We start from the raw sequence: 1153433 nt of genomic DNA on the forward strand, positions 1-1153433 counted from the left end.
TGGCATGGGAGACAAGCTTTTATGGAATCTATGTAAGCACTTTTACTCAGAGTGTTTTTTACTCCCATCTTTAGTGAATCTTACATGTTTTATGATTCTGGTGACATTCAGTGTTTTTTTAAGTCCCCCTTTTTACTCTATTGACATGGAACTTTTGTTCTATGGCAGCATTGGGGGAAGATGACAGATGATTAAGTAATTTTATTTGTATGTAACATCCTGTCTCCATTTTATTTTAGAAATTCTAACTGTATAGCTGCTTATCTGACACTTAAAAAAAACTTGTGGGTTCCCTCCGATTGTTCTGTAACACAATATTTCCATTACTACAGTTTATGCCAGATGATGGAACGTAGTGTTCTGAAACTGGGCATGTATACAATATGATTTGTTCAGCAACTGTGGTGCCATTTCTTCATTTTACCAAATTGGCTTACTCATTTGCGACTGATTACAAGAGCAACTCTAGAACATGTAAGTTCAGATCTCACTTTATTACCATAAAATGCTAAGGAAATATGTGTGTGACAGTCTACAGATTTTTCCTTTCATCATTCTTACACTAGGGTCCCAAGACTAGTAGAGTATAATAGCCTTGAATTACCATGTTAGACTTACCTTTTATGCTTGCATTTTTCACGCATATTATTTTGCATTTAGAGAATGTATAACAACTTAGATACTATTGAGTGCTTTGGATAATGAATAAACCAACTCCATTGGTATCCACTATATACTTGTGATATATAATCCAATCAGAATTTGGTTGCACAGCTCTCCACATCAGGTTTCGGCAAGCTTTGTGCTCTACATACTATGGTGGCATCGTAGAGGTACGCCGATTTTAGGACCTTGGATGAATCTTTGTGCAGTCAACTGCTACCACAATATTTTCCTTTTCTGATATGTAAAGACAAATGTTCATATCTCTAATTAATGGGGCTGATTAGTAATTTTTGGTTATAGCACACTAACCTAAAAATGTAAATACACAGGCCATAATTACTCAGCTACCTAAGTAGCTACTTCCTGTATGTAGTACAAGCTTGACCTATTAATGGGGTCCTACAATAATACGCCTGATTGTAGAGGTTAACAAATTCACAGCCGAAATCATTACAAAATAACATAAACTTCTATTGAAGCCCTCCACTCAGCTCTAAACAAGAGAATCATGATCATTTTTTGGTATAATGCTGCAAATTTTTAATTGTACCTGCCCTGTGTTTGACGCTACCTGTTTCCAACGATTCAGCTGGCCATCAGAAGGAACTAGGATGGCCTCTGAACATAATTGGCGAGTATAATTCATGCATGATATACAATTTTCAATTGGTTTGACTCGGTGCATTAAATAGCCAACTCCACATCTTGTAGAAGACTCTGCAGTAGATGCACTTGCTATTTTTGTGAGGAGTTCATTACTTGACACAACACTCGGGCTCCCAATGTTTGACATATCCATTTTGTGGACTTTTTATGTTCGTGAAAATTGACTAAATGCCCAGTGAACAATGCATCCTGTATTGTCCTTTCAACAATGGGCAGTACATTGCGTCTGTTGCTAAGAAGGAAGGAGACAATCTTGTATTCAGTGCTCAGTTTTGCCTTACACCCAGAGATTTGCAAATCCACTCTTACTTGCATTGACCTACTGGAGAGGGTGAATTGACCTGGCTATCCACATCAGAAAGTGCAGGTACCTCATGGTTGTTAGTCAGTAACAAAGATGCCAGAGCCTTTGCCACAGGTTCACCAATATCCCTGGAATTGGAGGTGGCACACTGAAGCCACAGCACAGTAGCCAGTCTGTTGGGGTGGGGCTGTCATGTACTGCTTTGGTGGTAGCCCCCTGGCAACACAGGGATCACACTGCTGACGGCTGAGCTGTTAACTCCCCACATAAGCCAAGGAGTAGACGTCTGTCTTCTTGGGGCATCAGGACTCCCAGCAATGGCCATCATGCCACGTAGCCTTCGCTGTGGCTGGGTGGCATCCGTGGGGAGATCCCCTGATCGTAGTGGGTGGCATTCAGGGCGGATGACGCGCCATGAAGCGGACTATGTCATTTCTTGCTGGTGACCTTATGGCACCAGCAGTCTCTAAGATGGGTAAGATCGAGTACAATGCTGACACATATGACTGTAAATTGTTTCCTCCCTCGCTACACCATGGGAGGAATGTAGGGCTACAGAAAGATGATGTACCTACAAAGCCTAAATTTTTTTTGAACATCTTGAGGATAAGTTTGGGGAAGTGACAGTGCTGTCAGAGATAAGAAGCGGTGCAATCTTGATTCAAACAGCATCCCCAGCCCAACCTCGGGCATTTCTCGTTTGTGCCCGGATGTTCCTGTTTCCGTCACTCCCCATAAAAGCCTCAACATGGTCCAGGGGTTTATTTTTCATTGCGACCTCTTGCAGCCTGATTATGAGCTCCATGCCAATCTAGAACGAATGGGTGCTCATTTACCCAGTGTGTTTAAAGGGGACCCAAAGACAACAGGGTTGCTACCGGTGCCCTCATCTTGGCCTTTGAGGATGATTCATTGCCTGAAAAGGTCAAGGTGATAGTTTACTGCTGTGACGTTAAACTATACGTCCCTCCCCTTCTGCGGTGCTTTAAGTGCTGGAAATTAGGGAGCATGTCTTCCTGCTGCACTTCCACTGACACATTTCGAGATTGTGAACATCCACTGCATCCATATACTCCTGTGCCCTTCCTCCCACTTGTATCAGCTACAGAGAGCAGCACTCCCCCTGCTCGCCAGACTGCACGGTATTCCTGCAGCCCAGGAATTCTCCCATCTGTCCACTGGAGAGCCTATGATGACTTCTGTGGTGGTGACCACTTTCGCATGTTCCTGTCACTCCCTCAACACCATATCTGGACATCTACGAAGATGGCCTTTAAACAAGGTAGACTGGGAAGCTTTTACCTCTGCCGTAAGCGTTGAATCTCCCCCACCAGGTACCAACAATGTGGTAGTTGAGCAGGTTGCTAGAACAATTGTTTCTGCGACAGAAAACACGATCCCTTGTTCTTCAGGGTGCCCCCTCATGAAAGTCAGTACCTTGGTGGTCGCCAGAAATCGTTGAGGCCATTAAAGAGAGTTGGCGAGCTTTACAGCGACATAAGCGGCATCCTTCCATAGAACACCTAATATCTTTTAAACAGCTCCGTCCCCACGTTCGCCAGCTTACAAAACAACAGAAATAAGTGTGTTGGTCGAAGTACATCTTGACCATCGGATGCCATATGTCACCTTTCCCAGACTGGATGGAGATCAGCCGTGTTTGTAGGTATCAGACCCCGACAGGTGTTACTGGCATTAACATCAATGGCGTGTTATCTACCGACGCAAGTGTACTAACAAACAATCAGGAATTGAAAATATTTTCAATGATCATTTTTTAAATGTTGTGGCGAAAATAGGATCTAGATCTTCACTAGAAGAGGCAAGGCTTCTAATAGAAGAGGCCATACCTGTGCAGTTTGAAACAACTGTATTCCCACCAACCTCTTCCTCTGAAATCAGTAAAATAATAAACTCACTGAAAAGTAAAAGCTCTTACGGAATTGATGGCATTTCCAGCAAGATACTTAAAGCTTGTTCCCCACAGATAAGTAGGATTCTCAGTCCCATATGTAATAGCTCTTTGGAGCAGGGTGTTTTCCCCGATAGACTGAAATATGCCATTGTAAAAGCACTGCATAAAAAGGGAGATACGTCGGATGTCGACAACTATCGCCCAATCTCTCTTCTGACAGCTCTATCAAAATTTTTTGAGAAACTAAATATATTCAAGAGTAGCCTCCCATATTTGTAAAAATAAAGCACTAACAAAATGTCGGTTTGGTTTTCGGAAAGGCATTTTCAACAGAAAATGCTATATATGCTTTCACTAATCAAATATTAAATGCTCTGAATAACCGGACATCACCCATTGGTATTTTTTGTGAACTCTCAAAGGCCTTTGATTGTGTAAATCATGGAATTCTTTTAGATAAGCTAAATCATTATGGTTTGGGGGGGGGGGGGGGCAGTGCACAAATGGTTTAATTCATATTTAACTGGAAGAATGCAGAAAGTTGATATAAGTGATTCATGTAATGTTAAAACAACAGCTGATTCCTCAAATTGGGGGGCTATCAAGTACGGGGTCCCCACAGGGTTCGGTCTTAGGTCCTTTACTGTTCTTGATATACATTAATGACTTACCATTCCACATTGATGAAGATGCAAAGTTAGTTCTTTTTGCTGATGATACAAGTATAGTAATAACATCCAAAAACCAAGAACTAAGCGATGTAATTGTAAATTATGTTTTTCACAAAATTATTAAGTGGTTCTCAGCAAACGAACTCTCTTTAAATTTTGATAAAACACAGTATATACATTTCCGTACAGTAAATGGCACAACTCCAGTAATAAATATAGACTTTGAACAGAAGTCTGTAGCTAAGGTAGAATTTTCAAAATTTTTAGGTGTGGCCACTGATGAGAGGTTAAACTGGAAGCAACACATTGATGGTCTGCTGAAACGTCCGAGTTCAGCTACGTATGCTATTAGGGTTATTGCAAATTTTGGTGACAAGAATCTCAGTAAATTAGCTTATTATGCCTACTTTCATTCACTGCTTTTGTATGCCATCATATTCTGGGGTAATTCATCGTTGAGTAGAAAAGTATTCATTGCTCAAAAACATGTAATCAGAATAATTGCTGGAGCCCACCCACAGTCATCGTGCAGACATCTATTTAAGGATCTAGGGATCCTCACAGTATATATATTCACTTATGAAATTTGTTGTTAATAATCCAACCCAGTTCAAAAGTAAGAGCAGTGTGCATAGCTATAACACCAGGAGAAAGGATGATCTTCACTATGCAGTTTTAAGTCTTACTTTGGCACAGAAAGGGGTAAATTATGCTCCCACAAAAGTCTTTGGTCACCTACCAAACAGCATCAAAAGCCTGACAGATAGTCAACCAACATTTAAAAATGAATTAAAAGAATTTCTAGATGACAACTCCTTCTACTCATTGGCTGAATTTTTAGATATAAATTAAGGGAGGGGAAAAAAAACCAACTTAAACATTAGTGTCATGCAATATTTTGTGTAATGTAATATCTTGTACAGACATCTTTCATTAACCTGACACGTTCCACATCATTACGAAGTGTCGTATTCATGATCTATGGAACAAGTACTAATCTAATCTGCCTTTCTACCTGTCCCTGTGTGCTCTGAACGTGTTTACACATGCCACCAGTCCTTCTACCTGCTACTCTGAACATGTCTACACATAGACACTTTCAAAGTACCAGGTGGAAGGACTGGTGGCGCTTGTAAACACATGACAGCACACAGGACAGGTACAAAGGTGTGTGCATTAACACGTCCAGAGCAGTTAAAGAGTTAAAAAGATGCCTACAAGATGTGCAACTATGAAACCCATACATTATTCTAACCACTTTGTTCTGAGCAGTGAATTCTTTTTGTCTAAGTGTTGAGTTACCCCAAAATATTATTCCACATGACATAAGAGAGTGAACCTATGTTAGCTTAATAATTTCTATATCCTCAAAATTGGCAATTATTATGATTGCAAATGTTGCTGAACCTAGTCGCTTTAGAAGATCCAAAATATGAATTTTCCAATTAAGATTCTCATCTATCTGTACACTCAAAAACTTAGTATGTTGTACCCTGTCTACTGACTTCGGTTGATGTGTTACGTTTATTGAGGGAACTGGGTACCCGTGATTGTAACCTGTGGAACACCTAATGTAATTACACCCAATTAGATGAAGTGGCAAACTTATTTAAATCACTTGACCCATATAAAGAAACTTTTTCTTTCCTTTTCTGTAGGTATGACTTAAACCACTCATATACTATTCCATTTATACCATAGAATTGTAATTTCTGAAAGTTAAATTCATGGTTCAAACAAATGCTTTGGACAAGTCACAGAAAATTCCTATTGGTGACATATTACCATTTACACTCTATTATGTGGACAGTTAAGTTGTGTATTGCTGTCTCAGTGGAACAGCATTTTTTAAATCAGAACTCTGATTTACTAAGTATCCCATTACTGTTGAGATGGATAATTGCTCTTAAGTTCGTTACTTTCTTGAAGGTTTTTGTAAATACTGTAAGCAAGGATACTGACCAATAATAATTGACATCTGTGGTATCCCCCTTTTTGCAGAGAGGCCTGACAATGGCATATTTTAACCTGTCTGGGAAAATTACTTGAGTTAGTGATGCATTACATGTGTGTCTCAGATCATCAGCCGTAATTGCTCCACATTGTTTTAATATCTTATTGGAGATTTCATCTACTCCAAGAGAACATTTATTTTCAAAAGATCTAGTAATTTTACTTGTTTCACAAGAGGTTGTTGGGTGAAACTTAATCTGACTAAAATTTTTCAAAACTGACTCTTGCATTCACTGCCTGGATTTCTTCTTTTGAATTATTCTCACCAATATTTTCTCCTACACTTAAGAAATCGTTGTTAAATACATTAGCTACATGAGTACTTTGGTTAGAATGGTCTCATTCAATATGTCCTCCGTGGCTGCTGTGTATTCACTGCAGAGCTGGCAGCCATATCTCATGCTCTTGAGCACATTCGTTTATGCCCTGGGGAGTTGTTTCTTCTGTGTACTGATTCCTTGAGCAGCCTACAAGCTATTGACCAGTGCTACCCTTGTCATCCTTTGGTAGTGACCATCCAGGAGTCCATCTATGCCCTGGAATGGTCCAGTCACTAAGTGCTGTTTGTTTGGGCCCTGGGTCATGTCGGAATCCCAGGCAACGAACTTGCTGACAGGCTGGTCAAACAGGCTACATGGGAACTCCTTATGGAGATCGGCATTACAATAACTGACCTGCATTCATTTTTATGCCGCCAGGTTTTTCGACAATGGGAGACGGAATGGCATAGTCTCAGTACACACAACAAACTATGTGCCATTAAGGAGACTACGAATGTGTGGCAATCCTTAATGCAGGCCTCTCGCAGGGACTCTGTGGTTCTCTGCCAGGTCTGCATTGGCCACACTTGAGCGATCTATGGCTACCTCCTGCACCCACCGTGAAGACCCGTCTCAGTGTCGATGCGGTGCTCGGTAGACAGTGGCTTATATTCTGGTCCACTGTCCCTGTTTGATAGCCCTGCTACAAAATCTTCGGTTACCGGACTCGTTGCTGATAATTTTATCTGACAATGCCTCATCGGCTGATACAGTTTTAAGTTTTATTCATGAGGGTGGGTTTTATCATTTGATCAAAGTTTAAGTGCATGTCCTTTGTCCCTCTGTGTCCTCCACCCTAGTGCTTTTAGGGTGGAGGTTTTAATATGTTGCAGAGTGGCTGGCTTCTCCTTTTTATTCTTATGGTCAGCCAGCCATGGTAATCTGTTTTGTTGTTTTTAATCTCTTCTACCTGTTGCTGCGGTTTTCTTCTCCTCTTTTGTCTATTTAAGTGTTTGTTGCCCTTCCATTGTTCTTGTGATTTTTCCTTTCCCTCTGTTTTGTGTTGCCAGTTTTGCTTGTTTTATTCTCACCCTAGTGGCATTGTTTTATTTGGAACAAGGAACCGATAACACAGCAGTTTCGTCCCCCCCCCCCCCCCCCCCCTTTTAAACCAACCAACCAACCAACAGGGTGCTAATTTAAACCACGGCCTTTTCTTTTGTCATAGTGAGCCTCCAGAAAGCAACACATCATAAGTGTACCATATTTTAATCGAGTGGTGTTTGTATACTGATAAGATGGCATGAAATGGTTGGAACAAGTATGCTCTCTATTTTAAGTGGCTGTCGGATGGTTTTGGCACAGGTTTTAAAATATTTTGAGAAATCAGCACTAAGAGTCATGCTGCCTCTATGTTGTTGTTGTGGTCTTCTGTCCAGAGACTGGTTTGATGCAGCTCTCCATGCTACTCTATCCTGTGCAAGCTTCTTCATCTACCAGTACCTGCTGCAACCTACATTCTTCTGAATCTGTTCAGTGTATTCATCTCTTGGTCTCCCTCTGCGATTCTTACCCCCCACGTTGCCCTCCAGTACTAAATTGGTGATCCCTTGATGCCTCAGAATATGCCCTACCAACCAATCCTTCTTCTAGTCAAGTTGTGCCTCAAATTTCTCTTCTATGCAATTCTATTCAATACCTCCTCATTAGTTATGTTGATCTACCCATCTAATCTTCAGCATTCTTCTGTAGCACCACACTTCGAAAGCTTCTATTCTCTCCTTGCCTAAACTATTTATTGTCCATGTTTCACTTCCATACATGGCTACACTCCATACCAATACTTTCAGAAATGACTTCCTGACACTTAAATCAATACTCGATGTTAACAAATTTCTCTTCTTCAGAAAGGCTTTCCTTTCCTTTGCCAGTCTACATTTTGCCTCTATAACCAACCATAATTGTGAAAGTTTTGCCAGTGTACGAGTTTGTGCACAAACTGATCTCTAGATTATGGCCCATAGATTTTTGACGGTATTCAGTTCAGGCAGTGTGGGTGGCAAAATCATTCCCTTGAACTGTCCAGAATGTTCTCCAAACCAATTGTGAATAATTGTGGCCCCATGACATGCTGTATTTTCATGGGAACATGAAGTCCATGAATAGCTGCAAATGGTCTCAAAGTAAAATCCTGCAGGCGGTGTTGTGCTGTTAAAAGTGGCACTTTGGTAGGTCGTCTGCTAGCATAGCTGCACTGTCCTAATGGATATATTCATCATACACCCCACATGTATTTCATGCAGTGTTGCCTGTCTGTCAGCATTGACAGCTCTATGCAAACGCCGTTGCTCTATCATTAGGTAAAGGCCATCAGCCATAGCGTTCTCTGTGGTGAGAGGTAACGGATGAAATTTAGTATTCTTGGCACACTGTTGACTCTATGGCTCTTGGAATCCTGCATTCCCTAATGATTTCTGAAATCGAATGTCCCATGTGTCTAGCTCCAACTGCCATTCGCATTCAAAGTTTAAGTGCCATCATGCAGGCACATGAATCACCTGAGTACAAGTGACAGCTCCGCCAATACACAGCCCTTTTATACCTTGTGTACATGATACTACTGCCTTCTGTATATGTGGATATTGCTATCCCATGGCTTGTCATTTCGGTATATAAACTGGGAAACTATCCATGTCTTTTGTGCTGTAATCTACATTCCACAAGCAGTATTTTATGGTAAGACCAACATAATTTTATTTAACTGTGAGGACCTGTGCCCTTGCAGACCTCGACATTGTGATGTATTACCAAAAAAAGTGATAATACATTTCTGTGGTACACAGTCTCAATTTTTTTATTAAGAAAGCCGGCATCTGCTGGTGGGTGAATGTGGGGCAGTGGTTCAGGATCAATCATTGACTAAGTATCCCTCTCAATGCCTCATTGCAGGGCATCAGGGCTAGTTGACAAATTATGTCTTTAGGGGACCATGGGTGTCTGTGGGCAATTTCTTATGCCAACCATGCTGAATCCTCTGGCCAACAGAAGAATGTGGGATCTACTCATGTTGTAGGCACAACTGCTGAAACATCAAGGGAGTTCTTGTGAAGGGCCAACAGTGAGACAGTGTAGTTGAAAAATGGCGACCTTCTGAGTGTCAAACTCGAGATCCACACCAGACGCCAAGTGACAAAGAATTTTTTTTTTTTTTTTTTTCATCTGAAAGATTAGTAGAGAATGTCATACATATATGTGGGCATAAACAATGCCAGTATGTCAGGGAGTCCTGACAGTGAATCAAACAATGCGTGTAACAGCTTGTGGTCCATGATCAACTGCAACTTCATGTCATACAGGTAGGTATAGAACTTCTTCACTGCATAGACAATAGCTAATACCTCTTTCTGTATCTTTGCGTAGTTGTGTTGTGCCTGGGTGAGAGTTTTGGAAATGAAAGCAACTGAAAGCTATTGGGGATCTGGTGGGAGAGCACAGCCCAGAGTATGGGATAAGACATGGCAAAATCTGCTTCAGCACAAGAAACACCACCTCACACACAGGTGATCACACGAAGTGAGCCCCCCTTCTTAGACAGGACATTGAGTGGGGCAGTGAGCTAGGCAGCCTGGAGGACAAAATGACTAATAGTTAATCTTCTCCAAAAAGGACTGTAGTTCTTCCAGAGTTTGGTGGGAATCACATTGTTGATAGCCCATATGTGATCTCTGGTTAGACAAGTGCCTTGTTTACAGAGAAGGAAACAAAGGGACTCCCTGAGGGCTGTAAAAACTTACACTTACTGAGGTTACATTTCAGGCGCTCTGCTGATTTCTGAGAAAAGGAGTGCAGTTTCTGAAGGAGCTTAGCCATAGATGTCCCTGTTATGATGTTATCTAAATAATTGCTGCATGAGGGAATGCCCTTAATCAGTTCTTCCACAAAGTGCTGAAAAACAGCTGGGCCACTCAGTTACACTAGTACGGGGCAAAGGGTGTGTTGAGCACCAGCAGGTCTCGGAAATCTGGATGTAATGGCAGCTGTAAATGTGTGTCCAACAGGTCAATCTTCATGTAATACTCTGTCTTCTGTGACTTGGAGGACAGGACATCGTTGTGGACTTGGAAGAGAATCGAAGATCAACTAGTCATTCACAGCCTTGAAACCACCACACAGCCTAAGAGAACCACCCAGTTTTTTGATGAAAATGAGGACAGAAGCCCACTGATCAGAAGAAACTGGGGTGAGCATTTCAATGGTTTGAATGGAATCAACAGGAAAACATGATGCAGTGTGCATGACCACAATGTCACTAAGCAACTGTGGGGGCACGGCGTGGCACACTGAACCAATGTAGCCATGAGTACAATAGGCAAAACAAATAGCCAACAGGTGCCGACAGTACAAGTGCAAGTGTTAATAGAAACACAGAGGGCACAAGGAAAGGTGATGATGCCTCATGTGCTTGTCAGACAAGAAAGAAGGTGCAACCTCCAAAAAGGAACTATGACAGGGACCTCTCAATGTGTCGCTGTCCAACTCCGAATGACTAAGGGGAACAAGATGATTACTCAGAATGCCATAGCATACCCCAGTTTTCCTGGTGTCCACTCGTGCTATTTGTACTGCCATCATGGCCGACATGGCAAAACAAGACTTCCCTCTACAATTAGAGTCCCACGTGAGTCAAAGGCCATAGAAATTTTGATAATTTAATCCAAGGACAGATCTCCATGGCATATAGATTGTGTGTGAATTTTCCTATCTGGTGCAAATTAAAGAAGAGAATCCCTAATCAATGGCATACGATCTTACACAAACATCTGCGGAGCAGGTGGAAAGCACGAAGACGAGCAAGGTCGCAAAGCTCAGTGGCCCAATCCTTACAAGATTTTGATGGCAACTTCCACTGCTGATAAAATTTCAACCTAGCATATGCCACCCAAGACTGTCTTCCACAGTGGTCTCACAACAAAGTGGAAATTTTTGGAAATGACAAAGTATTAGGATTCCCTGTAGAAGACAATTTCTGAAGGAAAGCAACAAATCTTGATAAGGCCTTGACAAAAAAAAGTATTGATTCTGATCAGTGTTAGTTACCTGGTACACCACAAAATGGTGGTTGAGGTGGTGTAAATACATCTCACACTGGCCAACGCCATCCAGAAAGGAAGGAAACGAAAAAAGAGCTGGGGACAAGACAATGCCGACAACTGTTGTAGTAAAACCAAGTGCTGATGTTGTTGCTCCACTAACTGCTTATTCAACTAACGCTGTTCCTGTTAGTGTGGCAGCCACTGCTGAAGCGATTCTGGGTCAATGACAACAGAGTTATCGAAGCATGGCGGGTCCAAAAATACTAGTTGCCAATGTTGAAGTTTACACTTACTGAAACTCTTTATTCCATGTTTACTTGGGTGGACACATCTGCTCAAAGCATTTCAAAATGCTGTAGTAGTACATGTTACCTATGTGAAAAAATAGGTAAATAATATGAGTACTTAATTCATCAACCCCACATACATCTACATCCATTATTTTAACTATATTCTTGTATTAAAATTACACACACATTATATATATATGAGAGAATGAATAGACCTAAGCAATTTACGAATTATTTTGAAATGTAGTTAATGATTTACTATTTAATCATGCCAATCACAGTGAAGAATTGTGCCTCTGCTGCAAAGGTACCAAACTTTAGCATACAGCTTCAAAATCCAAAGAAAATATTGCATAACAGTGATGCTAACCATCAAATAGTGCATACTACTTCTTTAATGACACTCATTTGTTTACACTACATTTGTGAATCACATCATCAAATGTTCAAAGGAGAGAGATCTTTGGCAGCAGTTACAAAGCATGTTACAAATGTCAAAGTATTTCACAAACCTTTCACTCACTCTACCATACAGTACTTCCCACTGAGGCACTAAGTGGTTGCAGGGGGCAGCACAAGTGAAACACAATAGGTATGCATGCATTAAAAGCTGTACACTCAAACCACACCTGCTTACTATCAGAAGTATGGCTCAAATTTTCACTCATGATTGATTGCAGGGGCTTATACCTTGCAAGTACGCTTTATATTCTCCATAAGATATGAGGTCAAGTTGCCGATGTTTCCTTGTAAAAATTGGCAACTAGAACAAACAACAATTGCTCTTCTGGAGAAAAGAGGGATGGTTGGTGTATTTGAGGAAAGACACAACAAAGCAATGGTTATTAATGTTAGTCAGTGAAACACATTCCTTGCCAGTGTGTTGAACCATTCCACTAAAGGCAGTTGCTGTAATAATATATTTCCACAGAAAGTGACAGTCACATGAGTAATCAATTCCCTCAGCAATTATTTTCTGTTGAGAGTTTACGGTGCTCACAGTCTGTTATAGGGCTGTATTACGTCCACCCTGTGCCAAGTAATAATCTAATTCAGGAGAAATACATTTTCTTTGTACAGGACATAAACAGTATCCGACAAACTTCATAGAGGAATAAATTTACTGGGAGTTGATAGCAAGTATCCCCAGTTGCTTGAAAAAGGTGTCTGTAGGACCTCTTTGAATTGACATACCAAATAATTTATATTACACAGTTTTGAACTCAGAAAACTTTAGCTTGGGCTGATGAGACACCCCCAAAAATGTGTGACATTCAGTGAAAGTATGTGAAGTGTGATAGCCTTTTTATTTTTGTATTATCTGTGTCTGACAACAGTCACATTTCAAATAAAAATTTGTTTAAGCTCTTCAGCAGTTCTGTCATGTACTCCTCAGAACTGAATTTGTTAGCACATTGTAATCCCAAGCTTTTAACACTGGCAACTTCTCCTACCTGTTTATTCAAATATTATAGACACATAGTGGGAGTGAACCTTGTACATACTCTGAACTGTATATAGCGTGTCTTTTCAAAGTTTAATGACAAAGTATTGGATAGGAACCATTCTGCATGTCTGTGAAAATTTCATGAACTGCTTTTTCTAGCACTGTTATTGCAGTGCTTGAATAATCTGCAGACAAAATAAACTTGGCATCTGCTAATGTTATTGATGGACTCTCTCTCTCTCTCTCTCTCTCTCTCTCTCTCTCTCTCTCTCTCTCTCTCTCTCTCTCTCTCTCTCCCTCCCTCCCTCCCCCCCCCCCCCCCCCCTGTCCTGAAAGGAAAGTTTAAAGAATGTTAAGAGATATGACAGAAACAATCCTTCAAAGCAAAATGTTCTAGTAAATTTGGGCTCTAAAATGCATACATTAAGAACTATGAGCACTTCTTCACTAAAAGAGATGTTTCACACTATTGAAGATAAACAAGTTCTTATAGCTTTTAAGGTATGCATTTTACAACCCATATTTACTGACTCTCATTGCTTTGAATGATTGTTTCTGTCATATCCTTGAATACTGACCATTCCTCCTGGGACACTTACCTTAAGAATGAACCTAGCCTTCTCAGGATGAGAACGGTGACTTTGACAATACATTACTTGTAGTCAGATGGCTAAGAAGCCACATATATTTTACCTTTCCCAAAATCTTCGAGAATGCTAAAGTGAAATTGGAAGCAGGTTTGATGGTATTTTTTCTTCTTTCTTTATCTTCTTTCATATACAGAGGCTAAACTTCAGCATATTTCAGTGAAGCAGGAAATGTTCCACTGTTAAATGACTGATTATCCAAATAACTTGATATGTTGCTAAACTCACATGAACACTGTAATTAACTATGTTGATATTTTATTGACTTTTTTTTCTTTTAAAGATTTTATGGTTGGCATTATGACCACCTCTACCTTTACTGGTGTAGTGAAGGCTGTATTCATGTTACTGAACATGGTCTGAGCTATACTATAGGATGATTTACTAAACCCCACAACCATGTCTTCTTAGTAACAGTAATGGAATGAAATGAAATTCAGTTCAGTGCATGTTAAAAAATTTTGCAACACTGCATGCGGGTTACCACTGTACCATTTACTCTAAATGCTGTCTTGTTCTATCAGTCCACTCATTCATTATATCTGGCAATGTTTATATTTTGGCACCGGATGTGACTATCTTTTCCTCATTATGTGTTTTCTTTTATGTCTGTGCCACCACCACCACCACCACCACCACCACCACCACCACCTCTTTCAGTACTTTTCAGTATGTCTTGAAATGAGCTATAGCTGCCTCAGAGATGTTTCTGACTGACAGACATTTCCCTTTTTGCCTTAAGAGACAGGACTTCCTTTGTAGACTTTCATCTAATTTGAATTACCTTTGGGGGAAAGCAGCTTTCAAATAAGGTAAAGACTTTATTAATAAGCAGTTGCATTTTCATTCAGGTCTTGAGCAATGTATACATCATTCTATTTAATGTTTTTAAGGAGTTATGTAAAATAATCAATTTTTGTTTTACTGACTAGCCTTCTTGAACTCAGTACCTTTTGCATCCTGTTCAAGTATTAACGTCAAACATAAGGAACAGCATGCCATGGTATGAGAGTCCATGGAATATTGGTTTTGCAGTCTAATTTTATTCGTTAAGCCTTTCTACAAAGATATGTGTAAAACACTCACCTGAAGGTGGATGAATATATGTCAGCCAAAATATTATGATAAGATGTTTACATTGTCTGGTTGCAGTCCCAAAACCTTATGAAATAGATATCAGTGGAGGTTTTCAAGCAGTTACGTACCATGGTTGAGACATTTACAGCAGGAATTAAATTGAATCATAATTTTACTGTCTGTCGTAAATTATTACCGGAAAAGTTTATATATATATATATATATATATATATATATATATATATATATATATATATATATATATAACAAAAAAATCTCAAAAAATGCTTGACTGATTTACTTCAAATTTTTACATGATACTCTAAGAAACATTTGGACAGATATATAGGAAATGTTGCCAAAAAATCACTATATATATATATATATATATATATATATATATATATATATATATATAATGTAAATAAAATAGAAAGAAACTTCCACATGGGAAAAATATATTAAAAACAAAGATTCCAAGACTTACCAAGCGGGAAAGCGCCGGCAGACAGGCACATGAACAAAACACACAAACACACACACAGAATTGCTAGCTTTTGCAACCGATGGTTGCTTCTTCAGGAAGGAGAGGGAAAGACGAAAGGATGTGGGTTTTAAGGGAGAGGGTAAGGAGTCATTCCAATCCCGGGAGCGGAAAGACTTCCCTTAGGGGAAAAAAAGGACACACACACACACACACACACACACACACACACACACACACACACACACACACACACACCCGCACATACACAGACACAAGCAGACATATTTAAAGGCAAAGAGTAAGGGCCCTTACTCTTTGCCTTTAAATATGTCTGCTTGTGTGTGTGTGTGTGTGTGTGTGTGTGTGTGTGTGTGTGTGTGTGTGTGTGTGTACATCTGTCCTTTTTTTCCCCTAAGGGAAGTCTTTCCGCTCCCGGGATTGGAATGACTCCTTACCTTCTCCCTTAAAACCCACATCCTTTCGTCTTTCCCTCTCCTTCCTGAAGAAGCAACCATCGGCTGTGAAAGCTAGCAATTCTGTGTGTGTGTTTGTGTGTTTTGTTCATGTGCCTGTCTGCCGGCGCTTTCCCGCTTGGTAAGTCTTGGAATCTTTGTTTTTAATATGATATTCTCATAAACTGTCAGACAAGCTTAGGTTATATTTTTTTAAAATGTTAATGTACTGATTTTCTATTAAAATCAAATGGGAGAAAGAAAATGATACACTGTGCTGTGAAAATGGGTGGTTTAGATTTCTTTCTCTGTCAGTTGTTTCAAGTATGCTAAGAAAGCATGTAGGTGATAGGAGGACAAACTGTTCCTCCTTTTTTAATTTTTTACCTTATGTAATTATTCAAAGAAAAATTGTATACAAATAATATGCTGTTTCATTTCCTTCCTCGCTATCAGTTTTACAGAAAACAGGGAAATTGATTTTATGGTTTATCAGCTTATAATTACTACAGAATCTGAATCATCTGAAACATTTAATACTACCCATGCACAGATTAAAACCATGAGAAATACTGTCATTGAAGCTACTGTCATCCAGATCGAAGAGCTGGAGAGTTGTCTTTCATACCACATATGCCTTTGATCCCAACCGATTTATTTATTGATTTTAAGGGACTTCTCTTCTGAATCAAGGTTTCATTTGCAGTGACAATAAACAAGGCTCAAGGTCTGAGAGAAGAGTAAGAGGATTGTAGAAAGGGGGGGGGGGGGGGGGCAGCAGGAGGGAGTGTGGGCGAGGAGGAAGGAAGGAGAGAGACAGAGGGTGGAGATGTGCAAAATGGGTTAATGGTGTCACACTGGTACCAAATTTCACTACCATTTTGCCCAAAGTCACTGTGGATGTGTCATAAGATGGGAATGTCATCACATTCCCTCTTACCCAGATTTTACCCCTTTGTTTGATGCTTCTGTAATGGAGATCGGATCTGCGATTCCCAGCATGTCAATCACGTGGTTTCTTCATGGGTTTCCGAGGAAAACATTTCACAGTTGAATTTTTGTAATTTTTTGTATTTATGTGACGTCCAGAACTCAAATCTACATCTCCCAAAGCAATTCAATGAAACTCTCAAAAAATTCTCAAGAAAATCAACTTTGAAGTTTTCCAACCATGTTTGATATGCTAAAATAAAGTACACATTTTTTCAACAAGCCATTTGTCTCTGTAGAATAGTGCCTGCTCAGTGTGTGGGGGCCTGGATTCAATACCAGGTGGAAACACATTTTTAAACAAAGGAAATGTTCCATGAGTATTTCTGTGAAGCACAGAATACAAAGAAATACACGAGAGTGGTAATTACTAGATCGATTAGCCTTTGAGTCTTTATTTTTATTCTTTTTTTCATTCTGTTTGAATACCTACATCACTTAAATATAAAATTTATCAGATATACACTAGTTAACACATCTATTTGTTATTTTTATGAAAAGTGCATGTCGTCTTATTTCTAATTATACATTAATCACAAAAAATTCCAAACAAAAATTCTTAATTGCCAACCTTTTGTTAATCACTTCTGTATAATTTTAAAAAATTACAAATTAAATTTTTTTCTGTATTTTTGTATTTTACGCTTCAGCTAAATGCTCACAGAACTTGCACCTTTGTTTAAAAATTTGATTCCGCCATGATTTGAATACATGTCCCCCCCACGTGTCAGGTGAGCACTGTACCACATAGCCACACTGCTTCTTGAAAGGACACTGCCAAAGTTCAGGTACAAAAATTAGTCAGAAAACTTCAAAGTTAATTTTCTCAAATATTTTTTAGATTTGCTATGAACTGATTTGGGAGAGGTGTATTTGCAGACCCACTGCAACTCAGAATCAACACAAAACCCCTTGAGAGATGGCATAAAGGGCATCAATGAAACCACCTCTCCTCTTGGGACACTGACACCTGAACGTTTCATGGCCTAAAAATGACACTTCACAGTGTGATGAGAAAAAGGTGACAACTCTTGGCGCTGCTGATAACCGCCTCCCCCAGACGATTTAGACCTTCTCTAAGGAATTGTAGGACTCCAACCCCATTTAACATGACTTGACCCCTTTAGAGTTAGCACAATCACAATTTTTATTCTGGTATATGGGGTGGAACCACTAGGGACCATTCAAAACAATTCGGTGAAATTTAAAAGCGATCCGATGCATCAAAGGATGTTTATGCTTTTTTAACCCTCCTGTTTTGCACACCCCTGTGGTGTGTATATGGGGATGTGCAACATTGACACATGCATGAACAAATAGCAATGGAACCCTCCAAGTCCCCACAGTTTACCATTGCCCTCAGTCCCACCCATGCAACTTTGTTGAGCACTTCAAAAATGTACCTGTACGGAGCCTTAACACCCACTCACATGAGTTGCACACCACTGCTGCTGTAGTGCCTGAGGGCAGGCAACTCTTTTAACACCACTTAGATACTGTGTGCTTACAAGCAAGGCTCTAGAGTAGCAGTGGAGAGCTACTCGGTTTAATGGATGCTGAAGTCTCTGTTCATGTACATTTTTATGTAGTCAACAAAGGGGCATTGGGTGCAATGTGGGTGTTGCCACATTGTGGCATCTTAGAGAGACCTTTCACCATTTTATTCATGCATTTGCCAGTGTCACACCTCTACCACCTCCTCTCCCCTGTGATCACATCACAGAAAGGTACGAAACCGCAAAAAATCATAAACATATTTTGCTTCTGTGGATTATGTTAGAATTTTGGTGAAGGGTTTTAAATGGTCCTTAGTGGTTCCACTCTGTATACCAGACCAAAAATGGAAAAACTGCAATCATGCTACACTCCACAGAGGGCAGGTCATGTTTGTTAGGACTGCAGCCCCAAGATATCTTTAGAAAAGCATTAAATCATTCGTGTAGGTGGGGGGTGGTCAGGTCATGGAAGGTCAGGTCATCAGTGTTGAATGTTGTCAAAAACGTTGTTTTGTTGGTCAGCACTTTGCAAATTGTTGCTTTCAACCACAAAATGTGTGGGAATAAACAGCCCAATGGAAGGGATAGTTCAATTTTTGCCATTTTAGCCTCGTCCTGAAGGCCATTCGTGCTGATTGTGTTTGAAAAGTTTTTCTTGGTGACCCATAAGAAAATTAGACAATTTCAATTATGTGAATCACAGTTCTGACCTCCATTGCAGAAGCATCAGAAGAAGGTGTGAAATGCGGATAAGAAGGTGTGTGATGACCTTCCCAGTGTGTGACATGCCAATGGTAGTGTTGGATAGAATTGCAGTGAGATATGGTGTCAATGTGACATCATGAACTTCTGAGCTCTGGCATTGTGTGTCAACTCCTTGCTGTTTGATATCACAGGGTGCTGTGCTTTCACGCAGTTACAGAGGAAGGTTGTAGGCACCTTTGAGCCACATTTCCAACTCATGCATTCCACTGGGAGACAGTTAAGGGGTTCAGAAAAAGTGATCCTTTACTTGCATTGCACAGTGTAATTAAGTAGTATAGGAGACCACTCACCGAATAGCAGAAGTGTTCAGTCGTCGACAGATATACACAAAACAGAAAGAAAACTCATTAGATTTTGGAGAGAGAGGGTGGATATATATAAACAAAGTGCTTATTCTGGAAGCTAGCAAGTTATCTTTCTGTTTTGGGTGCGCTTCTCCTATCAGTGAGTGGTCGGCTGTACCCCTAAATTATTTACATTCTACCAGAACATTCCTACATATTTGTCACTCATAAATACATGTACTTTTTAAAGGGGTCATCACACATGAAATGGTCAGAAGTTTAACTACTCTGAAGTGAAGAAATTGCAGAAGTGGTAAATTAAAATCCCAGAACACCATCCACAGTCTCAAATATGAGTGTCTTCTTAAAGGAAACTGACTCTAATGTCCAAGACTTCACCTGACAATCTAAATCATCATCATTAGGTTCACAGACAGATACCTGTGGGATTCTTACATGCCGTGTCACTAGATAATATAAATCTATGAAATGCATGGATCTTAAATGGAAAAATGCGCATGTAATGACAAATATAGGTTTGGATTAGTTAATAGATGTTAAGTGGCGTGTCCCCCCCCCCCCCCCCCCAAAAAAAAACAACAACACTGGTTCCAACACTGTTGTGGAATGTATAGATAATCTGTCAATGTATTTACTTAGATAAAAGAGGCATATTATTTCATTTTTTGGTGACATTTGATTTCATTTACACAGGGAGACAAAACAGTCATCGTAATAAGAGTTAATTGTGATGCAAGAAAATGAAGAGGATAGCATTGTGCACCAGGAGTTTTATATTGAAACTATTTGATTTATCATATCCTTTTTTATGTGCAGTTGTTCTGCGAAGTTCCCATGACCAGTTATGACCTACCGCAAGTTACTCTGTCTTCTGTGGAAGCCCAGGGTGGCAGAACTTCTCTCAAAATATGGCTTCAGCATCATTAGCTTGCGTGTTTTAGTTTCTGGATTTAGTTCAATATTCTGTGTGCTGCTTCCTAAACCAGTGGCAAGTTTCTGGTCCAACAGTGGAGCTGTTGCTATTTTCAAGGTCAGCCAATTATCTTGCTCACTGAAACTAATTCCTGAATCACCAGTGACCCACAGTAGATTTACCCTGTTGCTTTGCTCCTAGCCAGACAAGGGGTTTATGGCATTCTGCAATGATCTTTGTCCTCGTGGCTGGCAATGATAGAGATTTCAGAGCTGCTTAGCTGAATGAATGAACAAATGAATCTAGATCCCATGACCCTTGTAGCACACACATAGATTCTCCTCTGCACTCACTTTGATATCAAATATTTCTGCCTAGAATTCCATGGCCAGCTTTCCTAAAGGGACTGCCCTGTCTAGTATAGGCTATACCTTTATACCATGTTCCAGTACCTTTGTCTGTTTTCATTCTGTCAGTAAACCAGACTGTCTCTCCTGAACAGTAATGTGGTTCATTCTTCCACTGCTCCCTCCTTCCAACTGACACACTGAAAGGTTTATTGAAGCAGCTGGAAGTTACTGTATAGTCACCTGACATTTCCCTGACCATTCCTGTATGTACCATGTTTATTATACTGATGTGGTATTCTGGATATCCTAAATGTTTCCACTTTTTAATTTATATGCCCCTGTTGCTACTTCTATTGTAACCTAAAGGTGTAGTGGTGGCATGTCCAGAATGGTCTCCATCCCAGTAGTGGGTGTGCTGCTAATTCTGCATGCTGTGGCTAATAAGGCTTTGCCAAGCCCCTTAAAAGCGAGCTTCTGTTCTACCTTATTCCACTTTACTGTAACCCCATAATTTATCATACGTCTTATTACAGAGGTGTAGTGGCTCCTGGGGCTTAAGTCGCAGTTTTTACCACAGGCTCTTTTAGTGGACATAAGAGCATCCTATGCCTTGGAACATATATTCTTTAGGTGAGGCGTCCGTGATAGTTTCACATCCTCAGTTACTCCTAGATACTTCAATACCCCCTCCACTGGTAGAATTACAGGCTGTGTCTTGGATATTGGGACTGACCCTTAGATCCTGTTTCCTGCATCAGTTCTGCACAGTTTTAAGAGCACATTATGCCATTGTTCCAATGGTATCCTCATTCAGGAGGATGATGGTTCAAACCCGTGTCCAGCCATCCTGATTTAGGTTTTCTGTGATTTCCCTAAATTGCTTCAGGCAACGCCGGGATGGTTCCTGATGTGCAGGTAAAGCCCTCACAATTTTAATAACAGTAGGGTATTTCTTTTCTTCAGAGGTATATCTTTTCTCAAAAAACTGATTCAAGTCCACTGGGTGCTTGACACTATTTGAGTCACCTTCTTCTAATGTCAATAGTTCCCATTCATCAAGTAGTGAATTTTCACTGTACTCAGCTGGAAGTACTGCAGCTAATGTCACTATCTTTGTGTACGATACTTCTGCAGGACCCAAAAGTCAGATACCACAACACAGGTTTATCGAAGCAAACACATTGTGCTTTCTAGCTCGCATGGAAATTTAGCATCTTTCTTGTGCATTAAGCTTCTTGAGATGCTCATTTTCTCTAGTGGCAAGTAAGAAATATCACAAAATGCTTCCAGATTCAGTGGAGCAGCACTAACATAAAATCTATTCATGAGTGTCCTGATGGTGTAGTTGAGCTCATTATAGATTACATGCAGTAATGGATCTGTCTTCTGAAGGAAACCAATGAATCTTGAACATTTTTGAGCACCTGTACAGGCAAACAGAACATCTACTTTGCCTTTAAATAGTTTTTGTATTTCAAAGAACCCAAGTACTTGCCTTTGTGCTGGGATATGTATTGAAGAAAGTATATTTCAACAGCTGTCCATTGTTCTAAAAAGTCTCCCCCAGCTGATTCTAATTTCAGTCATGTAGGGGAAACATGTCTCACACACACACCACCACCACCACCACCACCACCACCACATCTTTCCAACAAGATGTTTGATGGGGGAAAAAGACAGAAAGAAAGGAATCAATGAATGAGAAGCAAGATCAAATCCAAAGCATTTTTCCTCAATGTTAGCCAGCAGTCATCATCAGACTGTTGACAGAGAAAAAGATGATATGAAGTGAGACTGAAACAATTCTGGGTGTGTGGACACAGCCGGGATCACATTAATAATCTTTCAATAATTAGTACATTCCTCACTTAGTTGTATCTGTAACTATAATACATTTGATCATACTCAGACAATTTTATAATGAGGTACTTGTGGCAAATTATGTTATATTGTCATCCAAATTAGATTATTTTACAATTTTGATCTCTCTGTTTCAAACATATGATATTTTTCATATCACTTATGTATCATATATATTTTGTGAAATTTATGACTTATCTTGAGATTTGCCAAATGTATTCTTGTTGTCAGTATCAATCTTTCAACTTTCGCTTTCTATGGTGATATGTGGACACTCAACACATTTCCTAATTGTGGTTCCATTATCCTTCAGCCACTTTCCACAGATGGTCACAACAGCAGCAGACTAGCAGCTGACCAGCTTTGTCAGTTTTGAAATTCTCATTCCCAGTCATCCGGCAATAATGATGTACCTTTTGTAAAAGTTATTTATGGGAAATAATTTACCCATTTGTGGACCATATAATCACTTCTGTAATGTAGAGTGACCATTTAATCTTACAGTTCAATTTAGTTCTTCATTCTGAGCCAATTCACACAGTTTCAACAGGCTATTTTGACTTGGTGTACACTGTATATAGTTTCAACTTGTATTACTGTTTTTGGGGATTCATAATACTCTTTCTTAGAACAGCCCATTGTTTTTTTTTTTTTTTGTGTCCAAGCTAATACATTGTCACAAATCTTTTATGTCACAATCCAGAAATTACCTTAATGTGTAAGATGTCTTACTTTTCATCTACTGTGAAAACAAATTTGGAGTTTATTTCAAAGTGTGATATAATTTGTTTAAGGGAGTTTATTGAAATATTGGCAACAGGAGTATCTGAAGTCATGAACATTTTGTTCCCTATAATTTTTTCAACCCATTTATATTTTTCACACATGTGATCCTAATTTCATATTTATTGCATTTTCTGTCTCATATAACTGTAGCTGTAAGGTCAGTAGTTAAAACAAATAATTTATATGCCATTAAGTAGTTCAAGTTCTGCGCAATTCTTGTTGACAGTTTGTTAATGTGTCTTATGGACTAATTTGTAGTTTTAATGCATTTTGAGAATTAATGAAATTGAGAAAAGGAAGAATTATATAGGTTGGACAACAATTGACACACATAAAGTTTGCATATTGGCTTGCTAAGTGGTTTAATGACACTGTTTCATAATAGATACCTTTTACAACCTCTTGCAAGGATTTGATGTCTAGTCTGTGTTGTGTGTCCAGTGTTACTTTTTTTAGTTGTGTGTAACATAAATAAGTTATGTGTCAGCAGTTAGTTACTTTGATTTTCATCACACAAGAGTGCAATTCAAAATTTTTCAATGTTGTTGTTATCAGTTGCTATATATTCATTAAATCATGTAGAATCACATGAAATCCTTACTCTATATTCAAGATTCAGACATCAATGCCTCATACTGTGTGAAACTATTCTCCTTCTCCTTCTCCTTCTCCTTCTTCTTCTTCTTCTTCTTCTTCTTCTTCTTCTTCTTCTTCTTCCCCACATCTTCAGCATTATAAGGCATCAGCTTATTCACAACACAATCATATTTATTTGTTATAGGATGATAATGGATGTGTGAGTCCAAATTGGAAGAGGGAACTGGGATGTGGCATGGGTATATTTGGTTAAGAATGAAAACAATTTGAACCAAATAACCAATGATGATGATTCAAATTTGTCAATTGTATCATTTATTTCATAAACAAGTCAAGCACCAAGTTTGTCCATTTTGGGAAAACACAAAACACTGTCTAGATCATACTACATGTTTCGATAGTGACTTTGGCATGTTTTCTGAAAGTAGTATATATTGCTGATCATTGAGCAAAGAAAAAAAAAATATTTTGGGTTATTTAACATTGCTGTCAACGGAATGAAAAGAAAAAAAAATTACTTAACTGGTGTCTGCAGTAAACGAGTAGAGCAAACATAGTTTTACAGTATAATTCTTCTTATTTTTAAGATTTACAAATAAAACTCCTATATTTGAAAATGGACAGAATTTTTAATGATATTGCGACTACATTACTAATACACAGGTGAAATAATCAACTACTTCAATCATCACCGTAGGAGCTGCTCAGTCCTCATAAGCAAATTTCACAGCACATTCTTCCTCTGTTGTAGGCCATAGTGAAATGCTGTCATAAAATGTTTCATAACCCACCAGGTAAGCTCTTAGGACATTCAGATATCACAGCTTCTGAATATTGATAGGAACCGAAAGCAATAACGAAGGAATTAAGGCTCAGACCTAAACACGCATGAAGAATGGACAAAAAATATATTATTTCAGACTGCACTACAAAATTTTAAGTAAACGTTCGAATGAAAGAAAATAGTTACACCTAACAGTATTTTGTATGTGGAAGTTGCCTAATATATTATATTATTTATAAATTTACTTTTCCTGAAGGATAGGCCAAATTGGTGGGTAAGGCAGGAGCAGGCTCTGTTTTCAGCAATGTAAAAGTTGACTGACTGATTCAATATGTGGCTTTACTGCCACTTTTACAGGTGTATTACTGTTGTAACAAAATTGTTTGTATGTGAATATCTTGAAATTCTCCTTTGGTCTTTAGAAACGCCTCTACCAGAAGTTTCGTCTGAGTTTGTAAGCTTTTTGTATGTGTGACGCCACCATGTTTTGAAACTTCTGACAACTTGGAAGGGAACTTTGTATACACTAAAACGACTTGTTTTACTGGCTTTCAGTATAAGCTCCGTATATTGCTCTAGTGTATAAATTGATCTACTTTTTTCACGATAAGCTTTACAGCCCCAAAGTCTATGTCAGATGGTGAATACGAGTGACCACGAACAGGAAAGTTGTGGGCGATACTGTCAAATTGCCCTTTGTCACATAGGTTCATCAAAAACATAACAACCGTGGGGTTCTTGTTCCGTCTTGATCGACCATCACTAAAAAGAGTCAATCTCTTTACTCTACTGGATATTTCAGTCCCTATGTAATTCAATAACAACCTGCACACCTCATCTGGAGACTTGGTACCTCCACTCTCATGATAAAGGTAGATTTTGAACTTGTTGCTTTTCACATCATGGATGCTAAAAACGTTAACCCACAGCTGCTGCATGTAAAAAATTTCCTGAACAGGAATATTCGGGAGCGGCAACGTTACATATAAACAAAACACAAAGTGGCTGTTTATTCGTCATAATTTTGCGACGCTTCTTTCGAGCTAATATAAAACTTCTGGTCCACCTCTTGTGTACAATCAACTCTGCACTTGCCATACGTTTAGCATTATCATTCAAGGATTTGTCCTTCAATTTTGCGTTTAGACTTTCACATTGACTGCATACCTACGTCAGCCTGTGATTCGCTGGACGAGTACCCAAAGTTTTCATGAAAATAAGAATAGTAAAAACGATACTTGACAGTATCTTTTAAGTCAGGGTTGTCATTAATGAACGTCTTGTGGAATATTGTGACATTTAAACGAGCATCCAAATACTTGGGTGTGTTGCTCACCGTAATGGGTCCCCCTAACTTCAAATTTTCAATATGATCGTGGATACGTACACAAATGTTGCTAGGAAGAGTATTGCCACACCTGCTTTGGCCCATCATATCTTTAGTTGTAGTATTTTTAAGTAATAATTGGCAAATTCTCCACAACCTGTTATGTGCTATACCGTAGATTTCCGTAAACACGTTGTTGCAACCATGTTTCAGTACACCTCCAATCCTTACATTATATCTGTAAGAGTGATTTCTTTTAAAACTGTCCTCAGCAAGCATACCACTTTCTTTGTCTGACCTTTTGTCTGGACCTTGTTTTCCCCATCTACACTTAACTTCATTAACCTCAATCAAAGTCTAAATATGGATATATTGACAGTTTTTATTTTCAATAAAATGTAAATTTCTCGACGTTTCATTAATGATGTCCTGGTCAGTGTTTAAATAATAATTTCCATTTGCACTTGCAAATGATACTGCTGGGCTTCTTTTCCTTAGGAACCGTAATTCCTTGCCAGAGTAAGAAACATAACCTTCTCCTTTCACCCTTGCATTCCAAATACAATTACGTTTGTAGGTCATCGTTTACTACTCCTCATTTCCTCTTGTGCTGGGGTTCGTCCTCTAAACTTGCAGTCATCTCACTTTGATATAGGCTTACTGTTATCACAAACCTACTAACACTGGAAAACAGAACAGACTTACTCGAAAAGCTCAAGCTAACTGATTAGTGACAACAATGAATACATTTGGTCATCTGACTATTGTTGATTCAGAATGTGAGTACCAACTGACAACAAAGAAATATAAAGTGTCCCCACAGTTTACTGCAGAAACCAGAAAAACGGAGACCTTTGACTGGTTTCTGATATAAGCGCAAATTAAACGTCATGCCAGACGACAGCAGTTGGAGATATTTGACTGCTTTCTGCACTGAAATGTGCAGTTACCCTCATAGACAAATGTGGTGCTATCAACTCGTTTTTTTTCTAGTTTTGGCGCTTGCCTGGTTTTTGAAATAAACCATTGAATTTGCAAATAGTACATTTTTTTCATCACTGCTTATTATTTAGATGTCTGGAGGGCAAGTACGATGCAATTTTTGTTGCTGAAGCTTAAATTGGTTCCACGTTAGTAACTGAGAACACGAACAGGCGGGATTTGCACATAACCAAATGAAAACCACAGTGTCTCGTATTTTTACATTAACCTTTGAGTCTTCCCATTTTTGTATTCATTTTAATCTCCAGTCCCTTTCATAGATGAGCCCTCTTCTAACTGGATGGATAAGACGAGATCTGTAAAAAGTACAGTGTTGTAAGCCATAAATTTGGACTAATTACTGTGTAAACGTTATTATTTTAAATTTGTATTCATTATTAAGTAATTACAGAATATTGTTTCATATTACTTCTTTGCCGTCAGTACGTCGCACATGCTCAGTTTTACAACCAGGCGTTCATTTAGCCTTCACTTCGAGAAGTGAAGGTACGTTGCCCTTAATCGATTTGTTTCGCCTTCAGCTTATGCTTTGTAATTTCCCTGGCATTTCGGTTTTTGGACTAAACACTACACAACAAGCCGAAAGCGGAATGCATTTATATATCGTCGAGTGTATATCTTTGGGTGCTGGTCACAGATAATGCATATTGAGCGTTTCTCTGTTTGTGTCTTTTAACTTGTGATCTTTGCCTTAGAGATGTCGCTATGCTTAGTGTGGGAGACGGTTTGACAGGTGAAACGTTAGCAGCGGCAACTTGGTTTGGTTATCAAGGCAACTTAACGTGGAGAAGCTGCGGAGGAGCGTTTGATGTGTCAAAAATTTCATTTACAATGTTTAATTAGCAAAATTACTTGATGAGAATGTGAACTGTGAGTGAGATGTGCTAGAATGAAAGCTGCCACTCGTTTTTATATTTTGAGAAACCGATTCTCTTGATAGTATAGTTCTAACTTCGGATTTTCGGTATGTATTACTTTAAGACGGGCTTTGTGAACTGTAACAGGACAGTAAGGAAGATCAGAAGACACTCTGAACAGTAGTATTGCTCTGTATTTCTACAGAGGAAACCCAGCAAGTTTGAAATAACTGCTGCAGTTAGTGCCTCTGCAGGTTTATTGACAAATTTATGTGCAGTTTTTTAAGCTACGAATCTTTCGTACCTGTAGCACATTATCGGGAATTAGGGCTTGTAACCTGCTTGTTTTATATTTTTTATATTCGTGTCGGGTGAAAAAGAATGCGTTGCTTTTAATGAGAGATTGTGCCTGTTAGTACAAAATGTGTTATTTGTTTTGAAAATTAGTGCAGCTTGTGTAGAGACGATGGCATTTATGATGAAGAAAAAGAAATACTACAAGTTTCAAGTAGAAATTTGCCTCGAAGAACTGACAGCGGTACCCTTCGTCAGTGCTGTTTTGTTTGCTAAAGTGCGGCTCCTGGATGGTGGCAGCTTTACGGAAACCTCCAGCCGGTAAGATCATTGTTATACCATTTATAGTGGTTTGCTTGTGTTGTACTATGTTCATCCTTGATGTCCGAATTATTTCCTGCGTGTACGATTCACGCCGTCAACTAATGGACAGTTGACGTAAATCTCATTACGTGCTGGTATTGAGGTAATTAATTGAAATTAACTTTAAAATAGGCAGTAAAAGTTTGGTTTCATCCCACTGAAAAGATGCATTGTTTTGGACTTCTGAAGCAATAACACCCCCAATAAACATTTGTTTGGTATACCCATATTCTGTGTTGTAGCTGGCATAGCAACTGTAACACTCAAGTACCAACATAATTTGTTTTAATTTCGCACTATCGGCTGCCTAGAAATACGAGACAGCAATAGTGAAAAACATCATGCCTTATTTTTCACTGAGAGTTGCATGGGATCTACCTTTGTAGCAACTGTAACACTCAAGTACCAACATAATTTGTTTTAATTTCGCACGATCGGCTGCCTAGAAATACGAGACAGCAATAGTGAAAAACATCATGCCTTACTCTCCACTGAGAGTTGCATGGGATCTACCTCTGTAGTACAAAATTACTGTATGCAGTTTTCTAATGTGTTTGCTCAGATGTTTCTTGATAAGTTTTTGAGCACTGTTAGACTAGAATGTGGCACTTCCAACACCCCTTACTTTGTGTCAACCATTTTTCAGTAAGGCATCATAGCTGTCACTATGTTCTTGCTACTTTACTTGTCTTCTGTGCGATGATTGTAAGCCTCATTCTGTGTTCCTCAAACAGGCGAATACTGCCGGCCGCTGTGGTCGAGCGGTTCTAGGCGCTTCAGTCCGGAACCACGCGGCTGCTATGGTCGCAGGTTCGAATCCTGCCTCCTGCATGGGTGTGTGTGATGTTCTTAGGTTAGTTAGGATTAAGTGGTTCTAAGTCTAGGGGACTGATGACCTCAGATGTTAAGTACCCTAGTGCTTAGAGCCATTTGAACGAGGCGAATACCTGTGTGTGTGTGTGTGTGTGTGTGTGTGTGTGTGTGTGTGTGTGTGCGCGCGCGCTTTTGCATGGCTATCCTGTACTTACTGTAAGCTCCATCATAGGATAAATTATGGTCAGAGCCATAAACTGAATCACTTGTAGACAACTTACAAAAATATGAAATTGGAAACGCATTACTCGATTTTTTTTTTTTTTTTTGTGTAGGTTCCGATAACGGAAAAACTGAGTACGGTGGTAACATTCGTCGCAGTCGCGATTCACTTATAGCTAGGCGATAAGTTACAAATTGATTTCATGTCTCAGACATGCGTTCACTTTCGTATCAGTAGCTCGCAGACAATATCTATAACTTCTTTTTTCTCCTTTAGAGTATTGTCACAAATAGGTTATTAGAGAAAGGACCTGTTTATTTCAATAGTTATTGACTACTCGTATTATTAGTGTAACTTGCCGGGTGTGACTAGAAAAATAGTATGTTTTGAAGACTTCTACCTTTTTAGGGGATGCATGTTCTAGAACTCATCTCATATGAACATGAAGAATTAAGGCACTGGGTTCGATGTCAAGTGCCTACCCTGGCTTCCCCAGTCCTATGGCTTTGGGCTAGAAGCTTCAACAGAGCTACGTGATCGCGCGTGCGATTGGTGTTTAAAATTGATCGGATAGAACAGCTTACTCGTTCTGCAGGTTAAATCTCGAACAACACAAAATGTGTCGCATCTCTGTGACTACACTGTATTAACGAAGTATGGCTGCGTTATTGGTTTGTTCGACCAGAATGTTCGTCGAGTTGCCGTAAACTGGACGTCTTTTAGTATCCACAGTAATTTCTAGCTTTACTGCTTCGTTCTGACTTTTCAAATGTCCTTTTGTACTTGATAAGATGGAGTATTCTGAAGTAGTAGCGAAGCTCAGATTAAACCATGTTAGACGATTGACAAATAGTTCCTTAAACTGGTCACGAGCAGTTCATTTTCCCAGTCTTTCTGCTAGGTATGATAGCGAACGCCAGGACCCAGGACTACCTTCCCCAATCAGAACTTGTAATTAATTCTCTAATAACTTGGTCTTCGTATCTTTCCTACTAGGTTTGAGCAGCAAATGGCTTTGCTAGGCATGATCCTATTGGAAGCCATATTCGTATGCCTGCCTTGCGAACTTTCGATCGGCTTCTCCAGCCAGTTATGAGCTTGATGTCGATTCCGAATCGTGGTTCAAGCTGGCGGTAATCACATTCGCGAAACGTCCCGCATAGATGTCATTGTAAGCACCAGATTTAAAAAAAAGTGTAAACCAGGGAGTAGTCAGTCTTAGAACCTTAGTTTCTTTAACACCCATCGCCAAACCACACTCTACTAACTCCGGCTGATTCTTCTGTTCTATCTTTAAGATATGTGCCTTACGATTTTATGTATTTTCGTTGACCTGAGGTAATTCCTTCCCCTAGTTGTCATGTCAGATTTTCTCAACATTACCGACGTAATGCAAAGGCAGTCAGGATGTCAGGAAAGCGATTACAATATTAACTACTCCGGTAACTTGTATTTCAAAACTGCAATTTGTTGACGACTTTGGTGCGCTCAAAGTAGAAGTCACCGCCACCATAAGTCATTATCCCACCAAACAGCAGCAGAGAGTAACAATGTAGGGTCATCGACATGCTTCAGTTCACAAAATCGTGTTTGGGATAACAGTCGCGAAAATTAATATCTTTAATGTAAGATTTTAGGAAGTTTTTTGCTTTAAGTACCAGCATATACATAGAGATGGCAAAAATCATGGGATACCTCATCTTGTCGGACCCCCTTTTGCCCACTTTAGTGCAGCAGCTCTATGTGGCATGGATTCAAGTCGTTGGAAGCCGCTGCAGAAATATTGAACCATGCTGCCTCTTATGGCGTCCATAATTGCGAAAGTGTTGCCGGTGCAGTATTTTGTACACAAACTGACCTCTAGATTATGTCCCATACATGTTCGATTGGGTTCATGTCGGGCCATGGTGGTGGTCAAGTCATTCGTTCGAACTGTGCAGAATGTTCTTCAAACCAGTGACTGACAATTGTGGCCCAGTGACATGGCACATTCCCATACATACAAATTCAATCATTGATCGGGAACATGAAATTCGTTAATGGCTGCAAATGGTCTCCAAGTATCCGAACATAACCGAGGACTAAGTCCATTTCATACAAACACACTCCAAACAATTATGGAACGATCACCAGCTTCCATAGTGCGGTGTGCACCGCACTCTGACCCTACCATCAGCTCTTACAAACTGAAATCTGCACTCATCTGACCAGGCCACGGTTTTCCCGTCGTGTAGGCTCGAAACGATATGGTCATGAGCCCAGGAGAGGCGCTGCAGTCGATGTCATGCTGTTTGCAAAGACAAGTCGTTCGTCTGCTGCCATAGCTCCTTAACGCCAAAAATTACAGCACTGTCCTAACGGATGAATTCGTCGGACGTTCCACATAGATTTCTGTAGTTGTTTCACGCAATATTGCTTGTCTGTCAGCACTGACAACTCTAAGCAAACGTCGCTGCTCTGTCGTTAAGTGGAGGCCGTCGGCCGCTGCGTTCTCCGTGGTAAGAGGGAATGCCTGAAACTCGGTATCCTCGGCACACTCTTGGCACAGTGAATCTCTAAATATTGAATTTAACTATTTCCGAAATGCAATGTCCCATGTGTCTAGCTCCAACTACCATTCCACGTTCTAAGTCTGTTAATTCCCGTCGTGCGGTCATAATCACGTCGGAAACCTTTTCACATGATGCACCTCAGTGCAAATGACAGCTCCGCCAATGCAATGTCCTTTTATACCTTCTGTAAGCGATACTACCACCATCTGTATATGTGTAGATCGCTACCCCACGACTTTAACACCTCAGTGTAACGCAATATTGAGCACCATTCAGTTTCTAAATACAGCGTGTAGTAAAAACGAATACGAATGGATTGAATGAGGTGGCACGTGGCGACTACAAAGTTTTAAAGATTTAGTTAAAAGCGTTCCGTTCAGCGGAATTTGACTTGTTCGTACGGACTGAAATAATAAAACGGTAGTTCGGTTTCGAGCCGGCCGCGGTGGTCTCGCTGTTCTAGGCGCGCAGTCCGGAACCGTGCGACTGCTACGGTCGCAGGTTCGAATCCTGCCTCGGGCATGGATGTGTGCGATGTCCTTAGGTTAGTTAGGTTTAAGTAGTTCTAAGTTCTAGGGGATAAATGACCACAGCAGTTGAGTCCCATAGTGCTCAGAGCCATTTGAACCAAGCTCGGTTTCGATGATGGACGACCACAAGAGAATAGGCCATAGCACTGTGAGGCCGTTGGGCCTGTGCTTGGTGTATAGTAAAGGAATGGAATACTCTTCTAACCCTATTCGTAGGGAGCTGGCTGCTTCAGTGGAATCTGGAGTACGGAGTTTTTACTCATTTCAGAATTCTCATACACTTCAAGAAGTTACTGTCCCGTGATTCTGCTAAGCCTGTGTTTCATCTAGTTATAGCATTACGTGGCTGATCTTGGTGAAACTATGATTTTAGAAATTACTGTAGAAAATGTCGCTTAGTCTCCCCCTCCGGACACATTTCTGAAGATACCCATGGTTATGACGGCCTGTTACCTACATAAGAAACAAAAGAAAGGTTCGAATTCGAATCCCCTGATATAAGTGCAATTGACCGAACCATAGCTCTTTGAACGGGAGTGTTGAAAGAAATCTGCTGTGGAGTATTCACAGAAACTACTCCCAAATTCGCCAGAATGTGTAAGGGAAACTAGCCCAAAGATTCGACGGAAAAGGATTTGATCCGCCGGTCGTCCTTTATGCGTGTGTAGTGTATTTATAACTGCACCATCACGATCCGTTATCGATAGAAGAGCAATCATCGTAGTTTGACCGTCTTCCCCTTTAGAACATCGTATTTGCTAGACATTGCTTGGTTTTGAAAAATATTCTTAGCGCTAGTGTTCAGATTGATTCGTGCTGATACCGTGTCAGATGAGATGAGATGCTATGTTTCCTAGCATGGACAGTCGACATATTGGAATCATAATTATTATAGTCTGAAGTTATAGTTAACCATTTAACCAAATATTTAGTGAACAGTGCTTAATCCCTAGATATTTCGAAGTCAGCAATGTTGCTAACTGTTCGTCCACATAGTGAGACGTAGTGCCTCTATGATCAAAGAAAGCGTTAAGTTGATTGTTACAGTTGTGCTTAATGCCCCGTCTGGTCATTAACGTGAAGTCTTAGCGCAGTATAACGAAGATTTATGTATATGGTGTTCAAGGAAGTGTCCCGCATTCGTAGGCGGTGATCTGGGATTGCTAATTTGGGATTTGGACTAAACATAAATGCAAACTAAATATTACAACCTGCAGTGCTGTTTTCGTTGCCATGAAAGGGATTTGTAAGGATTGTTTTGATTTGGGAATTCGGGAAAGTGAGCGCCATGCACAGTGACTGGCCTATTCTTAAACACTGAGGTCAAGGTATTCCGTTGGAATTCGCATGTAGCGCCCATACAAGTGTTTGATATCATCTTTATCGAGTCATTTTTTGTTCTTTAATTTATACGCTACTGGATTATTGGTGCTCTTTATGCACCTTTTCTGTAGTAGTCATACAGTAATGTATTCATTGTATCAGAAGCAAACATACTACACGTGGTTGTATAACCACAAACAAAAATAAACATTACAATTATGAAACAGTTACAGACCAAGATTTGATGAAGTGAGCTAATCATTTATGCTGCTAGAGACTGAGTGACGGCGACACTGCAAGAAATGAACTGAGATCGGCCTAGCCCCATAGTCACAGAACTCACTATGCCTTGAAACCCGTATCTGGTGATTAGTTTTGCTCCTTGTGAACTAGAACATCGTAGATTGAGCGACTTCCAGGTTGTTCATTCTTCTCTGTTGCGCAAAGAGTAGGAATATCTGTGGAGTGAATCTAGCTTACTCCGCACGTCGCTTCTCAAACATCGTGTCATTTACTCGTAATGCTGGTTTTACACTAAGACCGAAACTGTAATACCACACTCATTTGTGTTTTTTCTACACATTTATTTATTACTAGCAGCACTTGTGAATAATTGTTGCTCCAAATCGAAGCACGTGAAAGTAGAAATAATTACTTTTCATAGGTAAGCACCTGTCACGTGAGCTGGAAGACAAAAAATCCTGTTCTTTGCATCTGAATGCACACTTTATTAGACATTCGTACAATATGGTGTAACCATAAGGGAGTTCTTCAGTTAACATTCCTCTTTCCAGATGCCAGATCCTAGCACGACTCATTTGCAGTCTCTTTTTTGCTGTGGCGGCGCTTTGAGTTCCTCAGTTGTGTTAAGGAAACACTCTCGACTTTAGTCGTGAACGTGGTTGCTGGTGACTGAACAGGGGATGAACTGGTGCTGTCGCTTTGGTCTTCTGTTTTCTGTCTACTACTTCCCGTCGAACGTCAGGAGGAGCGATTCCAGCGAAACACTGTTTCTACAGAGTAGGGGACCGTAGACAGCTTTTGATGGTGCAACATGTCTAGTTGATAGCCATACCCGTTGTTTTGATACGATCAGGTCTGTACCGTACAGGGCATTTACATTTAGTTGTAGAGTTAAACAGAGTTAGTGCTGAAGTCCTAACAATGTCCGTTCGTCTTCCCCTGGTTGTTCCTTTAAATATGCGCGCATTATTTCTGGCAGCCATTTGCAACTCAGTTTTTAGCCAATGATAGATAAGAGGCAAGATGTGGTCCCGAATGACATCTGGGTGTTTCGGAATTGCACAATATTCTGGTGTTCTATCTTCTTTTTTCTCCTTTTTGTCTCACTGTTCCTTGGACGAACAACATGATTCTCTGTTGGTCCATCATGGACATGGGACATCGGCTGGTTAAGTAACTGTCAGTACCAGTGAAATTTACCAGCAGCCGTGTATCTTAAGACGTTATTTTATTGTATTTTGAAGGCTACCAGCCTTATATGCATCTCTCCAAATATGCTCTCTCCAAGTCATGCTTCATTCGAAGATTTGACAGCAACCATTGCTATCAAGTCTTCGAATGAAGCACTAGTGTAACGACTGAATTCACGACGTCCAGAGATTTATGGTCCTATATGACATTTTCGTGTATTTGGAGATATTCATATGGGGCCTGGAGATGACATACTGAAATGTGAAACTGATAACCTTCAAAATAAAATATCTTAAGGTACACGGCTGTTGGTGAATTTCATTGACTTTGACATTGACAGTTACACATAATTGTGTTTTAAGTGGGTTCGGTGTGGGTGGTTCTTTCCACAGTATGTACAGATGGAGTCCAGGGTTATCAACAGTTTGTCTGCTGCCTCAAATTTCTTGCCTCGTGCAGTCATAACATGATAATCAGCACAGATGAAGCGTTGAGTCGCGTCACGTCATGGAGAGGTCGACATTTTGTGTTGTGCTGAACAATGCTGGCGCTAATACACTCTCTTCAAGCAAGCCACTTTTCTTTTTCCTCCATTTGCTTCTCTGGCCTCTGAATTCCGTCGCGATGATTCGGTCCTGAAGGAGATTTGATAGTGTAGATTAAGAAATGGAAATATGTATCACGCCGTAGGATCTACACGGTTCTTATATTATCTTTGCCACATTTCGTTTTAAAATTACAGTAAATTAATAATCTAAGAAAGAACTTCAGCATGCTACTTCCAGCGGGTTAGTGGTGAAAGGCATGGGGGCTACTCCAGAGAAAATCAGGCAGTAAATGTGAAGACGTTTTATTCAGAACGGACTCAAAAAAGCACATTTAAAGGTAATGTAAATACTCTGTGAGAACGTAAAATGAAACCTCACTTCTAGGAATATAAAAAAAGAGCGTAAGACATTTGAAGAGCGTCATAAGTACGTGGACATTTAGAATGAAGTCAAAATGAAGAAGGAAAGAGAAAAACTGCTTACTACAGCAGACGATATGTTTATAGTTACCTTCAATACAAACTCTAAAGCCATCACAAATCTTAGTTTTGTCTGAGCTCTGTTTCACATTTTCTCTCAAATTCTCACATATTCCACTGGTATTGCGTGTGCCGTCAGTAAATACAATGTTTCTGATGGAACAGGCCGCAGTATTACAGTGGGCCGTAAGGCTTTCACATCCATAACTATGGTGTCCAAATCATAGTAAACTCAACAGCGTTTGACCTGGGCACTCTTTCTGCGGACGGGTCATTTTCATGTGTATAACATTACTGAAGAACAGCTCTCGCAGTTCGATACGACAGCAAATTCGAGTCTTTTGGAAAAATTTCATGGTGCACCTTCTTTAACAGTTCCAGTTAACAGCATCTGTCAGTGGGTCATTTAGCTTAAAATTCTTTCTCACCAGCCTCACAAGCTAGTTCTAAATACATGAGATAATCTGCAGTGAGATAATTCTACAGGTCATAAATCTTTAGGAATCGTTTCATAATACCTAGATTTTCTAGGCTGTTCCAGGAGACCTGCTCTGATGGCCTAAATGGTCAAGGTGACTACTAACGAGTTCCAGGAGATTCGGTTTCAGTTCCTGCTCTAGGAAAGATTTTATATTGTCGCATGTTCATGATTTCTCGTATTTTTTTCGGATGATAAACAATGATTACCCAACAAATGGACATATCAGAAAGTATTATTGTGTTTACAGCGCCATCTGAGTTACCCACGCAATTCATTCATCTTCAATATTACTGTCTGGTAGTTACGTTGAAGCGTCTGCATTAACTCTGAGGCGTCATATACCTGGATGTCATGTTTTATAGAGACCGCGGATTTTTCACTGTTGCATCGTCGAACCATTTACCGGATGCACTAACACCATTAGATATTCGTTGATGTACACAACTCGTCGCAATAGACGTAGCTGGGTTTCTGAGTAACTTTATACCAAACAAATACACTGCCCAGTGACAGTGTGACTACCTGTCTGTCAGAAGTCTGTATAACCAACTTCTGCAGAGCTGACCCATACGAGACGTGCAGGAAGTGTCAGCGAGGTTCTGGAGGGTACTGTCAGGGATGTGGAGCCATGCCGACTCCAGTGCCGTGCCTATCTGCATTAGGTTTTTCGGCGTGAACAGCCCGATGGATGTGGTCCCACAGATTCTGGGGCGTCTCGTGGTCGGGGGAGTACGGTAAACTCATCCTGATGCTCTTCGAACCACGCACGTACACTGCGAGCCGTGTGACACGTTGCACGTGCGGTTCTGGGCGCTACAGCCTGGAACCGAGCGACCGCTACGGTCGCAGGTTCGAATCCTGCCTCGGGCATGGACGTGTGTGATGTCCTTAGGTTAGCTAGGTTTAATTAGTTCTAAGTTCTAGGGGACTGATGATCTCAGAAGTTAAGTCGCATAGTGCTCAGAGCCATTTGAACCATTTTTGACACGTTGCATTGTAGTGCTGGTAGATGCCATCGTGCCGAGGAAAAACAAGCAGCATATGACGGTGGGCATGGTCCCCAAGGGTAGATGTATACTTATGTTGATCCATTGTGCCTTCCAGAGTGATGAGATCGGCCAGGGAATGCCCCGCGGCCTGCACCCTTCCGACGATGGTTGCAGGATGTTTGCTTTCAGACCTTCCACGCCATACACGCCAACGGCCCTCTGTCCGAAAAGTGTTCATTTGACAGGTCGCTTGTTGTTACTCAGTTGACGCCCAGTTGCTGTAGTGACGTGCAAACTCCAGACATTATCGCCGATGAAGAGCAGTCAGCTTTGGTGCATGAACTTGAACCAGGTGCCTGCTGCCGAGGGCCTTCGCTGAAATGTCTTTGAGGAGTCACTGTTGGTAGTACCTTGGTTCATTTGGGCACTAAGTTGCTCAACAGTTGCACGTATGTTCGTCCGTACACATCTCCGCAGCCGTCGTTCACCCCTGTCGCCTATGGTCCGTAGTGCACCACGGTTGCAGAGGCGCCTGTTTCAGATAGCGTCATTTTGGCATGCACGGTGTGCTTTAACCACAGCGGCACACAAACAGTTTAGAAACTTAGCTGTATCGCTAATGCTTCCACCCGTGGCCCGAAAACCAATGGTCATGCCAGAGAAATCGCTCCGTTTCCGCATCACGATAACGACTGTACTGTTTTCCCTACCCCGCCGACACGCTTTATATATATACTCCTTTGCTAGTACTGTCACTTGCCATAAGTGAATGGTTATTGCACGCTGACGTAGGTCATTGGCGGTGGTCACATTAATGTGACTGGATACTAGACTCATGATCATAAATTAAGGATAATGCTGATACAATGCTCTGGTGGACGGTTTGCGGGTTTAAATCACCTCGGGGTACGACCATGGCCGGCCGAAGTGCCGTGCGGTTCTAGGCTCTGTAGTCTGGAACCGCGAGACCACTAGGGTCGCAGGTTCGAATCCTACCTCGGGCATGGATGTGTGTGAAGTCCTTAGGTTAGTTAGGTTTAACTAGTTCTAAGTTATAGGGGACTAATGACCTCAGAAGTTGAGTCCCATAGTGATCAGAGCCATTTGAACCATTTTTGGTAGGACCGTGGGGTGCATTTGACCTGCGGTCGTTGCACGGTGGCGCTGGGAGCAGTCAACATACGCAGGGGTGTATTGGTGCATGTCAGTGTACGGCGCAGCGAGTAAGTGTGCAGACGTTTTCAGACTGTATGTTGAAAATGGCTCAAAGAACACACAATGATGACATTGAGGGCTAGAATACTAGGGCGACTGGAGGCTAGTCAAACACAGCAGGTCGTAGCAAGGGTCCTACGTGTGCCACAAAGTGTGATCTCAAGATTATGACAACGATTCCAGCAGACAGGAAACGTGTCCAGGCGCTACAGTACGGGACGTCCACAGTGTAGAACACCACAAGAAGACCGATATCTCACCATCAGTGCCCGCAAAAGGCCACGGAGTACTGCAGGTAGCCTTGCTCACGACCTTACCTCTCCCGACACACAGTCTACAGACTACTGAACAGACATGGTTTATTCGCCCGGAGACCTGCAAGGTGCATTCTACTGAGCCCTGGTCGCGGGAGAGTCCGTAAAGCCTGGTATCAAGAACACAGTACATGGTCATTGGAACAGTGTCCCAGGTTATGTTCAAGGACGAATCCTGGTATAGTCTGAACAGTGGTTCTCGCCGGGTTTTCATCTGGCGTGAACCAGGAACCAGACACTAACTCCTTAATGTCCTTGAAAGGGACCTGTATGGAGGTTGTGGTTTGATGGTGTGGGGTGGGATTGATTGGTGCAAATATACCCCTGCATGTCTTTGACAGAGGAACTGTAACAGGTCAGGTGTATCGGGACGTTATTTTGCACCAGTATGTCCGCCTTTTCAGGGGTGCAGTGGGTCCCACCTTCCTCCTGATGGATAATACATCACGGATCCACCGAGCTGCCATTGTGGAGGAATAGCTTGAAACAGAACATATCAGGCGAATGGAGAGACTTGCCTGCTCTCCAGACCTAAACCCCATCGAGCACGTCTGGGATGCTCTCGGTCGACGTATCGCTACACGTCTTCAAACCTCTGGGACACCTTACAAGCTCCGACAGGCACAGGCGCAAGAACGGGAGGATATACCCCAGCAGCTGCTCGACCACATGATCCAGAGTATGCCAATCCGTTATGCGGCCTGTGTACGTGTGCATTTTGATCGTATGCCATATTGATGTCGCGGTACATGCGCAGGAAACAGTGGCCTTTTGTAGTACATGTGATTCGGGACGGTTTTCTCAACTTATCACCAATACTGTGGACTTAGAGATCTGTGTCGTGTGTGTTCCCTATGTGCCTATTGTATTATCGCCAGTTCTGTGTAGAGCCACGTTGTGTGGCACCACATTCTACAATTATCCTTAATTTATGAGCATGAGTGTAGTATGGGATTTAAGACACAATTTTTCTGTTTGATATTGAATGAGCCAACTTAAATTTGATTTAAATTATTGGGAAACCTTTAACAGTGAACGCGTGTTTGACTGCCGCTTTTAGTGAAGCTTGGGGCGTTGATGTTGAACTCCATCATCTGCATAACTATATTTAAGCTGATTTACAGTGATGAGAGTAAGTCATTAGCGGTGAAGTTAGCGAAGAATATCATTTACTTATTTTTCGAATGCAGTCGGATTCGAACAAAAATGTCCCTGCTATAACACAGCACCTTTCCTTTGATGTTATCGTATTTACTGTGACAGAGTATGAGCCTTGTTAGTGAGTTACTGCGACTTAGTCAGTAGTGCCAAGTGAGCATCTTATACATTAATCACTTTTAGTTGCAACAATTGTAAAATTGTTTGACGACCGCAGTGGCTTTCAACCCCCTACCCTCCCCCCACTTCCCTAAAGAGAAAGGAAAGAAATGCGTAATTTCCTGTGCTTCTCTTTACTAGAGAGCACCTTTCTGGATGTAGCTGACAAAATAGTTTCTTCTAGTTCTTTCTATTGTAGGTGCTACGTCAGAGATTACCATAAATACGTCTGGCTAGTGACTGTATTTAAGTTACACGACAGCACCCATCTCATTTGGGCTGAGCGGCGATTTGCATATGGTTTTTACAACAGTTATTAGTGAATAAGAATGCGGTATTAATCGTTTGTTGCCGGATTCGCCTCAGATGATGTGAAAAAAGCAGGTAACGGTTGGGAGAGGAGGAATTGTCAGACTAGCTTGTCCAGAACTCGTAACGCACCCGCGACTTCATCGCCACGGTGAGCGTCGTTTGCTTTGCCGTTATTCTGTGGCGTTACGCCGCGTTGGCATGACTTTTGCTGAATGGGCGCGTGTCCAGTTGCTTTGGCAGCTGACATAGGTGACGGCGGTGAGACCACTCTCCAGTTTCCACACCGCTGGTATGTGCTAGGTGCACAAGGGAAAGCTATCCAATATTTTCACTTCCTGGACAGTGATGAACAGAACGCTGCCCTAAATGTTATCTTTATACGGCTCCCCGGAGGGAAGATTTTTAATTTTTTTAAAGTCAGTGCGTCAATAATGTATTCTCTTTACATTGCGTCGGTAACGTATTCTCTTTACATGAACATAATGACATTGCAGTGCGTTCAGCTCTGTTTCGTGATAGTATTGTGATTTGTTACTTGGATAGGCGACAGCCCCTGAAATTTCTTTTTAAGTACCAAAACCAGTAGAAGTTACATAAAGGTATCATTTTTAATCAAAGCATTAACTGACGAACACTGAACTAATGATGGGAATTCAGGTGTCTCGTCACAAAAATGACACGAGGGCCTGATCAAATGGTTCAAATGGCTCTGAGCACTATGGGACTTAACTTCTGAGGTCATCAGTCCCCTAGAACTTAGAACTACTTAAACATAACTAACCTAAGGACATCACGCACATCCATGCCCGAGGCAGGATTCGAACCTGCGACCGTATCGGTCGCTTGGTTTCGGACTGAAGCGCCTAGAACCGCTCGGCCACAGCGGCCGGCGGGGCCTGATCGTTGAGTTATTTGGCATCGACAAAGCGTATACAGGGTGTTTCAAAAATGACCGGTATATTTGAAACGGCAATACCAACTAAACGAGCAGCAATAGAAATACACCGTTTGTTGCAATATGTTTGGGACAACAGTACATTTTCAGGCAGACAAACTTTCGAAATTACAGTAGTTACAATTGTCAAAAACACATGGCGCTGCGGTCTGGGAAACTCTATAGTACGATATTTTCCACATATCCACCATGCGTAGCAATAATATGGCGTAGTCTCTGAATGAAATTACCCGAAACCTCTGACAACGTGTCTGGCGGAATGGCTTCACATACAGATGAGATGTACTGCTTCAGCTGTTCAATTGTTTCTGGATTCTGGCGGTACACCTGGTCTTTCAAGTGTCCCCACAGAAAGAAGTCTCAGGGGTTCATGTCTGGCGAGTAGGGAGGCCAATCCACGCCGCCTCCTGTATGTTTCGGATAGCCCAAAGCAATCACACGATCATCGACATATTCATTCAGGAAATTAAAGACGTCGGCCGTGCGATGTGGCCGGGCACCATCGTGCATAAACCACGAGGTGTTCGCAGTGTCGTCTAAGGCAGTTTGTACCGCCACAAATTCACGAAGAATGTCCAGATTGCGTGATGCAGTGATCGTTTCGGATCTGAAAAATGGGCCAATGATTCCTTTGGAAGAAATGGCGGCCCAGACCAGTACTTTTTGAGGATGCAGGGACGATGGGACTGCAGCATGGGGCTTTTCGGTTCCCCATATGCGCCAGTTCTGTTTATTGACAATGCCGTCCAGGTAAAAATAAGCTTCGTCAGTAAACCAAATGCTGCCCACATGCATATCGCAGTCATAAATCCTGTGCACTATATCGTTAGCGTATGTCTCTCGTGCAGCAATGGTAGCGGCGCTGAGGGGTTGCCGCATTTGAATTTTGTATGGATAGAGGTGTAAACTCTGGCGTCTGAGACGATACGTGGACGTCGGCGTCATTTGGACCGCAGTTGCAACACGGCGAACGGAAACCCGAGGCCGCTGTTGGATCACCTGCTGCACTAGCTGCGCGATGCCCTCTGTGGTTGCCGTACGCGGTCGCCCTACCTTTCCAGCACGTTCATCCGTCACGTTCCCAGTCCGTTGAAATTTTTCAAACAGATCCTTTATTGTATCGCTTTTCGGTCCTTTGGTTACATTAAACCTCGGTTGAAAACTTCGTCTTGTTGCAACAACACGTGTGTTCTAGGGCGGTGGAATTCCAACACCAGAAAAATCCTCTGTTCTAAGGAATAAACCATGTTGTCCACAGCACACTTGCACGTTGTGAACAGCACACGCTTACAGCAGAAAGACGACGCACAGAATGGCGCACCCACAGACTGCGTTGTCTTCTATATCTTTCACATCACTTGCAGTGCCATCTGTTGTTGAAAATTGTAACTACTGTAATTTCGAAAGTTTGTCCGCCTGAAAATGTACTGTTGTGCCAAGCATATTGCAACAAACTGTGTATTTCTATCGCTGCTCGTTTAGTTTTTATTGCCGTTTCAAATATACCGGTCATTTTTGAAACAACCTGTACATTTCAACATGATCACCGCCTGCAGATACGCTGTTGTTCCGCTCAAATCCACTTCATATGAGCGGAAAAAAAGACTGCGGAGGTCAACGTTGAAAGCGGCTGACGTGTTTAGAAACAGGTGTACTCACTTTCGGTATTTCACCTACAGGACCTTTGTTACCGAAGCGAAAGTAAAATAGTGTTTAAAAAGGCATTGGGCAGTTTCCGAACTTTCGTAGTTAATTTCTGTATGTTTCCTAAAGCTTTCCCGACGATCTCCTCCTTATCCTCATCCTCCTCCTTCTACTCCTAAGTTTTATTCGTTTTTAGCGCGGAATGTTTCTTTCGCGCTGCTGTTTTAATTGGATGTTTAATCCAAGATATTGTAAAACAAAATTGCCATTCGCTCAGACATTAGTCTTTTGCGAATTCAAAAGAAGAAGAATCGAAATAAGAAAGCTGAAAAATTCAGTTTCCTGTTTTTTTCGTACGTTAGACAGATAAAATGTGTATTTATGTAGTCACCATCAATGGAACAAAACATGTTGTGTGGCTGTTGGCACATAGTAGAGGAATATAGGGGAGCAAATGCGTTTAAAAATCGCCTGAATGTGTTAGCGCGATTGTTAAGACAGTGAACTTTTACCTGGAAAAAGAGTGTTGGGCGGCAGAAATACCCATCCAGCCATTCTAGTAACTTTTCCGCGGTTTCTATAAAACGCCTAACGTCAAATGCCGCTTTGGTTCCTACTGTAACACTTTGACCGATCCCTTCTCTTGTACTTGTGCTACTGAGGGCTCAGTTTGTAATGATGTGGACGAGGCGTTGAACTACAAATGATTCCTTGCGTGGTTAAACTAAAACAGTAATTTTGGTAGAAGAAAATGGCGGCTGTCTGAATTTTTTGTGGAAACTTATACAATTTTACGCGCGGCACGCTTATGTGCTTGCTGCTACGCTTGTTAAAGTTACTGACCTCGAAGTTTATTCATAATTTGACTAGAGATTTGGAACCCTGACGGGAACAGGGGAAGGGACGACGTGGGTTTTCGATCAGTGACCATACTAACAGGCCAGTTCAGTGTCTCGTCAACAGAATTTTAATTGGAACTGGAACTTCATGAATTTTAAACTAAATTAATCTGCGACCAAGACTTGCCACAATTTATTAAGTGCCAGAATGTAAGTTTAACTGCTGGACAATGTAGTGCAAAATAGCCTCACAGCCCAAATACAGGATGCGAATGACGTCGGTTCATCTGCAGAAGCATTGACCTTCCATCAGTCATAGAGAGCTTTCCAAGGAAAAAAGTCAAGCTATTTTAGTTATTAAGAGATTTTATTGTGTTCCTAAGTTTTATCAAAGTTCTCTACATGGGCGCCCCTACAATAAATTGTCGGAGGGCGGTATAGACCCGGGGTATGGAGTACTTTTAATCTTTTGGAAGACGAATGTAAACTTGTAAGTAGCCATAAAAAAAATTCCAGTTCCGACCCTGCTAAAAACCCGCATAATACCGGCTTTCAAATCAATTTCTTGAAAGGAAAACACCTGGCTGCACTGTTTTTTTCCCCTTTCCTTGAGGTTTTTTAGGGTTGGGGGGGGGGAGGGGAGGGAATCGCCCTCCCCTTGCCGCTGGGTATGGGCGTCCTTAGCTCTGTAGACAGGACCCAATAAAATCTGTACAAATGTATACAAGAAAGCGACTTGATGAAATTTTGCTCGGGAAGAAAACTACTAGCTACAAAACATTCCCTCCTTTTAGTTACCGCCTTTCTCTCTTCCACTGTATTTCATGTTCGCTAATAGTGTTCCACTTCATCCTGTGTTTCCTGCAGAAGTTATGTAGCGTCATCGTATTTCATGAAAAAAGACGGGAACCTCGTGTATATTCAGTTTGTCCCGACTCGGCAATGAAATGGTAAGATTTGAGTGGTGCAGTTCGTTCCCAGTTCTGGCGGCTTTCACACATAACTTGCGTAACTGGAGCACGCGGAACTTTCACAGTAATTTACCGCGTCGTAGAGACTTCATCCGGGGCACGTGTTAATGTCCACGCACGGCTAGGTGCGTAAGTTTGACTGGCCGAATACAGGTGCATGCGAGCGCGGCGTTATCAGAATTCCTGTTAGGAAGCGTGGTTGCCGTGTGTGTGTGTTTCTTTTTTAGTGTTCGAAAGTTCAGATGTATGAAATCAGAATCTGTTGTTGGGTAACAACCAGTACCGTGTTACTCCACATTGTGCCTTGTAATATGCTTATCCAAGCACATTACATGTCATTCTTCTACTAGACGGTCGAAATATTGCTGTCCAAAGCTATCCCACTTTTCAACGCGCGACCCTCTTAGTCCTCCAGTGTATGAAGTTTCTGGCGACGACGTACTGCGAGTTTCAACTGGTTCCAAGCGTGTGTTATCGGGTTCATGTCAGTAGATACTGCAGGCTTTTCGATTTGCTTGATCCTGGCTCCTGTATGAATATGTTAAAATGTGAGCGCGGGCCTACTCGTGCATCATAGCCTTGGAAGATGAGTGTTAAATGTAGGACTGGGCAATATTTTGGAGGATCTGTCACGATACTGCACAGGACTCAAATTACACTCGATAGCGATGAGAGGCATCCGACATCCGTATGATAGCAGCCCAAACATGACTTACCGACATCCCCTCTGAACCTGTGGGAATATATGGGCGTAAGATTGGCTTAGATACGTGGGCGCTTGCAGATGAGGGGAGGGGGGGGGGGGGTGGTAGTACTAGTGCTCCTAATGGACGCAAAGTGGTCAAATTGGTCATACTGAAACTGTTTCGTACTGTCTGTGTCGATACAAACCTCCCAATCACGTAAAAAAAGCAACGGGTAATTTTATTGCATTTGAGGGTTGCCGTAGTCAGCTGGTGTTGACCGCAAGCTAATACTACAAGGAGGATATTCAGTGTTTAGTTTCTCACGATAGCCGGTAAGTGTTTGAGTTAGATTGCTGTTGTGTACGCCATTTCGGCAGACTACATCCCATGCCGACAACCCTTTTTACACTAAAGTGACAATACACCCAGGGTCTAAACATGAAATGCCTCTTCGAGGTATGTTGACAGTCTGAACAGTACCCACAGGGTTCATTGTCTCGTTCAGGATTTGAGACATAGCCCACGCTACTGTGCTGCCCCGAGAATGTCGGTTTATTTTTACCTTCATAACAGGTGGCTGTATGTAACGATTTCTTGCGGTCGGAAGACTGTTTAGATTATCGTTCCCGATCAAAAGAAATAAGAACCTTTAAATAAACTGCTCAAAAAATTATTTCAGTTTTGTAGAGTATAGCGGTAACGAGACTCATACAACTGGGGCTACAGCTTTACGATATTGGTAACGTATCCTCAACGCCGAAAACACCCGGACATTTTAAGACAGTAGTTCTAGTCGCTAGTGCAAGTCGTGGCTTTACGTTGGTGCTAAAGACATTGTTTCCTACAGCGACAGGAAGGGGACCGGTTTCCCGGACAATATTTCATCTCACATTTTTTCTACGCTCTTCTAGGAACTACAGAGGCCGTAACTAGAACTGCCTTATCAGATATGTTCCAAAATATTCCCAGCGGGTATTTAGGTCACGGAGACTTAAGTTTATTAATAAATTTTTCTCAGTCTGCAAAGCGTTCAGTATTTATTCTATCCGTTGAAAACTCGTTGTGGGAAGATCTTTGAAACTCAATGACAAAGTGTAGCCTGCACAACTTGTTCTGACAAATAATCACACCTGTCTGTGAACCTCTCATGTGAAGTAAAACATAGTAACGGAAAAAAAGATCTGAATCGGAACAAAAAACATTCTAATGTGTTAGTTTACCGTATTATTTCGTCGCAGTGAGTATGAAATTTGTGTACGGTAGATGAAGGAAGGAAGGAAGGAAGGAAAGAAAGATTAAAGTTCAACGTCCATTCAACGACGTGGCCACTGTAGACTGCGTACAAGCTCGGTTAGGGGAGGATGGGGACTAAATCGGTGATGCCCTTTGAAATAACCATGCCAGCATCCGCCAAAAAATGTTTGGGAAACTCACGAAAAATTTAAGTCTGAATGGCCCGGCAGCTATTTGAACCGCCGTCCTCCCACACGAGTCCAGTGCTGTACCACTGGGCCACCTCGCTCGCCGCCTACTGTAGATGAAATTAACGCAGTTAGAAAGCTTGTAACTCCTTCGTTATTGAGCCTGATAACTATAGTTTACGGAGATCGTTTTTTGGATGTTTGATGGTTGTTGTTGTTGTTGTTGTTGTTGTTGTTGTTGTTGTCTTCAGTCCTGAGACTGGTTTGATGCAGCTCTCCATGCTACTCTATCCTGTGCAAGCTTCTTCATCTCCCAGTACCTACTGCAACCTACATCCTTCTGAATCTGCTTAGTGTATTCATCTCTTGGTCTCCCTCTACGATTTTTACCCTTCACGCTGCCCTCCAATGCTAAATTTGTGATCGCTTGATGCCTCAAAACATGTCCTACCAACCGATCCCTTCTTCTAGTCAAGTTGTGCCACAAACTTCTCTTCTCCCCAATCCTATTCAATACCTCCTCATTAGTTACGTGATCTACCCATCTAATCTTCAGCATTCTTCTGTAGCACCACATTTCGAAAGCTTCTATTCTCTTCTTGTCCAAACTAGTTATCGTCCATGTTTCACTTCCATACATGGCTACACTCCAAACAAATACTTTCAGAAACGACTTCCTGATACATAAATCTATATTCGATGTTAACAAATTTCTCTTCTTCAGAAACGCTTTCCTTGCCATTGCCAGTCTACATTTTATATCCTCTCTACTTCGACCATCATCAGTTATTTTTCTTCCTAAATAGCAAAACTCCTTTACTACTTTAAGTGTCTCATTTCCTAATCTAATTCCCTCAGCATCACCCGATTTAATTTGACTACATTCCATTATCCTCGTTTTGCTTTTGTTGATGTTCATCTTATATCCTTTTTTCAAGACACTGTCCATTCCGTTCAACTGCTCTTCCAAGTCCTTTGCCGTCTCTGACAGAATTACAATGTCATCGGCGAAACTCAAAGTTTTTACTTCTTCTCCATGAATTTTAATACCTACTCCAAATTTTTCTTTTGTTTCCTTTACTGCTTGCTCAATATACAGATTGAATAACATCGGGGAGAGGCTACAACCATGTCTCACTCCTTTCCCAACCACTGCTTCCCTTTCATGTCCCTCGAACCTTATAACTGCCATCTGGTTTCTGTACAAATTGTAAATAGCCTTTCGCTCCCTGTATTTTACCCCTGCCAACTTTAGAATTGGAAAGAGAGTATTCCAGTCAACATTGTCAAAAGCTTTCTCTAAGTCTACAAATGCTAGAAACGTAGGTTTGCCTTTTCTTAATCTTTCTTCTAAGATAAGTCGTAAGGTCAGTATTGCCTCACGTGTTCCAACATTTCTACGGAATCCAAACTGATCCTCCCCGAGGTCCGCATCTACCAGTTTTTCCATTCGTCTGTAAAGAATTCGCGTTAGTATTTTGCAGCTGTGACTTATTAAACTGATAGTTCGGTAATTTTCACATCTGTCAGCACCTGCTTTCTTTGGGATTGGAATTATTGTATTCTTCTTGAAGTCTGAGGGTGTTTCACCAGTCTCATACATCTTGCTCACCAGCTGGTAGAGTTTTGTCATGACTGGCTCTCCCAAGGCCGTCAGTAGTTCTAATGGAATGTTGTCTACTCCGGGCGCCTTGTTTCGACTCAGGTCTTTCAGTGCTCTGTCAAACTCTTCACGCAGTATCTTAACTCCCATTTCGTCTTAATCTACATCCTCTTCCATTTCCATAATATTGTCCTCAAGTTCATCGCCCTTGTATAAACCTTCTATAAACTCCTTCCACCTTTCTGCCTTCCCTTCTTTGCTTAGAACTGGGTTGCCATCTGAGCTCTTTATATTCATACACGTGGTTCTCTTCTCTCCAAAGGTCTCTTTAATTTTCCTGTAGGCAGTATCTATCTTACCCCTAGTGACATAAGCCTCTACATCCTTACATATGTCCTCTAGCCATCCCTGCTTAGCCATTTTGCACTTCCTGTCGATCTCATTTTTGAGACGTTTGTATTCCTTTTTGCCTGGTTCATTTACTGCATTTTTATATTTTCTCCTTTCATCAATTAAATTCAATATTTCTTCTGTTACCCAAGGATTTCTAGCAGCCCTCGTCTTTTTACCTACTTTATCATCTGCTGCCTTCACTACTTCATCCCTCAGAGCTACCCATTCTTCTTCTACTGTGTTTCTTTCCCACATTGCTGTCAATTGTTCCCTTATGCTCTCCTTGAAACTCTGTACAACCTCTGGTTCTTTCATCTTAGCCAGATCCCATGTCCTTAAATTGCCACCTTTTTGCAGTTTCTTCTGTTTTAACCTACAGGTCATAACCAATAGATTGTGGTCAGAGTCCACACCTGCCCCTGGAAATGTCCTACAATTTAAAACCTGATTCCTAAATCTCTGTCTTACCATTATATAATCTATCTGATACCTTTTAGTATCTCCAGGATTCTTCCATGTATACAACCTTCTTTTATGATTCTTGAACCAAGTGTTAGCTATGATTAAGTTATGCTCTGTGCAAAATTCTGCCAGACGGCTTCCTCTTTCATTTCTTAGCCCCAATCCATAATCACGTACTATGTTTCCTTCTCTCCCTTTTCCTACTGATGAGTTCCAGTCACCCATGACTATTAAATTTTCGTCTCCCTTCACTACCTGAATAATTTCTTTTATCTCATCATACATTTCATCAATTTTCTCATCATCTGCAGAGCTAGTTGGCATATAAACCTGTATTACTGTAGTAGGCATTGGCTTTGTGTCTATCTTGGCCACAATAATGCGTTCACTATGCTGTTTGTAGTAACTACTGTCTTAATCCACAAATAAATGCTAATATTTATGTCTATACTGAGCAATCCACCTTAGTACGTCCCGTTGAGCGTACGTGTAGTACCACTGTCATTCCCCCTTCATGGTTCCAGTCGCGAACGGTGAGCGGAGAGCACGGAAGACTGTCCATAAGCCTCCGTATGAGCTCAAATTTATCAGATTTTCGCGAAACCTATATGCAAGCACGTAATATGTTGCCCGATTCTTCTTAGAACGTATGATTTCGCGATATTAATAACAAACCTCTCCATGTTGCGTAACCCCACTCTTATAGCGACTGCCACTGGAGTCTGATAAACATCTTCGTGACGCTGTCGTGCTTGCTAAACGAACCTATGACGAATCTTACTAATTTTGTTCTCAGTTATAAATTATGCTTTGTAAGGGTTTCAGACTGATGAGGAATACTCAAAAATCGCTGTAATGAATGTTTAGTAAGCTAACTCTCTCGAGGGGGAACTGCATTCCCTTACAACCCCTCTTAGACGATCAGATTTTCAGACTTAACGTGTTTGTAAAATTATTTACCAGTCTGCTCCTTTGTGTGACGTGTTTTAAGGAAATTGTGGTAAACGGCCGATATATAAACTGAAGGGTTATGCATACTGTTTTTGAAACAGTAACTAACGGCTTGCCGGACAACTTTGTGAGATATCTGGCAGCTAAAGGAGATTTCGAAGATTTAAAGTATGTATCCTGCATTACACCTCGTACATTGCCCTTCAGTGTGAAAATATTTCGCAACACGTTACGCACACCGTGACAGGTGCTTAAAGAGTGAGGTTAAATTTGAGGAACTTGGTTGGTACGTTTGCGTGCTTGTTTGACAGACCAGTGGAGAGCAAACAGCGAGTGTGACAAACAAGTTTGATCGTTTACAGGGGTCTCAAGATCCTTCCAGTGAATCTGTCTGTAGTAGAGTCGGCAAAGAACCCTGAAGTTGCGGCTCTGAAGCAGTTACTTCACGCGTCTACCTCAGTCAGTCACGCAACGCTATTTTGTAAAAGTTCTGTGGCAACGACACAGTGTTGTTGGGAACTATAGACTACAGTTGTTTTCGCCTGCACTCGTTTGCGCTTCTTCACAGTTAAAAGCTAGCAACACCGCTGCCAACTGTCAGGGGTCTTGTTTCGCCGACTCAACTATGTTAGCTGCCCTTCCTAGAACTAGATTTATGTGGCTGTTCCTAATCAGATAGCTCCGGATGAATACTCCAGTGTGTTATGTGGTTATTGTTTCTAGTGAATGATCGCCAATTACATTATCGAACAACAGTGGGCATTCCCGCGAGTTTATGTTGAATATGGTAAACTTTCAGTGTCGAAGACCAACTGCCAATCCCTGCACCATCTGCAGGCCACCCTACATTTTACAACAAACCTCCCAAAACTTTAGATGTTATCCAACAGGTCATCCACATACACCGTGGGAAATTCCTTGGAGTACGCCCTATTCAGTTCGGTATGCAAGATACACGACACAGCTGAATACCTGCAGACTTAGAGAATAATATAATAATTCCATATCCAAAGAAGGCAGCTTCTGACTAGTGTGAATTCTACCGAATTATCAGATAAATAAGCCACGCTTGCAAATATTAACCCAAAGTATTTTCAAAAGAACGGAAAACCTCGTAGAAGCCGACCTAGGGGATGATCAGTTTGGACACTGGAGAAATGTAGGAACACGCGAGGCAACGCTGACTCCACGACTTACCTTAGAAGAAAGGTTTATAAAACGCAAACCCAAGGTTGTAGCATTTGTAGACTTAGTGGAATCCAATCCTTGAAATTCTGATGAGCGAAAGGTTACCTAAAACGTCTACAGAAACAAGATTGCAGTTGTAAGAGTCGAAGGACACTGCAGGGAAACAATAATTGAGAGGGAAGTGAGGGAAGTTTGTAGTCTTTCTAATGTTATTCAATGTGTACATTGAACAAGCAGTAAAGAAAACAAAGAAGATAGTGGGAAAGGGAACTAAAATTCAAGAAGAAACAAAAACTTTGAGGTTTGCCAATAACATTTTAATTCTGTCAGAAATAGCAAACGATTTCGAAGAACAGTTGGTATGGGTTCGATAGTGTCTTGAAAATATACTGGTGTGCAAAACTTAAAGGATGAAAGTAACTCTCGCGCAATGTTACTGCCAAGTAACATATCTCAGTGAAACTTGGACCCTATATAGAGAGATGTGCTACTAAGGTAGTGGAAAGAAGTAGGCAATGAGGCGAACGGAAATAACACTTTTATTGAAAGATAATCATTACACTGAAGTCACTGCTTTTTATGATGGTCCCCTGGACATTACAAAAGGCTGCACATTTTTTTTAATAGGGCGTGTGACCACCACCGACGGCTGTGCAACGTGCTCCGACGCTGACCATAAGTCTGGTAAGGAGTTCTTCTGCCAGTAGCGCCGTTCACTATTTTTACAATAGTGGAAGTGCTACAATACGTCCCACAGTGCTCGATGGGATTTAAAGTCGGGGAAACAGGCAGGCTAGTGCATTCGCTAAATTACAGTCTCGTCCCAAGTGGTACTCTACCTGCTCTATTAGATGCGGTCGCGCACTGTCACCTACAAAAATGAATTCTGGGTGGGCTCCTCCCCCCTCCTCCTCCTCCCACCCTCCTCCTCCCACCCTGAAAAGACGTATATGGAGGAGGAGTACAGTGTCATAACGTTGATCGGTGAGTGTACCCCTTCCAAGTATTTTGAGGTTAATATGACCATACAACATTATGCTTCCCCACCATAACACTTGGACAACCAAAACGATCATGTCCAACAATGTTCCTGTGTGCAATACGTGTTCCCATCTCTCTGCTTATGAGGTTACGTCCAGAATCACTACTCAGATTAAGTTTGCTCTCATCCGAGAAGAGCACGTGACCCCCTCCCCGTTGGTATAGTCCATGCGCTCTTGGCATCATCGCAGACGGCACTACCGATGTGTGGGTGTTAACAGAACCAACTTACTGGTCGTCGCGCAGAGACCAGCAACACGCAGTCACCACGCCATTGTGAAGCATGAGATTGCGTGCCGGGAATTTAAACACTAATTTCCTCCTCTTAATGCTTTCGTCGAAGCTCAACCACGGAAGTTAGAAAAGGAGCAGCCAAGAGGATTTGAGGCGTTACTTGTAGGCTAATTGAAATTTCTGCCTTGTATGTCGCTTCGTTGCAGATGTGACGTTGATCCCGCATACACTCCTGGAAATTGAAATAAGAACACCGTGAATTCATTGTCCCAGGAAGGGGGAACTTTGACACATTCCTGGGGTCAGATACATCACATGATCACACTGACAGAACCACAGGCACATACACAGGCAACAGAGCATGCACAATGTCGGCATTAGCACAGTGTATAGCCACCTTTCGCAGCAATGCAGGTTGCTATTTTCCCATGGAGACAATCGTAGAGATGCTGGATGTAGTCCTGTGGAACGGCTTGCCATGCCATTTCCACCTGGCGCCTCAGTTGGACCAGCGTTCGTGCTGGACGTGCAGACCGCGTGAGACGACGCTTCATCCAGTCCCAAACATGCTCAATGGGGGACAGATCCGGAGATCTTGCTGGCCAGGGTAGTTGACTTACACCTTCTAGAGCACGTTGGGTGGCACGGGATACATGCGGACGTGCATTTTCCTGTTGGAACAGCAAGTTCCCTTGCCGGTCTAGGAATGGTAGAACGATGGGTTCGATGACGGTTTGCATGTACCGTGCACTATTCAGTGTCCCCTCGACGATCACCAGAGGTGTACGGCCAGTGTAGGAGATCGCTCCCCACACCATGATGCCGGGTGTTGGCCCTGTGTGCCTCGGTCGTATGCAGTCCTGATTGTGGCGCTCACCTGCACGACGCCAAACACGCATACGACCATCATTGGCACCAAGGCAGAAGCGACTCTCATCGCTGAAGACGACACGTCTCCATTCGTCCCTCCATTCACGCTTGTCGCGACACCACTGGAGGCGGGCTGCACGATGTTGGGGCGTGAGCGGAAGACGGCCTAACGGTGTGCGGGACCGTAGCCCAGCTTCATGGAGACGGTTGCGAATGGTCCTCGCCGATACCCCAGGAGCAACAGTGTCCCTAATTTGCTGGGAAGTGGCGGTGCGGTCCCCTACGGCACTGCGTAGGATCCTACGGTCTTGGCGTGCATCCGTGCGTCGCTGCGGTCCGGTCCCAGGTCGACGGGCACGTGCACCTTCCGCCGACCACTGGCGACAACATCGATGTACTGTGGAGACCTCACGCCCCACGTGTTGAGCAATTCGGCGGTACGTCCACCCGGCCTCCCGCATGCCCACTATACGCCCTCGCTCAAAGTCCGTCAACTGCACATACGGTTCACGTCCACGCTGTCGCGGCATGCTACCAGTGTTAAAGACTGCGATGGAGCTCCGTATGCCACGGCAAACTGGCTGACACTGACGGCGGCGGTGCACAAATGCTGCGCAGCTAGCGCCATTCGACGGCCAACAAGGCGGTTCCTGGTGTGTCCGCTGTGCCGTGCGTGTGATCATTGCTTGTACAGCCCTCTCGCAGTGTCCGGAGCAAGTATGGTGGGTCTGACACACTGGTGTCAATGTGTTCTTTTTTCCATTTCCAGGAGTGTATTTACTTGACCGCTGCTGTGGTCGATCCAGTGTCTTTCAACGCCGGCGCATTCTCTTCTCTTATTATGTTCTGAACGTGGAGCCTCTTTTTTTTCTGTTGCACTCGTTTGCCTATATCGAACCGTGAAAATCTGGCGTTTTTCGAAATCATTTGATTTTTTACACATCTCAGTGCGTCGAGAGCGTGTGTGTCAGTTGGAGCCAGTGGTCGTCAAACTGCGACCCGGGGGCTGCATGCTGTTTGAACATGTGCGGGCCGCAATTCTCACCTGTATTTTATACTAATACGCTCTAGCAACCAACACCCTAAGTTAGTGACGTCAACCAACCTTAAGAGCTTCGTTATAGTACAGTTTTCCTGCTAACAAGGGAACCTCCCCATCGCACCCCCCTCAGATTTAGTTATAAGTTGGCACAATGGATAGGTCTTGAAAAACTGAACACAGATCAATCGAGGAAAACAGGAAGAAGTTCTGTGGAACTATGAAAAAATAAGCAAAATATACAAACTGTGTAGTCTATGGGCAACATAGGCCGCATCAGGGACGATGTGAGTACATGAGCGCCGCGGTCCCATGGTTCGCGTGAGCAGCTGCGGAACGAGAGGTTCTTGATTAAAGTCTTCCCTCGAGTGAAAAGTTGAATTTTTATTTTCAGACAATTATCAGAGTTCAGGCACACACACATAATCAAATTCGCTCTCCAAAATTCCAGGACATGTTCAGATTTGCTTGGACATAAGCAGGATTTGGCGGTCTACACACGGAAAAATTTGAAAACGTTAAAAACAAATGTTTTGACAGAGCACAGAGAAAACTGTGCGACTGTGAAACTTTTGCATTAATTTGTTGCAGTTTGTGACACACTCTTATGTTTTCATCACTTTTTTTGGAAGTGATTATCACATCCACAAGTAAGCCTAAATCGGGCAAGGTAGAAGAATATTTTTACCCATTCGCCAAGTGTGTAAGTTAGGTGGGTCGACAACATATTCCTGTCATGTGACGCACATGCGGTCACCAGTGTCCTATAGAATATATCAGACTTGTTTTCCTGTGGAGGAATCGGTTGACCTAAGATCTTGCGATCAAATGTTTTCGGTTCCCATTGGAGAGGCACGTACTTTCGTCTACTAATCGCACGGTTTTGCGGTTCGGTCGCAACACACAGACAGTAAACTTATTACACTGAACACAGACGTCAATGAACGAACGGACAGATCATAACTTTGCAGAAATAAACTTTTCTCTCGAGGGAAGACTTGAACCAAGGACCTCTCGTTCCGCAGCTGCTCACGCTAACCACGGGACAACGGCGCGCCTGTGCTGACATCATCCTTGATGTTGCCTATGTTGCCTATGTTTGCTTATTTTTTCGTAGTTCCACACAACTAGTTCCTGTTTTCTCCATTTATCTGTGTTCAGTTTTCCAAGGCCTATCCACTGTGCCAAATTATAACTAAATCTGAGGGGGGTGCGATGGGGAGGTTCCCTTGTAAGTAAGAAACAAAAATCCTTAGATACAGTAATGGTTTAACATGTGCTTAATTTTATTTGATGTTTGTGGATTCGGCCGTGAGCTAAGAAAGTTGGCCGCTTAACTCAGGGTCAAATGGGTAACTACCACGGCCCATGCTGGGTTAGAGGCTGTGAAAAGATAAATGTTTTCTTGTTATTCTTCCAGTATTGACAACTCACGGGCGTGCGTGATTCGTACCGATCAGTTGCTGTGGTATAAATTGTGCTCCAGAAGTGGACTTGTAAGTACACATTACAGAGAGGGTCATCTTCAATCGGTACAAATGGTCCAAATGTCTCTGAGCACTTTAGGACTTAACATCTGAAGTCATCAGACGCCTAGAACTTAGAACTACTTAAACCTATCTCACCTGAGGACATCGCACATATCCATGCCCGAGGCAGGGTTCGAACCTGCGACCGTAGCGGTCGCGCGGTTCCAGACTGTAGCGCCTAGAACCGCTCGGCCACTCCGGCCGGCTATTAAGTACAAAATAATAACAATAATTATATAGATTCTTTTATGTTTGCGTATGTAAACTGTACTTACACCAAAATTTGTTGCTTTGGTTACATAAAAGCGCAGAAGTTACGCGAGCAGCTGATTTTTATTACTTATAAAATGCAGTTTATATTTTGCAAGGATATAAAATAGACAATGGACTAACACTGGACGATGTGCGGGTGTAATTATTTGCAAAAAAAAAAACAAAAACACAAATACGAAACAAGTCGTCGGCTCCCAGTCTGTCACACACATTTATGTCTCTCTTTCTACCAGTACTGCCGCACGGGATTAGTCGAGCGGTCTCGGGCGCTGCAGTCATGGACTGTGCGGCTGGTCCCGGCGGAGGTTCGAGTCCTACCTCGGGCATGGGCATGGGCATGGGCGTGTGTGTGTGTGTGTATGTGTATGTGTGTGTGTGTGTGTGTGTGTGTGTGTGTGTGTGTGTGTGTGTTCGTCCTTAAGATAATTTTGGTTAAGTAGTGTGTAAGCTTAGGGACTGATGACCTTAGCAGTTACGTCCCATAAGGTTTCACACACATTTGAACATTTTCTACAAGTACTACCGGTAATCCTACCATTTACTACATCAATATGTACTGTATCAAAACTACCGAGAGTTTTGGTAATGCGCAACTCTAATAGCTAGTCTGTCTAATATTTATGTAGGTTACCGATTAATAGTAATGTCGGAACTACTGAGCAAAGAAGTTTGTCTGCTGAGTTGGAGGGTCCCAGTTGGGATGTATTGGGGGGCCATAAATTGCCTAAACCAACAGAAGCCTTCCGGAGCAAATACAGGAATGTACCTGTCGGCGAAGTTAGACGGCAGGAATTCCTGTTTTTTTGTTGCCTCTTTCATTTGAATACGGTTTCATTTCGTTGTTTCGGTTCAAAAATTTAAGTCAGGAACAAAGTATTCTTGGCTCTTTTCTTGCCTGCCTTTCTTTAAACGATATAAAAATTCCATGTTTGAAGACCTCAGGTAGAACGTAACTAACATCGAGACGAAAATCGTTACGAAAGATGAGGCGCACATTTATCGCAACCGTGTCCATTTGTCTTCCGTTTTGGGGCGGACAGTAGCTCCACTCAATAAATAATGTATGTCTTCATCACAGAGTTCGGGCGCTGATCTGTACCGCTGAGGCCTGCGCTCGATCGTGGCCAGGCCAGTCCTAGTTTAGACTGTCAATAGTTGTACATTATGAACGAACAATCTCGGTATCCTCTTGCGCTCTGTCCTCTTGATTGGCAGTTCGGGTAGCCACATAGATTCCTATTCCTGTGTAACTCTCGACGTATTATACAGCGTGCACAGAATAAGACTGACCGGGAATAGAATTCAGGCGGTTTGAAATAGTCAACCCAATTTACATCATATGCTTCTGGGGAAAGATCCGTAAGTGGTGTTACAATCCTTAACTGAGCAAAGGTGCATGATTCTATTTTTATTAGAATTAAGCTTTCGTTTTTGTTCGTAAGTTACCCTTTGATACAATCCACCATTTAGCTACACTTGCATATCAATCAGGACTATTTTTTCTTTATACTGAAGCAGATCTTTTTTTAAGGCACCTCCAAGTAACTGTATCTCTAGCTTGCAGGAGACTGAAACATACGATATGAAAAAATAACTGTCTTCGCAATGGCGATAATGATAACCATATGTTCATAGCGCGTAGTAAAGTTTCCACGAACGTAAACCGGTTTAATATAGGTTTAATATTAGATTATCACCTTTCAAAGAACATGCACTCTCACTATGTGGACTTCGTTTACTGAGGGCAGCGATTAATAGACGGCGCGATATGAAACCACAGATGACGGTATGTTCGCTACACGAGTGCAGCACATTGACGAAAGGGACTAATTTTGAGCATGTTACTGAAATCTGTCCAAATAAATGGACTCCTTGGTTCCATTCCCCGTGGATGCCCCTTCAGAAAGTGTCTAGCAGCGTTCTAGTAGATCAATAAGAATTTCAAGTAGTAACTCGCAATTTTAATTATGAATCTTTACAGTTGTTCAAAGTGTTCGCACTGACTCTATGGGCACGACTTAAAAGGTTGGAATAAACTTCTGATTTGCTGAGTGAAGATTTAAATCTCATTGTATCGCCTAGTCCTGAGGAGAAGGCGAAAGTTAGTTTATCGGCACCTTTTTTTGTGTAAACACAGTTTCTGTACACCGGAAACAGGCACAGAAGAAACTAAATAAAAGCAAGCACTGTTTGTTTATCGTTTGGCTGGGTGAAAGCTTCGGGTCAAACGAAATGTAGGGACCGTGATCGTAGAGCGCTGTTCCCTCATACCGGTCTTGGATGCAGCAAGAGCTTTTTAGTCTCCAGATGGCTTATTGTTATTCACTGAATATTTGTACAGACTGTTTCAGTGTTACCATAATTAGAGATTATCGAGCATTGCGTCAGATTCCGCACTACCTGAAAAAAACTTACGGGACTGTGTTTTTAATTTTTTATTAGTTTGCGAGCGGTATAGACTTGCGCCACAGCCACCGCCGCCACCACCACATTTCCATTATATACTTACATGAAGTTTTTAACGCTCATGCAGCGCTCTCGGATCTCTCCAGAAAATGTTTTCTTTCCTTTGAGGGATTATGCGGGCTTGGATATACCTATATCTAGATTACAGATGATTTTATTCAATCGTGTAGCTCATGGCCTTGTGGGAACTTTATAAACCTGATGGTTTAATGACACTTAAGTAGCTTGTAGGCCAAGTGACTCACCTTTGTCTTGTATAGTCGTGTGTGTGTGTGTGTGTGTGTGTGTGTGTGTGTGTGTGTGTGTGTGTGTGTGTGTGTGTGTGTGTGTGTGTGTGTTGTTTTATGATAATGAACTAGCTCATTGCCAATTCTTGTAGAATAGCACCAGGGGGGCTGCCTAGCTTATCTTCTATATTGGTAAATAGCTACCCAGGGGCACGATTCCATGTACATGTTGCCTATCTAACAGCTGCACCTAGAGGCATATAATTCGTTCTTCAGTGAGTGGGAATTCCTTTGTCCTGACACTGCTCCCGGACCAGACCACATCCGTAGTCAGATACTCATCCATTTATTGATGGATTACCAATGTCATGTCCTCGCCTTTTTCAGCCTTATCAATTGGCATCACAAGCGTGATCGTCCCAATACTGAAACTGGGTAAATATCCCATATTATGACAGTGGTCGCCCTGTTAGTCTCACAAATGTACTCGGCAAATTACTCAAATGTATGGTGAACTAGCAGCTGTGTTGGTACCTTGAGTCTCGGGGTGTAGTGTTGTCACTTTCTGGGACTGTTTTTTTTATGCTCAGTTAACATGGCTTCCCTATCTTCCCCACATTAAGCAAACTTGCTTGTCACAGCTTAATACCCTTCACCGTCTGAGTAACACCACCTGGGATGCAGACCACTCCACAGTTTTGCAGGTTGGTAAGTCTCTGATGCTGTACCATCTTAATTGTGGGAATTTGTTGTATGGTTGGCATTGCCCATAGCACTGTGGATGCTGGACCTGATATATCAGTGTGGGGGTCAACTTGCGAAAGGTTTATTTCTGACCAGTGCTGTGAAAAGCGTGCCTGTGGAGGCTGGGGTCCCTCCATTAAAGATCAGCCTCCAACAACTGCTGCTCTATTACACTATACACATTTGCTGCTCCCCTGGGCATCCAAACTAGCATGTCCTTGTCTAGCAGGGAGATCCACTCCAACTATAGCAGTCCAGGACTAGTAAAGATTGGGAGTTCACATACACTCTCTCTGCTCTTAACTCCCTCTTCCTCTTTCGTCACATCTTGTCAGGGAACCCCCACGATGTATACCCCCACTGAGGTCTGTCCTGGCCTATCCCTTGGACAAAAAGACTCTGTTGATCCATGATTTATCTAAGCCTGTTCATGGCCGTCCTTGGTGCGTTTCCGAGTTCGGAAGTGGCGTATGCTGACAGTTCTGTGTGTGACAGACGAATCAGTTTTGCCTACACACATACATGTTGCAGTGAACTGTGCTCCCTGCCATATAGATGCAGTGTATTCGCTGCAGAATTGGTGGCCATCGCTCGAGTACTCAGTGACGTTTGTTCTTGCACTAGCGAGACAGTTTTAGTCAGCATGAGTTATCTTCAGGCCATGAACCAATGCTGTCCTTGACACCCATTCATTGTAAATATCCAGGATGTCCTTTCTGAGCTCCATCACGCTGGATGGTCGGTCAACTTTGTCTGTAGCCCAGTTCTTGGGATCCCAAGGAAGGAACATGCTGATCCGTTGGTAAAGTTGGCTAGTAGTATGCTGACTTTGGTGAAGAGGGTACCGGAACCAGACCTTGGGTTGACTCTACACCATCAGTTGTTGGAGGCTTGGAACACTGATTGGTGTGCTCTGGTTTCTCAAAAAAAAAAAAAAAAAAAATTAATTTAGGGAACCACAACCATGTGGCAGACTGTTCTTTGTGCTTCTTGCAGGGAATCTGCCATTCTGTTGACCTTGCATTGGCCACACTTGGCTGACCTCTGGCCACATCCGAGAACATGAGGATCCACCCTGCTGTTGGTGTGGTGCCTGTCTGATGGTGGCCTACATCAAAGTAGACTACCCCAGTTTGACCACCTTACTGTGAGACCTTAAACTTGCGTGTTGGCTGCCTCTGGTACATGCAGACAATGCTGAAGCAGCTGATCTGGTTTTACGTTTTACCCGTGAATGTGGTTTCTACTTTGCTCACTGAGGTAGGTCCTAGTTGGCAGCTTAAGGGATCCGTGAGGTGTTCCGTTGCCTGATTTTACCTTGGCAGGGTGGGTGGGGTGGGGGAGGGGATGGGGATGGGGATGGGGGCGTGCTTACCCTTGCCCAGAGATCAAGCCTGGCTACTGCCCTTCTCATCTTCATAATTCCTCGTATTCTTTTACATTGTCGTTGGTTTACTGGCTCGTCGTCATTGTTCTCTTACCTGAGATTTATCAACTTGGCTGTGTTGCTAGTTTCCGTGGCTAATGGAAGGTGTGGAAGTACTGGTCAGATGTGTGCTCTGTGTCCTTCCTCTCAGAGGAGTCTTCGCAGGATCACGCATATAGGACAGAGGGATCGATGACGTCGCAGTTTGGTCCCTTTAACCCCATGATTCAAACGGGAAATTTGACGTTTTACACGTTTGAGTTCGATTTTTTAAAGGATAGGAAGTGGGGGTTTGCTGGAAATCTCTAACCGACGAATTTCACACAATTAAGAGGAAAAGGTTCACTTCACTAGAACGGCTGAAAGGTTTGCAGTTCAACTTAGCTCACTGCCACTGATACTGGTGATCAGTAGTTTTACCTCACATTGTCGCCTCCTCTTGTCGGTCAAATAGCGACTCTTTTATTTTCCCTTACGGTGATAGTTCGGCGCGGCAACCTCAGAACTGATCGAGACAGCACAAGAGTGCGCTAGCAGCCTTTGATGCAGAGGCGGGTAAAGGGTTACAGATCCCTGAGCCTCTCGAAATTATAATTTTTAATCGTAATTACAAAACGTAGACAGGATAATTTCGGTTTATTTCTTTTATTGATAATATTATGTTTTATTTAGGAAACTTGGAAAGATCCAAATAAAGAGAAGCTTGTCAGATATTCTGTTCGCTATGGATAAGTTTACTGTGAACTGGTAAAATTTTGTGACAGCTTTTAATGTGATCTGTGGAAAACAATCTTTAAGGGCGCAGCTGTTACCCCCGTCTCTTTTGTGCCAGTCACTGATAAAACAAACTAGCATCCCTCTAGCGAGACCCACCTATATTTTCGTAGTCGTTTTGTTTACTGAAGCATCAGTACTGTCTCCCACCATCATAAGAATGTAAAACTTCATTTCGTTTGCACTACCACCGATAGCATCTCAATCTGTAATGAACCAGTGCCTATTTTCCTTATGCGATTGTTTAAGTGTCTGATGATACAATTTCCTAATATCTCAGTACTTTTCTTCATTTTCTTTTCAGAAGTGTAACTGGTAAGTGTTAATATATACGTAGTGACTTCAAAAAGTAAGTTACACATTTCCTCCCACAGTGGTGCATTATCAGAAGAGCACATGCTCTGGGTTTCCTGCAGAAACAGTATTTTGCGGTACGGATAACAGGTTCATCACAGTGTGCGTCTGAAATGGCACGGGTACTGTGAATGTACTTCATAGTTAAAGTACTCGGGGCTATATGACTCTTGGGGTTAGACTGTCTAAATTTCACGCAAATTCAAAGTGAAATTCTGGCGGTTTATGGACCAAATGCAATGTCGCGTCCGGCCGTAGTGGAAATTGTGGTACTGATCGGGAAGCACAGATCTTCCACTGTGCGATTTCCATCTATTCTGCAAACTAAAAGAACGTCTGCGGGGAAAGAGATTTTCCAACGGCGAGGACGTTCAAATAGCGGTTCTCGAATGGCTCCGTGACCCGGGAGTGGATTTCTGTCGTCGAGGAATCCGATTGTTGTTTATTGAGACTTGATAGCAGTGCTGAAACGTGGTGCCACAGACTTTAGTCACTTTGGGGTGCAGCATTTAATAAAATTTACTTTGCCTGCCACAATAATATGTAAGACCCCTAGTAGCAGCGGTCTTTAGTATCGGCATATCATGAAATTTTTAGTTTGTACATGGGTTAGAGTCCTGTCAAGGGCATATGAGTTGCAAATTGGACCTGCTTAACTTGAGGGATCCATTGAAATTGGATGTAGAAGGTACGCAGCGATAGTCAGCTTTCGTGAGTGGTCAGTTTTATAGCACAATCCGATCATCTTGACTTACCATTAATTTTCTGTTGTTTATTAGCAAAACATCCGAATTACGGGATATTTCATTCAGCAAGAAAACAGCTAGTTCATTTTCGTATTCAGGATGTACTTGAAGTCGTAATCGCAAAACAAGTACGCTTTGACCCTTTACTAGCTAAAGTGTTTTGTAGTAAGTAAAAATATCTACTTCATTCTGGGTAAAAGCCTTGTTTTCAAGTTTCTTTTCAAAACCAACCGCAACGCTAAATAGGAGTATTGCTGTTCATTTTAAATATTATTCCTGTAGCGTCCCGAAGCACTGATCCGGAAAATGTCGAAAACATTCATTAGTTACTTATTTGCTAATAATGTCGTGTTTCTCATACGTTGCTTATTTAGCATAGGCACGATTTAGATAGTGTTCATTTTCGTACTTTTACATTCACGGTTGCTGAATGTTAACTGCAGGTTTGTGGTCGGAACAGCATTTCAGGCTGTATAGAAATTCAGGCACCTCTAATTACATGCGACGCTCCTATATAACACATTAAATACCGGACACCGTGCCTGAACTATGAACTCTGCAAAACCTAGGCGGTTGTCTGTGAAAGCGATCTGTGGAATCTTATTACCTATGAGGACAGTCACAACAATGAAAAAAAAAAGTTGAACGTAACTGAATATGTGTAGGCACGTACCTTGGTTTTGGCCGATGGTAGGCCATAAAAATAATCCCGTTTCTAGAGTTTTAACAATATGGAGAGTGGCAGGTCATCAAATGTCACCAGAGAGTGAAGCATGCAGTAAGAAAATAGAAGTGTGTACTAATTCACCGACTTCATAAAAAAGGGACAAATCAGATACAAGCAATGACACAGGAATTTGAGTGCTTAAAGTCGGCTATAAAATCCTTTCTAAAGCTCCATTTAACTGAAGAATATGAGACAGGATTTCGAAGCTCATCTACAGAACAAATTCTAAATGTTAAAATCGTTCTCCAAATTAGCAGAACGAAACAAATAGCAACAATATTTTTATTTAAAAAATGCATGTTATTCTGTAGGTATGATACTGTTTAACGAACTAGATGAATTGAAAGTTGACGAAAAAGGAAATGTTCAAACAAACAACGTAACATCGGAAGTTAAATTTCTGGGAGAACTTTCTCAGCCGTTAAAATCAAAAGTGCTGTCACAGACAATCAGTTCTGTTCTGGCAAAAGAAGCGGCAAAATGAATTAGCAGAAGTCTCCAAACTGAAATTAGGTGTCTAGCATTTATTGATGACAATGCGGTCCTCTCCAGTAACTATCCAGAAGCAATCCAGTCTGTGGAGAAACCCCATGAAATAGCAGGAACTAGGCTCAAAAATTCGCATGAGAAGATGCGTATTATGGAAGAGACCAGATACAGATTTAATACGTAACCTCTAATCACCAAATTCCGCAACATCTCTCAAGTAGACGAATTCCGGCGTCTTGTAGGAACTGTTAAACCGGAGAGTCTAAATCGGAAAACTAACAAAGAAAGAATTACGAAACTACAAAAAGCATACAACCTCACCTGGAACGGGTACAACAAAAATCTGTATCATAAAAGGGAGAATTAAGACCTTGTAACAGTCGTTAAAACAGCTCTTCAGGTATCTGAAAATAAGATGAATTTGATGGCAAATTTAAAATAATTACAAAATAAGAATGGAAAATTTCTCGGAAAAATACAGAAATAATATTTAGGTGAAAAGGAAATCACAGTCTATCTTTAAAGATACAGAAAAAAAGATACTATCAGGAAATTACAATTTCGTCACCTATATAGAATGGGGAAACAGCTCAAAAAAATTATAAACGTAACGTTGGGAATGGAAAACCAACAGCTGGCTCACAGTGCTGCATTAAGACGTAAAGGAAATAGGTATGAAGAAGCATTCAAGAGAGAACAAAATTTGGAACTCTGACTGATAAACACAAATTTGCTGAGACGACTACAGGACAAAATTTAGGATGGACAGAATAACGTAATAGAATCACAGTGACCGAATGAAGAAATAATGGGAGGGAAAGAAAGAAAATGGTGCTAGATAAGTGCAGACGCGATCCTTGTTTAGGCGCAAAGAATAAAAAATTAACTGTTTAAGCAGATTTGATTGTCATTTTACATTTCGGTTGCAGTGAAACATGTCTTAATAATGAACATACATCTGTGATCCTAAAAGCTGACTCGTGTCCGAGAGTAAGCTCAAATGCCGTAGTGTTTCAGCATTCTGTCACATTTTCGTAGTTACCTTGTAGACGACTGAGTTAATATCTCTCTCTCTCTCTCTCTCTCTCTCTCTCTCTCTCTCTCTCTCTCTGTGTGTGTGTGTGTGTGTGTGTGTGTGTGTGTGTGTGTGTGTGTGTGTATGAACAATAGCTGTCGTACAAGTAACTCTTCAGCCGTTGCCAGGGAGCAACACAAATACAGAGGTGAAAGGGTCTGTTGTGTGCTCTGCCTTGCTGCTGCAGAAAAACAAACATATTGTACATTGTGCTTCCTGCGTTGTGTGGACAAGACTGCTGTTTCCTCTCTCCCGCAGAATTACGTATCACACAGCACTGTGTCCAACTCCAGATTGTCATTTCGAGCTGAAGAGCAGGTCGGGCGTTAATTTAATGATGAAATACAGAGCTGTGTAGATGGAGCACTATTCAGATTGCATATCTATACAGGGAGAAGCAGGTATACTTATTATTCAAGAAGTCGTCCCAGAATTTGCCTCAAGTGATTAATAATATCTTACATTAAGAAGTTTGAGCTGGATTTCTGGTGAAACGGCACTACTCTAGCAGAGATAGTAAATTCATAGTTACATGAATGTAAGAGGAAATTTTATATTAAACAGCGAAATTAGTGTCTGTGTTCAATCTGTTACAATAAAAAGTAATCAAAATATAGCTTTACTATAACAAGTCAGTAATCAAATATTACTCGTTTTGGAGAGCCTAAACTACCACAATGTCTGCTATTGTCAGTTAAATTAAGACATTACTGTGAATGTAAAACAGTTTGAGTTTCGTCTTTGATCGGATCTTAATTCAGGAAACAGTACATACCATGTATGGGTTCACAACTTACGCTGTTTTAAAAGTGTCTGGGATTTACAAGAGTTTACGCATTATCCATGATCATTTACCATAACTATATATCGAATATTGTGTGACCACCATATCCCATAATTTCCTCTTTTTTATCCTTGACAATATTCGGATACTAATTCCAGTTACGTTTTACTTCACTAAATAGGAAATACAGCCAGTTTTCATAGTTCTTTATAAAGTCATTTTTGGTGTTACTCTACACGCAGTACAAAAAAGAAGAAAAAGAAATATACCACCTAGGAAGGTGACGCAGTGATTAGCACACTGGACTCGCATTCGGGAGGACGACGGTTCAAACCCGCGTCCGGCCATCCTGATTTAGGTTTTCCGTGATTTCCCTAAATCGCTTCAGGCAAATGCCGGGATGGTTCCGTTGAAAGGGCACGGCCGATTTCCTTCCCCATCCTCGCCTAATGCGATGACCTGGCTGTTTGGTCCCCTCTTCTACCCCCTCCCCCCCCCAAAAAAATCAACCATTAAAAAATACCAGAAAAGTTGCACCTTTTGGAACAATATTCGGACTGCGGAACCAGAAACTTGGGCTTTGCTGGTTGATAGTTATTCTACGTGGACATGCTGTCGAACGGACGAGGTGCTCTGTCGTTACGACATGGATTTGATTTGTGGAGGACTGGGGTTAAAATCTCACTTCGACAATCCAGTTTTACGATTTCTGTGATTCCTTTAAGTAGTTAACGCATATATCGGGATGTTTCCTTTGAACAAGATGTGGTCGATTTATTTCATTGTCTTTCCCTAATGATACTTTGCGTCAAATCTTTAATGAACTCATCATCGACGAGACGGAAAATCCTAACTTGCCTTCCTTTGTGAGACACTTGTTAAACAAAGCGGCAATTTGGCTTTGCGACAACGGTCTTTATTTTTCATCTAGATTGCCTGACTGAAGCACCCACAAGGGGAGGTGGAAATTAAATGAAACTTCGTGGGTTTAGAGGACATGTGATGTTATATCGGGTCAAATTTAGAAATTACTTGCCACTATGAGCCCACTTACCATTATGACATGTCACCCTCCTTGGCCTGGATGCATGTACTGGTTCGGTTGGGGAGTCGTAAAACCATTATATCCTCTACTGAGGCAAACTGGCCCTTAGCTGTTGTTACTGGCTCTTGATATCCTCGATATTGGCACTGAGACAGAGTTTACTTCAGAGATAGTCCCACACATGTCCTATCGTGGACATGTCTTTAGATCTTGCTGACTACAGAAGTACCTCAACACCACGCGACAGTTCATAGAAACTCGTGCCATGTGTGGACGAGCATTCTCCTATTGAAAAATGGATAATGTCGCATGAAAGATTATAGACGAGGGCGCAGGATGCCCGTGACGTACCGTTGTCGTCGTAGTTCCCTCAGACACCACCAGCCGTAACTTGAAGCCATACTTGGCAGCTCCCCACACCATGCTGCCAGGGACAACACAACTGTGCCTCTCCAAAACATTGGAAGAACGGGACCTCTCTGCAGGTTGCCTCCCATACCCGCCGAAGTCGGTCATCCGGGGTAGCGCAGAACTGCAATTCGTAGATGAACAAAATGCGACGCCATTTATCAGCAGACCGTGCTTTCCAGTCACGGCGTCATCACAAACGCAGCCGGATCCGTAATTCCCTAGTCCGGCCGCTGCTAGACTCTGGTCACTGGTCCGCAGTTCGTGGTCTAGGGGATACCGTTCCTGCCTCTGGATCACAAGGTCCCGGGTTCGATGCCGGGTTGGTGATTTTTTCTGCCCGGCAACTGGGTGTGTGTCCTCATTATTTCATCATCCTCATTCGTGTCCGTGGCTAAATTAGATTCATCATCATTATCATTCGATCACTGGTGCGGGATGACACACAATGTTGCAGGGAGTCCATTACTTGTTCTCGAATGCCAAGCACAGATGTGAACGGGTTGCGGTGCGTTTGGTGGGTTGTACGATGATAAATCCCTTGTGATGGTCAGTTGTGGTGGACCGGAACATTGCCGTTGAGTATGCGTGCCCTCTCGCACTCAAGCTCCCATGCAGTCCAGCATCAGGCCACTGACATTCGAATGGCGCACAAATCTGAATATTACACCATTCAACCATCTGGTCAAATGGAGACACACAATGAGGCTCCTTTCAAAATCTGACAGACGCTGATAATGCTGTCTAGCGATTACTCGGCGTCTGCGCCGTTATGACTCATCCGACGCTGTTCACGTCCCTTATATACCCTACCAGGCCTGGCAACAACACTAAACGCAAACGACGCTTAAATCAGTCTGGTAGCCACTCTGTTACAGGGAGTTTTAACTCTTAATCATTTACATATCCGCAAGTGGTGTGTACGTGTACGAAGCCACATTAATCACTTTTTTGTCAGGCGGTGTAATTGGCTACACATTGACGTAGGGGTGTGAAACATATGAAATATGCTGGAGTTGCCAAGTATAATCCCTAACGTGGTTTTTCCATGTCGCGCGGTATAACTGAACACATCAAAACAAACGGATACAAATCTTAAACAGGCCATTAACCTGTCAGGCATCTCTTTCCGGACAGGAGAAATATGGATATTTGATTTCATTGCATTTCACACATGTCACTTTTTGCTTAAACAAAAGATTTTTGAATCGGTATTTTACTTGATAACCTCCTTTTCATGTCAGTTCCGTCATAACCACGTTATTCGAACGCGTGTGGAACAATTCATTCCAGTCATAAAAATAAAAGTGAAAAGTGCAGACATTGTGTTCAATATGTTTAAAAGCATAGCAGTTGTCTAGGATGTAGGTATGACTGGAAAGCAGTTGTCACAACCAACAGCAACGAAAACAGTTAGTGTAATGAAAATCATAAATGGTTGCGTTATTATTGACGTTATGATGATAAACAGGTTTACACAACATTCTTCCACTTAGTTTTGCATGGAAATTGTACACGTAAACGCCAAGATCTAGAGCCTACTGAACATATGTGATACGCAACGAAAACCCTATTTTCTGTTATATAGTTAGAAATTGCGATCGAATCACCACCGCCCTCGAATTTATTCATAAATTCTGCGCAGCTGTAAACTTTACTCCAGCCAAAACCCAAGCATCCTCTATAGAAGGCGATATACGAGGGTGAACCACAACTCCACCTTCTGAGTATTTCGGTGTAAAGAACCCACGGCCACCAGCAGCTCGTTACAGAGTTCTTACATTTCGTTTGGTTTCTTGCATTAATTATCTTTGTAACTGTATTGCTCTGAAAATATAGCACGAGTTCAACTATCGACGGTATACGCAGTATGTCTTGTTACCATTCGCTCACGGCACCTGCCTTTGACGGTATAATGACCTTTTTAATTCGTTGCCCTCAAGTTTGCATTCAGTACTACACGGTTCAGTCTAAGATTTTGTTTTCTGCAGGGTTAGTTGTGCGTTAAGTGATAATCGGCAATATTACCCGACCATGATATTATTACACTTAGTCTCCCGTGATCGTTATCGGAAACACGAGATGAAGTTAACAGTAAACAAGTACAGCAGTGATTAAGGAAAACGCATCGCATTGTGAATAATTTTAAGGTTGTTGTGCAAATACCATCAACTGTTTCAGCATATCGTTGTGAAGTATCACGATATGAACTCCCGGTAAGCCGACCGAAGGGTCCTTACTCCAAGTCGCAATAATATTATGGTCGACTGATACTGTGGATATGTTTGCTGCGGAAGAGTTGGTCGATATGCACCTTGTGTGTGGGTCCACTTAATGCAATGGAAGAGTTGCGCAATGACGCTACACTGAGCTGTTCCGGCACCGACGGCTATCACCATACTTTCGCAGTTGGGACTTGCGTGTCGTGTTTTCTACATTTTTGTTATTGCGTATTACAGGCTGCTTCACTTTTGTGAAGGTATTCACACACAACAAGAGAGACTGAGATAGCAAACTGAAGAAATTATAATTATAGTATTACTCGTTAACGAGTCGCCAGAAATTGTAGGTCCCTTACACCAAAAAAACTCATACGTTATCCGTGAACTACCTCTGAAAGTCTGTCGGAGTTCTGGTTCACCCGGTATAATGTTTCGGCTAGGCTCGCCAGAGGGACTGTGTAAGATTAAACAGAACGACGTGTCTCTACACGAAATACGTGGATTAGTATTTACGGCGGTCCTATTCAATGCTCGAACCTTCCCACAGACATACGGCGGTGTCCGTAAATCATCCGTGGTGAATGTGTTTTTTTCATTCATTGCCGCAGCTTCAAATCTTTGGACTCTTTTTGCTCAGTCGCTCAGACTTCAACCCTACGTGAAATACGTAACACAGCCTCTGATGACGCAAGTAAGTTTAGTCAACACGCGCAAGACTTCGGAGCATCATCATCATTGTCATTATAATTATTATTTTACTGTTGCTGCATGTGTAGTAGTGTTTCTCATCTTGGGTCGAGCCCTGAGCTGTATTCATTGTAGTCAAAATTTGTGCGCTAGAGTTTCTAACATGCTTTGGCAGACAGTCCTTGAGATTATAGGCAGTCCTATATTTTAAAGCAGCATGCACTCAAAGTATCGAGGAAGATACGCCTTTTTCGTAAACTCTTGAAGAAAAGTTCTGCGTTATTTACACACCTACGAACGTGTGTGGATTTACAAGAACACACCATAGATCTCACTTTGACACAGTCGAAACCTCACAGGTTGAAAGAACAGTGAAAATACACATGTATTAAGTGTCGACACTCAATAGTTTCTTTGCAAATGACAAAATTTTTGACACGACTGCAGCATTGCGACCATGTGACGTTAAACTAAGTGAGCTTGGTAGCTTTATGGCTGAGAACATAGTTTAAAGTATTTGTGTCACGGCCGGCCGGAGTGACCGAGCGGTTCTAGGAGCTACAGTCTGGAACCGCGCGACCGCTACGGTCCCAGGTTCGGATCCTGCCTCGGTCATGGATGTGTGTGACGTCCTTAGGTTAGTTAGGTTCAAGTAGTTCTAAGTTCTGGGGGACTGATGATGTCAGAAGTTAAGTCCCATAGTGCTCAGAGCCATTTGGTCACTTGTTCGAATTCAGTTTCACTTCTTAATTTCAAACTCATGTCTTTTTGTCGTGAAAATACGAAAAAGTATTACTGATAAAAGAAATAAGCATTGCATATCGTATGAAAAATTGATATTATCGTTGTAGATCTTATATAATTAATAGTAACCGAAAGTGAGAAACAAATTCTGGTATTACAGTTTTTGCTTCGATTTTTATTTTCCCAAAGTGATGTCAACCATAAAAACATTCTAAGCATCAAAATTCGGTGCACCACGAACAGCGTGCGAAGGCACACGTCCCATAGTTACATTTTTTGTTAGAGTATCGTTAGAAAAAGCAACTACGTTAACTTTACTAAATATCTTGCGATCTGACAAAATGTCACGGCAAACCAAGCGTATCGAAGCAGTTTTCTCAAAAGCTGCTACTTGCAGTTGATGATGGCTCAAGGCATATATTTTATTGCTTCGCTTCTTCTTGTGATTTTCCTTTGTTGTGCAGTGAGAAGACGGCGCTCCTGTAATTGGTGAATGTAATTTGTCATCTGTCAGTGAAAGTATACGTCGTAATCACTTTGAATGAAAACGTCGTCATTCAGATTTCATCGATAAACAGCCCATCGTACAGGGCGGGCAAATAAAAGTGGCCCGGAGAACAGAGTTCCAGGATACAAAGAAACAAAACAGAGGAAAGGAAATAGAGTACTAATCTGACTATAGCAGTGACCACCATTCATCTGGTTGCGCTTTTGGGTCCTGGTCAGCAATTTGCTGAAGGCGGATCGAAGATGGACATCTGGAAATGCTGCAGTCTCGTCCGAAATTATCTACTGTAGTTCTTGAACACTATGAAGGTGGTTGTGATACACCTTAGACTTGAGAGCTCCCCCATACAAAGTAATCACGTACTGATAGATCCGGTGGCAAGGGTGGCCAGCTATGGCCGCAACTAGACTGACCTCTGCTAACACTCTTGTCAGCGTTATGATTGTGTAAATGTGCTCCAAGGTTCGACTGGCTGTATGAGCAGTCGGTCCATCCTGTTGGAAGTAACTGTAGGTCTTTGCCTGCCCATGCTGCCACAAATTTTTTTCAGAATATTGGCAATGTAACGCGCTGAAGTCAGCGTCTGATGAAAGAAGGGACCAATAATGCGGCGTGCAGACACTGCACACCAAACTCTAAACTTCTGATCATGCAGTGATGTTTCGTGGAAGTTACGTGGATTATTCTCCGCTGCCCTGAACCTTAGTGTCTGGGAGTTGACATAACTGCTAAGGTGAAACCAGGCTTCATCAGACATGAAGAAGAGATCCATGTTCAAGCCTTTCATTGTTATCTCAGTGAACAGTCCTTCAAAAAAACTGGAGGCGCTGCATCTGCTAGTTTTAATGCATGAGCAACACACACTCGGTAGGGATGTATGTGCAGGTCCTGGTGGAGCATTAGTCTGCATGATCGACATGATATGCCGGTCTCTTGCGACAGGCGTCGGGTTGATTTAATAGGATTTTCTATAATGCGGGCATGTTTCGGAATGTTTGACTTGTTCAAAACAGAGCCTGTCTGATGCCATTTTCGAATTAAGTCCTGCATGGCGCTTTTTGCTGACAGTTTGACACCAGTAACCTTCTCAGCAAACAACTGACCACACCGTTTCCATGACATTATCACGTAACTTTCCACAACGAACATCCGCTGCTCCACTGTGGGTACCATCGTCCCCTTTGCACTTCCACCCACGCTGACACAGCCTGCTGCACTACGGCCGCGCGCGATTAGCCGAGCGGTCTCAGGCGCTGCAGTCGTGAACTGTGCCGCTGGTCCCAGCGGAGGTTCGAGTCCTCCCTCAGGCGCGCTTGTTTGTTTGTTCTTAAGATAATTTAGGTTAAGTAGTGTGTAAGCTTAGGGACTGATGACCTTAGCAGTTAAGTCCCATAAGATTTCACACACATTTTAACATTTTTTTGCTGCACTACGCTCTGAACCGGTATGGATCATGTGGTGTGTGCGTCTAGGCGTGATTATATGCATACATTCACGTCCAGTCGTATCAAGGATGGCTTTCATCAGGGCAGCTCTCAGTTTGGTTGTAGATCTGCCCACCATCCTCGCTGACACTCGTTTTCTTTTTTTTTGAGGAAGAAGTAATGAGTTAATAAGCTGTTGATATCGTTTTTTCGAACAATATTACATTAGTTTTGTTCGCCAATGTACATCGTAAATCCTGTTAAAACTTTATTCGGTTCCCTTCTTATGTTTTCATTGCTGCCATCGTCGTAAATCTAATACCAGCCGTTGTGACGAGTGCAATAAATGTTCTTAAATCGTATTCGATAATAATGGACATTCGCCACCAACCTTTGGCCAAAATTTTGTAAGTCTTATGTTATTGAAATTTATTTTCAGTATGTTTTCTTCGTGGAGTCCAAGGATCAGTGCTTTGGTTAGAGTTCCACTACCGGAAAATATAATTTTTTCATTGAAAATGGTGTGAGAGCCCGGTAATTTGTTCGGCGGTTTTCATAAACAGGAATCGAGTTGATATTAAAATGTATCATCCGGAACTTATGCTGTCTGTCCCTATTGGGTGGGAAGCAAAAATAATAAACAAAATAGTAAAAATGTACTGCAGAGATTTTCTTAAATGAAATAGCGTTTTCTAAAGGAAGTTTCTAGTGTGTCTGAACTGGAAGTTTGGACATTAAATGCAGAAACTATTGAGAGACTGAAGATTACTCTGCGAGCAATGGAAAGAGAGAGAGACAAGAAACCAAACAAGTGGATCAGAGGGCTGACTGGAATGTAAAATTTAATTATGGCCGTAATGGCATTTAAATGGCTTTGTTTGGGACTCACAACCAGATGACTAGATGATAAATAGACCAAGAAAGTCTTTCTTGATTTCAATGAAGTAAGAAAAAGGGCGGAGAGACGCCCTAACAGAACACGTGCAGGAAACCGGAAGTGTGCGTATTGCTGAAGCATAGAATTTGGTGAGCATGGCTGGGCAAACGAGACGTTAAGGGCACAAGCACCCACGGAGACAAACCCGTCCCCAGTCAGGCAGCCAGCAGTTCCCTCACCACCTCCATAACCCATTTAGCACCGCTCCTTTCAAACTGATAAGCGCTCGGCAGTTATTGTTTCGTTTGAATTGTCTGTTTAAGATCTCCCTTCTGGGACTAAGTAGTAGTGAGAAGACGATGGCTGAGGAGGGATTAAGATCGTTGAAACGAAAATCTAATGAAGCCTTCCACTTCAGGCTTCATTCCGTAGTGGGAAGAAGACTACTTTTTTATTGAAACACAAAGCGACCGTAAGTTCTTTGTAATATAAAAACGTTTTGGTTTGTATAAAATTGGAAAATCTTGTATCAGAATATTTCTCACGATCACTTGCTGCAGCAGTTTAAAATGTGTTAAAAACAGGCATTACAAAAGTAGAGCGATACAAAAGTTTTCTAGAATGAAATTTTCACTCTGTAGAGGAGTGTGTGCTGATTCGAAACTTCATGGCAGATACAAATGTGTGCCAAACCCAGACTCTAACTCTTGACCTCTTTTGCTAGTAGTATGTATCTTGCGAACTTGATACTTCTACGTAATGAAATATGAGATTTTCACTGTGTAGCTTAGTGTGCGCTGATATGAAACTTCCTGGCAGATTAAAACTGTGTGCCGGACCGAGACTCGAACTCGCGACCTTTGCCTTTCGCGGGCAAGTGCTCTACCAACTGAGCTACCCATGCACGACTCACGCACCGTCCTCAGCTTTACTTCTGCCAGTATCTCGTCTCCTACCTTCCAAACTTTACAGAAGCTCTCCTGCGAACCCTACAGAACTAGCACTTCTGAAAGAAAGGATATTGCGGAGACATGGCTTAGCCACAGCCTGGGGGATGTTTCCAGAAACTTTCTTTCAGGAGTGCTAGTTCTGCAGGGTTCGCAGGAGAGCTTCTGCAAAGTTTGGAAGGTAGGAGACGAGATACTGGCAGAAGTAAAGCTGTGAGGACGGGACGTGAGTCGTGCTTGGCTAGCTCAGTTGGTAGAGCACTTGCTCGCGAAAGGCAAAGGTCCCGAGTTCGAGTCTCGGTCCAGCACACAGTTTTAATCTGCCAGGAAGTTTCAATGAAATACGTTAGTAGATATTAAATATATAGCATGTGTTGCTTCCTTATTACTTCGTGTGGATTCTGTTTGTGCTCCTGAAATTAAAGTACTACAGAGTTTCGAAACTGAATGGACTAAAAGTATAAACCGAAATAGGTAGGCGTTTTCCACGCGCGGCGAGCATGACAGCCGCAGTATCTTTCCTCGTAGACAAGACAAGCTGCGCGCGGGTTGTACTTTGCCGTGTCCGCGAACCGCCAGGTGGGCACTTCTCGTTTAGAGTCTAGGCCCAGATGATGTCCGGACATTAATCGACTGATGATTGTGCTCGAATAAATATTGGAAATAATGTTAGTAGGTTGTGTATGTAAAAAATAAATTAACCTTGAGCGAATCCCTTTTTGTTTTTACACAATAGAAAATTTCATTTTAACCTTGAGTGGGTAAGTACTCTAAAATTGAGAGCACTGTGCTGAAGGGTAATTGGGTAATTATCACAATTGCAAGTGGGAATGAAAAGTAAAAAGTATGATCTCACACCTAAAGAACACGCACGCACGCCTACAGAATTTTTGCATGACTACTCCAGTTTTGGGCGCTGCTTAGTCGTTTGTAGAGTGCATTTCTGTGACCTCTTTCTGGCGCCGTTTCAATGTCCAGCGGACGTAGTCTTGGAGACCAATGGCAGTTGGCCAGTCTCCTGTTCTTAGATTAATCCTGTTTCAATGTATGATCTATCGTAGATATTACCTTGTGTGGAGGACGAGTCAAAAGATTTTGCCGAGAACTCGAGAAAATTATGGTGCTACGAGTAAAATCACTAAGTGGGTCTAAGGGTTCTATCTTTTCGTTCTTTGGCCAGTCTGGTGTGTCAATAGAAGACAGCAAAAGAAAAGACGAAGTTTTGAATTTCGCGTTCAAAAAACTGTCGTTTTACCATGGTACAGATTTTCGTAACGAGGACATAGTAATAGGCATCGCTGGCGTCGAGAAGCAACTGAGAGTTGAATAAAATAAGTCACCAGGTCCGGATGGAATCCAATTTCTGTTGTAGAGATAGTGTTCTAGGGTACTGGCCCCTCACTTAGCTTGCATATAACGCGAATGTCTCGCCCGGCGCCAGGTCACAAACGACTGGAAAAACGTGCAGGTGACTCCTGTATGTAAGAAGGCTAAAAGAATGGACCGAAAAACTACAGACCAATACCCTTAACATCTCTTTGCTGCAGAATACTTGCACATATTCGCAGTTCGAATATAATAAATTTTCTTGAGACGAAAAAGCATCCGTCCGCAAATTAGCACAAATTTAGAAAGCATCACTCGTGCAAAACTCAGCTTTCCCTTTTCTCACGTGATACACTGCGAACCATGGATGAAGGACAACAGGCAGATTCCATATACATTACTGGCCATTAAAATTGCTACACCAAGAAGAAATGCAGATGATAAACGGGTATTCATTGGACAAATATATTATACTAGAACTGACATGTGGTTACATTTTCACGCAATTTGGGTGCATAGATCCAGGGAAATCAGTACCCAGAACCACCACCTCTGGCCGTAATAACGGCCTTGATACGCCTGGGCATTGAGTCAAACAGAGCTTGGATGGCGTGTACAGGTACAGCTGCCCATGCAGCTTCTACACGATACCACAGTTCATCAAGAGTAGTGACTGGTGTATTGTGACGAGCCAGTTGCTCGGCCACCATTGACGTTTTCAGTTGGTGAGAGATCTGGAGAATGTGCTGGCCAGGGCAACAGTCGAACATTTTCTGTATCCAGAAAGGCCCGTACAGGACCTGCAACATGCGGTCGTGCATTATTCTGCTGAAATGTAGGGTTTCGCAGGGATCGAATGAAGGGTAGAGCCACGGGTCGTAACACATCTGAGCTGTAACGTCCACTGTTCAAAGTGCCGTCAATGCGAACAAGAGGTGACCGAGATGTGTAACCAGTGGCACACCATGCCATCACGCCTGTTGATACGCCAGTATGGCGATGACGAATAAACACTTCCAATGTGCGTTCACCGCGATGTCGCCAAACACGGATGCAACCATCGTGATGCTGTAAACAGAACCTGGATTCATCCGACAAAATGACGTTTTGCCATTCGTGCACCCAGGTTCGTCGTTGAGTACACCATCGCAGGCGCTCCTGTCTGTGATGCAGCGTCAAAGATAACCGCAGCCATGGTCTCCTAGCTAATAGTCCATGCTTCTGCAAAGGTCGTCGAACTGTTCGTGTAGATGGCTGTTGTTTTGCAAACGTCAGCATCTCTTGACTCAGGGATCGAGATGCGGCTGCACGATCCGTTACAGCCATGCGAATAAGATGCCTGTCATGTCGACTGCTAGTGATACGAGGCCGTTGGGATCCAACACGGCGTTCCGCATTACCCTCCCGAACCCACTGATTCCATATTCTGCTATCATTCATTGGATCTCGACCAACGCGAGCAGCAATGTCGCGATACGATAAACCGCAATCGCGATAGGCTACAATCCTACCTTTATCAAAGTCGGAAACGTGATTGTACGCATTTCTCCTCCTTATAAGAGGCATAACAACAACGTTTCACCGGGCGACGCCGGTCAACTGCTGTTTGTGTATGAGAAATCGGTTGGAGACTTGCCTCATGTCAGCAGGTTGTAGGTACCGCCACCGGTGCCAACCTTGTGTGAATGCTCTGAAAAGCTAATCATTTGCATATCACAGCATCTTCTTCCTGTCTGGTAAATTTCGCGTCGTTAGCACGTCATCTTCGTGGTGTAGCAGTTTTAGTGGCCAGTAGTGTACTTGGATTTCCGGAAAGCGTTTGACTTAGTGCCCAACTGCAGACTGTTAAGATACGAGCATGTGGAATAGGTTCCCAGAAAGACATCTGAAGTAATAGAACCAAGTATGCTGTCCTCGACGGCGAGTGTTCATCAGAGACAAGGGTATCGTGACGCATTTATTCTCTCTACTAGTATATAAATAACCAGAGGGACAGAGTGAGCAGCAATCTCCGGCTGTTTGCTGATGATTGCAGCTTTCTCTAAATGCAGAAAAATGTAAGTTAATGCAGTTGAGTAGGGAAACAAATCCCGTAATGACCGAATACAGCGTTAGTAGTGTGCTCCTCGACAGTCGCATCGGTTAAATATCTGTGCGTAACGCAGCAAAGCGATGTGAAATGGTACGAGCACATAACGACTGTAGTAGGGAAGGCGAATGCTCGACTTAGGGTTATTGGGAGAATTTTAGCAAAGTATGCTTCACCTGTTAAGGAGACCGTGTATAGAACATTAATGCAGCCCATTTTTGAGTACTGCTAGTGTGTTTGGGATCCGCAACAGGTCGGTTTAAAGGAAGATATCGAAGCACCTGAGAGGCTGAAACTTTCTGGCAGATTAAAACTGTGTGCCGGACCGACACTCGAACTCGGGACCTTTGCCTTTCTCGGGCAAGTGCCCGAGCACGACTCACGTCCATTCCTCACAGCTTTACTTCTGCCAGTACAGTAGAGCACTTTCCCGCGAAAGGCAAAGGTCCTGAGTTCGAGTCTCGGTCCGCCACACAGTTTTAATCTGTCAGGAAATTTCATATCAGCGCACACTCCGCTTCAGAGTGGAAATCTCAAACTGAGAGGCTGCTACCATATTTCTTATCAGTAGGTGCGATGAGCACGCGAGTATTATGGAAATGTTTGCAGAACTCAAATCGAAATCTTTCATGGAGGGAAGACGAGGTTCTTTCCGCGGATCACTACTGAGAAAGTTTAGAGGACCAGCTTTTGAAGCTGACTACAGAACGGTTCTACTGCCGCCAACGAATATTTCGCGCAAGGACCACGAAAGTAATAGAAATTACGTATCGTGCGTGGACATATAGACTGTCTTTTTCCCTCGCTCTGTTAGCGAGTGGAATAAAAAGGAAATGACTAGTACTGTAGTGTTTTTTACCCTCTGCCACGCATCATACGGTAGCTTACGGAATGTGCGCGCATAGTGCTACTATCTTCCTTAAGCATCACATTCCTGAAGCTTCTCCATAATGTATTTTGTTTGTTTGCTGCATAGTGAAATTCTGGCCTGCAGAATTCTCTCATAATTGAGTGTCGCAAAAAGTCATACGATTTCACAAGATTGTTTTTATATAAACATTGGTATAAACTAGGGGTATATTTTAATTTACCCGTCGAAACTAAAAGGTTACCGTCGCGCTTCATGTAAGTTGATGGTTCATGTGGATGCTGAGAGTCCTGGAGCAGCTTACTCGCTCATTACCCAGTGTACTTAATTGAGAGGACTGTAGCACAGCAACATAAGGCTTTCTACCTTCTCCGTTTAAATACCTGTAATTCAGTTACAACTGTGCAGTAAAGAGTGCGGCGTGATTTTCGTCGAGACCATGGCAGTGTAACTCCGACAACTAGCTTTGCTCGTTCAAGACGTAGAGCGCACAAAGTTTAGCACGTGGTCCACAGAAGCTGCTTGACGATCAGTCGAGAGTTAGCAACTCATGTTTGTGTTGCGAGTTTTGCCGCGAAGTTCGTGTTTCATATGATACATGATTCAGTTGTTAGAAAACCCAATCACAGTGATTAGAAACAACGCGTAGAGTTTTGTCCATTCATTCGAGGCGTGGAAACGGAAGATGATAATGTCCTTTGTCGTTTAGTGTTTAGTGTTCAGTGATGAGGCTACGTTCCTTTTAAGTAGAAAACTGAACCACTACTGTTACATACCGTAGTCGAGTATGAGATTCTCCAAAGCCATGTATCACATCGATCGCTTTTCTGCGGAAAAGGTGGCTACAGGAAACACGTACGTGTATATGCTGGAGATTTGTTTTTCCACGCAGGCCGCTGTGGCCGAGCGGTTCTACGCGCTTCAATCTGGAACCGCGCGACCATTACGGTCGCAGGTTCGAATCCTGCCTCGGGTATGGATGTGTGTGGTGTCCTTAGGTTAGTTAGGTTTAAGTATTTGTAAGTTCTATGGGCCTGATGACCTCAGATGTTAAGTTCTATAGTGCTCAGAGCCATTTGAACCATTTTGTTTTTGTTTTTCCACAATTGCGAGGAAAATCCGAAAATGTCATTTTGCAACAAGACGGAGCGCTACCGCACTGGCACCTGCATGTAATAACATTTGTTAACGAGCTGAGCTGCCTCGACGGTGGATCGGTCGTAAGAGGGCGTGCGGATCTCGCTGGCGCTTAAGACAGCCTGATCTCACGGCATGGTATTCTCTTTTTGTGGTGGTTTGTGAAAGACTCAGTCTGTGTGCCTCCCCTTCCAAGTGCTTGCGGTGAACTGTGACACCTCAAACGCACAGCGGTGAATGCGATAATTCCAGACATCCTTAAAAAAAAGTATGGGACGAATACGACTATATTTCGGATGCTTGTCATTATTTGGTAGAGGTTCCAGTAAACTTTCCTGAAAGATAAAGTAAGTTTGATCCTAAATGTAATTGTAAAAAGTACCCGAATGTTGTGCATGCATGCATTCATGCATGTATGTAAACTACATATCCTCCTAGAATCTAGTGGTGCGTTTGGAAATAAAAACTTCGTAGTCCTAAGCGCAAGTTAAAATTTGCTTACGGTTCTTTCGCCATCCTTGTAGAAGATACAGTGCTGTGAAATCCGATGAATCTTTCTTTAAGCACCATGTGTATGACTTGACTTCGTTCATCATAACTATATCTTAGGAAAGCCTGCAATTGTCGTTCATAATTAAAATGATGAAAAATTTAAACATTTTCAGACTTGTGATATACAGAATCACATGTAAAACATACTTAAGCTACTACGTATGACAAAATGGCAGAAATTTTCAGATTACACTGAACGCAGCTGTACACAAATAACCAATTTACAAAATCAGCGATAGCAACGTGCATAAAAAACACTGGACACCCATTCGAAAACTTAGTAGATCTTAAGGTACTCTATCAAATTTAAGAACCACATAATTATAATAGATTTAATGGAGGAGCCTATAATTTTTGTACAGAAATAGCAAGGAGAAAAAATTCTCAATGACTAAGTAGATAGTTAATCAGTTAACTTTTCAAATGTTTCTCCTGCATATGATAACTGTTGTAATTTTCATAAATTTGTATGTTTCGTCATGTATAAAAAATGTAATCGATAATCAGTAGTCAATAGTGGTCTGTAATTGACAATGTAATCTTAAAACAATGTGACACTTCTAACTGTGTACGAGCTCTTCGTGAGTCCAGTGTTGTAATATCTTTGTGGCATTTCTGATAAAGGAAACAAACAGTGCAAGTAATGATTTACCTTTGTGTCATATTCTATGACTGAAGGCGGCACAATATCAGGAAGCAGACACACAAATATACCATTTCTAACACTGGCATATAAAAAACCCCAAGATTAATTTTTTTCTGATTGCAGTGTAATCTCAGAGAGACATATAAAATGCAAGAGACGCAGAACATCACATGTACAAACATTGCCAAAAATATTAATGTAGACAAATGCACTAGAAAGTGAAATAAATTCTCGAAACTCCAAGTGCTAACTGTGAAAAAATTAACTGGTGCAGCTATTTTTTATTTAAAGCACCATGTAGATGACTGTTTCTGTTCCTTAACTATCTTAAAGCAGTAAAAATCGTACTGGATGTAACTGAGCGCTGCTACGAAACTACCGTTTCTAATGGTCTCGCTTCATTCCTTAGGGATAACATTTGGCCGAAATTCCATTCGCGCTTCTGTTATTCTTGCTTACATGTTAGCGTCAAGCATGCAGTTCGATACGTGATTACTGGACATGTTACCACGATAATCATATTGACTTTTATTGGGCACTAAATTTCTTGTAAGCTAGGAAGGTTTATTCATCTCTAAAATGGACTCGTTATTAGTCCCCATTGGCACATTAGTGCAGAAGTGGCTCTGAGCACTATGGGACTTAACATCCGTGGTCATCAGTCCCCTAGAACTTAGAACTACTTAAACCTAACTAACCTAAGGACATCACACACATCTATGCCCGAGGCAGGATTCGAACCTGCGACCGTAGCAGTCGCACGGTTCCGGACTGAGCGCCTAGAACCTTTAGATCACCGCGGCCGGCATTCGTGCAGAATTCAGTGGGCTTACAGAAGGTACCCCACAGCGGCATGTGAATTTAGGGAGCTCCGTAACTGAAGTCGACCAAATTACTCACAGCAAATAATGTTCTGAACTGTCGTTTCTTCTCCTGTGCAAATGCGTAAAACATTAAACGAGTTGCAACACGTATACTATTTTTCTCCACCAGCGGGTTTGATGTTTCAGGCTTTCCTTACTGCGTTCGTCCTGTTAACAGGAGATGCCACTAGCTGAGCTTCAGATAACGCCCCGCGCACTGCTTCCAGTTAGCTCCGCTGTCTTGACCTGGAAGGGCTTCCAGCGGAACAACTGGCCCACAACGAACAGTCAGCGACACGACAGCTAGTACAATAAACTACCCTGCGTTTAGACAGTTAAAGCGTATGCATTATTCTTCCGGCTTAATCTCTTATCTTAGAAAGATCCTGACAGTTAGAAAACTTAAATACCATTGTTTTCAACAGTAGCATATAGCAACATTGATGTCGACGAGATCTTACTTACCAGGCACAGTAATGTTTTTGTCGCTGCCGTTTATAGCCAATTGTACGATTAAACATTTTGAAGTCATGACACCGACAAATTTCGTGCCACTTACTGAGAATTAGTTTCGAAGAATGTTTAACTTACTGTCGCCGGAAGATATTCTTTTACAACATAACCGGTAGTGGCGTAATAAATGTACCTGAAATAAAACTGTGGTAGTTTTTACATTATTCAGCTGTGGAGGGGGAAGATATGGAGAAAGCGAAGAACTGCTGGTGGCAAAGCAATACCGCTGAATTAAACAAGAGAACTGAAATTATTCAGACTGATGCTGTTTAATAAATGTACTCATATTGCACGACGATGTTACGGTAACGTATACTACTTTGTCATCGGACTACCAAGTTAGTAGTGCCTCTCCCACATGCATTAACAGCAGTGAAACGTGATTTTACATGCTTTTGCGTAGATGTTTATTAGCCTGTTAAAGAATGGTGTATTACCTAGACTGCAGGTGATAATGTTATTTAATGCTGTATTTATCGCTGTACGTTGCCTTTAAGTTCATGTGACAGCGTTTTCTACGACAACAGCTTATCTTTGTTTGCCTGCGAGAAGACCCTGAACCTTACTTCTGATATTAGGTATGCATGAGGTTCTTTTGTGATTTTGCCTCGGGGAGCTGTATCGGACGAGTTGCCAATGGCCAGGAATATTGCGTTCCCCTCAAAGCTGAAATCAATAAGCTACTTACGAGTGGTAGGGAAGAGGTAGCCAAGCTGGTCTGAATCCAGGGTTTTGAAAGTTCCTGCTGGCCGGATAAGACGAAATTAGTTTGCTATAGTTGAAAATTGTTTTCCTATAAATACTTAATAATACTTTACTTCAAATATTTGTTTTTTTTTCTCCTCTTCTGCGGTTGTCTTCCTATCAGCATAATTACTTCAAACAAAATACTTTTTGAGTCACATATCCAGTGTTTGTCTCGGTTGCTGTTTTTTGTCACCGATTCATTCTTTTTCTGCTTGCAGACTGTTTTCAGTTGTTCTATTCGTTTATATAAATATTGGGATCAATTCATTACGTGTTTTATCAACTCACTTAATGATATTATTAATCACTTCCACTACTTGTTCTACTACTACTTAGTTGGAACAAATTAAAATGATTAACAAGTGTGTATTATCAGCTGTCATTCTTTCACTTCTGCCAGTCTTATAAAGCAGTAAGATCTCTCTACTAAAATGCTTGTGTTGAATGTTTTCTTTTTCACAAGTTGTGACCACCCGTATTTCGGACGGAATAACTAGGTAATATACTGGATCGTGTTTAGGACGGTCGTTCAAATTTCCGTCGGCCATTCAAACTTAGGTGTCTAGTGATTTTCTTTCGTTGCCTACATTAAATTCCGGGATGGTTCCTTCGAAGGGGAGCGGCCAGTTTCCTTGTCCATCCTTTCACAACCCCAGCTTGTGTTCCGTCTCTAGTGACCTCGTTGTCGACAAGACGTTGGTCACTAATGTTCCTTTCGTCTTCTTATTACCTGTTTACGTCTGACAGTATCGTCACAACAACCATGTTAAAATCACACCTTTACATCGCATCTCTAGTGTCTGTTTTCATTTATCGGCTTCGTTTTACTTGTTTGTCAAATCTAGGAAATATTGAGTTTGTGCGCGCAATACAGCTTCAGGTAATCTCATTTTCCTGCATTTATTTAGCAGTATACCCATACATGTGTTTGTCTAGCTTTGCGGTAGCAATTGATTACAAATTATGGAGTAACGTTGTTTTGGTCAGCGTCTGTATTTGTCGTCGCCTGTTACGATCTGGCGGCGGCTATGCGTGGGGCATGTTAGATGCCCTCTCCTGCCTCCCCCCCCCCCTCCCCCACTTCCTATCGTGGATAATAATGTTGGACGGTTTACTGAATTTTCGAAGAATGGATGATTTTAGGTTTTCGACCAAAGGTGTGTATTCCTGCATTAGCACAATGTGATTTGTGCTATTATCTTGGAGGAAAAGACACAGGGGTAGGTAACAAACGTTGAAATTGAGTAAAATTATTTACGATTGATAAACGGGAAGCGACCAACACGCTTTTCAGCTCAGTGGGTCTGAATTATGGAGGGAAATACCAGACGAATCAGTAGAAGGGTGATCCCGAGAATTCTGCTCCGAATAGACCTCAGAAGCTTACAAAGGTGCACTGGCAGAAAATGCTTGTGCGGTAGTATCAATATCCGTTGATGACGCACATTACCTTCCCCGTATGATAATCCTTTATTGCTAATTCAAGGCGATGGAATTAGGATGTTAAGCGAGAAACAATGGTGGACGAACACATTACAAACAGTACTGATGATACACAAGCTGTTTACGGCATGATTACAAACTCTAGTATTCCCAGGTACAATTAATTCATGCGAATATACTCGTGTCTAAGTAGGTTACGAATGCATCATCATAGATAATTGCAAGCTTACATACGCAATAACGATTCTTCTGAGGATTCGCGACTGAATTGGCCTCAGAACGACGCCGAGCGGTCTTTCTGCAGCCTCTATTAGGATTTTTAAAATCTTTTAATTCAGATGACCAGTTTGGAGATATGAAACCTCCATCACAAATGTTTCGTAGACATGGAGGAAATAAAAAGTTATACAACACAGCATCAGTATAAGGCTGAACGTGCCTTTTAACGTATGTCAGGACCTATAATACAATTCAGTGTACTGAACAAAACTGCAGCTCTCTCCCCTTCCATGAAGTGTGGGAGTGAAACACTCGACCTGTTGTTGTTTACTTCTGTCTTCTTTCCCCTTTCATATCGTACTTATCTATAACACGGGAACATATGTAAATTGTCCAAGCAATTATCAGTCATCAACAGGACAGTATATGCAATTGATGTATTTCAAAATAGCTCAGAGGATGACAACGGCAAACAACATCCACTAGAATGTAGCATACGAGGGGATTGTAGCACTGTTCCGAATGTTGACACGACTGAGTTTGAGACAGAACAAAGTAGTGAATACCTATAAAATTCTGGAAATTTATATTTGTCTGAAACTTAATACAGTGAGTCCGCTAAGTCATGCTGCTGTGATGACTGCTTGTTGTGGCTAACAGAAACGAAACGAAAGGATGAAACTTGCGCTACATTGGACAGAATTGCAAAGATTGTAGTACGTTCATTGGTGTGCCCTTGCGGGTGCTGAGACAACACAACGAAGCAGCGGATCAAGTCACGTCACTCTGAATCCTTATCCATTTCGTTGTTCCATACATAGTTCTCACCGTGGCTTCTTGGTCGAGGTATAAACTCCGTATCAGATGAATGAGGTGATCTGGTACACCCATGTTTTTCAGTACGTTCCATAATTTGTTGTGATCGACGCAGTCAAAGACTTTGGCGTAGTCAATAAAGCAGAGGTACACATCTCTCTGGAATTCTCTTGCTTTTTTCGTAATCCACCGAATGCTAGCAATTTGATCTCTAGTTCCTCTTTCCTAAATCCAGCTTGTTCTTCTGATAGCTCTCGATTTAGATATTGGCGAAGTCTATTTTGTAAGATTTTCAACATAACTTTGCTAGCATGTGAAATAAGTGCGATTGTTCAGTAATCTGAGCATTCTTTAGAACTTCTCTTCTTTGGAATGGGGATGAATACTAATCTTTTCCAGTCTTCTGGCCATTGCTGCGTGATCGATATTTTTTTGACATATTGAGTGCAGCACTTTCACTGCATCGTTTCCAGTGACTTTAAACAATTCTGCTGGTATTTCATCATGTCCACTTCGTAACTATAGACGATATTTAAGAAGTATTTAGCGAAGAATTAAATGATCTGATAAATAATAAGACTACTTCTTTGGGGGACAACTGATTGGTTGCGCACGATTTGTTAATAGATTCACTCTACTGCATTGTGATGTATTATCGCTAGTTGTGGCTGAAGGGAACGAAGAGAAATACTTGTAGCATTACTATAAGTTTACTTGAGGAAACTGATATCAATATCCTTTATAGCCAACAACTTGAGAGGTATTCCAATAGAGTACTCGTTATTTTCACATTTTTGGGCAAATACCTATACGAACATAGTGCCTTCATTCATATTCAGAGAAAATTTGATGTGTTGATTCATTTTGATGTTAGCGCGTAGAACTACTGATACTGTTAATTCTGTTTATGCGTTCTGAACTACAGACTGAACACACGTTCCTATCTGAAACCTGGAGGCTACAAGAAAGGTTAATATTCGACGTTATAGATGTCAGGATACACACGTTGCTTGACCCGTAATACTGCGATGCTATGTACTGCGTTGAAGATACGGGTAGTGCCTGCAGTCCTAGAAAGAACAAGCCATTTATGGAACTCGCGAACATTTGACATCAATTGAGTGGGTACCATCAGCATAAAAAGTAGATGCCGCAGTTACAGCCCAGTAACAGTCAACGATCTCAGATTTAACAGTGCAGTAGAAAAGTGTTCACACATTCATACCATGAAGTGACCCAGATACAGCCCCACATGTTAAAAGAATATTGAATAATTAGCGATATTCTTTCGCCATCCTCGCGCAGAGAACCAGATCGTATAAAAAAACTATTTGGTTACGTTGCTAAAGAGCAGTCCATAACGCACCGATTATACACTTGAGTGCAGTTCTTCAGGAAGAAAGTAACTTCCACATTATGCGTCACTGCTAAGTAACGTAGCTCGATGAAACTTCAGCAGTACATAGAAAGAACTGCTACGGTATAGGACAGAAGATAACCGAAAGAAGTGCGCAGTGAGACGAACAGAAACGAGACTTTGTATAAAAGTCAATAATTATACTTAAGTCACCGCTTTTTATGATGAAATGATAATTAAATCAAGACCCAAAGCTGTCGACAGGCATTGATATACATCAACGGGGACAGTTGAAAATGTGTGCCCCGACCGGGACTCGAACTCTGGATCTCCTGCTTACATGTCAGACGCTCTATTCATCTGAGCCACTTAGGGCACATAGGATAGTGTGACTGCAGGGATTTATCCGTTGCACGCTCTCCGTGAGACCCACATTCCCAACTTAATGTCCACATACATTCGTAATGCCCCTGCCCATTACACTCATTACTCGCGGCAGACAATCTTACCAAGTCCTGTAAGAGTTCGGGCAATGCATGTGCATCCAGCACAGGAGGAGGAGGAGGAGGAGGAGGAGGAGGAGGAGGTCAATGGCCGGTTAGCCTTAACTATATGAAAATGGTATCTGTTTTTTCGGACATGTCCGAAAGAATAGATACCGTCTTCATATACGCTGTTTATGATGGTCCCCTGGACTTTACTAAAGGTGGTGTATGGTTCTTAGTAGTGTGTATGATCATCGTGGGTGGCAAAGCATGCTCTGTAACATGCTCCCGTGGTGGCCACAAGGTTGGCAGTGTGTTCTTGTGGTAGGGCGTTCCATTCCTCCAACAGCTGTATGGTTGTTGTTACATGGGCGTGCTGCAGTACCTCAACGCATTCCACACGTGCTCGATTGGATTTAAGTCGACGGAATGACTAGACCAATCCATTCGCCGTATGTAATCAGCATGGGTTTCGAAAAAGACGATCGTGTGAAACCCAGCTCGCGCTATTCGTCCACGAGACTCAGAGGGCCATAGACACGGGTTCCCAGGTAGATGCCGTGTTTCTTGACTTCCGCAAGGCGTTCAATACAGTTCTCCAGTCGTTTAATGAACACAGTAAGAGCATATGGACTATCAGACCAATTGTGTGATTGGATTGAAGAGTTCCTAGATAACACAACGCAGCATGTCATTCTCAATGGAGAGAAGTCTTCCGAAGTAAGAGTGATTTCAGGTGTGCCGCAGGGGAGTGTCGTAGGACCGTTGCTATTCACAATATACACAAAAGACCTTGTGGATGACATCGGAAGTTCACTGAGGCTTTTTGCGGATTATGCTGTGGTATATCGAGAGGTTGTAACAATGGAAAATTGTACTGAAATGCAGGAGGATCTGCAGCGAATTGACGCATGGTGCAGGGAATGGCAATTGAATCTCAATGTAGACAAGTGTAATGTGCTGCGAATACATAGAAAGAAAGATCCCTTATCATTTAACTACAATATAGGTCAGCAACTGGAAGCAGTTAATTCCATAAATTATCTGGGAGTAGTTATTAGGAGTGATTTAAAATGGAATGATCATATAAAGTTGATCGTCGGCAAAGCAGATGTGAAACAGATTCATTGGAAGAATTCTAAGCAAATGCAGTCCTAAAACAAAGGAAGTAGGTTACAGTACAGTTGTTAGCCCACTGCTTGAATACTGTTCAGCAGTGTGGGATCCGTACGAGATAGGGTTGATAGAAGAGATAGAGAAGATCCAACGGAGAGCAGCGCGCTTCGTTACAGTATCATGTAGTAATCGCAAGAAGCGTTTACGGAGATGATAGATAAACTCCAGTGGAAGACTCTGCAGGAGAGACGCTCAGTATCCCGGTACGGGCTTTTGTTGAAGTTTCGAGAACATTCCTTCACCGAGGAGTAGAAGGTAGAACCGATAGAGGTACTCAAGGTACCCTCCGCCACACACCGTCAGGTGGCTTGCGGAGTATGCATGTAAATATTCTCTAGTCAAAGGACTACTGCACCTTCGCTGTTCAATGCCGTCGCACATTGTCATCCATAAAAATGAATTTAAGACCGAAAGCACCCTTGAAAAAAAGCACATGGGAAAATAGTACATCAATAACATTGACAGGCGAGCGTACCGTGTACGAAGACTTGGTCAGTACGCCCATGCAACGTTATGCCTTCCCATACCATTACATTCGGACCACAAAAACGATCATGTTAAGTCTTGGTGCATTACGTGTTCCCACCTCTCACCAAATGAGGGTACACCCAGAATTCTCGAAAATGGTCATTTTATTGATACAAATCTTTGAACACAATACACCTATCAACGTTATTGTGACACTATTCCTTCCCCATGTGCGTCTTTTCAGGGATGTATTCAGCTCTGACTTCACGTTTGTGAATGACAATGCGCGACCACATATAACAGCACATGTGGGGTAGCTCTTGGAACGAGATGATAGTTGGCGAATGGAGTAGCCTTTGCGTTCCCCAGACTTGACATCCTATCGAGCACGTGTGAGATGCGTTGTGGAGACGGGTTGCACCCCTTTCTCGTGGGCCAACGACCGTGCACCAGTTTTCAACCTTGCTAGTGGAGGAATAGAACGCCCTACGACATCTTACCAACCTTGGGGGCCAGCATAGGAGACGGTGTACTGTCTCCACTGTCGTCCGTGATGATTACACACCCTGTAAAGAACCACGTCCCACCCTTCGTAATAACCAGGGGATTATCATAAACCGCGGTGAATTCAGTCTAATTGTTGTCTTTGGAGTAAAGTGTCATGTCTGTTCGTCTCCAGGTATATTTCTTTACCTCTGTTCTATACTGTAGTAATTCTTTCGATGTATGGTCAAAGTTTCATCGAGCTATGTTACTTGGCAGCGACTCATCGTGCTAAATAGTTCAAATGGCTCTAAGCAATATGGGACTTAACATCTGATGTCGTCAGTCCCCTAGAACTTACAACTACTTAAACCTAACTAACCTAAGGACATCACACACATCCATTCCCGAGGCAGGATTCGAACCTTTGATTGTAGCAGCAGCACGGTTCCAGACTGAAGCGCCTAGAACCGCTCGGCCACAGCGGCCGGCTTCATCAAGCTAAAGTTACTTTCGTCCTTAAGTTTTACACCACCAGTGTATGAATAAGTTTTAAGCCCGTGGAAAAGTACAGACTCGAAAATGAATGTGTGGATGCAGCCATAAACATTATCCATGTATTCTGAATTAAGGCTCACGCCGGCATTGCATAAGTTGATGGACCTTCTGGAGAAGCGTACAGAGGCTAGAAATCCATTGTCAACTTCAGTTTCCAGCAAGATTGTCATTCGTAGTTTCACAAACCTTTCACTATCCTGGTACTGGAACAAACCACGTTATGCGGTGCTGTAGGAACATATACCTTTAGTGGAAAATAGGATATCAGCCATTCTTTGCAACTGCAATAAACTGTCAATTACACGAAGCTGATGGCGCATTATGGAAACAGACGTTCCAGTAATAGATAGATCTTTTACAGGCGTGTCTGCTGTCAATAGGACAGAGCAACAAACCTAAAAAAAAAAAGTTTGACCCGATGAAAGTGGCTAGACCAACACACACAAAGTTGTGCGATGGTTGTCATTTTGGGCATTTTCGTAGGATGAAACTTCTGGCATTCTCATAATGTGATGAACACCAAGAAGAGATCTTGGACCTCTGCCATGAGATACTGTTGTTCTCACAATATTTTGAGATTGGTGCGGATTGTACGAAGCCTTAATGGAATAGAACTCCCTCAACCTACATTTTCCGATACTGTTGTGCCAGATGGGCATAGGAAACTACGTATCGCTTGTTTTTGTTTTTTTTGTTTTCTTGTTTAGAAACTCTACATCTACATACAAACTCTGTAAACCACTATGAAGTACATGACGGGGGGGAATTGCTATTGTATTAGTTACTAGGGCTTCTGCCCGTTCCATTCACGTATTGAATTCAGGAAGAATTACTGAACGTCTCTGTGCGCGTTGTAATTAATATTGACGAACGCCGTGAAAGTGACTGACTCACACTCACCCCACTTGCTACTCTGCAGCAATTTCGATTAGCCATGTACCTTAGATGGCTTGTTCACAGCAAATAACAAGACTGCTATTTTCTGGACTCATTTTGGAATTGGAATATCTGGAAGACTAGGTGGCCATCATTCTCATTACAACGTGACATATTATAGTATTTTTTAAGACTGTGATGTGCGGCCTCAGTTATGTTAACTGAGTTGGTTTCGGTATTGCAAATTATAATACTAGTAAATAAAACTTCTTCCAGTCAAAACGGGGTTGGTACAGCAACCAGTATGTATGATACGGCGAAACAAGCTGTGTTGGTTGCGGTGTTTAATTTTTTAAAATTATTTCCCAATGACGCGTTTCATCTTTATTTGGGCATCTTCGGATTGGCTGATATTTGGTAGCGATGGGTACGTAGGATACAGCTCATAAAATGTCCCAGCAGGTAAAGGCCGCCTGTCAAAGCTTTAAAAACACTGCGCGGTGTATTACGTCTGCGCCAAACGCCGTTCTGTATGTAACAGGGTTTTAATTTTTTGTGTTGTTTCTGTGGATATGGGAAACCAGCACGGGATTTTCAGAGTTGAGTGTGAAAAAGCGCCTACAAACCACAAATGGGCTGGACAATGTGATGTTAACTGTAGTTAACTCTGTGTTCGGATTCGATCTGTCTCACAAGCTTGCGTGCCCTCTTTAATAAACACGACTTTGAAATATACAGAGTGATCAGATGCAGTCTGAAAAGTTTGCAAGGGTGTTGGAGAACAGGTCGTTTTGAGAAGTAACTGTTAAGAAAAAAAATTGAATGTAGCTGATCAGACCGTTGCATGCACAAATTCAAGCGGCCCTCTGAAGACAGTATCGTCAAACTTGTTCTTCCTTTGATTTCCTAAAAGCGAACAAGAGGGCAGTAGAAAATTACACATGGGGTGGTAGTAAGGATCGAACCTGAGACAAAGGGTGAGCAGTCTCGTGCGTTATCATCTACGGTATGAGAGCAGTTGACACTAATTGTATCTGGCGGGCCGCTTGAATTTGCGCGCGAAACAGCTTGATTGGTTAACTTCAAAGCTAATTAACTCGGAAACGGCGCAACATATCGAATTTTTTTCTTAACAGCTACTTCTCAGCACAACCTAAACCGCAATGCCCTTACAAGCTTACCAGACTGTTTCTGACCATCCTGTATTTCTTGCAGTGTAACATATAGTATGTGGAAATGTGAATTTGGTATCTTTCATTCATAAATTTAAATGAGGTTTCAGCTCGTAAGTTGTCATCTACTGCTTAGCAAAGTTACGGGCTGATCCTGTAAAATACTACTGTGTTCTAAGTTATTTGTTCATTATTGTTGGAGATGTGCATCAACAGAGGTACTACCCATTGATCTAGTATTATAAATTTAAATATCCGTACTTCTATCCTGATTCAGGTGGTCCGTGGTTCACCAGACCACTTAAATAGAAGCTTGGGAAGGTTTCTTTAGAAAGATCATTATTTCCACTCCACCCTCGTGTCCAACGTAGCTCAGAATTTTTTACACTTGTGTTTCGAGGAACTAACGCGATAACAGTCATAAATATTACAGTGAGCCGAAATGTGTTCGTCAGTGATGTATATTGACTTTGCTTCACTCGGACGACAACATATCGTACAAAATGAGAGACGATACTCCTCGTGGGAAGCAGCAGACAGTTATTTCCAATACAACGAAAAGATCGCGTAATTATTTAACACCTATAATATGAACTAATAAACCAAGTAAACAAAAATTAGTGGAGGAAGTGTTTGGTGTTTGTAACTGTATGAGCTTGGAAATAGAACCTCACTCGCAAAGAATATTCACCGCAATTCTGCTTTCTGAGTGACCTCCTACATAATACAGGTTTGGTCATTGCTTCTTACTGTTCAGATTTCGTTGTTGCAAATTGGAAAAAGTCAGTTTTCCCCTGGGTGTGGTATTGTATGCTCATGTTTCGCAACAGTGGAAGTGTATGCTTTCTCCTCTGTCCAGCGAACGGAACAACATACGTTAAACTCCAACGAGAGGACTTTGCAAAATAGATTGCTGCTGACCGTGGGCCTTAATTGCTACGATGTGAGTCATTCCAGAGCAACCTGCTCTCCAGCCATGACCAGCTGTTTAAGGAAAGTCGATTATGTGGGCTGTGAATGTAGTGGGAAGTGGGTGCATTTCCCAATGCTGCCGAATGCCACTCAGTGATACGGAAGGCTGAACATTGCGTGCACTCTTAGCGAACCTACCCTGAACTTCACAATATTCTTAGAGTTTGCGACTTCTTTGCTGTTTACCTATAGCTCTTAAATACCAATTGGGGTACCCACTCTACAAGAAGTGAACCAAAGCCTACCTGTACTGGGAAAATTCCGTACTCTTATTGTCAAGATTTTGGAAGAAGAGCAAATTCCAAAAGAATGGAAATATATTTTAATTCACCCAATATGTTTTTTTAAAAAAAGACATCCATTAATGTGCAACAAGTGTAGGGGAATATCGTTACTCAACTCTGCAAACAAAATACTTATCAACACAATGTAATCAAGACAACAACCATATCTGGGAGAAATTAATTGTGCACTAGCTGGTTTTAGAAGAAACTGATCAACAGTGGACAATATTTTCATTTTGTGAATCCTACTTGAAAAGTAATTTGAGTATGCGCGTGATACGCACATACTTATATGAACATTAAGAAAACATTTGATAATATTAACAGAAACTATCTGTGGATGACTATGAAAAAAATTGGAATACCAGACATTAATACAACTGACGAAACGTGTATTCAAATTTTAAGGTGCAAAACTTAAAATGTTCCCTGTTACTTCCAGGGTCAACCAAGATGTTTTGCCACCATCACTCTCCAACCTCCTTATGGAGCAGATATCAAGGAAAACGAAATCATCAGAACTTGTTCCAAAGCTAGAGCACAGATTTAACATAGTGGCATGTGCTAGGAGAAAACGAACAGGAAATCTACTCACTCTCGACGGTATTTTAAAATTTACTTGAAGCGGGAGCAGAAATTAATACCATTAAAACCAAGTACTTCATTGTCTCACGGCGATCTAAAGCAGATAATACCATTAAAATTGGTGCAGAGAAAACTGTGGCACTTTGCAAACTACAGTCAACAATGTCAAAGAAGAAATAAATAGTAGTTTGAAAACAAATAGCTATTAGCCATTTCGCATTACTGGACGTACTGAAAATCAAACATTTTCAAGAAATTCAATGATTCGTATGTATAAAACTTACCCTTCCTGTAATGATATAGCATTGAGACTTGGACATTAACTAATTAGAAGGAGCAGAATTAAGAATCCTTAAAAAGAAACTTTTGAGGAAGGCACTTGGCCGAATTCACGAAAACAGCTGAATGGGGAACATTCACAAGTATATGATGTATATAGAGAACGAGACATTCTATTCATAATTAACGCTAGGAGACCTCTTTCGATTGGTCGCGCAGTTGGTGTTCCGGAAAAGGAAAATCTATCAAGTCTGTACAGAAAATATTCAAGGAGAAGACCTCTTGGATTGGAAGACAAAGACGACGCTACCTTGACAACATCAGAAAATGTGTGAAAATCTTACATGCTATGAATTAGAAAATTAAATGTAAAGATAGGACTACCTGGCAAAACATTGTACGTAAGCGGCGAATAAATTTCATAGCTTGATAAAAATAATAGTACTCGTTGTTTAACATTAAGGAAAAGCGTAGTCCTTCAAAACGATTTTCTAAAGCCGATGTGAAAACAAATGGTAATAAGTGGTGAAATAGAAGCTACCGAATTCGTACGCTTTTTGCGAAAATAAACCTTTATGTACTACAGAGTTTAGTGAGAAAATTAAAAAAAGTGAGAAAACGTAGTTGTCGAGTTGTAGCAGGGAACGTGGAGAACTGAGTCATACAGCGCTCCTCCCACGCGTCATCGGGGAGAGAAACAGAAAGCTGCGCAAATGAAACTAGTGCTCTACAGCCTACGCGTCCACTTTCTTACGAAACGGACGACTTGCATACATTTACTCCATTGGTCTGACATGTATGTACCAGTGTAAATTTGCGTAGATTGCAACATTCCTTAGACGAGAGAGAGAGAGAGAGAGAGAGAGAGAGAGAGAGAGAGAGAGAGAGAGAGAGAGAGAGAGAGAGACGTTCTCTTAAATCTGGTCTTGTGCAAGTTCTACAAAACCAACTCCAAAAAGCCAGGATTTCCAGCCTGGCGGTCCTCACTAGCTGCAAGAAACGACCCAGTTCAAATTGATACCTCCTATATTTATTTGACGTTGGGTGCCAGTATTTTCTGCAAATATTACCACTTGAACTCGCTTGAGAGTTTTGTAAATGCTTGAATTAATATTTTTTTCTTTTTTTTTTTTCTTCAATACGTGCACCGAATCCATTGTCGATGTTACCTTCTTCTATCGTTATAGGTATCACTCGCATATAATCTTTTTCTTTTTAAGTTTCTTGTTTGTGACGGAAATAACCAATAAGCTCGTCGTCGTATGAAGCCCACAAGAGATTAGACCAAGATGTTTACTTCCACAAAAGTGAATTACTTCATTTCTGCCCAACTGACTTTTAATACTAATTCGATTTATTACTGTTAAATCTGCGTCGACAATAAATCCATGCTAAAAATAGTAAAATGTTTTACATAATGAAAAATTCACCACTGTTTATCTAAGTAGACATTACATTTTAGCTCACTGTTGTACTAAATCATTGGGTGAAGACTTACGTGAGCACTGAACTCAGTTCTTACTGTATACACTGCAGTACTGCCGCAATAGTTGGAAAACTGATGTGTGAGTACATTCAGTGTTGCTTACTTCTGTTCGTGATATAAGATACACACCTGGAAATTGAAATAAGAACACCGTGAATTCATTGTCCCAGGAAGGGGAAACTTTATTGAAACATTCCTGGGGTCAGATACATCACATGATCACACTGACAGAACCACAGGCACATAGACACAGGCAACAGAGCATGCACAATGTCGGCACTAGTACAGTGTATATCCACCTTTCGCAGCAATGCAGGTTGCTATTTTCCCATGGAGACGATCGTAGAGATGCTGGATGTAGTCCTGTGGAACGGCTTGCCATGCCATTTCCACCTGGCGCCTCAGTTGGACCAGCGTTCGTGCTGGACGTGCAGACCGCGTGAGACGACGCTTCATCCAGTCCCAAACATGCTCAATGGGGGACGGATCCGGAGATCTTGCTGGCCAGGGTAGTTGACTTACACCTTCTAGAGCACGTTGGGTGGCACGGGATACATGCGGACGTGCATTGTCCTGTTGGAACAGCAAGTTCCCTTGCCGGTCTAGGAATGGTAGAACGATGGGTTCGATGACGGTTTGGATGTACCGTGCACTATTCAGTGTCCCCTCGACGATCACCAGAGGTGTACGGCCAGTGTAGGAGATCGCTCCCCACACCATGATGCCCAGTGTTGGCCCTGTGTGCCTCGGTCGTATGCAGGCCTGATTGTGGCGCTCACCTGCACGGCGCCAAACACGCATACGACCATCATTGACACCAAGGCAGAAGCGACTCTCATAGCTGAAGACAACACGTCTCCATTCGTGCCTCCATTCACGCCTGTCGCGACACCACTGGAGGCGGGCTGCACGATGTTGGGGCGTGAGCGGAAGAAGGCCTAACGGTGTGCGGGACCGTAGCCCAGCTTCATGGAGACGGTTGCGAATGGTCCTCGCCGATACCCCAGGAGCAACAGTGTCCCTAATTTGCTGGGAAGTGGCGGTGCGGTCCCCTACAGCACTGCGTAGGATCCTACGGTCTTGGCGTGCATCCGCGCGTCGCTGCGGTCCGGTCCCAGGTTGACGGGCACGTGCACCTTCCGCCGACCACTGGCGACAACATCGATGTACTGTGGCCCCACGTGTTGAGCAATTCGGCGGTACGTCCACCCGGCCTCCCGCATGCCCACTATACGCCCTTGCTCAAAGTCCGTCAACTGCACATACGGTTCACGTCCACGCTGTCGCTGCATGCTACCAGTGTTAAAGACTGCGATGGAGCTCCGTATGCCACGGCAAACTGGCTGACACTGACGGCGGCGGTGCACAAATGCTGCGCAGCTAGCGCCATTCGACGGCCAACACCGCGGTTCCTGGTGTGTCCGCTGTGCCGTGCGTGTGATCATTGCTTGTACAGCCCTCTCGCAGTGTCCAGAGCAAGGATGGTGGGTCTGACACACCGGTGTCAATATGTTCTTCTTCCCATTTCCAGGAGTGTATTTAGTTAACTGTCTTTGTCTCTCTACCGTAAATTAGTGAACCGATATTTGGCCTCATTTCCCCACTTCCGGCGGCTTCTAGAAAATCTTAAACAACACTTCAAAGTTCGGTGTGGCAAACTGACTGATGAGTGAAATTAGTATTGGCAAACATGCTGCCCGTAGCCGTAGTGCGCCCTTCGAATCTTATCAGACTGGCCATTAACGCAACCGACCGCAGAGCCCTTGCTTAACGTAGCGTAGTCGAGCCGTATTTGTAAGCTAACACAGCATTAGTCACCAGAGCCTGTGGCTCGGTAGAGAATTCTCTCTGAACTGATAGTGTGGTGTGGCCGGCGCAATGAAGATAACAGTGGAACTTGAGGCAACCCTTGCCTGAGGAGCACAGAAGGGGAACGTTTCTCGGTACTGCACAGCTGCGTGCAACGGTTTCTAAATAACTGGATATTATCACCTGTCACAGCAAAATGCTTCTCAGGCCACTCGCAAGGACCTACTGCCTTTCCAGGTGGATGTATACAGTATGGCCACATAGATTTCCAACACGAATCGATGTGTAGTTACGCAGACTAGTCGCTCCAGAACACAATTAACAAAATAATTTTCGTGGAAGCAGTCTCTTAAGATTTGGAGGCAGCAATTTCATAGGGATTCTGGAATCAAATCATAAAGTAATTGAAGAGAGACTAATGCGGAATAACAAGGATGAAAAACTTAACGTGCAGATACAGGTACAGACAAGGGATCACAAACAATACTACTGTTAAGGTTCATAGTTGTTCTCTCTACGCTGAGCGTCAGACAGTATTCACATCAGTAATATTCAACACGGCCAACACCAGCCCAACTGTGGGAAAGGAAAGCAAAAAACCCACATGTAAGATTAGATTATTAGACAAATGTGGCAAGGTTTATCAAATACAAACTAGAAAATTTAATTGTGGAGTGAATGTACTGGAACGTATTGTAATATTTAGGACAAATCTGATTGCAAATTCACAGTTTCATCAAATACGTAATGCGCAGCACAGTGTTAGTGTGTAGAGAATGCAGGATTTATCATCATCTGATAGAAACATTGATTATTACTGTATCTACCTAGAACCTTAAGTCTGTATTTACGCCTTTGATCAGTACTGAGACTTTGAAGTCTCACTTAAAAGTGTCTTGAAAGTTTTCTTTACACCCTGTTGAGCTTTGCCACTGATCTTCGTTACCAGGAAATGAGATTTTCGTCATTAATTCGTCTCGGGTAAACGATTGTTTCCTTGGGTTACACATCACGTTAATCCGTTTTGTAGTACAATTCATCAGAGAGAATAAGCGAAGGTTCGTTGTTTGTGTATCACAATATGTAAGGTGAACTCTTTTTAGAGAATTTGGGTGTATTGTAGTTGGTACTTGCAGCTAATTTAGTTGAGCGCGAGATTCGTCAGGTATTTTATTCTATTGAGGACAAGTTTGTAGAGAACGCTGTGGGGCCTTCATATGTTGTCACTTTCAAAATAGCTCAAATAGCTCAAATGGCTCTGAGCAGTATGGGACTTAAAATCTGATGCCATCAGTCCCCCTATAACTTAGAACTACTTAAACCTAACTAACCTAAGGACCTCACACACGTCCATGCCCGAGGCAGCATTCGAACCTGCGACTGTAGCGGTCGCGCGGTTCCAGACTGAAGCGCGTAGAACCTCTCGGCCACAAAGGCCGGCTTGTCACTTTCGATGCTTGTCACTGTATCCACTATTATTTATGCCTATTATTGTTACGAATCGTCTGCTGTTTCTTATTGTGATTTCTCTTTTATGGTCCGCAGCTCGTGGTCTAGTGATGCCGGCACTGTAGCTCAGCGTGTTCGGTCAGAGGGTTTAGCTACCCTCTGTCATAAAAAATTAAAAAAAAAAACTGAGTAAACGGATCAACGAACAACCTGAACGAGTGTTATCGGACGTCCGCCTAGAACAAATTCAACGAACGATATAGAACAAAATCAGATTAAAAAAAAAATTAGCGTTGTTGCCTCTGGATCATGGGGTTCCGGGTTCCATTCCCGGCCGGGTAGGGGATTTTCTCTTCTCGGGGACTGGATGTTTCTGTTGTCCTTATAATTTCATCATCATCTTCATCATTTATGGCAGCGTCTAGATTGGTTTGTGAAAAAAAATGGACTGTGTAAGAATTGGGACTTTGTGCGGGGGCTGATGACCGCGCGGATGAGCGCCCCACAAACCAAACCAAACATCTCTTTTATATGTGTGGTCACCCTGTGTTACCCGAAGAAGTATTGAAACTTACTATTGAGATAGGCAGTTATCAGGCGAAAAAAGGTTTTATGAAACTATGTGTCAGGTGTCACTAGCCATTAAAACAGTTCCACTGCAGAACAGATACACGATGAAGGCTGGTGAAGAAAAAGTGAAGAAATAGGAAGTCTGTTTTCGGTGCTATTTCAAAAATAATCGTACTGACGAATTTTCTGGCAGCTATTTTTCCTGATCCAGAACATCTGTAATCGTTGTAATAATATGCTCATCTACCGACATATTGAACTTCTAAAGATTACAAAAGGGTCTAAATTGTCGATGTCCAATCATTCGTTGCCTCTATAATCGTAAGACTACTTAGACATCCAACATTACTGTATCTAGTTTCTTGAAAGAACAGCTCATCAGGAAACTTACGTCTACCAAAATCAGTAGCGGCAGGAAAACTCTGCTGTCTGTTATTTACGGTAGGAGAGTAAGTTCAGTTTTTTCTGTTGTTGTGCTTGGATGACGACAATTTCTCATGAAATAGACTCCAATTAAAGTAACTTTGTGATTGACGTTTCAGCGAATCGAGTAGTTGGGGTCAGTCGCCAGCCAATCTTAATTCCTCCTCTTCTCGTCCCCGCCCCCTTGCACCCAAGTGCAATCTGGGAATCACAAAATTATTTCATTAAAGCTCTATGTATATTGTTATGGCACTATAAGAATCATCACTAGTGATCCTTAGTATTTTTATTAGAACCTGTGTCGGTGAATAAGTGTCAGACTACAAATCGACAGTTGCGGAGCTCAATCCTTAGTTATTCTGGGATTTCTTCTCTTGTTTCTTTCGCCTCTTGCAGTGATTTGTTAATGTGAAAATTAAAAAACGTTAAGTTATCAGTCTCACATTAACTGATAGGTTAAAAGAATATTTCTAGTTAAGCACTGCTATGCTGAGTGAAATCTTCGGGCCGATGAGAGCTTTACCTTAAAGGGGGTATTAAACGTGACCGTTACCTCTATTGAAAACCAGTGGCGCGCAAGTGACTTCTGACGTTAATATTCATGCAGATTTCAGAGTGCCAATTAAATCAGTGTGGCGGAAACTGCATAACTCATTGAGGCGTTATTGCCAAAAGTCTTGTAGACCAGGTCTCCCGTCTGATGTGAACACATGATGAGATCTGATATTATCTACTTCGACAACGGTTAGGACAACCTCGTCAAGGAACACTGCTGGAACCCAGACTTGAAAGAGAGAAAAAAAAAAAACAACTTTCACACGCTCCTAGCGCTGGAAGTGTTCACACACCGAGAATATCAAGAAAAGCGTATAAACTGGATAGTCTTTTTCATTCTGTAAAGCATGTTGGAAGTTCTGCAGCGGCAGAAAGAAAGAAAAAAAATTAACTTCGTATCGCCGCGAGAATGTTAGACACATGGTAAGCGTTCGGACTGGAGCCTTATGCGACTTTCGGGCGACATTGTAAACGTAATTATGTATGGCTGCACACTGATCACTAGATAAGTGCCTTATGACTTCACCAACGCGCTTCGATTCGGAAATGATCTGTAACTGGGTCCGGTCATACTGAAATTAAGATAATATTTAAAGTTTATGAAACCATTTAAGTGACCATGTCGGAGGCACTGATTCCAAGATAATGATGTCGCCTGTCACAGTGCGGAACATGTGCATGATTGGCGTGATTTCTATGCTAAGCAATCACACGTCTTTCGTTTGAGCCACAATGATGATATAATAGAGATAACGCATCGGAAAACCAGCTAGGAAATGATTAATCTTACATTTTCTCAAGAAGTTGAAACCATTTCTTTGCAAAAAATTGTAGAAAATTCCCATGTCTCTCAACCAGCTGCAGGAATGTAAAGAGGCATCGTCGTCATTAGTAAGATAACGGATTGCTACGTGTCCGGACTTTATTTCTTAATTAACTGAATCTTCGAATAGACTTGTCCATGCGCAACGATCTTCAACTCTTTTTATTATAATGTGAAGAGGTAGGCTGCTAATGTTCTTCGCTTGATCCTTCTATCTCTTTCTGCTCTTCCTTGTTATCATCTGCCTTCGATTTTGCCTTGCAAGGTACTTTTTTTCTAAATTATCCTCTTCTCAAACTTCTCAACATGTCCCCAAGGAATTGGAAGTATCCTTGACTGACATAGAAAGATAAACTTTCTTGTGATGCAAAGTTCCTCTACAATAAAATCATTAGTTCTTCTTTCGGTCTGTGGTACACGTAACAGCATCTGCTAACATCACGTCTCGAAGGCATTAATTCGGCTCTTTTCAGTAGCTTTCACGGTCCAGTTCTCGCAGCCATACGAGAAGATAAAACACGCCAAAGATTCCACCAGGCGGATTATAGTTATTTTGTATATTTCCCTGCTCCGCCAGATCTTAATGAGTATAATCCACTGATCGTCAAACTGCGGTTCTCAGCCGTATTTTACAATGATATGCATCTAGCAACTAACAGCCGAATCCAGAAAGTAAAGTAACGTGAAGAGCTTCTTGAAAGCTCTAGGGCACCTTTCCAAGGTTAGCGCGGCTACCCCCGTCGTAGGTTCGTGTGTGTGTGTGTGTGTGTGTGTGTGTGTGTGTGTGTGTGTGTGTGTGTGTATTGTCCTTAGCGCAAGTTAGTTAAAAAAACCTTAAGTGTAGTTTTCCTGCTCAGTAACAAACAAAAATACTCAGTAATTAATAGCAGTAAATATTATAAAAGTGTATAGTGAGCGTGTCGCTAAAACTCAGAAACGACTCCGGGTACGGTAAAGGCAGTTATATGGTTTGGTAGCCCTCTATCCTCATCCATGAAGAAATTTACCTGAATGGTGTGCTTTTGAAGATATAAGGGCAGGGGAGTTTGGTCTTCTACAAATTTCTAGAGCATTCCAGAACACTCGAGTTTTCGAGAGCATTCCACAACGTTCCAGAATGTTCCACAATGATCCGGAATGTTCGGGTATAGTCTGGAACATCCGGAAAGATTCTAGAATGTTTGCGAAAATCCCGGTACTTCGCAGATCATTGTGGAATATTCAAGAAAACTCTCGAATGTTGTGGAATGTTTTGGACCATTGTGGACCATTCGAAGATTTTTTGGTATGTTCTGGAATTTGCCACTAGTGGGGCTACCTATTGGTAAAGACCTGTAGTGGGTTCGAACGTCAGTTTCTTATCAGTGGCGAAGGGGGAATCGAAACATTAGTACAGTGAGTGAATAAAAAACAGTGAAGTGTGAGTAGTCAAAGTGATACAGCTACTGAATATAACTCTGAAATAAAGTGCGAAAAATGTGTAAAGTGTACTTAGTGTATTTGTTAATAAAAAGTTGATTTATATTTTATACAATGCCGAAACGTAAAAGAGGAGGAGATCCTGCCATTTCTGAAGCAAAACGGCGAAAACAAAAAGAACAGCGAAGAAATGAAAAAGACGAAGATCGCGAAGCACGTTTAAGTTCCTAACGAATGATAATGAACACCATGAGAAGCAGAGAAACCGAAGAAAGAGTTGAACGGATTGAAGAACCAAGAATTGCTACACAATTCGCAGTAGATTTTCGACAAATATTTCCAGTTGCCCCCAAGTCAACACCAGTAGACGAGATCAATTCGTGCTTTAAAAAATCACATCTTTGGCCCCACACACACATTCTGCAACAAATATGAAGTGTGAGAGTTAAACTATCGAAAGACGAAACAACAGCACATTTTGCTCAACAGCTTGTACAAATACGCGAAGGCATATAACCCACTGCCCAGATGAACGGCCTCATTAAATTGAACAGTGATATCTGCAACATAGTCACTGCTGAAAACGAACTCATCGACCAAATTCATCCAAACATTGTTCACAACTATACCAATCCGGACTAGCCATTCGAAAAGGCGATTTTGGAAACTAAAAATAATAATGTCTACGATATCGACTTTAACATTCAAAAGAAAATTCTCGGTGAAGAGAGAATATAATAATATATCGAGAAGATGGTAAAAGTTGAATAAAGTGTGAACTTCCCTACAGAATTTCTTAACTTTTTGCAAGTACCAGGAATGGCATACAGTGCCGCCGACTTAAAATTGGATCTTCCATCATACTACTCAGAAATATCAACCCACCAAATCTATATAATGGAACTAGAATTACTGTCAAACAGCTATCGAATAACATAATCGAAGCCGATCTCATGGCTGGAAAGTACAAAAGACACACGCTATTATCCTCAGATTACCACTGATCTCTAATGAACTGCCATTCCAGTTTAAAAGACTGCAATTTCCAATTAAATTAGTCTACAGATTTATTACAATTAACGAAGCGAAAGGAAAACTTTAAAATATTGCTGAATCAACCTAAAAAACCCCTGATTCTCTCACAGTCGACTATGCGTGACTTGCTCTCGAGTAGGAAATTCGAAAATTTTTTACATGTATACCCCGGATAACGAAATGAACATGTTGTTTAGAAACAAGCACTCTAAATAGTTAGAACTTGTTTTAAATATTTTTTTTACGTCTTATACTTTAAAGTTTATCCTTTTAATCCAACCTCGACAGATTTCGTGTCAACTCTCTGAGCAAAGCCAGTTACCCCAGACAGTATTTTAATATTTTAAGATACGTTAAATTTAAGTGACGTTGGCGAATCCGACCGTGAGCTGTGTAAAGTAGGCCACTTTCCTCTGGGGCAGAGGGGTAAATAGCGCGGCTACTGGGAAGTTAAGGGATGTGAGAGGGTGAATGTTTTATTGCTTGTCTCCCAGTACTGACAACTCACGGGCGTGAGCGATTGGTATCGATCACCTGCTATGATATAAATTTCAGACAGAAGTAACATGGATTCATGAATCTGCACTATAGAGAGTGCCATCATCGAATACAGTACGTATGTGTTGCAAAGTATATGAAATGAAATTAAAGCTCGTAATATAATATAATGCAACGAACGGAAGAGAAAGGACATTCTAAACATTTAGTCAACATTTGTGATCGTGTATTATATTGCATAATGCATTTAAATATAAGTGCAATTACTGTTCGTAGCCAGTTTAACCATTTGGTCACACAGACAACAAAATATTTCCTCAGGCAGGTACAGTATCACTGAGGGTGGCAGCAATCTGAAACAGAACAGTCGATACGAAATGTTCATAGTGGTGCTGAATTTTATCGAGCAGTATTTGGAAGTCGGCGGCCAATGTATCGCAACCTTGCTGTTGCTCGTTTATAGGATCCCCGTAACGAACTGATTTATCTAGGTTATCAGTTAATAATAAGATTGAGATGCCGCCCCAAAATGTCAGTATTGGTTCTTGAACAAAAAAACTTTTACTGCTCTAACCCCAGAGTGGTCGCACTACTTACCCCCTGCACCTGAGGTAAGCGACCAACTTTACCTAGCTCACGACCGAACTCATGAACGTCAATTAAAATTAAGCACCTTTTAAAATATTACTGTCTTTGTGTTTTTTGTGTTAGTAAGCAGGAAAGCTAAACTCGTACCGAAAGTTAGTTTTTGGATTCGACTGTCTGTTGCTAGATGCATATTGATATACAATAGGGCAGAGAACCGCGGACCGCACGAATACTGGATTCTGGCCTCATCATTGTAGCTCGGCCAAGGACGATTCTTCGTTTCATTTCTGTAACACTTTCCTGTGTCATTGATCAGAGATCCTAGATGAACAGTCATTCACTACCTCCAAATCGTTTAAACATCCTGTAAGTTGAATTTGACCTAAATCTTGGCCAATAATAATCCGGAACTTAAACTAATAGTTTTCACTCTGCAGACCAGATCCCTAAGTTCCTCCTCACTTCCTATAATAAGGGTAAATGTAGATCGTCGTTGATTTCCTTGCCGTCAGTCGAAATACCATCATTAGTCATCCATTGCTCCCCTGACGACATAATTAATCTGCATAGATGTTACAGAGCTGTGGTGAAAGTGTACAACCTTGTATGTTTCAGTTTGTCACATGGAAAACTCAGAGTATTCACCATCCACCTTCATGGTTGCAATATGACTGTTTGACATTTCAATAATGATAATAGGTGTTCAGGAACCACACTATCATTCAGCACATGCCACAAAGTTGTTCCACATGGTACAATCAAAGGCCTTTTTGTAATCTAGGAAATGACGGCTGGGAGACAGAACTCGTGTCATTTTTCAGTTATCTACCTCAGATTCAAGACTGCCTTTACGTGCCACAAAACCTTGCTCTGCAGATATCCGAGGTTGCAGGGATTTCTTTAGGCGTTGATTCATCATGTACAGAACTACTTTACTATTATGTAATATTAATGTTATAGTTCTATAATTGGAACAATCACTACCTGATCCTTTTTTCTGAAGAGGAATTAAGATGTAGTCCAGTCTTTTGGGCATTCACCAGTTTTCCACACGGTATTGGATAGGAATCACTACAGCGACGCCATTTCTCCTCATACCCAGAAGAATACACTGCATTCTGTGCTTTGAGAAGTGGCCATATCCTTTCCAGTGTGTCTCGCTATGTCCAAGTACATCTATCATGAAGATCCATTTCTCTCTCCACAATAGCAAGCATTTCTGTCTGCAAGAGACCTCGCGTATTCCAGGTTGGTATCCTTTTAACGATTCGCAAAGGTAATTCAGATTGATTCGTGCGTTTCGAGGCTCCTCTAAACCCTATACCCCTCCCCCACCCCACCCTTCTCGCACGCCCCGCCGGAGATCAGACTGGGGGACTAACTCCGGAATCTAATTGTGAGATTGAGTAAAGCCGTAGGCCATCTTGGGAAGATGGCAGTGGTGGTTTCCCGTTGCCTTACACTGTTTAAATTAGGCCGCCTCTAACAAGGAGTCAGGTGCCTTTTGTAGCCACTCCTGTGGAGTAGAGACGCTACAGGTTTGACTCTTCTGCCGCCGACACCCTACCGAAGTCTACTGTCTGCGCCGCAGGAGCCATTGAGATCTTCACCATAACACTGGCAGTGGGCCCTATGGCAGGTTGCTACCATCCGGAACCGGATGAACCCTGGTTTTTTAACAAGATGAAACTTCTCTCCCTCCTTCTTCCTCATCACATGCAAGATGAGGGTCCAGGCTTGCAACCGGTGATCGTGGAGTTAGGTGAAGGGTGTATAACTGTTATAATTGTTGTTAATTTATATTTTGCAAATGAAACAAATTATAGTGTATATAATTGTTTTATTTGCATAAAATATCCTGATTTGATCATGGTTTGCTCTTTACAAAACACGATTACGAAATATCTTTCCATCATTACGCTTATAGTAAAAAGACAACAATGTATCGATTAAATGAATGCAGCGGTGTACCGTAGGTCTCTAGAAGAGCGTTGTTGTTGTTGTTGTTGTTGTTGTTGTTGTTGTTGTCTTCAGTCCTGAGACTGGTTTGTTGCAGCTCTCCATGCTACTCTATCCTGTGCAAGCTTCTTCATCTCCCAGTACTTACTGCAACCTACATCCTTCTGAATCTGCTTAGTGTATTCATATGATTGGAAAAGGACACAGATCATCCCCGTTCTCAAGAAAAGACGTCGAATAGACATGCAGAACTATAGACCTATATCTCTAACGTCGATCAGTTGTAGAATTTTGGAACACGTATTATGTTTGAGTATAATGACTTTCCTGGAGACTAGAAGTCTACTCTGTAGGAATCGGCATGGGTTTTGAAAAAGATGATGGTGTGAAACCCATCTCGTGCTATTCGTCCACGACACTCAAAGGGCCATAGACACGGGTTCCCAAGTAGGTGCCCTGTCTCTTGACTTCCGCAAGGCGTTCGATACGGTTCCCTATAGTCGTTTAATGAACGAAGTAAGAGCATATGGGCTATCAGACCAATTGTGTGACTGAATTGAAGAGTTCCTAGATAACAGAACGGAGCATGTCATTCTCAATGGAGAGAAGTCTTCCGAAGTAAGAGTGATTTCAGGTGTGCCGTAGGGGAGTGTCGTAGGACTGTTGCTATTCACAATATACACAAAAGACCTTGTGGATGACATCGGAAGTTCACTGAGAAAAATCCCTTATCATTTAGCTACAAAATAGCAGGTTAGCAACTGGAAGCAGTTAATGCCATAAATTATCTGGGAGTAGGCATTAGGAGTGATTTAAAATGGATTGATCATATAAAGTTGATCGTCGGTAAAGCAGATGCCAGACTGAGATTCGTTGGAAGAATCCTAAGGAAATGCAATTCGAAAACAAAGGAAGTAGGTTACAGTACGCTTGTTCGCCGACTGCTTGAATACTGCTCAGCAGTGTGGTATCCGTACCAGATAGGGTTGATAGGGGAGAGAGAGAGAGAGAGAGAGAGAGAGAGAGAGAGAGAGAGAGAGAGAAGATCCAACGGAGAGTAGCGCGCTTCGTTACAGGATCATTTAGTAATCGCGAGAGCGTTATGGAGATGATAGATAAACTCCAGTGGAAGACTCTGCAGAAGAGACGCTCAGTAGCTCGGTACGGGCTTCCGTTGAAGTTTCGAGAACATACCTTCACCGAGGAGTCAAGCAGTATATTGCTCCCTCCTACGTATATCTCGCGAAGAGACCATGCGATTAGAGCCCACCCAGATGCATACCGACAATCTTTCTTTCCACGAACAATACGAGACTGGAATAGAAGGGAGAACCGTTAGAGGTACTCAAGGTACCCTTCGCCACACACCGTTAGGTGGCTTTCGGAGTATGGATGTAGATGTAGAAAATCTTGAGGGCTGTTTTTCGTAGGTTTTAGTTATGTTCAATATGAGACAAACGGAACATTGACAGGCGGATTTTGACCGGGGAGTTTAAAGTTTAAGTGCATTTCGTTTACGAGGCTATGATACGTCTGTCAGCAACATCGGGGCGTTCTGTGCTGCGAGTGGGGGTCGGCAACGAGTGCGTCTGGGCGACGTGAATGCTGTGGCTGCATGTTTGACCTAGACGTCTGGCGTCAGCAACTACGATCCCCACTGACGTTCGTTGCGCTCAGAATCGCAGCCTTGAGCGACCTTTGAGTAGTAGTTAAAATATCTTTCATCGGGCCTAATCGCAAAGTGTCACAGGCATCAATTATGCATTAATAGGAGAGGCTCTGTGGCTCTATGTTGTGATTCTGGTAGGGCATATTCGTGATTAAATTTTCTGTATAGGAAATGCCAAAATCTGACGGATCTGTTACGTACACTAAATGAGATTTGCGATGTGTTCATTGGTAAAAAACGCGGCTGTTATCGTCGCCGAAAAGTCGTAAGTTCTTAACTGTACAGAATGAGAGCTGCTGGAACTATTGATAGGTGGACTGCTGCTCCTTTGTAAGTGCTGGGTATTTATTACCGTACTGTTTTCTACTGAGAATGAATGCAACCCTGTTCTTGCGTACTTTCGTGTGGTTTGGTTGCGGGAATCTCTGCTCTGTTACACCAGTAGTCACCTTTATTCTTGAATTTTTTCAGTAGCTTCGCGGTAAACGTGTCGCCTCTTACACTTGTTGGCTTCAGTTATTCGTATTTCGTACAAGTGGGTTCATTATCTGGAGTTTTGTAGACTGACACCTATAATTTTCATGTTACACAAAATTTATCATAATTTCTGAGTCATATTTTCACGGAAGCGTTGCCATCCTCTATAAGTTTTTTCTGTACCACTGCGTGCTCCATTAGGTTAAGATTCAAAGAACGTTCGTCCAGTTTCCTTTAGTTGCAGCTCTTGTACATCACGTGATTATTCTGTATGCTGTCCTTAGGTTAGTTAGGTTTAAGTAATTCAAGTAGTTCTAAGTTCTAGGGGACTGATGACCATAGATGTTAAGTCCCATAGTGCTCAGAGCCATTTGAACCATTTTGATTATTCTGTATTTGTTGCTTCCAGTTCCTGTCATCTAAGTATTGGTCCATCCCTTTCATTAACGTCTACTGCAAGCTTTTGGTGACGTTTACTCTGCGGCGTACACGAAATACATCACAAATGTTTGTTATATGAGCCTTGATGCTGTTGACAACGTGTTGTATCAGCGGATTCTTTTATCAGACACCACTGAATCTGAATTTGCAGTACCTTATGACTTACTAGTAACTCTTGTACTCTTTAAAATAACAACAAAGAATTACAAGCGTAAGGGCTTGTAATTTTCACAGCAGTATGCCGCACTCACTGGCAGCGCTGTAAGGCACATGAGATCGCAGTTTGCTTCTCCAAATGCCACCCGGATGTGTTTGTATCGTGAAACCTCGTTTTATCATCGAAGACATCATCGTTCTTACTGTAATGCTGTTGGTTGTAGCGTCGAAATTAACTATTCATGAATACATCCATGATAACTCGTACACTCATAAAAATTTCTTTTCAGTAAATGTACACATGATACATTGTTTATCCCACAAAGCTATGTTCCTGAGGCTTCCACATATCATACAATTAATCATTTGTAAACGAACAAATAACACTTCGATATTCATCACCTTATATTTGATCTCTCCCGAGCCTCTTTCATTATAATTAACACAGTTTCGAACTCCCTTAGCCTTAGATTACATAACACGTCGTAACGTAAAATTATAATTACATTGCTTTCATTAGATCCCACTCAGACACGTTTTTCGTGTGTCCTTAATTTCACGTAACCAGTAAGCTGTTCACACTTCTCAGAATTTCTAGCTTTCTCTTGGTGCTTAAAATTGTTCTACTAGATACCGCAGTATAGTATTTTATTTTAGTTCTTTGGGTATCCTTGCATGCCAAAATACATAAGCTACAACCTCTCCTAAAAATTCTGCATTCAATGATACGCCGGATGTAGACGGGTTGTGTTGTGTAAACGCCGCAGCAGAGTACTGGACTGCCAGAGACCACTCATGGAGATTGCGTCATGCTGGCCGTTGTAGCGTCATTCCGCTCCCCACACATTCAAAAGTGTCTGTTCGCACTGTTTCTTTCTGTAGGGATTTATTATTACGAGTGCACCTCAAAACATTAGTTCCACATTATTGTGGGAGCCCAAGTAACTTCTCCTGAATGTTGCACCACACGACAAAGTGACTCAGATCAACAACGCTGCGACATAATCACCAAGTTAGTTATCTGTAAATAACTGCCGTAACGCTGTATCAGTCGTTCTATTCCTCGTCAAGAGCAATGCACTCCTTTGCCATGGGTCATTAGAGAACCGCTGCGTTAACGTTTTCATCTTCAAATAAAAAAAAAAAAGATTCAGATGGCTCTAAGCACTATGGGACTTAACATCTTAGGTTATCAGTCCCCTACATGTACATCTAAATGGATACTCTGCAAATCACATTTAAGTGCCTGGCAGAGGGTTCATCGAACCACCTTCACAATTATCTATTATTCCAATCTCGTATAGCGCGCGGAAAGAATGAACACCTATATCTTTCCGTACGAGCTCTGATTTCCATTATTTTATTTTGGCGATCGTTCCTGTCTATGTAGGTCGGTGCCAACAAAATATTTTCGCATTCGGAGGAGGAAGTTGGTGATTGGAATTTCGTGAGAAGATTCCGTCGCAACGAAAAACGCCTTTCTTTTAATGATGTCCATCCGAAATCCTGTATCATTTCTGACACCCTCTCCCATATTTCGCGATAATACTAAACGTGCTGCATTTCTTTGAACTTCTTCGATGTACTCCGTCAGTCCTATCTGGTAAGGATCCCACACCGCGCAGCAGTATTCTAAAACAAGACGGACAAGCGTACTGTAGGCAGGTCTGTTAGATTTTCTAAGTGTCGTGCCAATAAAACGCAGTCTTTGGTTAGCCTTCAACACATTTTCTGTGTGTTCCTTCCAATTTAAGTTGTTCTTAATTGTAATAGTATTTAGTTTAATTTACGGCTTTTAGATTAGACGGATTCATCGTGTAACCGAAGTTTGAGTTCCTTTTAGCACTCATGTAGATGACATTACACTTTTCGTTATTTAGGGTTAACTTCCACTTTTCGCATCATTCAGATATCTTTTCTAAATCGTTTTGCATTTTGTTTTGATCTTCTGTTGACTTTATTAGTCGATAAACGACAGCGTCATCTGCAAACAACCGAAGACGGCTGCTCACATTGTCTCCCAAATCGTTTAAATAGATAAGGAACAGCGGAGGGCCTATAACACTACCTCGGCGAACGCCAGAAATTACTTCCGTTTAACTCGATGACTTTCCGTCAATTACTACGCACTGTGACCTCTCAGACAGGAAATCACAAATCCAGTCACATAACTGAGGCGATGTTCCATAAGCACGCAATTTCACTACGAGCCGCGTGTGTGGTACGGTGTCAAAAGCCTTCCGGAAATCCAGAAATACGGAATCGATGTGAAATCCCTTGTCAATAGCACTCAGCACTTCATGTGAATAAAGAGCTAGTTGTGTTTCACAGGAACAATGTTTTCTAAACCCATGTTGACTGTGTGTCAATACAGTTTTCTTCGAGGTATATCATAATGTTCGAACACGATGTATGTTCCAAAATCCTGCTGCATATCGACGTCAACGATATGGGCCTGTAATTTAGTGAATTACTCCTACTACCTGTCTTTAATATTGGTGTAACCTATGCAACTTTCCAGTCTTCGGGTACGGATATTTCGTCGAGCGAACGGTTGTACATGATTGTTAAGTATGGAGCTAATGAATCAACATACTCCGAAAGGAAGATAATTGGTATACAGTCTGGAGCAGAAGACTTACTTTTATTAAGTGATTTAAGTGGCTTCTACGTTACTCATGTTGACAGCTGTTCTCGATTCGAATGCTGGAATATGTACTTCGTTTTCTTTTGTGAAGGAATTTCGGAAGGCTGACTTAGAACCTGCGACCGCAGCAGCAGCGCGGTTCCGGACTGAAACGCATAGAACTGCTCTGTCACAGCGGCCGGCTCGTCTTCATCATCGGAAAATCTTTTCCCCCGCGATCTTCTGCCATCTTCCTGCCCGATCAGCATCAGCCACATCTGTGCGGCTTCGGTCAAATCGTTGGCACCATTTCAGTACGGCTGATCACGACACTGCAAACCGACAATATCTGTCTGCAGTTTACAAGTTTTGCCCTCAAGGATCGTACTCTCTCTAGTACTTCATCTTTAGAGTAGGTTTCCAGTTACCCAGCCATTTCAGTCGCGTACGGTGATGCACTTGTTTTCCGTAGCACAACAGAACTGTATAGACAGGAAACGTGGTCCATGTGCGCTCTTCTGACAATGCACCACCCTTGTTACGCAATGGTCTAGTAAGGGACGACATGTGTAACTTCCTTTCTGGAGAGTCCCTACCTACTGTACAACCATCACCGGCATGCTTGCTTTCACAATCTATACCAGTGGTTCCCAGCCTGGGGATAATTAAACCCTGAGGAATAAAATGAAATTCTATGATCAGCAAAAACAAAATGATTCTGTTTCAGTCACGAAACTAAGATATTTTCAAAAGATCATTACCATTATCAAAATTTTGTAAGACTCTAATATTGTTTATATCAGCTATCAATAATAACTTTTTCTCAAATAGTAACATTAATCCAATGTGGGTAGCAGGTTCTCCACATAGTCACCCACGACACACACATGTTGTGCTTTGTCCCGTATATCACTGATGATAAACGTGAGACATAGGCTTAACAAATGCTAAATGTGTCTTCTCTAAATTGTATATAGTACCTGCAGTAATCCAGAAATTACTTCATTACTCATTTCGAAACAGATAAACGAATTGACAGCTCGACACAGCAGTAACTACATAAGGCTGTGCACAATAATACACTCCTGGAAATTGAAATAAGAACACCGTGAATTCATTGTCTCAGGAAGGGGAAACTTTATTGACACATTCCTGGGGTCAGATACATGACATGATCACACTGACAGAACCACAGGCACATAGACACAGGCAACAGAGCATGCACAATGTCGGCACTAGTACAGTGTATATCCACCTTACGCAGCAATGCAGGCTGCTATTCTCCCATGGAGACGATCGTAGAGATGCTGGATGTAGTCCTGTGGAACGGCTTGCCATGCCATTTCCACCTGGCGCCTCGGTTGGACCAGCGTTCGTGCTGGACGTGCAGACCGCGTGAGACGACGCTTCATCCAGTCCCAAACATGCTCAAAGGGGGACAGATCCGGAGATCTTGCTGGCCAGGGTAGTTGACTTACACCTTCTAGAGCACGTTGGGTGGCACGGGATACATGCGGACGTGCAATGTCCTGTTGGAACAGCAAGTTCCCTTGCCGGTCTAGGAATGGTAGAACGATGGGTTCGATGACGGTTTGCATGTACCGTGCACTATTCAGTGTCCCCTCGACGATCACCAGAGGTGTACGGCCAGTGTAGGAGATCGCTCCCCACACCATGATGCCGGGTGTTGGCCCTGTGTGCCTCGGTCGTATGCAGGCCTGATTGTGGCGCTCACCTGCACGGCGCCAAACACGCATACGACCATCATTGGCACCAAGGCAGAAGCGACTCTCATCGCTGAAGACGACACGTCTCCATTCGTCCCTCCATTCACGCCTGTCGCGACACCACTGGAGGCGGGCTGCACGATGTTGGGGCGTGAGCGGAAGACGGCCTAACGGTGTGCGGTACCGTGGCCCAGCTTCATGGAGACGGTTGCGAATGGTCCTCGCCGATACCCCAGGAGCAACAGTGTCCCTAATTTGCTGGGAAGTGGCGGTGCGGTCCCCTACGGCACTGCGTAGGATCCTACGGTCTTGGCGTGCATCCGTGCGTCGCTGCGGTCCGGTCCCAGGTCGACGGGCACGTGCACCTTCCGCCGACCACTGGCGACAACATCGATGTACCGTGGAGACCTCACGCCCCACGTGTTGAGCAATTCGGCGGTACGTTCACCCGGCCTCCCGCATGCCCACTATACGCCCTCGCTCAAAGTCCGTCAACTGCACATACGGTTCACGTCCACGCTGTCGCGGCATGCTACCAGTGTTAAAGACTGCGATCGAGCTCCGTATGCCACGGCAAACTGGCTGACACTGACGGCGGCGGTGCACAAATGCTGCGCAGCTAGCGCCATTCGACGGCCAACACCGCGGTTCCTGGTGTGTCCGCTGTGCCGTGCGTGTGATCATTGCTCGTACAGCCCTCTCGCAGTGTCCGGAGCAAGTATGGTGGGTCTGACACACCGGTGTCAATGTGTTCTTTTTTCCATTTCCAGGAGTGGAATAATAATAGACTGGTTAGACACGATGCATTAACAGCCGGAAGTCGTCCAATTTGTTCCATTTCATCAACTGATTTACAGTCAGTGTAGTGCACGCATCTGAACTAGGTTAATTGTAAATGGGTTTGCAGTGTTTCTAAAGTTATTGTGTGTGTGTGTGTGTGTGTGTGTGTGTGTGTGTGTGTGTGTGTGTAGGGCGGGACTAGCTAATGTCTGATTGCACTCAGGGGTAATAATGGTTTAAGGAAGATTGGAAACCACTTGTCCAAACTACTTAAACGGTAAACTTCCCCCGTTTCTTAAATGCCGTATGTCACAGAAAAAGGTGGAACCATTAATACTGGATAAAAATTATTGAACTATATGAAAAAAAAAATCGCCAAAGTTTCTGATCGTTTTGTGTTAGGACTTTCAAACTGCACGGTTGACCGCGGGGCATGATGGCAATTAGTTTGCGCATGCATGTGACGAAGCCCACTTTCATTTGGATGGGTTCGTCAGTAATAAAGACTCGAGCATTTGGGGGGACTCGGAATACGCATCTCGCTATCGAGAAGTATCTTCATCCTCAACGAGTGATTGTGCGGTGTGCATTGTCCCGTCACGGAATAATCAGTTAGATATTCCTTGATGGCACTCTCACTACCGAACGGTACGTGAAGGTTTTGGAACTCCACTATCAAAAGAGACCCTGATTTCGACAAGATGTGATTCATGCAGGACGGAGTTCGACCCCATCGAAGCAGGAGAGTATTAGATGTCGTGGAGGAGCACTTTGGGGACCGCATTCTGGCAGTTGGTTACCAAGAGGCCACTGGCATGGGCCTCGGTTGGTCACCATATTTTCCGGATCTGAACACATGCGACTCCTTTTTGTGAGGCAACAAACAAACGCGCGCGCGCACCCGGCCGTACACTCTCTCTCTCTCTCTCTCTCTCTCTCTCTCTCTCTCTCTCTCTCTCTCTCTCTCTCTCCCTCTCTTTCCTCCTTTCCAAAATTGAGTATTCCTTAATACTTTAGAACGTGTCGTGTCAACCGATCGCTTCTCTTAGTCAAGTTTTGCCAAAAATGTATTTTCTTATTTGTTACGCGATCTCCTTATCTAATCTGTAGCATCACATTTCTAAAGCTCCTAGTCCCATCTTGTCTAAACTGCGTATCGTCCCCGTTGCACTTCCGCACAAGGCTACACTCCAGACAGATATTTTCAGAAATAGTTTTTTTTACACTTAACTTTATATTGGATGTTAACAAATTCGTGCCTCGGCCATCATGAGTTATTACAGCAAAATTAACTCTACTATTTTTATTGTCTCCTTTCCTAATGTAGTTCCCGCAGAATCGTCTGATTTAATTCTGCTACATTCCATTACCCTTGTTGTTCTTTTGTTGACGTTCATGTCACAGCTTCTTTTCAAGACACTTTCCATTCCGTTCAGCCGTTGTTTAAAGTCCATTGCTATCTGTGGTAGAATTACTTTGTCATTGGCAAACATTCTTTTCCTGGGTTTCCTTTACTGCTTGCTCAGTGTATCGATTGGATAACTTCGGGGATAGACTACAACCCTGTCTCATCCCCTTCTCATGCTTAATTTTCATGCCTTCCTACTCCTAAAACTGCAGTCCGGTTTCTGCCCTAGTTGTATACAACATTTCGCTTTCTGTATTTTACCTCCGATAAAACTCTAAACTACACCAAACTCTGTCCGAACGGGTCTCGGAAGACCCAAAGGTACTGACCGACCGCCGTGTCATCCTCAGCCTATAGGCGTCACTGGATTCGGATATGGAGGGGCGTGTGCTCACACCACCGCTCTCCCGGCAATCGTCAGTTTTCGTGACCGGAGCCACTACTTCTCATAAAGTAGTTTCTCAGTTTGCTTCACAAGGACGGAGCGCACCCCGCTTACAAAGTGCGCTCGGCAGACCGGACACCCAACCAGGAGCTAGCCAGGTCCGACATTGCTTAACATCGGTGATCTGACTGAACCGGTGTTACCATTGCCGCAAGGCCGTTCGCTATTTTACATTTGATACCTTTAGAATTTCAAAGAGCAGAATTTCTAGTCAACATTGTCAAAAGCTTACTATAAAGTCTGTAAATGCTTTAAAAGTGGACTTCACTTTCTTTAAATTACCTTCTAAGATAAGTCTTTGTGTCAGTATTGCCCTTGTGTTCCTGTGTTTCTCCGGGACCCGAACTGATGTTCCCCGATATCGGCTTCTACAAGTTTTGCATTTTTCTGTAAATTTTCGTGTTATTATTTTGCAACCATGACTTATCAAACTGATAGTTCTGTAACATTGGTACATGTCAACACTCACTTTCTTTGTAGTTGGAATATTACATTTTTTTCCAAGAAGTCCAGGGTATTTCGCCTATCGTATATCTTGCACGTCATGTGGCTGCCTCGCCCATGGATCTAACTAATTCTAAGGGATGTCGCCAGTTCCAGAGGCCTTGTTTCATTGTAGGTCTTTCAGTCCTCTGTCAGATTCTTCTCATAGTATCATATCTTCCATATCATCTTCGTCTAGTCTCTCTTCCCATTTGATAAGTGCCTTAAAGTTATTTTCCCTCGTATGGCCCCTCTATACATATTCCTTCCAGTTTTCAACTTTATCTTCTTTGCTTCGTACTGGTTTTCTAATGAGCTGATTTATGTACAGCTGCTTATCTTTGCTCCAAAAGTATCTTTAATTTTTATATACGTGGTATGTATCTTTGCCCTCGTTATACATGCTTCTGTAGCCATACATTTGTTCTCTAGCCATTCTGCTTAGGCATTTTGAACTTTCTGTCAATCGATTTTTGGATATCTGTATTCCCTTTTGGCCTGTTTCACTTGCTGCTTATTTCTACTTTCACCTATTAACTTAAACATTTTCTTTGATAACAAAGGACTTCTTCTAGGTCTTGTCTTTTTACCCATTTTATGGCGTGCTGCCTCTTTCACCTCCGGAAGCTACCCATTCGTCTTCTCCTATATATCTTTCCCCTGTCGCAGTCAAACATTACGGAGCGTTTCGTTTGGAACCCTCAGCAACTTTTTTTCCTTCAATTAATTCACGTCCAGTCTCTCATTTTCTACCTTTTTGAAATTTCTTCAGTTTTAATCTACAATTCATAACCAATAAACGATGGTCAGGTTCTAAATCTGCCACTGGAAAAGTCTTACAGTTTAAAACGCGGTTTCGGAATCCTCCTTATCATTATGTAATCAATCTGAAAACTTATCTTTTCCCCAGGTGTCTTCTACGTTTACAAACTTCTCTCATGATTCTTAATTCGGTTGGGTGGTTAGTTTCATGTTCCATGAATCATAATGATATGGATGGAATCACATATTTATATTTAAATATGGCTACACATTGGCCATCACTTTAAAAAAATATATTGTGGGTTACTAATTTCTAGCTATTGCCTTCTACAAATTACAAAAATAGAAATTCTTATACGGAATAGGAGAGGTTGCCATTGAGAGAGTTTTTCAGTTAGTTTTAAAATTTGACTTTCGTATCAGACATTTGTACCATGGGGTAAGGGATCAAAAATTTTGGTCGCAGCATTATTCACTCGTTACTTTTCTAAAGACAACCATAATGTGGAGCAATGACTGTCAGTTTTTCTTCTGGTATTGTGGTTATGTACATCACTGTTACTTCTGTACTGAAGTCGATTGCTTAGAACAAACTTCATATGGGAGTAAGTATACTGTGAGGCATTAGTCAAAATGCTGAACTCCTTAAAGAGATGTACACAAGATTATTGTGAGTGAGCTTCCTAAATTATTGTTATTGCAAGTTTTTGAGCGATAAACACTTTCTCAAAGATGATTTATTCCAAACATTATTGCACATGACACTGTTAAATAAAAAATACGCGAAAGATGTCAATTCACTGATTTGTCCCTTCCCGAGAATCACAATGATTCTAAGTGCAAATGTGGTTGAACTAAGTTGTTTTAAGAGTCTCAGATGAGTTTTTTCCAGTTTAAATTCTTATCAATATGGACACCTGAAGCTGTTGAAGTTTCCACCCTAGTTTTTATCTCCCCCCCCCCCCCCCCCCCTCCATGTGTTACATTCAACATTGACTGACTACATCTAGACGTGCAGAACTGAACGTATCTTGTCTTTTTGAAATTTGGAGTGAGATGATTGGCAGAAAAACACTCAATAATACGCTTAGGAACGTTATCTACCGTTTCTTCTGTGTCTATATGCACGTTTGGATTGACGACAGTACTTGTCACAAGCAAAAAGAACCAAATTTGCTTGTCGTATATTGTATTTACTTGACCTAAGATTGAGCCTTGTAGAACACCATAAGTGATTTCTCCCCAATCAGGAGTATCCTCCGTGCTTACATTGGTTGAATTATTAAGTGTAACTTCCTACATTCGTTTGGTTGTGTATGACATCCATTGATTGGCTGTACCATCAATTCCATGAAACATCAGTGTATATAGTAGAATGTTGTGATTCACCCAGTCCATCGCTTTAGACAGTTCACAGAAAATACCAATGGATGCTGTTTTGTTATTAAGTGCCTGTAAAATTTTGGGTGAGAATGTGTTCAGCAACTCTTCTGAAATGCAAACTGTGATTTACTGAAGATCTCATTGTTGTTCAGTACGGTTACCAATCTAGAATAAATCACCTTCCCAAAAAGTGTGAAATATGTCAGTAGTGAAACAGGTCTGTAGTTACTGACATATCTCATATCACCTTTCTTAGAGTTCGTTAACAGTGGCATATTTCACTCTCTCTGCAAAAAAGTTAGTGATGGATTACATTTGTATGACATGTGGGAACAAGTCTTTAATGCTCTCTCGGAGATACAATGAAATCCACATGAGCTATTTTTGAGAGCACACGTAATTTACTTAAGTAGAAGTGGGTATGAGACACGCGCGAGTCAAATTTATGCGAGTTGCTTTTAAACATACCGCATTCATATTTTTTCTCAAACTGTTGATCCGTATATGTTCTACAACATTTAAGAAATTATAATTATACATAACTGCTACCTGTGACTGATCACCTATAGCCCTTCTCTTTAAATTAGTAGTGATATTATCCTGTTACGTGGCTTGTTGTCTTGTCTCATTTTACTGCATGCCATGTAGCCTTAAGCCTGCTGTCGGACTTACTGTTTGCTGGGATAATATGCATGTTCTTTCATTTTTAATAACTTTTAGTAATTTTGAGTAGTTTCAGTAGTGCTTAACAACTGCAGGATCTCTACTTGCTCTTGGTAACTGATCAGTTTCCTTTTTCCTTTCACTGTATATAATCGCTCTAGTGATATGTGGGTTTTTACATGGCTCTTTGATGTCCTTGCTGAGTAGCTTATACGGAAAGCTATTTTCAAATAAAGATTCGAATTTTTCATAGAAAAGATTAAATTAAAAACTAAACTGAAGCTCTGCTTAAAGTTCTACCAGGTGGCTCCCTCTTCCATTCCTTTCCCCCAGACCCTATTCTCTCAATATTTTCTTTCCCCTCCTCTTTCTACTATCGAATTCTAAGCCCCCATCAGAAATATATTTTTATATTCATCAATTATTTCAATAGTTTTCTTCGTCTCGTCATACATTCTTTCAATCTCATCATCATTTGCGGAGCTAGCTGGCGTATAGACTGTGGCGGGTGTAGACTTTCTGTTTGTATTGGCTACGATAGTAATTTTACTACACTGCTCATATCAGATTACCCGCATTCCAATTTTCTTAATATTAGGCCTGCCTCTGCACTGTCCATGTTTGATTTTGTGTTGATAACCCTGTACTGACCGGAAGTCATATTCTTCCTGCCACCGCAATTCACTAATTCCCACTACAGCTTCAACCTCAATTCCCTTGCTTAAATTCACTAACCTACCTACTTGATTAAGGGCTCTAGCATTGTATGTTCCTACTCGTAGAATGCAAGTTTTGTTTTCTCTTGTGACTATATCCTCCTCGGCAGTCCCCTCTGAGAGATCCGAATGGGGGACTATTTTACATGTTTTACCTATTTTATCCAAAAGCATGCCCTCAAGCCACATAGGCGAGTTGCATGTCCTAGCCAAATATAAAGGCTGTAGTTTCCCCTTGCTTACAGCCGTTCGCAGTGCCAAAATAGCAAGGCCATATTCGCTAATGTTACGAGGCCATCCGGACTGTTGCCCATGCAACTACTGAAAAGGCTGATGCCCCTTTTCAGGAACTACTTATTTTTCTGGGCTCACCACAGATACCCCTCCGCTATAGTTGCACCTACGGAACGCTGTGTGTGTCGTTGAGGTATGCAAGCCACCCCGCCTCGTCAAGGTCCTTGGTTCATGTGGCGACCCAGTAACCGTAACCTTCGCGTACCGGCTAAGCGTCCAGATACATTTTACGATCCACTTCACAGTTTGTTCTTCCAGTAACAATATCCTACTTCAAAATCTCCACAGAAACATTGTGGTCGTCTTTGGTGGAGCATTTCTCGCGAGAGCTAATGTTCCTGCTGCGGGTCATGGCCCTTTCGATGACTACGAAAAGGAAACCGCTAAATTTCGGTTACAGAATAAAATACGCAAATCTAAAGGCAGTAAATTGAACCAAATACTTGAGAATTACGTTACAAACAACTTAAACTGGAACGATCACATAGATAATGTAACGGGGAAAACAAACCAAAGAGTGCGAGTATTCGGCAGAACACTTTTAGAGAATGTGAGACACTGCTTATACTAAGCCTTTCCGCTCTCTTCTAGAGTACTACTGTGCTGGGTGGGACCCGCATCAGATAGGATTGACGGAGGACATGGAAAAAGTTCAAAGAACTGTAGCTCGTTTTTGTATAATCGCGAAATAGGGGAGTGTGTGCCACGGATATTACACACGCATTGGATTGGAAGTGATTAAAACAAAGGCGTTTTTCGCTGCGGCAGGACCTTCTCATGGAATTTGTCAACAGTGTTTCTTCAGTGTGTGAATATATTGTGTTGGTACCCACTTTAATAGGGAGAAATGATCATCATAATTAAATGAGAGAAATTAAAACTCGCACAGAAAGATTTAAGTGTTCGTTTTTCCTGCGCGCCGTTAGAGAGTGGAACGGTAGAGAAGTAGGTTGAAGGTGGTTCGGTGAACCCTCTTCCAGTCACTTAATTCTGATTTGCAGAGTAATCATGTAGCTGTAGATGTAATTGCAATAAGATACCTTAACGTCAAGCTAATTTTTTTTTTTTACCCGTTTCAGACCGTACATTTTAGGGTTTTCACTGGTATTGATCCTGAGCACTTGGTCGAAGGAAACACTGGGCTGTAGGCGCGGAGAGAGATTACATCCTGCATAATGATAATTGCAACCTATCACGCGAAACGTTGAGGCTGACAGACACGCCTTACTGCTCGGTGTATCTAAATGGATGACATCTCGGTGGTACTTACGTGATAATTACTCAGGAAGTGAAGTGTGGCCTGCTTTCATATCATATGCTCAACCTTTCTGTTTCATAAAGCGTAGGTCGGGTGTTGGCTTTCCGCCTTGTAGATACGTGCGGGTTGGCTGCCAAGGGGTGTATGTTCAAAACTCAAATTTCTCAGGGGAGCAAATTTGAAGTTCGTAGCTCATAATTACATATTTCGAGAGTAGATTAGGGCACGGCAATAACTAGTAAACGTAAGTTTTCTGCCACAATGTACAAATCTATCGTTGAAAGGTTTTAACTATCTCAATCAGTCTCTTAAAAAAAGTTATTGGGGAAGGGGAATGAGCTTAAATAAGTCATAACTACTCAAAAAACGTAACTTCTGCTCATTACCAAGATATTCTAAGAAAAGTGACATTTAAAAGCACAAAATGAAAACTTAGTGTCATTATTTACCTTCTTTCACGGTTTCATCGAATTGTTAGTGACTGCAACGTTGCCTCGGCAACATCGCAAAGCTGGAAAGAAATGAAGGAGCTATAAAGTTCAGTACGTCCGGCATATTTTTTCTTTGTTTCTGTGAGGTTTTCCAAGAGGAGAAGTTGTTTGAAATTGACGCGGACCAAAACTCATTGACTGACGCCCAGTCTTTATCGAGAAGCACGCTCTTTTCTCAAATGAATCTTCTGTAATTCAACCTTGACATTCACGGTTTATTTATAAAAGCAGATATTCCATATGCTTTATCGTACTTGACACGAAACATTTCCAGACAGTTGCTTTCATTTTCAGCAACATTTTTTTTCCCTCTTCGTGACGTAATCTCGAAGGTCTGTGTCAGAAAGTCTGAACGTTGCATTTTATAAACTACAAACTCACTCATCACTCTGTGGTAGCAGATCTGACAGCCATGAGCATTTGGACGTGTACCACTCGATTGCCAGCCAAGGAGAACAACAGTTCCGTTCAGTGTAAGCGAACTATTGAACTAGGACCCACGCGACTTCTCAGATACAAAGATCTGCCTGATAAGTGGTGTTAGCCCATTTTTCAATTTTTGTGACTTGGGTCACTTGGAAGCCAACCCGGTCCATATAGTGGTGTGTGTTTTGTGTGTATCTTTACTGTTTCTCTACAGAAATCAGAATGTGATTCTCAGACGCTAAATTGTAATATAATGTGACGTATATCGTCTAAAAACCTCGAGTACTTACAAAGGCTGGCTGAAACTTCCAAAAAGTACTTACCAGCTTGTTGTTTCGCTATGTTAATGTATTAAATAAAAAAGAACTGGAATGTAGAACCTGCTGTATGTTATCAGGAAGTTGATAAAGACACTTTAGGATATCGTAAAGTAAAGGAGCAACCACCACTGCACACATTCGTAGAATGTAGGCACATACCTCAACTCGTGGTGACAAGCACAATTTGCGAAACGTCTCATGCAAGAGATTCAGTAGTAATAAAATAATATTTCACGGACACAGACGGCGCCAGCAGAAAATTTACGTGTCTCAAAGCAGTAAACTTCGTATGTGGGTGGTGAAATGTTCCGAGGAAACGCCTTTAAGAATACTTCCATACTGTAACGAGTACATTAAAGCATTTCTAGTAAACAGTCTGTAAAAAAAACCTAGAGGGATATACACAGGTAAGTAGTAAGACTTTTCTGTGGAGTAAAGGCGGTAGTTTGTTTACTGCGCACTCTACCACTGAAATCATAGACCATTCTGGGTTCATCTGTGTACTTCCTTGAATGTGTAATAGAACAAAAGGCAGAAATTAGTATTGCAGGTCCTTCGAATACGAATTTCTGCAGTTGCGCACATACATCCAGCAACATAAAGATTTGTTCCTTATTTAAAATTACGCTGGTTTGGAGCGTTCTTAATCTGTTCGCAGTAGTTGATGGCTTTCATAGCGCGAGATGGGGTAGGAATAAACTTCTTTTTCAGTCTGTGTTAACATACTAATAGTATTTGTTGTCCCCCCCCCCCCCCCCCCCCCACCCAAACAAAATCATCACAGAGAGGAGCATGGTTGTTTCTACAAACACACTGTTTCCTAGCCTATTGTTGCCAAAATTATAAACTGCTGCTTCGTTTCCAAAATTTTGTAACTGTACCATAGGAATTTTAGGTGCTGTTTGATTTATGCTTTATCAGATAGAGAAGAAAATGTCCGTCTTTTGCAACTGAATGTTTCATTTGTGTCCAATATGTTTAGTCTATTCAAGCTATTTATCATCAGTGGTCCGTAACATGAAGAAAATGATTCAATTATAAATATTTTGAAAGGCCTGTAGGGAAACTTGGCAGCTCATTCAGATTACTGTACTATTTACTGATCGTGTTTTTCAGTTTTACGTACATTTTATGCACTTTTCGTGCATCCATACGTTGTCGTGTATGATCTGGATTACATTGTACGAGTTTTCACATGATAGATCACATTTAAAGATAAGTTATGAACTGATGAGAATATTGTCCTCTTGCTATTGCTTTTTTGTTATTTAGCATATTTCCATTTTTGTTCACGGCCTCCTGTATGAAATATCCTTCCTGTACAGTGAGAATTCCCTCCTTTTGCTATTATGGCACAAGAATGCCACTTATGGTTTTATCCCAGTGTGGTGGTGATTTATCATTATTATATATTCTGCATATATGGAGTGGATACAGCATCCTACAATATAGGTTATGAGCAGAGGAACGTTTGAGTGTGACCTGCCGTGTAGAATCCACCATTATTTGCATCTAGCACGTACAGAAAACCGCTTGAATACACGAGAAAGGCATAAAAATCAATGTTCAGTACATATGTATATACTAGGTTGGTGCGTAGGTTCGTAGTGTTTCCCACAAGTTTGGTAACAGAGACTTCTGTCACCAATAGTTTATTCTCTTTCACTATTTGCAACAGTCTGCCGACGACGTTGGGGTAACTTTCCGATTCCGCGACTGCAGAAATCATAGTTTTGAGGCGAAGACTCGTCGAGCCGTGTTCGGAGCGCATTTTCATTCGGAAAGGAAGTTCCTTGAAGGTTGTTCGATATAGAGCGGAAAAGGTGAAAATCTGAGGGCGCAAGGTCAGGTGAAGAAGGTGGGCGCGGAAAGACTTCAAAACACAACTGCTGGATAGTGTTTCCGGTCTAACAGAAGGCGGGCAGGCGTTGTCGTGGATTAGCATCATTTCACGGAGTCTCCCTTATCGTTGGCCGCGCGGAGTCGCCATGTCACGGATTGCGCGGCCTCTCCCGCCGGAAGTTAAGTCCTCCCTCGGGCATGGGTGTGCGTGTGTTGCTCTTACCGTAACTTAGTTTAAGTAGTTCGTAAGTCTAGGGACAGATGACCTCAGCAGTTTGGTCCCTTACGAACATACATTTGAAAATTCCTTATCGTTGTTCTTGCACTGTCTATGCAAGAAGTTTCAGTTGTTGATAATAAATGTCCGCAGCCATGGTTAAATCTCGGGTAAGCAGTTCGTAGTACACCACACAGTCTTTGTGGACGCGCGCAGGTCTTTCTAAAGGGAGCTGCTGCTTTGTTTCGACTCAACCATTCCTTTCTTTTCCTTTGGTTAGCATAAAGACGTCATTTCTCACCACCAGTAACGATAGAGGATAGGAATGGTTGTTGTTGTTGTTCACGAGTCAGTTCATGACGAGCGAGCAGAGGGGTCTCCGCTTATTTGTATGATTTTGGCTTAGAGCATGCGGTACCCATACACTCGATTTTTGAACCTTCCCCATTTCATGCAAACGTCACACTACGGTGGAATGATCACATTTCTTCACATTTGCCAGTTTTCGAGTGCACTGACGTGGATTATTGTGGATTAATGTGTTTAAACGATCATCAAACCTCGAAGATCTTCCTGAATGTGAAGTGCCACTAACTTCAACACTATCCTCCTTAAAACGAGAAAACTCTTTTTTTCGCTTGCTCTGTCCGATGGCATTACCTCGATACACGGCGAAAATGTCTTGGGCAACCGCCGCTTGCGTCACCCCTCTATTGAACTCAAATAGAAGAATATGTCGAAAATGATTAGATTTCGCAACTTAGCATTCAATTTTCTAGCTCCCACAGCTTCACTCACGAACTCCAAATGATAATACGTAAACTCAAATGGCAACAGTGAACTACAAATACAGGCAGTCCATAAATAAACCCAGAACAACCGGAATACCAACATGTAAAACAAAAATGTTACGAACTGATGCAACAACCTGACAGATAATTTAAGTGAGCTGCCACGAATCGCTACAGATTCCTATCAAAATATGTGTAATTAAATAATTTTCTTTATATTGCAGACTATTGATGACGCCTGATGTAAGGGGAACATGTTTGGACACAAATAAAACTTGTTACATAAGAAGGAATTTTTTCTTATGTAGATGATAAAGCATAATAGAAGTGGCAACTGAGGAAAATGGAAGCCAATATTAACGATGTTTTGATTGGTAGTAAATGACTTACCTTGCAATGCAAACATGAAGTAGACACTTGTAGCCGATGTTTTGTCACGTTTCGTTGTATTTTTTCTTCCATACCTTTAACTTCTTCATGGCCGATTTCGTGTGTTCGATGTTTGATACACACTTCTGAAGGTTTGGTTTTGGCATTGAAAGTCTCTAATGAAAAACATGTATTCAAGAGACATTCCAGCATTTCAGTTTTTGAAAAATAGAGTTAGACAGGTTTGCCGTGCAGGATCTCAAGTAAATTGTTACCCACAACAGCTACTCTGAAATTTTGCGTTATCTGATCGAAAATATTGTAAGCACCAGTTATGAGCTGCAGATGTCAGCGATATTTCTGACAGGCTTTCATGCTTCGTTTACACTTTTCTAGTAGAGTATTACAAAAAAACCTTAGTAACTTTAATATTAACTATCTTTTTTCTTGTTTTATTACTGTATCGTCAAAGTAAGTTACACCATTCATCCAGGCACACTGAGTCACTTTTCATGCAGTTGAGTAAGGTTAGGCCTCCGTTTTAGCTTCTTTGAGCATCTAAAGAAGGGAAAGTTATTCGGGAATAGTCTTACATTAAGAAAATTTGAGAACAAATTTGTCAGAACATGAAAGTAAACACAATATTAAAAGACTCGCTTTACCACTTTCCCTTCATCGTCACTAGAAAGAGTACTTCATTGAAAGCGGAAATGTTTATTTGTAGTAATTTTCATTTAGAATTTTTAGATGCTTTTCCAGACGCACCTTAAATTGCAAGAAAGGCTAAATAACTACCAGGTAAACAAGACTTCGAAGATAAGTTTTATGTCCTACACGGAAACGTCTTCCTGACAACATCCAGGAGAAAATTGAGGAGTGGTGTTTTTAGAAAGAAGCAAAGGATGTGGCCGTAGGTATTGGAAAACAGAAGCTCGTGCAAATTTTTGTCAAAATATGGAGGACGTGGCAAGGAACAAAACTGATTACCATTTAAAAAAGCGATACGCACATAGTGGATCTGTCATTGCAGAAAGTTTATTTTTTATTTGTAAATATTTGCTGAGTAATCGCAGATACAGTCTCATTTAATAAAACTTAGCAGTATTCAATGTTAATTGTTCAAACCGTTTTCTGAATGACTGAAATAAGTGTTTTTTCACTAGATCATTTATCACTTAAGAGAATGTTAGATGGGCAAACAGCACAACTAATGAGGAAGTCTTGAATGAAATTGGGGAGGAAAGACAGTCATTACAGAGCTTAACTAAAATGATCTGTTGACGGGGGATACACCTGAGGTGAAGGAACGGGGGAAAGTGTGAAGACAGGTTTGTTATTTAATGGCTTACGTTCATTCCTTAATTAACTGTTGCGGGTGCAGGATTTTGGCACGAGCTGACCTTTCGGTTATGTCTCATAAAAATTCGATGGGATTCGTGTGGGGCACTCCAATTGTCCAGGCTGCTCTTCAAAACAATCGCGAACAATTGTGGCCTGGTGTCTTAGTGCATTGTCATCCACAAAAATTCCATCGTTGTTTCGGAACATGAAGTCTACGAATGGGAGCAAATATTTTCGAAGTCCATGGCTTCGTGCGGTCTGCACCACACTAGACCTCTGCCATCAGCTCTTTCCACTGACATTGTGAATTCCCTAACGATTTCCGAAATGGAATATCCCATGCGTCCAGCTCCAACTGCCATGCCGTGTTCAAAGTCTGTTAATTCCCGTCGTGGAGCCGTAGTCACGTCGGAAATCTTTTCACGTGAATCACCGGAGAACAAATGACAGCTCCGCCAATGCAATGTCCTTCTATACCATGTGTACGCGAAACTACCGCCATCCTTGTATGTGCAAATCACTAGCCCATGATTTTTGTCACCTCAGTGTAAATTAATAGAAATACTGTGTTCCATTGGCAAGTCAATTATGTTTGCTGTCGTCGTCGTCGTCGTCGTCGTCGTCGTCGTCCATCATCATCATCCATCATCCATCATCATCAGTTTAAAAGAAGTAACATTCGACGCTAGAATGTCATGTACAAATCTCTTCGTCTCTACATAACTACTGCAGCCTTGACGAATTTGAATCTGCTTACTATGTTCAAGCCTTGGTCTTCCTCTACAATTTTTACCTTCCACACTTTCCTTTGTTACCATATTTCGATTCCTTGATGCCTCAGGATATGTCTTTTCAGCTGATCTATCCTTCAGCCAAGTTGCGCCATAAATTTTTGTCCTCCCTAATTTTATTCAGTACCTCTTCATTAATTGTCCTATCTGTCCATCTAATATTCAGCGTTATTCTGAAGCTCCACATTAAAAAGCTTCTGTTCTCTTACTGTCCGAACTGTTTATCGTCCACGTTTCACTTACATACACTGCTGCACTCCAGTAAATACCTTAGAAAAGATTTCCTTACATTTTTATTCCACTTTAACAAATTTCTCATTTTTCAGAAATGCGTTTATTTACTGTGCTAGTATGAATTTTATATCTTCTCTCTGTCTCTCTGTCATGAGTTACACTCCTGGAAATTGAAATAAGAACACCGTGAATTCATTGTCCCAGGAAAGGGGACCTTTATTGACACATTCCTGGGATCAGATAAATCACATGATCACACTGACAGAACCACAGGCACATAGACACAGGCAACAGAGCATGCACAATGTCGGCACTAGTACAGTGTATATCCACCTTTCGCAGCAATGCAGGCTGCTATTCTCCCATGGAGACGATCGTAGAGATGCTGGATGTAGTCCTGTGGAACGGCTTGCCATGCCATTTCCACCTGGCGCCTCAGTTGGACCAGCGTTCGTGCTGGACGTGCAGACCGCGTGAGACGACGCTTTATCCAGTCCCAAACATGCTCAATGGGGGACAGATCCGGAGATCTTGCTGGCCAGGGTAGTTGACTTACACCTTCTAGAGCACGTTGGGTGGCACGGGATACATGCGGACGTGCATTGTCCTGTTGGAACAGCAAGTTCCCTTGCCGGTCTAGGAATGGTAGAACGATGGGTTCGATGACGGTTCGGATGTACCGTGCACTATTCAGTGTCCTCTCGACGATCACCAGAGGTGTACGGCCAGTGTAGGAGATCGCTCCCCACACCATGATGCCGGGTGTTGGCCCTGTGTGCCTCGGTCGTATGCAGGCCTGATTGTGGCGCTCACCTGCACGGCGCCAAACACGCATACGACTATCATTGGCACCAAGGCAGAAGCGACTCTCATCGCTGAAGACGACACGTCTCCATTCGTTCCTCCATTCACGCCTGTCGCGACACCACTGGAGGCGGGCTGCACGATGTTGGGGCGTGAGCGGAAGACGGCCTAACGGTGTGCGGGACCGTAGCCCAGCTTCATGGAGACGGTTGCGAATGGTCCTCGCCGATACCCCAGGAGCAACAGTGTCCCTAATTTTCTGGGAATTGGCGGTGCGGTCCCCTACGGCACTGCGTAGGATCCTACGGTCTTGGCGTGCATCCGTGCGTCGCTGCGGTCCGGTCCCAGGTCGACGGGCACGTGCACCTCCCGCCGACCACTGGCGACAACATCGATGTACCGTGGAGACCTCACGCCCCACGTGTTGAGCAATTCGGCGATACGTCCACCCGGCCTCCCGCATGCCCACTCACTATACGCCTTCGCTCAAAGTCCGTCAACTGCACATACGGTTCACGTCCACGCTGTCGCGGCATGCTACCAGTGTTAAAGACTGCGATCGAGCTCCGTATGCCACGGCAAACTGGCTGACACTGACGGCGGCGGTGCACAAATGCTGCGCAGCTAGCGCCATTCGACGGCCAACACCGCGGTTCCTGGTGTGTCCGCTGTGCCGTGCGTGTGATCATTACTTGTACAGTCCTCTCGCAGTGTCCGGAGCAAGTATGGTGGGTCTGACACACCGGTGTCAATGTGTTCTTTTTTCCATTTCCAGGAGTGTATTTTGCTGCCCAGCCAGCAAAACTCATCTTCTACTAGGAGTCTCATTTCGTAACTGAAATCCTTCAGCGTCGCCTAATTTGATTATATACCATTCCATTACCCTCGTTTTACTTCTGTTGATTTTATTCTTATAACGTCTTTTCAAGACTTCAATTTCACTTCGCTGATATTCCATGCACTTTGCTGTACCTAACAACATTACTGTGTCATTAGCAAACCTATTTTTAAAAAATTACTTCTACTTGAACTTGAATTCCCTTCCCAAATTTCTCTTAAGTTTCTTTAGGGCTTGCCCAATTTACGGCGTGAATGAATATCATTGGTGTTAGGCTAATACCTTGTCTCACTCCCTTCTCAACCATTTCATCCCATTCATGTCTTTAGATTATTGTAAGTGCAGTGTGATTTCTATACAATTTGTAAATAACCTCCTGCTCCCTGCATTTTATCCATGCTGCCTTCCGAATTTTAAAGATCGCATTCTAGTCAACATTGTCCCTCGATTTCTTTAAATCTACGCACGCTATAAATAAACGTTTGCTTTCCTTCAGTCTGTTTTCTAAGAGAAATCGTATTGTTGGTATTTCCTTGTTTTCCTACGTTTCTCCGGAACCGAAACTGATTTACCCAGAGGAACGCCTTCTACTAATTTTTCCAGTCTTGTGTAAATAATTTGTGTCAGTAATTTACAACCGTAACTAATTTAAATTGATAGTTCCGTAATATTGACACCTGTCAGCACCTAACTACTTTGGAACTGGAATTATTACCTTCTTCTTGAAGTCTCAGGGTATTTCACCTGTCTCATACATCTTGCTCACCAGGTGGAATAGTTTTGTTATGTCTAGCTCTCCCAAGGATTTCAGTAATTCTGAGGGAATGTCGTTGACTCCAGAGGCCCGGTTTCGACTTCGGTCTTTCAGTACTGTCAGATCTTTCTGTCTGTACGACATCTAACATATGACCTCCTTCCATTTCCTCATCCCTTGCCATGCCATTGTACTATATAAATCACCGTTCAGCCATCTCTTCTCTGTTTATTTCTGCCTTATCATCTGAGCTTTTACTTTTTGTGCTGGTGCTTCTCCTTCCTCAAAATATTTCTATAATTTTCCTATAGGCAGCATCCGTCTTAGCAGACCATGCAAGCTTCTATAACTTTGGGCATGTCTAACCATTACTGTTTAGACGTTTTGCACTTTACGTCAGTCTGATGTTTTAAGACATCAGTATTCCGTTTCGCCTGCCTCATTTGTTGTGTTTTTGCAGTTTCTTAATTCATTAGTCAAATTCAATATCTTCTCTGTTATGCAAGGATTTCTCCTGAATTTTGTCTCTTTGCCCATGTGATCCTCTGCTAATTTCACTATTTATCTCTAAAAATTACCGATTGGTCTTGTGTATTATTCATTTCCGTTGTTCAATTGATCGTCACCTATATTTCCCTTTGAAACTCTCATCAACTTTGTTTTTTTTTTTTTTTTCTCAGTTTATACTAGCCTATCATCTTAATTTCCTACCTCTCTGTAATTTCTGTCTGCAATTCGGAACCAATAAATTATGACCGGGGCCCACATCTGCACCTTGGAAATGTTTGCAGTTTAAAGCCTGGTTTTAAAAACCTCTGTCCTATTACGAAATAATGCATTTGAAACCTTTCGGCGTCCCCAGGCCTCTTCCACCTTCTTTCGTAATTCTTCAGCCAAGGTATGATTAAATTGTACTGAGTTTAAAGTTATATTAGGCATCTTCTGTTGAGTCCTTTCCGCCACTCGATGTGCCGCGTGGGTTAGCCGTGTGATCTGGGCGCCTTGCCAAGGGTCGCGCGGCTCCCTCCCACCCCCGCACCCCGTCAGAGGTTCGAGTACTCCCTCGGTGTGTGTGTGTGTGTGTGTGTGTGTGTGTGTGTGTTTTTGTCGTTAGCGTAAGTTAGATTAAGTAGTGTGTAAGCCTAGGGACCGATGACCTCTGCAGTTTTGTCCCATAGAACTTTCACCACCACCACCACCACCACTATCACTACTCGAGGTTTTCCCACCATTTCCTTTCACTACGTTTTCCTACTATCGGATTCCAGTCCCCCCCCCCCCCCCCCCCCCCCCTCACCTGTAGATGCTTGTATCACTCAACGATCTGCGTAATTTCATTTATTTCATCATACACAGTCTGGTAAAAAGTATCTCGACTTCCCAATTTAATGTGGAACTGACCAGTAGACGTCTGTAGGTGGACTCGCCAGTAAAAAGGAGACGGGGAGTTTCGTGTTGTAATAATAATATCAGAATGGGTCGCTCAGGAGAGCTCAGTGACTTGGAGAGTGGACTAGTCATTGGATGCCATTTGATTAACAAACCCATCAGGAACATTCCAACCTTTCTAAAGCTGTCCAACTCACCTATTGGCGACGTGATTGCGAAGTGGAAAAGTAAAGGAACAACCACAGCTAATCAAAGACCAAGCTGACCTCGCGTGCTGTCTGACAGGGACCGCCGAGTATTACGAAGGGGGATTTTTTTCAGTCCATTTATTGTGATAGTGGCGTATGAACCTGTACTACTATAGTGGGTGTTGGCTTCGTGTGTCTTGACTACTATAATGCGTTCACTATGCTGTTCATAGTATTATCCGCATACTTATTTTATTTATTATTAGGACTACTCCTGCATTATCCCTATTTAATTTTGTGTTCATTACCCTGAATTGACTTGACCATAAATCTTATTCTTCCTGCCATTGAACTTAATGCCCACTGTATCGTATTTCAACATCTCTATTCGTCTTTTTAAATGTTCTAAACTATCTAGACGACTAAGGGATCAAACATTCCACGATCCGACCCATAGAATGTAATTTTTTCTGATAATATCCGTTATAGTAGCCCAACGCGGAGATCCGAATGTGTGGCTCTTTTTCCTTCGCAACATTTCACTCAAGTGGATTCGGTCATAAGTAAGCCTTACAGTAGACCTGCATGTTCTCGGGAAAAATAACGGCTGTAGGTTCCAATTGATTTTAGCCGTTCGCAGTAAAAACATAGCAAGGCCATGTTGGTTAATGTCACACATCCAGATCAGTGAGTCATCCAGACTGTTGCCACTGGTACTACTGAACTGGCTGCTACTCCACTTCAGGAGCCACAGGTTGGTGTGGTAGCTTCACAGATACCACTTCTTTGTTGTTATACCTACTGTGCAGCTATCTGTATAGCCGAGGCACGGAAGCCACGCAACCTCAGAGAGGTCTGTTGTTCATGGGGATGTCTATGGCTCTCAAAAGAAAGCGTGCTGACGTTGTAAAATATTTTTGTACTTTTCGGGATAACCTGTTTCCGCTTCATATTGTTGAATGATAAACAACCAAAAGTCATGGAAATCATTCGCTGTGTTGACCTGTCTTACTACGAGACATTCAACAGATTTTCGGTGCATGAAGAAATGTAGCTTGTCATATGCTAAAGAACCGATGCAATCATTTCAGCCATTTTTTATACACGGGTGAAGAAATTTTACAAATAAAGGGAAAAGCAGAAGATCTGCGCTGATTAGTATATTTTCGGTTCTAGAGTATTTTTTTACATGGATTTCGCGAAACAGTAATTGTGTAGATAAAGTATCATTTGTTTATTGAATGTAATGAAAAACAACAATTTTAAGTCATTTGACTGTGATCGAGGAGCTCGAACTGATCCTGTGTGGAAGAAGTTATAGCGTAAGGGGTGGTACTCGTATTCTACTTGGCAGTCTGTCGGTCCTTGAGAGTGTATACGCGAAGCAGAGCCTCTGGCGAGAGTACACAAAAACCAGTAAACATCCTGTTCCGTAAGAAGAGCGCCTGTGTCAGCTTTCTATTGAAACCGGAATTCAAAAGAGTATGTTGCTCGTAGATCTTTGCATATTACGGAGGTGGTGTTCGTCACATCTACATTTACGTGATCACTCTGCTATTCATAATAAAGTGCCTGGCAGAAGGTTCAATGAACCACCTTCATGCTGTCTCTTTGCCGTTACACACTCGAACGGCACGCGGGAAAAACGAGCACTTAAATTTTTCTGTGCGAGCCCTTATTTCTCTTATTTTAGCGTTATGATCATTATTTCTCCCTATGTAGGTGGGTGCCAACAGAATGTTTTCGCAGTCGGAGGAGAAAACTGGTGATTGAAATTTCATGAGAAGATCCGGTCGCAACGAAAAACGCCTTTGTTTTAATGATTGCCACTCCAATTGACGTATCATGTCTGTGACACTATCTTCCCTATTACGCGATAATACAAAACGAGCTCCACTTGATGCGGATCCGACACCGCACAGCAGTACTCCAGAATAGGGCGGACAAGCGTAGTGTAAGCAATCTCTTTGGTAGACCTGTTGAACCTTCTAAGTGTTCTGCCATTGAATCGCAGTCTTTGGTTTGCTCTACCCACAATGTGATCGTTCCAATTTAGGTTATTTGTAATTGTAATCCTTAAGTATTTAGCTGAATTTACAGCCTTCAGATTTGTGTGATTTATCACGTAATCGAAATTTAGCTGATTTCTTTTAGTACTCATGTGAATAACTTCGCACTTTTCTTTATTCAGGGTCAATTGCCATTTTTCGCACCATACAGATATCTTACCTAAATCATTTTGCAATTAGTTTTGATCATCTGATGACTTTACAAGACGCAAATGACAGCAGCATCTGCAAACAATCTAAGACGTCTACTCAGATTGTCTCCTATGTCGTTAATATAGATCGGGAACAATAGAGGGCCTATAACACTTCCTTGGGGAACGCCGGATATTACTTCTGTTTAACTCGACGACTTTCCGTCTGTTACTACGAACTGTGACCTTTCTGACGAAATGACGAATCCAGTCGCACAACTGAGGCGATACTCCGTAGGCACGCAGTTTGATTAGAAGTCGCTTATGAAGAATGGTGTCGAAAGCCTTCTGGAAATCTAAAAATATGGAATCAATTTGACATCCCCTGTCGATAGCACTTATTACTTAATAAGTATAAAGAGCTAGTTGTGTTCCACAATAACGATATTTTCTGAATCCGTGCTGACTATATGTCAATAAATCGTTTTCTTCGGGATACTTCATAATGTTCGAATACAGTATATGTTCTAAAACCGTACAACAAATCGACGTTAGTGAAATAGGCCTGTATTTCAGCGGATTACTCCTACTCTCCTTTTTGAGTATTGGTGAGACTTGAGCAATTTTCTAGTCTTTTTAGTCTTTTTAGTCTTTCTTTCTGTGAGCGTGTGGTTGTATACAGTTGCTAAATATGGAGCTATTTTATCAGCATACTCTGAGAGGAACCTGGTTGCGATCCTTTGCGTTTGCAAATAAAGTTATGTTCCGGATCGCGAAAGTCGTAACTTGGAGGGCAAATACCGCATCTGGTCTGTCGAAAAGAATCTACAAACCTTTAAGAAAAAAAAAATTGACGTGTAGTCAGTATCTTTAATGGTCACTGGAAAACACTAGCACGCACGCACAGCATTATGCGGCTGCTACCACCACCATAGTCGCCTTTAACTGCATTCCGTAGGAACTAGAACGTCGCTTTAATCGTCACATATCTGATTATGAAATGTCAATGTTTCTCTGCACGTACTAATTCTTATTTGGAAGATGGATTTAGACGGCAAATGATCTGCATTTGCATCTACAATCAGTAGGCAGGTCGAAATTTTCTCTACAGTTGCAAAGTGATCATATGACACCCAAAGAAGATTATTGAGAGAATGCCGAAATAATGAATTCGCACCTTCGTAATTGTTACGCCACGGAAGATCGTAGTACGGTTCCTCCTCTGTGTCATGCCTGGTATTGAGATACGAGAGAAATGGAAAAATCAATTAAAGTCGCCCACAAGTGGAAGGTAAACTTTCAGTTGCTTGTAATTTTCTTATCCTGTAGCAGTTTGTAAAAAGTTTTTAGTGTGCATTATTTTTCTAAAAGTAGTATTTTATGGTAATATATGTTTCGACACAACTCTAACTCAGCTCAAATAAAAACAAACCCCTTGCATGCTAACGTAAGTAGAGTGCCTTCTCTGATTTCGCTTACACCGTTTGCGTATACGTAGAACACGGTTTGTCACAGCCTTCTTCGGTGCACTTAATTTCTCCATTTAACATCAAGCAAAATGCGCAAGTAGCAAAATCATGTTGTCATACGCGTAGAATAGTCAAGGTTGACAGCCATAAGCGGAAGGGCCTTTTAACAATCCATGTAGTCTTTGGGTCCATTTTACAAGAAGTTAATTGTAAGTAAACGCAATTGGTCTGTAATGACATTGAAACATGATTTTTCTGATTCCTTGTACAAATGCTGTAAAGTGTCATTTCACTAAGCCCCATTGGGCTTACGTGATACTGGATGTAACTGACGCTGTCTTTGTCCTGCTAACGCTTGCCTGTGTGCAAATGAATGTATGTCATCCACCAGCTCAGAACTGAGAAATTCAAATTAATTTTGGAAAGCAATCAAGATGAAACGCAAAATATTTTCTCCATACAGCCTATCCGGGAAGCGGCCATAGCCTTCATATTTAACTATTTTGGATGCTTCACTATTGTTGTTTGAGCTCCAGTTACAGCACTTACTTCTAGGATTCGCGTTAGTTTCATGAATAATTGTTGGAAAGTGTTGGGGTTGTTTGTCTCAAGGCATGCGTTACATGATTACCTTCACGTACTTTCGTCAGATGACGACGACTGGCTGTTTCATTAGGTGCCAGTCGGCAACTGAGCGTAAAAGTCCGTGTATCGCAATCGAAAGCTGAGTTTCTATCAACAAATGTCTGTGATCTGAAAGTAAGCGATGTTTTGGCGTAAGGTTGTTCTCAGCTAAAGGGACAATTGCTCATTGCGTGAAGCTGGCAGAGAGAGTAGTAAACCACTCAAACTTCGAGACATCGACAGTTTGTAGTTTCACTCTCAGAGCTCCACCAGTAGTAGTTTTTAACACGCGAATGATACCGTTGAGTGCGACTGCCATCTAATATAGGTACCGCGGAGCGATTTTAACGTTTCACCAATGAACAAAACAATTTTTTTCCTCCTTTAATTGTGAGGCTGAAATGACGATGGTGATGATGACATTACATTCTCTTTATTATGTATTATGGCGTTCTTCTTGCGTTCAGCACGTTCTGAAGTAATTGTGACTCGTTGAACTGCTATTCGGAAAGTATTAGTTCTAATGACGCAGCCCATCTTCTCGTTGTCAATGAACTGTTTTAATCTGTTCTGGCTCCACTAGTGGCGTGCAGGGATTCAGTGTATTGTAGGACTGGAGACATGTATCTACAAATAAATAAAAATGTAATTACGTAACTTTATTTTTTTTCCGAGGTGATAATTTAAACTTTGACTGCACTCATTTGCAGTGGTGAGTTTGCAATAACTTTCATTCATAAACCTTGATTTCACGCGGAAGGTAGTAATTTCTTAAGCTGGCTGACTGTATAGAGTTACATTTTCCTCAAAAACATGGAACTACATCGTGTCTTAGGTGGAATAATTTTAAAGTTAATTCGAGCTCTGAAAAAGGTAAATTGCATTAAAGTGACAACTTGGATGCAGTTGCTTCAGTGCTTCCTGTGCTTCATTATTGATCATACGAAGTTAGCTTCACTGAGTAGTTAGCAGGGAACGATCGGTCTAGAACATTTGTGTGGTATTTTTTCTTCGACAAGTGTCACCAAGTAACATCAGCGTTTTTAAAAATTGCGATTGAGCTGTGGTCGTTATTGTATCTTACTTTTCTTTTTAGGAGCGGCGCTAGTGCTGCAAGATTCGAATGTACAGCTCATAAGTAATAACTCCCAACTGAATAATAAATTTCGATATTTCAAATCCGTAATCCTAGCATAGATCCCAGATCTAAATTTTCACAAGACAAGTTTTTTAAGCTCCCTTTGAGCATTAATTTATATAATGCGGCAAGTCGAAAATTTGTGCCTGACCGGTATTCGAACCCAGGTCTCCTGCCTAATAGGCAGATGCGCTGACCACTACCCCATCTGGACACAGTGATTACAACAACCACAAGGACGTGTCCAAAAGAACGGACACCACATATACAATTCAGGCGATGACTGCCAATGATCACTCCAGTGCAGATGCACACCAAACCGGCCGCAGTGGCCGAGCGGGTCTAGGCGCTTCAGTCTGTTACCGCGCTGCTGCTACGGTCGCAGGTTCGAATCCTGCCTCGGGCGTGAATGTGTGTGATGTCCTTAGGTTAGTTAGGTTTAAGTAACTGTAAGTCTAAGGGACTGATGATCTCAGATGTGCTTAGAGCCATTTGAACCATGCACACCAAGCTCTAACTCTTACGGGAATCGGCAACATGCCGCGAGTAATGAGGCCAATGAGAAGAGGCACTTAGTATGTGGTGTCTGGTATGAGTTGAGAATTTTGGTCTGAGCTACAGTAGTCCGTACAGTTGTGATGATCACTGTGTCCGGACGGCGTAGTAATCAGTGCATCTGTGTTGTAAGCAGGATACCTGGGTTTGAATCCCAGTCCGGCGCAAATTTTCAACTTGCCCCATTTATATAAATCAATGCCGACTGACAGCTAATGTCTTAAATTCCTTTGTGTACTGTTTAATTAACTCCTCAACATCCTCCAATGTCTTCTCGAGAGATCTAAATGCGCTACAACCGCCAGGTATACGCATCCGTGTTACTCCTGCATGTTCTGTAATTTAATTTTACCATCATCTAATTGGGTATCGTTTCGGTCTTTTCTTATCTCTTGAAATCCAGCAAAGAAAGTCTGTCATCCATATGCCTAGCTACATGTCCCGTTCACCTCAGTTTTATTTTTGATGTTAGTCATAATTATGTCCACCACTCGAATATGTTCCCTGACGTAATTTTCGGTGGCCGCGCGGGATTAGCCGAGCGGTCTAAGGCGCTGCAGTCATGGACTGTACGCCTGGTCCCGGCGGTGGTTAGTTCTCCCTCGGGCATGGGTGTGTGTGTGTGTTTGTACTTAAGATAATTTAGGTTAAGTATTGTGTAAGCTTAGGGACTAATGACCTTAGCAGTTAAGTCCCATAAGATTTAACACTTTTTTTCTGCATTGTCGGTGTTTACGTGTTTCATTAATTATGACAAACACAGGCAATCCTCCTCGGCTTCGCACGAATAGTACTAAGTATTTACGGCCAGACGCCTTGTCTGTCATAATGTTAATAAATTACATACGCAAACCTTCCTCGTGAATCAGTCTGTCCATTAGTGAAAATCGTATCAGAATCCCTTCAGTAGTTCCTGAGATTAGCAGCGTCCATATAGTGACAGAGATTTGGGTGGGGGGGGGGGGTTAATTTTAATTTGTAATTTGTAGAGATGATTGTCTCCATGCCGCACTATGAATTCGTCAATTTCCGGAAGTTCACTAGATGGATGCGCTAAATACTACGCCAGCGTGGCACAGTGTCTTTGCACAACTGCACGGACGACCCCTAGCATGCCTCCCTCCCGCCCTCAGTCAAAATTCACATGCCCACCTCAGCGCACTTGATGTCTCGAACAACATTGCAGAGGCTCTCTTACTATAGGAATAGCACCTCAGCATCGAACGAAACGGCGGGTCCTGCCTGAAACCCTGGCATATGCAGAACCCCCTCTTCGTTAGATGCTGAGATGCTATTCCAGTACAGTTGAAGAGCTTCTGCAATGCTTCTAGAGTTTAGTGGAAATACCAAGTGCGCTGAGATATACATAGGAATTTGGATTGGGGAAGGAAGTGTGCTAGGGTAATCCGTGCTGTTGTACAAAGCCACTGTCAGGGTGGCGTAGTGATTAGCGCATCTGCCTAGTGAGTAGCAGACCCGGGTTTGAATCCCAGCCTTGGTACAAATTTTCATTCGTCTCTTCAGTCTGCATATATACGTCATAGATGTTTCAGACTTAAAAAGTTCTCCGGAACCGTATAGTTTCATTTGAATTTCCGAATGGTTTTGACTCCCATACGTTAAAACTGGTAAGACATGCTGTTCGTAATCATTCGTTATCGGACACATTGGAGACTTGGTTTTGAATACTCGATTTAATTTACCGTATCCACCCGAGGACAATTTTAAGTTTCTTTTCACATCTTTTGTTGTCCAGTCAGTTGTTGACTTAAACTGTCCAAAGTACAATAACTCATCAAACTGTTCTGTGGCTTGTACTAAAATGGCAATTACCTCAGCTCAGACAGCTAAAACGGATTGAAATGGCTTTAAAATACGGAGATGTATGTCTGTTCTACCACCAGTCAAGGTCGTGTATTTGTGTACAGCCTATGAAGGTCAGCACACTAGCAGCACAAATCGCTGAAGAAGCAGACATATACGACCAGCAGATTATCTAGTCATCAATAAAGTTTTATTTGGCATCAAGTTGAACATTTGCTTGAAAAAGTATTTGCTAATACATGCAGTACTTAGCCACATTTATTATTACAAAATCTGATGTGTCGTACGCTCTTCACCGAAAATCCATATTTGCACTTCCGATGCAAAAGTGAAGTGGATGGAACAGTGGACTGGAAAAATTCGTGGCTTTGATATGGGCAATGTGATCGCTGTCGCTTATAATATTGGACTCAGCTGCGCGCATACACCGAAAACTATGTAACATTTCCTCAGGTTTTATGTGAGTTTGCATTCTGTTTGGTCGTCGAATAGCCACAGAAATATCTCCGCATGTTAAAAATCACTTTCATTCCATTTTAGTCGTTCAGGCTGGAGTACTTCCATGTAAGTTATTCCATTCGTTGTTAAAGTTTGTCTACACTAAAAGAAAACTGTACTGTGTCTTCATCAGAGCGTATCCCTTCTTCATTTTCCAGTTTAACGCTTTCTGTACCTTTGGGACATGTGTGTTCCGCTATATGCTATCAGCAACATCACAACAGCATAATCCCACTACTTCTCTATGTGCCAGTCTCAGACTGGTAAAGGCGAGCCTGCCAATTGTTTGCAGAATTATTGTAATTAGCGACTGCACTTTTAGATTTGCGTCTTCGGGTTTCTTGTTAATCCCTTGCTTCGTACTGTCGCGTAAAATCAGTTCGTGCCTGCAGATAGGCAACGCAGTGAACAGATGTGTAAAGCGTACTGCTGTCGCGCATTCCCGGACAATTCGTGTCAGTGGATTCCACGCATTTATCTGCGTTTGCCACGTCACAAACAGGGCCCGTACCGAGCACCTGTAATGTGAGTTACAAATGTGGAGAGATGTTCTATCCATTGGTGTGTTCGTTTTATCTGTCTTTCATTTTTTGGACTGTCGTCTTGTGATACCTCATAGGCAACTATGCGTAACCCTAGTTGGAAATGGAAACAGCAGGAAATCTGTGCTACTTCTGACGAAGTTAAAATATACATTCTTTCACTCAGCAAAAAAGAAAAAAGAAAACGAACCAAAGTGTTAAACGTTCAAAAACTCAACCTAGCACTATTGAGAATAGTTTCGTTATTCTAGAACTTCATACCCTTCACTACTCCCAATTTTGAATTTGGAATAGTGACAATGATGTCCAATGCAAACTATAGCACTAACGAATTCAGTGGTAGTTGAGGTAATGCCTTCTTGCTCAAGGCCTAGTAAGAAAGATTTAGTTGAAAATGAGTAAACAGCTTTTACAGATATTCAACAGTGGTAATTCATACTAATTGCTCCATTTTGTAATTTCGTTGACTTGAAAATGGTCCATTGTGCTGTATCCACTTCTCAAGCCAACCCGTTTCTTCGATTGATTGAAATCGATTTTTTTTCAGGCTAGTGCCAAATTTTGTGAATGTGTTGCGTGTTATAGAAGGGGCAGGTGTTAGGGCCTATTTCCGTCTCCTTTCTTGTGAAGTAGAATAATTACGCATTGTTCAAATTCTGAAGAATTTCCTTCCCCCGCAGGCATTCTGTGGACGATATCGACTGTTCCTTTGTAATCAGCGTTAATCTTTTCTATTGAAACACCGCCACCTCCAGGTGCCTTGCTTTCCTCAAGCCTCGAATAGCTTTATACGCCGCAGCATTACTTGCGAAATGTTATTTTCATTGTTAACTGAGTGTATTTGTGATTTGCCTCGTGACCTGTACAAAACAAGTTTATTTTGATTTTTTAATATTCTTGTTTCCATTCTTTTCGCTTATCACAATTTGTTAGTTTGATTGCTGGTCGAAGACTTCCTGAATAGTTCTGTTTAATTCAGCATATGCTATAATTCTCCTATTGTTGTTTGATTGAAACTCGCCCCATTCTCTTCAACTGATGCCTTGTTCAATTTGATTTTTTTTTCTTGCTCTCTTCGTACCCGTGTTAGTGTAATTGCTTTAGTTACACAATTGGCCGTTAGTCTGTTTAACCTCCATTTCTTACAGTGCTGAACTGGTTGCCTAATTTACCTGGTAATCTCTTGTGTGTGAAAAAAAAAACAAGTAAATATATATTTAGCTGACTCTTCATTTATTTTTTGAACCATTTTTTGCTTCTGTTTTATTCTGATTACTCTCGTGTAATGTTTTGATGGGGTACTAGTAAACGTTCAGTTCATCTCTCTACGCGCAAATCACAGTAATTTTGTAGTGTGTTTTGCTGAACTGTTCAAAAATGCAATAGTTAGCTTGTGAACTAATCACATGTTCATGGTGTACAGGCAGCTTACAGAGCATTCTCTGGCACTCGAAATGTAACTTCTGTTTCTTTCCTCTGTATGGTATTAGAATACAGTTTTTGCGTTCTTAAGCTTGCATTAATATGAGAAAATCCGTTTGTCTCGAAGAAACAATGCGCGATTCGCTAAGTCGTTCTCACGACCATCGATCGTTATTTAATGAGCAGCGGAGGCGAGATTGTTACGGCTAACAGACTTTGCTATAATGTGCGTCTGGGTGTTGCGTGAAACGATGCGTTGTCTGCGCGTGTGTGACATAACAGCTGTAAGAGCTTTAGAGGTCTTGTGGAAGCCGTATGCGTTAAAAAAGTGAGTTTTGGAGTCCTCTCGTTTTACGGCGCGTGAGCGGGTTCAAACTATTCTATTCGTCGATGTTGTATAACTGTGCATTACAGTGTTACGGAGGGAGGGGGGATAATATGTATGTAAGGCACTAAAAAGGAGGAAAAATTTGCCGCATAGAAAATGTTCATGACCGCCGGCGGCCTTGTAACATTCGGAGGCCATCTGGCTGCTACGAAGTGGGACAAGGTACTTTGGCTGGTTGGCCTCAGGCAAACTAACACATTCGATTCCACATGACCACTGTTGCGGAATCATTATACCAAAAGGATACATTAATAAGCGAGATAGTTTGTATTCATTAAAATTTTTCATTTTCTAACGTATGCTAAATACATAATTAGTATCCTACTTAGCCATACGTAATTACGAAAATCGTCTCAGTTTTTTTGCGCGGGTGAGTAACTATTAGTTTTCATCGTTTCCGCTTAGCCGTTGGTATATGATGCGGGTTGCTTAAATAGCGTTCTTAAAAAGTGATAGGCAAAGGCACTTGAATATGATACTGCTCTATGCAGAATAGCCGTTGTGTATAGCGCACATTTTTAGGGATGGGAATAAGTCTCGCCTGAGAGACACAAAAAAACGGCCAAATTTTCAGTCTCGTGAAGCATCTGGAAAAGTGTTAAACTGTGCGGCTTTCTCTTGGCAGGGTATGCAAATCAACATACCGTTAGCATATTAACTACCCACTAGGAGTGAGGCTATCAAGTTATGCTGCGTATCGACTAGCTCCGGTTGTAATTGTCTCAAATACGGTTGTTGGAGGAGCAAAACGAATTTGTTGCGAGCGAAAGTTGCGGGTATCATTACACGGCGTCCATTGAATTACATTTCTTCCTCTAAACTTCGTATTCGAAATGGTAAATGCTTATACAAGCAAGAAGATAAATAGGACAGTTTTTGCAGTATGTCAGAAAACAAGAACATATAATTGAGCTCGTAACGGAAACATTTTTTTAATATCAAAGATTTTACTTAGTTCTGTTTTCCTTTATATTTCATTTTGCACATAACACGTATAACGCTGTAACCCAGACGTGTACAGTAACTCCAGAGATCAAATACTGAGGTGAATCTGCTTGTTTGAAGGTACATAGTAAGATGAGCTAGAACCGGAAACGTGACTTCCATTGAAGAAACAACGGGAAACGTGATATATTCAAGGCAAACAGACCCTCCTTCACCCATCCTATAGTTGCTGTCGGAATACCGATGTAAATGGAAACAGTTTCATTTTCCACCACGGCGGCAGTACTAAGTATACTGCCACAAATACTATGTGGTCCCTGTACAACACTTAAAGATAGCTGAAGACACTCCAGTCTCCTCATTTATATACGTTCACAATGTACGTAAAATCGAAGATTTCTACACTAAGAGCAATCTTGTTCCTGCTGAAAGCGATTCAACAAAGCCACTTTCAGAAATGGGGGGGGGGGGGGAATGTCGGCACTGGAAATATCGATACTGATTCAATAACTAACGTTTCTGAAGTATGCTGAAACAGAAATAACAAGAAGTCTATTTACGATGGTGCGTGGTATGACAGAATACACGCTATTTTCTGTGCTTATTTCCAGCTTTCTTTTTATATTGATATTGTCGTAATACTTTATCCCCACACTCTCTTCAATGTCAAATTTCCTTCGCGCCAGAGCACTGTTTTTTTTTTTTTTTGTTTCATTTTTCAGGTACATTCCATGGATGTTAACACGACTATTTGATCACTGAAGCTGTTAACAGAAAACTGTCAGTGTCAGAGCGCGTGTTGCACTTCGAAAATGGACATACTTTGTGTGTAAAATACTAAATCTACAATCTGCTGCACAAAGTCTTCCAAACACAGTGATTTGTCTCCTAAACTCAAAACTGAAATATCTTCCATTTTACAATTTGTGTTGAAGACAGAGCAGAAATAGGTAACTAAGGAAGTAATTACATAAAGTTACTACAATGAAAACGATCTAATGAATAACATACTGTATTTGACATTCCTGCACTAGTAACCTTCTTAGTCAGTTACTATCTGATGCCTGACTGCCTCAAAATATATTGTGGTTCTTAAAATGACGAACCATGCTCATTTATTGCAGGTTTAGAAACTAATAGGCCTATACCGAGTATATACTCAGTATGCACAATCCACAAAAATAAACAAGTAACGCGTCCAACACAGGAAACCAAATACCATGTGAAATTTTAAAACTTAAACTAATACTGTTTTCAGCACAAACTTGTGTATATTATTTCGTATGCAATCAATAGCATGAAAAATCACAAAAATAGTGGCGTTCGTTGCATCGCAATACGTCAATTACATCCTGAGAAATTCCGAACCGAAGTTGACACTTGAAATAAATGAAGCGCACGTCCTGAGACTCGAGCGTGCACCTCACGCTGCCTGTGTCAGGGGCTCACACAATGGGAAGGTATGCACAATCCACAAAAATAAACAAGTAACGCATCCAACACAATTAAGTTTTTCAAATTGTAAATGTGTGTTTATTCTAACGAAATGAATACTAGAGCTACAATGAGAACACACTTGAATTCAGTTTACTAAACACATTTACTAGTGCCCTTTCGCCCACAGAAACTGTATTGTTGTGCATTACATCCAGCATAGAAAATACACGCACATCTTGGCTAATGAAACTTTGTCACGTCAACATACTTTTGAAGTGCCCTCCGTTTGCATCAATACACGTTTGCCGACGGGTAACGAGAGAGTGTTGCACAGACTGTAGAGTTTCTACAGATATTGCCGCACACGCTGCATTAGTATGATGTTGCAAATAGTCTACTGTCGTTGAGGATTCTTGATACACTCTCTCACTCACTGAGCCCCAGAGAAATAAGTCAAATGACTCTCAAGTCGGGGGACCGTGCTGGCCATCGCACAGTACCTCCCAGCCCCATCCACCTATTTGGAAATGTCGCATCTAGAATGCCTCTGGCAACTTTTGCGTTGTGTGCGGCTAGTCCATGTTGGAACCACATCGATAGGAGAGTTTCCAATCCTAGATTCTCCTTGAGGAGTGGTAGTCTATGTTGAAGAAATGATGCATATCGCTGTCCATATAATGTTCCACGGTAAAAATACGGACCAGCAATACAGTTAGCAATGATACCGCATCAAACATTGACACACCACTGTCGTTGATAAGCAACTTAGCGAATCCAGTGGGGATTTGGCACGGACCAGTAGTGCATGTTCCGCAGATTCATATTACCGTGATTTGTAAATGAAGCCTCGTCAGTAAACAACGTATTGCTTAGGAATACTGCATTACCTTGCAGCTGCTGAAGTGCAAAACGACTTTGAATCCCGCATTGCATTCTGTCATTTCCTTACAGTTCTTGGTGCAGTGAGATATGAAACCGATGCCGATGCAAGATTCTGCACATACTACCGTGACTTATTCCTATACCTCGTGCAGTTTCTCGTACACCCACCTGAGGATTGTGCGCTACAGCAGCCAGAACAGCAATTTCGTTTCCATTGCCAGTCGCTGGCGTTGTACGTCGACGTTTTGTGGGAGCCCAGCTTCCTGTTTCCGTGAGTGTCTTGCAGATGTTGCCAGTGGTTCGACGTGTCGCCATAAATTAAAATAATATCTAGCTTTTCTTCATTGCTGAAGGCCAGCATTTCGACTAGATGACGGCAAATGAACAAGCCACAGGAAAACAGGTTTTAATGTAGCAACTTACGTGAATTACGTTAAAGTATGCGAGCAGTCCAGCAGACCAGATTAGGAGACACTTGTACACTGAAGGTAGAGCGTGCCGTGGTGATGTTGGTATGTTTACAGCAGGATACAGGCACCAGCGCAGGCAACCCCTTCTCTGAGCACAGTACTACTTGCGATGCATTACGTCAGAAACTGTGACGCCGTTGCTATCCATTACAAGCCACATACTGCAGAACTTCCGAGGTTTATAAACGTGAAATAAAGTGTGTTACCACTAATTGTACCTCTAGTTGTCATTTCGCAACAATAAACATTATGCGCGGGGAGGACATTCATCATTCTGATAACGCGTTATTTGCCACATAAGAGGTGGTCCGTTTCATGTAAGTTACCGCTCAAGAAGGGGCTAAACTAACCCCCTTTAGGAGTGCCATCAATGGAATATGGGCCAGTGTCGTGTTGTCATACAATACCACACTATACATTAACACTCCACTGACGTAGTACGTCAATCACAACACGATTACTGGCAGCGTGAGGTGCACGCTTTGAGTCTCAGGACGTGCGCTAGCTGTGCGCTTCATTTATTTCAAAGCGTCAACTTCGCTTCGCAATTTCTCGGGATGTAATTGACGTATTGCGATGCAACTGACGCCATTATTTTTGTGAATTTTCATACTATTGATTGCATATAAAATAATGAGTGTCCATTTAAAACCACACAAGTTTGTGCTGAAAACAGTATTTGTTTACATTTTAAAAAATTCGCTTAGCATTTGGTTTCCTAGGCCCCTGCCGTACGTTCATGCTGGTGAAAACCGTTTCTGAATGTCTATTGTTGTAGGTGAATATGGAATGGGGATAAGGAATGAAAGAGGAAGCCGCCTGGTAGAATCTTGCACAGAGCATAATTTAATCATAGCTAACACTTAGTTCAAGAATCTTAAAAGAACGTTGTATACATGGAAAAGGCCTGGAGATACTGGAAGGTTTCAGATATATTATATAATGGTAAGACAGAGATTCAGCAACCAGGTTTTCAATTGTAATACATTTCCAGGGACAGATGTGGACTCTCACCGCAATCTATTGGTTATGACCTGTAGATTAAAACTAAAGAAACTGCAAAAAGGTGGGAATTTAAGGAGATGGGACCTGGATAAACTAAAAGAACCGGAGGTTGTACACAGCTTCAGGGAGAGCATAAGGGAGCAGTTGACAGCAATGGGGGAAAGAAACACAGTAGAAGAAGAATGGGTAGCTCTGAGGGATGTAGTAGTGAAGGCAGCAGAGGATAAAGTAGGTACAAAGACGAGGGCTGCTAGAAATCCTTGGGTAACAGAAGAAATATTGAGTTTAATTGATAAAAGGAGGAAATATAAAAATGCAGTAAATGAAGCAGGCAAAAAGGAATACAAACGTCTCAAAAATGAGATCGACAGGAAGTGCAAAATGGCTAAACAGGGATGGCTAGAGGACAAATGTAAGGATGTAGAAGCTTATCTCACTAGGGGTAAGATAGATACTGCCTACAGGAAAATTAAAGAGACCTTTGGAGAGAAGAGAACCAAGTGTATGAATATAAAGAGCTCAGATGGCAGCCCAGTTCTAAGCAAAGAAGGGAAGGCAGAAAGGTGGAAGGAGTATATAGAAGGTTTATACAAGGGCGATGTACTTGAGGACAATATTATGGAAATGGAAGAGGATGTAGATGAAGACGAAATGGGAGATACGATACTGCGTGAAGAATTTGACAGAGCACTGAAAGGCTTAAGTCGAAACAAGGCCGCGAGAGCAGACAATATTCCATTAGAACTACTGATAGCCTTGGGAGAGCCAGTTCTGACAAAACTCTACCATCCGGTGAGCAAGATCTATGAGACAAGCCAAATACCTCAGACGTCAAGAAGAGTATATTAATTCCAATCCCAAAGAAAGCAGGCGTTGACAGATGTGAAAATTACCGACTATCAGTTCAATAAGTCACAGCTGCAAAATACTAACACGAATTCTTTACTGACGAATGGAAAACTGGTAGTAGCCGACCTCGGGGAAAATCAGTTTGGATTCCGTAGAAATGTTAGAACACGTGCGGCAGTACTGACCCTACGACTTACCTTAGAAGATAGATTAAGGAAAGGTAAACCTAAGTTTCTAGCATTTGTGGACTTGGAGAAAGCTTTCGACTATGTTTAAATGGAATAATCTCTTTCAAATTCTGAAGGTGGCAGGGGTAAAATACAGGGAGCGAAAGGCTATTTACAATTTGTACAGAAACCAGATGGCGGTTATAAAGAGGTCGAGGGGCATGAAAGGGAAGCAGTGGTTGGGAAGTGAGACAGGGTTGTAGCCTCTCCCCGATGCAAGCAATAAAGGAAACAAAAGAAAAGTTGGGAGTAGGAATTAAAAAGCCATGGAGAAGAAATAAAAACTTTGAGGTTTGCCGATGACACTGTAATTCTGTCCGAGACAGCAAAGGACTTGGAAGAGCAGTTGAATGGAATGGATAGTGTCTTGAAAGAAGGATATAAGATGAACATCAACAAAAGCAAAACGAGAATAATGGAATGTAGTCAAATTAAATCGGGTGATGCTGAGGGAATTAGATTAGGAAATGAGACACTTAAAGTAGTAAAGGAGTTTTGCTATTTAGGAAGTAAAATAACTGATGATGGTCGAAGTAGAGAGGATATTAAATGCAGACTGGCAATGGCAAGGAAAGCGTTTCTGAAGAAGAAAAATTTGTTAACATCGAGTATAGATTTAAGTGTCAGGAAGTCGTTTCTGAAAGTATTTGTATAGAGTGTAACCATCTATGGAAGTAAAACGTGGACGATAACTAGTTTAGACAAGAAGAGAATAGAACTTTCGAAAGGTGGTGCTACAGAAGAATGCTGAAGATTAGATGGGTAGATCACATAACTGATGAGGGGGTATTGAATAGAATTGGGAGAAGAGGAGCTTGTGACAAAACTTGACTAAAAGAAGGGATCGTTTGGTAGGACATGTTCTGAGGCAACAAGGGATCACCAATTTAGTATTGAAGGGCAGCGTGGAGGGTAAAAATCGAAGTGGCAGACCAAGAGATGAATACACTAAACAGATTGAGAAGGCTATAGGTTGCAGTAGGTACTTGGAGATGAAGAATCTTGCACAGGATAGAATAACATGAGACCTGCAGCAAACCAGTCTCAGGACTGAAGACCACAACACAACGTATTTCTCAAAAATTTGCAGATTTAATCTACTGTTGTACGGCATTTTCGATTGGTTCCTTTTATATGTCGAAACTATTCAATAAAATATAGCTGTAGTGTGTGTTAGTCTCATACTCTAAGAATTGCTCTTTTGTCTGTGGTGATCGACGAAAATTGTAAAAGTGGAATAGTAGTAGGTACTTGTGCACCCTGCAGTTGAATTGTTGTTACGTTACTTCGTTCCACGTCGTGAGAATACTGAGATCTGTTTGTGACACATGACACGACATATCCATGCGGGATAGACGTGCCTTATGCGAGGATAACCCATTGTATCACGTTTGTGTCCGTTTGATTTAGTTTTGAACCGAAATTATAGCTTATAAAAGTCCTTTTTTTAGATTTACCTTCTTATTTAGAAGATATTGCCTTTCGTTTATTGCTTCACAGTCGGGTCAGTATTGTCAGTTTGCTTCGCATTTCTTTTTTGACATTTTCTTTTTTCCTCCTCCAATCGTAGCTGCGTCGGCTTGAGGAAGATAGTATTGGTCTTATTTCTAGATTTCTGCCTAGTTCTATGGCAATGAGGGTAATTTTTTGTATTTTAAGACAGATTATTTGTGTCTATGCACAAATGTATTTTGTTTCAGAGCATTGAACCTTATAGTCATCTCTATATGGCACTTTCCCAGTGCCATACGTAGTTACCTGCAGCCATTCAGCGAGTTGTTTTCTAGTCTTAGAAGACGGTTGGTTCACATCTCTTTGCACAGTGTCTTTCCACAAATTAAAAGTAACCTTTGAAACAATTCAGGGTATCTTTGTGTGAAACATTGTTTGGACTGCGGGCAGAGCTCTGTATGTTTTTCGGAGTCCTGAGTCATTGTTACCAAGCTGGAGAACATAGCGTTCGTGTTCGCGAGTCTGTGCGTGTAGTGCTCTGACGTCAGATCCCATTCGCGGCAAGCTGCGAGTCCTCGTGTGATGTACGCTTCCTGTCCGCACGTTGTCACGCAGGTTGGGAAGAACATCACGAAAACACAGACGAGGAGCATTGACTGCAGGCGATACTAAATTATTCGCTTGTGCAATTTACTCAGTTCTCTGGTTTAGAGGCACCTATGCAAATAACAGTTTGATCCTGAACAAAACACGGGCACAAAAGTGTCATTCTCACTCTATCCTTCCTAAGTGCAAGTGAATACTCCAACTGTTCGCACTGATTTACGGAGCTGGGCGCAGGTGTTCTGCCCTCATTAGATCTTGCGATTATGGGTATTAGAACAAACTGGCCATTAAAATTGCTGCACCACGAAGATGACGTGCTACAAACGCGAAATTTAACCGACGGGAAGAAGATGCTGTGATATGCAAATGATTAGCTTTTCAGAGCATTCACACAAGGTTGGCGTTGGTGGCGACATCTAGAACGTGCTGACGTAAAGCAAGTCTCCAACCGATTTCTCATACACAAACAGCAGTAGACCGGTGTTTCCTGGTGACACGTTGTTGTGGTGCCTCGTGTACGGGGGAGAAATGCGTACCATCACGTTTCCGACTTTGATAAAGCTCTGATTGTAGCCTATCGCGATTGCGGTTTATCGTATCGCGACATTCCAGCTCGCGTTGGTCGAGATCTAATGACTGTTAGCAGAATATGGAATCGGTGGGTTCAGGAGCATAATACGGAACGCCGTGTTCGATCCCAACGGCCTCGTATCATTAGCAGTCGAGATGACAGGCATCTTATCCGCATGGCTGTAACGCATCGTGCAGTCACGTCTCGATCCCCGAGTCAACAGATGGGAACGTTTGCAAGACGACAACAATTTGCACGAACAGTTCGACGACCTTTGCAGAAGTATGGGCTATCAGCTCTGAGACCATGCCTGCGGTTACCCTTGACGCTGCATCACAGACAGGAGCGCCTGCGATGGTGTACTCAACGACGAACCTGGGTGCACGAAAGGCCAAACGTAATTTTTTTCGGATGAATCCAGGTTCTGTTTACAGCATCATGATAGTAGCATCCGTGTTTGGCGACATCGCGGTGAACGCAGATTGGAAGCGCGTATTCGTCATCGCCATACTTTCGAATCATCCGGCGTGATGGTATGGGGTGCCATTGGGTACACGTCTGTCACCTTTTGTTCGCATTGACGGCACTTTTAACAGTGGACGTTACATTTCAGATGTGTTACGACCCGTGGCTCTACCCTTCATTCGATCCCTGCGAAACCCTACATTTCAGGTGGATAATGCACAACCGCATGTTGCAGGGCCTGTATGGGCCGCCCTGGATACATTAAATGTTCGACTGCTGCCCTGGCGAGCACATTCTCCAGATCTCTCACCAACTGAAAACGTCTTGTCAATGGTGGCCGAGCACTGGCTCGTCACAATACGCCAGTCACTACTTTTGATGAACTGTGGTATCGTGTTGAAGCTGCATGGGCAGCTGTACCTGTACACGCCATCCAAGCTCTGTTTGACTCAATGCCCAGGCGTATTAAGGCCGTTATTACGGCCAGAGGTGGTTGTTCTGGGTACTGATTTCTGGGGATCAATGCACCCAAATTGCGTGAAAATATAATCACATGTCAGTTCTAGTATAATATATTTATCCAATGAATACCCTTTTATCATCCGCATTTCTTCTTGTTGTCGCAATTTTAATGGCCAATGGTATATACACGCACTCCCGCCATCCGAGCACGAATCACGACTAGACACAAATTTCCATATGTCGTCGCCAATTGTCACATCCTGGACTCGTGAGTGACAGCACCGGAGGCATCCAGACACATTTGCGCCCTATATGGGGATAACGCCATTGGACTGAGCTCGGGAAGAAAATTGTTTTCTCGTTTTATGGAGGATCTTTCTCACATAAGTGACACTATACGTTTAGGGTTTGATGAAGATCATTTAAACATATTAATCCACGTCAGTGTACTCGAGAACTGGAAAATGCTATGAACTGTAATCAACCTACCAAAATGCGACATTTGTATGTAATGGTAAAGTTCGAAAAATGGGGTATGTGGCTGTCGAATGCTCTGAGGCAAAACCACAACAATTAGCAGGTGGCAATCTCTGCTTGCTCTGCATCAGTTGGGTCTTGAACAATACCGAATATCACTATCTTGTGTCGTTACAGGCGACGAGAATTTCTCTCTTTATGCTAACGTAAGGAAAGGAATGGTTGAGCGCAAACAAAGCACCAACTCTCCGTACACAGACCTGCGTGTATCCACAAAAGAGAATATTAGGCATCTAGTGGAACAGTGACGGTGTGGTATACTACCAATTGCTTCTCCGACGTGTAACCATCACCGCTGACATTTATTGTCAACAAGTGAGACGTCTTGCAGACGCAGTCGAAGATCGGCGATCAGGAAGACTGCGTGAAGTGATGCTACTCCGCGAAAACGCCTGCCTGTATTCTGCTAGATTGAAGAAAAATGCTATGCAGGACCTGGGTTGTGCAGTCATTCCTCTCCTATCTTATTCACCTGATCTTACGCCCTCAGATTTTCACCTTTTCCGCTCTCTATTGAACAGCCTTCAAGGAACTTCCTTTCCGTATGAAATGCGGTCCGAACGTGGCTTGACGAGTGTTCTACTCAAAACCACGTGGTTTCTAGTCGCGGAATCGAAAAGTTACCCCATCGTTGGCAAACTGTTGTAAATAGTGAAGGAGAACATTTTATTGATGACTAAAGTCTTTGTTACGTGTATCTGTTGGGTTTATTAAACTTATGGAAAAACGCTACAAGCTTATGCACCAACTCAATACTTACCTCGGTGCACCCCCAAGAGTTTTCTCTCCTGAAAACTGAGCATATTACAAATCAGCACTATTTGGTAGCAGTTGTCTGCTTATAAGGCGGTGCAGTTATGGACTGTGCGGCTGGTCCAGGCGGAGGTTCGAGTCGTCCCTCGGGCATGGGTGTGTGTGTTTGTCTTTAGGATAATTTAGGTTCAGTTGTGTGTAAGCTTAGGGACTGATGACCTTAGCAGTTCAACATTGAGTTGTCCGCTATTCACGTTTCGTTAAGTTCTCTTTGTCGAGAAGACGGTGCCAGGTGAAGCGTTGCCACTTTCTCGCTTGGATTCAATCATGAATATTAGGTACCAGCTGCAGAAATTATTAATGTCAAAAGGATACTCTGTTACACCTCACTGTTGAAACAGTCATCCCAGAATCGATGGAAGAACAAACGGACGTTAGTGAGATGCATTAATCTGAAACGGAAGAAATTCGTTGCCATGGGACGATAAACTTTGTTCTGGCCTATCAGAAGATTTGAATGACACATAGCCAAATGGCAAAATATCACCTAATAAGAATTCGTCGGTTAACGCTTGGATACCTGTAGTAGCAAGTCCAGGAATGGATGTGTACTGCTTTGTTACACATCACTTCCTTTCGTCGATACGGTCTCGTGAGTGTTAACTCCCGATTTTCCGTTAAACCTGTGTGTTCTATAACTTTTTTTATTGTAATTCAGCCAGTAGCAAAGTAACAATTTTGAAGTATTGTTAGCTGCAAGTCTGACTGATATCGTCATAAGTGAAGATGGTTCCATCAGTAAACAGTATTAATTTTCAATTTTAATTTTCAATTTTCAACGGCAGAATTCCAGTTTTGTAGCCTCATCTCCTTCTCGAAGGTGTAGAATCTGCTATAAACAAGGACAGAGCAGTAGGAAACTAGTCTATTTTGTGGAAATTTATAACTGGAAATAAGACTGAAATAGATGTAATTTTTTACAGACTTTCTACTGCGGAGTGCGTGTTTCGATGAAAATAATACAGACGTTCAAAGGAATTTTCGTTTTTTCGTACGTCGCTTGATGTGTACTTTTCGTCCATACTTTCCGTAGTAAGGAGTTTCGACTTCAAGCTTTGGCTTAAAAATAATTAAAATGATTCACTCAATTACTACCACTACCACCACCACTACCACTACCACCACCACCACCACCACCACCACCACCTACGATAATAATTGTTTGTCTTTTGAATGAACTGCTCTGGCCGCTTGAATGGCACCAGAAAGTGGTTGGCGTTGAGTTACCGTCGTCCATACAGTCGCATGCTGTATTTCTCTAGGAAGAGAACTTATGTGAATAAAATGGAAAATTAGGTAATCTTCATCATTTTAATAACTTCTTCCGTTACTGCTTCGCAGAAACAGTTCATACATGTGAAGAAACTCGAACTATCATCTGTATTATTTGTCATCTTAATCAGTTTTTAGCTTACAGTGTCATCGTTAGACAACGGACTTATTATCGAAGATTACAGGATGCCAGTGAACAATTTTGTAAAAGACATAAGTATTCGTGGGGCGGCACTATACGACTTTAGGAACTTTAACATGCAAGTATTATGCCGATAATTAAATACATGTAAACTACTGTCTACTGTTGCTTGGTACGTATCTCGTTACTTTGTGATGTTTTCATGTATCAAATGTAAAGTGTGAGAGATATCGTCGAAACGATTAGGCCATTGCCGATGTGATTCCGAAAATGTCAAATCGTGGACATGGACGTTAATGCACACCTAGAACGCGGTGTAGATTTATACATTCTTCCTTGCGGTCCAAAGAAGAGAGGGACTGAAGAGCTGCTAGATTAGCTGCGCAGGATTCATTTGTTGAGAAACAAGTAAGACTGTCGAAAGTGTGCACAATGCTGTAATTACTGGTACCAGTCATCTACGATAAAGAACTGAGTTGTCACAGATAATTACAGTAGATTACTCACAGCAACTTCATTTCAGTAGTCTAGTGCTTTAGGACCGATACGCATGCATTTTTTGAAGCTCTAGGATAATTTTCTAAGTTCCGGGTAGCCAACCAGCGCGACCACACATCCTGCGTTCACGTGTTCCCAAGGCAAAGCCACTCTTTGTTCAGGACGTAAGGTACGCTGCTGATACGGTCTGCGGCAACAGATACCACAGCGAAACTTCCTATGCAGAACAAAAGGCACCCTGTTTATCGCAGTCTGTGGCGATATCGGAGTCCACTTCTGCGTCTCTTTACTCCCGCGAATGAGGGGGAATAAGTGGATAATTTCTGCGAAAAGCAGTGCTGAGCAGTTCAGCACAGCTTCAGTTTAGCACATTAAGATCAAAATTCGAATGCATTTAGCATTACGCTCATTTCCTAAAGGAAAGAATGATTATTTTGCGTGGTACTTCCTGCACTATTTTTTTCTCCCAGGCTGGAATTCAAATATAATTAGCTACCTTTAACAAAATAGCCTTGTTAGTAATAGCTAATACGGTTTCTCTGGATACTGATCATGCGAAATACAATTCGCACTGTTGACACGCTATTTCCTTAAAAACCATGAATGGATATAACCTGGTGGATTCGACTTTCGAAATTATTTTGATTCACTCTCGTGTAAAAAAGAAAATTATTCATACGGGGTATTAACCTGGATTTGCGACTACATTGGCGATTTATTCACAGGAAAATTCAAAACTTTTACCGGACAAATAGAAATTTCGCTTGTAGCTCTGGGAACCTTGTTCTACTACCAGGTGTTGCCATTATGACCCTAGAAAACTGCAAGAATGAGCGGAACGCACGAAAGTGCTAGAATAAAATAAGGATCGTTGACCCGGAAGACTGGTAGAGTTACAAGCAACCAATGGAAACAGCGCTAATCTGTAGAAGCGCAAGATGAATAGTAGAGTCGGGTCCGAGCTGCTGGAGACCGCAGACATGCATGCGTGATGTTCACTTGCTTGTGTGAATGAATGTGTGTGTGTGTGTGTGTGTGTGTGTGTGTGTGTGTGTGTGTGTGTGTTTTCTGAAGAAGGCTTTGGCCGAAAGCTAAATGTCTGTCTTTTCGGTGTGCTTGTCTGCAAATCTACGTGTCACCTATACGGGGAGCAGCAGTCCACACTGATAGCCAGAACATATTGGCCACGTACCTAACATCCGGTATCTCCGCCTTTAGTACGGATAACAGCGGCGACGCTCGTCGTGGCATGGAAGCAGTGAGTTCTTGGTAGGTCGCTGTAGGGAATTGTACGGAGACACACACACACACACACACACACACACACACACACACACCACCTAATTCCCGAAGATTCCGGTGAGGGGGTGATGAGCTCTGACGTCACGTTCAATCACATCCCAGATGTGTTCAATCGGGTTCATATCTGGCGAGTTGAGGGGCCAGCATATCAGTTCTTAGAACCACTGCGTCACATTACTGGCCTTCTGACATGGCGCATTATGTTGCTGAAAAGTGCCACTGTCGACGGGAAACATGACCGTCATGAAGGGCGTACGTGGTCTACAACCAGTGTACGATACTCCTTAGCCGTCAAGGTGCATTGTAGGGTAGTTGTTAAAATGTCGATCTGTCGATATTCTTTCAGAAGGTATCTATATATTTCTGTTACCGATATATCGATATAGAAATGGCAATTTCGAGTGCCGAAGATTTATTTTACATTATATTTTTTCGCAATTTTCAATAAATATTTGAAGTTGTTCTTTTGAAATTGCAGTAGAATAACATTTTACTTTCACTGTGTGAAGAAGTCTTACTACTATTTGAGCTTTCGTCACGTCCAGTCTTTCTGGTTGACTGTGTGAAGCAAGTATATATGGAAGACAGTAGTAGTACGACTGAAATGGGGGTGGGGTGTGTGAATGGAATAACAAGATTTGCGCTGTGAAGGAGTAGCACACCAGTCGGGTTAAAATTTTTTTTAAGCATCACGTCTCCACAAAGGGTCAAAAATATACTAGAATTGTTACTTCATTGTGTAAAAATCCTCCCTCATTTCTGTGTATTTCCGTCTTCCAAAATTTCAGCTGTATCACCATCTGTTGTGCAATACAGATTCAACGAGTAAGAAGTAATACAGACAAGAATATTAAAAACTCACCATCTAAAAGTTAGAACTTGTAAAAACAAAGTACATTGACAGCGAAATAAAATCTAGCCCTAAGCAAGACACCAGCTTTTAAGTCTGCACAAGGGTTTATACAAATAAAAGTGGTGGTGCTATGGGAAGTAACTTGCCGTAGTTCTACAGGTGATACATTGATAAAATGAGTCTATAAAATCACAAATGTAAGGGAGCAATCAAAAAGTTCACGTTTGAGCGCGTTCCTGCAGCGTGTATGCAACGTAGCGTGACTCCGATGCGCTTATATAAGCACCGATTTGTAGGCAAGGGATTAGAGAGGTAATCATCTTTCCGACGTGCGTACGGTAAATGTGGAAATGTGGACTACGGCGATGTTTTACCAAATGGGTCCAAACTAGACTAACATGCTGTTGTTATTTTCTTGGATGCCGAAGGACAAACAACGGTAGATATCCATCGGAGAATGCATGGGGCAGTATGTCTGTAGAAAACCACCGTTGTGGAGTGGTGTGCTGAGTTCCTTGCTGGTCGCGGTTCAACAGAAGACGCCAGTCGGTCTGGGAGACCAGACAGAAGTTACGGCATTAAGTGGGAGTCACTCGAGCACCTGCCTATAGTTCTGATCCCTCCCCATGCGATTAACACGTCTTTGATTTCTTAAAAGATGTTCCTGTCGGACTAGGATGTGCAGCACGAAGTTACGCACTTCTTCACGCAGCAGGACGTGTGTTTAATCAAACATGTATATCCAACCAGGTGCGTCGTTATAATGATTGCCCCGTGCTCACGGCGATTTTGCCTGATTGGCGTACCCGATCTGGACTGTACGTCCTTCGAGCGGAAACTCTTTGATCGCCCCCATACACTGTTATTTGCAGTTTTAAACACTGTGATTTTTGTATACCACTTCTGCGTCATACACATAGCCTAACACATTGATAGTCTTAACATATGACCATAATTTGTGGGGTTTTGGTGCATGTCACGTGACATGCTGCGATAGTTACAGAAAGCTTCGCTTACACTGAGGTGACAAAAGTCATGGGATACCCCGTAATACCACAACGGACCTACTTCTGCCCGACGTAGTGCAGCAACTCAGCGTGTCATGGACTGAACAAGTCGTTGGAATTCCACTGCAGAAATATTCAGCCGTGCTTCCCCTATAGCCGTCCATAATAGAGGAAGTGTTACCGATGCAAGATACTGTGCACGAACTGACCTCTCGATTATATCCCGTAAATGTTCGATGGGATTCATGTCGAGCTAAATGACTGGGCAAATCATTCTGTCGAACTGCCCAGAATGTTCTTTAAACCAGTCACAGAACAATTGTGGCCCGGGGACGTGGCGCATTGTCACCCATAAAAATTAAATTGTAGTTTGGGAACTTGAAGTCCATAAATGGCTGCAAATCGTAGACGAACGTAACAATTACCAGTCAGTGATCGGTTCAGTTGGACCAAAACACCCATCCATCCCATGTAAACACAGCCTACACCTTTATGTAGCCACCACCAGCTTGCACGGTGCCTCGTTGACAACTTGTGTCCATGGCTTCGTGGGTTCTGCGCCACATTCGAACCCTACCATCAGCTCTTAGCAACTGAAATCGGACTTATTTGACCACGCAACGGTTGCCAGTCGTCTAGGATCCAATCGATATGGTCACCAGCCCAGGACAGGCGCTGCAGGCGATGTCGTGCTGTTAGCAAAGGCACTCGCGTCGGTCGTTTGCTGCCATAGCCCTTCAACGTCAAATTCCGGCGCAGTGTCCTAACGGATACGTTCGTCTTACGTCCCACATTGATTTCTGCGTTTATTTGACGCAGTGTTGCTTGTCTGTTAGCATTGACAACTCTAAGCAACCGCCGCTGCACTCGGTCGTTAAGTGATAGCCGTAGGTCGCTGTGTCGTCCGTGATGAGAGATAATGACTGAAATTTGGTATTCTCGGAACACTCTTGATACTGTAGATCTCGGAATAGTGGATTCCCTAACGATGTCAGAAATGCAATGTCCGATGCGTCTGGCTCCAACTACCATTCCGCGTTCAAAATCTCTTAATTCATGTCCTGCGGCCGTAATACACTCCTCTAAATTGAAATAAGAACACCGTGAATTCATTGTCCCAGGAAGGGGAAACTTTATTGACACATTCCTGGGGTCAGATACATCACATGATCACACTGACAGAACCACAGGCACATAGACACAGGCAACAGAGCATGCACAATGTCGGCACTAGTACAGTGTATATCCACCTTTCGCAGCAATGCAGGCTGCTATTCTCCCATGGAGACGATCGTAGAGATGCTGGATGTAGTCTTGTGGAACGGCTTGCCATGCCATTTCCACCTGGCGCCTCTGTTGGACCAGCGTTCGTGCTGGACGTGCAGACCGCGTGAGACGACGCTTAATCCAATCCCAAACATGCTAAATGTGGGACAGATCCGGAGATCTTGCTGGCCAGAGTTGTTGACTTACACCTTCTAGAGCACGTTGGGTGGCACGGGATACATGCGGACGTGCATTGTCCTGTTGGAACAGCAAGTTCCCTTGCCGGTCTAGGAATGGTAGAACGATGGGTTCGATGACGGTTTGGATGTACCGTGCACTATTCAGTGTCCCCTCGACGATCACCAGAGGTGTACGGCCAGTGTAGGAGATCGCTCCCCACACCATGATGCCGGGTGTTGGCCCTGTGTGCCTCGGTCGTATGCAGTCCTGATTGTGGCGCTCACCTGCACGGCGCCAAACACGCATACGACCATCATTGGCACCAAGGCAGAAGCGACTCTCATCGCTGAAGACGACACGTCTCCATTCGTCCCTCCATTCACGCTTGTCGCGACACCACTGGAGGCGGGCTGCACGATGTTGGGGCGTGAGCGGAAGACGGCCTAACGGTGTGCGGGACCGTAGCCCAGCTTCATGGAGACGGTTGCGAATGGTCCTCGCCGATACCCCAGGAGCAACAGTGTCCCTAATTTGCTGGGAAGTGGCGGTGCGGTCCCCTACGGCACTGCGTAGGATCCTACGGTCTTGGCGTGCATCCGTGCGTCGCTGCGGTCCGGTCCCAGGTCGACGGGCACGTGCACCTTCCGCCGACCACTGGCGACAACATCGATGTACTGTGGAGACCTCACGCCCCACGTGTTAAGCAATTCGGCGGTACGTCCACCCGGCCTCCCGCATGCCCACTATACGCCCTCGCTCAAAGTCCGTCAACTGCACATACGGTTCACGTCCTCGCTGTCGCGGCATGCTACCAGTGTTAAAGACTGCGATGGAGCTCCGTATGCCACGGCAAACTGGCTGACACTGACGGCGGCGGTGCACAAATGCTGCGCAGCTAGCGCCATTCGACGGCCAACACCGCGGTTCCTGGAGTGTCCGCTGTGCCGTGCGTGTGATCATTGCTCGTACAGCCCTCTCGCAGTGTCCGGAGCAAGTATGGTGGGTCTGACACACCGGTGTCAATGTGTTCTTTTTTCCATTTCCAGGAGTGTAAGTTCGGAAAACTTTTTCCATTACTCACCTTAGTACAAATGACAGTTCCGCGGATGCACTGTCCTTTTATAGCATGTGTACGCGATACTTCTGCCATATGTATATGTGCATTTCGATATAGGCCGGTCGGAGTGGCGGAGCGGTTGTAGGAGCTACAGTCTAGAACCACGCGACCGCTACGGTCGCAGGTTAGAATCCTGCCTCGGTCATGGATGTGTGTGATGTTCTTACGTTAGTTAGGTTTAAGTAGTTCTAAGTTCTAGGGGACTGATGACCTCAGAAGTTAAGTCCCATAGTGCTCAGAGCCATTTGAACCATTTCGCTATACCATGACTTCCGTCACTTCAGTGTATTGATCCTTTGGTAGCCTAACGCGTTTCATTAACATACAGCTGTCTTTGGATTAATGCTTTCTTTCATACTGCCGTGTAGCAGGAGCTGTTTCTTAAGAGCCGTGCAGATAGTGTCTATATAGCAAGGGGATCACTGTCATTTTTTATTATAGTGCAAGGTAGGTATTTCTATAGAGAGTCGTCACATACTGTTTCAATGGTAAGCCACAGGTCTTCTCTTTTTCATTGCTTGAATGAAATTATTGTAAGTAGTGTCCGAGTAATGAGTCTCCTGCGTTAGATGTGTTAAATTAGTTCTTTTTGCGCATCGTCGTCGGTGTTGGGTGATTCTCACAACGAAGTATTGGTTTTATTTACTATTACTTTTCGCTGACTATGTTTTGGCTCGAATCGTATAAATGAGCAGTGTGGGAACTGGCGCCGTAGGTATACTTCAGACACGGATTCGCCAGTTCATTTGCTCCAACAAATTACTCGGAATCTACCCTCGATGGAAGTCCAAGGAATAAGCCATTTTGCCTTGGACACCCCTCTATAATGACACAGGCTTGTATGCAATAAAGCGCCCAGCTGCAGAGTAACTTCTGCTTGTCCACGGTTTTTTTATAATTTTGTGTCACATTTTAAGTGTGTGACAAAAATTTGCCAGTCGCAGCATTAAGACACATGTACTGGTTATTTTTAATGAAATATACAGTGACAAAGCTAAGGAACAATGAGTATGTTTAATATGAATCAAGGCTCATGTTGTGACTCGTCAAAACAGAACAGTCGGTTCTTTAGCGTAGAGTCTTAGCAAACGTCGTGGACGTATTTCTTTCTCTGGTGTTGACTTCATTTTCTTAATTAAGACCCGCGTCCAAGAGGAATCATTTTATGTGGAAGTTACGTCATCTCTCAAGAACCGTTATTTAATGAATAGACTGTAAGCGGGAACCTTACTGCAACGATCGTTCCGATTGTATAGGGCACAAATTTAACCTTAGCTTTCGCCACAGATTAATTTGACTATTCGTATTGCATAGAAGATGCATATCCAACACCCGACCCCACCTAAGCATTCTGGAATGGAAAATAAATATGCTCAGGAGGAATAGTACACGAATCTCAAACTAGGAGCTACAATCTGCACTGAAATGATAAAACAATTGATACAGTTTTAGCTTCATTCTTATCCTGCGCAAACTATATTTTTATAAATGATATGCTGTAATGTTCCGCTGAATTCGGTTATATCAAATTGTATAAGAGAACCACAAAGGAATGTAATTTTAACAATGTTACGTGTTACCTTGTTTTGATAGGTCTGTGTAACCTTACGCTTTAATACTTAATTTTTTTAACAAATCTGTGTAATTTATTTGACTACAGCCATTAAAAGATAAGAGACTTCTGCACTTCAATAACGTCATTTGTTCCATATAAACGTTTTTCCATAATAGCAAAGATGCTGCGTTCCAGCACGTGTGTACCATTGTAGGTTTTAGTCTGATTTAGTAGTCAGCCAGGATTTCATTACAGGTTGTCTGTAGATAACAAAGATTGTCAAGGATTCTCTACTTAGCATAGCAATACTAATTTTATATTTGAATGCTCAATTTTCGTCTGGTGATACGACCCAATAATGTGTTTACTAACTGGTTTTGTAGAGAGAAGTCAAGCTTTAGTCTATAATGTTAAAATGCGGACTGCATAGACAGAATTAGGGCCTAAGTGGTGTCTGGCGCAAATGCCACAAAGTGAGTAGTTCGTATACTTTGTGATGCAGGATAAAATTATTACTTTTTGGATTCTGTACATAAATTTAAGAATCAGTTGGTTCGTAAATTTCTGTTTAGCATTTACATATGGATTGAACACGTGACTCGAGTGAGAGAATGGAAGGTCGTAGTGATGTTTGGAAATAAGCAATGTAAGGCAGAAGGCAGTTGTTACTTATCCTCGATTAGAGGGCTACCATAAATTTCATGCATTAAATTTGAATTTCGAAAATATGGCCAACTTTTGATGATTTTTGTGTTACCGAACTCAGTAAGATAACTCACTTATTCAGTAAGCATATTGTGGAGAAACATAGTTCTTTGTTTTTGTTTATGTTCTTGCACATTCTAGAGGTTGTTTAGTGATGTTCCGATCCCATTCTGATAAACCGTATTTTCAACAAGTAGACAACGGCAGGTGACATGAAACTACTTACATCTACGAGGACAGAATACATGAAAAGCGCATATGTAAGTACAGTAGCATGCAGACTGTGATGGAAATTTTTGTGATTTCTCCTTTGATCACATTTCAATTGATCGTAACATGATAAAAAATCTATTATATTTCATGGTAATGCATCCAAGTGATATGAATGACAAATACAGATGTTAATGTACGAGACGTAATGTTACAGGCGATTTGCATATTACACGCCGTACTTGAAATCCGTGAATAATTCTAGTCACCTGGCTCAAAAGATAATGCCCGAAAATAGATTCTATAAAAATTTATATTTCCTGCCAAGCATTTTATTTTTAAGATGCTTGTTTCATATGCAATGAGGAGTGTTGCAACGCTATTCTTCGTTGAAATAACAAAAGTACAGTAACTGCACACATAGCGAAAGCTCAAACTGCGCAGCAGGAACTGTAAAAGTTGCGCAAGTAAAGGGACAGAAGTGATAGTAGTGGTCGGTAGATTATCTCTCGTCAGAATCACATTTATACTATCTCCGACACGAAATCTTGTAACTAAGAGTTATCGCATAAAAAAGATCACATCTCGCAAACCTATAGAGGGCGAATTGGGGGCTTGATTTCGTTGGACTCATTTTGTAAAGCAGAGCAAACGGCCTTCGGCAAGTCGCCGAAATATTGTCTCTTGCTTGTAACTACCACCGTTTTACGTAACAGGTAGTTTTGTACAATGTCAAATGTGCAATTAAAAAAGTTACCTTTAGAGGTACCTAAATCTTCAACGGAACGCGGATTAAACAGCAGTTTTGACAATCTACTGCTGTTCGCCTGAAAGAAGAGAAGGAGCATTTAAACGTGGCCCTGTTTTCTTTGCTCATTAGCGTTCATACCAAGCACCGGAGCATGTAGAATATCTTGAAATCTGTTCCACAACACACAAACTCCTCTCAATCAATCAATCTGTTCAACAACAGGTTTGAAGCATTTATTGGAAATACAACACAACACTTTTTAGTATTTATCTATTATTTTTATTCTGTTTATCGTTGGTGAAAGCCCGCGGTCGTAAAAACAATGTTATTTATTGTCATAAAATAACATTTGTCGTTGCTGCTGCTACTCCCGAATGGTGACTGCCACCAGCAAATGTTATTATGGAACAAATAAAATCATTCATCGATTGATACAGTTCACGAGAGGCAACAGTGAATTGACAGCAGACATGCAAGGTAGCAAGCATTCAAGGAATACAGTGGCTACATCGAGCAGTGGGAATCATTTGGAAGTAAAATAGAGTATCAAATGACTGGAAGAAAGGGATTATAATGCCACTGTTAAAGAAAGAAAGTAGAAGAAAGTGTTCTAATTATAGAAGTCACTCTGTTGTCACGCAGTCTTATAGTTTTGGAAAAGATTTTTGAGAGAAAAATAAAACCGCTGCTAGAAAACCAGTCTGAAGAGAAACATGGATTCATAAGCAGCAGAGAACAATAGTCTTCATTTTTTAAGTCAGATAATAGAAAAGTACTGGGAAAAGGGTAAAGATGAAGTTATGGTATCCCTGGATTTGGAAACAGCATGAGACAGTGTGCCAAAGTGTTTACAAAAACTAATCGTTCCAAACTCCCTACTAAAAAAACGCGCACCTGCTATATGAAGGCTGCGAAAGTTGGGCAGAAGCGCGCCGTTCGATAGTGGAACCGTAGAGAGACAGCTTGAAGGTGGTTCATTGAACCCTCTGTCAGGCACTTTATTGTGAATCGCAAAATAATCACGTAGATGTAGATGTGAGACCCCGTGTTAGACAAAGGAGTTCCTTTGAAAGCCAAACAGACCACGTTTAAAATCAGTGGCATATTGCTTACTGATAAACAAATAGATTAGACAAATACATGTTGTGTAGCGCTTCACCCGAGAGAACTAGAAACCAGTGTAGAGTCCTGAAATGATAGCCAACTCCGCTACGATCAACTCTGAGAAGGGACACAGCTGTCGATTTTCGACTGCGCATGCTCTGATGTCACATCATCCCATCGAGCATCGTGCTACATTGCTCACAGCACCAATTCAACATTTTTCTTTGAAAGTGTATGTGAAGTATTGTGCTAGCAACATGGCTAATTCTGTAGATGATCTGCTAAACAGGTCCGTTTTGAGTAGATCTTTGGAGTAAAAAGTGAAAAATTAGAGTGTTAGGTAGACCTACGCCAAATTTAAATGTAACAAAGGAAGAGTGTGGGACTGGAATCGCTCATCTCGCTCAAACTACATGAGTAAAAGCAGACAGATGGCCCTTTAAAGGTCCTAGAATATTCCTCCTGAGTGGACCATTGGAAGGATAAAACACACTCTAAATATTTGTGAGTGAAGTATAAACCCAAGCCGACAAATTGCCGAATCCCAATGCTACCAATTTTTAAACTTTATTTTATTTCTCTCACTGTCAAAATATTAATTGTAAAGTCTGAATACATTTAAATAGTTCAATTTATGTATCTGAAGTGGATATATTCAATTTAAGATTATTACCCTTGTAAGTAAAAACGAGCATATGGGGAAACTTAATATGAAAGTGTACGAAAGGAATTGGATCTGCGGATGTGATGTTCGCAATGCATTTTTTGATTTCAATGTTCGTTATTCGGGGACAGTGATGGGTGAGATACTGGGGGAGCGAGAGATCTACGATATATTAATGCAGCAATAAAAAATATATATCTGAAATCATAAACATGTAAAGAATATACCTGATCTTAGTACATTAGGTAAAACTTAAATCGAAATAAGTCGCGCCTATCAACATGACGCAGTGGAAACACAATCTCTCTATTTTTGTAATATTGTAGCACGTTGGCAAAATTATACATGAGCCATCACTGTTCAAAACTCCCTCCTATTTTTGTTATGGAATACAGCTTGGAGTGCTGTGTAATTAAGGGGGTAGATTTTAGCAAGTCACAAACATGCGAGATGAAGTTTCCGCTATCAGAGTTCCAGAAAATTGAAAGGGATAAAATTAGGAATGAAGACATCAGAGGTGAGATGCAAGTGGACCTGTCAATGACTGAAAGATAGAGTGCTGCATGGCTCACGTGGATTGGACATATGAAGAGGATGAAGGATAGATAGAAACGTGCAGGAAAAAAGATCACTAGGACGACCCAGAAAAATATGGCTGGACCACATTAAGGAAGATCTGAAGACTACAGGAGAAAACTGAGAAATAATATCAAGGCGAGAAGTATTTCAAGAGAGAAAAATGGAGGCAAATGTTTCATAAACACCCTACCTGGCTCGCTGGAAGGATACGAAAACGATGAACAGTATACATGGTTAGTCACACTGTGTTTCGTGACTGATAGTCACCCATCCGAAGAGGAATGCTGCAGGAGGATTTATCTATATTCCTTTCACGATCATTCCGTGTATACATGATACTGTAAGTATCCGATGGCACACAGTAATTCCTAGTATTATGTTGTGCACTGCGTGCATCTTTAAACTCATTGAAGCGTCAGAGCCACCGTCAAATGCGTACGCTATAGATACACGACCATGAAAACACAGCTGTTTTGGCGAAACAAAATTAGAGTGCAGTGAAACGCGGAAACGTGGTTCGAGAAATATGTTCATTCAGTGGCAGCATTGTTTTCGGAGAAAGCGAGAAAAACGGCACAAACGAGATTGGAATAGAAGGGAGAAGCGGTAGAGGTTCCCTCCGCCACACACCGTCAGGTGGCTTTCGGAGTATAGATATAGAAGGGTATTTCACTGTGTAGATTATTTTCAGCAGACGGTCTACAGGCCACATTATAAAATGTTACCCCAAAGGAAAATTTGCAGTGGATTATCTTCCATTTGGACGACCTCGTGGATACTGGTTACTAGGTGCACTTGATGAATTTCCAGGTAAATATCCCGTTTGTGCAAATAGTTTCATTCTGGAAATAATCGCAAGGTGCTTTGAAGTGCGAAAGTCCCTCGACGGCATGGCTAATCAAAAGGACAGGCTCAGGTTTTCAAATGAAGGCACCTGGAAATATACATGTTGGTCAGAAACATTCTGAAAAGCTTGTAAAGGTGTTGTGGGGTAGTTTGTGCTGGGCGTAATAGTTGAGGAAAAAAATGTAGTAATTCGCGCTATTCTAGAGTTAATTAGCATTGAAGTTAGCCAGTCAGGCTGCGTACGAGACTGCTCAGCTTTTGGTTCGGGTCCGATCCTCACTACCGCCCGGTGTCCAATATTTGAATCCCTCTCGTGTTTGGTTTTAGAAAAACAAGCGAAGAACCTGTTTGGCGACACAGTGTCTTGCGGACCGCACGCAACGGCCTCATTGGCTAACTTCACTGACAATTGACTCTGAAACAACACAAACGTGTCCAGTTTTTTTTCTTAACAATTGTCAGCACAACCCACTCTGCAACACCATTAAGAACTTTTCAGAATGATTCTGAGCATCGTGTATAGTTTAGATTGTTAGTCAAGTGCTATTTTCTGACGAGAACAATTACTGTATGTCAGACTCCGGCAGGCGATCGCACATATTCATCTAGGGACCAGTAGTAGTCCAACAGTATACTACCAGATGCAGATATCAGATAAGCATAGTGCTGCGGGTCATGGTGTGTGACTGTATGTCAACCAGTGGCGTTCGTCGAATCCCTGAGGAGTAAAAGGACACTCCGAAGAACAGTTTTAAAAAACTGCTTAATAACGGGCGACGGGAGACAGCTTAAGGTTTCATCAAGAAAATGGCCCTGAACATACAGACCACATTGTAAAACTGTCACTGCTTCTTTACAATAGTTCTAAGGACATGTCTCCTACTTTTAAGTCTCTAGACTGTCCGGTAGAACATGTGTGGGAGCGAGATATTGCTAATACACACATTCATTAAAAACATTATTTAAGCAACAAATTGCTGGAATATATAGCAAAGGTGGAACTGATACAGCGTATGATATGCAAAACCAGAAGAGCATAATGAGATTTTCACTATGCATTGGAGTGTTCGCTTATACGAAGCTTCCTGGCAGATTAAAACTGTGTGCCGGACCGAGACTCCAACTCTGGACCTTTGCCTTCCGCGGGCAAGTCATCTGCCAACTGAGCTACCCAAGAACGACTTAGTACTCGTCCTCACAGCTTTACTTCCGCTATTACCTGAGTCATTCTTGGGTAACTCAGTCGGTAGAGAACTTGCCTGCGAAAGGCAAAGGTCTCGCGTTTGAGTCTCGCTCCGACACACGGTTTTAATCTGGCAGAAAGTTTCAGAAAAGCATGCTTATCATGTCTGTTTTGGTTTCTGCAAGACATGTTTGTTATCGTTTATGTTAGTATATTTTGACACTAGAGTCTTCAATATTGTGAACTGTGTCAACAAGTGTTTTCCTTTACTGTACTGGATAACACAAGTTATCTTTATTTTACTTACTCTTTCAGCTGTTTTCTCCATCTCATTCTTCAATAGTTTCTGAACTCTTTTTTCCTGATTCCCCTGTCCGAACAACTTACCGTGTCTGTTTGACATTCACTAAATGTACTTTTTTGTTATTTTAATTAAGTAAACGGTGGATCTGCTTCAACATTACTAGCAAATGACATGAGGGGACGATAATAAGTAGCGGACCATTCGTCGCTTGTTGCTGAGTAGGTCAACGGCTTTCCTCTTCCACTCGGTCCGTTGCATTATTCCTTCTTTTACTAAGATTATCGCAATAAATCTGTTGCAGCAGACAAAAGTATAATGTCAAATACTTGACCTATACGCGTCCAGTGCAGATTCAGTTTGCAGCTGGTGGTGTCCGCGCATGCTGCGTAAGAGATAAAATGTATCGCGGCGTGGAGCTGACCTGGTTCCGGCCACTGTACGAAGCAGTCGTGCTGATTATTAATGTGAAGGGCCATCTACATGCACCATACATTACTGATTACATGTGTTGCTCCAGTTACTGTAGTTTCATCTTAGAATATGAATCAAATCCACTGGTTGAAGATATAGTGCCTGAAAAAGAGTAAAGCATCCCGAACACATTGTCGGAGGTCAGTGTAACTTCGTACACGTACGCACCTTCGGAGTGTTTATAAATGAGTAGAGCTGCAATTACCTGTGACAGGTAGAACGGCCACCGGACTGCATTAGTTTTGCTCGTGTTTAGTGTTGCTACCGGGCCCGGTACGGTATGTTAGGGGGCGTGCAGAGCGTCAGATGTTGAGCGATCGCTGAGAGGGACACGGAGATGACATGTGCTAGTGGGAGACAGTTATCAGCATCAGAAAGTTTGAAATTGGCGTCATTGTGGGTCTCCATTTGGGCGACTGATCGAAAAGCGTAATATCCAGGTTTTTAGTGCATTCAGATGTGACTGTGGCCCGATGATGTTGGACTACTTGGGAACGTGAGGGCAAGCATACTCGTCGTCAAGGTTCCGGTCGACCACATCTGACCACATCTGACTACATCAAGGGAGGATCGCTGCATTGTGCATCAGGCACATCGTAACGTCTTCACATCTTCTTCTGCCATTCGAGAACAACCAATGGATTCCCTGCAACATTGTATCGTGCCACACCATTGATTAGACTCTAGCAGCAACTGCAGCAGGTAATAACCGTTCCATGCGTAGGTTGCCTGTAACACAACACTAATGGCTGCGTTTGGAGTGGCGCCGAGACCGGGAAGCATGGGCTGTTGATGAATGGTGCTGTCGTGTTCAGCGATGATTTGCGCTTCAACACTACCCCAGACGTATGGCGGCGACCTGAAGAGAGGTCCTGTTGTCCCAGTGTGGCACAACGGTGTTACTCCTGGCGTCATAGTGTAGGAAGGACTGTCAGCGCGGAGCGGAGATACTGAATGTGGCCAGCATAATCCCCAGATCTGTCCCCGCGAGAACATGTGTGGGACCAGCTCGGATACCAACTTAGTTTCTTAGCCAGTAGCAAAATATTGAGGACCACTTAAAACAGTAGTGGCCCAGCTCGCCTCAGGAAAGGATAGAACGGCTCTGGACACCCTTCACAACCGAATCAGTACTTACATCCTGGTCAGAGGTGGTGCATCGTCATACTGATAAATTGTCTCATACTGCGAAGTTCTTTGTCAATTTGGCGTTATTATGTAGTTACGGGAATAGTGCCACATAACCCTTGAACGCGTGAAGTTTCATTTCGTTTCCTCCTGCCCTTCTCAATGTTCGACATTTTTACCAGCCAGTGTATGTGCCATACTGTAACTATTTTACGTTCGAGCACGTTTCTTCGCAGAAAATGTTCATTAATTTGCCAGTGTTCACGAGGGAGTACCAAGCGAGGGGCAGGAAACGGCAGTCACGATTCCCTCCACTACACAGAAAAAAATCTTCGGAAACTAAATTCGCATATTGCCTTGCCATACAGACAAACATCACTTTGTAATGAATAATGAATAATGAATATTGACTAGTGGCAAGTTTGCCCAGAGCTATTCGTCGTGAAACTTCAAAACTGCATTTGCTCCTTGCAACTGAAAATGCCAGATGCTTCTAGATTTTAAAATCTTCTAGTAGCGTAACTTCAGTTCGTGATGTTCTTCGTAGTGTTACCAACCAGTGTGAAAAACCTGGAAAGGTCTGAACATATAATGTATTCGAATGCAACTGAATGTTATCATGGACTGTGCGGCTGGTCCCGGCGGAGGTTAGAGTCCACCCTCGGGAATGGATGCGTGTGTTTGTCCTTAGGATAATTTAGGTTAAGTAGTGTGTAAGCTTGGGGACTGATGACCTTAGTAAAGTCCCATAAGGTTTCACACACATTTGAACATTTTTTGAACTGAATGTTACTTGCCCGAGACCAAAATACAGTACGTACATCTACCATACAAACTATACTCAGTTAAGCATACAGTACCGGGTGGTTATAATGGAAGTGCAGCTACTCACGGAGACCCAGTGTGAGCTGTAATTTGCGTATGACAGCGAAATTTGGTAGATATGCTATTGAATTAATGGTGAATCGATTTACGCTGGTAAAAATTAGTTCCAGTTTCGGCCACCAGGTGTAAATCTGGTGCTGTACTCTCTATTTTCTGTAACTGACCATGCAGCACGTGTCCCCGGTAGTGCTAGTTTGCTCTTGCCGTGTTACGAGAATTGTCCATCCCATGGTAACAGTACTGAATGTTTTACGGTCTGTTTTACAGTGGTACCCGTACAAAATCCACACGGTGCAGGAACCGAAAGTTCATGACCCACAGCAACGTTCTCAATTTGTTCTTCGGTTGCTGGCACGGATCAGAGTTGACGGAAATGTAGCCGGGCAATATTCTACGGAGTGAATATGCAGCACTGCCGGTTTTGGGGTAGTGTTAATCGCTTTTTGTGCGCGAGGAGCCATTGCACTCATCGTATGTGACTCTGTGGCATGGATTCACAAAAACCTTTACTCTTGTTATTCCTTGAAGGGAATACGCCCAGACGGCCTGTCAGGTGTACTGTGACGTCTGCATGTTACGGAGACCTCCTTGTACAGCATGTGACACCTGCTTTGGAAGAGCGCATCTGTGAGGAAACCACTGTATTCATTCAAGATGTAGCAACACCTCATGTCGTTCATCCAGTGAAATATTAATTTGGTGTAACCTCCGACGACGCGTTATCGACAGAGGTTTTCCAGATGCAAGGCCTGCAAGATCACCTGATCTGAGTCGATGAGAATTTTGGCTCTGGAGGTGTCTAAAAAAACGCATTTACCAGGGAATCTTTCGGTCTTTGCCTAATCTGAAGGCCAGTATCAGGAACACGTTGCTCAGAGTACACCGGAACTGCTGTGAGCAACTGCTGATCACGTCGTTTTGTGGATGCAGCAGCTCGTAGATTCCGATACTCACTTTGAACAAATTGTTTAAGCGGCGTTTAATAATAAAATAGACATTATGCCTTTGTCACTTCATTTACATTTAATGCCCGCGTACCGTTCCTAATCCATTATGAACGGAAACATTTCTATGTCTTTCTCGCACTCACAGCGCCAAATTTACCAAGGTGCCGAAAATTGTAACTACTTTTTTTCAGCATTCGCGTATCTCCTAAGTTTCGCTGTCATACGAAAAATACAGCCCGCACTGGGCCTCTGTGAGCAGCTGCAATTTATTTATAACCACCCGGTATACTGAACACAGTAGCTACCTATTGTAAAGTGATGGTTTTAAGTTTGTTTTGTTATTAATAAATACAGTTATACATGAGTTTTAAGTTTTGCGGAATTGTGCTTAGTTTCCTCCAACCCTCTCGCCTCCACACAATTAGTGTTTTTTCAATACGACTTTCAGACCAAGAAGCAAATTCTGCTTTTACCTTCGATTCTTATGATGGTATGGTCAACATGGACTGGGTTCAATTTCAAAGGTTACCGAAAACATTAGTAATACCGCTGTCATTCCAAACAGTTTCGATACTGGATCAACAAAAAATAGTGAAAAATTAAGATAGTGATTTTAATGCTTCAGGTGTTCTGCCTGGTCTTCCTTCACTTGAGTACAACGCATAGTACGTTCATACAGCCATGTGAAACTGTCGGGAAAGTCGTCCTCTGCGACGTTGTTCAGTTTGTCCGTCACATTGGCTTGAATTTTGTTTACGATTTCAAAGCATTGACCCGTTATGTGAATTCCTGCAGCCTGGTAGGTCAATATTGAGAACACCACGTCTCGTCACCCGCAGTGATATTTGTCCAGAACAGAATTATCCGCGTTTCAAATTTCAGATCATGTGGTGGCGGGCGTCCATCCGTCGTTTTTTTTTTTTTTTTTATTCGGGAGTCAGTGTGTCAGGGCAAACTTTGCAAACACTTTTCTCCTCTTTAGAGCAGCCCGGAGAATGTCTTCAACATCTGATTTAGAGATGGTCAATGCTCTGCTGCGATTTTTGACACAGCTACAGTCACACTTCTGCTTCCAGCTGATATGGTCGAATGGACATCTGTAACTGACATAAAATGTATTCGCAGTTCCGTATATGGGCAACCATCAAATGTTTAATGGAATGACGAGAATGAAAATTTGTGTCGAACCGGGACCCGAAACCAGATTTCCCGCTTATCACGAGCGGTTGCCTTACCGTTAGGTTATCCGAGCACAACTCACGGTCGGACCCAAATTTCCACATGACGTCAACCATGTGTCTACAGCCTGCACTTGTACACTACATTCATTATGTATATCCCCGTATAGGGAAGACATTTTAATCGAAAGTAGCTTACCCAGTGGCGGCGGATAAATAGGGCATTGCTGTGCATATGTTGTTCAGAAGTAAGATACATTATATGAATATGGAACTTTCGGTCTGCCGGTGAGTTGTGCGCTTATGGCCTAAGGGTAAGACGACCGCACGCGATAAGTGGGAAATCCGGGTTTGGGTCCCGGTCCGGCACAAATTTTCATTGTTGTCATTCCATTGTACGTTTCATGCATTTCATAACGACACACTCTCTCTCTCTCTCTCTCTCTCTCTCTCTCTCTCTCTCTCTCTCTCTCACACACACACACACACACACACACACACACACACAATTCATTTTCTGCTCAAGCTTCTATGCATCACAAAAGGGGAATCATTCCAGCATTTTTCGTGAGCGCTTTAGGAAAGCATTGGAAAACTAAAATAAAGACGGCCAGGCAAGGTGTGAACCTCCGTTCTCCGGAGTGAGAGTGTCTTATCCCAGTGCGCCGCCCAGCTCAGAACGTTGGGAGTAAAATTATTGAAGATCAGTCTTGATCGCAGCCGACGTTAAATTCTGACCGGTTACGGCCTTTTGATTACGGAACATCATCAGAGTTTGCACCATCTGTATGACGGCGATGGTGCCATCGACTGCGATAAATATTGCTTTTAAATAATTTTATCACAGTGAGATCGCTGTTCTCCGAAAATGTTATATCAAATTATGAACCTGCGAAGTATTTTATATGGAAAACTGTATGCGATGAACAGCCTCAGGATTCACCCTTCAAAGCTATTTGCATCATCTCTGCTTTTTATTCTTGGCACTCCGATTCCTTTCTTAGGGTGGGTAAGTGCGAGGAGTGTGCATTCGGACAGCTTTTCCTTACTGGCTAAAAATCACCTCACTGTCGGGGCCGTGTAAGCTGGTGCACTGCATTGATGAGAAAAGTTCGGACCGTTTTCGTCTAACTTTACCAGGCCGCCATTTCAACACTTCCGATTGGTAAAGTTGGGTGACTGACCAGTCGATACGAATTTAGACAAGGAATCGTGACGTCGTTGGACTGTTGATCTGCACTGCGGTAACTTCTGTAGTGGTGCAGTATTATCTGTCTTGACGCATTTCACAGATCGGGGAAAGAACAACAGCGCTTCAGTACCAGTAATAACTCAAATATAAAACTATATTGCCACTCCAAACGATTCTGCAAAACGTTTATGATGAGCCCACTTGTCTCACGTAAAAATTTACAAAATGACATTTCTTTAATTTTCTGTCGTCCTCACGATCTGCTGGCGAATTTTATGGATAAGAAAACATTTATTCCGTTTGCCCAATTGTGTCCTTCACAGAATTACGTTCATAACTCTCGAATGACTTTACCTAATTTTATTTTTATTCCTGTCATGCGTGACAAATTTGTTTCTAATCTTCTATATTTTTCTGGTTCTTGTTGTTAAATGTTATTTTACCGGCGTTTCGTTGTTGTGTCGGCAGGTGCTTAAAATGTTCGTTTCATATGTAAGATGTAAAGCATTTTACTTGAAGTTAATGTAAAAAAAATGGCATTTGTCCGAGCATGTAGCCAGTCCACTAGTTATGTGGAAACTTCGACCATCTCTTATAAGCATTAATTTCGATTACAATACTCTCAGAGACGTACTGTAGACTGCGCTCGCACGCGCACACACTAACGACATATTCAAAGCTTGTGTCATAAGTCGTTAAACTTCTCACGATGCAGCGACGGAATCTCGATGACATGGAGACAGACTGCATGAAGGTTTTGTAGTCTAAAGCTTGTAGCAATGGCCCATGAACATCTGGCAGTGCCATTCATACTGATAAATGTGTACTCTAAGCAGTAAGAATCCGTTGGAAAAAGACAATTACATATGGTTAATCAAACAGGAAAATCACGGTCATACGAAATGTAACGCGCACCGCTCACTCTGGTTTGCAATTGACGACATTAAACTGTGTATGTAGCATAAAAGGAATGGCATTGAGGCTATTAAGAGACCACACGTGATTTCGAACGCAGAGCAATTTCTGAACTGGTCCTCTGCTTAATAAGTATGCATATGTTCGCGAATACATTTTGCATATTCCTGTGAAATGTCATACTGCGACCTCGTTTAAGATATGTTACGGATGTCATTTTCGACCACCTAGCGAAGTCGCACAGTGCGTAGCACATTAGACTCGCACTCAGGACGACGGCAGTTCAAATCCACGTTCGGCCATCTTGATTTAGGTTTTCTGTGATTTCCCTAAGTCGCTCCAGGCAAATGCCGTGATGGTTCCTTTGAAAGGGCACAACCAATTTCCTTCCCACCTTTGAAACATTCCGAGCTTGTTCTGCGTCTCTAATGAACTCGATGTCTGCGGGACGTTAAACCTTCCTTCCGACTTCGACTCAACATTGTCGTATCGCTGTTTTTTTTGTTTTCTTGCAGAAATTACGTGTAAACTTTCTCAGTGTTACTTACTCAGTCACGGTCGTTAGTGTAATGATTTCGGTGCAGAAATCATGCAAGAGAAACGAAGCATCTATCGGAGACAAGTGCTACGGTAACAAAAGATTGTACACATGGAGGACAGAGACAGAAACACTGAACTTGAAGATATAGTATTCTGATTTTACCGTAAGTATACAAAGACCTTACAAACAGTAGATGCAGATGGACAGATAGTCTGTGGTGTCTGTATTCCTTGATTTTCGAAAGGCGCTCGATACTGTAGCACTTAGTAGCTAAACAAGTGAGGATAATATGGAGTTTCGTCACAGATACGTAATTGGCTGTGTTAAAATTTACCTGAGGGTACCCAACCGTTATGATGGACGGCTAATAATCAATAGAAACGAAAGTAACAGCCGTTGTGCGCCTCGAGAAAGCGTAATAGAACCCGTAATGTTTCCAGTCTACGTGAAAGATTTCTTAGGTAGGTTCAGCAGCACTATTATATTTTTCTTCGACGTAACTGTCTTGTTCTGAAAAGCATTGTTGCTAGGTGATTTTTAAAGGAATACATGAGACTTACCGACTATTTGTTTGATGTAAGGAATGGCGGTCGTCTCTAAATGTGGATAATTGAGAGATAATGCCAGTGAGAGAGAGAGAGAGAGAGAGAGAGAGAGAGAGAGAGAGAGAGAACAAGAAGAAGATGGTATCAGATTACAAGATTAGTAGTAAACATCTACAGTATGTCACATCGTGTATATGTGTAGCGGTAGTACTAACAAGATATATTAAATGGAAAGAACACCTGTAATCAGTATTAGGAAAGGTGAATGGAGGGTATACGTCTTGGAAGGGTTCTGGGTAAAGTAGAATGCTGCTGTAAAAGAACGGGCATACAAGGCGCTAGTGCGACCAGTTCTGAATCGTTGTGCAGTTGTAGAGTCCTTACCAAGCAGGTCTGACATGGACAGACAGATACTGCTAGGATCGTAACAGGACAGTATAGTAAATCTACATGTACATACACATTACACAAGCCACCGTATGGTGTGTGACGGAGAGTACGTTGAACCACTACTAGTCGAGTCGCTTCCTCTCCTGTTCCAGTCGCAAATAGATCGAGGAAAAAACGACTGTCTATATGCCTCTGTACGATCCCCAGTTTCTGTTATTAAAGGTTCGTAGTTTCTAACCGAAATGTAAATTGATAGAAGTAGAATCGTTCTGCAGTCAACTTCAGATGCCTTTTCCCAAAATTTTCTCAATAGCGTTCCTCGCAAAAAAACATCTTCCTTCCTCTAGGGATTCCGATTTGAGTTCGCGAAGCATTTCTGTACATGCGGGTTGATCGAACCTTTGGGTACCAAATGTAGCAGGCCCCTTCTGAAGTGTTTGAAAGTCGTCTTGTAATTCGACCTCGCATGGGTCCCAAACCCTCTAGCGTTACTCATAAATGGGTCACAGTGCTGTTCTATGTGATTTATTATTTACAGGTGACCCTAAAACACTCCTAGTCAACCATTCGCCTTCCCCATTGCAATCGTTACATGCTCGTTCCATTTTATATCTCTTTGCAACGTTATGTCTAGGTACACTATGTGATCAAAAGTATCCGTACCTATGGCTGAAAATGACTTAAAAGTTCGTGGCGCCCTCCATCGGTAATGCTGGATTTGAATATGGTGTTTACCCACCCTTAGCCTTGATGACAGCTTCCACGCTCGCAGGCATACGTTCAATAAGGTGCTGAAAGGTTCCTTGGGGAATGGCAGCACATTATTCACGGAGTGCTGCACTGAGGAGAGGTGAAGCCTGTCACGAAGTCGGCGTTCCAAAACATCCCAGAGGTGTTCTGTAGGATTCAGGTCAGGACTATGTGCAGGTCAGCCCATTACAGGGATGTTATTGTCGTGTAACCACTCCGCCACAGGCCGTGCATTATGAACAGGTACTCGATCGTGTTGAAACATGCAATCGCCATCCCCGAATTGACCTATCAACAGCGGGAAGCAAGAATGTGCTAAAAACATCAATGTAGATCTGTGCTCTGTTAGTGCCAGGCAAAACAACAAGGGGTGAAAGCCCCCTCCGCGAAAAACACGACCACACCATAAAACCACCACCTCTGTATTTTACTGTTGGCATTACACACGGTGGCAGATGACGTTCACCGGGCATTAGCCATACCCACACCCCACTGTCGGATCGCCACATTGTATACCGTGAGTCTTCATTGCACACAACGTTTTTCCACTGTTCAATCGTCCAATGTTTACGCTCCTTACACCAAGCGAGGCGTCGTTTGGCATTTACAGCGTGATTTGTAACATATTAGCAGCCGCTCGACCATGAAATCCAAGTTTCTCACGTCCCGCCTAACTGACAGTACTTGCAGTGGAACCTGATGCAATTTGGAATTCCTGTGCGGTGGTCTGCATAGATGTGAGCCTATTACACTTTACCATCCTCTTTAACTTTCGGCGATATCTTTGTCAGCAGGCGAGGTCGGCCTGTACGCTTTCGTGCTGTACGTGTCCCTTCACGTTTCCACTTCACTATCACGTTGGAAACAGTGGACCTAAAGATGTTTAGGAGTGTGGAAATCTCGCGTACACACGCACGACACAAGTGACACCCAATCGTGTGACCACGTACGAAGACTGTGAGTTCCGCGGAGTGCCCCATTCTGCTTTCGCACGATGTCTAATGAGTACTGAGGTCGCTGATATGGAGAAGATTGCAGCACAATGCACCTAACATGAAAAACGTATGTTTTTGGGTGTGTCCGGATACTTTTGATCTCATAGTATTTAATCGGCCTGATTACGTCAAGTAGCACACTATTAAGCTGGAATGAGATTTTCACTCTGCAGCGGAGTGTGCGCTGATATGAAACTTCCTGGCAGATTAAAACTGTGTGCCCGGCCTTTCGCGGGCAAGTGCTCTACCATCTGAGCTACCGAAGCACGACTCACGCTCGGTCCTCACAGCTGTACTTCTGCCAGTATCTCGTCTCCTACCTTCCAAACTTTACAGAAGTTCTTCTGCGAACCAGGCATACAGTCATTCATTCTTCCCTTTGCTCAATACGCCAATAGAATCTTGCAGGATATCGCTAATATTAGTAAGATGTATCCACTGCCATGCACTGTACAGTGGCTTGCGAAGTTTAGATGTAGCAGCAGCTCAGACTATGACGGAAACCAGTTGTGCGACAGATGTTTTACTATTAGTATTGCAATGTGTGGCTGACACCGAAAGCGTAATGTTCTTATCGCATCCGCCTTGACTTCAAAACGAGCTATTTTTCAACGTCACGAGTATTAAATTCGCGGTTTCGTGACTGCGGTAACAAATACTACCAATTTTGCAAAATCAGGTAAAAGTTATATGGAGGTCATTGGAAAATGATTTTAACTACGTCACGATTGCCGCGTATTGCTCACATTAAACGCCGCGCTGAAGCCATGCAGTGCGTGGAACATTACACTTGCAGTAAGCGTTTGTGAAGGCGTAGGCGATTTGTTACGGTTTATACCAGGCAGTTACGAAGGCTTGCTCTCCTTCTCCCGATCTGCAGCATGACCTCGGGCAGGGCCTTGGTTGCTTTCTCTAGAACGGGCCACACAGGTATTCCAATCCCGGGAATCGCTTTGCTTATTTGGCCTTCACTTCCTTGGCCGTATAACTTTATCACTTACTGGCCCCATTGTTTTTATCCCGTCTTCGTCGCTACTACCATAACAACCACATTTACCACTGCTACTACCACCAATACGGAGACGACGACTGCGAAGTTAGTGGCGGTCTAAATGTAATTGCCTATGGAGCCTGAATCATTACAACATTACTTCATTGCAAAGATAAATTATGTGCATCGAAGAACGCTACCATCGACTTTCCGAAGCTTTAGTTGTTTTCTAAAAGCTTTCTACACAGGCTTCTGCTCACGCCATTGCGGATAACTCCATAGTTCACACTATCTCATGAAGCTAATGCGTCGATTGAACTTTCTCTCTCCTTCGTTGTTAATTATGAGGCGTGCACAATGAATCACATTTCGAGTTTAACTGAATTGTCTCGGCATTCTGCACTCGGCAGTGAAGCGTGTAAAAACATGCATATATATTTGGTACTTGCCTCGTCGTAACTTTTTGTGCAAATCTCAACAAGATGTAGTGGTTAAAAATGAGAACCCTCAGAAAAATAGGGAATTCAAGTTGGCAAGACATTAGAGACTGGCGTATATTACCGGATCAGCATATTAGAATGGAATCCATGTGAAATAAAGATGATTTTCAAAGACCGAAACATGTACTAGAATTGAATCCTAAGGACTATCCAGTTATTTACTTACTGATGTGTTTTTAATCAACCAAAATAACTTGCGCATAGTGATACTATAGTGATACTATAGTGATACTATAGTGATACTATAGTGATACTATAGTGATACTATAGTGATATTTAAATTTATTTTTTTATAACAAAAATGAAAACAAACGTAATTGGAAGTAACTGGTTTAAGGTGTCAACATCGGATAGTAAAACTGTAAAACGAAAGCGGCCAATAACTTTATTAAACAAATGGACAAGTTCTTCCTATATCACCAATAAAAGAAACACAAAAGTGAAAATCTCTTCCTTGTAAGGAAGATTCCTCACCAGATGGAAAGACAATTTCCCTTCTTTAAGGAACAGGCCCATATGACCAATTCTTGTAGTAGTAGTAGTAGTAGTAGTAGTAGTAGTAGTAGTAGTAGAAGAAGAAGAAGAAGAAGAAGAAGAAGATGAACAAGGGGAAACGTGAATTAAACTTTAGCATAGGAACAACTGACGTGAATCTGATCGTTTGAACGAGACAGGACCGCGGAAGAAGTAATGATTGTTTTCTGGCGCTTCCACGTAAACTTCTTTATTCTGCCTTGGGGGCCGACGGAGGACATTAGAAATTCTCTAGAATTTAGCTGTAATGAACTGAAACAAAGTATAAAAAAATTCTCAAATGTGATTAAAAGTTGGAAGGTAGCATTTATATATTTCTGCAGCGGTCATATAATAATTTCTTAAAGTTATACTGAGCATCTCGGCAACAGTCCATAAAAGAAATTCAAAAAATTTCACGAATTAATTACTCTAATGCTGTGATTTTTCCACAACGTCGGTGGCAACAGTGGTTAAGTGCCAGAGTACAAATGAAGCGCTGAGAACCACAGGAGCCTGAAGCACACTCATCGATTTTGAGATGTTGGCCTATATGGATGCTCCTGACATGTGTTGTTCTTGTGGTGAACCAACTTTGTCAGTAGCCCCGCACTGTAGATATGAACATTCAAGAAAAACTGTCTCAGCTTTTTCTCGGGCATTAATTTCCGTATGAGCCCTTGGCATAATTTGGTTGCTCTGCACTGCCCAGTTGCTATCCAGGTTACATAACATAATTTAGTCGACATCATGTTCCAGTACGTAGGAGTAGTAACACTTCATAATTGGAGGCGTTTCGGAAGTTTTATCTCGACGGCTAGCCACAGAAAGTGCTTAATGAAAATGATGATAGCTAGGGCCATGAATAAGTCATAATTTTGCGTGAGTGAGTGGGTGGGTTAGAGAGAGAGAGAGAGGAGAGAGAGAGAGAGAGAGAGAGAGAGAGAGAGAGAGACTGGTAGTTCCTCTATAAATCTTATTTTCGAAACACCTAGTTTTCTCAAAACTTTCTTTCTTTGCTTTGGGACCTTAGGTTTCTGAGTGCCTCAAATGTAATAGTACGGTGTTCGAGTATCTGACGTTCCTGGGATGTTTTTCTGGCAGTTATCGCTTCTTTCACTTCTGGCAATGCCAAGCTGCAACGTGGACCGGAATCCACGGTAAACTGTATGTCCCCCTACAATAGGTAGGCAAGTCAATTCTGATATTTGAGGAGGGAAGGGCATACCAATTTTAATAGAACCTTATCTAATAAAGCACGGTGATGGTCAAACCAACTTGGGGTTAATGATAGCTTTAACTACGATAATCATGCGTGCATATAAAAGGAGCTTCTGCAGTCTTCTGGTGAACGTATAATATGCTACATTGTGGGAAATCTCCCTCTATTTTTGCCGACATAATGTCTGATGACAATCAGCCGTTGATAGACGAGCATTTTAAATCTAAAAACCGACAAAGCAAATTTAGATTTCGTCCGAAGCTAGGAATTTTTATTTTCGTGTAGCTGCAGGAGATACCATGAACAGTAGTCTTTATGGTCACGTTACACTTACAATGAAATGCAACTTTTTTATTGTATTTAAGATGGCAATAACGTGTCTGTATGTATTTCTTAATTTGATGTTCGTTCATTAGACAAACATGAGGAAAAGAAGAAATTACGTACTTCCTTCCGCTGTTACGGAGGTGCATATCTGGTTAACAAAAGGACACCATACATGATTGGTTGTTTGCAGTATAGTGCCGTTTTTGGTGGAAGGGGTAAGGGTATAAGGTCGCCCGACGCCAAAACGTGAAAATAGAAAACGTGGACGAGTTGACATTTCTTCCGTGAGGACACACTACTTGCCGCATTACTCTTATCATAAAGGGAAATGCTGTAGTTCTTCAGCCCTACAAGACTGCGTTCCCAGGTGCCGCTGTTGGCATCGCCAGAGCCCGCCAAAGGCGCTGGCGAGCCATTTGTAGTCACAGTTGTTTACCCCAGCAAACATCTGGCCAGAGAGTAGGCCGAAGCGAGAGTGAAACTCGAGGAGCAGTGGCATGCTGTGGCGCAGACGCAACATATGATATCGAACATTCTCCAGTAAAAAAAAGGGGAGAGGGAGAGAGAGAGAGAGAGAGAGAGAGAGAGAGAGAGAGAGAGAGAGAGAGAGAGAGATACTGACTCTGGATAACTCGCACTGGGGTTAGAATATCGAGAGGGGAAATTCTTTCGACAAACTATTATTCAGATTATATTCGGTGGATGGCAGCTTCAGAATTACGCAACACCTTGCTAGCGAGCAAAGCGGACGATAGGTAAAAGTGTGAAACGGTCCATTCGGGAAAACGGTACGTGCAGTCACATGGTGTGGTTCATTAATGGAAGCCACTCTCAATTACCAGGTGGTTATAATTAAAGAGCAACTGCTCACGGAGGTGCAGTGTGGGCTGTAATTGTCGTATGGGAGCAAAATTTGGTAGAGATGCTTACGTGTTAATGCAGAGCCGATTAACGCTGGAAAACATTAGTTCCAGTTTTGGCCACCTGGTACAAATCTGGCGGCTGTACAGCATCTCGTCGATGTCTCTGGTGCTTATATTGGACAAATAAGTGTTAGAGGCGGTTAATAATAAAATCAGTATTATGCTATTCGCACTTGTTCTACCTTTTGTGCCCACGTCGCACTCTTAATCCACTACGCATGCAAAAATTTCTATACGTCTTTCTTGCATTCACAGCGACAGATTTGCACCTCGTGAACAAAATTGGGATTATTTGCATCCAGCGTAAATCAGTTTCGCATTAACACATTATAATGTGTACAACTTTTGCTGCCAGTCGATACTGGACCTCTGTGAGTAGCTGCACTTTTATCAAAACCATCTGGTAGTTCAGAGGATCTTGTCTCTAGTAAGGTTTAATTCTCAGCAAGGTAACTCAAAAAATATTTTGTTGTAAAATTTTCTAGACATCAGTCGAACGTCAGCAGGATCGGACCAGGTCTTCACTAATAAGTGGAAGAAAGCACAGTGATCAGTTATGTCGCCACTGTTGTTTAAAAGAGATGAGTCCTTTTCAGTCTCGTGATCATTTATGTTGTTTTCGTGATTTTGTCTTGTTAAGTCAACACTGAAATGATAACGCTTCGTTAATAAGAAAGAGGCAGTTTGAAGTTTCAAGGTGAACGCATCGCCGTAAAATTTCACCTAGTCGCTGGCTCAATTGTACTGACCAGGAGAACCTGCCATTTTCTACTCTCAAAAGTACCAATAAAATTTTTTGACTGCATTGTGCATTGCACTTCAGCATAATTACGGCTGTCATGTCTTTCATCAATGGAGTTTAAGCGATTTACATATTTCCTCAGACTTAGCTGAATTTTTATTACTATTATTATTACATACGCTTTAAAATTTGATCCTTTGCTCAAGATGTTAGTTTCAAGGCGTCTTTAAATTGGTGTGCCAGGAAAGACATGCTTTAGATAGAACTGTTATCCGGCTTGTCGAGGCCGCCTGAGGTATCAGTAGAGAATCTGTGTCTGCAAGAATAGCAGGGAGCGCAGCCAAAGTCGTGTCCTTCACGCGTGCTCCATGTGACGGTTATGAATTCCATTAGGCCAATTGCCGGGTGACCCCAGTTGTGCCGTCATGGGACCCCGCAGAATTCTCCAGATTTCCGAGAATCAAGTTGCTGACGTTATCCTGTTAGAATTCGAGTGAGGCGTAAGCATTCGGAGTGGCTAGACTAAAGCGCTCCAGTCTCTTTTTATGTTTCTCTGTTTCATGTGCCTTTGATGAACAATCTTCGGACAGACTTCATCCACCATTTCAGAACACCACACGAAAAACAGATGATTGGCCATAATTCAAGGTAAAGGTAAATCTGTCCTCAATTCGAAGGACTGTTTGAACAACACAGTGGTTTTTCAAGGTGTCGCCCTGTTGGAGGTGGTATGCCCTTATTTCATTCCGACATTCGAATTGAGCTACCCACCCAGTTATAGGAGGACCCACAATGTAATGAGGACGCCAAACCACGAATCTCATTTTTTGCTCTGCAGCGGAGTGTTCGCTAATATGAAACTTCTTCCAGTATCGCTAATCCTAAAAGTTTCGCAGGAGAAATTCTGTGAATTTTTGGAAGTTAGGAGACCAGGTACTCGCGGAAGTAAAGCTAAAGCTTTGAGGAGGGGTTGTGAGTCCTGGTAGGGTAGCTCAGTTGGTAGAGCACTTGCCAGCGAAAGACAGAGGTCTCGAGTTCGAGTATCAGTCTGGCAGAAAGTTATAATATGCTAGGAAGTTTCAGATCGGCACACATTCCGCTGCAGTGTGAAAAACTGATTCTAATAACTATAACCTTTTTATGAATGTACGGCTATTGATAGATTGAGCTTGATACTGTTCTTGGTCCGCATGAAGGTTTATCCTTCTATTTTCTAGTACAGGCAGACACACATTTATTATAAATATGAGTGATTTCGGTAATGTGTCGCTAGGTGTGGTATAACAACGATGGTTTCTTAAGCGATACTAACTTGGCTGTATGTATCAAGTTAATATACACTGATGAACCAAAACATTATGACGACCTGGTTAGCAACACGATTGCCCACCTTTGGAACGCAATACTGCAGCAGTTCTACATAGTTCTACATAGTTCTACATAGTTCTACATAGTTCTACATAGTTCTACATAGTTCTACATAGTTCTACATAGTTCTACATAGTTCTACATAGTTCTACATAGTTCTACATAGTTCTACATAGTTCTACATAGTTCTACATAGTTCTACATAGTTCTACATAGTTCTACATAGTTCTACATAGTTCTACATAGTTCTACATAGTTCTACATAGTTCTACATAGTTTTACATAGTTTTACATATTCTACATAGTTTTACATAGTTTTACATATTCTACATAGTTTTACATAGTTCAAATGACTCGGAGCACTATGGGACTGAACATCTATGGTCATCAGTCCTCTAGAACTTAGAACTATTTAACCTAACTAACCTAAGGACATCACACAACACCCAGTCATCACGAGGCAGAGAAAATCCCTGACCCCGCCGGGAAGCGAAGCCGAGAACCCGGGCGCGGGAAGGGAATTCTACATGGCATGAATTCGACAAGGCCGGCCGCGGTGGTCTCGCGGTTCTAGGCGCGCAGTCCGGAACCGTGCGACAGCTACGGTCGCAGGTTCGAATCCTGCCTCGGGCATGGATGTGTGTGATGTCCTTAGGTTAGTTAGGTTTAGGTAGTTCTAAGTTCTAGGGGACTGTTGACCACAGCAGTTGAGTCCCATAGTGCTCAGAGCCATTTTTTTTTGAATTCGACAAGTGCTTGGTAGGTTTTCTGATGTACGTGGCAACAGATGTCTACGCACAGGTCACACAACAGCGTAAATTACGGTCTGGTGGTCTGTGGCGATGACTGGCGTCTGGTAGCGTCAGAGATTTGTTCCATCCGGATCTGATCAGGCGCATTTGGTGGCCCTGATACCAACGTGAGTGAGTTATCATTCTACTCAAATCACTGTGGGACGATTCTGCTTTTGAGAAGTGGACATTTATGCTGCTGGAAGATGCGATCGCCGTCGAGGAAGCTATCAGATACGAAGAGACGCAAATGGTCCGCAATAACGTTCACGTAGTCCACAGCTTTCATGGTGCATTTGAATCCTACCACAAGTTCCGTAGAAATCGGGGTGAATGTAGTCTATAGCGAAAACTGCCTCCATCGGCGTTATTGCTGCCCATTTGCATCTCTTCATATCTGATATCAATGGCGCGATGCTTGTTTCGAACAGCCTTCTACCTGGATTACGGCGTTTCCGGACACAATCATCGACCTAGTGTAACAAGAAACCTGATTCGTCTGACTAGGCGACACGTTTTCACTGATCAACGGTCCAGTCTCGATTATGCCGTTTCCACTCCAGTCGTATTTGACGATGCCATTAACTCAACATGGAAGCACGTCTTACGCGGAGCCCCATGTCCAGTGTGCACTGAACCGGGTGCTCCGAAATACTTACGCCTGCACCAGCATTGTCCTCTGTCTTCATATCTGCTACAGATCGTCGCCTATCGTGCTTTACACAGCTGTCAAGCCTCCGACCTCTATGTTCTGTGATGAGGCGTAGGCGTCAATCACCTTGTCGCCTACACTGGGTTTAACAGTGCTTAAGCCACTTTTCACAAATGCTCACGATATCCGACCAACTTCGCCGTTACCGAGATGCTCGTTCACAGATGCAAGACCATAATAACCTGCCCTTTCTCAGAGTCGCTTATATCAGTGGGGTTTCCCGATTTGCAGCCCTTATCGTCGCATGTGTACTTTCCTCACCGAGTCACGTGCCCACAACGTCACGGGGTGACAGTCAATCGCTTGGTGGGCAGTGGTCAGAATGTTCGGTATCATTCTCTCTCTCTCTCTCTCTCTCTCTCTCTCTCTCTCTCTCTCTCTGTGTGTGTGTGTGTGTGTGTGTGTGTGTGTGTGTGTGTGTGTGTGTGTGTGTGTGTGTTTCCACCCATAGAGCGTGTAGCACATTTAGCGGTCGTTTTCCCGTGGGTGGCAAATATGAGTCATTTTGTAATGTACGTATTATTTTGTCCGATCTGGATGCTGTGTTTCTGCCCACAAGAAGGCCCGTTCAAGTGCTATCATCTTAGAAAGGTGTAATATTGCTTCTGTCTTTTTTTCCCAGTGGGTACATGAATTTCAGGGTTGTCAGACAGTGGTGTGATACTCGTGATAAGTCTCCAATACCCAATTTGTAAAATTTTACCTTTGTTGGTTATGTGTACACTTGGTTCTAGAAAGTTTAATCTTCCTCCATGATCCTATACTTGGGACATCATTCCTTACTGCAGCGCAGATGTCGTACCCACTTCTCTTATTCGTCTTCTTCTTGTTTTTCTCTGACCATTGTACGCTTTAGGTCAAGGTAACCGATGAAGTGGCTCTGCCTTTTTGTAGACTGAAAGCCTCATTACTGCTAGTTACAGCTTTCTCACTTAATGCATCCCTCTGTGAACTGGGGTTCTTCTCTTGACGCAGACCTTCCATTTTCCCAATATGGGCTTCTGTACTCCGCTTATAACAACATTCCTATGATTTTCACTATCATGTTCAGTCACTCCAAATTTATTACGTAGCTTTAGGCTGTCTTCAGTGCATTTAGAATGAACATTTCTGAGCCATATTTAGAGCTTGAAGAAAGACTCCGTGTCAGTGAACACAATTGGTAACGGTAATGTGACTGGTTGATGGTTAGGCCACATAGTCTTGTTGTGCCAGTGATTTCGCAACGGCAATCAAACTTGCTTGGTGGCGGGTACGATCGCGTGTAGGAAATGGTTTCTAGATGTATTGGGTTCTGTTCCTAAACCAAGTCTACATAGTGAACCCGTACATCAAGGACAAAGTTTCGGCGGTTCTTCCGGGATATTTTATGGATGTTTGGTGTAAAGAAGCCTTGCTGTCCGGTGGTTCGTTACAGAGTGATTTAATTTAGTTCGATTTCTTTCCTCCATTTATCACTGTACATGTATTGCACTGAAAACATTTGGACAACAGTGCAATTGTCGACGAAAGGCGCTTTGTGTCTTCTTCGGATAGGAACGTGGTCCATTCAGTTACGGCACTTTGTCAACGACAGTAATGCCCACTTTACTCTTCACCTTCAAGCTTGCATTTAGTACTGCTCGGTTCTGTTTTTCCGAAAGTGTTTGTTTGTTTTAAGTTAACAATGATACACAACGGTATGATTAGGTCTAGTGATGAAGTGTTTCCCGAAACGCACCTCTCGTATGGTGTCACTGGATACACTGAAAGAGCAACACGACAACGCTAGCTGAGCTGCTCCGCAGTACTTTTTCATCTGTATTTTGTTTTGTATGCTTGAATGTTTATTACTGTCATTTTCACTGTTACGGAGGTATTTTCACAAAAAGCTGATGTAAATGATGTAGCTAAGGGAATAAATCATAATTACATTATTAATGTAGAACGAGCCATCGCGAACCACTGGCCTGTTACACCATAATAATAAGGAAATATCTTTGAAGAGCCTTTGAAATGTTGTCGATGGATTTCGGATTTACCCTGCATAATTTGTACGGAGCCGTGCCCTTCCTGGATCCCTCTCCGACTATCCTGTGTAACCTGGTTCGTTGTTCCATCGCTCCCGCTTCCGCCTACAGCTTGTTTACCCATACATTTATTCATCTGGTTTCGTTCTGTTCACATTAACGTCACCATTGACGATTGAAAGGTCATGTGCCCCAACTACCAGCTTTTGATTCGTTGTTAAATATACTCTGACCTTTTGTGACGGCTCCTCCGACTGTTGACTATGTAGACGCTGCTTGTGAATAGTCAATGCGTTAGTGAACCACCGTCCACCTACATTCCCTCTCCCGTCTCCTCCACCCCCACTTCATACTGGGTTTGGAACATCGTCGGTGGCCATTTGCCCTGACTATTTGTTGTCCCAGTTGCCGAAATAAATTAGTCGCTATTCAATCACAAGTTTCCTGTTAACACTTAAACGTTAATTCGTTATTTGAAAAGATAAACACAAACCAGTGGCCCATGGTCGCGCGCAGTGTGTTCACGCTTCCGCTTCCGGAACACCAAGTCATATTTAGTTACCGATAATTACTGCAAACAGAGATATCGTATAACCAAGGACTTTATCCTGAATACCATTTCCCTCACTTACAAACTTGCGGGCGCGCGCGCGCGCGCGCTCACACACACACACACACACACACACACACACACACACACACACACACATACTTAACTATGTTCCTCGTTTATTGACAACGGAGAAAAACCTTCCGTTCGGGTGTTCAAGATACGAAAGCAACGAATAACTGTTGTAATATTAACGAAGAGCCTATCGGTTTACTTAATTTTTGGTTTGTAAAATGAAGCTTAACGCTTGGCTGTATTTTCTCGACCCAGACAAAAAAAAGGCATTGTTTTCTACCTCTTTGTTTCATTGCCACACCTCATTTCTCTCAATGCGCGCTTTCTTCTATTCTCCATTGATATTTATCCGTCAAGCAGCTTCATTACGCTTTGTTTGACTTTTGTATTATGCGGCTTAAAAAGTTATTCCTCAGGTGCTTACTTTCTTCGAAAGTGGTCTCTCATCAGTTTCACCTTTACCTAGTTCACATATTATTCTACAGAGATTAGTTTCTTGTTTTGTTTGTGACGTATAACTCTCTCTACAGGCCAGATATTACAAATAACGTAAGGTGCGTCACGTATGATACTTGTAATGACTCTCCTAGAGAGGTTTTGTTATCTTGTTGTTGCTGAAGGATTGCAAGATTTAATGATTACTTCGATGCATCTGTGCCAACGATAATAAATTCAGTCTTAAATTTGCATTGGGAGCAGCGTATGGTAGGCTTTATAGTTTTCGTGTACCCCTCACTGAAAACTCCTTATTAAAAGCCGTCCGGGGTGGCCGAGCGGTTCTAGGCGCTACAGTCTGGACCCACGCGACCGCTACAGTCGCAGGTTCGAATCCTGCCTCGGGCATGGATGTGTGTGATGTCCTAAGGTTAGTTCGGTTTAAGTAGTTGTAAGTTCTAGGGGTCTGGTGACCTCAGAAGTTAAGTCCCATAGTGCTCAGAGCCATTTGAACATTAATAAAATTTTAATTGTATTATGTGGCGAGATTTTGCCGTCATTGTTAAAAGGTTTATCAATTCAGATTCATCATTACTTTACAAAACTAAAAATTAGGACAATATATCCTGTTTGCCAGGTGTCACACATTGCTCATACTTTCCAGCGAATTTTCAACATCAGTCGGACAAGAGTATTAGATACAATCTCTCTTCTCCCAGTATTTTATCAAAGCGCTGCGGCCTACAACTTGTTGTACCCCTGACCGTCAGCACAGGTTACAACTCTTGGCAAACAGGAAAGGAGAAATTACCTACAGAATTTCCTTTCTATAACACTGATAGTCAACAACTGCAAAATTATAGGACATTTTGTTTGAAATTCAGCGTCAATGTAGTAAACACAGATTTTGTTCTCGCGTATAAAGCTGCAAATAATCCTATACGATGATTCATATCTTTTGCCTGCCTATTATATGAGGACGTACTGAAAACTAATGCCTTCGAATTTTTCATTTGAAAACTGTTAAAGCTTTCTTAAATAAAACAAACATCACTAACGTTCTGCATCTTTATTCTTCATGTCTATATGTTAGCAGTTCTTGACACTAAATGCCTCCGAATTGTAACGTGTAATGTGGTGGGTAACTATGTCGGTGCGTGAGAAACAGCGTGCTGTAATAGTATTTCGAATTCGACGAGTTAACCCTCTCCTTCAGCACTATAATGCCAGACCACACACGAGCGCTGCGATATTTGTAACAATCCGACGCTTGGGTTCACTGTTGTCGATCATCCCCCATACGGTCCCGACTTGACCCAACCCGATTTTCATCTGTTTCCAGAACTGAGAGAGCACATTAGAGATCTTCACTTCGATAGTGATGAAGCGATACAAGCAGATGTGTGGTTGTAGCTCCGTCAACAAAGTCTGTCAAACGGTGACGGTATGAACAAACTGATCTCTCGTTGGGAGCAATGTGTTCGTAGCCAGGGTGTATATGTTGAGAAGAAATTCAGACATGAAAAATAAAGTTGTAGAATGTTAATAACGTTTGTTTTATTTAAAAAAAAAAGCATTAAGAGTTTTCACACAAAAAATTAGGGGGGCATTAATTTTCATTTCTCGTACTAATTATTCCCTTACGCCAAATAAGTATTGACATAAAATTGTTTTTTAGTGTTGACTGTGGATTGAACACCGAATCTGTTAATTTAGCCACTGCGTCACACGATTCTGTTACAGCAGTTTGTTGAATTATGGTTAGAAGCGTTCCACCCTGCATCATGGTGAAACTGATCCCATCAACCCACGGGACGCAAGTTTAAACTCCATTTGTCTTTTATAAAGCGATGTGGAATGTACCTACAACAATCTCATTTATAGGGACTGTATAAATACACGAATTCGATTCAGTTTAAAGTTCCTGGGCGTTCCTTAACTTTTTTCTGTGTGTTGTAATTTCCAATGTGTCAAGCCTTACAGAGGCGTTGTTGGCTGCACACACATGTAGATTCGTTCGTCGTCAAATCATTCTTCTATGGATGGCTGTTACTAGAGAAACTAGAACATGCAAACACCATTCAGTTGAATGCAGAATCGTCAAAAGCACTTACATTAATGCAGTTTGGTCTGTGTCATTATAGTGAGACTATCCGTTGTCGTTTTCGCAGGACGGAACTGACCGTAAGCAAAATTTTGAGGACCATTAGCTGGTAAGTTAACGTTCATTTACCGAACCAAACCCCTTTAGTTGCAGGTATGATAATTGTTTTTGAGAACTTGAGTTCCAAAATGTTACTTTTGTGATTAGCTGGGTGTCAAACTATAGACTTAAAGCTCCGGATTCGATTTCCAGTCAGTCTTCGAATTTTTCTATTATTTCCCACTTCTTTCATCTCAAGCAGTTATACTTTAATTTTAGAAATTCCAATTGACAGTGTGGGGCGGAATCAACATTAAACTGCAGACCCCCATATAATAGGCAAGGTGAAAAAGTTCAGTCGTCAAGAGGCAGCAAGGGCTTAACATCTCCATTGGGTCTATTCTTTAGTAAAGCATTGTAGTCTCAAATCTACCGTCGGGTTTTACTACACGCAGCTGGTATTCTATTAACCCCTTTGTGTTTACGCAGAGTTCTTTGAGAGACTGACTTTGTTTTTGGTACGTAACTACATTGGTTTGTGCTGTTGACATCAGCATCCAGCCATGGCCCACTTGGGACATGTCCATTGGTCTGGAGGGGGCAGTGTTGCGTCGCGCTGTCGGGTGAATGAGGTGCGTACAGAGAGAGTTTGACGTGAAAGGTCCTCTTGCTGAATGAGCGACGTGTCTAGGATAGCGAATAAGCAATTCACTCGGGGAAGGGAAGCACCAGCAGATGGTATTGTCTCTCTGCCCATCCAGGGCGAGCTTAGAGAAGTAATTATACAGACTATCTTGTCTAATGATAGGTAATGTGCCTGGAGAACAGAACATGTGTAACAATTAGGAGCAACAGCGCAGTTGACGGCAGTAACTTCGTAAAAATGAATGTCATGATGTCTGATTAATTGCTGATGTTTACGAAACATAATTGTGTATGGTAAATAATGTATGATAGTTGTAAATACAAATTACTATAACCAAAATGAGGTGTTTTCTTCTGCGGACGTATACCAATGGCAAACATAGACCCAATGTTGAGGAATACGATTTAGTTCTGCGCTTGAAGCGTGGAAGAAAATGAACATTAAACTATCAAGAGAAATCAGATGGCCGGCCGGAGTGGCCGAGAGGTTGTAGGCGCTACAGTCCGGAACCGCGCCACCGCAACGGTCGCAGGTTCGAATCCTGCCTCGGGCATGGTTGTGTGTGATGTCCTTAGGTTAGTTAGGTTTAAGTGGTTCTAAGTTCTAGGGGACTGATGACCTTAGAAGTTAAGTCCCATAGTGCTCAGAGCCATTTGAACGATTTTGAAAGCAGATGAGAAAAGTTTTTTGGACAACGTGGTTGTGGAGAGAAGCAGCAATTAGTATGATTAATCAATAATTCAAAAACAGTCTTAATCGCATTTATTATTATACCGCCAACCGGTTTCAACCCGACGTAGGGGGTCATCTCAGGGGCGTTTACACCATTGGTCGACTGCTGGTGGTGTCACTCCTGTCTACATAACGGCTGGAAACTCACTTGTAGACAGGAGTGACACCACCAGCAGTCGACCAATGGTGTAAATGCCCAGAAGATGACCCCTACGTCGGGTTGAAACCGGTTGGCGGTATAATAATAAATGCGGTTAAGACTGTTTTTTAATTATAGATGAGAAAAGCATTAGTGGCATTGAAATGTGGAAGATAAGAGGAACTGCGTTCTTCGATAAAACAGAAATAGTAACAGAAATAATGGGCTTTGAGGGCTAAGGTAGGAAGGAGGGGACAGGGGAACTGAGATATCTACATCCACTTAGTCCAATGCCAGGAGCAGTTGTAAGTTAAAACTGCAGCCTTTTAGAGAGAGGTATAATTCTTAACCACTTGTGATACGTACGAAGAAAAACTGATATTTGAGAACTGATGTTAGAGTTCTCTCATGGCTGCTGTGGTTGAGGAGGAAGATAAAAGACTGCGTGTAGACTGGCCTTGTTTCTGGTTCAGCATACCGTGTGAAACAGGACTGTCACGAAACTGTGTTAGCTTGGTTCATTATTCTGTCTGGATGTTCCTTCGTTGTTGATTCAAAGGAGGAAGATGGGAAGCTATGCGTGGGTTGGGATAGTATTTTGTTATAGTGTACTATGTGAAACAAGATTGCAGGAAAACGGTTTTCTCGTGTAATTGTTATTGCAGCAGAATGTAATTACGATACTATCCGTTATTGCTATCTTAAGAGGGATGCAATATGAACTTTACAGAAACGCTACTCATCCTCTCTCTTCCTGCCGCTCATACATTGCACTGCGTCACTTTTATAGCCAAACAAATACTACTATAATATTGTTAGAACGACGTACAGAGCATACACCATTGCCACTCAGATTTATCGCCGAGCTGACAGCCAAGAGGTCATTATACACAGTCAACTTACACTTTAAAGTTGTTGCTACGCCACAGCTGTTTGGAAAAAATTGGTGTCATGCTTGTAATGGTTAAGTCCAGAAATGTGGTAAAATACTTTATTATATGATGTCTCCTACTACATGACCACCATTCTTAATTCTGCTAAACTTGGGCTTAACTTTGGTACCTACAAGACCAAACCACCTATTGTTTTACGCTTGTATGAACTGAGGAACATTTGCACTGTAATCCACGTATGTGCACTTCATGGACTGTACGATGTAAGTTCTGTTTCTGATCTTTCGCCTAAACAGCTGATGGTTGTTTCATGTTTTGTATTTTAACTTTGTTACATTTAGTGTGTATTTCAGACAACCACTTAGTAGTAACTACACAATCGAAACTGACAAATAGCGGTGAACGCAAAATAAAAGAATACATTAATCCAACCGATGACAGCCAGTGCGACATATTATCGAGAGAATATGGGTGGAGCCATATAAAACACACCATAAACTGATACATAAACGAATGAAACATTGTTCAGTCACTGCCAGTACTCACCACGGAAATCCTTAATCTGTGGTGTGTTATATCAGCGTTCCATCGTATTTTAGGTTTGCAGTATGTCGTTGTCAGAAAACCGCAAAGCCAATAAGCAAAACATGAGGCGCACATGACGTCACTGAGTGAATTTGTTTGGCTTCATTGAGCCGTTCCGATTATCCTGTTTCGGCTTTCTTAGGACACGAGTTCCAAGCGAATTGTGTTTTCGGTAAATGTCGATTGATGACTTGTCGCAGTTAACGAACTGTTGTATTTATGAGCCTGTTTTGTAGCGCAGTAACAGTTGTTACAATGAGGCATGTACTTCAATTATGAATTAAACAGTTTCCGGGATAAACGTTTGTTAGTTAAATGCTCCACAAGTGTACATTGCACTTCCTTCATGGCAGTACATCAAGAACTTGGCTTGAAGCTAATAATTGATGTATTAATTTCTTCACTTTATAGTCGTCAAAATTGTCTAACTTGATCAGAACGGTCGCGTACAGATTTTTGTTGGTTTAATGTATACAGGTGGCGCGGTTGTAATTAAAAAGGTAATTTTTATCTTTTTTAATTAGTTGAGTAAAATCGTCATGACTAGTAAATATATGAAGAACAGCAATTCAAATATTGTTTCCCCTAATTCATGTTATAAAACAGAACGATGAAAAATTGATTTTTGCGGCAGAGTACGTTATACAATATTATCACGGTCATGTGTATAAAGCGATGCTGTTCCAATGCCTTTCTAGTTAAATAAGGATACTTTGAAGTATTTCTTACCCATATTTTGTAAGTCATTGCACAAAATCACTTAACACATGCCCTTTGATTACGTGCTTACTTTTGCCGTTTCATTGCCACGTTCAAAATTAACGTGTATCTTATTTTTATTACCCAGCTGTGTGTTGAATTCAAAGTGCCATCCACTTCAATTACTCCTGTAGACTCTGGCATAGGTTCATTAAAATTCGAAGAGACTTTCGTACATCGTTAACGTTGATTACTTCGACGTATTTGTGTGTGTGTGTGTGTGTGTGTGTGTGTGTGTGTGTGTGTGTGTGTGTGTGTATTGCGGGGGCGGGGGTGAAGGATTGAAGGAAGAGGTGGTGGCAGCAGAATACGAAAGACTGGGTACAATTGTGACAGCTTTGTTTTGCATGTCCAAAGTACACACAAAGGTAATACACATCTTTCTTCCACTCAACGGACATACAGGTTCAAAAATGGTTCAAATGGCTCTGAGCACTATGGGACTTAACATCTGAGGTCATCAGTCCCCTAGAACTTACAGCTGCTTAAACCCAACTAACCTAGGGACATCACACACATCCATGCCCGAGGCAGGATTCGAACCTACGACCGTAGCAGTCGCGCAATTCCGGACTGAAGCGCCTAGAACCACTCGGCCACCGCGGCCGGCGGACATGCAGGTGAAATATCTGTCAAACATACTTAAAGTATACACAAAATGTTATTTGAGTTTAGTTATGTTTCTTTTTATTGCTGACGCAATTTGGCGACATATTTTAAATTATGAGAAAGTCTTCAGCATTATAATGAGTCAAACATACTTCTTTAAGACTTAACATTACAAAATATCTATAATCAATAACAATACAGTATCAGAAACAAAAAATACCTCCATATCAAAAGCATCCTTCTCATAGGTGTGAACCATAATAGAAGAAAATGTCTTCGTTGAAAATAAGAATTTATTATAACAGAAAATCAAAAGGAATTCTTTATTCTACTTAACAAACTCAAAATAAACAATATAGTGTGATGAAATCTCTAATCAGACTCAGCACAGTTATGGCAGATATAATAGCCACCACCTTCTCTGCACACTAAGACGAGTGTCCCACATTTTGCTTGGCATTGGATCCGTGTTTCTCCAGGCATGCTTTCAGTGTATTACATGTCGCCTGATGGAGCTCCTTTTCTTTTCTTTTTTTCTTTGCCTTTTTGTTTAGTCAAATCTTTAATGGTTTTCCTTTTCTCATCTGCTTGGTATTCTGTCGTCTTTATTCTCTTACATTTCTTGCCTCATAGCAGTAGGTACTGGGAGATGAAGAAGCTTGCACAGGATAGATTAGCATGGAGAGCTGCATCAAACCAGTCTCAGGACTGAAAACAACAACAACAACAGCAACAACAACAGCTTCTCTTCCAGACGTGGTTGTGTAATTAGTGGATTTTTTTCTAATTTTGTGACCTCGATTTCCCATTTTTCAGCGAGGAACTTTTGGACAAGACCGTATTACTTCTAGCGAATGAGAAATCGATGGCACTGGCTGAATACCCACATTATTACACTTAGAAGTAGTAAAGGATCATTGAGTAAAAAAGGAGAGTGAGTTGGTGTTTCATCGCCAGGGTAAGGACTGTCAGCTACGGATGAGGGCATGAAGTCAATTTCTCGGAGTAGTTTGCGATTAAACTGATAAATTCCCTCTTCAGAGAAACCAGCTTGAATGTTTTCTTGTCATAGCTAGCGGCACAGCAATTTTTACGACCCGTGGAATATCATACGGTCCATCACAGACACTATTTATAGTGTTTCTCTCTCTCTCTCTCTCTCTCTCTCTCTATCTCAAAGGTCCAAATACAAAATGATCTGACGGCTGCAACATTTGCGAACAGTAAGGAGGAAACGTTAGCAAAGTTAACGAGTTTTCTTTACAATAATTCAGTGTATTACTATGGACATGTGAGGAGCGGTTATCGAGCACAAATTAAGGCTATGATTTGAAGAAGCATTGGCATACTTACTGAAATGTTTGAGAAATACAATAAATGTTGCATCTTGCATCCAGTCTGATGGGTTCGCTGTTTTATACTGGGTCGTTCCTATGGGATAGTCACCTCATAACGAAAGGAGAGCTCTTTAAATATTCACGTTACTTAACGAACGCGGGATGCAAGAGGACACCGTTCTTACGAGGAATGGAATCTTTAGTTTCTCGGACAAAACGTTGAGACTTGGTACTGTAAACTAGAGGGAATTAGATATTTCTTACCCACCGATGTTGCATAGTAGTTAGGACAGTATATTCTTTTTCTGGAGGATTGACGGATTAAATTCCACTTAAGACATACTGATTTCTGTTACTAAATATTTCCTACTGCTCATTTTCAAACTCCTGGCGGTATGGGGTGGGGTGGGGAGGGGAGGGACGGCGGAAGGTGTTATGGACCCCCGACCAATACTGAGAAGCTCGAGTGGACAGTCGGTATAAGGAACGAAATTCAACGAATTCTGATAAAGGGAGTATCAGAGGACAGGTTACCAAAATTCGTTTGTGATAGCTACGGGAGAATAGGAACCTTTACAAATAGCCTGTCTTCCTATATTCACAAAGATTTAGAAGTAATTTCTGGGTATTTGAATGGCGTCTAACGGCTTATCAGCGGCATTTTACTGGTCAAGACAGGTCACATGGTTCAGGCTCTGAGCACTATGAGACGCAACATCTGAGGTCATCAGTCCCCTAGAACTTAGAACTACTTACACCTAACCAAGCTAAGGACATCACACACGTCCATCCCTGAGGCAGTATTCGAACCTGCGATCGTAGCAGTCGCGCGAATCCGGACTTAAGCGCCTAGAACCGCCAACAGTTGCAAAATACAGATTTATTCAGCCTTTACCATGGTTGTATTTTGCAACTGGTTAGCTGTTATTTCCAGTCAATTGAAGCTCTTACATGCACAGCTGATGAAGCGCAGCCATGTTCAAAACCTTAAATTACAATTAGCGTTACCCACCGGGTCGAATTCGGCCGCGAGCACCGCAGTATTTAACGTAGCAGTTTGCCCTGAAATTACTGTTAGATATCTGTGTTGTGAATATTCCGATAGCGCTCAGTCGTTGTTGGTGTCAGACAATAAGGAACTAAACTACGACCAAAATCCGTTAACTGCAAAGAAATTCCACCCCAACACTCACCTAGGTGAACTCCTTCCTACTTTCTGTCTTGTGGGTTCTGAAAAGTGAATGTAATACATCGCTTTGACCGATATATCACCGTCAGTCGTATTTTAGTCATTACGAGTTCTTGATACTTCGTCATTCTGTCTGTAAAGACCAAAGGAATGCAGTTTTGTGTGCCGCGAGGTTAAGGTACCTTGCCACTGTTCGCGACGCCCCCCCCCCCCCCAATCCCCGCCGTCGGAGGTTCGAGTCCTCCCTCGGGCATGGGTGTGTGGGTTGTCCTTAGCGTAAGTTAAATTAAGTAGTGTTAAGCCTAGGGACCGACGACCTCAGCAGTTTCTTTCCATTGAACTTACTATCACCACAGTTTTCTCTAAGCGTGACATATTAGAAACGTTTCTGGCAGCATCTGTGCTCCTTGCACCAAGCCCTGCTCACTACGGCATGTTAGCAGAAGCTGGAATCGAACTTGCACTGTACTTGTTGTCTTGAGTCACCTTCGTCACGGCTCTTTTTATCATTGCGGTCATTTCTAGTTTGGTTTCTAGATTTGAAACTGCTATTCGCGGCTTACGAAATTTCTTTGTGGGTGTTCGTATTTTGTAATCAAGGCTGTTTTTTGTGTTCGTCTGTATTAGAGCTAGTGCCATTGAAATCATTCTTAAGGAAATCTCTTGATTTTAGTCTTTAATGTTCGTAAGAATAAAATTTATAGTTCCCCCTGCTCTCTATATACGATTAGGTCGCGATATTTGCTTCTGCATGTTATTCGTAGCCGGCCGAGGTGGCGCTACAGGCTGGGACCGCTACGGTCGCAGGTTCGAATCCTGCCTCGGGCATGGGTGTGTTTGATGTCCTTAGGTTAGTTAGGTTTAAGTAGTTCTAAGTTCTAGGGGACTGATGACCTCAGAAGTTAAGTCCCATAGTGCTCCGAGCTATTTGTTATTCGTAACTACGCTTTAGACCCAAATCTTCGGTACAGCAACTGGAATGATCTCTTTGGTCAACACAGCGGCAGCAGGCACTGCCGCATCTTTGAAACGCGAACTTTCCATGTGTTAGCCAGCTCAAGATACGCAAGAGTGAAGGCAAAAGTGAATTGAAGACATTTGCCGCTAATGGGCATTGACTTATACCAATGTAGCAAGTTGAAAATTTGTGCCAGACCAGGATTCGAACCTGGGTCTCCTGCTTACAAAGCAGTTGGGCTGACCACAACGCCACAGCCGAGCGGACTAACTAAGCACGCCTCCCTTCAGTTCCTTCTCTAAATCCGCGCACAAATGAAAAAATAGTTGACATCGAAATACGTGTCCAAGGAATAGAAAAGCAACTGGAATCACTCAACAGAGGAAAGTCCACCGGACCTGACGGGATACCAATTCGATTCTACACAGAGTACGCGAAAGAACTTGCCCCCCCCCCCCCCTTCTAACAGCCGTGTACCGCAAGTCTCTATAGGAACGGAAGGTTCCAAATGATTGGAAAAGAGCACAGGTAGTCCCAGTCTTCAAGAAGGGTCGTCGAGCAGATGCGCAAAACTATAGACCTATACCTCTGACGTCGATCTGTTGTAGAATTTTAGAACATGTTTTTTGCTCGAGTATCATGTCGTTTTTGGAAACGCAGAATCTACTCTGTAGGAATCAACATGGATTCCGGAAACAGCGATCGTGTGAGACCCAGCTCGCTTTATTTGTTCATGAGACCCAGAAATTATTAGATACAGGCTCCCAGGTAGATGCTATTTTCCTAGACTTCCCGAAGCCGTTCGATACAGTTCCGCACTGTCGCCTGATAAACAAAGTAAGAGCCTACGGAGTATCAGACTAGCTGTGTGGCTGGATTGAAGAGTTTTTAGCAAACAGAACACAGCATGTTGTTATCAATGGAGAGACGTCTACAGACGAAGTAACCTCTGGCGTGCCACAGGGGAGTTTTATGGGACCATTGCTTTTCACAATATATATAAATGACCTAGTAGATAGTGTCAGAAGTTTCATGCGGCTTTTCGCGGATGATGCTGTAGTATACAGAGAAGTTGCAGCATTAGAAAATTGTAGCGAAATGCAGGAAGATCTGCAGCGGATAGGCACTTGGTGTAGGGAGTGGCAACTGACCCTTAACATAGACAAATGTATTGCGAATACATAGGAAGGAGGATTCTTTATTGTATGATTATATGATAGCGGAACGAACACTGGTAGCAGTTACTTCTGTTAAATATGTGGGAGTATGCGTGCGGAACGATTTGAAATGGAATGGTTATATAAAATTAATTGTTGGTAAGGCGGGTACCAGGTTGAGATACATTGGGAGAGTCCTTAGAAAATGTAGTCCATCAACAAAGGAGGTGGCTTACAAAACACTCGTTCGACCTATATTTGAGTATTGCTCATCAGTGTGGGATCCGTACCAGATCGGGTTGACGGAGGAAATAGAGAAGATCCAAAGAAGAGCGGCGCGTTTCGTCACAGGGTTATTTGGTAACTGTGATAGCGTTACGGAGATGTTTAACAAACTCCAGTGGCACTCTCTGCAAGACAGGCGCTCTGCATCGCGGTGTAGGTTGCTCGCCATGTTTCGAGAGGGTGCGTTTTTGGATGAGGTATCGATTATATTGCTTCCCCCTACTTATATCTCCCGAGGAGATCACGAATGTAAAATTAGAGAGATTCGAGCGCGCACGGAGGCTTTCAGACAGTCGTTCTTCCGGCGAACCATACGAGACTGGAACAGGAAAGAGAGGTAATGACAGTGGCACGTAAAGTGCCCTCCGCCACACACTGTTGGGTGGCTTGCGGAGTATATATGTAGATGTAGACCCACATTCTCGATTTACACCGCACGCTTCTGATGTAGTGATTCTGCTCATTAGTCTCATTACTCGCACCATCTCCCCTATTCCCGTAAGAGTTCGAGCTTTGTTTGCATCCTTTCGGACACGTCCGAAACAACAGACACGTGTATAAACGTGCGGGTATCAGCTGTGGAAACGAATTTACCATATTGTAGAATACGTTTGGCAATTATGTGATGGCACAGCATTATTCTGGTAAATGCATGGTGTTTTTTTCGTCCGCAGCTCGTGGTCTTGCGGTAGCGTTCTCGCTTCCCGCGCCCGGGTTCCCGGGTTCGATTCCCGGCGGGGTCAGCGATTTTCTCTGCCTCGTGATGACTGGGTGTAGTGTGATATCCTTAGGTTAGTTAGGTTTCAGTAGTTCTAAGTTCTAGGGGGCTGATGACCATAGATGTTAAGTCCCATAGTGCTCAGAGCCATTTGGATTATTTTTTTTGTTGTCATTTCTATCAGATAATCTGAATATCACTTAAGGTGTGACACTGGGTTGTCAAACTTACGACCTTGATACCGGAAAGGTCGTCCACAAACAATCTACAAGTAGTATAATCTTTTACGTTGCGAATTGTATGTAATACCAATCGGTACGGCAATATGAGTGGAGCGCAGACAGCACCTGACTCGTTACCGAAGTGCTAACGAGCTCGGTTTTGTGAAGCGGAACTGACTTTTCTCTCAGTTCCAATCTGTCCGGGCAACTGGTTAGTGAACTTTTTACCTCGTCTCTTACTGAGCTACAAGCTACCAGATCGAAAACAGGAGGAAACCTTAACTTCTCCATCTTAAGTCTTCTCACAACCTCGAAATTTAAAGCTGCAATAATTAAGAAACTACGACATAGACCCGTGTTAAAGATGCGCTTTCCTGCTTATACAGACGTAACTTTTAGTTTTTTGTTAATACAGAATTGACTTACGTCTGTGTGGTATTCAATAATTAAAATAGATTTCTTTGTGTGTCCAGTCCCACTGCCACATTTCCATAATTATGCGGTAGTCCTGTCGTGCTACTTCATTAAAACAAGAAATGCACAGTCCGTTTCGAGGTCAAAAGTGCGTAATATCTTACTACTTCGTGACGATTTGGACACACTCGTATGAAGAATAGTTTGTTTAATTAGGATAGTCTTCTGTCAAGAGGTTACCATACGTTGTAATTCACCTTTATCAGCATAGTGAATAAATTATAGTGTTTTCCGTCACTTTATTGGACAAAGCAGATAAAATGAGAGAGAAATTAACATTACACAAACGGTTCTTTGTATGAGATTTTTCATTACTGCTCATAAGTGATTTTCTTTTTATGAAGTTAACATACAGTGGTTCAAATCCCGTCTGTCTAGCCTCATTTATGTTTTCCATGCTTCCCTTAAACAGTTCAACTAGAATATTGTGAGCTTTCTTTCGAGCCGGCCGGAGTGGCCGTGCAGTTGTAGGCGCTACTGTCTGGAGCCGAGCGACCGCTGCGGGCATGGGTGTGTGTGATACCCTTAGGTTAGTTAGGTTTAATTAGTTCTAAGTTCTAGGCGACTGATGACCACAGAAGTTCAGTCGCATAGTGCTCAGAGCCGTTTGAACCGTTTTTTGTTTCTTTCGAAGGGCACAGCTGTTTTCCTTAGTTATCTTTCCCAATTAGACATCGTCGGCGATGGGACAGTTAACTCTAATTATCCTTCCTTACTTTTCTCCCCAAATGTCCCACTGAATGGAAGTGTCACACAAAGTTTGAATGGTAGCAGTTAATCACATTCGCCAATTATCGGGTACACTTTTATGGAGCATAGCGGTAAACCGTAAACACGTCACGATAGCCCGCTGGTGTTCTTGACTTTGGCGGATAATTTACGTCAAAACTACACTAACTAAAACAAGAAAACTGTTTCCTGACGTGATTTTTCGATGGTACTCATCGCCAAACGTGGCTCAATGTTTCGAGCTCTCTCCGCTGCCTTAAACCCTCCATTAAGTCCAAAGAGAACAATATGTCGCAAATATTAGGACTTGTCCCTTTTTACGTTACATCTTATAACACTTAACGGACGCTCCCCATGACCTTCAAATATAAAACATTCAATAAGTTACAGCAAGAACAGTACTAGACCTTCGAATAAAAATGACAACTGGTAAATATACTTACAACTACTTGCGTGGAAACCCGCCAAACAGAATATCACCAACTTTACACCAACCTATATTTTTCATGTAACTATAGCCCACAATAGTAGATAACTTCAATATTTCTCACGTTAGCGCTGCATTAGCAATGATCACGACATTGTTGTCTGCGCTAATACACTATGTGATCAAAAGCATCCGGATACCCCCCAAAACGTAAGTTTTTCATATTAGGTACGTGCATTGTGCTGCCAGGTAATCCATATCAGCGACCTCAGTAGACATTTGACATCGTGAGAGAACAGAATGGGGCGCTCCACGGAACCCACGGACTTTGAACGTCGTCAGGTAATTGGGTGTCACTTGTGTCATAAATCTGTACGCGAGATTCCCACACTCCTAAACACCCCCTAGGTCCACCGTTCCCGATGTTATAGTGAAGTGGAAACGTGAAGGTACACTACAGCACAAGGGCGTATAGGCCGACCTTGTCTGTTGACTGACAGAGACCGCCGACAGTTGAAGAGGGTCGTAATGTGTAAAAGGCAGACATCTATCCAGACCATCACACAGGAATTGCAAATTGCATCAGGATTCACTGTAAGTACTATGGCCGGCCGCTGTGGTCGAGCGGTTCTTGGCGCTTCAGTCCGGAACAGCGGGTGCTGCTACGGTTGCAGGTTCGGATCCTGCCTCGGGCATGGAGATGTGTGATGTCCTTAGGTTAGTTACGTTTAAGTAGTTCTAAGTCTAGGGTACTGATGACCTCAGATGTTACATCCCATAGTGCTTAGAGCCATTGGAACCATTTGAGTGACGTATCACGGTACACAATGTGGCGGTCCGATGGCAGGGTGTGGGTATGGCGAATGCCCGGTGAACGTAATCTGCCAGCGTGTGTAGTGCCAACAGCAAAATTCGGAGGCGGTTGTGTTATGGTATGGTCGTGTTTTTCATGGAGGGGCTTGTACCACTTATTTTGCCTGGCACTATCACAGCACAGGCCTAATTTGATGTTTTAACCACCTTCTTGCTTCCCACTGTTGAAGAGCAATTCGATGGCGATTGCATCCTTCAACACGATCGAGCACCTGTTCATAATGCACGGCCTGTGGCGGAGTGGTTACACGACTATAACATCCCTGTAATGCACTGGCCGAAGCTGTCATCAAGGCTAAGGTTGGGCAACACCATATTGAATTCCAGCATCACCGATGGAGGGCGCCACGAATTTATAAGTCATTTTCAGCCAGGTTTCTGGATACTTCTGATCACATAGTGTATATCAGGCGAAAAGAGGTTTAAAAAGACGAAGGAAGGAGTGCGCATGATGTCATGGTTATGAATTTACGCTGTGCGGCATTTACCACTTGACGACGAAGGTACACAGTGTGCTCCAGGAGGAATGATAAATATTAAGGTATACGACATCAACGGTCATTCCAAGAATAACAGTCTAGTAAACACAGGCTGTAAAATGCATACTGTCAGAGCTATGTACAGTTAATCAGTAGAAGAGATGTTTTTCACAGTGTCAAAGATAAAAAAGTGCTCATAGCTCCTCCGGTATGAATCTTAGAGCCCATGTTTACTAGACAGTTTTGTTTGGAATGATCGTTCCTGTTACACCATTGGGTATTGATCATGCCTTCTGGGAAACCGTGTGCATCACCAGGGTTGCTCAAGTGGAAGGTAACACCTTCCGTAGAAACTTACGCACCCTCTAATGTTGCCGGTTCGTGTAGTTGGGTGTGAGGTAACTTTATTTCATTTTTTACAAACTCAAATCGAAAGTAAGGGTTGGATAGCTGAGGCCTATACTGAATTGTGATGCAGTCAAACAAAGAAATGAGAATGTTGAACATGCTGTAATTCATCTCCGTGGAGTCAGAATTCTCACCCAGTTTGGAGCATCCTCCATTATAGCAAAAACGTGATAAGTTAAGTGGAGCTCGGTGGTCTTGTTGGATTGGTCTCCGTGGGATCGCTTCTCACTTCAGGCGACCATTTTTAACAGGTACGAGTAGATCTTCACCCCTGGTAACGCCAAATGAAGAATGTAGGGTTGCGCTGTTGTTCAACATCCACATTAAACATGATATCCCTTCACTGTTGCCGGCTGAAGTGGCCGAGCGGTTCTAGGCGCTCCAGTCTGGAACCGCGAGACCGCTACGGTCGCAGGTTCGAATCCTGCCTCGGGCATGGATGTGTGTGATGTCCTTAGGTTAGTTAGGTTCAAGTAGTTCTACGTTCTAGGGGACTAATGACCTCATAAATTGAGTCCCATAATGCTCAGAGCCATTTTTGAGCCTTCACGGTTACTCGAGTGGTCGGTCTTTGTTGGGCCAAGACAAGAGATGAAAGTAGTGCCAAATAGGAAGTCTGTTACTAGTAGACTTTCTTAGTTTAGAAATATTATTTTATTTTCGTCATGCATTTCACAGACCAATTACTTGTTTTATTTGAACTTACGATGTTGAAAATATTAGTGCAGGACTGAGATTCGAACTCGGATCTCTCCTTTCGCGGATTTTGACCCCTTGGGAACGATAGATATACGTGATTTCATTGTTTCGCTAAATATCCAAACTCATCGACCTCTACACAAAAGGGTTCTAATCTTGGTCCGACAAAAGAAAGTCATTGTATGAAATATGTCGCAACATCCCAGAAAAAATTATTCATATTAAAATGTAGGCAAGCAACTAGTGTTACATTGGACAAATAATTTAAGCTGTTTCTACCTCCATTTAGGTGTTGTTCTTTTTAAAGTGGCAGTCACATGATGGTATACATTCATAATTAATGAAACGAGTTCGTTATATGTCTGCATTATTTTTCACATTAAGTATTAATTTTTTTGTGACTACAGAATGGAAAACAGTTCGCCTAAAGTTAGTTTTTTCTCCATAGATGACAGCAAATCTTCTTGGATTCACTATTTATACCCCACATGAAAACATTCAAACAAGTTCACACTATGTACTATGCTTGCTTTTGAATTTGAAAATGCACTAATTTTATAGTGTCTTAATGGTGGTGTTCTAAGAATGAATTTTGTCTGAGAGGCAGTTGCACAGAGTGACTTCAAATTTATTATATCAAGGAGATACTGAATGAAAGATACCAAAGTTGGAAAGTAGTCCGATGTTCTTGAGAACACACCTACAAAAATAGGGCACGAGAACAGAGATTGCTCCTGAAGGTTAGAGCGCTCTTGACACCCTTTGCTAACCTGGTAAAATAAATACGCTTCATTTAAAAAGTGATGGAGAAATGCTAGGAAAAAGATAGCAATAAGAACCGACCATCAGTCATCTGAAGGCGAGTGGTACGGACGAGGTCGACAGATATTAATGATAGATCACGTTGCGGAGAGACTGTGGATATCTATTTCTTTCGCACAGAGTAGACATGTTTTCTCTACCTGATTTTATATTTGACGGACTCTTCTACCTCGGCCTTCCAAAGTTATTGATGAAGGCCCTTCTTATTGCGATCAGAGTAAAGGTGCCTGGAAGCACTGCAGAACAGAACAACCGTGTCGATGACGCTCAGCCCCTGACAAGTGCGTAACGGTTGCTACGCAGCGAAACGCGGAGGTGGAGCTGCATGTACGTATTGCGCGAAGGTCGGTCTGTGGGAGATGACGCACGGCCAATAGCAAATAAGCCCAGAATGTCCCCCTGGTGGCGATCTGCAGCAGGAAGGGCGCGTTGCGGAAACATATGTAAAATTGGCATACCGTTCGTAGAAATACAATAGGCTGACGACGAAACATAGATTTATTAATTGGAAAATTTTAGCTGAATACCTCCTGGGGATGAGAAGTGAAAGGCACGAAGCCTTCAGTATGTTACTGTATTTACATTGACAGAAAGACGTAAGTAAGTGATGTAATATTAAGAGTGAAAGTAGCTGACCACGTGCATACTGGCTCCACGAAAACGAAACGAAGCGAAGCGAAACGAAATCTGTAAAGTATAACGAAAACTGAAATTCTCAACTGTCTCTACATATTCATTTAGATGTAAAATCCACGGAATGTGATCTCTAAATGTAGTTGCATTGTCGAAAATCGATAGCAGTGTAGCCGGTGAAGAGCAGCAGAAATCTTAGAAAAAGGCAAAGCAGCAAGAGGTCAGTGGAATCACTTTAAGTATTACATTGTTCCGTATGTAACTGAACTAGAAGAGCTGCTCATGGACTGTGCGGCTGGTCGCGGCGGAGTTAGTCCTCCCTCGTGTGTGTGTGTGTGTGTGTGTGTGTGTGTGTGTGTGTGTGTGTGTGTGTGTGTGTGTGTGTATGTCCTTACGATAATTTAGGTTAAATAGTGTGTAAGCCTGGGGACTGATAACCTTAGCAGTTAAGTCCCATAAGATTTCACACACATTTGAACATTTTTTAGAATAGCTGCGTATTGTAACCGACGAAAATAGGCTGTAGAAATAAGGGGCAATTACATTTCCCTCTATATTAAGGAGAATCGAATTTAGAAACATGTGTGTAGTTTCATTCTGGGCAGAAACTGATGTCATGAAACGAACTTAAGTTTCTCCAAGTTAACACCGGATTCTTTGAAGAATAGAACTCCTATGTATAAAACAAATTCAAAGTTAGATTACATCAAAAATAAATTAGAAGTGTTAAATATTTGACGTTAAGTATGCAAGCGAGAAAAAGTTTAGAAAAGGTTGGAAACTATGCTTACAGGTTTCTGTAAGTCGCCAAGTGCTCTTACTCTCAAATACTGGATGAACGAAGTCCGGGTATTTGCACTCCATCAGTTGCGCTACCTCAAGACAAACACTTTGTTTCTAACTGCAATACTTGTCCTATTTTGTTAAACTTTTAAAGTAATAATATACCCCTTAGTACATTACGACAGCATTTAAATTTTTTAAATTCTGTACATAATTACGCGAAGTATTGACAGTCAGATTTTGTTGCCCCTGCAAGCCGTTATATAGGCAACCTGCAACTGATATTGGATTATGGCTCCGGGATACTCGCTTACAAGGAAACCTCCCCACCGCAACCGCCTCAGATTAGCGATCAGATGACCCAGTGGATAGCCTGTCACAAACCGAGACAGATCAAGTACGAAAATAGTAAAGTAGTGTAGAGAACTGTGAAAAAAGCAGCAAAATAGAAACAGCGAACGGTCCACGCTTAAGATAAGGAAAGCTAAACAAGATCGAGCAAACATAAGTTGTCACCGCGTCGTGGTTATGTGGTCAAGGTGTTGGGCTGCGAAGTGGGAGACCGTGTTCAAAACTCCGTCGTGACCGTTTTTCTCCTCACGAAATTACGAACTGGCAGTTTGTTCGCCGTATTCAAATTTGTCTGTGTCGTGGTGAAACGTCCGTTTGCAACAGTATCGTGTAAGGAAGGGAGCTCCAGACGTACCGCACCTCCTATTTGCTCCATACAAGTACCACTTGTTCTGACTAGTGCCTTCCGTTTTGGATGTTTTGACTCATGAGTTCCTTTGTTCTAACATATACTCAAGCTCCAAAGAAACTGGTATAGGCTTTCATATTCAAATACAGAGATATGTAAACAGGCAGAATATGGCGCTGCGGTCGGCAACGCCTATATAAGTCAACAAGTGTCTGTCGCGGTTGCGGTTACTGCTACAATGGCAGGTTATCAAGATATAAGTGAGTTTGAACGTGGTGTTACAGTCGGCGCACGAGCGATGGGGCACACTATCTCCGAGGTAGCAAAGAAATGGGATTTTCCCGTGCGACCATTTTACGAATGTACCGTGAATATCAGGAATCGTGTGAAACATCAAATCTCCGACATCGCTGCTGCTGGAAAAAGATCCTGCAAGAACGGGACCAACGACGACTGAAGAGAATCGTTGAATGTGATGGAAGTGCCACCCATCAGCAAACTGCTGCAGATTTCAATGCTGGGCCATCAGGATGTGTCGGCGTATGAACCATTCAATGAAACATTATCGATATGGGATTTCGGAGCCGAAGGCCCACTCGAGCACCCTTGATGACTGGACGACACAAAGCTTTACGCCTCGCCTGGGCCCCGTCGACACCGACATTGGTCTGTTGATGACTGGAAACATTTTACCTGGTCGGACGAGTCTCGTTTCATATTGTATTGAGCGGATGGACGTATATGGGCATGGAGACAAGTTCGTGAATCCATGGACCCTGCATGTCAGCAGGGGCCTATTCAAGCTGGTGGAGTCTGTAATGGTGTGGGGCGTGTGCAGTTGGTGTGATACAGGACCTCTGATACCTGTAGACACGACTCTGAAATGTGACACATACTTAAGCATCCAGTCTGTTCATCTGCGTCCATTCCATTCCATTGTGCATTCCAACGAACTTGGGCAATTCCAGCAGGACACTGCCATACCCCACACGCCCAGAACTACTACAGAGTGGCTCCAGGAACACTCTTCTGAGTTCAAACACTTCTGCTGGCCACTAAACTCTCCAGACATCAACATTATTAACCTATGTGGGATGCCTTGCAACGTGCTGTTCAGATGAGATCTCCACGCACTCGTACTCATACGGATTTATGGTCAGCCTTGCAGGGTGTCAATTCCATCCAGCACTACTTGAGACATTAGTCGAGTTCATGCCACGTCGTGTTGCGGCACTTCTGCGTGTTCGTGGGGGCCGTACACGATATTAGGCAGGTGTACCAGTTTCTTTGGCTCCTCAGTGTAGTTTACACCTATTTCTTTGTCGTTTTCATTGTGCGGGGCGGGGCGGGGGCGAGCGGTTCTAGCACTAAAGTCTGGAACCGCGTGACCGCTACGGTCACAGGTTCGAATTCTGCCTCGGGCATGGATGTGTGTGATGTCCTTACGTTAGTTAGGTTTAAGTAGTTCTAAGTTCTAGGGGACTGATGACCTAAGAAGTTAAGTCCCATAGTGCTCAGAGTCATTTGATTTTGTACAACGCAATGCGTGCACTTTTACATGCTTGCATTTAAGTCAGGCAGATACATCGGTTAATAATGTACCAGCATTTCATATTTGCAATGGCTTATTGCGCGCTTACTTTAACCTTTGATTTTGAAATGTTAATCACTTAAATATGTTAGCTAGACAAATGTATCGAAATTTCATTACTCAACAGGAATTATTTTTTTGTGTGTTTTGATTTTTTTTTTCCGTCAGTGTAGATACGAATGAAGGATTGATTTCAGGAGAATTAGCTTTTAGGAGCTTGGGAATAGGGAAGATGAGCTTAGATAAGTTCGTAACAATACGGGAATTTTCTTGATATCGAGTCGTTCAAAGTTCTCAAATATCCTCTTCTGCGTCGATGACCGTATAAAAAAGATCTTGGAAGAACGGCATACTTATTTAGTAAATATTCCAGGAGCAAGATGTAGGAATGTTAAAGGTCGGAGAGGAATGTTCACCAAGCGCTAGAAAAAAGCAGTGTGTACTGTGTAGTTCTGGGAAGGTGCATCTCGTTATTACTAAGGTATTTGTGTAAAACTGAATAGAAGAGCATAAAGGCAACTGTCGAAGAGGAGAAAAAGATCAGCTGTAGCAGAACACACTACGAACTCGGGAAACCACAAGATAATCTGTTCAAGGTCCAGGAAGCCACGAGCGGTTAATATGATAGGCTATGCAGAGTGAACATAGAAATTACCAAATACGACAATTTCAGGGACGTTATACTCAATAGTATGTGGCGTGCGTTATCTGAAGTTATAATGCACCGTTGCCTTGCCGCGGGAAGGTAACGGTAGAACACTACTATGGCAATGGCGAACTACACTGCTTGACAATTGCTGACGAACAGACATATTTTTGAACGGGAATAATCACAGATAATTACGGACGACATGAAACACAGCAGAAACGAAATATATGGACGACATGAAACACAGTGCATACGCAATAGAGATGGAGTGGTATATTTATAGCGCAAAATGGTACAGATTTCACCACATAGGAAAGCAGAGTAACAGATATAATAACGTTCATGTTTGATACTAGGCAGACTCCCAACTTTAAGGTCGATATCGTACTTTCAATAAGGAATATGCCCTCCTCGGGCACAAATACACATTTTGAACATGTTACTGATGATGGCTACCAACTCGTTAAGGAGTCCGTGGGGGGATATTGTCCCACTACTCTTGCGAGTTGGTTTTCAGTTCTTGCACGGTTCGCGGAGGCGGTGATCGTTGAGATATTCGTCTGCCAAGAGCACCCCCAGACATGCACTATTGGATTTAGGTCCAGGATTGCACAGGCTATTCCATACATTCAGCATCACTTTCCTGCGTGTCTGGCATCTCGGTGGTCCTTTGTGGGCGGGCACTTTCGTCCATCAGCATAAAGTTCGGATCTATTGTACCCCGAACTGGATGGACATGACCCAGAATAATGTCTCTGCAATACTGCTGTTCTGTAACGGTACCCCGCGCAAAAATATGCAGCGGTTTTCGGCCGCTGTTCATAATGGTTGACCACACCACAACCCGTCGGCGATAACGGCGAGGCCGATGAACATTCTGTGATGTGTAACGTGTTCCCCTCTCACTCCGCACTAACTGGTGGCTGGAATCACTTGTCACAGTGAAGCGAGATTCACCAGAGAACATCACTTTGGACCAGTGTCGCTACCCCAACCAGCATGCTCCCTACACCAACGCACTCTTTCTCGACGAAGGCTTGGTTGAAGTGGGATGCATGCAACAAGCTTCAAAGCATACAAATCAGCCTCATATAATCACCGCAAAATTTTCCTTTCAACGACATCTGTACCGGTATTGGTTGCAAAGTGTGCAGCGATCTGCCTAGGAGTTACATGTCTGTTCCTTTTCGGCACTTGCGCTACGTATCGATCCTCTTGCGGTGTGGTGGTTCGCCTACAACAACCGGCGTGCTTTCTCATAGCATTTCCACCTTCAGCGGCCATTTCTAATCGCGTGATGACACTTCGACCGGCTTCGAGCCGTTCAGCTGCTCGTTCACGATCGTAAGCTCTCAAATGTTGCATAGATCGGTTCCACAACCACCTTCGTTAAACACTGTACTGCATGAACTGTCTAATACATTGTGCTCGTGCACAGACTTCGCTTTAGTTAACACGTCCCGCTCTGTACAGTTCCTTTTACTTTAATCGGTCGTACGGGGTCCCGGGTTCTATTCCCGTCGGGGTCAGGGATTTTCACCTGCCTTGAGATGACTGGGTGTTTGTGTTGTCCTCATCATTTCATCATCACTCATGCGAGTGGCGAAATTTGCCTGAGTAAAAGTTGGGAATTTGTGCGGGCGCTGATAACCGCGCAGTTGAGCGCCCCATAATCCAATAATCATCATCATCATTAATTGGTCGTGTGTTATGTAGCAATTGTGGTTTTTCTGTATCAGTTGGCGATAAGGGTTAGTTGCTCCTTAGCAACTGTTACGCAGTTTACTTTCGAATTGCAATAATATGACGTTACGTCTGGTGCAGATGTACCAAAGAATGAAATTCCACTTTAGTGAACAACGAGCCATTGTGTTCAGTGAACCGAAGCCACTGCACCGTTGAAGATATCTTCCGCACCCAGGGGCGAAACGATGGGTTCATCAAGAAAAAACAATTCCAACGCTGGCTTAATTGCCAAAGAAAACAAAATAAATTTCGCCACCGTATCTGAGATTGTCACCGCTTATTCCTAACGTCTCCACTATCAGAGATAAGATACCTGTTACCGAGCGAGGTGGCGCAGTGGTTAGCACACTGGACTCGCATTTGGGAGGACGACGGTTGAAATCAGTCTGGCCATCCTGATTCAGGTTTTCCGTGATTTCCCTACATCGCTTCAAGCAAATGCCGGGATGTGGTTCCTTTGAAAGGGCACGGCCGACTTCCCTCTCCATCCTTCCCTAATCAGATGGAACTGATGACCTCACTGTTTGTTCCCTCCCCCAAATCACCCAGCCAAGACGCCTGTCACAAAGATTAAGATAAGAGAAAGTTCCCTTACGCACTTGTGCCACGAAAATTGACTAATATGCAGAATCAACATGGTTGGAAACTTTCGGTGTTTACATTAACATTTGTGGTAGATATTAATATTTTCTGCATGTCGTCATAATCACAGCAGAGGATACATAACACTACCATTTCGAGCCGGCGTTCAAGCGATAATCACTAAATTCCGTTCGCCGTCAATGATAATGAAGAAAAGCAACGGCACGATCCAACTAAACTTTGTTCCGTAAACTGAATAAGCTGAATTCCACGAACCAATTTCTGTTACCCACAGATCTCTATCCGAGTTGTGCTGGGGTTGGCTAGTGGTCTGCTACGCAACGCAAGCCCTCATTTTGTTATTAATCCACGCAACTTCTTGCGCATAACCGTTCTCGAGCGTCTCCCGTACTCACTAAATTCGCTATTGTCCTGGTTTTAGAAAGATCCTTTATGAAGCTTCGTTGTCACCTCAAAAGGCATAATCATCGCTTTTTTCTTTTTTTTTGCTGTGCATGGTGTAACACTTTTTTTTCCGGACGGCGCCTTTGTTGGAAATATGACGCAGTGGCTGACTGTGATGAGGCATAATTATCGCAATACAAGGGCAGTCAGGTGTCTGAAAAAATAAAATAAAATTACATCCTCCTAACCATCGACGGCTTGAAATACATGAGGCATAATTATCGCAATACAAGAGCAGTGCGGTTTTGCAAACGTCGTCCTAATCATTGACGGTTTGAAATACAAGTACCGATTTCTCATACCGACGAAGAGACCGCGTAATTTCTTCCACAGAACGTTTTTGCTCGTGCTGCGTAAAACTAAGTGGTTATGCCAAATCTTAACTTTTATCACGTCCTACTTTGTTCGATTCTGTGATTTTCTGTATTGTAATATTATGACGATAGATTAACTTACAACACGTGTGAGCACAGTCCCCAATATTTATTATTTACGCTGCAGATAACCATGGAACTCCAGGTATTTCGCATGGACTGAGCGTAGAGGAGCATATTTGTGTTAGAGAGCTCTACACTTAATAGTGATCACCTCATGTATTTTGAGATCTGTAAGAAGCATAGTGCTCACTGATACCAGATGAACGCATAACCTCTGTTGTTATAAGCAAATGATAGCCTTGTTGTATTCTTAGCGTATTCGGAAACTGCAGCTTCTTTGCAAAAAAATTAACTAACCAAGGATGTAATGTATCTACGAATATTGCTCTAGCACATTACATCATTACAAGAATGGATACAAAGCGTCAGAGCAATCACATTTGTACTCCCATGTTCAACTCACGAATGTTCTGTAAACAGATCGTAAATACAATGAGCCCATGCTGATGGCAGATTAATTTGTAAAAAGCTTTGGTATTTCGGAAACAGAGCTTCTGGTGTTTTGTTATTAATGTAAGGGAAATTCTGAGTGTGTGTGTTTGGCTTGTTGCTGGGCCTTGCCTTTTGGTATGGTAGAGACTGGGAAAGAAAGCCGTCAATCCTCGTTGTTGTGGCATGTCAGCGCACTTTACAGAAACCTTTCTAGTGGAAGCCTTACATGGTGGTGTAACAGCGCCAGCTCATTGTCTCATCAGCGACAATGTGTAATCAGCATCGTATTGAGAAATACTGGAGACAGTAGAACCTGCCTTCTTTTGCCATTATATTCCAATTACAATTACAGAATAATGTTAAACGCAAGAATACAATTCTGCAAATGCACAACAGCTTCATTTTGCATATTGTACTGTGCTAGAGAAACAATCTGCTAATTAGCGACAGGTATGGGAACAATAAATGCAAATCTACATTGTTCTAACCTTCTCCAATGAAAATACGATTTTATGCTCCTGTTTTTAATGTTTCTAACGTTTTAAAACTATTTCATTACTACGATTTCCTAATAACTATTATATTCCTGTAGAACCTCTTTCTCAGTAGTATGCCTTGATAAGAATGTCGTCTTTCCTCCAGGCATTCCCGTTTGAGTTCGCGAAGCATCTCCGTAATACTTGACAAATGTAGCGGCCTACCTCTGCAATGCTTGGGTGACTTCTATAATCCAACCTAATGCGGATCCCAAGCAGTAGCAGTTCTCAAGAACAGGCTTTACTAGCGTCCTATATACAGTCTCTCTTACAGATGAACCACACTTTCCCAAAATTCTTCCAATAAACCGAAGTCGACCCTTCACATTTCTTCGTGAGTGATGAATTTGGCCACATGATTCGCTCATGCGTGATTTACACAGAAAATTAGTTTAGTTTTCGTTGTTTAGAGTTACCCGTGCAGATTTTCTTATTGTTTAAAAACAGTTTTTAATCATTATGAAGATAATGCGCTCCATGCTCCTATTTAGTACTTCACTAGAAAGAAAGTAAATTGGCTAAAGATCACCTTTGTAGAAAAATTATTTCTGATTTTCTGTTCCAAGTCCCAAGTACATTTAAACCAATCTTCATCAATAGCAGCCTTTCATTTCATGATCACCAATTTTGTGGATAAACGTGTGTAACACGAATGTAGTTTTTTTCTTAACACTAAAATACTCAAAAATATTCCATTGGTAGTTATGAAGACCGCCACTAAACAGGGTCATATAATCATTATATCTTTTGCGGTTATAGCATCCAATCTACAGCTACAATGATTTTAATCAATTTGGTCATCGTAGTGAATACTTTGAAATGCGAGAAAGACAAATTGTGGAATATTATTGCCTGATTTTTATTTTCACTAGAGTTCAGAGACTCCATGAACATATACTGTGTAAAGATAAATCAACCAAGATTAAAGTTCTGTTATACGTCAAAAAAGGATTTGTCTCTCAATAGCTGTGAATAATGCCTTCTGCAAAATGTTAAAGAATTTATCCTCGGATGAAGTAAAGAGTCAAACAGAGGGGGAAGCACGAATGAAGTTGGTAGTCAGGTAACCTAGGCAAAATTTGCTTTCCATAAAAGTAGAAAATATTGCATTTATGAACATTAGAACAAACATAAGAATGAATCTAGTCAGCATTTGGTTGGTTGGTTAGTTGTTTATACCTCTGTAAATAATTATTACAATTATGGGACCTGTCAGCTTAATACAAAAAGAAAACCAAAGGAAACTAATTCAGACTGGTAAATATTGATGCCGGCCGGAGTGACCGTGTGGTTCTAGTCGCTACAGTCTGGAACCGAACGACCGCTAAGGTCGCAGGTTCGAATCCTGCCTCGGGCGTGGATGTGTGTGTTGTCCTTAGGTTAGTTAGTTTTAAGTAGTTCTAAGTTCTAGGCGACTGATGACCTCAGAAGTTAAGTCGCATAGTGCTCAGAGCCATTTGAACCATTTTTGAAATATTGACGAATGGACTGTAAACAAACTGTTATGCTCCACTAACACATACTGCGAACCTGTTTTCAGCATATTAGTATGTTTGTTTGCTTTTCGTCCTTAAATATCATACTGTTTTGCCAAAAAATGGCGGAAAAGTGCATTGATATGACGAATATTTGCATGAAGATCTAGTTATAAAATGACATATACGCTGTGTACTTCTTTATTTTTTTGCGTGTGTCCAGGGTGAACCCGAACTTCACCATTGAATTTCATAGGTTGTTCAAGGATGTTTCCTGAGTATTTTAGTGGTGTGCAATGGCTCGTTGTGTAGTTATAACGTAATTATGACTTTTTCGGTTTGTGTACACAAATACTGTGAAAAAAAGCTTCACAACATAGAAAATTCCCGTAATATACGATCTCTAAAACGTAAAACACAAAGCACAGAGTAATGGAACAACCCCTAGAGGCAGTAATATAGATAAGGTTGTCATGGCAATAGGAACAACGTAACAACTTCGCTTAGTGTTTTTGTACCGCTCTTCCATTGCAGACAGTGAACCCTTACACGAGGTACATACTGACCAACTCTTCATGAGTAAAGCTAAACGTATTACTGTGTATCACTGTTACCGTACAACAAACACTGCACGAAAAGCGAACCCGAAAGGCAACCGAGCAGAACTGGATGCAAGCTTGAGGAGGAAGAGTTAAGTCTACATTACTGTTGTCAGCAGCAAGGAGCATGACTGAGTGAATGGTGCAAGTTCGTTTTCAAACAACAGACATAAGCATGCCATCGATATTTGCTCCGTTGGGAAGATATTTTCAGGGGAAAAGAAGTACAAAGGTAAATTGGTGTAAGACATCAAACGAAAAGCAATACTCTGAAATGAGGCACCGAAGATCACAGGTCCGTTATTTTAGAATACTCAGAAAGATATCCCTCAACAATCTCCGAAATTTTGTCAGAGAGAAATATGTATTAGTTACCTGTCGTACCTCTTGACCTTAAATTCTTCCAGTGATACCTATTATGTCTGTCATTGAATGTAATGAAGTTACTATAGTTGCTACCCAATACTCTGAATGTCAGTGAAGAGAATTTCAAGCAGCCACGGAGGAAACAGCAGCTGCTCTGCTCCGCATCGACAAGTATTGATGATGTGCTGTGTGGAAGGGGCTATCCTCGTAGAGAACAGCCGGTGGCCCCTGGACATTGTCCCAGAGCAATCAGCACCCAGCCGTGGCCTCAGAAGCGGGTCATCTTATGCCGAGCCCCGGAGGAGTCTGGATACGTCATCTGCCTGTTCCCATCCTAGCTGTGGTTCTGGTTATTCCCTGGTCACTGCATTCTCACAACCGAATGATAGGCCAGCTCACTGTGCGAGGTGTTTCTAAAATACACACAAATGTTGAATGTAAGACCGATAAAAATTTGCTGTGGTTCTGTGAAATCTTACATATTATCCACTTACTAATGTAAAAACATTGCCAGATAGGTACGTTTTAGTACAGCAGTCACTTTCCATAGAGCTGTACACAGAAATTCAAATTCTGTGAACTTGGTTTTAAGCGTGCACGCTTATTACTTAAAGATCAGGAATTACAGGTATTGACACGTAAGTGTTATTGGAGCGATTTAACACTAAAATTTTAATCCGATATCGATCTGACGGCAAATGGCAACTATTTAACTTCACAGAGAGCATTCTTCAGTATTCTCCAATATAATGTACACTATCCGATCTACATCTACACTCTACAAATCACATTTAAGTGCCTGACAGAGCGTTCATCGAACCATCTTAACAATTCCCTATTATTCCAATGTATAGCGCGTGGAAAAAAGACTAACACCTATACCTTTCCGTGTGGGCTCTTGATTTCTCCTATTTTGTTATGGTGATCGTTTCTCCCTGTGTAGGTCGGCAACAAAATATTTTCGCATTCGGAGGAGGAAGTTGGTGATAGAAATTTTGTGAGAAGATTCCGCCGCAGCGAAAAACGACTTTGCTTTAATGATGTCCACCCCAAATCCTGTATCATTTCAGTGACACTCTGTCCCCTATTTCGCGATAATACAAAACGTGCTGCCCTTCTTTGAACTGTTTCGATATACTCCGTCAATGCTATCTGGTAAGGATCCCACACCGCACAACAGTATACTAAGAGGAAGGACACACACACACACACACACACACACACACACACACACACACACACACACACACACACACACACACGAGGGAGGAGTCGAACATCTGACGGGGGAATCCGCCCGAACCGTGGTTAGGCGCCCAAGACCACGCGGCTCTGCCCCGCTCGCCTTTAGATTTGACATTATTTATCATGTAATCGAAGTTTTAACGGATTACTTTTAGCACTCATGTGGATGACCACACACTTCTCATTATTTAATATCAGTTAACAATTTTCGCACCATGCTGATATCTGTTCTACATCGTTTTGCAGTTTGTTTTGATCTTCTGATGACTTTTACTAGTCGATAAACGACAGCGTCATCTGCAAACAACCTAAGACAGCTTCTCAGATTTTCTCTCAGATCGTGTATGTAGATAAGGAACAGCAAAGGACCTATAGAACTACTTTAGGGACCGCCAGAAATCACTTCTGTTTTACTCTATGACTTTCCGTCAGTTAGTACGAACTGTGACCCCTCTGAAAGGAAATCACGAATCCAGTCACATAACTGAGACGGTTTTTCATAAGCACGTAATTTCACTACAAACCGCTTGTGTGGTACAGTGTCAAAAGCCTTCCTGAAATCAAGAATATGGAATCAATTTGAAATACCTTGTCAGTGAGAAGTATCCGGACACCTATTAGTGGATGTTAAAATGGAATGTGCCCATCTTTCGCTTTTATAACTGCTTGACATCTGATTGGGACACATTCAGTGACGTATCTGAATGTTTGTGGAGGAATAGAAGCCCTTTCTTCCTCGAGAGCCGTAACCAGGTAGGTAGTATATGAAGGTGGTATCTGTGCTTTCGGACATGTCCGAAAGAAGAGATACCATATTCAAATAGGTTAGGCTGACCGGCCATTGACCTCCTCCTTCTGTTCTGTATGCACAGGCATTGCCCGAACTGTTACGGGACTCGCTAAGATTGTCTGTCGCGAGTAATGAGTATAATGGGCAGGGGCACTACGAATGCAGTGTGTGGGCATTAAGTTGGGAATGTGGGTCTCACGGGGAGGGTGCAGGAGATAAATCCGTGCAGTCGCACTATCCTCTCTGCCCTCGGTGGCTCAGATGGATGGAGCGTCTGCCATGTAAGCAGGGGATCCCTGGTTCGAGTCACGGTCGGGGCACACATTTTTAACTGTCCCCGTTGATGTGTATCAACGCCTGTCGGCAGCGTAGAGTCTTGTTCCGTTGGGTTCATGTCGGTTCTCCAGGCAGAACAGCCAGTTTCTAGACTAGTATTGCCCACAAACAACTGTCTTGCAAATGCTACTTTGGCAAGGTGCATTATCAACTGCTACAATCAATAATCATCTCTGAAGTGTTCCTCTAACGTACGCAGTGAGCATCGCTGTCAGATGTGTTCATAACCTTCCGCAGTTGGCGTTATCTTAAGCACAATAAGGGGAGTACATCCTAACTAAGAAAACCACCCACATTCCGTAACACTACCTCCTCCTTACGTCGCTGATGGCACTACACATCATGGCAGGTAAAGTTCTCTAGGCATTTGCCAAATCCAGGTCATTCCATTGGAATGCCGCAAGGTATAGCGTGTTTCATCTCCCCAAATCACTCGGTGTCCAGTTCTACATCTACTTCCATACTCCGCAAGCCACCTGACGGTGTGTGGCGGAGAGTTCCCTGAGTACCTTTATCGGTTCTCCCTACTATTCTAGTCTCGTATTGTTCGTGGAAAGAATTGTCGGTATGCTTCTGTGTGGGCTCTAATCTCTCTGATTTTATCCTCATGGTCTCTTCGCGAGATATACGTAGGAGGGAGCAATATACTGCTTGACTCTTAGGTGAAGGTATGTTCTCGAAACTTCAGCAAAAGCCCGTACCGAGCTACTGAGTGTCTCTCCTGCACAGTCTTACACTGGAGTTTATCATCTCCGTAAACGCTTTCGTGATTACTAAATGATCCTGTAACGAAGCGCGCTGCTCTCCGTTGGATCTTCTATACCTTCTATCAACCCTATCTGGTACGGATCCCACACTGCTGAGCAGTGTTCAAGCAGTGGGCGAACAAGCGTACTGTAACCTACTTCCTTTGTTTTCGGATTGCATTTCCTTAGGTTTCTTCCAATGAATCTGTCTGGTATCTGCTTTACCGACGATCAACTTTATATGATCATTCCATTTTAAATCACTCCTAATGCGTACTCGCAGATAATTTATGGAATTAACTGCTTCCAGTTGCTGACCTGCTATTTTGTAGCTAAATGACAAGGGATCTATTTTTCTATGTATTCGCAGCACATTACATTTGTCTACATTGAGATTCAATTGCCATTCCCTGCACCATGCGTCAATGCGCTGCAGATCCTCCTGCATTTCAGTACAATTTTCCATTGTTACAACCTCTCGATACACCACAGCATCATCTGCAAAAAGCCTCAGTGAACTTCCGATGTCATCCACAAGGTCATTTATGTATATTGTAATAGCAACGGTCCTATGACACTCCCCTGCGGCACACCTGAAATCACTCTTACTTCGGAAGACTTCTCTCCATTGAGAATAACATGGTGCGTTCTGTTATCTAGGAACTTTTCAATCCAATCACACAATTGGCCTGATAGTCCATATGCTCTTACTTTGTTCATTAAACGATTGTGGGGCACTCTATCGAACGCCTTGTGGAAGTCAAGAAACACGGCATCTACCTGTAAACCCGTGTCTATGTCCCTCTGAGTCTTGTGGACGAATAGCGCGAGCTGGGTTTCACACGACCGTCTTTTTCGAAACCCATGCTGATTTCTACAGAATAGATTTCTAGTCTCCAGAAAAGTCATGATGGTCGGACATAATACGTGTTCCAAAATTCTACAAGTGATCGAGGTTATAGATATAGGTCTATAGTTCTGCACATCTGTTCGACGTCACTTCTTGAAAATGGTGATGACCTGTGCCCTTTTCCAATCCTTTGGAACGCTTCGCTCTTCTAGAGACCCGCTGCAAGAAGGGGGGTAAGTTCCTTCGCGTACTCTGTGTAAAATCGAACTGGTATCTCATCAGGTCCAGCGGTCTTTCCTCTTTTGAGCGATTTTAATTGTTACTCTATCCCTCTGTCGTCTATTTAGATATCTACCATTTTGTCATCTGTGCGACAATCTAGAGAAGGAACTACACTGCAGTCTTCCTCTGTGAAACAACTTTGGAAAAAGACATTTAATATTTCGGCCTTTAGTCTGTCATCCTCTGTTTCAGTACCATTTTGGTCACAGAGTGTCTGGACATTTTGTTTTGATCCACCTACCGCTTTGACGTAAGACCAAAATTTCTTATGATTTTCTGCCTAGTCAGTTCATAGAACTTTACTTTCGAATTCATTGAACGCCTCTCGCATAGCCCTCCTCACACTACATTTCGCTTCGCGTAATTTTTGTTTGTCTGCAAGGCTTTGGCTATGTTTATGTTTGCTGTGAAGTTCCCTTTGCTTCCGCAGCAGTTTTCTAACTCGGTTGTTGTACGACGGTGGCTCTTTTCCATCTCTTACGATCTTGCTTGGCACATACTCATCTAACGCATATTGTACGATGGTTTTGAACTTTGTCCACTGATCCTCAACACTATCTATACTTGAGACAAAGCTTTTGTGTTGTTGAGCCGTTAGGTACTCTGTAATCTGCTTTTTGTCACTTTTGCTAAACAGAAAAATCTTCCTACCTTTTTTAGTATTTCTATTTAAGTCTGAAGTCATCGATGCAGTAACCGCTTTATGATCGCTGATTCCCTGTTCTGCATTAACTGTTTCAAATAGTTCGGGTCTGTTTGTCACCAGAAGGTCTAATATGTTATCGCCACGAGTCGGTTCTCTGTTTAACTGCTCAAGGTAGTTTTCAGATAAAGCACTTAAAAAAATTTCACTGGATTCTTTGTCCCTGCCACCTGTTATGAACGTTTGAGTCTCCCAGTCTACATCCGGCAAATTAAAATCTCCACCCAGAACTATAACATGGTGGGGAAATCTACTCGAAATATTTTCCAAATTATCCTTCAGGTGCTCAGCCACAACAGCTGCTGAGCCTGGGGGCCTATAGACACATCCAATTACCATGTCTGAGCCTGCTTTAACCGTGACCTTCACCCAAATCATTTCACATTTCGGATCTCCGTCAATTTCCTTCGATACTCTTGCACTTCTTATCGCTATAAACACGCCTCCCCCTTCACTGTCCAGCCTCTCTCTGCGCTATACATTCCAATCTGAGTTTAGGACTTCATTACTGTTTACGTCTGGTTTCAGCCAACTTTCTGTCCTTAGTACTATGTGGGCGTTGTGACCGTTTATTGAGAGCAGTTCTGGGACCTTTCTATAGACGCTCCTGCAGTTTACTATTAGCACATTAATACTGTTATTCCCTGTTGCATTTTGCCTACTCCTACCTTGCCGCGTCTCGGGAGGCGTCTTGTCGGGCCTAGGGAGGGAATTCTCTAACCTCAAAAACCCCCATGTGCACTCCACACGTACTCCGCTACCCTTGTAGCCGCTTCCGGCGTGTAGTGCACGCCTGACCTATTCAGGGGAACCCTACATTTCTCCACCCGATAGCGGAGGTCGAGAAGTTTGCACCTCAGATCTCTGCAGAATCGTCTGAGCTTCTGGTTTAAGCCTTCCACTCAGCTTCAAACCAGAGGACCGCGATCGGTTCTTGGAACGATACTACAAATAGTTAGGTCTGATTCCACCCCGCGATTAACCAATAGTGGCGTCGCTCTTCGTATCACCACCTGTTTCGCTCAGTATTGACTACAGAAATGGGTGGCTTACTAGTAGTCGCTCGACCACTGTGCCCCAGTCTTTGTAACTCCATACGCACCACAATCATTGTGCTACCCCGACTGTGAGTAAGACTTCGGTACTCACGAGTGATCCCTTCTCTGCAAACAAAAACAAAAAAAGTCTCCCTCCGCAATACTGAGCGGTCACTGTCTGTTAGTACCATGAAGTCTGCCTGGTGTTGGGTTAGCTGTGGTTGTTTCTTTGCCTTTCTACTTTGTAGTTTGATCACCAGTAGGAGACTGGGGCAGCTTTAGAAGGGTTGCCATGTCCCTGATGGATGTGTTACCCAGGTGACGTCTAATAACTAGCCCACGTTCGAAGTCACTGAACTCTCGTGACTGCTGTTACTTCCTTTTACACTGGCGGGTCCGCCTCTCGTGACATATAGTGGTCAGTTCCGCATTAGACCGCGCTGTCCGGATACGCTTGATCAGATAGTGCACACGCCATGGCGTTCCTAGTAGCCTTCCTGTCTGCATTTCATCAGCTAACTTTACCGAGACAGCAAGGCATGCACACCGGTCGCCTCGTGGTGCGGGTTTAGAAAGCACCAGGACCGTACTAGACTCTGCATTGGCAGAAAAGATGACGTGCACCATAATACGTCCCGCAATTTCGGCTATTATCGACAGAGCCGGTTCTAGAACATTATCCACACAAGCAGCATACGAGTTTAGACTACCCCTCCCTTGCGCCTCCCGCAGGCATTGGTTACCTTCATTGAGCTCTTGGCAACACCTATAAAAATAAATTTAAATCTGGCGATCGTGGTTATGGATTATTTTTGCTTTTAAAATGGGTACTACACAGAAATTCCTGTGTAACGGAAATAAAGTTCAGAATCTTACTCCAGTGCTAAATATTAAAACAAGAAACAACTCATTCACACTTACTGCAATTACTGAGATCATTGGGAGATTTTAGTGAAAGCAGAAAGGAAGTATAGCTGCTGTATCGTTCTATTTTTCAATAACATTTTAATGTCTATTCAACTAAGTGCAAAGAATGAAAATATAAATTTTCTGTTGTTTGTCATTATAATAATGGAATTTTAAATTTGTGATTTACAAATTGCCAACGGCGTTGCCACAGTGGATAGCACTTAGGGCACAGTCTGGGTCTTCAGAGTGCTGTTGACAAGTGGGGTGCACTCAGCCCTGTGAGGCCAATTGAGAAGCTGCATAATTTAGAAGTAGCGGCTCCAGTCACAAAAACTGACAACGGCCAGGAAAACGGTGTGCTGACCACATGCCCCTCGGGTGTCACGTAAGGGTTGAGGATGACACGGCGGACGGTCGGTGCCGTTGGGACTGTAAGGCCTATTCGGACGGTGTTTATTTTTGTTTTATAATTTACAAATTATTTCACTTTCAACCTGAAAATATGGGACACAAATTGGAAAAATATATATAATTTTAACAAATTTGTTCGTGTGGCCATGCTCTACAGCAAGCACAGAAATATTTGTTTCGTAAATAAAACCACCGCCTTTTCTTGCTGCAAGGTGATTTATTTTTCCCAGACGCGTTTCGCCTTTTTCTTATTCTACGGCATCTTATGTGGGATCTAGACCGATATGGTTTTGTTGTTTTTGGATTATCAAACAGTTCACGTCGCTATTTTTTCTTTATGTAAATAAGTAATTACCTTCAGTTTGTTGACACCTACGTTTCCTCCCATCTGACCCGGAGGTCGCGCTTTTAATGCACAGTTTTCGAACAAATAGCTGTAATTAGTGGCAAAAGAATAATAGCACCACAAAGGAGGAGGAGAAACATGGTGAACAGCGTGAAAGAAAAAGTTTGAAATATAAAATTGTGCTTATGTTTCGGAAATGAAGTGGTAGTGTGACCTCCAGGCCAGATGAGAGGAAACGCAGATGCTAACAAGCTGCAAGTAATTACTTATTTAAATAAAAAAAAACGCGACGCGAACTGTTTGATAATATAAAAATAACAAAACTGTATCGTTCTAGATCCCACTGAGAAGTCGTGGTATAAGAGAAAGGCGAAACGCGTCTGGGGAAAAAGAATTACAGTTGCAGCAAGAAAAGGCAGTTTTATTTACAAAAGAAATATATATTTTATTTTGACATGTCCATCGTTGACCATACTGGCGCGTTAGATGTCGTCTTATATTAGCTCCGTCAAGCATGTGCCACATTTAGTGTGGTGCAAGGTAAGATAGGGCTTTCGTGCAATTTGAGTCCGATTAGATGGTGGCTTCATCGAAAAGCTTACGTATCAAATTTATGCTAACTAGGACGATATTTGATTCTGAAGTCAGTGGCGGCTCATAACACACTCGCAATCATCTCGCGATCGACTCTTTTGCGGACCCGTGGAATGTTTTTTGTTTCTTTTACTACATACTTTCATCCATGTCAGTTTTTTGCTAGTAATTATGATGCATCCTCAACACACATTTAGAACGGGTGTTAAACGCGCCCTGACTTTCGATGCGCTGCAAAATAGTCTGTAGTGCTATCTCCGCTTTCTACTACGGAGACAAGGAAGTGAGGAACTCTTATACATTTCGTTCTCCCTAACTAAGAAAACTAGCAGAACGGGTGAAAACCTGTCGGACCAGTAAAGGACGGTTACATGCTGACAGGATTGCCTGAGCTTTCGCCATCATCCTGTTGCCTGGAGCACTGTGCCTTCAATATGTGTCTCCCCCCCCCCCCCCTCCCCCTTCCACGTTTTCTTTCTTGCCCACCGCTGACCTAGAGAAGAGTGATAGACGGAGGCAAAATAATACGGGTATTTTTCAAGTGTTGGGTTTTTTGATTCTTATGATCGCGCTCAGATATTGAAATAGCTTATGGTAATAGTGGTTTTACGTCCTTCAGTCTTCGTTAAAATGTTTTGATTGCATTTTCTATCCTCTCATTACTGTCTAAAAGAATACAAATTAAGGAACGTTAAGATCCAGTGTTCGCTAAAAACTTTTGAATGATCTTGGCCTTCAGGAGAACATTGTTCCCTTTTATGCAGTCGAAGGTCTTCTCACACCTACAGCTTAATTTGTACGTTCCGCGTGTTGTTATAAGTGAGATGATAGTGTGGTTCAAATGGCTCTGAGCACTATGGGACTTAACACCAGTGGTCATCAGTCCCATAGAACTTAGAACTACTTAAACCTAACTAACCTAAGGACATCACACACATCCATGCCCGAGGCAGGATTCGAACCTGCGACCGCAGCGGTCACGCGGTTCCGGACTGAGCGCCTAGAACCGCGAGACCACCGCGGCCGGCAATAGTGTGGTGTTTGTTAAGCCGCGTTTGAAATTTGAATGACCCATCCGGCTTGAAGTTCTTTGATATTGGAACCTGTGTAAGCGATAAGCAGAGATACATCGAGGGGCCGCGTGCGGTTTCGTCTGGTAACTAATCAGGTTGTCATATAGCCATGAGTGCCCCTACAGCCCAGGTTTGTTGCGGCATCTATCCCTCATATTAACCTAGTCGAAATCTGCGAATCGGGCCAGTAGTCACACTCAGTGGACAAAAGTATTGGCTGTTGCCTTATGTAAAAAACCAGGTTGACATTTTTTTCTTGATGAAATAATTTACCAACAGCCGTATGATATGTAGAAGCTGATTTTATTTTATGAACTTCTGTGTGCTGCTGTCAGATTCGGCATTACATTGATGCCATCTTCAGGCCCCACTAGTCATAATCGTAAAATCGCTATACACGGAAGGAGCCATATAACTGGATCCCTGAATCAATCGTCCTGCAACAGCTCTTGGTGGCCAGGCGACACAGACTTTTGAACACGTTTCTGAAAATTGTCTTGAGCAGGTTGCTCGGCAGCCCACACACAGTGGAAATATCTTAGACCTTATCGACAATGTCAGGAATAGGGATTAGCCACCATGATGTCATTATAGCAACTATGATTACGAAAGTTAATAAATCAGTCAAGAAAGCTAGGAGTGTGTGTTTGCTTGACAGAGCAGATACGCAGCTTTTAACCTCTCACTTAAACTTTGGCCATAATTCTTCTACATCCATCTTACTGGAACTACGTCTAAGCAGACTGTAAATCGTGATCTGGAGAGTTATGTGCCTAGTAAGTGGTTAAAGGATGGAAAAGACCCACCATGGTTTAATAACGAAATTCGGCGGATGATGAGAAAGCAGGGGTTGTTGCACTCTCGGTTCAAAAGGGAACGCATAAATGACAAGCGAAGGTTAGTATAGGTTCGTGCGTCTGTGAAAAGACCTATGCGCGAAGCGTATAACTACCACCACAACGTAGAAATAGGAGGGTTGCCCAGAAAGTAATGCATCGCACATCACTATTCTTTCCTTCAACAAGTCTTTAATGAACATAGTGAGAATTACACGAAAGAATGGTGTTTTATCTACAAACCCTATTTTTCTACGTAATCTCCATCCCGTTCTATGGCCTTCCTCCAGCGCGAAACAAGGGCGTGTGTGCCCTGTCTGTATGAATCCTTGTCCTGGTGGCTGAGTCAGTACTTCACTGACCAAGCCGGATTAAAGGAAGACATCGAAACAATTCAGAGGCGGACTGCTAGATTTGTTACCAGTAGGTTCGAACAACCCAAGTGTTATGGAGATGCTTCGGGAACTCAAATAGGAATCCCTGGAGGGAAGGTGACGTTCTTTTCGAGAAACACTATTAAGAAAATTTAGAGAATTGGGATTTGAAGCTGACTGCCAAGTGATTCTACCGCCACCAGCATAAATTGGATCACGAAGATAATACACGAGAAATTACGGCTCATATGGAGACATACAGGCAGTCGTTTTTCCCTCGCTCTACTTGCGATTGTAACAGAAAAGGAAATGACAAGTAGTGGTACAGGGTACCCTCCGCCACGCACCTTGCGGTGGCATGCTGAGTATCGACGTAGATCTAATGTGGGAGTGGGGGTGTGTATGAAGGTCACTTTCGTACGTTTTTCTTGAATAACTCGAAAACTACAGCCTTTAGCGGAAACATATCACAGTACAAAATTTAACTACATTAAATTTCCTACAAAAATATCCTGTTCTTTTTCTCTGTAGGACTAACAGTTCGCGCGTAGCCAGCTAGAGAATAACATTCTCTCTCGTGTGGTGTATGAATGCCAGCTATAACATCGTGGGTTGCATAAAACGACGGCGGTAGGGGCAGCGAAATCACCCTGTACATTATATGTACCAATGGGAGACTGAGTGGCTGGAGTTTAATGGTAATAAGCTGCGGACTGTCAAAGAAATTTGTCTCGGAATTAACAACAGATCCATCTCTTGTAATATTACTCTCTGGTAATGGTCTCAGATTGGCGTGCAATAATCAAGAATCGATGTGTGTGGGTTTTTGTATGTGGCCCATTTCGTGGATGATTAAAATGCCTGAGGATTCTTCCAGTGAATCCGACTGGCACTTGCCTTTCTGGGAACTAATTCCACTTCATATCTCTTGACCCATAGCGCCAAGTATTCCACTGTTGTTACTGTTAGCATTGTAATCAAACGATAAAAGAACTTTCTGCCTGTTTATACACAGAGCATTAGGTTTACTGACGTTTGTCAGCTATTCCTTTTCATGTAAAAAAATTAGTCATGTGCCCTGTCTCTAATGACGTCGTCGACGGGACATGTAATTTTAATTTTTTGTACAATGCTTCATGATCAAAGCAAGCTCTTCAACACTTATCTCTTTCTCAGCTGGTTTTACCGTACTGAATCTGTTTCCAGGAAGCAGGCGTTCAAAAGGACAGATGAAAAATAACTGATTTGTCATCTACAAAAAATTAAATGATCCTACGGCATTACTGGCCAGGAGACCACATCAAGGGTGATGCGTTCCCCGTGTCAGCGCGGAAACAACGAGGAACAACTGACACAGTGAATTGTACTCTTCTTTTTAGATGTAATTTGAATGCCTGTTTTGATAAATATTTATATTGAACCTAACTGTTCGTGCTATAAGACTGCAAATGTAACGTGTTTAAATTACTGAAGCTAATTCGATAGTGCGCGTAACAGCAGAAGTCGTACTCTAGAGGCAGTGTGGTAATGAGATAATCTGTTCTTATGGCTTATTGTGCCGTTACGGCGTATCATTTAACTGCAGCTCGTAAGCGACAGCGGGTGTGAATGCCCGAGCGAATTTGGAGATAACTGCGCAATGGAACAGCAGTTTCCATTTCATCAACAGCGCATTCCTATTATTCCAGTGCCGTGATGGACTGTAGAAGGAATGAAGATTCTAAATTGCGTCACCGTCGTTCCCCTGACTGCACGATTTGTGGAATAGTACATTTCGCTACTCGTCTCCATTCATTTGTAAATTTTTGCAAGTGTTCAAAAGGAGGTATGAAGGAATGACTTTGAACGATGCCAGGATGTCTGACGATAGCTTGGAAATGTGATTTATAAACAAGATGTGTAGTTCAACAGACGAGCAAAAGATAATGAAGCTGCGAGAATACCAATGGTGTTGCTAAATAAGTCGCCCCCATGGCATGTTTATGTACTCATACCTAACTGCAGAAATTGAGCTACTACAAAAATGTGAATCACCGTGAAGGGACTAATTACAGTCGGAACTTGATCTCATACTTCCTGTATTAGGCTGACCAAAAGTCTACGAAGAACTATATCTGTATCCTGTGACAAACTTCTACTGACACTTAGTACTTACTGAAGTTGGTGCCCCCACAGCTTGCTTGTTTGCAAAAATCAGTTTGTACCAGCGTCAGCTGCTATGGAAATATTGTTGCTAAAAGTTTCTGTTCCTACTAATCAACATAATTGCCTCCTCTTCCTCCTCATCCTCTTCCTCCTCCTCGCTCCTGTTAACTTGCTTGTAGGTAATTAATAATACAACATGAAGATTTTCATATCTGCGGTTTTAAATTCAAATATACCCGGATCGTTAATTAGTTGCGATTTATTTTATCCTTTTTTTTGCAGAGCTTTTTGAATTAGATAGTTGGAATGTTGCTTAAATTGCAACCCATACGAGAGCTGCTGTCGGTTATTCAGTTAGCACAGGCTTTGTACTTCGGCTGGCTTGCGGCCTTGACCTTGCATCGTCAGATTTCCATCTCTGTGCGGCAACGAAGGTCTGTCTCACGGTGATTCCAATCGTACGTTCGTTTACACTATTATCTATAGCAGTTGCATTGCGCAATGATCTACCACGTACGTCCGGTTCATAGTAAGATTTGCCAGTTAGATATTGCGAAACTTCCATGTAGCTACTGCCAAAGTCATTGAAGTACCTAGTCATTAATTATCCGATCAACCCATCATATTTTCAGCGTTTGATTTTGACACGACATTTCAAGAGCTTATATTCTATTGTGTGCATTGTTTATTGTCCACGTTTCTTTTCCATATAAAGCTACAAGCCAGGAAATGTCTTGAGACAAGACTTCTAGTCGATGTTTAACATAATTCTCTTTTTCCAAAATATTGTGCAATGATAAGTCTGTGCTTTATATAGTCATTACCCATGCCGTCGTCAGTTATTTTCCTGCCCAAGTAGCAAAACTCTCTTACATTTACATGAAATACAATCGCAGTTCCGGATATGGAAAACCATTACCTGCGTAATGGAATGACGACAATGCAAATTTGTGGCGAACCGGGACTCGAACCCGGATTTCCCGCTTACCGTGAGCGGTCGCCTTACCATTAAGCTATCCGAGAATGACTCGTGGCCAGACCAAAATTATCCTATGTATGCACTGCATCGTACTTCTGAACAACACAGGCATTACAATGTCGTATTTATCCGCCGGCACCGGGCAACCGACTTTCAATTAAAATACCTCCCCTGTACGGCAATATACATAATGAATGTAGTCTTGCCAGGATGGCTTTCTTGTAAGACGACCGCTTGTGATAAGCGGCACAAATTATCACTATCGTCGCTCCATTTCACAGCTGATGGTTGTCCATATTCGCAACTGCGAATACATTTCTGTATTTCATAACTGCTGTAGTCGCCACACGTTTGCCTGTCCGAAGGAACATTGCTTCTACTTCTGAAGAACGCAGGCACTGAAATATTGTATCGTTTGCATTTGGCGTCTCATTTCCTAGTGCAGTTCCTCCAGCGTCGCCTGACTTCATTTGATGTTCGTCGTACAACTTCTTCTCAAGACACTTGCCTCTTTCCGTTCAACTGGCTTTCCAAGTCATTTGCCATCTATGTCAGAATTGCAATGTCACGACCAAACCTTAGTGTTTTTATTGCTCCTCCCTGAACTTCAATTTCTCAGTAGTTTCCTTCACAGCACGCCCTACGAGCAAGTTGGATAGCATGAGGGAGGATAAACTATAACTCTTCTCATTCCTCTCTCAACTACTGCTTCCATTTTCATGCCCTTTGACTCGTGTTAACTGTAGTCTGGTTTCTGTACAATTTATAGATAACCTTTCAGTGCACGTATTTTATCTGTGATAACTGCAAAGTTTAAAGGAGTGTATACAATCAACAATGTCACAAGTCTTCAATAGATCTACAAACGCCACAAATGTGTGTCTTTCTTCAACCTATCTTCTAAGGTATGTCATCATCATATTGCACGTTATTGATAACTGTGTTTAAAACTCTGCTGATGTTTCATTTTGTTACCAGCCTCATGATGTTATAAGATGGAAACTTTTTGTCTTTTCCTTTCACACGTTTCTCAGTCTTGACTTATATAGAGCACCGCAAACAAGACAAAACTTGGGTTTCCGCTACCAATCAGATGCAGTGACGGGTAGAGCAATGACTTTGTCAACAAATACGTACAGTGAGACCAAAAAGAGACAAAATTCGATTCGAAGGTAAACCCGATAAATTAGATCGTTTTGTTGTACATTTTTCAGAGAATCGAGTTCCTTTTTTGATTTTCCTGTACTACTTGGGTTACTTTGACAAGATGACAATGAGAAAGAGGGTTGTACGTTAACAATCCTTTAACTTCTGAATTTAGCAATTCTCAAATAATATAACTTTCTGGCAAATTAAGTGTGTGTAACCAGGAATCGGGACCAGAGCCTAATGATTCTGCCAACTACACGCTAAATACTAATATGCCCTCTTTCTCTGAGTTCGCATTGTGATCAGACTGAAAGCTTCAGAGTGCCAGTACATTGCTCCAACGCCTCAGTTGCTTTCCTGCCTATCTTGATGGACTAATACCGTAAGTAGAAAAGATACATCCGTGAATGATTTAGTCAGAGCCCATGAATTCTCTCTAGAATGAATCTTTCGTTACAGTATACACATCACTGTGAAAATGAAACTGACAGGTTATAAATGTGTATCGAACAGGGTTTGTTCGCGAGGAGACTCGCTCGCCGCATCTGTAGATGTGTAGCACTCTTTCGTTACACTAGATTACTTAACCATTACCCCATGTGGTCTACACAGAAGGATCTCTGGGGTGTGGAAAGAAGTCATGGATGTATATTTTATTTAAGTGTAATAAAATGAAGTGATTTGAATTTAGAAAAGCTTACAGTATTATATTGCCAATATTAATTATTTTATGACGTAATCAACTCTCCAGCGTTCAGGATGCAAAATAATGATCACTCATCTGTCTTAGCTATTACCGTTCGAGGACAGATTCGACGAACCAAATACCCCGAACCCATACTAGCGAATGTAGTCCCTTCTTGTTTGGCCGGGTACGTACTTCCATGTGCAAACTGTTGCGCATAACGTAAGTTACTGTAACACCTCGTTACTCTAAACGTCGCCTCCTTAACCTTTAACTAACATACTAGCAAACATGAGACACTAACACCGCGGTGCGGTCAATCTGACCTCTTAATTATAGGTGGGTGTAATGTTAACAATTTGAATCCCTCTGAAATTCTGTTTTGCGTGTGGTACAGCCTTTAGTAAAATATAAATAAACATGAAAATACAAAACATTCACATTAAATAATTATTGATAAACTGGTATTCAGATATGTTTACTGCACATCTCGCAAACTAATACATTTATACGTTTCTCATAAGCTAAAAACGAAATTAATGCTTCGATAGATTTTGTATTTCTTCATGAAGAACTAATGGGTCAAAAAATGCAATGTTTTCAACGTGAAAAACTACCTCATGAAAAATCAGAGCCCTCCAAATCACAATTTTTCACAACAGTGCTTGCAGACCTGGGAACAGCACTGCTTGCGCATAGGTCTCTTGCGGATGTAGCCAACATGCGAAGTCTTCCTTTTCTTGCTGGCTGGGCAGATTCTGCACGTTTTTCTATTCCTAGGACCTAATTCTGCTTCCACTGCTTCTTCTGTTGGAACATGGGGCCTAAAATCCGGCGGGTCATTAGTCGTGACTCCTGCGAAAGTCGTAGGTTGTGAGCTGGCTTTTGCATATGTTTCAGCGCAAGACTACGGACCATCTCTTTCAGGAAGATACCTCTGTTGACAGGAGCTTCATCCGATCCACTCTTCCGAAGAACATACGCATTTACTGTGCTGATCTCCAATACACACATCGTCCAACGTAGAGTTCTTCGACTGCATGAGTATACGGAGCACTTTTTGTCCAGTTCATCGACACCTCTTTTAGTGGCGTTGTAGTATGATATTATTTCTGGTTTCTCAGAAGTGAAATCATCATCGGGGCTATGATGCATGGAAGACACGAGAAGAACCGCTTTGTTTGTGTTTGGCACCTGCGACAACAGAGTGGTGCCTTGTGTAAAACCGTACAAAGACGAACGAACTGGTGTATGCTTATTTGGTTGGAAGGCTTGCGGAACCTATCTCTTAACCGTTTTTAGAGTTCCAACAAAAATCAGTACTCTTTTTCCTTAACCCTTCTACAGCCTATATTGAGCTGAACCAGTTGGCAGCAGTAATATTGCGATTACTGCCATAGATTGGTTTACGCAATCGCAACAGGGATTGCGGTGGCATCATCAGTTTATCATTGTCCGGCAAAGTATCGCCATCAGAGCCTTTTCCAGTGTACATATACCCATTATAAAAGTAACTGGTCCTTGCATCACACAAGGACATTATTTTTAAACCGTATTTACCAGGCTTCTTTGGCATGTAGACCACAAATGAACATTAACACGGAAGGAAACTAGTTGCTCATCTACCGTAGCACATGTGCCTAAATTGAAATATTTTTGATAATTTTCCGCAATTTTTCTAAAGAGAAAAGAGGCTGCTGCCATTTTATCAACTTCGAGACACTATTTTCTTGTTTGAAAGTCATCAAACCGTAAGCAGTACAACAACATTAGGAAACGGTTCCTAGACGTGATACATTTTAAAATTTCCCGACCTGAACCATCAGTTGCAAATATATAATTTACATTTTCGTGGTTGGATTTAAAGACAGAAAAATATATCAGAAGTCCTAAATAAAGCCAAAAGTTCATCTAAATCCAGGTTTTAAAGTTCAGCTTTGCTTTTGTCAGAGTACTCCTGCCTCGCGCAATCTATTTTAACATTGTCCATAGTAGGATGTGATCGAGAACTTTGTCATCAAAATAGAGATGCCATAATGAAACTGGATCTTTTGGATCGCCTGTAGTCAATTTCATGATGATGATGTGGCGAGGAGTTCTAACAGTTCGGATCGGAGGTGCTTTGGCCCATTTATACTGATTCTTTCCATAGAAGTAATTGCTTCTCCGTTGCTCATCACATGGATCACTACTTTCATCAAAGAAATTTTCTGTTGCACTTTGTTCTGACAGTGTCACGTTCGCTCACAATAGGTTCAGTTTCTTCAGGATTATCGTCACAGTCACTATCGTCTGATTCCTCCAACCATCTGCTCACAGTTTCCTCAAAGTTTCGGTCCGAAGTGTTCACACGTTGCCTGCTACTTGCGTCAGATCCGTTACCTGTAGAATTACTAGGTTCCGCCATATTTCAAAAGCTGTGAAAAGCTGTGCAGAAAAAATTGCACAAACACGTAGTGCGGTCAAAATGATTGCGAGCTATTTTCAATAGGACATCACTCATATTATAGAAGCTCTGGAATAACACCACATGCGTTGCCGGTCCACTCACAACTAACTCGAAGCTCACGAGCCGACGGCTGCAGTAATGGATAGGGAACTGGCTAAATCGCAATTGTTGACGAAAGCGCGGTCAAATAGACCGAACCACGTTAGTTCAAGGTTAAGCAACACTTAATTACTCGTAGCTGCGAGAGATAGTATTAACGCTGTTCGTCGTGAACTCGTTGCTAAGACAAGTCTTTACTTGCTGAGTTGAGAGTTGGTGCAGGAAATCTTTTAAGGAACGAGTTAACTGAAATTTTCAGACGTACACGCTTTCCTGGAACGACGCATTGAGCGAAGAAACAAATGGTATACTTTTTTATGAGATGTCTTGATATTCAGTGGCAACAACAAATATTTCCCTCGTAAGAAGGCAACGGTAATGTATTACCCGTTTAAGGTGTCGGACTAAGGTTTAAATATACCACTAACTAAAGAGAAGCAATTATGGAGCAAACTAAGAAACCACGTGTGCAATAAGTGACAGAAAAAATACCACGATCTACTGTGGGATTGGACTCCGAACTTTAAGGTTTGTAATCTGACTCCCATTAAGACACCGAATCAGATTTTGAGTCACACTAACAAGAGGAAAGAGTAAAATGCGGGTATTGAGAGGAAATGTTACGGCGCCTGTTTACTTTGTGGCTTATACACTATCTTAGCAAAATTATCTGAACACCCCTATGCATTTCAGAATTGATCACTAGACGTAAAGAGAGACGAACCCTCCAGTATAAAAGAAGGCGGAAGGAGTGTGATGTCAGTAGAGAAATAGTAACAGTCGAATGGGTTGGTCAGTAGAGCTCAGGGACTTTGAACGTGCACTAGTCATTTGATGTCAAACTGAGTAACAAATACATCACCGACATTCGAACCCTCCTAAAGATGCAAAAGTGGACTGTTGGTGATGTGATTCTAAAGTGGAAATGCGAAAGAGCAGCCGTAGCTAAATCAAGATCAAGCAGACTTAATGTGCCGACGTACAGGAACCGTCGAACATTCCGGAGAGTGGTTCTAAAAAAAAATTGCATGAAATCAGCGGAAGGAATAAGTAGATAGTTCCAAAGTGCTACCAGCAGCCCAGGTAAAACATCGAGTATGCATAGGGGGTTGAAAACAATGGGGTATAACGGTCGAGCCTCTCCTCATACACCACACGTTTCTCTAATCAGTGCTAAGTGACGTCGAAATGGTGCAATGAGCGAAGCCACTGGACAGTCGATGACTAGAAACGAGTCATTTGGGGCGATGAACCACACTATATGCTGTGGCAATCCGATGGAAGCGTGTAGGTTTGACAAGCGCCTTTTACACCTTACCTGCAATCATTGGTAGTGCCAACAGTGAAATGCGGATGAGGTAGTACTACAGTATGGGGGGTGTTCATCGTGATTATGGCGTCATTCCCTTATCGTGTATAAGAGAAGGCTAAATGAGGAAGGATATGAACACATTTTACAACTTTGTGTACAGTAGAGGAACATTTTGGACACGATGATTGTATCAGCATGACGATGTACCCTGTCATAAAGCAGCACGTCTGAGGCAATGGTATGTGGCTATAACATTTCTGAAATGGACTGGCCAGCCCAGAGTCTGGACCTGAGTCCAATGCAATCTCTCTTTGACGTAAATTAGGTCTCCAACCTTTGGTTTTCGTGAGAAGATTCCGACGCAATGAACAGCGGTTTTGTTTTAATGATGTCCAGCCCAAATCCTGTATCATTTCTGTGACACTCTCTCCCATATTTCGCGATAATACAAAACGTACTGCCTTTCTTTGAACTTTTTTCGATGTACTCCTCAGTCCTATCTGGTAAGGATACCACACCGCGCAGCACTATTCTAAAAGAGGACGGACAAACGTAGTGGAGGCAGTCTCCTTAGTAAGTCTGTTGCATTTTCTAGTGTCCTACCAATAAAACACACTCTTTGGTTAGACCGGCCGTTGTGGCCGAGCTATTCTAGGCGCTTCAGGCTGGAACCGCGCGACCGCTACGGTCGTAGGTTCGAATCCTCTCTCGGACATGGATGTGTGTCCTGTCCTTAGGTTAGTTAGGTTTAAGTAGTTCTAAGTTCTAGGGGACTGATGACCTCAGATGTTAAGTAGAGCCTTTTCTAGGTGTTTAGCTGAATTTACGGCTTTTAGATTAGACTGATTTATCGTGTAACGGAAGTTTGAGTTCCTTTTAGCACTCATGTGAATGACCCCTAACTTTTTGTTATTGAGGGTTAACTGCCACTTTTCGCACTATTCAGATATCTTTTCTAAATAGTTTTGAAATTTGTTTTGCTCTTCTGAAGACTTTATTGATCGATGAACGACAGAGTCATCTGCAAACAACCGAAGACGGCTGCTCACATTGTCTCCCAAATCGTTTATGTAGATAAGGAACAGCAAAGAGCCTGTAACACTACCTTGGGGAACACCAGAAATCGCTTCTGTTTTACTCGATGACTTTCCGTCAGTTACTACGAACTGTGACCTCTCTGACAGGAAATCACACATCCAGTCACTACAAGCTGCTTGTGCGGTAGTGTCAAAAGCCTTCCGGAAATCTAAAAATACGGAATTGATCGGATATCTCTTGTCAGTAGCACTCAACACTTCTTGTGAATGAAGAGCTAGTTGTGTTTCACAGGAACAATGTTTTCTAAACCCATGTTCTAAAATCCTGCTCCATATCGACGTTAACGATATGGGCCTGTAATTTAGTGGATTACTCGTACTACCTTTCTTTAATATTGGTGTAACCTATGCAACTTTCCAGTCTTCGTGTACGGATCTTTCGTCGAGGGAACGGTTGTATATGATTGTTAAGTATGGAACTAATGCATCAGCACACTCCGAAAGTAACCTAATTGTTATAAAGTCTGGACCAGAAGACTTGATTTTATTAAGTGATTTAAGTTGCTTAACTACTCAGAGGGCCGGCCGGAGTGGCCGTGCGGTTCTAGGCGATGCACTCTGGAGCCGAGCGACCGCTACGGTCCCAGGTTCGAATCCTGCGCCGGGCATCGATGTGTGTGATGTCCTTAGGTTAGTTAGGTTTAATTAGTTCTAAGTTCTAGGCGACTGATGATCTCAGATGTTAAGTCGCTTAGTGCTCAGAGCCACTTGAACCATTTGAACTACTCCGTGGATATTTACTTCTACGTTACTCATGTTGGCAGCTGTTCTCGATACGAATTCTGGAAAATTTACTTCGTCTTCTTTTGTGAAGGCATTTCGGAAGGCTGTGTTTAGTAACTCCGCTTTGGCAGTACTGTCTTCGATAGTATCTCCATTGTTAGCGCGCAGAAATGGCATTGATGGTTTCTTGCCGCTAACATACTTCACATACGACCTTTGGATTTTCTGCCAGGTTTCGAGACAAAGTTTCGTTGTGGAAACTGTTATAAGCATCTCACATTGAAGTCCGCTCTAAATTTCGAGCTTCTGTAAAAGATCGCCAATCTTGGGGATTTTACGTCTGTTTAAATTTGGCAAGTTTGTTTCGTTTTTTCTGCAATAGTGTCCTAACCAGTTTGGGTACCAAGGAGGATAAGCTCCGTCGTTTGTTAATTTATTTGGTATAAATCTCTCAATTGCTGCCGATACTATTTCTTTGAATTTAAGCCACGTCTGGTCTACACTTATATTATGAATTTGGAATGAGTGGAAATTGTCTCTCAGGAAGGCGTCAAGTTAATTTTTATCTGCTTTTTTGAATGTGACAAACAGTAAGCGTTTGCCACGATAAGGCCTGTCCCAGACATGACAGTGTATTGTGTTTGTTTATTGCAGGGAAGAAGTGCACGAGCACACGGTGCGATGGGGCGCGAGCTTCGAGTTCGTGTGCAAGATGAGCGCCAATGCGTCCACCGGCGTGCTCGACCCCTGCATACTGAGGGTCTCCGTAAGAAAGGTACGTAAAACAGGCTTATTGCTTACCAGCAGTTTCTACTGTGAGTCATAGACTGCTAATTGAGCACACGGCCAGAAATTGTCTCACGCCGTTAAGGTCGTCCGTAACGTGCAGTGTTTTTGTTAGTGTCGGCAGGTGTCTTACCGCGTGGAGTCCCTTGAGTAGCTGCTTGAATAAAGAAGCGGCTGGATCCTAAGGTAGATCTTTGCTGTGACTACCGAAAGAGAAAATGATGATACGACATACTTACGCCCTGATGTAACAGCCAACCACGCCAAAGTGGTCCATGCTAACAAGGGGAGGCCGCGACGTTCAGATCACGGATTTACTCTAAACGTTGTACACTTTTGCGTAGTCCAGTAGGACAACACAGCATACACGTAGTATGGCGTACTACTTAGGCAATTTCGAGGAAAACGCAAGAGACGATTTCCGCGTGAAATATGTACTGGTGCGTTGAGACTTACGCAGAAACGGCGGTAGTTGCGTGGTTAGCGTTCAAGCTCCTTAATCGGTGGATTGCTGGATAGAGTACCGCTCATTATTATGTTTTTTAAATGAATATTTTTTCAACACTGGTCATTAATTTGTGTATATGACATTTGAAATGTAATATAAAAATACGTTTATTTGCATGAACTTTTATTGTATCTCAGATTGTATGTGGCTGTTTATTAATTTTAATTATTACATCAAATATTATAACTATCAACGAGTAAACGACCAAACTCTTTGTTTTCTTGAAAATGTATACATGCCGTGATTTACGAAATCGCTTATATCTGCAATCGGGCAAGGTGCCCAGATCCGTTTTGTACTTAAACTTCCCAGCTTGTCCCTTGTCCTTCACACTTGTGTCTGCAGGTCGAAGCGTCCAAGTCAAAAATCGTGAAGTACAGGTGTAAATATCTTTATTCAGTAATACAGTGAGTAAGAACATGCCAGAATATAACTGTAATGCAGTATTAATCGTTGGATGAGCTTTCGACATCACAAGTTGCAGAATTATCTCTTTCATACAGATACGGGAAATATAAATTAAAACGGCATCTACTACATCGAATAAATACAGTTGTTCCGCATGCACAGGGAATCTGTAGAGTGCAGCCGGCAATTGTGACGTCATCAATTTTTATATTGGTTTTAATGTCTCCCATATTTTTCCACACCACCATTACTTTTATTTTCCGTTTGTTCACTTCTAATTTCCATAGTTTAAGAGAGTCTGATAGGACTTGTATTCTATTCATTTCTTTTTCGGAGTCTGCAGCTATCACGATGTCATCAGCAAATATTATACATTGTATCCTTCCACCTTTCTCTTTTATTCCCTTTACCTTCTCCTTCATAATCTCAATGATCACATTAAGCAAATCTGGAGATAGGGTACATTTTTGTCCAACTGTTTTTCTAATGCTGGTTTCTTTCTTTATCTTATTGAAGTTAATTTTTGTGCTTTGGTTCTGTTACAGTTAATTAATCGTTCTTCTATTCTGCCAGACAACTCCTGTGTTCTTCATAGTTCTAAAGAGTAGCTAAATTGAAACGGATCTTCTCCAAGATATGTCTACTTTCCCTTTTATCCTGTTTTAATAATATCAAAAATATATTGGAGGTATGTGGTAACAGTGATACTGTTCTATTATCGGTGCAGTCAGCTGCCTACCCTGTCTTAGGTGTGGCAATGGTTCTCCAAGTGAGTCTTCTGGCATGATCTTAATTATGACGAATGACTGACACTGAGTGGGTTTTAGACTATCACGCCTTTACTCTCATGGTGCAAAATGCTTCTCGTGAACCTAGTCGCCTGCACATTAATTTGCACATACAGAGATTTAATCTTGTCGTGGTCAATCTGATGCAATGTTACATGGTTCGATTTCACCCACGTTACTTTCTAAATTAATATGTAACTGTTGACAAGACTCTGATCATCGGGCCCGCGTCTCGTGGTCGTGCGGTAGCGTTCTCACCGCCCGGGTTCCCGGGTTCGATTCCCGGCGGGGTCAGGGATTTTCTCTGCCTTGTGATGGCTGGTTGTTGTGTGATGTCCTTAGGTTAGTTAGGTTTAAGTAGTTCTAGGGGACTGATGACCAGAGATGTTAAGTCCCATAGTGCTCAGAGCCATTTGAACCATCTGATCATCGGTTTAGTGATATCGTATCTTTTCTAACTGAGTCTCACTATAAAATCTGCCAATTTATGAGTGGTAAATTATTAGGGGCAGATTACGGGATCCGTTTCCAAATTACGTTCTGCTTCAACGTTACGAACTTCATTAAGGTTTAATCATATTTCGAGTCACTAGTTCCCGTTTCTAAGGAAGCAGAAGTTTTTTTTCGTATGCAGATGGTTTATAAAATAAAATTTCGATGCCAATGCTTTAGCTTCTTTTTACTTGTGTAAAAAAAGCACATAAACGATTGTTTGGACCGGTGATCAAATCCTTATCCGATCATCTGGGATTAGGTTTTTCTGTATTTTTCTTAAATCACTTAAAACAAATGCTGATAGGGGGGCCCTTGAGAAAGGAAACAGTCCACTGTCTTCACCATCATTCTCCAAACCGAGCTTGTGCTTTCTGAAATGACCTCTTCCTCATTAGGTCGTTAAACCGTAATCTGCCTTCCTGTATGCGTTAATCAACTCTTGCATACTTCCCGCAACAGAAGTAATTTTCTACAGGTTGTCCTGTACTGTGAGGTATACATTATCATTTTAATCTCCTCTTACACACTTTTAGTTAAGTTTATTCGATCTGCAATCTATTTACAGAAATTTATTAAGAATTACGAATAAATTTTGTAAAACTGTAATGTGCACTGTTGCTCATAAATTAATTTTACGTATAGTGTTAACGGTAACGAAAAAGCTGATAAAAAATTTGCCAGAACGCTCCTGTTTTGTTTGTTAAGGGGCTCAGTGAGCTTCTACTTTCAGTCACACTCCTGAGCTTGCGACATAGACGAAATCGGCGATGCTCTCTTAGTCAGATTTGCCGTCTCTGTTACTTATGTCCAAGGAAACGTCAGCATGAAAGGAGAGGATATGCTAGACGAGGAGGGTTCTCATTAAAATTCAGTGTGCGTCGCCAGTTTTCCGTGCGACGTATCTGCTTGCATTGGCATGCAGCTTGAGTGTAATGTTTATTCATCGCTATTTAATGCCAGAGGAAGTGTATAATGTTGAACTGCATGAAGTACACAATCGAGTAGCCTGAAGCATCAGGCAATGATCAACACATCAGAAGTTCTCTTGTTCTGTCGCCCTTAAAGCTGAGTGGTGTCTTGTAAAAAAAATCACAAGGGAAAAATCAATGGCATTTGAAAAGTAAATAAAGTTTTTTTTATAAACATGCTAAGTTAATCAGTAGAAATTTTTGACTTAAGTGTTGGGGTATTTTCACAGTAAAAGAATCTACTTCAAAAGTCGTGATGTCATACGAATGGCTGTAATAATTGGGAATAGAAATTGCTGCGTTTAACAATGCCCAGGAATGTTTTTCATTAAGGGTACAGCTGAAGTTAGTTACTTAAAACTTTGTCTACTACCGTCATTTAACAGGGTGATACAGCTGTCCCTAACTATGGGTTTTATCCAACCCACAATACCTTCAAAAAACCGAATGCGAGATTTTCATATTCCCTCGCTCGCTATGAGCAAACTATAAGTCCTATAGAAAAAATGAACTGGACTTTTTGTAGAAAGTTTAATGCAGATAAATTTTGTGATGGGATGCGTTTTTGCTGGAGGCCACAGTTTTTGAGTTATTCAAGAAACACGCGTGTCACCTAGAGGCGTTCCTTTTCATCTCTTCCAAGCACTATAAGATTTTGTATCCACAGCTTTTTTTACGCCCTGTTTGCTATACTTTCTAACCGCTGTCATAATTTCCAGGAAGCAGTGTTTCACTCTCAGCTCTCGATGAAGATTGTGCTGTAGATTTACTCGCCTCTCTCCTTTCTTTCACTACATCTCCTGGTGTTAAATTAAAGCGACGACTCTCAAGCTGGTAAAAGTTAGCACTAAGGGGTACAGCGCATAAATCGACAAATCATGCTTGTAAAGATATGACTTCCCACATGGAGCATCACGTTCCCCAGTACTCCTTACACCCTTGAGTGTTAACAACTTTCTTTCACGTCAGTTATTCTATCGCACCATCACTTCGTCTGCACAGAAAATCCCAGATCCATACCTTGATTAGATTCTGTGTGGGATCATCAAAATCTAGACCATTTCCACTGAAAGTGGTGGGCTGTAGTATTGCCACTACGAACGAAAGTAAATGAAATTTATTAGACGCCCTAGCAACATTTAAATTCGCTGAGTGGTTTTATTTTCCTTGTAGCTCCTTCGCAGGCACTACTCTCAGCCTCAGTATACTACACTTACGCACAAGGGTTCCATCAAATTCTCGCTAATGAGTTAAAGTACTTCCGCTAATGGATTACACCGCTTCGTCTAGATCCTATAGTCCATTCAGGCCAGTGCACTCAGCTAACCACTCGTGAGCCAGCATTTTTTACAAGTCTTGATCTACATAATGCTCTGCAAGCCACCATATGGTGCACGGTGGAGGTTACATTGTACCACTGCTAGTCAATTCCTGTTCCACTGGCAAATGGAGCGAGGAAAAACTGCTCTCTCTGTGCTCCCGTAGATGCCCAGTTTCTTTCATCATCGCGTCCTAACGTGAGATGTACATTGATGACGTGATCTCTTGTATAGATGAGCTACATTTTACTAGTATTCTCCCAATAAACCAAAGAAGACCATTCGCCTTCCCTAAACTCGATATGTCGTGCTTGTTCCATTTCATGTCACTTTGCAGAGTTATGCTTTCATATTTAATCGACGCAATTGTGCCAAGCAGCGCACCACTAATACTGTATTCGGCTATTACATGACTTTTTTTCCATTTTCGTCCGTATTAACTTACTTTCTTCCACAATTAGAGTATTCATCACATCAAATAGAAATTCTGTCAGTCGCCTTAAACTCTGTCACCCAGCGGCGACACTCTCTCGTAGTCTGAAGCTCCGTCAGCAAACTGTCTGACAGTTGCTTACGCTGACAACTCAGGGGAGTGTTTGCCTCGTACCGATCAGCTGCTGCGGATTCGTGAATTCATATTATACAGACGGTCATCTTCAATGTGGTACATGTTCGCACCAAAGAATATGAAATTAAATTAAAGCTGTTGTTATACGACGTAATGAGTAGATGAAAAACGAAAACATTCAGTTAAGGTTTGTGGTCGTGTGTTATATTCCGTAACCAATTTAAATATAATTATTGTTATTAATCAATTAATCATCCGCTCACACACACAGCACAACACTACTTCGTCGGCCAATTAAGATATCTCAACTTTGAGGTCATTGAGGGTGTCAGCAGTCTGAAACATCAGTTGATTCAAATTTTTTCAGATGGTGCTGGCTTGACGGGCAATGCTTGGGAGCTGTCCGCTAATTTATCGCGTCCTTATTATAAGCAGTCTATTGCGGTATTCGTAACATACAAATGTATGGAGTTTACCAATGCACGGTATATATGTTGCCCGACGTGCCGCCACACAATGTCAATCTTGAGCAAAAACGTTTGACGATTACTGCCTCAGATCGAGTATTTGTATCGAGAACAAGAGCTGTCATCTCATACTCCTCTAGGGCACTACTGACTGTATCCTTGTGTCTGACGAACGCTCGCCGTCCAAGGCAACCCACTGGTTCTATTACTTGAGATGACTTCGATCTACTCACATATTTGGGAAACTTTCTTCAACAATCTGCTTTATGACACTGTGTCAAACACTTCCCTGAAATCTAGGAATATGGAATCTGCCGGTTATCCTTTATCCATGTTTCCCTTGATACCACGAGAGAAAAGGGCAAGCTAAGCCTCACACGAGCGATGCTTTCTAAATCCGTGCTGATTTGTGGGCAGAAGGAAATTCATTGTACTCGAACTTGACGTACAAATTTTCGGCAGGAAATCGACGTTTGGATAGTGGTCTGAAATTTTGTAGGTCAGTTTTTTTTTACCCATCTTGTATACAAGTCACCTGCCCTTTTTTTCCAGTCGCTTTGGACTTTTGCTCTGGGCGAAAGATCGGCAATAAATGTGAGCTAAGTGGCCAATGCAGACGAGTATTCACCACATCACTCTTCATAGCACACAACCTCCGGCACGCCTACAACAAAGCTCTCATTCAAGAGCTTATCAGAGCATGTCCTGAAGATTGCTTCCTTTGCCAAAATTCACCTCGAGTCCGAACTTAGTGTGCGAGTGAACAGTGGGACCAGGGTCAACTGCGATATTGATTTTAAAAAATGGTCAAATGTGTGTGAAATCTTAAGGGACTTACCAGCTAAGGTTATCAGTCCCTAAGCTTACACACTACTTAACCTAAATTACCCTAAGGACAAACACACCCATGCCCTAGGGAGGACTCGAACCTCCGCCGGGACCAGCCGCACAGGCCATGACTGCAGCGCCTCATGCCGCTCGGCTAATCCCGCGCGGCTGTTGATTTTAGCTTCTGGAATTTGTTCCTGCGGCCTTAAAGTTCCATGCACACGCTTTACAACTAAGCCAATTTGCGAATACACCTTCCATTGTACTTTCTAAATATACTTAACCGTCAGCGCATCTAAAATAAACCTCAGGGAAATGTTCCGTCAGCAAGTTCAGGTTTCGAGCAACAAAAGACGAGTGACATGTACGAGAAATAAGAAATCTTTAACACTGGCAGACCATAGACATCTGGCTGCCCTACCGCAGAATACAGGATTTTCGTTGCTAACAAATGTAAATGTCGTGTGACTAGGGCCTACCGTTGATGGGGATGAAATAATGATGATGATTACGACAACACAACACCCAGTCCCTGCCCGGAGAAAATCTCCGACCCAGTGGGAATCGAACCCAGGGCCTTCGGATTGACATTCTGTCACCCTGACCACTCCGCTACTGAGGGCGGATGCTAACAAATAAAACCCTGTATATCGAAAGTCCATTTAAAAAATGTTTACTCTATGGTATGCCCCGGAGACTCGTAAAGTTGTGAAACACACAGTTTTCTTTAGTTATTGTTAGAGATCTGCTCACTGCTGTTGATTTCCTCGTACGAGTGACTTTTAAGTCATTTCAGCCTGACACAGAATAATGCCTGTAACTGTGACATTCAGTGATAAATCTCAGTCTTGCAGAGCAGGGGAAAATATCGGATACAAAGAAAGGCACAGAAGGAACTAGACGGGTGCTGCAAATTTGTGCACGGGTGTTAGACCTCAAGAGAACGACCCATTATGTCCACACACGTCTGCATTTGTTCTTTGGATTGTTCAAAAAATTTGTGTGCATCGTGTTCCATGAGGCTACGTATGAGGTTAGCAGATTGGATATTTCCGCGGATCGCAAGAACACTCTTAGTGACAGAGAAGGGATAGATGTTGATGAAACGTAACCCAGCGTAAGGATAAATTAAAGTCTGAAAAATAGTAAAGCTCTAATATGATAAAACACTTAGTTTCTATGTAATACAAGCAGAATCGATTATTTAATGTGTGTAAATCACCATTAGTTTTCCAATAACTTCATTAAACAGTAAAGTTGAGAACTACAAACTGTGCAAGCAAACCTTGCATTGAAGTTCTTTTATCCCATACTGCTGTTGAGAGTTCTCCATGTGCCACTGTTACGTTCGAAACTTCACTGTTTTCTTTGAGAAATGCTATTAGTAACGTTGTTTGGCTTGGGATCAGGGCAGATCAATCGGGAAATACTATTAGTAATGTTGTTTTTTCTTTTGGTGAGGAGCCGATGAATCGAATAAGTCCCGCCTTGTAGAAGCCCGAGTCTCGCAGTGGGTTTTCTAGCATGGGGAGCTTTTAGTGATCTTGTCTGCCGCTCTTTATTAACTTAGATTTATTGCGAGAGCACCCTAGTTACATCTCACTCCTCAGACAGCTTTCTGGCAGTACGAAGCACCAAGTCTGTCTACAGAGCGAGCTGCTACCAACGGAACAGTGCACACTATTCGTTGATTCAACAATTCTCTTAACAGTTATAAAATAAATATTGCCCTCGTTGCTTTGCCATAATAACGAAAAGGTTAGTATTGTGATGTCTGCCGATAGGAGCAACAGTGCGTCTTTGTGACAAATAACATGTCTATATCGCGAAACTCTTGGTAAATAAAGATTCAGCTGGTATTTTAAGTTGATCGTATTGAACTGAATGCATTTTGATGTGACGGCCTATAGAAGTGAACTTCTGAATTCGATTATACACTGTCAAAATCGGGGACCGCTGCGGGAAGTGCAGGAAGTGTGTCAGTGCGGTTCTGAAAGATACCGACAGGGATGTAGAGCCACGCCGACTCCAGTGCCGTGGCCTTCGCAGCTAGATTTTTACCTGCCTCGAGATGACTAGGTGTTTGTGTTGTCCTCATCATTTCATCATCATTCATGAAGGTGGCGAGATTGGACTGTGCAAAGGTTGGGATTTGGTACGGGCGCTGATAAACGCGCAGTAGAGCGCCCGAAAAAACTCATCATCATCATCATCCTCCGCTAGGATTCCCGCTTGACGATCCGTGGTACGTACAGCCCGATCGCGGTAGGCCCACAGATTCTTGGTTTTAAATCCAGGGAGTTTGACGGTCAGGGGAGTACAGTAAACTTATTCCGGTGCTCTTCGAACCACACACGAACACTGCGAGCTTTGTGACACGTTGCATTGTCCTGCTGGTAGGTGCCATCATACCGAGGAGAAACAATCTGCATACAGGGGTGGACATTGTCCCTGAGGATATATTCATACATGTGTTGATCCACTGCGCCTTCCAGAATGACGAGATCACCCAGGCAATGCCACGAAAACGTTCCCCAGGTCATAACGATCCCTCCTCCTGCCGAGACCCTTCTGATAATGGAACGGCCATCTGTCCGATGGAGCATAAATCATGATTCAACCGGAAAAGCCACCTGTCGCCACGCAGTGGATGTCAATTTGCGAAACTGATGTACAAATTCTGGCTTACGTCGCCGGTGAACAACAGCAAGCATTGGTGCATGAATAATGGGCCTACTGCGGAGACCCATACGCAGCATCTTTCGCCGAACGGTTATTGAGGAGGCACTTTAGGTGGTTCATTTGTGCGTTCAGTTGGTCAGCAGCTGCATGTCTATTCGCCCGTACATATCTTCGCAATCGTCGTTCAACCCTGTCAGCTATGATCCATGGTGCAGCACATTTGCATCGGCACCGGTTTTGGATAGCTGCATTTTGCTATGCACGGAAAACAACCACCATAGTGGCACACTAACAGTTTTAAAATTGAACAGTTTCTGCAATGTTTCCACCCTTGACCTGAAAGCCAATGATCACGCTCTTTTGGACGTCAGATAAATCGCTCCATTTTCGCGGTATTACAAAGACTGCACTGCTTTCCGCGTCCCGGCGATACGCTTCATATCCCCTCCACTGCTAGTGCTGGCACCTGCCGTCTGTGAGAGTGGTAATTGAACCTTGACATCGAACACAGGCGGTGATGTTAATGTGACTGGAATGTGTAGTATTCAAAGTTACGTAATTGGTATTGTGATTGAGTAATCCCAGTGAATATAACAGTCGTTCCTAGTGGAGATAGGACGGTACTGATTGACCTAATTGGCCTTCAAGCTTTGAGAGTATCCAAACAGCAGCCCAGAGCTGCCGGAAGTTACACATATAATGTAAAAGGTCACGAGCGGTTGATGTGGAGTCGAAGTTGGGTGGGCGGATATTAGAATCATTTTCTGTCTGCTTCGTATTTTTCGTATTCCTCCTCATCCTTCAAATCCTCTTTCACGATCTTCTTTGCCCTCCTGCTTACCTCGCTGTCTTCCTCCACATTCTGTTACTGAAAAGATGACAGTGATGGACTCACGAACATACAGTTATGGTGAAAGAATTGTAGTTTCGCATCGCCAGTCTGAAACATGACTCGCGAATGACAGTATTTTTCTGTGAAATTAGATTACCGCCAATTTTGTCTGATAGTTTTCCATGAACCATTTGCTATGACAGAACGACCCATTGATCAACTAATTGAGGCGTTTATTTAAAAATGAGTGTTATTTTAGACATTGCAGCATTAATTAACTGAAGGATGATATGAAAACTGCCCATTTTGTTTGATTTCTTAGCTTTTCCTGATGTGATTAATAAAAGTTTTGTTGGTGGTAGCAGACACACAATTCCACTTCAATGCACTGTCCTGACACAGAACACAGACAAAAAGATTAAGTCAGTTGTAGAGCCCTTTCATATATAGTTTGTGTGTGTGTGTGTGTGTGTGTGTGTGTGTGTGTGTGTGTGTGTGTGTGTGTGTGTGTGTTCACATCTCTTTGTAAACCAATAGATCGATTTCAATCAAATTTCGTACATATACTACTTACTAGCTAAGAAGTACTGTGGGAGCAAGAACCGCCTAGTACCCATAGGCGTTGGAGTGAAATGCATTATTAACTCTTGACATCTCGGCTGCTCTGCACGACGTGAGAGTTCTGTGGGTAGTATCTGAATGCATTCCAGGGGGGTATAAGTGCGGTGGGCACAGCTGAGCTGAGAGGGGAAGGGGAAAGAATGGTGAGAGGGGGGGGGGAATAGGGTGAGATTGTCAGAGAGGGGACGGAGGAGCGGAGGAGCCGTACACAGCTTTGGGGAAGGAGGTGGACAGAGAGACGTCTAGAGGAGGAGATGGGCAGAGGGAGAAATGGGGAGGTGAAACCATCTGTGAAAGTCTAGTATCGTGCATAAAAATGAAATTCCCAAACTGGCTGGTAACGCTGAAACAGCCCTGCTCGGTTGTTTACTTCAGTGTAGTATGTTACGATGTGTATTCATCTGAATGAAAACGGTATAGTTGCATAAGTCGCAAGTGTCGTATTCTGACGTTCAGATTGGTGACCCATTCTAGGCAGGACGGTGTGGCATTAAAGACGTCGACCGTGCTACGTAAACATAGAAATAGTGCTAGTCATGTGAAGCGAATTGCTTAGAATATGACTGTTAAGCAGCAGTAACTTCAGTGTGGCTAAGAGAAGAGAGTTGAGTTCATTCATGACTCACGAAATGGCCCTGATTGATACTACAGTAATTGCAACATATTCTTCAGAAATTTCAGCTGCTTTATTTCGCTATTTTTTTCTGTAGCTTTCAAGGTGTACAAGGACTGTAATCTGAGTTTAGCCATGTTGCTGCTGAAGTGTTCGTAGGAACATCTCCACTGGTCGCCCACCTGCTACGAGATACATGTGCATGCTGGTGGAAGGACAGGACTTCTACCAATCCCTCGGAGGCAACGGATAGTATTGATATCACTTGAAATTCGTAGCAATCTATGTGTCTGAGTGTAATCCTAGGTGTAAATTGAAGTTGTGTATCCGTGCATCCCCTGCAGCATGATACGAGATAGTTCAGCACTATGCTCGTGCACGTACATTTATGGACGACTCACTTTGCAGGGTTGTTATTCAGACACCCGTAACTGCTATAAGTTGTTGTTACTCTAAGAAACAATCACCGTACTTAGAACATCCATATTAGTTTGCGTCAATATCCATAAATGTTGTACGCATGGGCGCGAAATATTTACCCGACGTCGTAGATGGATTTCACATGCTTTCTCAACCACGTTTTAATCCATACTTTTTGAAGCAGATAGCGAAAGTCTTCACATCTTGTTATTCATCCAATTTTGGAAACCAGTGAGTCAGGTGTTCGGAAGAGGGCACTGTACGATGGCTATGTCAAACCTTATCCTCTGAACTGAACAAGGTTCTGTCAGGAACGTGCAACGCGCGATACCGTATATCAACAATGTTCTGAGTGTCATTCCCTGGCGTTTTTCAAGATGCTCATTTTTTAACATATGTTGGTAGGGATATTCCCTTAAATTTTTCTGTTCGATGTCACCACTTGATCATGGGTGCCGTCTTACACCTTATTTCTCCCTTAACATCACGTTCTCCGTCTCGATATTCACTGCACTATTGTGACACGTTTTACCCAGTTATAACATTTTTAACTTAATATGGACAGAAATGGGTTACGTTAACTTAGCAGCAGTTGCTTTTATTGAGAACAGAAAAGAAATGATACGAATTTCGCATTTGGTGAAATTTGAACTCGACGAATCCGTTACAGTAGCACTTTTCGAACGTAACGCTATCGCTTCCAGCTTTATTACATATGTACGTTCACTCGATATTCCTTCGGTGCACTTCAGGCGCTATAGATCGGTAAGATGATGGGTGACAAAATGTTTCCGACAATATACTTGCCCTCTTCGCACCATATGTTTACTAGTTGGTAGTACCAGCGAACTGTGATATTTGCATGCTGGCGAACGATATCCTTGCAACACATCCAACGTTCCATCCCCTTGTTCTTTTTGTAGATCGTGGTCGACCACAAAACACTGATTTTGTGCCAGTAAATAGGTTGAATCTGCTCGAAAGTGTCGTTGATTTATTGTAACTCTAAGTCGTATGTGGAAAATTTGTTTTTAACAGTCTGTTATTGTTCCTACAGCAGGCTGAAACAGTGGAGGACTCAGTTGCTCTTTTGTATAATTTATCGTTTCTCCCTTAAACTAGAATGTGTGTAATTTTTTTTAGCAAAAATATATACTGTTAGCAATGAATTTCGCTACGTTTTTAATTCTTTCCTCTTTTTTATATTTGCTTTTTATTTTATGTCCTCGACATTCTGAGACAGAAGTCAAGCCATAGTTTCGACAAACAGAATCGAGGATGACTGGTTTAGGAAAACAGAAGACCGGCGGTCTGTATTTAGTGTCACAAGCTCCGCTTTTCTCTTGCATTGAAGAGCTGGATATAAGAGACTGTTTCATTTCAGGGAAACTTCCTTGCAAATAATGTTAGTATATGCTACATAGTCATTTTATAGCTCCTTCAGTAGGTAGTTGAAACTGTGTGGTGGCGGTTAAAGTCCACTGACTCTGATTTGTTCCGTCAGTTATCGCACCGCGCAGACAACGCCAGCAGAGCTAACGACCAGCTATTGAACGACCGGCAACGAGTTCAACCCACCGTTTCCGAGCCGAGGTGCCCCAGGCGCCGAGTGTCAATAACCGAGCGTGCTCATTGTCTTCAGAAGACGTGCGACTGTGCGCCAAGTCAGCACCTAAGCAGCTATGCGGCTAAACAAAGTATGCAGACAACGACATCTGCAGGTGGCAAATACGTCGTGGAACATATACGTGTGCGTTTTTGCGCTTAAGAAATGCTGCTCTATTAGGGAGACTTCCAACTAAAACACGTGGGAATAACTTTACACAGAATACAGTTCCTCGTTCACGCGCAAGTTTGCCGACTCGGACGATTCCTATTACTATGCATTTTGTGGTTTTCGACGTTGTGCGTTCCATAGCAAACAGTAAAGGAAACAAAAGAAAAAGTCGGAGTTGGAATTAAAATCCATGGAGAAGAAATAAAAACCTTGAGGTTCGCCGCTAACATGGTAATTCTGTCAGAGAAAGCAAAAGACCTGGAAGAGCAGCTGAACGGAACTGACCGTGTCTTGCAAGGAGGATATAAGATGAACATCAACAAAAGCAAAACGAGAATATTGGAATGTAGTCAATTTAAATCGGGTGATACTGCGGTAATTAGGTTGCGAAATAAGATGCTTAAAGTAGTAAATGAGTTTTGCTATTTGTGGAGCAAAATAACTGATGATGGTCGAAGTAGAGGGGATATAAAATGTAGACTGGCAATGGCAAGGAAAGCGTTTGTGAAGAAGAGAAATTTGTTAGCATCTAGTATAGATTAAAGTGTCAGGAATTCGTTTCTGAAAGTATTTGTATCGAGTGTAGCCATGTATGGAAGTGAAACATGGACGATAAACAGTTTAGACCAGAAGAGAATAGAAGCTTTTGAAATGTGGTGCTACAGAAGAATGCGGAAGATTAGATGGGTAGATCGCATAACTAATGAAGAGGTATTGAACAGAATTGGGGAGAAGAGGAGTTTGTGGCACAACTTCACTAGGAGATGGTATCGGTTGATATACCATATTCTGAGGCATCAAGGGATCACCAATTTAGTATTGGAGGGCACCGTGGAGGGTAAAAATCGTAGAGGGAGACCAAGAGAGGAATACACTAAACAGATTTAGAAGGATGTAGGTTACAGTAGGTACTGGGAGATGAAGAACCTTGCACAGGATAGAGTAGCATGGAGAACTGCAACAAACCAGTCTCAGGACTGAAGACCACAACACACAACGTTCCATAGACTGTAAATGAAGAACTGAGTTTATCGGGAATAGTTATCCCAGTAATGAAGTTGTGCGTTGTACAGTCTTGTTCCCGACGGATAAGAAAACAAATGAACGGCAATTTCGTATGACATTTTGCGAAGGGGTTGGGGGAGAAAGGCAGTAACTACAGTTTCGCTGTATTTTTCACACCCACTGACAGGACGTCCCACCCATAAGAACTCAGTGGCCACCAAATGTTAATGAAAGTTGCCATACTTAGATTTACACAATAAAGTGAGTGGGTGCACGTTGGTATACTGGTTAAATCCCATACCAGGTGATGGATCATAGAAGTGTCTTTAAAGTGGTAACATATTAGCAAATGGTAATAAATTGTGTAACTGAACGAGACGGCGCAGTTTTTATAACTGTGGGCGGAACAGGCTTTAACTCACCATGTGGTCAACTTAAATTGGCATTTAAAGGGTTTATATAAATGACCAGAAATGAATAACGGGATATTTCCTCCAAAATGGCAGCAGACGATTTCTTGCTCCATTGTTAAACTACAGAAGCTTTGCTCCGCCCCTAACAATCGATCGGCAGGGACGAACCTTACGTTAGCCATTCCTTTACGAAAGTGCAACATGAGTATCTCAAAAGTAACCTGAGCGAGGCGGCAAATTGGATTAGAGTCCGGTATGTGGGGGAGGGGTGGGATGCAAATCCCTGTCCAGCTACCTGAAGTTAGGTTTTCTGTAGTTTCCGTGAATCGAGTAAGGCACAGGTTGGAATCCTTGCTTTAAATGGGACGTACCCGATTTCCTTCGTCTTTTTTAGTCCGAGCGTTTGCTCCGTCTTTAATGACCTTGTCGTCGACGGCGCATTAAACTCTTACCTTCCTGTTTCCTTTAAACGGCGAACCTCGTGTGTGAAATAAATGAGTCTTAGCTTCCAAAACTGGTTAAAACAGTAAAAAAAAATGTCGTATTAAAAAAATTACCTTCTCTTTTTGGTGTTCATTTAGATATCATAAACATTACCCTTAATTACAACTGTAGCCGCCTGTGGTGAATAAACAAAGTTCCAGGTGGCGACAATGCGCTTGTTTTTTATCCTAAATATGAAAAAAGTTACGTCGTATGAAACTACAAAACCGCGTTGGGATATATACGCACTGGAGAAAAAGAGGAAAAAGAAACTAATCAGTCCCAGGAGACAGAACGCTGATACCGTGTAACATCGCCTCGAGCTTTAATAATGGCCTCATTTCGGCGAGGAAGAGAACCCACAAGTCAATTCACTTATGCAGGTGAAGCATTCATCGTTGAATGAATCCCGCAGAGTTACCATATTGCGGGTATGTTGAGTGGTACGTTCACACACTTTTCAGAATAGTCACTGACATTTTGTATTTGATTAAGATCGGATGATTTAGCGGGCCAGTGGAGGTGCTATAGGCTGCTTGGTTTAACGAGGAACGTAACGGTGCTGCCCGGTGAACCTGGATGTCGTCACCTCGGATGATGGAAGCGTCAACAGAACACTCACTCACTCATGCATGCATGCACACTGTGGCAAGAGAAGTCTGTTTAGATGCGAACATCAGAAGCTGTTTACTAAACACCAATCCTGAGATCTTCAAAGTACTGATGGGGATTTTCTGATACATAATAGTGCACGTCTGTTATAGGCTGAACCAGGCCTCATTTGAAGAAATAAGAAACTGAAGAAGCTTGCCTTTTGTTCACTAAACCACTGTGAGGAATTTTGTCGAATGGCTTCCTGAAATCGAGGAACACTGCATCAGCCTGGGCGGAGCTGTCTAAGGCGGTCTGGATCTAATGGACGAACAGAGCGAACTGTGTTTCAGAAGATCTCTGTTTATGAAATCCGGTTTGTTTTCTTCTAGAGGAGATTTTCGTTTCCTAACAAAGTCATAATACGTGTGCGTAAAGCACGTTTCAAGATTCTGCAACAAATTGACGTCAGTGGTATAGGTCTAAAAGTATAAAAGTACGTACAAGGGTACGACGACCCTTCATGAAAACGGCCGTGACATGGGCTTTTTTCCGGGTAGCATTTTTTCGACCTACGACAAACTGCCGCTGGACGGGGAACAAATTCTTTCGCATAATCTCTGTCGAGCTTCAAAGGTATCTCGTCCGGTCCAGTTGCTTTATCACTATTGAGCAGTTTTAGTTGATTTTCTATTCCGCAATCTATTATCTCAGTATCTGGCATTTCAGCATGATTGGAAGAAGGAGACGAATTACTATCTTCCACGGTGAAACAATTTCGGAACACCGAATATAATATTTTGTCCTTCTCTATCACCAACTGCTTCCGTGTCAGTGTGGTCACTGAGCGAATGAATAGACTGCTTCGATACGCTTACTGACTTTAGGTAAGACCAAAACTTCTTAGGATTTTTATTCAGATCGTTTGACAGAATTTTACTTTCAGATTCAACGGGTGCTGCTCATATCTCTCTCATTTTGGCAGTATTCAGATTTTGGTTGTCTACTAGGCTTTGACTTCTTAAATCGAAGATGAAACTCAGTTTGCTTTCGCAGCAACTTTCCTAACACGGCTGTTGAACAACGGTGGGTTTTTCCATACCTCACAACTTTACTCGGCACATACTTGTCTAAGGCATACTGCACAATGCTTTTGAGTTTTATCCATTTGTTTTTCACACTTCGCCCGCAGAGTTGAATATTTGATAGTGACTACTTAGATTCTCGGAAAATTTTATACTGTGACTCTTACTAACCAGAAATATTTTCCTACCTTTTTTAATATTCCTTGTGATGCCTCTAGCCATTCATGCTGTCACAGCCTTATGATCACGTATGTTCTTCTCAGCGTTAACTTGTTGGAAAAGTTTGGGTTTGTTATTTACTAGGTGGTCTAAGGCACTGCGACACGCGTCGGTTCTCTATCTGCTCCAAGTAATTTTCGGACGAAACATTCAGAACAAACTTAAACAAATCTCGTTCTTTAATAATAGTTTGAATTCAATGAGTGTCTCCTTCTATAGCTTTCACGTTGAAGTCTCTCCTTATTAGCTGTTCCCGAAGCGCCCTGCCACTACAGCACCTGACCCATATGTTCTATGAAAGTATCCGATTACCGTGTTTGACCCACTTTTGCTGCTTAACTTCGCTCATTTTATTTCAGATTCGGAATCTGTAGTAACAGAACTAGACACTACAGAATTCTTTGCTGCAATAAATACGTCACCATCACAGGCGCCTAGCCAATCTCATGTTGTCCTGTGTCTGCCATCTACCTTACAGGAAATTTTAGCTGATGACGCTCGAGCAGCTGCTCGTGTTCTTCGTTTTATTACTTTGACGGACTTGTCCAAATACATCTAACTCTTTTAATTATTTTATCTGCGTCTTTGTCATAACTTTCTGGTGTCTCCCCCCCTTGAGTTTTACCAGATTATATGGGCACTTCCATTTGTGACTGGGCGCTAATGACCTTAGCAGTTGAGCGCCCTAAAACGCCACAAACACATCTAAACGGTATGTACAAACTGAGCTGTGAACGCTAAGCTCCCTATTACGAGTGGTGCTCTACTGCGTGTTGGATTCAACAGGGCTTGCAACCTCTTACTGTGCAGCCAATGGGGAATCTGTTGCGGCTCTGTTATGGTAGGCTTACAAGCGAATGCGGAACAGGATGGCAATGGATGACGTGTGAAACAAGTGTACAGCAAATAATCGATCGAACACTTTGGGCGCGTTATCCTGCTTTCTCAGAAAATGTTTATCTCGACAGAAACAACTACTAAACAAAATTAATTCACCAACAGCTTTGTCCATTACAAAATATCATTGAGATTACAATCATGCGTCTAGATTTGAATCGGACAATTGTATTAGAATCAGATTCAATAAACAAAACCCTTGAATACAAAAAGCAGAATTCAGAATTGATAATGGTGGTAGAGTAGACATGACTACTGAAGTTCCTTCTTCATAAAAAATCCAAATGGCAAAAAGAAATGTTGGACATAACGAAGAAATAGCTGCTATAATTGTGGACACGACATGTCCGTGAACTGAATGGTTCTCAAAAGTAAAGGATAAATACTGTCACGAAAATTAGAAATAATACTAAGATAATAGAACTAGGTGGAAGAATACTCTCCAGAGATGATGCAAAAAAAGACCACAGATAGAATTGGGCGATTTCATTAGCAGTGCGACCTAATTTGTACTGAGAATTAACAATGAAATTTACATAAAACTTATTTGTTGTTGTTGTTGCTGCTGCTGTTTTCATCTTCAATTTACGCAACAGATATTGCATTGTAGGGCATGTTCTTATCTAGATAAATTATTCCGGCGTCCTGAGGAGTACCGGTGGTGACATAAGCGATTTTTACAATACTTCATGTAAGATGTGTGTGATTCACAACAGTTCTGTATCTTTGTTTCACTGTCTGTACAAAATCTTGTGTTATTTCTTTTGAAATAACGGTAAGTTTCCCTCTCTTAGGATTTGGATGGTTATCAAGAGCTAAAGCATTGTTGACATATAAATCGTAATTTTTTGGGCTTGGAGTGGAACACGTGAGCAAAAAGTCCAGTGTCCGCCAAGGCGATTTTTGGAAGCCTCCCTAACTTTACAATTTGGATGGTGATTGCAACCATGTATGACACGAAATAAGTCTTAGATAGTTATTCATCATAAGAGATCCGAACACTACAAGCGTGACTAGTTGCGAAAGTGGTTTGCATAAATGTTTGGTAATGCGGAGGTTGTTGCCCTCACCACTAGAGCCAAAACTCGTGCGAAAACGTAGTAACGGTTCGTATTGACGAAAGCCGATGAAGAAACAGACTGGTGCCGTTTACTCAGAGCAGATTTTGTGGGCCTTCGATTGAGAACGGCTGCTGGTCTCTGCGTCACACAGCTGATGATTTGTGAGCAATGCAGCCATTAGCGTTATCTGCAATCGCCTGGGCCGCGCTTTTTGCTGCAGGCCATTCGTATGCTTGCCTGGCGGCGGCTTACTGTAAAACTGATACATAGCGGACTGCTGGTCATAATTTGCGCCAGTCCGCGCCTGACACATGAGCGTTGCGGCCATTACTGTTATCTCTAACGACAGCGCGCCGGTCCCGGAGTGACGTGCTTTTTCTCATGCAGCCGTGTAAAAGTGCTTATCTGTTCTCGCTTGCCGTTCTCTCTGCAGTGTCCGCCATAAAGTAACAACTTTGTTTCGTGCTTAAATAGAATGTCAGAACGCATTATTCATAAACCGCTCTGAGAGAGTAACAGGACGCGATCGTGGTCTGTCTTGACAGTCGAGTTAGGTATTGGAATCCCGATCATATTGGAATGTAATTCTAGTAGAAATGGTTTCTTATGTGGTTAATGTTTTGTTAAATTTCTACGTTCCTTGACTGGAACCACGATCCGCTCAGTAATTGGCCAAAAGCTTTTTAATATTGCTTCCAAGCAATTTAGGAAGAATACAACCTACAGACACCATGTGGCCAAAAGTTGACACACACACACACACCGTTGAAAGCCCAAGCGCAGACACAATGGGCCAGCGTCATAGACGTGAGGTGCGAACAGATGTGATTGTAGATGCCCTAGTTCAGGCATATATAAATATGAAAAAGGTCCCCTGATATGTTTTTGTGATCTTTATGTTATGACAGATTTCAGGCGCTAGTATGGGGTTTTGATACTGTTTTCAGTAATAGACTCATTCACGAGGAAGATTTATGTATAAAATGGCTCAAATGGCTCTGAGCACTATGGGACTTAACATCTGAGGCCATCAGTCTCCTAGAACTTAGAACTACTTACAAGGGGAGGCCACGACGTTTGGAACGCGGATTTACTTCAAACTTCGTACACTCGTAGTACTCCATTAGCACAACAAAACGTGTAAGCAGTAGCGCGTACTTCTAAAGCGTTATTGAGAAAATTGGAAGATAACTTCGGTCGTCAAATATATGTACCTGTGCGTGGCCATTGTTACTATGAAGCGCCGGCAGCCGAGTGGTTAACGTTAAAGCCCCGTAATCGCTGGGTCGTTGGATCGAGTCCGGGTCGTCAGTTTTTTTTATTTCTAACACAGTCATTTATGTTACAGTTGATGTAATGGGAAAAATACATGTAATCGGATGAACTTTTATTAAATTTACAATGTTATTTGTCAGTCTACAAGGCTGCTGCAATACACACCAATGAGAAACAAGATTACACGCACATTGTACATGCGTACTCATCACATGTACAGTAGGCGTCTTCTGAAAGATATATCAATTTGGCAAATGAACTATTGTCGTAAATATTCTATTTTAGAAATAATTTTACGTAAGGAATGTAGTGTCCCCTCATACTGCTGGCAGTTAAAAGTAAATATTTCTTATCGTACTTCGTGCTACAGCTTTTTGTATCCCTTTTCAGAGTTTAGATATTGGATCCTCAGACAGCTGTTTTGCACACAATAATTTTAATTGATCAAGTTTGTAACCTTAATTATACTTTTTAATAAATTTTCAAAGACCTTTAATCCCTACGGTCAACATTGTTAAAGAAGACAATTAACGTTTCACACGTTTTTCTTTTTTGATGAAATGATTTTGTCTAGGTTTGGCGCAATATTCAGGGAGACTGCTAACCTCAAAGAATTAGTCAAATTTTTAACGCTAAGTTCTTAGTTTAAGCAAGCTTTAAAAGGGAGAAAAAGCGCTCAGAAATATACATGGAACCAGACACTGAGAGAACTTCGGCCGCGTGCTGTGCAAAAGAGAATACTTCTCTCGTGGAAAACAGCTGTAAAAGTCACCTAAGTTTTACACATAAGAAAGCAGTCCTTCAGGCGGATATCGCACTGCAGGTCAATCAGCTCTAGTTAAAACACAATTTTGAGAGGTCCTCTGCCCGAAGGGAAAACGGGCAAACAAATATATCTAAGACCGATTGAAGCTCACTTATCTCAAAAAATCTGTTTTTAAACTCTTCTTGTAATTCGCAAATAATTTGAACATAATCTGAAAAATCAAAATCTTCTTTAACGCATTCTAATGCAGGGAAGTGTCCACAACTCTCCTCCCGCAACTGTTTTTCCCACAAAATAAGTCTCTTTTTGAAAACCTTGAATCGTCTGCACTAAATGAACAACAGTGATTTTCACCTTGGATTGAAATGTTCAAAGTATTTAAATGATTAGTTAGGTCACTCAAAAAAGCCAAATTCGCCACCCACGTAGGCTCACGAAGTAATTTTCCGGACGTCCTGTAATTTCCGAAAATATATTGATTTCGTCCCTCAAGGAGAAAAACCGATGGAGCACATTCCCTCTGCTCAGTCATCTTACTTCAGCGTGGTAGGGGATGTCCGGGTATTCCGCTTCGATATGAGCCAGAAATTCTTTAAATTGGCGATCTGTGAGTCCATGCGAGCGAAGGTAATTAGCCTTTCAAACAGCCGTGTCCATAACATTTTTTGTGTTGACAATCTTCGCACAAAGTGCTCCTGGTGTATCAGACAATGGACTGCCGCGAATAAGGAACATCCGGCTTAAGCCATTTTACACCTGATGTAACCCAGGAATCCAGTGCGTATCCGTTGTTACACTGGTCACGCGTTCCCATTTTAAACCCGTTGACTCGAACACGTTTTCCACGGCTGGAAAAATATCCAAACCCCTGGTTGTCTTTTAATAGTATAAGGTCGAGAAATTCTTCAGTGACACACCCCGAATAAATATGACGAGCTGAGATATGTCCGCAACGTCGGTGCCCTCGTCAAGAGCGATAGAAAATGAAAAGAAGTTTACCGCTCTTTCCCTTAATTGCTGTCCCATATCTGAGGCCATATCTTCGACTCGGCGAGTAACAGTTTGAGGTGAACGAGCTATTTTTTCATATTTTTCCGTGAGGTCTGCTGGACAAATAAAAGCCGCAGAGTCGACCATGCAGTCCCTGATAAGGTTCCTAGCCACAAAGGATTTCCCTGCTTTCGCAGTTCTCAGCAAGCATTTGTAACTTAAGCGCAACGTTGCCCACCTGTTTCCTGCTCCTACCACAGCAAAAAAATCTTACAATTAATTTTTTACAATCCTGTTTTTAGAACACTTTTATCATTTTAAGAATTAATTGGTTCATTCATTGAAACTCAAATAAAAAAAGTAACAAAAAAGATTGGTTTCAAATGCGTTTTCCCCCAGTTTCTCTGAAAAGCGGTCATAGACGCTAGCAAAGCCAGCGAAATGTGGCCGCAAAATAAAATTTCTATGCATTGAAACAGTTGCATTTTAATTGATTGAAAAAATAGATCAAACTACAACGTATGTTTTCTCGTCCACCAAAATACACATACACAAAAATGAAGAATGACTGTTAATGACACTTCGCTGTCTGAGAGAGCGTTTGTGACGACTTTGCAGAAAGTGGCAAAAAAATAACGCACCTGAAACTTTTTCTTATTCTGTGCGACCCGATTTAATGCAAACCAAGTATAAAAATTAACCAAAAATAAGTGTTCCTTTTTGCTGACAATCTGATATTCGGTAAGTGGCACTTTGCTAAGTGACATATCAGATTATAAAATAAAGCTTTATTTATCATCTTTATAAATAATAGTCATACGATAGGAAACACTTACTTCACTGTAGTGATAGATGACAGAGGGATAGAAAAACAGTTAGAGTCGCTCAAAAGAGGAAAGGCTGCTGGATCTGATGGGATACCATTTCGATTTTACACAGAGTACGCGAAGGAAATTGCCCCCCTTCTTGCAGCGGTGTACAGCAGGTCTCTAGAAAAGCGTAGAGTTCCAAAAAATTGGAAAAGGGCACAGGTCATCCCAGTTTTCAAGAAGGGACATCAAACAGATGTGCAGAACTATAGACCTATATCTCTAACGTCGATCAGTTGTAGAATTTTGGAACATGTATTATGTTCGAGTATAATGACTTTTCTGGAGACTAGAAATCTACTCTGTAGGAATCAGCATGGGTTTTGAAAAAGATGATCTTGTGAAACCCGTCTTGTGCTATTCGTCCACGAGACTCACAGGGCCATAGACACGGGTTCCCAGGTAGGTGCCGTGCTTCTTGACTTCCGCAAAGCGTTCGATACGGTTTCCTACAGTAGTTTAATGAACGAAGTAAGAGCATATGGACTATCAGACCAATTGTGACACTGCCCGCATCTCGTGGTCGTGCGGTAGCGTTCTCGCTTCCCACGCCCGGGTTCCCAGGTTCGATTCCCGGCGGGGTCAGGGATTTTCTCTGCCTCGTGATGGCTGGGTTTTCTGTGATGTCCTTAGGTTAGTTAGGTTTAAGTAGTTCTAAGTTCTAGGGGACTGATGACCACAGATGTTAAGTCCCACATAGCGCTCAGAGCCATTTGAACCAATTGTGAGACTGGATTGAAGACTTCCTAGACAACAGAACGCAGCATGTCATTCACAATGGAGAGAAGCCTTCCGAAGTAAGAGTGATTTCAGGTGTGCCGCAGGGGAGTGTCGTAGGACCGTTGCTATTCACTATATATATATATATATATATGAACTTGTGGATAACAATGAAAGTTCACTGAGGTGGTAACAACGGAAAATTGTACTGAAATGCAGGAGGATCTGCAACGAATTGACGCATGGTGCAGGGAATACCAATTGTATCTCAATGTAGAAAGCGTAATGTGCTGCAAATACATAGCAGGAAAGATCCTTTATCATTTAGCTACAACATAGCAGGTCAGCATCTGGAAGCAGTTAATTCCATAAATTATCTGGGAGTAATCATTAGGAGTGACTTAAAATGGAATGATCATATAAAATTAATCGTCGGTAAAGAAGATGCCAGACTGAGATTCATTGGAACAATCCTAAGGAAATGCAGTCCGAAAACAAAGGAAGTAGGTTACAGTACACGTGTTCGCCCACTGCTTGAATACTGCTCACCAGTGTGGGATCCGTACCAGATACGGTTGATAGAAGAGAGAGAGAAGATCGAACGGAGGGCAGATCTTCGTTACAGGATCATTTAGTAATCGCGAAAGCGTTACGGAGATGGTAGATAAACTCCAGTGGAAGACTGCAAGAGAGACGCTCAGTAGCTTGGTACGGGCTTTTGTTGAAGTTTCGACAACATACCTTCACCGAGTAGTCAACAGTATATTGTTGCCTCCTACGTACATCTCGCGAAGAGACCATGAGGATAAAATCAGAGAAATTACAGCCCACACAGAGGAATACCGACAATCTTTCTTTCCACTAACAATACGAGAGTGGAATAGAAGAGAGAACCGATAGAGGTACTCAAGGTACCTTCCGCCACACATCGTCAGGTGGCTTGCTGAATATGGATGTAGATGGTGTTTGTAATATTCTTCAGTTCCTCAAGCTTTGACTCGAGTTCCTCTTGAGACAAATTTTGGAACGGATCTTCGTGACAGGTATTAAAGTGCCATTTAATCGCGTACTTATTTAAATACTCGAGGCACCGATGACATACTAAACATTTGGTATGGTTGTCGACTGCGGTACAATAGAAATTAATTTCACACTCATGTTTAAATAGTGCGGACGCGCCCTCCTCCTTTTCTTTTGTCTGCTGCTGTTGACCATCCATCCTGATACACTGTAGTGTTACGTCTGTTGATGACGGCTTTGTGTCGTATCAATGCTTTTGACCGTTGCTGGCGCGGTGGTCTGTTTCTCGTACGAAGCGCGCGTACAGTGGCATGGCGAGGCGCGGAGGGCGGACCACACGGTCAGCTAAGCGTCGCGGCTCTGCCACTGCAACAACACGCGAATTCGCCAGGGGCGCTAGCCTCGGGCGAGCGCAGGCCCTAGCGCCCCAGGGGCACATTTCAGATGAGCCTGGTGCAACCCATACTGCATGCCTTTTTGAGTGGAAACTTGAAGTTCTGAAAACCCTTCTCATTGGATCTATTTATATCAGATTTTAAAGTGCATAGCCAATAAACTATGGGCCTTGCCGAGGTGGGATGGTTTGTGTACCTCAACAAAACAAATAGCTGTAAATAGATGCAACAACAATAGAAGAGTAGCTGTTTAGAGACCAGGTTATCTCATGGTTCCTCAAGAGGGACGGCAGCCTTTCAGTACATGAAAGTGTAACAGTCTGGATGATGAGCCAACATGGCCTTGGTACGTTTTTGCTTTTTGTTCGTTATTGATCGTTGTGTTTGGTCGTTGCGGACGTTGCAAGACATCCTGTTCAAGTTCGGTGGTTGATCCTTCCACTCAGTTTTTTATTACAGAGGCCAACCGGCTCTCTGACCGAACACGCCGAGCTACCGTGCCGGCTAAAAGTTAGTTTGAGCCAGAGTCGAACCGTCACCTCATACACGTTAAGTTCATGAAGCTCGAATGCAGACTACCTTTTTCTTTATTGTTCCCATTTTGTTCGTTGCATTTGTTCGGTGCGGATGAGGCAAAACCATAGCCATTACATTTGCAGAGGACCTGCAGCTCTAGTATGTAGCTTAAGGCGGGCGGCGAGAGGAGGAAAGGGTGAACGGTCCAAGCTGTCGATGGGCAACATCGAGGGTATTTACAGAGCCACAGTGTCGTGGTTATGTGGTCACGGTGTTGGACTACGAAGTGGGACACCCTTGTTCAAATCTCGCTTGTGACCCATTTTTTCGCAAAATTATGAACTGTCCGTTCAGTCATTGATGTGTCGTTTCCTTTGTGTACCGTTGACAAGTGTCATACTACACATTGTTTGCAGAATAAGAATCATGTGGTAAGTGTGTATTACCGTCGCAAGTAAAAGTATATTACCGCCGCAAGTAAAAGTGATGAATGGTGAGAGAACAAGAGATGCCGCATAGACCTTACACAAAAAGAAAACAACACACAAACGGATGTGAACTATGTTACAACAAAGAAATTCAAGAATCAAAATTACCAAAAAGGGAACGCATGAGTCGTAGCATGTCGTACTTGTGTAGAACAAATACGTGCGTACGTCTGAAGTTCGGTTCCTTCCACCTCCCTGTTGCAAACGGACGTTACACCACAACAGACACAAATCTGAATACTGCGAACAGTCACGTCAATTACGGGACGGACGGTTCATAATTTTGTGGAAAAAAAAGTGGCGTCACGGAGGTTTGAGCACGGTTCTCCCACTTAGCAGTCCATCACCGTAAATACTTAACCACGACCTCTTGGCACTTCCAGCTCGTTTGATATTGCACATGTAGAGCTTGGACGGTTCACTGTTCCTATTTTGTTTCTTTTTTCACAGTTCAGTACACCGTCTTCCTGTTTTAATGCTTAATTAGTGTTCAGTTGTTGGCGACCAATCCACTGGGCCATCTTAACACTACATCTGAGCGGTGTGCGATGGGTAGTTTCCCTTCTGAGTCCCACTTTATCACCAGAGCCTCTTTTACTTTTTGTGTCCGCCCCCGATAGCTGAGTGGTCAGCGTGAAGGATTGTCGTCCTACGAGCCCGGGTTCGATTCCCGACTTGGTCGGGGATTTTCTCCGCTCGGGGATTGGGTGTTGTGTTGTCTTCATCATTTCATCCCTATCCGGCGCGCAGGTCGCCCAATGTGGCGTCGAATGTAACAAGACCTGCACCAAGGCGGCCGGACCTGCCCCGTAAGGGGCCTTCCGGCCAATGACGCCAAACACTTATTTCCATTTCCATACCTTGTTTGTGGGACAAAGTAACAACGGAGAATATGAGTTGACCACAACCTTCAAGTTCAAAAGACAGGTGACGCATACATTTAGCAGGTCAACTGTTCTGCTCATTTTTAGCGCGGTTGTGGTACATACGTGGTATGACCAATGCTGATTTGGTATGATGAGCTTCAGAAGCATTTTCGAGAAACCGGGTATCAAATTTCGTTCTTTCGAATAACTCACGAGAGCGGCATGCAGTTTAGAAGTCAGCCTGTACTGTCATGAAATCAAGCTAATTTTAAATATGGTTAACCTACATTTTAACAATGAGTATAACAACCACTCACACGCATCATGGATAAAATGAAATGGCTTTTTTTCCTAATGCTCCACTTAATACTTCTGTCGTTATAAAGAATCATGTTTCTTTAGAAATGAACAGTAATAGTAATTTCCAACGAGAGACCGATTTCAATCACAATCGGGCATCGCCTTAACCGCCTCGGACATCCGCACACGCTCCCATCCTACCCAGTTTCTCAACTTGTTGCACGCTCGTGGCGTCCACTATCCATTTACCTACTTGGTCGCAGCCTGTCCTGTATTCCCGCAAGAGGCACGGATCCTGATGTGCATCCGTTCTCGTGTTACCAAGGTTGTGTATTTATTGTATCTGTAAAGTTTGTCCTGTCAGACAGGTCACACACACACCACACACACACACACACACACACACACACACACACACACACACACACACACACACACTAATGATAATCATAATGGTACCTTTCGTGGTGAGGTATAACGAAGATATAAAAAGAAATCGTGATGAAATGACAATTTTGCGACAGATTCATGTACATCTTGTAGTGAAATTGTATGGACATATACTTGCTTTGAGCAGTGTATATTGTATTTGCAGTACGCGCATGAAAGTATCAACAAATGAACCTTCATTTCATCACGATTCCTTTAGAGGTTTCATGACTCTAAAGCCGTACTCAAACTGGACGAATTAGCTAACGTTGACGTGGAGCTTCACGCATTTTGTGACGTAGCTCCCTGTTATATTACGTCGAAGAGCCATTGCCTTGCTTGAAAAACTAAATATTTTCTGCGATAATTCGGCAACGTCCTAAGGAAGTTTGAACCAATAAGGGGCAAGGGCTCTCTTCGAGCCACAAGAAGAATTTGGAAGACGCCACATTGTATTTTTATCTTTCAGCTGAACCCCACATTTGGTGGGTTTTATATTACAACGTACATCCTACGAATATGTGCCGTTTCTAGGCTGTATCACACGCAGGATATCTCGCAAAGACCTCATTATTGCTACTATTTGTTGTTATAAAATGTGGGGAAGCGTCAAATAGATGGCTAATGTGATTCATATTTAGTCGTTTTCGTGTTACAACGCGCCGTCTGAACATTGAATATTAATCAAAAATGCGTCTTTCCTGATAAAACTTTTTATAATTAAATGTTATTAACTAACATATCAACAGTTTGAGGCTTCAGAAGGCGGTAACATAAAATACAAGGTCCTTTGTTGTAGCAGTGCAGCGTAGTGTAGTTTGTAGAAGCGCAGAGTTACGAAACGAAGTATAGCGCGTTCTCGTTTTCTAACAGGTGAGTGAGTTAGTCCGATTTTGTGAAGCTTTATAAGCTGATGTCCTTAATGACTGGACATGGAACTTCCTTTTTATATTGTAACATGGTCACGGACATTGAAGTTTTCATTTATGGGCAATACAGTCAGAACAACTAGCAAATGAACAAGGGAGAAAATGTGCGGTTTAACAGAGCTAACGTAGCAATATTACGCTTCCATGCTTTGCGAGCCAAATACAGACAACATTTACCGCTGGAGAGCGCTACAGTAGCAAATCGCGTTAACTAGCATGTCTCATGTCACGTGGACGCTTTATCTCGAGAGGTTGAATTTCACCTCCACAGCAACGTCAGCCGTCTCGTCCTGTGTGAGGTCGGCACAACGCAGCACGGGCGGACTTCTGGTCTGCCGCCTTAGCCAGGTGCGCCTAACTCTACTTCTCACGGATCGCATTCTCGTATTGGTACCTCATTAAAAAAAGTTGGTCAAATTTAGATTCTCGATCCCTCGAAAACGCTTGTCAAACGCATCACAATTGTTGATATGAATATGTACTACAGCCGTGGAAAAGTGAGCGAAACTAGATTGCCTGCTGTGTCTGTACTTCCTTCCGAGAAGAAACTAGTACACTGAAGCGCGAAAGAAGCTGGTGTGGGCATACAGAGACATTAAAAAAGGCAGAATGCGGCGCTATGGTCGGCAACAACTATAACCGACAAGTGTCTGGCGCAGTTGTTAGAACGGTTGCTGCTGCATGTTATCAAGACTTAAGTGAGATGGAACGTGACGTTATAGTCTGCGCACGAATGACGGGACACACCATCTCAGAGGTAGCGATGAAGTGGGGATTTTCCCGTGCGACCATTTCACGAGTGTACCGTGAATATCTGGAATCAGGTAAAACATCAAATCTTCGACATCGTTGCGGCTGGAAAACCGTAGCGGTCTCCCGTTTCCAGACTGTAGCGCCTAGAACCGCTCGGCCACCTCGGCCGGATAGTCTCGTTTCAAATTGTATCGAGCGGATATATATGTGTGTGTGCGCTAAACTGGTGAAGCCTTGATGCCTTAGGATGAATATATGGATCCTCCATGTCAGTAAGGTGCTGTTTAAGCTGCTGGAGGCTCTGTAATGGTTGGCCGTGTGTAGTTGGAGTGATATGGGTCCCCTGATATGTCTAGATATGACTCTGACAGGTGAGATGCACGTAAGCATTCTGTCCGATCACTTGCATCCATTGTGCGTTCCGAAGGACTTGGGCAATTCCAGTAGGACAATGCGACCCCCATACGTCCAGAATTGCTACAGAGTGGCTCCAGGACCACACTTCTGAGTTTAAACACTTTCGCTGGCCACCAAATTCCCCAGACATGAACATTATTGAGCATATCTGCGATGCGTTGCAACGTGTTGTTCAGAAGAGATCACTCTCTTGTGTCCTACACTATATCGGGCCGGCGTACCAGTTTCTTTGGCTCTTCGGTGTATTACTCAGATATACACTGCCAAATTACTTTAATGTGACCCCTGCCAAAAGCCTGAATAACAACCTTTTGCAGCGCGGACCGCTGCGAGACGTGCAAGAAGACTGTCAGTGAGGTTCTGGAAGGTCCGAACAGGAATGCGGAACCATGCTAACTCCAGTGCCGTGGCCAGCTGCGCTAGGTTTCTCGGTTGAGGATCCATGACACGAAGTGCCGGTTTTGGATAGCGCCATTTTGCCGTGCGCGGTATACTTTACCCACGGCAGCAAGCAAAGAGATCACGGACTTAGCCGTTTCGGAAATGCTTCCACCATTGGCCCGAAAGCCAATGATCATGCCCTTTTGGCCGCGCGGGGTAGCCGTTCGGTCTAGGGGACCTTACCACGATTTGCGCGGTTATCCCCATCGGAGGTTCGAGTCCTTCCTTGTGTGTGTGTGTGTGTGTGTGTGTGTGTGTGTGTGTGTGTGTGTGTGTGTGTGTGTGTGTGTGTGTGTGTGTGTGTGTTTTTCTTAGCGTAACTTAGTTGAAGTTAGTTTAAGTAGTGTGTAAGCCTAGGGACCGATGTCCTCAGCAGTTTGGTCCCGTAGAACTTACCGCAAATTTCCAATTTCATGCGCTTTTGGACCTCACATGAATTTCTCCTTTTCCACATTGCGAGAACGACTGCACGGTTTTCCGCATCCCCCTGACATGCTTTATATAACCTCCACTGCTAATACTGGCACCTACCGTCTGTGGGTGGTTATTGTACGTTGACGTCGGCCGTAGGTGGTTGTCACATTAATGTGACTGAACCGTGTATGCTGTTGTTGTTGTTGTGGTTTTCAGTCTAAAGACTGGGTTTCATGCAGCTCTTCATGCTACTTTACCCCGTGCAAGCCTCTTCATCTCTAAGTAACTGCTGCAACCTACATCCTTCTGAATCTGCTTACTGTATTCATCTCTTGGTCTCTCTCTTCGAGTCCCCCCCCCCCCCTCACGCTTCTCTGCAATACTAAATTGGTGATGTCTCAGAATGTATCCAACCAACCGATCCCTTCTAGTCAGGTTGTACCACAAATTTCTCTTCTCCCCAATTCTATTCAGTACCTCCTCATTAGTTATGTGATCTACCCATCTAATCTTCAGCATTATTCTGTAACAATGCATTTCAAAGGTTTCTACTCTCTTGTTACGTAAACTGTTTATCGTCCATGTTTCACTTGCGTACGTGGCTTCATTCCGTATAAATACTTTCAGAAACGACTTCTTCACTCTGAAATCAATACTCGATGTTTACAAATTTCTCTTCTTCATAAAGGCTTTTCTTGCCATTGCCAGTCTGCATCCTCCTTACTTCGATCTTTGTCAGTTATTTTGCTTCCCAAATAGCAAAACTTATCTACTACTTTAAGTGTGTCATTTTGTAGTGTAATTCCCTCAGCACTACCTGTTTTAAGTAGACTACGCTCCATTATCATCGTTTTGCTTTTGTTGATGTTCATCTTATATCCTCCTTTCAAGACACTGTCCATTCCGTTCAAATGCTCTTCCAAGTCCTTTGCCGTCTCTGGCAGAATTATGTCATCGGCAAACTTCACTCCAAATTTTTGTTTTGTTTCCTTTACTGCTTGCTCAATATACAGATTGATTAATGTTACTGCTATAAATATATTTGTAAAACCAAAGCCTTATGGACAAAAATTTTCACAGATATTTAGTGCTACGAATATCCACTCGCTCGAAGAGTAAGATGTTTCGTCTCGAAATTTCGTTAACATTCGCCACTGATCATTACCACTGTATCGCTCGTATAGCATAAGACATAATGTATTCGTCGGATTCACGACCCTCTGACCGGTATACTGAAAGGCCCGGATGTGGCTTTTACGCGGTGGGCAGATTTCAGATATCCCTCATAGAAACACAAACAACGAATAGGAAAACATTAAGAATTGAGTTCTGTACGATTCACGGGTAGGAAACTTACATAAAACTACCGTCTTCGATTAGGATGAGAGTATGGAATCGCAAAATACATCCGTTCACAGAAACCTGTGCCGGATCCACGACGAGTAAAGAGTAATCGGGTATAAGCGTAAGCAGGGAAACCAGCGGTTGATAACATCATTTGCAGAAAAAAATGTATATATGCTTTTGTGCGCAAACGTAGTGCTTAGTGAAATTCAACAGTTAAACTATACTGGAAGTTCGCCTCGCCAGCCCAACTGCCACGGCTGCCGCAGAGAACAAGGGTTGGCGACACGTCTATTGCAGACGGCGCGGGCAGCGTGGATTCCAGCGCTTCGGTCCCCCACCCTTCTCCTCCTCCCGTATTGTACGGCGGGGTTGATTTGTTTTGCGAAAACCTTGGTCAGCAAAGCGGCCGGCGTATGTGGACGGCAGTAAGCGTGCGTGTTGCGTGCGCAGGGGAGGCGGGTAGGTGTGGCAGCGCGCGCGCTCGTATCGAGCGATTGCGCTGCACGCCGCTCGTTCCAGCTCAGCTGAATCGTTTCCTCTGGACACCCTCACTTCCTCCTAGTTACCCACAAACACGCCGGCCTAGCGGAATGGCGCACACCTAATGACTTCCTCCCAAACCAGACTGGACACCATTTTGTGCATCTCTCTAGATTTATTCGTGAGTTTCGTGAAACATAATTTCTTCTCGTGTCTTCAGTGTGTAATAACGGCTACGTTGACAAAAAAAATGCACTTACATCGCTGGATCAGACAATTTAGTCGCTATTAGCCCTCAACACACCAAGCAGTGTGTTCCAGGCACCTCTTATACGGCTGATTTTTTGGAGATACTGTTGCAACTATAACAACCAATTTATTCCTTTTACTTGTGTCTCGCATCCGTTTAAGGTATATGTTACATAATTAGATCTGTGATGTGATGTTGGGTTTGTTGTTTTTCTGGGGAAAGAGACCAGTCAGCGAGGTCATCGGTCTCATCGGATTACGGAAGGACGGGGAAGGAGCCGGCCTGGGTGGCCGTGAGGTTCTAGGCGCTACAGTCTGGAACCGCGTGACCGCTACGGTCGCAGGTTCGAATCCTGCCTCGGGCATGTATGTGTGTGATGTCCTTAGGTTAGTTAGGATTAAGTACTAATTTCTAGGGGACTGATGACCTTAGAAGTTAAGTCCCATAGTGCTTAGAGCCATTTGAACCATTTTGAACGCGGAGGGAAGTCGGCTGTGCCCTTTCGAAGGAACCATCCCGGCATTTGCCTGGAGCGATTTAGCGAAATCACGGAAAACCTAAATCAGGATGGCGGGACGCGGGATTGAACCATCGTCCTCCCGAATGAGTGTCCAGTGTGTTAGCCACTGCGCCACCTCGCTCGGTCTGTGATGTGTCTGTTATATATGGTGAGTCAGGAGGAAAGGTACGTGCTTTGATGGGTGATAGGATTCGTGATTCTGAACGAAAAACTTGATGTCGCATACGCCCTATTCCGAATGCTTTCAGAGACAGAACACTTTTAATGTGCCTTTCTATTTTTTTCTGTGTTATTCATTGTCATTGTTTACAGCGCACCACAGTAGTATAGAGGAAGTTGAGACGAACATTTTGATACAGGACGCTTGTGCTCTATGAAGTCGGAAAACTACCTCAGACTGACCTACAATAAGTACCTAAGCTACTGCGCACACGCATCGTGCGAGATTTTCAGTATTCTCGCGATCTATTCGAGCAAACTGTTAGTCCTAGACAAAAAATAAGACTCTTTTGCAGCAGTTTTAATTTGGCTTAATTGTGTACTGAGACTCGTTTTCGTTGGAGTGTGCGGTTTTAGAGTTATTCAACAACAACAACATACAAAAGTGATATTAAATGTTTTCTGTTTCGGGAACCATTCGCAATAGTGCATATGTCAGTATGTGTTTTGTTCAGAATCACTACTACTATCATGCCTCAAAGCATGTACCTTTCGTCCTGACCCACCCTAATCTATGACGTTCTTCGGATGCTGAATAAATGTGATCTCAGTTACTCGGAAGTTGTCTTTAGCGAAGCTAAAGAGGACTTCATTCCAGAACGAGATGCGTCACAGTCGGTAGACAACCTTTGAATTCCGATGAAGGAGATGAGTTCATTGCAAAGTCGGGACAAAAATGGAGAAGTTGAGCGCTCCCGGTGGCTCGCCGTCCTCAATCGGTTCAAATGGCTCTGAGCACTATGAGACTTAACATCTGTGGTCATCAGTCCCCTAGAACTTAGAACTACTTAAACCTAACTAACCTAAGGACATCACACACACCCATGCCCGAGGCAGGATTCGAACCTGCGACCGTAGCGGTCAGCCGGCCGCGGTGGTCTAGCGGTTCAGGCGCTCAGTCCGGAACCGCGCGACTGCTACGGTCGCAGGTTCGAATCCTGCCTCGGACATGGATGTGTGTGATGTCCTTAGGTTAGTTAGGTTTAAGTAGTTGTAGGGGACTAATAACCACAGATGTTAAGTCCCATAGTGCTCAGTGCCGTAGCGGTCACGCGGTTCCAGACTGAAGCACCTTTAATCGGCCGGCTCCTCAATTGGAGGCCTATAACATTGTTAAAGTATCTGCCGGACCAACGCACGCAAGTGATCTTGCAACCGCAATGCTGGTTCCTGTGGAATGAGAAATTGGACAGATGTTGATTCCTCTGGACTGAGAGTTTTTTGGTGTGCTGCCGAAAGTATTAAATTTATGAAATGCGGGCGGCAACTGATGTCCAGTTTTTACTACTGTCATGGCACGGAATTGATTTGCGCATAGTTAATCGGCTTTGATAAAACAACGCGTGCTCACCGAAAAGAAAAGTATAAACTTGAAGCCATAGATGATGTATGGAAATGGTTTGTAGGAAATTGTAAGAAGTTTTTCGAACCGTTTGAAGTGGATGAGCAACTAGTCGCATTTCGGGACAGGTGCCCAGTGATACAATATATGAAACCCAAATCAGCAAGATACGGGCTGAAGGTCTGAGCAGCTGCAGATGTGAAGACGTCACATTTGTTCAACACGCAAGTGTACACCAGGAAGCTTAGAGGGAATGGGCAAGAGAAAAAATTTGGGACAGCCTGTAGTGTGTGACTTGATGGAATCACTGCTTGGATGTGGAAGAGGTGTGACTAGAGACATAGTCATGTCAAATTCAGTATTTTTGATGAAGAACATCATCAGTAAGACAGGAAATTTGAGTGGAAAAAAGCGTGACATTTCTAGAATGACGAAAACTGCAAAAGATAATGAATTTTTTTCATCGAAATTCATATTCTCAGACGGGGTGACAGTGGTCAGCTAAGTGCCAAGTATAAAATTGTATCAGACACTGAATTTTTTAATATTTTTTTTTAGGGGTTGGGTGTTAGTCTACGATAGGCTCCAACCCACCACCACCACCAAGTACTGCATGAAATATTATATAGCAGTTTTGTATAGGGAAGATAAGGGGAATTAATTTTTTTCCCGTTTCGGATTATTTTCCCCGAAGCCAGCCGCAACAGCCCACCGAAATGGCAATGTTTCATAAGTCCACTTTTCCTGTTCTAAAACTACTATACAGTATAAGTGTTTAAAGAATCTCACTGCCATTTATAAAACAGCTGCAAACGTCTGATACCTTTAAAATGGGTTAATGTGTTAAATATTTTAGGTTAAGTATGTAAACCAGAAAAAATTTAAAGTCATGCTTAAGGTTTGTTGGAAGCCTTTAAGTTATTTCATTATGAAATACTGAATGAATGTAGTTTGGGTAATTTGCGCTCCATTTTAAGCGGAAGCTAGATGTGTGAAAAACTAAGTGTGTGTGACGTCACCTCTTTTTGAACTGTGTGTCGTACAATGATATAATTTTGCAGGTACATTCAGTGATATAGAAGTACTGTATGCAAAGTATGTTACGAACGGACTTAGTAGTAAAGAAGTAATAACTTGAAACTGCATGCTTGATGCTGGCATTTTACTGTATGAACAGCGAAAATATAGTAAGCGATAAACTTTTCTCTCTCCATCATTTTGTGGGGAGTATCACAGCGAAAAAGTATCGAAAAGGACGGAAATTAGGTGTAAAGTTTCTTGGAGTCGCTAAGTGCTGTCATTCTCAAATACTGAGTGAATAAAGTCCGATTACCTGCGCGCCGCCAATTACGCTGCATCAAGACAAACACACAGATTCTAACTGTAATACTTGTCTTATTGTGTTAAACTTTTGTCGTAAAAATATACCTCGTAATAAGAAAATAACGACAGCATTTAAAATTTTTAAATTCGGTCAATAATAAAAATAAATAAATGTTGAAAATAGAACTTCTCTGGCTCCTCCTCTGCAACTGGTACGTGGACAGCATTTTAGTTATATAGATCCTCCTTTTTCAAACTGAATGTCATAAGTGTCTCTTTTGCTGCGAATAATTATATTGTTTTAATAGTATTGTGAAATTTTTATTTAGTATCATACGATGAAGCATAAAGCTACTACAAGTAGTAGTTAGTAGTAGTAGGCGGTTTTTTTTGTACTATACTAGTTTTCTTCTTTTTATTTACGAAGCACTATCAGTGGCCTATAATACATATTCGTTGAATGCGTGTATTAAATATGTATTACATGTTCACTATACATTACAATATTAGAGTTTTTCGCTATTCTCTTATTAACTAAGAAAAGACTTTTCAGAGCGCAAGTTTCGTAAGGTTAAATTACAATTTGTTTCTACTTTAATTTTTATTGGGGGTCTTGTTATCACATATTTATCGGCCTGTAATTTTAACGACCAACTGTATCTACCATCTGCAGCTATTGAAATCCTGAGCCCAGTGCCAATGAACCCAGTGCCAACAACGACAAACACGAAATATTGTCAGCAGGCAAGGATTAATTTTTGCGCTGGGTACAGTTTAACCAGCACGTTGCTACATGACACTATACATGACGATACGTTACGTAACAGGAGAAAAAAATGAACGGAGCGTTATCATATTTGACAGAAATTGCAATGGAAATAAGTGTTATATTAAGTGGAAGATACTGAAAATTTCTGCAAAATTTAGTCTCCTTTCATGAGATGTCTATGTTGGGTCATATCATCATTCACTTTTATTTTGCTGTTGGGCTTTCTCTCTAGAAAACAAAATCTTAACGATGCAACTGTGTTTCTTACTGTGAATCCCTGAAAATAAATATTTTGCACACAGTTGGCTAAATTAGTTGTTTAAAGTAAGCGTTTTGTCACTGTTTTAAATTTCAGCTTAATATTACTTCATGGAAGAGAGGATCGAAGAATGTACACGAGATTATGTGATTCTGTACTGAATTGCACCGAACCATTCAGAGATTTCTGCCACAAAAAAATCTTAGTGAAATACTGAGTGAAAAAAATGTGGTAGATAAGACACAGGTTTTGTTTTTGGACCCCAAGATGCCATTCTGGCTTTCTGACTTAGGCCTTGTGCGGGTCCCGTAAGTCATTTTAGGCGTATTTCCGAATGATTCGTGGAAGAAAACCATAGCCGTTATCCGTCCCTAATGACCTCACGATCGATGGGATGCCCTTCCTTCCTTCCAAGTGAATTAATGGTGGAATAACATACCAGACTCGTGGATCCAAGAAAGAAAAAGTATCCCTGTGTTGTCCTCAAAGCAAACGATGATTGTTTACTGTAGTGTATTCATCTATTTTGATACTCCCCTGACCAATGATCAGGGTAGTGATTATTATATTCAAATGTTTTATGTTATACTTTATGACATGTTGCACACTTACGAGAATCACCTCATTTTTGGGTCTATGGAACAAAAACTGTCCGCAGCTCGTGGTCGTGCGGAAGCTTTCTCGCTTCCCGCGCCCGGGTTCCCGGGTTCGATTCCCGGCGTGGTCAGGGATTTTCTCTGCCTCGTGATGACCGGGTGTTGTGTGATGTCCTTAGGTTAGTTAGGTTTAAGTAGTTCTAGGTTCTAGGGAACTGATGAACATAGATGTTAAGTCCAATAGTGTTCAGAGCCATTTGAACCATTTTTGAACAAAAACTGAAGCTAATCTAATCTAATGCCAGTGACTTCGTAACACTAGATCTTGATAATTTTTCTGCGCTCCCTTATGAAATTTGCAGGATGAGCCCTACTGATAACGAGTATTTCTTGCTGAAGATTCAAAACCTGTGGGAAGACTTGTGTTTTACGTACTTTGTATGAAGTTATCAGACGTAACTGGTAGGGTATTTTGCTCAGCATTGGTTGCCACGGAGTGAAGTGGCGTAAGGGTAAAGCCACTGAATGTGTATTCGTAAAAACCCAATTTAGATCTTTTGTAGCATCACTGAACCTCTCAAGGTTGATGCTGAGATGTTTGCTTTGATAAAGGCATGTCCTGTGGTATCCCTGTCATCTTCCATCTGAACTAATATTCCATTTACCATGACGTCACAAAGATGCAACCGTCTTTTATCATTCTCTGCCCTCCGCCAAGACAGTAATTCGACGCCTGCTGAGTTTCTAAATACATGCCACATTGCCAAGACTAGCCGAGGCGAGATACGTGAGGAGCCTCGTGTTTGCAGCATACGTTGGTTGAATCGTGGTCTGACTGACTGTGGACAGGCGTCCCTAAAACAAAACTCATTTTGATTGGAGTAATTCTTTTAAATAAAAGCAATTCACCCTTTTTACGATTTTAATGACATATGTATCAGGATGATTCTTACCGTTTAAACACGCTCAAAGTGACGTAGATGACGCTGAGACACGTAATTTAATCTAAGACACATGGGGCCGCAAATGCCGCGAAATACCCGAAAAGTGGATGACAATGCAGCGGTTGGGCTTCTCAGTCTCACCCTGCCCGTTAGGGGACAGTGCTGCACATCGCTCCGCTAGGCTACTCTTTTTTCGAACACCTTTTTTTAAAATTTTATCTATTGCAAGCGTAGAAGACTTTGTTTTTTCCTTTTGTCCCTTCGATTTTTGTTTACGGACTTCATTTAGTAAAGAAAACGTAGGTCATTGTCTGGCAGCGACGCAAGTCCTACAGTTATACTCATTCACTTGCTGCGCAATAAGCTAGGTATCTGTGGTATTGTACTTTGCAATAAACCAGTGGAGACCACGAAACCGGTAAATAAAATAGTAAATCGTACCTGAATGTAAACACACATTTGTCTAGCACAGTGCAAAAAAAATATTGCCTGGCCCAAACAAGACGCAAACTCTGACCTCCACCTGCTGAAGTTGCGCATGTAGATTCAGAGCCACACCGACGGGAATGCTAGACTTGGGTTGGGATGAAGAAGTGCGATAGACCGATAGGCTCAACAGCATCTCGTGCGGCGAGGTACGTTATCTAGTGACGTAACATGTTCAGCATTTGACGTCCACTTTTGACTTATTTCCTGACATTTGCGGCCTACATGTGTCTCACATTAAATTGCTTGTCTCAGCGTCATCTACGTAGCTTCAGGTGTTTTAAACATTAACAAGAATCACTCCGTATATATATATATATATGTATATATAGGAGTCACAATTCGTGTATGGAGCGCTGGTTGTGAAACGAAAAAAGTGTAGAAACTTGAAGATTTTTAGGAGCTGTAGTGATGGAAGGGAAAAATTAAAACACCAGAGAAATGATGCTGTATTAAATATTCAAAACCAATATTTCGCGACGCCCCTACACGTTGCGATAAAAGCATATACGCGTTGCTTCATCAAATAAAACAGGCTTAACCTAGGCCGCTGAGGATAACTGTTATCAGAGTTTAAAATTCAGTTGAGTTACGTACTGCACTATTACCACGTGTTAGTTGCTGAGCGACGAAATCGTAGCTATATTAAGTAGGCGACTTTTTAGTTTGATAGTTATACCAGGTAAGGAGAAGTGCCTGCCTTTTGGAGATGTCTTGTTCGTTCGTTATCCCGAAACGGGAAAAAAATTAATTCCCCTTATCTTCCCTATACAAAACTGCTATATAATATTTCATGCAGTACTTGTTTTAGCTTTCTACGATGGTTATATTTTAAGTTTGAAACAACCAATATATCTAAAGTTTTCCCAGGCCATTATGACAGCCATTCGAAAGATACTACGCTAGATAATTCAGTCTCAAAGATGGAATATTTCTCTGTTGCGTCTGATCCATAATCTGCTGTTAGTCTATTTAGATCTGAATCGAGGCGATTTTTTTCCCCATCAGCATGCAGGCGTACAGCCGAATTCTTTGGAAGGTGTCTCATTGGTTAGCTCATTGGTTAGCTCATTGGACGACGGTAAAAACCCGCGTCCGGGCACTCAGATTTAGGTTTTCCGTGATTTCTGTAAATAGCTCCATTCAAATTCCGGGATGGTTCTTTCGAAAGGGCACAGTCTATTTCCTTACCCTTCCTGGACACAGAGCTTGTGCTCCGTCTCGACTGACCTCGATGGCGACGGGACGTTAAACCCATTCTTCCGTCCTTCCGAGTGTATTGTACACGAGGCGTCCGTGGTATGAGGTCAACGGAATGCTGAGCAAGGGAATATCTGGAATATTTATAAGCAGTGTGCAGCGCAGCAGACATCGGTGTCCGGCGAAGCAGACATTAGCACAATATTAGCAATTCTAAAACTTCCCGCGAATATTCAGATGGTCAACAATTTGTCACTGCAATGCGGATGAAATGACTGCCGTTCCATAACATACTTCGTGTACTACTGCCATTTTAGCAATTCGTCCTGTTTCCATCAACTAGTGTGATCAGTATAGCTGTCATTGTAATACTATTCTTTCTGTGGGGTTTTTAACTTTACCATACGATAAAATTCGCATTCACAATTCTTTCCAATATCGTAGCTTTATCATATAGCGATCTTGGTGTCCACGAGAGACAATGATATTTCACGCAATATTTTATTGTGTTTAGAATATTCAACACTCTATTAAAATTATAGCTACCTAAAATGATACTTCAGAGACCAATACAAAATCTGCACATGTGCTCTAGTTGATTTGAATGTCATTCGTGGCGTTGTGGTTTCGTAAATCACTCTCGTGACCTTGCTGCACCTTCAGAAAATTGGAGCCGTTTTACACATTAATTTTCGATTATGTATTTGGCAGTCAGTCATTAGCTGAAGACGCCGCAGTCCATACCTAACCGATACAGCCTCTTCATGTATGCAAAAGGTGGAAGTTAAAGGTTTAGTGTGTTTGTTAGTGAAATCCAGTTGTATAGTAGACGGTAGCTTAGACTAACCATGGAATCGGGAGGGACGCTTGTGCCCGTTTCGTATTTGCAGTTTTTGTATGTGACCCACATGCAATTAGACTTCGAATGTAATGAGTATATAAGAAAAAACTCCACCCTGGACAGGCCATGACGGCCCAAGGGTACTGAGTGGCCGCCGTGTCATCCTCAGCTCATAGGCATCATCACTGGGTGCGGATATGGAGGGGCATGCGCTCAGCACACTGCACTCCCGGCCGTATGTCAGTTTCCGAGACCGGAGCCGCTCCTCAATAAGCCCTACAAGGGCTGAGTGCACTCCGCCTGCCAACAGCTCTCGGCAGACCCAATAGTCACCCATCCAAGTGCTAGCCCATTCCGACAGTGCTTAACTTCGGCGATCTGATGGGATCAGGCTTTACCACTGCGGCAAGGCCGTTGTTTAATGAGTATATATGCGGATAAATTCGTCTCGTCGGGTGTTTATGTAAATGTTCTGTCTGGATTTGAGAATGACTAGTTCGTGTAAGTGTGTGTTTTTTCCCTTGAAAAATACTGTCCCTCCATTAAATCATCATTCGAACACTGCAGTGACGGATATCGCGATGACAGATGCCAGAATAAAAAATAAGATCGCTCAGCAATGGAAAGAAATAAGGTACGGATGAGTTACCTTTACTATTCTACACAGATTGTGCGAAAGTACTTGATCGTATTCTAGCAGCAGTTCATCGTAGGGCGTTGGGGCAACGGAGGGAATCTACAGAGTGGAAAAATCGCAGGTATTCCCGTTTTCAATTGGCACCGTGGGGCAGATGCGTTGAATTCAAGCATTTTACTGACGTCAGTTTGTAGTAGCATTGTGGGGCACGTTTTACGCTTACTCAGCATCATCTTATTAGATATCGAAAAGAACTTCTATAAAAATACGAAGGCTCACTGAAAAGTAACGCCTAAGAATTCTTCACGTGGAAACTATTTAAACTTATTAAGCAAAACAAACGGTAACAACATTCTACATCTTTATTCTTCTTGTGTAAATAATTATTTCTCAATAGTCACCCTAGCGACGAACACATTTCTCCCAGCAAGGAACCAGTTCGTCGATACAGTCACTATAGAATGACTGACTCCGTTGACGGAGCCACAATCTCATTTCTCTTGCACCGATTCATCACTATCAAAGTGAAGTCCTGCGTGGTCTGGCATTGTCATGCTTAAGGAGAGGATGCGTCATGTGTGGACGAACTCTTGAACTTCGGAACTCGGTTACAGCACGCTGTTCCTTACGCTCCGACATAGTGACACGGGGGAGTGCAAATATGTAGACGTGAAGCATAAGCGTGTAGAAAGTTAATAACTTTTCTTTTTATAAAATATGGCTTTAAGAACTTCACATAAAAATTCAGATGCACTACTTTATAGAAAACCCTCGTAAATATGGAATCTTCAAACAGAGATCAAATGAAACTCAGCTCGTTCTGTTCGTCTATAAGAGCCAAAGCGCAATAGACAGTAACGCCCGGATCGATACCGTGTTGCTTCACTTCCGTAAGGCATTCGGTACAGTTCTGCTGCACTGTCGCTTGCTGAACGAAATACGAGCTTAGGGAGTATCGGAACGTATTTGTGACAAGTTTCAGGACTTCCTGGCAGATAGAACTCAGCAAGTCGTTCTTAACCAGACGAAATCAACAGATGTAAAGGTAATTTCTGGAGTACATCAAGAGTATCATATGGCTGAGACTGTTTAGAATGCACACAAATGATTTAGTCGATAACGTCGGAAGTTTCTTTGAGGCTGTTCAAAGCCATCGCTGCTCTGCTGCTCACACACGAAAAAGTGACTTACAAAGCACTTGTCCGATAAATTATTGAGTACTACCCATTAGCCTGGGACTCGTACAACATTCTATTACTGGAAGAAATTGATAAGATCCGTAGAAGAGCGGCAACGAAGATTGTGGCGTGAATCTCTGGACGTTCTTCCACCTTCTTTGACGAGGCCATCGGTAGATTGAAGGTGATTACTTCGCCTGCTAGCGCTGATGATTTTTATTCAGTACCTAAATAGTGGCTGGAATCGATCCCAGGGACCAAGGTCCATTTGGTTAGTAGTCAATGTCACTACCCCTAGGAGAGGTTAATTTCGACCCTCAAATATCCCTAAAGCACACTCTGGCTCTATTGGATTCAGCTCAGGAGACATAGCTCACCAGTCTCCGCGATGATTATCTTCACCTGCAAGAAATCTATCAAGCAGTGCAGCTAGATAAGGATTGGCATTATCGTCCATGACTGGGGAAGTTATCACCTCTGAACAGTGTTACACATTGCTACAGCACCTCATCACTGCACCTGTGGACTGAATACTCCAGTGACCGAAAAAGATATGAAGCTTGTACACTCCCGGATCTCATCATCTCCATCTTAATTTTTTTCACACGATATACCCATAAAAAAGTGTAGACGTTTCGATGTGTTGACAGTTTGTAGTATCATTTTTGCTACACAAACGATTGTCATATTGTAACGTATGCCACATTGCGTTAGTAGCATCTGCGCGGAGGATGGTGAACTGTCTCTTCATATCAGGCGCCACTCCCATAATCTGTGTGATACTCGAGTCCCCAACATGGCTTTCTGGTACTCCATCCTTAATGGAATGATGGTTTACCAGTCATTCGCGAGCTATGAGGATCTTTGAATTGCCATTTCTAAAAGGCAACTTCATGTAAGAAATCCAGTTTCTGTAAAATAACTTCGTATTAATCGTTCATCTTAGTTCTTTTAGATCCAACCTATTTTGAAACGGAAACCACTCGTAGTGTAGTTTTTAAGTAGTAATTTTAGAATATTTTACGTAAGTATTGCAATTCGTGTAAAATATATGGGTCCAACTAGGAAGGCACCCTGGTTGCTTGACTTGCGGTATCAGTACCAGCCTTACATAACCACTCGCAGTTTACATTGAAATGCTGAACGCAAGGCAATGAATACATGCGACCTTGTGAGGAATGACAGAGGAAGGAAGGAATTTCGTCTGCTCAGATATTTTAACATCGTCCAAGTGATTGGGCAGATATACGTAGGAGCAAAAATGATCTACAAATGATCTAGAAGAAAAACAACTCCTTCTCTTGCTACACACGCGCGCGCGCGCTAGTTATTTATTAGCATTGTGCTGGGTATCGGGGCGTGTTGGGATCCAGGAAAACGCTCAACACGACAAAGCAGTCAAGAAAAGTTAGCAAGGACCTACTGTAATTCAGTGTGTGTTTTCCCTGCGAGATTTTGCGTCATTGTTGATATAAAACGTAATGCGCCGGTGGGAAGAAGGATGCCTGACTGTGACAGATAATAAGCTATGTTTGGTGAAACAAACTGTCTAGAAGCGATGTTTCTATCTCCGGTTACAGATGATGTATCTAAGTGGCACTGATCACTCTGCATATTGAAGGTTGTTCTCTAAAATGTGGATTTATCCTCTGCTGATAGGATACATCCGTATACGGAGCGTATGACACTTGCACTTACGTACACAACAGCTTAAGGCTCTGTGCACTATAGGACTTAACATCTATGGTCATCAGTCCCCTAGAACTTAGAACTACTTAAACCTAACTAACCTAAGGACATCACACAACACCCAGCCATCACGAGGCAGAGAAAATCCCTGACCCCGCCGGGAATCGAACCCGGGAACAGCTTATGAAATGGCATTTTATATTCCGATAAGAGGGCAGCTGTTGTGGTACGTGGCTTTGAAATTTTGTGAATTGTTTGTGGTCTACCTTAAACTCTTCGGGTGGAAGTTCGATTGTTGCATAGAGGTTGGCCTACCTGTTTTTGCCTTTAGTGACTTCCTAGCCACGTGTGTTTGCTGCGGTATTGTAGTCTCTCCTGTCTAGACATCTGCCTTCATACATTGACTGAAGTGGAAAACGTGGTACACCACGAACGCGTTGGCCGAACGCAACCACATCGACATTGCAGTATTTTCATGCATGTAGGAGACGTTGATTAAACTTTCATCTTTATGTCAGCATATTTTCAGTACAGAAAACAGCAGCTGGTACACGTGAAGAATTTACACTATGGTTACTGGGTGTGTAACGTTACTGGAACTTCTCAGAGGGAGATCGCAACTCAGCGTGCCCGGAGGACGTGCACTTGGAGCCTTATCGCCGTCTTTCGGAATCTGAGAAAGGTCTCACCCTACCGAGAGGTGACACAGACAGTTGACTGTAGAGAAAGGACAGCTGAACAAGTGATGAGATGTAACAAGGACTACAGTATGGCAACAAAAGTACAGAGACCCTCCAGGATGACTGCATCACGAGAAAATCGTAGAATTGTTCCATTGGTTTTGAAAAATCGATGGATGACAGCAGCTGCAATGTGAGCAGATGTTACAGGCAGTGTGCCACCACAAACCGCAAGACCAGATTCCTGGAAGCTGGATCTAGAGTTACCATCCGTCATTTAACGCTGACACCACACCACAGACAACAGAGACTTGCATGGTGTAGAGCCCAAGTCTACTGGGAAACTGAATGTCCAGCGATGACACTCGCTTCTGTTTGCGGCAGGCAGATCGGACGCCAACATGTCAGTAGACAGGTGATTAAATGTCACAGGAAGCGGCGATTATCGACAACCAGACTTCACCAACGCCTGAAATCATGATGTGGGGGAGCTGTTGGACTTGACGACCCGATTGATTTGGCTGTTATTGAAGACTGGTTTAATATTCGCTTATTTATGGCAAGAATAAACTTGATATCTACCCAAACTAAGGTTCGGTAGTTTTGGTACACTGAATAAATGATGTAGTAAATTGTAGGATTACCGGTGGTATTGATACAGTTGGTAGAGAAATAAACATAAATGGATGTGCGAGGGAGAAAAACTGGGAGCCGACGATTCCTCTTCGTTTTTTGTTTGGTTGGTTGTTTATTTAGCACATAATTAGAATCGTACATCATCAAGTGTTAGTCTATTGTGTATTTTACATTCTTAGAGAACATAAATTGTATTTTATAAGTAATAAAAATTAGTTGATCGTGTAACTCCTGCCCTTTTATGTATCCAAAGCAATTACGTTCGATGCAAGTACAGTTTACGCGCATAAACATAAAAAAGTACATATAATTATTATTGTTATTTTGTACACAGTAGAACTTTCATCATCATGATCAAAGGCAAGAGTGTCCTGTTGTTGATAAATGAGAAGGTTGCTCATGCATAACAGAACCATGTTTCATGTAACTTCGACAAAGTATTGAAGCGATGTTTGATATATCTCTGTTTTGCTGTACTTTTTTATTTTACTTTTTTTCGAGAAAATTGGATTTCTAGCTCTATTTGATAAATATTAGAATCAAACATGAATAAAACATTGACAGTTACGGTTTTGCTATACTGCTTATTCTTCCATTTGGTCTCGTGAGTTCTTGCATAACTTTAAAAATCCACACTGTTTATAGCTTCAGTGTTTTTAGTAACAATAGCGAAGGTTGCCGTTTTCTCCCGTGGTAGAAAATCTCTGGATTTAGCATTCCAGTGGTATAGATGACGCACTCTTTCGCGATCAGTGCCTTCAGTTTCTTAGGACGTCTCGCTATCCAGGACATTCATTTCGTTACCCATCATAAGGGAAGATTAGAACCATGGTAAGCCTAGCAGAAGACGGGCGTGCGTTATCGTGAGTAGCATCTCTCTGCGCAGTGTTCATGGTCGTTGTTCGTGGACTGCGTCTGCAAGGCGTCTCAGTTGATGACAATAGATGACAGCAGTGGTGGGTTACACCAGATGCATAACATTATCTATTGTGGACATGCCCAGGTCTTTGGACGGGGAGTTGCTGCTTTGTGTGGCTCAACCATTCCTGTCTTTTTCTTTACGTTCGTATAAAGTCACCACTTCTCGTCTCAAGTAACGATAGAGGATAGGAATGATCGATGTTGTTCACGAACCAGTTGTTGACGAGCAAGCAGAGATGCACTTATGTCCGCCCGCTGAGTTTTGTGAAATTGCCTTAGAGAATGCGGGATCCATACACACAATTTTTCAACCTTCTCCATTGCATGCAAATGACGCACGACAGTGGAATGATCACATTTCATAACATTTGCCAGTTCTCGAGCACAGTGACGTGGAACATTGTGGATTAATGTGTGTAAACTATCTTTATCAAACCTCGAATATGGAGAATCACTAATGTGAAAACTATCATTCTTAAAACGAGAAAACAATTTTCTTGCCGTTCTCTGTGCAATGACATTATCCCCATACACGGCGCAAATGTTTCTGGCTGTCTCCGCCACTGTCGCCCTACTATTGAACTCATATATGTAGGAAATGTTCCGATGTCTTCACATGTCACTCCATTTTCTGTCGTTCACAGCTCCACTCACAATCTCCAAATGACAAAATTATAGTATGTAAACTCAAATAGCAACAGTGAACTACAAATAAAAAATGACAATCGACAAATGAACCCCTAGCAACCGGAACACCAACGTACAAAACAAAAGCCCTAGGAACTTACGCAGTAAGCTAATACATAATTATGTAAATAAATATCCGTAGATGCTACTGGACAATAAAATTTTGGTTCCATGTTTCATTATTTAAAATGACTGCCATTGTTTTACAAATTGCAGAATAGCAAAACGTATTTGGAAGCGAACTTTACTTGAAAAGCTAAAGTCTGTGATGCAAGCCCGTGACCGGACTGTCGGCCTCATCTGGTAGTGCAGCCTTTCTATTCGCCGCGGCACGAGAGGGGGTGTGGCAAGACCCCCGGAAAGGCTCCCCTGTTCTCATTTCGGCACCAGTCTGAGTGGACCTGCGGCCGTTCTGTAGGGACTGGAACGAGAAAAGTCCCCACCGCTGTGCGGGATTGAACCCGGAACTTCAGGGCCTCAGTCTACTCCTTTGCCCCGTAGACCACCGTGTCCACTTGATCTTGAATGTGTTGTGACAAAATAACATATTAATGCGTAAGTGTGCTGAATAATGCCTGTACAAGCGCGAGTATTTAGTAGTAATAAAAACTTGGCAACACACCAAAATACCATTTTGACATCAGGATGTAATATCTGTGAACCAGTGCTTAAATGTTCAGTGCGGCTGTCATTTGCACTGACCCAGAAGAGTCAGGCGGCAGAGATAACTTGTCTTCCTTCGCCACACGGTTTAGTGCAAGCCGCGCTGTCTGCAGGATCTTGGCATGTGTCTCCATGCTGATTCTCTTGTGTGGGGCCGTAGCTTCTTCTCTTCTCTTCTTTTATTTTGTTTTAGGAAGTCCGTACCTAGCTTCCTGAAAGTGTAGCTTGACGTTACCATTCTTGGAACTTTCACAGTTGTTACCACATGGCTAACGTTTTACAAATACCTGACCATTTGAAGCATGCATCCTGACTTAACGCTCAAATTCAGGTCGTGTTAAATTTAATATTTTATAGTAACACATCGCTGTTGCTTTCTGAGGTTTCCAAAGCACACAGTTCTCTGTCATAGCCCACTAAATGGACTTCTTGTTAAGACTGTGTCTACCACTAACGATTCTCATGCAGAATATTGTTCTAAGTCACTACAACCGTCCACGTATCAACGTAAGTCTAACCTACAGAAACCCAGCTTTGAGCCATTCATCTGCGCGGCAGGCATGCATCCAGAAGGCACCAAATTACATGAAGAGCAACGCTGTTACAGCATTGTTGCTACCTTACAGTTCTGGGTGTTACCGTGAACATGGACCTGACGTATAAGCAGCACTGCTTCAAAATCAGAATTAAAGTCAGTGGCAGAAATTATTTACTCCCGAATGAGTTCCATTGGGTACGAATTAGGCGAATTTGATGGCCAAGACATCAACTTGAGTCAACTATCATATTCCTCAAACCACTGTGGCGCGATGCTGGCCTTGGGATGCACAGTTATGCTAGAAGATGCCATTGCCGTCGGGGAAGAAGTCAAACGTAAATAGATTTATGTGGTTCTCAATAATGTTCATGTAATCTACAGTTACCATGTTGCCTGTCATTAATGCCATAGGTTCCATTCAAATTCAGATGAATATCATCCATAACATGACATTGCGCCCACAGGCCTGCGTCAGTGGAGCGGTGCGTGTTTCGAGCAGCAATTCGCCTGAGTGACGGTGTATCCGGCCACAACCATCAACCTGATGTAACATAAAAAATGTGATTCATGCGACCAGACGACATGTTTCCATTGATCCACGGGCCAATCTTGGTGATCCAGTGCCCACTGCAATCGCAAATGACGATGTCTTTCGGTCATCATGAGAACATGCCGGGATCGTCTGCTGCGGAGCCCCAAGTTCAACAAAGTGAGGTGAAAAATGTACTCGAAAACACTTCTGCATACACCAGTATTTTACTGTATCGCCATATCTGCTACGGATCGCCGCCTGCCTGCCCTACAAAGAGCGAAAGCCTTTACATTCTGTGATGAAGCGTAGACGTCCAACACCTTGTAGTCCGCTGGTGGTTTCACTGTCTTCAACCACTTCAAGTAGTGGCTTACGACAGTAGCACGCAAACAGTCGACCATCTTTGCGGTTTCCGTTATGTTCGTTTCCAGGAGCCGGAACATAATACTCACAAGAGAAGCTCCCCATCGTACCCCTCCCCCCCCACCCCCTCAATTTAGTGATAAGATGATGCAGTAGACAGTCCATCAAAAACTGAACACAGAGTAGCAAGAAAACAGGAAGAAGGTGCACTGAACGGTGCAAAAAGAAGCAAAATAGAAGCAGTGAACTGTCCAAACTCAAGACGTATAACATTGAGAGCATTTGAATAGCCGCGTCGTCGTGGTTCTGTGGTCACTGTACTGGACTCCGAAAGGGGAGATCCGTGATAAAATCTTACTCGTGCCGCAAATATTTTTTTCACATAGTTATGTACCGTCCGTCCGGTCATTGACGTCTCTGTTCGCCGTATTCAAATTTGTGTCTGTGTCGTGGTGCAACGGTCGTCTGCAACAGCGAGGTGTACAGAAGGGACCTCCAGAAGTACGTACACCTATTTGTTCTACACAAGCACTACATCTTGTGACCCTTGCGTTACGTTTTTTAAGTTTTGACTCTTGAATTTCTGTGTTGTAACATAGTTCACCCTATTTATTTATTGTTTTCATTGCTGTGGGTTTTCTATGCGGGATCTCGTCTGCTTTCACTAGTCATCACATTTACTTGTGACAGTAATACTTTCTTACCACATGACTCATACTCTATAACCAGTGTATAGTATAACAATTGCCAAAACTACAGAACTACAGAACAACAGACACGGCAATGGCCGGACGGAAAGTTCAAAATTTTGCGAAAAAGAAAAATTGGGTATGAGGGAGATCTGAACATGGATTCGCCGCTTTGCCGACCAACACAATGACAGCACAACCACGACGACACGGTTCTTGCAATTCGTTCGATGATCCTAAGCTTGGAGCGTTCACTGTTTCTGTTTTGTTTCTTTTTTCAAAGTTCAGTACTCCTTTCTGTTTACATTTTTGACGGGCCATCCACTGGGCCATTTTATCATTAAATCTGAAGACGGGAGGGGGGGGGGGGGGGGGCGGGCGATGGGGAGTTTCCCTTGTCAGTCCTTTGTGAAACTCGCTTGCCAGTGAATTTCCACATCTGCATCCCGTTTCGTCTCTATAATGATTTCCCTTTTGTGCCTGCTCCGCTTAAATGCTATCGCACTGCGTCACGTGTCCGCAACTAAAACAGGCACCATACATCTCGCTATATGATCAAAAGTATCCAGACACCCGTATGTAATGCGGAATTTACCACTAGATTCACGATAAGTGGACCCACGTGTATAACGGGAGGCGGAGAGTATTATGTTGTAGACAAGCAGGAACTGCAGTATGGGTCGGTCAGGAGAGCTCGGTGACTTCCGACGTGAGCTAATCATTTGATGCTGGCTGACTAAAAAATCGTCCAGAGACATTTCAATCCTCCTAAAGCTGCACAAGTCGACTGTTGGCGATATGATTAAGTGGAAACGCGAAGGAATAACAGCAGCTAAACAAAGACCTATTAGAACTCGTGTACTGGTGGACAGGGACCCTCGAGCATTGTTGGGGGTGTTTGTAAATAAATAAATAAATAAAAATTGCATGAAATCTGCGGAAGGAATAACTCGTGATTTCCAAAAGTGCTACCATGTATCCGGCTAGCACGACAATGGTGCGTGGGGAGTTGCAAAGAATGGTTTACAGTAGTCGAATAGTTCTTCGTGAGCTACACATTTATGTAGTCAGTCCGAAACGACCCGTGAGGTTTTGTTAAGAGCGACGCCACTGGACATTGGTTGACTGGAAACGAGTGATTTCGAGTGATGAATCACGGTACACCCTGTGGCAATCTGATGGAAGGAGTTGGGCGTGGTGAATGCCTGTTGAACCTTACCTTTTATAATGTCTAGTGTCAACAGTGAAGTACAGAGTAAATGGTGGTAGCGTGCGGTGTTGGCTTTCGTGGTTAGGATGTAGTCCCTGTGTTGAGCTCAAGGTAGCACTAAATGTTGAAGAATGTGAAAACATTTCACAGCATTCTGTACTCTGTTCAGTAGAGGAACAGTTCGGAGACGATGGTGGATTGTATCAGCATGACAATGCAACCTGTCATAGAGCATCATCTGAGAGGTAATTGTTTCTGTACTGTGACATTCTTGAAATGGACTGACCAACCTAAAGTCTGACCTGAACCCAATGGAACACTTTTGGACTGAATTATAACGTGGACTTCGCTCCAGACTTCGTCAACCACACTATGTGCTCTGGCTTAGGCTCTTGAGGAAGAATGGGCTGCTATTGCACCATAGACATTCAGCACTCGATTGAAAGTGTCCCCAGCAGAATTCAAACCATTATAAAGGAGAAGGGTGTACAGCATCCCATATTAATGTCCACTACAAGTGTCCCGAAACTTTTGATCGGTTAGTGTACGTTTAGTCATTGCGTTTGTGCATTCAATGTTATTACATATGAGGGACTCCAAATTGATTAAAAATATTGGACAGAATTGGGAGATTCTCTCTCTTCGGCAGATTACTTGCTAATTTGATATTTTCCATGTGCCGTGTTTCGCGATGGTAGCTGCATATGTACCTCTCACACAAACTTCTGTAGGTCATCCACGGCTAATCTAGTTTTTTTCGTTGTTCTACATAATAACTGCCAGATTAGCAGTGAAGAGTAAGAATTTCACCACTTTGCGTCCGGAGTTTTCATTGCTTATACAGGGTGAATATTAATAAAACCGACAAACCGCAGTGACTGATTCCTGACTGGATATGGAGGAGAAAGGTCCTTTGAACATGTCCTAAAATGCATCATTGCCACAGTAGCAGACACTGACAACTGAAAGTTCATCTGACCACGTGCCGTGTGTTCCTTGTGTGTTGCCGGCTGTTTGATTGACGCAGCGTACTGTAAACAGCAGAACAATCCGGTATTCATGTCGGGAACAAGCCGAGATAGTAATTGTGTGCCGCCAAACCGATGAAAACGGTCGAGAGGTAGTACAGCTATACCGAAACAGGTACCCTCACAGACACCAACCACATCACACAACATTTAAAGCACTTTTTGTGCGTTTGTGTGGTAATTGGTCCTTTCAGACAGACGAACGTGCAGGGAGGCGGCGGAATGTGTGTACACCAGATTTTGAGCTCGTATTAGGGTTCGTCTTGATATCATGTAGAACATGGTCCTCCAACTCTGGTGTACGCATAGTCCGCCGCCTCCGTGCACGTTTATCTGTCTGAAAGGACCCATGATCACAGAAACGCCCAGAAGGGCTTGGAATGTTGTATTATCTGGATTGTGCTTCTGAAGGTACTTGTTTTGGTATAGCCATTCTGTTCTCGACTATTTCCATCTGCTTAGCCGTACACAAAACACCTTCTCCGCTTGTTGCCAGCATGAATACCGGATTATTCGTGTGCTTACGGTGCGCTGCGTCAATTACACAGCCTACAACATACAAGGAACACATGGCATGTGGTCAAAGGAACTTTCATTCGTCAGTGCCATGTACCGTGGAAACGATGTATTTCCGGACACAATTTCATAGGACCTTTTTTTTCCTCCATTTCCAGTCAGAAATCGGTTCCTGCAGTTCGACGTTTTTCTTCAGTTTCTTTCTTTAAATTTTCATACTGTTTGTCTTATATCACAATAGAATTCTCTGGTATCTTCTGCAGAATTAAGATGAAGGAGAATGAGGCGGCTTCCTTGTGGGAAACATATTCGAAATGCTCAAAGTTTGCCTCCAAGGAATTTCACAGGTTTTTAAAAAGAAGAATGTGGTGATATTATTATTAATCGGTTACTGAGGACAAAGCTCTGAGTGTTTGGGACGATTCCGGTACAAAACTAGCGTATAGATTTCTTGTGCTCATTAAAGTAGTCGTTTCTTGAGGCACAGCTGATGTTAAAAAGAAAGTTGAGTAAAAACGGAATTTGGAAGTTATAGCCCACGGCTTGAAGTCGATCATGTTCGAATTTGTGGCTCGTATATGTTGTTTGTCGGACTGTGGTGGTGTGGCACCGAAGAGCGTGGGACGCTGCGGCGTGTCTTGGCTCGCAAGTTGTCAGCGTGGCAGCTTTTTCCTGCGACAGTTGCAGGGAGAGCATCCAGATGCTCGCCGTTCCGCGCCGCCATCGGTTGCGCAATCTCACTGCTACTGCCGAAAGGAGAAAGTTACAAGCGGTGCTCCAATGTGCTCGCCGTACGCGCTTTGTGTGTGACATAGCCACGGAGAGAGGTGAAACGTTTCTGAATGGCCGTTAGCCTTAAAGGCACTGTGCTGTGCTTCGAGCATACTGATAAGAGTGTAGCTGAAATGTCAGAAACAGCTTTTCTGACGTTCGCCCAGCGTTTACTCTTTGATGGCACATTGAAAGTGGTTAGACCTCGTACCACTACTTTACGACGTCGTGAATTGCCGCGTAATAAAAACGACTGCGTGTATCGTCGTTTGCTTGTTCATAGAGTAAAGAGAAGTTAACGCATGGTGGAGAGTGTTCCAGGAAGGAACTGTAAAATGAAAGCAGTGAAGATGACAAAAACACAAAACATGGATTGCGCAATACTGAAATATGTTTGAGAACTAATTTTTTTAAAAAAGAGAATTAGAGGAAAATCCCTTTTTTCAGTAAGAAACGAAAGTCTTGTTCGGGAGGGGCAGAGTTCAAATCTCTGTCCTGCCACTAGTTTACGTTTTTATTGCTTGCCGTAAAAGGTCAGGTGAATTCTTTGCTGAATCCTTCGATAAAAGCACATTCGATTCGTTTCGTCCTACTTCTCCCACTGAGTGCTTGCTCCGAATATAAATGATCTTTCATCTCTTAATGATCTCATTGTCTGTGAGATGCTAAAGTCTAACCTAGTGTCAGACTGTGTCATGAGCGACTCCAATATTACAGGTATCACACCATCCAGCTCAGCGGTCACAGCCTTACAATTTTCCCTTAATGTTTCATAAATCATTAGAATTTATAATGTTTTATGTATTATTTTTCGTAAGAAAAAGCTCAAATGATAATTACAGTGCGGGGAATAAATGTTTATATGTGTTTCAAACTAATATACTTTTATATATTTAACTTCAGAGAACGTTCCTTTGTGTGGAGTCATCCGGCAGACAGTAAAGGCTTGTGTGTGAAACTTGTGAGTTGATAACAATGCATAAGTTAATCACTAAGCTTACTACAGAGTTACCTGTTTTGAGTGTTACGTCGACCAGCATGTTACTGAAAGTTTCACATCACAGGAACAACCGACAAAGCGATGTTATTAATAGTTATCTAAATACGCAACAGTAATATTTAATAAGAAATTTAGCAAAAATATGAATTTTTTATCAAAATTGTCCCTAGAGATATAACCTACTTCTATCACTACCCAATTTCCTGTCTAGCCATGAGGTCCAGTGAATCATTAGGTCGCCTAATGAAACCCTACGAGCTACAAAGTCAGGCACGGTAATTTCGCTTCTATTTTCTTGCGAACAAATGAATGCGGCTTTCAGATATTCTTGATCTATTATTTTTACGAATGAAATATAGAAAACCCTGTAGTACGCTAAAAACTAGAGATTCCCATGAGTTCTGGTACAGTATATGGTTCTGTGATTATGGCGATCTTCTACCTAGTAACGGAATACGTCGATGGCCCTTCTGTATGCAAGTGGTAGCCGTTACAGCAGATCGATAAAGCGCTTTGACGATAATCCTGTCACTGGTAATTCCACCTTCGATTTTCTGTTTGCCCGTCTCGAGTTGTGCAGCCACCCATAGAGGTTATTTAGTAGAACCCAAAATAGATACCTGCAGTTACCTGGAAAATAAACATTCAATTGTCGATGGTAATGTTTATCTTGGTGACACGGAACAATGGAAAGTGACCAAAATATGGTGATGCTGTACACAGTCTCTCTTGGAGAGCGAAATATATGTATTTAACGACCAGTTTCTGCTGTGAAGTAGCAATTTTCAGTTTGGAAGTGGTGCTGAAGCCATCGTTGAGTCGCAGGCTCGGGTCATTCAGATGGTGCTCGACATCCAAAACCGGTCGTTAAATAAATTTTACTGCGCAGGTGAGACTGTGTGCTAAATTGCTGTAATTAAATTGCTGATTTGCACTGAATGAAGGCTCAGACCGTGCTACATTGTCTAACCATGTCATTAAATTCAATTTAAAAAATTATTTATGTAGGGCATCAAACTAGACAGCCGTAAGCTTTTAAGACTGCAGATTGTCTTTTATTTACGCTAATGTTCGGTTGCGGGAAGGGATTTCGAATAAAAGGGCACATAAGAGAAAATGCAAGGTGTAATGGGTATAGATGCAGATATTTTTATATGGTGTACCTTAATATGTACACACCTCAGTGTGTCGATTGTTTCTCTGAGTCGAACAATCTTCCCACAAACACGTCACAAGCTTTATGACCTGATGTATTCTGCGCGGTCAGAACTGCACCACTAAGTTGACTACACCTATCAGTATAGACTAACCGTTTGCGCTAACGCGTCCACATTTCAACACCTGTCCTTCTGCTCTGGGGAAAATAGCATCAGTGGCTTGCTATTGCCACATGTACTTAAAGGTACTAAGATACTAAGAACATACGGCTTGTAATAGCTTCAAATGTTAGTCCGCAGATGACGTAAATACTGATTTAATGCTGTTCTGTACACTGTTCTCGGCCACCAATAAAAATATCTGCACTTATAGCCCTTGTACCCAGTACACAGCCGGCCGCGGTGGTCTCGCGGTTCTAGGCGCGCAGTCCGGAACCGTGCGACTGCTACGGTCGCAGGTTCGAATCCTGCCTCGGGCATGGATGTGTGTGATGTCCTTAGGTTAGTTAGGTTTAAGTAGTTCTAAGTTCTAGGAGACTGATGACAACAGCAGTTGAGTCCAATAGTGCTCAGAGCCATTTGAACCATTTGAACCCAGTACACATGCTCTCGCGCGTTCTGTTTGGACCTGTAAGTCTGTGTTTTTGTTACTTACTTGCAGTTATCTCATTTTACACTGTTGTCCAAAATTAAAGCAACAAATGGAAGTTTTGCAAGGGTGCGTTTATTTTGCCACAAGACAGGTGATAGAAAAGTAGAAAAAACGTAAATAACACAGAACATAAAAGAACTGCAACGCGCATAACTGTAGACAAAAATGTTCTTTGTTTTCACCAGCTTAACAGATTTGCACACACATTCCGACAGCAAATTAATGTGCTCAGCACGGGGTGTTACCAGGCCTAGCTGCAATACAGGCCTGACAGCGAAGGGGCATGCTTTGAGTGATGAGATTAGTCTCATGTTGAGGCAATAACGCCCATTCTTCCTGCAGAGCTGCTCACAAGTCTTGGAGAGCGGTTGGTGGATCCTGACGTGGTGCAGCCTGTCTCCCTAGTGCATCCCAGAGGTGCTCTATGGGATTCAAATCGGGAGAGCGAACAAGTCACGCCATTCGTACAGTATCTTCGGTTTCCAAGAAAACACCAACCACCGTGCTCTATGAGGAAGAGCATTATCGCCCATCAGTACGAAATCTGGGCCCAAGACAATTTGGCAACAACCGCACGTGAGGTCCCAAGATCTCGTCGCCATACCTGACAACAGTTAAACCTTGCCGATTCACCCGTACAGTTTCATGAAGAGGTGTCAGAGTGGTTCCCATAATGTTTGCATTCCGAAATGGTGTTCCGCATTCTCTCCAGATGCTAATGCGTTTAGATTCACTTTCCAGACCAAATTGGGACTCATCTGCGAAAAGAACATTCGTCCACTGTAGGTGGCATATTGACGACTCCACTATAGACGTTCTCTTCTGTGAAGAAGCATCAGAGGTACACATACAGCTCTCAGACAATGAAGGCTACTCTGCCGAATTCTTCTGTACACCGTTTGTGTCTATACAACACGTCCAGTGGATGCTGCGAGGTCAGATGCCAGTAGCCGTGCAGTACTAAGGCAGTATCGTCGTGTCGTTACGGCCAAAGAACGGTTCTTTCCTTTCGATATCACACGTGGTTGGCCATGCCCTAGTCTTCGGGATACTGTTGCGGTTTCTCTAAATTGTCGCCACATCCGAGAAACAGAACGATTCACATTAAGCCTTCGGGGCCACATCAGTTAGGGACTGTCTTACTTCCGTTTTTCTTATGGTCCTCCACGGCAGTGTGTCTGGTAGCCGTCTTCTTTGTGCCATACTGCACCGACTGTGACTGTGCATAGCGATTGTGGATGTGGAAGTACCCGGCAAACACTACCTCGTTTGACAGGTGCCCTGACGTCATCGTTGACGTGGTTGTCCATTGACCGGAATGCCATCTTCTGTGAAGAACACGATTGTACGGACACCTGTTGACATTTTGTGTGATTATACCGTGAATTATACACAACACGGGGAAATAGAGGTTTGTTGTAAAGTGTATAATAGTACACGGATCACCAGCCACAACTATGTATCCACATACAAAAAGGGTTGTTTGTTAGCAGCAGCTGTAAGTCCTGTCGTTAGTTTCTCTATCACTCCTTTCTTCAGATGTTCGTTCACGGACCTCGTGTGATGAGTCATGAAACACTGGTGTGGTGCTCCGCTTGGATCTTGCTTTGTGGCCCAAGCACATGTTTAGGATCACCAACCTAGGACCACTTTCGAAAATAGGCGGGTTATGTTAAAGGATTGCTAACTTTTGCGACTGGTGTATGTAGGAGGAAACGTACTGCTATATTCCTGGTGGACGAGTGACAAGCTTTCAACGTTCCTACAGCGAGATTTTGAGTAGCAGAAAGTAGAAAAGGATTGTACTGTCGGTCATGTCTTCCAAAATTTCGATTATGGTCAGACCATTTAGAGCATTAGTTTCAGAGGAAATTTGATCTTAGAGTAGAAATTCAGTGTGTGGAACATTGTAACTGTATAATTTGGTGTTACGTCCTGAAGCCTTAAATGCATGTACAAAACAAACATCTGAGGCTAGTTACCCCAAAATACACTGCGGTGAAAAAGTCATGGGACAGCGATACGCACGTGTAGAGATGACGATAGTATCGCGTACACAAAATATAAAAGGGCAGTGTGTCGGCGGAGCTATCATTTGTTCTCAGATGATTCATGTAAAAGGTTTCCAACGTGATTATGGCCGCACGAAGGGAATTAACAGACTTTGAACGCGGAGTGGTAGACGCATGAGGCATTCCATTTCTGAAATCGTTAGGGAATTTAATATTCCGAAGTCCACAGTGTCTATAGTGTGCCTAGAATACTAAATTTCAAGTAATACCTCTCACAACGGAGAACGCAGTGGGCGATGACCTTCACTTAACGACTGAGAGCAGCGGCGTTTACGTAGAATTGTCACTGCTAACAGACAAGCAACACCGTGTGAAGTAACCGTAGAAATCAATGTGGAAAGTACGACGAACATATCCGTTAGGACAGTGCGGCGAAATTTGGCCTTAATGGGCAATGTCAGCTGACGACAGACACGAGTGCCTTTACTAAAATTGCGACATCGCCTGCAGCGCTTTTTCTGGGCTCGTAACCATATCGGTTGGGCAATAGACGACTGGAAAACCGTGACGTGGACAGATGAGTCCCGATTTCAACTGGTAAGAACTGATGGTAGGGTTTGAGTGTGGCGCAGGCCCCACGAAGCCATGAGCACAGGTTGTCATTAGGGCAATGTGCGAACTGGTGGTTGCTCAATAATGGTGTGGGCTGTATTTACGTGGAATGGACTGGGTCCTCTGGTCCAACTGAACTGATCGTTAACTGGAGAAGGTTATGTTCATTTACTTGTTCCCAAACAGCGATGAAATTTCTGTGGATGACAATAATCCATGTAACCGGGCCACAATTGTTCGCGATTCCTTTGGAGAACATTCTGGACAATTAAAGTGAATGATTCGGACACACCGCTCGCCCAACATGAATCCCATAGAACATTTATGGGACATAATCGAGAGGTCAGCTCGTGCACAAACCCCTGCACTGGCAACACTTTCGCACTTGACACGCATTCGGGAGGACGACGGTTCAATCCCGCGTCCGGCCATCCTGATTTAGGTTTGCCGGGATGGTTCCTTTGAAAGGGCACGGCCGACTTCCTTCCCTAATCCGATGAGACCGATGACCTCGCTGTTTGGTCTCTTTCCCCCAAACAACCCAACCCAATACTTTCGCAGTTGTGGACGGCTATAGTGAGTATAGCTCAGTATTTCTGCAGCAGACATTGAACGAATCGTTGAGCCCGTTCTACGTAGAGCTGCTGCACTTCGACGGCAAAAGAAGTTTCGACACAATATTAGGAGGTACCCCATGAGTTTTGTAACCTCAATTTATATAGCAAATCGTCGCCGAAATACGCTCACCTCCTGGCTGTCTTCGGGGTGGTCCTTTCGCCTTCCGTAAATCAGTAAATCAATGTAATAGCGTTGTAGTGAAATAAGATCTTACTTTTGGTGTCTTTAAAGATACCAGCATCGTTCGTTATGATGTGCGATGTTGCTGGATGAACACCTTCCGTTTTGTTCAACTGGTGACTTGTGCCCAAATTCTGTCGTAAATACGTCCACATCAGACAACCCATGCAACCGGGTTTTTCCTATGGTAAAGTGCACGACGTATCTGTAACGTCATACCGATACACTTTAATTATGGTAACTTCCGACTTTCCAAAATTCTAGCCTTTTGCCTGAAAAAGACACATCTCCACCCCTTACCTCTTCCGAATCAGACATGAACTAGTGAAGATGAAACTTTGCTACGCAGTGCCAACAGCTTCTGTAACCGATTATGGATCCAAAACTGCTGTAGAAAAAACTGTAAGCCGGAGGAGAATTAGTATCGGCGTTTCACAGAGGTTTACTGATAAATCGAAGTTTAACGTGCTGCTTTAGCGTCAACAGGACAGGTAAACTCTGCGGCAGTACAGCGTCCTCGATTACCGCTGAGAGACGAAAAATTTATCAGTGCTCTTCGGAAGGGATCGGGAAAGCTGTCCAGAGGTAACACAGTTCCGTGTGTCGTTCATAAATCGTCGATTGCGTACTCGATCACTTTAGTTGGACGGCAGGCGTCTGTCATTGCTGGATAGGTGGACAGTTAATCGTGGAATACTACTTGTTGTTCAGATGCGCCTTCCCTCTCTGTATTCGAAGCTCTTCTATAGTCGCAGATACCGCTGGTCGAGGGTTAGTCGTAGCAGTAGTTGGCGACAGGAAAAATCGTCCGCCAGTATGGTTCAAATGGCTCTGAGCACTATGGGACTTAAATCTTAGGTCATAAGTCCCCTAGAACTTAGAACTACTTAAACCTAACTAACCTAAGGACATCACGCACATCCATGCCCGAGGCAGGATTCGAACCTGCGACCGTAGCAGCCCCGCGGTTCCGGACTGCAGCGCCAGAACCGCACGGCCACCGCGGCCGGCCGTCCGCCAGTAGTCTGCATCAAACAATGCTTGTGTACCTCGTGCTGACTGTAAATTCATTTGGGGCAGTGGGTGGATATGAGCGATCTCTCTGTCGGCCCTTTCAGTTATTTGTTGCGAAGTCCTCTGACAAGCCATTGTTGTTGATAACGACTATGGCTTAGCCACGGACTGTAAAAGCGGCAGAGTTTTTTTGCTGCCCAACGCTTGTAAACAGCGATGTGACAATGTAATCTGAAGATTTAATTATTACACGCCTGTTTTATTATTTTCACGCTAGCATTTCTAATCTTTATTTCCTCCAGTTTTCACAGAAAAGGGGAGCGGAGAGAGAGAGAGAGAGAGAGAGAGAGAGAGAGAGAGAGAGAGGGGGGGGGGGGGAGGAAGAGGAGGAGGAGGAGGAGGGCGGGGGGGCTGTAGACAGTACACAAAGGTTAATGAGATCATGTGTGTGTTCACGCACAGGATAAGAGAAGCCCCTGTGCGCTAGCAGCGCCTGTATTAAAAACGGCTGTAGATGAAAGCAGTAAATTCTGATGTAATTTAAAATTAGCTGGTGAGACAAACATAATATATATGCAAAGATTTGTGTCAAAGTTCTTTGTCCCTTGTGCACAGCGTTATCGGTCGCTGGACTGTTAGGTTGATGCAAAAGTTCGTGGAGTGTTTCCATAAGTTTAATAAACACAACAGATACACATAAAAGACTTTAGTCATCAATAATATGTTCTATTTCACTATTTACAACAGTCCACAAACGCTGGGGTGACTTTTCAATTCAGCGACTGTAGAAATCACGTGGTTTTGAGAAGAAGAACTCGACTAGGCATGTTCCGAGAGCATTTCCATCCGGGAACGAAGTTAAAGGTTGTTTGATAGAGAACGGACAAGGCGACAATCTGAGGGCGTAACATCAAGTGACAAAGGTGACGCGGAAAAGACTTCCCAACCCATCTTTTATATAGTGTTTCTTGTCAGTATAGCAGAATGCGGGCGGGCATTGTCGTGCAGTAGTATCACTTCACGCAGTTGTGATCACTGTTCTTGGACTGCGTCTGCAAGACAAATGGTTCAAATGGCTCGAAGCACTATGGGACCTAATATCTTAGGTCATTAGTCCCCTAGAACTTACAACTACTTAAACATAACTAACCTAAGGACATCACCCACATCCATGTTCGAGGCAGGATTCGAACCTGCGTCCATAGCAGACGCGCGGTTCCGGACTGAAGCGCCTAGAACCACTCGGTCTGGAAGACATGTCATCCGTTATGGTTAAACACCAGGTAAGCTACTCGTATGACACCACACAGTCACTGTTCTGCCAGATGCAGTGCATGCGCGCTGGTCTTTCTACGGGGAGTTGCTGCTTTGTTTGGGCTCAACCATTTCTTCCTTTTCCTTAAGTTAATATACACTCCTGGAAATGGAAAAAAGAACACATTGACACAGGTGTGACAGACCCACCATACTTGCTCCGGACACTGCGAGAGGGCTGTACAAGCAATGATCACACGCACGGCACAGCGGACACACCAGGAACCGCGGTGTTGGCCGTCGAATGGCGCTAGCTGCGCAGCATTTGTGCACTGCCGCCGTCAGTGTCAGCCAGTTTGCCGTGGCATACGGAGCTCCATCGCAGTCTTTAACACGGGTAGCATGCCCCGACAGCGTGGACGTGAACCGTATGTGCAGTTGACGGACTTTGAGCGAGGGCGTATAGTGGGCATGCGGGAGGCCGGGTGGACGTACCGCCGAATTGCTCAACACGTGGGGCGTGAGGTCTCCACAGTACATCGATGTTGTCGCCAGTGGTCGGCGGAAGGTGCACGTGCCCGTCGACCTGGGACCGGACCGCAGCGACGCACGGATGCACGCCAAGACCGTAGGATCCTACGCAGTGCCGTAGGGGACCGCACCGCCCCTTCCCAGGAAATTAGGGACACTGTTGCTCCTGGGGTATCGGCGAGGACCATTCGCAACCGTCTCCATGAAGCTGGGCTACGGTCCCGCACACCGTTAGGCCGTCTTCCGCTCACGCCCCAACATCGTGCATCCCGCCTCCAGTGGTGTCGCGACAGGCATAAATGGAGGGACGAATGGAGACGTGTCGTCTTCAGCGATGAGAGTCGCTTCTGCCTTGGTGCCAATGATGGTCGTATGCGTGTTTGGCGCCGTGCAGGTGAGCGCCACAATCAGGATTGCATACGACCGAGGCACACAGGGCCAACACCCGGCATCATGGTGTGGGGAGCGATCTCCTACACTGGCCGTACACCTCTGGTGATCGTCGAGGGGACACTGAATAGTGCACGGTACATCCAAACCGTCATCGAACCCATCGTTCTACCATTCCTAGACCGGCAAGGGAACTTGCTGTTCCAACAGGAAAATGCACGTCCGCATGTATCCCGTGCCACCCAACGTGCTCTAGAAGGTGTAAGTCAACTACCCTGGCCAGCAAGATCTCCGGATCTGTTCTCCATTGAGCATGTTTGGGACTGGATGAAGCGTCGTCTCACGCGGTCTGCACGTCCAGCGCGAACGCTGGTCCAACTGAGGCGCCAGGTGGAAATGGCATGGTAAGCCGTTCCACAGGACTACATCCAGCATCTCTACGATCGTCTCCATGGGAGAATATCAGCCTGCATTGCTGCGAAAGGTGGATATACACTGTACTAGTGCCGACATTGTGCATGCTCTGTTGCCTGTGTCTATGTGCCTGTGGTTCTGTCAGTGTGATCATGTGATGTATCTGACCCCAGGAATGTGTCAATAAAGTTTCCCCTTCCTGGGACAATGAATTCACGGTGTTATTATTTGAATTTCCAGGAGTGTAGAGTGTAAATACACCACATCTTGTCACAAGTAACGATAGTGGATAGGAAAGATGGGTGTTGTTCACGAACCGGTTGATGACGAGCAATGAGAGACGCACCTATGGCCACCCGGTGACTCTATGATTTTGGCTTAGGGCATGCGATACACATACACCCAATTTTGGAACCTTCACCGTGGCATGCAAATGTCGCACGACGGTGGAATTACCACAGTTAATCACATCTGCCATTTCTCTAGTACACTGACGTGGATCATTGTGGATTAATGCGTTTAAACGATATGCATCAAAACTCGAAGGTCTTCCAGAACGTGGAGAGTCACCAATGTGAAAATGATCCTCCTTAAAACGAGAAAACCGTTTTCTTACTGTACTGTGTCCAATAGCATGATCTCCATACACGGCGCAAATGTTTCTGGCTGCCTCTGCTGCTGTCACCCCTGTACTGAACTCAAACAGAAGAATATATTGTAAATGTTCCTATTTCTCCACTTGGCCCTCCATTTTGTAGCATGTACAGCTGCACCATCTATCTCCAAATAGCAATATGTAAACTCAAATAGCAACAGTGAACTACAAATAAAAATTACAATCAATAAATAAACGCATAGCAACGGGAATACCAACATGCAAAACAATAATGCTACCAGCTTATGCACAAACATAATAGCTCACGGGAGAAAATATTAGTTACTCCATTAAAAGAGCACACTGATCGCATTAGAGGACTGTGGATGGTGTAGAACTGGTACCAGACGGTCATGAGACCCTGCACCACTGCCCAAAGCCATGGTAGGCGAAGGGGTGCGTGGGTGTCTCCCAGCATGTTATAAGGAATCAGCGCAGGGAAGCGGTTCAAAAATGGCTCTAAGCACTATGCGACTTAACATCTGAGGTCATCAGTCCCCTAGACTTAGAACTACTTAAACCTAAGTAATCTAAGGACATTACACACATCCATGCCCGAGGCAGGATTCGAACCTGCGACCGTAGGACCAGCGCGGGTCCGGACTGAAACGCCGGCTGCAGTGAAGCGGGTTGATGTGGAGGTGTGACAGAATTGTAGAAGGCAAGTATATTTTTAGGATGTGTCCATGACTACACAGTGAATTTAGCTGCCCACTTTTTGGTACGTCAACGCACTGTTCAAAGAGTATACAAGGAATGTTGGGTACCACTCCCAGTCGCGTAACACGGCTAAGAACAGTGGTAGTAAAAGATGTTAACCGACAATGATCGGACACAACTGTCATGCTTTGTCAAAGGCAAATGGTTTTAAACCGAACAGGAACTGCTGCTGTCAGTGAATGCAAGTCCATGACAACCAGTTTCCGAGGGAACATAGCGAAGGGAACTGCTTGAAATGGTTATTTGGAGTGTGGTACCTCGCAAAAGGCCATGAGTTACAGATGCACATAGGGCGCATGTATTCTACGGTCCAGTCAACACACAAACAGGGCAGTAACTCACCTAGAAGACTTGTAGTGTGATCTGACGAGTCGCGATTTTGTCCCTTTACAAATGTTGCCGGGCAGGGAGTGCGCAAACAGTCGATATGAAACTTGGCTTCAGCAGACATTTGGTATGAGAATTGCACAGAATAGAATTTAGTCCCTTAGTACGGAATAAGTCAGTTATTCCAGGATCATGTCCTAATCAATCTTCTATCTGAACTGATAATATACTGATAATAAAGTTTAGTGATATTGGGAGGAACAAATATAGTAATGCCGAGCTAATTATATTAACTTACTCAATGATAATTCTACTGCAAAGCTTTCTACGTAACAGTATTTACTACTAGCATTGTTACGCAACCCTAAAATGTGTGTTGCCGTAGCAACTGTCACATTTACGCTTACACTCCAGGGCTGCGGGGTGTATATCTGCCCTATTCCATTCGCGCATTAACCGACCTGAAATGTCTTTCTACACTGAAAGAAAGAAAAAATACGACACACCACAAACCAATTATTCGAATAGGACGGAAATACCAAGATGTGATGTACACTACTGGACATTAAAATTGCTGCACCACGAAGATGATGTGCTATAGACGCGAAATTTAACCGACAGGAAGAAGATGCTGTGACATGCAAATGATTAGCTTTTCAGAGCATTCACACAAGGTTGGCGCTAGTGGCTGCACCTACAACGTGCTGACATGAAGAAAGTTTCCAACCGATTTCTCATACACAAACAGCAGTTGGCCGGCGTTGCCTGGTAAAACGTTCTTGTGATGCCTGTGTAAGGAGGAGAAATGCGTACCATCACGTTTCCGACTTCGATAAATGTCGACTTGTAGCCTATCGCGATTGCGGTTTATCGTATCGCGACATTGCTGCTCGCGGTGGTAGAGATCCAATGACTGTTAGCAGAATATGGTATCGGTGGATTCAGAAGGGTAATACGGAACGCCGTGCTGGATCCCAACGGCCTCGTATTACTAGAAATCGACATGACAGGCATCTTATCCGCATGACTGTAACGGATCGTGCAACCATGTCTCGATCCCTGAGTCAACAGGTGGGTACGTTTGCAAGACAACAACCATCTGCACGATCAGTTCGACGACGTTTGCTGCAGCATTGACTATCAGCTCGGAGACCATGACTGCGGTTACCCTTGACGCTGCATCACAGACAGGAGCGCCTGCGATGGTGTACTCAACGGCGAACCTGGGTGCACGAATGGCAAAACGTCATTTTTTCGGATAAAGTCAGGTTCTGTTTACAGCATCATGATGGTCGCATCTGTGTTTGGCGACATCGCGGTGACTGCACACTGGAAGCGTGTATTCGTCATCGCCATACTTTCGAATCATCCGGCGTGATGGTATGGGGTGCCATTGGGTACACGTTTCGGTCACCACTTGTTCGCACTGACGGAACTTTGAACAGTGGATGTTACATCTCAGATGTGTTACGACCCGTGGCTCTACCCTTCATTCGAGCCCTGCGAAACCCCACATTTCAGCAGAATAATGCACGACCGCATGTTGCAGGTCATGTACGAGCCTTTCTGGATACAGAGAATGTTCGACTGCTGCCCTGGCGAGCACATTCTCCAGATCTCTCACCAACTGAAAACGTCTTGTCAATGGTGGCCGAGCAACTGGCTCCTTACAATACGCCAGTCACTACACTCATGATGAACTGTGGTATCGTGTTGAAGCTGCATGGGCAGCTGTACCTGTGCACGCCATCCAAGCTCTGTTTGACTCAATGCCCAGGCGTATCAAGGCCGCTATTACGGCCAGAGGTGGTTGTTCTGGGTACTGATTTCTCAGGATCTATGCACCCAAATTGCGTGAAAATGTAATCACTTGTCAGTTCTAGTATAATATATTTGTCCAATGAATACCCGTTTATCATCTGCATTTCTTCTTGGTGTAGCAATTTTGATGGCCAGTAGTGTAAATATACAGGCTAATAAATGATTGTAATTTCAGAAAAAGAATTGTATGTTATATTCATGAGAAAGAGTTAATCAAAATGAGCTATTCAGTAGCGCGTTACTCCACCTCTGGCCCTTACGCAAGCACTTACTCGGCTTGGCATTTATTGGTACAGTTATTGGATGTCCTCCTGAGGGATATCGTGACAAACTCTGTCCAATCGGCGCGTGAGATCGTCGAAGCCCGAGCTGTGTAGAGTCCTTCCTCAAATGCTCCAAAATTTCTCAATTGCGCAGAGACCCGGCGAACTTGGTCACGATAGGGTTTGACAAGCACGAAAACAAGGAACAAAAACTCTCGCTGTATACGAGTGAGCATTATTCTGCTGAAATTTAAGCCATGGATGGCATGCCATGAAGGATAACAAAATATGGAAATGTGGAGTAGAATATTATTGACTTACCATTGTGCTATAAGGGTGTCGCGGATATCCACCAAAGGCGTCATGGTCTGAAATCAGATGGTACCCCCAGACCATCACTCCTGGTTGTTGGGCCGTATGGCGGGTGGTAGTCAGGCTATCCCACCACTGCCCGGACCGTCTCTAGACACGCCTTCGCTGGTCATCGGGGCTCACCACGGAAGACAATTGAACCTGACTGTCGCCGCCGTGCGGCCCGACAACCAGAAGTGACGGTCTAGGAGTACCATTTCATTTCATAGCAGGACCCTTTCGGTGGTCATCCGCGGCGCCCGTACTGCACAGCGATACGTCGACAATATTCTTCTCCCTATCTTATCACGCTTCATGGAAAGCCATCCTGGGCTTACATTTCAGCAAGAAAATGCCCACCTGCACCCGGCAAGAGTTTCTACTGCTTGTCTTCGTACTTGCCATGTCGTACCTTGGCCCGCAAGATCGCCGGATTTCTCCCCAATTGGAAACAGTTGGAGTATTATGGGCAGGGCCCTCCAGCCGGCTCAGGATTTTGACTATTTGACACACAAGTTGGTTAGAATTTGACATGGTATCCCTCAGGAGGATAGCTAACAACACTACCAATCAGTGCAAAGCCGAATAATTGTTTTCAGAAGTACCAGAGACAGTCCAACGCATATTGACTTGTTCAGTTTGGGAAGGTCTTTTTCTTGAATAAATCATTAATTTTTTCTGGTATTGTAACAGTTTTTGTGTCTATATGCCGATTTTCGTCCCATTCGGCTAATTGCTTTGTGGTGCGTCGTCTTGGTTTTTGTGTTAGCTTTATGCCCCACTTGACCTGTTCAAAGAACTTACATGAATGTAGATGGGGTGTCGTCTTCGACAACAACCGACATTTCGCAGATGGACTCCCTGTAAATTTTCGCGGTACGAATGCAACGAGATACCTCAAGGTGCAAATTCAGTGACACACACACACACACACACACACACACACACACACACACACACACACACACACAGAGAGAGAGAGAGAGAGAGAGAGAGAGAGAGAGAGAGAGAGAGAGAGAGAGAGAGAGAGAGAGAGAGAGAGAGAGAGAGGGGGGGGGTGGAGGGGGAGGGATTCCACGCGGAATCTAACCGAAAACTTCAATCTCTATCTATAAGATGACTTACTTATTTGATTTCGACTGCTTCCGTAACAACGCTATCCCAATAGCTAGAAGTACTCGACGGAATGGCCGTGTTACATTACGTAGCATGACATGTGTCGCGCTAGCACATGGTCATGTTTCACATCTCTTATCTTATTCGCACGAGCCATATTCGAGATACGTTGTTAGCAGTAGAATGACTGCGCAGTTTTCTGCGATGCAGTTTGACGAAAACTAAGTTGCCTTCCTTCCAGAGATGTCCATAATACGTTCTCAGATGGTGGTGGTGGTGGTGGTGGTGGTGGTTTGTGGGGCGCTCAACATCGTGGTCGTCAGCGCCTGTACAAGTTCCAGTCTTTCCATATCCAGTCTAGCCACTACCCGAATAATGATGAGATGATCAGAACAACACAAACTCCCATCCCCGGGCGAAGAAAATCTCCGACCCGACCGGGAATCGAACTCGCGACCCCGTAATCCAGAGACAGCGACGCGATGACACCCGTTCAGGTGCTTCGCTGATCCGTTAACCTTCTCTCTCTCTCTCTCTCTCTCTCTCTCTCTCTCTCTCTCTCTCTCCAGCTGTAGCTAACACACTGACCGAGCACGCTGAGCTACCGTGCTGGCGAATGTAGACTAAGAGCTGTGGACGAGTTCTCAAAGTACCTCTGCTACACTTGCACTAACTTGTTACTGTTTCAGCTGTCATCTGGTTAGAATTAGTTTTAAAAATCTTAAATTGTGTTAAAAAACGTAAAATCCGCGACCAGACGCAGGTAACCACGCGATTCAGACCGGCCGCTGTGGCAGCTTCCCCAATATGATTCTGATGAAGTATGGAGAAGCATGCGGTCAATACGCCGCTCATCAGATTGTTACTGGTTGTTCATACCTAATAGACGCTACTTCTCATTCAAGTAACCCTGGAGCCAGAGAAAAATCTTGAAGTTCAGCAGATTCAACTCTTTTTTCCTCCACATGGCAGTCAGACGCGTTCACTCAGCCACGGATACAGACTAAACTGTTACAAATACAGATAATATGAGCTTCTCAGCTAACGTAATACCAACACGATAACACAGTTTCGGAAGGCTGTGAGATTTTTCTACCCGAGTACTAAAATGACTTCTGACATAGCTTATAACTGACAAGGGGAACCCGCGATAGGTTGCTTTCTGATGCAGTCGGAACTTGGCATTATGATAGGATGAAAATAAAAGGTGTCCATATGCAATAACGTCCGAGAAAAAATTGACGGTCAAAGTTTCGACGCGACTTCATCAGGCTAACTCGCACGGCGTAAAACGCAAGTGCGTTGGTAGCGCAGCGGCTAAGAGCATAGTTTCGAAATTTCGCAGCCCTTGTTCAAATCCGATCTTAGGCTTTGTTGTTCATCGCGGAAGTATGTGATATCAGTATTTTTTATAGCATCATAAAATATAATGGAATTAATATCAAAAGAAATAGACTTAAAATCGTACTAACAATAGATATTATCACAATTGACACGGGTTAACACCTCCCAGAAAACTGCTACCAACAGTTCTCGTTCGTCTTCAAGAAGTTAGTGACAGTTTTTGTTCTCGAGTCCACCAAGGTGTAAACCAGTTAATGGAGCGACGTCAAAATGTATTCGCAAGTCATAAAATCTGGAAAGCTCACAAAAGAAACTGTCATCTGTACCTGGATAAAAGGTTTGGCAACCTTGCGCATGACTGGAACCGTTCCTGTAAGTTAATAACTCGTGAGGTGGGCAAACGATGCCTCCTTATACGATGGGCTGTTTGTCGATCAAATCGGAATACCGACATTTTCAATAAAAATAATTCCACCGAAGTGTATGCCATTACGTAAACTCTGGGTTGTATGCTTTTACTGCAAGGTGAATAACTATCTTTGCTCTTTACAGAAGTGCCTTATTCTCATCGTACAGCAGAGGCAAATCGCAGGTAGAAGGGATGCAATTAAAATAAAAACCTTGATCCAAAATCAGTTGCAGGCCCCAACTTTCGAGAAAGTGCTTGGATACGCGTGGTCTACCGTGAAATTATCGCAAGATCGCCAGGTTCTTGTCTTAATTATATTCAGACAGAAATGCGACACTGGTATATGTGCCTTCGCACGTAGCTCATGGCGCTCATAATTCTTATGCTTTAAATGTTTATACGAGTGGAGAGGTTCTCTTAAAGTCTGAAAGTAAAAATCAAAACGAAAATTGAAGTATTAGAACTCTTGTGTTTCATGATTTTCAGTTAGTGTCAGTTACATGATATAAGATTTATAATAAAATCTGTTTTTAATAAGGAATGAAATGCTTTGGTCTTTTGTCAGTAATTCTATTGTTTTTTACGACGTCACAAAAAATATTGATGTGACCTACTTCCGCGACTACAAAAGAAAAACAAAATATAAGATTCTATCTGAACACGGTGTGCGAAATTTCGAAACTGTGCTCTTGGCCACTGCGCTATCTCGTTTTACGATGCACGAGTGGACTGAAGAAGTCGCATCGAAAACTGACAGCCATTTTCTCGGAAAGTATTGAGTGTTGGCACGTAAGCCGAAATATGTCACTTTATTTTGACACATTTTCACCATGCCAAGTTTCGACTGTATCAGATAGCGACTTATGACTGGTTCCCCATGTCAATTGGAATTGTGGATGCAAGCAGCCCTACTCATTTAAACAGGCGTCTAATTGTTGCTGTAGATTCCAGGTTAAGTCTGACCTAGGAAACAGAAATCCAGTGCGTTACCATTTCACCCGATTTACTACTTAAAGAAGTGGAAAAATAAGAGGCAATCGTTAGTCCTTTCTCTCTCTCTCTCTCTCTCTCTCTCTCTCTCTCTCTCTCTCTCTCTTTCTTTCTTTTTTTTTCAGTGCACTTGATGGTAAAGCGGTAGAGAGGAAAGTTTCAGGCGACTGGACGGACGCTACATTTATTCGTTTCTAGCGCACTCACTCTCGGCTGGACGTGGGCCATAAGGAAAAAGTAAAGGGAAGATGGGTGTACTGCAGGTGATTTTAACTTCGGGTTTTGAGCTGTTGTCATGTCACTGTAAATCTGCTGACTTAGGTACTTAACACACATAACTCAAGGTCCATTATAAATGATATCCATTCACGTCTTGCCCCCTTAGCTGAGAGGCTAGCGCGTCCGACTGCAGTCAGCGGGCCTGGTTAGATTGCCGGCCGGGTCGGAGATGGTCTCCGCCCGGGGACTGGGTGTTCTTGCCCCCATCATCATTTCATCATTATCGACACTCAAGTCGCCCAGTGGGGTGTTAACTGAAAAGACTTGCAACTCGCCAGCTAACTTCGCCAGATAGGGTAGCATCAATGCTCTACGATCATTTCATTTCGTTTTTCGACTCGCGTGTAGATATCGCAGCCATATATTTTGAGGTGAACGTCGTTATCATCATTGTATATTTATTTATTTATTTATTTAGAATTGCGAAAAGAAGTGATGGTAGTGTATCTATTGTTTCTGTCCATTGGCAACAGTCTTACTGTTGCCAAGTGTAATACTGGGTATAAGTGTTTGTCTTTAGTGAACTTTTCGTTCATCTTGGTGCCGGACATGTCTTAAAGCTCTCTCCTACTGTGCTGAACTCATAGTTTAAAAATGTAGTGTATTCTTTAACACTCACAGTATGTCCCCAGTTTGTCAGACTGTTTCCTGTGAGAGCTGCTCAGTCCATTGTTGTTATTCTCAATATAGTAGTTAAACTTATGTTTCAGAAAAAGTCAGTAGATGAAGAGCAAGGACAATCATTATTTCTAAATCAGTTGCGGTGCAGCAGAAATTTCTTAAGGTACGTGGATGCGAAATATTAGAGCTGTTTACGATTATCAGTAGCTTTAAAATGCTACTTTAATTTCTTCTTCTCCGGCGTTCGTCGTTACGCACTTTAATTTACTGGCCTGAGGGAGATTCTTGAATTTGTTGCTCTTAACGCAATCACCGTCTGCTACTGTTGAAAAAGCGAGATGTGAAATGACAGGAGGTTGCAATTAGAGACCGTTTCTGAGAACGTTTCAACACGCTGTGGCACTATCTACCCATAATTAATTTTTCCTTTTGTTTGATGCCATTATCTTTATCAATATGCAATGGTGCCCTTATTTAGCACGGTATGAATGCGTCACATTGCGCTGCCCAACTAAATCACCACATTTCATCTATCTTTACAGTGCTTCATTATTTGTTTCGATAGTCCAATTATTTTAAACAACTGCTTGACGGCAAAAGTCATTTTGGCCTTTAAAATAACACAGCGAGAGTTTTTGTTCCTTGTTTTCGTGCTTGTCAAACCCTATCGTGACCAAGTTCGCCGGGTCTCTGCGCAATTGAGAAATTTTGGAGCATTTGAGGAAGGACTCTACACAGCTCGGGCTTCGACGATCTCACGCGCCGATTGGACAGAGTTTGTCACGATATCCCTCAGGAGGACATCCAATAACTGTACCAATAAATGCCAAGCCGAGTAAGTGCTTGCGTAAGGGCCAGAGGTGGAGTAACGCGCTACTGAATAGCTCATTTTGATTAACTCTTTCTCATGAATATAACATACAATTCTTTTTCTGAAATTACAATCATTTATTAGCCTGTATATTTACACTACTGGCCATCAAAATTGCTACACCAAGAAGAAATGCAGATGATAAACGGGTATTCATTGGACAAATATATTATACTAGAACTGACAAGTGATTACATTTTCACGCAATTTGGGTGCATAGATCCTGAGAAATCAGTACCCAGAACAACCACCTCTGGCCGTAATAGCGGCCTTGATACGCCTGGGCATTGAGTCAAACAGAGCTTGGATGGCGTGCACAGGTACAGCTGCCCATGCAGCTTCAACACGATACCACAGTTCATCATGAGTGTAGTGACTGGCGTATTGTAAGGAGCCAGTTGCTCGGCCACCATTGACAAGACGTTTTCAGTTGGTGAGAGATCTGGAGAATGTGCTCGCCAGGGCAGCAGTCGAACATTCTCTGTATCCAGAAAGGCTCGTACATGACCTGCAACATGCGGTCGTGCATTATTCTGCTGAAATGTGGGGTTTCGCAGGGCTCGAATGAAGGGTAGAGCCACGGGTCGTAACACATCTGAGATGTAACATCCACTGTTCAAAGTTCCGTCAGTGCGAACAAGTGGTGACCGAAACGTGTACCCAATGGCACCCCATACCATCACGCCGGATGATTCGAAAGTATGGCGATGACGAATACACGCTTCCAGTGTGCAGTCACCGCGATGTCGCCAAACACAGATGCGACCATCATGATGCTGTAAACAGAACCTGGCTTTATCCGAAAAAATGACGTTTTGCCATTCGTGCACCCAGGTTCGCCGTTGAGTACACCATCGCAGGCGCTCCTGTCTGTGATGCAGCGTCAAGGGTAACCGCAGTCATGGTCTCCGAGCTGATAGTCAATACTGCAGCAAACGTCGTCGAACTGATCGTGCAGATGGTTGTTGTCTTGCAAACGTACCCACCTGTTGACTCAGGGATCGAGGTGTGGCTGCACGATCAGTTACAGTCATGCGGATAAGATGCCTTTCATGTCGATTTCTAGTAATACGAGGCCGTTGGGATCGAACACGGCGTTCCGTATTATGCTCCTGAACCCACCGATTCCATATTCTACTAACAGTCATTGGATCTCTACCACCGCGAGCAGCAATGTCGCGATACGATAAACCGCAATCGCGATAGGCTACAATCCGACCTTTATCAAAGTCGGAAACGTGATGGTACGCATTTCTCCTCCTTACTCGAGGCATCACAAGAACGTTTTACCAGGCAACGCCGGCCAACTGCTGTTTGTGTGTGAGAAATAGGTTGGAAACTTTCCTCATGTCAGCACGTTGTAGGTGTTGCCACCGGCGCCAACCTTGTGTGAATGCTCTGAAAAGCTAATAATTTGCATATCACAGCATCTTCTTCCTGTCGGTTAAATTTCGCGTCTGTAGCACGTCATCTTCGTGGTGTAGCAATTTTAATGGCCAGTATTGTAGTTTGATAATAGAGTTTCTGGTATTCTTTTTGTTAGTAGTGCCGTATACACTATTTAGATTGTAACCTTTGTGCATTAAGGTCTAGGATTAATTGTTTCTGTCCTAGCTGTGATGTAGACTGCCCTGCAACATTGTAAAATAGCCCGCATCTCTTTGGCTCACACTGTTGAGTATAGGTACATAGCGTGGCGGGCAACTTATCACATGGGTGGTTCACTTTAATATGCTGCCATTGGTGCGAAGACCATTCGGGAAATTTTCGACAGTCTTCATGGCATCAGCCACATATCTTCCGCATCACTTCAGTTAAACTGCTGATACTAGGGAACCTTCGTAGTTAATATTCGTTCTAGTAAGAACTTTGTGAAGTTTTCGTATACCAAAAAGTAAGTTTTGTCGTACTTTAATTAATCTATTTAGTAACCACATTCGTCAGCGTGGTTTTGTTTCTGTTGCTCCAGCTTTTATTATTATGACATTTCTGCAATCTCCTCTGTCTGCACTGCTGTTGATTACCGGCCACAATACTGAGATATATTACGATATATTACATAGGAACTTGGTCTCTGATTCGAAAGTCAGCGTGTGTTTCATTATAGAGGACACAATTTCAGCCCAGTAAAAATTATCATTTTGAGGTATGAAGTACATATAAATGACGAGTATATCGTGTAATATCATTTTTCTTAGTAGATACGTTTCCTACTTGACGAAAACCTTACATAACATTGCCATTCTGTGGCCAGATGTTTAAAATAGCTACCAGATATTTAAAGTGAATTTTTTCTCGCTGCGAGTCCCCCACTTGTTGACTGGAGGCGTGGGCTGCAGCTGCAGTTGCTGACAAGAAAGGAAATGATAATGGACCTGTCAGAAACTGTTGATAAATATCAAAGTAACGTAAAACAGCCATCCAAAATTCTAGAGTCTAGACGGAAAGTATGTTAGTATATGACTGCCAAAACGCATTTGAAAATGAGTGTTTAGTACAAGGATTCAAAAATTTGTTTCATTTGCGTCTACCTATTCTTCTTTCGTTTAAAAATGTAGGTTATTTTAAGATTTTAAATTTTTTCTTTGATATTGTACATAATATGAAAATTATAGGAAAAATGAGATATTTCTATGAACTGTCCTTATGTTATGTTACCTGGAACATCCTGTTTTTGCAAGATTCATTGATAATTTGTTACATCCTGGAAATGAGCATAATTTAAAAAAAGTGAACAGAGAACATTTTCAGAAATGTTAAGAATAATTCGTTACGAGAAAGCTTAACAACTGAGCCGACATAGAAATTTAAATTTTACGCAGCTGGAACATCAGTATTTAGGAAAACTGTGACATGCCTCTCTATTTAATCCAGGAGATTGTTTTTAGCGTAAACAGAGTATTAACATTTATTTCCCTTTATCTTAACTTCATCCTTCGTTCCAGCTTTCCTTCCCAGTTTTTGTAGTTTGGTGCATAGGTTTCTCTTCCTGTGTCTAGTGTAGTCAGTCTTCATCTCTGGTCGCTACTGTTTTTTTCATTACCTCTGGCTTTTTTCTCAGGCTATAATTGGTATTGGTAATTGTGCCAGTCGTTTTAGTCACTAATTTTTCAGTCGGTTAGCTCTCACATCAAACCACCTTCCGATTCTTAAAAATTATGATGCCTATGTTCACAAATGAGACATACTGTTCTATGTAAAGCACTCATTACGAATAATGAGAAGTGAAAGCGCTACTTCCACGAATGTAATATGATATAATATTATTATAATTGTATCACATTATAATTATATTATAGTTCTAATAGAATTACGCTCTCTCCTGACGTTACTCCTTGTTTGTTGATCTAGCGTGGACGCTTTGAACCCCCCCTCCCCCCTAATATGTTCGGAATACCTTACTAGGTATGTAATATTTGATAGCAAATGACTGATGTAAAAACGATAGGGCAGATTAACCCCTAGATCAGGACGGTTTTCATTTTTGTGTGTAATACATATGCGTTCCTGTGCAACTGGACGTAATTGATGATGAAAGTTTCTCCTCATTGACTGTGAATTATAGCGCAGCAGAACATGCTAACTTTCTTACATATACGCAAAACGATTATGATTTTGGTGAAAGGCAAGAGCGGAAGTCGTTAAGTAACACTAAAAACAGAAGTCAGTTCAAGTTGCCCATGGCCAACGACAGAGACGGCGTTTAAGTCGATGGGAAGCAACTCTTCGACACAGATGGATTCGTGAAACACCATTATAGTGTTCCAGAGGTCATTATCGTAATCACGTAGTTAAGACATTGTTACGTAAGTTGTGTTCTTCCTTGTCTCGGGAACTTCTGAGAAATGTCGTATCACGAAACGCTTGTACTCCTAATTAGGTTAAAAACCAGATATAAATCGATGTACGTGAACCCTGACACGGACGTCCATTGTGCCCTGTACTACTAATACAACTTCAGATAACCGTATCGGGCTGTTTCTTAATGAGAAATCGTCAAACTTCTGAAGGGTGCACGCTTCAAACAAAGTTCGTGTCACGGAGAAGCTCTTCGTGCGAGACACTACGACTGCTGTTATTGAGAATCTTCTAAACTGAATGTTTTTCAACAGTGTTAGACCTTATGTGAAATTAGAAAGCACTTTATATCCTATATATTCACACAATGAAAGCTTTCGCGACTGTATGTCACAGTTGCTGATGAGTCTTCCGGGCTGTATGGCCGTGGTCCAGTTCCTGACGTTTCGTCCGGAGATGTACAGCATATCTTCCGAGGTGTTCCTGGCGACGCTGAGTCTTGCCAACTGACGAGTCGGACGTGGGAGAGCGACATAAATACTTTGTAGAATGGACATGGTGTAGTTTACACGTGATCAGCAGAAATAATCCTTGGCAAAGATAAAACTTAACTACCGATTGTCGAGTTTCAAGGATAAAAACTTACTGTCGACTTTGCAGAGCCAAAGTCTATGTATCACTAAATTTCATGGCTGCTTCTTATCTGTTAAAATTATCCCCATGGTTGTATACCAAGAGAAGCGTGAATACAAGACATAAAGAACGTAAATCTTTGCCGGCAAGAGAGAACAAAAACCAGCTTTGTAGCAGAGTATGCTCTTCAGTCAGGAAATTGAAGATTGCTGAAACCAAAATATTATTTACAATGAACTATTATCCATGATTATATAGAGAATCCATAGAAATTTATAAACACAGCGAGAAGCCATCAAACTTAGTGATATATGAACAGTGGCTGTGCAAAATCGATAGATAAGTTTTTATCCTTGACAGCCGACCATCGATAGTTGAATTTTGTCGCTGACGAAGAGTATCTCTACTGATTACGTGCAAACTTGACCTCGCCCATTTTAGACAGTATTTAAGCCACTCTAACTCCGAAGATGGCCTGCGCAGCTCTTGACGAAACTTCAGGACCAGAAAAGTTTCTTAGACCACAGCCATACAGCCTGGAAGACACTCTAGCAACTATCAAATATATTACTTCTACGTTGCAAAATTAATAAATTGCCCTCATTGGTTGCTGGTACAATTTACAAAGAAAAACAGTCATTGCCGAGTTTGTTGGTTTGGGCATCACATTGCGTAGTAATGTAATATTCTAATTTACTGTGGAAGAGAGGAAGCCTTGCCTTCTTCCCATCTGAACTGGTTCACCTGTCAAGTTGTGAGGGAGACGTACAGTCCATCGTGGATCCCGAAACGCTCTATAATTAGGTATATTTCTCGTTCTCTAAACTACTCCAGCATTGAAAGCGACGTTACGTGCGAGGAGGGGAAGAAAGATACTTAGGACTAACCCAGGCTCGAACCTCCCATCTTCAAATTAGCAGACACACACATAGCCACCTAGCTACCTTCACAGAGTAGCCTACGGCAGATCTGTGGCTTCCATCCTTGTTTTGGTTTGTTTTTCACCTTAAATTCTCTCATTAAAATTACTTAATTTTCTGTAACTGTAATAATTGGAGCTACTTACACAGTGCACTCGTCGAGGCATCAAAGATATAATTGGTTTTACGCGTATTATAATGGTACGATAGAGCGCAACATTAATGTAGTTATCAAAATATTTATTACCTTTTCTCGCCATGGCAATTTCCCCATACTTCTGTAACTTTCTTTCGAAATTGGTTTTATTCCCAGCGTATAAGCGACATCAGTGCAGTGACTACGGTTGCAGCTTCAACTAGCAGCTGTAAACAAGACATGCATTAGACCAGCCAGTACTGTGCAAGCAGTCTTAAGTAGTGCGGGTGCGGTCTTAATGTGTCCACGTTATTGTGATACAAATCACAGTTGAAAAACATTTGTAAATCAGGTATTTAAGAATTCTCCAGGATATTTTGAAGGAGAGAAAAGTTTATGCAAAGTTTGTCCCATGAACCTTCACTACCGAATAAAACCAACGGCATGAGGGCACGTGCCCCGAATGGCTTGAAATCCATAACACGGGGAATTCTGTTCTTGAAAAAATCATCACTGGTGACAGATCTTTGTATTATTATGAACCTAGCGTAAAACGACAACGTGAAGAAATTCACATGAAGGGTCAACGCTTTGACGACACAACTGACATGGAAGCAAAAGTGAAGCGCGAGTCGAACATCATCCGGAAGGAGTAGTTTTCTGACAGTTCTACACGGTTGTACGACGTTCTGTGCTTTGTACTCAAGTGAGAGGATACTATGTAGAACACGCGAAGCATCAAAACCACCATCTCCAGTTGTTTCGTCTGTTTTAGTTGATTCAGTCTCAAAACTTTTGGAACTGACGGCGTATGTTGTATAAGGTTCAATATTTTCAAAATGGGTTCTCTTCCTTGACTCTTTTTTTTCCCTCAACATACGCGATAGCGACACAGTTTCTTAAATGTTTTATGTCATCCAGTACGACACAAAGGTTGACTGAATTCCAACGTTACAATGTAACCTTTAAAAAGTGGAGAGATTTTGACAATGCTCTATACGATCTAATCTTGTAATTTGTTTCCTGTTTGCTGTTAGATACAGTTTTCCAGTATACACAGTACCCTGAGATTTCGATATGTCAGCCATTTTAGTCATTAGTTTGAACTTGATGGATGCTAGTAGAATATACTGCAAAATGTCGTTGGTTTGTATTTTTGTCCTGTGAATGAATCTGATCGATGATTTTGCGTTATATGGTATTTTCCATTCGACAGAATGGATGGTGGTTACATTACGAAAAACTTTTATATGTAAGTGAGGTCATGGACAGAGAGTCGGTAGCTTAGGATAATGTGTGACATTACGACGTCCTCCCTATTCGGCTAAATACCGGATACAGAAATTTCTTCCACCACTAGGAGTGGAACGAGCGCCATTTTGGCCTAACAAAAACGTACTGATGTGTATTTGTGGACATAATTTTCGACAATTTGTCTGTATACCGGGTGAACCAGAACTCCACCGGCAGACTTTCAAAGGTGGCAGTATGGACAATGAAAAGGAAAAAAATAAAAAATGGTCCAGTGAACATGGACTCTACAATGCACACGTGAGCAGCTACGAGCACGTGTTCAATAGAAGGGATATTTCACTGAAGTGGGGATGAAAAAGTGCCTGTAGCTCTTAAGGTACGCATTTTAAGGTCCCATGTTCACTGGACACCTTTTTTCGTGATTCGGTCAATACTACCACCGCTGAACGTTTTTCGGTGAATTCTGCTTCACTCTGTATTGCGTAGGAATTGTATTGGTCACAACTCAAGTCGTGAATATTGGGTGGCGGCAGAACATAAACATCACCGAGTGAGTGTAGATAGCTAGGCTTCGTCAATTATATTCCATGTTGGGGCAATCTTTTTAAAGAACTGTTTTTTAACGAACACATTCCACATAGAGGAGTAACAAGGAAAACGATAGTAAGACCTTTCATATTTGTATTTATAATGGTCTAAAAATACGCTAACATACATACAGCAGATATATCCGATTGAAAATAGCGTTATAGAACAGTCAAGAAATGTATTCTTAAATTGCTATGCAATTTACGTTACACAGAGGAAAATTTGTGACGGACGGCAGTCGAACCAGGATTTCCCGGTTTACTCGTGTGGTGGCCTTAAAAGCTTCGGCTGTCAGAGCACACTTCAGGGACAGACCCAAACTTCCACATGTCCTAGTATCTGCTTCCCATGGTGTTCGCAGAATTAAGTTATTCCCGCACAGAGACTTACTCAGTTTTCTTGTCAGATGAAGTGCATTATTGCAGTGTCTGTTTATGACAATGTCTGGAAAGTTCGATACAGTGTTCCTTCAGACGTACATACTGATTAGATTAGATGTACTTTCCATACCAGTTAATTCATGGTGGAGAGATCCTCCAGGATGTAGAACATTTCTGAAGAACAAGAAGAGACAGTATATATTTACAATGAAAACAAATGTGCTAATGTAATAGCAGTAGTTAATATCCCTAGTTCCCTCAACAAGCCTCTGCAGGATGTTGTTGAATTCATACCACATATAGTTTTTATCGCACGTTTTCGTACCCGGATAACTTTAGCTCGGCTTAATGAGTTACCCTCAAAGAATAATCCCATATGGCATTATGGAATGGAAATAAGCGCAGTATGTCAGGTTTTTCATTTTTATATCCCCTATGCCTGACAACATTCGCATTGCAAATAGACATTTGTTTAGGCGCTTCAGCAGTTCTGTGGTGTCCTGCACCCAGTTGAATTTATTATCAAGCTGCAATCCCGAAGGAAGATTTAATCGAACTTTCCAGACACTGTCAAACACAGACACTGCGCTAAGGAAATTAGAGAACAGATTAGTCCATGACAATACTTATGTGATTAGGATTAGATTTATGTACATGGTCTCCAACTTTAAGATTTTATTCATAAATGTCGGTCTTGATCGCACATTCATGAAGTACCAATTATAATCGCGAGCTCGTTTGTAGACTTTGTCTTTAATTGATTCATTTGAATAACGTGTGAAGTTCCCACATGCAGCAAACGGACCTTCTAATCATGACGACATGTAATCCAAGAGGTCGTGGATGGGTTCCTTCGAAATCTTCTTCCATGTGGTGTATATGCGAGCTCACAAAGCATCAACAGTGGCTGATGGTGGACTGTGACGAACAAAGGGCTGCCCAGTCACGTCCTAGATCTAATCGATGGGTGACTTCTCAGGCGAACATTCAAACCAGAAAAGCGATGCTATCCGGCGTTAGTGAAAGAAGACTCGCACTTTTATCGCTGCCTGTGACTGAGCACGGTCCTTCTGAAATACGGCATGTTGGAGATCTCGCAAGGAGGGCATTACTTCGGTGTCCAACATTTCTTAATGGCACGGTTGCTGTTAACAGTGCCAGAATAGGTCTGATCCGCATGTTGTATCCAATGAGGTACCGAACCACCGCGTTGGTGGTGATGGCTCAACATAGCCAAATGTCAGACTGGTAACCACAGTGGCTAACCTATACGGCGAGTGGTGTAGGTCAGGTTGAAAGCGAACTTATCCGAAAGCATTAATTTTGCCTTTCATCACGGTAGCAATGGCGTTCATGTGTTCACTCCAGTTACGAGTTGCTAATTTCTGGGAAATGGAAGCGTATGCAGTGGAATTGTGCTAGTCCAGCTCGAAACTGATGGTGTCGAACTGACGTACAACTGACCTTTCCGATCACGCTTAAAAGGGCGCTGCCTAGTCTACAATATCTCTCTCTCTCTCTCTCTCTCTCTCTCTCTCTCTCTCTCTCTCTCTCTCTCTCTCTCTCTCTCGTGTGTGTGTGTGTGTGTGTGTGTGTGTGTGTGTGTGTGTGTGTGTGTGTGTGTGTGTGTGTGTGTGTGATATTCTGGATCACTAATACCGATGAAATGAAATTCACCAAGAACACAAGTACCGACTGTGAAAGCGTTTCTGTTTGTGTGTGTTACGAATAAGGTAGAAAGCTTACGAGATATTAGAGATACAAAACAGTGTGTCCAGTTACATCCAGTTAACCGCTTACGTTCATTTTTTAACCACTTACGTTCTAATGTATGTTTGCCGTCAGAGTTATCGGCCGTCTTAGCGAACGATGAGCAGGTTGTTGACCGCGTTTTACTTTTTTTGCGTCGTACCAATATAGCGAAGGAATTTAATCTTTAGCTCGGGACCTCCGTTGCCTCTACGGGTATTTTGTGGACCTTTCTTAAATAGGAAGTCCTTCTTCTTTGCTCTCTTTCTTTCCATCGATTGGGCTTAACGTGTAATCGCTTTTAACTCCTTTTTCGTAGTAGTGTTCTAAGGTTATAACATGGGTGCACATGACCTCAGTTGTTTTTTGCGCCTTAAAACAAAACGAACATGCATCCTGTATGTGATAAATAGTTTCTGTTAATAATTAATGTTTAATTTTGATTGGACACACGGATAGAATTGTTGTTGCAATATATGGTGATTTAATGTCATTCAAAAAAATGTTAAAGTGTGTGTCAAATCTCATGAGGCTTAACTGCTAAGGTCATCAGTCCCTAAGCTTACACACTACTTAACCTAAATTATCCTAAGGACACACACACACACACACACACACACACACACACACACACACACACACACACACACACACACACACACACACACACACACACACCCATGCCCGAGGGAGGACTCGAACCTCCGCCGGGATCAGCCGCGAAGTCCATGACTGCAGCACCCCAGACCGCTCGGTTAATCCCATGCGGCTTTAATGTCATTCCCTACTTGATTTAAAAAATCTGCTGACACTATCCAAATCCACGTTTTATTAAAGAGAATTTCTAGCAATGCCATCCGTAGCTCGTGGTCTAGTGGTTAGCGTTGCTGCATCTTGATCACGGGGCCCGGATTCGATTCCAGGCCGGGTCGGGGGATTTTCTCCGTCCGGAAACTGGGTGTTTGCTTCCTCGTCATTATTTCATGATCATTGGGGAAAATGGCGAGACTGGACTGTGAAAGACTGCGAATTTGTACGGACGCTGACGCTGATAACCCCGTCGTTGAGCGCCCCTTTAATCAAACAACATCGAGTATCCCCAACCACTGCAATAAAGAATTCATCATCATCGCCGGCCGATGTGGCCGAGCGGCTCTAGGCGCTTCAGTCTTGAATCGTGCGATCGCTACGGTCGCAGGTTCGTATCCTGCCTCAGGCATGGATGTGTGTGATGTCCTTTAGTTAGGTTTAAGTAGTTCTAAGTTCTAGGGGACTGATTACCTCTACAGTACTACACATCGCTCCGCTACGCTAATCTGTTTTCGTTCTTTCCATTATCCGATGTGATACGGTAGTTCCCGCGGTAGTGGTAATGGAGAGTGCGATGAATCGGTTTAAGTTTAGTAAACCACGGTAGCTTAGCGGAGCGGTGTGGAGCGCTGCCCCTATCAGCGAGAGTGAAATCGACAAGCGCAACTGCTGCGCGTGCGGCGAGGTACGTCATATAGCGACGTCACATGTTCAAAATTTGTCATCCACTGTTGGGGTATTGCCCGATATTTGCGGACCCCTGTCTCTGATATTCATTGACTTGTCTTAGCGTCATCTACATCACTTCGGGGTTTTTTAAGTGGTAATAACAATCGCCCATTATGTACCATAAGCAAGACTTCAGTCTCTTCTCAGTACAGTCAAGATTTTCTTGCGTGTCATGCCTGTGAAATTGTGTAGTGAGTACCTCTTAGTGTGATATTCCGTCGTAGTAATTGATTACACGACTTCTTGTTCAGTAGTTCGGAAAAGAACCTCAGTGGCTTTATGATAAGAAACAAGAGACGAAATTAATGTTGTTTAGCCCTTGAAGGCAGCAGGTAACCCCAGGTGTCCTCTGCTACTTCTTATAGCTTCTTTTTGCTTGGAGGAAATGGAATAGGTAAGGTACAGATTGTCTTTAGCGATTTATGATTATGCATTGTCAGTAGGATTCAAAACACTGTTCAGAAATGCACTGTCCATAAAACTAGTTTTTCTTTCATCACATGTGAATAATTCTTGAACCATTAAGTACCTGTCAACAGAAGGACATTCTGTTAATAGCGTAATGTACTGTCTGGGTAGAAATTTCACTTACTTGTACTTACATTCCACCGTTCATTTGGTCTCTGATGGTAAAATGTGCACTGTATGCTACCCCACCAAGGGCATGAAACAAACACAGTTACAGTACGTTACCACATTCTCCTTGTTGAGTCGGTTTTCTGTTTGTGTAATTTCCTCCATGTACATTTTTCGGAGCAGATTATGCAGCTTCAAGATCTTATTCCCTCTCCCCCCCCCCCCCCCCCCCCCCCGACCCTTTCGGATAGTTTGCGTCTTATTATTGTACCTAAAAAATGTAACTCAGCGATCAGGCCCAGGGTATCATACGATACTAATAGTCAGCTGTGTCATCGTCTGCCGTTGGCGTCGTTTGGATGCGGCTGGGAGGGACATGAGGTCAGCATACCGCTCACACTGCCGTCGTCAGCTTTTCAGACCTTGGAGGCACTACTTCTTATTCGAGTAGCTTCTCAACTGGCTACACGAAGCTGAGAGCGCCTTTCAATCCTTCCGAGGAAAAAAAAAAAATCCATTGCAGTACCAAGAATTAAACCCGGGTGCTTCGCATGGCAATCAGATGCACTGACCCTGAGCTGGGGATACGGACTGTTATTGTGGAGCCTACGATCTTTCCTTCCTCGCAGCTTTCGAGACTCTCTGTACTGCACTGTTTTAGAGGTACCTAAAATAGTGCAACTGGCTTTAGTTGCGTGGTGCTCCTGAAAGGAGTAAGTTGAATCTACATAAGTCGGGCACTAGTGAGACACCGTTCACGATGCCGCTCCTGAAATGAGGAAACCGTTTTTTTTACCATGCTATCGATAATACCGGGACAAAAGCCAGAAGCCTTTGCCATTCACAGGACTTTACGCAATCACTCCAGTTCCTTTACAGCTTCTTCTACTGTCCGCATATTAGTTGTTCTCCTGGGGAAAGTACAGTATGTCCAAACGTAAGTTCTCGAAAACGAAATGTTATGTACGTTATATATCGTAGGGTTATGTGATCGGTATGGTGTGACTATGCGGACAAAAATTACTGTGATTGTTAGGTGTGAAGGCTACATGACAATTGAGAAACTTGTGACAGTCATCTGTGATATAGAACGATACTAATTGATTATACTCTTTCTGGACACAAGTATAAAACACTATTACTATACTATTTATATGTTCAACAGAAATTGCCGATTGCCAATGTGATGTCCACCATCTTGTCTCTCTCACATGTAGAGGTACTCAGGCGAGCGCTTAAGAGATTGTTTTGACATTTATTTACTAACTGCAAATGGATCATAAATTATTTTGCCAATTACTTTTCAATACTCTACATTTACATTCATACTCCGCAAGCTACCCAACGGTGTGTGGCGGAGGGCACTTTACGTGTCACTGTCATTACCTCCCTTTTCTGTTCCAGTCGCGTATGGTTCGCGGGAAGAACGACTGTCTGAAAGCCTCCGTGCGCGCTCTAATCTCTCTAATTTTACATTCGTGATCTCCACGGGAGGTATAAGTAGGGGGAAGCAGTATATTCGATACCTCATCCAGAAACGCACCCTCTTGAAACCTGGCGAGGAAGCTACACCGCGATGCAGAGCGCCTCTCTTGCAGAGTCTGCCACTTGAGTTTGCTAAACATCTCCGTAACGCTATTACGGTTACCAAATAACCCTGTGACGAAACGCGCCGCTCTTCTTTGGATCTTCTCTGTCTCCTCCGTCAACCCAATCTGGTACGGATCCCACACTGATGAGCAATACTCAAGTATAGGTCGAACGAGTGTTTTGTAAGCCACCTCCTTTGTTGACGGACTACATTTTCTAAGGACTCTCCCAATGTATCTCAACCTGGTACCCGCCTTACCAACAATTAATTTTATATGACCATTCCATTTCAAATCGTTCCGCACGCATACTCCCAGATATTTAACAGAAGTAACTACTACCAGTGTTCGTTCCGCTATCATATAATCATACAATAAAGAATCCTTATTCCTATGTATTCGCAAAACATTTGTCTATGTTAAGGGTCAGTTGCCACTCCCTACACCAAGTGCCTATCCGCTGCAGATCTTCCTGCATTTCGCTACAATTTTCTAATGCTGCAACTTCTCTGTATACTACAGCATCATCCGCGAAGCCGCATGGAACTTCCGACACTATCTACTAGGTCATTTATATATATTGTGAAAAGCAATGGTCCCATAACACTCCCATATGGTACGCCAGAGGTTACTTTAACGTCTGTAGACGTCTCTCCATTGATAACATGCTGTGTTCTGTTTGCTAAAAACTCTTCAATCCAGCCACACAGCTGGTCTGATACTCCGTAGGCTCTTACTTTATCAGGCGACAGTGCGGAACTGAATCGAACGCCTTCGGGAAGTCTAGGAAAATAGCATCTACCTGGGAGCCTGTATCTAATAATTTCTGGGTCTCATGAACAAATAAAGCGAGCTGGGTCTCACACGATCGCTGTTTCCATGATACTCGAGCAAAAAACATGTTCTAAAATTCTACAATAGATCGACGTCAGAGATATAGGTCTATAGTTTTGCGCATCTGCTCGACGACCCTTTTTGAAGACTGGAACTACCTGTACTCTTTTCCAATCATTTGGAACCTTCCGTTCCTCTAGAGACTTGAGGTACACGGCTCTTAGAAGGGGGCAAGTTCTTTCGCGTACTCTGTGTAGAATCGAATTGGTATTCCGTCAGGTCCAGTGGACTTTCCTTTGTTGAGTGATTTCAGTTGCTTTTCTATTCCTTGGACACTTATTTCGATGTCAGCCGTTTTTTCGTTTGTGCGAGGATTTAGAGAAGGAACTGCAGTGCGGTCTTCCTCTGTGAAACAGCTTTGGAAAAAAGGTGTTTAGTATTTCAGCTTTACGCGTGTCATCCTCTGTTTCAAAGCCATCATCATCCCGGAGTGTCTGGATATGCTGTTTCGAGCCACTTGCTGATTTAACGTAAGACCAGAACTTACTAGGTTTTTCTGTCAAGTCGGTACATAGAATTTTACTTTCAAATTCACTGAACGCTTCACGCCTAGCCCTCCTTACGCTAACTTTGACATCGTTTAGGTTCTGTTTCTCTGAGAGGTTTTGGCTGCGTTTAAACTTTGAGTGAAGCTCTCTTTGCTTCCGCAGTAGTTTCCTAACTTTGTTGTTGAACCACGGTGGGTTTTTCCCCTCCCTCACAGTTTTACTCGGCACGTACCTGTCTAAAACGCATTTTACAATTGCCTTGAACTTTTTCCATAAACACTCAAAATTGTCAGTGTCAGAACAGAAATTTTCGTTTTGATCTGTTAGGTAGTCTGAAATCTGTCTTCTATTACTCATGCTAAACAGATAAACCTTCCTCCCTTTTTTTATATTCCTATTAACTTCCATATTCAGGGATGCTGCAACGGCCTTATGATCACTGATTCCCTGTTCTGCAATTACAGAGTCGAAAAATTCGGGTCTGTTTGTTATCAGTAGGTCCGAGATGTTATCTCCACGAGTCGGTTCTCTGTTTAATTGCTCGAGGTAATATTCGGATAGTACACTCAGTATAATGTCACTCGATGCTATGTCCATACCACCCGTCCTAAACATCTGAGTATCCCAGTCTATATCTGGTAAATTGAAATCTCCACCTAAGACTATAATATGCTGAGAAAATTTATGTGGAATGTATTCCAAATTTTCTCGTAGCTGTTCTGCCACTAATGCTGCTGAGTCGGGAGGTCGGTAAAAGGAGCCAATTATTAACCTAGCTCGGTTGTTGAGTGTAACCTCCACCCATAATAATTCACAGGAACTACCCACTTCTACTTCGCTACAGGATAATCTACTACTAACAGCGACAAACATGCCACCACCGGTTGCATGCAATCTATCCTTTCTAAACACCGTCTGTGCCTTTGTAAAAATTTCGGCTGAATTTAACTCTGGCTTCAGCCACCTTTCTGTACCTATAAAGATTTCAGCTTCGGTGCTTTCTATCAGCGCTCGAAGTTCCGGTACTTTACCAATGCAGCTTCGACAGTTTACAATTACAATACCGATTGCTGCGTGGTCCCCGCATGTCCTGACTTGGCCCCGAACACTTTGAGGCTGTTGCCCTTTCTGTACTTGCCCGAGGCCATCTAACCTAAAAAACCGCCCAGTCCACTCCACACAGCCCCTGCTACCCGTGTAGCCGCTTGCTGCGTGTAGTGGACTCCTGGCCTATCCAGCGGAACCCGAAACCCCACCACCCTATGGCGCAAGTCGAGGAATCTGCAGCCCACACGGTCGCAGAACCGTCTCAGCCTCTGATTCAGACTCTCCACTCGGCTCTGTACCAAAGGTCCGCAGTCAGTCCTGTCGACGATGCTGCAGATGGTGAGCTCTGCTTTCATTCCGCTAGCGAGACTGGCAGTCTTCACCAAATCAGATAGCCGCCGGAAGCGAGAGAGGATTTTCTCCGATCCATAGCGACACACATCATTGGTGCCGACATGAGCGACCACCTGCAGATGGGTGCACCCTGTACGCTTCATTGCAACTGGAAGGACCCTTTCCACATCTGGAATGACTCCCCCCGGTATGCACACGGAGTGCACATTGGTTTTCTTCCCCTCTCTTGCTGCCATATCCCTAAGGGGCCTATCGTAGGAATTCGTATTCTTGCTACTCTCACAGTTACTGAAGACTCATTTTGAGTAAGAATTCAGTTGACTGTTTTTTACGCTACTGAATCTTGGTTGCACAGTTAAGCTTAGATTCTTCATCGTACTAGGCAGCTCTGCTGATAAATTTACTTCTGGCATTTAAATATGTTACCATTACTATACGAACTAATTTATCATGCAGTATTGGTGTTTCTACAGACATTACCAGCGGTACTTAATAAATAATTTCCGAACAGAATGTTGACTCCCTTACAGCTATGCAGTGGAGAAACTATATGAGTAGTTTCTCTTAATATCCTGTGCCGCATGGGTTACCAGACAGTGAATACGTTTTGCAATTTGAATCTCCTAAAAACCAGCATCATTCATTGAACTCTACGCTCAGAACTTTGTAATTCATTAGTCGGTGGGGTTTTTTTGTTATCGTATAGTTCTGTGTTGTCGATAAATTATCTGTCCAACAGAAAAAATTGTGTGGTAAACACTAAGTGTTCCCATCGAAGTTTGAAGGTTTTCTTGTGTCACATTACTGCCGGCCGCGGTGGTCTCGCGGTTCTAGGCGCGCAGTCCGGAACCGTGCGACTGCTACGGTCGCAGGTTGGAATCCTGCCTCGGTCATGGATGTGTGTGATGTCCTTAGGTTAGTTAGGTTCAAGTAGTTCTAATTTCTAGGGGACTGATGACCACACCAGTTGAGTCCCATAGTGCTCAGAGCCATTTGAACCATTTGTCACACTACTTCCTCTGTGTACCCCAGTTCATCGCAATAGTTTGGAACTCTTTCCCGTAATGTGCAAGTTACTTGTATACTGTGTTTTTTCGCATTTTGTCAATTTTCAAACTCTGTTGTTTATAAAGTTTGTAGTAATCATTCTGCAAATTATGAACTAACTTGTCCCGTGACCAAGCAGCGGTAGCTGATATGATTCCACGAAACCTGATAAATAAATAAACACACGTCCAATAACTCCCTCCCCCACACTAGGACTTCTTCAGCCTTTTCAGAATTCATCACTGTAACTTACGGGCGCATGTGGTGAATGTTGCATAGACTGTACTGTAACGTACTGTAAATGCAAAGATTATGAAACTAATATGAAATAAATCATTTCTGAAGTCAGATATGCCTTTGTGCTACCTGTCTCCCTTTCAGTGTTTTCCCTGACTCACCCTCGTGATACCTACAGAATGAGATGGCGGAGTGGTTACAATGCAGGACTCCTGTTCTGTAGGAGAGGGACTCAAATCCTGCTCCGACTATCCTGCTTTCGATTTACCATGGCTTTCTCATATAACTTACTGGTGAATGCCGGGATACTTCATTCAAAAAATGCTGTTGTCGATGTCTCCCCCAGTCCTTGCCCTATCTAAAGATGGGCTCGGCCTGTAATTATCATGGCGTCGACGGATTTTAAACCCTGAACTCTTCTGCATTGAGGTGACAAAAGTCATGGGATAGCAATACCCACGTACACAGATCGCGGTAGTATCGTGTACACAAGGTATAGAAGGGCAGTGCATTGACGGAGCTGTCATTAGTACTCAGGTGATTCATGTGCAAAGGTTTACGATATGATTTGTGGCCGCACGACAGGAATTAATAGATTTTGAACGCCGAGTCGTTCAAAATGTATAAATGTGTGTGAAATCTTAAGGGGCTTAACTGCTAAGGTCATCAGTCCCTAAGCTTACACACTACTTAACCTAAATTATCCACACACACACACACACACACACACACACACACACACACACACGAGGGAGGACTCAAACCTCCGCCAGGACCAGCCGCACAGTCCACGACTGCAGCGCCTTAGATCGCTCGGCTAATCCCACGCGCCGAACGCCGAGTGGTAGTTAGAGCTAGACGCGGGACATTCCATTTCGGACATCATTAGGGAATTTGCTATTACAAGATCCATAGCGTCAAGATTGTTCCAAGAATACCAAATTTCGGTCACTGCCTCTCACCACCGACAACGCAGTGGCCTACGGCCTTCACTCGACGACCAAGAGCAGGGGCATTTCCGTAGGGTTGTCACTGCTGACAGACAAGCAACACTGCGTGAGATAACCGCAGAAATCAATGTGGGGCGTACGACGAACATATCCGTTAGGACAGTGAGCCAAATTTGACGTTAATGGTCTGTGGCAGCAGAAACCGCCCGCAGCGCCACTCGTCGGTTCGTGACGATATCGGCTGGATCCTACACGAGGGGAAAACCATGGTCTGGTCAGACGAGTCCGGATTTCAGTTGCTAAGTGCTGATGGTAGGGTTCGAGTGTGGCGCAGACCTCACGACGTCGTGTTCCCAAGTTGTCAGCAAGGTACTGTGCAAGCTAGTGGTGGCTCCGTAATGGTGTGTGCTGTGTTTACGTGGAATGGTTTGGATTGGGTCCTCTGGTCCAACTAAGCCGATCATTGACTGGAAATAGTTACGTTCCTCTACTTGGAAACAATTTGCCTCCGTCCATTTTTGTGGATGACAGTGCGCCCTGTCATCAGGCCACTATTGTTCGCGATTAGCTTAAAGAACATTCTTTATTTTTCGAGCGAATGGTCTGGCCATCTAGACAGCAAGACATGAATCGCATTGAACTTTTATGGGACATAATCGAGAGGTCACTTCGTGCACAAAATCCTGCACCGGGAACGCTTTCGCAGTTATGGACGGCTGTGCAGGCAGCATAGCTCACTATTTCTGCAGCGGACTTCCAACGACTTGTTGAATCGATGCCACGCCGAGTTGCGACTCTACACTGCACAAAAGGAATTCCGACACGATTCTAGGAAGTACCCTAAGACTTTTCTCACGTCGGTGTATGCCTTTCCTTAAGTTCTTTATCGTTGGCGGTGTCGAGTAGCATCTGAGGAGATTTCAAACATCGTATTGCCATGTACGACTACATGATGAATCTGCGTTGCATAATCTAAAGTACAGGATTATTTCTAAGTACCTTATGGGTTTCAGACGAAGACTGCACGAAAACTTAAGGACTTCACAGAAAACACTCTCATTAGTGGTCAGAGCATTTCTCAAAGATTTTAACTCTCGTCGCAGCTACTTAATATGGACACCATTAGTGGCGCGATAAACGTCAGTACATGCGTGCAATTCATTGAAGTCGCTGACACGAATTGTCCATAAGGTGCAGCCAGCCTTGCAAATCCGCTCAGTGGGTTGCCTGTCGGTAGGCGCGGACTAATTCGATGAAATAGTACGGAGCGGATGATTGTCTAAATGTTGTGGTTGGTTGTTGTTTGGGGAAGGAGACCAGACAGCGAGGTCATCGGTCTCATCGGATTAGGGATGGACGGGGAAGGAAGTCGGCCGTGCCCTTTGAAAGGAACCATCCCGGCATTTGCCTGGAGCGATTTTATGGAAAGAACAGAAAACCTAAATCAGGATGGTCGGACGCGGGATTGAACCGTCGTCCTCTTGAATGCGAGTCCAGTGTCTAACCACAGCGCCACCTCGCTCGGTGTCTAAATGTTGTGATTCGCGGCCACTCCGAAAATAGTAGTGTATAGCCCCATTAGGAAAAACAGTCGGTATCGTAACTCAGCGACTGTTACGATAAAAATTACCGGAGAACCTAAGGAAATTCGACATATTGTCCGCTATAACTAGACGAAAACCGCTCATTCTTGATATACTGTATTTGGGGTGGCCTATGTTAGCCTGTATATTAATGTAGTCGAGAGCACTATCAAAACTTAGAGCGTTGTTTGGTGGGAAATACTTATATAGTTCCTGTTTTTGTGTGCGTTCGTTTGTTTAGCGACCGACAGTCACACTCGCTAGACAAGCCTGCAGGGCGGAACCGTATTTGATCACAAACGGCACCTGTGCAGTATCTTCAGTAAGTTGTAACTGTCAGTTTTGGTCAGACCAGTGCCCTATGCAGGTGAGAGTGCATTATGTCGGAGCTAGGTGTGGCGAAAATTGTTGCTAAAGACGACGGTTCAACTCTGCATCCGGCCATTCAGATTTTGATTTTTCGCGATTTCCCTAAATAGCTTCAGGGAAATTCCGGGATGGTTTGTTTCAAAGGGCACGGTTGATTTCCTTATCCACCCTTGAAGCATTTCTAACGTATACTCCGTGTCGACTGGAGGTTAAACCATAGTGTGGAGCTTAAACCCTAATGTTCTTTCTTTCTTTCTTTCTTTCTTTCTTTCTTTCTTTCTTCCGTATGGGTGGCACTTCCGTAAGCAAGTTAGCTGAAGTGTTTGATGTTCAAAGGGCTAAGCAAGATAGATGAGGTGTTTGATGTATTGAAGAGGCACCGTATTGAAGATTTGTAACACATACAGGGTAAGCGAAAAAAAATCATTCAATTTAAATTACAACGTGAACGAAAGTGTGTGTTCAGTGATCGATACGGACTGTTATTGAAAGGGATTGAAACGAAAACTAAGAGGAAGGTAGCTGCAATGGTCACTGCAGGACTGAATGTCGCACTCGCGAACCCTGTCAGCACCAAAACATGACGGCGCTCCATACGTGGGGAACTGCAGGGTCAGCTCAAATTCCAAAACCACAAATGAGTGAAGTAAATACTCATAATATGAAAAAGTGGTACCTAAGCCTTAATACCTAGACTAAAGAACAATGGAAGACAGTCACTTGGCCGAATGAGTCTTGTTTCACGCTATTTCCAACTTCTGGCCAAGTTTACGACCCGAGAGTGGGGGTTCTGTGATGATTTGAGCAACCAGATCGTGATATTCCACGTGCCCCAAGGCTACTCTGCAAGATAGCATTCCTGCCAAGGATTGTATGGTCACTTTGGCTGATAAAGACCATCCAATGGTCCAATGTTTGTTCCCCAGACGTGATGCTCTGTTCCAAAACGGCAGGGTCCCTGTTCACACACCTCGCATCGTCCAGGACTGATTTTGGAGCATAAGAATGAAACGTCGCACCTCGCCTGGCCATCAGTTATCACTATTATTTAGAATTTGTTGCCTACTTTAGAGATAGAGATGCGCAATAGCTATCCATCTCTTGGCACTATTTTCCAGGAAGAATGGCATGACATTCACTTGAAAACCATACAGGACCTGAATTTATCCATTCCGAGACTACTGGCAGCTCTTCTGAAAGCCAACGGTTTTTAATATACCGTATTAGACATGGTAATATGGTACGTTTTTTTAAGTTTCCATATTTTTGTCTATCCCCTGGATATTTATTATGAAATATTGTAGCCAGTAATTTCCAGTTGTGAACGACTATTTGCCGAGCGGTCCGAGGCGTTGCAGTCATGGACTGTGCGGCTGGTCCCGGCGGAGATTCGAGTTCTCCCTCGGGCATGGATGTGGGTTTGTCCTTAGGATAATTTAGGTTAAGTAGTGTGTAAGCTTAGGGACTGATGACCTTTGCAGTTACGTCCCATAAGACTTAACACACATTTGAACATTTTTTTTGAACGACTATCTACGTTATTTACAAGAGGACAGGTAGCCATTTTTTGTACTGTTATCGCTGTTCAAAACCCTGATCCAGCCTGTTGTTCTATATGACTGAGACATGGAGTATCCGATAACAGGACTTCCATAAGCCCCTTGTTTTAAAGAGAAAAGTGCTTCGGAAGATCTTCGGTGCGGTTCTGGATGCAGATACAGGGGAATGGAGGATCAGATACAATCAAGAGCTTGAGGAACTATACCAGCAGCCCAACATAGCAGGAACTGTCAAAGCCAAACGAATGCAGTGGCCCCGGTGGAGGATCACAGATGGCCTCGAAGCTCCTGGATTTCACACCTACGGGAAAGCGACCGCCAGGGAGACCCAAGAAGCGTTCGAGTGATGGACTCCATGAAGATTTAAACCAAGTGTCAATAGATGTGGACGGATGGCGGATAGCAGCAATGGACAGAATACAGTGGAGGAGGAAACTTATAGATGCGTGCGGTCACGTCGTCGTCGTCGTAGTAGTAGTAGTAGTAGTAGTAGTATCGCTTTCTTTTGTGATCGCAAATTTTTAATGCATCGCCAGTATCAAGTATTGTTCCTGGAAAAAGTTTCATTTATTTGTTGACACATTCAGCTCTAGAACTTGGTATTTCTAATGCTCAATTCTGAAGATGCATTGTGTTCACTACACACAAAATAATTCGGGAAAACGTCACAGGAAAGTGGAGAATGGTATTAGCTTTAAACAGTGAATCGTTCCATTACAACAATCTTTCTCAGCTTTTAACGAAGTGAATTACTAGCCAGTACCTCCAACAAAGTTAAGCACCGAACAACACTTCATATTTCAGAAAATAACTATTTTTAAAGTAAAGGAAGACAGATAATAATGGATGTACATAAATATAGATCCGGTTTCAAATGGTTGAAATAGCGATAAGCACTATGGGACTTAACATCTGAGGTCGTCAGTCCCCCCAGACTTACAACTGCTTAAACCTAACTAACTAAGACAGATAATAGTGGATGTACATAAATATAGATCCGGTTTCAAATGGTTGAAATAGCGATAAGCACTATGGGACTTAACATCTGAGGTCGTCAGTCCCCCCAGACTTACAACTGCTTAAACCTAACTAACCTAAGGACATCACACACATCCATGACCGAGGCAGGATTCGAACCTGCGACCGTAGCAGCAGCGCGGCTGTGGACTGAAGCGACTAGAACCGCTCTTCCACAGCGGCCGGCGATCCAGTTTAAAAACGTTGTAGAAAGAGAACGGCTATTCAGAATAACGTCAAATTTGAACAGCATGTTATTCACGAAGGGCAAACGTCATGGAACAAAACCAAAAACTAAATTTGTACCTATAGATGGCGCTCTAAGAATCTTACCTTCAGTGGGATCGGGTACAGATGATAGATCAATCGCAATACGACGTCTATGGTTTGAGTGGCACATTATACCATGCATACTATTCAGTGTACACTACTGCACGAGTTCGGCAGTCCACAGTTCTGACACTGTAACTAGGTGAGCCCATCCACAATGGCGAGATCGTAACATACCGGCAGGGAAAAATCGGTTTGTAATTGTCCTGAGGCCAAAAACTACATAAAAAACAAAATGACATTGGTTCCTAATTGTGGTGAGACTGGTACAAGATATATATTAAATGCTGTACACTGTATTCTGCCAAAAGTTGAAATGCAGAAACAGCAGGTGTCTCTCGAGGGTCACTTTCAGAACGCGTTGCGCAGAGCGTGTCTTCAATTCAGCTACATTGATAATTGGAGCACTGATCACAACATAATTCAGATAAACTCACGGCCAGAACTCACATGGATTTACAATGTGCGGAGGAGTGCCATCTTGCATAAAAATGATCCTAGCCTCACATCCATGCCGTTGAAGGGTTGGAATGACATCGATGCATAAAAAACTCTCATAACATTTACCAGTGTCGGCACAGGTAACAAGACCTGGAGGACTCGCCTCCTCGAAAAAATACGGCACTACGATAAACGATGCTGTCAATGTGCACCGCACAGTCACCTTTGCACAATGAAATGGTATCAGTTGACGTGTGTGCGGATTTTGCGTTGCCCATATCCTGCAGTTCTGCATACTGACATGTTCGTGGAAATGAAAATGGTCTTCATCTGTCCACAGAGTGGTTCCATGGCCGTTCATTGCCCACTTCTATGCGAGCCAGAAATTCCAGGGCTAACGTTTTGTCTTGCTAGCAGGTCAGCAGGAAGCAACTTCGGAATGTGATTTTATATGGATAACAATTCAGATTTTTTCTTAAGAGGACATTGTACGTGAAATTGGTTGAAATTTGACATTGTCTGCTTTCTACTCCTTAACTTGTTTTGAACTTCCCTGAACATTTTGGTATATAATACATTAATATCAGACAATTGTGAGAACTTCAAATAATATGTTGAATGTTGACGTGTGACTCAAATTTCGCGGCTACGCATTTACTGCCACAATTGAGCACTCGTATCTTGGGAACGATACAGTCTAGAAAGTTGTAGTTTGATTTGTTTTGTGCTTACTGCTACGTCTCAGAAGTTGGCATTACGAATAAACAAATCAGTGCTTTGTTACTGATACTAGTTTTCGTTGAAAGTAGTGTGATTATCGGATAGTTTTGTAGTAAGCTAGCTTCTATTGCTTTTTATACGTAAATAAAATGAGTAAGCTTTAAAGTAACTTCAAGAAACGCAAATTTGCGGATAACAGATATGTGAGACCTGCATTTTCTTCTTAAGTAATTGAAAACACGTGTGCTTGCAGTGAAGGAAACCACGATAATGTTTCTGAAGTGACCACGCCCCCCTAGTGCATCGAAAAGGAAAGTAACTTTAGAAACGGACGACAGTGGTAAAAGTAATTATATTAAGGACAACGTCATACTGATCTGTAAATCCTTGCACAAGTTCTTTCTGAAACTCTCCCTTCCTGTCTTTGTGGTGGTGAAGTTAAAGTTTATGAGGATACTGGAGCTAGAATGTGTGTTGTGTCTAAATTAATTCTTAAATGTCAGAAGTGCAAAAACGAAGAAGCATTTCATACTTCATCAAAGTGTTCAGGCAATGAATTGTATGAAACTAATGTGAGACTGTTCTATGGCGTTAGATGCATTGATACAGGTGCAAGGGCTGGTAATGTTCTCTGCACTGTGTTGACTTCGCCAAAACCATCTTCTAGGTATGCGAAATATGTAACAGCAATTTTGCATTCTGTAAATGCTGTGGCAGAAGATTCAATGGTTGCTGCTACATCAGAAGCTGTTGAACAATATGAGGGTGACACAGACATCAGCATCGCTGTGGATGGATCCTGGCAAAAGCGTGGGTTTAGTTCTAAAACTGGTTTTACATCTGCAATTAGTATTAACAGTGGAAAAGTTTTGGATTTAGTAAGTACTACCAGAACAACAGATTACTTCATAAGCAGCAGTGTATAAAAAATTACGATGACACAAGTGGAGGAATGGAGGTAAAAGGAGCAGTTAACATTTCCCACTGTTCGCAGGAGGAGAGTGGTGTCACATATGTGAATTACTTAGATGATGGAAACAGCAAGGCTTTCATTGCAGTACAAAACAGTAAGCCATATGATGTTTCTATAAAAATAACTTGAGTGTGTAGGACATGTCAAGAAAAGGATGGGGACAAGTTTGCGTAAATTAAAAACCAAGCTGGGTAACACAAAACTGTCTGATGGTGAGACAATAAAATGTGCTGGATGACTAATGGACAAAGTAATTGATGAATTACAGGAATATTATGGGAAGGCCATTAGAGAGAACTGTGGAAATTTAGAGATGATAAAAAGAGCTGTGTGGAGCACTTTCTTTCTTTCTTCACCGATGGAAAGCCATGTCATGCTTGGTGTCCACCTCCACCAAACATTCAGTGTAAATAAAGGCAAGCTGAATTTTGTGGCACCCTGCATGAATTTGCACATAAGCATTCTCTTACTTTGGCAGTAATGGAGGCAATCAAACATATTTAAAGAGATTTGGCAAATCCTGAGCTACTAAAGAAGTGTTTACATGGGAAGACCTAGAATGTAAATGAGTCCTTCAATAATGTTGTGTGGTGCCGTGTGCCTAAAATGTATTTGTTGGCCTTATACCTCTAAAGTTAGTTGTGTCTGATGCTGTAAGAACTTTTAATGGTGGGAACTGTGAAATACTGTTCTGGAGAAGTTAGGGGTAAGATTTGGACAGAACATAGCTAAAGGACTGCGGGAACTGGATGAGTTTCGTGTACTTGAAGCAGAGTTAGCTGCTCAGAAAATGACAAAAGAAGCAAGAAAGAAAAGTAGGCGGCAAGCACTGGGCTGTTGTGACACTGAAGAAGACGCAGACTATGGGCCAGGGCAGTTCTAGTACATAAATGACGCAGAAATGTAAGTCTGTGTAAGAATTTGTAATGAAATAAAGTTTTAAACATGAATATCTCTCAACTACATTTTTTGCAATTACTGACGCGTTTTCTAAAAAAGTGCTGATGGTAGAGACAAGACATTTTCACAGCATGTCAAGCGTGAGATTTAACACACATGGAACTAGAATAATTGAAAAATTTTAAGTTTTGTTTTTATGTTCATTTACTTACAAAATTCTGTCAAAATTGTCTGGGGAAAAAAGGTACCCTGTCCCAGATACAATTTTAGCAATAATTCTAGTTCAGTGTATCTAGAAAGGTGCATTCAATAATTATGGAAAATTGTAAGGTAGTGTCTTAGAAAGTTTCCAAGATAATGCGTCACAAAATTCTATAATTTAACATTGGCGACATAGGACATAGTGTCCCCTTAAGTATGCGCCATGTTGGTAGGCGTGTCCAACGTTCGGGCAGTTCCCTGTGCACTGTGTGTTCGCACACCTCCAATGCTTTGGCCACATCTTCAACAACCGTGCATCAGTAATATGCCGTTCAAATCTGACGTCACTCTGAGAAGTGGTTCTCTTTCTACAGATTTGAAACGGGAACTTTTATTATGGATACCCTGTACTCACCAAACTCTGGAAAAAATAAAACCTGTGTGTTTTGCAGGTCTTTCATTGAACCAAGAAATAATTAGCCAATTAGACAGTTGCTACTGCAGATTTATAACAATATTTTTTGTATTTTTTAATCTGCTTTCACACGTTTCGTGAACTGAATTAAATGTCCTTCATGATTTTCCGCCGGCCGCGGTGGTCTCGCGGTTAAGGCGCTCAGTCCGGAACCGCGTGACTGCTACGGTCGCAGGTTCGAATCCTGCCTCGGGCATTGATGTGTGTGATGTCCTTAGGTTAGTTAGGTTTAAGTAGTTCTAAGTTATAGGGGACTGATGACCGCAGATGTTAAGTCCCATAGTGCTCAGAGCCATTTGAACCATGATTTTCCGATAATAGTGGATACTCGCTGCCAACTAAAAGTTGCAATGTTCAATGTATGTTTCAAATATGCTATCTTTTCAGCACTTAAAAAGTTGCGCATTGACTCGAAATTCATTTTCTGTAAATGATCGCTGAGAATGGTCTGAGAACGCAGGAATTTTCTTGATGATTTTCCAAGCCAGAGAAGTAGATGCTAGTAGAATTCATTACCCATGAGGAAAACAGATCTCCACGACTGTGTGTGCAGTAAATTGAATAGACGAACGGGAAAATAAAGATGACATGTGATGAAGGATTTTGTAAACGAAGTAGATGTTTAATTTGTCTGTAACGCTAAGTATATAGTCAATGTGTCGTACCAGTTCTGAGTTACGGGCATGAGACATCGACTTTTAATGTGAAAACTATTCCAGAACTGATAGTTCTGCAGCGAAGAATGGAGACATGAATGTTGTGTGTTACTAGCAGACACACAAACGAATCAGTGAACTGGCTGGAATATAAGGCGTAACTAAGATTAATGAAAGTGACAATGAAGTGGAAATAGGTTAGGCGAATGGCTGGTATATGCACACTGAAATCGTTTGCTGAACTGAAAGAGATAATGTAGGATCGGTGCAGGACATTAGGAAAAGTGCTGGAGTAGAGACGATGCCTAGAGCTGAAGACCACGGTGCATTGAAAAATCAGGAGGGGGCCTTTGTCTTATTTGATTATTATTATTATTATTATTATTATTATTATTATTATTATTATTAGTTCAAATTGTTCAGAGCACTATGGGACTTAACGTCTGAGGTTATCAGTCTCCTAGAACTTAGAACTACTCAAACATAACTAACCAAAGGACATGACACACATCAATGCCCGAGGCAGGATTCGAACCTGCTACCGTAGCGGTCGCGCGGTTCCAAACTGTAGCACCTAGAACCGCACCGCCACCCCGACCGGCTATTTTATTATTAGTCAACAAATATTAAAGTTAAGTGAAATAGTGATAATATTATCACGATCATTTAGAGCCGTGACTAAACGATAATCTAACACTCAGGTGACGATAATGACCACATTGGTGTAAAGGAGCGAATAACTTGGTCATGTACTCCTTGTATCAAATTTTTAAACTAGCTGTCCACTCCGGCTTTTCACCATAGCATGAAGGAATGTGCAGCCAGACAATTTATCTGGCGTCAAGATAATGGTTGCTGCGCAAGCCCGTGACCGGATTTCTGCCTGCAGCTAGAGTGCAACTTTTCGTATTCTCCGCAGAGCTAGGAGGGAGACGGGTAGTGGTTCCCTCGCCACGGCCGCCTTTTACCCCCGGTACTCATTTTGAAAGCACACTGAGTAGACCTGGGTCTTTCCTGAAGGGACTGGAAAAAGGAAAAATACTCCCCCTCCCTACCTCAAGTTTAACCCGGGACCTCCAGGGCCATAATCTTAATGCCGTATCCTCTAAATCATCACGGTCACTACTTGTCTGGCGTAGTGGTAATAAATTATATACAATACATTCCTCGTGAATCAGTCCTAGCGAAAACTGTATCGAAATTCCTAAATCAGTTACTAAGATTAGCCTTCACATACAGATAAAAAAAAAAGCGACAAAGTACTTTCCTAAATTTAAGAGGACAGATAGTAACGAAAAGTTTTACACATAAGCTTTTGGCTGTGGCAGAAGGAACTCATAATTCTATTGCACACAATAAGCAGAATTAGAGTTTATAAATTGAAATTTTCAACTATAGCCGTCTTACTCATTTTGCGTCATCTTACCTCACCTATTCTCCACAGTGGTCTCTAGTTTTCGAACCTAGTTTGGAGTCTGATGAGAAGTGAACCAGTGCGTTCCGTGCTGTCGACGCGCCAAGCGGTGGTTGTCAGAAGACTGTCAGTGAATGTGTAGCAAAAGCTAAAAATAGCGCAATGCTTCTTCCTCAGCAAGCTCGTGCATGGTTGGCGAGTCTGGTGGCCGTTCTGCTGTGCGCTCGCTCCAGGTGAAGGCACGCGCCTAACTCCTCACTCAGTTCTTAGAAGCTGCGAGCTTGATAAAAAACCACTTGGCTTCTGTGAAGTTACTTGTAAAAAAAAAAAAACCCACCCATCACAGACATCGTCACTGCGGACAGTCCGTTTATACTGTAGCTATCCAAAAATTATGCTTCGTTTCCATGTAGCGTGGGGTGAAATGTGGGGAACGCAAGAGTCACGCATCAAGTAGGTGTGCTTTAAAGGGAAATTGTCCATCGCACTCCCCCCCCCCCCCTCCTCCCCTCCCTCTGATTTTGTGGAAAGAGGGCCCAGTGGACAGCGTGTCTAAACCTGAACACAGAGCAGAACTACGCAAAAAAAACTTTTTTTAGCTTTTCTCTGTATTCAAATTTGTGTCTGTGTCGTGGTGTATCGTCCGTTTGAAACAAAGAGGTGTAAGTTCAAATGGCTCTGAGCACTATGCGACTTCTGAGGTCAGCAGTCGCCTAGAACTTAGAACTACCTAAACCTAACTAACCTAAGGGCATCACACACATCCATGCCCGAGGCAGGATTCGAACCTGCAACCGTAGCTGTCGCTCGGCTCCAGACTGTAGCGCCTAGAACCGCACGGCCACTCCGGCCGGCCGAGGTGTAAGGAAGGGACTTAAAATGACAGTTAATTCTGCACAACTACTCTATTAGCAGCCGAAAGGAAGTAGCTCTCGAACAGGAACCGCGAACATTTAATGACACGGCGACAAGTCAACCGAATCTTCCACCGGAAAAAGACGACCGTGTGTCATACACGGCATTAGTGACAGTACGTGTGTCCTTCGCCAGCAATCTGGTACCGACGCACCTAATTTGTACGCCTGGTGGGTGAGTGAGATACGCCTCCTTGCCCGATTTAGGTGTTCATATGAATGTGATCACCCCCAAGAAAATGTTGAAAACGTAATAGTTACTCACATAAGCTGCAACAAATGAACGCAACAGTTTTACAATCGCACACTTTCTCTGTGCTCTGTCAAAACATATGTTTTTAACGTTTTTGAAGTTGTAAGTTTTGACTCTTGATTTCCTTTTTTGTAACGAAGCTCACACCCTTTTATTTGTTGTTTTCATTTCTGTGAGACGTAGATGTGGAATCTCGCCTTTTCTCACTGTTCATTACGTTTACTTGTGACGGCAACGTATTCTTACCACATGACTCATTTGGTAACCAGTAGCCGACCGGGGTGGCCGAGCGGTTCTATGCTCTACGGTCTGGAACCGCGCGACCACTACGGTCGCAGGTTCGAATCCTGCCTCGGGCATGGATGTGTGTAATGTCCTTAGGTTAGTTAGATTTAAGTAGTTCTAAGTTCTAGGGGACTGATGACCTCAGAAGTTAAGTCCCATAGTGCTCAGAACCATTTGAACCATTTTGAATCTGTGACCAGTGTACAGTATGACAGCTGCCAAGACTACAAAAAGAGAACAAACATTTCAATAACCGGACGGACAACTCATAATATTGTGAAAAAAAACATAAATATAAATGTCACGAGATAGTTTCGACCATGGGTCGTCTGCTTCACAGTCCAACACAGTTACCACTTAACCATTACGCCGCGGCTGTTGGTTTTCGCTCAATATTGCACTTGTTAATCTTGGACAGTTCACTATTTCTACTTTGTCCTTTTTACAGTTTAGTACACCACCTCCCTGTTCTCATGCTTGATCTGTGTTCAGCTATCCACTGGCCCGTCTTACCACTAAATGTGAGGGGGGTGCGATGGGGAGTTTCCCTTGTTACAGCTGAGATACACGAGAAAGCAACATTGCTCCTCGTTCACCCGCAGAAGCTGTTCAAAATTTAACTTCAGTCGAAAGCTTATCAAATGTGAAATCCGTTCTGAAATAAGATTTTGTTTGGCAAAAAAAAATCTCAAAACTGTTTATATTAATCACGAAATATTGCTGTAAACAGACCAGATGTGATGAGTGAAGATGTCGTTCGTCAGTTTTGTCATTCGTTTCAAAATGGGCGGGCGAATGTTCATGGTAATGCCAGAAGTGGCCGTCCGTGGTATAGTTAACAACGAGCTGGCACAGAAAATTGACTTTTTTGGACATCCGTCGCACAATACAGATGTGGCTCAAAGTGATTCCCACCTCTTGTGGCTTGGCTGACAACGCTTTGACTACAACGAAGCTCTTAAAGAGACTGTCAAGGCATGACTACCACCTCAGGCGGAAAAATTTTATGTAGAGGGAATGTGTCAACACTTTCAGATGTATGAGAAATACTTAAATATTAATGGCTTTTATGTTACAGAAATAATACTAAGGTGCAATTTACGATTTTTCTGACGTGGTTCAACAATTCTAGTATTTTGTTTATACGTTAACGTAGACTACTTTCCATAAAGCTCTTGTAGGAAACTCAGTCCTAGAAGTTATAATAAGTTTTTGTTTTGTGACTTTTTATGGTGACACTTAAACCGGACATCGATTTTCTACAAATATATATATATATATATATATATATATATATATATATATATATATATATATATTTGTAACACTTTTTCATCATCAGTTGCCGCGCGGGATTAGCTGAGCGGTCTGGGCACTGCAGTCATGGACTGTGCGGCTGGTCCCGGCGGAGGTTTTAGTCCTCCCTCGGTCATGAGTATGTGTTTGTCCTTAGGATAATTTAGGTTAAGTAGTGTGTAAGCTTAGTGACTGATGACCTTAGCAGTTAAGTCCCATAAGATTTCACACACATTTTGAACATCATCAGTTGGCAGTAACTGTGGTCGTATTTCAGTTATTTATTTACTGTTTTTATGTCTACCACTGGGCGCATTCTTCAATGCTATATCATAGCAGTTAATGAAGCATTCAACTTTAGCGATATTTTTGAAGAATTTCATGGTTTACTTTGCTCTGTCGGTCGGAAACTTAATTACCTATATTATGGTTCAAATGACTCTGAGCATTTGGGACAAAACATCTGAGGTCATCAGTCCCCTAGAACTTAGAACTACTTAAACCTATCTAACCTAAGGACGTCAGGCACATCCATGTCCGAGGCAGGATTCGAACCTGCGACCGTAGATGTCGTGCGGTTCCAGACTGAAGCGCCTAGAACCGCTCGGCCATACATCGTACATTATGTCGTTGGTGAAGATTGTAAAGTGTTCGTTGAAATCCATTAGACGTCTCTTGCCAGCTTTACGTAATTTACAATTTTTTATATCATTATAACATTAGCACTGTCATTGATGTGGCGGGGTGGGGGGGGTGGGGGGAGGGAGAGAAGAGAGAGAAGAGATCTATTACTAAATTGTAGTAGTTGTGTGCTAAGCATTGACGTGTGAAATGTAACGTTCTCGAATATCTCGCTCTGTTAGCTGTACACACAGGGCTTAACAAGTTATACAAACAATTTTATACTTCCCGCCTAGACTATTTATATATCACAATGTGTACGTGATGTCTGAGTGTATTGTAGTTGGTTTTCTATTAAAAAAGCAGTTTTGACTCTGTGCAGTCTGAATATATTAGGAATTTTGTGGGTGATTTTTGTCTCCATAGGAACGGTACTCAGGCGCAGGATTTCTGTGCTTTTGGCTTATTGTTCCCACTTTTCTTTGTGATACTCTGTTTGCAAGTGTATCAATATACTCAAAGGCTGCAGACGGCATGTTTTTTATATTTGCGACATTCCTTCCCGCGGTTATTGTTACTGTATAGTACTTCATTGGCTCTGTTAAGTAGTACTCTATATGCTACGTGTTTGTATATTGATAGGTACCAAGAGGAACTGTGTATAGCTGTGTCTGATGCGATGAGGCAGCGCTCATTTCCATTCGTCCTGAAACTTTGAGTCATTGCTGTTCATCTTCGGCGAAGTTACGTAACGTGTAGTCGACACTCTAGTTCGCCTGACAGATTTTCGGTGACCAAGTCGAGGTTTTGAGCAGGTCATTCCAGCAACACCCAGTTCATTATTCAAATAAGATTCCTGGACAGCAGCATTGGTATGCCGATATAAGAACAGTCTGATTCCACTACATTGCCATGCTATGAGAGGCTCGCTATTATCGAAATCGCTTCATCAACACCATCGTTCACTGTGTAATCGACCAAACTCAATAATCCGTGTAAAAACATAAAAACGCACAACGATTATCTTTCCACTTATCTACCGATGTTCACTATCTCAGAATTACATTTTTTATTTTTATTTTTTTGTTTTGTTTTGTTTGTGAATCATTCGCCAAGTCCAGCACACGTGCGAAAGTCCTGTGTACTGTACGTATCACTCCATAAGACTTCGTTCTACTACTCCACAGATCATTGGGGGCATTGTTCACAACTCACTTAAAGGCATGGCTCATTCATTCTTACGATCAATGGACTTTCGGCAGCGATACGAATTGCATGGCTGTAACGAAAGTCCCCCTGTAACAGATGACAAGTATGTCTGCCGATTTTAGTCGGACAGTACTTCTCATAGTTCCGCGATCTTCTTCAGCGATGGTTGGGCTCGGTTGTTCCATGGCATTTCCACTCCGCAGTAGCACTGCTACAGCTAACCTGGGCACAAACAGTTCGAAAGGAATTCCTCTGGCAGTGCCGAACTCGCTCCCTTCTCATTCTGATACACTAAATGTCAGTGACGTTGACTCGTCAGAGTAGCCTGATGTGACACAAGCACAGACAGTGGGGTACCCAGAGACTTTGCACTATACTGTGTATACTGCGACTTGAGGTAGCCTTGTTTCAGCGTTGTTCTACGGCTCATTCGGTAAGGTATGACTTGACGTAAACACTTGATAACAGACGACTGATTTGGATTGAGCGGTTTGCGATAGAAATCTTTGGGGTAAGTATTTAGTAATATTCGAAAATTTGTCCCGGAACGGGAATCCAGCGATGGTTTCCTACTTATCGCAAGCAGTCGCCTTGTTGTTGTTGTCTTCAGTCCTGAGACTGGTTTGATGCAGCTCTCCATGCTACTCTATCCTGTGCAAGCTGCTTCATCTCCCAGTACCTACTGCAACCTACATCCTTCTGAATCTGCTTAGTGTATTCACCTCTTGGTCTCCCTCTACGATTTTTACCCTCCACGCTGCCCTCCAATGCTAAATTTGTGATCCCTTGATGCCTCAAAACATGTCCTACCAACCGATCCCTTCTTCTAGTCACGTTGTGCCACAAACTTCTCTTCTCCCCAATCCTATTCAATACCACCTCATTAGTTACGTGATCTACCCATCTAATCTTCAGCATTCTTCTGTAGCACCACATTTCAAAAGCTTCTATTCTCTTCTTGTCCAAACTATTTATTGTCCATGTTTCACTTCCATACATGGCTACACTCCAAACGAATACTTTCAGAAACAACTTCCTGACACTTGAATCTATACTCGATGTTAACAACTTCTCTTCTTGAGAAACGCTTTTCTTGCCATTGCCAGTCTACATTTTATATCCTCTCTACTTCGACCATCATCAGTTATTTTACTTCCTAAATAGCAAAACTCCTTTACTACTTTAAGTGTCTCATTTTCTAATCTAATTCCCTCAGCATCACCCAATTTAATTTGACTACATTCCATTATCCTCGTTTTGCTTTTGTTGATGTTCATCTTATATCCTCTTTTCAAGACACTGTCCATTCCGTTCAACTGCTCTTCCAAGTCCTTTGCCGTCTCTGACAGAATTACAATGTCATCGGTGAACCTCAAAGTTTTTATTTCTTCTCCATGAATTTTAATACCTACTCCAAATTTTTCTTTTGTTTCCTTTACTGCTTGCTCAATATACAGATTGAATAACATCGGGGAGAGGCTACAACCCTGTCTCACTCCTTTCCCAACCACTGCTTCCCTTTCTTGCCCCTCGACTCTTATGGTTTCTATACAAATTGTAAATAGCCTTTCGCTCCCTGTATTTTACCCCTGCCACATTCAGAATTTGAAAGAGAGTATTCCAGTCAACATTGTCAAAAGCTTTCTCTAAGTCTACAAATGCTAGAAACGTAGGTTTGCCTTTTCTTAATCTTTCTTCTAAGATAAGTCGTAAGGTCAGTATTGCCTCACGTGTTCCAACATTTCGACGGAATCCAAACTGATCCTCCCCGAGGTCCGCATCTACCAGTTTTTCCATTCGTCTGTAAAGAATTCGCGTTAGTATTTTGCAGCCGTGGCTTATTAAACTGATAGTTCGGTAATTTTCACATCTGTCAGCACCTGCTTTCTTTGGGATTGGAATTATTGTATTCTTCTTGAAGTCTGAGGGTATTTCACCTGTCTCATACATCTTGCTCACCAGCTGGTAGAGTTTTGTCATGACTGGCTCTCGCAAGGCCGTCAATAGTTCTAATGGAATGTTGTCTACTCCGGGGGCCTTGTTTCGACTCAGGTCTTTCAGTGCTCTGTCAAACTCTTCACGCAGTATCTTACCTCCCACTTCGTCTTCATCTACATCCTCTTCCATTTCCATAATATTGTCCTCAAGTACATCGCCCTTGTATAAACCTTCTATATACTCCTTCCACCTTTCTGCCTTCCCTTCTTTGCTTAGAACTGGGTTGCCATCTGAGCTCTTGATATTCATACACGTGGTTCTCTTCTCTCCAAAGGTATTTAATTTTCCTGTAGGCAGTATCTATCTTACCCCTAGTGAGATAAGCTTCTACATCCTTACATTTGTCCTCTAGCCATCCCTGCTTAGCCATTTTGCACTTCCTGTCGATCTCATTTTTGAGATGTAAGTATTCCTTTTTGCCTGCTTCATTTACTGCATTTTTATATTTTCTCCTTTCATCAATTAAATTCAATATTTCTTCTGTTACCCAAGGATTTCTAGCAACCCTCGTCTTTTTACCTACTTTATCCTCTGCTGCCTTCACTACTTCATCCCTCAGAGCTACCCATTCTTCTTCAACTGTGTTTCTTTCCCCAATTGCTGCCAATTGTTCCCTTATGCCATCCTTGTCGCCTTAGCCATTCGATTATCTGAGCGCGCCTCGAGACCTGACGCATACTTTCATTGTCACTGATGTTTCCCCTTATGATTTCCGAACATTACTCCCGAGCGGGGATAGCACAATGGTTAGCACACTTGGACTCGCATTCGGGAGGACGAAGGTTCAAACCCGCTTCCGGCCATCTTGATTTAGGTTTTCCATGATTCTCCTAAGTCGCTTAAGGCAAACGCCGGGATGGTTCCTTCGAAAGGGCACGTGCACTTTCCTTCTCCAGCCTTAACTAATCCGAGCTTGTGCTCCGTTTCTGGTGATCTTGTTGTCGACGGGACGTTAAACACTGATTTCCTCCTCCTCCGAACACTACTATTAGAGGTATGTGGTGTGCGAGGTGTACGGGAATAGTTCCACTAAGTTCTATCGAGCCTCGTGGCTTACCCTACCACAAGCAATACATTTGACAGGAATGAAATGTAGTCAAATTAAATGACCCGTGGAAATGAAATCAATGAAGATTAAATGACTTCTGCTTCGAGTGTTATGAAATCGTGGATGGAAAAATCACTCAGTTGTGAGCTGGCAGTGTTAAGTAGTGGGCGCGCGGCTGTAATGTGTCAACCTTGCTGTGTCACGAATTGCAATGGATCATCTCTAAGTCAAATGTTAAAGACATTCTCCACGATGTTTTGAAGGGGAGAGAAGTGTGCGCATAGTTTGTCCGCACACCTTGCTTCCAGGACAATAACAACGATGCGTGGATCATTCCCACGACTTGACTGAAATGCAAAACGCGGACATTTCTCTTCTGGAGAAAAATTACCGTGGGTGACGACACATGGTGTTTTCAATACGAACCTACGACAAAACGACAAAATGCAGAAATTCACGTGAAGGGTCAACGTTTTGACGACATAAGCGGCAGTCGAGCCAATGTGACGAGCGAGGACTTTTCTGGACGTTTTACAAGGCCGTATGAAAATTCCGTGTATTGTATTCGAGCGAGCGTGCGTGCGTGCTTGCTTGCTTGTGTGTGCGTGCTTGCTTGTGTGTGTGTGTGTGTGTGTGTGTGTGTGTGTGTGTGTGTGTGTAAGATAACTGAAACTTTGAAAGCCACCAGCTTAATTTTTTCTACGAGGGTCAGTCAAAAAGTAATGCCTCCAATTTTTTTTTCTACGTTTAATTGTCAGGAAATTTAAATGCAATTACATAGGTTGAAAACCACAACATTGAGGATCATTTTGTCATTTTTCAATGTAATCTCCGCCCATCTCTACAGTTTTGGTCCATCTTTGAACAAGGGCATGTATCCCAGCACGGTAAAAATCACAGCTCTGCTTCCTAAGCCATTGACGCACGGATGTTTTGACGGCCTCCTCATCTTCAAAATGAATCCCACGATGAGCTTCATTTAGCGGCCCGAACGGATGGAAGTCTGATGGTGCCAGGTCAGGGCTGTATGGGGGATGAGGCAAAACTTCCCATCCAATTTTGACAATCTCGTCAGAGGTGTGACGACTGGTGTGTGGTCTTGCATTGTCATGCAAAAGAAGAACATCTGCCATTGATTTTGTTCAGCGAACTCGCTGAAGACGTGCTTTAAGTTTTTTGAGGGTTGTGACGTATTGAACAGAATTTATTGTGCATCCCTGCTCCAAAAAATCAACCAGAATCACACCCTCTGTATCCCAGAAAACTGTTGCCATAACTTTCCCTGCCGATCGCACAGTTTTGAATTTTTTCTTCCTCGGCGAGCTTGTGTGACGCCACTCCATTGACTGCCTCTTTGATTCGGGTTCAAAAAAATGCACCCATGTTTCGTCCCCGGTCACAATTTTTTTCAGAAACTCATCTCCCTCCAAACGGAAGCGCTGCAAGTGTTGGGAGGCTATTGTTTTCCTTGCCTCTTTATTCTGATCGGTTAACATTCTTGGAACCCACCGTGCACAAACTTTTGAGTACCCCAATTGTTTAATAATCGTGATCACACTGCCTTTACTAAGAGAAATAATGCCACACACTTCATCTGCAGTCACCCGACGGTCACCACGAATGATGTCATCAACTTGCTGAATGTTGTGTGGAGTCACTGCACTCACCGGCCTGCCGCTCCGCTTTTCGTCAGTCAACGGTGTTTGCCCTTCAGCTTCCTTACAACGACGAACCCATCGTCTAACAGTGCTGACATCCACTGTCACAACACCATACACCTTCTTCAGTCTTTCATGAATGCGTATGGGCGTTTCACCTTCTGCATTCAAGAATTCAATCACACAACGCTGTCTCAAACGAACATCGATGTCGGCCATCTTACAAACTTCTGCTGTGCTGCCACCTGTTGACACAGAAAGTTACTACTGCAGTGGATTGCAGAAGAAGGTTTGAGGAATGGCGCCAAATTCAAATTTTTCACTTAACTTAATTTTTTTAAGTAGAAAAAAAAGGGAGGCATTACTTTTGACCGACCCTCGTATTTTTTTTTATTTATACAGTCTCTAAACATAACACATCGCTACGACCCCACAGCTGGATCTACACTAACAGTGTCAAACATTCCCACCATTAGAAACAGCATAGATTCGAGGCACTACTTATTTAGTGTACGAGTTATATCCCCCCCACCAAAACGTTTTCTCTTGACGCCAAACAATAACGAAGAAAATTTCGTACACCGCGAGGATTAGAATGCTTGAACAGCAGTCCACTAGCAAGAGTTGAACACTTTAAGAAGGAGAAAACGCGTAACATTAATTTTATAGTCATGTGATTGATCGGGGCAGTGGAGACAATGAACAGCGGCAAACCACATCCAAACGAGATTAGTTAAGGGAACTGGGAGCTTGTGCAGTCTTCTAAGACGACGACTTTGTTGCGGAATGTCTCCATCACAAAATGCCCTTCAACTCAAGTCTACGCTGCTGTAAGGTAAATTATTTCGTAAAAAATCGGTGCTTTCGTGTGGAAGTTTTACTTAATATTATGTAAACATCTTTTGGATGAAACTGTTTACTAATATCAAGGTATTTCAACCTTGTACCTCGGCTGAGCTAATCCATTTTCTTCAGAATCTGTTTCAAAGAAAGCGTTGAAAAGTAACTTAAGCAGTGCTTTCGTATTAGACTTTACAGTATTTGTCCATGGGAGGTATCCTCCACAAAACCCATTACATCACAGCTAATAAGATTTTTTTTAATTTATTGGCTTTCTGAAAGTGCCCATACAGCCAGCCAAACACAGGAAATGTTACATTGCAGTTGGCTTCACAGTTCATGGAACACATTATTTTAAGTCGCTCAAAAATGGCTGTGAGCACTATGGGACTCAACTGCTCAGGTCATCAGTCCCCTGGAACTTAGAACTATTTAAACCTAACTAACCTAAGGACATCACACACATCCATGCCCAAGGCAGGATTCGAACCTGCGACCGGAGCGGTCGCTCGGCTCCAGACTGTAGCGCCTAGAACAGCACGGGCACTCCGGCCGGCTCTGACATGTACACATAGGAGGTACGTAGTGACATACATTTAGAGGCTGAGCGTTCCATAGTCTGCAGAGTTAATTGACCTTTAGTCTTCCGCTAGCATTTTAAGTAACAAGAGCATTAGATTATAAGCCCAGGGAGCTATATCTTAATGTTGGCAGTGTTGACAAACTCGTACAGTAGCTTATACATTGCTACATCCTTGGATACTAACAAGGCTTGGAGGATGTTTGTGAGCTGATGACAAACAGCCCTAAGATTATACATTGCAAGAACGTTTATGTGATACGTGTTCCGACATCGTACATCGTACAAAAATATGGTTTGGATATCATAAGAAGTGTTTCTGAAGCCTAATCAATGTTAGTAATCCTGCGGATAAGTTCTGAAAAAGAAACCAAATACGAAAACTTAAATCAAACGAATAATTGTGATAGTGTATGTAAGTAAAAATATAAGGCGACGAATAATTTCAGTGACAGTTACTTTTTTTTTCGCAGAAATTGAGTTTATTGTGAACAAAGGATATTCCGTTAAAAGTAATCGATTGGATGTAGTTAGTGTGCTTCAACCGATCTTTGATTTACAAATTGAGCGGAGATTTCAACAGAACTATATCACTTGTAACTCCCTCCATTGAAAAGCTAAGTTACATTTTGTCCAATGCTTGTAGTAACGACAGTAAATGTGTACACACAGCTAATTTTAACGCCTGACAGCCCTTTGACATTTGGGTTCAATAAAATTTGGAGTAGAAAAATATATCGTTTCATTATTTCGTGACATGGCTTGTTTGCCTATTAGTAAGCAGGAATAATGCTATGTTTTTATTTAATTGTCGTGGAGATCAGAGCCAGGGCACAACTCCAGATTTCTCTGTTCAGCGAATGCTTAAGACGCGGTTTGTATGTGATAGGAGAGTAATTCAAATTCGCATTCCGCCATCGAGACTTACGTTTATCTGTATTTTTCGTAGAATGCTGTAGGCGAATGCTCGAATGGTTCATTGTAAAAGCCCGTCATTGTTCAACCGGGCTGGTGTTCGATCACTAACGACCTGGACGTTTATGAGAAGGTGAATGCCCATATTTGCAGTGAGCCAAATGTTGATAACATGATACACTGAACACAGCAGGCATCGAAACCTGGCAAACAAATTTCCTCTCACATGAAGTGAGAAGCTGTAAGACTTCATTTACGGCGATAGAGTTTATCTTATCTCAAAACTGTTTCCGCCTTTTACGGCCGCTTTTAAACGCAGAATGCTACTGCGATTTCTCCGGGCCACCTCTTTTATTGTCGTAGGACAACAGGACCACGAAGATGAGTGGCCAGTTAAACTTGACTGCACCGCAGACTTCGTGGTAACTAAACTATTCTAGGGATGACCTCAGACGTGTAAAATGGTTTAGAAGCCTGCCACGTATGTTTCACATGTTGTTGTTTCACTCATTCTTTAAACATTTTCTAAAGATGGAGTCAGTCCAGTATTTGCTTAAATACACTATTGGCCATTACAATTGCTACACCACGAAGATGACGTGCCACAGACGCGGAATTTAACCGACAGGAAGAAGATGCTGTGATATGCAAATGATTAGCTTTTCAGAGCATTCACACAAGGTCGGAACCGATGGCGAAACCTACAATGTGCTAACATGGGGGAAGTTTCCAAGAGATTTGTCATAAACAAACAGCAGTTGACCGGCGTTGCTTGGTGAAACGTTGTTGTGATGCCTGTGTAAGGAGGAGAAATGCGTACCATCACGTTTCCAACTTTTGATAAAGGTCGGATTGTAGCCTATCGCGATTGCGGTTTATCGTATCGCGACATTGCTGCTCGCGTTGGTCGAGATCCAATGACTGTTAGCAGAATATGGAATCGGTGGGTTCAGGAGGGTAATAAGGAACGCCGTGCTCGATCCCAACGGCCTCTTATCACTAGCAGTTGAGATAACCGGCATCTTATCCGCATGGCTGTAACGGATCGTGTATCCACGTCTCGATCCCTTATTCAACGGATGGAGACGTTCGCAAGACGACAATCATCTGCACGAACAGTTCGACGACGTTTGCAGCAGCATGGACTATCAGCTCGGAGATCATGGCTCCGGTTACCCTTGACGCTGCATCACAGACAGGAGCACCTATGATGGAGTACTCAACGACGAACCTGGGTGCACGAATGACAAAACGTCATTTTTTCGGATGAATCCAGGTTATGTTTACTGCGTGATGATTGTCGCATATGTGTTTGGCGACATCGTGGTGAATGCACATTGGAAGCGTGTATTCGTCATCGCCATATTGACGTATCACCCGGCGTGATGGTATGAGGTGCCATTGGTTACACGTCTCGGTCACCTCTTGTTCGCATTGACGGCACTTTGAACAGTGGACGTTACATCTCAGATGTGTTACCACCCGTGGCTCTACCCTGCATTCGAGCCCTGCAAAACCCTACATTTCAGCAGGATAATGCACGACCGCAAATTGCAGGTTCTGTACGGGCATTTCTGGATACAGAAAATGTTCGTCTGCTGCCCTGGCCAGCACATTCTCCAGATCTCTCACCAACTGAAAACGCCTGGTCAATGGTGGCCGAGCAACTGGCTCGTCACAATACGCCAGTCACTACTCTTGATGAACTGCGTTATCGTGTTGAAACTGCATGGCAGCTGTACTTGTACATTCCATCCAAACTCTGTTTGACTCCATTCCCAGTTGTATCAAGGCCTTTATTACGGTCAGAGGTGGTTGTTCTGGGTACTGATTTCTCAGGATCTATGCACCCAAATTGCGTGAAAATATAATCACATGTTAGTTCTAGTATAATATATTTGTCCAATGAATACCCGTTTATCATCTACTGACCAGTAGTGTACTCGTGTGAGAAGCCTTAAAACCATCCAGGCTGCCAGATGGGCCTGATCTGCGTTGTAGTTTGTGAGGGACTGAAACGAGGATTTGCTTACGTTCCCGAGCTATGCAGAGAAATGGTCGAGGGAAGTGTACAGAATGCGGTCTTCGTGTATCACCAACGAAGTTGCGGAACTAGATGGCTGGTGTTCCACTAAATGTGACTGCCTGGAATGAGAGAGATCAAGTTTTATTCCAGTTGCTTACTAGCTTCCCGGAAGACACCTTTGAGTGGGTATACATCCGTCCATTCTTGCTAATTGTCACTACCCAGAAATTGACGTTGCTTCCGCAGGTTGACTTTAACCGTTGGAGCCCTCAGAGGCGTGTATCGATATTTATAATTCACTGCCAGTGTTGTGGTTTAGTTAAAAGAACTGACATCAGTTTTGCTTGCATTTCAAATATACGTCGGTGGTGGGTAAGGTTACATATTTTTGGGCCGGTTTAGGGAGGGTTCATGTCATCTCAGGCTCTGCACTGCAAGAGCAAATTTTAATACCTGTGGCCGTTTTTGCATTTGTCTGGTCTACTTGAGCGCAGTTCAGTTTGGTGACGTGCGTGAGAAAATAACTCGTTCCGTGACAGAGGAGGTTAAATCGCAGTGAAACGTTAACGCTACAACCAGTGCTTGCGTATTTGAAAGGTCAGTAAGAAATGTGATGTGGCCTCACACGAAGATGGTTCAACGCCAGTACACTGTTTAAAATCCATAAACTCTGGAAATAGTCTCATGGAGCAACGAATAAGGTGCGGTTGACAGTATAACCTACACCGTAGAAAAATGTTTCAAGTCAGTGGTGCTTTCCTGGATTGGTGCACATGTTACTTTAGTTTCCGTACTCGTCAATATCCACATATCAACAATATGTAGACGTGTGCACGCTCTACCTACACTTTAAGTTACTACCTGCAGTTCATGTTACTTTAAGATGCATACCTGCCACATGAAAAGGACGCTTAAGTTCAACGGCATAAGATTCCACTGTTGCTAGGCTGTTCCAGTGCTACCCCATGGGACACCAGACGATAACACACAATTCCTACATCAACGTTCGCTCATGTGACATGACTCTTCTATTTGGGACTCAACAGACGTACTTAACAATTTAGCATAGCTACGTTTGCCGGCTAACATTTAGTTAATTGCAAAAGTTTTTTCAAGCAATGCGTTTTCAGCGAAGAACTTAATGAATCATGTGTCATACAATTTAGTCATTGTAGCTTCTGTTGCATTTCAGGAAGTGAAAGGCGGAAGATCATTCCAGAAGCTTGGTTTTTGTGACCTGAATCTTGCCGAGTTCGCCGGATCCGGGGAGACGACTCGAAGGTACCTGCTAGAAGGATACGATACCCGGCATAGGCAAGATAATTCTATGCTGAGAGTATCCGTTAAAATGAATATGCTGTCGGGAGACATTTTATTTAAAGTGTAAGTATTAAAAATGTAGTAGATTCCTGTACCTTTCAGTATAATTTATGGAAAATGACGAAGAAGCTAAGTTTTTTCACTTTTTAAGTCCTAACCGTTTGTAGAACGTCAGAATCACGTTTTCATTTGTGTGTAATAGGCAGTAGTCAACATATTTTGAAACATCAATACATTTAGCATCGCTGAATAATCTTCTCTGAAACAAATAGCCAGCAGAGGTTCAAAACGGTTATTGTTCTGAAGATAATGCTGTAGTAACTGACTGATATTAAAACATTTTCATTGGAGCGCTTTCTACTGTATGGACTTCAGCTCTCTCCTCCAGCGCCACTCATGACTTCTCATTTTTTAAACTGGCGTTTTGGTCTCATTACACTTTCATATATGAAACATCGGATTATGCGAAAATTTGGTAAACTTTAAGAAGCTCCTTTGCATTAGGTTGTTCGTTCTTGCTGGAAAAAGCTGTTTTTTTTTCGTTGAAAAATGTAAAATGGCTTGGAAAATTTGACAAAATACTTAAATATTTATGTTATGGTAAGCTGCTTCATCGCAGTTGTTCTCTGATTTCAGTCCGTCGCCATCTCTAAAACATAAACCAGTAGTTGTACAAGAGGAAGGCTCTGAGAGGAGAGACGACTACTCCAGCGGCTCAGTGGCGGGATCTGTGGCAAGCGGCAGCTCGGGATTTGGCAGCTTACCAAAGAAGAGGCCGGCCTTGTTCTCATCAGGTCAGAACATCTCCTAACATCGATTTGCGTCTACTTCTTAATATGTGATGAGGCTGTCTGCATGGGTGAGATGCTCCAGCTCACTGGTTGGAGAAATCCCACGTAGATCCCGGACGTCTTTCTTTCGTCGATAACAATATTAGAATTCCGTGAAAGCTGTGCTTCGTTTACGCTGTTACCGAGGAAACAGGTCGAGGAAAACTTTTTGGCTAGTGATAGAATTAAAGTTTGGATGCGGAAAGGAGACAGAGAAACTTTCTCTGCAACTCAACACTCAAAAACAATGACAGCTTAAGTGCCTCTGTGCATTCTGTAATTAGTCGGATGTTCTCTTCGCGGTCTCTGCGTGAGCGACACGTTGGGGCTTGTTGTATACTCCTAGATTCGTCACTTGAAACTGTGTACTTAAGTTTTCGCAGGATAATCAGCATGTGTCTTCAAGTGTGTCCTAATTCAGGTTTGTAGCACTTGCGTGCTGCACTCCTGTGTGTCAGTCAAACCTATGACCATCCGTGCTGCCCTTCTTTGTATACGTTCAACATATGTCGTTAATCCTGTTTGGTATGAGTCCCACACGACTGAGCAGTGTTCTAGGATCGGTCGCACGAGTATTTCGTAAGCAATCTTCTTTGTAGGCTGACTGATTTTTCATAGTACTCCGTCCGAACAGGCTTCGGAAGGCCCAACGGTACCGACCAACCACCCTGTCATCTTCAACCGATAGGCGTCACTAGATGCGGATATGGAGGGGCATGTGGTCAGCACACCGCTCTTCCAGCCGTTCTCAGAGTGTAAATTCCTAAGGAACCAAACTAATGAGGTCATCGGTCCCTAGACTTAAACACTACTTAGACTTGTGCAAAGAACAACATACACACACCCATGCCCGAGGGAGGACTCGAACCTCCGGCAGAAGAGGCCGCGCCATCAGTGACATGGCGCCTCAAACCGCGTGGCCACTCCGCGCGGGTCAGTTTTTGACTGGAGCCACCACTTCTCAGTCAAGTAACTCCTCAGTTGGTATTGCAAGAATTGAGTGTACCCCGGTTGCCAACACTAAATGTCACCCAAATGCTAGCTAAGCCCGACAGCAGTTAACTTCGGTGATCTGACGGGGAATTGGTGTTACCACTGCAGCAAGGCCGTTGGCATTTCCATAGTACGTGGTGTTTCGATCGCATATATTGAATAAACTGTGAGACATACAAACATGAAACTTGGGACACATATTTAAGACTCTCTCAAGTGTTGGTTACAGAAGTTCAATATGCTCTCCACTAGTGACACGAGCACTATCACTTCGATATTCGAATTCCTCCCATACTCGGGTAAGCATGTCCATCGTTACTGATGTTACGGCAGTACGGATCCGGTTCTTCAACTCCCCTAGGTTCTGTGATATAAACGTTGTTCTTAATAAAACCCCACAGAAAGAAGTCACAGGGCATCAAATCCAGTGACCGTGGAGGCCAGCTGAGAAGTGCTAAGTCGCCGGTCGTTTGACAACAAATCCAACGGCTCGATAGAGTTTCTTTCAGATCCGGTGAAGCGTGTCCCTTCTTGTTAAAAAAAAATAAGTTGTCCCCGTTCAGTCTCGGAAACAACCAGTTTCCTAACATAGCAAGACGCTGCTGGCCATTAATCGCATTTCCATAAAAAAAAGGATGGGCCGTAAACAGATGAGTGGGATATCGCACAAAGCACTTTGGGTGAATCTTGTACACGTTCACTGTGTGCATGTTGGTGCTGTAGGCCCCAGTTTCGAACATTGAGTTTGTTTCCTTTCACACTAAGATGGAAAGTCGTTTAATCACTGAACAGAATGTTCCGCGAGAAAAGTATCGTCACTGTCAAAATCATTCTGAAGCTCGTTAGAAAATGCCACACGTTTGCATTTAACGTTATGACATAGAGCCTGTAACAGCTCCATGACCAACCCATGTCACAATACATGCCAAAATGTTGTTAGAGGCAGTTATAACTGCCAACTGGCACGACAAGTTGATTTTGCAGGACTACTTTGGAAAGCGGTTTGATTTCGAGGGACATTTTTGCCGGAAACACGAGGGCGGCCAGGGATCTTTCTTTTATATACACATCCTGTTTCCACAAACTGTCGTCCATTCGGAGGACCAGTTTGGTAGCTCAACCAGAAACGTCTTAGCACTGTAATCACGGAATTACACTTTGCAAAATCAAGACCACAGGGTCACTTCTGCTTCGGAGTAGCCATTTTGCAACATTTGGCGCTAACCAAGGGAACAGAAAACAACCAGCATCTAGCGGCAATGAATATAAACTAGACAAGGTACTCGTTTCTCCAACAACCGAGCCGTGGCGCAACGATCGATAGTTTTAGCTACATAATACTTTGCAAAACGTATATTCTTCTTGAGACACCCTGTTTTTACTAGTGATCCGAAGTATACCACTTGGTTTACCGACAACTGACAACTCAGCATCCGTGATCACTGTATTTGACATCTTTACAATTGTTACATCCAGACAATGTTTGATTTGTAAAAAAAAAATAACAAAAATAACAAAAAGAAACATATGGGACTGAAGTTTTCCTCATCAGCAGTCTTACCTCATTTATGAAGATGTAACATAACACTTTCCACGAACCTTGTCTCCATTATCTTGTTCTTATCGTTTTGCGGACAAATTAAATGATTACATCAGAATTTTTAAGTAATGTTTTCTTTTGAAAGTCATTTCTCTGTGTCTCACGTATTGTTACTACCAGAAATTACTTTCAGTACCTTCTGTGCTATCATGTTGTTAACGAAGCACGTAGGTACTTGTTTTCTTGAGTCATGTTGAGAATGTAGATTTACATGAAAACCCTGTAATTCACAGAGGCAGAAAATTTATCTAGCCACTGTTACGCAATTTTTCTTCCAGTTCCACTCCCGAACAGCGCGCGGGAAAAAAGAACAGCTCGTAATTTATTACAATTGTAATTTCTCCCTGTGAAATTGGGCGTCAACAGAATATTTTTACATTCGGAGGAGAAAGTTGGTGATTGAAATATCGTGAAAAATGTGGACAGTACTCAGGAAAGGTCGCTTAAGGGTCTTGGAAATCGTCTCCTTTACAGGTAGTCTACTGTTCCACAGATTTCTGCTAATAAATAAGGGTCATCTGTTTCGCCACTATTGTAGTTACGACTACGTATTAGTTTTAGTGCATCTCTCTTCGCAAGGAAGCCGTACGTATTTGACTGTTGTGACTTGTTACAGAGATACATACATCTGCTTTTGTTCTGTACTGCAGAAGCCATCGCTCTTGATTATTCTGTGTCGTAGTGATGAGTTGTCTAAGTCAGTCTCCCCTAGAGCCCTGCATCGAGCTGTCTTTTTCCTAGGCAACAGCATCTCGGGCAATCGAAAGAGGTAATACAAAGGCTAAGACATTGCATTCGCATTCTGAAGGAGCAGGTTTCAAATCCCCGTCCAGCCACTCAAATTTAAGTTTTTCTTTATGGCAGATGGCGGAGGTTTCCTTCCAAAATGCCACGACCGATTTCGTTCCCAATCTATGTCCAGGCCGAACATTTGCTCCGTTTCCAGTAAGGTGTTAAACACTTCATGTACTTTATTTACACGTGTGAGAGTGTTGCTCGCGCTTTCCGATAGATCGTTTATGTACACTCTAAAACAAGAAAACCGACGCACTACGAAGGAATTATGCGAATGTGACGGAAATCAGTAGACTTGATCTGCATGTATACACAAACTAGTGATTACAATTTCAGATAGAATGGTTGATTTATTCAAGGGAAAGAGCTTAACAAATTCAGCAATTCAGTAACTGGTTGGTCCACCTCTGTCCCCTATGCAAGCACTTACTCGGTTGGAATTGATTGACAGAATTTGTCCTGTTGAGCAATTATCAAAATCCCGAGCTGGTTGGAGGGCCCTGCCCATACTGCTCCAAACGTCCTCAACTGGGCAGAGATCCGGCGACCTTGCTGGCGAAGGTAAGGTTTGGCAAACACGAACACAAGCAGGAGAAACTCTCGCCATGTGTGGGCGGGCACCATCACGCTGAAATTAGGATGGCTTGCCATGAAGGGAAACAAAACGGCGCGTCGAATATCGTCGACTTGCCGCTGTGATGTAAAGGTGCCGCGGATGACAACGAAAGGGGCCCTGCTATGAAAAGAGGTGGCACCTCAGACCATCACTGTCTGGGCAGTTTCCAGACAGGTTTTCGGCCTGAAGTCTAATTGACTGAAGTAGAATAGTCTTCAGTGATGAATCCCGCTTCGAAATAAGCCCCGATGACCAACGAAGACCTGTCTGAAGACGCCCCAGACAGCGGTGGGATACCAACCTGACTGTCGCCTGCCTTACGGCCCGACAACCAGGAGTGATGGTCTGGGGTGCCATTTCATTTCATAGCAAGACCCCTTTGGTTGTCATCCGCAGCTCCCTTACAGCACAGCGGTACGTCGACAATGTTCTTAGATCCATTTTGTTTCCCTCCTTGGCTTACATTTCAGCATGATAGTGCCCGCCCACACACGGCGAGAGTTTCTACTGCTTGTCTTTGTGCTTTCCAAACCGTACCTTGGTCGGCAAGGTGCCGGATCTCTCCCCAATGGAGAGCGTTTGGAGCCTTACGGGCAGGGCCCTCCAACCAGCTCTGCTTATAGAATTTGGCACGATATCCCCCAGCAACTCAGTCAATCAATACCAAGCCGATTAAGCGTTTGCATAAGGGCCAGAGGTGGACCAATGTGTCATTCACTTGCACACTTTGTGAAGCTCCTTCTCTTGAATAAATTACCCTTTTTTTCTGAAACTGCAATCATTTGTTTGTATATTTACGCCGTACCTATCGACTTCCAATCGGATAGTTCGTTCGTGGTGCGTCTTTTTGTGCCGTAGAGTATATATATTGATATGAGCGTATGCTACATGGGCGTACTTTCGTTCGTGATCAACTCTCCCAGTCAGGAGAAAGCAGTGGGGTCCATGAATTGTCTACAACACCAGAAGATGGTGAGTACATTCTTACAAAATAAGTAGGTTTCGACGCGACATTAGTCTGTGGAGGGCAGGCTGCGAGCAGTAGCAAGGTTTCTCGCAGCATATGAAATTTATAAAGTAGTCCAAAATATCCAGGACGTACTGCTCTATCTTCAAAGTTTGGGAAATGAGGTGTCTTTCCACTGCGTACCCAGGCGCACAGGTTTGGTAAGGAACCCTAAATGGCAAATGTAGCAGCCTAGGCGGCATGTCACCATAATCAGTTTAACGTGCCCTCTCCGTACATGCTATCACCTCATTGCTGAGTTGTACTGCCATGTGTAGATGGGAAGAAGATTGGTGGCTGGCAGTTAAAGGCAATAAGCTCCATCTAGTAAAGTCAACAGCTCGGTCATGGCGTACTTCCTTCCAGTCACGCAGACGGGAAGAGGTCCTACTTACTAGCCTTCGCTTCGGACACAGCCCTATGACGCATGGCTTCTTGCCCCTGCGGTAGGACCCTCCAATGTGTAGTGCTTGTGGCGTACAGATCGCAGTGTGCCACGGTTTAGTTTACGAGAGGGCCGTAGCAAATTTTCCTTCAAATTTGTCCTCTGCTTTAACTGACCATGACGTGATTGTGGTACGATTTTTAAGGTTCTGTGAAATGTCCGACTTATTCCCAAAAATTTAAGGGAGAAGTTTTTAATGTGTTACCTTGGTGGGTGGATCATCCATGTGTTTTTGTAAGTGAACAGGCAGTCACATATCCCTGTGAAATTAATTTAGCTTTCCTCTTCTATAACTTGCGTTTCAATTCACAATTTTAGGACATACGACTATTCATGCAATGTAGCGAATGAGATAGTGTGATTATGCGGGTGACCGTGGTGAGATTGTGTGAGAATAAGTGCAATTGTGTCAGATTGCCTCTTTCATCTTTTATAACATTTTCGACGTTTTAACCACTTTCGTTCCTACTCATTTTCGTGAGGGCCCTGATAACCTGGCCGTTGATCGTCACTAAATTACAGACCCAGCAGCAGCGCGCCAAACATGCGTCGTAGGCCTTAGATCTTTAGGTCGAGCTGTTCAGTTCGTTCGCCAAGTTGGTGGTTTCAGACGACATTCGTCAGCGAGAAGAGTTACGTCTGCTGATATTTTACCGCCTCCCCCCCCCCCCCCCCCCCCTCGCAGTTTTACTTGCTGACTACGCGTAAAAACGATGTAGGGTTAAATGTTAGAATCCGCTGTTAACTTACACAACACACAGCTTTACGGCAAAAAGTGTAGTTGTGCGTAACGTCGCGATGTGTTTCTGAATCCTATATTCCAAGTAGCCTGTTTTTCAGCGTATATTATGTTTGTCTACTGGCTCTTTACGAGGAAGCAGATGTATAATGTTAATTTTAGTCTAGATTAGCTCTGACAGCAGAACGTTCCTCGCGTAAATGAAACCAGGACTATCCACTGCAGCTATGCAGTATACCAGTGCTCCTATCATCTGCTTTGAATAATGGAAACTGCAGACCTATGAAAAATGTAAATTATTATGCTTAAACCTACCAGGTAACTGAAAGATGTAGTAGCTAAGCGTAACATGCATGAAGAAGGGACATGAACCTGCAGAGGGTGGCATTTCTCCTGCCCGCTTATATCTGGGGCTGTAAAACGCAGCGAAGTTTGGTCACTGGACCCGTTTTCGGAAATACCGTTGTTGCATCAGGCATTTAGTAGTATCTGCGGTCCGTGCTAAAAACACTGGTACTTTCGAACGATATGAATAAAATTGTGGTTTGAGAGAGAAACAACTGGGGCTCTAAGGGTTAAATAGACCAGTGCAAATGTCTTGGTGGTCGCTGTGAAAAGGACACGGCCGATTCCGCGTTCCTAATAGGTGGTATACATCCATGTTGCTTTCGTCGTAGGCCGTTAAACTACAATGTCACCTCTATTTATATTATTCACTTACTTTTTAGATACGCAGTGACTAAATTCATATTTGCAACCGTTATCTGCCCCCCCCCCCCCCCCCCCCCCCCGCTTTTCTGTTAGATACCACTCCTATGGAGCAGCGGGAAATAGCACACAGATGTCCGTAGTTGTTCCAATACCAGAAAGTGTTGTGTTTACCCGTCATACCGTGCCATTTGTTTACGTTTCCATGGTAACGTCTGCAAGCTTACGCTACAAACACGGCCTGGGCGTGTGGCGCTCCCACTCCACACCAGAGTGTCGTGGGCACACAACCGTAACCATGTCACAAAAATCAATGGTCGCTCGTATCTAAATACACAGACAGCACCATCATTACGCCGTCACATTTAGCGTACCATTTCCCACTTTCCTTTCTGTCCATGACGAACTTTTTTGTAGACTTGATAGTCGTTGTACTATATTATCAGTTACGTCGAACTAAGAAGTTGTTCCTATATTGTCTAGATACTAAGAGCTGGAGATTTTGGCAAGTAAAATAAAAATTTAAAAAACTATAAATCGTAAGTTACATATTGAATGTTATCAAAAAGCATGGCACAGCACTGACAAAAATATCAAGATACAGTTTCAGGCAAAGAAGTTACGTTAGAATTTGTGCGCTAATTTGATAAAATGTAAATAATGCCAACAGAGTGCGTTTTTACTCTGACCATCAATGCTTCAGCTACAGAGCTTTGCCATACCCTTAATGAAACCAGTGTGTGAACTCTGCGGGAAGTGAGTGCAGCCCTTCTTATAATGTTTCTCCCAACTCGAAGGGGGCATGAAAAAGGCGACTGCAAGCAACTACGCTTTCCATAAAATTGCATATCAAACACTCGCTACAACTTTAGACTGGGAGATAGTAAGCCACTATATGTAGGGATTTGTTTTATGTTAATGATATTTGTTCACAGGACGAGCCCTATATGATCCAGCGCTGTTGTAGTATTGTATAAGCGTTAAGAATGTCATTCCCGTAGACCTGCACGGTTATAGTGGAAGGACATGGATGGGCGTCCAAGAATTTTTTCGGGAGGGAGGAGGGAGGCGGTAAGACTTGAAAGCTGCCATTTATTATTATATCCCAGAAAAGTGGTGGTTATCTACTCAGTATTTGTTCTATATAGATTACATTGCTACATGAAAAGTAAGCATGGCTTCGTGCTTACCTTCAAAGTAAACCTTTTTGTGTTATTAAAATGATCATGCATGTGAGACAGTTTTTGAAGCTGATGATCTAAAATTATATCCTTTCACGATTAAATCTGACTCATGTTTAACAAAAGGATCAATAAGTTAGGAAATAAAGCATAAAACATTTACAAAAGATACTCTTATTCATGTATGAAAAATGTTAAAGTGACATTGAATGTGAATATTACGAAGTAGGAAAAAATCGTTTTGAGAATACTGTTGGTTATAAACAAAAATAACCAGGCATTAATAGCCATTGACTTATCTTCCTCGAAAGTGAAACTGCAGGGAAATTTCAAAAATGCTTCTACACTGTTATCTGAAACTCTATTTATAAGAAATTACATCCATTCACTTTCACAAAAACGCAATTTCGATCATATAAAGCTCAATTTCACAAATTCCAGTTCAAAATAATAGTTGTTTTCCTAACAAGAAATGCTGAAGGACAGAATAACATTGAAAAACTTCATGTGATAGGAAACCACACAAAATGTAATATTACATGTGATCTTGTTTGAAAACGAATCACAATCGCAGAAGCTGTTGCCCAAATTTGTCAATGACTAAGTTCGTAAAATCAAGTTTTTTTTTCAGTCACTTTACTTATGTGAACGCTTGGCATGTATAGCTCCCATAACCTGTTTTTACTCATTGTAGAACATAACCAGTTTAACTCTTCCTAGAGTATTGAAGAATCGGTCAGCTGTGCATGTAGTAACGGGTAAGGCAAGAGCAGTTAATACAGCCTTTTCAATAAAAGGAAAATCTCTGTATGTTTATCAATAATATCAGTGAATGGTAGTTTTATAGGTATAACTCAAGTGACAAGAGAAATGGGATAGCGATATGCACATATATACAGATGGCGGTAGTATCAGGTACACAAGTTACAGGCGGACAGTGCATTGGCGGAGATGTTTGAACTCAGGTGATTCATGTGAAAAGGTTTCCGGCGTGATTTTGACAGCACTACTTTGAACACGGAATGGTAATTGGAGCTAGACGTGTGGGACATTTCACTTCGGATATCGTAAGGGAATTCAGTATTCAGAAATCCACAGTCAAGAATGTGCCGATAATGCCAAATTTCAGGTACTACCTCTCACTACGGACAACGCAGTGGCCTACGATCTTCACTTACCGACTCATAGCAGCGACGTTTCCGTAGAGTTGTCAGTGCTAACAGATAAACAACAGTGCATGAAATAGCCGGCCATAGTGGGCGAGCGATTGTAGGCGCTACAGTCTGGAACCGTGCGACCGCTGCGGTCGCAGGTTCGAATCCTGCCGCGGCCATGGATGTGTGTAATGTCCTTAGGTTAGTTAGGTTTAAGTAGTTCTAAGTTCTAGGGGACTGATGACCTCAGATGTTACGGCCCATAGTGCTCAGAGCCATTTCAACTGCATGAAATAACTGCAGAAATCAATGTGACACGTACGACGAACATATCCATTAGGACAGCGCGGTGAAATTTGATATGGCAGCAGACGACCGATGCGAGTGCCTTTGCTAACAGCACGACATCGCTTGCAGCGCATCTCCTTGGTCGTGACCATATCGGTGGGACCCTAGACTACTGAAAAACCGTGGCCTGGTCAGGCGAGCCTCGATTTCAGTTGCTAAGAGCTGATTGTAGGGTTCCGAGTGTGGCGCAGAGCCTGCGAAGCCGTGCACGCTGGTTGTGATTCCATAATGGTGTGGGCTGTAATCACAGGGAATGGACTCGGTCCTTTGGTACAACTGAACCTATCATTGACTGGAAATGGCAATGCTCGGCTACTTGGAAACCATTTGCAGCCATTAATGGACTTCATGTTCCCAAACAACCATGGAATTTTTAGGGATGACAGTGCACCATGGTCACAGAGCCACAATTATCTGCTATTGGTCTGAAGAACATTTTGTATAATTCGAGCGAATGACTTGGCCAACCAGATGGCCCGACAGGAATCCCATCAGGCATGTATGGAATACAATCGAGAGGTCAGTTCGTACACAAAGTCCTGCACCTGCAACACTTTAACAGTTGTGGACGGCCGTAGAGGCATCATGGTTCAGTATTTCAGCAGGGAACTTCCATCGACTTGTTGAGTCCAAGCCACGTCGACCTGCGGCACTATACTTGGGGGTAAAAGGTATCATACACGAAGTCAGGAGGTTTGCAATGAGTTATGCGACTTCAGTGTATGCTGTCATTGACCAAAAATCATATCACAGTGATGATTCGTATAGGATGTTATCAATATTGTAATATTTTTGAGCCGCTTTGGCTGAGGAAACAGTTTTGCCGAGGTGTAAATTATCAAGTACATACACTACTGGCCATTAAAATTGCTACACCAAGAAGAAATGCAGATGATAAACGGATATTCATTGGACAAATATATTGCACTAGAACTGACATGTGACAACATTTTCATGCAATTTGGGTGCATAGATCCTGAGAAATCAGTACCCAGAACAACCACCTCTGGCCGTAATAACAGCCTTGTTATGCCTGGGCATTGAGTCAAACAGAGCTTGGATGGCGTGTACAGGTACAGCTGCCCATGCAGCTTCAACACGATACCACAGTTCCTCAAGAGTAGTGACTGGCGTATTGTGACGAGACAGTTGCTCGGCCACCATTGACCAGACGTTTCCAATTGGTGAGATATCTGGAGAATGTGCTGGCCAGGGCAGCAGTCGAACATTTTCTATACTCAGAAAGGCCAGTACAGGACCTGCAACATGTGGTCGTGCATTATCCTGCTGAAATTTAGGGTTTCGCAGGGCTCGAATGAAGGGTAGAACCACGGGTCATAACACATCTTAAATGTAACATCCACTGTTCAAAGTGCCGTCAATGCGAACAAGAGGTGACCGAGACGTCTAACCAATGGCACTCCATACCATCACGCCGGGTGATACGTCAATATGGCGCTGACAAATACACGCTTCCAATGTGCATTCACCACGATGTCGCCAAACACGGATGCGACCATCATGATGCTGTAAACAGAACCTGGATTCATCCGAAAAAATGACGTTTGGCCGTTCGTGCACCCATGTTCGTCATTGATTACACCATCGCAGGCGCTCCTGTCTGTGATGCAGCGTCAAGGGTAACCGCAGCCATGGTGTCACAGCTGATAGCCCATACTTCTGCAAAGGTCGTCGAACTGTTCGTGCAAATTGTTGTTGTCATGCAAACGTCCCCATCTGTTGACTCGGGGATCGAGACGTGACTGCACGATGCGTTACAGCCATGCGGATAAGATGCCTGTCATCTCGACTGCTAGTGATAAGAGGCCGTTGGGATCGAGCACGGCGTTCCGTGTTACCCTCCTGAACCCACCGATTCCATATTCTGCTAACAGTCATTGGATCTCGACCAACGCGAGCATCAATGTCGCGATACGATAAACCGCAATCGCGATAGGCTACAATCAGAGCTTTATCAAAGTTGGAAAAGTGATGGTACGCATTTCTCCCCCGCACACGAGGCACCACAACAACGTGTCACCAGGAAACACCAGTCAACTGCTGTTTATATATGAGAGATAGGTTGGAATCTTTCCTCATGTCAGCATGTTGTAGGTGTCGCCACCGGCACCAACCTTGTGTGAATGCTCTGAAAAGCTAATAATTTGCATATCATAGCATCTTCCTCCTGTCGGTTAAATTTCGAGTCTGTAGCACGTCATCTTCGTGGTGTAGCAATTTTAATGCCCAGAAGTGTATGTCACAGCATACAAAATTCCTTGTGTGCAATTGTGGTAAGAGTAATACTGGTAGCCATTCATTGCACACCCAGATGTCAGGTACGCGTAGAAAACCGCAGAGTGATCCTAATCAGTATTTTGATATGAGAAAACCCATAAAACAACTTAGTGTTGGTAGAAACCTATATAGCCTTCGTCACCCTAAGTGGTGATATCGGAAGATGTGTGTCGGAAATGAATGTTTTTCCTAAAGAGAAAGGACTGCAGGAGAACTCTCGGGGTAGTGTAAAGCTGACTGCTCTGCCGTCTACACAGGCTAGAGGTATACGTCCTTCTCCCACAAAAGTTGCTGACTCCCGCCGGGCCATGCCAGCCCCGAGAAATATGAATTTTGGTTTTTCCCAGCTTTAGCCTACTGAAGTCCACGGGATTAGCCTCATTTTGAGTCTGAATGTCCGGACCTGGCAATAACGTTCCCTTGTTGTTAAATAAACATAATATACTATACTAAAGTAACTCACCAGTCTTCCTTACGCTGGCTACACTTCCTTCCAGCACCATGAAATGACGAAACGTATTCTTGGATGCCTTCTCGTGATGAAGCCGAGAAAGCTGCTGGTAAAGCGATCATTAAAGCCTAGCGCAGTGCACACGCTGCACCACTTGGCGTTCTGTGTAACCATACAATGGTTCAGGAAGCACTGTAGTTAGCTATTGTTGAAGGCGAGACTGGGAATTTCATTCTGCTACAGTCGGGGCGCCGCTCGTCGCCAACTTTGTAACAATACTTCCATGAAGCCAATTAAGGAAGTCGGCAAGGCACAGAAGAGCGGTTTTCTTCCGCCATCGTGTGATCCACAGTACAGTAGCGTGTTCATTATTATGGAAGGGAGAACGACTGACAAACGAATGTAGCCCTAGCTCGACTGTTGATGTTACACTTCTAAAGATAAGATGATGATTGCTATGGTACTGTCTCACTGCGATCAGCCAGATAATTTGACAACAGGGTAAACCACTTCTGGAAGTGTGCCAGATCTCTGTAATGAAAAAATGAATAAAAACTCTACTCCGGATTCCGTGGCGGAGGGGGTTGCAGCAACAGCTCCCCTTTTACTCTCTTGCGGACTCTTATGCATGTAGGTCTTCCAAAGCTATAGAACTCCACCTCAAACTATATCATCCTGAAGACAACAGGTACAGCGTCAACTAAAGTATGTATTTGATGAATTCTGGATGGATAACGCGGTTCAGCTTCGCACTAACATGCCTGCTGTTGCTATATAAGCCACACTGGTATCCACCTACGAACAAGGCCGGTTTAAGGTCGCGCGGAGCCCCTAGCGCGAATTCAGCGATGTGGACTTGTAGTTTCCTAATACTGTTACTTTACATCCACACAATATTGTAACGTATATGGATGAGAAACTAGCCTTTCACGGAGAGATAGCATAGCATTCGTAATCCATGGAGAGGAAATATAAACTTTGAGGTTTGCCGATAGACATTGTGGTTCTGTCAGACAGCAAGGGACCTGGAAGAGCCTTTGAACGGAATGGACAGTCTCTTGAAAGGAGGATATAAGATGAACATCAACAAAAACAAAACGAGGATAATGGAATGTAGTCGCATTAAATTAGGTGATGCTAAGGGAATTAGATTAGGAAATGAGACACTTAAAGTAGTAGATGAGTTTTGCTATTTGGCGAGCAAAATAACTGATGATGGTCGTTGTAGAGAGGATATAAAATGTAGACTGGCTGTGGCAAGAAAGCGTTTCTGAAGAACAGAAATTTGTTAACGTCGGTATAGATTTAAGTGTCGGGAAGTCCTTTCTGAAAGTATTTGTATGGAGTGTAGCCATGTAGGGAAGTGAAACATGGATGATAAATAGTTTACACAAGAAAAGAATAGAAGCTTTCGAAATGTGGTGCTACAGAACAAGGCTGAAGATTAGATGGGTAGATCACATAACTAATGAGGAGGTATTGAATAGAATTGGGGAGAAGAGGAGTTTGTAGCACAACTTGACTAGAAGAAGGGATCGGTTGGTAGGACACGGTCTGGGGCATCAAGGGATCACCAATTTAGTATTGGAGGGAAGCGTCGAGGGAAAAAATCGCAGAGGGAGACCAAGGAATGAATACCCTAAGCTGGTTCAGAGGGGTTTAGGATGCAGAAGTTACTCAGAGATGATGAACCTTGCACAGGATATGGTAGCATGGAGAGCTGCATCAAACCAGTCTCTGGACTGAAGACCACAACAGCAACAACAACAACAACAACAACAACAACAACGCCAGAATGGAATTCCAGGAAGGTGACCAGATGCAGTTCGTCACTTGGGATGGATACTGAGTTCGCCTGGGTGACGATTAAATGTATTCAGATGCAGTTTCAAATCGACAGCATTTTACCTATGTTATATCGCGACTGGAGACCCAGGGAAGAAATGTTATTTTTGAAATGTGAAAAGCTCTCAAGAAACATTGGTTACGAAAACCAGGAAAAGATTATTAAATGGGGAGGGAGGGAGGGAGGGAGGGAGGGGGAGAGGGGGGGAGAGAGAGAGAGAGAGAGAGAGAGAGAGAGAGAGAGAGAGAGAGAGAGAGAGAGAGAGAGAGAGAGAATGGCACTAACCAAAACCCTGGTCCTATATGGGGAGTGGAAGGGGAAACGAAGTTCTTATATGGACTTGGAAAATGAAATTTTAGACGTTCTGTAAGAAGTCATGGATACTGGGCGAGTCTTCGATCTCAGACTGAGGAACAAGCCCGGAAACTGAGCCATAGGGAGCAGCTGAGAACTGACTTCGCAGCCAACAACCGCACACCAGAAGCCAACAACACAGCTTGGCCAAGTGCAGTTATAGAGTTTAGTGATGGGCCATTGGCGCAGTGAGCTGAAGAAAGGACGCGCTCAGCTGCAGTAGCATCCCTCACACAAGCTGAGCTTCGTGAGGCACTCACCAAGTTTCGATCCAGTTCAAGTGAGCTTGAGACTATTGAGAATTATTCTTTGTATGTGTAATTGTTTATGAGTTATCCAGAATGAATGTTCTCTACTTTTACATTCCAGTTGAAATTTTCTGTGTAACTCCTTCCAAACTCCTTCCAAACACCACCTTTCGTCCAGAGACTCCCACCCTAGTTCCTGAAGCATTTCCGTAACACTCGCGTAAAGATCAAACCTACCAGTAACAAATCTAGCAGCCCGCCTCTGATTTGCTTCTATGTCCTCCCTCAATCCGACCTGATAGGGATTCCAAGCGCTCGTGGTTTATGCTGTATCTAATTGATACGAAGAGGTGGATTATGTTAGGTAGCTCATGCGGATTTCAGTGGGAGAAAATTACAACCAGTGGTCCACAGAATTCAGTATTTGGACCATTCTTGTTCCTGCAAAACTTAAATCGGTAAGTTATATGAAACGGGGGAAACTAACAGCTAGCGATGGGGGGAGGGGGCATACAGTAAGAAAACAACAATGATGTTCAGGGAAAGACGTGTTAAAAACAATAAGTAAGTGTAAATCCTAATTCTTAATGCTTTGGAACATAAACGGCCCCAGTGCATCATGTCCACAAGATAAAATCACGAAAATTGCGGAGCTAAACATTATTCTTTCACAAGGAAAAAATGTGAAAGTCATTTGCCTAAACGAACTCTGGCTTACGAAAGATTCGATCTCTGTTTTAAACAAATGAGAAAACATCTACAGCAGCTAACCTTTTTAGTAGGAAAACAGAACCCGTGGTGGCTCCTGTATATAACTTGTTGGAATATAAACGACTTTAATTTTCTTAATGAAGAAATTTCATTTGAATGTTGCTGTGTAGAGCTAGGACAACAAATTATTATTATTATTATTATTATTATTATTATTATTATTATTATTATTATTATTATTATCATCTCAGTATATAAGATCCCAGGTAGTGATATGACTATATTATTTTTAGAGAAATTCCAGTGTCTTCTTCATAAAATCAAAACAGAAAAGAGGCAAAAAATTGTAATTGCTGCTTATTTTAACGTAGATATGTCAAGTAAAACAGACTTGTCAACTAAGTTTGTTGACTTAATTTAATAATAAGCTTTAGACTAAATTTCAGTGATTTAACAAGAGTAAATGAACAAACTACAATGTGTATAGACAATATTTTAACAAATTTTACACTACTGGCCATTAAAACTGCTGCACCATGAAGATGACGTGCTACAGACGTGAAATTTAACCGACAGGAAGAAGGTGCTGTGACATGCAAATAATTAGCTTTTCAGAGCATTCACACAGGGTTGATGCCGGTGGCGACACCTACAACATGCTGACATGAGGAAAGTTTGCAACCTATTTCTCATATACAAACAGCAGTTGACCGGCATTGCCTGGTGAAACGTTGTTGTGATGCCTCGTGTAAGGAGGAGAAAAGCGTACCATCACGTTTCCGTTTTTGATAAAGGTCGGATTGTAGCCTATCGCGATTGCGGTTTATCGTATCGCGACACTGCTGTTGGTGGAGATCCAATGACTGTTAGCAGAATATGGAATCGGTGGGTTCAGGAGGGTAATATGGAACGCCGTGCTGGATCCCAACGGCCTCGTGTCACTAGCAGTCCAGTTGACAGACATCTTACCCGCATGGCTGTAACAGATAGTGCAGCCACGTCTTGATCCTCGAGTCAACAGATGGGGACATTTGCAAGACGACAACCATCTGTACGAACAGTTCAACGACGTTTGCACTAGGGTGGACTGTCAGCTCGGAGGCCATGCCTGCGGTTACCCTTGACGCTGCATCACAGACAGGAGCACCTGCGATGGTGTACTCAATGACGAACGTGGGTGCATGAGTGGCAAAACGTCAATTTTTCGGATAAATCCAGGTTCCGTTTACAGCCTGACAATGGTCGCATCCGTGTTTGGTGACCTCGTGGTGAACACACAATGGAACCGTGTATTCATCATCGCCATACTGGCGTATCACCCAGCGTGATGGTATGGGGTGCCATAGGTTACACGTCTCGGTCACCTCTTCTTCGCATTGATGGTACTTTGAACAGTGGATGTTACATTTCATATGGGGTTACGACCGGTGGCTCTACCTTCCATTCGAGCCCTGCGAAACCCTACACTTCAGCAGGATAATGCACAAACGCATGTTGCAGGTCCTGTATTGGCCTTTCTGAATATAGAAAATGTTCGACTGCTGCCCTGGCCAGCACATTCTCCAGATATCTCACCAATTGGAAACGTCTGGTCAATGGTGGCCGAGCAACTGGCTCGTCACAATACGCCAGTCACTACTCTTGAGGAACTGTGGTATCGTGTTGAAGCTGCATGGGCAGCTGTACCAGTACACGCCATCCAAGCTCTGTTTGACTGAATGCCGAGACGTATTAAGGCCTTTATTACAGCCAGATGGTGTTTGTTCTGGGTACTGATTTGTCATGATCTATGCACCCAAATTGTGTGAAAATGTAATTACATGTCAGTTCTAGTTTAATATATTTGTCCAATGAATACCTGTTTATCATCTGCATTTCTTCTTGGTGTTGCAATTTTAATGGCCAGTAGCGTACATTTAATGACATTTCCAAATTTTCTTTAGATCCTGGTATCTCGGATCACTCTGCTTTACTTATTGAATTACTAAAAACAAATAAGGAAACTGTAAGGAGATGTTTCATGAAAAGAAAGTTCAGTGAAATTGTTCTTTTGTAGACAGAGACAGGTAAGTTGGTCATTACAACATGAAAGCTCATGTTTAAAAAAATTGATAAGTTTTTAATCAGCTTTTTACATCTTTTCAATGAAACTTCCCCACCTGTAGTTTGTCGTAGAAAGACGGGTAATAAGCTAAAGTTACTGGTATAATAATAGCTTGTAATAGAAAGAGACAACTACATGCTGAGCTGAAATCCAATAACAGTCCTGAGTTCTTTAAATGTTATCAAAAATATTTAGGAATGTTGTACAAGCAGCAAAGGAAGTGGTAAATGCCATACTTAACAAAAACCACAGAAATAAATCCAAGGCAGTATGCACAGTTGTCAGATCTGAACTTGAAATTAATCCTAGCCACTAGGAAATTTCTAAAACAAAGATACAAGACATAATAGTAAATTCAGCTCAAATATCAGAAAATTTTAACCTGTTATTTATAAAATAATTTTTCTTTTTACGTAAGTGACTTACACGTAAATATAAATCATCATTCAGTTTTATTTGCTGATGACACATCAGTACTGATAGAAGATATTCCCAAAAATGGCATTAAAACTCTAGAAAATCTGTGTGTGTGTGATTCAATTTAAATGGCCTAAAACATTTAAAAAACACAGCTTATGCAGTTCAAGACAAAACAGTCTAAAATATATGATATTCAAATTATGCATGAAAGTGTGGAACTAAGCAAAGCAGAATGTGTTAAATTCTTAGGGGTGCAGTTGGACAGAAATCTGCTGTGGTCCTCACATATAGGCTATTTAAAAAGTAAACTGAGCAGCCTGGCATTTGCTATGTCAGTCTTACCCAACGTCACTGCCATAGACATAAAAAAGGTAGTGTACTATAGCTACATTGAGGCATTAGTGAGATACTGCATTGTCTTTTGGGGAAAAGCTGGCAGTTTGACAAAAATATTAACTTAACAGAAATAAAATTAGTAGGAACATGTGTAGTGCAAAGCCAAGAGAATTTAGTTGACCACTACTAAGAGACATAACCATACCAAGTGTTCCCTCACCGTATTTGTATGATATAATTCTTTTCATATATAATAATGCAAAATTGTTTGTTCCAAATAACTTCTAGCATAGTTATGATACCAGAAATAAAGTAAGTTTCATATTTCCTACTCACAGACCCCACAATATATAAAAATGAAAATATACAATATGTTAAAAAACAGACAGATTTTCAAGGGATTGAAACTGGTTCAGTAAAAAGAAAATTATATAGCACTCTGGTACAAAAATTCTATTAATCTGGTGATGAATTTTTTTAATGAAAATTCTGATTCTGAGTCTATTTTTATATTAGGTATGATAGATAATTACCAATAGTAACAGAACATGAGGGAAGGGAAATGTGTAAAACTGAATGTTAAAAACTCCAAGACATGAGTGTTAATCAAAACATGAAACTGAAATTCATATTTTAAAGATGATGTCAGACACACAGTCTCTGTTATCATATACTGATTAGCAGCAGTTGTCCTTCGCTCACACTGAAGATGATTGTGGTACAGCTAATCCACTTCACTAATTGGTTAGATTTCCCTAAAGAACCTCAGAGTAACATATTTATATTAATACATAACAAAGATAGATGGAAATATTATCTTTGATATGCTGTCGTATATTATTTTAGTGCCAAACAGTATGTCTATGGTTTTCATCACTTTTCATATGCAGGTACTATTTCCAGCTGATAGTACATAATTTGTGCTAATTGCTTTTTAATTTATACATCACAAAAATTATTTTTTTAGTGCACTGCTCTGTTTGTAACAACAGCAGGTAAATAAATTGATAAGTGCCTGAGGTATGAATCAAATGAACATCTTTCTTGTTATTGATGAGTTCTGTGTGTAAGCTCTCAGGACTGTAGAAACATACTGTGTGGCAGGCAATCACTGCATAGTTCTGGTGACCTCAGAAAACTGGATGTGTGTTGTAATTCATTGTTTTGATTATGACATGAACATTTCCTATTCAGGAGGACCAAGTCTCAATTTCTAGTCCAGATATAGGTGTTCGTTCTTTCCGCACTCTATATGAGATCGGAATAATAGAGAATTGCGAATGTGGTTCAATGCACCCTCTGCCAGGCACTTAAATGTGATTTGCAGGGTATCCATGTAGATGCAGTGTTACTAAATCATGTTAACTGAATTCCGGGGTGGTTTTCCGTATGTGGATGCAACTGATTATTCCAAAACTCTTCTGTTCAGTTACAAATATATGCACATACAAAATGTGATCAGTAGCCCATGATTACAGAATTATATGACTCACAAAAAGATAGTGGCCATATGGCCATGAATGGACATACACAGCAGCAGACTGGGGCAAGCTGACCATGAAAATGGAAAGAGGATCATCTATACATCAGAGACAGAAGCAGCTTCTATGCCTTAGTGGTATAAACTTTAGATAAATTATGACTTATTATGGCACTGACCTTGCACATTGTCACCATAAGGCTTGGCATGATATCAAAAGTGTGTAGAATGAAACAATGGCTGTGTAGACAAATGATGATAGGATATACCCGTGTAGATGATTTTTCCGAATCCTTGTTATTTTCCCTTTATAATCAAAGTATTTTCAGTTGTGCAATTTGTTTTAATTACAGAATGGGGCAATAAAGTAAGTAGCACAATAGTGTTGAATTTGAGAATGGTATTCAAATTACCATCTGGTAATTCTAATTTAAGTTTTATGTGATAAAAATGACATACCTAATTTGCTTCATCACCTTGCCTCTTTTGGAGATGTTTACAACCTCATCATTGACAGGATAGCAAACCCAAATCTTCCTCTGCTTTTCTTTAAACTGATGAGCATAATGATAATGAAAGATAACTTGTGAAAATAGTTTTTCCACTGTGGATTATGACACCAAGATGTGCTCTTACAATGCAATTGTTTAGTGCTTAGAATTATGTGTATCACTACTCTAAACTAATCTAAAAATAAATGTAAAATTTTTAAGGCATCATATGACTAGAAAACAGTAACTTAATCACAATATTGGACATGAATTATTTGACAAAATTCAAGTGGTTAGGTGGTTTTTTCCCATTTTTACATGTGTGAATTCTGTCATTGTATCTATGTGAAACGTGTGGTTTTATCAACCAAATAAGAACTTGGTAGACTATGTTATTTGGTGTTTCTTTGTACTTATGACTGTATTTTTTGGGTCTACTAACTGATTCTCTTGGGAAATATTTGTGCTCATAACACCATTTTTCGTGTGAATAAATAATTCAAATTTTGAGAATATATATTATGGCTTTTCTGAAATCTTATTTCAGAAAACATCTCCTGAGTTAAATTGTTTTATAATAGTATGAGAGATGGAGGAGGGGAATCGGCAGTGGTAGTGTTGCCTGCTGCCACAAATGAATGACGGAATAATGCAGTCACTCATTTGTTCTTTCTGGTTCCATGTAGTGTATTGGTAACTTAATGTGTCACTTACTTACATTAAGCAGATGTTGTGACTCCACATATAAATAGGTTTTCACAGTGTGTGAAAAGGTTGTGTTCATCTTTTCTTTGCAGAACTGATATCAGGAGCGGGGCAGGGTGCTACAGAACCTCAGGAACTACCAGAGGGTACAGTATCAGTAGCACCTGAAGTTGATGAAACTCATGAATTGGGTCATTCACGAAACTCTTCCAATACGAGCCAAATGAGTCGTGCCTCGGGATACAGCTCTCTAAATAGCCAGTCCCAACACAGTAGACAAAGCAGTTCTGGTGACTCGGGACACATACGGTATGTGTAATGTTTAGTGAGTAGTACTGATTGTGCTCAGTCATATTTGAGTGAATCAGTAATATTTGAGTTACCAGTAGGAATATGTGTTACGTGTACTACATGCATAAGAGTGCTGTGTGTATTTACTTCACACTTAGAATTACAAATAGCCTTCATATTTTTCATATATGATCTGTAGACGAGAAGTGATGGATGCTTTCCCTAAGAAAAGCATATCTAATTCAATAATAAGTTTGTGCTAATCTTTATCTGATACTAGTAGCTAAGTTTTTGTATTAAATTTGGAATAAATATATACACAAATGATGTGGAGCTGATACCACGTTTGATCTAGATGGCGATAGCTGCTCCTAAAAATAGAAATCTTGCATTTGAACATAATATTGCAACTTGAGAATACTGTCCCTATGAATTTTGCTAAGCTTCTGTTTATGCCTGATCTTGCATTTCTTTCATTGTTATTTGATCCTTTTTAACAATTAAAGTAACATTTTGCTGCTAGTGGCCTACATTATATCAAGAAAATGACTCTTACTGATAGTCCCATAAGGGAACTTCATAAGGAACAGTAAAGAATTTTTGTGCTTATTTACAAACATGAAGCATTAATATACCAACATTTGCTTTAGCAGAGGTTGGAAGAAGTTACTTTGTTTGTGGGTTGGAGAAATGATAGGGAGTGGGGTAAGGGGAGGGGGAGGGGAGATGGGATAGGAATTTAAGACCATAAGCAGATAATCATTTGTGCGTTAAATGGTGGTAGACAGAAGATACTGTAAAACACGTATTTTACAAGTATATATATTGACTCGTCAGACTAGGTTATTGGTGGCTGCATCAGTGTATTGCACTGATCTTCCAAGTTGTGTATTGTTCTCAGTTGATAATTCTCAAGATTCTGCAGTTTGTGTATCATGTAGACTCAAATGTAGTGTAGCACCATCTGAAGATTCACTTAAGGCTCAACACTGCACTCATTACTGGGGCCATATAATATATAGTGGGAGGGGGCGGGGGAAGAAAATTTATAGTTGAGGTTACTAATCTGTAGTAGTGTTGTGACATTGGGCTAGGTGATACAGGTTTTAATCGTGCTACAGATCATAATTTTCATCACCAATATTTGACTGTCAAGTAGAGGAATGGTTGTAGGCCACAGTTCATGATCACCATGCTGTGTACCGGTGTCTTCTACTAAACCTTTCCACTAAGTCTCATGTAGGGAACACATGCAACACTGTTGACTGTCTGTCCGATGGATTGGGAAGCTGAGCATACCTCCTTTTTTTTCTTTCACCACCACCACCAACACCAACACCACCCACCAGAGAAGACGGATCCACTTTTTATGTTGTATATGTCAAAACCCTACAGATGACAAAATGAACAACGGCACATTCATCCTTACTTTTGAGGATGATTCACTTACAGAAAAGGTAAAAATCATTTGTTAGTGCTGCAATGTGAAGAAGCTGTACTTTCCACCCCAACACGGTGCTTTACTGCCAATGCTTTGGGCATGTATCTTCCTGGTGTACAAATGACCCAGTTTATGTAGACTGTGGCCAACCCCTCGGAAAAATATGAGTGATTATCTTTAGTCTCAATGGTATTGGCCTATTCCACTACTGTGGCCAGGTCATCAGCAGTACCTGGTGTATTTACTCCCTCATTGTTGACATCTGATAGTTACACAAATAAACTTGACCAAGAGGGCAGTAGGCTGTACCCTGTTATGGATCCTGCAATACCAGCTTCGGAAACCACTCCCTCCACTTGGCCACATGAGCAAAATCCTCCACTGGTATCTGTCAGTGACAGGGCTCTCTCTCTCTCTCTCTCTCTCTCTCTCTCTCTCTCTCTCTCTCTCTCTCTCTCTCTCTCTCTCTCTCTCTCTCCCCAGTAATCCACAACTCAAAGTTAAGACACAAGCCAGTGGTTGAAGAAGCCATGGACTGTGGGTCCTAGGGCTGTCCACTCTTCTCCCGTTTGTACAGTAGTTAAGCCCTCACGAGAATCTTGACTGCCACTATTTGCATTCAGGAGGACACTGGTTCAGACCTGCATCTGGCCATCTTGATTTAGGTTTTGTGAGATAGCCCTAAGTTGCTTAAGGCTTTTCCTTGAAAGGCTGATTTCTTTTCTCATCGTTTTTTTATTTGAATTTGTGCTCTATCTCTAGTAACCTCATCGTAGACAGGACATTAAACACTAATCTTCCTTCCTTTTTGAAAAATGTTGTGAAAATGAAGAAGGATAAGAAGAAGAAGAAGAAATTTCAGGAGAGAGTAACTATGATGACACTGGTGGTACCAGATTCTCCCATGCTGTCTGACTCCAAACTGATGTTTGTTGATGATGATCCACTCCCACTGGTCACAGATAGCGATTCAGGGCAGGGATCTGTCTCCTTTCGCTCTTCACTCCTAACCAGGATAGCTTCAACATGAAGATCCAGTGGAACTGCATAAATGCACTAGACTGGAGACCATACCCCAACTCTTTGAGGTTGCCATACATTGTTGAAATCATACTGGCCTGGAAAGTGCATCTGGAGAGTTCTGACATCAACAGATGTTGTCCGTGAACCCTCCTGTACTATGTTGGAAGCATTAGCAGTGCAAGGGCAAACGACCCAGTGATCACCATTTGTAAAATTTATTTACCCCTAGGCAGGGCACTTACTTGTCTTGAGATGACCACCTTAATACAATAACTCCCTGCCCGCCACTTTTTTTTTACACGTAGGACGTTCAGAGTGCATCACCTCCTCTGGGGGACTGCCATTTCATGTGATAGAGGCCTTCTGATTGAGCAGCTTCTTTCTGATCTTGATCTGTCTATTCCCAATGATAGTACTGCTGCTCACTTAAGTTCCATACATGGCACCTTTTTGACCTTACGATCTTTTCCCCCAATCTCGTGGCTTCGCCACAATAGTTGCTAATTAATGATCTTTGTGACAGTGACCACTTTTTGGTGATCCTTTCACTTCCGTGTCACTGCCTGTTGGATCAGTTACCATGTTGGGCTCTTAAATGGGCCAACTGGCAATTGTATTCCGTTGCTGTCTTCTTTACCACATTTCTGTTAGAAAGTACTAATGAGTATGCGGGAAACATCTCCAATGTGCTCACCTATGTCCCTGGGACTGCTGTTCCCTTTCTATAGGCCGCCTCCATTTTTGGCCAGTACCATGGTGGACCAAAGATATTGTGACAACTATTAAAAATTATCAAAGGATCCTGCAATACCTCAAGTGATCTCCTCCAGAGGTAGTGCTGAGGCTCACTATTTAAACACAGTAAGAAGTAATGTGGGAGTGCTACGTCTCCTCTTTGAAAAGGAGTATCTCTTCATACCAGGTGTGGGCCAAGCTGCATAGTCTTCTGGGCTGTCAAATATCAACAAATGTTCCAGATCTCTTCCTTCATTGTGATGTTTGTACCAATGTGTCATTTTTTACTGATCATCTTGACTCATTTTGCGACAGCATCAGCATTTTGTCCTTACCCGACTATCTTTCAAATGAATAAGAAAAGAGCTGAAGATATTGCCCTATCCATCACCCCCTCCATCACACTGAATTACATAATGAACCTTTCACCAACTGGGAGCTGCTTCAGGCTCTTGACTCGCTACACAGTATGGCCCCAGGCCATGATTTGATTCATAATCAGATGATCCAACATCCGAATGTGACTCTCAGGCTCCATCTGCTCTCATAGTCTTCAACGATATGTGGATAGGAGGTGTATTACCTTGAACTGGAGAGATAGTGTCACCATCCCAACCTTGTTTCAGACAAAAACACAATGTCCACCAAAAGCTATGAACTGAGTAGCCTCAGCAACGTTATCTACAAACTGCTTGAAAGGATGGTAGGCCAGTGAATATACTGTGTTTTTAATTCACAGGATCTTTTGTCCCCATATCAGTGTAGTTTGAATGGGATCATCCATAACTGACCATCTGGTTAGGTTGGAAACAGAAATCCAACAGGGTTTCTCTAAATGGCAGCACCTCATTGCGACTAGTGATGTTTATTCATAAGTGCTTATTCCACTGGTTGTTTCAGTTTACAGTTTGTAGCTACTCAGCTCCTCACGAATTGAAGACAATGGTGTCCCGCAGGGTTCCATGCTGAGTGTTACTCTTTGCCTCGTTGCCATCGGAGGCTAGTGACCTTAGGACCACTGGTCACCCTCATTCTGTATATTGACGACTTTCACATTTGGTATAGCTGCTAACTGTTTCCCTGGCAGAACTCTTATTTCCAAGGTATCATCTATGGGGTCGCATCTTGGACCTCCTTCCATTACTTCCAGTTCTCCCCCATTAAAATGTGAGTCACTGTAGCATGGTACATGTTGATGCAGAAATCTGCTAGGGTACATAGCACTTGTTCATTGTTGTACAGCCCCAATTTTTGGAACTCCTTTTTAAAGGTAAAAAAAATGGCTGCCCGTATTTGTCAGTTAAAGACTAGCTGCATGTAAATCTTTAATGCTCTCTTCTTCCTTGGCACTCATCCTGATCGGTCTGTGGCTTTCAGGTTTATGGTTGAGCAGCAACTTCAGCTTTGAAATTATTAGACCTAGTCCATCATATGGAGTAAGACACATCACTGGCGCCCTTCAAACAAATCCCATAGACATTCTCCTTGCTGAAGCAGGGATCTTCCCTCTTCAGTTTTGACAGTACCGACTCTCACTCACACAATCTCCATCCAATAATTTACTAATCATCCAATGTATCAAATTCTTGTGTGCAAGGGTTCTGACACTCTGGTAACCACTGTTGGATGGGATTGCCAGTTGGAAAGTACCCTGAGGCTTTCTGCTGGGACCTCCACCTAAGTCCCTTGAAATGAGCAATATATTTCAAGGAACTAAAGTTTGTTACACACTTGACCTTCCAGCATCTGTTCCTCTCAGCTCTTCAGGAGTGTCAGGGTGCTGTCATACCTTAGTGATGGATCTTGCTGAGAACACGAAAAAGTTGCAATCCTACATAAGGTCAGGAAGTAGGTCGGAGGCTCCTATCCACATACTTGTAAACCAGTCCAGTTTGGTGTAGCAGTATAAGAGAGCAAAAGGAAAGATGAAGTATTAAATTTTGTGTTTAAAAATATCATTCACATAGGAGGATCATACAGACATATCATTGATTGCCGTCACACACACTCTTTTGTGGAGGACATAGAAAAAAGTCTCTGGAGTTGAAAACAAGTAAGTTGCCATGTCTGGACAGAATGCCAGTTTGGTTTTACAGAGAATATTGTGTGTCATTGACCCTTTAATTAGCTTGCATTTATCGTGAATCTCTTGTCCAGCAGAAAGTTCCAAGTGACTGGAAAAAAGTGCAGGTGACTTCTGTATATAAGAAGGATAAAAGAACAGACCTGCATAGCTGCAGACCAGTATCCTTACCATTGGCTGGCTGCAGAAGTTTGAGCATATTCTAAGTTTAAATGTAATAAATTTTCTTGACACAGAACTACTTCCGTCTGTAAATCAGCACAGATTTAGAAACCATCACTCGTGTGAAACTCGGCTTGCCCTTTTCTCACATGATATCCTGTGAACCACAGGTGAAGGGCAACAGGTAGATTCCAGGTTCCTAGATCTCCAAAAAGCGCTTGACAATGTGAGCCACTGCAGTGTTCATCAGAGACAAAGGCAACATAAGGAGTGTGTGATGCAATTGTGATAGGAATTCTTATGTACAAAAATGACCTGACAGATAGGGTGAGCAGCAGTCTATAACTGTTTGCTAATAATGTTGTAGTATATGGGAAAGTACCATCTTAGAGTGACTGCATGAAGATACAGGATGACTTAGACAGAATGTGTATCTGATGGGATGAATAGCAGCTTGCAGTAAACATGGATGAAAGTAAGTTGATGTAGATGAGTGGGAAAAAATCTTGTAATGTTCAGAAATAGTATTAATGGTGTGCTGCTTGACACATACACATTGATTAAATACCTATGTGTAATTCTGAAAAAACTACAAAATGGAATGAGCATGTAGAGATGATAGTTGAGATGATGAAAGGGTAGCTTCAGTTTATTGAGAGAATTCTAGGACATGTAGCTCATCTGTAAAGGAGACTCATTCTTGAGCACTGGTAGTGTGTTTGGGATCCCAACCAGGTCATATTTGAGAAAACAGTGAGGTAATTCAGACAAGCTGCTAAATTTGTTGCTGGCAGGTTTGATCACCACACAAATGTTTTGGAAATGCTTCATGAAATCAAGTAGGAATCCCTGGGGGAAGATGACTCTCTTTTCGTGAAACACTATTGAGAAAACATAGAGAATTGGTATTTGTTATTAACCACACTACTGCTACCATAACAGAAGGACCTTGGAAAAAAAGGCAGGTCAGATAAATTATGGCCTCTGTGGAGGCATGTACCCAGTCGTTTTTCCCACACTTCCAGAGAGGGAATAACTAGTAGTAGTACAGGGTACACTGTGCCTTGTTGCTTGTGGAGCATGTATGTAGATCTTGATTCAGATTTACACTGATGTTTCTAAGATAATCCATCGGTCAGGAACAACATTTGTTGCCAGGAATGTGTGGTGTTTTTATGACAGGTCTAGTAGCCATTAGTAGAGATGTACATTTTATTAAACAGACCTCTGTTGACCATGTTAAATCTGTAGTGACTTAGTGAGCAGTCTCCAGACTACTGATTGATGTTACCCTTCTATCGCTTTGATAGCTGCTATTCATGACATCTTTCTGACTTTAGTTATATTGCCTGCTCATCTCTCTCTCTCTCTCTCTCTCTCTCTCTCTCTCTCTCTCTCTCTCTCTCTCTCTCTCTCTCTGTGTGTGTGTGTGTGTGTGTGTGTGTGTGTGTGTGTGTGTGTGTGTGTGTGTGTGTGTGTTGTGAGTTGTGTGGGTATGCCAGGGAATACACTGGCTGACTGTTCAGCCACAGAAGCAATTACTCACTGAACATTCACTCTGATGATTCCAGTTGTGGGTATTTTGGTACAAACAAGATGACACCTCACTCAAAGATAGAAAACCATCTGTTGGGCTACTGTTCGCTCCGATGACCCCTACATTATCGAGAAGACTACTGCTGCACAGTGCTTCTCCTTCCATTCAGCGTGTAGGAACCCCCCCTCTGGTTTTACCTTCACACTGGTCATACTAGTTGAAACTATAGTTATATTTTATGTAATGAACCACTCCACACGGTGGTTGCACCGAGCAACATGGTGCAGTTGTAAGCAAAACTTAGCACACTGGACTACTGGACTCGCATTTGCGGAGAGAATGGTTCAAATGTGTGTCCAACCATCCTGATTTAGGTTATCTGCTATATTTGTTAATGTCTCCAGGAAAGTGCCGGGATGGTTCTGTAGAAAGACAACAGCCAATTTCCTTCCCCACCCTTGAAAAAATTCATGCTTGTTTTCCATCTCTAATGACGTTGATGACTTCCTTCCTTCCTTCCTTCCTTCCTTCCTTCCTTCCTTCCTTCCTTCAACACTTCGAGACTATACTAGACCAGCAGTGCAGTGGCTGTGAAGGGTTGGATCCTGTCACATGCAGAGCCAGTGGGACATTTGCCTGTCCACTGCCATCTACTGACTGGATTATTTGTTTCACTTTGTTTTTATTGTCAGTATATCAGATGCCCATTACATTTATAGCTTTGTCACTTTTACTGTAGGAATTTTCTGGCTAGAATGCATTCTGTTCTCCATAATTCTCTTCAGCCTTAGGTGGGTTGGTGGGGCTCGGATGCAGGTGGCATTTTTCTCGCCACAGATGAGCCATGGGAAACATCTCATCTGCTCTGACCTACATAGATATACTTGCCAAACTCGTATATCTTCACTTTTCTTTAAATTATTTCTCAGCTCAAGCATCAATATCGGTTTCAGTACCTTAATCTTACGTATCCTACATTCTTTTCTTAATTTAATCAAATTTCTGGCTGACATCACTAACTACAGATGAACTACCTCTTAACTGAAGGACTGGTGACCTTGCTATTAGTCCCTTAACCACCAACCAACTTAAACACTTGACTTGCAAGAGAACAAAGTGCTTTCAACTATCAAGGCCTGCATCAGACTGTAAGCATCATAACATAAGTAGAGAAAAATAAGCTGAAAATTATAATTGTTTTGTCATAAAAAAGTGGGTCTGCTGTATTTGCCATTTTTTTAACAGTAGACTTTAAATCATGGTAGATGATACAATGGCTGCATATTTGAGAGTTTCAGTACGTAGCTGAATGTGGCTGAAAAACTGTTACAGCATCATCCAGCAGGTTTTTGAATCTGAAGTATATTCCGATGCGTGTGCTTTGACATGTACAAAAGTCATGTTTCGCTATAAGTGGCCACAACTGGATAATATATTTATTATAATAGATTATTAAAGTGAAAGTAAATTAATTGTACTGTGAGCCATTGCAGTCATTGTGTCTGCTACACATAGAATGTAAGAGTGTGTAAAATAATAATACAATAAAGTATTAAACCCATTGCTTTTATTCAGCGCTATGGACATCAGCAACTGCTTGGAAAATGGTAAGTTATTTGTGTCACATTCAGATGTGAGGCAGATAACAAATTCTTGTGTGAAGTGTTGAAGTGTGTTCGATAAAATTATGTGTCCCATACAGGATAATTTGAATGTTACCTTACTCATAATATGCAGAATGCTTGTTTTATGTAGCTGATGTGAGAGATTTTGCACTTATTTAGGTTCAGAAAGCATCTACTGTAAATGTATATTTTGACTCACATCATTTGATTGTGTGGTAGATATTGAACCCTGCTGAAAAATGAAAATGTGAATGTGCAATGTTTACTTTTTGTCAAGAATTTTGGGAATGTTTGCTAAAAATTCTTCACCCTCTTCCTGTCCAATTTATTTATTTTATTCTACAGTGCATCTCCCTTCTCCCCAAATAAATGATCAGTTTTTGCTGTGAAATAATATAATTTCATTATTTTAAAAATGTCTCTATGTTGGTGTGCTTCATTCGCAACAGGCAGGCATGCCATCATTGTGATTGTTTTTATTGACTGTATTTCTTATTTCAATATTGTTCACTTTCCACACAATACAAGGCAATATGTTTTGAAACTACTTACATTTATAAGAGGTTATGAAGTGGGTACATTCTCATTACATACAATTATCTTAAAGTGCACTGTCATTGTATGCTGAGTAGATGTGTATTGAATAATGTGCCAGAGTGATAAGGAACAGATATTTGATTCCCAAAAAACCTGATTTAAGACCCTCTCTGACTGCTGTGATTTAGGTTTGCTAAGATATCCTTAAATCACTCAACTAAATTTTATCACAGTACCTTCAAAGTGAGTAGTGCTGATTGCGCCCACTATGCTTGTCCAATGTAAACTGTATTTGATTGATGGTGATTTAGCAATTTACAGATTATTGAGTCCAACCAAATTGTTTGTGTGGTGTTTGTCTCCTAAATAGGCATAATGCATGCTATTCCTCCTTTCCTCCTCTTCCGTAAAAATATTTTATTTTAGCCTTTTTTTTAAAAAAAAAATAGATTCCATAAAAACCACATGTACAACAATATAATTGACATGATTGTAGAAAAATAATTCACACTAGCTAAATCAGGGGACTTAAGACATCTTAAAAGTAGATTTCAAAGGCTGTCAGATGTGACATCTTCCTATCATCACAAGACATTGAAAATTTGGTGGCAGATACTAAGTAGTATGTGTTTCAAGGATAGTGGAATATCTGTACCATGTAGCTTTGTGAAGAGAAGTTAACATATTAGACATCTCAGACACATGGATCACTTTCATCATGATTTTGGACGTGTCATACTATTACATTTTAAGAACAAAAAACGTGAATCATACACATCAGTCATTTGCTATTTACAGAGCTAGTGTGACAGGGATCAGGCATGTAGCCATCCATGGTCTTTTAATAGGAAACATTCCAGCATTTTCCTGAAGTAAATTAGATAAACTGTGGCTTTGTCCAGAAGCTTGGCAAGTTGTTGTTATTTTCTATGTGACTGTCTGCTGCCTAGAACCTCTTCGATTTTGCTAGTAATAAACTACTCTCATATATGTCATTGTACTGCAGCCTTGATTTTCTATACAGAAGGAATATATTTAAATACTGAAACTTCCTGGCAGATTAAAACTGTGTACTGGACCAAGACTCAAAATCAGGATTTTTACCTTTTGTGGGGAAGTACTATAGCAACTGAGCTACCCAAACACAACTCATGACATGTTCTCGCAGCGTTATTTCCAACAGTATCATTTCCCCTATCTTCCAAATTTCACAGAAGTTCTCCCGTGAAACTTGCAAGGCTAGCACACCTGGAAGATTGAATATTGCAATAGAGCACTTGCCTGTGATAGGCAGAGGTTCTGAGTTTCAGTTTCAATCCAGCACACAGTTGCCAGGACCTTCTGTATCAGCACACACTCTGCTGCATAGTGAAAATTTCATTCTGAAAATATTTCAATATTATTTTGCTCTGACCTTGAAATTCGTAGCCAAATCTTTGGTGAAAGAAACAAGCTAGCTAGTAGCAGACAATTGTATTAGATTTAGAGGCAATATAGCTTCTGGTCTCTCTGTGAATGTATTTTGTAGATTTTTGAATTATGGTCACAACTAGAGGCAACAGCCTTAGTGCATTGGATACACTGGTTCCTGTCAGATCACTGAAGTTAAACGCTGTCGGGCGTGGTTGGCACTTGGATGGGTCACCATTCAGCCTACCATATGCTTTCGCCATTTTTCGGGGTGTGCTCAGCCTCATGATGCCAATTGAGGAGCTACTCGACCAAATAGTAGGGGCTTCGGTCAAAGAAAACAATTATAACAACCAGTAGAGTGGTGTGCTGACCACACGCCCTTCCTATTTGAATCCTCAGCTGAGGACGACACAATAGTCGGATGGTCCAGTTGTGACCTGATGGCGGAGTTCTCACAACTACAGATAGTGCCCAGTAAATAAACTTGCATATCCCAGAATGAAAGGAGGTAAGAGAGAGAACAGCAATAGCAAAGGTGTGACGGCAAGTCAAGAGTTACCTATTGATGTTCAGTCATTAGAGCAGTTTTCCATGAAAGGCAAAGGATTCAAGTTAGTCCTTACATGGCACACATTTTTAACTTGCCAGAAAGTTTCATACTCGTACACTGAAGAGCCAAACAAACTGGTACCCTTGCCTAATACTGTTTAGGGCTCCCGCAAGCATGCAGAAGTGCCACAACATGATGTGGCATGAACTTGACTAATGTATGAAGTAGTGCTTGAGGGAATTGCACCATGGATCCTTCATGGCTGTCTGTAAATCTGTAAGAGTACGAGGGAGTGGGGATATCTTCTGCAACAGTAAGTTGCAAGGCATTCCAGGTATGATCAATAATGTTCATGTTTGGGGAGATTGGTGGCCAGCAGAAGTGTTTAAACTCGAAAGAGTGTTCCTGGAGCCACTCTGTAGCAATTGCCCAAGTCTGTTGGAATTCACAATGTGCATGAATGGATGCAGGTGATCAGACAGGATGCTTATGTATGTGTCACCTGTCAGTCATATCTAGACACACCATTACAGAGCCTCCACCAACTTGAAAAGTACCTTGCTGACTTGCAGGGTCCCTGGATTCATGAGGTGGTCTCCATACCTGTACACATCAATCCACTCGATACAATTTGAAATGAGACTAGTCTGACCAGGCAACATGTTTCCAGTCATCAGCAGTCTAATCTCAGTGTTGATGGGCCCAAGCAAGGCATAAAGCTTTGTGTTGTGCAGTCATCAAGAGCAAACGAGGGGACTTTCAGCTCCGAAAGCCATATCAATGATGTTTAGGTGAATGGTTCACACGCTGACACTTGCTGATGGCCCAGCACTGAAGTTTGCAGCAATTTTTGGAGGAGTTTCTCTTCAGCGAATCTCTTCAGTCATCATTGGTCCCATTGTTGCAGGATATTTTTCCGGTTGCATTGATGTTGGAGATTTGATGTTTTACCAGATTTCTGATATTCATAGTACACTTGCGACATGGTCATAAGGGAAAAGAAATATATTTCATCGCTACCTCAGAGATGCTGTGCCCCATCATTTGTGCGCTGACTATAACACCACATTGAAACTCACTTAAATCTTGATAACCTGTCATTGTAGCAGCAGTAACTGATCTAACAACTGCACCAGACACTTGCTGTCTTAAATAGTCATTGCCGACCGCAGCGCCGTATTCTGCCTGTTTTCATATCTCTGTATTTGAATACGCATGCCTATACCAGTTTCCTTGTTACTTCAGAATATATGCTGTGACAGGAGATTTTTGGAGGACTTGAACAGTCAGAGATTTGTATAAGAGTGTGTTGTCTTTGTGGAAAAGAGGTACCTTCTTTGGAAGATGCAGATGTTTGCTCTTGGAGACTTACTCTGTGCGTGTCACACCATGAGAATTCTTGTAACTGGTTGCCATGATTTTTCCTGCAGATTGCACCTTTGTAATGTCCATATAATTTTTCACTCTTTGTCAATACTGTTTTGACATGTAACAATCAATCCATACTTCATTTACTGATATGAAATGTGTGAAAATTACTGAAATTTCATTTAAAGAAATCTGCAGTTCCTATAGCACTGTTGATTTGTATTTATTTGTCAGCAACAGTTAATGGTTGAAAGCTTTTTCATAGCTAAAAAAATTCGGTGAACAGGTAGTACATATAGTTTGTGAAAACCTTTACAAAGCACTAAGATTCTTTACCTTCAGTTAGTGTCGAGTGTAATATTGACAATATAGTGCTGAAAATTTGCAATTGTATAGCTCTTTAACCTTCCTCAAATCATCATCATCTTAGTCTTCTTCTTTTTCTTCTTCTTCTTCTTCTTCTTCTTCTTCTTCAATAAATGCATGACCACACTTAAATTCAGCAACACAGAAAACGAAATGAAACAATGCTTCTATTTTGTTTGGTCAAACCCAATGAGAGAAGCAATTTTTCTCAGTGAGTAATTGTGTTTTGTACACATTTTATCAAAAATCTCTCAATAGATTGCTTACATAATCACTACAGACAAACAACTGACTTCATAGTGCTCCATCTAAGGAATTCTACATTCCAAAAGGTCATAGAGTGGCAGGAATGTGACCAAATTGCTGTGTGGGATGAAGAACTTTGACTTTGTATTATATATTACAGCAAGTAATGGAATCAGAATACTGAGTTCACAAACAATATGTACAAGTGTTGTTATAGAAACTGGCATTCAAACATTTCTAACATTCACTACAGTCCCTGTAGACACTTCATTCCAGTTCGTTAGCTGTAAAATGTCATTAAGGAATGGCAGGCCATTTCGTATTTTTCACAGTTGTATTTGCAAGTATGCCAAGAATTTCAATAAATAAAATTTGGAAATGTGACATAAGTTTTAAAACAAATGTTATGCCGGACCAACATTCAGGAAGTAGTACAATGTTGCTATGATTGTTACAGATTTAGGGAGCTAAGTTTCACTCCATTACCCATTACTTCACAATTTTTAAGGAAAGAACATGTGAAGCAAGTTGCTCTTCAAGATTTGTTACTTCCATGTATAATGATATCTTAGAATAATTCCAGGGTTTCTGACACACACATGGTTCAGATACTTGTTACATGCAACACTACTGCACTTTAAATATGAAAAATGATGCTCTGTCTTGTTGCAGTGACTCATCACTATAGTAATACTATCGTATTTATTTGTTTCTAACAGTTACTTTGCTTGTAAGGTGCCACAACGTTCCTCCAACTGATTCCCTGGTGAGGGGATGGGAGACTGAGTGAGAAGGGGGAAGAGGGAGACAGACTACCATACTGAGCAGTGTGTGAAGTGTTTGATGTTAATTGAAGTAGGCTCTTGAGGCTGAGAATGCTTTGTTTCTGTAGTCAGCTTAGCTACACGTTTTTGCCTAGGACTGAGATGTTTCCTGATATTTATTGCCCCATCTAGGATGTTTGTCCCGTCGACATCCTTTTTTTTCTGATGTGTATTATTAATCCATTTTCTGGTCAGTATACTTCTGCTAAACTAGTTCAGTAATTACCCATAAATGTTTGACAATGTTTGACAATGTTGGTTTTGTTTTTGTTGAAAAGAATTCATGTGGTATAACTTAGAGTAGGAGTAACATATTAACACTTTTTGTCACTTGATAATTTGTTGTGTTTTTATATTTTTTTGTACTTTTACACAGATTTTCAAATGCAAACTTTTTTTTCTGTGAAAATTTTGTAACCACTATTAATTTTCATTGGTTGCAGATCTTTCTATTAGTATTAGTAGTAGCAGCAGCAGCAGCAGCAGCAGCAGTGTAAATAATGGGGTACGAGTAGATGTTAGAAACTTAAAAATTGCAGTGCAGTCAAATAACTTAATTGTTGATTATCTTTCAACATGCATCAACTGCACAGTATCAAGTTACAATTTTTGTTTTGAAGTATGTCCTGTTCAGTAGTAGCTGTTTGAAAGAAAGTGTGGCAGGGGAGGCAGGGAACGGCTGAGAAGGTTGGTGTTGGGGTGGGGGTTGGGGGCAGAGGTGGGGGGGGGGGGGGGGGGAATGGAGCATTTTCAAGTTCAATTGAAACTGGTGTTGTAACCTCAACTGTTATGAATTTTCTGTTTACTGACTGCAATTTTTCACTGACTTATAAACCTGCAGTAAAATAAATAGGTATGTATATTTTCCCTTGGCATTTGATTGTATTGTTTCTTTCCCCCCATCCTGCATGGGCTTTGTAGGTCCCCATCGTGGCCGGTTTCGGTGCTGCGTATGCATCTGTGCACTGATGTTGCTTCCTTGAGCAATCCTACAGCCACCTCTTTGAGCACTCAGTCTCCACCAAAACCTATAGTGTCAGAGAAGGCACAGTGGCATTTGTGGCCCAGCTCGTGGTCTCTCGGTCTGGGCAGCATGTGGCGTCAGCGTAGCTCCTTGTCTCCATCTAGCTGCAAAGATATACCTTCCACATCTCCCTCCTCAATGTATTTTAAAAGGTCTGCTCCTGGTGCATTCCATTTTCCTCCTTGGGCTTCCCCGCGCTTTTCACCCAAAGCTGCCTCCTCTCCTGGCATGTTACATCAGCACAGTCCTAGTTCCATTAGAAGCCTGGATTCCTCTGAAGGTGGATATGGACACATCGAAAGGTAGTGTAGAATTCTGGTTGGATGTTTTTGCTTTTGTTTGTAAGCTGGTAACTAAACTTGTATAGGATGCTTTTTCTATTTCAGCAGCTGTCTCTAGAAATTTGCCCTTGTTATGTCACACTTGTGAAAAGTGTTAAAATATTTATAAAATTAATAACTCTGTTATAATATTGTAAACTGTGCCACAAAACATGCTTCAGTCTTATAAAATGTTCAGACTGTAATATTGCACTATCATATAGAAGTATTAATATTTGTAATTGCTTTCCCAGGCTTAAATAGCTTTAGCTGCAGTCATTCATTCCATTGTAGAAGTGCAGTGGGAAACAGTATATTTGTTGCTTTCAGTTATGGTTCCAAGCATACATTATAATTTTGCACTACTGCTGAGTCTTTCATGAGTAGCCTGTAATAGTTATAGGAACAAGATACTGCAGAAATTTGTTGTTCTTGAAACTAAAAATAAAGGCAGTGTCATATAGGAATACAAAAACAGAAAAAAGGAGGGTGATGAACTTGGTAGCAACCATCGTAATTTTAATAAAGGGAACGCACTGCTTTGGCAAAGATTGTGTGTGTCACCGTCTGAAATCAGATTATTGAGATATATGGATTCAAGTTTGCTGGTTTTCTTCTGTATCGTAGAAATTATCTTCGTGTTCTGTGGTGTAACTGCTGGAAGCAGTGGAGCACTATGACAACAACATTGTCTCATTGAATTCTCTGCTAGTAGCAGACAAGAGAACTGTCTAGATTACATGTTAATATTTTTTTACCCACATAACTACTTCAAGGAAATATTGAATATTTTTATCCACCCTGCTGTAGTGACTGTAAATGGACATCGTATCTTCCAAGTATCATTTCAGTTTTGAAAGACATCACCTGAACAATAGAAATGTACCTTTCACCTCATATAGTTATCTGTTGGGGTACCTGCATCTTTGCTGTTGTAGGGACACTGTAGAGTAAGTGCATTTGTGCACGTGTGTGTGTGTGTGTGTGTGTGTGTGTGTGTGTGTGTGTGTGTGTGTGTGTGTGTGTGTGTGTGTTTTAGATTCTGAAGTGGTTGTGTTGTAGTTAGTGGTAGTTTTACTTTCCCGTAACTGTAGTTAGTAAAAGTCACCATTGAGACTGGTGTGAAAAGTAACTGAAAATGTTGTTGGTTAAAAGTTAAGAGAAATGTTATTTCTGTCTTGTAAGAAATTCTAATAAGACCTATATTTTGTTTCCAGCATGTGTTAAAAAAACAAAGGTTTTATCTGTGTAGTGAATGGGGGCTTTGCATATCGGCTTATCTTGCAGGGGGGTGATGTCACAGCATCACCGAAAGCTGTTTGAGAGCACATCTAAGCTGCCCACTGTGGCTATCAGCCCGGATGATCAGCCAGAAGAGAATGACACCATGTCGTTACCTCCAACAATGACGTACAGGCGAAGTAGCACAGTGTCAGTCGGTGTTCGTTGTTGTAACTGCTGCTTGATATGCTGTCTGCTGTCTTTGCACAATAAGATACCTTTTTTATTGTAGCTCAAGTTTGAAATAGATGTGGTGGGAATTTTTTTGTCCTGTGTTGTCTTCTCTTATTATTTTAAGTGTAACAAAAAGATGATTTTGCTCAAATAACATCTGTGAATAAAATTGGTCTTTAGTATTTGTTTCCACAATCATGTAGCATGATGACTAACAATCTTTTTTTAAACCCCATTCTGTTATTTGTACTGTTTTGATGGCAGTTATTTCTTTTATAGCTAGTCTGCACAGTGCAACTTTTCAACCAGTGGAAACAGTTTTACTAAGGGAAAATTCTGTGCTATAAATGCACATTTTTGGTCAGATACATTGAGCATTTCCGTTGCAGTTACTGGACTTCAAAACTGATAATGCAAATGTGATAAGAGTTTGGGAACACATTTCTGCATTAGATTGTTGAAGTAAAGTTCAGAAACATTTGATAATACAGTTATATATTATAAATGAGCACCTCATTATAAGATCAGTTATGCCTTTTATGGACTAATTTCCTCATCCATTCCTATCACCCTACTTGTGCACTGCAGATTTCTTTCATTCTCACATTTTATCTGTTAATCACACAATAAAATTTTCTGCATACAATTTTTATTTTGTTTTATCTTTTCTTGTTTGCCCATTCATTTGCAGAATAGCAATGGTGGCATTGTTCAGAAGCTGATTTCCAAATGCAAAATGTACACTATTATTATATTTTGAAACTGTGATGCATTATAGAAAACAATTCAGCAATTTTTATGGCTTACAAGTGTAAAGAAGGAAAGAAAAATGTGGAAACAACTTCCTCTGGCAACGAACAATATAGCTCACAAAAAAAACACATCCTATTAACAAAATGTTCCAGATTACATGCACGTCAGATAATCTGCTGCAAATGATTTTCACCCAAAATATTTGTAAGTTCTGTGGATCCCTGTTAAATTGTGTATACTAACCAAATTGTACATTTGTACAGTTTATACACTATGTGATAAAAAGTATCTGGACACCTGGCACCCTCCATTGGTAATTTTGGAATTCAATATGGTACTGGCCCACCCTTAAGCATGATGACAGGTTTCACTCTTGAAGGCATATGTTCAGTCAGGTGCTGGAAGATTTCTTTGGGAATGGCAACCCATTCTTCACGGAGTGCTGCACTTAGGAGAGGTATCAATGTTGGTCGATGAGGCCTGGCATGAAGTCAGCATTCCAAAACATCCTAAAGGTGTTCTATAGGATAAAAGTCAGGGCTCCATGCAGGCCAGTCCATGACAGCGATGTTATTGTTGTGTAACCACTCCACCACAGGCTCTGCATTATGAACAGGTGCTCAGTTGTGTTGAAAGATGGTCTCCATTTCTGAATTGCTCTTCAACAGTTGGAGGCAAGAAGGTGCTTAAAACATCAATGTTGGCCTGTGCTGTGATAGTTCCATGCAAATCAACAAGGGCTGCAAGCTCCCTCCATGAAAAACATGACCACACCATAACACCCCCGCCTCTGAATTTTGCTGTTGGTACTACACACGCTGGCAGACGATATTCACTGGGCATTCACCATAATCACACCCTGTCATCAGACCACCGCATTCTGTAACATGATTTGTCACTCCCCACAACATTTTTCCACTGTTAAATTGTCCAATGTTTACGCTTCTTACACCACATGAGGCATTGTTTGGCGTTTACGGGTGTGATGTTTGGCTTATGAGCAGCTGCTTGATCATGAGATCCAAGTTGTCTCACGTCCCGCCTAACTGTCATAGTACTTGTAGTGGACCCCGATGCAGTTTGGAATTCCTGTGTTATGGTCTGGATAGATGTCTGCCTGTTACACATCACGACCCTCTTCCACTGTCAGCAGTCACTGTCAGTCAAAAGATGAGGTCGGCCTGTACGCTTTTGTGCTGTATGTGTTCCTTCATGTTTCCACTTCACTATCACATCGAAAACAGTGGACCTCTGAGATATTGAGGAGTGTGGAAATGTCATGTACAGACATATAACACAAGTGTCACCCAATCACCTGACCACATTTGAAGTCCATGAGTTTGGAGGAGCACCCCATTCTGCTCTCTCACAATATCTAATGACTACTAAGGTCAGTGATACAAAGTACATGGCAGTAGGTGGCAGCACAATGCACCTAATATGAAATGTTTTTGGGGACATCTGGATACATTTGATCACATAGTGTATCTGTAGACTTAATGAAACCTAGGTTCCCAAGGGCCCATTATTAGTTTTGAAAAAAGAGTATAATGTCACCTTGTATACATCACTCCACTGTGTGTGTGTGTGTGTGTGTGTGTGTGTGTGTGTGTGTGTGTGTGTGTGTGTGTGTGTGTGTTTTATGATGCACCTCTCTTGGTTCCTTCTCCAAATCCAAAGTTAGTAAACAAATCACACGTTGATATAACAATGTGTATTTAGATGTTCAGAAGTAAAAGCATGGAGAAAATGTTACATTCCAGAAGCTACGACATTGTTTATCCTGGCTGACACCCACAAATATGGCACTTGTCTCTTTGTCTATCAATTACAACTTGAGTTTGAACATTGCTTCTGAACTAAAACTGTTTTACAGCAATGCATTCCTAACTCCACACAATAATATGTCACACTTAAAATATTTGGAACTGTTTACTTAACTTCGATGTGACCTCCGTATCTAGTATGAAGAAATGTTGTTGGATAATATCCACGTCCAGGGTTCTAGAATGATAAGGCTGTGGGTAATTGTGAAGTACTTGTAAATTGTCATTTATTTATCATTTCACATAATATTAGAGACACAGTTTTGAAATATATCAAGTAAAAATCAACCATAAAACTCGAAGCTCTTTCCTTTGTCTGTGTCTATGCTCTCTTCCAATTAGCTTTCCTAGTTGTTAACTTAAGTCAAGTGAAAAACAGTATGACAGAATGAAGCAATATATTGACACCAGTCCGGTGTATTATAAGATATGTAAACATATGTAAACATACAGTTTATGTCTGAAATCCAGTTCACAGGTAGCCAGAATTTAGGAGGTATATTATAGTTAATTAACTGATCAGAGGTTCTGAAAGAGCTATATTCATTATTGTGTGTGTGTGTGTGTGGGGGGGGGGGGGGGAATTTAATGTATTTTGCCATGCAGAGGTTCAAACTAGAGAGAGAGAGAGAGAGAGAGAGAGAGAGAGAGAGAGGAGGAGCAAAATTGTGATGTACTTCAGAGGAGAGAATGAACTTTGATAAAACAGTAAAAAACAAGGCAGACATTGGTGGGGCAGTTGCGAAAGTATTATTCTTGTCTTGTAAAATATGGTACCAGGAGATAAAAAAAAAAGGTCCAACAGAGGATAGACCTGTGAACTCTCTGAATTACTTCTCTGAAAACTTTGTCTCTACCACTTATCCTATTTATAAAAAGCAAGATGAATTACAACAACCTTGTATTTGTTAAATATATTTTTCAAAACAATTATCTGGTTGAGTGTGAAAAATAGCTAGCAAACAGAATCTACCTTCAGAAAGATATTCCTCTTAGAGTATGTCACAATCAGTAGCCAGGTGTTGCTGTACAACATTCTTCAGCACACAGTATTGGAATATGGACAATGAACATGCGTATTCAGTAATAATGGAAGATTAGTTCTTAATTGGATGTTATGATGCCTTTTTTTTTCCTCCAAAAGGAGAAACACATTGTGTGACAAATCCTACTTTCTGGAGTTTGTTACGTAAATGAAGTTACATTCACTTACGTAATTCCACATTCATCTGCATACTTCGTTACTTTTTCATGACACATCTTTCCACATTTCTTATCACTGAGATGCTCTGCAATGGAAAGAAAAACGTTGCACAAAAAAATTGTTAGTTCTGCAATGCATCACAAATTTCTGAATGAATAATTGCTATGGGGTAGTAAGAGAGACTTGGTTACCTGTAGTAAGCACAACGAGAGGGATGTTACAGTATTAACAGTGTCTTTCCATGATAAACACTATTCCCCCCACACCGCACCCCTTCTCCAAAATCCCTTGTCTCGAGCAAACTGTATCTTTGAAAATAATGTAAAGTTTATGGGAAACAGTCTTCTAGTCTCCTGAGAAAAAGAAAACTGTTTACCTCTCCAGTTGCAGCCTCATTTTTCTTTTTGTGTTTAATGTTTTTGATAGTATTGGGTTGGTACATAAGTTTTTAGTGTTTTTCCATAAGTTCAATAAACACAACACATTCACAAAACACACACATCAGACTTTAGTCATCAATAATATATTCTCCTTCACTATTTACAACAGTCCACCAATGATGGGTTAACTTTTCGATTCTGTGACTCTAGAAACTGTGTGGTTTTGAGGAAAAGAACTTGTCAAGCCATGTTTGGAGGATGTTTTCATCAAAAAGGAAGTTCCTTGGAGGTTGTTCGATAGAGAGAGGAAAAGGTGGAAACCAGAGAGTGCATGATCAGGTGAATAAAGTGGATGTGGAATGATTTCTCAACAAAAGTCCTATATTGTGTTTTCGGTTGGTCTAGCAGAATGCGGGCAGATGTTATCATGGATTAGCATCATTTCACACTGTCTTTGGATCACTGCTCTAGGATTCCATGTGCAAACATCTCTGTCGACAATAAATATGAACAGTGGTGGTCACAAAGCAGGAAAATTTTTCTTAGTACATCATTCAGTTGTTGTTCTGCCAGATTCTTAACATTATCTTTTCTGGATGCATGAAGGTTCCTGCACAGGGAGTTGTTGCTTTGTGTGGGCTCAACCATTCGTTTCTTTCCCTTTTGTTAGCATAAAAGACACCACTTTATGTCATCAGTAACAATTCAGGATAGGAATGGTCGGTGGTGGTCTCGAACCAGTTGATGACGAGCAAGGAGAGCATATTTGGCCACCTGCTGATTTTTGTCATTTTGGGCTAGAGTATGCAGTACTCACACACACCTGATTTTTGACACTTCCCCATTGCATCCAGCTGTTGCTCGATGGTGGAATTATCACAGAATATCACATTTGCTAGTTCTTGAGTACACTGATGTGGATCATTGCGGATTAATATGTTTAAACAATCTTTATCAAACCATGAAAGCCTTCCTGAATGTGGAAAGTCACTGATGTCAAAACATTCCTCATTATAATGAGAAAGCCATCTTCTTGCCATTTGTCCAATGGCATATTCCCATACACAGTGCAAATGTTCCTGGCTGCCTCTGCTGCTGTCACTCCTCTTCTGAACTCAAACAGAAGAATATGTCAGAAAAAATTGCAGTTTCTTCCAAATAACCAAATGACAGTATGTAAACTCAAATAGCAACAGTGAATTACAATTAAAAAAATGGCAATCAATAAAGAAACCCATTGCTACCAGAGTACCAACGTGCAAAACAAAAATGCTATGAACTCATGGACCAACCTAATATAATTGTTTAATTTGTCTCCATAATGATTGTTGTGAATGAAACTTTCTGTCAATAAATGCCTGATTATTTTATTTCATGACATTAATTATTTAGAGTTTCAGTATTTTAATGAGTATAGAACAGTTTGAACCAAATATTTCAACACATCATACTTTCATTTAAAGAGGAAGTTATTAAATGCATATTTGTTCTGTGGTACATTTTGTCTTCAAGTAAACTACTCCTTTTCAGAATATTGGTATATTGTCTTCTCAGTAATTTACTTAATTTAAGTTAGTACTATCACTTTCCAGTTTTGAAACATTTTATAGTTTCATTATTAGTGTTTTTATGAGATACATGTTAGTGGTGTATCAGAAACTGCTTTTTGGATAATTTCCCAGTGGTTTCTTATAACATTTTTTAAAAATACTTTCACATGGATGTTATGTGACTAAACACCTCCTGTGAAAAGGTATACTTCTTACAGAATCACATCCAGGATTTTCAAGTGGATTGTGTGTTCATTTTATCTGTGATCTGTGTGAGTGATTTCATGGCTGTGACCAATTACAGCCAACTGGTGTCATAAACTACATTGGAAAATGCCTTCCTAGAAGACTGGCAAAGGAAGTATATCTTTCTTGTGTGAATCAAACCTGCTTTCAAGAGTTTATCTGTTGGGTAAGTGAAACTAATTTCATTTACCCAACACAGTAACTTGATATACAGATTTACTTAGTTTTTCACGACTTCTTACTAACACTTTGATCATTTTAATTAAACATTACATAATCAACTGAGAGTGAAAAAGCTGAATGCTTTATTCAGAACTGAAGTAATACACTCAGCAAATAGTTTTTGCAAATAACATTCAGTTTATTCATCTGGTAAGTTAGTTCTTGGCAGTTCATGAGTGATCAACAGTGCAATCTACAGTAGAAAAGACAGCCTGATGGGACGCCATTGCAGGTAAAACTGAAAGACCAATAGTTACATGTGTGACTAATAAGGAACAAAAATAAAGCCTTTTTTGTGTATATCAGTGCACATTATATGACATAAAATATCCCATAAAAAACATTACATTGATATTAAACTTCAACTCTCATTCCATATTTTTATAAGCTGAATAACATATAATCTTCAGAATTTACCTTTCACTCTGTAGTGGAGTGAGCACTGTTTCGAAACCTTTTGATAGATTGTAACTGTGTACTAAACAGGAGCCCAAACTTGGAGCTCAGCCCAGTGGCAGCTAACAGGTAGCGATGTATATATCCGTGCTAGGTCATCATGCCTCCAATGTTAATGACGTATACATGCAACAATATCTGAGCGTTTGAGAAGTGCTAACATCAGATATATAAATTTATACCCTTTCTTAGTAAATACAAGTGTCATGGTAAGATGGTACCACTTGCAGAGCTCGAAGGGGTTTGTACGGTTACTAATGGTTCCTTGATATGACTCAGATAGCAGAAGTAGGTGTTTGTCAGTCTTTTGGCTTCCATTGTATAGTTTCATTGTGTTTGAAACCATAAGCATGTGCTGTCTGATGGAGAAATAAAACAGTGTGTCATGGAAAATGGTAATGGGAGTAAATTTCCCTTTTCTTTGTCTGCAACTGAGGACACTGTACCTCTTGATTCTTGTGCTTTGATATCAGTTGGGCTCGAAAGCTATTTTTCTTGTTACATGCCTTCGCGTTCCAGAAGTACGATTGTTAGTGATGATAAAGATGACGTGGCCCCAGTGAAGAAAGGAAAGTTTGTGTATAAATTTCAGTGGTACATGAAGGGGCTGAATCCTAGTGTTAATGATTTTGATACAGCACATTCAGGTGTGACTCCTACACTTCTGGAAAACACTGGTGAATTACAGTTTTTAAGGCACTGTTCATGGAGGAATTAGTCTCATTTATTGTAGAAGATTCTAAGAGACACTAAACTGTTTAGTGAACTATTCATTATGATAAAACCCAGTTGTAGGGCTGGAAAGATACATGTATAGCAGAAGTATATAGTTAAAAAGCTGACACATTCTGAATATTGACCAAATAATCCTGTCCTCAAAATTCGTATTATTGGTGAAATAATGTCTTGTGACAGATATTTATTGTTACTCCAAATGCTGCATTTTGCAGTAACAATGTTCCTGTGCAAAAAGATATGTCGTACAAAATAAGATCAATTGTTTCATATCTGAAAGTGAAGTTCAGAACAGCACTCCCTGCGTTCCAGAACATTTGTATTGATGAGTCTGCTATTTTTCATGGACTTTTGACTTTCAAATAGCACTTGACATCTAAAAGATGTCATTGTGGTATAAAAATATTTGTTCTGTGTGATTTCGGAATGGGATTTATACTTGTGCAAAGTGTGATATATGAGTAATAGAGTGATGACTATTTGGGAATTACTGGAACTATTGTAACCCATTTGGGAAGAGGCACATGCTATATGCGGAGAACTGGTACATACGTCCATCACTCTGCCACTACTTGCATGAAAGAGGAACAAATGCAGCAGTACATTTTCATTAACAGAAAAGGTAAGCCAAAACTTCAAGCCAAACTGCAAAGAGGAGACATGGTATTTAGGTCAACAGGCACTATGATGGCTTTGAAGTGGCATCACAAAGGAGATGTATGTATGGTTATGGCATGATATACTTTTGAAATGAAATCAGATGGGGAAAATGGGCTGCCAAACTAATACCAAAAAATTTAAAAAACCAAAGTGTGTGTTGAATTACAAGAAGTCTATGCAGTGGACAAATGCATCATACTACTTATCTCAGTGGAATGTGTCCAAGAAACACTGAAATAGTACAAAAATCTTTTTTTTTCATGACTTAGATATGTGAATTCTAAATTCCCCATTATTTACAAACTTTCTACCAGGAAAATACTTCAGTCACTGAATTTTGTCTCGGCCTATATTGTGAGAGTTTGGAGACATACCACCAAGAAAGCAAAGCATCAGGAGGTGGTTGATCATGAGAGGGAAATCCATTGTCGATTCTAGAAAAGCACATTCCAAGCACCATTGAGTCACCAGTAAAACAGCATGGACCTGTAAGTAGATGCAGCATGTGCAGCAGGAACAGAAAATGAAAGGAGTTGCATCACTGCTGTAAAGAATGTGACGCGAGTCTGTTGTCTTATGCCTTGTTTTGAAATATATCACATAAAACATGATTTCTGAAATGTTCACCTTTGTAATGTTACCTACTTCAATAATAAAGAGTATTCAAAGACACATTATTTTTAAAACTTGTTGGTGTGAACAAAGACAGAAAAACCTGTGATGACAAGATCTGAGTACCTTGTTCAGCACCCTATCATTCCCAGCATGGGGACACTACTGCATGAAATGGCCTGACCACACACGGACTTGCAGACTATTATCGTGCACTTGACACACACACACACACACACACACACACACACACACACACACACAACCACCACCACCACCACCACCACCACCACCAATTTGCGTTCCCACACTATAAACCAGGGAACACCAGTCTGTATCTCAGATCTTTTTCCTGCCACTTGTTTGACAAGACTGAGTCATGTTTGCATTTTCCATACTAGAAAAATGTGTGTTGTTTTACCATCTCTCAAAACCCTCATGTCTCTTTTGTGAGTATGTGATTGGCCACCATGGGGCCACAGCACTTGCAGTGCTACTTCCCTTTTTGTACTGCAGGTCTATCCTACTTCATTTTTTCTTTCTACTTTTCCAATGGGAGGTCTCCTTGGTCCTGATTGTGCTTTGATTTGGTTTGTGTTTTGGATACTTATTTTGTCACCTTCTGGCCTTTACAAACTTCATTATTAATGATATGGCCCCAGCAGTTTGTTCCAAAGCTAAGACAGATTACAATGTGGATGACCCCAAAATGTTCGGTTCCCTGTCTATGCCATACGAGGAACATGGGGCTCAGAGACAAGATGAGAAATTCCCTTCCCAATAGTTGGTTGGTTCTAGGATGGACAGGGATTCCTTTTTTACTACAAAGCCATTGTTCTTCATTGAACACCTCGAGGGCAGGTTTGGAGAAATGGCAGCAATTTGAACATTGAAAAGTGGTTCTATTCTGCTTAAAACAGCCACCCCTGCTCAGTCTTGGGCACTGCTCACCTGCAACAAGCTGGATTACATTCTTGTTGCTATAACACCCAATAAAAGTCTGAATATAGTAAAGGGTATCATCTTCCACCGAACACTCCTCTTACAGATTCATCACAAGTTCTGTGCTAATTTGGAGTGATGGGGTGGGTATTTTGTCTATCTTGTTCAGTGAGGAACAAAAGACAATAGTATTGATACGAAGTCTTCATCTTGGCTTTTGAAAGTGAGTCATTGCCTGACAATATTGAGGTGATGGTTTATCGCTGTGATGTCAAGCTGTATATTCCTCCCCCTATGTGATGCTACAAGTGCATGTGATATGGACACGTGTGTTCACATTGCAGTGCCATCCCATCCCATTCTGTAGGAATTGTGGCTGTTAGTTGCACATGAAGGCTCCTTGTGCCCTTCACCCGCCCTTGTGTCAATTGTGGGTAGCACCATTCCCCTGTTCACCATAGTGCACAATTTTCAAACAAGAAAAGAAAGAAAATCCAGGAATACAAAACCCTTGACTGCCTCACATATCAAGAAACCAAGAAGAAATATGACCACAAAGGTGGGTAAAATTGGCCACAGGTCATAGGATTTAATGTTCCTCCTCTGTCCCAGAATGTGGGGCAGATGAGTCCTTACAGAAGTCTAAATTATCTAACAACAAGGAGGACAAGAAGTAGGCCTTCAATAAGAGATTCTGGTGGGTGCCATGCCACCATACCCCACGTGTTCTGCCTTTGTTTCTGAAGCAGCATTCCTGGTGGCCCCTATGGGCTTTGACACCCCACCCCCCCCCAGCCCCAATGACCACTACCACTTGACTGGAAACAAATGTGTATTGATGATGTATTTTCACAATCAGTGGCAGTAGGTGGCACTGAGACGTGACCTGCCTCCTTTGTCTCTTCACACCCCCCACATGATACTGGTAGCATGATCCTCTAATGGAGCTGTGGCAGTTTTCTCAAACACTTGGCTCAGCTACATCTTTTGTGCTTCTCCCCTGTACAGGAAACTTGTTTCACAGCAATGCAGACCCCCTACCCTCATCAGGGCTCTTTAAACAATTGCATTGACTATGATAAGAGCATCGAGCATTGTTTGCACTTGTGTACTGAAATCTCTCTAGAACAAACACATGCCACTCAGTATGACTTTGGAGATTGTGAGTGTTCATGTGAAGACATCTCTGGAATTTACCATCTATAATGTGCATTTATCTTCTCATCATTAAGTGTCCCAGAACATATTGTCTGCACTGTTTTCTCAGCTCACGCCACCCTTGGTAATATTTGGTGACTTCAATACCTGCAACCATTCTTGGGGTGGAACTATGACACTGGCCATGGTAAAGCTGTCAAAAACTGATCACAGAGCGTGATCTTTCACTATTGAATACTGGTGTTCCCACACAGCTCAGTGTGGCATATGCATCTTATTCAGCCATTGATCTTTCTATCTGCAACCCAGCTCTCCTTTTGTCCTACAGTTGGAAAGTCCATGATGACCCCCATGCAACACTGATCATTGTTCAATCATTCTGACCCTCCTTCAGTGTCACTCGCCTGAAGCTCCACACAGATGGGCTATCTCCAAAAATTACAGATGCTTTCACCACTGCTGTTGCCCTTCACAGACCGCTACATGGAGGTATCAGTGGGGTTGTCCAGAGCACAACCGCAGCCATTGTATCAGCAGCTGACTCAGTGATCCCATCTTCCTTGGGATCTACCCTTCAGAAGACAGTACCTCAGTGGACCCCCAAAATTGTTGTGGCCATTAGAGATCACATACAGGCTCTCCAATATCATAAGTAACATTTGTTGATAGAGTGCCTCATTGCCTTTAAATCGCTCTGTGCGCAGGTCCACCACCTCATAAAACAGCAGAAATGAGAATGCTGGGAGCCATATGATGTTACCATTGGACCATGTACACATTCTTCACATGTGAAGATTCGATGCCTCTCTGGATACCAATACCCCCATGGATGTACCTCATATCCCTGTGAAAGATGACGACTCACTGATTCAGATGCTGTTGCCAAACATTTTGCTTTTCCTTATGCTCAAACCTCTGCATGTGAGAATTTTCTGCGTGCATTTTGTGTCCCCAAACAGCAGGTAGAGTGATTTCCACCATCTACTACACGTCACCTAAAACCTTACAATGTTCCATTCATTGAGTGAGAATTCATCAGTGCCTAAGCCTTTTGCCCTGACATGTCTCCAGGGCCAGACAACAATCACAGCCAAATGCTCGGACACTTATCAGTCGATTGCCAACCTCCTATCTGGAGCGAGGATGAGTTTCTGTCTTACTGGCGAGAAAGCATGATCATCCCAGTTCTGAAAGCAAGTCCTTGAGGTGGACTGCTGTCACCCAATTAGCCTCACAAATATTCTCTGAAAGTTGCTCGAACGTATGGTGAGCCAACAACTTCAGTGCTACCTTGAGTCTCAGGGTGTCCAGACTCCATCCCAGGGCAGTTATTGCCAATGCGATTCTACTACTGACAATTTGGTCTGCCTGGAGTCTGCTGTTTGGTCAGCTTTTGCTCTGTGTCAACATCTTATTGCTGTCTTCTTTGACATGCATAGAGCTTATGACACCACATGGTGTCACCACATCCTTGTTATCTTCCACAAGTGGCATCTACAGGGACAACTTCAGATTTTTGTCCTGAGCTACTTGTCTCACTGTACTTCCTGGGTTAAAGTTGGTGCATCCAACAGTACCCCCCATATACAAGAGCAGAAGGTCCCACAGGACTCTGAATTGTGTGTGCCCCTTTCTGAAGTAGCAATCAAAGTAGCTGCAGCTGTGGGGTCTACAGTGTTACCTTCCCTGTATGCTGACGACTTTTTCATCTACTATTGCTCCTCAACTGTGGGTGGTGCTGAACGCCAACAGAGGGATACCAAACAAAGCGCACAGTACTGCACTACCACCCATGACTTCTGGTTTTCTGCTGCCAAGACGTGTTGTGCACTTCTGTCCCTGTCGTACTGTCTATCCCCAACCAGACTCTTCCTCAATGACCAACTGCTGGATGTGGTGGAGTCTTAAAATTCTTTTGGGATTTGTTCTTCAATGCCCATTTGATGTGGCTTCCCCCATCTTCGCCAACTTAAGCAAACGTGCTGGTTACACTTGAATGCTCCTTGCTGTCACGCTAGCGACATGCGGGGTGAAGACTACTTCGCAGTTTTGAATCTCTACAAAGCTCTGGTACTGTTACATCTTGATTATGGGAGGCTGGCATAAGGTTCAGCATCACCTTAGCATTATGGATGCTGGACCTGATACACCATTGTGAGGTTAATCATGCAACAGGTGCTTTTCAGACCAGCCTTGTGGAGAACCTACTCATGGAGGTTGGTGTCAATCTCCTACAGATTAGGTACCAACAACTGCTGCTCAACTATGTGATAAGCATTCATTGCTCCCCTGAGCATCTGAACTACCATGTGCTTTTCCTGGCAGGGAGATATGCCTCACACTACAAAGGCCAAGGTCTGCAGTCAAAAGTGCAGTTCTCACGCAGAGTCTGTGCTCTGAACTCTACCCTTCCTCACTGTCACCTCTTGCTGGGGAGAAATTGTGTGCGCCTCCATAGTGTGCACACTATCCTTCGATCTACCTTGACCTCTCCTGTGGACCAAAAGACTCAGTAGACCATGTGGTTTTTTTGCCGCCTGTTCCTGAATGTCCTTGATGCATTTCTGGGCTCAAACATGATGTAAACTGATGGGTGTATGGTCAATGAATGAAACGGTTTTGCCTACATACTTGCAAGATGCGGTAAATTATGCACCATGCCGAACATATGCAGTGTATTGACGGCAGAATTCATGGCCATTGCTTAAGCCCTCGGCCACCTTCATTCTTGTGCTGATGAGTTGTTCTTAATCAGCAGTGACTTCTTGAGTAGCTTCAGACTGTTGATAATTGCTACTCTCAACACCCATTGGTTGTGACTATCCATGACCTCTCTTTTTTTATTTATTATTGTTTATTTATTATTTTTTATTTATTATTTTTTATTTATTTATTTTTTTACCTCTGCCATCCTGGATGGTTGGTCACTTTTGTGTGGGACCCTGATCATGTTGGGATTTGAGGGAACGAGCATGCTGACTGGTTGCCCAAGTTTGGAGATGGGTTGCTGGAAACTGACCTTTCTTCAACTCCCCATCAACAATTTCTGGAGGTTCGGAATGCAGATTGGTGTGCCCTGGTTTCTCGGAACAAACGGGGAGCAATAAAGAGGACCACAACCATGTGACAGTCTTCTCTTGGGCTTCTTGCAGGAAATGTGTCATTCTCTGTCAGTTTCACATTAGCCACACTTGGCTGACCCGTGGCTATGTCCTGCGATCTGAAGATCCACCCACTATCAGTGTAAAGGGTAAAGGGTAAAGGTCCATTGACAAATGCAGCTGTGGTGAGAATGATTTCGAAGTTCGAAGCAATGGGCTGTTTAGACAATAGACCACATAGTGGCTGACTGAGCACAAGCTGTAATGCTACTGAGACACTTCAGGAAGAAATGGAGACTGTAGCGGGTTTGTGTATGCACGGGGAAGTCAGCACTCGTGCAGTCACACATTGCACCGGCATTCCATACACTACTGTTTTGTTGGCAGTTAGGCATACCCTCTGATGCTATCCGTACAAAATCCATCTGCATCATGAACTGTTACCTGGCGATTTAGTGAAGAGGAGGGCATTTGCGATGTGGGCGTTCCGAAAGATGGCGGATGGTGATGATTGGTTGAGTAACGTGTTGTGGACCGATGAACCCCATTTCACACACCGAGGGTCGGTCAGTGCCCACAACTGCAGAATTTGGGCTACCAAAAATCCTAGAACTGTCGTGGAAACTCCATTGCATGACGAGAAAGTCACGGTATGGGTTGGATTTACCACATCTACTGTTATCGTGCCTTTTTTCTTTGAGGAAATGTGTGATTCCGGTTTTGTAACTGCAACCGTGACGGATGAGAGGTATGCTGATATGTTACAGAATTGCATCATCCCCAGCCTGGCTGATAAACGCCTGCTGAAACGAACGATGTTTATGCGGGATGGCGCTCCACCCCATATTGCTAGACCCATGACAGATCTCTTGTGCATGTCGTTTGGTGATGATCATGGGCTCAGCCGCCACTTTCATCATGCTTGGCCTCCCAGGTCCCCAGACCTCAGTCTGTGTGATTATTGGCTTTGGGGTTACCTGAAGTCGCAAGTGTATCATGATTAACTGACATCTATAGCGATGCTGAAAGACAACATCCGATGCCAATGCATCACCATAACTCCGGACATGCTTTACAGTACTCTTCATAACATTATTCCTCGACTACAGCTATTGTTGAGGAATGATGGTGGACATACTGAGCATTTCGTGTGAAGATCATCTTCTGTGCTTTGTCTTAGTTCGTTTTGAAAGTTATTGCTATTCTGATTAGATGAAGTGCCATCTGTCAGACATTTTTTGAACTTTTGTATTTTTTTGGTTTGTCATTCCAAGCATGTGTGCCAATTTGGAACCTCTCTTTCTACATTATTCCTTCATTTATCCAGTTTTCAAATTTATACTGACTTTTTGATCACCCGGTATATGCCACAAAAAATTATTCATCATTGGTTCATAACATGGTTTTGATGGTGTAATTGATAGAAGTTATATTCCCAAGTTTCCAGCTGTACTGCCAGTTTCATTTTTAATTCCAGTATTTCAACTAACATATTCATCTTAGTTATGTGCCATTAATGACCATCTTAGATTTGCTAACTGCAAGGATTTCAAGCTGTCTGTGAAGCATTATTGCTGATACATCTCTCTCTCTCTCTCTCTCTCTCTCTCTCTCTCTCTCTCTCTCTCTCTCTCATATTCACACCAAAGTTTGATTCTAGACACACACTGGACTCATTGATATGCATTTCCTTATGGCAGCATTAGTGTGATACATAAGCCACATCAGGATATTTTACTTTGAGAGATGACATGGCTGTAAGTCTTTATTTCAGTGACTGCACCATGTCTGTAAAAGGTACATTTTCAAGAAAGAACACAGATAACCAAGAGAAGCCAAATAAACTGTAATAATTCCTGCTGTCAGGGACAACTCAACAGCTCCAACATTACACGTGAACTGTAAGATGAGGCGTGGTGGTGGTGGTGGTGGTGGTGGTGGTGGTGGTGGTATCCTTGTGCTACATTTTGTATTCTTCTACTAATCGGATACTTCCCAATTGTTTAGAACTGTGTGATGTGTAAACAGATAATTTGTGTAGATCCCAGTTAAGTGTGATTTTATAGTTGACAAATGGATATTTAATCAATGACAGTGATTTTTAAGTGCCTGCTAAGAGTTTTTGGGACTGATTATTAGTACAGAGAACCACTGCGATCACATTCACTAGTTCACGACAGTGTCACTGTAGATCGCTTTTGAAGTCATTGTATCTAATAAGTTCTTCCAGCAGTTTTTCATTAATTCTGCATTTTCCACAGTTGTAATGCCTGGTTTGTTGTGTTCCAGCACTCATTCTATCTGAAGTTGAAAGTCCCACAGCAATTTTGCCTGTATGATTTTGACAACTTTTTCTGACTTGTGGTCCCACCAGTTATTTGCCACTGGCAGGGGGTAATTTTAACAATAGTCCCAGTGGATCATTGGTGCCTCTGCTGGTGGGCTATCTTTTGGCAACAGCTCAAGATGTGGTTGACTGTTTCATCAGTTTCTTTATAGAGTCTGCACTTAGGGTCTTTTGTTGCTGATTTCTTAAGCCTGACTTTGTTGGGGTTAGTTCTGATGGATAGTTCCTGTGCAGAAAAAAATCAGTTCTGCCGTTACCTTCTTTAAGGTTATTTAGGTTGCAAAGATTTATTATTATTACTCATGTTGTTGTTACAACAACAACAACAACAACAACAACAACATGTATGGTTTCACACATAATGTCATGAATAGTCTTAGATCATTAGTGCCTGTGCCACCACAATTTTATGGGGTTTCTAAAGTACACAAAAAAGACTGCCCTCTTTAGACTAATAGTTAGTAATATTGCCACATGCATGTACTAGTTGGCAAAATATATGAAGCACATTCTCAGTGAATATGTGAGGAGGTGCACATCCTATATTCACAATTTTGCATTCTTTGTAATTAGCCTGAGTCACTTGTGGCCACAGGATGTGGAGATGATGGTCAGTTTTGGTATCATTTCCCCTCTTTACAATAATCTCTTCTTGGAATTAATGTGTGGGAATTGTAACTGGTGTTCTCACTCACGCTGTTTACTGTTGGGGGGGGGGGGGGGGGGGAAATGAACAAAGTAATGTGGCAACCACTTATCATCAACATTTATTGATATTGAGAAGGCCTGTGATACCTCTTGGGCATATTCATTGTAAATGGGGCTCAGGGATATCTTCATATCTTTATATTGCTCTTTCATCTTCAGTGCTAGATGCAATACTTGGAGAAACCATGTAAGAAGTGAGTGAAGTGCAGTAGACTGTGTCTCAAGGAAGTGCTACCATGTTTTCTATCACCATTAACCATACATTATCTGGTACTATAAGGTTGGTGAGAGCAAAGTCTATTTGATATCGAGCAATATCACCTGTGGCTTCTCTATGCCTATACATATAGTGAGCCACAGACATGTAAAAGATGAGCGCGATTGTCCGTCTCTGTACCAAGGATGGTGACCTGCCCTGATGTATACTGCATTATCTCCTTTTAGCACAATAAGCATAGAGGGTTTTGTCTGACCTTCAGTCACCAGCCTGTTGCTCAAACCCACGTGCCATCTAGTCATTCTGCACCTGTGCAAAGAAAGATCTCAGTGGATTTGGTGTTGACCAAACTCCAAGCCTTGTTTGTAGCTGGAACTGACTGCCACTCAAGGCTTATAAGAGGATAAGAATTAGTTTAGATTTCCTGGGAGGGAGAGGGAGAGGGAGAGGGAGAGGGAGAGGGAGAGGGAGAGGGAGAGGGAGAGGGAGAGGGAGAGGGAGAGGGAGAGATTTTGTTTCCAATATATATTTTGTACCATCTTCCGTGAGAATCACAAGTATTTTTCTGTTTATGTTGCTTGGTGTAAGTGGTGGGATGACCTCAACTACTCACTACTTTCCTGATCATGTTCTTGAGTTCTTCCAGAATGAGTTCTATGTATACAACAAAAAGACAGACAGGCAAGCAGTCCTGAGGACACTGAAGTGGAAGAGAAATATTCATTCCCTAAATTTGTTCATCTGCTCAGATTCCGTAAGTGAACTTACAGCCTTCTGGTGCATGTTCACAGCAGAGAAATCAGTAGAGGTGGTATTACATGTACACTACAACTTGATGATTCAGGGCAATGAACAGGTAGTTGCACCAGCCAAGGAGATCTACACAGTCCTCCTTGTTAATCTCCAGATTTTGGTATTGTACTCTAAAACAAGGATTCCTCACACAAGAACACACTCCAGTGTGCTTGTTGCATACAACTGTCTGTATGTCGGAATGAGTTCAGGGAGCTGAACCCAGTTTGCACATAAGGCACTCCATACTTTAGCAGTGGACTTGTTCTCTGTTTTGGTTGGTGCGTGACAAAGTATCAAATGCCATTCAAATTTCTGAATTTCCTTCCAGACCCACCCAAAAGTGAGGGCCAGAAACAATTTGTAAATTACTCAAGCTGATGGCAGTACCAAAATTTTAAAATTAAACTATTTTATACCTTTTTCATAATTTTATGTTTGAACAAAATTTTGTACATGTATTCCGTTTCAGTACAAGGGGCAGTCAATTGAAAATGATACAGATGGAAAGTAAGTAAGTAAATTGTTCATTATTTCAAAAGGAATCTCCACAACTGCTAATACATTTATCCCACTAGAGGCAAGATAGCTTATGCCTCCATGGACAAATGTTTGCGGTTGCCCACAGAACCATGATTGTACTCGCATGCACACTTCTTGGTTACACTGCAGGAGTTTCACTGGGAAGCCCTTACACATTCTCCATACAATACTGATCTCTCCCCATGTCATTTCCATATTTTTGGAGCCCTGAAGAAAGACACTGCTGGCTGTCGATTTGCCTTGGACGAAGAGGTGCATGCCTGGGTACATTTTTAGTTCCATAGATAATTGCAAATATTTTTCTGTGGAGGCATGACCTTCTTGTCTGACAGTGGAAAAATGTATTAACAGTTATGGTCATTACTTTAGAAATAATGAAGAGTTTACCTAGTAATTTTCCATTTGTCTTGTTTTTATTTGACTGCCTCTTACATTTTACTGTTTTTTATTGTGCTTTTTGTGTGTCAGTTTTTCATATATATTATTTTATATGAATCTTTAAATGTCAAATTTGGAGTCTAATGACTGCAAAGTTGTATGTGCTTAAAAAATTGTCAGTATAACCACTAGTTGTGATCATCTTGTACATGGAACATTGATGCAAAAGCCCAAGAAATTTCTAAACTTAGGGTGATGAGTTATCAGTACATTTGAGACACATTCACACAAGCTACCAGTTACAACAGAGAAGAACTCCTGTAATTCACATCCCAGCAGGTATCCGATTTTCAAATTAACAAAAAACTGTCTCTGTATGAACTAAAATGAATCGGTGTAAAATGGTACTACATTCTTACTTCAACTGTGATGAAAGAGTAATTGCAGATAGTACCTTAGGGGAGCACAATGGTAAGCTGCTGCTTTCATGCCTGTGGCCAGCGTAAATGCTTAATCATTCCCAACAAAAGTTATCTTTCTAATATTTGAAAATAATTTGTCTAAGTAACAGTATGTAAGATACATCATTTGAAACACACATACTTGGTCTTCAAATATTCATTTTTTCCCGTCTCTTTGCATTCTTTCTTTGATAAATTATGTGGATCAGTATGCTAAAATCAGCTCAAGGTAGAGAAAAATACAAGTTGTTTACTAGCACATGGAATACTTACATTGTGCATAAGTTAGGTGACTGGTAGCTAAAATATGTTGTGAAGGAATAAAAGCTGTTACACCTAACCACACAATGGGGCAATGTACTCTAAATGAATGTACAAAAAAGGAACTTCTTTCTATTATGTTAAGTGTACTATAGACTTGTCCTTTCAGTGTCTTACACAGTATAAGTAAGTCCAGAGAGTTCGTTTGAAGTTAGTTTCAGGTACATAATGTAATTAATCTGCATTTGAATGCTATTACTTTTTAAAGTTTTTAATGATACTTGTATCTAATAGTTTTTTGGTCAAATGTTTGAGCAGAGTGAAAGCAAGACTTCATAGAAATAACTTAATGGATCTCCGTTCAAATTCTCATAGCCAGATGAAGAGTGAGAAGTGAAAAAAATTGATCAGCCTAAGGTCTAGTTCTGCAAAAACAAACAAGCAAAATTGGGTAGTTAAGAAGTAGTTAGTGATCTGAGGGAAAATAATTCACGGACAGCTGCTGCCAGCTGTAGAAATGAAGAATAAGGGTCTAACATTTTTGTACATAAGATGTTACACTGGTGTACAAATTGCAGAATTTTTTCTTTCATGTTGAAAAATAAACTACATATCAAATTACAGCATAAATTGAAACTTCTCTGCTTTCTCTTGATCTATATACACGTGGTGGTGGTGGTGGTGGTGGTCGTATAATAATAATAATAATAATAATAATAATAATACCCAAAAGTTCATGCAATGTAACATAATACCGTACAGTTAAAAGGAAGTCGCGCTTGATCAAGGTACGTGTCACTTTCCATTTTTAACCAGACATGTCTGAGGAAGGAAAGAAATAATAATAATCAATATTTAAATACAGCATATTTCATGCTTTCTGAAGAAAGCATGAATATAGGAAATTTAAAAAAAAGTCAATGTTATGTGACTGATTTGTCTAAAAGGTAGAAGGAATATGGATTAGAGAAACATTTGTCACACCTCCTTTGCTGTGCACGATTTTGAGCGTCATTCAAGGGCACGTCAGATGTTTCCCTAATCCCTTTTATTTCCCACTTTTAGATAAATCATTTCACAAAACATATTGTGTTTATTTAAGCTGGAATGCTTAATTGTCTTTCCATTTACTTTGTGGTAAACAAACTGTATAATTTTCTTTGACTATAATGCACTTCCATTCGTGAGCAGAAGTGTTAAAAATAGTAGTAGGTCATGTATTGGAGGTACTGATTTCAGACTTACATATAACCACTCAGAACAATGTTTGCAGTAAACCAACCCTAACAAAACTAATAGAATAACTTCTTTAACAATAAACTGTTAGTGTTTCTACTGACCTTATCAAGAGGATAAATGTTTATAACTTCTATATCAACATGACATTGAGTCTTATTACTGCCTAGTGAGGAAGACTGTTGGTGTAGAAAGCTGAGACTTTTGCAGTACGTGAATCAGAAAGTGATTTGGGGCTACAAATTGGCCACAACAATGTTAACTACAGCAGTCTTCCAATGATCAGAGTGCTGATTGTCTGTGACATTAAGGGTTCTTGCTATGTGTTGATGTAAAATTAAAGCATACTGTTAAACATTGCCAGTGGGAATGCATTACTGATTGTACTTCTGTTGCCACAAGTATCTTCTAAAATGGATAATTGAAAATGAGTGTTAACTTATAGCACATATCTTGTTACTAAAGTTGCAGACACTTCACATGATCCAGGGAGATGTCAGATAAATGCAAACATGTTGTTCTAAAGATAAAAAAAAGGTTAGAAGTTACAGATAAGATAGAAAAAGTCATAACTGTAGCAAAAATTTATCATTATATTGGGATAGGTATACAAACAGTGACAGACTTAAAGGAAAAACTGTTTGTGACCAAAGCTGATAACCAGGCTGAATTGTCAACAGTGTAAGTACCTGAAAACTTCAAGTGATAGGAAAACAGATACAGCAATGCAGTTTTGGGTTCCAGCAAGAATTCTCATATCAGGTCCAATGTTGATAAAGTGGGAGGGTTGATGAGACTCCAAAGACTGAAGGAAAATTTTAATGCTTCGTTAGGATGGCTGACTCAACGTAAACATTGGTATGGGATTCAAGAAATTGCTGTTGAGGACTAGGACCATAGATCTAACAAAGAAGCAGCTGATTCTTTTTGTGATGGATTCTACAGCTTCAACAGGCTGAACAATTATCTCCCAGAACAGATTTACAAAGCTGATAACTGAACTTTACAGGAAGGGAATGCTCACACGAACTTCAGTAGCTCAGACTGAACTGAATGCTATTGAACATGAGTCTGGTAGAGAAAGGCTTCTTTACTGGATAAATTCAAAGAGTGAACACATTGAAGTCGCCCACTCTTGACAAACTGAACTGTTCCTGATATATGTGCCTTTCTTATGCCATGTTTGTAAGGTGGGCAGTTACAGGACAAGGAATAATTGTTGAATGGATATAGCCTTTGGAGGGACAAATGGGTGTCAAGCGATATTAAGTTTCTTTGTAGTAGTCAGATATTGCTTTCCAGCATCTGCTCGGAATTGTGCTATTTGTTATCTTATCTTATCTGTGCACGAAGAATCGTGAAAAATTGGTGCAATGTGGCAGACTTTGTTACCATATTTATGGAATTTAGAAACTTTCCAAAACCGTTTTGACTGAATGCTTGCTCTTAAAGCAGTAGAGATACAGCGTCTGCAGAGAAGTTTCAAGGATGTGGCTAACATGTAATCGCTACAAGAAATAATGGCATAGTTACCAATGTATCAATCGACAAGTAATAATGGCATAGTTACCAATGTATCAATCGACAAGTAAAAAAGCCTCTTTAATCTCTCTTTTCTTCTTTGTTTTTCTTATTGCAATTGTAGGAGTATACCTATACCACAGTCTCGGAAGCCGTTACACACTATATCCCTGATCTTTTTCTCACTTACTAAGGGTAACTGCCACAACTAGGAATATCAACCTTTTGTAAAAGTGGTAATACTGAAGTCCCCACAGTCAGTGAGGGCCTAAACTGACAGTATGCGACAAAAAAAGTTAACAGTTACATGAGCATAAACCAGCTTTATGTCCTCCACAATCATGAAAAACTTCTAATATAAGACATGTATTCTTATCTCTTAGTATCATAAATAGACTATATTATAGGGAGATTGATTTTCTGAATGATTTAATTCGTATGCTCTGCCTTGTTTTCTCCATCTCACATTGTATGCAATGGATCATTTTCACAAAAGTGAATCTTATATTGATTTATTTATACATTCATTTATTTACCTTTGCTTTTTTGTTCATCAGTAGCACCTCTCTCTCTCTCTCTCTCTCTCTCTCTCTCTCTCTCTCTCTCTCTCTCTCTCTCTCTCTGTGTGTGTGTGCGTGTGTGCGTGTGTGCGTGTGTGTGTGTGTGTGTGTGTGTGTGCACGTGCGCCTGCTTTATTTCTTGTCTGTCTTTTATCTGTCTATATCTTTATTTTAAATTAGCAGTGCATTTGTTCTCTCATTTCTCATAACACTACATGCTCTCTGTTCCATATTCCTTACCCCGTAACCTGCGCCCTGTTACTGCTTCATCCTAAACATTATCTGCTGGATATGTTTTGTTGATTGAAACCATCACAAAATGGATATATCGTATATATATTACTATGCAATATTGGTAAATGACAAGCAAATGAACTGCTTGATGTTCTGGGTGGTGGGTCTTATTTCTGCAGTTTTTCAGAGAAGACATACCTTCTTGATTGTTACACTGGCTTTGATTGAGTTGCTTTCCACAATATGAGTAAATGACTCTATTACTGCATGAATTAGTATGGTGGCTTAATTTAAGCTCATGTGTTTAATTAGACAATTAATTGAATGCTGTCTGCAATTTTCACTAGATTTGAAGTATGACACTACAGTGTGTTTTAAAAGTTGTACAACCTAATTAACTAGTTATTTGTTGTTTTTATCTTTTTAAAAAATTTTATTTGTAGCTATGTATATCCAATTAATATGTAGTTAATATCCCTATAGATGTGTGCCATGTGAAAATCTTATATGTATAAAAAACCTCACTTATAGTGATTGTGCTTCATTTTGTTCTTAATTGGTGTGATTATCCATACAGCTCTCAAAGAAAGCTGTGCATGTTACAGTTAGCTATAGATTTCTCAGTGTTTTGTGTGATTCATTACACAATGTTTTGTGTGTTATACGCTTATCACAAACTGATGTAAGGAAATGTGCACAACTACTATTTTAAATTAGTTTGTCCAAGCTGTGTGAATTTTTTAAAATAGAAATGCAGTAGAATGATGACAGGAATGAATGTTGTTCATAAATTAGTGTAACTCCTTTGTGAAGATTACATACAAAAATGTTCATTCCCGAGAGGAAACAAGTATGTAAAATTTGTCAGTGGTAATGTCATCATAAAATGTAATATTTAATAATTTTACTAAGCTATTGTAATATGATATTTGGAATGGCTCAAATGGATACTATTCCTGCTCATGCTTCAGATAGTATGAACTGTTTAGATGACTTATTAATGATGTAAAAGATGCTACAGGGCTGGTGCTGGAAGTTTCCACATACATTTTTAGCTAAACAAGTAGAGATATACCAAACTGGGGAATACTGTTATAGTTAAACATCACACTTCTTATTTAATCTAAAATGTAATAATTAAAAGGGAAGTTTCTCATTGCCTACTCTGATTACATCTTGTATTTCTGCCACAAAGATCTGTGCTCATTTTCCTAAACAAATAAGCATCTCTGACATTGTCGAGACCTTTATTATTAGTGTGTTCACCATATGTCACATAGTCCGAATGTATTATTTGTTGTTCATTTTTTATTTGTTTACTTACTTATTGTTTCCTCATCTTTTTGGGGAAAATATGGTTCAGACACCATATCCTGTAGCTATGAAATACAAAAGATAATTCAATACAATAAGTAATACACTGAAAGTAATAAATAAAATAGTTTTCAGGCTTAATCTTTCACTTTGCTGCAGAGAGTACACAATTTTGAAGTATCCTGGCTGACTAGTATTGTGTGCTGGAACTGAACATGAATCCATAACCTTGTCTTTTTCTGGCACTGCCCACAAGAGGCAAGTGGGGTTGAGTCATGATCTGGAAATCAGTTTGAATCTGCTAGGAAATCTGAAAATAAGTGTTCATGGAACTTCTCTATATTTACCTGCCTCCATGGATAAAGTAGGAAATACAGGCTTTAAAATGTAATTAGAATTTGAAGACAAAATTAGATGAACTTTGTGGTACATATGTACACCACAAATAAGTAATGCCAGAAGTCATTAATCTAATACAGTTAGTAGTTTAATGCATTCTGTTTCTCTCTTCAAAGACTATATGGTCTGTAAGTATGAAATGAGGTATTAATTCCTTCCTGTTCCCAAAACTTTTCTGTTTTTCATTTCCTAATGTAAATAAATATTAACCCTAAATTAGTATCAAAAATCTATAGTTAACACCACCCAGAATCCAGCAATTGGACATCAGCATCGAAGCGGGTTAATACACTGCCTGACTGAAAAAAGTGAAGCTCCAGAAGGGAGGAGGAAATGGACTGAAATGTCATCATTTGAGAGGGTATGTGATATTATTGCAGTGATGACAAAAACACTTACAAAGAGTTTGGGAGTATGGCATTACACCCTTTGCTGGCATCGATACATGCACTGATGTGGTTGGGAAGGTGTCATAAAGTCTTCATAGCATCTCCATAGGGAAGCTGGCCTACAGTTGTTGTAATTGGTCCTTGATACCCTGGGAACTGGCTAGCACTGGGATGGAACTGACGTCCGAAACATGTTTTATTGGGGATCTTTGACCATAAGATCATCTCAGCACCACACACACACAGACAGACATACAGCCATGTACTCTGTGTTTATGAGAATTAGCCTGTTGAAAAATGGTGCCACAATAATTTTATACAAAGGGTAACGCACGAGGGTGCCCATTGTCCCCATCAGTTTCCTCAGTCACTACCAGCCATGACATGAAATTATACCCGATGGCTCTCCATACCATAATAGCAGGGATAACAGTGTAGCACCTCTCAAAGAGATGGGAAGAATGGGACCTCTTCCCAGGTAACCATCATACTCAACGATAGTCGTCCAGGGCAGCAAAGAACCACGATTCATCTCTTGACTCAGTGTGATGCCATACATCAGCAGTCCACACATTGCAGTCATGGCACCAGTTCACAAGCAGCCTTCTGTGCTTTTGTGTTAATGGCAGCCTGTTCACAGGATGGTAATTCCCTAGTCTGGCTGCTTCTGGCCCCTGGCAAATGGTGTGGAATGACACAGAAATTTGCAGGGTGTCATTACTATTTTATGGATGGTGGTCACACATGTGAAGGGTTAAAATGAGCTTGGTGCTCTTTTTACAGCAGATCTCCATTGTGGTGGTCAGTCATTGTCATCCAGAATCTTTATGGTGAGTGTGTCTGTCCTCACATTCCCATGCAATCCAACATCAAGCCACTGTCACATTCAAAAGCCTCGCAAATCTGGGTTTTGCACAATTTGACCAGCCTGGAAAACTGAGACCGACAATGAGCTTCCTTACAAACTCGGTCGGGTAGAGATACTATGGTCTCGGTGAGTATCCGGCATTTACATTGTCCTTTACAGTGATCACTCAACTTTTGATGCTGTTCAAGCACCTCACATACTTTACCAGGCTTGATAACGACACTAAACCTGAACAGCACTGATGGACTCTGGTGACCATTCTGTCACAGAGAACTGCAACTCTAGTCGCACTCATACCTGCCAGTACTGTGTACAAGTGCAACGTTAGTGACATCCAACCATGTCTTTTGGATGCTTCACTGTTTTTGACAGGCAGTGTATAATCACTTCAATTCTCACATAGCTGCTCCTAGACAGCAGTTTCAAAATGTGTTTTGAAATTTCCTGTTGGCTCTTTTGTGAGTTAAGTATTATTCTTTAATTTTGTTGGTGTAAAGAGTCTTAAAAAGAAGTATACCTTAGCAAATGCTGTAGGCTATATTTATTTATTTATTTCCTTCCTGACAGAAAGCATACTTCTTTTTTTAAATTTTGTATTAAAGTTTCAAATGAATCACAAATACAACAGTGCAAGTGGGTTTAATGTAAATTCATGGTACCTCCCTTAAATTCAGTTGACTATTCCGATTAATTAGACTCGCTTCTTCTTTCCAAAACTCCATTTTTTATAATTATCTTTAACTTAGCATATCAATGATTGAGATAACACATGTCCATTGAGTCATTAAAGATTTTATTGGTATTTGCAGAGGAAGTACTGGAAACTACATATTCAGTTGATTTGGGACAATACTGTGTGTTTTAACATGGTACATCACTTCTGTTGCAGAAATCCTAGCTCTGGCTCTGGACTAAGTGAAACTGGTTCTCTTGATCGTGCAAAGGCAGCAATGGAACGACGGAAAAAGGCAGCTGAAGATGTAACAGTTCCAGGTCGTGTTGAAGTGACACGAGTAAATCCTGACAGCCTGATCGATGAATTGATTAGGTCAACAAATCTTGACCAACCTGATGAATCTGCTGAGAGTGAGTTCCATGTATTATGTAACAATAAATTTCAAATTATACTTCTATTTTACTGACAGTAATCATGTGATTACCAAGTACTTGTTACATTTGCATGTACACTAAACTGTACACACATCTCAAACATACAAGAGCAGCATGAGGGAGAACTTAAGTTCTGTCTATTAAATTCTGATAGTGTAAAATCCTGAAACTCTAAAGGCATCAGGGATAAAACATTACCCACAACTTGCACAGAAACCAGGCAACAGTTATATGAGTGGAAGGACATGAAAAGAAACAACAGTTGAGAAGGGAGTGATACAGGGTTGTAGCCTCCCCCAAGTGTTGTTCAGTCTGTACATTGAAAAAAGAAGCTTGAGGAAACCAGGGAGAAATTTGTAAGAGAAATTAAGGTTAAGGGAGAAGAAATAAAAATTTTGAGGTCTGGCAATGACCTTGTAATTCAGTCAGAGGCAACAAAGGACTTGGAAAAGCAGCAGAATGGGAGTGTCTTGTAAACAGGCTACAAGATGAACACAAACAAAAGTATAATAAGGCAATGGAATGTAGTATAATAAAAATAGGTGATACTGGAGGAATTGGATTAGGAAATAAGACACTAAAAGTAGCAGGGCAGTTTTGTTAATTAGAAGGAAAATAACTGATGATGGCTAGAGTAGAGAGGGTATAAAATACAGACTGGCTGCTGCAAGCAGCAAAGTATTTCTGAAAAGAGAAATTTGTTAAATTCTAATATAAATTTTTAGCATTAGGAAGTCTTCCCTGATGTCATTGGTATGACACATAGCCTTCTCTAGAAGTGAAACATGGACAGTAAGTTGTTCAGACATGAAGAGAATAGAAACTTTGGAAATGAGTTCTACAAAAGACTGGCGAAGATTAGTTGGATAGATCAAATAAATATTGAGATGGTACTGAACAGAATGAGGGAACAAAGATTTGACTAGAGCAAGGGATTGGCTAGTAGCACACATCTGAGGCATCATTACATTATGAGTGAGGTAATGGAAATAAAGTGTGAGGGTAGAAATTGTGGAGGTAGACCAAGGCCTGAAAATAGTAAGCAAGTTCACATGAACATAGGTTCCCGCAGTTATTCAGAGATGGAGGCTTGCGCGGGATAGACTAGCATGGAGAGCGCCATCAAACTGGGGTTAAGACTGAACACCACAGCAGCACTAACAACCACAACCACTACAATAAGAATGTAAAAATGTAAAGTTATTCTAAATACATTTGTGAAATCACTGTCCATGCTGCCCGAGAAGAGCTGGCTTGTCCATAAAAGATGTATTTTTATCAAAGAAGTCTCTATTCAAAATCTTTGTAGTGGTTTCATGTGTATCAATCTTGTTGTCAGTGAATATTATTTTGTGTAATAGTTCTGAGAAATTTATCCTAACTAATCAAATAATAACACATTAAAAAGTGAAATGATTACTTCTGCATGACATTCTCTGTAATACTCAATATTGATTTGAGGTGCTTGTGTAATTCGGGTGGGTTCTCTAAATTTCTTTAATATTTATTTTCAGCTTCAGGTTTGCAACTCTTCATAGCCAAAGATGGTACAACAGCACTAGGGTCTCATGAAGTGAAAAGCCAGATGTCTGCAGGTGTCTTCAAACAGGTTGTTATGAAATCTGATCCAACATAACAGAGAATGGAAATATTTGTAAGTAATCATGTGAAATTTAATTTATTTAATACTATTGTGGGTTCTAAAATATGTGACTTTGTACTTCAGTTAATTAAATGCCCAGTTCCAGGAACTAGTCAAAAGGCTTGGTATCAAATTCATTCATCAGTAACCAGCTAGGATTAACTGGTTCATGCAGAGGCAGTGGTATATGACATCTCCAGATGGAGAGCTGTAGATAAAATTCTGTGGCTATCACAGCAACTTTTGGTTTGACAACAACTTACTTCATGTAGTTAATCACTTAATTAGTTGTGGGTTAAAGTAATGTATTGTGTTTCCCAGTGATCTTTTACTTGGAATACGTAGAACAGGATAGACAATTTTGTTTATGAAAAGCAACAGGTACAATGCTGTTTCAGTTGACAGGAAAAAAATAATGTAATGTGAACTACAAAAAGTATTGGTCGTAATGACAATACTAAGGTAAATGGGTTCTATTAACAAATGAATTAGAGAGAAAATATAAAAAGAGATGTCATATGAAAATGGAATTAGGTTTCTGTATTTTGAATACTTCAATGAATACAAAATCATTGGTGTTTTTGTGTCAGCTTGTTGATATATTTCCTGTTGGATTTTCTCAGGATATTCTGTTGACATTCCTGTAAAAACTTTCCTAATGTTTTGCTAGCATGAGTAATTGGCATCATCAAAGGTTTGCCGTCCCTGTGTGCCACCAGTAGTAGAGGCTGAACCTTTGATAATTCCAGCCACTCATCGTGGAAAAACAAGACAAAAAATAATAAATAAATGTTGGCCAAAGATTCCAAGAGCGAAACTAATAGTTAACATGTCACTTAAGAGTCATTAACACACATGAAAATAAAGAATAGTGCCATATGCTTCTCTCAGTAACTCCAATGGTATGTGTGTTCCATATAATTAGGTACTGAATAATCAAGCAGCCGTTGAGGCATGTGATCTTTCTATAATTTTCATGCTATACCCAAGTTATAAATAAAACTCATTAGCCACTCTTCACTTTTAATGAGTTGAGCTTTCATAATGCTTTTTATTGTTAACAGCGTTCAAAAGAATTAAACAGTTTTAAGTACACTGCTTGACAAAAATGGTAACTTGTCCAGAAGACATGGTCAGATGTCAATGTTACTTCGTACATGTACAAGCTATCAATAGGTGTATAAGTGATTATCTTTCTAATCCTCTGTAACAGGTAGATCAACCAACAGAGCTAATTAGTGTTACCAGGCTTTGTACGGTATATATATAAGGGATGTGAGCTGCATCTGCTTGCAGTAGTTCCTTGGTACAGAAGTCCTGTACTAATCATCATAGTACAATCACAATCCAAGAAACATCTCACAAAATGACTGCAATGAGGAGTTGGAAAATCTGTGACTGCTCCTATTTTCTCCAGATTGGGATGGACTCCATCGCCATTCACTAGATGTACCCAGATTTGTATACCTTGGACAGTGAAGATACACTTCTTTTGCTTCCAGCAGAGGCCTGCACTCTGAACAGACTTCAGCATTGTTGTCAGGCAGGTTAGATGTTCTTAAAGTGTCTTTGAAAAAATGACTGTCATCCAGATAGCAAAGACATGTCATTCATTTAAGGCATCAAAGCAGGTTGTCTACTATATGTTCAAAGGTAGCTGGAGTGTCACACTATCCAAATGGCATGACTTTACACTCAGAGGCCAACAGGAGTTATGAAGGCAGTCTACTCCCAGTCAGCCTCATCAAATTTGATTTGCCAGTAGTTTCTCTCCATGTCCATAGCTGAGAAACACGTGGCTTATTTCAAGCAGTCTAGGGTGTCATCAGTGTGCTGCAATGGATAAACATCTTTCTTAATGATTTTATTAAGTCATTGGTGGTTGACACAGAAATGCCATGTGCTGCCTTCCTGTTTCACAAGCACTCCAGGAGAGGACAAAGGACACTCTGAAGATTCAATGATGTCTGCTTGCAGCATCTTCTTCACTTCTTCATGGATTACCCATTGTTCAACTGGCAACACCCTATATGAGCACTGGCTGTGGTGGATGATAACAAGTGTTGATATGGTGTTTTACCATAGCGTGGTTGGTTTGTCTTTTCTTCACTACAGAGTTGAAAGCATCCAAAAATTGACACACAATGGCTATCACTCATCGACATTGTTCCCTGGCCAGACCAGATTATATTGGCAGTTCATTAGCAATTTCCTCCCCTGTAATGTCTGTAGCAGTAGCAGAGCAAGATTCTTCACTTATGATACTAAGCTGCACTTCTTGGACTTGTTTGGGCTGACCCCACACACATTCCCATAGGGATGAGTTGTGACTACTCTTTACAATTAGTGAGCCAAACTACTTCTTATTATTTATGATGCTTATGATCATCACTGGCATGTAGATTTATTTTGTGAGCCTGAATAGCTTTCTGTAGTTAACAAAAGATTCCCTGTTTAATTGAGCATCTCGATGATGATGATGATGATGATGATGATGATGATATCATCATCTTCAGCAGCAACGATCCATCCTGAGCAGTCTTCAGTGTGTATGCTGGTTAGAAAAGCTTCGTCAGTCTGGAGCTCTGATCCTCTACAACACTTCCCAAGACATTTTATCAAAAATCAGATGTTCTTGAAGTTGGAGTAAGCATTTTTTCAGACCAAAATGTGCAAAATTTGTATGTACACACTCAATCAGATCATCAGTATTATGTTTTGGGAAGCAAAGTCTCTACAATTCTGAGTTTCTTCTGTGGTACAAGATGACACGAATTAAGAGATTTTGTACATGGATGCACTTCAGTAACTGTGCATGCAAGAGCTTCAATGGGTTAGATATAACAGCCAACCGGTTGCAAAATTCAGGTTCATTAGAATTTCACCATGGTTTCAACAGTTTTAAAACCATCTTCTTCAGAAGATACTGTACATAAAATAACACCATCCATAGCCAATGTGGGAGTTGTTGACTCTGTCTAGTACATGTTCTCCACTTGATCCCCATTTAAAATATATTATATAAAAGTAGAAGCAGTCTACTATACGGCTTTGTATTAAAACTTTTTTAAATATCACTTATGTGATGCTGGATACAACAATGTTATAGTATGCCACTTGAAAGATTTGTATAATTAACATTTAAATATAAAACATGGCATCCAATTCTATTGACCATAAATATGTGTGTTCAGAGCTAGTGCCATGTGTTGACTGAAATCCACTGACATAAATGGCTTTGATGAAGGGCAAATTGTTATAGCTCAATTCTTGAAATCCAGCTTCCAGGAAAATGTAAAGCTGGTCAGCTGTTGGCTTTCTACTGTCTGAGGCTTACCTGCTCTGTTGCTCTGTAAAGCAGAGGAGGTGGTGGTCAGTGGCAGACCTGATGACAGAGAGTAGTGGTGGTGGTGCAGACACAAGAGTTTTGGAGCATACTGCTCAATGTATATTGTTGAACATTGGGCTTCACAACAGATGACTCTGGTGGTTCCATGTTGACCCACGTTCTTTGTCAATTACAACTGCAGTGAGCATGAGATCTAGATTAGTCCATGGATCAGCAGAAAAGTGTCACTCAGTCGGGTGAATTGCGTTTCTTGTTACACCAGGTTGATAGTTATTTCTGGATTCACCCTCATTCAAGTGAATGGCAGCTTGAAATGTGCTCCACACCATGGACGGAGTCCTGAGGGGTAGTATTACGCTATGTGGGACATTAGGCTGCCCCTCTGTGTGACCTTTGTTAGTAATCAAAGCCACCATGACACCTGTGGGCTATGTGAATATTATTGATCAGTTGCATTCCTACACATTTAATTTCTCCCCAACAGCAGTGGCTTCTTCCAAAAAAGATAGCTGTCTCTGTTGCAAGGCCACAATCATACTGCAGTGGTTTCAGGACCATGATAGTGAACTCAGTTTGAGATCTTTGCCACCAAATTCCCATGATCTGAATCTGATTGAGCATTTCTGAGGTGCCATCGGGTACTAGCTCCATGCCTGCCAACCACCAGATGGTAATGTACAGGAACTGTGTAACCTGAGCATAGACATCTGATGCCTCATCCCACCAGAAACCTACCCAAGTATAGTCCAAGCCATGTCTTGCAGAACTGCTGCTGCATAGCATTCCAGAGGTGGACTGACACTTCATTAAGCTCGTGTGCTCCCTCTCTTCCTCCTCCCTCTCTTCCTCCTCTGTTCCTTCTGCCCCTCCCCCCCTTGCCCTTGTTCGTTGCCCCCTCCCACATTCCTTGCGCCCCCCCCCCCCCCCCCCCCGTTCCCTGTGCGCACGTGCGCGTGTGCATGCATTTTATTCAAGAGAATTACTGTAAATAGCACAATTTTTGTGTAAAACTATTCATTGCTCCTTATTTGTAGATGATTTTTTAAAAATGTTCTGCTCTTCATGCAGCCTTTCTGAAACAATACAACCTGTCAAAAACCTTACTAGATAGGTGGAAAGACTGGTTTTAAATGTTTTACACAATCCTGTGTGTCATTTAACTTTAGAGTTTTACTGTTGATCTTTCTGATCTTTCAATGAGGAATGCCATTTTAAATTTTGTCAGATTGGTGACTTTTTGGATCTGCTTGCTACAACAAACTTACATGATTTCTGCACCTGAAAGATTTTTAATGAATGAGACCCATAAAATAACTAATTTTATCCACAAAACATGGGGTATGGAGTGTTTAGTTGTGCTGCTTGATGAAGTCCCTTGATAGTCCAACATAAGGGAATCTGGCTGGTCACAATGACATTTGGTACTAGTCCCACCCCAGCCTCTATAACATGCTGCTTCCCACCAGATGCCACCTTCTTATGGTGCAGTAAGCATGTAAGTATTATTGGAATTTCCCTGGAGGGAAAATTTGGAGAACTGGCCTTGGAAGCTGACTGCACAGTGATTCTACTGCTGCCAACATAAATTTAGCATAAGGACCACAAGGGGGTGGGGGACTAAAAACTAAACTCTGTTTGAAGAGGCCATGAAGGCTCAATGGTACTGATTGGCTGCCATGTCATCCACAGCCCACAAGCATCACTGGATGTGGATATAGAAGCATATGTGGTCATCACAAAGAAACGATACAAGAAAATGGAGCTCATATGGAGGGTTTATCCCTCATTCTATTTGTGAATAGTACAGGAAAGGAAATGACTAGTAGTGCTATGGGTACCCTCTGCCATGCACCATATGGTGGGTTGTGTAGTATGGATGTAGATGTAGAACATTTATTTAGTACATCACACTCGTACACCCCTTACTATTGTACCTCTATCCATACAACAACAACTCAATAATGTACTGTTTGTGATTGTGTCATAAAAAGTGACTGTGACAAAAAATGAAAAAAGTCTTCATTAATAACTGTTCCTGAGCAATCAACCCTTTTGGAATTTGTGTAAAGAGTTACTCTTTAGAAATTAGTGTGACACATATTAATGTATTGTGAATATCAGCTTGGCTTTTTACAAGATCCAGAGTTCTTCTAAATTCATCTAATGCTTAAAAATAACAACCACTGATTATAGTTTTTAAGGTATGTTTTTGTAACATTTAAGACAACCATCACAATTTTCACATTGTGTATTTAGGGTATACGTAGTGGACAGTCTTGGCTACCACATCTTTACCCTGTCCGTATATCAAAGACCAACATGCCATTTTATAGTCCAGAACAATATATGATTGTGAATGCATTGGAGCATGTGAGGCATGAGTGGGGAAGAAATTTTTCATAAGCTTAGATTTTATTAATGCCTTCAGAGTGATTCAACAGATGTAGCCAGTAGAGAAAATGACCCAAAGGATTCATTACTTGCTTCTAGTGGTACAAAAGCAGGGAAAACAACTATGATTTACTATGTACCAGGGCATTCCAGTATCTACGGTAATGAGGAAGATGACTGACTTAGTAGTGTAAACGCTTGAGTTCACTGTGAAATATTATTCCCTCTTCTTTTAAGGTATTGGCTCATTGTTCAGAGAAAACTTCATGTACTAATGGGAGGATGAAAGGCAGGAAGTGATGGAAAATAAGCCATTGTCTGGCTCCTCTGACCAATAGCTGTTTACTCCAGTTAAAGGACGCACCTATTTCTGGTACACATGGTATTCACATTCAAGTTGATTGTGTTTTATATACTGTTGAGAAGGCATCAGTATATTTAAGTCATATTTGTGTAGTTTCAGGAGATGTTTTACATTTGTATTAGTGGAAAATTATACCTTGTTGAAGACTATGATATCAAGTGCTCAAAACAAATCTTGTTCTTTTCATCATTGTTATTGTAGTTAGTGTCACCATAAAAACCAGGAATGAAAATTTCTACTAGACAGTGTAGTAAGATACTGTGGTTGTGATCCATGGACTATGCTAATTATTCATCTAAACCGTCATCTTAACTATGCATTGAAATTGGATGAATAGTGGTGAACTCACCAGTAGATAATGTGGCGTTGAATGTCCATATGTGTGTAAATATTGCTTGTGTTTGAAAACTCCTTGGCACAAATATTTTGAGCTAACTGTTCATCACTCACAGCTGCAAATGGAACTTTGCAGAAGATGAGATGTGTGCCATTGTTTTCCCATCCTCAGTTATTAATGGGGTGTGGACTGGAACGTACTTTGTCACTCTTCTCAATCTGCTTCATCTTCATTGATCTAATAGTATTGGTAGCTTTTTTCATTTACACATTGAGTAGTTTTGCTTCTAACCTTTTCTTGTATATTTACACCACCAACACCACCATGACCACTGGGAACTTCTAGCATGGAGACCATAACATTTGTGTCAAATTTTGATGTCTGTGCCCACCTCTGCCTGGTAAATAGATATAACTATTCTTTATCGGTGTCATCATACAAAATACTAGGAGATGCACTGGCTGGCCAGAAGGTATGAGGGACAGTCAATAAGTAATACAGCACAATTTTTTTCTGAGAGCAGGTTGGTTTTATTCAGGATTCCGATACACTATATTATTCCCCGCTCTTTTGGCTACAGAATCTGATTTCATGCTGTAATCTCTCTCCAGTGCTACAGCTTTACGCCACCTTACGGGGAGAGCCTGTATGCCTGCATGGTGCCACTCCAATGGTTGATGTCAGAGCCAAAATAGTCATGCTTCAATAACCTCCCCACCATCCATGTACTGCTTCCCACAGAGTGCATCTGTCACTGGGCCAAAACGATGGAAGTTGGAAGGTGCAAGACCTGGGCTGTAGGTTGGATGAAGAAGAACAGTCCAATAAGTTTTGTGAGCCACTCTTGGGTGCATAGATGTGTGGAGACTTGTATTGTCATGGAGAAGCGGAAGTTTGTTTGCATTTTTGTGGCGATCAACACACTGAAGTCATTTCTTCGACATCCTGAGGGTAGCACAATACACCTCAGAGTCAGTCATTGAACCATGTGGGAGCACATCAAACAGAGTAACTCCTTCAGAGTCCCAGAAGAGAAGACAGTCACCATGATTTTACCAGTTGAGAATGTGGCTACGAACCTTTTTTTCGGAGGAGATTGGTGTGGTATGACTGCTTGGTTTGCCGTTTCCTTTCTAGTTTGAATTGATGAACTCATATTTCATTGCGTGTGACAATGTTTAGCAAGAAACTGTCCTGATGAGCCTCATAATACACAAGAAATTCTGTACAAATTGAGTCTCCCAACCGGTGGATGAGGGTCAGCTCTACTAATACGGATGTCCTTAAGCAGTGAGATGTCGAGGTGTTAAATTATAATCTGTCGATTAACTTGAATGAGAGTGTTGGCATGTTCCAACATTGCAGGATTAACAGCTGTGTACAGCATACAGACATTGGACAGATTTGAGCTACCTTGTTGCTATCACAGCGGGGACACCCAACTAGTTGTTGTGCTTTCGTTTACTGCTAGGTATCTTTAGACATTCTGCAATCACCTATGAATATCTGTGGTGGTCTGGTTTTCCTACACAATAAATGCAATGCTCTCTGCTTGGAATGCATCTCCATTACAGATGCCACTTTGAAGGCTACATATAACACTGCCATCTATCTGTACTTCATAAAACTATAGGGGCTGAAGTGGGAATATTCCGTGACGTCCCACAACAAATTTGGTATTTTTTCAACCAAAATTGACTGAGAAAAGCATGTTACATTGAATATTGAACACTCCTTGTAATTTCAGTAGGTGAGTTTCCTACTGCTTGGCAGTACCGAAGCTTTAAGCAGAACAACATACTTGCAGCTTTTGGATCTAAATGGAGGAAACAGAAACTGGTTGGCATTGATTGAGGTGAGGGGTGTCACTCAGACATTAAATTGAGAGGCTGTCCACTGGTTGAGGATAAGAGGTGGCAAAGACAAGAAAGTGAGTAAGAGCCCACAAATAACAAAAATAAAACTGTAGTAAGCACTGTGTGAAACTACAGTTGCTTGATGGGCAGAGTGAAAAGTAAAGGTAAAGAGGAAGAAAAGAAAAGAGAATAAAGGGTGGGGTAGAAAGTGTTGTGTGTGTGTGTGTGTGTGTGTGTGTGTGTGTGGAGAGAGAGAGAGAGAGAGAGAGAGAGAGAGAGAGAGAGAGAGAGAGAGAAAATATAATGATGAAATTAGTTCAAATATAGTAATATAGTGCTACAAAGAGCATATATTATTTTAGAAAAGATTTATAAATGTTTCTACTACAACTCTTCACCTGTTTTATTTGACTGTTCTCATTTTGTGTGTTCATCTATGCATAACTCAGAAATTGTGTTAATAATAAACCGATATCTCTGTGTATGTTGTTTAATTACTATCTTTCTCTGTTCCAGGAATTCAAGGAATGTAACACCATGGAATTGCAGTCAACGCGAAAGTACTTTGAATTCTCAGGAATTTACATAATCTTTTCTTCCCCTCCCCTCCCACCCCCTTTCTTTGGAGGCAAGGATGTATTTGAATGTTATGTTGTCTATGAGTTTTTCATAGTCTTTAAAAACACATTCTGTATACATAATTTATCTAATTTTTCATAAATTGTGAACTTGTAAATTGCATATACATTATACAATAAAACGACTCATTTAAGCCTTTTATTTTTATTCCTATAGTTTCTGTATCTTTTTTCTTTTTGGTTTTTATTTCTGTGTGCATTGAACAATATACAGAAAATTTGAAACATGCAATTAATGTAACCTGCATACAAAAAAAAAGATAAATTGGGAATGAGAGTATGTGGAAAGCGGGATGAACATGGTAAGGCTTACTAAACCTGTAAAATTTCTGAAGCTACATGTGCTTTTCACATGGTGTCAAATGGTGAGTGACAAGCAAGTTAGAAATTCATGTGACCATAAAAAAATCAATTTATGAAATACACAACTTCATGCAAAATATGTTGGTGAAACATCTTATTGGGAATTCTAGTGTGTTCTGGTCCTATGTAATAACATTAGTCAGTCTGGTGTGGCAATAGATGACAGGAAGGGGAAGATGTAGACGGAGGAGGAGAAGGAGGGAAAGCAAGAGTTGAAGTTTTAAATTCTGCATTAAAAAAAAAATTTCATTCCCACAGGAGAATACTATCGACAGACACAGACTCCTATATGGATGACTGTTCTTGTTCTCTATGCACATAAATGATCTAACTGATAGGGTGAGCAGCAGTCTATGCTCGTGGTCGTGTGGCAGCGTTCTTCCTTCCCACGCCCAGGTTCCCGGGTTCGATTCCCGGTGGGGTCAGGGATTTTCTCTGTCTCGTGATGATGTTCTTAGGTTAGTTATGTTTAAGTAGTTTTAAGTTCTAGGGGACTGATGACCATAGATGTTAAGTCCCATAGTGCTCAGAGCCATTTGAACCATTTCTATCTGGCATGAGGAAAAAAAAAAAAAAACCAGGCAGTGAGTTCTAAATGTGGAAGGAAATACGTTAATGCAGACTAATAGCAAAAAAGAACACTATACTGTATGAATAAAGCATTATTGGTGTGCTGCTTGACAGTCACTTCTATTAAATTACTAGGAAGAACACTGCTAATTGATATGAAATGGAATGAGCATGTAAGTTAGATTTTAGTGAAACTCATCTATAAAAGAGACTGTGTACATAACACTTGTGCACTCCATTTGTGACTACTGTTCAAGTGTTTGGGATCACCACCAGATCATATTAAATGGCACTGGAGGAATTAAGAAGTGTGCTGCCAGATTTGTTACTGACATGTTTGATCTACATGTGAGTGCTAAGGCAATGCTCGAGGAACTGAAATGGGAATACCTAGTGAGAAGATGATGATTTTTTTGCAAATCCCTACTGAGAAAGCTTAGAGAACTGACATCTATGGTAGTATGCAGAACGATCCCACTGGCATCAACACACATCTCGTGTATGGACCACATAATAGAAGACAAGAGAAGTGAAACCAGGGCTCATACAGGAACATACAGTGAGTCATTTCGTGCCAGCTGCTTTTCATAGTGGAACAGGAAATGGTATGACTGTCAGTGGTACAAGGTACCGTCTACTACGCAACTTATGATGGCATGCAGAGTATGTTTGTAGAATAACTGCCCAGCTGGCATTGAGTGAGTCTGTGTTCAATGAAACTGGTGGATGTTTTATATGCAGAAACATTGGAAACCTTAAGTTTTGCATGGTTTAGTGAATACAGTGGCTACAGTAATGAAATGTTCTGTGCTGCAGTGAATAGAAGTATAGCCTTAAGTACTAATGCTATAAGGAAAAAAGAAATCTTAGCTTTAAAGAGAGCTGCAGGTGAAGATGACAACTGAGTGTGAATATGTAATGCAATAGTTCATAACATGTGGAGATGCTTGCTGTGTCCCAGTTCTGCTGGGCTAGTGGAGGCATATGTGGCTGTACTTGAATATACTGATATTTTGTAGAAGCATGCAGGTACAAAGCAATCCTTGGGATTGAATCAAATGACTCTGCAAGTGTGTTAGGTGTTCATTCATGAAATGACAACACCTACTAACCATAATGAACCATTAATAGCCCAGCAAGATAACTGTTCAAAAGTTATCATGGATTCAACAACTATTGAGTCATTCTAAGGATTATTTGTGTTCAAAATATTTAACAGGAAACAAACACTGTAAGGAGTCACTATTGGGCTTTTTTTTTCAATTTTCATAGAACATTTTGGAAAGCAATCTCATTATCCATGTGGTACATTTTGATTATTTTATGTATGTAATTATCTGCGATGTCAGTTCACTATTAATTATGACCTCCGCTATCATGTGTATTGCTGCCAAGGTTGGACCCAGATTTATTCGTGATACTCCTCCCCCTTTTCTGTTTTCCCTGTCACTGTAAACTACTGAAGTTTCCACACATGATTTTGTGCTGGCTCAGTTCCAGAAGAGGATTTTATGGTTCATTGTGTGGCTGAAAATACTGTAGAATGAGGAACATTAACCTGCATACTAAATGTTGTTGCGTCAACATCACAGTTCTCTGACAGTTATGAAATAAGATTGAACTGAACTTATTATGTCTGCCAGAGAGTTGAGCTAACTCTAAAGTTATTGGTTTTCAGCCAAGTGAGCTCATTGAAAGATGTGATGTTTCTATGAGCTTGCTGGCTATAAACAAAAGACCTATTTGTTAGTGGTCCTCCCAAAGCCCACACAGTCAGGTATACTTGAAATATTTATTTAAAGAAGTTAGTTGTGTTGAAATTTGTCAACTTAAGAAGACTCCTAGTATTTACACACACAATAATTGTGGTACAGCTTGTATCATGTTGTTGTTATTGTTGTTGTTGTTGTTGTTGTTGTTGTTGTCTTCAGTCCTGAGACTGGTTTGATGCAGCTCTCCATGCTACTCTATCCTGTGCAAGCTTCTTCATCTCCCAGTATCTACTGCAACCTACATCCTTCTGAATCTGCTTAGTGTATTCACCTCTTGGTCTCTCTCTACGATTTTTACCCTCCACGCTGCCCTCCAATGCTAAATTTGTGATCCCTTGATGCCTCAAAACATGTCCTACCAACCGATCCCTTCTTCTAGTCAAGTTGGGCCACAAACTTCTCTTCTCCCCAATCCTATTCAATACCTCCTCATTAGTTACGTGATCTATCCACCTTATCTTCAGCATTCTTCTGTAGCACCACATTTCAAAAGCTTCTATTCTCTTCTTGTCCAAACTAGTTATCGTCCATGTTTCACTTCCATACAAATACTTTCAGAAACGACTTCCTGACACTTAAATCTATACTCGATGTTAACAAATTTCTCTCCTTCAGAAACGTTTTCCTTGCCATTGCCAGTCTACATTTTATATCCTCTCTACTTCGACCATCATCAGTTATTTTACTCCCTAAATAGCAAAACTCCTTTACTACTTTAAGTGTCTCATTTCCTAATCTAATTCCCTCAGCATCACCCGATTTAATTTGACTACATTTCATTATCCTTGTTTTGCTTTTGTTGATGTTCATCTTATATCCTCCTTTCAAGACACTGTCCGTTCCGTTCAACTGCTCTTCCAAGTCCTTTGCCATCTCTGACAGAATTACAATGTCATCGGCGAACCTCAAAGTTTTTACTTCTTCTCCATGATTTTTAATACCTACTCCAAATTTTTCTTTTGTTTCCTTTACTGCTTGCTCAATATACAGATTGAATAACATAGGGGAGAGGCTACAACCCTGTCTCACTCCTTTCCCAACCACTGCTTCCCTTTCTTGCCCCTCGACTCTAATGGTTTCTGTACAAATTGTAAATAGCCTTTCGCTCCCTGTATTTTACCCCTGCCACCTTCAGAAATTGAAAGAGAGTATTCCAGTCAACATTGTCAAAAGCTTTCTCTAAGTCTACAAATGCTAGAAACGTAGGTTTGCCTTTTCTTAATCTTTCTTCTAAGATAAGTCGTAAGGTCAGTATTGCCTCACGTGTTCCAACATTTCTACGGAATCCAAACTGATCCTCCCCGAGGTCCACATCTACCAGTTTTTCCATTCGTCTGTAAAGAATTCGTGTTAGTATTTTGCAGCTGTGACTTATTAAACTGATAGTTCGGTAATTTTCACATCTGTCAAAACCTGCTTTCTTTGGGATTGGAATTATTGTATTCTTCTTGAAGTCTGAGGGTATTTCGCCTGTCTCATACATCTTGCTCACCAGCTGGTAGAGTATTCGTGACTGGCTCTCCCAAGGCCGTCAGTACTTCTAATGGAATGTTGTCTACTCTGGGGGCCTTGTTTCGACTCAGGTCTTTCAGTGCTCTGTCAAACTCTTCACGCAGTATCGTATCTCCCATTTCATCTTCATCTATTTCCTCTTCCATTTCCATAATATTCTCCTCAAGTACATTGCCCTTGTATAAACCTTCTATAAACCCCTTCCACCTTTCTGCCTTCCCTTCTTTGCTTAGAACTGGGTTTCCATTTGAGTTCTTGATATTCATACATGTGGTTCTCTTCTCTCCAAAGGTCTCTTCAATTTTCCTGTAGGCAGTATCTATCTTACCCCTAGTGAGATAAGCTTCTACATCCTTACATTTGTGCTTTAGCCATCCCTGCTTAGCCATTTTGCACTTCCTGTCGATCTCATTTTTGAGACGTTTGTATTCCTTTTTGCCTTCTTCATTTACTGCGTTTTTATACTTTCTCCTTTCATCAATTAAATTCAATATTTCTTCTGTTACCCAAGGATTTCTTGCAGCCCTCATCTTTTTACCTACTTTATCCTCTGCTGCCTTCACTACTTCATCCCTCAGAGCTACCCATTCTTCTTCTACTGTGTTTCTTTCCCCCTTTCATGTCAATTGTTCCCTTATGCTCTCCTTGAAACTCTGTACAACCTCTGGTTCTTTCATCTTAGCCAGATCACATGTCCTTAAATTGCCACCTTTTTGCAGTTTCTTCTGTTTTAACCTACAGGTCATAACCAATAGATTGTGGTCAGAGTCCACACCTGCCCCTGGAAATGTCCTACAATTTAAAACCTGATTCCTAAATCTCTGTCTTACCATTATATAATCTATCTGATACCTTTTAGTATCTCCAGGATTCTTCCATGTATACAACCTTCTTTTATGATTCTTGAACCAAGTGTTAGCTATGATTAAGTTATGCTCTGTGCAAAATTCTACCAGACGGCTTCCTCTTTCATTTCTTAGCCCCAATCCATAATCACCTACTATGTTTCCTTCTCTCCCTTTTCCTACTGACGAATTCCAGTCACCCATTACTATTAAATTTTCGTCTCCCTTCACTACCTGAATAATTTCTTTTATCTCATCATACATTTCATCAATTTCTTCATCATCTGCAGAGCTAGTTGGCATATAAACTTGTACTACTGTAGTAGGCATAGGCTTTGTGTCTATCTTGGCCACAGTAATGCGTTCACTATGCTGTTTGTAGTAGCTTACCCACACTCCTATTTTTTTTATTCATTATTAAACCTACTGCATTACCCCTATTTGATTTTGTATTTATAACCCTGTATTCACCTGACCAAAAGTCTTGTTCCTCCTGCCACCGAACTTCACTAATTACCACTATATCTAACTTTAACCTATCCATTTCCCTTTTTAAATTTTCTAACCTACCTGCCCGATTAAGGGATCTGACATTCTACGCTCCGATCCGTAGAATGCTAGTTTTCTTTCTCCTGATAACGACGTCCTCCTGAGTAGTCCCCGCCCGGAGATCCAAATGGGGGACTATTTTACCTCCGGAATATTTTACCCAAGAGGACACCATCAAAGTTCAAATTATGCATAGAATTGCTTGTACATGTAGAGGAGCACTATTCCTACTCTGAGTTGTTTGTTATTTGTATATTTCATTTTATTGTTACAACATAACAAAAACTGCAAGTATAGATCATTTCACCATATCCAACATACAGATGTTGTTCGGGAGATGAACTTGGCAATATACGTTCAAACATTTTAGTCAGTTGTCATTCATGAGAACTGCTGTCTGCAGCTACATTTCTATGTCTGTACAAAATGTGTGTCTTTACAAAGGGTAATTATTCCACTTATTTCCTAATATGTTTTATAATTAATTTTTATTTACAAAAAGAAAAAAATCAAAAACATATACATTTGTCTATGAGTTACAATCTTAAAACTAATAAAAATACAAATAGTTTGAACAAAATGGCAGTGCATTTGAAGTAATCCAGTGATCGTTATTACATATAACTGGAATAAAAGTTTTCTACTAGTCAGTAAAATGGGAGAAACTTGTCTTTTCCACCTATGATGTAATTGCATTAGTGGCTGCAGTGTCCATTCAGTTTTTAAATAACTCCAATTATAGGGATAATATTACCAATCTGTTGTTACATAATGTGGCTTTAGTACAATATGTCTTAACAGACTATAACTTTCTACGCATAATATGATGTTTCATAATCATATCATTATGAACATAAAAATTTCATCAGGTGTATATTGTATTATAATATTATGCATTATATTCACAATGCGTCAAGATGCAGAAGTCTAGAAATGTCACATCCTTAAAAAAGATTACAAAGAATTTTCATGATATATCTACAGAAAACCTCACTGAGGCATATTCACTGTGTACCTTCTGGGTATCTGCATATTGACAGCTTTATCAGTGCTATTCCTCATGTGGAAATTTAACAAATATTAAAAATTGTATTGTGGATACATATTTAATATTATCATTATTTAACTAAAACATGGTGATGAGAATTTAAAGTATTACTTCCAGGCCTCATGTTCAGCATCACTTTGTGACGAGAACACCAAATTGGACAATTCTGACACTGACTTGGGATGTAGTACTTGATGCAAGTTATGATATACGAGTCATAATGAATGTGAGCATTATAACTTTACTCTCCCTTAACTCTACATTGTGATCACACAAATGACAATTTGAGTAGTAAATACTGTATCTAAGCAGCAAAATTGCATTTGAAGTATGACTTATGGAATGCAACAATGAGTTTAAACATTACAAACACACACTCTGAGCTGCATTGAATACGCTTCAAAAATTTCTCAAGGTAATTCAGTTCTAAGTCTAATATCAATAAATAACTTAAATATTAAATATAATGATTTAGTTTTTGGTGCTTCTTTAAAATATATCACCCATTTACTCATTTCTTATAGTTTACTTTTTAATTCAGGCACACTTTCATCTGTTTCAATATTGTAATCTGTTTTTAATGTAATATAAACATCACAATATAATTTCTATTGCATCTGATAAGTTTCACATCACACAAGCAATACAGTTGATCACTACATTTAAATTTATTTCAACATTCATTCAGATATTATGTTCAGTCAATTATCTCCGGAATACACCTCTGATCACATCATATGAAGCATACTGGGCCCACCTCGAAGCCAAATGCTTGATGTGGTAGACCATAGTCCACAGGATAGAAATCTATTATGGGAACATTCTCAAGTTTTTTAGTTCTTACTTCAAATACAGTCTCACTTTTGCTTTTCCGTGTCTGAAAATAGATAGAATTGTGCATGTTATAACTGTCATTACAGTATTGTGGAGAGTTGTGCATTTAAAAGAAAAGTGCTATAATTTCTGCTCTATGTGCAACATTCAGGTATCAGTAATGTAATATGTGTAATTTGGAACATGAAGGAACCCACTGCAGAAAGATGTGGGTGATTAAAATGAACTTACATTACACTCTACACAGCTACTGATAAGTACACCACCCAGTTTCAACATCTACAAAGATAGTGAAACAACCCTTTTCTTTGACCGTGATACATTTTTGGTCTCAAATGCATCTACGCAGTAAAGGGAAAACTTTATACAAATGATGAAAAAACTACTTATTGGAGCCTCTTTTTTTAGATTTGTTAATACCTTGCATTATACTGAGTGCAGCAGAAATAAGTTTAACATTTTGTAGTGCAATAAGAATATAAATAAACAAAAATTGTTTTATTTATTTAAAAAGCAATAATAATAATAACAATAATAATAACAGTTAAATTAAAATAATAATAATAATAATAATAATAATAATAATAATTTCATGTGCTCAACAGCCTGTTGCAAGTCTTTCAATTGGCTGCCACTTCAGCAACTGTGTGCCCCTAACCTTCCCATTTATCCCACCAGTCAAAGGGGACCTACATTTTAATACGGAATCCAAACCACATGTTATATCTCTGGAACCCTCACATCACAGAGATGCAGTCTAGGTTGAAGGCAAACTGAAAAACTAGACGGTTGAACTGGGATTTGGACCTGCAACCTTTCGGTATCTGCTAGACTACGAGGCCCAACAAAAAAGCACAAAAGCACTTGAGATGAGATTACTTGAGTCAATTCAAGTGACAACCATTATGTATATCCCTGATTAAGCCATTCATACAAGGTGTCCACAGTTTTGGGGACGATTATGGAATGGGGACAGCATCATGTCATATTGACTCTTATAATGGTTCAGTTATTTTCAGGATATTGTGTATAAATCTAAAGTGTCGAGAGAGAGAGAGAGAGAGAGAGAGAGAGAGAGAGAGAGAGAGAGAGAGAGAGAGAGGGGGGGGGGTTGGGGGGGAGGGATAAATAGGTGACCTTGTACGAATGGGCAGGCTAGCTATACAGCTGCAGAAAGCTATCTCATGAACATGTAACTTAAAATCGAGAACAGGTTATGATTCACATTTGAATCAAGAGCAACTGCCAACAAGAACTACTTAGAAGTATAGAAAGATATCCTCAATGTAGTGAATCAGCTTGAAACACTTAAGGAAGGCAACACTTCCAGTCCAGATTGTATACCAGTCAGTGTGTGCTGATACAATAGCTCCATAGTTAGCAGTCATATACAACTGTTTCCCCACAGAAATATTCGAGCCTAAAGAGTGGAAAGTAGCACTAGTCACACCAATACCCAAGAAAGGGAATAGGAGTAATCTGCTGAATTACAGACTCTATTCAGTTATGTCAATTCACAGTAGGATTTTGGAATACATATTGTGTTCAAGCATTATGAATCACTTTCAAGAAATAGCCAACACACATTCAGAAAACATTATTCTTGTGAAACACAACTAGCTCTTTATTCGCAGGAAGTAATGGGTGCTGTAGACTGGGGACATCAAATTGATATTTTTAGATTTTCAGAGGTCTTTTAATACCATTACTACCAAGTGACTTCTAACTAAATTGCATGCCTATGGAGTATCATCTCAGTTGTGTGTGACTGGATTCATGCTTTCCTGTTAGAAAGGTCACAGTTAATAATAAATGAGGGAAAGTCAACAAGTAAAACAGAAGTAGTATTTGGCATTCCCCAAGGAAATTTTTGAGTCTTTCTGTTGTTCCCGATCTACATAAACAACTGAGGTTACAATTTGAGTAGCCCTCTTAGACTGATTGCAGATGATGCTGCCGCCATGTACCAAACTTCATGTAAAGACATCATATGATCAAACTGATTTGCAAAATGATTTAGGAAGACATATGAAAGATGCAAAAAGTGGCAATAACCTCTAAATAATGAAACAACGGAAGTCTTCCACATGAGCACTACAAAAAATTCACTAAATTTTAGTTACATGATAAATCATACAAATCTAAAGGCTGTAAACTCAACCAAATTCTCTGGGATTAAAAATTACAAATAAATGAAATTGGAATGAGCATACAGATAATGTTGCTGGGGCATGCAACTTCCTCAACCACCGCCATGGATTCCGGCCTGCACCACCTAGTTCAGAACTTGGCTGCATGGTTGGCAACATTTAGCACATATGTTGACCAGCTGGCACACTTATGGAAAGAGGGCAGCAGGTGCTGTATGGTCTTTTTGAAAGGATTTACATGACGTTCGGCCTTTCGAATGGTGTCTGGATGGTGTTTGCCTATGCTTACTGTGGTGTTTTGCACATCTCGACAATATCTTGTTCTATTCAAAGTCACCAAAATTTCACTGTCACCACATAATAACCATCTTTTGGTCCCTGAGTGAGGCCAGCATCATCATTAACTCCTCAAAAAGTATACTTGGGGTCACTGAAATTGAGATTCTAGGGCATTTAATCAACTCTAGTGAATCCACACCCTTACTGGAAAAAGGCACAGGCGATCTTGAACACGCCGCACTGAAAGATCCACAAAGACTCACAGTACTACCTTGGAATGACAAATTTTTATCAGCACCAACTGCCCAATGATGCCACAGTACTGGAAACCTTGACCGTGGCTCTACACAGATCCACCTTGAAGGGAAGAACTCCCATGGAATCGGCAGAGAAAAACTTTACTGAGTCCAAATGGAGCCTCTCAGAAATGACGCTGTTTGCTTACCCTATGTATAATGGTGAAATGACCATGGGCATGGATGCTAGTTTGACAGCCATAGGTGCAGGGCTTCAACAATGTGTCAGTGGTAGCTGCCAGCCACTTGATTTCTTCTCATGTAACTTATCAGAGTCATAGCACACTGGAAGTGCATATGATCATGAGTTGCTTGCATTGTTCAAGGCAATAAAATACTTCTGCCTGTCTCAAGAAGCCTGTCCATTTATGATTTTCACCAACCACAAGCCTGTAACTCACGTGTTTTGGAACAACAGTACCAAGTGTTTGCCACACCAATTCCGGCAGCTGGAGTATATGTCACAGTTCTCCATGGACATCTGCCATATTTCCAGAATTGACAATATCATTGTTGACTGCTTGTCCCATGCTTGTGTCATTCTCTCTCCTCCTGTGAACTTTGAGGACATTACCCAAGAACAGGTGACTGACAAACAACTGGACAGCTTCTGCCACAACACCTCAAGTGGCCCACAACTCAAGCTAGTGCCCATTCCCAGCTCTGCCTGCAAGACTTGGTGGGACATCTCAACAGGCACTCACTGCCTGTTTCTCCTGGAGAAATTCTGACACAGTGCTTTTGATTGTGTCCACGGACTTTCTTACCCTGGCATCAACAGCATTGTGTCACTTGTAGCCTTGTGTCACTTGTGGACTTGTGTTACTTGTGGCCTTGTGTCACTTGTGGCCCTTTGTTTCATCTGGGCAGGACAAATGAAAGACTGCTGTTGATGGGCACACACCTGCACTGCACGCCGGCATGTCAAAGTTGGGAGGAACACCTACCCTCCCTTCAGCAACTTTCCTGACAGCAAACTCCATTCCACACACATGCATCTGAACATCACGAGTCCGCTGCCTCTCTTGTAAGGCAAGCGTTATCTGCTGACAATGGTGGACCACTTCACACACTCGCTGAAAGCTATGGCCATAGTAGACATCACCACTGAGATCGTTGCCACTGCCTCTGTCGAAACCTGGGTGGCATGCTTCAGCTGCCCAGTCATGTCACAATGGATCGTGACTGCCAGTTTGCCTGTGCACTGTTAATACACATGATTGTGTGGCATGCAGTTACACATAACTACTAGCTACCACCTGAGGTCTAATGGCATGGTCGAGTGGCTCCATCGAACACTGAAAGCCTCCGAAACTTGCCTTGCCACCACCTGGGCAGAAGCTCTCCTACTGTTACTGCTCCCCCTCGAGTAACACAAAAGTAGAGATTGACATTTCTCCTGCCGACCTTGTTTACGGACAATCCGTCATCATTCCTGGTGATTTTGTGGAGGAGGTACCCCATGATGCATTGGCTCCTCTAGCAGAACGTCTCTGCAACCACATGGCCCACCTCCAACTGCATGCACCACCGTAGTATTTGTACATGCCAGTGTACAGTGTTGTACACATGTCATGCTGCGTACCAACATGGTACAGTCATCACTTTGGCCACCCTACCACATCACATCAGCATCCATAGCAAAAGAGAACTCGACACTGAGTGCAACGGCAAGCAGATTGAGGTGTCACTCAATCAAGTCAAGCCGGCTTATGTCTTGACTGCTCCTGCTGCCATTCAATTCTTTGACCCAGTGGAAGATTTGTCAATGGACGACACTTTCTCCACCATCAGCCTGTCACGAGCCTGCACCCGTGTCTGCACAGGACACACACATGGTGCGATCTGTCATTGCTGTGCCACATGTTGCTCAGTCCCACACAAACTTCTGCAGCCAGCCACCACAGTCACTCAGGCTGTGCACTACAGGTGCCTGGGCCAGCCCCAGCACTGCTCCCAGCAGACTGTGTCACACTGTATGCTGCCACATCCATTGCAAATGCCCGCGCTGTATTGTAACAACAGTCCAGCCCAGAGTGCTGTAGACACCCTGTCTCCTTGTCTCCTGTAGGACATGTTGTGAGCACATCTTATCTGGTTGAGGCCTGGCCATCACCTCCCGTGTACCTGGCTGCTTGTCCGTTGTAGCTCCAGAATTCATGTTTATGCCCATACACCTCTGCAGCTTCAGGCATTGAGACCAGATTCATTTATGTAAAACATGGACCACATGGGTTGAGCTTAAGGGGAGGTCCCCAGTAACATATACAAAAGTCTCTTTGGTGCTTTCTGTTCATTTTCACTTTAGCTTCATCACATCCACAAAATACAGAATGCCCCATGGTCATGAAGGAAGTGTGTTTCCTTCTGGAGATGCCGGAGGTTCGAATCCTGCCTCGGGCATGGATGTGTGTGATGTCCTTAGGTTAGTTAGGTTTAAGTAGTTCTAAGTTCTAGGGGACTGATGACCACAGATGTTAAGTCCCATAGTGCTCAAAGCCATTTGAACCATTTTTTTCCCTTCTGGAGACATGTTAGACATTCTCCTGCAGTCACGTGATTGGCCAGTGAACTCATCACTGTAGATTGTTTACGCTCCAGGACAATGTTTGCTGGCTGCTGTGGCCAAGCAATTCTAGGCGCTTCAGTCCAGAATTGAGCTGCTGCTACGGTTGCAGGTTCGAATCCTGCCTTGGGCCTGGATGTGTGTGATGTCCTTAGGTTAGTTAGGTTTAAGTAGTTCTAAGTCTAGGGGACTGATGACCTCAGATGTTAAGCTCCATAGTGCTTAGAGCCATTTTTGACAATGTTTGAGTGGAACTATTGTGTAAAGATGTTACTGCGACTGGCAGTTCAGAGACATTGCAATCAGACTTTGTTTTGTCACCTGTTCATTTACCCTTTTGTGTAGAATAAATACATTTATGGCAAACTAATACTTTATCAATACCTGTGACAACACCATTACCATAGCCTATGTCCTGAACATAGTGTGCGGGTGTGATAGTAAGGTCAACTCACTGTATGACTGACATGTAAGTGGCAATACCAACATGTTCCTGCTTTATATTCAGTTTCTGAACAGGATACTTCAGGTAAACATCCTGTTTGCAATGGCGCTGGTATGTGTGGACTATGAGGAACAGAACTTAAAGCCAGCAGCAGATTTGAATGGATGGTATTCTTTTTATTCTTTACTTTGCAACCATTAACACTGATTGAATTAAAGTAACAATCATCATTATGATCTTTGGTTCTCGCCAGACCATGAGAGCACCAAATCTGGAAGCATGTTGTTCACCTTTTGACCATTGTCTCTGTCCTTCAACACACATGTAGCAAACTTAATGGGGTCCCAAAGTTTTGTCTTGATATCATAATTTCACACTGAAATATGTGTGAGACATTTTCTGCATAAATGATGTCAGCGTTTTGTTTTAAGCAAAAATTAATCTGCAGATTTTTTACAGTCTCTTGATGCAAATTTACAACCTGTATGTTTGACTTTTAGCATACATCTGCCAACACAAACACTTTTGATCGCAGAGGATACGTATGAACAGTTGTGAAACACTGACAGTTGAGATTGTGACGTTACTTCCCCTCTTGTTTTGCCATCTGCCTCCTTAAAATTCATTTTTTTTTACTTTTAACTAATTCCCATTAACATACGGGAGTATAATCTGCATTTTCATAAAAGAGAAAGGTTGGTTCTCAGTTTTAAAGAATATAACACCAGGTCTAATTTTGTGCTTAGTTTTACATATCTATTTGATTTTCTAATTTATTTTGACTATTCTTAGTTAGTACTTTTGTTATAGGGTGAAATCAGTAATTGTTTTGTAACTTAAATTGTATTGTTGACTTATAAACATTAACATTTGGAGGAACAGCTAATAGTATTCTTAAAGGTCTTTTTGGCTCTATTCAAAAAAAGTTAGAAAAGCCAGTCCCTAATTATTTCCAGAGTAATTAACAGCTTTGTCAAAAGTATTGTTTGCATAATGATATCTGTTAATTTCATCATTTAAACAAATAATTTGGCCTAACTCTTGTAGTAGAAGAAACTGTTAAAAAGATGCAATTTTTCAATGTATTAATTTAATTTAATGAGTTCACTTTTAATTGTAATTTACATAAATTAAACATGAAACAATGTGTAGTTTCAGTGCATATTATTGTGCAGATACGTAAGTGCCCAATTCTTGGTCCCAAGACAGTCAGTCCATAACCGAGTTTCAGATGTGGAACCAACATTGGTTAGATCAACACCAATGCATCAACTTAACTGTGAAATAAAAGTTACACCAATAGGCTGTGTGTTAAAGCAATGACAGTATCTGTTCAATTTATGTGAAAGACTGTGAAATATGTGGTAAGGTTTTTACTGCTCGTAGATGTCCAGCAGTAAACTATTGTAGCAGTATGTGGATGTTTGCCTGGAACCTATTAATGAGACTTATCAAAAGTTAAACAATAGTGCACTGGCCATATAACTGTGTATTATTGGTGGGATGTGAACAGTGGAAGTAAAGAACTGTGAAACGCAAATGTGCACCTGTCAGCTACAACATTTAAAGTAGTCAGTTTTCATCTTCCACCCCCCATTTTTCATCCAGTGTAGCAACGCAGTGCATCACCATTAAGGACAACCAACAACGAAATCAAACAGGAGAATGCCCCAAGATGTACAAGACATTTAATAACGAAAGTGCTGCCATCTGCTGGTTTATGATGTCAAAGATTCGTTTTCAACATAAACTGACTGATGACAGCGTTTCCTATGTATTGAAATGTGAAATGTGTCAGTACATCTTATATTTGTGATTTTTTGTTGATACATAACACATTTTGACAAACTGTGATACGAAAAAAAAAAAGGACCTCAGGTCATTTTTAGATTCAGTAGACAAACATACATGGTGACAATTATTGATCTATATGAAGTAAAATAGTCATTAGGACATTCAAACTGCACGATTGGCCATTGAGCATGATGGGAATTAGTATGGTTCGGTTTGGTGATGAAGCCCATTTTCATTTTGATGGGTTCATCAATAAACAAATCTGGTGCATTTGGAGGACTGAGAATCCCGATTTCATGATTGAGAAGTCTCTCCAATGGATGATTGTGTGGTGTGCAATGTCCAGACACAGAATAATCGGTGCAATATTCCTTGATGGCGCCATGACTACTGAACAGTATGTGAAGGGTCTGGAAGATGATTTAATCCCAATTATCCAAGGTGACCCTGATTTCAACAAGATGTGGTCCAGGCAAGATGGATCTCAACTGCATCGAAGCAGAAGAGTGTTTGTTATCCTGGAGGAACACTTTGAGGACTTCTGGCTCTGGGGTACCCAGAGGCAAATGGCACAGGCCTTGATTAGCTGCCATATTCTCCAGATCTGAACACATGTGACACCTTTTTGTGGGGCTATATTAAAGACAAGATGTACAGCAATAACCCCAAAACCATTGCTGCACTGGAAACAGCCAATTAGATGGTCATTGATAGCATCGATGTTCTGAACTTCAACAGGTCTTGCAGAATTTTGCTATTTGTCTACACTACAATATCGCCAATGGTGCCATTCATATCAAACATGTCATAACCTAAATCTGAATATCTGTAGTGACATTTACATGTTGAATAAAGTGTGTGCACACAGTAATTTGTAACTAATTTACGTTTTTTTTCTTCATATAGTTCAATAATTGTTACCCTGTACATAGGCTTCCATCATCAAAATCTGAAAAACATGACATAACCAAAAAAATGCATGCCTGTGCTGTCATCATAGCTGTAATTGTCCCCAATTTTGGCCATCAAGGTTATGATATTGTGTAGTTGCAAACATAATTGTGAGCAAGGTAGGCTGTAAACCATAATCTCGCAAAGTGACAGTAATGAAATTTCTAGTTGTTGTGATGAATGGCAGCCAGCTCTAAATGTAGAAAAATGTAAGTTAATACAGAGTAGTAGGAAAAAGAAGCACATAATGTTTGAATACAGTATTAGTAGTGTGCTGCTTGACACAGTCGCACTGATTAAATATCTAGGCACAAAACTGCAAAGCAATATGAAGTGGAGTGAGTGGCATGTAACAACTGTAGTAGGGAAGGGGAATGGTCGGCTTTGGCTTACTGGGAGAATTTTTGGAAAGTCTGGTTCATTTGTAAAGGAGACCATACATAGGACACTAGTGCAAACCATTCTTGAGTACAGTTCAAGTATGTGGGATCAGCACTAGGTCAGATTAAAGAGAGACATAGAAGCAATTCAGAGGCAGGCAGTTAGATTTGTTACCAGTAGATTTGAACAACACGCAAGTATTATGGAGATGTTTCAGAACTCAAATGGGAATCACTGGAGGGAAGGTGCATTCTTTTCAAGGAACACAACTGAGAACATTTAGAGAACTGGCATCTGAAGCCAACTCCCAAATGGTTCTACTGCTGCCAAGATACACTGCGCGTAAGGAGAGTGAAGATAAGGTATGAGAAATTAGGGCTCTAGGCAGTTGTTCTCCCTCACTCTGTTTTCGAATGGAACAGAAAAGGAAATGACTAGTAATGGTACAGGATACCCTCTGACACACACCATACAGTGGCTTGTGGAATATGTGGATGAGGATGTGGATGTGGATGTGGATGTGGACATGGACATGGATGTAGATATAGAATGGCCAGTTACATTAGTAAAGATTGAATCAAAAGTCCATTACTTGCAATGGTACAGCAGGTGCTGTAGTGAGAACAGCGTATGCAACAGTTACAAGAATTGTTAGCTGCTCCATAACCTGGCTTACACAGGAGTAACCCAGCTTGGTGTATTTCATCTTCATAAAATTTTCACTGGTTAAAGAGCAGAGGTGAAATGTCGGATGCCCAACCAGCCTGGTACAACATGTCCTATTGGACTTCTTGCATTTCACTTTTATTCTTCAACTTGAGCAAATTTTATAAAGATGAATATTTTACATGTTAGGCTGGGTCACTCCTATGCCAGCCAGGTTACAGAACAGCTGACAATTCCTGTAATTGTTGCATAAACTGTTATCACTATAATGCCTGCTGTACTATTGCAAATAATGGGCTTTTGATACAATTTTTACAAATGAAACTGGCCATTTGCCTTCCTTATTACTGTCAAATTGTGAGATTATCATTTATAACCTGGCTTGCTAAAGATAATGTCTGAAATTACATAATATCATAACCTTGTTGCTCCACAATACTTATACATGTAACTGCACAATTACAGTTAGTGAAGATAGTTTTTATGGTTTGGACAATCAGAAGATGGTTGTAGAAAGCAATAGAAATTAATTATTGTGCTTCAATTGTTTAACAAAAAACTGTGTTCTAGGAATTTTAAAAAAATTAAATTAACTCCCCATCACACACCTCTTGAATTTAGTGGTAAAATGGCTCAGTGGATAGTCTGTCAAAAACTGAACACAGATCAAGCACGAAACCAGAAAGAAGGTGTACTGAACTGTGAAAAAGAAGCAAAATAGAGACAGTGAACAGTTCATGCTCAACATTTGCAACATCAAGCAAATACCGAGAACCATAGTGTTGTGGTTATGTGGTCACGGTGTTGGACTACTATGCATTGATTATAGAATATGAGTCATGCGGTAAGAATATATTACCTTCACAAGTAAATGTGATGAATAGTGAGAGCAAGCAATGTGTCACATAGACCTCTCACAGAAATAAAGACAACAAATAAACAGGTGTGAACTATGTTACAACAAAGGAATTTCAGACTGAAAACTTCCAAAATGGAATGCAAAAGTCATAACTTGTGGTACTTGTGTAGACAAATAGGAGGTAACTACACGTGGAGGTTCCTTCTGTACACCTCACTTTTGCAAACAGATGTTAAACCATGACACAGACACAAATTTGAATACAGTGAACAGACACATCATGACTGTATAGACAGTACATAATTTTGAGGGGGAAGGGGAAGGAGAACGAGGGTGATTTGAAGACGGATCTTTCCCTTTGCAGTCCAACACTGTGACCACATAACCACAATGCCACTGCCTATACAACTGCACTCAGTGTTGCACATCTTGAGCTTAGGCTGCTCAATGTTTTGATTTTGCTTCTTTTTTCACTGTTCCTCCTGTTTTCATGCTTGATCTGTGTTCAGTTTTTGATGGGCTATCCACAGGGGCCATCTTACCACTAAATCTGAAGACAGTGTGATGGGGAGTTTCCCTTGTGAGAATGCTGCCCATATTGTCAGAAATTATTTGAAAACTGTTTCAAGAAATTGTTTGATTACAGTTTTTGATTTGTTTCAAACATTGGCTTGCTTTTGCAGTCTGTGCAGGTAATGAGACACACTAAATACACGTCAAAACATTTGCCATTTGAGAATAGCTTTTTCCTTATCACCTACCTTTCTTAGCAGAGTTTTCTCTGTAAAATTAAAATAGTTTAAACACTTGGTATACTTCTGTACACAATGTTTTGAATTTGTTTCTGTAAAATGAAATGAACCATTTCTCACAGCTGATGTGCTAAAGAACATGCTGAGTCTTTGCATGGACTGAAATAGCTGCAAATTATTGTTAATTATACACTGCTGTGCACAAAAACTGCAAAATCAGGAGGGATATCAAATAATGGAATTTTAATTGTTCTGTATTGTGGGAAGAATATATAATGAGATTTGCAGGTGATTGGTGGCATACTGGGTATGCAATTTAGTACACAGAGAAGACTTTTCAAGAAGATCAATGGCTCTAAGACAGCTGAGCATCTAGTCAAATTGATCTTGCATGACAGATATGGATACTTCATTCAGCAATTGAACCCAAATACATAAAAAATGTGAGAGCTGCTGTCCTAATTACTGGCAACAGGAACCAGAGGTGATTGTGTTATATAGCTAATGGCATCCCATACCGTGAAGCTAGATAATAATAATGGCGTGTGACGAAAGCCTCCCGTCGGATAGACCGCTTGCCTGGTGGAAGTTGTTCAATTTGACGCCACTTCGGCAACTTGCGTGTCGATGGGGATGAAATGATAATTAGGACAACACAATACCCAGTCCCTGAGTGGAGAAAATCTCCGATCCAGCCGGGAATCGAACCCGGGGCCTTAGGATTAACAGTCCGTCGAGTTGACCACTCAGCTACCGGGCGTGGACGTCAAGCTAGATGATGACCCCATATGGTGGTGATGAATGCAGTGTTCATTCTTCTTAGATCCTCCACAGAAGAATGAGTTTATCATGACACTGTATGGTGAACTGGTACTCATCTGAAAAGATGATGTGCTGCCACTCCTATGTCCAGTATTAGCATTGGCCAAACCGCTAATGGCACTCCTCTCTCTGTTGCTGCATCAGTGAAAGCCTCAATGAGGTCATTATCAAGGAACAAGGGAATTAAAATCATTGGCTTCCAGTGGGCACTTATTTATACCAGTGGGGCAAATCGAAAATTTGTGCTGGACTGGGATTCGAACCCAGGTCTTTTGCTTATTAGGCAGATGCACTGGTCCCTTTGCCACCAAGACACAGTGATCACCACAGCCAAACAGACTACTCTAGCACACCTCTCATCAGACCCAAAATGTCGACTTATACCACACTCTACTGATGTAGTGCTCCTGCTCCTTAGCCTCATTACTCATGCCATCTTGTTGATTCCCATAAGAGTTGAAGCTTGGTGTGCATCTGCACTCAAGGGATTATTGGCCATCTTCATCTTAATCATATATATGTGGTGTCTGACATGTCTGAAAGAACAAGCCTGATATATATGTATAGGGAGAACATTACTAAAACCGACAAAATGCTGGGATGGATTTCTGATTGGAAATTGAGGAAAAAAGGTCCTATGAACACGTGTTGGGGAATGGGTCATTGCCATGGTAGATGGTGCTGATGAATGAAAGTTCCTCTGACGCCATGTCATGTCTGCAGCCCACAGATGACAATTATGCAGGCTGATAATGTCAGTTCTGTTACAGGTCACTTTGTTGGTAAAGGGGGCTGATGTCAGAAATCCCGTAATTGTAATGGTCTGGTGCAAAAACCATTGCATTATCCTTTCTATAGAGGGAAATCCAATTCTGATAATCTTTGCACTTTCTAGCAGTTGTCATGTAGGATACACATAGTTGTACTTTATCTTAGACCATGTTGGTGGGCAACTTTCTTGTAACTTATACTAGGGTTCATCTCAATATCCTTTAGAATCTGGTCCTTCAAATCTGGTGTAATCGGGTGTATGTACAGACCATTGCCTCCCTGCATGTTCGTCTGTCTGGAAGGATCCATGATCACACAAACACCCAAAAAGGGCTTGAAATTTTGCTTGATGTGGTTAGTGTCTGTGAGGGTATTTGTTGTGGTACAGACGTCTTGCCTCTTGACCATTTCCATCTGCATGGCCCTACATGAACATTGTCTCGGTTTGTTGCCAGAATGAATAACAGACCATTCTGCTGCTTACAGTACAATGTATCAATCACACAGCCTGCAACATACAAGGAACACACAGCACATGGTCAGAGGAACTTTCAGTTGTCAGTGTCAGCTACTGCGGCAATGATGCATTTCTGGACAAATGTTCATAGGACCTTTTATCCTCCATTTCCAGTGAGGAATCCATCCCTGCAGTTCATTGGTTTTATTAATGTTCACCCTGTATAACTAAGATGAAGACGGGCAATGATTCCTTCAGTGCAGTTGCACACTGAGCTCAAACTCTTACACTGATTGGTAAGATGTTGCAGGGACACTACATCAGTAGTGTGTGGTACAAGTTGAGACTTTGGGTCTGATGAGATGTGAGCTAGGGTAGTACATGTGTCTGTTGTGACCACTGTGACCGGACGGCATAATGGTCACGATATCTGCCTAGTAAGCAAGAGATGTAGGGTTGAATCCCAGTTTGGCACAAATTTTGTACTTGCCCAATTGATGTAATGCCCACTGGCAGCTAACGTCTTCAGTTCCTTTGTGTCTTGATTCACAGGGGCTGCAGGATAAAAATGGTATCTGTTCTTCCAGACATGTCCAAAAGAACAGGTACCACATATATAAATGATCACTATGCTGATAGTCAGTGATGCTCCAGACATCATCACACTATTTGTGTGACTATTTGTCTTGATGCAAATGCCCATTTCCTGACTAACGTATTCGAAATGGCTGCATGATCCTGCACAGCCAACTGAATAGTATGTTTGTCCTCTTGGGTACTAGTTGCGTGGGGTGACTGAGATTCTGCATGGCATCGAAAATGGCCCACTTGAACCCACTGGTTCCCTGTTTGCATGACACTTATGGGATCCCAACCTAAACAAGCAGCATTATCAAACAATGATAAACCACACTCATGATAGGCCACACTCCTGCTGCTGTCCATTTCCAACATGTGCTGGTAATTGTCTCTCCTCCTAAAACAAGCTGTTACATGACCTCACAATCAACCATCATTTCAATGCAATTTATGAAAGAGAAACCCACTGTGTTATCTTATCTCATACTCAAACTGCACTTGGCATTACTCCCACCCACTTTGTGCCATTGTGCTGATATGCTAATCTAAGTATGTTGTACATTTAATGACAATTTGATGTTTGTGGGTTGCCATCTTCATAGTGTTGCAATAGCTGCAGTGTAGTTTACAGTTAATTTTTAACAATGGAAAATCCAGGATGGAATATTGACAATATTATGAAAAGGATAGATGGCTGCTCACCCCACCTCTCCCCCTCCACACACACACACACACACACACACACACACACACACACACACAGGCGCGCGCGCGCAATCACAGTCTCTGGCTCATGAGGCCAGACTGCAAGTAGCAGTGTGTGATGGGAAAAGCAAATATGGGTGGTGGGTGTAAGGAGGAGGCTGGGGCAGGGAGTCTGTCTAATCTCTCCACCTCACATAGCTGCCCAACACTTTCTACACCTCGTCCCTGCTTCCACAAGCAGCACTTTACCATCCCCAGCCCCTAATCTGCTATTCCTGTGCCTTCCCACCCCAGCCTTCTCCTTACCCCGATCACCCAGACTGCTTCTCCCATCATGCGCTGCTGCTCACAGTCTGGCCTTGGCAGCCAGAGACTGGTTATGTGTGCATGAGTTGCATTTGTGTGAGTGTATGTGTGTATGTTGCCTATTCTAATTAAGGCCTTTTTGACTGAAAGCTTGCATGTTTGACAATATTTCTGTTGTGCCTATCTGCAACTCAGAATCTCTGCTATATGATGAGTAGCAACCTATCCTTTTCATAATATTATTACAGTTAACCTTAATATAAATTTAAGGTGCATTACTGAGATTACTGTTATACTGACCTTGCAACCATCACTAAGGATGTCTGGCTTAATACCATCAAAGCTATACACAACCTCATTTTCTCCCAGTAGTTTGATGGCCATGTCATGATTTTGACTTTTGAGACTGTACCAAGCTGCTGAATTGATGCATGTATAGGTGAAGTTTTGATATGCATCCTGACTGAGCAGCCTCAAGAATGTCATCTGGACTACTCCAACAGTCTCATAAGTTATCTGTAAAAATAGTTTAGCACAGTTTTCAGAATCATTCATACCACTGCTTGATACCATAAATTTTTGAGTAAATATAAAGTAAACTTTACAATTATTTCTCAAGGAACAGGTGTATTTTATATTAGAATATAGAGAAATATTAAGCGGAAATCTTTGAAGACTACTAATAACAACCTTCTGAACTTGTCAAGAATGCAATTTTTAAAAATTATTTATTTAATCAAGTGGTAGAAAATACAGTGATTTGACATTGCCCCATAGAAAAACATTGGGAGAACATGTAGATGTTGGCTATTCAACCACTACATTGCTCTCAAAAATTGACAATGCTGCTTACTCAACAACACAGAATTTTGACCATACTCACCCATGTTGGAACCAGATGTTGGTGGAACCAGCATCTGGCACTATGTAAAAGTTCTATAAGTGTGCTATGCAGAAATTGTTGATAATTTGGTCCAGTGAAACATGTTGGCAGAAGTACAGGTCCTAGAAGATTTTTATGGGCAATTCTACTCTAAACATACATATGGGTTCCAATAGCCCCAGATGTAACTATTCAGATTGTTAGAATAAATGTTGTGCATGGAGTAGGCCTAATTTGTGAATAAAATGTGTGTGGAGGACAGTGTCATTATCATACTGATGAAGAAATCACAGCGCAAATTCTATATAACATACAGAATTTGGTAGTCATAGTGCTGCACCTTCTAAGGTTGTGTACAAATAGTTTGTAGTCCTACAGCACCCCTAAATGGTTATGGACCTGGTTGAAGCTGACTCTCTCAATAACACAGCATCCTAAAACTTTTGTGTACTATTAGGAAGAACTCTGTATATATAATGAATATCTCTCCATTGCCCTTTGTCTCAGGATAACACATAACAAGTGAAAGCAACAGTAGCTATCAATGAGATCACAACCAATGAGCCTGACTCATTAGCATAACTCATAAACTACTGGTCAAATTGTATATATTCCACAGCACAAATTTGTCCTCTACCATCACAGAAAGTTTATTGTGGAAGTCCTAAAACACTCTGTACATGAAGAAGAAGTTTTATTTTTTTGCTTTGGTAAACTATCATTATCATAACTGTTTATATCACAGTTAGAAAGTAATTCAAAAAACTGTTAATCAGTAGTATGTGATGTATAAGCTATTGTGCTTATATGCAGGAATTTCTTGAATAAATATCTAATTTAAAAAAGAGCCATTGTGGGATATTAATCTTCCTAGAAGAGTAGGGAGATGAATTAAGTTGCAGAGCTCAAAACCTTAATCAGAAAGTCAAATACAGCCACATTTGATGAGCCTCCAATGATAAATGTCAAAATCATGAATGATTACAGAAAATGCAAAGTAAAAAGAGGCAGTGAAAGAAAAGAACTGGAAAGACATTGGCTGTAAAAGCTACAGCGAATATAACTAGGAAACTTAGTGATAGCAATAGAATGGTACATATTTTCATAATCATATCTGTCTCACAAAAGAATTACATCAAAATCTGAAATATGAGAATAAATAAACTGACCTGATGCAATTCCCTAAGAGTAGTATTATTTACATCTATTATTATTAAGTATTATTTCCTTATTTTTGTACATTGTGCCCCATTAAGTTCACTTCAAACATAAGTTGTTTCCCATATAATTACATTACTACTGTCTCTATTTAACATATATTTACTATATGATGGAAAGCACTGGTGGAATGTAAATAATTTAAGAAGTAAAGACAGGTAGACATGCTGAGTCACTTAAAGGCACATAAACAAAACTGGGAACATTTTTGCTAGCTTTGAAGGTGCTCTCTCTCTCTCTCTCTCTCTCTCTCTCTCTCTCTCTCTCTCTCTCTCTCTCTCTCTCTCTCTCTCTGTCTCTCTCTCTCTCTCTCTCTAGCTACACTGTGCCACTGCGCCAGCAGTGGAGCTCAACTGCAGGGATTGTGTCAAGTAGAATATGAGGGAAGAAAGTAGGCAGGGGGTGGGAAGAAGGGTTCAGGGTGGGGGAATTCTGACAGCTGGGAGGGAGAGGCAGTAGGTGCGCTGGACAGGAATGTGGGAGAAACAGGCATTGCACAAGATAGGAATGGAGCAACAACACCAGTAAGTTCCTTCTGGCCACATGCAAGGGGAGTTGCATGCAATGTACAGGGAACTACAGGTCAGAAGGTGTATTCTTTTTGGACTGTCCACAGATGGATGTGTGTATTATGATGCCATACGCAGAACTGGGGCTCGTGTGAAAAGATGATGTGGTGCCACTCCTGTGTCCAGTGTTGGATGAGTGCAGCATGAGTGAAACTAGGGTCAAAGGGCCGGAGTGGAGGTGGATGTGGGGCACGGGGTAGTGGAGATTGAGGCCATGAAGATCACAGGATCTAAGGAAGTGTTGGAAAAACAACTTTCATCTATGTAGTTCAGAGAAGCTGGAAGCTGGTGCTGATGAGAGGGGGGGGGGGGGAGAGGGGGAGAGGAGGGTGGGCGAGAAGGATCCAGATGGCACAGACTGTGTAGCAACTACTGAAATCCAGCATGCTGTGCTAAGCAGCATGTTCCATCACTGGGAGAACAACTCTACTCTTGCTCACATTTTGGCAGTTTTCATTCATTTGGGTGAACAGCTGGTTGGTGGTCATACTGACATACAATGCTATGCAGAAATTACAGTAGAGCTGTATACTGCATGGCTCTTTCACAGGTGATCCTGCCTCCGATGGGACAGGACAAGCCAGTGGTGGGACTGGAGTAGGGTGGGAGTACTTGACAGACCTTGTACATGGGTCTTCCAAGAGGATGTGGGCCATGTAGCAAGGGGTTGGGAGTGTGTATGACATAGGATTGGATGTTGGGCAAAAGATTTTTCATCACTACAGATGCTCAGTTCATGGGTGGCAGAATTACACTGATGGAAAAAAATGCTGCACCAAAAAATAATTAATGGAGAGTAATGAAATTTCTGAAATGCAAATGTCTAGGTAACATATTTAAATCATTAGTACTGCAAGATCACAAGCTAATGTAGATGTGAAATGCTGGTACATTAATAACCAGTGTAAGTGCCAATATGATGAATACAAGCATTTGCATGCATTGTGTTGCACCGGTGCCGGATGTCAGTTTGTAGGATGGAGTTCCATGCCTATTTCACCTGGTCATTCTATACAGTGATGCTTAATGCTTTTTGTGCATGCAATGGGAGTTATCATCCAATGATGTCCCATATTTGCTCAATTGGAGACAGATCTGGTGATTCAGAAGGCCAAGGCAACATGTTGACACTCCTTAGAGCATGTTGGGTTACAACAGCAGTATGTGGACAAGCATTGTACTGTTGGAAAACAATGCCTGGAGTGATGTTCATGAATGGCAGCACAACAGGTCAAATCATCAACTTGATGAACACATATGCAGTCAGGGTGCTTGAGATAATGGGGAGAGGGCTTCTGCAGCCTCATGAAATTGTACCCCAGACCATAACTCCAGTTGTAGGTCCAGTGCATCTAACATGTTGGTTCCAGACCCTCCATTGGACTCCTCCTAATCAACCTTGCCACTACTGGCACCAAGACAGAAGCATATTTCATCAGAAAGCAGAACTGACATCCACCTTGCCTTCAATGTGCTCTTGCTTGACACCACTGAAATCACAAATGGTGGTGGTTTGGGGTCAGTGGAATGCATGCTGCAGTGCATCTAGATCAGAGCTGTTCTTGAAGTAACTGACTTGTAACAGTTCATTGTGCACAGTGGTGCCAACTGCTGCTCAAATTGCTGCTGCAGATGCAGTACAATGCGCCAGAGCCATACACCAAATATGATGGTCTTCCCTCTTGATAGTGCCATGTGGATGTCAGGAGCCAGATCATTTTGTGACCGTACATTCTCATGATCATCACTGCCACCAATCACATACAGTGGCTACATTCCTGCCAAGTCTTTTTGCAACATCACAAAAGGAACATCCAGCTTCTCGTAGCCCTATTATACAACCTCATTCAAATTCAGTGAAGGTTTGATAATGATGCCTTTGTAGCCATAAAGGGATTCCTGACTAAAATCAGTTCACCCACTCCAATCTAGAAGGCCATGATCATTTAAATCAAACCTGATTTGTATCCTCACAGTGGTGCGACTGGTGCCAGTCTTACATGATAGGTGCAAAATTTGAATAGATATCATCATTCAGATGTAAAAACACACCTACCATCTTTCATTTATCAACTCCTCCTTGGCGCTGCAAATTTTTTTTTTTTTATACTGTGTATATGGACGTGAGTTTTCGTGTGAAAGGTGTGGCAGCTATCAAAATGCAAGTAGTGTTGATGGTTAGCAGGCTTGATAATGACAGAAGTTTGTAAGCAACCATCAGGTGGAAGCCATTGTCCAAGGACCAGGTGAAGGGGACAGGAGACAAAGTGTTGAGGATGTGGATGAATGGGGATATATAGTTTTGTCCCTAGAACTAGATCATGAAGATAGAATCATTGAACTGAACCAGAAAAGGAGTCCAGGACTTTGGATAGCTGAGGTGGTTTACCATGCAGTTGCCCAATGGAAGTGCTGTGGATTTATTTGTTTATCTTCCTGTCAAAACAGTAGCAGTTAGGTGTCAGGATGTAATTATTGAAATGTATAAGGAATGAGATGATGGCTTGGGACTCAGTAGGATGTTGGAAGGGTGTGTTTGATAGTGGCATGGGCATTGACATAGGGGATGTTAGTTTATAGCAATGTGCCATCAACAGTGATGAATAGGGATCTTGGTGATGATGGAGTGGAAATGGTCGAAAGTTGGTGAATGAAGTGATTCATATCTTTAATACAGAAGGTTAGGCTGTGGGTAACTGTTTGAGATGTTGATCAACAAGAGCAGACATTCCACAGGAGGTACCACAGCAACCAGCTACAATGGGGTATCCAGGATTGTTGGGTATATGAATTTTGGTAAAGATATAGCAGGTGGACATACAGGGGCATGGGTGTCCAAAGAAATTTATCAGGGGGAGGGGGGTGCCAAAACTGTAAAAAAAGTGCTATTTTGATTATAAATGAGTTGGTCAGTTTCAAGAAGCTACATTACTGTCTCACTGCAGTCAGCCACCTGACGTTAAAATTGTTAACAAGAGGTTTAGCTGAATCAGGGGAGATAATTTCTAAAACCATGTGAGAACTCTGTAATGAATAAATCTCTCTACTCTAAAGGGAGACATGGTTTTAGAGGAGAGATTCTGGGATGGGCTCAAGGATTTGAGTAGCAATTGGACATTATGCTGGTCTTCTGGGATAAGCTTGCAATGGCTAGACTTGTAGGTGGAAGAGTTGGTGGATGCCATCTTCCAGATAATCACTGTAGCTCATAGTAACAGTGGTGAGGCATTTGCCTTCTGGGAGGATGTTTAGCTCAGGGAATTTTTTGAAGTTGTAGAAGGCTGTTGTTTCCTCTGTTGAGAGGTCTGTGATCCTGGAGAGGAGTGTTGGGAAGGAAGATAAGGTCAAGTTGGATATAAGGAATTCCTTGAAAGTGACCAGTAGCTGATTAGATGGGAGTCGGATACAGTCACTATTGGATGGTGGTATGAAATGGAAGAGGTAAAATTCAAGTTGGGATTTTGGTAGTTTTGATTGGAGGGACTGGTGGAAAAAAAGATGTTTATCGGGTTACCTTCCATTAGGAAAGCTGGTGTGCTCAGTGACTGTGATATTATTTATAAATTATAGAGTGCAGCAATCAGTCATCCTTTTTTTAGGTTTTATTTGGCAATTCCAGATTTTAGCTAGTGCCTAGCCATTATCAATACACTATTTTTAGTCTTAATACATGTCAGTTCCAGGGTAGAATAGTGTATTGATCATGGCTAGGCACTAGCCAAAATCTGGATTTGCCAAATAAAACCTACAAAAAAAAAAAAAAAAAGGACAACTGAGTGCTGTGTTCTATAATTTATAAATTTATAAAAACGATGCTCCCTATGTAGGGAGAAGGGGAGTAGATCTTTGACTAAAATAATAGAACTTCTATGGTATTATGCAGATTATTCTTCTGAATAAGTCAGATAAGAATATTGAAGGTTATAATTTACAAACTAGTTTTCGTGAGCTGATGTGTAAGCCTTGTACTGTTTTCAGGTTAGCAATATATTTAACAATTGTTAATATACTAGTATGTTACTGCTGTTCATATAAATATACATGCACACATAGGCATCCACAACAGGTGCAAGAGTAGTGGTGGGTGGGTGGTGGTGGGGCTGGTGGGGGGTGGGGTGGGAGAGGGGGCAACAGGTGCCTCCTGGAATCTGGGAGACGGACTTTTGTTTTATTAAAGAATTTTCACGTCTTTCTACAGACGATTGTCTATGATTACACTAAACTGTAGATCTAGTATATAACGAGAAACATTCTAGCTTTGGCAAAGTCTATGTAACTTGGGTTTGTTCAGCTGGCAGGTTAGTCAAAAGAATTATGACTTTTCCCCTGCAAAATAGTGGTTTCAGCACAGTCATACAATGGTGGTGAATGTGAATATTTACATAACATTTCTTAAATAGTTCACAATTATTTTTCTGCCACTTCCTCATAGAACCTATATCAAGCTGCAGAAAGGGACCAGTCCAACACCATGGCACATGGATTCTGGTGCATATTTCCAGCACAAAATAAATGTGGCTTTCATTATACCTGTCGAAAATATGTCCCCAATTTCCACAAGGATACTTTCTGCTGTTGCTACTAGTGCTGCTGCTGCTCAGCTTAATCACAACAGTGGCTTATCATTTGTCTGCAGTGAAAGAAGACCTGCCACTCATTGCTGACACCACATTGTGTTTTACAAAGCACAGTTTTGCAGTATTCTAAGTGTATTCACCTATACTTCATCGAGATACCCAAATGTAACAATGAAAAAGAGGAAATATCATTTTATGTGCCAGGTGAGAAGAGACAAATGATAAACCATAAGGTAGAAAAGTATTCCACTCCAGCAATTTTTCTTAGCTCATACAAACTATGAACAGAATGAGAAGTTAGGTGATGGATAGTAGTTTGATAAACTAGCCCTGTGGGACTCAAGACTTTATGGAGTGCAACACAGCTCAAGACACAGTTTAGCAATCCAGTTTCATTGCTGCATAGTAATGTGTCAAACTGGGAACACAAGGATAATGTCAGTTCAGTCCTCGGCTGTTGGGGTGTTAAGAGTCAGTAGTACTGGCCAATTTGAGATTTTCTTGGTAGGTGCCCCTACATTCATTACTTTGAATGATGGCCTGAATTACATTTCACCCAAAGAACCAACAAAATGTAGCTCTGAAAACAGATTTTGTTAAACTTTAATTATGCTAGCCAATGTTGATAAATAGAAGGCATGAAAATAACTCAGTAAATAAATTAACTTGAGGTGAAGTCTAGTTTTGTGAGCAAACCTTTTTTAAAACTTACATCCTTTTCCTGTACTTTGAAGAGTAGTAATTGGTGACATTTACGCTGGTTGTTTTTCTTAACAACCACAGGTTTTTGGATTTTTAATTTTTATCTTTTTGGGTAAAACTGACATTTTTGGTGTATGAACAAGACTATCTTTGGTGCCCATATCTTGATTTATTTTCTGTATTGATGCATTTGCAGGAGTTTATCATATGGGGATGCTAATTTTATACTGTTAAATCAAGGAGGTGGAATTTTAATCATGTATGTTTTCCTTTTAAGTATCAAAGTAATTCATCTTCCAAAAATACTGAGTGAAACCTATGAATTGTTTGACATATAATACAATCAGCATACTTCCCATCTAATTTAGTTCTTAAGCTCACCAAATCAGTTCCATCAAAAATGGCTATTTTCGAATCTTGCCTCTTGTTGGACACTCGTGTATGCAAATATTAAATGGTTTTGAGGTTACAAAACATTTTAAATTTGTTAATGTTCAAGGGCATTATTACAGTTATTGCTTTTGTTGATCATAAATTTATTGTGGATTACAATGAAACTGAAATACTAAAAACAAAATGAAATTTATATTTATTTTGTATGAAGACTAAGCAAGAAGTCTTCTAACACTCATTGATAATAAGACATATTTTTGGTCATAATTTGTTTAAGGTGATCTTTTAATTTCGTAACAGGAAGGGCTGTGACATATTTCTTCATATAATTATGATCTCTACTGCATAGTTCAGATTTAATGATACCAATGCATAATCTGTTTTCACAACATATATATCCTTATGCTGCTTACTAATCATTATATAATGTTTATGCAGTCTTTTGTATTGCAGTGTTTATGACCTATTTCAACAGACAGGTCACTCAGATGTCTGATTTTAAGCTTTTCTGGTGAATCAACTAATTTCAGTGCTCTTGGGCAACCAGCTGGGTGCAGTAATTCATGAAATGTCATATTTAGACAGCATATTTTGCAGTCATTGTGATTGCTGTAGAATGAGCCTCTTTGAATTCTATATTATATTATAATTGGTATCTCTTGCAACAGTGATTACAACCCCGCCATTATGTTCCTGTTTTCTGCTGAAGACAGAGCAAAAGCTCAAAGAGAGAGTTTGAAATACACTAATTAGCTCTATGTATTTGCTGTATCTTTCAAGTTTCTGTATTCTGCAATGATGATCATTATATTTAATTTGGTTCTGTACACTGTCTATGGTATGAACAGCTTTGTGATTATTCATTCTATATTCACAATCTTGCTGAAAATGTCATCTAGGATCAAACTGATAAGGTCACGAACCTAGGGAAGATGCTGCAGGTGATATCATGCTGTTAGCAAAGCCATTCATGTCAGTCGTCTGCTGCCACAGACATTAATGCCAAATTAACTGCGCTGTCCTGACAGATACTCTCATCATACATCCAACATTGATTTCTGCCATTATGTCACACAGTATTGCTTGTCTGTTAGCACTGACAACTCTATAAAACATTGCTGCCCTTGGTCATTAAGTGAAGGCCATTGGCTACTGTGTTATCTGTGGTGGAAATCTGACATTCTTGGCCCACCTTGACATTGTGGATCTCAGAATACTGAATTCCACAATGACTTCTGAAATGGAATATCATATGCATCTAGCTTCAACTACAATTCCATGTTCAAAGTCTGTTAATTCCCGTTGTGCAGCCATAATCACATTAGAAACTTTTTCAACTGAATCACCTGAGTGTAAATGACAGCTCGACAAGCACACTGCCCTGTCGTACCTTGTGTACACGATGCTGCCACCATCTCTGTATTTACATATCACTATCCAATGACTTTTGTCACCTCATTGTATTTCTCATCACAGTCATCCTGACAATGAACAAATTTCTTCCAGTGAGAGTTCAGTTTACTGCTACAGTAACTGTAGAATGTTTGACTTTGATGATGGAGCCACAATCTCATCTGTGCTTTCATTGCTTCATCACTATCATCTACATCTAGATCTACATCTACAAAGGTACTCTGCAAGCCACCGTATGGTGTGTGGTGGAGGGAAGTCCTCGAAGGTGCTCTTTAAGTTCTGGAAACAGGTGAAAATATGATGGGGCCAAGTTGGGACTGTTGGAGGATGTTCGATGAAAGTGAACACAAGGTGACAGATTGTTGGAGATGTCACAGAGCTCATGTGCAGTCTGGCACTGTCATGCTGGAGGAGAGAATGCTCCCATGTGTGGAGAGACTATTTGAATCTGAAGCTCAATAACAGAATGCTGTTTCTTATGCAGCAAGATAGTTATACACTGCCATGTTACACCCTGCTATTTAGACCCTTCTAATGACAGCGGGCCACAAAAATGTAGACATAAACTATAAAGATATATAATGCTAATAACACTTGAATTATTAAGAAATCTTTATGAGTTTTCACATAAAAAATTTGGGAGCATTACCTTTCTGCATGCCATCATAAATTATTCTCTGAAGAAGTACATGCTGGGTAAGTATATTAAGAATGGGAAAGACCTGTTGTGGTTTGATAAAAGAAATTCAGAGAATGTCTTGAAAGTCTCTTCGGGTTTGCTGCCGGATACTAAAATCAACTTGACTCGATATTTCGGTGATCCAACTGTTTGCCATCTTCAGGAAATGCTGCTTCAGCTGATGAGGCCCGCTGAGAACTGACGCCAAGTTGCAAATCGATGTCCTATGTAGGCCACCGTTTAGTACATGGCACATGCACCGCCCATCACGGTTTCTGACAACCAAAACAGGGAGGTGGTGCTGCCTTTAGTGAAACACTGGTGGCAACGATATATCGCAATCAAGGCCGCAACGAAGAATGTTCAGTTTTGATGTGAGATAACACAGAATTCCACATTTTGCTAAGAGGAAACCCATTGTTTCTGTTTATTAAATTATCAGCCAACCTAATTTCAATCGCCTCTTTATAGACACTGTTCCAAAATCCGGAAATGTTGGCAACCACATCAGTTTCCTCAGATTTCATTTTGTGTTCCTCATTTAGGCAGTGTTCTGCTACCGCCATTTTTTCCAGCTGTTGTAGCGGTGTGTGACAGCAATGTTCCACACACCTGTCATGCACTGTGTGAAAAGAATGGCCAACGTAAGCTTTCCCACATTGACACAGGATTTTGTACACCCCGGGTTTCCTAAGGCCCAAATCATCCTTCACAGAGCCGAGTACAGCCCTAATCTTAGAGGGTGGATGGAACACACTCTTAATGTTAAAATTCCTTAAAAATCATCAAATCTTAAACAATAAGCCTCCAGTATAAGGAAGAAAGGCCACAGATCTATGTACCTCTTCGTACACCTCTGAAGATGGTCCAAACTCCATAGCCCAATGAATCTGTTTCTCGGTGTATCCATTTTCCTTAAAAACAGTCATCAAATGCTCAAGTTCTTGGGTTAAGCTGTCTGCATCAGAAATGGCATATGCTCTCCATACCAAAGTCCTAAGGATACCACTACATCGGTGTGGGGGATGACAACTCTTAGGATGCAGGTACCAATCTGTGTGTGTCAGCTTTTGGTGAACACTGTGTCCCAAAGTTCCATCTGGTTTTTTATAAACCATTATGTCTAAAAATGGAAGCATCTCTGGTATGGAGAGCATATGCTATTTCTGACACAGACAGCTTAACCCAAGAACTTGAGCATTTGATGACTGTTTTTAAGGAAAATGGATACACCGAGAAACAGATTCGTCGGTCTATGGACTTTGGACCATCTCCGGAGGTGTACGAAGAGGTACATAGATCTGTGGCCTTTTTTCCTTATGTTGGAGGCTTATTGTTTAAGATTGGATGAATTTTAAGGAATTTTAACATTAAGAGTGTGTTCCATCCACCTTCTAAGATTAGGGCTCTACTTGGTTCTGTGAAGGATGATTTGGGACTTAGGAAACCCAGGGTGTACAAAATCCTGTGTCAATGTGGGAAAGCTTACGTTGGCCATTCTTTTCGCACAGTGCATGACAGGTGTGTGGAACATTGCTGTCACACACCACTACAACAGCTGGAAAAAATGGCGGTAGCAGAACACTGCCTAAATGAGGAACACAAAATGAAATTTCAGGAAACTGTTGTGGTTGCCAACATTTCTGGTTCTTGGAACAGTGTCTATAAAAAGGTGATTGAAATTAGGTTGGCTGATAATTTGATCAACAGAGACAATGGGTTTCCTCTTAGCAAAAGTGGAATTCTGTGTTATCTCACGTCAAAACTGAAAGTTCTTCATTGCGGCCTTGATTGCGATATATCGTTGCCAGCAGTGTTTCACTAAGGGCAGCGCCACCTCCCTGTTTCGGTTGTCAGAAACCGCAATGGGCGACGCATGTGCCGTGTACTAAACGGTGGCCTACATAGGACATCGATTTGCAACTTGGCGTCAGTTATCGGTAGGCCTCATCAGCAGAAGCAGCATTTCCTGAAGATGGCAAACAGTTGGATCACCAAAATATCGAGTCAAGTTGATTTTAGTGTCCGGCAGCAAACCCGAAGAGACTTTCAAGTTTTATTATGCTGGGAAAGCCTAAATAATCAAATTCAGAAAATGCTGTTGAAGCAGAGAGTGTTGATCCATCTTGGTTCAAAGAAAGGTCATGGAGATGTCAACAGGCAACAGTTTGCAAAAATTTGTACATCTACAGAGAGATTGATGTGTGAAGCATATAAGAGCTTCCACCATCATACCTTAATGAAAGATCTTGCCAATGTAATAGAAGATGAATGATGAGTATCTCCTCAAACACAGCAAACTGATATTCAGACTGGAGAACAGTAATGTAAGGTATCTATCAAGGCTGTATTCTATGTTTTCTTTTTTATCCTACATTAGTGCTCTGGCAATCAATCCTTCATCAGTTTGTTAATAATACATCAGTTTTAATTCAAATTGCAAAGAAAAAATCATTACTGCATCATTAATACACTAGATAGCTTAGGAAAATGGCTATAGTGAAATACTTTGAACATCTCAAAAATGCTTACAGTATAGTTCAGAAACCACTATTGAGAAATGCCAGAAACTTAAAAGTAAGCCATATAAATAAGCATATAGCAGAATTAGAATTTGCCAGATTTCTAGGACTAAATCTAGATAAGAATTAAAGCTGGACTATATGTACTGAACTAAACTGAATTTTAGTTGGAAGATTACATTGTGCACAGCAAGTGTAAATGTAATATTGGACATGCCAAAGTCAGAAAACATTCAGTATCACTTATTACCTATGGAGCAGCCATTGTAATTATGCGTTAATGCTATTGATTACATTTAATGAAATGGGTATTCCTTAATGCTGTAAAATTTATTTTCCATAGGGTAGGCTTTTAGTTTCTTAGGAAAGTTATAAAGTTATTATGAAGTGTACTATCATGTAGATTTTTTGGCAGACTTCTTAATAACTTGAGTACCAACGCTCTTTTTGAACAGTTGTAGGTTGGTGGTGTATGTGTTGTACCTGCCTATTTCTTCCACCATGTGTTCGGGATGTGGGTATTAGCTCTAGTAATCCAATCTGAACTATCTTTTGTGATATATACTGAGGTGACAAAAGTCATGGGATAAGGATAGGCACACATGCATATGGTAGTAATATTATGTACACAAGGTATAAAAGGACAGTGTATTTGCAGAGTTGTCACTTGTACTCAGGTGATTCATGTGGAAAGGTCTCTGACATGATTATGGCCGCACAACTGGAGTCAACAGACTTTGAGTGCAGAATAGTATTTGGAGCTAGAAGCATGGGGCATTCCATTTCAGAAACAGTTAGGGAATTCAGTATTCCAAGCTCCACAGTCTAGCATGTGCCAGGAATACAACATTTCATGTGTCAGCTCTCACCATGGGCATCACAGTGGCCAACGGCCTTCACTTAATGAATGAGATCTGTTGCATTTGCATAGAGTTGCCAGTGCCAACAGACAAGCAATACCTTATGAAATAACCACAGGTATCAATGTGGGATGATGAACGTATCCATTAGGACAGTGTTAATGAGCTATAGCAGCAGATGACCAACGCAAGCGACTTTGCTAACAGTGCGACATCACTTGCAGTGCCTCTCCAGGGCTCACGACCATATCAGTTGGACACTAGATGATTGGCAAACCATGGGCAGGTCAGGTGAGTCCTGATTTCAGTTGGTAAGAGATGACAATAGGGTGCAGCCATTCATGGACTTCATGTGCCCAAACAACAATGAAATTTTTATGGATGACAGTGCACCATATCACCAGGTCACAATTGCTCGCAATTGGTTTGAAGAACATTCTGGACAATTTGAGCAAGTGATCTGGCCACTCAGATTACTCGATATGAATGCCATCGAACATCTATGAGACATAATGAAGAAGTCAATTCATACACAAAATCCCACACCGGCAACACTTTTGCAATTATGGACAACTATAGAGGCAGCAAGACTCAGTATTTCTGAAGGGGACTTGTTGTTGAGTCCATGCCAAATCGAGTTGGTTCACTATGTCAGGGAAAAAGGAGGTCTGATATGTTATTAGGTAGTATCCCATGACTTTTGTCACCTCAGTGTATGTTACTGTTTAATATTTGCCCAAAGAAGTAAAAGTTTAGATATCTAGATTTTTGGAGCAGTTTCTACATTTTTCAAAAGTTGATCATCTTAAAATCACCCTAACTTCTGACTGGCATTTGTTCTTTACTAATACATACTGTTTTCTGTTGTGCAGGCATGATTGTATTCACTCACCTGATTGCCCTCAAATGCCATAGTTTTCCAACTTTTGTATCAGTATTTCATGGACAGATGACTGAATACTATATTGTACTGGATTGACAGTAGCCAATTCTGTGAATTTACCCTTTTTGGAACCATACTGTGATGGTACAAGGATGTTGTGTTAGTCCAGACGAACAACTAATCTATTATAACACATAAATATTTACAGTTTTCTTAGAAACCTGATATCAATGAAACTGGATTGTACTTGTGTAGGGTCCTTCTTATCCCTACTCTTGTGTTCTGGTACAATCCTAATTAACTTTAGTTTTTCTGGAAAAATTCCATCTCTGAAAGAGCTGGTTGCTATGCCCAACAATGATGTAGTTACTTATTCATTCACGTAATTCATTATTTTGTCACCATCAGCTGATTTATTTGGTGCATAACAAATACAATAAATTACGTAATGTTTTCAATGAAAATGGTATCAATTGATACTCATTTCATACAGCCAACCAAGCATTATTCTGACCATTCATGTACTGTGAGAAATAAAGATAGTTTATGCTTCTTGTTCCTAAATTAAAGTTCTATTCTCAGCTATCATAATATGTTGGATTGCAGATCTTCAACTTATGGAAAGATAAATAAGTTCTAAACATGACTTGAGACCTACCAAGTAAGAAGTTACATGATACACTGATAAAAAGATATTACTACCCAGTGAAAGAGTTCATGAAAGACAAGCTGATAATTTAGTCAGGAAATCACTGAATATCAACTTTATTATATAAATATCACTGTTCTTTCATAGGAGATCTATGAACTTTAGAATATTGCTCCATCTCATCAGCTGTACTTTTTATAAGTGAACTATATAAGTAATTTTTAATGTAACAACAAAAATTAATAAGTGTACATTATGATTTGAATAAATTGCTATACACTATTTCCTATAATTTGTTTTTGTAGTATCATGAAGAATCATGTTTTTTTGTCAATTTTAAGTCCATTTAATCCTGAAATTCTACAGAATTACAATTTAAGGTTAAAATGTAAAAATTCATGCTAAATTTTGAAACTTCTATTCACAGAATTAACTCAGTTAAGGATAATAGAGCTTCTGTTCTAACTGCATGAGACAACCAAAATTACTCAAAAAAACAACAATGTCATCTGTGATTGTCATAGAAACCTTGAGAATGAGGAATATTGGAAGGATGTAGAACTTAATAAGTCAACTCTCTCAACTTATGTACTTGTGGATTAGCAATATGCAAACATCTTATAAAGTATTTCTTTTTGTTATATTGTACTTCTAGGTATGTAAAATGTGCCACTTTGTTCGGAAATAATAATGAGATTAAAAAATATCTTATGAAGATGAAGAGATTGTGTAGGTTTTGGCAGTCCTTACTCGGAATCCTCCTCGAAGATTGGAATACCACTCATTTTTATCACTTTCCTTCCTCCACTGGATATTTGGCATCTGACGAGAATGTATGTCAGGAAAAACACAGGTTTCCCCACTTCCAGTCATATTGCAGTACACATATATGGCATCATCGGGCATTCCTAAATTGGGATCAATCCAGTACCATCCTAGAAAAAACAGCGTTATTTTGTTATTACACTATGAAAGACTGAGAATCAACAAAAAGAAGTACATACAGCAAGGTTTGTGGCTTAATCTTCTATTCTGCAAAAACAGTATTCTATTTCCATATTTCTTTATGCTTGAGATTAATATTATAATGTCTGGTAAAGCAACAAAACTATATCAGAAACACTTCCTGAAAAGGACATACACTTACAATTTCCACCTCTCTTTTTATGGATTTAAAGAAAATTGTGTTAAATGAGTTAAAATGTATTTAAGTAATAAAAAGTGGAATGTAGAAATGAACATTACAAATGTCTAGGAACTTTATCAGACACACAGGTAATTTTCAAAGTCTGGTTGAGACTTACATGTTATTTATGCCTTACGATAAAATGAGGTCATGTACTTGCAATTGATCGCTGCTAGCATGAATGTATGTAGAGAGAATTAGGAGCACTATTAAACCTCCTTGGGACACACTTGGAGTTACTTTCATTTCTGTAGAACGTTTATCATCTAATAAAACATACCAGGTTCTGAGATCAGGAGCCATGATGGCATTTGAAAAAGGTGACTAAGGTGACTGGTCCACAGGATACTGGATGGAAGGTATGCATACTTTCATTGATTTTACATATTACCAGAGCTTAATAGGATTTTCTGATAGAGCTTTCATGAGGATGTGACAGTGAAAATTATTGCACACTTCATGGATATGACACACAAGCTGCCTTAAAGTTTTCTTAATCAATTTCCATGCTAGAGTGTAGCAGGGATGTAACAGTCTTTGTTTTCACAGCATTAAATTACTGGTACAATGAAACAAATGTGAATCATTGTCATTTGTTATTACTATACATGGTGCCTACTTATATACAGGGTGTTTCAAAAATGACCGGTATATTTGAAACGGCAATACAAACTAAACTAGCAGCAATAGAAATACACCGTTCGTTGCAATATGCTTGGGACAACAGTACATTTTCAGATAGACAAACTTTCGAAATTACAGTAGTTGCAATTGTCAACAACAGATGGCGCTGCGGTCTGGGAAACTCTATAGTACGATATTTTCCACACATCCACCATGCGTAGCAATAATATGGCGTAGTCTCTGAATGAAATTACCTGAAACCTTTGACAATGTGTCTGGCGGAATGGCTTCACATGCAGATGAGATGTACTGCTTCAGCTGTTCAATTGTTTCTGGATTCTGGCGGTACACCTGGTCTTTCAAGTGTCCCCACAGGAAGAAGTCACAGGGTTCATGTCTGGCGAATAGGGAGGCCAATCCACGCCACCTCCTGTCTGTTTCAGATAGCCCAAAGCGATCACACGATCATCGAAATATTCATTCAGGAAATTAAAGACGTCGGCTGTGTGATGTGGCCAGGCACCTCTTGCATAAACCATGAGGTGTTCGCAGTGTCGTCTAAGGCAGTTTGTACTGCCACAAATTCACGAAGAATGTCCAGATAGCATGATGCAGTAATCATTTCGGATCTGAAAAATGGGCCAATGATTTCTTTGGAAGAAATGGCGGCCCAGACCAGTACTTTTTGAGGATGCAGGGACGGTGGGACTGCAACATGGGGCTTTTTGTTTCCCCACATGCGCCAGTTCTGTTTATTGACGAAGCCATCGAGGTAAAAATAAGCTTCATCAGTAAACCAAAAGCTGCCCACATGCATATCGCCGTCATCAATCCTCTGCACTATATCGTTAGCAAATGTCTCTCGTTCAGCAATGGTAGCTGCGCTGAGGGGTTGCAGCGTTCGAATTTTTTATGGATAGAGGTGTAAACTCTGGCGCATGAGACGATACGTGGACATTGGCGTCATTTGGACCGCAGCTGCAACACGGTGAACGGAAACCCGAGGCCGCTGTTGGATCACCTGCTGCACTAGCTGCGCATTGCCCTCTGTGGTTGCTATACATGGTCGCCCTACCATTCCAGCATGTTCATCCGTCACGTTCCCAGTCCGTTGAAATTTTTCAAACAGATCCTTTATTGTATCGCTTTTCGGTCCTTTGGTTACATTAAACCACCGCTGCTCGTTTAGTTTTTATTGCCGTTTCAAATATACCGGTCATTTTTGAAACACCCCGTATATATATACTTCAGTTTTTGATACTTTTGATCTTTGTTCAATGCTGTTCTGCATATGTTTGATTTGAATCAAGGAATCAAAATTCATTTCTTAAGTCAGTTGTTAATGACTAACATTTCTATCAGATATATATTTTCTTATTTCTTGATGACCCTTTCACTTTTAATGACAAATGTTCCTGTAATAGCATAATTGCTGTTAAACCCTCACTTTTCATTGGAATCAAAACTTTAACTTGTAGTAGTAGTAGTAGTAGTAGTAGTAGTAGTAGTAGTAATTGTTCCAGTGTAATGACAAGCGCCAGCACGACAATGAAGAATGGAAGAGCAGAGAGCAAACAATTTTTTTTGGATGCAGAGTCCTTACAGTAATACACCACCACTCTCACTTCAGCCTTCACTGGACATAATTATCCCAACAGCGTAGTTCAAAAGCAGATTTCCTGGGCCATCACACCCAATCCTGGCACTGCTGATCCCTCCAAAAAACAACTTCGGAGCACACCACTTGTCACCCAACATTATCCTGGTCTTGAATGTATTAATCAGCTACTTTGACAAGGCCATGACTTCCTAAAATCATTAGTTGAAATGATGAAATGAGATCCGTTCTGTCTGAGATTTTGCCCACCACACTTAGAATAGCTTTCTGTCACCCTTCCAATCACCACAATATCCTTGTCAGACCCTATGCTCCTTCTGCACCCATCTACCTACCCTATGGCTTCTACCCCTGTGACCAGCTCTGCTGCAAGACTTGCCCTATGTACCCTCCTATCACCACCTATTCCAGCCCTGTAACTGGCAAAACATATCCTATCAAAGGGAGAGCCATCTGTGAAACAACACATGTCCTATACCAGCTGTTATGTAAATACTGTTCAGCCTTTTACATTGGCATTACTACCATCAAGTTACCAGTCAGGATAAATGGATATAGGCAGAGGGTGTATACAGGCAACACATAATACCCTGTTGCAGAGCATGCTGTACAACATGACAGCCATGACCTTGGTGCCTCTTTCACAATACGCGCATCTGGATTCTTCCCACAGGTACCAATTTCTCAGAACTCCTCAGATGGGAACTAGCACTACAACATGCCCTTGGTTCTTAACACTCACTTGGCATTCATTTACGTTAATTCCTTCCATCTCAGCAGTTCTTCACAATAACTACTCCTTTTTTCACTCCATTTTAGTTTTCTACATCTTTCATTTTCTGACAAGTCTGTTTTCCGCCATCCCCCCCTCCCACCACTATTACATGCAATGCACTTACCTCTTCACTCTTATGAACTTGTGCATGATGTTTTAGTAGTAATCCCTGACTTGCATATTACCCTATCTTCCAGCTTTAAGCCCTCAGGTTTTCAAATCTCATCCAGTGCAGTCTCCAGCAATCAGTCTTTCTTTCTCATCCCATCTGGTTAGTCTCCCTCGACCCAGGGCTTTCAGTGACTTTTACAAACTGTACCCCTTTCCTTAAACCTCTCCAGTACTTTTCCTTCACCACTCTTCCTTCTTCTTCAACTCTTCTGCCAAAAGAAGAAGCCACTGGCTCTGAAAGCTTGTAAAAGTTAAACACTTTTGTGTGTGTGTGTGTGTGTGTGTGTGTGTGTGTGTGTGTGTGTGTTTTAGTATAAATGGATATTTACAATGTCTAGTTGCATGTTGTAGAAACGTGTGGTCTGGAGCAGTAGCAATTCAAACAAATTTTCAGGAGGGTAAATGTAAAGTATTAGGGATGTATCACTCTCCAAGCTGTAGGATAAAAGTTTTTCTAACAAAACTTGAAGTACTACTTGACAAAGTCATTAAAAAATTTTTGTATTTAACAGTAGTTGGTGACCCAAATATAAATACATTGAAATAGAGCAGCTGTGCGCAATGTTTTCCAGGTGTTATAAATACTCTGCCTGACAAAAAAATGTGAAACAATTAAAAAAGGGAGTAGGAAATAAAAAGAAACTTCATAGGTTGAGACAGTATGTGGTGTCATTTTATTGATTACAAAATCAAGTCAAATCTACAAAGAACTTGACAATATGAGCCCTCTTATTAATATGATGTTGCACTCCTTGTGTCCTAAATAGGAAGTGTGTCACACAGCCACAACTTTTTTCTTTCCCGATAGAATCTGGCCCACAAATTATGTAATTGGTTCTCGATATCCTGGATACTTGCAATGGGATGGAGGTGATGCCCAAGCTGGTCTCAAACATGTTCTATCGGAAACAGGTTTGGGGTTCTTGCTAGCCACAGGAGTACCTCAACATTGTTCTGACAGTTCACACAGACATGAGCAACATGTGGATGGGTATTGCCTTATTGAAAAATGATGGATGACTATTACCCTGTTGAAAAATGACACCACAAAACTGTCACATGAGAAGAAACACATGAGGGTGTATGATGTCTCTGATGTACCACTGTGTCATCAGAGGTCTCTTAGTCACCACCTGTCATGACCTGAAGTCATACCTGATGGCTTTGCACAATATGACACCAAAAGTAATGCTGTCGAGCCTTTCTGAAATATTGGAAGAATGTGACCTCTACCAAGATTGCCACCACACTTGCCAACAATGCCCATGACTGACAGCTGAATAAAATGCAGCACCATTACTCAGCTGTCTAAGCTTTCTGGTTGTGGCACAACTCCAAACGCAGCCATTTTCATTGTAGTGTTAATGGCAGCCTATGTGTGGAATGGTAGTTCCCTAGTCCAGCTGCTGCTAATCCCTTATCAATGGTACAGGATGACACAGAGTGTTGTAGGGAGTATATTAATTATTCATAGATGACAGGCACAGATGTGAAGAGGTTATGATGTGCTTGGTGCACAACACAGTGGTCACACATGGCTAACTGGAACCTGACAATGTGTGGCCAGCCTTCGTGTTCCCATGCTGTCCAACACTGGGTTACTGTCATATCTCAATGCTCCACAAATCTAGATATTCCATGATTCAATCAGTTGGTGAAATGGAGACCCACAATGTTGCCACTTTCAAAGTCTGTTAGATACAAATAACACCATCTCACTTGAATATGCAGCATCTTATGCCACTCCACGTCTGGCGACAATGCTAAATACACATTCTACATTCCTAGATTTTCAGAAGGCATTAGACATGGAGCCCCACTACAGACTGTTGACGAACATACAAGCAAAATGTACTAGGTTTGTAGATATGTGAGTGGCTCAAAGATTTCTTAAGTAATACAACCCAATAAGTTGTCCTTAATGGCAACTGTTCATCAGAGACAAAGGTATCATCATCAGTAGCCTAGGGAAGTGTGATAGTACCACTCTTATTCTTTATAAAAATAAATTATCTGATGGACAGGTTGAACAGCAACCTGCAGCTGTTTGCTGATGATTATGTGGTGTACAGGGATGTGCTGTCATTGTGTGACTGTAGGAGGATGCAAGATGACTTAGACAAAATTTATTAGTGTGATGAATGTCAGTTTTCTTTAAATATAGGAAAATGTAAGTTAATGCAGATGAGTAGGAAAAACAATCCCATACTGTTCAGATACAAAACTGGTAGTGCACTGCTTGACACAGAGACACTGATTAAATATCTATTTGTAGCATTGCTGCAAAGTGATAAGAAACGCAACGAGCATGTAAGGATGGTAGTAGGGAAAGCAAATGGTCAACTTCAATTTATTTGGAGAATTTTGGGAAAGTGTGGTTCATCTATAAAGGAAGATGTAGATGGAATGCTATTGTAACACATTCTCAAGTACTGTTAGAGTGTTTGGGGTCAGCACCACATCTGATTAAGGGAAGACATTGAAGCAATTCAGAGGTGGGCCGCTAGATTTGTTACTGGTAGGTTTGAGTAACATGTAGGCATTATGGAGATGTCTTGGGAACACAAATGGGAATCCCTGGAGGGAAGACTATGTTCTTTTGATGGAACATTATCAAGAAAATTTAAAGAATTAGCATTTGAAGCTGACTGCAATACAGTTCTACTGCCACCAACATACACTTGCATAAGGACCACAAAGATAAGATAGAGGAATTAGGGCTCATATAGGGGCATACAGACGGTCATCTTTCCCTCATTCTATTAGCCAGTGAAATGTGAAAGCAAATTACTAGTAGTGGTACAAGTTACCTTCTGCCATGCTCCATATGGCAGCCTGTGAAGTATATACGTAGATGCAGATATAACATCAGCAATCCTAGTGCAGTCTGGTTGCTGTTCCATTAATCACAGAGAACTGCAACTCTAATAATTTACATACTCAACAATGGTGCATGTGTGTAAGAAGTAACAATGAGATCTGACCATGTCTTCTGGGTGCTCCATTTTTTTTTTTCAAGCAGTGTATGTGTAATATGAATCTGCATATAAAGAGCCCAACAAAGAGCTCAGGAATATCATACACAACAACAGATCATGTTTTTACATACTTACCTTTACATAAACTGAAAGTACATATAACTAACACAGTCATTTCAGATCATCATGGTCAGTTAACTGAGCTACAGGACAAGAAAAGTGAAACTGAGAATGTAGTTGTAGAGTAAGGGACTGACAAATGCTGGAAATCTCAATATATTGGAAGTGTTACTCAGATAAGTTGACTGGAAGGCTGTAGATGACAATAAGATGAAAAGAAGCTGGGAAACTTTCTTTGCAACCATAATTCACCATAGAGAAATAGCTTGTCCAAAGTTCAGAAGAAAGATAAATGTATGACACAGTTAGAAATGGACCACCACAGAGAGGTTGAAGAGACTGGAGAGATTGGTGGAAGAGACAGAAAAGTTTTGCATGAAAATTATTAGAAGTATAATAACATCTTGGGTTGTTGGGTGTTCTGCCGGATATCAGCATCGTACTTGCACGATATTTCGGTCACGTAGCTCGTAACCTTCATCAGGTGTGACCTGAGACTCATGAGACTTCTGTCATTAGATCACCGGGAAAACCTGAAGAGTTACATTAGAAGTATAATAGCTAATCAGACTGTGAAGTGTACAGATGTAGCAAGAAACAATACAGCAGGGTTATTAGGCATACAACATCCAAATATTATGTATTATGATAATCAAAACAGAATCTCTTCGAACAATTCCAAGGCATTACACTCTGGTTACATGTAAACACAGGGATGAGACAAACAGGACAGGAACTTGGAATAGGGAAATAAGTAAATGATCCATGTAAAGTGTGTTCCACTTTAAATGATTATATGTGAACATAGTTCAGAAACTAATGACATAAAATCAAGCATTGGCTAAAATGAGAAAAGGTTAACCAAAAATGAAGGATGCCTGTTCTTCTTTCCAACAGAGGAAAGAAAAGTTAAAAATAAAATTAAATCACTGAAAAATAAAATGACAGAGGGTACGGACAGAATATCTACAATAGTAATCAAATACCGATCACAGTATCTAGAAATTCCTCTAATATCCTGATAAATTCTTTAATAGAGAAAAATCTGTTCCCAACAAGCTGCAAAAAGAGTAAAAGGTGATGACAAGGGGGAAAGTATAGATTTACAATGATTACACCCACCTCATCAAAAATAAGAGTTGGAGGAGGAGATTAGTGCTTAATGTCTTATTGACAACAGGTCATTAGAGATGGAATACAAGCTCAGATTAGAGGAGAATGAGGAAGGAAATCAGCCATGCCCTTTCAAAGGCACCATTCTAACATTTGCCTGAGGCAATCTAAGGAAATCACAGGAAACCTAAATAAGGATGGCCGGACATGGGTTTGAACTTTCATCCTCCCACATTTGGGTCCAATGTGCTAACCACTGCACCCAGTGTGGTGTAGGGGTGGCTGGGAACCTCATCAAAAATGAAAATATTGCAATTAATCATAGAATGGATCTAGGAAAGGGAAGTCCACCTAAAACATTAGTTGTGAGCTTTGTGATATACAGAAACGAAGAATTATAAGAATGGGAGAAAGTTTGTAATGTATTTCTGGGCCCCTCAAGAGCCTCTGTCTGTATATGCCATACTACCAGCTTAGAGAAATTACCTAGATATACTATCAGAGGGAATGCAGCCAGCCTAATAAAATAATTTGTAGAAAACAGAGAACAAAGTGTAGAATTAAGATACAGGATGAACAATATGGGGTAAACTTTTTATTCTGATTTTGAAGTGCTGAAGTATGTGGTAGCATAAGGATCGATACTTGGTCCACTATTGTTTGTACAGTATATCAATGATATGTCAGCACCAGTAAAAGAAAATACAATAATGTATGCAAATGATACAACACCCATAGTAACTAGCATTTAATAAATGATTTAGAAATAAGAATTATCATGGGCATAAATAGGGCAGATTAATATTTAAGGAATACAAAATATTTATTTAAAAAAATTTAAAAAAAGATCTGCACGAAAATACTGCCAAAGAGAACAACAAATGAAGAGAGACCAAATATAAAACTTAAGGTCATGTAGATAATAGAAGTTAAGAACAACAATTTTCTAGGATTGACAATAGATTTAGTTATAACTTGGGAAAATCATATTGAAAAGATCTGTTAAAAATAAACAACAATGTATTTTTAATAAGGAAAATACCGCATGCAGTTGATGTAGATACACTATTAACAATGTACTATATAGCAATTCATCCACATCTGTCATGTTGTTGTTGTTGTTGTTGTTATGATCACGGTCTTCAGTGCGAAGACTGCTTTTATGCAGCTCTTGATGCTACTCTATCCCATGCAAGCTTCTTCATGTCAGAATAACTACTGAAATCTACAACTTTTTAACCTGTTTACTGTATTCATCTCTCGGTCTCCCAAATACTGTATAATAATACAGAATAGGGAAGCAAACATGTATATAAACAGAGTGGTAAAGCTGAAAACAAGACAGTTAGATGTATTGGAAGATTATCACCAATACAGCCATGCAAAGTCATATTAAAGAATATAAAATTTATAACAGTCCCCTCTGTGAATTTGTATGAAAAATTAATGTTTCTCTAGGTAAATTGTGTTCCTACAGTAAATAGAGAACTGCACAATTTCATGACAAGAGTCAAAGATGAATATCACATCTACAATACCCAATTAAAACTGGCTGATAAAGATCCTGCTAAAGCTGGGTGCTTATTATACAACAGATTACCATGAAGTTTAAAAAAATGTAAAAGTGCAACTGATCCTCAAAACAAAACTAAGAAGGTACTTCAAAACATGTTTGTACTGAGTTAAGGAATATTTTAAGGCTAGTACTAAAGAACTTGGAATAAACTATGGCAATAAAGTAGTGTCTTGAGAAATATGCTACATACACTGTGTCGGTGAGACGCACACATTCCATTTTTCATGTTTAACTGCATTCCAAGCATTGAAATTGAAATTGGGTCACTAATCTAGTAAATTACATTAATATTAAGGTTTTGTTTTTCTATGTTTATTATTTGCACATCATATCTATACTGAAGCACCAAACAAACTGGTATAGGCATGCATATTCAAATAGAGAGAAATGTAAACAAGCAGAATAGGGTTTTGTTGTCAGCAATGCCTATATAAGACAAAAAGTGTCTGTTGCAGCTGTCAGATCAGTTACTGCTGCTGAAATGACAGGTTATCAAGATTTAAGTGAGTTTGAATGTGATGTTACAGTCAGCACATGAGCGATGGGACACAGCAAGTCTGAGGTAGTGGTGAAGAGGGAATTTTCCCATATGACCACCTGACTAGTGTACCATGAATATCAGGAATCCAGTAAAACATCAAATCTCCGACACTACTGTTGACGGAAAAAGATTCTGCAAGAATGGGAACAAAAACCACTGAAGACAATTTTTCAGTGAGACAAAAGTGCATCCCTTCTGCAAAATGCTGCAGATTTCAATGCTGGGCCATCAATAAGTGTTAGTGTGAAAACCATTCAATGAAACATCATTGATATGGGCTTTCAGAGCCAAAGGCCCACTAATGTACCCTTGATAACAGCATGACACAAGGCTTTACACTTTGCCTGGGCCTGTCAACTCTGACATTGGACTGTTGGTGACTGAAAATACGTTGCCTGGCTGGACAAGTCTCATTTCTAATTGTATCAAGTGGATGGACATGTACAGGTATGGAGACAACCTCACGAATCCATGGACCCTGCATGTCAGCAGGGAATTGTTCAAGCTGGTGGAGGCTCTGTAATTGTGTGGGGCATGGGCAGTTGGAGTGATATGCGAGCCCTGATACATCTAGGTATGACTCTGACAGGTGACACATACGTAAGAATCCTGTCTGACCACCTGCATCCATTCACGTCTATTGTGCATTCTGACAGACTTGGGCAATTCTAGCCTGACAATGTGACACACCACACATCCAGAATTGCAACAGAGTGCTTCCAGGAACACTCTTCTGAGTTTAAACACATCCGCTAGCTACCATACTCTGCACACATGAACATTATTGAGCATATCTGGGATGCCTTGCAACATGATGTTCAGAAGAGATCTCCACCCCTTCATACACTTACAGATTTATGGACAGCCTTCAGGATTCATGGTATCTGTTCCTTCCAGCACTACTTCAAACATTAGTTGAGTCCATGATATGTCATGTTGTAGCACTTCTGCATGCTCGTAGGGGCCCTATTCGATATTAGGCAGTTGTACAGGTGTACCAATTTCTTTGGCTCTTCAGTGTACATCCGTATGTATAAATTAAATGATTTCTGAGGTTCATTTTATATCCAATTCTATTATATATTATTATTATTTAAAAACTTGTAAAATATAAGCAAAGTTACTGTGCATTACTGTAATCTTTGCAGAAATGTAAAAATATTTTAAATGTTCAAATTTCAATTTACCCCAGACCTTTAAATATACACTGGTATAGTTAATATTGCTCTGAACAGCAATCAAATGGTGAATGAAGAAACAAATAAATAAATAAAGTGTAAACTGTGTTACATCTTTTTGGGATACTGGTTGCCTTTTCCTCACAATTTCCTTCTTTGTTTTTTAACTGCTCTACCCATTAGCTCTATTTCCACCTGCATCTATACTTTGCAAACAACCATGAACTGCATGGCAGAGCATAAATCCCATAGTGCCAATTATTTGGGCTTCCTCACATTCCATTCATGTAGGGATTGTGGGAAGAAAGATTGCTTAAATGCCTCTGTGCATGCTTTAATTAGTCTAACCTTGTATTTCAGACCCCTATGAGAGTGATACATGGGAGATTGTAATACATTCCTAGTTTCATAACTTAAAGCTGGTTCTAGAAACTTGCTAAGTAGGTTTTCATGGAATAGTTGGTATAAGTCTTGAGGTGTCTGCCAGTTCAGTTCTTCACCATCTTTGTGACACTCTCCTGTCCGTCAACGAATCTGTGACCATTAACGCAGCCATTCTTTCCATCCATTCAGTATCTCCTGTAAGTCTAATTTGTTATGAGTGTTGCACACTTGAGCAAAATTCTAGGATGGGACACACAAGTATTTTGTATGCAGTCTCCTTTGTAGACTGGCTTTACCTATAACATAGCCTATGTGATTGTTCCATTTCATATCCCTGCAAACTGACACACTCGTGTATTTTTATCAGTTGACCAATTCTGACTGTGAGTCATTTATATTGTGGTCATAGGATACTACAATTTTTTCATTTTACGAAGTGCACAGTTTTGCATTTCTAATCACTCGAAGCAAGTTGCGAGTCTTTGCACCACTTTGAAATTTTATGAAGGTCTTACTGAATATCTGCATAGATTCTTTCAGACAGTATTTCATTATAAATAACTGCATTGTCTGCAGAAAGCTGAGATTACTATTAATATTGCCTGCAAAGTACTTAATATACAGCACGAACAGCAAGGGTTCCAACACACTTCCTTGGGGTACACCCAAAATTACTTCTACATATGCCAATGACTCTCCATCCACAATAAATTGCTGTGTGTTCCCTGCCAAAAATGTCCTTGATCTAGTCATAAATTTTGGCTCACACCACATACAGTCATACAATTGGGGTGATTGGCTTCTCTCTGAGCACATTATTAGATTTTTCGGAGCTTTGATTACGATATATTTTTCGTCTAAGAACTGGGACTAACATAAGCTACAATTTTTCCAAATGCAGCCCTTTTATTTATCTTTAATATTATTTGTGGATACCATTTCTAACAATCTCCTGCTTTATTATTTTGTTTATCATAGCAAAAAATGTTAACTAGATCCTACTTTTGCAGCATATCCGAAGCGACTGTGAGGATGACATTGATCTACTTACCATCCTTAAACTGAGGATGCCCATAGAAGAGATCCTTGCAAGTTCGTACTGGGTTTTCACGTGTACCAACAGGCTTTCTTATGCGATCCAGGTCTTGTCTCATTGTATATATTGAGCTATACATGTCCAAGAACTTCCCGCCTAGGTCTTCCTTTGGCTCAGCAGTCATTTCTTCCAAAACCATGTCTGCTAAATCCCTAAAAACATTTGAGAGTACCGGTATAGCTAACGATGAATTGACATGAAAACATATCTTGAGATCATGAATTGAACTGATCAGGTAACAACATGTTATAAAAAGTTGAAATTCCTACCATTTTATGCTCTTTCTAGTGCAAAGTATTTATTAAATATCTGTCGATTAATGAAGCAAATGAAAAATATTTACAACATTTTATTGTTTAATTAAGAAGAGTAGTGTGTCAAAGTAGCCTACAAATTATTACAATGTATCATGGCATGAGTGATAAATAGTGTCTCGGGCTATGTAATACATGAAATGCAGTCAATGCATTTACAAGGATAGAGGGAATGAAGGAAGATAAAAGTTTACAACATCACTGACTGTTGGAGAAGAGTGAGATAAGATAGCAGCTGTGATCTGTTTAAGGAACTATACCAGCATTCATCTCTATCCATTCTGGGAAACTGTAGGTAACATAAACCAGAATGTCTGTATAGGGATTTGAACACCACACCTTTCAGATGTTTCTCCCAAAACTGAACCAATATCACACCTCAATCAGTTTCTTGTCAATTGTCATCACACACGTAGCAATCTGTGTGACATAAAAATTGACATAGAGGACCAGCACTTTTATGTGAAAACAGGAGTGACTCTTATGCTCTGTATGCTTTAATCAACCACTTCACTTTATCATGACTTCATGTTCATTTTGTTACATTATTATGTATATAGTTAGCATGTGATGTTAATAAAAAATTCCTTTACACTGATGCAAGTAAGTGATACTGATGACATACTTAAGTGCTCTCTTTTCCCTGCCAGCTTCTCGGTGGAACAGTAGCTCTGGAGGTAAGAGTGGCAGTTCCCCTGGAGGCCCTGGGGGCCCGGGGGGTCCTGCTGGACCTGGCTCTCCCTTCATTCCTGCTACTCCTTCAGATCCTTTTGGACCTGGAGGGCCTTCCATTCCTGGCAGTCCTTGAGGTCCATCACTCCCTTTCTGACCAGCAGGACCTGAGGGACCCTGAAAGAAAGATAATTAAATGGTATTATATGTAAAATAACTAGAACAAAAACAGGCATATAAAATGCTTATTAAACTGGTACACATTTGTTATGCTTTTTGGATGCTCTTTATAGCATTAATATGTTTCAACTAGCATCAAAAGGAATGCAGGTTACAGAAAGATTTAAAAGAATATGTATCAATACAGACCTGCTTTATGCACAACACAACATACTTTCAACAACAATAGACAGAGCTTGTGCAAGAGCAAAGATTGAGGAATAAACTTGTTAGTTACTTCCTTAGTTAGTTATATTCATTTTCTTTCTATCATAATTGCAAGCTCTCTCTGTGATGTAGACTGAGTCAGTTTTCCAACTGCAGTAGGCTACACTATCTCAGTGAAAAATATGACTACATGCTGACCATTTACAAGATTTTTTGATTGGTTAATATGTACATAAGCATGCTATTTCATTTGAGAGGATAGAGTTTTTCATAATTAATACACAAAAATCAGTTGCTAATAAACAGCAACAAAAATTTTACTCTAACTCTTCTCCTAAAACTGTGAATTACAGAACCATAAAAGTTTTACACTTGCAGCATGACAAGCAAGAAATACAAATATTCATGAGTTACACACTTTATTGGCTTAGCAAAGATGTATGTCATTTGAGATTCAATTGATAAAAAAATATGCACAATGTGCAATTTACGTTCTATGTAGAAACATGCATCAATATGCTTTGAGATTTTCTTAAACTCAGTTCCTGCCCAACCACAGTTAGTTTGCTTTACCCACTCCAGGAATGTGTACAGTTTTCAGTAGTGCATTTATCCTGAATAAACATGCTAGCCGTAGAGTTACTTAACAGCTTAACTTAGACAATTTTAGCAAGTAATGACACACAGGTGTGTCATCTTATGACTACTCCACTGCCGTACATATACAAAGACATGTGCTTGGCTCACTGCAACAGTTTGCATCAATAAATGCCTACAGTTCACCTGAAAGTTCAGCAGCTAGATACCTAAGTTCAAGTGACAATGTAACATTGCAACATGCTGAAGTATGCTCAGCCACTGACCAGTGCCTACTGTCTAGGTTTCCCCGAATTTGTGACACACAGTATACAGTGAAACAAATGTGTGAGTGTTACATGACTATCATATAGACCAGTGGTTCCCAACAGGTGGTATGCGGACCCCCAGGGGTCCACGAGCTTTGCCAGAGGGGTCCACAAGATGCTATTAGAACAAAAAATTTATTTCGTATGATAACAGATTTTTTGTTTTGGCTGCTTGCTGCATGGGAAGAGCATTTATCCTGAATAAACATGCTAGCCGTAGAGTTACTTAACAGCTTAACTTAGACAATTTTAGCGAGTAATGACACACAGGTGTGTCATCTTATGACTACTCCACTGCCGTACATATACAAAGACATGTGCTTGGCTCACTGCAACAGTTTGCATCAATAAATGCCTACAGTTCACCTGAAAGTTCAGCAGCTAGATACCTAAGTTCAAGTGACAATGTAACATTGCAACATGCTGAAGTATGCTCAGCCACTGACCAGTGGCTACTGTCTAGGTTTCCCCGAATTTGTGACACACAGTATACAGTGAAACAAATGTGTGAGTGTTACATGACTATCATATAGACCAGTGGTTCCCAACAGGTGGTATGCGGACCCCCAGGGATTCACAAGCTTTGCCAGAGGGGTCCACAAGATGCTATTAGAACAAAAAATTTATTTCGTATGATAACAGATTTTTTGTTTTGGCTGCTTGCTGCATGGGAAGAGCTTTAGCTAACACTAACTTCTGTGTCTACCGTCTTCCTAGAGCCAACTGACACTAGCACACTCTAGCGCACAACTAGAATTAGATAGAGGCAAATAGTTCTGCTGTATGCTGTTGGACTGTGCACGCTGCCTCTCTGCAGCTGATTTTTCAATAATGAATATGTCAATGTTTTTCTAAGTACCAGAAATACAAAACGTATAAAAAGACTCTTAATTAGGCTTCTTTTAGGTACTTGATACTGTGATATGACAAGGTACCAATCATGCTCTATGAGGGGGTCCTCGAGAAAAGTTTTTTGGAACCCCGGATATAGACCAAGCATCCCACTGCTTTTCCTTGGAGAGATGGAGTTACTAATTCTTCCACCTATACATGTGCCTCAGTTGGTGATGAGACAGTATTTGCTTTTGCTGTACGAATCAAGGAATCCATGTAAGCCTTTTGACTGATGAAAATCAAACCTTGCTCATTATGTTCGCTTAGTAAATAAATTAAAAAAATTCAACAATTGCATCACTTATCTTCTACATCTACATCTACAGTTTCATACATACTCTACAAACCACCATACAAAGAGTAGCAAGGGGTACCTTGTACAGCTACTGTTCATTTCCTTTCGTGTTTCATTTACAACAACTGTCTCTATGCTTCTGTATGTACATTAATTACTCTTATCATCATAGTCTTTATGCAAAATGTACATTGTGGACAGCAGAATGGTTCTGCAGTGAGCTTCCAATGCCAGATATCTAAACTTTGCCAACAGCAGTCTGTGAAAAGATTGTCATCTTGCCTCCAAGGATTATCACTCAACTTCATGAAGCATCTCCATGTGTTGATCGAACTTACCAGTAAAAAATCCAGCAGTGCACTTCTGAACTGCTTTGATGTCTTCCTTTAATCCAACCTGGTGGGGATCCTAAACACTCAAGCATTACTCAAGAAGGCATTTGCACTAGTGTTCTACACACTGTCTCCTTTACAGAGTCTTCCAATAAACTGAAATCAATCATTTACCTACCCTGCTACTTCTTTACATGCTTACTCCAATTCAAATTGCATTACACTGTTACACCTACATATTTAAATGATGTGGCTGCTCAAGCAGTGCACCACCAATGCTTTATTCCAATATTACAGAATTGTTTTTCTTACTCATCTACATTAACTTACGATTATCTGCATTTAGAGCTAGCTGCCATTCAACACACCAACTAAAAATTTTGTCACATCATCTTGTATCCTTTTACAGTCTCTCAACAATAATACTTTCCAACATACACAGCATCATCCACAAAGAGCCATACATTGCTGCTCATCCTGTCTGTCAGATCATTTATATACTGGGAGAAAAAGAGCAGACCTATCACACTTCCCTTGGGCACTCCTGATGATACCCTCATCTGAAACACTTGCCATTGGTGTCTTCAAGCCACTCACATGCCTGGGAATGCATTCTGTAAGCGATGCCTTCATTAACAGTGTGTAGCACTGCACCATGTCAAATGCTTTCCAGAAATATAGAAATATATAATCTGTGCATTGCCCTTCATCTATAGTTTGCAGGATATCGCGTGAAAAGAAAGGCAAGCTGAATTTTCCACGAGCGATGGTTTCTGAATCCATGGTGATTTGTAGACAGAAGCTCTTCCATCTCAAGGAAATTTATATTTCTGAATTGAGAATACGTTTAAGAATTCTGCAGAAAACTATCATTAATGTTGTTGTTGTTGTTGTTGTTGTTGTCTTCAGTCCTGAGACTCGTTTGATGCAGCTCTCCATGCTACTCTATCCTGTGCAAGCTTTTTCATCTCTCAGTACTCACTGCAACCTACATCTTTCTGAATCTGCTTAGTGTATTCATCTCACGGTCTCCCTCTACAATTTTTACCCTCCGCGCTGCCCTCCAATGCCAAATTTGTGATCTCTTGATGCCTCAGAACATGTCCTTCCAACTGGTCCCTTCTTCTTGTCAAGTTGTGCCACAAACTCCTCTTCTCCCCAATTCTATTCAATACCTCCTCATTAGTTATGTGATCTACCCATCTAATCTTCAGCATTCTACTGTAGCATCACATTTTGAAAGCTTCTATTCTCTTCTTGTCCAAACTATTTATCGTCCATGTTTCACTTCCATGCATGGCTACACTCCATACAAATACTTTCAGAAACGACTTCCTGACACTTTAATCTATACTCGATGTTAACAAATTTCTCTTCTTTAGAAACGCTTTCCTTGCCATTGCCAGTCTACATTTTATATCCTCTCCACTTCGACCATCATCAGTTATTTTGCTCCCCAAATAGCAAAACTCCTTTACTACTTTAAGTGTCTCATTTCCTAATCTAATTCCCTCAGCATCACCTGACTTTATTCAAACTACATTCCATTATCCTCGTTTTGCTTTTGTTGATGTTCATCTTATATCCTCCTTTCAAGACAGTGTCCATTCCATTCAAATGCTCTTCCAAGTCCTTTGCTGTCTCTGACAGAATTAGAATGTCATCAGCGAAACTCAACGTTTTTATTTCTTCTCCACGGACTTTAATACCTACTCTGAATTTTTCTTTTGTTTCCTTTACTGCTTGCTCAATATACAGATTGAATAACATCAGAGACAGGCTACAACCCTGTCTCACTCCCTTCCCAACCACTGCTTCCCTATCATGCCCATCGACTCTTATAACTGCCATCTGGTTTCTGTACAAATTGTAAATAGCCTTTCGCTCCCTGTATTTTACCCTTGCTACCTTTAGAATTTGAAAGAGAGTATTCCAGTCAACATTGTAAAAAGCTTTCTCTAAGTCTACAAATGCTAGAAATTTAGGTTTACCTTTCCATAATCTATTTTCTAAGATAAGTCGTAGGTTCAGTATTGCCTCACATGTTCCAAAATTTCTGTGAAATCCAAACTGATCTTCTCGGAGGTGAGCTTCTACCAGTTTTTCCATTTGTCTGTAAAGAATTCGCTTTAGTATTTTGCAGCTGTGACTTATTAAACTGATAGTTCGGTAATTTTCACATCTGTCAACACCTGCTTTCTTTGGGATAGGAATTATTACATTCTTCTTGAAGTCTGAGGGTATTTCGCCTGTCTCATACATCTTGCTCACGAGATGGTAGAGTTTTGTCAGGGCTGGCTCTCCCAAGGCCGTCAGTAGTTCCAATGGAATGTTGTCTACTCCCAGGGCCTTGTTTCGACTCAGGTCTTTCAGTGCTCTGTCAAACTCTTCACGCAATATCGTATCTCCCATTTCGTCTTCATCTACATCCTCTTCCATTTCCACAATATTGTCCTCAAGTACATCACCCTTGTATAGACCCTCTACATACTCCTTTCACCTTTCTGCTTTCCCTTCTTTGCTTAGAACTGGGTTTCCATCTGAGCTCTTGATATTCATTCAAGTGGTTCTCTTATCTCCAAAGGTCTCTTTGATTTTCCTGTAGGCAGTATCTATCTTACCCCTAGTGAGATAAGCCTCTACATCCTTACATTTGTCCTCTAGGCACCACTGCTTAGCCATTTTGCACTTCCTGTCGATCTCATTTTTGAGACGTTTGTATTCCTTTTTGCCTGCTTCATTTACTGCATTGTTATACTTTCTCCTTTAATCAATTAAATTCAATATTTCTTCTGTTACCCAAGGATTTCTACTAGCCCTCGTCTTTTTACCTACTTGATCCTCTCCTGCCTTCACTACTTCATCCCTCAGAACTACCCAGTCTGCTTCTACTGTGTTTCTTTCCCCATTCCTGTCAATTGTTCCCTTATGCTCTCCCTGAAACTCTGTACAACCTCTGGTTTAGTCAGTTTATCCAGGTCCCGTCTCCTTAAATACCCACATTTTTGTATTTTCTTCAGTTTTAATTTACAGTTCATAACCAATAGATTGTGGTCAGAGTCCACATCTGCCACTGGAAATGTCTTACAATTTAAAACCTGGTTCCTAAATCTCTGTATTACCTTTATATAATCTATCTTCTAGTATCTCCAGGATTCTTGCGTGTATACAGTCTTCTTTTATGATTCTTGAATCAAGTGTTAGTTATGATTAAGTTATGCTCTGTTCAAAATTCTACCAGACAGCTTCCTCTTTCACTTCTCTCTCTCCTCCCCCCCCCCCCCCCCCCCCAATCCATATTCACCCACTATGTTTCCTTCTGTCCATTTTCCTACTCTCGAATTCCAGTCACCCCTGACTATTAAATTTTCGTCTCCCTTCACTACCTGAATAATTTCTTTTATCTCATCATACATTTCATCAGTTTCTTCATCATCTGCAGAGCTAGTTGGCATATAAACTTGTACTACTTTAGTAGGCATGGGCTTTGTGTCTATCTCGGCCACAATAATGTGTTCACTATGCTGTTGGTAGTAGGTTACTCGCACTCCTATTTTTTTTATTCATTATTAAACCTACTCCTGTATTACCCCTATTTGATTTTGTATTTATAACCCTGTATTCACCTGACCAAAAGTCTTGTTCCTCCCGCCACCGAACTTCACTAATTCCCACTATATCTAACTGTAACCTATCCATTTCCCTTTTTAAATGTTCTAACCTACCTGCCTGATTAAGGGATCTGACATTCCATGCTCCGACCCATAGAACGCCAGTTTTCTTTCTCCTGATAATGACGTCCTCTTGAGTAGTCTCCGCCCGGAGATCCAAATGGAGGACTATTTTACCTTTGGAATATTTTACCCAAGAGGATGCCATCATCATTTAACCATACAGTAAACCTGTATGCCCTCGGGAAAAATTACGGCTGTAGTTTCCCCTTGCTATCAGCCGTTCACCGTACCAGCACAGCAAGGCCATTTTGATTAGTGTTGCAAGGCCAGATCAGTCAATCATCCAGACTGTTGCCCCTGCAACTTCTGAAAAGGCTGCTGCCACTCTTCAGGAACCACACATTTGTATGGCCTCTCAACAGATACCCCTCCGTTGTGGTTGCACCTACGGTACGGCCATCTGTATCGCTGAGGCCTGCAAGCCTCCCCACCAATGGCAAGGTCCATGTTTCATGGGGGTAGGATCATTAATGATATTGGTCTATAATTTTGTGGGTCTTTCCTTTTACACTTATTATGTACAGAAGCAACATACACTTTTTTTCCAGTCACATGGTACTTTGTGCTGGGTGAGAGATTTGCGATAAATGCAAGCTAAGTAAGGGGCCAACACCATAGAGTGCTCTCTCTAAAATCAAATTGGGATTCCATCTTGACCTGGCAAATTATTCATTTTCAACTTTTTCAGCTGCTTTTCAGGTGGGACACTTGTTCTGAAATGTACATGTATTACAAAAATTAAATTTCTAGACAATGTATGGGAAATTGTTCATAATATTCACAGGGGAAAAAGTTGTACCTTGGGACACTTTCAGGCTTTTTCCTGTAGAAGTTTAATAAAAGATTTTCTTACTCCATTTTTAAATGATGACATTCACTTTTTATGTGCTGCAGTTATTTTCTAAATTTACAAAAATTATTCTAGAAAATTAAGGTTTTTCTAAATGCAAAAACATGCTCCAAAGCACAACGTGGTCATTTACCTAGGAACAAATATTCTATTGAAATCTAAAAGCATTGCAAGTGAGAAAATCTTGTCATCTATCTGTTAAATTATTACCCTTACTATTCACCAATAATCAGTAAGTGAAATCAAATTAAGCAGAAGTAATATCAGAAAATAGTTTAAAATTGAAGCTATTGTAAATTAACATTAGTTTCCATTTTTAAGACACAAAAATCTGTTAATAAATTAATGAAACTCAGTTAACTGGCAAATATCCTAAGCTCCATGGTAAAATACTCTCTGTTCCTAAGTATAAGATGACACATGACTGACGAATTATGGCTTTACTTTCCCCACATTATGCACTGAAGTGCCAAAGAAACTGGTACACCTGCCTAATATGATGTAGGACCCCCGCAAGCTAGCAGAAGTGTCACAACATGACTTGGCATGGACTTGACTAATGTATGAAGTAGTGTTGGATGGAATTGACACCATGAATCCTGCAGGGCTGTCCACAAATCCGTAAAAGTACGAGGGGGTGGAGCTCTCTTCCCAGAGATATTCAATAATGTTCATGTCAGGGGAGTTTGGTGGCCAGCAGAAGCGTTTAAACTCAGAAGAGTGTTCCTGGAGCTAGTCTGTAGCAGTTTGAGATATGAATAGTGTCACATTGTCCTGCTGGAATTTCCCAAGTCCATTGGAATGGACAATGGACATGAATGGATGCAGGTGACCAGACAGGTTGCTTACATACACTCCTGGAAATGGAAAAAAGAACACATTGACGCCGGTGTGTCAGACCCACCATACTTGGTCCGCACACTGCGAGAGGGCTGTACAAGCAATGATCACATGCACGGCACAGCGGACACACCAGGAACCGCGGCGTTGGCCGTCAAATGGCGCTAGCTGCGCAGCATTTGTGCACAGCCGCCGTCAGTGTCAGCCAGTTTACCGTGGCATACGGAGCTCCATCGCAGTCTTTAACACTGGTAGCATGCCGCGACAGCGTGGACGTGAACCGTATGTGCAGTTGACGGACTTTGAGCGAGGGCGTATAGTGGGCATGCGGGAGGCCGGGTGGACGTACCGCCGAATTGCAAAACACGTGGGGCGTGAGGTCTCCACAGTACATCGATGTTGTCGCCAGTGGTCGGCGGATGGTACACGTGCCCGTCGACCTGGGACCGGACTGCAGCGACGCACGGATGCAAGCCAAGACCGTAGGATCCTACGCACTGCCATAGGGGACCGCACCGCCACTTCCCAGCAAATTAGGGACACTGTTGCTCCTGGGGTATCGGCGACGACCATTCGCAACTGTCTCCATGAAGCTGGGCTACAGTCCCGCACACCGTTAGGCCGTCTTCCGCTCACGCCCCAACATCGTGCAGCCCGCCTCCAGTGATTTTGCGACAGGCGTGAATGGAGGGACGAATGGAGATGTGTCGTCTTCAGCGATGAGAGTCGCTTCCGCCTTGGTGCCAATGATGGTCGTATGCATGTTTGGCGCCGTGCAGGTGAGCGCCACAATCAGGACTGCATACGACCGAGGCACACAGGGCCAACACCCGGTATCATGGTGTGGGGAGCGATCTCCTACACTGGCCGTACACCTCTGGTGATCGTCGAGGGGACACTGAATAGTGCACGGTACATCCAAACCGTCATCGAACCCATCGTTCTACCATTCCTAGACCGGCAAGGAAACTTGCTGTTCCAACAGGACAATGCACGTCCGCATGTATCCCGTGCCACCCAACGTGCTCTAGAAGGTGTAAGTCAACTACCCTGGCCAGCAAGACCTCCGGATCTGTCCCCCATTGAGCACGTTTGGGACTGGATGAAGCATCGTCTCACGTGGTCTGCACGTCCAGCACGAACGCTGGTCCAACTGAGGCGCCAGGTGGAAATGGCATGGCAAGCCGTTCCACAGGACTACATCCAGCATCCCTACGATCGTCTCCATGGGAGAATAGCAGCCTGCATTGCTGCGAAAGGTGGATATACACTGTACTAGTGCCGACATTGTGCATGCTCTGTTGCCTGTGTCTATGTGCCTGTGGTTCTGTCACTGTGATCATGTGATGTATCTGACTCCAGGAATGTATCAATAAAGTTTCCCCTTCCTGGGACAATGAATTCACGGTGTTCTTATTTCAATTTCCAGGAGTGTATGTGTCACTTGTCAGAGTCATATCTAGAAGTCTCAAGGGTCCCATACCACTCCAAATGAACACCTCCATACCATTACAGAGCCCCAACTAGCCTGAACAGTACCCTGCTGACATGCAGCGTCCATCGATTCATGAGGCTGTCTCCAAACTTGTACACATCCCTCCACTCACTGCAATTAGAAATGAGCCTTGTTTGACCATGTAATATATTTCCAGTCATCAACAGTCCAATGCCGGTGTTGAGGGGCCAGGTGAGGCATAAAGCTTTGTGTCGTGCAGTCATCAAGGCTACACAAGGGGGCCTTTGACTCTGAAAGCCTATATCAACTATGTCTCATTGAATGGTCTACACACTGACACTTGTTGATGGCCCAGCACTGAACTCTGCAGCAATATGCGGAAGGGTTGCACTTCTGTCATGTTGAATGATTCTGTTCACTTGCCATTGGGTTGCACTTCTGTCATGTTGAATGATTCTTTTCACTCGCCAATGGTCCCGTTCTTGCAGGATCTGTTTCCAGCCACAGCTAGGTCGCAGATTTGATGTTTTACAGGATTCCTGACATTCACAGTACATTCATGAAATGGTCACATGGGAAAATCCCCACTTCATCTCTATCTCAGATATGCTGTGTCCCATCACTTGTTCGCTGACTATAACACCACATTCAGACTCACTTATATCTTGATAAGCTGGAGCAGTAACAAATGTGCCAGACACTTGTCTTTATAGGCATTGCTGTTTGTGGCACTATATTCTGCCTGTTTACGTGTCTCTGTATGTGGATATGCATACCTATACCAGTTTATGTGGTGCTTCAGTGTATAACTAGTTTTAAAACATATCAAACAATAGGAAGCCCAGGACAGAATAATGACAATATCATGAAAAGGCTAGATTGCTACTACAGATTACATGCTGATCTGAAGATAGGTACAATGAAAAAGACTGCTTCACATTTAAGCTTTTGGCCAAAAGCCCTACTGCTGAATTAGGTAAACACACACACACACTCACACACACACACACACACACACACACACACACACACACACACACACACACACACACACACATTAATGCAAGCACAGCTTACACACACACATGACCAGTTTCTCTGGCTGCTTCGGGCAGAATGCAACTGTGTCACATCAAATGGAAGCAGGATCTGTTTTGAGGTTGTATACGGGTGACCTTTCTTCTTTCCAATCACACGATCAGTAGACGAAAATTCGACCACTGTCATAATCAACAGCAATGACCACCTGGTGGAAGGTCTCTATAAATTTTCTGAATCCTCTGCCAGTGTGATCTCACCTAGCCTTTTCATAACATTTTTGATACTAAAATTAGTCACTAGACTAAAATACTGACCAAAAAACGTCATGTGTTCCTAGGCACACCATCCTTGAGGTACAACACTCTCCCCTATAAATTTTACTGTTTACCATAGTTAAAATAATGCATATTGTATTCTAATAATGAGTGGTGAATAGTTTTTGTAGATTTGTGACTATAAATGTTACTTAAGTTTGGTAAAGATCAGTAAAATGAAGTGGATGTGCCAGTCTTACATAAAAACATAATTTAAATTCCATGCACGAGAAACAGCATTATTTGGTAAATTACACTAGCTGAACTGCTGAAATATTTATTGACATTGTAATATTTCAACATTATGTTATTAAATACTCACAGGATTTCCTTTGGGTCCCTGAGGTCCTCTTGGTCCCTTGTCTCCTTTTTCACCTTTTTCGCCCTGTGAACCTTTGTGTCCAACCAAACCAATATCACCTCGATGTCCTTTTGGTCCACGTCGACCTCTCTCACCCTTAGGTCCTCTGGCACCTGGTTCACCAACCTTTCCTGGCTGCCCGTCTGCACCAGATTTCCCAGGTGGACCTACATCACCCTGTAATTGGAAATAAAGCTGGTTACAGGCATAAAAACTTTCATTTAACTCTCCTGTCTGAAACATGCATAAGACCATCCATATTCTCTGGAACTTTTATCTCTTGAGACAGACAGATCAAACAAGCATGGCAGGAGTGTCAAGGTTCATGTACAAACTGATATATCGAGAGTCTTAAGCACATCAAACCCTACTGAAGAACGACAGGTTGAATTCATGTTCCTTGAAATAAGTGTGTAGACAGAAGCACTTAACTGATGTTGCCTACAAGGCACCAGAAACGAGCTCAATGACCTCCTTTCGATCAGGATTTCATTCACTACAGTGTTAAGACAAATGTGTTGTTGTAATTGGAGACTTGAACATAGACTTGTTGAGAGATACACCCTCCACAATAAATCTAAGAAGATGGTTTAACTGCAACAACATGAACATTCTTCAGTTAGAACCCACAAACCATATAGTGCACAGTGACATTCTTATAGATGTGACTGCAACAAAAAAGGTCAACAATGTAACAGATATAGGTCAAACTTTGGCTCCAGGACTATCAGCACACAATTTAATATTCATGGCCTAATCTGTGCAGCCCCCAATTAATACCATACCAGAAAGTAGTGAAGAACTTATATGTAATTCTGGATGAGCATTTAAACTGGGCAGAGATTACTGTTGCCATATGCTGGAAGACTGCTATTTGCCTCTATGCCCTCAAAAAGTTTCAGAACATATTTCCACAGGATGTGAAATGCAGACTCATGCAATCACTCATTCTACTGAACCTGCACTATTGCGATGAATTGAACATGGTACCAAATTGTGAAAACACAATATATTTAGAACTAGCCATCAATGCTCATGTGTATTATATCTGCAACATTTATCAATATGATCACATCATCAGTACTTCATACCCCCAGTTAAGATGGCTGCAGCCAGACACGTTACAGGACCACCACACACTATGTCCTGTCATACTCATAGTACTTCCCCAAAATTAATGTATGTGGCCAAATCCCCAACGTCAGACAGAAAAGCCAATGTTCCTATCGTCTCCCAGTTATGCTCCATCTTCTTTTTCTTCCCTTCCCTTATATTCTTTAACTGTGTGTTACCACATTTACCTTTTACTCCTTTCTCCTCTTCATTAAAACACTAAGCAAAGTCTGCACACAGTGCTGATGTAAAGAAAAGGCATCAGTATTTAAATTGTAATTACTCTAATATATTTCTAACTATAATGACTGTACACAAAGAAATTTTGAGGAAATCAGCACAAAATTTAGGTCTCTGCTCATAATTTGTAACTGCATTAGTCTGTAACATCTTTTCACTTACAAATGTTTACTTACAGCAGGTCCTGGTGAACCTCTGACTCCCTGGGGTCCTGGAGGTCCTGGGTTTCCTTGAGGTCCCACAGGTCCTTGTAGTCCAGGAGGGCCAGGAATTCCTCTGTCACCTTTCTCCCCTGGGCTTCCTGTACTCCCCTGTTGACCTGCAGGACCTTCAGGGCCCTGTAACAAAGACAATACAGATGGAATTCAATGTGTCTTCACAGTACTTTTGTCTTTGTAGTTCATTACAGTATTTTAAGAGGCAAATCTCCCAAAAAATTCTCTCTCTCCCTCTCCCTCCCTCTCTCTCTCTCTCTCTCTCTCTCTCTCTCTCTCTCTCTCTCTCTCTCTCTCTCTCTCTCTCTCTCTCTCTCTCTCTCTGTGTGTGTGTGTGTGTGTTTTAGTGAGATTATAAAATATCTGCTTTAATATAAACAAACATACAAAGAATACTTTTTATGATTTTCAGTACTATTTTCCAATTTTTACTGAGATTACTAAGCCCACTCTCTTCCTCTTGGTACTAACTTTTCATATAACGAACATTCTTCCCACCACATATGAAAAATTGTTTATATTTCTTTCCGTTGATGAAACTGGTCTTCTCACAGTCACTGTTTCTTGTTACATCTTTGACTAACAATATGCCATAATTCTTGCTTGGTATTTGATACATCATGCATTAGCTATGGTTCTTATAATTAGATTTTATGTATTGCTGTCTCAGTCACAGTTATATTGTTTCTTCTTTGAGAAGCTTGTTTTGGGAAACATGTTTCTTGTGGAAGTTAACTAAAGTATCTACATTAACATTTGTTATATGATGTTCAATAAGAAAATTTGTGACTTCTACACAGTTTCTTGTTATGTGCATTATCTATTACAATTAGCTATCATTCTGCTGTTCCATAATACTGTCAACAAATATAGATTAAAGATAAACTATTTTCAAGTGGTTGAAAATTTGTTGTGAGGAAATCATTGGAGAAATATGCCTCCACATCAGCAGAGGTTGGACAAAATTATATGAACACACACCATCAATGGGTTAAAACAATTTTTTCAGTCCAAACAGCCTGAATAGTGCCTACTCCATGACATTTGAATATGATGGAAGATGATAACTAATTCTTAATTAGATTTACAATGTTGTTGTGGTCTTTAGCAGAAAGACTGGTTTGATGGAGATTTCCTTGCTAGGCTATCTTCTGCAACCTATTTCCACTTCACAGCAAATATTCTGTCATTAAACCTCTCAAAAAACAAATTTAATGCAGTTTGAGACAGCAAACAACAAGCTACAATCTCTTGAAATAGATATCAATGGTCAGTTGATACATGAAACTTCACATATGAGATTCATAGTAATACAAATGGATAATAATTTAAGAGGGAATGAACATATTGATTACCTGCTAAAGAAACTTAGATTAACATGCTTTGCACTGAGAGCTATTTCACCCTGTGTTGACAGGTATGTAATTATGTTGTCATATTTAGCATATTTCCACTCTCTGATCTTGTATAGTATAATATTCTGGGTAAATGCTGCAAAACTAGAAGAAAATTTAAAATACAGAAAAGAACTGTGAGGCTGAACTGTGGTGTTTCGAATTCAACATCCTGTAGATGCCTATTCAAGACACTTGTGATACTACCACTCACAAGTCAATACATATACTTATTAATGATATTTGTATTCAACAATAAAAACTTTTGCAAACTAACTGTGATATTCACAATCATGATACAAGACAGAAGCCAAGCCTTCACAAAGACCTAGTAACTCTCAGTATAGTACAAAGAGGAGTTATGCAGAATGGAATAAGAAATTACAATAACCTTCCAATTAACATAAAAAAGGACACTGACAAGCTTCATGTATTCGAGAGGAAACTGAAAAAAAATCCTCATAAACCATACTGTATATATTTTAAATGAATTTTTAGTGCTATAAAATTTGTAAAAGGTGTATTATATTATAAATTATGTAATTTGTATTCCAATGTATGTAATAATGTATATGTTGTTTGTATATTGTTTGCAGTATTGTTAATTTTCTTGAAACCTTGAATGAGACATTGTATATATTTTATTTATGTTAAACACAATATTGTTTGCTTTTCTTCTCTTTTTGGCAGTTTAACACTGTATTCATTGACTTGTTCTACATTACAGTACAATCGTTGTACAAAATGTAATTTAAAAACATCCAATCTACTTACTCTGGTCAAGTCTTGATTTCTCTCTAAATATTTATATCTCCTGGCTTCATCCACACTAACAAATTAACTATTCATTGGTGGTTGAGGATGTGTCCCATCAACTTGTCTCTTATTTTAGTCAAGTTGTCCAACTAAACTCTTTTCTCCCAAATTTCATTCTGTACTACCTTTTTAGTTACTCTACATACTCAGTTCTTCAGCATCTTTCTGAATTAACATATTTCAAAAGCTTCTATTCACTTACTTTTAGTACTGCAAAGGCCTTGGTGGAATATAAATAATGGAAAGAGTAAAGACAGCAGATAATGTCCTCCTCCAGTGCTCACAAACACAGAAAATTCACTTTTCTCTCTCTCTACACCTACATCTACATCTACATCCATACTCTGCAAGCCACCTGACGTTGTGTGGCGGAGGGTACCTTGAGTACCCCTATCAGTTCTCCATTCTATTCTAGTCTCGTATTGTTCATGAAAAGAAAGATTGTCAGTATGCCTCTGTGTGGGCTCTAATCTCTCTGATGTTATCCTCATGGTCTCTTTGCGACATATAAGTAGGAGGGAGCAATATATTGCTTGACTCCTCACCGAAGGTACGTTCTCAAAACTTCAAGAAAAGCCTGTACCAAGCTACTGAGCATCTCTCTTGCAGAGTCTTCCACTGGAGTTTATATATCATCTCTGTAATGCTTTCGCGATTACTAAATGATTCTGTAATGAAGCGCACTGCTCTCCGTTGGATCTTCTCTATCTCTTCTACCAACCCTATCTAGTATGGATCCCACACCAGTGAGCAGTATTCAAGAAATGGGCGAACTAGTTTACTGTAAACTACTTCCTTTGTTTTCAGATTGCATTTCCTTAGGATTCTTCCAATGAATCTGGCTTCTGCTTTACCGATTATTAATTTTATATGGTCATTCCATTTTAAATCACTCCTAATGCCTACTCCCTAATAATTTATAGAATTAACTGCTTCCAGTTGCTGACCTGCTATAATGTACCTAAATGATAAAGGATCTTTCTTTCTATGTATTTGCAGCACATTAAACTTGTCTGCATTGAGATTCAATTGCCATTCCCTGCACCATGTGTCAATTCATTGCAGATCCTCCTGCATTTCAGTACAATTTTCCATTGTTACAACCTCTTGATATACTACAGCATCATCCTCAAAAAGCCTCAGTGAACTTTCAATGTTATCCATGAGATCATTTATATATATATATTGTGAATAGCAATGCTCCTACGACACTCCCCTGTGGCACACCTGAAATCACTCTTACTTCAGAAGACTTCTCTCCATTGAGAATGACATACTGCATTCTGTTATCTAACAACTCTTCAATCCAATCCCACAATTGGTCTGATAGTCCATATGCTCTTACTTTGTTCATTAAAGGACTGTGGGGAACTGTATCAAAATGCCTTGTGGAAGTCAAGAAGCATGGCATCTACCTGGGAACCCTTGTATATGGCTCTCTTAGTCTCATGGACAAATAGCGTGAGCTGGGTTTCACACAATCGCCTTTCTCAAAACCCATGCTGATTCCTACAGAGTAGATTTATAGTCTCCAGAAAAGTCATTATACTCAAACATAATATATGTTCCAAAATTCTACAACTGATCGACATTAGAGGTATAGGTCTATAGTTCTGCACTTCTGTTTGACGTTCCTTCTTGAAAACAGGGATGATCTGTGCCCTTTTATAATCTTTTGGAATGCTACGCTCTTCTAGAGACCTATGGTACACCACTGCAAGAAGGGGGGCAAGTTCCTTCATGTACTCTGTGTAAAATCAAACTGGTATCCCATCAGGTTCAACGGCCTTTTCTCTTTCGAGCAATTTTAATTGTTTTCTATTCCTCTCATCTATTTTGATATCAACCATTTTGTCATCTGTGCGACAATCTAGAGAAGGAACTACAGTGCAGTCTTCCACTGTGAAACAGCTTTGGAAAAATACATTTAGTATTTCAGCCTTTAGACTGTCATCCTCTATTTCAGTACCATTTTGGTCACGGAGTGCCTGGAAATTTTGTTTTGATCCACCTACTGCTTTGAAATAAGACCAAAATTTCTTAGGATTTTCTGCCAAGTCAGTACATAGAACTTTATTTTCAAATTCATTGAATGCCTCTCGCATAGCCCTCCTCACACTACATTTCACTTTGTGTAATTTTTGTTTGTCTGTAAGGCTTTGGATATGTTTATGTTTGCTGTGAAGTTCCCTTTGCTTCCATAGCGGTTTTCTAACTCGGTTAAAGTACTACGGTGGCTCTTTTCCATCTCTTACAAGCTTGCTTGGCACATACCCATCTAATGCATATTGTACAATGATTTTGAAGTTTTTCCACTGATCCTCAACACTATCTGTACTTGAGAAAAAACTTTTGTGTTGAGCTGTCAAGTACTTTGAAATCTGCTTTTTGTCACCTCTCTCTCTCTCTCTCTCTCTCTCTCTCTCTCTCTCTCTCTCTCTCTCTCTCTCTCACACACACACACACACACACACACACACACACACACACACACATACACACACCTTTCAGGATAGCTACATTGTCTTTACTAACTATGAGGTGCAGTCAGATGAAAAGTGAACACCAGTCACAACAGAGCCATGGAAGGGTTCCATTCAAAAGTAATCACCACATGTGTTAAGACATTCATCCCACTGGGAGACGAGATGATCAGCACCTGTTTTGTAGAACATGGTTGGTTACTGACAGATCGAAACTGTACCAACTCTTGCATCTCCTCAGTGATGTCCACACACATCTTTCTTCAGATTACCAAAGTTATGAAAATCACACAGTAAAAGATCTGAGCTGCATGTAGGATGTTGCAGTGTTTCCCATCTAAATTGCTGAAGCATAGTGCTGTATCCTACTACTAGTGGGTGTGAGTGCGAGTATGCAGAGAGTAGTGTTGCCACACTTGTTTACTTAAATCAACTGCCACCTGTATGAGCATGTGCTGCCCTACTAGAGGCCACATGTAGGAATTGTGCACATGGCACGGTCTCTATCATGCCATCTACTGGTGGCTCATGACTATATACATCTGGAGCAGCACTGACTTGCTCTCACTATGTTATTTTAGTTTGTACCACTCACCACTAACTGCTAAAAAACTGTGTTCAATGTACATCACACTAAATTTTCAAAGAACCTCAAAGACTATCTCATGGTAAAGGAATTGTACATTGTTAAAAAGTACTTACCACATTAAATTTGTATGTATTTTACTTACAATCACTGAGGTTAGAATATAAGAAAAATGATTGGGAAGTATGTGATCCTGAATGTTTTCTACTTTTGATGTGTACTGTACATTCACTGTACACCATGTAATCCTACAGGATCAAATAAAATCCAATTAAATTAAATTCAGTTCAATCAGTTGTTCTGTGTATCTCTTATGTTGCACCTTCTGTCTTGTTACATGTGTAGTCATGAGAGGCTTATTTCCATTATTGTTCACAGGTTTATTAATAAAGCAATATTTGTGTTACCTGGATCAGTTTCATTTATTACTTGGTTACTACATGACTGGTGACGAGCTTTGAAGGTTTTCCACATGTGCAGTCTTTAATTGTGGTTTCATCAGGTTTAGTCATAATTGACACCGTGCTACTGGCCCTGATTAAACAGCTTACTTTGGCAGTGACCACTTTGTCAGCTTCCATTAACAGACAGGTATCACTACATCAGTCTGTCCACACAGTTTTTTCCCAAACGATGATTCATCTGAGGATTGGGAATCTTATGAAAAATGACTCATATAGAATATTTTGGCATTGGTGTGACAGACTGGAATTTGTGCAAAGCCTTATTCCTCTCATGGGCAAAGGCCTTGCCACAGTGGTAACACCGGTTCCCGTGAGATCACCGAAGTTAAGCACTGTTGGGCGTGGCCAGCACTTGGTTGGGTGACCATCCAGCCGCCATGCATTGTTGCCCTTTTTTGGGGTGGACTCAGCCTTGTGATGCCAATTGAGGAGCTACTTGACTGACTAGTAGCGGCTTTGGTCAAGAATACCATCATAATGACTGGGAGAGTGGTGTGCTGACCCCACGCCCCTCCTATCCGCATCCTCCTCTGAGGATGACACGGTGGTCGGATGTCCCGGTAGGCCACTCGTGGCCTGAAGACAGAGTGCTTGTGCTTAATCCTCTCATGGATTTCACCTAAGGTGTATCAATTATTGGGTCAGCTTGCACCTTTACAGGAACCAGTAGGTATTACTTTTGACCATATGTGCAGCTAACTGTCCAACTACCATCACAAATTAATGCATGTCATAGTGGTACAAGTTGAATTCTGCTGATGCCGTAGGAAACCAAACCAGTCACACATGGCCTGGGCATCCAAACTTCATGGCCTTAGCCGTAAGTGTCAGTTTGTTACTGATCGCCATAATAACTCTTATGCAGACTCTATGGTGCACAACACAATTATCTCTTTAGCTCCAGATAAGGAGGTATGCCAGAAGGCTTTACTCTGTGAAAAGCTACTGTTGGTAGAAGTTTTGCAAATAACACAATATTTTGAAGTTTCTGGGCCTTTTAGCAATTTTAAGTGTGGGGCAATGTGGCTGTAGTGTCACAAGATGTGCTCACTAGAATGAACAAGGAAGTGGCAAAGGTGGTGGTAAACATGCAGGCCCAGCTCCAACCACCATCTAACAACATTCCTGGGCATTTTGACTTTATAGAGCACTGAGATATCTGTAAAGTACCTGCATAGCACTTCACTCTGATTGTGGTTCCATATTTGAGGAAAAAATTGATCATGGGGACCCCACAGTCATCACTGGAGGTCATCATGACCTTACTGGACATTGTGTGAATTGCTTTGGAGTTTTTTGGTACGGGAGACCTGGGACGTCTCCACTGTTGGCTTTGGCATTTGCACTTGGTCTGTTGGAATGTTGTCAGATGGGATAATTGTGATGCATGATAATGCCTTCCACTTCACTGCCTATTGGACAAAGGCTATGCTTCAGCAGTTTCATTGGAATACGCTGCAACACCCTCCATACAGCTCAGATCTTTCACTGTGTGATTTTCACATGTTTGGTGACCCGAAGAAAGACTTGTGTGGACATTAATTTCAGTCAAATGAGGATGTGCAAGAGTGGGTACAGTTGTGGATCGGTCAGTGGTTGACCACATTCTATGAAACAAGAATAGATCATCAAAGTTTTCAGTGGGATAAATGTCTTAATGCATGAGATGATTATTTTGAATGGTACCATTCTGTTGTCCCATTGTGGCAGGTGCTTGGTTTTCATTCAAATGTCCCTTAGATATTGTACTGGTACTGCAGCTTAGTTTGGAAAGGATTTGTATGAGGGAGGTTGGTTGACAGCTGGGAGGGGAAAGACAGCAAACCACAGGATAAAAATGTAGCACTGGAGAGCTTCCTCTGATGTTGCCAGGGGTAGTTGTGTGTGACACACAGTGACATGGAGCAGTAGACTGGAAGTCAGATAGAGAACAGAGGAAGTGGCAGACTACAGACAGGAGGGTGTGAGTGTAGCATGAATGATGTGGAAGACCTGAGGACAAGTGTGGATGTTGTTTCTTCACAGAGGTTACTGGAAACCATGGCTATGAGGATTGCGAGGTTCAAGGATATGTTGTAAGTGTATTTCACCACTGAGTGATCAAATCTACTCATAGCCTAGTTTGGTGGAATTCACTTATTTTTGCTGACAGCTGGAAGGTGGTCATACCCCTGTAAAATGCTGTGCACAAGTCATAGCAGAACTGGTATGTGATGTGACTGCTTTCATAGGAAACCCTGCCTCAAACAGGATAGGATATACCTGTGACATGACTGGAATGGTACATGCTGGTTGGGTGCATGGGTCAGTTCTTCAATAGGGGTATGACCCATGTGCTATGTGGAGTAGGTAGACCAAGATATTTTTCAGATGAGTTGATAGCAGAATACCACTTGGGAGGAGTGGTAATGATTGTAAGTATGATGTTTTACATTCACAGACACAAATATATGTAGTCAAAGTCCTGGCAAAGCACATGGTTATGTTCTTACAGTCTGGAAAGATATTGGGTAATGAGGGCATTGCTGCTATGAGCTGCTTGGCAGTGGTGGTTGGAGGACTAGGGACATGTATGGGGATGGCATTACAGATACGGTTGTTGGCTAAGTTCAGAGATAATTTATACTGTCAAGACCTTAGAAAGATCTTTGACATACTGGGAAAGGGACTGCCTATAAATGCAAATGTGCTGTCTGTGGGTGGTTAGATGGTATAGGAGAGAACTTTAGTGTGGATGGGATGAGAACTATCAAAATGGAGATATTGTTGATGGGTGGTGGAGTTGATATGGGTAGAGGTTTTTATGAATCCATTGTAAACGTGGAGGTGAAGGAAGTTGGCATGCTGCTCTCAGTAAGACAAGGTGAAGGAAATGAGAGAGAATGTGTTGAGGCTGTGGAGGACTGAGCATAGACTATCATGCTACTTGGTACAGATCATGAAGAAATTATCATTAAACTTGAACCGGACAAGGGGTGTGTGATGATGGGTGAAAGGAAGGTTTTCTCTTAATGGACCACAAACAGAATGGTATAAGAATTTGCCATGTGGGTGCCCATGGGCATGTCATAGATTTGTTTGTATAGCTGCCCCTCAAAGATAAAACAATAATGGGTAAGGATGTAATCTGTTAGCTGTATAAGGATTGATGTGGTTTATTTGGAATCAACCAGGTGTTGGAAGAGAGTGGCAAAGCCATGGGGAATGCTGATGTATATGTAGGTGGAACCAACAGTGATGTGCAGATATCCAGATGGTAATGGGATGTTGGTGATTGTGAGATGATGCAGCAAGTGATTTGTGACTTTAATTTGGATAGGTAGGCTAAGGGCAATAATTTGGAAATGTTGGTAAACAAGAGCAAAGATTCTTTCCATGTTGTTGTTGTGGTCTTCAGTCCAAAGACTCGTTTGATGCAGCTCTCCATGCTACTTTATCCTGTGCAAACCTCTTCATCTCTGAATAACTACTGCAACACACATCGTTCTGAATCTGATAAATGTACTCATCTCTCTTGGTCTCCCTCTACAATATTTACCCCTCACACTTACCTCCAGTACTAAATTGGTGATCTTGATGTCTCAGAATGTGTCCTATGAGCCAGTCCCTCCTTTTAGTCAAGTTGTGTCACATATTTCTTGTCTCCCCAATTTTATTCAGTACATTCTCATTAGTTATATGATCTGCATATCTAACTTAAGTATTCTTCTGTAGCACCACATTTCAAAACCTTCTATTGTCTTCTTGTCTAGACTGTTTATCATCCATGTTTCATTTCCATACATTGTTACAGTACAGACAAATACCTTCAGAAAAGGCTTTCTAACACATATGTTTATATTCAACCTTATCAAAATGTCTCTTCTTCATACCTGATTTTTTTGGAATTGCCAGTCTACATTTCATATTCTCACTACTTCAGCCATCATCAGTTATTTTGCTCCACAAATAACAAAACCTATATATTACTTTAAGCATCTTGTTTCCTAATCTAATTCCCTTGCCATCACCTGGTTTAATTCAACTACATTCCGTTATACTTGTATTGCCTTTGTTGATGTTCACCTTATATCAGTCTTTCAAGACACTGACCATTCCATTCAACTGCTCTTCCAAATCTTTTGCTGTCTCTGACAGAATTACAATGTCATTGTTTAACGTCAAGGTTTTTATTTCTGATTCCTGAACTTTAATCCCTACTCCAAATTTTTCTTTGATTTCCTTTACTGCTTGCTCAGTGCACAGAGTGAATAACAAACACCAGGCATAGGCTACAGCCCTGTCTCATGCACTTCTGAACCACTGCTTCCCTTTCATGCCCCTTCACTCTTATAACTGCTGTCTGGTTTCCACAAAAGCTGTAAATTGCCTTTTACTCCCTATATGTTATCCCGGCTACCATCAGAATTTCAAACAGATTATTCCGGTCAACATTGTCAAAAGCTTTCTCTAAGTCTACAAATTGAATAAACATATGTTTTCCTTTCCTTAACCTATCTTTTAAGATAAGTCCTAGGGTCAGTAGTGCCTTGTATGTTCCTACATTTCTCTGTAATCCAAACTGACCTTCCATGAAGTTGGCTTCTGCCACTTTTTCCATTCTTCTGTAAACAATTTTTGTTAGTATTTTGCAACCATGATTTATTAAACTGATAATTTGGTCATTTTCACATATGTCAGCAACTGCTTTCTTAAAAATTGAAATTATTGCATTCTTCTTGAAGTCTAATGGTATTTCGCTTGTCTAGTACATCTTGCACACTACATGGAAGACTTTTGTCATGGATGGCACTCCTACAGTAATCAGTAGTTATGGTGGAATGTCATGGAGAGATATTTGATATGAAGATGCAGATGGATTTGAAGCAGAGGTTATGGGATGGGTCTACAGGTTAGAGTATGGTTTAGAGGTTACACGATATTTCTCACATGGGATCATTGTGGAAGGGATTGTAGGTGGAAAAGTTTACAGTTGGCAGATAAATTCTGTGAACTAATCACTTTCATTCATCACATAGGAAGTGAGTCATTGTATGTCAGGAGGATGTTCAAATTATGCTCTTTTTCAAGCTTGTGGATAACTGTCATTCCTTTGATTGAGATGCTTGTGTTATTGGAATTTGGTAGACCTATCATGGATATATCAGCAAACATTGGCAGAAACAAACTGCCCTCATTGGAAGTATGTACATGGTGTTGTGTAATGAGATATTAAAATAACATTACAACATTTTTAGAAGTTCTGGAATCTCAGAAAACTATCAGAAATGTTATATTACAATGCAAGAAGAAGACGGAAAATCAGTTTATTACAGATAAAATAGAAAACATGTTCTGGTGCTGAAGTTTTACCAGGCGATTGTTACTATGTCTGACAACTGGGTTCTCTTCACATAATTAAAGTACATGATGAAGGATAATTTTCTTTATACACCATACTGATTGTTCCTCCAGTGCCCTATATATATGGGCAATGACAAAAAAGAATGATGATATATCTTTGTACTTGGTATCAAAAAGTCAGAGTTCCTATGCCATATCCTCACATATCCCCTAATCCTCCTACCATCCCCAAGTAACAGCCATAAAGGAGGCCCCTCTCATCCAATATCACCCTGGACTGGAACAATTAAACAATGTTTTCATCAGGGCTTCGACTATCTATCATCACCCCCAGAAATGAGGGACATCTGACTCATGATTCTTCCCACCCCTCATAAAGTGGTATTTAACAGTCCACCCAACCTACACAACACCCTGATCCATCCATGAGCCACCTGAAGTCTTTGCTACAAGGATTATATACCTGTGGAACACCCAGGTGCAAGATCTGCTCAATTCGCCAACCCAGTACATCCTACTTAGTTCTCTCACTGGCTTACCCTATCCCACCAATGAAAGCCACCATGTCATGTGCCAACTCTGTTGCAATTTCTTCACAGTACATTATGGGGGCATGACCACCGACCAGCTGTCTACCAGAACGAATGCCCACTGCCAAACTCTGGCCAATGGTTGATCACCCAGTGGCAGAATATGCAGCTGAGCACAACATGCTCAACTTAAATGGCTGCTTCACAACCCATTCCAAGTGGATTCTTTCCCAGAGAACCAGCTTTTTTGAACTATGTAGATAGGAATTATCCTTGCAAAACATACTTTGCTCCCATAATCTTCCTGGCCCCAATCTCCACTAACCCACTGCAGTCACACCCTCTACCCAACATTCTCCTCTTTGACCTGTCACACCCTACCAATCCATGCCTCTATGTCACTATCATTGTGCACTGCATGAACTCACCACCTCTGGTGCCCATATGTTATACTCATATTCCACTCACCTGCAACATCTCCCTCCTCCAATCCTGTCTCATACATGTGCTGTGTCCCTCTGAGCTGTCAGCAACCCCTACCCAAATCTTTTTCCTACTTCCATCTTCTCAGCCATCCTGACACAACACCTCACCCCAGTCTACCTGCTGATCAGCAGTTCCTTTCTTTTTGTGTGTGTTCATCAATGACTCAGTGCTTCTAATATTTTGTGAGAGGTCTCCTGTATTATATTTATATCACCTACTGGTTCCTTAATGTCCTAAGCCTCATATTGTCCATCCTTTGTTACTGTCTCATAATTTACATATACTTTGTCTCTCCCATACTGTCTATCCAAATCTTTTTCTATAATTCTCTTCTTGAATTTCTTATGCAGATGCATCACAGGTCTTTAACAACTATGTTCATGCCTAACTTTTGCGACAACCGGTGGTATGGGCATTTTGATCATAGCCCAAGCTATCCTCTGAACCTGTGTCACCCAGATTATGGTAAAACATTATCCAAGCAACAAATTACTACATTTCATCTGCAAGTCAACTCACCTCTCCTCACATATTGCTCCCATCATAATTTCATGTCCGTTTTCATCCCTAGCTAAAACCCAGTCCCACATCCTCTTTCTTAAATATTGTCTAAGCCATGGGATTCCTTCACTCCCCTTCAATAACCTAATGATAAAAATTTTCCTTCTCCAGATGCCCCCCCCCCCCCTCCCTGCTTTACAGTGACCTTCAGATCTTCAGATTCTGCCAGTTCCTATATCTCACAAAGCTGGTACTACAGAAACAAATCTCCATAGTCCAAGAATACCAGAACTGTCTCTCCTTCTTCCTCAGGATAGTTTTGCTGTGCAGTCCCAACTACCTACACTACACCTCCCAAATGGAAATGCTGGCTGGTCCTCCAACACCATGGAAGAGTATTCCAGACACCAACTCCAAAAATTATTAAATTTAAAGACATGCTACTCCCACCTCAAAATACCACTGTCCATCATAACCTAACCTACTCCCAGTCAACACTCTCATCAACCACTCATAGAATCTCTGCTCTTGTTGAGCAACATATCCAATCAATTTCTCATAGCATAGCCTTGCATATCAGAGATACAAACCACTTCATTCAAGTCTTGGCCATCCCCACCTCAATATCACCTGGTTACTTACTAATTACAGTTGATGCCACCTCCCTATACACCAACAGCCCTTATGCTCATGACACTGCTGCTATTAAACAATACTCTCCCAATATTCTTTTGACTTCAAGCCCACTACCTCATTCATTATATATCTAAAACTTACCTCCACATACACAACTACTACTTCATTGAGTGCACTCACTTGGCACTTTCCTATGCCAGTCTGTTTATGGGTCATCTAGAGAAAATCTTCTTAGTCTCCCAGAGCCCCAAATTCCTTGTATGGTTCAGGTTCATTTGTGATATATTCATGATCTGAAACCAGAGCCGAGACACCTTGTCCTCACACTTACCAAACCTCAGCATCTTCTTTTCCATGTGCTTCAACTTGTCCTCCTCAGCCCAGTGTACCACCTTCCTGGACATTCACTTTCACCTCTCTGATAGCTCCATCCATACCCCAGTTCAGATCAGTTCCATAAATCATGAATAGTACCAGCATTTAGATAGCTGTCATCTGTTCCACACCAAAAATTGCTCCAATTTAGCCTGGCCACCCAAGAATGGCATATCTGCAGAGACAAGAATTCCCTTGCCCAGTGTGCCAAAGGTCACAAAAGCCTTCATAGACAAATACTACCCTCAAACACAGTCCACAAACAGATTTCCTGTGCCAAATCCTCAGACAACCCTAATCCTCCCATTACCCTAAAAACCAACCTCAACACCTTCTTGCCCATCTGCTTCACCTTGTCCTCCTCAGCCAGTGTGCCACCTTTCTGTACATTCACTTTCACATCTCTGATGGCTCTATCCATACCCCAGTGCATCCATCATCACCCAGTATCATCTCAGAATGGAACATCTGAATTATACACTTTGCCAGGACTCAGCTATGTCATCATACCCCGAAATTAGAGACATCATATCCACAATGCTTCTCAGCCCTCCTAAAATGGTATTCCACTGTCCACCCAGCCTAAACAATGTCTTGGTCTATACCTACAACAATTACACTCCCAGTCTCTTGTCACAAGGGTCATATCCCAGTGGGAGACCCAGGAGCAAGATCTTCCAGATTCACTCAACTAATACATCCTGATCTAGTCCTCTCACTGACTTACCCTATCTCATGACATGCATTATCACTTTTAAAATCAGCAATGTCATTTCCTATCTCTCCTGCAATTTCTGCAGAGCATTTTGTGTGTGCATGACTATTAATCAGCTGTCCACCAAAATGAATGGTCACCACAAACTCTGGCCAAGAGCAGCATTACCAATTGACCACTCAATGGCAGACCACATTGGTGTGCACAAAATGCTTGAGTTCAATGAGTGCTTTCCAACCCATTCCATCAGCATCCCTCTGCTCCAGCACCAGCTTTTCTGAACTGTGCACATGGGAGTTATCCTTGCAACATATCATTTGCTTCTATAATCTTCCTGGTCAATCTCTGCTAACCCACTACAGTCACACTGCCTATCCAACAGTCTCCGTTTCCTCTGACATGCCAACCATTCCCAATCCATACCTCCATGTTGTCATTATCACGCACTACATGAAGCCATCGGCTCTGGTGCCTGTGTGTTGGATTTGTATCCTGTTCTATCCCACACAACTACTGCCTCCCTCTCAGCCATTAATTACTCATCACCCAACCCCTCCTCCCACTTCCTCCCTCTTTCTCCCTCTAGCCATATCACCTGATATAACTCCTCATTTCTGTCTACCAGCTGTTCTGTAGCCCTGGTGTTATGGGTCCAGCAAGTGTAATGTACCTGCTCATGTATAAGTATTTGTGTGGTCTCTGCTATTCAGTGAGAGGTCTCCTTTATTCCTGAAGTATTTAAAGCCTTCCAGAACTTTCATTTCCATATTAATACTAGGTGTATTTAGAGAAAAATTACGGATAATAAATGTCTGTACAAAGAGTAATATTTTTTCCTATTTTCAAGCTACTTTCAACTGGAACAGTATCTCTTCTGGATATCTTCATTTCTTATCCATGCCCATAAAACTTGTAATTAGTGGTTTAGAGGCAGAATTATTCTTTTTAAGATCGGTAAAGCTTATTCCAATAAACACTGTGTTATAAGTGTAGTGTCCGTTTTTCAGACATGTCTGAAAGAACATACACCATTTTTAATTCAGTTGCCACAGACACACACAAGGTCTGTTTAATAAAGAATGATGATAATTTTTTTGACAACATACCTTTACTCATCCTCATAATTTTGATGACCCTTCTCAAAGTAGTCTCCCATGAATGTGATGCACTTGTCCCAGCGTTTCTGCCAGTCTTCAAGTGCATGCTGGAAACCATTTTTTGGGGGTCCTTCAAGATCGTCTCTGCAGCCTTCACCACTGTGTCTGATGATTGATAATGCCTCACAAAAAGGCGTTTCTTCATGTTAGGGTATAGAAAAAAGTCACTTGGGGATAAATCCAGACTATAGGGAGGGTGAGGGATGCACTTCACGTTGATTTTTGCAAGATATTCAGCAACAACATTGGTAATATGTGGCTGCGCATCATTGTGGTGCAGCATACAGTCTGCTTCACAGAAATATGGTCTTTTGTACCTAATATGGACTTGCAATGTTTTCAGGACATCCCTGTTGTATTGCCTAGTTACTGATGTGTGTGCAAGTACAACATGCTGATAAACCATTAAATGAATATCAAAGAATGAGATGACCATAACTTTCCCAGCAGGAGCAATTACTTTTCTTATTAGGGGGTTGGTGATGAAGGAAATTTCCACACTGAGCTTTGCTCTTTGCTCTCAAAATGATGTAGCCAAGTTTCATCAGCAGTGATTACATTTGAAAGAAACTCCAGATCTCCCTCTCACATCAACTTTAACTGCACGCAGACCTGCATGCGAATGTCCTTTTGTTCAGAAATCAACAGTCATGGAAGAAATCACACACAAACACATGTCATGTGTAATTTTTCTGTCACCAACATGTAGGTGGCACCCAATGAAATGTTCAGTATTTCAGAAAGTGATCTCAAGGTAATTCGTCAATCCTCTCTTACAATGACAGCAGCAGTGTTGATGTTTTCTTCTGTAAGAGCAGTAACTGGAGCACATGGCCCACCTTCCTCTCAAATTGATTGTCTCCCTTCTTTAAAGATTTTGAAACACTTTGAGCTGTGCTGTAGGGAAGAACAGACTCTCCTAAGGCCTCCTGTAGCATTGTATAGGCCTCAGCTGAAGATTTGTTGAGATGAAAGCAGAATTCAGTGCCACATATTGTTACCTCCATTGCAGCGGTAGATGATACTGAAAATATCTGACCTTGCCTGCCTCTCACCACAGACTGGAACCAGGGGTCCCAACAGTGAAACTACTATTATGTGTTTGCTGCACATTAAGCAAACAGAATACTGTAAGATAAAATTTTAGCATAAGAAATTATTACCATAAAGAAAATTACGATCATTCTTTATTGAACAGTTCTTGTAGATGACATAAGAGAAGGTCAGACCTCAGCTGCAATCAGATACTGTAATGGGAGTGGTTGCCTTAACAACTTTGGCTCTTCAACAACATTTCCCATTCAGACTAAATTCTCAACTTGTCACCTGACAGCTAATGATATCTTCACTGTGGATGTACACTACATGTGAACTGTTGAGCGAATAAGATGAAGCTGCAAGCAATGAGGATAGCTGAAATGGACACTACAGGTACAGTGTGCAAAAAGTTGTGAATTTGGGCTGGAAGGGAAGCAAGCTGATGCAGGTAAGGTGACCACTTGTATAACATGGGAAATTCAGGTAAGAGTCCCAGTCCAACACAAATTTTCACTTTTTGTCATTGGATTGTTTTCAATGGCCAATTGCAGCTGAGGACTTTGTTCCCATGTATATACATGGATGCTGAATCAAAAATGGACCCTGTTCCATCTGACAAGTCCAAAAGAACAGACAACACACATATAATGGTATATGCACTGCATGGTGAATAATGTTGTTTTAAATGTGGGTGCAACTATGTCCAAACTCTTGCAGGAATCATGTTAAGTCAAGAACAGTGATGATAATGGACAGTTGATGCTACATGTGTAGTTGTGTGTTGTTTAGATGACTGCTTGCATAATGTGGGAAATCAAAGTCTGAGTCCTGGTCTGACACAAATTTTCACTTGTTGCCATAGGATTTATTTAAGTGCCCAATTGTGGCTGTTACAACTATTGTTTTATTTATTTATTGATCCAAAAAATAATACCATGCATTAACAATTTTACCTTCTGTAGGTGAAACTCTACCAAGTAAGCCATCTGAGAATGTAACAGGGAGCAAATGAAAACTTCAAGTTTCCAATACTTTTCTCCTACTAGTCCAATGTTCCGAGCTTAGCATAGGCTCTCTGCATACCTTTCCCTACTAGCTCTTCTGAGAGAGTAGTTTAACCAGAGTACAGGTTTGTTCTAGAATCAATATTTAACTTTTGCAGTTGATTTAATGCTGAAATTTGAAATACATGCAGAAGATTCTTTGTACAATTTTGGTAATTAAGACAGAGGTAATGACTGAGTGCAGCTACAAGGCAAATCAAGAAGTATTATTTTAGGACACAGTATAGCAGCCCATAACTTGCTCTTTCTCCATTCAAGAACATAGCTTTAACACGTCATGGAGTTTCACTTTGGTTACACTGCATTGTTTTAGTGAAAATTTCATTGGTGAAGTATGTCCCAGAATCAGTGTTGTGCATGGAGGAATGACTAAACAAATGAATTAATTGCTTACAACAGAAATATATATATATATGTGCATGTGTAGTTCACATATCACAGTTATCTTAATACTTGTACACTGCAAGCACTATAAATTTATAATCTTTGAAGCTAAATGCTTCATTTCATGATGTGGCTCACATAAGAAGTACATACCACCTTTCCAGGTGCTCCCACGGGGCCCATTTTTCCTGGTGGCCCAGCTTCTCCTGGAGGTCCAGGAGATCCTGGCCTGCCATCTTCTCCATCTTTCCCAGCATCACCCTTTGGCCCAACCAATCCTGGCTCACCTGCAGGTCCAGGGAAGCCTGGTGGTCCAGGATTGCCCTTTGGTCCTTCAGGACCTATTGGACCTCGAGGACCAGGAGAACCCTGTACTCCAGCCTTGCCTTCATCTCCCTTTGGTCCTGGTGGCCCCCTCTCTCCCTGAAAAGAGGCATTTTTACATAATGATTATGTAAATGTTTGGAACATAATGTATCACAGAAATCTTTTGTACTAAGCCCCCCCCCCCCCCCCCCCCCACACACACACACATATTAATGCAAAGATAATTGTAATCCCTTTCCACCTAGGCTCTGAAACAAAGAATATTGCATTTTTCCAGTACCATTAATAAACAGATACAGGGATTACATTTGCTTTTATTTAAAAAAGTATTTGCTTTATTTTTTTGTGCCAGAGTAGCAGATTTGTGTAAGAAAAATTCTGAGATCTATTACCAATATGAAATTACAGAGTAAAATTACATTCAACATAGTAATTTTTGTGGTCACTGTAATGGGGCATCACCTGGAAGTTTATGCCACACTCTTCAGGAACAATAATGCCACAATGGCAAGCAATAAATGCTTCTGCCACTCCTGATAACAAGTGGGAGTAAACTTCCAGATGGTACACCATTCAAATGACTGCAAAATCAGCACAAAAAATCTCATATTCAGTTATTTTTACTGCGTTGTTTCTTTTCAGAACCAAAGACAGTAATACTGCATAAACTGCCCAATTTGTTACAGTGAAATAAAAAAGAATAATATATTTCCTAGAAAAAATTCAAACTAATGCTTTTATCTTGGTGACAATTTGCAAAATATGTTGTCTTTATCTCATGAGCCTCTGGACACAATTCATATATGTGAAAAGGGATTAGAAATATTTTAGTAGGTCAAAAGTTACATGTGGTGAAAGATTCAGGTATCTCAATCTGTATACTCATACTCAACCCTTGGCGTGCTGCATAATGTACTAAAAGTGGGAAGCACATGCCATCCTTTTTTACACTTCTACATTTACATCCTTATAACTACCCTGAAAACCATTGTGAAGTGCACAGTAGAGAGTACTTCTCATTGTACCACATATTAGGTTTTCTTCCTGTTACACTCACATGTGAAGTGTGGAACTGATAAATGCCTCTGTGTGTTCTGTAATTAGTCTAGTATTTTCTTTGTGGTTCCTATGGGTGTTATACACAGGTGGCTGCAGTATTTTCCTAGATTCCTCACTTAATTTTGGTTCTTAAAACCTTGTCAGTATACTTTCAGGGCATAGCTAGGATCTATATTGAAGCACCTGCAATTTCATGTTTTTCAGCTTTTCTGTGATGTTCTCCCCTACATCAAACAATGTCTGTTGTTCATGCTAACCTCCATTGTATATGTTCAATATTTACTCTTGGTTCAAATTGGTAAGAGTCCCACACACTTGGGCAATGTTATATGATAGGTAGCATGAGTGTTTTGTGTGCAATCTTCTTTGTAGCCTGAATGCATATTCCCAGTATCCGGCCTATGATCCAAAGTCTACCACTTGCTCCATTTGCAACTGAGCCTATGTGATCTTTCTCTTCCATAACCCTTCAAATTGGTACAGCCAGGTATCTGTATGAGTTAACTAATTCCAACCATGATTCACTGATGTTTCAGTCATAGGATACTACATTTTGCATCTTATGAATACACAATTTTACATTTCTTAGCATTTATTGCAAGTTGTCAGTTTTTGTAAACTTTGAAATCTCATCGCGATTAGACTGAATGTTTGTGTTGCACTTTTAGACAATTCTTCATTACAGATACCTGCTTCATCTGCAAAAAGTCCGAAGTTATCATTAATATTATATACCAGGTCACAAAGACACAACATAAGCAGTAAGTGTCTGTATATACTTTCCTGGGACACTCCTGAAGTTATTTAAACTTCTGTCAATGACTCTCCATCCTACTTGCTTCCTACCAAGAAATCCTCTATCCAGTTACAAATTTTGTTTGTATGCCATATGATCATACTTTCATTAACAAGCAACACTGCGGTACTGAGCCAAATGCTTTTTTTAAAATCAAAAACACTGCATTTGCTTGACTGCCTTGTCCACAGCTTTTAGGGGGTCATGTGAGATGAAGTGGGAGTTGGGTTTTGTGTGATTTATGTTTTTGGAGTCCATTCTGGTTGGTGTGAAGGAAGTAACTCTGTTCAAGGTATGTCATAAGGTTTGAGGCCAGAATATGTTCTAAATTTCTACATCACATGGATATGGGATGATAGTTTTGTAGATCATTTTTGCTACAAATTTTATAGGTGGGTGTGATTTGTGTTTTCTTCCAAATACTGGGCAAAGTTTCCTGTTTATTCTGCATAGAACCTGATAAAGATTCTAGTAGATTCTGACATTTTGTTCAGTTTTACTGTTTTCACATGTTTCTCAATGCTATTGATATCAACATTTCTGTCAGTCATATTTACAATGGTACGAGAATTAAATTGTGGAATTACTCTCCCATTTTCCTTTGCAAAACTACATTTGAAACCAGAGTTCTACACTTCTGCTTTTGCTCTGTTACATTCAATTTCTGTTCCTGTGTCATCCATGAGTATCTGGACAATAAATTTGGTTCCACTGACAGCCTTTATTCATGAGTGGAATTGTTTTGGCTATTGTTGAAGGACTTTTGATAAAATTCCATTATAGGGCTTATGTACTGTATTTTTGATAGTCAAATTTCTTTCCTGTAGCATCTCTCTGTCTGTTCTCCCATTATTTATTATACACCTACAGTGTAGTAAGTACTCAATGTTTCTTTATAAGTTTCATAACAAAGACTATGTACAATGGAGGGTCATTACATTACAAAGTGTCCTACTATATACATAAGTACCCAGTGCTCAGTCATTTATTCTTTGAAACTTTAATCACAATTCTCCTACATGCGCCTGGTCTGATTTAAAAGTTTCAAGTTCCTCTTTGAGTGGTGGTGCTGCCTTTTTAGCTATTTAACTTAATATGTGAATCTTTCTGATTTTTCTACTTGTCTATTGTAATTTGATAACCACTGTTGCCACAACCTCTTCATACACAGGTACCAATTTGTATGTGGACACCTTGAAAGTGGTCAGCTATATTTATTGCCATTAGATCTAGTATATTTCCATGATGAGTGAGCTTCTGAACTATCTGTACTAGAAATCTCTTATGATACCCACCACTCATAAAATACTAACTTTTCCAAACAGTTGTTGAATGATGAAGTCTCCTCCGATATTTCCATGATGAGTGAGCTTCTGAACTATCTGTACTAGAAATCTCTTATGATACCCACCACTCATAAAATACTAACTTTTCCAAACAGTTGTTGAATGATGAAGTCTCCTCCGATGACAGTATGATTGGTGAACATATGTGCTAGAGAGCTAAGACTTTCTTGAAAGTTTTTTGTTACATCTGAAGGAGAGTCTACTGCTTGACAGAATGATCTAATTAAAAATTTATCCCCACCCTTGACACTGAATCTTAACCAAACAATGTCACATGCAGTTTCAATTTTTATCTCAATGGATTAGAGTTTTTCCTTGGCTGTAATGAACATTCAACCTAAATTTGTTGCTCACCTATGCCTCTGACATACAATTAGATGTACCCCAATAATCTCACTGCTGTCAGTTTTAATTTTAGCCAGCTTTTTGTGCCTAATATTATGTGAGCTCCACTGTTTATAGGAGCATTCAAACTCTGACACCTTTTTGCAAAATCTTCAGCAGGATTTTCATTGTCTAATAAGGGGGTTGGAGAAGGCATTTCTTGGGAGCTTACAGCAATTCTTTGAGGCATCCTACAGTTGTCAGTATCTGTGTGTGATGAATAGTTGCCTAAACTAAAAACCCTCATTTGCACATCATGAGCAGCACACCCATGTCCTATTTAGAATATACTAACAGTGTGGAATATATGACACAAGTCAGGGAACTCACAGCCTAGCTTGTCACAGAACCTGTGAGGTCTTTAGTTTAGGCTTTTTATCTGTCTCCAAACCAAGAGGACATATTCATTTCTTGGGATAATGTTGCAGACTGCATGCTTAACTGAAATTCCATGAGCAATGCTGGTCTTCTAGACATTTTCTACCTGTTGCTGGGATGATCTTTAAGTTCCTACTCGTGTAACAATGAGTAATGAGAGTCCTCCTAGACGCTTCAGTATCTGAGTTCAGTAAAAAATAAGATACTGTGACAGATTCACTGCTTGCTGCCAAAAAAAAAAAAATATTGAGTGACAAAATAACATTTTAACTAAACAAAAAGTAATTTGGATTGCTACAAAACAGACAACTATAAAACAGACAAAACAAACACAGTTGCATACAGAACAGGGAAGTGTTAAGAGATGATCCATAGAAAATTTAATAAATAACAGTGTTTAACAGTGATTTCCAGAATGCATCTGACAAAGTGTTCTACTGCAGACTGTTAACAGAGGTCCAAGCATATGGATTAGGTTCCCAGATATGTGACTGGCTTGAAGACTTCTGAAGTAATAGAACCCAGTATACTGTCCTTGACAGTGAGTGTTCATCAGAAATAAAGGTATCGACAAGATCAGCCCCATGGAACTGTGATAGGACCACTCATTCTCAATGTACACAAATGATTTGATGGACATGGTGAGAAACAATCTGTGGGTGTTTGTTGATGATGCTAGGGTGAACAGGAAGTTGTTGCCATTGAGTAACTGCAGGCTGGTACAAAATGATTTACACAAAATTTCTAGTTGGTGCAAATTAATGCAGATGAGTAGGAAAAACAATTCTGTAGTGTTCAAATACAGCAGTGGTAGTGTGCTGCTTGACACAATCACATTGTTTAAAAATCTAGATGTCATGTAACAAAGTGATATGAAATGGAACAAACACATAAGGATGGTACTAGGGAAGTTGAAGGGTTGACACTGGTTAATGCGGATGAGCAGGAAAAACAACCCTGTAGTGGTTAAATACAACATTAGTACCGTGCTGCTGGACACAGTCACATCAATTAAATATCTATATATAACGTTGCAAAGTGATATGAAACTGAACAAAGACATACAGATGGTAGCACAGAAGATGAAGGGTCAACTCTGATTTATTGAGAGAACTTTAGGAAAGTGCAGCTTGTCTGTACAGAAGAATATGTATAGAATGTATGTGTGGCCCATTCTTGAACACTGGTCAAGTGTTTGGTATCGCCACCAGGTCAGATTAAAGGAAGTCATTGAAGAAATTCAGAAGTGTGCTGCTAGATGTTTTGATAGTAGAGTCAATCAATATGTGAGTATTACAGAAATGCTTCATGACCTCAAATAGGAATCCATGGAGGGAAGTTGATGTTCACTTTGCAAAACACTACTGAGGAAGTTTAGAGAACTGGCATTTGAAGCTTAATGCAGAACAATGCTGCTGCTGTCTATGTACAGTTCACTCAAAGACCATGAAGACAAGAATGTAGGGTTGATATGGAGGCATAGAGACAGTTGCTTTGCCTTTGCTCTACTTGCAGATGGAACAGGAAAGGAAATGACTGGTAGTCGAACAAGATACCTCTGGCATGTTCCATACTGTGGCTTACAGAGTATGTATGTAGATGTTGGTGTAGCACAAAGAATTTAATAATTAAAACTCAAGAGACCTAGACAAAGTGTCAGTCAGAGTGCTAAGGAAATGCATAGATTGTATAAAATATTCATTAGCAAACAAAATAAATAAGTCATTCAGGCCTTGTACATAATGTATTGTGTTTTCAGTCTTGTTATATCTTGTGGACATAACAGTGTCATCTATAGTTGAAGACCTTTAATGAGTTTGAAAGATAATAGCTTTTAGCATAAAGAAAACACATTTTTCATATAAATTATGGGACTGCAGGCAGGTGATGTCACTGACAACCACTGATATTTGCAAAGATCCACAAAGAAGAGGTTCCTCTTCATCTGATTGTGAGTAACATTGGTGCTCCGTTGAGCCCACTAGTTGTTCAATGTCAACATCACATTATGAACTTGGCAAATTTCTTATGTTGATTAGATGGAATGCATTTCAATTACTCTGATATTCTAGTAACTTTTGATGTGGCCTCTCTCTTCAGCTGTGTTCCTCTGTATTCATTCATTACAGTTAACTGAGATTAGGTTTGCTGTTGAATTAATGAACCTATTTCAAGATGTGTTGATTTCCACTTGCTTTTACCGAGCGAGGTGGCGCAGTGGTTAGCACACTGGACTCGCATTCGGGAGGACGATGGTTCAATCCCGTCTCCGGCCATCCTGATTTAGGTTTTCCGTGATTTCCCTAAATCGTTTCCGGCAAATGCCGGGATGGTTCCTTTGAAAGGGCACGGCCGATTTCCTTCCCACTCCTTCCCTAACCTGAGCTTGCGCTCCGTCTCTAATGACCTCGTTGTCGACGGGACGTTAAACACTAACCACCACCACCTCCACTTGCTTTTCATTCAATGACTAGGATGAACAGACAGACAGAGAGATGGAGCTGCAATGTGAAGCCCATGTTCACGCACTGTTTCAAATTTACTTATGGAAAACTTTGAGGAATGTACATTGGAGTCAGTGGCTTTGAAACTTTTTTTTTCGCCAGATATGTACATGATACTTTTGTTGTTTGGCCTCATGTCACTGAGAATTTTAACGAGATCTGAATTCAATCTACCTGAATATTCGTTTCATAATGGAGGTGCAAAAGGACGGCTGCCTTCCCTTTCTTTATATGTTGATGATTGATGGTATATTGAGACTTGCTGTTACTAGAAAAGCTACTCACATGACTTTTATCAACAGGCTGATAGTTTTTACCATTCAGCTCAGTGTGACGGGGTAATTTGTACCTTGGTTCACAGGGCCCGCATCATTTCACACCCCGAGAGTTTGTCAGAGCTGAGTTACATCATCTTGAGATCACCTTTCATCAGACTGGATATAGAGGAAAAACAGATCAGACACATGTTAAGCTATTGACCAACCATGTACTGGCTGAGTGATGAGAATACTGAGTTGGTACCAAGGTCTACAGTCTTTCTGCCTTACACAGGGAGCATCTCCAACAGGACTGGTTGTATGTTTCAGAAATATGATGTGAAATGTGTTTTCAGATCTCCATCTAAGATTAGGGTCCTTTCAGGTTCCATAAAGGATGATCTTGGTTCGCATAACGTGGATGTCTATTGTATTCCTTGCAGTTGTGAAGAAACCTATTTTATACAACAGATTTTAAAAGTAAGTATGTGCATTTAAGTGTTACATAAATATGAACCTCGACATCTTACATGTTTCCCATCAATACCAGGGGGCCCAGGAGGTCCTGGATTGCCAGGTTCTCCTTTGAGACCCTGTAGCCCTTCGGGGCCTGGCGGTCCTGGCATTCCATCCCCACCCTTGCTGCCTCGAGGCCCTGGCTCTCCTGGAGGTCCTGCTGGTCCTTCTGGTCCTGAAACATTATGTTAACTGTACATAAGATTCCAATTTATAATGCCAGTCTAGTTACACAAAGTATTGTATATAATGAATAAAGAAGCTGGGTTGAATACTGACAGTCCTCAGGTAGTTGATGCATTTAATGCACTAAAAGCCAGATAAATAGCAGTAAAATTCATGGTAATTTCCATAGATATGTATAGAATATGAGAAGTTCAGCTCAGATATAGGGTGTCCCAGGAGGAGTATTCAAAATTGGGGAATATGACAGGAACCATTATTCAAAGCAAAAGAGACTAGTAAACATGAACTCTTATATGCATACCATAAGAGCTATGAGCAATTATGCATCTTTGATACTGTGAAACAAATCTCTCTTACTGAAAGGCCTTTGATTTCCATATTCTGAGAGTTGCTAGTATGGACCAAAACAAGAAAGAGAAGTCCAGTAAACATCAGCTCTAAAGTGCATATCTTAATATTTATGAGTGCTTATTCATCTTAGCTACTGTGAAACACATCTTTTCTAGTGAATAAGTTATCATAACTGTTGAGGTATGCATTTTAGAGCCTATATTTAGTAGACTTTGTTGCTCTGATTGATTATTTATCCCATATCCACAAATACTGACCATTCCTTCAGTGATATCCTGTACATTCTGAAATCCATCTTTTCACAAAGGTTGTTGGAACTGACTTATACTTTGATATAATTCTTCTGCACCATGAATGGACATGAAATTTGCATTTAAAAGTATGGACCTTATAGAATTACAACATGTTTATGTATTAAAACACAATTTAAGTGGACTCTGGTTGCAACGTGTTTAAAAGTGTTTCTAATAGTGTTTCCAGTTGTCCATTTTTGTCATTAAATAATAGTAATATTCAGTAGTTCAATTGCAGATGAATTTAAAAATGAAATTATTTAAATAGATGACACTCAGTGTGACATATGATCTAAGCTGGAAGTTATACCTGCAAAATGTTTCCATTTGTGTCTTTCCAACAATAAAAAATAAAGTTAGAAACTAAAATTAAATTATTGAAATGTGTTAAATTTTTTCCACATTTCAACAGTTGCATACAGAATGAAAAATTACCAAGGTCACTCTGAAAGTTATGCCTCATATTTTTTTGTGGTGACTTTGGATGTCTGCACCAGATGTTGTTGATGTAGTGCTAATGCTTGAACCTTCCTCTTACATTTTTATGTGGTTCTGTCATTCAGTGGCAGTTGGCACCAGCAGAGGAGTTCCAAAATGAATTCTGATTTGAACAGTTGTATAAAACAGCAATATGTAATTGAATTCCTCATTGCTGAAGAAATTGTGCCAATTGAAATCAATAAATGCTTACTAAAGGTGGATGGAGATTATACAATAGATGTGAGCAATGTGATGCAATGGGTATGGCATTCTAAAGGTGGTGAAAAGGGTGTGCATGACAAGCCATGGCCTTGCCAATCCTGCACAGGTGTCATCCCTCACAATGAAGAACTTCTTGATCAACTCATCTCTGCTGATTGGTGCATAATGACCAGAGGATTGTCTGCAAAGGTGAATGTCAGCTGTAATGCCTTGGAAACAATGTTGGAACATCTTGGTTATTACAAAGTCTGTGTGAGATGGGTCCCGTGGATGCTTAAAAAAGAACAAAGAATGCATTGAATGGAAATTTGATGGGGCCTCCTGGACCAATATAAAGCTGTGTGTGATAATTTTCTGAACAGCATCATCACCAGAGATGAGACATGGTGTCACCACTACAAGACAGAATCCAAAAGGCAAGCCATGGAATGGCAACATGCAAACTCTCTCTCAAAGAAGAGCCATCTGCAGGCAAAGTGATGTGCACAGTCTTCTGGGATAGCCAGGGTTGTCCTGGAGCCTGGAGAAACTGTCAATTCAGCAAGCTACAAGAAGACACTGGCTAAACTGAAAGCTCAAATTTCAGGGTAAGACCAGACAAGAAGACCAACTTTCACCTGAAATATGATAATGCCAGGCCCCACATCAGGTTTGTGACCACGCAACTCATTGCAAAATTCGGCTGGACTGTCCGACTACATAAACCGTACAGTCCAGATCTTGCACCTTTGGACTTCTATCTCTTTGGGCATCTGAAAGATGATTTATGTGGTGAACATTTTCAAGACTCAGATGCTGTTGTCAAAGTTGTAAGGAAGTGGTTAGCCACAGCTGGTTCCAATTCTACAAGGACGACAGGCAGGTTCTGGTTCATCATTGGCAGAAGTGTCTACTGAATGGAGGTGACTATATGGAAAAATGCCAGTATGTAATCAAAATATTGCTCTATTTAGCAGTGATGTTGTGATTTATGTATTTTCAATAGTTTACATGAATAAAAATTGGAGGCATTGCTTTCAGAATGACCCTCATATATCCACATTAAAATACAATTATCAGAAACTGAGCTAAATTAAAGGTTGCAGCAACATTTTACAAGTTTCTATATAATAAAAGACAAGAACATTAACACTCTACTAACAAGTACCAAAGCTTTATTGGCTATAGCTGAATCAGGAGATGCCGCAATTATAAAATAATGACTGACTTTTTTAAATTTAAATGATCATTTTACCAATGCTGAGAGAATGACGAGATAAGAACATGCTGCTTTGTGGTACATCCTTGAATGTGTACAGCACAGGAAGTTATTTCAGTGCTCATGTAACAGTTTGTACTTTGGTTTTTCATAAAGGTTATAATGGTGTCACTGTTATTGCTGTGTAACAGATACCAATGCTTGTCTTTATGTGTTTATTATTTGTAGATTTTGAGTTAAGTAGTCAGAAAGCAATCTGACAGTAACTATTATGGCATGGAATGTGTCAAGTGCAGCAGAAATTCACACATGAATCAATGATTTTTTAAAAAACAAGCTTGAAATTTTTATTACCTATCCCATTCCCTTAAATGGCACAAAATGCTGTATATACCTACAGATTTATTCATTTCTATTCAAGAATTCATCTATATTATAGAAAGAGTTGTCAAAGAGATATGATTTCAATTTATTTTTAAAACTATTAGTGCTGTCTATCAGACATTTTATTTCATCTGGTAGTTCATCAAAAAGTTTTACTGCAGCACATTTTACCCCTTCCTGTGCCAAAGATAGCTTAAGAGGAGGAGGAGGAGGAGATTAGTGTTTAACGTCCCGTCGACAACGAGGTCATTAGAGATGGAGTGCAAGCTCGGGTGAGGGAAGGATGGGGAAGGAAATCAGCCGTGCCCTTTCAAAGGAACCATCCCGGCATTTGCCTGAAGCAATTTAGGGAAATCTTGGAAAACTTAAATCAGGATGGCTGGAGACGGGATTGAACCGTTGTCCTCCCAAATGCGAGTCCAATATGTTAACCACTGTGCCACCTCGCTCGGTCAAAGATAGGTTAAGTAGAGGATCATGTAAGTCTTTCTTTCTTCTGGCATTATAATCATGATTTTCACTGTTGTTTTTAAACTGATCAATATTGTTCAGAACAAATTTCATTACTGAGTAAATGTATTGTGAGGCTGTTGTAAGAATTCCTAACTTTTTAAACAGATGCCTACAAGATGTGCAACTATGAGTCCCAAACATTATTCTAACTACCTTCTTATGAGCAGTGAATACTTTTTGCCTATGTGTTGAGTTACTCCAAAATATTATTCCATATGACATCAGAGAGTGAAAGAATGTAAACTATGTTAGCTTGCTAATTTCTATACCTTCAAAACTGACGATTGTTCTGATTGCAGAAGTAGCTGAACCTAGTCGCTTTAGGAGATCCAAAATAAGAATTTTACAGTTGAGATTCTCATCTATATGTACACCCAAAAACTTAGTATGCTCTGCCCTGGCTACTGACATCTGTTGATGTGTTATATATAATGGAGGAACTGTACTCCTTGCAGTAGAAAGTTCAAGGTTCTGTGTTTTTTCACAGTTCAGAGCAAGCCCATTTTCAGAAAACCAATCAATAACTTTTCCAAAGACATTATTTGTATCATTTTCAATTGGACTTTCTTTCTCTGAATTAATAATGATGATTGTACCATCAGCAAACAGTGTCAGTTCAGCTTTTTGTTTCAAATAAGAAGGCAGGTCATTCACATATATCAAGAACAGAAGGGGACCTATGATCAAACACTGTGGAATACCTAATGTAATTTCACTCCAGTTAGATGAAGTGGGAAAATTCTTTAAACTACTTAAATCATACACAGAAACTTTTTGCTTCCTGTTCTTTAGATATGACTTAAACCACTCATTTTCTGTTCAATTTCTACCATAAAATTGCAATTTCTTTAACATAATGTCATGTTTCACACAATTAAGCACTTTGGATAAGTCACTGAAAATCCCTATTGGTGGCATTTTACTGTTTAATGACTCTATTATGTTGGCAGTGAAATTAAAAATTGGAAAAGAATTTTTGAAACCCAAACTTTGATTTTCTAAGTATCCCATTACTGTTGAGATGGCTAACCACTCCTGAGTACATTTCTTTCTCAACAATTTTTGAAAATGCTATAAGCAATGATACTGGCTGGTAATTATTGACATCTGTGGTGTCCCCTTTTTTGTGGAGAGGCTTGACAATGACATATTTTAACCTCTCTGGAAAAATACATTGAGTTAGTGATGCATTACAGATGGGACTCAGAACATCAGCTGTAACTGCTACACATTGTTTTAATATTCTTTATTTTTCAAAGATTTAACGATTTTCCTTATTTCACAAGAGGTTGTTAGATGAAAATTAATCTGACTAGTATTTCTCAAAACTGACTCTTCCATGTACTGCTTGGCATTTTCTTTTGAACTATTCTCACCAATTTTTTCACCTATACTTCAGAAATAGTTAACTACATTGGCTACTTATGTACTGTTGCTTAAGATGATTTCATTGTCTTAAATAGTAACACCACCTATGTCAGTGGCTACTTTTTCTCTTTTCTAACAACATTACAAACTGATTTGATTTTATTGCCTGAGTTGTTAATTTCATTTCTAACATATACATTTCTTGATTTTCTGACAGCTTTTCTCAGTAAGTTACAATAATTTTTATAGTGTAAATTTACTTCTGAGTCTTTACTAATTCTTGCTGCTCATACTAATTTCTTTTCTTTCTGAAGACACTTTAATACCTGTAGTATTCCAAGGTTTCTTTGAAAACTGTTTCATGTTACATTTGGCTATTTTTTATGGCAAGAATGTTAAAAAAGGGATATAAATTTAACAAGAAATTCGTTGCATTTATCACTGGCATTTGGATCATTATATACATCTCCCCAGTTAACATTTCTTGAACTTTCTCTGAAGTGGTCAATAGATATCAGATTGCCCATCCTTACACATTTACTTTATGGTTTCTGAACTGTACACCCTGCTAGATTTTGTAAGTTAATCAGTTGTGCATCATCGTCTGATAATCCATTTATCACAAGGAAAGTATGTTACATCCTTTTGCTGTACAAATACATTATATATTAGAGTGCTACTGTCTTGGGCTTTAAGTGTAGGGAAATATATCACTGATTCTGAGTTATATGTCATTAAAAGCATTTCTAGTTCACTTTTCCTATCAGAATTGCTTAGAAAGCTTACATTGAAATCACAACAGATTATTAACTTCTTCTTTTTGTCTGACAGACAGCATAACAGGGAGTCAAACATTTTTATGAATAACTCCGAATCTCCTAATGGGGACCTTTACATTGTTGTTGATATCAGCACTACATTATATAGCTGCAGTTCATATGCACAAACTTCAAAGTGCTGATTGACACAAAATTTGTAACATTGTGGCAACAGTAGTGTTACAGCCATGATGTGCCATTGTTGCACTTCTTATTTAGCTTCTCATTTAGTCTCTGACTGCCTGGGTTAGTACAATATTTTGTGTTATTATATAATTCTATGGTTGTTTTTTGTAGACACAAGGGGAATTTGTCATTGTATGGTAACGAAAAATAACTTCATTGGCCCATTGCCCGGTCACTACCCTGGGCTGCAGAATGCTACAATACCTCTTGTGCCTTCAAAACCCCTGGAGCCCTGGTGTTTGTTGTATAATTGTCCTAATAATCCACATCATCACATAAAAACAGTCAAATATAAAATGAGATTTTCACTCTGCAGCAGAGTGTGCGCTGATATGAAACTTCCTGGCAGATTAAAACTGTGTGCCGGACAGAGACTCAAACTCAGGACCTTTGCCTTTCGTGGGCAAGTGCTCTACCAACTGAGCTACCCAAGCATGACTCGCCCCATCCTCACAGCTTTACTTCCACCAATACCTCACCTCCTACCTTCCAAACTTTACAGAAGCTCTCCTGCGAACCTTTTATTTGGCATGTACCTTTCTAAAACACATTTTATTATTGCCTTGAACTTTTTCCATAAACGCTCAACATTGTCAGTGTCAGAACAGAAAGTTTCATTGTGATCTGTTAGGTAGTCTCCGGCGATTGTGTGGTTGAACACATATGTGACACACGTTGGGGAAGAGTACATGTGGTCAATTTGCATGTTGTTGGGCCCATCTGTACTGTGCTGCATGCTGTTGTGGTTGCAAAGATGGACATCACCGTGGATGTTGGGAGTGAAGTTATGCATCATGCAGCCTATTGTGCTCAGTCTGAGTTGTAACACAACATCCTGTGGCTGCACAAAAGGCATTATTCAACATGGTAGCATTGCTCTTAGGGCTCCTCCGAGCCATAATCTGTAGGTAGTGGTCATCCACTGTAGCAGTAGCCCTTGGGTTGCCTGAACAAGGCATGTCATTGACAGTTCCTGTCTCTCTTATCTCCTCCACGTCCGAACAACATTGCTTTGGTTCACTCCAAGATGCCTGGACACTTCCCTTGTTCAGACTCCTTCCTGGCACAAAATAACAATGTGGAAATGATTGAACCACAGTATTGGCCATCTAGGCATGGTTGAACTGCAAACAACATGAGCCATGTACCTCCTACCTAGTGGAATGACTGGAACAGATCGGCTGTCGGATCCCCTCTGTCTAATAGGCGCTGCTCATGCTTGGTTGTTTACATCTTTGGGTGGGTTTGCTGACATTGCCAAACAGTCAAAGAGACTGTGTCTGTGATACAATACCCCCAGTCAATGTCTATCTTCAGGAGTTTTTGGAGCCAGGGTGATACAAAACCTTTTTTGATGTGTGTATTATCACTTCCTACAAAAAAAGCACACTGGTCACTTTGAAATACTGTAGTTGGTGCAGAACATGTACCAGGGGGTCATGTGGCCCTCCACTGCAGACATACAAGGTCTGATAAAAAAAGTAAAAGAAATTTTTTTAATGTTGTGGACTTTATACATCTGATTTTCAAACTTTTTTTTATCTTGGTGATATACATGTTCCTGATGTATGTTTGCATTTTCAAATGTTCTAAATATTTAGTTTATTGTTGACTGTCAAAAAGGTAGTATGTGTTTTCGAATGCTTGGTGAAATTTTACTTTCGAAAATGATGGATGAAAGTATTTGCATTACATTTTGGTTGGAAAATGAAATAACGTGCAGAAATACTACAAGTAGCACAAGGCTTTAAAGTGGCATAAACATTTCAAAGTGGGCTGAGATGTTGAAGACAATGACCACCCTGGATGCCCTAGCACATCAGTTACTGATGACATTGTTGAAGAAGGAAAATTGGTGAATCACCATCAGAGAGGTTGATGACAGTTGACTTATCCTTTAGTTTATGCCAAGCAATTTTTTGGATGTTGTGAGCATGAAATGTGTAATAATAAAGTTTGTTCCAAAATTGATGAATTTTGACCAAAAACGACATTGCATAGATATCGCTCAGGAATTTCTGAATGAAGTCAACAATGATCCAGAACTTCTAAAGAAGGTTATAACAGGTGACAGAACATTGGTGTATGGGTATGATGTTGAAACCAAAGCCCAATCATCTCAATGGAAACTACGTGAAGAGCCAAGACTGAAAAAAAATGAACAAGCTTGATCACATGTGAAGGTTCATTGCACTGTTTTCTTTGATTACAATAGGATAGAGCATCATGAACTACTTGGAAGTTATGCACCATTTGTGTAAAGCAATCCCAAGGAAATGACCAGAACTGTGGCAATAACCACTCAAGGAAACTGCATGAAGTTAATGCTCATACTCAGGTGTCAATGCTTGTTCATGATTTTTTGGCAAAAAAACAAAACTGTTATGTTGCCTTGCCACCATTTTTGCTGGACATGGCCCCCTGCAACTTCTTCCTGTTCCCAAGGCTGAAGAGAATCATGATAGGTCATTGTTTTGCCACCATTGGTGAAACAAAAACAGGATCACCGAAGCAGCTGAACATCATAATGACAACATAATCAGAAGCGAGTTCCAGAAAGGCTTCCAAGACTGGAAAAACTGCTGGCACAAGTGTATTATATTTGAGGGTGAATATTTTGAAAAGGGCAAAGACGATATTAAAAAAAAAAAAAAAAAAAAAAAAAAAAAAAAAAAAAAAAAAAAAAAAAAACTTTCTTTTGGTCATACCTTGGACGCCATCACAGTGAAGTGGTGCACATGTGCTGTATGGAATCAGCACAGTGAGAGAGTACCATGTGGAGATATGACAGCAAAAAGAAACTACCATCTTTGGACATAACCATGACAACACCATGAATGAAGTTTCCAAGTTTCCCTGTTTGTGGTGTATCAGTGAGGAACTGCTCAATGTGTCTGCAAGGCAGAGTGGACCACCTGGAGCCATGCAATACACACAAGACAAGTGGTATTCACAGGACCAAAGATAAGTGTCACACTTTGTTTGTTTTAAAACCCAACATGAATGCAGGTCCACCTCAGTCTCTTTCTGGGTGAAGATTAGAAAGGAAACTGTATGCAGTATGCATTTGGAGTTATGTCCCTCAGAAAAGGTTGTTCCTTGCAGTGGTACATATGGCCACACATCTTCAGTGGGCCAAACAGCACAGAAACTGGACTGCAGCTGACTGGAAGTATATAATGTGGTCTGACAAGTCACCATTTTTCTTCGCTTTCCAGAATGTGTGGATGGTATAGTGGTTTGGGTGCTGTAACTGGGCCCACTCATTCAGGTTAACATGAATGTGAACCCATATGTTTATTTCAAGACTCTTGGTAACAATATGGGCCCACTCATTCAGGTTAACATGAATGTGAACCCATATGTTTATTTCAAGACTCTTGGTAACAATATGTTGCCATTTCTTCTACATCTTTGTGATGACTATGCTGTGGACACCTCTGTCTTCCAAGATGACAACAGCTATGTTCATGGAGTGATTACATTCCTAATTTGGCAAACACTCTGGCACCCTATTACACCTCAACTGGCTCACTAAATCACCTGACCTTAATCCCACAGAAAATATCTAGGACTATCTCAAAAATAGGTGAAGCATAGCAATCAACATGCCCAGAATTTGGTAGTTCTATTGCATCTAATCATCAAAGCGTGTCTTCAGCTCAAAAATTTATATGGCATACCTGAAGAAGCTTGTGGACCCTTTTCTTTGCCTAAGTAAACCCATTATCAAGGCTAAGGGTCTGGTGTACTTACTGAATTATAATTGGTCTTTCTAGTCCCTCACTCTACTGTATTTCACATCCTATCTAGCATATGTCCAACAATGAATATAAATTTGATTCACAAACCTCCATAATTTCACAACTCCAGCCAACTGATTTCTTCTGACAACGTAAGTGACAAGCACTCAGTCATGCGGTAGCATTCTTGCTTCCCGTGCCCGGGTTCCCGGGTTCGATTCCTGGCGGGGTCGGGGATTTTCTCTGCCTCGTGATGACTGGGTTTTGTGTGATGTCCTTAGGTTAGTTAGGTTAAAGTAGTTCTAAGTTCTAGGGGACTGATGGCCACAGATGTTAAGTCCCATAGTGCTTAGAGCCATTTGAACGATTTGAACAAGCACTCAACATTTAGTTTGAGTTTGCTGATCAAAAGTATATTTACAAATATGATTCCTTAAGATTTCATCTTTTGAATCAGTATGCACTCATGCAGCAACAGCTCTTTGGTTGTTTAATTTTCCTTTATAGGATACAGGTAAAAAATTTGGGGTATTTTTCTAGCCATGAGATATAAGATGTTATATTTATGAGTTGTTACCTAGTTAACTATCGGAGATAATTTTTGGAAAACATGTTTACTACAATACCATGCATATCTTGTCTTTGCCACAAGTACTAAATGTACACTTTTATTTGTGTTTACTAGTAAACTGAAATCAAATATGAGTGGCTTTACTGGAGGGTCCCAAGATATAACCTGTGAAAATGTATGAACCCTTTTTAATATTTACAGTTAACTAAATTCTTTCACAATCTGGAGGAAGGTTGTAGAAACACTCTGTCAACAACAAGGTCATTAAAGACAATGACACAAACTTGTGTTGAACAGCTATGCAGAGCTGCAGTGCTGGCACAATGTAGTCACTGGAACAATGTAGCTATACAGGTGCACAAGTGTTTTTGTCACTGGAACAGTGTAGCTATACAGGTGCACGTGTGTGTGTGTGTGTGTGTGTGTGTGTGTGTGTGTGTGTGTGTGTGTGTGTTAACTCTGAAAAGGATTTGTCCAATGGCTAGCAAAGTTCTTAGTCTCCTTTGTGCATATTTCAACAGTTCCGCATGCCTCTACAGTATTGTTTGTTGAGTTATTACCTTCACTCATTAAATTTTTTCATATGTTTATTTAATTCAAATTATGTATTTTTGCTTCACATGCCAGATCTTTTAGGAAAATTTATTCTAGAAAAATGCTTATCTGCAAACAGTAAGGCTGTCACAGGAATAATTTTAAGACGAGGCTGGACTTTTGCAGCCAGTCAGATTACACAACCTCCTGATATAACACACAAGCTGGGATACTACAAGAGTGTAGTCATTGTAAAAAGAGTTAAGGAGCCAGGTACAGCCAATATGGATGTAAATTCATAGTTTAATACCTACACTTAGAGCCCACCCACGTTTCTTCACCGTGGTACTATAATTACTTACTTACATCCACCTTGCTATGATATTTATAAAGTTTCAGGTAATTCAGGAGACTCTTTCCAACTGCATGATTTAGTTTTTGACAAGGAATGATACACACTTTCAAAAGGTATCTTACCTCTGGCTCCATCATCTCCCATCTCTCCTTTGATTCCTGGGGGTCCGGGAAGGCCTTGAGGTCCTGGAGGACCAGCTGGCCCAGCCACACCTGGAGGGCCATCTTCTCCTTTAGCACCCTGTCGGCCTATTTCTCCTGGGGGACCTTTATCTCCTGCTGGCCCTATAGGCCCTGGTTCTCCACGTGGGCCCATAGGACCTGGTGGACCTGATGGGCCCTTAACAAGTAATAGTACGATTATCTCATTCCTGCACATTTAAATATGTTGTTTGAAAGATTTATTTATCCACATACATAATTTACAGCAAGAAAACAACAAAAGAAGAAGTTTACTGAAAATGAAGGGAAAACTATGTATACCATATTTAATGAAATATAGGTGCTGCATGATAAAATTAGTTTTTCATTATTTTATATCTGTATTAAGCAATTATCTCAGTGCTGTGTATATGATTTTTTAATGATTTCAATACAGACGTACTGTACAATTAGAAAGTATGTAAACTGTTAATGTTCATTTGTGCAACTGTATCATGATTAGAGTAATGGCATAATAAAGAACTCTTCTGAGAGTATCAAACAATGGAATCTCTAGGTTGGAATATCAACAACACCAGGAAAAAGATAGGTTGCTATGCACCATAAAGATGACACTTTGAGTTGCAGACAGGCACAATGAAAAGACTGTCACACATTTAGTTTTTGGTCAAAGCTTTCTTAAGAAAAGAAAACACACATACATTTACACAAGCAACCACAACTGAAGCACACGTGACTGCCATCTCTGGCAGTTCTGGTCTGAGCTGCTGGACATGGCAGTCATACAAAAAACATCTTACTGACATATTACAGTGGAATCTAATCAGACTGGTGTCAAACATAGCATTTCAGTGAACCCCGAAGCTTCACTCACACTAATGATGTGAATTAATTAAAAAACTTCAATGTGTTTGTCATTATAAAAATTGGATTGCTCGTTATTGGTAATGGGTAACCTTCTCTGTTAAGGTTTGTTTCCTATTTTGTAGAAAAGCAGCTTCTGCCAGGGCTGCCAGAGATGGTCGTCTTATGTGCTTGAGGTGTGCTTGCTTATGTGAATGTGTGTGTGTTAGTCTTTCTGAAGAACACTTTGACCAAAAGCTAAGTGTGTAATTCTGTCTTTCTGCAACTAATGTGTCATCTTTATGATAAGCAGCAATCTATCCTTTTTCTAATATTGTCCATATTCCTACTAGAAAGCATGATACTTCAGGTTTCATGTATGTCACCCATGACAATGTACAAATAACATCTTACTGACATACCACAATGGAATATAATCACTCTAATGGAGTTCAAAATCACTTGGGCACCTGCTCCATTCTTCATACTAATAGCAAATTTTATCAGTAGCTTTATTTACTGTAAGGCACCAACACCTTCTCCACCTACAATAATGTGGCATCACTAGTCTGTGTCAGGGTTGTTGCAAGTGTGGCTGCTTAACGACTGATGCCCCCATAACAAAAACGTCACTTATATAGCATTTCCTTATTTAACCACAGTGCAGCTTATGCAACCTACTGGAAGTGAATTTTAGCCCAGCAGAGTTCAAGTAATTGCCAATGGCCTTGCCACAGTGGTAACACCTGTTCTTGTCAGATCACCTACCTCTACATCTACATCTATACTCCGCAAGCCGCCTGACGGTGTGTGGCGGAGGGTACCCTGAGTATCTCTATCGGTTCTCCCTTCTATTCCAGTCTCGTATTGTTCGTGGAAAGAAGGATTGTCAGTATGCATCTGTGCGGGCTCTAATCTCTCTGATTTTATCCTCATGGTCTCTTCATGAGATATACGTAGGAGGGAGCAATATACTGCTCGACTCTTCGGTGAAGGTATGTTCTCGAAACTTTAACAACAGCCCGTACCGAGCTACTGAGCATCTCTCCTGCAGAGTCTTCGACTGGAATTTATCTATCATCTCCATAATACTTTCGTGATTACTAAATGATCCTGTAATGAAGTGCGCTGCTTTCTGTTGGATCTTCTCTATCTCTTCTATCGACCCTATCTTGTACGGATTCCACACTGCTGCGCAGTATTCAAGCAGTGGGTGAACAAGCGTACTGTAACCTACTTCCTTTGCTTTCGGATTGCATTTCCTTAGGATTCTTCCAATGAATCTCAGTCTGGCATCTGCTTTACCGACCATCAACTTTATATGATCATTCCATTTTAAATCACTCCTAATGCATACTCCCATATAATTTATGGAATTAACTGCTTCCAGTTGCTGACCTGCTATTCTGTAACTAAATGATAAAGGATCTATCTTTCTATGTATTCGCAGCACATTACACTTGTCTACATTGAGATTCAATTGCCATTGCCTGCACTGTGCGTTCACCGCAGATCCTCCTGCAGTTCAGTATAATTTTCCATTGTTACAACCTCTTGATACATCACAGCATCATCTGCAAAAAGCCTCAGTGAACTTCCGATGTCATCCACAAGGTCACTTATGTATATTGGGAGTAGCACTCTCCTGCGGCACACCTGAAATCACACTTACTTCGGAAGACTTCTCTCTATTGAGAATGACATGCTGCGTTCACCGATGTTAAGTGCTGTCTGACTGGGCTAGCACTTGGATGGGTGGCCATCCAGTCTGTTTAGTGCTGTTGGCAAGCTGGGTGCACTCAGCCCTTGTGAAGCAAACTCAGGAGCTACTTCGTCGAGAAGTAGTTGCTCCGGTCTCTTAAAGTTACATACGGATGGGAGAGCAGTGTGATGACCACGTGCCCCTCCATATCCGCATCCATTGCTGCCTGTGGGTTGAGGATGACACAGCAGCCAGTCAGTACCATTGGGCCTTCAAAGACCTGTTCAGACAGAGTTCAGTTCAGTTTAGTTTAGAGCTCAAGTAAAAACTACGACCTCTGCCTGCCAGGCTCTGTATTTAATGCTCTTTCTTAATTATCGCAGATAAGGGTATTGCACTGTTCTATGGCACATATATATCTAAGTTGTTGCAGTGGCAGTGAGACTCACAGAGGTGTCTCACACAGAGAGAATCCCAGGGTGCCCCTGAGAGCTGCAACACCAAGAAGAATCACTTCTCGGCTATATGAGCGCTATATAAGTGACTTTTATCTTAAGATGGCGTCAGTCATTGAGCAGCCACACTTGCAGCAGCATTGACACAGACTAGAAATTTTGCGTTATTATCAGTAGAGGAGGAGTTCACACCTTACAGTATATAAAGCTATTGATAATACTGCTTTTAGTACAAAGAGTGGAGTAGGTGCCCAACTGATTTTGCATGGCCCTTCAGTTTTTTGCGGATGCGTATTGAATTTCATGCTTACGAATGCAGATGCTAACAGACATGGTAATAGTTGGGTTACTGTGGCTGTAGTATGTGGTCCTAAAGCATAACCTGTAGCAGGGCTGGAGACTTTAAACAGTCAAGAAATTATTGCTTATTGGACATTCAGTGAATCCTGGAGCACATGAAGCAAATAGACTATGTCTTCACTCATGCTAATGGTATGAATTAATTAAAGAAACTTCAGTTTGTTTTTCAGTATTGAAACTGGATTGCTAATTATTGGCAAATGGGTAGACTTCCCCAGTAGGACTTGTTTCCCTGATCTCATGTTTTATAACATTATCTAGAATATTAATTAATGTGAAAGGTAGTATTCACTGATCTAGTAGCAAATTTATCTTCTAAAATCAAATTCAACCACAATTTTTCCAGGTAGAGGATGGAATTGTTCAACAAGATAACATGCATTGCAATGCAGTGAGAGGTGTCTTCAGTTGGCTGAAAGAGCATGACCAAGACTTTAAATTATTTCCCTGATCTCATAATGTTGCATATTTGAGAGTAATTTGAAAATTTCTCTGAACTGAACAGTAAGAAGCAACTTAGCTCAGTGAAACTTTTTTTATTTTTTAGTTTAGTCCCTCTGTACAATAATGCAACTGGTTCAGCAATGTACCAGATCCTTGCTCCTATCTTGAAAATTATATTCCTCCAACCCTGAAAAATACCCCTCAAATTTGGCTGCCAGTTCTCGGTTTGAAGGGAATTTCCATCCACTGAGGAAAATTTTGAGCTTGAGGAAGAGATGGAAGTCTGATGGAGCCAATCTGGTGAATAAAGTGTGGTGGCAACAGTTTCTATCTTAGTTAATGTTCTTTTAACATGGCAATTACACTTGTGTGTGAGAACACACTGTCTTGATGAAAGATGACTTCATTCCTCAGCAAACCTGATCTTTTTTGCATATCTTTTGCTGTAGTTGGTCCATGAGATTATCACAGCACTGTCCTGTAATGGCTTGACCTGTGGGAAGATAATCTGTCAGCAGAATCCCTTTTACATGCCAGAAAAGTTATGTCATGACCTTTCTGGCTGACTGCATTGTCTTTGATTTCTTTGGTGGTGGTGGTGGTGGTGGTGGTGGTGGTGGTGGTGGTGATGGTGGTGTTGTTGTTGGTGATTAGTCAACATGTTTCCATTGCTTTGACCCTTTTTTCTCTCCTCCTGGTGCATTTTCATAACAAAATAAATGCAATAGATAGCTTTTGTCACAATCAGTCTCCATCAATGCACAATGTAAATATGTTGTCCATTATTATCAGCTTTCACTTGACTCCAATAAATATTTTCAATTAAATGAGTGAGTTAATTGACAGCTGTACACCTTGAACAACTAGAGATTGGACTTTCATATTCACAGCACAAGAACATTAGTATGTTCTGTATAACTTGTTCCTTGCATGATGGCACTGACGCAAATAAGGCACAAATGGCATCCTATGGTATAGCCATCCATGGTGCGTTCATCTGGTTCCAAAGTTCATCTGTGATGGTGGATGTTGGGTCACAACAAGGCACACATCATTGCACAACATCCCACACATTTTCAATTGGCGACAAGTCTGGTGATCTGGCAGACCAAGGGAAAAGGCTGACACGAAGAACACATGTGTTCATGCAGCAACAAGTGGTTGTGCACTGTCTTGCTGAAAGATGGCATCTGGTGTGTCGTGCAGATAGGGGTATGGCTATGGATAAACAGGATGTCATTCACACAGGTCACACTGATCACATTAGTCTGGACATGCATTAACTGCAATTTGTGGTTGTACCCAATAGCACCACACACCATAAGGCCTTGAGTTGGTGCTGTATGTCTTGTGTGAATGCAGTCAATGTGATGCTGCACCTCCTATCTGTGGTGAACCCATAATTTTCAAACAAATACAACTAAAATTTGCCTGAAAACACTATCTGACACCATTCCTGTCCCCAGTCATGTCATTCCATACACCACCGTAGTACACTGCAACAGACTATTGCCCCTGATAGTGTACAGTGTGTTCCACTGTCGTGGTAGAGCCAAGGAGGATTTAGATCTGTTCAGCAATACCATTTGGATGAGGTGTCAGTCTTCTCAGGGGGCGATCTTGATGGTGTGACCTGATCCATCTTGTCTGTTCTATGGCCTTCTGTGAACCATTCTGCACATACCTGTTGTACTGCCAAAATTCTTCGTCCCACATCAGCAGCAATATCCCAGATGGAATCATCATATTCTCTCATGCCAATTATGTGCCCTCTTTCAGACTCATCTATTTGACAGCACATTCCACACATATGTCTGCAAGGCATCCTGCACGTCTGTTCAAGTCACATTTATACATGACATTTGGTTTATAGCGACAATGAGAACTGCAGACACATTTCATCGGTAGGTGATGCTGCACCACAATATTGACAATGACCTTGAATCCATGGGCCAACATGGTTCAAATGCAAGTCATTTCTCCAGAACATACTAATGTACGTGTCTTATGAATATGAACATCCTATTTCTAGTCATTCAAGTTGTTTTCTTTTTCCTGAACATGAGTGCATTACTGGATGATAAACTGTCAAGTGATGCAGCATGCTAATCTGTTCCTTTATTTTTTCTGTTGAGGTTTTATAAATTTGGAGATCTGTCAGATTAATACTATTAACAAAATGCTGTTCTGGAATAATGACAAAATGGATGATATTCCAAAATTTCTTATTGTAGGTGTAAAATGAATAGTCAAAGAACTGACCAAAAAAAAAAAAAAAAAGCAACACTGAAATGAAATATTAAAATGGATGTAAAATGGATGAAAATGAACTGAATTTCAGTCTAACAATGACTAAAATATTCAGCATAAAATCTGATGACCAATCACAAGTATGAAATGAATAAAAAATAAATATGAATGCCACAAGCATTTTCATATGCATCTGAAAGCAATATATTAAAAAACAGTGATGCGAAGTGGGAAGAGAGAATTAATAACTCTTGATGCAGCCTAAGTGTTCTTTATTATGGCATTCTAAGTGGGGGAATGAATGCTGCCCAATAAACATAGTACTTACAGATTCTCCTCGGGCTCCTTTGAATCCCTTCTCTCCTGGTGGCCCTGTTTCTCCTTTGTCACCATCTTCCCCAGGAGGACCCATTGGTCCTGGAGGTCCTGGCAATCCACGCTGCCCAGGCAGTCCATCCCTGCCTGTAGGGCCAGGCCCCCCTGGTTCCCCCTAAAAATATAAAACTCACATTTTAGATAGTTCTGTAATTTAGATCCCAAATAATCTCAGTAATTTTGGTCTGTACATCTCCAGTGCAGTAGAGTGATCAATAAAAATAACTATTGTAAACTGAGTTTTCTCTCTGATATTTCATGACTATAATAGCCAAAGAATTATAATATGCAACCTTGTGTGTTATAAATTTACATGTTTTGTGACAAGATTCTTATTACTCTCTAAATGAAAATACATTAAAATTTTTTTGACTTATTCCACAGTCATGAGGACAATTTTACTTGGGATCTGTGGAAGGTATATTAGCATATATTTTCTTCTTCATAAATATTTATTGTGTATTCTTGTTTTCTGGCATGTTCTAAATCCTTGAGGATCTTCTTGCTATGGACTTATGGAGTGAAAAACACATCTAATCTAATATAAAAGCAATGCTCCATGTCATCAAGCCAGATTTAAATCACTTTCCTGCCACTTAATTGATAATTTCTTGGAAAGTGCTTTCTTGAAAGTCACAGTAAACATTGTTATTCATTCACTTAACTTAAATAACAACAGTAATTTCCATGAGTCAGAAGATATCCCAGTTAAATTGCTCAGTTGATCCTCAGAATACATATATAAATTCAGCTTCCGATAGTTGCCATCATTCATATATCACCTAGGCCAGGTCATTACAAAATCTAGCAGCAAAATGTTTTGCCACATATTTTTGATTAGCTGTTACCTAATCCTGTTTGGCCCTGTGACAAGACAGTATAGTTGCTGCATACAAGCAAGCCATCTTGATAACAGCAACTACTTTCGGTGGTAGGTACAGCTTTTCCTGCCACATTTATGATTTGATGCATAGAGTATTTGGTAAATACAATAATAAATTCTGCTCCCAGCTTCATCGTGAGGTGCAGGAGCAAGTAAAATCTTTCATTTATTGATGAAGTTCAGTGAATGAAAATGGAAGCTGTATGGAGGTTATGTCTATGTAAGTACATAAGGGCAAAACATACTCCTTGATTAGTTAGTTAGCTTCATGAGCCAGGGATCATTTTGCATGATAAATTGTAATGATATCAAATGAGTCATTTTAAATTCATATCACAAATTAATTTGTAACATGCTGAACATTTATAAGTGACTTTTTTATTTTTGTTTTTTAAATGTATTTGTTATAGTTTAATTTACTACCTAGCTGGAACCCAAAGAATTTTACACAGTGTCCCAATTAGTACATGACCGTGAAAGTACTTCAGATGCTAACAAACTATTCACATTTGTCTTGAATCACGTAATATGAGCCTTAGCAAGATTAAGACTTAAACTATTTGCTCTGAACGAGTTGTAGGCCTGTTCATATATCATCTGAGTTGTGTCTGGTAAGGGTGATTTTGGATTCTTGATTACTGAGCTTGTCTCATTAGCAAGAATTATAGTCTTTGAACACTCTTTTATGTCATTAAAAGATCATTATTTCTATTCTAAGATTACTTTTATGTCCATGGCACAACCTATCAGTATGACCCCTTTGCTTTCTATCATGAAAGCATTCAAAAGAGATGCTTTTAATGCCATAATAGTTTAGTTTTCCAGTTAGAATTTTGTGATCCAAATAATCAAAGGGTTTGGCAATGTTACGAACTATACCAGTGGCATAATGTAAAGTACACAAGTGGCAAGACGCAGTCAATACCTTCGCTGCACAGTGCTGATGGTACTGTTACCGATGACTGTGCCGCTAAAGCGGAGTTATTGAATGCAGTTTTCTGAAATTCCTGCACCAAGGAAGACGGATGGAATATTCCAGAATTTGAAACACAAACAGCTGCTAGCCTGAGTTTCTTAGAAGTAGATACCTTAGGGGTTGCGAAGCAACTCAAATCGCTTGATACGGGCAAGTCTTCAGATCCAGATTGTATACCGATTAGGTTCCTTTCAGATTACGCTGATACAATAGCTCCCTACTTAGCACTCATATACAACTGCTCGCTCACTGATAGATCTGTACCTACAGATTGGAAAATTGCCAGGTCGCACCAGTGTTTAAGAAGGGTAGTAGGAGTAATCCATCTAACTACAGACCTATATCATTGACGTTGGTTTGCAGTAGGGTTTTGGAGCATATACTGTATTCAAACATTATGAATCACCTCAAAGGGAACGATCTATTGATATGTAATCATCATGGCTTCAGAAAACATCGCTCTTGTGCAACGCAGCTAGCTCTTTATTCGCACGAAGTAATGGCCGCTATCGACAGGGGATCTCAAGTTGATTCCGTATTTCTAGATTTCCGGAAAGCTTTTGACACCATTCCTCACAAGCAACTTTTAATCAAGCTGCAGGCCTATGGGGTATCGTCTCAGTTGTGTGACTGGATTCATGATTTCCTGTCGGGAAGGCCGCAGATCGTAATAATAGACGGCAAATCATCAACTAAAACTGAAGTGATATCAGGTGTTCCCCAGGGAAGCGTCCTGGTACCTCTGCTGTTCCTTATCTCTATAAATGACGTGGCCGACAATCTGAGCAGTTCTCTTAGGTTGTTCGCAGATGATGCTGGAATTTACCGTCTAGAAAGGTCATCCAAAGACCAGTATCAGTTGCAAAGCGATTTAGAAAAGATTGCTGTATGGTGTGGCAAGTGGCAGTTGATGCAAAATAACTAAAAGTGTGAGGTGATCCACATGAGGCCGGCCGCAGTGGTCTGCCGCAGTGACTGCTACAGTCGCAGGTTCGAATCCTGCCTCGGGCATGGATGTGTGTGATGTCCTTAGGTTAGTTAGGTTTAAGTAGTTCTAAGTTCTAGGGGACTGATGACCACAGCAGTTAAGTCTCATAGTGCTCAGAGCCATTTGAACCATTTTTGATCCACATGAGTCCCAAAAGAAATCCGTTGGAATTTGATTACTCAATAAATAGTACAATTCTCAAGGCTGTCAATTCAACTAAGTACCTGGGTGTTAAAATTACGAACAACTTCAGTTGGAAAGAACACATAGATAATATTGTGGGGAAGGCGAGCCAAGGTTGCGTTTCATTGGCAGGACACTTAGAAGATATAACAAGTCCACTAAAGAGAAAGCTTACACTACACTCGTTCGTCCTCTGTTTGAATATTGCTGCGCGGTGTGGGATCCTTACCAGGTGGGATTGACGGAGGACATCGAAAGGGTGCAAAAAATGGCAACTCGTTTTGTATTATCACGTAATAGGGGAGAAAGTGTGGCAGATATAATACGTGAATTGGGATGAAAGTCATTACAGCAAAGACGTTTTTCGTCGCGGCGAGATCTTTTTACGAAATTTCGGTCACCAACTTTCTCTTCCGAATGCGAAAATATTTTGTTGGCCCAACCTACATAGGTAGGAATGATCATCAAAATAAATACGAGAAATCAGAGCTCGAACAGAAAGGTTTAGGTGTTCGTTTTTCCCGCGCGCTGTTAGGGAGTGGAATGGTAGAGAGATAGTATGATTGTGGTACGATGAACCCTCTGCCAAGCACTTAAATGTGAATTGCAGAGTAGTCATGTAGATGTACAGGTAGATGTAGTTTTGCTCTGTAACGACTTTATTTGTGAGGTCTTCTACTGCTTCCCCTAAGGAGAATTGTTAATGAAAGACGAACTGAGAATAGATCGACAAGTTTTAATCAGATAGAAAAAGTCAGCTCTCCATCCCAGGTCACTTTTTCATAAAGTTTTGTAAAGAGTGGAAGGAGTGACATGGGCCTGAAACAGAAAGTCATTTGCATATCTCCAGTTCTCTATATGGATGTTGTTGAAGCATATTTAAGATTCAGAATGAGATTTTCACTCTGCAGCTGAATGTGTGCTGATATGAAACTTCCTGGCAGATTAAAACTGTGTGCCATACCGAGACTCAAACTCAGGACCTTTGCCTTTCACGGGCAAAGCAAGACTCACGACCCACCCTCACAGCTTCAGTTCTGCCAGTACCTTGTCTCCTACCTTCCAAATGTCACAGAAGCACTTTCATATTTAAGTTTGGTAGATAATCTGCCCTAAGTCACTGATTGCACAGATAGCATAGTCCTGTGAAATTAGTATAAGATTACAATATTCTGCTACACATGTCTTCATAGCCAGCAAAGTCTGCCCCGATAGCTGAGTGGTCATCGTAACGGATTGGCGTCCTACGGGCCCAGTTCGATTTCTGGCTGACTCGGGGACTTTCTCCACTCAGGGACTGGGTGTTGTGCTGTCTTCATCATCATTTCATCCCCATCCGGCATGCAGGTCACCCAATGTGGTGTCAAATGTAATAAGATCTGCACCAAGGCGGCCGGACCTGACCCTGAAGGGATCTCCCAGCCAATGACACCAAATGCTCATTTCCATTTCCATAGCCAGCAAAATGATTAATTTTTAATGATTTGATGAAATTTTAATCTCCTTATGATTTGTATTTTGATGTTCCAAGCAGTGTGTGAACTAGTCAGTCTAATACACTTCCATGTCTATTAGTGGGTGCAATGTTTGCTGACATGATGAAGAAGTAATCACTGAATTTGGTGGCCAGTGATTTGAATGTGTCACTATTTGTGCCACAGCTATTTATAATTGTTATCATCTTTTATAAGCAATTTCTACTATCAGCTAATGGTATTCTGGGTCTAGAAAGCTGTGTTAGTATCATAGTAAATAACTCCTCAGTAAGATAAGACCTCATTCTTCAGTACACATGTAACTAGTTTCCTGGGCCAAGTAACCAAGTCATTACAATTAACTTATGTGACATAATCACTGATAAATAAGCAGGATATGGAGGAGCTGTTAATCAGTTTTGAATCAGTTCCTCTATAGTATATTAAATTTTTACACCCCTTTTAAAAGCTATAGAGTAAAGGAAATTCCCTTTATTAATTTAAGTTAGAATGTCACACAATGTGTGAATGATAGATACCGTTATCAATGTTCACAAAAGCTAAATTATCCAAAAATCAGTTATATTATAGAAGAAGCTAAAGCAAAAGATTAAAAAGAAGGAGCTGCGCTGGGTAGCTGCACGGTCTGGGGCATCTTGCCACGGTTCGCGCAGCTCCCGCCACCAGAGGTTCGAGTCCCCCCTCAGGCATGGGTGTCTGTGTTGTCCTTAACGTGAGTTAATTTAAGTTAGAGTAAGTAGTGTGTAAGCCCAGGGGCTGATGATACCCAGCAGTTTGGTCCCACACAACTTACCAAAAATAACTAAAATTTTAAAAAGATAATCTATAAATAACTTAGCCAAATGTGATTTGCTTAGACTCAATGTTACACATACTCTATATGTGATTTAGCCAAATTCAAATTAAGTAGATTGAATGTAACTTACTCTGTCTCCTTTGGCTCCTGTTGCTCCTGGTGGACCCTGTGGGCCTTTTCTTCCTTCTGGACCAGGTGGTCCCTCCTTACCAGGTTCACCTTGTTGACCTTTGTCCCCTGCAGGACCTGGGGGACCAATTGGCCCAGTGTCACCTTTAAGGCCAGGCATACCCTGTATTTTGAAAGTAGTATTAATACGAAATTTGTAAACTGTAAGATATTTCATATTGAGAAAAAATATCGATAGTAAACTTATTCAGTAATATGTTATGTAATATTTTATATTGCCCACATGGGTGAATGGGGTATGTACATGGATCAAGAAAGAAATAAAGGATATTCTAATACTTTTTATTACAAATTTATTTGCAAATATGACCATAAAAGTATTAGAATAATAACTCAGTTGTTGTGGATTTATTTCCCCTACATACACTACTGGCGATTAAAATCCCTACACCATGAAGATGATGTGCTACAGACATGAAATTTAATCAACAGCAAGGAGATGCTGTGATACGCAAATGATTTGCTTTTCAGAGCAGTCACACAAGGTTGGTGCTGGTGGCTACACCTACAACGTGCTGACACGAGGAAAGTTTCCAACCGATTTCTCATACACAAACAGCATTGACCGGCGTGGAGAAAGGTGTACCATCATATTTCTGATTTTGATAAAGGTCAGATTGTAGCCTGTAGGGATTGCAGTTTATCGTATTGCAACATTGCTGCTCGCGTTGGTCGAGATCCAATGACTGTTAGCAGAATTTGGAATCGGTGGGTTCAGGAAGGTAATATGGAATGCTGTGCTGGATCCCAATGGCCTCGTATCACTAACAGTTGAGATGACAGGCATCTTATTCGCATGGCTGTAATGGATCGTGCAGCCATGTCTTAATCCCTGAGTCAACAGGTGGGGACATTTGCAAGACAACAACCATCTGCATGAACAGGTCGATGATGTTTGCAGCAGCATGGACTGTCAGCTCGGAGACCATGGCTGTGGTTACCCTTGACGCTGCATCACAGACAGGATCGCCTGTGATGATGTACTCAACGACGAACCTGGGTGCACGAATGGCAAATCGTCTATTTTTCGGATAAATCTAGGTTCCATTTGCAGCATCATGATTGTCAAATCCGCGGTGAACGCACATTGGAAGCGTGTATTCGTCTTCGCCATAGTGGTGTATCAGCCCGCGTGATGGTATGGAAAACCATTGGTTGCATGTCTCGGTCACCTCTTGTTTGCATTGACAGTACTTTGAACAGTTTACAACCCGTAGCTCTACCCTTCATTCGATCCCTGTGAAACCCTACATTTAAGCAGTATAATGCATGACCGCATCTTGCAGGTCCCGTACAGGCCTTTCTGGATAAAGAACATGTTCTCTGGCCAGCCCATTCTCCAGATCTCTCACCAATTGAAAATGTCTGGTCAATGGTGGCCGAGCAACTGGCTTGTCACAATACGCCAGTCACTACTCTTGATGAACTGTGGTATCGTGTTGACGCTGCATGGGCCGCTGTACCTGTATACGCCATCCAAGTTCTGTTTGACTCAATGTACAGGCGCATCAAGGCCGTTATTATGGCCACAGTTGGTTGTTCTGGGTACTGATTTCTCAGGATCTATGCACCCAAATTGCGTGAAAATGTAATCACATGTCAATTCTAATATAATATATTTGTCCAATGAATACCCTTTTATCATCTGCAATTCTTCTTGGTGTAGTAGGTTTAATGGCCAGTAGTGTATAATGTCAAGCTTGCTTAAAAACAGTGGTGACTTATTTGTCAGCAGTTTTTCCCATACCTTTCTCTCTGAGTGATACATTTGCTCTTATGATGATAATTATAGTAAGTGCAGATGTTGACCAACAGGTTACTGAACAGTTAGTCACACTGTTGATACTTTCCATTCTTACAAATAAGTACAGGAATCTCCAATGTATTTCATCTCAGTAAGAAAAAATATAGTAAATGATTGTTTCGTACTTACTGGTAACCCAGGAAGTCCTCTTTCCCCAGGGAAACCTGGTAGTCCTGGGCCACCTGGAGGACCAGGCTTTCCCTGTGGGCCAGGAGGACCAGATGGCCCTTCCTTTCCTGCTTCTCCAGGATGTCCTGGCTCACCAGGCAGTCCTGGGTGCCCGGGGTTTCCAGGCTCCCCCATAGGTCCAGGCTCTCCCATAGGGCCTGGCGGTCCAACTACCCCAGGTGCTCCTGCTGGCCCAGGTGGTCCAGGCTCACCCTGTAATAATGAACTCTTATTGTAGTGCATATTCACATTACATTCTACAGTCAAAAGCATTTCCACAGACAGTAATTACATAAAATAGTGCTTGAGATACCTTCTTTACAATATATTTATATATATGACCAAGTGGATAGTGTCGGAAGTTCCAGTATTAGAAAACTGCAGCGAAATGCAGGAAGATCTGCAACGGATAGGCACTTGGTGCAGGGAGTGGCAACTGACCCTTAACATAGACAAATGCAATGTATTGTGAATACATAGAAAAAGGATCCTTTATTGTGTGATTATATGATAGTGGAACAAACACTGGTAGCACTTACTTCTGTAAAATATCTGGGAGTATGCGTGCAGAACGATTTGAAGTGGAATGATCATATAAAATTAATTGGTGGTAGGGCGGGTGCCAGGTTCAGATTCATTGGGAGACTCCTTAGAACATGTAGTCTATCAACAAAGGAGGTTGCTTACAAAACACTCGTTTGACCTATACTTGAGTATTGCTCATCAGTGTGGGATCCGTACCAGGTTGGGTTGACAGAGGAGATAGAGAAGATCCAAAGAAGAGTGGCGTGTTTTGTCACAGGGTCATTTGGTAAATGTGATAGCATTACGGAGATGTTTAGCAAACTCAAGTGGCAGACTCTGCAAGAGAGGCGCTCTGCATCGTGGTGTAGCTTGCTGTCCAGGTTTTGAGAGGGTGCGTTTCTGGATGAGGTATCAAATATATTGCTTCCCCCTACTTATACCTCCCGAGGAGATCAAAAATGTAAAATTAGAGAGATTCGAGCACACATGGAGGCTTTCTGGCAGTCGTTCTTTCTGCAAACCATAAGTGACTGGAACAGGAAAGGGAGGTAATGACAGTGGCATGTAAAGTGCCCTCCGCCACACACTGTTGGGTGGCTTGCAGAGTATAAATGTAGATGTAGATGTAGATGTAGAAAGTAAGAAGATTTTCTGAATACTAGGATCTTATATAGTACTTTTAATAGCCTATCCATGCAATGTAGTCTGTATAAATGGTTTATTTTGTTACACAGAAATGAGTGTTATGTGAATAATGGAAGATATTCATTGTACATTCAGTGTCTATTAAATGAAGTTACAAAAATAGAATGCATACTGTTGGTGGTACCAGCAACTGAGTTGTTGCCAGTGCTGTTTCTCAGAAACTTACAAATTGCTAAGGTGGAAACAGTTGGTGGGAAGGCAACAGACACACAAATTTAGAATCACAATTGAATAAAAAAATTTAAAATAAAAAATAATTCACTGTAGAATAGGAAAGTATGGGAAATATAGAGGAACCAAGAGGAAGGAAATCTTGTTCCAAATCCTGAATCAGTAGACACACAATATGAAGCATACATATTGTATACAGCAACAGGTTTGATTAAAAATACATTCTGAATAGAATGTATGTCTTCAGTCAGCCACTGTGCATATAAAAAGAGATGGACTGGATCTCTTACTCTTACCACTCACAACTCTCCAGTGCTGCCTAAGAGACCTTCAAAGTAAATAGAAGATAATCATGTCAACACATTACAAGAACATTTGTAAACTGGGAAATTGTATCACAGTATTCTGAGTGGACATTCAGAGACTTTTGACACAGTTTAGCTCTTTGTCCTAAATTGGATGATAACCTATGTCTCCATGAAAGCAAATTTGCTTTGGCAATACTGGACGCTTAATTAACAAAACATGCTTCAAAATGTCGATACACCTATCAGTCTATGTTTTATGCAGGTATTGTTTGATGATTGTACTTCAGCATTTCATGGTCTAGAAATCATTGCACCTCATCATTACTGATTACTTGTGGATATTCCTAGAACAATTACACCCTGACTTCTGCCATTACAGCTACACTTGAAGCTACATTGCATACCTCATGTACAACTGGTCATAGCAAAGATTGTTTCTGAAACTACCTAAGAACACTATTTGTTGTTAGAATGGTGAAATAGGACCTCTACAGTATGAGGTACTCATGTACAGTGTATAATTACTATTAAGTGTTGTAACAATCTTGATATTTTTGTTTGTCCCATCAAGGCTGTGGCAGGAAGATGAGGATCTATATGCCATACTGCCAGTGCTGACACTGAAGCGTCTTTGCTGTTTTTACAACACCAATGAGCTTCTTCAAATCAGATCCCACAGCTGGCCTGTGAGGCTGCTAACCCTCTTTGTTACTGGCCTTGGCATGGAACAGATTGATCTTGGAGAGACTGAAGTTTTCCCTCATGCCTCTCCTTATGTAGGGCCTCTGTATCCTTTTTTCCAAAAACTGCTTTGGTCTCAACTATGCCTTCATCTTATTACCCTCAAATTCACTACCTGTCCTGTCACCTGCACTCATAACTTGGACTTACTGTACAAATGGTAATATATCAGTGGTGATGTACAGTACATCTCAGTACAATGTGATAGATAGGAGCCTAGCTATTATCTGCTCAGAATAGACAGTCAGAACAGAGTTGACATATACAGAAATTATGAATAAAATGAAATGAGACACAAAGTAACTTTTAAGAACTTTAAAAGTGTTCAGTCATCAAAATGTTTAACAAAATGTTTCCCCCAAGCATCCCTCCCTTCACTCCCACAGCTCTTAAATAGCTTTCCTTGGGATCTTGGTAAGACCATTTTTATTTTTATTAAATTACACAAAATCCAAAATGATGCATATGGTACAGACAGAAATCCTCACTTTTCATGGTGCATTAGAGATTTGCCCATGGTACATTGGTGGACTGAGGCATATGCCCATTTGAAATGTATTCACAAATCTGCATTTTTATCAAGGCTGTATACTGTAGTATGGAGGGCTGGATAGTAATGAGTCAGTTGGTCAAGACTACTGTATTCATCATTTTTTCCAAAGATCATATTACTTTTACTTCTTTAATTATAAATAATAATAAAGGGTACACTAATAAACTCAATTTTTAACATAAAATTAGTAATTCTCTAGAAATTAAATTTGGCAACAAGTATATAAAATAAGCTCTCACATGTGCCAGTGATGGTTCACCTCTCAAAGAGACAGTTGTAGCTTTAGGGAGGGTGTTAACCTATGCTCACAATACTTCTATTTGGATAAACAACTTCTTTATAAGATTTTTTGCTTTTTATAGAATCCAGCAGCATCAAAAAATAAATAAATAAAGAATAAAAATAAATTGTAGCGCTAGCTTGATTTTAATTTTATTTCCTTCATTTCACTCTTTTTAATTTTTCATAACATGCATCAGATAGCTTGTTTGGTATCTTGCAGATACACATTTCCACCAGTTTGATCATCAAGACAGCAAAAATGAGAGTAAGTTCACAAAAGAATGAACTAGCAGACACAGAATAATGTGTTAGCATGGAACAAGACCACTCTAGGAGACCAACTGAACACTGCACACTGGAAGGAAATTTTCTATGACACTGTTTGGATGTCATTGTCTGCTATGCAGTGGCAAAGCATAGGAGGAAGGTGTCACAGCTGGTTAAGGTGCATGACTCTGTGTTTGTAAACAGTTTATTTCTGATCACTGAGAAATGGCAAAGCAGTTCACATGTTGCTGTGAAGAGCAACTGAACTATATAAGTCATAATACTCTGAATTTAATAATATTCAGTCAGAACAATTTTACTCACATCATAAATATTACATCCCCTTTTCACAGCTGAAAGATAGCATTCACACATGCATGCAGTGGACCTGGATTCAATTGCTGGTGACAACAGCATCAATTGAAACTGATGTGCCTGTCACTGAAATGGTGTCAGATGATAATATTTGCACCAAGCTGTGAGCCACATAGATTCATTTATCTATAAACATTATAATAAATATCTTGTTATTTTATATACTGATGGATCACAATAAACAGCAAAATATGAAACTTTTTGTTTAAATTACATTAGGCTTCAGTTTCACCTATGGCCTGCCTCACCTTGCACAACATTGGGGAAAGTGTATATGCATGATGGGACAGTGGACATTTTTCAGCTGAGATAAAATGACATCTAATGTGCCAATGTGGGCTAAGATGGATAGTTAAGTACAACTTGTACCTTGGCCACTAAGGTCACCTGACCTTAATCTTCTCGATCTTTCTATCTGAGGTCATCTCAAAAGTGAAGTGTACAGCACTTCCATTAATACAGTTGAAGAACTGGAGCAGTAAATTGTTCAGTCTTGTCATGATTTATGAGATGATCTGGGGGTGTTTGAATGGTTTCATAATTCACTACTAAAATGAATGCAGTATTACCTCCAAATGTGAGGATGGCTTGTGAAACACTTCCTATAACAGGTAAAATTGTACAGTAAATTGTATTGAGAAATTTATTTCTTGTCAAGGTAGACCTTAGGTAGGGAGTCAATTACGAAGTTTACATTAGCAGTTTAGGTAGGTATAATATGCAGCTGGTCACATTTTGAATTTGATAAGTTTGTTGAATTAGAGGATGACAGTAGACTAAAAGGAAATATGTCAGATTTTAAAATTGAGGAAGGGATCCATTAAATAGGGGCAATGGAGAAAAAGGAAACGTTGGTAGGTAAATTTCACAAATGGGAAAGCTTATCTCAGCCTTAAAGTTGGTTTGAACTAAACATGGTTCTGGTAATGGAGGTATACCATTATACCATTGCCATCTTCCAGCTTTTTAACTGATTAACCCAGTCAGCTGCTAATGAACCTAGAGTTTAATGTTAACTCCAAACCATGGTGCGATTTGAGATTTTTCATGTGTACAAATCACTTCTACATATGAAGTATGCAAAAGTGACTGAACGATCTGAGAACCAACTAAGAATGAACAGTAATCTAAGGATGCAGAGGTTAACTCTATGATAGGCACAACACTATTGAATGTTAACAACATATTTTTAAATTGCCCTTGAATCTTATGGAAATTATGCACTCCTCTATGAAATTATGGAGTCCTCTAAGAAATTATAAGAAAAATGCTCAAATATGCAATAAGAAGGTAAAAGGAATTTTTCTTGAAATTGTTTGTAGCAAATGACTCCAGTTATAGAAAATATGGTGTTGTGCAAGTCATGAAAGCTAAAAATTCAGCAGCTTTTACTTAGTCACATGTTACATGGATCATAATTGCAACCTCTCACTATGATGTGGAATAAGCCAGTTTAACAATTAAAGAATACTTTCTCAGCAAAAATTGTGGCAACATTTTTCCTTACATGTATACAGTGATTTATACTTGGCTATGTTCGCACACGTGTGCACGTATACACACACACACACACACACACACACACACACACACACACACACACACACACACACACACACACAATGCTACTACATATTCAGAATTTTTTTTGTTCTATGGAGTAGAAGTAGTTGTCAAGCTGACATGATTTGTAATAAAAAAAGAAAAATGAAATGTAAATGTCGTTTGACTAGGGCCTCCCGTCGGGTAGACTGTTCGCTGGGTGCAAGTCTTTCGACTGGATGCCACTTTGGCAACTTGCACATTGACGGGGATGAAATGATGATGACAAGGAAAACGCAAGACTTTGTCCCTGAGTGGAGAAAATCTTCGACCCAGCCAGGAATTGAACCCAGGCCCTTGGGATTGACATTCTGTCATGCTGACACTCAGCTACCGGGTTCGGACATGATTTCTAATGAAAAATTTGTAGAACTTACTGTTTAAGCAAATCTGTAGCATCTGACTTACATTTCAGGTTCTTGTCAATGAGACCACCTAAGAATTAATATTCTAATTTATTTATTGATTTACCCTCATTATTCGTTAAGGTGTAGTTAGGTCTTTTATGGTACTGGATTACAGTATTATGTTTTATTAGAATTCAGTGACAGTCCCTTTGCAGAGAGCCAGTTACTTATTGTCGGGAAAATAATATTTGCATCTTCAGGAGCTGAAATTACTCCATTACGCTTCTTTATAATAACTACAACCCCAACAAAGAGAACTATTTCTGCTTCTTGGATAAATCATGGAAGATCATTTATAGAAAATAGCAACAACAGCAGATCCAATACTGATTCCAGTGATTATAGGATTAGTAAGTCACAGCTGGAATGGCTGTGTCATACAAATGTGTGGGAATTATACATGTTGTGATACAAAATGAACTGTTATTAGCTGAAGTTTCCTAAAGGGTACATACATAAGTTACGAACAACTCTAATACAAACAGTGAAATGTTTCGCATTTAGTAGTGTGCTGGGCAGAATGGCAGGAATGCATCTGTTTCATTACAGTATTGTTGTAATGAGCAAAGAATGAAGTACTGTGGTGCAATTTCTGTAGGCAGAGAAAGTGAAACTGATAGATACTCAGCTCTGAAGTATGGTGAAATGTGGATGCAACACTGTGAACTAAAAGAAGGTTAAGAAGGGGACTAAATCATTTCAAGCATGGACAAAATCTATGACATAAAAAGAGAATTCTGGTAACTTGTCAACATTGCATATATGAACAAAAAAAGTAGCAGTATTTAAGACATAATATTAGATAACATTATGGGGAATAGCGCCCTCACAAATCATGGATCTGCATTTTTCAGAATTCATGATGTTCTTGAATGCAGACAAGTCTGTACTGCTATCAGTCAAGAACATTACTAAAATCAACAAGCAACAATGTATACATATTAGTGCCCAGTATTCCACTGGTATGAGTAGGAAATGGTTTATGTCTACCAACCAGAAAGTACATGATGAAGTAGGAAGTGGAAATATGTCATACCCAGCAAAGAAAAACTGAACTGTTACTGCCCCAACAGGAAACTCATATTGATGTCACACTGTGACATGAATAGGCTAACTTTCGTCCATTTTTAATGAAATGAGAAAACAATGGACAATTCAAACTACTGTGCACTAATACAGAATGATCTCAAACCTGTAATTCACAATGAATACACTGAAAATGCTACTACATGGAATTCAACACAGATGATGCAGGTGACAGAGATGACATGGCTTAAGAGGCAGCTGAAATGGTATTTTATAAAGATGAAAAAAGCCTCCTTGACTAATTTAACAGCTGCATTGTCCTGCAAGGGTTTTATATGGTGAATTGATTTTTCATTTCACCCCAGAGGCAGCTCCATTTTTATGATCTCATTGCCAATAGGTATTAATTACAAACAACTTACAATTTTTTTTTCTTTTCCACTATTAATTCTGTCAAGTTATAAATGGAAACTCCCTTAAGTTTTTAATTAATCCTCATGCAATGAAAAGCAATCTTGGCTATGCAACCCGCAGTGGCTTGAAAATTACAAATCTGAAAGCGTATGTGAATTTAGGCCTCACTAAAGAGAGACACAATAATGAGTATGAAACAAACAAAATCAATAAAGTGTGACAGACGAGGTTGATATTCACAGAATCTGGATTTCATCAGTTACAAATCTTGTTTTTATATTTATTCTCCTGTTGTGTCTCTCTCAACTATGGGACTTTGAAAAATATGAATTTCCTCTATTGTCTCCATTATTTGATTTTCTTTCAAACCTCTCTTACTTTTGTGACTGGGTATGGAGAAAATTATCATTTTCCTCATATTTGACCTACCACTTGGTCCATAGCTTTCATAAAAAGAAACCCTTTGTTTTTACAGTCATTTGTGTATTTCCTATGCACCACTGCCAAGACAGTGAGGAATTTTTGACTACTATGGTTTAGAACAACATTTTACTCTCCATACTTGTTCAGTGTTTCATCAATAGTTATCTCAATCCTCCCACTCTATGGCCAAATGTGATATATATTCAGTAGGGGGAAAAGAATCTATGTTGCGGTGACACCAGAAGTATTATTGATGCCTTTTGTCTTTTTGAGAGATCTTCAGAATTTGTTTAGGAACTTCATTAAAAAAGTAGTCAAAACATTTGGTATGTGCCTTCAACGAAGATATGCAGCTATGCTAAACTAGGGCCATGCTTCTAATCTTGACATGTAAGTATTGGAATACAATTAGAAGTGGCCATGGATACATGACCACATATGCACAAGCTACATTAGACTGGCAGATTAACATAGTGAGCACGTATGTGGTCACATATTCACTGTCACTGCAATTTGTATTCCAGATTAGAAGTGTGGCCCTATCTTAGCATAGCTGCATGCCTTTGTTGAAGGTGCAACAAAAAGGTTTTGCTGCTTATCACTAATGTGTTACCCACAGTTCCTAAACAGATTCTGATGATGCCTCAAAAAGGTGAAATGTGTGAATAAATCTTCTGCTGTTATTGCAAGCTAGACTGTTTCTTCCCACTGATTATCAGATAGTGATAAAAATGTATGCACGTCTTTTGATGGCAATTAATTATAGTCTCAATCTCTTGTTTAAATAATAGTGTGGAAAGAGTATAGAAGTTGATAACTTACTGGAGGGCCCCTTTCCCCAGGAGGTCCTTGGATACCGTCCTTGCCATTTGGTCCTGGAGGACCCTGTGGTCCAATAAATCCTCTCATTCCATCTGGTCCTTGTGGTCCAGGTTCTCCAGGAGACCCAGGGGGACCAGGTTGGCCAGTGTCACCCTGAAAGTATAAGAAGTAAACAAGCAGTTATTGCCAGTTGGTCCACATTTATATGCACATTTATAGATTTTGTAACAGCTGTAGTTGATAAATCAGATAGCTTTTCTTTGATAGAATATCCGTTCTTTTCCCATTTATATATGTTTCCATCGATGGATGAGAATTACTGTGGGATACTAGGATAAGAAACTAACTAATGGTTGGAGTAAAATATGGAAAATTAATCAAAATTCTCTGATTACTAGGCTGTTGCAAGACTAAGAAACTATTACACAAAAAAGATAATACACATCCTTCTGGGATGGTAGACAGAGCTTTAGGTGAAAAATCAATTAACGTGGATAGAAAATGTTCTAGTGCATTGTCACATTGTTATTACATTATTTCGTAAGTGATATGATAGTAGTGACACAGTAAAGTCATTTAACATCACAGTTTTTATTGGATTTACAAATATAAAACTTGAAGTGTATTTGGTTAATATATCTAATATAGATAAATCAACAAATGAAATCACACTTAATCTCATTTTTTCATTCCCAGTGTCTATCACATTAAGTCTTAAATGCATGAGAGTTAAAGTAATTAAAATCTTCTGTAATTTAAAACACACTTACAGGACAGTAGCTATAACTGTAGCCAACTGATCACTTACAAGATAAATGGATGAACCAGCCACCCAGAGAAAACACTTAGATTTCTTACCTAGAAATTTTGGTAAGAGGTCAAACACAACACAGAATGTTTTCAAAAAACAGTGAATTCAGTTCATTGGCAGGTAAAGCAGGGGAAATCAGACAAGAAGTTGCTCCATCCCTCTTGTGACATCATAAAAGATATTCCATTACCATGTGGCATACAAAAATATGAACACTACAACCACTGCACACTGCTAGGGTACTTGAGAAGAAATCCATGCATTGTAAGTCAGCAGTGTCCTGTTTGAAGATGCAATAATATCACACTGTCATACCCAAATAACCTACAGAAAGAATTCCAAGTAGCTAATAGGCCATTACTCCCAGTCATCCCCCCCCCCCCCCCCCCTCCAGATGAATGCTCGAAAGACTCAACAGCAATGTTATAAAATGTAAGGAGATGAAACATTGTGTCATGTAGTGTTCTATGCATACATCTTTAGCGGTTGCATTCATGAACACATTTTCTCCAATCCCAATGTACCGTGATACACTGCAAAATGATGCCCCCCTTGCTGTCTGTGTTCTGAACTTGATTCTCTTCATAGACTGGATGCTGGAAAGCTGCTCCAAAGCTATAAACTTTGCATGAAACTCTGGACTGAATGTTGTGAATTTATTTGGTAAACAGGCCTTGGGAGTTCGGTGCACGGGTATCATCAAGCCAACAATAAAGTACACCAACTTCGTTAGAACCATCACCATAATATACTACATGATGTTAGAGCACAGATAAAATACAATGAAATGATGATTTAGTAATTTCATCAATGAGTAGGATGATATGCCATTTTCACAGACAGCAATTATTCTGTGTAAAGGGGCTATTAACATTGTTAATACGAACTATCTGACATTTACTTCTTGTAATGTAATTTCTCCTTATAAAACTCAGTTTAAAGCTTTTTTTTCTTACCTTTGGTCCTGGAATACCTTCTACACCTCTTCTTCCTCTTGATCCACGGAAACCCTGTAATAATTTTAACATGTTAGAATATGCATATGCCACAATAGCAAAAGAAAAGGGTAAAATTTAAATAAACATTGCAAAAGTTATTTTTCTCTTAAAATGACCATAGAATGAAGTGTGAGGCATCAAAAAGGATATTACATTTAAGATATTCAGACTCAATTGATTACATTACAACGGGCTGCAAACAGATCTCATAAGACACAGTTTATTTCAGAAGTGACTTTATTGGCATAATTCTTCAGGAAGAAAATATAAAATCAAAGGCCACAAATGGTTTGAAGATGAAGGATGAGAAAACTCTTACATGATTCATTCAATCTATCCATGACATAATCGATCAGTTCACTTACAAGCCTTATGATTACATTTCAGAACCAATCTGTAATATAGGAGATGCTATCAAGAAGTTGTTAAAAAAAGCATCCAGCTTCAATTCCAGTCTGAGATGTGTTTCAAATCAGTTACTGCTTTAGGAAAGTTGTTGAGTAGGTGAACTGAAGGATGGACTGCTTCGTGCAGTCCTCTCATACAAAAAAAATAACTACTTACTCTAGGACCAGTTTCTCCTCTCTCCCCAGGCTGGCCAGGATTTCCCTGTAAATGCAAAGATTAGTTATTGCTAATATTATAATACTGTCATTGGGAGACTGTTTTCAGAACAGTAACACAAACTTTACATTTCTTCAGTTAATCCTAATTAATGACAGAGATAAGCAATGTCCCTGTTGTTACAGTAATTTTATAACATACTTTTTGATACAAAAGACCATCATTTGTCACAAATCTGAAGTCTATGACATTATCATTAAAATAAAACTCAGTTAAGTAAATGGGGATTCTTGAATTTAACCTATTTGTGTGCACCTGTAAAACTGGAGACACTTTTTGTTTTCGTTTGTAATAACATGACAAAATCATTCATATCTCTTATATTCACTACTGCATATACACTCCTGGAAATGGAAAAAAGAAAACATTGACACCGGTGTGTCAGACCCACTATACTTGCTCCGGACACTGCGAGAGGGCTGTCAAAGCAATGATCACACGCACGGCCCAGCGGACACACCAGGAACCGCGGTGTTGGCCGTCGAATGGCGCTAGCTGCGCAGCATTTGTGCACCGCCGCCGTCAGTGTCAGCCAGTTTGCCGTAGCATACGGAGCTCCATTGCAGTCTTTAACACTGGTAGCATGCCGCGACAGCGTGTACATGAACCGTATGTGCAGTTGACGGACTTTGAGCGAGGGCGTATAGTGGGCATGCGGGAGGCCGGGTGGACGTACCACCGAATTGCTCAACACGTGGGGCGTGAGGTCTCCACAGTACATCGATGTTGTCGCCAGTGGTCGGCAGAAGGTGTACGTACCCGTCGACCTGGGGCCGGACCGCAGCGACGCACGGATGCACGCCAAGACCGTAGGATCCTACGCAGTGCCGTAGGGGACCGCACCGCCACTTCCCAGCAAATTAGGGACACTGTTGCTCCTGGGGTATCGGCGAGGACCATTCGCAACCGTCTCCATGAAGCTGGGCTACGGTCCTGCACACCGTTAGGCCGTCTTCCGCTCACGCCCCAACATCGTGCAGCCCGCCTCCAGTGGTGTCGCGACAGGCGTGAATGGAGGGACGAATGGAGATGTGTCGTCTTCAGCGATGAGAGTCGCTTCTGCCTTGGTGCCAATGATGGTCGTATGCGTGTTTGGCGCCGTGCAGGTGAGCGCCACAATCAGGACTGCATACGACCGAGGCACACAGGGCCAACACCTTGCATCATGGTGTGGGGAGCGATCTCCTACACTGGCCGTACACCTCTGGTGATCGTCGAGGGGACACTGAATAGTGCACGGTACATCCAAACCGTCATCGAACCCATCGTTCTACCATTCCTAGACCGGCAAGGAACTTGCTGTTCCAACAGGACAATGCACATCCGCATGTATCCCGTGCCACCCAACGTGCTCTAGAAGGTGTAAGTCAACTACCCTGGCCAGCAAGATCTCCGGATCTGTCCCCCATTGAGCATGTTTGGGACTGGATGAAGCGTCGTCTCACGCGGACTGCACGTCCAGCATGAACGCTGGTCCAACTGAGGCGCCAGGTGGAAATGGCATGGCAAGCCGTTCCACAGGACTACATCCAGCATCTCTACGATCGTCTCCATGGGAGAATAGCAGCCTGCATTGCTGCGAAAGGTGGATATACACTGTACTAGTGCCGACATTGTACATGCTCTGTTGCCTGTGTCTATGTGTCTGTGGTTCTGTCAGTGTGATCATGTGATGTATCTGACCCCAGGAATGTATCAATAAAGTTTCCCCTTCCTGGGACAATGAATTCACGGTGTTCTTATTTCAATATCCAGGAGTGTAGTTAAAATACCCTCTCCTCACATGAAACAAGTTAAGTAAACAAATTAATGTGTGTGTATGTGTGTTTGTTTGTGATTGTGAGAGAAAGAATGTGCCTGTGTGTGCACATGCACTTCTGTGTATGTACACATGATTAGGTGTGGCTCAGTTTGTCCTTACCCTGTCACCTTTGTCACCAGGTTGGCCTGTTTTTCCTTCAGCGCCTTTGTCACCCTTCTCTCCTGGAGGTCCAGGATAACCTGCAAATCCTGGCATGCCTATCTTGCCCTTCTCCCCTGGGAAACCAGGTGGACCTGCCTCACCCCTTGGTCCATCAAATCCCTACAACAGCAATTTCCAGTATCTGTTACTGCAAATTATAAAACAATATTTCTTAAAATAACATATCTTACCGTCTGATATCATCACTAACTACACCTAAAAAGTACAAGAAGTTGCAATATTATAATGTTTGTTAAAAGTAGAAACTATAACTTACCAGAACTGTAAACTTGTTGCCAAAAATTATATTTTTTGATATGACACAACCAGAAAATTTTGGTCTTCGACATTATTTTCATGTGACATGTACACATAAGAAAATTGACATCAACAACAATTCAGTACAAATGTGGTTTTTAAATGTACAAAATAAATATGATAGGTGAGATAATTCATGAAAGGTGAACAGTTTTAGCAAGATGGAGTTCACTTTTTGTCTTTACTGAACAAACAGTACAAAATAAAGAAAGTTGCAGGCTCTTATTAGTTGTAGTCTTATACTAATTAAGTTATGGTGTGCATCTGACATGCCTTCTTTATGCTAAGCCTCTGCTTAGTAAACATGTATTGGGATATCCGTAACTTACAATCCACTTTGAGGAGCAGACTTGGGAAGATCAATGGATGTATCAATGTAACAGAACACTAATTAATACTACATTGTTGTCTAGTGACAATCACACATATAATACCAGAAAGGAAATAGCTCACTCACAAAAACAACACTGATTTTGATCTGAAGATGGAATATGACACCTGGGGGATAGTAGATGCACTGATAATGATTTCAGTGTCATCTGCCAACAGGTAGCATTGTGGCATAGCTACCAGAGTGCCATCCGTGTCAACCCTTTAATAGAGAATGTCCACAGCCAGAAGGATCAGTGTGGTGCAAATGTGTGAAGCAAGCAGGCAACCATGCCACGGAGATGCACTCCTGCTCACTACAGCCAACTGAGTGAGTTTGAAAGCGACCATATTGTGGCCATCTGAGTGGCAGGATGGTCCTTTTGCAGAATTGCTACAAAAGTTGGACATGTTGTGTCAATTGTGTATCAGTGGTCATGTGACCAGTCTTTCACCCATAGAAGAGGCTCTGGACATACATACAGCACAGATGCCCCCCATGATCATCATACTGTAAGAGTAGCAGTGGCAGATTGTACAGCTGCCACACCACAGACAAGAGGGCTTGTAAGCCCAGACGTGTCAACATGACCTGTTACAAACTGTTTATTAGAAGTGGGACTATGAGTACATATCTCTATTCCATCTTCCACTCTCAGTAGAACATCTATATGTATGGCTCAACTGGTGGCATCAGAGGATCACTTGGGAGACAGAAGTGAGTGCTGTGGTCTTCAGTGATGAAAACAGATTCTGCATGCATGCAAGTGAAGGTCATTTGCACATGCGATGTAGACATGGTGAGTCCTGTCTCATAGAGTGCATTCATCCAAGACACATAAGCCCACCCCAGGCCTTATGCTCTGGGGTGCAATAAGCTACCCTCTTGTTCGCTTTTGGCATTTCTGGAGGGGGCACTAACTTGCACTTAGTATATGCAGAATGCTGTTTGACCCATTCTTTTGCAGTTCTTAGAGCAGGAAGGTGATGTGTTGTTCCAACAGGATAATGCTCATCCACACACTGCCATGAGACTCAACATGCTCTGCAACACATGCAGCAACTTCCCTGCCCAGCACGATCTCGAGACTTGTCTGCAATTGCACACTTGTGGGTTATGATGGGACGAGACGTGACTCATGCAACTCGTCAACAAACATCTCTTATAGAACTGCTTCAACAGGTCAAGCAAGCATGACATAATGAATCGCAAGACAGTATTTGCCATCTGTATGAGTGGCTGGATCCCTGAGTCAACACCTCATTGGCACCCATGGAGGCTACACCACATGCTAATAATCTTTTAATTTCATTTTAATTGAATCTACTATGGGTCTAGGGGACATAGAAAAGCACAGAGAAATCATTTGCCTTCAAAATGTTACTTATCCTGTTTGACATTTTCCTTGTAAAAGATAATCTGCACTATTTCTTTTCCAGTTTGGCTGTGTTGTTAACTGGGACCTGGCTTGTTTCTTCATCTTTTCACTTAGAATTTTGTCAATTATACTGGGACCAGATTCATTATTTGTGGCTATTGTTTTCATTGTATTATGTTCCTGGTCAAAGTCTTCTTGGGAAATGGGGATAGAAAGGAGGTGGTGGCTCATGTGGTGGAATTTTCATGTTTATAGGCTGTAGGATGTTGGGAGGAAGCCAAGATAAATGTCAGTGAAGAAGAATTTTTGATAAATTTTAAATTTACAGTTGCTATCTTCTGTCTTTAGGCTAACATCCAGGAAAGACAGAAGACAGCAACCATAAATTTAAAGTTTATCAAAAAGGCTCCATCACTGACACATTCATCCCAGCTTCCTCCCAACATCCTACAGCCTATAAACATGGAGCATTCCACCACATGAGGCACCACCTCCTTTTTATCCCCATGTCCCAAGACTTTGACCAGGAATGTAATACAATAAAAACAATAATCACAAATAATGAGTCTGACCCCAACATCATTGACAAATTCTATGTGAAAAGATGAAGAAGCAAGCCAGGTCTCTGCTGTCCCCAGTTAACAACACAGCCAAACTGGGAAAGAAATGGTGCAGATTATCTTTTGTATGGAAAACGTCAAACAGTATAAGAAACATTTTGAAGGCAAAGGGTTTCTCTGTGATTTTATATGTCCTTCAAACAATAGGTAGTTGCTTGTTCAATGTAAAAGATAGACAACCAGCCATCACAAGAAAGTGGGGTTTATAAGATCATATGCTGGGAGTGTCAATCTTGCTACGTTGGATACACTGAGAGGTCAATCTGCATTAGGCTTAAAGAACATCATAGAAGCTGAAGACTGAAGAAACCTGATTGAGCTTTTGCAGAACATTGCCTTAACATAAACAACAAATACATAATAGATGTAGAAGCCTTACACATGGAGGAATAGGGGGCAAAACTCAGTCGGTCAGAAATTCTAAAAACTAAAAAACAGATGTGTATATTTCCACATCCATTATTAAATGAGCAAACCCCATTCAATTATTCACCTCTTTTAGATAATATTATGACTCTTACATAGAAGTAAAATTTTGGGCCTCAGTCAATGAGTAGATAAAAAGCTCTAGGCTGACATGTAATGTCATTCCTAGGTATGTTTAGTCACATTAGTGTAATTGCTGAATTGTGTAATTTCATATGTAACTTATAAAAAAAAATTCTCACTGAAAAATTTACATTAAGCCAAGGACAGATACATTAAGAAGTTCAGATGTTTACCTTTGCCTTATAATCATGTTAATCGTTGATTTTTCAACTCTGGAATCAGTAATTTACTTGAAAATAGGCTTAAAACTAGAAACATAGGTTGTGCAATAACCATAATAAAATTTGTGAAACAAGGCAAGAAACAATGTTTGTTTAGTAATCTTTTCATGTGCTCTATATGCACTTTTGTAACAATAAATCTCGAGTGAATTGGAAAGCTGTAAAAGAGGGTACTACTTCTTTTCTGGCAATGTATTTGGTGGACTGGCATTCTGAGAGTCAAAATATGAATGTGACAGTTCATTTACAGGATGTTTAAGGATGCTGTATAACAAAAATTTGTATTAATACTAGTTCAGAATACAAATCATTTTGAAGAATGAGCTATTGTATTCTTATAAACTTGTATTACTTGTTTGAAAGTACAATTTTAACTGCAATTTGGTGATGATGTAAAAAGAACTGTCATCTTTTTAGGTATGTTGATTCATTGCATACTAATTTTTCCATTGGGCAAGTGCATCTGTGTATATAGAATGCCAATCACAAATAACATTGTCTTGTACTGTTCCATTGTTGTTTTACAATTATGAACCCATACCTACCCATTCATAAATGCTTCAGCTAACATAGTGATAAGTTGCATGTCCAAGTGGGCAGCAGTAATATAAAATAAACAGTCTGCTAGGTGAGAGAAAAATTTAAGATCTGTGGAAGAAAATGATCCTAATTCCAATCTAGCAGCACAATTCCTCAATGAGGCAGCTGTCTAAAAGATAATTAGTATTTGAATAAGTGTTTGGCAGGGATCTGATGCAACTTTACTGTTTAATGCTCTGAGGGTGTCATTAATGTGGGATAACACTTGTATGAGGCAACAGACTGGAACATGGATCCAAGAAAACCTTAAGTGAGATGAACATGTAAGTTTCATCAATAAGAAATTAAGCACCACCTGCTATTGCATGAAAATTCTTGCTGGCTGTATGACAAAACAAATGATAAAAATAGATATTATGCACAGATGGAATCACTGTTGACATATGGTATAATTTTTGGGCCAACTCAGCCAGCAGCAGAAGTTGCTTTATTGTCCAAAAAAAGTTATAAGGACCATAGGAAATGTAACTACTAGAAACTCATGCAGGCCATTGTTTAACGACCTACAAATTCTTCCAGTGCATTGCTTATATATTTTGGAAGTTACATGTTTCATTAAGAAAATAATGAACATTGAAGACCAACTAGTGCAAAAAAATGAAACACTTCACAGGTACAATACATGACAGAAAATGGAACTGCATAGTGCATATGCAAAAACAAAACTTAGACATGATGGTTTCCTACTAGCACGAAAAAAACTTTGCAACAAACTTCCACACCACATTAAACCACAAAAAAATTTAAAGAATTTTAAAATGGCTCTAAAAAGGTATATTTTAAATAAACTATATTACAGTGTTGATGAAAATATATAATCTCAAACAATATAGAGGCTAGTGAAGCTAGCTGCTTCCTAAATTCTGATCAGTGTTAGTGCAAGTCATATAAATTGTAAATATTTCTAACTTTTAAATTTCTGTAATGTTTACAAATGCAGAAACTGTAAACTGTTGTCATGAAGGTGCCACAAAAACTGTAAATATTACTCTGCTTTTTTAATTAATAAGAATAATTGTTATTAGTTTGGTGATTTAATGTAAATTAAAAAAAATTCAGTAATCTGTGTGTGTACGTTTGCTTACAGTTTTATGTACATGTAAACTTATTTATATTGTAGTAGATATGAAATTCATAGTCATCACACATGAATTCACTCTATCTCATCTCATCATCTCACAAAAATTGACTTGTCTGATATCAATTTGTAGATATGTACAAAAATGATGGAAAAGACCAATAAAACAATCAATAAATCAAAATGAAAGTTTATTATATTACTGTTTAATTAAACACTGATTTAGTTCATATTTTATAGGTTTATTTTATAATTGTTTAATGAAACTGTGATTTTGTTCATACATGTTTACCTTGCTAACTTAAAGACAGCTATTTTTTACATGTGTAAAAAGTATGCCATGCAGCAACTTGTGTTACAAAAATCGGTGCACCCACTTGGGTGTAAGGAAACAGAATGATATACAGCTACACAAACTTTTCAGTCCCAACTTTTGTGTGTACCCAGGTCACGTGGTAGTAGAGTAGATATTACAGGATTTGATGATTTAATTTTACAAAGCAGTGAATTTTAGGAAGGTAAGAGAATTTTTTTGTTATTATTTTAAAATAACATGCCAATTGATATATTTATTGGTTAGACTAACTGTGGCTGCAGTGGAAGATCTGAAAATAATTTCATAAATAAATAGAATTATTATATGCCAGAACATCTGTACTTTGATCCTGACATATAACAAAACTTCTAATGAAACTAGTAGTGATCATGGTGTTCTCCTAAATATGAGAAATTTTTGTACCAAAGGGAATATGTTTTAGTTAAATAAAAGCTCAATGAATTGTGTTTTTGCATTCCATTCAGTGAAAAAAAGAAGTGTGTTAATGTGTTGTGGTTGATATGGTGAAATGTCATTATGTATGGTGCAGAATGTTGAGAGTGGCAATTAGTGTGATAATCTGCAACAAATACATTTAAGAATTTAAGCTTTCTACTAAACAGAATTTATTCACGACATACAGTCCAAAAAATTCCAAGTTGGTAACACACTGGTGAAAATCAACTTTATGACCATGTGCTTAATAGCATGTTGCACCACCTTTAGAACCCAACAAAGCAGCAATACTGAGTGACAGGAATTTGACACGTCCTTTGTAATTTTCTGGATGTTTGTTTCATGTCCTGTAGTTGTAGGCACACATAAATGATTGACAATTCCAGGGTAGCAGTTAAGTAATACTTAATTGGCACAATACTTAAAAGCAAAGTTCAACATAATGTAGATTCTGATACACACAACTAGAAAGATCCTCCTGATCTGATATGAATATGATGAAGATAAAATCCATCATGACATTGGTCATAATGGTCACTACTAGGCACAGGTTTGCAGTCTAAGGTCCACAGAATGGGAGGGCCAGTGTCAGAGGAGGTGAAAGTTCAGAGGGTGATGGGTGGTAGCTCTGTGTGGCTGCTGTAGAGTATCTTCTGTGGTGACTGCTGAAGAGGTGTCACAGTGTGGTGTAGATCCAGAGGCTGCCCTTGGCTGGGCAGAGTCACTGGCTGTGACTGGAGTGAGCTTGGTGAGAGTTCTGATGGATGGGTCTCTGGGTCCAGCCATTATAATGCACAGATAATGAGTGTGAGCTGCCTACTGGCAATTGAGCAGTGACTTAGATAGGCAGCAGGTGGAAGGATACCCACACAGTGCTGGTTGAGCATACCTGTAGATGTAACATAGTGCCATAATTGCACTGTCACTATTATCAATGTGCATGCTGCTGGCCGCAAGGCTGGAGCCTCTGGTGGTATCTGTTAGAGGTGAGCTCACCAACAGACATGCTTATGTTTATTGGCTACAATGTTTCCAAAACATGTGGTTTATATATATTGCTTGGCATGTGTACTGTCTCCAGAGTAGAAGAACCTGTGTCACTGGAGCCTGCTACCTGCTAGTTGTGGGTGCTGTGCCAGGTGCCAAATAGTCAGTGAGTGGCCGGATATAATAATGTGTCACAAGATGTCTACACACAGGTCATATGATTTCCCTAAATTATGGGCCAGTGGTTCATTGGTGTGGTGCATGTGACCAATAGTGACCCAGATATGTTGCATTGTGCTTCAATCAGGCAAATTTGGTGGCCAAGGCAACAATGCTAGTTCGCTGTCTTTCTCCTCTAGCAACAGTAGCATGCTTAATGTAATTGTGATATGGACAGTTGTTCTACTGGAAGATTCCATCACCATCAGGGAAGGCATTATGCCTGAAGGGATACAAGTGATCTAACATTTTTCCACTGACCAGAGGTCCAGTTTTGTTGTCTGCTGTAGAACCCCATGCTCAACAATGTGCACTGAGCAGTGCACTCCAAAACACTTCTGCTTACAACAGCACCATACTCTGTCATTATATCTGCCACAATTCGCTGACTATTCTGCTGTACAGTGTGGGCAGCCTCCAACTTCCATGTTCTGCGATGAATCATGGATGTCCAACACCTTGTCACCTACTCCTATTTTCACTGCCCTTCAACAACTTTCCATATACTCTCACAACATTAGTGAGTGAACAGCTGAACAGATTCATTATTTCTGAGATGCTATTTCCCAAATGCTGAGTAAAAACAATCTGTCCTTTTGCCACCATCATCACTAGAATAATTCCCCATTCATCTCTGCCCTGGTTATATACTTTCCCTATTGCGTCACATACCTGCAACACCACCAGGTGACATTCAGTCTTTTGGCTGGCAGTGGTTCTAATGTTTTGGCTCATCAGAGTATGTTGTAACTCACTAACAATGTGATGAATTATTTGTTGTTGATGCTAAATATGAAGTTATCAATAATCTCAGCATTGTGTTACATAATTTAGCAACATGTTTCACACTGAATTGTGTAAGATTACATTTCTCAACATTCAAAACAAGTTTTCAATCTTTGTACCACTTTTAAATCTTACCAAGATCTGACTGAACATTTGTAGAAAATTTTTCACACAGTAAGTCATTATAGATAATTCTATACCAAGGTGCCCTCAATCTAGTCACAAATTTCATTTAATGTGCAGTATGATCATAATTTCATTACTAAACATTATTGAGGCACTGAGTCAAAAGTTTTTTGCAAGTTTTCAGGATGCCATGTGGACTGGGTTTCAGTTGCACAGTATTTTCTGAATTCATGGTGGTTGATGGAGCATATCAGCCATATGCTGACCACATTATTCTCTCACACATTTCAGCCGGCAGGTTTGCCTACCCTTGGCCCACAGGCATTTCTATGCTGGAGACTGTTTACAAATATAACAATGGTATCACATATTGTGGATGTGATATTGCTTTTTAAAAATCTGTTGACACACTGATTGTTACAGCAATTATCAGGGGCAGCAGCTATGATCCCAAGCAGCACACGCATCAGCAAGATGATGGTACTGCTATTGAGGAACCAATTCCCATCTGCTGGTCATGTGGTCTTCAAACTCCCATAGATATCCTTCCACCTGCTGGATACTTAAGGCAGAGAGCAACATCCAGCAGGCAGCTTCCCATTGCCCACTCAGTTCCAGGCCAGGAGTCAGCTGCACACTTAAGCCCATCAGTCGGAACTTCACCACGACCATCCTGGATGCTTGCATCTACACTGCTACACTACATCATGCCATACTCATCTCCACACTGCCTATGTGTTGTGCTATTTATGCAATGTGATGTCACACTACACCACATTGCAAGCACAATAAGACTCACTGGACTGATAGGATTGCTATTAAAGCAGCAGACTTTATTTCTGTTACTCTTACATGATCATGGACAGTCTGTCAGCTTTTAGTCAGAATCAGGCTTTTTGTGAACTTGTGCTGTGAATAAAAGGGTTCTTAACTGCAACCTGGGAGACATCACTCATTGTAGTGTGCATCACTCACAATGGGCTTCAAGAGTGGCAATGAGGTACAATCGTATTTTCTGCCACACTCTCACCTAAACAGTGGCGATGAATGTTAACTTCTTCTAGCCATTAACGCAAAATTTTGCCACACCTCTTAATGGATGTGTTTGTCATACAGCCCACATTGACTTCTGTGGTTATTTCACACAGTTTTGTTTGTCTGTTAGCACTGACAACTGTACAAAAATGGTGCTGCTCTTGGTTTTTAAGTGAAGGTCTTAGGCTATTATGTTGCATGTGGTGAGAGGTAAACCCTGATCTTTGGTATTCTCAGCATATTGAATTCCCTAACGATTTTCAAAATTGGAATGTTCCATGCATCTCACTCCAACTACGATTCCATGTTCAAAGTCTGTTAATGCACATCACAAAGCCATAATCACATCAGAAACTTTTCCACATGAATCACATGAGTACAAATAACAGCTCTGCCGATGAACTGCTGTTTTATACAATATGTACATGATACTACCACCACCTGTATGTGTACATATCACTATCTCATGACTATTTTGTTGCCTCTGTGTATGTTCTATATTTCTACAACAGACTGTTGTTTAAAAGTCTGTACAGTAGTTTTGTGAATGACTATTGTTGCCCTTCTGGTAGATATGTGTCATGTGTGCTTTCTACCAACCTCTGGGCACTGTTTATTATTTGAGGGATCTCATATACATTATGGTTGAAAGAAAAGCTGATTTAGCTGCAAATTTATCACAGAACCTGCAGGGATTCCGTTGGGTTGTGTAGCTACTGATAAGCTGCTTCACAATGCCACTGACGTTAGTATCTATACCCTTCATCCCTGTAGTGGTGTGAGAATTAAACTGGAACAACAATTCAGTTTCAAATATTGCATTACAAAGGCAAACAGGGATTCAGGATTTTTTAATTTTTATTTGCAAGCATCAGTTTCAGTTTTTATGTCGTCTAGTCATGGAAAGCACAGTTTTCAGCCTGTGCAGCCTGTGTGGTGCTTGCTGGCCAGTACAGTCTATGGCCAAGCCAGCCTGGATAATGGGTTGAATGCAGCCTGCCATGCCATAGACAGTGAGGTAGGAAGCCAGTCCATCAATCTGTCAGATTGCTAATTCACTGTGTTGGTCTCTATGCTTGTAGTAATCATCACACTCACTTGTTTACTATACTGCAGTGCACTTCATATCTGTTAGCAATGTACTAAACCTTGTACAAAGGAAATCTGACTCTTTGGCATCATGTAGTATGTGATTAATATTGAGAATCAATGGGCCCTTACATTGTGATTATCAGCAATTTAATCCTAAAAGTATGAAGTGCCTTTAATTACATCAATTTATGGTTGATCTGCTGCATTTGGAAATAAATAAGTTGATTAGAAGAACCTGTAACTAGTTGGAGGTAAAACAATGGATGAACTGGCACTATAGTGAAACATGCAATCTCTGAAATTCAATGAAACTACTGCCAATGCCTCCTGCATAGTTAATTGATATGGCAAGAAAGGAGTATAAATTCAGTGCTTTGCAGATGAAGGCAGAATGTAACACAACAAAGGCAAGAGGTTGGCCCAAAGCCAAAACCTGGCAGGCTAGAGAAGAGACAAGTCAGCGTGCTGCATCAATGTGACCAAGCTGGCCCAGTGTCTTACGCTCAGCTACAGGGTCCGGTGCACCACTTGTGCTGCCCCATATATTATGCAGCACAGGTGATATGGTGAGACAGGGGCTTGTCAGGTTGAAACTTGTGGTGTGCAAGACTCTAATGTCATTCATGAATGTCTGGACATTAACTTTGGTACCACTGACAGCCTTTACATATAGTTGGGATTTGTTTAGATTTTATGAGATGTCTCTCCATAAGATTCTGTTGCAGTACTCATTACAGGCTTTATGCATTGCTCTTTTGATAGTAAAACATATTTCATTTAGCATCTCTCTATCTATTCTCCTATGATTCATTTTATGTAGTAGACATTAATTCTTTTATAAGTTTCTTTATAGAGACTGTATACCATGGGGCATACTTTTACACACTTTTAAACAATTCCTTAGATCAAACTGTTCAATGAGTGGAAAAAAGATGGAAATATTGTACCAATTCCATAAATAGATACATTACAAAAAAGGAAAAATGATCATCCACACCAGATGTTGATGCTTAAATTTGCACCCTGTGCAAATGTAATTCACAACTACTTTACTGTGACATACACTGACTCACAAAAAAATGAAGCATCCAGAAGAAATGGTTAGCTGCCAATGTAACTTCATACACATCCATACCATTGGCTAGTATATAAATGATTAGAGATTTAATTCTCATTGATAGGTAGAACAGCCACCAAAGTGTGTTAGTATTGTTCCTATTTAGTGTTGCTACCATCACTGGTATGGCATGGTATAAGGGGGTGTGAACAGTGTCAGATTTTTATCACTATGAAGGACTTGGAGATGCCACATACTTGTGAGAGACAGCGTTATCAGCACCAGACAGAGTTTGAAATGGACCTCACTGTATACCCCCATTAGGGCAGCTGGCCAAATTGTGCAAAATCCAGATGTGACACTGGTCTGATATTGGACTGCATGGGAACATAAGGACAGACATACTCACTGTCAAGGTACTGGTCAGCCACATCTGACCACTAAAAGGGAGGGTTGCCTTTTTGTGCACCAATCATACCATAAACTCTTCAAATCTGCACCTGCCATCCACATCAAGTAATGAAGTCGCTGCACCATTTTGTCTTATCACACACCATTGGTCAGAGATAGGTAGCTGGACTAGGTAATTACTGTCCACTCTTAGGTTGTCTTGAATACCACAAGACAAGCAACTGCATTTGGAGTATTGTCATGACTAGCAGCTGATGAATGGCATCACACTGTGTTCAACAATGAATCATGGTTGTGCACTACCCCAGATGACTGTACTCAGAGAGAATGCCCGTGACCTGGGGAGGTCCCACCTTTCCAATGTTTTGGAGAGGCATAGTGGTATAATTGCTGGCATCATGTTGTAGGGAGATACTGAGTATAATGTCAGGTAATGGCTGGTACTGATTGAGGGAACTCTGAATGTGAACCAGTACATCACAGACATCTTGAGTTGTCTTCTGTTACCTCTCATGAGACAGTATCCTGATGCCATTTTTCAACAGGACAATGCTTGTCAACATGGAACATGTGTCCCTATGAACTGTCTGTGTGATGTTGACTTATTCCCATGGCCAACAAGATTCCCAGATCCATCCCTGACAGGTCACATGTGTGACCATCTAGGACATCAACTCAATCTCAGTGACTGTATCAAAGATATCAAGGACCAGTTATGATAGTTGTTGGCCAGCTTCCCCCTGCAGAAGCTTTATGACACCCTTCAAAATTGAGTCAGCGTATGCATCCAGACCAGAGGGGATGCAACATCATACTGATAAGTGAGCTCATAGTACCAAGTTCTTTGTAAATTTCATCTGATATTGTAATCACAGAAGTAAAATCACATACCAGTATCCTCTCAACCCATAAAGTTTCATTTCATTTACTCCTTTCACTATGGGTGCTTCACTTCTGTTGTCAGCCAGTGCATGCTATCCAATACATTGAAAAATATCCAAAACTTCTAAAAATAAAACCTTTATTTATGAAGATATACATTTAAATTAGGTAGAATGGTTGTCTGAACAACAATACTACTGTGGAAATTGTATAAAGTGCAATTGAAAATTACAACTGGTATTATGAAGTTCATTTTTCATAGCACTCAATGTTTGTTAATACACAACATATAACAACAAGATACACACGTTTTAATACAATCAACACAAATAGTGTGTTTAAATTTCTTCTTTATCACAGAAATCAATATATTTGTCATAATAATGATCAACTCCAAATCCAAAAGAAGGGTCACCAGTGAAGTACGACACTTATCACTGAAAGCATGTTATTAAGACCCCGACATACAGACAGAACTGAACTCCTGGATGGAGAGTGCTCTCTTTAGAACAAACACAGAGTATTCCACAAAATGCAAACATTACAAACATAATTATAAATAAAGTACTGCTAACATTGGGGCCAGAACTTCTACCTGACAATAAAATTATGACCACATTCTATTAAAATAAAATATTCAAAAGGCTGTGTCCTGTCACTGATAGCTATTCTTGCAGCACATGTTTGGTTGATTGAATGTATTTCTCATTTGCAATCTTCAGTACAATCAGTTTCATATCACAGAACCTAGTCTTCTATAGGTGAATATGTTAAGCATATGACATTACAGAAAATGAAGCCCAAGTCAACTAGTGCCCAGAGAATTGACCTTCAGTCATGATGTCAATGAGATATCCTGACATATTGTTGAAAGTTCTCCATGGAGGATTTTCACCTGTGGTGGCCTCACCTTTTTAGATAGTTGCCTCACTTAGCTTTCCTGTAGTAGGTGGCTATACAATTGCCTGGTGCTTCTGTATGATGACTGGGAATGGCTATGTTGTGTTGGGGAGTGACTCATCCATGGTGCAGCAGTGAAGCTTGTCCTATTGGTTGACTGTAATCATTTGCAGCTGACTGACATGAGTAGGACTGTTGTGATGGTTGGTGGCCTCGTTGGGAAATAGTTGTTGAATGCTCATGTTCTTTCTCTGTAGAAGCATATAATGTGTCCAGGGTGTCCACAGTGAAGACATACTGACATGTTGTCATCCATTCTCCAATTATCTATTTTTCTGTGGGGCATTATACCTGATGGAGGAGTTAGTTGTACCTTTGTTGGTCTGATGCTGGGTTGTAAGACATAAACTTTCAAAATGTAAAGGTGCAGCATATGCTTCATTTATTGATTTTTTAAATTTCATTAAGTAATTAAGTGTGAGGTATTTTAATGTGGTCACAGAAGTTACATAATTGTAGCAAGTAAAGCCGTATGTTAGAGGTGTAGGGAACTGTTTGCATAAATCTTTTCATTTTTATTCTGAGAAAAGTTGTAATTGGAAATAATATCATTTGTGATATGTTCTCTCAAAACTTAAACAACACAGACACAGTAGTATGTATAGTAAGAAAACCAAAAGACATAAATATTTTTTGTGACAACTATAAGAGAACGGCACCTGTTAAGCAAGGACTATTTACTGTAACAGCACTGAGTAGTCTGTCTGTGGCTGGCAGGCATGTGGTTCTATACAAGCATAACAAAAAGATATGGCCAGACTTTGATGAAGCATTTCTCATATGTAGAGGAAGAAAATATGTTACATGGACTTTTGTCTAGAAATGTTGTGTTTCCATGTTAGAGCTGTTTTCTACTTCTCTTCATATTCTCATTAATCATGGTAAATACACAGGAAAAGAATGTATCATCACAATATGAAATACTTTCCTAAATACAATGTTTCAAATGACCTCCTTTAGCAACAATACATGCATAAAGCCATTATCGCATTGAAACCCTAATGCACTGATGCATGTCTAGAGAAATGCATATTGTTACACTGCCTTCCACAGTATGGGCACAAAGACTCTGTACATCTTGGTCAGGAGTTCTGTACACAAGAGCTTTCAAATGCTCCCCACAAACATAGGTCAAGTGAGTTTAAGTCTGGAGAGTATGAAGGCCAAGGAATTGGTCCACCTCCACATACTCATCTGTCATAGAATCTGTTATTTAGAAGTTTATGAACTTTAATACTGAAATCAGAAGAACTCCATCATGCATGAAGTACATGTTTTGTCACATTCATAAAGGCACATGTTCTAGCAGAACAGATAGAGTACTGTGTAAGAAAATGTGGTAGGTTTCTCTGTTCAGCCTAGGTGGAAGAACATGAGGCCCTAACAAACAATGACCAACAATGATGGCTCAAATATTCACAGAAAATCTTTGTTGATGATGTGATTACATTGTTTCCTGAGGATTTGCAACAGCCCATACATGCTACATGTGAAAATTTAGAATCTGATCAAGTTGAAATGAGGCCTGATCTGTGAAAAGCACATTTGTGCGAATGCGAGGGTTTCCGTGTTGTTGTATGAATCAGTTTCAGAAGTGTGTCCATGCAACAAAATCAGCTGATGATAGTGCCTGCACACACTGAACATCATATGGATACAACATGTTCTCATGTGGCACTCTTCAGTCATGTGGTCAAGCTAAGAATTAATACTTACTACGCATTCTAACCAAGTGTAAGTAAGAGTGTAGTTTCAGCATTTCATGTAAGAAAATGTTCCATATAATGCTATTATGTTCTGTTTCTGCATGTTTTCGATGATAAATGTGATTACGAAGAGAAGTAGAAAATTAGCTCTAACATTAAGTTTCTAGACCAATGTCCATCTAATACATTTTCTTCCTTATGTGTAAGGAATGTTTTCTGAAATTATGACCACACCTTTTAGTTACATCCTATATGTTGTTTGAAGTGCAGTGGAATGAAAACGTGTTATCCAGAAGAAAAGTGTGGCTTTTTATATTTGAAGAGGTGTTATACTAATGAGAGAAGAAGTAATTTATTGCCCTGGATGCAAAAAGACACCACAGAAATGCCACAAAATAAGCAATGTCTACCTCAACAATGCAACAATCCATCCAAGTTTGAAAAGCAGTAGAGTGCTGTTTCTCAATGAATATGTCCATGATTCTTTCAATATATAATTTCCTAAACTCAGAGTGATGAACTGGCTTCCTTTTATTCTGCAACCTATCACCATAAAGTAGTAGTAAAATTGGCACTTAAAAGGCTTGTAAAGTCACTTCATGGTAATATCTCCAACACTGCAGTACAAAGAAGTATGTTTCATTAGCTGCAAGGTATCTATTTTATTAACATCAATGTTGTTTAGTGGATGAGTAATTGAGTAGTTTTTACAAACAAGTGGACCACTTTTTTCGGTTTGTGATAGATGGCTCTGTAATAGTCACAAATGTATATGTATGTGTTATCACGTAACATTCCACCAGTGCAGACGGTATTAGCTTCGTGATACATTACCGATGTTAAAATGGACTGTTTATCAATTGTGGAAAAGGTAGATATTGTGTTGATGTATGGCTATTGTGATCAAATGCCCAATGGGCGTGTGCTATGTATGCTGCTTGGTATCCTCGATGACATCATCCAAAAGTCTGGACCGTTCGCCGGTCAGTTGCGCTATTTAAGGAAACAGGAACTATTCAGCCACATGTGAAACATGAACCACAACCTGCAACAAATGATGATGCCAAAATAGGTGTTCTAGCTGCTGTCGCGGCTAATCCATACATCAGTAGCAAACAAATTGCGCGAGAATCGGGAATCTCAAAAACGCTGGTGTTGAGAATGCTACATCAACATCGATTGCACCCGTACCATATTTCTATGCACCAGGAATTGTGTAGTGATGACTTTGAATTTTTTGTACAGTTCTGTCACTGGGCACAAGAGAGATTATGGGACGATGACAGATTTTTTGCACGCATTCTATTTAGCGACGAAGCGTCATTCACCAACAGCGGTAATGTAAACCAGCATAATATGCACTATTGGGCAACGGAAAATCCATGATGGCTGTGACAAGTGGAACATCAGCAAACTTGGTGGGTTAATGTATGGTGCGGCATTATGGGAGGAAGGATACTGGGCCCCCATTTTATTGATGGCAATCTAAATGGTGCAATGTATGCTGATTTACTATGTAATGTTCTACAGATATTAACACAAGATGTTACAGTGCATGACAGAATGGTGATGTACTTCCAACATGATGGCTGTCTGGCACATAGCTCGCATGCGGTGGATGTGGTATTGAATAGCATATTTCATGACAGGTTGATTGGTCGTCGAAGCACCATTCCATGGTCCGCAAGTTCACCGGAACTGACGTCCCCGGATTTCTTTCTGTGGGGAAAGTTGAATTATATTTGCTACCGTAATCCACTGACAATGCCTGACAACATGCATCAGCACATTGTCAATGCATGTGCAAACATTACTCGCCGTTGAGAGGGATGTCGTTCATGTATGGCCAAATGCATTGATGTTGACGGACATAATTTTGAGCATTTATTTTTATGCATTAATGTGGTATTTACAGGTAATCATGCTGTAACAGCACACGTTCTCAGAAATGATAAGTTCACAAAGGTACATGTATCACATTGGAACAATGGAAATAAAATGTTCAAACGTACCTACGTTCTGTATTTTAATTTAAAAAACCTATCTGTTACCAACTGTCCATCTAAAATTGTAAGCCATATGTTTGCCAATATTACAGTGCCATCTATCACAAAGCAAAAAAAGTGGTCCAACTAAAACATTCATATTTCTTTACTTACCACACGAATATGTAATAAAAAATTGGGGTTCCTATTTAAAAAAATGAAGTTGATATCCATTTGACCTATGGCAGTGCCATTTAGTGGGCCAACCATAGCGCCATCTGGTTTCCCCCTTCAAGCTACACAAGTTTTGTTGTTTGTAGTTTATTTGTTTGACGCTCATTTCATGAGATATTTGGCCCGGTCACGATCAATGGACCACCCTGTCTATACGATGCTAAAATCATGTTCATGTATCAGAAGCATTATAAAACAAAGAACTAAATCCTAATTTTTATGTAGTGAAACCTACAATAATTCTCAGAATCTTTAAAAGCTAAGAATGTAATTAACTCAATCATTGTTATAAAACGTTGCTAGTAGCCAGACCTATTCAAAAAATGCAAATGATTGCACGAATCCTGAATGGCTTCACTGCTGACAGGTAATTACTAAAAAATCATTCAGTGTGTGAACAACTATATAGCATAACACTGCCTGTGGAGGGGTATATGCTAAACATAGCAAATATTCCGTAAATAGGAACTGATCTAGTCCTTATATCCAGCCTAACTCCCTCTAGAATGAATGCACCAAATAGTTTTATGTATGATGCCAAGAAGATCCATGAACTTTATCCCCTTAATTAAGCTGGGTTAAAAAAAAAGAGTTTTTTATGTTGGCCATCATTAAAAAAGCAACAAACAAAAATCAAATTGTGTGAAAACAAGAAAATCTGATGTAGAAGTTCTATTTAATAGTGAAAGAACATTAAAGCAGCACAATATATTGGTATAAACAATGAAATCTAAGAAGAGATTTTTTTGAGAGACTTGTTTCTTATTACAAACTTGATTACTACAAAAATCTTGAAGTTAAGCTCTAATACAGAATATGATCTGTCTGAGCAGCTATACAATCTTCACACTGAATTCATACACAGTTCACCAGGGTGCAAAACATCTATAGCTGTGTGTATGTATCTAGTGCCATTGCAGAATGCTTTGTAGTTCTTGTGGTATCTATAGAAGGATGATACCTGCCTGATATCAGATGAAATCATCTTATAAGTGATTTATGTGACTGAGATCCTGGGTACCTAATTAACTACTCATTTCTTTAGGCATTCTCCTCTGCAGTTTATTGGTATATAATTTACTCTGTGCAGACAGCAATCATGACATTGAAAAACAAATCCTCTTGATTCATGCATTAACTGCTTAACACAACATTCCAAAATGTTACTCTAATGCACCTTGAGAGCATTTCTCCCATGCTGGACCAAACATGGATCTGTGTATTTTTAATGTAGATATCTACAACTATGCATACCTAGAACTCTGTGGTGATCTATTTCAGTGATCATGTACCAACAAGGATGCAAAATATCTGAATACAGTTGTTTTGGTGTGATGTATTTCTTCAAGAACTAGCATGAATGTATTAAAAAGAAATGACTAATTTACTCTATGAGCATTTTATGTGAACTGGAAAATGTTTCATAAAACACACACGACCAATTACAAACAATGATCTTACAATACTGGTTTTCTTTCTACAGGTTCCTGTCTTGTAACTCATACCATCACATTTTATCAAAGAAATACTGGTCAGCTAGAAACTCTAAGGTGATTATTCAGTAGTTCTGTGTGGAACATGGTGGAAACAGTGTCAGAACTGCTGTGATTGATGCCACACAAGTCTTCCAAATGGTTATTTTAGGTTAGGGTCAATGTTTCCATTAACTCTCTTGTTTTTACAAATAGACACGGATTTGTCTGTATCTTAGTTAAAGCTGAGTGTTGTAATTACATTATTTTGTCAGTGACAGTTTGAAAAATCCATAGCTAAATAACAAACTTACAAAGAAAAAAATATTACAATCTGGAATGAATAAGTACATCAGACATTATATGAAACTGTGGCTTTTGCAGTGTTTTCCCATTGTTGTATTGTATTTAAAGGTGCAAGAACAGGCAAGAGCAAAAATATGAAGTAGTTACCATGCTTTCCAAAAGTCAGTTATATCAAAAGTTGCACACATTATGAAAATTGAAGTGTAGTATTATTATTTCAATCCCTCATTTCTACATCAGAAATACAATGGGGGGGGGGGGGGGGGGGAAGAGAGAGGGGGGAGTAGAACACATCTGGAAAGAAGGCTTTGGTTTTGATCTGATGATGGAATATGCCACATGGGGATATTAGATATACTGAAAATAGTTTCCAATGTTGTCTGCCAACAGATAGAGTAGTGGCATAGCTATCAGAGCACCATCTGTGTCTTCCCTTAATATGGAATGGTCACAACCAGAAGGCTCAGTGTGGTGCAAGCATGTGAAGCAAGCAGTCAACAATGGCACAGAGATGCACTCCTGCTTCCTACAGCCAACTGAGCAAGTTTGAAAGGGATGAAATTGTGGCTCTCTATGTGTTGGGTTGGACCTCTTTGAGAATTGCCACACAAGTTAGAAGTGCTGCGTCAGTTGTAAAATGATGATGATGTCAGTGATCACATGAATGTTCTCACATACATAGAAAAGCTTCTCAATGTTCACACAGCAGAGATGCTCCCCAGGAGCATTGTATTGTAATGGCAGCAATGCCAGATTGAATAACTACCACAGTTCAGTTAAGAGGGCTTGTGAGCCCAGATGTGTCAACACATACTGTTGTGAACCAATTATTAGCTGTGGGACTATGGGCACAGACACCTATAATCCGCCTTCCACTCACACCACAGCACTGATGTGCCGAGCTCAACTGGTTTCATCAGAGGATCTGTTGTAAGATGGAATGGGATGCCATGGTCTTCAGTGATGGAAACAGTTCTGGCTCCACACAAGTGATACTTGTTTGTGCATACAGCATAGACCTGGTGAGTGCTGTTTTGTAGAGATACTGCAGAAAGACTTGGGAGGAATATAGCCAATGTACATGATTGCTGGCAGCAGTAGCCACAAGAATGTATGATCACAAGGAGACTGGGCACTGGATGGCCACATGCCATGACCAAGAGGGAAGACCATCATGTTTGATATATGGCCTTGGTGCATTGTATTACATCTGCAGCGGTAATTTGAGTAGCAGGTAGCACCACAGTGCGATACCAAACTGTTACAAACCGGTTATTTCAAGGACAGCTCTGAGCCAGATGTCCTGTAGCATGTATTCCACTGACACCAAGCCTACCTCATGTGCAACTCCAAAGCAAAGCTCGATGGAGTGCAGGGTGGAGGTGTGTTGCATTTTCTGATGAAAGCTGGTTCTCTCCCACTGCCAATGATGGACATATGTTGGTTAGAAGAAGGCCACTTGAGGGTTTGCAACCAACCTGTCTGTGTGCTAGACACACTGGAGCTATGCCTGGGGCTATGGTCTGGGATGTGATTTTGTATGACAGCAGGAACACTCTTGTGGTTGTCCCACGCGCCCTGACTGCAAATGTGTGTTTCAGTCTGGTGCTTTGACCTGCTGTACTGCCATTCATGAACAGAATTCCAGGAGGATTTTCAAACTGGTAACGCTTGCCTGCATACCACTGTTGCAAACCAACATGCCCTAAAGAGTGTTGACATGTTGCCTTGGCCTGCTTGATCACCAATCTTTCTCTAAATGGGCACATATGGGACATCATCAAACAACTCTAGCATCATCCGTAACCAGTCCCTGTATTGACTAACCAAGTGCAACAGGCATGGAATTCCATTCCTCAAACTGACATCCAGCACCTGTTCAATACAATGCATACATGTTTTCATGCTTGAGTGCAACATTATGGTGATTACACCAATTATGAATGTACCAACACTTCACAGTTTCAATGACATATCTTGTGCTTACATAACCTGTGGTGTTGCATTGTTACTCACTTAAATATGTTACCTAGAAAAATGCATTTCCAAGATTTCATTACTCTGTATTAAGTATTTTTTTATGTTACAGTTTTCTTCCTGTCAGTGTACATAGAACAAAAATGTCCTATAAGTTACCCAACCCTTTATACAGGGTGTCTGTAAATGAATATCAGGGTTTTAACACTTTATAATATTTATTATATTAAACTTACAGTTATAAATGACATGTCAAATGAAAGAGCAACTCAAACAGTTTTACCAAGAACCTTATAAATGTTCAATGTCAGCGCCATTTGTCACACAGCACACATCAAGTCTATAGCTGAGTTCTTCCCAAACGTTGATAAGTGTGTCTTCAGTGATTGTAGCAACAGCTGCTTCTTAATTCAGCTGTTTCTTAATTCAGGGAGGTCTGCTGGTAGTGGAGGCATGTACACACAATCCTTGATGAAGCCCCATAGGAAAAAATTGCATGGCGTTAGGTCGGGTGAATGTGGAGGCCATGCAAAGCAAGCCCTGTCATTGGCCCCCTTGCAGCCTGTCCAGCACTTGGGTACAGTGAAGTTCAACCAATTGCAAACTTCACTATGCCAGTGAGGTGGCACACCATCTTGCTGGAAAATGAAATTCTCTGGCTCCCCTTCTTTCTGCTGAGGGAAGAGCCATTACTCTAGTGTATCAGGGTAAGAAGTGCCAGTTACAGTAGGTTCACCAAAAAAGAAAGGCCCATAAACTTACCGCCGGGATACAGCACCAAAAACAGTCACTTTAGGGGAATCTCGTTGCATTTGTACCACTTCGTGAGGATCTTCTGAGCCCCAGACGCACACATTGTGAGTGTTAACATGTCCACTAAGGTGAAAGGTTGATTAATCACTGAAGACAACATGAGATTCCTGATCTGCCAGCATTAGAGCCTGTAATAACTGTAAATGGTAAAGACATAGCTGTATGCGTTTTCTTAAAACTTTCCAAACAGCTGACACGGGAACTTGCGATTTACGACTAGCCTTCTGGACTGATTTCTTTGGGCTACGAATGAACGACTCTCTCAAACTGATGATACCATCTATGAATGTTACTATCTCTTGGAGAACCATAACCGAACTTCAGCCAGAATGAACATTGCACAGTAACTACAGATTCGGTCTTTGCAAACTGCAAAATACAAAACATTTTCTGTTCACTATTCGCCATCTTTGCTACTACTGCTGTCTAATGGATTGCAGCAGAAACAGTACGCACTACGCATGTGCACTGTTGCCAAACACAACTGTTTGAGCTGCTATTTCATTTGACATATCATTTACAACTGTAAGTTTAATGTAATAAATATTATAAAGTGTTAAAACTCCAATATTCATTTATAAACACCCTGTATATCCTTACTCAATTTCAAGAAGGTTTACCATTTCCAGATTTTTGCAGTATCTAGTATGACATTAGTCACATACGTAAAAATAGTGATCTTTATCAGGTAATACGTGATAGGTATGCAATATCCCTTATCTATGGGGAATATAGATATGACCTTAATTGACCAAGCTACCAGGAAAACTAACATAGTCTAGGCATATTTATGACAGTCTGAAATAGCCTACAGAAGTTTTAAAACTCTATGTATGAGTCATGAATAAAGTGGCATCCTCAGAGTAAGGGTGTGCAGTTACATGACCTTGAATCATGGACTGTAATTGGTTAGTATAGACTGAATGATAATCTCATAGATTTCACTCATCACATTCATTACTAAAATTACCCATTATGTGTCTACACTGATTACCTCAGACCACAAATTACTACTGCTGTGTATGGGTGCTTCATAGAAACGTATTCTATAGGTATTAAAGGTACTGTGTTTCTTAAAATAAGTATAGAATGTTGCCATATTTATTCTTGTATAATATTCTAATAGCAAGGGAAAAACAATGAAATAAAAAGTGAAAATGCCTGGTATGTTGTATTTACTGTCGATAATTGCAACTATAGCTGAGATGTCGATTAGCCAACTTTTGTGTGATTAAGTGTTCATTATACAATTCTCTGTAATTACAAAAGCAGCTTATTAGTCACATATACAACGTTAATGTTTAGGAGAGTTACGATTTCAAATACTTCCTTTAGTATATGATAATGGTAATTCTGTAATGCAGAACATTGATTACTTCCCTGGAATGCTACTTGTGAAGCACAAAACACTGGCTTATTGTTATACTTGATGGGTGTTCAGAGTCACTCATTGTAAGGAATTGTTTAAATGCTTTAAAGTATGTGTCTAGTTTCTTCCTGTAATATATCTGAATATTTACTTCAAGAAAGTGTAATCCAAATTACTTCATGTATGGCAAAGTAAATTTACTTAATAGAATGAAATTATACATGTTGTAGGTGCCAATACACTGTACTATATTTTTTTGTATTATACTTTTCTTTACCTTACCTTATGTGAAAACAACAATATCAGATCATAATTAATGTTTGAACCAACCTTTGGACCTTCAGGCCCTTCAAGTCCAGGTATACCTTGTGGACCAGTGGCTCCTCTTTCTCCTTTCATCCCCATGTCTCCTTTCTCACCATCAGCACCCCTATCTCCTTTGTCTCCTTTGTCTCCTGTACTTCCTCTCTTTCCTTCATCTCCTTTCACACCTCTTGGTCCTGGAAAACCAACAGGACCCTGAGGTCCTTGTGGACCTGTGTCCCCCTTTGACCCTGGGCTGCCTGGATTTCCTGGATGTCCTGGAGACCCTTCTGATCCTGGCAGACCTGGTATTCCAGGCTTACCTTGAGGTCCCTGAAATTAATAATTAATAATTTGTAGGATGATTGTTACTGTTTCTTTTGCGGAAATAAACAGAAAAATTAAACACTGCACTTTTCTCAAATTATTTTGAAAAACCAAAGTACTCGGGCATAATAATCTGTATTTACAAATCACAAAAACAATAACAGCTATGAATAATTTCAACTAACCAAACTACTTAGGCTTAGATTAAGCAGCCAAAACTTTCCAAACATCATTTTTGGACAAATATTTATCCTTAATCAACTACACTCCTGGAAATGGAAAAAAGAACACATTGACACCGGTGTGTCAGACCCACCATACTTGCTCCGGACACTGCGAGAGGGCTGTACAAGCAATGATCACACGCACGGCACAGCGGACACACCAGGAACCGCGGTGTTGGCCGTCAAATGGCGCTAGCTGCGCAGCATTTGTGCACCGCCGCCGTCAGTGTCAGCCAGTTTGCCGTGGCATACGGAGCTCCATCGCAGTCTTTAACACTGGTAGCATGCCCCGACAGCGTGGACGTGAACCGTATGTGCAGTTGACGGACTTTGAGCGAGGGCGTATAGTGGGCATGTGGGAGGCCGGGTGGACGTACTGCAGAATTGCTCAACACGTGGGGCGTGAGGTCTCCACAGTACATCGATGTTGTCGCCAGTGGTCGGCGGAAGGTGCACGTGCCCGTCGACCTGGGACCGGACCGCAGCGACGCACGGATGCACGCCAAGACCGTAGGATCCTACGCAGTGCCGTAGGGGACCGCACCGCCACTTCCCAGCAAATTAGGGACACTGTTGCTCCTGGGGTATCGGCAAGGACCATTCGCAACCGTCTCCATGAAGCTGGGCTACGGTCCCGCCCACCGTTACGCCGTCTTCCGCTCACGCCCCAACATCGTGCAGCCCGCCTCCAGTGGTGTCGCGACAGGCGTGAATGGAGGGTCGAATGGAGACGTGTCGTCTTCAGCGATGAGAGTCGCTTCTGCCTTGGTGCCAATGATGGTCGTATGCGTGTTTGGCGCCGTGCAGGTGAGCGCCACAATCAGGACTGCATACGACCGAGGCACACAGGGCCAACACCCGGCATCATGGTGTGGGGAGCGATCTCCTACACTGGCCGTACACCTCTGGTGATCGTCGAGGGGACACTGAATAGTGCACGGTACATCCAAACCGTCATCGAACCCATCGTTCTACCATTCCTAGACCGGCAAGGGAACTTGCTCTTCCAACAGGACAATGCACGTCGGCATGTATCCCGTGCCACCCAACGTGCTCTAGAAGGTGTAAGTCAACTACCCTGGCCAGCTAGATCTCCGAATCTGTCCCCCATTGAGCATGTTTGGGACTGGATGAAGCGTCGTCTCACGCGGTCTGCACGTCCAGCACAAACGGTGGTCCAACTGAGGCGCCAGGTGGAAAAGGCATGGCAAGCCGTTCCACAGGACTACATCCAGCATCTCTACGATCGTCTCCATGGGAGAATAGCAGCCGGCATTGCTGCGAAAGATGGATATACACTGTACTAGTGCCGACATTGTGCATGCTCTGTTGCCTGTGTCTATGTGCTTGTGGTTCTATCAGTGTGATCATGTGATGTATCTGACCCCAGGAATGTGTCAATAAAGTTTCCCCTTCCTGGGACAATGAATTCACGGTGTTCTTATTTCAATTTCCAGGAGTGTATTTAGCCCAAATAGGTGACATTATGTTGTTCCACACTGTAAGAATGAAAGTGTTTTATCAATCCTCTGCAAAACACTTAGTGTGAATTGCACTCTAATCAAGTACATATAAATGACTAGATACCTCCAGTAACCTAGTGCTTTGAAGATTATGAGCAAAAATCAGAAAGAGTCTCGAGAAGAACAGAAAATTAAGACTAAGTTGGGAAGCCACAATTCCTAAATCAGAAACAACTGTATTATTTGAGAACATCATTTCAAGAGAGAGAAAGAGAAAGAGAGAGAGAGAGAGAGAGAGAGAGAGAGAGAGAGAGAGCGCAACTGGGTAACTAAGGAATGAGTTAAAATAAATTTAATGGAAGCATGTATCTGGATGAGGAATGGTGGTATAAATGAACACTGTTAGTATACCATATTTCATGAAAACGTTAGAAACATCACAAACAATAGTTAATAATTTTAACATCAGCAGAAAAATGTACCAATGATCATCCATGAAAACATCTATGTAAACATTCATTACTTATTAGATTAACCCTGGATGAAAGAACAACCCATTTCACACTTAGAATTTATGATCCTTGTAATGTGTTGTTCTTACTTACAGCCAGTCCTGGAGGCCCAAGTTGTCCTTGTGGCCCTGGAGGTCCTACTGGACCAACAGGACCAGTCTGCCCTGGGGGTCCAGGCTGACCAGGTGGTCCGTTATTTCCTTTCGGCCCTATAGGGCCTTCACTGCCAGGAATACCTGGAGGACCGGGAAGGCCCGGAAAACCTCTAGGCCCTGGAAAACCCCTTGGTCCCTGAAATGACATATCATGAAGAAATACAAATTTGAATTATTTGTAAAAAATATGTGATGTCTGTTTAAACAAAGAAATTTAATTTTTAAACACTTAAGAAATTCAGTATAACTGCACATATTAAGTAAATCTTCCAATATTTATTTCTCCTACTTTAAATTTTTAGGTCTTTGTGTAAAATATATGTGTGAAATAATAAAACTTAGGTGTATATTTAGCAATTAATCAGTTAAATAAATTTGTGATATATGTACTATATGGTTACAAATTCTTGATAATGAAACAAAGGTAAATTTTCCTTAAATGATTTTATTGTGTTAATGGAAAATTATAATCAATTATGTACTCATAAAGCTTTAAGCTCCATGATTTTATTCACATAATCAAGTACAAAATACTTTCAAAGAAGTAACTAATTTTTAAATTAGTTGCATATTTACAATATGAAAAGGCAATCGCTTTGATATGAACAAGTATTTTTTTCCATTTCAGTAAAACGTTACACAAAAATGTGGACCATATTTAATTAGTTTTGTCTTCATGAAACAGATACTGAAAAAGAATGAAGTATATACAGATTTAAACAGGAAGTTAAAAAGTTTACTAACACAGGTTTATGTGTGCTCCTTCTGCTGCATGACAACCATCTAAGCAGCAGCTGCACTTATCTATTGTGTTACCAAATTCACCATAGCTGAGATACAGTTCTGCTGGTCAGCTATAGTTATTAGAAAAAGTTACAGGGTGTGAGATCAGGAGATCGTGGTGGTAGGGACATATGAGCCAGGTTTATTCCCAGTGTGGTCTGTCCATCACTGATAAAGGGATTGATTCAAAATTTCTTAGACAACGAGGTGCTAACACGGTGGTGCTCCGCCCTGTTCAAATAATGAAGTCTTTTTGAATCTCTATTAAATTGACAAGGGGAGGCCACAATGTTTAGATCACAGATTTACTTCAGACTTTTTACACTTTTAGTAGCCCATGAGAACAAAATAATGAGCAAGTAGCAAGGTGTATTATTTAGGTGATTTTGAGAAAATTACAAGAGAATTTTATATGTCAGTGATGTACTGGTGTGTTGTGGCTCCCTTAGCATGAGATGATGGCAGTCATGTGGTTAGGATTGAAGCTCTGTAATGAGTAGATTGCTGGATCGAATCCAGCTCATATGTATACATTTTAATATTAGTCACATTATTTAATACATTTTAAGTTAGAAAGGTAATATGATGAAAAGACACATTTATTTGCATGGAATTTTATTGAAGTTCCAATGTTATTTGATTGTTTGCTAAATTATATTATCGCAACTAGGTGGTTATAATTACACTTTCCCTATTTAACGTGTTATAAAATGGAAACTAATTACCATATGAGTACAAAACTTGGTGTACCAGTGTCAATGACATGGGGAAGAGAAATAATGCAGAATCAGTTCAAGAGAAACACTTTTAATGTGCTGCTGTGGTATGTCATACCATTACATACTGGTATCATTACTGCTAAAAAAGGTGAATAAGGCAACCATCAGTGTACAGAAGAGTCTGAAAGTGCAGGACTACATTCTGCACACAGAATGAAGCATGTCTGTAGATATGCTGGCTACCTCTCTTGATATGTTACACTTCAGAACAGCACATAGCCCCACAACCAGATATCACAGGGAATGAGATTAGGTGAGTGTGCTGGCCAAGCATTTTGAACCGGTCAGTTAATAATTCAATCATTTCCAAATGTATTCAGAGAATCAGGTGAACTTCATGAGCGATGTGTAGTGGGGCCCCATCTGGCATGGAAACTGTTGAGTTCAGTGCGTCTCTCTCCTGTAGGGCAGGTTTGACATGCTAGTGAAGCATATCAAAGTAATGCTGGCCAGTCACACTGCACATCTTTGGTCCCTGAGTGCCAACCTATTAAGAAATGAATGGGCTAATGATGAACATAGCCATGAAGCTACACCATATGGTGACACATTCACCATACAGAGGAACTTCATGCACAGTGATTGGAGGTGAAGATACCCACACTTGGCAATTATGTATGTTCACCTCACCCATCAGAGAAAAATGAGCTTCATCTGTCCATAGGATAGTCCAGGGCCAGTCGTTGTCAACCTCAGTCTTAGCGAGAAAGTGGAGAGTGAAGTCAACACGTCATGTGTTGTGTGCTGCAAGCTGCTGTACGATATGGATCTTGTACAGATACCATTTGAGAATGGTTTGAAGCACCTTCTACACTGTGGACCATGGGATGTTGTTCAACAGCCGTGAAATAGCACAAGCACTGACTGATGATCAGGAATTGCACACAGTGTCGTCTGCCATAATAACAGCACCTGTGGTGCAACTGGTCGTTGGCCTCTTCTCCAGTTGATTCAAACTTCTTCATCATTCTCTGCACAGCAGGTGGAGAAAGAGAATCCTTCCACAATCCTTTCATCTAGTGATATTCTCAAAGTGCAGCTGCAGAATTACTGTTGTTTTGATGATAGAGCTTTACCAATAATGCCCTACTCATTTTGTCCAAGCTATGTTGACATGTCAACAAGTGCACTGTGGCTGATCAGGCATGTGAGGCTATGAATCATGATGGCTGATCATGGCACCTGGTGTCCATAGATGGAACTGGATGCTGGTGCTGTGACGCATCAAAATTCCATACTCTGGACATTAATGCTACCAAGTTTGATACTAGTATGGTAATTAGTTTCCATGTTATAACATGTTAAATATGGAAAGTTTAATTATAACCATGCAGTATATTTATAATTATAGGCAAGTAAACAACCAAACACATGAGGTGTTCATAAAAATGTATGCCCATTATGATTTCTAAAATCCTTCATACCTGCAATCAAGGTAGGTACCAGAACTGCTTTGATCTGCAGACACAGGTTTCAAGGATGATGGAAAGACTTGGAAATGCCAAGTCAAACACCAATAAATAAAGGTGAAAATAATTTCATTCAATAATACAGTGATTTACAATGTGCCAGAATATGATGGTAATGTATGATTAATCATCAGATGTGCTTTTGACATTACAAGTTGTAGGATGATATGTTTCTTACAGACATGGAAAACATAAATTAAAATGGCATCTACTACACTGAATGAATATAATTTTCCTGCATGCACAAGAAATTTTCAGAGTTGCCACAGAAAAACAAAGCTTATTGTCATTTTTAAAAATCTTGCTTTCTTCCAACAAATTGGATGTGAACCATGTGTGACACATCATTTTCATAAATATTGTTGTTGGAAATTGATGTTATACAAATGAATGTATTTTAATAGCTTCTTCATGTGAAGCAATTTCTCATTTGTTGTCAATAAAATATGAACTGATTTGAAGGTGCTTGATAAAGTTTTTAACTTGCCTTTAGACATAAAAGTCGGATAATATTTGTTGTAATAATAAAAATTAGTAAATGGCCAAATAACATTGGAAAGTCAATAAAAGTTTGTGGAAATACATGTGTCTTTTCATCATATTACCTTTGAAAGGTAATCTGAACAAAATAATATAACTAGTGTTGAAAAAAATGTAAATTGAAAAAACTAGATGAGATGACTCAGGCCAGCAATCCACCAAATACGGAGCTTGAATTCTAACCACATGACCAACCACTCATGGTTGTGGAGGACCAATACATCCCTGACACACAAAATTTCTCTCCATTTCCTTGTAATTGTGTAAGTAGTACACCTTACTAATTGCACATTATGTTGCCCTAATGTACTATTAAAAGTGTACAAACTTTGAAGTAAATTAATGATCTGATCATTGTGGCCTCCCTTTGTCAGAAAAATCCCACTGTTCTAACATGTCCGGGTATGTTATTCTACTATCAGTTACCTACGCAAAAATGAATGGCCCATAAAATTTGTTCTGCAGTAAGGTGTAAATATGCTTAAAATCAATGGATCTTTGTTATGTGGCAATGTTTAAATGGGATTTCACAGACCCCATATGCAAATATTGTGTCTGTTCACTTTGACTGAGATGAAACATAATTTCTCTGCTAAAAATTAAGTATGGTAGTAAGATTTCTCCTCCATATTTCTTACAATGCCACAAAATTTAACAGGTCTACTCTTTCTTTGGCATTTTTAGCAAGAGTTGCACATGTTGTTAAGTGGTACAGCTTCTTCAGTAAATGCCATCTTAGACATCATCCTGTAGTTAGTTAAGATATTTGCAGTTCTCTGCTAACTCTAATGGTTGCCTTATTTGGACTATTCACAAAACATTTTTGGACTTGTGCAGTATGCTCATCGGACACATGTGATCAGAACATCTGTAGTCCCTTCCAATTTATCCTATTTGTTGAAATTACTTAAACCAATGACTTATCTTTTTCCTAGTTGTTGGTTTGATGCTGAATAAGAGACAAAATGCACTTTGTGTACAGTCATCCACAAATGGGGGTGAGGTGTGGAGGAGGGGGGAGAAGAGGGGTGCAACAGGGATATTTGCTCCCTCCTCATAACAATATGGAGTATAGAGTTTTTATTCATTACAGAATACTCATCCACTTCTAGAATTCTCTGTGATAAAATAAAATTTTCTACCACCTGTAAAAGTTAGTTCTTGTGGCATGAAACATTTCAAAATTGACCAACTCATTTACATAAAAAATGACAATATCAGAGTCTTGGCACTCACTCCCCCACCCCAAATCAATATCTGTGGACAACAATACCCCTGCACTGTGCACTGGAATTGCCAACCCACTTCTGCTGGACTCAGGAATGCAGAATATCTTGGTAGCCATGTTATTCAAAACTGGCATGAACTGTCTGTCTGCCAGTGTTGAGTACTCCAGAGATTGTTTACACAGCTATCAGCATTCTATCAATGGTAATAAAAACTTTAGATCGCCTTCTTTACAGAGCTGTGTAGAGCATACATATACAACTTATATTTAATGAATAAAAAATAATTAAATCAGGTTCATCATTTTGAAAAACCTGTAAATGTGCTCATTGATATTATGGTAGAATAATGTAGAAATTTATAGTTTGGTGACATTAAAATAGTAACAGGAAGTGGCAATGAGAAATGAAGGTAAAAATGTCTTCCATCTCATTTGCCTTGTTTCTGCATGGCTATCATCTACATCCAATTTTTCAGAAAGGCAACTGCAGTCCACTTCATATACTTAGAAACTTCAGTACTCCAATGTAAACATATTTTGCACAAGAAAAGGTAACTTTATCTTGGCATAACATGATGTCACATGGGAACAATTTACATAACTATAAAATATGTCCTGTATAAGTGAAACAAACAGGGCCTTGCATTTAACATCATATGTATGAAGGCAGATGTTATCACTACTGGCTGATAATCAATAAATAAGTCTTAATCTGTTATTTATGGTTCATGGAATTATGAAGTTATGTGAACAATATCACATGGACTACTTACCAGTTCACCAGGCAGTCCTGGTAAGCCACTAGGTCCTTCTTCACCCTGCATTCCATCATGTCCTGGAAGACCAGGTGCTCCAGGACTACCAGGGTACCCTCGATCACCTTTCTCACCAGGTAAACCTGTTTTTAATATAGCAAGATTAATAATAAACTATATGCAAATATTTTAATGTAATACATACCAAAAATATGAAATCAAGATTTAATTACAGAGATAATGAATAAATTGGTACATAGTACAAGTATAGTTATAATGGATCTGTAAAAGAAACTCATTTAAGGAGCAGTGTCTTTTGATAATGGTGTTAATACTTTAATAAGTGTGTGTTAGTTTATTGCGTGTTTCGATAATGATTTTCTTTATAAAAGGAAAAATTCTATTCAAAAACTTACAACAGTCACAAAGTGACAGATTGGCTGACCTTCTGTTTTGGATGCAGGACTTCCAGTAGAGATGTATAGTTGTCTAAAAATTTTTTTTTTGTTCAGTTTAGTTTATTTGTCCTTCAAATGTTTATGCGATATCAGGCATGTCAGTTTAACACAAGCAAGAATAACAGGGCTTTTCATTACAGGGTTAGAGCTATGGAGACATACATATATACACAGAAATATACATAATGCTTACAAAATAACAACAGCATTCATATGTACAATGGCAGATACATACATAATTAAATATATACAATGGTTCATTACACATAATATAAAGTACTCTTTCATTATTGCATACTACCAATAATATATTCAATACACAAAACACACAAATGACAAATATAGAAGGTAAATCTTTGTTTTTGTGCACTTTATGTCTCCTGGTAGCTTACTGTAAAAATACACCATCTATCTGCTGAGTTCTTATTCATTATTTTCAGTCATTTACTTGTCATATTGTAATAATTCCTGTTTCCAGTATTATAGTCATGAAATCTTTGTTCAACGATACATCTCAAGTCTTCTATTGGAGCGTAACCAGTCTTTCTAAGTGTGTACTGACAACACCAACCCAAATCAGTAATTAGTATAATAAGCATAGACAGTGGCAGCTCATGCAAAATATTGCCAATATGGTACAATGTGGTGGCCTATAGCCTTTTGGCTTACAAGGGCAATAACTATAACTGAATATATTAATTTTACATATATAAACTGAACTGGTAAAATATATTTAAATTTTGTAATTAACAGTTTAACATTGTGAGGAATAAAATAAAAAAGTATGGTAGCAATGGGAATCGAATCCAAGTGGACAAAATGCCAGTCTGTGTGCCTGACCACTTGGCCACAGTACCATTATGTCAGCTACTCGTCAAGAATTGCCCATAACCAACATTTGCACAATATGTTAGATGCACTTTCATAGAAAAATACTGTGAGCAATGTAGCCTTCACACTGCCAGAAGGGATGATGTCACATCAGAGTATGTGCAGTTGAAAACAGACAGCTGCATACCTTCACTGGGTTGATCATAGGGTGGCTGACAATCATTTCAGCACTTAACATTGGTTTTTATTTATTGTAGAGAGAGTGCTACAATACATGTTTCTGTCTGTTTCATTTGGATACTAGAATGCATTAGAAGAGAAATGGCATGATTGTAGTGTGATTTCTGGCTTGTGTTCAAAGAAAAAGAATGTAATTTTAGTGTACTTTCCAGCTTGAATTAAAAGGAAATGACATAATTTTAGAGTAATGTTTACAAGGTGCTGTAGCTCATTAGCACATGCTAACTGGCTGCCACAAAGTAAGGATGTTTAGGGCATAGTACATCTTTAATAACGTGTCTACTGTGCTAGACATATTCATCATTGCGAATAGACTTGAGCTAATTTTTGGGCAAATATTCACCATGTGATTTTCCCTTTACATGTAGTCATCTACTACTACACACTCAAGAATTTTTAGCTGCTTTTTTCATTTATATTTTTATAATGAAAATGAGACAGATGGAAAAAAGTTAATAAACTGTTTCTTTCAAAAGTAGTCACCACAATTGTCAATACATTTATTACATTGTGAGACAATATGATCAATGCTTTCATGGAAAAATGTTTGCAGTTACCTATGGATCCATGACTGTACACAGGCATGCATCTTTTTCTCTGGAGCAAACCAACAGCCACAAATATCTTTGTTCCGGGCTCTAAAAATATGGAAATCCCATGGGGGAAGATCAGGACTGTATGGAGGATGTGTGGCCACATGTTGCCAAGGTTGTCTTGAGGATGTTGCAGATATTTCACTGGGAAGCCCCTACACATCCTCCATACAGTCCTGATCAATCTTCATGCCACTTACATATTTTTGGAGCCCCAAATAAAGACATTCCTGGCCAATGATTTGTCTTTGATGAAAGGGTAGGTAAGCCCAAATATTTCTTCATGAGGGCAATGCCCATCTTGTCTCACAGTGGGATAAATGCATGAACAGTTACAGTGAATAGTTCTGAAATAATTAACAGTTTACTTACTTTTATTCCATCTGTCTCACTGCCATTCAGCTACCACTCAAACTTTGTTTCTGTTCCATTTATGAGCAGATTGTTACTACTGAAATACTGGTTTACCCTTTCTGTGTTCAGAACAAGTGTTTTCTATAGTTCATTTTTAGTGCTACCACAAGTTGTAAGAGATACATAATGACACTATCATCATATGAAATGGTGACATCATTTATTTTAAAAAATCCTAAGCGGTGGACTCATTAGTGATCCTTGACATTCATTTATTCATTTCATACATTAATTTATTCATCCATCTTTAAGCATTTGCATGCAACCAATCTCCATATTTGACTTTTCAAAACTTAGAGAAAATATTTATAATTTTAAGTTTTCATTTTATGTTTTATTGCTACCCATTATCTTCTGTTTCTCACAAAGGATTTTATAATGCCAGCTTATTTTTCTCCCATGCCATATTGGCAAAGTTTGGTTAGTTGACCTATGTTTATGGAAACCATGTTAGGCATTACTTACGGCGTTATTCCTATCTGTGAAATGCACCACTCTGTCTTTTGTGACTGTCTATTACTTTTTGCAGTATTTGAGTTGTAGTGAAGCATCTGTAATTTGCTGGGTGATCCTTGTTGTCTTTTTATATAAAGGAATCATTTTACTCACTTCAAGGTGTTCACAGAATCTCCATAATTCCATAAAATTCTTTAATAAATATGTTAGTGGTTTATTAAATACTGAGGACAAGATTTAATTACTTTTTTAGCTATACCAGCCAACATTGTTGTACTTTATTGTTTTCATTGTACTGGTTATTTTTGTTATTTCCCTCTTATTTGTAGGAAAGAGAAATAAACGCTCTGTTAAATTTATACTATTTTAATTCTTTTTCAATTTGTGACATTTTTTCTATGAATTTATCTACTGCTCTTATGTAAAGCTCATTGAAAATAGAACTGACTTCATGTGAGTTCAAAAATTATATTCCTTCCTTTTTAATTAATGTATTATTTGACTCACATTTTTTTAAAAGAAATTACAATAAAATCAATACCATTAGCTGCTGACGGACGTCAATATACATCAACGGGGACAGTTCAAATCAAATGGCTCTGAGCACTATGGGACTCAAATGCTATGGTCATCAGTCCCCTAGAACTTAGAACTACTTAAACCTAACTAACCTAAGGACATCACACACATCCATGCCTGAGGCAGGATTCGAACCTGCGACCATAGCAGTCGCATGGTTCTGGACTGAGCGCCTAGAACACGGGGAAAGTTGAAAATGGGTGCCCCAGCTGAGACTTGAATCCATGATCTCCTGCTTACATGGCAGACACTCAATCCATCAGAGTCACCAAGGGCACAGAGGATACTGCGACTGCAGGGACTTAATGCCAGCATGCTCACTGTGAGACCCACATTCTCAACTTATAGACACCACCCTACATTATTAGTGCCCCTGCTATTAAACCCATTACTCGTGGCAGACAATCTACCAAGTCCTGTAAGAGTTCAAGCAATTCGTGTGCATCCACACTGAAGAAGGTCATCAGCCAGTTAGCCTGAATGATATGAAGATGGCACCTGTTCTTTCGGACATGCCCTGGCAGCATGTATTCAACAACACTGGTTTCATTGTGTCCGATATCAGTGGCTGGAATACTTTTCACAGCTCAGTGAGTATCAAATTCATCATCACAGCTACAGATCTCTCAATATTTGAATATGCCTAGAGGCTTAAACTGGCTTCCACTGTAACAGAAGTAGGTCACATTGGTGTTATGGAACTTCAGATATTTCAACACATGGCAAGAAATGCATTACAGTGAATTACTGTTCTACATTTGAACATGATCACCTGTGGAGGTGTGGTAAGTGTTTCCACTCAGTAAAGCTCACTCTAAAAGTGACAGCAATTCCTAAATAGAAGAGATTTATTCAGTTTACATATAACACAGCTAATGGTGAAAGAATTGCAGTAATTTTCAGGTCATTCATTAATTCACTACCAAGTGACACTACAACATGGTTGGTTACATGGTATCACAATTTGCTGTCAGTGACAGACAGCAGCAAGATGGCACATTTACTAATCCAACCCCTTTCTCATGAACGCTGCATATGTCACTGAAAACACCACAGTTACAAATTAAGCACTTTTCTGCAATTGTTCACATGGACATATTTACATAAAGCTCAATTAGCAACTGCAAATATGTCCTCACTTAATGCACTGTAAATAACTCCACAATGTAATCAGAAGCTCAACAAACTTTAACGGTGTAGATTAGTGTGCTGAGATTTACATATGGACTGTCCATATCTTTTTCTTGCATTAGTATTATTAGTAACTGATATATATAACAACTGTAGTTTTAACACACTCTGCGGAATAAAAACACTCACAGGAGTCTCTGCACACTGTGTTGCCAGTTATACTATAGCAAGCTGTGGAAGGATTGGTATAACTTTGTGAAATACCATTTAGTGGCTTTTTGTGACATATTGGGGCAGAGAGAGTGGAGACTTGCTCACACGCTCTTCAGTTCACAGACCTACAAAGGAGGGAAGCACGTGACCCCAATAAGGTAACTTGCTTTCCTTCACGCATTTAATCTCCATCCCAATTCCCCCCTCCCCGCTCCACCTCTCAACCTCCTCGCCAGACTATCACACCCCCAGAAGACAACTTGTCCTGTAATATAGTTCTACTGCACTTATATGTGATACCCACAATTGATATTTGGTCTTAATTCACTTTATTTAACAACAAACACTAATTGTATACCGTTAAAGTGCTATTTTTAATAAACTGTGATTTTTTTCCGTAATCTGGAATGTCTTAGAGAAAAGTTGAATAGGACTTGTTTTTGCAGGAAATTTAATGTGATTTAATTTTGTACTGGGAAATACTTTCACTAGAAGCCACAGTGTTTGAGATAGTCAAGAAAAATTTAAATTATATTTAAATGCCCAGCCCCACCTTCTCACTCTCATGTTCACATCCCACAGGCCAGGATTTTTAGTACGCTCCTTGTGATACTTCCCCTTACTACTGTACAAAAGTTTGTGAGTACACAAATTTTTCCTCCAGCCAACCTTTTTTGGTCCTGGTTGACAGGGCTACATGCTGAACATATTCTGCTTACTGTTGGTACATCAAATTAGGCAGGGTATTCCTACATGTTCACTCTGGATGGCTGTGTGACATGCACACTGATTCCAGTTGGATTGCATGTAGGATCACAGCTGGAGTGAGTGGAGATTGCAAGTGACACATTTATTGTGCTGTACCATCATTTAAAAAAGAGATAAAAGTCGTTATCAGTGGGTAATACCAGTGTCAAAACGAGAAGCAGAAATAATCTTTTCAGTGAACTGCTTGCAGGGAAGAATGGACAGTTCAAAAATTTTTGTCAAATGTCATTTGAGAAGACTGAACATCTGTTGTATCTGAATCATAAATAATGGACACAAACTGTACAACTACAACATCTCACAAAGTGAGTCTGGCAACAACTTTGAACTTTCTGGCAATTAGATATTCCTTTACAAGTTCAATGTGTTCATTATAAACTAAGTATATCAAAGACTGTCATTGAAGTATGCATGTTCTTTGAATCAGTGATTTTACAGCCAAAACCACTAATAACTCATTGCCAATCATCATTTTATTTTTACTTTTATGAGATAGGTACTGCCTTAGCATCCCACAATTCCTGATTCTCCCTGTAAGGATCTACAAGTTGTTAAGTTCTTTGTTGTTGTTGTTGTTCCACTCCATACTTAATGAGAACAAACTGCCACAAATGAATACAGACAGTCACTAGGTGACAGCAAGCACTTATGAACAGAAATATTTATGAAATACATGAGATGCTGTGATCTGTCACGCTGGATTCTGTGTGGTGGCACAGCAAAGCAAGCACTTGTCATTTGCATCTGACTCACATCCATGGTGGGAATGCTCTGCAACACTGAGTCTGAGAATCCTGTTTTTGGGTGTGATTCAAAGTGCCTGTGAAGTACTGTCCAGCAACACTAAATTCAATATATAATGTCCTGGACTGAAGAAACAATGTTGCAGACCCATTTGAGTTTTCGGGTGTGATTCAAAGTGCCTGTGAAGTACTGTCCAGCAACACTAAATTCAATATATAGTGTCCTGGACTGAAGAAACAATGTTGCAGACCCATTTGAGTTACAGTTTAGATGCACTTCCATGACAATGAGTTGCAGCTTTGTGTCACAGTGCATACTAGGCTTAATACTACTGTGAAATACACTTTTATTACCTCTGTTTCACTCTTTCTTGGACTTAAAATGGTGCTGCTAGCCTGGCTAGTTTTGCTTCCTTTGAAAGGTAGTGTGTAGCTCAATGTCAATATGTGTGTTCAACTTACTATGAACAAAGTATAGCAATACCATACTGATGACACTGAGATTATGTCACATGCAGCTAAATAAATGATGTGAACAGCATACTTCTGAATACTGAATGTACTTCATAATATAAACTGCAGTCATTCAGTTGCAAATAAATGCATTCCAGACTCATCAATATAGTAAACATTAATTGCATTTTATTCTTGAGTAACAATGATATGTTTTCATGGCACTTTATTTCAAGACTGCATTATGGTACTTCTTGCTCTTAAGTGCTCTTGATTTATACAATTTTTCCTTCTTCCAAGAGCCTTAATCATAGAAAGAAGCTTTTCTGCAATGGGTCCTACCTTGATAGTTAATAAGCCAATAAAAAGCCCAAGTGTGCTCTGTGCAGTATAGTGCTAACAAGACAAAGTATGAAACCCAGCAAATTAATGTACTCCATAATATAAACTGCACTTTGAAATAAGTTATGCGAAGTTCACTGGCATAGACATTGAATTCTACAAATGCTAATAAGGTGCACTGAAATGTTCATGCGTGGATTCATTCAGGCTTCTTTTCCAGTCAATAGAAGCTAGTTCGTAAATTCCATACTGTGTCACTCTTCAAATTCCTGAATCCATGAAACCTCATACAATAGGAAAGGATTTCATCAAGTCTTGTTTAATAGATGCTGTGAAGCTAGTTATAGGAGGGTAACAAATGTAAAAGATAAAATAGATATCTCTTTCAAACAGTCTTATCACATGTGTTTGTATATTTTGGAAATGGTACTCAACAAAATAAGATAGCAATGTGAAACTTCCTAGCAGATTAAAACTGTGTGCCCGACCGAGACTCGAACTCGGGACCTTTGCCTTTCGCGGACAAGTGATCTACCATCTGAGCTACCGAAGCACGACTCATGCCCGGTCCTTACAGCTCTACTTCTGCCAGTATCTCGTCTCCTACCTTCCAAACTTTGCAGAAGCTCTCCTGCGAAACTTGCAGAACTAGCAGTCCTGAAAGAAAGGATATTGCGGAGACATGGCTTAGCCACAGCCTGGGGGATTTTTCACCGGGTGTGAGTCGTGCTTCAGTAGCTCAGATGGTAGAGCACTTTCCCGTGAAAGGCAAAGGTCCCGAGTTAGAGTCTCGGTTGGGCACACAGTTTTAATCTGCCAGGAAGTTTCATTTCAGTGCACACTCCGCTGCAGAGTGAAAATCTCATTCTGAAGATAGCAATCTATTTGCAACTGCAGTTAGATGATGTAACCAGCATTGCACCTTTATCCTAGCTGTTTGTCCATGTCTAATACACAAAAGATGATAGCCTGAAATAAAATACTTGTTCTCTGAAGCAGTAGACACTAGTACATCCAGTAGTACAATTAGTCAAGAAATTCAGTGAGAAAATGAGATGCATTGATCAAAGTACGTAGGTGTTTGTACATGCAGAGCATCTTCCATGTTGGACATTAGCTCTGGATCCCACAAACTGGAGAAAGAAGTTACTCCAAATGTAATATTCAGCCAGTGCATTATACATCATTATGCTTTGGCAATGAAAACACTTCCATTTGATTTTTTGAATGTACACATTGTAAAGGGACATCCTCCCATAGCATTACTTTTCCTCAACAGTAGTAGTTGATACCCGTAATATTTTTTGAATTTTGGACAGGTCTATATTATCTCAGCTGTTCTGAAAAATTTCATATAATTTTATACATAATATATTATACTGCCAAAATTTATGAAAAGAAATTACCTTATTTTCATAGTTACAATCAATATGTACTAGCTCTGAATGTACAGTTAAAATTGTTTTTTTCTTTTTTAGAATAATTTGAAATTATGAAATATTTGGTACACTTAAAATTTTTATTATTAAGTACACAATCGAGTACTGTTTATTATGTTTATTTCTAGATTCATTTATAAAATAATAACATAAACTAACATAAATTCATTTGTCAAGAAAAATTGTTAACCCTCTCATGTGATCAGACTTTTTTTGTATTTTGGATGAAGAATGTAATTTCAGCTTTGTTAATGTGAAAATTCAAAAGACAGTGTTATATAGTAAAATGAGAGACAATAAATTATCATAAAAACAAAGATTCTGCAATATTGTTCAAAATTATTTTGATCAATTGAACAGAGAGAATTTCAGCTTCGAGAATCACACCCCTAGACATGAAGAATTGGAGCCAACTGTGCAAGAAAAGATAAGTAAAAAGTTTATTGTAAATCTTACTTCTCTCAATTTTTTTGAAAAGACTTTAGCATAGTGGACAGTAACAACAACAACAAAGAAGGGAGGGGTAGATTAAAACACTCAAGTACTGTCAACTGAACCACATTGAGGTAGTACAACAAACACAAGTTAAAAATTGTTATATAAAGAGACTGATGCCAAATTCTTGTTCCAAACATAAGTACAATGGCTATCACATGGCAAGGCCAGATTTATTTCTCTGACACACTGGTTTTAGCAAGATCTAATAATTACTACACTAGGATGTACATAGAGGCCACAGAAATTCAAAACACAAAAACAATTTCAACAGAAAAGAAGAAGGACTGAAATTTGACAAATTGTGGCCTTAGTGCTACATGAAAAATGCAGTGTCAAGTATTCCCTCTACAAGTTCCATTGGTGCAACTCCACAATCTTGGGCAGTGGTCACATGACAGCATAAACTGACCATTGTGTAGACACATATAAACAATTCAGCCTGCTGAGCTTGTTTTGATTCTGTAACAGTTTTCTGAGTCTTTAAAGCCACTGATTGTCAGAGGCAGAAAGACAAAATGCTACACAGAGACTTATGCCTTGGACCACAGCCTTGTGCCCATAAATGAAATAATATATAGATACTTTGATTAAGTAGGTACATGAAAGTTTTTGTCATTGTTGGGCTCTAAAATTTATCCAAAAGTTTCAGGAAAATATGTGTTTCTATACTATTGCTGGAGGAGAGGGGGAGCAGAGAGGGGGGGGGGGGGGGGAGGAGGAGGTAAGGAAAAAATTCTCAACTTGTGATAGGTACCAAAGAGTTAAAGCCAATAATCAGACATGCAGAGGGTTCATGCAAAATATCACATCAAAGTGACAAATAGCTCTTGTAGCTACGGATATTTATGGACTCTTACCAAAAGCTAAGAGTTTTTTAAAGTGCAAATAAGGGCCATAAGAACAACAGAAATGATTATTCTGGGAATCAACTGAATGGTGTTCCACTTTTGGACAAACTGGCCTTGTATTCAGGAGTGTGGAAATCCAAATCCTCATCCAGCCATACTGATTTTTCTCTAAATTACTTCAGGCATATACCAGGGTGGTTCCTACTGCAAGAGCACCTAGTGTCAAAAGCTGCTTAGAGAAAATATAAAACTTACATAAAGGACTGGAATAGTATAAAGGAAAGTATAATAAAAGTGCTCAGAGAAATTTGAGCTATGGAGTTACTGTTAATTCAAGTGTGTTGACTAACAGATAAATCCAATTACAAAGTGGAATTTGAATATGAATGATACTGGTTGCCATTCTTAAGGCCAACAGAAGAAAAGAATATGTTACAATAGCATATTTGATTTAAAAAATAGCAAAAGACATGATTTTATGATATTTCTGAAATTTTGTTAAGCTCAATGATCCAGAATCATACCAAACTCTTAGATCTGTCATGAAGCTATTTTCCATGTATTATAAAAGGCTTCTACCAGCCCAAGATCACTTATAAGTACACAGTAAGACCAGTAACAAAAGAACTGAAGTCAGTAAGGTTCATGATGTGGGTTCCTGCAGTCATGTCCTAGTACATGAACCATGGGCAACGTATGAGTGGCAAAGTAAGTGGTCCCGACAGTCGGGATACCAATTACTTTGGAATAAGGCTGGGCATCTCAGACATATTCTGAGTCATGGTCACCTTTGTGCTCATACAGCAAAGACTACCAAATCCACCGGGTAGTCCCTCAACCATTAGGGGTAAAACTCAATGGGACTCGGAGCAAGTAAGGCTAGCAATGTGCTTCCCTTCTACTTTAAATATGATGCTGGCAACAATCAGAGCAAAATGCCTCAGACCTTTCGAGGTGATGGAGTCCCCCCTCTAACTGACAAACCAGGGACTCCTAAGATACGCCTTGGCAAACAAATAGTAATGAGATGGGTAGCTATTAATATCAATGGGGGCTACTCTGGGAAGAAGGTAGAGCTGGCAGAGGCTGTAAGTAAGATGGGGCTGGATGTTTTAGCTGTTAGTGACATTCGGGTAAGGGGTGAGAAAGAAAAGGAAGTGGGAGAATACGAGGTCTACCTGTCAGGAGTCAAAGCAGGAATAGCACAATGGGGTGTAGGGCTTTACATCAGGAAAGAAATGGAACCCAGCGTAGTTGCAATAAGGTATGTAAACGAACAACTGATGTGGATAGATTTGACAGTGTCTAGCAAGAAAATTAGGATTGTGTCAGTATATTTGCATTGTGAAGGGACAGATCAAGATAAGATGGATAGTTTTTATGAGGCACTCAGTGATGTAGTTGTTAGAGTAAAGGACAAGGACAGTGTTCAGCTCATGGGTGATTTTAACGCCAGGATTGGAAATCAAACAGAAGGGTATGAAAAGGTTATGGGTAAATTTGGAGAGGATATGGAGGCCAACAGGAACAGGAAATAACTCTTGGATTTCTGTGCCAGTATGGGCTTAGTATTCACAAACTCCTTTTTTAAACATAAGAACATTCACTGGTATACTTGGGAAGGCAGGGGAACCAGATCTGTCATTGACTATATAATAACAGATCAGGAATTCAGGAAGGCTGTGAGGGACACACGTGTATTCAGGGGATTCTTTGATGACACTGATCATTATTTAAGCTGCAGTGAAACTGGGATTGTGAGTCTGAAAGTGCAGGAGGTCAGGTCCATATGTAGGAGGATAAGAGTGGAGAAACTTCAGGATAAGGAAATCAGGCACAAGTACATAACAGTGATCTCAGAAAGGTACCAGTTAGTTGAATGTAGTCAATTACAGTCATTGGAAAAGGAATGGACAAGGTACAGCGACACAGTAATAGAAGTGGCTAAAGAATGTCTTGGAACAGTAGTGTGTAAAGATAGGATGAAGCAAACAGCTTGGTGGAATGACACAGTCAAGGCAGCCTGTAAAAGGAAAAAGAAGGCGTATCAAAAATGGCTACATAGTAGAACTCTGGTACACAGAGAAAGTTATGTTGAAGAAAGAAACAAAGCCAAACAGATAATTGCAGTATCCAAGAAGAAATCTTGAGAAGACTTTGGAAACAGGTTGGAGACTTTGGGTCAAGCTGCTGAAAAACCTTCTGGAGTGTAATTAGCAGTCTTTGAAAGGGAGGTAAGAAGGAAATGACAAGTATTTTGGACCAGTCAGGAAAACTGCTGCTGAATCCTGTGGATTCCTTGGGCAGATGGAGGGAATATTTTGAAGAGTTGCTCAATGTAGGAGAAAATACTATCAGTAATGTTTCAGATTTCAGGGTACAATGGGATAGGAATGATGATGGAAATAGGATCACATTTGAGGAAGTGGAGAAAATGGTCACTAGACTCCAGTGCAATAAAGCAGCTGGGGTGGATGAAATTAAGTCGGAACTCATCAAATACAGTGGAATGTCAGGTCTTAAATGGCTACACAGGATAATTGAAATGGCCTGGGAGTCAGGACAGGTTCCATCAGACTGGACAAAAGCAGTAATCACACCAATCTTTAAACATGGAAACAGAAAAGATTGTAACAACTACAGAGGTATCTCTTTAATCAGCGTTGTGGGTAAAATCTTCTCAGGTATTGTTGAAAGGAAAGTGCGAGTACTAGTTGAGAACCAATTTGATGAAAATCAGTGTGGGTTCAGGCCTCTTAGAGGTTGTCAAGACCAGATCTTTAGCTTACGGCAAATAATGGAGAAGTGTTATGAGTGGAACAGGGAATTGTATCTATGCTTTATAGATCTAGAAAAGGCATATGACCGGGTTCCTAGGAGGAAGTTATTGTCTGTTCTACGAGATTATGGAATAGGAGGCAAACTTTTGCAAGCAATTAAAGGTCTTTACATGGATAGTCTGGCAGCAGTTAGAGTTGACGGTAAATTGAGTTCATGGTTCAGAGTAGTTTCAAGGGTAAGACAAGACTGCAACCGTCTCCACTGTTGTTCATAGTTTTTATGGATCATATGTTGAAGACTATAGACTGGCTGGGTGAGATTAAGATATGTGAACATAAAATAAGCAGTCTTGCATATGCGGATGACTTAGTTGTGATTGCAGATTCAATTGAAAGTTTGGAAAGTAATATTTCAGAGCTAGATCAGAAATGTAAGGAATATGGTATGAAGATTAACATCTCCAAAACGAAAGTAATGTCAGTAGGAAAGAGATTTAAACGGATTGAGTGCCAAATAGGAGGAACAAAGTTAGAACAGGTGGACGGTTTCAAGTACTTAGGATGCATATTCTCACAGGATGGCAACATAGTGAAAGAACTGGAAGTGAGGTGTAGCAAATCTAATGCAGTGAGCTCTCAGCTACGATCTACTCTCTTGTGAAAGAAGGAAGTCAGTACCAAGACTAAGTTATCTGTGCACCATTCAATCTTTCGACCAACTTTGTTGTATGGGAGCGAAAGCTGGGTGGATTCAGGTTACCTTATTAACAAGGTTGAGGTTACGGATATGAAAGTAGCTAGGATGATTGCAGGTACTAGTAGATGGGAACAATGGCAGGAGGGTGTCCACAATGAGGAAATCAAAGAAAAACTGGGAATGAACTCTATAGATGTAGCAGTCAGGGCAGACAGGCTTAGATTGTGGGGTCATGTTAAACGCATGGGAGAAGCAAGGTTACCCAAGAGACTCATGGGTTCAGCAGTAGAGGGTAGGAGGAGTCGGGGCAGACTAAGGAGAAGGTACCTGGATTTGGTTAAGAATGATTTTGAAGTAATAGGCTTAACATCAGGAGAGGCACCAATGTTAGCACTGAATAGGGGATCATGGTGGAATTTTATAAGGGGGACAATGCTCTAGACTGAATGTTGAAAGGCATAATCAGTCTCTTATATATATAATGAGCTTCATGTTAGTCACCATAGTTGCCTTAGATGATCACCCAGGTGTGTTAATAAATATCATTTAAATTAAATGCAACACACTTCTGTAGTATTGCCCACTGTAACAGGAATGTGTGTGAATTCCTAAGGGACCAAACTGATGAGGTCATTGGTTGTAACAGGAGTAATAAGACACACAGTCTTAATGTCTCTTGCAAGCATTTACCTTTCCTGTATCATACTTCACAGTATTATGTAAAAATATGTGAGTAGTTTGGTAAATAAATAAATGCTGTCTTACCTATACACATTATCAGCTTCTATGGCATTTGATCACCCACAATAAACAAAGCACATGAGAATTGAGAAGTGACTATAATTTTTCAAAAAAATACATGAAAGAGTATCCACTGAGTTCATTAAAATGTTGGAATTTATTGCGCATCCACTTTAAGCCGCTATAAAACATTGTGTGGAAGTACTCAGTTGATATCATATTGTGCAGTCTGATAATCTATTGTGGAAAGGACTTAACTTGATATGTAAATAACTTGAAAGACTGTAACAGACTTATTGTGTCTGTAGCATATATTAAAAAATGCGGTCAATCCCTGACAACCAGAATGGAAGAAAATATGTTTGTAGCAGAAATGCGTAGAAATTCTTCTATCTTAAAGAACAACATTCTTTCCACTCCATCAACAAGATATTAGTACTAGCTATGCAGAACTATGCAATTTTCAAAAGAATTTGAATGCTAGCTTACTATTATGCTGCAACTCTCACTTGTTTCAATACATGGTGCATTTCAAAAAAACATTTTTGAATTATATCTCGTGGGTTGAGATTGTTTGAAAGATGGATTACTCACCTGGTTGCCCTTGTATCCCTTGTTCACCTTTCATGCCCATTGGTCCTGTGATGCCACGTTCTCCATCCCTGCCTGGCCTTCCTCTTCTTCCCTCTCTCCCTGGTAGCCCCATCATTCCCCGCAGACCACGTGGACCCTGAAATGAAATGATGTGGAGGTGATTATCTATCATCTCTTTCAGTAGTTTATATAAAACATCAGGCTATGTGCATCTGAATCTACATATAATTTCTGAAAATCAGTTCTGTTGTTCAGTTTAAGATAGAAATAGGTTTTATAGGTATTATGACTATCAAATATGCTTCTCATTCCATGGAGAGATGGGCTCTCAGAATACTAAATTTGTTTATATGATCCTGTACATAGTGCAATTTAGGCTTGTTCACCAGTCTGCTGGTACGAGTTGGCTCGTGCTCACATCTTAGCAGTGAGCATCTGGCCAGCTCACTGTGAATAATGCTAGGGGAAAGGGGAGGGGGGAGAGGGGAAGACAAGGAAGAAATGGAACAAGGCAGCTCATCACGATGAACTGTTGCCAATGAATCTATTGTATGGCCACTTATGTTAGTTCTACATGACATCTTTCTTCATGGTGGTTAATTAATGCCTTTCATTGGAAATTTTTTTCCTAAGACTGCTGCATTGATGACAAATAACAGTGAAATGAAATTTAAATTTATTTGAATTGATGAGGTGAAGAACATGGGGCAGGTAAGTATGATGATGTTTTTTACAATTGGTGAAGCCATATGATGAATGTTGTTTTTGGACAAAGTTTAAATTGACATCAATTTGTATCAGCAAAAAAAGATCACTTGAGTTAGCTAGAAACAGAAAGCTGACTGAAACCAGAAGAGAATGGCAGTGAAATATATATTGCAAGGATAGGTTAGATGACTGTGAAGACTATATTTATTGCACAAAAAAGATGATAATATCTGGTGACATAATTGCAGATTCTGCAGACCAAGGACAGGGGCTCACGTGAGACAGTTCTAAAAATGTTTTCTGTAAATTATCTTGTGCAGTTAGAGAAATGACACACAAAGGCAAGGTCTTAGGTCCCTGGTAACTAACAGATTTAGAATTTTCACTTCAATTAATGCAAGAGAGAGAGAGAGAGAGAGAGAGAGAGAGAGAGAGAGAGAGAGAGAGAGAGAGAGAGAGAGAGAACTTACGTAGCATTACCCCTCCAGCAATTGCACTGGGGTATGGAGTATCCCATGTTTAGTTTTTGCTAGTAGCAACACAGCTGTTCATCAGATTACTGGCGTGCTAGCTATCCTTCAATTGTTGCCTCAGCTAACAGCGGTTGTAGTTAGATTGACTGGGGTGCTTTCCACGTGGCTGTGTTTCTGAAAATCTGCTGGCAGAATGCTGCTGGTATATAAAGTACCCCCCCCCCCCCCCCCTCTGCCTCCTTTCTCTGCCTAGTTCTGTAGTAAATAAATATTTGATATGTACATACAAATGTGTGTGGTTATCTATACCAGATGAGCAGTTTGGAAAAATTGTTTAGTTTGTTTTTTGTTCATGGAAATGGTGCTGGAAAAAATGTCCAAATTTCTGCTGGAGTTGTTGGATGGATTAAATCATGCAGCCATGAAAGGAAACAGTTGGTAGAGATAACACATGTTATAAATGGTACATTTAGCACCCATCAGTCAGATTTATTAGTGGTCAGACACGGAGTTCCCCACAGTTCTATATTGATTTCAATCCCATTGTTACTATGTGTACGTTATTTAGATTAGATTAGATTAGATTAGATTAATACTTGTTCCATAGATCATGAATACAACACTTCATAATGATGTGGAATGTGTCAGGTTAATGAAAGATGTCTGTACAAGATATTACATTACACAAAATATTGCATGATACTAATGCTTAAGTTAGTTTTCTTCCCTCCCTTAATTTATATCTAAAAATTCAGCCAATGAGTAGAAGGAGTTGTCATCTAGAAATTCTTTTAATTTATTTTTAAATGTTGGTTGACTATCTGTCAGGCTTTTGATGCTGTTTGGTAGGTGACCAAAGACTTTTGTGGCAGCATAATTTACCCCCTTCTGTGCCAAAGTCAGATTTAACCCTGCATAGTGAAGATCATCCTTTCTCCTGGTGTTATAGCTATGCACACTGCTATTACTTTTGAACTGGGCTGGATTATTAACAACAAATTTCATAAGTGAATATATATACTGTGAGGATCCGTAGATCCTTAAATAGATGTCTGCAAGATGACCGTGGGTGGGCTCCAGCAATTATTCTGATTACACGTTTTTGAGCAATGAATACTTTTCTACTCAACGATGAATTACCCCAGAATATGATACCATACGAAAGCAGTGAATGAAAGTAAGCATAGTAAGCTAATTTACTGAGATTCTTATCACCAAAATTTGCAATAACCCTAATAGCATACGTAGCTGAACTCAGAAGTTTCAGCAGACCATCAATGTGTTGCTTCCAGTTTAACCTCTCATCAATGGACACACCTAAAAATTTTGAAAATTCTACCTTAGCTACAGACTTCTGTTCAAAGTCTATATTTATTACTGGAGTTGTGCCATTTACTGTATGGAACTGTATATACTGTGTTTTATTAAAATTTAAAGAGAGTCTGTTTGCTGAGAACCACTTAATAATTTTGTGAAAAACATCATTTACAATTACATCACTTAGTTCTTGGTTTTTGGATGTTATTACTATACTTGTATCATCAACAAAAAGAACTAACTTTGCATCTTCATCAATATGGAATGGTAAGTCATTAATGTATATCAAGAACAGTAAAGGACCTAAGACCGAACCCTGTGGGACCTCGTGCTTGATAGCCCACCAGTTTGAGGAATCAGCTGTTGTATTAACATTACATGAACCACTTATTTCAACTTCTTTCATTCTTCCAGTTAAGTATTAATTAAACCATTTGTGCACTGCCCCCTCAAATCATAATGATTTAGCTTATCTAAAAGAATTCCATGATTTACACAGTCAAAGGCCTTTGAGAGATCACAAAAAATACCAATGGGTGATGTCCGGTTATTCAGAGCATTTAATATTTGATCAGTGAAAGTGTATATAGCATTTTCTGTTGAAAAGCCTTTCTGAAAACCAAACTGACATTTTGTTAGTACTTTATTTTTACATATATGGGAGGCTACTCTTGAATACATTACTTTCTCAAAAATTTTTGATAGAGCTGTCAGAAGAGAGATTGGGCGATAGTTGTTGACATCCAACGTATCCCCCTTTTTATGCAATGGTTTTACAATGGCATATTTCAGTCTATCGGGGAAAACACCCTGCTCCAAAGAGGTATTACATACGTGGCTGAGAATCCTACTTATCTGTGGGGAACAAGCTCTAAGTATCTTGCTGGAAATGCCATCAATTCCGTAAGAGCTTTTACTTTTCAGTGAGTTTATTATTTTACTGATTTCAGAGGGAGAGGTTCGTGGAAATACAGTTGTTTCAAACTGCACAGGTATGGCCTCTTCTATTAGAAGCCTTGCCTCTTCTAGTAAAGATCTAGATCCTACTTTCTCCACAACATTTAAAAAATGATTATTGAAAATATTTCCAGTTTCAGATTGTTTGTTAGTACACTTGTCATTCAGTTTTATGGCTCTAAAGTCTTCCTGTGCTCTTGGTTGCCCTGAGTTACTGATCTCATACATGATACACATGCTTCTGGACTTTTTAATAACTTTTCTTAGTACCGCACAATAGTTTTTATAATATTGAACAATTTCGGGGTCAGTACTCCCTCTTGCTGTTAGATACAGTTCTCTTTTACGGTTGCAAGATATTCTTATTTCTTTAGTTAGCCAAGGTTTTTTATGTTTTCTTGGAATCATGTTTCACTGTTTTCTTGGGAAAACTATTTTCAAATACCCTTAAAAATGTATCGTGAAATAAGTTATATTTCAAGTTTGCATCGGGTTCCATATACACTTCATCCCAGTCTAGCTCCTTTAGTCTTTCCCTAAAGTTTGCAGTATTTATATTGTTAATTGAACGCACTGCTTTGAAATTCTGATTTGTTATACTGCATGGAGCTATGCCATGTACTGTAACCAGCTGTGCACCATGATCTGAAAGACCATTCTCAACAGGATAAGCATTTATGTCCTTGAACTTATCTTGGTCTATAAAAAAGTTATCTATCAATGTCCTGCTGTTCTTTGTTATCCGAGTAGGAAAATCAATGACGGAGCTCAAATTGAAAGAACTGAGTAATACTACAAGGTCTTTCTTCCTATCACACTCTTTCAGGGAATCAACATTGAAATCCCCACAAATGAAAATTTGCTTCCCCCTGTCCGACATGTAGCACAACAAAGCATCCAAGTTTTCTAGGAATAGCTGGAAATTCCCTGAGGAGGACCTATACACTGTTACAATTATGAAAGTGCCATCATTTAGTTTTAGTTCAGTGGCACATGCTTCCATATGTTGCTCTACACAAAAATTTTTAGTTTCTAAATGTTTTACACTGTGGAAGCTTTTGACATATATGGCAACTCCTCCTCTCATCATATTATCTCTACTTACATGTGCAGCTAATTTGTACCCATTGATGATAACCTTTTGCATATCAGTGACAATGTGATGCTCAGACAGGCATAGTACATCTATTACATTCTCAGTTTCTATATCTTCTAAACAAAGCAGAAGCTCATCAGTTTTATTCTTCAATCCCCCAATATTTTGATGAAATATACTAACATTTTTCATTTTACTTTTGCGAGTATCTTGAACTTTTTTAACATCTGTAGTACTTGCCTGGCTGATTTTCCCACTGGACACTGATCTTACACTAAAAAAGAGTTACCACCATGAGATGTAGTTCCTTCCCCCTTTAAATTTCTTGCTATCAGCCCAGCCAGTTTACCCTTCCCCTTCTTGTTGAGGTGTAGGCCATGTCTAGTATAGTTCCACCTACAGAGTGAATCAACAGGAACCACACCAATGTGTGACCCTGCATCAGATCCAAGTAGATGTTCCAACTCCAAATTAACTCTCCTGACAGAAGAGCTCAAATGAGGCCGGTTGTGGCGCTGCAGAACCGACACAAACCCAACACTGGTATGACTCGATACCGATGCAATATTTGCCAGGTCACACTCTATGCTGTACCCCGGATCTCTGTCAATGCTGTTGCCCGCCCCACCCACAATAACCACAGTATCTTCCTTAGTAAAGCCTCTAGATACGAACAGTAGTAACAGAAAATTATCAATTTGCACACAACACCAACATCTTAATTACAGGAATTACCAAAGAAGTGTTTGGAAGCAATATAAGACTGTTGCAAAGAATATAGTAGTGAATGTAGTAGAGCACTTTGATTCAAATAGTTTGATCAGAAAAACAGAGTGTAAAAAATTTCCAGGGTGAATGGATACCATAAAATAGGTGAAGTGATACAGTTTGCAAATTAAAAACATATTAACACATATAAATTTAAAAAAAAATCTATTTATGCCAATGGCTGATTAGATCTATGTTAGGAGTGTCTTTCTTCTTTTTAATTTCCTTATTTTCTTTACCTATTTTTTTAAAAAAAACCTTTGTATCACTTCACCCCAGGTAAGTAGGTGAAGTGATACAACATATGAAATAGCTGTTGTATCATGGTCTAACAGAGCTGCGGTGAACTGAAACATATAGTACTGGAATAACCAAACATAAAGGATCACTTGTATGTACCTCCTCTACCAGCTGATCTACCTGACTTAAGAAATAGGATTGAAGCAGTTGTTGCAATAATTACTTCAGACACACAAATTAAGATTTGAAAAGACCTTGCCTATCAACTAATGTGCACCTGTGTGATGAATGATGCTCACATTGAACACTTGTAAGGAAAACTGTTAGAGCTGCTCTGTCATTTGATGTATTATTTGTTATTGTAAGTTGAATGTAATAAATGTTATGAAGCCTTAAAATTCAGATATTCATTATGAAACAGCCAGTACAAATACTAAGAAACTATATATTATATGATAATCTCAGGACCATATATTTTGCTTATGTTCACTTGGTATTGAAATATGGTGTTTGGGAAAAATGAGGAGCAAGTGTGAAATCATTTAGATGACAGCAACAGATTAATAGACTAATGGAAGGGGTAGGCCAAAGATCATCATGCAGGGAAGTACACTGTTGTACAAAAGTTAATCAATGAAGACAAAAGGTTAGTCTTGATCACAAAAATTTTACAATTCACAGTTACTTGTTTTGGCTACTGCCCTCTTCAGATCACAAAATATTCTGATGTAGGAATCAACATCAAAATCTATATACACTGAAGAGCCAAGGAAACTGGTACACCTGCATAATATTGTGTGGGCCACCTGTGGGCACACACAAGTGCCACAACACTACATGCCATGGACTTGACTAATGTCTGAAGTAATTAGAATTATATTAATACCATCAGCTGCTGATGGGCGTTGATATAGATGAACGGGGACAGGTGAAAATGTGTGCCCCGACTGGGACTCAAACCTGGGATCTCCTGCTTACATAGCAGACACTTTATCCATCTGAGCCACCGAGGGCACAGTGGATAGGGTGACTTCAGGGTCTATCTCGTGCATGCCTCCCGTGAGACCCTCATTCTCACTTTGTATGTCCACACACTACATTTGTAGTGTCTCACCTCAACACACTCAATCCTCTTGGAAGACATTCTTACCAAGTCCTGTAAGAGTTCAAAGAATATGTGTGCATCCGTCAGAACTATATATTTATATGAATATGGTGTCGGTTCTTTTAGACACGTCCGAAAGAACAGACACCATTTCCATGTAAGTATAATGTCAGAAGTAGTGCTGAACAGAACTGACACCATGAATCCTGCAAGGCTGTCCTTAAATCCGTAAGACTACAAGAGGGTGGAGATCTCTTCTGAACAGCATGTTGAAAGGCATCACAGATATGCTCAATAATGTTCATGTCTGGGGAGTTTGGTGGCCTATGGAAATGATTAAACTCAGAAGTGTGTTCCTGGAGCCCCTCTGTAGCAATTCTGGACATGTGGGGTGTTGTATTGTCCTTACTGGAATTGCCCAAGTCCATCAAAATGCCCAATGAGTATGAATGGTTGCAAGTGATGAGACAGGATGCTTACATATGTGTCACCTATAAGAGTCATATCACTCCTACTTCACATGCCCCACACCATTACAGAGCCTTCACCAGCTTGAAGAGTCCCGTGCTGACATGGGTCCATGGATCATGAGGTTGTCTCCAGAATGGTATACGTCCATCCACTTGATACGATTTGAAATGACACTTGTCCGATTAGGCAGTATGTATCCAGTCATCAACAGTCCAAATTTGGTGTTGATGGACCAACGGGAAGCATAAAGCTTTGTGCCATGCAGTCATCAAGGGTACACGAGTGGGCCTTTGGCTCTGAAAACCCATATCAATGATGTTTCATTGAACGTTTCACATGCTGACATTTGTTGATGGCCAGCAATTTGTGGAAGGGTTGCACTTCTGTCATGTTGAATGATTCTCTTCAGTTGTCATTGGTCCTGTTGTTGCAGGATCTTTTTCCAGCGACAGCAATATCAGTGATTTGATGTTTACTGGCTTCCTGATATTCATGGTACACTTGTGAAATTGTCATATGGGAAAATCTCCACTTCATCACTACCTCGGAGATGCTGCATCCCATCGTTCATGTGCCGACGATAACACTGCATTCAAACTCACTTCAATCTTGATAACTGGCATTGTTGCAGCAGTAACCAATCTAAAACCTGTGCCAGACATTGTTGTCTTATACAGATGTTGCCAACTGCAGCACTGTATTCTGACTGCTTAACATATCTCTGTATTTGACTATGCATGCCTATACCAGTTTCGTTGGCACTTCAGTGTATGTAGTTACATAGTAAGTGCTCAACTTGAGGAACTTGAGCACTTACTATGTAACTAAATATATAGATGTTGTTGTTGATACCTACATAAGAATATTTTATGATTTGGAGAAGGAAGTAGATCGAACTGGTAATTGTGAATCGTCAAATTTGTGTGATCAAGACTGATATTTAAAAATAAAGAGAAAAATTAAGGTTAAAAATAACTTTCACATGTTGTGTCAGTGCCAAGAAATATATCCTGATGAAACTTGTAACATACACAGAAATAAATGCTACAATGCAGTACATAATGTAATTGAAAGAACCTTTTATTCATCACTAGGATTTTTATAATCCTTTGGAAATTACAAAAGGCAGGGTGTGGATTTTAATGGGGTGCGCAATCATCATGGATAGCAATGTATGCTCTGCAATGTTTTCCCATGCTGGCCACGAGGTTGATATGATGCATTACCAAAACCCACAAAAACAAAAACTAAGACAAATAATTTCAAATCAACCATGGAGGATTACTTGTTCAAGTACCTATACAGTAAGGGAGTATCTAGAAAAGTAAAACTTAAGCAGCAGTTAACATCATATTTTTAAAATGTGTAGGGTAATAAAATACTGCATAATACTGCCTTTTGTTAAAGTGAATTGTGTAAAAAATTTCAAGAAATGTGTATAGCAATTAAGGAATGGTTCCATATGTTTTGCACCCTGTACAGTCTTAAATCCACAGGAACAGTATATTAGAAAAAATAAATTACTAAAAGTAAATACAGAAAAGTATGACTTACACTCTAAACTTTCAAACAACAACGTCACTGTGATGGAAGCTTCATCTTTATTATAAAGCAATATTGGTCTAAACCATTAGTTATTAAACAGAGTGAAAGATTTTGGAACATCAGCTATAGAAATATCAGCATTCTAAATAACTGTAGTATGCCCACAGAGGTATCCTGATGAAGGCTCAAAAATCTTCCTTCAAGGCCTCAAAATTGCACATAGTGCAAGAAATAACATAATGAGTATATTAGTGTCTGAGAACCTAGAAATCACAATATGTTACCTTACATGAGAAATTTCTTGTACAAAGTCCACTATAGATCACATAATAAATACTGCCTATCAGAATCAGTACAAATAATTAGTACCACTACATAAGATAGGAGTAATGACTTACACAATAACAAACCATCAGTCTAAAAAAGTGGAACTGAAGGCTTTTAGACAATTTTTAAATGAAGAATCACAGGAGCAAATTTACAATCCAGATAGCACAGTTGGGAAATTTATATCATCCATGGACATAGTTAAAACACAAGTAAGATTTTTCACTTAAACTCAGAAAGTTAAAATAATCTACTGAAACATCTGCATCACAACTGGTATAAGAAAATCATGTACTCAAAAACAATTCCTCTGCAGAATTTCTAAAAGAGGTGTTGTGTTATAACATCTCAGGTTGATAGAAATGTTGGAAAGTACAAAACCAATAATCAGGAGAGTAATAAAAAGTACCAAAATGTAGGGAAATGACAGAGTCATAAAATGCACCTTATAAAATGAAAGCAACAAATTAAATGTAACTGCACAACAGCTGAGTTGTCATGATCCATCCACTACCAAAGATCATATTGTGATGCAAATGCGTGTTATGGATCAGACAATTTGGAGCTATTTGCTTTATTTAGCACTAAGCTTCATAACTTGTCTAATTTCAGTGTTTTTTCTTTTCTGTTTAAAAATGATTTTGTATTTATGTAGCTTTTCTGTACATGCAACAAGAGTAATCATTTGATCTAGGTACAACTATAATACTGGAGACTCATGTTTGGCAGGTCTCCAGTCCCAGTGCATTATCTACAACTAATTACTGATTTGTGATGTCCGGATGATAGTGGTTGTTGGTCTTCAAGTCAGATGTTGATGCTTCTTTTAATGTTTCCTATGCACACTTGCCCACATATGCAGAGTATTTTGTATTCTTCAATAATTCATGCTACTTTTTTGTCAGTTTAAACACTGTATCAATACCATGTCATCACTCAGGTGATGCAATCTATCAATGTGTTTATGAATGGACAACATGGATAAATAATGTGTTATGATGAACACTAACATACTTCTAGTTCACCTGATACAACTTGTATTGATATATTAAAATATATTTTTGTTTTTACATGGTACTTTATAAATTTTGAAAACTATGAAACTCAATATTGTCAATATTAACCCAATAGTTTAGTTGCCCCAGTTTTTCTATTTACAGTAATTTATTTTATTTTGTTCAAAATCTTGATACAGAGCATATGCGGATTAACTAATTTTTTATGTTCAAAATACAGAAATTAAGAAGGGAATTTAAAACCCAAGCACACAAATAGGACCTATTTTTTGTAGTCGCTTTGTAAGTACTGTTCAATGTATAAGAAGGAATTGCACCTCCAGCATGTGTGACCTAATTTGCAGTTTTAACCATATTTTGTGTTATAAATAATTAAGTATGTTAGGAATGAATCCAATGATTCATCAATATTTGTGCATCCCCTCTAAACTGTTACCATTTAATGCACAGGTGCCTTGCTGGGAGGAACGTTGTAATGGAGAGCAAGAAGTGTTGCAACATCTATGTTGGAAGAGTTATGAAATATGAAGTTTTTGTATCAAAAGACTTGTTACAATGCAGTTTGTCATGTTTTCTTTCATAGTTTTGGAACTGTGCAAACTTTAATGAGGGATTAATTATTGTAAAGGTGATATTTTAAAGTAGCTAACAGAAACCTGTCCGGTTATATGTGAAGTCGGTCATCCCTTGTAGCATGAACATTAACTAAATCTGTTATAATGTTATTCATTATGGTTTTTAAAATTTTTTAAGCAGATATTGAAAAGCTTATAGATGTAAGTGGCCAGGTGAGTTCCAAGCCTCCTACTGTAGATGTCATCCTGTCAGTATCAATAGTATGACAAGATATCAGTGACAGTGAAGAGAATGATAGTAGATGCAGGACCATTAAAAGAGTGAAAGAAATCCCTTGGAGAATGTTGTAATATACAAAAATAAATGATAAATTGTACAAACAATATTTGGTCAATAAGATAAATATAATCTGAATATTGTATTCTTTATTTTAATTTTTGAACTGATATTTTAATTATTGTCTTGACAACACCTTTAACTAATTTAATTGAACATAACCACTATTTACTTCATGAATAAGCATAAAACCAAAAAGAAACCACCTACACATGTGGTAGTAAATGGGGACAAAGAAAGAGAGAACCATAATATTATCCTGAATAACAAGAAAAAATTTCAGGGAAGGGAAGACCATTGATTGGAAAAATAATTTGACACTAACTGTTGTGCTAACCCTCAGATCTTATTGGGAAAGCAGAAGGGCAGAACACATCAGTTAAGGAGCACTACTGTGTGAACACAAGTTGGAATACAGCATGCCACAACGATTGGAAAATGACCTGCTCTGTTTCTAGTTTATGGAAAAGACTCAAGCTCTCATGAACAGTTCTTGCAATTTGCAGGTAACAACATTGTACTGAAAGGGCATCAATGGCTGCCGGGCTCAAGAAGAAGCACATGAGTTGTTTGATGTGACAAAACAATGATCTGTTACAAACAAAATTAAAGTCAATGAAGAAAAAACACAATAATTGGTATGCAACCTCGGTGATAAAGGGGGCCTAAACCGTGCAGGGGTTGTAAACTTCTCGGGTTCATGACAGACAGCAATCTCACTTGGCAAGAACACACTGCACATGTGTATGACAAACTGTCAGGTGTCACATATCTCCTAAGAAAACTGAAACATGTAATAACTGATCAGTATCTCCTAATAGCATATTACCCATTGTTTCACAGCTATACTGGCTCTGGCCTGTTACTATAGGGCCAGAAGCAGAATCACAATCTTATTATCTCATGATATACATATATAAATAATTGATTTAAAGTACAGGAGACTCATCAAGATAGATAATGTGCCAGATATATATACAATGTGTGGCACAAAGAATAAAAACAACCTTAATGTACAAAAATCACTACACATTTGTTTATTACTCTACAGAGAAATCTTCATCATCATTATAAATTCCATGGGTGAATAATAACATTTTTGCACTAGGATGGCACATAATCTTATCATCAGTAAACGTAGTTCAATAGTGTGAAATTTTTTCATTTTTAATTTATTATAAATTTTTATAGCCATGTAATGAATAGTCTGGGAGTAGAGTTTTAGTCTATGAGATGGAAGCATTAAACTGCCATTGTTTCTTGTGTCATACATTTGTTGAAAATGGTTTTCTGTAAATAATTCTGGAGTGGTACAGATAAAGACAAACAGTTCATAAATACAATATATGGTGAGTTAAAATTTTTACATCCCTGAATAAAGGTCACTCTACAGACTGCATGAAAGTATTATTACTAAAAATCAAAGCAATAATGATCATAACATCAAGCAGGAGGCAGGAACACTGTAGGCCATTATTCACAGCAATGGGAACAATAACTGTTTTAGTCATTAAGTATTGTTGTGTCTCCTTGATGTTAAGGAAAATCTAAATTCCTTCAGCAAGAGGCATGAGATACATGAGTACAACACCTGCAGAAAAGAGAGAATAAATGTACCAATCTGTCAATTGTCCAGAACATTGCCCTGAAATTGTTCAGATCACTACTCATGGAAGTGCAGATCCTGCCACTGGAGAGGTTGAAAAACAAAATTTCTACAGATGTAAAAATACATACACTATACTCCATTCATGTTTTTTTGACAGTGAAGAAGGTGACTAAATTTACAGAATTTTCTCCAAAACTAGTAAATCTGTCAGAGGACTAAACTGTCAACAGCAGATTAAACTTATCTATCTTAAAAGGATTAATCTCTTCAAATTTGTTGTAATACTATGTGTTATTCATATAGTAATGTATAAGTTTCGAAACTTTTGATGAAGCCTAGCTAACCACAGCTAGCGAATGTCACAGACTTGTAATAAATGGTAAATAAATAATGCGCAAATATGCAAAATACATTGTTTATATGTTTTTGTAACCTCACCGGTTCTCCAATGTCCCCAGGTTCTCCCTTCTGTCCTTCTGGACCAACAGGACCTTCAGGCCCGGGAATGCCTGTTAATCCCATTGGGCCTTCAGATCCTCTCATAGCCATCTGAAAAGATGAAAAGCCACAGATCATTCAGCTTGTAAAATGGTGATTCTTGAGGTGTAGTGTATATGTTTTGAAGGTCCATTTTCTTTTTAGCAGTTGATTAAATGAAATATAATACACCAGAAATTTAATGAAACTAAACTATTCTCTTCTCTTTGTTTTTTAAAACGAAACTACAGTGTATTTGTGGAATTAAATACTTTCTCATCTTAAGTACAGATTTCTGTCCATTGTACCTATGTAAATTTTTTTGTGCTTTGCTCAACATTGTGTACCCTCTGTTTATACTCCCTAATTTATTTATTTGCTTTTCCATCTGAAGGAAATATGTATGGTTATGTCTAATATGTTCAAAACAACAATTCTGGGAAAAAAATGTTATAATAAAAATTGAATAAAGATAAGTTTGTGTACTTAAGCTACTAAATACTTTACTAAAAACATATATGCAACAGATTTTGATATGGCAACTGTGGCTTTAAGCTGTGGGTTTAACTCAAACTGTTCAGCAGATATAATTCAAGGACATATTTTAAAAAAGATCTGAACAAACTTTTTAGCCAACAGTTGCTATTCATACAGGAAAGGCCTAACATAATGGTTAATAATACAAACTCAGTGTTTTGTTGGTACTTTTTAGTTATCACCTTAACTTTTTTTAATTTCAGGAGAAAGGAAGACCAAAAAGATTGCACTAATTGACTGTGGAAGACACAAGTTGGTTTCTGAAATTGTTGCTTACTAAGTATAGGCAATAACATAGACAATTGCATGATTATATTTAAACAAAACAAATGAAATGTGAATAATGTGGTATAAACTGTTTGTCTGCAGCTGCCTGTTGCAAATGTAACATTGGGTTCCAATCAGTGGCTCGTGGTCTTGCGGTAGCGTTCTCGCTCCCCGCGCATGGGGTCCCTGGTTCGATTCCCAGCGGGGTCAGGAATATTCTCTGCCTTGAGGTGACTGGGTGTTGTGTCTTTCATCATCATTTCATCCTCATTCACTCGAAAGTCACCTTAGTGGCGTTAACTTGTGTAGTGGTGGCCGAACTGCCCCGTGAGGCGTCTCCTGGCCACCAATGCCATACGCTTATTCATTCATTGGGTTCCTGCCTACTTTCATGTCTTCTTTCTCTTGGGGCTCAAAATAGTTTTTATACATTTCACATGTTTGTACAGCTTTGACTTCCTTTCACTTTTATCATATTTCACGATGCAGCAATGATTTATCCTTACTGTCAGCAGATACGTGGTCATATTAGAACATTAATATCAGTTTGTTGTCAATATCTAGAGCACAGTTATCTGCTACAACACTCACTTGAATGTTTAATGTGGCTATACTGCAATGCTTGAAGCTGAACATTAAATTATGTATGTGTAACTATGGTATCAACTGAAAGTTACTCAGTCACTGAAATCAGCTGTGATTTTCTTTTGATTTGGTTATCACCTTTGTGACTAAATAAAGAGATTTCGTGTGTCTGCAAATACAGCAGGAAAGTTCTGGTAGAATGTAAAGGATTTGGGAGTGAAGGTAACCACTCACTAAATAGCAAAAGTGTTGAGTCATAGACAGGCACAAACAAAGGAGAATGAAAACTTGCTAGTGTTTGGAATTAATCTTTTCTTGAGCTACAGCACACACAGTCATGACACTGTGCATCCAGCTGCCACTATGTAGGGGCACAGAGGTGTATGTGCACACATGTGTGCATGCATGTGTGTGTATTTGTGCTCTCGCTCAAGAAAGGACCGACTCTGAAAGATAGTAAGTTTTCTTTCTTTTTTGTGTGTGCCTGTTGATGAGTCAAAGCTTCTGTTATTCAGTGAGTGGTCTTCTTTACTCCTAAATTATTTACATTTTGAGTGTCTGTTATATACATTGCATTTCTTTCATATCTGAAGTATCTTCAGCAACCCATAATGCATGATTACACGCCACTGATGAAACTTCTAACAGTATGTGTGAGCTACGTATGACACACACTGGTACTACTTAAGAAGGAGCTTGTTTAGCTACAGAGATGATAATGATATACAAAGAAAATCAGGTTCTTTGTAACTATTTTACTTGACTTACATTGTTAATGACTGATATTAAGTTTATACAGACTATCAACTTAAACACATTTAAGCAATCTAGTTTCTAAGCCTATTTTATTTGACAACCAGTTTCAGCATTTTACTATGCCACCTTCAGGCTCCCGACTGATGTGCAGGTAGATTCTACCTTGGTTGTGATCAAAACAGGGACCAGCAATAATGGTATTAGTAGAGTTTTGCAGTAGCAATCACTTCAACCATCATCGGCCATCGGCAAAACTGGGGCCAGCAATACTGATATTAGTAGAGTTTTGCTATAGCCCTCAGCAGATGATGGTTGAAGTGATTGCTATAGCAAAACTTTACTACTATCAGTATTGCTGGCCCCTGTTTTGATCACAACCGAGATAGAATCTTCCTACACATTGGTCAGGGGCCTGAAGATGGTGTAGTAAAACGCTGAAACTGGTTGTCAAATACAATAAGGTTGGAAACTAGATGACTGATAGGTGTTTAGTTCGACATCCTGTATCAAACAGCCAAGTCCTGAATCATCTCTAAAAAGATGGACATACAGAAACTTAAGTTTATATGGTCTGTTTAAGGACAAAAAGTTGTCAACATACACAATGCATATGTAGTAATAGAAATAAAGAATTGTTAATTGTTTCTGAAAATCAATAGTGTTTTTAAAATTTTCATCATATTAGGCTGTAATGATCTCACAGTCAGTCCGTCTGTCAATGATATGTAATTTCACAGAGAAAAGTCACATAGAAATCTCACATTTTATTGTAAGTAGGGAATACAATTACTTCAGAAAATCAATTAAAAATCAGGGTACATTTTGTTAAATGAGGTAAGAACTGTGGTAGTCAGTGCCTACAGTGAAATGGATGTAATTGTTCATAAAGCGTATTGTTGTTCAGAGAGCTCACAATGTTACTTTGTTTCATAGTCTCACAACACTAAGGTTCCTGATAGCAAAATTGTAAATACTTACCATATGTTGTGATAACATTTGTCGAAACTGCTCTGCTTGGTGATCTGGACCCTTTTCATTACCTTGAATGTTCATCTACAAGAAAATGAAATACTAATTTGAAAAAAATACTTCCTGTAATATATCTTGAAAAATATTTGGAGGGAACTGAAGAAAATATTATCAGTCCATAACAAGAACACAAGCAGCTTTTTACTAATTAGGGAAAAACTCCCAACTTTATGAATATAAGAGACTGGTGATAACTACTTTTGATGATGCTACTTGTAATTGACTCACCACAGTTATTCAACAAGTTAACAGTTGATCATGTAGACAGAGTCTACAATTAATGATCGGTCATATTTGATTAGTCAGAGGTAACACAGACGTAATTTTTTTGGTTGGCTTTTTGGTGACATGTGCTTAAAAACTTGAAAAATATAAAGTATTTGAGTTGATAAACAAACCACAGTTCTTCCAGCTATAAACCTAATGTCATAGTCTTGTTTCATTTTAATTAGCACTACAACATGTATGTTACCATAGCTGTAAAACTGTATGACATGATCAGTGATCCACAATTCTTGGATATCTTATAAATTGTTTGTAGAATTACTGGAAATTTATAATGAATATGATCTGCAAAATGGCATTTATAAGAAAGTAAATGGTACTAAAGTATTTTAGAGTAACTACAACATGGAGTCACAGCAAAACATTACTAAAATGAATGTGTTACTTAAGTGATAATGTTAATACACTGCATGTTTCCTTTTTTATTTTAGGATGGCTTAAATCTTGTCTTATACAGTAGCTGTGCATATCTACATCTACGTAGATACTTTGCAATCTATGGTACAGTGCATGACGGGGGTATGTTGTACCACTACCTGTCGTTTCACTTCCTATTTCACTCACAAACAGAGTGAGGGGAAAGAGTTCCCAAAGCATTTCTGTGATACTTGCTTGTTGACTGAACATACTGTTAACAAATCTAGCAGCTTGCCTCTGAATTGCTTCAAACAAGTGTTCTATAAGTGGTATCTTTTACAGATGAACCACTCCTTCCTAAAACTCTTTCAATAAACTGAAGTCAGTCATTTTCATTCCCCACTACAATCACCGAGCAAATCAATACACCACTTAGCACATAATCCTTACATGCTAATTCAATTTCATGTTGGCTTGCTGTGTAATGCCTTGATATTTAACCACTCTGAGTCAAATAGCACACAATTAATGCTGTGTTAATAAATTACAGGATTCTTTTTTCTACTCATCTACATTAACTTACAATTTTCTAGATTTGGAGCTAGCTGCCATTCATCAAATCAATTAGAAAATTTGTCTAAGCCATCTTGTATCCTCCTATAGTCACTAAATGATGACATCAGCAAACAGCTGCCCAGTTGCTACTCACCCTATCTGTTAGATCAATTATGTATGTAGAGAATAACCATGATCCTCTCATACTTCCCTGGAGCACTTCTGACGATACCCTTGTCTCTGATGAACAATAATAATAATAATAATAATAATAATAATAATAACATTCACCATCAAGGACAATGTACCAGGTTCTATTGCTTGATATCTTTAAGCCACTCACATATCTGGTAACCTATTCCATATGCTTGTACCTTCGTTAGGTGACCTATTCCATATGTTCATATCTTCATTAATAGCCTTCAGTGGGGCATTGTATCACACACTTTCTGGAAAGTTTTTTTGTGGAGTTTGGGATACATCACAGTGCTGAAAGTTCTCTGCAACTTTACAAATCCTATGGAGGTATCATGCTTGTTATTTATTCACGCCACTAATCAGCATATCTGAATATTTTAGAATTGTTGCTATGGTGTATGTTTCTTTTCTGAAACCAAAGTGAAGTTTGTGAAGTGCCTCTTCATTTTAACTTTCAATTCGTTTTCATATTATACTAATAAGAAATTTAAAAGTGTGAGATCCAAAAGTTTTCACATTTGCCTGGTAATGCATTCTTCGGTAATATAATGATACTGGTCCTCTGGAAATCAGATAATGATTATTCTATTTCATAGTTTTTGACATCAGTTGACAAGTGTCTGTACCTCCTACTAATTTTAGTAATTCTAAAGTTATGTGACTGACTTCTGCCAACTTGTTTGAATACTTATTATTCAGTCTTCTTTCAAAATTTCATCTCATTACTGAATAACCTACTTCATCTACACCAACCTTCTCTTGCCCTGCTCTCATCATTTCCATTATGAAGTCCTTTGACAGTGACATATGTGAAGGAGTTGTTACAGTGCTTCATCTTCTTGAAAAATATATTTTTCTGTTTGCTTACTCTTGCACAACAGTTCCTCATCACCTGCTCTTCTTATGAGGTGTTATCCAGTGTCACAGTGATTAGAAAATTTTATTGACTTCTCTGTTTCTGAAAACACTTTTTACAGATTCAGCTACACTATTTTGCAACAAATATTTTACATTTACTATAATGTCTGTCTCTCTGACATTTAAAGCACAAAATGACTGATGTCTCAAGCATCCAAAAGATAAAAGGAGCCAGTTTCTGAATAAAGCACATCATAGTGTACTTTTAAAATCTGAGCAAAGGTACAAGTGATTCTAAGAATTCCAATATTTAGAAGTATTTCTTAAGAAAATTCAGATTTCTATCTTCTATTCATTTTTTGTGTTATTAGCAAAATTTTCACTTTGATTCCTTTGTCTCGTTTCTACAATTCCCTCTTTTGTTTGAATTGCTTCTTCTGTTGATGTGTTTAATAAATATTGCTTTCAGACCTGTGCAATAGGACACAATGCAATTTTACAGTCTCTGATAACAGTGCTTACCTTCCTTTTTTGTAACTTATTTCCATCTTTTGGGTTATCACTTCCTTAGTGGCTTGTTTCATTTTATTTATTGGCTTCTGGGACCACCCCTTTCTTCATTATCTACCACTGTTCCATTTACTGGAGGTATTCAGTGTTTTTGGAAGCAAACTACAGTTGACCCCTTATTAGTGTCGCATATTTTTCAGACTAACTTCCTCTGCTTTCAGACATCCCAAATCCCTTTTTTCTATGACTAAAGACATAGTGCAATAGTTTACTAGAAAACAGATACATTAATCACAGTAATTTATAGTATGGTTTCAGTGTACATTTTATTAACACCTCACTGGATTATTTTGCAGATTTTTATTTTAAAATTATGGTTATTACTAAGTGTGTAGCTGGTCACCATATTAAAAATCTGCATAGGATATTCTATAGTAAGAAGTCTTACAACATTTTTATGCCAAAATTATCCTTTATCCTAGCAGATTAATATGGCAAGACCCATGAAATTGAAAGTTATTTAAGAATATATGTGGCACATAACTCACAGGAATGAGGAATACATGTCCTGGAGGCCCTGGAATTCCATTTGTTCCTCCTAGTCCATCTCTTCCAGGCTGGCCCTTGGGGCCTGGTGGTCCTGGGGGCCCAGGTGGTCCCATGTATCCCCTCGGCCCCGGTGGGCCACGCACAGGAATGACGGTACCATAGCCACTGTAGCTTGTTTGTGCATCATAGTCTACTCCTGACCAGTTTTCTTCTCCGGATCCTTCAGACTGAGACAGACAATTAAACATGTGCAAGCTCTATATAAAAAAGGTCTACAGCATGATAACAAGTGGTATGTTGAACAAATAAAACTAGGGTAAGAAGTTTGAATCACTCACAAATGCTGTCAGGTTATTGAACACGAAATGTCAGATATCATAGTGAAACATCAAGTAATAACTTGATTTAAAGGAATTTGTATTGGAAACAAATAGTAGATTTTAATGCTAAAATTTACAACCAGTGAGATACTTTTCAGTAAAACACTTCCATTTCACTGTTCCAGATTACATTTAAAGAAATTGAATCTGCCTCTGTGATGAAGTCTTTCCATGTGAAAAATATGATCTGAATACATTAGCTGTATTCTGTCAGCTTGAGATCTGGTGTGTGTCATGTTAGGTTTAAGCTTTGTAGTTATCCCACTGTTTCCCTCATTATATGACACCTGATACTGTTGTGACGCTCTAAAATGCCATCGTCATTGAGTGGTTTCATCCAGTAGGAATCATGTGATTTCAGCTTTTATTGGTTGATTAAATTTCAAGAACAGCTAATGCAAAGTATTAGTAATAAATAAAGGCTTCTTTACATTTCCAGGAAGAGATGTAGAGTTTAGCATCTAGCAATTAGTGTTGGTGATAATTGAAAGTAAGTTCTTTTTTATGTCAGAGTTTTGGTATAAAAAGACAACTTTGTTTTCCATGTTATAAACAAAAATTATGTGCTGCCTGTTACTGCACAGTCCACTGAGTCCAAGTGGAACCTTATTGACATGTCTGTGAAAGTGCCAGGAAACAGCAAAATGGTCAACAGTGCCACTGGTGCTATGAGTCTGCTAGCATTCACAGTCTGTCACTGAGGAAGCTTGCGACAGATACAGCTACACACTACAAGTCAACTTACAGAATTTAGGAGAAGATACTTTCGCCACAGCTATCACTCCTCACCTTTCTTTTCCATTCACAATGATTAAGGAAATTGCAAAAATACATTTATTTAAAAACGCACCTGTTATGCAATACATTTTATACATTGAAGGATTACTTAGCTAAAACAGGGTAGGGGTTTGATAAAATATGTTATACAAATAAATAATAATAACAATAATAATATAAATTATTATTATTATAAAATATCCAATATTCCACATAACACCTTCACTTTATGTTTTTTCCCTTCTTTTTTCCTTTCTAGAAATGTTTACCCCCAAGCTATGGATAGTACCTCTTCCTCTTTCTGAGCTCAACCACTCACTCATTATGGAGGGTTGCTCACTCAGTTTTTCATGATAGTAAATGGGAAGTTGCGGTATAGAAAGTAGCTCAGAGATCACCAGTGTATATATATATATATGTGTGTGTGTGTGTGTGTGTGTGTGTGTGTGTGTGTAGTTAGTGAAGTGTTATGAAACAATGTGTGTATAGTGTGTGCAGTGACTGATAGGGAGATATGAGTTATTTGTATAAAAGTAGTAGGAGTAAATCTAATGATAGTCTCTACTAGAAGATTAATTAGCTTATTTTAAATTTATCTAAATTTATAAATACACTCCTGGAAATGGAAAAAAGAACACATTGACACCGGTGTGTCAGACCCACCATACTTGCTCCGGACACTGCGAGAGGGCTGTACAAGTAATGATCACACGCACGGCACAGCGGACACACCAGGAACCGCGGTGTTGGCCGTCGAATGGCGTTAGCTGCACAGCATTTGTGCACCGCCGCCGTCAGTGTCAGCCAGTTTGCCATGGCATACGGAGCTCCATCGCAGTCTTTAACACTGGTAGCATGCCGCGACAGCGTGGACGTGAACCGTATGTGCAGTTGACGGACTTTGAGCGAGGGCGTATAGTGGGCATGCGGGAGGCCGGGTGGACGTACTGCCGAACTGCTCAACACGTGGGGCGTGAGGTCTCCACAGTACATCGATGTTGTCGCCAGTGGTCGGCGGTAGATGCACGTGCCCGTCGACCTGGGACTGGACCGCAGCGACGCACGGATGCACGCCAAGACCGTAGGATCCTACGCAGTGCCGTAGGGGACCGCACCGCCACTTCCCAGCAAATTAGGGACACTGTTGCTCCTGGGGTATCGGCGAGGACCATTCGCAACCATCTCCATGAAGCTGGGCTACGGTCCCGCACACCGTTAGGCCGTCTTCCGCTCACGCCCCAACATCGTGCAGCCCGCCTCCAGTGGTGTCGCGACAGGCGTGAATGGAGGGACGAATGGAGACGTGTCGTCTTCAGCGATGTGAGTCGCTTCTGCCTTGGTGCCAATGATGCGTGTTTGGCGCCGTGCAGGTGAGCGCCACAATCAGGACTGCATACGACCGAGGCACACAGGGCCAACACCCGGCATAATGGTGTGGGGAGCGATCTCCTACACTGGCCGTACACCTCTGGTGATCGTCGAGGGGACACTGAATAGTGCACGGTACATCCAAACCGTCATCGAACCCATCGTTCTACCATTCCTAGACCTGCAAGGGAACTTGCTGTTCCAACAGGACAATGCACGTCTGCATGTATCCCATGCCACCCAACGTGCTCTAGAAGGTGTAAGTCAACTACCCTGGCCAGCAAGATCTTCGGATCTGTCCCCCATTGAGCATGTTTGGGACTGGATGAAGCATCGTCTCACGCGGTCTGCACGTCCAGCACGAACGCTGGTGCAACTGAGGCGCCAGGTGGAAATGGCATGGCAAGCCGTTCCACAGGACTACATCCAGCATCTGTACGATCGTCTCCATGGGAGAATAGCAGCCTGCATTGCTGCGAAAGGTGGATATACACTGTACTAGTGCCGACATTGTGCATGCTCTGTTGCCTGTGTCTATGTGCCTGTGGTTCTGTCAGTGTGATCATGTGATGTATCTGACCCCAGGAATGTGTCAATAAAGTTTCCCCTTCCTGGGACAATGAATTCACGGTGTTCTAAGTTCAATTTCCAGGAGTGTACTTTGACATGTCCTAAATCCTTTTAAAAAGAGATCTACAGATGAATAAAGCTATTACTACTACTAATACTCTCAGTAAGCATCCATTTGAGTTTTAAATCCTCTGATTTTCTCTACATGGTCACTTCGTGGGGTACGTAGGAGGAAATAATATGTTGCCTGACTCTTCTTGGGATGAGAACTTCTCAACAATTAACTTTTTGTTCCAATATATACATTACGAGGAGATCCTCCAAGATATAGAACATGTTAGGAAACAAGAATGCACAATAAATATTTACAAAGAAAAACGCTATACTAGTGTACCTTCCACAGATCCGTCATGGGCATGGAATAAGTCAAAAAATCTCAAACATATTTTCATTTAAAAGGTAACAGCATGTTGTCAAAACATATCTACTGGTAAATGTTCTAAACCCCTTGGTGCTTATTATAATTTAGAATTTTGGCACTTATTGAGTTCAGGGGGCCAAAGTTTTCGAAAATATTTTTTTCTCACTTTTTGATCAGTTAGAATATGTTGATCTCGAAGATGTTACTTATTTTCATCCCCGATAAAAACATTTTAATATACCGAGAGAAAAAAATTGACCGGACCACGAATATGTTATTTGCAAACATCATTCAAGCTAAATCGTAGGACATCAAAGCACTTGGATAAAATCGCCTGCTGCGATTTAGCTTGCTGCAATTGAACTTGAATGATCTTTATGCATTGTTATATTTCGATTACATGAGACTATGTTGTTTTCTTGTTTCAATCACATTGTTATGTTGTTTTTGATTAAATGACAATATGTTGTTTTACAGTTTCAAAACTGATGAAAAATGTCATATTTGTGATCAGCATAGTCAAATTGACGATAATCGGTAAGAAATCAAAGATTTCATGGGTGTCCCCCTAAACTCGATAAGTGTCAGAATTTTACTACAAAATTTATCCATGATGCATAACTCCTCTCTGGTAGTAGGTTTGTTGAAAACTGCTTCAATGTTCTCATTCTTATGCACTGCAGTTTACTTTGAAGACTCATATTACTAAAGTGCTGTTTGTAACGTTACCTTATGAACTTATTTGTTTGCCTTGTTACTTATGTTATATCTTTTCAATCAGACAAACTAACCCTCAGCTGACATATACTGCCCATCACACAGGTTCCATGGGAATGCCCATTGTACACTATCTCAGTCTCATAACCTTTCAGGTTTTTGTACTAGAGACCTACTGACAAACTTTACAAACCCATTTATATTCTTCAGAGATCAACTTCATGAAGTTATTGACAGATGAAACCCACAGTAGCTTGATGAAGATCCTCATTACCAGCAAGATGCAACGGAAAGGACCATTTTTCGAGAAATTACTAGAACATTGGCACACATGTAGCACAAATTCTTGAATATTGCTTGTTACTGTTACGGTCTTTAGTCCAGCGACTGGTTTGATGCAGCTCTCCATGCTACTCTATCCTGTGCAAGATTCTTCATCTCCCAGTACCTAATGCACCCTGCATCCTTCTGAATCTGCTTAGTGTAGTCATCTCTTGGTGTCTCTCTATGATTTTTACCCTCCTCGCTGACCTTCAATACTAAATTGGTGATGCCTTCATGCCTCAGAACATGTCGTACCAACTGATCCTTTCTGCTAGTCAAGTTGTGCCACAAATTTCTCTTCCCCCCAATTCTATTCAATGCCTCCTCATTAGTTATGTGATCTACCCATCTAATCTTCAGCACTCTTTTGTAGCACCACATTTCGAAAGCTTCTATTCTCATCTTGCCTAAACTATTTATCGTCCATGTTTCACTTCCATACATGGCTACACTCCATAAAAATACATTCAGAAACGACTTCCTGACATTTAAATCTATACCCGATGTTAACAAATTTCTCTTCTTCAGAAACACTTTCCTTGCCATTGCCAGTCTAAATTTTATATCCTCTCTACTTCGACCATCATCAGTTATTTTGCTCCCCAAATAGCAAAACTCGTTTACTACTTTAAGTGTCTCATTTCGTAATCTAATTACCTCAGCGTCACCCGACTTAATTCGACTGCATTCCATTATCCTCGTTTTGCTTTTGTTGATGTTCATCTTATATCCTCCTTTAAAGACACTGTCCATTCCGTTCAACTGCTCTTCCAAGTCCTTTAAGATTGCTTATCAGAGATTAAAAGAATTTATTTACAGGATGATCGTACACAAGAACTATTAATTAGAATTGTATGAATACCTTCAGCTGCCAACAGGGGTGGATATATATCAACGAGGACAGGTGAGAATGTGTTCTCCGACTGGGACTCTCCTGTTTATATGGCAGACGCTCTATCCATCTGAGCCACCGAGGGCATAGAGAATAGCGCGACCGCAGGAACTATCTTGTGCACGCCTCCCGAGAGACCCACATTCTCACCTTGTATGTCCACACACTACATTCGTAGTGTCTCACCTCAACACACTCAATACTCATGGAAGACATTCTTACCAGGTCTCGTAAGAGTTCGAGGAATATGTGTGCATCCGCACAGAAGAAGAAGGTCATGGCTGGTGTTGCCAGAACTATATACTTGATGACCTGCAGCCGTCTAGAATGAAATTAGGATTGTATTAATACCCTCAACTGCCAACAGGCGTTGATATATACATCAATGCGGACAGGTGAAAATGTGTGCCCCGACCAGGACTCGAAGCCGGGATCGCCTGCTTATATGGCAGACGCTCTATCCATCTGAGCCACCGAAGGCACAGAGGATAGCGCGACTGCACGGACTATCTCGTGCATGCCTCCCGCGAGACCCACGTTCTCACCTTGTATGTCCACAGACTACATTCGTAGTGTCCCACCCCAACACACTCACTACTCGTGGAAGACATTCTTACCAAGTCCTGTAAGAGTTTGAGGAATATGTGTGCATCCGCACAGAAGAAGAAGGTCATGGCTGGTGTTGCCAGAACTATATACTTGATGACCTGCAGCCGTCTAGAATGAAATTAGGATTGTATTAATACCCTCAACTGCCAACAGGCGTTGATATATACATCAATGCGGACAGGTGAAAATGTGTGCCCCGACCAGGACTCGAAGCCGGGATCGCCTGCTTATATGGCAGACGCTCTATCCATCTGAGCCACCGAAGGCACAGAGGATAGCGCGACTGCACGGACTATCTCGTGCATGCCTCCCGCGAGACCCACGTTCTCACCTTGTATGTCCACAGACTACATTCGTAGTGTCCCACCCCAACACACTCACTACTCGTGGAAGACATTCTTACCAAGTCCTGTAAGAGTTTGAGGAATATGTGTGCATCTGCACAGAAGAAGAAGGTCATGGCCGGTGTTGCCAGAACTATATACTTACACGGATATGGTGTCTGTTCACTGGGACAAGTCCGAAAGAACAGACACCATATCCATATATGTATATAGTTCTGGCAACACCGGCCATGACCTTCTTCTGTGCGGATGCACAAATATTCCTCGAACTCTTACTTGACTTGTTAAGAATGTCTTCCACAAGTAATGAGAGTGTTTGGGTGGGACATTACGAATGTAGTGTGTGGACATACAAGGTGAGAATGTGGGTCTCACAGGAGGCATGCGGGAGGTAGTCCCTGCATCCTCTGTCCTCTCGGTGGCTCAGATGGATAGAGCGTCTGCCATGTAAGCAGGAGATCCCGGGTTCGAGTCCCAGTCGGCGCACACATTTTCATGTGCCCTCGTTGATATACATCCACGCCCGTTGGCAGCTGAAGGTATTAATACAATTCTAATTTCGTTCTAGACGGCTGCAGATCGTCAATGGACAGACACCATAGCCATATAAGTATATAGAACTATTAATGGTTACTTTCGGCATTTTGCTCTGTTGATACTCACGTATGGGGGCGACGGTGGGATGGTTGTCTGATCTTCACCAGCATCGTTGAAGTCCGCGTCCCCCTCCCCTTCCGCGTCTGAGTCGCCTTCGCTGTCGCCGTCGCCGTCGCCGTCGCCGTCATCATCAGCGTTGCCCTCCAGAGCGCTGTACCGAGATTCTTCGCAGTCCACGGAGTGGTCGCGGCACAGTTCGTACGCCTCGTCCGGCACTGGTGCTATGGCCAGCAGCTCCACGTCCCCCTGCACACCAGGACGCGAGTCACACACTGTACTTCTTTGTCCTAAGATGATACAAGGCGTACCAAATATTTACAGGACGTCCACGTCAAGATGTAAAAGTAATCTTTCGAGATAATGTAGCAAACTGCGTTTAGGTTGCAGAACGAAAAATATTTGCTATGATACAAAACGAAAATCTACCAGTACTGCAACTAACACTAAGAGCAGAAGGTATGTCGCAAATGACGCGACATTCGTCCTTTCACTTACCGAGCACGACGGCGCACTATTGATAAGACGTTTTTAAGTAGGGGAAAATGGGGCAAGGCAGCCAGGGCGGTTAAAGTATCCATTACATTTTTTTTTTTTTCGCTGAACATTGCTCCTACCTGCTAAGAAGTGATCAAACTACTACACTTTTGCCATGCCCCTGAGCGGAGGACGCTGGGAGCGGATGTTTGCAATCGGCTCGTAGCACTATGGCTGCTGTGACAAACCCAACCTCCTTCTACATCTGCATTTACATCTACATCTACACGGTTACTCTGCAATTCACACTAAAGTGCCTGGCAGAGGGTTCATCGAACGACTTTCATACTACTTCTCTACCATTCCACTCTCGAATGGCGCGTGGGAAAGGGAACACCTAAATCTTTCCGTTCGAGCTCTGATTTCTCTTATTTTATTATGATGATCATTTCTCCCTACATAGGTGAGTGTCAACAAAATATTTTCGCATTCGGAAGAGAAAGCTGGTGATTGCAATTTCCTAAATAGATCTCGACGCAGAGAAACCCGCCTTTGTTTTAGTGACTGCCACCCCAACTGGCGTAACATATCAGTGATACTCTCACCCCTATTGCGCGATAACACGAAACAGGCTGTCCTTCTTTGCACTTTTTCGATGTCCTCAGTCAATCCTACCTGGTAAGGGTCCCACACAGCGCAGCAATATTGCAGCAGAGGACGGACAAGTGTACTGTAGGCTGTCTCTTTAGTGGGTTTGTCGCATCTTCTAAGTCTTCTGCCAACAAAGTGTAGTCTTTGTTTCGCCTTCCCCACAATATTATCTATGTGGTCTTCCCAATTTAAGTTGCTCGTAATTGTAATTCCTAGGTATTTAGTCGAATTGACAGTCCTTAATGCGGTTTATCGTATACCCAAAATTTATCGAATTTCTTTTAGAACCCATGTGGATGACCTCGCACTTTTCGCACCATACAAGAATTCTCTGTAGATCATTTTGTAATTAGAATTGACAAAAAAATGGCTCTGATACACTATGGGACTTAACTTCTGAGGTCATCAGTCCCCTAGAACTCAGAACTATTCAAACCTAAGTAACCTAAGGACATCACACACATCCATGCCCGAGGCAGGATTCGAACCTGCGACCGTAGCAGCAGTACGGTTCCGGACTAAAGTGCCTAGAACCGTTTTTCTTTCTTCTTTTTTTTTTTTTGATGTAATCTCATTTTGTTCGTTTTCGTTCTTATCATCTGCTCGGTACGGACGTCGCAAGACAACCGTTTCAGTACGTCGTTGATCAATTAACTCATTTTTTTTATTATTACAGAGGGCAGCCAACCACACCGTGCCGGCTGGAACCGCTCGGCCACCCCAGCCGGCTGGAATTGATCATCTGACGGTAAATTACAGCATCATCTGCAAACAATCTAAGGGGGCTCCTCATATTATCACCTAGATCATTTATGTAAATCGGGAACAGCAGAGGGCCTATGACACTACCTTGCGGAACGCCAGATATCACTTCTGTTCTGCTCGATTATTTACCGTCTGTCAGAACGAACTGTGACCTCTCTGAGAGGAAATCACGAATCCAGTCACACAACTGAGACGATGCTCCATATGCACGCAATTTGATTAATAGTCACTTGTGAGGAACGGTATCAAAAGCCTTCTGGAATTCGAGGAATGTGGAATCGATCTGAGATCCCTTGTCGACAGCACTCATTACTTCATGGGACTAAGAGCAGCCTGCTTGCACCTTATAAGAGAAACAAATGCGTAATAGGTTAATGCGACGCACAAGTGACACGGAAGTGTATGCCGAGACGCCAGAAGGATCAGTTACAGCCTCTTCGCTCATTTGTGGAAGCTCAACACCGCACACAGATCAACACTATATTCACACCAGTTACTTATTATTATGGTACACAATAATGTATCGTGTAGTTTTAATGTTGACAACAAAAGTTAATATTCTAGAACGGCACGAAGGCAGCTGACTTCCACCGAGCACAGTGGGGCCAGGATATAATGTGCTACCATATGTATCGTTCTCACATACACCATCGTTGCCGTCAGTGAGTTTCACAGGGGAAGATCGTTCTGATTTTCAGTCGTCTGATGTAAGGTAAGACATTTACGATATTCTTGTTACGTCACTCACACACAGAGTTGTGCTTTCTTACAATTTCAATGTTTAAACAAAGTATTTGGCCTACAAATGTTTTTCCTTGTTATTTCTTTTGGTTTGATAGCTTCATCTGGGGACCACTAATGCGGCCATGGCGTCCCATCGGGAAAAGTGGGCAGACCGTTCATCGGGAAAGGTGGCCAAGGTGTTTACCCGAAAAAGAGTTGCTTATTTCCATTTATCACGCATAATACTACAGATCATATTAACTTCTAAACCCTTTTATACACAAAGTCTATCACACATTCTATCCCTTTGTGACGATTTTGAATTAATTAATTTATATTATTTAAAACCATGTCTGCACTGTCATATTTGGTGTAACACAAAAATTTGATTCAAAATGGTCTCCTGCAATTGCTTGGCATTATTTCAGATAGTAGAAGCATCAAGATGCCTAGAAAATATCTCCAGAAATCAGAACAACAAAATGGGATCCTGTTGTGATCGCACTGGGCACGTTATCCTCTTAGGCGAGGGAAAATTTTCACTCTTACACCCGAGATAGTGCTTTGCATTTAATCACCTCGCTATCGTCGGAATAATCAAATATAGAGCAGATAAGCATCTGAGATCAGGTTAGAAGACAGCGATGGACAGGCTCCTGGGAATCATTTCCGACTTCTGTCTGAAGTAAATCGTGTTACAAGCAGAGAAATACATTAAATGCTCGTACTCACAATGTAAAACGAAAGCTCAACTATCTTAATCTAGCAGCGCAATTTAGTACTTACTTCTCAAACTGGTGGTTAATCGTTAAAACTTTTGCAGTCATCTTGAATAATGTTGAAGTTCTAAAGACGACCTGAGTAGGCTCCTTATGAAAACTAATCTGGTGTATCTGCAAGTTAAAATGAAGCAGAAGAGCGCAATACCACATTATACCTTAACTACTTCTTGCTTTCAGCCGAGACAGTGAATAACACGAAACTGAGACACATTAAAAAAGGAAGCTTCCACCCTAATTCATCCACAAAGAAACAAGCGAAACTCTATCAATGTAAAAGTTGCGATAACGTATTTTTTCTCTTTGACGGAGTGCGCATTGCGAGAAACATCAGAGACAAAATAAAGCTGTGTGCTGGACCTAGATTCGAACCCAGATCCGTGAGTAGTGCGCTACTGACAACACATCCCAGTTCATTAGTGTAGAACAAGTACTTGTATGAGAAACAACATAGCAGAAATATTCTAGAGTTTTGAAGGTACACAGAGGGGCAATAAACTGACCCTTCTAAGCGTTCTATTAGGTATGCTGGGATAGAGAAATTGGTTGTGCACTGCACGTGAAATTCAGAGATCGAGTTCGTGTCCGTTTCGGAGACTCAGTTTTAACTTACTACAAATGTTCAACAGAAAGAATGCTGATCTCACCTACTATCAAATACTGCAGTAAGACTGTGTAGGTCGTGTTTTTATGCACAGCTGTGTGAACTGCTAATACTGCAAAGATAATGCCGTGGGTTGGCAGTGGCGGAGATACGCAATTTACTAAGTGTGACACTATGGGACAGCGGCTACAGGAATACATCTCTGTCAATCTGGAATTGAAAACTTTGTTTCCTCGATTCTCGCGTTGCGTGATAAGCGTGTTAAAGGCACCTACGTAACCCTTTTTTTCATAAATCAAGCTGTCGACTTAATGGAAAGCTCATCAATAAATGTAACATGTACCAGACAAATCATATTTTTCAGATTATCAGTCTCAGCTACGATTTTTTTACCTTTAGTGCCACAAAAGCTGCAACATGATAGCCATTATGCAACACTATACGCAAGCCACTGTATAGTGCATGGCAGAGGGTATACTGCACCGCTATTAGTCATCTTCTTTCCTTTCCACTCGCAAGTAGAGAGAGGGAAAAACGACTATCTATATGTCTCGGTACCAGCTCTACCCTCTCTTATCTTGTCTTTATGGTCCCAAAAGTGAAATGCGCGTTGTTGGCAGTAGAATCGTTCTGCAGTCAGCCTCAAATGCTGGTTCTCTACATTTTCTTAGTGGTGCTCCTAGAAACGAAAGTCGCCTTCCATCGAAGGATACCCATTTGAGTTCTCGTAACATCTCTGTAGCAGAAATATCCGGAATCATAAGGAAATGACATCGTGAAATGAAATCATCGCATTGGTTTACGTAAGTTGCTCATCACAAGGGAACCTCCCCATCGCACCCCCCCCCCCCCCATCAGATTTAGTTATAAGTTGGCACAGTGGATAGGCCTTGAAAAACTGAACACAGATCAATCGAGAAAACAAGAAGAAGTTGTGTGGAACTATGAAAAAAATAAGCAAAATATACAAACTGAGTAGTCCATGCGCAACATAGGCAATATCAAGGAGACTGAAAGCTCAGGAGCGCCGTTGTCCCGTGGTTAGTGTGAGCAGCTGCGGAACGAGAGGTCCTTGGTTCAAATCTTCCTTCGAGTGATGAGTTTATTTTCTTTATGTTCGCAAAGTTATGATCTGTCCGTTCGTTCATTGGCGTCTCTGTTCACTGTAATAAGTTTAGTGTCTGTGTTTTGCGACCGCACCGCAAAACTGTGCGATTAGTAGACGAAAGGACGTGCCTCTCCAATAGGAACCGAAAACATTTGATCGCAAGGTCATAGGTCAACCGATTCCTCCACAGGAAAAAACGTCTGATATATTCTATACGACACTGGTGACGGCATGTGCGTCACATGACAGGAATATGTTGTCGACCCACCTAACTTGTAGACTTGCCGAATGGGTAAAAAGATTCTTCTACCTTGCTCGATTTAGGTTTTCTTGTGGATGTGATAATCACTCCCAAAAAAGTGATGAAAACATAAGAGTTTGTCACATAAACTGCAACAAATGAATGCAACAGTTTCACAGTCGCACAGTTTTCCATGTGCTCTGTCAAAACATGTTTTTAACGTTTACAAATTTTTCCGTGTGTAGACCGTCAAATCCTGCATATGTCCAGGGAAACCTGAACATGTCCTGGAATTTTGGAGAGCGATGTAGATTATATAAATAATTAAACTTTTTACTCGAGAGTAGACTTAAACCAAGGACCTCCGGTTCCGCAGCTGCTCACGCTAACCACGGGACTACGGCGCTCCTGAGCTTACAGTATCCTTGATGCTGCCTATGTTGCGCATGGACTACTCAGTTAGTATATTTTGCTTATTTTTTCATAGTTCAGCACAACTTCTTCCTGTTTTCTCGACTGATCTGTGTTCAGTTTTTCAAGGCCTATCTACTGTGTCAACTTATAACTAAATCTGAGGGGGGTGCGACGGAGAGGTTTCCTTGTCAGATGTGGCGGGCACAAACCCATGTCAATTAGCAGATAGATTATAAAATTAGTTATTCTGGAATGGGACACGCCATCGTATCTCAACCCAGCCACTTCAGGTGACTTTCCGCTCTCAGTACAGAGGTAACCCGCTTAGACAACCGTCCAATCTGAAAGGTAACTAACACTCACGACAGTACAATTCTTTAAAGCAAACCTGATTTGCATCCTCGCAGTGGCGCTATTAGAGCCACTCTTATGAGTCTGGCGCGGAATTTGAATAGATATCATCTTTCAGAAACACACCTATCAACTTTCGTTTATGTTGCACAACTCCTTGGTGTTACGAAATGTTTTGGTCACTGTATATTCATGTACATCACCCCTTGGCTGCCAACAACAGATGCAGAAGTAAGGTCTAGTTACAATGTGATTGAGATACAGAACATTGGTGTTCGGCTTGGCGCAGCCAAATAGCGACTCACCGCGTAGAAATCCTCGTCCTGCAACTGCTGTCCCAGGAAGAGAACGCCGTCGTTGCTGATGGTGGAGTCGAGCGAGCGGCGTAGCTCGCGGGTAACCGTCTGGCCGCAGTCGGTGATCAGCGTCGCCGCGTCGCCCTTCACGCTGAAGCCCAGTCGGTGCCACCTGCAGACACGCATCCACAAACCTGCTAACGTTCCGTACAAGCAAACACAAATACTTTCATAGATAATTTACAGTCGAATCTCAGCTAAGTACCACACCTGGAGCATAGTACTGTAACAAGGAAACTTTTGTAATAAGAAAGTTGTTTTTGGTATGTTGTTGTGGTCTTCAGTCCAGAGACTGGTTTGATGCAGCTCTCCGTGCTACTCTATCTCGTGCAAGCTCCTTCATCTAGCAGTACCTACTGCAATCTACATCCTTCTGAATCTGTTTAGTGTATTCATCTCTTGGTGTCCCTCTACGACTTTTACCCTCCACGCTGCCCTCCAATACTGAATTGTGATCCCTTGATGCCTCAGAATATGTCCTACCAACCGATCCCTTCTTCTAATCAAGTTGTGCCACAAACTTTTCATCTCCCCAATCCTATTTAATACCTCCTCATTAGTTATGTGATCTACCCATCTAATCTTCAGCATTCTTCTGTAGCACCACATTTCGAAAGCTTCTATTCTCTTCTTGTCTAAACTATTAGTCACCCATGTTTCACTTCCATACATGGCTACACTCCGTACAAATATGTTCAGAAACGACTTCCTGCCATTTAAATCTACACTCGATGTTAAAAAATTTCCCTTCTTCAGAAACGCTTTCTTTGCCATTGCCAGTCTACATTTTGTATCCTCTCTACTTCGACCATTATCAGTTATTTTGCCCCCAAAAAACTCATTTACTACTTTAAGCGTCTCATTTCCTAATCTAATTCCCTCAGCATCACCCGATTTAATTCGACTACATTCCATTACCCTCGTTTTGCTTTTGTTGATGTTCATCTTATATCCTTCTTTCAAGACACTGTCCATTCCGTTCAGCTGGTCTTCCAGGTCCTTTGCCGTCTCTGACAGAATTACAATGTCATCGACCAACCTCAAAGCTTTTATTTCTTCCCAATGGATTTTAATTCCTACTCCGAATTTTTCTTTTGTTTTCTTTCCTGCTTGCTCAAGGTTTTTGGTATCAGGTGATCGAATATTTTGATCTTTTTACGATATCAACACATACCTCAGTATCTCATAAGGTTAGAATATACTTCTCGTAGGGGTGCACTCCGAGATTTTACACGGTTTGTCCGCTTTCTAATGTTAAATCTTCAACGGAAACGAATGTAACATCGGGTTTTGTCAAAGGAAGCATAATACCATCGTTGATGTCTTCATTATCTACTATCTGATCGAACGCATTAAGACAACTATTAGTAGACGTAAATATGAGGTGTGTCCACCCTTCGCTTTATGATGGCTTGAACTATTCTGGGGACAATATCAGGGGCATTAAAAGAAAGCATCCGCCGTCAATTTCTCACCATACCTACGGATATGCAGTACAGTGCTGTTCACAACATTGTCCCTCGAATACAGATATTGTTGATGAATGACGGTCGACATACTGAGCATTTGTTATAATGAACATAGTCTTCGCTAAAAATCGACTGTCTGGCTAATTAGTGCTTTTGTATCGTTTGAAGCGCCAGCTGTTGTTCATTTTGCGCAGTTTTAGTTTCAGTGAAACCCAATGTAATTTAAAGCTTTTATGTCAATTTGTACCTTTTTACCTACATTATTTCTTGAATTATTGTATTTTTAAATGTTAGCGTACTTTTGGGTCACCCTGTGCTTGCTCTTGCTCTCAGTTCCTACACCTTGAGACTGCTCCCTCGGGCTGAACCTTGACAACAATACAGCCAAAGAAACCTTGCCAAACACAGATTAATGCAACGACCTTGTTACCGTTTAGGACAGTATATAAAAATGCAGATCAGTTAGCGTGGCATTCTGTGTTACTCATGTCTGCCCTGTTATGCAGATAACATCACTGGAAAACATTCTGCAGGATGTACTCTGTAATTAGCCGTTAGCGATCACAAGTTCCATATATCGAACGACCAGAGCTACAGCTACATTTGGAAATTTCGGTGAGGTATCTGAATGTCTGCGGAGGAATGGTAGGCCATTCTTTCTTAAGAGCCGAAACCAGACAAGACAGTGGTGTCGGGCGCTGGTGTGTGCTTCGATGTCGACGTACTAACTCATTCCATAGATGTTCCAGTGGATTCAGGTCGGGACTCTGGGCAAGACAGTCCATTCTACGAACGTTATTCCCCACAAACCATTGCCTCACAGATGCTGTTTTATGAAAGGGTGTATTGTTATAGTGATACAATCATCGTCTTCGAACTGTTCTTCTTCTTTGAACGGTACACATGCTGTTAAATGTGTTCATTTCCTTCCGCACTTAGCGTTTTCTTAAGTGCAATAAGGAGACCACACCCTAACCATGGAAAACACCCTCTACCGTAACACTATATCGCCGGCCGCTGTGGACGAGCGGTTCTAGGCTTCAATCCGGAACCGCGCTGCTGCTACTGTCGCAGGTTCGAATCCTGCCTCGGGCATAGGTGTGTGTGATGTCCTTAGGTTAGTTAGGTTTAAGTAGTTCTAAGTATAGGGGACTGATGACCTCAGATGATAAGTCCCATAGTGCTTAGAGCCATTTGAACACTACCTTCTCTGCTCTTCACTGTTGCCACTACACACGATTGCAGGTAACATTCACTAGGCATTGGCCCAACCAGACACGTCCATCAGATTATCATACGGTATAATGTGACTCAACACTCCAAACCATTCGATCCCAGCCTCCAGGGTCCAGTGGTCTCGCTGTTGACATCATCTCAAGCTTCGCTTAGTATTGACTACAGAAATGTGTGCTTTATGGGAGGTCGTTCGGACAATGTAGTCCAATTTTTTAACTCGTTATGCACAGTGCTAGCTGGACTGCTGGTAGCACTTCGGAACTCAAGTGTGATTCCTTCCGCTGATTTCATGGGATATTTTGCAACCACTCCCCGTAACACTCGACGGTTTCTGTCCATCAGTACATGAGGTCTGTCTGGTCTTGATTTACCAGTGGTCGCACGGTTTGAGGTGCCATGTCACGGATTGCGCGCCCCCACCCACCGGAGGTTCGAGTCCTCCCTCGGGTATGGATGTGTGTGTTGTTCTTAGCATAAGTTAAGTAGAGTGTAAGCCTAGGGACCGACGACCTCAGCACTTAGGGATTCACACGCACATTGATTTACCTGTGATTGTTCCTTCGCATTTCCACTTAACATACATATTACCAACAGTAGTCTTCGGGGAACGCAATCAGGCTGTAGAAGGCGCAGATTAAAGCGGCCCGCTAGATACGAGTAGTCAGTTGTTCCCACAAAGTAGATGATAGTACGTGAGACTGATCAGCCTTTGGCTAGAGTTCGATCCTTATTACCACCCAATCTGCAACTTTTGTATTGTTCTCTTGTTCGGTTTTAGAAACCAAACGAAGAACACGTTTGGTGACACGGTCTCTTGAGGGCCGCTTTAATTGGGGCGCTCAACAGCCTGATTGGCTAACTTCAATGCTAATTAACTCGGAAACGGCGTAACGTATAGATTGTTTTCTTAAAAATTATTTCTCACCACACTCTACCCTGCAACACTGTTACAAGCTTTTCGGACTGTTTGTGTTTCAAATGTAAACATAGTTTTGGTTCACCTTGTACTTGTACTTGTTCTTACTGTTTTACATTGAGACTGCACCCTCAGGCCTCAACCTTGACAACAATAAAGGAAAATAAAATTTGCAAATATAGATGTAGATCTGATTGTTCGATATGTGGAACTTGTGATCGCTAACGGCTAATTACAGAGTATAGCCTGTGGAATGTTTTCCAGTGATCTTAGCTGCGTAACAGTGCAGACATGAGTAATATAGAATGCCACGCTAACTGATCTGCATTTTTATATACTGTCCTAAGCGGTAACAAAGTCGTTGCATTAATCTGTGTTTTGCAAGGTTTCTTTGGCTGTATTGTTGTCGAGGTTCATGACTGAGGGCGCAGTCTCAAGGCGAAGGGACCGAGAGCAAGAGCAAGTGCAGGGTGACCCTAAAGTACGTTAACATCTGAAAATGCAATAATTTACGGAATAACCTAGGTAGAGAGGTACAAATTGACACACATGCTTGTAATAACATGGGGCTTCATTGAAAGCGAAAAAGTACGCAACATGAACAACAGGTGGCGCTTCATACGATGTTGTTGTTGTCTTCAGTCCTGAGACTGGTTTGATGCAGCTCTCCATGCTACTCTATCCTGTGCAAGCTGCTTCATCTCCCAGTACCTACTGCAACCTACATCCTTCTGAATCTGCTTAGTGTACTCATCTCTCGGTCTCCCTCTACGATTTTTACCCTCCACGCTGCCCTCCAATGCTAAATTTGTGATCCCTTGATGCCTCAAAACATGTCCTACCAACCGATCCCTTCTTCTAGTCAAGTTGTGCCACAAACTTCTCTTCTCCCCAATCCTATTCAATACCTCCTCATTAGTTACGTGATCTATCCACCTTATCTTCAGTATTCTTCTGTAGCACCACATTTCGAAAGCTTCTATTCTCTTCTTGTCCAAACTAGTTATCGTCCATGTTTCACTTCCATACATGGCTACACTCCAAACAAATACTTTCAGAAACGACTTCCTGATACATAAATCTATATTCGATGTTAACAAATTTCTCTTCTTCAGAAACGCTTTCCTTGCCATTGCCAGTCTACATTTTATATCCTCTCTACTTCGACCATCATCAGTTATTTTACTTCCTAAATAGCAAAACTCCTTTACTACTTTAAGTGTCTCATTTCCTAATCTAATTCCCTCAGCATCACCCGATTTAATTTGACTACATTCCATTATCCTCGTTTTGCTTTTGTTGATGTTCATCTTATATCCTCCTTTCAAGACACTGTCCATTCCGTTCAACTGCTCTTCCAAGTCCTTTGCCGTCTCTGACAGAATTACAATGTCATCGGCGAACCTCAAAGTTTTTACTTCGTCTCCCTGAATTTTAATACCTACTCCAAATTTTTCTTTTGTTTCCTTTACTGCTTGCTCAATATACAGATTGAATAACATTGGGGAGAGGCTACAACCCTGTCTCACTTCTTTCCCAACCACTGCTTCCCTTTCATGCCCCTCGACTCTTATGACTGCCATCTGGTTTCTGTACAAATTATAAATAGCCTTTCGCTCCCTGTATTTTACCCCTGCCACCTTTAGAATTTGAAAAAGAGTATTCCAGTCAACATTGTCAAAAGCTTTCTCTAAGTCTACAAATGCTAGAAACGTAGGTTTGCCTTTTCTTAATCTTTCTTCTAAGATAAGTCGTAAGGTCAGTATTGCCTCACGTGTTCCAACATTTCGACGGAATCCAAACTGATCCTCCCCGAGGTCTGCATCTACCAGTTTTTCCATTCGTTTGTAAAGAATTCGCTTTAGTATTTTGCAGCTGTGACTTATTAAACTGATAGTTCGGTAATTTTCACATCTGTCAGCACCTGCTTTCTTTGGGATTGGAATTATTATATTCTTCTTGAAGTCTGAGGGTATTTCGCCTGTCTCATACATCTTGCTCACCAGCTGGTAGAGTTTTCTCAGGACTGGTTGTCCCAAGGCCGTCAGTAGTTCTAATGGAATGTTGTCTACTCCGAGGGCCTTGTTTCGACTCAGGTCTTTCATTGCTCTGTCAAACTCTTCACGCAGTATCGTATCTCCCATTTCGTCTTCATCTACATCCTCTTCCATTTCCATAATATTGTCCTCAAGTACATCGCCCTTGTATAAACCTTCTATATACTCCTTCCACCTTCTTTGCTTAGAACTGGGCTGCCATCTGAGCTCTTGATATTCATACACTTGGTTCTCTTCTCTCCAAAGGTCTCTTTAATTTTCCTGTAGGCAGTATCTATCTTACCCCTAGTGAGATAAGCTTCTACATCCTTACATTTGTCCTCTAGCCATCCCTGTTTAGCCATTTTGCACTTCCTGTCGATCTCATTTTTGAGACGTTTGTATTCCTTTTTGCCTGCTTCATTTACTGCATTTTTATATTTTCTCCTTTTATCAATTAAACTCAATATTTCTTCTGTTACCCAAGGATTTCTAGCAGCCCTCGTCTTTGTACCTACTTTATCCTCTGCTGCCTTCACTACTACATCCCTCAGAGCTACCCATTCTTCTTCTACTGTATTTCTTTCCCCTATTCCTGTCAATTGTTCCCTTATGCTCTCCCTGAAACTCTGTACAACCTCTGGTTCTTTCAGTTTATCCAGGTCCCATCTCCTTAATTTCCCACATTTTTGCAGTTTCTTCAGTTTTAATCTACAGGTCATAACCAATAGATTGTGGTCAGAGTCCACATCTGCCCCTGGAAATGTCTTACAACTTAAAACCTGGTTCCTAAATCTCTGTCTTACCATTATATAATCTATCTGATACCTTTTAGTATCTCCAGGGTTCTTCCACGTATACAACCTTCTTTCATGATTCTTAAACCAAGTGTTAGCTATGATTAAGTTGTGCTCTGTGCAAAATTCTACTAGGCGGCTTCCTCTTTCATTTCTTAGCCCCAATCCATATTCACCTACTATGTTTCCTTCTCTCCCTTTTCCTACACTCGAATTCCAGTCACCCATTACTATTAAATTTTCGTCTCCCTTCACTATCTGAATAATTTCTTTTATTTCATCGTACATTTCTTCAATTTCTTCATCATCTGCAGAGCTAGTTGGCATATAAACTTGTACTACTGTAGTAGGTGTGGGCTTCGTATCTATCTTGGCCACAATAATGCGTTCACTATGCTGTTTGTAGTAGCTTACCCGCATTCCTATTTTCCTATTCATTATTAAACCTACTCCTGCATTACCCCTATTTGATTATGTGTTTACGATACAAAAGCAATAATTAGCCTGTCAGTCGATTTTTAGCAGAGATGATGTTCTTTATAGCAAATGCTCAGTATGTCGACTGTCATTCATCAACAATACCTGTATTCGAGGGACAATGTTGTGAAGAGCACTGTACTGCATGTCTGTAGATATGGTGAGAAATTGCCAGCGGATGCATTCTTTTAACGTCACTAATGAGGTCGGACAATCGCGGTAGACTTGCGGCTTTAGGAAACCCCACAGCTAATAATCACATGGCTTGAGGTCTGGAGACCTAGGAGGTCAAGCATGATGGAAGTGGCAGCTCAGTACCCAATCCTCGCCCTATGATGTGCACAAGTGATGTTTCACACCTGTAGCAATTAGCATAGAGCGCCATCCTGCATAAAAGCCGCACCTCCCAGCAGGTGTTTATCAGCATGGCTAGGCATGATGCGATTCTGTAACGTTTTGGGCTTCCTCTTACCTTTCGTGCTGACAGTTTGAAAAGCAGCACCCTGCTGTCCGGCGCCATCCATTGGCCGGTTTTTGCACTCGTTTTTGGTATCAATAAAGGCCCATGTCATTCCAGGCATGTGTGTTAGAAGCTACTTCTGTTGGTAGTATGACGTGGAAACACCCACAAGTCGACTTCCGCAAATTTCGAAAACTTGCAGTAGTATCTTCTGCAAGTTAGTGGAAACATATTTCTGCATCTTGCTGCAAGTACTTTCCGAACTTGTCAGTTGCTGGAAGTTTTTCTCAAACTTGCAGAAGTTTTCTGTGTGTTCAATGCCGGTACGAAAATGCCAGTGTCGAAGAGGAGAATGGCGCAAAGACAGATGGGCCAAAGCAAATGTATCATATCAAACTGGCCACCATAGACAAGGAAACGCGAAATTAATTCACGGAATACTCTGTTTCACCAGAAGAGGAAGTAGAATGGCAGTACAAATCTCTTCAAATTTTATCAGATTTTTCAGTGTTTGCAAAAACACAACTGGATTACATCTTTATACATAAAAATTCAGCCTGCGTATGTTTGTGTTCGCATAACTGGAAAAGTAGTCGGTCGATTGACTTGAAATTTTGTCACAACGTTACTTTCACAAAAGCGCGTGTTTTCATATACCTATCGCTCTGATACATGTAAATAAATATGTGATATACATTCATGGGAAAATTTATTACCACAATCTCTAAAAGTTCTTGATCTCCCCCCCCCCCTCTCTCTCTCTCTCTTACCAAAAATATCAAAAAGTAAACTACGGACTTACTTCACGTTTCTACACGTTACTATAATAAACGTTTGGGCAAACATAGGCTATGTATTTTTAGTATTCAAAGTGTATCAAAAGAATCATCCTATTTGGCACGTCTGGATTTATGAAACTAATAAACATATGCAATGAATTTTGTTTTTTGATGAACAGGAAACTCAAAACGTTTTTTTCATACCTTTTCATAGGTGTTCAACATGCTCCCCTTAAGATGCACGGCACATGTCAATGAAGTATCCAGATTACAGGGATCGTGTTTTGAGTTACAGCTTCCGCAGCTGCTGTTATGCGATGTCTCAGTTCATTCATTGTTGTTGGTAACGAAGTACATAAACAGAGCCTTTATAAACCCCCACAAGAAATAATCACATTCAGTCAGGTGCGGTGACCTTGGAGGCCAGTAATGTAAGGCTGAATAATTTGGTACAGTGCGACAGATCCATCGTTCAGTAATCCCTTGATTTAAAAATGCCCGCACTTTCATGTGCCAGTGTGGGGATGCCCCATCCTGCGGGTAAATGAAATCGTTCGAATCAGTCTCCAACTATGAGAAAAGAGTCCTCCCTTGGGCATGGGTGTATGTGTTGTTCTTAGCATAAGTTAATTTAAGTAGTCTGTAAGTCTAGGGACCGACAGCCTAAGCCTCTTGGTCCCTTAAGAATTCACACATATTTGAACATTTGAAAGTTCTCAAGCACCACGAGATATGTGCTTCTTGTAAAAGTGTTCTCGGCAGAGAAAAATGGACCTTTTCCCGTGTAACTGCACAAAACATTAAATTTTGGAAAGTCCCTCTTATGTTGTACAACTTCATGTGGTTGCTCCTTACCCAGTATTCTCACATTATGACGGTTCACCTTTTCATTTAAATGGAATGTTGCCTCCTCAGTAAACACTAAGCGTGGAAGAAAACTGTCATCCTCCACGTTGCCAAAAACGAAATTACAGAACTCCACACTTTGTTGTTCGTCACCTTCACGAAGAGCTTGCAGTAGCTGAATTTTGTATGGTTTCATGCGTAAACGTCGACGCAACACAAGCCAGACGGACATCAGGGCAAGTTGAGCCGTCGAGCTGCACGGCGAACGGATGCTGCGGATTCCTTGTGGAACTATGGGGGATGCGTTCGACGTCTATGTCAGACACTCGGGGACGGCCCGGCGATTTGTCTTTACACAGACAACCTGTTTCTCGGAATTGTTCATGCCATCGTCTAATGTCTGTGCTGTAGGAGGATCCACACCATACCTAGTACGAAAGTCACGCTGAATAGTTATTACTGGCCCATACTGCACGAAACGTAGAACACAAAACGATTTCTGCTGTCCAGATACCATTTTTACTACACACATCAAAACAAGTTTTGCATCAACTCAGTTCCGAGAGTTCCGGAATCTGTACAGAAAATTAGAACAGAGATCAACATAAACATCGTTTACACCCTTTTTATTGCTCATGAAAACCATATATTGCATGTTGTACCACCATACGGCGAGACCTTCAGAGGTGGAGGTCCAGATTGCTGTACACACCGGTACCTCTAATACCCAGTAGCACGTCCTCTTGCATGGACGCATGCCCGTATTCGTCGTGGTATACTATCCACAAGTTCATCAAGACACTGTTGGTCCAGATTACCCCAGTATTCAACGGCGATTCGGCGTACATCCCTCAGAGTGGTTGGAGAGTCATGTCGTCCATAAACAGCCCTTTTCAATCTATCCCAGGCATGTTCGATAGGGTTTCATGTATGTAGAATGCGCTGGCCACTCCCCGAAAGAAGTCATTCACAAGATGTGCATGACAGGGGTGCTAATTGTCATCCATGAAGACGAATTCCTCGCCAATATGCTGCCGATATGGTTGCACTATCGGTCGGAGGATGACATTCACGTATCGTACAGCCGCTACGGCGCCTTCCATGTCCACCAGCGGCGTACGTCGGCCCCACATAATGCCACCCCAAAACAGCATGGAACCTCAACCTTGCTGCACTCGCTGGACTGTGTGTCTAAGGCGTTCGGTCTGACCAGGTTGCCTCCAAAACCGTCTCCGACGATTGTCTGGTTGAAAGCATATGCGACACTCATCAGTGAAGAGAACGTGATGCCAATCCTGAGCGGTCCATTCGGCAAGTTGTTGGGCCCATCTGTACAGCGCTGCATGGTGTCGTGGTTGCAAAGATGGGCCTCGCCATTTACGTCGGGAGTGAAGTTTCGCATCATGCAGCCTTTTGCCCACAGTTTGAGCCGTAACACGACGTCCTGTGGCTACACGAAAAGCATTATACAGCATGGTGGCGTTGCTGTCAGCGTTCCTCCGAGCCATAACACGTAGGTAGCGGGCATTCACTGCAGTAGTAGCCTTTGACGGCTTGAACGAGGCATGTCATCGACAGTTCCTGTCTCCCTGTGTCTCCTCCATGTCCGAACAACATCGCTTTGGTTCACTTCGAGAAGCCTGGACACTTCCCTTGTTGAGAGCCCTTCCTGGCACAAAGTAACAGTGTGGACCCGATCGAACCGCGGTATTGACCGTCTAGGCATGGTTAAACTACAGGCAACACGAGCCGTGTACCTCCTTCCTGGTGGAATGACTGGAACTGATCGGCTGTCGGACCCACTCCGTCTATAGGCGCTACTTATGCGTGATTGTTTACTTCTTTGGGCGGGTTTAGTGACATCTCTGAACAGTCAAAGGGACTGTGTCTGTGATAAAATATCCACAGTCAACTTCTATCTTCAGGAGTTCTGGGAACTGGGGCGATGCAAAACTTTTTTTGATGTGTGTAGAACTGAAGTGGGCGCACACTGCTGCTCACTAGCAGGAACCACGTAAAATTCGAGAGTTTGCTCTTTCGAACAGTACGTTGTTCACGCACATATCTAAAATAACATAATAGTTTTGATTTTTTAAATTGGATGATTCTTTTTGATAAACCCTCTATAAATATACATAAAGCATATAATAGTAAAACGTTGTCAGCAAACAAAAATGTTGTATTTATGAGTTATCGACTTAAGTTTAGAATATTACTACAGCATCTGAGTTTCCAAAAACAGGAAACACGACTCGAGGTCAGAAGAGGGGGGAGTAGGAGATTGACAGAGAGGTAGGAAGAAATGGACAGAGAGGGTGGAAAGGATGAGATGGACAGAGAGAGGAGGCAGGAGCAGATAGAGAGAGAGAGAGAGAGAGAGAGAGAGAGAGAGAGAGAGAGAGAGAGAGAGAGAGTGGGGATTAGAAGATGGACAGAGAAAGGGGAAGAGAGGGGAGGAAAAGATGAGGGGTGGGAGAAGGTGCTGGACATAGAGAGGGAGAAGAGAAGGAGATGGATAAAGAGAGGGTGAAGACGAGGTGAACAGAGACAGGGGGATAAGGAGATTTGGCCGTATATCCACTTCCCATTCATATTTAGCAATTTTCGTTTACCCAGACTGAGTTACAGCAACTTGTGGCCGGGTACGCCTAATTTGTAGTAAAATAATAACCACTGTTTGTAAAAATCGAAGAGTAATTAAAAGAAGACCATCTCTTGGTAGTACTGTTTGTCGCATTTTTGTGTCCTGTGTCCGAGTGTAAAATAGACAAAAGATGCTCGAAACTAGCATACGACATCTCAGAACGCTTTAATCGGAGCGAAGTCCTCTGATTTTATTTCATTCAAAGAAAGCAGGTGTTGACAGGTATGAAAATTATCGAAGTACCAGTTTAATAAGTCACGGCTGCAAAATACTAACACGAATTCTTAATACAGGAATGGAAAAACTGCTAGAAGCCGACCTCGGGGAAGATCAGTTTGGATTCCGTAGAAAAATACTGACCCTACGACTTATCTAAGATAGTTTTAGGAAAGGCAGACCTGCGTTTCTCGCATTTATAGACATAGAAAAAGCTTTTGACAATGTTGACTGGAATATTCTCTTCCAAATTCTTCCTGAATCAAATACAAAGAAAGAAAGGCTATTTACATCTACATCTACATTTATACTCCGCAAGCCACCCAACGGTTTGTGGCGGAGGGCACTTTACGTGCCACTGTCATTACCTCCCTTTTCTGTTCCCGTCGCGGGAAGAACGACTGTCTGAAAGCCTCCGTGCGCGCTCGAATCTCTCTAATTTTACATTCGTGATCTCCTCGGGAGGTATAAGTAGGGGGAAGCAATATATTCGATACCTCATCCAGAAACGCACCCTCTCGAAACCTGGCGAGCAAGCTACACCGCGATGCAGAGCGCCTCTCTTGCAGGGTCTGCCACTTGAGTTTGCTAAACATCTCTGTAACGCTATCACGGTTACCAAATTACCCCGTGACGAAACGGTCCGCTCTTCTTTGGATCTTCTCTATCTCCTCCGTAACCCGACTTACATTTTGTACAAAAACCAGATTGCAATTACAAGAGTCGAGAGGAATGAAAGGGAACAATCGTTAGGAAGGGAGTGAGACAGGGTTGCAGCCTATCCCCGATGTTATTCAATCTGTATATTGAGCAAGTAATAAACGAAACAAAAGAAACATTTGGAGTAGGTGGTAAAATCGATGGAGAAGAAATACTGATGATGGTCGAAGTAGAGAAGATATAAAATGTAGACTGGCAATGGCAGGGAAAGCGTATCTGAAGAAGAGAAATTTGTTAACATCGAGTATAGATTTAAGTGTCAGGAAGTTTTTTTCTGAAAGTATTTGTATGGAGTGTAAAAATGTGTGTTTTCAGCGGCCAAGTTTTACCGGAGCTACATCTGTTTGGTCCAGTGTCAACGCTGCTATTGTCAAGTGGAAAGATGAAGGCACCACTGAACCCAACAATTGTTTGGCCTTGTCTCTTAGAGACGGCTGGAGTGGCCGAGCGGTTCTAGGCGCTTCAGTTTGGAACCGCGCAACCGCTACTTTCGCAGGTTCGAATCCTGCCTCGGGCATGGATGTGTGTGATGTCCTTAGATTAGTTAGGTTGAAGTAGTTCTAAGTTATAGGGGACTTATGACCTCAGCTGTTGAATCCCATAGTGCTCAGAGCCATTTGTTACGTGATACCACGTACTTATACGTTATTGACTATTACAGCGCCATCTACCACAAAGCGAAAAAAGTCAAACACCCCGCATGTTGTTCGTTGTGGACGAGCATTTTACGCTTTCGTGCACTTAAGGGGAGGTATCGGTGAAATTTTAACCCAATCGAAAAAAAAAAAAATCTTAGGGGGCTGAAATTTGTTTCATAATATCTTGGGATGGTGAATTAAATCTGTAAATCTAGTTTGCTAAACAAATTTTTTTCATACTTTTTGTTATTTGAATTTTGAAACAAAATCAATATTTTTTTCAAATCCATGCGTGTAGCTTTTGGTTATCACAGAATGTATTCACAAAAAAAGTTTGAGCCAAAATGTTTAAAATTGACAGAGGAATAGCATTTTATATTTTGACATTTTGATGATTTTGATTTTAAAAAAAATAAGGTATAGTTAGTTTCCTATCAGGTGATAGATACATATGGTGCAGAAATTTAACTGAAACATTAATATGTCTGTATCTGTGCACAATCTATACGAACATCCGTATTCGTGTATGTATATCTATATACGAAATCTAAATAAACAAATAAGTGTATCTATAATTCCTTTACTTGAAATTTCCAGACATGTAAGATTTACGTTCGAGGCGGACTCAGTTGTGAACTGGAAAGTAAATATTTATAGAGGTTTCTGGTCCAAGACGGGTGGCGGCGGGGTGTGAGGTTCTTAGGGCGACCATGTGATCAACATTCGAAAACGGTCCAGTTAGTTTACATAACTTTATTCATCCCATGATACAGACAAATTCTCTAGCGGTAACGCCCCTGCAGTCTACAGTCTGCCAAGCCTAACGCGACGCGGAAGCCCGGCGATTGATGACAGCACGACGTCTGGCGGCCAGAAAAGTCTCACTTTTGTTCCATATGGCCAGCAGCTATACACGAGCCGTCGACCCACCCTTACGGACGCAGCGGAGACGGCAATGCGTGATGTAACACGTAAATTGGAAATAAAGAATATAATTTTCAAACGTATCAAGTTGTCTTTTATTTGCTTTTCCTTCATACTGGACCAAAAACTGCATAATGTAGTAGTAATTTTATTTTTCGCTAAATTCTTGTCACGTATTGTAAATACAGAACTTTTATAAGTTATTTACATTTTTCGTATGTATATAGTGCTAAAAAGGTCACAATACTTCAATTTCTTTGAAAAAGATCAAAATCGCCGATAAAAATGCTACTCGTCCGTCAATTTTAAAATTTTTTGGCTCAAAATATTTTTGTGAATACATTCGTGATAACCAACAACTCCATGTATGGGCTTGAGAAAATATTGATATTATTTCAAAACTGAAAAATCAAACAGTATGAAAAATATTTTGTATAGCAAATTGCATTTACCCACTGAATTCAGCATGCCAAGACATGTTATGAAAGAAATTTTCAGTCGCCTGCGACTTTTTTGCGAACAAGTTGAAATTTCCACCTTAATGAACCGATCTAAAGCAAGTATAACTTCCGCACAGCAGCCATACTTTGCACTAATCTCTTAGCCGGGAATTAATGATTACTTTCGTGATATCATTCCAACTATTTTACATAAATGTAAAAAATTAGTTGAACGTGAGACGAAATTCTTATAGGGAATCGATTTTTACATGAAACTTTAGGTTTTCTATGCTGATATACTTTCTGTTCTTTTCAGGTAATTAAAACCGAATTCCAAATCGACACAAAAGAGCATTTTCGACTATTCTGATTGTTGCTTTTAATCGAAGTGCCAAAGCCACAGAAGCTGCTCGAGATATCTGTCAAGTCAATGGCAAAAAACCCGTCTTAGGACGGTTCGAAGTTGGTTTTAGTGACTCCCAGACAGAACTTTCGATGCACAGACATGCATGATCCACCACTATCTCCTTGATCGGATCCAAACAGTGAATGCAGAACTATACGTCCAACAATTGTAACGCCTCAACAACGCTGAGCAAAAGAAACGGTCTGACCGGCCACATGGCGTCCTTCTGCCCCCACATCGCCAACGAAGCCATTTAAATGCTTGGGTGGAACGTGTTGCCTCCGTATTCTCCCTATTTGGCGCCTTCGGATTTCCATCTGTTCCGATCGCTCTTTAATCCGTTGCGTGATATGTCGCTTAGTAAGTATGTAGAATTGAAAGCTTGGTTGAACAATTTCTTCGAGTGAAAACCAAATGATGTCTACCGTCTAGGCATTGAACAGAATGTTGAAAGTTGGGAAGAAGTTGTAAACAACAACGGAGAATGCATTATTGATTTATGTGTTATTTATTTCCTGAAACTTCCACGCAGATTATTTATTTCCTGTTTATTTTTGTGGAAACCTAAACGCTAAAAGAAGGCAGGATTTAAGGGCCAACCCAATACAATAGCTGAACACGAATTATGACGACGCATTAAGATAACAGCCGACACGTCTGCTAATAAGAGTAGAATCTGAAATTGTTCTTTTTTACTTGAACCTAGGTTCGGAAAATTAATTCAAAAATTTCCAGTAAATATGATGTGGGAGCACCTTTAGCATTCAAACCAGGCTGAATGTTTTTCCGGAGCGAGGTGGCACAGTGATTAAGAGAACGGCTTAAAACCCAACTGGTCATCCAGATTAAATGGTTCAAATGGCTCTGGGCACTATGGGACTTAACATCTGAGGTCACCAGTCCCCTAGAACTTACAACTACTTAAACCTAACTAACCTAAGGACAGCACACACATCGATGCCCGAGGCAGGGTTCGAACCTGCGACCGTAGTGGTCGCGCGGTTCGAGACTGAAGCGTATAGAACCGCTCGGCCACCCCGGCCGGCATAATCCAGATTAACTTTTCCCGTAGTTTCCCTAACTAAATGCCCGGATGGTTCATTTGGGAAACAACACGACCGATTTCCTTCCCCATCTTAGCTCACTCAGAGCCAGTGATGCGTCTCAAACGCCTTCGTAATCGAAGGGACGTTAAACTGTAAGGTTTCATCCTTCTGAACTCTGTTAGTGATGCATGCAGGGTGGTCAGAAATAGTCTAAAAAGCTTATAAGAGTGTTTCAGGGTAGGTTTTGTTGAGAAATGATTGTTACGAAAAAATTTGATACATTGCGCCGTTTTCGAGTTAATTAGCATTGAAGTTAGCCAATCAGCCGCTGCATGCGCAAGTTCAAGCGGCCCGCCAGAGACGGTACCTCCAACCTATTCTTCGTTTGGTTTCCTAAAACTGAACAAGAAAACGACACAAAAATTGGACATGGGAAGGTAGTACGGATCGACCACGATCAAAAGGCTGAGCAGTCTCGTGCGCTATCATTTACACTATGAGAGCAACTGACACTAATTGTATCTGGTGGACCGCTTGAATTTGCGAGCACACTGGCCTGATTGGCTAACTTTAGCACTAATTAACTCGGAAATGGCGCAGCCAATAGAATTTTGTTGTTAACAAGTAATGACGATCAATGAGATATTGTCACTCCTCGCAATGAAACTGTTTAAGTTGACTGAGGTATGTTGGAAGTGAGTAACGGAATATTTTCCCCCCTCATTGTAGATTACAATGGTTCGATAATATGCAAAAGTGGGATACTCTATACACGTAATCATAATTTATGCGCGTTTTGCTATTCAAGTATCTTCTTTGCAACGGCCGCTGTGACAGAGCGATTCTAGGCGCTTCAGTCCGGAACCGCGCTGCTGCTACGGTCGCAGGTTCAAATCCTGCCTCGGGCATGGATGTGTGTGAAGTCCTTAGGTTAGTTAGATTTAAGTAGTTCTAAGTCTCGGGGACTGATGACCTCAGATGTTAAGTCCCATAGTACTTAGAGCTATTTGAACCATTTTTCGTCTTTGCGTTTATCTGGCATTCAAAACGTTTGGCGGTAGTATCCCCTACAATGAACATTTTGTTTATGCAGTTCCATTACACTGTGCTATTTAGAAGCACATTGAGCTCCTTACGTTCTTTCATGGCAGAAGTCTTTTTATTAAAAATAAGAAGCGACGAGTGACTAACCTACATTTAAGAGATTGTCACAGTTCATCGCTTGGGCAGTCGTACTACAACTGTGATGAATGTATGAGAACAATGAACTAGAAAGAAAACAACGACGAGCCTATAATCCATTATTGTGTATAGCTGACGACAATTTCCTGTGAACATTGTATGCCGTCATGAAACTAGAAACTGTAATGTGTCTGTCCAGGAATGGAATTTACCTGGGAAAGGGACTATTATGACCGGTAGAGGAACAGGAAATGGATGCAATAGTCATCCAGAACTCGGTGACCTGTACCGAAGCAAACTGCAACTTTTATAGCAATGTTCCCAGGTCGAAACTGAGATGGTCTTGGGGAGAAACGTTAGTGCAATAAATTTCGAAGTAGGATACTTTTCGAGCAAGATGTCACGTTGTTAAGGATTTGTGGCGAAATGCTTTAACACCTGTGGAGGATCCACGGCTGTTGTAGAGATTGACAGTTGATCGTTAACGTTAACGAATGTAACGTATTACTTATACAAATGCGTAAAGGTTCGATATTGTTTGATTACACGATTGCTTAACAGTCACTGCAAAGAGTCACAGCCACTAAATATCTGGGGATAGGGGTGCGGAGCGATTTAAAATGGAATATTTACATAAAACTAATCGTAGGGAGCGCAGACATCAGACTGACAGGGGTACCGCGCCTACTCTTCCTCACCAATTTCGTCCAAATTTATTTTGCGCGCAGAGCTCGCCCAGGAATGAAAGACACAGAAGTGGGAGCTCCAAATGACCAAGGTTTTTTTTTTTTTAAAAAAAAAGGATTTTGGCGTGGGTTGGCCGAGGCATAAGCCATTTATGTTAACGTAGTTCCCAGGCAGTGTTCGGCAATCTGAGGATCTTGGAGTCGAATCCCTATGGAGAACTGTTTTTACTTATTTTTCTTAATTTCCAATCTTTATTTTATGTACACTGCAAGTAAGCAGAAATAACGATCAATATTTTGTATTTAAGACGAACACGAGAACGTCATAAAAAAATCAAATACTTTATTATTTTACAGCTGATGATTTTACATCCTGAGGTGCAGGGGAAGCACTGATTTTCTCGGCATCTTGCACACATGATAAACGCCGTATTTTTGCAATTGATGCGTTGTCTTAAGGTTTCTATAAGAAAGGTTTACATTTATAAAATATTCTCTCTCACTGGACAGTTTCGTACCAAACCACGTGAAGGGCATCTTTTCGCCAAATATTGATGAGGGTAACTGTTGACATAAAGTGGAATGTATTTTGATGCTGTTTTCTTGGGATTGCGATTTATTTTGCTCTATTGATGAGATGACGGTAGTTCTGAAGCTTTCCGATGAAAATATTTACTTGACTATAAAGAGAAGCATAGCAGGTTTCCGCCGGCCGCGATGGTCTCGCGGTTCTAGGCGAGCAGTCCGTAACCGTGCGACTGCTACGGTCGCAGGTTCGAATCCTGCCTCGGGCATGGATGTGTGTGATATCCTTAGGTTAGTTAGGTTTAAGTAGTTCTAAGTTCTAGGGGACTGATCACCACAGCAGTTGAGTCCAATAGTGCTCAGAGCCATTTGAACCATAGCAGGTTTCCACTAGCGGAGCGCATTTGAGGGGAATCCTATGTTGGAAATTCATTTATAATCCCACATTTTCCTTTGCCTTTCCCTTTCAGGACTTTCATGAAAGATATTAATAACCACCATATATTGAGCACTATTTTGGTTTATCTACAGCATACTTAATGTTAAAAAGGCTGTATGTAGGGACTCGCTCCCACGACCATTAGATTACGGTTGTGTACTATGTTCGCTGCGCAAATCGCTGCCTGGAATCCAGGATGACATATATGGCTCATGCCTCGTCCGACCGGCGCTAGAAATACTATTTTTTCTAAACGACTGCCTATCTGAAGTTCCCGCTTCTGATGCGAAGCGCAACATGTTACATGAAGTTTGACGAAATTGGTGACGAAGAGTAGGCACAGTCCTCTTGTGAGATTAACTTGCTCCTTAGAATGGGACACTTACCAGGTAGGATTGAAAGAGGAAACAGTGAAGATCTAAAGAACAGCAGCACATGCCGTCACATATTCATTTAGAAACCATGAAAGCGTCAGGGAATCACCCATCCAGCTCCAGGGTTCAAAAGAGGCGACATGCACCACCGTGTCATTTTCTAAAATTCATAGGTCATACATCCTTAGAACAGTCAAGCTCTTTCTGCGAAAGCGGAAAGGCCATGAAGGTAAAATAAGAGAGATCCGAGATTACACGGAGGTTACCCTACAGTTGTTCTTCTCTTGTATTATTCGCGTCTGGAACATGAAAAAGGGGTGGGACGCGAGTGACAGCGATGTTCACCATCACACACCATAAGATGGCTTGCGGAGTATATACAGATTTAGATATATATGAATAGTGGAAATGTCAAACACTGTAGGTTCTAAACCTCAAATTTGTCAGGAGGCCAACAAACAAAAGTATATCTAAAACTAACTGGCAGGTTAAAACTGTGTGCCCGACCGAGACTCGAACTCGGGACCTTTGCCTTTCGCGGACAAGTGCTCTATCATCTTCTTTTTTTATCTCATTTTGTTCGTTATCGTTCGTCACAATTGTTCGTGGCGGACGTCACCTGACGCCCGTTGAAGTTCTTTATTGATCCATTGACTCAGTTTTTTTATTACAGAGGGCAGCTAACCCTCTGACCGAACACGCTGAGCTACCGTGCAGGCATCATCTGAGCTACCGAAGCACGACTCACGCCCAGTGCTCACAGCTTTACTTCTGCCAGTATCTCGTCTCCTACACATCTGTTTGGAAATACTTATTTGTATCAAAAAGTTAAGAAGGTATTCTGATAACACAGAATTATGGTGCTCACCTCATCACTGCAAAAAATGAGAGAAATAATAAAATAAATAATTTATTAAGAACGCTTTTAGTGCCATACTAAGGAACTGACCGGTTCTAAGTGCCAATAAGAAAGGTTTTGTTTCAAATGCTAGAAATAGTGAGGTATTAGGTTTTATTTGTGATAATTCAAGTGTAGAAATACGGCAGTAATCTTTTAACTAGCAGAACATAGACAACAAACATCATGTCTCAACTGCATTTAAAATTTTTACAACAGAATAGGAAAATTAACTAATGACGACTGATAAACATGGCTGGTCTTTCAGATGAAGTGGGGCACGGTATACGTCAGCCATGGTATTCCCTCTATCGAACACCCTGAAATTTTTTCCATTCTTCTTCTTCAGAGACAGAAATTTTAACAGCGGTTTGAGATGAATGATTATGAGACACTCTGAACATACTGCATTTGGAGATCTTACACGTCTGCATTGACAACAGTGTTTCAGCAGTATCTATAAAATCAAGGAAGTTAGTTGTAGGCAGTGGAATTACATGGAATGGGTTCACGGTTTTAGCCGACTCATCACACTTGTGTAAGTCTTACGGTCCTGCTGACCTTTCTTCATTTCTCTGTGATTTCAGAATCTGTGACTTAACGTAGAAAGCTATGTCCACTCACTAAAAACTTATGTATTTTCTCCTCATATCATCTCAGGCTAAATGGTGGAGAACATTACACATGGCACCTGGAACTTTACAGTGAAGTACTGCTTGTTACAAAGAAATGCGCCACCTAGAGATGCATATTTGAAACATTTTATCCATGATCTGACATTTGGAAAAAGCCTAGGGACATTCAACAGAGTACTGAGAACAGAATAACACTGAAAATTCGTGTTGCGAAAAATTACACGTAGAACCGCTGAGACATCCACGACTTGGTATGATGGGAGTTACCTTAGGTGGCGAATTTTTTATGTGTAGCTTTATGACTTTCTGGCATGTCCTGTGCAGGGGTTTGCTATTGCCACTACAGGAGACAGTCACGTCTATTTCTTTTCTGTTACAGTTGGAAGGAAGGAAGATTACAGTTTAACGTCCCATCGATATAAAGGTCATTAAAGACGAGCACAAACTCTGAATGTTTGAAGGATGGAGAAGGGAAGTGGTCTTTCCCGTTCAAAGGAACCGTGCAGGCATATTACAGCTGGAGATGAATATGGATGCTTTCATGTATGCTTGAAACGTAGCTCAAGAGATCGTGGCCAGGATTCCTTATGGTGACAGAAATTATTCTAACAACCGCGGCCGTTGTGAGGGCCCTGAACCGACTCACTGCGTCTGCCGGCGCACCCTCCCCGATAGTGACGAGTGTTAACGCAACGGGGAGGTCACGGATCGAGTCCGTCTGGAGGATCAACGACGATGGGAGGGTGTGCTGGGCAGCCTGGACGTGCTTTTTAGGCGGTTTCATGCATCCAACTAGGCGAATAACGGACTGTTTTCCATGTTCCGCTTCAGATAGACGTTACGCAAACATTAGGAACACTTTTTCACCCTTGTGCACAGCATTTACTCTGTACACAGGTAGATAGGGGACATTGCTTCTGTCCTGGGAGAATGTGGAAGATGAGTAGGAGAGTGAAGATATTAACGGTTCGATCTCCTTGAACACTCAGCCAGCATCTGCAACTGCCGGCCAACGATGTCAGCAAGCATGATGCTGCGTACCGCCGGGTACCACACGTCGCTCAGTAGTGCAGTGCACTAACAGATATAAGTCGGTCGACCGATGTTCCGACTTTCTCTCCTAGCCGTAAAGATTTGAAACATGCGAAAAGTGACTCTAATAAATGAATGGAATAGCGAATAATTTTATCAAATGATAACTATGATTCATTAAGTGTAGACTTCCCGGCCGTTGCCGCTCCCAACAAAATTCTTCTAAGTTGTTGACCGTATTATCAGTATATAAAATTATCAGACGTTCCAGCCACTACTGCAAGTGGCCTTCTTGAGGAGTTTGTGCTGAGTTGAGTTAATTGTGATTTTACACCTTATACAAAAGGTGGGCTGGCAGCGGCAACTTTACGCCGCTTTTCAGCCACAGGCAATACAAAGAGAAAACAATGAAGACACAGAATTAACATAACATAACGGTGGACAAATACAGTAGACACAGTAATTAAAAAACACGAAGCGGTTCACACGCGAAGAAAAACAAAAAACTGTCAGCACTGTACACGAACACTGATGATTGAGATGACACACGTGAACGATGGAGCGTGGGCGGCGAAAACACTGAAGCACAAACACGACGGCACACACACAAAACCGATGGCGATGATCTCTGCCACGCTAATGTTCACGTGACGTGTGCGAGTCCGGAGACCTGACAAAAGGCAGAAAAAGGCGGGGGAGGAGGGAGAGTGGAGAGTGGTGATGCCAGTGGCAGAGGAGATGGGAGGAGAAAAGAAGGTATGGGGGGAGCGGTAGGGGAAGCCCAGGAGGAGGAGTGGGGAGGAAGGGAGGAGAGAGGGAAGCGAGAGAGGGTGCCCTAAGGAAAAAACACAGGAAGTGGAAGAGGAGGATCAAAGTTGATAGGAGGGGTAGATGGAGGGGAGAGGGCATTATCAGGGAGGGGGAGCTGGTGGAAGCCACCTTGGGAGAGAGTATGGAGACTGGAGAGATGGAGAGCAGGTGGGACATGGGAATACAGGTGCGGCAGCGGATGGGGGTGGGATAGGATGGGAGAGACTAGTGGGTGGGGGGGATCAAATTTACGGGAGGTCTAGAGGATCCGTATCCATTCGAGGAAAAGGAGGAGGTGTGGGAACGGAATAAGGTCATACAGGATGTGCGTGGGGTGGGGGAGGGGAGACAGATGCGATAGGTGAGGCAGAGAGCATGGCGTTCTAGGATTTGAAGGGATTTATAAAAGGTAAAAGGGGCAGAGACCCAGGCAGGGTGGGCATAGCAGAGGATAGGGCAGATGAGGGATTTATATGTGTGGAGGATGGTGGAGGGGTCCAGACCCCACGTGCGGCCAGAAAGCAGCTTGAGGAGACGGAGTCGGGAGCGTGCCTCGGCTTGGATAGTCCGGAGATGAGGGGTGCAGAAGAGGTGACGGTCGAGGGTGGCGCCAAGGTACTTAAGGATGGGGGTGAGGGCGATAGGACGGCCATAAATGGTGACATATAAGTCAAGGAGACGGAAGGAAGGGGTGGTTTTGCCTACAATGATCGCCTGGGTCTTAGAAGGATTGACATTGAGCAACCACTGGTTGCACCAAGCAGTGAACCAGTCAAGATGGGATTGGAGAAGGGTGGAGGCGAGGGCAAGGAAGGCGGTGTCATCGGCGAACTGGAGAAGGTGGACGGGGGGGGGGGGGGGGGGTGTGAAGGTGGCGGCATGTTCGCCGTATACAAAAAGTATAGAAGAGGAGAGAGGACGGAACCTTGGGGCACACCGGTGGAGGGGTAGAAGGTGGAGGAATCCGTGTTATGAATGGTGACGTAGGTAGGACGTTGGGATAGAAAGGACCCAATCAGACGGACGTAATTGATAGGAAGGGGAAAAGTTTGGAGCTCGAAGAGGAGACCGGAATGCCACACACGGTCATAGGCGCGTTCAAGGTCGAGGGAGAGGAAGATAGCGGAGCGACGGGAGGTGAAGAAGAAGGTCATCGGTAGAGAAGGACGGCCGAAAGCCACGCTGGGTAACGGGAAGGAGGCGGCTGACTGCTGAATGAGACTTTAGATTTTATATAGTAGCGGGGGAAGCTGTAAATATAATTTGATAGGCTCCTTGAGGATAGGCGTTCTTTATTGGTCTTTATGTTATTCCTTGTCATTGGTGAGTAGCTGTGACGTAGCGCTGTTTACTTGTTGCCAGGTGCGGCCTGCTGCGTGCCTGCGCTCTGTGTGCGTACGATCACCGCGGTCTCCCGCGCGCCTGTGTGAGTTGCTTTGAGGGCGCATTTATTTTCTACTGTCGAAAATGAGTTTCAGTTCTATTTCATGAAATATTTTCCCCGAGAGGAATCAAACTGTCCTCTCGTAGCGTTGTCATTGCTTGCAGCCAGGACACCTGGAGTCTATACCCGTGCTCTCTGTTCACGTTGACGGGTCGCTTGACTATTTCTATCGCCTCTCTAATTTTCCTCTTCATTGTGAATAACTGTTTCGCCAGTACGCTATTCACAATGCTGTCAATAGCCCAGAATAATTTTATTCACTACGATTCAGTTTTTGATGTCTCAAATTCTGTTGAAGTAATGAGTGTAGTATTGATTTCTTACGCGATTAACTATAATATACACTACCTGTTCAAATGTATCAGGAAATCTGTTATTGGACAACCAATAAATCCCCGATTCTTTAAGGAATCGAACTTCCTTGTACACCGACGGAAAAAATCGTACTACCGAGAAGGCGTTGTGCGACATAAACGAAAGTTGGTAGGCGTGTTTCTGCATCTGGAAGATGATGTATATTCAAGTTTTGTGCCGGTGGCATGATCGTGGCGCTAGTAGCACCACTATCAGGATGTAGATCACGTTTGTTTTAAAAACACGCTGTAATGGTCGAGAGCGTTAGTGACCTTTGAGACTGGACGTGATGAGTTGAAGGAGGCAACAAAGACGCGATTATCCACACCACACTGAGTTTGAACGAAGTAGCGTAATAAGTCTACGAGAAGTTTTATATTCCTTCTGTGACACTGGAGAAAGACTTAGCAGGGATTTAGCCATTCTACGTGATTACGAGCAACTTAAATTGGAAGGAACACATAGAAAATGTTGTGTGGAACGCTAACCAAACATTGCGTTTTATTGGCAGGACACTCAGAAAATGTAACAGACCTACTAAGGAGACTGCCTACACTACGCTTGTCCTTACTCTTTTAGAATACTGCTGCACGGTGTGGGATCCTTACCAGATAGGACTGAAGGAGTACACCGAAAAGGTTCAAAGAAAGGCAGCACGTTTTGTATTATTGCGAAATATGGGAGAGAGTGTCACAGAAATGATACAGTATGTGGGCTGGACATCATTAAAAGAAAGGCGTTTTTCGTTGCGACGTAATCTTCTCACGGAATTCCAGTCACCAACTTCCTCCTCTGAATGCGAAAATATTTTGATGACACCGACCTACATAGAGAGGAACGATCACCACGATAAAATAAGGGAAATCAGAGCTCGTACGGGAAGATATAGGTGTTCATTCATTCCGCACCCTATACGAGATTGGAATAATAGACAATTGTGAAGGTGGATCGATGAACCCTCTGCTAGGCACTTGAATGTGATTTGCAGAGTATCCATGTAGATGTAGATGTAGGACGTGTGTATGAGTAGTAATTGTATTGAACAGAGGCTGTCTAGCCACGAAGCGGAGCGGGAAGAAGAATGTGAATTGTTCAAGGTCTCCTCTGCAAAACAAATATTTGAACGTTGTGTTGCCATTCATGAACAGCATTCCACCTGGTGTTTTCCAACAGAATAATGTTCGCCCACATACCGCTATTGTAACCCAATATGCTCTACAGAATGTCGACATGCTGCTTTGGCCTACTCGATCACCAGATCCGTCTCCAATCTAGCATATGTGGGACATCATCAAACGACAACTCCAGTGTCATTCACAAGCATATTAACCGTACCTGTTATGAACAACGAAGTGCAGTAGGCATGGAACTCCGTCCCATAAACTGACATCCGACACCTGTGCAACACAATGCATGTACGTTTGCATGCTCGGTTTCAACCTTCCGGCGGTTACACCGATTATTAACGTGCCAGCCTTTCACATTTGCAATGGCTTATCTCGAGCTTACATTAACCTGTGATCTTGAAAATGTCGACCACTCAGATATGTTACCTAGACAAATGTATTCCCGAAATTTCATTACTCTACATTTATTATTTTTGGTGTTGCGATTTTTTTCGGTCAGTATATAAAACAGCTTCAAATATTTGATTGCTTTACAAATGTGGCAATGAGTTAAATATTTGACGTTAAGCATGTAAGCGAGAAGAAGTTTAGAAAAGGTTTGTAATTATGCTTAAAGTTTGTTGAAGAGAAGTACAATAGTCGCGAGGATGAAAAAGTGCTCATAGCTCTTAAGGTATGCCCTGTAGAGCAGATGTTTGCTAGACAATTTTTCCTTGTTTTGGTTCATACTACCTCCTCCCAAAATATGGAAAGCAAAGAGTTTGCAGAATAAGCGATTTGTTTCATAGTATGGAAGATGAAGCAGTGCTCACAGCTCTTGAGGTATGCATTTTAGTGCCGATATTTACCAGTCATTTTTGGCTTCGAATGAGCGTTCCTCTCATACCCCTGAGTATTGACCATGGGACACGTAATATGTCTGCCTTTACTGCAGCTGACACAACTTACCTTGTTTATACATTTGACTATTAATGCCACACCCCAGGTATTATTTAAGTACTGATTAATATTTAAAGAAAACATCTTGTATTTTAGAGAACTGAATGTGCATGGACAAGTGGAGCAGTCTTCACGGCCGGCCGCAGTGGCCGAGCGGTCCTAGGCGCTTTAGTCCGGAACCACGCTGCTGCTACGGTCGCAGGTACGAATCCTGCCTTGGACTTGGATGTGTATGATGTCCTTAGGTTAGTTTGGTTAACGTAGTTCTAAGTCTAGGGAACTGATGACCGCAGATGTTAAGTCCCATGGTGCTAAGAGCCATTTGAACAAGTCTTCACGAGGAAACAGTGCAAAAGAGAGGGTGAGTAAAGTTCGTATAGGTCAGTGGACGTTACCGAAAATACCGATCGCCCGACCTTGTTGTCAGCAAGTCACAGTGTAAGCTGGTGGTGGCTCCATAATGGTGTGAACAACGGTTGCTTGGAAATAGTTATATTGGGCTACTTGGAGACCAGTTGCATTCATAGACTTCATGTTCCCAAATATTGATGTCTCTGGACCACAGTTGTTCGCGATTGGTTTGAAGATAATTCTGAACAGTTTGGGAGGATAATTTGGCCACTCAGATCATCCGAGATGAATCCCATTGAAAATTTATTGGACATAATCAAGATGTTAATTCGTGCACAAAATCCTGCATCGGCAACACTTCCGCAATTATGGACGACTATAGAGGTAGAATGGCTCAGTATTTCTACAGGTGACTGCCAACGACTTTTGAGTCCATGCCATGTATACTTGCTTCAGTAAGCCGCGGAATAGGAGGTCCGACATGATATTAAGAGGTGTCCCACGACTTTCGTCACCTCAGTGTTTGTCTGTACACAATGCTATAACAGATGAGTTGATATTCTGCTCCCTTCTCAGTACCTGAATCTTCCCAGTACGTGTCGAGTGTCTTGTTTACAGTGTATAGCAACTGAAGGCACTGCCTAAAGTGCTGTGTATTGTACCTCGAGTCTAAGCTGTTTTCTTGATCATAAACATAATTATTTAGCGCAAGATTGATAGTTTACAGTCAGTTGTCACGTTCTACAACTTCAATACTTCTACTTGTTTTACCAAAGACAGTGTGACTTTAGCTACAGTTTGAGAGTGATTACATCATATATTCATTTACTGAATGTTTGTAGTTTTACCGTTAAAGCAATGATCTTCTATAACACTGTGTGTTCATTAATCATTCTAATATTAGTGACATTGAGCGTTATTCAATCACCGTGGAAATGCTTAATGATTCTCAACTATGCAGCATATAATTTCCCCATAGAACATTTGGAAACTCCACGTCTAACAAGGAATCCCAGTTTGTAATGTATTTCTACGCACACTGGGTCCACGGATGTTGCTGCGCCCCTCACCTATTACCTGGCTCGCCCGTGTGACTGCTCGCCCTCGTGAATGCTACTGAGGTGAAGGAACTTGCGAGCCCCGTGGAAGGCGGGTGATGGATGGGGGCGACGGCCGGGCGCACGATGATGCAGTGCTCTCCCGTGATCTCACAATCTTCCACTCTTTAATTAGCTTCCCAAGGCAGAGTGCATTAAGTAATAGAGTGTTCCAGAATGGGGCTAATAAAATGGCCACTAAATAAATAATTTTCTTCAGGAAGGCACTTGAGACAGTTCCGCATTGTCGTTTAGTGAACAACATACGAGATCACCGATTGTCGGATCAGACCTCTGACTGGATTCGCGACTTCCTTGTAGACAGAACTCATTGCATGACTCTCAGCGGAACAAAGTCTACAGATGTATAGGTATTTTCAGCAGTATCTTTGGAAGTGTGATAGGACCATTTCTACAGTGACGGAAAATAAATCGCAACGCCAAAATGGAGTTGTGCAACATAAATAAAAATTGGTAGACGTCTTTTTACATATGAAAGATTATGTATATTCAGATTTGGCGGCAGTCGCATGGGAGTGGCGCTGGTAGCGCCACTATGAAGATGCAAATCAGGTTTGGTTTAAATACACTCACAAATGGTCGTGAGCGTTAGTTACCTTTCAAATTGAACTTGGTGAACTGATGTTAGTCAAGAACGCCTTTAAGGTGACAAAGATGCCATTACCATCATCTCACTGAGTTTCAATGAGATCTTGTAACAGGGCTACTAGAAGCTCGATGTCCCTTCTACGATATTGCAGAAAGACGTGGCAGGAAAGTAGCCACCGTACATGGTCGCTAGCAGCGGTTGTTACGAGAATGCACGATCGCAAGAAGACCGGACTCCGTACGGCCACGTGACGCTACCGAAAAGGGGTCTTGATAGTGACCGGGCCAAATATCTCACGAAATAAGCATCAAACGAAAAAACTATAAAGAACGAAACTCGTCTAGCTTGAAGGGGGAAACCAGATGGCGCTATGGTTCGCCCGCTAGATGGCGCTGCCATATGTCAAACGGATATCAACTGCGATTTTTTAAATAGGAACCCCCATTTTACTACATATTCGTGTAGCACGTAAATAAATACGAATGTTTTAGTTGGACCACTTTTTTCGCTTTGTGATAGATGGCGCTGTAATAGTCATAAACGTACAAGTACGTAACATTCCGCCAGTGCGGACGGTATTTGCTTCGGATTACATTACCCGTGTTAAAATGGACCGTTTACCAACTGCGGAAAAGGTCGATATCGTGTTGATGAATGGCTATTGTAGTCAAAATGCCCAACGGGCGTGTGCTATGTATGCTGCTCGGTACCCTGGACATCATCCAAGTGTCCGGACCGTTCGCCGCGTAGTTACTTTTTTAAGGAAACAGGAAGTGTTCAGCCACATGTGAAATGTCAACCACGACCTGCAACAAATGATGATGCCCAAGTAGGTGTTTTAGCTGCTGTCGCGGCTATCCGCACATCAGTAGCAGACAAATTGCACGAGAATCGGAAATCTCAAAAACTTCAGTGTTGAGAATGCTACATCAACATCGATTGCACCGGTACCATATTTCTATGCACCAGGAATTGCATAGCGACGACTTTGAACTTCGTGTACAGTTCTGCCACTGGGCACAAGAGAAATTATGTGACGATGACAGATTTTTTGCAGGCGTTCTATTTAGCGACGAAGCGTCATTCACCAACAGCGGTAACGTAAACCGGCATAATATGCACTATTGGGCAACGGAAAATCCACGATGGCTACGACAAGCGGAACATCAGCGACCTTGGCGGGTTAATGTATGGTGCGGCACAATGGGAGGAAGGATAATTGGCCCCCATTCTATCGATGGCAATCTAAATGATGCAATGTATGCTGGATTCCTACGTAATGTTCTACAGATGATACTACAAGATGTTTCACTGCATGACAGAATGGCGATGTTCTTCCAACATGATGGATGCCCGTCACAGAGCTCGCGCGGTCGAAGCGGTATTGAATAGCATATTTCATGACAGCTGGATTGGTCGTCGAAGCACCATACCATGGCCCGCACGTTCACCGGATCTGGCGTCCCCGGATTTCTTTCTGTGGGGAAAGTTGAAGGATATTTGCTATCGTGATCCACCGACAACGCCTGACAACATGCGTCAGCGCATTGTCAGTGCATGTGCGAACATTACGGAAGGCGAACTACTCGCTGTTGAGAGGAATGTCGTTACACGTATTTCCAAATGCATTGAGGTTGACGGACATCATTTTGAGCATTTATTGCATTAATGTGGTATTTACAGGTAATCACGCTGTAACAGCATGCGTTCTCAGAAATGATAAGTTCACCAAGGCACATGTATCACTTTGGAACAACCGAAATAAAATGTTCCAACGTACCTACGTTCTGTATTTTAATTTAAAAAAATCTACCTGTTAACAACTGTTCGTCTAAAATTGTGAGCCATATGTTTGTTACTATTACAGCGCCATCTGTCACAAAGCGAAAAAATGGGGGTTCCTACTGAAAAAACGCAGTTGATATCCGTTTGACCTATGGCAGCGCCATCTAGAGGGCCAACCATAGCGCCATCTGGTTTCCCCCTTCAAGCTAGACAAGTTTCGTTCTTAGTAGTTTTTTCGTTTGACCCTTATTTCGTGAGATATTTGGCCTGGTCACGATCATTGGACCACCCTGTGTAGCCTGGAGCATCGTACAGCACTTGCAGTAGCAATTTGAGGAGCGCTTGTCACCATAGTGACACAATGAACTGTTACAAATCGACTTCTTCAAGGACATTTCCGAGCTAGTGCCCTGGATCGATTTCAGTGACCCCAAACCACCGCCGTTTGCGACTTCTGTGTTGTCAAATGAGAACTCATGGGAGGGCAGTGTGGAGATCTGTTGTGTTTTCTGATGAAAGCTGATTCTGCCCCGGTACCAGTTATGGCCGTGTCTTGATTAGAAGAAGGCCAGTTGAGGGCCTGTTACCAACTTTTCTGTTTGCTAGACGCGCTGGACCTACACCTGGAGTTACGGTCTAGGGTGCGAGTTCACATGACAGCTGGAGCCCTCTCGTGGCTATTACACGCACCCTGACTGCACGTTTGTACGTCAAGATTGTGATTCGACCTGTTGGGGCCATTCACGAACAGCATTCTATGTGGTGCTTTCCAACAGAATAATACTCGTCCACATACCGTTTTTGTAACCTAACATGCTCTACAGTGTGTCTACATGTTGACTTGGTCTGCTCGATCACCAGATCTGTCTCTAATCGAGCACATATGGGGACGTCATCGGACGACAACTCCAGTGTCACTCACAATCAGTATTAACCGTCTCTGTACTGAACGAGTAAGTGCACAGGCATGGAACTCCATCCCACAAACTGATTTCCGGGACCTGTACAACACAATGCATGTACGTTTGCATTCAACATTCAGGTGGTTACACCAGGTTATTAATGTACCAGCACTGCATCAGCATTTGCTACGAATTATCTCGTGCTTATAGAGGGTGGTCGGAAATCCCGTTACAAACTTCTAGCACATGTAGAGGGTAGTGTGAACATAACATTTTGAATAGGAACCTATGTCCGGAAAAGTATCGTTTCTGTTCTACGACAGTTTCAATGCACATGATTATCTCATCCACACCCACATGAGGAATGTACTTGGGCGTGACCCAGTACAATTGTTGCAATCCATTTGAAAAGAGTACTGACTCGTTCCGTTATTACTTACGCATTTGCATTACAACTTACACCTTATGGTTTACATTAGTCGACAACAAAAAGAACCCAGCATCTACGGCACTAGCCGCAACGTACCGATGCATTACAACAGCGGCTCGATGTGGCGACCACCATCGTTGTTACACACATTGTACCTCCGAAGCATGTTGTGGTACACTCTCTCCATCCCACCTGGCGTCTCTTTAATGTCTTGTGCAACGGCCAGAACTCGTACCAGCAGATCTTCATCTGTCTCTACAGGTGTCTCATAAATTAGGCTCTTCACACGACCCCACAAGAAGTATTCCATAGGGGTTAAATACGGCGATCTTGGCGGCCACGCGGTTGGACCACCACGGCCTATCCATCTTTCACCATACCGTGTGTTGAGACGTCTCCGGACAACCAGTGAAAAGTGAGGTGGTGCTCCATCATGCTGAAACCACATTTCAGTACGGACATTCAATGGCACAGCTTCCAAGAACGGGTCCATTACGTGTCGTAGGAAGACTAAGTATGCGGGACCTCGTGCGCTTGGATGGGAGGAGGTATAGTCCAATCACATGACCGTCCAGAATACCATCCCGCACGTTAATTCCAAACCTGTCTTGAAATCGCTAAACATGCGTGGCATGAGGGTTGTCGTCCGCCCAGACATGGCTATTTCGAACATTCAGAACACAATCCCTTGTGAACCTACATTCATCTGTCAAGAGAACTCGACGTGGAAACAGGGGCGCGTCGATGCAACGGTGCAGGAACAATGTGCAGATTGCGACGCGTTGTGGAAAGTCTGCTGGACCCATAGCGTGTATGTAAGTGGTACGGATGTAATTGTTGCTCATGAAGGACGTCCAAGACGGTACTGTGACTAACAGCCATTGCACGCGCAATTGTTCGCGAACTCGTTGACGGGCTATCTTCAACGCGACTCAGTACACTTTCTTCAAATTCAGGAGTGCGGCGTCGCCGTGGAGCACCACAGTCCTCCATCCTCACGGTGAAGGTACCAGTTCCTCGTAGCCGATGTATAACTCGGGCGAACAGCTTGTGCGATGGTGTACGACGGTGTGGAAAACGTTCGTGATACAGCCGACCAGCAGCTCTTCCGTTACCTCCAGCTTCGCCATACACAAGGAGCATGTCTGTGTATTTCGCAAACGTGTACTGCACCATGTTTCCTCTACCGGTGATGCACGGGTATTGACTCGGTCTCACAGCAAAGAGGACAATAAGTGTCATCTGGCGATCGTTTGACGTAGTACACGTCATCGTGTCTACCCTGTTGCATACCAAGACAGGGAACCCTGAGACGTTTCTCTTGGCCTAAGTAGACGTTGACGAGGTACACATCTGAATTGAAACTGTAGAACGGAAACGATACTATTCCGGACATGGGTTCCTATTCAAAATGTTCTGTACTCACTACCCTCTACAAGTCCTAGAAGTTTGTATTTCCGATCACCCTGTATTACCCTGAGATCTTGCAATGTCAATCACTTAGATATGTTACGTAGAGAAATGTATTCCCGAAGTTTAATTACTTACATTAATTATTTTTTGGTGTTGCAATTTCTTTCCGTCAGTTTATTTACAATATATACAAGTGATCTAGTGGATAAAGTCGGAGGCTCCGTGATGTTCTGCGTAGTTGATGTGGTTGTCTATAAGAAGGTGGAGGACAGTAGTAATTGCACGACGATCTGCAATGTTTGGCAGTTGAACCTTAACATAAATACACTGACTGTCAAAACAAGTAAAGCTCCCAGAAGTGGATAAGGAAACAAAAAGAAGCATCACAGGTTGTGAGGGTGTGTGATGTTATGACGGTGGTTACAGAATGAAGTGAAATTTGCAGAAAACTTATCAGTATGACGCTGCATGCCTTGTGGCTTGAATGTATGCACTGAGTCTGTTTGGAAGGGTGTCAAAAAGCCGTTGTATACTGCCATGAAGCAAGCTGACACACAATTGTTGTAACTGGTCTTTGATATCCTGAATACTAGCACTGGGGTGCTGTTGGCGTCTGAGCTCGTCCCATACGTATTTTATCGGGAACCGATCAGTGAACTTGCCGGTGGCAGCATCACGGGTCATGTGTGGAGCAGCCTTGTCCTTTTGAAAAATGGCACCAGGTTACTATCACATGAGAGGTGACGCGTGAAGACGTATGAGGACCTTGGCGTATCGTCGTGTCGTTAGAATTACCTCAATCACTATCAGCTGTGACCTGAAGTCATGTCCGAAGACTACCCACACCTTGGGACCAGGATTAACACCACTGTTGCGCTCCAAAACATTGGAAGAATGTGTTCTCTCCCCAGGTCTCGCCATACTTGCCGACGATGGTTATTTGGATAGTGCAGCACGACAATTCATCAGTAGACACTAGAGTTGGGCAAAACGATTCTTTTTCCCGATTCGATTCCTACGATTCAATCTCACATTGCGAATCGATTCGTTCAAGATTCTTTCACGATTCATTCTAGTCTGCGATGGCACGATTCTTACGGAATGCAAAAAGTTCTACATCTTACTCACATATGGCAGGACATGTCTGAAATTGTCAATGGGGTTAGAATCGAACTGTGTCATGATATGCCAGAAATAGTTTAATTATGAGTAAACATGCATATCACGTTACAAGAGTGATCCTCGATTTATACTTGTAATGCCTTAATTGATGAAAGGTCACGTTTGATTTGATTGCATCTATTGTTTTATTTCAGTATGCCAGGAAAGAGGAGTCGATTTGTGCGAAAGGTGGTGCAAAATTACGTGGTACGCCAGTTTGGTTGTGTGGCTTGAACGTATCTAACTACAAACGTCTGTTTTATAGTAACAAAATCTAGCAGTGAGGCAGACGTGGTTTGGTTCATATCATCCTATATTTTTTCTGTGCTAAGATGTCTATCCAAGTCCACATCACCCTTGTAATTCATAACGATTTTAATCGTGTGTATTGGGAGCTGTGTACTCGCGGTATATAGTTTCTATCATCACTAGTTCATGTATTACTCGCGTAAACTAAGCTGACATTGGCGCGGTGGCTGATGGTAGCGATAGTAAATGGGAAATGCTTTTACGCTCGTTCCCGTCAGCCACCGCGAAGTGTCAGCTTGTCAGCTTGGTTTTCACGAGTAATATTACGGCCCACGAACTTCGTTTGCTCATTCCGAGCTTCCTTTGTTCACACACATCCTCCACTTGACTGCCATCTGGCGGTCGTAATCATTCGGCATTATTCGGAAGTTGCCTTCGAAGCATAGCGTACTAAGAATCGATGAATCGTTGGAACTTGGAATCGTCACGACTCGGAAACACGCAATCGTTCTTACGTATCTTTTGAACGACGATTTGTCCGTATCACGATTCGATTCTTACGATTATTTATTTAGAGTCGTTCAAAGGAACGACTCATTCACGAATCACCACAACTCTAGTAGACACATGCTTCCCGGCTACGGCACCGCTCTTAGGCGCAGCCGTTTGCGTTGTGGTGTTGATGGCAGCCTTAGCATGAGACAATAATTCCATAGTCCATCTGTTGCTCATCTCCGACCGATGGTGTGCGGGTGACACAGAATGATGCAGGGAATCCATTACTTGCTCTCGGATGGCACGCGTAGTTGTGAAGGGTTTGCGCTGCACGTGGTATGTAATACAGCTCTACTCCCTTGAGATGGTCAGTAGTTGTGGACCAGAATCTTGATGACGAGTATGCCAGCTCTTCAGTTCCCAAACAGCCCAACATCGGGGCAGTGTCACATCCTAATGTCTCACAAATCTGGATATTGGACTAATCGACCAGCGAGCCAAATCGAGACCGACAATGAACCCCCTACTGTACTCTGTCAGGTGCTGATAACACACTGTCAGGGGATTACGTGGCATCTCCTTGTGCTGCAAAGTGATTTCTCAACATGTGACGAAGCCCCTTATATACCCTACTAGGCCTGGTAACAGCACTAAACACAAACACCACTGTTGCACTCTTGGTAGCTGTGCTAGCCGACACACAGAATTGCAGCTCTAATCATATACATACCTGCCGTGATATCTACGTGTATGAAGTTATGCTGATATCCGATGATGCCTTTTTATTGCTTCACCTTTGTCAGGCAGTATACATGTACCCTTCCGAGCATAAATAGGCGAAGGAAATAACTACTACTGGAGTCATGACAAATCAGTGGAAGTAAGAGATTATCGTAAAATATCTAGGAGGAACCATCTGAAACTACCGGAAGTGGAAGTACTACATACAACAAACGGTATGTCAGGCTGACATTTATTAGGAGAATGTTAACGAAACGTAATTCATCCACGAAATAAGAGGCTTGTAAAACACTTTTCAATCAATTTCTCGTCAGTCTGGGATCCTTGCCAGGTTGGTTTAACAGAAGAGGTGGAGAAGATCCAACGAAGGACGGTGCTCTTCTTCACAGGGTCATTTATTTGCCGTTACAACATGACAGAGGTGCCCAACAAACTCCAACGGTAGACGCTTCGAGGCAGCCGTTGTGCATCACGGAGAGGTTTACTACTGAGATTTCGAGAGAGTACGTCCCGAGAAGAACTGGGCGACATATTACATCCTCCCACATACGTCTCGCGAAATGACCACAAAGAGAAACTACAACTAATATGGAGGTTTAGCATCATTTTCCCACACGCCATTCACAAATGCAACAGAGAACTGGGGACACGATAATGTTTCGGAAGAACCCTACGCAACGCACGGTATGATGGGTTACGGAGAGTAGATGTAGATGTGGATTACTTAAATAAATGAACATCACGACACAATAGCTCAAGTCTCCTCTATCAGATGGCTACTATCGTCGCGGATGTGTCAGTTAAATTGTCACCGACAATTTACCTTCATTGGAAGTTTGTAAGATTCGCTTGACAGTAGATCAACACAACATCACAACGTTCACCGATTTTCAGACATATTACAATACAAAGGGGAACTAAAAGACGTCGGTGCATTGTAAACATGTCAAAAACAAACTTGTGGACTGAGATTTTAGTTACTAAGTCAGTTACTTGTTCTGAAGGTCATATTCACTATATGCATTATGATGTTAACAGAACAAACATAGAAAACACACACATACACATACACATACACACACACACACACACACACACACACACACACACACACACACACACACACACACACACACACACGCACACACACAAACACTTTAAGAACTTCTTTTTGGTAAAGAACAAGTTGTTGAAGAGAAACATCTTCAATCTACATTTGAAAGAACTGCTGTCTGTCAGACATTTTATTTCCATCGGTAGATTGTCAAAGAGTTTTGCAGCTGTATATTTCACATCTTTCTCTGCCAAAGTTAGATTCATTCAATCGAAATGTAAGTTAGTGTCGTACTTGCGGATATCTCTGTTATTTTCAAAGTGAGATTTATACCAGGCTGATCGTATTATTTCCTCCAACCGCTGTACATTTAATGGACTTTATAGCGAAGTAAAATGAATACGATGGAGGTATATTACTTTCGAATAATGTACTCGCTGGAACAGAACGATGATTTACTCCCTATACATACATGTGTTATCAATTAAAGACATAAAGGACATATTGTCTGTAAATGAGTCCGCGATCATTTTATTTATAGCACTTTTTTTTCACAAGTCCGTCTTGATCAGATAGATTTCTTTACACTTTATGACCGGTTTCGGCTTTAAATCAGAATGTTTTAACGGTCTGAAGATGGCGATAAGCTGAAACCGGTCACAAAGTGTAAAGAAATCTACGTGATCAAGACTGACTTGTGAAAATAAGTGACATACGTGTGTTTCGAACCCCGATAACGTACGTCTGCTGCATCTACAGTTTGATGAAAATATTCCTGATTCTGTTCTTACTCAAAGTATCTCTTGATTGATGTTGCTTCAAACGCCTCTTGAAAGTAAAGTGTTAAAGCACCGAACGTACTGCCTTCACGTAATTGGGAGGCAAAGCAGTTCGCAGCATTTGAAGCAACAGGTTGGCGGCTCAGTCTTGCAACTGTGAACTCTGATGTGTGTTAGCAACAGTTGTGCATGAAGAACTCCAGCACCATATCACTTATATCACTTGGGGGGGAGGGGGGGAGGAGAGATATCTTTGGGCACTATTGTGATGCTAAGATTTTCATGTGCGTGCTAATGAACGTCAACGGTAGTCATGAAATTATAACATTCTGAACGGAGAACTGCAGTGGGATGTAATGTACAGGGAATAGGCAAAATAATGTGAACAGTGGTAATAATGGGATGGTTGTGTTTGACGGTCAACAACGCAGTTAAGGCACGTGTCGCGTTGGACTATGAGCGTTCAGTACGGACTAGGATTCAGTGCAGGTTGTTTAACAGTAGTGCACACTTCGTATTTGCATTCAGAGACCGAGATCGAAGTGCAATGAAAGACCTAACAGAGTTCCAAAGAGGGCAGGTTGTAGGGGACCGATTAACTGGAGCATCAGTAAACAAGACAGCCAAGTTACTGTATGTTTCAAGAGCAACTATTTCAACAGTCACGACAGCCTACACAAATATAGAAAGACATCATCGCGTAAACGTAATAGTTGGCGCAAATCAAAACTAAATGATAGAGAGCGTCATACGCTAGCACGAATTGTGTCAAAACAACACAAAAAGACGGCGTCTAAAGTGACTGCAGACCTCGATGGCTATGTTCGAGCCCCCGTATCTATCGACAGTGTCCGCCGAGAATTCCATAAAGCGAATATTCATGGTTGAACTGCTATATCGAAACCATTATTGATGACAACCAACGCAAAGTAACGTAAAACATGGTGTCAGGAGCATAAATCCTGGACGGCTGATCAACGGAAACACGTCATATTGTCAAACGAGTCAACGTTTTCGTTATTTCCAGCATAGGGCCGGGTTTACGTCTGGAGAACGCTACAAAAAGGCCACAATACTGATTGCTTGATTCCAACGGTTAAGTATGGAGGTGGCAGTGTGATGGTGTCGACAGCCATATCATGTTATTCTGATGGTCCCATCATTACTCTCAAAGGCCGTGTCACAGCCAACGATTATGTGAACATTTTAATGCACCCATTTACACAGCCAGGAAAGTACAATCGTGATATGAGGAGCATACAATTGAAATGCAGCGTCTTCCCTGGCCAGCACAGTCCCCGGATTTGAACATTATCGATCGAAACCTTGGAGCACAGACTCCGGGGTATATTTCTGCCTCCCTCGTCACTACAGGAGTTATAAGAGGTTCTGATCGAAGGGTGGCAAAACATTATACAATCATTATATGCCAGTATTCTAAGAAGAATCGCAGCTGTATTACGGGCAAATGGGGGTCCAACCCCTTATTAATGAAACATTCCCAAGTACAAGTGTTCACATTATTTTGCCTAACCCCTGTATATTGACGTTGTAAGTCAACGCGTAACGGAATGTAACAGTGTCACAAACAGCTTGAGGAGAAAGCTATCTTAACCCCTTAGTGCCGAATGTCGCAAATTCGCATCATACCAATGCTGTGCTAATAATTGGAAGGTTAACTGATTTAGAGTGCCAATGTCTCTGCATAAAGTGCTGCGTTCTCCAGAGTATTTCGAATACCTCTAAAGCGCCAAGATATTTGATTTTTATCTAGAAATTTATACAGGTGTTACGGGATTAAAAGAGCGTCTTTGTTGACGCTGCTATCACTGAACACTTATAGCATGATGCGTTGGAACCATAGGTCTTGTTTGTCATTCCAACATTACGAAGAGAAAATAAACGCCCCTTTACACGGATGCTAAGGAATTCAGCAGCAGCCAGTTTAACAGAGACGTTTTTTTCATTTTAGAGACACCATGTATACGGTAGCGCAGTCAGCTAGACGGGTGTTCAGCGCATAGACGAATATCTGTACAGCTCATTGGATCGAATTCATGTAGTGCTGAGTATTTGTCAAAAGCTTCAAACACCGCTTCCCATAGTATTGAAATCATTGTATTTCGCTACTGGGTTGAAATCTGCCTTAACATTGCACCTAATGGTATCACTGGAGAAGAACTACCTTTGTGCTGAAAAGTAGATAGCTACACAGTCGTGCTTTGCTCACAAAAACAGCCTTCATAACAGTGAGACCAAAACACGAAGCTTCCTTGCATCTGTATAACTATAAAATCATGGCGTGATACCACGAAGTTAAAGGTGACTCTTACGTCTTGTATCAAAACGATACCACAGGTCTTGTGCAAGTTAATGGTCAAAGAGGAAGTGTTCTTTTTCATTTTTATGTTTTACGTTCCGACCATGGAGTGAAAGATGGTTAAAATGGCTCTGAGCACTATGGGACTTAACATCTTAGGTCATCAGTCCCCTAGAACTTAGAACTACTTAAACCTTACTAACCTAAGGACATCACACACATCCATGCCCGAGGCAGGATTCGAACCTGCGACCACAGCGGTCGCGCGGTTCCTGACAGAAGCGCCTAGAACCGCTCGGCCACCGCAGCCGGCTGGAGTGAAAGAGAAACATCTATCTCATTTAGCTTAGCAGAAGGTGACAGCGATTGCTATGGTCGATTAGCATTACATATAGTGGCCTGCTTGCGTTTTATGATACGACGCGTAATCTGTAAGTTAAACAGAGGAATAGGGGAAGGGTCCTTAGTTTGACAGACAGAAGACGAGTGGAAACTGTATGAAGTCGTTCTCAGGTTTGTTTACACGTCACCGTCCGAATACTTCCAAGCCATGGACTCGAACAGTGTAGCAACAATATGCCTTCGTATTCTTCAGAATAATTAAACACGTTCACGGGTAGGATCCGAAGGGTAGAACCAGTGTTATGACCTCCAGGATGCAGAATTTATTTATTTATATATTTATTTATTCTTTGCTTTTAAACTAATTATATAGGAACCTAACACAGCCCATACAAATCACATCTTCGTGGATAATAACAAATTTATATACAGTATTAATTATTTATTCCTAGTACTTACACAGCAAATAACGGACAGCTGAAAAGTGGAAGGAATGTGCAACAGGTTAGGAAATACCCTCAAAAGACGAAAACCGTAGGTATCGGGCAGGAAATCTGAGTGCCGTTTCTGTTGTCCCTCGACGTACAATAACTTTCCGCTCCAAATACCTCGTCAACGCAGTTTCGCACAGCTGTTGCGTAATGCGCTGGGGCGTCGTGTTGAAAGTAATGTGAGATGAAGTCGTCGTAGGTTATTTGTAGTCCCAGAATGGGGTAGGTTGTCAACATTTTCAGCTAGTTCTCTCCAATTACTCTTACATCAGACAACAGAGGCTCAGTTGCTCCGGACATGATATACTATCACAAATGTTAACAGCTGACTGATTTAACTGCCTCTCAAAAACAATTCCTTCGCTCTCTGTATAGCAATAAGTACAATTTTCTGTTGACATAACCTGATAATCTGAAAGTAAAGTTGCCTCATTACTCCAAATTATCATACAAAACACGTCATTATCACCTTTTCTAAATTCGTGTAACATTGTCTCGCAAAACTGAAGACTACGATCAGGAGCGTCTTCCAATAGCCCATTTATGAGATGAGGTACGTAATGTTCGAATTTCGGTTTATCTAAAACTCTCGGCGCGGAAGTTCTAGAAATATCCTGTTCGAGAGACAGCCTACGAGTAGACTTCTAGCGCTGTGGATAACAACTTCTACAACTTTAAGCTTACTTTCATCACTTGTGGTGTCGTACCTAACCTGTGGCAATACACTGAAGCTCCACTTTCCGCAAATTTTTTTCCGTAAATTGAGACAGCCTTCCTTGTAGGCGGAACAGTGTTGAAATTATAATTCCACACATTTACTATAAACGGACACCACGTTCTTAAAGCAAAACCCTTTCTTCATAAGAAAACATATTTACAATAGGCTAGAACTAACAACGAACAATGTCAATGATGTTTGATCTAATATCAGTAAACTCTGGTGTTTCTAGCAATAATTTACGAGGGGTGTTTGAAAAGTCCGTGCAAAAATAAAAACTACTTACGTGTTTGGGGTAACCCTTTTTTATTTTTCGACAGTCTCCTTTTAGACTTATACACTTCGTCCAACGCTGTTATAATTTGATGATCCCTTCCGAATAACAGGAATTGTCCAAGTCTGCAAAATAGCTATTAGTTGTTGCAATCACCTCCTCGTTTGAATAAAATCTTTGTCCCTCCAAGCATTTCTTCAAATTGGGGAACAAATAGTTGACCGAGGGAGCCAAGTCTGGAGAATAGGGGGGATGTGAAACGAGTTGGAATCCTATTTCCATTAGTTTTGCAACCACAACTGCTGAGGTGTGTGCTGGTGCATTGTAGTGATGGTAAGGGACTTTTTTGCAGTCCAATCGCCGGCGTTTTTCTTGCAGCTCGGTTTTCAAACGCTCCAATAACGATGAATAATCTGCACCTGTAATAGTTTTACCTTTTTCCAGATAGTCGATGAGTATTATTCCTTGCGAATCCGAAAAGACACTCGCCATAACCTTTCCGGCCGAAGGAATGGTCTTCGCCTTTGTTGGTGCAGATTCTCCCTTGGTAACCCATTGTTTAGATTGTCGTTTGGTCTGAGGAGTATAGTAATGTATCCATGTTTCATCCACAGTGACGAAACGACTGCAGAGTCCTGCGGATTCTTCCTGAGCAGCTGTAAACAATCCTTGCAACACTGCACACGATTCCGTGTTTGGTCAAGTGTGAGCAATCGCGGAGCCCATCTTGCGGATAGCTTTCTCATGTCCAAACGTTTATGCAAAATATTATGTACCCGTTCATTCGAGATGCCCACAGCATTAGCAATATCACGCACTGTAACTCTTCTGTCGTCCATCACCATATCATGGATTTTATCAATTGTTTCTGGAGTCGTGACCACCACAGGGGTCCAGAACGTTCAGCATCACTTGTGCTCATATGGCCACTCCGAAAATTTTGAAACCACTTATAAACTGTTCTAATCGAAAGTACAGCGTCGCCGTAATGTTTATCAAGCTTCTCTTTAGTCCCCTGAAGCGTTTTGCCATTCATAAAGTAATTTTTAATCACCACAAGAAATTCTTTTTCGTCCATTTTTGGACAATTACATGACTACCTTGAATCACACGAATGCCAAACACAAAGAAATAGACCAATATGGCTGAAACTTGGTGTGCGTTCTTTCCAAAGATGCTACTAACTAAACATGACCTCGATATGCGCAGGTGCTGCCATCTTTCGGACTTTGCACGGACTCGTATCTGGAAAAAACTAATATAGCAGTGCAGTCTGTAGTTTCTATATCAAAAATGATTACCTTAATGTTATCAGTGAGTTACAATGAGTAATGAATTTTGGACCACCCTGTATATATCCTCTAGGGTACTGTGTGCTCCGCGATACATCACTGCCTCTTTCTAACATTCAAGGAATAATTTCGTATTTATTCATTTATGACACACTATCAAACATAAACAAGGATTTTTAACGAACTTGCTGCTTTTCTCTATAATAAAGTATCGATTGTCTCTCCTAAGAGTTGTCAGGTGCATTTTATCACTACTCATCACGTCTTTCATGTGATATCAAGTGCCGACGGAAAGCGTCGATTTGCCGATTTGTTTCCCATTACAGACAAATTATTTTTAAAGCGGAATGTACCTGTTTGATACAGCTGTCAGAAATTAGTCTAGGGCGACATTTGCCCTATCGAGATGTATTAATACGGACAGTAAAATACGAAGAATAACTGGTACTCCAGCAGCGATCGAGCAGTACTGCTGCATGGCGGTAACAGTCAGTGCGGGCTAGGGCGGTACTGGTTATTCTTCGTGGACCACTGTCCCTGTTAATGCGTATCGATGAAACGAATATCGCACTAGACTAATTTGGGAGCGCTCAATTGTATGGGCACGTAAAATTCCGCTTTTAAAAATAATGTTGCTTCTAACGGCAAACAAACCGACTCTTTTCATCGATATTGGGCGTCGCATGAAGGACATGATGGGCTGACTCCAGTTACAAACTACAAAAACTAAGTTGCAATTATCTGGTGAAACACCAGAGGAAATGAACCTTTCTCTCAAAGGGATGGCGGTGGTTGTGAAAACGAAGCGTAACGTCAGAAACAGTCTGAAAAGCTTGTAAGGCTGTTGCAGTGGAGGTTGGGCCGTGAAATAATCGTTAAAAAACTCGATACGGTGCTCCGTTTCCGAGTTAATTAGCACTGAAGTTAGCCAATCAGGCCGTTGCGGGTGCAGATTCAAGCGGCTCGCAAGATACAATTAGCGATAGTTGTCCTCATAACGAAGATGATAGCGGACTGTCCAGTTTTTGTATCGCGCTCTTGTTTGGTTTTAGGAAACCAACACGTTTGGTGACACCATATCTGGCGGGCTGCTTGAATTTGCACGCGCAAGGGCCTGATTGGCTAACTTAATGTTAATTAACTCAGAAGTAGCGAGACGCATCGAATTTTTTTCTTAACAATTATTTCTCAGCACAACCTACCCTGCAACACACATACAAGCTTTACAGACTATGTTTCTGACCACCCTGTACATATAGACTGGGTGATTCAGCTGCCCGTACTGACTGGTTTTACGTAACCTGCAGTACGTCAATATCAGGAACGTATCCGGACAGGCGACAGCCATGTAATCGATACAAATTCCCTCTCAAAGCTTTGGCCGACTGTTAGCAAATGGAATTATACTGTAAAAAATATATGTGAAGACTGGCCGTGACTTACTTCTGTCATTCTTACCCAAGTGTCTCCAATCTTTCTTTGTGTAATTAACAGTGTATTCATATAGGTTTTGGATGTCTCTGAAAGTTTACTCCATTTTCAGCGCTTAGGCTTTCTTAAATGGTTCAGAATTTATATACCGGGTAGTTGTTAATTGCACTCTTCCCATTTTTATACCTCCTTTTCATTTTGTTGGATCTGATGGTGAAACGCACTTTATAAGGCGACGTTTCTATCTACGAAAGGTTAAGTGCAATAAATGAAATAAACTGAAAAAGACATCCGAGACTTGTATGACTACACTGATAATTACAAAAATAGTTTATTGGAGACACTTGGATGAGTGAGACAGAAGTAAGATATATCTTGGTAAAAAATAGCATGCAACCCATGGCCAAACTTCAATTGTATATTTTACATTGTGATTCCGTTTGCTGACAGTCGCCCAAAGCTCTGAGATGGGAAGTTGTATCGATTACGAGGCTGTCGCCGGTCTGCATACCATTCCTTTAAACCACTCATCGGTTTCAACCAAACAGCGGAGGGAAAATGCCAATTAAAGGTTAACTAACTTCTGAAGTAGTGTTAAACGATTGTTCACCTAACTAACATTCCTTGTAGTAGCTAGTAGAGAATCAATACATATTACAAAAAATGGATGTAGGTACATGTATATGTATGTTCCGCACCTCCTCCGAAACCACTGGATTGATTTTACAAAATTTGGTAAGCATATCACTCACTGTCTGGAAAGAACCACTGAGGAGGTAAGAAACACCTACCTCTCAAAGGGGCGCGGGTGCAGGTGGAAAAGGAGCTCAGCTCACGACGTGCACATGGACAGACTACGTTCATCCAGTATTTAAGAATGAGAGCACTTAGTGACTTGAAACGAACTTCACACAAAATTTCGAATCTTTGCGAGACTTTTTCTCGTTTCCACCTTCCACAAAATGTGAAAAAAGTTCTTCGCTTACTACATTTTCTCTATTCATGCACTAAAACTGGAGATCGATTCTGTACAACACGTTGCAAGGCATCCCAAATACGTTCAATAATGTTCATGTCTGGGGAGTTTGGCGGCCAGTGGAAGTGTTTAAACTCAGAAGAATGTTCCTGGAACCACTTTTTAGCAATTCTGGACGTGTGGGGTGTCGCATTGTCCTGCTGGAATTGTCCAAGTTCGTTGGGATGCACAATGGACATGAATGGATGCAGGTAATCAGACAGGATGCTTACGTATGTGTCACCTGTCAGAGTCATATCTAGACATATCAAGGGTCCCACATCAATACTACGGCACATGCCCCACACCATAACAGAGCCTCCACAAGCTTGGACAGTCCCTTGCTGACATGCAGGGTCCATGAGTTCATGAGGTTGTCTCCATATCCCGACACGTTCATCCGATCGATACAATATGAAACGAGACTTGTCCGACCAGGCAACATATTTAACATATTTCCAGTCACCAACAGTCCAATGTCAGTGTTGACGGACCCAGACGAGGCGTAAAGCTTCATGCCATGCAATCATCATCAAGAGCACACGAGTGGGCCTTCGGCTCCGAAAACCGATATAGTCTTTTTAGCCTTTTCCACTCGGCTCATGCATTTGTTTAACTCATAAGACATCTCCTCCTCTTTCTCCTCCCTGTGTCCACTTCTTCTTTCCACTGTCTGTCCACATCATCCTCCCACCTCTTTCTGTTTATCTCCTGTGACTCATTCTCATTCTCTCTTCATCTCATCCTGTCCCTCTCTTTGTCCATTTCCTCCACTCCCCCTCTCTGACAATATCTTACTCCTCCTCCCTCTAATGATATCCTCCACCTCTCTCTTTCCATCTCCTCCTCCCCCTCTTCCTGTTTTACCTGACCACTTCCTTTCTACACCTTCCACATGCCTCACGCATTTTTCCCTCCTACCCTTTTCCTGTAGATTTGCTCCTCCCTGTCGCTCTGTCATTTCCCTCCCCTATCCATCTCAACCTGTACCCAGCCATATTCATTAGCATGTGTAACCCTGAAATAAAGTTCAATAAAGCAGGTCAATACTACCCCCACAACAGTCCTGCCATGCAGGGCAGGCTACCCTTAAAGGGCTTGAAAATTATTTATTTGCCAGTGACATACAGGCTGCCATGCAAAGCATGCCGAAACCAATCCAACACAATATGCTTCTGTATAAGATATCTGTCGTGCAGGGCAGCCTAATGCCAGAGACTGGGAGAAACCCTTTGTTTTCCCATGTCTGCACTACTATTGGGGCTAGGAGTACATGAACCCCACAGTGCTGATACTTGTGAAGCCTGTTGTTTCTGTGCCAAGTTTGGTTGAAATCGATCCAAGAGTTTGGGAGGAGAACTGGGTCGCTAGTTTAGTACTAATGATAGGGAAGAGTAGTAAAGTTAGTAGACTTACTCTCCATCGGCAGTGGAGACTCCGAAGCTGATGGAGTTGTTACTGCCGTCAGCACCATCGTCCTGGTAGAGCAGCGTCACATCCTTGCCCAGCGACACACTCAGCTGCTCGTCGCCCATGTCGTCGTAGATGGTGAACAGCACCGCATGCTCCATGCCTGCAGCACAGTGCCCTCGTCTCAAATGATGAACTGTGTACTCCATGGCACAACACAGCTGCTTTCAAATAGTCAAGCAACAATTTCACACTTACTCATTTACCATACACTCTCAAATGTAAAAGCAAAATTTTAACTAACGCTCTATTTTATTGTAAGTAAGGTTGTATATATTGATTAATGTACACTCTGTGATTAAAAAGAGAAGCTCCCAGAAGGGGGGGGGGGGCGAAGGAAACAAAATGACACTTCATGGGTTGAGAGGGTATGTAATATTATTTCAGTGATTACAAAATTGACTCAAATTTACAAATAACTTGGCAGTATGAGTCCACATATCAGCATGATGTTGCACTCCTGTGTGAAATTGGTCCACAACTGTTGTAACTGCTACTTGAAATCTAGGATACTGGCATTACGAAGGAGTTGACGTTTGAACTGGTACCATTCATGTTCTGTCGGGACACAGTTGGGCTCTTTCTGCCCACGAGGAGACCTCACCAGTATGCTCGCAGTTCTTAACGACATGTACCATGTGTGGATGAGCACTGTCCTGTTGAAAGATGACACCAGGATACTGTCGCATGAGAGGTGACACACGAGAATGCAGGATGTCCACGATGTATCGTTGTGCTCTCAGAGCTGCCTTAGTTACTACCATCTGTGACTCAATGCCATACTCGATGGCTCCTCATCCATGACCCAATGAGTAACACTGCGGTGCCTCATCAACACATTACAAGAATGTGACCTCTCCCTTGGTTGCCACCACTTGTTATCCAGGATAGCGCAGAACTATGATACATCGCTAAACACAATGCGACGCCATTCATCAGCAGTGCCTGCTTCCCAGTCAGGGCCCCACTCCAAATGTAATCGCATGCGTTGTGGTGTTAAGGGCAATCTTAACACTGGACACTAACTCACTATTATTGCTCCTGCTAGTCTCTGACTGATGCTGTGCGATGACACAGACCGTTCCAGGGAGTCCTTTACTTGTAATCTCTTAGACTTTACTGGTGATTTGTTGTCATATCGTTAAGATCAAGTGTTCTGCCGGTTTTCCTAGTTTTAACAACACAATATTTCTACAAAGTAACTCGATGTCTTCATCAGATGTTCCCTGAGCTGTCTGCCTGGGTGCTCGGGTCGAATATTTATGCCTAGGCGGTGCCTGGAACACTGTCTGCTGCCTGCTCCGGATCAGATATTCAGATATTCCCTCTTCGGTCTGCGACCACAAGGCGCGTATCCGTACTGCAACAGGTGCTCCCTATTCCATCCGCGCCCGGGGCAGTTGTCTCCCGTAATGGCGACCTTCTCCTTGCGTTCCGTACTCGGTCCGCTCCACTGCGGCAGCCTACTGCGGTCGAGACCGCCGTCCGGTGGTCTGTATTAGTTCTCCCTAAGGTGGAGTCCCTGAGGTATCAGGTTGTTGACGTTGTTCCGTATCTCGTCCTCAACCGCTGTGGCTATCTTTTGCAGCGGTGGCCACCGCCGGGTGCTCCGTGTGTGTGGTCTGATCCTTTCATTTACACTTGCAGTTGTCTGAGGTTCGTTACTGGAGTTGGTAACTTTTTCATTGATGGCACTATTTCGGAATCTAGGGTTTTGGGACAGGATCCTGATTTTATCGTAATCCGTGGTGCGTTCATGCTCCAGGTAGTGTTCTGCTAATGCTGATTTTGAGGCTAGCCCAAGCATCGGATGTCTTTGGTGTTCTTCACGTCTTATATCCAGTCTTCTGGTGGTCTGGTCGATATACGACATACCGTACTCACTAGGCGTGTTGTAAATGCCGGGTTTTCTTCAACCCAGATCATCCTTAAACATTGGTGATTTTGCAGGGGGGGGGGGGGGGGGGGTAGAATACGCTTTTGGTTTCATGTTTCTTCATTATTCTGATGATCTTGGCAGAGATAGGTCCTGCATACAATAGAAAATCTTCCTTCCTGGCCTCTTCTTCTGCCGGCCGGAGTGGCCGTGCGGTTCTAGGCGCTACAATGTGGAACCGAGCGACCACTACGGTCGCAGGTTCGAATCCTGCCTAGGGCATGGAGGTGTGTGATGTCCTTAGGTTAGTTAAGTTTAATTAGTTCTAAGTTCTAGGTGACTGATGACTTCAGAAGTTAAGTCGCATAGTGCTCAGAGCCATTTGAACCTCTTCTTTTTGTTCCTTTTCCATTGTATCAGGTCGTCTGGTGGATGTAACATATCTGAAGAAACACTTCAGCTGGTAGGTGGCAGCTGTAAGGGACTCATTCACGAACTTATCCACAAACAGATTCGCCACTACCAGAGACAAGTGGCTACCCATCGCCACACCTTCAGTCTGCTCATAGAATTGAAGTCCACATAGGATGTCAGTCGATGTTAAAATATCCTTGAAAAGATCCAGGATAGGTCCGTCAAACTTCTCATTGATCAAATCGAGTGGGTCTTGGTATAGTAGACTGGTGAATAGGGACACCACATCAAAGGGACAGACTGGACGCTGTAGGAGGGGGAGTTGACAAAAATATTGTCTCTACGGCTCTTACGCCGCTTTAGGCATAGTAATGTGTTGTGTTTTCAGTGTTTCCGCATTTATGGCAATCCTCTGTCAGCGCCCCATTTGTAAGAATACTGGAGTTGACACTGTTCCTACCTGCCTTCCTTATCTTCCGGGTTAAACACGATGGTGCAGCCACCCGGGCCAGCTCTTCAGTTTGCTTCTCCGGCTGACACCTACCATGTTAAACACAGAGGGTGGAGGGGGAGGGTGGTAACAGAGGACTAGGGCCAGAATCTGAGAAGCTAGTTCCACAGCGAACTTCATAATGACGTAAGTTACACAACGAAAAACATGGCAATGCTGACCGATGCACGAGAGTTCTTTCATGAGGTATTGGCGAACGCTATAGAAATTTTTTTTAATGTGTTTCACATTGCACTCATTGTGAAATGGGAAGAAGCAGATACGGTCTCTAAATTCACAAACGGTTTCTGAAGCGCTGAAGATCTCATGGTCGAGTCTGTTAGCTCGGCACACTTCTCACTGCTCGCTTGGCAACGTAAACAAATCAGGCACTTTTGTAGGAGCGAATACGCAGGTCGTAAAGGCACTGAGTCCTGGGAAGAGACGCGACCAGCTGGTGCGGTCCGTTTGTGTTGTTTTTATCGCGAGTAGAGTAATAAACACGCAGATGGCTAGACGACCGAGTCACGGCCTCTGAAGATGCATCGCACGAAATACGGCCGTGGAGGCTTACGAAACACCCGGGGACACTCGCAGTGGCCGAGTTTGTTTTTGTAGCGCTTTCAGTGTCTGCAGGGCTGGACAGGCCTACCAGCGGAAATGTCATTCGCTCCAAAACCGAATGAAACCGACATATTGGCATATTAGAACTTATTTTCCATCACATGTGTCTTGTATCATTGTCGTCAGTTGTATTATTTCACATACGTTATTACACCAGTGATAAAGAGTAAGGGTAATGATAATATGTTACTGGGTGTTTTAACTGATAAATGATCTGAATTGTTCCCATGGAAGAAAATACAGGGAAAAGTGAATGAATCGAAATTTAAGAAATGAACATGTATGAAAAACGCAATTAAGAAGAACATTTCCTGTTTATTAAATTCTCATAAAGATTTCTACTAAAATGATGGAGTGTTTAAAGCGTCCTAAGTCAAAAAATATTTTCATAAACACTATCTGCAGGAATAATAAGCAGATGCACGAAGAAATTTATTTTAGAGGTACTTCATGTCTTGTTATATTTCAATTAATTGTTTACAATAAATTCTGAATAAGAGAGAAATCGGTTTTATATTGGAAACAGATAACTCGTAAGTGTAAATACTGTAATTTACCCGGGTATAGTTATCGGATTTAGAAGAGTGAAATGCGACTGAATTTGTCTCTGAAATCAACTACACTAACAGCAGAATTTACTATAGTCACTTCTGGAAATGGAAGTTGATACCCGATATTTCTATAATTAATATAGCTATGACGAGAGGCTGTACGCCGTTTAGAGACGAGTTTCTTAAAACTGATTAAGGTGAAGAGAGAAATAAGATATCGTAAATGGTTATGGTGAACGAATTAGGTAAATCATTCTGTATAATGCACAAACACGTAACTCTGACGTCTGTTGTAAAATACAGTGTAAGGATTTTGTTATTGTTTGTGAACCTTCACAATCAATAATCCTTCACAGTTGTTCGCGATTGGTTTGAAGAACATTCTGGATAGTCCCAGCGAATGATATGGCCACCCAGATCGCCCAACATGAACCCCATAGGACATTTATGGGTTATAATCGAGAGACCAGTCGTTCATAAATCCTACTCCGGCAACACTTTCGCACTTATAGACGGCTATAGTGGCAGAATGGCTCAATGTTTCTGCAAGAGATTTTCAGTGACTTGTTGAGTCCACGCCACCTGGAGTTGCTGTACTACCCATGGCAAAAGGATGTCCGACGCGATATTAAGATGTATCCCATGGCTTTTGTCACCTCATTGTACATGCCCAATACGGTGTAGGGGCACCACACGGATAGCAGTGCGTGTTACAGCGCGGGGACCTGATCAGACCGCGGATCCACTCCGCCTGGCGGATTAACGACGACGGAGCCTGGATGTAGTTTTTAGGCGGTTTCCCACAGCCCATGAATACAGTGGCACACAATCTACTCCTCTCGGCCTGCATCAAGAATGCGGCTGTGTCGTGATTAGCGTCCTCGACCTATGGACGCGTTACGTTAGTAGAGCCACCCCATGAAACACATGAAAGGCAACAGAAAGATATGGAACTTAACTCAAGAAGTTAGCATCCGTTCTGGTAATAAAAAACTGTAAAACACTACTTTTCGCTCCGTTTCCAGTTAAGTCCCGGCAGTGAAAGTGTCACACAACCGGAAGGATATGAACTAGCTACTTTCGGGTTGAACTGTACCGCAGCTATCCATTCAGGTAATAAGGCTAGTCGTTGACAAGAGGCACACAGCTTTTTCGGACGGGCCATGGGAACACCACAAAGAATTCAACAGAATGGTGGAAGTATCGTCCTGATGCCAGTTGAAACCGTGTATCCGTGTGTGTGTGTGTGTGTGTGTGTGTGTGTGTGTGTGTGTGTGTGTGTGTGTGTGTGTGTATGGGGGGGGGGGGGGCACAGTGCTGTGGTGTGGTTCAAATGGTCAATTGGCTCTGAGCACTATGGGATTTAACAACTGAGGTCATTAGTCCCCTAGAGCTTAGAACTACTTAAACCTAACCAGCCTAAGGACATCACACACATCCATGCCCGAGGCAGGATTCGAACCTGCGACCGTAACGGTCGCGCGATTCCAGACTGAAGCGCCTAGAACCGCTCGGCCACACCGGCCAGCGCTGTGGTGTGGAGTGGAGTGTAATGTACTGTGTGTTTCTGTGCTTAGGGACAGTGTTGCGAACCGGGTGAATATCATGAAAGATAGTACAACTGTATGCATGAATTAGCTACTTTTCAAAATTTTCTGTTTCGATTAAGATGACATATATGAGACAATTTTGTAAATGATCTGTGGATGAATAAACAACTAACAGACGAAGGTAGTCAGCAAGCAAGTACATTTTTTAATTGTTTGGCAGCATAGGAACTAAGAATACTACAAACTATGAATGGTACATACATACGCAGATATATATGTTACGGTACAAGCTTGAACTGTGAAAGGACGTGGAAAGATATTGGTCATACTTTGGCAAAAAACCACTTCGGCACTCGCCTTACCAATATAGGAAAATTATGGAGCATCTGAAACTGGGTGATCGGAGGGGGATTGAACTGCCTTCCTCTCGAATAGGTGGCCATTACGCCACCTCGTTTGGTAAGATGCCTGGTCAAGCTTACGCTGCCGGATATATCCATAGATAAATAATGACAGGGAGTGGAGCGAGCATGGGACATTATCTCCAAGGACAGCATGTGACACCTATGTCCGCCTCACTACACAACAACATGTCATTTATAGCTGAAAAAACTATACAAAATATTGAAATTGTTATCAGAGGCAATCTGTCGTTTAGTGTATGACCATATGATCACGATCGTATGCGATGTACAACCCACATAATAATCAAAAGTATCAACTGAAATATACAAATACAGAAGTTGGTCGAAAATACAAATGAAATATACTAATACGAAAGTTGGACAAAAATACGGAAACACCAAAAGGAGGCCTGATACGATATTAGGAGGTATCCCATGACTTTTGTCACCTCAGTGTACATGCCCAATACGGCGTAGAAACACCCACCCGGATAACCGTGTGTAAAAGTCCCGCCTCAGTTCCACGATTTGAAAACTTTCTCTCTCTTTCCCATGAATACAGTAACACTACACGCAGACAGTTTGTGTACACATATTTCTTTACGTGGAGTAAGGGGGTGAAGACAGGAAGAGTATCTGGCTAACTCTTAAGTTAATCATGATTTACAATCGTCTCGGAATGGGTAAATACATATTATGTACGGTTTTCAAGGGAATCATTTACCATTCTTCCATCAAAATAGCGGCAAGTTACGGAAACAGTGATGGAGGTGGATAGCAATTACACACACTTCTCTCCAAAGTAGAAGGCTCAATAGTATCGTCATTTGGTGACTATAGTGGCGAGGAGAGATGCGACAGTTCATCTTCGTGCTCACAAAATAAGTTCTGCACGATGAGGGCTGTGTGAATATGGGTCTGTCTTCTTAGAGCACAGCATTCCATGGGTTGGGCCTAGTGAGCCGAAATGGTAACATAATCCTTCGCACTAACGCGACCTTTTAGAGTAACTATGAGACCCATGGAAAAGCCAGACATGGCTGGCCACATCGTAACCGAACCCCCGCCATTTTTCGCCCTTGGATCATAAACTCGGCCAGAAGTTGTAATGAGAAACAAGACTTCTTCCATTGCTCCATAGTCTAGATTTTATGGCTTCGGCAACACGTTTTCGTCTTATGGGCATTTGTATCACTGATGACTGGTTTTGGAATTCCATCTTGCCCTGCAATTCCGTGGCTATAGAACTTCCTTCGCGTTGTTTTGGTGCTGACAGTGTTGACGAGTGTGACATTCAGTTCTGTTGGACTTCGCAGCTACTATTCTCTTATTTTTCAATGGCAGTCGGTAGCGATCACTCAACACGCACTTTTGTCCGCGTTGTGACATAGCGGCTGATCTTTCCCGCTTTCCATGTGTGTGGTATAAATCTTCTATGCGGTGCCTCTTAAAGCAACAAAAACTTCGGCTACTTTGGTTACGGAATCATTCACCAAACGAGCATGAACAATTTCCAGACGTTTGAATTCACTTAGCTCCGACACAACACCCTCACAATTGCACACAAGACTGTTCTGCAACCACTGATACTTGCAGTGTATTGAGGAAATTGCAAGGGTGCCGTTCGTGGTCAAATACAACAGTGCAATCTGCATGTTGGACTATCATCTGCATTTATGATCAAGCATGTATTTCTCACAATGTTTCCATATTTTAGTCCAGGCCGTAAATTGTAGCCATTAACTTTCATTGACCCTTCCACTACGAGTTTCGGAAGATTGTACACTACTGACCATTAAAAGTGCTACACCACGAAGATGACGTGCTACAGACGCGAAATTTAACCGACAGGAAGAAGATGCTTTGATATGCAAATGATCACCCTTTCAGAGCATTCACACAAGGTTGGCGCTGGTGGCGACACCTACAACGTGCTGACATGAGGAAAGTTTCCAGCCTATTTCTCATATGCAAACAGCAGTTAACCGGCGTTGCCTGGTAAAACGTTGTTGTGATGTCTTGTGTAAGGAGGAGAAATGCCTACCATCACGTTTCCGACTTTGATAAAGGTCGGGTTGTAGCCTATCGCGATTGCGGATTATCGTATCGTGACATTGCTGCTCGCGTTGGTTGAGATCCAATGACTGTTAGCAGAATATGGAATAGGTGGGTTCAGGAGGGTAACACGGGACACCATGCTGGATCGCAACGGCCTCGTATCACTAGCAGTCAAAATGACAGGAATCTTATCCGCGTGGCTGTAACGGATCGTGCTGCCACGTCTCGATCCGTGAGTCAGCAGATGGGGACGTTTGCAAGACAACAACCATCTACACGAACAGTTCGACGACGTCTGCAGCAGCATGGACTATCAGCATCACAGACAGGAGCGCCTGCGATGGTGTACTCAACGACGAACCTGGGTGCACGAATGGCAAAACGTCATATTTCTCGGATGAATCCAGGTTCCATTTACAGCATCATGATGGTCGCATTCGTGTTTGGCGACATCGTGGTGAACGCACATTGGAAGTGTGTATTCGTCATCGCCACACTGGCGTATCACCCGGAGTAATGGTATGGGGTGCCATTGGTTACACATCTTGGTCACCTCTTGTTCGCACTGGCGGCACTTTGCACAGTGGACGTTACATTTTAGATGTGTTACGACTTGTGGCTCTACCCTTCATTCGGTCCCTGCGAAACCCTACATTTCAGCAGGATAACGCACGACCGCATGTTGCAGGTCCTGTACGGGCCTTTCTGGATACAGAAAATGTTCGACTGCTGCCCTGACCAGCACATTTTCCATTTCTCTCTCCAATTGAAAACGTCTGGTCAATGGTGGCCGAGAAACTATCTCATCACAATGCGACAGTCACTACTCTTGATGAACGGTGGTATCGTGTTGAAGCTTCATGGGCAGTTGTACCTGTACACGCCATCCAAGCTCTGTTTGACTCAATGCCCAGGCGTATCAAGGTCGTTATTACGGCCAGAGGTGGTTGTTCAGGGCACTGATTTCTCAGGGTCTATGCACCCAAACTGCGTGATAATGTAATCACATGTCAGTTCTAGTGTAATATACACTCCTGGAAATTGAAATAAGAACACCGTGAATTCATTGTCCCAGGAAGGGGAAACTTTATTGACACATTCCTGGGGTCACATACATCAAATGATCACACTGACAGAACCACAGGCACATAGACACAGGCAACAGAGCATGCACAATGTCGGCACTAGTACAGTGTATATCCACCTTTCGCAGCAATGCAGGCTGCTATTCTCCCATGGAGACGATCGTAGAGATGCTGGATGTAGTCCTGTGGAACGGCTTGCCATGCCATTTCCACCTGGCGCCTCAGTTGGACCAGCGTTCGTGCTGGACGTGCAGACCGCGTGAGACGACGCTTCATCCAGTCCCAAACATGCTCAATGGGGGACAGATCCGGAGATCTTACTGGCCAGGGTAGTTGACTTACACCTTCTAGAGCACGTTGGGTGGCACGGGATACATGCAGACGTGCATTGTCCTGTTGGAACAGCAAGTTCCCTTGCCGGTCTAGGAATGGTAGAACGATGGGTTCGATGACGGTTTGGATGTACCGTGCACTATTCAGTGTCCCCTCGACGATCACCAGAGGTGTACGGGCAATGTAGGAGATCGCTCCCCACACCATGATGCCGGGTGTTGGCCCTGTGTGCCTCTGTCTTATGCAGTCCTGATTGTGGCGCTCACCTGCACGGCGCCAAACACGCATACGACCATCGTTGACACCAAGGAAGAAGCGACTCTCATCGCTGAAGACGACACGTCTCCATTCGTCCCTCCATTCACGCCTGTCGCGACACCACTGGAGGCGGACTACACGATGTTGGGGCGCGAGCGGAAGACGGCCTAACGGTGTGCGGGACCGTAGCCCAGCTTCATGGAGACGGTTGCGAATGGTCCTCGCCGATACCCCAGGAGCAACAGTGTCCCTAATTTGCTGGGAAGTGGCCGTGCGGTCCCCTACGGCACTGCGTAGGATTCTACGGTCTTGGGGTGCATCCGTGCGTCGCTGCGGTCCGGTCCCAGGTCGACAGGCACGTGCACCTTCCGCCGACCACTGGCGACAACATCGATGTACTGTGGAGACCTCACGACCCACGTGTTGAGCAATTCGGCGGTACGTCCACCCGGCCTCCCGCATGCCCACTATACGCCCTCGCTCAAAGTTCGTCAACTGCACATACGGTTCACGTCCACGCTGTCGCGGCATGCTACCAGTGTTAAAGACTGCGATGGAGCTCCGTATGCCACGGCAAACTGGCTGACACTGACGGCGGCGGTGCACAAATGCTGCGCAGCTAGCTCCATTCGACGGCCAACACCGCGGTTCCTGGTGTGTCCGCTGTGCCGTGCGTGTGATCATCGCTTGTACAGCCCTCTCGCAGTGTCCGGAGCAAGTATGGTGGGTCTGACACCCCGGTGTCAATGTGTTCTTTTTTCCATTTTCAGGAGTGAATTTGTCCAATGAATACCAGTTTATCATCTGCATTTCTTCTTAGTGTAACAATTTTAATGGCCAGTAGTGTATCTCCACCAACAAGGAGATTTATTTTAATTTATGCAACATACAAAGTTTTTAAATATGATTTTACTGAATACCTGCGCCGCTGGTTTTTCTGAGCACAGGCTGCTTTTACGAATCATACTTACGTTACACATATGTACACATTCTTTGCACATGTTATCTGTTAGTACACATCTTTGTTTACATCAGCTTATAAAAAGTGAGGTGTACAACGCAAAAATGATCGGGTTAAGCAGCCTGTGGGATCTGAAAGACAGTACCATATGTTGCACATAAAATCGTACGTATTAACCACCAATGTTATGTCAATTTAAATAAATACACATGATGATAACATACACAGGGTGTTCGGATAGTCCCGTTACAAACTTCTAGTACTTGTAGAGGGGAGTGAATAAATAATACGAAGGCTATTCGGAAAGTAAGGAATGATATGTGGCGAAATGGAAACCACAGTGAAAATCAAAACTGTCTTATTTGCAACGGTTAGCTACACCTTCCAGCTACTTCTCTACACAGTTGCCGCTCAGACTTACACATCTGTCGTAGCATTGTATCAACTTTTAAGTTCCCTCGTTATAGACTACAGCCGCCAGTACTTTTATACAATTTTCTACTCTGGACTGGAGCTCGTTGTCTGTGTCAAAATATTATCTTCATAGCCAGCGGTTCATATGAGCAGAGATGATCTTCAGTGGTAGCCAATGACGGACTGTATTGTGGGTGATAAAACACTCCCCATCGAAAATGCTGCAGGAGTATCTTCATGGCCTCTGCCGGCCGGTGTGGTCGAGTGGTTCTAGGCGCTTCAGTCTGGAACCGCGCGACCGCTACAGTTGCAGGTTCGAATCCTGCCTCGGGCGTGGATGTGTGTGATGTCCTTAGGTTAGTTATTATTAAGTTCTAGGGGACTGATGACCTCAGATGTTAAGTCCCATAGTTCTCAGAGCCATTTGAACCATACATTGCCCCTGCAGAGTGCGACCGATTATTGGCGTGTAGAACGAACCACTTGGCAGTTATGTTCTGTGGATTGCATAGCTTCAGGCGAAATCTTTCGCCAGGCCCTCATACTTGGTGTTAGACAGTAATTTCTAGCCATCTTTACCTTCTCACTGTGAGCTCAGAACTGAAAAGGGCATGATGCGATCGACAGGCGTACTAGACACAGTGCCCAACCCATCTGTGCAAAGCTTCATCAGGTTTTCACTGTATTTTCCATTTCGCGACATATCGTTCCTTACTTTCCGAATAACCCTCGTATTTTGGATAGGAGCCCACGTCCGGAAACGTACCGTTTGTACGATACAGCCATTTGAAAACATGTTTGATACGTATGTATGCAACAGGTTAGTCATGGTTGGAGGTGGTTGCATCGGATGAGCTTACCTTTATCGCCATAACCACGCAACGAATTGGAGAGGGGGTACCTACACCGACAGCAGGCGTAAACTGTGGTGCCCTAAGGAAATGATACACTCCCGGTCTGGAAGAGGGCGTATTGCATTACGTTGAAGAGAACCCGTCAACGAGCACACGACAGTTTTTTTTAGCAATTAATGACTGCAACTGTAAAACAAGTGATATAATGGGTCACGCCCAATCAATTACTTGTAAAAGTGGTCGTGTTACCAACATGTTTTGAGATGGTTGTAGCCGGAAATGGTACATTCCCGGACATGGGTTCTAGTTCAAAATGTTATCAACTCACTCCAGTCTAGAAGTCCTAGCAGTTTGTAACGGGAATTTCCGAACATCTTGTGGTGGCAAAATATATAGAAGTGACTTAGACATAACATAAAATATTCACGTTTAAATGCGAATGGTACTGCTTCATGTTAAATCATTACTTAAAATCACTTTTCATATTCTGATATGCAAGTGTGAGCACACGAAAATTGAGAGGAAACTAGTTTCTCCTGGTTCATTTAACACTAGTCGGCAAGTCAGTTACTTTTGGTCTTAAATAATTTTGAAAAATACTGAGAAACATTAAGTGAAACCAATGTGGTCAACCTAACTCGTTAAGGAGAGTTACCCGTAGAGAGTCTGTGTGGTTGAGAGAGTAAGGCCGCCGGTGTATACACTAGTCAGCTATAATAATATGACGACGTAGGAGTGAACTCATAAAGATGATGTGGAGTGTACTTAATTAGCTACGTCAGATGCTGCTCCTCTCTACAAAGCGGTAGACACAGTCATCTGTGTTATTGCTGGCAATAGGAAAAAGTGGTGGGGGAAGAGGCCGGCCGCTGTGGCCGAGCGGTTCTAGGTGCTTCAGTCCGGAACCGCGGGCCTGCTACGGTCGCAGGTTCGAATCCTGCGTCGAGCATGGATGCGTGTAATGTCCTTAGGTTAGTTAGGTTTAAGTAGTTCTAAGTCTAGGGGACTGATGACCTCAGATGTTAAGTCCCACAGTGCTTAGAGCTGTTTTGGTGGGGGAAGATTGGAGTTCTCCAAAAAACACCGTTCATCGCATGTTGCTTCAAATGAGGCCCTAAAGAAGACAGCCTGTGCCTGTACCCTTCTTTTCCCAACGATGTTGTCAGCCTAGAAGCAACACGCACGACAGCACCATACTAGAATCTTGGAACAATAGTAACGAGTTGCCTCGTCATATGCGCTATGCTGTCTGCTACATGACAATTTTCGTTGTGTGAAGATGTCTTCTAGGAGAGCATTTCTTGGATTCATTCACAGCAGAGTCTACAAGGGGCGTTCAATAAGAATGTATCTCATTTTTTCCTGAAAGCAGATTGGTTTATACAGGATTGCAATACACCATATTATTCCCCAATATTTTGGTTACAAAATTCTCTTTTTCAACATAATCTTCGTTCACTGTGACTATCTTACTGGGGGCCCACTTGTTAGCACTCTACTGGTCGACGTCGGAGCCAACCTCTTGCTACATCAATAACCTCCCCATCATCCACGTACTGCTTCCCACAGAGTGCATCCTTCATTGGACCAAACAGGTAGATGTGTGAAGGTTCGAGATCAGGGCTGTAGGGTGGATGAGAAAGAACAGTCCAATGAAGTTTTGTGAGCTTTTCTCGTGTGCGCAGACATGAGTGAGGTCTTGCGTTGTCATGGAGAAACAGAAGTTCGTTTGCATTTTTGTGGCTACGAACACGCTACAGTCGTTTTTTTCAATTTCCCGGTGGTATAACAATACATCGCCAACGGCCTTGCTGCAGTCGCAACTCCGGTTTCAGTCAGATCACCGCAGTTAAGCGCTGTCGGGATGGGCTAGCACTTGGATGGGTGACCATCCGGTCTGCCGGGCGCTGTTGGTAAGCGGGGTGCACTCAGTCCTTGTGAGGCAAACTTGATTGAGAAGTAGCGGCTCCGGTCTCGGAAACTGACATACGGCCGGGAGAGCGGTGTGCTGACTACATGCCCCTCCATATCTGCATCCAGTAGCGCCTGTAGACTGAGGATGACACGGCGGCCTGTCGGTACCTTTGAGCCTTTATGGCCTGCGCGGGAGGAGTTTAGTTTAGTTTAGTTTTTTTTAGCACAATACATCTCATAGTTGATCGTTGTACCGTGACGAAGGACATCAAACAGAGTCTCAGGAAACCTTCGCCGTGACTTTTCTGGATGATATCGCGGCTTTGAACTTTTTCAAAAAAATGGTTCAAATGGCTCTGAGCACTATGGGACTTAACAGCTGTGGTCATCAGTCCCCTAGAACTTAGAACTACTTAAACCTAACTAACCTAAGGACATCACACACATCCATGCCCGAGGCAGGATTCGAACCTGCGACCGTAACAGTCGCGCGGTTCCGGACTGCGCACCTAGAACCGCGAGAACACCGCGGCAGGCTGAACTTTTTCTTCGTAGGGCAGGTGGTATGGCACCAGACCAAGGATTGTAGTTTTTTTTTCAATCCCAAGTGATGAAGCCATGTTTCACGCCTGTAGCGACGTTCGACCAAAAATTATCACGATCAGCTTCGTAATGTGCACGGAATTCCGCACAGAATGTCCTTCGTTACTCGCTATGATCTTCTGTTAGGGGGCGAGGAACCAAGTGGGCACACACTTTTGAGTATCATAACTGGTGGACAAGTGTGTCAGCTCTACCAACAGAGGCGCCCGGTTGAGCAGCGAAGTGTTTCATTGTTATCTGTCGAGTGAGAGTGTCCGCACGCTTCAACAATGCAGGAGTCACAGCTGGGTGCGGCAGGCCGGCACGCGCGTGATCGGAAAAGTTTGCTCGGCCTTGTTGCAATGTTAACAGACGCCTCGTCCAACGACTCCCAGTGCTTTTGTTCACTGACATTTTGCAAGCTCCTGTGAATATCTGTCATACTCTTGTTTTCCGCCGAAAGAAACTCAATGGCAGCTTGTTTCTTGGAAAGCACCTCCGGTTCAGACGCCATTTTGAAAGCTACGTATAACACCGCCATCTACTGGAACTTCATGAAACTATAGGAGCTGAACCGGGAATATTCCACATTTTTTCATCAGAAATTGGCCGGCAAAAGATGTGTTGCATTACGTATTGAACGCTCTTCATTTATTGACCGGTGGTGACAGTTGACACTGCTTGCGGTTGCTACAAAAGACACAATAAAAGCTGTGGACTACATTAATATTATGGACAACGACCTCTATCCTTTCATTGCCGTTATCTTCTTCATTACAAATGGCATTTCCCAGTCGGGAAGTTGTCAGTACCACAAGTAAAGAACCATGATGGAGCAGATTCCAACTGGTGTTTTGGCTTCTAAATGTGCCTGTTCTCGACTCTACTGAGCTCGTGTGGGATGCCATTGATCAAAGATGAACTTCTTTCAACCGATAAATAAACGTAAGAAATTATGTGTTCTTTGTGTGTACGTATACATATATATCAATCTACTGATTACTGAGGCGTGTAAACAATCGAGGAAATGAGCAAGAGGAGACAGCAGCGAAGAAGTCCACCAGGGATCACGATGTGACACAGTGTACCAATTCTTACGGGCATATACCCATACAAACAGTGCTCAATTCCTAGCTTCCTCGTCGGAGGTTCGAGTCCTCCCTTGGGCATGGGTGTGTGTGTTATCCTTAGTGTAAGTTAGTTTAAGTTAGATTAAGTAGTGTGTAAGCCTAGGGACGCATGACTTCAACAGTTTGGTCTAATAGAACTTACCACAAATTTTCAATTTTTCCTAGCTTCCTAGAGAAATTCATCAGTAATCAATGGCTTCTCACATGCGTTCTACAGAGTCGGTAACTGGCAGATTTAGATGTCAAAGCATTAAATGGAATGCGCTGCGTCCATGTTCTTTGCTTGTAATATAGGAAATGTTCCTACTGGAAAATGCCTTATGTAACGATGAAAATGACAGCCACGAAGGGATGTAGTTTTGAAACCAAGTTGTAAAGCCCACTATACGATTGTGCTCTGATAGGGGTAACGATTCACTGTTTTTGTACTGACTGTTTTATATTCACATCCCTTAAGTCAGATTTGATAGTTGTCTAGCTTCAAATGGCTCTAAGCACAATGAGACTTAACATCTCAAGCGCTACAGTCTGCAACCGCGCGACCGCTACGGTCACATTCATGCCTCGGGCATGGATGTGTGTGATGTCCTTAGGTTAGTTAGGTTTAAGTAGTTCTAGGTTCTAGGGGACTTATCACCTCAGAAGTTGAGTCCCATAGTGCTCAGGGCCATTTGAACCATTTGAACTTAACATCTGAGGCCATCATTCCCCTAGACTTAGAACTACTTAAACCTACCAAACGTAATGACATCACACGGATTCGAACCTGCGACCGTAGCAGCAGCGCGGTTCCGGACTAAAGCGGCTAGAATCGCTCAGTCACAGCGGCCGGCTTGTCTAGACTTCCATTCAGAAAAGGGAAACGAGAAATTTTTATTCATTTATTTGGACTTAACAGCTTCTTATGTATGTTTTATGGAGCAAAAACATGGCTTCTGTAGGGGGCCGCTACATAAAATAATGGGCGAATTCTGCAGGAAAAATATTTTGTGGTAAGTTTATATGGGACCAAACTGATGATGTCATCGGTCCCTAGGCTTACACGATACTTAATCTAACTTAAACTAACTTAAGACAAGGACAATACACACACCGAAGCCCGAGGGAGGACTCGAACCTCCAACGGGAGGAACTACGAGAAGGCGCGCTTAGACCACGCGGTTACCCCGCGCAGCAAAGGAAAAAAAAAGAAGTAGTAATAATCAAGAAATGAAAAGAGCAGTATAAAGCAGAGAAGAAGGTTTTAGCAACAAGACACAGTTTTTGCTAGAACAATATGACGAGATAAGTTTCCTTTAATTTACGTCTATGGTCACAATCTTTTCTGTTTAACGGATTACCGGTTTCGGTCTCTAATGACCATCATCAGATCTGTCTCATAAAAACAAAGTCCTAATGCACTGCAGCCATAGTTGCACAGTCAACTGTTAAATCCGGAATCAGCGCCAGCATCGTCAAATACATATAAATCACATCAAATGCACGAGTCATGTTATCAGTTGACATGAGACTACAGATACCGTATGTTTAAAAAAGCCAAGTGCTTCAAACACACAAAAATGTACGATGCTATATATTTTGCCATAGAATATGCCAAAGAACTGAGAGTGTAAAAATGCATTCAGTGAAGTGGCAGAATGTATAAGGCAACATAATCTTCTTGAAGGCGTTGAACTGGATGACATACATGCAGAATATGACATGTAAAAAGGGCAATTATTTGTTAAATATTGCCTTATGGCGGATGGTTATGATGAAAGATGTATAAGCATGTATTAATAAGTGTCTATAAATAGGAAAGTAATGAAATTAATATTGTTTTAATAAGTTACAACATATGTTTAGACTCCAGTCATGCATTTTACTGTATTTCCATTTACTGATTTCCTGTACGTGACGTAACTGGTCGTGCGGTAGCGTTCTCGCTTCCCGCGCCCGGGTTCGCGGGTTCGATTCCCGGCGGGGTCAGGGATTTTCTCTGCCTCGTGATGACTGGGTGTTGTGTGATGTCCTTAGGTTAGTTAGGTTTACGTAGTTCTAAATTCTAGGGGACTGATGACCATAGATGTTAATTCCCATAGTGCTCAGAGCCATTTGAACATAACTCCAATTTATTACTAAAACATGAGAGATGCACAAAAGTATTTCTGACCTAAAGCATAAGAATGGCTGCATTCAGTATTAACAGAAATATGTGTACACAGATCGAACTAAGCTTGTTAAAAGTGCTGCTTAACCTGTAAGTTATACCACTAGTGTCAATATGTGTGCCATGCGCAATTTTTAATACTATGGAACAATTCAATGTGTTTTATACTTGAAATACAATTTTTTAAATACATGGTAGACATTTTTCATATGTGATCAGAAATCTATAACCATAGTTGCCTACTGCAACAAGCAATATGCATGTGGCTTTTTTTTACGCATAGTTTTATTCTGTTCACCAAAACACCTGCTTCGGGAGGAAAGCCAAATAGGCGCTTCAGTCTGGAACCGTGCGACCGCTACGGTCGCAGGTTCGAATCCTGCATCGGGCATGGATTGTGCGATGTCCTTAGGTTAGTTAGCTTTAAGTAGTTATAAGTTCTAGGGGACTGATGACCTCAGATGTTAAGTCCCATAGTGCTCAGAGCCATTTTTTTGGTTTCCTCGTGTTACCATTGAGTTTTTGTTTGGTTTAAAATCATGGCGTTTTTGTATTTAGTGGCTCGTACATTGGTTATTCTGTCCACCTCCGTAGCTGAGCTGTCAGCGCGGCTGAATGCCATGCAGGGGACCCGCGTTCGGCTCTCGGTACTGCCACAGATTTTTCCTTTCAACGAGGATTGGTACTGGGTGCACTCAGCCTCGTGAGTGTAACTGAAGAGCTACTCGACTGATTAGTAGAAGTTACAAGCTCAAGAAATCCGTCAATGACCGGGAGAGCGGTGTGCTGACCACATGCCCCTCCATACTGCATCCAATGGCACCATTGGCAGTGGATGACTCGGCGGTCGTCAGGCCCAACTGGCCCGTCTAAGGTGGAACGCGGAACTATGCCTACCTTCACTGATCGACCAATGTGTGTCTGAATGGTTGAAATAATGGGCTGTTATTGTTTAAGGAATACCTTATATTCCTTGCATCAGACAGTGGATGCATTTGGTGCTGTACAAAAGGTTTCTGCCTCATGTGCGCCTTCTCTGCACTTTCTGCAGTAATCTGTCTCTTACGTCCAATGTTAGTGTTCCTGTCGTGCTGACATCAGATTAGAAATGTGAAGCCTCACATTAAGGTGATGAAACTACCTGTTAAGATCAACGAATTAGAAGTCAGTGTAAATCCAGCAACTGTCTCAAGCTCCTTTTGGCTTTCTTCAGTATATTTAAAACATCAGTGGTGCCTTACCCCTCACCCCTTAACTTTTAGATTTCTATGTGCATCTCTTCTCTGAACGTTAAAACACTCTTGCTACACTATGTGATAAAAAGTATCCGGACACCCCCAAAAACATACGTTTATCATATTAGGTGCATTATGCTGCCACATACTGCCATGTACTCCATATCAGCGGCCTCAGTAGTCATTAGACATAGTGAGAGAGCAGAATGGGGCGCTCTGCGGAACTCACGGAATTCGAACGTGGTCAGGTGATTGGGTGTCACTTGTGTCGTACTTCTTACGCGAGATTTCCACACTCCTAAACATCCCTAAGTCCACTGTTTCCGATGTGATAGTGAAGTGGAAAAGTGAAGGGACACGTACAGCAAAAAAGCGTAGACGTCGACCTCGTCTGTTAACTGACAGAGACCGCCGACAGTTGAAGATGGCCGTAATGTGAAATAGGCAGACATCTATCCAGACCACCACACAGGACTTCCAAACTGCATCAGGATCCACTGCAAGTACTATGACAGTTAGGCGGGGGGCGAGAAAACTTTGATTTCATGGTCTAGCGGCTGTTCATAAGCCACACATCAGGCCGGAAAATGCCAAACGATGCCTCGCTTGGTGTAAGGAGCGTAAACATTGGTCGATCGAACAATGGAAAAACGTTGTGTGGAGTGACGAATCACGGTATATAATGTGGCAATCCGATGGCAGGGTGTGGGTATGGCGAAATCCCGGTGAGCGTCATCTGCCAGCGTGTGTAGTGGCAACAGTAAAATTCGGAGGCGGTGGTGTTATGGTGCGGTCGTGTTCTTCATGTGGGGGCTTGCACCCCTTGTTTTTTTTTGCGTGGCACTATTACAGAACAGGCCTACACAGATGTTTTAAGCACCTTCTTGCTTCCTGCTGTTGAAGAGCAATTCGGGAGTGGCGATTCCATCTTTCATCACGATCGAGTACCTGTTCATAATGCACGGCCTGTGGCGGAGTGGTTACACGACAATAACATCCCTGTAATGGACTGACCTGCACGGGGTCCTGACCTGAATCCTATAGAACACCTTTGGGATGTTTTGGAACGCCAACTTCGTGCCAAACCTCACCAACCGGCAATGATACCTTTCCTCAGAGCAGCACTCGGTGAAGAATGGACTGCCATTCCCCAAGAAACCTTCCAGCACATGATTGAACGTATGCCTGCGAGAGTGGAAGCTGTCATGAAGGCTAAGGATGGGCCACGCCATATTGAATTCCAGCATTACCGATGGAGGGCGCCACGAACTTGTAAGTCATTTTCAGCCAGGCGTCCGGATACTTTTGATCACAAAGTGTATAATTCAGACAATACTGAAGTCCATGTTATTATATAGGGCGATCAGAAACAGCCTGAAAGGCTTGTAAGGGTGTTGCAGGATTGTTTTTTACTGAGAAATAATTCTTAAGAAAAAAGTTCGACACGTTGCGCCGTTTCCGAATTCATTAACACTGAAGTTAGTCAATGAGGCTGTTGCGTGCGCAAATTCAAGCAGAGACAATGTCGCCAAACGTATTCAACATTTGGTTTACTAAAACTGAACAAGAAAGAGATACAAAAATTGGACATGAGACGCTAGTAAGGATCGAGCCCAACCATCTAAGCTATGAGAACAACTGACACTAAGTGCATCTGGCAGGCCGCCTGAATTTGCGTGCGCAGCGGCCAGATTGACTAATTTCAATGCTAATTAGAGCGGAAACGGCGCAACGAATCAAATTGTTTTTTAAACAATTATTTCTCAGCACAACCTACCCTGCAACACCCTTACAGGATTTTCAGACTGTTTTTGATCACCCTGTATGGTCACCCAATATATATAAGTTCTGTATCTGGGTGCTTGGCGGCATCCTTCTATTTGTATTAGCATTATCCCATTTCTTGAACGTTTCACCGACTTCTAAGGGCAACTATTAACCGGATACCTTTCTGAATATGGGAGAGATAAATCTTTTCAAACAATTTTTCCGTTATTTTAGTTATCAAGAAGCTATTTTCGGTAAAGCTCGTGTTGACAACCGTTTTCTGAGGCCATGGTCTCGCTGGGCAATATACTGCCTGCTTGGATGAGTTGCTGCTCGCAGACGGTAAGGCTATCCAACTGAATGAGTTTTAATTATAACAACTGGAATATAAGACGTTACCACGCGCACCTAGGAAATGCGGTACATCCATCGGGTATAGAAAGCTGTTCAGCTGTGGGTGAAATCTTAGGGGACCTAACTGCTAAAGTCATCAGTCCCTAAGCTTACACACTACTTAAACTAAATTATCCTAAGGACAAACACACACACCCATGCCCGAGGGAGGACTCGAACCTCCGCCGGGACGAGCCGCACAGTCCATGACTGCAGCGCATTAGAACGCTCGGCTAATCCCGTGCGGCGGTATAGAAAGATTTTTTTAGCTGTTAACACAGCTTTCATATATGCTGTGAACATCTCTCTCCCTGATGTTCTACTGCACCTTACACCATACACAACAGAATACTCTGCGTTTGTTTCTGAAAGCCTTATGCAGAAGGAATTGTATTTATGCAACTTTTTCTACAACTGCATCTATATACATATTCCACAAGCTAACGTAAGTGCATGGCGGAGGGTACCTTTTACCATGACTTGTCATTTCCTTTCCTGTTACACTCGAAAATTTAGCGAGGGGAAAATGTTTGTCTATGTACTTTGTTATAAAGCCACTCATGGATCACAAAAATGTTTGTTATTCAGGTAGTTCAATTCGACCACCTGTGACCATCTTCAGACTGAAAAAAATAACATACAAAGGTAGCTTGATGTACATTACCTCCAAATAAAATAGAATATACAATCAGAAATCATTATTATACAAAATAACAGCATTTTCGTACCTGTGTGAAGCCGTTACATTACATAATCTGTATAATCTTACACCATACACAACAGAATACTCTGCGTTTGTTTCTGAAAGCCTTATGCAGCTACGGAAATGCTATCATGCTTGCTAATGATTCTTGATACTGTAATATGGAATCAGAAATCATTATTAGCAAAAATGAAATCATTTCCGTCCCTGATTGAATCCATTACTTTAGATAATAAATTAGTGTAACGGATTAACTCAGGTACGGGAGTGCTGTCATGCTTACTAATAACGATTTCGAATTCTATATTTTATGTAATTTGGAGCCATTGTACATCAAGCTGAAAATGGTCACAATGACCTAAATTAATTATCTGATTAATAATTTTTTTTGTAATCAATGACTAGGTCTATAACAAAATAAATATTTCCTGGATGGCTGTATAACGGTATTGGGAATATTTTGCAACTCGTGGACTGTCTGTGTGCCACTGTACTAGCCGTAATTTCTTTTACCTTGTCCTCGCCCTCCTTAGGCGAAATGTTGGTGGTAGTAAAATCTTTTTGTAGTTAGTCGCAAATGCCGGTTCTCTAAACTTTGACAATAGTTTTCCTCGAAAAGAACGTCGTTCTCCAGGGATTCCCATTTGAGTTCACAAAGCATTTCGGTAAATACTCGCGTGCTGATTGAACATTTCGGTAAGAAATCTAGCAGCACGCATCTGAACTGCTTCGTTTACTTCCTGTAATCAGATCTGATGGGGATCCCAAACATTCGAGCAGTACTCAAGAATGGGTTGCACAATTGATCTGTTTGTGGTCTGCTTTATAGATCAACTACAAACACTCGAGCAGTACTCGAGAATGGGCTGCACAATTGCTCTATTAGTGGTCGCCTTTATATATCAGTCACATTTTCGAAGAATTCTCCCAAGGAACACAAGTCGACCATTTGCCGTACCTACTACTGACCATATGTGCTCGTGCAATTTCATACCGTTTTGCAACGATACGCTTAGATATTAGATCGACGTCACTGCTTCAAACAGCACACCGCTAATACTTAATCCAACGTTACACAATTTTTTTTCCTGCTCGTCTTCATTGACATACATTTTTAGCAAGCTGCATGTACCACAACAAAAAAAAAATCTGTCTTAGCCATCCCTTCTCCTTCTACTATTACACAACGACGACACTTCCCCTTACATTCCAGCGTCATTATTGTAGCAGGCGCTTGTGCTTAGGATGACAACTTGGAGTCATCGTAGAATATTTAGCTCACAATAATAGCCAACAGTAATAGTAATATTAGTAGCAATAGCAACAGCTGCCAGAGTTGTCGTTGTAGGTGTTGTGCGAGTTTGAATTATATCAGTAGTTGTAGTTGTTGGTACTGTAATACTACTAAGAGTTGGCGTAGCAAGAGTCAACTGCAGCACAAAACACAACTTAACGGTGTAGTCTAGTAAAAAATGAAACTTTTCCCTAATTATTCAATTGGTCCGAAATTTTCAACATATAATTTGTGCATATTGATAAATAAAGCTACAAAGTTGCAACTCAATCTATCCAACCGTTTTCGAGAAATTATTATTTTATTTTATTTCGAAGGGTTTTTTGTAAATCTTCTTTTATACAGTAAATTTACTTGAATGAGCTTGAAAAATTTTACAGCGAAATTAAAATTAATTTTCAAAGTTCTGAATATTTTTATTGAAATAATAAAGATATTGACATATCGGCAGCATATTGGCGAGGCATTCGTCTTCATGGACGACAATTTGCGCCACCATCGTGCACATCTTGTGAATGACTTCCTTCAGGGTAACGACATCGCTCGACTAGAGTGACCAGCCTGTTCTCCAGACATGAACCATATCGAACATGCCTGGGATAGATTGTAAAGGGCTGTTTATGTACGACGTGACCCACCAACCACTCTGATGGATCTACGCCGAATCGCCGTTGAGGAGTGGCACAATCTGGACTAATTGATTGAACTGTGAAACGGCTTATGTCACAACTAGTTCTACTCTTCTTTTGAATATAAATACATTCATGGACACTTTTTTCAGATTATGCTATGTAGACACGTTTTGCATTTTCAGTCTTTCCAGCAGCGCATTTGGAGAGAATTGTATCAGATGCCAGCCTCTGATAAACATTTATTATTGTAACAACAACATATGGTCTCAGAGGACTATGGACAGCAGTTTTATGTGTTTCTGTTTGTTATCATTTGGCAAGGGCACGATTAAAGAAACACCAAGAATTCGCTCCTTTTGGATACTTCTACTTCATGTGGTGCGGTTTCTCATCAGTGCTTATGCACTGGTACAATGTTGCATAGATTGTACTCTTCATTGCCGTAGTCTCTGGAGCATTTTCACCAATGACTCTTCTACACACATAAAAAAAAAAAAACATCACCTCTGTTCCGAGAGCTCCGGAACCTGTAGAGAAAATAGGAACAGAGATCAACATAAACATCATTTCCACCCTTTTTATTGCTCAAGAAAACCACACATTGCATGTTGTACCACCATACACCGAGACCTTCAGAGGTGGTGGTCCAGATTGCTGTACACACTGGTACATCGAATACAAAGTAGCACGTCCTCTTGCATTGGTGCACGCCTGTATTCGTCGTGGCAAACTATCCACTAGTTCATCAAGGCACTGTTAGTCCAGATTGTCCCACTCCTCAACGGCGATTCGGCGTAGATCCCTCAGAGTGGTTGGTGGGTCACGTCGTCCATAAACAGCCCTTTTCAATCTATCCCATGCATGTTCGGTATGGTTCATGCATTTAGAACAGGCTGGTCACTCTAGTCGAGCGATGTCGTTACCCTGAAGGAAGTCATTCACAAGATGCGCACGATGGTGGCGCAAATTGTCGTCCATGAAGACGAATGCCTCGCCAATATGCTGCCGATATGGTTGCACTTTGGGTCAGAGGATGGCATTCACGTATCGTACAGACTTTATGGCACCTGCCATGGCCACCAGCGGCATACGTCGGCCCCACATAATGCCACCCCAAAACGTCAGGGAACCTCCACTTTGCTGCGCTTGCTGGACAGTGTGTCTAAGGCGTCCAGCCTGACCAGGTTGGTTCAAATGGCTCTGTGCACTATCGGAATGAACTGCTGTGGTCATCAGTCCCCTAGAACTTAGAACTACTTAAACCTAACTAACCTAAGGACATCACACACATCCATGCCCGAGGCAGGATTCGAACCTGCGACCGTAGCAGTCGCACGGTTCCAGACTGCGCGCCTAGAACCGCGAGACCACCGCGGCCGGCGCCCGACCAGGTTGTCTCCAAACAAGTCTCCGACGATTGTGTGGTTCAAGGCATATGCGACACTCATCGGTGAAAAGAACGTGGTGCCAATCCTGAGCGGTCCATTCAGCATGTTGTTGGGCCCATCTGTACCGCGCTGCATGGTGTCGTGGCTGCAAAGGTGGGTCTCGCCATGGGCATCGGGAGTGAAGTTGCGCATAATTCAACCTATTGCGCACAGTTTGAGCCGTAACACGACGTCCTGAGGCTGCACGAAAGCATTATTCAACATCGTGGCACTGCTGTCAGGGTTCCTCCGAGCCATAGTCCGTCGGTAGCGGTCATCCACTGCAGTAGTAGCCCTTGGGTGGCCTGAGCGAGGTATGTCATTGACAGTTCCTGTCTCCCTGTATCTCCGCCATGTCCGAACAACGTCGCTTTGGTTCACTCCAAGACACATGGACAGTTCCCTTGTTGAGAACCCTTCCAGGCACAAAGTAGCAATGCGGACGCGATCGAGCTGCGGTATTGACCGTCTAATAACGGCTGAACTACAGACAACACGAGCCGTGTAGCTCCTTCCTGGTAGAATGACTGGAACTGATCGGCTGTCGGTCTCCCTCAGTGTAATAGGTGCTGCTCATGCATAGTTATTTGCATCTTTGGGCGGGTTTAGTGGCATCTCTGAACAGTCAAAGGGACTGTGTCTGTGATACAACATCCACAGTCAATGTCTATCTTCAGGAGTTCTGGGAACCGGGGGTGGTGCAAAACTTTTTTTGATGTGCGTATAATAATTAGTCAATTTTACGATTGTTTTTTCTTTCAAACTTCCATGTGCTTTCCCACCGAGAGTCACGTTTTGTGTCTGTGTTTCCTTCACTACATTTCGCACTCCTGTCTCAAGTTGTTCTGCAATATGATTCACGCACTCTTCCTTCACAATTCACATTCAGTTGAAGTAATTATATTTTTTCTACATTTATCTTTTGAATTTCACAAAACCCTTTCGTATTATAACAGTGCGTATACGAATGAACATATTTTGGATCTTTTTTTTTACAAAATTCAATATTTTATCCGTTTAAGTCATCATCTTCAGACGTTAGACAACCACTGATAGCTACAGACCTTCTACAGACTTTGTAAACCTTCTTTCTCAGATACACTGGGAGCTTGATTCTGAAAATTTCTGGCCATTTTTACTCTCCAGTTTGTTTCTTGTGCTTCTCATACGGTCGTCGTCTTCAACTGCCCTAAATACAAGAACTCATTAACTGATTCTGGGACTTCTTTCTTCATTTATACTATTTTATTTTCGATATATTGGTTACATACTGATTAATTTTAATCAATATTCAAGCTTACTTTCAAACTTGCTGTATCAACTTTTTCGTTTGTTTGTCCAATTTTATTTGCACTAGAACAAAAAGCTATGAATCCCAGACAAAGTGGTCATTCATATTCAGTTATCTGTCCCATTATTTAGTTGATGGCTTGCCTATGGTCCATTGAATATACACTTCTAATGCCAGCTTGATCCTATTCCCGATTACCATCTAATGTGTTTTCACTATGTGGTTGGCGACAACTGTAGCTAATGTCTTCAGCTTTACTGACAGGAGGGTAAAATGCCTACACTTTTATATGTCTCCTTTCTCGTGACATCGAACAATCTTCTTCCTCAGACAGTTTTACAAGTTCGTAGTGTAGTTAGTTTTGTTGTTTCAAGTTACATCGATCATTTTGCACAACAGATCTTAATGATGTGAAACGAGTCATTTTAGATTTTCTTCGCAGATCGATTTGAGCATATTGCTACATTCTGGACGTAAGCAAGTCCTACCCCCCACCTTTTACACCTCACAGTAATAGAAATTCTTTTACGCTACAAAATTACTTTTTCTCCGGCTTTAATCATGTCGGTTCAAATGCCGTCATTTCAAGCTGCATTTTCCTTTCCTCATAACGAGAATGGCTTTGTATATCTCATCAGGCATAATTTCTAGCATGACTTTATATTCGTCATTGACCATGTCTGTTTCTAACTCATACCTTGTACGATGTGAACGTTTCCAGATTTGGAATGCTTGTACAATTGTCTCTATAACTAATTGTTCTCCTGTTTCTATGTTACTGATGAAATGTGTTGTCTTCTTCGTGTTCTTGTTTATTGTTATTCCACTTACCATATTTTCACTGATTATTCTCACATCTCCTGGAGGACATTTCAATATAATCTTGTTCTGTTATCGTCTTCTTGAAAGTCTCTCTTTATGATTGATAGCCGCCTCGATCCGTTTGAGATTTTCTTTCCTTTAGCCATTTTCGATATCACATCCACGACGTACCACAAACTGTATAATTATGATTTATATGGGAAAAAGAGGGGGTGGGTAGTAGATTCGATTCAAGTATGACTATGTGCTCTGTCTTGATTTAACGTACCTTCAACGACGTGATCATTAGTGGTCGGAGGTGTATGGTGCAGGACATACGAACAATATTTCCAAAGTAACCTTTTCTGTTTTCAACTTAAGCGATTTATCAAATCTGCAGAAAACCTAAGTTAGGAGAGTTGGACGGGATTTTAAGCCTTGCACTTCCGGCATGTGAATACAGCGCCTTAAAAAGTGCGTTATATGTGCAGATCCGTGTCGATATATGCGTAATACGCTGAATTATCCTCCGTGTTTTCGATATGAGCCGAGATGGACTTCGGAGAAATAGTAATGAAAAAAATGAGAATCATACGTGTAGCTATTCAGAAAAAACACTGTTTTGAGAAATTTATTTTAGATTTCTTCGATAAATAAGAAAACATCTTCAGACACTCTTATCATACGAATGGGAAAAAACGATCAAATTAAGCAGTGCTAGTGAAACAGGAAAGACGGCTGGGCAAGAAGGTGGAATATACGCCTAGTGCAGGGATGTCTTTAGCGCGCGGTCCACAGGGTTCCTAAAGTGAAACATTTGTCGTGCTAGATTAGTAACAGTTGTCCTCTGTGGACGCAGGGGCATATAACCGTGACGTGTGTGTACGTGTGTTTAGTCGGTCGTTGCACTGCGCCAAATAGGCGTGTTATTAGGAAAAATAGCGAACATTTAGGAGAGTGAGACTCACCGGGCTGCAGGCGTGTGGTCATGAGGATGGAGAAGTCCTTGGGGAAGCCCTCCGGGAAGAGCTCTGCGGTGTGGACGCTGCTGAGCGCGTGCTTGCTTATGTGGTAGGCTGCCGCGCCCGGGCACCTGCCCTCCGTGCGGTTGACGCCCCGTGGCAGAGCGCTCAACAGCGCCGCCTCCAGCACGTCCACCACGCCATCGCCTGCAACACAAAACACGCTTTTCCCTGTAACATTCGTCACGTCTATAACTATGTACAATAATTTCACTAAAGCACATTGTGTGATGCATATGTACCTCACAGTATACAGTATACGGCTTATCTTGCCTCCCAATAACATTTTGTCCAGAAGGAAAACAAAATAATTGTTTAAATAAAAATGAATTTTTAATATAATATGTTTTAGACAGGCAAGAGAGAACATCTTCTCTTCCTCCCTCACTTTGCTCAGCCGTGCCCGTCCGCTAGAATTTAGTTTAAAATAAATCGCAAAATTTGTGCCTAACAGACACACAGACATGAAAGAGAAGTTCCATGAGGCTTTTCGCGGATGATACAGTAGTATACAGAGAAGTTGCACCATTAGAAAATTGCAGCGAAATGCAGGAAGATCTGCAGCGGATAGGCACTTGGTGCAGGGAGTGGCAACTGATCCTTAACATAGACAAATGTAATGTGTTACGAATACATAGAAAGAAGGATCTTTTGTTGTATGATATGCAAACACTGGTAACAGTTACTTCTGTAAAATATCTGGGAGTGTGCGTACGGAACGATTTGAAGTGCAATGATCATATAAAATTAATTGTTGGTAAGGCGGGTGCCAGGTTGAGACTCATTGGGAGAGTCCTTAGAAAATGTAGTCCATCAACAACGGAGGTGGCTTACAAAACCCTCGTTCGACCTATACTTGAGTATTGCTCATCAGTGTGGGATCCGTACCAGGTCGAGTTGACAGAGGAGATAGATAAGATCTGAAGAAGTGCGGCGTGTTTCGTCACAGGGTTATTTGGTAAGCATGATAGCGTTACGGAGATGTTAAGCAAACTCTGCAAGAGAGGCGCTCTGCATCGCGGTGTAGCTTGCTGTCCAGGTTTCGAGAGGGTGCGTTTCTGGATGAGGTATCGCCCAGTCGTCCTTCCCGCGAACCATACGCGACTGGAACCGGAAAGGGAGGTAATGACAGTGGCACGTAAAGAGCCCTCCACACACCTTTGCGTGGTTTGCGGTGTATAAATGTAGATGTAGATGTAATAAAAACGTGACTAACAGTATATCAAACAAATGTTGTTTGCCTACCAACAGGATATTAACCAGCACGATTACCTTTCTTGCAACTTCGCTCGTTACGAAGATACGAACAGCAGTACGGGAAGGTCGAGTGAAGTACTCACGACAGCAAAAGCGACCCTTGCCTATTTTTTGCTCTGAACAGTGCAGCTGTGCGGTCGGAATAGTTCTAGTGTACACTATTATTGTTGTCAGTCAGTTTACAGAGGCAGCTCGTTCCGATATTTCATTGTAAAAACGTTTCTGATTTTTTGTCGTCTGAGGTAAGGTAATTCATTTATATTATTCTTGTTACTTCACTTATACGTAGAGTAATACTTTGGAACAGCGTCTTTTGGACTAGAAATTTAATTCCTTTTTGTTTCTTTCGGTTTCATAGGTTCACCTGTGAACCGCTAATACCGACAACGTGCCCGATGGGGGAAAAATAGGTATATTACTCGTCGGAAAAAGTGGGCAAGGATTTTACCCCAATAACAGATACCAGAATGAGATTTTCACTCTGCAGCGGCTTGTGCGCTCTGTTGAAACTTCCTGGAAGGTTAAAACTGTGTGCCGGACCGAGACTCGAACTCAGGACCTTTGCCTTTAGCGGGCAAGTGCTCTACCAAAGGTCCCGAGTTCAAGTCTCGGTCCGGCACACAGTTTTAATCTGCGAGGAAGTTTCATATCAGCGCACACTCCGCTGCAGAGTGAAAATCTTATTCTGGAAACATCACCCAGGCAGTGGCTAAGCCATGTCTCCGCAATATCCTTTCTTTCAGGAGTGCTAGTTCTGCAAGGTTCTCAGGAGAGCTTCTGTAAAGTTTCGAAGGTAGGAGACGAGATACTGGCAGAAGTAAAGCTGTGACGACGCAGCGTCAGTCGTTCTTGGGTACCTCAGCTGGTAGAGCACATTCCCGCGAAAGGCAAAGGTCTCGAGTTCGAGTCTCGGTCCGGCACACCGTTTTAACCTGCCAGGAAGTTTCAACAGTTAGATACTTTCCATATATCATACATAATACTACAGATCGCGTGACTTCTAACCCCTTTATATACAAAGATATCATCCGTCACTTTATCCCTTTGTGACGACTTTGAGTTAATTAATTCATATTATTTAAAACTTTTCCGTTCTATTTGGTGTAAGCAAAATCCGATAGAAAACGGGACTGCTGCAAGCCGCTTGGTATTATTTCAGAAACTTGGAGATCACGATGCCCCGAAAATAAATGCGGAATTCAGAACAGACACTGGAGTCTTTGCGATGATACTTTCAACATTAACCCCTTAGACAGGAAAAAGTGGGCACTATGTATGTCTTCAGAAAAATACATTTAGTTTCTATACATTATTTCCTTTTCCACTTGAAGATATGTGATGTGTGTGATGCGTTATTATATCTACATTCAAAATCAGTAAGCGGGAAGTAATTTTTAGTTACCATGGTTTGGTAAAATCTCGTTTTCCCTTATAGTGGCTATTTTACTCCATCTTCCTCTATGTCTTTTCTAAACTGCACTCTATAATTTTTATTTGGTAATCAACTTATTCTGCTCAAGACCTGTATAAAATGTATCACAGTAGCATTCTCGTAAAAATGACGTTATTAAAAACCTAACATAAAACCGACTTTGGCTCTCCTGCGCTAGCGCATATTGTAAGTATTCAAGGTGACGTAACTCGTCCTTGACTACAGCTATTTTTAAGGAATGATGGTGGACATATTGAGCATTTCCTGTAAAGAACATTATCTTTGCTTTGTCTTACCTTGTTTCCAAGGTACTAGAACCCAGTATAGTACCGGGTGATCAAAAAATCGGTATAAATTTGGAAACTTAATAAACCACAGAATAATGTAGATAGAGAGGTAAAAATTGACACACATGCTTAGAATGACATGGGGTTTTATTAGAACAATAAAAAGTTGCTGGACACGTGAAAGATCTCTTGCGCGCGTCGTTTGGTGATGATCGTGTGCTCAGCCGTCACTTTCGTCATGCTTGGCCTCCCAGATTCCTAGACCTCAGTCCGTGCGATTATTGGCTTTGGGGTTACCTGAAATCGCAAGTGTATCGTGATCGACCCACATCTCTAGGGATGCTGAAGGACAACATTCGACGCAAATGCCTCACCATAACTCCGGACATGCTTTACAGTGCTGTTCACAACATTATTCCTTGACTACAGCTATTTCTGAGGAATGATGGTGGACATATTGAGCATTTCCTGTAAAGAAGATTATCCTTGCTTTGTCTTACTTTTTTATGCTAATTATTACTACTCTGATAGATGATGCGCCATCTGTCGGACATTTTTTGAACTTTTGTATTTGTTTGGTTCTAATAAAACCCCATGTCATTCCAAGCATGTGTGTCAATTTGTACCTCTCTATCTACATTATTCCGTGATTTATTCAGTTTTCAAATTTATACTTACTTTTTGATCACCCGGTACTTTAAGGAAATGGTATATCGGTAACAATATTTGGACGCACTGTAGGCATAGTACAGTACTTCTTTGGACATACTGTACACACAGTACAGTACTTTAAGGCAATGGTCCGTCGGAAACAGTATTCGGACGTACAGTATGATCGACCAGGAACTGGTACGGATTTGTAGCGCAAAGTTGCCATGCCAAATTCAGTGTAGAACCACAGTTGCAGCAAGAAATATGAAGGAAGTATAAGCATTTGAGGGAGCTTTACAGGAATTAGGATACTATAGGGATATGGAATTGCAGGAGCCCATGTGATTTGTGCAGAACGGTCCGTCCGCCCCCCCCCCCACCTCCCCCCCCCCCCCCTTGGAACGGCGTGAACTCGATAATCAAAATTGGAGAGACAGGCACACTCCAAGGCTTGACGGTGGATGATGGAAAAGCCATGTGAAACGTGAGCGTTGGCTACCACGCAACAGTCGAGACGAGCGTCGGCACGACAGTAGGAGAAATAATGGAGGTCATTCCTATCGAGTGGGAACTGTGGAGATCCACAACCCAAATTCACAGTGCCGGCCGGAGTGGCCGTGCGGTTCTAGGCGCTACAGTCGCAGGTTCGAATCCTGCCTCGGGCATGGATGTGTGTGATGTCCTTAGGTTAGTTAGGTTTAATTAGTTCTAAGTTCTAGGCGACTGATGATCTCAGAAGTTAAGTCGCCTAGTGCTCAAAGCCATTTGAACCATTTGAGCCAAATTCACAGCTAAATAACAACGAAAATGACACCTTGTGAAGCTCACTAGCGGAGAGCGTTCCAGACTTGCCCATAGAATACACAGGCTTGCCATGAGTATTTCTCATTGATTTTGACAATCTGTGAAGGACACAGTTAGGGGAAGAGCATAATGAATGAAGAGAACGAGGCAGGCATGTTTGGTCACGAACAGGAGCCTCGAACCATCAATGAAGAGACAAAAGCAGAGAAAGGTACAGTCATGGATTATGTGAGTTATGATGATGGACGAAAAAGGCAGACGATCTGTTGGACACTGCTGAAAAAAATGTTGCGGCAACAGAAAATTGTGAGGGCGACAGTGAGGAAAGGGAAAAAGGACAAAAGCGAATATGAAGATGACTGTGAAGAGTGGGAAGATGTCAGTCGGGTGAATCAGACACCGAGGAAATGGAGTATGCGAGCTATAATATGGTTATGAATTGTGGTCCAGTGTCCCATATATTTGATTTCAGTGGATTTTTAGCCGCGCGACGCGGTTACGAAATGGAAATCTGTGGTAAGTGCTGTGGGAAAAAATCTGTTGAGGTCATCGGTCCTTAGGCTTACACTCTACTTAATCTAACTTTAACTAACTTACGCTATGGGCAACACACACATCCATGCCCAAGGGAGAACTCGAACCTCCGACTGGGGTAGCCGCACGAACCGTGGCAAGGCACTCTAGAGCCGCGGTTACAATCAGAGAATGGGGGAGTAATCCTGCAAAAGCGTAGAGAAAATGATAAAGAAGGTTGGAAAGAAATATCCACGTGTAATTCTGACAGTAAAGAGACGATATAGGTGGGGTGCACTGTGCTCTCGAGCGGAAGTCAGATTTATGGATGCGTTGCTGGCACGCCCAGTAAAGGACAAGGACAGTGAATCTGAGACCGAGGCGGAAAGTGGCGACTCAACCGTTTATAAGTATGAAGAAGAGGAGAGGCCTCCGCCATGAAGAAAGAGAGAATGATGAACAAGGTGGCCCATGGGGTAATGTATTTGAATTGTTGCATAAATGCAATATTTTTCGTTGTGTAGATGGTGAAGCTGTTTGGATTAGAATGTATAACAAAGTAAGAAAGATTGCAGTGGAGATAATAACATGAACAAAAGACTAGTGTGGACACCAAAACGTAAAATTTAAAGAGAGAAGAGGTAAAAACGATGAGAGATTCAGACAAATTAGAAGTTGTTTGTTAGTCAATTAAAAAAAAGTAATGTTTGCAGTCGAAGAGAAAGTACTTCTAAATTCAAGGAGAAACCAGAGTAGTCAAATGCTCAGAGACGTACCAACTTGCCTCTTGATCTGTTATCATATACGCTTAAGCTTTGTATAAAGGATACAGAATAGTGTACCCGTGTTAATTTTACTCGGGGTCACATGTTAGTGGTTTTTGTGTGAGGAGAACTCCGATAATGTAGGTTTAATTCGTGGAGACAGTGTGGACGACATATGAAATAGAATAGTTGAGTAAACCACTGGTGGCGAGTACCCGATGCCAAGGTGAAGCATAGGTATAATGATGATTTTTCGTTGATGTAAATTGTTGCAGTTATTTTGTGCCACGTGATATGCATGATGAAGAGGGAATTCGTGGCTGCCAACACCGAAGGAGCACTGAGACTATGACGATAATAAAAGCGAGTTATGGATCTTATATGATGAAGCGAGTTATGGATCTTATATGATGAATCGAAACTGAAGCTAAATGATCCCAGTGGGAAATCAATATCATGTGGATTTGTATCTAACCATGTTTTCTGGCAGGAAAAGTATCTGCGAGATGAGGGAAACCAAGTGGACAATACATAAAAAAAGATAAGTCTGGGATACATAGTATTACGCACGAAAAACGGAGATCTATTAATGAAGCAGTGCAATATTGATGAATTGACAAACGATCGAAAGTATACTGCAGAAATGAAACATATTAAGTAAGGAGGAACACACTAAGGTACATCAAGGATAAAATATGTTGTAAGTTATGTGAAATGAGTTATTACAAGGGGTTTTTGTGAAAATATGTGGAATCGAGTATTTTGCTAATGCTATTATTTTTGTGTGTTCTTATGTCATGTTGCAGATGAACGAGTAGACAGTAATGAGTAAATATTTTAGGGAAATATGAAATTTGGGAAGAGAAAATATTGAAATATTAACAGGAAGGCGGGAAAAGATGATTGATGGTCACTATTTCCCAAACAGTTAGTATGAGCACTTTTTGCGTAGAGGGCCATTTATATGAAAGAAATTGATCCCTTGCACACAATTCAACTTATGCACATGAGCCTAAGGAAGTTGAGTGATGTCCCAAACGACCATCACGTACTCAGATATAAGAAAAAGGTACGCTAAAATTCTATGAGCATGCTGAAGGAAGGGAACCAATAAGATTAGCTAGGCAAGTTGTGGAAATCTACGAACTCGGAGTAAAGATAAACTTGACACAATAAAATGGACTGGCGCAGTAAAAGAAGACCCGAAGGAAACAGGAACAACATAGCTTGATGTAGAAGACATAAAAAATTTTTGACCGAAGGAGACAAGCCCGTTATGGGGCAAAGGAACTAATATGAGCACCAAGAAAAGCCAAAACAAAACCCTGTTAATACCCATTGTTGTACATCGCGTGGTCCAGCAGTTTCCAAATGTGAATAATAATAATAAATAATAAAAAGAAGCACTACACTTACATTAAAAATTGGTGGACCTGCACTAGCGAAAATATATAGCGAAGGGAAGTGGTGTGTGTGTGTGTGTGTGTGTGTGTGTGTGTGTGTGTGTGTGTGTGTGTGTGTGTCTGTGTGTGTGTGTGTGTGTGTGTGTGTGTGTTTGTTAGGGGCCCTCAAAGGCGAGGTTATCAAGGCCCTGAAGGAGACGTTAGGTGTTGTGAGTTGCAGGATGTGGGATGTAGGTATAAGCATAGGAATATGTTGAGTTGTATCTATGGAGATGAGGATGGGGTGGATGGTCGGAAGACAGAAAGAGAGCAGGAGACTGAGGTGTAGGCAGGGAATAGGATAGAGGGAGATGGTAAAGGAAAGAGGAGCCCTGATGCGGGGTGAGAAAGGTGGGAAAAATCTATAGTTGATAGGATGGATAAAAATCGGGGCGAATTTCATTAACTGGGAGAGGGAGTCCGTTGGCGTTTCGTTGGGAGTCGTTATGGAGCGTGTGTAGGTTTGGTGGAATGTGTAGGTATAGGTGCCGCAGCGTAACACGAGGTGAAATTAGGGCGGAGATAGAATGGTTGCTGGAGTCGAGATTGCGGATAGTGTAGATTTTGACAGGTGTTAAGGGTGTGTGTGTTTGTCCTTAGGATAATTTAGTTTAAGTAGTGTGTAAGCTTAGGGACTGATGACTTTAGCAGTTAAGTCCCCTAAGATTTCACACACATTTGAACTTTTTTTTGGGAGAGATGGGTATTTAGGGTATTTAACGAGATGGGGAAAGATCCATATAGTGGGGAGGGGGGAGTAAGCGATTGCAGAAAATGAGGAGTGTTTTAGGTACAAGGATTTGGAGGGAATGACAGAACTTTGGTGGGGCAGATATAGATGCAGTATTGGCATAGGAGAGGATAGATTGGGTCAGGATTGTGTAGCTGTGAAGGATATTATAGGGATATAATCCTCATGTTTGGCCAGTTAGCTATGTGGTAGTACAAGAACTTGCCACCTACTCTGAAGCTAAGTAGCGGTGTCAAATACTTAAACATTTCGGTTTATGTAATTAACTCCTTTAATTTTCTATTCGTTCGACAAATGAATAGAAGGCGTACCCATTTAGGGGCAGGGGAGTGGAGTTTCCCACCCCCCCCCCCCCCCTCCTGGTAAAGAAAATATAAAAAATATATTTGCAAACTGATTCTCATCGCCGGCCGCGGTGGTCTCGCGGTTCTAAGCGCGCAGTCCGGATTCGTGCGACTGCTACGGTCGCAGGTTCGAATCCTGCCTCGGGCATGGATGTGTGTGATGTCCTTAGGTTAGTTAGGTTTAAGTAGTTCTAAGTTCTAGGGGACTGATGACCACAGCAGTTGAGTCCCATAGTGCTCGAGCCATTTTTGAACTGCTTCTCATCCCAACCCACCACACTGATGGATGTATGTATTCAGCATCGGTTTGAAGAACGCCCAGACATGTACTGAATACGGAGAAATAGCAAGTGTACCGAGAACTGTCATGAAACCTCAAAACTATTTCCTTTTATTATTATTGTCTTCCTGGATGTGGTCCTTGTATGCAAGTAAATAAAAAAATAGTATGTAATACATATTTGTTGAATATACGTAGTATAATGTGTTTCCAGATATTAATACATATCTGGAAACACATTTAAGGTATATCTCAAAACACATTTATTAAATGTAACACGAAGTACCGTCTGCTGAGGATCCTTCGCTGACAAAAATAAAAGAACAGTGAATATTATAAAATAAAAAGCCTTTTATTTAGTTGCATAGACCAACCACGTCTCCAAGAAGTATTAATAATATAGAAGCAACTAAGGAACCAGAAAAAAATAAAAGATGGCTCGTTATTCGCAGTTATTCGTCTCGCGACTCAAAATGCGAGATGACTGGATTCTAAAAGCTTTTACGTTCAGTTAGCGATGTCTTCTTATCTCGTGCTACTAGCCAATGAAAAATCCATTAAAATGTCAATACAGAAAGTATTCGTATGAAATTGAACGTTTACTGCCTGACAGGCCTGACAGCAAAATAGTATGTACACATCGCATACAAACTATTCTCTCTCAGTTAAGCGCCTAATGGGTAGTAGGTACATACTGTAAAACGACAGAATTAATACGTGTGGTGATTAATAAATACAGTTTTTCAATAATTTTCAGTTTTCGTAAGGCTTCGCTACTCGGCTCCTCAACGCTCTTTACGTGAGTGTTTATTAATTTAAATGCAATTTACAATAAAAATTGTTTCTTTGGATGACCAGTTGATTCCAGCCAAATTTTAGTTACACATAGCGCTTATCGGAAGTTGTACCGAGCGATGTGGCGCATAGGGCAGCACATAGAACTGACATTCCGAAGGGGCCCATGAAAAATGAACCCCCCTCCCCCTACGCGGGCGTAACAAACTTGTGACGTCACACTTGTCGCCTTGTCCGTCATACTTCGCGAACGGTCGTGTCTTGCAGGACCCGTGGTTGGTTAATTTGGGGGGGGGGGGGGGGGGGGAATCAAACAGCGATGTTATCGGTAGAATCGGATTAGGGAAGGATGGGGAAGTCAGCCGTGCCCTTTCAAAGGAACCATCCCAGCAGTTGTCTGGAGCGATTTAGGGAAATCACGGAGAACCTAAATCAGGATCACCAGACGCGTGTTTGAACCATCGTCCTCCCGAATGTGAGTCCAGAGTGCTAACCACTGCGCCACCTCGTTCGGTGCAGAGCCCATGGAAAATCAACATGTCAGTGAAAAGGTACGCACTAAAGTTCTTAACTTTGTTGTGTGCTATCGATAGCTTGCATGTATTTAAAAACGCAGCTAAGAGTTATTAAATTTGTCTGAAATAGTTACTCACTGCCCCCAAAAACGGCTGCCGGCATTCGTAAGACCTGCAGTGTGGCGTGCTGTGACGTACGCTCCGCGGCCTTTCTTCTGGTAGGCCTCGCATACCGAAGGACGACGTTCTAAATCCCCGTCCGGCTAATCAGATTTCGTTTTTCCGCGATTTCCCCCGAATTACTTAAACCAGATGTTGGGGTAGTTTCTGTGAAAGGACAGGGCCGATTTTTTTCCATTAGTCGGGCTTGTGCTCCTTCTTTAGCGACGTCGTTGTCGACGGGACGTTAAGCACAAAGCTTCCTTTGTTTCCGAAAGCCCTGACAAACTACCTCCATAATAAATGTAGTAGCAGCCGAATTTTTCAATGTTTCTGTATGGAAGGAAGGATCCATTTGGTGAAGTTAACAACTCTGCCTTGGATATGTTTTTATCTTAAATTTATTGCAATTTAAGAGCGTTACACACAAAAGCAGAGTGATCAATGAAAGACGGGTGACACCACAGTAAAATTTCTATGAAGACAACTTGAATGAAATTAAGTGCAGCAGAACGAACGCGAATGTTGCAAAAGAAAAAACGGCTACCCAGGAGCTAAGAAATCACCACGACTGAAAGTTCAAATCAAATGTGTGGGAAATCTTATGGGACTTAACTGCTAAGGTTATCAGTCCCTAAGCTTACACACTACTTAATCTAAATTATCCTAAGGACAAACACACAAACGCATGCCCAAGGGAGGGCTCGAATCTCCACCGGGACCAGCCACACAGACCATGACTGCAGCGCCTGAGACCGCTCGGCTAATCCCGCGCGGAGTCTGAAAGTAAAACTATGTATTTTTTCGATTAAAATCTCTGATAGCAAGGAGGGGAAAACCTGGTGACTTAGAAAAGTAATTCGTTATAAACGTCGTAAGTAAATTCTACATCACGTTCATAAAAGAAACCTCTTCTTAATTGATAAGAATCGTATTGTGTACGCTTTAGTTATAGAACTACCGCTGATGTACATCGCCATAAAAGCGAAACGCATCTGGTGTAACACTCTCCTAAATTATAGTACTCTTAAGATAGAATAATCACGCAGCAATTGAAAATTTGTATTTACTGTATCTTAATGATAAGTAATAAAAGTTCAAAAGAAAACCGGCTTAAAACATACTCAGGGTGTGCACGCAAATACTGTTAGCGATAACCAAAAGAGAAGTGCAAGTAAGTCGGTCGTAAGGCAGTAGCAGGAGTCTTTTACCAGCAATCGGATGCGGCGGACGTGCCTACCGATATCCGATTAATGGTCTGATCCACAAGTGGAGGTGATTGTCGCTATGTATATCTGTCGGTCAATCGAGGGCAATGGACCTGGCGAGAACGAACAAGAAATGCACTTGTTTTCGATTGAGGGCGGTTCTGGCTTCCTTTGCCGTATCGTAAAAATAGTAAAATACGAACAGTCAGCTTCATTCCACTTAGCGATGTAAAATCACCACTACCACATTAAAGTTTAGTTAGTTTAAAAGAAATAAAGCGTATCAAAATGTAATTTCTGAAAATTTTTAAAATCTGTTTACATTTCGAAATAAGAATGACAGAGTCCATTGTTATATAAAGAAGCAAGACTAAACAATAGCTAAGTATCGACAATGCATCTGACAGTATTACTTAAACGTATTTGCTTTGTTTTAAATTTCGCTACCCTGAAATGGCCAATAGCAAAGTGGTTCTTCTATCCGATTGGTTAGCTTAACTAATTTGCAGAACAGAGAACGATTCATTCGGCGTTACAATCATAGTTCACAAATGATTATATTTAAAATCATGTTTTATCCTGAGTGTGAAAGTGGATTGAAGCTGCTGATAGGAATGAAATTCCAGAATGAGATTTTCACTTTGCAACGGAGTGTGCGCTAATATGAAACTTCCTAGCAGGTCAAAATTGTGTGCCGGGCCGAGACTCGAACTTCGGACCTTTGCCTTTCGCGGGCAAGTGCTCTACCAACTGAGCTACCGAAGCACAACTCACGCCCGGTACACACAGCTTTACTTCTGCCAGTACCTCGTCTCCTACTTTCCAAACTTTACAGAAGCTCTCCTGCGAACCTTGCAGAACTAGCACTACTGAAAGAAAGGATATTACTTTGCACTCTGGGGCAAATCTTGGGAAACAAGAAAAGGTGCGAACATGTTTCCTTCGTATCTGACAGAGATTGATCTTGGAGCGAACAAGGTATTGGTGCATCATATTCGAAGGAATTCCGAATTCCGTTAGCTTGTCCAAGAGAATATCTATATGAGCGTGTTCATAAGCTCCCATAACGTCAATGAAATCAGCGACGACGTCTTTTTTTCGTTTGAAAGGATGTGAGGTTTTATACATAGCAAGTGAATGCATATTCATAGCCCCTTTGCTTTTCTCAGTCCATATTGCGTCCTAGGCAACAAATTACTATTTTCATGCCATAATTCGTGTTTTTTCTACACAAGACGACAACTCAATCGGTCAATAGAAGCGATATTTCGATCTTTCCCACTTTTCAAAACTGTAGTTATAGCTTGCGTCTTCCATTATTCCATTAGCTCCAGTTTCATCTAGTACTGATTATAAAGGAACAAGAGCAGATCTTTCGCTTCCTTGCGGAGTTCCTCACGCATAGAACGACGAAAAAAGTGAATAGCAGGATACCTGTCATTCCATGATTTAATAGAATTATTTAGTTCTTGTTAACATAATGGACGAAGCACGATATGATGATTTTAATCTCCACCAGGAGTTATATGATTTGGGAATGGCACTGTGGAAGGAGCGAGCGTATCGATAAATTCCTCCGTCCACGCAGTTGTAGTTCGAAGAATAAGTAGCAGTCGGCTGCTTCTAAGAGCATTGTTTTATATCAAATGCTTGTCGTACTGGTTGATTTACTGAGCGAAGAATAAAATTTAATTCAATCTTTCTTTTTGCTTTTCTCAGGAATTTACTAACGGGCGCATTTACTTTTCTCTTTCAAGAAGTTAATCAAGACAGAATTACGGAGATAGGTTTTCAATTTCCATACACCATCCTGGATTTTACCAAGGAGGAGGATTTTTCTTCATAAAAGTAAACTGATTCTTTTCTTTGAATGCTGAGATCTGCTGTGACTTCCATATCGTTTATTAAAGCTTGGTATGCTTTTTTTCCTGTAAGTCATGCCCCATAATTTCGAGTTTCCTTCGAACTGTTTCCTTTCATTTGTCCCAGCTGGCTTACTAGTAGCGTAATACAATTTTTTTACTATCAACGTTTACATTAGTGTATCAATTTACTGAATCTGTATCGAGACAATTACAAAGTTCAGTAAATTGGGTGCGAAAAGGTTAAATTTATTGCAGAACTACTGAAAGGTGAAGATACCACAGCAGCAAATCCATCCTTGACTGTCACTGATTTTTTTTCTTTGATACAATTCTATTCCTTATGCTCCATGATGGCAATTCAGGTCTCTATCTAATACAAAGGGAGGCCGAAGCTGGTTTATTAGGTGTCTCCAGTCACCTTACACGATAATGTATTGGGTAGGTTTACACACTGAGACAACTGCAAAAGTTTTAAGAGCTGATTAAATTTGCGTGACGACTAATTAGATTTCGTTGTTTCTTGCGTTAAATGGATATTTCTTAAACGGCATTGAATTTTTCTACAAATACAGTAACGCGACCTTTCCCACGAGGCTGATTTACGAATATTTCTCTTTGCAAATTTTCTTTGTTACAGTTAGCTGATTTTACGTTCCACTGCGATATTTTTATAGGCTTCATAATTCAGGCTGGAAGTGAATTAAATATGCCTGTTACGGAATGCCTATTAATGCTGTTGTTCATAATATTGTCTTACTATGTACACTCCTGGAAATGGAAAAAAGAACACATTGACACCGGGGTGTCAGACCCACCATACTTGCTCCGGACACTGCGAGAGGGCTGTACAAGAAATGATCACACGCACGACACAGCGGACACACCAGGAACCGCGGTGTTGGCCGTCGAATGGCGCTGGCTGCGCAGCATTTGTGCACCGCCGCCGTCAGTGTCAGCCAGTTTGCCGTGGCATACGGAGCTCCATCGCAGTCTTTAACACTGGTAGCATGCCGCGACAGCGTGGACGTGAACCGTATGTGCAGTTGACGGACTTTGAGCGAGGGCGTATAGTGGGCATGCGGGAGGCCGGGTGGACGTACCGCCGAATTGCTCAACACGTGGGGCGTGAGGTCTCCACAGTACATCGATGTTGTCGCCAGTGGTCGGCGGAAGTTGCACGTGCCCGTCGACCTGGGACCGGACCGCAGCGACGCACGGATGCACCCCAAGACCGTAGAATCCTACGCAGTGCCGTAGGGGACCGCACCGCCACTTCCCAGCAAATTAGGGACACTGTTGCTCCTGGGGTATCGGCGAGGACCATTCGCAACCGTCTCCATGAAGCTGGGCTACGGTCCCGCACACCGTTAGGCCGTCTTCCGCTCACGCCCCAACATCGTGCAGCCCGCCTCCAGTGGTGTCGCGACAGGCGTGAATGGAGGGACGAATGGAGACGTGTCGTCTTCAGCGATGAGAGTCGCTTCTGCCTTGGTGCCAATGATGGTCGTATGCGTGCTTGGCGCCGTGCAGGTGAGCGCCACAATCAGGACTGCATACGACCGAGGCACACAGGGCCAACACCCGGCATCATGGTGTGGGGAGCGATCTCCTACACTGGCCGTACACCTCTGGTGATCGTCGAGGGGACACTGAATAGTGCACGGTACATCCAAACCGTCATCGAACCCATCGTTCTACCATTCCTAGACCGGCAAGGGAACTTGCTGTTCCAACAGGACAATGCACGTTCGCATGTATCCCTTGCCACCCAACGTGCTCTAGAAGGTGTAAGTCAACTACCCTGGCCAGCAAGATCTCCGGATCTGTCCCCCATTGAGCATGTTTGGGACTGGATGAAGCGTCGTCTCACGCGGTCTGCACGTCCAGCACGAACGCTGGTCCAACTGAGGCGCCAGGTGGAAATGGCATGGCAAGCCGTTCCACAGGACTACATCCAGCATCTCTACGATCGTCTCCATGGGAGAATAGCAGCCTGCATTGCTGCGAAAGGTGGATATACACTGTACTAGTGCCGACATTGTGCATGCTCTGTTGCCTGTGTCTATGTGCCTGTGGTTCTGTCAGTGTGATCATGTGATGTATTGACCCCAGGAATGTGTCAATAAAGTTTCCCCTTCCTGGGACAATGAATTCACGGTGTTCTTATTTCAATTTCCAGGAGTGTATTTTGAATGACAATATCAGTAACGTTCACGAGAGCGTGCTGAAAAGTGATGCTTCCGAATTTTCTATGTAGAAAATCAGAAAGATTTTTAAATGAATCAAACGTTATTAACTTCCTACATCTTTATCTTTCCTGTCTACACACATTTATTTCTTAATATTGTCACCCTGGCGACGAACACATTTCTCCCAACGTGAGAACAGTTTGTTCATACCGTCACTGCAGAATGTTTGACTTTGTTGACAGAGCCACAGCCTCAGCTGTACTTGAACCGCTCCATCACAAAGTGAAGACCCAGGAGGAAGGCGTTCTTTAAGTTCTGTAAACAGATGAAAGCGAGCGGGTCGTAGTCGAGCCTGTATGAAAGATGATCGGTGACTGTGAACAAGAGGGTGTGTGTGTGTGGGAGAGGGAGGGGGGATGTTGCAAATGTCGCAACGCTCGTGTGTGGTCTGCCATTGTCATGCTGAGGTGGGGCTCCATGTGTGGACGAACTCGTCGAATTCGAAACCCTATTGTTGCACCCTGTTCCTCACGCACTCAGGCAGTTACGTTACAAACCATCATGTTATACGCTACAGTTTTGAGCCCTCTTATGATAAAGGGCTGCAAATATGTAGACTTGAAAAATAAATATGTAGGTTCTTAATAAACTTAGTTTCATTTAAAAAGCTTTAAGAGTTTTTACAGAAATAATTCGGAGACATTAATTTTCAGCACGCCGTCATATTATCTCACCGCGCAGTTCAGCATGAACCAGTTGTTTGGTACTTGGAAAGTTGTTACCCTGTGAGTACCAGGCAGATAGGGTTTCTGACTTATACACTATAAAATTAATTATTCGTAAGGCGGGTGCCAGTTTGAGATTCATTGGGAGAACTTTAGAAAATGTAGTCCATCAACAAAGGAGGTGGCTTACAAAGCACTCGTTCGACCTATACTTGAGTATTGCTCATCAGTGTGGGATCCGTACCAGGTGGGGTTGACAGAGGAGATAGAGAAGATCCAAAGAAGAGCGGCGCGTTTCGTCACAGGGTTATTGGGTAACCGTGATAGCGTTACGGAGATGTTTAGCAAACTCAAGTGGCAGACTCTGCAAGAGAGGCGCTCTGCTTCGCGGTGTAGCTTGCTGTCCAGGTTTCGAGAGTGTGCGTTTCTGGATGATGTATCGAATATATTACTTCCCCCTACTTATACCTCCCAAGGAGATCACGAACGTAAAATTAGAGAGATTCGAGCGCGCACGGAGGCTTTTCGGCAGTAGTTCTTCCCGCGAACCATACGCGACTGGAATAGGAAAGGGAGGTAATGACAGTGGCACGTAAACTGCCCTCCGCCACACACCGTTGGGTGGCTTGCGGAGTATAAATGTAGATGTTGCTGGTCAAAAGTATCAAGACACCCCTATGCAATGTGGAAATAGATATCAAGAGAAGCATAATAGAAGCAGTGGAGCGTTGTGTTGTTAGTAGAGAAACAGTAACAGCAGAATGGGTCGCTCAGTGAATTCGAACGTAGACTGGTTACTGGATGTCACCAGGTTAACAAATTCATCAGGAATATTGCAACACTCCTAAAACTGCCTAGGTCGACTAATGGTGATATGTTTGTGAAGTGAAAACGAGAAAGGACAACCCCAGAGAAACTAAGACTACGCAGAAATCATGTGCAGATGGACAGCCAGCGTCGAGCATTGCGACGCTTAAACAAGAACTCCGTCTTCAGGCCATAAATGGCCCATCGGGACCATCCGACCGTCGTGCCATCCTCAGATGAGGATGGGGATAGGAGGGGCCGTGTAGTCAGCACACCGCTCTCCCGGTCGTGATGATGATTTTCTTGGGCCGGAGCCTCTGCTATTCGGTCGAGTAGCTCCTAAGTTGGCATCACGACGCTTAGTGCACGGCGGAAAATGGCAACAGCGCATGGCGGCCCGGATGGTCACCCATCCAAGTGCCGGCCACGCCCGACAGCGCTTAACTTCGGCAAAATGACGGGAACCGGTCTATCCACTGCGGCGAGGCCGTTGCCCACATTGCGAAGCTTGGTTATAAAAAATAGCATGAAATCAGCGAAAGAAATCACTCGTGAGTTACAGAGTGCTACCAGTAGTCCAGCTAGTACAAGGACTTCGCAGAGACACTCAAAATGAATAGAGTACAGCGAGCGAGCAGCTCCTCATAAGCCACACATTTATGTGGTCACAGCTAAGGTATGATAACACAGCATCTATGAGGAAATGAAATGTGGACAATAACATTTCTGACATGGACTGGAGTGCGCAGCATCCCTATCTGAACCCAATGGAACATCTTTGGGATCAGTTGGAACATCGAATTACCTCCAGGCCCAAGACACATCGGTTGATGTAGACAAGTACAGTACGTGCCACTTATGATGGGCTGTATGCCCAAATAACGCTCTGGCAAATAAATACTTTTGAAATGCCACACATTTACCAGGCTGTCTTTTATCAAACTTATTTGGCAACTTCATGTTTGAGGAGGACCTCCGTTTGCGCTCACAAAGTCAGTTGACAGAGTGGACCGGCGGAAGGAAAACTGGTGATGAAAGTCATCGGGACTGTAACGTGACGAGCGCTCAAGCAGTACCGTAAGACGGCCATGTTAAGCCAGAGAGTGAGGCGTGGCGTGCCGGCAGACGGCTGAGGCGAGATAAACGTGCGACATTGACGGATCTCAGCGAGACTCTGCCAAAGAGCATAGCATGTGAGGCCCTCTAAGCTACCTGCTACGAACGCAGGAAGCACACTCGACTCCCAGTGGTCAGTGGGTGAGACCTGAACGATATTTTGACGTAAATCACCAATAGCTGTCGCTGATGAAACAGCTGAAATGGCGGAAATTCAAATATTCGGAAATACTGTTATTAATGATTATTCCGTCGTGGGGGACCAAACACATGTAGAACTTTTTGAAAAAAAAAATTCCCCTACTTGGCTGTATACCTTCATTTACTTCACAAAATAATTATTACTTCATAGCCATTCGTAAGTGCAATTTTAAATCTCAGAAAATATCTGGCCTGCCTAAACGATTCGTCATCGTCGAATAAACCAGCCGTTGTAATAAAAGACATGCGTACATATTAGGGAAAATAATATGCCTGAAATTGTGCATCGCAAATAAAAATTAACAAACCGTAATGCACATTAGATAGCCAATACATTTCTCTGACCTACATTCATCACGTGAATGCATCTGGTCTATAAGACCAGATAAATTTTGTTTCGACGATGACATGTCATTTGGAGAAGTCGGACCTTTTTTGAGATTTCAGATTGCACTTGAGAATAGCTATAAACCCGAAGCTATGATTATGTGAAATAAATAAATACAAATATACAATCAAAAGGGGGAAATGTATTTAAAAACTGTTATTAATATTGTGGACGCAAGAGTAGAGTCAAGTGAAACCATTTGAGACACAGAATATTGAGATGAAACAGGTTAAATAGGCGTCTACCAATACCGTACCACACATAATTAGTTATAGTTAACATAAACACACTAAATTCACTAAATTTGTGAAAATTAAAAGGGCTAAAAATAATCTGCAATATTCTGAGAGACTCCTTTGCACCCAGGTGAGCGAGCACTATTTACTAACACTATGCAGCATCGTATAATTATCTTAGTTCAGTAGCTAGACGCAATACTCACCAATGAATTGTAATCAGCTTTAACTACAAGGTTCCTACACTGAGTGATTCAGCCATCTCTACCTACGAGTTCATGCAATTTGCATATTCTCTCCTTCACTAATGCAAACTGATAGTCCTACATAAAAAAATTTACAGTATCTTTTTGTAGGAAATTTAATGTAGATTAGTTTTGTACTGGTATACGTTTTCGCGGTAGGCTGTAGTTTTCGGATTATTCAGAAAAACATACAAATGTGACCTTCAATCGCGTTTTTCTTGAATAACTAGAAACCGTGGCCTTCAGCGACAACGTATCCCAGTATAAAATTTAACTACATTAAATTTTTCTGTTCATGTTTTCTGTAGGACTAACAGTTCGTGCGTAGCAAGCGAGAGAATATGAAAATATCGTGCGTTGTGTTTGAAAACGTTGAGGGCTGCGTAAAACCCATGTTATGGGCATCTGAATAGTCCTGTATACGCAAACGCATCAGCCTACAATAGTGTTAGTTTATATTCGCAATACGGTGTTTGGATATACGTATTTTCGCTAGTATTCCACGCACGTAAAGACAGGAAGTCATGTGTTTCGGAAATAAATTATGAACAATACGACGTACGATAAACACAGAACGGAAGATTCAAGTTGGAATTGATACCATGTACGTAGTGATAGGAACCACGACTGAAAAGCTGCACAATAAAACTATTTGAAAGTCTAAAATACTAGTATCATTATTACTCCTAAACTATTTCAACAAATTATGTCAATTACGTACATATCTGTAGGTTTAGTTTCCTGTTCATGTTGAATTTAAAGGATTGTTTTAGTAAATGTGTTTTGAGCTCGAAATAACCCCTTTACTGGTGTAGCGGAGGTATGGGCCTTATACACAGCGATTCACCTACCTATATCGCTATCGTTTTATGCAATGTGCAGTGTTATAGCTGGCCTTTATAAACTACGGCGAGATTTTCATATGGTCTCGCTCGCTACGCGCTAACTATTAGTTCTAGAGAAAAAAATCAGCAAATATTTTCTAGGAAATTTAATGTAGTTAAATTTTGTATCGGTATACGCTTTCACTGAAGGCCACGGTTTTCGATTCATTCAAGAAAAACCTACAAAAGCGATCTTCAAACGCATCTCCACCTCACACTCATCCCCTGCCAGCCAGGATTTCTAGTACGTTGTTCGTGGCATTCTCTCTTACCACGGTACAAAAATTTCCGGCGCCTCGAACTATTCCCGATATTCGACTTTTTCGGTTTGTATTGACTGGCCTATTATAACACCAGCATTGTAGTGTACTTCGTCAACATTATTAATTTAAACGCGCTCTTGGGGTTAATGTACGAAAAACGAGTTTTGTAAACGTTACGCCAAAACTAATGACGCTGGAAATTCGATCCAAAGTTAAGCGTTACAAGCACAGTCAGGAAGTCAGGAGGCCCGCCGAGTACAACGATGTAATTGTATATTTTATGTTGTTAAAATTCACAAATTTATTTGGTGAAATTTACACAAACGTCAGCTTTAGAGTTTTTAAGTTCTCGACTAGGCCGGTGGCGTAATAAGGCCAGTCAGTGAAGACCAGAGAAAAGTCGAACGTGGGAAATGGCTCGTGCAGACGCAAGTATTTGTGCAGTGGTAGGAGGAAGTGCTATGAACAACATACTAGAAATGCTGATCGGAGGGAGCTACGTGTGGGAGTGGGGATGTGTTTGAAGGTCACTTATTTACGTTTGTCTTGAAAAACTCGAAAACTACGGCCTCTATCAGAAATGTATCCCAAACAAAATTTAACTATATTAAATTTTTACGTAAAGGTCGTGTTCATTTTTTCTGTGAATTAATAGTTAGTGCGTAGCGAGCAATAGAATATGAAAATCTCGGGCAACTAAATCGCCCCGTATAAGGCCAGAGCGTAGAAACGTGCGATGCTCTTGTTCCGACACTGAAGGGAGATGCTTTGTTCAGCGGTTACGTGTGAATGGTTTGTATGACAGTCTGGGCACTATGTGGTCGCCTGTTCCAGTGATAAAAAAATTTACGATGATTTCTGAAACTTAGAAAGTTTACGCGAGCACTGCAGTTATACTTAGAAAATTACTCGAGATTGCGGGTTGAAATACTTCAACTATATCGGTCTTCGATAATGATATACATTTTGGACTTCTAAAATTCGATGACCTGTATTGACGATCTCTGATTTAGTTTGACGATCGTTCTTGAAAAACTTTGAATTTGTTTCGAGTTGCGTTTGGCTGTTTACAGTTCTAACAGAGCAATTGGTACTTACAGAAAAACGACGAGTTTGCAATGACAGAATTTGACTTTTTCGTCGATTCTTCTACTCGAATATTAAGCTTAGACGCGTTACCGCGCAGTCGGACTTTGATTACTACTACCACCACTATAATTCAGAGTTTCACTCTCACTGTGGATAAACTGAACTATTCGTTAAAATCGCAAACGTTTCAGTGACGGCTAGAGTTTAAGACAGAGCCAGAAGGCTTCGACGTCACGAGACCACATACTCGTTGTAGGCCGCACGTGGAGGGGTGGTAAACCACAAGACGACGAGGCTTTAGGAACGGATTGTATAAAGCTGGGGAAAGGAAGTCGACTGTGGCCTTCTTTACGGAATTATCCGAGAATCTGCAACGAAAGAGCTAGAGTAACCGAAGAAAACATAAGTCACTATGTTTGAATTATGACTGACTGATCGGAGACAGATAAGGTAGTTCAAATGGTTCAAATGGCTCTGAGCACTATGAGTCTTAACATCTGAGATCATCAGTCCCCTAGAACTTAGAACTACTTAAACCTAACTAACCTAAGGACATCACACACATCCATGCCCGAGGCAGGATTCGAACCTGCAACCTAGCGGTCGCGCGGTTCCAGACTGAAGCGCCTAGAACCGCTCTTCGTGTGTCATTTATGCCGTGTTACGTTGATTTATTGTCATAAAATTCCATACATAAATTTATGAGCTAATGTTAGATTCTTATTTTTCCATAATTTATGGAAAATAGTTTATGTCTACATCTCTTTCAGCTTTTTTTGGAGAGCAGTATGCCCTTGAGTTGATCATAATCTTGAGACTGTTGATTAAGAATGTTATTACAGAGTAGCTGTAGGTACCGAAACACCACAATTTCTCGCGAGTTATATGAATAGAACTGATTTGTTTCTATGGAGACTACATATATTTCGGTCTTGAAACAACAAGCAGTTCCCTGTTAGCGTTCAATGATGTTAGACGGATGGCGTCTCGGCGAGACATTTACCTCAGTAGGAATATACTGTGACAATGTAATGCATATTTTGCACACCTATTTTAGGAGAATCGTTTTTGCTACTGCACTCATTTAATAACTACATCGTACGCTAAACTACACTGAAGCTCCTAAGAAACTAGTATAGGCGTGCGTATCCAAATACCGAGATACGTAAACAGTCAGAATACGGCCCTGCGTTCGGCAACGCCTATATATGACAAGTGTCTGGCGCAGCTGTTAGATCGGTTACTACTGCTACAATATCGGGTTATCAAGATTTATGTGAGTTTGAACGTGATGTTATCGTCGTAGCGATGAAGTGGGTATTTTCCCGTACGACCAATTCACAAGTGTATCGTGAATATCAGGAATACGGTAAAACATCAAATCTCCGACATCACTGAGACCGGAAAAAGGTCCTGCAAGAACGGGACCAACGATGTCTGAAGAGAATCGTCCGACGTGACAGAAGTGCAGCCCTTCCTCAAATTGCTGCAGATTTCAGCGCTCGGCCATCAACAAGTGTCAGCGTGCGAACCATTCAACGAAACATCATCGATATGGGCTTTCGGAGCCGAAGGCTCACTCGTGTACTCTGGATGACTGCACGGCACAAAGCTTTACGCCTCACCTGGGCCCATCAACACCGACATTGGACTGCTGATAACTGGAAACATGTTGTCTGGTCGGACGAGTCTCGTTTCAAATTGTATCGAGCGGATGGACGTGTGCGGGTATGGAAACAACCTCACGAAGCCATGGACCCTGCATGTCAGCGGGGGACTGTTTAAGCTAGTGGAGGCTCTGTAATGGTGTGGGGCGTGTGCAATTGGAGTGATACGGGACCCCTGATACGTCTAGATACGACCCTGATAGGTGACACGTACGTAAGCATCCTATCTGAACACTTGCATTGTGCATTCCGATGGACTTGGCCAGTTCTAGCAGGACAATGCGATACCCCACACGTCCAGAATTGTTACGGAGTGGCTCCAGGAACACTCTTCTAAGTTTAAACACTTTCGCTGGCCACCAAACTCTCCAGACATGAACATTATTGCATTATTGAGCATATCTGGGATGCCTTGCATCGTGCTGTTCAGAAGAGACCTCCACCCCCACGTACTCTTATGGATTTATGGACGGCCCTGCAGGACTCATGGTGTCAATTCCCACCAGCACTACGTCAAACATTAGTCGCGTCCACACCACGTCGAGTTGCCGCACTTCTGCGTGCTCGCGGGGGCCCTACACGATATTAGGCCGATGTACCAGTTTCTTTGGCTTTCAGTGTAGAATATTTTGGACAAAATGCAAATGAAACGGAAACGATTACTGTGTGATCGTATTCTTTGTTGACTTCTGGAATTAAGATGTTCCAGAAGTATTTCAAGAAACAAAGGTGTGGAGCTTTGACAAACGTTTGCAAATTTCTTAAATTTGGAACTGATTCGTAACATTTCTATGCATGACGTCAGCGGAGAGATTCAAGTCTCGTGCCATTGAAATATTTTCACTTCTTAAACTATCAATGGTGTCTCATAACACAAGTTTTAATTACAGTCATTATGTAGGCTAAATAGTTAGCTTTTATCGTAGACGTGCTCCAGACTCATATGTGCTGCAGCAGCGCTGAATCTCACATAGTTTTCTTTCCGTATTTCTTCCTCCAAATACAGAGGAGTCAGTTTACCTGGAAATTTCAATATTCGCTTTCGAAGTCTTAAAAACTTAGCCGCCCACCTAAGCATACACAGCAGGCGTACTGTTTTGGAAAAGTCACGGGAGCACATTGAGCAGAAGAGTAGGCTATTTATTTGAAAGTAAGAGAAAGAGTTTTAATGCGCATGCCTGAGTTATGGCTGCACTTAACATGTCACAGAATGTCAAGTTTGCTCTTTTGCAAGGAGCCTTGATAGCACGGTTGAGCCACGCTAGAAGAACTCTCTAGCACGAGAAAAGGGTAATGGAATGACGTTCAGGAATGGATTGCACACGCCCCACACCATTACAGAGCCTCCACAAGCTTAAACAGTCCCCTGCTGACATGCAGGGTCAGGAATGAACACTAAATAGTCGATTTGGTCACACAACCTTTGTCGTACTTTGATACTTTTGTAGATTTATAATATTTTAAAGCTTTGAGTGATAAAAGTGCGTACCACACTAACATTCCCAATGATGAGAGAAAGGGCCAAAGCGTTATTCAGAGATATTCTTGTAGTGAATGTTTAAAATTTCGTCTCAGATATGCCTGGTGTCAGTATTGGCCCCTAAACTCTCCTATGAAAGACGGCGATGTAGGAGTGTGTCGAAAAATGGTGCCTATACCTGAACAGGTAATACTTTCGGACGATGGACTGAAAATACTTCATTGTGTATTATCACAGTCTACGACAATTAGTCGCGAAACTCAGTAGGGCAAAAAATGCAACTGTTAACAGATGAAGCGTTGTAGGGCTCCATGCGTCTTGTGTATAGTAACACAAGAATTACATGGGATAAACTAAGAGCTATTTTTAATACTGTAACTTCCATAATTACCAGTCACTAAACGTGGCGGTGATTTTTCGAACGCAAATAGGATCATATAATGTCAACATATATTTATAAAATCTGAGTGTAATGTAATATATACGGGTCACAGTGGCAAAGTCGTAAATGTATCACGAAAATCCTTTAACACGAGACATGAATTGCGACCTGCTGTGTTTAGTTTCAAAAGGAACTGCTTAAGACCATAGCCGCTTTCTTGGTACATAGTTTCTGATCGTTAACGCTAATTGTAGGTCGCTTCACGAGTTTCTTGACTGATAGCAGATTCATTTTAATACATTCAAAACTACGTACGATTTTGACACATCTTGGAGATGAGCTGCTACGTCTTCTTATAAAAGCCATTTTGGCCTCGTCCTTGCTTCTATGCTTTGCGTGTACCTGTCGTGCTTATCCGTTCGGCTTCCGGCCGGCCGCAGTGGCCGAGCGGTTCTAGGCGCTACAGTCCGGAACCGCACGACTCCTACTGTCGCAGGTTCGAAACCTGCCTCGGGCGTGGATGTGTGTGATGTCCTTAGGTTGGTTAGGTTTAAGTAGTTCTCAGTTCTAGGGGACTGATGACTACAGCAGTTAAGTCCCATAGTGCTCAGAGCCAATTGAAGCATTTTTTGTTCTCCCTCCAAGATATTAAAATGCAGGATCCTCTTTCCCGCCAGTTTCAATTATGCCTGCAGCATGTCCAGCTGTGATGCCTTCGTTTTATTTACGTGCATATCTCAAACTACAGTTAGCATATGTTCCATTAAATTTAGCATAAAATGTACTGTAGTTCCGCTTTCGGGAGGACGACGGTTCAGTCCCGCGTCCGGCCATCCTGATTTAGGTTTTCCGTGATTTCCGGGATGGTTCCTTTGAAAGGGCGCGGCCGACTTCCTTCCCCGCCCTTTCCTAATCCGATGAGACCGATGACCTCGCTGCTGGTCTCCTCCCCCAAAACAACACAACCCCCCAACCCCCGTACGTTCCTGTTCACTTTAGGCTACCACTGCTGTATCATCAGTTAATCGCATTGGGCTAATTTTCTGTCCTTGGTAAACCATAACAGAACCTCATGTATGCAAAATCCATCTGACAGATTATAACGACTCTATAAACACCGAACTACGACCTCATTTTCATTTCGAATGTGCTTCTTTACGCCATAGGAACATCGTTTCGCAGTATGTTTATACATGTCAGCCACTTGGCGGCGCTGCAGTAGCGAAGTTGGAGAAATACACTCCTGGAAATGGAATAAAGAACACATTGACACCGGTGTGTCAGATCCACTATACTTGCTCCGGACACTGCGAGAGGGCTGTACAAGCAATTATCACACGCACGGCACAGCGGACACACCAGGAACCGCGGTGTTGGCCGTCGAATGGCGCTAGCTGCGCAGCATTTGTGCACCGCCGCCGTCAGTGTCAGCCAGTTTGCCGTGGCATACGGAGCTCCATCGCAGTCTTTAACACTGGTAGCATGCCGTGACAGCGTGGACGTGAACCGTATGTGCAGTTGACGGACTTTGAGCGAGGGCGTATAGTGGGCATGGGGGAGACCGGGTGGACGTACCGCCGAATTGCTCAACACGTGGGGCGTGAGGTCTCCACAGTACATCGATGTTGTCGCCAGTGGTCGGCGGAAGGTGCACGTGCCCGTCGACCTGGGACCGGACCGCAGCGACGCACAGATGCACGCCAAGACCGTACGATCCTACGCAGTGCCGTAGGGGACCGCACCGCCACTTCCCAGCAAGTTAGGGACACTGTTGCTCCTGGGGTATCGGCGAGGACCATTCGCAACCGTCTCCATGAAGCTGGGCAACGGTCCCGCACACCGTTAGGCCGTCTTCCGCTCACGCCCCAACATCGTGCAGCCCGCCTCCAGTGGTGTCGCGACAGGCGTGAATGGAGGGACGAATGGAGACGTGTCGTCTTCAGCGATGAGAGTCGCTTCTGCCTTGGTGCCAATGATGGTCGTATGCGTGTTTGGCGCCGTGCAGGTGAGCGCCACAATCAGGACTGCATACGACCGAGGCACACAGGGACAACACCCGGCATCATGGTGTGGGGAGCGATCTCCTACACTGGCCGTACACCTCTGGTGATCGTCGAGGGGACACTGAATAGTGCACGGTACATCCAAACCGTTATCGAACCCATCGTTCTACCATTCCTAGACCGGCAAGGGAACTTGCTGTTCCAACAGGACAATGCACGTTCGCATGTATCCCGTGCCACCCAACGTGCTCTAGAAGGTGTAAGTCAACTACCCTGGCCAGCAAGATCTCCGGATCTGTCCCCATTGAGCATGTTTGGGACTGGATGAAGCGTCGTCTCACGCGGTCTGCACGTCCAGAACGAACGCTGGTCCAACTGAGGTGCCAGGTGGAAATGGCATGGCAAGCCGTTCCACAGGACTACATCCAGCATCTCTACGATCGTCTCCATGGGAGAATAGCAGCCTGCATTGCTGCGAAAGGTGGATGTACACTGTACTAGTGCCGACATTGTGGATGCTCTGTTGCCTGTGTCTATGTGCCTGTGGTTCTGTCAATGTGATCATGTGATGTATCTGACCCCAGGAATGTGTCAATAAAGTTTCCCCATCCTGGGACAATGAATTCACGGTGTTCTTATTTCAATTTCCAGGAGTGTACTTTGAGAGTTCCGTTACCATAGAGTATAAATATCTATGGAGTGAGTATTCGGATGTTCAGAACGAGAAATCTGGCCCCAACATCTCCTGCTGCTCCAAGCACGGGGTATTGGGACGGCGCACGTTCGTACGTATAGCGCTTAGCGTATTTTGAGAACTTACTTCTCTAGAAAAGATATATCATCTCCAGAAGTATACTGAAACTTTGTATATGCGTTTTATAGACATCTTAACAATTTTAAACCTGGAACTGAAACAGTTTTAACTCTGTGAAGAGAAAGATGCTACGGATCTACACATACCAGAACATGATAAATTCCTTTTTATTTGAGATTTTCTTGATGTCACTTTCGGTAGCAGGTAGCGTGGGTAATCAAAAATTGTTGTCACAGCATCAGACGTCAACCACGCATTTCGAAAGCTTTCCCCATTAAAGCATTCTTCAGCGAAGTCTTTAAAGCACAATTTTGAATATGTTGTAGGGACGAAATTCTTTCCTTTAATGTTTTGGAGCCACGTTTTGACTCTCTGTTCATCTTTCTGGAAACTAGAATACAAAAATTACATAATGTAGGAAACTGTCTCATGCAGAAGTACACACAAGGGTTTAAGAACCTGATGAAACTGGAGGAAATTAATCACACTGTCTTATATAAATTTTATCTGCAGATGGACACAGCACGAATACGTAAACACTGACTGGCAGCTTAAACGCACTTGCAAATTTATCCAGCATCTCTCTCGTAAACACATGGGCAAAAAAAAAAAAAAAAAAAAAAAAAAAAAAAAAAAAAAAAAAAAAAAAAACAATATATAGCCAGACATTTCCTCTACAATACAAGACATTATAATACCACGTCTCGATATTTTTAAACATATAAAGCGCCTCACATCAATACCATGTTCACTATTAGAGATTTGTTGTACGTACGTATGAAAACTATCTGGTCCTCCTTTCACGTACTTCTCTTTACATCGGTAGCAACAACAATACTGCACCATGGCTGCTATTACTCCTAAAACGTGTAGTTACGTATGCAAAAACAGGTGAATACGTGTAATGTTAAAGTTTCGCTGTTACCACAAATTGCAGATAAGTATCTGCGTCCCAATACCACGTGATTAGCCCGGTTTGATGTTAGGAACATGGCCAGTAGGCTATGCTCACTCCATAGATATTTACACTCATGTCCGTGACTCACTATGTTAGACTCACGTATTATCCTGTTCTCCTAATACTGTGTCCGCCTGCTTAGCTGCGTGATAATGTGCTTGCTTCCCGTGCCGTTCGATTCCCGGCTGGGTTGGAGATTTTTCTCCGCCCGTGGACTGGGTGTTGTGTTGTCCTCATCATCTCGTCATCACCGACGCGCAAGTCACCCAATCGTCAGCTGCAATAAGACTTGCGCCTAGCGGCCGAATTTCCACGGACGGGGCCTCCCGGCCAACAATGCCATACGATCATTTCATTTCAGTTTCTTAATACTGTATCCAGTACCGGTTACAGTACACAGCAGTAGCCACAGAGGGCGCCATGCGTCACGCGGACTCGTCGTTATGACCATAGATAGCGCATGTAACAGGGATGTAACATAAAATATGCTTCCGCCACAAAACTTACAATGAGTCCGCTACATCCAGAGAGGCTAATGTCCCCAGGGACTACGCCTGTCACCTGTCGAATTTCATCACTTGTCGGACATAAGTAGCTGTCGCAGTTTAACAGCTGCCGTCCAGTTCCAAGTGCTCAACAGTTATTTGCCGCTACCGCAGCATTAGCGAAGCTATCAATGTTTGATCATCGTAGGCTATGTTCAACGCCGAGTGTCAAGTGTTCAAGTGTTTATTATTAACTTAGTCTGATTTAATATACTGTTTCCGACAGCAGTAAAGACTGAATAACTGTTAGATTAGTTGGACAACTTTCACTGATTTATTTAACAATGAAATTCGCCAAAAAGCCATGCAGTTGCGATGTTATTTTATTTTATTTTCGCTACCACTTTCGACAATTCATTGTGCCATCTTCAGACCCCATATACACCTCTCAAAAATAATCGATATTGGCATACTAGGGCCATATGTTTCTGGATGTCGTGAATTCGTAGCTCAAATATTTCCTTCGAAGACATTATATGACTTCGATTACTTTTGAGGGGTGCATATGGGGCTTCAAGATGGCACAATGTATTGCCGCAAGTGGTGGCGAAAATAAAATAACGTATGAATTGCACAGCTGTTTGGCGAATTTCATTAATATTTGACCAGCCGCTGTCCCATGTCCACAATGGAACAACAGAAACATTCCTTGATTTAGGTTACACCAATCTGTTTTTATAGTTACGATATCTAAAGTTCCGAAATCAGTCAACAGCCCAAAACAGATGGATGCAAATCTCAAAACTTTTCGAGAAAATTGCCTTTGAACTTTTCCAACCGTCTTCAATAGCCTAAACAAGATCGCGGCAGTGTGAAAGCCTGCAGTGTTTGTAGTTCAATTCCCTGCTGTGGTAAACCGTTAAACAAAAGTGTATGCTCCCTTAGAATTTCTGAGACGCAATAAACACAACGATGAAAAAACTATTTTTATTAATAATCTATTATAAAAGATCGTTAGTTAGGAATTTATATTTTCAATGAAAATTTTTGTGTGTGATCTGCAATTAGCAATAAGAGAATATGCATTTTAATTAAAAACCATTATATATGTGTTAATTACCATATATCTGATGAATGTTATGCTTAAATGGCATAGGTATTCGAACTGAAAAGAAGAAAGAAAAAATAATGCTCGAAAGGATTCTTGAATAAGGGATTAACAGTCTTGAGGGCTGAAGATTTTTTCCCCATCATTATGTATTTTACACTTTAAGGAAAAGCTAGTGGAATAGAAAGTGCACCACTATTTAAAAATTTGCATCTGCATGAAATCCAACCGAGTTCCCCTATGTGGCACCCGAGCATTATACCAGATAGCTACGCTGTCTGCAGAGAAAAAAAAAATCAACTATACTTTGGGGTATTAAAGGAGATCGGAAAACTTCAAAATCCGTTTTATCGTGAATATTTGAGAGTTGCATCTAACTGCTTTGGAAAAGTGATAGTTGAGACCTGAACTTCTCATACCATAGATTTGAAAAATTACAAAACCCATGTGGTCGCCTTGTAAGTTGAGTGCTGAAACGCAATGTCTCCAACTTTTTACGCCAAACCTTTTAAAGATTTTTAAATAAAACAAATGTTATTAACATCTTACATCTTTGTTCTTCATTTCTCCGCTAGAGGACTCTGAATTGCATCGTGTAACATGGCGGTGTTTAACGTAACTATGTCGTGTGTGAGAAACAGGATGCTGCAATTGAGTTTCAAATTCAAAGAGTTCGTCCACATGTGGAGCACATGTGCTTCATCATGGAGCACATGTGCTTCATCATGACAATGCCAGCCCACAAACGAGCGCTGCGACATCTGCATGGGTCATCGGTAGCGGAGGTCCATCGTTGGAGTTTTCAGTGCAGTGGGTGTTCAGGCACACGTGTACTCTGCCCAGCATTTAAGTCTGATGTTAGTTCCGCCACAGTTCGCCGCCTGTCCTGTTTTACCAGTCTGTCCAGCCTACGACGTTCTGTAATGAGGGGTGGCCGCCCAACCCCACGACGTCTGGACACAGTTTCACCTTAGTCTCACCACATGTTGAAGACATTCACCAAAGCACTACTCGAACTCCCGAAAACTCGTGGAGTTTCCTAAATGCCTCCAGACCAGCACATGCTGAACGATGAAACATGGGCCAGTTTCATCTAATCTAAACGAACAATAGGGATTTGACAAGAATAACATTTAACATTCTTCCACGTGAAACAATGACACAAATTATAAATTTTTGTCGTCAGAGTGATCAGTTTTCTACTTGATATGATTTATTCACACCTAACAGAGGGAGTGGTCGAACTGCAATAAGGTTACATTCCTCTGTTTTAGTGATGGTATCATATCTTATGAAGTAAGACATTTTTATCATCTGGAGATGACGGTTGTTGTGTTTGTGGTAAAATGAAGGGTTTGAACAACTCTCCATGCTACTCTATGCTGTGCATGCTTTTCATTTCCGAATAACTACTGCAACTTCCATCCCTCTGAATCTGCTTACTGTATTCATCTCTTGGTCTCCCTCTACGATTTTTACCCCCCACATTTGCCTCCAGTTCTAAATTGGTGATCCCTTGATGCCTCAGAATTTGCCCGACCAACTGATCCCTTCTTTTAGTCAGCTTGAACCAAAAACTTGTCTTCGCCATAATTTTATTCAGTACCTTCTCAATTGGTTACGTGATCTACCAATCTAATCTTCAGCATTCTTCTATAGCACCATATTTCGAGAGCTTCTATTCTTTCTTGTCTAAACTATTTATCGTCCACATTTCGCTTCCATACATGACTACACTCCATACAAATACTTTCAGGAAAGGCTTCCTGACACTTAAACGTATACTCGCTGTTAACAGATTTCCCTTCTTCAGATCCGATTTTATTGCCATTGCCAGTCTACATTTTATATTCTCCTTACTTCGACCATCATAGTTATTTTGCTTCCAAAATACCAAAACTCATTTACTAATTTTAAGTGCCTCATTTCCTAATATAATTCTCTCAGCATCACAGGATTTAATTCGACTAAATTCCATTATACTCGTTTCGCTTTTGTTGATGTTCATCTTATATCCTCCTTTCAAGATACTGTCCATTCCGTTCAACTGTTCTTTGAGTCCTTTGCTGTCTCTGAAAGAATTAAAAAGTCATCGGCAAACCTCAAAATTTTAATTTCTTCTCCCTGGACTCTAATTCCTACTCCACGTTTTTCTTTTGTTTTCTTTACTGTTTGTTCATTACACAAACTAAATAACATCTCGGATAGGCTACAACCCTGTCTCACTCCCTTCCAAACAGCTGCTTCCCTATTGTGGCCCTCGAGTCTTATAACTGCCATCTGGTTTCTGTATAAATTGTAAATAAGATTTCGTTACCTGAATTTTGCCCCTGCCACATTTAGAATGTGAAAGAGAGTATTCCAGTCTACAGTGTCAAAAGCATCCTCTAAGTCCACAAATACTATAAACGTACACTATGTTATCAACGGTATCCGGACAACTGGCTAAAAATGACTTACAAGTTCGTGGCGCCCTGCATTGGTAATGCTGGAATTCAATATGGTGTTGGCCCACCCTTAGCCTTGATGATAGTTCCCACTCTCGCAGGTATAGGTTCAATCAGGTGCTGGAAGGTTTGGTGGGGAATGGTAACCCATTCTTCACGGAGTGCTGCACTGAGGAGAGGTATCGATGTCGATCGGTGAGGCCTGGCATGAAGTCGACGTTCCGGAACATCCCAAAGGTTTTCTATAGGATCCAAGTCAGGACTCTGTGCAAGCCAGTCAATTACAGGGGTGTGATTGTCGTGTAACCACTCCGCCACAGGCCGTGCATTATGAACGGGGGCTCGATCGTGTTGAAAGATGCAATCGCCGTCCCCGAATTGACCTATCAACAGTGCTTAAAACATCAATGTAGGCCTGTATTGTGATAGTGCCATTCAAAACAAGAGGTGGAATCCCCTTCCATAAAAAACACGATCACACCATATACCACCGCCTCCGAATTTTACTGTTGGCACTACACACGCTGGCAGATGACGTTCACCGGGAATTCGTTATACTCACACACTGACATCGAACCGCCACATTGTGTGTCGTCATTCTTCACACCACACAACGTTTTTAGACTGTTCAATAGTCCACTGTTTACGCTCCTTACACGAAGCAAGGCCTATTTTGCCATATACCGGCGTGATGTGTGGCTTATGAACAACAACTCGACCATGAAATCCAAGTTTTCGCACCTCCCATCTAACTGTCATAGTACTTGCAGTGGATCTTGATGCAGTTTGGAATTCCTTTGTGATGGTCTGGATAGATGTCTGCCTATTACACATTACGACCCTCTTCAACTGTCAGCGGTCTCTATCAGTCAACAGACAAGGTCGACCTGTACGCTTTTCTGCTGTACATGTCCCTTCACGTTCCATTTCACTATCACATCTGAAACAGTGAACGTAGGGATATTTGGGAGTGTGGAACTCTCGCATATAGACGTATGACACAAGTGACACCGAATCACCTGACCACGTTCGAATTCCGTAAGTTCTGCAGAGCGCCCCATTCTGCTCTCTCACGATGTCTAACGACCACGGAGGTCGCTGGTATGGAGTACCTGGCAGCAGGTGGCAGCACAATGCACCTAATATGGAAACATATGTTTTTGGGTGTGTCCGAATACTTTTGATCACATAATGTAGGTTTGTCTTTCCTTCTGTGAGAAGTCATAGGGCCAGTATTGCCTCGCGTGTTCCTTTATTTCTCCAGAATGCAAATTGACTTTCACCGAGTTCGTCTTCTACCCGTTTTTCCATTTTTCTGTAAAGTATTCGTGTTAGTATTTTGCAGTCGTGACTTATTAAAATGATAGTTCGGTAATTTTCACACCTGTCAGCATCTAGTTACTTTGGAATTGGGATCATTATATTTTTCCTGAAGTCTGAGGCTATTTCGCCTGTCTCATGCATCTTGCCTGGAGATGGCTGTGATTGATAAAATTGTTATACGTTATTGTATCGTGTTGTCTTCTGTTGATGTTTCAGTAGTTTTCAAGTATATAATTGTAACGTGTGTAAATATAGTGAAAAATATGAAGGATAGAATTATGTTTGTCAGAGAGCACTAAAGCAATAATTTTGTCTTGAAACGCTTCTATTGATCCGCGTTTGCATGGGATTGTGGGTCCGTCTGGATACAAAATCACATTTGTTATTTATTTATTCTCGCTAATTATTTTCAGAAACAAATATCGCTAGCACCAGTGGTTTCTTTGATTCTAAAACAAGCAGAAATAGTGTACTTATAAAGCATTGTAGATCATTGTTACATGTGTAGTGTTTTGTTCTGAACAACAACTCGACCATGAAATCCAAGTTTTCGCACCTCCCATCTAACTGTCATAGTACTTGCAGTGGATCTTGATGCAGTTTGGAATTCCTTTGTGATGGTCTGGATAGATGTCTGCCTATTACACATTACGACCCTCTTCAACTGTCAGCGGTCTCTATCAGTCAACAGACAAGGTCGACCTGTACGCTTTTCTGCTGTACATGTCCCTTCACGTTCCATTTCACTACCACATCTGAAACAGTGAACGTAGGGATATTTGGGAGTGTGGAACTCTCGCATATAGACGTATGACACAAGTGACACCGAATCACCTGACCACGTTCGAATTCCGTAAGTTCTGCAGAGCGCCCCATTCTGCTCTCTCACGATGTCTAACGACCACGGAGGTCGCTGGTATGGAGTACCTGGCAGCAGGTGGCAGCACAATGCACCTAATATGGAAACATATGTTTTTGGGTGTGTCCGAATACTTTTGATCACATAATGTAGGTTTGTCTTTCCTTCTGTGAGAAGTCATAGGGCCAGTATTGCCTCGCGTGTTCCTTTATTTCTCCAGAATGCAAATTGACTTTCACCGAGTTCGTCTTCTACCCGTTTTTCCATTTTTCTGTAAAGTATTCGTGTTAGTATTTTGCAGTCGTGACTTATTAAAATGATAGTTCGGTAATTTTCACACCTGTCAGCATCTAGTTACTTTGGAATTGGGATCATTATATTTTTCCTGAAGTCTGAGGCTATTTCGCCTGTCTCATGCATCTTGCCTGGAGATGGCTGTGATTGATAAAATTGTTATACGTTATTGTATCGTGTTGTCTTCTGTTGATGTTTCAGTAGTTTTCAAGTATATAATTGTAACGTGTGTAAATATAGTGAAAAATATGAAGGATAGAATTATGTTTGTCAGAGAGCACTAAAGCAATAATTTTGTCTTGAAACGCTTCTATTGATCCGCGTTTGCATGGGATTGTGGGTCCGTCTGGATACAAAATCACATTTGTTATTTATTTATTCTCGCTAATTATTTTCAGAAACAAATATCGCTAGCACCAGTGGTTTCTTTGATTCTAAAACAAGCAGAAATAGTGTACTTATAAAGCATTGTAGATCATTGTTACATGTGTAGTGTTTTGTTCTGAACAACAACTCGACCATGAAATCCAAGTTTTCGCACCTCCCATCTAACTGTCATAGTACTTGCAGTGGATCTTGATGCAGTTTGGAATTCCTTTGTGATGGTCTGGATAGATGTCTGCCTATTACACATTACGACCCTCTTCAACTGTCAGCGGTCTCTATCAGTCAACAGACAAGGTCGACCTGTACGCTTTTCTGCTGTACATGTCCCTTCACGTTCCATTTCACTACCACATCTGAAACAGTGAACGTAGGGATATTTGGGAGTGTGGAACTCTCGCATATAGACGTATGACACAAGTGACACCGAATCACCTGACCACGTTCGAATTCCGTAAGTTCTGCAGAGCGCCCCATTCTGCTCTCTCACGATGTCTAACGACCACGGAGGTCGCTGGTATGGAGTACCTGGCAGCAGGTGGCAGCACAATGCACCTAATATGGAAACATATGTTTTTGGGTGTGTCCGAATACTTTTGATCACATAATGTAGGTTTGTCTTTCCTTCTGTGAGAAGTCATAGGGCCAGTATTGCCTCGCGTGTTCCTTTATTTCTCCAGAATGCAAATTGACTTTCACCGAGTTCGTCTTCTACCCGTTTTTCCATTTTTCTGTAAAGTATTCGTGTTAGTATTTTGCAGTCGTGACTTATTAAAATGATAGTTCGGTAATTTTCACACCTGTCAGCATCTAGTTACTTTGGAATTGGGATCATTATATTTTTCCTGAAGTCTGAGGCTATTTCGCCTGTCTCATGCATCTTGCCTGGAGATGGCTGTGATTGATAAAATTGTTATACGTTATTGTATCGTGTTGTCTTCTGTTGATGTTTCAGTAGTTTTCAAGTATATAATTGTAACGTGTGTAAATATAGTGAAAAATATGAAGGATAGAATTATGTTTGTCAGAGAGCACTAAAGCAATAATTTTGTCTTGAAACGCTTCTATTGATCCGCGTTTGCATGGGATTGTGGGTCCGTCTGGATACAAAATCACATTTGTTATTTATTTATTCTCGCTAATTATTTTCAGAAACAAATATCGCTAGCACCAGTGGTTTCTTTGATTCTAAAACAAGCAGAAATAGTGTACTTATAAAGCATTGTAGATCATTGTTACATGTGTAGTGTTTTGTTCTGAACAACAACTCGACCATGAAATCCAAGTTTTCGCACCTCCCATCTAACTGTCATAGTACTTGCAGTGGATCTTGATGCAGTTTGGAATTCCTTTGTGATGGTCTGGATAGATGTCTGCCTATTACACATTACGACCCTCTTCAACTGTCAGCGGTCTCTATCAGTCAACAGACAAGGTCGACCTGTACGCTTTTCTGCTGTACATGTCCCTTCACGTTCCATTTCACTATCACATCTGAAACAGTGAACGTAGGGATATTTGGGAGTGTGGAACTCTCGCATATAGACGTATGACACAAGTGACACCAAATTACCTGACCACGTTCGAATTCCGTAAGTTCTGCAGAGCGCCCCATTCTGCTCTCTCACGATGTCTAACGACCACGGAGGTCGCTGGTATGGAGTACCTGGCAGCAGGTGGCAGCACAATGCACCTAATATGGAAACATATGTTTTTGGGTGTGTCCGAATACTTTTGATCACATAATGTAGGTTTGTCTTTCCTTCTGTGAGAAGTCATAGGGCCAGTATTGCCTCGCGTGTTCCTTCATTTCTCCAGAATGCAAATTGACTTTCACCGAGTTCGTCTTCTACCCGTTTTTCCATTTTTCTGTAAAGTATTCGTGTTAGTATTTTGCAGTCGTGACTTATTAAAATGATAGTTCGGTAATTTTCACACCTGTCAGCATCTAGTTTCTTTGGAATTGGGATCATTATATTTTTCCTGAAGTTTGAGGCTATTTCGCCTGTCTCATGCATCTTGCCTGGAGATGGCTGTGATTGATAAAATTGTTATATGTTTTTGTATCGTGTTGTCTTCTGTTGATGTTTCAGTAGTTTTCAAGTATATAATTGTAACGTGTGCAAATGTAGTGAAAAATATGAAGTATAGATTTATGTTTGTCAGAGGGCACTAAAGCAATAATTTTATCTTGAAACTCTTCTATTGATCCGCGTTTGCATGGGATTGTGGGTCCGTCTGGATACAAAAACACATTTGTTATTTATTTATTCTCGCTAATTATTTTCAGAGACAAATATCGCTAGCACCAGTGGTTTCCTTGATTCTAAAACAAGCAGAATAGTGTACTTATAAAGCATTGTATAACATTGTTACATGTGTAGTGTTTTGTTCTAAATATTGTTTCCATGAATAATTTCATAGCCGTCCGTGGTGGGCGAGCGGTTCTAGGCTCTACAGTTTAGAACCGCGTAACCGCTACGGTCGCAGGTTCGAATCCTGCCTCGGACATGGATGTGTGTGATGTCCTTAGGTTAGTTAGGTTTAAGTAGTTCTAAGTTCTAGGGGACTGATGACCTTAGAAGTTAAGCCCCATAGTGCTCAGAGCCATTTGAGCCAATATTTTCATAATATCTTATTTACTGCACTTTACGCGTAGTTGTTGCCGCAGTTTCCCTATTATTTTCTGCGTTTTTTTTGTTGCCGTTTTTCTCGGCATACATCATGCCATCTGCAACAGTACGAGCTGGAATTAGTAAACAAAATTCGAAAATGTGAACGTATGTCAGCGTCATAAAACTGGGATTGCGGTATTGTTTTGGATACAGTTTTGGTGTGTACTAGGGGTGTTACGTAGTTTGTTATGTACTCACATTTATTGGACGGCTTGCAGCTACCTTTAGACACATAGAATCATAAATTTCGCACGTTGTTCGTTATCCAAAACATTACGCCATCTTGCTGTTCGGGTGTTTGGATTACGAATAATGTGTGAAAGTTATATTTCTCTGTGTCTAAAAGTAGCTTTAAACCGTCCCCCGAACGTGAGTACATAACAAACTATGTAACAACCTAGTACACACCAAAATTTTATCCACAACACAAAGGAAATCCCAACTGTATAACGCTGACATACATAAGTTCACGTTGTTGTTGTTGCGATCTTCAGTCCTGAGACTGGTTTGATGCAGGTCTCCATGCTACTCTATCCTGTGCAAGCTTCTTCATCTCCCAGTACCTACTGCAGCCTGCATCCTTCTGAATCTGCTTAGTGTATTCATCTCTTGGTCTCCCTCTACGATTTTTACCCTCCACGCTGCCCTCCAATACTAAATTGGTGATCCCTCGATGTCTCAGAACATGTCCTACCAACCGATCCCTTCTTCTAGTCAAGTTGTGCCACAAGCTCCTCCTCTCCCCAATTCTATTCAATACCTCCTCATTAGTTATGTGATCTACCCATGTAATCTTCAGCATTCTTCTGCAGCACCACATTTCGAAAGCTTCTACTCTCTTCTGGTCTAAACTACTTATCGTCCACGTTTCACGTTTCACTTCTAAACAAATACTTTCAGAAACGACTTCCTGACATTTAAATCTATACTCAATGTTAACAAATTTCTCGTCTTGAGAAATGCTTTCTTTGCCATTGCCAGTCTACATTTTATATCCTCTCCACTTCGACCATCATCAGTTATTTTGCTCCCCAAATAGCAAAACTCCTTTACTACTTCAAGTGTCTCATTTCCTAATCTAATTCCCTCAGCATCACCCGACTTGATTCGACTACACTCTATTACCCTCGTTTGGCTTTTGTTTCAAGACACTGTCCATTCCGTTCAACTGGTCTTCCAAGTCCTTTGCTGCCTCTGACAGAATTACAATGTCATCGGCGAACCTCAAAGTTTTTATTTCTTCTCCATGGGTTTTAATACCTACTCAGAACATTTCTTTTGTTTCCTTTATTAATTGCTGAATATACAGATTGAATAACATCGGGGATAGGCTACAACCCTGTGTCACTCCCTTCCCAACCGCTGCTTCCCTTTCATGCCCTTCGACTCTTATAACTGCTATCTGCTTTCTGTACAAATTGTAAATAGCCCTTCGCTCCCTGTATTTTAACCCTGCCACCTTCAGAATTTGAAAGAGAGTATTTCAGTCAACATTGTCAAAAGCTTTCTCTAAGTCTACAAATGCTAGAAACGTAGGTTTGCCTTTCCTTAATCTTTCTACTAAGATACGTCGTAGGGTCAGTATTGCCTCACGTGTTCCAACATTTCTACGGAATCCAAACTGATCTTCCTCGAAGTCGACTTCTACCAGTTTTTCCATTCGTCTGTAAAGAATTCGCGTTAGTATTTTGCAGCTGTGACTTATTAAACTGATAGTTCGGTAACTTTCACATCTGTCAACACCTGCTTTCTTTGGGATTGGAATTATTATATTCTTCTTGAAGTCTCAGGGTATTTCACCTGTCTCATACATCTTGCTCACCAGATGGTAGAGTTTTGTCAGGACTGGCTCTCCCAAGGCTGTCAGTAGTTCTAATGGAATGTTGTCTACTCCAGGGGCCTTGTTTCGACTCAGGTCTTTCAGTACTCTGTCAAACTCTTTACGCAGTATCATATCTCCTATTTCATCTTCATCTACATCCTCTTCCATTTCCATAATATTGTCCTCAAGTACATCGCCCTTGTATAGAACCTCTATATACTCCTTCCACCTTTCTGCTTTCCCTTCTTTGCTTAGAACTGGGTTTCCATCTCAGCTCTTGATATTCATGCAAGTGGTTCTCTTTTCTCCAAAGGTCTCTTTAATTTTCCTGTAAGCAGTATCTATTTTACCCCTAGTGAGATAAGCCTCTACATCCTTACATTTGTCCTCTAGCCATCCCTGCTTAGCCATTTTGCACTTCCTGTCATTTTTGAGACGTTTGTATTCCTTTCTGCCTGATTCATTTACTGCATTTTTATATTTTCTCCTTTCATCAATTAAATTCAATATTTCTTCTGTTACCCAAGGGTTTCTACTAGCCCCCGTCTTTTTACCTATTTGATCCTCTGCTGCCTTCACTTTTTCATCTCTCAAAGCTACCCATTCTTCTTCTACTGTATTTCTTTCCCTCGTTCCTGTCAATTGTTCCCTTATGCTCTCCCTGAAACTCTGTACAACCTCTGGTTCTTACAGTTTATCCAGGTCCCATCTCCTTAAATTCCTACCTTTTCGCAGTTGCTTCAGTTTTAATCTACAGTTCATAACCAATAGATTGTGGTCAGAGTCCACATCTGCCCCTGGAAATGTCTTACAATTTAAAACCTGGTTCCTAAATCTCTGTCTTACCATTATATAATCTACTATCTGATACCTTTTAGTATCTCCAGAGTTCTTCCATGTATACAACACGTTCACGTTAGTGTATTTGTTTACTAACAGCAACTCACACAGTTGCAGATGACACGATGTATGCCGAGAAAACTGGCAACAAAAAAGGCAGAAAATATGGCGGAAATAGCTTCAATAATCGTAAAACCATGCTGTGGCGTATAGTAAATAAGGTATTATGAAATGACGTGAGGAAAACGATATTTGGAACAAAATAATACGGATGTAATAATGTCTGACAGTGTTTTATAAGTATGCTATTTCTGCATGTTTTAGAATGAAAGAACCCATTGGTGGTGACGATATTCATCGCTGGAACTAGTTTGAGTTAATAAATAAATAACAAAAGAGTTTTTGCATCAAGGGGGATCCACAATCCCATGTTGCTGACACTAAAGCAAGTGGGAGGCTGGGCAGTAACCCACTGGTATGGAGAAGCAGCGAGGAGGCTGCCGCCTTTAATGTCCTCATCTGCTGAACAGATCACTATCAGAGATGTTTTATGGCACTTTATTCCATAATAATTAATGCAGGACATCGGCGCAACCTGTGGATCAGTTGCTTTATGCACTCTCGAGATAAAAATTCGCCCCATCCTCGCTGTAATTAGAAAAATTGAAAAAAAGTGAGGAAAAGAGAGAGAGAGAGAGAGAGAGAGAGAGAGAGAGAGAGAGAGAGAGAGAGAGTGAGAGGGGTGGGGGATGGGGGAGAGATATATCATGAAGGTCACACGGCACTGAAATTTTAGGGAATTCTGACAGTTTGTAACCTCTGGACAACTAAAAACTTCCAGAATAGCTCAAAAGGAGAGAGATGGAAGATAATATAAAACGACATTCAGTGTCAGAGAAACTACTGTAGTTATCAGAAGGACTGGCGAAAAGTCATGAATCAAGGATTGTTGCAGTCTACCGATGAAAGTTGGCAAGCAAGCTGTACAGGATGCTAAAATAAATCAATAACTCACGACGCATGGAAACAAAATTAATATTAAAATCAAAAAGTAAAATAACTAAGAGATTAATGTGTAGTATGTGTGCGTGTGTGGTTCCGTTTGGACGCATCTGGAAATAGCGTCGCCATTATTCTCGTGTTCACATTTACCGCAAGTGCTTCGGAAAGAACGAACGCTACAATAATCCCTTGGCTACTTGTCGGTGCTTGTATACCTGCACTGGAGTGACGCTATGTTGCATATACACCGTAGCAGGGCCCTAAAATGGAAAATTTTTCATTACCCCCTATATATATTAGTTCTCTTGTCATTTGGGAGCTCATCAGATTCCAGAAGGTATTTGTGGGACTGTAAGTAAATGCGGTTGTTTTTATGCTGATGAGTTACCAGTCATCCATAAAAGTCACGTTTTCTTCGGATCATGTGTTTTTATGTTGTAGTTCCTGATTTAGACAACCCAGCAAAACAATGCGGAAGCGAAACTTAGAGAATACAAAAATTTTTTGACAAAATTTTTTCTTGTTATTGAGAGACTTTCTAAGGCAAATAAAATAATTAATGAAGACATATAGAGATAATTACACATGTAAGAAGGCTTCACCCTAGCAACTCTCTATTCACTTTCAGTAATGAAAACAGCTTCATGCACTGCCTGACCAAAAAAAGAAAAAAAAAGTGAAGCACCCAGAAGGGGGAGGTGAAACGAGATGAAAATTCACGGGTTTTCAATCATAATAGAGGAAAATTTACAAAGAACGGCAATATGAACCCACTTATCAGTACGACGTTGTATCCCGGTACACGTTCTGAATCGATTGAGGAGGGTGTCACAAAGCCGTTGTATCCTCTCATGAGGCAATGTGATACACAACTGTTGTAACTTAGCCTTCATATATATTAGACAGTGACACTGAAGGGGAGTCGACGTCTGAACTGGTTCAACACACTTTCTATTGGAGACAGACATGGAGATCTTGGTAGCCATTTGAGTACCTCAACATCAGCCCTATAATTCATAGAGACACTTTCTATGTGTGGACAAGCATTCTTATTTTGAGAAATGACACCATGATAGTGTCACGTAAGAGGAAACGTATGAGGATAGAGGATGTCCGTGACATAGATTGTGCCGTTAGAGATCCCTCATTCACTACCAGCCATTACCTGAATTCATAACCGACGGCTTCCCACATGATGATGGAGGAGTAGCACTGCAGAGACCACTAGAACCTCTCGCCAGGTCGCCACTATGCTAGCCAACGATGATCGCCCAGTGTAGAGATTTATCACTGACCACAATGCAACTCCATTCATCAACAGTCCATGCTTTCTGGTTACGGCACAGCTACAGATGCATGCATTTGTGTTGTGGTATTGATGGCAGACTATGCATGACACGATAATTCCCTAGCCTGGCGGCTGCTAGTCTCTGCTTAATGGCAAATGGCGACACAGAGTGTGTAGAGGGTCCATTACTCTAGGATGCAAGCCCAGTTGTGGAGGAGTTACGATGTGGTTGGTACAATGTACAGCGATTCAACGATTCTTCATTGTAATGGTCAGACGTGTTCGACCTGAATATTGAGGAGGAATGTGCCAGACCTCATGTTCCCATGAAGCCTAACATTGGGCCACTGGCAAACCTAAGTGCCCCATAAAAATGGATACTGCACAACTTGACCGGCAGTGTTAATGGAGACTCAAAATGAGGGCCCTTTCAAACCCTGTCAGATGCTGATAACGCAGTATTACACGAGTATGCAGCATCTCCGAATCCATCATAGTAATCAGTCAATATCTGACTTTTTTCTTTTTTTCTGTAGTGTAATTTCATTCCCCTGCCCCATATGGATGGGGAGGGCTGGCAGCGGCACAGTCCACCACTCTTCAGCCAACTGACTTTACAAAAATACAGAAGGGTGATTACATAAAAAGGGGGCATAAAATGGGGACATAAAGGACACAGTAAATGGAGATTATGGGAGTTAAAATATACACTAATATGGGGACATGCACTGGGGGACAGTTAAGAAGCTGACATTAAGTTAAAAAACACAGCTGGCAGATCAAAGTACACCTAAAAAACACTTGAGGCAAACACAAGTTAAATGTCGGCCACAGGATAAAAATCACACAGAGCACAACATTTAAAAAACCACTGGAAACGACAGAGCACTCATGAAGAATAAAAAACCGCTGGTAATGACCTGCTGGGGGACTGTAGGCTGGAGACAAGGGAAGAAAAGGGGAGGAAGGGGCAGTGGGGCGCTGGGGTGATGGGAGGAAGAGGAAAAAAGGGGGGCAGGAAATGCACCAAGGGGCAGGAGACAGGTAGGGCAGGAGATGAAGAGGGAACACAAGGCAGGAGGGAGTACAGAGACACTGAAGGGGAGCATGGGAGAGGGAGGGGGTGTAGGAGGGGAAAGCTGCTCAGGAGAAGGGAGGGGGAGGAGAGGAAGCCCAGAGGAGGATGCAGGAGGAAGGTGGGGTTAGAGTTGATAGGAGGGGTAGACGTCAGGGTAAAGTTCATCATCCGGGAGGGGTAACTGCTGCAAGTTGCATTGGGAAAGGAGGTGGCGGGTGTGGAAATGTAGAGAGGGTGGTACACAATGGTAAAGGTGTGGCAATGGGCTGGGGGTGGAGAGGAAGAGGGACACCAGGGGTTGTGGGGGGGGGGGGGGGAGGGCTCGAGTCGGTGGGCAATATACAGGGTGAGGATGTGTTCAAGGAAAAGGAGAAGGTGGGGGAAGGAGACGAGGTTGTAGAGGATACGCTTGGGGGACAGAAGGCAGATATGGAAGGCGAGGCAGAGTGCATGGAACTCGACAGTTTGGAGGACATTATAGAACCTGGAAGGGGAGGAAATCCAAGCAACGCTGGCATAACTAAGGATGGGGTGTATCAAGGATATGTAGGTGTGAAGGATGGTGGAAGGATGCGGTCCCCATGTTCGGCCAGACAGGAGTTTCAGGAGGTGTAGTCTGTTGTGGGCTTTGTGATGGATTGCAAGGAGTTGGGGAGTCCAGATGAGGTAGCGGGTCGAGGGTGAGGCCAATGTATTTGAGGGTAGGGGTGAGGTGGATAGGACGACCATAAATGCTTAGGTAGAAATCATGGAGACGGAAGGAACGGGTGGTGCAATATCAGACGCTGATCACGCCGCTTATATACCGTACCAGGTCTGGTAACATCACAAAACACGAACGACACGACTGAACTCTGGTGGTCGTGCTCCGTGTCACAGAGAAATGCAGCTCTAGTTAATTTTAAAGGGTGATAATTAATGAAATTTATAAAACCCTGAAGCTACGTAAATTACACTGGGACAAGCAATTTAAAATCAAGCACGTAAGTCCACAAATGTCGTGAATTACATCAAAAGTAGGTGACAATTGTTGAACATGTGATGTCATCAGATGGCGTACCTCGCCACATATGCAGCGTTTGGGCTTGTCGGTCCTACCCTCGCTGGTAGGAGGCAGTGCAGCACATAACTCCGCTAGGCTATTTTTTCTGGGAACACCTTTTGTAAATGTGATCTATTGTAAACTTAGAAGTTACAAAATTATAGCCCTCGCTGTAACCAAGCAAAAGTTGTTTCTACTTCACATTTAATTTTTTCGCTTCTTTTTTGTTTATGGGCGTTATTTAGTAAACAATACATGTGCCATTTCTGCATCTACATCTACATGGATGCTCTGCAAATCACATTTAAGTGCCTGGCAGAGGGTTCATACAACCACCTTCATAAGTCTCTATTATTCCAACCTCGTATAGCGCGCGGAAAGAAAGAACACCTATATCTTTCCGTACGAGCTCTGATTTCCCATATGTTATCGTCGTGATCGTTTCTCCCTATGTAGGTCTGTGTCAACAAAACATTTTCGCATTCGGAGGAGAAAGTTGGTTATTGCAATTTCCTGAGAAGACTCTGTCGCAACGAAAAACGTCTTTCTTTTAATGATCTCCAGCCCATATCCTGTATCATTTCAGTGACACTTTCTCCCATATTTCACAATAATACAAAAAGTGCTGCCCTTCTTTGAACTTTTTCGATGTACTCCGTTAGTCCTATCTGGTAAGGATCCCACATCGCGCAGCACTATTCTAGAACAGGATGGGAAGGCGTAGTGTAGGCAGTCTCCTCAGTAGATCTGTTACAGTTTCTAAATGTCCTGCCGATAAAACGCACTCATTGATTAGCCTTCCCCACAACATTTTCTATGTGGTCCTTCCAATTTAAGTTGTTCATAATTGTAATTCCTAGGTATTTAGTTGAATTTACGGACTTTATACACTCCTGGAAATGGAAAAAAGAACACATTGACACCGGTGTGTCAGACCCACCATACTTGCTCCGGACACAGCGAGAGGGCTGTACAAGCAATGATCACACGCACGGCACAGTGGACACACCAGAAACCGCGGTGTTGGCCGTCGAATGGCGCTAGCTGCGCAGCATTTGTGCACCGCCGCCTTCAGTGTCAGCCAGTTTGCCGTGGCATACGGAGCTCCATCGCAGTCTTTAACACTGGTAGCATGCCGCGACGTGAACCGTATGTGCAGTTGACGGACTTTGAGCGAGGGCGTATAGTGGGCATGCGGGAGGCCGGATGGACGTACCGCCGAATTGCTCAACACGTGGGGCGTGAGGTCTCCACAGTACATCGATGTTGTCGCCAGTGGTCGGCGGAAGGTGCACGTGCCCGTCGACCTGGGACCGGACCGCAGCGACGCACGGATGCACCCCAAGACCGTAGGATCCTACGCAGTGTCGTAGGGGACCGCACCGCCACTTCCCAGCAAATTAGGGACACTGTTGCTCCTGGGGTATCGGCGAGGACCATTCGCAACCGTCTCCATGAAGCTGGGCTACAGTCCCGCACACCGTTAGGCCGTCTTCCGCTCACGCCCCAACATCGTGCAGCCCGCCTCCAGTGGTGTCGCGACAGGCGTGAATGGAGGGACGAATGGAGACGTGTCGTCTTCAGCGATGAGAGTCGCTTCTGCCTTGGTGCCAATGATGGTCGTATGCGTGTTTGGCGCCGTGCAGGTGAGCGCCACAATCAGGACTGCATACGACCGAGGCACACAGGGCCAACACCCGGCATCATGGTGTGGGGAGCGATCTCCTACACTGGCCGTACACCTCTGGTGATCGTCGAGGGGACACTGAATAGTGCACGGTACATCCAAACCGTCATCGAACCCATCGTTCTACCATTCCTAGACCGGCAAGGGAACTTGCTGTTCCAACAGGACAATGCACGTCCGCATGTATCCCGTGCCACCCAACGTGCTCTAGAAGGTGTAAGTCAACTACCCTGGCCAGCAAGATCTCCGGATCTGTTCCCCATTGAGCATGTTTGGGACTGGATGAAGCGTCGTCTCACGCGGTCTGCACGTCCAGCACGAACGCTGGTCCAACTGAGGCGCCAGGTGGAAATGGCATGGCAAGCCGTTCCACAGGACTACGTCCAGCATCTCTACGATCGTCTCCATGGGAGAATAGCAGCCTGCATTGCTGCGAAAGGTGAATATACACTGTACTAGTGCCGACATTGTGCATGCTCTGTTGCCTGTGTCTATGTGCCTGTGGTTCTGTCAGTGTGATCATGTGATGTATGTGACCCCAGGAATGTGTCAATAAAGTTTACCCTTCCTGGGACAATGAATTCACGGTGTTCTTATTTCAATTTCCAGGAGTGTATTTGACTGATTTATCGAGTAACCGAAGTTTAACGGATTCCTTCTAGCACTCATGTGGATGACCTTACACTTATCGTTATTTAGGATAAACTGCCAGTTTTCGCACTATTCAGACATCTTTTCTAAATCGTTTTGCAATTTGTTTTGACCTTCTGATGACTTTATTAGTCGATAAACGACATCTGCAGAGAACTTAAAGCGGCTGCTCAGACTGTCTGCCAAATCGTTTATATAGATAAGGAAAAGCAAAGGGCCTATAACACTACCTTGGGGTACTCCAGAAATCGCTTCTGTTTTACTCGATGACTTTCCGTCAATTACTACGAACTGTGACCTCTCTGACAGGAAATCACAAATCGAGTCACATAACTGAGACGATATTCCATAAGCACGCAAATTCACTACAAGCCGCTTGTGTAGTACAGTGTCAAAAGCCTTCTGGATTTGCAGAAATGCGGAATCTATCAGAAATCTCTTGTCAATAGCACTCAACACTTCATGCGAATAAAGATCTCTTTGTGTTTCGCAAGAACGATGTTTTCTGAACCCATGTTGACTGTGTGTCAATAGCCCGTTTTCTTAGAGGTAATTCATAATGTTCGAACACAATATATGTTCCAGAATCCTGCTGCATATCGACGTTAATGACATGGGCCTGTAATTAAGTGGATTACTCCTACTACCTTTCTTGTTTATTGGTGTGACCTGTGCAACTTTCCGGTCTTTGGGTACGGATCTTCCGTAGAGTGAACGGTTGCATATGTTTGTCAGGTACGGAGCTAATGCATCAGCATACTCTGAAAGAAACCTAACTGGTGTACAGTCTGGACTACAAGACTTGATTTCATTAAGTGATTTAAGTTTCTTCACTACTCCGAGGATATTTACTTCTACGTTACTCATGTTGGCAGCTGTTCTTGATTCGAATTCTGGAATATTTACGTCGTCTTCTTTTGTGAAAGCATTTCGTCCTTGTAGCGACGCAGTTCGGAAGCTTATACTCACTCATTTACTTATGACGCAATAAGAAAGGTATTTGTTGTACTATACTTTCCAATAAAATAGTGGACACTTCTAGGCCGATAAATAAAACAGCAAATCGTACCTCAATGTAAACACATAATTGTCTCGTTGTTCTTGTGGTCTTCAGTCCCGAGACTGGTTTGATGCAGCTCTCCATGCTACTCTATCCTGTGCAAGCTTCTTCATCTCCCAGTACCTACTGCAACCTACATCCTTCTGAATCTGCTTAGTGTATTCATCTCTTGGTCTCCCTCTACGATTTTTACCCTCCACGCTGCCCTCCAATACTAAATTGGTGATCCCTTGATGCCTCAGAACATATCCTACCAACCGATCCCTTCTTCTAGTCAAGTTGTGCCACAAGCTCTTATTCTCCCCAACTCTATTCAATATCTCCTCATTAGTTATGTGATCTATCCATGTAATCTTCAGCATTCTTCTGTAGCACCACATTTCGAAAGCTTCTACTCTCTTCTGGTCTAAACTATTTATCGTCCACGTTTCACTTCCATACATGACTACACTCCATACAAATACTTTCGGAAAAGACTTCCTGACACTTAAATCTATACTTGATGTTAACAAATTTCTCTTCTTCAGAAACACTTTCCTTGCCATTGCCAGTCTACATTTTATATCCTCTCTACTTCGACCATCATCAGTTATTTTGTTCCCCAAATAGCAAAACTCCTTTACTACTTTAAGTGTCTCATTTCCTAATCTAATTCCCTCAGCATCACCCGACTTAATTCGATTACATTCCATTATCCTTGTTTTGCTTTTGTTGATGTTCATCTTATATACTCCTCTCAAGATACTGTCCATTCCATTCAACTGCTCTTCCAAGTCCCATGCAGTCTCTGACAGAATTACAATGTCATCGGCGAACCTCAAAGTTTTTATTTCTTCTCCATGGATTTTAATACCTACTCCGAATTTTTCTTTTGTTTCCTTTACTGCTTGCTCAATATACAGATTCAAAAACATAGGGGAGAGGCTACAACCCTGTCTCACTCCCTTCCCAACCACTGCTTCCGTTTCATGCCCCTCGACTCTTATAACTGCCATCTGGTTTCTGTACAAATTGTAAATAGCCTTTCACTCCCTGTATTTTACCCCTGCCACCTTTAGAATTTGAAAGAGAGTATTCCAGTCAACATTGTCAAAAGCTTTCTCTAAGTCTACAATTGCTAGAAACGTAGGTTTGCCTTTCCTTAATCTTTCTTCTAAGTTAAGTCGTAAGGTCAGTATTGCCTCACTTGTTCCAGTATTTCTACGGAATCCAAACTGATCTTCCCCGAGGTCGGCTTCTTACGCAGTGCAAAAAAATACTGCCTGACATAGGCAAGACCCGAACTCTGCGCCCCGCGCGATGAAGTTGCTCGTGTAGACCTAGCGCCACACCGACCTGATTGCTTGATTTGCGTTGGGATGATCATTCCTGAAATTTGCAGCCCTGTGTCCCTTATATTAAATTACTTGTCTCAGCGTCATCTACGTCGCTTCGAAGGTTTTTAAATGTCAATAAGAATCACCCGGTAGACTTGCCGGTGGTGTGTACATGCATGATGTTACACTAACATCTGATCATGTCTTCTAGGTGATTCATTTTCTGTCGCCATGTAGGGGACATTCACGGCACTTCCCAGTCTGCGTTGAAATATAGCAACCCCTCAAACTTTCTATGACAAGTAAGATGAAATACAGAGATAGACGACTAATATGGAGTATTTTACAGAAAAAATGGGGAAATGATTGAAAAAGAAATCTGAGGGAAATTAGTTTGAGCCTGTTAGGATAGAATATACGTTCCGCCTTAATCGTAGTCAAGACTGTCATGTTCAGCCTCCATGATGCTACTCCAGGCGGGTGTAAAATGAATGTGCGCAAACGGAGAATAATAAACGCTAAAATGAAAAGTTGGGCCTGTCTGACTACCCCCCCCAGAGCAGATTTTATGATCTCTTAATTCTATAAATTACAATCTAAACAGAAATGACTGATGAAGGAAACTACTCCTACTAAATGATAAACGTTGCTCCTGCTTATATATTTATTGTAGATAAAAAACGTTTACATTACAAAGTTTACATTTACTAAGTAAAATTACTAATCAGTTGCCCAACACTGTCCCTTATTATGACTGCGCGGTCTAATATCAATAAAGCGAAATGACATCATCTACGTACCAAACACTAGAAGACACTAGTTTCGAAGATGATCTACGGTGGTGTGGAACCTCAGTGGAAATAAATTAACAGGATCACAGCTGTTTAACTTTATAGCCCTAATAAGCCGAAGCAGTTTGTGATATCACCATATGTACTGTGTCCGGCGCGTCGAAGTGTTGGTTCTCGTACTCGTCTGCGACGATGGAGGAACTCCAGCCACAAATAAACACTTTCAAACACTAGGATGGCAGAAGGCGGTACTCTGACTAATATACTCTGATACTGTCTTCTCCTCTCTGTGTTCTACAGACGAGAAACACAAACTCCCTGCCACAAGGACGGAGTTCAGATAACGTCTCAACGTAAGTATAGGCAGAGGAAGTGCCCTCAGTTACTGAACGCTGCGTACTTGACGACGACTTCCAACGTAGAAGCGAAGCCCAGAATCGTATTGGTTCGCAACAGTACAGTGCCGAACTGTTCTAACTATAAACTCTCTTGAGAGGAAAGACAGCAGGTCCGTCCGTACCAACAAAGCTGATATCGAGCGACCGTCACACACGGGCGCTCACAACTAAAGACCTCGTCTCTCCACCTCTGGCCTCCCAGCAGGGCTCGGCTTCCTACCCTCATAAATGACGAAAAAGAATCATATTCCAGAAACCACGGAATATTCTACCTCTCTACAGATTCTTCCGAACGCCGACCAACGATATGTTAGTCTTTTGTCGTCCAGCGCGGAAAGTTTGCGAGGTAAAACCTATATTCGTACAATGGTACGCTTCTGAGTAGAAATCGTTGGAAATAACCCAACCTGAGTGATTTCCGAGGTGACGCTTCTTCGTTCCTGTCCGGCGCGTCCAAGATTTTCGTAGTTTCCGAAGTATAATCTTTCCCATTCGGCTACAACACCGGCCGGTCGCGACTCTGTTGTGTTCCAGAGCTCAGGTGCCACGACGTCCGTCTAGCTACTTCCTTTGTTTAAGCAGGCCCAACACCTGTGCGGGCCTTCCACTCGGAGCTTGAGTTCTGCCTGCCGTTTCATCTCCATTGGCGCTCCAACCTCTGCTAGCATAGGCAATCATTCATTACGCCGTTCTGATAATAAAGACACTGCGTCATCTTTCACGCAATAATCGTTAACAGTTATTTACGAGGCTTACGTGACAATGTCAGTCTCCTTTATATCTTCATACCTAATTGTGGTTGCAGTTCACGGCAAAGTATGAGGAAGAGTGCTTGTAAGGTGCGAAATTATAGCCGCCTTACAAGTCTTGTCATTTGTGAATAACACATGTACAAGAATGAGTCGATGTTGAGAATTGGTGTGTTAGTCCTTATTGCGTCAAGTAAGCGCGTACGATACTGCACTGAGGAACATTTCGTTGGAAGAAGTGCTTTTATTAACTGCACAGTCCAAACTAATACGAACAGCGATCCCTATTGTAGGGCCGAACGGAAGTTTCAGCGTTGCAATCTTATGCACAGTTGAAGATGCAGTAATTTATATAGTTAGCCGAGTCCATAACAAGCTGTACAAGGAAATAAGGTTCCTACATCGTTGCCTAACAGCTTGTAAACAAGACACAACAGTGTCGCATTGTTCCGATAAATTCGTAAGATATTCTTCGTCAATAGAAGGTACCGAAACCAAGATGCGGCATAGTCAACACCAACCATGTCGAGACTGCTTTCACATACTTGATCGATGTAAATCCCTGGATCACAATGAGGAATGTACGTCCTGTCATAAAAGCATTCTAACTTCTTAGCGTGTGGCATGGTAGCACAGGACGTCTCCCTCAGCCTTGCTGAATCTGTAAATGCTACTACAACTCTGTGGAACATGACATAGGTCAGATATTAGTGATAGAATTGAATATACTCGTAGATCAGCTATCCCTTCTAACTAATGTGGACACAAGAACAGACTGGGCTACTTACTTCTGCTTGGTTCCCCAAATCTGCAGTTAGTGCGGTGTTCATTGATGTACAGCTGGGAGCAAAAAGCAATTAATGGTTTAATAACTTCTGAGGTAATCTGTAAACGAGTGTTCCGCTGAACTACCATCCCTTGTAACAGCTACACTGCGCAACACAATTAAAGGGTCACTTTTTCAAAAAATCCGTAACTCTCTCCCTCTACCACGCACAAGTTTGGTATTTGGCTCAAAGGGGCCTACTATGGTGGAAATGCGTGGGGACCTGCCGCGTCGTCTTAGGGATCGGCGACACTTCGAACAGCAAGGTGTCAACACATGCGGAAAAAAATACCAGAGCTCTGAACATTAGTGAGGTGTAAGGTGGGTTAATGATAATAGATTGACACCATATTTCACCAGATTACGGTACAAAGCCACTGTGAACGTGTCACACAATGGGAAGGTCGTCACACTCGCTCTTACCCACTATCACCCCTTCTTTTGAGGCCTCTGCGTTGGAGGTCTGAACCGCGACGCCCAGTGTTGGAATCATGCAATTTTCTTACAAGTTGTCTAGGAAGACATTTAAGCCATGCCGGCGCTCAGTATAGGCCTCACGGGGTGGCATAAAGGGCGTTAATGAAACCACCGCTTTCCTTGGGCCGTTGATAGCCACACATTCCGCGGTCGGAAACGATAGTTCGCAGTGCGATGAGCAACAGGAAGATGTTCTTAATAGTATGAAGGCTTTCACGACCAGATGACATATCTTCTGGTAAACCTTCCGAGATGTAAGGTCGTGGTCCATGAAACTCTTCAGCTCCTAACGTTTCGTCCAGAGCTGCGCTGTACATCTTCAGAGGGGTGTTTCTCCTCCGGTGAGTCTTGCCGACTGACTGGTAGGACGTCTGAGAGCGACTTATATATCGTAGAATGTGGGCGTGGCCAGAGTTACACGTGGTATGCAGACATTAACGTGTAACTCTGGCAACGCCCACTTTGGACTGAATTTGACATCATTAACCCATCTCCAACTCAAGTGAACTTCTGGGGTGCAGTCTCTTTCGCATGTGTCGACACCTTGCTACTAGCGTCGCTGCGTTCGGGGTGTAGTCGCAGGGTACCACGGTGGAAGACTGTAGGCACCTCTGAGCGAAATTTCAAACTTCTGCGTGGGAACGGGAGACGGGGAGACGGTTACGGGATTTCAAAGAAGTGACCTGTTAATTGTGTTGCGCAGTGCAGCACTCGATGTATTCTTCCTCTTTTATGTAATTAGAGCATAAACCTAGTAGAATCATAAACAACACGCTGTAGAAGACTTTTTGCGGATTTTGATGCCTTGTTTTAACCAGAATTAGCTCGGGCACCAGATTTTTAAGACCATATGGCAGTTAAACCATCGGCAATTCCGAAAGGCTTTCGGACTCACCGTGTTCCGAGTATATTTCAAGACGCAGTAAAGCCGAACTCGAGCTGTTCTTTTGTGTGATGAAGGTTACTGGATCAGTAATGGCCAGTCTGTCGTACACTCCACTAGTTGTGATTAAAAAACTACGGCTGTGCGTCACTTTCATCTTTCATTAGTACCATCAATGCATGATTTGTACTTCACTCCACGACCAGATGAACTGTTTGATTAGTTAAAATGGTGAGAGTGTTTCTCAAATTACACCCTTTGTGCAGTTGCTACCACATGAAACAACTAGGCAGGGAACGCAATATCGGGCGAATACAAGTATAAATATTATAAATATTCTGAGTGTGTGAATTATGTGGGGATTATTATCATAAGGAAAACACCGCAAGGCCACATTCAGAATTCAAGTGAACAATTCTTATGACTGAAAACAGGCGATTTAAATTGTGCTATCGTCAACGTGATACGCTACCGTGAAAAATTGGCACACCCTTTAAGAGGTTTCCAATTCACTCAAGATTTATTGTTGCAAGAGTCCATATGGAGTACATGAAATGATTACATTTACAGATCAATAGCACAATTGGTTCGGAGGTACCAGGTATCGACCCATACTGGAACACCCATATTAGTACGCGGTTTAGCCTCCACGGGCAGCAATGCAGGCGCTGACTCTGGCATCCAATCGATTGTACAGTTGGCGAATACTGTCATGGGATACGTTATGCTACGGATGCTCGACTGTCAGAGTTGTTGGTTGACGAGTAGCACGAGTTATTTCTCGTCCCATTATATCCTACATGTATTCTATTGGAGACAAGTCGAGAGATGGTTATGGCCAGGGAATTTGCTTCACGTCTTGCAAGGTATGTTGAGTTTCTCGGGCAGTGTGTGGGCGAGTATTATCCTGTTGTTATAGAACATCAGCTTCCTGTTGCAAGAACAACAAAAGAACATTCTGGTCAGCGTCCCCTCCAAAAACACCAAAGGTGAACGAAAGTTGCAACTTATCACTCCCCCCCCCCCTCCACCATACAATAAGGCCGGGGGGGGGGGGGGGAGGGGCAGTGGTGTGTCTTGGACGAATGCACTCTACGAGATAGAGCTTACCAGGTCTACGTCGTACGCGCAAACGAGCATGACTTGCACACAGGCAGAATCTGCTTTTAGCTCTGAAGACCACGGTTCCCCTTTCTATCTTTTGAAGAATCCTCTGACGGCACCAGAAGAGCTGTGCACATCGATGCTGTGACGTGAGTGGAAGACGGAGTAGTCCCACTGCTAATAACCGGTTCGCAACAGTTCGTGTTGACACGTCTCGGCTCACAAGCCCTCTTATCTGTGCTGTGGCAGCTGCACGATCTGGCACTGCTGTCCTTACAATACGACGATCCTCGCGTACGTCTGTATTGCGTGGACATCGAGTACCTCATCTACGGACGAGACAATGTTCACGGGACCACAAATACCAGCATCACTGCGCAACAGACGCAACACGTCCAACTTGTGCGGCAATTCTCCACTCGGAAGGCCGCAATTTGACCCCTTTCAAACTCGCTCGGTAGTCTATAGGAAGCACGAGCGCGTGTCCGTGGTATGTTTCCTGCTTGTTTCACACGTCTGCACCACACTGAGCCTTCCGACTGCGAGCGTTCCCTAATTAATGGTACACACAGATGGATATGCAGTGAATATGTCACTACGCCATCTGTTAGTGACCGACGTTGAAATAATTATCACTACATCTACTATCCTCCAGGTGGCATATGGCGTCATCGGACCAGATTCGAAGTCGTCTTTTCACGTGTACTAATTTTTTTTCCGACAGTGTCTGTCTGTCTCCACGGGCCATAGGAAATTTTATCTGCTCACGTATACCGCTGTGAGCTTGCGTCTACCGCCTCTACAGCACGAGTGCAGTGCGCTCCCGGTAGCTGAGTGATCAGTGCCACAGAATGGCAATCCTAAGGGTCCGGATTGATTCCCGGCTTGGTCGGAGATTTTCACCGCTCAGGGACTGGGTGTTGTGTTGTCCTAATCATCATCATTTCATCCCCATCGACGCGTAAGTCGCCGAAGTGGCATCAAATCGAAAGACTTGCACCCGGCGAACGGTCTCCCCGACGGGAGGCCCTAGTTACAGGGCAGCAGGAGTACAGCCCCACAGGCGCTCCACGTCTGCTACTTGCGACTCTACAGCAATCAGATGCGAGCGCCAGTTCCCGGAGCAACAGCCGCCTCACCCGGCTCTGGACAGCAGCAACTTGACATTCTTACTCCAGCTCTATCTTCATTATCTCTCCGGGGTCTTTGATGTTCTCGTCGATGGGGCGTCAAATCTAACCTTCCTTATATGGTGTCTTGTCGCGTCCCGCCCAGAATGGCTGGGGATAATATCAACTAGCGACGGTACCCATGGACTCGAGCCCAAGGCAGCCGTCACTCACCGCTGCAGACATGACCATTCCGTCTTCTCTAGCGTCACCGACAACATTAAAAGAGGAGGTCGAATTGTAGTCTAATTTCATGCTTATTGCAGAGGATAAATCTACGTCCATCCAGGAAGCTCCAAGTCGTCATCTGCTTTCACGCGGAAATAGTCACAAGAGTGTACGTTGTCGCCCACACGCGCTGTCTTTGAGGGGGGGGGGGGGGGTGATGAATGCTGTATCCTGGTCGAATTCTGACAGCGAGGCCTCCACAGATGAGGCGCCACTCTAAGTAATACGAGGCCTACTTTTTTTTTCAGGGTTCGATCGCTCGTCAAATGGAGACCAATGTGAAAACCAAAAATGTTCCATTTGCAACATTCAGATACACCTTCCAGCTACTATTGTACGTTGTTACTGCTCGGACGTAGACATCTGTCGTTAAGTGGTATCAAATTTCCAATACCCTCGTCATATAAGCCGGCCGCCTGTGCTTCCCACAAGTTCTCTACGGTGGTCTGCAGCTAGACACTGAGTGAATGACTATCATAGTAAGTGACGTACAGGATAACAGCTATTGAGTAGCCGATAAAGGTACTTCTGCACTGGCTGTTCCTGTCCATCGCTACTGAATGGAGATAATCTTGCTTATGTTTACTGGTTATCACTCTGGACAGCTCTACGGACATTTCTGTCAATGTTTGTGGTGTGTTGGCGCTTGTTTATTTTGTATATTTTCTATTTCTCGTTGCTGGAGTCGTTGTGTTTTCTTGGTTTTACTAGATTAATGCTTAGAGCCTGGGGGGGGGGGGGAGGGGGGGGAATCACTGAGATGAGGTAATGAATGATTCAGTGGTCCATAGGTGGCTGCGAAAATATACACTGTGAAGAGCAAAGAGACTGAAAATCAATGATGAGTAAGGGATCGATGGAAACAGCTGTTAGTGGCGAGTAGAGAGAACAAGAGTTTAGCGATGCTAACAGTTTTAATGACTGTGAAGTTTAAAAAGGCATTCAACAACTGGTTACTGGCAAAGGTGGCAAACTTTTACGATGATGGTACACAAAAACTGTTCACATACTACGTGAAGTTCCGCACTATTGGAAGCAGTTATGTAGGATAATGAACAAAATATTTATTGCTATTTGCGCCTTTGTCTATTTTTTAAAAAGTTGCGTCGTAATTAACTTATAATTCACGGCTCTTATATGCATACGATTTTCATCTTTTAGTACACTGGGCCCAGGTGATGCCAAAGTTGTTTCGAGTGCATTGCAGGATATTCGCTGGGGAGCCCTTACACATCCGCCATACAGTTCCGATCGCTCCCCATGCTATTTCCATATTGTTGGAGCCCCGAAGGAAGACATTCGTGGTCGTCGATTTGCTTCGGACGAAGAGGTGCGCGCTTGGGTTCAGTCATGGTTCTGTAAGCAATTGCAAACATTTTTCCGTGAAGGCGTTGACCGTCTTGTATCACACGGGAATAAATGTATTAACAGTCATAGCGATGAATTTTGAAATAATAAACAGTTTACTTACTTTTTTCCATCTGTCTAGTTTTAATTTCACTGTGCCACATAACATTCCTTCGTTTTTCCAATGGCATGGAATTTGAGCACGAAAACAGGCCACGTGATCGTACTGGCATCACTTAATAATTTGCGGATGGAGTACTATTAAGTACTCGTATCTTAGCTGTTAGATGATCCCTGGCGCTAAATGTTGGGCGTAGTTTCAAAAGTTATCGAACTTACACTGGAGTTGTAAAAGTCAGTGTCAGACTCTTCCTTCGGCACTTTTCGTCCTCATATTCCAGTGTCGATGGGGCGTTAAACCCTAATCTTCTTTTCCTCTGCTAAAGTTACTCTTTGCTAGACTTTTCTATGCCACAGCACTCATCACTTAGCAACTGGCTTGTCAGTGTGCTTCTGCGGTCAAGTTCTTATCGAGTGTGTTTGGTGGGCGACACAATGAGCAAATTCGACGTCTATATCATACGGCACAAGTATTAACTGGTACTCTGGTAGCACGTCAAGATATCTTCAGGTAATACTGGCTACCTGGTAGTAAGAGATGGTACTGCGAGCAAATTTTAGTTATTTATTTGTATATTTATTATTAAAATGGCATGAATTTCGTTATTTGTTGATTGCCCTTTCTGATAATGAGGCTGTGTGTAAATGGGTCCTTAATTCAATGACCTTTTAATTCTGAGGTTATCAGACACCGTAGAATAGCAGGAAGTTGAATGTCACTGTCTTAAAGGGGAATGGCTGAGTTTCAACAACTCCCATAACTTTTCAATATATTTTAATCTCCTGCCGCTTTGGATCCTCTCAAGCTTTTTGAAGTATGATACTGAAACAATCATTACAAAACAAGCAAGGCTACGTGGTTTTTTCCACTAAGGTCACACTGTGGCAAAAGGCAAATCTTTAGCTAACACACAGAACACCGATGCGACAGTTGTGGGCCATGAATAGGGTATTTATTTACTCCAAAGCGTTATAGACATCAAATGCAAGATTTTGATGAGGAATGTCTGTGAAACGTCAGTAGACTGCCAACGCTCAATTCCTTCGTTTTCGACTGAAGAACAAACCCATTATATGACGATTGAGCTCTAAAAGAGGAGGCGAAAGACCCAGGAAAATGCATTATTCGTTGTACAACGTTTTCAACAAATGGCAACCATTAAACTATGGTATTAGTATTTCAATACATACAGATGACAAAGTTTTGTATCTGATAACAAAGCCCTTATGGACTCAAGTAAGAAATCCAGCATTATCAGTTTTTAAATTTTTATTTTGATTGTGATAGTGCTCTTCTGAAAAATGGAACTCCGAAATATAACTGTGAGTTTTTCATCTGAATAACAGCAGCAACGGAGAACAATGAAGACAATATTCAGCTGTTCTTCAGCTTTGGCACATTCCTAGATTTTGAGCCGTACTGTACAGTGAAATTCAAAGCTGAAGACCGTGCACTACCTGGATAGTTTCGAGAACCAGCCTGGTGTCCTTGGTACCTCTACTCGACGTCTGAGCGTCTCTACAAAAGAGTATTGAAAAACCATGAGTTAAAAAGAGGTCACCAGAACAACGGGTGGAGCAAGAAATAATATTTTCGCTCTGTCTGTGACGAACCAACATCAATGAACTCTGTTACGCAGTGAGCACAGTGCATTCATTGAGTTGAGAAAATGAGAAAAAATCAAGAGAAAGCTCCAAAGATCGGAGTGCAGCTGCACCGTATTCGTGGTTGCGCTCTGCTTCTACACTCTGAAATCAGTGGAGTGTCTTTAAAGAGAACAAATCTTTCACTGTTGTCGTGAAAAACTGATGACCTCAGATGTTAAGTCCCATAGTGCTCTGAGCCATATGATTTCTTTAGAAAGAGCAAATGGAGAAATAGGAATAAGCGTAAATACTCAGTTATCGACGTTATTTCGTAATGAAGACTTTAGAAAGGATACTAAATGCAATCATCGATCTGGTTCATTAATTATAACGTATTGATTTATTATTTTAAAAATTTTGGAAAACTTTTTACGTTGTATTTAGTCCACATCAATCTTAAAAATATTATGATTACTATTACGTAAACTGCAGGTGGAAAGGGAAGAAAGGAAAGGAAACGGAAGGAACTACATTGATGCGACCTGCATGGTACTTTATGCGGAATCTGCGGTGACGAGCGAAAATATTGGCACGCTGGGATTAGAACCCACGATCTCCTCTTTACGGGGAAGTTGCGTTAACCACTGCACCACCCAGACACAGTATTCGTCACACTCGCACGGATTATGTCGATACGCCCCTCGGCCGATCCACATTCTCACCTAGCTCCACCTATCCACAGCCCCGTCCATGCCTTCCATCTCCCTACTTTTAGATTCCCGCAGGAGGTCTAACGTAACTGTGAATCCTCACTGAAGGTAACGGATTCATGGCCAATCGAGGTGAATCAACTATGTGAATTCGTGACAATACAAATGGTACAGTCACTGTTTCAATGATGATATTTGCAGTAAATAAAAAAATACACAGTAATATGATTTTATTCTTATTATTTCCTTAAGATGGCTTCTTCGACACCAGGTTCCCTACCTCAAGTTGTTCAGTGGAACATTCTCTATGTCCTGTTACATTTTTGCACGCTCTTACAGGAAACACCCAGCATATAGTGTGGATAGCTGTTTTGGCTTTAGGCATACCCATTGTTTAGCATATCACAATACTTTCTCAAAGTATAAAATTTCTATCACACTTGCTAATTTTTGTCCTGTTATGGGTCACAGGAATCAACTCAGTTGTATATCCGATAATGCAGCTGGTCTATGATGGCAGTGTCTATGCGCTCGTTAAATTCAGAATAGATTTGATATATGTGATGTTCTGATTGCCAATGTTAAGACAATATGTTCAGTCTTTCACGTTTACCGGAATTAAGATGCAGTATTTTCGCGACGCAAATGGTCCTTCTACAAGATTTACCGTATTGTGGGAGGATTTATCTGACAGGGTTCAGTCTCGTTTCCTTTCCGTATTAGTACATCATCATTCTACTAGTACTGCTTTACGTCTCGCTGGCATTATCCAACAATACGCAGCAAGGCAGTGCGATATGAAGGTCACATTATCTGCAGCATCAGAAAATAACTGATCAGTGCACTGAAATATGCTGTGACTTGAAATTAGTGCGCAGTAGTAGACAGAACACCAACGCATTCGGAAGCCATAAAACATGAAATAAAACATTTCGCTGTTTGCCGCCTACGCTGCGATTATTTCACGAAGGAAGTGCGCTGAGATCGCTCCCAAGCAGCCGGCTCAGCCGGACTGAATGGGAGCTGTACGAGTAATGACATCAGTCGATTGCGCAAGCGTGTGACGTCATTGATAAACCTGTATTCACTCGCTGCTTTTCTGACCAACCAAACGCTTATGACACCCCACCGACAAATATTTTAGCAATGCTTCCTTTACAAATGGCGGGATACTCATTTCGAATAGTGGCATGCATCAATGAAGCATTCGCTCTAAGATTACGTTTCATCAAGGAACGCAGTATACGCGTCTAATTAAAATTAACTGGAGGTGACGGGAAGCGATTACCGTTGGGTTAGCAAATAAACCAGTAAGCAAGTTGTCTATCTATTCCGATCACTCTGAAGTTGTAGGTTTTTTAGAGTTCAGTACCTCAATCGGTAAAAATTTATCTCTTGTAGGACCTCTTTGTTGTCCATCTGGCTATTAAGAACCGATTTTCTCAGGACCGGTTAGAGGTCTCTAATTGAAATTTATATCAATACTAAGGTCTGCGGTCTCTTGGCAGTGTAAGGAACTTAAGGTTCTAAGTCCATGTGATCAAAAGATACGACCATTTATGCTACATATTTTGATACTCGCAAACTGTCACCAAAATCTGTAGGTTACTTCGCGTTACCCTAAAACAATGAAATTTTGCTAGATGCGGGGTTACTCAGTAAAAGTAAAGGAAAAAATCCTAAAATTGTTAACCTGTAACTGCATCACATAACTTTTTTTATGTTATTTGTTGTCCGACAGTGTTCGTCAGTCTGTTAAGAGCCCTTTTTCTCTGGAACCAGTAAAGATATCAGTTTGAAATTTATGTTACATACTAAGGTCTACCATCCCCTGCCAGTGTAAAAATGTAAGTTTGTAAGTCAACGTAGTCAAAAGATACGGCCGTTTATGTCGCACATTTTTATACATGCAAACTCATTCACTAAAGCCTACAGATAAACTATCTGTCTACATAATTAAGCTTATGTGGAACCCTCAGAGCGCGAATCCTGATCACACTTGGACAACTTTGCCAGCCGCTGTCGCCGAGCGGTTCTAGGCGCTTCAGTACGGAACCGCGCTGCTTCTACCGTCGCAGGTTTGAATCCTGCCTCGGGCATGGATGTGTGTGATGTCCTTAGGTTATTTTGGGTTAAGTAATTCTAAGTCTAGGGGACTGATGACCTCAGATGTTAACTCCCATAGTGCTTAGAGCCATTTGAATCATTTGGACAACTTTTTATTCACAGTGCCAGGATTGGAATTGATATTTCAAACAAAATTGGCTCGGTAGAGAAAAAAGTACTGTAGTAATAATATACAATATTCGTTGGTGTATGCTACTGCTAACGCCGCACATTATCATGACCTTGTGCTGGTGGGGAGAGTTTCGGCGGTTTTCATCACACATGCAGATTCGTACGCTGGAACAGTTTCAATCAGGAGCTGAAATATCTTCGCGGGTCTATTGTCTTCATTGTGTCAGCAGTGTTTCACACAGCTCCTGAAGAGTACATGGTGTGTGATTTATGCTGCTAACATGACAACGGAGATGTTTCTGAAGAAGTTGAATTAGTCTCCAATATGAAAAGTTTTTGGGCTAGAGAGACACTTTTGATATCTTGAATGAGCCCTTACATCCACTTGCGGACACTACCGTCCGTGTGTCAACGCAGGCGATCTTGCTGAATGATCCAATCCTCGACATGAAATATGATCAATATGATCTCTGAGGATGTATTCGCAATCACATCAGTTAGAAGTAACCTTCACGTGTATTCATTCTCCCCGGTAACGCAACGGAAACATTTCACAAGTCCTAACGCTATTCTTTTCCCAGTCTTGTTTACTTCTAGCAGTGGTTACAGAATGCATTTTCTCCTACTTTTCTGGATAGAGACAATCTGACAGCCATTTGTCATTTGAAGCAGTAAACTCAATTCAGTGAAGAAGGCTACTTGTCTCTGAGCACTATGGGATTTAACTTCTGTAGTGCAGTGCCGGCCGTTTTGGACGAGCGGTTCTAGGCGCTACAGTACGGAACCTCGCGAACGCTACGATAGCAGGTCGAAATCCTGCCTCGTGCATGGATGTGTGTGATGTTCTTAGGTTAGTTAGGTTTAAGTAGTTCTAAGTTCTAGGGGATTGATGACCTAAGTTCCATGGCTCTCAGAGCCATTTCAAAGAGTACAGAGTAAATAACGTTCGCCGGTAAAGAGTACCCTGTTCAAAGATTTGTAGGTCAGTACACCACCTTCACAATTCTCTATTGTTACAATCTCGTATAGCTCAAGTGGCTCCAAGCACTATGGGACTTAACATCTGAGGTCATCAGTCCCCTAGAAGTTAGAACTACGTAAATCTAACTAACTTTTGGACATCACACACATCCATGCCCGAGGCAGGATTCGAACCTGCGACCGTAATGGTCGCGTGGTTCCAGACTGTAGCGCCTAGAACCGCTCGGCTAAATTAGAAGCATTCCAGTTTCGGTTCTGTGAAAATTAATGTTTCTTCCATCGATGCTCCGTTGTTAGATTGGATCCACTCGCCATCAGCTCCGGCAAGTAATACGCTGAACTGGCATAATGGGCATGAGTCTGACAGCCGATTGATTTATCTACGCTCCTATAGTTTGGTCTCCTTAGACCACTCACAAAAAGCTTTCACATAAAACGCTCCTAAACAGCACACAAACTTCGTTATTTGAAAAATATTGTCCCTGGCCTGCAAGCAAATGACATCTCTGTGGCAATCCCCCGCCAGCTGGGAGTGTCGAAAATACTAGTTCTTGCCTAGTTTTCCACTTCGTGAGGCCGTGATAAATGTCTCGTGCCTTGCCATTCGAGCATGTGTGAGCCTCTAACCACAATGCTGCATCGTTCCTGGTTTAGTGTCCCATAGCCTATTACTGCATAAGATGGTAGTATAATAAATCGTTGTCAGAGAGTGTGGCTTTGTACTTGGATCGAGGGTAGTGACAGGCAATGATATCGTAAAATGTCTGAGATACCTTATACCAGTTTATTACGACGTTTACGACTGGCTAAAAACATGTAACAACACGTCCTGTCGTCTGGCATCCCGGTCGGACGGAAACGAGCAGGCCACCCGGCAACCACCACAAATGGAAGTATCGACTGAACAGTTATCGACACTTGCATTACGAGCTTTACCAATGATGGTAGCGAGCAAATGGACGGATCCACAGCAATCCCGTGAGGTCGACACCATCTTAGGTAGCGCCCATCAGACCCGGAGACAAGCGGCGGGATACAAATAGCGCTCACGTTGTCCTGCGACGGCTCCGAGTTCACATTATGCGAGCTACCTCTTCTACGCGTATGTTACAACTTTGGTAGCAAACCGGCCGCACGATCTCACCCCACTGTCGATATACCCACATACTTGTGGTGTAACACTTGCTGTATACTCGATTCCTGGAGCCCTTTTCAGCAAAGGACGTTGGAATTTGTTAAGCGACGACCCGGGGCAGGTTATCAACTTCATCCAGTTGTCACCGCCTCTTCTGCCGTCTTCTCGACGACTATGAAGGCGATGATTTTGTTTGTGCGTTGACAACGCTGCCTGATAACGCCGTGATATATTCCGCCGCCGTTTACCCTTGCACGCAAATATAACGTTACATGCATAGGTTTACGACTGGCTGTCAATTTTTTTCACTCTCGAGAAGAGAAGTGTTCTATATGGGGTTCTACAAATTTTCTCCAGAACCAGAAAAATTTGTATTTAATTAGTAATTTTATGTTTATGTGGCATATCTACGTAAGGACCTTGCAGCTACCGACACAGTATATTCAAATGAGAAATACACACTCTTCAGCCAGAACAATATGACTATCGACCTATTATCGATATAAACTCGTCCATGCGATAGCAGCGTCACCTGATGAGGATGAATACCAGTCGGACACACGCACGGTGCATGTAGTATCAGTGAACGTGCTGTCTGTGTGTAGAATGGGGAAGGTTCCTGATCTATCTGAGTTTGACTGAGGGCAGATTGTGATAACCCGGAGGATCGGAACGAGCATTTCGGAAACTGCAAGACTTATCGGGTGTTTCAGGAGTGCTGTGGTGAGTGTCTTCAACACGTGGTGAAACTAAGGTCAAACTACGTCCAGACGTCGTGGGATTGGACGGCCACCCATCATTACAGATGTCCGACGTCGTAGTTTGGGCAGGCTGGTAAAACAGGACAGACTGCGAACTGTGGCGGAACCAACATCAGAATTTAATCCTGTGCAGAGTAAAAGTGTGCCGGAACACACAGTGCACCGAACACTCCTAACGATAGGTCTCCGCAGCCGACGACCCATGCATGTGCCAATGTTAATACCACGACATCGGCAATTACACCTGAAATGGGCACGTGACTATCGCCACTGGACGTTGGTGCCGTGGCAGAGCGTTGCATGGTCTGATGAATCCCGACGCCTTATTCGTCATGCCGATGGGAGGGTGCGAATCCGTCGCCTTCCAGGAGAACAGCTCGTTGACACCTGTACTGTGGGTCAGAGACAAGTTCGCGGCAGCTCCATTATGTTCCCACATTCATGTGGGCATCCATGGGTCGAGTGGAGATCGCGCAAGGCACTGTGACGGCGAAGAAGCATAGACATGGGTTGCAGACCACGTACATCCCTTCATAACGATCGTGATTTCCGTAGGCAGTGGCATTTTTCAGAAGATAACACGCCACATCACGAAGTCAGGAATGTGATGCAGTGGTACAAGAAACACAGTGGCGAGTTCCAGTTGACGTGATGGCCACCAAAAAATGATCAAATGTATGTGAAATCTTATGGGACTTAACAGCTAAGATCATCAGTCCCTAAGCTTACACACTACTTGACCTAAATTATCTTAAGGACAAACACACACACCCGTGCCCGAGGGAGGACTCGAACCTCCTCCAGTACCAGCCGCACAGTCCATGACTGCAGCGCCTGAGACCGCTCGGCTAATCCCGCGCGACGCTGGCCCCCAAACTGCAAGATTGAACCCGATCGAAAATATCTTTGATGTGTTTGAAAGTGGCGTCAGAGCTCGTCTCCCTTCCCCCCGGAATTAACAAGAATTAGGTGACTTGTGTGCGCAGGTATGGTGGAAACTCCCTCCAGCGACCTAACAAGGGCTGAATTCTTCCATGCCACGATGAGTCGCCGCTGTCATCCGTGCCAAAGGTGGGCGTACCGGCTATTATGCAGGTGGTCATAATGTTCTCGCTCATCAATGTAGAAGATAATTTATGAAATATACGTACGCATCACCGTGTGTGATTCCACTTAGATCTAGGCGCTGAATCACTAAATTTCAAAGTCAGCTTTTAAATTATTGGTATGTGGTAAATATGGCCGCGTTTGCTTAGTTTTAGTAGCGCAACATAGTTTACAATTTTATTTTATTCTGTAAACAAAAGCTTTAAGCAAATGCATTAAATAAGAGTCTCTGGTAGATATCATCATAGGGGAAGTTTTCGATTTATCAACGAATTTGTTACTGAATGAAACAACAAGTTTACTGTTACCAGTCACTGTTTTTTTATATCCACAACGCGTTGCAAAGGCTTAAACCTCCACAATCAGATGGATTTGTATGTGTTAAGCGGACGTGTGTATTTGGTGTAACCTGTGCCATTGTCTCCAGCGGTCAAGGCTCCTATCTCTGTCGTAATACTTCACGTACAAGCTGTCATATTTGACAAACCAAGATGGTGTCTAGAAAACTCTCAGCTTATATGTGATGTCCGAGTGACGTTCAACAAGTAATGCAACACATTAATTTTTTCTGGTTGGTTTTAAGCAGCATTCCAAAACACCATATTATCCCCCACTCTTTTGGCTACAAAACACTATTTTTCAACATAACCTCCCTTCAATGCGTCGGCCTTACACCACTTTACTGGTAGTGCCTGTATGCCTTCATGGTACCATTCTAATGGTCGACGTCGAAACCAACGCCTTGCTGCATCAGTAACCTATCCCTCATCCACGTACTAGTTCCAGCAGAGTGCATCCCTCATTGGGCCAAACGGATTGGAAGTCTGAAGGTGCGAGATCGTGGCTGTAGGGTGGATGAGGAAGAACAGTCCAATGAATTTTTATGAGTTCCTCCCGGGTCTGCAGAGTTGTGTGAGGCCTTGCGTTCTCATGGAGAAGGAGAAGTTCGTTTGCATTTTTGTGACGAAGAACACACTGAAGTCGTTTCTTCAATTTCACCTCGAACGAGAGTGTCCGCACGTTACAGCATTGTATGAATCACAACTGTCTGCGGCCGGACATCGTTGTGATGATGACAGATGCCTCGCAAAAACTCACCGTACTTTTATTCACTGTCAGGCCTCCGTAGACACTCTGCAAGCGCCTATGAATATCTGCGATGCTATGATTTTCCGCCAAAATAAACTCTATGACAGCTCTCTGCTTGGTACGGACCGCCGTTACAGAAGGCATTTTCAAGGCTACGTATAGCGCCGCCAACTAGCGGAGCTTCGTGAAACTGTAGGGGCTGAAGCGGGAATATTCCACGATGTACCGCAACAAATTACGCATTTTTTCATCCGAAACTGGCCGAGTAAAAATGTGACGCATTAGTTATCGAAGCCCCTGGACCCTGAGACCACTGGAGATAGTGCCAAAGGTCATCCCAAAGTCTTGACGTAGCACACACGTTATATTAACACATGTTATTCCACCTGACGATGGTGGTTCAAAACTTTGAGACACGTTGTGCATATTAAAAGTGACTCGTAACAGCAAACTTGTTGTTTCATCCGATATCAATAACAGTCACGATGAAGCCTAACCAAAATATTCGCATTTAGCATTCGTTATTATTAACATTTTGGGTCTGGTGTGTAAATGTTTACACGTTCCCGTTCTACAGGGTGTATCATAATTAATGGCGTAAACGCATACAGTTGAAAGTACACGATACTAGAAGCAAAAAAGTCTCAGTAAACATAGGGTCGAAAATGCATACCTTAAGAGCTGCGAGCAATTTTTCATCTTCGATACTGTGAAACAAATCTCTTCTACTGCAAGCTTTTTGCTTTCCATATATTTGGAAATGGCAGTATGGGCCAAAACAAGAAAATAATGTCCAGTAAACATGTGCTCTAAAATGCATACCTTAAACGTTATGAGCATTTGTTCATTAGAAGAGTAATGTTTCAAAGCAGCGAAGATCGAGAAGGAGTACAGTGTCATAATAACGTTAGGCGGTAAGTGTATTGTGTTCAAAGAGTTACATGTCAGTGCGCCCGCGCAATATCATGCCTCCCCACACCATAGCTCGTGGACTACGTAACGAACGTGTTCGACGATGTTCCTGGGTACATTGTATATCCTCAAGTGGCGAATGGTGAGAATGTATAATGAACTCAGGAATACTGGTGAACAGATTCGTTTTGGTGGTTCAGGTTTTTTGGCGTGGGGAAGCCTAATGTTGCGCGGGAGAACTTACCTACAAATCTTTGAACACGGTACTCATTACCGGCGAACGTTATTTACTCTGTATTCTTTGAAACGGCTCTGAGTACTATGGGACTTAACATCTGAGGTCATCAGTTCCCTAGAACTTAGAACTAGTTAACCGTAACTAACCTAAGGACATCACACACATCCATTCCCGAGGCAGGATTCGAACCTGCGACCGTAGGGGTCGCGCAGTTCCAGACTGAAGCGCCTAGAACCGCTCGGCCACCCTGGCAGGCTCTGTACTCTTTCCCCATGTGCATTTTTTCAGGGGAGCATTAGGCCCTGACCTCATTTTCCTGGATGACAATGCGAGACCGCGTCGAACCGCGTAGGTGGAGGAACTCTTGGAAGGAGAGGATATTATCCACTGCCGTCCGTGGTGATCACACCATGTCCCGCCTTTTGTAATGTGCAAGAAACCATCGTAAATCGCTGCGAATTCAGTGTAATTATTGTCTTTGATGTCATTCCGTTCCGTCTAGTTGCGTATTTCTCTCAGTTACCTTGTGTAGGTTGCAATACTGTAGCAGTTCTTCCCATGTACGATGCAAGTTTCATCTATCTATTTACTTGGCAATGATGCATCATGCAAAAGTTACTTTTGTCCTCAAGCTTTGTACACTCTTGTATTTTTTGATAGAGTAGTATTTGACATCCTTTGTATGGCTGTGCATCCCATTAAAGTTTCGTCTTTGCTAGCTGATGGCTCGTTCATTTTCGAGATGTGAACCAGTTTGGAATTTCCTAGGGTTTACTGTCTTATAATATTTCTCTAAACGGTTGAGACTTCTACCAGAATGTTTGCTTTGAAAGGGCTACGGTGGATCACTGACTTGCTGATTTTGTGCTTCATATCTAACGACTCCACACTAGATAAGACCTTAAATTAGAGTGTTACTTGTTTTGTTGTGTTTCGTGTGTTTGCTAGCTTTGTATAGAAAAATTACTTTGTCTAGGACGAAATTGTACCACAGAAAAACTGCTGTACTTAGCTGTCACATCCGTTGTGGTTTTCAGCGAGACATAGTGGCCACCACAAGGTGTTAGCGGGATGGAGGCTAAAGATGTTTCCATTATTGTACAAGGTCTACAACTTTGCTTCTGCCGTTTTTTCTCGAAGTTGGAGACTTCATTGTGAAAGCTTACAAAAAATTTATGGTTCAAACTATTGGCCATCGTTGCCACTGCTTTCTCCTAGCTTCAGGGCAGCATACGAATATCTCAATGTATAAACTGGACATCTTTTGAGGGGAACCATGAATCGATCCAATTTTGCACTCGTTCATATGACCCCAAGTGCTAGTCAGCTAGGTCGTGTGTCATAGATCGAGAAGTGTGGCAGTCAGAGGGGGAATATCTGGAGAATACAGTGGGTGGGGTAGAACTTCCCATTTCAACGTTTCCAAGTATTCCCCATGCTCGACATGGGGTCGTGCACTGTCATGCTGCAAAATCATTTTTTCATGTCTATCGCTGTCGTGTGGCCGTTTGTCTTTCAGTGCTCGGCTCGAACACATCAACTACTTTCGATAACGATCTCCTGTGATTGTTCCCGTAGGTTGCAGTAGCATCGAAAGCTTTCTCTCTTTCACAACCATGCCAGACTTCAACGTCAAAATTACCATTCTTGAAGCATGGAAACCATTTTCTCCACAGTTTTGTCACTATCAGGCGTCTCACATAGGTTTTACCCAGATTTTTATGAGCCTCAGCCGTAGATATCTTCATATCATAGCCGAAAATTAAAACCTCCCGCAGGTAACGAGAATTGGGCTCATAAGTTGACGTATTCAGTCGGGAATAACTTTATGACGTAATCAAAAATCTACTGATATTTTGATGGCTTTATGTTCTCAAATGCCTAAGCGTACTGTATCACACTTACGACGAACGACTTGCACCACTACTTTCCACTACTGCCGTCTGTAGCAAAGCGGCGGAAGCAAAGTTGTAGACCTTATAATAAGGTTAATGCATCCGATCTATAACAGCGAAAGACGTAGAAAAACTAGTTTTCTGTGTGAGTAAGTATAGTTTCTGGAATCTGTTACAACGTCTGTTGACTTTTCTATGGTACACATGTGATTATTAAAAAGAAGAGAGGAAGAAATTGAAATACTCATTACTAACTAAATGACTTGATCGAAAGGAGAACACGTACGCTACACCAATTATTTTCATCCTAAGGAAACTTATAGGTTATTAATTAAAGGAGAAACGAAATACGATATCAAGGATACTATCACAGATATTGTTATTAGCATACACTGTCTAACAAAAGTGAAGCACTCAGGAGATATGGTCAGATGTTAACGTAACTTCGTACATGTCCACATCGTTGTCGAGTAAATGATTGGAGTTTCATTTCCCTTTCACAAGCAGAACGCCCACCATTGTGTATTACTGTCGTACGTGTTAAATACTGTACCCAGGCCTGTTATGGTCTGTAAGAGGCGTGAACAACTTCATATGTTATCACTGTGAAAGACACGGAGATTCTGTGTACTTGTGTTAGCTTTATCAGCACTTGACAGTTTGAAAGGACCCTCATTGTGGGACTCCATTTGGCCGACTGTTGGAATTGTGTTGGATTCTGAATTCTAGGGATTTCGGACGTGACAGTGGTACGATGTTGGACTGCATGAGGAATGTGAGGGCAGGAATTTCGTGGTCGTTGCTCCGATCGACGACGTAGGACCACCACACGAGCATAGCCGTACTGCATATCAAGTGCATCTGTAAATACTATCCAAGAACAAGTAACGGACTCCCTCCAACATTCTGTATCATCTCGTACCATTGGCCGGAGACTATCAGCATCCGGGCAAGCGAATTACCATCCTATGTGTAGGCTACCGCTAGCACAACACTGCGTTTGAAGTGTTGTCAGGACCGGAAAACGTGGACTACTCGTGGATGGTGAGGCATTGTCTTAAGCGAACTATCGCATTTCTGCACTTCCGTCGGCACTATCGTCGGCGACTGTGGAGGTTACCTGAGGAGAAATTCCATTTTTCCGATATTTTGGATAGGCTCAGCAATGTTAAAATGGGGGGAGCCATCACGGCTTTTAGTGATTGAGGGAGACAGTGGTATATTACGAACATCCTGCGTCCTTATATCCTACGTCTCATGAAACAGGACAATGGTCGTCCACGCATGCTTCTTGTGTCATTGCATTGTCCGCGTATTGTTGAGGTGCTCCCATAGCCAGCAAGATCTCCAGACCTTGGCGACCTTGTTAGCTATCGGTGACCTACGCCTTGTTCATTGTATCTCCTTTCCTACAATATTTCTCTCTTTAGCGGTTGGTATACTTGACTCTCATAAAAAAAATTCGTCAATTAGTTCGTGATTTGAAATTGAACTTAAGCTCATCGAATATATTAGTCACATAAGAACACACTGACCACTTTGGCACGTTGTAAATGAAATAGAACGTGTACTAGGTTATCATGTGACCCACCACTGCCGGCTTAAATCGTTTCAGTCAAGTAGACTTGTCTTCATACAGTAGTATAGATTAATACTATATGCACTGAAATGAAAACCCATACATAATTTGTTGTAAATAAATAAATGTTATTAAATTTTCTATTCCTGAAAACGTTTAAATTAAAAAAAGTCTTCTATAACCACCAACAATTAGCGGTAGATATATAACTTCTTCAAGACGATGATCAATATCCTGAACATCATTTGAGACAAGTAACCTGTTTCCTTTGCACCTAATAACGCCACAGTCCCTGTTAAATTCTATGTCGATTAAGTGAAAAAACTGGCCCCTATTCTAGAAGCTAGCAATTTTCTGAAGATATCTGAAAAGCGGAGCGTCCTATGTAATTAGAAAAATACCTAAGTTGTTTAGTTATTAAAAAAAGGCCAGAAACGAACGCGCATAGACACAACTCCACATTACTGACGTCTGGTTATTTTACGATTATAGCGAATGTGTTATAATGACATGTTATATTCCTGAGACCGAACAGTTACTCAGTACTCCTCAAGTACACACTATCACGGTTGAACATTGACCACTAACAACACGAAAGCAAGAAAAGACGTAAGGACAAAAATGGAAAAACAGAAACGAGCACTCTAGTATATGGCCAGTCTTATATACAAAAATCTATAGAGGCTGAACCGGACCGTTCGCAACAATGTCAGCGAACGGGGAAGGTGCTATTTCCAATATTGGGGCTTTACTGCGACTGTCATAAAATCGACGGAGGAAATGCGATTGGACATTTCCTGGTCAGCGGCAAAACCGCACTAAAGCGTTGTCTCCAGAAAAGGTTAACATCATGCCTTCTTGCAGCCAGAAGTGTAAGGATACAGGAGACACGCTTATGTGTTTATTTGCTATTTACATATATTATGCTATTTACTGGGTAAGATACGTCTTATTGCGCATAAATGATAGAAGAAAATAATGTTTTCAGCTCAAAAAATATTTCAGTAATGTTCATGTTTTTATAACATTTAAAGAAGGTAAGATACGCAACTGTGCGGTTTAAGAATGCTCTGATACTGTTCCTACACGGTACATATGACACGGAAGAAAAATGAATATGCTCTCTTTTACAGTTAGTGCGTCCACTGCTTACATTTCTCATCACGACTGAATATGCTTATTTGGTTTTTGTCTCATCCCCAGTACTTAATAATGCCATTTTTGCCCGACGTCTTCTCTTTCACCGGCATATTATTTGTCAAGCTTTTCTTGATCGCGGGGCTCCCTACCTTTGACTCACTTCGCGTAGATATACTTCAGATTTCTATTGTTATATGTTTTACCACTGGCAGCCTTACATATCCAGCAATGGAAATACTGTGTACGATATTACAATAGCCATTATGTAGTTAATGTTGCGATGTTTACTTCGAAATGAATAATGTAGTACCTGCCGACCAATCGTGAGCCCTACCTACGTCTCCCGAGAAAAGGTAGTTAAATATCTGTGCCGCTCCTACTTTCATGTATGCTTTGTATAAAGTACACATGTAACCCCTGTACTGCTTGAAGATGGTGTCCTCTTGAGCGACGGTCATTGTACAAGGCTGTGCCAAAGCCTTTTATACAAATTGTCCAGCGAAGAGGTCCATGATTTCCAAATTAAATATATCTAAAACTAACATCGAGAGACGAGTGCAACAAAATGTATGTTTATTGTGAAATCTGTTAGAATTTTAGACACAAGTTTCGAAATAGTTCGAAAAGTACAGTATCAGCGTGGATAATTAAACTGCTGCTCTCCTAGCAAATTTTGCAATCACATCACAATCTTTCCGAAATACCATCACTCCCATCACGGAGGTGACGCAATGAAAAATGAAATTTGCCATCACATCCTGTGGTGTCTGTACGGAAATGGGTTCAGATGCCACACACATCGCCGATTCCAGCACCTCCAGCGTGGTGGGGTGGGGTTCTGGTGGACAGTGCCTTTCATTGTGCCTCACAAAAAAAAGTCACAAGGAGCCAGATGGGGCGAATACGGAGGTCAATCCATCCCTGGGCCAGTAAATTTGCAATTATCCAACACAATATCTTTATTCCCAAAGTATTCACCCAGAAAGCAAAACATCTTTTCGGGGCGATGTACTCTGGTCCCATCGTGTATGCTAACCTCCTTTCACCTTTCAACCGTGGAACTGGTTACTCGGGGATGCGGCGCGCTATTTATATATCTTACAGTCAAAACCTGTTTTTAGTTAGAACGCGTTCTTACTAGTTAAAACTAGTTTTTACTGAACTACTTCAACAAACGCGTTTTGTCTAGTTATAACTAGTTTCAACTGACTTTCACTTTTGACCGGCAGTAAATTCTAGTTGTAACTAAGGCTACCAGTATCAACGAGTTTCAACTAGTAAGAACGCGTTCTAACTAAACTAAACAGAACTAGTTTTCACTAAATTTATTTAGGGGCAAATATTAAAATTAAGAGCAACTACGTGTTGATTGAAATAAAAAACTGCAATTTTGTATTGTTCAATGCAATATTTATTGGAATCTTTATCATACATCCAAACACATTCTAGCTAGTGAAAACAAGAAGGAGCCGACACGAAAACGGCGAATGTTGCTGCAAACTGGATGACAACGGGAAAAAACATAAGAAGAGAAACGCGTGTGTATTGTGAAGATTGCGATGTTGGGTTGTGTGCAATACCATTCTTTGAACTATACCATTCAAAGAGTCATTTCTAATAAATATTCTTTAATAAATTGTGTTTCCTTGAGATCTACTACTAAAACCCTTCCTCATTACATAAAAGTTAATAATAAATAATTTTTAATTCTGCAACAGCGTTACTACTGTGAAAACCTTCGAATTGTTAGGTATTCAGTTGTTAGATAATCACTTGCCCAGCAACAGTCGCACATAAGCGTGTCAAATACGCGCCGCTACAACAAGCGCTGTAGGCGCGGTAAGAATTACACGCGCGGGATCATTTCTAGGCGCCAAAACTCCCCGGCTGCGCAGCGCTGCAGCGGCCGACAATAGCCGGCCACTGGGCGCTTTTCTCCACAAAAAACAACACGGTCGAGGGGTTAAGCAGATCAGCTTGTACGTATTTATCATGTCAGATCTAAATCAAGAAAGACAATGCAAAGAAGAATTTGTGAGAAGGATGTTACAAATTGAAGAACACGTCAAAAGAGGAAACCACTATAATGTTTTGACAAAAGAATCTTACGATAAATTAGTGGACGAAATTGAAGAAGCACAATCAGCTAAGAAAAAGACACAGAAGCAGTACAAACGATTAAATCGATTCAGGGTTATTAATATTTGTGGGACCAGGAAGTTAGTCACAAGAAAAGAGCCTGTGAAGTACTACTTTTGTGTCGAAGAAATTGTCGACATTATTGAAGCAGCTCATCAGGACGTTGGTAATGGAGGTCGAGACAGATTAAGGGTTGAAACTTCAAGAAAATATGCAAACATAACAGTGGAGATGATAAACAATTCGCCGCGCGTGATTAGCCGAGCGGTCTCAGGCGCTGCACTCATGGACTCTGCGGCTGGTTCCAGCGGAGGTTCGAGTCCTCCCATGGGCATGGGTGTGTGTGTTTGTCCTTAGGATAATTTAGGTTAAGTAGTGTGTAAGCGTAGGGACTGATGACCTTAGCAGTTAAGTCCCATAAGATTTCACACACATTTGAACATTTTTTGATAAATCTTTATCTGTCTATATGTGAAACTTGTCAGCGCAAAAGGAGCATTAAGAAAAGGGAGCATGTTTCGAACCCTATACTTCATTCAGAAATGAACAGTCGTTGCCAAGTTGATCTGATCGACGTGTAAACTCAAGAAGATCGTGGATTTAAGTATATAATGGTGTATCAGGACCACTTGACAAAATTTGTTTTGTTACGTGTACTGCAAAACAAGAGGGCACAGGAAGTTGCACACCATTTAGCAGAAATATTTTTGACATTTGGTGCTCCTTGTATTTTACACACTGACAACGGCAGAGAATTTGTTACTTCTGTCGTAAGCGACCTGGCTGTATTTTTGCCTGAGTGTAAACTAGTTCACGGAAAACCGAGGCACAGCCAAAGCCAAGGTTCTGTTAAACACGCCAACCGAGACGTTGAAAAAATATTGGCTTCATGGATGCAAGACAATATTACCACCAACTGGTCAAACGGTCTTCGCTTTGTACAGTTTATGAAAAATCGGGCATATCATTCTGGTATCAAGCAGACACCTTACAAACTATGTTTGGCGCAGAACCACGTGTAGGTCTTATGACTTCGAGTTTGCCTCTAGACGTTATTAAAGAGATACAAGATTAAGATGATCTTAAAGGCTTTAAATAAAATTAATGTGGTAGACGCAATAAATGAGACAGCTGATGAACTGGAACTATCACGCGACTCAGAGGAGATAGCAGTTATGGCTAGTAGCAATGGACAGGTTACAGCCGCAGCTAGACGAGAAGATGCAGTAGCTTCGCACAGTACAAGTATACAGTCTCCAACAACAGCAGTAGCCAATCAAGAGGATCCAGAAGCCGTAGCTAGTACGAGTGCACAGCCTTAAATAACTCCAGCTTGTCGCGAAGATCCAGAAGCTGAAGCTATTAAGAAACGACAATCTCAAACACGAACAGCTAGAGAAAACGCTCATGAAAACCTGACGAAACAGGCCAAAAAAATGATGATGGCTAAAGATTCAATACACGCCACTGTAGAAATCAGTTCCTGTTATCGACAAAGCAAAAGCGTATCTCCAAAATATTATTGGAGTTATTCTTCAGAAAGATGAACAGACCTTGCACAAAATTGGAACGAAATATGGGATACTCGACAAATTGTATTGCAGGTATGTAGTTCTGAATTGATTTCAATAATTAAGTGCAAATGTGGGACATATTCATTACTTCATTGATTTAATGATCTGAAAATTTTCGAACTTTTCAAGTAATTAATTAATATTTCAAATTTTGATACTTATAATAATATATTATAATATGTATTAAGTACCTAATCGCCTTTCAAACAAGCTAATTAAAAGTTCTCTTCCTGATCCGGATTCGACATGTCCAAAGAGAAATTCTTGCTGCTGGAAGACGTGCCAGAGACAAAGGTATCATTAAGAACTGCTGCCAAGATGGCAGCCTTAGGATCAGGACAAGGATTTGTTCGCTGTGTGTGTAAGAAGGTATGTATTTCAAAAAGGTGCTTTTTTAGAAAAAAGGTAAGCTTTGTAACTCAAAATGTCACGACAGATTGCCTTGCAGTAACAAATAATCAAAATTTAATTGTTAATTTTTTGTACGTTTCTCTTTTATTAAGACTGTAGCAACTTTTGTCAAATGTATTAATAATTAATATACTTTTACTGTATGATTATTTTGATTCCACTTTCGTACCTGATACTGCTAATATGGCTCTGTAATGTTCCTTATAATGTTTTTTCAGTGTGTGGTTATTTTTGCATTTCTGTAGTTAATATTAATGAATTAGATGTATGATAATTATTCTCAATAAATATTGCATTGCACAATACAAAAATGCTGTTTTTTATTTCTATCAACACGTAGTTGCTCTTAATTTTAATATTTGCCCCTAAATAAATTTAGTGAAAACTAGTTCCGTCTAGTTTAGTTAGAACGCGTTCTTACTAGTTGAAACTAGTTGATACTGATAGCCTTAGTTATAACTAGAATTTACAGGTGGTCAAAAGCGAAAGTCAGTTAAAACTAGTTTTAACTAGGCAAAACACGATTTGACGAAGTGGCTCAGTATAAACTATTTTTAACTAGTAAGAACGCTTTCTAACTAAAAATGGGTTTTGACTGTAACATATACACTACGTATTGCAATTTCAGCGCCATCAGTTAGCAGCTTTTCGAACTATTTCCAAACGTCTGTTTGAAATTCTTACAACTTTAACAATAAACATATCGTTTATTGTACTTGTCTATCGCTCTTAGTTTTCGAGATATTTAATTTTTAAATCAGGGATCCCTTCGCCCGACACCCTGTATTTCCCATCATGAGATGTTCGACAAAAAGAACTATCCCTCTTCTCCTTACTTTTTGGGATAGAGATAGTTTGGGACTAATCCCAGAGAGAATGTGTATCACTCATGTACCGTCATTTGTTTATGTCATCCATGATATGTCTTTCTGATGCATTTGGAAGGAATGTTAAACTTTCTCCATGTGTTAACTTTATCCCATAGTTATTGGGATTTCAGTGTTAGATGTTTTACAATATCTATTTTAGATCTGAAGGTTCATTAATTAGCTCATACACTCTCGTGTTTCATTTCCTTAATTAGTAACACACGGACTTCTTTCACGTGTTTTCCTGTAGGGTAGAAGCAGACTCCAGTAGATTTAATATATGAAATGACAAAGAAATGATAACTGCCGGCCGCGGTGGTCTCGCGGTTCTAGGCGCGCTGTCCAGAACCGTGCGACTGCTACGGTCGCAGGTTCGAATCCTGCCTCGGGCATGGATGTGTGTGATGTCCTTAGGTTAGTTAGGTTTAAGTAGTTCTAAGTTCTAGGGGACTAATGACCACAGCAGTTGAGTCCCATAGTGCTCAGAGCCATTTGATTTTGAAATGATAACTCAAAACGTTTGCTGAATAACTGATATAGCACGAGGAACGCCGCGTCTCAAAATGGGCGCCAGCGGAACGCACAGAGCGACATATGATACTGTGAATGATGTGTCTGTGAATGCTCTTCGTCTTGTAGACAAGCGCACGGTGGGGCAAGACTTAAGAGAGGAAGCCTGCTAGCAACAACATACTCCCAACAGCTTCCCAAACATGATTTATTTCATTCACTTCACAAAATGAAGCTTATCACTTCATTTACTGAAGTGTTAACTGTTGAATATACTCGTACGGGAGACGAGGTACGGTCAATTGTTTTCATCTTGTGCTATAAAATCACTTACCAACTGTAAATGACGTACACAAGAATCGAGACACTTATATCTATGGACTTACTAACTAATACTTCCATGCGCAAAGACGTGATTACAAGATGATACATATAATTGTATACCACACCGAAAAAGCAAGTGCGGCCTTATCCGGAAGCAAAACTTTCACTAATGTTTGTCTGGTGATAAAAGGTTTCAACTTCCTCCACGCAAAAATAAGGATGTTGCACTTTTACAAGTTAAGCAGAAACTTGTCCATAAAGACAACGGTCCTTCATTGATGGACAGTTCAATGTACTTTTTCGCGAACCAATTGCAAACGCTTTCTTGTCCAAAGAGCGCTGATCTGTGTACTCGCATACACACGAGACCTTCATGAAACATCCTGTGCTTATTGTTCGATGATATCTTTCATATGGCGTCTACATTAAGAGCAGACAGTGGCTGGTATGGAGAGGGAGGGGGGATCATATTTATTCAAGTGCATAACAACGAAGCTCGGTCATTGACTTGCATAGCAGACCTTGGTGGTCATTGGATGCTTCTTTTATACGCCGAAAATTTGGTTAGAATTTTTATCATTGTTTTCAAACGCGAGAACAAATATTCAATGAGATGTTCATCTCTGTCTAATTTTGACCTATCTCCAGTCTCTCGCACGTTTTCCATCACAGAGTAAATGATATCGCTACGCTAATCGACGTTGGTCCCTAATTGTGGAAACGAGTGTATTACAGGTAGTGCTTCACTTTGCACCTTTATGTGCGCCTATACGGTCAGCGTAGCAGTTCAGATTCGTCACGTGTTCCATTAGCAGTTCCTCCTTTTTATACAGATTCGTCACGTGTTCCACGTCTTTGAACTTGTGCGCACATCTCTTAGTTCCGTAACTTCCAATAGTAGAAGCATGATATCGTCATATCCTTTAACAGCTTCACCACTTACCACAAATACGAAAATATGTTCAGTATTTGTCTAAATTCTTAACTAAATTATCGTTAAAATATTTTATCTTATTTTTTAACGTTGGTTACCCTTTATCACCTTAACTTACTGCCCGCTGTTCTTGTTGACTGTTCCTTCGCAGCATGATACACATCGTGTTTTGATCCGTTACTTCTATTTTACGTTAATGCACTACTTACGAGATTTAGGACAATACTATTGTTATCTTCTTATTTGATATTTTAATATAATATTTTAATATTAATATATTAATTAATCAGCATGTTACTGGAGCTCTTAGTTCTATTCTTTCCAATAAAAGCTCTATTCCTACATCGTAGAAAGTCGGCTCACATTTAGAACCTCACAAATATCCTTACGTTAGTTGCACCTCTGTTGTAGTACAGTAGTCAAACTATTCTTTGTCTGAGCATTTTCGTCTTTTATGAAGGTGTAACGAAGTCAGTTTCCAATTTGTTTTCCGCCAAACTGCGCAGAAAGAGCGGGAGACCACAAGTTATCAAACGCTCCCATAACGTCAATCACTGCAGCAGTCACATGTTTTTGAGCTACGTTGTTTACAGCTTCCTGGATACTCTTTATCAAATATTCCATTAATCTTCTCTTCGTGAAGCGGGCCAGTTAATTTCTTGTATTCTCTTGGGCATGCGTTTAATAACTTTTCTCGGGCGTTTCACAGTGTATTCAGTAAACATAAGGGTTGGTAAGATTTATGGGCTGGAGATTATGTTGTTTCACTTCTTGAGGACCACAGCTTCCACGTTTCTCTAGATCCACGTAAGAAAGAGCACCTGGTCTGTAGCGATGTAAGCTTTAGTTTTTAGGAAATACTTTTGTGCTGTTCTGACAGTAGTTCCACAAGTTTTCCAATTACTACCTTCGGTTCTGCAATTCCCAAGAGGTACAGTTAAAGACTATCGAGACTTCCCAGACACAGAAACAATTGCCCTCACGTGTAGCACTGTATTCTCTTTTCTAATGATGTAACAAGAAGAGCAGACGCTCTAGGTCAATGCTCCGGTGGCATCCTTTTTGACGAGATCTACTAATAGTGCGTAATCTTAACACTAACTGTTGCTTTAGAGAGCTTGTAAAGGAGAACCTTATGATTATTTCAGCACACTCCAGGTGTTACTTTTCTGATAATAAGCGTTCGAACTGCATGTTGTTTGGAATGTCCATTTTCTCTTCGCAGCACAAGGACTGTTTTTTTTTTCAATTATCTATTCGTTTTCTACTAACGATGTTGACTGACACTATGTGGAATGATTTACACTGATGCAGTCACTTTTTACCAGTACATTAGCTGTGTGTGCCAGTGGGGTTAAGAATCGAAAAATAAACTTGTGTAGAAGGATAAATTTGTTGCAGTGTGTACATTACGTGAATAGTATGATTAGGTAATATATTAATACGTTTACTAACATTTCTGTTGTCGATTTCATTTTCTGGCACATAGAGCACAGTAACAGGCAAGTCACAACATAGCACATTCACAAACATCTGTTTACATCTTTCCAAAGAGTTTTAAGATCTAAGATAAACGACTTACAATTTCAAAGACTGTTAACATATTTCCAGAGAGTTATAAAATCTAAGTTAAAGTACTTACAATTTTAAACACAGTAATATATACCCGTAGTGAAGATGCGGACTTTTATCTAGATGTATTAGCAATATGGAAAATGTTACATGGATACTTAATGAAAACTATTCTGTCAATGAAATAAACATTTAATATTGGAGAAGTTTTTGAAGAAGTTAACAATAGATCAGCAATAGCTACCCAAATGAAAGACAAGGGCCGCCCTTTCCATGGTATTGAGAATGATCTTCATATATTTCATAAAAGGAATAAGGGACACCAAACGGACTTATATGAAGAACTGGAAATTTTCATTCATGGCACAGTACATGGAGATGTGTTATTAAATGATAAGCTTGAAAGTAATAATGTTAACGTGACTGGTCACGGCTACATCATCACTTTTAGCGACACTAACTAGAACCTGTCTGCATAAATCTACAAGCCTCATCAGCTATTGTGACAACCTCACTTGATGTAGGACGTTCCAGAAGTATATCCGACATGAACTGAAGCGTCTTAAGTCCCAAGAGATGCGCGAGCAGAATACGCAACACTGTACTTTTGCCGAGACACTGACAAATCAGCGTTTGCAGTGCGTTTCTGAAAGTCTTGATGTCGATGGGACGTTATCTCCCACATTACCCTATCAAGATTTTTGTAGCCTCGTCATTTGCTTCAATAGATTACGGTCCGATTGTTAGGGATTGGTGCGTGAGGATACGGTATGGTTGCCTGAGACCATGCGAGGTCATCGCATGTATTGACTCTGCCGTGTATCAATTAATAAGCCACTAGTTTAGGTTAATGTAAAGCACACGATTTTCCGTCAGGAAAAAAGGTATGATGTCTCAAGACTGTAGATGAAGTGGACTGCAAGTGGAATCATTTACTACGATATTGATAACAGCCGTTGATTTAAGCACTGCGCCCGGCTTCCATCATGCAAAATAGTTTACACCCGAGCTTCAGTACTTGAAGAAAACAAAGAACTGTACACGGAAATTCTTTGATGCAGGAGTAAAAAGAGAACTTGATAAGTTTACTATGGAAATAAACGAGAAAATAAAGCAACATCTAAACTATGGAACGCAGTACCGTCTCAGAATGATAAATTCAGATTCGGATTCCGTTTGGTACGTTAGCCGGAAAATCCTTACTTAGTTCACTATTGTGCCTTTGAAGGATCTAATATCTCTTCTTCACCAAGAAAGGAGGTTCAGGTTTTGTCATAAAAAATTGCGTCATTATTTACAGTCAGTTGTCGAGTAATTACGAGGGCGTGCCGAAAACTGAAGCCTCCGAATTTTTTATGTGAAAACTAGTAAATATTATGAAATAAAACGAAAGTTATTAACATTCTGCATCTTTGTTGTTCACGTCTACATATTTATTTTTCGCCATAGACACCATGGCGAAGAACACATTTCTCACAACGGGAAACCAGTTTATTGGTACCGCACTGGAGAATATTTGACTTAGTCCACGGAGCCACAGCCTCACTGCAGCTTACATCACTCCATCTATCAAAGCGAAGTCCTCGAAGGCGTTCTTTACGTTTCGGAAACAGATGAAAATCACATGAGGCCAAATCGGGGCGAATGGAGGATGATCGATGACAGTGAACCCAAAACGTCGGATTGTTGCAAATGTCGCAACGCTCGTGTATGGTCTGGCATTTTCACCCTGCGGGAGAGCATGTTTCTCACGCACCGGCATAGTTAAGTTACACAACGCCACGTTAAAAGCAGTTAAGTATTGAGGCGTGTGGACGGATGGACACAAAAAGGTTAATCTATACCGACAGGCATCGTTCACCTCGCGGCCCAGGTATAACCATGCAGAAAGCATCAGCTCGTTAAGTTTGTCACGTGTCTGTGGGAAGACTGTTTGACACAAAGAAACAAAAGTTACCACACATAAAAATATCTGCACTTATACCAATCACATCCTTTATAATTTAGTTACCATTTATTCAGTTTGTTCCTCCGATTACCTATGATTGTGCGAAATTACCTTCAGAACAGTGAATAAGCCAGTAATATTCAATCACCAAAACATACAGCACAAAATGCAAGGTAATGCAAAACTACTGCGATGTGGTTGCCATCGCTGCTGCGATAGCTAAGTATGGTTTTGTTGTGGCGATCTTCCATTGCACCCAGCGAACCGATACACAAGGTACATATCGCTCGCATATTGACAGTGAAGCTATTGATACTGCTGTGTATTATTACTGCTAAAGAACAGCTAACACTGCCAGAAATAAAGTCTCGATACAGTCAAGCAGTACTGAATGATAGCTTGAGAGTAAAGATTTAAAGCGGACATTACTGTTGTCAACTGCAAATGCCTTGAGTGAATAAAACAAGGCTGTTTCTGAACAAGACACACAGCGCATACTGTCGATCTCTGTACTGTTGTGGATATGTTTCCAGTGCAGTATGTAGTCAGAAATAAAAGGGGTTAAAAAATAAATGAAATAAAATTACTCTGTAATCTGTATTTGTCAAAATGTATTTAGGGTAACCACGGTATCTGGATGGCTGGACGGTTATTTGAACCCCGTTCCTCCTGAACGAGAGATGTCTCTTAATAACTGTCCCACTTTTCTCCGTATTCTTTTTGACATCATAATGGAACGAGATTGGGCTCGACCAATCATAGATCGCAGAAACTTCATTCGACGAGCTCTCACTGCCAGCAGTCACTGTGCACAACTACTGGTCAGTACATAACCAGGAGCTGTGTCCACCAAAACTATATCCACTGTGTTCACCGTGACACACATGAGTGATCATCTCTCTATTATTGGGGATAGTACCATGGTCAATCAAGATGGAAAAATAGAAATACAAGGAATATACTCAATCAAGTGTTCATCCGAGATAAGGGTATCGTCAGAAGCGCCCCAGCGAATGTGATAGGATTGCTATTATTTTCTGTATACATAAGTGATCTGGCGGACAGGGTGAACAGCAATCTGCGGCTGTTTGTTGATAACTCTATGGTGTACCGGAAGGTGTCGTCATTAAGTGTCTGTATGAGAGTACAAGACAAAATTTCTGGTTGGTATGATGAATGGCTGGTAGCTCTAAACGTAGAAAAATGTAAGTTAATGCGAATGAGTAGGAAAAACAAACCCGTCATGAAACTTCCTGGCAGATTAAAACTGTGTTCCGGACCGAGACTCGAACTCGGGACCTTTGCCTTTCGCGGGCAAATGTTCTGCCAGGAAGTTTCATATCAGCGCACACTCTGCTGACGAGTGAAAGTCTCATTCTGGAAACACCCCGCAAGCTGAGGCTAAGCCATGTCTCCGTAATATCCTTTCTTCCAGGAGTGCTAGTTCTGCAAGATTCGCAGAAGAGCTTCTGTGAAGTTTGGAGGGTAGGAGACGAGGTACTGACTGAAGTAAAGTTGTGAGGACGGGGCGTGAGTCGTGCTTGGGTAGCTCAGATGGTAGAGCACTTGCCGGTTAAAGGAAAAGGTCCCGAGTTCGAGTCTCGGTCCGGCACACAGTTTCAACATGCCAGGAAGTTTCATATCAGCGCACACTCCGCTGCAGAGTGAAAGTCTCATCTGTAAATGAGACCATAGTTAGTAAATTTGTGCGACCCATTCTTGAGTACTGCTCGAATGTTTGGGATCCGTACCAGGGCGGATTAAAGGAGGCATGGAAGCAATTCAGAGGTGAGCTACTAGATTTGTTACTGATAGGTTCGAAGAACCAGAGAGTATTACGGAGATTCTCGGTGAACTCAAATGGGAATCCATGGAGGAAAGGCAACGTTCTTTTCGAGAAACACTGTTGAGAATGTTTAGAGAACGGACGTTTGAAGCTGACTGCAGAACGATTTCGCAGCCGCAACGTACATTTCACGTAAGGACCACGAAGATAAGATTAGAGAAATTAGGCCTCGTATGGAGTCATATAGACAATGGTTTTTCCCATGCTTCATTTGCGAGTGAAACAGGACAAGAAATGACTAGAAGTTATTCAGGATAACCTCCACCACGCGCCGTATGTCGGCTTGCGGAGTATGTATGTAGACGTAGATGTAGATTCAGGAAGAAAGCCGGCTATCGAAATTGAGTCAGAAGTTTCAGGGATAAACTACTAAGACTGGAAATCAGAACACTGGTATGAATATTACCACAAACTAACAGAAGCATGCAATATACAGCTGAAATAAATATTCAGACCAAAACAATACAGGGTGGGTATGTAAGAAATCACACCACACACTCGTAACTCAATAAAAGGGAAACCTAGCCTATCCCGTAGATTTAACATAGCAAATGACGAATCGCGTGAAACCCCATGGTGCCGGAAAAAATCTGGTGAGCTTTCTAAAACATCGCTGGGATGAAACAGTAATCTTCTCCAGCGACTGTGGTCGGTGGTGCTATTATCACTACAAACAGCAAAGAGAGTGTGTAGGTCTCTGGTGACATCTTAGAAACGGTGCATAGATACCTGACTAAAGTTCTGTTCCATAGCGAACACAAGGGAATGATAAATAGAGAAACTGATGCAACTATAGTCACATGAGGGACGAACGAAATCAATCAAAGAGATTGACAGTACAGAAATATTGGAAACCATCACCTCACGGAATAAAACGATGAACCTAGAACTGACCAAAGAACACCTCTACAAAGCGCCAAAAAATCACTCTGCTCTAGTTTATCGAATCTCTTCAACGTTGGATTCGAATTAGGGACTTTTTCAGTCATACACTCTGGAAAGACTGCTTCACAATCCGACAAACTGGTCAACAAAATGAAAGAAAGCATTGAATATTAGATTTTAATGTCCCGTCGATGACAGCATTAGAAATGGAGCATCAGTTCGAGTTAAGTTATGAATGAGGAAGGAAATCAGTGGCACCCTTAGAAGGGAACCATCCTGGAATTCGCCTTAAGCAATTTAGGGAAATCACGGAGAATCTAAATCTCGATCGCCGGAAGAAGGTTTCAACCACCGTCCTAACGAATACGAAGACAACAGACGTCTAAAAGTAAATTTCACTGATTTCTGTGATCGAGAACTTTTCGAATCACTAATCAGTAGGAGGACACTGAAAAACGCCGAAAAATGGGGTATTTCAATAAAAAAGGATATTTTCTGACAAGGACACCAAAAACAGATGCAAGCCTGGTGCTTACGAGTACAATTATAGACGAACTATTCAATGGAGCATCCGATCTTGAACTGTTGCTAGATATGGAGCATGTTTTCTTCAAAATTTGAGTTTTGTTTTCAGATTGTTTAACACAGACTACTGATCTGACAAGCAGTATACTCACGATGAGAAACACACTGCCGTTCTAGAAGATAGAGATTCGGGTATATTCTTACTTGAGACTGGCATCTTTAACGAACAGATCTTTCCCCTATCTTATGCAATCTGTGTCCATCGCATGTCCAAAGAACACCCAAACTGAACGAAAATATCGCATCTATGCTGATGATACTATGCATTTCTGATTTGCAACCTTATTTACAGAAGTTATTCGAACTATCGCCGATTATGTAACGAAAATAGAGGACTAGATGCGAAAATGAAGGGCTGAGTCTAATATAAGAAAAAGCAGAAACATGTAATCTTCTTGCAACGACGCGAAACCCAAAGGAAAAAAACTAAAACTAAAGGGCAGCTAACCCTGTAAAAACAGTCAATAACACTAACGATAACGACTAAATAACACTTGACGAAAGCACATCCTGGAAGCCGTACATCACCGTCACCATAGCGAAACCCTGAGGCCTCGCGAAATGGCCGCGCAGTTTGAGGCACCATGTCACGGACTGGCCCAAATGGCCCTGAGCACTATGGGACTTAACATCTGTGGTCATCAGTCCCCTAGACTTAGAACTACTCAAACCTAACTGACCTAATTACATCACACACATCCATGTCCGAGGCAGGATTCGAACCTGCGACCGTAGTGTCACGGACTGCGCGGCCCCTCCCGCCGGAGGTTCGAGTCCTCCCTCGGATATGGGTGTGTGTGTTGTTCTTAACATAAGTTAGTTTAAGTAGTGTGTAAGTCTAGGGGTCGATGTCCTCAGCAGTTTGGTCCGTCAGGAATTGACACACATTTAAACATCTGAAAGCCTGAGGAAGAGTAACCTTAGGAAATATGACGAAATCACAACCGCGGTAAGCTGATGAACTTTTAGTCGTAAAAACTTTCGTGGGTTCAGAAGTCGAATATGAGTTCAGGGCGCGCTTGATGACCGAGGCACACGCGGAGAGCATTACAGCTAATGGCGGAGGAAATCTGAAATAAGCAGTGGCATTGCACATACAAAGGAACAAAGAGACAGTTTACGAAAAAAACCAACTGCAGAAAGATTCGAAACCATGGAAGCAAAATTTGCCCTCCAATGCTAGCTCAGGACACAACTACGCAGTTAGTATTGCAAGATCGATCATCAAGACACTACCAAAAAATCTCAACTATAAATTTAGTGTGGTGATCACAGCCGTCACCATTTAAAAGTACATTACAGAAGAGCTGTAAAACACAGACGGCTTGTTACAACATATGGATTAAGAAAAGTAGAATGAAATGAAACTACTTCAACAGATATTACTGAATGATTTCTTGGCGATTTTCTGCAGCTGTAAGATGAATATTGCTGTAAGGATATCACCATCAACTGAACGTGCAAAAGTTGTCAGTAAGGACCTAAGCAAGGGGAGTTACATTCCCAAGAAACAATTTGATTTCTAGGTATGAAAAGGGGTAAAAACCTAACCACCACCAAAAAAAGCACTAATTGCAGCTATCGGTAGAAGTCAACGACCCTGTACGAAACGGATATAATCAGTTTAATGTTCTGGAAAAATTATAATCAACGTTTCCTAGGATGCAAAATCGATTTACTTATTGATTACCTTGGAAAGGGCAAAACGGTAATTATCGGAAACTACGAATGACTTCTAGACCAAACGGTTGAGAAAGTACGTGAGTAGTAACCTAGATTATGAAAGACAGAAACTTCTTTATGAGGATAATGTATCTGCTCAGTAAGGTATTTTGTGAATGGGAAAATCTGAAGTTCAGATTGTTGGAACAACTATAGTTTTGGCATCCTCGGGCTTTCACCTATTTCCACATCTACAAAAGTATGTGATTATACAGGGTGTTACAAAAAGGTATGACCAAACTTTCAGGAAACGTTCCTCGCACACAAATAAAGAAAAGATGTTATGTGGACATGTATCCGGAAACGCTTAATTTCCATTTTAGAACTCATTTTAGTTTCGTCAGTATGTACTGTACTTCCTCGATTCACCGCCAGTTGGCCCAATTGAAGGAAGGTAATGTTGACTTCGTTGCTTGTGTTGACATGCGACTCATTGCTCTACAGTACTAGCATCAGGCACATCAGTAAGTAGCATCAACAGGTTAGTGTTCATCACGAACGTGGTTTTGCAGTCAGTGCAATGTTTACAAATGCGGAGATGCCCATTTGATGTATGGATTAGCACGGGGCAATAGCCGTGGTGCGGTACGTTTGTATCAAGACAGATTTACAGAACGAAGGTGTCCCGACAGGAAGACGTTCGAAGCAATTGATCGGCGTCTTAGGGAGCACGGAACATTGCAGCCTATGACTCGCGACTGGGGAAGACCTAGAACGACGAGGACACCTGCAATGGACGAGGCAATTCTTCGTCCAGTTGTTGATAACCCTAATGTCAGCGTCAGAGAAGTTGCTGCTGTACAAGGTAGCAATGACCACGTCACTGTATGGAGAGTGATACGGGAGAACTATTTGTTTCCGTACCATGTACAGCTTGTGCAGGCACTATCAGCAGCTGATTGGCCTCCACGGGTACACTTCTGCGAATGGTTCGTCCAAAATGTGTCAATCCTCATTTCAGTGCAAATGTTCTCTTTACGGATGAGGCTTCATTCCAACGTGATCAAATTGTAAATTTTCACAATCAACATGTGTGGGCTGCCGAGAATCCGCACGCAATTGTGCAATCACGTCAGATTTTCTGTGAACGATTGGGCAGGCATTGTTGGTGATGTCTCGATTGGGCCTCATGTTCTTCCACCTACGCTCAATGGAGCACGTTATCATGATTTCATACGGGATACCTGTGCTGCTAGAATATGTGCCTTTACAAGTACGACACAACATGTGGTTCATGCACGATGGAGCTCCTGCACATTTCAGTCGAAGTGATCGTACGCTTCTCAACAACAGATTCGGTGACTGATGGATTCGTAGAGGCGGACCAAGTCCATGGCCTCCACACTCTCCTGACCTCAACCCTCTTGACTTTCATTTATGGGGGCATTTGAAAGCTCTTGTCTAAGCGACCCCGGTACCAAATATAGAGACTCTTCGTGCTCGTATTGTGGACGGCTGTGATACGATACGCCATTCTCCAGGGCTGCATCAGCGCATCAGGGAATCCATGCGACGGATGGTGGATGCATGTATCCTTGCTAATGGAGGATATTTTGAACATTTCCTGTAACAAAGTGTTTGAAGTCACGATGGTACGTTCTGTTGCAGTGTGTTTCCATTCCATGATGAATGTGATTTGAAGAGAAATAATAAAATGAGCTCTAACATGGAAAGTAAGCATTTCCGGACACATGTCCACATAACCTATTTTCTTTCTATGTGTGTGAGGAATGTATCCTGAAAGTTTGGCCGTACCTTTTTGTAAAACCCTATATATCGTGTACGCTAGGGACAACATACAAACCCATACCCAAAGGAGGACTCGAACCTTCGACGGGGGAGCCGCGCGAATCGTTGCAAAGCTCCCCTAGGCCGCACGGCTAGCCCTTGCGCCCTGTATAAGAGTAGCATGCTACTTACAGGTTGTCATAAAGCAAATTTAGAATACAAAAAGAGTTGGAGAATGAGTATCTACATTTCTCAGAATGTCTTTCAGGTGATCACAATTCGCCATTGTTTTGTAAGCAACGTCCAATAAACAGGAATTTTATTTTGTGCGAAGATTCAACACATTGTTAACCATAACAACGAGAGAGAATTGGTATCCACTGAACGTAGTTTGTACCAATATAAATGCCATAAGTGTGCCAAGCGACATACATTGCAGAGTAGTGCCTGGACTGCGCCTACACTGTGGCACTCTGTCTTACGAGTACAGTACAAAAAGTGGTTCAAATAGCACTATGGGACTTAACATCTCAGGTCATCAGTCCGCTAGACTCACAACTACTTAAATCTAATCAACCTAAGGACATCACACACATCCACGCCCGAGGCCGGATTCGAACCTGCGACTGTATCAGCAGCGCGGTCCCGCACGGAATCGTCTAGAACCGCTTGGCCACAATGGCCGACACCAGCTCAGTACATAGAATTAAGAAGACAGTCCAAAAAAAATCGATTTTTTTCGGCTTAAAATGTTCTCTGAATTCTGTACTTTGTTTCAGTGTTCGTCACTAGTTTGCCAGAAACTGTGTTGTCGGGTTATAAGGCGATTTGTGAAACGTGTGTTCGAATACCTTTCTCGGCGGGGGAAAAAAATTGACATCGCGGCCAGTGTGGCAGCATGTAATTTCGACGTGGCCTAACAGGCTCTAACGTGCTATCGGATCGGCCTGTTAAAACTTCTGCTCACAAAAGCCGACGAAAAGTGTATCGAGCGAGCAGAGCAGCGGATGACAGCAGCTGCCGCGCGGGATTATCCGAGCGGTCTAGGACGCTGCAGTCATGGACTGTACGGCTGGTCCCGGCGGAGTTTCGAGTCCTCCCTCGGGCATGGGTGTGTGTGTTTGCATTTAGGATAATTTAGGTTAAGTTTTGTGTAAACTTAGGGACTGATGACTTTAGCAGTTAAGTCCCATAAGATTTCACATACAGTTGAACAAGGTGGAGGAGGACTTCCTTTTGTATCTGGTAGGATTTCTATATGATACAGGGATCTCTGACTAGAGGTATGTTCAACTTAAGAAGGAAAAATGTAACCCAAACATTTAAAAGTGTTTCTCTCGAAATATTACTTTTCATCTTGCGGGAAACATAACTCTAGAACAGTCCATACAATTTTGATCGGAATCTGATATCAGCATTCTAAATGGAATTCTCTATCAGCGTGCGTAGCCGTTTTGGAATATTTTCGAAAGTCTAATTTCTGTGCACGCCTTTGTCTCGATTGTTTTAGCTAAATAAATGACATGTTTTTCAACACGTCACGTTTGTTAGAATTTAATGTTTTTCAGTTGGCTTATATATGCTAATAGAAAAATATTGAAAATGACTTACACAAAATTATTTTGTTACAGATCGAGTAGGGGGCCTTTGGCAGTTCTCACCGTGAGCAATGTTCCGACTGCAAGGGTTCTTCCACCTTCTGCAGCTGTTCGGGGAGCGTCCAATGTGAAAACGAAAGTGATTCTTAAAGACAGAAGTGTAAGGAATAAAGCTGTATCATTGGATTTAGCATTACCTTTTTATTTTACTTGAAAAAAATGATGACTGTCCCCATAAAGCATTAAACGATCATGAAACTTTGGGACGCTCGCTGAATGCCGTTTCCGTAATTTAATTAGATGTGATGTAAATAGGATAAGAAATACTGCAGCGTGTACTCCACACATTTTACTTTTTTTTAGACAAGACTCGTGTGACAAAGGTTAACTTTATAGACTCATTTCTCGACCGTAACTGTTTCACCTACTCCAGATTTTTTTTCACTGAATCACTTCAGGGTATTGTTGAGATAAATCTTTTTGGAAGACCATGCCCATTTATTCATTCCCTCAATTTATTTCTGAAAGCGTACACTATCGCTGCCGAACTCATCAGTGAGGCTTCTCCCATCTCCTTCATGAAAAATACAACTGTTTTCAGTATGCTTATTACAGTTGAGTATTTGTAGATTGATATGACCAGCCTGTAAGTATACACGTGTTTATGCATTGTCCCAAGTCTGCTTCACCTGCTTCTTCTCCATTGTTCTCGTTACTGCAAAAGAAAAGATTAACGCTCACTTCCTGTTCAAGTGCTGGAACGCTACACGCTTGGCACAGAGGATTTTTCCGAGCAAGAGACTCATTATGACATAGATCTGACACCATAAGCTGAATCTGTATATAAAATTATGGCCGTATGCCGCTAATGACTTTATTGCCGATAGAACGTAAAAATATTCCTTCTTTCAGGCTGAAGAATCTCTTGTCGTTCCAATGTTAGTCGACTTCATTTCCAACTCTTTCGAGGCTAAAGTGTTGAATGACACGGCTTCCGTGTCCGATCTTTATTCTGCGATCCTTACATGAATGGTGTACATTTATTATTGCTACCTGTTTGGAACAGGTTGTCTGAATTGTGTGACTACTCTGCTTCGAGAATTTAACACTTCCTAGGATGACATGCGTTTCGGGCACGAATAGTAGTACCATTTTTTGTTCGATATTTGCTATTAACTCTTGTAATTGGAGACTGATCTCTAACATAAAAAGCACAAGTCCGCTTGTAAACAATTTTCCTCGAATTTCACATGGTCTGAAATACTTTGCAGCGATAATTTACTGACACAGCTGGAACTGCTCTCCAGCCTTTCATGTCCTCATTAAACATCGATAAAAATTTCCTACCTGTAGTGGGTGGCTACACTTAGTACATCTCTGTCTTAAAATATAGTTACCATAAACAACTCCAAACTACCACACTTAAAAATCGAAACGGTTATTATAGTAATCTTCTTGTAATAAGTTCAATACAACCTTGAGTTTCTTTTCTTCGTTTTATAAGTAGTTAGAAATGGATGAAACAGTGAAATTAGATAGTAATCTATAACTTAAAAAGTTACAAAAAACGTTCCTGTAACTTCTAATGAGCAATCTTGAGGTAGTTTACAATCCTACAACTTAGGACACCCTTAAACTGATAGTTCATGTGGATGAGTGTTCCACAACAACAGAACTTTTGTAACACTATTGGTGAGCTATCGAGATGATTATTGTTACCAGATCACGGTCAGTTATTTCTCATATTGTAGTACAATATAAGAAATGATCTCGGGTCAACGTCAGTAGAACTGTCGAAACACTAAACGTCTTGACATCTGGTAAATTTTGAGGCAGTGTTTTCGTTGATAACTGTCCACGTACTAAGTTCACATCTAGAGATCGTACACGTTATCCGGTTTTGTGACTATCAAATGCTCTCCGAAAAATATCTACGAGTGGGAGGTAGTGATATAAACGAAGTATTTTTTTCAGTGGGATACTTTGTGATTGAATAATGACCACTATGGCTGTTTTCCAAAGAGCAGGGACTCTTCCTTGTTACAAGGCGTCGTTTAGCATGCTCCTTAGAAAGAGGATGATCTGTGTGACAGTATTTTTAAGTATTTCCGAATGTATTCCATCCGGGCCGGCCATCGTGATTTAGGTTTTCCGTGATTTCCCTAAATCGCTTCCGCCAAATTCCGCCAGGGCACGACCGACTTCCTTCCGGTGGGACCAATGATTTCTCTGTTTGCTTCCTTCCCCCATCCCCCCCCCCCCCAATCAACCAAACAACCATCCGGGCCGGGCATCTTTCTATTTTTAAGTCTGCTAGTGTTAGCGCTATATCTTCACGGGAGAAGGGGATGATAGTACCATCCTCTGCCTAAATATTGTTCATTTGGTCATGTAAGTTCGTATGGTGTTGCTGTTCATGTGTTTGCTCATCAGGGAGAAGCTTACTCAGCTCTGTGTCGTCGTAACGTCTGCAAGTTTTAATGTTGACAGAACTGTTAGGGTCTTAATTCGTTGTGTCTGTAACTGAAATGGTTCTCCACATACGTTGTTCTAAAACTGTGTTTTTAACAATGTTGTCTCAATGGTCTTGTCTTACTGTGTTTAGTACTTTTATGTATTTTTATTTCGCGTCACGGTATAGTTAAAGTATTAGAGGTTGCAACAATGGAAAATTGTACTGAAATGCAGGAGGATCTGCAGCGAATTGACGCATGGTGCACGGAATGGCAATTGAATCTCAATGTAGACAAGTGTAATGTGATGCGAATACATAGAAACATAGGTGCCTTATCATTTAGCTACAAAATAGCAGGTCAGCAACTGGAAGCAGTTAATTCCATAAATTATCTGGGAGTACGCATTAGGAGTGATTTAAAATGGAATGATCATATAAAGTTGATCGTCGGTAAAGCAGATGCCAGACTGAGATTCATTGGAAGAATCCTAAGGAAATGCAATCCGACAACAAAGGAAGTAGGTTACAGTACGCTTGTTCGCCCACTGCTTGAATACTGCTCAGTAGTGTGGGATCCGCACCAGATAGGGTTGATAGAAGAGATAGAGAAGATCCAACGGAGAGCAGCGCGCTTCGTTACAGGATCATTTAGTAATCGCGAAAGCGTTACGGAGATGATAGATAAACTCCAGTGGAAGACACTGCAGGAGAGACGCTCAGTAGCCCGGTACGGGCTTTTGTTAAAGTTTCGAGAACATACCTTCACCGAAGAGTCAAGCAGTATATTGCTCCATCCTACGTATATCTCGCGAAGAGACCATGAGGATAAAATCAGAGAGATTAGAGCCCACACAGAAGCATACCGACAATCATTGTTTCCACGTACAATACGAGACTGGAATAGAAGGGAGAACCGATAGAGGTACTCAGGGTACCCTCCGCCACACACCGTCAGGTGGCTTGCGGAGTATGGATGTAGATGTAGATGTAGAAGCTGTCGTTCTTGTGCTGTCTTGGCTCTTTTTTAGTATCTTCTTTTGTCACGTGAATGGTGGCTTTTTTGTCACGCGTCTAAACAGCAGCCGTTCCATCAAGCTCGACATCCGACTCAGTACAACAACGCTTACGGTCGGAGGCTACCTGAAAGCTACATCAGCTTAATAGATGCCAAATGCAAGCCGTATCTTTAAACCTGAACTCAGGAGGTAGGAAGCTACAACTATAAGAAGATACTGAACGACTCAGAGCTTCCAGTCATGATCATACCGTAAGTGCTACATCTAACAGGCTAATATCAAGACAACCTGCAACAAAACCTGCTATTGAACTTCTTGATGAAGGATTATTATTACACAATAAAGGATAGCCAAAAAGGCTCCAGCATATAGTACCATTATTATAAATCGACCTAAAGACTCACATTAAACTCGCAAGCTTCGATTTGCCTCGACCCACTCATCCTGGTGGTCTTTGACTTCCGCACGTATAATGCGATCTGTGCGACATGTTGCCTTGTCCTGCTAGTAGATTCTATCGTGCCGAAGAAAATCAGACAGCAGGTAGGGGTGTACACGGTTCCCAAGGATGGATGCATACTGGCGTTGATCCATTGTGTCTTCCAGAATGACCTAGAGAAATCCACGGAAACATTCCCCAGTCTGTAACGCATGCATGGTGTTTACTTACAGACATTTCACGCCGTACACGCCAACAACCATCTGTTCGATTGAACATACAACGTGATTCATCTGGAAAGGTCACCTGTCGCCACTCAGTGGCCGTCCAGTTGCCGTACTGCCGTGCAGGAAGCCTATACGGAGCTAAGTTTGCTGAACGGTCGTTGAGGAGAAACTTTTGGTGGGCCCGTGGTTTAATTGTGCAGTTAGCTATTCATTAATTAGACGTCTATTCGTCCGCATGCATCTCCGCCGCTGTCATGAACCCCTGTCATCTAGGGCCCATGTTGCACCACAGCTGCCCGCAGCTCGTGGTCGTGCGGTAGCGTTCTCGCTTCCCACGCCCGGGTTCCCGGGTTCGATTCGCGGCGGGGTCAGGGATTTTCTCTGCCTCGTGATGGCTGGGTGTTGTGTGATGTCCTTAGGTTAGTTAGGTTTAAGTAGTTCTAAGTTCTAGGGGACTGATGACCATAGATGTTAAGTCCCATAGTGCTCAGAGCCATTTGAACCACTTTTTGAAATACTTTGTTTTTGATCAATGGTTCCCTGTCTCAGAAAAGTCCTTTTTCGTCTGCGTGATTTGCATGACCAAAATGTGGGATGTCTAAAATATTTTCAGCCGTCATACCTCAAGAACAGTGAAACGCATCTTTATTGGTCAGTATTGCTTACTCATGTCGATGGTATACTAGCCTCTAGAATGCTTATGAGCGGTTTCCGAAACATATGTTCCATTCTTGTTTTAATCTTCCGTCCGAAGACCCTTTTGATGCAGCCCTCCGCCCCATGCATGTCTTTTTGTATCTACATAACTACCATCCTACAAACAATTGATCTGCTTACTGTATTCAGACTATCATCTCCCTCTTTAGTTAGTACCTCTTACACTCCATTAGCATATTAACTAATCTTGTTGCCTTGGGAGTGTACTATCAAATTACTCTTTCCTTTACTCGATTTGTGATTTAAAGATGGTTTTCCCAATGATTTGTTCGAGCCTATATTTATTAAATATCCGATTTACTCACCTAACCTACAAGATTCTTTGGTAGCATTCAATTCACAAGCTTCTATTTCCTTCCTTCCTGTGCGATTTATCACCCATATGACGCTACACTCCAAACAAATAATCTCAGCAAGACAGAGCCATTTGAACCATTTTTTGCGCCACAGTTGCCTCGACGCCAGTTTTGGATAGCACCATGTTGTCATACAGAGTTTACTTTAACCACGGCGGCACGGGAGCTGTTTACAAACTTAGCTGTTTTGGAAATCCTTCCACCCTTGTCCCGAAATCCAATGAGCATACACTTTTTAACGTTAGATGAATTGCTCCGTTTGCGCACTACGACAACACCTGCACTGTTACCCGCGCTCTCCGGCACACTTTATATACTCCCACCGATAGTGCTTCCAACTGCCGTCTGCGAGTGTTAGTTACTCGTTGACGTCGAACCCGGGCCGTGGTCACATGAGCGTAACTGGACCATGTATCACATTCAGGAAATGCAAAGGACTTCCCGACACTGACCCCAGATGCTGTTGATTGAAGTTAAATGTGATGCTGAAATTGTCTCTATTGAATTATTATATCACACATGTGAAATATTTCCACTTATCTGTTTTTCAATTGGTACTATTAAAGCTGATCGTATGGCATTATTGGCGGGGAGACTCCATCTGGGTTGTTTGGCCACCAGGTGCAAGTCCTTCTATCTGAAATGACTTCGGCGAATAGCACGTCGATGAAGATGAGAAGAAATGGATAGGCCAACACAGCACCCCGTCCTCGAGCGAAGAAAATCTTCGACCCAGCTAATCGAATCCAGAACTCCGAGATCTAGAGGCAGCGATGACAAACAGTAGACCATAAGCTTAGAACCACTCGGCCACAGCGGCAGACGCCGCACACGGAGAGATCTACTGTTTATCTTCGTGTTTGCCAAAACCTACCTTGGTCTGCAAGGTCGTCGGATCTCTCCATAATTGTTAACGTTTGGAGTGGTATGGGTAGGGCTCTCCGACAATGTCGGTATTTTGACGATCTAACGCGCCAGTTGGACAAAATTTGGCACGATACCTCTCAGGAGGACATCCAAAAACTCCATCAATAAGTGCCAAGCCGAATAACTGCTTGCATAAGGGCCAGAGGTGGACTAACGCGCTATTGACTTGCTTTATTTGTGGAGCTCTTTCTCTTGAATAAATCATCCAATTTTTCTGAAACTGTAATCATTTGTTTCTCTGACGATGTAGACACATCTACAGATTTTCGTTCTTTTCGGGTAATTATTTATGGCGTGTCTTTTTTTTGTCTTAGAGTTTATGTATGTGAATTGGTGTGTAGTATCGGAAGCTCCAACACGATCGAAGCTTGGACTAATACTGGCAATGGCCATCAAGACAAATAAATTATATACGTATTTTTTGTAAAGAGGCTGGAAGATAAATTATTTGATAATGCCTATGACGATTATTAAGTTAAACGCGCCTCAAACGTTAAATATTCATTGTTATATCTTTGGAGCGATTTCAGGTGGATCAGTCAAATAAAACTATTTTACAGGAGAAGCAGACACCAGAATTAAGTTAACTAGAAGATTTATGAGGAAATGTAATTCACACGTCATTAAGTTAACATAAAAAGTTGTCGGTAGATCTATAGGAGAGGTTTCGTGGTCAATACGGCACCTTTACGTGTATGTTTAATGCAGAAGTTTGGAAAAATTCACGGAAGAGGTACACGGTCTTCACGTGTCTATTTCGTCAGTGCGAGAAAGTCGTGGAGATGCACATCCAACACAAATGGCAGATATTGCAGAGGAGGCGCAGTGCTTCATGGAGAAGATAAAACTAAAAGGAGGCTCAGAGAACATAGTAATTCCTCGCTAAACTATCTTGCAAAATGACTGGAACCATTGAGACAAAATAATTTGGATGTATACGGAGGCTTACCGACAAGCATGCTTCCCACGCCCAAACAATGTAGAGAACAGGAAGGGGGAAGAAGGCCACAAGCAATATAATATCTGAGCGTATTTCGAAGGAACATGGAAGTATGTAGGCAACAAAAAGAGAAATAATGTAGATCACTTATACACACTGCTCTAATGATCATGCTAGTGAACCTACACATGAGGTCCTACCACAATTTATTTATTCTACTAGCAGATTTTCGGACTAAACATAGACTTTCTAGAATTTGGTTTATAAGAAGTGCTATATCTTTCGAAGAGACAAATATTATAATTAAATTGCGTATATGCCTACAAAGTAAAACAAATTATGTCGTGTGCAATCAATAATATCATTATATCTATAACAAATAATAATATTAATAATAATACGAAACAAAATGTGATTTCTCGATTGTGATATGCGATTTTGTTGCAAAATGTGTGCTGAATTTGATCGAATCCTTGTCATACTGTTCCGCTCCACACACTGTCCACATCGCTACTGACCTTGATGTTCTCTCCGCATGCACTCAGCTGCGACTCAGTTAATGTTATTCTTGCGTTTGTTGTTATTCATGTATACTCTTGCGATTATCATTTCTTATTTCTCCTCGTTTGCTGATGTGTGCATCTCCCTTTCACTTTCTGTTTGTTTCAATATTACATCGTGTGTACACATATCTAAACAGAAGTCATCGTATAAAATATACGGATAACCACATTGTCAGCGACCCCAATCCGTCAGCAGAACTATTGAACATGACCGAAGTTTTAGAGCTTATTTTTGACGTCTGTTTTATCTCTGAACAGCCGGGTACTGTATGTAGCTCTGTGAGGTATTATACACTATTTGAGTCAAAGTATCCGGAGACCACAATGTAATGGGGATTTTTTTATTGTAAATTCTTACTACAGGGTCCCTCTGTTTCACATTACAAAACAACCATTTTCGAATAGAACCTGAATTAAATATTTACAATTTAAATTTAGCTTAAATACTGTTTATTTTTAAGTAACAGACAGGAAGGTAGCTAGGTAGAACAAAAATGTTCTGTAGCCTACGCAGCCCTTTATATAATCACACCCAGTTTTTAGACTATTCACCCTTTGCGGTTCCTAGGGAAATCTGGTAAGATACGCAAACAAAGGCATCGAAATGAGGTAACGCCCAATAGATATGCAACACACCTTATGTTCAGGTAACGCGGTTATGATCTTAACTGACCAAGACTACTAGGAAACTACCGTACTTTACACTTACTTATGATAGTCTGTCGTAGCCTATGGTGGTGTTTTACAACTCTACGTGTAATAAATAGTCATGAGCAATGTGAGTTGAATTTTATGCAATATGGTCAAACCCAAGCTGATATATATGCAGAAGATAATTACTTTCCAGACTGGTCATTATGTTTGAAATAAGAATGTGTTCTAGAATTCCGCTACAACTTCGTGGATCAGTTTTGCTATGTTTTTTTTGGGGGGGGGGGTGGAGGGGGGTAATTAAAGGCTGATTTAGAGCTCAAGAACCATGCCAGTGGTTACCTCGAATGATATCTAGAAACCATATACAGCCTACATCTGTATATTCGCAATGAGATTTGAACCCTGATCCTCTGGATTTAATTTGAGGCCAGCACAAAATACACTCCTGGAAATTGAAATAAGAACACCGTGAATTTATTGTCCCAGGAAGGGGAAACTTTATTGACACATTCCTGGGGTCAGATACATCACATGATCACACTGACAGAACCACAGGCACATAGACACAGGCAACAGAGCATGCACAATGTCGTCACTAGTACAGTGTACATCCACCTTTCGCAGCAATACAGGCTGCTATTCTCCCATGGAGACGATCGTAGAGATGCTGGACGTAGTCCTGTGGAACGGCTTGCCATGCCATTTCCACCTGGCGCCTCAGTTGGACCAGCGTTCGTGCTGGACGTGCAGACCGCGTGAGACGACGCTTCATCCAGTCCCAAACATGCTCAATGGGGGACAGATCCGGAGATCTTGCTGGCCAGGGTAGTTGACTTACACCTTCTAGAGCACGTTGGGTGGCACGGGATATATGCGGATGTGCATTGTCCTGTTGGAACAGCAAGTTCCCTTGCCGGTCTAGGAATGGTAGAACGATGGGTTCGATGACGGTTTGGATGTACCGTGCACTATTCAGTGTCCCCTCGACGATCACCAGAGGTGTACGGCCAGTGTAGGAGATCGCTCCCCACACCATGATGCCGGGTGTTGGCCCTGTGTGCCTCGGTGGTATGCAGTCCTGATTGTGGCGCTCACCTGCACGGCGCCAAACACGCATACGACCATCACTGGCATCAAGGCAGAAGCGACTCTCATCGCTGAAGACGACACGTCTCCATTCGTCCCTCCATTCACGCCTGTCGCGACACCACTGGAGGCGGACTGCACGATGTTGGGGCGTGAGCGGAAGACGGCCTAACGGTGTGCGGGACCGTAGCCCAGCTTCATGGAGACGGTTGCGAATGGTCCTCGCCGATACCCCAGGAGCAACAGTGTCCCTAATTTGCTGGGAAGTGGCGGTGCGGTCCCCTACGGCACTGCGTAGGATCCTACGGTCTTGGCGTGCATCCGTGCGTCGCTGCGGTCCGGTCCCAGGTCGACGGGCACGTGCACCTTCCGCCGACCACAGGCGACAGCATCGATGTACTGTGAAGACCTCACGCCCCACGTGTTGAGCAATTCGGCGGTACGTCCACCCCGCCTCCCGCATGCCCACTATACGCCCTCGCTCAAAGTCCGTCAACTGCACATACGGTTCACGTCCACGCTGTCGCGGCATGCTACCAGTGTTAAAGACTGCGATGGAGCTCCGTATGCCACGGCAAACTGGCTGACACTGACGGCGGAGGTGCACAAATGCTGCGCAGCTAGCGCCATTCGACGGCCAACACCGCGGTTCCTGGTGTGTCCGCTGTGCCGTGCGTGTGATCATTGCTTGTAGAGCCCTCTCGCAGTGTCCGGAGCAAGTATGGTGGGTCTGACACACCGGTGTCAATGTGTTCTTTTTTCCATTTCCAGGAGTGTACTATCGGAGAAGTACTGTCATCCGCGCCATCATTGTAATAGATTAACCATTCTAACACTCTTGTTGTCAGAAAAAACAATTTTTCAAGCTCAATCACGTCTTGAACGATGCTTGATGTAATATCTTCGCATAATAAATAGGAAACTTGAAAATTAACGTCACCAATTACAGTAAATAAAGAAGGTTTATCATAAGTTGTACCTTTGATTAAGTGCTAGTAATTGGTTATGAATACCATGGGAAATGTGAATGGCATGGAGACATCGAATCGTGAACTGATAGTCTTTACACTACTTATATTTCTTTCACTATGATACCACAGATACGAACACGATACTGTCTTTCATCCACGAATATTCTCTTTCCATGCTCATATTAGTTCGCAACGAAGAAAGCTGCTGAACTTCTTGTCCGGCAGCAGATATAGTTCCATGGTAGTCCGAATCTGAGGTGATTTACAGATTTTGCTTATGTGTATACCCTTTATGTGGCTGGTGCACTGGCAATTTGATGACCTTCCCTTCGAGCTCTTAAGTATCAGACAATAGCAGATGCAACAGTAGTTCAAAAAGTGGCATCTTTTTGTCAGGAGAAAACTCTGTTTTTTTCGTACAATACATAGTTATTCGTTGCCATATCCACAGAAAATATAAATTGCCTCTGCTACTCAACAGAAAGTTCAATTTGTTGTCAACAATCTGTAGGAAGCTGAAGTGCCCTTTGTCTTCTGGCCTATCTACTTAATAAGGGATTCCTTTTGAATTACTCAAGCTACGTCGAGTTATTATATTTCTGGATGATTTCTACTCAATATGAAGAAGTATGAGATTTCTTTCTCTCTCTCTCTGTCTTTCTTTTCTGGAGTTATTCCCGCTTGGAGGTCGAATTGCGTGACTGGATCGCGCACAGTGAGTCAGGAATTCGTTTCTGTGGTCCAGTCTGTTCTTTCTTGGCACAGCGTTTCTTCAACAAATTGGAAGAATTTCCTATCGCCGTTATTCTTTTCTCATGTCAATGACCTTCTCAGTGATTATCTTACATTAACCGGTGGCGTGTTGTTTCACCTGAGCCATCAGCGAGCAACCAATAAGAACTTCGCATAAAAGGGTACGGATAGCAGTTTATTATCGAAATTCAGGATTTAGTTATCAAATAAATGGTCGTTCATTCGAGGAAGGGGTTTAGAATTTTGTTTGTTTCTTTGGCCGGGGAACTAGGTCCTACTTATTTTAGTTATTTTATTCGGATTGAAGATATAGCGGCTTCACTTAAAAAGAAAGAACGTACGACGTTTCATTATAGCAGTTATTGTTTTAATACCTTCTAAGATGAAGGGTTATCGAGAGTTAATCGTACAGTAAAATAGGTGCTTTTTTAGGTTTTCTCGCCGGATCTGTTGCAGTTTGTCGATGCCAGGAGCGGCAATTATGCATGCTTGGAGAAGCATTCATAGTTGGAAGGAAGTAGCACTCTTAGCGCCCGCAGCTAGGAACCGAAGAGAGGCCTTCCGCGCACGTGCAGTGGCCTATGACTGTGCTGACGAACGTTGCAGCGGTTAAAAGTTCAGTTAACTATCTGCTAACCCCAGAAGTATAATTACCAGTGAAATACCTTGGGTACAATCATTTGCCGAAACACTCATTCCTATATGCTGAACTCTTTGTGACATTTGTTCACTTTACGTGGGACACATGGTATTTTGAAAGCAGCTCTGTTCTGTATAAGATAACAGACCTTTAAGCGAATTGTTTTTGGTAGTATGTGAAACGTTCAGAGCTGGTGGGTTGATCGACTTCAGACTCTAGCAATTTCAAAGTTCTCGCCGAAAATAATTACAGATTGGCAATCAGGCACACAAGAATTTTCCAGTACGAGAATGTCTCCAAGGTTTTGCTAGATGCTTCAAAAGATTCATCTGATTTCACAAGACTGTATCTTATATGCTGACGAAGATACACGGTCCAATCACATAGCTTTTGGGCCAAGAGTGGAAGCGTTCCCTAAACATCTCAGTTTGTAAACTATTCGCGTGCCGCTGTTAAAGTATACCGTGCGTGGTAAAATGGCGCTGTCCAAAACCGGCACCGAGGCAATTGTGGTGTATCACGGGCCATACGTGACGGGGTGAACGATGGCTGCGGAGATGTATACGGGCGAACTGACGCGCAATTGTTGAGCAACTGATGGCTCTGAGCACTATGGGACTCAACATCTATGGTCATCAGTCCCCTAGAACTTAGAACTACTTAAACCTAACTAACCTAAGGACATCACACAACACCCAGTTATCACGAGGCAGAGAAAATCCCTGACCCTGCCGGGAATCGAACCCGGGACCCCGGGCGCGGGATGCGAGAACGCTACCGCACGACCACGAGCTGCGGACTGAGCAACTGATCCGCCAGGTGAACCAAGCGGCTGCCCACAGCGTCTCCTCAACGACCGTTCGGTGAACGTTGTTGTATATGGGCCTTCGCAGCAGGTACCTCGTTCATGTACCTATGCTGAGTGCTGTTCATCGGCGACGAAGGCTGGAACTGGCACGCCAGTCCACAACTGTACGTCCACTGAATGGTGACAGGTAGCCTTTTCCTATGAATCACGTTTAATGCCCCGTCGAACGGATGGCCGCTGGCGTGAACGGCATGAAACGTCTGAGAGCAAACACACTGCAACAATAGTCGAAGTGTTATGGTGTGGGGAAAGTTTCATGGCATTCCCTGAGTGACCTCGTCATTCTGGAAGGCACAGTGGATCAACACAAGTATCCATCTATCCTTGCTGACAATTTCAACCCCTACAAGCACTTTGATTTTCCTCTGCATGATGACATGTACCAGCAGGACAGTGCAATTTGCCACACAGCTTACAGTGTACGTGTTTAGTTCGCAGAGCACCAGGATGAGTTGACAACACTGCCCTGGCCGCCAAACTCCCCCACTTTAAATCCAGTCTAGAACTGTGGGACCATCTCGATCGGGCTTCTCGCGCCATGTATCCTCAACCGAGAAGCCTAGCGCAGTTTGCCACTGCACTGCAGTCAGCACTGCTCCACACCCCTTCCTTCAGAACCTCACTGAGCCGCATCACAAAAACATTGGGAACAAGAGCCCATCACATTGATCCCACAAAGAAGTCAAAAGGTTTTGCCCTACCGTGGAACCTCTTGGTGCCGCCTCAACAGGTGAAGGACTGGACGGTTGTTGTAGCTACTTCAGGTACAAATGGGGCTGGATCAGTTCACCATTGTGTGAATGTAATTAAGAAGAGCAGACAACTGAACATCTAGTCCAACGCTGTCCACTTCATTCGTACCCTAGAATTCCCGACGACTTATTCACTCTCCCACCTAGCTTAATTAATTGGTTGAAAAACACTAACATTAAGGTTTAATCTTGGCTTATATCATGTACATATTGTATAAAATCACTTGTCTTACATCAGCTGTATATTGTATAAAATCACCATTCGATTAAATAAAAAAACTGAGTGTCTGCCTGCACGTCTCGTAGTGGGTGTTATTTATGCTTTTGATCACCTTAATGTAACTGGGCCGTGCAGAATGTTGGGGTGAATTTTAAATTACGCACTAGAAGTAAAAGTTAACTGCGGCAGCAGTTGGACGTTCTTGATTCATGTCGTCACTTGCTCTTTCATTAAGCAACGTACATCGAGTCGAGATGGCTCTTACACAGCAAAAAAGGCACTTTCGTTCACCGTTTCAACGGCTGCAGTTCAGTTACAAAAGTACGACGTGATTGTGGTCAGAAGCACGGCACTGCACGTCCTACGACTCAAAGCATTCGACGATGATACCAGTAGCTCCCAGACAGTGGTTATCTGTGTAAGGGAAAATGACACGTGCTCATTCAAAACGTAGAACACATTCAAGTGAGTTTTCCACATTTCCCACAGAAGTTTACTCCTGTTAGCTTTCCTATGTATGTTTGGCGTGTTTTTGTGTGTTTCACATTGTACAGGATTCACCTGCTACAAGACCTTTGCGATAGGCTTAAACAATAACGTATAGTTTTATGAATGTGTTGGAAATGGAAGACAACAGTTCGCTTCAGTGGATATGAGGCTAAAGGTATAAGTTTCCTTTTATTATTTATAAATATGAAAGGTATCTATGAATAACAGGAAGATGTTTTCCGTAAGCACGACAAAGTAGTGAAGTGATGTTTCATATGTTCTTGTTTTGCGTTTATTTTACAGTTTTTTGGGAAATTGCGTTTTCTTGCGTTATATGACAGAGATGTATTTCTTACTTTTACTTCAAAATCCCCCTGTTTACGCTATAAATCAACAATTTTCGAATAAAACTTGAATTAAACATTGACAATTTCTGTTTTGCTATAAAAACTGTTTATTTTTAAGTAGGGGACAGGAGGGTAACTATATAGAACAAAAATGTTCCACAAGTTGCACGGCTCTTTCTACATCCTCACACAGTTTCTCGACGGTTCACCGCTTCCCATTTCTAGGGCGGTCTAGTAAGACACTGATCACATACAGGGTGTTTCAAAAATGACCGGTATATTTGAAACGGCAATAAAAACTAAACGAGCAACGATAGAAATACACCGTTTGTTGCAATATGCTTGGGACAACAATACATTTTCGGGCGGACAAACTTTCGAAATTACAGTAGTTACAATTTTCAACAACAGATGGCGCTGCAAGTGATGTGAAAGATATAGAAGACAACGGAGTCTGTGGGTGCGCCATTCTGTACGTCGTCTTTCTGCTGTAAGCGTGTGCTGTTCACAACGTGCAAGTGTGCTGTGGACAACATGGTTTATTCCTTAGAACAGAGGATTTTTCTGGTGTTGGAATTCCACCGCCTAGAACACAGTGTTGTTGCAACAAGACGAAGTTTTCAACGGAGGTTTAATGTAACCAAAGGACTGAAAAGCGATACAATAAAGGATCTGTTTGAAACATTTCAACGGACTGGGAACGTGACGGATGAACGTGCTGGAAAGGTAGGGCGACCGCGTACGGCAACCACAGAGGGCAACGCGCAGCTAGTGCAGCAGGTGATCCAACAGCGGCCTCGGGTTTCCGTTCGCCATGTTGCAGCTGCAAATGACGCCAACGTCCACGTATCGTCTCGTGCGCCAAAGTTTACACCTCTATCCATACAAAATTCAAACGCGGCAACCCCTCAGCGCCGCTACCATTGCTGCACGAGAGACATTCGCTAACGATATAGTGCACAGGATTGATGACGGCGATATGCATGTGGGCAGCATTTGGTTTACTGACGAAGCTTATTTTTACCTGGACGGCTTCGTCAATAAACAGAACTGGCGCATATGGGGAACCGAAAAGCCCCATGTTGCAGTCCCGTCGTCCCTGCATCCTCAAAAAGTACTGGTCTGGGCCGCCATTTATTCCAAAGGAATCATTGGCCCATTTTTCAGATCCGAAACGATTACTGCATCACGCTATCTGGACATTCTTCGTGAATTTGTGGCGGTACAAACTGCCTTAGACGACACTGCGAACACCTCGTGGTTTATGCAAGATGGTGCCCGGCCACATCGCACGGCCGACGTCTTTAATTTCCTGAATGAATATTTCGATGATCGTGTGATTGCTTTGGGCTATCCGAAACATATAGGAGGCGGCGTGGATTGGCCTCCCTATTCGCCAGACATGAACCCCTGTGACTTCTTTCTGTGGGGACACTTGAAAGACCAGGTGTACCGCCAGAATCCAGAAACAATTGAACAGCTGAAGCAGTACATCTCATCTGCATGTGAAGCCATTCCGCCAGACACGTTGTCAAAGGTTTCGGGTAATTTCATTCAGAGACTACGCCATATTATTGCTACGCATGGTAGATATGTGGAAAATATAGTACTATAGAGTTTCCCAGACCGCAGCGCCATCTGTTGTTGACAATTGTAACTACTGTAATTTCGAAAGTTTGTCTGCCTGAAAATGTACTGTTGTCCCAAGCATATTGCAACAAACGGTGTATTTCTATCGCTGCTCGTTTAGTTTGTATTGCCGTTTCAAATATACCGGTCATTTTTGAAACACCCTGTACGTACACAATGCGATCGAAATGAGGCAACGCCCGATAGGTATGCAACACATGTACCGGACAGGTAACGCGGTTACGACCGTAATTGACCAAGGCTACTAGGAAAACTACAGTAGTCTATGCTTACTTACGTTAATCTACGGTAGCCTGTGGTAGTTTTAAAACTATGGTATCGATACGAGAAGGCCTCAAAGGGTGGCATAAAAAGCGTTAATGAAACCAGTCCTTTCCTTGGGACGTTGATTGCCACACATTTTGCGGTCGACAACGACAGTTCGCATAGCGATGAGCAACAGGACGACGTTGTTGACAACCTTTGAGGCTGCAGTCACCCTCTGGGCGCTTTAACCCTTCTCTAAGAATTTCGTGGGCTTGTAACCCCATTGACGTGATCGCAGCCTTTTGTAGTGTGATGCGATCACAGTTTTTTCTCTGTTCAAAGATGGTTCAAATGGCTCTAAGCACTATGGGACTTAAAATCTGAGGTCATCAGTCCCCTAGACATAGAACTACTTAAACCTAACTAACTTAAGGATAATACACACATCCATGCCCGAGAGAGGATTCGAACATGCTACCGTAGCAGCAGCGTGGTTCCGGATTTTGCTCTGTTTACAGGGTGGAACTACTAGGTATCGTTCAAAACCATTTGACGAAATCTGAACGCGATCCGAAGCAGCAAAGGTTGCTTATGGTTTTTCAGCCCTCGTGTATCTTATCCTCCTTTGGCGTAATCATAGGGGGTGCTACATAGCCACGCGTGTGAATAAAACGGCAAAAGATCCCTCCAAGACCCCGCAATTGGGTAACACCCTCGGTGTCACCTGCGCACCTTTATTGAGCACTTTAAAAATGTATGTGTACAGAGACAGCCAGTCACTGAACAGTAGGCACTAGTGTGACAACCAACCATCTCGATACCCCTGAGCTTAGCAGCACTATGTCGCTGAACAAGCGCCTACTGGCCACATGCGAAATTGGGATTATAATTCTACCGTAGGATACCGTAGACAACCGCAAGTAGTTTTTTTTAGTAGCATCGATCAGTTAAGATCGTAACTGCGTAATCTATATGTTATGTGTGATGCATGCCTATCAGGTGTTATCTCATTTCAATCGCAGTGTTTGCGTATGCGAGCAGTGTCTTACTAGATCACCTAGAAACCGGAAGCGGTGAACCGTCTAGAAATGCAATGATGGTTTGTAAAGGACTGCGTAAAGTTTGGAACATTTTTGTTCTACGTAATTATGCTCCGATCTGTTACATAAAAATCAACGGTATTTATAGTAAAATTTAAATTTTTAATGTTTAATTAATTTGGAACGTGGAACACAGGGATTTTGTAGTAGAAGTAAAAAAAAAGTACAGGTTGATCACAAAGCGTTAGAAAACTCAATTTCTTCAATAAAAAAAGGGGAAATAAAAAAAATGTAAAACAGAAACATATCAAACATCGCTTCAATACAGCGTCGAGCTTACATTATATAGAACGTGTTTCCGTTATTGCTAAACAACTTCTGCACTTATCAGTAACAACAAGAATCTCTTGCCTTTGAAAATGAAGAGGAATTTTCTATTCAGTACAAGGGAACAACAACAAAATAATACAGATTTTTTTATTTGTTCACGTAAACTGTACTTGCATCAAAAGTAATTGCTCTGGTTACATAAAAGCATAAAGGCTGCAGGGTAATTAATTTTTTACGTATAAAATGCAATTTATATTTTGTAGGGATTAAAATACACAATGGACTAACACTGCACGACATGTGGTTCTAATTATGTGCAAAACAAACAAACATTAGTTGTCGGTTCCCTGATTCTGTCTCGCACATTCACTTACGTATCTTTCCCTACCAATACTACAACTAATCCTAGCGTTTACTACGTCACTTATGTACTGTACCAAACCTACTGAACCGTAGTCCTGGTAGAGTGAGTTCTATACGAAATCTAAGGGGTGTCTAAAGGGATGCCTGGCACTCCGGCGGCGGCTAATAATCAGTGACTGCTTGTCTGTGGACAGGTCCTTTTTTGAGTACCCAACAAATGTACACGGATGGCATCGAGGGCGTTGACGAACTGGAGAGTCTTAGAGGGAACCTTTGCTGTTTTTTTCACGAGTTTGCCAATATCGTATCCCCCTCCCCCCCCCCCCCCCCCCCCCGCCCAACCCCATCATCTCGACACAGGAGGGCGCGAAATAGGAGGGCTGAAAAAGCACGGATCACGTTCAGATCTCGTCGAGTAGTTTTGAACGGTCCCTGGTAGCTCCAGCCTGTACACCAGAGAAAACTGTGGTCGCACTGCGCTCCGAAAGGGTGCCATCACGTTCATTGGAGTTGCAGGCCCACGATATCCTTAGAGAAGGATTTAATCGTCCTGGGGGTGTCAATAGTGTCAGAAATTCGAACTTTTTATCATGTCCTTCAGCCCCCTTGCAGAAAAGGGACTTCTTTGTATTCCTTTAACGCACTGACACTCGCGAAGAGTAACAACGCTGTTGCCGCACCAGTCCCGGCACCTAACGGCAAGTCGTAACACTAATACGTCAAAGAACGCATATCCTGCAGTCCACAGTTTGAACATCATTCGTATAGAGTTGGATACCCATACGGTAAACAGTTTTCCGTCTCCACGGGCTCAACTACAAAAAGTTTAATTATAATCACCCTGTACTTCAACGGCTCTGCAGTTCTAATAGCGCAGAGGCAGAGTTTTGGTTCAGATGATGATGTCCCTTGCAGGCCCCTTTGAGCACTGAAAAGAGGATCTGCCAGTTTGATTCATGACGCACAATCTGCTTAACATCTGATTTCCATGTGAGTTAATATCTGCCACCGTGCGCTATTCACGTACGGATACCAAGGGAATTTCCAAATAGTGTGCTCTGGACTTCCCCCTGTCCCGCAAAGAAACTCTTTTTGCGTCTTTCTTTCTGATTCGGTATACACACGGGGCATATGGACCAAGCCCGTCAGAAAGTTCTCCCTTGAAGGATGCAGATTTCGTAATTAGAGACTTTGTTTGATGTTTAGGAAGAAGTTCGTCTGCGTCCTCACAGCGTTCGTATCAGAAGAAGAAGGTTAGATTTCGTGCTTGATTTTAGCCAGTGGCCTTCGCCTCAATAAAGTTCTGATGTTCTTGGTAGTAATTTCCCTTTAAAGAGTAAATAGCGGCTTACTTCTGAATTTGTAGCTCAAATGACCATTTTCCTAACATTACTTGAAGTGCCTGATCAGGCACGGTGCCACAGCTCCAGACGATACTCATCGTTGTATTTTAATTACTGCTTGTTTTAACGTTACCAGTACCAGACTTTGACTCCAGATACTTGCATGACAAGATGTAATAGCAGTTAAAATAACCTAGTGATATAACCGTATAGTTTGTATTGTTAGTTGATAATCACATCTGGTTTTGTGTTTTCTGCTTTTATTTTAGTTTTAATATTGTTGTTGTTCACACCATGTCAGGCACTTCCATGTGGTCTATACCACATAGTGAAAAGACTTCACCAGGTAGTTCATAAAACCATACAACACATAACATTCAACACCATACGCAAATGTAATGATATTGTACTTAAAAATGTCAATGTAAAGATTAAAAACATTTTACAGGGCGCTCAAAAAGCCATGCATGCTGCCCAGAAAGTGTGGTTAGGCGCAGGTACTGATGCAGCAACAGTGTTGCTGCTCTTCGGGAGTGTCAGTGCGTTAAAGGAATAGAAAGAGGTCCTCATTCTGCACAGCGGTTGAAGAACATGCTTCGAAATTTCGAATTAACTGGCGATGAGGAATTACTCCTAGGAGAAGCCGACGGTCAATTGCGCCACGAATTGTTGAACAAGTTATTGTTGCCATGGCTTAGAATGCTGCATGCGATGTGCAATCTTCAAGCAGTGTACGAGCAGTGCCATGACAGCAGAACATTCCATGTTCCAAGATCTGACTCGATGTTTGTGCAACTTTTTTCAGACAGTACTTCATTATTGTTAACTGCATCATACGCAAATATGATGTTACTAGCTCTATTGTCTGTGAGATCATTGATGTATAACATGTGCAGCAAGCGTCCCGGCACGCGTCCCTGTATACGCCTGAAATTACTTTTACATCTGTCGTTCACTCTCCATCCAAGTTAATGTGCTGTTTTCTCCCTACCAAGCTATCCTCAAACCGCGACAAATTTATCTCCATACTCCATATTGTCGTACTTTAAATAATAACCGCAGATGTTGTACTGGGTCAAATGTTTTTTTTTTTTTTTCATCCGTGGCTTTCAGAAAATTACGTGTGAAAAGCGATGTTCTTAGAATTTTTTTAGAATCTTTCTTGGTGGGCCTGGAGGAGGTCCTTCACCTGCAGATCGCCTATTTCATTACATTTGAATCATAATATGTTCTAAGGTTCAGCGATAGATGGACGCCACTGATATTGGACGGTAGTTTTAAGGCTCACTTCTGTTATCCTTTTTTTTTTTTTTTTTTTTTAGATGAATGTGACCTGTGGTTTCTTCCAAATACTGGAGACAGATTTTTGTTCGAGGTATATTATGGTTGAAAGAGAGGTTAATTCAGCTTAAAATTCTATATAGAATCTGCTAAGAATTTCATCAGGCCCTGGAGCCTTGTTCATTATAGCGGTTTCAGATATTTCTCGGCGTCACTTACACTAATGTCAATATCATCAATCTTAGCAGTTGTGCGACAATTAAACTGATACAATACGGTAAATCATTGTAAAAAGGTACATTTGAAAGAGGAGTTCTGTATTTCTGTTATTCGTTTGCTACCATAAATTCTAGTTCCTGTGTACTAAATAAGTGTCTGTCTTAATTCTGTTTCCATCGACAGCGTTGGCAAAGGGCCAGAATTTCTTTGTGTTTTTGTGTGGTCTTTCGATAGGATTCTGTCACGGTAGCCACTGATGGTTTCACGCATAGCCCTTTGTAAATACAAAGGCGCTTCATTTAGAATTTCTCTATAGACAGCACAATGCTTTGTTTTACGTCTATTGTGCAGTAATCGCTGCTTCCTAAAAGTTTCTTCTCATGGACTGTACAGGGGGGTGTCAAACAGTAACGGGAATTTTATAATTTCTCTTGTTGTGTTAGCCTTGTTTTCGTGATTTTTCCGCTTTCGTGTTGGTAAACATGTCTGAAAAGTCTCTGTACACTGTTAGCCACATCGGATATTTCTTCTTGTATTTGAATACTGAAAATTGAACTAGTAGCTGTATTGTAATTGAAACCTCGTTTATTGAAAACATGCTACCAGTTTTGATGCGAAAAATGGTCATCTTCATGGCCCTTACATGGAAACATACATAACATGATAGTAAAGTATAACGAGAGTACTGACAACGAAAATCACAGTTTGTGACGAAAACAGGGATAAATCGCATTATAACATTAAATAATAAAAATGTACTATCGGCAACCATACATAATAAAATTCAGCATCTAATTTATACGGTGTAAGAATTTCGAAGAAGACCGTGAAGACGATGACGACGACGAGTGTCATGGAAAATCATTAATCGATGAAATCATGGAGAAAGTGAAATAAATTATTGCAAACGATTGCCAAATCACAATCAGAGCAGGTTTCGATGACACTGAAATATCAGATAGCTCAAGTCATGAATTATTCTTCTGATTATTTTGGTATGAAATGTGCGTCGTAAAAATTTTGTCCAAAAATTGTTGAATTTAGAAGAAAAACTACGTCCAATGCAAGTTGCTCAGGCGTCTCCAGATGAAGTCAACAAGGATGCAGAACTACTGATACGTGTCATAACAGGCGATAAAAGATAGGTTTACGGATATGACGTCGAAATTATGACTCAGTATTCCAAGTGCAAGTATTCTGCTTCATCCAGCTCGAACAAAGCTCGACAAGTGAGGTCAAATCAGAAGGTTTGCGCACTTAAAATTTTAAACGCACAGTGCGCCATGAGTCCTTGCCACAATGTCGAACGGCCACTAAGGAGTTCTCCTCACAAGTTCAACATCTTTTGTCTCAATCACTCCAAAAAAGATACAAAAACGCTCCGATTTGTAGCAAAACAACTTGTGGATTTTGCAGGACGATAATGCAACTGCTCACACTTCGTTGATTCTTAGTGAATTTTTGGCCAAAGTCAATACTGTAATGATGCCCCAGACACCAAATCGCCAGAGATGGTCCCACGCGTCTCCTCCGATGATAACAAAGTCTTGGGGGACATACGTGAGAGCGAACTGAGGTTTTCCCTAAATACCGGGTGATCAAAAAGTCAGTATAAATTTGAAAACTGAATAAATCAAGGAATAATGTAGATAGAGAGGTACAAATTGACACACATGCTTGGAATGACATGGGGTTTTATTAGAAACAAAAAAATACAAAAGTTCAAAAAATGTCCGACAGATGGCGCTTCATCTGATCAGAATAGCAAAAATAGCGTAACAAAGTAAAACAAAGCAAAGATGATGTTCTTTGCAGGAAATGCTCAATATGTCCACCATCATTCCTCAACAAAGCTGTAGTCGAGAAATAATGTTAACAGCACTGTAAAGCATATCCGGAGTTATGGTAAGGCATTGGCGTCGGATGTTGTCTTTCAGTATCCCTAGAGATGCCGGTCGATCACGATACACTTGCGACTTCAGGTAACCCCAAAGCCAATAATGGCACGGACTGAGGTCTGGGGACCTGGGAGGCCAAGCATGACGAAAGTTCTAATAAAACCCCATGTCACTCCAAGCAGGTGTGTCAATTTTTACCTCTCTATCTACATTATTCCGTGGTTTATTAAGTTTTCAAATTTATACTGCTTTTTTGATCACCCTGTATTTCTTTTACATCTGAGGTAAGTTTAGTGGTTGATAGAAAGCTCCAATTATAAACTGATGTCCACCCTTAATACTGAGTGTTGCCCAAATAATCTTGTATAAGTTTCAATTACTATCTCGGTGGAGTTAACTTTATTGTCTATGGCGACAAATACGTCACCTCCATTTCAGATTAGCCTGCACTTTAAATACACACTTCGATTTATCTCAGATATGTCACTGCTATCCAGCCGCCTTTCCGTACCTAGTATTATGTGAGCTCCACTGCTTTTTGCAAGCGCTTCAACCTCTGACACAAGGGATGAACCCGATAGGAAAGATCAGAAATTACACCTGGCTGAAAATGACTCACACCTTCGTGGCACCCTCCCTCATAATGCGGGAATTCAGTTTGATGTTGTCCCACTCATAGCCTTAATGACAGCTTCCACTCTCGCAGGCATACGTTCAGTAAGGAGCTGGAAGGTTTCTTGGGGAATGGCAGCCCATTCTTCACGGAGTGCTGCACTGAAGAGAGGTATCGATGTCGGTCGGTGAGGCCTGGCACGAAGTCGCCGTTCCGAAAGATCCCAAAGGTGTTCTATAGGATTCAGGTCAAGACTCTGCGCAAGCCAGTCCTTTACAGGAATGTTATTGTCGTGTAACCATTCCGTCACAGGCCGTGCATTATGAACAGGTGCTCGATTGTGTTGAAAGATGCAATCGCCATCCCCGAATTGCTCTTCAACAGTGGGAAGGAAAAAGGTGCATAAAACATCAGTGTAGACTTTTGCTGTGATAGTGATACGTAAAACAACAAGGGGTGCAAGCCCCTTCCATGAAAAACACGACCGTACCATAACACCACTGCTTCCGAATTTTACTGTAGGCACTACGCACGTTGGCAGATGACGTTCGCCGGGCATTCGCCATACCCACATTCTGCCATCGGACCGTCAAATTGTGTACCGTGATTCACCACTCCAAACAACGCTTTTCCACTGTTCAATCGTCCAATGTTTACGCTCCTTACACCAAGTGAGGCGTCGTTTGACATTTACCGGCGTGATGTGTGGCTTATGAGCAGCCGCTCGACCATGAAATCCACGTTTTCTCACCTCCCGCCTAACTGTTATAGTACTTGCAGTGGATCCTCATGCAGCTTGTAATTCCTGTGTGATGGTCTGGATAGATGTCTGTCTACTACACATTACGAACCTCTTCAACTGTCGACGGTGTCTGTCAGTCAACAGATGAGGTTGGCCTGTACGCTTTTGTGCTGTAGGTGTCCCTTCACGTTTCGACATGGCTATGACATAGGAAACAGTGGAACTAGTGGTGTTCAGGAGTGTGGAAATATCGCGTACAGACGTATGACACAAGTGACATCCAATCACCTGACCACGTTCAGAGTCCGTGAGTTCTGCGGAGCGCCCCATTCTGTTCTCTCACTACTGGGGTCGCGGATATGAAGTACCTGGCAGTAGGTGGCAACACAGTGCACCTAACATGAAGAAACGTATGTTTTTGGGGGTGTCCGGATACTTTTGATAACATGGTGTAAGTAGTAATTCCCGCCACCGAAGTCCAGCGGAAGGATATAATTATCTCAGTAAGACATCGAACCGTGCGCCCACCGTTGTTTCGTGTCGTTACTAAACTATGTGCATACTTCCACCATGCAGGTTTTACTTCTCTATATGTACAATAAATTATCACGGCTTATGTGCTAGGTGATTTGCTCACGGAATTTGTTGTTATCATTGTCCGTATTATTGCCTGGGTCAGTTTCGCCATCTTCCTCTGAACAGTCTGTCATACTGCTTGTTTATTCTGTACTGGGTTTCAAGTCAAGCCTATTTTGTCATTATTTTGTGTAATGAAGGTGCAGGGCCTGTGAGATCAAGTCTTCCGCCGTATCGATTTCTTTTCATGCTGATTCGTGGACAACCGCATTGTATAAGTCATCGTATGTGTGTTCTAGTCGTCTGACATAGGTGAGAAATGTGCAGTGTATTAAGACCTGCTCTGGGGAACCTTTCTCCACAAAGTACATGCTTCCCTTTCAGTGAAGCGCTTGCAATATAAATGCATTGAGTAAGGGCCATGTCCAGTCAGAAAGTGGACTATGCCTCTGCCTGGGTCTATGTGTCTCAGTTATAAGCGTTCCCTGATGTTGGGGAATATCGTGTAAAGTCTTCGACCCTTATCACTGCTATCTAACCGGCTAGTCTTCAAGTGGTGTTTGTCTCTTATTTCTTCCTCTGTTACGGTAGTTACCCTTCTCAAGTCTTTCCATCTTGAGCCAATAGGCTGCGACCCGATATCTGTTGTGTAGTCTATCGGTTGTTCAAAAATGGTTCAAATGGCTCTGAGCACTATGGGACTTAACTACTGAGGTCATCAGTCCCCTAGAACGTAGAACTACTTAAACCTAACCAACCTAAGGACATCACACACATCCATGCCCGAGGCAGGATTCGAACCTGCGACCGTAGCCGTCGCGCGGCATATCGGTTGTGGTTTCCCAAGACCACACACAGAGCTTCAACAGATGTCAGCAAAACCGTTAGATGCAAATCTTAAAAATTCTTGAGTAAATCGACTTTTCAGTTTTCCGACCGTATTTAACATGATAAAGCAAGGTCAGTTTTTCTCTAAAGGTCCTGTGGCTGTTGTGTACCACGTATGTAGCTCGGGTTTGATTGCCAGCCGTGCCAAAATTTTAAATAAAAGTGCATCATCCATGAACATTTTCATGAAGCGTAAAACACATAAGAATAAAAAAATTATATTTAATGTTTTTTAATTTAAACAGTCAGGTATAGAAGATAAGTTATTAAGAATTTATAATTGCAATGAAATGTGGATTCTTGTGTGCTATATGTAACTAGAAATATGTGCATTTTTATAAATAAAGTAATTAGATAAGTTTTAATTAACATATAATTGATGAATTTTATATTTAAATGGCGTAGCTATTCAAACTGAACGAAAAAGAAACGAAAACAAATAATGACTAAAACAGAACTAGGACCAGCGATTACCATTCTCGAGCGCTACTGTTTTTGTACCACCTTTATGTATTTCAAATTCATGGAATTGCTAGCAGAACATGTACCTCTGTTTAAAAATTTGCATTAGCCAGGAATCGAGCTTGTAAACTCTACGTGGTGGACCTGCATTCTACCACACAGATACACACCCTGTCGAGAAATAGCCAACCTTGCTTTAGCATATTAAAATTGGTCGGAAAACTTCTACGTCGATTTTCTTGAGAATTTTTGAGATTTCCATCGAAATATTTTGGGCGATTTTATTTGTGTTCTGAAATTCACTGTATCATAAATATGAAAAACTACAAAAATATGATCGTCTTGTGAGTAGCAAAGGTCAGAGGGTGTGCAGATGCGCTGGCCGCAAAGCATACGTTCAAATCAAACACCACACAGTAATATGTGCCAAGTGTAGCAAGTGGTGTTCTGAAGTGTTCAGTGTTTACTCTGACTATTTTTTGGAATAGTCTTTACGCCTCATTGGAAAATATTGTACGTGGGTTATGAAAGTTAACTTGTTCGTCAATGTGTATGCCAAGTTACCGTGTTGTCATATTGTGTGATACAGAAATGTTGTCTAGTTTGGTCAGGGTGTTCCTTTGTGGTTTACCTTTTATCATTAACTGGATTGTTTTGTTGGCTGGTATGTTAAATTTATTGTTTTCAGACCAATTGTTTATCACAAACTCTCTCTCTCTCTCTCTCTCTCTCTCTCTCTCTCTCTCTCACACACACACACACACACACACACACACACTCACACACACAATCACACACACGTTCAAATATAAAATTTATTCGGAATATTATTCAATGATATTACCTTCATTTTGCAGACTTTTTCAACTAAAGGGAGCTTCAGGCCATTCCTGCACTGCATGCCTGTTGAGAAGGCGCTATAATGTAGTACATGTGTTATGTCACTGGCCGTGGCGTCGTCGGCAACTGTGCCACTTGGCTTTTGCACCCTGAAATGTTTGACTGACCCCGCCATTACCGGTGCCGCCATAAATCTAAATTGTCCGCTAAATAATGAAGCAGTCTGTCACAATAACGCCTTCAGTCCCCTGCGAAAAAGGTCTACAGCTTCAAGCCACTACATGCTACTACAACGTGAAGATAAGCAAATACGTGTGGAAAGTGTGATTCTAACAGAGTTATCATTTGCATATTATAAAAACATGTGTACACACACGGAAGTCTCCTTTTGGCTTCGGAATTCCGACCTCAGAATGTGGGTTCAGTGGCCACGATGGTGGCCACTTATTGGAAGGAGTGGAATTCCAATTTACATGCAGCCATCCAGATTTAGATTTCACGTGGTTTCCCAAGAATGATTATTTTGAAGGAGAGGGCAAACGATTTAATTTTTTGTCTTCGTCCTGTCTTTAATAATCTCGACGTCGACAGAATTTTAAAGCCTAACTTTTGTTCTTCAGTACCACGTGCTAAGTAGGAAGTATTTTAAAGTTTAAAGCTCAATTAATAGAATGCACTTTCATTCATTACTAATTTGATGAGCTTTTTACGTTTTATGTTGTCCCACGCCGTGTCCATTGCTCAACAAGAGTGGCGCGTTACCGGAAGGGAATATGTGTTCCGGGTTTCCTGCACAGACCTTTCTGCTGCGATACGGATATCAGGCGCAACACAGTGTGCGATTGAAATGGTGCGGAAACTGGAAACGCACTCCAAAGTTGAAATACGCTGGACAGTACGATTCTTGTGGGCTAACCGTCAAAGGCGTGCAATTCAGGCGATATACGGACCAAATGCAATATCGAGTCCAGTAGTAGTGAAATAATGCCAACAATTTGACCAAGGCAGCATAGATGTAGATAAAGCTGATCAGGAAGTCCACATCATGCACCATACGATTTACATCGTTCCGGCAAGTTGAAAGAACATATTGGGGGACGGGGCGGTGATTTTCATCGATAAGAACGCCCACACAGCGATGCTCGAATGGGTCCATGACCAATGAGCGGATTTCTGTCATCGATCATGAATGATAGGTAGAACCTTTTGACCACCGTTTACAGAGATCGGGTGACTATGTTGGAAAATAGCCATGTATCTGTATCACTTTGAGGTGTAGTGCAGTACCGGCCGTTGTGACCGAGCGGTTCTAGGCGCTATAGTCGGCAGCTGCGCTACCGCTAAGGTCGCAGGTTCGAATCCTGCCTCGGGCGTGGATGTGTATGATGTCCTTAGGTTAGTTAGGTTTAAGTAGTTCTACGTTCTAGGGGACTGATGACCTCAGAAGTTAAGTCCCATAGTGCTCAGAGCCATTTGAAACACTTTGTAGTGCAGCATTCAATAAAAGTTACTTTGCCTGCCATAATAATGTGTAATATACTTTTTGAAGTACCCTCGTAAGAGGCCATAACGAGTCTTAACGATTCAGTGGTAGTTTACGGTACGAATGAGATTCTATTACATATAGCGTGCGACAGGTATGTACGTGGCGTAAATACTACACTTGCTGTTAGCTTGACGTGTATGTTTGCGCTGAATATTAAAGAGTTAAGGACGTATATAAATTTAGGGGAAATATGCTAGGTAGGAGATACGATTTTGTACATTCTTCACGTTTACAGCTATAAGTTGGAAGGAGAATGCATACATTGCAGGGGGAGAGGGCGTGAAAATAGTTCTGGTGATGTAAATATTTAAAATAACCACCGAAAAACGCTCCCAGTAATTCAGCTAGGTCATACCCATTTGGATTTTTACAATGCATGTTTTGAGACCTGGATCACGAAACATGCTATCCATATTATTTTGTTTTATTTATGAGTTGTTATACTTACTCTGGCTGAGCAATGAATCTGCCGTCATTCTTAGAAGAGCCTTTACATTTTCTTTGAAATACAGATTTCTAATTTCTTCTTCCTCCTTTCACATTCACAATGCTTTCTGATTCAGTAATTATTCCTAGTATTTCGTATGAAATTTCAGCATAGTCGCCAAACTCAAATCAGATGTTTTCACTGCATGACATTAACGCACGTTCTTCATGACTGTAGATTGCATGAGATACTCTGTGTGATCAAAAGTATCCGTACATATTAGTGGACATTATGGGGTGTTTCCACCTTTCGCTTTTGAGACTGCTTGATCTATGCTGGGGACACATTTAGTGAGGTGTTTGAATGTCTGTGGAGGAATGGCAGCTCATTCTTCCTCTAGAGCCGATATCAGACAAAGTAAGATGATGGACGGTGGGGTCTGGAACGAAGCCGACATTCTAAATCATCCCAAAGGATGGTCAGGAGAGCTGGGTTCAGTTTAGGACTCTGGGCATGTCGGTACATTTTAGAAATGTTGTCCACAAACCATTGTCTCATATATACTGCTTTACGACAGGGTGCAGTGTCATGCTGATACAGACATCGTCTTCGAACTGTTCCTGTACAGTACGCATTACAAAATTCTATAAAATGTGTTCCTATCGTTTCGCATTTAGAATTTTCTTAAGTGTAATAAGGAAACCACACCCTAACCACGAGAAACAAATCCATACAGTCACATCACCTCCTCCCTACTTCACTGTTGGCGCTTCACACGATGGCAGGTAATGTTCTCCAAGCATTCGTAAAATCGAAACTTTTCCATCGGACTGCCACAGGGTATAGCTTGATTCATCTTGATTTATTCGTTTCAATTCATCCACCGTCCAGTCCACAGCTTGTGGTCTAGTGGCTAGCGTTGCTGTCTCTGGATCACGGGGTCCCGGGTTCGATTCCCAGTCGGGTTGGTGATTTACTCTGTCCGGGAACTAGGTGTTTGTGATGTCCTCATCATTTCATCGTCATCATCATCATTCGTGACAGTGGCAAGATTGGACTGCGTAAAAACTGGACTACGTAAAAACTGGATCTTTGTACGGGCGCTGATGACCGCGCACTTGTGCTCTCCACAAACCTAACATCATCTTCACCATCCAGCGCCGAGTGTTATCTCTCCATCTTAAGCGTCGCTTAGCATTGACTACTAAAATATGTGGTTTATGAGGAACTCCTCGATCATTGTATCCTATTCCTTTTAACTGCCTACGCACAATAATTGTGCTATCTGCACTTTTGGTAGGACTTTGGAACTGACGAGTGATTCCTTCCACTGATTTCATGTAGTTTTTTACATCCACCTTCCGCAATGCTCGAAGGTCCCTGTCCGTCAGTACATGTGGCCTGCCTGGTCTTGGTTTAGCTATAGTTGTTCTTTCGCCTTTCCACATCACAGTCACATCACACAGCTTGGGCAGTTTTGGGAAGGCTGAAGTGTCCATGATGCTCTTTCGCCTTTCCACATCACAGTCACATCACACAGTTTGTTACTCAGTCCAAGGACTAGTCCACGTTTGAAGTCACTCGGCTGTTCTGATCGACCCATTGTGCTTCTCCCCATTACCTCGCAATGCATATCGCCTTCTTTTATAGTGGCGGGTTCGTCTCTCGTGATATCTAATTATCAATTCCGCATTACGTAGGGGTGTCCGGATACTGTTCAACAGGTAGTGTAGTCACCAAACGCCTCCTAACCCATAATATGGTATTTATTGTACAACTATCACCTGTTCTTAAAAAAATAAATAAAGTGCAAAACGAGCAACTACCTAGAAACACAAGAATTTATACTGTTGTATTAATAAAGGAATACTTTGTGGTGAAATAATAGCGTGGGGCAATTTTTTTGGTCTTGATCATGTACAAGCTCTATGACAGATATAATCAAAATTGCATCAGTGGCAATGGAAGAGCCTTCTACCGCAGATCATTCTTGTTCTTGGACAGAATATGTCGTGCAAAAGAACGAAAGAAGAGAAGCGAGTCTGACGATGTAAATTCGTATACGAAGGGCGTTCAGTAAGTAAGGCAACACATTATTTTCTGAAAGCAGGTTGGTTTTATTTAGTATCCAACATTCCACGTTATTCCCCACTATTTTGGCTACAAAACCCAATTTTTAACATAATCTCCTTTCAATACGACTGACTTACGTCACTTTACTGGGAGGGCCTGTATGCGCACTTGGTACCACTCCATTGGTTGACGGTGGAGCTAACGTCTTGCTGGTTCAATAACCTCCCCATCATCCACGTACTGCTTCCCACAGAGTGCATCCTTCATTGGACCAGACAGAGAAAAGTCGGAAGGCAATGACACAAACTATACCTTTGAGTACCCCAACTGATGGACGTGTGTTTCAGCACTAGCAACAGAAGCGTCCAGTTTTGCTGCGAGGTGTTTTATTGTGATCCGTCGATCACCTCGATGAGAGTGTCCGCACGTTCCAACATTGCAGGAGTCACAGCTATGTGAGGCTGGCTGGTACGTGGGAGATCGGACGGGTTTGCACGACCTTGTTACGATGATGACAGATACCTCAACCAACAGCTCTTCATGCTTTCTACACTGTCACATCCCCGTAGACATTCAGCAAACGCCTATGAATATCTGCGATGCTCTGGTTTTCCCCCAAAAGAAACTCAATGTAGGCTCTCTGCTTGGAATGCATCTCCGCTACAGACGCCACCACCGGTTGGAGCTTCATGAAACTATAGGGGCTGAAGAGGGAATATTCCGCCACATGCCACAACAAATTCGTCATTTTTTCACCCAAAACTGTCTGAGAAAAAAAGTGTTGCATTGCTTATTGAACGTCACTCTAGCTTACAAAATATTTTTAGTTAGTGATAGTCGCGTTGCAGTTAAGACCCATTTAAGACCACACATTTTTTAATATGTTGATTTCACTACTTTATATGTTCCTGCATTACTTTTCCATGAGGCTTCGCAGGAAGTACATTGTATTGCAATCCAGTATGATGCAAGAACACCGTCTGTAATAAGCTCAATGGAATAAACTGTATGTAGTGCAAGGAGACGTGCGCCATGTGTGGAGGAGTATTATACTATTGACATATGGCACCACGTTACTGTCGCCTGCCCGGCTAGCCACGCGGTCTAACGTGCTGCTTTCGGAGCGTGAAGGTGTGCTGGTCACCCACGAAAACGCCCAGCGGATTAGTGTCGAGGTCCGGTGTGCCGGCCACGCTGTGGATGGTTTTTAAGGCGGTTTTCTTTCTACCTAGGCCAATATGGGCTGGTTCCTCTTCTTCCGCCTTAGTTACACTGTGTCGTCAATTGCTGTGCAAACACCATTTCCATGTACATGTACACTATAATTATTCTACCACGCAAAAAATTGGAGCTACACTCGTCTGGTATGAGACGTGCCTAGGCGAACACATATTTCGACAGGAATAACTCAAGTGTCAAGTATGAAAGAGATGTCGCCACCTCATCCATGTGGGACCCGAAGTTGCACCTACACATCGCTTGGCAACTGACAGCTGCGTAGTCACTTCGCGGGGACCGCCGGTGCATCCCAACTCTTGGGGACGTGTGCGGAGTTGGAGGCGACGACGTCGGGCGTCGAGTGGCTGGATGTGTTTTTCATTAGCAATCTTTTGTTTAAACTACATTCCACCGATTTCACCGACCAATAGGATTCTGCAAATTTAAAGAAAACTACCCCATACAAGTGAAGAATATCGATTTAATTAATGTGCATAAATTTTTATATCAACGTGGTGTCAGTGGTTCAATAGTTAAGGGGAAGGTGTGCCTGAACGGTGATATGAAGCCGAACAGCAGGTTAAGTGCAGAACAATAGGTTAATGTGCATAATTTTTATGTAAAACGCAGTATAATAGTTTAAGGGGGTGGGTGAAGAAGATAAATGCGCCAGAAATGACGTTCAAAAGCATAACTAATTACTTAATTTGGAATCAAAGGCAGTACAATAGTTTAAGGAAGTGGGGGTGATATGGAAAACCACTGAACAGAACAATAGGTTAAGTGCCCACAAAGGGCTGAGCATTTAGTTAAGACACCCAGAGTACAGTGCCGAAAATTAGGTTCAAATGGCTCTGAGCACTATAGGACTTATCATCTATGGTCATCAGTCCCGTAGAACTTAGAACTACTTAAACCTAACTAACATCACACAACACCCAGCCATCACGAGGCAGAGAAAAACCCTGAACCCGCCGGGAATCGAACCTGGGAACCAGGGCGTGGGAAGAGAGAACGCTACCGCACGACCACGAGATGCGGGCCTGAAAATTAGGTCATGCAACATGGTGGCCCCATGTAATTACTTCCTACAAGATCTACATGTTTCCAAACAGCAGAGAATGATGAGCAAAAGAAATCCAACCCCTACAAACTAATTTTTTTATAAAAAAACAATATACCCTCGAATTCCCTGTTATGAGATCCTTCGTCTCCACCAAAGAGCCACCAATTTCCATATATTCCATACACTGCCTTGAATCCCCTAAATTGTTGAAATAAACAGTATTCCACACATTGTCTAAATTGTTTGAACAATATTCCATTCACAGCAATCGATTTCCCTCGAAATGACCGATAAACTGAGTCTTTTTCCACCAACTTCTGGGAGGGAGGGTGGGAGAGGAGGGGATCACCAGAGGGGGAGAGGTTAATTGATTGATCAATTTAATTAAGTAGACAATCAAACTGATAAGAGTGAGAGGGGCTATTCCAATAACTCAGATTAAAAGTGTACCTGTAGCAGCGAGGGGGAGGGATGGGTTGGAGGTTTCCTGAGGGGTAAGGGAGTGGGAGGGGGTGAGGAAACAATAGGTTAAGTGCCTGTCAATCAAAAGGAAGGATCCTTTTAGCAGAATAATAGGTTAAGTACCTGTCAGTCAAAGAATAACACTAGGTTAAGTACCTCTCAATCAAAGGAGAACAGTAGGTTTCTCCCTGAGTGCATACCTGCCTTGCTGTAGGCAACCTGCATAACAAAATGGACTGGCGCCGCCCTTGTTCTACTACTTTCATTGGCTATCTATTTTTCATGGTCACAGCACCACACCAAACTCAACCATTAGAGTCTAGTGTTAACGGTAACCTGCGCATAGAACAGTAATTTCCTAGTCCGGCAACTGCTGGGATGACGTATTATATTGCAGGGAGTCGTTTATATATTCTTGAATGGCAGGTATTTATGTGAAGAGGATACGACGTGCTTGGTGCAGAATATAGCGATCGGCGTTTGTGGTGGTCAGACGTGGTCGACCGGAATCTTGAAGACGAGAAGCCTGCTCTCATGTTCCCAGGCAGTCTAACATCGGGTCACTTCACATCCGAATTCTTCACTAAAGTGGATAGTGCTCAGGTCGACCAGCCGGCGAAATGGAGATCCACAAGTAGAGCCTTACATATCCTTTTAGGTTCTAATAACGCTGTCTCACACGAATATGCAGTATCTTTCTCGTTCTTCACAGGGATCACTCAACATCCGAATGTATGCATACGCCCTACATACCCTTACCATACCAGTCAACAACACTAAACATGAACGACACTAATGCACTCAGGCTGTCGTTCTACCTGTCACAGACAATTATAACTCTAATAATTTACTTACCCGCCGATGGTGTGTACCATTGCGAAGCTACATAGTAATTACATTATGTCGTTTTATGAGTGCATCACATTTTTTTCTGGTAGTCTGTATCGTGCCAAAAAAGGACATGAACACAATCTTTAAACTGGAGTATCTTAATTGCGTCAGAGTAATACCGTGTTTGCTGTGTGACGATGCATCGTGTTACAAATTATTCGAAACTGCCTGCATGTCAGGAATAAATAAGACTGCAGAGAATACTTATTGTACGCGTTTCCCCGCAGGACTGGGTTTCAAATTCTTGTGCAGCTATGATTTTCTATTTTTCCTAAAGTTTCCTTAAATATCTCCGTTGAACGCCGCGATGCTTCATAAAGTAAACCACGACCTCTTCCTTCTCCTTTCCTTCACCGACTTGGCGAACGCTTTGTCTATTTCGACCCCAATGATGACATCACTGCACGAGGTGCATTCAAGTTTTAAAGCCTCCGATTTTTTTTTCTCCGGGCTGGAAAGAGATAGAAACATGAGCATTGTTTTAAAATGAGGCCGCGTTCATTGTCAATACGTCCCAGAGATGGCAGCACCGTACGGCAGATGGAATTTTACTGCCAGCGGAGAGAATGAGAACTGTTTTAAATACTTAAAATGGCGACGTTTTCCTTACTTGAACAGCGTGCAATGATTCGTTTTCTGAATTTGTGTGGTGTGAAACCAATTGAAATACATCAACAGTTGAAGGAGACATGTGGTGATGGAGTTACGGATGTGTCGAAAGTGTGTTCGTGGGTGCAACAGTTTAATGAAGGCAGAACATCGTGTGACAACAAACCGAAACAACCACGGGCTCGCACAAGCCGGTCTGACGACATGATCGAGAAAGTGGAGAGAATTGTTTTGGGGGATCGCCGAATGACTGTTGAACAAATCGCCTCCAGAGTTGGCATTTCTGTGGGTTCTGTGCACACAATCCTGCATGACGACCTGAAAATGCGAAAAGTGTCATCTACGTGGGTACCACAAATGCTGACGGACGACCACATGGCAGCCCGTGTGGCATGTTGCCAAGTAATGTTGACGTGCAACGACAGCATGAATGGGACTTTCTTTTCATCGGTTGTGACAATGGATGAGACGTGAAGCCATTTGTCAATCCAGAAACAAAGCGCCAGTCAGCTCAATGGAAGCACACACATTCACCGCCACCAAAAAAATTTCGGGTTACCGCCAGTGCTGACAAAATGATGGTGTCCATGTTCTGGGACAGCGAGGGCGTAATCCTTACCCATTGCTTTCCAAAGGGCACTACGGTAACAGGTGCATCCTACGAAAATGTTTTGAAGAACAAATTCCTTCCTGCACTGCAACAAAAACGTCCGGGAAGGGCTGCGCGTGTGCTGTTTCACCAAGACAACGCACCCGCACATCGAGCTAAAGTTACGCAACAGTTTCTTCGTGATAACAACTTTGAAGTGATTCCTCATGCTCCCTACTCACCTGACCTGGCTCCTCGTGACTTTTGGCTTTTTCCAACATTGAAAGACACTCTCCGTGGCCGAACATTCACCAGCCATGCTGCTATTGCCTCAGCGATTTTCCAGTGGTCAAAACAGACTCCTAAAGAAGCCTTCGCCGCTGCCATGGAATCATGTGAAAAATGTGTAAGTCTGCAGGGCGATTACGTCGAGAAGTAACGCCAGTTTCATCGATTTCGGGTGAGTAGTTAGTTAGAAAAAAAATCGGAGGCTTTAGAACTTGAATGCACCTCGTATGTTGCAAGCCATCTCGGCTCTGAGACGTCCCCATAATTCCGTCATTTTCGAACGGGTTTTCTCTGCCGTTTAGTGGAGCTCTAAAAGCAAGTTCGACAGTCAATCCGCAAACAAGCTCGCACAGGTTTCATCAAAAAGTTACTTTTTCCCAGATGTATCTATGATAACTGGTGGTTTCTTGCCTTGATATTGCAATGTCCAGTTTATTCGCTGTTGTTTGTTTTGCTGTTAGTTGTTTGCGTATACATTTAAAGGAATGTGAGTTTTCCAGACAAGTGCGTGTCACTCTTTCACCAGCAAGTTTTTTTCCCTACATTGTTCATTTCATTCCGCCCACACTGGGGTTGAGCTGGCAGCTGTAATATTGCCGTTCTTCAGCCTAATGGTATTGAAAAACTGTCACATAGTTTTGTACTATCGAAAGAAATAAAATAACAGGATTAAAGTACAGTAAGATGTCTTTTCATGGTATTACAATGAAATACATGGATGGCGATGAAGTACCTGGTGCTATGACAGATATGACGACGCAACTTTCGTCAAGTTCATGGAGGTCAGCTCCCACCATAAAAAAAGAAGACGGACGGAACAGTGTTGGTCAATATGAATGGTTCACTATTTCGAGGAGCGGAACGAAAATTTTCAAATGATTCAAATGGCTCTGAGCACTATGGGACTTAGCATCTGAGGTCGTCAGTCCCCAAGAACTACTTAAACCTAACTAACCTAAGGACATCACACACATCCATGCCCGAGGCAAAATTCGAACCTGCGACCGTAGCGGCCGTATGGTTCCAGACTGAAGCGCCTAGCACCGCTCGGCCACACCGGCCCGGGAAAATTTTCAACCACACAAATCTTGTCCACGGAGTCTTGTTCCAGGAGTCTACAAAATAGGAATCTGAGAAAATATGTTTGGCAAAAGATCTTATTAATCTTTCGGCTGGACAAGACGCGGGACCGTTGATTTCTTTAATTTCTTCGCAAAGACAGAAATTGTAGGCCTAATGCACGTCAAGAAATCGTAAGGTTAATGGACGTCTAACGACAATTACGAATAGGAAGTTTGTTGCGGTGGTCAGTTGACTCGGAGTAGGGGGTACTGGAGCCTTGATCTGGTGAGTCGGTTAAACAGCACGGTATTCTTTTCTTGTGGTTGGATATTGAGATTGTGAAGGTGGAGGGAACGGAGAGCAAGTTAGTATAGGCGTGACAATAGCTCAGTTTTGGAGTGGATAAGGGAGACAATATGGTTCTAGCTTTCAAAGTTACAGGATGTGTAGGATTTCCGAAGATGTCTGAGGAATTTCAGGAGAATGAGAAATTTAATCAACTGTTAGAGGGAATATAGGGGAAAGGGAAGACGGATACAGAAGATGAAGTGGAGTTCTTGTTGTTCTATGATTTGTAAGTAGTGATGAAATTTTGTGTGTGCTGAGGTCCAGTCTACGTTAGCAATGGCAAAGATGGGTCGGATAAGGGTTTCCTAAGCACGTAACCCCAATGTACAGCCTGGTGGTACGTTTAGTAATTTTAATCTGTTATGGGCTTTTCTGCAATTTTTTGCAAATTTGTGGTAAGCTCCTTTTGGACCAAACTGTTGAGGTCAACGGTCCCTAGGCTTACACACTACTTAATCTAACTTAAACTAACTTACGCTAAGGATACCACACACCCACACCCAAGAGAGGACGTGAACCTCCGACGGAGGGAGCCGCTCGAACCACAGCAAGGCGCTCTAGACCGCGCGGCTACCCCTCGCGGCTGTGGGCTTTTTATTGGATAGTTACTAGATGAGGGTGATAGTTTAGTTTGCGGTGGAGGTTTAGTCCAAGATACTTTAGTGTGTTAATAACATGGTTGGGATAGTTATGGGTGGTGTAGTGGAATTCGTGTAGCGAGAAACGACGGGTAATACAGCTTTTGTTTACTGCTTAGGTTTGACAATACTGATTTTGTGATACCACATGTTACACCAGGAGGTGAAGCAATTGAGTATGATTTTGAGGGACTGTTGGGAAGCCTGGAAGGTTGGGTAGAGAGCAAGGAAGGTGGTATTGACGGCGTGCTGCAGCAGACGGATGTGGGCAGTCGTTGGGGAATATCAGACTTCTGGAGGAGTTAGTGTTGGTAGACTACAAACCTGAGGAACTCCTTTCCGGGAAGATTTCTGAAACAGTATATGGGCTTAAGTACTGCACGTAGCGAAAAATAGATTTGCGTTAAGTGCAGGTTTTTTAAAAATAGGCATCATATATTTCTATAGGAGGTAGTATTGGTCGAAACTAGAGAAAAAGTTCCTATAATTATATGCCCGGAAAACAACTGCTGTTGAGATAGGGGCCGCTTTACTTGTGACGAGAAATGCGTAGTATTGGGTGGTATAGGCAGTCACAAGAGACAGCTTAGTAAATTACCACAATAAGCACGTTTAGACACAGGAAAACCTTCATGAAATCGTGGAAGTGGGGCGTCAAGACCGCTTTGTATTAATGTGTGGGCAGGAATTGTCGGTGACAGATTCATAGGGCCATACACTTTACCAAACAGATTAACAGGTGCTATTTATCATTGATTTCTGTGCAGTGAAGTACCAGCACTATTGGAGAACGTTGCTCTTGTAGAAAGACAACGACTGTGGTATAGACACGACGGGGCATCATCAAATTTTCCACGAATCCTGCGACATTACCTCACAGCTACAGTTCACGAGCCATGGATAGGTCGAGGATGTCCAGTAGCATATCCTCACCGTTCACCGGATCTGAATCCGTTGGGTTTCTGGCTACGGGAACGTTTAAAAGCGTCGATAAATGCCCAACCCATCGACAATGTGCGAACGCTAAAGGAGCGTGTTACCAATCAGTCCGAACGATGTTCGTGCATGATTTACTGAGAAGAACAACTGAAAGAGGTGTCACGTTGCATGGTAACCACATGCAGCACTGTCTGTACGTTCTACTTCTACGTAACAGGCGAATGGTAATGAGAGTGCAGATTGGCCCATATCCCAACAGGTATTGGTTTCCGGAAATATCATTATATGAAGTTTTCTTCTAGTTTGGAATAATATTACCTGATGTAGAAATATCGTATTTTAACACAGTCATCCGCCTGGAAATGCGAGAACTTTTCATCAGTAGTATACGCCGGTGGAGTCATCATTCATACATACCATAAAAATGCATTACTTGCAACTGTAACGGAAACGAAATCCACAAACATTACCAATCAAGCTAATAAATTTAGTATTTTAGAGTAAGGAAGAACGCATAACAGTCATATGTATAATGTCATAGGTGAAGTGTTGATCAGAGACGTTGGATTCGTGTTTTAGAGAAGTAGGGTTATTTCATTGATTTTCCTGGACTGTTCCTTTAAACAGGCTGTCAAGTGCTCTGCATGACAAAGACGTTAAAGGGACATCATCTTTGAAGATTTAACATTTGCTTACGTCATTTATGAGCTGCTATTAACAGTACCAAAATTTTCTATGTTAACGGTATTCGTAGGCTGTTTTGTGTATCTCTCACGCCAGTTATTCACAGATGCTAACCACGCCGATGTTGACGCGCTCGATGTGAGAAGGATATTCAACTATTTCTTCTATAGTTAAATATTTCTCGGAGATATTCACATGGATACCATGCGTCATTTCTATGCATTTCAGTGTGCTAAGGAAATAATCATGTCTTTACCCTGGCTTCTACGCATGTTCATTGACAGAAAAGCTCACTGAGAAAAAAATAAGAATTTACATTATGCAGAACAGTGAGTAATTCTATGGAGCTTCGTGGCTGTAGCTGAACGCCGCCGATTACTTGCTGCGATATTTCGGCTGAATGCAGGGCAACCATCTTCAGCTGAGTTGTACACTTGGATACAGCTGGTGTACGTCACTAAGTTTATACTAAAAATTAGAGCGGTGACACACGTGCATAGGTCTTGGCTGCGTGTCCCCTCTCTGTTGGATTTAGCGCCTTCTCTTGTGCGCACGCCCTGTGCTGAAAAGTGGGATCACAAAATTAAAATTCAGTGGTCAGACTCACAAAATTAATTTTCTCTGAACGTGGTGTCAGGCGTAAAATTTATCAACATGTCCCACACCTTATCCTGTTGAAATCCACTATTACAGGAAGCGATATCTTCCACCAAACGTACTTCCACAGATTCATTAATAGTCGAATCCCAGAAAGATATCGTCGTGGCCAAGATTTTCGGGTCAAAAGAATCCACGAAACATTCCGTGGAGATACAATGCTGAGAAATGGCCGACTTACTGGGCTGCGAAAGTCGGGTGTGGCGATATTCCGCTCCTTTCGTGTATTGTGCGTATGGACTTGCTACTGTAGGTTTTTCCACAATGAAATGATATTCTGTAGGCCAGCAACCCAGCATCCCGGATCATCCATTACCGAGCCATGAAGAGCTAAATTAGGGAAGACCCTAAAACGACAATTGTTGTTCTTACTGTTGTTGTTGTTGTTGTCTTAAGTCCGGAAACTAGTTAAACTGAGATCTCCACGCTAGTCTATCCTGAGCAAGCCTCATCTCCATATAATCACTGCAAAGTACATCGATTTGATCCTATTTACTGTGATCAAGCTTTGGTCTTTCTCTACATAATTTATCCCTCACAATTCCTTCCATCAATAAATTGACAAATTCTCGTTGCCTCAGAATGTATCCTTTAAGCTGATGCTTTCTTTTAGTCACTTTGTGCTACAATTTTTTTTCAGTTACGTACTGAAGTAATATTCCGGCTACCTACTAATACCTGTACTCTTATCGGCTCGATATAGGTTGATCAGGTTTTTCGAAAGGCTCGACTCTACAGAATACCATGTTAATGCTACAAAGCCCACTTAGGTCAGATCTCGTACGCAGTGCATGAAAAGTGCGTGAACATGGTCTTCACATTCGCCTTTCTCAGCTGAGTAAACCAATCATAGCCAAGCACAGTACCTTCATGGTCCATTGCATGTGCTATTTTGCTACAGAATCGAGACCGAGAGGAGATCTTCTGGAATTCGATTATTATGGAATCTGTGGGAATACATTTGGTGGCAAATGTTCTAAGGGGCGATCAAAGAGTCCCCGTTTGAGGTACTGCTGCAGCATAGATGCAGTATAGCGCGACTCAAATGGGGGTACATAAGCATCGAGATGTAGGCAAGCGATTAGTGTGGCATTAGTGTCTTTCAGATGTGCTTGCGGTAAATGCAAAAACGTATACTATGGCGACGTTACTACCAAACGGGGTCCAAACACGATCAACATGCTCTTATTCTTTCCTTGACTGCTGGAAGACAAATAACCCTTAAACATCCATCGGAGAACGAAGAATGTGTATGGCGCAGCATGTCTATCGAAAACCACCGTTGTCTAATAGTACGGTAAGGGGTGCTGCTGCTTCATGACAACGCACATCCCTACATCGCAAATATCTTAACGCCGAAGTCGCACCAACTCAAGTGGCAGAAGATACTTTAGCCCTATAGCCGAGATCTCTCCCCATGCAATTACCACGCCTTCGGTCTCTTAAAAAAGACCTTAAAGGGTCGCCGATTCATTCCGGACGAGGATATACAGCGGACAGTTACGGATTTCTTCACGGAGCCGCCTTATATTAATCGTGATGAAGGTTTTCTACTGGATAATGTGTAAGATCCAGCGATTGCCGCGCGGGGTAGCCATGCGCCTCTGGCGCCTTGTCACGTTTCGTGCGACTGCCCCCTCGGGCATGGGTGTGTGTGTTGTCCTTAGCGTAAGTTAGTTTAAGTTAGTTAAGTAGTGTGTAAGCTTAGGTTCCGATGACCTCAGTGGTTTTGTCCCACAGATATTACCACAAATTTCCAAATTTTCCACTGATTTCTTGTTTCATTAGAAATAACCACGGACCTTTCCGTTGGTTGGGAGGCTTGCGTGTCTCAGCGATTCAGATAGCCGTACCGTAGGTGCAACCACAACGGAGGGGTATCTGTTGAGAGGACAGACAAACGTGTGGTTCCTGAAGAGGGGTAGCATCCTTTTCAGTAGTTGCAGGGGCAACAGTCTGGATGATTGACTGATCTGGCCTTCCAACACTAACCAAAACGGCCTTGCTGTGCTGGTAATGCGAACGGCTGAAAGCAAGGGGAAACTACAGCCGTAATTTTTCCCGAGGGCATGCAGCTTTACTGTATGGTCAAATAATGATGATGGCGTCCTCTTGGGTAAAATATTTCGGAGGTTAAATAGTTCCCCATTCGGATCTCCGGGCGGGGACTACTCAAGAGGACGTCGTTATCAGGAGAAAGAAAACTGTCGTTCTACGGGTCGGAGCGTGGAATGTCAGATTCATTAATCAGGCAGGTAGGTTAGAAAATTGAAAAAGAGAAATGGATAGGTTAAAGTTACATATAGTGGGAATTAGTGAAGTTCGGTAGCAGGAGGAACAAGACTTTTGTTCAGGTGAATACAGGGTTATAAATACAAAAACAAATAGAGGTAATGCAGGAGGAGGTTTAGCAATGAATAAAAAAATAGGATTGCGGGTAAGCTACTACAGACAGCATAGTGAACGCATTATTGTGGCCAAGATAGACACGAAACCCACGCCTACTACAGTAGTACAAGTATATATGCCAACTATCTCTGCAGATGAAGAAGAAATTGATGAAATGTGTGATGAGATAAAAGAAATTATTCAGGTACTGAAGGGAGTCGAAAATTTAATAGTCATGGGTGACTGGAATTCGAGAGTAGGAAAAGAGAGAGATGGAAACATAGTAGGTGAATATGGATTGGGAGTAAGAAGTGAAAAAGGTAGCCGTCTGGTAGAGTTTTGCACAGAGTATAACTTAATCATAGTTAACAATTGGTTCAAAATCATGAAAGAAGATTGTATACATGAAAGAATCCTTGAGATACTAGAAGGTATCAGATAGATTATATAATGGTAAGACAGAGATTTAGGAGCCATGTTTTAAATTGTAAGACATTTCCAGGGGCAGATGTGGACTCTGACCACAATCTATTGGTTATGATCCGTAGATTAAAACTGAAGAAACTGCAAAAAAGGTGGGAATTTAAGGAGATGGGACCTGGATAATCAGACTAAACCAGAGGTTGTACAGAGTTTCAGGGAGAGCATAAGGGAACAATTGACAGAAGTGTGGGAAAGAAGTACAGTAGAAGAAGAATGGGTAGCTCTGAGGGATGAAGTAGTGCAGGCAGCAGAGGATCAAGTAGGTAAAAAGACGAGGGTTAACAGAAATCCTTGGGTAACAGAAGAAATACTGAATTTAACCGATGAAAGGAAAAAATATGAACATGCAGGAAATGAAGTAGGCAAAAAGGAATGCAAACGTCTCAAAAATGAGATCGACAGGAAATGCAAAATGGGTAAGCAGGGATGGCTAGAGGACAAATGTAAGGATGTAGAGGCTTATCTCACTAGGGGTAAGATAGATACTGCCTACAGGAAAATTAAAGAGACCTTTGGAGAGAAGAGAACCACTTGTATGAATATCAAGAGCTCAGATGGAAACCCAATTCTAAGCAAAGAAGGGAAAGCAGAAAGGTGGAAGGAGTATATAGAGGGTCTATACAAGGGCGATGTACTTGAGGACAATATAATGGAAATGTAAGAGGATGTAGATGAAGATGAAATGTGAGATACGATACTGCGTGAAGAGTTTGACAGAGCACTGAAAGACCTGTGTCGAAACAAGGCCCCGGGAGTAGACAACATTCCATTAGAACTACTGACGGCCTTGGGAGAGCCAGTCCTGACAAAACTCTACCATCTGGTGAGCAAGATGTATGAGACAGGGGAAATACCCTCAGACTTCAAGAAGAATATAATAATTCCAATCCCAAAGAAAGCAGGTGTTGACAGATGTGAAAATGACCGAACTATCAGTTTAATAAGTCACTGCTGCAAAATACTAACACGAATTCTTTACAGACGAATGGAAAAACTGGTAGAAGGCGACGTCGGGGAAGATCAGTTTGGATTCCGTAAAAATATTGGAACACGTGAGGCAATACTGAGCTTACGACTTATCTTAGAAGAAAGATTAAGGAAAGGCGAACCTACGTTTCTATCATTTGTAGACTTGGAGAAAGCTTTTGACAATATTGACTAGAATACTGTGTTTCAAATTCTAAAGGTGGCAGGGATAAAATACAGGGAGCGAAAGGATACTTACAGTTTGTACAGAAACCAGATGGCAGTTATAAGAGTCGAGGGGCATGAAAGGGAAGCAGTGGTTGGGAAGGCAGTGAGACAGGGTTGTAGCCTCTCCCCAATGTTATTCAATCTGTATATTGAGCAAGCAGTAAAGGAAGCAAAAGAAAAATTCATAGTAGGTATTAAAATCCATGGAGAAGAAATAAAAACTTTGAGGTTCGCCGATGACACTGTAATTCTGTCAGAGACAGCAAAGGACTAGGAAGAGCAGTTGAACGGAATGGACAGTGTCTTGAAAGGAGGATATAAGATGAACATCAACAAAAGCAAAACGAGGATAATTGATTGCAGTCGAATTAAGTGGGATGATGCTGAGTGAATTAGATTAGGAAATGAGACACTTAAAGTAGTAAAGGAGTTTTACTATTTGGGGAGCAAAATAACTGATGGTGGTTGAAGTAGAGAAGATATAAAATGTAGACTGGCAATGGCAAGGAAAGCGATTCTGAAGAAGAAAAATTTGTTAACATCGAGTATAGATTTAAGTGTCAGGAAGTCGTTTCTCAAAGTATTTGTATGAAGTGTAGCCATGTATGGAAGTGAAACATGGGTGATAAATAGTTTGGACAAAAAGAGAATAGAAGCTTTCGAAATGTGGTGCTACAGATGAATGCTGAAGATTAGATGGGTAGATTACACAACTAATGAGGAGGTGTTGAATAGAATTGGGGAGAAGAGGAGTTTGTGGTACAACTTGACAAGAAGAATGGACCTGTTGGTAGGGCATGTTCTGAGGCATCAAGGGATCACAAATTTAGCATTGGAGGGCAGCGTGGAGGGTAAAAATCGTAGAGGGAGACCAAAAGATGAATACACTAAGTAGATTCAGAAGGCTGCATGTTGCAGTAAGTACTGGGAGATGAAGAAGCTTGCACAGGATAGGGTAGCATGGAGAGCTGCTAATCTCAGGACTGAAGACCACAACAACAACAACGCCAAATACCACTCTTAGCGACAGTTAATTTTCATGAGGACGAGGAATGATTTATAGCTGTGAAGGCCTGGAATTCATCAGACAGCGCTCATGCAATAACACTGTTATGGATGCACGTGCACACCCCAGCAATATTCGACAGGGGGCGGTCATGCAGTCAAGACCTATGCGCATTCGCCAAAGCAACAATTTATAATACAAACTTAGCGACAGCTCCAGATATTTCCATTTGTAAAACTCACCTGATGGTGACTGTCTGGCTGTTAGTCGAAATACGAGAAAAAGCTGATGTCGTCCAGTTACACTCCCAAACCTCATTACACCGGGAAAACGTAAAGATTTAAAAAGATAGTTAGTTTGAAGTTTATCTCTAAATTTTTTGCTGTTTGTTCCGATGCAGACAGGGAAAAACCATAGGCTTTTGCACTGTAGCACACATTTTGATTTCTTTCCCAGGGTTCGACTGGAATATCGCCGCATTCTTGGGCTGTTTTGTATGTCAACAAAATGTACAATGGTTTTTAACTGATTTAACAGAAACATTAATTGTTGAAGTACCAATAATATACTCGTAAACAATCGACAAACAGAGCCAGAAGTATTTTATATAGTGTTAATTGACAGATTTTCTGTCTTTTGGTGGTAACAATTATTTTGCTAAAATGTAGAGGTGTTTTGTAATAAGATGTGTGGCAGTACGTGAAGTCATTTCCAGGAACTTTTGAGAAAAGTAGTCCATATTTCACCATTTTTATAGACTATGTTTACATTCAACTGATTCCGCATCCTTTCGAAATATAACCAGCCAATAACTGAGGTAACATTTTCAAAGCGATTTTCAACTGCTTTCTGACATCCCTACTTAAGTTAAACATAACTAATAAGTCTACGTAAAACAAAGAAGGGCTAAATATGTAATTTTTATCCTTCATTGTACCAGAAGTGACATTAGTTTTTGCAAGCACTCTTTTATCCGTCCACATAGGACGGGCCTTGAGAGACTACATATATACCCTTTACCAGCGCTTATCACTTTCAAAATGTGCAAATCTCAAGCAAAATAATTTCATATTTGATAAAATCTGAGGCTACAGAAGCGAACTCTCAGTGGCACAACTGCTACAGCTTTTTCTTAAAAAAAAAAAAAAAAGGCACTAAGAGTATTTGTGACCACCGGTTGCTTTAGTTTTGTTTCTGCTCAAAAGTATGACATTTGATTATGAAGGTTCTATTGAAGTATTGTACATACACAACTAATTGAGATTTTTCTGTTTATGACAGGAAAAAATAATTATAATGCATATGTTCACGTCGTCTCTGAGTTGAGGTAGTTTATTTATGTTAAAGTGCTTATTAACTGTAGACGTTAATGAATAGCTAAGTACTGTTCTTGAGGGAGTTATACTTAATTCATTGCGCTAATAAAAAAATTGTCTTCATTTGCAGTAGCAGTCGGTTTACCACATAATACTTAAGACATTTGACTGTGTATTGGCAAGAAGGAGCCACACACGACTTTTAACAAAAAAAAAAAAAAAAAAAAAAAAAAAAAAAAAAAAAAAATTGAACTGAATTCGTATCTTGGACATTGTACGCATTGGGAACGACTGACAGCAATATACATCACAAAGTTATTTGACTTTCTGTGTTATACGTAATAATTTATTCAGGGTATCAAAGCATGGAACGACTGAAAGATTCAAGGAATTATAGCATCAGTACATGGCTTAATCCCTAATCGAAGTGAACTTCTTATACTATGGATGACACTGTGTAACGGTGGTTTCGCGGTTCTAGGCGCGCAGTCCGGAACCGTGCGACTGCTACGGTCGCAGGTTCGAATCCTGCCTCGGGCATGGATGTGTGTGATGTCCTTAGGTTAGTTAGGTTTAAGTATTTCTAAGTTCTAGGGGACTAATGACCACAGCAGTTAAGTCCCATAGTGCTCAGAGCCATTTGAACCATTTTTGACACTGTGTAACGAACATTAAACTGTCGGAGATGAATATCATTACAGGAGGTCTTGCTTAGCAGAAGGCACCGAAACAAACACTGGGCTGAAGTTTCTGAACCATTTTGATCGATTTTTGACTGTAGCAGTAAATGACAGCTGTCATTAAGAGAATGAGGTTTTGTAATTCTTTCTTTATCTATATTCCTGCCGTTTTATCTCTAAAATACAAACACGATGGTACACGTAATTTTTATTAGCTTCCTCTGTCAGATACGAATATATGTTTGGTGTCGTCACTCTGCAACTCGTTCTGTGGATTACATGGCACGTTAAAGACTTCTGGCTTCACTTTAGACCAGTTTTCTGTGCTGACCAGAGTGTAATAGATGGCATATGAATCACGTAAAACTGGCTGTAGGGTGAACATGTTATTTGTTTTAGTGTCGCCATAAAATGTTTTCAGGAAGCCACTACCCTCGTATTCTTTCTTCCACACTTTTTACTCCTCAGTCAAGTAATTAATTACAGCGGTCGAAAAAAACATTGTAATTCCTTATCCTGAGGTAATGTATAATGGGCAGTCAAATGAAATCGTGAAAGATGGAAAAAAGTAAATAAACTGTTTGTTATGGCAAAAGTAATCACCATAACTGTTAATACATTTATCCCATCGTGAGAGTAGATGGTCAGTGCCTTCATGGCGAAACGTTTGCGGTTCCCTACGGAAATTTGCTTAGCCTGGCTTGCACCTCTTCGTCCGAAGCAAACCATCAGCCACGAATGTCTTTCTTCAGTGCTCCAAAAATATGGAAATCTCATGGGAACAGATCCGGACTATAATGAGAACGTGTAATGGCATCCCAGCGAAACTTCTGTCGCGTACTCCAAACAACCTTGGCAACATGTGGTACCACCCACAAGTTGCCGAGGTTGTTTCAGACGAGGAGGTGCGCACCGGTCTACAATCGTGATTCCTTAGGCTAACGGAAACATTTTTCACGAATGAGTTGTCTTGACTCATAATGGGGTTAAATGTATTTATAGTTTACTTAACGTTTTTTCGTCTGTCTCGTTTTCATTTGACTCCCCCTTATAGTTTTTTCACGACTGAGTGGTAGTACTAAAGGAGAAACGATTAAAGTGGTTTTACGGTGATCATACATTAGATGAAAATGAACAGATTTCTAATGAGATCGAGTTTTAGAACCATTTCAATGAAAATATGGAAAGCAGTGAAGAAGTCGAGTGAATCGTCTTACGATTCGGAGGGAATCTGATTTAATTACTGTCATTATTTTGGATCACCTCGGATTCTCGTAGATCACTTGAGGTCACTGAGAAAATAATCTCTTTCTTAAATCATTGCCAATTTTTGTGCCTCGCTCGTCTTGAATACATTGTCATCCGTCCTATCGTCCCCCCCCCCCCCCCCCCCCCCCCCGCAACCCATGAAACGTCATCGTGGATAACTTAAAATAAAATAATATTTTTGACTGTAGTTGGAATTTATATAATACGCATCTGTAAAAAGTCACATAACATCAGAAGGAAAGATGTTCAGGGTTTTACGTCCCGTACCGACGAGGGGGTTATAGGCGAAACACAAAATCAGACTGCGAAAATCAGAGCGTGAAAATTTCATGTGCTTTTCAAAGGAATCCGCGCAGAGCTTGTCTTAAGCTGTTAAAGGGAAGCTATCGTAAACCTAACTCTGGCTGATTGGAGGAGGACATCAATCGTGCTCATCATGAACAGGAGTCCAGTGTTCTACTAGTGCAGCATTAGATTAGAGAAAATTATCCTTAGCCATACTTCATTACGTCAGTAGATGAAAGAGGTTACCAGAGATCAGTTTTTATGTAAACTTTGAAAATCAGAAAATCAGTTCATTGCGGAGTTACCACAATGGGACAGTTAAGGATTTATGCCAGGCTCAGATTCGAACGTGGACCTCAAGCTTATCGAGAGCAGTCGTCTTGACCAATTATGTTACCCGAATACATCACCAAAACCCACTAAAACATTCAATGTAGTTTGTATTTTCCTCATTACTTCGCAACACTACAACCACAGGTTCTCTCCCGAGGTGTGCAATGAACAGGAAATGTATCAAGATTGAGATTTAATGTCCCATGATGACTAGTTCATTAGAGACGGAGCACAAGTTTGGGTAGGTGAAGGATGGAGAAGGAAATCGTCCCAGCCCTATTCAAAGGGACTATGTTGGTAGCCGTCTTAATCGATCCAGGGGAACCATGGTAAAACTAAATATGGATGACTGGACAAGAATTTGTATCCCCCCCCCCCCCCAAATGCGAATCCACTGTACCAACCACTGAGCCATTTCCGTCGTGTAATAAATACGAAAAGTAAGATGACATTCATATGTCAGAATAAGATGCGAATTAGAAAATAGACACAGTAAAAACTAACTGCGGCAAAACAACGGTGTAAGCGCAAATATAAGCAACAGATACTTTATGGCCTGAATGAAAACGTTTCCCACAACCGAAAAATTACAGTTGTACGTGTATTAAGTAAGTAGACAGACTACAAGAGGAGATTACAAACAGACAAATGAACAAAAAAAGTTCATAGCAACGTATGTTCGTGAAGGAACATAGTGTCTGTAGTAAAAAAAATTAGAACTGGTATGTTAGACTATACATGAGATACTATTAATTTACGACTGGCGATCAAAAAGTTTCCGTTTGAGGGCGTTGCTTCAGCGTATATGCAACATAGCGCGACTTCAATGAGGGTACACAAGCAACGACATGTGCGTGTGGTAAATGCGGAAACGTGAACCACGGCGAAGTTACTACCAAATGCGTCCAAACAGGACCAACGTGCTGTTCATGCCAGCACGCAGTGGATTGCCCAGGGAGCCCGTGCCCCGCTACTCCCTCTCACGAAATGCTTTGCCTTATATTAGATACAATGACAATTTTTTAGTATCAAAATGCTTTCATAATATTATCCGTTCCTGATTATGACTGAAAATCAATTGAAAGGAGTATCAGGTGCAAAGAAGTTGATGAAAAATTATTATTATTTAATTACAATATAAGAAGTCAAACTACGTAAAATAAGCTTTCTGATTCCGCCCTCCCCCCCCCCCCCCCCCCCCGTCTCATGTGCGCGGTTCTGGCGCTGTTTTTCTTTTTCTTTGTGGTGCCGAAGGACAAACACAGGTCGACCTCGAATGGAGAATGTGTATGGGGGCAGCACGTCTGTGGCCTAGTGCGATAACGGGTGCCGCTGCTTCTTGGCAACGCAATCCTGATCCCTCCTCATGCGATTATCTCTCGTTCGCTTCATTGAAACAGGCATTGAAGTGTCGACGACTCCTGTAAGATGACGATGTGCAGCAGGCAGTTACAGACTTCTTCACACAGCAGGACACGGCGTTTTACTAAATGATTATAGTGCGCCAGTGTGATAATTGCCTCGGTGTTCACGGCGATTTTGCCTGATCGGCATACCGATTCTGGACTGTGCGATCTTCGAATGGGAAGTTTTTTGTCGCCGCTTATATTATTTAATTACTGAAGAACAACGTTATTCTCTGTGTTGCAGGTTGTGTAATTTCAGCCGGCCGGAGTGGCCGAGCGGTTCTAGGCGCTTCAGTCTGGAACCGCGCGACTGCTACGGTCGCAGGTTCGAATCCTGCCTCGAACATGGATGTGTGTGATGTCCTTAGGTTAGTTAGGTTTTAATAGTTCTAAGTTCTAGGAGACTGATGACCTCAGATGTTAAGTCCCATAGTGCTCAGAGCCATTTGAACCATTTTTATAATTTCAGACGAGTACAATTGTGCGCTATTTATTCCAGGAGCAAGCCATCTGAAGTCAAGACCGTAGAAAAGGTCTAGACGTCGAACACATATACCGACCCTCTTACGCTGATAGATAACATCACCTAACTCACAAAACTTTTGCATCAATTTTTCATTTTATATCCTTTGTTTTTTGGCCGTGAATTGTGCCAGAGAGATGAACAATGTAGTCGACCCACGAATTTGGTAAACTAGCTCTGGAACAACAGGTTCTGCACGATAGTGAGACGAATCCCAGAACCAACTCTAGCACGTGGCCCGCCAGCGTGGAGTAAGCCAAAGGACGGTGTTGTCTAGTCTACATAAAAACAGATACCATTCCTATCACCTGCAGAATGTGCAAGGATTCTCATCAGGGTTTTCCCTTCTCGAGAAAAGTTTTGTCGACGGTTGTTGCAAAAAATATGAGGTGTCGGGAGTTAGTTAATACGTCGTACAATCAACGGTTTAGCGTTAATGTTTGGGCAGGTATTACTGGCGACCACCTATCTGAACCATTTATTTTACCGAAACGTGTTAATGAATCATGTACTTGGAATTCCTGAAGAACATACTGTATCTTCGACTGAAGAATGAGGCTTCCGTATGATGGAGCACGAGCCCAATTTCTTATCATCGCACGTTGACACCTTAACATTTTCCCAAGGCCTTGCCTGGACACTTATGGGACTCAAACATCCCCGATTTTTACTTGAGGAGGTATCTGAAATTTGTCGTGTGTGCGGAACCAGTTGCGGAAGTGAAGAGCTTCAAACAGCGTGTTTGTGATGAAATGCTGCTGCAGCCTGGAAAATTCGAAAGAATGTGGAAATCCATGATGCGACTTGTGAATTCTTACATTGCGTCCCAAATCTGCACGTTGAATAAATCGTGCAATTGGGAAGAAATGAATACGATATAATGAGTAATATAATGTACCTGTATTGCATACTCACTGTCCGTTTCCGGACGTTTGTTGATCTAAACGTTTTTGTTGCTTTTACTATCAGGAATAAACTGCTAAATATTGCCCTGTGTGTATTATACCGTTACACATCAAGCATTCACATTAGAGCACAGCCAGTTACACACTATGGAAAACCATAATACACAACAGCGTAATCGGAGATACAGAGATTAGTTTCAAAATTTCGTAACTATAATCTTATCACAGTCGAGAATGCATGTTTGCATGCTCGATGGATGCAATGAAGTATAAGTTGAAACTAGACATAATTTGAGAGTGAAAACGTAGGCAGCAGCTGAAGAAAAAAAAATCAAGTATTTAAGTTAATTATTCCTTTTTCTCGTTTTTTTACTTTCTTCTTTCATTAAATGAAGTTAAAAACATCAGTTAAAAACTGAAATTGTGACCTCCATTTTAGGAAGAAAGAATACCAATTTTTAAATTCAAGCAGAACTTTTGTTTACGGGAGTGATGATCTTCCTTATGAAAGTTTGTCTACATTTTTTTATTTTGTTTATTATCATTATTATTATTATGTTTGAAAAAAGAGAATTTAATTTCAAAATATTGAAGCAAAATATTTTACACTCAAGAAAAGATAAAATTTTGGAATCCCATTTTACACAGCAGTTTTAAGTTATGAATTTAATTTCAGAAAACGAAGTTATTATTTACAAAGACTTATAGTTTAATTTTAAGAAGAAATTTTTATTTTCCCCTTTTATGAAAAGAAAAAAGTGAAGAGGGCACACCGAGAAGGCAATGTGAATGATTTACGCTTTCTTTTGCCTCGCCCAATGCTTCTTACAGATAAGCGAGTCGCATTGTAACGATGCACTCATTTGATAACGTATTACGTAGAATTTTAGTCCATTTATGAAATTATTACAACTTTGTGGGAGGGAAGTATTTAAGCAGATACCACATGTATATTAATTTGTCTGCGGATTCTGCCACGGAATTACTGCGGATAACTGAATATTTATATCTTGGCTGTAATAAAAAGGGTGTCAGTTATTTACATTTTACCAGTCTCCTAATTCCCACTTGGCTAACGTACTTTCCTCGTATCAGGACAAACTTATTGGAAAAAGCACGTTGTTCGGAACAGAAACTAGTAACACAGTGCAGAGAGGTCGAAGTATCAGGCTCAACTAATGGTAAGTAAGAGAAATATAAAACTGGAATATAACTGCACTGTAGACAGATAGGCACAGACTTCATGACTCGATAGTCAGAGTATCCAAGAGCTTCTAGCTGATCTCCTGGTACGTAATCATCGTTAGCAATAAAACAGTACATCAAAGGCGACCTATAAATCCATTTACACCCACAGCTCCATAATTGTGTCAAAATGGTTTAAAGGTAACATTATTAGAACTAAGGTATCAGGAGCTCTCCAGGTCACTATTCGCTCTCGTATTGGGCGCCTATGGGGCTCTATCTAACAAAACGTGAGAGCCTTGGGCCAGACTCGTTCCATTGGGCGGTCATGAATGAAGATATATACCCAATCCTTCCAGTGTCTCGTGTAGTTCATGCCGCGAAGTTTAGCCACAAAGTCGGAGAACAAGGTAGATAATAGATTTATCTTACTCAATATAGTACGCTCTATGTTCAGATAAATGAAAAAGCGGTTTGTGTCCGCCGATGATATCTGTACTGCTGACTTTTAAGAGTAAAGCCGTACGTGTTAAATGGTTTTATACGGCATGTTATGATTTTCATGCATATGAGTATGTTTGTGGTAACTAGCACCGCGCGACCGCTACGGTCGCAGGTTCGAATCCTGCCTCGTGGATGGATGTTTGAGATGTTCTTAGGTTAGTTAGGCTTAAGTAGTTCTATGGGACTGATGACCTCAGAAGTTAAGTCCCATAGTGCTCAGAGCCATTTGAACCATTTTTTTATGCTTGTGGTAAATTCCCACTATGAGGTATTCTGGCCGATGCTGATCGACGACATTGCCCAATTTCTCTGTCACATAAGGTAATTGCCGGGATGGTTTCTTTTAAAGAACACGGCTGGTTTCATTCCGCTTCCATCTTCAATTTGAGCTTGTGCTGTGTTTACAATGACCTTCATTTATACACAGGAGAGAGTCTATATAAAGCGAAAGTTTAACAAAATTTGCATTATACCTAGTGTTTACTACAAGGCTTCCATAGGGAAGGCTGGTAGTGCTTAAAGTGACTTCGTACTGGAATTTATTATAAAAATAGCATGAGTTAATTTCGGCAAAGGCCGGTGAACGAATCCCGCACCACCTTCATATTCGCCTGATATGATGTGAGGAAATCAGTGAAAACATGCGCTGATCTAAATCCCTCTCGTCGTGAATACAGGTCCAGGTTAACAATCGCTGGGACACCTCGTTCGGTGATAATGATTGTAGTGCGCTTGGATGTTCGGGAACAAGTACATCGCGTATCATATTTAGCAGTCGAAACCATATCTCTTTACCCATTATTACCATTCTCGGGAATAATGATGGTATTTTTTATTTTGCAGTAGAGTGAAAGTTCTTAGTCAGGCAGGCAACTAAGTATCCCTTGATTCTTTGGTACAGAACCGGGTAAATAAAGCACGCTTTTGTAAGTACTCAGAGTGCATGACGGAGAGTAATCTTTATTTATACGTCATTTTCCTCTTCCACTTGCAAGTGGAGGGGAGGGGGGGGGGGGGAGATAGCGTGATCTTCCGAAGACGTCCTTATCTCTCTTACCGTTTTCTTGTAGCCTTTCCTCGAGGTAGACGATGGTGCTATTAAAATCGTTTGATTATCTGTTTCCAGTATTCGCTCTTTCTAGCTCACTAATAACGTTTCGCAAAATAACGACAGCTATGTAAAATCACTGAACATCCCCATTACGCACACTTGCTGGCACCGGTCGGCTACGTGTGTAGCGCACATATCTGAATGTTTTTTATCTCTCCCTTTAGTCTGATCTAGCGAGAATACCAAATACTCGAGTACTACTGCCGGCCGCTGTGGCAGAGCGGTTCTAGGCGCTTCAGTCCGGAACCGCGATACTGCTACGGTCGCAGGTTCGAATCCTGCCTCGGGCATGGATGTGTGTGATGTCTTTAGGTTAGTTAGGTTTAAGTAGTTCTAAGTCTAGGGGACCGATGACCTCAGATGTTAAGTCCCATAGTGCTTACAGCCATTTGAACCGAGTTCTACTTAAAAATAGCTGTTACCAAGGATATAGAACGTTGTTTCCCTTGCAGCTAAACTGTATCGTCTAATGTTTCTCCCAATAAATCTAAGTAGTCCGTCACCTTCCCCACCCACTGTAACTAATTTTACGATTTCTTCGAACTTAGCATTGCTTCGAAAATTACACTGCATATACTTAATCGACACGAACGAGTCCAGAGTGGCATGATGATTCCTGGATAAATGAAATTAAGTTGATTTTCAGGCTCGTAGCTGGCACATAACTGATGCAAACGAAACAAATACGCCGACAGCTTGTTACTTGAATTCGTATGAAAGCCTTACATAACGTAGCTGGGAGGCTACAAACAGAGAAACCTTCATTTCGTAAATTCTGTTAAAGAAATTTTACGTATTAACTACCCACGTATAAAGAAACTCATTCAACTATGAAGAACGTAATACTACACTCGAACGTACAACTAAAATTAACATCGATGTTTGAAAAAAAGCGTTTGTTTTCTACTCTCAGCTCGTAAATAACTTTAAAGAATAAATGGCTTGTGGAATGTAGTCGAAAGTGATAAACAGTCAATACTTATTCGTGAATTTTTTTCATATTTGAACGCACTGCGTTCGTAAATGCTGCACTAACGCGGAAACACATGACCATGAATTTCTAATCCTAGAATTATGACATTATGACACAAGGCCGATGATGAAATAGTGATTAACACAAATGTATGGTACATAATGAAAACCGACTCTTGTCATTCGTTTTATTGCTCAAGACTGCAAGAACGTACGTGTCAAATCGAGTAAAAAGTATTTATTGTTCTATAAATTTTAAATTCTGGACTAGGGTCTGATACCGATAAGACCACGAAGGTCTTTCGCTGGGTTTGATAATCTCGTAATTTTCTAACAAAACACACAGGAATCAAAGCCCGTGGTAACTACTGGGGCTACAAATCATGGCTAATGTCAAATCTGCAAGGCCATTGACTTGACATTTGGTTAGTGGCGTCATCCTGTGACACGTCCTTCACAGGCTGTTGACTCCAGATGACGCAGTAATCTCGCCGTCTGAGGCTGCGCCGCTCTGTTTACACCACGCCGCGTCTAATTAAAGCTCTCTTCTTCTCCTCAAAACAAATTCGACTGTCCCATATATGTTTCATTACAAAATGGCCAATGAACATTTAGTTTATACTCAAATTTTAACAGTTCTTTCTCCAGCACAATGCATGGTGTCCATAAACTCCTTTCAAAAAAATTATAGCTTGTAAGCTATTAGAAATTTTACTAACCTGGACATATGTTTGTGATGTACATCTTATTTTTTTATGCAATGAGTAGGACTTTTACGTCTTTATATATACACAGGGTGTCCGGAAATTCCCGTTACAAACTTCTAGGACTTGTAAAGGGGAGTGAGTACACAATATTTTGAACTGGAACACATCCCCAGAAACGAACCTATTCCATGCTACAATATTTGAAAATACGTTGGTAACGCGACCACTTTTACAAATAATTGATTAGGCGTAATCCAATACATCATTCGTTCTACAGTTCCACTCATTAAAAGTCAAAGAATTTGCTCGTGTGCTGGTTGTCTGATTCTCTTCAATGTGATGTAGTACGGCCTCTTCCACTTCGGGTGTGCGGCACCACAGTCACGCCTGATGACGGTGAAAGTTCCCTTTCTCGAATCGGTTGCTGATCTGTGGCTAAAAGAGTATGCGATGGAGACGGACGTTGTGGACAACGATCTTGTTAAAGGCGACGCACAGCTCTTCCATTACCGTGAGCTTTGTCAGTCAGAAAGGCCATATCGGTGTATTCTGCAAACTTGCACTCAGCTATGCTTCTCTGACCTGACACTCACAGACACGTGAATGAGGCTAGAACAGGGTCAGAGTGATAAGACTGGCGTCAAATGACATCAGCCGATCCAACGTAACCATCCCCCCCTCCCCCCCCCCCCCCAACCAACCATGCCCACCCTGTTGCATATCTACCAAGCAAACACGTTTTCAAACGGCTGTAGCACCGAAACGGTACGTTTCCGGACATGGGTTCCTATCCAAAATATTATGTACTCATCCCTTCTACAAGTTCTAGAAGTTAGTAATGGGAATTTCCAAACATCCTGTGTTTATAATTTTATTTATACTTATGTTTATGTTTTTCTTTCAGTATTTGTGATCTGTCTCTAATTTTCATTTATATTGTTCTTGCACATTTACGAATTTATGTGTTTTACTGTGAAAGGGGACTGTCCTCTTTGCCATGAGGATTTTCAAGAAGTTTTGACCATAAATGTGAATGAAGTTGCAAATTTGATAAATGTAATCAACCTCTGTAATAGTTATACTATGGTCAGAGAGGTTACTTTTTTGAAGAGAGTCGTAGTGTCTGTTGGACAGTCTGCCTATGTACTTGGTTCGAAAAGGATTGAAGCTGGCCTGCCGTGTTATGCAGGCAGCATTATTTGAAAAGGATTTTGTACTATTATGTTTTGAGGAAAGAAAATGAAGTTATATGACTGGAAGAATGTCAAAAAACAATCTTTAAGGTAATCCAGTTTTTTATTTTGTTGCAACTGTTTAGTTTCTTATCGTCAGGAGATTGTGTATGTAGAAATGTTATAGTGAAACACATGTACTTCTCTGATAGTTGGAATAAGTGTCAAGGAAGGCAACTGTACACAAGATATAAATAATTTTGCTAATTTATCTGTGACTGAGAACTTTATGAAGGAGTTTATTGTTGTCAAGGCTCAATGAAGCATAGTTAAAATTAGGGTCTTTGTTCTCTTTTATCATTCATTAAGATTAGTTCCTCACTTTCATTACTTTGTTTGCACACTCGTATTGTACATAGAGAGTTGTGTACTGAGAAGCATTTTTATGAATATTGATGTGATATCGTCTTGCATTGCACTTCGCAAGTACGGTCAAGGAAATTTGATTTTTGACACTCACATCATAATTCCAAATAATGACAAACTGCAGAGCAGACGAGCGTTCCGTGAGCGCAGGTAAGCCCGTAAGTTTAATTTCCATCAAAGTTCTGTGAGGTACACAGATTGTCAGAGTGTTTTTGTGAAGATATCAGTATCAGTTCTGAGGCTTAATACCAGTAATAGATTTCAGTATAGTGTTATCTTGTGTATTTTCAAGCAGTATTATCAGAAAGTCAGGTGCATTAATTTTTATGTTCATTTGCTCTGTAATTACAATAGCAGTTCTGGTAGAGTTTTTGTTTACAAGACTAAGATAATGATTAGCTACATTAAGGCCCAACATTTTTAATCTGAGTCATTTGTTTTGCAGTCAGATACCATACGTAAATTTAATTAAAAACGAATTGCTTTCTAGTATCGCTTAGTTCTGCTGCCCTGGACTGAGGTTGACACATTTCGATATCAAAATAAGTGTTACAGATTTTTCCGATACCAATTTGAGACTTAGAAACACGAGTTTAAGTAGAGCACTAAACTTTCAACTGCTGACATTTATAAATTGTGATTTTGCCATATGCAATATAAAATAAATAAGTATTAGAGATAGGGACTCGTTGTATACTGTAAAGTGTTTAGCAGCTCTGAAACTCTGTTTTTTCCTTAGTTCTTTGTTGCAGGTTTGGCGTGGATTGCACCAAAGTGGCGACGTACCTGGAAGAAGCGATAAGTGTCATCTGGTTTGCGGAATCCAAATCTTTGACAACGGTACTACGGAATTAGCGACACCAATATGGGAGGACACCACCGACAAAAACAAGCATAATGATGTGGTTCAAACAGGCAGCTTCAAAGATCTTACCCGAAGTGGACGTCACTCCGTGTCTCAAGCAGGTGTTGACAGAGTGCGAGCTGTTTGTCAGTGCAACCCCCATGTAAATTCGTTGTGCATTACGTTAACTGTAGCAAGCAATATCACAAAACGTACATAAGTGGTTACGCCTTGTTGCGCACAAAGGGAAAATGGTGCAGGCAATTCAGGCAAATGATCGGCCGATGCGCTATGCATCCTCGTGGTCCATGCTGGCCTTCATAGAGGCTGGCAATGAGTACCTATTGTGCTATTGTCAAATGAAGCAATTTTCCGTATTTCTGAACATGGTAATCGCCACCAGATTAGGTTTTGGGGCTCCGAAAACCCACACAACGCGCGTGAAGCCATCCGTGACAGTCCTCAGCTTAATGTTTGGTGTGGCCTAATACACGATAGACCCATTTTCCATTGCAGAGAAAATCAGAACGGGAAATGTTTACCTGGACATGCTCTAACAGTTCACGCTGCCACATGTCGAAGAGTTGCAGCCGTCCATCGTCTTCCAACATGCCAGTGCACCCCGACAAGGAGTTTCACGTATGTGAAATGCTAATGATACATTTCCCGAGAAGTGCATGGGTCATGAGGGTCCCACCGTATGGTTCCCGCGCTTCCCCAATGTTATGTTATCTGCTACTGTGTTATGTTGTAGTCCTTCTGCTCCAGTGCACTTGTTGTCAACTTTATAGTGATGTTGGTGGCAGGAGTTTCGAGCTTTAGGTGTACAAAATGCAGTTTGAGAAAAATTGTTTGAACCATAATTCATATTATTTTTTCACACCATTGTCTTAGTTCTGACTGACTATTCTACTGTACTTGCTGAAATAAAAGCTGTCTGTACAGTAGCAAAAATTAAATGTGTGGCATTAAGATTTGATTATTAATAACATTGCTCTTAATAGTACCACATCTCGAGTGTCTTACTGCTATGATCTTTCTGCTGCGCGCCTTGACGTTTTAATAAAAGAGTGGCATTACGGGACTTTTGGCGTAATTGATTTAATAGTCAGGCTTTACCAAGTAAGAAAATTTGATGCGGCCCCCCACGAATTCCTCTCCTGCGCTAACCTCATCAAATCAGAGTACCACTTGCACTCGACATCCTCAGTTATTTGTTCGCTGTATTCCAATCTCTGTCTTCCTCTACTGTTTTTACCCTCTAATACCATGGAGGTTATTCCATGGTGTCTTTGCACATGTCTTACGATTCTGTCTAATCTTTTAAGTGTTTTCCATACGGTCATTTCTTCGCCGCTTCTGCAGAGAATCTCTTTGCTCATTACCTTAAGAGTATACCCAATTTTCAAAATTCTTCAGTAGCATCACGTCTGAAACGCTTCGATTCTCTTCTGTTCCGGTTTTCCAACTATCCATGATTATGTTCAGCTAATGTAATTAGCAACTGCATTTTTAACGTAAGAGGCAATAGTTGTGGGAAGTTAGTTTACAAAACACACACACACAGTTCCGCCCTTTCGTCGGTGACCGGCTGTCGTTTTATGGTCTTTGCTCCACAGCGATGCATTTCTGACCTATAGATCTCTGAAAATTTTTCTCGATTCTTTCTCTCCTGTCCGGACCTGACCTTATTAGCATCTTGTTTTTCTCCGCAAAGTATGTTCTAGACGGATTTTATTGTGTGTCACATTGGCTTTGTTTGCGTGGAATAATGTATTAATTTGACACAGCTGTCGATACAACAGTTACCAGACATAATGTAGTAATAAGGACGTATCTATTAAACTTTGTGCACTATTGGTCGAAAAAAACTGGAATATTTTTAGCCACGCTGAAGATTACACATCTATTCCAAAACACTGGAAAATTACCTTCAACATGAAACAAAAGTGTAACATCCAGAGCCGGCCGCGGTGGTCTCGCGGTTAAGGCGCTCAGTCCGGAACCGCGTGACCGCTACGGTCGCAAGTTCGAATCCTGCCTCGGGCATGGATGTGTGTGATGTCCTTAGGTTAGTTAGGTTTAAGTAGTTCTAAGTTCTAGGGGACTGATGACCACAGATGTTAAGTCCCATAGTGCTCAGAGCCATTTTTTTGTAACATCCAGTGCAAAGACATTTTTGTTTAAATGTCAGTGCAGGTGTAGAAGTTGTGCTAGATCTTCCAGGACTACCCGGCCCGTTTTTGACACTGCGTGAAACAAAAGCACGCTTCGTCCAATGAAGTATGGATCTTTGCCGAAGCGATCTCTAGACGCACAAATTACGTATTACATTGTGTGCCCCATCTCTGAACGGTCGTGCGCCCCCACATAAGCGACTAGTCGCTTCTCAGCAGTGTAACTGTCCGCTCATAATACCCATAGATTCAAAAATGAAGCAGTGGAATACTCAAACAAAACAATAGGTACTGACAACAATGCTTTTCATCAGCTTCAAACGAGGGATACCAATAAAGCAACTTTTTTCCCTCGCTTATACAGCGTGGAGAAAAATTGTGCCACGAAATTTTAACCCTGGATAGCTGATGCCAGAAGGAACCAAAATTACTAATGTTGTGTAGGTCGACAACGCACCATTTTTAAACTACGGAAACTCGGCGCCACGCATTCCGATTGGCCGTGGGATTGCTCTTTTGCCGTTCGTCGGTTGACGAGCAGCGCTATAGTTCCCGGTTCACACATACAAACGTTCCTCGCCCCGTCACTGCCCCAACGTGATACGCACACGTGTCGAATACGTCCTGCTGTTTGTCTCCGCCTCACTCCAGAGGCGTTTACACGTAAGCTTCGCTTCGGAGTACACACACGTCATCTGCGATTTAGTCATAGAGTAAGCATGGCGGCACAGTATTCGTTTGAAGAACAACGGGATATGGTTTTTGTTTATAGACTAGCCGTCGGTAATGCGCATGAAGCTTGACGGTTGTATGAGGAACGAAACCCAGCAAGACGCCACCCACACCCGCAAACGTTTAGAACAATTCACCAGCGACTTGGCGAAAGAGGCTCGTTAGCTAGCTATCATGGAGATGCTGTAAGACCTCGAACACGATGGGATGCTGCATTTAAAGAGACTGTTCTCGAGCGCTTCGAGGAAGAACCTACGACAAGTGCTCGAGCGGTTGGACACGACATGCGGATCACTCATCGTTTAGTCTGGCAGGTTCTGAGGGATGTTGGCTAGCATCCAGTTTGTTTCCACCCTGTCCAAGACCTATATCTTGTGGCCGACTATGAACATTGGCTAGCGTCTTTCCGGTTGTTTCGGCAACGTGTTGCACGAGATCCCGACTTCCCCGCCTTTGTGTTGTATACCGACGAGTGCACCTTCCCTCAGGATGGCCTTTACAACACTCGAAACGTTCCTTACTGGGCAAGAGGTAATCCTCAAGTCATGTACGTCCACGGACACCAGGAACGATTTTCGCTCAACATTTGGGCAGGCATTGTGGGCGACCAACTGATAGGACCTGTCCGTCTACCTTCTCGACTCACCGGGGCAAATTACCTTCACTTTATCAAGAAACTCTACCTGGCCTGCTGGAAGATGTTCTCCTGGACATGCGGCTATGCATGTGGCTGCAGCATGATGGGGCGCCCGCACATAACAGTAGTGCTGTGCACGGATACTTGAATGAACGCTTCGACGGGCGGGTAATTGGCAAAGGTGCTCTTACGACATGGTTCAAATGGTTCAAATGGCTCTGAGCACTATGGGACTATCTGTGGTCATCAGTCCCCTAGAACTTAGAACTACTTAAACCTAACTAACCTAAGGACATCACACACATCCATGCCCGAGGCAGGATTCGAACCTGCGACCGTAGCAGTCACGCGGTTCCGGACTGAGCGCCTTAACAGCTAGACCACCGCGGCCGGCCTCTTACGACATGGCTCCCGATCCCACCAGACCTCACGCCAAGGGACTTTTCCTGTGGGGATTCTTCAAGGTTCTAGTTCACCCAACAGGACTCGAACCACCTATAAACGAAGAGGAATTAATGGATCGCATTCAACAGGGCAATGCCAGAACTCTTTGAAAGAGCTGGACAAAACCCCCTTTGACGTTCGTCGCGTCAGGTGGTCGCCAGTTCGAGAACCTGCTTTAAGTAAACAATGTCCAAGCTATAAAAAAAGGTCCTTTTCAGGGCCGACACATTCTGTAAAAGACTTTCTGTACGGTAACTAATAGCTGTTGGCTGTTTTGTTCCCGGTACGCCTTATCATGAAACTTCAATGGATGTGTCGGGACCCCGGCGGATTCGTCCCCAGGCGCCCAGAGTGGCGCGCTGCCACCGAGCGTGTGGGCCGCATTAGATACATCGCGATCTCCGGCTGGCGAAGCATTGTCGGTCATGCGTTGTCTAGAGCGTACGGCATAAGGGCAATTCTGCGGCCATTTAGAGCGCATGGCGCCAAGGCACCGTAGTTTAAAAATTGTGCACTGTCGACCCACACAACATTCGTAATTTTGGTTCCTACTGGCATCAGCCATCCAGTGTTAAAATTTCATGACACAATTTTTCTCCATCCTGTATAAAATCGAGAAAGTTAAGAGGACTTGTCGGACGTCCTATATACGGGGTTATCAAAAACTGTCACGTATACATAGAGCAGGTAGCATTGGTCAGTACTAGAATTATACTTCCGAAGACTAACACCTGTTGAGATATGGGACGTTTTACTTGTGATGAATAATGTGTAGTATAAGCGGCAGTCAAATGTAACCCAGACAAATGGAAAAAAGTAAGCAGACTTTCTTATTTCAAACGTTATTGCCATAACTACTACAACATTTATCACATAATGCGACAAGACTTCCAATGTCTTCATGAAGAAATGTTTGCAGTTACTTGCGGATCCTTGATTGTACCCAGGGTGCACCTCTTCGAAGCATGTCGACGGCCACGCATATCTTTCTTTAGGACATCAAAAATATAAAAACTGCATGAGGAGAGCTCGGGACTGTTTGGAGGACACGTAAAGGTTTTCCCGGGATTTCCAAATTTTTTGAGCCTCGAAGAAAGACATTCATAGCCGTCGATTTCCTTCAGCGCACTAGTGAGTAGATACAATCCCTCGAACAATCATGGAGGTAAGGCACCAGGATCTCTTCAGTGTTAATTTATTATGGTCAGGAACACTCGGTGACAGAATCTTAGGGACATACACTTTTCCAAACAGATCAACAGGTACCGTGTATCATTGATTTCTGTGCGATAAATTACTAGCGCTATCGGAGAACGTTATCCTTACAGAAAGCCAACGACTGTGTTGTATATGTGACGGAGCATCACCTAATTTTCTATGGATCCTGCAACAGTACCTCACCGCTGCGTTTCGTGGGCGATGGATTGGTCGGGGGTGGGTCCAGTAGCATGGCCTCCCCTTTCATCGGACCTGCTTCCTGTAGCAATCACGAAAATTGACATGGTTGGAAACACACAATATTAGAAGCAAAAGCGTTACAGGACACATGGGTATGCAAACGAGCCGTTTTGCGAGACCGTCACCTCCGTGTGAAGTATTGTCTTAATAAAAATGTATATGAAATGGAATCTTTTTGATAAGTTCCCATCTAACTGAGCTCAAATTTCACCCATCATGCTTGTACGTTTGTGGAATGTGGTATGATTGGGCACCGGCTCATTTTATTGCCGATTTAAGACGATTTGTAGCTTATGAGTATTTGTTGTGTAGGGTGTGTACCTTGCCCGCCAAGATGACCTGATCTCAGTCCAACGGGTTTTTCTGTCTACCATCTCACAAAAGAATTGTATTCAATTGTCAATGACGCGGTTGAAGCAGTGAAGCAACGAATTCTACAGTTTTGTCAAGATTTACGATACGATGGGAGTACTACTGAAAAGAATTCGTAACTGACGGAAGTGCAGAGACGATTGCAATGTTGCTTCCAAATGCAAGGATGAAACATGGAACATTTCCGTTATCAGGTACGAGAGCGTACATTACACTGCAAGTTATAAAGTGATGAAGTAGTACTATGCTTCTGAACGAAGTGATAATGAGTGTAAGAAGAGCAATGAGAGAAACGTTCAATGGCTTTGAAAGTAAAATTTTGACAACTTATCTGACTAAAAACCCTAAAAGGTTATGGTCTTACGTAAAATCAGTAAGCAGTTAGAAACCCTCTTTTCATTCACTCAGTGACCAGACGGGCACCGAAACGAAAGATCACAGAGAGAAGGCAGAAATAATGAATTTGATCTTCCGAAATTGTTTCATCGCGGGAGATCGTCACACGGTCCCTCCTTTCAATAATCTTACGAACGTCGAAATGGCAGATATAGAGGTACCCGATCACGGAATAGAAAATCAGCTACAATCGCTTAGTAGTGGAAAGGCATCTGGACCAGATGAGATATCCATAAAATTTTACAACCATTATATGAAAGAACTTGTTACCGTTCTAGCAGCACTTTATTGCAGATCTTTGGAGCAATGAAGTGTATCCGAACTGCTGTTTGGTGAAAAAAAGAAACAAAAATGGCCAAGCCTACCGAGTATCGGACCAGATTCGTGACTGGATTCAAGACTTCTTTGCAGATAGAACTCAACACGTCGCTCTTAACGCAACAAAATAAACATATGTGAAGGTAATTTTGAGATTATGCCAAGTAAGTATAATGGGACCTTTATAAGATATGGGTTCTGCCTTTTTACAAACACAGCTGTTTTTTAATTTTTACCCAAGGATGTTTCAGCCCCTCTGTGCCATCATTAGAGGGATTTTGTTTATTGAAAACTGGAAAAAGTGAACATATGTTAGGTTGTAACTGATTTAACAAAGTGAGGCCTAAAGAGAGATTTTTTCGTTTTGCTTCTAACAGTGTTTTTACATTCTGTGGTTTTGCAGGACCAACTGTATGGTGTCCTGCACTAACAGCTTGTCTTCTGCAAACCAAACGATGTAAATGTGAATTTCATCGGCGAGTTAACCCATTCCTTGGTTTTTGAAAAACCTGATTTTGGCGTGTTTAAATGTTTTCTTTATATATTTGTTACTACTCACGTTTTGTAGTGACTGATCCTTCTTCTTTTGCGTTCCGAGGACACTGCACACACATATTAATGTACTTTGTGCCGTTACCTTTTACAATGTATATAAATGTCCCTGCAGAAGGCATCGGAAGCTCTTTAATCTCGCAGATGACCCGATTATCTGTAAGAATGTAACAACGCCAAGAGACAGTATCGAGATGCAGAATGAACTGCAAAGGATTGATGAACGGTGCAGATTCTGAAAGTTGATCCTGAACGTAAATAGATGTAACATATTACGCACACACAGGAAAGGAAATCCATTACTTTACAACTACACTATTGATGTCAAATTGCTGAAAAGAGTGTCTAACGTAAGATCTCAAGGAGTAACTATCCAGAAAGACCTTAAGTGGAACGACCACATAAAACAAGTAGTGGGAAAAGCAGATACTGACAGATTTATAGGAAGACAGCAAATGTAGCTCGTCCACTAAAGAAGTGGCTTACAAGACGCTTGTTCGACCGATTCTTGAGTGTTGTTCATCAGTATAGGATCCTTATCGGGTATGACTGATGAAGAGATAGAGACGATCAACGAAGAGCAGCGTGTTTCGTCACGAGATCGTCTGGTCGGCGCGGGAGCATTACAGAGATGCTGAACAAACTCCAATGGCAAGCAATACAAGAGAGCCGTTGTGCATCGCAAAGGTTAGTATTAAAATTCCGAGAAAGTACCTCCTCGGAAGAGTAGGACAACACATTACTTCCATCCACATACGTCTCACGAAATGACAACAACGAATAAATTTGAGGAGTTAGAGCTAATATGGAGGTCCGCCGATTATCACTCTTCCCACGCGCTATTCGCGAGTGAAATACGGAAGGGGGGATCAGTTAGCGGTACCACAAGTACCCTTCACCACCCACCGTTAGATGGCCTGTAGAGTATGATGCTGATGTAAATGAGAGTAGGGCATGGGTGAAATTTTACCGCAATTAGATTCGATAATGAGGTCAGTGGCAGCGCGTTACACAAATTCGCAGTTATCTCGTAAACGGTTCATTCGAGAACCCATTTTCACTGTAAATTTTCTGTCTCTATTATCGTATATCTTCACCCATATCGAATTTCGCTATTAATTATGACACATTCTATATATTGTCTTCAGCAGCAGCGGCCCTATCTCACTTTCGGAAGCTACCTTTGCTTTTGACTATGCCTATCCATTATCAACGAGATACTGAAATCTTTCTGCTAGAAAGTCTGCAATCAAATGACACATCTGTTGCATATTATGTACGAATTAATATTTTATTTTCTGCTAGACGCCGCGGAACTGTGTCGAAGCCATTCTAGAGGCGAAGAAACATAGCGCAAACCTGAGTATCGCTGGCCCTCCCTTCTGAATTACACAAACCGAACAGTCAGGTTGGGTTTCATACGATCGGTACTTGGGGAAACCATGCTGATTCCCATACAGGATGGCCGAGCGGTTCTAGGCGCTACAGTCTGGCACCGCGCGACCGCTACGATTGCAGTTTCGAATCTTGCGTCGAGCATGGGTGTGTGTGATGTCCTTAGGTTAGTTAGACTTAAGGAGTTCTAAGTTCTATGGGACTGATGACCTCAGAAGTTAAGTCCCATAGCGCTCAGAGCCATTTGAACCATACCCATACAGGAATTGTTCGATCTCCAGAAAAGTCACTATTCGCGAACACACTGTATGTTCCGTAATTATAGAAGACGGCGACGTCAGTTGTACTGGCTTATAATTTTGTAGATCCGTAGTGCGACACTTTTTGTTGACTGGTACAACTTGCGTCTTTTTCCACTCACTCGGTAAGCTCCATTTTTCCAGTGATTTGAGGTAAAATCATGCTAGAAGAGGGTTACCCCGCATATTCATTACAAGCTATAATGGTCACCACATCAGGTCTATCAGGCGATTTGAGCTGTTTTTCAATTCCAAGCTCACTTATTTCTATATCTCTCATTTTCGAATTCTTACAAATGTCGACTGTACGAATCAAGTGTTTTAAACTTTTTTGGTTCTCGTCGCTCGGAGCTTGACGATATCAAGTTGCCACTTTTTACGTAAGATGCAGGCCTCCACTGAAAGATTCTTCTTATTTGTAGAAATGGGTAGGATAACGTGTGAACTTTAGTGAAACCAGTATTCTGAATGAATAACTGTGTTAATTTTAGATCCTCCCGTGGCAAACTGATCCAAGTAATCGTGTAGTATTTCTAATTTGTTATAAAGACATTAAGATTAGTAATTACGAATAATAACTTTTTATGAGGTAACTGTAATTTCTTTGAAGTTTTATGCGTGTAAGTAGGTCAGATTCTTGTGGTGGCAATCGGCGACTAGCAGGAACGCCTGTAAGCAAAAAAAGGATGCGCTACAAAGCACCGACAGGCGAGGCCTGCACTTTTTGCACGCATACCGCCAGACACTCACATCCGGAAGGGCAAACGCCATTCCTTTCCTCATCGCAAGGATTCCTTCCTGCTGCGTTACGCACATGTTTCTACCGCATAATCGCAAGAAATATACACCACCCTCTCCACCATCACTTAAACGAACAACTATAATACACCAGTGTGAAAATACAGCGGGGTAAAAAAAAAAAATGAATCCACTGTTTAAAAGTCCATAACCGGCAAAATAATTGACGGAGTTGCCTCATCTTCGGTAGTGCAATAGTTTGTAGTTCCGGCAATTTCCACACAAGTGTTGTATTGCGTTGTTTTGTTTTGTCAGATGACAGTCGCCAGATAGTCAGTGTTTTGTTCTTAGTTGCACCTAGATACTCGAGTAAACATGGCTGGCGCAAGGCTTCCATTCGATGAAAGGGAGTCAGTTTTGAAGTGGTATTTTAAGTACGAAAACATTAATGAGGTTCAACGGCAATGGCGAAATGAGTATCAAACAGAGCCACCGACACGTTTAACAATTCGTCGCATTCGAGACAAATATGAAGCCGAAGGCTGTGTTAAAGATGTGTGCAAACAACGATCTGGACGACGTGTAACAGTAACAAGCCCAGCTAACTCCCGTCGTGTGTTACAACAATTCACTCGCTCAACACAGAAGTCTGTGAGATAGTGTGCCCGTGAAACTGGAGTGAGTCGCTGAAGTGTTCGGCGAATTTTGAAGACAGCAAAGTGGAAGTGCTGCAGCCCACGATTGCTACACGCAATGAACGAGGACGACCCAGATCGGAGAATGGAGTACTGCGAGTGGTTTACTAACATGGTGCGCAACAATGAAGAGTTTGCAGAGATGATTGTGTGTTCTGATGAGGCACAGTTCAAACTCAATGGTACAGTAAATCGCCACAATTGCATCTACTGGGCCTCCGAAAATCCGAACGTCCACGTAGACAAAGCCGTGAATTTGCCAGGAGTAAATGTGTAGTGTAGGTTGTCTTACCAGGGCTTGATTGGGCCATTCTTCTTTGACGGCACAGTTACCGGTGAGGTGTAGCTTCAGAAGCTTCAGACATCCATTTTACCTGCCATCCGAGACTTGTGTGGAGACGGAGGAGTTTACTTTAAACAAGATGGTGCCCCAGCCCACTACCAAAATCGTGTTAGGGCGTATCTCGACGAAAATCTACCAGAAAGATGGATAGGCCGTAGAGGTGCTGTGGAGTATCCACCACGTTCTCCAGACCTAGCTCCTCTGGACTTTTACCTGCGGGGAACACTAAAGGACGTCGTTTATCGACAAAAGCCACGCACATTGGATGAACTTCGAGAATCCATCGTACATGCATGTGCAAATATCCAACTGAACACGTTGCAGTCAGTAGTTCGTGCTGCAGTTCGACGGCATCGTTTGTGTGTTGATGTTAATGGTGGCCATTTCGAACACCTACAGTGATATCTTTAAGTTCGACTTTAAGCTACACTTTCACCAAAAATGAGACAACTCCATCAATTAGTTTGCAAGTTATGGACTTTTAAACAGTGGATACATTTTTTTGGACCTCTCTAGTTAGCTGGACACAAGGAAACTGTTTGAAAAAAGTTAACTTAAAAGAAAATAGATCAGTAGTGGTGAACCAAGACAGTTTTGCTCTGTTATCAAATATTGTTGTTTTGTACTTCCACACAGAATGTAGAACCTGCTATTAATTTAAAGAGTGAGAGAAATGGAGGGAAAGGAAAAGAGAGAGGAAGAAAGAAAGCGGAAACAATAAAAATGAAAACATTTGTTTTGATTACAATTTACGCAGCTTTCAGTTCAATTTTGAACTTACGTTATCTGTGTGGCTGCATTTTTCTTATAGCAAGCGTGCCTTCCATAGGAAATGGAGCATGTGTGGCATAGGCTGCATGTTCAGTCTGATTTTTCAGGCAGCAGTATATATCGAGACGAATAACTTCCGTTTTCAAAAAGCTATTTAAATGAATGTCCGTTGCGGGATAGCAAAGGTAGAAAGTAACGAAAAATAAGGTTTCATTTCTGCGATAAACAGCCAATAATTCATGCAAAAGTTATCCGATTAGCTCTGGTGAAATAACTCAGTTAGAGGGATCTGAAAATTTCAGGTGTTGTTTTTAAGAATTGAATGTGCAAGTATAAATGTAATTTTCTCTTTTTTTCTCACTAAGGTGAGTGGAATGGAGGAGCTTACAATTTGCGCTCCAGTAAATTTACGCAGACCAGGATGGACCATGACAGTTGTCGTTTTTTGTGTCAAAAAAGCCCAGGCAGTCGCAGGATGTAACTTAAGGAAATAATAAGCGATCTATATAAGCATCTATATAACCTATTGTGCCACGTCACTCGCTACGGGACCACAAGCTAAACACGGAGGTGTCATGTTAGTTTACCTTCGTATTGTCACCTCTGAGTACAGTTGCGCTTCCTGCCATGAAATGAGTGAATAATTAAATAGCTTGCGGCGTGTTAAATGTAGAGACACTCACCTATGTTTGTGCACAGGCCGCTAGGTCGCTCTGAAACGGGGTGTGTGACAAGTACGAAGAAATAAATTTCACTGGCAGAAAGTGGTTGGCGAATGCAGAACGGCTGTCAGAATGCAAATCTTGTCAACAAAGCTGCATAAGAATGCTCTGGGTTGCGTTTGACATTTCTTCACAATGTCCCACGTAGTGAGACCAAAAGACAACGTTGACAATAATGTGGATGTCGGTTGTAGACTACAAGGTCGAAACACGATGGAGCTTTTCGAGGAGAGCGAACAGTGCCCGGTACCGAACGTCGCCTGCTCTCTGCCTTTCTTTCTCTGCTTTTCCACTTAGACATAAATATAATAAGGTCTGACGCAGGCAATGTTCAAATGCGTCCAAATGTAACATCTCACATCTAAAAGCCAAAGAATTACTCCTGCATAAAATGGCTCTGAGCACTATGGGACTTAACTGCTGAGGTCATCAGTCCCCTAGAACTTAGAACTACTTAAACCTAACTAACCTAAGGACATCACACACATCCATGCCCGAGGCAGGATTCGAACCTGCGACCGGAGCAGTAGCGCGGTTCCAGACTGTAGCGCCTAGAACCGCTAGGCCACTCCTACTCCTGCATATTTTGCGCTACAAGCACTTATGGAAGAAAGGATATTACAGTGATATGACTTAGCAACAGCCTGAGGGATGATTTACAGTATAAATTTCCGCTCGGCAACGGAGTTTCATTCTAGAAACAGTGTCCTAGGTCGTGGCTAAGCCATGTTTCCGCAATATCCTGCCTTTCAGGAGTGCTAGTCCCTCAAAATATGCAGGAGAACTTCTGTGAAATTCGGAAGGTAGTAGATGAGGTACTGCTCGAAGTACAGCAGTGAGGAGCGGGGGTTCGTGAGAGACGGTAGAGCACTTACCCGCGTAATTCGAGTCCTGGTCCGGTACACAGTTTTAATCCGCGTGGAAGTTTCAGATCACCGCACCCTCCTCTGCAGAGTAAAATTTCAATTTGGATGCTGAAGGTCTGTTATAAGGATTGCAAATATTGTTTCTCCACAAAAAAGAAGACCAACGGAACGACTTAGTCCGTACACTTCTGAATAAGTTAGTTCATGGTAAATGTAGTCTCTAATGCTACGTCACTGTAGCACGTGTTTCTATTCAAAAAGTAAATTTGAGTAAATAACTTGGTCACGCGATCATCTTAACAAGAAATAATCAAGTTACAGTATTAAACATGAGAGAATATCAATTCTGCCGGCCGATGTGCTCGAGCGGTTCTAAGCGCTTCAGTCTGGAACCGCGCGACCGCTACGGTCGCAGGTTCGAATCCTACCTCGGGCATGGATGTGTGTGATGTCCTTAGGTTAGTTAGGTTTAAGTAGTTCTAAGTTCTATGGGACTGATGACCTCAGATGTTAAGTCCCATAGTGCTCAGAGCCATTTACACTATTTGAATTTGAAAATCAATTCTGAGCTGCATGTGCAGTACTGAAAAACATTTTCATGTCCGAAATACCTTCCTGTCTGAAGGAAAAGACCTATGTCTAATGTGTTGTTCTGGTTTTGTCATGGGAATTTTATTTAGTGTGTACAAATGGGACTTGCATATTCTTATACAAAATGGTTACGTGTTTGCTATTGTTTTGCGTGTTGTAACGAATTTCGGACCGCGGCTGTAGTTTCGGTATTAATTTGAAACGAACAAGTAGGTTTTAAGTTCGAATAAAAGATACAAGATGATAACTACTATCTGAATACCTTTCAAAGTGCTCCCCTCCGCCCCGTACGCTCCCACACACAAACATAGACACGTACGTAGCTACCGACGCGTTCGTGTTCAGTGTAGGTATGTACAGTAAGCACAGAACACAATAGAGTGCACCTTAGTTGTCAACAAAATCTCATACGTACACTATTTCATCAAAAGTATCCGGACACCTTTTAGTGGACATTAATATGTGGTGTGTCCGACTCTCGCCTTTGAGATGCCTCGAACTCTGTTGGGGTCACTGTCAATGAGGTGTCCCGAATATCTGTGGAGGAATGGCAGCCAATTATTTCTCAAGAACCGAAACCAGAGAAGTTTGTGATGTTGGTCGCTGGGGTATAGAACGAAGTCTAACGCATTCCAAAGGTATTCTGCTGGGTTCAGGTCAGGACTGTAGGCAGACCAATTTATTTCAGGAATGTTACTGTGCACAAACCATTTCGTTACAAATGCTGCTTTATGACAGGTGCATTGTCATGCTGATAAAGCCGTCGACTCCATACTGTCTCTCTGCTGTATGCAACACTCCGTGCTGCAAAATAACATCACATCCTTTCGCATTTAATGTTTTCTTAAGCGCAATGAAGGGACCACACTCTAACCACGAAAACAACCACCATACTGTAACATCACTCCATGCGTACTTCACTATTGACACTACACATGACGTCAAATAACGTTATACAGGCATTTGCGCCAGCCGTTGCGACCGAGCGGTTCTAGGTACTTCAGTCCGGAAGCGTGCGACTGCTATGGTCGTAGGTTCGAATCCTGCCTCGAGCATGGATGTGTGTGATGTCCTTCGGTTAGTTAGGTTTAAGTAGTTCTAAGTCTAGGGAAATGATGACCTCAGATGTTAGTCTCATGGTGCTTAGAGTCATTTGGACAGGCATTTGCCAAATCCAAATCCTTCCATCGGACTGCCACTGGATATTGCGTGAGCCATCAAACCAGATTAATCGTTTCCAATCGTCCACTGTCGTTCTTTACACTCCCAAAAGTGTCGCTTAACACAGACTTCAGTAATGTGTGGCTAATGAGAATTACTCGTTCATCGTACCCTGTCAATTTAAACTCCCTAAACAGAGCCATTGTGCTAGGTGGACTGCTTGTAGCACTTTGGAACTCACAAGTGATTCCTTCCATTGATTCTATGCGAGCTTTACAACTACTCTCCGCAATGCTCGACGTATCATTTCCATCAGTACGTCTACATCTGCATCTACGTCTACAAAGATACGCCACAATCCACCGTAAGGCCCGTGACGGAGCGTACCCCGTACCACTACCAGTCATTTCCTTTCCTGTTCCACTCGCAAACAGAGCGAGGCAAAATTGCCACGGTATCAGCCTTAATTTCTCGTATTTTATCTTTATGGTCCTTATGCGCAGTGTAAGTTGGAAAGAGTGGAATCGTCCTACAGTCAGCTTCAAATGGCGGTTCTCTAAATATTCTCAATAGTATTCCTCGAAAAGAATGTCGCCTTCCCTCCAGGGATTACCATTTAAATTCCTGAAGCATGTCCGTAACACTTGCGTGTTGTTGGAACCTACGAGTAACAGATCTACCAACTCGCCAACGAACTGTTTCGATGTCTTCCTTTAATACTACCTAGTATGGATCCAAACACTCGAGCACTGCTCAAGAATATGTCCCAGTAGCTTCGTGTACGCGATCTCCTTCACAGATGAACCACACTTTCCTAGACTTCACCCAATAAACCGAAATCGAATAATCGCCTTCCCTATCACAATCCTCACATACTCATACAATCTTCTATCGCTCTGCAACGTTACGCCCAAATATTTAAACGACGTGACTCTGTCAAGCAGAGAACTACCAACACTGTATCCGAACACTACAGTTTTGTTTTTTCTACTCAACCGCACTGACGGACATTTTTCTACGATTGGAGCTAGCTGCCATTCATCACACAAAATAGAAATTTTGTCTAAGCCTTCTTGTATTCACCTCCTACAGTCACTCAACTTCGACACCTTACCCAACACCACAGCATCATCAGCAAACAGCCAGATTGCTGCACACCCTGTCCATCAAGTCATTTATGTACCGGTTGATCAAAAAGTCAGTATAAATTTGAAAACTCAATAAATCACGAAATGATGTAGATAGAGAGGTACAAATTGACACACATGCTTGAAATGACATGGGGTTTTATTAGAACAAAAAAAAGTTCACAAAATGTCCGACACATAGCGCTTCATCTGATCGGAATAGCAACAATTAGCATAACAAAGTAAGACGAAGCAAAGATGATGTTCTTTAGAGGAAATACTCAATATGTCCACCATGATTCGTCACCAATAGCTGTAGTCGAGGAATAATGTTGTGAACAGCACTGTAAAGCATGTCCCGAGTTATGGTGAGGCACTGGCGTCAGATGTTGTCTTTCATCATCCCTAGAGATGTCGATCGATCACTATACACTTGCGACTTCAGGTAACCCCAAAGCCAATAATCGCACGGGCTGAGGTCTGGGGACCTGGGAGTCCAAGCATGGCGAAAGTGGCGGCTGAGCACACGATCATCACCAAACGAAGCACGCAAGAGGTCTTTCACGCGTCTAGCAATATGGAGTGGAGCGTCATCCTGCATAAACATCGTGCGTTCCAGCACGTGTTTATCGGCGGCTGGGGATAATGCGATTCTGTAATATATCGGCGTACCTCTCACCCGTCACGGTAGCAGTTTTGCTGTCCAGCGCCATCTGTGTGTCAGTTTTTACCTCGCTATCTACATTATTCCGTGGTTTATTAAGTTTTCAAATTTATTCTGACTTTTTGATCACCCTGTGTATAGAGAATAATAGCGGACCCCTCACACTTCCCTGAGGCACTCCTGACGAAAGCATTGTCTCTGATGAACGCTCGCCGCCGAAAACAACATACTAGGTTCTATAACTTAAGCATCTTCGAGCCACTCACATGTCTGTGAACCTATTCCATATACTCGAACCTCCTTTAACAGCCTGCAATGGAGTATCGCGTCAAATGCTTTCAGGAAACCTAGAAATATGGAATATGCCTGTTGCCCTTCAACTATAGATCGACCGATGACCTTGCTGTTTGATCTCCTTCCCCAAAACAACCCAACCCAACTATAGGTCGCAGTGTATCATGTGAGAAAAGGGCAAACTGAGTTTCTTTCCAAAACCATGCTGGTTCGTGTATAAGAATTTCGGTCTTAAGAAAATTTATTATATTCGAACTGAGAACGTGTTCTAGGAGTCTGCAGCAAACCTGTGTTAGGGATACTGAGCTGTGACTTTGTGGGTCCGTTCTTTTGCCCTCCTTGCGCTTTTTTTCCAGTCGCTTGGGACTTTGCACTGGACGAGAGATTCGAGATAAATGCAAACTAGGTAAGAGGCCTATGCTGTAGAGTACTCTTTGAATCGAACTGGGATTCCATACAGACCTGACGACTTACTTGTTCTCAACTCCTGCAGTTGTTTCTCTACCCCAGGGATGCTGATTATCACGTTGTCCGTACGGGGGTCCATTGGATGGTCAAACGACGGTATATTTTTACGACTCTCCTGCGTGAACGGTTTCTTGAGCGCCAGATCTAAGACTTTGGCTTCCGTTTCGCTATCTTCAACTGCAACACCAGATTGGTTAACGAGGGTTTGGATGGAAGTCTTGGAGACAATTAGCGATTTTGCATAGAACCACAATTTTCTCCGGTTCTCTGCCAGGCCTTTTGCTAAGGTATGACGGTGGTAGCTGTTGTTTGCTTCGCGCGTAGATCTTTTCACGGACGCGCGAATCTCTTCTAACTTTTGTTTGTTGTCATTTCCGCGTTCTCTTTTGAACCGAGAGTGCTAAAGCCTCTGCCTCCTCAGCACTTTCCGAATCTCATTATTAAACAATGGTGGGTCTTTTCCATGTTTAATTCACTTACTAGGCACATAATATGCTTAAACTTTGCGCCTAGTTCCTCTGTGTACATCTTAATGGTACTAAGTGATGCCAATTCACCGTCTAAATGAGATTCTAACAACTGATTAACTGCTCTTTCTAGCAGGAACACTCTCGTAGCCTTCGTAACTGATTTAATAACTTTCGTAACCACAGTTGCTACAATGACATCAGGATCGCTAATCCCTGTTTCTATACTGACGTTGTCGATAACGTTCGGCCCATTTGTAACAACATGGTCTAAGATATTTCCACTGCATGTGGGCTGACGTGATAGCTACTCAAGACAGTTTTCAGAAAACGTGTTCAAAAGCACTTCGCATGACTGTCTGTCTGTACCCTGTGCAATGATTCAGTAGACATTCAAGTCTGTACTCGGTAGGTTGAAGTCACCTCCAACCACATCACATTCACATTACCAGTAGATTACCTGGGTAGATTTAGAAGGATTGAAATACCTTTGATGGAGTTGTTATTCATGTGACATCCAATGACTATTCAACGTTTGAAGTCACTGAGCTTTCCTGACCCACCAATTCTGATGTTACTGCTTCTCTTCTGACCACACAACAGCCTCCACCCACTCTTATACTGCTGGATAAGTCTCTCGTGACATATAGTCGTCAATTACGATATGCATTAATCTGCGCGGATGCTTTTCATCAGAGAGTTATTCACTGCACGAAATAAAAAGTTTGGTTACAGGAAGTTCATCACTGTAGGAGTATAAATGTTTTTATACCTGATTGGATAATAGATAAATTCGCATATATCATCTACATCTACATCGTTACTTTGCAAGTGCCTGGCAGAGGGTTCATGGAACCATTTTCATACTACTTCTCTACCATTCCACTCTCGAATGGCGCGTGGGAGAAAGGAACACCTAAATCTTTCCGTTCAAGCTCTGATTTTTCTTATTTTATTATGATGATCATTTTTCCCTGCGTAGGTGGGTGTCAACAAAATATTTTCGCATTCGGAAGAGAAAGTTGGTGATTGAAATTTCCTAAATAGACATCGCCGCAAAGAAAACCGCCTTTGTTTCAGTGACTGCCACCCCAACTCTCGTATACATGAAACGAGCTGACCTTCTTTGCACCCCTGCGATGTCCACCGCCAATCCTACCTGGTAAGGATCCCACGCCGCGCAGCAATATTCCAGCAGAGGACGGACTAGTGTAATGTAGGCTGTCTCTTTAGTGGGTTTGTCGCATCTTCTAAGTGTTCTGCCAACAAAGCACAGTCTTTGTTTCGCCTTGCCCACAATATTGTCTATGTGGTATTTCCAATTTTAGTTGCTCGTAATTGTAATTCCTAGGTATTTAGTCGAATTGACGGCAGCCCTTAGATTTGTGCGATTTATCGAATACCCAAAATTTATCGGATTTATTTTAGTACTCATGTGGATTACCTCGCACTTTTCTTTATTTAGTGCCAATTACCACTTTTCGCACCATACAGAAATTCTCTCTAGATCATTTTGTAATTGGAATTGATCGTCTGATGATTTTACTAGGCGGTAAATTACAGCGTCATCTGCAAACAATCTAAGGGGGCTGGTCATATTATCACCTAGATCATATATGTAAATCAGGATCAGCAAGGGCCTATGACACTACCTTGCGGAACGCCAGATATCACTTCTGTTCTGCTCGATGATTTACCGTCTATCACTACGAACTATGACCTCTATGAGAGGAAATGACGAATCCAGTCACACAACTGAGACGATACTCCATATGCACGCAATTTGATTAGTAGTCGCTTGTGAGGATCGATTTCAAAAGCCTTCTGGAAATCTAGGCATATGGAATCGATCTGAGATCCCTTGTTGATAGCACTCATTAGTTCATGGGAATAAAGAGCTAGCTGTGTTGCACAAGAACGATATTTTCTGAATGCGTGTTGGTTATGTATGACTACGTCATTTTGTTCAAGGTGATTCGTGATGTTCGAGTACAGAATATGCTCCAGAATCCTACGGCAAATTGAGGTCAGTGATATGGGTCTGTAATTCAATAGTTTACTCCTATTGCCTTTCGTGTCCGCCCCGATAGCTGAGTGGTCAGCGTGACGGACTCCCGTCCTACGGGCCCGGGTTCGATTCCCGGCTGAGTCGGGGATTTTCTCCGCTCAGGGACTGGGTGTTGTGCTGTCTTCATCAACATTTCCTCCCCATTTGGCGTACAGGTCGCTCAATGTGGCGTCGAATGTAATAAGAGCTGCACCAAGGCGGCCGGACCTGCCCCGCAAGGGGCCTCCCGGCCAATGACGCCAAACGCTCATTTCCATTTCCTTTCTTCAATATTGGGGTGACCTGTGCTACTTTCCAGTCTTAAGGAACAGACCTTTCGTCAAGTGAGCGGTTGTATATGATTGCTAAGAAAGGTGCTATTGTGTCTGCATACTCTGAAAGGAACCTGATTGGTATACTATCTGGACCGGAAGACTTGCCTTTCTTAAGTGATTTGAGTTGTTTCGCAACACCTAATATATCTACTTCTATGTCACTCATGCTAACAGTTGTTCTAGTTTCGAATTCTGGAATATTTACTTCGTCTTCTTTCGTGAAGGAATTACGGAAAACTGTATTTAGTAACTCCGCTTTCAAAACGGTTCAAATGGCTCTGAGCACTATGGGACTTAATATCTATGGTCATCAGTCCCCTAGAACTTAGAACTACTTAAACCTAACTAACCTAAGGACATCACACAACACCCAGTCATCACGAGGCAGAGAAAATCCCTGACACCGTACTCCGCTTTAGTGACACCATCATCGGTAATATTTCCATCGCTATTGCGCAGTGACGGTATTGACTGTTTTCTGCCACTGGTGTACTTTACATACGACCAGAATCTCTTTGGGTTTTCTACCGTATTTCGAGACAATGTTTCATTGTGGAGACTATTAAAAACATCACGGATTGACGTCTGCACTAAATTTCGAACTTATGTGAAACTTAGCCAGTCTTGGGGATTTTGCGTTCTTATGAATTTGGCATGCTTTTTCATTGCTTATGCAACAGTGTTCTGATGTGTTTTGTGTACCATGGCGTATCAGTCCAGTCTCTTATTAACTTATGCGGTATGAATCTATCTATTGCTGTCGACGCTGTATCTATGAATTTGAGCTATATCTGGTCTACATTTACATAATTACCTTGGAAGGAATGTAGACGCTCTCTTAGGAAGGCATCAAGCGAATAACAATTGAAAAGCTGTGTATACAACAGATAAGATGTTTTATATTCAGTTTTTTCGGCCGTATGTGCTAAACAGCAGAGCAGACTACAGAACAGCGTTCTGTTAATTCTTTTCAGTTTGTTTACCGGAAAATAATGAAATGAGAATGTCGTGTTTTACACAGAGAGCTTGGCCTGAATCGTATTGTCCAAGCGGCTCAATGAAGTTTGATGGTGATGTGCGCACACTTAGCAACGCACTTCAGGATCTGACTTATTGAAGACGTTCAAGGGAATTAATATTGCTTGAGGAATTGGTGTTGTTAGTTCTTATATTAAGAAGAATTTATTTCTATTTTTCTCCGATGAGGAAAATTAATTCCTCATAGACGTAGACATCATAAAAATGCTAGCTGCAAACAGCGTGAAACACAGTACATGCGACGAGCAGAGATAGAATTTCAAGTGCCGTAAGAAACACGATGGTAGAATTTATTCAACAGACTCGGTAGTGAATATTCGTGTTCGACTTTTAGAGACCAATATCAGTGGGTCACCAACGAACCATATGCGGAGACGTAATATACGTTTTGGGTCGTGTATACACCTGCTATCTGAATGCGCAGCAGTGTTTCCCAGCGATCGGAAATAGGTCAGCAAAACCAACGCCATTGCTATTCATCTGGTAGTTTATCTAGATCGCTGATATTATTTCTGAGTATTTCAATACCTACAGCTTTATCTGGAGTGAGAGGACGGTGAATTTATAAAGTACACGTCGCGACCGTTCAACATGTACATTATTTTCGAAGGCTGCAAAACTCACTTAATCTGAGGGTCTTCCACCCATGTAATTTCAAACGAAAAGACGTTCCCGTCACATTCATTGATAAATATTTGAGTTACTGGAATTTTCGACGCATTCTGGAAAGGTCATTTTATTTGTTGTTGATTTACATTAGTGCTCTTTATGAAATAAGACTCTCGCTTATGCATAACTGCTAAAAGCACGTTTACTATCATATCGGATAACAATAATATGCATTTTTGCAGTAACTCATTGTTTAAATAAATCCACGCGGAGTGGCTGCTCGGTTTGAGGCACCATGTCACGGATTGCGCGGCCGCTCCCACCAGAAATCCGAGTCTTCCCTCGGGCATTGGTGTGCGTGTTGTTCTTAGCATAAGTCAGTTTATGTTAGCGTATGTAGTGTGTAAGTCTAGGGACCGAGGACCTCAGCATTTTCGTCCCTTAGTAATCCATACACATTTGAAAATTTGTTTAAATAAACATTTTTTTAAGAATTGTCATAATGATGTCAGTCAAATCCTTGCCTGTTAGTTCAGGAGCCCATCTGAAAAAGAGAAGTCATCAGCCCCCTTACTTTTTCTTACTGCTAGTTCTGTTAACGTTGCGATATGTCCGTGCGAAGCTGGTGTGACGTATTGGATACGCAGTGTACTTTAATGTATGTGCATATATGAAGGATGGAGAATAAAAGGGAAGTTAATGACTTAACTTCTCGTCGACAGTGAAGTTATTACGTTCGACATTCGGAGCACTAAATAAGGGTTTCCAGATGAGGATTTGAAGCGCCTCTTCCAAATTCTCCTCACTAGATAATAACTCAGCTGCGTGGGATAAACAAACTTTTTTCCTCTATGAAACGAAATATACGACTTCTAATAAAGATTTTACAAAGCTTTATAGAGTATTTACTAATTTCTTTCTCGCCTGGTTGTGAATTAGTAATAGTTTCCTTTTTCACATAAATAAATGCTTGAGTCAGTATTGGTCAGTCTCATTCTCGTAATTCACGAAATCGTAGGGGATGATTCTGAATGACAGTGCAAAAGGTCAATTGTAAACTGGAACCGCCAGATGAAGGTTTGATACGAGGAGCCTTAAATCTGCAGAGCCCTATTACGCAGATGGTGTGTGAGACCAGTCGCAAGGGAAGAGCCTTCTCAATGGCCTACTCTTACTCTTAGCTCTATTATATTGTATATTATTATATGAAGCACTTGATCGGCAGAGGTGGCACAATGATAGAGCACAATATAAGTAGCTGGGATGAATTGGATTTCTTAAAATCACATATCAAAAATTATTCAAATGGCTCTGAGCACTATGGGACTCAACTGCTGAGGTCATAAGTCCCCTAGAACTTAGAACTACTTAAACCTAAGGACATCACACACATCCATGCCCGAAGCAGGATTCAAACCTGCGACCGTAGCGGTCGCGCGGTTCCAGACTGTAGCGCCAGAACCGCTCGGCCACCAGCGGCCGGCTCACATATCGAAGGGCTACTAGAAGAAGGCCACAACCTTTCATTTCCTTCGTGTGCGTTAATTCTCTACTAATAATGACGTAAACATCAGTCCCATGTCTTCTGGCCATGGAGCGAAGGAAAGAAGGAAGGAAGAACACTGTTTACTACCCCTCCGACGACGAAGTCCTTAGAGGGCGACCATCAGTTCGGATCTGACAATGATGAGGAAAGAAATCGACCATGTTCTGCTCAAAGAAATTATAACAGAACGGGTTTAATTGATTTGAAGGAACAATGCTAAATGACTGCAATGTAATTTTAACACAACTTCTCCCGAACGCCATTCATGGGATTGGACTGTGAGATTTGCGGATGGCGCAGATATCCAGGGAAAGTTTGTAGTGCTCGTAATTTACTGTTGCCTTCATCTGACCTGTTACTAAATGTCAGTTGAGCATTTTATCGTGTGGGTGACTGAACGGAATCCTCGCACAGTGTAGTGTCATAACGGGTCAGTATGGAATATAAGGAAGGGAGGCTAGGAAAGGTAGTGGCAGAACATAGGGCACGTTACCTTTTCCCGAATAAAACAAGCAGGATCGCGTAATTCAACGTTCCAATCCAATGGAAGGATCAGTACCAAATTGACATTTTCTCAGCAGATCGAAACTGTGTACCGGATCTGGATTAGAACCTGGTACCCTTACCTTTCTCGGGCAAGTGTTCTACCGACAGAGCTAACCAATTAGGAGTCACGACCCACCCTGACAGCTTTACTTCCACTAGTACCTTATCACCTACCTACCAGTTTCCATTCTGGAAACTCAAAAATTGTCGAATGCTTTAATTCGTGCTGAATTTCAAAAAAAAATTTTTTTATTTATTGCAAGACATTAGCGCCGAATTACAAGATCAGGTTCCTTAGATAGATGCCTCCCCTCCCGTTTCTATTTACAGCCGATAAAAATTTATTGTATGACCTGGATACGAGCTGTCTACCGCCGTGTCGAGCATCCCCGCACTAGCGTGTATTATGATATAAAGGAATGAAGGAAGATATAGAGAAAAGAGGAGCACATGTATGAGTATTAAGAGCTTAGATGGCAAGCCCGTACTATGCAAAGAAGGGATGGCCGAAAGGCAGAAGGAATACATAGAACCTCTACACAAGAGAAACAAGCTTGAAGACAATATCATAGAAAGAGCAAAGGATGTAGATAAAGATGAGATGGGTGAAATGTCAATGAGAGAAGAATTTGACAGAACACTGCAAGACCTAAGTCGGAACAAGTCCCCTGGAGTAGACGATATTACCTCAGAATTACTGGGTACGTTGAGAGAGTCAGCTATAAAAACTATTCCACCTGGTATGAAAGACACGAAATAACCTGAGATTTCAATAATAACGTAATAAATCCCATTCCAGAGATCGAGGGTGCTGACAAATGTGAATATTATGAAAGCATCAGTTTATTAAATCATGGTTGCAAAATTTCGATTCGAATTATTTAGAAAACTCGTAGAAGCCGAGCTCCGGGGATATCAGTTAGGGTCCTGAGAAATCTAGGAACACGTGAGGCAATATTGACTCTCCAACTTATCTTAGAAGACAGATTCAAGAAATGCAAACCTACATTTATAGAAATTGTGGATTTAGAGAATCTTTTGATAATGTTGATAGGAAATTCTGAAGGTAGCAGGGATAAAACACAGAGAGAGAAATGCTATCTGCAGCATGTATAGCAACCTAAGTGCATCCGTAAGAGTTAAATGCGATGAAAGAGAAACAGTGGCCGAGGAGAGAGTGAGACAGGGTTTAGTCTTTCCCCGAAATTATTTAATCTCTTCATTTAAGAAGCAGTAAAGGAAACCAAAGAAAAATTTGGAGACAGAATTAAAGTTAATAGAGAAGAAGTAAATACTTGGCGGTTTCCCGATGACATCATAATACCCTTAGAGATGGCAAAGGATTTAAATGAGCAGTTGAACAGAATAGATAGAGTTTTCAAAATAAGTTATAAGATGAACATCATTATAAGTAAACCAAGGGTAGTGAAATGTAGTTGAACCAAATCAAGTGATACTGATACAGTTAGATTAGCAAATGAGACGATAAAAGATGAATTTTGCTGGGTTTTTTTTTTCAGCAAAATAACTGACGACAGCCAAAGTAATAGTATACAAAATGTCAACCGATAATAATGAGAAAACCATTTCTGCGAAAGAGAAATGTGTTAACATCGAATGTAAATTTAAGTGTTATGAAATATTTTCTGAAGATATTTGTATGAGATGTAGCCTTTTACGGATCTGAAACGTTGACGATAAGCAGTTCAGCCAAAAAAGAGAATAGAAGCTTTCGAAATTCTCAAGATTGGATGGGTAGATCGAATAACTAATAAAGAGGTATGAGTCGAAATGAAGAGAAAAGAAATTTATAGCACAGCTTGGCTGATAGTAGTCATCAATGAACAGGACACATTTTGAGTCATCAAGGAATCGTTAATTTGGTGATGGAAGGGCGTTTTAGGGCAAAAATTGTAGAGGGGGATCAACGCTTGCGTGTAGTTAAGCAGGTTAAAATGGATGTAAGCTGCAGAAGTTATGAAGATGTGAAGAGGACTGCACATAACAGAATAGTGTGGAGAGCAGTGTCAGACCAGTCATATAAAGAAATGAAGACCATAAAAACAACAACAATAACAATAACAAAGACAAAGATTTACATTCTCGTCGATGGGAGGTAAATTGAAACGGAATGTGTTGGATAGTTATAATTAAACTGATGGTGTTCCTAGTGCTACATTGTATTGGAGGAAGCCGAAACATGTTAAGTATGTTCATTAATCGTTGAGCTCGCGGAATATTCTGAAAAAAATAATAATCCCATTTTACGCCACAAAGTGAAAATATGGCGCTGTAAGCAGCCAAAATATGGTGTGGATGCAGGAAAAGAGGAAAACGATCAAACGCGTGATAACGGTGGTTCTGGCACGTTTATTTGGATATGGTCACATGTTACGGCATGAGTTCAGTATGGCCTCCCGACTCAGGAACACGGCGCATCCGGTGTGGTCGACAGTTCCTCGCAGCATATTCGAGGTAATCAGACCGATATGTTGTTGCATGTTATCTTTCAGATCAGGAAGAGAAGGGTATATCCCTAATAGCCACGATCTTACAGATATCCCCACAACCAGAAGTCACATGGATTTGGGTCGGGGGATCTAGAAGGACACCCATCTTGAAATTGCCTAGAGATGATAAGGTTATTACCGAAGATTTCTCAAAGCAAATCTTTCAACTGGCAAGCAACATACAGTGTCGCCCCATCTTGCATGAAAAGAGTATTGTGGACAGGTATGCGTTCTTACAAAGCTGGAGTCACGTGTTGCACAGGTAGGTCCTTATAGTGTGCAGATATCACTGTACACCTAACAGATCCGTGAGGTGTCATCTCCTCGAAGAAAAGCGGTCCGAGAATGAAGGAGTTTGTAAAACACACCACTCAGTCACGTAAGCTGAACGCAGTGGCTGTTCTTGCAGAACATGCAACAGAATAGCACTCCACATGCAGGATGTCCGTGCATTCATTGCACCGTACAGAGTAAAAAGTACCTCGTCCATTCAAACAAATTACCTAGCCATACGTCATCTATTTCCATGCATGCCAAAAGACGAAGGGCACAGGCACGGCGTTCTAGCTTATCTTGGGACTTCATTTGGTGTACATTCTGAATCTTGTAAGGATACCAGTGTAAAATACGCCGCAATATCTTTTGAACTGTTGACCAGGTGAGAGACAATTCCCGTGACACTGTGCAGAATTTGAGACATGTGCTGCACGGTCAGCTAAAGCTAGAACTACTTAATCAGCAACTTCCATGAGAATGGGTAAGATTTTTCTTTCGAATTCATCGAATCCTTCTCGCATAGCTCTTCTGTGGACCCTTTTCTACTTCCGTATTTACTGAAGCATAGTTGGCCCATCCCTTCCATCATAATGTTTCATGACAGCAGTTTATCTAGCACACTAGCCTCTGACACATCTGAATTTGTGCCAGAGATTCTGAGTGTTGTTCTCCTCAGAACTGAATATTTGCTAATGACTGCTCAAGTACTTTCTAACCAATTCCCTGTCCCACTTTCTACCATTCTTAACTTTCCATTAGACACCGTTAATCAGTAATTCTACATTTCCACGTGGCAGGCTGTGATTTGCTCCTGACTCAATGGCACGATTTAAGAAGTTAAGTGTGTTACTTTCCAGGGCGTTTGTGAAGCATTCCATCCCTCGACGCTTGATGTGATTTGGCGATTGCGCCAACCGATTAATATTTTAGACTCCCCTTGGCGCTTATTTTCACCAAAATCGTCCTCCATTCTGGCTCTGAGTTTATCTCAGTAATCTTATCGAATATATCTTTGTCTTATATCGTATGTTTCGTGCCATAGATCTGATGCTGGTGTTCTCCCACAACGCGGCATGAGATGATAAATAAAATTATTGAGACGATCAAGAGAAATGTCTTACCAGTCATTACTAAAGTTCTTTAAGACAATAAAAACTTCACCAACATTGATGCCCAACCCATCTTTCGACATATATCCCATTCGGCGTTCAACATTTCACAATCTGGTACCTAACAGTAACGGTTCTGCAGTTAACTATAATTGGGATTAAATTTCCATTTGTGACCTACAAATATGTTCATTCCCCTTCACAACATCGTTCGATGACCCTCTTATGCTTCCTTGGCGTACATACATAACTGCTCACCTATTATTTGACTGTAAGATATTGACCTCATTGACCTCTCCATGTGTGTTTCCACTTCAATAGGTCTGCTAATACATTTTAACGCGTTAATAATGCTGGTACATTGACAAAAAGCGCTTAAGTGTTGCATTTTTTTCCATTATACACATGAACATCTCATTTGTGACGGCTATTCCTGTGCCTACTATGGTTGTGCGAAACTATTATTACAGATGCGATCACATGTTGCTTTTTCCTACATACTCATGTGTGGATCATAATATGCTATAACCACAACAGTATTATTATGATGTACCTTGATAATTCCCAGAGGGGCGAAATTATCCAATTTCTAAGAAATGTAATAAATCGTTTATTTAAAAATGAAAGAACAGACCTCGATAAAGAAATTTACGAAGTCTGTCGACTTACAACTAAAAATACTAGTGAAACAAGTTTATATTTATAGGCTCTGAAGATGTCTTCCACAGGAGGGGACGAAACATAGGTACAGAAATATGCCTTAGACTGCAGCCTAATGTCCACAAAACCAAAATCATAAATACCGGTCCTGAGAGCCTAATTTTTATCGTCTATGTTGTTTTGTTGTAAACGTTATGTTCATGTTTCAAAACCTCAGTTACTATTTATTTAACTTATTTCTTCATCTTGTTCACTTAAAATCAAGCATCCTAAATAACGCAATTTGTTAACCTGGTTGATTATGTAATTTTCATGTACAGTCATTGAAGTAACTGGATTTTCCCCCTGGAATGCCGTTACTTTAGAGTTGTTGAAAGGTATCTCCTGGTTTTAAACCGAATTGAATAGCTAATTCGTAAACCATTAAAGTTCAGGGCCGTTGCCTGCAAGTAGTACCTGATCATTAGAAAATAAAATTACGTTTAAATATGAGCTGTCAGATTAAAATATTAATACTGCTTTGCCAGTCTTATAGCTGCATCGTTATAGAGCGTATGACAAAACGGAACTGACAAATTTCAAAAGTGAATTACTCCGGGAGAAGTTGAGGAATCACAGTTTCAAGTGCTCGTGAGGAACATATTTAGGATGGGGACCCATGTTCGGAAGCATCAAACGATGCAACAGAGCGTCAGTTATAGGGGCATACACCGGCCGCTGGCTCACTCTTCGGCCATCAAATGTTAGATGTAAGGCTGACGGAACGCAAATCGAATTCCTCACAATAGCCCTGACATTAATCGGGACGTTAGACAGAGCATAATATGTCCGCGATTGTCACAACAACAGTGTAGAAAGCAGAGTGAAAAAAACTCACGTCCGCCTATGTAGAAATGAGATGCAGTATCACAAAGTTACAATCAACAACAGCTGCCAACATAAGAAATTTAGTAGATACCATCGGTGTACCGAAGCAACTTAAGTCATTCAGTAAAGGCAAGTCTTCTGGTCCAGACTGCACATCAATTAGGTTTCTTGACGAGTATGATGGCCAAATAGCTCCATTTTTAGCAATCGTTTACAACCCCTCTCTTGTCGAAAGATACGTATCTAAAGACTGGAAAGCTGCACAGATCACAACAATGCACAAGAAAGGAAACAGAAGCAATCCACTGAATTACAGACTCAGAGCAGTGGCATCAATTTGCAGTAGGATTTTGAAACGTACTGTGTTCTAACACTATGAAATACATCGAAGAAGACGATCTGTTGACATACTCAGCACAGGTTCAGAAAATATCGTTCTTGTGAAACGCAACTGGCTCTTTATTCACGCCGACCGGTGTGGCCGTGCGGTTCTAGGCGCTTCAGTCTGTAAACTCGTGACCGCTACGCTAGCAGGTTCGAATCCTGCCTCGGGCATGGATGTGTGTGATGTCCTTAGGTTAGTTAGGTTTAAGTAGTTCTAAGTTCTAGGAGACTGATGACCATAGATGTTAAGTCCCATAGTGCTCAGAGCCATTTGAACCATTTTCTTTATTCACACGACGAAACGAGTCCTATTGACGAGGGATCTCAAACTGATTCCATATTTCTAGATTCCAAGTAGGCTTTTGACATCGTTGCTCACAGATTCCTTCGAACCAAATTGCGTGATCATAGAGTATCGTCTCAGTTGTACTGTCGGATTCGTGATTTCCTGTCAGGAATGTCCCAGGTATCTGAGGTTCCCAAGGGAGTCCCTCATTATACACGATTAAGGAGACAATATGAGCAGCGCTGTTAAACTGTTTGCAGATGATGCTATCGTTCACCGTCTAGTAAAACCGCCAAAGGACCAATACGAATTACCAAATGATTTACAGAAGATGTCTGCATGGTGCAAAAAGTGGCAGTTGACCCTGAACAATAAAGGGTGTAAGATCCTTCTCCTGAGTACTAAAAAAATTAGCTACATTTTGGTTACACGATTGTTGTTGTTGTTGTGATCTTCAGTCCTGAGACTGGTTTGATGCAGCTCTCCATGTTGCTCTATCCCGTGCCAGCTTCTTCATCTCCCAGTACCTATTGCAACCTACATCCTTCTGAATCTGCTTAGTGTATTCATCTCTTTTTACTCTCCATGCTGCCCTCCAATTATAAATTGGTGATCCCTTGATGCCTCAGAACATGTCCTATCAACCGATCCTTTCTTCTAGTCAAGTTGTGCTACAAACTCCTCTTCTCCCCAATTCTATACAATACCTCCTCATCAGTTATGTGATCTACCCATCGAATCTTCAGCATTCTTCTGTAGCACCACATTTAGAAAGTTTCTATTCTCTTTCTGTCCCAACTATTTGTCGTCCATGTTTCACTTCCATACATGGCTATACTACATACAAATACTTTCAGAAACCACTTACTTACACTTAAATCTATAGTCGATGTTAACAAATTTCACTTCTTCAGAAACGCTTTCCTTGCAATTGCCAGTGTACATTTTATATCCTCTCTACTTCGACCCTCATCAGTTATTTTGCTCCCCAAATAGCAAAACTCCTTTACCACTTTAAGTGTCTCATTTCCTAATTTAATTCCCTCAGCATCACCCGACTTATTTCGACTACATTCCATTATCCTCGTTTTTTTGTTGATGTTTATCTAATATTCTCCTTTCAAAACACTGCCCATTCCGTTCAACTGCTCTTCCAAGTCCTTTGCTGTCTCTGACAGAATTACAATGTCATCGGCAAACCTCAAAGTTTTTATTTCTTCCTCATGGATTTTAATACCTACTCCGAATTTTTCTTTTGTTTCCTTGTTACACGATAAGTCATACATATTTAAAGATTGTTGATTCAACAAAATACTTAGGGAATACGACTGCGAACAACTTAAATTGGAACCATCGCTTAGAAAATGTTGTGGGAGAGCCGAACCATAGACAGCGTTTTATTGTCAGAACATTTACAAGATGCAACAAATCTAATAAAGACCCTGCCTACACCACGTTTTTCCATTCTCTTCTGGGGTACTGCTGCGCGGTATGAGATCCTCACCTGACAGGACAGACGGAGGACACCTAGAAAAGAAAGACAGTATGTTTTGTGTTATTGCGAAATAGGGGAGAGAGTGTTACGCATATGATATGCGAGTTGGGGTGACAATAAATGAAACAGAGGCTCTTTTCGTTGTAGCGAGATCTTTTCATTAAATTTCGATATGCTAACTTTCTCCTCAAAATGCGAAAACATTTTGTTGACTTCCTCCTACTCGGTGAGAAGTCGCTGTCGAAATAAAATAAGAGAAATCAGAGCTCGCACCGAAAAATCGTTGCTGAAGAACCGGCATTTGAGACTGACTGCAGGACGATTCTACTGCTGCCAACCCACATTTCGCGTAAGGATGACGAAGATAAGATTAGAAAGATTAGGGCTCGTACGGAGACATATAGACGGTCGTTTTTCCCTCGCTCTATTTGCTATTTGTGAGTGGAACAGCAAAGGAAATGACTGGTAGTGGTACAGGGTAGCCTGCGTCACACACCACACTGTGGCTTGCGGAGTATGCACGTAGATGTAGATGTAGAAACGTAAGAGACGAAACAATGAGGTATATGCATTTGAGAGAAGTGAAAACTAGCAATGACCCTCACATCGACGTTCTCATTCAGAACTCCAGTCGTTTCCCCTAGGTCACGCAGTCTACTTAAGCTATAATTCTTATAGCAATAACGAATTATAATCTTCCTGCAATTCCCGAGCAATTGTATTCGACGAAGCCTGTGTGACAGTTCTACTACCACTATCGGATGACTCGCGTCGTGAGCACGAGAATAAGGCAAGTGACTGTTGTGCATTGTCGTCGTGGGTCGTATCAAATCAGTCAGAAGACTGATGATCCCAAAAAAAGGGCTCATTCGGAACCATGCAGACATTAATTTCCCTCTTGTTCAGTGCGCAAATGGAATAAAACAGGAACTCACAGAAGTTCGCTACTATTGAAACGAGGATTCCTCTCGCACCGCTTCCACAGTGCACTAGCTTCTGGGCTGTATAGCTAGGTGTAAATCCCCATTAAACGAACATCCATATTTTTCCGTAGAACTATCAGACAGCTAAGTTCAATCACGTGTATAATTTAGCTAAGGCTTTATACAGAGTGGTCAGGAACAGTCTGAAAAGCTTGTAAGTTTATTTCAGGGTAGGTTGTACTGAGAAATAATTCTTAAGAAAAAAATTCGATATGCTGCGCCGTTTCTAAGTTAATTAGCATTGAAGTTAGCCAATCAGGCCGTTGCGCGTGAATATTCAAGTGGCTCGCTAGAGACGGTGTCGCCAATCGTGTTCTCCGCTTGGCTTCCTAAAACCGAACAGCAAAGCGGAGCAAACATTGGACACGGGAGGGTAGAAATGATCGAGCCCGAGCCCAGGGCTGGGCAGTCTCGTGCACTATCATCTACGCTATGAGAACAGCTGACACTAATTGTATCTGCTGGGCCGACTGAATTTGTGCGCGCAACGGCGTGATTGGCTAACTTAAGTGCTAATTAACTCAGGAACGGCAAGACGTATCGAATTTTTCCTTGTCAATTATTTCTCAGCACAGCCTAGCCTGCAAAACCCTTACAAGCTTTTCAGACGGTTTCTGACCACCTTGTATAAACACCAGAAAGAACGGCAAATAACGAAATTTTACTTCTTTTATGTAAAAAATATAGAAGTAAGAACACAAGATTAAATTTGGCCAGATCTGTTAGCAGCAGTGTATCTAACCTGGCTGGGCACCGAATCGAACTGACCTTGGAGGACATTTGTGATACAGATTTCCCTGCTGCTTGAGCTTTCTGCCAGATTTCATCAACTGCAGTGGATGGCGAGTGTTATCGTGCCAGTCTCGGTAACCTATGACCAGATGTTTTCAAAGGGTGACAGATCTGAAGGTATTACTAGCTATGTCAACAGTCGAACACAAACTGCAGCCAGACATGAAACTTCCTGGCAGATTAAAACTGTGTGCCCGACCGAGACTCGAACTCGGGACCTTTGCCTTTCGCGGGCAAGTGCTCTACCATCTGAGCTACCGAAGCACGACTCACGCCCGGTACTCACAGCTTTACTTCTGCCAGGATCTCGTCTCCTACCTTCCAAACTTTACAGAAGCTCTCCTGTTGGAAGGTAGGAGACGAGATACTGGCAGAAGTAAAGCTGTGAGTACCGGGCGTGAGTCGTGCTTCGGTAGCTCAGATGGTAGAGCACTTTCCCGCGAAAGGCAAAGGTACCGAGTTCGAGTCTCGGTCGGGCACACAGTTTTAATCTGCCAGGAAGTTTCATATCAGCGCAAACTCCGCTGCAGAGTGAGAATCTCATTCTGCAGCCAGACAGGTGAGAACATCATAGGCAGCAGGCGGTCTTGTGCAATCGTGTTGAAAGATGACACTGAAGCCTCGAAGATAAGGCACAGCCATAGGCTTTAACACAGAAATGTACTGCCTGCCGTCCAATTTACCTGCTATGCGAACAAGAGTTGATCGCATTGTGTACCCAATGGCACCTCATACTGTTACGTACGGTGTTGAGCCCGTATAACGATGAATTGAACTTGGAAATGTTCTGTCTCCTCGGTGCCTCCAAGCGGATACGTCCATCGTGATACTACACGTACATCTATTTCTACATCATATTCCACAAGAAAACTAACGGTGAGTGTCATAGGGTACTTACGGTACCACTGACTGATTCCCCCCACCTCAGTCCCCGGCTTACCTGTTCCACTGGCGATTGGTGCGTGGGAAGTTCCGTCGTCATCATTTGAAGAGATGTACGTGGGAGGAAGTGAAATGTTGACCGACGTTTTCCGGAAAGTGCTCTCTAGAAATTTCAATAGTAAACACCTCCGTGATGCACAACGCATTTCTTATACCTTCTAACACTGGTGTTTGTTGAACATCTCTGTAACATCTCGTGCCGACTAAACGATCCCGAGACGAAACGCACCATTCTTTTTTTTATCTTCTATATCGCCTTTATCAGTAATACCAGGTAATGATCCCAGATTGGTGAACAATAGTCAAGAATCAATCGACCAAGCGCCTTGTAAGCCATTTCCTTCGTGGATGAGTTACGTTTCCTTAAGATCCTTCCTGTGGCACCTGATTTTCCTATTGTTTGTTTTATATGGTCATTCCGCTTAAGATTGGTTTGGATAGTTACTCCTAGATATTTTATGGTAGACACTGTTTCCAGAAATGTTGGGATCAATAGTATAGTTGTACAGTAATGGATTTCTTTTCCTATGTATGCACAATATGTTACATTTATTTACGTTCAGGGGCAAATGCCAAAGTCTGCACTATTCATTAATTCTCTTCAGGTCATTCTGAAAATCGATACTGTCTTCTGGCGTTACTACTTTTTTATAGACAACCGTACCACCTGCAAACAGCATTAAAAACATTCCGACGCTTTCTAATAGAGCATTTATATACATTGTAAACAGTAACGGTACTATCACACTTCCATGGGGGTACTCCGGCTGGCTCTGAGCACTATGGGACTTAACATCTATGGCCATCAGTCCCCTAGAACTTAGAGCTACTTAAACCTAACTAACATAACGACATCACACAATACCGGCAGTACTCCGGAAATTACCTTTACGTCTGTCGATTTTGTTCTGTTAAGAGCGAGATGTTGAGTTCCTTTTGTAAGGTCGACTTGTATCCAGTAGCAAATCTGGTGCGATACCCGATAATCTCGTAGCATTTTTCATTAAACGGCAGTGCGGAACGGTGTCAAAAGCCTCCCTGAAGGCAAGGAACACAACATCAAATTCACACAATTGTCTACGGTGCTATGGACCTCATGGAGGAACAGAGCAAAATGATTTTCGCTAGATCTGTGTTTGCGTAAGCTAAGTTGATTTTTATAGAGGAGGTTTTTCGTTTTCCAAAAACGTCGTAATGCATGAGCACAAATTATGTTCCGCAATTCTACAACAGTCGGAGCTCGTATGAAATAGCATCAAGGACTAGTGATGGGTACAGCATTTTTGACACACCACTGTCGGTACGCCTCTCTGTGCGCCACGTCGAAGAAAGCCGCACAATAATTGCCGTATTAACATTCCGTGATGCTACAGACGTCGTTGCCGTGTGGATACCTAACTTGCTACAAACAAACCCATTTTCTTACTGACCGTAAATGAAGTGGCTGTACGATCTCGTACGGCGAAAGAAGCAACATGCCTGTACTCACGGGTGCAAGTCGCTTGGGGACATCGAGATGTGGTTCGGTTTTGAGTACGACCTTCCCGAACCAGTCGATCCCATATTCGCGTGACAACCGAAGGCTCCGCGACCAACGCGAGCAGCAATATCGCGGAAAGATAAATCGCGGTCTGCCGCTGCCGATTTCCGTCATGTTCTGCTAGACATTTTGCTTTCTTTCGCGAGACGTATCACGATTTTCTCGCAACCTACAAAGGTTCAAACTATATTACTGTATGAGATTTCTACGTGCGTAATTTAGGTGGCATTACTTCTCCCTGCTTTGTGCTGATGCGCTGAAATACTAACCATTTCAGTGTCTAAGCGTGTAGTACATGCCATGCCAATTTGACGTTTGTTGCATACCACTTTTATGATGTTGCAATTTTGACGGTCAGCGGTGTAGTCCTTTGATATTTAATGCCTACAGTGTAAGCGGTATAGCTGGGGTAGTACAAGTTCGTTTAGCTTCATAGTATTCAAAAATTACCCAGCAACCTGCAGTGAAAGGTAGGGTATAATTTCTCCACTGTTAAATTAGCACCAGCTAGAAGAACCTAATTATGAGTACGCGTCACTCGGGCCTTCTTTCTGTTACAATTTTCCAGACTTCCTAAGGTGCTTCAGTCACCTAGATTAAGCCGGCCGCGGTGGCCATGCGGTTCTAGGCGCTTCAGTCCGGAACCGCGCGACTGCTACGGTCGCAGGTTCGAATCCTGCCTCGGGCATGGATGTGTGTGATGTCCTTAGGTTAATTAGGTTTAAGTAGTTCTAAGTTCTAGGGGACTGATGACCTCAGATGTTAAGCCCACAGTGCTCAGAGCCATTTCACCTAGATTAAAATTTTCCGCGTTTTCTTTAATTAGTTTCGGGTCGATATTCTGTAAGGCAGCCATATTCCTTTAGGCCCGTATGATTTCTGCATTTTAGGACTTTTCCCATCTTCGGGTTAATTTACGAATAGCTTCGTTGTTATCTGTGGTGTTACTGTTACTCTGCAAGGACAAATGAAGGCTGAGGATTGTGTAGATAGTTTAATAACCGATTATATTCTATGGTGCGTATGTTATTTTGTGATAATAGTCACGTCTTCCAAGATGACAATACCTCATTTAACTTTGCTAGTTCTATTAAACTTGGCTTGAGAAACATACGGTTGACTTTCAGCAGCCGTCGTGGTCTCAACGGTCACCGGATTCAACATTACAATATATCTGTATTGCAATTTAATGCAGTCCTATTCCCCTTTTATCATTGTTGGAACTGAGGATTACATTGTATGACGTATGGAGCTAAATTACTTTGAAAATAATAAATTAAGTGTATGTATCTATTGATCGTGGAATAGCAACTGTACGACTACTGACAAGAAACAGAAATAATTTTTGTGAAGACACTTTACTATGGGCTTGCATTGTAACCCAAAGTGTAATCGTCTGTTCTTCAGACAGTCAAGGGGGCGCTTTGGTATCCGTGGTCTAATGGGCAAAAGAATGACGTGGAATGTCGGCCTTGGACGTCGCAACACGATTGATAGTGTCTTGAGATTTAAAGAGAACGGTGTCTACAATGGTAAGTTATGGAATGGAAGGAGAAGCCGTGGTGTAATCTGTAGTTGTACTGTCATTCACAGTTCCACAATGTTGCGGCCTGATATATATTTTAGTATTTCATTTGAGGCGTAGCGAATAACTTAGAATGAAATCATCGTATAGATAAGGAAAACAAACCAGAGACTGCGCTGTATTACCAAAACACTTAGAAGATGCAACAGGTCCACTAAAGAGACTGCTTTCACTATGCTGGTCTGCACTCTTTTGGAGAACTGCTGTACGGTGAGAGATCCGAATAAGACAGGATTGACGGTGGACATCGACAAGGTTCAAAGAAGGGCATCTCGCTTTGTATTGTCGTGAAATAGGGGAGAGATTGCCACGGATATGATACGCGAATTGAGGTAGCAATCATCAAAACAAAGGCGTTTTCTCGTTGCGGCGGGATCTTCTCATAAAATTTAAAACACCAACTTTTTCCTCAGATTGTGAAAATATTTTGTTGGCTCCCAACTTCATACAGAGAAATAATGATCATAATAAAATAAAAGAAATCAGAACTCGCACGGAAAGATTCGAGAGTTCGTTTTTTCCCGCTAACTGTTCGAGAGTGTAACGGTAAAGAAATGGCTTGTAGGTGGTTCGATAAACGCTATGTCAAGCACTTGACTGCGAATTGTGGAGCAGTCATGTAGACACAGATGATGATGTAGCACAAGGTCGACTGTAAATGGAAGTAAAAGGAAAAATACACACTGCGGCATTATATGAATTAGGAAAATAGCGGAAAACTTACATCGGGATGGCTGTATGGAGATCTGAATTCAGCTGCTCCCAAATACGACTCAAGTGCATTAACTACTACCATTCCATTCGATGTTTGTTGTTCTGTCACTTCATACGCCCATACGTCTGACGTATAACACACACAAACACACACACACACACACACACACACACACACACACACACACACTCGTGCGCTCGCTTACCTCATAACGTCCATCCCTTGGTTCTAAATAGCTTTTAGATCATTCATATTCTTGTATAAGTGTCCGAGTAGATTATGATTTTCTTCTCCAGTCGTCTCTATTTCGTCAGTACTTCTCCAGGGTTCACACCACACTTTAATCTCGTTATAATAAAAGGCTAAAATCTGTAAAAACTGCGTATTTATACATAAATTCTTATGTGGTAGATGATATCCTCTTATGAAATTTACAGGAGTGAATTTGTGTTGATAACGGAAATGAAGACCAAAAGGTATGTAAATGAATTGGGGGTGAGTCATGCCTCAGAGTTTTGATCGTTTCACATTAGAGACTGTGACGGATTTTCGTTATTAGAAACGAACAGTTAAGAGTACACCGCCGGCCCCACGGGTCTACGTACGCACAAGTGGTCGCATCAGAGTTCACAACAATCAGACGAAGTACATTGCGCGCGCCGCCAAGCTGCACGTGGCGACAGGCCGCTTTTATAAATAGCCGCTCATGAGTACGAATGCGAGTATGGCATTTTGAGGCTCGGTTGGAAGTGCAAAAAAGCAATGACATGGAAGCGAGGTCAGACTTGAGCTGTTACGTCACCAGTGCTGCTGCTAAAGTACTTGGATGACGAGCGTGGCCAGCTCGCCCGCGACTCACTTAGCGCTGTCTCGCCTCCTCACACGAACAGAACAGCACGCCGATTCAGAGTAGCCCTCTGTCTACGATCAAAAGCAATTTTACATTTTCGTTGTGAACTTTTAGTGAGTAAACTGGATGAATGTATTAAATACTAACAAATCGAGCAGAGTAAGTGGGAAATTGTTATCTGTAGCAAGAAAACAGTAAAATACGAAACACTGGAAAACTGTCCTCACTTCTAAGAAAAGGAGTCCGCAGCACATATTTCACTCGTGTCCGTCATTTCAGGCATGACACCTAAAAACAAAGATAATGTAAGTTCAACTACAACATTGTGATCTGTGGTGTAGAAAGGCGAGATATTCTTCCGAACAAAACGAAGTTAAGTTTTGGCAAATCCGTTTCTTTATTGATAGTATTTGTTCATTTCCATAGTTGCGAAATTATAGTTAATTCATTACCGCTAACGATGGGCATGCGGAACCGCGCGACTGCTACGGTCACAGGTTCGAATCCTACCTCGGGCATGGATGTGTGTGATGTCCTTAGGTTAGTTAGGTTTAAGTAGTTCTAAGTTCCAGGGGACTTCATGACCTCTGACGTTAAGTCCCGTAGTGCTCAGAGCGATTTGAACCATTTTGATGGGCATGAGGATCAGCTGTTGCTGTAGATTTTTTTTTTTTTTTTTTTTTGCTCTACCGGACCAGTATGCTTGGAAAATCAGTGGTCAGAACTGTAATTAGCTCTTGAATTTCGAAAACTGAAGACTAGTAGACTTGCCGTTTTCGTTTGTTTAACGTTAATTTGACGTGAAAGTACTAAACCATCCTCTATATGACGAGTGCGGAAAACAATTAGAGGTGATATTTAGATGAATGGTCCATGTTACAGTGAGAAGTAGGCAGTTCAACATCTAAGCTTTTATGGCGGTGTGTCTCGCATAAATCCAAAACGTCGTTGTTACTAAGGGGAATGACAATCATTCAATTACCGTTTGAGTGTAATGCTTCGTTTGGACAATACTGACGTCGCCCCACTAAGATCTTGGTTTGGAGATCGTTATCTTGTCGCCGCTATTCAGTTTGTTCATCTGTCGTCAGACTTTGACAGAAGAAAAATAATTTTATTTGCGTTATATTAGTTGTACGCTTCTCCCTTCAACGAAATTAACTCAATACTTGTTTTATTTAGAAATAAACAGCCACGATGAATTTATTAAATGAAACCATTTGTCCTACAAGACTGTTTTCTATTCATTATAATTATTTATGCGCCACTGTTGTCGAATTGTGATTATTTTGTCATTTTCAAATGGTTCAAATGGCTCTGAGCACTATGGGACTTAACTGCTGTGGTTATCAGTCCCCTAGAACTTAGAACTACTAATACCTAACTAACCTAAGGACATCACACACATCCATGTCCGATGCAGTATTCGAACCTGCGACCGTAGCGGTCGCGCGGTTCCAGACTGTAGCGCCTAGAACCGCTCGGCCACTCCGGCCGGCTGTCATTTTCAAATCAACCATCATTCACACTAAAGAATAATGTAATTGTTTTTTTATTGTTCCTGTGTTACTAGACAGGAACTAACAGTACGTACGATCGTTATATCAACATCCTTGATTCACACTCGTGTGAATGGTGGTTCCCTTCAAAATGATGAACTAGTTCAAATGGTTCAAATGGCTCTGAGCACTATGGGACTTAACTTCTGAAGTCATCAGTCTCCTAGAACTGAGAACTACTTAAACCTAACTAACCTAAGGACATCAATTCCCCAAGCAGAATTCGAACCTGCGTGGTTCCAGACTGTAGTGCCTAGAACCGCTCGTCCACTCCGGCCGGCAACTAGTCAACATTGGTGAAAGTGATGAATAAATAACGTTCTAACGTTGTTTTACGGCTGTGAATAAGATTCCTAGAGGGAGAATACATGCACAATCAGTACGGACAAGGCCAGGTATCTGATACAACCTAGAGCAACGAACCTTGTCTTGCCTTAAGTACTTGAAGATTTAAAACCAGTACAATTCTTACCCAAAGGTAGAGACCTCACTGCAACTTTTGCATCTTACGTATCACGTCAGACGGTTTATCGGTATTCTCATTCACCACATGTATTCCCTTGAAAAATAGCAACACGTAACTAGGCGAATACCATATACATCCCATCATGGGTGTTTTCAGGAACAGTGGTATAGTGTCCTGTTCACGAATGAGACAGAGTTTGGTCTGAAATGTGATCCACGCCATTTATTGATCTGGCACCCCCCTGGGAGACGAAAAACCCTGCCCGTATTGTAGAAAGGGGCCGATTTGGTGGGGCTAGTATTCTCTTATGGAGCAGTATCACTTTAGGAACGTGAACGCCACTTCATGTGTCTAAGTTACTATGAAGGCCGGAGTACATAGCGCTGGCATTGTGCTGCGAAAGTTATATGACCGTTTTAAGTGGTGCATATGGACCTGGGTTTATTTCTGTAGATAGCAGTGCCCGACCAGACAAGGACAGGGACGAGGTCCAGTAACATGAGCATCACGCGTATACAGTGACGAGTTCTCTCCAAGACTGAAAAGCAACTGAACGCGAATGGGAAGGATAGCAAGCAGCCCAAACACCCACACAAACGACGGTTTCTGACCGCCGGGGTGTGCTTGGCCACCATTGGGACGCTTTTCTGCAAGCCATGCTGGACAGCCTGATCTACAGGATGTGTATCAAGACGTTCACATGCCTTATCGATGTATACATGGTAAGTGCCGTCTACGACCAAACATGCAAAATAGTTCAAATGGCTCTGAGCACTATGGGATTTAACATCTGGGGTCATCAGTCCCCTAGAACTTTGAACTACTGAAACCTAACTAACCTAAGGACATCACACACATCCATGCCCGAGGCAGGATTCGAACCTACGGCCAAAGACCGGTCTTCATGTATACCTCGTATTCGTGTCGCGGTCTCATGTGTTACAATGTCAGGTCACCTTTTAAAGTATAAATTGTCGTCGTGATCAAGTTTTTCACGGCTCTCAGATAACCCTCAGCTTAAGGATGAGAGTGTGTTTCTCAGAGAAATTATCTGTGGACTGTTTTCTTCACACTTTTGTCCACAGCCACCAAAATCTGTTAACAGAAGTGCCCTTCCCAAAACCTAGCACTCATGCTTTGACCAAAAGCTTTCCTACTGCATTGTCTCGTTGAAGGTCAGGTAGATCTGTCGTCTCGTTTTACCTGCGCTGGCCCTAAGGTGCACGGATACATAACACGTTGCCCAGGCCATTTCAGTAACAACCGAACGTTGCAGTGAATCAATTATCCCCACCTTACAGAAGAGTGTTGTTCTGAATCGCTCGCCTTTCCGTGACTCCAATTATGTTGTTTCTGTTTGCTTAAAGTCTATGAAAAGCAAAGACTGATAACTGTCAATGAAACTTTTGTATTTACAACTTCGTTTGATGAGAATAGCGAGGTGTGAATTAAAGGCAAACAAACTGTTCCTAATGAACTTGAGTAATGGCCGGATTGTGACGTCTTACAAACATTTCACATTACACTCTGGTATTCCAGTAAGGTGTTGTATGGGCATCAAAACACTGAAAGGCACATGTTTCAGCTCCATTTCGTATGAATATCATTTACTATCCTTTGTTTGCCTTGTATTCTGCCTAACATATCACTTTTCTGTTGTCTTTTACTATGTTTTTCTGTCATGTGTTCGTGGAGAGAATTCGCAGGGATAGATTTGTTGTATGTGTGTCCCGCATCAGCAACCTCTTTGCTTTTCTTAGTCGACATTATGAATGACCTCTGTAGTGTGTGAGAAATTGAGGGTTCGTATGTACTGGTAGAAGCCAGAGAAGTTTCTTTCTTTTCTGCGTAAAGTCGTGGCAATTTTTAGTGATCAGACATGTCCTTTAACCAGGCGTGGTGTTAAGCCACGGTCCTCCTGCTCTTTTCAGCCCTACACTGCCCCCACCCATTAAAAAGATAGACCCTAGCACTAACGACCGGTCGTTAGAGAGTTCTCTTGTTGCTCTCTTTCTTGGGACGCCGTCATGGGTATTGGTGCTCCTCGGAGCATGCTTTATCCTACGTTTCAAGTTGTTCGAAATGAGTTAAATCTTCGTTTGCAGTGTAGGTAACTGTCACGCTTTACTAGAGTTAATAGTCATAAGTTCTATTCACGAAAGACTGAATGTTTATTAAGAAATTTCTCTGACTGACGTTAATGTTTTATATTTATTCTGGGTCTGATGCTGAACACATGCCTTCAGCATGTCCGTTAGTTAAATTCAGAACCTACTTCCATGTTTATTAATTAACTGACGCACACTTGTGTTGTGCAGAGTGAATATTGAGTAAAGTTTTATCGTTTTCATAAACCATCGGTGTGGCCCCTGTACTGGCTTACCATCATGTGAAGTTCTCAAGTCCTTCAGTTTACTGATCGCCTCCAGTGAATTATCTGTAATTTCTGCTTTCACTTTTAATTATTCTAAACGTCATTCTGGTTCCTACATGACAGGTTGAGCCTACAGTTCTAAGTGGTACTGAGCACCATTTGAGTTTGAGTAAAGGATTTCCACTAGGAGACTGATTAAAGGAATAGTTGTCAATTCACTAAGTAGATCGAATACCCCTATGCATATTCAAATTTATGGATATTGGACTTCATCAATTTTATTGCAGTTATACGGTTTGATGCTGGATCTATTGTCCACCACAGTAGGCCAACTAACTGTATCACGCTCAACTCCTTGAGCAGAACGAATACCTATATGTATGGGAACGTTGAGATAGATTGGAATTTATTAAAATTATTGGCTTTTATGAAGTATAGTGGAATCTAGTGGACCTGGATTTCTGTCCCTTGAAACCTCCCGCTTTGATCATAGAGCATGCTGGTATATGTTGTATAATCTCTCTAGTAGTTTCTGTTGTGAACAGTCGTGTGCTGTGAGACTTAGAATTATTCTTGTTGTAAGTTATTCACACTCCCTATTTCCCCCCATAGGGTTCACACTGTGATGTTAAAGTTAATCGCTGGTATTAATCGCCGTTATGTCTTACGGAAGTATGTTAATCGTTTTTCTTGATGCACGATGTGTACTGCGAGAGTGAAGAGTTTTCTTTGTAATAAATGTCCATTTTTAGACTATGAGTCACTTTTGCTCTCTAGTAAACTATGGTCTGCAGTTTCTCTGCATTCCTTGTAAAATCAATAATAGAAAGAATGTTCCATTACGAAATGTTTGGCAAAAATACAAAGGAACATCATCACTGCATTGTGTCGAAGTCTTCACGTTGGGATTTCGCAGGACACTGTGCATACAGTGGGAATGAAGCATAGAAATGCCACTTCCGAGAATTTGCAAGAGCAATAAATCTCTTCAAAAGTTCATGGTATATGGTGAAAGAGATATCCAGGAGAATAGCTGTCAAACATTAGTAAGAGTTAGAATATACGAGTAGATGCAATAACAACAAAAGATAGGGGATCTCTTTCAACACTTAAGTGTGTGTTACGACGGTTAATGTTACATATCTAGTAGAGTTTTAAAGTCCTGCCTCCTGGGTTTTAAGTTGCTTAAACACTTAAAAATAGCACTATCTACTGGGTATTTCTGGGAACTAGGACCGTTAATTTCATTTTGCTCATTGGTAAAATATTGCGTCTGTGAAGCACTGCAATTATTATCTCAGTTCAAGCTTCAAATTAAACAGTAGACTTTTCAAAATATTGTTGTTCGGTGCAAGTTGACCGCTTTAGAAGACTACGTGTTGACAACGAATTTTCTCCATCTTTATCCAAAATATTATAGAAACTACATTACAGTTTACAGAGAGTACGCTAAAAACACGTACGGGAAATAGTCCATAATGATCGATGACAGCAATAAAATCTACATTAACATGCTTAATCTACAGATCACTGTAAACTGGCTGGCAAAGAATGTTTCACGTTGTACAAAGTCTTATGAATTCCTGAAAATCACCGCTAATAGAACTTTGTTGTAGATAATCACATTCCAATAACAGTTTGAAATTCATCTTCTCATAGTATCCTGAAAGGTATTCACGAATGGATTCACCTCGCATTTCCAACTGTTCATTTAATGTTACCATTTATAAGAAATTTTGATCAGAACAATAGCCAAGCATTTGTTAATATTTTAATCTGTGCCATTACGTTATCAAATCGGCTCTGGTGCCACCAGCTTCACATAAATACATTTACACCGTAAGCATTGCAATGTGAGCGTTATGAAGCAAGTTGCATGTATGAGTAGAAAGAGAAGTTTATTCACTGCAGTTTGTTGTTTGTGCCCTCGGAAATAGCTAAGACACTATTACAAGAGCTATTACAGAGAGGATGTTATGACACGAGCCCAAGACCAAGCAAAAACCGCATGAGCTCTGTAGCGAAGCAGACGATGAAAAAGAGGCCCGGTTGACATAAACATACAGGAACTATCACACCAAAATGTCCCACACACTCACGGCCCTACAAAAATATGCATGGAAAATCAGAAATTAGTTTCAATGAGTGTCACGTGGAAAGAGAACGTGTACAAACTGTCTATTCTACTGAAACATTATCATATCAAGACTTCTGTCAGACTGGAACTTTGCTATGTTTCCACTGCGTATCACCGGTAACAGGATTTCGCAATTTATATGTGTTTAAACACTATATATTGAGGAAGTAACGAACTTTACTACGAAAATAATTTGAAATTTAGAGAACTGCGATCAAGAATGAGGTCTGCAACGAATATGCACTGCTGTGAAGTTTCCTGGCATATTAGAACTGCATGTCAAATCATGACTAGAACGTCGAACGGTGCCTTTCGCGGGAAACAACTATTACAGGCAAAGCAACGTAGATACTGCTGAAGAGATCAGTCGGTAATAACGTTGTCCGCGAAAGGTTACGTTCCTCCCACGATCTCCTACATTACATTACATTTATCGTTTTCCATTGATCCCTTGGAGAGGAGTCTCTGGGATGTGGAAAGAATCAAATTTTTTCCCTCAGATACATGGATATCGTACAGTTCTAATTCAGACAGAGTTATGAGCTATAATCCTTGTGAAGATATTCATCGATGGAGCAGAAGGAGTTGGCCAACAGGAAGTTCTTTATTTCACTCTGAAACCGATATTTATCGCTTACAAGACCTTTGACATGCTCTGGTAAGTTATTGAATATATGAGTACCCATGTATTTGACTCCTTCTTGTATTTTGTACTAATTTTAAGATGTTACAGTCCTTTTACAGATTGTTTTTGGTTCTGGTATTATAATCATGTTTTGCCCTATTTTTTGTAAAAAGAGACATGTTGGAAATGACAAAGGACATCAATGAGTATATGTACTGAGAAGAAGTAGTTACGATACCAAGTTTCTTAAAGAGGTATCTTCATGATGATCTAAGACTGACACCAGATATAATTCTAATAACTCGTTTCTGAATATTAAAAATGTTCTCTTTATAAGAGGAGTTTCCCCAAAAGATGATTCCATAACTCATTAGCAAATGAAAGTAGGGCGAATAAACTAACTTCTTCATTTTTTAATCATCTATTTCTGCTATCATGCGTACTGTAAATGTAGCTAAACTAAGCCGTTTCATTAAGCCTAGAGTGTGAGTTTTCAAATTTAGGTTGTGGTCAATTTGTAGCCCTAAAAATTTGGCACTGTCTACAGCTTTAATCTCATTATACTAATAGGGTCAGGTATTCTTTGTGAGGTTCGAAACTGTATGTACTGGGTCTTGTGAAAATTCAGTGACAATCCATTTGCTGTGAACCACCCATTGATACTTACAAATATTTCATTAGGTGATTGCTCAGTGATATCAGGGGTAGGGTTTTTTATACCAATACTTGTATCATCAGCAAGTAAGAGAAAATTTTAGTTTTGTGACACTGCATATGGAAGGTCATTAATATATAATAGGGACCTAAAATAGAGCCCTGGGGCACCCCTTGTCTGATGGTTTCATATTTTAAATGACTATTGTTATGTGGTAAGCCTGATACAGACGACAAACTGTTATCTTTTAAAAAGATAGGATGAGAACCATGAGCCTGCTACTCCTGTTATCCCATAATATTTTAACTGTTGTATGAGGACATCATTCTTAACTCAATCAAAAGCTTTAGCCACATCACAGAATATTCCAAGTGGTAAGAACTTCTGATTTATTGATTGTAATATATCATCTGTAAAAGTGACTATAGCTTGATCAGTTGACAATCCTTTTTGAAATCCAAACTGATTGCGAATGAGAATATTTTTCTGTACTAAGTGTTTATAAAGTCTATTCTACATAACCGTTTCAAACACTTTTGAAAATATTGCCAATAATGAAATGGGAGGGAAGTTTTCCAGTGATGATTTGTCTCCTTTCTTATGTAATGGTTTGACAGTAGCATATTTAATCCTATCTAGAAAAGTACCATTATGGAAGGATTCATAACATAAGTAACTCATGTACGTCTGCATCTAATATCTACATACATACTACTCAAGCCCCTGTATGGTGTGCGGTGTATGGTACCTTGTACCACTACCAGTCATTCCATTTCTTGTTCCACTCGAAAACTGAGCAAGGGTAAAACGACTGTCTATATGTCTCCTTTTAAGTCCTAATTTCTCTTATGCTATCATCCTGGTCGTTAGGCGAAATTTACGTTGTCGGCAGATGAATCGTTCTGCAGTCAGCATCAAATGTCAGGTCTCTAAATTTGCTCAGTAGTTTTACTCGAATAGAACATCGCCTTCCTTTTAGGAATTTACTTTTGAATTCCATCGTCCAACCTCAAAAAGTTGTCGTCGCTAAATTCCTATGCATAAATCGTCTTTAACCTATAAGCGGTAAGTGGACGGTGTTGACCAGTCCAGTCATAATCTTCCCCTTAAACCATTATCTTACTGCACATGGGTTACATTTTATATGTTTTAACAAATCTGTCGGGGGACGTTTCGCAGATGATGTAGTTACTAATGAGGAAAGTTAACCTAGCACAGATTGCGTTAGTATCGAGTTAGATCTGAACGAAATACCAGCTTGATGATAAGATTGGAAGCTACCTTCTGATGCAAGGAAATTTCGGGACTGGTGCTATAGTGCGAGAGTATCTGGAAACCGAGAGGTCGCGGTATCGAATCCCGCTCGGACCACGGAAATTTTCAGTTTGTCTATACACTAACTTTCACTTCTCAACGGTATGAGGAGTCACCAGGAGAGACATTTGGTTCAGATTTCACATTAAACTGTAGGTCACCTTTCCTTGGTTGGATAACTGGAGTAGATTGTGGACAATTCTGCAAAGTGGCATTCAGCCGAAAGACTTACACCCGGCTATTGAGCCATATGAAATCAGCGCACACCCTGCGGCACAGTGAAAATTTCATTCTGGAAACGATCCCTCAGGCTTTGGTTGAGCCATGTCTCCGCAATATCTTTCCTTTCAAGAGTGATTGTCCCACATGTTAGGAGAACTTCTATGAGACTGGGAAGGTATGAGATGAAATACTGGTGGAATTAAAGTTTTGAGGGCGGATCGTGAGTCGTGCTTGGACTGTTCAGTCAGTGCAGCATTTTCTCGCGAAAGGCAAAGGTCCCAGTATCATCATCATCATCAACATTATTATTATTATTCTTATTATATAAGAAACGCTATGTTCTGCTCTTCATGAACGTAAAAGCATTGTATTTTTCGACTACATGGTTAATAAATCACAACTGTAGTTAGTCGTGTGGTACAAATAAATGGGACTAAATCTACAAAGATGCGCAAGGGAACGACCGCATAGGCTCAGTTGTAGGTAAAGCAAAAGGCTGGTTTCGATTCATAGGTAGGATGCTGAGAAACTACAGTTTGTCTGCAAAAGCGCATACTGACGAAGCGTATTGGACCCAGGCCGGACTGACATGGGACGCTCGGAGCATACAAAATATGATTGGACAGATATTCACACGATAGTGTGGTTCATGGGAAAGTGTAAAGGAATTTTTTTTAAATGATTGGCATACACTGCGAGAGAGGCGCTGTTCATCTCAGGAGAACTTTCTTGAAAAACTCAACGAACCAGCAGCCAGTGAGGTGGTGTATTGGTCAGTCAATGCACAAGGATTTGTAGGACCAAAGTTCAAATTCCGTTCCAGTCATCCACGTTAGGTGAATAATGGGATGGTTCATACTAAAATACAGCCGGTTTTTCTTCTTCATAGTTTTCTGTTCCGAGCTTGCAATTAGTTGCTGATGACCTCATTGGCCACAGGACGTTAAATCCTAATCCCTTTCCTCTACTCAGAGAACCAGCTTTCAGGACATAAATAATATTCTGCAGTAGTCTTAATACTGTTAGCAGAATATGCAATCGGTAGGTTCAGGAGGGTAATACGGAGAGCCGTGCCTCGTATCACTAGCAGTCGAGATGACAGGCATCTTATCCGCATGGCTGTAACGGATCGTGCAGCCACGTCTCGATCCCTGAGTCAACAGATGGGGAAATTTGCAAGACGACAACCATCTGCACGAACAGTTCGAAGACGTTTGCAGCAGCATGGACTATCAGCTCGGAGACCATGGCTGCGGTTACCCTTGACACTGCATCACAGACAGGAGCGCCTGCGATGGTGTACTCAACGACGAACCTGGATGCACGAATGGCGAAACGTCATTTTCTCGGATGAATCCAGGTTCTATTTACTGCATCATGATGGTCGCATCCGTGTTTGGAGACATCGCGGTGAACGCACATTGAAAGTGTGTATTCGTCATCGCCATACTGGCGTATCACCCGGCGTGATGGTATGGGGTGCCATTGGTTACACGTCTCGGCCACCGCTTGTTCTAGTTGACGGTACTTTGAACAGTGGACGTTACATTTCAGATGCGTTACGACCCGTGGATCTACCCTTCATTCGATCCCTGCGAAACCCTACATTTCAGCAGGATAATGCACGACCGCATGTTGCAGGTCCTGTACGGGCCTTTCTGGATACAAAAAATGTTGGACTGCTGCCCTGGGCAGCACATTCTCCAGATCTCTCACAAATTGAAAACGTCTGGTCAATAGTGTCTGAGCAACTGGCTCGTCATTATACATCTGTCACTACTCTTGATGAACTGTGGTATCGTGTTGAAGTTGCACGGGCAGCTGTACCTGTATACGCCATCCAAGCTCTGTTTGACTCAATGTCTAGGCGTATCAAGGCCGTTATTACGGCCAGAGCTGGTTGTTCTAGGTACTGATTTCTCAGGATCTATGCACCCAAATTGCGTGAAAATTTAATCACATGTCAGTTCTAGTATAATATATTTGTACAATGAATACCCGTTTATCATCTGCATTTCTTCTTGTTGTAGCAATTTTAATGGCCAGTAGTGTATTTGTTGTATCCACATAGACACGTCCCACAAATGGTATCAAACTGCGCTAGTGCACGGCGCGATCGTTAAATAAAAAAAAGAGACTGCCTAATTTACTCCGTTCTCCTGGTTCTACAACGTACATCTACATATATACACTTGATGGGCCATCTTCCTGTAAGTGGAGGTGGGTAATTAACGTATCATTACCATTTCCCCCTTTTCCTGTTGAATTAGAGAATAGTACTTAGGAAAAATGTCTGTTGGGAAGCCTTCGTATGAGCTTGAATTCTGATTTACCATCAAGGTCATTTCAAGAAATGTGCGTGGAAGGAAGTAATACGTTGCTTGACTCTTTTTGGCACTTTCGCTAACGGAATTTAAACAGTAACCTCACCAAGTCGGACGACGGTTCTCGTTTGACATCTGTCGCCTGAGCTGCGTGACCATCTCCGGGAGATGCTTGAAGATACTAAATTAGTGCGTCATGGAACTTACTGTTCTTTAGATAGTCTGTGTTTTTTCATTCACTGTACTTTGTAACGGTCTAAAACTCACAAGGAATATTCAAGACTCCGTTGAACGAATGTTTTGTAAGTTATCTCTTTCGTAGGGGAGTCACTTTTCCCTAAGATTCTTCCTTCAAATCTGTCAGCTGCCTTTCCTGTAGCTAGTTTTTTACCGGCGTTCTACTTCAAATCCATATGGAGGCCATAATCTTAGAAACTTTACGGATATCCCTTTTTTCGGTGAGTTATATATAATAGCGTAAACAAACAATAATGCGTCTTTATTATTATTTCTACGTAGTACGTTACGTTTATTTAGTGTAAGAATCAACTGTTAGCCACTATTAAATTGATTATCCTCTACTGATTTTTCTGCATTATTTTCTGACGTTGAGTCTTCCCTATAACGCAACAGTATCATTCGCAAGCAGTACTGCCCAGGATCCGACGCTATAGGACAAGTCATTTTTATATAAATGAACAGTAATGGTCTTTGGACACTCCCCTAGGGCACGTCCGAAGCTACGTTCACACCTGACGATATCACCCTGTTAAGAACAACGAGCTGAATTCTATCTGCGCAATCTAATCACAAAACTGGTCCAATATTCATTAAGTTCAAAATTTATTTACTGGGGGACACAAAATAGCTGTGTAGCAGGCCCCCTGGACATCAAGGAACACGGCATCAGTCTGGGAGCAACTATTTACTGCCATCTCGATTTCAAGATTGAGCAGAGGGAACTGAGTTTCTCAAGCTCATTATTTGAGGAATCCCTGTTAATTCCTACAGAAGAGAATTCCCGTACCTAACAAGGTTCCATCACGTTCTGTGATTCTACATCTCATTGACGTCAGTGTTGGAAATCGATAGTTAATGCACGCTTATCCCACGATTCTTGTTGAAAATTAGAATGATCAATGGCTTTTTCTTCTAGTCGCTTGGAATGCTTTGTTTGATCGTGCTACCTATGGTAAACTGCTACCAGAAAGGGAGCAACTTCTTTCACATAATCTATGCAGTCTAGTGAAGGTATTCCGTCACGTCCAGATGTCTTTGGCAATTTCAGTTCTTAAAATACCGTGATCGCTTATGTTAATAGCTATCATTTCAGCATACGTGCGTTGATTGAAAAGAGGAACTGTAGTACGATCGTTCTCAGTGAAACGACTTTGAAGGATGGAATACAGTATTTCGGCCCTCTGTATGTTATTCTGCATCTCAGTACCAGTATGATCACTGAGAGGAAAGGAAATGACTAGAAGTGGTACGCGTTACTTTCCGCCGTGCACCGTACGGTGAGTCCTCGCGGCTCCCCCCCCCCCCCCCCCCCCCCCCCCCACAGAGATTCGAGTCCTCCCTCGGGCATGGGTGTGTGTGTCGTGCTTGGCATAAGTTACTTTAAGTTAGAATAAATACTGTGTAAGCTTAGGGACCGGTGGTCTCAGCAGTTTGGTCCCTTAAGACCTTACCACAAATTTCCAAATGTATGTACGTGGAGCGATTCAATATGTAACTTTGATCCTTATACTGCTTTCATATACGACCAAAACCTCGTAGGATTGTTCGTCATTTGGCTGGATGAAATTAACTATAAAATTCATTGACCACATCTCGAATTGCTCTGTTACTCTAATTTAGGCTTAGATTAGATTTTGATTGTAAATGTATGTCTTTAAATCTATGACGAAGATCACTTTGCTTTCGTAGCACTTTTATAGTACGATTATTCAAACACGACTGATATGTCCCGTCCCTGAGAACCTTTCCCGAAACATAAATGTCAGAAGCGTGTTGTATCATACTGTCGAATTTTACTTACAGTGGCAAACCAAAGTCTTCAGACTTCCTTTGATTACGGGATACACAAAATATCAAAATGGTTGCATTTTTGCAACCAATGCTAATAACTATTCTATGCCAAATAATATCCTCAGTTGTTTAAGGCATTGCGGATGTCCGACGTTTATTGCTACTATTATGAGATTTGGCCATATAAACAAGACAGTTCATTTCTGTGCCATCAGTAACTCTTGAGCCTTTTTGAACTCATACTATTTCACAATCCAAACGAAGAAACGTTAGGAATTAACGCCCTGTCGACGACGATGCCACTGAAGACTGAACAAAGTCTGTGACTACGTAGTTATTGAGAAATAAATTAACCCGACCCTTCCAAAGAAATCATAGAGGCATTTACCTTAAGCGATTTAGGGAATCTAAGGAAAATATTAATTTGGATGATCGAACATTTAATTGAAAACTGGAGAAAAGCCGATGTAGTCTCAATATTTGTAAACTAAGGTACCGGTATGTTGTACAAACTCGTTATAAACTTATTTTTCTGCGTTTATGAAAACTGAAGATTGCAAAAGGATATGTCATGTTTAGTATTGCCTTCATCATTCGTGTGCCACATTTCCAGTTACCCTCCTTCATTATTAAGAATTTAGCTCCATGGCGCTAATTAGGGGAGGTTGTTTTCGCATCACAAAGGCTATCAGAAACGAACTGTCACGAAAATTTCCAATCTAATACAGATTCTACTTCATCTTAGTTTCTCCTGAGTACGTTAGATGAAGTCATCAGTCGAAAGATATCTAGGTTCAGCTGAAGTCAGATCTCGAAGAAGATGAATGACTAAGATGTTGAATCGGACTTAATGTGACGTTGTACGTTTTTCCTTGCTTCCTGGGGAAAGAGCATCATAATCTCTAGTTTCGGTCCTCTGTAAAAGTACACATTACAAACAATTACACTATGCGCTTACAGGTGGCACGACAGTAATACACACTGTTGTCCAAAATTAAAGCAACAAACCGCTATTTCCCCTTGTTGTATAATCATACAAAATGTCAACAGATGTCAGTACAATCGTGTTCTTCACGGAAGCTGGCATTCCTTCAATGGACAACCACGTCAACGATGACATCAGGGTACCTACCAAACGGCTTAGTGTTTGTCGGGTAGTCTTACACCCACATCCACAATGGGTGTGTATACAGTCACAGACGGTGTAGTGTGGCTCAAAGAAGACGCCTACCAGACTCTCTGAGATGGAGGCCCATAAGAAGAATGGAAGCAGCACAGCCGCTAACTTATGTGGCTCAAAGGCTTAATGTCAATCGTTCTGCTGTTTCTCTGGTGTGGCGAGAATTTATAGAGGCCCAACCAATATCCCCAGACCAGGGCACGGTCGACCACATGTAACGGCACGACGGTGCTGCCTTAGTGCTGCACGGCAACTGGCATCTGACCTCGCAGCATCCATTGGACATGGGTATTGAGACAAGCGGTGTTCAGAAGGCTTCGGCAGAGTAGCCTTTATTGTCTGAGACCTGTGATGCGTCTTCACGGAAGGGAGCGTCTAGAGTGGAGTCGTCAACAAGCTAACTAGACGGTTGAGCAGTGGGCACCGGCCGCTGTGATCAAGCGCTTCTAGACGCTACGGTCGCAGGTTCGAATCCTGCCTCGGGCGTGGATGTGTGTGATGTCCTTAGGTTATTTAGGTTTAAGTAGTTCTAAGTCTAGGGGACTGATGACCTCAGATGTTAAGTCCCCAAGTGCTTAGAGCCATTTTAACCATTTTGAACAGTGGGCCAAGGTTCTTTTCGCAAATGAGTCTCGATCTGGTGTGGAGAGTGATTCTCGACGTATTCGCATCTGGAGGATTTCAGAATCCAAATATTGTGGAAAGAGTTCGATATCGAGGAGTATTCTTAATGGTGTGAGCAGGGATTATGTTGACCATTCGAACACCTCTTCATGAAATTGTACGAGTGACTCGGTAAGGTTTGACTGCTGTCAGGTATCGCGATGAGCTCTTGGGACCTCATGTGCGGTTGTCGCGAGGTGGTGTGGGTCCGGACTTCGTATTAATGAACGATAATGCTCGACGTCATAGAGGACGGGTGGATGATGTTTTCTTGGTAAGCGACGATACTGCACGCATGGCGTGCCCTGTTCGCACTCCCGATTTGAGTCCCATAAAGCACGTCTGGGATGCGCTATGGTGACAGGTTGCATCACGTCATCATCCACAAATCACTCTCTAAGACTTGCGAGCAGCTCTGCGGAAGAATGGGCGTTATTTTCTTAACATGAGACTGATGACATCACTCACAGCACGCCCCGTCGTTGTCAGGTCTGTATTGCAGCCAGACGTGGTAACACCCCGTGCTGAGCACATTAACCAATTGTCGGAATGTGTTTGCAAATCCGTTAAGTTGGACAAAAAACTAATAATATTTTCGTCTACCGTTATGCATGTTGCAGTTGTTTACGTTCTGTGTTCTTTACATCGTTTCTAGCCGGCGGGAGTGGCCGAGCGGTTCTAGGCGCTTCAGTCCGAAACTGCGCTGCTGCTACGGTCGCAGGTTCGAATTATGCCTCGGGCATGGATGTGTGTGATGTCCTTAGGTAGTAGTTCCAAGTCTAGGGGACTGATGAGCTCAGATGTTAAGTCCCATAGCGATTAGAGCCATTTTTCTAGTTAGCTATCACGTGTTTGTACAGTTTTGTGGCAAGATAAAGGCAACCTTGCAAAATTTCCGTTGTTGCTTTAGTTTTATATATCATTGCATTTCTCGCGGAGGGTTGCATATAGACATGCCACCGCAAACATATCCAGGATGAAGAAATATGTCGAAGTACGGTTTTCGCTAAGTTATGGCGGACAATATGGCAAATTTCCTGACGTTCGCAAGTAATTTTTATATTTTATAGTCACCAATCACGACAATGACTTGTTTTTATTCTACTGCAACTTTATACATTTTTTCTGTGACATTTGAAAGCAGCTTCTCAGAGAACTTCAACGATATAACATAAATTGGGATTTGATCAAATGGTAATAAGACAACAGGGTGGCAGACCACTATCTGTCCGTCAAAAGAAGAGGTTCCACAAACCTCTGCCCTGTTATACCAAGTATAAGCAAAATAACTCAAGTATGGTGCTTGTGTTTACTTATGCCCTTGAAGCCCATCAGTCTGTGCTCTGTTGTTTTAGCAGCCAGACAACTTCCTCGTAGACTATTGAGACATTCTCAATGTATACGACAGTCGAAAAAGTGAATATCGTTCATGGCGAATGTCGCCAAACTATTACAGCAGTGGTGCTATTGTGTGTTGAAGACTAGCTAGCGTCTGCCAAGCACGCACGATCTGTCTTTGTAAATATTATAAATAAAAATTCTAGAATTGGAAGTGTGGAGAATAAAATACGCCGATGAAAAAGAAGAGCAACCGATAAAAGAAATGAAAATATTTTAGCAATACAAATCTCACGAAGAGACATCTGGAAACTACAAGAGCGATTAACCGAACTAGGGCTCTGCGAACGCTAAATTCCATCGCATTTCATCCTCTTCACATTTCGCTACATCTACAGCTTCATGGCAATGACTTCCAAAATTAGTTACATTTCTTTGGTTGTTATCTTTGAAAAGTGCAAAGTGATGTGGGATATCTGTGCAAAATTTTGTTTCAGGAAGAACCTTTGTTTACAAACCTTGGACAAGTCTATCTTCGCAATATGCACTAATCGTCAGTTGAAAATCCACGCTGACTCAAAGAAGTGGATAGAAACAACGCTCTTGCTCTGTCAATGTTTGGTGTGTGTTTTCAACACCCGCATCGTTGGTCGTTTTTTTATTGATGGTAATCTAAAATCAAACTAGTATCTTGAGTTGCTAAGATATGTCGCTGATGCAGTTAGTGTCTCACTCGACGTAGGACAGTCAGTGTGGTACCAACATGACGATGTCCCTCCTATTTCTCACATGTAATGACAGACCTTCTTAAGAGAACATTTGGAGAGCATTGTAACGGTAATTAAGGAAACGCGAAATGATCTGCACACTAACCAAACTTAATACTTCTGTACTTTTATCTGTGGCGAAAATTAAAATAACAGATGTGATAGGAAACACTTATGGCTCCCGAAGGCATGAATATATATAACACGAGCCTGTAACTCCAGATGAAATTCAACGTGCAGTATTGTTTCTCAAGAATCCCTGTATAGCGTGTAGTAATGCTCATCGTCAACATTTTGAGTATTTGGTATGGCGCCGTGATAATAAACACACGAATGTGCTTGTTCACATTTGTTACAGTAGGGCAGACGTTTGTGGAACCTTTCGTCCCGGCTGTGGAACAATGGTTCGCAGCGCTGTTATCTTGATACTATTTGCATAAGTCACATATATATTATGTCGTTGAAGTTCTTCGAGAAGCTTCTTTCAAGTGCCAAAGAAAAGAGTATATATTCCCATTAGAAAAAAAGTGGGTTTCGTAATTGGGCGACAATAAAAGATAAAAATTCCTTCCGAACGTCAGGAAATTCGCCGTATTGTCAGCTTTAACTTGGCAAAAACTGCACCTCGATATATTTTCTCATTACCTATATATGTTTGTGATGGTCTGTTGTCCATATGGCTCTGAGCACTATGGGAATTAACTTCTGAGGTCATCAGTCCCCTAGAAGATAGAACTACTTAAACCTAACTAACCTAAGGAATCACAACACACATCCATGCTCGAGGCAGGAACGAACCTGCGACCGTAGCGGTCGAGCGGTTCCAGACTGTTGCATCTAGAACGGCTCGGTCACACCGGCCGGCGATGATATGTTGTATCTGCCTAATGCTGTATATCTATATTAAAGTCTAAGACAGCTAAAAAGGATTTTTAGAAGTTTTCAGTCTCTGGAAGAATATTGAAAAAGTGCAAACTTCTGTAAACAGCTGAATAGCTTAAGGCACGATTTGGAACCACAAGGTAGTGCAGAGGGCTCAGTACTCTTCTCTCTAGTTTTGTTTATTTTAGTTTGAGGTTTTTCTTTATCGTTAATAAGTTATTCTTATGTTGAATAATTCAATGGTAGAGGATGTGAACGCGTGGTATATATTATAATGGGCTGTATACTCCGTGCTATTAGAACTGACGAGAGGTAAGAAATTTCCATAAGCAATACGTGGTGGCATATGGCTGATCCTCGTCTATAAAATCAGCGGTTTTAATTACGATATATCTTCTTCCTCATGTGAATTGTACAGCTGACATCACAGATCAAATTTGCAAGACAGTAGTAGTGAACGTGCAGTCTGTCTTGGTGTGGGACATTTTAGTTGGCGTTCATACTTATCTACAATTGTGCTCAGCTGATATAGAAAAATTTGTAGTGTTATGTATGGCAGACCTGGTACAATATTCGTATATCACTTAGAAAGTGAGTAAGGGCTTCGCCAGGTGATGTTCTTCAGCACATGAATCTTGATCTGTCCCGATACTTCTTCTGTGCACTTCTTTTCTCCTTTTTTAAAAAAAAATGTAAAGCAGAGGATAATGAGAATTCTCTGTCAACAACACGTGTATGCGAAACATAGTGTCGACAAGAAAATAGAATTTCAGGGTAGGAAAATTCATGCTATTGAGTTGCACTCGACATAACTGCGTACGTATCTAGATCCTGATGAAATTTGCACGCGTGATGTCACGATCAAATGACGGACTTATTCCATCATAAACGCTAATTACTACTTTTTACCCGTTGCTGGGCAATATTGCTTCGTCTCTGATGACTTCTTCGATTTTTAACTCAACTAATGGGAACTGAAACCATCGTGGTGTCATAGCTCTCCTGCTTAGCCGATGACGCTAAGAAATACTAGACCGGTGGAATTCAGTGCGAAAGGAAAGTACAAGTATTGGTGCGTGATCATTATGAGGCAAGTCCAGATGACTGGAATATTTGTCGGCACCGAGTTTCACTCATTCCATTCTGTTCATTCCACACTCGGACATAGAACCACCACACAGCGTATGAACCCACGAAAGTCGTCATTAGGAGACATATACACATTTGGCATATTCCACTGAGGAAAACTGAAGAGAGGGAGATTGTGTCAGATTTTCAATGTTACGCCGATACAGCGTTCGTTACACTTAGAGTTTCTGGACAAACTATACCGGCATTCATCTGCAGTGGTTTAGAAAAACCACTGGGCTTTTGAGGGTCACTCCCCAGGAATACGTATATCCACTGTCTTAAGTGTGGCGCCCATCTCGCTAGTCGAGGGATGAAAATGGAGCACTCTTTCGGTGCCTCCAACTAATTATCTCGGCACTCATTGGCGCTACAGTAACGGACAGTTGTTTTCTGCAGAGCGCTTCTCACCGCGCTGTTGATTATTTAGCTGCCTTATGCTGTTCAGCTACTCTAGATGTACATTGTGCATGTTCATGTTAATAACACTATAACTTTCCCGCCTAACGATCAAAAAATAAGATGGAAAATGAGATGTGCGGAGTATTTGCCTAACAAGGAGGCCCGATGGTGAAGACGCGGCCGCGAATAGCGCGAGCGCTGGCGTGCCGCACGTGGCAGAGCTAGCGGCGGGCGGGCAGTGCCAGTGAATGGGCTGCGTTATGGCCCGGCCAGAGGTTATCGCTCGCCACAAAACAACTCCCGGCTAAACATTTCACGCACTCCCCGGCCACACGAACGCGTTAATGCACACGTCGCTTCTTCTGCTTCGACATCTGGCAATTTTCGTTATAGCCATCTAACATGCGACCCAGTCAAGAAGAGCCGGACGGCTCTGCAACGTGGCACATCTTTTTTAGCCTCTCATATAACTAATTCCTCATCGCAGTCATCATTCACAATGTCATTATACATTATAAATGACCTAGTACATTATAAATGACCTACTAGATAGTGTCGGAAGTTCCATGCGGCATTTCGCGGATGATGCTGTAGTATACAGAGAAGTTGCAGCATTAGAAAATTGCAGCGAAATGCAGCAAGATCTGCAGCGGATAGGCACTTGGTGCAGGGAGTGGCAACTGACCCATAACATAGACAAATGTAATGTATTGCGAATACATAGAAAGAATGGTCCTTCATTATATGATTAGATGATAGCGGAACAAACACTGGTAGCAGTTACTTTTGTAAAATACCTGGGAGTATGCGTGCGAAACGATTTAAATTGGAATGATCATATAAAATAAATTGTTGGTAAGGCGGATGCCAGGTTGAGATTCATTGGGAGAGTCTTTAGAAAATGTAATCCATCAACAAAGGAGGTAGCTTACAAAACACTCGTTCGAACTATACTTGAGTATTGCTCATCAGTGTGGGATCCGTACCAGGTCGGGTTGACAGAGGAAATAGAGAAGATCCAAAGAAGAGCGGCGCGTTTCGTCACAGGGTTATTTGGTAAGCGTGAAAGCGTTACGGAGATGTTTAGCAAACACAACTGGGCCAGACTCTGCAAGAGAGGCGCTCTGCATCGCGGTGAAGCTTTCTGTCCAGGGTTCGAGAGGGTGCGTTTCTGGATGAGGTATCGAATATAGTGCTTCCCCCTACTTATACCTCCCGAGGAGATCACGAATGTAAAATTAGAGAGATTCGAGAGCGCACGGAAGCTTTCCGGCAGCCGTTCTTCCCGCGAACCATACGTGACTGGAACAGGAAAGAGAGGTAATGACAGTGACACGTAAAGTGCCCTCCGCCACACACCGTTGGGTGGTTTGCGGAGTATAAATGTAGATGTAGATATAGCTGTAGATGTAAGGATGGTGTGTAGCTAATCGAGTCAGAAAGGACTTAAACAAACTAAACAACCCGTAATTCCACTTGGCTGCTTTGACAAAATTCTATACAAATGAACTCTTGTGAAACGCATTTTCGATTGTAACCCATGCAAAATAACTGTGTTCTAAAAAGCTATTACAGCTTCAGCAGACACTCAAATAACGTCAATTTCAATAGTGCGAATAGCCAACAGTTGCGCTCGTTGACATATGGTGAACAAGATGTTGTAATATCTATACAGCTTACCTAGAGTTGTACTCTACCAAAACTGCGGTACAGTAGTTTTGGTACAGTATATAAATTACGTAATAAATAGGAGTACCAGTGCTGTTGGTAGCGTTGGTAGAGAAAGAATCGTAAATGAATGTGCGTGAGAGAGAAACTGGTAGCTGATGATGTCTCTTTCTTTTTGCTTGTTTGTTTTGTATATAATTAGAACAGCACATGGTTCAGTGTTAGTCCATTGTGTATTTTATATTCTTACAAAAAAGATTTGCATTTTACAAGTCATAAAAATTAGTTGATTGCGCAAATTCTGTGCTTTTCTGTAACCAGAACAATTATTTTTGATATGGGTGCAGTTGACATGCACAAACATAACATAGTCTCTATAATTATTGTTATTTTTACTGAACAGATCGTTCGTCATCATGATCAAAGATCAGAGCTTCCTGTTATATAAAGTACAGAAGCTGCGTATGAATAACACAAATATGTTTTATAGAAACTCGTCGAAGTATTGAAGTGATGTTTGATATGTTTCTGTTTTGTGGTCTTTTAATAATTTTGCTTGAGAAAATTGCCTTTTCTAACACTGTATAATATAACTACATCACTCTGTTTCACATTACGAATCAACCATTTTTACTAAAACCTGATTTAAACATAGACAATTGTTATTTTGCTATTCAATCTTGCTAGAAATACTTTTCATTTTTTAGGTAACTGACAGGAGGATAACTACATAGAAAAATTTTTTTCCGTAGGTTACGAGACGCTTTACTTATCCTCAGTCTCTTGAACAGTTCACCACTTCCAGTTTCTAGGGGACTCTAGTAAGACACTGATCTCATATGTATAGAAAGCTATCGAAATGAGGTAACGCCCGATAGGTATGCAACCCACCAGCCGTAGAGGTAACACAGTTACGATCTTCTGACCGAAGCTACTAGGAATACTACCACACCTATGCTAACTTATGACAGTCTACGACAGCTTACGGTAGTTTTACAACTCTAATGATACCACTATGATGCTGCGGTAGTATCAAAGTTTCCGCTAGCTAAATCACGATAAATAACCTTTAAAACCGATTTAGTAGGATTTTTGTTTTCACTTGGGATGTTGCACGTAAATATAATTTTAAATTTTTGCTAGATTACAGAAATTTCCCAGGAACTTGAAAGTTAGCCACACTATTCTTTCAGTGAAAGATGAGACATTCCAAATTAATATTACTACCTATGTGTTGATACGACGAAACGCTGTTTCCTCTTAAAATGCAGAAGGCTTTGTATATACAATGGGCGTGCTGCTGGTATTTGTTGAAGTTTTCGGAAACCGGCGTGAGCGAGCTATCATGCTGCTTAGAGAGCTGTGTCGCCCAAGAGCGAAAAACCGTACTGTTATCTTATTTTTGAAGACAGTATAATTACATTTTTAGAACAAGCGTTGTGGTATAGAAGAGATAGATTTAGAAGGAAACTCGTGTTGTCCTAGGTAAGTTAATAAAATCACCTTAAAAGCTACACAGTATTAAAGACTTACGTATGTCCTTTTTCTCCAAGCAGCAAGAATGTATATGATTCTTCTGGATCTATAGCATATTCCATGATTTTTCTGGTGCGCATCCGGCGGGATCGGAGGGAGTGGAGGGGGAAGGATTAGGGTTTTATGTCCCGTCGACGACGAGATCATTAGAGACGGAGTATAAAATCGTCGAGGGGAAGGATACGGAAGAAAATCGACAGTACCCCTTCAAAGCGTCCCTCCCAAAGGTCACCTTACGATATTTAGAGAAACCACGTGGACATGAATCTAGATAGCCGAGTGGGAAATTGAACCGTCTTCCTCCGGAATGCGAGTCCAGTCAGCTAACAATTGCATTACCTTGCTCCATGTGTGCATCGGGTTATCATTACATCTTTTTCCCATCTTTCTGCTAAAAACTTGCAGGCCATGTCAAGGCATGTCGGTGGCTGACTCCTAAGTGTGCTTACTTATCCTTTCCTTCGAGGAGGTGGCAAGACGGCCTGTAGGTGTTTCAGTCGAAATACCGGAAGAAGTCATGATTTCCTGGACGATCACCCGTAAAAATTATAAAAGTGCAAACAAAATGGCCACAGATTCCCGGAAACAAATCTAATAACTTGTTGTAATCTTACGTAATGGCACGACAACGTTACATTCTTACGTAACTCTCTTATATCAAAACCATCAACAGCTGTTCCCTTCCTCAATAACTATGTAAATTGTTTTCTACGGATGTATGCTCAAGAATATCGCAACTCTGCCTGTAAACTATTTCACTCACCAACTTAATCTTTGTTATGCCGGCTGCATTACTGTTTCTAAATTTTACAGACACTAATCTACTTTTATAGCTGTTTGACGTACTTCTCTTTTCGTACATGTAAGAGTTGAAGTGGACGGTTATTTGTTCGCGCTAAGCCGATCAGTAGATATATTTCTAACTAAAAACGTCTATCCTTTACCTTTTACCTTTTATTTGCGTAAGATTTAACAATTTTATTTTTTAATTTTTATTTTTTATTTTTAAGGAATGCAGATCTGTGTGAATAGAGATTTATCCTATGAGTCGTGCTCGAAAAAAATATCGGAATCGATATTTCTCTCAGTACTTCCAACTATCTTAACAATAATCTTTCAGTTTACATCACGTACTTGTAAAGGATATGCTTCTATCTGAAACCGTAGTTTCAAGATGAATCTCAGTAAGAAAAAAGTGAATTTCTTGTCGTTCGACAAGCTTCAGAGTGTCATCGCTCAACTTGGCTGCCATAAAAACTTGTTATAGAGTAGTGCCCGCCTCATAAGGTAACCAACAAAATGTGATAGAGTTTCCCTGATCTTGACGTAATTTATCAAACCTAGAGAGCTTTATCATTTATCCCTCCCCCTCCTCCTCCACTCCTTTTTACTAACTTTCAGCTTAAATACTCACTGCAGCGGTTTACCTTCATATTCATGTTCAAATGATTTGATAGTGTCTAATGATGAGGGGGGCTGAGTTGTCTAGACTTTTGGAAAGATGTTGAACTGAGTATGAAATCAAATGACTTTTAAAGCCTGTAATTCTGAATGTGATTCGAAACAAAAATGAAACTGCACAATCAGATGGTTTCCGCACATCACTGAGTATTTTTTGTGCTTCAAAAGGCAAAAAATACTTTGATGTACACATGAAGTATGGTATGATTGGACAGAATTCTATTACGCTGCTGAGCTGCCTTAAGACATTTCTTAGGGAAATATCGTCAGCTTACTGGTGAATGCTGGGCGGTCCTATTGCTTGAAGGGAGAAGAAGTCATCCTTGCTATTTTCCGTCAACATTCACTCCCAGTTTCTGCGATTTAGATCTTCCGTACTACCACTAATTTGTGTTAACAAATCTTACGGGAGATTTCTGCTGTTGATGCAAACCTCACTCGTGCCCACGGGTGGAAATGAAACCTCGTCCCCAGGGTTATCGGCTCTTTGGATTACAGAGAACAACTAAGTCTATTACACCATTTGTGTTGAAAATGAGTAGATGCTACAGTTATGCTACATTTTTATTGTCGATAAAAATCGAGAACTGAAGAGTGCAAATGGAAAAAGTTCAAAGTGCCATATCTGACATTTGTCAGGAGAGTAAAAAAACAATGTGTCTGTTTTTGCATATAACTGATCTGCACAAAAAAATTAAGAAGCTATTCTGGTACCGTAGAATTGCGCTGCCCATCTCATCACTGCAGAAAAATAATAAGGCAAATTAGAAAATAAATAATCTTTAAAGAACTATCTAAGTGTCATACCAGGAAATCGAGTGGTTCTACGCACCCCGTATTTGTTTCATGTGACAATAACACAATGACGCAAAGTTTTATTTTTTGTTGGTACAGAAATACAGCTTTAATATTTTAAGCAGTAGAACCGTAATAAAAAAAACATGTTTCTCGTGTCTTTCAAATTTATTACATAACAATAACAAGAAATAAATTCAAAAAAAATCTGTCAACATTTACCTCTGTTTCGTACCTAAAACCGTTCTTGAGAGCAGATGGTGCAAAGTTTATTGTAAAACTTCCTGTACTGTTGAGGAAGAAATGGCAACATCGCCAACAGGGCTTTCTGTTTTGCAGCTGATAAACATGCCTGATCTTTCGGATGAAGTACGGCATGACATACATCTACCATGATCTTTCCTCTTTTGAATACACTGACACTTTCCATTCTTTCACTTCAGAGCAAAAATTTTAATACCTATTTGAGATGGATGAGTATGAGACACTTTGACCATACTACATTTGGACATCTTACGCGCCTACATTGATAGAAATGTTTCAGCGGCATCTTTAAAGTCAAAGAAATCATATGTATGCATTAGAAAGGCATGGAATATGTTCATAGCTTTAGCTGACTCAATAATCTTGTTTAAATCTTGCCTTGCTTACCTTTCTTTGTTTCCTTCAAACTGCAAAATCTCTGTCGCAGGTCAAAATGCTGTGCTCATCCTCCAGAAACTTCTAAATCGAGTGCATGTTGATGCATGGCACTTGGATTTCCATAGGGGATCAATACTTGTCACAAAGACCATGCGCAGTCTAATAATGAATATCTGAAACATTTTCTCCATGACCTGACAATGGGAACAAGACTAGGGACAGGCAGAAGAATACTGAGAACGCATTAGCACTGGAAACGCGTTTTGTGAAGGAATGGCACTTTCAAAGATTTCCGGTTCCACTCTTTAATTCATTCTGTGCACAGAAATCTCACACTGTTGTAGGATGCCTCCAGGAATGTTTTAAAATCTTTCATTATTAATATGGTGTATTAATAAAACATTAGAACCATTTTCTTTGGTTAGGAATTCGAGGTTTTTTACCTTGGCAATTGCTCTTGAGCATAACTACAAAAGTTCTGCGCTACCCGGCGAAATGGTGAAATTATGAAAGAAAAGTTACATTCTGCATCCATGGTTACTGGAAGTCGATGTCTTCAATGGTACTGTCGTCAGATCGTCAAAACAATGAATTTCCTGGGACGTTGATAGAACGTCGTGTCAGTACCGCAGCCTTGCCTGTTTGGTGTGGAAGAGAGAGATGTGGATGTTCACTTTCCTATCTTTCATTGGTACAGAGAGGTGTATTTGCGGTTCTCCGCTTCCTCCTACTATTCAAAGACGGAAACCAATGTGAAAGCTGGAAGATAGGTTTATGTTACTGATGAATACTTCAGTACTATCCAGAATGTGCACATTAAATGTGTAAATTTGCACCATAACATTGTTTTCCGGGAAGTACTGAATATAGATGTACGTATTAAATAGTTATATATCGTGTTCCGCGCTGCTTAAAATTTGTGAAACGTCCACTTCGAACATCAGCGTGCTTTCGCTGGATTGTTTCACAGTTATGCTACAGCGCTAGGTACAGTAGTATCTTTCGAAGCTTTGCCGGCCTGATAATCTCGTGGCACAAGTCCAAAAAACACGACCACTTGGGTGGTTGCTCATGTTCCTTGTCACGTGTGACTCTCTGTCTTATTGTGTTGGGACCTTTTCATATTAGCGCATTTCCCCAATTTTTGTGCTAGGTGCCACCTATTCACTGTTCTGTAATTGCAATAGTAATTTTATACACGGTAATTCATCGGCTAATTCACACATTGCTATGTGAATAGCTGAGCGTTTTGTCAGTAGCACTGTGTGAAATTGGCTTAATATACACTGAAAATTACATTTGTACCAGATGCGTTGTGATAAATTGTAATTTTTAATTTATCAGTAAAATGCACTTCATATCTGATGAGGTACGACAACCGGCAAATTGAAAGATTCTAGAAAGTTGGATGTTGCACGTAAATATGAAAACAGTTCATTGAGGCGATACATTGTAACATATAATTTCCAAAATCCTTTCTGATTAAAGTTTCATGACATTCTAGTAGATTTTTTTATTTTTATCGTATGGCTAGGGCCCCCCGTCACACAGACCGTTCGCCGTGTCTTTCAATTTGACGCCACTTCGGCAACCTGCAGTCGATGAGGATGATAGGATGATGAGGAGGACAGCACAACACCCAGTCCGGAGAAAATTCCTCGACCCTGCCGGGAATCGAATCCGGGTCCAGAGGATTGACAATCCGTCACGCTGACCATTCAGCTACCGGGGGCGGACATTCTAGTAGATGATATGTAGCGATCAAGACTTTTATTTTTCAATGCTATAAGCACTTGTGAATTTTAAAACGTTAATGAAAATAGAAGGTATATTATTTACGTTAATACGCCAAACTTCTAAATAAAGCAAGCAAGACCTGTTGTTCCTTGTTAGTATCGAAGAATACTATCTCCTACAATAATATAAGGGGCGTTCAAAAAGAAACGAGCCGGTGGCATAATTAGAGAAACCAGTAACTGTATGTCAGAAGTATTGACACTGGCTGTTGAGACACTTGTCCCCACTGTGAATGGCTGTCTCATAAAATTCCCGGGCTGCGATGTTAACCAGTACCTCACGTGCAGATGGACGTCGTCGTTCGAGGTGAATCGTTTACCCGTCAGAGCCTTTTTAAGGGGACCAAAAATGACGTAATCACAGGGAGAAAGGTCCAGACTGTATGGAGGGTGTCCGAGAACCCCATTTGAATATCTACAGGAGTGCCGCGACTGTGTTGGCCGCATGAGGCTTTGCGTTGGCGTGGAGCGGAATGACCCCAAGGGTTAGATTGCCTGGTCATTTTGATTTGATTGCTTGGCGATGAGTGGCCAAGGTTTGCGAGTAACGCTGAGCATTCACTGTTTTCCCGTGCTGCAGGAAGTGAATCAGAAGGGGGCCATCTTGGTCAAATAAGAAAAGGCTCTGAGGAGCAAACGATTCACGTCCGACGACGACGCACAGCTGTACGTACGGAACTGGTTAACATCGCAGCTCTGGGAATTCTATGAGACAGCCATTCACTGCCTTTTGTTACAATGGGACAAGTGTGTTAGGAGCCAGGATCAATACTTTTAACATACAGGTACTGGTTCCTATAATTATACCTAAGGCTCGTTCTTTTTGAACGCCCCTCCAGCAAGCCGCAATAAAATTTCTCCATAAATTGTATCACGGCTACGAATACGCCGGCAACCACCTGTTGGATGCGAAGCGAAGCGAAGCGTAGCTGAAAAAGATGTCTTGTAGGGACGTCGATGTAAGCGAGGTCAACTAAAGATAGAACCAACTCGCTCTAATAGGTCTTCTGGTTCTGATTCTCCCATTGACACTTATTGAATCGTCGGCGCGGCATGCTTCTAAGAATTTCACGAGCTATAACTTAGCGTGAGACGTATCTGATACCAAGACTGTTTCTTTTTTCTTATCGGCGGCTATGTTACGAGCGTCGAAGATATGACTCGTAAGATAAACGTTCTCAAAATACTGAGAAAATAAATTAAAAAAGACGAAAGATGGAAACCTCCATCTGTGGCGGGAAAAGTCTTTCGCGGTGAAGACTGTCACGTTATAAAGTTGCATTGTTTGCTAGGAATTCGCATATGTTGTTTAGGGTGTTTCGTATTTATTCATCCAAGAGCCCTCACAAGCCACAGAATCAATTTTGGATACTATAGCGGTTTCGAGTCTCCCTGTTGTCCCTGCGGAGAAATAGATCGTTTGCAAATCAGAACATAGGTAGTGTAGCTATTAAGTTCCAAAACTAGAACTAAGAAAAAAAAATTTTTGTAAAGGGATAAAAGAGAACAGTTTGTTGAAAACGTAAATCTGTCGTTCCGCTGTTTCACCTAATAAAGACAAATTTCTGCTTAATTGATGATGTCATAAGTTATCTAGATGTAGTGATCGTTTTGCTCATACAAACATTGCAAGTGACTTGTAGGACGCTTCGTTAAAGCTATGTCGCTTAAGCTTCTGACACATAGTCACCCTGTTTGCAGTTTTTGCTCTTACTTTCGCGCAGTGTTCGGACAGATTTGTCGGTCATCGCCCGTTGATAACAATGTACTTCGAAATGGCTTACTTCCACGCCATCCCATTCTAAATCCTGAATTATAGTATATTACGAGTTCCTGATCACAAATTGTGCCGTATCAATTTGTTGGCCAGACTCGAGCCTGTAAGCGAGTAGGCGCCGGAGGCAGCGCAGACTCACCGGCGGTTGCGGTCGCAGCGGCCAGCAGTAGCAGCAACAGCAGCAGCGGCGGCAGCGGCGGGCCCGCCATGGCTCGCCAGCACTGACTGCGCCCGCACACGCTGCCGCCCCGCGACGTGCTGCGCACCGCGCATGCGCCCTACCCTCACACACGCACACGCGAGAAAAAATTCCGACTCGGGAACAGTCTAGTCCTCTTCACATGTGCCACCATCTGCCAACATCACAGACCTGCGGCCGCGACGCTCCTCGCACTGCACGGGTGCAACGCCCTCCGCTTCTGCACGCACCGACTATGGGCCGGCTCCTGGACGACGTTTCGCAACGCCAAACCACGAGTTACACAAGCTCTCTTTACGTCACTTGCGCTCTCTAACAAACGCAACCCTTAATGTAGGAGGATAGTAGTAACATGTACATCTACATTTATACTCCGCAAGCCACCCAACGGTGTGTGGCGGAGGGCACCTTACGTGCCACTGTCATTACCTCCCTTTCCTGTTCCAATCGCGTATGGTTCGCGGGAACAACGACTGCCGGAAAGCCTCTGTGCGAGCTCGAATCTCTCTAATTTTACATTCGTGATCTCCTCGGGAGCTATAAGTATGGAGAAGCCATATATTCGGTACCTCATCCAGAAACCTGGACAGCAAGCTACACCGCGATGCTGAGCGCCTCTCTTGCAGTGTCTGACACTTGAGGTTGCTAAACATCCCAGTAAACGCTATCACGCTTACCAAATAACCATGTGACGAAACGCGCCGCTCTTCTTTGGATCTTCTCTGTCAACCCGACCTGGTACGGATCCCACACTAATGAGTAATACTCAAGTATAGGTAGACGAGTGTTTTGTAAGCCACCTTCTTCTTTGGATCTTCTCTATTTCCTGTGTTAACCCGACCTGGCACGGATCCCACACTGATGAGCAATACTCAAGTATAGGTAGACGAGTGTTTTGTAAGCCACCTCCTTTGTTGATGGACTACATTTTCTAAGGACTCTCCCAATGAATCTCAACCTGGCACCCGCCTTACCAACAATTAATTTTATATGATCATTCCACTTCGTTCCGTACACATACTCCCAGATATGGTTCGAATGGCTCTGAGCGCTATGGGACTTAACATCTGAGGTCATAAGTCCCTTAGAACTTAGAACTACGTAAACCTAACTAACCTAAGGACATCACATACATCCAGCCCCGAGGCAGGAGTGGAACCTGCGACCGCAGCGGTCGCGCGGTTCCAGACTGAAGCGCCTAGTACCGCTCGGCCACGCAGGCCGGCACTCCCAGATATTTTACAGAAGTAACCAGTGTTTGTTCCGCTATCATATAATCATACAATAAAGGGTCCTTCTTTCTATGTATTCGCAATACATTACATTTGTCTATTTTATGGATCAGTTGCCACTCCCAGCACCAAGTGCCTATCAGCTGAAGATCTTCCTGCATTTCGCTGCAATTTTCTAACGCTGCAACTTCTCTGTATACTACAGCATCATCCGCGAAAATCCGCATGGAACTTCCGACACTATCTACTAGGTCATTTATATATATTGTGAAAAGCAATGGTCCCATAACACTCCCCTGTGGCTCGCCAGAGGTTCCTTTAACGTCTGTAGACGTCTCTCCATTGAGAACAACGTGCTGTGTTCTGTTTGCTAAAAACTCTTCAATCCAGCCACACAGCTGGTCTGATATTCCGTAGGCTCTTACTTTGTCTATCAGGCGACAGCGCGAAACTGTATCGAACGCCTTCCGGAAGTCGAGGAAAATGGCATCTACGTGGGAGTCTGTATCTAATATTTTCTGGGTCTCATGAACAAATAAAGCGAGTTGGGTCTCGCACGATCGCTGTTTCCGAAATCCACGTTGATTCCTACAGAGCTGATTCTAGGTTTCCAGAAATGACATGATACGCGAGCAAAAAACGTGTTCTAAAATTCTATAACAGATCGATGGCAGAGATATAGGCCTATAGCTTTGCGCATCTGCTCGACGACCCTTCTTGAAATCTGGAACTACCTGAGCTCTTAACCTGAATATACATGTGACGGAATGAATATCTGGCATGGAAATCTCTTCCGAGGTCATGAACATAGGTCCTTTTTTATTCATTATTAGAGAAACACGTCTTCCAGACTATCTAAGCCATCATGATTTTCCATATCTACCCATCCTAATGAGAGGACTGGACACAAAATTTTCAGCCTTCATCTTACTAATGTGTAACACCTTCACGATCTACAGGAACTTCACAGTAACTAAAATGTCGTCATCGATTGCATAGTAGTATTTACACTGAAAGACATGGGATACCTCCTAGTATTGTGTCGGAACTCCTTTTGCCTGGCGTAGTGCAACAAATCGACGTGGCATGAACTTAACAAGTAGTTGTGAGTCCCGTGCAGAAATGCTTCTTCTGTAGTCGTCCTTAATTGCAAAAATGTTGCCAGTGCAGGATTTTGTGCACGACTGACTTCTGAATTATGTCATATAAATATTCGATAGGATTCATGTCGGGCGATCTGGGTGGCCAAGTCATTAACTCGAACTGTCCAGAAAGTTCTTCAAACCAGTCGCGAAAAATTGTGGAACGGTTACTGTGACGCACTGTCATCCATAAAAATTCCATAGTTGTTTGGGAACATGAAGTTCACGAAAGGCTGGAAATGGTCTCCTAGTAGACAAACATAACCATGTCCAGTCAATGATCGGCCCAGTTGAACAAGAGGACAGCCCACACTATTATGGAGCCATCACGAGCTCGCACAGTGTCTTGTTGAAAACTTAGGTCCATGGCTTCGTGAGGTCTACGCCACACTCGAACCCTACCATTAGCTCCTACCAACTGAAATCGGGACTCATCTGGACAGCGGACTGTTTTCCAGTCGTCTAGGGTCCAACTGGTGTGGTCACGAGCCGAGGAGAGGCTCTACATCTACATCCATACTCCGCAAGCCACCTGACGGTGTGTGGCGGTGTGTGGGCGCTGTCGTGCTCTTAGCAAAGGCACTCGATTCGCTTCTCTACTGCCATTAACGCCAAATTTCGCCACACTGTCCTAACCTGTGGTTATTTCGGGCAGTGTTACATGTCTGTTAGCACTAACAACTCTAAGCAACCCCCGCTGCTCTCGGTTGTTGAGTGAAGGCCGTCAGCCACTGCGTTGTCCATGGTGAGAGGTAATGCCTGAAATGTGGTATTCTCAGCACACTATTGACAATGTGGATCTCGGAAGACTTAATGCCCTAAAGATTTCCGAAATGGAATGTCCCGGGCGCTTAGCTTCAAAAACCATTTCGCGTTCAAAGTCTGCCCGTCATGCGGCCATAATCACGTTGGAAACATTTTCATATCACTCACTCGAGTACAAATGATAGTTCCCCCAATGCACAGCCCTTTCTGTGAATGTGATACTACCGCCACCTGTATATGTGCATATCGCTATCCAATGAGTTTTGTCACCTCACTGTATTTCGGATTAAAACTGATTATACAAGAGCCGAATCGGGTCTTGTATTCAGCTTCACACTACAGAAGAAAAGTCAGGATACTAAAACATATATACACTCCTGGAAATGGAAAAAAAGAACACATTGACACCGGTGTGTCAGACCCACCATACTTGCTCCGGACACTGCGAGAGGGCTGTACAAGCAATGATCACACGCACGGCACAGCGGACACACCAGGAACCGCGGTGTTGGCCGTCGAATGGAGCTAGCTGCGCAACATTTGTGCACCGCCGCCTTCAGTGTCAGCCAGTTTGCCGTGGCATACGGAGCTCCATCGCAGTCTTTAACACTGGTAGCATGCCGCGACAGCGTGGACGTGAACCGTATGTGCAGTTGACGGACTTTGAGCGAGGGCGTATAGTGGGCATGCGGGAGGCCGGGTGGACGTACCGCCGAATTGCTCAACACGTGGGGCGTGAGGTCTCCACAGCATATCGATGTTGTCGCCAGTGGTCGGCGGAAGGTGCACGTGCCCGTCGACCTGGGACCGGACCGCAGCGACGCACGGATGCACGCCAAGACCATAGGATCCTACGCAGTGCCGTAGGGGACCGCACCGCCACTTCCCAGCAAATTAGGGACACTGTTGCTCCTGGGGTATCGGCGAGGACCATTCGCAACCGTCTCCATGAAGCTGGTCTAAGGTCCCGCACACCGTTAGGCCGTCTTCCGCTCACGCCCCAACATCGTGCAGCCCGCCTCCAGTGGTGTCGCGACAGGCGTGAATGGAGGGACGAATGGAGACGTGTCGTCTTCAGCGATGAGAGTCGCTTCTGCCTTGGTGCCGATGATGGTCGTATGCGTGTTTGGCGCCGTGCAGGTGAGAGCCACAATCAGGACTGCATACGACCTAGGCACACAGGGCCAACACCCGGCATCATGGTGTGGGGAGCGATCTCCTACACTGGCCGTACACCTCTGGTGATCGTCGAGGGGACACTGAATAGTGCACGGTACATCCAAACCGTCATCGAACCCATCGTTCTACCATTCCTAGATCGGGAAGGGAACTTGCTGTTCCAACAGGACAATGTACGTCCGCATGTATCCCGTGCCACCCAACGTGCTCTAGAAGGTGTAAGTCAACTACCCTGGCCAGCAAGATCTCCGGATCTGTCCCCTATTGAGCATGTTTGGGACTGGATGAAGCGTCGTCTCACGCAGTCTGCACGTCCAGCACGAACGCTGGTCCAACTGAGGCTCAGGTGGAAATGGCATGGCAAGCCGTTCCACAGGACTACATCCAGCATCTCTACGATCGTCTCTATGGGAGAATGGCAGCCTGCATTCCTGCGAAAGGTGGATATACACTGTACTAGTGCCGACATTGTGCATGCTCTGTTGCCTGTGTCTATGTGCCTGTGGTTCTGTCAGTGTGATCATGTGATGTATCTGACCCCAGGAATGTGTCAATAAAGTTTCCCCTTCGTGGGACAATGAATTCACGGTGTTCTTATTTCAATTTCCAGGAGTGTAGTTTGTGGGATTGAAGGGCCCAGACTGATATGGCCATCGGTCAAAATATATATAGTTACATACAATAGCTGATCAAAGGTGTCTGGAAACCTATTAGTGGATATAAGTAGGGGTTTGTCCACCCTTCCCTTTATGATGGCTTGGACTCTGCTGTCCACACATCCAGTGAGGTGCCTAAATGTCTATGGAGCAATAACGGCCCATTCTTCGTAAAGAGCCTAAACCAGACAAGGTAGTGATGATGGACGATGGGGTCTGTAGCGAAATCGACGTTCTAACACATCCTAAAGTGTTTCCATTGGTTTCGGATCCAGACTCTGGGAAGGCCAGTCCGTTTCAGGAATTTTATTCTCCACAATCTATTGCCTCAAAGACGCTGATTTACTACATTGTGTACTGTCATCCTGATACAAACAATCATCGTCTCCCAACCACCCCTCTACTGAAGACATTACATAATGTTGTAAAATGTGCTCATATCTGTCCATGTGTAGCATTTTCTTAACAGAATTGTTTTCGTATTCATGTGGAGAACCTCGCACATTTTATTGTTTAGGATTAATTGTCACGTTTTGCACTGTAAGGATGTATTTTCAACGTCATTTTGCAATTCGCCTTACTCTTCTGAGGAGCTTACTAGACGGCAGCATTACCTACCACGAATGTAAGAGAAATGATTGTCTACCAAACAGCTTATATATATTAGAAGTAGCAGAAGGTTACGTCACTTTACTTGCGGAGTCACACTCATAAGGTCAGTTTCAGTAGGTGACGACCCGTCGGTTACTAAGAACTGTGACTTTTCAGACAGGAAATCACGAATCCATTTGCACAACTGGACGATAATCCATAGGAAAGCAATGTCGTTAGAAACCGCTTATGAGGAATGATATTAAAAGCCTTTTTGAACCTCTATAAATACGGAATTCATCTACGAGCCCCTGGACACAGTAAACCGTGCGAATAAAGTGCCGGTTGTCTCTCAAGAGTGATGCTTAAAAATCCATGCTGGTCTGACGGTCATAAGAAATAAATTTGGTAATATTTCATAACGCTGGAACAAAATATTTGTTCACCCATCCTGCTACATGTCGATGTCAATGAAATGGATCTCTAACTCACTGGATTAGGTTTGTTTTCTATGGTATGCATTGCGGTGGTCTGTGCGACTTTCCATTCTTCTCCCTCACTATAAACGGTAGAGTACTCCTCATGAAGTCGTAAGAAAAGTAATTAAGCCACAGAATAGTTGAAAAAAAAACCCCATGGCCTGTGATTATTTTGTTCCTTCCTGGAATGACAGAGAATTATCTTGCAAGATTCACTTGATATACTCATCGTATACCAGTCAAAGGTTCTGAGTGAATTCCATGAACTACAACTAATCTCGTTGTTTACATTGCACATTATCTGTATGAGCCATCAAGAGGGCAATGAGGAGGCGATGAATACTGCGGCTGGTCGCTTGCTTCATGAAAATCTGGACGCGTTGTAAAGAGTAAGGGGCAGTAGCTCTCAGTTCTAAACTGGCGCGAGAACAACATTTTACCTCATCTGCGACAGAGCTACAAACAGCTACATCGACCTCAGAACGACATCTTCAGAAATTTTACCATCATAAGACATCTCCATACGTTCAGCAACCAATAGATCAAAAGGTAAGAAACATACAATACTGTGGAACTGCTACTGAAAATACACAAATCTGTTAATGAAATCGTATAAGTTAGTACTCTGTTAATTGTGTTTCAATAAGGGGACCACACCCTAACCACGAAGAACATCCCCATGCAAAACACCGATTCCTCCGTACTTCACTGTTGAGACTGAACATGATAGCACGTGACGTTCTGCAGACATTCGTCAAACCCAACCCATTCAATAGGATAAACACATGGTATAGCGTGGTTCATCACACAAATCACTCCTTCCTGTCATCACTGTCCAGAGGCTTCGCTCTCGCTACCACCTCAAACGCCGCTTAGCACTGACTAAAGGAATGTGTAGCTTATGACAAGCTGCTACATCAGTGAAATCTATTCTTTTTAACTCCTTACGCACAGTCATTGTACTAGCTGAGGTGCAGGTAGGACTTCGAACCTTACGGGTGATTCCTTACGTCAGTGTGATACAAGTTCTTACAACCATCTCCCGAAATGCTCGACGGCCCCAGCTGTTAGTACATGAAGCTGAATGGCCTTGGAGAAGCTGTGGTTGTTACTTCACGTTTATATTCCATGATTACATCACCAACAGTCGACATTGGCAGCTTTAGATGGGTTGTTGCTGATGGATTTGTTACTCAGGTGACATCAAATTAACTGTACATGTTCGAAATCACTGACGTCTCCCGACTGACACATTTCGCTGTTTCTACATCTCTACTGACAACAAAATACTTCCTGCCTCCTTTTGTACTGGCGGGTCCTCCTCTTGTGACATGTAGTTCGATACAGTTCCCCACAGTCGTTTAATGAACAAAGTAAGGGCACACGGACTATCAGACCAATTGTGTGATTGGATTGAGGAGTTCCTGGATAACAGAACGCAGCATGTCATTCTCAATGGAGAGAAGTCTTCCGAAGTAAGAGCGATTTCAGGTATGCCGCAGGGGAGTGTCATAGGACCGTTGCTATTCACAATATACATAAATGACCTTGTGGATGACATCGGAAGTTCACTGAGGCTTTTTACGGATGATGCTGTGGTATATAGAGAGGTTGTAACAATGGAAAATTGTACTGAAATGCAGGAGGATCTGCAGCGAATTGGTGCATGGTGCAGGGAATGGCAATTGAATTTCAATGTAGACAAGTGTAATGCGAATACATAAAAAGAAAGATCCCATATCATTTAGCTACAACATAGCAGGTCAGCAACTGGAAGCAGTTAATTCCATAAATTATCTGGGAATAGGCATTAGGAGTGATTTAAAATGGAATGATCACATAAAGTTGATCGTCGGTAAAGCAGATGCCAGACTGAGATTCATTGGAAGAATCCTAAGGAAATGCAATCCGAAAACAAAGGAAGTAGGTTACAGTACAGTTGTTCGCCCACTGCTTGAATACTGCTCAGCAGTGTGGGATCCGTACCAGATAGGGTTGATAGAAGAGATAGAGAAGATCCAACGGAGAGCAGCGAGCTTCGTTACAGGATCATTTAGTAATCGTGAAAGCGTTACGGAGATGATAGATAAACTCCAGTGGAAGACGCTGCAGGAGAGACGCTCAGTAGCTCGGTGCGGGCTTTCGTTAAAGTTTCGAGAACATACCTTCACCGAAGAGTCAAGCAGTATATTGCTCCCTCCTACGTATATCTCGCGAAGAGACCATGAGGATAAAATCAGAGAGATTAGAGCCCACACACCGACAATCCTTCTTTCCACGAACAATACGAGACTGGAATAGAAGGGAGAACCGATAGAGGTACTCAGGGTACCCTCCGCCACACACCGTCAGGTGGCTTGCGGAGTGTGGATGTAGATGTAGATGTAGATGTAGTGATCGATTCCTCATAACATAGGAGTGTCCGGATACTTTTGAACAGATAGTGTACTTGAGCAGCTTGGTCAACAGTTTTGTATAATAAATCCATACTTATACACCGATGAGCCACAACATTATGACTATCTGTTTAATAGCGTGTTGTTTTACATCGCATGCATAGTAAAACAGAGATTCCGCTTGGCACAGATTCTTCAAGTTTGCGATAGGCTTCTAGAAGTATGTGGCACCAGACGTCAACACACAGGTCAACCAATTCCCGCAAATTACGGGGTGGTGATTTACGGGCACGCAGCTGGCGTCCGATGTGTGTTGCAGTGGATACAGAACAGGCACTTTTCCCGGCCAAGACATCAATGTGAGTTCACTGTTATGCCCCTCAAATCACTGCAGCACAATTATGACCTTGAAACACGGACAGTTATATTGCCATAGTGGGAGACTTCAAGCAAGAAGCGATGCAGGTTGCCCGCAGTAACATTCACGTAGTTCACTGCTGCCATGATTCCTTCAGTTACCACTACTGCTCCCACGGAAGCCCAATTTAATGTACCCCATAGCAAAATTCTGCCATCACGGGCCTGCATCTTTGGCGCGGTGCATGTTTCGTACAGTCAGCCGGCCGCGGTGGCCGAGCGGTTCTAGGCGCTTCGGTCCGATATCGCGCGACCGCTACGGTCGCAGGTTCGAATCCTGCCTCGGGCATGGATGTGTGTGATGTCCTTGGGTTGGTTAGGTTTAAGTAGTTCTAAGTTCTAAGAGACTAATGACCTCAGATGTTAAGTCCCATAGTACTCAGAGCTATTTGAACCATTTTTTCGTGCAGTCATTCGACTGGATGACGGCGTGTAAGGACCCAACCATCGACCTGTTGTAACAAGAAATACGATTCATTCGACAGGCGACGCAGTTCTATTGATCCACGGCGAAAACTCAGTGACGCTATGACCACTACCATCGTAAATGACGACGTCGTTTGGTTGATACGGGAACACGTAGGGGTCGTAAAGTATGGAGCTCCATGTTCAACAATGGCCTTTGAACGGTGTGCTCCGAAACAGTAGTGCCTGCATCAGCATTGTATTCTGTTGTCAGATCTAACGCAGATCGCTACTTGTCCTGGATTACACAGTGGGGGATCGTCCGACCTCTACGTTTTGTGATGAAACTTGGTCGTCCAATACCATAAGACGTACTCGTCATTTCACCATGTATATATTAAATCGGGGACCTAGGAACGATGGAGAGGCTTCGTCCCGCCGTAGCCTTCAGTGGTTCATAACCCCAAAACTGGCCACCGCAGTCCACCCACCTCACCACCGCCCCACACCGAACCCAGGGTTACAGTGCAGCTCGGCCCCCAGTGGACACACCCCGGGAACGTCTCATACAAGACGTGTGTAACCCAAACAGTTTGCGCGGTAGAATAATTATGGTGTACGAGTACGTGGAAACAGTGTTTGCGCAGCAATCGCCGACACAGTGTGACTGAGGCGGAATAAGAGGAACCAGCCAGCATTCGCCGAGGAGATGGAAAACCGCATTAAAAACGACCCACAGGCTGGCCGGCACACCGAACCTCGACACTAATCGACCGAGCGGATTCGTGTCGAGAATGGGCACGCCTTCCCGCTTGGGAAGCAGCGCGTTAGACCACGCGGTTAGCTGGGTGGGCTGTTTAACCATGCTTTAACCACTTTCCATAGGTTAAAAATGGTTCAGATGGCTCATAGCACTATGGGTCTTAATTTATGAGGTCATCAGTCCCCTAGAACTTAGAACTACTTAAACCTAACCAAACTCAGGACATCACACACATCCATGCCCGAGGCACGATTCGAACCTGCGACCGTAGCGGTCGCGCGGTTCCAGACTGTAGCGTCTAGAAGCGCTCGGCCACACCGCCGGCGTTTCCATAGGTGCTGGGGCACTAGTACTCCAACAAGCGACCAGCTTCGCCGTGTCAATGATTCTCTTTTCCACCCCCAGGGCCAAATAATGTGCCCTTTGCCAAACCGCTTATATCAGTGGATTTCCGCATTTGCGCCCCATATCTTTGCTATAATAACTGCCCATTCGTCTCTCTTCCGCTTAAATTCTTTCCTTATGAATCACCTGTCCGCAGCACCACCAGGAAGCAGTCAACTTCGCAATGGGCAGTGGCAATAACGTTATGGCTCATCAGTGTAAGTAATAGAGGTATGTCGGAGCGGCGTACAGGATTCGCATCACTCACGATGTCGCCCGAGATTTCTCATTTGGATTATGGTCGTATGAGCTGAAAGAGGATAAGAACGTAAGTCACGCGATGGGAAGGAGTAGAAGAGCACATCCTCTAGTGTATAGACTGCTCCTCAGACCATAGTAAGATATTTTTGATTCTAGAGCAATGGGATGGTAATCCGTCTAGCTGAAGGTACAGGTTGCTTCTATCATTAGCCAATGCAATGCGAATCACGCACTCCATTTCATCCCAAATCGTTCAAATGGCACTGGGCGCTGTAGGACTTAATCTCTGATGTCATCATTCCCCTAGACTTAGAACTACTTAACCCTAACTAACCTAAGGACATCACACACATCCATCCCCGAGGCAGGATTCGAACCTGCGACCGTAGCAGTGGGGCGGTTCCGGACTGAAGCGCCTAGAACGGTCACAACGGCCGGCGATTTCATCCCATGTAACCTTCCATCATATGAGAATACTTACAGTACCTGACTGACGGCTCTCAGTCACGTGGTACAACAGATTGCTTTATCTGCCACGGTGACAGCACTCTGCTCACGAGTATTATACCTCATTGACCACATGAAGTTGCAAATCGTGCAGACTTAAAGCATCTTATGGTTATGTTAAACAGCTCCACCAGCACCTCACAACTGACATCCATCTCTTCTGCGCGCTTGATTTTTAATGTCAGGCAGTATACTGCATCTGATCAGTTATGGCTTTATATTGAATTTCGCGAGTGGGGAATAAGATTTTATGTATGACCGTAATAACGTAAGTCAATTTTATTTTTTCGTTCACGTTTCTTTAAAACCCATAGGCCGTAGTTAGTTTTGAGTACACAACCAGTTATCTTCAGATAGTTGAAGCATGCTGTTGTTGTTGTTGTGGTCTTCAGTCCTGAGACTGGTTTGATGCAGCTCTCCATGCTACTCTATCTTGTGCAAGCTTCTTCATCTCCCAGTACCTACTGCAACCTACATGCTTCTGAATCTGCTTAGTGTATTCATTTCTTGGTCTCCCTCTACGATTTTTACCCTCCACGCTGCCCTCCAATACTAAATTGGTGATCCCTTGATGCCTCAGAACATGTCCTACCAACCGATCCCTTCTTCTGGTCAAGTTGTGCCACAAACTTCTCTTCTCTCCAATCCTATTCAATACTTCCTCATTAGTTATGTGATCTACTCATCTAATCTTCACCATTCTTCTGTAGCACCACATTTCGAAAGCTTCTATTCTCTTCTTCTCCAAACTATTTATCGTCCATGTTTCACTTCCATACATGGTTACACTCCATACAAATACTTTCAGAAGTGACTTCCTGACACTTAAGTCTATACTCGATGTTAACAAATTTCTCTTCTTCAGAAACGCTTTCCTTGCCATTGCCACTCTACATTTTATATCCTCTCTACTTCGACCATCATCAGTTATTTTGCTCCCCAAATAGCAAAACTCCTTTACTACTGTAAGTGTCTCATTTCCTAATCTAATTCCCTCAGAATCACCCGAATTAATTCGACTACATTCAATTATCCTCTTTTTGCTTATGTTGATGTTCATCTTATATCCTCCTTTCAAGACGCTATCCATTCAACTGCTCTTCCAAGTCATTTGCTGTCTCTGACAGAATTACAATGTCATCGGGGAACTTCAAAATTTTTATTTCTTCTCCATGGATTTTAATACCTACTCCAAATTTTTCTTTTGTTTCCTTTACTGCTTGCTCAATTTACAGATTGAATAACATCGGGGAGAGGCTACAACCCTGTCTTACTCCCTTCCCAACCGCTGCTTCCCTTTCATGCTGTTATAACAGCCATCTGGTTTCTGTACAAATTGTAAATAGCCTTTCGCTCCCTGTTTTTTACACCTGCCACCTTTAGCATTTGAAAGACAGTATTCCAATCAACATTGTCAAAAGCTTTCCCTAAGTCTACAAATGCTAGAAACGTAGGTTTGCCTTTCCTTAATCTTTCTTGTAAAATACGTCGTAAGGTCAGTATTGCCTCATGTGTTCAAGTATTTCTACGGAATCCAAACAGATCTTCCCCGAGGTCGGCTTCTACTAGTTTTTCCATTCGTCTGTAAAGAACGCGCATTAGTATTTTGCAGCTGTGGCTTATTAAACTGATTGTTCGGTAATTTTCACATCTGTCAACACCGCTTTCTTTGGGATTGGAATTATTATATTCTTCTTGAAGTCTGAGGGTATTTCGCCTGTCTCATACATCTTGCTCACCAGATGGTAGAGTTTTGTCAGGACTGGCTCTCCCAAGGCCGTCAGTAGTTCCAATGGAATGTTGTCTACTCCGGGGGCCTTGTTTCGACTGAGGTCTTTCAGTGCTCTGCATGCATTGATGTAAAAATTTGGCGGACAGCTCATATGAATACCTATACCACTGCTGGAATGTGGAGTGTAATTGTAATCTGAACGAACGTGGTAAGAATTACAGTTCGCAGCACTTATGAGACGTAATGAAGGAGATAAATGAAGGACATATAATAATTACCACCTTGAGTCTACAAGTAACACTTTGCAGAAACACTGAGAAACGTTTTACACAAAACTCTGTTTCGTTATCAATCCTGTTGCGCGTTTTACTACACCATCGGAGCTACACAACATGAGACTGTTGCGTGAGATGATTCTTCTAAAACAAGTTAGTTCCTTGCCTCGTTCTAAGTACTATATTTTTCTAGATCCTTTGTGAGAATTTTGACAAAATGTTGTATACCACTAATGAACAGTATATCAATAGTTCTATTTTATCGCCACGGTACTCTTTATTATGAATGAAATCTGTAAATCGTTGATCCAAGAATATAAACATTCTCAAACAATAACAGCATGGATACAAAAAACATCGATAATGGAAAACTGAACTGACATTTTTTTTTCAAATGACATCCTGAAAGTCATGGAGCAAATCAGATACGTGCAGCGTTTCTTGACTTAAAGTATTCGAATCTGTTAAACGTCTACGTCTATTCTTGAAAGTACGATCTTATAGGATTTCAAGCAAAATCTGTGACTGGAGTAAGGGTTTCTTGGTAGGGGGATGCAGCATGTGTCCTTGGATGGAGTGTCATCGAAAGATGTAGCTGTATCTTCAGGTGTGCCCCAGCGAAGTGTGTTTGATCTGTTTTTGTTAGTGTTGTGCTCAAATGAGATTGCATGCAATATTAATAGTAGCCTCAAACTTTCCACAGATGATGCAGTTACCTATGCTGTCCAGTCACATTAAGGTAACCACTACCTATTCTCGAAGTCAACGTGCAATAACCACTCACAAACGGCAGATGGCAGCACTAGTAGTGGAGGTCATATAAAGCGTCTCAGGGGGACGCGGAAAACAGTGCAGTCGTCGTCGTAATACGGAAACGGAGTGGTTTATCCGAAGTCCAAAAGGGCATGACCATTGGATTTCGGGCCAAAGGTGGAAGCATTTCCGAAATGGTGAAATTTGTAAACTCTTCGCGTGCGGCCGTGGTTACAGTAGTGCATGCCCGGCAAAATGGCTATTCGAAACTGGCACCGAGGCAACAGTGGTGCAGGACGGACCATAGATGACAGGAGTGCCTGATGAACCAAGGGGATACCAACAGTGTCTCCTCAACGACCGTTCAATGAACGCTGCTGCGTATGGGCCTCCACTCCAGGCGCCTAGTGTAAGCACCCATGCTCACTTCTGTTCATCTCACGCCAATACAGTAATTGGATGTCCACTGAGTGGCGAGAGGCGGCCTTCTCAGATGAATCACGTTTTATGCTCCGTCGGACAGCCAGCCGTTAGCGTGTACGGAGTGAAGCGTCTGAAAGCAAACACCCTGCAACAAGCGTCGGAAGAACCCAGGCCGAAGGAGATAACGTTATGGTCTGGGGAATTGCAACCCGAACAACAGCTCCTTGACAAACTGCGAGTCAATTTTGATAGACTTGAAACTGTAGCTGACGTTATTCTCATAAAAATCTAGTTCCTGGGCCACTATCCATAGTATACGTGTAATAAAAAAGGTGGGAGGAATGCTTCTTCTTTGAAATGGTTTAAAGTCACTTTCAAAGCGGTGCCTAAAGTAGATACTTAACTGAAACTTAGGCGTGAGGAAACAATGACAAAATTTCTGAGAGAAAGTGTTTTTTAAAAAAATTTAATTACAATAGACACGAATTTCGCACGTGTTACGTATATACAATGTTATTATTGACTTTCTATCGAATCGAGATATTACAAATACTCTTCTAGCTTTCTTGACGGCCTTTTTGTCTTTCTTGACCATAGTTCCTACTAAAATTAACTGCCGTATGGCGTTGTTGACTGAGATATCCCATTGTTGGGTTCAGCCACCTGGCAGAAAGGGCGCTCTTCCTCCACGCACGATGGGCCCCTTTCGTTTCGGAAATGTGAGAATTGTCATATGTGTATTTGTGAAGCGTAGATGAGTATGATGAATGCGTATAGGGCGTAGTTTATAGCCGCTGTGGCCGAACGGTTCTAGGCGCTTCAGTCCAGAACCGTGCGACTGCTACGGTCGCAGTTTCGAATCCTGCCTCGGGCATGGATGTGTGTGATGACCTTAGGTTGGTTAGGTTTAAGTAGTTAAAAGTCTAGGAGACCGATGACCTCAGATGTTAAGTCCTATAATGCTTAGTGCCTTTTCTTGTAGTTTATATCTGTGTTGTTTTGCGACGGTGGGAAAAGGAAGAGGGTGCAACCAGGTGCTGCCAGATAGTCTAGTTCTCGGGAACTAACCTATGCCTAAAAATTAAAAAAAAAAAAAACGTCTAGTGCATTCCACTCCACACGAAATTTGCCACCGGAATATTCGTTTCACTTGACATACCCTGGGCGGATTTACAAATCTTCATTGTGTAACGTAGATCGAGGAAACTGAATTTACAGCCGAACTGACGAAGCTTCTAGTTGAGACTCTTCACTCAACTGCAGGCGAGAGGATCCTCGAAACGATGCTCCATTTGCCGAAAGAACTTAGAATTCTCTGAGAACCCACGCGATACAATGTCGTTAGCGTTGACGTGAGCGACGATGTACGGCAAGTCCACCTTTGAAGGTGGACCTGCAGTCATAGGTATTTTTGCTGATTTTAGCTCAAGGCTCCCGCCGTCCTACGTTCGAGTCCTCTCTTGGGTATGGGTGTGTGTGTTGTCCTTCGGGTAAGTTAGTTTAAGTTAGATTAAGTAGTGTGTACGCCTAAGGACCGATGACCTCAACAGTTTGGTCCCATAGAACTTACCACAAATTTCAATTTTTAGCTCAAGGAGTTTAGGCTGAAAACTACTTTTTGCCATTGTGTGACCTTTATTTCCTGAATTTCCTTCACTTCCGCAAATGCTAGGCTATCACGACCCCAAGCATCATGACGCTGAAAGCAATTTGCACATTCTGGTGATAGATGTCCCTGCTTCATGTTCAGTTTTGACCATTTGTCACAAGTAGGTATGAGATAGTTGTCTCTGCTTCGTGTACTGGTTCTGAAAAAATTATCACAGTTTGACTAGATATTGCATGTCGTAACGGTACGTCCCTAATGCTGACAGTTAAGGACGTCAATGGATTTGGAACATAAGGTTGACATTTGGACGGAGATATTCTGCTGTTACGCAATTTGGTGGCATGATAAATCCCAATGTCAATATTTAGGTGATAGATAATTGCAGATCTCCACTTACTCTCTTTATTTTATTTGATATCTCAGTATTGTCTTCTTCTTCTCATTCTCATTTAAGTTCCTACAGGTACATATTCACTAAGTCTCAGCAGCACTAAATTCCCTTTCTGAAATTAAGAGTGTTGTGAAGTTCATTGAATATTGGGTAGTATCTTACAAAAGTGTCATTGTGCATTTAAGCAGGTTAGTGGAATGTCGATATATCATCTAAAGGTGTCTCGTTCCTTCACAGAGTAAACATTGCATCCATCAGGTAATTCGTTTTGCACAATCAGAGACACATTAGATGAAGCATTAAGTGGCCTGTCACAATTTAGAGGTTTCTTGAGAGCTGCAGAACACTGTGGGCCATACAAAGCTCTCTTTCTTATTGGATATAAGATCCGTCTGTTACGAAAAACACCGTTTTTCAAGTGACCCAAACATGTTTCTGCAACTCTGTGACATCGTCAGTGGGTTTCCTTTATTCCATCTGTAAAATGTCAACATATTTAATTTAAGAAAACTAGGCTTAAAGAAAGCTTTTTTTGTCATTAACTTATTTTTACATTATGCTGTTATACAGGACCATTTGTACATTAACATGTACTGGTAGCTAGTCATCTGCAACCAAATCATGTTAGTGTGAATTTTGTTGGTGAGTGAACACATCAACTTATGTGGAGACGTAATTTTGATATTTCGAGATATTTCTCACATGTATTTGTAATTATGAGTACTTACGTTTTCCTTTGGAAGATCCTTTTTCTTTTGCGTTCTGATGCGCTATTCAGAACTACACGCAAATGCTACACATGTTTTGCAGAATTTTGTTTGTAATGAACACTTTTCAATTAGCCAAAATACAGTGCAAACGTTGTTATTGTGTGTCCCAATCCAGTCGGCATTCACTTGCTGTCAAGTGAGTTTCGCACCGAACTAGAATTTTGTTTATTTCCTATCTCTTTCTTTCTTTCTTTCTTTGTGTGTAGGTGTGTGTGTGTGTGTGTTTGTGTGTGCGTATGTGTGCTTTTTTTAGCTGTTTGTGTTGTCTCTTGCCGGCCGCTGTGACCAAGCGATTCTAGGAGCTTCAGTACGGAACCGCGCTGATGCTACGGTAGCAGGTTCGAATCCTGCCTCGGCATGGATGTGTGTGATGTCTTTAGGCTAGTTAGGTGTAAGCAGTTTCTAAGTCTAGGGGACTGATGACCTCAGATGTTAAGTCTCATAGTGCTTAGAGCCATTTGAAAAACAAGTGACATTTTGTTGTCTCTTCTGTAAAGTTTTCTCATTGTGTTAAATACTGTGCCTTTGCATAGTTTTTAATGATTATAATTCCCGTCAAGAAAGCACTGATCCGAGACTCGAACTCGGGAGCTTTGCCTTTCGCTGATACGTGCTCTCCCAACTGAGCTACCCAAGCACTACTGCCGTTTGTAGCGATCACACACTCTATTAAGAATATGTCCTGCCTTTTGTAATGTCCACGAGACCATCATAAATCGCGGGGACTCCAGTGTAATTATTGTCTTTGACTAAAAGTGTCATTTCTGTTCGTCCCATTGCTTGTTTCTTTCAGTTACCTGTATGCCTACTTAGCTAATTGGTCAGCGCATCTGGCTGCCATGCAGTGGGTTGGATTCCCGGCCTCGTCGAAGATTTTCTCCGCACGTGGACTGGGTGTTGTGTTGTCCTCGTCATTATTTCATCATCATCGACACGTAATTCATCCATTGTGGCGTCAACTTAAAAGACGTACAAGTAGGCCGCCGACTTCCCAGGTGAGGATTTCCAGTCATCAATGCCGTACTATCATTTCATTTTATTTTCAGTTATATGCCGTACTGTATTGTAGCAATTCTTTCTTTGTATGGTTAAAGATTCATCGAACTTTGCGACTTGGCAGTGATACATCATGGGAAAGTAACTTTTGACCTTAGGTTTTGCACACAGGTGTATTGTTATATAAAGGAATTGGGCCTGTGTTGTAATCCCGAGTAACTGGGTAACTGAGCGTCGACTCATGGAAAGAATGTGTAGTGTCACCGCCAGACACCACACTTGCTAGTTGGTAGCCTTTAAATCGGCAGCGGTCCGTTAGTATACGTCGGACCCGCGTGTGGCCACTATCAGTGATTGCAGACCGAGCGCAGCCACACGGCAGGTCTAGTTTAGAGAGACTTCCTAGCACTCGCCCCAGTTGTACAGCCGACTTTGCTAACGATGGTTCACTGTCTACATACGCTCTCATTTGCCGAGACGACAGTTTAGCATAGCCTTCAGCTACGTCATTTGCTACGACCTAGCAAGGCGCCATATTCTTCAAGAACGTATTGTGAACAGATAATATTGTGAATCTTTTACCGTCAAGCGCGACGTTCATTATTAATGGATTAAAGTTAAGTATCAAACTAATTATGTCCGCTTTCTGAATTCTCATTCCTTGTAATGTTCCAGTCCTCACGTCAGTATAGTTCTTCCTTCCTCACACCAGCCTGCGTGAGCTAAAACGCGTGTATTTCGTCATCCTGTGGTAACACAGTGTTGCATCTACTGCCAACTACAACAGAAAGTTTAACACAACTCATGTTAACGGTGGTCGTTGCAGCATGCCAGAAACTTACGATTACAGAGGACTAGAAGCGCTGACCAAGCCCTAGGTTGAGAGCTTCGGGTTCTCCAGACCAATACCCAGCCAACAGTAGCCGAGTTACTTGAGGTTCTCGTCATTTAACCCGACCTAGATGCATGTGTAGGTTATTACATGCTACTGACGTGGCGTTTCGGTTAGATGACTTCGATGTATTCGTGTAGAAGTTAGTATCGTGTTTGTTGGTGACACTTAGAGAGAGACGTGAGAAGATGAAACCTGGTGACAGCACATATCTACTCCCGCCGAACTTAACGTTCCCATCTGATAAGCAATGTCCATTCCAACTCTGTATCAAATACTGCAGAAAGGTCTGACTTGAACTTTCCTGCATGGTCTGGGGCCCAGAAATGTTATACAGATACGCTCCTCATCCTGCCACCCGAACAGTGTAATAAAAAATTATTCCAAAACTTGAACAGCTTGCCTTATGGTCGGACACCACTGTATGAGTACATGCTATCACTTTGGCTGCGGCAGGACATAAGATTAGTGTTCAGTGACGACAGAGTATACCGCTGGATAATACTAGACTGACACATATCACTATACGATATTGTTTAATTTTCTTGTCACCATTTTGTGGTTGTTTTATTGTGAGTGCTGGACATATGTACCTGGGAGTAAAGCTTCGCGTCTTCCTCGCCGGTAAGGTGAGCTACTGATGTGGTCTCAAACTCGTGTTTGTCGCCAGAAGGAGGTCAGTGTATATCATTAGGAGGGGCGAGCATCTCCGGGGAGATAGGCAATTTTTGCGGAAATTGGCGGAGCCAGCACGTGTCCTCACTCAGGGCAGAGGATGCCCTGCCGCCACTGCCGTCCCTAGTATAATTAAGCATGACATTTTTGCTTTTCTGTACGAACATCAAAGAACGGGACGCTGACACCACCCGACGTGTGTGGCAAAGTCGGCTGCTTTCGCTCCAAAAATTTTGTGCATTCAATACAATGAGTCGTTCCCGCAACCATAATTAGCGTGAAGAGGCTAACCTGTCAAGAAGACACTGCTTCATCGAGAATTTTTTTTGTTTTTTGAAAGTTGGCACTTGAGGATTTTGAACTAAAATTCGGGGCAATTCATCTTCCGGAAGAGGTCTTGTTGTATTGTCTCCATACAGTCTTTCAGAGCATTTGGTACCTATCCCCAATGTTACCGCCATTTTATAGTTTCATTTGAGTTTTCAGGAAGTTTGCACTCTGTTAATTTTATGTGAATTATGTTACTCATTAAAAAGGACGTCCGTGAAAAACACTCTGTTTAAAAGATGCACCAAGTCCACAATTTTGAAGATACGGCAGTGAAACTCTGTACCCTGCTTTAAATGACCTATACACATTTACTATTAAGTTCCCTTGATTGTATAATTTAACTTTTTTATGGAATTCAGGAATTTTATTTTCAGTAAATAATGTATGTAGTCTAGTTTTTTCTCAGAAACTATTCAAGAGATTTCTACAAAACTTCCTCTGTTTCATCTCTTTGCATGTAGTAAGCTTCTCTCACGAGGTTTTTTGAATATGTCGAATAGGAGAATTTTAATAATTTTTAATTATAATTATGTAAGTATAATACAAAATTCATGCTAAATTTCAATCTTTTTGCCCCATATCTCAGCTTACACTCATAATTTCAAAATTTACCCTTGAGAAAACATTTATTGGATTTATAGAAATAAGTATGCAAAATTTCATAATTCTAGCCCTCATTGACTCTGAGAAAGAGGAACATAAACCTATAAAACATAATTTTCAGCAAGTCAGTTTAAAGTTCAGCCTACCGTTTTTTCTTTTATCACCTCTTCAGCTCTTCAGATTTCTACTCAGGCCCCTCTTTTCGGTCAAGGATTCTCTTCTGGTATCTTGTTTTCTGCCCTCTTTCCTTCACCAGACCTTCAGCTGACTTTTCAACTGCAGAGAGGTCCTGTTAATCCATTTTTCTCAAGATGTCTTGAGTGAAATTTCCTATCCGTAAGCCCATTCTCTCTCATCCGATATATTGATATTTAAAAGAATATCATTAGCTGCTGTCGATATATCTAAAAAGGAATCGATTTGTTGATAAGAAACATGTCGACGCACGGGGTTATAAAAATATCGGCTGCATATTGTAAATATACTACCGGTTTTACAGCTGTATACTTAAGTATTGGTTTATTACTAGATATTCTGTATATCAACGAACTAGCAGCCTGCTTATCCCCCTTAGGGTAAGAATTGAAAGGAAAACGATGAACGTCCACGCTTAGCGATAACCACTTTGCTAACAGTGGTAAGTGCATATAAGTGGCACAATAAAAAGTGTCCTATGGATCCGTCGTTCGGTTTCGTCACATATCGGATTTGTACGGAACACTTCCTGTTATCTTCCCTGTTTTTTTCAATTCTGAAAACGCCAGTGACCTAGCAGTTGTAGTGTCAAAATTGCGTGGTGAAGCTAAACGTTACAGTTTCTGTTAGTAGCGCCGAACGCAATTACGTCAGCATTTCCCCTCACACGTCTCCGCCCACCGCAAAGAGCAGTCTTGTCATTTAGATTTTTGTTCATAATTATCAGCATCTGGTTTTGAAGAATGCCTATCTGAAGAATTAGCGCACTATTCGCATTAAAAATTATTTTTAACGCAATTGGTGTGCTATTTCTTCACATCGGAAATCTCGTTATTCCACCCACACCTTCACCCTCCAGTGCAAAAGCACTTCTTCTTTGTGCCGCCTACACTTGCTTCACGCAGTCAAAGAGAAAGACTCCTTCACACAGTGAAAGTAATATTACGTTCTATTAAAGTTTCAAATATTTACTGAAAATTGCGGAAAAAATATAATATAGAATAAAAATATCGGCTCTCGATATTGCCTTTTCGATGCCGCTATATCGGGAGAAAATTCATAGCCGATCTATATCGACATTTTAAAAAGGTATCGATGTATCCATATATCGAAATTTTATCAACAAACCTAGTTTATAAGACACGGAACAGAGTCACAGTTGATCTGTAAAGCCTAAGAGTATATATCACAGCCTTCTAGATGTATCCCGTGTAAGTTTGCTTGACAGTAATCCACGGGTTGTTCATCGTGCTGATATTGAAATGTTGCTTCAAAAAGCGGGCTTTTCAGGAGGGTCACGTCATACATTTAATTATTTTTCAGGCACTTCGAATGGGATTTCATCATTGAAACGTTGGGAACTTATCCTCCATGAGTTACACTAATAAATAAAAAATAAATTGAAAATTGGCACTTTCAATCAGTATCATGAACGTTACTCTTAAGAAAAATTAATATCTGTTACTCTCAGTTTTGGCTTAGGTTTCAAGATTATTTAAAAATTCAGAGAAGGGAACGAGCGTTGCACTCCCTTGTCTTATGGGATTATAGGTTCATTTACTGGCCAGATAGAGTTGTTTCGATTTTTCCTTTGCCTATAACTTTGGGTTGATTCATGGTATTACAGCTAACGGCCTTGCAGTAAACAATAATCCACAACTTTCAAAGGCAGGAAATCAGATATGTCCTTTTAAAGGAACCATGCGATATCAACCTTAATCAGTTTAAGGAAACAACTGAGAACCTAACTATTGATAGCAGTGTTGGGATTTGAACCCTACTCCTGCTGAATATGGATACATTACCTTAATGACTGATTCACCTCGCTAGGTAAGACAGCGGAGGCAGTAAACTAAAATAGTGATCCGCCATCAACGATCTCAGTGTATATAAGAATATCATAGTGAACGTAAAGATCTGAAACCATATACAATAATACGACAGGGGTCTTCATACGACAGGCTGTGAGTTTTAAGGATACTTTAAGTAGTGACCTTCAGATTTACACTACTGGCCAATAAAATTACTACACCACGAAGATGATATTTAACCGACAGGAAGAAGATGCTGTGACATGCAAACGATAAGCTTTTCAGACCATTCACACAAGGTTGGCGCCGGTGGCGACACCTACAACGTGCTGATATGGGGAAAGTTTCCAACCGATTTATCTTACACAAACAGCAGTTGACCGCCGTTGCCTGGTGAAACGTTGTTGTGATGCCTCGTGTATGCGTACCATCACGTTCCCGACTTTGATAAAGGTCGGATTGTAGCCTATCGCGATTGCGGTTTATCGTATAGCGACATTGCTGCTCGCGTTGGTCGAGATCCAATCACTGTCAGCAGAATATGGAATCGGTGGGTTCAGGAGGGTAATACGGAACGCCGTGCTGCATCCCAACGGCCTCGTATCACTAGCAGTCGAGATGACAGGCTGTAACGGATCGTGCAGCCACGTCTCGATCCCTGAGTCAACAGATGGGGAAATTTGCAAGACAACAACCATTTGCACGAACAGTTCGACTACGTTTGCAGCAGCATGGACTATCAGCTCGGAGACCATGGCTGCGGTTACCCTTGACGATGCATTACAGACAGGAGCGCCTGCAATGGAGTACTCAACGACAAACCTGGGTGCACGAATGGCAAAACGCCATTTTATCGGATGAATCTAGGTTCTGTTTACAACATCATGATGGTCCCATCCGTGTTTGGCGAAATCATGGTGAACGCACAATGGAAGCGTGTTTTCGTCTTCGCCATACTGGCGTATCACCCGGCGTGATGGTATGGAGTGCCATTGGTTACACGTCTCGGTCACCTCTTGTTCGCATTGAATGCACTTTGAACAGTGGACGTTACATTTCAGATGTATTACGACCGGTGGCTCTACCCTTCATTCGATCCCTGCGAAACCCTACATTTCAGCAGGATAATGCACGACCGCATGTTGCAAGTCCTGTACGGCCCTTTCTAGATACAGAAAATGTTCGACTGCTGCTCTGGCCAGCACATTCTCAGATCTCTCACCAAATGAAAACGTCTGGTCAATGGAGGCCGAGCAACTGGCTTGACACAATACACCAGTCGCTACTCTTGATGAACCGTGGTATCGTGTTAAAGCTGCATGGGCAGCTGTACCTGTACACGCCATTCAAGCTCTGTTTGACTCAATGCCCAGGCGTATCAAGGCCGCCATTACGGCCAGAGGTAGTTGTTCTGGGTACTGATTTGTGAGGATCTATGCACCCAAATTGCGTGAAATTTTATCACATGTCAGTTCAAGTATAATATATTTGTCCAATGAATACCCGTTTAGCCACGCGTGATAAGCCGAGCGGTCTCAGGCGCTGCAGTCATGGTCTGTGCCGCTTATCCCGGCGGCGGTTCGAGTCCTCCCTCAGGCATGGGTGTGTGTGTTCGTCCTTAGGATAATTTAGGTTAAGTAGTGTGTAAGCTTAGTGACTGATAACCTTGGCAGTCAAGTCCCATAAAACTTCACACACATTTGAACAATACCCGTTTATCATCTGCATTTCTAATTGGTGTAGCAATTTTAATGGCCAGTAGTGTATTTTCAGTTAAAAGAACTTTAAGTTGAAGAGGGAAAATTGTTATACGGTGAGATCAATCACATTTCCGTCGATTTGAGGAAGGCATACTTCGCCGTGACCATCATAGATTTGAAGTACTGTTCTAGCAGACTGCTATATTGCAGAACTTGAAAGCTAATCTGCAGACAGTTGTACCATGATTTTCTTTTTATTCACAAAGATTAGTTTCCCTATAATGTAAGAGGATAATTTTTGCCCACATAGAACTTGTGATAACGTAGACAAGGAACGCTTAGGAGCAATAGGAAATTTTGAATTTTGCTGCTGAATCTCATCTCTAACACGTTGAAAACCTCTAAGATCGCCACTCAATCTGGCTATATGTGGTAGGAATCGTTGCACGCTACGAACAATGTTGCGCTTTACAATTAGGACTTTTATTTGGACTGCCTATTTCAGCCGATCGGTCTGTTCAAACAACAATGTCTCGAGTCCCACACTTCGTTTCCATTAGGTTTTAATGTCTGCAAATGAGCAAGTGAAATTGGGGGCAGCCGACCAATGTCAGAACCACAAAGCATGTACGATCTCGAATTGAAGTCGTTTCCGTTTAAGATTAGAAGAGTGCTGGCTATGGAGAAATACGCTGATAATTAAGTAACATGTAAACTTACGACGATTATGAGCTACTACATAACTAATGCTAGTATGAACCAGTTCTAAGATAATGTACCGCTTTGTGTGATAAGAGCTAATTAGTCCTACTGTAGCAGAAATCTGTCATGTAATTACTTGTTTTAACGGGCAACACAAACGGAAGCACATAATAAGAATTCTGTTGAGATAGGCGCACAGTAATTTGTAGTTGAGTTACGTCACTATTAATTCTCTACTTTCTCGCTGCGTTGTGAAGCGATCAAGTACCCCAAAGACATACCGCTGGCGGCAGTTCGGAAACCAACAACTTCACTGCGAATGTGCTTTTATTAAGTTCAGACATCTTTTCGCTATAGGTCTCCTTTTAAATTACACTCAGCTCTACAGGTCTACAGTCATGAGCCTCTAAAGAACTTGAAATTATTGTCAGAAAGTCTCAGGATAGAACTACCAAGGTTTCACAAAGATTCGATGCAATCTTGAGTGTTCACAAATGCGAGTGTAGATGTATTAGCAGACGTACTACACATTTCAACGAGTTCACGAACTGTGAGGCTGTTGTTTTCCATTAACAACACTGTCACTGATGACATTGTTCTCGTTATAAGATTAAGTATGGAGAGAAAGAGAGCGAAAAATAAAAATCATTTCAGGAAAGAAGGCAGCTTTCTTTTCGGAAAATGCTACAACCTTGTACACGAATTGGTGAAAAGCACTGTCTGTGAGAACTCTATCACATGCTTCACCTCTATCACAGATATAGAGATACATCTTATTGTATGTCTACAATGCTGTTGTTTCTCAAGACGAGGAATGGCTCATTCGTTGTTACAGTGCTTCGTATTTATCGAAATGTTAGTAGATACTCGACACCTTTCGCAAAAGTACCGTTTTAGCATTAAAATATGAAGTGGGATAAAAGCAGACCTAAATACGAGATTATAACAGAAAACAACGATTATGTACGTGTTGAGGCTTTGGAATTAGATGTGTGATGTGGGTGTTTTAATGGATCGATATTAGGCAGTGGGAGGCGACAGCCTTCTTTAAACAGTGATTTAAGGAAAGGATGAGAAAGTTAGGGAGTATAATGAAGATACATTGCGGCACGGTTTCCTAGACCAGGAAACGTAAGTCGGTTAAAGTTAAATTAGGGTAGGTTGTGGAGTATGTGGCAGTGACAAGTAGGCAGTATATACACTGCCTGATCAAAAACATGAAGCATCCAGAAGGTATCAGAACAACTTCGTACACATACACTCCGTCGACGTGCATGTAAAGAATGAGAGTTATAATTCTCTCTTATTGGTAGAAAAGCCACCAGAGTACATTGTAACAAGTTGACTGTTGTTAGCAGGCCTGTAGAATATATAACGAGCATGAACAGCGTGAGATGTTGAGTGATCAGTATGAAGGGCACGGAGATGCCGTGCACTCGTGTGATGCCACGTTATCAGCACCTGATATAATGTGAAATGGGCCTCATTGCGTGTCTCCATTTCATCGGACGGTAGTATTGTGCACTATCCAGATTTCTGGGGCATTCATATGTGACGGTGGTTGGATGGGCACTTGGAGGCAGGCATACTCGCCGTGAAGTTCCGGCCGACCACATCTGACCATCACGAGGGGGGACAGCCATATTGTGCACCAAGTACGTCGCACCTTATGTCAAAGACCAGCAGCAGCCAGACTAGAGAATTACCATCCCACACGTAGGCTGATGTTAACATACAACACAAACTGCTGCGTTTGAAGTCATGCCGTTACTGGGAAGCATAGACTCCTGATAAATATTGGCTCATAGTGTTTAGTGATGACTAGCAAGATCCACAGATCTGTCCTCGATAAAACATCTATGGTTCCACCTAATAACTCCGAAAGAGTGCCAGCATCCAGGATATCACGAACCAGTTTCAACAGTTGTGAGCCAACTTGCCTCAGGGGAGGATACAGCGGTCTTAATGACACCCAACCAACCGAGTCAGTGTATGTATTCAGTACAACATGCTGATAAAGGTGATACTGCCACGTTATTTGTAAATTTGATTCGATTTTGTTATCACTAAAGTAGCATCATATCTCCTTCCCCCAACCCGTGAAGTTATATTTCGTTTCCTGCTCCCAGTCTGGGTGATTCTTTGTCTAGTATATATTGGAAGCGGCACAGTAGGAACCGAAGGTCTGTAAGAAGTAGGAAGACGATGGAATTTCAGTTTCTTGTTTTGTTTTCTGGCTGTAGAGGTGCTTTCCAAAAGTACTGCAAAGGTAAGAGAAATGCCTTATGCTCTCATCCTCAATGAAGGGAAAAACCTAAGCTACACCTCATAGTGGTGAGGAGCGGCAACGCTTCAGGTGGACAGCGTAGGTGGGGACTGAATGTCTTCCAGAATAAGGCATCGACCTGTATCATGTACCACCGGTCTCCTTTGAGGATCGAGAGTGGGTAATTGTAGGACTCCTCCTGGCCCTTGGGATAGGAACCGGTTGTGCCACCAATGCCAATGGCATGGAGATGTGGAAAGCAACGCGAAACTACATCAATAATGATCAAGTTGGTTATCCCACGGCAGAATCTAATAAAGTATTAATAACATATGTATTTTTCAGTCTTTCTGATCATGGGTTTCGAAGCCCAAGGTCCGTCAGCAGAAGGTCGTCAATCCACAGAATCCTCGCAAAGGAAGGAAAAAGAGAGAGAGAGAGAGAGAGAGTTAGAGAGAGAGAGGAAAAGTTCGTATTGGCAGGTGAAATGTGGGAAAACTTTTAAGTATGGTTAACTTTAGGAAGTAAAAAGGCTATGATAATGTGTAAACTGTATATTTTAGGATCGTGTGAGACAAGATGGGCTGGAAAAGGTGACCTTAAATTTGAAGATTTGAGAATAATTTGTAGTGTAAACCAACAGTCAGGAAAGAATGGAGTAGTTATAGTATTCAAAAATAAAATGATGCATAATGCAAGGAACATCTACGATGTGAGTGACAGGATGTTACTGATAAGAGCTAAAAACTAGCCTAGTTGACATAATAATTCAAGTATAGTTATCAACGACAAATAGTAACGATGAGAAACTAAAAAAAAAATACGACTCGGTCGAAGAGTTAATGGAAACCTTAACCACCAACAACAATGTTATTCTCAAGGAAAATTTGAATGTGTTAGTAGGTATAGAAGAGGACGAAAAGTTTGCTGGTGAGTTCGGATTGGGAAGAATGAGTTCAAGTGGTGAGAAATTATTAGAATTTTGTGAACCACGTGAGAGGGTTATAGCAAATACACATTATGAAGGTCCAAAGAGGAGACACTACACGTGGGAGACATCTGGTGGTAGTGTGAGATGTATGAGCAGTGCTACTGGAACTAAGTTCAAAAAAATGGTTCAAATGGCTCTGAGCACTATGGGATTCAACTGCTGTGGTAATCAGTCCCCTAGAACTTTGAACTACTTAAACCTAACTAACCTAAGTGCATCACACACATCCACGCCAGAGGCAGGATTCGAACCTGCGACCGTAGCAGTCACACGGTTCCGGACTGCGCGCCTAGAACCGCGAGACCACCGCGGCCGGCTGCAACTAAGTGAACTCTAGTCGTGTTATCCAGGTGTTAACAGAGATAGTGTTCATACATTTATTGTAGCTAAGTGTAATATCAGATTTCAGGAACACCAGCTCAAATATCCAAACAAATGGACACCGTATACATTGAAGGATGCGGAAATTGATCAGGGATTCAAGCATGAAACAGTGGAATCAGACAGGAAAGAGTGCAGCTGAGATATAAAGACAAATACAGGATGTTTCATTTCGGAACCACGTTCTAAAAATGTGGGGAGACGTTCCTTCCACCGAAACAAGAAAAACATTTCCTGTAAACATGGGATCTAAAATGAATGCTTTAAGAGCTCTGAGTAATTGTTCATCATAGATACTGTGAACCATAGCTCTTCTACTGCAAGCTCTTTGCTTTCCATACTTTGGGAGGCGGTAATATGGACCAAAAGAAGAAAAAAATGTGCAATTAACATGGCCTCTAAAATGCATACCTTAAGTGTTACGACCACTGTTCATCTTCACTACAGTGAAACACATCTCTTCTACTGATCAAGTGTTCATAGTTCTTAAGGTATGCATTTTAGAGCCCGTGTTCACTGGATTTCTTTTTTTTTTTTTTTTTGATTTGGTGTTCGGAACATGTGCCCAAATTGTTCAAATGTCATTTTCAAACACCCTATGCAAAAAATGAAACCACAGACGTATTAGACAAAAGGAAGTTATAGCTTAGAAAGACTTGTACGGTCCCAAAAATATTGGAACTTATTGACGAAAGGAACAGACTAAAACAAAAAAAACCTTCTCAGTATAAAGCAATAAAAAGACAATATAACAGCATGATTTTTAGAGAAAAAATTTTTTGGAAAAATTGGTAAAGAAACAGAAGATGATATTAAATGTGGCAAACAGAATGAACCTTACCCAAATATCAAAAAGTTGCAACACACGAATAGAGCCAAGAGTGACATAGCGAGAGTTAAAATGGGGAACTGCTATTTGATATACAAGATGTAAGTGACACATGAAAATAGTATGCATGCATGTCTGAAGGACACTGCATTAGACTATACAGACACTGAAAAATACAAACACTGCAAATACTGCCATAAAAATAGGCAGTAAGCAGCTCCAGGAAGTAACCGAACTAAGCTACCTGGGTAGCATTGTGAAGGGAAACAATAGATGTCTCAAGGAAATCAAGAGAAGAATAACACTGATCAAGACTGCCTTTCAAAATAAGAAGAATTTTCTACTGAACAAGCTCACCAGCTTCTACACTGAGGAAAGATCTGTAAAGACCTTTGTGTGGCCTGGCCCGACATAGAAGTGTGAAATCTGGACGTTGTCATAGCAGGAGAATGATCGTCTTGAAGCTGCAGTAATGTGGTACTGGAGAATAATTACAGGGGCTAGCTGGACTGACGGAAAAAGAATAGAAAATAGGAGAGAAGAAAGATAACAGACAGTTATAGGCCAACGCAAAGAAAATCTCGCTGGGCCCTTAATCAGCGAGGATATTCTTCTTCAAAAGCTTAGAACGCAGGACCGTAGGGAAGAAAACGAGGGAACGACCGAGAACATCCTATTTTTTTAAAAAAACCATTGAGATAGGATGTTCACCATACATGAAGATGAAGAGGACTGCTGAAGAGAGGAAGCTGTGGTTGCAGAGACTAGGCTTAGCCTTTTGAAATAAGAATATCGTAAAGGTTTACCGGAGACGTTCCTCAAGTTTTAAGGAGGAATGGAAGCTAGATTAGGTGCAAAGGTTGCAGAAGGCAAGGCGAGAGGTGAGATCTGCAGAAATTAAGGAAGGAAGAATAGGGTTTAACTTCCCTGTCAACAACGGAGTCATTAGAAACAAAGTAAATGATCGGATTCGACAAAGAGCAGGAAGGAAGTTGACTGTGTTCATTTCCAGGAAAAATCCAGACGTTTGTCGTGAACAGTTTAAAGTTATCAGAGGTGTACTATGTTTGAGTGGCAGAACACCCTCACACAAATACATACAAAATGACGTACCACGAAGGAATTATTCGAATGGAACAGAAATCGACAGAAGTGATGTACAGACAAATAAATGATAACAATTTCAGAAAAATTGGATATTTACTGAAGAGAAAGAGCTCCACCAACTGAGCAAGTCAGTAACGCGTCAGTCCGCCTCTGGGCCTTATGCAGGCAATTAATAGACTTAGCACTCCGTGTTCAGGCCACAAGTGGCCCATCGGGACCATCGGCCGCTATGTCATCCTCAATGAGGATGCGGATAGAAGGGGCGTGTGGTCAGCACACCGATCTCCCGGTCGTTATGATGGTTTTCTGTGACCGGAGCCGCTACTATTCGGTTGAGTAGCTCCTCAATTGGCATCACGAGGCTGAGTGCACCCGAAAAATGGCAACAGCGCATGGAGGCCCGGATGGTCACCCATCTAAGCGCCGGCCACGCCCGACAGCGCTTAACTTCGGTGATATGACGGGTACCTATGTATCCACTGCGGCAAGGCCGTTGCCAATTAATAGACTTGGCATTGATTAATAGAGTTGTTGGTTGTCCCCCTGAGGGATATCGTGCCAAATTCAGTCCACCTGGCGCTTTAGACGTCAAAACCCGGAGCTGGTTGAAGGGCCCTGCCCATGTGCTCCAAACGTTCTCAATTAGGAGGGGATCCGAAGATCTTGCTGTGTTAGACATTGTTTGGCCAACACGAAGATTTGCAGCAGAAACTCTCGGCACGTGCGGACGGACATGATCTTGCTTAAATGTAAGTCTAGGACGGCTTGCCATAAAGGGCAACAAAACACGCTGAATATCGTCGACCTACCTTTGAGCTGTAACGGTGCCGCGGATGACGACCTAAGGAGTTCTGCTATGCAAAGAAATGGTAACCCAGACCATCACTCGAGGCTGTCGGGCGGTATGGCGTGCGAGAGTCAGGTTGGTACCCTACTGCTGTCTGGGATGTCTCCATATACGTCTTCGCTGATTACTGGGGGTCAGTTAGAGGCGAGAATCATCATGGAAGACAATTATTCTTCAGTCAATGAGATTCCAGGTTGAAGACGTGTCTGGAGACGCCCCAGACAGAGGTGGGATACCAACCTGAGTGTGGCCCGCCATACGGACTAACAACCAGTAGTGCTGGTCTCGGGTGCCATTTCTTTTCATAGCAGAACTCCTTTGGTAGTCTTCCTTGGCATACTTATAGCATAGCGGTTCGTCCATATTATTCTACATCCAGTTTTGTAGACCTTCACGCAAACCACCCTGGAATTACATTTGAGCAAGGTAATGCTCGCCTGCACAACGCGAGAGTTTTTGCTGCTTGCCTTTGTGCTTGTCAAGCCCATCCTTGGCCAGCAAGGTTCCCTGATCTCTCACCAAATGGGAGTGTTTGGAGCATTATGGGCAGGATCATCCAACTAACTCGGAGTTTAGACAACCTAACGCACCAACTGGACAGAATTTGGCACGATATGCTTCAACAGGACATCCAACAACTCTGTCAACCAATGCCAAGCCGAATAACCGCTTGTATAAGTGCCAGAGGCAGAACAACGCTTTGTTGACTTACTCTGTTTGTGGATCTCTTTCTCTTGAATAAATCATCCAATTTTTCTGATATTGTAATCATTGTTTTGTCTGTACATGTACATCACGTCTACCTATTTCCGTCCCATTCGGAAAATTCCTTCGTGGTGCTTCTTTTTTGTGTGTTCGAGTGTACATTCAGATATTTCTAGGGAGCTCTAAAATTTGGGAGGGTTCAAAGAATGCTGATAACTGCAAGGATATGCAATAAAACATATGTAGTTTTGGCTCATGGTGTAGGATGACATCCCTTCTATTGTACAATAGCATGGCAGCTAGTAGGTAAAGTCCTGCTCGAAAGGTCATAAAACCAGTTGTCTACTTGACAAACTCGGCGCTGCATCCACGCTAATTGCTATCGATGTTTTAAGTATTTACTATTCATATCAGGTCATCAGTATCAAATTTCTATGTAATCAATTACAGCAACACTTAGACACCAGGCGATTGCAAACACATTTTAGTGGACAATCTACTAACAACAAACATTTTTAGGTAACTTGAATAGTACTTTGTAAGCGTTTAACGTATTTACGGAGGTGCGTGAAAGTTTCATTGCAATTGGGCAACATGTGGCGGATGTAGCTCGTAAAATAGTTTCTGCATTACTGGTTTATGGAGCAGACAGCGCTGACGTTTATGGAGAATCGCATTGCAGCGAATATGTTTTGCCAGCAGTGAAAAAGACTCTGGAGACAGAAAATGAGATCATATTTCCCAAGGCATACGTCATGGCGTAGAATTGCGAAATCATATTTCACATTTTTCGCGTTTTTAAGCGTAGCAATGTTATGTATGCCCCCGACCGAACATTATCGCAAGCAAAACGTCGCCGCGCCGGACGCAGACGCCATTAGCATCCGTGCTTCTCTTATCTCCGGCACCTTATCTACGAGCAAGTGGGCGTTCGTCAAATATATTTCCGTCCAGTCCTTCGCAGTACGCCATCAAATACAGTTATGGAAACAGAATCGTCAGTAAAATTATCGCTATCGTCAATTCTTATTTACATGCCTCTGGAGTTCCTATATGTCTGCTCTATTCGATTGTAACAGACAGAAATTGACTATTGCCTCTCTCATCGATTCCAAGCTGTAAAACGTTTTCCACTATTTCACTCACTTAAGTTTGCTTATTTATTTTCCGTTGTTATTCTTTGTTGATCGCCTGACTGGAGTATGAAAGTTACATTCTGTCAGCTAATGAAATGCACTACTTTGGACTAAAGTACGTCACTTTTGTCTGTACAGTTGACGAATGGACAAGTTAAAATCTTCGATAGATACACTATATGATTAAAAGTATCCGGACACCTGGCTGAAAATGATTTACAAGTTCGTGGCGCCCTCCATCGGTAATACAGTGTTGGCCCATCCTTAGCCTTGATGACAGCCTCCACTCTCGCAGGCATACGTTCAATCATGTGCTGGAAGGTTTCTTGGGGAATGACAGCCTATTCTTCACGGAGTGCTGCATTGAGGAGAAGTATCGATATCAGTCGGTGAGGCCTGGCACGAAGTCGGCGTTCCGAAACATCCAAAAGATGTTCTATAGGATTCAGGTCAAGATTCTGTGCACGCCAGTCCTTTACAGGAATGTTACTGTCGTCTAACCACCCCGCCACAGGCCGCGAATTATGAACAGTTGCTCGATTGTGTTGAAAGATGCAATAGCCATCCCCGAATTGTTCTTCAACAGTGGGAAGCAAGAAGGTGTTTAAAACATTAATGTAGTCCTGTGCTGCGGTAGAGCCACGCTAAACAACAAGGGTGCAAGTCCGATACGTGAAAAACACGACCACACCATAACACCACCACCTGCTAATTTTACTGTTGGCACTACACACAATGGCAGATGACGTTCACCGGGCATTCGCCATGCCCTCACCCTGCCATAGGATCGCCACATTGTGTGCCGTGATTCGTCAGTTCACACAACGTTTTTCCATTGTTCAATCTTCAAATGTTTATGCTCCGTACACCAAGCGAGGCGTCGTTTGGCATTTTCCGGCGAGATGTCTGGCTTATGAGCAGCCGTTCGACCACGAAATTTAAGTTTTCTCACCTCCCGTCTAACTGTATGGTACTTGCAGTGGATCCTGATGCAGTTTCGAATTCCTGCTTGATGGTCTGGATAGATGTCTGCCTATTTCACATCACGACCCTCTTCAACTATTGGCGATCTCTGTCAGTTATCAGACGAGGTCGTCCTGTACGCTTTTATGCTGTACGTGTCCCTTAACGTTTCCATTTCATTATCACATCGGAAACAATGGACCTAGGGATGTTTAGGAATGTAGAAATCTCGCATACAGACGTATGACCACGTTCGAAGTCCGTGAGTTCCGATGAGTACCCTATTCTGCTCCCTCACGATGTCTAATGACTACTAAGGTCGCTGATATGGAGTACCTGGCAGTAGGTGGCAGCACAATGCACCTAATGTGAAAAATGTTTGTTTTTTTCGGTGTTCGGATACTTTTGATCACATAGTGTACCTCCAGCATATACTTTAAAATCGTCAGTGTACTTCAGGACCAAATTCAAACATTCTTTCACTTAACAGAAGAAGATAAATGTCATGGAACGACTTACACTGTTTCGGTGGTGACGAAGATATCGAGGCTGTTCTGTTCTGTTACACAATATCATCATTGTGTTCGCTATCGGTACTTTCTGATATTGCTTTCATTCATAAATGAAATTATTTCTTATTACATATCACATCGCCGGGTAAACGTGGAGATAGTAGAGAAAAAACAAAATAATATGAAATATTTCATTGGCCTCTACAGCGGCAGGTCTGAGTTGAGGCAGTGGATTGCAATTTGGATGGTGGCTTAAGACACAAGGAAAGATGTCAATTATACTCAAACTATTTTGGGAGTGCTTTTTTGATCGCGAGCGTAACCAGGTAGCTTGTTTTACTGCTGTCGTCTCAATCTTTGCTAATTCAGCTGTTTGTTTTCCTTCTAAAATGTATTGTAGTTTTATTATTAATTATTGTATCTTAACTTACTAATATTTCTCTTATTCAACAAGCATTTTTTCTTGTGTTTCCTCTGTATAACAAATTTTTCTTACATAATTTACGTAAATATTAAGTTTCAGATATTTGAATTATCAGCAGTAGGTGCCACTGTAGATGATGGTCTATCCATCAGTTTCTTATTCGCTCATGCTCAGCTTTTATTTTTATGCACTAGAATTTCCAAGTAACCTGATTTTAATTTGGTTTAATGTTTTGTTATTTCTATTTGTGCGTGTTTAATTTTTCAGCTATTTTTAATAATAATTAATTTTTGTTGGTGATAGAAATCAGCCTGTGTTTCCCTTACATTACAATTTAGTCTATTAGGAGTAAATAGGTTCAGAGACATCCATATTTAGAAGAGTACACATGTTTTCCTTTATTTATTTCTGTATTCTTTAACGTATGACTGCGCAAAATGCCAATGCATCTTAAGTAAGTAGGGTGTGGTTGTTTTACGGAGCTTGCATTTTATGAAGCTGAAGTTAGAAATTAACTAGTATCCAAATTAACAGTTATTTCTCTTCTAGTTTTAGATTTGATTATACAAGGAGGCAGAACCTGTAATTGGTCAGTCTTTACAAGAATGTTTCCATCTCCTCAACAGACAACCATCGTTTTAAGCGGATGTGACTCGTAACTGGAGTAAATTTTTATATTTATTACAGCAGATTTAAATTATTTCTAACATTTTAATATGTTTAAAATTGCCGAAGTATCAACTTGGAAAAAATCCTTTCAATATCTGAAATATCACAGGAACATTAAATATTTTGCCCAAAGTACGTTGTAATCTTCACTGCAACAGTGTGAATGGGTCCATGAAATATACCAAAAGACTCTTAATTAAGAAAATAAAACTTAAAACAGAGGAAATATTTTCAAACAAGTTTTTGAAATTCAGTTTACTTTGTAGTATGGGTACCACATGATGTTATCGGTTTTGCTGCAGTAGTGATGCTATCAACAAACCAAATTGGAATTAAAAATTTAAAAAAAATTCAATAGCTTTTCATAGAATTTAGAAACGGAGTAAAGTGGATATTGATACAAACACCTTGTCATATGGCATTTATCATTCAGGGAATTTTAAAGAGGTAAGAAAAGAAATATTGTATGAGGAATGGAGTTTTAGTACGACGGGAGAACAGAAATTTGGAATCACAATACTCTGTTATTATGTAGTCACTGGATATGCAGCTTGTATTTGTTCAGAGTAATGCATAGGCATTAACATCACTGGAACCAATTTCTGAATAAACACATAGAATGCACCTCTGAGCAGAAAACTATGTGCTACAGAAATATACCCATTATATTTACTAGGTATAACTAGGTGCCATATGCAGGACTGTTTATTTTCTGTGAAGCAAGATTGATTGAAATAAGTCGAATACTGCCTCTGCAACGTATCCAGACTTCCAACACACAACGCATTTATAGCTATGGCATTGTGATACAAGATGTCTAACTCTCGCATTTGTAAATAATTAAGGGCAGAACGTGCTACATTCGTTCCTGCAATCGGGCTCATATCAATCCAATCCGAAAAGAAAGGTTATATGACATCAACAGAATTTGAACCAAGTGCTAATGCATATGCATCGGAAACGTTGTTGCTGTGTGAAATACATCGCAAGAAAGGAAATTATCGTTATGAAAATGCTACGAAGGCTGCTTTCAATTTCTGTGGGGAAGAAACTGAAGAACATACTCGTCAAGATAAACACTGGTGATAACAGGCAGTAGAAGTAATAGTAAAAATTCTGTTTGATTATGAGAAGAAGAATATTTAAAGTGCAAACGAATACTGGAAATGTTGGACATAAAGCCATGTTCGGTATTTCGTCGAAACAGAGGGGCAAACAATGTCCGAACGTGTATTGGAACGGGATAGAACGGAAAATAAAACAGAATGAGAAGTATGAAGACAGAACTAGATGGAGTTCTTGGGTTTCTCGTTCAGCTAACAGATCATAATGAAATTCTATGGAGCGTATGAATCAATAAACAAGAATGTAAAGTAATTTGAGAGAGGCGACTAAACATAGTAAAACAACAGTTTTACTGTGTGATCCGCGTTATTTCGAGCACTCGGTATTAATATGATGTTGCTGGTATAGGTATCTACAAATAAAAACAGAACATTACACACACATTAAACGACAGCTGCATCTCTCTTTGCGTACTGCATCCATTTATGTAATCGAAAGTTTTTCTGAAAATCATTTTTCCTAGAATCACATTTTTAAAGTTGTATTATGGTGTTTTCTTCAAACTTCCTGACTTATTAAAACTGAAATACCATGAATAACGATGTTTTACAAATTTTGATGCATAACTCAACTATTACCATTATATCGATCAAATTATTTACATTAAGCAAGGAATTGATAATAACGATAATAATGATAAAAAGTCGGATTAAAACAATGTATATTTTGCATCCACAAGAACGCATTATTTGTTTTAAAAAACAACGTAAATTGATTTTAAGTTCTTCTTAAAGAGCATTTTCTTTGTGCCATTTTAATGTATTGTTTGAACTACATTTAAGTGTAAATTATATAAAGAGCAATGTTGTAATAGCTCCAGGATTTAAGTTTTTTTATAAACTAAGAATTTCATGCGTATTGCAAGGAAGTTAACACGTAATATTTTTGTTAATAATGTGAATTATTGGTTCAGATATTTTAGATGAAAGCGATTTGTCGAATTTTTGTTAGGTAAACTGTACATACACTCCTGGAAATTGAAATAAGAACACCGTGAATTCATTGTCCCAGGAAGGGGAAACTTTATTGACACATTCCTGGGGTCAGATAAATCACATGATCACACTGACAGAACCACAGGCACATAGACACAGGCAACAGAGCATGCACAATGTCGGCACTAGTACAGTGTATATCCACCTTTCGCAGCAATGCAGGCTGCTATTCTCCCATGGAGACGATCGTAGAGATGCTGGATGTAGTCCTGTGGAACGGCTTGCCATGCCATTTCCACCTGGCGCCTCAGTTGGACCAGCGTTCGTGCTGGACGTGCAGACCGCGTGAGACGACACTTCATCCAGTCCCAAACATGCTCAATGGGGGACAGATCCGGAGATCTTGCTGGCCAGGGTAGTTGACTTACACCTTCTAGAGCACGTTGGGTGGCACGGGATACATGCGGACGTGCATTGTCCTGTTGGAACAGCAAGTTCCCTTCCCGGTCTAGGAATGGTAGAACGATGGGTTCGATGACGGTTTGGATGTACCGTGCACTATTCAGTGTCCCCTCGACGATCACCAGAGGTGTACGGCCAGTGTAGGAGATCGCTCCCCACACCATGATGCCCGGTGTTGGCCCTGTGTGCCTCGGTCGTATGCAGTCCTGATTGTGGCGCTCACCTGCAAGGCGCCAAAAACGCATACGACCATCATTGGCACCAAGGCAGAAGCGACTCTCATCGCTGAAGACGACACGTCTCCATTCGTCCCTCCATTCACGCCTGTCGCGACACCACTGGAGGCGGGCTGCACGATGTTGGGGCGTGAGCGGAAGACGGCCTAACGGTGTGCGGGACCGTAGCCCAGCTTCATGGAGACGGTTGCGAATGGTCCTCGCCGATACCCCAGGAGCAACAGTGTCCCTAATTTGCTGGGAAGTGGCGGTGCGGTCCCCTACGGCACTGCGTAGGATCCTACGGTCTTGGCGTGCATCCGTGCGTCGCTGCGGTCCGGTCCCATGTCGACGGGCACGTGCACCTTCCGCCGACCACTGGCGACAACATCAATGTACTGTGGATACCTCACGCCCCACGTGTTGAGCAATTCGGCGGTACGTCCACCCGGCCTCCCCCATGCCCACTATACGCCCTCGCTCAAAGTCCGTCAACTGCACATACGGTTCACGTCCACGCTGTCGCGGCATGCTACCAGTGTTAAAGACTGCGATGGAGCTCCGTATGCCACGGCAAACTGGCTGACACTGACGGCGGCGGTGCACAAATGCTGCGCAGCTAGCGCCATTCGACGGCCAACACCGCGGTTCCTGGTGTGTCCGCTGTGCCGTGCGTGTGATCATTGCTTGTACAGCCCTCTCGCAGTGTCCGGAGCAAGTATGGTGGGTCTGACACACCGGTGTCAATGTGTTCTTTTTTCCATTTCCAGGAGTGTATAATAAAATTAGAAGTGAGGTGCAAAACATATCATTTTCTTTTCTTACACTTCATAAAAATTTAAAAAAACAACGAAGTTACACGACACAATCGTTTGTACATGTTGCATTCTCATACGTAATCTCGAAACAGTCTGTATTCAAGTCTATTTTCTTTGTAATTTTACATCAACCTCCCAATTCTCTTGTCCATCAGAAAATTGTGTTACTGACTCGAATGGGTACTCTTTGTCGGCTTTTTAGTTGAAAATCTGTCTCGAGAGCCATATGGGGATAATTGTGGACCGACAGACCACATATTGCTCCTAGATGATATTTAAGACTCCAATGTCGCAATAATGAATTCCTGTATATTGGTGCCCTTGACTTCGGTAGTAAAAAATTCAAGCGTCCAACAAGCCATTGTGTTTAGCGTCAGGGAAATTTCCAATCTGTTCGTAAAAATTGGTCAACGTTTATCATATTTATGGATATTCTTGTGAATAATCTAGCCAACGCCAAATATTAATCGTTTCCTTGCATAGATATACAAAGGTAGACAAAAATGTGGAAACACCAAAAACTCAACACATTCCCATGTTATCTCGGAATGGATAAATACGGGTTCCTTATGGTTCTCAGAGGAACCTTATACCATTCTTCCTAAAAAAAAATATTGTGGCACTTTGAGGTAACGATGTTGGAGGTGGATAGCGATCACCCACCCTTTTTCCCAAAGTAGACCAAAAAGGCTCAATAATATTGAGATGTGCTGACTGCGGTAGGCAGCGGGACGCAAAAATTCATAAAACCAATCCTGGGCATGCGATCTGTGTGAAAAGGGGCCCTGTCGTCTTGGAATACAGGATCACCGTAGAAGAACAAACATTCTACCATGGGATGCACCTGATCAGCCAAAGTAGTCACATTATCTTTGGCAGTAATGCATCCTTGCAGAGTAACCATCGACACGTGGAATACCACGATATGGCCGAACGCCCCCCCCCCCCCCCCCGCCCCCCTTGTTTTACGCGGTGGACATAAACTCAGCCAGAAGTTGGAAAAAGTGTGAAACAAGAGTCAACCAATCCAATGACTTTCTCCATTCTTCCGTAGTCCAAGTTTTATGGCTTTGACACCATATTTCCTGTTATGGCATATGCATGACTGATGACTGATTTTGGAACTAGCGTTCTCGCTTCCCGCGCCCGGGTTCCCGGGTTCGATTCCCGGCGGGGTCACGGATTTTCTCTGCCTCGTGATGGCTGGGAGTTGTGTGTTGTCCTTAGGTTAATTAGGTTTAAGTAGTTCTAAGTTCTAGGGGACTGATGACCATAGATGTTAAGTCCCATAGTGCTTAGAGCAATTCGAACATTTTTTTTTTTTTTTTTTTTTTGCAATTCCCTACTTAAAGAGCTCTCCCTTCTAATTGTTTTGGTGCTGACAGTATTCGCCTGTGCGACATTCAGTTCTGCGAAGATTTTTGCACCTTATCGGCCTCTTCTTTCCCGTTACAATCTTCTTCAATGATCGTCTGTCACGATCACTCAGCACACAGTTTTATCCACGTTGTGACTTAACGGATGATCTTTTTCCGCTTTTCCTGCACGCGTTATATGTATTTGTACTGTGGAAACACATTTGCAACACTCAAGTAACATTTGAACACCAGTACCAACCGGCCGGCAGGAGTGGCCGTGCGGTTCTAGGCGATACAGTCTGGAGCCGAGCGACCACTACGGCCGCAGGTTCCAATCCTACCTCAGGCATGGATGTGTGTGATGTCCTTAGGTTAGTTGGGTTTAATTAGTTCTAAGTTCTAGGCGAATGATGACCTCAGAAGTTAAGTCGCATAGTGCTCAGAGCCATTCGAACATTTCAACCAGTACCAACCATTAGAACACGAAGGTTTATATTTGCATTCTAAATGAAATGTAGAATTAAATGCATCGGTTCTTAATTGAAAAAACAAGCACACTTGATATTTGTCAATTACAGTGTCATCTACCACGAACGCGAAAGAACGGTTTGTGTAAACTGTACTTATTTTTTAACTTGGAATCCGAATATGCGATAAAAATGTAGGTTTCCCTTTGGAAAATACGAAGTTCACCCCACCCACGCAGGAGGGGTGGTTAGGATTTGCCATTTGTAGCACAGACAGACGTTCCCGTTACTGATATCAACCGTTCACATAATATATTTTTCTATTTTTCTTTTCTTCGTGTGTTGTTTTCAAGTTATTTCTTTCCAGTTAAAACAAACCTCCACCATACCGCTACAATCCACATTATAAGCAGCCCTCCGTGGCTTGGCGGCATTTATCTTTTCCACTATTGATTGGAAGGAACTGGGTTGACATCTGCGCATGGTAATCGCGATTTAAATTTTCATGATTTTTATACAATGCTTAGGAATTTGGCAGGATGGTTCCTTCGTAACTGCATAACCTATTTGTCTCCGAACAAAGTAGCTCCTTCTCAATTCTTTCTGAGAAATGCTAGGTATTCAGTATTGGTGTCGTGCACAAGAGAGCCAACTAGTTGGGAGGACATAGTAGATTTTCACCTGTAGTCTCCATCATTACGTCTTCGCTATTCAGACTGCTCTTCTTTCAGATTTACAGGAACAGCAGTCTCATAAGGTAGGAATATAGACTGTTCTGTTTATTACTACTTAGAGGATATAGTATCGTGTTAACTAGAAGATTATAATTGTCTTCCTTTATGAGTTTAACATAAGTTGAATCGACGTTCCTCAGTGAACAAAGCTCTTCATGTGTTACCTGTGTATTGAGATGGATGGGTTTGACTGCGAGGGAATAAAGCGTTTGTTAAAGCAATCCTATATATTAGACGGAACGAGATCAGTGACCAGAAAAAATTAACTACATTTTATTATATTGTACCTGTTCCTAAAAATTCTTTCCTGTGTGTAGCAATGGCATAGTAGATGATAAGTCTGTGCAGGTCATTACGTAGTGGTGTGCATTAATTCATTCTCTTGTATCTGGTAACACCTCTAGAAAGAAACTGAGCCCGTTATAACAACAGTGTTACACAGCGAATTACAAGTTCAAGTTTATTGATGTTTGTTAGCAAGGAGAAAAACTTTTTCAGGTATCAACTTGGTTTTAAGAACCATGTGATTCCGGAGTGGGAAGGGGCGCCTGGTCCCCGGTACGAATCCACCCGGCGGACTTGTGTCGAGGTCCGGTGAGCCGGCCAGTCTGTGGATGGTTTTTAGGCGGTTTTCCACCTGCCTCGCCGAATGCGGGCTGGTTCTCCTTATTCCGCCTCAGCTACAAATGTCGGCGATTGCTGCGCAAACAAGTTCTCCATGTACGCGTACGCCACCACTACTCTACCACGCAAACATAGGGGTTACACTCGTCTGGTGTGAGACGTTCCCTCGGGTAGGGGGGGGGAGGAGGTCAACCGAGGGCCGAACCGCACAATAACCCTGGGTTCGGTGTGGGGCGGCGGAAGGGTGAAGTGGACTGCGGTAGTCGTCGTGGGGTTTTGGACCACTGCTCTGCAGCGGGGACGGAGCCTCTCCTTCGTTTCTAGGTCGCAGGTTAACATTCAATATACAACATACAACCATGTGATACAAACAAAACTTTCTCTTTACCTATGAAGTCTTGAATGTAGTGTTGGCCTTTGACGAGACTAGCCGTGTAAGACAAAATGTTTCCAGAGTTCTCTGAGTACTGTAGATGGAGACAAGTATGATAGCGAGCAGATCGAGTATGTGTCTCTCAGCCAGTATTCTTCAGGCGCCAAGACGATAAAGTGCAGTGATCCCAGTATCGCATTACCACAGTGTACAGCTACACGGTCCAGTCATATTAATGTGACCACCGCATATGTTTGACATCAACGAGCAATACACACTCACAAAGTCAGGTGGCAGCACTAGCTGTGGAAGACATGTAAAGCATGTCCCTAGTATGCAGAAAACAGTGCATTTTTATCGTAATGCGAAAACGGAGCTATTTATTTGACATCCAAACGGGAATGTTCACTGGCTTTTGGGCCAAGCGTGGAAGCAATTCTGAAACGAATAAGTCTGTAAACTGTGGTGCACCACGGACCAGAGATGGCAGATGTGAACGAAGGCTGCGAAAATGTGTGTGGGCGAACAGACGTACGACTGTTCAGCAACTGACCGCCCCGATGAACCAAGGGGCTACCAACAGTGTCACCTGTACGACCGTTCAGCGTACGTTGATATACATGTGCCTCCGCAGCAGGGGCTTGTTTCATACATCCAAGATGACTACTGCTCATCGGCGACGAGACTAGAATTTGCACGCCTGCAACAACAACTGGACATGCACTGAGTAACCACAAGCAGCCTTCTAAGACTTTTAATTTTTTTTAAATTTAATCGTATGGCTAGGGCCCCCGTATGGCAGACCGTTCACCAGGTGCCGGTCTTTCAATCTGGCGCCACTTCGGCGACCTGCAGTCGATCAGGATGATGATGAGGACAGCACAGCACCCAGTCCCTGGGCTGAGAAAATTTTCCTACCCAGCCGGGAATCGAACCTGGGCCCAGAGGATTGACAACCTTTACAGATGAATCACGTTTTATGTTCCATCGGACATATCGTCGTTGGAGCGTACGGCGTGAAACGTCTGAAAGCAAGCATCCTGCAACAATCGTCGGGAGGGCGAGGGCGGACAGCATTCCCTGGGTGATCTCGTCATTCTGGAAACCACAGTAGATCAATACAAGTATGCATCAATCCTTAGGGGCCATGTCCACCTCAACGTGCAATTTTTTTTTCGTCTGTACGATGGCATCTATCACCAGGATAATGCAATGTGTCACACAAAACAATGGTTCAAATTGCTCTGAGCGCTATGGGACTTAACATCGGAGGTCATCAGTCCCCTAGAACTTAGAACTACTTAAACCTAACTAACCTAAGGACATCACACACATCCATGCCCGAGGCAGGATTCGAACCTGCGACCGTAGCAGTCGCGCGGTTCCGGACTCAAGCGCCTAGAACCGCTCGGCAATCGAGGCCGCCAATGTGTCACACAGCTCGCAGTATCCGTGCATGGTTCGAAGAGCACCAGTATGAGTTCTTCGTACTCCCTGATCACCAAACTCTTCGGATTTAACCGTAATGGAGAATCTGTGGGCGTGGCTTCACCTCCCTGTCGGTTCCGTCCGCGCTTTTGACAGATGGTCAGGTTAATGTGACTGGACACTGTATAACGTAATCAAAGAACTTGGTTCAAATGGCTCTGAGCACTATAGGGCTTAGCATCTGAGGTCATCAGTCCCCTAGAACTTAGAACCACTTAAACCTAACACACACATCCATGCCTGAGGCAGGATTCGAACCTGCGACCGTAGCAGTCGCGCGGTTCTGGCCGGAAGCGCCTAGAACCGCTCGGCCACCGTGCCGGCTATCAAAGAACTGAGGAGAAGTCTCAAATGGGGGCTTATGAAGAATCATTTATTCTCACTACTTTCGTGAATGGAACAGAATAGCAAGTAACTCACATAAATTACTCCTGCGATGTAATGCACAGGTGATCCTGCAGTATTGTGAGTTAGGAAACATCCATGTGTCAGAGAAAATCGAATACATATATATTCAACTGACCAGAACAGAACATATACCATCGGTGACCATGTAGCTCGTTAGAACGAAATTACAGTGAAATGAATGCCCTTAGCTGCATATAGGCGTTGATTTAAGTCAACGGGGCCAGTTGAAACTGTGTGCACCGACCGGGACTCGAACCAGGGATCTCCTCCTTACAGGGCAGAGGCGCTATCCCGCTGAGCCAGCGACTACACAGAGGATAGTGCGACTGCAGGGACTTATCACTCCACGCCTCCCGTGAGACCCACCTTCGCAACTTATTGTCCCGCACTATATTCATAGTGCCCTCGCCCATTATACTCATTACTCGCGGCTTTGCTGTCTATTCCCGTAAGAGTTCGGGCACTGATTGTGCATCATATATGTATAGTTAAGGCTCACCGGCCATTTGACCATCTTCCGTGCGGATGCACAAACAGTGCCCGAACTCTTACGGGAATAGGCAGTAATACCGCGAGTAATGAGTATGATGGACAGGGGCACTATGAGTATAGTGCGGGACAGTAAGTTGCGAATGTGGGTCGCACGGGAGGCGTGCCAGATATAAGTCCTTGCAGTTGCAGTATCCTCTGTGTGCTCGGTGGCGCAGATGGATAGAGCGTCTGTAAGCAGGAGATCCCGCGTTCGAGATCTGGTCAAGGCACACATTTTCAACTGTCCCCGGTGATTTATATTAACGCCTGTATGCAGCTAACGGTACTCATTTCATTGTAAAATCGAATACCATGTACAAAATTGTTTTCATTTATTCATACGTGTATTCATGTCTTTCCCAGTAGGCTTTTTCATATGGATAACAATAATTTGTGTATATGTCATCTAGTAGAGCTCTATTGATATCAAAAAGACAATTTTGTCACATTGTAATATAAAGTAGAAGGGCGTCCAAAATATTTTATTGTGATTTCGTAGATGATAATAGACGAGAGCTGCAGAAATGACGTAACTAGATGGTTCGACGATGTTGTATTTTGTAATGAACAATTTTGTCTGCAGTTATGAACTCCTGGCATGGGTAATGGAACTAAGGGGTATTAGGATATTATCTGCCATTTTTTTTTTTTTTTGGTCATCAGTCTACTGACTGGTTTGATGCGGCCCGCCACGAATTCCTTTCCTGAGCTAACCTCTTCATCTCAGAGTAGCACTTGCAACCTACGTCCTCAATTATTTGCTTGACATATTCCAATCTCTGTCTTCCTCTACAGTTTTTGCCCTCTACAGCTCCCTCTAGTACCATGGAAGTCATTCCCTCATCTCTTAGCAGATGTCCTATCATCCTGTCCCTTCTCCTTATCAGTGTTTTCCACATATTCCTTTCCTCTCCGATTCTGCGTAGAACCTCCTCATTCCTTACCTTATCAGTCCAGCAAATTTTCAACATTCGTCTATAGCACCACATCTCAAAAGCTTCGATTCTCTTCTGTCTATAAGTGAGAACTTATTTTTACTATGTGCCAATATCTGCTCGGAGGCAAGAAATGTGTAGGGAACTGCCAGCTCTGTAGCGAAGACGAGAGATCACTGATAAACAGAAAGGTTTCAGTGAAGAAGCGAATATTTGATCTGTAGACCCGCACAAGGAATTCTTTGAGCATTGTGAGTAAAGGCTGGTTCGCTCTCAGAGTTCTTGGCCTAGGCAGAGGGGTAGAGCGATAAATTACTGAATAATGCGTCTGTGACTGCTCACCAAGACTTCCAGCAAATCCCACTCCCACGTCCTCGGTAGGCAAATGCCGCACAGCTCCTGGGCGTTTCATCCAGGTTGTAGCAGACGGAAGGCAGTGAACTGTCCAGTCTCTGGCGACTTCAGACTGGGACATTCTTCCTAAAGGAGAGAACCCTTAGAGAAAAACAGTTAGATCTGGATGGCTAGAGGTGATAGCCCCTCCAGCAGCCTAGTTCTGCTCAGTGCTCGTAACATACTCAAAGGACAATTTGATTTCTGTGAACACTCAAGCTGCCTCGGATAGGACTGATGATAGTTATAATGTCCAAGGAAAAAACAACAAAAATTATGGCATTAGAGAAAGAATTAAAACGGTAGTGTGGAATTTCAGAGAACTGCGTCATGTAGAATTGAACGACAGAAAGAGCTGAAAGTAATGCAAGTAGACTTGTCAGTTATATCTAAAACGAAGACGAAATTAAAAGATTATGTGGAGTTTTTAGATAACTTCATGATGTATAGTACAACACCGCATGAACTACGTACTGCATCAGGTGCAGTTGTACTAACCAAAAAGCTATAGAAAAAACAGATCAGAACATTTGAATGAATGAATGATCGGATGGTAAAATTGAGAATAAAAGTAGAAAGGATATATAAGAAAATCTTAAGAGGAAGCATCTGTGGAAAAACCTAAAATTTTCATGTTAAAATGCAGGAATATCTTCATAAAGTTTACAGAAGTAATTACATTCTGGTAATAAGGGATCTGAATGCTAGAGCAAAGAATATGGGACCTACGGTAGGAATTCGGATATACCTTTAACAGAATTCTGTAGTTACACTAATCTAAAAATAAGACTTTAAGATATCAACAAACGTAATTCGAGACGTCTAAGTAGCAGACCCATCATTGAACACACTATAGCAAATATGAAATTAGCCAAATTATGGTGCAGTGAACAGTCGTAATATGCATTACTTGGCTACAGAAAACTCGAGGTGAATATCTCACGTCGATCGTCAAACGACGTGGTCCATTAATGTGTGGTAGGAAATCCTGGTACATGGAATCACCGGTGCACACTACTTCGCCTATATTCAGGGCAGGTGAGATTTATCTCGGCAATTTAGCTCCTTGAAAATATCAGTCAAGACAGAGGCCGTAGGGCTGCAGCACTATAATCACTCAGCCCATTATGCGCGTGATGTTATGCAAAAAATGCTAGAAAATTATTTGGACAGCGTGATCCTCAGGAATGGCTTGCACGGTCTTCTGATTTAATGCCAGCAACTTAACATCTAGTCTATTGGACGTTTAGAAAGCGTACTGAGTTCCGCGTTCAGGTAATTGGGCGCTCGTATGAACACCTCACTTAAATGAATATTTCATCACCAGAACATCAATCTGAACACAGCCAATTAAGTACGGCATGTTGCACCGAACTCTAAAGCTTTGAACGTTTCTAGCTCCCTACCTAAAATTGATCGAAATATGATTTAAACTGATTTGCTCGTAGTTGGTTTACATACATCAACTACATGACAAAAAATTGTTCTATTTAAAAAATCCTCCCCCCATGAACCATGGACCTTGCCGTTGGTGGGGAGGCTTGCGTGCCTCAGCGATACAGATGGCCGTACCGTAGGTGCAACCACAACGGAGGGGTATCTGTTGAGAGGCCAGACAAACGTGTGGTTCCTGAAGAGGGGCAGCAGCCTTTTCAGTAGTTGCAGGGGCAACAGTCTGGATGATTGACTGATCTGGCCTTGCAACATTAACCAAAACGGCCTTGCTGTGCTGGTACTGCGAACGGCTGAAAGCAAGGGGAAACTACAGCCGTAATTTTTCCCGAGGACATGCAGCTTTACTGTATGATTAAATGATGATGGCATCCTCTTGGGTAAAATATTCCGGAGGTAAAATAGTCCCCCATTCGGATCTCCGGGCGGGGACTACTCAGGAGGATGTCGTTATCAGGAGAAAGAAAACTGGCGTTCTACGGATCGGAGCGTGGAATGTCAGATCCCTTAATCGGGCAGGTAGGTTAGAAAATTTAAAAAGGGAAATGGATAGGTTAAAGTTAGATATAGTGGGAATTAGTGAAGTTCGGTGGCAGGAGGAACAAGACTTCTGGTCAGGTGACTACAGAGTTATAAACACAAAATCAAATAGGGGTAATGCAGGAGTAGGTTTAATAATGAATAGGAAAATAGGAATGCGGGTAAGCTACTACAAACAGCATAGTGAACGCATTATTGTGGCCAAGATAGATACGAAGCCCACACCTACTACAGTAGTACAAGTTTATATGCCAACTAGCTCTGCAGATGATGAAGAAATTGAAAAAATGTACGATGAAATAAAAGAAATTATTCAGACAGTGAAGGGAGACGAAAATTTAATAGTAATGGGTGACTGGAATTCGAGTGTAGGAAAAGGGAGAGAAGGAAACATAGTAGGTGAATATGGATTGGGGCTAAGAAATGAAAGAGGAAGCCGCCTAGTAGAATTTTGCACAGAGCACAACTTAATCATAGCTAACACTTGGTTTAAGAATCATGAAAGAAGGCTGTATACGTGGAAGAACCCTGGAGATACTAAAAGGTATCAGATAGATTATATAATGGTAAGACAGAGATTTAGGAACCAGGTTTTAAGTTGTAAGACATTTCCAGGGGCAGATGTGGACTCTGACCACAATCTATTGGTTATGACCTGTAGATTAAAACTGAAGAAACTGCAAAAATGTGGGAAATTAAGGAGATGGGACCTGGATAAACTGAAAGAACCAGGGGTTGTACAGAGTTTCAGGGAGAGCATAAGGGAACAATTGACAGGAATAGGGGAAAGAAATACAGTAGAAGAAGAATGGGTAGCTCTGAGGGATGTAGTAGTGAAGGCAGCAGAGGATAAAGTAGGTACAAAGACGAGGGCTGCTAGAAATCCTTGGGTAACAGAAGAAATATTGAATTTAATTGATGAACGGAGAAAATATAAAAATGCAGTAAATGAAGCAGGCAAAAAGGAATACAAACGTCTCAAAAATGAGATCGACAGGAAGTGCAAAATGGCTAAACAGGGATGGCTCGAGGACAAATGTAAGGATGTAGAAGCTTATCTCACTAGGGGTAAAGTAGATACTGCCTACAGGAAAATTAAAGAGACCTTCGGAGAGAAGAGAACCACGTGTATGAATATCAAGAGCTCAGATGGCAGCCCAGTTCTAAGCAAAGAAGGGAAGGCAGAAAGGTGGAAGGAGTATATAGAAGGTTTATACAAGGGCGATGTACTTGAGGACAATATTATGGAAATAGAAGAGGATGTAGATGAAGACGAAATGGGAGATACGATACTGCGTGAAGAGTTTGACAGAGCACTGAAAGACCTGAGTCGAAACAAGGCCCCCGGAGTAGACAACATTCCATTAGAACTACTGACGGCCTTGGGAGAGCCAGTCATGACAAAACTCTACCAGCTGGTGAGCAAGATGTATGAGACAGGTGAAATACCCTCAGACTTCAAGAAGAATATAATAATTCCAATCCCAAAGAAAGCAGGTGTTGACAGATGTGAAAATTACCGAACTATCAGTTTAATAAGCCACGGCTGCAAAATACTAACGCGAATTCTTTACAGACGAATGGAAAAACTGGTAGATGCAGACCTCGGGGAAGATCAGTTTGGATTCCGTCGAAATGTTGGAACACGTGAGGCAATACTGACCTTACGACTTATCTTAGAAGAAAGATTAAGAAAAGGGAAACCTACGTTTCTAGCATTTGTAGACTTAGAGAAAGCTTTTGACAATGTTGACTGGAATACTCTTTTTCAAATTCTAAAGGTGGCAGGGGTAAAATACAGGGAGCGAAAGGCTATTTATAATTTGTACAGAAACCAGATGGCAGTAATAAGAGTCGAGGGGCATGAAAGGGAAGCAGTGGTTGGGAAAGGAGTGAGACAGGGTTGTAACCTCTCCCCGATGTTATTCAATCTGTATATTGAGCAAGCAGTAAAGGAAACAAAAGAAAAATTTGGAGTAGGTATTAAGATTCATGGAGACGAAGTAAAAACTTTGAGGTTCGCCGATGACATTGTAATTCTGTCAGAGACCGCAAAGGACTTGGAAGAGCAGTTGAACGGAATGGACAGTGTCTTGAAAGGAGGATATAAGATGAACATTAACAAAAGCAAAACGAGGATAATGGAATGTAGTCAAATTAAATCGGGTGATGCTGAGGGAATTAGATTAGGAAATGAGGCACTTAAAGTAGTAAAGGAGTTTTGCTATTTAGGAAGTAAAATAACTGATGATGGTCGAAGTAGAGAGGATATAAAATGTAGACTGGCAATGGCAAGGAAGGCGTTTCTGAAGAAGAGAAATTTGTTAACATCGAATATAGATTTATGTATCAGGAAGTCGTTTCTGAAAGTATTTGTTTGGAGTGTAGCCATGTATGGAAGTGAAACATGGACGATAACTAGTTTGGACAAGAAGAGAATAGAAGCTTTCGAAATGTGGTGCTACAGAAGAATACTGAAGATAAGGTGGATAGATCACGTAACTAATGAGGAGGTATTGAATAGGATTGGGGAGAAGAGAAGTTTGTGGCACAACTTGACTAGAAGAAGGGATCGGTTGATAGGACATGTACTGAGGCATCAAGGGATCACAAATTTAGCATTGGAGGGCACCGTGGAGGGTAAAAATCGTAGGGGGAGACCAAGAGATGAATACACTAAGCAGATTCAGAAGGATGTAGGTTGCAGTAGGTACTGGGAGATGAAGCAGCTTGCACAGGATAGAGTAGCGAGGAGAGCTGCATCAAACCAGTCTCAGGACTGAAGACAACAACAACATTTAAAAAATTATACCTCGCTGCTGAAACTCCCTCGAAAATAACCAAATAATTTCATAATTCCACAGAAAGAGTAATGGCTCTTACGTTTACTTATCTAAATAAATAGTCCATTTACTTATTATTTTGTAAGTTACAACGAAATATGCTGATTCAGCCGGCATATCTCATGGATTCAAAACAATAACGAGAGCATCTATTTGTGCAATGTATCAGGCAATCAGTAAACTTGTAATCATCAGGCTTGCAGAATTGGGTACTGTACACGATCTTATTGGTGCTGAAGAATAAACCTTTTTCTATATTTCTGGCTTGGTAAAGTTAATATCCGTGATGTTCTTATTCTCTGAAAGAATCTGAAATCACTCTGCTCAGTCTTCTGATGCATGTTGTCTTTGGCTCTAGCTTATTTTTCTATTACGCTTGCTAATTTCTTATGGTCCCTGTTTTCTAGCCAGCCGCGGTGGTCTCGCGGTTCTAGGCGCGCAGTCCGGAACAGTACGGCTGCTACGGTCGCAGGTTCGAATCCTGCCTCGGGCATGGATGTGTGAGATGTCCTTAGGTTAGTTAGGTTTAAGTAGTTCTAAGTTCTAGGGGACTGATGACCACAGCAATTGAGTCCCATAGTGCTCAGAGCCATTTGAACAATTTTTTGAACCCTGGTTCTAAATTCTTCTGTCATTTTTTGACCACAGTCATTAGCTAACTTTACCACAATTTTTACTTGCAAGTGCGACAGTACTTAATGTAATCGGGGGTGAGAAAAGTAGAACATAATACTGAAGGTCGTTTTTCGTATAACGTTTGACCGTTTTTTCGTCAACACAAGTGAGAACAGATAGTTGGGCCAGTTTCATGGTTTATAGATTACATTTTCACCTAATGTGTGATACATCGTACAGTGAAATGGTCTGGTTGTTGTTTGGATGTCATACAACACATATTTTGTCCACTTGAAAATAGCTATAAAGCTAAATTAGCCAATAGTGTTTTAATGTACATTGATTTATGCCAATATATGGGCTTGACCGAAAATTATGTCTTTCGAGCAACGAATTTAATGCAGTCGCTACTGTTTTGTATGTGCTAGTTCCGGAGAAATCCTTGTCTCCATATCTCGTATGCACGAATGATCCATCTAAGATACGGAAAAGGATGCGGAGTATTTAGAACTGTGGTTAATGTTAAGAACTAGATCCATTGCTAAGCTACGGAGGGAACATGGTCAAACTTCCACCAAGTTGTATGTTAGGTATGTACAGGCACACCACAGGAAGAGCTCCTATGAACGAAGACCTCTGTACGGGCGGAGCGCGGAAATGGCTGTCTTCCAGATGTTTCTGCAGGCCGTACGCGCTTTGTTTGCATGCTGTGTTTACGTCGCTGTGTGCACGACCCGGCGGGCAAGAAGGGAACAGTTCATAAACTGGGCGCTGTTTCCGTTACTCGCGAAGGCTGTGCATGCGTAACCGTAGTCACAAGAAAAACATAATTTCCGATTTTTATATTAGTAATGTGTCTTTTTTGTCTTCTGATTTCGTGAAGCACACTAGTATATGTTTAACACTCTTAGATAGGGAGGTCTGGAGAAAATAACGCAACGTAGGCGTAATAATTTTTTTCTTAGGAAAAATTAAAAAATAAACACCTTAAAGCTAAAGGACCATTTCCCCTCATTACTTAGTTTATTAAATCCACACGTAAATAACGGTACGTACTCTACTCACAGTGCAAACGGGAAAACAACTGCCGGCCTATGTAGCCGAGCGGTTCTAGGCACTTCAGTCTGGAACCGCGCGACCGCTATGGTCGCAGGTTCGAATCCTGCCTCGGGCATGGATGTGCGTGATGTCCTTAGGTTAGTTAGGTTTAAGTAGTTCTAAGTTCTAGGGGACTGATGACATCAAAAGTTAAGTCCCATAGTGCTCAGAGCCATTTGAACCATTTGAAAACAAGTAAGGAGGTTTTCGTTCCCATGTGTCATAACTGATACAAACAAAAATCTCCTGCAGAGCGTAATTGTATTGCAGGTATTGTACTCATGAATACTGGTATCGTCTACATACGAGGGTCACTCCAAAAGAAATGCACACTATTTTTTTTAAATCCATCTTTCATTCTACATGTTTGAAAGTTTTACAGTGTGTAGATACATCCTTTAGGAACAATATTTTCATTTCTCAACATAATTTCCATCCCTCTCAACTGCTTTACGCCATCTTGGAACCAGTGCCTGTATACCCGCACGGTAAAATTCTGGACTAACCTGTTAGAGGCACTGTTTGGCAGCGTGCACAAGGGAGTCATCATCTTCTAACCTCGTGCCACGAAGAGAGTCTTTCAGTTTCCCAAAGAGATGATAGTCACGTGGAGCCAGGTCAGGACTGTAAGGCGGGTGTTTCAGTGTTGTCCACCCGAGTTTTGTGATCGCTTCCATGGTTTCTTGACTGACATGTGGCCGTGCATTGTCGTGCAACAGCAAAACATCCTGCTTTTGCCGATGTGGTCGAACACGACTCAGTCGAGCTTGAAGTTTCTTCAGTGTCATCACATATGCATCAGAATTTATGGTGGTTCCACTTGGTATGATGTCCACAAGCAAGAGTCCTTCGGAATCGAAAAACACCATAGCCATAACTTTTCCAGCAGAAGGTGTGGTTTTGAATATTTTTTTTCTTGGGTGAATTTGTATGATGCCACTCCATTGATTGCCTCTTCGTCTCTGGTGAAAAATGATGGAGCCATATTTCATTACCTGTCATAATTCTTCCAAGAAATTCATCTCCACCATTCTCGTACTGTTCCAAAAGTTGGCTGCATACCGTTTTTCTTGTTTCTTAGTGAGCCACTGTTAACATCCTTGGTACCCACCTGGCACAAACCTTTTTTAATGTGAACAATTTCAGTATTCTGCAAACACTTTCTTTCCCTATCCCAACGTAGCGTGACAATTCGTTCACTGTGATGCGTCTGTCAGCAGTCACCAATTCGTTAACTCTCTGCACATTGTCTGGAGTGTGTGCAGTACGAGGCCTGCTTGCCCACCGACTAACTGTACTGCGATCGACAGCAGCATCTCCATACACCATTTTCAACCTCTTGCGGATGTTTCCCACTGTCTCGTTTTCACAGCACAGGAATTCTATGACAGTACGTTCCTTCTGACGAACGTCAAGTGTAGCAGCCATCTTGAAGACATGCTGTGACGGCACCACTCACGGGAACAGGTTGAACTAAGTTTGAAAACAAGCGGGAAAGATGTATCTACACACTGTAAAACTTTCTCACATGCAGAATGAAAACTGTATTTTTACAAAAATAGTGTGCATTTCTTTTGGAGTGACCCTCGTAGTTAAAAGTTATTCCTTACAATGTCAACTTTGTAGTTATTCATTCTTACGCGAGTTCCCAGTCGGAGCTTTTTTAGAATGACAGTCTGTACCAGGGATATCGATTGCTTAATGTGTTACAGTGTTTAGATCATTGAATGAAAGTATGTCTGCTGGACACTCCCTTGGAAGCAACAGGTACAATCCAATCACGGGCATGCGCAGGCCGTATTGGGTATCTGTGAGCCCCATTGAATGGTTCACAAAACATCCTGTATTCTGCTTTCTGCACTCGGCATTCTGCATTCGGATGATGTTCCCTCTGCCTTCTGGATGCGATTTTGTTCTTGATGACTGGTCTCGTAGCTTGTTCTTGGAGGTTGGTATTTGAACAGAGGCTCCCGATGGTTTTTATCAGGGTACGCGCTACAAGAAGTATGGTGAGTCTGAGGCATTCATTTAGCAGCTTGGAGTAATATTGTGTCTGCAACCTTTCAGATCTTTAAATGTGCCTTCACTTATGTTCAGAACTTGCTGCATTGTTCACAGAGGCATCGTGGTCCTTGACCATGGTACACAATCGGTTATCCACTCATTCATCCATACTGTAGGTGAATTGGCTATATCCCACCACCATTAATTTAAATATGTCCAGGATTTGTTAATACATCCAGGCTTTTTCTTTGTTCAGTTTTTCATATATCTAAGATTTTCATACCACGTGGTAAATCACAGGACAAGTGTAACCTTTTATTACTGCTTCTGAATTAAGAATTAATCATCATAAATTTAACTAAAGCATCTACAACTTATTTTCATTTCTAACTCGTGAAATACATGCTACATCTACCTCTATATCGATACTCTGCAAATCACATTTAAGTACCATCTTCACAATTCTCTATTATTCTAATGCCCTATAGCGCGCGGAAAGAACGAACACATATATCTTCCCGTACGAGCTATGAGTTCCCTTATTTTATCGTGGTGATCGTTTCTCCCTATGTCGGTCAATGTCAATAAATTATTTTAGCATTCGAAGGAGAAAGTTGGTGATTGGAATTTCGTGAAAAGATTCCGTCGCAACGAAAAACGCCTTTATTTTAATGATTTCCAGCCCAAATCCTGTATCATTTTTGTGACGCTCTCTCCCATATTTCACGACAATACAAAACGTGTTGCCCTTATTTGAACTTTTTTAATGTACTCCATCAATCCTATCTGGTAAGGATCCCACACAGCACAGCAGTAGTCTAAAAGACGGCGAACCAGCGTAGTGTAGGCAGTCTTCTTAGTAGATGTGTTACATTTTCTAAGTATCCTGCCAATAATACGCAGTCTTTGGTAGCCTTCCCCACAACATTTTCTGTGTGTTCCTTCCAATTTAAGTTGTTCGTAATTTTAATACCTAGGTATTTAGTTGAATTAACCGGCTTTCAGATTAGATTGATTTATCGTGTAACCGAAGTTTAACGAATTCCTTTTACACTCATGTGGATCACCTCACACTTTTCGTTCTTTAGGGTACTCTGCAATTTTCACACCATTCAGATATCTTTTCTAAATCGTTTTGCAATTTGTTTTGATCTTTTGATGACTTTATTAGTCGATAAACGACAGCGTCATCTGAGAACAACCTAAGATGGCTACTCAGACTGTCTCCCAAATCGTTTATACAGGGTGTTACAAAAAGGTACGGCCAAACTTTAAGGAAACATTCCTCACACACAAATAAAGAAAATATGTTATGTGGACATGTGTCCTGAAACGCTTAATTTCCATCTTAGAACTCATTTTAGTTTCGTCTTCCACCTACGCTCAATGGAGCACGTTATCATGATTTCATACGGGATACTCTACCTGTGCTGGTAGGATATGTGCCTTTACAAGTACGACACAACATGTGGTTCATGCCCGATGGAGCTCCTACACATTTCAGTCAAAGTGTTCGTACGCTTCTCAACAACATATTCGGTGAGCGATGGATTGGTAGAGGCGGACCAATTCCATGGCCACCACACTCCCCTGACCTCAACCCTCTTGACTTTCATTTATGGGGGCATTTGAAAGCTCTTGTCTACGCAACCCAGGTACCAAATGTAGAGACTCTTCGTGCTCGTATTGTGAACGGCTGTGATACGATACGCCATTCTCCAGGGCTGCATCAGCGCATCAGGGGTTCCATGCGACGGAGGGTGGATGCATGTATCCCCGCTAACGGAGGACATTTTGAACATTTCCTGTAACAAAGTGTTTGAAGTCACACTGGTACGTTCTGTTGCCCTGTGTTTCCATTCCATGATTAATGTGAGTTGAAGAGAAATAATAAAATGAGCTCTAACATGGAAAGTAAGCGTTCCGAACACATGTCCACATAACATATTTTCTTTCTTTGTGTGTGAGGAGTGTATCCTGAAAGTTTGGCCGTTCCTTTTTGTAAGACCCTGTATAGATAAGGAACAGCAAAGGGCCTATAACATTACCTTGGGGAACGCCAGAAATCACCTCTGTTTTACTCGAAGACTTTCCGGCAATTACCACGATCTGTGACCTCTCTGACAGGAAATCACAAATCCAGTCACATAACTGAGATGTTATTCCATAAGCACGCTATTTTACTACTAGCCGCTTGTGTGGTATAATGCCAAAAGCCTTCCGGAAATCCAGGAATACGGAATCGATCTGAAATCCCTTGTCAATAGCACTCAGCACTTCATGTGAATAAAGAGCTAGTTGTGCTTCACAAGAACTATGTTTTCTAAACCCATGTTGACTGTGTCAATAGACCATTTCCTTCGAGGCAATTCATAATGTTCGAACACAAAATATGTTCTAAAATCCTGCTGCATATCGACGTTAACGATATGGGCCTGTAATTTAGTGGATTACTCCTATTACCTTTCTTGAATATTGGTGTGACCTGCGCAACTTTCCAGTCTTTGGATACGGATCTTCAAAACAGCTTCCCATACTAATAAAACAGTTGCATCTTTACCTGTGGTTATGTACGGCTCTGTTTGAAAAGAATAGCTCGTTTTAGTCATAGTCAAGCCGCGCCCGTCAGCTTCCATGCCCCGCTGCTAACACGGTCAAAATAATAATCTGTAGCTTTGATATTGCTGTCATATAGTCTGTGCATTGACCAGAATTGCGAGTTAATATATTAGACAGAAATACTAAATAAAAGTATAATGCATAATTTAATAACAAGGTTTTTTTTCTAAAATCTGTAATTAATGTTGACGACAGAGAATTATGTTGAATAATATTTACTCAAGGAATGACATTTCAAATAAATATAAAGTGGTCCTACGATATTCAATTAAAATGCAAGCAGAAAATACCCTTATCAAAGTCAGCAAAGTTACGTTGAGAGCGATATGAGAATGGTAGCAAAATCTACAAACAAAATATTAATCGAAGACACACGAAAAATAAGTGAATTTCGTGAACACAGTACACGAAAGATTCATCAGCTCAAAACAGTTCAGAGTTCAACATGATGATTGACAAGTTAACACATGCAACACGAAGAACAGTTACTCATACTCTGTCTATTCCCAGTCCCGTAAATCAAGCGGAAATAGAGGCCTACTCTGGAGCACATTCAGACCTCTCCTTAAAATAAAGTCCCTTCTAAAGTTAGAGTATTGCAGCGACCGTTCACCGCCCAGAAACAATCACCAATACGACCGCATCGTGCACGTTACTCCAAACAGGTGTGTCTTCTTCCAGAATTCGCCACAAAGCCCATCTACCGCTCCCTTAAGCACTTCACTCGAAAAGTCCCATTGTCTTCGTGACTCCCGTAGTGTTCCGCTAGTGACTGTTCTTCTATTGGCCAACCCACCAAAAACACATCGCTCTAGACATGATTTGACTCATCTTGACCACTTCCCGGACTAAACAATTATGTTACAACAACGTTTAAATAAAGAAATGTTATAAATATTCTGTCACACTCAGACAATTTACAGTAATTATAAATAAAGTTTTGTCTGTATGTGTAAATATGCCAGTATTCTTCCGCAAGTGCGCTCACTTAAGTGACAAGTAAGTGTTGTTAAATATTATTTGAATAATTATTTATGTCTTCTTGAAAGAAGCATCTTCTTGTTATCGTTTCAATTATGGCGTTTACTAACACACGTGACTGACCACATTTAAATTAGCACAGTTTTCTAATGGCACTTGCAATCAACATTTAAATCAAACACAAGTATGACAAGATATGAAGTACTGATGCTGTATTCATTTGCTGTGTAAATGTGGAGAATACGATACACTGACAAACATTTGCTTGACAAAAAAGGCATAAAAATGTAATAACTCAAGAAATAAAATAGATACAGATACGTAGCTTTCAGGGATGATAGCTACAGTGCAATGCTATCATCTGACATATTGTATGCTGAAATTGCATGAAACGATTAAAAGTTGTTAATTCAGAGGTTAACTGATTAAAGATTTATTTGCTGTAAAATATTAACTTCTGTTATTTTAATGATACTGAAATGTCATTGTGACATTGACCATGACTCATTGTTCTGAGATCGCCGATATATTCAGATTTACATTAATATTTGAAGGTAAATTATTACATACTCTCAAAGAACTGCTAGAAGCCATCTTTCGGTTTGTATCAAATCCCTCCATTGCTGGGAACGTAGCCAGCGCTCTTAAGCGATCTATATGTGGCTCAAATTCCCCATACCAGGATATTCCCCTACATCCGGTTCTTTGCTGATCACCCCGAACCTGGTTCGCCCTCATGCGCGTAACGTCACACACCAACACTTAATGTGGTACATTAGCTCACACCAAATTTGACGCTCTTCAGGTAAATAAATATACAACATACATGAATAGAATGGGTCGAAGTTTAGATGTCTCGCTGTCCAGCCGCCTCTGCAGAATTCCTTGTTCGCTTGGCCCCTGCTCCGAAACATGCGTCAATCCGCAGTCATCGTCAAAGTGTTAGGATGATAGCTGTCGAAATACGACTGTGGTACAGTTACCAATAATCATATGACATACCGAACCCCCATGGATCAGGTTTGAACGCCCTCCCCAGTGGAATCCATACATTCATAAACACGATATCAAGCGAAGTTAATTTATAGCATAGGCAAAACACTTGATTCATCTTGACATTTCAAACGCCCTGCCAAGGTTCCCACAAGAAAACACGCCTTTCGACACCATAAATCGACTAATATTTTATGATTTTTCTACAATTTTACAGCATACAACTAGAAATTTCAAAACTAATACTAATCTGTGCAGAATTCACCTTTAACTTTTTTGTAACTCCGCGGATAGCTGGACCATAAATGAAGCAAAATGTTCACTTATTTTTGCACTAAAATGCCACACCATAGAATTAACCCACACCATATACCCCTCCCCTTCCCCCCAAAAATGGCTTTATACTTTGAATGTAACTACATGTTTTACTTCCAATTTTAATGAGGTCTGATGACCTCCATGCACCAGATTTTGTGCGAACCATATTTACGAATAAACTACACATATCGCACGAGAAACCCATCCAAAACTAAGTAATGATTATGTATAACTCCTTGAAATTTCCCCACTAATTTACGCATAGTGTTATTTATTCCTGTCTTTCGCAAATAACGAAATTAATTATGTTCTGCCGACCTCCGCGCATCAAGAGTCGTGGGGCCAATATCGATATTCTCCTTAAACTAAATTGTCCCTCCATACTTTGTCTCTTACGTCTTAAATTTACAGAATTACTCCTTACACAAAGCAGAAATTACCCCACCCCCTCCTCTCAAATTATTACAAACTACACACGAAATACATTTATACACTTATATTAATACACAACACGTTTTTGATTCATAAGGTGCAACTCAGCCACCGTTATATCTTATAACATTGATCTAGCCAGTACGAGTGTCTTCTGAATCTTACTTTTTTGCGTTTTTTCACCTGTTCAAATTTGAGTTCTCTTTCATCGTTCCCTAACGGGTTCTTGCGTTTACCGCCGAATTTGTGACTACTGCTGGAACACCATTTTTAGATCCGAGAAACTCACTTTTTTCTTCATCAAGATTGTTTATTTCACTTACATGCTGCACATTTTTAATATCAATCCTCTATAAGCACTGTTTCCACGAAAGATAATTTTCAATATTCCTTCTCTTTTCCTCCACGTGTACACGGCAAACGTTAAAACTTCAGAACAATTCTCAATGTAATTATCAGAATCAAACAATTAATTAAACATTTCCTTTGCCCCGGTTTTGTCTTTCTTCCCTTCAAGCCCTCTTGCTAGTTTATATTTCTCTCTGCGTCCACCGGTGACGTAATACCATTTCCAATCATTTATAGAGCAGACAGTGTCTTCCCCCTTCTATATTCTTCCGATTTATCTCTAAATCATCTGTAGGCTTTAATTCGCCCTCAGAATCCTTCGTTTCAACTTCCACGTAAGTACCAAGTATAATGTTCTCTTCCTCCGAAGTAATGATATCAGTAGCTGCAACATTCTGATAATCACACAACTTACAACGTCGTCTCCCTTACATAAAACGTCACTGATTTCCGCCCAATCACTACATCCTTTACCAGAATGAACTCCATTACCATCCGCTGAAATCTAATAACATTCATTACATAAAACCTGAATTACATTCGACGATACGTTATAGAAATATGCATCAATAACTTCGTCAGCTCTCTCCGATACAACACTCAAATCGCCGTTACTGCATCGCTCCATAGCAGAATTCACAGCACAATCGAATTCCGCCAGTTTGGTACTACCCCTGTCTCCGTAAAATTTTCTCTCCTCTCAGATTTCTCTGACAGTTTGCGTTCTGATCCACTACCTAACACATTACTTTCACATTTATCCTTCCACATCCACTCATAACCCATACTTTATCCAAAAGTCATTCGTTCACTTCCATGAACAGAAATAAATGCATAAACTCCTTCCTCCGAGATACCTAAAACAGTAGCCTCACCTTTCGTAACTTCAGCCTCTAAAACGTCATCTTTGCACCCCTTTAATAATAAATCACTCACTTCCGTCGATACATAATAACATTCGTCACCAGCTACGTTGCCTTCACTAATGCCTTCATATACTTCCGTCGACACACCACAAAGGTAACCGTTAGATTTCGTCGCAGTTGGGTTTCCCTCGTCCGGGATATGAGTCTAATCCCTTTAGCATTGCAATTGTACACTACTGACCATTAAAACTGCTACACCACGAAGATGACGTGCTACAGATGCGAAATTAACCCGACAGGAAGAAGATGATGTGATATGCAAATGATTAGCTTTTCAGAGAATTCACGCAAGGTTGGCACCGGTGGCGACACGAGGAAGGTTTCCAACCGATTTCTCATATACAAAAAGCAGTTGATCGGCGTTACCTGGTGAAACGTTGTTGCGATGCCTCGTGTAAGGAGGAGAAATGCGTACCATTACGTTTCCGACTTTGATAAAGGTCGGATTGTAGCCTATGGCGATTGCAGTTTATCGTATCGCGACATTGCTGCTCTCGTTGGTCGAGATCCAATGACTGTTAGCAGAATATGGAATCGGTGGGTTCAGGAGGGTAATACGGAACGCCGTGCTGGATCCCAACGGACTCCCATCACTAGCAGTCGAGATGACAGGCATCTTATCCGCATGGCTGTAACGGATGGTGCAGCCACGTCTCGATCCCTGAGTTAACACATGGGGACGTTTCCAAGACAACAAACATCTGACCGAAAAGTTCGACGACGTTTGCAGCAGCATGGACTATCAGCTCGGAGACCATGGCTGCGGTTACCCTTGACGATGCATTACAGACAGGAGCGCCTGCAATGGAGTACTCAACGACGTACCTGGGTGCACGAATGGCAAAACGCCATTTTATCGGATGAATCTAGGTTCTGTTTAGAACATCATGATGGTCCCATCCGTGTTTGGCGACATCACGGTGAACGCACAATGGAAGCGTGTTTTCGTCTTCGCCATACTGGCGTATCACCCGGCGTGATGGTATGGAGTGCCATTGGTTACACGTCTCGGTCACCTCTTGTTCGCATTGAATGCACTTTGAACAGTGGACGTTACATTTCAGATGTGTTACGACCCGGGGCTCTACCCTTAATTCGATCCCTGAGATACCCTACTTTTCAGCAGGATAATGCACGACCACATGTTGCAGGTCCTGTACGAGCCTTCCTGGATACAGAAAATGTTCGACTGCTGCCCTGGCCATCACATTCTCCAGATCTCTCACCAATTGAAAACGTCTGGTCAATGGTGGCCTAGCAACTGGTTGGTCACAATACGCCAGTCACTACTCTTGATGAGCTGTGGTATCGTGTTGCAGCTGCATGGGCAGCTGTATCTGTACACGCCATCCAAGCTCTGTTTGACTCAATGCGCAGGCGTATCAAAGCCGTTATTACGGCCAGAGGTGGTTAATCTGGGTACTGATTTCTCAGGATCTATGCACCCAAATTGCGTGAAAATGCAATCACACGTCAGTGCTACTAGAATATATTTGTCCAATGAATACCCGTTTATCATCTGCATGTCTTCTTGATGTGCCAATTTTAATGGCCAACAGTGCAGTAAACTGTTCATTAACTAAAACACAAGTATGACATGATATGAGGTACTGATGCTGTATTCATTTGCTGTGTAAATGTGGTGAATGCGATGCTCTGACAAATATTTGCGTAATACACAAGGTGCAAAAACGTAATAACTCAAGTAATAAAATAGATACAGATACATAGCTTTAAGAGGTTATAGCTATAGTGCAATGCTATCATCTGAGACATCGTATATTGAAATTGCATGAATCGATTAAAATTTGTTAATTCACAGGTTCATTGATTAAACGTTTATTTGCTATGAAATATTAAATTGTTTTAATGGTACTGAAATGTTGTGTCATTGGCTATGCCTCAGTTTTTATAGATTGCCGATGTATTCACATTTACAGGGAGCTGTTTGAAGGACTGTTTGAAGACTCTCAAAGGGCTGTTTGAAGACAAGTTTCAGTTTGTCTGAAAGCCCACCATTGCTGGGACCAAAGCTGGCTCTCTTAAGCGATCGACGTGTAGTCCAAATTCCCCGTAACCAGGATTCCCTCCCCCCCCCCCCCCCCCCCCCCCCCCCCACCGACGCTCTGGCACCTGGCTCTCCTGAGGTAGCTGCTCAACGTCCTCGTCCCATGGACTCGCTCATGACCCAGCAGCAAATTCATAATTCACATTACCTTGTACCAGTTCCAGGCAGCCAATTATCTCGCGTACGTACACGTAACATTACAAGACCTTCTAGAACGAACTAGATTCTGCGAGGCGGCTTCATTTGCGAGAAGTTTTAAATCTTCGGCTAAACGCAAATGTGGTGATATGAGTCTGGTAAGCAGAACTGTATTGTGGGTTATAAGGGCACATATCGAACATTTTATATTTATTGGAGCGAATACAAAGTATTTGTTAGTAGTAATCGTACTGTCTTCACAATCCAGTTTACGTAAAGAAAAATGGTGAGGAGTTGCGCATCGTTTAATTGCACAAATAAATTCGAGACAGGAACCAATATTACCTTTCACAAGTACGTAGACATTTTTAGAGGTTGTGTGTCTCAGTTGATTTGCTGATAAATGGGTCCACAACGTGGTATTAATATAGTGAACATGCTTTTATTCGCAGGTTTCCTGTCTCAAAACCACAGCTTTCAGAAAATTAGTTAAATGCTGTCAGGGGGCAGGTTTCTGAAAGATCAAAAATAATTTTTTATATTCGTAACTTGTCGAGGTAAGTTGTTTTCTTGCAAACTACGTCAGTTGCAGAAGTCTGAAAGATGGCGCTTTCCATGTATCAGAATGGGAATTATTGCTGTAAGCCATTGAAAGTATCATGTTTTATTTTAACTGTAGACCTTTACAGATACTGTAATGCGAGCAACAGAAGATTTTTTACAAACATAGTGGTTGCTATTTATTGTCCGCTGTTCGCTGTATCCCACTTACGGGACTGTGTGGCCTTCGTTACAGCTGAAGAGATAAGAGGTGCTGCCGAGATCCAGAGACTGATTGCTGCTTATCACATTGTCATGACGTAGTTGGTACAGAGTGACAATTATTGAACTATATGAAAAAAACGTAAATTAGTTACAAAATACGGCGTACACACACTTTATTCAATATGTAAGCGTCGCTACAGATATTCGGATTTAGGTTATGACACGTTCGATATTCCTGCTATCATTGACGAAGACGAATAGCAGCAAAATTCTGCGTGACCCGCTGAAGTGTCGGAACATCGATGCTGTCGATGACTTCCTGAATGGTTGTTTTCAGCTCTGCAATGGTTTTGGAGTTATTGCTCTATACCTTGTATTTAATATATCCCAACAAAAAGGAGTCGCATATGTTCAGATTCGGAGAATATGGCGGACAATCGAGGCGTTCCACAAAGTGCTCTCCTGTTTCGATGGGGTCGAGCTTAGTCTTACATGAACCACATCTTGTCGATATCATGGTCACTTTGGATAATGGGGATGAAATCATCTTCGCAAACCTTCACGCACCAATTATACCGTGACTGGACATTGCACACCATACAGTCTCCCGTTTAGGATGAAGAGACTTGTCGATCGCGTTCAGTATGCTGTCTGTAGTAGCGTAACCGCATTCCTATTTTTTATTCATTATTAAACCTACTCCTGCATTACCCCTATTTAATTTTGTTTTTATAACCCTGTATTCACCTGACTAGAAGCCTTGTTCCTCCTGCCATCGAACTTCACTAATTCCCATTATACCTAACTTTAACCTATCCATTTCCGTTTTTAAATTTTCTAACCTACCTGTCCGATTAAGGGATATGACATTCCAAGCTCCGATCCGTAGAACGCCAGTTTTCTTTCTCCTGATAACGACGTTCTCCTGAGTAGTCCCCACCCGGAGATCCGACTGGGGAATTATTTTACCTCCGGAATATTTTATGCAAGAGGACCCGATCATCATTTAACCGTACAGTAAAGCTGCATGCCCTCGGGAAAGATTACAGCTGTAGTTTCCTCTTTGAGCCGTTCGCAGTATCCGCACGGCAAAGCCGTTTTGGTCAGTGTCACAAGGCCAGATCAGTCAATCATTCAGACTGTTGCCCATCCAACTATTGATAAGGCTGGTGCCCCTCTTCAGGAAGCACACGTTTGTCTGGCCTACCTACCTACCTACGGTACGGTTATCTGCGTCGTTGAGGCGCAAAGTCTCCACACAAATGGCAACGTCCATGGTTCATGTGGGGAGGCTTATACCACTATAACATGGTTTTCATCTTGTATGGTAGGCTATTGTTCTAAAAGCTATACATGTCTGGTTGGGAAAAAAGCAGCCACGACAGTGTAAAATAGTTGTCATAATCTATAGCTGCATCCTGGAAAGACATAGAAAAGCAAAATATGTTCTGCACGGCTAGACGTAGCACGGAATGGAATAGAAATCACCAAATGTGTGATTCACAGTCTCACACCACTCAAAAAATCTTTATGAAATTGTGTTCAAAATAGCAGTTTACATTCCAATGAATTCCCTCGTAGAAGATCTCTGCAAAATGCCTCTGCAAAAAGTTTAACGTGTTTGTTAGACTTGTTCCAACTGTTGCCTTATCTTAGTCTGTCCTTTATTAAAGTTGCATGAAATCATGTACATAAAGTCTGCTAGTTGTTAGTCCTGTCGATTACCATATAGTTTCCACAGCGTCAGATACCCTAAAATGTGACCTATGCCTACATGACATTCTCCCAGTACATGGCGCGTTACAACATTGTGTATGATCTTATCACGTTTCCTTGTAAATTCGGAGTTTAGGAGTATAACTAGGTGTCAAGGATTGTTAGGTGTGGGTGGTGATTCTCTGCGGAAGATGGTTACAAGGGCAGCAGAGAAGGCAGATCGTGGATACAAGAAACCCTGTATTGCTGTTAATTAAAATTCATTAAACGTTTATGCTGTCAGTGGCGAGCAGCCAACGTGGCGTCAAGGCGTCTATCCTTACGCCGATGTCCGGCTCCGCCTTGACGGTGATAACTTAGAGTTACTGCCCAGCTTTTCGACTACCACCTCCGGGTCCAGAGCTGCTGAAGGCTGATTCGGCAGCAGAGGTCACATTTGAGTGTCACGCGGGAATGTCTGGAACACAGGCCGATGACCGAGGTCCAGTGTCGTCACGCGGTGGTCAGTTAAGCTGTAGAAACTTCCTGAACGTGGATCAGCACCCCAGGCCATTGACACATGGAAGTGTGACGACATGGAAGCGTCTTTCACTTGTTGAATTTGCTGAACATGCAAGGAGCCGGCTGACGGCGGTCAATGTTCGCATCCTGGCACTATGTCTCCAGCTCCAAACACTGCGATGATCTATCCCGTTGCACTCTCGCCCCCACCCCCTCTCCCCTGGCTCCCTAAGAAAAATCTGGCTCTCTGGATTCCTGTTGAAAACTGGTTGTAAGGTAAGCACGGATTCATTTACAATTATTTACACTTAACTTCCAGTGACACTTGGTCGTTTACCCTATTTATATTTCTTTTGCTTCTTAACTAGCACTTTGGGGACACACTGTGTTTATACATTAAATGAATTCGCAATTGCGAATGAGGACAACTATCAGATATAGAATGAAATGACGAAGAGACTCGAACCTGTATTTCCCGTTTATGGCGAGCGGTTGCCTTACAGTTTGGCTATCCGTGCACGACTCACGGCCAGAACTTCCATATGTCGTTAACCAAGCGTCTGCGACCTGTACTCGTACGCCCATTAAGTGTATTCCCGTACAGGTCGCTAGGCCGGTATCGGCAAATAAACGAGATACTGCAGTGCCTGTGTTATTCTAATTACAAAGCAAAGTTCCTTTGGACATGCATAAGCAACTTTGCATCGCAGTCAGAATACCACAGGCACTGCAGTATGGTCTCACGGTGTTTATGATTTATTATTGATTCTGTATTTTTCTGACTGTTCCTCGTTGTTTCTGTCATTAGCCATAACTGGTATAATCCTGTAGGTTGAACGTTCACAGGGATGTAATTTGTGCAGTTTTCTGCTTGGACTGCTTGCAAGCAACAACTGTTATGGGTAAAATAATGCAAACATCTGCTACATTTTTAAGTTGGTGATGATTTTCTGTACCATACCTTCTTACATCCTCTTGATGCGGCTCCATTGATATGTGGACATTTTGGAGAGCTAACATCTGATCTATGTAGGCGAACAGTGTCGAGTCTAAATTGCTATTCAAATAAGTCAGGTTTTCAGAGGATAGGAACTCCAACAACAGGACTGGTAGGCAAACTAATGTGTGTGTGATATTTAGGGTGGGGCTTCAAGTGACAGTGGCAGGTAATCGTAAAGTTGGTCTGGAAATATAGCATATGGTGCTATTGATCTCTAAACCTAGACCTAGCTGTTCTACACACTGTACACCACTGTAACGTCCTTGCACCTAGTAAGTAGAAATGGTTGTCTCTGGGTTTTCCTCAGATTATAATCAATGTAAACCTATTCTTTGAAAAAATTCCTTTTATGTGAGATTATCTCTTTAGGACATGCTGTCACGGATTTATGGGAGTGGAACAAGGTAAATTCACACGACCTAGGAATTGCGGGTACCCATCGTGTGGGGCAGATGGTGATAGGATCTTCTGAACAGTGCGCTAATTGCTGAGTGGAGAGCAGTATGTAAACCTCTCTGGCTAACATTACCCATAATCTTTCTTGAAGAAATTAATAGAGCAAATAAATCCCTTAAAGATAAAAGGTCTATGACTAATCCACACACATATACACACTCGCGTTCAGTGGCAACGTACCTGCTGTTACAAACCTGCACCGAATGGTACTACCTTCACATCAAACAGAAGTATACTCTTTACAGATTAATGACATATAGTACCACGCAACACTGATATTCTATTGTCAACCAAAGCACTAAGTTACTACTACCGTTAACGACATTGCAAATAAAGATTTTGCTGAAAAGATCTTTCGCCCAGTACATAAACAACAGTTCCCTTTACACTTACTTGACAGTCTCTTTCATAAAAATAAACATAACCATAGCACATATAAACACGTAACCCTAGAAAGTAAATACCCATGAATTCACATACATATTGTGTCTCCAGTTGTCTTGCAATCTTCTTGCTAGCTTATTATTTCTGCTCGTGGCCTAAGCGCATAGCAATTCGTCGGAATAACTATAGTAGTTTCTCTTACCTAATGTTACCTTTCTTTTCATTTTTGCCAGACACTCCCCCAACCCTCCTCCTGAAGCTGCCGTCAGAAGTGAAGGCAGCGCCACTGCAGTTCCATTTTTAAAAGGGTAGGCATGACTTAGGTGGACCACTGTGAAGTATTTTGGAAGTTGTATTTTAATATCAACAGCTGACATCATTTCTGTCACTTGATAGTGTTGTTCGTAACACATAACAATTTTTTTAATCTTTCCATTTAGTACGTAGTGGTTACTTAGCGTAACTCACTGTCTGACAGGATACTAGCTTTTTAGATGTGGGTAATTTTCTATCGCTCCAAGGATTTAGTTTTCATCTTTTTATCCTGGCGTCAAATATTTTAAGCCTTTTTTAGAAAAATTTTCTACTGGCACATTTTATCCTGGAGGGGTCTTACATAGGTCGAAATAAGACGCCATTTTCTGACTGAAAACAACCTCATAGGGGGATAAGGCTGTACTCTCATGAATGTTTGAATCATATGCCGCCACTATATAAGGGAGTAGAGAGTTCCAGTACTGATGACACTTAAGTCCAGAAAGTAAGAAAAGATCAGGCACGAAATGGAAACCATAGTGAAAATCCGATGAAACTTTGTCCAGATGTGTTGGGCAGTGTGTCTAGTATGCCAGTATATAGCGCCACGTCGCACTTCTCAGTTCGGAGGTTACAGTGAGCGCGTAGAGAAGTAGGTGGATGTTGTAACTAAATAGTATCTGCCACTAAGTGTGGGACGTCAGCAGAGAGATTTCGCCTGATTTTATGCAATCTCACACAACGTAAATATCATGCATGCCTAGATACGCCTGGGCATTGAGTCAAACAGAGCTTTGATAGCGTGTACAGGTACAGCTGCCCATGCAACTTCAACACGATACCACAGTTCATCAAGAGTAGTGACTGGCGTATTGTGACGAGCCAGTTGCTCGGGCACCATTGACAAGACGTTTTCAATTAGTGAGAGATCTGGAAAATGTGATGGCCAGGGCAGCAGTCGAACATTTTCTGTATCCAGAAAGGCCCGTACAGGACCTGCAACATGCGGTCGTACATTATCCAGCTGAAATGTGGGATTTCGCAGGGATCAAATTAAGGGTAGAGCCACGGGTCGTAACACATTTGAAATGTAACGTCCACTGTTCAAAGTGCCGTCAATGCGAACAAGAGGTGACCGAGACGCGTAACAATGGCACCACATACCATCACGCCAGGTGATATGCGAGTATGGTGATGATGAATACACGCTTCCAATGTGCGTTCACCGCGATGTCGCCAAACACAGATGCGACCATCATGATGCTGTAAACAGAACCCGGATTCATCCGAAAAAGTGGCGTTTTTCCATTCGTGTACCCAGGTTCGTCGTTGAGTACACCATCGAAGACGCTCCTGTCTGTGATGTGGCGTCAAGGGTAACCACAGCCACAGTCTCCGAGCTGATAGTCCGTGCTGCTGCAAACTTTGTCGAAGTGTTCGTGCAGATGGTTGTTGTCTTGCAGACGTCCCCATCTCTTGACTCAGGGTTAGAGACGTGGCGGCACGATCCGTTACAGTCATGCGGATAAGATGCCTGTCATCTCGACTGCTAGTGATGCGAGGCCGTTGGGATCCAGCACGGCGTTCCGTATTACCCTCCTGAACCCACCGATTCCATATTTTGCTAACAGTTATTGGATCGCGACCAACGCGAGCAGCAATGTCGCGATACGATAAACCGCAATCGCGATAGGATACAATGCGACCTTTATCAAAGTCGGAAACGTGATGGTACGCATTTCTCCTCCTTACACGAGGCATCAAAACAACGTTTCACCAGGCAACGCCGGTCAACTGCTGTTTGTGTATGAGAAATCGGTTCGAAAATTACCTATTTCAGCACGTTGTAGGTGTCGCCACCGGCGCCACCCTTGTGTGAATGTTCTGAATAGCTTATCATTTGCATATCACAGCATCTTCTTCCTGTCGGTTAAATTTCGTGTCTGTAGCACGTCATCTTCATGGTGTAGCAATTTTAATGGCCTGTAGTGTAGTAACTCAACACTTTTCCAATTGCACAGTAGATACTTCCAGTTCGTCTGTTTGTCTGTGAATGTAATGTACTAGTCCTGAGTTTCTTAACGTGCAACAATCGGGACAACTGTTTTGTTAAATATGACATAAAATTATCACAGTCTGAGGTGTTACAAACATTAGCAAACCATCTTTTGTCAACGATTCCTGCCTGCTGCTCAGGTATTGTTATCAAGGATACGAAATGTTGAAACTTATCGATTATTGTTAGCACCTAACGGTTTGCTGCCGGTGTTTGAGCCAATGGTCTGAGTACGTCTATGGCAATCATGTGTAATGTATTATCTTCCGCTGGTAATCTTTACGAAGAATTCTTTTGCTGACTGAGTTCCACTCTTTTCCTACGTGGGACACAATATTTTATGTTTCTGGTCGACATCTTGTTTTCATGTAATCCACCAGTAATTTTGTGCAACTCTGCATTCCCTGTCTTGGCGGTCACTATGCCTGGCTAGAACTGAATCAAGAGCCTACCTCAACAACCTACGTCAACAACTTGTTTTATAATTTTGCTGGTACCATTCTGGGTAGGACACGTCTTGTTATCCTGTACAGCACCCTGCCTCCTGTGCTGAATTGTGGCTGCTTAGCAAACTGCTGATAATCTAGGTCAGCACTTGGTGTTTCTCTCCATTCCCCCATGTCGATTCCGGCACATTCCACGGTGCATATTTTGGAACTGTCATAATCTGTGTTTCTGTGCAATTTACCCAGTCGACATACTACATCAAAATCGAAATCACCCAGTCATAACATACTTCCAGTTAGACTACTAGTTCTATGTTTAAGTCGTAGTGCCTATTACAACGCTGTTTGATCAGTTATTACTTTAAAACATTCTTCTTACCAATAACAGTGGAAATAAGTTACTCCTTATATTAGCACTAGCATTTCTTTCTCAGCAGTCAAATAAATTTTTTCTGCCTTACTAAGTTGCCTGGACACACAGGCTATGGGATGTGCTTGTCTATTTACCTCCTGGCGTAATATGAAACCTAAGGGAAAATTGCTAGAGCCGCATAATAGTACAAACTCAATTTGGTAATCTGAAAAACCGAGAACTGTACTGGAGGTCAATAAATCTTTTAGTTTTACAAATGCTGTTTCACAATCTGGAGACCATTAAAACCTTGCTACTTTTTTTCAATAATTATGTGAGGGGTCTTCTACTTGCGGTGAAATTTGGAATAAATTTTATACAAAAATTGGCTAGGCATGGATATGACTCCAGATCCGTCTTCCAGTGGGTTCAAAAATGGTTCAAATGGCTCTGTGCACTATGATACTTAACGTCTGAGGTCATGAGTCCCCTAGAACGTAGAACTACTTTAACCTAACTAACCTAAGGACATCACATATAACCATGCCCGAGGCAGGGTTCGAACCTGCGACAGTAGCTGCAGGGTGGTTCTGGACTGAAGCGCCTAGAACCGTTCGGCCATCCCGCCCGGCCCCTGCAATGGGTTTCAGGAAATTTTTGACAGCATCAATAAGTCACAGATTAGTTCAAAATTGTTCAACTGGCTCTGAGCACTATGGGACTTAACATCTTAGGTCATCAGTCCCCTAGAACTAAGAACTACTTAAACCTAACTAACCTAAGGACATCACACAACACCCAGCCATCACGAGGCAGAGAAAATCCCTGACCCCGCCGGGAATCGGATCCGGGAACCCGGGCGTGGGAAGCGAGAACGCTACCGCACGACCACGAGATGCGGGCACAGATTAGTGTATACACCTTTCTGGCAATTAATATCGCCCAAGTAATAGATTTATTGTAATACGAAATGGCAATTTTCTGTGCTGAGTGCAAACTCTGCTGTATGTAAATGGCCAAAGACTTTGTGTAAATACATTATATGGTCCTGGATTGCTTTGGACAACAAATAGACCATGCACTGTTGTGGTTTTAAATCTCGTAATAGACCATCTAAGTTGCTGCTACATTTTTCAGTCAAATATGCATGTGATGATATTGATAGTAAAGAGATGGTGTTGAGAAGGCTGTTTTTAGAGGACTGTGTAGCCCTACTTCTAACCGACGATACCTGCTTTGTACGTCCACAGTTGTAAAATAACGACGCTGGCCAAGAATATCTAACGTCTTTGTTATATTAAACTGCTTTCTCTCTCAAATAGTCATAGTTACAACCACATCTATATCCTATACTGCCATCTGATGATTTATTTGGGACAATGAAAATTTGTGTGGACCAGTGGCTATTACTCTCTTTCATGACCCATTTTGAAAGTGCCGATCTGAACAGTCAACCACGACATTTTGAAAATTCTGCAGTACTCTATACGGTTTCTTACAGGGAGGCACCTCATTACCATTGAAAATATGACGATCAATTAGTGGCGTGGCAGGCAATGGTCCAGGAGGATCAAATAACTCAGCATATTTTGCTAATAGTCTCTCCATAACCTCCCATCCCTGTTCCTCTAGATGTGAAACTTTCCTCCTCACTGTGATTAAAGTGACAAACGCTCTTGGCATCTGCATACATTGACGTCCAATCTCTATCTAATTCATCTTCATTCAGGGCTTCTAAGCTGACTATCAGGGTACTATTCGAACGCTTCACCTCTTCAGAGCTAAAGTCATCAATGCTGACAGGCAAAGCTTTGCGTCCATCAGTTTCCCATTAACAGGACAAACTCTGTCACGTAAAACATTGTTTTTTCTCTAGTTCTTCATTCTCAGGCTCAACTTTACTCAGACAGTTATCTGGCAGACCAGTCCCTACGTTAAAGCATATTAATTTTCCATTACCTTTCAGTATGATATCCTACAAACTGACTTTAAGGGGCCTTGTACAGAGTTTAGCTAACTAGCTGCCTGTGGTCTTGTGGTGAGCCCTCAGAAAATCCTGAACTTCTGCAATAAAAACAAGATGAAATGGTCTTCCATCTACTTCTGCTATATGCTTTCTAACTTCAGTGCATTGAGGAATACGGAGATCTGAACTGAGTATGACTTCACAGCCACTGCCAGCTGTTGGGAGAACTTATAAACTAACCTCGAAGCTATTTCTCTCCACACAGAATCTTAGTAAGTGAAATCTAGTGATCAAGGTAACCCCCATGTATGCAGCTTAATTTCCAATATGGTGGGTTCAGTTCTGGTTATTCCATCATACTTCCTGCAGATATTTGAGATCCTACATCTAATAAAATATGTATAGGCATTCCCTTTCACCTAACCGGCCAGAATGAAGTCTGCCACTGATTCTGCACAGAGGCGACATGTGCTAATTCTCACTAGGAACAATGTAGAGTGAAACCACCGGCTCCTACCCCATTTAATAGCGGGTTAAAGATCAAAACTGTGACCACCTTCCCCATCTCTGTGAAAGGTTGATCATAAAATTTCCAAAACGTTTACATCCCCAACTCTGAAGTTCCCTGCAATTACACTTTTGTGACATGAATGACCACATGTAAAACATCTGATATCTGTGTTAAATATCAGTTCCTTTTACCGTGGTCGACTTCAGCAAGTGGGCTGTTAGGGTTTCTACTGCTTCGTTCAGAGTTTTGGGAATTCAATAGGAACTCTATGCGACATTTCTGGCGGTAAACAAGGTAAAAGGTGTCAATAGTTCTCTGCTCGGCTTCCTGTAATATCTCCTTATTAGCATTGTCATCCTCAGTTAGCTCATATATAGTGATAATGGTTTTGCGAATGCAGTCTACAAAATTCTCTACCGGTTTCTCATGATTATGAAATATCCGGTCAAGCTGCTCACAGTAGTCTCTCGATGTATTTTTCCTCCTGTATCTGTCTACTAACTCAACTCTGAAGTTATCAAACAACTATGCTCTCCTTAATTTGTCCTAGCGCATTACAAACGCCCCAGTGTATCCCTTTTGCTACCTACTGAGGGATTTTAGTGTCGATTATGAGCGGTAGTGTGCCTGAAATTTTAAAATGTTTTCCTGAGCCACCCATAAGAAAACCACATGATTTCGAGGCCATGTGTCGCGATTCTGATCTCCATGGCAGAGGCGTCAAAAGAAGCGGTGGAAAGTGTATAAAAGGAGGTTTGACTACCTTGCCAACGAGTAACATGTCAACGATGGTGTTGGGCAGAATTGTGGTGAAGTCAGCTGCCAATGTGACATCATTAAGCCAGCCATCACCTTACACAATACACCTCACATGAACTTGTGACCTTTTTTCGCATGTCGACACCCTGCTGTTTGAAGTGTCGCCAGGCCCCAGGATGACGTCGCAGGGCGCCAACTTTTGCATCAGTACTGAGGAATGTTGTATGCACCTGTGAGCGTAATTCAAAGCCTATGCGTACAAAAGGTAGGCAATTACGGAGTTTCGAAAAAGGGTACCTTCTTTGTGCACTGTACAATATGTGAAATCTCACACAGAAAATACTTCCAGTTAATTATAAAACTGACATTGCTCAAAAGATGTAGGGGAATGACCGGACTATTCGACTACATCCTGGATCCTTCTATTGAAAACGGCGCTGTCTCATTCTTGTTCTATTTGAGCCATACTTCATATCTGATTACCTCGTTGTCGAAGGGGCTTAATAACTCTAATACTTCTGTTTTCTTGTTTATAATCATCTTCAGGCAGATATTCTCCTTGCCCATATATGCACAGTGTGTGTCATTAGCGACAAATACCATAATGTCCGAAGATGCTGAGCATAGGAAAATCATGGATGAGGAGACACTCTATAGATACTTGATTATTTTTCTCTGTCGAGTAGCTATATGGGGTCAAACCTATAAGCAGACGTTTCCACGTCTGAAGAACTCGTGGAAGCGTATCTATACTTCTTCGCGTGTCATCGCATTACAGAGGAAGTGTACTGATTATTTGCGCGCAGTTTGTGGACATGTATGTATTCATGTGAATAATTTTAAGATTTGAAAGCGCAGGGATGAGACACACCGACGTTTTCATCTACCATTGCTGATACCACTGACGGCTGTTCTTTTTTTATGGACTGCAGTGTTTGTCTCCACGAATCTTAGTCGGTGAACACCAAACAAAAAGTTGTGCGTCCCACAAACTTAACATTTTGTACTTACTGTGTTCCTGTTTTTGGGATACCTATTTCTTTAGCTTGCGGTGTTTTCTGAGTACTTGTAGTGAATCTAGGTTATTAGCGTCACTCTTTGGATGTGATCACTGTCCCAATGCACGTACAAGGGTGGTTTAGAAACGTGTGTTATGTGCTACAGCATATGTTTATTATGTGATTACAAAAGCTGCATTTCTTCCCTTTTCAAATGGCGGATGGACACGGGAGAGGGAGCGACGATTTTGAAGGCCAACCGCTTGCTAAATTCCGACGCCCATCAAAGTTACGTAGACATATCGTCTGCGTTTATCCCATGTAAATTATTCACTGAATTTTATATCTTGTTACTAGTTACGATGTATAATAGTTGATCACATTTTCTGCAGATGTGAGAAAAGTTGCATCTATTTTACTAAGAAATTAATAAACGGCCGAGTTAAACGTGAGTAAATGTTTCTTATTAACGCCACGATTTAATATTTTTTAAGAAAAATACCACAGTTCATTGGCACGACGAATGTGGAATGTTTCAAGAAATATGTTTTAACTTTGTACTAAGACAAGAAAGTGAAGGTAGACTGATGGAAAAATTTCCAGCATTAATAAATAATGAATGTACAGTAACATATTTACGGACTACATTTGCCTAGCAAAGATATTTAGGTGATTAACGACGCAAGTTCACAAATTAATGTGAGCGCGAGGAAAGCTATTGGAAATTTGAAATTCTGGTACATTAATATCCAGTGTAACTGCCAGAATGTCGAATGCAAACATGAAAACGTGCATACTTTGTAGTGCAGGTGCCGGATGTCACTTTGTGAGATGAAGTTCCATGCCTGTTGCACTTGGTCGGTCAATACAAGGACGGTTAATGCTGCCTGTGTATGACGCTGGGGTTGCCCAACGACGTCCCGTACGTGTTCGATTGGTGGCGGATCTAGTGATCCCGCAGGCCAATGCAACATGTCGGCACACTGTAGAGCATGATGGGTTACAATAGTGGTGTGTGGGCGAGTGTTTTCCTGTTGGGAAAAAACCTGGAACGCTGTTCATGAATGGCAGCACAATAGACTGGTGTGCAAATTTGCAGACAAGGTGCATGGGATAACCACGAGAGTGCTAATTATGTCATACGAAATCGCACTCCAGACCATAACTCCAAGTGTTGGTTCAGTGTGTGTAGACCGCAGGCAGATTGATTGCAGGAGCTCACATGGCGGCCTTCTAACCAACACACAGCCAACAATGTCACCGAAGTAGAACACTCATTCATCAGAACACCTAAGTAACTTCCTCTCTGTCCTCCAATGAGCGCTTTCTTGACACCTCTGAAGTCGGAAACAGCGGTAGTTTGGAGTCAGTGGAATGTACGCTACGGAGTGTCTGGCTCGGAGCTGTTCTTAAAGTAATCAATTGATAACGGTACGTTGTGTCGGCGTGGTGACAACTGCTGCTCGAACGGCTGCTGCGGAAATGTTACGACTTATCTAAATTGAAGCTACCTTAAAATAATTAAAATACAATAATCAATAATGCAGTGCGATGCGGCAGAGCCATTTCCCGAACACGATGGACTTCCCTTTCGGCAGTGCCATGTGGCTGTCCGGAGCCTGGTCTTCTTCTGACCGTACCTTCCTGAGACCTGTCAGCAGTCATGTATACTCCAGCCAAGTCTTTCTGCAGTCTCACGCATGGAACATCCGTCCTCTCCTAGCCCTATTACACGCCCTCATTAAAATTCAGTGAGCTGCTAATAATAGCGCCTTCGCCGTCTTACAGCCATTCTTGACTTACATTGAGTCACTAAGCAGGTTCTCCGAGTCATACGTCGTTTAACTCCTTCTTGGTGCTGGGATTTTTATTTAGTTATTCATTTATTTTCGTTTTTGAATTTACAGCCTACATATGCTGAAGTGAAGATTATTGAATGAGTGCCAACTTCATCTGTATGCAGCAACGAGGGATTTAATAATTCTTAACATTACTTCTACATCCATATATACAACGATATTCCGCAAGCCACCTTACGGTGCGTCATTTCCCCCTTTTCCTATTCTAGTAGCGTCTGATTCGTGGGAAGAGCGAGTCTTGGTAAGCCTCTGTGTCCGATCAAATCTCTCTATTTTTATATTCATGGCTTTTTCGCGAGATATACGTAGGAGTAGGCAATATATTGGTTGACCATTCTGGGAATGCACACTCTCGGAATTTTAACTGTTGTGCAGAACGACTCTCTCGCAGTGTCTGCCAATGGAGGTGACTACGCGTTTCTTCCGCGCTTACTAAACGAACCTGTAACGAAACTTGCTGCTGTTCATTGGATCTTCTCTATTTCCTCTATCAATCGAATTTGCTGGGGATTCAAGACTGAGCGATACTGAAGTATCTGTCGAACGAATGTACTGTAAGCTACTTATCGTTCCGTACGCATTTTTCCTAGATATTTTATGGAAGTAACTGCGTTCAGTGATTTTTCTGAAAAAGTGTAATCGTACAGTAAAGGGTATTTCTATCTATGTATTTGCAATACGTTTATTTGCTTATGTTGAGCATCAACTGCCACTCCCTGCACGAGGCATCGATCCTCTGCAGGCCTTTCTGTATTTCGCTATTATATTGAAGTTATGCACTACAAACCAGCGACTGTAATATTTGAATTTACTTGACGACTGTTGATGAAGAAAATTACCTACAGTCGTCTTCATTCGTTTAATTCTCCTACCATTTCCGTAGATTCTCGTGCATTTAAACGCCGTATCTGTACAGTGAAACTGAACTATAAAATTACCTCTACAACACAGTGGTGACGCCTTTGAGGTAGTCTATTCGCTGTAAAGCTCTTGGTAGAACTGCACAGAGTACTTATACGTGGTTGTCCATTGTAAGTTACTACAAATCTAAATCCGAAAATTCTTGTTTGTATTTAAAAATATTTTGTGATTTCAACTTTGCTGTTCGCACAATATTTTGCAAGTAGAACTCACCATCACATTTAAAATTTTGCGTCGATTACAATGCCGAAGAGAAGTAGAGGCAGAAGTACGGATTTTTATTCGAGTAGTGTATTAAGTATTAGGATATTCTTTATTCACGTGACAGTGTTAGTTATAGCAACATCATAACGGGTATGTCCCTGCACCTGAATTTTGAGCAGACAGAGGTACCTTCTCTGAATACCTGTGTTCCATTTTCGGCACTGCCTGGGATTTTTCCTTAGTGGAAGGACTGAAATGAGTTACAACCAGCCAGCTGATTCCAGCTGAGGAACGAGAAATAGCAGTTCCAATAGCTGTAACTCGGACTATTACAGGGAGAGCGGTGAGCTGACCACTTGTCCTTTCAAACTGCATCCAAATTACGCCATAGGCTGGGGATGACATAGCAGTCGTTCCCATATCATGGTCCTGAGAGCAGAAACTAGGAGTTCGTAATCATTTTAACGCCGGCCGGGGTGGCCGAGCGGTTCTAGGCACTACAGCCTGGAACCGCGCTACCGCTACGGTCGCAGGTTCGAATCCTGCCTCAGGCATGGATGTGTGTGATGTCCTTAGTTTAGTTACGTTTAAGTAGTTCTAAGTTCTAGGGGACTGATGACCTCAGAAGTTAAGACCCATAGTGCTCAGAGCCATTTGAACCACTTTTTGAATCATTTTAACGAACAAATACTTCGTATTCTCCGAATTTCCATCTTATAGTTCAGAGAGTGACATATTGACGAAATTTCTGCCGAAAGAAATCTTGTTAGCGTTTTATTCTTCCAGACTTATGAGGTTGGACAAACACCCGCGAGAAACACAGCGAGAACGCCTGCTTGAACTTGACTGTAGATACTAGCAAAGCGTGCAATTTGTGTTATTGTTTTTGAGCACGAACGTTCAAAATGGTTCAAATGGCTCTGAGCACGATGGGACTTAACATCTCAGGTCATCAGTCCCCTAGAACTTAGAGCTACTTAAACCTAACTAACCTAAGGCCATCACACACATCCATGCCCGAGGCAGGATTCGAAACTGAGGCCATAGTGGTCGCGCGGTTGCAGACTGTAGCGCATAGAACCGCTCGGCCACAACGGTCGGCGAGAACGAACGGCACCTGTGCAACGTCCTCAATACGTTGAAAGTATCAGTCGTGTTCAGAACAGTATTCCGTGTAGTTTGGAGCGCATTATGTTGGAGCTACGTGAATTCGAACATGGGCAAATTGCAGGTGCTCATATGACGAGTGCTTCCGTAATCAAGGTAGCCGAAGTGTTTGATATTTGAAGAGGCACTCTATCGAAGAGTTATACCGTATGCAGGGAAAGCCGAAAAATATCATCCGCTAAGTCAGAACGCGAACGAAAGTGTGTGTCCAGTGGTCGTGCCGGACGGTCATTTAAGAGGACTAAGACGAAAAATAAGAAGATAACAGCTGCAAAAGTCTCTGCGTAACTGAATGTCGCACTCGCGAACCCGGTCGCCACCAAAACGATACGAATGGAGCTCCATAGTCAGTGAATTGCAGGGCTAGTCGGGATTAAAAAACAACTCATCAGTGAAGCAAATACTCGTAACAGGATAAAATGGTGTCGAAGCCATAAAACCTGGACTATGGAGCAATGGAAGAAATTTACTTTGTGGGATGAGGTTTGGGTTGTTTTTTGGGGAAGGAGGCCAGACAGCGAGGTCATCGGATTAGGGAAGGACGGGGAAGGAAATCGGCCGTGCCCTTTCAAAGGAACCATCCCGGCATTTGCTTGAAGCGATTTAGGGAAATTACGGAAAACCTAAATCAGGATGGCCGGACGCGGGATTGAACCGTCCTCCTCCCGAATGCGAGTCCAGTGTCTAACCACTGTGCCACCTCACTCGGTTTTGTGGGATGAGTTTTATTTCACGATGTTTCAAACTTGTGGCCGATTGTATCTCCCAAAAGTAATACACGGCGGGGTGATCATTTGGGTAGCCATATCTTGGTATTCCATGGGAACATTTGTGACTGTACAAGGTCACATTACTGCCAAGAGCATTATTTTGGCTGATCAGGTGCATCCCATGGTATAGTGTTTGTTCCCAACTGATAATGCTGTGTTTCAAGATGACACAATTAGCATCGTCCTGGACTTGTTTTTTGACCACGAGGATGAATTATCGCATGTCCTTTCACCACCACAGTTACCAGATCTCGATATTATTGAACCTTTGTGGTCTACTTTGGAGAGAAGGGGCGTGGTCGTTGTTCACGTTCATCATCGTTACCTCAACTTGGCACTACTTTCCAGAAAGAATGGTGTAAGGTTCCCTTGAAAACTATACAGGCCCTGTATGTATCCATTCCGAGACGACTGGAAACTGTTTTGATTACAAACAGTTTTCCTACACCGTATTAGGCATCTTAATGTGATGAGTTGTTGGTGTTACCATATTTTTTCCACATTTCATTAACTTACAGCTCCGTTGAAGACCTAAAGAAGACTATAATGTAACGCAGAATCGAGGTTTGAGAAATTTCTCTGCTGTACCTGCAAGTAATAACACGCCATTACGATTTAGTTGCGCTGAAAGAAAGGAAACATAACGGAGTAGTGGCTATTGGTACGTATCTATAACGATTAACACTTCCGAGATTTCTTGTCTATAACCACAGGAGTCATATCTCCTGAACAATATGTTGTAAAATTATATAATTTTTAAAGTACATATGCGGATATTATCTAGAGAATTTGGTGAAAATATAGTAAAGATGTAATAAATTAAAACGCTCTGCCAGTGAGATTCGGCTCTGTTTCGAAACTGTTAAAGCTAGTGTGCCGGTCACGTGTGCAGCAGTCAGGACGTTCCTCACGATGAGAGAGATGTCTTCAAAAACGAATGAAGTGTCGGGCGAACCTCAGAGCAAGTGGAAATTATCTGTTCACGATATTAGCATATATCGGCGGAAGTTGCTGCAAGCTATTTGCGACGACACCGCTATTTACTTGCGATCCGTGTACAAACTCTAGGGATTAATGAATGAGAGGATACGGAACAAAAAAGGTCTAATGAACCCATGTCCGAAAATTCATGGTTTCCAAGCTAGAGACCATTTATTCAATCATACATTATTACAGAGACTGCAGTCTAATGCGCGCTGTAGCGTGCAGCCAAACTTACAGAATGCGTTGAAAATCGTTTCCTTGTGCCTCAATGCATGCGTGTACGCGTCGTAGCACGTTCTGTCTCATAAGTTCACTTCGGCCAGGTTGTATCCGAACAGTGTCAAAGGAAGCATGAATACGCTGCTCCTGCGTCTACACCTCTGGAATGGGCTCTGCATACACGATACTTTTGAGATGACCCCATAACCAGAAATCGCACCGGTTGAGATCCAGTGAACGAACAGGCCATGCAACTGGACCACAACGTCCGATCGATTGACCAGGGAAGACACGACTGGGATGTGTCCGGAAGTTAACGGCCAAGTGGGCTGAAGCAAAATCAAGCAGCAGTGACGCAATCCTTTGAATCGCCAATGCCACGTCTTCCAACATGGGAGGCAAAGTCACCCGCAAGAAACGCCCATAGTTTCGATCTGTTAAGCGACTGGAAGGAAGACTGATCCCAAAATACCGACGCCAATTATCCCGGTCACACATTCCGGCTACATCTATGCCGATGATTCACTGTCATCATACCATGGGGGCTCTGCATGCTATCCCACAGATGACTGGTATGAAAATTGGAGACACTACTCCGCGTAAAGGTGGAATCATCTGTGAATAGGATGGATGACACAGATTCCGGAATCGTGATTGTCCGGTGACGAAACCAGTTACAAAACTGCTCCCGATGTGGGACATCTGTCGGTTGTAGCCCCTACACACTCTAAGTGATATGTGTAGTAACAATTCTCATGGAGAATGTTCCACACGGTCGTTTGGCTTCTATTGATCCCACATACATGACCACGTTGTACCTTGGAACATATTTTCACATACGGAAAGACGTTACTTTTCTGTAGTAATTTTTGTGATACCAGAAAAAGACAGTGGTACATAAAAAGTGGATGTCGTCATTTAAAAATGGAGAAAGAAAGTGTATTAAACTTCTGTTATAGGGTTGGCCAGAGGCGAGAGTCTGCAAAGTGTACCAAAGTACAACACTCTTCTCCTACTACATAGCTCAGGTACATCATTGTAGTGTTTAGGATTTTACATTCATTAAAAGGCATTGGTTTCAATATTGTTTGTAAACAAACATGAGATCGAAGTGTTTGAGCCGCCATGGGAAAGTGCTGGGGTGCAATGTAGTTATTGTGATAGATGGTTTCATTGGAGGGAATGTAAAGATAAACTGGTGGTATGAGGCTCTCCAATGGTATTTCATAGTCTGTGTACGACACGGCGTAAAAGTTGAACAGGAGGGAAACATTAGGGCGCTTATGGTAGAGCTTTACAGTACTAGGAAAAAACTGGAAAGGGTTAAGGGGTAGAGGGTAACGAGAAGTCGAAAATGATAGCGGAATATGAGGTCCACCGAAAGAGTTCTGCCCTGCTACCTCAGTTGGGTAAAGTAGAGTCTCGAGTGGATGTAGATGTAGCCTAGGCACATCAGGGTTTCAACAGGAAACCAATGTTTACAGAAAAAGCAGGAAAGAAGAGGGAAGTCCTGCTGTTAGATAGCAGTCAGATGAGAGGCGTAGGCCAGTCGTTATAGCAAAAACTAGCAAACAAGTACAAGGTTACAAATTTTTCTAAGACGGGTTTGGGTCTTAGCTAAGTGGTAGAGCATCAAGGAAATTTGTACAAAGATTTTGGAAAGTGCCTGATCATGGGTCAGCAACAGGTCATACATTAAACACGTTCATCAATATTCAAATAATGGGCAGAAACACGTATTACTTCTACACAATTAGTAGCTAAATTCAGCTAATCAAATCAGAATAATTTGATCTTTTAACCCTTTAATATTTTGATGCAATCCTGCAGTCACTGGAGTAAGGGAAGCAGCTATTTTAAGATAAACTCAAATTTCAGGCTATCAGTATTAAAAGAAGTAAATAAAATAGAAAGGTTTCTATCTCAAATGCCTGCAGATAAAAAGTAGGTTAAAATAAAGTCATTGCATCAAAATATTAGGGAGTTGAAAAATAAATCAATGGATAACCGATTTGTTTAGTTGAACTCTAGCCTGTAAGTCATGTAGATGCAATGCGTTTCTGAAATCGTTTGAATACTGACGGATGAGTTTAATATAGCTGCCAATTACTACATGTTAGGTGTGGAGAAAGGAGAATATCCCACATTTAGAAGAAATACCAATACAAAAATATTTATAAACATATATTTTTCTGTGATCATCATTTTGAAGCTTGTGTTGCAGGTGCAGTTATTCTTGGAACGTTACTAACAATAGCCACAATAAAAATGACTCCATCTGGTAACTCTGAATTATTTATAAAAGAACTTACTGAAATATTAAACTTCTTGAGCTCCAAACAGAATGAGATAATATTAAGTGGAGATATTAATTTAGATTTTTAGCACATCTGTTCTAGAGCTAAATGTGATCACATTTGTCATCTCATATAATCTAGATCCCCTCCTACAGTTTGCATCACGATCTCTCGGATCCAGCAGCACCGTTATTGACAACATTTTTATAGATACAGCTAGACTGCAAACTCATTGTGGGATGCCCATAGTTCATGGCCTTTCATACCACGATCGTAAGCTACTGACCTCCAATCTCGGACTGCATGACATATAGAGCAACAGCTGGAAAACTGTAAGGATGACAAACGAATAGGCATTGAGCAATTAAAAAGAATTTGCAAAATGCAGACTGGAAACGTGTGAAAAACATTCATGGTGTAAACGAAAACTATAATGTATCCTGTAGCATAATCATAGGCTACTTTGGAAACTATTTTCCTAAGAAATCAGATGAAATGCATTTAAGCGCTGGATTACAAGTGTGTTCAGGAAATCATATAAAAATATTGTCCTACTTGGCGTCAGGAAGATCGACGATGACAAGTTAAAATCAAATTGTCATCTGTACTGTAAAATTCCAAGCAAAGTCATCAGAGCATCAACATGTATGAGTATTCAAGGAAAAATAAGCTCCTTCAGCAACGATAGAAAAACTATTAGCAACATAATAAAAACTAGACAGAAAAACGTCCCAGGAAACTAAACAAACTTCTGTAAATGTAGATAATGAACTGATCAAAGGTAGCCAAAAAATTGTAGAAAATTATTAACTTTCTTCTGTAATTAGCAGATAATAGAAGTTTGAACACTTCATTAGCAGACAGCCTATACTTCGTAAGAAATGCCTTCCAAAAAATGATAAAATTAAACTTCATCCTACATCTCAAAAATAATTTTTTAATCCTATCAACTTCCTTAAATAACAATGTTCAAGTAGATAATTATGAAATCAGTAGCAAATTAATGAAATGTTGTTGAGCTGAAATAAATAATATATTGAGTTACTTATGCAATAATTCATTTCACAGTGGTCTTTTCCCAGAGTGACTTAAACGTGCTGTTGATCGTGCGAACCATGATATCCGAATGCAAAAGTCAAGATGTTACAGAATAGTATGCACAGCGGGTTAATGGAGTTTATCTTTCTGAATGACAGAAGGCAATGTGTAACATTTCATGTCAATCACATAGCGCTAGGCAGTCACAATTTGAAGTAATCACACATGGTGTAGCACAAAGTTCGATGTTGGGTCCTCTGTTGTTTCTGATATACGTAAATGGTTTTCCGCTTATAGTTTTAAAAATGCAAATTTTATGCGTTTTGCAGATGAAACAAGTACAGGAATAAAAAATTGTACCATTCCCCGCACTGAAGAGACAGCTGATGATTCATTCGAAAACATCAGTACATGGTTCAAGGCACATTACCAATGAATGTTGGCAATACTCAGTACATGCACTTTAGTATGAGGCGTTGCCTCCTCTTCGTCTCAAAGGCGTCACCTTTGTGGTGTGAACGTAATTTTATATTTCAGTTTCAGTGTTCCGATACGGCGTTTAAATGGATGACGAACTACCGAAATGCTAGGAGAATTAAACGAATAATGACGACTGTAGGTAATTTTCTTCATCAACAGTCGTCAAATAAATTTAAATATTAGAGTCGCTGCTTACTAGTGCATAACCTCAATGTAATAGCGAAATACAGAAAGGCCTGCAGAGGATCGATGCCTTGTGCAGGGGGTGGCTGTTCACGCTCAACATAAGCAAATGAACGTCTTGCGAATACATTGACAGAAATACCCTTTACCGTAGAATTACACTTTTGCAGAAAAAACACTGCAAGCAGTTACTTCCATAAAATATCTAGGAAAAATGCATACGGAACGATAAGTAGCTTACAGTACATTCGTTAGACAAATACTTCAGTATCGCTCGTCAGTCATGAATCCCCAGCAAATAGGATTGATAGAGGAAATAGAGAAGATCCAAAGAACAGCAACAAGTTTCGTTACAGGTTCGTTTAGTAAGCGTGGAAGTGCCTCAGAGATGTGCAGTCACCTCCAGTGGCAGACACTGCGGGAGAGTCGTTGTGCACCACGGAATGACGTACTGTTAAAATTCCGAGACTGTGCGTTCCTAGACGGGTCAAGCAATATATTGCCTACTCCTACGTATATCTCGCGAAAAAGCCATGAAGATAAAAGTAGAGAGATCTGATCGTACACAGAGACTTACCAAGACTCGCTCTTCCCGCGAATCAGACGCTACTAGAACAGGAAAGGGGGAAATGATACACCGTAAGGTGGATTGCGGAATATCGTCGTATATAGAGATGTAGAAGTAATGTTCAGAATTATTAAATCCCTCGTTGCTGCATACAGATCAAGATTGCACTCATTCAATAATCTTCGCTTCAGGATACGTAGGCTGTAAATGCAATAACAAAAAAAAGAAAGAAAATCATAGCACCAAGAAGGAGTTAAACGACGTATAACTCGGAGATCCGACTTAGTGACTTAATGTAAGTCAGGAATGGCTGTAAGACGACGAAGGCGCTATTATTAGCAGCTCAATGAATTTTAATGAGGTCGTGTAATAGGGCTAGGAGTGGATGGATGTTCCATGCGGGAGACTGTAGAAAGAATGGCTGGAGCATACATGGTTGCTGGCGGGTCTCGGGAAGGTACGGTCAGAAGAAGACCAGGCTTCAGACGGTTACATGATACTACCGAGAGGGAAGTTCATCGTGTTCGGGAAATGGCTCGTTTGCATCGCACTGCTTCTGCAGCAGCCGTTCGAGCAGCAGCTGGCACCACGCTGACGCAACGTACCGTTGCAAATTGGTTACTTTAAGGACAACTGCGAGCCAGACGCCCTGTAGCGCATATTCCACTGACTCCAAACTGCTGTGTCGGAGCGGTTCTAGGCGCTTCAGTTGAGAACCGCGCTCCTGCTACGGTCGCAGGTTCGAATCCTGCCTCGGGCATGGATGTGTGTGATGTCCTTAGGTTAGTTAGGTTTAAGTAGTTCTAAGTTCTAGGGGACTGCTGACCTCAGAAGTTAAGTCGCACAGTGCTAAGAGCCATTTGAACGATTTTTACTCGAAACTACCGCTGCTTCCGACTTCAGTGGTGTCAAGAAAGAGCTCATTGGAGGGCGGAGAGGAGGTTAGTTAAGTTTTCTGATGAAAGCGGGTTCTAGTTAGGTGCCATTGATGGCTGTGTGTTGGTTAGAAGGCCGCCAGGCAAGCTTCTCCAATCATCCTGCCTGCGGCCTAGACACACTGAACCAACACTTGTAGTTATGTCTGGATTGCGATCTCGTATGACAGCACGACCACTCTCGTGGTTATCCCACACACCTTCTCTCCAAATTTGCACACCAGTCTGTTGTGCTGCCATTCATGAACAGCATCCCATTAGAATGTAGTTAGCAGGAGGCAATGGGGCGTATGTCATGTTAAGAAGAGCATAGTTGTTTGATGACTTCAGAGATGCATTAGTAGACAGATACAGGAGGAAAAATATATCGAGATAGTACCGTGAGCAGCTTGACGGGATATTTCAAAATGATGAGAAACCGGTAGAGAATTTTGTAGACTACATTCGCAAAACTAATATCACTGCATATCAGCTAACTGAGAATGACAGTACCAATAAGGCTATACTACAGGAAGCCGAGCAGAGAGCACTCGATACATTTTACCCTGTTTATCGCCAGAAATGTCTCATAGAGTTCGTATGGCATTCCCAAAACCCTCAACGAAGCAGAAGAAAACCTAACAGCCCACTTGTTGAAGTCGACCACCGGAAAAGGAACTGATATTTAACACAGATATCAGATGTTTTACATGTGGTCATTCATGTCACATGATGTGTAATTGCAGGGAACAACAGAGTTGGGGATGTTAACCACTTGGAAATTTTATGATCAACCATTCATAGAGATGAGGAAGGTGGTCACAGTGTGGGCCTTGTGACGCGCTGTTAAATGAGGTAGGAGCCGGTGTGTCCACTCTACAATGCTTCCAGTGAGAATTAGCACAGGTTGCATCTGTGCAGAATCACTGCCAGACCGGTTAGGTAAAACGGAATTCCCATAAATTTTTATTACATATCGGATCTCAACTATCTGCAGCAAGTACGACGGAGCAACCAGAACTGAACCTACCATATTGGAAATTTTTCCCTACAATTTTCAACGCTGTACTGAAGCTCGTTGCCTGTGTCAAAATGTTTTCTTCATAGACAGTGGTTCATTTGAGTAGAGATGAAAATCGAGAGGAGTCAAGTCCATTCTGTATGGAGAGTGACCAAACACTTCCATCGAAAACGTTGCAGGAGCATCCTCTTTACAGTGTGTGGGAGAGAAATTTCATGTAGAAAATGCATGACTTTTACGTTGTGTGAGGTTGCATAAAATCAGGTGAAATCTCTCTGCCGACCTCCCACACTTGGTGGGAGGTACTGTTTAGTTACAACTTCCAGCTACTTCTCTACGCACTCACTGTGTGCTCAGAACTGAGAAGAGCGACGTGACACTGTATACTGGCATATTAGAGATACTGCCCAACACAGCTGTGCAAAGTTTCATCAGATTTTCACTATGGTTTCCATTTCGTGACTGATCTTTTCTTACTTTCCAAGTAACCTTTGTACATAACAGTCATCAGTACTGGGCCTCTCTACTCCCTTATGTAGTGACAGCATGTAACTCAAAAATTCATGGGAGTACAGGCTCATCCCTCCTATGAGCGCCTTTTCAGTCAGAAAATTCAGTCTTCTTCTGCGCTATGTAAGACCTCTCCAGGGTGAAATATGCCACTAGTAAAAATTTTCTCGAAAAAGTTTTAAAAAATTTGGCGCCAGGTTGAAAAGATGAAGACTAAATCCTTGGAACGATAGAAAATTACCCACATCAAAAAAGCAGGTATCCTGTCAGACAGTGGGTTATGCTAAGTAATCACTATGTACTAAATGGAAAAATTAAAAAATGTGTTATGTATTACGAACAACACTACTAAGTGACAGAAATGATGTCAGCTGTTGATATTAAAATACAACTTCCAAAACACTCCTCAGTGGTCTACCTAAGTCATGTCCGCCATTTCAAAAATGGAACTGCAATGGCGCTGCCTTCATTTCTGGCAGCACCTTCAGGAGGAGGAGGGGGGGCGGGGTGCCTAGCAAAAAGAAAAAGGAGGGTAACATTAGGTAAGAGAAACTACTGTAGTTATTCCGACAAACTGCTATGCGCTTAGGCCACAAGCAGAAATAATAAGCTATCAAGAAGATTGCAAGGTAACTAGAGACATAATATGTATGTGAATTTATGTATTTACGTTCTAGGGTTATGTGTGTATGTGTGCTATGGTTATGTTTGTTTTTATGTAAGAGGCTGTGAAGTAAGTGGAAAGGGAACATCTTTTTAATGTACTAGACGAAAGATTTTTCAGCAAAATCTTTATTTGCAGTGTCGTTAACAGTAGTAGAAACTTAGTGCTTTGGCTGACAAGAGAACATCAGAGCTGCGTGGTACTTTATGTTTATTAATTTGTAAAGTGTATACTTCTCTTTGATGTAAAGGTAATTCCATGCAGGCTTGTAACAGCAAGTGCGTTGCCACTGAACCCGAGTGTGTTTATATGTGTACATTAGTCGTGTGCCTTAAGCTTCAAAGGAAAATATTTATTTGTTGTATTAGTTTCTTCAAGAAAGATGATGAATAATATTAGCCAGTGAGCTCTACACACTGCTCTCCACTCAGGAATTAGCGCACTGTTCAGAAGGTCAAATCACCATCTGCCCCACACGATGGGTACCCACAATTCCCAGGTCGTGTGAGTTTACCTTGTTCCACTCCCAGAAATCTGCGACGGAATGTCTTAAAGAGATAATCACACATAAAAGGAATCTTTCCAAAGTATAGGATTACATCGATTATACTCTGTGGAAGACCCAATGACAACCATTTTTACTTCCTAGGAGCATGGACGTTACAGTGGTGACCAGTGCGTAGAACAGCAAAGTCTAGGTTTAGAGATCAGGAGCACCCTATGCAATATTTCCAGACCAACTTTACGATTACTTGCCACCATCACTGGAAGCACCACCCTAAATAACACACACACACATTAGTTTGCCTAACAGACCTGCTGTTGGCGATCCTAACCTCTGAAAACCTGAGTTATTTGAATAGCAATTTAGACTCGACACTGTTCACCTACATAGACCAGATGTTAGCTATGCAAAATGTACACATATCAATGGAGCAGCGTCAAGAGCATGCAAGAAGGTATGGTACGGAATATCAACACGTGAAAGTTCAACCTACGGGGATTTCGGCCGCCGTATTGCAAGTCCTTGTGACAGAAACAACGAGTAACGCTTTGACAAAGGATAGAATCAATAATGAACCATATGAAAAAAATGATAGTATGGCATTGTTGACCGGGAGCCTCCATACGGGGAGTTCGGCCACAGTATTGCAAGTCCTTTTTAGTTGACGCCACTTCGGCGACTTGCGGCTCAATGAAGATAATGAAAATTATGATGACGGACACAGAACTCCCAGTCCCCTACCGGGAATCGAACCCGGGCCCCTGCGTGGTAGGCGGAAACGCTACCGCTACGCTATGGAGACGGACAGTGAACCACCAGCACAGTGATATCATACTACAATGCCTGTGTTATTCTGATTGCAATGCAAAGTTCCTTATGCGTGTCCATATGAACTTTGCATCGTAATCAGAACAACACAGGCACTGTAGTATCGTGTTTATCGGCCGATACCGGCCGAGCTACCTGTACGGGAATACACATACTGTACGAACGAGTACAGATCGCAGACGCTTGGTTGGCAAGATATGGAAGTTTGGATCTGGCCCTGAGTCGTGCACGGATAGCCAAATTGTAAGGCGACCGCTCGCCATAAACGGGAAATCCAGGTTCGAGTCTCGTCGTCAATCCATTCTACAGCTGATAGTTGACCTCATTCGCAATTGCGAATTCATTTAATGTATAAACACAGTGTGTGCGGTAAGTGGTAGTTAAGCCGCAAAAGAAGTGTAAATAGGGTAAACGATCAAGTGTGACTGGAATTGAAGTAATGTGTAAATACTTGTACATGAATCCTTGCTTACCTTACAGCCAGTTTTCAACAGGAATCCAGAGAGCCAGTTTTTTCTTAGGGGGCCAGGGGAGACGGGGTGGAGGCGAGAGTGAAACTGGAGAGATCATAGCAGTGTTTGGAGCTGGAGACAGAGCGCCAGGATGCGAACATTGACAGCCGTCAGCCGGCTCCCTGCTTGTTCAGCAACTTCAACAAGTGAAAGGCGCTTCCATGTCGCCACACTTCCATGTGTCAATGGCCTGGGGTGCTGATGCACGTTCAGGAAGTTTCCACAGCTTGACTGACTGCCGCGTGACGACACGGGACCTCGGTCATCGGCCTGTGCTCCAGACACACAAATGTGACCTCTTCTGCAAATTCAGCCTTGAGCAGCTCTGGACCAGAAGGTCGTAGTGGAACAGCTAGGCAGTAACTCGTAGCTATCACCTTCAAGGCGGAGCCGGAGATCGCTGTAACGAGAGACGCCGTGACGGCGCAATTGCTGCGCTCGCCATCGACACTACTAGCATAAACGTTTAATGAATTTTAATTAACAGCAATACAGGGTTTCTTGTATTCAGGATCTGCCTTCTCAGCTCCACTTGTACCCATCTCCGGTAGAGAATCACCGTCCACTCCTAACCAACCTAGACACCTAGTTGTACTACTATACTCCGAACTTACAAGAAAACTTCGCAAGATCATACACATTGTTGTAACGCGCCATGTACTGCGAAAATGACTTGTAGGGATAGGTTACTTGTAGGGTATCTGACGCGGTGGAAACGTATATGGTAATCGACAGGAATAGACAAATATCAGACTTTATGTGTATGATTGTATGCAACTTTAATAAAGGACAGACTGAGATAAGGCAACAGTTGGAACAAGTCTATCAAACACGTTAAACTTTTTGCAGAGGCGTTTTGTGGAGTTGTTCTACGAAGGAGTGCACTGGAATGTGAACTGCTGAACTGAACATAATTCCACAAAGATTTTTTGAATGGTGTGAGACTGTTAATCATACGTTTGGTGATTTCTATCGCGTTTCGTACTACGTCTAGCTGTGCAGAACGTATTTTTCTTTTCTATGTCTTTCCAGGATGCAGCTATAGGTTATGGCAAATTTATTATCGATCATTTACACTGTCGTGGTTCCTTTTTCCCCAACCACACACGTAGAACTGTTAGAACAATAGCCTACCACACAAGAGGAAAACCATGTTATAGTGGTATAAGCAGCAACCACTCAACGTTATTGTTAAAAACTCGTCAAACGACAACCCTCTTGAACACAATTTGGATATCACTGAGTACCATCTCATCTCTCATTTACCACCTTCTTCTAACCCATTTGTATTGATTTATCTGTGAGTGGACATTTGTTACCATCTATGGATACCTACTTACTGAATACTTGTACCTCCAATCATCTTGCATCTCTAATGCAAGCAAAGGAAATATGGGTTTTATCGTATTAACAACCTCTTTTCTGTAAGTTATTTAAAATATTTGTATGAAAGCCCACGATACGTGTTGGGAACGTAATGCGTCTGATGTAAACACTCTGGAGGTGTCTATTATACCTGAACTTTAGCTTCCCAGGGAAATGAAGAAAGAGAAAAAAAGCGAATAAGGCGTTTCTTTGCTAAGAATATTGGTTGAAAGGCATCTACAATATATATCGAGAGCTTCAGAGTAATCAAATTTTTAGTATATCCTTGACTTCCTGTGGGCATGAGCTGGCGGATATAATTCAGTGAGAACAAGTTGAGTGTTAAGCAGTCATTACAGAAAGGAAAAAGGAAGGTTGAAGCTTAGTATTTCGTCCACAACTAAGTCTTTAGGGATGGATCAGAAACACGCACTGTGTACGTATGGAGAAAGAAATCATCCGCGTCTTTTTTAAAGGATCAGTCTTCAGTGAACCAGTGAATTTGCAGGAAGGTAAATCTAGAGAGTCTGATTCTGTTCCTCCCTAATGCGAATGCAGTGCCATAACCACAACGCCAACCTTCTCGGTGGGTCACTACAACAAAAGAACTAAATTTTGGGAACGAAGACGGGGTAAAAATGGGCATAATTCTTAATTAAACCGTCCCAGCACTTTCCGCAAGTGACTTAGGGAAATCACGAAAATCCTGAATCAGAATAGCTAGACAATCCCGAAAACGAGTTCAATATCTTAACTATTGTTCTACCTCGTTCATCGGTAGAGCTCAATGAAAATGGCAATAGGGTAAAATCTGTAGACGGAAACCATGTGAAATCGTGGTCCAAGTGATGGACGCTATCAAGTCAGTGCAAAAAAGAAATCGTCTTCCAGAATATATCACACAATATATAACATATTCGCTCAAATTCCACCGCAAAGCAAAATAACAGTAACAGCAAATTTTGAACACTGGCATAGACTATTACAGTAACTGTTACAGCAGGAAACTCTTAAAAATCCGTAGTCACTATTTTTTGTATAAACAAACACTTTGACTGTGCCGTACGATTCAGTGCTACAGGAAGTTTCCGTGTGCTAAAAATATGAACTGACGGAGAAAAATCGCAGCCGTTGGTAGACGTGTTTCTACGTGTAAAATATGATGTCTATTCAAATTTCGTACTGGTCGCATAAGAGTGCGGCCACTAGCGCCGCTATGAGGATGAAAAACAGATTTGGTTAAGGGTCGTGAGCGTTAGTTACCTCTGAAACGTCCCCTTAGAAAAATTATGAATAACTGTGCTAGTAAACTTCTACGTTATTTGATTTTCAAACAGCTGAGCAAAACTCAACGTACTCAAACAGTTTTCTCTTTGCTTATTCAGATCATCACTAAACTGACACACAATATTTTTAGCGCTATGCAATCTGACTTTCAATAATCCAAACAAAAGAATGGCCCTGACTAACAATAACCTATACCTTTCATTAATCACTTACCTCACAAAAATCTTCGTTACTCGAACTACTGCAATACAGCGAGTGCCAAAACTGCCAGCTAAATAAAAGATTCTAACTACTGAAGGCACTAACTACTGATAGGCTTTGTTAACAAATGAAAGATTTTGATAGAGAACAAACAATGTATTTACCTTAATAATGTTCAGAAGTCATCAATATATATATCTATCAACTAATGACGTCCATCTTTACAAATTTCCTTTTCCTGGCAGACACACGTCCAGATCGTCCGCTTAATAGTAACCGCTCAAAACTCTTGCAACTCTCTCTCCACATCCACCACATCTGGCGGCTCACCTCTAACTGCACACCGCTACGCACTGATCACATCCAACTGCTCAACACTACAATAGCCAATACTCCAACAATGCCAAACAGCCACAGACTGCACACGGCACAGTCAGTGATTTTCATACAGAGCGCTGCGTGGCGTTACCAATATAAAAACCTAAACAGCCTACTTACACCTTTGATATTGGACGTGGTGAGTTGATGCTAACCGATAATGCTGTTAAGGGAACAAAGACATCATTATCAGCACCTCACGAGGTTTGAACGAGGTCGTGTAATAGGGCTACTAGCAGCTAGATATTCCTTCTGCGATACTGCAGAAAGTCTTGGCAGGAACGTAGCCACTGTATTTGAATGCTGGCAGGGGGCGTACGGGAACGTACATTCGCAAGAAGACCAGGCTCCGGACATCCACATGGAACTACCTAGAAGGAAAACCTTCGTGCTCGCCGTATGGATCCAATGCATTGTACTGAATCTGCAGCGGGAATCTGAGCAGCAGTTCACACTAAACTGACACAACGAACTGTTACAAACCGGTTATTGCGAGGACATCGAGCCAGACCTCCTATAGCGTGCATCCCACTGAACACAAACCACTGACATTTGCAATTTCAGTCGTGTAAAGTGAGAGCTCATTGGGGGGAAAAGTGGAGGAACGTTTTGTTTTCTATTGGACACTGGTTCTGCCTCGGTGCCAGTGATGGCCGTGTGTTGGTCAAGAGGCCTGAAGTTGAGGGTATCTAACCAACCTTTCTGCATGCTAGACACACTGGAAGTTGTCGTCTGCGTTGCGATTTCGAATGACAGCAGGTGCACTCTCGTGTTTATCCCACACTCCCTGACCGTAAGTACACTACTGGCCATTAACATTGCTACACCACGAAGATGACGTGCTACAGACGCGAAATTTAACCGACCGGAAGAAGATGCTGTGATATGCAAATGATTAGATTTTCAGAGCATTCACACAAAGCTGGCGCCGGTGGTGACACCTACAACGTGCTGACATCAGGAAAGTTTCCAACCGATTTCACATACACAAACAGCAGTTGACCGGCGTTGCCTGGTGAAACGCTGTTGTGATGTCTCGTGTAAGGAGGAGAAATGCGTAACATCACGTTTCCGACTTTGATAAAGGTCGGATTGTAACCTATCGCGATTGCGGTTTATCGCATCGCCACATTGCTGTTCGCGTTGGTCGAAATTCAATGACTGTTAGCAGAATATGGAATCTGTGGGTTCAGGAGGGTAATACAGGAACGCCGTGCTGGATCCCAACGGCCTCGTATCACTAGCAGTCAAGATAACAGGCATATTATCCGCATGGCTGTAACGGATCGTGCAGCCACGTCTCGATCCATGAGTCAACAGATTGGGAAGTTGGCAAGACAACAACCATCTGCAGGAACAGTTCGACGGCATTTGCAGCAGCGTGGACTATCATCTCGGAGACCATGCCTGCGGTTACCCTTGACGCTGCATCACAGACAGGGGCGCCTGCGATGGTGTACTCAACGACGAACCTGGGTCACGAAAGGCAAAATGTCATTTTTTCGGATGAATCCAGGTTCTGTTTACAGCATCATGATGGTCGCATCCGTGTTTGGCGACATCGAGGTGAACGCACGTTGGAAGCGTGTATTCGTCATCGCCATACTGGCATATCCTCCGGCGTGATGGTATGGCGTGCCATTGGTTACACATCTCGGTCACCTCTTGTTCGCATTGACGGCACTTTAAACATTTCAGATGTGTTACGACTCGTGGTTCTACCCTTCATTCGATCCCTGAGAAAATCTACATTTCAGCAGGATAATGCACGACCGCATGTTACAGGTCCTGTACGGGCCTTTCTGGATACAGAAAATGTTCGACTGCTGCCCTGGCCAGCACATTCTCCAGATCCCTCACCAACTGATAACGTCTGGTCAATGGTGGCCGAGCAACTGGCTCGACACAATACGCCAGTCACTACTCTCGATGAACTGTAGTATCGTGTTGAAGCTGCATGGGCAGCTGTACCTGTACACGCCATGCAAGCTCTGTTCGACTCAATGCCCAGGCGTTATCAAGGCCGTTATTACGGCCAGAGGTGGTTGTTCTGGGTACTGATTTCTCAGGATCTATGCACCCAAATTGCGTGAAAATGTTATCACATGTCAGTTCTAGCATAATATATTTGTCCAATGAATAACCGTTTATCATCTGCATTTCTTCTTGGTGTAGCAATTTTAATGGCCAGTAGTGCATGTACGTCAATCTGGTGAGTCCACCTGTTGTGCTTCCATTCGGCAACAGCGTTCCAAGAGGTGTTTTCCAACAGTATAACGCTCGCCCACATACCGCTGTTGTAACCCAACATGCTCTAGAGAGTGCCGGTATACTGATTTAGCCCGCACGATCACCAGATCCGTCTGCAATCGAGCACACATGGAACATCATCGGAGGACAACTCCACCGTCATTCACAGCCAGCCTTAACAGTCCCTGCACTGACTGACGAAGTGCAACAGGCGTGGGACTCCGTCGCACAAGCTGACATGCGGCAGCTGCACAACACAATGCATGCACATCTGCATGCGTGCATTCAATACTCTGTCGATTACACCTGTCATTAATGCATCACCATTTCATGTTTGCAGTGGCTTATCTTATATGATCTTGTAATGTTAATGACTTAAACATGTTACCTAGACAAATGTATTCCTAAAATGTCATTACGCTACATTAATTTTTTTTTGTGTTGCGACTTTTTTCTGTCAGTGTAACAGTAACTGAGAGTTTTGTATTAGACAGAGTTAGTTCTGTGAATATACAACCTCATTTTAAGATGGGTATTACTACTAAGAGTTACAGATATTAATTAGTTGTGTATTCAAGTTCGATTAAATTCCAGAGTCTCTTTTACAATAATCCCGCTGGTTCACGATCATGAACGCGAAATTCATTTGTACTGTTCGGTTAAATACGGTGAAGCTTGCGTACTTAGTGTCGTGCTCGTTGCCCAGAGAGTCGCTTTGCTGTTCACAGGTAGATGAAATGGCTGTAAGTGGCTCATTTCGCGCGGACAGCGGAACCTATTCAGCTGAAGAATAACTTCATCAGTGAAACCCCTGCTCCTCCTGTTGCCGCTTCGGAGTGACGTATCACTCTTCATTACGGAGTCAATTCGATTTCCTTTGCTTTGTTGGAGGTACTTCCTGTGTTCTCGTTTTTGCTGCAGAATTTCTCTTTTCGCTCTTTAATAACTTCCTACACATTATTCACAGAGAGGTACACTAGCAATTCAGATTTTTCATTGCATTTAGTTACAAGTATTTCTTTTACTTTTCAGAATATTTCTGGGTATTATGTTAATGGGACCTAGTTTTTGCACCCTTCATTCCCACAGCTACTGACATCCGATAGATGCCTTTCAAAATAGTTGTTTACATTTGTACGATCGCTGTCCTTTGATACTAAGGTAAGAAACATTTATGCTACCGGTCCGTCCGCGTCCATACGTATTCTAGAATTCAGGCACTTTCCAGTAATTCTAGAAGCACCAAAGTGCAATTTACTGATGAACGTGATATTAAAAAAAAAAAAAAAAACTGAACCTTCCTACTAAGAGTGCAAAACACAATCTAAATGTTGACCTGAAAATAATATTCACTTTAGTTTAGGCGAAAACTTGAGTCACTCAAGAATATGGAATTTAACTGTATTTTATGAAAAAACTACGCACGGCGATGTAAGGATTTCTCCAAAAATTTCGTAGCTTGGAAGTATTTCGATCTCATTTCTGATGCTCAGCGCTTTGTCTCCACACAGAGGGAAGACCTGACACGCTTAATGGACGCAGTGACTTTCCCCTTCACTCTTTCAAGGCAACCTCGTGCTTGAACATTTTCGCTGGAAATGTCGTACAAAAGCTGTAAGGCTTGAGTAGAGTGTGCAGATTAGTGCCTGGACGCTGAAGGCGCAACAGCCCACGGACGTCCGCTAGCGACACGAGGGGCCACTCCAGGGCCTCGTTGGTTCTCTACAATTTGCACGCACGTGGGCGAGGCATCAAAACTTAAACCGGCGCAAAGTTCCGGAACATGGACCAGGAAGACCGTACTAAAGTAAACTTGGTGTGCAAGAGGGCAACCACTGAACTATTGGTGCTGCGAACGATCGTCGCCGGTAGCAAGACAACCGCTGCGAAAATGACCGCCCTTGGACGTTGCGGCCGCGAGTTCGCCTATAGTCCACCACCAGCTATGGAGGGTGAAACTTCGACAATGCCAGGCACTCGTGCTGGCGAAACGTCAGTGAAATCATCAGACGAACTTCGGCCGGAAGAACCCGAGATAGAAGCCAGCATGCAGTTTGTACACTCCCTTCCTTACTTAACGCTTATGCCCACTACACCACGATGAAGTAGCGTAATCTTGCCGTTCTTCGATCTCATGAAAGCTTTAACGGCCAATACGTCACTCTGTGGCGTTTAATTACAACCAACCATACCAAGAATGACGTGTTTTTATAAATCTTCAATGTGACATTACCTTGAAAAGGCATGCTTTCATAACAACCATGTTATGATTCAGAATTACGGAACCCAATATGTTGTTTGCCAAACGAAAGTCGATAGCAGTGTCTTCGGTCTCCGATAAGTGCGTGTGATGTCAAAATGACGTCACGTTTGCACGAGATCTTGTGAACTGTAGGTTACCCCTCAGTCAATTGGCTACGCCATTTTGTTTTGGGTCCTCTAGCGGCGTGCTGCGGTACTGTGCCACGGGGATTTCAGTGTGCACCACGCTTACAGAAACGTACCTACAAACAAACTAAAAGGAATAACGTTGCTTTATTTTTTTGTAACTGGTAATTAAAACTTCAAGACTTCTCAATGTGTGTTGGTTGACTTCTAGCGACGAACGCTCTTCGAATTTGTACAATAAACTACACAATGATGCACAACGCCGCTTTTAATGTTGGCAACTAGAGTTAGTGTCATCTGCAGGACACTTTCGTGCATAAGGATACACGGTACTTTTCTGGCTCAATATTATGTCAAAATCTACACCTATTTCTTTCAGGCACTGTTTATAATGTATATGTTTTACAAATTTTTTGTTGATATCAGGTAATGCAGCACACTTTCTAAACAAATTAGAAGTATTTTTATTATTTTTGAACCTGCAAAGAGTTATTTTAAAAAAAATTACAAACAAACTGATGCAATTTTTTTCCAAAATGCGTTTTCAAATTGACGTACCATTTCATCCAATTCTGTACATTTGAAGGAGACCAAATTTTTACCACATATGCATGACATGTTGGCTGAGGTACTAGACCTGTTTAATTCCACCTATTATGTATATTACAAGGATAAAAATATATCGCATCCTACATTTCAATTTTTATAATTTTTTTCCTAGTAAAAATGTTATTTTTTCTATATTTTAGTTGATTCTGCAATAAAGCTTTGGTGTAATGCATAATAATGGACTGCTGCAAGTTACCGAACAAAATTAGAGAAATGATTTATAAACTTTAAGAAATATTTGTACCTGACTTCTGAAAAATACAACTTGCGGAAAATTGGGAAAGAAGATACGAATCCAATTAAACTGGGCCTCAGAACGTTCCTGAAGCATAGTCTTCATACTTCAGCATTTCTTCATCTTCAAGCTTCCTCTTGGCATTCCTTTTAGCACTTCTTGCTTCTTTGGTAACTTGAACTGCGAATCTTTCAGCTTCATGCACCCGTTGTATGTCACACGCAAGCTATTGATCTCCCATATTAGAGCCACATTTGATGCCTAAATTTCTCAGGACTTCCAGCCTTCCTATCACTCTATCACTGAAACATATCACTGCATCTAGTACACCAAATTTGAAAGTATTTAGTCCTACAAAAACATTTTTGGGTAATCTTCCCATATGCAATGGTTGAAACTTCAATTTGTATTCCGAGTGCGCCCATGAAGACATTTACTAAGCTAAACAGGGTCACTAAGGTTTCTAAAAATTAGTTTTGTTTCATTCATAATAGATTCACGAAGAGAAAACTCACGATGGCATATTTGACCACTTTCTTTTGCTTTTTTGAAACCACACCAAGCATGATGGCTCATACAGCTTATCTCATTGCTGTAACATCATTCAGAGGCGCAGTTGGTCTAATGGCCAGTCCATAATAACTCTGAAGAAGGTCTATTTCGATTTCTGTCAATCTGCTTCGGCCAGACAGAGATTTTCCATCAGATAGCAACTTTCATTTCTCTACATAGCTTCCTCAATCTAGCACCCATTCTCTTTTGCACATGTCCACAACACTCCAATTTTGTTACCAAGGATCACCATAAACACTGAACTCATTAATTTTATTGAAAGCTTTATCCAACGTTATAAACGGGCACCGACCTCTGAAACATTTTTAGAGCTCCATCAGATTCCATACCTCCACTGTAACCATCATAATTCTTAGAACACTGATGTTCAATATGTACTTCAGTGTTACCATGGCAGGTGTGGCAGTACTTAGATAAGCACTCAACATTAACACCTTTTCCATTCTGTAGAGTAGGAGCACTTAAAACACCATTCAAGGAACGATGTCCTCGACGTTCCATGTCCCATCAAGTGATACAGCAATGCCCCTGGTTCCACTAATATTTATAGTTTCCTCTACTGCACGTTTCATAGATGCTCTAGACACAACCGTCAAGGCACCTTAAAGTATTTTTATGTACTTGCTGAACCTACTGGGAGAAGGAGGAAGGTCCATCAAACCACAAAACGTTTGAGCAGCCATTTTTCCTTTTCCTACTGCACGCATTGCATACAGTAACTTCAAATTCACATCGTATGAATTATTCACAATGTTCGAAGTCATTTTCGAAGTATATTTATTGCAGCATCTACACGGAACAACTAATTTTGACGCTAAACCCTTCTTGCTACTTTGTTGTTCATTTATTTCCAGACAGCCTACACTATCACATTGTTTAACATTTCGCCACTTCCTTTACCAAAGAAGATAAGATTTCCACCGCAACAACAACAAATCTACTACAAACAGCATCCTTGTTAACACAAAAATTTGAATCAGCAGGAGGCATGTGGGAGTTTCTTCAATGAAGAACTGATACATAGGTTACTTTAAACAGTGTGGCTTGCTTTGTTTGTTAACTGGTTACCACGAAATTTCCTTTTACTGAATTTCTTGATGAGTGGCATAGTTCGTATTTATTGCACACTAGAGGATATGTACTTCCAGAAATATATGTAGCACTTGGGCAACAAATATTTAGTAACTCGATGGCAAACTGCTTCAGCGAAACAAAAGTAAATACTAGCGTAGATAATCATTTACAGACACTAGAAACCTGCACTGTTACCAACATATACAATGTATCATACGTATAATCGCTGGAAACAGAAAGTTCACAGTTATTTTCGAAATAATACTGGTTTCTGTGACAGAAATAAAGAGGGTGTGGCAGCATACATGACTGTAGCTTTAAAATTTGGTATATATATATGCCATTTTTCATTTGAAATCCTATAATTTCTATATCAATTTAAACAGGAAAGACTATACAATTTAACAAAGTCATAAAAAAATTTCGAGTTTTCCACCATTTATAAGTACCCTGTATCCTTAGTAAAGGAGCCTGTGACGAAATGCGCTTCCTCTTCTTTGGAACTTCTCCATTTCAATCCCATTTTGAAACGGTTCAAGTAAGAGCCGTACGAGTGTTTTCTATGCAACCCCCTTTGTGGGCAAATGTGAGTCTAGCATGATTTCTCTGTAATTTAAACATGTGGCCATGTTAATATAGTGAAGTTTAAGAGACTATTTCAATTGTCAGTAAAAGGAACTGATTGCATAAAGTACCGTTCCTGCTTGTACGCCGAGGGGTTTGCGATCACGTTGGTACAGCAGAGTGACTTCTTGTCCCATAAATTAAAAGCCACACAGGTTTGATCTTAGTGGGGGCAACCAAACAAAGTGGCATATAAAGCAAATACCTTTCAGTTCAGCCCCACATGTAACATAATTGTTAACTATCACCTATGTATTGGTAAAGACATGTGTTCCCAAAGGCGAATTTTTACGAAGAAGAGAGGTCATTGCTTAACATTCCAACTTCGATGTCACTAGCTATGAGACATAGGCTCGTATTTGAGAACGATAGAACAGGAAATAGATTGACTTCTTCAGAAATATCATGTCTAAAGTAAATAGGTGCGACCATGGAGAACCAAAATCCGAATGGCTGGACTGGAATTTGAGATGCGCTCCTACACAGAGCGAGCTCAGTGCCGTAAGAGGGGACTCCACCTCAAAACTTAAATTTCTTTTCAGAAGTAATTTAATGAGTATTACACACCTTCGTAGGTTTACTCTTAGATGCCAAAATATTTGGCAGTATTCGAATTGCAAGAGCTAGGAACTCACAGTGATAAAATTCACACCCCTCATAGCACGGATTTTGAGGTGAAGGTAGTACCTGTCTATAACTTTTAGTATCTAAACAGAAGTTACTTTTGGGTCTTATAGAAGCTGTTTTTCAGTTCAGTATGGGATGTTTGAAGACTGTAGAGAGCAAGAGTCCCAGCACTCCTTTGTCATCACACCAGAAGAAGATATGCAGACCACAAGATGCTGCCTGGAGAGGGAAAAATTCAAGAAAAAGGCTTCCGCGATCTTGAAATTACAATAAGAAGATAACTTACAGGACCAAGAAGGGAAAACGTATCGTGCTGGTTATTTTAAATGGGTGCGTCTTCTATCAGGCCATTTTCCCCTAAGTTTGTTTTTCTAACTTCATTGCCAACTTTTACGCTTAACACTAACTAATTTCAATGAAATTTTTGCAGGAAGTAGTCTTGAGGTATTTCCATACTTCTATCCATTAATGTTATCGAAAACGTCCTTTGTATGTTTTGTTATTACGTTTATGTACCGACAGTTAAAGAAAATCTAAGTCCGAAACTTGAAAAAGTACTGAAAATAAATTACTAACGTTTTTCATAAAATGAATGTATAGAACTATTGAATTATGTCTTGGGAATTCACCTAAAAAATTTGGAATTTGGAAATTGAGGAGTCAACAGCAAAAGTTGGTTTTCAAGAATATCGTTCAAAATCATACTAAAATTGAAAACTCAAAACTCAATGAAGTTCTGGACTTCAAAAGTTGGGTATTGTCACATCTTTACATGGCATACAGGATCTTAAATTTTGGTTGTATATGGCAAAGTAGAAGAAAATTAAATTCTCGGGTGGAGTCTCCTCTTATGCACTGTGTCATCTCACTCTATGAATTTATTCGCCGCATCTTTCCCTCAGCCTGCTTTTTGAATGTTTATTAATCTTCATGCAGAAAAATGCTTGCATTAACATAAATGAGTATATTTTTCCTAGACATTAATTTAAGTAAATGGTGAATTGTCCAAATGTAAAACAGATAGTTCTTTAAGACGTTGGACCTACTAACCATGTATGCTCGAAATGTGTACTTGTCCAACAGTTAGATTTCTAGCCTCAACGGGTTCTTCATTAGATACCAACGTTACCAGAGTATTATATCATGAAAAAAGTTCAAATCATGATGAAAGTCGTTAAGTCGGATAAAATAAGCATAATTTCTAGCAAAATTCTTATAAAATATGCACGAACAATTTGCTGCAAAATTCTTGTCAGTTACCCTTCGTAGAAAGCACACTGGCAGATTTTTTCAGGGCTGCAAATTTTTTTTTCATTCGTAGAAAGTTATTAGACAAAGACAGTAGGGACAGACTAGTTGAATTACGAAAGTCACAAGAAATCACCCTAAAAGTGAGCTCTGTATCCGCAGTATATAAGAACGTTGAACACTGAGTATTCTGATTAGAATGTTCACTCATATGTTTTCGTGCAATAAGCTGACCACAGAAACAAAATTATTCAGCCTATTGCCGAAACTAGTGACATCCGTAAGCGACTGCAACTGATGTGAAACGAGATGGAGCTGGAGATCACTGCTCCGTTCGAGTAGACTATTTTTCAGCGTTCACGAAAGTCGTATTACGCTGCACTCGTCTTTTTCGCTTTGTGTATATGTGGTTTTAGACCGATGCGATGGAATGGAAAAAATAATAGTTTGTTTCCGGCAATCTATGATTATCCTGTGATGCAAAAGGTGGATTTCTCAAATATATTGCTGACTACTGTCCTACGGGCTCAACAGAAGTTGGAGAAACACGGGTCTTCAAGGAAACTTCGTCAGAATCCAGAACCACGACGGACCAGAACATCTCGCTGTTGTCTTGGCTTGTGGCTAAAACCACTTCACTACGAAGCAGGAATTGCTGCAAACGTTCGAAAGGAGCAGAGTTGTTCAAAAGAGAACTTCATTCACTCACTGCTCTCGACGTTGCCTGATTACAGGAAGTAAAGATGCACCAACGGTAGAATTCGGATGACTTAGCGTGTTATCTAGTCCAACAAATCATGTTTCTCTGTGTGATTAGCACCGTTTTGCATCTACATAGGTAGACTTCACGCTAGCTAGAGAATACCCTAATGTTCCTGTGATATTTTGATTCCACGAAAATGCGTCGTTTAGTTGAAGTGAGAGAGAGACTTTAAGCCACACTGGCTTCAGTGAGTCGATAGTGCGGCAACCATGTTTGCTGCTGCCCATCATCTCAGCGAGAACGTGTTACACACGTTGACAATTTCGTGGCCACTGGGTTCAAAAGTAATGACCGGGCATGAGGAACATTCAGGAGTTATTAAGACATTCAGAGTGACCCAAAATGTTCCAGGATTTGAAGTCTCAGGGACGCCCAAGAATAATATTTCAAACTTCAGGGACTGCAAGCGCACAATAAACAACTTTTGTGAGGTGGTGCTGCAGAGCTTGATAGATTTCAAGAATTTTGTACAACATGCGTCACGTCGAATCTCAGTTGTTGCCAAGGCTTGTCATACGCTAACATGACGAGAACGACAACGTTTTTATCTGAAACTTCCTGGCAGATTAAAACTGTGTGCCGGACCGAGAATCGAACTCGGGATGCAGGAGAGCTTCTGTGAAGTTTGGAAGGTAGGAGACGAGGTACTGGTTGAATTAAAGCTGTGAGGACGGGTCGTGAATAGTGCTTGGGTAGCTCAGATGGTAGAGCTCTTGCCCGTGAAAGGCAATAGGTCCCGAGTCCGAGTCTCGGTCCGGCACACAGTTTTAATCTGCTACGAAGTTTCGTATCAGCGTACATTCCCCTGCAGAGTGAAAATTTCATTCTGGGAACATTTTGATCTGCTGACACTATAAGATTACATCGAAGCATTATGTGGCTTGAATTCGATAAAAATAAAACTGTGTTATACGTACTACAATACTTCAAGCACTCAAAATAATTTTAGAACATTTCTGAGGGTGCTGGTGAATTAACGTGTCTATTTTTAGTGCCTTCATTATTTGCTGCAAGTGCTGAAAGTTTTACATTCATCAAAAATAAATTCCCTCGCCGTTCTCGTTTCCAGACACGTAAGTGAAGCAAAAGGTTTTGCTTCTACGTCTTTATGCTTTTTTAAACAGCAAGTTCTAACAGTATATAAATGTACACGTTTTCACGAGACTTACAGCTTTCATAACTACATTGTAAACATTAATAAAACCGCCGAACTGTAGCGACGGATTCCTAACAGGTAATGGAGGAAAAAAGATCGTATGAACATGTGCCCGGATATGCATCGTTGCCACGACAGGTGGAGCTGATGACTGAAAGTTCCTCTGACGTGCCGTGTGTTCCTTGTGCGTGTTGTAGGTTCAAAAATGGTTCAAATGGCTCGGAGCACTATGGGACTCAACTGCTGTGGTCATTAGTCCCCTAGAACTTAGAACTACTTAAACTAAACGAACCTAAGGACATCACACACATCCATGCCCGAGGCAGGATTCGAACCTGCGACCGTAGCAGTCGGACGGTTCCGAACTGCGCGCCTAGAGTGCGTGTTATAGGCCGTGTGGTTGACGCAACGCAGTGGAGGTAGCAGAATGGTGCAGTTTCATGTCGGGAAGAAGCTGAGATGATGTTTGTTTGCAGCCAAACAGATGGAAACGGTCGAGAGGCAGCACGGTTATACCAAAACAAGTACCTTACAGACACCAACCACATCACACAACATTTCAAGCCTTTTTTGGCTGTTTGTGTGATCATGACTCCTTTCAGACAGACTTATGTGCTGTGAGGCGGCAGAATGAGCGTACACCCGACTTGGAGGACGGGTTCTACAGGATATATAGAACCCGGTCATCCAGAACTGGTTTACGCATAGTCCGGTGTACGCACAGTATGGTCCAAGATGGATCGGTTGAGCAGGGCCTGCACGTCGCCTCTAAGATCACCTGACTTCACTCATCTGCATGTTTTTTATCTGAGATCATCTCGAAAATGAAATGTCCAGCACTCTCGTTGATACTGTTGGAGAATGGAGCTGAGAATTGTACAGTTTTTTCAAGATTTATGAGGTGATCCGGGGTATACAAAACTAATTAGAAAGGTCCACCTAAATTCGAGAACAATAGTTCAAATACCCCTTTTTTATTAGGTATGTTTGTACAGTAAACGTCCTGGAGTAATATTGAATTTCTCGTTAAGCTACGCCATCAGTGAAATTTGCGTGCGATGAGATGGGAACATAATTGAAAAGTTTTCGTTTGAAATACTGAATTCAGTGGTGGATCGTAGACACATATCCGTAATTATTTCGCAAACGTTTCATTTGTTAACCCATATTTACGGTAACGTTTTTGGTTCTGTTATCGTTTATATTTACACCCGTCGGTTTTCGCTGTTATTTGTGATACACCCTGCACCATGGATAGAAACAATAAAGAGCCAAACTGTTTTAGAATACAGGGCAAGTGTTGCTTTGTTTTCGGTGTTTAGATTCAGATTCTACCCCATAATGGATAACGGATTGAAAGTGATGATTGTGTGGGTGTGGCTTGTATTCTAGATTAGAATTTCCTTCCACTAGTATGGAAACCTGCCCGCCTACGTACGCTCCTGTACGCTAGAACACTTAGTCTGCTTCCTAGACTACGGCACTTTAGAACTAGAGGGAGTTACGGAACTTCCTGCCAGAGCCGGTTTACAATCTCGTGAAGATGTTTTGTGGGGGTCTCTGTCACTCAGTACGTTAGCCTGCGTCGAAGAAGGCTTACAGCAATAATCCGTTAATCAAACATTTAAGCTTTCGTTAAAATGATGTTTCTGAAAGACAAATAAACTGCTTTAAGAGAATGATAGAGAAATAAAAAAGAAAAACCGGCGTAACTCAATTAAAGAAAAAGCAATTTTGCCGAGACTTGAGTTACCCCATCGGTGAAGCCCAAAATATCAAGTCCTTAAAAAGGCAGTCTGCTTGCGTCATCTGCAAACAGCATCCCGCTGCATGTTTGTGAGTAGGACGGCAGTTAATGCTGTGAGAGCGAGAGAAAACAGTTGCGATAAACAGCTTAGTCGAATGGTGTCGACACATTTACTGGACGAATCATGATGAAGTACCACAATAGTTGTGGATGAAACTCAGAGCTAACAACGTGCTTAAAAGTTCGTCTTTAGATTGTTCGAAAGTGGCAGTAATTTTGAACTACCTGTCGGCACAAAAGAGGTACAAACAAACGTATGTCGATGACGGTTGTTTGCTATTAAGTACACAAAGGAGTAAGTAAGAAGTGAACCGATCCTAGTTACTGTCGGCCCTTATTGCAGCCACTGAAAGTGTGATAGCATCGAGTGATGTGACTGGAAAACTTTTCGAAGAAATTTATGGGAAGCGACTAGTTAAGTGTTTACTACTCACTCTCGTCAAACAGGAGGTATTTTCTGTGACTACATTCGACTGTAGATCGTTATCTACAGTTATGAAACTCCGTTTAGTCTGCAAAATGACAACTGTCGCTATTTCAGCCTGTGAAGACGGAAAACTATTTACCCGTCGGTACCCGGCTTTCTAGGAATAGTGTTCAGTGTACACTGCAAGGTTTACGTTGTTAGTAGTATTAGTGTCATGATTTGCCGCTAGGGGCGGTACTGCGCGGCAACATACGGTTGTAGTCCAGGCATCAATGCGCGTTACAGCTGCCGACAGTCAACACGGGTCTGGACAGAGCGAGCAAGGATTTACTCATAAAACTGTTTCATCAAAACAACAGAATAGCGCTGCTGCTCTCCACAAGTATCGACGCGTTAAAGGAATACGGAGAGGTCCTGTTTTCGTACCGTGGTTGAAGAACGTGATTCGTAAGTTCGAATTAATTGACTATTCGGGATTGTTCCTGGGATAGGTCGACGGCCAAGTGCACTACACATTGACGAAGAAGTTACTGTTGCTGTGACTGAGAAATCGGGACGCAATGTGCGATCTTCAAGCAGTACACGAGCCGTGTCACAACAGCTGAATATTCCAAGGTCCACCATTCGAAAAGTGCTGCGAACAATTGTGAAATGGTATCTCTGGTGTGGTTCCAGACTGTCGTGGATGCAGATGGTCGTCACAAAGAGCGACGTTTGTAACCTGTAACGTAAATATAATATGCAATAAACAAATGTTACCCTGTCATTTGGAAATTGAAATGCGTTTCTTTCACTGGTTTATTCGTTGTATATCTTCTGCTCGTCTGTACAAATGTTTCGGCAAAGTTTCATTGTCCTACGATCGCTCGTTTTTCATGGGGCCCTCTGAAGTATCGGAAGTTCAATTATAGCCACCCGTATACAGGGTGCTCCACTGATCGTGACCGGGCCAAATATCTCACGAAATAAGCGTCAAACGAAAAAACTACAAAGAACGAAACTTGTCTAGCTTGAAGGGGGAAACCAGATGGCGTTATGGTTGGCCCGCTAGATGGCGCTGCCATAGGTCAAACGGACACCAACTGCGTTTTTTTTAATAGGAACTCCCATTTTTTATTACATATTCGTGTAGTACGTAAAGAAATATGAATGTTTTAGTTGGACCACTTTCTTCGCTTTGTGATAGATGGCGCTGTAATAGTCACAAACATATGGCTCAAAATTTTAGACGAACGGTTGGTAACAGGTAGGTTTTTAAATTAAAATTCAGAACGCAGGTACGTTTAAACATTTTATTTCAGTTGTTCCATTGTGATACCTGTACCTTTGTGAACTTATCATTTCTGAGAACGCGTGCTGTTACAGCGTGATTACCTGTAAATACCACATTAATTCAATAAATGCTCAAAACGATGTCCGTCAACCTCAATGCATTTGGCAATACGTGTAACGACATTCCTCTCAACAGCGAGTAGTTCGCCTTCCGTAATGTTCGCACATGCATTGACAATGCTCTGACGCATGTTGTCAGGCGTTGTCGGTGGATCACGATAGCAAATATCCTGCAACTTTCCCCACATATAGAAATCCGGGGACGTCACATCCGGTGAACGTGAGGGCCATGGTATGGTGCTTCGACGACCAATCCACCTGTCATGAAATATCATGAAATATGCTATTCAATACCGCTTCAACCGCACGCAATCGATGTGCCGGACATCCATCATGTTCGAAGTACATCGCCATTCTGTAATGCGGTGAAACATCTTGTAGTAACATCGGTAGAACGTTACGTAGGAAATCAGCATACATTGCACCATTTAGGTTGCCATCGATAAAATGGGGGCCAATTATCCTTCCTCCCATAATGCCGCACCATACATTAACCCGCCAAAATCGCTGATGTTCCACTTGTTGCAGCCATCGTGGATTTTCCGTTGCCCAATAGTGTATATTATGCCGGTTTACGTTATCGCTGTTGGTGAATGACGCTTCGTCGCTAAGTAGAACGCGTTGCAAAAGGTCTGTCATCGTCTTGTAATTTCTCTTGTGCCCAGTGGCAGAACTGTACACGACGTTCAAAGTCGTCACCGTGCAATTCCTGATGCATAGAAATATGGTACGGGTGCGGTCGATGTTGATGTAGCATTCTCAACACCGACGTTTTTGAGATTCCCGATTCTCGCGCAGTTTGTCTGCTACTGATGTGCGGATTAGATGCGACAGCAGCTAAAACACTTACTTGGTCATCATGATTTGTTGCATGTCGTGGTTGACGTTTCACATGTGGCTGAACACTTCCTGTTTCCTTAAATAACGCAACTATCCGGCGAACGGTCAGGACACTTGGATTATATCGTCCAGGATATCGAGCAGCATACATAGCACACGCCCGTTGGGCATTTTGTTCATAATAGCCATTCATCAACACGTTATCGACCTTTCCCGCAATTGGTAAACGGTCCATTTTAACACGGGTAATGTATCCCGAAGCAAATACCGTTCGCACTTGAGGAATGTTACGTGATACCACGTACTTATACGTTTGTGACTATTACAGCGCCATCTATCACAAAGCGAAAAAAGTGGTCCAACTAAAACATTCATGAATGAGATTTTCACTCTGCAGCGGAGTATGCGCTGTTATGAAACTTCCTGGCAGATTAAAACTGTGTACCCGACCGAGACTCGAAATCGGGACCTTTGCCTTTTGCGGGCAAGTGCTCTACCATCTGAACTACCGAAGCACGACTCACGCCCGGTACTCACAGCTTTACTTCTGCCAGTATCTCGTCTCCTACCTTCCAAACTTTACAGAAGTTCTCCTGCGAAACTTGCAGAACTAGCACTCCTGAAAAAAGGATATAGCGGAGACATGGCTTAGCCACAGCCTGGGGGATGTTTCCAGAATGAGATTTTCACTCTGCAGCGCAGTGTGCGCTGATATGAAACTTCCTGGAAGATTAAAACAGTGTGCCCGACCGAGACTCGAACTCGGGACCTTTGCCTTTCGCGGGCAAGTGGTCTACCAATGGCAGAAGTAAAGCTGTGAGTAGCGGCCGCGAGTCGTGCTTCGGTAGCTCAGATGGTAGAGCACTTGCCCGCGAAAGGCAAAGGTCCCGAGTCCGAGTCTCGGTCGGGCACACAGTTTTAATCTGCCAGGAAGTTTCTTAAAACATTGATATTTCTTTACGAACTACACGAATATGTAATATAGAATAGGGGTCTCTATTTAAAACAACGCAGTTATCCGCTTGATCTATGGCACCGCCATCTAGCGGGCCAACCATAGCGCCATCTGGTCTCCCCCTTCAAGCTAGACGAGTTTCGTTCTTTGTAGTTTTTTCGTTTGATGCTTATTTCGTGAGATATTTGGCCCGGTCACTATCAATGGACCGCCGTGTAGTGTGCTGCATCCTTAATTGGTCGCACCGACATTCTTATCTCTTCACGTAGAACGTTAACTCTGCGGATCTCTAAAGATAACATACCTGATGTGCATGTACGTCCTCATGACGGTGCTGTACGTGACAATATCATTCTATTACACAACAATGTTGACCTTTCACGTCCCGCCTTTTGGACGGATATTTTCTACAACAAACAATTGAGCGCATGTTTGCCATGTTATTGGGAACAGTAGTGCTCCTTGCTACCAACCTTCCCAGATGCTTGTAGTGAATCTGACTTCTTAAGATAAAGGTAAAGTAAAGTCTATGCCACAAAGCTGTGACCGGGCTATTAGCTCAACTATAGGTAGAGCACAGCCGTTTTTCCGGACGTGGAAAAATCTGGCGAAGCGCTTTGCAGATGTCTTGCGTAGGCAGCGTCTCTAGTATGCCCGTCTATCACGTTCTGTTACTCTTTGCAGTTCCGAGCGCACAGCGAGCATGTAAGGACGCCTAGAACTATGATGTCTCCTTCCAAGTGTGAAGTGCCTTCTGAGGGGTTTTGGCTGATTTTATGCAGCCAACATAACGTAACTGTCAGACGTTTCCTTCTTCATGTCAATTCCCTGCACACGGCAGGTGCAATGAAGACGCTCCTGCAGCGATTGCGTTAGGAAGTCTTTGATCACTCATCATAGAGCGCGGACTTGGGTCCTTATGATTTTCATCTCTTTGCTCACATGAAACGCTGGGTATGTGGAAAGCGTTTTGGGACAGACACTGAGCCGTAGGCTAGCGTAGGGAATTTGGCGAAGTCTCTCCCATGGCGATAGTATCGGAATGTTGGTAGCACGCTACGACAAATTCTTTAAGTCGAAGCGGTGACTATGTAGACACGTAGCTGGAAGGTATAGCTAAATGTTACAAATAAAACATTTTTGATTTTGATTGTGGTTTCCATTTCGCGACCAATGAAGCTTGAAAAAAAAAAAAGTTGCCCTCGTACTTTAGAGTGTAGAGACTCTTGTGAGGGATAATACACGGTGAGGACGAAACCGAAGAGGAGCCCTGGGACCTGCAATTTGTGGTTCCTTCATCCACTGGATGGTCGCTGATCTGTAGATTTCGGAGAGACGGTTCCCTAAAGTAAGCCCACTCAGTGGTATGAGCTGGAGGAGGACGCTACTTCTCAGGCCAGGGACCGGGTCGACGTCCTCAAAGGCGTCGCTGCAGGAATAACAAGAGGGGAGGACCAATCTCAACCATGGGTTAACTTACTTGCGTGTCTACTAGATGTCGACGGCGAGAGAATGGAGGGAGTTACGTACTCAAGGTATGTCTCTGCCTGGCAACGGAAATGGGTAGAACCTAATCCATTTGGACCGGATATAAGCGATCACACATTTTTCGAATTTCAAAGTCTGAGACAATCGGAGTCCTTACGTTCCTAGGTTTTACATTCCGAAATTAAGGTAGCATACTTCGGGAATTAGGGGTGGGGTGAGGAATCGTCTCTGCTGTTGATAGCGGTTTTTGTGAAACAGACGGCCATAAATTGGGTTATTTGTCCGACGGGAAGGCATATGCCTGAAACATTGGCCTTTAAAGAACCGCATAGAGGGTGGAAATTATCGTTTTCACACCGCAATGGTATATCACTATTTCAACTTTCTCAGAAAGCGAATACCCCTCAAAAGCGAGGATGAAAGCTCCGTCCGGTGGCAACCGTGTTGTCTCGTGTGCCTCGACATACATGACGTACGAAATGAGCCTATCACTTCTTTGAGTTTTCTCTTGATTCCTCATCCGCCCGCAGCATTAAGTACCATTGAAAAATCAAATCCTTTGTGATGTTCAGGTTGTTATCGGGCGTTATGGTTCAAATGGTTCTGAGCACTTTGGGACTCAACTGCTGTGGTTATCAGTCCCCTAGAACTTAGAACTACTTAAACCTAACTAACCTAAGGACATCACACACATCCATTCCCAAGGCAGGATTCGAACCTGCGACCGTAGCAGCAGCGCGGCTCCGGACTGGAGCGCTTAGAGCCACACGGCCACCTCGGCCGGCTATGGGGCGTTATGGTGACAGATATGTAACCATGTGTCTTGCAATAGAGTGGCGATCGGACTGAGTAGAAGCTGCAAGTATAACTGCAACAAAACTACTGTGTAATCTTTCAAATTTCCTCCGCGTGAATGATTAATGGTGTGCTTACGCGTTGAAAGCCGAGTCATTGTTTCCATTTTATGGACAAAATTTCGACAATCGACGCAGTCATCTTCGGCGCTGCGAGTCTTGCTAGTTGGCGTCCAGGGATTGAGTACACACACCAGCAAGACTCAGACCTGAAGGAGATGGCTGGGTCGATATCCTAAATTCTGCGCATGAAATGGAAACAACTGGACTGTATGCCGTGAAGCACAACATTATCCAACCAATTTGTAGTTTATTGAGGGTAGAGATTTTTCCATGTATGTAATAAATATTAAAGGCTTAGTATTTAGAAAGGAATTTCCGTCGGTGTGGCCGAGCGGTTCTAGGCGCTACAGACTGGAACAGCGTGACAGCTACGGTCGCAGGTTCGAATCCTGCCTCCGGAATGGAAGTGTGTGACGTCCTTAGGTTAGTTATGTTTAAATAGTTCTAAGTTCTAGGTGACTGATGACCTCAGAAGTTAAGTCCCATAGTGCTCAGAGCCATTTGAACCATTTTTTGAACCTCCGTCATTACGGGTGAAAACCACTTTGTTTTCCTCAAATGGCGTTGCTAATGGAGGAAAGTTCTCACGTTCATAGCGATCTGCATGGAAACTGTCAGGTCTGTCTGGAGAGGTTGCCAGAGCCTCCGACCAACGGCCGATAAATTACTTTTCTCAAAGTGCTAAATATCCGCCATAAAGGCGCCTCTTCCGATCCAAGTCTCTTCCTACCAAACCATAGCATTGGACCCCTGGCTTAATGGCACCTAATCTTCGGCTTTCACGAGAAGGTAACAGCTCGGGCATTACTTCGTAGTTGCTCCGCTACCACTATCCGTGTATCTGACTCAACACACTGACTGGATACTATGCTGGGTAATGGGCGACTTTCCCTACAGAACCCGCAATTCTGTAAAAAATTTAAAAAAGGTGCAGGTCAAACTCGGATGTGCAGATCAAACATGAATTAACCCACAGGGTGGGATTATTGATAGTTGGGAGCTCTAACGTTAGGGGCATTATGGGGCTCCTTAGGGACATGGTTGCCAAGAAGGGAAAGAAAACCAATATGCACTCCGTGTGCATACCGCTTGGAGTTATTCCAAATGTGGAACGGGTCCTCCCGGATGCCATGAAGAGCACAGGGTGGAGCCAACTGCAGGTGGTTGCTCACGTCGGTACCAATGATGTGTGTCACTTTGGATCAGAAGAGATTCTCTCTGGTTTCGAGCGGATAGCAGAAGTGGTAAAGGCTGCCAGTCTTGCTTGCAAGGTGAAAGCAGAGCTGACCTTTTGCAGCATAGTCGACAGGACCGATTGCGGACCTCAGGTACAGAGCCGGGTGGAGGGTCTGAATTAGAGGCTCAGACGGTTCTGCGACCGTGTAGGCTGCAGATTCCTCAACTTGCGACAAAGGGTGGTTGGGTTTCGGGTTCCGGTGAATAGGTCAGGTGTCCACTATACGCAAGAGACGGCTACACGGGTAGCAGGGCATGTGTGACGTGGACTAGTCAGTTTGTTAGGTTAGATGGTCTCGGGAAAACACAAGAAGGGCTTCAGTCACAAAGGGTGCAGGCCGAACACAGGAAGAACATAGATACAGGAACCATCGGTAAACAGTTGTAAATTGTCGAAGCTGTGTTGGGAAAGTACCAGAGCTCCAAGCGCTAATAAAAAGCAGTGATGCTCAAATCGTTATAGGCACTGAAAGGTAGCTAAAGCCGGAGATAAGCTCAGCCGAAAATTTTGCTAAGAACCTAACGGTGTTCCGAAAGGATAGGCTACACATGGTTGCCTGTGGTGTGTTTGTTGCTGTTAGAAGTAGCTTATCTTGTAGCGAAATTTAAGTAGATAGCTCCTGTGAGTTAGTATGGGCAGAGGTCATTGTTGGCAACCGGAGTAAAACAATAATTGGATCCTTTTACCGACCTCCCAAGTCAGATGATACAGTTTCTGAAAGGTTCAAAGAAAACTTGAGTTTTATTTCAGACACGTACCCGACGCATACGATTATAGTTGGTTTCAGAGAATGCGTTTAGCTCAATTTCGGATGATGTTTTATGCCTACCTCTGGAATTAAACATGTATTTTCTCCAACATATCGAGGGTAAATTAATTTCGAGCAGTTAGTTCATGCGCCCACGCGAATAGTAAACGGTTGTGAAAACACGCTTGACCTTTTAGCAACAAATAATCCTGAGTTTATAACGAGCATCAAAACAGATACAGGCTATAGTCAACACAGGGTTGTCGTAGCGAGACTGAATATTGTAACCCACAAATCCTCCAAAATAAACGAAAAGTAAACCTGTTCAGATAAGCAGATAAAAGTTCACTTGACGCCTTCCTGAGATACAATCTCCACTCTTTCTAAATCAATAATATAAGTGTAGACCAGATGTGACTTGAAATCAAAGAAATAATGTCGGCAGCAATTGAAAGATTTATACCATATAAATTAACAAACGACGGAGCTGATCCTCCTTGGTACACAAAACGGGTCAGAACACTGTTGCAGAAACAACGAAACAAACATGCCAAATTTAAACAGACGCAAAATCCTCAAGATTGGCGATCTTTTACAGAACTCGAAATTTAGCGCGGAACTCAATGCGAGATGCTTATAACAGTTTCCACGACGAAACTTTGTCTCGAAACCTGGCAGAAAATCCAAAGCGATTCTGGTCGTTTGTGAAGTATGTTAGCGGCAAGAAACAATCAATGCCTTCTCTGCGTGATCTCAATGGAGATACTATCGAAGACAGTGTTGCCAAAGCAGAGTTACTAAACACAGCCTTCCGAAATGTCTTTACAAAAGAAGACGAAGTAAGTATTCCAGAATTCGAATCAAGAACAGCTACCAAAATGAGTAACGTAGAAGTAAATATCCTCTGAGTAGTGAAGCAACTTAAATCACTTAATAAAAGCAAGTCTTCTGGTCCAGATTGTATACCAATTAGGTTCCTTTCAGAGTATGCTGATGCATTAGTTCCATACTTAACAATCATATACAACTGTACGCTCGACGGTAGATCCATACCCAAAGACTGGAAAGTTGCACAGGTCACACCAATATTCAAGAAAGGTAGAAGGAGTAATCCACTTAATTACAGGTCCATATCATTAACGTCGATATGCAGCAGGATTTTGGAACATATATTTTGCACAAACATTATGAATTACCTCCAACAAAACGGTCTATTGACACACAGTCAACATGGGTTTAGAAAACATCGTTCTTGTGAAACACAACTAGCTCTTTATTCGCATGAAGTATTGAGTACTATTGACAAGGGATGTCAGATCCGTATTTCTGGATTTCCGGGAGGCTTTTGACACTGTACCACACAAGCGGCTCGTAGTGAAATTTCGGGCTTGTGGAATATCGTCTCATTTATGTGAGTGGATTCGTGATTTCCTGTCAGAGAGGTCACAGTTCGTAGTAATTGACGGGAAGTCATCGAGTAATGCAGAAGTGATTTCTGGCGTTCCCCAAGGTAGTGTTATAGGCCATTTTCTGTTCCTTATTTATATAAACGATTTGGGAGACAATCTGAGCAGCCATCTTAGGTTGTTTGCAGATGACGCTGTCGTTTATTGACTAATAAAGTCATCAGAAGATCAAAACAAATTGGAAAACGACTTAGAAAAGGTATCTGAATGGTGCGAAAGTTGGCAGTTGACCCTCAATAACGAAAAGTGTGAGGTTATCCACATGAAAGCTAAAAGGAACTCGTTAAGCTTCGGTTACGCGATAAATCAGTGAACTCTAAAGTCCGTAAATTCAACTAAATACTTAGGTATTACAATTACGAACAATTATGAAGAACACATAGAAAATGTTGTGGAGAAGGCTAACCACCAAAGACTGTGTTTTATTGGCAGGACACTTAGAAAATGTCGCACATCTACTAAGGAGACTGCCTACACTACGCTTGTCCGCCCTCATTTAGAATACTGCTACGCGGTATGGGATCCTTACCAGACAGAATTGACGGAGTACAACGAAAATGTTCAAAGAAGAGCAGCAAGTTTTGTATTATCGCGAAATATGGGAGAGAGTGTCACAGGAATGATACAGGATTTGGGCTGGACATCATTAAAAGAAAGGCGTTTTCGTTGCGAGGGAATCTTCTCACGAAATTTCAATCACCAACTTTCTCCTCTGAATGCGAAAATACAAAGGAAGAAACGATCACCACGACAAAATAAGAGAAATCAGAGCTCGTACGGAAAGCTATAGGTGTTTGTTCTTTCCGCGCGCTGTTCTAGATTGGAATAATAGAGAATTTTGAAGGTGGTTCTATGAACCCTCGGGCAGGTACTTAAATGTGATTTGCAGAGTATCCATACAGATGTAGATGTACTGTAAAAATGTTTAAAAAATTGGGAAAGCCGTAATCTATGTCCCATATACAAGCCAGTTTGGCAAGAAAGAATATGTCCTGCTCCTACGTCTGAAAAAGGAGAGGAAGACTGCACCGCAGGAAGGAAAGACGTACTACAATGCCCACGCCTATTCCACAAGACCACTCTTGATGTTTACACACGGCGTCTCTCCTAAAAGTCTTCGGGCGCATTTTCTCTGGTGTTTCTGAAGACATTTTGTTTCTGCAATGTGTAGATGAAGTTAGCCCAAACAAATATTGCTCCCAATGTCGACAAAAAGCGTCGGTTTGTGTCTCGTCAGAAGCAAAATTATTTTTAAAGAGGAATTTTATGTGCCCATTCGATAGACCGATCCGAAAATGAGTCTAGTGAACAGGATGAATAACCAGTACTCAAGCAGCGACTGAGCAACACTGCTGACAGGCGGTAGCAGTCAGCGTGGGTCAGCCCGATGCTGCCGCTGTTAGGGTGCTAATTATTCTTCATGTTCTTTTGTACCTGTTAATACATGTTGATAAAACGAACATCGCACTAGACAATTTTTGAACCGCTCTATGGAATGGGGATATAAATTCTTAAGAAAAGTGTTTTTAACTGGAAACAGGCCGATGTCTTCCATCGATACAGGGCGTCGCGTGGAATATGTAATGAGCAATATTTGTTGCGACTGAGTCCAGCTACAGATTTCAAAAACGAAACTGCAAATTTCTGACGAAACACAACAGAAAATGTGCCTGAGGACTCTTAAGAGGGGCGCACTGTATATGTGAATGAACTCCCATACAATATTCAACTAGCAGAATTGGTACGTTTTGTGGACGATGCTAGTGTTACAATGATGGGATGGTAAATGATATTTTCCTAAAAATTATAAAATGGTTCGAATCCTGCCTCGGGCATGGATGTGTGTGATGTCCTTGGGTTTAGTTAGGTTTAAGTAGTTCTAAGTTCTATGGGACTGATGACCTCAGACGTTAAGTCCCATAGTTCTCAGAGCCATTTGAACGAAAGCGAGAAGTAATATGTAGTGTTTACCCGCTGGTGTCATACAGATCCTACTGCAAGGAGTTAGGCATTTTAACTGCATCATCACATTACATATTGTGATGCGTCATAAATGATCCATCACAATTTGAGAAAAATAGTGATGTCCATACCTACAACACTAGAGGAAAAAAATGACTTTATTACCCGTTATTGAAGATCTCAGTGGCTCAGAAAGGAATTCAATATGCAGCGATAAACTGGTAAACTGCAGAAAAAATTAATAAGAAGAAGTAAGTTTTTAAGCTTAATTGCATCAATAAGATTAAAACGTGTTCATTAATATTAACACCAATCATGTCAACATTTCCTGTTTACTAACTTGTCCCACATTATGCTTATAACAAATCGTTCAAATGGAACATGTAACTAACTAACTAAGAATGCAGAGTCTTGCGGCGGTAACATTTAGTAAAATGTTCTCGGGCTTACAGGTGCGTCAGGTGGTTAAAGTCCCACGAGCCAGAGTAATTGCAATGACTTGGGGTACCATGCTCGTCACTCAGAGACCTAAAATAAAGATAATAGCCTACAGGCTATCGATTTTCTTCCACACTTGTCTCGATAATTTCACTGCCATTAAGTCTGATGACATCTCTTAAGTTACACGTGTGCGCTGATATGACCAGAACAATATTTGATGGAATCTCAGTCACTCGCAACTCCTGTCGACTCTATACGTGGAGGTAGCAGAGATTCTCTCTCAAATATGGTCATTCTCTCTAAATATGTTGTTCATAGATACATTTATGTGGTACCTAAAGATATTGGACTCCTACTTTACAATATTTGTTTACTGATGTTAAAGAGCAATGGCTAGATGAGAAGAAGTAAAGCGTACTGAAGTAGCGGATAGCTAAAGATGCCAGCGACGAGCGTAAGGAAATGACGACATTTTTATTTTAACAGGTTCAAAGCATATTTTCTTCCTTCAATCTGATTTTTAATCTAACTAACTACTTCATCAGCTTTAAGTTACGGGTGTCACGAGATTTCGGTCGATGTACACACTGATTTAATCGTCTCTTGAATAAGATATACAATTATGTTCCTCTCAAACATACCGTTGTGCTCTTTCGTTCGTTTACAGAGTTATCTCATAGGTACTCAGTATTGTACTGAACTTTCTTGATTCTACATCCAATGATTATAAACTAAATTTCAGTAAATGTGTAATTCTTACAAAATCATAAGGTTGAGATTAGATTAGATGACTAAATGTGCTATTCGTTCCAGTATATCCACAGTGAGGAGATCTTCCAGGATTTAGGGCATGTCCACAAAACAAGAATACACGATACGTATTTACAAAGAATACAAGAAGATATGATAATATAACTTCCATAAATCCTAAATGAAATTGTCATCATAAATTTGAAGTCAATAATTCTTAAATATATTTTCATTTAAAGTATGATAACAAACTTGTCACAAAACAAGTGAATGTTCCATACAATGAGCTGCATAAGATAATTCTCCGACTATTGTATACATGCAGCATCAAATAGAAAAATCATTTTACAGCACTTATTTACAATGGTCATATTTATCCACTAAATTTGTGCAGAAGTCAGATTGGACGTAATAGTCGCATTATTTGATATTATTAGTAACATATACACATTAGTCGGTTCTTCTAAGAAAATCATCAGAAGAGTAGGAGTACTTTCCTGAGTAATGGACACATTTCTGGAGCAAAGTAAGTGAATATATATCTTTTTGAGAATTATTCTCATTTGTAGTATTGATTCCATGAATTTACCTGCTGGCTAGAAAACGAGATAAATTTCACTAAGGAACAGATTACTGGTGAGTAGTACTTTTGTTTTCTAGTTCCCTAAACAGATTTCTGCAGGACGTTCTTGGGCTCACACCGCAAACAACTTTTATTACACGTTCTTGGGTTCGGAACACATTAGCTTGGCTGGACGAGGTAGCCCAAAAAATAATCATATTGTACAGTGAGTGTCTCGCGAATTCCGAATGTGCTAAGTTATTTTCGTGACTAAAGGTGAAACTTACGTATCTCTTGTGGACAAAGTGAGAGCAGAAATTTTCTGCCTTGATTCGTTTACAAACAGCAGAAGGTTGTTGAGAGACAGTTGACGAAGAGCGCCTGTCAGAAAGTCTACTGCAGCCCGCATGACATATAAGCGAGTTTGACAGCGTGATTCAAGGTGCTGACGGCTATAGACGTCCCCTGCTCTGGAAAAGAAAATCTCTAAACGAAAGGAGTAGCTATTTAACGGAGTCTGTCATTTCATTTGGCATAAATTGTACGCTATTTATGAAGCAAAGGCATTAATTCATTTTAGGCTAAAGGGTCCTTATTGAGTACACATAACTGTAATTAATTCTAATCAGAGACATTATGTCACCCATCGGCTTATAAAGTAGGAACACGACCCGTTATATTCAGTATTATTACACATACGTACAGTAACGACGGTAGGGCTGTTTTCAGAAGATAATCTTATAATACCACCGAAATATCTAACAAATACCACCACAATGTACGCCGTAATTCTCTGACTGCACAGTCGTACCCGTAACTTACATACCTTGTATGAGCAGAAAATTCACAAGATTGGGAAGGTTCACCATCACGATGCATTGTAAGTATTCACTACAGCAATCAAGTAATATTGTTACAGAATGAGTTATTGAAAGATTGTCAGATCTGAAAGTCGATAGAAGCTTGTAAGCCATACGATAGTCACTCATTTACTTTATCATTAAATTGTTTATACAATCATTGCATTGTAGTGTTAATTAGCGTACCACGTATGTTATTATACACACTTGATTTTAGCTCTACTATATCTTTAACGCGCCGTCCGCAGTGACCGAGCGGTTCTAGGCGCTTCAGTCTGGAACAGCGCGACTGCTACGGTCACAGGTTCGAATCCTGCCTTGGGCATGGATGTGTGTGATGTCCTTAGGTTAGTTAGGTTTAAGTAGTTCTAAGTTCTAGGGGACTGATGACCACAGCTGTTTAGTCACATAGTGCTCAGAGCCATTTGAACAAATATATCCTTAACAGAACTGTGGTAGATAGAAGGTTATTGAGTACACAATGAAAGGAAAAACATTAATTATCCCTCATGAAATTACTCTTTATCGTCGAAGGCGAGGTATTGTTACTGGAGGAAGAAATAAATTGGTTCCATAAACGTATTTAGGAAGGCTATTTCACTGTAGAGTTTCGGTAATTTCTGAAATCTTCCATCTTATCAAACAACTTGCTTAATATGGACTGAATGTTCTATCAGTGATTTTCAGTACATCAAGAAATTGTTTCCTATTTAATACCATTTATTCAGTTTATCTGTGAATTTTCAAAATACACCCTCATCAAAAAAAGTTCTGCATCACCCCGGTTCCCAGAACTCCTGAAGATAGACGTTGACTGTGGATGTTGTATCACAGACACAGTTCCTTTGACTGTTCAGAGATGTCATTAAACCCGCCCAGAGATGTAAACAACCATGCATGATCAGCGCCTATTAGAGGGAAGGGCCCCGACAACCGATCAGTTCCAGTCAGTCCACCGGGAAGGAGGTACACGGCTCGTGTTGTCTGTAGTCGAACCATGCCCGCGGTACGATCGCGTTCGCATTGTTACTTTGTTCTTGGAAGGGCTCTCAACAAGGGAAGTGTCCAAGATTTTCCGAATGAACCAAAGAGACGTTGTTAGGACATACAGACATAGAGAGAGACAGGAACTGTCGCTGACATGACTCGCTCAGGCCGTCCAAGGGCTACTACAGTAGTGGATGACTGCTACCTACGGATTATGGTTCGGAGGAACCTTGACAGCAACGCCACCACGTTGAACAATGCTTTTCGTAAAGCTACAGGACGTCGTGTTACGACTCAAACTGTGCGCAGTTGGCTACATGATACCCAACTTCACTCCTGACGTCCATGGCGAGGTCCTTCTTCGCAACCACGACACCATGCAGCGCGGTACAGATGGATTCAACAACATGCCGAATGAACCGCACAGGATTTGCATTACGTTCTCTTTACCGATGAGTGTCGCATATTCCTTCAACCAGACAATCGTCGGAGACGTATTTGGAGGCAACCCGGTCAGGCTGAACGCCTTAGACACACTGTACAGCGAGTGCAGCAAGGTGGAGGTTCCTGCTGTTTTGGGGCGGCATTATGTAGGTCCCACGTACGCCGCTGGTGGCCATGGAAGGCGCCATAACGGCTGTACGATACGTGAATGCCATCCACCGACCGATAATGTCCGCCCCCGGTAGCTGAGTGATAAGCACGGCAGAGTGTCAATCCTAAGGGCCTGGGTTCAATTCCCAGCTGTGTCGGAGATTTTTCTCCGCTCAGGGACTGGGTGTTGTGTTGTCCTAATCATAGTCATTTCATACCCATCGACGCGCAAGTCGCAGCAGTGGCGTCAAATGGAAAGACGTGAACCCTATCGAACATGCCTGCGACAAATTAAAAAGGGCTGTTTATGGGCGACGTGACCCACCAACCACTCTGAGGGAACTATGCCGAATCGCTGTTGAGGAGTGGGACAATCTGGACCAACAGTGCCTTGATGAAGTTGTGGATAGTGTCCCACGACGAGTATAGGCATGCACCAGAGCAAGACGACGTGCTACTGGGTATTAGAAGTACCAGTGTGTACATCAATCTAGACTACCACCTCTGAAGGTCTCGCTGTGTGGTGGTACAACATGCAATGTGTGGTTTCCTTGAGCAATAAAAAGGTCAGAAATGATATTTATGTTGATCTCTATTCCAATTTTCTGTACAGGTTCCGGACCTCTCTGAACTGAGGTGATGCAAAACTTTTTCTGATGTGTGTATTAACAGCTGTTATTGAAAATTTTATTCAGTCAGGTAGAAAAAATGGTTCAAATGGCTCTGAGCACTATGGGACTTAACTTCTGAGGTCATTAGTCCCCTACAACTTAGAACTACTTAAACCTAACTAATCTAAGGACATCACACATATCCATGCCCGAGGCAGGATTCGAACCTGTGACCGTAGCGGTCACGCGGTTCCAAACTGAAGCGCCTAGAACCGCTGGCCACACCGGCCGGCAGTCAGGTAGAACCGCGGTTACGCAGACCTTTATATATCCTCACTCAGTATCTACTTTGGAGACGGTTTATCATTTATGGTTTTTAGGGGACTCTAGTAAGACACTAATGGCATACGTAAAGAAAGCCGTAGCTATGAGGCGACGCACAATTTGTATGCAACACACCTAACTCGCAGGTACGACCTTAACTGAGCAAAGCTAACAGGAAAACTACCGTAACTTACGCCCCCTTGAGGTAGTATACGGTAGTCTACGGAAGTTTTACAACAACGATATACGTGAATATTGCATATAAACTAAACTGTAACTGAAAAACGGTTTATCATGCGAGGGCATTACACTACTGAACCTGAAGCTGTTAGAACAAAAGACAAATGAAAATAGCGAGAGGACAGGAAAACGTTAACACTACAGCATTTATAAGTGCGTAGAGCAGTGTAATTTGCCTCTTCAGTACTGCATATTAAATGCCTTGTCCTCAGACCGGACGTTAGTCATTATTTTGAAGTGAGTTGCATCGATGAACACATCCGCATATGGAAATAAGAAGTTATGCTTAGCTGATTATCTTGATGTTGGATTCGATGTCTTCTTTAGAGGCGTGATAGCGTCCGCAGGTTTTCTTCTAGTACAGGGAAAGTTGATAGAGGAAAGGATTGTGAAAATAGGGCCAATCTCGAAGTATTAAATTAAATAAAGTACTTGAAATTTGCACCCTGCAACGTTTCACATATAATGGTGGCATAGTTTGAACAGGCAAAAGAAAAAGTACATCTGCTTTGTGCTCTCTCAGAAAACGACTCGACTTCCATTTACAACCACCTCACGCCATGTCCGAACACAACGAAGAAGAATGGAGTTACTGTACAAAGCAAAGAGTTTACGTCTTTGTCAGACAGAGACAATCGCTGGTACGAGTTCAGGAAAATCAATGAAATTGAATTTACAAAACTTTTATATTCAAACTTCAAGATTATTTTAAATGCATGGAATATAAATATTTAGACGTGAAATACAACTGATTTTTATGGATACAGTTTTTATATGAATTTTTCTTTTGTAGACGAAGATATCGATACCCTGTGGTATTGTAGGATTTCTAATGTTTTGATTACTTTGCGGCAACCAGAAAATGCATTTTGAACCACAACCTACGCTAGAGATAGCACCTCAGCAACGAACATTTCGTGTAAATGTAAGAAACTATCAGATATGCAGCAACATGTCTGTTCGTTATATATAGCGTCACTGTGAGTAAACTTTTTTTTTTTTTTCATTAGTCAAATCACGTGGTGCGTCTCGATAATCTGTGTTGGCCAACGTACCTGAATCATAAGGAAGATCATTACGAGGGAATATGAAAACTTCAAGAACAACGAGAATTTTATTTGTTGAAGAAATATGGTGCGAACAAATGCTTCAGGTGGGTATTTCGCTGTAATTGACTTGTACGTGCAAGCCATCTGACAATGAGCGTGTAAATTCGAAACTGGTAACGGTGCACATTCAATAAATTAAATTAAAATCGACTTCTCGCTCGTTGCCGTTGCACAATAGACGCGTGTTTTATCACATGGCAGCAATAGATCTCCATTAACGTCAAATTTAAGAAAATAGGAAACAAATTTAAAATGAGATGAATTAAATTAGTCAGGGAAAACAACGATTGCGAAAGTTGCGCAGTTGAGAGCAGTGAGGATGGACTGATTTGTAGTATCAAGCGCTGAGACATAGACGTTTTGAATATTTAACAAGAGAGGTTGCTCAGTGGTTAGCACACTGGACTTGATTCGGAAGGACTATAGTTCAAACCCGCGTCCTGTCAGCTTGATTCAGGTTTCCCGTAATTTCCATAAATCGCTTCAGGCAAGCGCCGGTATGGTTCCTTTGAAAGGCCACGGCCGATTCCCTTCCCCATCCTTCCCTAATCCGCGCTTGTGTTCGGTCTCTAATGACCTCATTATCGACAGGCTGTTAAACACTAATCTCCTCCTCCTATGTATATCTTTTTGGAGAAATCAAATGAATACAAGCGGAAAGAAAAAATTTCGTTATCGAAATTTATTCTAAATGTGTTCATTTTTTTGTGTTGTATATGTTTGTCAACTCCGAGTTAAGTCTAACTTTTTCCTTGTTTGTGAACTGCAGTTTTCTATTCTCATACAACTCTACGAAAACACTTATTCGTAGGGAAAGACTGACGACGGACAGTGCTGGGAGTATATTGTAAAAATATTCAGAGCTTATGAACCTATATTTCGCTGTTTACGTCAACTAATTATAAACAGGGTCTTTCCTGTGATTAATAATATGTATGTTTGTTTTAGAAGAATCAGGCCTCGACCTTTTCTATGAAGGATGACAGGGAGCTTTTGTTTTTATTAATGGTAAGCTTGTTTATTTTTCAATGTGTGACGATTAAATTCATTCATTCTATGTATAAGTGCACCATCATTCTGCTAATAATGTAGTGTGTTCATGTATGAAATACCAATGACGCCTAGACTTGTCAATAGCTTAGCAAGCTATTTTCCTTTGGGTGTTCAAGATGACAGAATAAATCATTGCCGGCCGCGGTGGTCTAGCGGTTCTAGGCGCTCAGTCCGGAACCGCGTGACTGCTACGGTCGCAGGTTCGAATCTTGCCTCGGGCATGGATGTGTGTGATGTCCTTAGGTTAGTTAGGTTTGAGTAGTTCTAAGTGCTAGGGGACTTATGACCACATCAGTTGAGTCCCATAGTGCTCAGAGCCATTTGAACCATTTGAACAATAAATCATTGACACTCGTGTGAGCTGGGCGTTGCTTAAATTCAAAATGAGACTTTTTGCTTCAGTTATGTAGGAATTTGAGATCATAAAGGAGAGTAATGTCCCAACTTAATGAATAAAGCATTGATAAGAGTATATTTATGTTTGATGAAACAAGTTAAATACCAAGACAATATTGATGCTTCGAGCGTAACGTAGTTTTTGGTGCGCAGAGAGATATTCACTGAGATATAAAGTATTTGTGTGCTCAGAGGAAGCGACACCAGTGAATAGAGTAGCATTCGAAATGTGTTTTTGTGACTGCTGGAACATGCAAAGTAATTACTTTTTGTACTGCATCCAGTATGAAAAAGTAGTGAGATAAGTAAAGTAAACATTAATTGTTTGTGTGACATAATACAAGTGAATTAGATTAATTTTGATTAGAGAAAATTCTCTTGTCATGAAACAAAATAATGGCAGTTGGAAGATGGAACTTGTGCACTTAGTTGCAGACATCATTGCTTAGCTCGTGCAAGGGGCAGTCTTATGAATGCGAGATACACTGTGCAACTGAGTTAAAAGATCATTTTTTCGAAACCTTGTAATTATTTCCCATTACTCCGCGTAAGTTTGAATTATGACTCAAACTGCCAACATCCTGTCATCCTCGGGCTGACGACGCTTCAAACACCAACGTCACATGGGTACCATACTTCACCACATTTCTGCCCACCTCCACAGTGGACATATTAAAAGACGGAAGGGGCGTCACAGCTCCTCTTACGCACATTTTGCCTTTTCTTTTGACGCCTCTGCGATGGAGGTCATAACCCTCCGCCACACACCGTCAAGTGGCTTGCAGAGTATGGATGTAGATGTAGATGTCTCGACAGGCAGAAAGAAAGGCCACAGCTCTGAATTTCATGTGAGGCAAAAAATGGGTTAATATTGTCACATGGGTACCAAACTTCACCACATTTCTGCCCACCTCCACAGTGGACATGTTAAAAGATGGAAGGGGCGTCACAGCTCCTCTTACGTACATTTTACCTTTTCTTTTGACGATTCTGCGATAGAGGTCATAACCGCGACGCGCAGCGTTTAATCATACGAATTTTTATCAATGACCAAGGAAAACATTTCACACGCACCGCCGCTCAGAATCGACACGAAGAGCCTTTGGACAGTATTGTGGTGAAATTTCAAGGTTGTACCCTAATGTTATCGGATGTAAGAATAATTTTACGCATTTCAGAATGACACTATGGAGGTCTGGTCGATTCATGACGTATCGCTTCCACTAGATCGATATTTTCTCCTTTTCATATTCTGTGCTAAATTTATATTTATTTCAGTGCTGAGTTTTGAAACTTAAAATGCTTTCCCTGACACAGAGTTCGCCTGAGAGTTAAATGTGAAGAAATTTTATGGATGTGTACATTTCAACGGAAATGTTTTTCCGTGTCTCTATATATTTATCATATTTGCCATTTCTGTGTGCACCTCAAATGATGGTGGTACTTAGTACAGAGAACGAAAGAGTAAATGTCAGTTAAACTTCTTGTGGCAGGAAAAAGTCTTGCACTTTAATACGCACCATCCATTTCGGAATGGAGTGGATTTGAAGTTAATGGAATGTAATAATTGGAGCAAGTACTGCAGGGAAAACCTGGGAGATATGGAGAACGTTGGGTTCAAATGTTAACTGTGGCCAAATGCACCTCTTTCTTTCGTAATGGGCGATGAGGAATCTACATAAGAAAATTTATCTCATTACACTGTTCATATCTGCAGTCCCTTGGATATGACGGAGATTTTCGTGAGATTTCCCTTGGTTATCAGGCGAACGCAGGGACTGGAGAGTTCTGTCCCAATATTCACCACAGTTAACCACATCCTGAAATTTTATCGAAAAGAACTAAATTGTATAGTAGCCCACTCTGGTCTCGTGAGCAGGAAATGAACGAAGCTGAAAATAAAATAAAATAAAAAGAGGGCGGCACTTGATACTTACCTTACTTTTTGTAATTCGACAGAATTGTTCTAATATATTAATTGGTGGCGAAGTTTCAGATGTACTTTTCAACTAGGTAACAGTTGTTGGGCGAAACGCTGTTGAGCAGTCGAGTTGGCATGGGTAGTGGATACGTTCATGCAGTTCACATTTTCTCGAATGTGCTACTGAGAATAATATTCGCGAGAAACTCCACTCTTGCTACTTCTATTAACGATAAAACAAAGCTGTAACAACTGCATTAATTATTACATTCATTACGTGCTCAGCATTGTCAGTAGCGAGATATTTATTGAATTCAGTCATTAAGGAACGTGTTTTATTCCCCGCCAAGACTAGCTTTTCGAAGAGTCGTAAACGTAGTTAGAAGAATTAGTTCCCATATCGAGTCATAACAGGTATTCGTGCAAAGCGTTTCATACAACTCCTTGGCGCTCTTTTGTTCGTGAGAAACTGATAGCCGAATAACATCATCCTTACGGTTTCTGGACTGTGTCTTTAAGATATTTTTTTACTAAGTGTGTTTTTACCCGCTTTCTTCGTTGCGGCTGGAGTCTGTTCGCTTGTTGTTACGTGTATTCTTCCTCTACGACTTTTTACAATATGGGCATCAAGAATGTACGAAAAAATTCTAGGGAGACGGGGAGCATCTGTGAATTGCGCTGTGGTCGTTGACCTTGCTAGGCTGACGCAGTCTCGCCAGTGCTTTCGTCAGCGTTAACCACATGTTCTTCGCTTATTTGGGTGTAACGGTTACGTTGATGTTCTAAAAATAAACACACTGGTTTGTTCATATAAATTTTGCAAAGAGCTGTCGGTGTCTACAGTAATAATGGGACGGTTTTCCGTTAATCTCATATACGTTTCAATGTTATTCTGCTAGATACCGTACAGTATATCGATTAGTGGATAATGTGAAAGTGATTCAAACAGATGACTCCGTCTACAGCTGCTTCAGTGTAAGTAAGCGACGTATTTCTTCTCGTTTATTAGAAAACTTTTCACTGTTTAAATCATATTGTTCCTTGTTCTTCAACAAAAGCGTTCGCGAATCTCTACAGTCCAAAAAACAGATATCAGAAGAACACAGCTAATTCAAGATTTTGCTCAGTCTCTAATGACCTCGTCAGACTCGGCTCGTTAACCTCTAATCATTTTGCCTTTTTAACGGGATATATTTGGTTGTCATCCTAGAATGATACCAATATTACTTCAAAAGAATTTTTTGATTGCCGTAACAACATTATATACAATTTTAAGTTATGAAAATTTCACATAAACTGTACTTCTAGTGCCAGTGGTCAACTGTTTAAGAAATGACAAAAAATATTTTTATATGATTACAAATTAACAGTTTTCGTAATTTTTCCTTTGCTTGTACTGTGAAATCTTGTTTGTTAAAATCATGATTCTAGGATAACGGAAGCACCCCAGTGGTTTAGATGAGTGAGTTTGCGAGTGTAAAGTATTTGACATAAATGACCTTATCTTTCAACTGCATCGACTTACAAGCTTAAAGGTTTTACACCACCATACGAGAAATACATTTCAAATTGATACGTCAACCGTTTCCTGCGGAAAACGGTTTAAAAGTCAAACAGACACAGAGTCGGACAATAAATGATAAAAATAATAACATTTTCGAATTATATATTCACAAATTAGCAATTTTCATGATTTTTCCTTTAATTGTACTATGAAACTTTACTTCTTACCAGATTTCATGATTCTAGGTCACCGGGAAGTACCACATAGGTTTTGATGGGTGAGTTTTCAAGTATCAAAATATGTGACATGAGTGGCCGTATCTTTGATTGCATTGACTTATAATGTTAAATGTGTTACACCATCAAGACACCATATATCAGGAATGTGACATAAATGTCAACCTGACACGACTACCCGTTCCTCAGATAACGGATTCTTAATAGACGGACGGGCAGATAATAAATTACAAAAAAATTTTTCTCGTATTATAATAATAAATTAAAAATCTTAGAAGTTTTCCTTTAAGTTTTACTGTGAAATTTTTTTTCATGTCAAATATCATGATTCTGAGCCGAAGGGAAGTAGCATATATGATTTGATGAGTGAGTTTGCGAGTATCAAAATTTTGGACTTAAAGGGTCATGTCTCTTGATTGTATTAACTTTACTTTACTTGATTGTATTAACTTTACTACATCGCCAGTACCTTAGAATACAAAGTAAGTTTCATGTTGGTACGTTTGCCCCCGTTCCTGAGGAAAAGGAGTTTTAACGGACAGACAGACAGGGAAATAGATAACCAATGGCCAAAAAAATTTTTCTGTCTGTTATAATTACTAATAAAATTTTCGGATTTTCCTTTAGTAGTACTGCTAAACATTGCTTCTTGGCGAATTTAGTGATTCTAGGTCGACGGGAAGTACTCTATGAGTTTTGATGAATGGGTTTGTGAGTATGAAAATATGTGACATAAATGGCCATGTCTTTCGATTGCATTGTCTTAGAAAGTTAAATCTTTTAAACCGTCAAAACACCGTAGACGCTAGTATATGACATAAACGTTAACTTGATACATGTATCCGTTTCTGGGAAAAGGGGGCTGAGCACACAAACGGCCAGATAGACAGTCAGACAACAAATTACAAATTTATCTTTGTTATATGGATGTTGTTTGAGGTCTACGACTGCATTATAAGATTACGTGGGATAATTTATACCGCTGCAGTCACTTTTTTCTAATATTTTATTAGCACAATGCATTTCGGCAGCATTCTCCCATCATCAGGTGCATTATACAGTTGCTTATGCATCAGCTGATAGGTTATGTACATTAGCTGTGTGTGTGACAGTGGGATTAAGAATCGAGAAATGAACATTTCTGTTGGCGATTTCATTTTCTGGCACAAAGAGTACAATAACAGGTAAATTACAACTTAGCATTTTCACAAACATCTGTTTACATCTTTCCAAACCTTTTTTATTTCCTTGCTATAATTAGAGAATAACAATTTTTGGAATTTTTACTTTAATTTTCCTGTGAAACTTTGCTTCTTGCCAAATGTCAGGATTCTAGATCAATATGAAATACACTACAGGTGTTGAGCAGTGAATATGCGAATATCAAAATTTGGGAAATAAATAGCCATATCTTTTGATTTCATCGACTTGAAACCTTATATTTACCACATAGCCAAAGGACAATATACCTTAGTATGCAACATGAGTATCATATTGATACGTCTTACTGTCCCTGAGAAAAAGAGGTCTTAAGAGACGGACGGACAGACAGTAAGTCAGATAACAATTGGCAAGAAAAATTTCGTGTGTAATTATTACAAATTAATAATTTTCCGATTTTTTACTTTAGCTGTATTGCGAAATATTTGCTCTTGACAATTTTCATAGTTCTAGGTTAACGGGAAGTTCCTTATGGGTTTCGATGAGTGAGTTTGCGAGTGTCAAAATATGTGTCGTAAATGACCGTATCATTTGATCGCACTGTTTTAAAAGTTTCAATTTTTTACTGTGTCAAGGACCGCAGACCTTAATATGTGACATAAATTTCTACTTAATACGTCGAACCATTCTTGAGAAAAGGGGTTTTTAACAGTCGGACAAAAAAGTGACCCTTTAAGGTTTCAGTTTCTACCGACTGAGGTATGAAACCCTAAAAAGGGCACAAGACACTTAATTCCTAGGGTCTCTGACATCATACGCTTGGCTTGATTACGAGCAATTACTGAGCTTTTCTTTCATACAAACATTAACAAAGTGTAGACCTAGAATTTTTTTAATATCTCTTCTTTTACAAGCTACTTTTACAACATCATCTTATGTACATGAAGTGAAGTTTTGGTAAATTTCAGTTGTAGATTGCAACGTGTTTTCAAGAGCGGAATGCGTTAGTGGCTACAAAATAACTATCGTTGAGCTCCAAAGTAATCCGTAAGCGATAGAACGACAGCAAAAATTATGACCAATTTTATTGACAACTTGAATTAAAAACTAAAGCGAGATTTCTGGATCTGGAACACACAACAAAGCGGTGAAGCAACCACTATGCATCTCGCTAAAAGACAATCAAGGTAAAACTAAAGCGGCATCCACGTAACAAAATGAGACAATGAGGTAACGAATACATTTCTTCCTCACACGCGATATCGGGAAAAGACCATAAAAGTAAAATTATAGAGATTCGAGCTCACTGACAGGCTTATATGCAATCGTTCTTCCCGCGAACCATTCACGATTGGAACAGGAAAAGGAGGAAATGACAATGGTGCACAAAGTACCCTCTGCTATAATCGATGAGCAGCGACAGCTTCCAGAACTGCCTCAATATCATCTTCAGAGGTAGTCATCTCATACGTTTACATCCGTTCACCGAATTTCAAACAGAACGGTGATTGTCATGGGCGTTGGAACAGTGTAGTGCGATATCTCGAATTACGAAGAGTTGCGATATCCAAATCGAAGAACATTGTCGAAAGCGTTAGTCGGAAGTGATGGGTGTAGATCAAATTGAGCCGGCTTGCATCCTAGTCAACAGCATGAGACGCCTTGACATGTTGATTAATTTACAGCATGATAATAAACTATCGAGTCTGACATGCTCTGGGAGAGTGACTACACGGAATGTTTCTAAATGATAGCAACGAACTTCAGAGTATTACAGAGAGTGCGTACAGGAACAAACTGATTATAGGAGCGCATCTTTTGAAATGTCATCCAACGGCACAACAGAGCATCTGATATGTTGGGATCAAATTCTGAACCAATACCGCAGGAATTAGCGAAGCCTCACTGCAATGCGAAACGATGTATGGGAGGCGCTCCTGAAGACCACACCTCTCCTCTCAACATAGCAGCGTCCTTACACTGAGGTCAATATAGTGTCGAATTAACAAGAGCTCTGCCCAGTTAGAGACCTCATCTGGGACAGTCAGCATCGTCGTCTAGGTCCAAAGAATAGTTAAAGTTTCAGATGAACTTGTAGTGTTTTAATGTTGAACATTGTACCTCAAAGGAACAGTTTGTTATTTGGTGCACGAAGTGCACGACAGTATCGGTGTAACCATGATTAAGAATTTTGCCGTTATCTTAGTACCTATCTTAACAGACATATTTAATTTTTTCCTCGTGAACGGTATATACCCCACTGCATGGAAAAGAAGAATAATTCGACCCATCCCTAAGATCGGAAACCCGCAACTGCCTAGTGTTTACCGACCAATTAGCATACTGCCTGCTGTTTCCAAAGCACTTGAATATATTGTTCATGACCAAATCACTGAACACTTGCATGAATTCAGCCTATATGACAAATTTCAATCCGGTTTCCGTAAACATCACAGCACAAACACTGCTCTAATTAAAGTAACTGATAAGCTGAAATATGCCATCGACAACCGAAAGGCAACAATATTGACGCTACTGGACTTCAGCAAAGCTTTTGACACTGTTAACTTTGATATATTGCTCAGAAAAATGCAACAGCTTAATATCTCTGATAGTGTAATGAGATGGTTTGAAAGCTACTTAAAAGACAGACAGCAATGTGTTGTCTGCGTAAATGAAAAATCTTCCTGGAAACATGTTTCCTCGGGAGTGTCACAAGGATCAGTCTTAGGACCACTTTTGTTTTCTTTATATGTCAACGATATTTCGTCGGTTCTGTCCTCCTGTAAATATCATTTCTATGCCGACGACCTCCAGCTCTACCTAAGCGTCAGACCTGAAGATGTAAACACTGCAATCGCTCAGGTGAATAATGATCTGTATTCAGTAGTGACATGGGCGAAAACCCTGGGGCTTAAACTAAATGCAAAAAAGACGCAAGTAATCTCAATTAATAAGTTCAGATTTCCACGAACGGCTACCTCCTATACTGCTCGACGGTACTCCAATACCATATCAGAAAACAGTTATGAACTTGGGTGTAACTTTGGATGAGCATCTCAACTGGGCGGAGAATACAGTCGCAGTGTGCCGAAAGACGTCTGCTTGTCTCTATGCTCTCAAAAAGTTTCGGAACATATTCCCACAGGACTTGAAACGCCAGCTCGTGCAAGCACTCGTTCTACCGAACCTCCACTATTTTGATGTCATTCAACAAGGCATGAGTAGTGAAAACAAAAGACGGCTAGAACTAACCATGAATGCCTGTGTGCGTTACACCTGCAACATTCGCCGATATGATCATGTTACTGCTTCATACTCCGAGTTAGGGTGGCTGCGGCTGGACATATTGCGTGACTACCACACTGTATGTCTACTTCACCGACTCCTCGTCGCGCAAGCACCCCAGTACCTTGCTTCAGAGATTAAAAACCTGTCATGCCATCATAATCGAAACACGAGGTCACTCTTATTTGGTATCCTAACTGTGCCCACTCACAAAACAAAAACTTTTGCAAACTCCTCAGTTGCCGCTGTCCGCCTCTGAAGTTGCCGCTGTACGCCTCTGGAACAAACTGCCCCTTACCTTGCGCAAAATTCAATATCCTGCTGCTTTTAAGAAGAAGTTGAAGCATTTCCTACTATCATCCTCATAACGTTCTCCACAAAATTAATGTACAAGGCTAATCCTCTCATCTGTCAAATAGCAAAGCTAGCGTCTCCTATCTTGCTCCTGAGATGCCTTCTTCTTCATCTATCTCTATTAGCCACGCAGTCTTCTTTTTCTTTATATTTCCTTAATAATGTTTCATCATGTCTCTCTATTCTTCTCCTCCCTTCACCATCAGTCTCCCTCATACTCCCTGCTGCTAACACTCCTATCTAAAATCTATCTCTTCAATAATTTCTAATTATAACAGTACTTATGATCTACGAATATAAACACTATATGTATGTATTTTTCCAGGTGTACCTTTCTAATTGTTTATTTCACTTTTTGTACTAGATGTAGTTTAACATGCCTACTAAAACATATGAATGTAAAATAAGTAGAATGCCTGGTTAGATGTAAGAGAGGGCCTGATGGCCCTAATCTTGCCAGGTTAAATAAATAAATAAATTCTTTCCTAGTCCACGACAGTTGTAAATTATCCAGCGATTCTGTGGCAAAGAATTGTGTCAAGGTTAAGTAAATCTTTTGTTCATCTACACTCCTGGAAATTGAAATAAGAACACCGTGAATTCATTGTCCCAGGGAGGGGAAACTTTATTGACACATTCCTGGGGTTAGATACATCACATGATCACACTGACTGAACCACAGGCACATAGACACAGGCAACAGAGCATGCACAATGTCGGCACTAGTACAGTGTATATACACCTTTCGCAGCAATGCAGGCTGCTATTCTCCCATGGAGACGATCGTAAAGATGCTGGATGTAGTCCTGTGGAACGGCTTGCCATGCCATTTCCACCTGGCGCCTCAGTTGGACCAGCGTTCGTGCTGGACGTGCAGACCGCGTGAGACGACGCTTCATCCAGTCCCAAACATACTCAATGGGGGACAGATCCGGAGATCTTGCTGGCCAGGGTAGTTGACTTACACCTTGTAGAGCACGTTGCGTGGCACGGGATACATGCGGACGTGCATTGTCCTGTTGGAACAGCAAGTTCCCTTGCCGGTCTAGGAATGGTAGAACGATGGGTTCGATGACGGTTTGGATGTACCGTGCACTATTCAGTGTCCCCTCGACGATCACCAGAGGTGTACGGCCAGTGTAGGAGATCGCTCCCTACACCATGATGCCGGGTGTTGGCCCTGTGTGCCTCGTTCGTATGCAGTCCTGATTGTGGCGCTCACCTGTACGGCGCCAAACACGCATACGACCATCATTGGCACCAAGGCAGAAGCGATTCTCATCGCTGAAGACGACACGTCTCCATTCGTCCCTCCATTCACGCCTGTCGCGACGCCACTGGAGGCGGGCTGCACGATGTTGGGGCGTGAGCGGAAGACAGCCTAACGGTGTGCGGGACTGTAGCCCAGCTTCATGAAGACGGTTGCGAATGGTCCTCGCCGATACCCCAGGAGCAACAGTGTCCCTAATTTGCTGGGAAGTGGCGGTACGGTCCCCTACGGCACTGCGTAGGATCCTACGGTCTTGGCGTGCATCCGTGCGTCGCTGCGGTCCGGTCCCAGGTCGAAGGGCACGTGCACCTTCCGCCGACCACTGGCGACAACATTGATGTACTGTGGAGACCTCACACCCCACGTGTTGAGCAATTCGGCGGTACGTCCACCCGGCCTCCCGCATGCCCACTATACGCCCTCGCTCAAAGTCCGTCAATTGCACATACGGTTCACGTCCACGCTGTCGCGGCATGCTACCAGTGTTAAAGACTGCGATGGAGCTCCGTATGCCACGGCAAACTGGCTGACACTGACGGCGGCGGTGCACAAATGCTGCGCAGCTAGCGCCATTCAACGGCCAACACCGCGGTTCCTGGTGTGTCCGCTGTGCCGTGCGTGTGATCATTGCTTGTACAGCCCTCTCGCAGTGTCCGGAGCAAGTATGGTGGGGCTGACACACCGGTGTCAGTGTGTTCTTTTTTCCATTTCCAGGAGTGTATGTAATAAAGCGAACTGTTATTTCATGTGTTCTTGTGTGTTGAACCTTCTCCCGCAGTAATCAAAGAACCCACATTTGACCGGATGAAATAGTTTCGCCTGGTCACCACAATATGTGTTTTCTACGGTTTTATATTTATATTTATGTTTTCTGTTCTTTATTTTAAGGAAAACTGTGTACTTCTTTAAAATTTGTTACTTAAGAATCTTGACCAATTATCACAAGTCCAGTTTGTGGATGACGTATTTTGAAGTATTGTTCGTCATTTATCTGATACTCTGCAGTGCCGTTTCCTGACATGGATCCGTATGTTATTTCCTCGTGTACGCTGTACAATGCCTCAACGTCTTTCGTTATCCTTGCTGAGGAGAGTAACTACCAACCTCAACGCGTGGCGCTCTCTTCTGCCATTACCAAAGGACGCTACCTGAGCTAAAGAGGGAACGATTATCAGATCAAACATCACGCTATTTTTGAAACTACGATGTTACAGATTATTCACACACATTTATAACGGAATTTTATTTTCATGGTATGGCGTCATTCACAGGGAGGCCCCTTACGGGGCAGGTCCGGCCGCCTTGGTGCAGATCTTGTTACATTCGACGCCACATTGGGCGACCTGCGCCCCGGATTGGGATGAAATTATGTTGAAGACAACACCCAGTCCCTGAGCGGAGAAAATCCCCGACCCAGCCGGGAATCGAACCCTTGCCCGTAGGACGGTAATGAGTCATGCTGACCACTCAGCTATCGGAGTGGACATTTTCACAGTGAACAAGTTGCACTACACTGCCCCTAAGTGCCCGTGCAATCCGTCAGTATTTTGTTAATTTGGAAGAGTGCTCTTTTATCACGCTTATCAATGAATTAATTATCTACAATTTAAATTAATAAGACTTTGTAATTATTTATTAAACTAAGCTTGTGTCCCGACTCGCCAGATCGTACTGAGGCTATTCGTTCTGAGCGTATGTTCATAAATCATGTTCTTTCAGACGTTCCCGACAGAACAGATACCATTTTGATCCTGTAGCCATTATGAATCAAGACACAAAGGACTTAATGACACTGGCTGCCTATGGGCGTTGATTTAAATCATCGGGGAAAGTAGAGAATTCCGCACATTACATTTATAGTGTGTGGATAAGTTGAGAATTTGGGTCTGTCGGGAAGCGTGCTAGGGTAGTCGGTGCAGTTGTCATAACCACTGTGTCCGGATATCCAGTGTTCAGCGCATCTGCCTGGTAAGCAGGAATCAACTGGCACAATTTTGCAACTTCCCCATTGATTTAAATCAATGCACTCTTGTACCTAATGTCATTAATTCCATTTTGTCTTGGTTCATAGAGGCTGCAGGATCGAAGTGACACCCCATATACGTGTTCAATGTTAGTATCATCTATACACATATACCTCGAGGAAGAAAATATTTAAATTCAGATGACCTTAATGATGGTGAGTGACGTTATCAGAATTTAACCGAGGGTAACAGAGACACGTAGTCATTGTTTTCATAAATAAAATCATTTTACGAGTGTTGTCCAGAAAGTAAGTTCCGATCGGTCGTGAAATGGGAACCACTGGGAAAATCCGGTAAAGCTTTGCACAGATGTGTGGAGTAGTGTCTCTAGTATGCGCGTCGATCGTGTCGCGTCGCTCTTTTCAGTTTTGAGTGAACAGTGAGCACGTAAAGATGCGCAGGGAATATCGTCTCCCGTCAAGTATGAGGGCCTGGTTAGAGATTTCGCCTGTGTCATGCAGCCCACATAACATAACTGTCGAGCAGTACCTTCTTCATGCCAATTCTCGACCGTAAACTGCAGGGGCAATGAAGACGCTCCTGCAGAATTTCCGATGAGAAGTGTTTGATCACCCACAATGCAGTCCGTAATTGGCTCCTCCTGAGTCTCATCTCTGCTCAAAAGAACCGCTGGCTATGAAGACAAAAAATTTTCCACAGACAACGTGCAGATAACTGGACGAAAGCACAGGCGGCTGCTTTCTACGACGAGGATATAGGAAAGTTGATACAACACTACTACAACACTGGAAGTTGGAGCGGTGGCTACGTAGAGAAGTAGGTGGAAGGTGTACCTAACTGTTGCAAATAAAACGTTTCTGGTTTTTACTGTGGTTTCCATTTCGCGACCGATCGAAACTTACTTTCTGGACAACCATCGAAGATCATCGTGGCAGTCCGTCAGCGTTTTGTTAAATTGGAAGAGTGTTCTTTTGAACGCTTATCAATGAAATAAATATTTACAGTTTAAATTGATAAGATTTCGTAATTATTTATTCGTCTAAACATGTAAACTTTGAATTTAGCATAAATACAGGGTTTGGACAAAAATATAGAAACACCGCACAAACGCATGGTTGAACAGAAATTCAAGTGCTGGCCAAGCCTGCAGGTGGTGTTGTTGTGTTAGACCACGGACGGCACCTGCACAATGCCCTAAATACGTAGCAAGTGTCAGTCGTGGTCAGAGCACTGTTATGGGTAGTTGTGACTGCATTACGTCGGAGCTAAGTCTATTCAGACGAGCCAAATTGTTGACGCTCGTATGGTGGGTGCTTGAGTAACCAGCGTAGCTGAATTGTGTGGTGTTTCAAGAGCCATCGGATCGGAGATTTACACAGCATACAGGGAAAGCACAAAAAAGCCGTCCACTAAGCCATCACGATGACGAAAGAGTGAGTTTAGTGATTGTCACGGATGGTCATTGAAGAGGATTGTGAAGAAAAATAAGAGAACGACAGTTGCAATAGCCGCTGCAGTATGAATGTGGCACTCGCAATGCCTGTCAGCACGAGACTAACGTGAAGGGAAATCCATAACCTGGAAAAGGCGAACTGGAATTGTAAAACCATTCATCATTGATGCAAATGACCGTAACAGGAAAAGGTAGTGCTGAAGCCATAAAATCTGAACTATGGAGCAATGAAAGGAAGTAATTTGGTCGGATGAGTCTTGTCTCAAATTTTTTTACAACTTATGATCTATTTTACGTCTAGGATATGCTCTCCAAAGCCTGCGATGCAGACTGTTGTCTGTCAGGGGTGAAACATGGCTAGGGTACGATGATGATTTGAACAGACATGTTATGGTATTCCTTGTGTCCCATAGCTACTCTGCAAGGTCTTATTACTGCCAAGGATTACGTGACCATTTTGGCTGATCAGGCTCATTCCATGGCACAGTTTTGCTTCTTCAATGGCGATGCTGTGTTTCAAGACGACAAGACCCCTGTTCAAACAGTTCACATCGTCCAGAACTGATTTTGTGAACACGAGGATAAATTATCATATCTCGTCTGGAGACCACAGTCACCTGATCTCAACATTACAGGGCTTTTGTGGTCTACTTTGGAAAGAAGGGTGGTGATCGCTATGTACCTCTAACATCGTTTCCTGAACTTTCTACTGTTTTGCGGGAATAGTGATGTAATATTCCCTAGAAAACAATAAAGGACCTTTATTTATCGATTCCGAGACTACTGGAAGCTGTCTAGAATGCAGCGGTTTTCTTACACCATATTATGCATGGTAATGTGTTGTGTTTTAACGTTTTCTTTTCTTAGCTCTCCTGTATATCCTGCTCAGGAAAGCTCATTCATCAAGTGCAGCGCAGAACCTTAGCCACACTGATTGGCTGCATTCGATCGTGCATTAGTTTACCTTCACAGAGAACCCGGGCAGACAATTACGCGTGGTGAACAATACCTGTGAGTGCACACACTAAAGAACAACACAAGTGCATACACTAGTTACATGGATCCTGACCAGTAACGAGACAACTGACAATCACTGGTTGTGTTCAGAATGATCACCGGCAGCGGTAATACACGCTTCCAGTCTGGTATGGAACGACTGCGGCACACGGAGTAGCATTTCAGCGGAGATGCCCGAGCAGGCCGCAGCAGTATGTCGTTGTATATCATCGGGTGTAGTTGGTATTTTCTTGTAGACATCGTCTTTGAGCTTTCCCCACAGGAAAATCAGGCATTAAATCATGAGAATGGGCCGGCCAAGGTACATGACCTCTGCGGCCAACCCAACGATTTAGAACCAATTTGTGAAGACATGCTGTAATACCTCGAGCACTGTGGGCCGGACAGCCACCACGTTGGCACCACAGGTTCCTCCTAGTCTGCAGAGGAACTTCTTCTAGCACCTGTGGAAGATGGTCTGTTAGGAGGCTGTGATACCTGTGCCTGTTCAGTGTTCTGTCTATGAGAAACGGGCCTATGATCTGATGGATCACTACCTCACATCACACGTTTACACTCCATGGACGCTGACATTCCGCCTGACGAAGCCAAGAGGCATTGTCAACAGACCATTATTGCTTGTTTCGGCGGTTTACTTGGCCATGATTGATAAATTTGGCTTCATCACCAAACAAGATGCATGATACGCCAAGAGTATCCCGTCGTAGTGCCCTCGTACAGAAATTAACACGATTCTTATAATCGTTTCCATGCGGTTCTTGATGGAGAGAGATGTGATAGGGATGGAACCTATGTCGATGGAGAATGCGTAGAACACTTGTCTGACGCATACCACTTCCTCGTGTGACTGCACGGGAGCCAACTTGCGGATCAACTGCAACAGCAGAAAGGACATTAATTTCCCCCTCTTCTATTGTCGCTTGTTTCCTTGGATTACCGTGTCTAGGTGTTACGCTACCGCTTTCATTAAATTGGTTCAAGAGGTTAATAAATAATTGCAGAGATGGTTGATATCTGTTGCGATATCTTGCCGTATACACCGTACAAAATCGAGCACTCTTCCTACACTGTCCACATACCATGAGCATGTCTGCGTTAATAAATTCCGTCGTCCACTTACTACCTACTACTTGGACTGACACGCACTAACTGACTGGCAAGTCGCAATGCGCTCAAGGAACACAAGCACACTGTAAGCAAACATGACAACATCGTACCTAGAAACTATGCAGGCTGAATGGCATGAACAAGTGTCGGTGCAGAAACTTTTCAAAATACGGTATCTAGTAAACGACTTGAACTAGAATTGTGCAACAAAAACCACTGACATTCTAATTGATCCATTTTTAGTTAGTTAATGTCAGTGTGTCTAAAAAGGGTATGATTGCACAAAAAATACAATTCCTAAGTGTTATTACAGTCTGTTTATTGGTTAATATTACGAACATTTGATTGCCAATCCATTCAGTGGAAACGGTACATCAATAGCACTTTCCATCTCTGAAACAATTGCCGTGGAAGTTTTAGCTGAATTACGCTGTATATTTATATATTAACAAAATATGTAGCCTATGTATGTCCGAATCTTTACTAGATAATTGTGTAAAAATTTGAAGTAAATTGGTCAAGAACTTGTCGACAGCTTTCGTAACAACGCTTCCCCTTTATATGATACGTATGTATTTATATATTGCATACATTAAAAATATATATAGTGATGTTCGTCCAAATGTTCATTAGAGTATCCTGTAATAATCTGAAGTAAATTGTTCAAAAACTTTTCGAGAGTTTTGGTACAACTTTTATCCTTTGCATAATACATATATATTTACATATTATCTATATCAAAAAATATATGTCCTATGTCCATCCGATTATTCATTAGAATATCGTGTAAAAGTAAGAAGCAAATCAGCCAAGAACTATTCGAGATTTTTGCTAATGTTCTCATACATTACATGTAAATTTATATATTAAAAATATAGCCTATGTCTGTCCAAATGTTCATTAGATCACTGGGTAAAACTTTGAAATAAATCGGTCAGATACTTTTCGAGATTTTTGGTAACAATGTTTACCCTTTATAGAGGGTGAGTCACTAACTATTGCCACCAAGAATAACTCCGAAATTATGGTAGTAGCTGAAAGGTCTGTGGGACAAATGTTGCATGGGAGAACGGGGGCCATAATATGACGTTGGTTTTTGTTGCTAGTTGGAGTCGCGTCAGAGACGTAAAGATCAACTTTGTTTTTGTGAATGGGATGCTATAGTCTGGTACTTATTTTCTGATAGCGGCTATCTAGACGAATCCCAATGATGTGTAACAGTAAGGTCTTTGAAGGTCAACGAAGGTCAAAAAGGTGGCATGAACGTCCATTTACAGAAGGTGTGCGAAGTGATGACCACTGGTATCAATGCAGTGGTGCAATCTTGTTATCATGGATGGAGTGGTATTCCTTATCACTTCGGCACTTACCGAAACACATCCTCTGACAATTCTCTCCCGTATATCGTGCAAATAGTATATATTCGCCGAATAAGGCGTACCCATCTAAAGTGCCATTGACATGCAAAAACATGATTCAAATGGCTCTGAGCACTATGGGACTTAACATCTGAGGTCATCAGTCCCCTAGAACTTAGAACTACTTAAACCTAACTAACCTAAGGCCATCACACACATCCATGCCCGAGGCAGGATTCGAACCTGCGACCGTAGCGATCGCGCGGTTCCGGACTGAAGCGCCTAGAACCGCTCGGCCACAGCGGCCACATTGACATGCAAACATCATTCGACGGTTTCTCCATACAACACTAATAGGAGCGATAAGAATAGTATCGTCGAATCAAGAGAATGTGAATGATGTATTCCTTCAAAGAAAAAATCGATATGCTTCTCTTTTACGGAGAATGCGAATGAAATTCAGTGACAGCTAGAGACTTAAACGGTGAAAGGTATCCTCAACGTACTACCCTACACATCGTATATTTAAATACGTGTGTGTATGATAGATTGAGAACAAGTGGATTATTAACGCCTCGGAAACATATCTGGCAAAGGAAAGTTTCTAACAAGGAAACGGAAACTGATCCTTTTGCCACTATGGTTCGAGATCCTTGTATTAGTTCGCGTCAAATATCTAGGGAAACTGGCATGACCGAGAGTAGTGTTGTTCGTGTTCTGCATCGCCATAAACATCATCTTTACCATATCAGTCTCCACCAAGAATTAACTGGTACGGATTGTGTGCATCACATTGAATTCTGCCGCTGGACTCAACTTCAGATTCAGAGTGATGACACCTTTATTAACTCGTTTTTATTTACTGACGAGGCTACATTCACGAACCATGTAAATGTTAATTTGCATAACATGCATTATTGGGCATCTGAAAATCCATGTTCGCTGCAACTTGCACACTAAAAACCGTGGTCGGTGAATGTATGGCTCGGGATTCTGGAGGACGGAATTATAGGCCCCCATTTCATCGAAGTAAATCTTAATGGTAGAAAGTACACCACATTTCTGCTAGAAACATTAGGTCTGTTATTGGAAGAAATATCTTTAGGAACAAGGAACAGAATATAGTCTCAACACGATGGGTGTCCGGCACATTTCTCACTGACGGCTAGAAATGAGTTGCAGAGACAATTCCCAAATCATTGGATTGGACGCGGAGGAGATGTGTCGTGGCCGGCTCGTTCGTCAGACTTGACGCCTCTGGATTTTTTCTTGTGGGGATTCGTGAAAGACATTATTTATAAAGACGTTCCAACTACACCTGAGGATATGCTAGAGAGAATTGTCAGAGCATGTGCTTCGATTAGTGCCGAAGTGATAAGGAATACCACGCAATCCATGATAACAAGATTACAGCACTGCATTGATATCAATGGTCATCACTTCGAACACATTTAGTAAATGGACGTTCATGTCACATTTTTGACCTTCGTTGACCTTCAAAGACCTCCCTGTTGCACATTATTGGATTCGTTTCGATAGACGCTATCAAAAAAGAAGTACCAAACAATAGCATCCCACTCAAGAAAACAAAGTTGACCTTCATATCTCTGAGACAATCCCACCTAGCAACAAACAACCAACGTCATATTATGGCCCCCGTTGTCCCATGCAACATTTGTCCCACAAACGTTTCAGCTACTGTCATACTTTCGGAGTTATTCAAGTGGCAATAGTTAGTGACTCACTATATATATATATATATATATATATATATATATATATATATATATATATATATTCTGTGTCCACCCGATTGTTTACCATAGTGTTATTGTTGAGGTTTTCAGTCCTGAGACTGGTTTGATGCAGCTCTCCAAGCTACTCTATCCTGTGCAAGCTTCTTCATCTCCCAGTACCTACTGCAGCCTACATCCTTCTGAATATGCTTAGTGTATTCATCTCTTGGACTCCCTCTACGATTTTTACCCTCCACGCTGTCCTCCAGTACTAAATTGGTGATCCCTTGATGCCTCAGAACATGTCCTACCAAACGATCCCTTCATGTAGTCAAATTGTGCCTCAAACTCCTCTTCTCCCCAATTCTACTCAATACCTCCTCATTAGTTATGAGATCTACCCATCTAATCTTCAGCATTCTTCTGTAGCACCACATTTCGAAAGCTTATATTCTCTTCTTGTCTAAACTACTTCTCGTCCATGTTTCACTTCTATACACGACTACACTCCATACAAATACTTTCAGAAACGACTTAAACCAATACTCGATGTTAACAACTTTCTCTTCCTCAGAAACGCTTTCCTTGCTATTTCCAGTCTACATTTTAAATCCACTCTACTTCGACCATCATCAGTTATTTTGCTCCTCAAATAGCAAAACTCATTTAGTACTTTAAGTGTCTCATTTCCAAATCTAATTCCCTCAGCATCACCCGATTTAATTCAACTACATTCCATTATCCTCGTTTTGCTATTGTTGATGTTCATCTTATATCGACCTTTCAAGACACTGCGCATTCCGTCCAACTGCTCTTCCAAGTCCTTTGCTGTCTGTGACAGAATTACAATGTCATCGGCGAACCTCAAAGTTTTTATTTCTTCTCCATGAATTTTAATACCTACTCCCAATTTTTCTTTTGTTTCCTTTACTGCTTGCTCAATATACAGATTGAATAACATCGGGGAGAGGCTACAACCCTGTCTCACTCCCTTCCCAAGCACTGCTTCCCTTTCATGTCCCTCGACCCTTATAACTGCCATCTGGTTTCTGTACAAATTGTAAATAGCCTTTCGCTCCCTGTATTTTACCCCTACCACCTTTGGAAGAGGGTATTCCAGTCAACATTGTGAAAAGCTTTCTCTAAGTCTAAAAATGCTAGAAACGTAGGTTTGCCTTTCCTTAATCTTTATTCTAAGATATGTCGTAGGGTCACTATTGCCTCACTTGTTCCAACATTTCTACGGAATCCAAACTGATCTTCCCCGACGTCGGCTTCTACCAGTTTTTCCATTCGTCTGTAAAGAACCGGCGTTAGTATTTTGCAGCTGTGACTTATTAAACTGATAGTCGGTAATTTTCACATCTGTCAACACCTGCTTTCTTTGGGATTGGAATTATTATATTCTTCTTGAAGTCTGAGGGAATTTCGCCTGTCTCATACATCTTGCTCACCAGATGGTAGAGTTTTGTCAGAACTGGCTCTCCCAAGGCTATCAGTAGTTCTAATGGAGTGTTGTCTACTCCCGGGGCCTTGTTTCGACTCAGGTCTTTCAGTGCTCTGTCGAACTCTTCACACAGTATCGTATCTCCCATTTCATCTTCATCTACATCCTCTTCCATTTGCATAATATTGTCCTCAAGAACATCGCCCCTGTATAGACCCTCTATATACTCCTTCCACCTTTCTGCTTTCCCTTCTTTGCTTAGAACTGGGTTTCCATCTAAGCTCTTGATATTCATGCAAGTGGTTCTCTTTTCTCCAAAGGTCTCTTTAATTTTCCAGTAGGCAGGGTCTATCTTACCCCTGGTGAGATAAGCCTCTGCATCCTTACATTTGTACTCTAGCCATCCCTGCTTAGCCATTTTACACTTCCTGTCGAACTCTTTTTTGAGACGTTTGTATTCCTTTTTGCCTGCTTCATTTACTGCATTTTTGTATTTTCTCCTTTCATCAATTAATTTCAGTATTTCTTCTGTTACCCAAGGATTTCTACTAGCCCTCATCTTTTTACCTACTTGATCTTCTGCTGCCTTCACTATTTCATCCCTCAAAGCTACCCATTCTTCTTCTACTGTATTTCTTTCCCCCATTCCTGTCAATTGTTCCCTTATGCTCTCCCTGAAATTCTGTACAACCTTTGGTTCTTTCAGTTTATCCAGGTCCCATCTTCTTAAATTCCCACCTTTTTGCAGTTTCTTCAGTTTTAATCTACAGTTTATAACCAATAGATTGTGGTCAGAGTCCACATCTGCCCCTGGAAAAGTCTTACAATTTCAAACCTGGTTCCTAAATCTCTGTCTTACCATTATATAATCTATCTGAAACCTTCTAGTATCTCCAGGGTTCTTCCATGTATACAACCTTTTTTCATGATTCTTCAACCAAGTGTTAGCTATGATTAAGTTATTCTCCCTGCCAAATTTCCACTTTCATTTCTTAGCCCCAATCCATATTCACCTACTATGTTTCCTTCACTCCCTTTTCCTACTGTCGAATTCCAGTCTCCCACGACTATTAAATTTTCGTCTCCCTTCACTAGCTGAATAATTTCTGTTATCTCATCATACATTTAATCAATTTCTTTATCATATGCAGAGCTGGTTGGCATATAAACTTGTACTACTGTAGTAGGCGTGGGCTTCGTGTCTATCTTGGCCACAATAATGCGTTCACTGTGCTGTTCATAGTAGCTTACCCGCACTACTATTTTGCTATTCATTATTAAAGCTACTCCTGCATTACCCCTATTTGGTTTTATATTGATAACCCTGTATTCACCTGACCAAAAGTCTTGTTCCTCCTGCCACCGAACTTGACTAATTCTCACTATATCTAACTTTAACCTATCCATTTCCATTTTTAAATGTTCTAACCTACCTGTCCGATTAATGGATCTGACATTCCACGCTCCGACCCGTAGAACGCCAGTTTTCTTTCTCCTGATAACGACGTCCTCTTGAGTAGTCCCCGCCCGAAGGTCTGAATGAAGGACTATTTTACCTCCGGAATATTTTACCCAAGAGGACGCCATCGTCATTTAATCATACAGTAAAGCTGCATGCCCTCGGGAAAAATAACGGCTGTAGTTTCCCCTTGCTTTCAGCCGTTTGCAGTACCACAACAGCAAGGCCATAGTGTTACAAGGCCAGATCAGTCAACCATCCAGACTGTTGCCCCTGCAACTCCTGAAAAGGCTGCTGCCCCTATTCAGGAATCACATGTTTATCTGGCCTCTCAACAGATACCCCTCCGTTGTGGTTGCACCTAGGGTACGGCTATCTGTATCGTTGAGGCACGCAAGCCTCCCCACCAACGGCGAGGTCCATGGTTCATGGGGGGGGGTTAGTAATAATCTGAAGTAAATTCGCCAAGAACATTCCGATATTTGTGGTAACGTTTCTACTTTACATGCTACATATATATCGAAAAGTATACAGCTTATGTCTGTCCGAATGTTCAATAGAATATCATGTAAAAATTTGAAGTAAATCTATCAGGAACTTTTCAAGAGTTTTAGTATCAATGTTTCCTCTTTTTATATTATGAAAATATTTATGTTTTTTTAAAAAACATATATAGTTTATGTCAGTATGAATGTTCATTACAGTACCATGTAACCATCCGAAGTACACTGGTCAAGAACGTTTCGAGATTTTTGGTAACAACGTTTCCCCGCTGTATATTAAATATACATTTATATATTCTGCAAATTAAAAAATTTATTGCCTATGCCTGACTGATTCCGAGATGAGATTTTTGAGATTCTCGGTAGAAATGTTTCCTCTTTATATAATACATATGTAGTCTGTGTCTGTCCAAATTGTCGTATAAAAATCTGAAGTAAATGGATATAAGACTTTTAGAGAATTTTTCTAAGAACCTTTCCAGTTTATATAGTTTATATATACTAATAAACCATGTATTTTTAACAAATGTGTAGCCTATTACTGTATCGTGTGAATATTTGAAGTAAATCGGTCAAGAAGTTTTCGAGATTTTTGGTAACAACCTTAAACTGTTACTTGTCTTTATTTATAAGTACAGAGTTTATAGATATACAAGTATGGCTTATGAATTTTAAAAAATTGTAGCCTGTCTGTCTCAAGGATTTTAGGGCAAAGTTCAAAAATTTCAAGTAAATCAGTGAAGAACATTCCGAGATTTTTACAAAATCCTCTCCAACGTGTGTGTGTGTATGTGTGTGTGTGTGTGTGTGTGTGTGTGTGTGTGTGTGTGTGTGTGTGTGTGTATGTCTGGGTGTATCCTACGTCCACCCAATCTTTTGTGAGATTATTCTACAAAAAGCTGAAGTAAATAAGTCAAGACCTTTCCGAAATTGCTGGTAACAATGTTAAACTACTCCTTGTGTTTATGTAGTAGTCTAGATCACTGTAGCGGAGCGTCTTTGATACTTCGTAAGCTCGATATTTGTTTCCATATGTTCTAAGTGAGTGAAAAGAAGTGGTGTGCATTGGAAGTGTTTATAATGCAAAACGACGTACGTGTATGCAGAAGCATCAACGCCAGAAGTTATAGGGAAAGTAGAAAGACCTGCGGTGCAATTTTTTTCTTTTTTTTTGCATGTCATTAGAACCGTACATCTTTCAGTGCTAATCTACTCCCACTGAGCATGTTATAGCCTGACATAAATTATGTTGTCTTTCATAAGTAATAAAAATTAATTGATCGCGTAACTTCTGCGCTTTTATGCAACAAAAGCAATTACTTTTGATGCAAGTGCAGTTTACAGGCACAAACTTAAAAACTATAAAGGGTGATTATAATGAAAGTTAAACCTTCAAACCTCTGTAGAAATAACACCACTGCTCAGAATGACGTCAAATTGCAACGCAATATTATCGGAGAAGGGGGAAAACGTATGCTAGAAGAAAAATAAATAGTTACAAAATGTAGCAATAGATGGCGCTGTAAGCATCATAATTTAATAGTGGTCGGCTACAAGTGGCAAATGAATCATACAACAAGGCCTAAGGTGTTCGTTTGACGTTAAACAAACTTTACTACTCAGAGTGCATGGGTATACAGGTGTGATACTGTTAGTTACGTAAGCCCATCCACCACAGCCAAGTCATATCACATTGGATGGGAAAAATCGGTTTTTAATTGTTCTGAGGCCAAAAGCATCAATCAAAATCAAATCCCATTGTTAATTTCCGTGTGGCTGGCACAAAAAACGTTCGCTATGCTGTCTACCAAATCGAGAAACAGCATGTTCCAAAACTAATCGAAGTGTTTCCGGGGTCACTATCAGAAAGTGTTGCGCAATGCGTGCCTTCAGTGTAGCTTTTTTGGAAATTTATGGTAAGCTCTTATGGGACCAAACTGCTGAGGTCATCCATCATTATGCTTACACACTGTTTAATCTAAGTTGAAATAGCTTACGCTAAGGATGACACACACACCTAAGCCCGAGGGAGGACTCGAACCTCCGACGGGGAAGAGCTGCGCGGACCGTGAAAAGACGCCTCAGACAGCGCGGCTACACAGCGCTGCTGGACTCTGTGCAGGCCAGGCCATTACAGGTATGTTATTGTAACCATTCCACCACAGGCCGTGCATTATCAACAGGTGTTCGATCGTGTTGAAAGGTGCAATCGCCATCCTCGAATTGCTGTTCAACAGTGGGAAGCAAGAAGGTACTTAAAACATTAACGTAGGCGTGTGTTGTGATAGTGCCACGCTAAACAACAAGGGGTGCACGCCCTCTCCATGAAAAACACGACCACACCATAACACAACTGCCTCCAAATTTTGCTGTTCGCACTACAAATGTTGGACGAAGACGTTCACCGGGCATTCGCCATACCCACACCCTGCCATCGGATCGCTACATTGTGTATTGTGATTCGTCGCCCCACACAACGTTTTTCCATTGCTCAATCGTCCAATGTTTACGCTCCAAGCGAGGCGTCGTTTGGTATTTACCGGTATGATGTGTGGCTTATGAGCAGCCGCTCGACCATGAAATCCAAGTTTTCTCACCTGCCGCCTGTCATAGTGCTTGCAGTGGATCCTGTTACAGTTTGGAATTCCTGTGTCATGGTGTGGATAAATGTCCGCCTCTTGCACATTACGATCCTCTTCAACTTGTGACGCTCTCTGTCAGTCAACCGACGAGGTCGGCCTGTATGTTTAGTGCTGTACGTGTCCCTGCATGTTTCCATTTCACTATCACATCGGAAACAATGGAACTAGGGATGTTTAGGAGTGTGGAAATCTTTCGTACGGGCATATGACACAAGTGACACCCAATCACCTGACCACGTTCGAAGTCCGTGAGCTCCGCCCCATTTTGCTCTCTCACGATGTCTAATGACTACTGAGGTCGCTGATATGGAGTACCTGGCAGTAGGTGGCAGCACAATGCATATAATATGGAAAACGTATGTTTTTGGAGGTGTCCGGATACTTTTGATCACGTAGTGTATCTGTATCAATGTGACGACCAAAGATACATTGTTTCACTGCGGATGCAAACCAAGTCATATATCTTTCGGGAATTCGGGATGGCGAGTAATGGGTTCATGGATAGGTGGCGCTACCCTGGTAGTGTGTAACAGGCTGGGAATATGGGTCAGGAGGAAAACGTGCTCGGACGGCCGAGGGTCGGTCTGCCTTCGGCAGGGCTCCAATGCGGACACTTGCCTGTGTTCCGCGCGTGGGACAACACTTGCCTGTGTTTGTGTTTATATCGTTCATTACACACGCGCCAGCTGTACTAGCAAGGCTAAATGGCCATACAATAAGGAAAAACAACGTCGTGATTCACTTTTTGCCCTGACTTTGCATACCCAAAGCACTCGATGTGGAACGTTCCTTAGGAGAAGAGGTGGCGTAGTGGTTAGCACACTTGATTCGCATTAGGGAGGACGGCGGTTCAAACCCGCGCTCAGCCATGCATATTTGGGTTTTCCAAGACTTCTCTAAATCATCTCAGACAAATACCGAGATAATTCCTTTTAAAGCGCACTGCCGATTTCCTTCCCCATTCTTCCACAATCCGAGTTTATGCTTCGTGTCTAATGACCTCGTTCTCGACAGGACGTTAAATATTAATCGCCTCCTTCTCCTCCGAGGTAAATATATCAGCATCGTCAGCATCGTCAGCAGCACAGTGCACTTGAAGATTATCAATGACGCGACGTCTGACAAGATCATCAAGGAAGCAAGTCGAAGACTCCGCTTCTGCCACACAGATGGCGATGTAGACAGTGTGAGCGTCGATCACGCTCTTATATGCGTACGTCCATTGAGAGTTTTTGAGCTGCCTTTTGAACTACCTACCGAAGTTGCGATAACCGCCCTCCGCACCTGCGGCATGGTTCTCGACCATATAGCCAGGAAATGAGCACAGTTCAATACATACCTTGAATTCTACCGGCCGTTCGTGACCTGATTATCCAGAGGTGGGCCGAAATGTTCCAGGAACTGCTCACTCACAACTTTGAAGTGCCATCGGCTTTCGTGTCTGGCATTTTAATTCCAGTACATAGACCGTCTCGAGGTCCGCAGATAACAAATTTCCGTCTGCATACTCTTGTCGACGCTGACTATAAGATCTATGCGCGCGTATTGGCGGCACGCGTACACTCGGTACTGCTCTGAATCCTTTCACCGGAGCAGACGAGGCATGGCCTTGGCGCCAACCTGCAAACTGCCACGGTCAAATTGCGGGATCTCGTCGCGCTTGCCACGCCCTGCTGCCTCCGTGCTTCACTGGTATCAATCGACTTCGATAGTGCCTTCGATAAGGTCCGACACCAGTGCCTTCCATCTGTGGCGATGCGTATGGGATTCCCTCCTCTATTCGTCGACAATCTGAGACACCTGCTTACCAGTGTCACATTAAGTATTCAAGTCAACGGACGGCAGGCAGGACCGATGCCAATACTTTGTTCCGTCAGAGGAGGCTGTGCGCTGCCCACTATGCTGTTCTCCATCGCCCTCGAACCCCTTATCGGAGGCCTTCTACCGCATCTTACCGGACTCGATTACACAGCCGAACCTTGTGTTGTGGGGCTAAGCGGATGTCCCCATTCTTCTGGCACGTACACCTACTAAAATATATAACGTCATCGCATGTAGCCGACAGCATGGAAGAACCTCGGGAAGCATCCTCACTGTGGCCAAATCAGCGATTATGAACATCGGTCGTGGCCTCCAAGTCGAAGGGGCACTGCCGCTGCTCACAAAGGATGAACTCCATTACCTGGGTATTACATTTACGAGAGACACCCACCGTACGGCAGTGTGCGCCTACAGTCAATTGCTTCAGAAGATCCACATCCAACACAACATCCACCACACCCTGAATCCAATACAGAGAGTGGCCTACTTCAACACCTATGTCAGTCCCGAGCTGGTACACATTGTGCAAAACTTCCCTCTGCCAATCGACCTTGTACGACAATTCCAGGCGTCCTTTGCAGAAACCATCTATACGGTCGGCTACGACACCCTTAGTCTCCCCTTTTCAGCATAAGGACTTGGTCTCGACCATGCTAGAGCCAGGACATCCGCTTTATACTTAACTATTATGACAAAGCCTTGGCACGGGTCTTCCACGTCTCTTATACGCAGCCTCTTGGAGGTTCCTATGCCGGCCTCCCCTGCCTCGCCGGTCAGTGTGGCCCATATTGCTTACACATATCGACCTACTTTGTCGAACTCAGCTACGTACGTGTTGCCCTTCCGACCACTCACGCATCACGAGCTAAAGACTTTTACAAGTTATTTTCTTAACGGATCTCCCGTAAAACGTTGGAGGACCTCCGCCAAGATATGCGTTGGGCAACAGTGTGGAAGAACGGTCATGTACCCTTCCTGACAACCGATGGCCGAGCCATGTGGTACCGCGTCATGAATGGTAAATACTCGACAAACCAGCGACTTCACGGTATTAGACTGGCCGAATCACCGTTACGTACCCGCTACCGCAATGGAGATACTGATGAACATTGATTCACATGTCCATCGACGCACGATGTATGGCAACAAGTGCAATGGTTACTGGTATGTTACCTCTGTCCCCCGCCAACGACTGTCATCCGGCAGTTACTTATCCTTCCGAGGATACACATTTTCCGCTTACCAACCACCACGTTATTACATGGTTCAAGGGCCTAACGACTGCATGCCCCTTCAGCGACAGGAGGCACTCCATTCTCGAGTTTTTGGTTCCATGTATTAGATGCCCGCACAACACTTGAACGAACGCCATAATACCGCCGTCCATTTGTTAATTACTTACACAGTGTAATTTACGACTTCCCTCCGTCAGCTGGGGTGTATCTGACATTCTACATGTCTGACACCTCACGACACCCTTTTCCGGAACGATACGGTGTAACAGCCTAGTCCCTAACAGTGAACGGGCGACGCGCTCGAACTGCGCGCTACATCTCCCAACTCATCTTTCTTGTTTTCTCCTTCATTCCTCTTTTCTTCCCCAACCTACTAGCCACCACTTTGAAGTAGAGTCGTGAACTCCGCCTAATACCTTGCACACCATCTTCTCCTAGTCCTTTGTGAACGTAAACATGGCAGGTAACATCCCAAAGATGTTTCGGCTCACATGCGGTTTCCTCTTCGTCGAAATGTCTTGGCTCAAACGCGTCTAGCGGTTGAACCGCACGTGTCGCATTACACGCCCTAAATCAGACACTTGTGACCCTTTGGTTAAATTGTCTGGCTGATGGCAAGTTTGCGAAATACAAAGTCAACATAACAGATAATAACTGTAATAATAATATCGGGAAGTAAATTAAAGACCCATAAATGATGTAGGCCACACAGTTGCGATTTGGTTAGAATAATGTTTATTCAGAAAGCAAACTAATAGCAAAAGTGGTCGTATTTAGAGTTGCTGTTACACTCGGCAGCATATCCATTTGGCACAGTTCGATCACCCACAATCTCATCGCGAAATTCAAGTTATCTACGCGTCAAGTTAGAGTTCACACCAGGCGTGCGACTGCTCACCGCTCAGAGACTAAGTCCCGCGATACCACACCGCGAAATTTTCTAAGTCGTTTCACTTCCTAGCTGCCTAAAGACCGACCGTCCGCTTTCGTGTCTGCATCCGAACTGACCCTTTGGTGTCTCCAGCCGAACTGTCCGCTTTCCAGTCTGCACCAGCACTCCCTCTGCCCGTCCCCGGCCGCGTTTCCCGCGCCCCGAATATCCTCGCTCAACTGACTAGGGCATTTTGCTTTCATGAATCCGTCCATCTGATTGGCTTCAACTTATTCTACATTATTTTACATTTTATGATATTTAAATAATCAAAGCTTGACCACTTTCACGTTCTAAACAAAGTAACAATGATATCCATTACATAAAAGATGTTGAATTCTTATACATAAAATCAATACAATTACCTTCTTAGCTTTGAATGCCACGGCCAGTAGCCTTGCACCAATGTGCTTTCTGATAAATAAATAAAGGACAAAAATAACTATTATGCAGTAAACTTTACAACAAATATTCTACTACCTAATGGTTCAATAAGTTGTCATGCTGTCGTCGTTCAATGCGTTTTGTGTGGAGGAAATGATGATCTGATGCTTAGCTGTAAATACTGATAATTTAAATTTGCTATATCTTCTAAACAAATAAAGCTACATAGTTGATATTTACAACGCTTGAAAGTTTAATGATGCTCTTCCACATGAAATGTCGATCGTTAAGATCGACCAAAGCGTTCAGATTTTATCCTTCAGGTCTTTGTTACTAAACTTGTTAATTTCACTTTAACAGCAAATCCTAAACTTTTATAGATATGATCAATATTCAGATTTTATTGGGATCTCCATGAAAATTTATGGAGGATGGCAGATTAAAATTACTGTGGCTTGATTCCCTGCATCACTACAGAATTAAATAATTTCCCTTTATGACCGATCTAAAGTCCACCATATTTAACACTGCTACGACTCATTGGCCACGAACGGCTTCTACTGGGTTTCCCTATGACGTAGGTTCTCGTCCGTCTCACTGGCACACTACAGCGCTTAGGCCTCAATAGACAATAGACACCTGTGAGTTTCCCCATCTCGTGGTGAATCGAAGCCCCCCTTGTGACACGCAGTCCTGGACGACAGGGTTCGTTCTACAATTCCTGTAGGCCGACTCTTTAGGCCGTATATTTAAATGAGAGCGCAATGCTCGTTAACTCACAAACACCACTCAAGGATTAGATCTGTTTCCACTGGCCGACCGAGCGAGGTGGCGCAGTGGTTAGCACACTGGACTCGCATTCGGGAGAAATACGGTTCAATCACGTCTCAGGCCATCCTGATTTAGTTTTCCGTGATTTCCCTAAATCGTTTCAGGTAAATGCCGGGATGGTTCCTTTGAAAGGGCACGGCCGATTTCCTTTCCAATCCTTCCCTAACCCGAGCTTGCGCTCCGTCTGTAATGACCTCGTTGTCGACGGGACGCTAAACACTAACCACCACCATCAACTGGCCGACAGCTGCCTACAAGGCAGTGCAAGGAGCGATCTTTGATCGTGGGACATGTGATCAGCATGTCACCAATCACTCCAGGTATTCAAGCAGTTCCTCATTTGATCTCACGAGTCTGACCGGGCCCCTCTCCCGATCACGCTACCTCGTAAAAAAAATTTACAAGGTATCGGAATAGAACCTGGATCTTCCCGCACCGAAGAAAGCGGCGCTAACTTTTTCTGTTTTTGTCGTCTTTCTTTCGATCTGCTTCTTCATCCTTTGACGTTAGTGGTTCCAGGCGGATGTTGCTTGACATCTTTCAGATTCCCTCGTTGAGATCTGTGCTCTGTTTTTTTTTTTTTATTACAGAAGGTGGCTAGTCCTCAGACCGAAAACGTAGAGCTACCGTGCCGCCATTATATGGTTACGGAAGCAGTCACTCTAGTGCTCTGTCCTCGTCAGGACGTGGTAGCTGTATTGCTTGCGAGTAAAGTAACGTTGTTGACAGTGTTATGTAATTTTTCAGTAAACACGCAATACAATGACCGATATGCTGCTTGCGTGCAGCGATTTTAAAGGCAATCCACCAACCGAGTAAAAGACTGAAGCTTCACCACTTGCATCAGTCGTTACACCGGCTGTTTGAAGGGGCTGGTAGAAGAAAGTGCCAACCGACAACAGCATATTTTGCGTTATTACCTGTAATATGCACTGTTAAATTCAAATACAAGAACATAAACACAATTATACAAATAAATTTACATAGAAAAGAGTTTTCTCTAGCGGTACACGTAAAATTACTTCCTGTTAGATTGTGGAGCATTCAAGTGTACAACAGATAAAGTGATGAGACTAATCTTCAACAAATTGTGGATTGGCACTTTCTTCCTTCAACCCCTTCATTTGTAGTCTGTTGCGAAGTTGGAGGTCACAGTCTTAAGACGTTTGTAACGTAGTTCACGTTCTGGTGCATTTGTTAAGTCCTTTAAGAAATAGGAGGCATCGACCCATCAGCATATCCGAACAGCTGTCTCACACTGACGCCCCACAGCCCTCAAACCGTTTCCAGACATGGTTTCCGATGAAAAAACGGAAATGAGCGTTTGGCCGGGAAAGATAGATAAAGCAAAATAGGTAGATTAGGCAGAATTGATGGTGGAGTGTTTGTGTCTGTCAGTAGTTGTTTATCTTGTAGCGAAGTAGAAGTAGATACTCCGTGCGAATTGTTATGGGTGGAGGTTATACTTAACAGCCGAACTAAGTTAATAATTGTCTCCTTCTACCGACCCCCAAACTCCGATGATATAGTTGCTGAACAGTTCAGAGAAAATCTGAGTCTATTAACAAATAAATACCCCACTCATACGGTTATAGTTGGTGGGGACTTCAACCTTACCTCGATATGTTTGCAAAACTACTTGTTCAAAACCGGTGGTAGTCAGAAAACATCTTCCGAGATTGTCCTAAATGCTTTCTCCGAAAATTATTTCGAGCAGTTAGTCCACGAACCCACGCGAATTGTAAATGGTTGCGAAAACACACTTGACCTCTTAGCCACAAATAGTCCAGCGCTAATAGAGTGCATCTTGACTGATACAGGGATAAGTGATCACAAGGTCGTTGTAGCTAGGCTCAATACTGTTTCTTCCAAATCCACCAGAAATAAACGCAAAATAATTTTATTTAAAAAAGCGGATGAAGTGTCACTAGAAGCCTTCCTAAGAGACAATCTCCATTCCTTCCGAACAGACTATGCAAATGTAGACGATATGTGACTCAAACAGCAATTGAGAGATTCATACCTCATAAATTGGTAAGATATGGAACTGATCACCCATGGTACACAAAACAGGTCCGAACGCTGTTGCAGAGGCAGCGGAAAAAGCATGCGAAGTTCAGAAGAACGAGAAATCCCGAAGATTGGCAAAAATTTACAGACGCGCTAAATTTGGCACGGACTTCAATGCGAGATGCCTTTAACAGGTTCCACAACGAAACATTGTCTCGAAATTTGGTAGAAAATCCGAAGAAATTCTGGTCGTGTGTAAAGTGCACAAGCGGCAAGACGCAGTCAATACCTTCGCTGCGCAGTGCCGATGGTACTGTTACCGACGACTGTGCCGCTAAAACGGAGTTATTGAACGCAGTTTTCCGAAATTCCTTCACCAGGGAAGACGAATGGAATATTCCAGAATTTGAAACACGAACAGCTGCTAGCATGAGTTTCTTAGAAGTAGATATCTTAGGGGTTGCGGAGCAACTCAAATCGCTTGATACGGGAAAGTCTTCAGGTCCAGATTGTATACCGATTAGATTCCTTTCAGATTACGCTGATACAATAGCTCCCTACTTAGCAATCATATAGAACCGCTCGCACCAGTGTTTAAGAAGGGTAGTAAGAGAAATCCATCTAACTACAGACCTATATCTTTGACGTCGGTTTGCAGTAGGGTTTTGGAGCATATACTGTATTCAAATATTATGAATCACCTCGAAGGAAACGATCTATTGATACGTAATCAGCATGGTTTCAGAAAACATCGTTCTTGTGCAACGCAGCTAACTCTTTATTCGCACGAAGTAATGGCCGCTATCAACAGGGGATCTCAAGTTGATTCCGTATTTCTAGATTTCCGGAAAGCTTTTGACACCGTTCCTCACAAGCGACTTCTAATCAAGCTGTGGGCCTATGGGGTATCGTCTCAGTTGTGCGACTAGATTCGTGATTTCCTGTCAGGAAGGTCGCAGTTCGTAGTAATAGACGGAAAATCATCGAGTAAAACTGAAGTGATATCAGGTGTTCCCCAGGGAATCGTCCTGGGACGTCTGCTATTCCTGATATGTATAAATGACCTTGGTGACAATCTGAGCAGTTCTCTTAGGTTGTTCGCAGATGATGCTGTAATTTACCGTCTAGTAAGGTCACCCAGTCCCTGAGCGGAGAAAATCTCCGACCCAGCCGGGAATCGAACCCGGGCTCGTAAGATGACAACCCATCACGCTGACCACTTTCTTAAAAATCTCATTTTGTTCTACAGTGTTCTTTGAATTTGTTCATGGCGGACGTCGGATGACACCCGTTCAGGTTGTTCGTTGATCCGCTCACTCAGTTTTTTTGTTGTTGCAGAAGGTAGTTAAACCCTCTGACCGAACACGCAGAGCTACCGTGCCGGAGAGCGCTAAGACCATTTCGCAACAAGACTGGAATACTGTCAGAAGAGAGTACATGTCCTGGGTTTCCTGTAGACACAATTCTGCTGCGTTAGGCATAACAGGGCAGCACAGTGTGAAACAGTGTGGCATCTGGAAACGTGCTCTAAAGTTGAAGCAAGCCGAACGTTACGATTCTCGTGGGCGAAACGTTTAAATTGCGAACGGATTCACAGTATATGCGCCAAATGCAATGTTGATAGTGAAACGGCGCCAACAATTTGCCCAGTACTGCACAGAAGTGAATGATGGGGAGGGAAAGACATCGACATCGACCACAGATACAGTGCCCAGAAAATGGAGGAACTGATTAGAAGCGATTGTAGATACTCCAACAACGAGGACATTCACACTGCGGTTGTCGAATGGTTCCGTAACCAGTGACTAGATTTCTGTGGTCGAGGAATTGTACGATACGTAGAACGTTTCGACCGTTGTTTACATAGGCTTGGGGACTGTGTTGGAAAATAATATCATGTATCTGTATCTCTCTGAAGTGTACTGCAACATACTATAAAAGCTACAGGGCATGCCATAATAACGCGTAACTTACTTTTAAGTCCCCTCGTCTTAAGCCTTAAGCGTGCAACCACTGGACAGAGATGGTGAATGGGTTGCATAACGAAGTAGGGTACGAAACAATCCGAAGAAGCTTTGACGCTACGTTCTCAATGCATTTTTCGGAAGGAGATAAGTATAATTTTAGCAGCTTTGGAAGTCTAATTATATTTTCGGAGAACTCAATAGGTTGTTTTGTTTTAATTTTTCTACCTTGGTGAATGTTCTGCTGCTACGTATGCAGGACGTACAGAGTGACCCAAAAGTCTGTTAACATTTGAAAATGCACTAATTCATAGAATAGTGTCAGTAAAGCGATAAAAATTGACAAACGTGACTGACACAGTTGAAATCAAAAATTAGTGCAAAAACTGGCCAACAGATGGATCTGGACACTAACATGGCAGTGAGGTCTCAGTTATGTGACTGGATTCATGATTTCCTCTCAGAGAGGTCACAGTTCGTAGTGACAGACGGTAAATCATCGAGTAGAACAGAAGTGATATCTGGCGTTCCGCAAGGTAGTGTCATAGGCCCTCTGCTGTTCCTGATTTACAGAAATGATCTAGGCGATAATCTGAGCAGCTCCCTTAGATTGTTTAGAGATGACGCTGTAATTTACCGTCAGACGATCAATTCCAATTACAAAGTGATGTAGAGAGAATTTCTGTATGGTGCGAAAAGTGGCAATTTGCACTAAAGAAAGAAAAGTGCGTGGTCATCCACATGGGTACTAAAAGAAATCCGATAAATTTTGGGTATACGATAAATCGCACAAATATAAGGGCTGTCAATTCGACCAGATACATAGGAATTACAATTACGAGCAACTTAAATCGGAAAGACCACATAAATAATAATGCTGGGAAGGCGAAACAAAGACTGCGCTTTGTTGGCAAAACACTTAGAAGATGAAACAAACCCACTACAGAGACAGCCTACATTACACTTGTCCGTCCACTGCTGGAATATTGCTGTGTGGTGTGGGATTCTTACCAGGTAGGACTGACGGAAGACATCGAAAAAGTGCAAAGAAGGGCAGCTCGTTTCATGTTATCGCGCAATAGGGGTGAGAGTGTCACTGAAATGATACGCAAGTTGGGGTGGCAGCCACTGAAACAAAGGCGGTTTTCTTTGCGGCGAGATCTATTTACGTAATTTCAGTCACCAACTTCCTTTTCTGAATGCGAAAATATTTTGTTGACACCCACTTACGTAAGGAGAAATGATCATCATAATAAAATAAGAAAAATCAGAGCTCAAACGGAAAGATTTTGGCGTTCCTTTTTCTCGCGCGCCATTTGAGAGTGGAATAGTAGAGAGGTAGTATGAAAATGGTTCGATGAACCCTCTTCCAGGCACTTAAGTGTAAATTTCAGAGTAACTATGTAGATGTAGATGCATAAAATGAGCTGTAGTGAGAGAGGGAGCCAGATCACTCCTAGCCTGGCTGATAAACACCTGCTGGAAGTCGACTTCTGTTCAGGACGGCGCCACACCCCATATTGCTACACGTGTGAAACATTTCTTGCGCATATCGTTTGGTGATGATTGCGTACTGAGCCGACACGTCCGTCAGGCTTGGCCTCCCAGGTCCCTAGACCTCAGTCCGTGCGATTATTGGTTGTGAGATTACCTGAAGTCGTAGGACCACCACGATCGTCGGACCTCATTACTAAAACACTACATCCGACGGCAATTTCTCAACATACCTTCTGATATGCTGTATTGTGCTGTTCCCAACATTGTCCCTCAATTACAGGTAAAGAATATCGTCTTTGCTAAAAAGCAGTTGTTGTGCTAATTATTGTCTTTGTATAAAATGAAGTGCGATTTGTTGGTCATTTTGTGCACATTTTCGGTTTCAGTAAAACCCCATGTTATGTCAATTTTTCCTCTCTACCAACATTATTCCGTGAAGTATTGAATTTTCAAATGTTAACGGACGTTTGGGCCACCATGTATACGGCGTAAATTTGGTGCAAGAAAAGCCCTGTGGCTTTTATCCGACGGCTAAAGAAGAAAAGATATTGTACGGTATTTTCGATACGCACAGGAACGTATTGCTATAAACCAACCAGACCGACGGCTAAAGAAGAAAAGATATTGTACGGTATTTTCGATACGCACAGGAACGTATTGCTATAAACCAACCAGACAGTTTGTTAAGACCGTCAGTTGAGACGATGCTATTTTCGGTAATTGCTAGCGTGACGTATCTTCGCGTTGACAAACTAGGATCACGTAGCAACTCTAGTTCCTTTTCATTCTCTATTGTTTCCTATTTTTCCAAGACGCAATGTTCTACACATATTTTTTGTTTCTTCTGTCTGTATTGTTTTCTATTTCCTGTTTCTTTTGCCTTGAAAGCGTCTGATATTGGTATTTTATACTTAAAAAGATTTATTTATGTATTTTGCGTTTCACTGATATTGTTTCTTTCTTTCTTATTTCTGTAATCCATGCTATTCTCGATCTCTTTTTTCCGGAAACACAGGAATGTTTGTTTGGCTAGCCTGTTTTTCATTCATTCGGCACAGGCGTCCATGGATGATTAGTCTTCGTTTTCCACTACTTCTGATATTTTACCCATAGTTTAGAAAATCTCCTCGTTATTTCTCATTTTCCAACATCTTTAGTTTGTACTGAATACATTGTTTTTCTAGTAATCCGTCTTTCAGATACGTCTGTTCTGTCCAGCATATCGTTTATCGTTAAGTATTGACATACGTGTAAGCATTTAGCTCTCACCACTGTGGTGTAATGTTTTAGTTTTGTTTCCATGGATGGGCATATTTTGTTATACATATTTTTTGTGGAAGACTTTCCATGTCATTAAATCTTTCATTTTTCTTACCCATTCTGTTTTGTAGTTTCTCCAAGATACTTAAATTCACTATCTCGCGCTATCTTTAACTATTTGTGTTTCTTTATTAGGTTTCATCAATTTGGTTTTTAGAGCTAAAATATGGAGACCAATACTTTTCACTATCATTCCCGAAAGTTTTCTTTGTGTAACTGCTTTTGTTTCATATTCTGAAAGTATTGAAAAATTGTCTACAAAAACCAGGCAATTTACCTTAATTCCATTTTATTTCCTTGGTTCATTTTGTGATTTTTTAGCTCCAGATTCCTAATTCTTACAAATTTTTCGAAAACGTAGTTAAACTTCAAAGGTGTAAGCTATTTCCTTTCCTGACATCAATTTTTATTTAAAATTGCTGAGATACTTCCCCAGTAAATTTAACTTCAGATCTCGTATATCTGATAGTTTCACCAATTATGTTTGCTAATTTAGCTTTAACACCGAATTCTCTAATAACCTTTGCTATTGTTTCTTTGTCCACCGGATTAAATGCTTTCTTGAATGATTAAATTATACTGTTATAGAGTTTACTGAATAACATTTCTTGGTGGGATATTTATATTAACTAAAAACTCTATTATGTGTTGGATCTCCCCTTTCGAAATCACTCTGATTCTCTCAGATGTTTGTCTAAAGTTTCTTCAAGTCTGTTCAGGGAAATTTTGCTGATATTTCGTATGCTACTGGCAGAAGTAACACTGCTCTGTATTTACAGACATTTTGTTTTTCCCCTTTTTGTGTAGCCCCAGAAAAATTCACCCTTTTCAGGTCACGTTCTGCCAGAAACAAGTGTCTTTGTTCATCACATGCAACAGTTTCATACTGAAATACGGAATTTGAAACGAATCTTCTGCCGCTGTGCAATTCTTTTTATACCCCTCGTTTTAGTTTCATATAATTCTAAATTCAAGTAAAGAAGTTCACAACTTAATTAAACACAGCCAAAATGAGAGGTAGTGTCGTTCTTTTTAGAAGTTATTTTTCTTCTCTTATACGACATTATATCTCATTTTCTGCAATGACTTCCGCAACAGAAAATTTTCGTTTGTAATGCAATATCTTAAAAATTAACACATTAGACACGTTTCACATTTATTCTAACACTTACCAATGTTTAAGTTACTCATAAGACTACTTCATGTTATGCTATAGTTTTCCTACAACTCTGTTTGTAAAACTGCCTCTGACCTAGGTTTTAAACAATAATGTACATTCTTTCCTCTTCTTATACTATTTTAAATTCTTAATATTGAATCAGTGTAGGAATCATGACGTTGAATGAAATTTAGTTCGCATATGAATTATACTGATAAAAGAAGGCTTTGATATGAAAAGAAATAACACGATATTGGATTTCCAAATTCCGTGTCTGAAAAACACTCTACGTTCTACGATAAGAGCATCGTGGCACCGAATCAAATCTGGATTTTGTGCTTGAGGAAAAGTGTTCTAGGTAGCTTCTATCCCAGACCAACGTTTAATTACAACGTGTACTGTATGAATGTAACGAACGAGACGCAGGCTACTGAAAGGAGAGAAAATTAGAGACCAGTCAACAGACCAAGTAACCAGCATTAATGATCATGCAGAGAAAAATTGTTGAATGTTTCTTGCGTCCTGTTATTGTTTACTGCCTTGTGGGAATGTAGTTTCAAGAACATACAAAACGTTGACATATTTTCGCCATCCGCAAACCCCCTGACAAAGCAGACGCCGTTTGAAGTACCTACAATCTGCCACAGTTGAGATCGCCCATAATACCCAACTGTACTCCAGATCATAATGTAAAGTGGTATTCCGCAGTGACACTGCGCGACACTTTTATAGATTACCCAACTGAAATAATATTTCCTTAGGCAGTGGACTCGGATGACCAGCGCTCAGTTATACAACCAGATATCGTGATTATCTTTACCTGTTATTTTCGTAAATCACTAGATGTCAGTTCCAGGATGATTCCATTCGATAAAACCACAGGTGATTTCCTTCCTCGTGATTGGTGGTTCAAATGGTTCTGAGCACTATGGGACTTAACATCTGAGGTCATCAGTCCCCTAGACTTAGAACTACTTGAACCTAAGGACATCACACACATCCATGCCTGAGGCAGGATTCGAACCTGCGACCGTAGCAGTCGCGCGGTTCCGAACTGAAGTGCTTAGAACCGCACGGCCACCGCGGACGGCTCCTCGTGATTGTCAACATGAAGTAATGTCTTATGTCCAATGGTCCATTACAGATGTAGCCCTCCTTTCCTATTTCCTAGACTTCTACATGTAGACATTGTCATTGTTTTTGGTTTGATTACTATATTAGCACTCTCTAAGCTCGAGATGAAGCTTGATGTGGTTATATAGTTAGTATCAACCTACTACCCACATCAAAAAGACTTTTGCATCATCCCAGTTCCCAGAACTCCTGAAGATAGACGTTGACTGTGGATGTTGTATTGCAGACACAGTCCCTTTGACTGTTCAGAGATATCACTAAACCCAACCAAAGATGTAAACAACCATGCATGAGCAGCGCCTATTAGATGGAGGGGGCCCGACAATCGATCAGTTCCAGTCAGTCCACCAGGAAGGAGGTACACAGATCGTGTTGTCTGTAGTTGAACCATGCCAGCGGTACGATCACGTTCGCATTGTTACTTTGTGCCAGGAAGGGCTCTCAACAAGGGAAGTGTCCAGGATTCTCCGAATGAACCAAAGCGATGTTGTTCGGACATACAGACATAGAGAGAGACTGGAACTGTCGCTGACATGCCTCGCTCAGGCCGTCCAAGGGCTACTATAGTAGTGGATGACCGCGACCTACGGATTATGGCTCGGAGAAACCTTGACAGCAACGCCACCGGGTTCAACAATGCTTTTCGTAAAGCTACAGGACGTCGTGTTACGACTCAAACTCTGCGCAATTGGCTACATGATACCCAACTTCACTCCTGACGTCCATGGCGAGGTCCTTCTTCGCAACCACGACACCATGCAGCGCGGTACACATGGGCACAATAACATGCGGAATGGACTGCTCAGGATTGGCATCACGTTCTCTTCACCGGTGGGTGTCGCATATGGCTTCAACCACACAATCGTCGGAGACGTATTTGGAGACAACCCGGTCAGGCTGAACGCCTTAGACACACTGTCCAGCGAGTGCAGCAAGGTGGAGGTTCGCTATTTTGCAGTGGCATTATGTTCGGCCGACCTACGCCGCTCTTGGTCGTGGAAGGCGCCGTAATGGCTGTACGATACGTAAATCCCATCCTCCGACCGACAGGGCAGCCATATCGGCAGCATATTGGCGAGGCATTCGTCTTCATGGACCACAATTCGCGTCCCCATCGCGCACATCTTGTGAATGACTTCCTTTAGGATAATCGCCCGATTAGAATGGCCAGCATGTTCTCCTGATATGAACCCTATCGAACATGCCTGAGATAGATTGAAAAGGGCTGTTCGTGGACGACATGACCCATCAGCCACTCTGAGAGATCTACGCCGAATCGCCGTTGAGGAATCAGCCACTCTGAGAGATCTACGCCGAATCGCCGTTGAGGAGTGGGACAATCTGGACCAACAGTGCCTTGATGAACTTGTGGATAGTATGCCACGATGATTATAGGCATGCATCAATGCAAGAGGGCGTGCTACTGGGTATTAGAGGTACCGGCGTGTACAGCAATCTGGACCACCACCTCTGAAGATCTCACTGTATGGTTGTACAACACGAAATGTGTGGTTTTCATGACATATAAAAAGGTCGGAAATGATGTTTATGTTGATCTCTGTTCCGATTTTCTTTCCAGGCGGAAGTTGTTCTATACTAAGAGACTTCTAACTCATTCTTAGCTTATTTCCCCGCAAGTGATGAAATTTTCACTGTAATTATTAATAATCCATTCAAAGGTGTATACAGTCTCATTTAAAATAAACCCAGAATAGAATTTCACAGAAGGCAACGCATTAGATATCAGTATTAGCTAGAATAACAAAAAAAAACCGACTTCCGGGTAAGGATTCCGATTTAATAATGAGTTATACAATTGAGCAACAAAGTTGTCTCGTTGCAACTTCAAATTTGCTCGCCGTTTCAATGTAATTGTGCTCTACATTGGCTACACAAAAAATGGATTCAGTATTACAGTTTAAAATGATCGTCTTTTGAGGCCACATTGAGTTGAAAACTACTAAATCAGGTGGCGGCAAAATGATAATGGAGAGCGCCATGTTAATTTATACAAGGTGATTTTTTCCACCGTGTACAGACTGTAGGGACTGATCGATGAGAGGAAAAGGAAACGAAAAAGATCTGACGAACTCATGTCCGGAAATGCATAGTTTTATGCTACAGATGATTTGTTCAATTGTATATTGTTACAGAGACGGCAGTCTAATACGCGCTATACCATGCATCCGCAGTTACAGTCTGTGTTGAATATGGCTTCCATGTTCCTCAACACATGCGTTACGTGTCGTAGCACGTTCTGTCTCACACATTCACATCGGCCAGGCTGGATCCTAACGGTGTCAAACGCAGCATGAATACGCTGCTCCAGTGTCTCCACAATGGAATGGGCTCTGCATACATGATACTCCTGAGGTGGCCCCATAAACAGAAATCGCACTGGTTGAGATCCGGTGAACGAGCAGGCCATGCAACTGGACCCCCTCGTCCTATCCATCGACGAGGGAAGACACGATTAAGATGCGTCCGGAAGTTAACGGCGAAGTCGGCTGGAGCACCATCAAGTAGCAGCCACACAACTCCCGATGTGAAATGTTTGTCGCTAATAAGCCCTGCACACGCTGTAAGTGACAAGGATAGTAACAATTGCCATGGATAATGTTCCACGCGGTCGTCTGGTTTACCATGTACAGGTAGGCCGACTTCTTGGTACTGAAACCGTGGTCGCCTTCCACAATGTTAATCACATTTTCCTCCAAGTTTGTGTCCGAACATTTCGGGTACGTCCCTCATAATTTCTTGCACCTGAAACGACCCTGTCTCAGACAAACGGCGAAACACTATTTGCAAACATTGATTGCTGTGGTTGTCGTCGGCGGGGATACGTCTCTTGATACAACCTTGCTGCCCTTCACGCGTTCCCATTTTCGTTCCCGTAAGTAAACAGGATGTCGACAAGCTCTCGATTCGAATACGGAACCATTGTGTGCAACGCTGTATCACATCCACTGCAAGGTGAGTCAGCAAGAGAAGGGAATCGGACACAGCATTGCTAGTTACTATGGCGGGAGAGGACGCTAAGGCTTGGCATATGAGGAACAGTAACACTCCTAGGAAGAAATCATGCATACTGTAACTGAGGCTGCTTGGTACAGCGTGTATTAAACCGCAGTTTCTATAACAAAGTCCTCCCCGATAGCTGAGTGGTCAGCGTGAATGATTGCGGTCCTACGGGCCAGGGTTCGATTTCCGGCTGGGTCGGGGATTTTCTCCGCTCAGGGGCTGGGTGTTGTGCTGCCTTCATCATTTCATCCCCATCCAGCGCGCACGTTGCCCAATGTGGCGTCGAATGTAATAAGAGCTGCACCAAGGCTGCCGGACCTGCCCCGCAAGGGGCCTCCCAGCCAATGACGCCAAACGCTCATTTCCATTCTATAACAAAGTACGATTCAGTAAATGGTCCCTAGCATGGAAACCATGAATTCAGGACCTAAGTACATTAGACCTTTTTTGTTCCGTATCCTCTCATCGATCAGTCCCTAGAGTTTGTACAAGTGGAAAATATCATCCTGTATACAGATTTGACTCAGCACCATCGTTGTTTTCCGCAGTTTTAACTAAATCGCATAACCTGTTACACTTAATTTCCCTCGAAGATGTAGTGGATGCAAGGGAAATGACTTAGCTGTTAATTCGACGAGATATTTCGCGTAATTTTTACACATCAGAGGCAAATTTTTCAGTATCTAAGATTTTATATAGCCGACAAATTGGTACGAATGCCCATTGGCAAGTTGTTTTGGGGTGTTTACGAGTACTTCAGATATTTCTCCTAAATACGAAACGACGCAATGGTTCAAAGGGCTCTAAGCACTATGGGACTTAACATCTGAGGTCATCAGTCCCCCAGACTTAGAACTACTTAAACCTAACTAACCTAAGGACATCACACACATCCATGCCCGACGCAGGATTCGAACCTGCGACCGTATCAGCCACGTGGTTCCGGACTGAAGCGCATAGAACCGCTCGGCCACCGTGGCCGGCTTATGAAACGACATGCCAATGGTATGGCCGCTGTCGTAACGCCGGTTCCCGTCCGTCAGACCACCGAAGTTAACCGCTATTGGGCTTGGCTAGCCCTTGGTTGGGTGTCAGTCCGCTCTTCCTAGCGCTGTTGGCAAGAGGAGTTAACTCAACCCCTGTGCGGCCAATTGAGGTGCTAGTTGATGGCGAAGTAGCGGCTCTGGATACGAAAACTGACAACGTCCGGGAGAGCGGTGTGCTGACAGCATTTCGCCCCCCTCCCACCCCTGCATCCCCCCCCCCCCAAAATATCAGAATCTAGTGACGCCTGTGGACTGAGGATGACATTGCGGTCGGTCGGTACCGTTGGACCGCCAAGGCCTGTTCGGGTGGAGTTTAGTATTTACTGAACGATACAATCATCTTGGACATATGCAAATATGATATTCATGTCAAGAAACTAAAGCACCTCTGGTGGTAACGTGATATGAATCACATGCTGTATAGGAATCATACTTAGCCTACCACAGCAGAACTTAGAATAAATTTCTTTTATTTCAATCTGTGATCAGAAAATTGTTGGTCCTTCACCTACTGGTTTCTGTCAGCGATCGCCGTTTTCAGATCTGTAGCAAAATATTGGAAAATCGAATATATCTAGTGGACAGTCAGCAGCTTCATAAAATATTACATAATGAAAAGTTGGACTTTCATTCATCTGGAAGCGGCTGTGGACTGAGGATGATATTGCGGTCGGTCGGTACCGTTGGACCGCCAAGGCCTGTTCGGGCGGAGTTTAGTATTTACGGAACGATACAATCATCTTGGACATATCCAAATATGATATTCATGTCAAGAAACTAAAGCACCTCTGCTGGTAACGTGATATGAATCACATGCTGTATAGGAATCATACTTAGCCTACCACAGCAGAACTTAGAATAAATTTCTTTTATTTCAATCTGTGATCAGAAAATTGTTGGTCCTTCGCCTACTGGTTTCTGTCAGCGATCGCCGTTTTCAGATCTGTAGCAAAATATTGGAAAATCGAATATATCTAGTGGACAGTCAGCAGCTTCATAAAATATTACATAATGAAAAGTTGGACTTTAATTCATCTGGAAAACTTGCGCATTACAACACAGCGGGACATCCCCGTTCTAAATCGTCAAAAAATACACACATAATAAGCTTGACATTGCCGCACATATTTACAATATGGTGTAAACTAGACCACAGTGCCAGCACAGTCATCAACTAACTGAGGTACAGTATGCAGAAAAAATGTTTATGTCGTAAGCGTGTTAATTGACTACACTGTAGGCCTATACACTGATCAGCCAGAACATTATGACCGCCTACTTAATAGCCTGTATTTCCACCTCTGGGATAATAGCGGCGACGTGTCTATATCTACATCTACGTGATTACTCTGCTATTCACAATAAACTGCTTGGCGGAGGGATCAGTGAATCACCTTCAGGCTGTCTCTCTACCGTTCCACTCTCGAAAGGCACACGGGAAAAACGAGCACTTAAGTTTTTCTGTGCGAGCTCTGATTTCTCTTATTTTATCGTGATGATCATTTGTCCCTATGTAGGTGGGTGCTAACAAAATGTTTTCACAATCGGAGGAGAAAACTGGTGATTGAAATTTCATGAGAAGATCCCGTTGCAACGAAAAACGCCTTTGTTTTAATGATTGCCATGTCTGTGACACTGTCTCCCCTATTTCGCTATAATACAAAACGAGCTGCCCTTCTTTGTACTTTTTCGATGTCATCCGTCAGTCCCACCTGATGCGGATCCCACACCGCACAGCAGTACTCCAGAACAGGGCGGACAAGCGTGGTGTAAGCAGTCTCTTTAGTAGACCTGTTGCACCTTCTAAGTAGTCCGCCAATGAAACGCAGTCTTTGGTTTGCTCTACCCACAATGTGATCGTTCCAATTTAGGTTATTTGTAATTGTAATCCCTAAGTATTTAGCTGAATTTACAGCCTTCAGATTTGTGTGACTTATCGCGTAATTGAAATTTATCTGATTTCTTTTAGTACTCATGTGAATAACTTCACACTTTTGTTTATTCAGGATCGTGACATGGAAGCGCTGAGACCTTCGTACGTCGCTGGAGAGATTTGCCTCAACATCTGCACACATAAGTCACCTACTTCCCGAAGCCGCCCGGTGTGGCTGTGCGGTTCTAGGCGCTTCAGTCTGGAACCGCATGACCGATACGGTCGCAGGTTCGAATCCTGCCTCGGGCATGGATGTGTGTGATGTCCTTAGGTTAGTTAGATTTAAGTAGTTCTAAGTTCTAGGGGACTGATGACCACAGATGTTAAGTCCTATAGTGCTCATAGCCATTTGAAGCCATACTTCCCGAAAATTCCGAGGAGGGAGGCGACGAGCTCTGACGCCACGTTCAGTCACATCCCTGGTGTGTTGATCGGGTTCAGTTCTGGCGAGGTGAGGGGGCCAGCACATTATTGGAAGTCGCCTCTGTGTTCTCCGAACCACTCCATAACACTCCTGGCCTTGTGATATGGCGCACTATCTTGTCGAAAAATGCAACTGCTATCGGGAAAAATGGTCGTCATGAAGGGGTGTATGTGGTCTGCAACCAGTATACCATCCTTCTTCGCCGTCATTGTACCTTGCACGAGCTCCACTGCACCATGGACGAATGTTCCCCAGCGCATAATGGAACCGCCACCGACTTTCCTCCATCCAGCAGTACAGGTGTGAATAAGCTGTTGCCCTGGAAGACGAGGGATTCACGCCCACCCATCGGCATCATGAAGAAGGTATCGGTATTCAGCAGACAATTCAGCGCCCTGCCAGCACACCAGTGTTCAGTACCGACGGTCCCGTGCCCATTTTAGTCGTAGATGTCGATGTCGTGGTGTTACCATTGGCACAAGCATCGGTCGTCGGCTACGGAGGCCCATCGTTAGGAGCGTTTGGTGCAATCTGTGTTCAGACACACTTTTACTCTGCCCAGCATTAAAGTCTGATGTTATTTCTGCCACAGTTCGCCGCCTGTCCTGTTTTACCAGTCTGCCCAGCCTACGACGACCGACATCTGTAATGAGAGGTGGCCGCCGACTGCACGACGTCTGGCTGTGCTTTCATCTTGGTTTCGCCACCTGTTGAAGGTACTCACCATAGCACTCCTCGAACACCCGGCAAGTCTATCAGTTTCCGAAAGGCTCGTGCCGTGCCTCCGCGCCATCACAATCCACCCTTGCTCAAACTTATATAGACCCCGCGCCTTCCCAATTCTACACACGAATAGCACGCACAATGATACTACACGCACCGAGCGTGTGTCTGATAGCAGTCATTCCTCGTCAGGTGGCGCTGCTATCTCCTGGATGGGTTTATATCGATAGTAGGTCGGTGTTCATAATTTTCTGGCTGATCAGTGTCCACTATTGTCAATTATAAAATTTTACAAAGTACAATAAAATGGAAAAGTACAATAGGTAAAAACAGTCGTGGACTTATAAAGTGTATGAGTTGTTACAGTAATAAAATACACTCCAGGAAATTGAAATAAGAACACCGTGAATTCATTGTCCCAGGAAGGGGAAACTTTATTAACACATTCCTGGGGTCAGAAACATCACATGATCACACTGACAGAACCACAGGCACATAGACACAGGCAACAGAGCATGCACAATGTCGGCACTAGTACAGTGTATATCCACCTTTCGCAGCAATGCAGGCTGCTATTCTCCCATGGAGGCGATCGTAGAGATGCTGGATGTAGTCCTGTGGAACGGCTTGCCATGCCATTTCCACCTGGCGCCTCAGTTGGACCAGCGTTCGTGCTAAACGTGCAGACCGCGTGAGACGACGCTTCATCCAGTCCCAAACATGCTCAATGGGGGACAGATCCGGAGATCTTGCTGGCCAGGGTAGTTGACTTACACCTTCTAGAGCACGTTGGGTGGCACGGGATACATGCGGACGTGCATTGTCCTGTTGGAACAGCAAGTTCCCTTGCCGGTCTAGGAATGGTAGAACGATGGGTTCGATGACGGTATGGATGTACCGTGCACTATTCAGTGTCCCCTCGACGATCACCAGAGGTGTACGGCCAGTGTAGGAGATCGCTCCCCACACCATGATGCCGGGTGTTGGCCCTGTGTGCCTCGGTCGTATGCAGTCTTGATTGTGGCGCTCACCTGCACGGCGCCAAACACGCATACGACCATCATTGGCACCAAGGCAGAAGCGACTCTCATCGCTGAAGACGACACGTCTCCATTCGTCCCTCCATTCACGCCTGTCGCGATACCACTGGAGGCGGGCTGCACGATGTTGGGGTGTGAGCGGAAGACGGCCTAACGGTGTGCGGGACCAGAGCCCAGCTTCATGGAGACGGTTGCGAATGGTCCTCGCCGATACCCCAGGAGCAACAGTGTCCCTAATTTGCTGGGAAGTGGTGGTGCGGTCCGCTACGGCACTGCGTAGGATCCTACGGTCTTGGCGTGAATCCGTGCGTCGCTGCGGTCCGGTCCCAGGTCGACGGGCACGTGCACCTTCCGCCGACCACTGGCGACAACATCGATGTACTGTGGAGACCTCACGCCCCACGTGTTGAGCAATTCGGCGGTACGTTCTCCCGGCCTCCCGCATGCCCACTATACGCCCTCACTCAAAGTCCGTCAACTGCACATACGGTTCACGTCCACGCTGTCGCGGCATGCTATCAGTGTTAAAGACTGCGATGGAGCTCCGTATGCCACGGCAAACTGGCTGACACTGACGGCGGCGGTGCACAAATGCTGCGCAGCTAGCGCCATTCGACGGCCAACACCGCAGTTCTTGGTGTGTCCGCTGTGCCGTGCGTGTGATCATTGCTTGTACAGTCCTCTCGCAGTGTCCGGAGCAAGTATGGTGGGTCTGACACACCGGTGTCAATGTGTTCTTTTTTCCATTTCCAGGAGTGTATAATACATTAAGAACCACGAAAAAGTTAAATTTTAAATATCAGGTGACTATATGTGTTTCTGTAACAGGTTTGCGGTGATTTTATATTAAAAATAATAACTCCAGGCTTCAAAACTTTGTAACTAAAAGTCTAAGAAGCCGACCTTCTCTAGGATATTGGACAGGCCACAAGTGGCGGATAGTGAACGTTCCATCAGATATAGTGGACAGCTGCAAATGCAGAAGAATTCTTCAAATAACCCTTCCAGTCTTAACACTCTGAGTTCACTCAATGAGTCTACTCAACCCAGGTACAATCATCATGGATTATTTTGATAATCGCAGTATTACCCTAGGTGGTCAATCCACAGCCAGTATTACTGGCACAACTGATCTTTCGGACGGCGGCCAGGTTAAAATGCAATGTGATTCAGTAGAGGATGTCGGAGTCCTCTGGCCAACTTAAAACCAAAATTAATACATTTTTTGCAATAATTAACATACAAACACTTTTGCAACCAAGTAAATTGGGAGATATAACAGAAGAACAGAAGATTCAGATTTTTTCACTTCAAGAAACCCGGATGACGGACAATAACATCATGGTTCTCGGCAATGATTGGCCTTTTTAAAAGTAAAACTGATAAAAGAATACTGAATAGTACACCACTTCTGGGAGTTGCTTTTGCAGTCTCCAAAAAAATTTTAAATTCAATAACGGAGGTAAAACCCACTAATAATAGGCTAATGACAATTTCTCTCAAAAATTGGAATAGTAAACAAACTGAAATTACGGGGAACACCTTTCTAACTGTAAGAATAGAAACATCTAAACTAATCCGACAGACTAAAAGAAACTACGAAATTGTCCAAAATGAAAATGGCAGTTTGGCTCTTAACAGCCAGGAAACTTGTAATGTACTTGCTAATTATTTTGAAAAACTATTAAACTGTCCAGAAACTGCGAATAAATTCCAACCACAGCAAACTAATAACACAAAACCAACTCTAAAGAACGTGAAGAAATCGAAATAAAGCATACCATATGCCAGTCAAGGAGGATAACCGTAGAAAACCTGAAGACATCAATGAAGCTTGGGAAACGTTAGAAAGCATCGTCTCGAAAATTCCCTCAAACCATGTTAAAATTTTAATGGATGATTAGGTAAAGAGAGAGAAAAAAAAAACGGTGGACTGATGTCCTGCGTACAAATGGACAAACCCAAATGGCCAAAGACTTGTTGACAAGTGCAAAAATGTTAACCATAAAATCATGTCAACACATTTTAAAAAGAACTCTTCAAACAAAAATTTGGCGGGAACCCAATACGTTTAATGGGGAATTTCAAATCGATAATGTAGCAGTTTCATACCCTAACTACAAAGTAAATTTTAAATTTCCAAGCTAGGAAAGGGGCTAATACTGATTCCGGCCATTAGTTAACGCAAATAAAAGTAAAACTTCAGCCTCAAAAAGTCCTTTAAACAAAGAAAACATTACCCCAAAATTTGACACTTCTAAAATAACCCCAACTTTACGAGGCACTCAAAAATTGGAATAGTAAACAAACTGAAATTACGGGGAACACCTTTCTAACTGTAAGAATAGAAACATCTAAACTAATCCGACAGACTAAAAGAAACTACGAAATTGTCCAAAATGAAAATGGCAGTTTGGCTCTTAACAGCCAGGAAACTTGTAATGTACTTGCTAATTATTTTGAAAAACTATTAAACTGTCCAGAAACTGCGAATAAATTCCAACCACAGCAAACTAATAACACAAAACCAACTCTAAAGAACGTGAAGAAATCGAAATAACTAAACAAATTAAGAGACTTAAGAACAATAAAGCATCCGAAGAAGAAGGTATAATTGCAGAACTACTAAAATCAGCTGGCCCTAACACCATAAAACATTTTACTCAACTAATAGGACGTATCTGGCAAACTGAAAAAATACTTGAGGACAGGGAACTGCCCTAATTCATACATTTCATAAAAAGGCGATAGAACCGATGTTAATAATTACCGAGAAATCTCTCTTCTCCCAGTCACGTACAAAATTCTGTCTTAATGTTTACTTGATCGAGCCCAAGAACAGCTGGAACTTAAAATTGGTGAGCACCAAGAAGGCTTTAGACCAAACAGTTCAAGTCCGGAACAAATTTTTAATTTAAAGCTAATCCTTAGACACCAAATGATTTCTAGTAACAATATTATACATTATGTGAGCAAAACATCCGGACACAACAAAAACATAAGTTTTTCATATTAGGTGCATCTGCTGCCACCTACTGCCAGGTACTCCATATCAGCGACCTCATTCGTCATTAGACACCGAGAGAGAGAGCAGAATGGGGCGCTCCGTGGAACCCACGGACTTTGAAAGTTGTGTCACCTGTGTCACACGTCTGTAAACGAGATTTCCACACTCCTACACATCCCTAGGTCCACTGTTTCTGATGTCATAGAGAAGTGGAAACATGAAGGGACACGTACAGCACAAAAAGGTACAGGTCTACCTCGTCTGTTGACTGACAGATACTGCACTGCCAGAAAAACCCCCGGGGATCGGTCTTGCAATGCGAAGGAGGTCGGCTCTACAGGAGAGGTTGGCCACCGCAGGCTAGACGGCGAGAACCGACGCTTTTGTCCCCAATGTCAACGACTCCCAGTGTTTGTCAGATACCGACACTCATGTCCGAAAAGAACGGGATCCCAAGCAACGGAAGAAACATATGATACCTGCTGGACGATGTAAACAGAAGACGAAGATCTTGACGTTGGCGACAGTACCTGCAGGAAGATATGGTCGTTGGTCCCCCTGAGAGTATTTGTTTGGCTGCGGATTCGAAGGAGACTTCTCACAGTGCCATGCTTCTGGATGACGGACGGTTGATGGATTCAGTATCTGACCTTGTCACGGCAGTGCTGCAACCTTTAGCCACCCCATTAATGATGAGGGAAGACAGCAACACTAGCCTGACTACGTGGGCCGACGATGTCGAGGACGTGACGTCTGCTGCATTAGCTAAAGTTGTTGCAGCTGCTTCACATGACGACAGTTTAATGCCAATGGACATAGGAGGGAACCCGTTGTTGAAAGCGGGGCCTTCTTCAGGTCTTCTACCTCCCTTTTCCCAGCAGACACCTACAATACCACCTCCCGATGCCAGACCCACAGGATTGGTATCACCAACTTCAGTACAATCAGTTTCGAGGTCAAGCTGTAGATGTTCCGTGACATGTTGCGGGCGAGTGATCTCGACGTCGCACTCCTCCAGGATGTGCGCCTCGACCAGTTCCCGTACGCAGCACAGATAATAGCTGCGGTACGGCCATTCCTGCCTCTGCACCATCTCCCTCCCGCAACAGAGGGTGTGGCGGAGCAGGAGCACATAGAGGATGAATGTAGCTCTCTTCGAGGATCCAGAGTGTCGGCAGAGAATAGTAGAGACCTGGAGGGACTGTGAGAGGCGGCATCCGACGTTTCCTTCCACGATCCAGTGGTGACTCGATTGCACAAAACCACCATTGCGGCGTGTGGTGATAAATTGCAGTCAAGAGGCTAAGTGTTGGCGACTGCACATCATGGAATATCATTCTATGCTACTGTGGGAGATAGCCATCCAACCACCGTCGTCAGGATGTCAGGCTAAGGTTTGGCGATTGCAGGCAAAGATCACTACGCTTACAAAACGTCGTCCCGAGGGCACGATTGTGTAAAATGTTCAAATGTGTGTGAATTCCTAAGGGACCAAACTGGTAAGGTCATCGGTCCCTAGACTTACACATTACTTAAACTAACTTATGCTAAGATCAACACATACACCCATGCCCTAGGGAGGACTCGAACCTCAGGCGGGAGGTTTGCAGTTAGCTTTAAAACCCTTAGCTCTTTACTTGTGTCATTGTCGGCGAAAGGTAAACGAAAGAACAGATGAATCACTGAGGCTTTTTCATGTCATGGTGGACGGCATGAACTGATATTGATGATTATATCAGTAAATGAAGATTTTCTGAAAATAAATAATTTATATTTGTTGTTAACTGTCTTTATAGTAAAATGGTTCAAATGGCTCTGAGCACTATGGGACTTAACTGCTGTGGTCATCAGTCCCCCTAGAAATTAGAACTACTTAAACCTAACTAACCTAAGGACATCACACACATCCATGCCCGAGGCAGGATTCGAACCTGCGACCGTAGCAGTCACGCAGCTTCAGACTGTAGCGCCTAGAACCGCGCGGCCACTCTGGCCGGCTTTATAGTAAGATCTAGGTAGTTAATGGAGTTCCATTCCAATGTTTCCGTAGTAAAGATTATTTATGGATGCATGTTTTTTCATCAAATGCGGTAAAATCATTGGTGTTAAGCTCTACCAGTAATAAAAATCTTTAGCATAACGTTTATAGTAATTAGTTTTTTTCAGTTAGCCGTAGAAACTTGGCAAAATTCACAATCTAAATAGTCCTTCGAAGGTACCAGCGAGACTATTAACCATCCCAAGAAAATCTTTCTGAAAATACACTCCTGGAAATTGAAATAAGAACACCGTGAATTCATTGTCCCAGGAAGGGGAAAATTTATTGACACATTCCTGGGGTCAGATACATCACATGATCACACTGACAGAACCACAGGCACATAGACACAGGCAACAGAGCATGCACAATGTCGGCACTAGTACAGTGTATATCCACCTTTCGCAGCAATGCAGACTGCTATTCTCCCATGGAGACGATCGTAGAGATGCTGGATGTAGTCCTGTGGAACGGCTTGCCATGCCATTTCCACCTGGCGCCTCAGTTGGACCAGCGTTCATGCTGGACGTGCAGACCGCGTGAGACGACGCTTCATCCAGTCCCAAACATGCTCAATGGGGGACAGATCCGGAGATCTTGCTGGCCAGGGTAGTTGACTTACACCTTCTAGAGCACGTTGCGTGGCACGGGATACATGCGGACGTGCATTGTCCTGTTGGAACAGCAAGTTCCCTTGCCGGTCTAGGAATGGTAGAACGATGGGTTCGATGACGGTTTGGATGTACCGTGCACTATTCAGTGTCCCCACGACGATCACCAGAGGTGTACGGCCAGTGTAGGAGATCGCTCCCCACACCATGATGCCGGGTGTTGGCCCTGTGTGCCTCGGTTGTATGCAGTCCTGGTTGTGGCGCTCACCAGCACGGCGCCAAACACGCATACGACTATCATTGGCACCAAGGCAGAAGCAACTCTCATCGCTGAAGACCACACGTCTCCATTCGTCCCTCCATTCACACCTGTCGTGACACCACTGGAGGTGGGCTGCACGATGTTGGGGCGTGAGCGGAAGACGGCCTAACGGTGTGCGGGACCAGAGCCCAGCTTCATGGAGACGGTTGCGAATGGTCCTCGCCGATACCCCAGGAGCAACAGTGTCCCTAATTTGCTGGGAAGTGGCGGTGCGGTCCCCTACGGCACTGCGTAGGATCCTACGGTCTTGGCGTGCATCCGTGCGTCGCTGCGGTCCGGTCCCAGGTCGACGGGCACGTGCACCTTCCGCCGACCACTGGCGACAACATCGATGTACTGTGGAGACCTCACGCCCCACTTGTTGAGCAATTCGGCGGTACGTCCACCCGGCTTCCCGCATGCCCACTATACGCCCTCGCTCAAAGTCCGTCAACTGCACATACTGTTCACGTCCACGCTGTCGTGGCATGCTAACAGTGTTAAAGACTGCGATGGAGCTCCGTATGCCACGGTAAACTGGCTGACACTGACGGCGGCGGTGCACAAATGCTGCGCAGCTAGCGCCATTCGACGGCCAACACCGCGGTTCCTGGTGTGTCCGCTGTGCCGTGCGTGTGATCATTGCTTGTACAGCCCTCTCGCAGTGTCCGGAGCAAGTATGGTGGGTCTGACACACCGGTGTCAATGTGTTCTTTTTTCCATTTCCAGGAGTGTATATGCTTACGAAAAAAAAAAAACGAAACACCAAGAAGGAGTTGTGCGACTTGGAGGAAAGTTGGTACGCGTGTTTCTACGTGTGAAAGATGATGTCTATTAAAATTTGGTACCAGTCGCATAAGAGTAGCGCTAGTAGTGCCATTATAAAGATGCAAGTCAGGTTTCCTTTAAATACATACTCTACTGGTCTTGAGCATGAGTTAACTTTGAGAGTCAACGTAGACAGTTGAAGTTTGCGAAGAATGCCTTTAATGCGACAAAGACGTGATTATCAGCAGCTCACTGAGTTTTAACGACAGCGTGTAACAGTGCTACGAGAATCTGGATGTTCCTTCTGCAATACCGTAGGAAGACCTTACAGGAATGTAGCCTCTGTACATGATTGCTGATCACGAGAATGTACGGTTGCGAGATGACTGGGCTCAGTACGGCCATGTGGCTCTACCAAAAGGGAAGTCTACCGTGTTCGGCTTACAAAAAAATGGCTCTGAGCACTATGGGACTTAACTGCTGAGGTCATCAGTCCCCTAGAACTTAGAACTAGTTAAACGTAACTAAGCTAAGGTCATCACACACATCGATGCCCGAGGCAGGATTCGAACCTGCGACCGTAGCGGTCACGCGGGTCCATACTGTAGCGCCTAGAACCGCTCGGCCACTCCTGCCGGCGGTCGGCTTACAGCTCTGTCGCATCGTACTCCATCAGCAGTAGTAATCTGAGCAGCCGTTGACACAACGAGCTGTTACAACTTGGTTACTACAAGGACAGCTCCGAGACACCCCCTGTAGCCTGCATTCCACTGACTCTAAACCACTGCCATCAGAAACTTCAGTGGTGCCAAGCAACATCTCATTGGAGGCCAGACTGTGAGTCTCTTGTGTTCTATGATGACAGCTGGCTCTGCCCCGCGTGCCAGTGGTAGATGTCTGTTGGTTAGAAGGAGATCCAGTTGAAGGCCTGCAATAAAACTGCTTGTGTGCGCTACACAGCTGTAGTTAAGGTCTGGGGTGCGATTTCGTATGACATCAAGAGCACTCTCGTGGTTGTGTCACGCACTCTGACTGCAAATTTGTAAGTCAGTCTGGTGAGTCGACTTGTTGTACTACCATTCATGAACAGCATTCTAAAGTGTGTTTTCCAACTGGATAACGATCGCCCACATACCGCTGTTGTAACTCAACATGCTCTACAGAGCGTCAACATGTTGCCTTGGCCTTGACGATCACTAAATCTGTCTCCAATCGAGTACATATGGGATATCATCGGACGACAGCTCCAGCGTCATCCACAAACAGTATTAACCGTTCCTGTATTGACCGACGAAGTGCAACAAGCATGGAACTCCATCCCAAAAATTGACATTCGTCGCCTGTTCAACACAATACAAAAATGTATTCCCCGAATTTCATTACTCTTCATTAATTACTTTTTGATGTTGGAATTTTTTCCGTCAGTTTATTTTGTCATTGAAGGTACAAAAATTGTAAGCCAAAACAAAACAAAAACTTCAATTACTGGATCTACAACTACGCTTCCGCCGTTTCTTCTCGAAGTTCGGGGCTTTATTGTGAAAAACTTACAAAAAACTTGTGATTCATAGTATTGCCCATCGTTGGCCACTACATTCTCCCATCTATCGGATAGCATACGAATCCCGTGGTGGAAGAACTGGGCGTCCTCTGTGGGGATCCATGAATCGATTCAATTTTGCACCTGTTCATATGATCGGAAGTGCTGATCAGCCAGGCTGTATGCCACTGATCGAAAAAGGTGGTAGTGAGAGAGAGCAACGCATGGAGAATACGGTGGGAGGGATAGGACTTCTCATTTCAACGTTTCCATGTATATTATGACGGGTTTTGCGACAAGGGTTCGAGCACTGACCTACTGCAAAATTATCTTTACGTCTCTATCGCTCTATTGTGGCCGTTTGTGTTCTGACTGCCTTCGTCTGTTTCAGTAGCAACGAAAACGTTCTGTCTTCCACCGCCATGCCGGTCTTCGATATCAAAATCACCGTTCTTAATGCGTTGAAAACATTCTCTGCACGTTCTTCCACTAATAGTTCCCTGACCATTGGCCTTGCCCAGCATTTTAAGAGCCACAGCCGCAGATTTCTTTATGTTAAAGCAGAAAATTAAAACTTTCCGCAAATGGCGAGAAATGGGTACGTAAGTTGACGTACTTAATCGAGAATAATCTTATGATGCAATCACAAATCGACTAATATTTTTATGGCATTATGTTTACAGATGCCTAACCTTTTTTTTTTATTACACCTATGACCAACCACCCGAAACCCACGTGCCGCTACTGCCGTCTATTGCAAAACGGTGGAAGCAAAGTTGTAGGCCTAATACTTTCCTACATTCTGTAATATTAATCTGTCAAGGTGGTTACGCCGCTTCTTGTCAGATCACTGAAGTCGCGCATGGCCAATACTGGGGGGGTGGGGGGTGACTGTCCGGGTAAGTCGCGCGTTATTGTTAGTTTCCCCTTTGCCTTGGCGGCAGAGGGGACAGGACGGGTGGTGGCGTGTAGTCTCTGATCACCAATCTTGGCACCTAATGTCTTGGATTAAAGTCTAAACCCCTGCGCAGTCCCTCATGAAGTGCGACACTGTTGATAGCTACCCACCTGTCGGATGGGAGCGTTACTTGGTGTTATTCGAGAGGAGCAGGCTATGTGTCGGCATTGAACTTCACCCTCTCCCTTCTTTCATCATCATCATCATCATCATCAGCCAACATATACGAGAGTGAGTCAAATGAAAACCTTAAATATTTTTTAAAATATTATTTACTGTGCAGAAGTGGTACAAAGCTGTATCACTTTTCAACATAATCCCCCCCACGCTAAATGCAATTCCTCCAGCGCTTATGCATAAATTCCTTTAGAAAAAAAATTATTTAGTAGTCCGCGCAACTACTTGTGCACCGCGTGGCGTACCTCTTCATCAGAACGGAACTTCTTTCCTCCCACTGCGTCTTTGAGTGGTCCAAACATATGGAAATCACTTGGTGATGAGGAATGGCGCCATTCCTTGCTCGCTCTCTTTGTTTCCGATTGGTGGACGTGAAGACAGGTTTCGCCCCCAGTAGCGATTCTTGCAAGGAAGCCATCACCTCGTTCAAAGCGCCGAAGAAGTTCTTCACAAGCATCAACACATCGTTCTCTCATTTCAGGAGTCAGCTGCCGTGGCACTCATCCTTCAGACACTATGTGAAACTGGGGCTCATCATGCACAATGTGGTGTGCTGACACATGACTAATCTGTAAACATGCTGCAATGTCATTCAGTGTCACTGGGCAGTTTTTATTCACTATGGTTTCAACTGCTGCAATGTTCTGTGGAGACACAACTCGTTGTGCCTGACCTGGACAAGGAGCATCTTCCACTGAAGTCACACCATTTGCGAACTTCCTACTCCATTCGTAGACTTTCTGCTGTGATAAACATGCATCACCGTACTGAACCTTCATGAATTTCAATAGGTTTCACTCCTTCACTACGCAAAAACCTAATAACAGAACGCTGTTCTTCCCTGGTGCAAGTCGCAAGTGGGGCGGCCATATTTATACTGATATTGCGACGGTATGTTTGCATCTGTACTATGCTGCCCCTTACAGGCCATTCTGCACGCTGTTTGTAGCACGCTTACCAACTTACAGGATAACGGAGCGAAATTTCGAGTTGTTATTACAAATTTAAGGTTTTCATTTAACTCACCCTTGTACAAAACTACACTTCGGATTTACGCTTATACAACACATAACGCTCACACTTCGGGAGGGAAAAGGTGCTATATGTGCGAAAGATGAGAAACACCTTTTCGAAACAGTCTGCTGAACCTTCTTTTCAGAGTCTCTCAGTCATTCATGTGACATGACAATGCTTAGTATTAATTTTATTATAGGTCAGTAGATTACGTTTAATAATTTCAATTGTTTCTTTTATTGGGATATTACTATAGAGGTTTTATACGCGTAAGGATACCTGCGCCACATTATTTGGTATGTTTATATACTTTACAACCTCAGAACCGTTTTAACGCCAAAATAGGTACTGAACGTGTAAGTATATTTTACGATATTTCGGTGCCTGTGTTGTTAACGATGCTCTGTTAAAAAAAATGGCTCTGAGCACTATGGGACTAAACATCTATGGTCATAAGTCCCCTAGAACTTAAAACTACTTAAACCCAACTAACCTAAGGATATCACACACATCCATGCTCGAGGCAATATTCGAACCTGCGACCGTAGCATTCCCGCGGTTCCGGACTGAGCGCCTGAACCGCTGAACCGCTAGACCACCGCGGCCGGCGATGCTCTGTTCGTCCGCACAAAATCTCACTGTCATGATAGTTGTTCGTAATTGCTACAGCGAATATATTTCATGTACTTCATAAGAATTGTCGTCGCCTCAGTGCCTACAGCGCATCGTAGTTCGGAATACCACAGGTACTGAAATGTCGTATTCGAATAAAATGTGCCCCCCCCCCCCCTGCCGGGAGTTACATAATATATACGAGTGCAAGTTCTGGAGAATGGATGACGACGTAAGGAAGTTTGAGTCTGGCTATGAATCGTGCGTGGACAGTTAAAGCGATTAAGGTAACCGTTCTCGTATAGCGGGAAATATGCGTTCGGGTCCTGGCCCGACACAAATTATCATTGTTGTTATTCTCTTATACAGCTGGTGGTTGTGAATATTCACAACTGTGAACATATTTCATCTAAACCAATTTTATTCGTTATGAATAAACTGGGAGCTGTCTGTCTTTTTATGGAGACCAATCTTCTCAGTCAGGTCTCTGTGATCTTATGATGTTTCGTTTTCCGCCTTATTAATGTAGCGAACTTCATTAATAGTGACTGCCATATTCCCTTTTCTGCTCGACTGACCATTGCCCATTATTGCTGTAACTCTTCGCGTTTTTTTAAATACGCCTCTTTATAAGAGCTGCGTCGACTGGATAAAGCTTGAATAACTTTAACGGCTGTGTCTGCAAAGTCGTGTTTCGTCATCTTAGCCATTTCACAAGAGAGTTTTTTCTGAACTATAACTAGCATAATATTTTTCTTATTGACATGTCGGATGATATTATATTTTATATCTTTTATACCCCCTTCCATTCAAGAGAGATTAATGATGTTAGCTAGTTGACTACCTAGATCTCTGCCCAATGAAAAACTACTAGTTAAACTGTGCACAAAGAATTAATAAACATTAACTTTCGACCCAGCAGTGGCTCAATGGGTGGAGGTAATCACAAATTTCCACTAATTATGCAAAGGGATGACTAACTATGAAACGAAATTCTAAGGTTCAGTCACATTCATGTGACCACCGCACTGCAACGTGCAGCAACGACTAACAGACATCAGGTGTCATCACTAGTTGTGGAGGGCATATAGCCGGTCGCTGTGGTCGAGCGTTTCTAGGCGCTTCAGTCCCGAACCGCGCTGCTGCTACGGTCGCAGGGCATGACTGTGTGTGATGTCCACAGGTTAGGTTTAAGTAGATCTAAGTCTAGGGGACTGATGACCACAGATGTTAAGTCTCATAGTGCTCAGAGCCATTTGAACCATTTGAGAGCATATAAAGTGTGTCGAGGGGAAAGAGGAACACAGTACAGTAATGGTCGTAATGCTGAGACCGTGCGATTTAACTGACGTCTAAAACGGCATGATCGTTGGCTTTAGTGCCAAGGGTGGAAGCATTTCCGAAATGGCGAACTTTGTAAACCGCTTTAGTTAAAGTATATCGTGCACTGCAAAATGGCGCTATCTACACAGGGAGATGCGGCAGCTGTGTTGCACCATGGGGCATCGATGATAGGTGTGAACGACGGCTGTGGAGATGTGAACGGGCTAATAGACGTGCGAGTGTTGAGCAACTGATGGCCCAGATGAACCAAGGGGCTACCAACAGTGTCTCCACAACGACCATTCAGTCAACGTTCCTGCTTATAGCCCTCCGCAGCAGACGCCTGATTCATGGATTCAAGCTCACTGCTGATCACTAGCGATGAAGGCTGGAATTTCCACACCAATACCTCAACTAGACGTCAACCGTGTGACGACAAGAGGCCTTATCAGGTGAGTCACGTTTTATGCTCCATTGGCCGTTGGCGATTACGACGTGAAACGGCTGAAAACAAACAGCCTGCAACAATCGTCAGCAAGGTACTGCCCGGAGGAGGGCACGTTATGGTCTGGACAATGTTTTGGTTTGGTGGCATTCTCTGGGCGATCTTGTCATTCTAGAAGGGACAGTGAATCAACACAAGATGCCTCTATCCTTGTGGATCACGTCCACCACTACTTTTTTTTTTTTTTTTTTTTTACGGTGGCCTCTACCAGCGGGAGAATACGACGTATCACACAGCTTACAATCTACGTGCATGGTTGGAAGACCACCAGGTTGAGTTTACCGTTGTCCCCTGGTTACGAAACTCCCCGGATTTAAAGTCAATCAATAGTCTGTGCTGTTCGTGCAGTGGATCCTCAACTGACAAACTAAGTGCACCTGCCCAAGGCACAGGAGTCGATATGTCTCCACATCCCTGTCGGTACCTTTCAGAACCTCATTGACTCTCTTACTGAATGTCTCACAGCGGTCCACGCTGCAAAATGAAACTCAGGCTTTTGGCACGTAGTCAGGTAGTCACATTAAGGTGACTTCATAGTATAAACTGATATCAAACTTTCTGAAAGAATTCTGTAAAAGCTTACACCTGATATGATAAACATTAATAAATTAAGCGAAGTAACGATATTTCAACAAACTGTGCTTCGTAATATGTATAGGATAGACAAGTATGTGATTGTAAATTCAGCTTCATAGCATACTGAAACTGACTGATCAAAATTCGCGACTCGAAAGCACTGTTGCTTATCACGCTCGAAATATAAGTGAAGTTATTGTGTACTTGTGCCTGCCCCAGAGGTCAAGTGTAATATAATCGTAACACAGTTTAGAGGTCGCTAAGTTCATCAAGACCTATACTGCAGCTGTTGCAAGTCAATCTCATCATCATTGAAGTGTGAATGTGCTGGCTGATGGTAGTGCCGATGTCTTGCTACGTGTGCCTGTTTGGGGGCAGCTGCTGAATCGTTCGCTAGGCGGAGTCTCCGCCCGCAGCGTCCTGACCAGTTGTCTCGATGCAAAGCAGAAACCGAAGTGTTGAAAGAGTGCAGAGTACCTATGTTCTGTTAAAGGTTCTCTCTTCTCACGTAGCAACTGCCACTCAGAAAGTTAGTGCCCCGCCAATGAAAAAATTAGACTGACGCCATTGTACTTCCAAGAAAGCAGGAAACACGTGTAGCGAAGTCCCACTTCCAGAAACTTTCATCTAAATATTTTACGTCGCGATGTTGCAGCCAGTCCTAACGACTTACTTTTCGCACCTCTGGCGCACTGTTTTGTGCGATAGGAAAACAATGTGATGTTGTCAATTGCAAACCTTACTTTTTACCTAGCATACCGAGGTTTGAACAATTTACCTAACTTATTGTTATAACTTTTTTCAGTTTTTTCAGCGTTATTCCTGACCTATTAGAAACTCCTCGCAACACGAATTGGCACTGAGTACTAGAAAGTTTGTTAGTTATCTAAATGCTGGAACTATTTTAACAACAGTAAGGAATCAGTTTTATTCCTTTAATGCTCCATGCATATAAATTACATTACTGCTCAGTTTCGGCCTTAGGTAATTATCAGATGCCTGCAGTATCAAAAGATAAAACATATTAGAGGATAGCCTAGCAAATACCAGTCAGCTTAAAAGACCAACTTTCACAGCACATCCTGTAGGCAAAAACCTTGCTAACAGGTAGCCGCAAACCGTGCACTTTTAGGCACTCATACGTACACATAACTGTAACAAATCGAGGGAAACATTCATCAAGTACAGAGCATGTAAAGACCTGTCATTCATCAGAGACGAAACTGTCGCCAGAATGAGCTGCTGTCATGAGATCACAGTTTTGCGTACATGTTGTTAATTCCTATTAATTTTCTTACATCTAGGACTTTGACATGTTTGTAATCATTACAGGCATAATCCGACTTCCGTTATTGGTGCAATAACGATTCGTTGTCTTATTACGTTTTTTTAAAAAATGGTTAGTTTTATATACCATTGCTGGAAATAACCTCTATGCTTGTTGTCATTAATGAGGACTTTTGTTAAGAGCTGTAATAAGACCACATAGCATCATTGCATCAATAACGGAAACTTAATTATGTCTATAATGATTAAAAGTCCATCACACGAAAAGTGTTAGGTCATCCACATGAGTGTTAAAAGGAACTAGTTAAACTTCGGTTATACAATAAATCAGTCTAATCTAAAAGCCTTAAATTCAACTAAATACCTAGGTATTACAATTACGAACACATAGAAAATGCTGTCGGGAAGGCTAAAATAAGGCTGCGTTTTATTGGCAGGACACTTAAAGAAAATGCAACAGACCTAGTAAGGAGACTGTCTACACTACGCTTGTTCGTCCTCTTTTAGAATACTGCTGCGCGGTGTGGGATCCGTAGCAGGTACGACTGACGGAGTACATCGGAAAATTTCTAAGAAAGGCAGCTCGTTTTGTATTATCGCGAAATATGGGAGAGAGTGTCACAGAAATGATACAGGATTTGGACTGGAAATCATTAAAAGAAAGGCGTTTTTCGTTGCGACGGAATCTTCTCACGAAATTCCAATCACCAACTTTCTCCTCCGAGTGCGAAAATATTTTGTTGACACCGACTTACACTCCTGGAAATTGAAATAAGATCACCGTGAATTCATTGTCCCAGGAAGGGGAAACTTTATTGACACATTCCTGGGGTCAGTTACATCACATGATCACACTGACAGAACCACAGGCACATAGACACAGGCAACAGAGCATGCACAATGTCGGCACTAGTACAGTGTATATCCACCTTTCGCAGCAATGCAGGCTGCTATTCTCCCATGGAGACGATCGTAGAGATGCTGGATGTAGTCCTGTGGAACGGCTTGCCATGCCATTTCCACCTGGCACCTAAGTTGGACCAGCGTTCGTGCTGGACGTGCAGACCGCGTGAGACGACGCTTCATCCAGTCCCAAACATGCTCAATGGGGGACAGATCCAGAGATCTTGCTGGCCAGGGTAGTTGACTTACACCTTCTAGAGCACGTTGGGTGGCACGGGATACATGCGGACGTGCATTGTCCTGTTGGAACAGCAAGTTCCCTTGCCGGTCTAGGAATGGTAGAACGATGGTTTCGATTACGGTTTGGATGTACCGTGCACTATTCAGTGTCCCCTTGACGATCACCAAAGGTGTACGGCCAGTGTAGGAGATCGCTCCCCACACCATGATGCCGGGTGTTGGCCCTGTGTGCCTCGGTCGTATGCAGTCCTGATTGTGGCGCTCACCTGCACTGCGCCAAACACGCATACGACCATCATTGGCACCAAGGCAGAAGCGACTCTCATCGCTGAAGACGACACGTCTCCATTCGTCCCTCCATTCACGCCTGTCGCGACACCACTGGAGGCGGGCTGCACGATGTTGGGGCGTGAGCGGAAGACGGCCTAACGGTGTGCGGGACCGTAGCCCAGCTTCATGGAGACGGTTGCGAATGGTCCTCGCCGATACCCCAGGAGCAACAGTGTCCCTAATTTGCTGGGAAGTGGCGGTGCGGTCCCCTACGGCACTGCGTAGGATCCTACGGTCTTGGCGTGCATCCGCGCGTCGCTGCGGTCCGGTCCCAGGTCGACGGGCACGTGCACCTTCCGCCGACCACTGGCGACAACATCGCTGTACTGTGGAGACCTCACGCCCCACGTGTTGAGCAATTCGGCGGTACGTCCACCCGGCTTCCCGCATGCCCACTATACGCCCTCGCTCAAAGTCCGTCAACTGCAAATACGGTTCACGTCCACGCTGTCGCGGCATGCTACCAGTGTTAAAGACTGCGATGGAGCTCCGTATGCCACGGCAAACTGGCTGACACTGATGGCGGCGGTGCACAAATGCTGCGCAGCTAGCGCCATTCGACGACCAACACCGCGGTTCCTGGTGTGTCCGCTGTGCCGTGCGTGTGATCATTGCTTGTACAGCCCTCTCGCAGTGTCCGGAGCAAGTATGGTGGGTCTGACACACCGGTGTCAATGTGTTCTTTTTTCCATTTCCAGGAGTGTATATAGGGCGGAATGATCACCACGATAAAATAAGCAGGGTGTATACGCGGACAAGGAAAAAATTCCCGCATTTTCCCGGATCTCCCGATTAAAAATACATTTTTCTCCAGGGAAACACTTTCTCCCGGGTAAAAATACACTTTTTCCGTGTTAAGTGAAACTATACGTTCCCTCGGAACTGTAAAATTTATCAGTCATTTAAATGGTTATAGTTTTATACAGCGGCTTAGAATTTCCTGGCATTTTAGAAAATGAAACTCACGGGGGAAAACCACGTTTTGGAAAGTTCTCTTATGTGCAGCAACATATATGCTGCATTTTTTTGTATTACGAAAGTATAAATTCGAATTGTATCAAAAACCGCATGTTACTTTCCGAAGCATTGAAATCGAGGTTGCAATATGCTTTTGTGCGCCAGTCATAGCTCATATCACGAGATCTCGCCAGCCGATGACAGCGGATATTCACAGCATGGGACACGTGATGCCAATAGGGACGTCAGCCAATAGCAACATCACTTACGTAGCGCAAACATACAAACAGGAAAAGTTAATGGTTTAAATTAATATAGGTAGTGTTGATATAGGAAAAGCAAACTTTTCATATATAATATTTGTCGCGAAGATTAATAAGTTACAAGTGAAACTAAGATTTCACATATAATGTTGATCTTTATTGCGCGTTTTACACTTTACGACACATCACACAAATGTGCCAGTAATATGTTTAATACCAAAATAAATCTCTGATCTTCTGGGCTCAAAATTCTTCTAGATGGTTTGTCATCAAAGAGTTGATTTTTAAATGAGAGTCAAATGCTCTGTGATTTAAGAAATTCATCGTACATTCTCTCACATAGTTCATTTTGCGCAAAAGGAAATTTACTTTGAAAATAACGCTTTGCAAACCACAATTCACCATATTATCCGGAGATCTGTTGCAAATAGATTTGTTCCAGCATTTACCAGAGAGTGCCACATAAGAGGCGTCCCCGCGCTTGCACAGCTACGATGACGTAGAAAGCCCATATGTTTGTGTGTGTATAACATTAAAAGATCTTACATTATGTCTTAAAAGAAACAAGACATCAGAGGATACTCCAAAGACTCGAAATTTCTTGAACCATACTGAAATGAATAATTCGCGTTAAAGTGCAAATTCTTATGTCCAGATTCCCAGCAAAGTAGGCCTCGATCTGATATTAAGCTTTTCAGAGTGATTTTCGGGATGTAAATTTTCTTGGAGTACCAGTGCTATATTATCTCATGTTTGCTTCTTTATTATGGCATAATGCCATATGTGCTATAAGATGAAATCGTGCACTTGAAATTCAGTGAATAGTTGAAACTAGCCAATAGTGTGGAATTAAACACTTCATTTGAAAGCGCAAAGATAAATAAAAAGCTAATTTCTTTAGCAAAGTGCCAAAATAACTTCATTGTTCCATAAGTCGATTAATGCTTGACTGTGAGAAAGGTGGAATTAAAATAAGATCTAGAACTAACAATATATTGTAGCCTTCCATAATCATGTGAATGTATTTTAATTCACTTGATAGCTCCCAGCCACAGGAATCACTTTTATCCATTTGATGTAAACGAAGAGGGCAACAGCAAAATCACTAAATGTAAACCCCCCACTATATCTCGGCTGTTCTCCGCATCAGCCCCGGATCTACGATATTTCGAACCGGGGCAATACTAGATGTTGTCCCCCCCCCCCATCGAGCATTTGAGATAGGACGTAAAAAATTTCAAAAAAAACACTTCTCAACAACATGTTCATCTTTCTGAAGAGTCTGATGCATAAAACTTCGAGGAAATGTAAGAAGTGTTATTTGGTGTTAAGTGTGCCAAAGTGCAGTGCCACTCCTCTTCACACAGCATTCTTCTACCACATCTCACTGTACTTCGGATTGTGGAACTCAAATGTGTATATTTTCTAATGGATGCTATCAAACTATATTCAGGACAGCGGAAATTAAAATGTTCTGTGGTGCTTCTCCTTCTCCCAGTCGGCCGGATTGATATAATGCCCCTCTTTTTTTTTTATAAAAAAAACCGTCGCAATTAATAATGGATGCGATTATTTGTAACCGGAAGAACAAGAACTCTTCAGAAAATTTGGACTCTTTATTGCCTATTAGCTAATAACTTGCTGTTCTGTGCTGCATAAAATAAAATATAGGGTTGGGTTCTTTTGGGGGAGGAGACCAAACTGCGAGGTCATCGGTCTCATCGGATTAGGGAAGTATGGGTAAGGAAGTCGTGCCCTTTCCAAAGGAAACATCCTGGAAATTGCCTGAAGAGATTTAGGGAAAAACGGAAAACCTAAATCAGGATGGCCGGACGCGGGATTGACTGTCGTCCTCCCAAAAGCGAATCCAGTGTGCATACCACTGCGCCACCTCGCTCGGTGAAATACAGGTTACATAAAACCAGGAATGACAAGAGACAAGCAAGACAGTACACATTTCTTCAATCCTTAAGTCTCAGCGTTTTTTTTTTCTCTCTCTAATCTTGGTACAGCTTTACATGATATGCTTTCCTTTCTGCGAAAGAATCTATTATCTCATCAAAGTTCGTCAAACGTTTTGCTACATGAAAATTCTAAATGTCGTTGTCTAATACTGAAAAAGCTGTTATGCAAATAGTATCCAAGACTGGTATGGTTTCTCGATCTGATTACGTCTATTTTGTCACTGTCTGCTAGACAAAATAAAACAGGTCTTTCTAATATTGCAGCAACTGTAACACACAGCAAATAAGCGAGACTGTTTTGGTAATAATTGTCATTTTTACAATATGACAATATAATTCTAGAAGTACCAATATGAAATGCCTATTTGGCCTACTACAAGCAAAAAGCTTTATTTTAGGAAATAGTTTAACATTTCATTCATCCGCTACAGTTTTGGAAGCACGAGATCGAAAAGTAGTAGTGCGAAATTTTTGTATAAATTTGGAATAGTCATATTATTCCATAATCTGTGTGGTGTCCCCGTTTCTTCTCCTTCCTCATTCTAACAAACTATCTTCAGATCACTATGTGGAACTATTCCTATCATTGTCAAAGCTCATCCCTGCCAGAATCACCGGTTTAGTTATTCAGCGGTTATTCTCCGGTTAATCGTTATTTAGTGTTCGTACAACACGTTTTCCGCGCTTCTCCCAGAATAGAACTTAAGCGGCTGCTAGTCAGGAAATGTACAACTTGCCCTTTCTACTGTAGCGATCTGGTCAAAAATTTTCTGTCAAAATTTCATTTTCTTGGATACACCGAGAAGATAACGTAATCTTTCTTAACTGTTATTCCTGTTAGTCGTTTATTTCCACTCTGGTAGTCTGAATATATGGACTTGGCTAGTAATTATAATACCGCTAATCATTCGCATACCTAATCAATCACATAAACAAACGGCTTTCACCCGTTCAGCTTTATTCCGCTCAGCTGTTATAGCCAAATCCCCTTTTGTCTGCAGGGAAGTTTATTTCTATATGCGACGAGTGTTCCCCTGGCATGGACATCACGTACACTATGAACGCATTCAAAAATCCAATTATGATTCATTCAGAAATCAACTTACAATGTGTTCAAAAAGCAACAGGGATGCTTTTCAAAATCATTTGAATAATCGATAGACTAATGTGTGCTAGCTGCTTGGCGCTTTTTGAAGGAAGGTTTTCTTTCCTTAACAATACGAATTTGCCCCCCTCACCACCGAAGTTGCCGCCCGGTTCAGATACCCCGGTTTTCTGCGTAAACAGCCAACAGCAATATTTCTGTAGCCAGAAGCTTGAGCAGGCACTACTCATAAGCGACTCAACTACGCATGCGCATGATCCCGCTCGTAACTGCTTACATGAATCTAATGGAAACAGTTGTGACGTCACGCTTATTGGAGGTAATTCGTTGTCATGAAGTATTGCATAGTCTTCCAAAAACTACTGACATATTTTGCTGTTGGCAAATTCTTGTATGAGCACTGTTTTTTATGGCGTTTTTCCTATGCAATTTAGGTTTTATTCTCTCGTTCATATTTTGTTGCTGCAGTATTATTCTGCAGTAGCGGGATACAGTAATATCCTTTGTTAGAGCATCGGTTCTTACCAGTCAAAATTACAAAAAATTAACTGAAAACTAAAACAAGGAAACATTCCCGGAATTCTAAAAAAAATCCCGGGTTTTTCCCGGTTGTCTTACGGATGAAAAGAATTCGCGGGTATTTCCCGGATCTCCCTGTTGTCCCGGGTCGTATACACCCTGAATAAGGGAAATCGGAGCTCGAACGGAAAGATATAGGTGTTCAATCCTTCCGCGCGCTATACGAGTTTGGAATAATACAGAATTGTGAAGGTGGTTCGATGAACCCTCTGCCAGGCATTTAAATGTGATTTGCAGAGTATCCATGTAGATGTACATCATGTAAGAATTTTAAAAAGGTTTAAAGACATGTACGCAATACAGCGGCAAAGTACATGGTATGCTGCTAAATGACTAGTAAGCTACTTATTTGTAAGGTTTTTGTCTACATGACGTCTTGTCAGACTATTTCCTGTAAGCTGAGTGGTCTGTGCAAGACCATATCTCCAACAATCGATATGTGTATATATAGGAACGTGTCTGTTTCCACAGAAAACGAAACAAACAATTTTAAATGTGACAAATACGTCACCAGTATCATGTAAGTAAGTTAAACAACAACTGTAATACGCAAGCGTAATGTTATCCACTAATATATCTTACCTATATTCTGCACGCCTGGTATTATATTGCAGACGTTTGATAACGGCCTAAGGCAAAAACTTTAAATGAATAAAACTGGCAGCCTACGAGGGTTAAAATAGTTCCATCATTCAGACGATACATTGGGGCTGTGGACCCATACATGAAGAAATCATTGTCCGCTACTAAGTTGCAAACGTAATTCTAAATTCCAGTTAGTCTCATCTTTGGTTTTCATTCATAAGGCAAGGGTTGAAAGCTGTTTAATTTTTACTTCTGCGTAGGTTGTTGTGACCCCTGTTGCAAGACGCTGTTTATAAAAGTTAATTCATTACCTCGGTACTTACTTGTTACTTCAGTTTACATAACCTTTTGATTCTTTCCTAAGCTAGACATGGCACTTATATTTTCGAATAAAACAGTGATACAGAAAGTGTATAATAAATTTGTCATCAGGTTACCTTCCACTCGGAAAGTGGGTGCACTCAGCGACTGTTACGTGACTTACAAGTTACAGAGTGCAGCAATCAGTCGTTCTCTTTAAGATTTTATTACGCAAATCCATATTTCGGATAGTGGATAGCCATTATCAATGCACTATTTTCTATTCTCGATGTAAGGAAGTCCCTGTCGTTCGGGCATCACTCACATTTCTTTGAATAGTATTCAATCTGAATAATATTCAAAGAAATGTGAATGACGTCCGAACAACAGGGACTTACATGGATCGAGAATAGAAAATAGTGCATTGGGAATGGGTAGCCAGTAGCCGAAATATGGATTAAAAAAAAGAAAGCACTCCGTCGGGAGGCCACGAGTGGCCTACCGGGACCATCCGACCGCCGTGTATCCTCATGGAGGATGCGGATAGGAGGGGGTGTAGTGTCAGTACACAGCTCTCCCGGTCGTTATGATGGTGTTCTTGACCGAAGCCGCTACTATTCGGTCGAGTAGCTCCTCAATTGGCATCACGAGCCTGAGTGCACCCCGAAAAATGGCAACAGCGCATGGCGGCCTGGATGGTCACCCATCCAAGTGCCAACCACGCCCGACAGCGTTTAACTTCTGTGAACTCACGGGAACCGGTGTATCCACTGCGGCAATACCGTTGGCTCGAAATATGAATTAGCGTAATGAAATATAAAAAAAGGACGACTGATCGCTGCACTCTATAATTTATAAGAATAAATTTGTTTTACTTCAGTCTGTGATAACGGAAATCTTGGTCTTAAGACTACCGGTTTTGGTTAGCGATGACACCTTCATCTGCAGCCAAACATGGGATTACTAAATACAAATAGTGGATAGTCTATACCTTAAAACAATGAAATATGCCTTAAGAGAAGTTGTTATGTTTTGCTACATGTTGTGAACACAAGCCGAGGGTACTCGGCCTGACAGTGAAAGATAGCGTTTCAATGGCATAAAAACAACATTTTTCGATTTCGTCCTCTTTCATGTCAATGCATCGCGTCCAACGTTTTTCCTGTGATTAGGTTCAGTCTGCGAAGTACAATACTCACGTATGCTAATGATTATTTAATAATTTTGAGATTAGTAATTAGGGATGGAAATTTTCTGGTGCCACACAAGAGGCGCAACAATACTGAGTTCGCTCGGAAGCGTGTGTCAGCTAATTTACGCACACCAACGCACACTCCAAACAGTCAGCCTTACGATTTTTCGTATACACGAAAAATCCGTACCACATAATAGTGGATTATTAGCTAATAGTTCTTCGAGCCTTGAAGCTGTTTTCCTCCTTTTCTTCTTTGAAGACAATGTTTGGCGTCCAGGCTGCTCTGCTTACATTTCTTGATTCTCCGAAGTATTACAGGTGCCTGTAAAGCAGATAGATAGATCAGGTGAAATAAGGAACTAGTAACTGAAGTTGACTTCGCACCATAAGAATTAATAAATTTCACATTATTAGTGAACTAAACAGAAATGTTTCGCAAGGTACGAAATAGTCGCGAATACAAAACAGTGATCCAGGTACTGTCAAATGATTTTTAGTGCAGTCTTTGATCACAATAAAAGTACTCCGACGCTGACCATTTTCACTCAGCAATGACCATCTTCAGATCTGTTCTACACCATGTCCTAATAAAGCCATTACTGCTACCTAAATTCTCCTCCCTGCCTTTACCAGTACCTGTCCTTGCACCATTACGTGGAAAAGAGACTTAATAACAACTTATAAACGAAGATAGTAGTCGCTCCATGGCTAATTAGAGTACCATTTTTCTCCTCACATACATATCTTTTTAACTTAAGTACGTGGATGTATAAATCCATCAATTCCTTTTTTAATTCTCAAAACCAATCCTTCTTTTGTAAGAGCGCAAATATTCAGAGCATGTCCGTCGTTCCGCAAAAAAAAAAAAAAAAAAAAAAAAAGAGGTTCTAATGACTCTGAGCACTATGGGACTTAACATCTACGGTCATCAGTCCCCTAGAACTTAGAACTTCTTAAACCTAACTAACCTCAGGACATCACACAACACCCAGCCATCACGAGGCAGAGAAAATCCCTAACCTCGCCCGGAATCGAACCCGGGAACCCGAGCGTGGGAAGCGAGAACGCTACCTCACGACCGCGAGATGCAGGCCGCCGTTTCGCCTTACCTTTTTCAGTCCTTCCATATTCATATTACAAGTACACCTTCAATTAATAAGTGTTGTTATAGAAGGAAGTTTGTCCAGAATGTAACCACACTCCTACAATTATTTTTTCTTCCGTTGTATATAGATATTTTCCTTATAGTGTTTTATTCATTGTGTATATAACTGCCGTGTATCTTCCTAATGCTACAGCCTCTTAAATTGCTATAACTTACCTAGCTTCCGTTTAGAAACATATAAATAAATAACATTAATATTTTCTCTTAAAACTAAGCGAACAACTGTTATATACATGTTGTACTGAAATATTATATTGTTCATGTATAGTATTTCAAGTGAGGTTTGACCTTTATCCTTGTGTGAATTAAGTCCCTTGTCCTTTCCACCATTAGAGTAGGCTAATCTATATGCACCTGGATGTGGGATTTCAGTAAATTTCTGTATGCTGTAAATAGTAGTGTTGTGTGTAGAAAGGTTTCCGTGGTTAGTCATTATTTCTTCCTCTGTAAATCTTGTTTTATCTTAAACCTCCTTACTGTGTTAGTTTTATTCTTATAGTGTAGACTACTTCATTTTACTAGTAATTAACATGTATTAGAACCTCCAGGATATATCTTATTTGGCGGCTAGATGCCACCTTTGCGTTGCATCCTGCTGGCTAAGCGAATTGTTGGACTAAACTATTTCTGCGCATATGCTGAGTTTGCTGGCCTATGTGTAAGCTCCTACTACGACTGCGCGTCCTCTCTCTTCCTAATGCTACTTCACGTGCTTACATCTGAAGTGCCTTATCACAATGTATTTGGCAAAAGTACGTATTGTAGACTGAATCGGCACCACTGCGATCGTGTTTGATTTTCAGGCTTCATACAGCCTTTTGACATTAAACAGCCTCTTAAATTGCTATAACTTACCTTGCTTCCGTTTAGAAACATATAAATAAATAACATTAATATTTTCTCTTAAAACTAAGCGAACAACTGTTATATACATGTTGTACTGAAATATTATATTGTTCATGTATAGTATTTCAAGTGAGGTTTGACCTTTATCCTTGTGTGAATTAAGTCCCTTGTCCTTTCCACCATTAGAGTAGGCTAATCTATATGCACCTGGATGTGGGATTTCAGTAATTGCAAATGGCTCAGTATACAGAAGCGGCCATTTACTATTGAGCTTTCCATATTTTGTAGGTTCAAAGGGCGTTCGTAGTAATATCTCTTGTCCTACCTGAAATTGTACAGTGCGCTCTAACTTTTGTCTTACGACATTTTCCTCTGTTCAGCCTTTTCCTCCAGATTAAGCAAAGCCCGGTGCACTTTTTCTACAAGTGACATCTCTGAACTGGGTATTTTGAGCAATGGTTTTTCCTAATCTTCTGTAATTCTCCTAATAAAAGAAGTTGCGGTCACAGAAGGCACTGTGTTCAACTTGACACATTTTGTGAAAACATCATGCAAGGCAGTAACATATTTGACACCTCCTTTCCCTTTCGGATAGAGTCTTGCAGCTTCCAAGGACACTAATTCTACATGTTTTGTGGGCATCATAGGATGTAGTTCAGTCAACGTGGACTTGCTTGAGTCCTCCGCCTTTTGGTAAGTAATGCACTTTCGAATTACTTGGAGACCTCTTCTCAGCAAGCTATGAAAATAGCAGCATGTATTTATCTTGTTGTTGCATTTGGAAAACCCACAGTGGCTTCATACAGGGTGTTTAAAAAATGACCGGTATATTTGAAACGGCAATAAAAACTAAACGAGCAGCGATAGAAATACACCGTTTGTTGCAATATGCTTGGGACAACAGTACATTTTCAGGCGGACTAACTTTCGAAATTACAGTAGTTACAATTTTCAACAACAGATGGCGCTGCAAGTGATGTGAAAGATATAGAAGACAACGCAGTCTGTGGGTGCGCCATTCTGTACGTCGTCTTTCTGCTGTAAGCGTGTGCTGTTCACAACGTGCAAGTGTGCTGTGGACAACATGGTTTATTCCTTAGAACAGAGGATTTTTCTGGTGTTGGAATTCCACCGCCTAGAACACAGTGTTGTTGCAACAAGACTAAGTTTTCAACGGAGGTTTAATGTAACCAAAGGACCGAAAAGCGATACAATAAAGGATCTGTTTGAAAAATTTCAACGGACTGGGAACGTGACGGATGAACGTGCTGGAATGGTAGGGCGACCGCGTACGGCAAGCACAGAGGGCAACGCGCAGCTAGTGCAGCAGGCGGTCCAACAGCGACCTCGGGTTTCCGTTCGCCGTGTTACAGCTGCGCAAAATTCAAACGCGGCAACCCCTCAGCGCCGCTACCATTGCTGCACGAGAGACATTCGCTAACGATATAGTGCACAGGATTGACGACGGCGATATGGATGTGGGCAGCATTTGGTTTACTGACGAAGCTTATTTTTACCTGGACGGCTTCGTCAATAAACAGAACTGGCGCATATGGGGAACCGAAAAGCCCCATGTTGCAGTCCCATCGTACCTGCATCCTCAAAAAATACTGGTCTGGGCCGCCATTTCTTCCAAAGGAATCATTGGCCCATTTTTCAGATCCGAAACGATCACTGATCACGCTATCTGGACATTCTTCGTGAATTTGTGACGGTACAAACTGCCTTAGACGACACTGCGAACACCTCGTGGTTTATGCAAGATGGTGCCCGGCCACATCGCACGGCCGACGTCTTTAATTTCCTGAATGAATATTTCGATGATCGTGTGATTGCTTTGGGCTATCCGAAACATACAGGAGGCGGCGTGGATTAGCCTCCCTATTCGCCAGACATGAACCCCTGTGACTTCTTTCTGTGGGGACACTTGAAAGACCAGGTGTACCGCCAGAATCCAGAAACAATTGAACATCTGAAGCAGTACATCGCATCTGCATGTGAAGTCATTCCGCTAGACACGTTGTCAAAGGTTTCGGGTAATTTCATTCAGAGACTACGCCATATTATTGCTACGCATGGTGGATATGTGGAAAATATAGTACTATAGAGTTTCCCAGACCGCAGCCCCATCTGTTGTTGAAAATTGTAACTACTGTAATTTCGAAAGTTTGTCTGCCTGAAGATTTACTGCTGTCCCAAGCATATTGCAACAAACGGTGTATTTCTATCGCTGCTCGTTTAGTTTGTATTGCCGTTTCAAATATACCGGTCATTTTTGAAACACCCTGTACATTGTGAGTGTACAAAATGAAATCATTTACGTAACTTTCTGGTGAACACACACACCAAAGTTCTTGATTCGATGTACACTGATGAAACAGGACTTCCTTACTGTATAGAACTTCGTCAAATTCTCGTTGTCATTATCAGCTGGTTTCAACCCTATCTTTCTCCATCACTGGTTTCCCTCAAGAAATTGCTCCAAACTCTTTCACATCTCTGCAAAATATGGTTGTTGTGTCTTGTCCTGCATAAGCATAATCCTTATTTCAAAATTCTGTTTTGCGAGTTCTAAGAATTAATCGAGCCCTTGACCTAACCTTGCAAAACTGTCTGTGATTATATTTTGTTTACCCTTGATGTATACTCCTGCAAGTACTGCACCACCTGGCTAACCTTCGATGTAATAATTTCGACGTCATTAGAAAAGAAAGTGCTTCATGGTCACAACAGACTTTTGTGTCCTTGCCCCATAAGTAGTACTGGAATTTGTTAAATGCCCATATAACGCCTAGGGCCTCGAGCTCTATCATGGAATATGACCGTTCAGATTCAGAAAGTGTTCGACAAGCAAAACTGGTTATCTTAGATGTCGGTTCCCCATCATCTTCAGTAATCTGAAATAAGTAACCCCCTAGCTCCTGTGAAGATGCAACTATACTAAAGAAAGAAATCATCTGGCATGGCAAGGTGGTGTAGTACCTTTGCACATAATAAGGCTTTCTTTATTTTGTCCAAGTCTGCTTGACACTGGTCAGTCCATATTCATGGACTGCCAAAAGATTCAGCAATGCATCACTATTCAATAACTGATCTGGAGTGAATCTCCTAAAAAATGAAACCAAACCCAAATATGTCTTGAGACGATTTTTATTCTGTAGCGGTGGGAAATGTTGGATTGCATCAAGTTTTCCTGGAGCAGGCAATATATTCTGTGGCGTGATAATATACCCAAGAATTTGACCTATTCTTTTCCAAACTCCGATTTCGTTAAATCAGCTGTGACCCAAAATTTTGCAAATCGGTATAACACCTGTGACGAAAGCCTCACGTGTTCTTCCCATGTGGGAGTAGCTATTAACAGGTCATCATTATGGAGAATGATTCTACTGAGGAGTCCTGCTTCCAAAACTTTGTCCAATGCGAAATGAAAACATTCATCCTCACGTTAAAGCCGGCGAAATACAAAATTCATAGCTCCTGCTGTGCCGAGCGGTTTAAGGCGGTGCAGTCATGGACTGTGCGGCTGATCCCGGCGGAGGTTCGAGTCCTCTCTCGGGCATGGGTGTGTGTGTTTGTCCTTAGGATAATTTAGGTTAGGTAGTGTGTAAGCTTAGGGACTGATGACCTTAGCAGTTAAGTCCCATAAGATTTCACAAACATTGGAACATAGCTCCTGCCCCCACACACGAAGGCTGTGTACTTCCTACTATCTTCATGTAATGCTATTTGCCAATACGACGGTTTTAAATCAGTTATAGTAAGGTATTTAACATTGTGAAATTTCAGTAAGTGTCTTCAGGGTTGTCAGAGCGTGTCCTGACGATTTTGTTTATACTTTGGGCGTCAAGCACAAGCCTGATCGAGCTTGGCGACAGCTAAAATAGGGCTACAATATGCGAACAGGAGGGTTCTATGATCTCCCAATTTATCATCCATTCAATTTCTTTCCTCACATCTCCTTTTGGCCAAAGAATTGGATATGAAGAAAAGCACAATGTCTCGTGTGAGTAAACTTCCATTTTATACTCATAATCCTTTATTACCCCGGGGTGCCTTCTCAATATTTGCGCGTATCGAGGTATTACTTCTTGTAACTCCTCCTCTTGATCCTCTGACAAACAAGCAGATTCACTTACCTTGGTTTGGGCCGCCTTCGGGTTCATGTCTTCTTCGGACAGCTCCTCAGACTTTTGTGTATCAAGGAACAGTACCTTTGGTTTTCACAATTGTACTCTGATACCAGTACTCGTTTTGACTGTACTTTCACTTGTGCTTGTTTTTTTTAAAAAATACTGATAACCCTTCTTCGTTGATTGTGAAGAAACATTTTCCTTGCCCTATGTCAATCTCTACTCTGTATTATCTAAAGGTATGCAGTCCAATAAGGCAGTTTACCACAAGTTTTTCCGCTCTCAGAAAAATACACTTTAGAGAACAATTGTTGATGGTAATGGGTATTAATGCCTCAAGTTTAACTCATTTCGACTTGCTCCCCACTGTGGTCAGAATATGACAATTGAGCACCGGAAATATTAGTATATAACATAGTCTTTGCAGCTCGTTAAGCATAACTTGTGATGTTACATTTGCCGATGCAGTCGCGTCAAGTACGACAGGCACATCTTGATCACATATTCGCTCATTAATTTCAACTTGTACTGACCCATCATTATTCTTGTCTAAATTGTCTTCATCTTCCCGACACAGTTCATCTTCCATAAAAAAAAAAAAATTGGTTCAAATGGCTCTGAGCACTATGCGACTTAACTTCTGAGGTTATCAGTCGCCTAGAAATTAGAACTAATTAAACCTAACTAACCTAAGGACATCACACACATCCATGCCCGAGGCAGGATTCGAACCTGCGGCCATAGCGGTCGCTCGGCTCCATACTGTAGCGCCTAGCACCGCACGGCCACTCCGGCCGGCCTTCTTTCATATCTACCCCTTGGTCACACCTGAGAAAGTAATTTGGAAGAGACTGCATGCCCCCACCCCTTTTATTGGTCTTAGAATGGGAGCTTATCGCAACCTGTTCTATTTTCTCTGATTGGTCTGGGGGTTCACCTCTGCATTGGCCTCGCCAGTTGCTGTCCTGTATTACCCTGGAATTAAATTCTCCTTGACTCTGACCATGACCGATTATATAATTGTTGTTCTGTTGATTGTAATTGGCAGGTGGAGGACTGCCGGATGGTCTACATGCGGTCGGTTCCTGCCAGTTCCTGTATGGTTTATTGTCACATACTGCGCACAACCCGTCTATTCGGTACAAGCCGGTCTATTGTAATTCTGTCTGTAATTTCCTTTAAAATCTCATTTATACTTTTGATTTCCCTCATTACCATGATTATTTCTTGTGTTACTGTTGTTGGACGGGGAATACGAGTGCCAACTGTGATGGTTATTGCTACCGTTGCCATACTGCTGTTGACTGTTTTGCAGAGGCGCACACCCCGTGTTAAGGTACTGTGGTTGCGACGGCCCCTCTTCTTATATTGGGCCAACCCACTCGAGTACGGATAAGAAATACTCTGTATCATTTTCAGGTGTAGTGGTCAGCATTTGCCTGACATGGGCGGGCAGGCGACTTACCAATATTTTCAATACGTCCACGTAGGAAACTGCATTTGTCCAACACCTGGTATTGTTTAAGTACTCGCATTTCCCGAAATACCTCGTCAGCCCCTAGGTTTACTACTGAATGGTGGTGGGTTGAAAACCTCTCGACGTAGCCTCTCTTTGACTGCTGTGGAACAATATTTGTCAAAGAAAGCCCATTCGAATTGGCCATAGGTATGGCATCTCTCAGCCATGTCTGTTACCGACGGTGTGTACCCCACAACAAACTGGATCTTTTGTGCTTGTGTCTACTTGCTGGGTAACACGTTGCGATAAGCTCTGATAAACACTACGGGATCGTTCTCTTACCCTCTGCTGAAAATAAGATATTACCTACGAAGGAGCAGACCGTGGTCCGCTAATAAAGTAGACAGACGTGCAGTATTGTCTGTTGACGCCGTGGCATTGTTCGGATGCACATGATAATACTCTGGATATGTCTGCACTACTGGTATTGACATTGGCAGTGCCTGTTGCAGTTTTTAATTCGTTTCTTCTCCCTCTTAAGGGCTGGCAGCAAATGGTTGATAACTATTACCGCTATTTATCCTGCCTGAGTGCTTGCTACTGACGTCTCTCTTGTAACATCCACAACATTAATTAGACTGCTATGCAGCTTCTCTTTCGCTGCCTTTAAGCCTAGCTCAATCTTAGCAAACAATTTGTTTTCCCTTCCCTTTACTACCTGTTCAACTGCCTCGACATAGGTCTTCTGCTCTTGTACGATCTTCTGTGCGAGGATCCTACCCTTATCCAACATTCACGCTTCGGTTTTCTCCTTTAATTTCTTTATCTCCTTTTCGATTTTTTCTTGTGCTTTTTTATGAACTTAGGGCCTAAATCTAAATTACTCTGTTTTACCGACAGCTCCTGTACTTCTTCCGGTAAATCTGTTCATAAAGATTGCATCTCATTAACAGTGCCTGTCATAGTTTCTAAATTTTTGCAAATTTGCTATTGAGCCTATTGCATCTGAGGCTGCATGTCACCCAGGATCTTAGGTTTATCTGCCATTTCCTCTTATCCCTCGTCTATAGATGACTCCTTTTGATGTAGGTTGCATATCCCCTGAGACAAACCAGTGAATAATTCCGTCTTTAATTTCTTCCCCATATCTGCAAGTTTGCATGTTAAAATCATTAGAAAGGTCAGGGCGTAAGTTTTGATTTGAATTATAGAAGCTCTGTAACAGGTCATTCTTAAAACCGTCAAATATTTGCTTTTGTTCATTTTAAAAATCACGAAATTTTTCATCAAGTTTTTGGTTTGTTGTGTAGAACAACTATTAAATAGGTCAGTGAGGTCCTGCATTGAATATATTTATGACGAAGTAGCGTATTGTGTACCTATCGTGTCTTGTTCTGTCACATTTGAAACAAGTTCTCTGACTTGGAGAAATTGAAATTTACTAATTCCACACTAACGCGTCTTTAACTGGCATCACACGAGAAAATGCTTCCCAGTGAGACTTGAGAAATAGTCTCGTCTATCGTGAGGATGGTAGTATCGTGAGGTAAGCCATTATAGTCATCAGCATAAATACAATTTATGTAATACCCCCGACATTTTCGGTGTAGCTACCGTTCGTCGTCGCATCCATTGCGGTCCCATTTTGTATGTAGACACTATTTTCATTAGTTGGTACAATGTTTTTAACTAGATTCATTTTGTAACTATTTTTTAAAGTTATAAATACGAAATAAAATAGAATTTTAATTTTGAAACTGATTACGAGAATTTTCCCGATCAGAACAGCAGCTTATTGTTGCCGTTTACAATTTTTGTATCCACGTTCTAAAAAATCAAAATAATGTTAACCTAAATCTCTATTGGTCTTTAAAAAATCTTTCAAATTTATGAATGGATGGGGTAAGGTACTGATATAACTTTCGATCGAGGTATTACCAAGGGCAGTCATGCTAGCTATAAGTGGAGATCTTTCCTACCTATCTTCTTAAATATTCTTGGTACAATTCCTCCATTAAGCCATTTGTAATTAATGCGCACTATGTGGTATTATACTTTGGTTTTCTCATGGCAGTATTCCAAACATAAAATAATGTAAAAAAAAGACAATTAGTACAAACCCTTTCCTGAACCATGGACCTTGCCGTTGGTGAGGAGGCTCGTGTGCCTCAGCGATATAGATAGCCGTACCGTAGGTGCAACCACAACCGAGGGGCCGGATATACGTGCTTTCCTTTTCAATAGTTGGAGGCGTAACAGTCTGGATGATTGACTGATCTGTCCTTGTAACATCAACCAAAACGGAGTTGCTGTGCTGGTACTGCGAACAGCCGAAAGCAAGGGCAAACTACAACCGCAATTCTTCCCGAGTGCATGCCGCTTTACTGTTTGGTTAAATGATGATAGCATCCTCTTGGGTAAAATACTCCGGTGGTAGAATAGTCCCCTATTAGTATCTCCGTTGGGGTACTACTCAGGGGGACGTCTTTATCAGAAGAAACAAAACTGGCGTTCTGCGGATCGGAGCGCGGGAAGTCAGAGCCCTCAATCGGACAGAAAGGTTAGAAAATTTAAAAAGGAAAATGGATGGGTTAAATTTAGATATAGTGGGAATTAATGACGTTCGGTGGCAGGAGGAGCAGGAATTCTGACCACGAGAATACAGGGTTATAGATACAAAATCAAGTAAGGGTAATGCAGGAGTAGGTTTAATAATGGGTAAAAAATAAGAACGCGGGTAAGTTACTATGAAGAGCAAAGTGAACGTATTATTCTAGGCAAGGTAGATACGAAGCCCACACACACCACAGTAGTACAAGTTTATATGCCAACTAAATCCGGAGATGAGGAGGAGATTGAGGAACTGTATGATAAGATAAAAGAAATTATTTAGATGGTTAAGGGGGACGAAAATTTGGATAGTCATGGAACACTAGAATTCGACAGTATTAAAAGCAACAGAAGGAAACGTAGTAGGGGAATACCGGTTGGGAGGAAAGGAGTGGAAGAAGAAGCCACCTGGTACAATTTTGCACAGAGCATAATTTAATCATAGTTAATACTCGGTTTAAAAATCATGAGAGAATTGCAGACTGCTTATATAATGGTTAGACAGATTTAGAAACCAAATTTTAAACTGTAAGACATTTCCAGGGGCAGTTGTGAACTCTGACCACATTCACTGGTTATGAACTGCAGATTAAAAAGGAAGAAACTGCAAAAAGATGGGTATTTAACGAGATGGAACCTGGATAAACTGAAAGAACCAGAGGTCTTATAGGGTCTAGAGGGTGCATTAGGGAACGATTGACAAGAACAAGGCAAAGGAATACAACAGAAGAAGAATGGGTAGCATAGATAGATGAAAGAGAGAAGGCATCAGAGGATCAAATATGTAAAAAGACGAGGGCTGGTAGAAATCTTTGGGTAACACAAGAGATACTGAATTTAATCAGGACAGGAGGAAATATAAAAATTCAACAAATTAAACAGGCGATAGGGTATGTAAATGTCTAAAACTGAGATCGACAGGACGTGCAAAATGGCTAAGCGGAGATTGGTAGAGAACAAATGTAAGGATGTAGAAGCATCTATTACTAGGGTTAAGATAGACACTCCCTACAGGAAAATTAAAGAGACCTTTGGAGAAAAGAGAACCACCTGTATGAACATTAAGAGCTCATATGGAAAACCAGTCCTAAGCAAAGAAGGAGAAGCGTAAAGGTGGAAGGAGTATACAGAGGGGCTATACAATGGATATGTAGGTGTGGGTAATGTTATGGAAATGGAAGATGACGCAGAGGAAGATGAGAGGGGAGATATGATGCTGCGTGAAGAATTTGATAAAGCAGGGGAGTTGGAGAGGAAAAATTGTTTTTAACATTTTCGGATTTTTATCTCATAATAAAATTTGTAATTTTCTGAATAAAGTGCACTTACAAAATCAAGTGGAAAGTGTTTTATTTTATTTTTTTAAATATAATCTACGCCGTTTGAAAATTTTAAAATTTTTACGTGCGTTACTTCAAGGTCTAATAAAATCGGTAATTTTTTTATATAGAAGGCTGTGGATTCCTGTGTTATAAAGGTTAAATTACGTGTTTGTATCGGTAGCGCTGCCAAAAACAGTATGGTATCGTTTCATAGTATAAACACGCGTTGTCTGCAGAAGTGATAACGGTTTTCCGAGGAAAAGTGACGTATAGATTGGTAAACCTCTCAAAAAATAAAGTATGACGCCAATAAGAAGTGTTTGTAAGAAAGTTGGGTTTCATGGTAATAGATTTTCGAATAAAGGGAAACATTGTGTTCAACATGTGGGGTGTGAAGTTACAGATAATGAAATACAGGCAAACTCGTCAGTGTCCAGGGAAACACCCATTAGTGCTTCGAATATGAAAATAAAACATTGTGTACACAGTTTTCTCAAAACGAAAGTGATGTAAATGGAAGGGTTAGGTTATATTCTGATAGATTTACCCATCCTAACAAGGGTGAATGTATGTGTTGCAAAATATGTGGAGGGCCAATTAGTTGCATGAAGACAGTGAGGTGTCAGATGGACTAGCCAGGAGGCTTATCATCAAGTGTGCCAGTTGTAAACATACTTATTCATTTTGTAATTCTCATAAGTATAAGGATAATTATTTTGAAGTAAATGGTAGGTGGTTTTATGGATTGAGAGCTATTGGCAAAGGAGAAGCTGCAGCAGAAACAACGTGTGCCGTGATGAATATGCCACGCCCACCTTGTAAAATCGACAAGTATGCAGGATGTTTTGGAGCTGCTGTGGAATCTGTTGCATGTGAGTCAGTGAAGGGTGCTGCAACCGAAGCTGTTGAAATAAATGATGGTACGGCGGACGTACCAGCAGCTTGGCAGGAGCATGGCTATAGTTTTAAGAATTCTCTTGCTACGGTGACCAGTGTGGATAATGGAAAGGTAATAGATTTCCAGATTTTAACCAAACATTGTTACAAGTGTAAATGAGGGAACGAGGAGGGGTATATCTGTGACAGAAAGTATGAAAGCACAAGTGATGGTATGCAGGCTTCTTCAGCTATTGAAATTTTTAGTCGATCTGTGAACGAAAGGGAAGTGTGTTACACTAAGGTCTTAGGTGATGGAGACTCAAAAGCATATAAGAGTGTAGTAGCCGATCAGTCTTGTGGCGACAAGATTATCACAAAACCGAAATGTGATGGTCATGTCCAGAAGAGGATGGGCACCAGGCTGAGGAAGTTGAAACAAAGTTTGAGAGAAAATAAACTTTCTGATGGTAAAACCATAAGAGACAGGCTGACAGACAAAATGATTGATGAACTACAGCAGTGTCATGGGATGACCGTAAGAAATAATACCGAGGATATGTTGAAAATGAAGCAGGTGGTATGGGCTACCTTCTTCCACAGACTGCCAACTGATGAAAAACCAGTACACCACCATTCGCACTCCTGGACCTGATTCATGGTGCAATTACCGCAATGTCCAGTACTCAAACAGTCCGTACAGCCATAAACATTCCATCCCAGCAGCAGTCATGCACATCATAAAACCTATTTACAGAGACTGACACTGGCAAATCCTGAATTACTGAAGAAATGTCTACATCGTCAGACTCAAAATCCCAATGAGTCGTTTAGTAATCTTATATGGACTCGCTTACCTAAAAATGTTTTTGTTGGAATGAAGACACTAAAGTGGGGGTCAGTGCTGTTGTTATTGCTTTTAATGATGGCAACATTGGTAGGATTACAGTGCTACAGCATAAGGGAATTAATCCTGGAGCAAACTACATCAGAGAACTTGAACGGATGGACAAGGTTCGCATTGATAAAGCAGAGTATGCAGCACAGTTGGCCACTAAGGAGTCCAGAATGAAGAAAAGAAGAAAAAATTTGGAAAAAGATCAAGAGGATGATATACAGCATGGTGCAGGGTGCTTCTGAGTGACTAAAAATAAAAAATAGCATATATTAAATAAGTTACAGTGTTTTGAAACTTTAGAAGCCATTCCTGCAACTTTACATTTACTGTTGCATTTTTCCCTAAATCTCAGAAACCACATCGACTAGAGTATTCAAATTTTCAGGGGCTAGTAACATACATATCCTGAATCTATTGAACTAAAAGAAGAACATAATGTTATATACACTCCTGGAAATGGAAAAAAGAACACATTGACACCGGTGTGTCAGACCCACCATACTTGCTCCGGACACTGCGAGAGGGCTGTACAAGCAATGATCACACGCATGGCACAGCAGACACACCAGGAACCGCGGTGTTGGCCGTCGAATGGCGCTAGCTCCGCAGCATTTGGGCACCGCCGCCGTCAGTGTCAGCCAGATTGCCGTGGCATACGGAGCTCCATCGCAGTCTTTAACACTGGTAGCATGCCGCGACAGCGTGGACGTGAACCGTATGTGCAGTTGACGGACTTTGAGCAAGCACGTATAGTGGGCATGCGGGAGGCCGGGTGGACGTACCGCCGAATTGCTCGACACGTGGGGCGTGAGGTCTCCACAGTACATGGATGTTGTCGCCAGTGGTCGGCGGAAGGTGCACGTGCCCGTCGACCTGGGACCGGACCGCAGCGACGCACGGATGCACGCCAAGACCGTAGGATCCTACGCAGTGCCGTAGGGGACCGCACCGCCACTTCCCAGCAAATTAGGGACACTGTTGCTCCTGGGGTATCGGCGAGGACATTCGCAACCGTCTCCATGAAGCTGGGCTACGGTCCCGCACACCGTTAGGCCGTCTTCCGCTCACGCCCCAACATCGTGCAGCCCGCCTCCAGTGGTGTCGCGACAGGCGTGAATGGAGGGACGAATGGAGACGTGTCGTCTTCAGCGATGAGAGTCGCTTCTGCCTTGGTGCCAATGATGGTCGTATGCGTGTTTGGCGCCGTGCAGGTGAGCGCCACAATCAGGACTGCATACGACCGAGGCACACAGGGCCAACACCCGGCATCATGGTGTGGGGAGCGATCTCCTACACTGGCCGTACACCTCTGGTGATCGTCGAGGGGACACTGAATAGTGCACGGTACATCCAAACCGTAATCGAACCCATCGTTCTACCATTCCTAGACCGGCAAGGGAACTTGCTGTTCCAACAGGACAATGCACGTCCGCATGTATCCCGTGCCACCCAACGTGCTCTAGAAGGTGTAAGTCAACTACCCTGGCCAGCAAGATCTCCGGATCTGTCCCCCATTGAGCATGTTTGGGACTGGATGAAGCGTCGTCTCACGCGGTCTGCACGTCCAGCACGAACGCTGGTCCAACTGAGGCGCCAGGTGGAAATGGCACACAGGACTACATCCAGCATCTCTACGATCGTCTCCATGGGAGAATAGCAGCCTGCATTGCTGCGAAAGGGGGATATACACTGTACTAGTGCCGACATTGTGCATGCTCTGTTGCCTGTGTCTATGTGCCTGTAGTATTGTCAGTGTGATCATGTGATGTATCTGACCCCAGGAATGTGTCAATAAAGTTTTCCCTTCCTGGGACAATGAATTCACGGTGTTCTTATTTCAATTTCCAGGAGTGTATAATTAAAATTATTTAGGATAACGTACAAAAAATTACAAAAAATTTTAACTGTGTAATTCAAAAATTTTATTTCCGAAAGCAGTGGCTGAAATGCAATTATTGTAGTTTAGTTGAA

The 1153433-nt window shown here is 41.8% G+C and overlaps 2 protein-coding genes and 1 non-coding gene across 5 annotated transcripts; 1 reads left to right on the plus strand and 2 right to left on the minus strand.

The window, feature by feature from the left end:
• Positions 1 to 27836: 27836 nt before the first annotated feature.
• Positions 27837 to 436921, plus strand: LOC126299513 (protein FAM102A). 3 transcript variants are annotated; one of them, XM_049991475.1, is made up of 9 exons: positions 27846 to 28635; positions 242706 to 242826; positions 360041 to 360231; positions 360805 to 360962; positions 382120 to 382336; positions 398860 to 399003; positions 425990 to 426186; positions 427725 to 427864; positions 436666 to 436921. In XM_049991475.1, the coding sequence occupies exons 1-8, from the start codon at positions 28487 to 28489 to the stop codon at positions 427844 to 427846; spliced, it is 1299 nt and encodes a 432-aa protein (XP_049847432.1). In that variant the 5' UTR covers positions 27846 to 28486; the 3' UTR covers positions 427847 to 427864; positions 436666 to 436921. The 3 variants fall into 3 exon arrangements, with proteins under 3 accessions (XP_049847433.1, XP_049847432.1, XP_049847431.1); XM_049991474.1 differs by lacking the exon at positions 398860 to 399003 and adding an exon at positions 397150 to 397554 and having other exon boundaries at positions 27854 to 28635; XM_049991476.1 differs by lacking the exon at positions 398860 to 399003 and having other exon boundaries at positions 27837 to 28635.
• A 5946-nt stretch (positions 436922 to 442867) lies between these two features.
• Positions 442868 to 940281, minus strand: LOC126299514 (collagen alpha-1(XI) chain-like). Its single transcript, XM_049991477.1, has 29 exons — positions 940184 to 940281; positions 720346 to 720546; positions 692134 to 692290; positions 645222 to 645384; positions 638813 to 639052; positions 631747 to 631974; positions 628385 to 628459; positions 625223 to 625333; positions 612241 to 612376; positions 597441 to 597565; positions 591807 to 592004; positions 589215 to 589520; positions 565520 to 565681; positions 563539 to 563583; positions 562933 to 562986; positions 561166 to 561318; positions 552506 to 552757; positions 550514 to 550675; positions 545015 to 545176; positions 538594 to 538810; positions 527284 to 527444; positions 519856 to 520125; positions 501692 to 501853; positions 500124 to 500339; positions 488707 to 488930; positions 487723 to 487919; positions 475158 to 475342; positions 459360 to 459575; positions 442868 to 444323 (listed from the first exon to the last, which is right to left on the minus strand). The coding sequence occupies exons 1-29, from the start codon at positions 940251 to 940253 to the stop codon at positions 444180 to 444182; spliced, it is 4992 nt and encodes a 1663-aa protein (XP_049847434.1). The 5' UTR covers positions 940254 to 940281; the 3' UTR covers positions 442868 to 444179.
• Positions 940282 to 1031548: 91267 nt separating this feature from the next.
• Trnag-acc (transfer RNA glycine (anticodon ACC)) lies at positions 1031549 to 1031619 on the minus strand. The gene has a single exon. It is a non-coding gene; the product is annotated as a tRNA-Gly (tRNA).
• Positions 1031620 to 1153433: the final 121814 nt, after the last annotated feature.

This window comes from Schistocerca gregaria, chromosome X (assembly GCF_023897955.1).
Source record: "Schistocerca gregaria isolate iqSchGreg1 chromosome X, iqSchGreg1.2, whole genome shotgun sequence".
Lineage (NCBI taxonomy): Eukaryota > Metazoa > Arthropoda > Insecta > Orthoptera > Acrididae > Schistocerca > Schistocerca gregaria.

What these genes read in the sequence shown, in the direction of transcription:
- LOC126299513 (XM_049991474.1), top strand. Translation starts at nt 28,487, where the DNA reads ATGGCATTTATGATGAAGAAAAAGAAATACTACAAGTTTCAAGTAGAA. An exon ending in GCCGGCCTTGTTCTCATCAG is followed by an intron (nt 360,963 to 382,119) that starts GTCAGAACATCT and finishes TTTTCTTTGCAG; the next exon opens with AACTGATATCAGGAGCGGGG. An exon ending in ACCTGATGAATCTGCTGAGA is followed by an intron (nt 426,187 to 427,724) that starts GTGAGTTCCATG and finishes ATTTATTTTCAG; the next exon opens with CTTCAGGTTTGCAACTCTTC.
- LOC126299514 (XM_049991477.1), bottom strand. Translation starts at nt 940,253, where the DNA reads ATGGCGGGCCCGCCGCTGCCGCCGCTGCTGCTGTTGCTGCTACTGCTG. An exon ending in AAGGTATTCCAGGACCAAAG is followed by an intron (nt 561,319 to 562,932) that starts GTAAGAAAAAAA and finishes TTATACTTTCAG; the next exon opens with GGTGACACTGGCCAACCTGG. An exon ending in CTGGGGAAAGGGGCCCTCCA is followed by an intron (nt 552,758 to 561,165) that starts GTAAGTTATCAA and finishes TCATTATTACAG; the next exon opens with GGTGAGCCTGGACCACCTGG.